The sequence below is a fragment of the Halichoerus grypus genome, chromosome 6, assembly GCF_964656455.1.
Source record: "Halichoerus grypus chromosome 6, mHalGry1.hap1.1, whole genome shotgun sequence".
Lineage (NCBI taxonomy): Eukaryota > Metazoa > Chordata > Mammalia > Carnivora > Phocidae > Halichoerus > Halichoerus grypus.
The window spans coordinates 139763299-140888955 of NC_135717.1; the positions used below are offsets into that span (position 1 = coordinate 139763299).

The window sequence follows — 1125657 nt, forward strand, 5'->3', positions numbered from 1 at the left end:
TAAGCTCATTAGTTCTTCAAATAGCTAAGAAATAATGCCCAGGTGCTAAAAATAGATCAATTCCTTTTTCCCAAAGGCTTTCAATGGCATGTTTATTACTTTTGCACTTAGTACTTTTCTTCCTTCGGTTTTCATTTATGTGTATCTGGTGTTTTTTATCTTTTTAAAACATTTCTGAAATTGCCTGGATACAACTCTGTTATAGAAATATTGGCAAAAACAAATGTGAACTCTCCCATTTTTAGTTCTCTATCTTTGAAAGCAATATTATGATTGACTCAGTTAACTTTTGGGGGGGGTAAGTATTCTTTCCAAATTCATAAAATTTTTTCATGACTACAAGTTTGAGGAATTAAAAGACAAAATTTTAAGCAGTTAATTTGTATTGCTAATTATGAATGGTAGTAGACTGCACTATGACTTAAGGTAACAATTGAGAACAAAATGGCATATTAAGTAAACATACTGAAAAATATAGGCTATTCTGGGATGTAGGTACCATATACAAGCTTCTTTTCATTTATACTCACAGTTATACCCATTTATTTGATTTTAAATTAATATTTTGTTATAAAAGTGTTAGAGTAATTGAAAATTGTGCCTATCTAATAAGGTTGATGACATAATATTTTCTGAAGGCAGAAGTATTGATTTATGATATATATTTAAGTAAGAAAACCTCTAAATTGCAGGTCAAGCAGTTTTAACCCAGTATTCCTTTACTCCAATTTATAGTTGTTTAGTATAACTTTCTTCTCCCCCCAAACTTTACTGAGATGTGATTGACATATAGCATTGTGTAAGTTTAAAGTATACAACATGATTACTTGAGATACAATATACTACGGAATGATTAGTACAATAAGGTCAGTTACATCCATCACCTCACATAAATACTTTGTGTGTATGTGGTAAGAACATTTGAAATTTACTCTCCTAGCAAACTCTATTATAATACAGTATTGTTAACTGTAGTTGCCTTGTTGTACATTAGATCTCCAGAAATTATTCATCTTATAGCTGAAGGTTTATACTCTTAGACCAACATCTCCCCATTTTCCTCAGCCCTTAGCTCCTTTGCAACTATCATTTTTCTCTTTGTTTCTATGAGTTTAGCTTTTTGAGATTCTATATATAAGTAAGATCATACAGTTTTGTCTTTCTGTCTCACTTATTACACTTAACATAATGTGCTCAATGTCCACCCATTTTGTTGCAAACAGCAGGATTTCCTTCCTTTTAATAACCAAGTGATATTCCATTATATATATATCTCCCCATATTCTTTATCCATTCATTCATTCAAAACTTAGGTTGTGTGCCTATTGTTACCTATTATGAATAATGATGCAGTGAACAGGGGGTGCCGGTATCTCTTTGACATAGTGATTTCATTTGGTGTGTAGTGTTAGTCAAGTCTGCTATTTCCATATTGATTTTCTGTCTGGATGATCTATCCAATTTTAAAAGTGGGGTAATAAATTCCCTTATTATTATTATATTGCTATTTATTTCTCCCTTCAGTTCTATTAATATTTGCCTTAAATAGAGCTGTTGTTGGGTCTGCTGTGAGGTCAGTGGTTGGCAGGCTTATTATTATTATTTTTTTTAAGATTTTATTTATTTATTTGAGAGAGAGAGTGAGAGAGAGAGAGAGCACAAGAAGGGGGAGAGGGAGAGGGAGAAGCAGACTCCCTGCTGAGCAGGGAGCCCGATGCGGGACTCGATCCAGGGACTCCAGGATCATGACCTGAGCCGAAGGCAGTCGCTTAACCAACTGAGCCACCCAGGTGCCCAGTTGGCAGGCTTATCACTAGGGTCTTGGGCATACATGGATCCTGTTAGGCCCTGAAGTGGAAGGGACTGCCTCTAGGACCTAGTTCAGTAGGTGCTGTTGGGACAAGGATTCACTTCAGGGTCTGCAGTTAGGTCCTTAAATAGCAGGCTTGTTACCAAGTACACAGATGTGTGGCTCCTGTCAGGTATCTGGGAGGGTTCCTGCCAGGACACTGGATGTGTCCTTGGATGGAAAGGACTAAATCTAGATGTTGGCTGGGAAGGGCTACAACTGAGTTCTAGGGCTACTTCTGGCCCACAGCCAAGGTTGAGGCTTACAGAGCTTGCTTTGGAGGCACAGATGGGCTAGTCTCCCACCACTTCTCTGGATAGCTAGGACTGCTCCATGACCATGGCTGAGAGAGGCTGAAGCTGAGTTACAAGACCATTTCAGGCTCAGCAGTCAAACTGAGGTGGACAGGCTTACCTCCAGGCGCACAAGTGGGTATGTCTCCTAGTGGGTCTGTGAGTGGGCTGAACGGCTTGTGGACCATAACTGGGAGAAACTGAAGCTCACACAAGTCCACTTTAGGGTCTTCTGTTCAATTGAGTTTGGCCTGCCTCTGGGGCTAGCAGGAAGGTTCCTAACCTGATGCTGAGAGGGGCTGGAGCAGAGTATAGGGACCTTTCAGGATCTTTAGGGGCCCAGGAGAGAGTGTCCCTTACCAGTCCCATACCTGCAGGACTGCTCATAGACTGTGGTGGTTTATTATAACACAACCATATTCTTTATTTCCACAAAATAACACTTCACTGGATTAAATATAGCATTAATGAAATAATATTTGGCTCTGCTGCAAGTTTTACTTGAGAGCCAATGCCAAAATGAGACAGTGAATTCTCTCTCTCTCTCCCTCCCTCTGTTTTCCCTACACGTTCACCATGCTATACTCTGGCCTATATAATCCAGTTCAGTTTAAAGGAGCATACATCTTTATTTCTTAGTTAAGTAGAGGGCATATCTAGTTAAATGGATGAATAAATGAGGTTTAAATACATGAATGAAATGAAGGTTACACAGCAATAATGGAAATATTGCTGGATATTCTTTTTTGACAGTCAATAAAAGGACTACAGTGCTGATCAATGGAGCTCTTGAATTGCTCTTTTGGTAAGAGAAAAATTTAACCCTGGTGCTGAGAGCCTGACTGAAGATGTTTTCCTTGAACTCTGCCTTTGATATTGAGCCCATGTGATGAACTTACATTGATTAAATCTAAGATGCTTTGTGTCAAATCATGAAAACGTTGGCTTTCAGAGAAGATAATATATTATTTTTTTTATTTTAATCTTTTTTTATTATGTTAGTCACCATACATTACATCATTAGTTTTTGATGTAGTGTTCCATGATTCATTGTTTGCGTATAACACCCAGTGCTCCATGCAGTGCGTGCCCTCTTTAATACCCATCACCAGGCTAACCCATCCCCCCACCCTCCTCCCCTCTAGAACCCTCAGTTTGTTTCTCAGAGTCCATAGTCTCCCATGGTTCGTCTTCCCCTCTGATCTCCCCACCTTCATTTTTCCCTTCCTGCTATCTTCTTCTTCTTCTTCTTCTTCTTTTTTTTTTTAATATATAATGTATTATTTGTTTCAGAGGTACAGGTCTGTGATTATTTTTAGAATAGGAATCAGGTTATTTGAGAGAAAGTGGTGGGGGGTAGAAAGAGGATGCTTCAGTTGACCAAAACAGTGGTTATATCTGGATTTCAAGTAGGTTTATTTTCTTCTTTTTTGTTTTCATATTTAATTAGTTTTCTATGTTTTGCTTTTACAATCAGTGAAAAATAAAATTGAATAAAAATATTTGAATAAAAACTATCTGCTGTTTGGTAAATAGTTAAGAATAAAGGCCTGATGGTTAACAAGTTCTTTCCTGTAATTCAAACACTCCCTCTTTTAATTTTAACTACAGAAATGACAAGAGACAGGCTTAGGAAGGAAAAAACATATTTGGGGCATTTCACCTGAAAAAATGATTGAGTACCGCTTCCTCTTTATAGAAATTAAATATAAATGGCTAAAGTATTTCCCATTTAGTTATGATTCAAGGAAATAAACGTTTAGGGCAACATTTCCTAAACTGTTCAATGGAACATTAGCAACCTGAAAATTTGCTAATAGGCATTCCTTAGAACAAGGGTTTTATAATCAAATCAGTTTGGGAAGTGAAGTTAAACAAAATTAAACAGCCTTATTTTACAGCTAGTTTCTCAGAGCCATTTCATGTAATGATGTGCCTTGTGATTTTCCACCAGAATATACAATCTGTAATGTTTCCTAAACTTTCACCAAGAATTTCCATTAACACGTGGCATAATACAGTGTGCAGAAAAACATAATGGCAGATGTCAGCTACCGCATTCAAGTAAGACCTAATGCTCTGCAATGGCTGGTTATCTTTAATTTTACTTTTACATTGTTTTGTTCACCTTACAAAATATATCTCTATCCTCAAACATAAAATTATCTTCTATTGTTTCTTTTTATTTTTGAGAGATTGAACCATTTATCTTTTTTATAAGAAAGTTGTTATGAATTGTATTCAGTCATAATAAATATATAGAGTATATTTATTTATTTGTTAGTTTATTTTTGATTATAAAATTCCCAGGCATGCAAAAAGGCATAAAGAATGATATAATGAATACTTGTGTAGCAGTCCCAAAAAATAAAACGTTACAATACAAGAAATGTTTCCCTAGTCTGGAACCACCTACTCCTTATCTACTACCTCTAAGAGGTAGGCATCTTGAATTTCAAAACTTAAAATACAGGTCTTTATATTTTTACTGTGAATGGTATGATGCTCCATGTGTTTATCTGTCCTACAATTTTCCCTGTCAATAGTGTGCTTGTGAGTTCTATATTAAATTTTTTCGGGGACCACCATGATAAACAAGCAAACAAAAACTTGGGGTGAGTGGCAAACTCAGCTTCCTGATGTGGAAGTCTTTGATTGATTAAGGCTTGATTGTTTAATGTACTATGTTGTTAATTAGCATAAATGTCCCATTTGTTCCTGAGACACATTTATTCTCCAATTTTTGAATACTGTTTTGTACACGCATATGATACATGGGCATATTTTTATCCTATTGGTTCAATTCTCTATAAACTCACATTTATTTTGTTTGTCAATCTATCAACTAAGAATGATGTTTTTAAATTTTCTGCATCCAAGTATATACAATTTCCTCATTTTAACTTAACTTCATTAATTTCTTCTTGTAATTCTTTCATTTTTTGCTTTATGTCCTAAGTTTGTGTTATTAGGTTTAAAGTAATTTAGGATTATTATATTATGCCTTCTTGGTGAATTTAACTACTTAATTATTATATTGTGTTCCCCTTTATCTTTAGCATTTTTTTAACCTTTGAGTGTATTTTATTCAATAGTTATATAGCTGTACATAATTTTCATAAACTTTCATTTTTAATATATTTCTGGGTCTTTATGTTTTAGATATGTCTCTTTAAATAATAGAGCTAGAATATTTTAACATAATCTGAAAATATCTATTTTTAACAGATAAATTGAATTACTTTATATTTATTGTATTTATGAAAATACTTTCCCTTATTGCTAATAGCTACTAGCTTTCAATTTGTCCTGCTTTTTCATCTTTTTTTTTTAATACACAGTGCCTTCTTTCAGAATGTTTGAGATAGTTTTACATTATATGTTTTCCTCTGCTGATTCGGATTTTTACACCTGGATTCTTTTCTTTAGCAGTCACGCCTAAACATTGAATTTAACATGCATATTTAACAAAATCTGAAGTTAATGAATATCTCTACACTGCTTCTAAACAATTCAGTATGCTTTGACGTCCATTACTTCCTTCCAATTTACATAGTATTGTTTTCCAGTATTTTAGTTCTACCAGAACAACCTTGGTTTTTACCTCCCAGGTTACTATTAATGCTGTTGCATCATGCAATTATCATTTGCTTAGATTCACCAACACATTTATGATTTCCTTTGATCACCATCTTCTTTCATTGTACTTTTTCTTTATGGTTCAGTTTCCTTCCAGAAGTTCCTTTATTGAATCTCTGTTGGTGGTAAATTCTCAGTTTTTGTTTTTCTGAAATGTCATTATTTTACTTCCTTTCCAGGTGAAAGTTTATCTTAGTCCATGATTCTAGATTAACAGTTCTGAACAGGTCAGAACTGTGTATCACTATCCCATTGTCTTCTGGCTTCTCTTCTTATTGTTCAAAAGTTTGTTTTAGTCTGTTTGTCCTTCCTACGATATGTCTGGTTTGTGACAGAGACAGTTAACCATCGGGTTCCTGAGTCATCTCATACTCAAGAGTCTGCAACTTAATGCCCAATCCTCTATCCGTTTACAGACAAATCACTGCTACCTAATCCCTCTGAAACCCTGTAGGTTTCTAAGTGATTTAACCCCAAAATCCGTGGAAAGTTTTGTTAATAACCCTTTCCAACTTCAACTCCACCGGTTGCCTCTCACAGAATGCCCCCTTCATTAACAGTGAGTGAGTTGAAATATCTTTAGATCAAAAAGCTCAGAGAGGTCAGGTGTAGTCTTTCCATTGAACATCAGGCTGGGAATGAGCATCCCTCTGAAAATGTGACAGTCAGGCCACCAAGATGCTTTGACCATTTGGCTATTGGAGAAGCCTGGAAAATAACTCATCATCTTTACTTAGGGCATGATTCACCAGCTACATCAAGAGAGGACCAAGTTAGACTAAAATGCCCCTTGAACCCTTTATTTATTATTTTGTTTTATTATATTATATTTTTTATTTTATTTTATTTTATTTTATTTTATTTTATTTTATTTTAAGTAGGCCCCATGCCCAGTGTAGAGCCCAACGTGGGGCTTGAACTCATGACAGTGAGATCCAGACCCTGAGATCATGACCTGAACTGAAATCAAGAGTCGGATGCTTAGCCGACTGAGCCACCCAGGCACCCCATCCTTGAACACTTTAAAAGAACTGGGTATGCAACCAGGAGGTTTGGGCACCATAGAAAGAACTGACAGGGCTTCTCTGTGTGTAATATATAGAGAACTTAGGCATTTACTTTCTGAATCATGTTATATTCTGTGTAGGTGGAGAAATGAGTAATGCTGCAATTTCTCATGAGTGCTAAACAGGGAGGAAGAATACATACCTCAATTGACAACATAAGATTATTTTGAACCTGGACTCTTCAAAACTCCTCCTGTTGTTTCCAGAACAGTGTGTTTAAACTGTGTGCCTGTGTGGGTGGAGGTGTGTAGAGATGACTTGGGGCATCTCACAACTTCCATCTCCTTTCAGTCTGTCCTTTATGATCTCTAGCTCTCAAGTGACTAAACTGGCTTTCCTCAATAATCATGTGCCATTCAGGGAATCCATAAGACTTCCAAGAAGCCTATAAATTGCCTGAGCTATGGAGGTGCTGTTTTTAACACTGCAACTATACTTAGGCCAGGGTAACACCACCTCATAGAGAAAGAAGCCTCCCTTCCTTGGAAGGGGATCTAGACTCCAGAAGTGAGCCTCAACAGATTGATAAAGTTTATGTCAGTCGGGAGCAGAATGCTTCTTCCTGCTGCCATGACCTCATATATCTCCCTCAGGGAAATGGTAGTTCTGATCCAACTTACTGCCAGCAAGTCATGCCATCTGAACAAGACTTTTCCTCAGCATCACCCACCCCTGGCCAACCACAGTCTATTGCACATCTTGTCCCCTCTCCTCACTGGTACAAATGATACCAGCTTTACATTTCTAGGTGGGGCCTTCACCTGTTTCTTGGGGTCCCTCTATGCTGCTTCTCTTTAGCTTGAGCATTTGTCTAAACTTTCTTCCCATTATGGGGATCAGATTTTATCATTTGCCCACAGGTCTCCTCCTCACCCCCGGAGCATCTGTCATTTCCACCTATCCACTCCGACCCTTCCAATCTCTATTGGTTCATTTGTTTAAATTGTTTGCCTTTGATTATTTGCATATCATATTGTTTGGGGAGAGGGAATAAGGAATGATTCATTAATTTCCATAAAAATGTTTTTTGTTTGTTCTCCATGATGTTTACTATTTGTATTATTGTTATCTGAAACACATGAGTCTTTAAAGTTTTTTTCAGTAGCTTAAATAAACAACATCATTGTCAGAGTGAAAGACTTCTTTAACACTAAGCTGCATGAAATGATATTGAAAAATGACCTGTCAGCTCTCTGAGCAGGGCAAATGCCTGAGAGTTTTATCACGGACATCGAGAAAGAGAAGTGGAAGTTAGGCCTAACGTCAAATCAATGTCAAAGTAAACCAAAGCAATTGACTGAATGGAGGCATTTTATAGGACCTGCATTAATAAATAAAGTAGATATTGTAGTTTTAAGAGATCTAAAATGGAATTCTTTGAGAATTAAAAATATAGCTTGAACTATTTTTTTCTTTTGTTTTGTTTTGTTTTTTTCCTCTCCCAGGCTAATGAGTACCCAATTGGAATTTTGTGGCACACTTACAAAGTAAAAACGGAATTCCATGAATTATGCACAATGTTCTTAACTGCACATAGTCTCTGTCACTACAACCATTGTCACCCACCCTCACATCTTGTCTCTCTATCCAAAAAAAGAGAATATCCATGCTGTTAGACATGTTGTATCGAATTACAGGGTAGAAGTATGAAGAATATCCAACTCTCTACATTTAAAACTGAAGCACTAAAATTGCACATTGAATGTATTGTTCATATGAAAAACACTAAATTTCCTTTGATTTTTACAATAGTTTATGCTGCTTGGAAATTATGGGCTGGCATTTCAAAGTAACATTTTACAAGAGGAGAATGGATATTTTATTTTATTTTATTTATTTATTTTTTTTAAAGATTTTATTTATTTATTTGAGAGAGAGAGAATGAGAGACAGCACGAGCGGGAAGAGGGTCAGAGGGAGAAGCAGACCCCCCGCTGAGCAGGGAGCCCGATGCGGGACTCAATCCCGGGACTCCAGGATCATGACCTGAGCCGAAGGCAGTCGCTTAACCAACTGAGCCACCCAGGCGCCCGAGAATGGATATTTTAGAAGAATATTTCTTTTGGCATACACTGTGTCAGAATGGATTTTTTTTTTTTTTTTCAAATGGTGAAAATCCCTATAAGGCAGGATTCTGTCTTTGAAGGCAGAGGAGACAGGTTGGAAAATATTTTGTGACTTAAATACATCTTCTATATCTTAACTCCCAATTGTTTCTTTGTAGAATGGTCTCAGAAAGACTGATTTTACTGCTACTGAAAACTGTCTGAAGGTGAGAAACAGTTTCAGTAAGAAAAGCAGAGAGGAAACAAAGCTAAGATACCAAAGTGAATGCCATGAATCCTGACTAGAACACAGTATGGATAAATTAACTGGTTCCACTTTATTAAGTTACATTGAAGTAGAAGTTTGTGGGACTCTACTGTACATAAAGGTCAAAGTGGTATGTGTTGTTTTTTTTTTTTCCAGAATTATTGGAATCCTCATATAGTTTTTTTTTTAATTATGTTATGTTAATCACCATACATTACATCATTAGTTTTTGATGTAGTGTTCCATGATTCATTGTTTGCGTATAACACCCAGTGCTCCATTCAATACGTGCCCTCTTTAATACCCATCACCAGGCTAATCCAACCCCCCACCCCCTCCCCTCTAGAACCGTCAGTTTGTTTCTCAGAGTCCATAGTCTCTCATGATTCATCTCCCCCTCCGATTTCCCCCCCTTCATTTTCCCCTTCCTGCTGCTGCTTTTTTTTTTTTTCTTAACATATATTGCAACGACGTGGATGGAACTGGAGGATATTATGCTGAGCGAAATAAGTCAATCTGTCCTTTTTTTTTTTTTTTAAGATTTTATTTATTTATTTGACAGAGAGAGAGACAGCGAGAGAGGGAACACAAGCAGGGGAGTGGGAGAGTGGAGTGGAGAAGCAGGCTTCCCGCCAAGCAGGGAGCCTGATGCGGGGCTCGATCCCAGGATCCTGGGATCATGACCTGAGCTGAAGGCAGACGCTTAACGACTGAGCCACCCAGGCGCCCCTGTCCTTTCTTATAATAAATCTTCTCTACTCTTAATCTTGTTGAAGTTCATTTCTCATACTTGTAATCAACAGAATTGCACAAACAATTGTGATTAACATAACATTAACATAACAATAAAAAATTTTTTAAAAAGGACAGACATTTCATGAAACCAAAGAGAAAAGAACTAAAGTCTCAAAATGAGAGATTGCAATCAGGAATTGGATAACCTTTAGAAATGTTGTAGCCTACCTCTCTATACTTGTTACATTATTGTACCCTTAAAGGTTGACTATTTTTTTTAAGATTTTACTTATTTATTTGAGAAAGAGAGTGGGGGAGGAGCAAAGGGAGGGACAAGCAGACTCCCCACTGAGTTGGGGAGCTGGATGAGGGGCTCTATCTGAGATCATGAACTGAACTGAAGTCAGATACTTAACCAACTGAGTCCCCCAGGCGCCCCTTGTTGACTATTTCTTTTTCTTGGCCGTTTGGGCTGGCTTACATTTGCTTATTCATCCTTAAAAGATAAAAAGAAAAAAATCAGTTTACTTGAACTAGAATTCTTTACTTTTTAAATTATAGATTTTCAGGGGAGAGAAACTGAGGGGAAAGAAGTTTGGGTCAAGTATACAATAAGAATTCAATAAAGTGTGGACATAGAGGGTAGGTTATGTACTTTAAACATAATTCCCTAGTTGCTTCCTTTCTATGTTTTTGAGGAGGAAAATTACAGGGTCGTAATAAGCTAGGCTGATAACATAAAGGAAGTCTTCTACTCTCTTTTCTTATTCCAGTGTCTTCTCTGTGTCTCAGAATATAGGAGGTGTAATATTTGTCTCACATCTACTTTGACCCTTTCCCCCCATGTTTTCTGTGCTGTATTTGTGGGAATCTTTCTTCATATTGTTTCTGAAAAATCTTTTTTTTTTTAATGTGACTACTTCCCAAATTAACCATAATTACATTGAATCATATTTCTGCATTCTATTGGTAGTATATTTATCCTGAATATGCTATTCATAATTTTGCTAAGATATTATTCACATACCATGAGAAAACTATGGACTCTGAGAAACAAACTGAGGGTTCTAGAGGGGAGGGGGGTGAGGGGATGGGTTAGCCTGGTGATGGGTATTAAAGAGGGCACGTTCTGCATGGAGCACTGGGTGTTATATGCAAACAACGAATCATGGAACACTACGTCAAAAACTAATGATGTAATGTATGGTGATTAACATAATAAAAAAAAGATATCATTCACATATCTATGACATTCATAAATACTATCCTTAGTTCAGCTTTTAGAGCATTACTAAATATGTTGTCCTGAATAGATATACTCAGCCATAAGTCACCAGGTTGTCCCATTTAAATTTATCAAACAGAAGCCAAGATATAATAGTTATCATTGTGTGTGTATGTGTGTGTGTGCACGTGCATGTGTGTTTGGTAGGAGATAATGTTGCATAGTGGTATGTGGGAGCTCTCAAACATGGGAGAAATGTAGTCTTTTTCTTGACTGAAATAAGGGGAAATAGAACTATACTCACATCTCTTAGAATCTTGAGGAACCCGTATAGGTTTTAAAACACCTAAGAATCAACTGAAATGGGCATAATTGTCTCTTGCAATGTCTATTTGAGCGCAGATTCACAAGTTTGAGGTTTTCATGCCTAGACTTCTATTAATTTGCTTGGCACATTATTTTCCTAGACTATAAAAAGGTTCCTACTGTCTGCTTCAATCAGCTCTCTATTTAACAGACCTGGCAGTCAACACACAGTTGAGCTAGTGAGACTCCCAAGAGGATTCTTAAGGACATCTGTTGCTAATCTCCATTCCCTCAATTTTCCGAAGATTCACTCCCTTTTCCCACCTCTCTCACTCCAGCAAATAATGTTACTTACAGCTTTCCTGAGAAATGAAGCTCTTCTGACATGGATTGCCTCATCTTTGTTCTTGCTCTTATCACTTCCTACATGTGATGAGACATTAATCCAAAAAATCTGTCCTTCAATCTTTTTTTCCTGTTGCCTAATAATATGAACATACTCCTCTTTTCTATTATTTATTTATATATATATATATATATATATATTTTTTTTTTTTTTTTTTTTTTTTTGAGAGAGAGAGAGTGGGTAGGGAGGGCAAGGGAGAGGGAGAGAAGAACCTTAAGCAGGCTCCATGCCCAGTGTGGAGCCTGATGTGGGGCTTGATGCAGAGCTCAGTCTTATGACTCTGAGATCATGACCCTGAGATTATGACCTGAACCAAAATCAAGAGTTGGGCACTTAACTGAGCCACCCAGGCGTCCTTAACTCCTTTCTTCTAAAAGACATTCCCATTTGATCCCTTAGGTTCCTGTTCTTTTTCCCTCCCTTCTCCACCAGACATCTTAACATAAATATTACTGCCCCCACTTCCTCATTACCCACATTTTATTTATTTTTTTAAGTAGGCTCTGTGCTCAACGTGGGGCCTAAACTCATTACCCTGAGATCAAGAGTTGCATGCCCTACTGACTGAGCCAGCCAGGCACACCCTCACTATCCACATTTTAATCAAGCCCTTACAATCCATTTTCTACACACACTACTCTTAATTTGTTTTTAGCAGGTGACTAACTGCTATTATAATTTTCTAATGCTTAGGACATAGATAAGATACATCTCAATTTTATAAGAATATTGTTTTGAGGAAAAAAACTAGTTTCCATCAAGGTTATTTAAAAATGTTTAGAATAAAATTATTATTTTATTAATTTAATTACAATATACTGTAAAAATAAAATCCAATAAGAAATCAAAATTTCTGCCTAGGTTGTGATAGTCTATTGTAGAAAAGAGTTAAAGATAAAAATATAACTAAAAACAAATATAATGGAAGCAATGAATATTGGTACTTAACAGGGTTATAATACGTACATTGAAAGACACCTGGGAGGATTAAAATTTTCCCACTTATGTTCCCTGCATGCCCTCAGTACCCACAGCTGTTTCTCTGAACCCCCTCTTGAACTTGACCACTAACTCTCCCTTCCAATAAAAATAAGTAAAAATACAATATTATATTAGGGGATATATACAATGTTATGATCTTAAATAGAGGTTTGTGTAGTTTGTTATTTTTTAAAACCACTTTATTGAGATTTGACCGACATACAAAAAGGCATGCCTGTTTAATGTATATAACTTAGTGAGTTTAGAGATAAGTGCATGCCTGCAAAACCATCACTATAATCTATACCGTTATCATATTCATCACCTTTAAAAGTTTCCTCCCATCTTCTTTATTTTATTATTATTATTATTAACACTTAGCACTTAACACTTAGCAAATTTTTTAGTATATAATACAGTATTGTTGCATAGTAGATCTCTAGGACTATTTATGTTGCATAACTAAAATTTTGTACTCTGACTAATATCTCCCCATTCCCAACTTCCCCTAACCCCTGGCAACCACCATTCTAATTTGCTTCTGTATGACTAGTTTAGATTCCTCCTGTAAGTGGTATCATACAGCATTTGTCCTTCTGTGTCTGGCTTATTGCATTTACCATAAAGTCCTTCAGGTTCATCTATGTGTCACAAATGACAGAATTTCCTTTATTTTAAATAAAAAACTGAATAATATTCCATTGCATGTCAGTACCACAACTTATTTACCCATTCATCCACTGATGGACATTTACGTTGCTTTCATGTTGTGGCTATTATGAACACTGCTGCAGTAAACATGGGAATGCAGATATCTGCTGAAGATCCTGGTTTCAATTCCTTTGGAGGTAACACTCAGAAGTGGAGTTGCTGGATCACATGGTAGTTCTATTTTTAATTTTGGGGGGAACTTCCATACTGTTTTTCATAGGAGTAGTATGAATTTACGTTCCTGGCAGGAGTATACAGGGATTTCTTTTTGTCCATGTCCTCGCCAATACTTATCTTTTGTGGTTTTTTGTTTGGTTTGGTTTTGTTTTTTGATAATAGCCATCCTAACAGGTGTGAGGTGATGTCTTATTGTGGTTTTGATTTGTGAGGATGATTAGTGATACTGAGTACCTTTGCATATACCTGTCAGCCATTTATTTGTCTTTGGAGAGATGTCTATTCATTTCCTTTGATCACTTTACATTAGGATGATGATGATGAAGATGATGATTGCTATTGAGTTGTATGAGTTCCTTATATTTTAGATATTAACTCTTTTTTTAAAGATTTATTTATTTATTTTAGAGAGCGTGAGCAAGTGGGGGGAGAGGCAGACGGAGAGGGAAAGAGAATCCTTAAGCAGACTCCCCGCTGAGCATGGAGCCTGATACGGGGCTCAGTCCCAAGATCTGGGGCTCAGTCCCAGGACCCTGAGACCATGACCTGAGCCAAAACCAAGAGCTGACTCTACCTACTGAGCCACCCAGGTGCCCCTTGGATATTAACTTTTTATCAGATATATGGTTTGCAAATATTTTCTCCCTTTCCACAGGTTCCCTTTTCATTTTGTTGATTGTTTTCTTTGCTGTGCAGAAGATTTTTATTTTGATGTAGTTTCACTTGTCTATTTTTGCTTTTGTTGCCTGTGGTTCTGGTGTCATATCCAAGAAGTCACTGCCCAGACCAATGTCCAGAAGATTTGTTCCTATGTTTTTTTCTAGGATTTTTATGGTTTTCTTTTATTTTACTCTACTATTTGGCTTGGGGTCCCTTCTTGAGAGTATGAAGTATCTGTAACATTTTCCTACATGAAGGTAGTGGAAGTAGAATGTAATTTATTTATTCTTAATTTTTAAAAACTACGTGATGTTTGATACATACAAAAATACATGCTAAGAAGAGATTATCTACTTACATGTAGAGAGAATAAAACACGTTGGACCATTTGACTCCAACCTCACACATGTTACTTCATGGAGTTTCCTTATGTGCACATACACGTCTGGGTTCTAAGAAGCAGACACATTAAAAAATAGATTTCACTAAGTCAGACTGAGAAAGTCAAATACCATATGATTTTACTGATACATGGAATCTAAAAAACAAAACAAAGGAATAAACAGACAAAAAACAGAATCAGACCTATAAATACTGAGAACAAATTGATGGTTGCTGGAGGGAAGGGGGGTAAGGTGATGGGTGAAATGGGTGAAGGGGAGTGAGATACAGGCTTTTGATTATGGAATGAGTAAGTCATGGGAATAAAAGGTACAACATAGAGAATATGTGTGTGTGGTGACAGATGGTAGCTGTACTTGCGGTGAGTGCAGCATAACATCTAGAGATATTGAGTCACTATGTTGTGCACCTGAAACTACTGTAACATTGTGTGTCAATGATACTCAAAAAAATTAAAAATAACTAAATAATAAAATAAAATAGATTTCATGAATCTTGGCTACTTTTGACCCTGTGAACTTATAAAGCAAGACAAATGGTTAGAATTTTGTATATTACTAAATTACTAAATTTTTTAATAGAGCAGGTCTAGCTATTAAACTATATGAGCAACTCATGATTTTTTTTGGCATACAGCAGACTGTTTTGAATTCCTATTTCAAAAGTGTTCTGAAAAATACTCAGCGACCTCAAGGGCCAGTGGCATGAAGTATGTATTCGAATAGGTTTTTGCCGGGGCGCCTGGGTGGCTCAGTCGTTAAGCGGCTGCCTTCGGCTCAGGTCATGATCCCAGGGTCCTGGGATAGAGTCCCACATCGGGCTCCCTGCTCAGTGGGAAGCCTGCTTCTCCCTCTCCCACTCCCCCTGCTTGTGTTCCTGCTCTTGCTGTCTCTGTCAAATAAATAAATAAAATCTTAAAAAAAAAAAAAAAAAAGAATAGGTTTTTGCCTGGACTTGTTTTTAATAAAATCTTCAAGAGATGTCCCTTGCATCTCAGAAAAACTCAGAGGAATATTTTGGTTTGTGGTGTAATGATAAAATGAAACACTGTCCCCTGTACACTATAGGGAGCAATAATACATTGGTCATAAAATATAGTTTCTCTTCCTTTATAAATATGTTTTTAATTTAACTTCTTTGTTGATTTTCATTATACGTCTGTGTAATTTGTTGGGGCTTTTTTTCTAAGCCTATTTTCATATAATTGGAGCTTTACAAGAAAAGTAATTCCAATGTAAATAACTCTAACATTAGTTTGTATTCTGTAACATTAGTAGCATATTTGTACTGTTACATTAGTAACATTTTTCTTTTGTTGCAGAGTTACTCAGATACAATCCAATAACATAAATATTTTATCCAGATAACTGAAAATGTCTGTATTACTAATGTTATCCATCTCACACTCTGGAATAATATATTGGTAATGTTTTTATTCCACTTTTAACCTTGGTTGTCAATCAGGTGGGGCATTGAGAATCTTTGAGCAACTCCGATAGCCCTATAAGCTAAAGAACACAGAAGAAGGGGGGGGAACCCATAAAATTTCTGGCTTCCATTTTTCCTCCTCTAATACTTTTGAACACTCAGCTCCAATTATTATCTATTTGGGAAAAGACCAATCAAGATTCAACTTCCTCATTTTTAGGGTGAGGATAAAGGGGTCCTGAATACCATTAGGAAGTTTACCCATCTTCCAACTAATCATTTTGCTCCCTTTGTTTTAGATCGTCTGTGCATATTGTAGATATTAAGGAAGTAAATGTTTATTTTATTTTGAGAGAGTTGAATCTATTTATTCTTCATTTATTCTTAAAATTGTATGAAAAAATAATTAGAAGTTTCCCTTTTTTTGCTTCCTAAAGCAGCTTTATCTTATAAGCCTTGAGACACCTCTTGAAGTTCACCACTTTGGCTTCCTTACCATTTGTGTCCAATTGAGACAAAACCTTACATTTTATCATTGCTTACTGTCTAGTTAAATTTTGAGACAATCTGACCATTCATGGTTTATTGATAATTTCAAAAGAAGTTATCTCTTCAACCCACTGGTATTGTTATTTTAAAAAATCAGGTAACATTAGGGTGAAATTCAAATATTCGATGCCATGAATCATGTATTTCAGGCTTTGCCTCCAAGTTTAAAAACTGTGCTTCTCCCGGGTTTGCTGGGAATAATTATTTCATGTGAATCTTCTTTATATGTCAGACAAGACATGAAACAGCTTGTTTTTCTTGGTATAGAACTTCACAAAGTTTTTGTTTCTCCAACAGAAAGGAAAGAGGTCATTAAAATTTTCATAATAAATTGCTTCAATTTAATTGATTAATATTGTTTACAACTTAACTTCTATCCTTGTTATATTAATCATAAAGCTGTTATTAAACTCCACAAGGGAACAGTATAAATTTTAATATTTATATGAAACATGAACTTAACAAACAAGATTTCAGCTTTTCTTCAGTCAAGTAATCATTTTCTTAATGTAAATAAATGACGAGCACTTCTATAGATCTTAAAGAGAAAAAGTCATTACAGAGTCATCCCTGATATAAAATTTTCCAAGCTGCTTTCCCAAAATATTTCCCACAGAAAGATCTTTCTTTCACATCCTGGTCTCAGGTCAATCCAACATAGTTTGCTTTTGAATAAAGACAAAGACTTCTTGGAAATTTGGAGAATTGTTATTAAGATAAATATACTGTTGATGTATAGGAAACAATAAACAATTCCCTATAATTATATAAAGAATGAATGCTGCATTGGACTTTAACAGAATGCACAAATTGGTTTGGCTTTTTGAAAAGTATATAAATAAAGAGAGGCAGTTGAGTGAATATGGTCACATTGACTGTGCGGGCAGCTCTAACCCAGGGGGAAATTAAATAGGGCACATGTACAAAGGCTTACATTTTATGTAAGAAGAAGGAGAAAATTCCTTCCTTTTCAGCACATTAAACATGTTTGGCCCAGGGCAAGGCGAGAGGATTATACGCTTGGTCTTTCCCCTCATAAACAGAAGTCTTGCTATTTCACCTCTATAGCAGTTTTCTAGGCTATGTCTTTACAATTTTTGAAATGGAAAGGAAAGATTTCTGATGTGCCCCTGCAAGCAGGAGAATTGTTTGGTTTTTTTTTTTTTTTTTTTTTTTGCCAGGAGCATAGTGTATTATCCATTTGGTGTGAGGGTTAGAGAAACCGAAAGGGTCATTTCTTAGTGCAGAGGGGAGCAAGGGCTCCTAAGTCTGTACAAATAAGCTCCGTTTTCAACATTGATAGAGATAATCAGTAACTCATAAATCTTCAGAAAATATTTCAACCAGAAATGGATGTCTCATCTTTTTCTATTTTGTTACTTTAACTGAATATTCTCAGAATGGTCCATGTTATTAACTCTCTGTTCATCAAGGCATTATCTTTATGAAGCTTTCCTCTAATAGAAATCTCATTTTGTTTTTCCATTCAACCAGATGAAGGGGCATCCCAGCTCATCAGAAAGCAACTACTGGGTGTCTGTTCTGCACCAGATGAAGTCTAGGTATGATTCCTAAACAGTACAATGTTACTATGTAAGGGAGACAGTACCAAAGATCCTGAAGACGCTGGCAAACATGTAAGATAGTCTATGCCAATTATGCAAGTTCTATCTATTTTTAAGTGTTGTATTGTGTGATATAAATATATGACCATATGTTACAAAACCAAAAATCAGTACCCTTGTTCCAGTAAATTATTTTGTTTAGTTACTGGGTGTAAGAAACTGTCTGGAAAAGGTAGTTTAAGTACTTCAGGAAGTTTTAAGAGCTTTTGGGGAGAGCAAACATATTTGAAATTAGATTTGTCCCACAAAACCTGAGATATAAATGTATTTTGGAAATTCAAATATAACAGAGAATGATGAAAACTGGAACCTTACTACTCAGGACTTTATATTCATGAGCCAACATAAAAGATTTTTTTTTCATTTGTCCCCGTGTTAGTGAAAAATTTATCATGGATCGACATTTGAGAAAATGGTGTTGGAAGTAATGCAAAATGACTTTATAGACACGATGAGCTGGATTTCTTCAGCAAAGTGGATTTTGGTGAACAGGAGGGATTAGAAAACATTTTAGGTCAGGGAAATGAAATGTTTGAAGAAATAGAATCTAGCACATTTGTAGAACTATGATGAAGGTCAAACCATTGAAGTAAAAAGTACATGTTGATTAGTGGACATGAGGAATCATCAGCAAAATGAAGCCAGGATTATGGAAGGCTTGAAAACCAGACAGAGTCTGGGCATGATGGATTATCTGGATTATTTATACACTCCTATTGCAGTAAGGCATAGAGTCAATTATAAGATGATTATGATGACTGTATTCCTTTAAAAGTTTATATTGATAGATGAGTGTACTTCACGGTGACTATACTTTGATACTGTTCTAAAATTTGAGTTCCCCTTTTTCCTGAATCATTTAAAATACATAAAATAACTTCTCCTCCTTCTCTTCCTTGTCCTCCTCCTCTCTCCTAGATTCTGTTTTTCTCTTTCTCTCCACATACACATATACACACTACGTACATATCCATACACACCCATATTGTGATCAAACGACGGAATATACAGAAATCAATTGATTACTTTTGCAGTATTCCTTTTATTTTCCTGTGATACTGTAGTTTTCACCTTGTTCTTATGCCCTGAAAATATTTTTGAATAATAAAGCAAAACCAAATCCCACCCTAATTTATTGGAAGGTAGTGGAAAAAAACTAATATGTATTAAGCAAAAACTACTTATAATCACTATTTTGGATGCTAACATGCACACATCCATTTAATCTTCTATGAAACCATAGTACAAGATTATTTCCATGTTACAGATGACAATATTGAAAATCAGAGAGGTCAATCAACTTCCCAAGAGCACACAGCAGGTTAATGTGAGAAACTGGATATGAACCCAGGTTTTTCTGGCTCCAAAACTATCATTCACACCTCTGTATAACTCTTTACTCAGACAAAATATTGCCACCGTAGAGTTAGTGATCTAGAAGATTAAAATTAAATTGATCTTTTCAATACCACATTTGTTTGACATAATTCAGTGAAGTGTGTTTTTCTGTTTTACCTTTCAGTTATGGACCATGAAACAGTCACTTTCAATTGTTTTAATGGGAAAAAAAACACCCCAGCAACTGATTAGAGTCTTTATTTGTTCATAAGAAGCTGTAAGATAAGTTAGGAATCATGGATCTCATGCCAACTCTTTGTAGTCAAAAGAGAAAATAAACTACAGGCAGTTTTCCTGATAAGAAAAAGTGAAAACACTGATTCTGGCAGAAAAAAAAAGTTAGCAAAATGTAATTAGCCTTTTTTTCTTTATGACTCTCTACTATCTACATTCTTATTGCTAATTTTTTTCTGTTATCTGAATAGTGGAAGATACCAATGGAAAATCGCAATCTAATCACATGCTAATCTCATAACCTGGTCCCTGAGCTGTGAATTTTCTGAATCATAAATGCTTCCCTCATCTACTTTGTCCCTATGTATCAGCCACTCCTCGCTACCTGATAGTTTATTAAGGAAAAGAAAAAAACAAAGCTTTGCGTAGCTCTTTGGTTCTATGCAGTAGTTCTCGTTCTTGCCTGATTGACCTGCCCCAGTTACTTCCATTGCTTTTGTTGAAGAGATGATATCACCTAGTATTTGTTCAGGCCTTGCTATATGGGAGGCCCAGCTTGAAGCACATTACAGGTGATGGCTTACTTATTCCTATATTTCACCCTATGAGGCCACTTCTCTTGCAGATGTAAACCCTGAAGCAGAAAGTGGTTATGGAGAAGGAATTTGAACCCGGATACTCTGACTATTGGGGCCAAACACTTAAACCCAACATTGTAGCACTCAATGTCAACAAGGAACTTAAGTCTCATTTTCATTCTTGTTAACCGGTAGATAATATTCCCTAACTTTCTGAATTGTCAAGATTAAATTAGATAATGTATTACGATGATTACCATAGTGCTTGACACAAAGCGTTTTCTCAGTAACTAGTAATTGCTATTAATTATAATATATTTTATTTAATGATACATTAAGCTTAGTTATATATTAAACATAAGTGAAATATGAATTATACATTAATTATTTTCTTCATTATCTTCATTTTTGTCCTGACATGCCTGTCTCCTCTTATAGGTATAGAACAGGATTTGTTCTTACTTATTTTTGCATTTAAGATGAATAGTGTCCGAAACTTAGCAGCTAGTTAACATCTATTTGTTGAACCAATTAGAAATGTACAAATTGCTTAAGTAAAGTCATGTGTTTTGAAAGTTAGTTTTGAAATTAACTTTATACTTTTCATGTTATAGTTAAACCCTCATAGAATGGAAGTATTTAAAGCCCCTTAAAATTCCTTAAGATAAGATATACCACATGTTTTATAATGAGGAATGAAGAAAGGTAAATTTGGATTATTAACTAAGAAATGCTAAAAAATTGATAAATATATAAAAATATTTATGGTGACATTTTCTACAATAGATCTGCCTCAAAGTGAAATCTTCAGAAACTCACAGATAAAGCCTACATATGTATTTCACGGTGATTGCAAAGAAAGATCTGTTTTGTCCAATTGTAACATAAGCAGCACTAAAGTGTTTTCTGGAAAGTGTTGTACTTAGGGAAGATACTGTCAAATGACGGAATACATTTAAAAACTCTGGTGCACTGGTAGCTTAACATTTAATATATGTAAATACAAATGCCATATAATTGCAATATCATAACTATTGTATAATAACATGTATTAGTGACAATTGTTTAAAGAAGTGACAGCTTTATCAACTTACAGGTGCAGAGTGAAATCAGTGAGGAAGGTCTGGAGCCTTGGAAGGACATTGGGATGCTGACCCAACATTGAAACTACTAAGTAAATTCAGAAGCACCTGATATCTTTTTTCTTTTCCGTCTTTTTTTTTTTTTTTAATTGTTGTTTGTTTGTTTTTCCTCATTTATGGTCTCATTCAAGTGTGGAATTTCTCTTTAATTCATCCTCCTCTTCCATCCCATCATTCATGATTTTTCTTAATTCTCTTGTTCTCTCCAGTGTTTCTATACTGGAAATGGCATTTGCTCATTTGCACTGTCATTTAACAAATATTTGTTGCATGCCCACTAAGTGGATGGGCTTTGGAAGAGACCCTTATGGGTTCAACTCCTGATCTGACCACATAGTAGCTGTATGATTTTTCTTTTCTAATGATCAATTATCAAACCCCGAGGTGGTTGTGTGAAAGAAATCTTGCCACATGTGAAGAAAGGCCACTCGCAATAAATCTCAGAAATAGGCAGAAAACACAAATAAACAAACAGAAATGTAAGAATGCATTCTATAAATGGTACAACACAATACAGATGTTTGCAGGAAGAGAAGTAGAGAGGTATTTACCCATTTTTCAGGGATATGTGACGTTTCCTACTTCAAACCACGGTTGACAGTCTGGGTCAAAGTTTGTGCTAAGTAAGAAAGTGAGTACTCTTAAGAAATAAAGTTAAGGAACAATTTTCTATGGGAAATTAGGGTACTTCTAGTATTTAGAGTATGTAAGTCAGGATTTAGGAAAGGAGACATCATGGAACATTAGAGAATATAGCATTGAAGTCAGTATAGAGTATGTTCCTGTGTTTCCATTTCTAAATTTCATGATTCCTCTTGATTTAATTCAGTGAATCCAATTCACATAAATGGGCATTAGTGGGAAAGATAGACTCCCACTGGATTATGACAGGGACAGGAGGAGAAGGGTGGCTTTGTTTGTAAAGTGCATGAGTACATCCAGGAATGGAAGAACTCAACAAATCTAAGAAATGAATATTGAACTTGATCACTTTACACTGTGAAATAATATTCAGTGTCCATTTTAAAATGGACCTCACAGATAGCTCTTTTGAAAAAACAGTTATTACAAACAAGCCCGACTCTCTTCCCTCCTTTACCCTTCTGCCCTCTCTCCCTCCCTCTCAAATATTTTGGCATGGACACAGACATGAGCAGCAATCATTAATTTTACAAAGGCTATTTGAACAGTGCTAGTACTTTGAACAAAATAGCATGGTGTATACTCATCTTTTTAAAAGCAAACTTTAAAGAACTTACTGAAACCCAGGAAAACACAATGACTCAATTTCACAGCTAATGAACACATATTTATAGTTAGTCACATCTTTTAATGTGAATCCCTCTATTTGCCTGAAGGCGACAGAACCTGTCGAGAAGGGCCTACTAATAAATCCTTGATACCCTGAGGAAATCTTATATTTTTATTTTGCTTTTTTTTTGTTTTGGTTCTGTGTTCAGACTGATCAGGAATATATGATTCATTGTATTATAATAATTATGTAAACCTCTGCATCTACACCTTGACTCAAAGTGAAAAAGAAAAATATAGGCTTAATGGAAAACTAAATAGGTGGTGGGGATTAAGGCATGTACTTGTCATGATGAGCACCAGGTGATGTATGGAATGTTGAATCACTATATTGTACACCTGAAACTAATATTACTCTGTTAACTAACTGGAATTTAAATAAAAACTAAAAAAAAAAAAGAAAAAAAAGGAATATAGGATTCATACATCCTTAGCATGCTCTTTATACCAATAGGGACAACACCTTTGCATATATAGAGAAAATATATTCTTTAAGAATATATCATAGAGTAGATATCACAAAAATAAAGTCATGGGAACAGTGGAGGAAGTTAAAAGTGGGCAACAATTTGGTTTTTACAGCTTCTAGTGCAATGACTGGGTTTTTCTGTACAATTTAGCCTTTTCAAAGAATGAAATATAAGAATTCTGGATGATCCTTAGAGAAAAACACCACAGATCAGATGGCTTAATCTGAACATGAGAGACACTGCCTTTGGAGAGGTAAGAACTGATCTTATTTAGAAAGATCTAGAAAAATCAAGAAAAAGAAGGAGTAGAAACAAATTACCATAATACTAGCAAGTCTACATGAAATGAGGAAGATGAGATATTGGGTCCATGGGATCAGTGGAAGCATGTGGTATGAATCCTGGCAATAGTTTTAGTAGGTTGATGTATATGATTAAATAAACACGAATTATGTTCAAAGACAAATATACTGGGAGAAAATAATATTTGTGATATACATATCAAAGTATGAATATGCATAATATAAAGAACTTTGCATATAATACAGTGGATTAGGACACAAACTCTGCAACTACCTCAAACTCCTGCTGAAGTTTGAATCCTAGTGTGGTTACTTACCAGCTGTGTGACCTTGGAAAAGTGTTTTAACCTCCTGGGCCCAGTCGGTATTCCCAGTGATAACAATATATTCATATATGAATAGCTTGCAAATATTCAAATAATTTATTCAAATAGAGTTTTGAAACTTACCTCTTTATTTATTTATCTTTTTTTTTGAGAGAGAGTGCTTGTGAAGGTGGAGAGGCAGAAGGAGAGAATCTTTTTTTTTTTTCCCTTTGCGGGGAGGGGCAGAGGGAGAGGGAGAGAGAGAATCTTAGGCAGGCTCCACACTCAGTGTGGAGCCGACATGGGGCTCAATCTCATGACCTTGAAATCAAGATCTGAGCCGAAATCAAGAGTTGGAGGCTTAACTGACTGAGACACCCAGGTGCGCTGAAACTTATTTATTATGTATAAAAACCAAGTTTCTCTAGAATGAAGTTGGTGGTGGCAAAAGACTTATTTATAGTTCACTAAGATGGTTAGGACTTAAGATCATATGAAATATTATAAAATTAACCTTCAAGGAAAGAGACCTACCTCCTACCAGTTTCCTTTTATTTAAAACAAATAAACAAACACCACCCAAACAAACAACAGTTGCTCATCTGTTTCATTTTTAATGGCAAAGTCAATATATGGTAATTTGTGATCTATATAATAGGTTCTAATTCTTTTGATTAGTCAAAAATTAGTTTAGGGACATGGGGCACCTGAGTGGCTCAGTCGGTTAAGCATCCAACTCAATTTTGGCTCAAGTTATTATCTCAGGGTCTTAGGATTGAACCCTGAGTGGGGCTCCACGTGGAGTCTACTTGAGATTCTCTCTCACTGTCTCCCTCTGTCCCTCCTTCTGTGCACTCTCTCTCAAATAAATAAATAAATCTTTAAAAAAAAAGTTAGTTTATTTCCTGGAGTCCAGAGTCTCTCATGGTTTGTCTCCCTCTCTGATTTCTTCCCATTCAGTAGGAAAAAAAAAAAGTTAGTTTAGGGGCAGTTCATTGGTAATATGTTCAGTCTCTGGGTCATGTTTTGGTTTTGAAACATAAGTGACACATTTCGATCTCTCAATTAGTCAGTTGCAGAAAAATTCTCCACATTGAATACCCTTTGAATACCCTTTTATGTGTTTGTTTTTTAGAAAAAAGTGCTTTAAACTGATGCACAGAACATTCTTAAAACCCATAGATTTGTATAATGGAGTATATTTCCCATTTTGATGATGTATTTCTTGGAATATGTAGTTTTTATGGAACATGTCCTATGACGTAAGAATATTCTTTAAATAACAACTTCAATAATCCCTTAAAGTTTCAGTGCAAATGTGCCATAATATGTGGTTTTATTGATATTAATTACATTTGCAAACATTCGTTTATAACTTTTTTCTCATGAAAGTCAAATTTTGAGTGTCACAAATTGATGCAGTTTGATTAGTCTCTTTGGGACCGAAGGAGTATGTTCTGGGCCTTCAGCTGTGCTGGGACCAGAACTTTCTCTGGGGAGAAAATTAGTTTGGCTTATGTAGGAAATTTCATAAAGAAGAATTTGTTATTCAAAAGAAGGTTTTGTTTAGAAGCAGTGCTTCATAAAACCAGGGAAATAGTTGTTTACCAAGAAATGGAATTTGGGGAGCTAGTTTATGTTTATGAAGTAAACAAAGATATGCACTTTCTCTCTTCATTCTTTCACTCTACTTCTTTGCCATGTTACTTGATTTTCTACTTATGCAAATTAGATTACCAGGGACAAAAATGTGATTTTAATTAAATTTGAGCTTTTGGTCCATTTTGATTCTCTTAGGATTTGAATAATCAGCATTCCTTTTTTATGGCAATTCTCTTGTGCCATGACAGCTGACATGTCTAAACCTTGTCAGTCATTTTCTCCAAGTCCTTTGAGAGTTTTCAAGTCTATGTAACAGATGATTTCTCTCATCATCAATGAGAGGCAAGAGGGGTCCTAATGGCAACTTCCTATTAGCCTTATCTTTAGTGTGTCAGTAAAGTGCAGTTCAAACAATAGTCTTAAAGTCAGATTTTTGTAAGTGTCTCATTTACTAGCTGCATGGACTTAAGACAATTCCCAGAGATTCAGTTTTCTTAGTCAACACAAATGATAATATCTCTTAGAACGATGATGAAGATGATGTGAAAAGACATATGTATAAAGACCTAGCCCAGCTTCTGACCCATAGTGATATTCAACAAATGTATTTATATTTCCCCTTTTCTATTTCCTTTCCTTTCTTGCTCTCAAACTATAGAAGTTTTTACTAAAATAAATGCATTAATAGTCAATATTTTCTATTTGGTAGAAAAATTCATACATGCCTTCTCCAACTACTTTCAATGGAAAATATATTGAGAGAGAAAAGAGACTTGATCTAATTGTGAATGTTAAATTATTTCACGTTCATGTGAGTGAGGAGAAATTTGTAAACTTGCTCAAAATGCATTTGTTGTATTTCTGAGCATAATTTTAAAATATTTTAATAGCTTTCCATTTTCCATCAATTTTATTGTGTAAATGACTTCTAGTTGTTTTGATGTCAACTCACTTTCCATTTCTTTCCTGCCACTTATTTTGACTTAATTGTGGACTTGTCTCAATAATGTGTTTATTTGGAATACTTACTTGATAATGCTATTTTAATGATAATGATACAGTTTCATAGAGACTGTTGGTAGGTAGGCATGAGGGAATTCAGGAGAACATATGTAGAATAGCAAAATATTTTAGTAAAGAAAAACCAGGCTAATGATATAGATTTTCTCTGATGAAGGCAAATTAGTGGGAGGGGAAGAAATCTCCTTCATTCACATTTAAGATTCACTTGATCTAAATTCCCAGGTTTGCTTAAGCGCTAAGAATATGGGAAGAAATAAGTAAACTAGCTCTGGCATACTTCTATTTAAAATGCCATCAGGACCCATCTCTCCATAGATCCTCTAGAAGCAAAAAAGATGAACTGATGTATTCTTTGTTAATTCATTCACTCAGTATTTACTGAGCCCCAGTTATGTGCCTGACTCTTTTGGGATACTTTGGATACAGCAGTGTCCCAAACAAAATATAATCCCTGGCCCAATGGAGCTTACATTTTACAGGAAGCTTTGGTTAGACAAGCAATAGGTACTAAACATAATAAATCAAGTATACACTTTGCTTGTTAGGTGATAAAAGCTTGAAAAAAGAAAGAAGATCAAGTAAGAGAGCACTCAAAATGCTGTGAAAGAGTGTTTGTTGCATTTGCCCTACTGATGTGAATTTAAGATTATACCAAACAATAGACCAAATGTCAGCAAATTAGACCGGAACTAGGAGAACACAGTTCAAATACCATGAGAAAATGGTTCCTTAGTGTATCAGTCAATGTCCTTAGGTGAAAATAGGTAGAAATTTATTAAAGCTCATTAGGTAGTTCAAAGTATCTTCTGGGGAGCCAGTGACTAAGCATGAACAATCCCCAACAAGGCCATGCGAACTGTTACAGAGAAGAAATCACTCTCATCCCCAACCTACACCAACAGCATAGTTCTGAGTCAACATGTTTTGTACCAACAATGCCAAAAATGGTCACACAACAAACTTCTACCACTGCTGCTCTCAAAGGGTCTTACCCCTTCGCCACGTTGCTCACTAAAAGGTGGATTCTGCACATGCCTACTTCTTGTTCTTCTTAGAGAGATTCTTCTTGTTCCTTCTAGTTGCCTCACATAGATATGTCTAATTGGCAGAATCTAAGGTACCTGATGCCCTAGCAGTGGGAAAAGCTGGCACAATGAGTCATGGGATTGGCTTTAGAAGGATAGGACTCACAGTGTGGCAAATTCCCTGAATACCCGAAAGATATTCAAGTGATTTGGGACAACCCAAGCCCGACAAATATAGATTGCAGCTAAGAATCATTGATTAGCTTCTGAGCCATATAATCTTATTTTTATGCTTTACCTTACTTTTAATTATTGATTTTTTTTTTTCTCAAACAGACTCACAAGAGTGTTGCTCTGTGTCTTTCAATAGCAGGGTTTTGGAGCATTTTAGTGTTCCAAGCAACATGGATTTTTCTTTCGAATAGGTTAGACAGAAAATCAGTTGATGTTTTTGATAATGGTTTTCATGGTGATTATATTTGAATATCTGCTAAAAGGTGAGAGAAGCTTTCTTTATTTTTTTTTTTTAGATTTTATTTATTTATTTATTTGAGAGAGAGAATGAGAGAGAGAGAGAGAGAACATGAGATGAGGGAGGGTCAGAGGGAGAAGCAGACTCCCCGCTGAGCAGGGAGCCCGATGCGGGACTCGATCCCCGGACTCCAGGATCATGACCTGAGCCGAAGGCAGTCGCTTAACCAACTGAGCCACCCAGGCGCCCCGAGAAGCTATCTTAAAGACTACAAGCCAGTTGTAGTTTTAAACACAAAACTAAATTTTGGCATGCTATGGGAAGTCGATACTCTGATTTAGCAATCTCTCTTTTAATATATTTATTCCTTCCTAGAAACAGGCTAAAAAATATATTCCGCTCTCCCTTACAACTGGTAAGATTAGATGATTATTGACTGAAATATTATCTTTGAAAAAGTATATGCAACTATTGTGAAAATCACAGTTGTAGAATTATGCACATACCAGGCACATCAATGTAGGGATTTTAGTTATGATTTATGAACTATATATTTTAACTTATGGATGAAATATTTTTTCTGCTTAGCTTTTTTCCCCTCCTTCCTTAACTTAAATCTAATTTTAATAGTTCTCATCTATACTTATCAAGAATTCTTAAATATGTACATTATTCATTTGAATACTTTCTGTATATTTTTAAAGAAGTCAAGTGCATGTAAATAATGGGTTGTTCCACCATGTTTTTTTTGTTTTTTTTACCTCATTTAAGCAAAACAGAAGTGAACCAAGAACTCTAGTGAAATATCTTTCCTGAAGAAAGATGTTTCAGAACAGAGTTTTTGTTTTTTAGGTCATCATTAAAGAAAGGTAGGAGATGAGGCTGAAATCATGTCAGAATTAGAAGGGGGGCGCATATGTGAGCATGTTGAAGAACTGCTGGTAGATTGTATTAGCGGCAGGAAGAAACTGGACTAAAATGAATACACTGAAGGATGGAGGGCATGGGCTTGTTGGAGACACATTCTTCCTTTCAGGATCATTTCCAGACTCAAGCCATCGAAGGGTGCTAAAGTTTCCTTCACTCCCTGGATTATTCTGACCACCCACCTGATTGTGCAGGAAGAATTCTAATTGTGGCCTCTGTGAGACTAAAGCAAATGTTACTTACTTCCGTAAGCTTATTACTGGGTGTTTCTATGCAAAGCTGGCAGAAAATTGGGCCACGCACGAGCTCCTTTTGAATTAGTCAGCCAGACTACAACTTACCGCAATTGAAAAGGCCTTGTAACAGTTGCCAAGGATGTTTGGACAAGCCAGATTTCCACAGCTTCCCACAGGGGAATCCTGACACATTTGTCACTTCCTAAATCAATCAGTGGCCTCGTTGTTTTGCTGACTTTACCAACGGCAGGTCTACTCTCCCTAGAGATACTGAGAGCCTGGCGAGGAGGCTGGACAATCTGCAGAAATAGGTACCACAGCCAGGACTGTCAAGCTGCGTGAGTTCTCCCTTGAGCTGAGAAACTTCAAACACTATCATGATGCAATTCCTTGGACTATAAGCAGAGGAATTTTCAAAATAAAGCTTCCTTGTATGCTTAGCAGTATAACAGAGATTAATCTGATCATTACCTGAAGAATAGAACAGAAGGGAGAGCCTGGCCTAGCACACCTTTATGTCAAACACGACAACAAAATAAAACAACAATCGATTTGGAACACGCTTTATCGTTTTTACTGCTTTCTCACATGTATTAGCTCACTTGACTATAACAGCCCCGTGAGACAAGACAATGTAGCATGTGGCTGAACACAGGATTGGGAATTCTAAGATGTGGATCCAAGCCATAATTAAATATGTGTGTCATTTGCATCTGAGTGCCATTGTGTACAAGATGTGAGGATGAGTGAGATGAAGAGTGAGCAAGTGCTTTGTAAAGGCCCTGTAGGTACAGAGCAATTATGTTATTATTCAAGTGGACAATACCCTAGTAAGCAGGGTTGTATAGTATTATTTAGATGACCTAGAACACCAGTAAAGATTCCCAAAAATAGATGAAGAAGGAAACCCAGTAAAAACTAGACCCCTGTGGGCAAGGAAGTTGAGGATTTGGACTATTCTTATTCGGGCTTTATAGGAAAAGATGACCCTTAAAACCTGGAGAAAACTAGGACATCTGGATTATATAAGCAATTCTTTGAAAGGCAGCTATTACTTTTGGTCAGATAACACTAGAGGGAAGTTTTTATAATTCTGTCATATGTGGAACAAACAGTACCTGTCCAGGTACTGGGAATTGAATGATGTTCCTTATTTGTCGAAGCAACAGCTATGAGGTAGCCATTTTGACATGACTCTGAAGCTGTGGGCATAAGTAGAAAGAGAGAGAAATTATTATCCAACAGACAATAATTTTATTTTCAGACTCTAGAGCAGTTTGTCTCAATTTCCCATGAAAATATTAAACGTGTATGCATGCATATGCACACACATCACAAATGCAAAAAAAAAAAAATGCTTACTATAGGGCAAGTCTCAGGAATTTGGATGAAATTGTGAACAACACTATTGAAGCTGCTCTAATTTTAAATTCCCTCTCGCAGCTGCAACATCCTGCCCTATTCTCTATGAACACAACACATTGATTTAAATAAAAATAGTTATCTGCATCATGCTTCCCTTTACCAGCTGCAGGACTTTCATAAGCCTTTGATTTACTCTCTATTAGAGGTATAGAAATAAAGTCATTTTAAGATTAAAATAGTAATGTCTCTTAGTCCAGTCCCTAGATCCTGTCAAATTTAACCTAACATCAATTAATGTGGCTGGTTTTGTATTTAACAAAGGAATGAATCTGGTCCTTTCTGTAAAGTAAAGAGGAAACCTTTTTGAACGTGTCCTTTTTCTCTGTTGTTCACAGATTTTGTGCTGAAGTTGGGGGTATAGTGGCATCTTTTGCAGTAGTTCCTGAAAACCCCGTGGTCTTCCCTCTCTTTTTGTACTTACAAAGCTTCTCCCTGTTCCTCCTACACATTATTGGAAACCCTGTCTTGCTAATACTTTTTATCTCCTATCTGCCCCTTGCCCAGATGGTACACAGAGACAGAAGTCATTTTAGGAGCCCCTCCTTGGTGCTCTCAAAGCCCTATGAGCCTCACTCTGTGGTAACATGCGTTAAATCTCTGTAGGAGCAGAGCCCCCATCTGTATTTCTCCCATCATTGTATCCCCACCACAGATAGCACAGTAGATGCTTAATAAAAATAACTGCAAAAATGAAAGCTAGAAATGAGTCTATTGCCCAAGTCTATGGCTTGTCTTTTCTCGTGCCTAATGCTGTGCTAGCACAACATAGGTGCTTAGTAAGAAATATCTGTTGCAGAAGCAAATCCAGTGTACCATATTGTTTTTTACTTGTTTGTGTTGAACACAAGAGGGAGACAACTGTGAGGGCAGGAGAGAGGATACTCCCTTCACTGTTATCATTGTCTCTAGAATAAACCTAACGGTCCCTATGGTGTTTAAAACCCATCTTGATTCAAAGCTTGCTCACCTATCCCATTTCATCTCTTGCCTTTTGCCAGACTTCTGCCCTCCCCCCCACAGCACTACCCACTGCATAACTGCAGACTGATGTGTCCAGCCCTCTCTTTGCCAGGCCACTGCATGTTTTCCTTCTGTCAGAAATATCTTTCATAACTTCTTCACCTTGCTTCCTCAAACTTCAGGTCTTGGGATCGACATCGCTCTCCCAAAAGACTCTTTCCGAACATACCAGGCTGGTATGAGGTGAGTTTTTATGTGTTCTCATTGCCTACGGAGCTCACCCTACTTTAATAGCTATATTTTTTGTTATAAATTATGAGATTTCTGGTCCTTTAAGTCCTTTTCTACTGTATGATTTTGAAGGTCATTTCATTTAAGATAAAGCTCAAGTTTCTTAAATATGGAACACGAGGTCCTAGGGGATCAAAGCACTATTTACCATTCCAGTCTCACGTCAGCGTTGGGATCTTTCACCATAATGTGTTTTGCACTTGAAAAATTCTTCTACCTTCCCCGAAAATTCCTTCTCATCTTTTAGTTCTCTCTCGGAGCACAGAACCTCTTCAGTTCACCCACTAACTAATTAATTCCTAATTCAAAATATTTGTTGCACAAGTGAATGACCCATCACTGTGCAGCTAAGTATAATGACCAACACAAATAAGATATAGGCATACAATATTTAGTTAAATCTGTAAATGCTTTAACAAAACATTCAGCAACTATATGCTTTTAAAAACAGGTCTATTACTCTGAAGGTGCATCTTACATCTATGTGCATGTATATGACTTCTCTTTTCCTTCTCATTAGGCTCTAACAGGTAAGACCCAGGGGTTTGTTGTGTTGTTCTTGTCTTGCTTACATCAGCAAGGAAATCAAGGTATTTAAAAGGGAAAATGTTGTTTAGCCCACTACAGCTGAGAGTGCAGGAGTTTAATCCTCACATCAATAAATAATCACTGCTGGGTTATATTATTCACCTGCACAGATTGTGCAAACTAGATGCTCATTGTTTTAATTAAACTCCAGAACTATTCCAAGTAAGACAGCTATAGAAAGATGTGAGGGGAGAGGAAAGTGGAAGTAGGGCATTTGAGTGTGAGCAAGAAAAAAAGTGATGGGGAACCTGAATCAATTCTATATTACATAAGAAAATCAATTTGAGAAGTCAGATTGCAGGAACTGGTTTTCACACATTTTTGTGCAGCATCTAGCCTGCTATCTGTATGCCTTAATGAGGCATGAGTCCTCCTTGTGCCCAGGGAACCTATACAGGAAGGACGAAGAGCTGCCTCATAAGCCTGCTGGGCAGATACATGAAGTATTAGGAATAGAAATTAAAATGTTATGCAGAAGGCAATGGTGAGTCAGTGAAGGGATTTTAAAGAAGAGATGAATAATATGTGATTATTTCATTTGAGTTTTAAGCCGATTGAAGTCAGGGGTAATTAATGCCTCAAAAAAAAATTTTTGGAAATATCATGGACTCTGTCTCCTATAGATATAAAAATTAATAATATGAAATATTCAGATCAACCACATATTAAACTCTTGCTATATGTCAGTTCAACTATAAGCTTTCTCTATTTTTTCTCTCAGCTTCCCATAACTCTATGAGACTCAGGTTTGTATCGTTATTACCATTTCAGAGGTGAGGAAATTAGTAACTGTCACCATATCACATGCATGTCAGATGTCAGAGCTAGAATTTGAACCCAGAATAGTTGTACCTCAAAGACCAGGAAGCATATTCCACATAGCATATATTATTTAATTCCTTTATTTCTGACAATAATCCAATTGAGACAATGTCATTATTCTCATGTTGTAGATGAGAAAATTGAAGCCCAGAAGAGGTCACTAACAGAATGTCATACTCCCAGTCAGTGGTAGAGCCAGGACTTGAACACTTCCTTGTCTTCAATTCTGTGCATAGTCTTTTTTTTTTTTTCCTACTATATTAGCTTTGATGTGGTAATCCTATGCCATACTCTGGCAACTGTGGGTAAGGAGGCAAACAATCATTTCACTTTTACATAATTGAGAGAGTTATTTTCAAATGGGTAAGTAAACAAGGTACTTGGAAATTATGACTACACATAATAAACATTTCTTAATATAAAGCTCACTCACACAAGCTCATATTTCAATTTGATTTTGCGTTTGGAAATTACTTCCATTTATTATCAAAGCATTTGAAATAACTTTGTGCCAAGGACTATTGAATCAAGTTGTTGAAATTCTGAATTGATTTATTGATTGATTAATTTATGACAGCAAAATCCAGCCTATCCTGACTAAAAAAATCTGGCTTCTTCCCAGCTCGGCCACATTCCAGCTGGGTAACATTGGGTAAAGCCCTTAACCTTTTCTGTACTTCAGCATTTTTGCCTGCAAAATGGGGGTGATAATAATGCTAATCCTATAGGGGAATTATGGAGTGAAACTAGTTAATATATTTATGGTTCTTAGACCAGTATCAGTACAAAGTAAAAATGCTTCTTTTGCTTCAATCCCTCATTATCTCAGCTGCTTTTAGATAAAAAAGATGGGACACTTTGTATGGTCTAAGAAGTCAGCCAGGCTCTTCAAAATAGTCATTTCAAAGCTTCTGCTGAATTTTTGGACATGTAAAGGGAAGCCCTGATCTGAGTTGACAGCAGGGGCAATGGAGAGCCAAACTGCTCTGCATTAGGAAATGGGAAGGATTGTTGGTAGTGTCATTACTGGGTTTATGTCTGTATGTTTTTGCTTTTATCATGAAAAAAGATGAGAAAGGAAGAATGAGTTACATGGAATCACTAAATCTCATAGTGGGCAAGGACCAGAAACAATTAACAATCAATTTAAAGATGTTTTTGTTCCTCTAATGTAATACTATTTTCATCTCCTCCAGAACTTCCAGTCACATGGAAACCTTTGTAAATATTGTTTTCTTTGTTTCTTTGTTTTTGTGTTTGCCTTTGATTTTTATGTTATGGTTGCAATTGGTTTTTGGAAGTCACAAAATGGAGTTGAGTACAATGCCATAGCAGAGATAAAAGAACATAAATAGAAGAGTCAGAAATAGGAGCCAGAGAAAAATGTTGTAGAACATCATCTATGGCCTAACTATAATATATTCATAGTTGATGCCAGTGTAAGCCACTACCATCCCATGATACTGTTATCAGAAACTATTAAGTTTCTTTATTCAAAGAGATTTAAAAAATAAAAAAAGGGAAATGATACCAGTGGCATCAAACACCTGGACTCTCCATTTCTCCATCCTTCACCCAAGGGTGGATGATTCCCCTGAGTCTGGCATGCTTCCCACAGGGATAGATGAAGCATCTGATCATGGTTATATCTTGGAAGTTTCCATCTTTCTACTCTAGAAATAGCAGACTCCCAGTGGATAATAATTAAGGAATGAATATTTGATCAATTCAAATAGCCCCTGTCTGTAATTTTCACAATTATTATTGACCCCCCCCCTTAAACCACCTGCAATACAAATACCACCTTACTCTCCTTCCACTAGAAGATAATGCGTTTCTCTTAGGCTGTTTCTTTAAAAATAAAAGACTAATGTTTCCCACTGACTTATGTCCTCCACAGTTCTGACAGAAGTGAGGAAGTCTGACATCTATTGGTTCAACATTTTTATTTTTTACATAAGGAAATAAGGTCTTTGAAATAAAATATTTTCCAGTTGGACTGTGTTTGATCAGAAATATATTTTTTTAATTCATAAAACTTTTGATCCAAATATACCTTTTATTTTTTCTGAAGGGAGAAAAGTCACCTGCAAAAGAAAATGTACATGCTCAGGGTAAAACTTGCTTTACCCATTTTAGGGAAATATTAGATAACAAAAAGCATAACTTCTTTAGTATAAGTAAAATATGACCCTCTTATCCCATTTTCTCTCCCCCTTTCCCAAAATATAGTACATGTTTTGGTGAAGGTATTGAATTGTTCATAGGACATCACATAGGAATTCTAGCCAATTTCACCTAACTTTCAAGGGGGCAATTGATAAGTGCATGAAATACACATTATTTTATTTAATCTTCACACGGACAATGTACAGATGATGAAATTGAGGCTGAAGGTAGATTTTGGTATTTTTCTCAAGTCAGAAGCTAATGAGGACAGACCTAGGATCTCCACTCAGGTCTGCATCTACATTACTGCAATGGGGACTCCTACAATAATAGCTTCCCATGAATTAAGCACTGATTATATAATGGTTATTATATAGGTAATTATCTCATTTGACCTTTAGAACATTTTTGGAGTAGAAATCATTACTCTCACTTTAGTGTACTAGGTATTTACCTCATTTGAACCTTATAGCTAAGGAAATTTGGGGTCATACAGCCATAGTCAATAAATGGTAGAGCTGTGAATTGAATTGATGTATCTTGGTTCCCAAAGTTTTCCTTTAACTGCAATCTACATCTTTCTGTCTACCTACCATTCTTATCCCTTTAACTCCTAAAATCCTCCTTGGAAGCTATTGCTGCTTGCTCTTGTTTTCTGCTCCTTCCTTCCTATCTGTTCTTGACACCATCGTCAAGGTCCTTGTTCTGCTAGTAATGCTCAAGTATTAGGAAGGGTGGTTCCTCTCAGAAATTCCAGTTTTAGCAGACTATCATAAAGTTTCTGGCCCTTATTTGATTGCCTCTGTTTTAAGCTAGTGCAAAGTGGCATTTATAGTCTCTTGTAGAATAAATTAGCTTATTTTACCATAGTTAGAGTGGAAAGAATTTAATGTCAAACAACTCAAAGTTGAACACAGTGGATTCTTCTATCCTACCAAAACTTTGCAAATCTCACTCTCTGAAAGTCTGAGGTATTACTTCACATTTCAGGAATACCGCCTCTCAAAAGTTGGGGTTCTGATTACCTTCCATTTTTTTCCATAAATCTTAATGCTACTAAGATCCTAAATGTGCTAATATTGGTGTCATCTTGCTTCATGACTATGCTTGTGCTACTAGACGTGACATAAAATTCCACTTTAAAATAGGAAGCAGGACAAAGCCATTTTACCTTCACATCATTTTGTATTTAATAAAGAAATACTTACTAGGTATCCACTATTGTAAGTGGATGAATCTTCAAGTGCCCTGTCTTAAAGGAACTTTCATTATTATAGGTGAGATAGGTATACAAATAACTCTAAGATAAGGTAAAAATGATGAGTGTAGGGTGCCTGGGTGGCTCAGATGGTTAGACGTCTGCCTTCGGCTCAGGTCATGACCTGCAGGTCCTGGGATTGAGCCCCACATTGGGCTCCTGGATGGCTCAGAGGGGAGTCTGCTTCTCCCTCTCCCTCTGCCTGTCCCCCTGCTTGTGTGCTGTCTCTGTCTTTCTCTCTCAAGTGAATAAAAAAAAAAAAAAACCCTTAAAAATGATGAGTGTAATTTAGAAATGAAAAAAAAAGTGCTATTGGAATTCAGAGAATTTAGAGAAGACTTCTAAAGGGGTAGAATGTGATGGAGAGTAGGAAGAACTGTTTTGAGGAGACAGTATTTCAACTGGTGATATGGGATTTGGATTAATGGTAGATATGCAGGAAGGGCATTATTGGAGCAAGCCATGAGCTGATCAATAGAAGTAGTAAGTCAAAGGGTATATATAGGAAATGGTATTTTGCTGTTAATGGGAGCTGAGGTGCATAAAAAGAAGCAAAGAGGATAAAATTGGGAAAAAAAACTGGGGAAATATTGCATACCAGGCAAAGGCATTTGGGTTTGTTCATGTTTCACTGGAAAGCCATTGAAGATTTCAAACAAAGGACTTATAGGATCGGATTGAGCTTCAAAAATACTTTTTTAAAGATTATTTATTTGAGAGAGACAGAGAGAGTCAGGGGAAAGGCAGAAGGAGAGGGAGAGAGAAAATCCCAAGCAGACTGCATGCTGACTGTGGAGTCTGATGCAGGGCTCGATTTCATGACCCTGAGATCATGATCTGAGTCGAAACTAACAGTTGGACACTTAACCAATTGAGCCACCCAGGTGCCCCTTGATCTTCAAAAATATTAATCTTACAATAAAGTCTAGAGTGGATTGGAATGAGGAAAGTCCAAATAAGGCAAGTTAGGAAACTAGGACAATGCTTTGGGAATCTGAATAAATGTGGGTTATAGGAAGAAAATGAGGATCAGAATGAGATCTGGTAACTGGTTACCAATTAAAAATTGAAAGTAAAGAGAAGAAGGAGTCAAATATGACTTAATCCTAGAATCAGTAAGAGAATTAAGGAAATCAGAAAAGTGAACAGGATTGAGGAAAAGAAATTGAGCTTGGTATATACTGAATCTGAGGCTCAAGTAGAATGTCCAGGTGGAAAAAAATCTAAGAGAAATTCAAAATGTAGTCTGAACTATGAATTTCTTCAGGGAAGAACACAGAATTTTCTCTTTTTAGAGTTTTTAAAAATTTATTTTTAGATAAGCATGCACTTGCAATTAAATGTATTCTGGGAACAGAAATGTTTAGAAGGAGAAGGGACAGAATTGCTTTAAAGTTATATTAGATAGCTGATAAATCTGATTGGAAAATATTTTAGAGATTCTTACAATGAATGTTTTCTATTCCTAAACCAGAGACATCTATTCTCTTAAATAGCTCTTGGGAGACAATTCCACCTCATGTTTAAAATTGGAATGGTCAAGAAATGACCATTATAACTCTTATAAGCTAAATATAATCCATTGTAATTTAAAACTATTTACATTCATTTTTAGAGACATTTTCTATTGTTAAATTGCATTTTTTACTCAAATCGTATTCATTACTTACTATGATCTGCAGATCCACTTTTGTATTAATCACCTTTATATTTGTGTTTTACTCTTGAATTCAAATTTACTGAGATGTATTGCCAGGAATTTCCCATTACTCCTTGACAGGTTTAAAAGATTTTTAATTCTTTTCTGTTCCATTGTATTTATAGTGTACTTCAGTATAGCAATACCTTGATGTCTGGTTGAAATAAATGTATGGTTCAGTATTTAATGAAGATATTCATGATAGAACACAGAAAAATTATTTTAACTTTTTTGTGGCCTCAAAGGTTTGAAGGCAGAAAGTAAGGATTACTTAGGAACAACTGACGTGGCCTTTGGGGAATGTTTTTCCTCTTTCTTAGATGTGGTTTTAGGCATAGATAGGAAACTATTGGGGTTATTTAAGTCTTTAGTATACCAGGCTCCTCCTCCTCTATATGTAGTTTTATACTATAAATTTTTTTCTGCATTAGACAAAAAAGTAGCAATTTTATCTGGAAATTAAATATAAAAATATATCTACATATAAAGGAAATCTTCTAGCCCCTTCTAAAATCTATTAATAATTTACTTTAACTTTAGACATAATTCTACTTTATCATAGATTGTATTTGTTCTCTTGACATCATTTGAAGCAATGCTGTTCATCCTTTCCCTTTTTAGATGTTCTTGTCACCTAACCAGTAATATTGAACGCTGATGGTTTGCTTCTTTGACTCTAAATCACCTTGTGAACATTTGGTTGACCTTCTCTTTTCACCATATCATTTCCCGTGGCTTCATCCACTCTGGTAGTGTTTCCCTAATTTTCTACCTTGGGTAGAGATTTAGCCATCTTTAACTCTTTTTATATTTAAATTGTAACCACATCCTGTCTAATCTGTATCATAAATAATCTCTGTGTACTCCTCACTGACTCCATTGGTACAATCATCATTTTCTGGTTTGTTGAAATTGACTTCTAATTGACCCTCTTCCTCTGTCTCTCATTACCTACCTTGCTATGTTATAGTCTAAGACACATATCTGTAGCATGCACCCGATTCTTACAGAGCTTTCTTAACATGCCAGCCAATGCCTGGACATACTTGCCATGAAATCTTTTTCAAAGCAAACTCAAATCCTGTCCCCCTAGCAATATGTATTCTTTGTTGATGAAAGTATATCTTGGTCCTTTTGTTCCTATTCCTTTTCTCACAATCTTCCATATTTCCAGGACACACTTCCACTCCCTTCTCTGCTTTGTAAATTCTTCCCATTTTAAAAGGCTTTGTACAAATATCACCTCCTGTAGTTTTCCTTGATTCTTCTTCCAGAATCACTTTTTATCCTCATCCGAGTTTCCACAGACACCTCCATTATGAAAGTCATCATGTTGTACTGGAGGGAATTGTTTATGTACTTTACTGCTTGTAAAAGACTGAAAGTTTCTCATGGATGGATGTGCCTTATATGTCCCCAATGCCAAGGATAGTACCAGAAATTAACCAGCTCCAAATAATTGTTTGAATCACTGTGCTATCATATTCAGAGGCCTAGAAAAACCCACTGGCTTTAAGGGAGAAGGGAGAATGAGATCTAAGAGTCTTAAAATCTACTGGACTTTATTTTTTTTCACAGAATTATTACTGTAATCAAGACAGATGTCATTAACAGGGTGTAGAGAGTAGAGCAACAGCCCTTCTGAAGGCTAAGCTACACTTGCACAGGTTGTCCTGTTGATATGTTGTAGGGGAAACAGATTTGTTGAGCAGCTAGCCAGACCAGACAGATGAGGGTAGAGGTGAGAGCAGTATATGGGTATTAGCAACAGAGGATGGTCTTTAAGAGTCTAGTAATAAACAGAGCTTATTGAGGTTTGGGACATACAGACTGCCCTTAGCTACACATTGGACAAGATCAGGTCTCTTTGTACTCACATATCTCCTTTCTCTGTACTATCTTCACTCTTATTTCTTCCTTATTCTTCCTTTTTTGTTCACATTCTTCTTCTAGATTAAAAAAGAAATGTGTATGGGGTGGGAGGGGAATACAATTAAGAGCAACTAATAAGAAAGAATTTCTTGGAATTTACACATGCTTGTATGCAGATGCATGTTTATTCTATAGCAGAGAAAGTGGTGCTAGGTATACTACCAAGTAAATTCCAAGATCTCAGTGGTTGAACATAATGGAGGTCTACTTCTTGCCCACATAAATCCCAGTTGGCAGTTTGTGTGTCAGGGTGAGGGTGGGGTGGATGTGTAGTGGGTATATGGGAGAGTAAATGTGTGGAGTATGTGTAGATGAGGGGATTTCTGCTCCAGACAGTCATTCAGGAATCCAAGCTGATAGAGACTCAACATTCTCAGTGTAGAACTCAATTAAGTAGACATTTCTAACTCTAACGCCGTCTATAAAAAGAAGTCTAGGATATGCCAAAGAGAAAAGGGAATTGAGTCATTGAACAAGTAGCCAATCTCTGCCATGCTAAATGCAAGTAATGCTACCTAGAGTTAGCAAGAAGAAAGTTTTAGCTATTATATTTATATTCAGATGCACGCATACGTATGTGTGTGTATTCACATAAAAAGCCACAAAACAAATTCTGTGAGAATATTTTGTAAAAGCATAACAATAACTAATTCCATACTTTTCACATTTCTCCATATGACTTCAATACACTGTGCTTCAGTAAACTCATTTTATAGTTTGGAGGCAGTGACTAGAATATTACATGTATATTTTTTTGCTCATTTTTCTAAAAACAGAGCAGTGAGAACTTTAAATCACAGTGGCCTAAGCATTCAAAAGTAGAGATTTGTGGATGGAAGTTATTTATGTGTCATATAAATAATCTTATTTCTGTTTTGAGACAACTGGATGCAGCATAAAAAAACAATACAAACATTCTATTGAGTGAACATAGGGAATCTTATTGTGGGGACATGCTAGAGAATTGAAGAGTCAATAACAGATTTGCTTGACGTTTGCATAGTTTGAGCTATATTTTCTACAATAATGAGACTTATTTTACAGAAAGATTAAGTCAAATTTTGAAATAAAAAAATACTTATGCCTAATAATGAATCATATGTCAGATTAATCCATTTCTGTCTGCTACAAAGCATTTTTTATTTTTTGAGAGAGAGAGAGAGAGAAAGAGAGAGTGAGCAGGGGAGGGACAGAGGGAGAGAGAGAGAGAAGAGAATCTCAAAGAGGTTCCACGCCCAGTGCAGAGCCTGATGTGGGGCTTGATCTCAGTACCCTGAGATTATGACCTCAGCCAAAATCAAGAGTCAGACACTTAACCAACTGAACCACCTTGGCACCCCTACAAAGCATTTTCAGATGCACCGTGTTCATAATTACTAAGCCTCAGCCCTGGGCAATTAACAAACTCTAGTTAGAAAGAGCCAGAATCCAAGTTTTGCAGTTGATAAAACACAGGCCCCAAATTATTTTTCTTAGGGTTAAGAAATAACACTAATAAATAAGACCTTCATTTTTTGGTTTTGTTTTGTTTTATTTTGTTCAGTATGGTGCCAGGACTAATTTCACTGTAAGCTACTTCCCCACATCGCACACTTACTTAACCATGGTTTTATAGGATTTCAGGTTCACTTATTTCACCTCTGTGACAGATCAGCAGTGTGATTCAGGCCTCATGTCACTGGGCCAGTGTCCTGTGCACTCCAGTACTGAATGAAAGCTGCTCTCCCTTGAAGTGGTCTGCTTCATGCTTTTACTGTTTATGATTCTCTCTACGTTCAATATGTCAAATTCAAGTTAAATTGTGCCCCAAGTAAAACGGTGATTGCATTTGATGCCTGGAGGGGTGAACATCAATTAGTTACAAGTGTTCAAAGGCTCCCGACTGGCAGGTTACATTATTCTCGTATGATGATTTCCAATTGCTTTGAAGGCATTTTTAATAATGTCAACAGGTAGCAAAACTTTTAAGTAATTTTGCCCCTTAATTTTGCCACCATTCCATTAAAACCTTAGATTCATCTACCTTGTCTAACAAAGCTTGGTACTGGCCTCTCTGGATTCAAAATTTGATTTCTTTCTTATTCCTCTCCCCCCCTTTATTTTTCACTGAAATTAAAAACATAACTATGTAGGGGAAAGAACTTTAATCACTTACAAGGAAGGGCTCAAAAAGTCAAAGTGATTTACAGCAGGTTCTCAAATTTTCATGTACATACAAATCACCTGAGGATTTTGTGAAAATGCGTGTTATGATTTAGTAGGTCTGGGGATCATCAAGGAGTCTACATTTCTAATTAAATCACAGATAATGCTGATATTGCAGGTCTGTGGATCAAAATTTCAGTGGCAAGGAATAATATTTCAGTAGTACACAAAGGCTAACACGTAGCCACAAATTTAGGTCTCTCATTTTCTGATTAGTAGAATAAAGTCTAATATATTATTTTTAAAAATATATGTTTTAGATGTCTTTGGGTCTACTAGAAGCTACTCATAATTGCTGAACCTTAACACCTGGTAATGAAAAAATTCTAGCAGGAAGAGCCAGCGGTCCCAGGAATCTGGCCTGAGGAGCCTTGCTCCTAAATTCTGGAGAACAAATGGAGCAAATAAGAAATTTGGCATCATAATTTTCTTTGTAGTTGTCTGATTGTAGAGCCACAAAAAAGCAGGTCTAGCTGAATGTCCCTAGAATTTAGCAGAATGTATGGCACTTACTTATTCTCAGTAAATGTTGAATGAATAAAATTGTGCAATAATCTCTAATTGTTAAGAGTTGTTGATAACTGATGGCCTATATAAGTTTGAGAGGTTAATTTTCCTGTTAAACATATTCTCCCCTATATAACTGTATTAAATAAAAGATGTTCTCTTCCTTCAATAAAATGAGTGGGTTTGTTGAAAGGCCCTCCCTATACAAACTCATTAGTAATGATGTCTGTTCAGGAAATAATTCAAGAAAGAAATCACCAAATGGAAGGTAGAGAGGATAGCTCAATTAGTGATAAGAAATTAACAAATAGAAGAAAGCACAGTAGGGAATGAGACAATAAGAAGAAATTCCAGCTAATTAAAAAATAGGTAAAAAGCATTGTGTCTGGCATCTACTACATACAGAATGCATTAAAGAGTAAATGAATGAACAGTTATTATCCTTCTCCAAAAAAAGTTGAACCCATGTTTATAGAGAAAAACTAATTTGTTCTATAATAGAAAAGGCAAAAAATTTAACCTGAGGAATAATATATAGTGTAGTGTTTGTTGTCTCAGTGCTGAAAATTAGATAGACAGCCACACGTAGTATAAAAGAAAAATTTTTTGCTCACAGCTGCATTTGTTTAGGGCTTCAGTCAAAACTAGATGTGTGTTTCATCATAACAGGTTCAAATCAACTGAAGCTGTTAAAGGACAATGAACTTTGAGAGACTCTAGGATTCTAGACACTTACTAAACCCAAATGAAGACTTTCCTGAACAATGAACAATGGAACCTGTTTTAATTAACTGTGTCTAAACAGATAAACCCGTTGGAGTCATGACTGGAATGCAAATTTTCACTCCTTAATTGGCATAACCACCATGAACTCTCTCCTTCTAACACTTCAAAGCCCCTGAAATTTCCCTTTATCCAGGAAATTAATAAACTCTTGCTGTAGACTGCAGGTTTGCTCCCCCCGCAAATTCATATGTCGAAATCCTAACCTCCAACATGATGGTTTTAGGAGATGCGGCCTTTGATAGGTGGTTAGGTCATGAGAATGGAACCCTTATGAATGGGATTAGTTCCCTTATAAAAGAGACCACTGGAGCGGTCTCCTCACCCCTTCCACCAGGTGAGGACATAGGGAGAAGCGAGCAATCTGCAAGCAGAAGAGAGCTCTCACCACAACCTATCTATGGGGGCACTCTGATCTTGGACTCCTTAGCTTCTGACACTGTGAGGAGCAAATTTCTGTTGTATGTAAGCTATCTAGTTCATGATCTTCTGTGATAGCAGACTAAGACACTAGCTACTTTTAAAACTCTGGAGATCTTTGTTTTATTTTTAACCAGTCTCTGAATTGGCCGATTTCCAGGAGGTTGTACATTTGTGAAGGAAGAAAACCTATTTAAAGTATCATTGAAGCTGGCAGTAGTCACATAGTCCTGTATGACCCCTGACACGAGATGAATGATGCCATCAGGACAAATCTGGGAGATATTTTAAGGATTGGAAAGATGCGGACTCAACTTGAATGACAGGAATGCATGGCAGGTATTTCCCTCTCTCCTTCCAGTTTAACTATGGTACTCTGGTAGAAAAAGGACATGGGACATAAATAGCAAATGATATTCATAGTGCCAGATAATGTGACTACATATTTTGGGTAAGATGGGATTTGTCTCAACTATGTTACATCTATCTCTATCTATATAAATATATATGCTTCCAGATAAAACTGAGACGTCATACACAGTGAGAGATGTTGGATATTTTCATTCATTCAACAAACACTTATTGAATGCCTAATACGTACCAGGCAGCATTCTATATTCTCAGGAAATAGCAGTGAACAAAAGTGAAAATCCCTACATTCTTAATGTGTGTGTGTAAATAGACATTTATAAAAATAACTAAATTATATTGTATAAAACAGTATAATACATTAAATAGAGTCTGGAGAAAATTTAATCAGAAAAGGGGGATGAAAAGTGCTGGGAATGTGGGTTGGAGAGAATTGCAATTACAAATCGGGCAGTTGAAGAAGGTCTGGTTGAGAAGGTGGTGTTTGAACAAAGACTAAAGAAGGTGAGGGGATGAGCCATGTGCAAACCTGAGATCAGAGAGCCTGAGTAGATGAAACTACAGGGACTTAGGGGGGTGCCCCTGGGATTGTGGAAAGGGCAGTGTGGCTGTAGCAGAGTGAGCTACCGGGGAACAAATAGGGGATGGGTTTAGAGAGGTAAGGTTGGAGGGTGAGGAGCAGATCTTGAAGAAAAATGAACCGGGGGGGGGGGGGCAGCTGGGCAGTGCTCTGTGTGTATGTTTGTGCGTGTGTTAAGGTGGTGCACTTATAAATTAGGTGGTGATTATATGTAATTAAAAAGCTTTGACCTTACATTTGAGTAAAATGGGAAGTTTGGGAAGGGTTTTAAGCAGAAGGAAAAACATGACCTCATGTCTTGATGGTACATACCACAGAATCCATCTGGCCATTGTGTTAGCAATAAATTGAAATAGAGTGATGTGAAAACAGAGGCCAGTTAGGGTACTATTAAAATATCTGGGCGAGAGAAAACTGTGATTTCACTAAGGGGATAGTGGAGATGGTGAGATGCAGTCGGATTCTGGATATATTTTGAAGTCAGTAATGGAAATATTTGCTGATGGATCTAATGTGGGATATGAAAAAAAAATGAGAGAAGTTAATTATAACTCCAAGATTTGGGGGCTTAGCAAATGGAAGGTCCAGAACTGAGATATAAATATATAATATAAATATATAATATTTAAAGCCAGGAGACTAGATAAGCTAATCTTGATATAAAAGAAGAGGCTCAAACACTGAGTCTTATGATGCTTCAGTATCAAGAAGTTGAGGATATATGAGCAGGAACCAGTAGAGGAATCTGAGACGGACCAGCTAGTAAGGTAGAAGAATGAATAATTAATTCTCAGAAAGTAATTCTCAGAGATAAATTACTTCCAGTCATACACAGGAGAAACCTCTAGTAATTCAAAAGTGAAAATAAGTGAGAAGAAAGAAAGAAATGTTTTCAGAACTCTGTGTATCAATATACAGAATATGGGAGGGTCACCTAGAAATGTGAAGGGATATCATTATTATTAACAATGTAATGACAAAACAAGTAGCATTTAAGTGTTACACATTTTATTTAATCTTCACAAAAGTGATAATATTATTATTCACTTTTTTATGGAAAATGAAGAGGGGAAAGGTAAGTAACATTATCAAGGTCATTCAGTTACAAAAGAACAGAAGAGATGGGAGTTACAACTGGAATTCAGACATCACATGGAGTACAAGGATATAACTTGGAATTTAGAACATGCATTTTAATGAATTTAAAATTGTTAGGATAGCATACATTCAGCAGAGTGTGTTACGTATAAATACAGTTCAAAGAATTGTTATAAAGCAAATATTAGTATAATTAACCACCAAGGGCATGAAATTGAATATTGTCAGAACTCTAGAAACTTTTCAAGTGTCCCTTTTATTTTTTTTATTTTTATTTTTAAAAGATTTTATTTATTTATTTGTCAGAGAGAGAGAGAGCACACAAGCAGGGGAAATGGCAGGCAGAGGGAGAAGCAGGCTCCCCACTAAGCAAGGATCTCGATGCGGGACTTGATCCCAGGACTCTGGGATCATGACCTGAGCCAAAGGCAGATAGATGCTTAACCGACTGAGCCACCCAGGCGTCCCTCAGGGTGCCCCTTTTAGGTCAACACCTTCCAATTCATCCCAGCGGTAACCACTACCCTGGTTTCTTTGTTTTTCTAACTAATTCTTTATTGTTCTGAGTAATTCCGCCACCTACGTGTGAACCTGTAAGCTGTATAATTATTTTGTTTCCTTTGGAACATTACGTAAACAGTCCCATATTCCTTTTTAGTATTTGGAGATAAGAACTATAGTTGCATCAAGCATAGCTATTAGGACTAAGAACTAAGTGTCATGTCAACATGATTTAGTTGTTTGTTCCAGGAAATCGTTGCTCAGGAAAAATAAAACTGTGAACCGATGAATGACACCACTGCTTGCTTCAGAATATTTATGCAAAAATTTCTATGAGATAACTGCCCGAGACAATTGTAGATTATCACTTTGCTATGTTTATTAAGCTGGAAATATGATATCACAGACTTTGCAAAATCCAGTTAGTTCCTTGACTTCAAAGCCTCACCTTAAACTACCTGTGCCAAAACCCCAAGATCTTATAAATATCCCTCTTCTGACTCCCACCTTTTGAATCACTGCTGATACATTGTTAAGGTGGGGTTTTCCCTTACTGCACTGACTCTAGTAAATTTAGCTTTTCTTTATTAACAAGTGGTCTGATGATTTTTTGGGGTATTCACCAAACCTGCGGAACTTCTAGGATGTCCCACTGAGATCCACTCAAGACTTCCTCACTGCCACTGTCAAAAAGACTTCACTCAGGGGCGCCTGGGTGGCTCAGTTGGTTAGGCGACTGCCTTCGGCTCAGGTCATGATCCTGGAGTCCCTGGATCGAGTCCCGCATCGGGCTCCCTGCTCGGCGGGGAGTCTGCTTCTCCCTCTGACCCTCCCCCCTCTCATGTGCTCTCTCTCTCTCTCTCATTCTGTCTCAAATAAATAAATAAAATCTTTAAAAAAAAAAAAAAAAAAAAGACTTCACTCAGAAATTGTGTGTTCCACAGAGGTCCTTTGGGCCTCTCACTGACTGGTCTATGGGATGAGTCTCAGTGGGCCTCAGCACTGATTTCTCTGAGCTCCAACAATTGTTTATCTTGTATCCCAGAAAGTAGGATATTTTAGGGGAGTGTTTTGGTTTTCGGATCACATTTGAAACCTCTAATTTTTGGCGGAAATTTGTTTTGTGATGACAAACGCTACTGTTTGTGTTATCTCTCCTTTTAAATTTACATTGTAAATCTCTGGAAAAGATTTCATAGGGAGAAGATGAGCATTAATTAGCTCTGCCTCAATTAGTAGGCCTCAAAACAAGTTCTAAAAGTCTCTTCACAAATCCCTTGGGCACACTCTGCCTTGGGCCATATTTTCAAAACCTTGTGAGGAACTTCCTCCGTTGCTTTTATTAACTGATCTGTTTAGCTCTATCTGGGTTTGAGAAATTTCTTGGGCTCTTGATTGGTGGTAGGTAGTCTGTTGGCTAATTTCTGAGGACATATTTTTTTGTAATACAGGCACCACACTTAATGGCTGTTGCAATTCTCATGGGCCATTCACATTTAGGTCTTGAGTCCACATGGAACTCGTTTTTATGTAAAGTGTGAAGTAAATATTTAATTTCATTCTTCTTCCATGTGTATGCATAATTTCCCAGAACATTTATAGAAAAGGCTGCCTTTTCCTACTAATCTGCAATGCCATCTCTGTCATATATTATGTCTCTAAATGTGTGGATCAATTTCCTGGCCTCCTATTATGTTTCTTTTTGTCTATTTGTCTAGCCCAGGACTATCATCACACTGTAACAATTATATTTTTATAAAAAGCCCTGATATATGTTAGTGCAATGCATTCCACTTTGTTCTACTTCTTTATGAATGTCTTGGCTACTTAGACCTTTTTTGCTGTTTTATACAATAAAGAATAAGGCCGTCAAGTTTAACCCAAAAAAGTAAGAATTTTGTTTCGGATAGCATTGAATCCATAAAATAATATGGAGAAAAGTGACATTTTTCAATATTCTAGGTTTTCCTGTCACAAACATGGCATATCTATTTAGGTCTTCTTTAATGCCTCTCAATTAAATTTTATAATTTTATTTACAGAAGTATTATCTATATTTGTAGATATATCAGAGGAAGTTTGCATTTCTGATTACATTATAAATAGTATATTTTTAAAATTTCATATTTTAACTAGTTTTTGATGGTTTATACAAAAGCAATAGGTGTTTATATTTTTTTTCCTCTGGTCATCCTGCTAATCTCTCTTATAAATTCTGATAATTTACTTGTGTATTCTTTTGATGATACAGATTGCAATCATGAAATACAGATACCATCATTGAACAGTTAGAGTTTTGCTTTTCCATCCAATCTTGAGTCTATTTATTTATCTTTTTTGCTCTGCTGTGTGATAAAGACCTCCTAGCTAAATGTCGAGTAGAAATGTTGATGATAGAATTCATTTCTAGTCCTCTCATAAAGGGAAGGTTCTCAATATTTCACTGTTAAGTCTGATATTTGCTCTAATTATAATGGGGATACCATTTAGCAGCTTAAGGGAGGTCCTTTCTAATCAAGTTTTCTAAGAATATTATTTTTTAAGTCACAAATGTAAACCTTTTTTTAAAATTTTTAAAATTATATTATGTTAGTCACCATACATCATTGGTTTTTGATGACAAATGTAAACTTTTATCAACTTTTCTGTTCATAAACCCACAAAGAAACTTGGTACCATCCTCCCTGCTCTTTTTCTCAGATTCCTACCATTATTCTATCTTCAAAATATCCATGATTTGCCCAATTCTCACCATCCCTAATGCTACTACCTTCATTGAGGTCATCATCATCTGTCACCAAGTTGTTCAAAAGTCTCCATCCTCACCGCACTCTCTGCCTCACCCTTGTGCAGTAGGGGAAATTTTTTAATATCTAAATTAGTCAGACCACATGACTTTTCAAAGCCCTCTAATTGCTAGCCCCTCACTCAGGATAACAGTCCCTAATTAACAGGACTGTTCATTAAGACTCTTCAGGATCTCCTTTTCCCACCTCTGCCCATGTGTAGCCTCTCCTGCTTCATTTTCTTACATTCTTCCCTGGCTCTCAGGATGCCAGCACAATAGTGTTTGTTCTCTTCCATGGATATACCAAGCTTGTTCTTAGGTCAGCACTGTGCACTCATTGATCTACTACTTAGAATGCTCCTTTATCTATCTGCATGATTGATGTTCTCATTTCCTTATGTTTTATTAGTTATAATTACTCTAGTACACAACATAATAACCCACTCATTTATAATTATTTTTAATACTACTTTATTTTGCATTATTTTAAATTGCTTTGACTAATATAAATAATACTGTGATGGGCATCAATGAATATCACTTTTCTCCATATTTAGATTATTTCCTGAGGAAAAAATCTCAAAACAGAGTTGTTACCTCATTACATGCATATATTTATTGTTTTGATACATCATGCCAAACACAAATTCAAAAGGATTATGCCAATGTACAAAAAAGGCTCTACCCAGCTTAAATTTTATAATATTTAATTATTGCTAATAGATTTGTTTTCTGTTGTTATTTTGATTTGTGTCAGATTACTTGTATGAATGAACATTTCCCACATGATTGTTTCTTATTTGTATTTCTGCTTTTAGAAAGTATGTTCATTTGTCCATTTGTCTTTTGAGATATGTTTTCTTCTATTATTTTTAAGAACTTTTCTATATAATAAAGAGGTTGACCTTTGGCCTATCATATTTGCTGCCATTGTTTTTCCTACTTTCTTTGGCTTTTAATTCTAGTTTTTGTTTTTACATGCAAAATCTTATATTTTTTATACCTTTGAATCTGTAGACACCTTCCTTTGAGATTTTTCCTCTTGCTTCTAGATTAAGAAAATTCTTATCCAGAAGATATTTAATAGGCAGTATTTTTTTATTGTTTGGCTAAATTTTACTGTTTACCTTTAGGTACTTAGTTAAAATTCAATCTATTTGGTATATGATACTATAAGAACCACATTGAATCTTTTCTATTTTGCTAACTCTATATTCCAGATCCATTTATTACCTGCCTTTCCATTGACCTGAGATGCCTTTTTTATATGTATTTATTTATTAACTGTGTTAAGATTTTAAATGTGATTTTTATTCTTTTTTTCTTCAAAGTAAGCCAATATATTTATGGTCCCTGAACTACCTTTACAATAAGGTATATTATATTTTGAGATAGAGACTCCTTTCTTATTAAATAAATTCATAATAAACAGATTTTGAGGTTATCAGATATGTACCTTTGCTCTGAAGGATAGATATCCTTATTCATTAATAGCTGCTGAATGGAAAAGAGATCAAATCACTTAGTTTGCCTTGAAAACTACAGTAAGTTAGATTGGAACATAAAGAACTCTCTCACAATTAGAGCTTTTCAAATGGAATTGACCATCTCAAGAAGCATTGAGTTCTCCTTCACCAAAAGAAAGTAGTTAAATAAGAGCTCATTACCAATTAGACAGTTTTCATAAAGAGTCCTTGTTGTTTTATACTAGAGGACTCCTAGGTCCACTATAGCTTTAAGAATTCCATGTTTCTTTCATCTATCTGTGAATAAGTTTTTTTTGCCTCCACAGTGTAAGAAGACTTAAAGGGCAGGAGTATTTTGGTTAATTTTGGGTAGCTCCTAAACCATAGAGGAAATCAATTGTTTCGTTTAATTCTATTTGAATGACCAAATTTGCATAGATTCTCATCAAGTGTAATGTCTATACTAACTCTATCTTTCTCAGTAGACAACAGAGTCCTAGGGAATAGGTCCATACCTAAGAGAAACACAGGCTTATTTAGAAGTTCTCCAGGTAGTTTTAGAAGTTGAATAAAACAGTTAACTGTACTTAACCAACAGGGGCTTCATGCCCTTACTGAGAGACTGTGTGTATACATCCTTTAAGGAGGATAATGATGATGAATCCGTAAAACCATGGGTAAGTTGCATTGAAAACAAAGTTATGTCTCATCTATTTAGATAATTAAAAAAATCTAGTATTGAATTATAGAATATTTTAAATAAAAATATATAAAGCAGTAAATAAAACAATAAAATATGATCCTGATGAATTTATCTATAAGATAAATTGCCTCAACAAATAGATGATCATAAAGTATAATTAATGTAGGTATTACATTTAAGTGGATGCATTTAGGATTGAAATGTTCGATTTCCCTCATAGTTTGAAAAATATTGATGGGCTTATAACCTATTAATATGCCCATTAGTCTCTTTTCAGTGATAACCTAAAATTAGTCTGAGCCCTAAATGATCAAAAAAATTAAGTAGGCGTTTCTCATCGATTAAATTGTAACACACTGGTACATTTCCTGTAAAGCAAAGAGAATGCCATAGAAATACACATTACAGAAGAGGTAAGAACCTATGGCATTTAAGATGACTCTGAGGAGCCTCAACCCTGAAATTCCTGCATCTCTGACTCCAAGAAACGCTGTAGACAGGTCACAACAAATTATTCATTTTGGTACAACCTATTCTGTATGTCTGCAGACACAACCTGCACTGTTGACATGACACAGATGGTTCCCTGTTCCTGCAACAGACACAGAGGAATTTGTAACGCATGATCATCATTTCAAAAATTTTGCATTTATTTCTTTCTCTGGAGGAATCATTTAGTATAATGTGCCTAGTAAAGATGATTTTCACTGTAAAATACACAAACACATACACAAATGCAAAGTGGTTCCACACACTTGAAAAAGAAGCATCCTATTTTCAAATAAATTGGCATCAGAATGTAGGTTAAAAAAATAAAAGTAATAGTGTTTTAATATGATTAAGCATTGCACAAGAAACAAGATGAAGATTTTCTTGTTTTGCAGCTTCGTGAGAATGATAATGCCCATGTCAGTGGGTATTTAAAAAAGTTAGTAAGTGTAAAGCATAAATGCTATGTTCCATAAATGCGTATGTTTGTTGTTGTTCCTTAGTGTTTAATGAAATGAGCTCATTTCATCTCATCTGTTCAATTTGACAGGTTTATGAAGTCATGCTAGGCAGTATAGAGAGGGCAGGATGGATGAGATTGCATACACACAAGAGACAGATATGAGGTTAACTAGTTATTAGATTGGTGATGGTGCTGGAACACATGGACAGAGGAGACACATGCTGGGCTGGAGCAGGGGTTTGGGGGAATGGCTGAGGAAGAAGAGCTGGGGGTACAGGTTGAAGCAGTAATCCATGTTGTGGGTTCCCTTAGACCAAATATATTCCTTATACACATAATCCAAACTTCCCCATTGTATTCTCTTAAGTAGCCCAATATTCTACCACTGGAGACATCCTCAGTTAGTTCAGGAGCTTTTAAAACATATTCATTTTTCAGCTATCTTCTAAATCTGTTAGGTTCTATCTCTAGGCCTTTGAAAATGCAGTTCTCTCTGGAATGCACAGGTTCTTTCCCTTCCTGCCCACTATGGACTTTATTGGACAACTTGTAAGCCCCCTCCAAAACCCACCTGGAAATAATTTCTTCTGTGGTGCCTTCCTCAAATCCTCCAGTGTTTCATAATGCACTTATCTGACCATATATCATAATTTGTCTATACTCCTTAAAAACAGTGTTGAGCTACCTAGAAACAAGGACTGTATCTTACCCATATCAGATTTCCTAAAATCTAGCGTATGTGGTATTTCTAACAGATGTTTTTGCTTGAGTTGATGGATATAATAGTTTTTGTATCATAACTTGCTAAAAATAACATGGAGACAGAAACAGAGCTGAGGGAGTAAGAGGGGGCAGTCAGAGGTCATGAGAAATCTTTAGGAATGCCAGTTCTAGGAAGACACCTAGAAGCAAGACTCCAGTAACCTCCAAATGAGAGGAAGGGTTTCCAGGTGGTGAAAGTAGCTACAGACTTGGAGGCAAAACTGAAAAAACAAACTGCCTGCTTCTCAATTCTGCCCAAGTCAAACTCTTGAGAAGAGAGTCCTCAAACTGAAATTGCTGTTTTTTGAAAGGTACCCCCTCCAAAACAGCCATCAAAGACACCCAGTAGTAGACATGATTGACTGTTACTATTTCTGTGCTCTTACTCTTTTTACTCTCTAGGCATTTAATTAATGTGCAGGTTTAGTTTTTAAGTTTTCATGCTTCTCTACATTTTCCCTTTCCAGGGAAATTCTGTAGAAAAAATTCTCTACAAATTTTAAAGCAAAAGATTACTTCTCTCATTACTAGTTAAAAAAAAAAACCCAAACATGTATTTTATCAAATCTGAACTGTGTACCAGATCAGTACTAAGCTGTGTGTGACTGTGAAGAGGGAAAAAAAAATCATACAAAGTTTTCAAAATATGGGGTCTTCTCCCAAGGAACTCTTAAGGGCATGGTAAAGTAAGACATTCATAGCATTTTATAGGTAAAAAGATACTTCCATATGTTGAGTCCCATTTCACCTTTCTACAACTTATTTCTCATTATTATCATTTATCTCTTAACAGATGAGGCAACTTCAGTTAAGAGCTTAAATGACAGTTGTGGTCGCAGCTATTAAGTGGAAGAGTGTGGGCTTTGAAAATGGGTTTTCTGACTACAGCTCACATATCCTTTGAAACGCACCCTACTTTGTTCTCTTGTAAGACTCATAATCAGATTGATTAAGCCTCATCTGGGGAAGCTCAGTTTATCATTGGAGACAAGCACATTTCCAGTGCTTTTTCTTTTTTTTTTTTTTAATTTATTTTGACAGAGAGAGAGACAGCGAGAGAGAGAACACATGCAGGGGGAGTGGGAGAGGGAGAAGCAGGCTTCCCGCGGAGCAGGGAGCCTGATGCAGGGCTTGATCCCAGGACCCTGGGATCATGACCTGAGCCGAAGGCAGACGCTTAATGACTGAGCCACCCAGGCACCCCTCCAGTGTTTTTTTTATAGAACTCATACATGGTATGTATGTATGCACAAAGTGAAATAAGACCCAAAAGGGTTGAGCTGTAATTTTGGGATGTGAGATGAGAACGTGACTTCCTAAAGGAATTGATTCTTAAACTGAGTTTCGAAGAACAAGTAAATGCTGGCTTAAGAAAGATTGGGGAGATTACCTTCATGCAGAGAGGACAAGGCATATATGTATACAGAGGTGGGAAGGGCCAGGACGCATTTGGAGAATGAGAACTACTGCAGAGAGACTGAAATAGAGAGTATAGGCGTGGAAGGAACTGAGCGAAAGGCAGACGGACTTTAGCTCCTAAAGAGGTTGATAGAATCTGAAAATAAGTCTTTTGTTTAGGGAGTGAGGACTCTACAGAAGTGTGACATGATCAATTTATATTTTGAGAAGTTTGTTCAGTCAGCACAGTAGATACTGTTTGGAGGGAGGATAGGGATTATTTAAAGGCACAGATGCAAGGAAGCCATCACAATCACGCAGGGGGAGAAGGAAAGAAAGTTTAAAACAGAATGGCAGTACGAATGAAAAAGAAGGGACATGAAAGATTTAGGCAGGTAAATATCTATAAAACTTAATAAGTGATTTTATAATTGAGATGGGAAAGAAAGCAGGATCTATGATAATTATCAGATTTATGGTTTGGAAAAACAAAATAGGTGATGCTGCTATTTGCTGAGAGAGAAATTGTGGGCCGTTCTGAGGAAAAGATATAGTGAGTTTAGACTGCCATACGTTGGATGTGATGTATCTTTGAGCACTAAACCACATAACCCAGAATTAAGGACTGCAGTCTGTGAAGCTAAGGTGACTTGCATTTCAAGCCCTGCTCACCACCTACCTCCTGCATGACTTTAAGTATTTATTTATTTATTTATTTATTATTAAGTTCAATTAGCCAACATATAGTATATCATTAGTTTTTTTTTTTTTTTTAGTACATCATTAGTTTTTGATGTAGTGTTCAATGATTCATTAGTTGTGTGTCTTAAAATCTTATGTTCATAACTGGTAAAAATGGGTTTAAGATAATTACCTCAAAATTTGTTTTGAAAATTAAATATGATCACACATGTAATTATTTATGGTTTATCTGCCCAACTGAATTGTCTCCTATTTGAGAATAGGGACTATGTCTCTTTTGTTTAATTCTGTATCTCAGTATTTAGAACTGTGTCTGGAACAGAGTAGGTACTCAATAAATACTGAGTCAGTAGATTGACCAACTACATAGAGACTCTTGTGTAGTAGGTGCTCAGTAAATTGTTGGTATAAGTATCATATGTGAGATTGGAGCTTAGCAAAGAGAGTTGGGAAAGAAGATATATCTGTGTAATTGGTTCTAGCCATGGGTTGAGAGTAGGCCACTCTGGAGTATGTACACACTATTTCCCTGAGGAATGGAAATTTTAAGGAACCACTGAAGGGAAAGGAATCCGTGCTGCCACAACTGTCAAATTTGTTCAGCTATTCTTTTTCTAAGCTCAACAATCTAACACTCTTAAGATCAGAACTGGTACCTGCAGACACTCCTTTGTCTGGTAACACAAGATTCAGCTTAGTGAATTCTCCAGTGATGTGCATTGGTCAATCAAGGGTAGGACCAACTTAAAACCAGAGATCTCCCGGGGCGCCTGGGTGGCTCCGTCGTTAAGCGTCTGGCTTCCGTTCGGCTCAGGTCATGATCCCAGGGTCCTGGGATCGAGCCCCACATTGGGCTCCCTGCTCTGCGGGAAGCCTGCTTCTCCCTCTCCCACTCCCCCTTCTTGTGGTTCCTGCACTCGCTATCTCTCTCTGTCAAATAAATAAAATCTTAAAAAAAAAAGCCAACAAAAGCTAGAGATCTTCCTTTGGGCAGTCTATTGTCCATCCATCTTCTGAACTGGGGAGTTCCAGCAACATTCAAGAGTGCCATTGGCTTTAATGGGGGCATTTAGAGAACAGACAGGAGCAGCTGTTCCTTGCATGCATTCCTGTATATAGCAAGCTGTAGGTGTTCACTGTATCTGGATATATCTCACAACTAACTTCTGTGCTGCTGCTATTAAAACATGAAACAACGGTGGCATCTTTAGATGGGAAAATCTAATTTGTTTCATGCTATTCTGGATCTAAGTTTCTAATTAGACTCAGAGAGGTGACAACATTGTGGGTGTGTGAAGTTGCCTGCCTGCCAGCTGAGGGTTTCTCCTCTCCCTTGTGGGGCAGAGAATGTCGTACTTTGCTTTGTTAACACCGCATGACAGATGCTTTCTCAGGCTTTCGGTCAACAGCTGGCCATTTGGTGTACACTCAACTGGTCTTCAATCAGATGACTGAAATATCTTAGGATGCTTCTCTAATCACAGCCAAAAGAGTTTTTCTGCCTATCTGAGTGATAGCCATAATAACGATGATTTTCCAAGTTTCTATTACATTTTAAGACATGAAGAAAGCAAGGAGGGTAAGAATGGAAGACTGTTAAGGAGTTGTTTGTTGTGCTTTAAGTGCAAGGTGATGGTGGCCTGAACTAAGATGGGGCCTTGGGATTAGAGGGAAATGAGGGGATTTAAATATATAAGGAGCTATGTGTTACATGCCTTGGTGCTAGATTGGGGGTAATAAACAAGGAGAATCAGTGATGACCTACTGCCTCTCCTAATAATTTTAAGTACCCCATTTATATGTTCTGTGTACTTTACCTCTTCCAACAGTCTTAATATCTGCTATTTCTTGTTAAAATTTATTCTTCACTATTGGATTGAAGCTGAAGGAAGGCAGGGGCCACATCTGTCTTGTGTACCAGAGGATCTTTAGTAGCCAGTAGCGTAAATAAATGTCATTTTCTAAGATGTGGACCACAGAGAAAGGAGCAGATTGGAGTTGGGTGAAGAAATGATAGTTTTGGGGCACATGTGAAATATTCAGATGGAGCTGTGTCTTAACAAGTCTGGGACAGCAGTCTGGGCTGAGGAGAGAGTTCTCTGGTGAACATTTAGATTAGGGAGCCATCAACACTTAAACAGGAATTTCAGCTATTAGAGGATTTGCAATCCATGAAGAATTTATAGGGTGATAGGAAACATATCAGAAGTCTCCTAACACAAGGACTTAAGAGGATAGAGAAAAGCCTTCTTCTCTTTAAACAAATTAAGTAAACTGAAGAATTAAAAGCAACCTTTGGATTAAGTACACAAGATCTCATTGATTACCTTGCTAAGAGGAAATTCCATGGAGTTTTGGCAATGAAAATAAGCTTGTAACACATAATCTAGCTTCTGCCACTGTTATTTTGGAATGGCTATTTCCTTTTGTGCTAATTGAGAATACTTGTCTTTCTCTCTCCACAACTGCTCAGAGTGCACAGTTATAGGACGAAGCTATGACTCTTTTTTCTCCTGCTCTCTACATTCCCTTTATGCTGGTTCTGTCAGGCTTGTGTGAGGCACTGAAATGGTGAGACACACTTTCTCTAAGTTTCTGATAAGTTTGGTGGAAAGAGAGAAGTGTCCAAGCTGACCTGCAAATGAGTTTTATAGCTGTAATGAAACTTTGGGTTACAATATCGTAGACAGCCTTGACTTTAGAAGCTCAGTGTTTTTCTACCTAAATTTCCATGCTCCCCTAGGTGAAAGCCATATACATCTGGCCCAAATTGTGTAGGCTAAAGAGAGAGGAGTGGGCAGAAGTAATAATCCACCAACAGCCAGTCACATTTGAACTAAAATAAAACACTTCTTAGTAATCTTGACCTTTAAAACATCCATCATCTCCACAACCATGTTCAAAACAAACTCATCACCAAATGTCCTGTGTATGCAGCTGGAGAAACTGATGCAGGGAATAATGGAATCCATATCAAAGAGCTAACAAAACATGGCTAAAGAGTCAAGGCAAAGATTTACCAGCAAAGACCTCTGAAGAGCAATCATCTTTGCCTTGAGATGCAGCAGGTGTGCACATAGGACAGGAATTGAGTCATCTTCTGATGCAAGCAAAGAGCCTAGTCCCTACACTGCTAGGCGAGAGCACTTGAGTTCCCTTAGCTCCCTGAGATATTGCTGAATTGAATCCTGGCTGCCATTATAACAGATAGAGCCTGAATTATCTGTAGGATTTCAGTTATCATGGGCATACCATGGGGCTCAAGGAAGAGATTATTTGACTCCTAATGTTATAAATTTAATTTTCTTTCTGAACACCTGCTAAAGGACTAACTAAATCATTTGCCAGTGTGGAATATAGGCATACCTCTGAGATACTGTAGGTTCAGTTCCAGACTAGTGCAATAAAGTGAGTATCACAACAAAGTGGGTCAAATGAATTTTTTGGTTTCCCAGTGCATATAAAAGTTATGTTTACCCTCTATTAAGTGTGCAATAGCATTATGTATAAGAAAAGTACACATCTTAATTAAAAAATACTTTATTATAAAAATGCTAGCCATCATCTAAGCTTTCAGTGAGTCATAATCACTGATTATAGATCACCATAACAAATATAATAATAATGAAAAAGTGTGAAGTCTTGTGAGAATTAACAAACTGTGGCACAGAGACATGAAATGAACAAATACTGTTGGAACATGCTTGACATGCGGTTGCCACAAACCTTCAATTTGTAAGAAGTGCAATAAAGCAAAGCACAGTAAAACAAGGTATGCCTATATATCATATTGAAAGCTGATAGTGGCTATATTTATTCTCCCGTACCCCGATTTCCCAAGAAGTCTGCCTCAGTCTGTAGAGGCAGAAATTAATTTCTTTTTTCTTTTTTAAAGATTGATTTATTTATTTTAGAGAGAGAGCGAGCATGTGAGCCAGGGGAGGGGCAGAGGGAGAGAATCTCAAGCAGACTCCCTGCTGAGCCTGGAGCCTGACGCCAGGCTTGATACCATCACCTGAGATCATGACCTGAGCTGAAACCAAGAGTTAGTTGCTCAACCACCTGAGCCTCTCAGGCACCCCTGAATTTCTTTCTTTCTTTCTTTTTTTTTTTTAAGATTTATTTATTTATTTTAGAGAGAGCCAAAACCAAGAGTGGGACACTTAACTGACTGACACCACCTAGGTGCTCTGTGAATTTCTCTCTCTTTTTTTCTAAGTTTTAATTTAAATTCCAGGTAGTTAACATATAGTGTAATATTAGTTTCAGGTATAGAATTTGGTGATTCATCACTTATATACAACACCCAAGGCCCATCACAAGTGCACTCCTTAATACCCATCACCCATTTAGCCCATCCCCCACTCACCTCCCTAATGGTAGCCATTAGTTTGTTCTCTATAGTTAAGAGTCTGTTTCTTGGTTTGCCTCTCTTTTTTCCCCTATGCTCATTTGTTTTGTTTCTTAAATTCCACTTATGAGTGAAATCATAGGACATTTTCTTTCTCTGAATGACTTACGTCACTTAGCATTATGCTCTCTAGCTCCATCCATGTCGCTGAAAATGGCAAGATTTCAATGTTTTTTATCGCTGAATAATATTCCACTGTATAAATATACCACATCTTCTTTACCCATTCATCAACTGATGGACATTTGGGCTGTTTCCATACCTTGGCTATTGTAAATAATGCTGCTATAAACATTAGGGTGTATGTATCCCTTTGATTTAGTATTTTATGTTCTTTGGGTAAATACCCAGTAGTGCAATTGCTGGATCGTAGGGTAGTTCTATTTTTAACTTTTTGAGGAAACTTCATCCTGTTTTCCACAGTGGCTGTGCCAGTTTGCATTCCCGCCAGCAGTGCAAGAGGGTTCCATTTTCTCCACATCTTCACCAACACCTGTTCTTTCTTGTGTTGATTTTAGCCACAGAAATGAATTTCTTAATGAAGGTTTTACAGCAGTTAAATCTTTCCAGGCTAAAGGTTGGGTATTTGTAGGTTACACTTACTAGTCAGAGTATTGATTACAATGTAGAAGGACTTTAGATTTTTTTTATGGTACATTTGTCTCACATATTCAGTCTCTTAGTTGTGAAACTGTCACATGTAGTCGATCACACTTTTACCCAAAGAAATCCTGACTGCCTTCTCACTAACAGTCTCACTGAGAGTCTCCATAAACAAGTCAAATAATTAATAGGAAAACCAAACTGTCCTACTACAAAATATAGGACAGAATTAGGGCAGGCAGTTTTGGGAGGAAACTTAGGAACTTTATCTTGCCTCTTGAAAGAAAAGTAAAGTTTCCATATAACATCTTGATACTTCCCTAAAGTAAAAAATGAGCTACTCAGTTTAAAATTAGGGAGATAAGTTAATAATATGTACATGAATTAATATTTGCCTTAGTTCTGCAAATCTTTTAAAGCAGTAGAAAAGAAAAAAAATTGATTTCATACCTCTGGTATCCTCAACAGTATAAATGAACTTGCGAACAAAATATACTTTATAATGGAATACCCCATGATATATAAAAATGAATATAAATTTGTTGTATAATATGAAGATAATGAATATAAATTCAATGTTCTATTATCACCAGTGTTTACGTAACTTACTTACTTTGGGATACAGAATAACAAAATCATATGTGTGGGTAAAAAAAGGAAATATATTTCTAAGTTGAAAATGATCTTTAAAATGATCTTTAAGAAAATAGACAGTTTGGTAAGTTCTTCTTTGGGAATGCCTTCAGAATCAGACTCACACGTGAAATTCAGATTTTTATATTATAGTAGTATATTTGGGACGCTATATTCCATAATTTCTCTTAAGACCTTTATTTACTTTTTCCATTAATTGTGTGCATGTCTGTCTTCACGAGTAGATTATAAGCTCCTTTAAGGGTACAAACCATGGTTCATTGAAATTTACATCCTTCACATAATCTTAGGGAGTGTTTTCTATTTGATCATTTTTATTTTTAAAATCTTTAGGGCATATGAAAATTCATGTGGATATAAGGACAAAGCCCAAAGAAAGAGAAATGTGGGAAGGTTGGGTCACACCCTATAGTTCCACACAGGCTGTTTTCCTGGGCAACCCAAGTAAGCAACAGTTGTTTTCCTCAAAGAGCCATGCTACTTATAGTTGCTGCTGTGAGTTTAACAAGGAGTGGGAGCTCTTAGGAGATGCTCTAAAATTACTGCAGTGAAGTAGCAGAAGGCTACCTTATAAAGTCCGTTTGCTATAGCTGATGAAGAAAACTGACCAACAACCAAAATGAATGATCATTAAAATGAGAACCAATAATCAGTAGAAGGACCAACAATCAATAGGAGTTGATGAGCTGAGAATGTATGTGCCAGAGAAGGGAGGGGGCAAGAGAGCTGCTGACATACACATTGTTGGACAAAATTAGGAGCTATTGGGGGCACCTGGGTGGCTCAGTCGTTAGCGTCTGCCTTCGGCTCAGGTCAGGATCCCAGGGTCCTGGGGTTGAGCTCCTCATCGGGCTTCCCGCTGGGCGGGAAGCCTGCTTCTCCCTTTCCCACTCCCCCTGCTTGTGTTCCCTCTCTCACTGTGTCTCTCTCTGTCAAATAAATAAATAAAATCTTTAAAAAAATTAGGAGCTATTGGAAAAATATGGAGCCGCCCCCCACCTTCATCAGGTTAGAGTTTTTCCTACCATGAAGTTTGGGCTAACATGGAGCTAGGAGCATGAACTGTTAATGTTTTAAGTACCTGCAAGCAGAAAGCAGAGATTATTTAAAATGTTTACACAGAGCAAGAAGTAGAAACCCTTACTAGAAGGTTTAAGTGACACTGACATTTTACTATGACCAAGTCTTCAGTTTTCAGGTGGAGAAAGAGGCAAGAAGTAAACAGGAAACAAGAGGAGAGAAAGGAAAGAAAGAAAAACACAATTCCTTTAGAAATGTTTGGCAATGAAGCAAGTGCTAGGCTTTCATCATTACAGTTTGTCACCTAACTAATTAGAGTACTTAGTGGGTTTCAGTGTGTATTTTTCATTTTAATTTAATTTATTAATTTATTTTTAATTTTTCTTAATTTTAGTTTCAATCTCTGTTCTATTTTAAAAACCACTAAACTTATTTGTTTCTAAAGAAGACAAAATATCTGGGCTTGTATCTGTTTTCTTAGCTCTGTTAAAGCAGATTGAAAATGGATTATGAGGTTGTTCATTCATGAATGACCAAATATCCTATTCTTCGCTGAAATGACAGCTTCGGTTAATTCCTTCCGTTGCAGGCATTTCCACTTCTGCGGGCAGAGCTCCATGGCCCAAGTTGCTCATGGGAGCAGCTTCAAGAGTGTCCTACTCTTAATACTCACGCATTATAAGGACTTAAGCTCGTAAAAAAAAAAAAATCTTCACTTTCATCAATGATCATTTCCTTTCTCTCTTTTGCTTCCCTCTCTTAACTCTTTGCTAATGTACACCTAAATGACCAGTAGTTCTCACCATGGATATTGAATGAAAGGTTTTGTCTGAAAAATGTCATTGTTTCCTAAGCTTTCAATTTCTAGTAGATCCCCGAATTCTTCACCCTCTACCCTTGAAACGTTCCCTCGCCTTCACTTTATATGTCAACAACTCAACCCTCCTCATCAATCTCTCTTGTCTCTGCTGTTGCAGAAACTGCAATAGTAGGACTGGAGGATATAAGATTCGAGCTTTAATTTTCAATTCCATATGCTCTTTGACCGTGTCCTGAGGAAGCTGTGAGATTTCAGTATCCCATTTTTTTAAGCAAGCATTTGTTGTAAATAAGTCTGGCAGATGGCCACAACACCTGGGACAATTAAGCCCCAGGGATGGACGACTAATTTCTAAGGTGAGCAGAATTTTCCATCTGCTCAAATGGCACTTTAGGGGTTTAAGCAAGCCAGTGTTGGCAGTCTGGGGTGTGTGCCTCATACCAGCCCACCTTTTGGTCCCCCAGAGACTTCCTGGCTGTCCCTCTCAAAAGTGGGAAAGACTCAAAAATAAATATTTAGTCTATGTTACAGCTGTCTGGCCGCTGGAAATGGATAACTTCACTCCTTTGGGTTTATCTTTAAGAGGCAAGATCAAAAACAGTTTTCATGAAATTCCACTTATATTTTAAATACATGTCTTATTTTGGTTTATTATGTTGTAGAATATTCTAAAGTCAGAATTAAATGCCAAAGAATAAATGAGCCCATTTAAAAGAGATTGGTGTGCCATGTAACAGATGTGGCTACGAATATTCTGAGTCAGGCCTTCCCCTCCAAATTCCCCACTATCCCCTTCACCTGTACAACCCACTAATTAATGGATGATGGAATCATACCAAATCAGTATTAGGAATATGTTATTTAGGACCTAGGTTATTGTTTTGAAGATTTGTTTCTTAGGATAAAACCACAGGAAATCTTTTGCGAATTGGGCAGGTTGTTTGTTTGTTTTCTGTTTGAGGGTGTACAATAAGTTGGCTTGTCCAAGGAAGCTCTTACGTCCCTGCAAACTTGAGTCACATTGCCATGTCAAGTCATTGCCAAGTTTTCAAAAATGAGTCTGGACTGCTATTCCAATTCACCAGTGTTCCGCCTCCGTGGCAGATGGTGTTCGCTTATGCAGGGGACACAGCTGAAACTGCGCAGTGGAGGTGTCATTCCATGGCTAAGGTTTTGGAATTTGTTGCTCTGAAGAACTCATATGCCCAAGAGTTACAGCTTCTCAGTCTTCTTCACTCTGCATCTCTGGCTGGTGCTCATCCTAGACCATCCACCCCAGCATCATTTCTGGACCACAGCTCTTCCCTTTCTGAACTTCTTTGTTTTTGTTTTTGTAAGCACATTGATTTATATGATTTACTGGTAATTCCTGAATATGCATTTCAGCCCTGAATCTCAGTGCCTTTCTGGCATAAATATCTGGACGATCTTGGGGCGGTACTTGGAGTATCCTCTAAATGCTGAGACCCAACCTGTCAAAAAGTTGAACTAGCATGAAGGACAAAAAGAACATGGCTCTTGAATTCAGACAGACCAGATTGAACTTGGCTATGCTACTTGCTATCACTGTAGCTTTAGGGCATATACTTGACCTATGCTATTTATAAAATGGAAATAATTCTTTAGAAACCTCACAGAGTTTGGAGGATTAAATGAAATTGAATCTTTATGTTTGATAGAATAAACGATAAAAGATTGTGTTTTTCTCCCTGCCAATTTGTTAATAGTAAACTTCCTACATTGGAATTATATTTAATTTTTCACTCCTTTACCTTCTAAATCAAATCTATTGCCATGTTTTATTAATTATGGTGCCTCTCTTTTTCTGTGTCCATGGCTGCATTTTTAAATTATTTCAGACCATCATTGCTTACCAGGAATACTGCTATATTTTAGATTTAAAATTCTTTACCTTTTTCTATCCCAGTTAATATAATTAAATTTTCTTTCAATTTAGCAAACATGATTTTGAACCTACTGTGTGCCATAGAGATTACTAGGCTATGTCATAAATGGGGTTGCTAGACTCCTTTGGAAGTCACTATTAGTTAGGGCTTGGGCTCTGGAGCCAGATTGGGTTCAAATGTCAGCTCAGCCAGTTATTAGCTACGTAACTTTGGGTAATATCTCTTTTTAATATATTTTTTTTAAGATGTTATTTATTTATTTGACAGAGAGAGACACAGCAAGAGAGGGAACACAAGCAGGGGGAGTGGGAGAGGGAGAAGCAGGCTTCCCGCCGAGCAGGGAGCCCGATGCGGGGCTCGATCCCAGGACCCTGAGATCATGACCTGAGCCGAAGGCAGACGCTTAATGACTGAGCCACCCAGGCGCCCCTCTTTTTAATATTTCTTTATCTCAGCTTCCTCATCTCTAATAAGGATATAATAATAGTATCTCATGTCCTAATGACTGTTATGAAAAATAAAACCTGCATATGCATATGCATAAAACCTGCTGAATATGTAGAAAGCACTCATAATTGTTATTTTTTATTATTAATAATCTTCAAATATTTCTTTCAGCATTGACCTCCCACTGTGAACACCTACAATGACCACCTCTTCCTTTTATATAAAATTGAACTTTTTGTATTTGAGTTTTCCGTTAACTTGCTTTTAATCAACTTACACCAAGTTTGGTTCTTTGACACCTGCCTAAATAATGCACATTCAGCCTGCATACATATTCGTTTGTCTTCTCTGCTCTGTTATCCCTAGACCTCCAATCACCCACATGATGTGTCCACAGTAGAGATTCTCTGTCTCACTTAAACCATTATAAATATTCATGTATCTTCATTTGACCTGATGTACAGAATCTGATAACCGATTCTGTGCATTTACCTAACTCATTCCTACTTTTCTATTTTTAATTTTTGTTAATTTCAAACATTCTGTTTAGAACTCGCTTTTCAAGAATCTTTTCCTTACTAAATGCTCCTAAACTAACCACTCTTGTATTCCCTCTGCCCTTAGAACAATTATGTTTTGTTAGTGCTATGTTGAATCTAGTATTCCATATGCCGGCTTAAATCTTCCTTCTCCAGCCACATTGGTCTCTTGCTGTTCCCGAAGCACGTCAAGCATTAATCCATCTTAGGGCCATTGCACTTGCTTTCCCTTTAACTGAAACTAATGTTTTTCTCTAGATATCTGCATGGTTTATGCTCTTACTTCATTCAGGTCTCTGCTCAAATATCACCACCACAGAGAATTACCCCCATATGGTTTTATTTTTCTTTGTAGCATTTGATATAGGTAGCTCTGATGTTTATTTGGTTATTGTCCTTTTTCCCAACTGGGGAGAAGGGCCCTTGTCTGCTTTGTTCACTGTTCTATCCCCAACTCCTAACACAATGCACTTTATATAATAGACTCTCAATTAAAATTTTGGATGGATGAATGAGTAAATTGTAACAAGCATCCCCCACCCAAAGTAATCCTAAATGCTTAAAATGGTAAGACAATATCTTTGATTTTGTACCATACCACCATGTATTGTACTGGTTTTAGGACAAACCTGGCCGAAATTCCCAAATTCTCAGTTATTATCTGAGTGAATCTGGGTAAATATCTCTCTGAGCTTCAACATCTTTATGTATCAAATATAATAATACCCACTGTGATGATTAACTTTATGTCAACTTGCCAAGGGTATAGTGTCTAGTTCTTTGGTCAAACACCAACCCAGATGCTGCTGTGAAAGGATGTTTTAGATGTGATTAACATTTAGATAAGTAGACTTCAAGGAAAGCAGATTACCTTCTGTAATGTGGACAGGCCTTAAGAGAAGTGACTAATGTTTCCTGAAGGAGAAACAATTCTGCCTCAAGACTGCAACATAAAAACCCATTCTGGGTTTCCAGTAGGCAGATTTTGCACTCAAGATGGCAACTTCAATCCTTCCCTGGATTTTCAGCCTGCTAGCCAGCCCTGAACATTTCAGATTTAGGCCCAGTTGTGTGAGCCAGTTCCTTAAAACCTCTCCTCTCCTCTCCTCTCCTCTCCTCTCCTCTCCCTCCCCCTTCATCTCCCCTCTCGTCTCATATCCTGTGTGTTTATGTATGCGTGTGCATGTACCCACTTATATACATATATATCATATTGTATTGGTTCATTTTCTCAGGAGAACACTGACTGATAAACCTATTTTGCCTGATTGAAGTTAGGATTAAATGAGGTAATGTGTTTAAAAAGGGTAGTGATTATTATATGGTCAGTAAATTCTTTTGGCAGGTTAACATGCCTGTCCCATAATAGGTGGTCAGTAAATACATGATGAATGAATGAATCAATGAATGCCAGGAATTGGATGCCCTCTGAACAAATATTCCAGATGACTATAAAACTCATATGATTTGGTCACCATTAATCATTTCTGAACAGTCTTTGAGGATGAATGTACAGCGCATTGCATTCTCTGTGAGGGTCTATGGAAACCTATTCATATGCAGCATCATTCACTGAAAGAAAGTATTTCTCTTATGATGGCAAAAGTCCTGTTTGAGATTGAAAGGAAGTCTGATGCCAAATCATTCCATGAATCTTCCAGTGGCTTTGAAATAAACCTCATTTTCTATATCTGAAAACACTCCATAAGAATGTTTTGAACACTAGCTGGCTAATTGGGGCAATGTTCTTTGAGGGGAAAAGAATACACACACACAGACATACACACACACACTCACACACACATTATATAAATGTTAAGTATTTTGGTTCAGATGGAAATGGAGGTGGTAAGGGATTTTTAAAATGTTTGAGCATCTGGAAATTAGGTACACAAAATTTAAGAATATATAAATTCAGATGGTGTTCTAATGAGAACATATTATGCTCTAAGAATTGAGAAGACTGAAATAGTCACTGTTGAAATTTAGCAGATTCACACTTATTGTAAAGGTATTTAGTAGTATGTGGACCTGGAGGCTTATCAGATGCCTTCGTATTTGGGGCTTCCCTGAAGGTATCAACTACAAGTCTACGAGGTAGGCCCATGTGTCAGGGATGACAGAACTAATACCAGGACAATGGTAGGAGTCTTTGGTTCAACCAAGCACACTCACCAAAGCCTAGGCTCTAGAGAGACATTTAGGGAGTAGGTGAGAGGAGGAGGGAATGATTGAAAGATCCTAAATCAGATGCTGGAAACCAAGTTGTCAACCTTCAGTTTCGTGTTGCTTCCCAGCTAGAGTCCTTCAAAAGAAAATGGTATTTTTAAACTCTATTGACATTCTTACTGTGATGGAAATATCCTGAAAGTTAGCAGCAATTCTAGTCACCTTTAAGTCTTAATTTAGGACAATTTTATAACCCTACTACCTCTATCATTCCAATTCCCCCTGATTTGATAGTTGGGGATAAATGCCCTAATGAGAATGTTTTTTGTTAATTAAGAAAGGAGCCTGTCTAAAATAGGAAAACATCTCTATCACTTTTAAATATGCTTGCATTATAAGCCTACTCACTGGAATAACCAGCTTCTCAAACATTATTAAATACTTATTTAAAAATTCATTTTTAATATTTCCATATTACACTGAGTTTTGTTTATTTCAACAGATGCTAAAGTAAGCCTGTCAGTTCCATGGGTATTTTAGCGACAAGACAGAGGAAATATCTAGATTTCAGTTATTTTCTAAGTATTTGAATTCAGGCCAACTATAGGGTATCAGCCTCTAGATGTGTTCAAGCTGTCAGGTTTTTTTTTCTTTTCTTTTTTTTTTTTTTAATGAAAGTTACACAGATTGGAATATCAATGCAATGGAGATATTTTGGGGAAAGAAAGTACACATTAAAGAACTCAAAGCTAATTTATAGACTTGCCCCTTGTGTCCTAGGTTCCCTAAATGACATAAAATGCCTTGTGGCTCTAAAGTATTGCTAAGTAAAGTGACATATTGTACATAAATTGAATTCCCTGTTGTAAAGAAGAAGAGAGATCTGTGCTAGAGCAATAGAGCTTGCAAAAATAAAGTATTGTAAGCTGAACCATACTTAAAATTCACACTAAGCATTTGTGCCTTGTGCCATAAGCATTCAGGAGTTGTCCCCCAATGTTGGTGTCATCAGTGCTCCTTTGACTTGTAGTGGGCACATGGCTGGGAAGCAAGCATAAGTTAAGAGCACACATCACCTGGGAAGTAGATGGATAAAAGCAAGAGTGCACTTGATGGGGGAGGGCACAAAAGGGGGCTTGGGCAGCCATCCACTGAGATTTGCTACTGTATGGGGAAGAGGTCAAGGACCAGCAGAATGACTTAGAAAATGCCACTGTGGGACCTGTTCTAATCCAAACAATCTATAATTTGAGGGATCCAGTTTTCATGCTTGCCCACCTATATCATCATTTTTCACTAAGCAAAATGAAATTTGTTACAAAGGACTGTTTTGTGTTGATATACGCAGGTCTAAAGTGCCTTCAATCTGATAACACTATTAAATAAGCTGTGAGACACCACTCAGCATGTGTATCTTTTAATAGAAATTCCGATAGTTGCCACCAAAGCTTTCAGCAGAGGGGAGGAACGTTCCTTCACCCCATCTCTTAGTTTCTATCTCCAAGTTGCGTGGTTGCCTCTTGGGCCTTTTTAGAAAACCTTGTCACCAAAGTTAAAAATATATACCAAATTGGATTTTAAGAAGAACGGTGCATATGTGTACTGATTTTTGCTTGTTTGTTTTCAATTTTGCTAAATTGCAGATACATAATTCTCTGCACAGCTGAGCACTGTGCTCTTTCAAATATTTTTCCCTTGTCAGAAATTTAAAAATATACATATATATTTGCCAAATTATCTTTTACCAAAACATGTGTAAAAATTAATTTTATTAATATTTTTTAAGTTTCAAGGTGGCAGATCTACCTTCAGAAACCTGTCACTAAAGGTTACTTGGCATTACTTTAGACAGGCAACCAACATGTTGGCCACAGGTTTTATTGTCCAAATCTGCTCAGTGAAACCCCACACCAACCTTAGTCATTATGCAATAAGGCTACAGATATTGTCAGAGAATCTAGAGACCATAAAATCTGCATGTTGTATGCATAAATTTGCATATGAAATTAAAGAGGACTTAACTCCAAGTGGGAAAACTAAGTGACTTCCTGAGCGTAATGCTTTTATGTTTCATCTCAATGGTCATGTCTGAACATCTGAAATTTACAACTGGTTGTGCCATGATGCTTGGGAAGTGTGGGGTAGGAGTGAGCCCATTCCTAGCAATGAGCAGGGAATCAAGCTTCAGATGATGCATATGGGCACAAATGGACAGCAAAGGTCTCTGGTGTTCTGTTTGCTTCTTTTTTCTACAGGGTAAATGAGGGTCACATTTTAACTATATATTACAATGAATCTAGTAGCCACAGTTCAACACTGGCTGGTGGTAAAGAAGGAACTGGACAAATCTTTCTGACTCCTATTGTTTTAATATTTCTCTTCTATCATACTGTCTTAACATGCTAAACCATAGCCACAATAAAGTACAGAATTTGGAGAAAAGCCACATCATTTTTTAAGTATTTAGTAGATCTCTCCCTTTCTAACCCTACAAGAGCCATCTGAATGATGATCATGGAAGCTGAAAATAGCTAATAACTTATTCATACAACTCCGTTTCTGAGGAAAATACATCAGAGAGAGACGTGCTCTGGCTTTTCTAGTACGCAAATCCATTCCTATCAGTTCAACATACAAAAACAATTTAATAAAACCCTTAAAGACTCACTTCCCCTGGGCCCAACATCACATCTATGTGGAATTGCTAAATTAAAAGTTTTTTGACAATATTATTGATTTTCAGTTATTTTCAACTTAGTCAAACCAAGTAATATTGATATATACTAAATATAATTCTTAATCATTAGGGCGATTAAAAATAACACATCAACTTTTCTAAACAGTACTTTGCATTCCTTCTTTATAATCGTAACATTTTCAGTTATTAATTTAACACATACTTATTGAAAATAAACTGTGCTCTAGGCATTGTGAAAAGCTTTGAGAATATAAGGATAAATAGCAGAATCCCCTCCCTGAGTAGCTCAAAAATCTTAGTGCTTATGAAGAATTGCCGAAGAGCTTTTAATCCAGTCTGTCACAATATTCTTCCACAGATGCTGTCACACATTTCATGGAATGGCTGGTGGCAAAAGCCCCCATAGGGGAATCAGAGGACCCGAGTTAGAATCTTGCCTCTGTCATCTGTTTGCTGAGTAACCTTGGGTAAGTCAGTGAAGAGTGAAACTCTTAAGCCCTTTTCCTAATTTATAAAATAGGGACGTAATAACACCTATCAGTTGGGGTTATTTTAAGAGTGAAATGAATTGATACCAATGTCAAGTGCCTAATACAGTGGCTTGCATAGAGTCCACATTATAAATAGTAGCTATTTTCAAGGAACTAACATTTAAATAAGGCAACTCATTCTGTTCTTCAACAGTTCTAATGTCACAAAGTTCTGAAATCTGCCTCCCTGCAAATTCCAATCATTGGAACTCATTATGCACACTAGAGCAGATGAGTTTAATTCTTTCTTCCACATGAACACCCTTAAGATATTGAAACAGTTTCTACCCATCTTCATTTTTTTCCCAGTTGAGCATCTGCAGTGAACTTTTATTGTTACTTAACTATTTTTTCTTAAGTGTAATGAATATATTAGAACCTTCAAAACCATTTACGCTAGAGTGGGAATCAGTATAAGATAGAACATTTTGTACCTAATTTAAATCTGTTTAGTAATTAAAATTAGAAAATAACCTCTCCTCCTAGTTTTTCTTGTAAAATAAACTCCCTTAAACTCTCACTGGGACAGTAATCTCCTAGCCTGTTTCCAGTCTGCTCACTGAGTCATGTTCTAAATACAAATCTGTTTTTCTATGCATTGCCATAAATAAAACTTCTCAGCTTACTTAGTAGAGTGGTTTGCAAACTTTTTGGTCTCCTGACCATTTTACAACCTTAAAATTTATTGATGACTTCTAAAAGCTTTTGTTTATCAGAAAAGAATTATATCAGAAAAGAAATCCTAGCTCTAAAATTACTGCTTGAATTAGTTTCTTAACCATTCTGTGTGTCTAATCTCTCATCTGTAAAATGAAGTACTATCACTTACCCCAAAGAAATATTGTGAGGACTGAAGGAGAAAATGCATACATGGTTCAAAATATTAATTATCATCATTATTACTAAATGTTTTTGAAGGATTACCCCAGTGATGAAAGGATTCTTGTTTTAATATGAACATAATTAAGATTGAGTCCATACAACTGAGTTTACAAAGGTTTCTTGTCTTGTATTTTTCTATCTTGGGCCTAAATTCTAGACAATAATTTACTTGGGTAATTTTTTATCCTTCATGAATTCTTTTGGGTAAGCAAACATTTGCAGGTAAGATGCTTCTGTCACTGTGTTTACTCTGTGAAGTTCCATATTTTTTTAAAAGGTTTATTTACTTATTAGAGAGAGAGAGAGAGTTGGTGGAGGGGCAGAGGGAGAGAATCTTCAAGCAGACCCCCCACTGATCGTGGAGCCTGATGAGGGGCTCAGTGTCATGACCGATGAGATCATGACCTGAGCCAAAACCAAGAGTCAGATGCTTAACCGACTGAGCCACTCAGGTGCCCCTATGAAGCTCCATATTTTAAGCACATATATGTGGTTCAGGCTCTCACTGATGTAGTCCATCTAGACTCTGTCCTTTCTCTGACCAAGAAATCCGTTAACTACATCCTGCTCTCAGATTGTTCTTCAACTCTCATCCCTACTGCTTCCATTTCAGTTTAGGTCCTGTCCCTTCTCACTTGGACTATTCCAGATAGTTTCCATTCTCCCTCAGCAATTTAACCCCATTCTGATTCCAGAAAGATCTTCATAAAATGCAAATATGACTAAAAACCACTGTTAGCTACCTGTCACACACAAAATAAATTCAAAAATTTTTTGCATGTGTATGAAGAGTCTTATGCCCTGACCTCTTTATTTCTTGCTAAGCTGGTTTCTCAGTTCATTCCCTCTGCCCCGCCCTACTTCTTTATGAACCTGCTATGTTGAACAACTTGCAGCTCCTGGAATGTGCTCTATCTATATTTTATGGCTCGATTTTTTTCTATTCCTGGGATATCTTTTTTGAAAATTAGCACTAGGCTTTCCAGACTCAGCTCTTTTCTGCTCTGATGTCATTCTGCTATGATTTTCTCCTCTCCTGACTTTATTTAAGCTCTGTATTTTATAATGATTTATGTCATAGCCCATAGCACTTTGTTATCTCTATATGTGTTTATATCTTTCTTCCTTCACACGATAAGACATATTTACAGAGCCTACCAGTCATAAACTCTTCCAAGGAAATCTGTTCTCCCTTCATCCCTGCTGTATGAGGATCTATAAGTTGGAGCACAGTTCTGTTCTCCTAGTAAGGTCTTCCATCCAGGAATGTTTAGCTAACAGGAGGGCCGTTAATCTAAGGAACGCAAAGGATCCGAAGTGACCTATGACTTATGACCAGTGGCACACGAGGTATCAACATCTGAGCCGGGCTGGTCAGGTTCCCTGGGCAAACCCAGTTACAAAGAACTGAGGCATAACCTGAAGGTGAAAGAATCTCTAGGAGTGCTTTCACAAGTCCCTGTCTCCATGTCTGCTCACCTGCCTACATCTGTACCCACAGACTCTGCCTCGCCCCCACTTCCCCACAGCTCTACCTACTGACAATGCTTGTGTAAGGCCAGCCCTCTACGGGTGCACTCCATCCTAGCCTCTCTCATGTATTCAAGAATATCAGTCTAATGATCCTCTCCTTTGTCTCTTACCTTATTGTTTTCCACTCTAATAAATCATTCTCATCAATATACAAATACCCTATAATTTCTTCTATCTAAAAACATACATATATATCTCCACATCTCCCTCTAGGTACTGTCCTATTTCTCTTCTCCCTTTTATGGCAAAATTTCTAGAATAAAATCATCTCTAATAGATGTAATAACAGAGTTCTCGAATTCCCCGCGCCCTCTCAAATCAAGCTTTTACTCCGCTGCTACAGAGGTGAACTTTGGCCATTCTCTTCCTTGATGACTCAGAGGTTTTATACTGCTGGTTGAGCCCTCTCCCATGAAACGCTTTCTCCACCTGTCCTTCAGGAGATCACACTTGCCCGGGTGTCCTTCTACCTCGTGACCCTCCTTGGGAGTTTCCCTGGCTGTTTTCTCCTTGTTTTCATGCATTAAGGCAATTCTTTTTCCTGTCTATACTCTTCTTGTTAGTATATTCATCCAGTCAGGTGGTTTTATATAACATCCTTACACTGATCATTCACACATTTTAATCTCCAGTTCACACTCCTTTCCTTAACTGCAGATTCCAAATGTCTCTTAGACGTATCCCCCTGCATTTACCCCTCCCAGCGACACTTTTCCTAATGCAGTAGCCAGAGCAATGCTTTTATAATGTTAATCACAGATTACCCTTCCTATGTGGCCCCCTCATACAAAATGAAAGTCAGAGTCCCTGCTATGACCTCAAGGTCCCTACATGGTCTGGTCTTCTTCCTCCCTGTTATCTCTCTGACTTCATCTTCTACTGCTCTTCTCCTTGGTGTCAGGACTCCCAACAAACATGCTCCTCACTCAGAAATTTTACACTGGTTCTTACCTCTGCCTGGAATTCTCTTCCCTTAAATATTTCCTTGGCTTAACCTTATTCCCCTCAGGACTTTGCTCAAGGTTACTCTATTAGTGAGGACATCTATGACCCTGTATTTAAGACTGAACTCCCCCCTCATCCATTGTGGTCCATGCCTTCTTCCCTGCTTTGCTTTCTACTATGTGCGTAATCAGATACACTCTTTTATTTATTTATTTAAACTCTATTTATCTTTTTTACTAATATAGTCTCCTAGAAGATAAGACTCAGGAGAGCAGGGATTAGTACCTAATTTTCTGCCTGCTATATCTCTGACCAATACATTCTTAATTTCCCCCTCAGCTTGACTAAACTTTAGACAAGTTTATTTCTGACTCTAGGCCCCTGACTGCCCTTTTCTTAGAACATTTACTTTAGAAAACTTGTAACTGTAATGTTTTTCTCTGCTTCTTTGTGATGTAAATTTTCTCCCAGCCTCTTGCCAGTCTTATAACCCGTGCAGGGATGTCTTTCTCAAAGACCTGGGAGTCATTCCTTTGAAATGTAATCATCAAGAAAATTGAACTCCTCTCTCCCAGTCTCTGCGGGAGGGTAGGAGCCTAACGTCGGTAAGCACCAATTAGCAAACATAGGTGACCCAGTCACGTTGACTGACCTACATCCCCCTTAACTTCCTCTAGTTCTTTCCACTAGCTCACTCCAGTGCCTAAAAACTCTCCTGCCTTTGGGCGCCTGGGTGGCTCAGTTGGTTAAGCGACTGCCTTCAGCTCAGGTCATGATCCTGGAGTCCCTGGATCGAGTCCCGCATCGGGCTCCCTGCTCGGTGGGGAGTCTGCTTCTCCCTCTGACCCTCCCCCCTCTCATGTGCTCTCTCTCATTCTCTCTCTCTCAAATAAATAAATAAAATCTTTAAAAAAAAAAAAAAACTCTCCTGCCTTTTGTTTCGATGGAGTTGAGGTCAGTTCTATACCGAAGTCCTCTCCCCCATGGCAGCAACTGGAATTATACCTGTCTTGCCATATTTAATGAGTCCAGTGCAATTTCTTTTTAACATCCCTGTAATTTCTCTTTGACATTCCACAGACTGTACCTGCACGTAGTGTCTATTTGTTCAGTAAATAAATGGATGCAAAGCCTCATAAAAGCAAAAGCATTGAGAGGGTAAGAAGGAAGCATAAAAGATAAAGACTCTAGTAGGTGGAGAGAAAATGAAGGAGAATATGCTTAGGAAACAGAAAAAGGGAAGGAAAGAGGTGGGGGAGAGCAAAGCACAAGCCACCTCTGGGCTGTGTCTGTCAGTTCCCGGTGCATAAAATATATTACAGGGGTGCCTGGGTAGTGCAGTCGGCTAAGCGTCTACCTCTTGGTTTCGGCTCAGGTCGTGATCTCAGTGTCATGGGATCGAGCCCTGAGTCAGGCTCTGCACAGATCGTGGAGTCTGCTTGAGATTCTCTCTCCCTCTCCCACTGCCCCTCCCGCTTGTGCTTTCTCTCTCTCTCTCAAATAAATAAATCTTAAAAAAAATTTAAAAATAAAATATATTACATATGCATCATAAGAAATTATCAGAGTATATATATTATATATTATGCATATATAATATATGTAAAATACATTAAAAGAATATACATATTACATATGATAAGGATATAAAAATAAATATCCCTACAATAAACCTGCTTTTTCTTAAGTTTGAGTGAATTTCCTGAATCCCTGATACTAGCTATTAGATGAAGCCAATTAGAACTCTCCATTAGTCTGTGATCTCTTATGAAAGACCCCATCTTTGAATTTGGAGTCCCTGGCATGGTACCTACTACATGTCAGGAATTCACTGGCCAATTTTAAAATAAAAATACAAGTATATCAATATCTTACTGTTCCATATCCTACTGTTCCATCATCCTCATTAGTAGGTATTCTAACAGTTTATGATGAAATTTTGGACAAAATATGTTTTATGTGGTCAAGATTGGAAAGAGAGTTAGTTATATGATTGCCTTATTTTGGGATAGCATTAATAACTTTGAATACCGTTGGAAACAAATCAAAATCTTTTGGAGTTAGTAATTGTTAATTGAGGCCCTCCCCAATTTCTGGTTGTTAGAAATCAGAGGCGATCTATACCCACTAATAAGAGAAAAATACATTTAGATTTCAAGTTCCAATTTTATTATTACTTCTTTACATTTTGCCAACATACGATGGCTGATTTTGCTGGAAAACCCAGTCAAAGCTCTCACAGGAAGCAGTCAATAAATGTATAGTAAAGAGATGCATTTCCCTTTGTTCGAATGTCCCCTCTACCCATTAGCTCTTCCCAATTCTAATCTTCAAAACAGACGCTTTCTCAAGCTGGTTGAACTGTCTTTACTACTGTCTTCATAGGGCAACAGATCTTGTTCCTTTCTCATATATATTTTTGATTTAGGAGGCAGAAAGTTGTTGCACATAGCTTCACAGTGCAGTGTTTTGCCAGTTAACTCTGATGAACTCTGTGTCAATTCACAACAAAACAGGATTTGTCCCACCCCCTCAGAAAATGAAAGTCTCTTTTGACCTTTAAGCAAAACAAAAAGTATCTAAAGGATTTTTAAGTCCCCCATGCTAATTATCTCAGTAATTTGGTTGAATAGGAAGATAGATTTTATGCTTCTGTGTATTGATCTATTTCAACTGAACAACCTTTTGTGTGAAATAATTCTTTTTTTTTAAGCAGTCAAGTGAGATATGAGGCAAACATCTGTCTTTGACGTTAATTCAGGGCTTTTTTAGGACCAGGCCAAAGGGATGTGTATCAAATGATTCATGATAAGACCAAAGCCATGGAATTTGCTTCTTTTTCTAAGGTCCAAATGTCAAAGCCAAATCGAGATTCTTAAGGCAGTCTTCAGCCATAGGGCTCTAAAAAATAATGCTCTATCCAATTCTCAACAGGTTAGACCTGCCCTAGCTAAATGCTAACTACAAGCCAAGCACAGACTACATGAAGAGGAGCCTGAGGGGATATGTTGTTCTGTAAAGGGGTCAAATGCATGGTTCAAATCAGTCTCACAGCATCCTGGTTTCTTAGAAGAGGGAATATCTGTATTGAGTGCTAGAGATGGTCCAATGCTTGATTCTGCCTCTATTATGTAAAGGGATTTAAGGAGGGTTGGTAACAAAATACATATAAACCATCCACATGGGTGCACACACACACACATTCATTTAATCATCTAATGATCGGCTTTCATTTGACAGAGGCAAACTCTTCAATGCTAACATTGAATTACCTCTCAAGAGACCAGCTTTGGAGCACCATTTATTAACGTTACAGTGAGATGCTCGAATAGTTCATGTTTTTCTTACTCTGGGAAATGTGATCAGATGGTAGCAATAAAAAACAGATTTTCCTGATCCTCACTCCAAGCTCATATTGTTCTTCCTTGTTTTACTTTAGCTTTTAATTATATTTAGCGCTTATTATTGCATATTCACAATTAGGTAGGGCCTAGAACCTGCTGAGACGTGCTATATCTGCCCCTCCTAGAAGGATTCCCTCTGACATATTTTTAATTTAAATTTTAGTTAGTTGACACACAGTGCAATATTGGTTTCTGGAGTAGAATTCAGTGATTCATCACTTCCATACAACCCCCAGTGCTCATCACAAAAAGTGCACCTCTGACATTTCACATGAATTATTTAGATGCCTTTTCCACTTTTCAATCTGGGAGAAAATTACTAGAAGGCTAAGTCATAGTGGTTTGATTTAAGATTTGGATAAACAAGCCTCCCAGAAAATATTGCTTTTTAAAGAAGTTTAAGATGTCTTATTTATTTATTTATTTATCTTTAATTATTTTTTTTAACATATAATGTATTATTTGTTTCAGAGGTACAGGTCTGTGATTCATCAGTCTTACACAGTTCACAGCACTCACCATAGCCCATGCCCTCCCCAAGGGTGCTACCCCAAGATAGTAGGAAGGGAAAAATGAAGCGGGAGAAATCGGAGGGGGAGACGAACCATGAGAGACTATGGACTCTGAGAAACAAACTGAGGGTTCTAGAGGGGAGGGGGGTGGGGTGATGGGTTAGCCCGGTGATGGGTATTAAGGAGGGCACATACTGCATGGAGCACTGGGTGTTATATGAAAACAATGAATCATGGAACACTACATCACAAACTAATGATGTTATTGTATGGTGATTAACATAACATAATAAAATAAAATTTAAAAAAATAAATAAAAGAAAAAAGATATTTATTGCAGTTACTGTTTAGAGGAATTGGATTGAACTGCAACAACTACTATTTAAAAATTATTGTTATAACCTGTACTACCAAGGAAAATGTGGTGACTGGACTTAGAATAGTATTTGTGGGGGTGTGTGGGTGGCTCAGTTGGTTAAGTGTCTGCCTTCAGCTCAGGTCATGATCCCAGGGTTCTGGGATCAAGCCCCACGTTGGGCTCTCTCCCCCTGTTTGTGTTCTCTCTTATGCACTCTCTCATGCTTGCTCTCTCTCTCTCTCTCTCAAATAAATAAAAAAATCTTAGAAAAAAGAGTATTTGTGGTTTTGATTAGCATTTTGGAAAATACTAGGAAGATTTGAACAAAGAGTGGGGCTTTAGAGACTAATATGCAAAAAGTTTTAGAATTACATAGGACCATAATGATCAAATATCATAAATAATTCAAATGTTTCTCTGTTAAACACATATATAAAAATAAGATAAACCCTGATAGAGTGTAACATTGGTGCAGAAAGTGAAGTTTGCTAAATTCCTTACTGAAGTTGTTTTCCTTGATGGCAGACCGGTAGATGGTGGAGAGAATATGATATTTATCTAGTAGTTGATTCAATCATTCATTCATTGAACAAAGGTCTAATAGAGATCCTACTATACACTAAGCACCATGTCAGACCTTGGGATTTAAAAATGAGTAAGATGGGGCACCCAGGGTGGCTCAGTCAGTTAAGCATCTGCCTTTGGCTCAGGTCATGATCTCAGGGTCCTGGGATCAAGCCCCCACATAGGGCTTCCTGCTCAGCAGGGAGTCTGCTTCTCCCTCTCCCTCTGCTCCTCCCCCCTGCTCATGCTCTCTCTTTCTCAAATAAATAAAATCTTTAAAAAAATGCTTAAAGAAGCTCAGGCTTGCTCAGGAAGGTGGAATATGTTGTGGGAAATATACAACTATATTATTAGTACTGAAATAAGTAAATAGCCTGGTCACAGTAATGAGAGCTCTCTCAAAAATATTCAAGGGCTTCCCATTGCATTTAGAATCGTTGAAATTGGGGCGCCTGGGTGGCTCAGTCGTTAAGCGTCTGCCTTCGGCTCAGGTCATGATCCCAGGGTCCTGGGATCGAGCCCCGCATCGGGCTTCCTGCTCAGCGGGGAGCCTGCTTCTCCCTCTCCCACTCCCCGTGCTGGTGTTCCCTCTCTCGCTGTGTCTCTCTCTGTCAAATAAATAAATAAAATCTTTAAAAAAAAAAAAAAAGAATCATTGAAATTACCCAGCGTGGCCTTCCTCTACCAAACCACTTCCTACACTTTTCCTCCTGGCCACTTTTCTCCAACTGACTAGGTCTTTCAGGTTCTTGGTCATTTCAGACTTTTCTTAACTTAAAGGCTTCTGCTGAGGCTCCTCCCTCTACCTGAGCTGCTCCTGTTTTGCTCTCTGCATGACTCTGTCCTCTCATCTTTCAGGCCTAGAGTCAATGTCATAGTCACATTGTGGTTTTCCCTGACTGTCTTATCTAGGCGGGTTCCCCCCATCAGTTTCTATTCTTTTTCTTAGTGTGTAAGCTTAATTAACACAACTCATAATCATATGCTAATTTATTTATTCATCTATTTATTTATATTCATACTCTCTCCATTCTAAGTTGTAAACTTGATGAAAGCCACTTTATGAAAAATTTTAGTAGTCATAGGAGCTCAATAAATATTTTAAGAATAAATGTGAAAGAAAGGAACTGATCAGGAACAATTTCAGATATGATAATATTTTTCTTCTTTAACAATTCCAACAGTTCTGAGTTTTTGAACATTTCTTTGCTTTTTTTCTTTTCCTCCTTGAGAAAATTCTTCCAACCAAATGAAATGGAGCTAAAACCTAGGCTAGCACCAAAATACTAGTAAAGCTTTCAGAAAGTTCTGTCTGTTTGTCTACCTATATCTCCCCTGGGGGCATACTTGCAAGGGTATTAAACCATAATCATCTCTTTCTAATTATTGTTGAATAACAAATGTTTGTGCAAGGATTCTCTGCCACAAGGCAGCTGAGAAAGTGACTCAAAGGAGAGAAAGATGGTTAGTGGTTATCACTCCTGTCACTTTGAAATAAATGAGAAGAGACCACTTCTGTCTGATTATTATTTACCTTTGATCCTTTACATTTTGAAAACTCCAAGCATCACAACTTTAATCTATCTCAGTTAACAAATGTGATCGACCAGATTTATATTTCTCTCTTTTCGAGTGGCACCAGAGAAGGAAGGAGTGGTGAGAAGTCATAGTCTTTCTAGAGAATGTCTAGCAACCCTTTTGCACTTGAAGAAATGCAGATGAAAGCTAATCTGTTTGTGCATTCTATTTTCATATCCAAGTGTCCTTCCATCACAATACAACCATAGCTGGTATTACTGCAGAGAATCTGGGTTTGATATAAATATATACAAAAATTTCCAACATAAAAAATATTTAAAATAATCTATGTAAAATTTTTAGGAAGAAGATAATTATTGCAAAGGTTTTTCAGGCTACATTAGAACAGAGAAAAGTACAAAGCTGCATTTATTATTCCCACTAAGTCCTTAGTGACTAATGTGTGAGATTTGGGCAGGTAAGGAAGGTCATCTCTCAGACTAGTAGATCCACAGACTAGACAGAAATAACTACTAAGTGTGCCAACTCACACTGTTTCCTGTTTTGGACCCCTGACCTCAAAGGGCAGGTAGTTTCCATGTACAGATATTCTGTCCCTGATGATAATTGGAAACTTCAGTTTACTTGTCATTGTGTAACAAAACATCTAGAACATTGATATGAAAAAAAAAAACCCTAGATATCTAGGCATTATTTCATCTAAATCCTCTATTTAAACTGTACAGAATAGTGTTTTAGAATATTTTTTGATTAAATAGTTATTTATAAATTCACAATATCTTTTTACCCTTTAAAAGTTGTCTGAAATGTCAAAAAACATTAAAAATTATGAAGTTTGTATATCCTAATTATATAGGGTATCCTTTTGGCATTTTTCTTCGCAAGTTTAGTCTGTTATTTCACTGTCCTTTTATTGTATTATATAAACCTAAATTACGATTTCCTTATGCTCCTACTTTTCTCTCTCTTATAGTAAGTAGCTTCATAGTTCTTTATAAAACTCCAATCATCTCACTTGTCCATATAAACCATTTTCTCAGAAGAGGCTATTTGCTTTGAGAGCTCACATCATTCTTGAAAAATTCTGCTCATATCTCCCTTGTGGTTAAAAATAAACTGTTGTACTTCTTGGAAAACAAAACTACTGAAATTCTAGCTTGTAAATCAAATAGTAGAACACAATGACTCTCCAACCTGAGGGATAATTTTAGCATACCTGATTAGATAGGGTATGTAACATCTGGATAACTAAAATAAATCCCCAAATAACAAAGCAGTTGAATTTCAGTAAAATTTTAGAGAAAATTGTATAAGTTGTCCTTTAAGGAACAAAACTAATTTTTGTCTTTCAGTACTCTTTTTTTACATTAGCAAAGCAGAATAGGATTAGCTAGTGAACTAAAAACCAAAAATGAGTCATGGTGCTAGTTTTAAAATCAGCAGTTATTGAAATATAAAATCAGTTGTATAAATTCTAGAAGCCACAGAATATTTGTTTCTAGAAATAAAAAGGACTCCTTGCCCACTGAACTGTCTTTTCTGGAAGCAAAATGTGGATATGTTTATGAATCTCTTTTCTTATGTTTGTTTGAAAACATGATGTTATTTTATAAACAAATGTACAATTTCTCAAAAGAGATTTAAAAATAAAAAGAAATAGACTCTGCTAGAGGAAGCATAAGTTGGATTATACTGAGATTTCAGGCCTGAAACTGGGAGAAAAAAAATTCACAATGCAGATTATCTGTTGAAAATGAGAAACCTGGTTCAAGGATTTTGCTAAAAGTGGTTGGTTGCCATGGTAACAAGAAGTAAATGTAGATACTAATGGGGAAGAAAATACCATGTAGTGGTATCAGATAGGATCAGAGTGGCAGGAGAACTTTTATTTTCCTTCTAATTTAGAAGGAAAAAAGAAATGAAGAATGAAGTTGGCTAGGACAAATCATAATCCAACTGAAACAGATCCAAAAGAGTCAGTGTATTACTTCAGGCTTATGGGTGAGAGTATCGTAACCCCAAACTGCTAGAAATGGGCTCTCAAAGCCACCCTCTAGAGGGAGGAAAAAGACAAGGACTGGATGGTTGGATCCCAGGTTTGTCATGACTCTGGATTTAATACAGATGATCAAATATATGAGTTTTTCTAATGGAAACAGTAATCAAATACATATATGTGTCTTTTAAGTTTTTTTCAAAAGGAGTTTTATTTTTTAATTCTAGGATACCCATAGATGAAAGATACATAAAGGAATAACTTTTTAAAAAATAAAGGTACATTTTACTTTTAATACATCATATATATATCTTATTTTTTAAGTTGTTACGTGACAATGCTTTTTCAAGTTTTAAATTTTTTGTATCATTTTTTAATTTAAATTCTAGTTAGTTAACATATAGTGTAATATTGGTTTCAGGAGTAGAATTTAGTGATTTATCACTTGTGTATAACACCAGTACTCATCAAAATAAATGCCCTCTTGGGGGCCCCTGAGTGGCTCGGTCACTTAAGTGGCTGCCTTTGGCTCAGGCCATGATCCCAGGGTCCTGGGATCGAGTCCCACATTGAGCTTTTGCTCAGCGGGGAGTCTGCTTCTCCCTCTCCCTCTGCCGCTCCCTCTGTTTGTGCTCTTTCTCTCTGTGTCAAATAAATAAATAAGTTCTTTCAAAAAAAGGTAAGTGCCCTCCTTAATCCCCATCACCCATTTAGACCATCCCCCACCCCTCCCTCCAGCAACCCTCAGTTTGTTTTCTGTCATTAAGAGTCTCTTACAGTTTGCCTCTCTCTCTCTCTTTCCTTCCCCTATGTTCATCTCTTTTGTTTCTTATTATTTAAGAAACCACAAAATGTGAAAATCTAGGATTTATTTGATGTTTGACAGAAGTTCTTTATACACACGTAATACAAACTAATGCAAAATATAACTTGTAATCTAGATTAACATCAATAAGCTTCACATACTATGTTTAATTTTTATTTGCTTTTCAAATATGATGAAATACAATCAAAACAGAAATGCTACCATTCCTCTTCCTCTCAGAATCCTTACCCGCTCTGCTTTTTCTTCCTGTCCCTCACTCCAGCTCTGCTCTGAGGCGTAAGAACGAGCGGAAGGCACTGGGGCTTCCCTCAAGAATCCCTGGGGCCTCCTCCCACGTTCTGAAGTTAGAGTAGGTGGCTCTTTCTGGAGCACTTTGCACTTTCCAAGATGCCTTTCCCCAAAAGAAACTGGTCCTTCTTTTGCCAAAAGCCCCGTGATCAAATAAAAAAGGAGAGTGATCCTTTTGGTTTTAGCATGGGCATAGAACAGAAGAGAGGCTGTGACTATGTAAGGTTTTTGCTCTCGGCCCATTTTGTCTTGTTGTGCCATTGGGCCACGACCTAACCATCTGTAGGTTTATGGAATCCTTGCCTTGTAAAAAGATGCTCGGCCATACATGTGAACATATAGGCAATCAATTCCAGCTCACAGTTTGCTTGCCAAAGCATGAACACCGTCTTAGGGGGTTGTCATCCAAGAGGGAGTGTAGACGGGTGCTTTTCAGCAGCAGCTGTAGAAACAATAAAATGATAATCCTAACTATTGTTCATTTGGCATTTATCATATACCTTCCTTTGTATTTTATCTGACTGATCTCTTTTTCTCATTTAATTCTTAAAAAGAAACTCGTGAGATCTGTGGTTTGAATCCCCAGATTTCAGATGAGGCTTAGGAAATGTAAGTACCTCATCCAAGGACAAGCCAGTAAGCAGAAGAAACAGGACTCCCTCTCAGGGCTGACTGATGCTAGTGGTAGGGCTCTTAATGCTTGGCTGTCTTGATGCTTCTGAGTGACACAACCCATACTTCTAAGAAACTTGGCCTTCAAAACTGTCAGTGACTCAAGTTCTAGGAGAACTTCATAGTCCTAGATACGTCAGTGGATGTCAGCCTGAGAGACAAGACCTGTTTGGAATGGAATAAGACCAGAAGCCTACTCACACAGATGTATTTCTGTACAAAATTAATGACAGAGGAAGATTATATAGTTATCAAGATAAATGTCCCCCAAAACAATTAGCGAAATTCAACACTCATTCTAACTTCCCCCAGGCCCCCACACGAACACAAAACAAAAACTAAAACAAACATAAAAGATTGTTGAGCAGGAAATAAAATAAAGCAGTATGTGTGTAAGTCTCTTTCTGAACACTCTTTTCTCCTCTGACCTATATTCCTTTCTATATCTCAATAATACATGGTCTTGATTATTGTGTTTTTTGTTGTCTTGAAATCCGTTAGCATAAGTCCTCCAATTTTGCTCTGCCTTTTAAAATTGTTTTGACACTTCTAGGTCCTTTAAATTTTCAGATAGCATTTAGAATCAGCTTGTCAATTTCTATGAAAAAGACTCCTGGAACTTCTATTGAGATAGCATTTTTTATTCATGTATATGTGAATATATATATGAATTTATTCATTTAATACATAAAATAAATTTGGGGAGAACCCATATCTTAAATATACTGTCTTCTAATCCATAATCATGATGTGTGTCTTCACTTATTTAATTTCTCTGACCAGTCTTTTGTAGATTTCAAAATATAACTTTTGCCATTTTGTTAATTCATGCTAGACATTTCATATTTATTAGAATTTCTTGCTTGTTTATTAAAAATTATAAATGGCATTTTTAATGTTTTTGTTAGTTCATGGAATACAGTTGATTTTTGTATATTGACATATTCTACCTTCTCACACATTTACTTATTGTTTCTAGTAACTTTTTTATAGACATTCTAGGGTTTTCTTCAAATTTGATAATATTGTTTGCAAATTAAGGCAGTTTTACTTCTTCTGTATCAATTTATATGCCTTTCATTTCTTTTTTGTTTTGTTTTATTTCACTAACTAGGACCCCTGGAACAATGTTGAATAGAAATAGTGAGAAGAAAACTCCTTATCTTATTCTTGATCTTGGGGGGCGTAGCATTCAGTATTTCACATTTAAATATGAGGTTAGCTCTAGGTTTTCATGGATATCCTCTATCAAATTGAAGACATTTTTTTGTATTCCTGGTTTACTGAGAAGTTTATCAAATGATTTTTAGTGTATGATCTTTTTTTAGAAGGGCATAAGACTTTTATTTTTTTAGAATACTTATATGGTAAATTATATAAAAATATATACAAAAAATAAATCATTTTGATTGATTTTTTAATATTAAACAACCTTGAATTCCTGTAATAAACCTATTTGGATATAATATACCATCCTTTTTATATTTTTCTGAATTCAGCTTGCTAATGATTTGTTAAGACCTTTGCATCTATGTTTAGGACAGATATATTGGTCTCTTTCTTTTTTTTTTTTTAAGATTTTATTTATTCATTTGAGAGGGAGAGAGACAGAGAGAGCACAAGCAGGTGGAGAAGTAGAGGGAGAGGGAGAAGCAGACTCCCTGCTGAGCCGGGAGTCCAACGAGGGCTTGATCCCAGGACCTGGCGATCATGACCTGAGCCAAAGGCAGACACTTAACTGATTGAGCCACCCAGACGCCCCTCTTGCTTTCTTTTCTTGTAAGATCTATCAGATTTTGGTATCAGATAATGCTGACCTCATAAAATGAGTTGGAAAATATCCTCTCCTCTTCTCTTTTCTGGAAAAGTTTGTGTAGAACTGGTATTTCTTTCTTTCTAATGTTTTGTAGAAGTCACCACTGAAGGCAGCTAGGCCTGAGCTTTTTCACTGTGGGAAGGTTTTTAATTATTAATCTAATTTATTTAAGAGATACAGTGTCATAGAGGTTATCTATATATTCTTGAATGAACATTGATAGTTTGTGTCTTTCAAAGATTTTATTCTTTTCACTTAATTGTCAATCTGATTACCAAAATTTGATGACAATGTTTTTCTATTATCTCTCTTTTTTTAATGTCTACAGGATATTTAGGGATTGTCCCCTTTCATTTTTGGTATTGTAATTAGAGTTATGTTAATTTTATGGCTGAAAACATTTATTGCTCTTTCAAAGAAACAACTTTTGGTTTTATTTATTTTGTTGTTGTTTTGTGTTTTCTATTGGTTCTTCTTGCTTTAATTTGTTCTTTTTCTAGATTGTGAATGTGGAAAGTTAGATTATGAATCTTAGGCCTTTCATATTTTCTCATAAAAGTGTTTATTGGTAAGTTTTTCACTAAGTGCTATTTTAGCTGAAATGAATGAATTTTGATATTTGTGTTCTAAATCACCGAGTTCAAAATAACTCCTGATTTACCTGATGATTTTTTCTTTGACCCATATTGTATTTATGTTTTTTATTTAGTTTCCAGATACTTGGAAATTTTACAGATTTCTTTCAGTTTTTGATTCCCAGTTTAATTCCATGTGGCGAGAGAATGGCTTCTGAGCTCATAACTCCCTGAGGACTCTCCCTGATGTCCTGTGTGTTGTACATCTCTCCACTGTGACTGGTGGAAAAGCAAACTATTCCCAACCCTGTTGGAGTGCTAGAAAATTTTCAGCTTACTGCTTTTTAGTTGCCCTTTTCCTGAACAGAGGTAGTTTCTTTCAGATATGTACCATTCATTACTCATCACAAGACTTAATTAAGAGGAATCTCTGCAGAATTCCAGAGCTCTCTCAGGGTAGAGCACCTCCCTTCCCCTAGTGTTTGGCCTCTTAAATTTCTAATGGCCTGTCTTCCTTTAACTCATATTGCTAACTTCAATTCAGCAAGACTATGGGTTCTTATAGGAGTACCCATATATATTAGTTTCCTATTTCTTCTGTAACATTACCGTAAACTTAATGGCTTGAAACAACCAAAATATATTTGCTTACAGTTTTGGAAGTCACAATTTCAAAATGGATCTCACCAGGCTAAATTTAAGGTATTGGCAGGGCTTAATTCCTTTTTGGAGGCTCTAGAGTTGCACACCAAGAAACATTTTATAAAATATTTTGCCACTTAAGGATAAATACAGTCAGCTATATTTCAGAGAAGTTATCTCATTAAAGGAACATAAATTAGGCTTTCAAATTTCTTCTTTGTAATAATAATGATTAAAAACCTAAGTGTCCAGAGGTGTGTGTATGTGAGGGGTGTGTGTGTGTGTGTGTGTGTGTGTGTGTGTGTGTGTGTGTTTGGTTAGGGGTGGGGAGTGCAATCTTAAGACTTTTTTCCCATCCAAATAATCACTCATTTGTGAAGGTCAAATGAAAGCCAAAAAATATGCCATAAATATACTATTGGTAAAGAGTTCTTTTAGAATTATTTCAGGAACCTGAATGAAGAAGCAAAAATAAGAGTTAAATAATAGGAATATTGACAGAAAATAGGGCTTGAGGGTCTTTCCTAACTTAGTTTTACAATCTAAATAAGGATAGCACTGGTTAGCAAAGAGTCAAAGGATTCTGGCTAATTTTTGTTTATTTCAACTTTGTGGGGTGTATTTTCCAAAGTTTAGACAATAAACATGTATTACTTTTATAATATTCCTATGGACTGAATATGTCCGCACAAAATTCATATGTTGATACCCTCACCTCTGATGTGGTGGTATTAGGAGGTTGGGCCTTTGGAAGGTAATTAGATTTAGATGAGGTTATGAGGGTGGAGCCCCACAATGAGATTAGTGCCCTTATAAGAAGAGGGAGAAACAGCAGAGCAGTGAGAAGGCAGCCATTTGTAAGTCAGAAAGAGGGCCCTCGCCAGGAATCAAAACTGCTGACACCTTGATCTTCCTGTCAGAAGTATGAGAAATAAATGTGGTCAAAACCACCTGCTCCATGGTATCTTATTATAGTAACCCAAGTTGAGGCAGGCATCTATGAAAATAGACATTTAAAAATAAATATGTGTAATTTTGATATGAATAATCAGAATTATGATTAAAATATGCACATAAAATAATTAAAAGGAAATTCACTAAAATATCATCTTAGAATAATGTATCTCTAGGTGGTTTTTTTTCATTTTTTTTCATTTCCCAAGATTTCCCTCTTATCCAGCTTTACTCTTATAATAGAAAATGTTATTTAAAATTATAAATTTTAAAATAAAATTATAAATAAAATTTCAAAGGCAATCAACCAATTTACAACAACAATCATATAAAAACAAATGTTATTATCTATGACATATAAAGTATATGCTGTGGTTGACAACATAAGTTATATAAACTCTAGGAACAAAAAAAGAGTAAAACCAGGATATTTCACAAAGTCATGTAAAGATCAAGTAATAATGTTGTATAGTCATAGCATGTAAGTGACAACAAATTTTAGCTATTCTCATTCTGAAGGCCTAAAATGGATGCACAGTACCTAAAACTAAAATTCAATCAAAAACATGAACTATAGCAATAATTTAGTCTATAAGTGTCAAATGATAAAACCTAGGGAAATAAAAAGGAGAAAAAACTAAAAAGTCCACAGTTTTGTTGTATAAGGAACTAGAATGTGAGGTAGCATTTGTAGATTGCTTTGGAATTTGGGGCAAATGGATATTTGGTCGATTATGGAAGAACTTTAAATGTCTTTTTTTTTTTTTTTAACATTGAAAAGGTCTTTAGGAACAAAGGAGATTATATATGTTAAATCTCTTTGAAAATCATGGACTAATATTTTTAAATTAGGACTCATTAGTATCAGGCTTTTCAAAGCAGATTTGGCTCTCTATAAGAAAGAAATATCTGTTAGTAAATCATGTCCAGAAAGTGGAAAGATGGCTGTCTGGGGAAGTCCATTCTCTCAGTTCCTGAAAGTGCTTAAAAATAAACTTGACTTCAGTGGGTGGGAATGTTGTAGAAGAGATTTAGCTTTGATTGAAAAAGTGAAGCAGATAACCTTGATAACTCTACCAGATTACCAAGTATGAAATTTCATAAGTAGTATATTCCAACCACTGGTACGTTGAAGTTGGCTTGCACCAATTCATGATAGCTTGCTCTTAGTATCTATTCCTGACCCAACTCTGTGTTCAGTGGCATCATATCGGCATCTTGAAATCAGCCACGGTGGGAATAAAAATCAGCAAATATTTTCCAAGCAAGGCTTTTCCTCTGACCAGGGAGGCAGTGGTTAAACATTTAAACTAAAGCTTTCAATAAAATTCAAGCCTATAAAATATTTCCATTCATATATCTACCTAGCATTTGGAGATTAGAGTAGGAAGTAGTTCTTTTCTATAGCATAAAATAAACAGTCTTTGCCTAGGGCCAGATTGAGTCACTTAGACACCCTAAAATCTGAAAAGATTATAGCATCTAACAATACCAAATCATAAAAACATGTGTAAGAAAATCCAACTAAAGTCTGTCTCATTTCCATGAACAAGAAAGAACTTTGGCACTTTTTAAAAAAATTACATTAAAAAAAAATTTCATGCCTTTATTAGTGACTAAAATATCTGGTTAGTTTGTCTATCAAGTAATCCAGCATAGGCCTCCCCTTTATATGTTCATTTTATTAAATGCTATCCTTTATTATACAGTGAGAATTAAAGAGATATTTAGACATAGAAGACTGACCTAGCATTCATTTTTCATTATATGGCATGGATGATTGGATGGATGGATGAATGGATAGATAGATAGATACATACATACATACATACATACATACATATGATAAACAATAGATAGGCACTGTGTCTTTTAATTTTATTCTTCAAATATCACTGTAAGAAAGGTGATATTTTCCCCATTTTTATGTTTAAAGAAAGAGACTGAAAGAACTTAAGTAAATTATCCTTGTGTTTAGAGCTTTTATTTTATTCCCTCTGACTGAATCCCACTCTTCCTGTATATAATACATAAACACACACTACATTGGATGTGGCCTCTTAGTAGTCCCTTATCACTAGAGGAATGTGGTGACTGACTAGTATACAGAATAAGGTAAAGCTGAATTGGCAAATTGACATGATAACATATTTAATTTTCTATGACATTTTATATACACATGTGATGCAAAGGGCCTTGAAGGGGAGGCTCTTTGCTTTATTCATTATTGTTTGGTCCGCTCTCTTTCCTACTTCTAGTCCCACTTATGGTACCTAGAAATATTAGGGATGCATTTTTTAAATGAAGGGATGAATGATTAATAGTTGTTGATGTCCTTTCTGAAATGATTACTTTATAACACTTCTTTATTTACTATCTGTAGATATATGAAGCAGATCCACATATATTACCCCATTTACTCTGACAACTGAGTGGAGTTTATTCAACTTCTGCATGGAGGAAAAATGCTTTGCTTAAATTTATTCAGATGGTAAATGGCAGGGACAGAATTATAAAATATGACAACTTAACTTCTCTTTCATGCTCTACACACACACTTTTAATTTGGTAAACCACAAACAAGTTCCTTTGAAATTTTGTTAAAACTGGATTATATAATTTTACATCAAAATTATTACTTCAGCAATGAATAAAATGATTGGAATCTTATTAACTCTTCATTTTAATGGACTCAGATATACCTACATGCTCAATTTCCTCAATTAATGTGATAGTATTTTAAAAGTTAAGTGCAAATGAGCACAGAATTTAAAATGGGGAAAAGAGGAATTTCAAAAAGCATATTTTGGTGCCTTCTGAGAAACTGAGAGACTAAAAAATCTAAATAGCTATTTGAATTTTTTCAAGTGGATTCTAGGCTGACATTTTTTTTTTCATTTTACATCAGTCTTATTTTGAATTGGGTCATAAGATTTTGGAGATGAAGTTTGATCACAGTCAATTCTGATTTATCTGAAAATGTTTTATTTACTTTTACAATTTCATACAGTCCCTTTCCTTTCACTCCAAGGCTGGGTCCAGGCCTGATGACTGAATGTCCTCCTTGACAAGGGAAAAAAGTATTCAAACCTGAGCACCTGGGCAAATGCTTTACTAAATCAGTATCTCAAAATCTTTTAAAAATGAACATGCTTCTACTATGCTATAAAAGTAGAATTATGCAAGTTTGGTTGAATAAATAATGGAGTATTTATGATGTAAAATATTGCATAGCCTTTTAAAAGAATGAAGCTGACTCAGATGACCTGGCGTGACCTACAAACATTCACAAGCTACTGTTGAGAGAAGAAAACACACAGAAGGGTGTGATCATTATTTTGAGTATACTCTTAGAAATCATGTGAGATATCCTATGCAAGTTCACTATGTGTCTATGGTTCTAAGCATATGGCACATACAGATTTTTACACTCAGATGATTTAGACACATCACCTATGGCTTCTGGTTAGGATTCTGGTGAAGAGGAGATCTGGAGGCATGGAATGGAGAGAAGCAATAAGGAAGAACAACGACATAAAAGAAAATAGCACCAAATTGTATATATGATCACATTTATGTAACATTGTATGTATGTGTATAAATATATATGTGCATTAGAGATAGCAGAGGTACAAAAGAAAGAGTCAGGTTTATATTTACTGACTCCAAAGAAAAAAAAAGTGTGAGAATATTAGCACATGAAAATATTTAACAGTGGTTGTCTCACAGTACCGTGGGAAGAGAAATGAGTGCATGGGCGAGGTAGTATTTAGCTTTGCCTTTATATCATTTCATGTGTATTATTTAAATCAAGAGGTTTCAATATGGTAGCAGGTGAAGGCAGTCAAAAGCTAAAAAGAAGACAAAATTAAATATATTCTTATATTCATATATGCATCATTCTTATGGTCAAAAGAGAAGTGAGAAATAATTATTTTTTCTAAGCGTTTTAGTTATGCATAGAGTACGTAAACACAGGACTGACTGTATTTTGACATGTGATCTTTGCGATCAAAAGAAATTTTATTTATATCATAAAAAAATACACATTATTACCTGAGCATTTTCTATGTCTCCTATAACTTTTTTCAGTTGTTTGATAGCTTCTTTTCAGTTGGATGTACTTTTCAAAGAAACTAATTGGTAACATATCCTTTACCAAGCTTTGAAATGATCATCAGATGGAAGAACATGAATATGAGTCATAAAATATTAGTTTTATATTATTGAATGCACTCTAATTATCTCTGTGTTCGCTTCTTTGCTGGAAGCATGTTTTTCTCCTCTCACAGTCATTAATTTTCACAAGTATGAATTTAAACCATCTCAAAATGATTTTCTTTTGGTATTCCACACTCCCCACCAGCAGGGTAGTCTAATTTGATGATGTTGGCAGAAAAAAAATGAATTAATTAGTTTTCAGATAAATACCATAACAATATATTTAGCTTTTAAAGGGGCAAATAAAGCATTAGAAATCTGTAGTGAGAACAAAAATATATTCTAGCTATAGTATTATTTTTCTTTCCCTGCATACTTATTTAAGACCTATAGATATCATCACACCAAAATAAATATGTGCTGGCTAATTTGTACCAAGGAAAGCAAAATATGAAGAATAATTTCTCTTATAAGTAAGAATAGACAAAATTATGGGACATTTATAGCATACAAAGATTTGTATCTTAATAACTAAAATTTTATTGTTCCATTTTGTTAAAGAATATGAACTTTAGTATTTCTAAATAGCATGTGCTCATATTAATTCCTAAAAGGGATATAACTCATTAAAGTAAAATAAAAGATTTAAGTAAAAGAACGTTAAAAATAAAAATGTTCAGGAGTTTACAATATATCACCTTACTATGCAAGATATGACAGAACTAGTTTCCCCTTTATTCGCTGCTTCTGTTTCTATAAAGTAGCAAGCAATTGTTTCTCTAAATTGACATAATTATTATTTTTTTCTATTTCAGAGTCACAAACAGTAACTATCATGAGCAATAAATACAAGCAATGTTTTGTGCCTGGTACTGTATTAAAAGAGAATTATGGGTATGCAAGTCGGTTCTAGAAATGAAATATATACATCAATAATAATATAAATGGTGAGCTTATGATTAGATAAGTAATGGTCCCTTATATACTGGTGGTCCCTGGTCTTTCACCACAGGGATAAGAATCCCTTCTTCTCTTCTCACAGGGAAAGACTCCCTGGTGTAGCAAGTGAGTAGAGGCTTGGGAGTTCCAAGGATCTGGCAGTATTCAATGGCAAGACTTGGGCAAGTTCATAATCTGATTCAGTCTCTCTCTCTCTCTCTCTTTCTCTCACTGTCTTTTCTTCTCTGTGAAATAGGAGCAAATACTATCTACCCCACATGGTTGTTAGAATTATTTAACAAGATAATGTATCTGCACATAAACATGTTATTTTTTCCATTTTAACTAAGCCCGTTCTCTACTCCATTTTCATTCCTACAACTTCCCTCTTTCTCTGCTCCTCTTTAGAGCCACACCCCTTGAAGGAGACATAGTTAAAATACTCTATTACTCTCCTTTTTTTTTTTAAACTCACTACACTAAGGTTTGCATCCCCTCCACAGAAACCACTCTTGTCATATCTGCAATGATACCCACATTGCTAAATCCAAAAGTCAATGCTCAATCTTTGTCTTGTCACAGTTGATTTCTTTTTCTTCTGGAAATACACCAAGTTCTCATGCCTTCTTTCCTATGTTATAGGCTGCTTCTTAATATCTTGTGCTGTTCCTTCTCATCTCAATTCCTGAATTTTGGAGTGCTTCCAAGCTCAGCTTTTGGGCCTCTGCTCCATCCACCTAACCTCTTGGTGTCCACACCCAGTGACATGGTTTTAAATACAGTTTATATGCTGATGATTCCCAAGTTTATTCTTTCTAGTCTGTACTCCCTCCTGAACTCTCTAGATTCATATATATTCAACTGCCTTCTGGACATCTCTAGCTGGGTATTTAATATATGTCTTAAAATTAACCAGGCCAAAATTGAGCTCCTAATCTCCCCTCCCACAACTCCTTTATCCAGCGTATTCCTCATCTCAGTTAATGGCCACAGCATCCATCCAGTCATTCAGGCCCCAAACCTTGAAGTCACCAATGATACATCCAATTTATTGGAAATCCTTTCAACTCCCACTTTAAAAATAGCCAAAATAGACATATCATCACTTCTGCTGCTATTATTCTAGTCCAAGCCACCATTTTTCTCTCCTGGATTTCCTCTCCTGAGTGGTCTCTCTTCCTACTCTTATCCTCTGTTTCCTTCAATCCAGAAATACCGTAAGCTTTTTAAAACTGTAAATCAGATTGTGGTTTTGATCTGCTGTGTTCCCTCCCATGACTCCCTATCACTCAAAGTAAAAAATAAAGTCCCTAAAATGGTCTTCAAGCCCTACATAATCTGGTCTGTCATTAATTTTTTAGACTTCCTTTTTAAAAAAGATTTTATTTATTTATTTGAGAGAGAGAGCAGGGTGAGGGGTAGGGGAAGAGGGAGAGAGAGAATTTCAAGCGGACTCCCCTGCTGAATGCGGAGCCTGATTCAGGGTCCATCTCCCTGAGATCATGACCTGAGCTGAAATTGAGTCTGATGCTCAACTGACTGAGCCATCCAGGCACCCCTAGGCTTTCTTTGCAACTACTCTTCCTTTTTCCCTACTTGTCTCCAGCTACTGGCTTCCTTGCAGTTTAGAGAGTATCTCTAGCCTGTTGCTTCCTGAGACCTTGTAATCTTGTTTCCATTTCCTAGAATACTTTTTCTTTAGATATCAGCATAACTTGCTCCTTTTTCTCCTTTACATCTTTGTTCCCTGACCTCACTCTTTAAAATGCAAATCTCAGCACTTCTTATCTCCTTCCTCTACTTGATTTATTTTGGTTGCATTCATCACCATGTTATACACTGCATCATTTACTTCCCCAAGGAAAATGAGAATATAGGCTCCAACAGGATAGGATCCTGGTCTGCTGTGTTCATTGCCATATCCCAAGAATACCATATGTTGTATAATAAAGGGCCAATAAATATTTATTCATGGAACGAATGAATGAACAAGAAAGAACTTTGTGAAATAGAAAGCACCATAAAAACAGAGCTTATTATGTTTTTCCTAGTATTACAGGAAACACTATGAAAATAACTAAGCATCCATCTGAGGTAAACAATCAGCTCTGGAATGTATATACATTGCTTTGGAGAGTACCCAGGTAGCAGGGACATAACTACCCTTGTCTACTACATATACATCCAATTATTATATACTATATACATATTCTATATCTTGTATACTAGATTTGCACTCAGCTATTAACAGTCTGCCCTGCTATAAGGATATAAGCATTTTGAGAGCAAAGACCGTAAAAAACAGGCCAGGTCAATGTCATATGACAATGTGTTGATTTTAGCTCTTGCGTCCCATTGAGTAGGAATATGTTAGCAAAAAACGCTATGAACTTCAAACAGTAATTAGAAGGATCAAACTAAAGCTTACAGCAGCTTTAGAGGAAGATAGGGATGAGTTTCCTGCAGAGTCTATCTTATACGGCTTACTTGGTGGAAACTAACCCTCCTTGACAAGAAACAGCACTGGTAATGATAGAGAATTTATGTAGTTGTAGTTCTCTGAGTGAGAATGACAGTGCCCAGCAGCAAATTCATATTTTTATTGACTGCTTCTTATCCACTGCTACATGACTCTCCACCTTTTTTTCAGGCGTTATGTACAGAATCTTAAATACCTTGGATAAGTCAATGGGTAAGTTTTGAGTGACAGGCTTTCTCTTATATTTACTTTGAAAGCCAGAACAGAAAACTTTCTTGGCCAAAGATTAGCTATAACACAATATTCTGAAATACAGTGTGATAAAAGTACTGTTTTAAGAATGTGGCAAGAAGAAAAGATACACAGTGTTTTGGGTTTTTTTTTTTTTTCTTTCTTTCTTTCACATTGTAACCACAGCAACCGCGATGGAGACTTTGTATTTGAAGTTTTCAAACTGCTGAGGCTTTGCATGGAAAAAGAAAAGCGGGGAGAAGTAAACATGGTAACAACCCCTCTCTCCATCTCAACATTTGGTGTCTCAGTTCTGGACTCATGCTTCCAGGGCTCGTGCCACCGTCCTCTTGCTGTTTTCCTTGTTTCCAGGCATAGCTCTTCCCATCCTCCATGATGCCATCACAGTGATTTTCCTAAAACATGAAACCGGTTTCATTTTCCTCGGCTCTCAGTCTTAAAATATATCTACATGTACAGTCAGCATCTCTTGAAAGGATCATATGGTTCTTAGCCTTTCTTTTGTTAATGTGTTATATCACGTTGATTGATTTGCGAATATTGAACCACACTTGCAGCCTAGGAATGAATCCCACTTGATCTTGGTGAATGATTCTTTTGATGTACTGTTGGATTGGATTTGCTAGTATTTTATTGAGAAGTTTTGCATCCATGTGCATCAGGGATATTGGCCTGTAGTTCTCTTTTTTACTGGACTCTCTGCCTGGTTTTGGTATCAAGGTAATGCTGGCCTCAGAATGAATTTGTAGGTTTTCCTTCCATTTCAATTTTTTTGGAATAGTTTGAGAAGAATAGGTATTAACTCTTCCTTAAATGTTTGGTAGAATTCGTCTGTGAAGCATCTGGTTTTGGACTTTTGTTTGTTGGGAGTTTTATGATTACTGATTCAATTTCTTTGCTGGTTTTTGGTCTGTTCAAGTTTTCTATTTCTTCCTGTTACAGTTTTGGTAGTTTATACACTTCTAGGAATTTATCCATTTCTTCCAGGTTGTCCAATTTGTTGGCATATAGTTTTCCATAATATTCTCTTATAATTGTATTTCTGTGCTGTTGATGCATATACAGTCAGTTTAAGGCTTCCAGGACCCTACTGCTCCTTCTGAAGGTGATGTTGAGGAGGAGGATCCTATTACCCAGATACTGGAAAGGTATTTTAGATGCCTGTTTTGTTTACTATTCACAGAATCCCTGTAAAGTAAATATTATTCTCTCTTTCTAACAAATGACTCAGATAAGTTATTTAGTATGTTCAAAATCACTCAACTACTTAGTGATGGGTCAGAGATATGGGCTCGTTTGACTTCAAAGTTCATGTTCTTCCCTCTATGATAATACCTTATAGCTTAGCTGGATGAATCTACTTGGAGTTCCCCAGACACTTCTCAAGGTTTATATACTCTTATGCTTTAATGCAGTTTGCTCTGAGGTACTCTCTCCCCTTGATCACTTGAACATCATTATTCATCCATCAAACAACTAACACACTCCTTTTTCCCTGACGCCCTCCCCACTAACCTTCCTGCCTAGAGGCATTTAGATAATAAACTCCCTCTACAGCCTTCAGTGAATCCTGGATATAACTCTATTACCACATCTTAAATTATCACATTAATGATTAAGGTTTGTGTATCTGACCCGATTTTCGGACTAAAATTTCACTTAGGGCAAGTATCATGAATTGTTCTTTATGCATTTTATACACATGATTTTAAGTAATTCTAACACATTATAATTAAAGGATAGGAAACATACTTTAGAAACAATTATATTTTGTATGTTTTGTGCATTGCACCACCTGCTGTTGAGAGATAATTTATCTCTATTTAGCCATGAAAACCCCTATTTCTTTTTTTTAAAATCAACTCACCTGGCATCTCTGAATTGGATTCTTTGAGGCTCCATTTTTCTGCTGTTCTAAGCTAACCAGGTATTTTCCTTATGTTGTTCTGTGTAGCTACTTTTTGCTTATGTGGCTAATTAAGGGCTGAGGTTTGTCGGTCTTCCTGTGGTGCTAAGGCTCACTGGGAAAAAAGCGAGGGAGTCATTTCAGTTAACACAGAAATTTCTGTAAAAACTGGGAGAATAAGTAACCATTACTGGAGGCAGCATGTTGTTCATGTGAATGATATCTTTTAGATGGCCAAAAAAGACATGTTGAATATCTCTGCTCAGTTATACTCTGTTGTCTGCTGCTTGGCTGAAAGGATAATGATTTTAGAAGGCACATCCTCGTTCTGTTTTTTCTGACCTTCTCAGCTTCTCTTGGTCTAGCTTACCCTAAATTGTATATATCCATTGTCTATTTTTTTTTTTTTTTTTTGTCAAAAGGAATCTTTAAGTTCCTAATATCTAGGCAAAAGAGATTAACACATTCTACTGCCCCTGTGATGTGGAACGCGAAGAATAGTGTTAGGAGGAAGACCACCCCCTATGAATAGTAAACTTAGATTGTAATCTCTTTTTTTGTACCTCAAGTTTAAAAACTCACTCTATAGCTGCTGAAAAAAGGATAACATATTTAATGCAGAAAAAGAAATTTGCATACTAATTCCTACTATATAAAAGGAAAAAAAACCTAGAGTTTTAATCTTAGCATCTTTTAAAACTATTTGAGGATTACATAGACATATTTGTAGTTTTGGATATGATGGATACATTCAAGAAATAATCTATAATAGTGTAGGAGTACTTACTATAAGTACTTACTATAAATACCTGACATCATGGCAGGTATTTTAATTGCTAAAATAAATATGTTAATTTCTTCCCTCAACAATCTGGATTATAGCTGATGATACAGACATATACATAGATAATTATAACACAAATGTAGAGACAATTGAAGTACACTATCTTATTATAATGCAGATCCATACTTCCAGAATAATTAAAAAAACAAACAACTAATCCTATTACAATCCAGCTTGAAACCCTTGAATGTTTTTCTAGTGTCTAATGGAAAAAAGTCATCATTATGAGGTCTTCTGTGATATATTCCCTGAATACTTTTCTAAACTTATTCTTTAAGTTTTTATTTAAATCCAGTTAATTAACATATAGTGTAATATTCGTTTCAGATGTACAATATAGTGATTCAACACTTCCATGCAACATCACAACAAGTGCACTCCTTAATCCCCGACACCTATTTCACCCATCCTCCCACCCCCTTCCCTTCTGGTAACCATCAGTTTGTTCTCTATGGTTAAGAGTCTTTTTCTTGGTTTGCCTCTTCCTCTCTCTTTTTCCCCTTTGCTCATTTGTTTCATTTATTAAATTCCACATGTGAGTGACATCATATGGTATTTGCTTTTTCTGACTGACTTATTTCGCTTAGCATCATACTCTCTAGCTCCCATCCATGTTGTTGTAAATGGCAAGATTTCATTCTTTTTTATGGTTGAATAATATTCCATTGTATAAATATACCATGTCTTCCTTATCCATTCATCAGTTGATAGATACTTGGGCTGCTTCCATATCTTGGCCATTGTAAGTAATGCTACAATAAACACAGGGGGGCACATATCCCTTTGAATTAGTATTTTTGTATTCTTTGGGTAAATACCTAGTAGTGCCATTGCTGGATAGTAGGGTAGTTCTATTTTTAACTTTCTGAGGAAACTCCATACTGTTTTTCACAGTGGCTCTGCCAGTTTGCATTCTTACCAATAGTACAAGAGGGTTCCCCTATCTCCCACATCCTCGCCAACACCTGTTGTTTCTTGTGTTGTTGATTTTAGTCATTCTGACAGGTGTGAGGTGATAGCTCATTGTAGTTTTGATTTGCATTTCCCTGATAATCAGTGATTTTTAGTGTTTTTTCATGTGTCTGTTGGCCATCTGTATGTCTTCTTGGGAAAAATGTCTATATCTTCTGCCCAGTTTTTAATTGGAACATTTGGTTTTTGGGTGTTGACTTGTATAAGTTCTTTACATATTTTGGATACTAGCCCTTTATCTGATATGTCATTTGCAAATATCTTCTCCCATTCCATAGGTTGTCTTTTAGTTTTGTTGATTGTTTCCTTTGCTGTGTAGAAGCTTTTTATTTTGATGTAGTCCCAATAGTTTATTTTTGCTTTTGTTTCCCTTGCCTCAGGAGGCCTATCTAGAAAAAAGTTATGGCCAATGTCAGAGAAATTACTGCCTGTGTTGTCTTTAAGGACTTTTATGGTTTCAGGCCTCATATTTAGGTCTTTAATCCATTTTGAGTTTATTTCTGTGTATAGGGAAAACAATGATCCAATTTCATTCTTTTGCATGTTGCTGTCCAGTTTTCCAAACACCATTTGTTGAAGAGACTGTCCTTTTCCCATTTGATATTCTTTCCTGCTTTGTCAAAGATTAATTAACCATATACTTGTGGCTTTATTTCTGAGTTTTCTATTCTGTTCTATTGATCTATGTGTCTATCTTTGTGCCAGTACCATACTGTTTTGATTACCACAGCATTGTAATACAACTTGAAGTCTGGAATTTTAATGCCTCCAGCTTTTCTTTTCTTTTTTATGATTGCTTTGGCTATTCGAGGTCTTTTGTGGTTCCATAAAAATTTTGGGTTTGTTTGTTCTAGCTCTGTGAAAAATGCTGTTGGTATTTTGGTAGGGATTGCATTAAATGTATGGACTGCTTTGGGTAGTATTGAGATTTTAACAGTATTTGTTCTTCCAATCCATGAGCATGGAATGCCTTTCTGTTTCTTTATGTCATCTTCAATTTTTTCATCAGTGTTTTATACTTTTTGGAGTACAGGTCCTTCACCTTTTTGGTTAAGTTTATTCCTATGTTTTGGGTACAATTGTAAATGAGATTGATTCCTTAATTTTTCTTTCTGCTGCTTCATTATTGGTGCATAGAAATGCAACAGATTTCTGTACATTGATTTTGTATCCTGCGACATTACTGAATTCGTTTATCAGTTCTAGCAGTTTTTTGGTGGAGTATTTCAGATTTTCTATATATGGTATCTTGCCATCTGCAAACAGTGAAAGTTTTACTTTTTCCTTGCTGATTTGGATGCCTTTTATTTCTTTTTGTTGTCTGATTGCTGTGACCAGGACTTCCAGTGCTATGTTGAATAAAAATGATGAGAGTGCACTGTCTTGTTCCTGACCTTAGGGGAAAAGCTCTCAGTTTTTACTTTTTTATTTACTTTTTTACCCCCTTTAACCCATTTTACCCATTTAGGATGATGTTAGCTGTGGGTTTTTTCATATATGGCCTTTATTATGTTGAGGTATATTCCCTCTAAACCTACTTTGTTGAAGGTTTTTATTGTAAATGGATGTTGTCCTTTGTCAAATGCATTTTCTGCATCTATTGAAATGATTATATGGTTCTTATCCTTTCTCTTATTACTGTGCTATATCACAATGATTGATTTGTGAATATTGAACTACCCTCGCAGCCCAGGAATGAATCCCACTTGATTGTGGTGAATGATTTTTTTTTTAAAGATTTATTTATTTATTTGACAGAGAGAGACAGAGCACAAGCAGGGGGAGTGGCACGCAGAGGGAGGGGGAGAAGCAGGCTCCCCTCTGAGCAGGGAGCCTGATGCAGGACTTGATCCCCGAACCCTGAGATCATGACCTGAGCTGAAGGCAGCCGCTTAACACACTGAGCCACACAGGTGCCCCAGTGAATGATTTTTTTAATGTGTTGTTGTACTCAATTTGCTACTATTTTGTTGAGGATTTTTGCATCTATGTTCTTCAGAGATACTGGCCTATAGTTCTCTTTTTTTTGTGGAGGTTTATCTGGTTTTGGTATCAGAGTAATGCTGACCTCATAGAATGAATTTGCAAGTTTTCCTTCCATTTCTATTTTTTGGAACATTTTGAGAAAATAGGTACCAACTCTTCTTTAAGTGTGTTGTATTTGCCTATGAAGCCATCTGGTTTTGTTTGTTGGGAGTTTTTTGATTACTGATTCCATTTCTTTGCTGATTTATTGGTCTATTCAAATTATTTCTTTTTGTTTCAGTTTTGGTAATTTATATGTTTCTAGGAATTCATCCATTTTTTGTAGGTTGTCCAATTTGTTGGCATATAGTTTTTTTTTTTTTTGATTCATCTTTGCTTTATTTTTTTGTATTATGTTATGTTAATCACCATACATTACATCATTACTTTTTGATGTAGTGTCCCATGATTCGTTGTTTGCATATAGTTTTTCATAATATTCTTTTATAATTGTTTGTATTTCTGTGGTGTTCATTGTTATTTCTCCACCCTCATTTGTGATTTTATTTATTTGGGTCCTTTCTGTTTTCTTTTTAATAAGTCTGGCTAATGGTTTACCAATTTTATTAATTTTTTCAAAGAACCAGTTCCTGGTTTCATTGATCTGTTCTATGTTTTTTGTTTTGTTGTGGTTTTAGTCTGTATATCATTTATTTCTTCTCTAATCTTTTTTTTTATACATACAATGGAATATTTTTTTATTATTATGCTATGTTAATCACCATACATTACATCATTAGTTTTTGATGTAGTGTTCCATGATTCATTGTTTGCGTATAACACCCAGTGCTCCATGCAGAACGTGCTCTCTTTAATACCCATCGCCAGGCTAACCCGTCCCCCGTATTATTTCCTTCCTTCTGCTGGCTTTAGGTTTTGCTTTTTGTTCTTTTTCTAGCTCCTTTAGGTGTAAAGTTGGTTGTTTATTTGAGATTTTCTTTCTTCTTGAGGTAGGCCTGTATTGCTGTATACTTCCCTCTTAGAACCACTTTTGCTGCATCCCAAAAGTTTTGGTCCACTGTGTTTTCTTTTTCATTTGCTTCCATGTTTTTTTGTTTTTTTTTTATTTCTTGGTTGACCCATTCATTGTTTAGTAGCATGTTATTTAATCTTCATGTATTGGTGGTCTTTCCTGATTTTTTCTTGTGGTTGACTTCTAGTTTCATACAGCATTGTGGTCAGAGAAGGTGCATGGTATAGATTTCCATCTTCTTGAATTTGTTAAGGACTATTCTGAGGCCCAATATGTGATCTGTTCTGGAGAAAGTTCCATGTACACTTGAAAAGAATGTGTACTCTGCTGTTTTAGCAGAATATATATATTAAATCTGAATATATCTGTTAAATCTGTCTGATCCAGTGTGTCATTCAAAGCCTTGTTGATTTTCTATTTAGATGATTTGTCCATTGCTGTAACTGGGGTTTTAAAGTCCCCTACTATTATTGTATTATTATCGATTAATTCCTTTATGTTTGTTATTAATTATTTTATATATTTGGGTGCTCACATGTAGGGCATATAAATATTTAGAATTGTTACATCTTCTTGTTGGATTGTCTCCTTTATGATTATATAATGCTCTTTTTTGTCTCTTGTTACAGTCTTGGTTTTAAAGTGTAGTTTGTCCAATATAAGTATCGCTACTCTGGTTTTCTTTTGACAACCACTTGCATGATAAATGTTTCTCTACTACCTCACTTTCAATCTACAGGTGCCTTGCAATCTAAAATGAGTCTCTTGTAGGCAGCATATAGATGGATTGTGTTTTTTTTTTTTTATCCATTCTGACACCCTGTCTTTTTTTTTTTTTTTAAGATTTTATTTATTTATTTGACAGAGAGAGACACAGCAAGAGAGGGAACACAAGCAGGGAGAGTGGGAGAGAGAGAAGCAAGCTTCCTGCGGAGCAGGGAGCCCGATGTGGGGCTCGATCCCAGGACCCTGGGATCATGACCTGAGCCAAAGGCAGACGCTTAACGACTGAACCACCCAGGCACCCCCTGACACCCTGTCTTTTGATTAGAGCATTTAGTCCATTTACATTCCAAATAATTATTAATAGTTATGTATTTATTGCCATTTTATTACTTGTTTTATGGTTGTTTTTGGAGACTGTCTCTGATCTTTTCTTATCTTTCTTTCATGGTTTGCTTGTTTTCTTTAATGATATATTTGGATTTCTTTCTCTTTATTTTTTGCACATTTATCAGTAGGTTTTGATTTGTAGTTACCATTAGATTTATATGTAATATCTTATGCATATAGCAGTCTATATTAAGTTGATTTACATTTGAACCCATTCTTTACTCCTCTCCTTCCCACATTTTAGGTATATGTTGTCGTATTTTACATCCTCTTATTTTGTGATTTCCTTTACTTATTTTTTATAGAAATATTAATTTTTACTGCTTTTGTGTTTCCTCCCTTCATACTGTCACTTTTGGTCTTTCTTTTCCACTCACAAAGTCCCCTTTAGTTTTTCTTGTAGGGCTGGTTTAGTGGTCATGAGCTGCTTTAATTTTTGTTTGTGAAACTCTTTATTTCTCCTATTTTGAATGATAGTCTGGCTGGATAGAATATTCTTGGCTGCAGATTTTTCCCACTCAACACTATATATCATGCCAGTACTTCTGGCTTGGAGAGTTTCTGCTGAAAAATTTGCTGATAGCCTTATGGGCTTTCCCTTGTAAGTAACTGTTGTCGTCTTCTTCTTCTTCTGCTGCTGCTGCTGCTGCTTTTTAAAGATTTTATTTATTTATTTTTAGAGAGAGAGAGAGACAAAGACAGAGCATGAGCAGGGTGGAAGAGGGAGAGGGAGGAAGAAGCAGACTCCCCACTGAGCAGGGAGCTCAATCCCAGGACCCTGAGATTATGACCTGAGCCAAAGTCAGATGCTTAACCAACTGAGCCACCCAGGCACCCCAGGAACTGTCTTCTTTTGTCTTGCTGCTTTTAAGATTGTTTCCTTATCACTATAATTTGCTAGTTTAATTGTAACCTGTGTTGGTGTGGATCTGTCTGCTGATTTTCCTGGGGGTTCTCTGTATGTCCTGGGTCTGGATATCTATTTCCTTCCCCAGATTAAGGAAGTTTTCAGCTATTATTTCTTCAAATAAGTTTTCTGTCCCCTTTTCTCTCTCTCTTCATATTCTGGGACTCCTATAACATGAATGTTACTACATTTAATGGAGTCACTGAGTTCCCTGAGTCTATTCTCACTTTGCATAATTCTTCTTTCTCTCTTTTCTTCAGCTTCATTGTTTTCCATTACTTTATCTTCATCTTCTTCTCCTTCTTCTCCTTCTTCTTCTCTTCCCCCCTCCCCCTCCTTCTCCTCCTCCTTCTTCTTCTTGAGAGAGAGGTGGGGGAGGGACAGGGAGAGAGAGTGAGAGAATCTTAAGCAGGCTCCACACTCAGTGGGGAGCCTGACATGGGGCTTGATTTCACGACCCCAAGATCATGGCCTGGGCCAAAATCAAGAGTCAGATACTTAACCGACTGAGCCACCCAGGTGCCCCTCCATTACTTTATCTTCTAGATCATCAGTTCATTCCTCTGCTTCTTCCAGCCTGCTGTTCATTCCATCAAGGGTATTTCTAATCTTGTTTATTGTACTCTTCATCTCTGATTGATTCTTTTTTAACTCTTCTGTCTCTTTGGTAAGGGTCTCACTGATGTCTTCCATTCTTTTCTCAAGTCCAGTGAGTATCCTTATTATCATTGCTTTAAATTCTCCATCTTATGTCTGTTTCACTTAGACTTTGGCCGAGGACAAATTCCTCTGTCTTCTCATTTTGTCTAAGTTTCTGCCTGCTTCTGTCTGTTAGAAAAGCCAGTGATGTCTCCTGCTCCTGAAAGTAAATGATGAAGAGGTCATATGGGGCCCATGGCCTGGCACTTCAGGGAGTGCGTGCCACATGTGCTCTGCTGTTGCGTCCTAGCTGCTGTACCTTCAGGCCAATCATCTGCAGAGGCTCTCCTTGACTGCTGTGGGCAGTGTTTGTTCCCTATCCTGAATGTGGTGAATTTTAACTAGGTGTGCTCTGGTATCCTTGTGAAATGACTTGTCACCACCGCCACCAGAACCAAGGCTCCACAAAACTCCTGAGTCAGGAAACACAGTGTGAGCAGAGGTTTGAGCAGGTCTTCTGGGGGAGTGGCCCACCACACTGGGACTGAAGTAAGTGTGACTGAAAAGGGCAGTTCCAAGGAGTGCAGGAGGGTGGGACTTAATGTAAGCAAGTTAGGCAGCCTGTGTCAGCACTGCACTGCTTCCTGAAGGTGATTCTGTTTATGCTGAGGGGCTGAGAAGGGAAATGGCACCAACCAGCTCCTTTGTTCCCGGAGAGGTGTCTGTATGAATGCTGCCTCTTAGGGACATCCTCCGAGAAGAGCAAATAATCTCCCCAGTATGTGCCCAAGGTGCTCTTCAGATCATTGTTTCCACGCTGCATGTCCCTGGATTGTTTGCCTGACTTTTCTCCAAGAGTAGCCTGATGCCTCTGGCCTCTCCCAGAGTCCAGCCCACTGACACTTAAAACTACAGGCTTTAAGCCCTGATGGTTGCAAGAACTTAAAAAATTCAGCCCCTTTCACTTTCCAAGCCAACGGCTATGGGGAAATGTTCTTGTGCATTTCCTTGTGTGCTCCCCCCCCTTACCCTTCTCCATGACCACAGCTCTCTCCCCTCCACAGCAGCCAGGATCTGTTTCTCCCGTAAACCATGTCTCTGCACTTTGTACCTTCTTCAGTATGGCCCCTTCTCTACCTTTAGTTGTGGAGTTTGTTTTGCCAGTCTTTGGGTTAATTTCTGGGATATTTAGGATGATTTGAGAATTATCTAATTGTATTCATGGAATGAGGCAAGCCTAGGGTCCTCCTATTCTGCTGCCATCTTCCCCTTCCCAAATTTATTTTTAAAGAACCATTTTAATACTCCATTCTTCAGCCATACTGAGATATTATGCTTGCAATAATCTTCTCTTCCTCTGAATTTAATTATGTACAAAATAATTTGATATGACTATATATATACACACATTATAGTGTGTGTATGTGTGCATATGTGTATGATTTTTGACTCCCTAACTAGATTTTAAATGCTCAGAAAAATAAAATTTATGACTTAAATTTATTCTTTGTCCTGACCCAATGGATCATCTGAATTTAATTATGTACAAAATAATTTGATATGACTATATATATATATACACATTATAGTGTGTGTATGTGTGCATATGTGTATGATTTTTGACTCCCTAACTAGATTTTAAATGCTCAGAAAAATAAAATTTATGACTTAAATTTATTCTTTGTCCTGACCCAATGGATCATCTGAATTTAATTATGTACAAAATAATTTGATATGACTATATATATATATACACATTATAGTGTGTGTATGTGTGCATATGTGTATGATTTTTGACTCCCTAAGTAGATTTTAAATGCAGAAAAATAAAATTTATGACTTAAATTTATTCTTTGTCCTGACCCAATGGATCATCTGAATTTAATTATGTACAAAATAATTTGATATGACTATATATATATATACACATTATAGTGTGTGTATGTGTACATATGTGTATGATTTTTGACTCCCTAAGTAGATTTTAAATGCAGAAAAATAAAATTTATGACTTAAATTTATTCTTTGTCCTGACCCAATGGATAGCAGTTCTAAACACATACGAAATTGTGCTATGCAATTTTTAGAGTGAAGAACAATAAAGTAAGAAAGAGAGAAAGGAAAAGTTAGTAGAAAACAAAGGTGAGAAGGAGAGCGAGAATGGGGTTTGGCTCCAAAGACTGAGACTTTCTGTAACTGCTGACTGTATGCACTGTCCACTGCAGTTGCCACTAGTCACATGTGGCTATTTAAATATAAATTTAATATAAAAATTAAATGAATTCAGTTCCTCAGCTAACTAGCTATATTCTATGTCCTTGCTATCTATATGTGACTAATGGCTGCAGTACTAGAAAATGCAAGACATTTCTGTTATTGGAGAAATTTCTGCTGGATAGTGCTGCTATATAGCATATGATCAGTGCTGCTCTTAAGTGCTATACATCCCAAAACCTCTAGAAACCTTCAGATATTTTAAAAGTATATAATGTTAGAGTTTCTAGTATTGTTATAAAGGAAACTTATATGGAAAAGAAGCTCAGTACGTGTTGAATTAACCATATATTTGTGGTTAACCTTTCTTTTCATTACAGAGAGCCATATTTTCATAACACAGACCTACTATCTAGTCCTATGTATACCTCTTCACGTGCATACCTGCTTTGATTGGCAAAAGAAGACCTGATGGAGGAGGATCCTCCAAAGGAGGATTGCTAGTCACTATTAATCATTTATAACTATTTATTGCTTAAGAGACACTTGGCTGTATGAAATTTAATGTGTTTTAAACATAAATTTAATGTTAAGGTAACAAGTTTCTGACATACATACCAAGTTACATATTCATTCTGCTAAATGGATTAAGATGAATATTTAATTCATCAGAACAATCTGTAAACAAATGAAAGATAAAATGTTGAAAGTCTATTTAAGATACCAAGCTGATTGTGATTACAAGTAGAGAAGAGATAAACTACTAAAACTTATGTGAATCTCAAGAAAACATTTATATACATTTATGCAGGTATCCATTAAACCAATATTTTTATTTCATGATGTACTCAAAACTAATACCATGTCTAATTGTGGGCATGCTCTATAAAAATCAAAACAGTTAAGGGAGGTAAATTTGGATAAGAATGGTTCACATCTTGGATCATAGCAAATGTCTGGACATTCCCAAGGGGTTCTTATTTACTGAGAAAATAAGGAGATTTGAATATATGTTAACAAATTGTTCATATTCAGACCATTGGGGTTTGAAGCACTCATTTTTCTTTGTAGGGAGTTGTTGTAGATCAAGTTAAAGCAGTATTTGTCCTAAGTTATTTAGATGAATATCATTTCAAGGATCACTAGTAGAGAAGTGATGACAGAGTTGAGTGTCCTTTTGTTGTGAAAGAAAGAAGGTAAATTAGAGTACTTTGAAACATTGAAACTGATTTTAAGAATATAGTCCTGCTTGCTCTGATAGTTTTTGAAATCTGAAGTAGCTGTTAATAAGGTCATTGTAAACCCGATACAAACTGTGATATTGAATGTGACACTTGTAATTTGTTTGTACTTTATTACATATTAGAAAAACTAAAAGGGTAAACTTGTATATATTTTAAGCATCCAGATTGACTATCTAGGATTTTTTAAAGTGACTTTTATTTTGTTTCAAAGTCCTATGAACATTTTATTTTTATTCAAAGAGAATGTATTCTATGGTAACATTTAAGAAAATCATGATGGGTATTCTTTGAGCCATTGTACAATTTTTATTCTATTTTTAAAGCATTCATAATAACCTAGTCTCCTGTACCTATTCCCTGTCTCTGAATTAGGAACAATGGTGAATCTATTTTTTTTCCTTCCTCTATTTTTCCCCCTTTCTTTTTATTAAGATTCAGTAAACACCTACTCTGTGCCATAAACTATGGTAGATGTTGGGTAATTGGCAGTAAACCAAATGGAAATGTTCTTTAACTTCTTGGAATGTACAGCATGGAAGAGACAAACTGAAAATTTATGATGTAGTACATATATGATTCTCACATCATATTATATTATACAGGCAAATTAAGATCACAACTAATACAAGTTAGCACTGCCAGAGTAATCCGCTAATACTCTGTAAATTGGATTCTCCACTGTATCACTTAGTTTACTATTATCTGCAACCAAGGAACAAAATCAAGCCAATTTGCTCTAAAAAAGAAAAAAAAAAGGTAAAATTACCTGCATAATAAAAAGTCCAAAAAGAGGGTGTAGTTCCATCAAGGCTGTCACCTCTGCTTCACCCCTGCTGGCATCCTTCATGCTCCTGGCCTCAGAGCAGCACATCACACAACCAGAGAAGAGAAAAACTGTCTCAGAAACTCTCATCTTTGTAATTCTGAGCGATCTAAATTGGGGCAAAGTGTGCACCAATTCTTGTGTCAATCCCAATACAACTTAAGGCACAACAGCAAAGTAGGGAGGTCCCTAGAAGTTAACAGGGGTACTCTTGGCAGAAGAAGGAGGCAATGGAAGTTGGGAAGACAATCAGGATCCATTCTTTTCAGCACATCTTGTGCCATACTGAACATCAAATAGCTGTACTAACTCTAGAGGTGGAGAAATAAAGGGCGGTACTTTTATAAAAGTCTTGGTTTTATGATCCTTCTTCTACAGGACAAAAAAAATAGTATTTATAAAATGTTATATTATTTGCTATCCAGAAAATTGTTCACCATTTTTTCAGCTTACTTATTTTTTCCTTCCTACTTCCTAGGTGGGCATTGCAGGTAGAGAAACTCTGGCATGAAACTGGTTAGAAGATTTACCCAAATTCAAAAGCAGCTGATCCTAGTACCATTGATAGTTGCAATATGTGGTCCAACATTTCATTGTCACATCTTGATAAAGACCAAAAATGAGGATATACAGCCGGTGCTTCACATATGGTAAGTAAACAGTTTATATTGGTTGCTTTTGCCATTGGCTGTTGTTGTCCTTGTCTGGCCATTCAGTAACTGCTTGCCCTTGACTAAGTTACTTAATAACTGTGTGGCTCAGTTCCTTGACCTCAAAAATTAGGCTTTTGAGGTCCTGTCATGTCACTAAAAACATTGCAATGGGCATAAATTGGGATAATGTATATAAAGTCACATGGATAAAGATACGTACACAAACATGAAGTAGTAATATTATCTATTGATTAGTAACACAGAGCTATAAGTCTTGGTGATCAAACATGAGGAAATATGTTTTGGATAAATCAAAGATTATATATTATGATAGAGATTGGTAAAAGTAGTTAACAAATAATTGCCTCAAATATCACTCTTTTTTTAAAAAAGATTTTTTATTTATTTATTTGAGAGAGAGAATGAGACAGAGAGAGCATGAGAGGGGGAAGGGTCAGAGGGAGAAGCAGACTCCCCGCTGAGCAGGGAGCCCGATGCGGGACTCGATCCTGGGGCTCCAGGATCATGACCTGAGCCGAAGGCAGTCGCTTAACCAACTGAGCCACCCAGGCGCCCTCAAATATCACTCTTATCTGGGAATTATCAGTTCCCCTCAATCAAACTCTAAAAGTATTCACTTGGTAGCTCTAGATGATTAAGGTTGAATGAAATTCAGTATATTTTCAATGTAAAATATTCCACTCAGGGAGCACAAAAGCATTTTTTATTACACATCAACAAGAGCAGCAGGAGGTCAGTGTTCAGTGATGGACTGGGGCGGGGAGAGTTATTCTAGCTGACAATTTGTTCCTAGGTCAGATGCCATATGGGCCTACTGACATTTGAAAATGTAGCTGTTTTTCTACCCACCCCCCCCACACAGCTTTTTCTTTTCTGGCATTGAAGTGTTATATTCATTTCCCTAAAGAAGCAACAGGGAAATGAACTGTAACAGATACTGTTTATTTCTGGAATGAACCCCCTCAAGTCCTAGAGAATGGCCTGGGATTAGAGGAATTGCTGAAATTCTTAAAAGATCTCATCTCCACTGGACAAAGAAGCAGAAAGCATGATGGCTGTTATAAATAACAATTATAATTTTAATATAAAATTGCTTTGTTGAAGTGGTTTGAGTTCTTTGCAGAGATAACACACACATTTTGACTAAATAAATCCATAGAGATAAACGTAGTTTTAAAAAATATTAAATGAAGGATCTGAGAAAAGGCTAATTTCATGGTCCTCAGATGACAGCCTTAGATCAGACGGTTAATGCTTTTAATTGATCTTTGGCGAGAACCCTGAGGCATAAATCCAATTAAGATTTACATGGATATGTGCATAAAAGTCAAATAAACTATTCTATATTTTATCAAAATGAGAAACTCTTCTGGAATTTTGAAATTGGAATGTACAAAAGTGAATATCTTTAGATTACCTAATTATGAATTGCTTAAAATAATTTTGTAATAATACCACTGCTTGTCACATATACAGAGTGCTAGTACATCTAGTTGTAAAAAGTACAGTTATAATTACAAGTATTCTACTAAAAATTCATCAAGAAGATGATACATCCAGATTGGATGTATTTTTTTCAAGACAATTGAATTATTTTCCTTCTTTTTCTCTCAGGTATCAATATAATACCATTAATTTATTGTTAAGGAAGTAATGTCTTTAATAGAGAGATGAAGGAATTTAAAATTCAAAGTTGAATTACCTGACCTAATTCAATCATCTAGTCAATGTCATACCAGGACCAGATATTCAAGCCCCCAGTTTTCTGTTCTCTACATGTTACCATGCATACAATGAGACTAGAAATAATTTAAATCAAACTTCTACTCAATATGTGAATCCAGATTATAGTAGCTCAAAAAAGAGACCATTTCTTCTCTGATTATACAGAGATTTGGCACACTGTTACCCATTTTATTTTTATTTTTAATTTATTATTTTTCCAAGATTTTATTTATTTGAGAGAGAGAGAGATTGAGAGAGAGAGGGAACATGAGCATGGCGGGAGGGGGGGGTGTGTGGAGAGGAGGGTGGGCAGAGGAAGAGAGAGAAGCAGACTCCCCGATGAACAGGGAGCCCAATGTGGGCTTGATCCCAGGACCCTGGGATCATGACCTGAGCCAAAGGCAGATGTTTAACCAACTGAGCCACCCAGTATCCCCACCCAATTTCATTTTTAGATAGTTCTAAATTGTTAAGTTCTTTCTAATATTAAGCTGACAGTTGCCTTTGGACAACTTTCATTCATTGCTTCTGCATTTATTATCTAGTACAAAAAAGAACACATACTTCTTTCAAGAAGTAAGTCAGCTCTTATAACACCTCCACCCCCCTCAACTTGATGTCTTCTTTTTCAAGTCAAAACAGTTCCATCAATCATTCTTTATGCATTGAATGCAGTGGGTCCTCAAGACTCACCTGTTGAAATGAATTTAAATGGATTGAATTATTTATAAAGTTTTCACCATGATTTCTTAAGTACAATTCTTTAATTACCCACCTGAAATTTTGCACATGGAGTAACAGCAACCAAAATAAATAAATAAATAAATATATTCCTTCTCCCCCATATATACACAGAAAAATAGTTCTTTTTTTAAAGATTATATTTATTTCTTTGAGAGAGAGAGAGAGATTGAGAGAACGAGTGGGAGGAGGGAAGAGGGAGAAGCAGACTCCCTGCGGAGCAAGGAGCCCAATGTGGGACTCGGTCCCAGAACCCTAGGATCATGACCTGAGCTGAAGGCAGACACTTAACCAACTGAGCCACCCAGGCACTCCACAGAAACTTAATTCTAATAGAGTTTGACTATAGTATATACCATAGTGAGATTCTAAATGAACTTTTCTTGGTTTAGTAGTAAGGTGTGTAAGTGTTGTTCTTGCCTGTTCTTGTGATCATTAATGTACATTTGCCAGATGACTTGTGTTTATGGAGATGGTCTTTTGACATGGAACAGAAAAGATCTATCTATGAAGTGATCACAAGGTCATTTCTCCCTTAAATTCATTAGCTATATTATATTTGATACCTCTTAATTTTGACTATGTAAAAATGCCCTACAGTTAAAGACCATTATAAGAAGCATGTCCCACAGGGGTTTGCTTTCTCTATTTTGCTTCTGGAAACACAGGTTCTTATCTCACATGAACCAATAATAGAACCTAGCCAGTTTGCTTGCCTCAAGTTTAATCCCCAATTTATCCTTCATATTGATAATAGAGTTATTTTTAGAATATATATCTTCTTATATTTTTGCTGTAAGTAAAACTTACATTAGGTTACTTAAAAAAAAAAAAAATAGGTCAGAAAATTGGTCAGTTTACGTAGCTGAACTTCACTCCAAAGACTGGGAGGGATCATACAGGTAACGGAAAGTTGTTAAAAGTTTTAGAACAGGAAACAAAAACGATAAAAAGTTTCATCCCAGGAGATAATTCTTGTAGTGCCTGACAGAAAAAAAAAATTTACTAAAGGTAAACTGGAAGTAAATGAAGTAGAAAATTTTCACTTTGTTCTTTCTATTACTGACAGGCTGGGGCAAATAATATAAAAAAGTTAATCCTCTACTTGCTGGACTATGAAACAGGAGTGATTCCACTATTTTACAAAAAAACCAAATAAATGAATTGATGTGATATTTCAAAATAAATGTGTTATGCCCTCAAAGAAAAGATAAAGTAATAAAAATTATGGTGAAAATATAATGAACTACTCAAATTCTCAGTATCGTTATATGAATATACACAGGTAGTAGTTTCAACACTATGCCTTCTCAAATACTCTTTAGAATTAAAAGTAATGAAAAATGTAAAAATGGTGTCCATATTGGTACATAGATTAAGGCATATGATTTTAACATGCATAACCTATAATAGGCAGTGATAGGCAAATGGGAAGTTAGAGGTCTGTATGTGAGCATAATAAAAAATAACCAAGATAATGAAACATTGGCTGTACAGCTTTTATAATTGCTATTCATTTATTAATTCCATCAGTTTAATTTAAAGCAATACACAACACAGTAAGAAAACCAATTCATGGTTACCATGGTAAATTCAAACACATAGAAAAAGCCAGCTGTGACTCAGTATTCCAAACATTCAGTTATTAACTCAATCAGCTTCAGTTAGAGGACCAACTACTGTAATACAAAGGCAATTAATAACTACCACAGAACAGCCAAGTGTTTTGCACACTTTTTCATTATTATGTGTCAGGAAATACTTTGATAGTATTATCCACATAACATCACCCACCACGGGGTCAAAAGAACTGCAAGTAATTTCTTATGCTAGAATAATGAAATATTTGAATTTATAATATAAATAAAAGTAAGAGTTACAAAATATTAACCTGTTATATTTTAAATGTATTTTATATATAGGATTGCATCAAGTGACAAAAAAAGGACTATTCTCTTACCTCTCTTAGTCACAGTGAATACTATTACATATAAATGAACCCATTATTGAAGTTGAATAACAGGAGTAATGCAAATTTCATGACTAGATTAATAAGGAGAAAAACATAAACTTGTATTAATCAATACAATTCATTGATTTTCTTTACTTAAAGGTGCCAATATCAATATGACCCAGAGTTCTCTCCACATTCTATCCAGTATGTGTATACACATGCCTACGTGTGTGTGTGCACATAGGTGTGAGTATTGTCTATGGGCTCAGGGAGCAGAAGAGATGAGGCAGATATTGAGCATCATTAGAAGATAAACACCTTGAAGGCAGGGGTTTCTATCCAATTTGATCACTGTTTTATCCCCAGTGAGACACAGAGTAGATTCATGTAAGTTAGATCTGTTCAATGAATGCAAAGAAAGTTGTACCTGATCAAAAAAGATGTATTTCTAGAGTAAGAGTGCTGGTTCCTTTTGGGGTTTGAACTGCATCAGTGAAAATAATTTTAAAAGGGGAATTCCATAGATGTTTTGAGAAAATAACCTAGTTGCCTACTTTGACAGATCTATATCATTTGCATTATATAAGCTCTCATAAGGGCATTCTGTAAAAAATCAGGTCTCATTTATATCCATATATTTAGTTAGCCTTTAAAATCCATAGTTTAAAAAGAATTTTTAAAATCCCTTACAGAAGGGGCACCTGGGTGTCTCAGTTGGCTAAGCGCCTGACTCCTGGTTTCCGTTCAGGTCATGATATCGGAGTCGTGAGATCAAGCCCCGCTATGGGCTCTGGATTCAATTTGGAGTCCGCTTGAGAATCTCTCCACCCCCCCTACTTCTCCCCCCACTCACTCTTTCTGTCTCTCTCTCAAATAAATAAATAAAATCTTAAAAAAATCCCTTACAGAAGGCAAAAGAAGTGATTTGGTAGCAAACAATAAATTACCTACTCAATAGTCTAGGTATCCGCAACTAATACTTTTGGTTTCTTTAATTTCTTTGTACAAAGCATCAAGTAAAGAACCAATATACATTCTTAAAATCAGATATCTGATTTTGGTGTTCAGGAAAGGCAAATTCCCTTTCAGAGTGCCTTTAGAGACAGAATTTGGGGGTTAGTTTTCAATTTGTTTCATCAATGTATGAACACTAATCAAATCTTCCTCATTTAGAGTTGATTAACTATGAGTTTGCTATCATTTCTACAAATTTTGGAAGTTGCCCATTCATTATTAATTTAATGAACAAGTAAAGACCACCTCTTCTGTGCCATCACTTGGCTAAATGATACATATTCAAGATAAATAAGATCTCAAGATCTTATACAAATTTAAGATCTGTTAGGAAAGCACCAAGCAGGGTGGTTATGTAGGGGGGTCAATGTCAGCGGTGTCTGCTCCAAGGAGCTTCAGTGCTACATTATAAATATTCATAATGTTAATAGTTTCAGAGAAATACATCAAGAAAATTATGAGACACTTTATATGAATTATCACATTTCATTGTCATAACACTCTTTATTTTGGTGACATTTTGCAATGAAAGAAATGGAAGTTTTTAGAGATTATGTAATTTACTTATAGTCCAACAAATGCAGGTCTCAATTCCAGCTTTGTCTGTCTCCCAAGATACTTGTCATGACAATTCAGTCTCAAGGAAAACTTTCTTTTTCTGCCTCATTTCCCTTTTGTTGATACAGGTATTGTTTCTTTCCAAACAATTGACCAAGTCTCGCTTGGTGACCTCAGATCTTTAGCTGTCTGAAGAGTGTCACTCATATAAGAAATCTCCTCTTCTTATTGTGACCTCCTTCCATCCTAGAGGTCCAGGAGAATACCATAAAGTCCCAGGCTCAGAAACAACGGAGGTCCTTAGAGTCTCTTGTACACAGCAGGATATATGCGGCAGTTGTGCTGAGAAGCAGGAACGGAAATAATTTTCCCACAGCTCCTGCTTTATAAAGGTGCTCAGAAAGGCAGACAGGGCTGAAGCTTACTGCCGCAAATCTATTAGTTTCGCAAATTAGAACCAACAAGGTGAATGAGAATGTAAACTTAGACTGCTTCATGAAGGCAAGTCTAGTTTAGCAAGATTGCTTGCAGAGTCCAGCCTTTTAAAGGTCATGAAGTTGCAGTAAAATGTTATTTTTCTTCATTGGCTCTGTATTAGGCAAAGTGAAGAAAATCTCTTTATATCTGCCTTGGAAAATATGGGTATAGAGTTTCTTTTGTGAAACATGTCTCTTCATTCAAACTTTTCATAGTAGATGAAAGAGACCTAAGAAACAAATAAAATTGCTGACTATCAAAGCCTTTATTTGACGGTGCTTGTTATATACTAATTTAATAAATGGTTCATTTCATTCTTTATATGACTTGATCAAAAACCTATATCTGGATTAAAAAAATCTTGGTTTCGATTATAATTTTAATTGGGGTTATTGGATCATTTAGGAAGTGATAGGAAAATTTTAATCGTTAAGAATGTACATGACTATTGGGGTGCGTGGATGGCTCAGTCGGTTAAGTGTCTGCCTTCGGCTCGGGTCATGATCCCGGGGTCCTGGGATCGAGCCCCACGTCGGGCTCCCTGCTCCGCGGGAAGCCTGCTTCTCCCTCTCCCTCTGCCTGCTGCTCCCCCTGCTTGTGTGCTCTCTCTCTCTTTCTCAAATAAATAATTTAAAAAAAAAAAAAAAAAAAAGAATGTACATGACTATGAAGGAAGTAAAATGCAAAGTTAGAGAGGAAGATGATTTATCATTTTCTCTGTCAAGAAGATATTTTAATATAATATATTTTCTAATAGAAACTATGTTTATTCATTTACCTTAAAAACATATTTAGTACATGCAAGGAGCTATCCACAGAGGGAGATGTGAATCCAGCCATAAAGTGGCTGAGAATGGAATAGGGAAATAAGATTTGTATTTAAATAACTGAAACGCAATGTGAAATTATAAGTGCCATATAAAAGGTAAAAGTGATGGTACTGCCAAGGGAAAAAAATATTATGTGCAATTGAATAATCAGGGAAGATTTGGTGAGTAGGTAAGCCTTGAGCTGAATTTGAGGATTTAGACTTGCAGATGAGAAAATGAAGGATCTCTGCAGAGTAGGAACAGCACAATGATCAAAATAGGAAAGCAGGGGGTATGATAAGCTTCAGGCTGGCAGATCAGTGTGACTGGGGAGGCTTCGGCAGGTCAGTGCCTGGCTCTTTGTTTCTTCTTGGGGGAAGAGACTGACCTTATCTAAGATTAAAATTTTACTCATCTGGGGCTTAAAAGGTGGTGAATATGTTCCCAGTCTTTAGAGTTCCCTTCCCCAGACACATGGACAAAACCAACCGACGCTTTTGATCTGAAGCATGAAAGGGCTGTCCAGATTGGCAGTGAGGTTGAAAGTGAGAGTCTAGTGAGAGGGGGTAGGAGATCTGGCCATGGTGTCTCTGAAAGTCTGGTTTATCTTTCTTGCACTGGGTTCCATTTGCTCTGTCTAGCTAGTATTTTTAAATGTTGGATTTGAACATTAGTTGAGGGGGAACAAAACTGCATAGCTGCATGGAGGGACCTTGAATTCATAAGAAAGGATTGGGACTACTTAAGGAGGAATCAGTAAGTCTGTAATGTTTTTAGGAAAGGGAATGAACATGCCCAGATTTCTGAAAAGAAAAGGTTTATGATTCATTTGCCTTTCATTCTTCAGTATCTAAGTATAGCCTTGCAAAAACCAGATGCTTAGTAAGAGTTTTCATTTTTAATTGTTAGACATGTCAACAAACAAGATGAAGTGAATGAGGACAAACTGGCGGCTGAAAAAATTATTTAAAGGGTTACAAGAGACCAACAGTGAACCTAACTGGGCCTTGACTAGGCCAGTGACAGGGGCAATGGGGAGAGGCTAAGACTAGTAAATATTTCAGAGAGAACTGACAGGAATTGAAAACTGATAGAGTATTAGAGTCAACAAAGAGATCAAAGATGATTCCTAAGTTTTAAACCTGGTGTTTGTGAATTTGATGCTGTAAAAAAACAAACAAAAAAATAAAAATAAATAAAATCTAAATTTAAAAAAAAGAATACATAAGGAAGGCAAAAGGAATATTTTGAAGATGAAAAGTTTAGTTTTGAACATGTTTTTAAGGTGACAGAGATATATTTTAGAAGTTTAATGGTAAGTAGTGGTACAGGTAAGCCTGACTTTTGCATGAGATAAAGACTACAGATAAATAATAGTAGGGAGGCATCTGAATCAAGGTAATTGAGAAAGGAGAGACTTAACAGAAGGTGAAAACCCAGGACATATTTTGAGGAATCTTTATTTAGGGGAGTTGGAAGAAAATCTGGAGAAGTTTTTATAGATATGATGTCAAGAAGCTGTTTTATTCAATGACAAAATTAGAAATTAATGAGGTAATAGGAAGCAGAAGTACAGACTGTGCTTGAACTCCTTCTAGGTCAAGGAAAGAGAAATCAAAATTCAAGTTTAATCACCAGGATGCAAGTCCACAAAAGAGCCATGTTTGGCTGGCTTACCACTGTATTCAGTATCCTGGACTCAGTAGTTGCTCCAGAAGTATATAAAGATATTTTAATTAAATGGATTAAATAGTTTAAAAGTCCATTAATAAATTAGTCCAATAATAATTTAGTTATTAAAAGTAATTTATTGTGGAATAATTATCTTCTCTGTTCTTTTTTTTCTTTTTAAAATTACAGGTGTAGTATATGCTTGTTATAAAAATTTCAAAAAGTAGAAAGCAAATAGGAAATTATTGTTTTATATGTATATTTTAGATGTTTTGTATGCAATATATGCATATATATATATTCATAATAGAATTTGCTCTTTATCCTTCACAGTATATTATGGGAAATTTATCATATTAGTACATGTACATCGGTCTTACTGTTTTTAATAGCTAAGTATAATGTTCCATAATATGATGTATAATGATTATTTTTGCCATACCACTACTAACAGGCACATAAGTAATATGCATTTCCCCCCAATATTTAGCAATGATGATGTGTTGCATTTTCTTATATAAATATCTTTGTGCACAGGTGTGAATAATTTTGGAAGATGGATTCCTTTTAGTCAAAGAGTATCTTAATTTCTCATTTGTTAGTTATTGCCAAATTTCCTTCAAACAGGCAGTATCAATATAACCTCTTTATAAACATATAAAAGCAAATATATAAAGCAACTCAACCACAACTGGTTTGCTCATTGCTATTTTGACAATAAGGATTTAAGTCCCTCAAGCCTAACTTTTACTTTAAATATTTAAAATAATATTTCCTGTGTGAAATCTATAGCAATGAACAAGTATTTCCTATAGTGAAAATATACCAGACTGTTTTTCTCCTTTGGTCCCCATCTCATGATTCCACTAAATACACGCGTTCATTGGAAGAGTTGGGCTGATTGCAGTTTGAGTTGTGTAGTGCGGGTGTGGTAACTCTAACAGGAACAATAAACCCACGTTTGTCCCGGCGAGAGTCAGGTAATAAAAATATGTGAAATTGGCAAGTTTGACACGATTAGGATTCTGAACAGGAAGGATCATATACCTACTATAACAGGGATAGTCAAATTTAATTTACTTTAATAATTTAATTTAATATTATGGTAATTTTCATATAAATATCCAAATTTAATGTTATTTAAATATATATTATTAAAATATGCACATCGAGAAAAGCACATCTGTGGTACAGATTTTACGAAGCATGATGCTAGTTTTGACTCAATTCCTAATGGTGATGCTTGGGGCCCACTTTGGGTCTGACTGGATGATTCACACCTATTCCAGTGTCTGGAAGACCCTTGGCCACTAGAGAGGAGGGAGGTTCTATATATAGAACTTACATGTCTGCAGAAGGGTAATGGGAGCTCCTCTGCAAACCTAGTACTTGTCCTATATATCGTATATCTCTAAAACAGTTTTATTACCAAAAATATGTTTATTACTCTACTTAAATTTCATTACCTCTCTGTATGTTATTATCAAACTTTTATAGATCAGAAAGTGAAGAGGACCAGATAAGTAACCTGATCCAAGTGTACATGCAAATAAAGGGCATATTCAGCCTCCAGCTTAAATTTAACTGTGGATCTAGTGCTCTTGCTAAGATACCACAGTTATTCCTGTAAGTACCTGACCTGATTTCTAGAGTGAAATTCTCTGGAGAAATCCCAGACCATAGGTCAGGCTCCCCTGTGTTGCATGTTTAGGCATCAGGACATTCAAAGGGCCTAACCGGTTCCCAGGCCCTGTCACTGTGGGACACATACAGCTGACATAGAACTTTTGAGGGTAATATGTTGCCTCAGGAGGAGCACGGGAGAGTTATGTAATGCTACCAACCAGGAAAAACAAGCTACAAATACCAAGGACTCAACATTTAAACTGTGTCTTCCTGTGTAAAGTGACAAATAGCAACCAAGTTACTAGGAACACAAAAGTGACGATATATATCTGAGAATGTCACAGTCTTTTGAAAGGGCAGTTTTAGAATTATGTAGACTTCTCATGGGTAGCACTTTTCATGGGTATAAAAATCCAATAAATTATGACTAGCTCCGTCAAGAAGACCAAAAGTTAAATTAAATGGTATAAAAAAACATTGAAATAACTTTAAACATATGTCTAACCTCTTATTATATCCTCTCAACAACTGTGCCACTTCTGTTTATCCCAGCTTTACAAGTAATTTTAAACCATTGATTCCCCAACATCTATAAAATCAGCGTTGCTTCGTATAGGATATTCTCATGTCACTCTCATCCTCCTATCCATCCACATGCACTTTATACCTTTCCATATCACCAAAATAAGAGAAAGCAGCAAACACCTGATGTAAATTTAAAAAAGTAGAATCAAAATTCATTTTGTTTGTCTTAGACTTGCTAAGCAATTCTCTTTAGGGCCGACCTCATTTATTTTTAAACATAATATATACTCCTTTAAAATCTGACACACAACAGAGGTATATTTAGTCACCATATAGTAACTGCTATGACAAACCATTCCAAAATCTCAATGGCTTAATACAATAAGATTGTATTATGTTTCTTGTGTCAGAGCCTATGGTAATTAGTTGGGAGAAGAAAGTCTGTGCTCCATACAGTCACTTAGGGACCTGGGCTCTTTGTATCTATGGCCATATCATCCTCTGAGGCTTTCAAGTCCTCCAGTAGGAAATTATATCCAGGCAGCAGGAAAGAGAGCATGGAGGATCATCTTAGAAGTTTGGGCACCAGGCCTGAAGATGGCGTACATCGCTTTCACCTGTGGCAAACCATTGGCCACAAGACCTAATCACGTGGCTTCATCTAAAACTTCAAGAACAATTAGAAATACAGTTTTAAAGTATGCCAAGGAGGAAACTAGACATAGACCTCAGTTTGTGCTAGCCATCACCACATGTAATGACTAATATTTCTCAAAAATCTGTCTCATAGCGTTTTACTTTTTTAACTAGCACTAACAAGAATAAAAAAAAATATTGAGAAAAAAGAAGAGACTCTACCCAAAAATATACATCTATTTTTCTATGTCTGTTGTAAAACACCTGCTAGATTCTCTAAATATGAAAAGAAACCTCAGTTGTATATTTTGTTGTTCATTATATTAATAAAAAATAAAATTAAAATATTTTTAAATAGGAGAATGGTTAGGGCGCCTGGGTGGCTCAGATGGTTAAGCGTCTGCCTTCGGCTCAGGTCATGATCCCGGGGTCCCGGGATCGAGTCCCGCATCGGGCTCCCTGCTAGGCGGGGAGCCTGCTTCTCCCTCTGCCTCTGCCTCTCTCTCTCTCTCTCTCTGACTCTCATGAATAAATAAATAAAAAAAAAAAACATTTAAAAAAAAAATAAAATAAAATAAATAGGAGAATGGTTATACGAATTTTGATTTATCCAGATAGTAACATATAATGCAAGATATCTGGGAAAACACTTAATGAGATGGGGAAATTATCCTGATAAATTTTTGATAGGTTTATTGAGGTATAACTGATATATAGGGCATATTTTTAAAGTGTACAGATCGATTAATGTTTATATACGTATGTATCCATGAAACCATCACTACAATCAAGGCAACAGATAAACCCACTCAAAAATTTTCTCTCGCTCATCTACAATCCTTACCCACTGTAGCCCATCTCTAAGCAAGCCCTCATCTACTATCATTGTAGTTCTCGTTTTTAAGGTCTTATATAAATAGAATTATAAATATGTGTACTCTGTCTACTTTCTTTCACTCAGCATAATCATTCTGAGATTAATCCATATCATAGTAGGTATCAGTACTTTTTTGTTGTTGCTGAATAGTATTATATGGATATACCCACAGCTTATTTATTTATCCATCTATTAATGGACATCTGGGTTGTTTCCAATTCTGGGTTATTACAAGTAAAGCTGCTATGAACAGTCAGTACAAGTCCTCATGTGGACTTATGCTTTTTTCTCTTGGTGAAATACCTAGGAATGGAAGGGCTGTATAATATGGTGGGTGTTAGGTAGAACTTTTTAAATGAAAATTGCCAAATGGCTTTTCAAAGTACATAGTTGTAGCATTTTATATTCCCACTAGAAGTTTATGAATTTCCAGTTCATTCACATCCTCACCAACTTTTGGTGTGGTCAGTCTTGTTGGTTTTAGCCATGCAAGTAAGTTTGTAGTGGTATTTTGTTGTGGTTTTGATTTACATTTCTTTAATGACTAATAATCTTGAGTATCTTTCCATGTTTATATATGCTACCTAAATGTCTTCTCAGGTGTTATCTCTATTCAATTATCATGTCTATATTCCCATTGAGTTTTGACGGCTGGCCCTTTCTTCTGGGCTTTTTGTGCCTACACTATCCCCTCTAATAAAGAAGATGGCCCAGGACTCTGGACCTTCACCCTCTGGGCCCATGTTGGCAGCAGCAGCCCTGAGGGCCTCTGAGTCACCTGAAGAGTTATTCTTTCCTTTTCTCAAAGGACAGCACATGTCCACAGCCAAGTAGCTCTGCTGACCCATTTCCTGCCTGTAGAGTCCCAGGATTCTGACAGCTTTCTTCATTTCATCCCATGTCTGTCCCCTTCTATCCAAGATGGCAGTATTTCTGCTTAAGTGGTTGATTGGATCCATGAGTCTCATGTCCAAACTCTCCAGCAAAAATTTGTACAGCCACACGTTGGCTCAGTTTCAGAGCCCATTATGTGGATAGGCTGAGAAGCTTCCAAAACATTAAGTTTTGCTTCCTTTTTTGCTTAACAGTTCCTTTTATACCGTATCTCTTTTCTTTCACATTGGCTATGAGCAGTAAGGAGAAACCAGGCTGCATCTTCAAAATTTGCTCCTTATTTTATAATATGTAGTTTTACATTCTTCATCCCTTAAGAGGTCTATGATCTTAGGGCAAAGATACTTGATTTTCCTGTACCCCAGTTTCATTATTTAAAAACACTGATGCTGATAAAATATCCACCTCATAGGTTGGTTATAAGAATTGAATTATAACCCTATGAAGCCATTATAACAGTATTTGCCAGATAGTGAACACTAAATAATTGTTACCTATTATTATTTCCAGGGTTTTATGCCAGTGCTTATGCCTATGACCAGAACTCTTGGACAGGAATAATTCCTTTTGGCATTGTTAAGAATGAGATATTTCTTCCACATATAGTCTCTCTGCTCTTGTTAAGTCCTCATTCATCTAGCACTTTAGTCACTCAGGTGATCATAAAATTTACCAGTGACAATGTGGAAAAGCAATCAAATTCTGGATTACATGACTGTCACTTCTCACTATCCTAGCTGTTTCCCTCTTCATCCACTGTCTGCTAGGCCCCCTTCCACATGGTACCTCTGAAACTGACAGCCTCTGACACATTGCCTAGAAACATCTTGCTGTGAAGTAGCTATGCCACATCTCAGTGGCCCTGATATTCAACCCTGTAATATGACATCCTAAAAGGTCTCTATCCTCAAAGCAGCAAAAAAAAAAAAAAAAAAAATCTAAGTTCAAAATAAAATTATATTTAATTCAGTTAAATTCTTTTTTTGATAGAGGAGATAAAGATTGATACGAGATCAAAGAGTGTAAGATTTGTACAATCCCAGAAGATGGTAAACCATTGCTTTGAAGAGCAGGGTAGAGGAAATGTTCTCATTTAAAATTTATTAGTAAAAATTTGATTAGTCATTAAATTTATCAATTTGATTCATTAATTTTCAACCAAGTAAACTGTCAGTGAAGCAGAACTCTGTAGTGTGTGAATCCTAATCTGATAGCTTAATCTGTGATCAAGGTGTGAATTTCTTAAAACATCTCCACTTCAAATTCCCTAGTGAGATTCTTTTGGGCAGGCATGAAGAATATACTTGATGTTCGTTAATTTTTAGTCTCCGTGTATCAAATCACACTCGTATTTAAGTTTGCAACATAAATTTTGAGAAAACAAGGAGTCCTCTGCATTGTGTTTGGTATGCTTATACAACTGGCACCTATTTTTAGAAATAAGATGAGATTTTGCTCTATTTTTGAAACTGGGTTTCAAGCCAATTTAAGGTTAAAGACGTAGGATGTTCCTTGGCTTTTCAGACAATTTTTTTAGGGAAGTTTGCTTTCGAGATGGTGGCTGCATGAACGGGTCTCCCTTTGCTCCGTAGCGGCAGTTAAAAATCCATTCGGAGGTTTAAGCAAAGTTCACTTGATTGTAGGTCAGTACCCGGTGGATAAATCACAGAATTGCTTCAAATAATGTATGTGATTTGCTTTTTCCCTGCTGAGGAGAAGCTCTGAACTGAGAGAGCATGAAGTAAAGATTGTTTCCTCACCCCTAAGGTTAATGCCCCTGTCACAGCTGAAGTCCCCGTCAAGGAAACAGAGAGAAGTAGCTTAAAATGCAACTGTTTTCATCCATCTGCCACAGGCAGCAGAAAACAAATGATTGTGGTTCTTATCTTCGCCAGTGGCAGAGCATTTGTTAAAGCACAAAGATAAAAGAAAAGCAAGGGACAAGAAATCCCTTGGCAGAGAACGTGGATGAAATATGCCACCAAAAGTGCAGGGCCTTTCAAAAATAGTCTCTCATAATCACTGAGGCCTGTGAGGGTGGCAAAGTGGAATGTTCTGGTGAATGTGCTAGGTGAAATTTCCTTTTTAGTATTAGGCTATTGACCCCCTGCTTTGAGAATCATCTTTCTCAAGCACCATTTTCATCATGTCATTCCTAGTCAAGGACCCTTAGAGAAGAGCGCCCTGGTGTCTACCATATTAAATCCAAACTCTTCATCTTGGGATCCCCAGTAGCCCTCTCCACCTGGCTCTTGCCTCTGTTGTGCCAGCAAACAGGTCCTCTTCAGTCCATTCAAATAGATTGGCTTGCTTTCCTCCGCATATTTTTTTTCCCAGAAACTGGCTTTAAGCTTTTGCCCCTCATTCTTTTCCAGCCTTGAATGTTCTCCTTGTTCCCAATACACTTATTTCAAACACACTCCCGCATCTACTTCCATTCCATGCCTGTTGAATTCTTTAAGATTAGCTTTACATTGGCTTCCCTCAGGAAGTCTTCCTGGACCATACTCCTATTAATTTTGATTCTGTATCCTCCTCAACTCATATTTTACACTATTTTAAAATATTCTGCACTGTGAATTCCACTTCTACAAATTTGGTGCCCCAAACTAGAGTCAAAATGTAACAATGGTAGCATGTTTTATGTTGGTTTTACCAATGACTCAATCATCATTCATTCTTTTATTTATTCAATAAAGAGTTTATACTTACTTATTATATGTCTGGAACATTGCTAAATTCTGAGTCCAAAAATGGACAACAAACTGTTCCAGGTTGAGGGAGTACTTAAATTCTAGTTAATTTAAGACTAGAGTGTTGTTGTATAAGTGCAGAAGAAGTTCAGGTAAAGCTTTCTGAAAACACACACACACACACACACACACACACACAGCCTCATCTTAACTTATATGTGACTGTATTTGGGATCAACTAGGAATTTCTGGGAAAGAGGAAACAAGATCAAGAATCTCATTAATATAAAGTAATAAAAAAATTATCAGATGTCAGAATATAGATGTGGTTCTTGAAATCCTCAACCTTAACTTTTTGCTAGCACAATCATTTTTTTTTCCTCGTGGGCAGGTTTGCTGAATGCAAGTTTATTTTTAAATTTTGAGTCCTTTAAATAGATGCCATGGTAGGTACTGCATGTTACAGAATTATTTAGAATTTACCTGGTGGTCTCAAAAAGTAAATAAATGTTGTTATCCTCCATGGGTCATAAAATTTAGATACGTAATCACTTACCCAATAACCTTTTCTCATTATCTTCAACCTTTCAGCAACATTCCTGGCTATTAATCACTTCTTTTTCATTAAACTCTCTCTAGCTCCAATTTACAATATTCCTGGTTCATCTCTTACCTCCCTGGTAATTTAGTATTTTTTTTTCATCATTACTTGTGAATATAGGGAATTTCCATGTTTCACTACTTGCTCATTGTTTTGCTCTCTATATTTTCACCCATGTATGTTCTGTGGAAGAGAGGACTTTTCCTTTTCCTAGATCATCCTCAAAGAAGAGGAAACTGATGTAACTGATGAGAATTTGAGACACTGATTGGGTCACTGTAACTATGGGGTGAGGTCACCCCATGTGCAGCTTTCCATTTTGCACTGCTCCAGCCTCCTCTTCCAGCCTCCATGGGAAGAGAAGCACTGAGTGAGGCCCAGACCTTTGGGGGCAGATGTCATCCTTGCACACTTCTGCCTCTGCCTCCTATGAAAATGGAAAGGGATAGATAAGTTCATATAACATTCACTCTTCAGATCTAGCCACATTGCTCCCCAGTGCTTCTGTGACTTTCTTTATCTTTTTCATTATCTGGATCTCTGCTTATGCTGTAGTTGGAAGGTCAAGGCTAATTTATCTTCACTTGGAGGAGGCCTCCTCTTCTGTCTTTTCTCTTGCTTTACATAGCATACCATCTATGCTGGCTTAGGACCAGATTCCTAGACTGTGTAATATATAATATAATACCAAAGTACAGCTGATATTGTTATTATATTATTGAGAAATAAATACTTTAGGACAAAAAAAAGCTTACATTTGAAAAGTCAGAGTTTCAGTATAGAAGTATAGACTTTTTGTCTGTATGCATGGATCCACTTATTTTTATTAATATGGCTTAATCCTTTAATTTTTTCCCCTTTAATTTGTTTTGTCATTTTCAAGCCAACTTCAAAAGTAGTTAAGTCTCAGATGCTACAGAACATAAATATATGAGAGTTTGGGCTTACATGTTAGTTTTAGATATTTAAGGTGATAAACCATTTTGGAAGCTATATCGGTCAGAGTTCTCCAGAGCAAATGGATGGATGTGTGTGTGTGTGTGTGTGTGTGTGTGTGTGTTTGCACGCAGAGAGAGAGAAAGAGATTGATTGATTTTAGGGTATTGGCTTATGTGATTAAGGAGGCTGACAGGTCAAAAACCTATAGGAAGGTCAAGAAAGCTGAAGACCCAGGGAAGATCCACTGTGCAGGGCAAGGCCAAAGGCAGCCTGCTGGCAAAATTCCTTCTTTGGAGAGACCAGTCTCTGTTCTATTACAGTCTTCACTTGATTGGATGTGTCCACCCCACATTATAGAGGGCAGGCATCTTTACTCATATTTAATTGCTAATTTCTACCAAAAATCATCCTCAGAAACATGCAGGATCATGTTTGACCAATTATCAGAGCAATGGTCCATCCAAGTTGATGCAAGAAATTGAAGCCAAAAGTCAAAAGAAAGAAGTCAAAAGTTCATCTTTGCCTTACTTTAGACTTTGTTAAAAGTTAAGGAGGGTGGGGCACCTTGGTTAAGCATCCGACTCTTGATTTCAGCTCAGGTCATGAACTTTGGGTTGTGAGATCCAGCTCCACACTGGGCCCTGCACTGGACGTGGAACCTGCTTAAGATTCTCTCTCCCTCTCCCTCTGCCCTCCCCGCTTCTCTAAAAAAAAAAAGAAGAAGAAGAAAAAAAGTTGAGGATGGGGGGGAGGGAGGGATCAGGTCCAAGGCTAAGCTTTTGAATTCATATCACTTGACTAGATTTGTGAATTATAATCCCCAGTGCTGCCACCCCATCACAACCACCACATACTCTAACACTAGCTCTCTATTATTCCTTGAAATTTTCCTAATTCTGAATAATCAACAAATATTAAAACCTAAGTGTCCATTGACAGATAAATGGATAAAGAAAATGTGGTACACACACACACACACACACAAATATCGTTCAACCATAAAAAGAAAGAAATAATGCCATTTGCGACAACATAGACAGACCATTATACTAAGTGAAATAAGTCAGACAGAGAAGTCAAATAGCATCTGATCTCACTTACATGTGAAATCTTAAAAACAAAACATATTGGTGGTTATCAGAGGTGAGGGGTCGGGGTGGGTGAAATGAGTGAAGGAGGTCAAAAGGTGCAAATGTTCAGTTATAAAATAAGTTAAGTCCTAGGGATGTAATGTACAGCATAATGACTATAGTTAATACTGCATTATATATTTGAATATCGCTAATACAATAAATTTTAAAAGTTCTCATCACAAGAGAAGAAAATTGTAACTATGTGTGGTGATGGATGTTAACTAAACTTACTGGGGTAATCATTTTGCAATATATACATGTAGGAAATCATCATGTTGTACATCTAAAATGAATATAAGGTTATATGTCAGTCATATCTCAGTAAAGAACAACAACAACAAATATATATTGACTGCTTGTTGGGTTCCATGCACTATTCCAGGTACTGGCCATAGCATAGCAGCCTGTTCTTCTGGACCTTACATCCATTGAGGGCCATAGAAAACAGTAAATAAATAAGGGAACATAACCTATACTATGTTACATATTATTTTTATACCAACTACTATGAAGAAAAGTGAAGCAGGGTATTAGAGTGGAGAAGAGTAGAGAAACAGTTTTAGACAGTGTGGTCAGGGAAGCCTCTCTGTGAAGGTGATGCTTCGGTTTCAAACATGAACGTGAAGAAGTGTTGGGACAAACTAGGCAGGTGTATGGGGAAATATGTTCTATTCAGAGAAACTAGCAACTGAGAAGTCCTGAGATGGTTTCAACTTTTTATATTCAAGGAACAACGGAGGTCAATGTGACCAGAACAGAGTGAAGATAGAGAAAAGGTAAGAAACGATGTCAGAGGTAAGCTAGCAACAGGTTGTGGTTAGGGATTGCAGGGATCTGAGCTATATATTCAAGTAAGTTGCTATGATGATTTCATTAATGAACAGAGAAAAAAAGGAATTTTGGATCTTACTTTATAAGCCAAAGTTTTCAAATGTAAATGCATGCCTGGACTTGTCAGATAAGGAAAATGTGTGAGGCATGTTGATGGAAACTCTGGTGACCTGAAGAGTAAAAGTCTTGTCAAAAGTGGATTTCTGGTACCAAGCTCTAGTTAGTTATCTCCCTACAGGGAATTCAGCTTACAAGTTGCAAATTTGAGACTTCTGATAAAATGGCTTGGTATGCTAATCATTATGTGCATTAGGGAAAGGAACATGCATTTATTAAATCTCTATTCTGTGCCAGGCATTGTAGAAGTAGATTTCATACATGTTATTTCATTAACATCACGTAACATAACATAACATAACATAAATAAATAAATAAATAAATAAATAAATAAATAAATAAAAATCCTCACTATTATATTACATCATGGCTACTTTTCAGAGAACATAGCCACGATGAAGGCAGTTCCTAACTTATAAAATGTTCAGCAACCATGGCAGTAAGTTGGTGATCTAAATTGGCCCATGCTTTATCACACAGTTAGGTCAATAAAATGGCATGTGTAAATGAGACTTGCCTAGTTTGTCTGAGCCACCATGGTTTGATAGCTATCAGGTACCAGAGACAGATCATTATGCATAAATTTCAAAATTGCTTTCTAAGAACTAGTTAAGTACTCTTAAACTCTTCATATATACCAAGGTTATTAAATAATTGAGAGTAAGAGGGTTGGTTTTGGAAGGATTTCCTTCTTATAAGCTATGCTATGAGCTCCACTCCCAGAAGAAAAAGGGGTAGGGATATTGACCCATCACTAAAAGCCTAGGAAGAAAGGTTTCTATAGGATTAATTCAGAAAACATTTGTCTCCTGACTCTGAATCCCATTTGGAAAAATCTCACAAGCCAGAGATGGCTGATTTGATGGCAGGAACTAAGTAGAAGCTGCTACTGCATTATCATCAGATTGTAGAAAATAATGCATAGACGAGTTGTAGCTGTATAAATGAGTGCAGCAGCATGGGTTATACTTGATTCTGTACAAAAAGGAAGAAAACTAACTAACATTGCTAGGTATCTACTGACTAAAGAAGCACTAAAAAAAAATGAGCTGATAGTATATCACTGTGTCAAGGGAAACGCAGATAAGCAAGTCCCAACAAAGGGGGATTTCTGAAGAACACACAAAAATGTTCCAGGAGAGAGTCGGTTTAAACATTGGCCAGATTCATAGAACTTGAAACTAGTTTATAACATTCGCAATCAAGTGAGAACTCCACCACTCCCTTATCTTCCCCGACCTAGGAAAGTGTCAACTTCCCTCATGACAACGATGTTGATGTATAACATCATCACACAACTGAGTGTTATCAACAATTACTTCAAGAAATGTTAATGGTTAATCATCTCTAGATCAAACCACTACATTTTAACTCAGACATATCTTTATCTGAAAGAAAAAATTCTCCCAGACTTCCACAGACATTCCTTAAGCCAGAAGTTGGGAAACTTCTTACGTAAAAGGCTAACTAGTAACTATCTTACACTTTGCAAGCCAGATGGTCTCTGTCCCAACTTTTCAACTCTGCCACTTTCAGTATGAATGTCTCAATAGACAATACATAAGTGAATGAGAGCTATGTTCCAGTAAACATTTATTTACAAAAGTAGGCAACGGGATGAATTTGTTCCATGGGCCATATTTGCCAATGTTTGCCCTAAGTGGTGGAAGCAATCATATTCCTGTTTTATGGGAGTAGTGTCATTGTGATGTCCTGGAAATAGTGAGTAGTCCAATTGTTGAGCAACCAAAAGTCATAGATACTTAGTTTGACAGTAACAAAAACCTTAATTTTACTTGTCTAAACTGTGTTTTGTTTTGTTTTGTTTTTGCCTCATTTCAGGTGCAAGAATTCAAACTTTTTATTATCACTCTATTCATTTTACCCTTTCCCTACAATATTTTGGTGACCTGTGCTACTTTCTGTGATTTCATTTAGTGACTTTTTCCACTAACTAAACCTGATGTTGTTCCCTCATCCAATAAAATAAATTGCCATTTGAATCAATAGTATACTTCTAGATCAATGTACCTTTAGATTTTTTTATATAAACAATCCTAGTGGGTCAGTTGATTGTCAAATATAGTATGTCTATGAAGCTTTAAAATCTGGTAAGTAAATTAAGGGTTGGAAAAGATCACTGTGTCCAGTAAAATCTTGTCATGCCTAAAGACTGGAAGTTTCATTTCAAGGACTTTGTCACTAGATTTTCTAGAAACAAAGACATAAACAGTAGTTACACTTGAGGGTAAAAAAAAATAAGCATAAGAAATAAATTTAATCCCTGTCATTTGTAACATTACCTATCTTAGCTTTATTAGTTTATTAGGCATTAGGTATGAGAATCTAATGAGGCATTTGGTTAATTGATTTATAGGATGTGACTCGAAGTACAACTGTGTATTACTCATCTTGCTGGATATAAGAGTAAAATTATTTTGGAAGTACACCAAGTAGACAACAGCAATTAGAGAATCAATCATTGACAGAATATTTAAGCAAATTATTGGGGCAGAAGATTATTTGATCAGAAAGTAAATTTATAATATATTATTCTTGATTACAGAGAGATAAAAATAGGTAATAAAGCAAATGTGATGAAGGTTGAGTTATTTGTTTAAGGGGGGAATCTATAACCTTGGAAGTTTTGTACTTTTTGTTATTATTGTTTTATACTAAAGTTTGATTTAGAGTGAAAATGCCTCTGTCTTATTCTCATAAATAGATACTAGGTCTAAAGCCTAACACTCTGAGAACTTCAAAAGAGAGTTTTTTTCCCCTCCAGTACTATAGAAAGTTAAAAAAAAATAGTCTTCTCTCTATAAAACATTTATAAATATTCTGTAAAATATAGCAAACAATCTTTCAGATGCACACCTGAGTTCACATGAATCTAAAGGAAAATACCCAGAATCCAAAATCAAAGAAGTCAGAAAACCAGAGTTGTTATTTGAAACTGAAGCTGTTTCTGCCCCAAGGGTCTCTACAGATCTCAATAACCTAGAATTGAAGACTAAAAACCACTCAGAGTTTAAAAAAAAAAAAGCCAAGGATAAAGAACTGAGGTCCTACACAAACCTGAGACTCTTGAAAGACTATAGCCAGGGAAAAAGAAGACTGAAAAAAAAAATCTATTTATTGCCCTAAGGAGGTGACAAGGAAATAAGTCTGTGTTGATCTGCAACATGGAATAAAGGGAGTTCCTAAGAATTAAAATTCGTAGTACGGCAATTCTGCAATTTGAGGTTTGTATTTATCTTATATGTAGGGTTCAGAAAATAAGAAAAATAAATAAATTGCAGTGTTCATAGCTCCCAGAATTACGTGACAGAAGTAAAAGCAGTTTTTAGTTTTAAGGGACATATCTTCATGGCATGTCTCAAGGAATTTTTATAGTTAAAGCTACATGAAACAGGAATTCACAGACCAAATTACAGAGCACCTAAAGAAATAAGCCACCTTGAAGGGAAATCATCAGAGGCAATAGCATAATTAAACTTGCCAGAATATAATTTAATTGGAAATATCAGAAAAAGAGTATAAAACATATATTACATATATACAGAGAAAAGAAACTACAAATACAAGCAAGGTGGGTCTGAAAAAAACAAAAGAGAATTTGCAGCAATGAAAATTATTATTTTTAAAATTAAAACTCAACAGATAAATGAAAATGCATGCAACCCAGCTGAAAATAGAATTAGTGAACTGGAAAATTAATTTGAAAAAATTATGCAGAATATCACAAAATAAAACAAAAAAGTGCATCCAACAATTATGAAAATACATTCTTCTCAAGTATACATACAACAGTGAAAAACAGTTGTTCTCTAAATAAAATAATTTAGATACCAATAACAAAAGAAGTTTAAAAAGAGCAACAGGAAAATTTAAGATACACTGCAAAGAAGCAGTATTATAAAAATTAAAAATAATTTGAACTCTACTAATATTATATATCAAACCTATGAAAAATAGCTGAAGTGTATAGAAGAAACACACACCTTAACCATTTGCATTGGATAGAATTATCAGGCTAAGCATCCAACCAAAGAACTTAGAAACACAACAAAATACACCCAAATGAAGTGTAAGAACTGAAAAAATAAAGATAAAAGCAAATATTAGAGAAGATCAATAAAACCATAACTGTGTTTAAAAATAAAAAAAGACTGAATAATAGACAAATTTTTGACAAGAATAATCAAGGAAAAAAGAGAAAAGAGGTGAATAAATATTAGTAAAAATAAAAAATGTAATTACAGATAGATTAGAGAATAAAATATTAAAGGAAACATTAGGAAAAACTCCAGATCATTAAATTTGAAAACCTAAACTGGTAAATGTACTCAAACAAAAAAAAGTAACTTAAATAAATAGAAAATTTGGATATATTTATCATTCAGAAAATTTAATCAGATTAATGAGTAGCTATAAATCTGTCAATCAAATACTATAACTCTTAAACTCCTAGGCCTATACCATTTTACAAATAAATTCTAACAACTGCCCAAAATACAGAAAAGCCTAACTGTATAAATTAGATAAAAAGAAATAATATTCCCACATTTTTCTCATGAGACGAGTGTGATCATGATGATGTTTAAGTAGCTAAAGACACAAGAGAAGAAAATTATAAGTAAATCTCATTTAAAAAGACATACAAAAATCCAAAATGAGTATTATTAAATACATTCTAACAATATATGAGATTAATGTATCAAGCAAAGATATATTTATCCCAGCAATGCAAAAATGAATTAACATTAGAAAATCTGTCAGTGTAATCTTCCACCCTGATTGAAGGAAATAACAATATGGCCATCTCCAAAGTCTCATGAAAAGCATTTGATAAAATGTAACATTCATTAATACTAACCATTAATGATAAAATAATAATAAGCTTCTATTAAGCTGGGAAGAGATTAGAAATCCCTTACTCTGTTGAAGGAAGACTACAAGAGTGTCACTGGCAGAATTTATAAACATTTCCTTTAGAGTCAAGAGTAGGGCAATGAGGTTCATTGCCACCACTTTAATTCTCCCTAGGACTGAAAGTTCTGGTGAGCACGAAAATAAAAGGAGTAGTAAAGGAGAATAAAGATTATAAATGGCTAAAATATATATAATCATCCACAGATTATTTGTTATCCACATAAAAGACTCAGAAGAACCTAAAAAAATTAGAAAAATAGCAATATAACAAGATGGCTGGGTTGGTAAAGAAGAATCAATGGCTTTTCTACCCAATTTTTAAAAATGCATAATTTTTAAATGTCACTTGTATTAAGAACAAGAATTTAAAATACCTAGGTATACATGCAAATGATGCTTGAGATCTGTATGGAAAAAAATAACATTTATTTAAAGTCGTTAAAAATACCTAAAAAAATAGTAGAGTTATATCACATTAATGGCAGACTGCATTATCTTAGAGATGACAATTTCTTCACTGCAGTACAAATCAAAATTCTGAGTGGGTTTTTCATGAGCCTGACAAGCTAAATTAAAAAAAAAAAATTGGGGGGGGCGCCTGGGTGGCTCAGTCCTAAAGCGTCTGCCTTCGGCTCAGGTCATGATCTCAGGGTCCTGGGATCGAGCCCCACATCAGGCTCCCTGCTCAGTGGGAAGCCTGCTTCTCCGTCTCCCACTTCCCCTGCTTGTGTTCCCTCTCTTGCTGTGTCTCTCTCAAATAAATAAATAAAATCTTAAAAAAAAAAAAAATTTGGAAGAGCAGATGGCCAAAAATATACAACGCAATCTTAAAAAAGAATAAAAGGTGATGAGAGTTCCCAGTTGCCAAGATTTATTGTCATATATTTATTATAAGATACTGAGATTTATTATGAGTGAATCATAAACATGCATCTATGAAAATTTTATTTATGATGGCAGAAATACTACAGATTAAGAAGAAAGGATGAACTATTTAGTAAAACGTGGTGGTTGATCAATTAGTTAATCAGGTGGAAAATAAAATAGTTATCCTCCAACCTTGCAACACACACACACAAATTACAGATTGATTAAAAACATAAATATGAAAACCAAAATTTGTAGAAAAATACTACAATGGCTTTTGTTAGGAAAGGATCTCAGGACACAAACAACAGTAACCATGAAAAAAGGAGTTAAATTTTATTGCATTAAGATTAAAAACTCCTATTCAGGGGCGCCTGGGTGGCTCAGTCGTTAAGCGTCTGCCTTCGGCTCAGGTCATGATTCCAGGTCCTGGGATCGAGCCCCACATGGGGCTCCCTGCTCTGTGGGGAAGCCTGCTTCTCCCTCTCCCACTCCCCCTGCTTGTGTTCCCTCTCTCGCTGTGTCTCTCTCTGTCAAATAAATATAATCTTTAAAAAAAAAAAAACAACTCCTATTCATGAAACGTGACAAATACAAGGCATACACAGGGAAAATGTGTTGCAATGCCTGTAACTGACAGAGGATTAGTGAACAGACTCTATGAAAACCATCTCCAGATTAATAACAAAAAAACCAAAATCTCATGGAAATGTGGCGAAAGATACATTTTGATGGAAGAAAAAACCCCAAAACACAAAAATATTATAGAAAGCTTATCAATTGCACTAAATAAAGGGATTCTAAACTGAAACAACAATCATATGTAATTTTACACCAAATTGGCCAAAAAAATAGTCTAATGATTCGAAAAGTTGGATACATGAAAGTTATGCTATTGACAACAAATGTATTTGGTATAGCCTCCTCTGAAAGTTGGCTATACACTATATGGTTCATAAAAAATGGAAATGGGGGCACCTGGGTGGCTCAGTCGGTTAAGCATCCAACTCTTCTTGATTTCAGCTCAGGTCACCATCTCATGGTCATGAGATCGAGCCCTGCGTTGGGCTCTGTGCTGGGTGAGGAGCCTGCTTGGGATTCTCTCTGTCCCTCCCCTCTGCCCTGCCCTCCGTATCTCCCTTTTTCTTAAAAAAAAAAAATGGAAATAACCTATTAAATTCTACTTCCAGGTATACAGAGAAGCTCTTTGCACAAGGACACATGCATAGTAACAATATTGTAACAGTCATAAAGAAGTGTAGCATATTTTTTTTTTAAGATTTTATTTATTTATTTGACAGAGAGAGAGATAGCGAGAGCAGGAACACAAGCAGGGGGAGTGGGAGAGGGAGAAGCAGGCTTCCTGCTGAGCAGGGAGCCCGATGCGGGACTCGATCCCAGGACCCTGGGATCATGACCTGAGCCGAAGGCAGACGCTTAACGACTGAGCCACCCAGGCGCCCAGAAGTGTAGCATATTTATTTAAAACTATATAGCATTGCAAATAAATGACCTAGAGCCACATATATTAATATTGATGAATTTCACAAACCATATTGAATAAAAATATTATTTCATAGGGATAGGAAGAGAATAAAGTGTGCCTGAGAATTACAAATAAAATATTTTTGTTAATGTTTCCTTCCGAAGGAATAGAGTGTGAAATAAGAGAGGGTTATGCTCTATACTTCAGCAGCATTCACTATATTGTTTATATATTTTCTCTTGTCTGAAACTGTTCAGAGTAAAATGTGTAAAAAAAGAAGAGAGTGTTTAAATATTTTAATCTTTTTTTTCTTTCCTATCATATGGCCCACCAGTCTATGCCACCATTTTTTGTTTTGATCTCCAGAAAAATCTTGGCCGAATTCCTTCTGGAGTACTCAACGCTGCTATATGGATGTTTAGTCTGTATACCTAATTCTTATATTGTTCCAGATCCACAATGCTTCTTGGGCAATTAGTGTGAAAGAGAAAGTGTCATGTTGGCTATACGATAAAAACTAAAGAGCACTATAAAAATTTTCTCAATTATATCCCTAAGTTGCAGAGGCTGTTTGGTGTCAAGAATAGATCTAATCTTACAGCTCTGGAAGCAGTTTGGCTTTTTTGAGAAATACTCTAAAGCCCAAAAGCTATTCCATGGAAACAGAATTAGTGCAGCCCTGTTCAATCATTCACCGTCATTAGGTGAATTAAAGCAGGTATGAACAGCACATCCTGCCATATTTAATTGAGGCGAGTAAGTATATTCATTGACGCAAACAACAAAGGAAACTTGCGTGGTCCAGGGATTTAGGAGATGGGATGCAGTTTCCTTTTCAAATATGTATGTATGTAAAGATACAAGCAACCACAAATCATAGAAGTAAGAATAAGACATATATAGGCTAAACAGAGGAATTTGGCATTTATATTTTTGCTAATAATCTAAAAAGGCACGAAATGTGGCTACATTGATATATTATTACAAAAACTCCAAAGAACAAACTTTAAACAAGCATCTGTGATAGAGTAGGGACACTAACTAAAGATGTAATGAAGAGGAGATGATCCACCGTGCGTGACTCTTAGAAGATGCTGATAAAACTTCTCCTTTGAAATAAAGAATTTAGAAGACTTATAAGACTTGTGTACCATAAAATAGGAGCAGTGTGTGTGTGCAGAGGCTAGCTTGTCAGAAAATGGTTAAACAGCTGTAACATAAGAGAAAATAATACATGTTCTTGCTTGAAAAACCGAAGCAAAAAAGGACAAAGCATGCTGTGGCCCAAGGTAGCATGATGTGGCACGGTAGGGTAATTAAAGGAGCAAACCTACCAGCTTGCTTCTAGCAATACAAAATGGAAGCAGATCATACCGTGGGGAAAGCAGCAGACACACGGTGTGGGCGCTCCCATAAACCCGATGCCCCAAAAGGGCACGCTTAGTGGCAGAACTTTGCAAAGGAATAGTCCTTAGGCATTTTAACTTAAGGACCAGAAAGTATTTGTCACTTCTCATATGTGCACATAAATGTTTGTATATATAAAAAGAAACTCAGATTAGTAACCATAACAGAAGAAAAGGAATACATAATTAAATTATACTTGAATTAAAGAAGTAGTTATAAATACACACCACTTATTATGGTAGATTCCTTGCCCAGTATAAGAGAAACAGTTACCTTTAACTCCCAAAGATGGATTCCCTTGAGATGTTTGTAAATTTCCAGTGAAGGAAAAACATTTGTAAAGTCATCCGAAAACATTGTAACAGAAAACATTAAAAAACATATTTACCTCCAGGATGAAGACAAAATGTATAATAGGTCAGAGAAGCTTTCATGGAGGGTAAGTTACTTGAGATGGTCTGTGAATACTTTGCAAGATTTTGATAAATGGATTTGCATGGAAAGTGTCCTCTGTATACAAACAGTCCCCATGTAAAAGCACAAAGACAAGAATGATCTTAGAGTTTGCAGGCAACTGTCAAGAAAACAGCTTGACTGAGAACAAAAAAGTATTTTGTAATTAGCAAATGGCATTGGATAGCTGAGGTCGAGTGAGATTCCTGAGAGCTTTGAATTACTGGATGAGGAATTTCAACGTTAACCGCACAGAAGAGAGGAAGATACCCAATTATATGAACCGACCTGCTTAGAATGGTGTTTTAGTAAGATTAACCTCTCTGTAAGTGTGTAAGGACGATTTGAAATGGAAGATTGGAAACTCAAGAGAAATAGGAGGTATTTGCTTTAACCTATCTAAGAAGTGATTAGGAGCTGAGCTCCTGGTGGTAATGGGAAATGGCTAATTCTGCTCACATACAGCTATTTCTAAATTTATTCACTCATTTATTCATTCAGCAAATGTATATTGAATGCTTACAGCGGGCCAAGTTCTGTTCTAGGCACCAAAGATACACAATGACAAAGTAAGTCAAGGTCTCTATTCTCAAAAAATCTACAAAGACCAGGGAAAAACAAAACAAAAATAAATAAATAATTTTATATAGTGTTAAGAATGATGAAAAAATAAAGTAGAACAATAGGATAGAAAGTAATGAAGATAGTGGTTAGTCGAGACTGGGTGTGTGGTTAGGGAAGGTCTCCGAAGAGGTTACATTTGAGCTAGGTCCTGAATGAAGTAAGGGAATGATCCTGTGCAAAGAACATCCTAGATAAAAAAATAATACAAAGTTGCTGAGCCAGTAGCATTCCTGGTGTGGAGATTCAGTACATATAACAGCATATTAACTTCAAAGAATCTTGTTTAAAACTTGTTACCACTTCTCCAATTTGTTTGATTCCAAGCTGTACTTGATATTATTGGGGCTGTTTTTCCTTAAACACCTATTGGTGTGTTATGCTAGACATTTTCATGTCAAAGTCCCAATCGCTTTGCAAGCTCTGTCTCTTTTTTTGTGTAAGAGAAAACATGTGAATGCAAGTAAAAATGTCATTGCCTGATATACCCCCTGGCTCATAATAGTAAATTTTCATTAAGTAAATGAAATGCCAGGTGTTATTCTGATAGTTCCTTGAGACTAGCTCAGTGATACACATCTGCTCAGTTCCATTGGCATCGCCACCACACTGTTTCAATCATGCTCAGCTCATCATGGAACACCTCCACAGTTACTTGAGATGGTCTGTGAATACTTTGCAAGATTTTGATAAATGGATTTGCATGGAAAGTGTCCACATGTCTTCTGCCACCTTCTGGGTTCACCTCATTTTACAACCCCTACTGGAGTAATCCCCTTGAAAAGCAGTTTCATCTAGTTGCTTCTCTGATCAATAACTGATTCTACATTGGTTACAGAATAAAGTTAACACTTTCTTATATGAGATTCAAGGCTCTTTTTCCAATTGTATCCCAATCTATCTTTGAAATTCTTATCTCCCCATTAGCCCATCTTGAAATTTCCTACCCATTACCAGTGCGCGGTGTTCTACACAACCTAAAATAATATTTCCCTCCCCCTATGTAAATCTAATTCATGTTACTCATATTTCAAAGCCTATGTTTTTTTTAAGGGTCTTTCACTGACACCACACAGCTCACAATTCTCTCTCTTCCTTCCCAATTTCTTTAACATTTGTTGTGTGTACTACTGGTGCAAGATCTATCTATCTATCTATCTACATATCTATCATGTATCATCATGTGCTATATATATATCACATTATACATAGATATTTGTTTATAATTTTTCTAGTTATGATAATATATGCATGTATGTCAATTATATTGTTAGCTTCTGAAAGGCAAGTATGATTTACTTCTGTTATCTCTATTAACACCAGAAAAGTTGTCAGCTCATAAGAAATACTCAACATTATAGGTTGACTGGTTAAACAGCTACATATAAATTATAGACAAATACAATTCATGAATTGCTAATATATTTCCTTTTATTCCATCATTAGTCAAGGTTTGGCTTATTCCGTAATACATTTCCACTTTCCCTTCTCACCCCACACATATGTCATAAAATGTGCTGTGTATATTTTCTCTCTCTCCATATACATAAATATATTTATATACACATACATATGCATTTGCGCATACATATACATATATACATACCACATATGCAGAATTTCTTTATACATAGGATATGAAATACGTATGGCACAGTGTTGGCTTAAGAACATAAAGTCACATTTAGAACTACTGTGTAGGTTATTCTTTATTTCATTTTTAAAATGTATTTTTATTCTATATTGTAATATGTTATATATATGTTTAGAATATAACATCTTTCTGATAATTAAACTGTTACTATATAGTAAATTTTTTATTTTTAGTCATGGTTTAGGCTGATACTCTATTTTTTCTTTTTTTTATTGAAGTTTGGACACTATCATTAACTTTTATTTCTGAGAATTAAATAAACCAAGAGTTGGCAAATCTAACCCACTATCTATTTTTGTAAATAAAGTTTTATTGGAACACAGCCACACCCATTTATTTACAAATTATCTATAGTTGCTTTCCCCCTAAAAATAGAAGTTGGCTAGATGCATTATGGAGCATATGACACACAAAGCCCAACATATTTACTATGGCCCTTTACAGGAAAAGTTTGCAGATACCTGATCCAAAATAAGAAAAGATGTATGCTTTTGGTTTGCATAGTTTTTGAGACCCAGGTGTCAAAGATCAGTCAATATTCTTCTGCTTAACTTCATTCACATTTTGTAATAGGACATATTCACCCCAAGGACATTATTTGCAAATCATTCTTTTGTTTTCAAGGCATTCATTTTAAGATACACTGATCTTGGGCGCCTGGGTGGCTCAGTCGTTAAGCGTCTGCCTTCGGCTCAGGTCATGATCCCGGGGTTCCGGGATCGAGTCCCACATCGGGCTCCCTGCTCGGCGGGAAGCCTGCTTCTCCCTCTCCCACTCCCCCTGCTTGTGTTCCTGCTCTCGCTGTCTCTCTCTCTGTCAAATAAATAAAATCTTTAAAAAAAAAAAAAAAAAGATACACTGATCTTGAAAATATGGAAGATATTACAAGGACATGTCAGAAGGTGTAGAAGTTGAGCTTAATTCAGAATTATTTTCTTTCAAATTTCCTTTGATTATGCAAGGCCTAATTAGCAAGCTAAATCATAACACGAAGAATGTGTTTGCTTTGCAAAATCAAATCAATTGCACAATTTATGTTCCCTGCAGCTGCTATTTCCCATTTTTAATAGAAGCAGATCCATTCCAGCTGTGGATATGAGCAGCTCGGCCTCCTACTCATTGATAGTGGAGATATTTCATACTCATCAATATGATGCCAACAACCAAAGCTTGTAAGCAAATTTCTTAAAAAAAAAAAAAAAAAGAGGCCAGTATTTTGGAACTGAAAAATGACTAAATTTTAATGTGTTGTAGGTGTTTAGTAAGCCTGAGGAAATAGAGTAATATTAGAGTAATATACTATTACGTATTAACATATCAATTTCAAAGTTCAGTCTATTAAATTGGGGGTTTGAATCCTCTGAATGTTTTTGTGCATCTCAAACTGACACATTAAAATATTAACTTATGACAAATTCTAAAAATATAACATTGAAGAATAATATTTTTATTCCTTTACAACATAACCTTAAGCAACTAAAGAGAGGATATACCTCATTTTAAAGAGACAACCAGTCTCTTGTTAATGAGTTAACAAATGAACTCATTTGACATTCTCAATAAATTTCACTGACCTTATCACATCCAAGCATATATCTGTGCAGTATCTAAGGTACGGGTTTTGGCTCTATGTTTACTTATCTATAGCTGTTCTCCTTAATAAATCTCTGACTAGTCATGTTGTTATTTTTCTAGTTCCATCAACCATCTTATTGTATTGGTATGCCATTAATTCTGGAATATAGCACAGTGATTATTAAACAATCCCAGAATTGTAAGAATATAAATTCTTGCCGAGCAAAAGCAACACCTAAGAACTTCACATGGGGAAATGTACATGGAATCACAGGGTAGCTTGAAAAATAAGTGTAATGTATCCCTGTTCACAGAGCAGGATTCTGAAGTCACTTTCATTAACTTTTCCTGTGTGTTGAGAAGTTAGAGAAATCTGAGATCTTAGGCAAAGTTATTTTTCACACAATAGCACAAACTCATTCTGTATTTTTATTGTTATACATTAGGTAATTTGCACTTCGTGTTTCCACATTTTTTTCTTTTACTGTGGTAAGGGTAGAATTGATTCTGAAAAGGACAGAGGAATAAAAGAGGAACACACTGTCACTATGATAACATGTAATATTATTTAAAAGTCTAATGGATTTGGAATTCGTGCATTAGCATGACATTTTTATTTGTGCATGTGGCAGTTACTTTTGAGCCGACATATTCATCTAAAACTTAATTTAAGGAAGAATATTCATGTGGCATGTCTTGTAATGCCGTTAGCACCAGTTGAGGAAATGTTCCTGAGCTTCTCTCAGGATCTGAGTCATGCAGGAAGAGTTGTGTATGTGAATAAGGGAACATTTGATGAGGGTATCTAGGATTAGGGAAAATTCAATGATATTTCATAAAGTGTATTTTTATAGTTGCATCATAAAAGTTAAAATAATAAGTTTCCATTGTCAAATAATTTTTGGAAAAAATTACATATTATTTCCCTTGAAAATTCACTGTTCATTTGTGTATTAGAGGCTCTGAAAAATCTTAATTCAGGGTTCCTGCATTTGTTTTGTTTTGTTTTACTTTACCCTTCATTCTCCAAATGTATTTAATCAAAAAATGTTTTCTTAAAGCATCAACTATTGCCATCCTCTGGAAAAAAATACTCCAGAAAACACTTTGGGAAGGATGGAAATAAGTCTTAAAAAAAAAACAAAACAAAAAATAGATGAAAATACAAACAGAGGTATGCAAAGCCCATAAGGTACCAGCCACTCTCTCACCAGATTCATTTACAGTGGGTGCCAATTCTAGGTTCATTCAGGTGTTTTCTGGTTAAGAAGTGACCCTGGGGGGGGGGGAAGACTCTCAAAAGGATGCTGAGAGCGTTAACAGTGATTCTCAAGATTCTTAAATGGGTAGTTTACAAGGGGCAGGCACCTTTCGAGGAACACCTAGTTGTCCTCTGTGATTCACTCTGGGAATTTCTATGTGCTAAGAGTCACATGCTTCCTAAATGCCTTATCCCTCATTAAGCCATAACCCACAATCACAACATTTAACAGTAAAAGGAGAATAAAACATATTTCTTTCCAAACCAGGGTGTCTTTGGCTCTTTGGTAATTACCTTAAGCAAATATGGAGACCGATACATGTGTTTAACCCTGTGTTAAGGCTGGAGATTTAAAAAAATGATAGAGTAAAAGCCTCAAAGGAGTAACAAGTTAATGTAGGGTAAAGTGATATAAACAGATAACCACAATAAAGCATGATAAATGCTGTGCTAGTGGAATAATTAAAGGGTCATAGGATCACAGGGGTGAAGGGGTGAATGCATTCTGCTTGTGGAAGACAGGTGGAAGGTGGCCACAGTTTCACCGAGTAGGTGACATTTAATCAGAAATAATTTAATGATAAATAAAATAGTAAAATGGAAAGAATTCACCCCATGGGGGAAAAACGAACTAAGAAAGCTGTTGCCTAGTCTAGAGCCAAAGCTTAAGTTGGGTCTCAAACCACCAGGAACAACTGTATCAGGTCACTATGCCACTTACATCTAGCTACGACCTTGAGTAGTGATAGGTACTGGTGTAGCCATTTAACAAACAGTTTTGAGAATTTCCTATGTGCAAGGCATACTTATTAAGTAGTAGGCATATACCTGTGAACAAGACACAAACCTCAGGCTTAAGATTCTAACAGTATAATGGAAAACGTTCAAATAGGCAATAAAGCAAGTATTTTGAAAATAAATGTATGCAAAACACTGCCTAGTTTGGTAAGTCTGTTCATGGTGTTTATGAAGAGTTTGCTATGCTGAAATAGAGTGGTAAACAAATGATTCTGGTCATTGCCCTCAGGAATTTATAGTTATAGATAGACTTTGATAAGGCTCTGATTCTAATTGTGTGTGTATATATGTATATGTGTATACATATATGCATATATATATATATATATATATACACACACACACACGAAGTTATCTCCTTTGTATGGTAATCCAACAGCAAGCCTCAATTGCTATATAGATAATAGTACAGCTTCAAGACTTCAAAATGGAGTATTGTAAATATTCAATGCATATTATGCACATGAACACATACACTTACACACCTCTAGTTTGATCACCATTGGAGAATTTTTCTCAATGTGCCATTTATGTTTTGGATACTTTCTACTATTACTAGACCCCTTTATTAAAAATTAGGGATGGAACAGTAGATACAAAGAATTTCTATATGTTGTTGTCTTTTTTCTTTAAAATTTTGTACATATATTTAATAATACATTTTCTTTTCTGCTTTCACAAGTAAAATCTGGACTCATGTCATGGGGTAAATGCAGTCTATACTGCCAAGCTGTACATATTTAGGTAAGGTAATATTTTAAATTGAGCATTCATCTTTAAACTCAGTAATATATACATGTGGATAATTCTGGGAAAAAATAAATATGCACACACTCAAATACATGATCTTTCTTCAGAGGAACTTTGTTTCCCCTAGAACCACAAAGTGTTCAAAATGAATCTGTTAAGGTTGAGTTCATCTTTGTAAAAATTCAATTTATAAACAATGACTCATTTATTCTTTGATTCTTAACATGGTAAAACTTCCTGAGAGTTTTACTGCTGCTGTGTAATTAAAACATGATATCTATATTGTTGGAAATCTTAAAGGTTATAGAAACATCATATAGTATGTCATAGTGCATGCTCTCTGGTAGCAGGAGCATCCTATGTAGATGTTAACAGGTGTGGAAATCATTCAACATCCATGCCAAGTTCTTAGCAGTATATGTAGCTGCCTTCCAGACTGGATAGACTGCCCTTCTTCCAACACATACACACATTTCTATTCAACAGAAATCAAAGATGATTTCTGACCTTTTATTACTTCATTTCTTTAAAGAAAAACAATGTCAATTTCTTCATAATCATCTACCAATTAGTAAAGAAGCCAGATGTCCCAATGGCATTCAAAAACAGTATACCACTAAGAAGAGAGCATCTGATGCACCTTGATTTATTTTGCTTGTACTTTAAATTTTCAAAAGACAGTGAAAACAATCAAGGCAACTTCTACCCTAGATTCCAGTGAGAAAACTGAGATGAAATGATAATTTATCACCAGGTGGAATCATTGAAAATATAGAAAGAGAATTTGTTAAAAATTTGCATGACACTACATACTAACTAACATTTCTAGGTCTCAGTACTCTATCTATTGTATGTTACACACATTTGTTCAAATGTCAGTGTTAATTACCTAAATGCAAAGGTAGTTATAGCTGAGGAGTTGAAGAGAGCTTTATCAGCAATGAAAACTTCACCCTTTCAAAAAGTCTGCTTCCTTATCTTTGTGATTTTTTTCACACTAATTGACTTTTATTACTTGATTTACAAAGTAGTGACCATCCTCCCCAGCACCTTTCATCACATTCTTTCAGATGGCATTTTTTTTTTTTAAGATTTTATTTATTTATTTGACAGAGGGAGAGAGAGAGCACAAGTAGGCAGACAGGCAGGCAGTGGGAGAGGGAGAAGCAGTCTCCCTGCTGAGCACAGAGCCTGATGCAGGACTCGATTCCAGGACGCTGGGATCATGACCTGAGCGGAAGGCAGACGCTTAACCGACTGAGCCACCCAGGCACCCTCAGAAGGCATTCTTATAAGATGCCAGGATTCATCCTGAACACCAGAGGCATAGCTCCAGAGCAGGTGTTGCTTGTTAAATCTCCTCTTGTTTTCTGATTTTGAAAATTCAAAGTTAGAGTTAGCCTGTTCCATCTCTAGGAATATTCTAGTAACACACTCACAAACATTTGCACAGAATTATAGACTTCGATTTCTACCAGGCTTCTCACTGATCTATTTTAGTACATACTGCGGTCCCATGAGCACCTAGCCCAGTACCTATCCTATAGTTGGTGCTAATATTTGTTGGATGAATGAATTTGTTAGATGCATAAGTGAATTTTAGATCAAGTAGAATAAAGATGGAACAAACTCAATGATTAGGAAAGGTGATATAAAGTTAACTGATAACGGAAAGAAAGTACAACTGTTTATCTTTACATTTATCTTCTTCCATAACTAAAATATTTGCAAAATGGAAAGGAAAGAGCAAATATTAAAAAGGAAATTAACCTTCGTGCAGGTCAGGATAGACCAGTCTATGCTAGAGTAAAAATAAAGCCTACAATTTTGCAATCCAGTGTGGGTCTGGGACTCTCCTTGGCAGGAAAGAGCTTTATAGGCTCTTTCCATGTTGTGTTGCTGATATTTTAACTACATGGTGCTAAGTACACTACAGTAAGGAAGGGTGGGGAATTATACAGGGGTTTTGCAGCCAGAGTTATAAGATAAAAATAGGTATATAGATAAATAGATGATAGATAGATGATAGATGACATATAGATGATAGATAGATAGATAGATAGATAGATAGATAGATAGATAGATAGATAGATAGATGATAGACAAGATAATGTCTCTCCACATCAGTCATATGGGTTTTGTTTTTGTTTTTTGTTTTTTTCAGTCACATGGTTTACACATAACTACAAGGGAGCATGCGAAATTTGTCAAACAGTATGCCCAGGAAGAGGAAATGGTGTGGTAAGTACTTGAGACAGTTTTAGATACAGTGCTCAAGGTAGATACCCACTTTAATTGAATTCAAATCCCTAGCCCAAATTAACTGAACATCATGTTATATAAGGAATTTACATGTTTAATTGTGAAATTGTTACAAGTAGTCATATTTAAATTTTGGAAAAATAGAAATGATGCCAGAAGAATTGAGGTGGGAAATGTCTCCTCATATTTTGTTTTTAACAATTCTAAAAACTTCAAACTGACAAACATAAGTTTTCCGTAAAACAGAATGTTTACATGACTAAACAGATGGTTTATGAACCCCCTGAAAGTAAGGGGGTGGTAGCTAGGAGCCAACATGAGTTCATTAAGAAGTCAGCATAGGTGGCATAATTACCCTATGGAATAATTATCTTTTTAATTATTATAACTTTATGACCTGAGAAGGCTGACATAGACAGGAGTGGAGTGGATAAAATAATTAAGGTTAAATAATTGAATAAGGATGAGGAATTCTTAATCTTAGGGAACAAACTGAGGGTTGCTGGAGTGGTGGGGGGTGGGAGGGATGGGGTGGCTGGGTGATAGACATTGGGGAGGGTATGTGCTATGGTGAGTGCTGTGAATTGTGTAAGACTGTTGAATCACAGACCTGTACCTCTGAAACAAAAATACATTATATGTTAAAAAAAAAAAAAAAAGAAGAAGATAACAGGAAGGGAAAATGAAGGGGGGAAATCGGTGGGGGAGACGAACCATGAGAGACTCTGAGAAACAAACTGAGGGTTCTAGAGGGGAGGGGAGTGGGGGGATGAGCTAGCCTGGTGATGGGTATTAAAGAGGGCAAGTATTGAATGGAGCACTGGGTGTTACACGCAAACAACGAATCATGGAACACTATATCAAAAACTAATGATGTAATGTATGGTGATTAACATAACATAAAAAAAAATTGAACAAGGAGACAAAACCACTGTCCAATGTTCCTATGAAAAGAAAATAGGGGTGTTAGTAGACTACAATCTCAATGTACGTCAACAATGTGAAAACATGATAAAGAAGTTAATCTGTTTAGACTATACAGTGGTAATAGATAAAATTCAAGAGTAATTAGTTGTTTATTAACTACACTAAAACATTACAAGGCCTGCAGGTCAAAATGTGATTCTACTTAATTTTTGACACTTGGCAAAATTACAACTATCTCTCTCTTAATAACCAATTTCTTCTGTAATCTCCAGCCTAAGTAATGACTCCACTATCCATCTAGTCCCACAACCGGAAACATGGGGAGTTATTCTCAGTTCATTTCTCTGTTTCATCATCTATCAATTGCTATGTCCTTTGATTATATTTCTGTCTCCTGCTTTCCACATTTTATTTTCTTCTGTAGTATTGCAATTGTCTCTTAAGTAGGCTTATTACTTCCAGTGCCAACTCTTTCCAACTTCACCTCCATGCTACTGGGAGTGCTATTTCTAAAGCATATAATCTGATTAGGTTATTCCCTTATTTGTTTGTTTGTTTGTTTGTTTAAAAGATTTATTTATTTATTTGAAAAAGAGAGAGTGCCCGAGCAGGGGGAGGGACAGAGGGAGAAAAGGGAAGCAGACTCCCCGCTGAACTGGGAGCCCAGCAATGCAGGGCTCGATCCCAACACCCTGAGATCATGACCTGAGCCAAAACCAAGAGTAGGATGCTTAACTGACTGAGCCACCCAGAAGCCCCATGGTATTCTGTTATTTAAAGTCCTGCATTTGCTCTCCATTTTTTTTCGTAGGATAAATTCTAAATTCCTTAGAAAGATGTGCAAATTATGGTACAGTGCAGTATTATTCAAACACTAGACTATGATCACTTAGTGGTTCCAAACTAAATTTTCTTTTGTGACCAATATTTCTAAAAAAAAATTAAATAGACTATACTAGCATCAAAATAGCCAAATAAGTCATACATAGTATGGATAACTATAATTTTATGGAATTTGAAATCACACATAGTATGGATAACTATAATTTTGTGGAACTTGAGATACACACACACACACACACACACACACACACACACACACACACACACACTGTTTTATGACATAAAATACATTTCTCACTACAGATTGAGGTAAAAAATAAAATTACTTTGAAAGCTACTGGCATGGTTGTTAAAAGCATGAGCTCTGGGGCAAGATGACCAGAGCTCCAAATTCAGTTCTGCGATTTACTAATTGTGTAACTTTGGGTAAATTACTTAATATCACTGTACTCCAGTTTTCACATTAGTGATAAGGCAAAGAATAACATTCACCTTTGTGATTATTTTGAACATTAATGAGCATATGCATCATATAAAAAAAGTACCTGATTCAAAGTATGTAGTCAATCAATGTTAACTCTATTGTTTGGAGTTTATGAGGTTGTTTTGTTTTGTTTTTAAATCTGGCTCCTACTCTAGTCTATGACTTTACTTACCCTTCTCTACCTTACATACTTTACGATAGCCTATTTGAATTAATATTCTATTTTTTTAAGATTTATTTATTTATTTGAGAGAGAGAGAAAGTGTGGGAGCACGGGGAGGGGCAGAGGAAGAGAGAATCCCAAGCAGACTCCCCACTGAGTGTGGAGCCCAACACGGAGCTCAATCCCAGGACCCTGAGATCATGACTGAGCCGAAATCAGGAGTCGAGCCCCTTAACTGACTGAGCCACCCAGGCGTCCCTGAATTAACATTTTTTTAATGTGCCATCAAGTTTAAGATCTTACAAGATTTCTTTCTAAAGAGATGGGGGCAGAGAGAAGTAACATGTTTTGTCCAAATTCACAGAGCCAGTTGCTCTGGTCTACTCAAGGCCAAAATTCATGCTCCTAAGCACCATTTCATACCACCCATATTGCCTTCACCATAATCATCATTACAACCATCTAAACTTCCCTCATTTTCGCTTGTCTTTGTTGTGCATCTCTTACTAAAATTCCCAACTACTTCATAACATATCTGTCTTTCATTTTAGATTGCCCTTCCTGTACTTGAAATGGTCTTCTCTCAAAAGTGTGTTTTTTTTTTTTTTTATTTTTTTGTTTTTGGAGAAGTCCTACACGTCATTCTAGATGCTTCTCATAACCATCCCTCTCTAAATGCAACTCTTGGCAGACATAAGGAGTTTTTATTTCCTCATACTCCAAAAGTACTTTGTGATTTCCTCGAATAGTATTTCTCAATTTCTGTTATGGGGAACAAAAGTCTTATGAGATACCAAAAACCGGGTCACTATGGTCAAGTTTGGGGACTGCTACATACCATGACTTCTAGTACTTAGGAAAATCACAAAATATATTAACATTTTAAAGGTCAGAGAAGACCTGAAGCAAAGATGGCAATTTTTCTTTTGTCTTCCAGATTTTAAGAGTAAACATTGAACCATTATGTTGGCATAATGCTTATTAAGGAATCTTTTTTGAAGATGCTGCATGGTTAGTATTTATTCCCCTAAATTGGAATTTTTTTTCCTTGCCTACACCTTTCGCTTCAGTATTGTAGTGGATGTTTGTTGTTTTGGCTATCCAATGTTGGAATACCCCTCCTGTTTTGGAATAATGCTTAAATGTTTGGGAAATGGTATTTCACCCACATGAAAGCAGAAGGAGCTCTGTGACCATTTGATGTCTGATGCCTAATTACCTATTTTCATCTGGGAATTTTGATACTTGAGGGAAAATTAAGAAAGTACAGGATATTTATTGCTATTTTTGGCAAAATCTATAGCTGTCAGTGTCCGGTAGTATTTGGACTATTGCTTTCCTATGTCACTCGGCTTTTACTGCACAACAAACAACCACAAAAATCTCAGTGACATACTCAGTGGCATTTACTTCTCACTCATGAGTTACATGTTAATTGGGGCTCAGCTGATCTAGACTGTGCAGGGCTGGACTTGGCTCCAAGCCATGCCTAGTGTTTAGGATTTCTCCATATCATTCAGACTTTTCTGAGACAGTGGGATACCTGGCACATGCACCTTCCAGACACATTCCAAGCCTATGTTATGTCATGCTCACTAATATTCCACTGGCCACAGCAAGTCACATGGCCAAGCCCAAAATCAAGAGACTAAGAAATACACTTTGTCTACCAAGAGACCATGGCAAGGGCGTGAATGTATAATGTTATCATAAGAGAATGGAGAATTGAGAGCATAATGTAATCTGCCACATGTTCTGTGCATATATTTCCATGGCTGACACTTCAGTCCTTCGGTTCCTGCTATAGAGTGTTTCTTCATTTTTCCTATTGACTCAGTGAGCTATTTGACACCCATTAGCAAACCGTGACATTTCAAATAATAGGGCCTCATATGGGCATGTGGGAGAGAGTCTTTGGCCACAAAGATGAGATCCTTAAGTGATGTCAGGAGGCAGTGTCTCACCCTACCTGAGTAAATCCAGATCCTGATTTATAAATCTCCATGATACTTACACTCTCCCACCAAATATTTATTATAGGAAAACTTGATCATTATATAGGATATAATTTTTAGGAGTATACTTTTTAAAATAATAAATATCTTTATTAGGATATAACTATTTCAGTTTTTAATTCCAAATTCCTCATTGGTACTATCTCTTAAGCCAAGATTTTCACCAAAATGCTCATTTTCATAAATATGAGTTGCAAGTAATGATATGTACGATTTGTTGTTGTTGTTGTTGTTGTTGTTGTTGTTTCCCATCAGGGACTAGATTTGGCAGAGGTGGGGGTCTCCAAATAGTTACATTGGGAGGTATGAAATAGTTGAGGTTCAGCTAGTGGTAACTATTTTTTTCCCCACAAATGTCATATTCTTCCAGATCACTAAATGTAACCGGTACTTAGTTTATTAACTAATGTTAAGGTTTAATATTTAAAAGAGTACTTCCCACTTGAGGGAAGACAATACATATTAGCCATCAAAAGAATGCTGGTTAACAACAGAATAACAAAACCAAGACCTGGAATGAAGACAATTTCTAGTCTATGTGGGGAAAAACAAGTAAGCCTGGTGATTAGTCAGTGTGAATTTTTCTCAGTGCTCTCCCTTTTGGTTAGAAATTTGAGCATGCAGAGTAATGCACCTGTACATCTGTGACTGCTGGATGGAATTGAGTGAAAGCACGACTGTCTATCCCAAAAGAAAATAGCATTTTAAAATACCTTGTAATGCAAGATAATGAGCTGATATGATTACAAGCTAATAGACTCCATTACAACACACAGTGCCACTCTGGGGTCAGTCTGATATCCCTCTTCTCTCACTCCAGATGCCACTCTGCTACTCTTCTGTCTCCCTCTTTTTACTGTTAGTGTGTAGATTTACCGCTATGTTGTGTGTTTAATTTTGTTCAGAAAAAAAAAAAAGTCTTAGTGAATTCTGGTCTAAGTTGATATTGGATGTCTGAAAAGTAAGTATAAAATCAATGCTTTATAAGCTCTGGGAGAGAGTATTGACTAGTAAAGAGATGCATCACTGAGAGACACAGTCAGTGGCCTACACACATATCACTGGTTGCAACAAACCAGTCCTGCTTCTTCAAACTCCAATTCTTTTTCCTTAGAGGAGTAATTCTTTTGTGGCAGATTGTATGTGCCATGAAAGCTGTATCAGTTAAGGCTTCAGTGTACTGATGTAACTGAAAACCTAAATATAACAGATTAAACAAAGTGAGGTTTATTTTTCTGTCAGGAAAGATAAATTGGAGAGTAGACCTTAACTTTCACTTATATATCATTGTCCAGAATTTAGCCACCTGACCAATGCTACCTGCAAGGCATTATTTTTTACTTGGAAATATTGCCACAGTCAACTAAATAGTAAAGAAAAAAAGACAAATGGGTATAATAGCACACTTAGTCACAGATCAAATCCAACAGCAATAGTCCTGGAACCTCATGGTAAGAGAATACCTCATGTTAAGACAGACACAACTAGCAATTGGAATATAAGCTCATTTAATAAGAATAATAGAGTACTCCAGGTGACTGTAGAGCAGAGTATTTTGAACTGTCAAAGAATAATTATATCATACGGAGTTAAACAGGCAAGGAGGACTTTATTTAAGAGAATTGCAATAGGGGAGAGAGATTGAACTAAACTCTGCTGGAACAGAAGGTGGGAGACTTGCAAGCACTCGGGTGAGCTCATGGTAAAGTATTGAAAGGCCTTGGTTTGAGGGGTGCTGAGTCAGTGTGATCAGGCCATCTGTGTTGGCTAATTGGTGTTTATAGAAGTTGGGCTCCTACCCTCCACAGAGACTTGGAGACAGGGGCATTATCTTGAGTACATTTTGAAGGGATGACTCCCAATTTCTTGAGAAAGAATTCCTGGGTTATAAAAATGCCAAGAGGCTTGGAGAAGAGTTACATCTCAAAGGGGAGACACTATAAGAAAAGGAAGTATGGCGGCTTATTATAGTTGTGAAGAAACTGGTCCAAAGTTTAGTCAAGCTGAGGGGAACGTTGAGGACCTCTTGGTTGATCTCATTAATGTTGTTCAGAAACACTAGACTATGATGTTGACAAAAAGCATGATAAACTTAAGTCAGTTTTTAAAAATTGTTCTTAAATTCTCTAGAGACAATATTTCACTTTGCTGCCTGCACCTGAGGGCAGGCTACACCTATTGCCCTTCTTCTCCCCATCCTTCGGTATGTCACTGCAGGTGAGATTAATTTTATGGACTAGTCAATACACACTTTAAATACATGTGTTTAATGTTCTGTAAGACACATTTGAAGTCATGGTATTTATTAAAATAAACAAGAAATTACAAAACAAAAGTTGGCAGAAATGAAATAAGTGTATATGAAGAAAAAGCACTTAGACGTATTGGAAATGAACATTATATTCACTGCAATAAATATTTCATCATGCTCAATCCTAGAGAATTAGTGAATTGAAGAGTATAGTACCAGCTATTTGGCCCCGATGGACAGAAGAGTTCAGTGATTTGAAAGACAACTTGAAAAGCTCCAACAAATATTTAACTGGAATTTTTTAATAAAATAATGGAGGAAATAGTAAAGAAGCAGTATTTAAGTGGCTAACTACTGCAAATTTTCCAAAATTAAAGACACAGTATCTCAGATTAAGAGCTCACTGTAAATAAGGAACAAGAAGGGTCAATAAATATAAAGTCACATCTAAATATGCTGTATTGGAGCCTGAGAACATCAGAGATAGAGACAAATCTTGGAAAGTCAGCAAAGCAAATTCAAATTAACAACAAATAAAAAATATTAGATGATCAACACATATCTCATCAGAAGGAAAAAATGAAATATTATTTTAAGAGGATGAGAGACAATAAATATGAAACTAAAATATTGTAGCTTGATAAACTACAAATTTTGAGCATGTGCAAAATAAAGGTATTTTTAGTCATGCATGCCAAATTTAAGAAAGTTCACTCAAAAAAAAAGTATTTAAGGATTAAAAAATATATATATTTACGAGAGAGAGAGAGAGTGCGAGCTGGAGGAGCAAAGGGAAAGAATCTCAAGCAGACTCCCCACTGAGCATGGAGCCCCACCAGGGCTCAGTGCAGGGCTCAAATCTGTGACCCATGAGATCATGACCTGAGCCAAAATCACGAGTCAGACACTTAACTGACTGAGCCACCAGGGACCCTATGAGGTTTTTTTTTTTTTTTTTTTTTTTTGGAAAAACAAGTAAAACCAGGAAGCAGGAAAGAATGTTGAACATCTAAATTGATAAAATATTTTATATAAATGAATTGTAAAATAGTGATAATTTTGTACTTAAGAATATAGCTTAAGTTTTCTACTACAATTGCAAAACTAATTTTGTTCTTTTGCATTATAAAATGTAAAATAACTTTAAATGCATGACCATTTATAATTAAACAGGAATGTTTCAAAGGGAAAACAAAAAATTAGAAATGCAATCTGTAGCTCCCAGAGCAGCAGAGGAAAAGCAGGATGGAGAGAGGTGATAAAATTTTATGAAGCCACCAGAAGGCAGAAAAGGTAAATATATAATTAATCATAATATAAGTGAGCATTAAACTCATGTATTAGAAGATTGGTAGAAATGATTAGATTAAAAATTCAACTGTGTTTTACTTTCATTCATAGAAAATTTAAGAGAATTTATATAAACCATTAAAATTATAGGAAAATTCAGCAAAATCTTTTAGGTAAAAAAAACTTACATCTAGATATAAAATTTAATATTTTTTCCATATACGAATATGGATCAAACTAGAAAATATAATTGAAAGAATACTATTCACACAATCTTAAATTGCATTGAAATAAATCTAGCAATATAAACAAGATTGTATAGAAGTTTTGAAACATTGAGAAGCATAAAAAGAACACCCTGATAAGTAGAAATTATAAAATTTTATGGACAGAAAGACTCAATACCTTGAATATATCAAATTGTCCTCAATTAATCTATAAATTCAATGCAACTCCAATCAAAATTCCAGTAAAGATTTTGAAGGAACAGAACAACCTGACCCAAAAAAAGCATAGATATGTACAAAAGAGCAAAAATAGCTGTTAATTTAGAAAAATAAAATATCATGATTTTTTTTCTGCAAAATATCAAAATATGCCATTAGAATGTCAGAGTAATTAAGACAATTTGGTATAGGCAAATAGAGTGGATGAACAGAATAGTTAGCCCAGAAACAGACCCTCGTTATATGGAAAGTTGACAGAATGGATCACTGAAAAAATACTGCCAAGGTAATTAGTCATCTAAATGAAAAAAACATTAAAGTAGATTTTAATCTTATAGCATATGCATGTATGTGCACACACACACAACACAACTTCTGATTGGATTTAAAACTTTGAGAAAAACTTGAAAGTTTTAGAAAAAAAAAGAATATGTTTGATTTCAAGATAATGTTTTTTTTTTCTTTTAGAAAATGCCCTGGTGATACACATCATTTTTAAAGTTGAATATTTTACTTAATTAAAATGAAAGACTTTTGTATCACAAAAAACACCATGAATGAAAAGAGAGGCCATATATGGGGAGAAGATATTTGAAATACACAAAACCAATAAAAGAACAGTATCAAGAATGAATATAAACATTCTCAAATTATAAACCATGCATGCACCCAAAATAATAACATTGGGAAATAGACAACAATAAAATAAACTGACAATCCATAGAGTAAAAACCAATTGACCAACAAATGTGTAAAACGAAGCTAAACAAAAAAGTAAAACCATTTCACTCATCAAACTGGCAATATTCGAAATGCTATGAAAAATAAGTACTGGTAAGGAAATATTTGTGAGAAATGCCCTCACTGTCAATGCATGGGTCTATTGGTAAAACAATTTCAAAGGGCAAATTGATGCATCGGTAAATTAAAGAAACACATATCTTCCTACCCAGCAAATCCATTTATAGGTTTATTCCCCTGAGAAATTCTTGAATGTATGCACATATAAAGACATATAGCAAAACTGATCCCAGCATTGTTTATAATAATAAAAACTGGAAACATCTAAAATATCCATTACTGGAAGATTGGATAAGTCAATTTTAGTATGTTTATATATAGGGACATCAAACAGTATTTAATGTGAATGAATTAGAGTTAAATATGTCAACACGAATACATTTCAAAAACATAAGATTGAACAAAAGAAACAAATTACAAAGTGGTAAGTATAATGTAATATTTATATAAAGACTGAGATTATGCCAACCAAATTTATGCCTTGCTTATGGATTAATTCATATGTAAAATAGTATAAAATACTGGAGAAGTTTCTAAAATTCAGTTTGAAAGGAAAAACACCATTCAAGAAGGATTATACAAAGAGCTTTAAGAATATTTGTCATTATTATGGGTTGTACTTTGTTCCCCCCAAATTCATACGTTGAAGTCCTAACCTCCAGTATGTCAGAATGTGACCTTTTAAGGAAATAGTAGAAACAGGGTCACTGAAAATGTAATTAGTTAAGATGAGTTCATACCGATGGTCTGAAGATTAGAGGTGGCCCTCTAATCCATTATATCTAGTGTCCTTATATTGGGAAAATTTAGACAGAGAGAGACACACACACAGGGAGAATAACCTTGTGAAGATGGGCTGCCATTCCCCAAGGGACTACCAGAGCTAGAAGAGAGACCTGGAACAGATCCTTCCCCAGTGCCTTCACAGGGAGCATGGCCCTTCCAACACCCTGATTTCAGACTTCTGGCCTCTGGAACCTTGAGGTAACAAATTTCTATTGTTGAAGTGACTCAGTTTGTGGTAGGTACCTTGTTAGGCAGCCCTAGCAAACTAATATAGTCATTTTTTGTTTCTTGAAATTTATCTATAGCAAGTACTACAAACATTTAAAAATTGATAAAACTGAGTGATAATTATTATGTAGGCATGCCATATTATTCTCTATGTTCTTTGAACTTGAAATAAATTTCTTTTTAAGAAATAAAAGTAGATTGCAATCCTCAAAAACATAATTAATAAAAATAGAAAAGGTATTTCACTAAGGAAGCTAGAATGTATTAAGAAATCGGTTTCATGCATAATTAATAAATTAGAAAAGGTATTTTGCTAAGGAAGCTATAATGTATTAAGAAATTGGTTTCATGCACAGCAAGGGGAAAGTCCTAAACAGTAATAAATACTGAATTAGTACACTGAAAATCAGTACAATTAAGAAAGTTATTCTTTAAGCTTAAAAAGCAAAACTCTGAAAAATCCAATTAATAAAAAGCTTTATAAGCAGAAAATATGTAAAGAAGACATTGATTCTGTCAAGATATACAGAGATGATTTTTAAAAGATGATGATACAGTTATCAAAGTTATATACTAATATATTTAAATATCTTCAGAAAGAGAATCTTTTAAAAATTATGAATCACTACATTTTCTCATCCAAGAGAAAAAATCCTAAAGTCCTACTGTACACATGTGGAAAGTACATATCATATAATTTATAAAGGAGGAAGTATACAATTTAAAAAATGATCAAAGTTATACATCACATATGTACAAATTAAAATCATGTACCATTCCACTTAAAAGAAATCCCAGTATCCAGGCATGGAAAGTTTAGGTGCTAACAATTGCAAGGAAGTAAGAGATGATAGAGGCTTTTGACATTTCAAAAGTAGAAACATCACTCTGAACAAGTCCTCAGCACATTATTTTGTATATGCCCCTTTACCTATCTCTCAGACTAGACTGAGAGCATCTCGAAAGCAAAGATTTTGTGTTTTTTGCTTTGATATTCCTCAGCACTTAAAAAAAGGAAAAAAATATGGAAATGCAAAATGATGGCAAGGTTATAGGTAAAAATTAAGTCTATTACATGGTCAGGAAGAATGGATTGGAAGAGAAATAATTTTGCAATCTTTATGAAAATTCTTCAAAACACTCTCTTTTCTGCACTAAATTCATTTCTTGAAAACCAGTCCAAAGAAATAATCAGAAATTCAAACAAAGGATTTTATCAAATATGGTCAGATATTAATAGTAAAAAGCTAGAAACCACCTAACTGCCCAACAACTGAAAACTTACTGTGTAAATTATTATACAGCATGTTATGCAATCCTTTACATAAACTTGATCACGAGCTTTTAATGAGGTGGAAAAATCACTTACAATACATCATGACTCAGTTTTCCCAAGTATACAAAGAGAATAATAACTACTAAACAACCATCAGAGATGGAGAACACATACCAAAATATGAAGAGTATGTATCTTAAAGTGGTGGACTAATGCTTCATTTTTATTCTCTTGTTGATACTGGTATGCATTTTCCAAGTTTGTTTTTTTTTTTTAATCATGCATTATGTTACAGTCATGAAACACACACTTAAGAAGATAGTTGTTTTTTTTTTTTTTACTCTTAACCTTTGTCTTGTTGTAAAATGGTTTGATTCAACAAGTATTATTAGAAAACTTACATTGCACTAGGCAAAAAAATTGTTAGGAAAATCAATATAACAGGAACCCATCAGACATGTTTGCAACCTCGTTAACATAAAGGCAAAAAGGCATAAAAAGTAATTTTAAGGGTTTATCATCTCTTGCCTGGTTTATTATAACAGATTCATACTACATCTCTTCCCTTCTGCTATACCACTCTTCAGTTTATTTTTTGCACTATGGCCAGAATGCTCTGTCAAAAGCATAGATTTCATCATGCCTTTTGCTTCCTAAACTTATTTGGTTCTTTGCCGGAAGCACTGGTTCTCAACCATGACTGTGCATTAGAATCACCCTGGTGAGCTTTAAAAAATGTCTGGTGACAGACTTTCTTCCCCACTGTGACCCTCAGAGTTTCTGATTTAATTATTCTTGAGTGGGGCCAATGCATCAACATTTTCTAAAGTTCCCTAAAATTAAGTACCTTACGATGGCATATAATGATTGTGGCTACCTTTCTAGTCCCGTTTCCTACCAGTTCCTTTAAGTAGACTCTGGATTTTAGTCTGAATGTGACATACCATTTCACAACTCTGTGTTTACCTATGATTCTCCTTCTCCCTGGAATGAACTTTCTTCCCTTATAAAGTGGAATTCTCCTAGTCACCTTTGTCACTCTTTAAAATTCTGTTTAAACAGTGCCTTGCTAAGTAAACCTCTGATACCCTAAGGCCGAGTTAGATGCCCCTACCCACTTTGCGTCAAAGAAGCCCAAACACAGCCAGGCCTGGAGAGATTAGGTCCTGCAGCAGGGTGAACCATTAAAGAAATAGAATGTGACAGGGTTTTGACATTTTAAAAGTAGAACCATCACGTGATAGAGACCTTGGTACACTATTTGGTAAATGTCCCTTTTGCCGTCTTCTCAAACTAGATTGAGAGCTCCTTACAGGCATGGATTTTATCATACTCATCTTTGTATTTCTTAGCACTTAGTCCCATGTCAGGCAGTTTGTAGATCCTCAAGCAATGTTTGTTTGTTTTTTTTTTTAAGTAAGTATATGAAAGAATTAATCCAGTATATGATAAATGCCAAATATATGGTACAGAACAAAATATGGTAGGATTCAAAAGAGAGCAACTTTGCTGAACCAAGTTTTCACCACATCACAGTACAAGGGGAAGCTTTGGGTCCACACAGACGAGTGCCCCTCACTAGCTGTGTCACCACAAACAAGTTACCTGATCTCTCTAAGCTTCCACTTCTCCTAGTGTGAAGACAACCATCTTGATTTCGCTGGGTTGTCTATAGCCCATAATGTGTCCGGCAGATGCAGGTGGTCAATGAATGTTGGTTCCTCCCCACTCTTCTTCATTTTTTACACTATTAAAATTGAGGCTTTCTCAGCAAGTTATATGCTCCTTAGAAGCAGAGAGGATATTTTACTCATTGGTGCTATTTCATAGATTAGAACAGTGCTGAGCACAAACCATGGGATCCATAGATCGTTTTTGAATTAAAGGAGAAATTACATAAAGTTGAAGTATGGGTCGCATTGGAAAAATGAAAATGTAGCAAGATGGCGAGAGGAATACTGGAAATGAAAGAGGTGAAGCATGAACAAGGGGAAAGTAAAGTTATTAAGGCAGGGACTCTAGAAGAGAAGTTAACTCAGTGAAGTAGATGACTTAGGTAAGGAATTTAACCAAAGAGTGACCAGAAAGTCAGGTTAAGATTTGAGATTTTATCCTTTATGTAATGGGGAACAATAGAAGCATTGGAGAAGAGCATGACATGTTCTTCAGCTCAAGACTCAGAGTTGTTCCCCAGATTTGGACAGGGTGAAATAGCAGTTGTTTAAAAATAGAAGTTGGTTTTATACATTTCATGCATTTAAAGAGAATTATTATTATTGCTAATCATAGATGTGATATAGTCTTTTTTTTTGTGTGTGTGTTTTTTTTGTTTGTTTGTTTGTTTGTTTGTTTGTTTTTAATTTTTTTATTGTTATGTTAATCCCCATACATTACATCATTAGTTTTAGATATAGTGTTCCATGATTCATTGTTTGTGCATAACACCCAGTGCTCCATGCAGAACGTGCCCTCCTCAATACCCATCACCAGGCTAACCCATCTTCCCAACCCCCTCCCCTCTAGAACCCCCAGTTTGTTTTTCAGAGTCCATCGTCTCTCATGGTTCTTCTCCCCCTCCGATTTCCCCCCCTTCATTCTTCCCCTCCTGCTACATTCTTCTTCTTTTTTTCTTTCTTAACATATATTGCATTATTTGTTTCAGAGGTAAAGGAATAAGATCTTGCCATTTGCAACGACGTGGATGGAACTGGAGGGTATTATGCTGAGCGAAATAAGTCAAACAGAGAAAGACATGTATCATATGACCTCACTGATATGAGGAATTCTTAATCTCAGGAAACAAACTGAGGGTTGCTGGAGTGGGGGGTGGGGTGGGAGGGATGGGGTGACTGGGTGATGGACACTGGGGAGGGTATGTGTTCTGGTAAGCGCTGTGAATTGTGCAGGACTGTTGAATCTCAGATCTGTACCTCTGAAAGATGTGATATAGTCTTGAAGTAGAGTAACATCAAAAGAAATAAACATGAAGCATGGTATATAATTATTACATGGCAGATCAATAGAATATGACAGGGAAAGACAGAAAGAGCATGCACAATAAGAAATGCAATGAAAATGAAAATGAAATGAAAAATAAGCTTGAGAACTGGGAATTCAGAGAGAAGATCTATTCAGCATTAGATAGGTGGGGGTGGTATAACCAAATACAAAAGCCTGGTAGGCATTTGGAGAGGTGGGACTGGATGGACTCCTAATTACACAATTGTTGCAGACATGATCAGTTACAAGATTAGAGTAGATGAAAACAAGCTGGCTCAAAGTACAAAACAACAACAAAAAGAAGGCCGAAGGTGCCTCCTTCAGAACAAATGACTAGGTGTTATGAGCCAAAGAAAAAACACACAGTCTTGTATCTGAAACAGCCTTCTTTGTTTCACATGACTTTAATGTTTTGCTTTGTTTTGTTAACAAGGAACAATGATTCAGGGAAAAGTTGAGTCCTCTTTGGATCCATTTAAGGCTATCACTTTATTTTATTTTTTTCTTCAGTTAAAAATAATTTTGAGACATAATTCATACAGTTCACTCACGTGTATAACATAAGGACTTAATATTTGTATATATTGCAAACTAATTTCCACGGTAAGTCTAGTTAACATCCAATACCATATATAGCAAATGAGCCTCTTTCATGTAATGTCTGGGCACCTTTCAGATGGTTGCTTCTACCTTGAGCCCTGGGACGATTGAGTGTGTGCAAATGAGTCTGTGCACTAGCTTTAAGAGGTGTGTCTCAGTTCCCCATGAATAGAGAAAGGCTGGGACTTTAGGTAGGGAAAGAATAGGGGTCCCAGGTAGGCTCTGAGGATATTTCAGGTATGCAGATGCTGAGACAGAAGAAAGAGATCAGGAAAACTTAGACCACCCTACCCCAATTACTAGGGTCAAAACGTTTTTCTAATAATTACATTGTAACCACAGAAAATAAAAATAACCACAAAAACAGGCCTCAAAGGAAAAGTTCACTATAAAGATTAATGAGACCTAGCAATACATATCTATAGATGGTAAATGTCACAGAAACAAAAACTCTCCCACAGTGTATAAGCGTCACCCTAGTTCCAGGCCACTGACCCAACCGCCAGCAAATTTCCTGGTAAAGTCCTAATAAAAGGCCAGAAATGTAAAGCCCTCAGTGGCAACCGAGTCGGGACCCCTCTCACTCCTGAGAGCTTTTTCTGTATCCTTGCCTCATAAAACTCTATCTCTTTGCTCACTCTCCTTTGTCTGAGAGATTCATTCTTCAACTCCAGGAGACAAGAACCTTGCTCTCCACAGCTCCCTGGGTCTCACGAACATAAGACCCGCTGGTTTTCAAGCTAGATGTTGTGGGGGCTCCTCCCTCAGGTGTGGGTTTTAGAAGTCAAAGTGCTTGCTGTGGGGTATGAACAATTAGCTCTACAGAGAGAAGCTCCAGGTTTTAAGTTCCTTCCTGATTCGGGTCACTGTGCTGGGCTGGTGGTGGTGTGAGGTGGGGGTTAATTGATAGCAAGATTGTGCCTCAGCCGTTCCTACCCACCTTGATGTGGTTTTATTTTCAGTTCCCCAATATGAAGGAGTTGCTCCACTAGTTTTCAGGGGTTTTTTTTGGTTTGTGTTCAGAGGAAATTGTTAGCTATGTAGCTATAGATTTAGCATGTGTCTGTGGGAGATGAATTCAGTACCCTCATACATTGTCATCTTGAACTGGAACCTAAGGCAGGGATTTCAGAAGATAATTTGACAAATGATTTCCTATCATGTATGTTTGCTGCTTGAGTATGAGACTCTGCTATAATTATCCCTGTTCTACTTCCTAAAACCACATACTGATTTTGTGTATTCATATGGGTAGAAGTTAAGAATGATGTTTCTTAGATTTATCTCTGGCAAAATGCTTACAGTTACAGGTAAGTTTTACCAAATAACTTATAGATATGTGGTAAATTTCATTTTGTATAAATGAAATTAAATGGCAGCAGTGTTTTAATCTGAAATACTTCTGATTATTCAAAACATCATTTTCAGCATTCTTCCATCTGTGCCTTTGATCTAGATGAACTGATGAGCAGTCTATCCTTTACAAATTAATCTCCAATTAAAAGCTGCTCCTGGAAGTATGGATGTTGATAATTTTAATCAGGAACCATAAAATAGCAGATTTCCTTTAGTACTTGGATATGGTAGAATTTCATAGACTCCCAAACTTAGGGCTTTTTAAGATAAAACTCAAAGCCACCAAAAATAACTAGATATATTACATTTATGGTAACTTAAACAGAAATCACTTCTGTGTACGTTTTCATGCCAACCCTGAAAATGAAATGCCTAGATCTTTCCTAGAGGAATAGTCGCTCTAGTCTATTGCCTTTCTTTTTTTCCGAAGATTGTGTTCTTTTAAAAATGAAACACATTTTAAACCAATATTACACATTGTTTTTTAAACTAACAAAAAAGGGCAATGGAAAATTTCAAGCCTATGAACATAGACTACACAACTCAGAATGTATCCCAGAATTTCTTTAAATAATAAAAAATGAAAAGATAAAGGTAGCAAGATTTTTTCTGAATTGTGAAGTGTGTGCAGTTGCATGAAAAATTGTCTGAGACGGAAGGCTACTTTTGACAAACACAAAGACTCCTGCTTAAATGCCTAAAGACTCTGCCCGTCTCCCCACACTAGTGCAGTTAGATGACCAATGTTAAACAAAGCTCTTACTCTGTGACTTCCTGTTAATATGCTTCATAAACACATTTTTCCCCTTAAAACAAAAGGCAAGGAAAAACCTAGAAGACTCTTTTGCAATTCATATATGATAATGCTGTCAGTCCTAATCCCAGATCCTTGAGGGTGTTTGTCCTTCAACTTTCAATGGTTAATCACAGGACTTTGCTTAACGCACATGTAAATCAATGGTGAATCAGTTAACTAGATAATTGCTTAAATTTTGAGAATTAAAGCAAAATAATCCTAACTAATGATTTTATTTTTAAAAGATTTTGCTTATTTATTTGAGAGAGAGAGAGAGCACAAGCAGGGGGAGCAGCAAGGGAGAGGGAGAAGCAGGCTCCCCCCGTGAGCAGGGAGCCTGATACTAGGCTTGATCTCAGAACCCCGGGATCGTGACCTGAGCTACAGGCAAGATGCTTAACCAACTGAGCCACCCAGGCGCCCCTAACTAATGCTTTTAATTAAACCTCTAACCATCTATTTATTTTGATTATTAAGTGAACAGATAATTGTCTGGTGGTGGAAACTTTTTAAATTGAGGGGTCATTGACATGTAACATTAGTTTAAGGAGTACAACATAATTCAATATTGTATAGATTGTGAAATCACAATACATTCATCACCTATACATAGTTGTAATTTTTTTCTTGTGATAAGAACTTTTAAGACATACTCTCCTAACCTTCAAATATGCAATACATTATTAACTGTAGTTGCCATGCTGTATATTATATCCCCATGACTTATTTTATAACTGGAGGTTTGTACCTTTTGATCCTCTTCACCCATTTTGCTCACCCCTCCGCCTCCTGCCTCTTGCATCATGACCAATCTGCTTTTTAAAGAGTCTACATACAAGTGAGATCATGTCTTTCTCAGACTTATTTCACTTAGCATAATGCCCTCAAAATCCCTCCATGTTGATACATATGGCAAGATCTTATTCTTTTTATGGATGAGTAATATTCCATTGTATGTATATACCAGAACCTATTTATCCATCCATCCGTGGACACTTAGGCTGTTTCCATATCTTGGCTATGGTAAATGATGGTGCAGTGAACACAGGGGTGCATATATCTTTTTGAATTAGTATTTTTGTTTTAATTGGATCAATACTCAGGGTTGGAACTACTAGATCATGTGATAATTCTATTTTCAATTTTTTGAGGAACATCAATACTGTTTTCCATAATGGTTGTATCAAGTTACATTTCCAGCAATGGTGTACAAGGATTCTCTTTCCTTCACAACCTCGCTAATACTTGTTATGTATTGCTTTTTATAGTAGCCATTCTAACAGGTATGAGGTGATATTTCATTGTGGTTTTGATTTACATTTCCCTCATTAGTGCTATTAAGCATCTTTCGGTGGGTCATCTGTGTGTCTTCTTTGGAAAAATGTTTATTCAGATCTTCTCATTGGTTAACTAGGAATGTTTGGATTTTTTTGCTATTGAGTTGTATGAGCTCTTTATATGTCAGAAGCTTCTTATAAGTATTGTGGCTATAAGATTTCTGAGAGATTCCCATCAACCCTCTCTGTGCTGGCACCCTCCACTTCCTATTACAGATGGTCCTCTCAGGAATGTCCAAATCAATGTCCTTGTTCAGTGGGCCTCTACTTTGAAACTGAGATCACAGAGGATCCAAAGAACTCTCTCTCTCACACACACCTTACCCAGAGAAGGTCATGTTGTATAACAAATTCTACTTTTAGCCGAGTGCAAAGGAGAAATGATTTCCCCATCCTTAACAAGGAAGCCATCTGGATGGAGGATGGAGGGAGTGAGGAGGAAAGCTGTACTCCGTTTCCTCATGGCTTTTGGAGCCCACTACACTGGGGCCTGTAAGAGGAGCCCTGATGTGTCACTTGCCTCCCACACGTCCCCAAATGGTTTTCTTAAGTTTGCAAAGCAGACATCTTTCATTTTCTTTTCCAAGAAATGAAGTTTTAAAGGTCAACTATATTGGAAAGAATGTAAGCATTCTTGGGTAGCTGCTTTTTGTTTGAAGAAAAACAATCTCGCACTTTTGTCTTTGAAAATATATTTCTTCACTTTTTTTTAAGACTTTTACTTCTGTCTCTCAAGAAACTTCTGAGCAAACAAAGTGAATTGAGGCTGAACTAGTTAAATATTAGAATATGTGGAAATATCTCTGCTTTTATAGGGCTGATTTTATTAGCAAGTGTCCTAAATTTCTAATAGAGAAAAAAATAGCAATAGGAGAAAGATTCTATAGTAAAACTTGTGCAATTCTGTAAAATTTCCTGTTTGGTAAAAGACTTGCTGGTACAATTTCTGTTTGAAAAATCTGAGAATAGGCGATGAGAGTTGGAAAAATAAACAAAATGTTTCAGTAGAGAAAGGGTCCACTAGCCTGTATTCCTTAACTATGTGAAGCAAGATTAAAAACAGATACTGGAGTCGAAGTTGAAATAATCTATATTCGTGAGGTACCACTGTTGAATATTAAATGTCTTAACATCCCCAGAAGCCATATTGACGTTTTTTCCCAGAAAATTTCAGATTGTCTTATCACCAAAAAGACTGAATGACAAGCTGCCGTAATACAAAGACCAGACTATTTTGTTTCCCTTCATTAACTACTCCCAAATCTTTATTGAATGACTATTCTCACCATAGTCACTCTCTGCTTAGCCTCACGCTCTCCTTGTAACTCTGTTAGCTGAAACCCTTCTCAGTCACCAAGGACTATAAAGACACTGCTTTTACAGGTTACCAGTGTGTTCCTAAATTGCCCATCCAGAGAGTTACCCTAGAAAACTGAAAACTTCAAGAATCAGAACAGATTTGTGTCCTCTACTACCCCCCCCCTCACCACCTGCAAAAGGTAAAGGGGAAGTAGAGAATCTAAGTTAGGTAAGGCAAGCTGAGAGGAACAGCCCTTCCTTTCCCATCCCTCAAGAAAGATTGTAACTACGATGAACCAAGATCTTCAAATTTTATTGTGGACTATGCTTATTAGAGGGGCTTTGTGAGCAAGGGTTTAAAAAGTCCAGTTCACATGAGGATGATCTCTCTTCTCTCTTCTCTGGTGGCAATTTCTAAGAGGATAGTGGAAAAATCCAATGGGGATAGATGGGGTTGTTTTTCCTTTGAGAAGTCTAGCTCATCTGTTGTCTTTTTCCACCTTCTTTTCTTCCTACCCACCCCCCCTCCACCACCTACTCTACTCTGACTTCCATACCGCCTCCAAAATAGAATGGTTCTTGGAGATTTTCTCTGGGCCTTAGGGATGAATGCTCTATCTAGTTTTCACTCCCCCTGTTTATTTTTGGGGGGAAGGCAAACAAGTTCATGTGGGCAAGTCTGTTTCACTAGGGAATTGCTTTAAGACTGGAAAATAGAGCCTCAGCTTAGAATAAAAAAACATTCTGTGCACACTTTTTCCATGATTATTTTTTTTTCCTTAGGAACCTCATGTGGAAGTGTGGTTGATCTAGGACAAATCTAAGTAGTAGAACTTAATTTTAGCTTCCACATGATGAAATTTTGACCTGATCCTTGTTTTGAGCCATCTCTAATTTGCCTTTGTTTATTAACATTATTCCAATCTACTAACATTATTTGACTCTTTCATATGACCAAAATAATGAATTAGGTTGAAAGAATATAAAATAATCCAGGGTGCCTGGGTGGTGTATTTGGTTAAGCATCCGATTCTTGATTTCGGCTCAGGTCATGATCTCAGGGTTGTGAGATTGAGCCCTGCATCTGGCTCTATGCTCCACGCAGAGTCTGCTTGAGATTCTTTCTCCCTCTCCCTTTCGCCCTCCCACTCATGCTTGTGCTCACGCACTCTCTCTCTCATAAATAAATAAATCTTTAAAAACAAATTATCCTATTGATAATGAAATTGTAACCTAGTTGAGAAGATTGAGCATACAGATATATAAAATAAAGCAAGAGTATTAATAAGTAATGTGAGAGTAGAAAACAAAGCATAAAAACTTAGTCACTGAGTAAGAGAGAAATTTTTTTTCCATTTAGGGTTAAGAAAGTTTCTGTAGAAAGGATGGATTTTGAGCAGAGTCTTGATAAATTAGCAGAATGCCAGGAGTGACATTTACACTAATGGTTATTCCTTGTATGACAATGATAAAGAAAAAAGCAGGAAAAAATAAAATCCTGGGTATTCTCAAGAATGGGAGAATAGTCAAGTTTGTTTGGGAATACTTAAATAGTAGGAATTGTAAGTCAAAACTCAGAATGGGATCAGATTGTGAAGAACTTGAATACTAATCTGAACTCTTTGCCGTTTAATTTGAAGTGTCGTTTAATTTGAATATGGTTTTGGAATAAGGATTCAAATTAATGATGCAGAATGGCTTATTTGGTAATGATATGTTTGTTACTCTTCCAAGGCCAGTCCCGCAACTTCTCTGTCCATTACAAGAGCCCCATTGTTTGCCTTAAATCTGTCATTATACTACCAGAGTGATCTCAACATAACACAAAATGGACCTTGCCCTGTCCAAACCTTTCAATGTCTCCTCAATGCTTATGGGATAAGGGAAACATGATTTCATGTAACTTTCCAGACCTTCATGCCTGGAAGCCTGCCTCTGTTGCAGGGTAATATTCTGTCATTCTCCATATGAAGAGTAAACCATCTATTTGGATGAGAATCTGAAAAGAATTTTAAAATGTGGAACCTGGTTTAAATAAATGTAATATTAGGAAGGGAAATTGAAGTTGACTTTATCCTGAGTGACTTAGAAAATGGTGATAATCATCATAAAATTAAACCAGAAGAAAGCTAGGTTAGGAAAGAGAGATAATCGTTTTGCATTTCAACTTACTGAGTACGAAACTTGAAGAATTATCAGGTAAAAACTTTCCACATGCAGTTAATAAAAGGGAGGCAGAACTCAGGTGTGAATAAAAGTAGATCTAGAAATTCACTTTTGATAATTTTAGGCATAATGGTGAAAGTAGAAACCACACAAATTATTAAAATTGACAGGAAAATTATGTAGAAAGAGAAACTAAAGATGCATTGAACATTTTATAATGTGCACAATTAGGAAGTGGGTGTAAGAGACTCCCAGAAAGAGACTCCTTATCAGAGAAGTTTCCTTTAATGAGCATCTTTAAACTAGAATGCTACACACGCACACACACACGCACACACACACACACACCTCCAAGCATGCACTCACTAGCGCACACATACTACTCCACTTTTCATCTCCATATTCTGCTTTTTCTTCCTAGGACTTTTCACCACCACTGACTTAACGTGTATAATATATATCTCCTCTCGTGATAACAGTGGCTCTGTTTCATTCCCGCTGTATATTAGCTCCTTTAACGTGTTTGGCCCATGACAAAATTTTAATAGCTCTTTGTTAAAATAGCTGAATAAAAAATGAAGGCATAAATCTACACAGTACTGAGATATTTTCTAGCATTTCTGATCATTTCAGCATCTGGGAATGGAGAAAATAAAGGCTTCCCTCAGGATCACTCAGGATCGGAGATGGAGGAATTCCTAGGAGTTATCAGACGTGTTGTTGAAGAGATGGGTCAAGGAACCCAACTAAGAAAGAAGCAAGTAAGGCTGGAAGGGGATTATAGGTTTGGAGTGTATACACTTGCATTTCACAAGCATATAGAACGGAGAGGAGACATTGTGGAGATTGTAGTAAGGATAAGAAATGTTAAATTCAAGATACTGCCTTAGCTCATGTTTCCTTCCTCTAGGGATTTATTTTTTATCCACTTCTATTAGATGACTTCAATTGTCCTCTAAATGAAACCTATTGAGTGTCTGGCTCTAGAAAATAATTCAATGAAAGTAAGCTATTATCTTTTCTGTATTATTTGTTTATATGCAAAGGCCTCACACACAGGCTTTCTGACATCCCTAGGTAGCTCCAGATTTATCATTCTAATTCTGACCTCAAGTATCTCAGGTATAACTTGTTCAAAATAGACTTTATCAATCCTTTTCAAGGAAAAGCTTTTGTTGTTTTCCTGTGCCACGGTAAATTCCAACATATACCCAGTCTTACCAGTTAAAGCCTTAGAATCCTCAATCGCCATCCCTTTCAGACACAGTCCCTCCAAGTCCCATTTGAGGATCTTGCTAACAATGGAACCTCTCCAGTTTAGACACCTACCATTACATTCCTAACCTATTCTGTTCCATTCATCAGCTGTTTATACGTCTCCACTGTTCTCCATGTTGTCATCATTGCTATTTTTCTAAAACTACAATTAAGTCAGCAACATTGAAGATCTGATGGCTCCTAACTGACCCCAGAATGAGACCATTCATTTATTCACTATGCACTCATTGCGCCAGATGCCTGACATACAGTGATGAACAAGGCACTTGTGATCTACCGTCCTCTTCTGGCTCCTTTTACTTCATGCGCATCTCCAAGCCATGCACTTGCCATGCACTCTCTTCTCCACATTGAATTATTACCATCCAAGAGTATTTCAAGCCTTTTCATAATTTATTTTCTTTGTCCATGCTGATCCTGCTGTCTAGGAAATACAACCTACGGAAGCTCAAATGAGAAAGTTTTCAGATGCTATTCCTTCTGTGAAACGTGTCTGTCCGTGTCTGCATTTCTAATAAGCTCCCACCTAAGGCCAAAGCTGCTGGTGCATGGGCCATACTTTAGAATAAGACTATAGAGTATCTCACATTTGAGACTTTGCTGATTCCATCTTCATGATGTCATTTGCCGTGTTCCTCTGTACTTCAAGATATCTTGTAAATTGATAGAATCCTAGTTCTCAACCTTGGCTACACAAGGAACTTGGCAAAATTTTCATGTCTAAGCCATACTCCAGACAAGATACTCAGGATAAAAATCCTCCATCCTTTTTACCAATTTTTGGAACAATGAGCTATTTCCCTACATCTTCCAAAAGATTTTATTTAAATGTACTTCTTTGAGTACATTAGATAAATATATGAAATACATTCATATACGTATACATATAACCAGAATTCTTAATAGAAAAGGAATGTTCTATTTTGCAACATATGTATTGATGAACCATTTAAATGTAAAACAGTTGCTCTTTGTGGTGGTTTCAGGAGAGTTCTTCTTCCTCTTTTGTGTTTGTTTTTGTTCTGTGTCTTTTCAGGATGTGTAGAAGCACAAGACTATCAGTGAATTGTGCTGTTGTCAACAGTAAGTACACCATGACACAGCACCGATCTCTCTGTCAAGGCCTGGCCTTCCTCATGCCTCAGCCTCTCCTTCTCAGGCTGCAAATACGTTGTTCCCTTTGCATCCTGAGGGCCCCAGAGAAGTTGCCAAAGCCAGGGTGCTTCTCTGCAGCAGCTCACAGGGGGAGCAGATTCTTTTCTGTGTGCCTTAAAGCTCCCTGCCTTTCTCTCCCAGATCTTTTATCAGAGACCATGAGATTCTTTGTCTTCTAAAACAATGCTGTTTTCCGCTCTGCAAAATTCACACCACAAGGAAATAGTGGGCCTTGCTCACTGGCTAGGAATAGAAGAGCGGAAAATACAGAGACCAAAACAAACAAAAAGTTGTTCCTATCACTTAGAGTTGTAACTGACAAGAGTCTCTAGTCTGCTTTCTTACTTTCCTCATCTAGCTTTCAAGAGCACATTTCCATGAAAACCCAATATTAAACTTTACCTTCTAGAAACACGGCTAGAGATTTTATAGATGTGGATGGCTAAACATAGATGTGGGCCACTGAAATATTAGTTAGTCTGAAGACTTCTAGAAACTATTTCCTTATATGCAATGGACCATAGTACCATTAAAGACTTTATTTTATTTTATTTTATTTTTAAAGATTTTATTTATTTATTTGAGAGAGACAATGAGATAGAAAGAGCATGAGAGGGGATAGGGTCAGAGGGAGAAGCAGACTCCCCGCTGAGCAGGGAGCCCGATGCGGGACTCGATCCCAGGACTCCAGGATCATGACCTGAGCCGAAGGCAGTCGCTTAACCAACTGAGCCACCCAGGCGCCCCTCATTAAAGATTTTAATCAGCAGTCTGTCTAATAATCAGGAAGGTTTAATATTTAAGCAATGTGCTCCAAATGAAAAGAATCCCCTTAAATAAAATAATCAACTTCAAGTTTGTGTTTTTGTAGTTTACAATGGGATTTTAAAAATAAAACATACAAGACCAGGATACTTTGGAACATTTGTGTAAACTAGCTTTGATTTTTCCCCCCCAAACCCTGAGGCTTAAAATAGGGTGAAAGCTAAAAGTGTTGCCAGAAAACCAACTGTACTATATGGGTGGCTAGAGGCTAATTTGTCCCAGCTGCTGCTGTTGATTTATATGCATTTTTCCTTCACTGTGATACCATGCAATATGTTGAGGAGTGAGTGCTTTAAAGGTAGAGTGGCATTAAAATTACGATTAGCATAACACTTCATAAATTATAAAATATGGTGAATGTATATATGCTTATATACCAGCTCAAAAACCTACTCCTTACAAAACTCCTGTGAACCGGTGCTACGATAATATTCTTATTGAGACTGAAACTGAGGTTCAGAAGAATAAAAGCTCATAGATGGAAAACAATCTATTGGAAAGTAGAACTCAGGGTGGGGTTTTTTGTTTTTGTTTTTTTTTTAATGCACAGACTAAATCCAGATGAAATTTGATCTGAGAGGCATAATTATGTTCAGGACTAATCATATCCATGATCAAATATTCAAGAAAAATGATTTCCTAATGATGTCTAAGATACTAAATAACTACATTTAGATACCACATTAAAATTTTAAGGTACCTTTACTACTTTAATCTCATTTTAGCCTCCCAAGAAATCTGTAAGTTAATACTTCAGTACCCAAATGACAGATGAATAAGCAGAGGTCCGGTGAAGTTGCAGAACTCATCCAAAATTGCGAATTTACGTTGTGATAAAGCCAGAAAAATACTCCGTCTTTCTGATTCCCCAAAGTGACCCTTTCCACTAGAACTTCATATATAAATATTTATGTAGCCTTAATTTTACCAACAAAATCATATTTCATGACCTATACCCATTTCAGGACTACAAAGCTATTTATACCTCGGGGGGGTGGGGAATAAGTATATGAGAAAGTATATTTTCTTTTAAAAACAACAACAACAACAAAAACCCAGTTATGTTTGCAATTTGTAAGAACACAAATCTGCTACAATGTTTTATATGTACCACTACTACCTTTGTCTTACTCACTGGTTTAATCCTTTGGCCCAATATTTAGCCATAAAGTAAATTATAAAATAAACATTTGGTGCAGATGAAAACAGACCTATTGTTTCCAAAGGTAAAGACATTGACCTGCTTGCCATAAAGTAAATTATAAAATAAACATTTGGTGCAGATGAAAACAGACCTATTGTTTCCAAAGGTAAAAACATTGACCTGCTCACAAATTTCCTTCTGAGAAACATCTTACATCATTAAGACTTTGTTAAAAACATTATACTTTCAGAGTTGTCTCTCAAATACTTTGCACAAAGAAAATGAACATATTGTGCAGCTGAGTCCCCAGGGCCTCCAGAGCCACACAGCTGTGAAAAACTTCTCTCTTGAAGTGAGTTGGGCTCAAGTAGAAAGGTTTATTTAGGCCCTTATAGGAGATGATTCAGGAGGGAAGTAGTTTTCAGCCCAATTACCACCAACTGAGCTGGGAAATCTGTCTTGATACCTTTATCCAAGGGAGGAATATTTGGATATCTGATACTTCATGGAAATTGGTGAGGAGGGCTCTGATATTTCAAAAGCAAAATATTGAACTAGGTCTCACTCTAAAATCTTAGGCACTTTTTTTTTAAAGAAAAGATTTTATTTATTTGACAGAGAGAGACACGGAGAGAGAGGGAACACAAGCAGGGGGGAGTGGGAGAGGGAGAAGCAGGCTTCCCGCTGAGCAGAGAGCCCGATGTGGGGCTCGATCCCAGGACGCTGGGATCATGACCTGAGCCGAAGGCAGATGCTTAACCACTGAGCCACCCAGGTGCCCCTCTTAGGCACTTTTGATGGAAGAAGTAACTCCATTGCTTACAGTGACACCAAAGATTCAATGTGAATCAAATATGTTTTGATGATTCTCAAAGTCTGCTGGATGCTTCAGACAGCCCATCAGCAAGCCAGCCATATGACTAACCAGAGGTGACTTTAGAACTGCCAGTTTTCCCAACTAGGGAAGACTTCCAAAGAGCCATCTGCCACTAGAAATGTGCCTGTCACAATTTAGCATCTGAATGTAATGCTTGCTTTTCAGCTTGGGGGTGCGGGGGGCTTGGGGAGGGATGGTAAAATGCTTCAACATTCCACCAGAGTTTTCCCTTACATTCAATTAAAGGGTTACATTATTTAGTGGCCAGAGGTTCCAATGACTAGTCATGAATATAAAAAATTACAAGTCACTAGGAAACAAGCCTCCTAAACTTCAGAAGCAAAAAGTGTCCTGGAAATATGGCAGTGTTATGGTACTTAACACTGCCCTAAACCTTTCCAGTCCCTTCAAGGTCTTAGTTTCTGAATAATGAAACTCGGGCATAAGAAAAGTACTGAAAATATCATGCATGCAGGTACTACATAAATATGTCGATGGTCCCAGGGCTGTTTGCATGTTAACAGGGACTAAAATACTTTAAGTCAAAATAATGACACTCAAGGGAATTACCTTCAGGCACCAGTGAGCAGGAGGGAGAAGTCTATTTCACTGGTCCCTGTTCAGCATCCCAGAAATCATATAATATGAACAGATGACTTACTGCAGGTAAGTTTGGTCCCCAAATTGGAACTGTATTGATCTGATTGCCTATAAAGCAATAACTTCTTTCATCCCAATAGTAATAAAATGATAACAATAAAAATGTTAACTTTGTACTTGTTAATACATTATTTTATCTTCCATAACCTTGAGTTGTGCAAAACATATGACCCCCACCTTTTTTTTTTTTTTTTTTTAGAAAAGGCAGACTGTAGGGGTCTAACTTCCTAATAAACAACTATCTTAGGAATTAGAATTAACTTTTGGGCTGCAGAAGCTGAGTCCTGATTGGTTATGGTAGTGGATTCCAGAAGCATGCTTGACTGACAAAAAATGCACATTTGTATTGAATGGAAAGGGAGAATAGTAGCTATTGCGGCACTGTTACGTGTTCTGAGCATGGAATGTAGGGGAGAGCAAGTATGAACAACAGCAAAAAGATGAAAATGAAAAAAATTATACAATTAAAGGATGTAACAAAAGAAATGAAAGTTAGATAAAAAATAATAAAACTGGGGCTCTTGGATGGCTTGGTCGGTTAAGAATCTGATTCTTGATCTCAACTCAGGTCTTGATCTCAGGGTCGTGAATTCAAGCCCTGCTTTGGGCTCCACGCTGGGCATGGAGCCTACTTAAAAAACAAACAAACAAAAACCTGTCCCCCAGTATAGCAATAGCGGTTTCTGTTAGAAAAGGGGAGAAAATTGCTTATGACTTTTGTATTCGAAGCAGGTTTCCTGACCTCCTCTCACCAAGATATGGACTTGAAATTATGAAAATGTGAGCTTTCCAAAAAGAAACATTCTTTTTTTTTAAATTTATTTATTAGAGAGAGAGAGACACTGAGAAGGGAGGAGGGGCAGAGGGAGAGGGAGAAGCAGGCTCCCCCGCCGAGCAGGGAGCCCGACGCGGGACTCGATCCCAGGAGCCTGGGATCATGACCTGAGCCCAAGGCAGACGCTTAACTGACTGAGCCACCTAGGCACCCTAAAGAAACACATTCTTGACCAAAGCACCTTGTAAGCTGCTGCCACATAACAGAAGAGAATGAGTCCACAAAGCGGTTTCTCCAGGCACATGTTAAGTGTCTGCGTAGGAAACTGTTGATTTGATGATTAACTCCATTTTATAATAAACTGTTATTGACCACCAAGAACATCTATCTGCATATCCAAATAAAATTGAGGAAAAGGAGGAATTTTCAGAATAGCTAGATAAAGCACTTGAAACAAGGATTAGAAATAAAATATTGGGGGGACGCCTGGGTGGCTCAGTCGGTTAAACGGCTGCCTTTGGCTCAGGTCATGATCCCGGGGTCCTGGGATCGAGTCCCGCGTCGGGCTCTCTGCTCGGTAGGGAGCCTGCTTCTCCCTCTTCCTCTCCCCCTGCCTGTACTCGCTCTCTCTCTCTCTGACAAATAAATAAAATCTTTAAAAAAAAAAAAGAAAGGAATAAAATATTGGGCAGAATAAATGGAGTACTCAGAGATCTTTCTATATTTTTTTGATATCCCACTTCCTAATTCTGTACCATATTCCTAACAAATACAAAATATTAGTAGAATAAGTCATGTTCTTAAGCTTGATAAGATCACGGAAGAGATTAAAATAACGGGGGCTACTATTCCATTTTTCCAGTGTGCTTTTAGGAGGACTCGAATATATAACATCATTAGAAATTATAACAATATGTTTCATGCTGATTGAACAAAATTATCTAGGCATGAAGAAAAAGATAAATTAGGAAATTGTATCACATGAATGAAGATGCAGTCCTGTAGTTTGACCTCCATACCTATCTCAGATTTAGGGTAAACTTTAGGCCTCCATTAAATGATTGCTTAATTGGTTAACACAGTTATTGATATTACTCATGTTCTGTTGTTCATGCCAGACTCTTGAGGGAATAATATTAGTTTAAGACAATAATAAAAGGAGATCTGAAGGTTAAGGAAACCAAGGGTAGCAAAGGCGGGAGATGTTAGTTCTGGCACACCAGCTGCGTATTTCAAGGGCAGGAGCATCTGTCTCCTGTCGGTAGGCCTATTGCTACTAAATGTGTCAAGGCAATACCACCTAATGGAGCTTTATTCTCCAGTAGAAGGGCATTTCTGACAAAGTGGAAGAAGGTTCTTGAGTTCATGGAAAATTTATACTTTGAAAGCCTAGTTTCCCTTATAGACCTTAAACCTTTCATTTCTTGCCTTCAAATCTGACTACAAAATCCCGGACAAATCTGAGTATAGATATCCCAGGCAGACCCATTGAGAATATTTTCTATAAGGGATCGCTCAACTAGAAAAGGGGCAGAAGCCCAGCATGAACAGGCTTTTAGTTACTGAGGGCTGATAAAGGACAGCCTAGCCAGAGAGCAAATCTCAATCATGGTCAATGAGAAAATCAAATATCATGGCCACAGACGTAGAACTGAACTTCAGGAACCAGGTACATGAACTGCCTTTAAGATAGAGAAACAAGCCCCCATTGAGTCCAAAACCCATCACATTCCCTTCAACACTGGTAATGGAGTGCTAGGATAGAGTGGTGGCCTTTGAGATTATCCACCCCTCCCCCATTATTGACTTGCTGATTAAAAATCCCCATATAATCTGCCTACTGTTTAAGTACTTTCTTCTTACAGAAAAATCCTGAATAACTAGAGGCCTAACCTAATAGCTATGGTGGAATTAAGTATTTGTCAAGCAAAAATGTTGACTCTACTTCCTTGGATTTGAGCTTTTGGGAAGAAACTCTCCTGGCAAGAATTTTATTTTATTTTATAGCCCTATGGAAACAAGGGATCGTCTTACTGAGCTCTGACCAATGGAATGTAGGTAGTAGAGACTTATTCCACTGCTTGTCCTGTCCTGAAAAAGGAGACCAACAGCGTACCTCACATAATCAGTCCTCTCTTTGACTTTCTTCCTAAATAACTTGTCAACATCCAGGGAAAATGGTTAGGAGATGGCCAACTGCTTTCAGCTGGATTTCTGATTGAGTGGAAATCCCCCACCTCAGCCCCCTGCAATTTTAAGAAATTTGCAGACTGGCCAATTATTGATCTCTCTTTCATCTAATGCTTGCTAAATGCAGCCTATAGTAACTCCTAACATTCTATTTCTGTCCTCATTCCTGAGATTCAAAGGCATGGGGTCTTCTACTCTGCCCTCCAAATTATTGTGTGACAATTTAACCCAATATTTTGTCATTGTATAACATTAATCAGCTTTCCAGACACCAATATCCATTTCCTTGTTACTCATTATCCAATTATTGAGCCAATGCTATATAGTTTCATTTATTTTATGACACCACACCACTTCTGAGGGCAATTTCTCTAAGTACAAGGAAACATTAGAAGTATAACAGAAATCCTGGAGTCTTAGGGTTAACACTATCACTTGGTTTCTCACCCCAAGTAGAAGTCAGGTGACAGCAGAAAAAGAGGGAATTCTACTTTATACAGTCATTCTGGGATCTAGGATGACAGAGGTTTTGCTATCCTCATGTAGTCAACCTGGGAATCAACATGCAAACCCAATCATCGGGAGTGGTAAGAGACTGCGTGTGGTGGGTTTCCAAAATATTTCAATGGGATGGGCCCTGAAAGCATCACCTGACCAGCCCCACCTACATGCAAAGGAGTTGTGTGGAAGGAATTACTGGAAACCTATTTCTTGGCAGGACAGCCTCTGTTCAAAAACTAACTATACCATGTTCAGTCTCTAGTCATCCCTGCCGTATTTTGTGGCTATCCCAATGAAAACATGTGATAGCAAGAGAGACAACAATCAGAATAATAAAAGTAACCACTTACTGAACATCTAATACATGCCAGCCTCTTATTTTTTTTTTTTTAAGATTTTATTTATTTATTTGACAGAGAGAGACACAAGCAGGGGGGAGGGGAGAGGGAGAAGCAGGCTTCCCGCGGAGCAGGAGCCTGATGTGGGGCTCGATCCCAGGACCCTGAGATCATGACCTGAGCCGAAGGCAGACGCTTAACGACTGAGCCACCCAGGTGCCCCATGCCAGCCTCTTATAAAGATCTGTGCTAATTCTCAAACTAATCTGGATGTAACAAATATTATCCCTATTTTATCACAAAGGACTTGAAACAGAGTGTTTTGTAATTTGGCCAAGCTCCTGTCATATGATCACACTCAAGTTTTGCACTCAGATTTTCCTAAGCCAAAAGCTGTGAGCTTTCTGTACTACACATGTCTATACCTTACCTAATAATAATTTACAAATTCTGGCCAATAGAATGGCTAAGACTAGAAATAGAAATACGTATAACTCCTGGAAATTAAGAAGCAAAAATATTTTTATGCAATGCTTATTTATCTAAAATATTCAATAAAAACATAAACAAAATTCAGCATTCTTATATATTGTTAAAAAAAAATGCTGTCTCATGTTTTACTGATCTGAATTTATGTGAAAATATTTTGGGAAGCAAATTTTTTTGACCTGATAACATATTTTTAGGAAGTTATTCTAAGCCAAAAAAGTTAATTATAGGAAAAGCATTAAACACATGGTATTTTTCTAGCTTTATTTATACAAATGAAAGATAAGCAATATAAATATCTAACAATACCAAATGGATAAACATCCTCTGGATGCAATCTTACACAGTTGTAAAAATTGCTCTTCATATTCACTCAGAATACTCTAATATAGAAAATATTTGTTGCTATAACAAATTTTAAAAAAAGGGTATACTAAGTTCTTCATATAATATGCACATAACTCTTTACGTAATGTAAATAAGAAAGCAATGTACAGAAAACAAGAAACATTGAGCATTAACTGTGGATATTTTTATATGATGGGAAGATAGTTGTTTCTCTATTTCTTTAATTGGGTATTTTTTTTTCACAATCTCTTGCATGGATGAATTTTATAATGGAAAATATCTGACCTTTTATTTCAATGAGTGCAGCAGAGAATTATATTTGTAAAAGTAAGAGTGATTAATGCAATTATCATCTGCAATCAGCACTCTGGTTATAACACCTTCCCTGACCTACTCAATAAATGCACAATCATAAATGTCTATAATATGCTAAACAGCTTTTTAAACCCCATCAAATTATGCAGCCCTATATATTTCATTTTAAAGTAGTTATGTTACTTTTTCTTACAGAGAAAATTAAAACTCTGAGCTTTTAAATTATGATAGTAAGGCATTATTATCTTCATCATCTTTACTATCATCATCTCACTTTAGATATTTAACACGGGTACTCAGAAAATCTATACATGTTGCTCCAGACTACCCCCCTAACAAATCCAAAGACTTCTGATATGATTTTATATTTCATGACCTATTGTAGATAATTTTTGCTTAGCAGTCTCTGATCCAAATTATTCTCAGCCAATTTATTCTAGAGGGAGGGCAGAATTCCATGTTTTAGAGCTAAATATGTGCCTAATTGAAATACCGCAACACCATTACCCATTCTAAGAATCCTTATCCCATGAACCACTATGCATTTACATCTGATTTTGTTACTTGATAACTATTAACTACCACCTCCATCCTAGAGAAAGCCTTGATAAAAGAAACTAATTTGAAAGCATGTTATGAGATCCTGACCATTTGACCTTGATATTTTCCATTTCCATTATCTTTAAATAAATTATTATAGATCCAGTTCCTAATTCACATCTTATTTTAGTCAAACTTTTTTTCAATCCTGATACCATCATCAAAAGAACAAGTCAAATTCTATTTAATAATGGGATATTATTTAACATAATAAAAATTAAACTATGATCCTCCTTCCTATCAATATAAAATGGTTCATTTACTCCACTAGAAATTCACATTTGTGTTTGTTCCCAAACCCAAACATCTCAGATGCTATCTCCTTTGAGAAGTCTTCCCTGACCCTGCACCCTAGGGTCAGCTGCCCTTCCTCTAGGTTCTCATGACCTCTCAAGCTTCTCCCTGTCAGGGAGAAATTCTACCCAAATGGTAAATCAGCATGTGGCTAAAATACAGGCAACTCAACATGGCTTCCACCCTAAGCATTATTGACATAGACGTAAGTCACATACAAAGGAAAATGGCCATTATATTAGATTCATGAAAATCCCAGTATCTAAGATCATGTCTATCTATATGATCCTCTGAAAAGTGTTACTGTGACTAAAATCACATAAGCAATTTGTCATGCCTATTCTCATTGAGAAAGCCATCAATCCTGAGGCCTTTAAGCTTTAAATGTCTGGTACCCAATAATGTATTCCCATTATTTTCTCATCAAGCTTGTCAAACATGACTAATCACCTGTACACATGGAAACGGTATAGTCTTAACCTCAGGCCATATAAATTATACATATAAAATACACAAATTGTAGAATCATGGAACAGGAGACAACTACAATATCTGTTGGAATAAAAGAGGTTAAGACTCAAGGATAAGCTTGATTGGTCCTTTTGTTCTTTGTTGAGTTTAATTATCCGCAGGTCTTTAGTCCACTCCTTTCCCTGTTCTAAAGAGGAGACCTGAGAGAAGCACATAGGGTCATGGGCCCTGAAATTAGGCTAAATTCTGGCTTCAGATCCATGAAAAGAGAAGTCCTCTAGGGGATGCCGTGGCCGATGAGAAGAGCATGGATAAAGATCATCTAATCAGACTGTTGTGTTTTCTAAAAATGTTAACAATATAATGATCACAATTAAGGGGTGCATTGTCTGGGCTTGTTTACCAAAATTATTAATGAACTAACTCTGGAAATATTCCATCTGGCACAAAAGGGGTAAGGTTTTCTTCAATGTGAAATATGTCAGACAAGAGAAAGCCCACTGAGTCATCCAGGAGCTCTGAGGAGTCTTTTAATGTGCCCTAATACTTCTCTCTCAGGGAACTAGCCAGAGCACTGCATTTTCTGTCAGAATCTCTAACCCACTTAGCACTCTGTTTCTGGGCCTGGCCTTTTGTTTGTTTGCCTTAAGCCTGGACCTGATTGAGTTAGACAAGCAGCCCCAGCCAGATTCTTGTCATTCAAAATCACTTCCTGACTCTTCTGTTTTTATTAATATTATTAGACTGTTCCTGACACCCCGAGAAGACATTGTCAATTATTGTCTTTCTCCTATATAAACATTTAAATTCCAAGATAAACTACTTCAAACTGGAATATTTATAAATATATTTAAAAGCTCACACCACAAGTTTGCAATTTAAAGGAAATGTGTAGAAAGTCCTCTTATAAAGCAAAAAAGCCTAAAAGAAAGCAGAGTGGAATATGCATTGAAATAAGCATTGGACTGAGAGAGCCAGATCTAGGTCCTAGATCTCAAAAAGCCTTATTGTGTAATCTCAGGCAAGTAAATCATCTAACCTTTCAACTTTAATTCCTTGTTCTTTGCAAATGGAGTGTTGGATCAGATCATCTCATTAGCTTTAAAATTTTACTAAACTGCCTTAAACCACCACCTGAATTATGAGCACCCAAGCCTCAACACAAATGACCCCTTATATAAAGCAGTCTCTAATTCCACTGAACTACACCTCTCATGTGCCACCCACGCAGAAGTTGTAGGTTCTTGCTCTGAATGCAGACCATTGTAGCTCAATGTCAAATGAGACATTGGCTAATTTTCCAATCTTTTCATTATGCACATTAATTCCTCGCTTTTAAAAGGTGTGACAATTGTTCGTTTTTTCACAGAGCTATTACAAAGTTTCAATAAGAAAATACCTACTCTGGTGCTAGGCTATCTGAGGGAGAAAAGAACACATTTGACTTGTGACATTTAGATAGAATCAAATTGTGTATAGGCCATTGGCTATTCTGGTCTAAAACCGTTGAGAGCATTGAACAAGATGTGAAATTGTTATTAGTCAAATAATCTATTTTCCCCTTTACTTGCCACCATCTTTAACAAAGCTATAAATTAATCTGTAGCAGAGCCCAGGCCCACAATTAAATTCACTGGAGTATCTACAGTATTTGCCCCAGTATTTAGCATATTATATGTCTTGATGTTTCATGGAAGTCATGGATTTAGCAATACCCAAGAAGGAATAGGTTAAGAAAATTCTAGAGGCCAGTTAGAAGGCCATTATAGAAATACAATAGAAATGTTTATAACTTTAAAAATATTATTAGCAGTGAAGATAGAATGATGTGGATGTACTTGAGAGACATTTACAAGACAGAATCAACAATACTAGGTGATTAAGTGGATATGAGTGGAAGGGAGAGCAAATCTGCCAGATTTTTAGCTTGAATTGGGTAGAAGATGGTGTCATTTACAGAGTGAGTAGAGGTTTTGTACATATTAAATCTGAGATCACTGTGAGCTCTCCAAATGTCAAACAGATGAGAATCTTGAAATCAGAAGCAATATGAGAGCTCTAGAAATACAGCATTCAGATTATAATTGAAATCATAGAAGCACATAGTGTTCTATAAATATAAGAAGGATATAGAAGAAGAGAATCTAGAAGAGGATCGATCCTGGTAGTTTCTAACATTTAATGGTAGAGATCAGAAGGAAGAGCCAATAACAAGACCAATAAATAGATGACAGAGATATGGGAACAAAATTTGGAGAGGTGGTATCATGAAGGCCAAGGGTAGAAAGTAGGGATACTTGAGTAGGAGTAATCAGCTGTATCAAATGCGACTGAGTCATGAAAATGAGCTTTAGAGACCACCATTTGATTTAGTAACATGGAGCCCATTGGTGAATTCAGTAAGAGTAGTTCAGTGGAATGGAAAGAGGAGAACTGAATTGGAACCTATTGAGAAGTAAGAAGAGTGGGAGAGGCTTTATAAATCATGACTGTCCATCAATTCCAAGCAAATTATAAACCCAGTTCTGAGACACTGAGCACAACTTTTGTTTTTTTTTTCTTTCCTTTTTTTTTTTTTCTTTTTTGGTTATTGCTAAGTTTGATAATGAGAAAATAGAGCAGTGAGTTTTTTCTTTTCCTGCATATGGAAAAGACCATAGTGATAAATCAGGGATTTTTTTTTTGGCCTATTTGTTTTTAAATGTAGGTGAAATGTGATCACATTAAAATCTAAATTGGGAAGAGCTGGTAAAAAAGTCAGGTTTGAAAGTATAAGAAGAAAGAGATAAGTGAAACAATGACAATTTTGAGAACTCAAAGCAGATGGGATTCCAAACACAGAGGAGTTATTTCTCCCATTGTAACTAGAAAGAAAGAAGGAAAAGTGTAGCCATAGGTACAGGAAAGTTTAATAATTGTAAGTCGAGTAGTTCTCATTCAATGGCAGCAGCTAAGTGAGGGTGAAGAGGGGAATCCAGAGATTTGAGGGGAGTAAAAAAGTATGTTGTAACCATTGGGTAGAATAAGAAATCTGTAGAAGAAGAAGAGGGAAAAAAAACAAAGACCTTCAATGAAGAAAACAAAAACATAAAAACAAACAACACAAAAATTAAGAGTGGAAAGCAAAAAAAAAAAATCATTAAAATAGACAAAGCCAGTCAGTAGAAGCAGGTGCATATCAGTCTACTCCCATTCCCTCACATGTTGCACCATTAGCAGATCATTTCATTCCAGTGTTAAGTCTTCCACAACTCCCACTCTCTTATGTTTTCTAACTTCTCCATTTAATTCCACAAAATACTTTGACTCTTACTCTTTAGCCTAGAGGGTTTCTCCTTTCTTTGTTCCATTTGTGAACCTAAATTTTATGCTAGTCATGGTTCATGAGCTGTAGTGTCAGGCTAGTGAAAATACCTGCTTCAAAAAACCCAGGATATGCATGTATTTTTGCAATTAAATAGGCGTTATAAATCATGACTGCCCATCAGTTCCAAGCAAATTATAAACCCAATTCTGTATCTCTTTTACTTGAGTCTGCTTTAGCTTTGGTTCCAATGAATCAGAATTTTAAAGCATTTTCAATGTTCATGCCATTTGTTCTGCAAATATTTTCTCTCATTCCACACATACCCACATTCACCTGTTCATTGCAGCATTATTCACAATAGCCAAGATATGAAAAAAACCTAAATGTCCGTTGACAGACAAATGGAATACTATTCAGCCTTTAAAAAGAATGAAATTTTGTAAAATGCAACAACATAGGTGAACCTTGAGGACATTATGTTAAATGAAAAAGCCAGTCATAGATTAATACTGAATTATTCCACTTAGATGAGGTAACTAAAATAGTCAAATTCATAGAACCAAAGAGTGGAATGGTGGTTACCAGGAGCCTAGGGGTAGAGATAAATAGGGAGTTACCAATCAATGAGCATAAAATTTCAGTTGAGTAAGTTGAATAAGCTCTAGAAATCTGCTGTACAATATCCTACCTACAGAAAACAATAATGTATTATGCACTTAAGAATTTAAGAGGGTGGATCTTACATTATTATTATCATGAATATATTCTAACAATAAAATTTAAAAATATATCATTTTCATATTAACAATGTTGTAAATAATCTGCAAACTACAGAAAACCACACACACAAAAAATCACTTATCACTCTAAGATAATCTCAAATAACTTGCTACCTCAGCCTACTGGTGCTTTTTGGCATGCACATCCCTGATATTTCAAGTGGACACTAGCAATATGGTCCATTTTATGTTTTCTTAAATAACATGGTACTACAGCTATATTTGGCATTACAATTAAGTCAGTCATTGTAAGTCTGTTACTTAAGGACACTAGGTTTTAGGCACTGTAGGTTATTAAGACATGGATACCTATAAGGTACAAATTGATAAGGCATGAATAAAAAAAGCAGTAAGAGGTATGAACAGTAATGGAAAAACAAATGATTAATTTAGAAGAGACCACAGAGTTAAGAATTTTCAATCCTCTGAAAGATGTCTCATTTCCCTCATTTTATCAGTAAGAAAACTAAGCTGCAGATGATTACTCATTTACGTGAAGTCACACAGCTAGTATGTGATATGGCCGAGATTTAAATACTGGCAATTTGATGGCAGAACCCACGCTCTTAGAGTCACCAAGGTGATACTATTGCCTCTCACCAGCATGACTTTATTTAGCAGAAGGTATGCACAAAGGCAGGGCAATAAAAATCCATGATATACTCATGGAAACACCAGATGTTTTCTCTAGTAGTAGTAGAGAGTCAGTGTGAGATAATGGAAGAGATGAGACTGCAAGTGTGGGTTGCAGATAGATTAGAAAAAGCCTTTAATACCATGTTAAGGAATTTGGAGTTTATTCTGCAGGCAATAGGGAGCCATGAAGAATTTTAGGCAGAAAGAAGGCATAGTTTCTGTGTGGACCTCCAATTTGTAGTATCGGCATCACCAGTTTTAAAGTTAGAAATCACTTGTTAATCTGTTCCTTCCCATCATTATATTTTAACTTGTTTTTAGAGGGACAAAGTATCACCAAGAACATTAACAGTAATTAGAGCTTAGATGGAAAAAGAAAGTCTCAGTCTAACTTCACGGGAAAGTTGGAAAAGTGTTAGGACAGGTAGTGTGAGCCTTTGTCTAAATGTAAATGGCTTCACAGCTTTTGCCACCAGCTGGAAGGGCCATCTTCTTGTGCTGCCCAGGTAGCTTTTGTCACCCTGTAGACACTGAAGAAGGTGCAGGTCAATAAGACGTTGGCTTTGAAGGTTAAATGAATACAGCTGATTAGGTGAAATATAAATTTACTATTGTGAGAGAGCAAAAGAATAGCTCTGATTAGTGAATATCTTTTCTGGTTACTTGGTTATAGTTGCTTTTTTACTGCTTAATGACCACATTAAATATAATGTATTCTTTGATTACATCTTACTCCTTGAGAAATATACAATGATTTTACTAAAAAAAAAATTACAATTTCAAATCAAGGATATAATTTAAGATGTCACTTCACAGATCCCCCAAAATATTGCATATCCACTTGGGAATCGGTCTTTTGGTTTTCCATGGTATTAGATATCCCGTAGAGCAAGTGTTTTGGAGATAAAACAATCTTTATTTTAAGCCAATATTCAGTTTTTACCTATCCCTCTTCAAAACAAAACAACCAACAAAACCCAAAAACTAAATAACAACAAAAAACACCCCACTTTTTCCTAGAGCTACTGTTAAAAAAAGACTTGGTTGAAGTTTCAGACCTTGATTTTTCTTTCCTTTTTCCAAGTAGGAGTAGCAGAGAAAACCAGAATGACCAAAAGATGTGGAAAAAGGGCATCAAAGGATAGAGCTGAATCATTTTCAGAACGCTGGTAATAGCACTGGTTTGTGCTCTCTTTTAGCAGACATACCCTGTAGGGACAGATCATGTTTTCTCATTGGCAAATTAGACCATTTCCTTTCTTAGTTAGCTATAAACAACCAGCCAAACTTTGAGCTTCCCCTGCCCTTTTTTTTTTTTTTTGTAGCTGAAATTTGCAGAGCTATGGACTCTGTTATTCAACTTCCTAGAGACAAAAGGTAATTAGTCATGGATTACCAAAATTCCAGTCTCAGAAACAGAATATTAAATTAAGGTGAATAAATGTACCCCCACACCTAGGAAACAAACAGCGGAACTAATAAAAAGATAAAGGAGTTTTGCTCTGTTGGATACATAAACAGCTAGAATTGAGGCTTGAATTCTAGGGCTGAGCTCTGCTACTCCTTTATCATCTGTTGATAAGAAAGTTTAAACCCCAAAGGCCCTACGCAAACATCCCACCTTGTTTATCTCTTTCCGTAGTCCCTCTCTTGCATCTCTTTGTTCTGCCCATCACCCATTTCATCACCAGCTGCCTCTGTTTTGTTTTTTTAATCTAATTCACAGAGAGGTAAAAGTAAGTTGATTTTTGGTGGATGATGTCTGGAGCAAGCAAAGCTGATCCCCAAGAAACAAGTCTCTACTAATGAATTTTAGGCAGTATAACACCTGGATCAGCGTATCTTGAGGCCAATGAATCTAGGCAGTTCTTTTAGGTCTTCCTGAATGATCATCGTGCAGCATGACTTGAATCTTGCGGGTACAGTCATTGGATCTAGAGGGCCTAGACCCGAATCCTAGGTTCACTGCAGACATCCACTCAGATGCAGCTGTGGAAACCTCAGGCATAAAATTTCACGTCTGTGGCTTTAGTTTCCTCATCTCTGGAGATGAAATGATAGTAACAATGCCAACTTAAAGGACTGATGGAGAATTAAAGGAGTTACTAAATGTCAAGTGTTTAAAACCGTTTGGCTATAGCAAGCACTCTGTTGTTATTCATGCATTTCTACATTTTTTTCTCCACTTTTCTAAAGGAGAAAAAAGAAAAGATGCTTGGCATAGATTTTGATATCCATTCCTAAGGATCACGATGATTACAAAGTGAGAATATCTGTTAAAGTTTTGATTATGATTTGTGGGTTCAAATAGTTGCAATTCCCTCTACCAAACTTACTATTTTTACTGAGCTACCCTTCTAAGGAAGATGGTGGTGGAGGCAGGAGAGATGCTCTTATCCTGATACAGTAGAAATGGGCTTGGATTTGTTAAATTTATTTCAGATACTGGCTCTGTCACTTAAAATCTAGGCTTTTGTTGGTCATGGTGGTAAATGGAGGATAATACTCATACTTAATCAAATGCCATATTAAAGGAGAAAGAAGGTGGTTTGTGGTGGGGTGTAAGTTCAGCCATGGTAAGAATTACATATACCTCCATTTCTACTTCCTGTTATCCATTGCAATATCCATTGCCACCAAGTGATCCACTAAGTTTGATCTGAGTTGAATGGGCCCTGGTTTAATGTCCCTTGAGAAGGCTAATCAGGCAATGTGCCGCGTTGACAAACTTTCTCTGCCTATTTCTCCCTTGGCTTCTATAAGATTTCTGATTTTCCTCCTACTTTATTGGCCATTCTTTGTAGAATGGTTATTAGGGGCTTATCCCTTTTTAACAACTCCATTTAAAAGTCCAAATTATTCAGTATTCTTTGCTTGCCCCCCTGCTATTTATACTCTATATTTCTCTTGGATGAACTTAATAGCTTCAGCTAGCATTTGTAAGGGAGTTACTCCCAACACACAACTGTCTCCAGTTCAGCCTTGTCTGCTGTGCTTTCAGCTAATGGGCTACTTGCTGTAGAGCTTCACGGGATATCCCACAATCATCTGAAGCTCTATCAAGTACTGAACTTAACCCGGTTCCCAGGTAAAGAATCTTTTCTTACATTCTATCTTAGAAAATAGCACTACTATCTACCTGCTCATTCAAGCCAGAAACCTAAGAAATATCTTAGAAAATTGCTTTGTACGTAGTTTCCATTATCATTCTTATATATTCTTCTTCCTTAATAGTATGTCTCAAATCTACTCCCGTTTTTAGTCCCTCATAGTTCCTTGACAGAGTATAATAGCCTTAAAGTAGTCTATATTTAATATCTCATCCCCAAGTCTTTCCTCACATTGTGATCATAGTCCTTTCTTTTAAGGCAAAACCAAACTTGTCTTTCTACTGCTTAAAAAATGTAATGTCCCCCTTCATCCTACTTTGCTTTGTGCACGCGTGCGCGTGCACACACACACACACACACACACAAAGTTGTAATGGCCTCCCACAACTATTAGGATACATTTAAAAATACATAGACTAGTCCATAGGCACTTTACACTCTGCCCTTGCCTCTTTGTTTTATCACTGGAGTGAAATGTGCATGCGGTATCCACATTTATCACTCTGAGAGCGCAGGACGGTTTGTGACAGAGACAACAAGAACATCAAGAATTCTTTCTGTTCAAAGAATTATATTTGAGATACTTCTTTATTGCACCAAATAATTTCCAGAGACCAAGGAATGAGGTTAGAGCTAGCTACCCATCATTTGGTTGTTGTTTGCTGTGGACCCAGGAGGTTTGGTGACACACTGTTTAAATAACGTTAGTTGGAATCTGCAAGCTGGTGTGATCTGGGTGTAGGAATCCTATCTGAATGGACGTTCTATACCTAGTGCTTAATACAACACCCAGCACATATGAAGCACTAATTAAATTAACATTTAGAGAATAAGAGAGAGCAATGGGGGAGGACATGATGAGGAGGTGCTTGACCCTGCACTCACTTCCTACATTCCTGCTTTATGATAGTATCCAGTGTGGTAGAAGATGAGGAAAGGATATTAACCAGAATTTTTAAACACTTTATATTGAGATAGAATTTACAGGTAGTAAATACAGTTTTTAAATGTACAGTATGATGTGTTTTGACAAACTTTCACCAGTATAAATATTCCAATCAAGATGTAAAGAATTTTCATCCATTTTTTTTTTCATGTTCCCTTTCAGGCAATCCCCCACCCAAAAGCCAACTTTGCTTATTTCTAACACCGTAAATTAATTTGCGTGTTCTTAAGCTTCATAGAAGGCAGTCGCTTAACCGACTGAGCCACCCAGGCACCCTCTTTTAGTCATTTTAAAGAGTAAAATCATTTTAGGGTGCCTGGGTGGCTCAGTCGGTTAAGCCACTGCCTTCGGCTCAGGTCATGATCCTGGGGTCCTGAGATCGAGTCCCGCATCGGGCTCCCTGCTCAGCAGGAAGTCTCCTTCTCCCTCGGACCCTCTCTCCTCTCATGCTCTCTCTAACTCTCTCTCTCTTGAATAAATAAAAATCTTAAAAAAAAAAAGAGTAAGATCATTTTAGAGATTCATTCATGATGTTGAAGGTATCAACAGTAAGTTATTTGTTGCTAATAGCTTATCATTGGATGCATATATATACACACACACACCAAAACTTTGTTTATAATTGACCCACTGATGGACATTTCTACCTCTATGGGGATCTTAAATATTTTTACTAGATATATCCCGTTTTTTGATTATATTATGATTGCTTTTGGCTTCTAAGTTTCATTATCCAACTGTTCCTCATTTAGAAAACTGCAATTGATGTTTATATATTGTCCTTGTGAATTACAACCTGGATAATTTGCTTGATCTAGTATTTCTTTTTTTGCAGATTTTTGTGGATTTATAATGAACAAAATTATGTTGTCTGAAAAAATACTTTTTACTTTTCAATCTTTATTTTTCTTTCATTTATCTTACTGCACTGGTGGAAATTCCATTACAGTATTGTTAAAAATGGTGAGGATAGACAAGCTTGTCTGGTTCCCTTAGAAAGGAAAGTATTTAATTATTAAATATGATGCTGATGGTAGATTTCTTTTTCTCCTAAGTGACCTTTATCAGACTGAAGAATTTCCCTTTTATTCCTATTTTGTTGAGAATTTTTATCAGGAATGGACATGGAATTTGATAAAATGTTATTTTTGCACCTATTGAAGTGACAATATAATTTTTGAATGTTTGTTAGAATTACCAGTGAAGTCATTTGGGCCTAATGTTTTATTTGTGGGAAAGTCTTAAATTTTGAATTCAAGTTACTAAGTATAATACTGTTCAAGATCTTATTAGTTTCGTTTTGGTAACGTGTCTTTCAAGGAATTTCTCCATTGCATCTGAGTTGTCACATTGATTGGCATAAAATTGTTCATAATATTCCCTTGTTATTCTGTGAATGCTTGTATAATCTATAGTAATTATTGGTAATTGGTATTTTCGTATTTTGTTGTTGTTCACTGTAGTTGTAACTCTATTGATTTTTGTTTGTTTGTTTGTTTGTTTCTCTTTTCCAAAAACCGGTTTTTGGTTACCTTGAATTTTTTTTTCCCCTCTATTTTCTATTTCATAATTTTCTACTCTTAATTTTATTCTTTTTTTTCCCTTTGGGTTTAATTTGATCATCTTTTAAAGCTTCTCACGGTGGAAACTTAGATTAAAGATTTTAGAACTTCTTAAGTCTATGCATTTTCTCTAGGAACTCCTAGAAGCTGCACTATGCTCTGTTCAACTCTCAAGGCTGATTTCTCTCTGTTTTGTTGCAAATGCTTTTTTCTAATCCCACAGAGAAATACAATTTTCATTTCATCTTTATTTTTCTTATTTTTACCATGGGAGAAAACGTTTTTCAAACCCTGTGCATCTTACTTGATGGTGGAAGTCTATTCATTGTTTTTTTGTTTAAGAGTAGATGTTCAGAACAGATAGAGGTTCTGCTGATAGCCAGTTTAAAAACACTCATTCTTAATATCTTTCCCCATTTTCCTAAATTACCCCTAAGTAAAATGTTGGTATACTACTTCTGAAAGATCTCAGAAAAAATTACCTTAAAAAATGGTGACTATAAGAGATTTAGCTCTTCCAGGAAAGAAAAAACCACCTAACCATTTTAATTATTTGCTCTATAAGGGTTGCTAATCAGTAAAATTCCAAGGTGTGGTTATACAGAGTATTTCTTTCACATCTTCTTATTTCAGCTTTAAAATACATGTCTGAAATCATAAAATGTGCTAGAAAGTTATTGTGTAAAAGTATAAATGTAAAATATCTTCAAAGAAAAAGGTTGGAGAATAAGGGAACATTTTATTCCATCACAAGATTCATTTATCAGATAGTACATCGTTTGAGGTAATTTTTTTTACCTTTTCATGAATGACTGCTATTACTTCAATCATAGAACATGTATACTTCAATATCAAATTGCCATGGGCCCCCAAAGGTCCACCTATTATTGTTATAGATTAATCATGTCAGATCATCCTACTGTAAGAAGCTAAAGCCATGCCCACTTGATGATTTATTTCAATAGATCTCATTTTCTTTTTCTGACTGCTACTTTACTCTCTGCCTGCATTAGAAAAAGGCATGGTTAAAGGAGTCCCATTATGGAGAGAAACCAACAAAAAGCTTTGCTACAAGGCAAGAACTAATTCACTATTCTGTAGGGGCTGATATTCATCTATCCTTCAATAAAAGCTAATGGCTCAATGGGCCCAATGCACTCAGCTAATCTAGGAAGAAGTTGATGCTTGGGAACTGGGATTCAATCAAGGATCATGCACAAGTGCTATTACTGCATATAAAAATATACTAATATCTACTTGATATAAAATAGGACTAAATTTTCAAAAATATAACCAATTGGCTTTAGCCTCATCAATATTAAATAGACATTTGAAATGTGATAGTTTTTGGGTGAGGTACTACTGAATATCAACTTGGGTATTTTAGCAAGTTATGATATCTGCTAATTAGAAAATAAATAAGTAAATCTCTTGCCTGGAAATCAGCCTTGTTTTCTCAAGGTTCTTTTAAGGATTAGAAATATTTAAGTAATGCCATTTATTTATTTTTTTTAAGTTCAATTAGCCAACATCTATACATCATTAGTTTTCAATGTAGTGTTCAATGATTCATCACCCAGTGCTCATCAGATCATGTGCCTTTCTTAATGCCCATTACCCAGTTACCCCATCCCCACACCCCCTCCCTTCTACAACCCTCAATTTGAAAAGAACTCAATGACTGTTACTATTTAGTATTCAGACATCCTAATAAAAGGAATTAAGCTCTCCCATGTAAAGTATTTTTGCCAAATATCCCCAAGAGTAAGAGCAATTTCCCCTGAGTAGTGTATTGGCTAAGGCACTGCCATGCTATACATATCATGTCCTGCAAACAGAGAAAAAAATCATGAGCAGAGGAAGAAAGTGAGTGGAAGAAATATGCAGCATAAAATTTGGAGACAATTAACGTTCTTATATAGGTGAAGAGCAGGGTGGCTTTTCTTTTCTTTTTTTTTTTTTTTTAAGATTCACTGTATCAGTTAGGAATAGTATGCCCACAGTGTGAGTAATGAGTGATTAGTACAAAAAAAAAAAAAAGGCCCTTATAAAATACCTTCTCTTAATTACATACTATGTCTTTCTTTTTTTAAAGATTTTTTTTTTTTATTTATTTATTTGAGAGAGAGAGAATGAGAGAGCAAGCACATGAGAGGGGGGAGGGTCAGAGGGAGAAGCAGACTCCCTGCCGAGCAGGGAGCCCGATGCGGGACTCGATCCAGGGACTCCAGGATCATGACCTGAGCCGAAGGCAGTCGCTTAACCAACTGAGCCACCCAGGCGCCCTCATACTATGTCTTTCGATGGTTCATTTTGGTTAGTTAAAAACAAGAAATCATAATGTTAAATTGCTTGCAATTGCATGAAGATATAGCAGTTTAAAATTTTTGATTTACCAAATACTCTTAATATAAAAATCATATGCTACTATTTATATCATTTCAACCACAATACCTGTTTTTGATTTTATCTGTGATGATGATTGGCATCTAAAAAGTTGACTTGTAGAAGTAATACCTGTCCTTATGATATGTTAAATGTAACCATGTTTATGCATAAGCATGTGAAGTTTTATATAAAACATATGTATTTGATATATATTTATTCACTTGACATCCTCACAGATGTTTGAGTATTCTCTATCATTGGAATATTATTATATTTGTTGAATTTTTGACAGGCTTCTTTGAGTTTTGGTCTAAGCAAATAGAAGGTGCACCATGAGGAGTTTTTTCTCCTTAATATAATAGGATATAGATCAAACCTTAAGAGTTGTATTACATATTGAACATTCATTATGAAAACTCTCTACTAGGAGTTCAATTTGATCATCAGAAAAATGAGGAGCGTGACCTATATGAACTCCTACACCTCTAATAGTTTTAATATTCTATGATTGTGTGATTGTAGATGTTATTCATTATAAAGGATAGAAGTAGTCATGCTTTCTTTACCCAAGGAAGTGCTATCCAAAAATTCTCAGATTACTGGTTTCTTCTCTAGGCAGTTGTGACCTTTGAGAGATTTAGGAGCATCAGGAACAATTGATCTTTTATTTTCGAAGGTTAAAATGCATTGCTCATTCCCTGTAAAGAATTAATTTTGACATTCTGTACAGACTTGTTTGTCTGAAAAGGGAATATAAAACCAGGGTGGTTTGAAAATGGTAGCTATTTGGCTTAAAGGCACGTCTTCACTTATTTGTGAATCCTAGAATAAAGCTGAGCAACTTCACAATAGCTGATTAACAACAATATCAAATACTTAGTGATAAATATGTGTCAAGAATTATAAATGCTCTAAATGTACAAACTTATGTAATCCTAACAACAATTTTTTGAGGCCACTGTTATCGTTATGCCCATTTTACAAATGATTCACAAAGATTAAGTAATTTGTACAAGGTATTAAATGGTCAAGCTGAGGATTCAAGCCAGGCATTCTGGCTCTGCAGCCTGCACTTGAAATCAATACACTATAGTGTGTCTTTGGAATGAATAAATATTGAATTGAACACTGTCAACAATAGTTCTAGGTCATTGGTTTTTATTTTTTTACCACCAAATTGGATAACACGGACCACATTAGTGATCTGTGGCAGCTAAGTTTTCCTGTTTAAAGAGAAGATCCCCACACCAAAGCTATCAGGATCTTTCCTTTCCAGACCCTGATTTATGTATGTACTCGTTCAACTATTGACGTAGTTGGCTTGTACTGCTAAAATAAAATGCCACAGACTGGGTGGCTTCAACTACATTTTCTCACAGTTCCGGAGGTTAGAAGTCTGAGATTAGGAAGCCTGCATGGTTGTGTGTGGTAAGAGCCCTCTTGGAGAAAGCTGCCTTCACATGGTCTCCTCACCTGGCAGGTATCCCTTCCTTTCTTAAAAGGGTTTTAATCCCATCACAGGGTCTCACCCTCATGACCTCATCCAAACCTAATTACTTCCCAAAGACTCCACTTCCTAAGACATCACTTTGGGGGTTAGGGCTTCCACATATGAATGGGGGGGCGGGGCACACACATTCTGTCCATAACAAGCAGACATTGCTCTAGGCACTGGGGATACAGTGGGGAAGTTAGATAAGAAGCAAGATAAATAAGTGAATAGACTATAGGTGTTAAGAGCAAGAAAAGGCTAAGATACGTAGGGTGTTGCAATTTTGGATAGGTTGGTTTAAGTCTTCTGAGAAGGTGACTCAATCTGAATGAGCCGAGCTGGGGGAAGAGTCCGTGCAAATACTCCCAAGGAGGGAGAACAGAGCTGGGCTGTAGGAAACAATGACAAAAACAGCCAGTGGGATTGGTATGATTTAGGGAGGAAGTGTAAGAGATTAGGTTAGAGATGTAAAGGAGCCCAGGCTATTAAGGTCTTCGTAATTCACAATAAGAACTCAGATTTTATACTAAATGAGATGGAAACTGTTGTAGGAATTTGAATGGAAGAGTGACATGACCTGACTTCCATTTTAACACAATAATTCTGGCTGCTCTGCTGAAAATAAGCTGAAGAGGGGAACAAGAGCTGAAGCAGTGAGACCAGTTAGAAGGTGTCAAATTATTAAAAGAGATTAGGCAAATGGGTGCTAATCATGTCTCATCTGAATTGATCAAATGTTTTGTTTGCTGCACAGAGAAAATTTGAATGTTATTTTAATGCTAACTTGGGAAGACTTCCAAGAAAGTTGGCAAAGTGTGCAAAGCATTAATCTCTTTCAAAGAAGAACAATCTCAAATTGGATGTAAACTATATAGACACTAAATCAGTGGCAATAAAGCCATACTTAAAATTCTAAAGGTTTCTGCTAGGTGATATGCAATTTATACCTAGCTGAAGTCCTCAACAATTCAACAAAGATTATCTATACTCTTATTTTTTTTAAGATTTTTTTTATTTGAGAAAGCACATGCACAGGTGGGAGGGGCTGAGGGGGAGAGGGAGAGAGAGGGCTCGACCTCATGACCCTGAAATCACAACCTGACCTGAAATCAAGGGTCGGATGCTTAACTGACTGTGCCACCCAGGTGCCCCAGGATTACCTATACTCTTGAATATGACAAAGAATTAAGAAGGTGGAGAGTACTACTAAATTCTCTAGCTTGGAGGTTAATAGTGGGAGATACTTACTGATTCATTCCTATTCCACAGAACAGGGAGGATAGTGAGGCTGAGCAAGAGATCTTCTGATCACACAAAAATAACCATGGTAACTAATTTAAAAGGAAAGGGCAGAGATTGTAGCTAAAACTAGGTCAAAGGAAAAATGAGGAAACAATAGCGTGGGGACATTTTGGGTCCACAAAAATATTATGTGAATAGATTCAACAGCAAAATCCTCTGAGCCATTGAGATTCACATTAGATGAAACTTTTTCCAAGGTGGTATTCACTCCTGAAAGTCTAGCCATGGATATCTCATTCTTACATCACACTTAATTGACCAGATATGCCAATAGGAGATGGAATTTAGTGAATCTGTGGGAAAAGCTGACAAGAAGTTGGCTGCCTACTGCCTTTTTCTCTCAGTACCCTTTCCTCCTGATAGCTGAATAAGCTGAACAATTGGACAAAGAAAAAAAAAAAAAAAAAAGCCCTCCCATTTAAGATAGTGAAGCAATACCATGATTAGGGGTTAAGTCAAAGAAAATCTCTGCATAGTATTTAGGGGCAAATGTTGGCCTCAGTGGGACTGTTTATCAGTGGGATTATTTATATTAAAGGCAAAATTAAAAATAAATGCAGTATTCAATCAATGCAGAAGTTCTCACATGAAAAGATGAAAAATGTGTGCAAAGGTAAACTCAGATTTTGGAATTTTAGGAAATAATTGCTTTGCCCTTTCAGGTAAATTAAATACATCAAAAGTAAGATATAAAATATCAAATTATTAATTGGAAGGGGTTCCTGCCTGGCTAAGTTGGGAAAGCATATGACTCTTGATCTCAGGGTCATGAGTTCCAGCCCCACGTTGTGGTAGAGCTTACTTAAAATATATATGCTTTTTTATTAACTGGAAAAGAAGCTACCAGAACTAATAAATTAGATCACTTCAAAAACATACTGAAAAAGAGCAAAATTTATTAGTGTTCATTCTATAGCATGCTAGACAGACTTGACTATAAGTAGATACTGCAGTAAAGAGAAAAGAAATTAAAAATATGGTCAGTGCAAAAATTGTACTAGACAAAATAGGTATGGAGGACTTTACTCAAAGCTATTACAATAGGGGAGAAAGATCAGAATGTAGTCTGAACTCAACTCTGCTGATAAAAGGGGCAAGAGAGCTTTTAATTCCTGAGGTGTGAGGACCATTGCCATCTTCTTGTATCTTTATGACAAGAGATAGTTTTATAATTTGGAGCAAGGCAAGTTAGGCTCCTACCCTCCCACAGAAACTGGGAGTTGGGGGTATTCTCTCCCTTGACAATTAAGGATGACTCCCACATTTTTGGGGAAAACAGTGGGAGATTATAAAACCAGCAAGAAGCTTCTAAAAAGATGTACATCTGAAAGAACAAAGAAAGAATTTATAATGAGAAGCTTTCTAAAGTTATTGATCTAAGAAAAGGAGAGAGGAGAGACCTCTGTGGTTAGGCCAAAGTAGATTTCCTAAGGCAGGTGAGTGGTCAGAGGAAGGAAAATGCCTATTTGAAGTTGAGTCAAGCTGAGGGCAACTTTAAACCTGGTCAATGTAGATGATAAAACAGTTGGTATGGAAGGCCAGACAAAGAAGATTCAATTATACAAGAGTATAGACAATACTTTCAAAGACCTAATAAAAGAATAATTCCTGAAACCAAATAACATGTGGACCACTACATGTTCAGATCATGTTCTAGGGAAATTTAACACCATGGTTTATCTTGATAAAATAACTAAGTTTTGAGGATTGAAAAAAAAAAAAAGAAGAAGAAGAAAATCCTACAAGTTCCAGGGGGAACAGCATAGTATATTTTCAAAGGGGGAGAAATATTTAGCCAGACCACCTTGACACCTCAGAGATTAGCAAGTATAGTTCAATGTCATTCAAATATTTTCAGAGACTGGTCAGATTGCAGAAGGCAAGCTAAGAAATACTATCATTTGTTGGGGCGCCTGGGTGGCTCAGTCGTTAAGCGTCTGCCTTCGGCTCAGGTCATGATCCCAGGGTCCTGGGATTGAGCCCCGCATCGGGCTCCCTGCTCGGCAGGAAGCCTGCTTCTCCCTCTCCCACTCCCCCTGCTTGTGTTCTCTCTCTCGCTGTGTCTCTCTCTGTCAAATAAATAAATAAAATCTTTAAAAAAAAAAAAAAAAAAGAAATACTATCATTTGTTTTTTCCCATACGTACGTATAATTGATTTTAAAAAAACTACACATACTAAAATGTGAAAAATTTCAACATATGTGTATACCTATGAAACTTATCAGTTAAAATAACCTTTCCATGAACTCTTAAAGTTTTCTAGTGCTGTTCTGTAGTCCAGCTTTTCCATAACCCCCCATCCCCAACAACCACTGATCTGCCTTCTGTCATTATGTTAATTGGCATTTTCTAGAATTTTACATAAATGGAATCCTACATTATGCAGTCCTATGTGTATGAGTGTATCATGTATGTGTGAGAGGAGGGAATGTGGCTTCTTTCACTTAGCATATTCGTTTTGAGAAACTCATGTTATTATGAGTCAATATTTTTTTTTTAAGATTTTATTTATTTATTTGACAGAGACACAGCGAGAGAGGGAACACAAGCAGGGGGGAGTGGGAGAGGGAGAAGCAGGCTTCCTGCCGAGCAGGGAGCCCGATGTGGGACTCGATCCCAGGACCCTGGGACCATGGCATGAGCCACCCAGGCGCCCGAGTCAATATTTTTTAAATTACTAAATAGTATTCCATTGTGATTATACTACAATTTGATTTACCTATTGGTTGTCATTTGGATTGTTTCTAGTTTGCAGTTAAAAGCTTCTAGATTTTAATAAAGAATTCCCAACAAATCTCCTGTGAGCATTTGTGTATAAGTCTTTGTGTGAAAATAGGTTTTAATTTATTTAGAGTGTGTACCTAGAAGTGGAAATGCTATAACATAAGGTAGCTGTCTGTTGAATTTTGTAGGAATCTGTTACTACCAGCAGTCTAGGAGCGTTCCAGTTGCTCTTCATACTCACAAACACTTGTTACAGCCAGTCTTTTTAATTTTAGCAATATAAGTGGGTGTTCTGTGATATCACATTGTGGTTTTAATTTGCACTTCACTGATGACTAATGATCTGGAACATTTTTTCTTGTATTTACTTTCCACTAGTAAATCTTCTTTGATGAAATGTCTGTTCAAATCTTTTGTCTAGTTTTCTGTTCTTGTTGTTTAGTTTTTTTATTTGTTTTAGTTAGGATATGGGTCTTTTTTATTACTAAGTTGTAGGAATTCTTTACATATTCTAGATTCAGGTTCTTCATCAGCTGTATATTTGCCAGTATTGTCTCCTGGTCTGTGGCTTGCTTGCCTTTCATTGCCTTAAATGGGTATTGAAGAGCAGAAGTGTGTAATTTTGATAAAGTCATTTATCAATTGTTTTGTTGCTCCTATTTTAATGTTTTTTTTTCTAAGAAACCTTTTCCTAACATCATCACAAAAATTTTCTCCAGTGTTTTCTAATAGAAGTTTTACAGTGTTAGACCTTACATTTAGATCTATGGTCTATTTCAAATAAATTATTGTATATGGTATGAAGTAAGGGCCCAGGTTTATTATTTTGTATATGGATATCCAACTGGTCCAGCACTACTAAATCAATTGCAATATATAGATGGCACTTTATCTAGACTCTCCACTGTGTTTAATTATTCTATATATCTATTTTTGCACCGATAGTATACTGTTCAGATTATTGTAGTTCAATAGTAAGTCTTAAAATCTAGTAGCATAACTCCTCTAACTTCTTTTTCAAAATCATATGTTCCAAGACATTTGCATTTTAATATAAATTTTAGAATCATCCTGTCCATTTCTACCCAAAAAAGCCTTCTGGGATTTTGAATATGTGTTGAATTATATGTCAAATTGTGGAGAATCAACTTCTTAACACTAACCAGTGTGTATATCTATGATCATGGCAAATCCTTTCATATATATATCCTTTTAAATTTCTTTCAGCAGTGTTTTGTGTTTTCCTTGTGGAAGAATTGGAAATAGCTTTAGAATATGAATTTTGATAAAATATTAGATTTTAACTGTTAGTTTTGAAATTTCAATTATCAGTTGTTAATGGTATACAGAAATAGTTGTTTGTTTGTTTATTTTTATATTAACCTTATACTTTGCTTTCTTCATGGATTCCTTAGGCATTTTTTTTCCCTCAGCTTTATTGGGATATAGTTGACAATTTAAGATTGTGTATATTTAATGTATACAACTTGATGATTTAATATCTGTATGCATTGTGAAATAGTCACCACAATCTGTCTTTATTTTATGTCAGCTATTCCCGCCTGGATGTTTCAGAATCAGTGCATGTTACATTCTCTCTCACTCCCACTTTGAAAGTTCATTTCCTATATTAGCACATTAAAGTCTTAAGTTCTGCACAAACACGCATAGCTTTTTGAAACAACGTTTTCTAAATATATTTGACTAGAAAAACTTTTTGGGGAACAATTTTTAATATTGCCCAGACTATAGCAACATTCCCTAAAATTGCTGCCTTAGGTCATTTGATCAAAAAAATTGTCATCAACAAACGGGTGTTTGGGGGAGATTAACACAGTGGCTGTGAATAGAATGGATTGGAAGCCAAGAGAGTTTACGACAAGAAGGCCATTGAAGGGCGCCTGGGTGGCTCAGTCGTTAAGCGTCTGCCTTCGGCTCAGGTCATGATTCCAGGTCCTGGGATCGAGCCCCGCATCGGGCTCCCTGCTCCGCGGGAAGCCTGCTTCTCCCTCTCCCACTCCCCCTGCTTGTGTTCCCTCTCTCACTGTGTCTTTCTCTGTCAAATAAATAAATAAAATCTTTAAAAAAAAAAAAAAAAAAAGAAGGCCATTGAGATGGCCATTGCAATAAGCCAGTCAGGAGGAGATGAGAGCCTAGAGGGCTATAAAGAAAGAATTGATAAAATGTCTTGCTGACTCCCTTTGCCTGAAATGCCCTGTTTTCTCCTTTCCAACATGGATTTTAAAGAACTGTTTTTGTTTGAGTAACTACAACAACAAGGAAAATAGGGTGGTAGTATTGACTACTTGACAAATTATAATCACTACTTTTCCCTTTGTTTCTACAATCTTCTCACCTTTGCTTGAATTGACAAGTAAATCAAGCTTGTTACCAACAGATTAGCTAGCTAAAATGGATATAATAATTTGTTAATATTAAAAGTCACTGTTGGGGGTGCCTGGGTGGCTCGGTTGTTGTCTGCCTGCCTTCGGCTCGGGTCATGATCCCAGGGTCCTGGGATAAGGCTGCGCATCGGGCTCCCTGCTCAGCGGGAGGCCTGCTTCTCCCTCTCCCACTCCCCCTGCTTGTGTTCCCTCTCTCGCTGTGTCTCTCTCTGTCAAATAAATAAAATCTTAAAAAAATAAAAATAAATAAAAATAAAAGTCACTGTTGGTAGGCTCCACCTCTGTATGCCATCCCTCAAAATTACTGTTTTATAATCTGGGTGAAATCCCACTTTTTCACAAAGAACTCCTAGACCATGCTCTCATATATTAACTCTCATCTCTGAATTACTTTGGCATTCATTTTTCTATATTTCTGTAATATATGCTGCCTTGATTTGTTTTCCTTTATGTATTTATTCTTCCTACTCATCTATATTGTAATTATATTCCATGGAAGGAATCTTTTCTTAGATAGTTGCTTGCCCTCCCCACAGCACCATCTATGGACCTATTGCATTGGGTACAAGATAAGTAATAATTGATTAGATTTAAATATTCTACTTTCCTTTATTTTCTATTTGATAAAGAAGTTGTGAATTTTAATGCTGTATACACGTTGGAGAGAAAATGGGACAGACTAGGGTAATTTCTCATGGAATGATAAATTCGTCTTTAAAAATAAAAACTTTACAGGGAGCATATACACATAGTTAAATTAGTAGGAAATTATCCTTGGGAACTTTTTATTAAATTTATTAAATGTCTCAATATCAAACAAGATAACTAAGAATACAGAGCCAAATCTATTCAGCATTGGAACTTGTATAGAAAGGAAATGTCCATATGCTTCATTTTCAAACCAAGCATTTAAGTTGCCTACCTACTTTTTTTTTTTTTAAGTAAATTTTTAAAGAAAAAGTACAGGTACCAATAGCATTTTTTTTTTTTTTTTTAGACTTGCTTACAAAGAGTAGGAGGTTAAATAAAAATATCACATGTGGTATAGTGATGGAGTATAAGCTCTGGAGTCAATGGAGTCAATGAAATTTGTTTTGAATCACAGCTTCTGTTTTGTTAGCTAAGTGATCTTAGGCAAATCACTCTGTAACTGTCTATTAATATCTTCACATGTTGAAAATAATAGAACTTTATACAGGAGATTACTATGAGGTTCATAATATAATAGTAAATTGGTAATAGATGATAGTTATAAATAGATAATAGTTGTTAATAGTTGTAAACAGTGAAGCAAATATGTTCTATTGTTGTTTGTGTAATTCATTGTAAGATATCGGGGGATATGTAAGCAAAAGAACTTCTGGTAAACAAAGAAATGAAACATCTAAATTTTAGAACAATTAATTTTAGAGATATTTAGGACAATAAGAATTCAATTTCGCTGAATTTACTCCATGTTGAGAGGAAATATAATAGACCCCATTATGTTTTAAATTTTCAGGAAAAAAAGTTTGGATAGTTCATTGCCACAAAGTTTTTTTTTTCCAGTGTGTTTTCTAGAAATTTTATAGTTGTAGGTTTTACATGTAAGTCTATGCTCCATGTTAATTTTTTACATGATGTTAGGTGTGTATTGAAGTTCATTCTTCTACATGTGGATAATCCAGATAATCGAAACAACTATCTTCTCTCCATTGAATTGCTTTTGCATCTTTGTTAACAATCAGCGGTTCATATATGTATTCATAGATTTCTGACTTTGCATTTTGTTCCAATGATCTCTTTGTCTAGCCTTATACCAACATTACACTGTTCTGTTTATTGTAGCATTATAAAGAATTTAGGGAGTGTTAGTCTTCCAATTCTTTCAAACTTACTATCTTAGATTCTTCGTATTTCTGTATAATTTTTAGAATTAATTTCCTAATCTCTACAAAATCATCTCTTCAATTTTGGTAAGAATTGAGTTAAATTTATAGGTCAGTCTGGGGAGCCCTGGCATCTTAAAAACATTGAATCTTCTAACCCACTTAGAAGGCATATCTGTCTATTTAGGTCTTTAATTTCTCTCAGCAATATTTTAAAATTTTCAGATCTCTCATACTTTTTGTCAGGTTTATCCTTAGATACTCATATTTTCTATTGCTATTGTAAATAGTGTTACTTTTTAAATTTCAACCATTTTGGAAACTGATTGGATAGTGTTTTGTTTTTTTTTTAAGATTTTATTTATTTGACACATGAGAGAAAGAGAGAGAGATCACAAGCAGGGGGGTTGGGGCAGAGGGAGAGGGAGAAGCAGGCTTCCAGCCAAGCAGGGGGCCTGATGCAGGGCTCAATCCCAGGACCCTGGGATCATGACCTGAGCCAAAGGCAGAGGCTAAACCGACTGAGCCACCCAGGTGCCCCAGTTGGACAGTCTTAAAAATTGTGCATGTTCCACAAGCTCTGCTAAACATAGCTTACGGGACAATGCATCCATCTCTTAGATCACAGCCTGGCTGTTTGGGCTAAGAAAGCTTTGGGGAAGGCAACTCCGCGCGGCAGTCCAACAGCAGTGTGGTCACCCGGGCCTCGGTATTCCAAAAGCCCACGCCCTTCTCTGAAACGTTCCATTGTCCCCAGCGGCCTCTCTGTTACATTTTAGCAAGCCAGGTATTATGGCTGATTTCATACTCTACATTAACCCCAAGATCTCCCCCTTTTTGTTTCTTTAAAGCTGCAGCAAGCGGTTTCTGAGACAGTTGTGCTGTGTGGATATGCTTCACATCTCTGGCGGTGGATGGGGCATTTATTCCAATTTTGCAGACTATGATGAGAAGAAAAACAATAATTATTATTACAATAGCAACTCCTAAGAATCCCCATTTTGTGGAAGAGAACCACGTGGCTGGGTTAAGCCACTGCAGATTCTTAGAAAAAGATTGCCAAGCTTCTGCATGAAGGTTATGAATTTCCACCGCCGTCAATGAGGCAAGAATCTGATCCTTCAGATGCTGAATGTCAAAAGTTAAATGATCGTGGAGTGATCCATGCATTTGTTTCTTTATCTTTTCCCAATCCTATATGGTCTGGTTCCAGGGCATGGGGGTAACACAGATGGAGCTGTGAGCCCAGTCACTTAAGAGTCCTTGCCGATAGGCTAATGCTTCTTGTTTTTTCCCAAGATATTCAATAGCAGCTTCCATTAGTTGAAGACATCCTAATATTTTTGGATCACTAGTTTGTTGTAGTTGAAATTCCCTTGTGGTACTAATAGCCGGCTGATCCACAAGGGCAGCAGTCTGAAGCGAGTGAGAAAGAGAGGCACCTGCCATGCTAGGGGTGGTAGTAGAGATAGCTGCGATAATGCTGGCAATGAGTAGACCCAGGAAGCGCTTGGGGCGTCTGATGTCAGATAATGCCGGATTTAGAATGCTCATAGATTTGGATCCTTCCCAACTTCTGGTAAGATTAACAGGGATAAAGGAATAGGCCTGCCTCCTTAGTACAAAGACTGAGTAGGCTTGATGTTCAGATAGGTTAGAATATGAAAGGCAGGCAGCATAAAATGCGCAGGTGGGGCAATTAGTAGAGATAACGAAATGATCTTCATCTTCATACAAGGACAGGTTGCTGAAAACTAAGAATAAGGATAAGGAAGGCATAAGATAATTTGCTCGAAGGGAGCTGGAGATAAGGTCATAGAGTAATTGGAGGTGTTATTTTTGTAAAGGGCATGCCAAACTTTGAGGGGGAAAAAAATAAATGTCCTAGTCTCCATAAGGAAGATTGGATTGGAAATGCTTCGAGGTTGCAGGGAGGGGGCACTAAGCCTGCTCCCTCACCATTTTATGGGAAGGTCCAAGAATGGTCAGAGGACCCATTTCGAAGAGAGATATTGCAAGACACATTACAAGTAAAGGAACCGATAGGCCCCCAACTGGTGATATTGTTTGTTCCTAGCCATGAAACATGGGGAACCTGCCCCCTGCAAGATTCCCATGTGATTTGACCACTGGATGGGGGGTCCCTTTACTATTTTCTTTACGGGGGGCAGGATGGAATGACTTAAATTAGTGGTGATATAACCGTCAGATATACTTCCCATAGAGAGGTAGATTAAATTAGCCCTTTGGTTGTCATGAGGAGGAATGTAATGTAAAAAATTCTGAATCATAGGTCTAGCACAGAGGACATTAGTAGTGGAGACATACAAGGGTAGAATGGAGGAATAAACAGTAAAGTTAGGTGAGACTGAGGTCCAAAAAGTTCCATTGACATGAGAGGTGTCAAAGGGCATAGGAATTCCCCCCACCAGATTAGTGGCATTGCTGAAAATAGGAAAAGGGGCATCCGCCCAAGTAACAGGTTTCCAGAGGGGGAGATTTATAACATAGCCCCAGTAAAAGGACGCAAAGCACCCAGGCAGAAGAAAGACAAGAATACATACCACGGTAAAATTGGTGTTAAGCACAGATACCATAGCCAAGAACATGTTTTCAGGAGTAGAGGGTTTACTGGTCTGTTGTAGAATCTCCTCAGCTTTCTGGGTCGTCTTTTTGAGGTCTCCCCAGGTCATGAATTTGTCCTTGTGGGTACTGGGGAGGCACATGAAGGGCAGCTCTTTTTCCTCTAGATTCAGGTGACTTATCTGAGGGACTGGATTCTGGACGTGCCAGGCCATGGTAATGTTTAACGTTTCTAGTGGGGATCCACACTGGTCCGTCCTGAGTGGAAACACAAACATAACCTCGCCCCATGTTCTGAGTTTTACTGGTCCCTGCCAAATGCCCATGTTTGGGTCCTTCCAGAGTACTGGGGCTCATGTTTTTTGCCTGGGAGTGAGGTTTAAAATGTTTTTCAGGTGGAGTTTCAAAATCAGAATTTAAATTAAAAAGATACAGAGCAAGCAATGCTTTCTGTAATTGTGCTATAGGACGCATATCTCCCCCTTTTTGTTTTGTATCATGTGTTTAAGAGTAGAATGTGCTCTCTCAATAATAGCCTGACCTTGGGGGTTATATGGGATTCTGGTAATATGTTTAATGCCCCAGAGCATACAAAAGTGAGCAAAGGACTCACTAGTATAGGCTGGTCCATTATCTGTTTTTATAGTTGTGGGAATGCCTAGAATGGAAAGGGTGTGTAGTAAATGTTTAATAACTTGCTTTGTGGTTTCTCCAGCTAGGGCTGAGGCTGTAATATAATTGGTAAAGTTATCAATAGTGACATAAACATATCGTCACCAGCCAAAGGAGGTGATACGAGTCACATCCATTTCATTAGGAGTGAGCCCACCAGGGTTAACTCCAGAAGGAGGCGGAGAAGTACCTGTATGTTGACAATCAGAACATTGAGCAATAACCTGTTTGGCTAGAGTCTGGGATAGGGAGAACTCCTTGCTAAGAGATCTCCTCCAATTTTGATGAAAAAAGGAATGTGAAAGGCTTTTTCTAATAAAGAAGTTATTACCATGGCATCTGCTTGTTGGTTGCTGACCACAAGGGGGCCTGGGAGGCCCAAGTGAGAGTGTATGTGACCTATGAAAACTGCGTGAGAACATTGCCTTAGCAAATGTTGTAGAGAATCAAAAGCATATAAACAGCCGGCAGCAAAGAGGGTTTGATGTAAGCAGTTTCAATATGTTGGCAGACAAAGACAGTGTAAACCAAATCACTAAGAATGTTTAAGGGTTCATTTGAAAAAGACTCCAAAGACTGTATCAAGGCTCCGAGTTCTGTTCTCTGGGTAGCTGGGAATCCTGAGCAAACAAGGGCAGAGTCATTGTCCCATGCTACACTAGCTTCACCGGTTTTCCAAACCCATCTGTAAATACAGTCAGTGCATTAAGAATGGGAGATGAGATTAGGATTAGGGGCATTGTGAAAGGGTGGCAAGCAGTGAAGTGAAGTATCTTATCAGAGGGTAACGAATTGCTAACAATGCCAATAAAATCCACGAGAGCAATTTGCATGGGTAAATGATTATTGTGCAGAAAGGAAAATTGTTCCTGAGGAACCGGAATATGAATTATATGTGGGTCTGGTCCGGACAGGTGTAGGCATCTCTTTCAACCTCTACTTATAATAGCTGACATCATACTGGATATGGGGAAATAGATTTTGAGAGGGGTATTGGCCAAGAATATTCATTCTAAATATTAGAGGTTTGGGGTGAGTTGACCAAGGAGTCAAGAAGGCATTTTTTGTGTGGGGAAAATAAACAAATGAATATTGGAATTAGGGTCAATTCTAGAGAGAGATCGGGAAGATAGGGCCCCTTCAACCCAGGAACGTTCCTGTATAGCCAAGAGGGTTAATTCTCAGGGGGAAGTTAGAGAAGGGTCCCCTTGCAGGGTATGAATTGGACAAGGAATGAGTTGGAATCCCCCATATAGGGCAGAAACAGTTAATGTCTCCTAGGAGTTTTTGGAAATCATTAAGAGTCCTTAATTGTGTTTTATCTATAGTTAATTTTTGTGGTTTAATAGTTCTTTCAGAGAGAACATAACCTAGATATTTTCAGGGTGAAACAAGTTGAATTTTATCTGGGGCTCTTAACATAACATGCATGGCTACAGTGTTTTTCAAGAAGGCAAGTATTTTAGGTACGGTCTCTGAATCAGGAACTGCATTGATAGCTCTGAGGTTACGTAACAATCGCCATTGTCCCGACCTTTTAAGAATTATAAAAATAGGAGAATTCCAAGGGCTAGTAGAAGTTTCTATGTGTCCTAATTTTAATCATTCTTGGTTAAGAGCCTTTGCTTGTATTAATTTCTCCCCTTTAAGGGGCCACTTTTGACCCAAACTGGTTCTGGAATCTGCCATGTTAAGAGCAGGGGAGGAATAAGGACAGTGGCCCCAATTAAAAAGTGGTATCCCAAATTTTCATTCCCCACTGGGAGAGTAGGTCTCTTCCCCACAGATTAATGGGTATTGCTAGTATTAATGGCTGGCAATAAGTGAGTCTTCCGTCTGGGTTTTTGCGGATAAGAACAGATGTAGGATCAGTTGCAAGTCCCAATGCAAACTATAGAATTATTGGAAGGGGATTTTGGCCATTTATCTGGGCAGTCAGTGGCTCTAATAATGGTAGTGTCTGCCCCTGTATCAATGAGTCCTATAAATAATTTCTCTTGTATATTAACTTTCATCATCGGTTGCTCTAAAAAGATACTTTGATAAATAAATGCCTTTGGTCCAGTGCTGCCAAAGCCTTGATCCCCTCTTTCTGTTGATAGGGTCCTGGGGACCCAGTAAGGAAGAAGGAGTAGCTGAGCAATTTTTGTTTTTGGAGGGAACGTATGTTCAGGCCTTTTCCTGTCCTTAAGACGGTCATTTCACCTGCATAGTCATTGTCAATGACTCCTGGAATAACTGTGATTCCTTTGTATTAAGATTAGATTTTCCCAGAATAAGTCCTACCATTCTTTTTGACAATGGGTCCCAGACTCCTGTAGGAACTTTTGTGGGGTTTGCTCCTTCCTTTAAGACAAGTTCTGATTGAGTGAGGAGGTCCAATCCTGCACTGCCAGGGGTGTCGGCCTTGAGAGAGGCAATCGTGGTTCACTCATCTGACCAAAGCCAACTGAGGTCCCATTTTTAGTGGGCCTGGAGACGAGCCCCATTGGGAGTTTCCCCGCATTAGGGGGTGGCGTGCATGGTCAAATTGTGATTTGCATTGGCTAGCCCAAAGAAAGCCCTTTTGGTATTTTGGGCAAGGTTTCTTTGGGGGCTTTCCCAGAGGAGCTGAGCGCATGTTGGAAGTGGGCATTTGGCATTGTTTCTTAAAGCGACCAGGCTTTCCACATTGGAAACAGGCAGATTTATCATTAGTTCCCTTTGGGAATGCAGGGCGCAGTGCCACCGCAAAGACTTTGAGTTCCTGTGCCAACCTATTGGCATGCTTTGATTAATTCTCCCATAGTAGAGGATTTACTACCGATGCCTTTCATGCATCTTGACAATCTTTGTTGGCATTTTCATATGCCAATTGTAATAGCAAAAAGTCTGCAGTGTGATTATGACTGATTTGTCTCCTAATAGCTTGCTAGAATTTATTGATGAATTCAATAAAGGGTTCTTGGGGGTCCTGCTTAATAGAGGCAAAAGAGCCTTGAGGAGTGCCCTGATCAGGGATCCGTTCCCAAGCTCGTTTTGCACAGAGAGCATTGGTCAAAGACCCCAGAGTCCATAAGATGTTGTTGTCCTGCATCTACGTATGGACCTCTCCCCTGAAGCATATTAGCCACTAATAGGAACTCCTGCTAAGTGATTTTGAACAGTTTGTTGTTCACATAATTCGCCATAGTCAGCAGGCCAGACCAAATACCGAGGGGCCTCAAGTACTGTTTTACCTAAACGCTGCCAATCCTAAGGGGTCATATTGTAATTATTAGCCAGAGAATCAATAAGTCCTTTCAAAAAAGGGGATGAGGACCCATTTTCCCTAATACTTTTCTGAATTTCTTTAAAGAAATTGAAAGGGAGAGGTTCATGAATTTGCTGTTGTTGTTGGTCAAATAACACTGGGAATACATCTAATTCTCCTTTAGAAAGAGTTTCTCTAAGACAAGGGCCCATCACGGTCTTTATGGTAAAAGGAGTTGTCCCTAAAAGCAAATTCAGTCCCTGAGGAGGGCATTCAGGTAATGGAGGTAGAGGAAGAGAGTCTTGTAAAGACGTCCATGTGGGTGGAGGTGGAGGAAGATCCTCATCATTATGAATGATTTGGAATTCCTCCTTCTTAGTAAGGATAAGGGGGTTTTTCAATTAACTTTGTTTTGTCTGTATTCTTAGTAAGGGGGGTATTAGGGGGAGCTTCTGTATGTAAAAGAGCCAAAGCAGCTTGAACTAAACCCCAGGTAGTTAGGGCCAAAAGAGGGATCTTATAGCCTTGTTCATGTTTTCTTTTCATATTAGTACCTGCTCTTTCCCAAAGTTCTATACCTAAGGTACCATTCTCAGGGAACCAAGGATTTACGTCTAAAACTACTTGTAACATATGTTGGCACTGTTCCTCATTTATAGTAGCCCATTAGCCTTTAAAAGTTGCCTTAAAACCTTAATATATTGTCTCTGTTTGAAAGAAAGGCTTTGCCCCATATCTGAGATTCTTAGAGACCTTTTAATTCTGTAAAAATACCCAAGCCTGAAACTTCCCTGAACTCGGCTGTGAGCCGATGACAACTTACTTTTGGTTTTTGGGTGGTCTGGTGTCCGTTGCAAGATGGTCACGTCGGGGTCACAACTTGCCGGCAATGGTCAGCACTCCCGCTCCCCACGGATGCAAAATTACTCCAGACTTTGCTGTGAAAGAGAGAAGGCAACGGGGTACAGGCTCAGAGACAAAGACACTTTGCTATTCTTTGCTCTCATCTTTATTGGCGCTTCAGGTTAATCATAAATCTTGATTACTCTTTCTCAAGCAAGTAATGTGTGGCAAGGGGTCTTACAGAAAAAAGAGTCTGATTATGGGAAAGATACAACGTGCTGATCAGTATGTTCTACGAGTTCTGCTAAAGGGACAATGCATACATCTCTTAGGTCACAGGGCGGCTGTTTGGGCTAAGAAAGCTTCTGGGAAGGCAACCCCCGTCCCGCCCCCGCAACCACCAATTCCTATGGCAGGCTGGTCATGCAGGCCTTGGCATTCCAAAGGCCTACACCCTTCTCCAAAGCCTTCCCTCACCCCCAGTGGCTTCTGTGTTACATTTTAGCAAGCCAGGTATTATGGATGATTTCATACTCTACATTAACCCCAACAGGCATTGACTCAAGAGAAATGAAAGCCTATATCCTAAAAAGATTGTACACAAATATTCCACAGTAGCTTATTTGTAATAGCCAGAAGCTGGAAAAAACTCAAATATTCATCACAAGGTGAATGAATAAATAAACTGTGATATATATGTACAATAAAATAATACTTAACAATAAAAAGGAATGAACTATTGAGCCATAGTTAGAAAATGAATGAATCTAAAGTTGAGTGGAAGAATTCAAAAGTGAACACTCTATATGATTTCATTTATATAAGATGGTATAAAATACTAACTAACCTATAGTGAAATAAAACAAATTATTGATTTGCAGATGGCTGTCTTCTTGTTGTACTTATAAGCCCTTTCCTTTGTGCCTGCAAGCATTCCTGTATCTCTTTCTCTCCTTATAAGAACACCAGTTATACTGGATTAGGGCCTCACCCTTTATGAATTCATTTAACCGTTAACTACCTCGGTACTTAAAGGCTCTAATTCCAAATATAGTCAACTTGGGTGTTAGGTCTTCAACACATGATTTTTGGGGGGGACACAATTCAATCCATAATATCCCACCCTTTGCATCCCCCAGCTTATGTCCTCCTCTCATGCAAAATACATTCACCCTTTCCCAACAGTTCCCAAAGTATTACCTCATTCCATTCCAGCATCAACTGTAAGTCTAAAGTCTCATCTGAATATCTAAATCAGGTATGAGTGAGACTGTTTCATCCTGAGGCAAAACCTCTCTAGCTGTGGGCCTGCAAAATTAGGTCAGTTATGTGCTTCCAAAATACAACAGGGGGACTGGGATGGGATAGACCTTCCATTCCGAAGAAGAGAAATTGGAAGGAAGGGGAGACAAATCCCAAGCAAGTCAAAACCTAAATAGACAAATTCCATTGGATTTTAAGGATCAAGAATAACCCTCTCTGGTTTACTGCTCTGTTCTCTGGGCCCAGTGGGAAGGCAGCATCATCTGCGTATGTGGCTCTAGGCGGAGGTCCCATTGCCACAACCCTGGGCGGCAGCCTTATCCCTGAAGCACTGGGTGGTGGCAGCCTGCCTGTTGAAAAGGACTGGGAGACAGCCCCACTCTTTGAAACTGAGGAGGAAACAGCCTTATCCCCTCCCACCTGTGCATTCTAGGCCTGAGGTGGGAGTGGTTGACCTGCTGATTTCTGAATCACCTTCGGAGTCCTTCTTCCCTTTCCTTGAAGTATAATGCACTTTCACAGGCAAATATTTATTGTCCCATCCTGTAGAATCCACAATGTTTGATAGCTTTCCATTTTGCTCATCTCTGTTCAGTTTAGTCCCAACTTTCAGTGTTTCCACTGATTTAACTGATTCCATCCCTATTCCCAGTTTCTGCTGAGATGGTCCACAAGTCCTATCCATGATCTCTTCATCAAATGATTTTCCATGCATATCCTTACTTTTCTCTCCAGAACCTACTTTCACCTGGGAAATTTTCCAGTCTTCAAGTTCTGGTTTATTTTTACTTAACAATTCATTCAATTTCTGTCTCTCACATTTTACTATATGTATTAAGGAGAAACCAGACTACACCTTCAACACTTCGCTTAAAAATATCCTCAACTAAATATGCAAGAAATTAAAAGTGTGTCAGGTATATCACTTTAAACTTCTACTTTCTACAGAACACTAGAGCATAATTCAGCCAAGTATTTTGCCACTTTTTAACAGGATTGGCTTTCCTCCAGTTGCCAATAACTTGTTCCTCATTTCCATCTGAGACCTCACCAGCATCACCCTTAATGTCCATATTCCTACCAACAATATCGTCAAGTCCATCTAGGCTTTTTGCAACATAAGCCTCAAAATTCTTCCAATTTCCACCCATTACCCACCTCTAAAATCACTTCCACATTTTTAGGTATTGTTACAGCAGTACCCTACTTGTTACTAAAATCTATGTTATGGTTTCTTCAGAGAAACAGAACCAATAGGATGTGTGTGTATATAGAGGAGTTTTATTATAAAAAAAAGTTTGCATGTGATTTTAGAACATGGAAAGTCCAAAATAGGCATTTTGGGCCAACAGACTCAAGACCAAGAAGAGCCAATGGTGCAGATAAAGACTGAAGGCAGTCCATTGAAATCTTTCTTGCTTGGGAGGCTGATCTTTTTGTTCTCTTAAGGCCTTCACCTGATTGGGTGAGTCTCCTCTACATTATAGAGAGCAATCTGCTTTGCTCTGAATATGCTAATTTAAATGCTAATTTCATCCAAAAAGACCCTCCTAGTAGACACATAAAATTACCATCTCAAGGTTATATTACGTTCATTGTCTTAATTGTGGTGGTAGTTTCATGGGTACATACAAATGTCATAACTTACCCAACTGTATATTTGAAATATTTGCAGTTTATTGTATGTCAAATATATCTCAATAAAGCTATTAAAATGTTAATGAGAAACAAATGATAAGACTATTATAAATGCATATATGAAATCATAGTTTATTGATCAAGACCTATTAGGTGATCGCTTCTCAGCCTTTTGGCTAAGACCTATTAGGTGATTTTTTTTTTTTAAGGAAGCGATCAAGCACGTTGTTGGCAAGCTAAAATAACCAGAAACAGGTGTTTAATAAATAGGGGCTTGCTACAAGAAAAGTTAGTAAGTTTGCAACTACCTTCATATTTACTTTTTATCAAATGATATATATTACCAAAAGAAATATCTGAAATCCAACAAAACAAGAAAAGGTAAAAAAAACTTCTGGCTCATTACTATGAATTTATTTTAGTTAAATGTGTGTGTTCCTTTACTACGTTAACCTAAAGCCTTGAAAAATTGTGTCTTATGTCTGTGGCTAATGGAATTATTTTCAGTAACTGGTGGTTTTCCATGATAACTTTTTAATAAGAGGAAGGAAGATCAATACAGAGAGAGTCTAACATCAGGTACCACAGATCAAAATGGAATGCAAAGTGGAGTCAGTGAATATCTTTGAGAATTAAGTTGTTAAAACCTGTAATATTTTAAAAATTCACAATTGGCTGTTTCTCCCAAATCATTTTACATAGGAATTTCACCTGTTTATCACTCAATATAGCAATATACCTCCCAACTGTTAGTCTTTTTTTTTTTTTTAAGATTTTATTTATTTATTTGACAGAGAGACAGCGAGAGCAGGAACACAAGCAGGGGGAGTGGGAGAGGGAGAAGCAGGCTTCCCGCAGAGCAGGGAGCCTGCCACAGGGCTCCATCCCAGGCTATGGGATCATGACCTAAGTGGAAGGCAGACGCTTAACGACTGAGCCACCCAGGCGCCCCTGTTAGTAAGTCTTTAATTTGGTATGAAGTGGCTGCTTACCCAAATGGCAGGTCTGAATTATATAGTGTAATAACTAATGAATATGCACTGGTGTAATCTCAAGAATTCATTAGCAAATAAAACAAATTAAGGAAAAAAAATCATAGTTTGGGGACCTCTCTGCATCTGACTCCAAACAATAAACAGGATTTCTTATACTTACTCTAATTTTCCTTTTGAATGGTCTATATTTAGTTCTGACATATTACTTATAAACTTGTTAGTATATAAGTCCTCCACCTACCTAGAAAGGGAAATAAGGGGTTACACCATTCTTTATAAACAGAAGGTATTATTCATAACCTTGTTAGTATATAAGTCCTCCACCTACCTAGAAAGGGAAATAAGGGGTTACACCATTCTTTATAAACAGAAGGTATTATTCATATAAAAGAACAACCATGAGAATGAGGTATAGATATCTTATTAATAAAGGCAGCACAAGACACTTATCCTCTTCTTCTGTAGGTATTACCTACTTTGCTTTTTAAATGTCATCCATATTTATCAGACTGCATGGTTCTTGACATTTAGAATTTTTTTTATCAAATTGTAACTGAAGTTTTGACAACAGGAGCTAATTATCAAGGGACTGAAGGGTAACTTCATTTTTTTTTCCAAGCAGCAGGCTACAGTAAATGTGTGAATTATCAATCATTTGTGATACTCTGTAGCTGAGAACTTTTATGATCAAAATGTAGTTAAGTCTTTCTTAAAGCACTTCTTAGTTCTTAGAAGTTTCTATGGAAAATTTCAGGAATTAAGTTGAATTTATTAGACAAGTTTTTCTGTCTCTTTCCATACCATCTATGTATATCATACTGATTGTTTTGAAAATCTTTCACAAAACAGTCTAATTTGAAAGATGTATTTAATAGAGATAATTATTTCCCCATGAAAAGTGCATGAAATGTTATAATGTCTATTGTTGATTATTCAAATTAATCTCTTAAAAGCCCCATTTCTAAGTGGATTAATGATTAGTCAACATTTTATAAACTTTAATATTTCCACTAGATATGTTTGCAAATTATTTATCAGCAGTAGTATAATTGTTTTCCTGCTCTTAAACAAGTTATATACCAACCAGCCTAAGTTAATAAACCTCAGGGACCATTGTGTGTGTGGAGAAAATATATTAGGAAACTTTTAATAAAAATAGTGGCTTTATTGAGAATTGTGAAGGATCTGAGTTTTTTTTATCCTCTTTCAAGGTAACAAGTTAGCCTGCCACAGTTTTATAAGTGTTAACATAAGACCCACAACTCCTAGATCAAAGACTAATAACAATTCATTTCTCAACGATAGCAGTGGATAGAGTATCATTTTTGCTTGGGTTTTCGGAGCCTCAGTTCTCAGAGGAACATACTGAGGACCAGCTGGCACCTGTATATGCAGTAGGTTGCCTTATAGGAGAAGAACCCTAAGCCTGTGGAACCCAAATATTTTGTAACAGGCAGTAAATGTACTGACCTTTGTTCTGGAAGGAGACCGTATCTTTCTTTTAAAGTTGTTTGCTACTATGGAAAATATAGTCAGGAAGAAAGTGCCTCTGATCTTAAGACCTAGAAAAACACAAAAAACCAGTGAAGAATGGTCTCCTAGTGGTATTTTTTTGTGTATGTATTTTTAAATAGTAAACTTCTCTAAAGAATATTGACCATGTGACTAATCCTAAAATTTTTTTAAAGGCTTAGTATATTGAGACCTATGAGATTAAACTAATTTATTAATTCACTGAACATAATTTAGGCATTATATGTAAAAATCATCATATTCCTATATCAAAGGAAAGTTTATTTTTCTGAACAGTACATAAACCAGTAATCTTTCCTTAATTTAATAATTCTAGTTTCTATTACAAAGTTACTTCCTTTAAAAAATCCAGTTAATTTCGTTCTTATTGAAGCTGTTATTAATGCAAATATTGGTGTTAGGAATACTGAGACTCTAAGATTAAAAATGGTCAGCTATATTTAAAACAATGGGTAGGAAAGAAACAATTCAAAAATCCACAACCATCTGTCTCTCTGTTAATGAACTACCCTTCTTAAAGGGTCTGCTAAAAACCCTTTCAGCTGATTAAAGTATCTTAAATGTGAATCTTCAGAAGAATATTTTATTAATTTTAAGATAATGCTGAGCAGCAGCTACACACTAAGAAAATAGGTAGCCTGAAAAGGAATTATACTAAAACCAAGCATATTTTATTATAAATACTGTGTGAAGAAAAGCTAGAGTAGGGACGCCTGAGTGGCTCAGTCGTTAAGCAGCTGCCTTCGGCTCAAGTCATGATCCCAGAGTCCTGGGATCAAGCCCCACATTGGGCTCCCTGCTCTGCGGGAAGCCTGCTTCTCCCTCTCCCACTCCCCCTGCTTGTGTTCCTGCTCTTGCTGTCTCTCTCTCTGTCAAATAAAATCTTTAAAAAAAAAAAAGAAAGAAAAGCTAGAGTATACAATGGGATGAAAATGAGAGCCTGAGTATGGCCAATATTTTGTATTTCAGGGATACACATTGAGTGTGATTTAACACTGTGCTATGGATGAGACTCTCAGCTCTTAGATAGCTCCAGGATCTTCTGTTTCTAAACTACAGATGTTGTTGTTGTCCTAGGTTTTTTGCCTTAACATACAGTAGTCTTTAGTCTTGCCAATAAAATATGGGATCAGTCGATGGGAACTATCAGGAATATCAGCACTGAGACATAAAGCCATCATTAGGGAGTGACATCCAAGTCAGGCACACTGCTGAATATGCTGGATATCAAGGAGAACAACTGTCCTTGGGTGTTTGGTTAAAGCCACTGCCCACTAAATGCAGTCTTTATCAGATGGACTTAACATGACTCATTTGGATACTCTCTTGTAATTTTCAGTGAGCTCTGTGCAAAGATTTAAATAGGAGATGCTTGATTCTTTTCCCCAGTGTACATTCTTACCTCCCTTACTGTAGATTAATTGATCTATGTAAGTATGGGTTTACTTCTGGGCTCTCTTTTCTGTTCTATTGATCTCTGTGTCTTTTCGTTCCAGTACCATGCTGTTTTGATTACCACAGCTTTGTAGTGTGTCTTGAAATCTGAGATTGTAATACCTGTAGCCTCGTTCTTAAGAGATGCTTGATTCTAAGGGGAATGAACATGAATATGGGTCATTTGAGTTATTAGTTAGCCTGAATCAAAGTAAGACATTTTATTTCTATTTTCCTTGAGGCTAATGCACGTTCAAGTCATGGAAACTGATAATAGGATCCAGTGACTACGCAACTGCTGCTGGGCTTCCCTCACATGCTCACTTCTCTCTTCTCCCTGCACTAACAGAATAGATCCTCATTACCTAACATACTGAGTTTATATCTTCTCTTCAAGGGAGAAGAGTTTCCCTGATACACAAACATAGGATTAATGTAATGACCAAAGTTTATAGCTCGCTATGTGGTTAATTTAATGATAATTACATAAAAATTACATATGCTATATAACATAACATCTATTGTAATTTCCAATCTCTCCTTTGTAGGAATTATTGAAATTACCACTTACAGGTGGCTAACATAAATTCTGTCCATGTCAAACTTTTAGCATCCAGATTGCCTTCTATATCTACATTATTTCTCCAGAAAAATACTTAATATTAGTTTGAGAGGGTTCTGTCTCTGTATCTGAAGCTACTCAAAATCTAATTTTGATTAGAGAAACCTTGGAGACCGAATTTATATAACTCTGGGTAACTATTTTTAATTGTGTTTTTAATTGCCCAAAAAAGTAAGACTGGCTTTTCCCCTTTCAGTATCATTTTCAAAAGCCAACCCCACCACCACCACACTCAACTTTTGTTGAACATTCCACATAACACCATAACTTTGTTTTTTCTCTCTCAGAATACTTTAGTTATATTTACAAAATCACTGCAGGAGATGTCTTTCTCTCTAAATCTGTAATCTATTTATGCAGCTGCAATCCATGGGGGTGGACGTAGGGTGGAGGGTGGGTTTTTCATTTCTTCTCTTAATATTTTTAGGAGAGATAATCTCATAGAAGTCCAACTTGAATATTCTTACCGTGTGCACAAAAGTCTGACTTCCTGTGCATCACTCTATTTTACATTTCTTCTAGTTTTAGCAACATCTCCTCACCTTCATAGCACTGTTTTTAGTGTTTAATTATGTGAACATCTCTGGTGTGTAGGCTATAATTTTTTTAAGTTAGTACATTAAGGTAACATTTTGCTGTAAAACTTCTCCGTAGATGTCTGGGGAAGAAGGGGAAAAATAAGAACAAATCTGCCAATAATAAAAATTACTTTGCTGCGTAAGATGAAATTGAGGGTGTGATTTTAACATTAGCACTCTATGTACTTGATACTTCTCAATCTAAGATCAGCTAATGGAAATTCCTTACATGTTTTTACCCTTGATCTAATTTGGTAATTTTTAATATTTTTTTCTAATCATCTGTTAAAATTAGAAAGGGAGTAATATATTTTCATGGCAACATCATAGGCTTAGGAATTAGACAAATTAAATTCAAAACTTGATTCTTCCATCATTATGTATGCAAACTTGAGAGAGTCATCATGTCCTCCAAGCCTCAGTTTCAACATCAGTAAATTAGGACTAATAATACCTAGTTTGCACAGGTTTTGAGATTTATGACATTATGGGTACACAATACTAAGTGCACTGTTTGCTCTCAATAAATACTTAAGAAATGAAGTTTGATATGAGAGTGGAATTTTTGCCAATCCCATGCATATTGCACATTTTTTTTTCTTTTGCTATTTGCTAATCAGTAAGAACCCGTTATCTTGACTATAAATAGAGGGATAATATTATTTCACCCAGGCTTTTTTTTTTCTCTGACATGTTATTATTATCCATGCTTTCTTTAAGTTTCCATAATTTGCTCTTCCTTTTTGGTTGAATCTGCGTGTATGTGTGTGTGTGTGTGTGTGTGTGTGTGTGTGTGTGCTTATGTGCACACATGTGCACATGCAAGCATGTGTGCACACACAAAATATCTGGATAAAAGGCATAGCAAGTGAGAAGTTGTTTTCTCTGGAAATAGCATGGCAGCTAGGGGAAGAGATGCAGTTATCTTAACCATATGTAAGTCTGTACGGTACATATTTTTGCAATATGACATTAACACATAATAGTATATCATACTTTCCTATTAAAGTGATATTTAGGCTCAGAGGAAAGCTGGTTTTGTTTGCCTTTAACTCTTTGGCTTTGAAAATGTTGAATTTCTTAACAATCTAATCTACCTTTAAATTCATGCAGTGATCATCTTTGCTCTCCCATGGCCTTTACACCATCTATCTGACTTTTAAATCAGGAAACAAGTCATGTTAGTTTAAGTTATTGTGCCTCTTTAATGTCCCAACTGAAACACTAATTTTAAACTTCTTACCAGGAAGACTTACTCAAAAAGAAAAAAAACAACAACAACATGATACTCAGTCTATAGTGGATACTGAAGTTTATCATAGTCATAACAAGTATTGTACAGCAATAATTTTCTTTATTTAGATTGCATGTGGTTATTAACAAAGAATTGACCCTACATAAGCCTACTTATAGTTCCTATGGGTCCAGAGAAGCATTGTAAAGTAGCTACTATAGTAAAAAAGATTTCATATGCAGTGTGTGTCTTATAACACATTGCAGTTTTGTAATCTCCAAGGAACCTTTAAAAAATAGATTTTCTTTACAGGCTTCCCTATACAATTCTTTTTTGATTAAAGTTTCCTTTTTTTCCCCCCAGATCTTTCAAAGGCAGCAACACCTGAGTTCACAAAACAATGACATTGTTATTCTTTATTATGTAATTTTTAAGGAAAATAAGCTTTTTATTCTCAATTTATGACTAAATGATATATGTTCAAAGCAAGACTGCTATTTAGCCTATATGCACAGTTTTAAATCATGCCAGATGTTTCAGATATGAGAATTTATGATAATTTCTGAACTAGAAGAAAAAGAGCCACCATCTCGAGCCCCCAGCATTTTGTCTATCCTGTCGAGACTGCATTAAGACTTAGGGCTCATGGGGTAACATTTAAACAGGATGGAGCTCCTGGATTCTGCTTTAGATCCTGTTGGTAGGTATCATAATCTCCATTTTTAAATATTTTAAATATCAAGGTATATTGGTAGGAAGTTAAATATACATTGCATACTAATTTTGTTAGAATTTTTTTAAAATTAGAAACAAGTATACAGAAAAAGTTTAAGAAAACATTTGCATGTAAGTGTAAAAACTGCATCTAATGTAGATTAACATTCCTGTTTTAATAGGTACAAAATAGAAGAAGAAATGCCCACAAGTTGCAAAAACTATCTTAGATTAATATCATCTAATAGGTTAAGTATTTGATATTGGACAACTCATCTTTAAAATTGTGTTGATTCACCTGATTCTTTTTTACATGTGTTTTATTGAAGTATAATTAACATGCAGACTTATACTAGTTGCAGGTGTCCAACATAATTCAACAATTCTGTACATTGCTCAGTGTTCACCACAATAAGTGTAGTCACCATCTGTCACCAAGCAACATTATTACAATCTTATTGACTATATTCCTTTGCTGTACTTACAACTTATTTATTTTAGAACTGGAAGTCTGTAGGTCTTAATTCCCTTTATCTATTTCACCCCTTCCCCTACCCACCTCACCTCTGGCAACCAACCGTCAGTTTTCTGGATTTAAGGCTCTGGCTTTTTGTCTGTTTCTTTATTCATTTATTTTTTTAGATTCCATATGTGAGTGAAATCATATGATATTTGTCCTTCTCTGACATTATACCTTTTAGATCCATCCATGTTGTTGCACATGGCAAGATCTCATTCTTGTTTATGGCTATGTAATATCAAAACCATAATGAGATGTTACCTTACACCTGTCAGACTGGCTAGACTAAAAAAGGTAAGAAATAACAAGTGTCGGTGAGGCTGTGGAGGAAAGGAACCCCCCTATGCACTGTTAGTGGGAACGCAAGTTGGTACAGCCACTATGGAAAACAGTATGGAGGTTCCACAAAAAATTAAAAATAGAACTACCATATGATCCAGCAATTCCAGTACTGGGTATTTAGCCAAAGCAAGCAAAAACACTAATTCAAAAAGATACACACATCCCTATGTTTATTGCAGCATTATTTACAACAGTAAAGATATGGAGGCAATCCCAGTGTTCATCAATAGATGAGTGGATGAATAAGATACACACACATACACACACACACACAATGGAATGATTCACCTGATTCTTGCCTGACGTGTTACGGTCCCTAACATCTATAGTTATTAATATAGTTTACTTCCCATACTCTATCTTTCCTTAATTCCATAATTCTCCTTTACCTCCACATTTCTGAGCACCTAATGGTGCTTTGTTCTAGCTAATGTTCTATTCCATCTTTGGAATAATCTTGACAACCCACGGATTTCTGATAATGCTGAAAATAATTCATCTCTCTGTGATGAGATTTAATTAGAAGCAAGAGAATAAGTCCAAAGGGAAAAGATTTGAATGTCAAAGTGAAAATGATTTTTTGTTTCTGATTCTGAGGCTATCTTAGTTTGTTTTGTTTAAAAAAAATAAAAGGAAATCTGAGACAATACAATGAGAGATCCAGTGTGTTATGTAAATGACTCCATCATTTAATTTGGTTTTTATTTTGCTTTCAAACAAAAAAATGTCAAATCAAAATATTAAATTAAACCTAAATACAAAGTTTGAGCTAATCCACTAATGCTGTATGTTCCCTACAATAACATCATTATATATCCTTATCATGGGAGTATAATTAGATGATTTCTTCTTTAGCTTAATGTGAATATTTAGTATATAATTTATGAATGATCATTGCTCATGGAAAAAGTCTACCTTGTGAAACTGAGCAGCTTCCCAAAGTGGTACTATTAATTGTTGCTTCAGAACAGCTCATCTCAAATGAACAAACAAACAAAAAAAGTTGATTGGTCTGTAACTATGATTTTCCCAGTGGGATTACCTGAAGCAGTGACTTAAATTTCTGGAATCTTTGCTTTTTGAAGGTAAAACGTTCTCTCAACTGCCAAAGTTCAGCTTTATGCCAAGACAGTAAAGTGCTAAAATTAAATGCCATTCTCATTTTAAACAATTGAGAAGAAAAGCCAGCTTTTATTGAGTAAATTAAACAAAAGACTTGACATCGGAGGATCACTGAGAAAAATGCCTAAACAAAAGCATGTGCAATATTAGTTAGTAAATCCATAAAAAGCCCTGACCAGAGACAAAAACGTATTGTAGTATTTTAATATACTGTGGGATTTTTTTCAATTTACATAAAACGGATTAAAAAGGGTTTGAAGTGTAGGAGTCTTTATTCAATAGTTTATCTACAAAAACAACCAATAGAAGACTTATACATCTTTGTAAAACTTACCTTTCCACAAACCTTCATGATTGTACAAATCCAGGTTACTCAAGGACGTTGTAATTCACAGAGACCCTTGATTTGGCTTGGCTTAGCTCTGTCGGGTGGAGGAGATGCTACATAGCATGATTGCTCATCAAACACTCCTCTTTGCCCTGACTAACAAGGTGTCCATGGCAATGCAATTAGCACAGAGTCCTTTGAGATAAAGTAATGAAGAAGCAGGCTATGTTGCTTCAACATTTTTGCACTATGCAGTCTGTCTCTCTCTGTCATCTCATATCTGATAATCAAAGAGTAGAACTAAATTAGCAAATGGATAACCTCAAAAAATGTACAATTCATTGGAATCATTAATCAGTCTCGACAGGAGCTTAACCTTGGACTGCGTGGTACTCAACATCAGACCCAGAGTGGGATTTGAGGGAAATGGACTAAGAGACATGCTATCATCTATTCCCTGAATTCTCAAAGTGTAACCTCCTATTAAATAAAGTCGCCAATCAGTGATTTATTTGGTTCTAGGGAGAATATAGAGAATATAAGAATTATGCATCATACATGTTTTCCATCTCTTACATCATTTGAAGAGCACCTTTTTCCTCTTTTGAGGACATGGTCTATTAATTTTTTTAAACTGTCCTTAGAGACAGCACTGAAGAGCAGAAATTTCAGTGAAATGAAGAATAAGAAGTCTAGATTCCTATTCTGGCTTTGATACTTACAAGGCTATAACCTTTTAAAAGTCACTTAATCCCTTAGGCCTCTATTTTCTCATTTGAAAGAGAAGCAGGTCAAAGCAGGTAGTTTCTACTACCTTTGCTAGCTCCAAATCTTCATAATTTTTTTTTATTATATTATCTCTGATATAGGGGGATAGTATGTGTCTGTCATATACCTATAGTCTCTTAACTCCAGACCCACCAGTAGAAACCCTTGCTCTATGATACTCAGGGCTAGGATTCTGCAAGACCCATTTCTCTTTTGCCACCTGGTTTCCTGATAGATCTTCTCAAGAGGAGGCCCTGGAGGAAGATTTCGAGGCTTAAGGAAGGATATGGGATTTGCTCCTTTCTGTTTGTTTTTTGTCCATGAGCAAGGATTAGCAATCATACTTTGCCTTAGCAATTGAGTCCAGTTTCCAGCTGCTTTTAAAATTCCCACTCCTTTTTCAGCCCTCTATATTTAGCCACATGTCTTCCCTATATTGAATTCTTCACTGTACTTTTCAATGTTCTTTTTTTTTTTTTTTAAGATTTTATTTATTTATTTGAGAGAGAGAGAATGAGAGAGAGCACATGAGAGTGGGGAGGGTCAGAGGGAGAAGCAGACTCCCTGCCGAGCAGGGAAGTCCGATGCGGGAATCGATCCAGGGACTCCAGGATCATGACCTGAGCCGAAGGCAGTCGCTTAACCAACTGAGCCACCCAGGCGCCCTGTACTTTTCAATGTTCTGTCTGGACTTAGACTGGTACTTAGAGCATGGTACAATGATAGTCATAGATAGCAAGAGGAAAAGAGCCATGTCTATCGTCTTTATCTCATTCAATGCTGCATTCAAGGTCTGAAATCTAGTAAGCTCTCAGTACATACTGAGTAACTATAGACTTTTTAAATTTTATTTTATTATGTTAATCACCATACATTACATCATTAGTTTTAGATGTAGTGTTCCATCATTCATTGTTTGCATATAACACACAGTGCTCCATTCAATACATGCCCTCTTGAATACCCATCACCAGGCTAACCCGTCCCCCCAACCCTCTCCCCTCTAAAACCCTCAGTTTGTTTCTCAGAGTCCATAGTCTCTCATAGTTCGTCTCCCCTTCTGATTCCCCCCCTTCATTTTTCCCTTCCTACTATCTTCTTCTTTTTTTCAACATATAAAGTATTATTTGTTTCAGAGGTACACGGTCTGTGATTCAACAGTCCTACACAATTCACAGCACTCACCATAGCACATACCCTCCCCAGTGTCTATCACTCAGCCACCCCACCCTCCCACCCCCACCACTCCAGCAACCTTCAGTTTGTTTCCTGAGATTAAGAATTCCTCATATCAGTGAGGTCATATGATACATGTCTTTCTCTGACTGACTTATTTCACTCAGCATAATACCCTCCAGTTCCATCCACGTCATTGCAAATGGCAAGATTTCATTCCTTTTGATGGCTGCATAATATTCCATTGTATATACATACCACATCTTCTTTATCCATTCGTCTGTCAATGGACATCTTGGCTCTTTCCATAGTTTGGCTATTGTAGACATTGCTGCTATAAACACTGGAGTGCACGTACCCCTTCCGATCACTACATTTGTATCTTTGGGGTAAATGCCCAGTAGTGCAATTGCTGGGTCGTAGGGTAGCTCTATTTTCAACTTTTGGAAGAACCTCCATACTGTTTTCCAGAGTGGCTGCACCAGCTTGCATTCCCACCAGCAGTGTAGGAGGGTTCCCCTTTCTCCGCATCCCCGCCAACATCTGTCGTTTGTTGACTTGTTAATTTTAGCCATTCTGACTTGTGTGAGGTGGTATCTCATTGAGGTTTTGATTTGGATTTCCCTGATGCCAAGTGATGTTGGGCACTTTTTCATGTGTCTGTTGGCCATTTGGATGTCTTCTTTGGAAAAATGTCTGTTCATGTATTCTGCCCATTTCTTGATTGGATTATTTGTACTTTGGGTGTTGAGTTTGATAAGTTCTTGATAGATTTTGGATACTAGCCCTTTATCTGATATGTCATTTGCAAATATCTTCTCCCCTTGTGTTGGTTGTCTTTTGGTTTTGTTGACTGTTTCTTTTGCTGTGCAAAATCTTTTTATCTTGATGAAGTCCCAATAGTTCATTTTTGTCCTTGCTTCCCTTGCCTTTGGCGATGTTTCTAGGAAGAAGTTGCTGCGGCTGAGGTCGAAGAGGTTGCTGCCTGTGTTCTCCTTTAGGGTTTTGACGGGCTCCTGTCTCACATTTAGGTCTTTCAACCATTTTGAGTCTATTTTTGTGTGTGGTGTAAGAAAATGGTCCAGTTTCATTCTTCTGCATGTGGCTGTCCCATTTTCCCCACACCATTTGTTGAAGAGACTGTCTTTTCTCCATTGGACATTCTTTCCTGCTTTGTCGAAGATTAGTTGACCATAGAGTTGAGGGTCCATTTCTGGGCTCTCTATTCTGTTCCATTGATCTATGTGTCTGTTTTTGTGCCAGTACCATACTGTCTTGATGATGACAGCTTTGTAATAGAGCTTGAAGTCTGGAATTGTGATGCCACCAGCTTTGCGTTTCTTTTTCTACATTCCTCTGGCTATTTGGGGGCTTTTCTGGTTCCATATAAATTTTAGGATTATTTTTTCCATTTCTTTGAAAAAAGTTGATGGTATTTTGATAGGGATTGCATTAAATGTGTAGATTGCTCTAGGTAGCATTGACGTCTTCACAATATTTGTTCTTCCAATCCATGAGCATGGAACGTTTTTCCATTTCTTTGTGTCTTCCTCAATTTCTTTCATGAGTATTTTATAGTTCTCTGAGTACAGATTCTTTGCCTCTTTGGATAGATTTATCCCTAGGTATCTTATGGTTTTGGGTGCAATTGTAAATGGGATTGACTCCTTAATTTCTCTTTCTTCTGTCTTTTGTTGGTGTATAGGAATGCCACTGATTTCTGTGCATTGATTTTATATCCTGCCACTTTACTGAATTCCTGTATGAGTTCTAGCAGTTTTGGGGTGGAGTCTTTTGGGTTTTCCACATAAAGTATCATATCATCTGGAAACAGTGAGAGTTTGACTTCTTCTATGCCAATTAGGATGCCTTTTATTTATTTTTGTTGTCTGATTGCTGTGGCTAGAACTTCTAGTACTATGTTGAATAGCAGTGGTGATAGTGGACATCCCTGCCGTGTTCCTGACCTTAGGGGGAAAGCTCTCAGTTTTTCCCCATTGAGAATGATATTCGCTGTGGGTCTTTCATAGATGGCTTTTAGATATTGAGGTATGTACCCTCTATCCCTATACTCTGAAGAGTTTTGATCAAGAAAGGATGCTGTACTTTGTCAAATGCTTTTTCTGCATCTATTGAGAGGATCATATGGTTCTTGTTCTTTCTTTTATTAATGTATTGTATCACATTGATTGATTTGTGGATTTGAACCAAACTTGCAGCCCAGGGATAAATCCCACTTGGTCGTGGTGAATAATCCTTTTAATGTACTGTTGGATCCTATTGGCTAGTATTTTGGTGAGAATTTTTGCATCCATGTTCATCAGGGATATTGGTCTGTAATTCTCCTTTTTGATGGGGTCTTTGTCTGGTTTTGGGAATCAAGGTAATGGTGGCCTCATAAAATGAGTTTGGAAGTTTTCCTTCCATTTCTATTTTTTGGAACAGTTTCAGAAGAATAGGTATTAATTCTTCTTTAAATGTTTGGTCGAAATCCCCTGGGAAGCCATCTGGCCCTGGGCTCTTGTTTGTTGGGAGGTTTTTGATGACTTCTTCAATTTCCTTAGTGGTTATAGATCTGTTCAGGTTTTCTATTTCTTCCTGGTTCAGTTTAGGTAGTTGATACGTCTCTAGAAATGCATCCATATCTTCCAGATTATCTAATTTACTGGCATAGAGTTGCTCATAATATGTTCTTACAATTGTTTGTATTTCTTTGGTGTTGGTTGTGATCTCTCCTCTTTCATTCATGATTTTATTTATTTGGGTCCTTTCTCTTTTCTTTTTGATATGTCTGGCCAGGGATTTATAGATCTTATTAATTCTTTCAAAGAACCAGCTCCTAGTTTCGTTGATCTGTTCTACTGTTCTTTTGGTTTCTATTTCATTGATTTCTGCTCTGCTCTTTATTATTTCTCTTCTCCTGCTGGGTTTAGGCTTTATTTGCTGTTCTTTCTCCAGCTCCTTTAGGTGTAGGGTTAGGTTGTGTATTTGAGACCTTTCTTGTTTCTTGAGAAAGGCTTGTATTGCTATATACTTTCCTCTTAGGACCGCCTTTGCTGCATCTCAAAGATTTTGAACAGTTGTGTTTTCATTTTCATTTGTTTCCATGAATTTTTTTAATTCTTCTTTAATTTCCTGGTTGACCCATTCATTATTTAGTAGGATACTCTTTAGCTTCCATGTATTTGAGTTCTTTCCAACTTTCCTCTTGTGATTGAGGTCTAGTTTCAAAGCATTGTGGTCCAAAAATATGCAGGGAATGATCCCAGTCTTTTGGTACTGGTTGAGACCTGATTTGTGACCTAGGATGTGATCTATTCTGGAGAATGTTCCATGGGCACTAGAGAAGAATGTGTAGTCTGTTGCTTTGGGATGGAATGTTCTGAATATATCTGTGAAGTCCATTTGGTCCAGTGTGTCTTTAAAGTCTTTATTTCCTTGTTGATCTTTTGCTTAGAAGATCAGTCCATTTCAGTGAGGGGGGTGTTAAAGTCCCCTACAATTATTGTATTGTTGTCAATGTGTCTCTTTGCTTTTGTTATTAATTGGCTTATATAATTGGCTGCTCCCATGTGAAGGGTATAGATATTTATAATTGTTAGATCTTCTTGTTGGATAGACCCTTTAAGTAGGATATAGTGTCCCTCCTCATCTCTTATTATAGTCTTTGGTTTAAAATCTAATTTGTCTGATATAAGGGTTGCCACCCCAGCTTTCTTTTGGTGTCCATTAGCATGGTAAATGGTTTTCCACCCCCTCACTTTCAATCTGGAGGTGTCTTTGCATCTAAAATGAGTCTCTTGCAGACAACATATCGATGGGTCTTGTTTTTTTATCCAATCTGATAGCCTGTGTCTTTTGACTGGGGCATTTAGCCCATTTACATTCAGGGTAACTATTGAAAGATATGAATTTAGTGCCATTGTATTGCCTGTAAGGTGACTGTTACTGTATATTGTCTATGTTCCTTTCTGGTCTATGTTACTTTTAGGCTCTCTCTTTGCTTAGAGGACCGCTTTCAATATTTCTTGTAGGGCTGGTTTTGTGTTTGCAAATTCCTTTAGTTTTTGTTTGTCCTGGAAGCTTTTTATCTCTCCTTCTATTTTCAATGATAGCCTAGCTGGATATAATATTCTTGGCTGCATATTTTTCTCATTTAGTGCTCTGAATATATCATGCCAGTCTTTCTGGCCTGTCAGGTCTCTGTGGATAGGTCTGTTGACAATCTAATATTTCTACTATTGTAGGTTACAGATCTCTTGTCCTGAGCTGCTTCAGGATTTTCTCTTTGTCTCTGAGACTTGTAAGTTTTACTATTAGATGTCGGGGTGTTGACCTATTTTTATTGATTTTTTTTTTTTTTTTAAAAGCCTTCTCATATCTTTTTTTTTTTTTTAAGATTTTATTTATTTATTTGAGAGAGAGAGAATGAGAGAGAGCAAGTACATGAGAGGGGGGAGGGTCAGAGGGAGAAGCAGATTCCCTGCTGAGCAGGGAGCCCGATGCGGGACTCGATCCAGGGACTCCAGGATCATGACCTGAGCCGAAGGCAGTCGCCCAACCAACTGAGCCACCCAGGCGCCCCTATTTTTATTGATTTTGAGGGGGGTTCTCTGTGCCTCCTGGATTTTGATGCCTGTTGCCTTCCCCAAATTAGGGAAGTTCTCTGCTATAATTTGCTCCAATATACCTTCTGCCCCTCTCTCTCTTTCTTCTTCTTCTGGGATCCCAATTATTCTAATATTGTTTCATCTTATGGTATCACTTATCTCTCGAATTCTGCCCTCGTGATCCAGTAGTTGTTTATCTCTCTTTTTCTCAGCTTCTTTATTTTCCATCATTTGGTCTTCTATCTCACTGATTCTCTCTTCTGCCTCATTTATCCTAGCAGTTAGCGCTCCCATATTTGATTGCACCTCATTAATAGCCTTTTTGATTTTGACTTGGTTAGATTTTAGTTCTTTTATTTCTCCAGAGAGGGTTTCTCTAATATCTTCCATGCTTTTTTCAAGCCCAGCTAGTATCTTTAAAATCGTCGTTCTGAACTCTAGTTCCGACATCTTACTAATGTCCGTATTGATTAGGTCCCTGGCAGTCGGTACTGCCTCTTGTTCTTTTTTTTTGAGCTGATTTTTTGTCTTGTCATTTTGTCCAGAGGACAATAGATGAATGAGAGAACAAAATGCTAACAGGGTAACAACGACCCCAGAAAAATATACACTAAACAAATCAGGAGAGATCTGAAACCAGGGGGAAAGAAAGGGAAAGAAAGAAAAAAGAAAAAAAAGAAAAAGATACCCCCCCCCCAAAGAACAGAATATGATCAAATATGATCAGGCTGGTGAATAGATCAGTGCCACACACTAGATTTTGGGTGTATTTTGGTCTGTTAGAAGAAACTGCCTCCCAAAATTTTAAAGAAAGAAAAGCTTATATATGTACAAAAATAAGGGTAAATATGATGAAGGGATGGAATATGACTGTAAAGATGAAAATTATAAAAGATTTTATAAAAGGAATTGATAAGATAAGAAGTTGGTTGAAAAAAGAAGAGAAATTAAAAAAAAAAAGGAGAGAATGTGATCAGGCAGGAGACTAGAACAAAGCCATACACTAGAGATTTAGGGTATATTTTGGTCTGTTAGAAGAAACTGTATCCCAAAAATTTAAAGAGAGAACAACTTATATATATACCAAAAATAAGGTTAACTACTATGAAGGGACAGAATATGACTCTAAAAATGAAAAATAAAAAGGATTTTTAAAAAAGGGATTGATAAGATGTTCATTGAAAAAGGGAAAAAGAAAAACTCAAAAAAAAAATAGAAAAAGAAAAAAAAGAAAATGAAAAAAAATAACTTTGAAAGACTAAAGAATCAGGGGGAAAAAAGCCATGAATTCTACATGCAGTATTCCCCTAGTGCTGGCATTCTGTCATTCTCATTAATCAGTAAACTTGGTCTTGGCTGGCAGTTCTTGCTGATTTTCTGGGGGAAGGGCCTGTTGCCGGGGTTCGCAAATGTCTTTGCTGGAGGTGGAATTACCCCGCCCTTGCCGGTCAGGGCTAAGTAATCTGCTCGGGTTTGCTCTCAGGGGCTTTTGTTCCCTGCAGGCTTTCCGTTCGGCTTTGGAGGATGAGAGTGAAAATGGCGGCCTCCCAGTCTCCACCCCAGAGGAGCCGAGAACTCAGGGCCCCACTCCTCAGTGAGCCCCCAGAGAAAAGCAGTCAGTCACTCCTGTCTCCCTGGTCTCTGGCGGCACTCCGTGCTCACCTGGCCTGTGACCAAACATTTCTATCTCTGGCACACGACCCCGTGTGGAGTCTCCAAACCCAGCAGATCCCTGCGGTGCGCTCCCGCGCCGCTCCTCCCGGGGGAGGAAGGGGAGTCTCCCCGGACCTGCCGCTTGTTGGGTCCCTGCTGGAGGAGCAGGGGACCGACTGTGCCGCGGATCACGGTTTATGGCAACCCCGAGCTGAGAGCCCGCGCGACGGCTCCATCTCTGCAGCCGGCTTCCCTGCTCCGATACCTGGGAGCTCTGCCGCACTCAGGCACCCCGGTCTTTCTGTGACCCCGAGGGTCCTGAGACCACACTGTCCCGTGAGGGTTCCACCCCCCGCTTAGCCACTGGAGCGACGTCCCTCAGCGGAGCCTACTTCTAAAAGTTCCGATTTTGTGCTCCGCTGCTCTATCACTTGCCAGTAGCAGCTGACAGAGGCCCCTCCCCCGCCGTCTATCTTCCCGAATATCGCCTCGGATTCACTTCTCCGCACGTCCTACCTTCCAGAAAGTGGTTGCTTTTCTGTTCAGAGAGTTGCTGCTATTCTTTTCTTCGATCTCCTGTTGAGTTCGTAGGTGTTCAGAATGGTTTGATCCCTATCTAGCTGAATTCCTGGGACCAGAGGAAATTTAGGTCTCCCACTCCTCCGCCATCTTGCTGTAACTATAGACTTTTAAAGACAGGTGACCTTGATCCAAGTCTTAGCTTTATCACTTAAAAGTTCTGTCACCCTGGGAAAATTTCCTAACATTTCTGACCCTCAATTACATAATCTAAAGAATACAAAAGTAAAGTAGAAATCGTATTTAGTAATTTCTGGTTACTTAAAAAAACTGATTTAAAGGATTGTGGGTTTTTTTGTTTGTTTTTTTGTTTTGTTTTGTTTTTTTGTTGGTTTGTTTTTTGGACACCTCAGCATTCCCAACATTGAGCAGATTGTCTGACTCATGGTTGATTGTGTTGAACTAAAGATTGAAAGTTGATGTAATTCAAAAAGGTTACAATTAGCCAGAACACGGTAGATACTTGAAAAATTTTGTCTATACCATCTTTATATTTTTTTTAAGAGTCAATATTTCTCAAAGAATAGAAGGTATGTGGGTAAGGACCATATTTTCCACAGCTCTTTGTACTTGATGCGTAGCACAGCGCCTGTGCATATCAATACTTATGAATAGCTGAATGAAGTCTATTGCTAATAGTGCTCAACTACAGTAAGTGCCTCATCTTGATCCTGGTTGCAGTCCTCTCCTTTTTTATTACCCTAGCTGCACTGTGTATGACATGGTAAACTAATATATACGAGATTAGCTGCCAATGTTCAAAAGCAATTTCCACAAATTACTAGCGGTTAACCTCTCTGTTCCACAGCTTTCTCATATGTAAAAGGTACTATTACAATTTCCAATCTCATAGAGCTGTTTTGAGGATTAAATAAATTACTACATCAAAAACTTTTAGAGCATTGCCTAATATATGGTAATCACTCAATAATACTAGCTATTGTTCTAGAGCTGGTTCAGAGCTGCTAAAATATGACACTTGAAATAGGTGAACTATAGATTATAAATAAACCAATTACTGAGTTAAGTGTATTCTAGAAAAATAACTATTTGTTGAGAGCATTCTTTTGATCATGAGAAAAATAGGATTGTCATTCAGTTTTTATGAGTAAAAACTCATTTATCAATGGATGGTAAAGGAATAAAACATAACCTTAGCAATACCAGGTTCAAATGAAACCCTAAAGAATGGAATATATTGTGCAAAATCCAAGAAGAAGAATATGAAATTAAAATTCCCATTTTGCTTTATTATAGATAAATGATATAATTCTTGGAAAATGCTACCAGTGCTGCCTCTGAACTCTGTTAAGTATTTCACAGATAGGTACTCATAATTATTTTTGAGTAACCACTAGTGCCATTAATTTTGCCAGTGAAAATATAAAGTTGTGTCATGATTCAACAGAAATCCACATCAGAAACCTGGCAGCCTTTTTCCTTCTCACCTTGCATACCTAACTGGCCACAAAGGGTTATACAAATGAACCAAAGATGCCCTCTGTGCATTGGCCCCTAGCTTCTTTATCTCTTCCTACAGGCTGAGGCCCACTAGTTCAAAAGCTTGCTAGTACCAAACTCCAATTTCACATGGGTGGTAGCATCTGAAGCTCCATGAGCTTCTGGGTGGTCTTGTGCTATGAGGAACTTCCCCTTTTATATGAGTCTGCCCACATGTCCTCCAATAAATCCTGTTTCATCTTACTGTATCTCATGATCATATATTTTTCTTTAATCAGCCCTCAAATCTCTTTTGCTCACTTTTTTTTTTTTTTTAACATTTTTAGGATTCACCCTTTAGTTTTTATCCTGGTCACAAGTGCTATGATTCGAGACTATCATCTTTAGCCTCAGCTTTTAAAATAGGCTTGGAGCTGGTCTCTCCACCTCAGTTTACCCTCCATATGATTGTCAGAATGACCTTCTCAAGCGTAAACCTGATTATGTTATATGCTGCTTCATGTCTTTCCTTGGTATTTAATTACACTGTGGCTTTGTTGAATTGAAATGGGCAATGCAGATGTCTAATGCTAAACTTTTAAAGTAAATAACATGAAAATGAAGTAACATTTGTATATAAGTATAAATAATAACTAAAATATAAATTAAGTTATAAATGATGTGAAAAAATAATGGATGACCATTTTAAAAAGAGACAAATTAGTATTAGTCTGTGATATGTAAAAAGACCTCCAAAGAAATCTTCAATGATGCTTTGAAAATAACAGATTTAAAATTATGTCAAGTATATTACAGTGATTTTCAAATATGTCTGTGTTATTTCAGTGTTCATAAAGAGAATTGTCACTCATTCATAAAAGGGTTCAAAAGGTACAGGATTTTAAAAGGTAGTGGAAAAAATGAAAATAGCAATCTATTTTCCAAATGTGTAAATTTACATGCTCATTCTAGCCAAAGTTGTTTGAGTCAGGTTGGATTCATTTGTCATTTAAGAATTCATTAATCAATCATAGAAAAAAAATCTAGGGGCGCCTGGGTGGCTCAGTCGTTAAGCGTCTGCCTTCAGCTCAGGTCATGATTCTAGGGTCCTGGGATCGAGCCCCACATCGGGCTCCCTGTTCCGCGGGAAGACTACTTCTCCCTCTCCCAGTCCCTCTGCTTGTGTTCCTGCTCTCGCTATCTCTCTCTGTCAAATAAATAAATAAAATCTTTAAAAAAAAATCTAGAAGAAATCTCTTGTGAAATTATTAATCCTCTTTCACCAGAAAATTTTCTAATATCTGGGATATTATATGTGTTTTAAAGGTCAAATTCCAAAGCTGTGTCTCAATATTCATTCATCTATTTAACTTCCAATTTCTGATTTTGTATTATATAGCAATCTCTGTGCTTGGTGCTGATATAAAGACAAGTAGAAAAGATCCTTGATCTATAGTAGTTTATATTGTTTTACAGGAAAACAAACAAAATTCTGTCACTGAATGAAAATGACTATACTGAGTTTTTATACACAAGATACAGGTATAGGGCGCCTGGGTGGCTCAGTCGTTAAGTGTCTGTCTTCGGCTCAGGTCATGATCCCAGGGTCCTGGGATCGAGTCCCACATCAGGCTCCCTGCTCAGCGGGAAGCCTGCTTCTCCCTCTCCCTCTCCCCCTGCTTGTGTTCCTGCTCTCGCTGTCTCTCTCTGTCAAATAAATAAATAAAATCTTTAAAAAAAAAAAAAACAAGATACAGGTATAGTTTAAAGGAGTCAACCCCCTTTAGGGAATCAACCCCCTTTTGGTGAATGGAGAAAAATTTTTCAAAGAAGAAATTTTTGGCCCGGATTTTAAGGGGAAATTCTCTAAGACAGTTTGATTAGAAAGCCCCCGCCAACCAGACACTAGCTTGCCCCAGGACCTTAACTCTTGAATAACTTGACACATAGTATAAAGTTTTACCTCTTAAATTTTTACCATTTTACTTCACCATAAAATGGTATTTAAAATTCTCACAATTTGCCATTTAAAGGAGAAAAATATATGCATCGTAGGGATTAAATATGCTAGATAAGAAATCACCTGTGCCTCCACTCTCTCATATGTAAAATAGGAATGAAAAACCATATACAACATGAGGTTATGGAAAAGATGATTATCTGTGCGAAGGGCTTAGAAGAGTGCCTGCCACACAGTAAATTCTAGTTAAATGTGATTATAATTATTATCAACATTATCCTCATTGTTAGAATATTCTGAATGCTCATACATGTTTTTAGTGACTCTTTAAATGAGATAAAATAGTATTTGTCATGTTATGTTATTTCTATTATATTTCTTATCTTAATGTAGAAGTAATAGTAATTCACCATAGGATATATGACAAAATGATTTTATTTATAACATATTACTTAAAGGTTAATTTAAGGTGGTCTGAAATGTTTTGTATCCAACCCATATTATCCTGCATGAAGGGCCAAAGATGCCATCAGGAATTAAACGGCTCCTACAACTTTGAGCCCTGGAAGTGTGTAGAGTCAGAAAAGAAACATGGTGAGGGACACCTGGGTGGCTCAGTCGGTGAAGCGTCTGCCTTCGGCTCAGGTCGTGATCCCAGGGTCCTGGGATCGGGTCCCGCATCAGGCTCCCTGCCTGCTTCTCCCTCTCCTGCTCCCTCTGCTTGTGCTCTCTCTCTCTGACAAATAAATAAAAATATTTAAAAAAAAAAAAAAAGAAAAGAAACATGGTGAAAGATACTAAGCCAGGGGCACCTGGCGAGCTCAGTTGGCAGAGCATTTGGCTCTTGATCTTGGTTGGGGTAATGAGTTCCAGCCGCACATTGGCATAGAATTTACTTAAACAAACAAACAAAAAAAGTACTGAGACAGGAGCTAGTCTGTAAAAAGTCCTCCCAATCTTAAAGTTCATACATGACAGAAACCTGACAAATGTTTTCCCAAATTAGATGATGAGTCTAAAGATCTGTGTAATATTGACAAAACTGGTTTGTAAGTCTAAAACATTTCTAAACTATCAATAAAAAAATTCAATCTACTCCGGTAGAAGGAAATTTTTTTAGTTTTTTTTTTTAAATCTCTCTATAGAAAATAATTTACAGAATTGCTATCGTAGGAAGATGCAGTCAAGAAGTTTGCAGCCAAAATTTGTAGGGAAGCAGTATTATAAAGGTAGTGGTAGTTATATTAAGTATTGCTTTATTTCCTCATTCTTGTGATCTTTGCAGTCCCAATCAGCTTTTAACAAGTTGTACTTTATTACAATTCCTTTTCTCTCAATAAATAACCATATTGCACCAGTTTTTACTCTCAATTTTGAATTTTTTAAATATAATAGTGCCCCTCAAATTGTCTTAATCCTGGGCCTCTCTCGCTGAATGTTGCTTTTACATCTGATTGGAGTGGAGGAAACTGAGGCACAGAGCCAAAAGTCACATAGCTAGTAAGTGACAAAGCAGGATTACTGCTATGATGCGATGAATGTGATGAGAAATATATGAACAACAACTATGAATAAGGAACTCAGGGAAAACAGATCAAATGTCCAATTGATGGGAAAAACAATTAAAGAAAAAAATTCAATTATATGTATTTGAGGCCAGAGAGGCATGTCTTTGTGCCCTGAGCAGATTGATGGAGGGAGCAGAGACCAGCAGAAGTTTGCAGGCTGAGTGAGGAGGTGCTCTGAGGATACTTTGGGAAGAGGTGGAGAAGCAAAGCCAGGAAAGGGAGACAAGGAGAAGGAATAAGAGCAAGATGAAGATGAAGGGAAAAAGTGCGAGAAAATAAAGCTTTTCGTTTGACTGAACAATCTGTTAGGGTTCTGCCTCCAAAGAATAGACGCCTACTTGCAAGTTTGTTTTTGAGTAATATTGTGTGAGGAACATATGTGAAGTATCTAGTGAAAATTTAATATTTGGCTCTCTTAATGTTACTTCACAGTTAAAAAATATATAAAAAATAAACTTGAATACAAAAAGGATGAAATAAAGAGTAGTTCTTCCAGATCTAAATAAAAATTACATAAGATTGTTCAAAACTTTGAAATATGTGATAAGATAACATTATTATAGCCTAATGGAAGTTTTATAAAGCTCAGAACTTTTGAGGAAACTTTACATTAAGATAGTAAGGAACAGATTTAAATAACGAGAAGTACCCTAATCACTTGATTACATTGCCGCATGGCACCACCAAGATGAAGATAATCTGACAACATGAAATATTTTATCTAGATTGTTTAAATATGTATTCAACTGTTTCTATTTTTTTCATTCTAAATCAGCTGATACAAGATATCTTCATCAAAGGCTGAGCCATGGACCAGAAATATTGGCAATCATTCCTTCATTTATTCAACCATTCATTCAAAAAAATATTCAATACCAATAGTGCTGCAAGCACTATGCTTTGTGCAGGACAAACAGTGAATAGCCAAACCAGACACAATAGTTGCTCTCAGGGAATTTCTGTAATAGATATGCATTAATCAAATAATTACATAAATGAATGTATGACTACATTGTGCGAAATAAATGTTATAAGGGAAAGTAACTGAATGGGAAGACATTCCTGAGGAATTGTCTGTCTAAAGCAGAAGTGATGGAGAGAGAGTATACTAGGAGAGTGAGCCAGTCAGGTTAAGGTCACTCTTCCCTAGCCTAATAACAAAGTGATTTAAAGGTGGAGAGCAGATTGAAAAGGAAAAAAAAATGTGATGAAGAGGAAGTAGTTGCAGTTGACAAGTGAATTAGGACAGAAGACAAATAGTGGCAACTTGGGTTAGGTGGTAATGTTGGAGATTAAGAGAAATAGAAATATTCAAGAAGTATCTAAGAGACAAATTATAACAGATTTACTAATAAATTGGATATGGCAGCAGTGGTGAAAGGAAGAGAGGTGTCAGGAATGACTTTCAGATTTTCAGTTTGTACTTGTGATACATGTTTTATATCCTAAGCTGGAAAACACCAGAAAGGTGGGATGAAAGGATGGTAGAGATAAGGAAGGTTATTTTATCGGATTACACTAAACCATGCCAAAGATCTACTGCTAATACAACGTTACTCTAGGACTCAAGGCTCTATGCTAAGCCACAATTACCTCTAATGATAAATGGCCATATAGGCATAAATCACTTAGTAGTGAGCAGTATTTCATCATCTTCACAGATAATTCTATAACAGGACCAAGGGAAGTGTAACAGCACAGATGACATTCTGTTCTTTAATTAGATGGTTTCTTCTGGCTCATATAATTGTTAATTTGGTAGCAGAATGGAAACAGAATACATAAACATATATGTGAGAACAAAGTTGGCCTTTTAAAAATCTATGCTAAATGTGTTTTTCTTTACATTATTCCTAAGTAGCCTTCCTGGAAAATGTAGTCAGTTTACTATAATCAGTTTATTGATCTTCTTTCCCAACATAATTTAAACCAGAGTAAGACATTTCCACTTAACAAAACAAAAATCTAGTTAGACTTCATAGTTGGCTACAAAGTTGTTTACTTCTAAAGAGAACCATGATAAAAAAGATAACCTCGCATACCCCCAAACCGCATTTTTACACAGTTCTCATTTTTTTGATGATTAATGGCATATAAAACAGATGAGAATTATTTATTTCTATTCAATATTCAATAGAAGTCAGCCTCCATCAGAAGATAATGCATTTGTAAATATGTTCTTCTGAATATAATTCTAGCTATTATAGCCCCATAACTTCCCAAATTTTAGTTAAGTGTGGATTTTAAGAACAGATCTCAAATACATGTCAGATTTTGATTCAATCACTTTATTCCCTACAGTGTTAAAGACTCGATAGCTCATGGAATTTTTAAAGATTAGAGCTAATTTCGGATGAGAAATTCAAGGCTCAGAGAAATGAAGCCAGCCTCTTACAACCACATGGAAAGTTCCTGACCAGATCAGAGCACGGGCTAATGCTACATTGGTCCAGGCCAGTGTTTGTCCTGCTGATGCTTCTCCACTAACATTCGCTCTTAAAGCCATTTTATTTAACACTCACTAGATGCTATATAAATTCCTTGATAGAATCTCCAATGTTTGGTTACCTCTAATTATTCCACTTTTAAAGAGGATGGAGCTGAGCCATAAAGAGATTAATTAATACTTTACCTAGTAAAGGGTAGAACTGTATTTCAATTAATGAAGCCTGACTTTTGCATCAGTGAAGTTGACCAATACACTATGCTGCCTTTTGAGAGGGGCTCCCCAAGTAATGGAACCTGAAAATGCTGCCTCTTTTCTAATAATTGATTTTATATAAAATATGAAAAGATGTATACTTTATCCATTAATGTGAATAATTTAAACATGTTCAAGGATATTTTTAATTGTTAAAATACAAGAAATTCTCATGAAATCTCAGTCAATAATCCCTTAAACTTAATTTAACATATTTACCTCTTCATAAATTCATATTCTTTATATTCTTCAGAGGAATTCTAATTACTATGACATGAGCCAAGGGTAGAGTCAGCATAGAACTCCTTAATAGCCTTTAGAAGTAGAATAATTTAATTCAACAAAGGTTCTAGTATTCTTAGTTTCCTTCTTTTTTATAGTGAAGAAGAGGTAAAATAGCCAAGAAAGTCCAAAATGGATTATAAGCTTATTATAATGTACTTATTTGATTCATATTCTACTTTGCTTTTTTTTAAAGACTTTGATTTAAACATTTTTATTGCTACAGATATGCATAGAAGAAAATATTTTGAATGAACTCAACTGTTTTTGTTGATGTTTTAGGAAAATTTCCACCACCATATTCTCTTTAGAACTTGAAGCTCTGTTAGAACTCTGTTAGATGGGGTGTGGTAAAGGAGAAAAATCACTGTTCAACTAGGTGCTAGGTATTTTCATATAAATTATCTTATTTTTATCACAGCTCTAAGATATGCATGTGTTTTCATCATTGTACCAATAAGGAAACTAAGGCACAAAGAGAGAAAATATTTTGTATACAACACACAGCCAATTATAAGCAAATTGAGGACCGAGATTGTGGAATATGTGTGGAATAACTGAAGTTTTCCCCACTACTTTGAGCCACACGGCCTGCAAGTGTATAGATAGCTTCTAAAATTTTCAAGGGAGAGAGAAGTCGGAGGAAATTTGTCTAAGGAATCCAGGAGCATTTTGTGTTGTGCAGAAGGGAGAGGAGACGTGGAGAACAGCATGGGGGTAAGAGAACAGCTGGGGAGGGAGACAAAGGGAGACAGATCACGCTCTGGGGTGATGGGGAAATGGGACAGGATAGCTGAGGTACCAAAAAGAGAGGGGAGAGAAAAATATTTTCTAGGAGTTACTGTGTGACGTAGGTGAGAGATGGAATATCTAATGATAACATGTTAAAAACTGCTTTCACAGTTTATGGACTGAGTTTATTTAAAGGCTGAGCAAAGATTTTTTTTTTTTCTGATAGAATGTTATTTATTTTATTGTAACTTTACCTAAACTCTGGACCATTTTATTAGTATTACATATTAATGATCTATATTGATAATAAATTAATTTATAGGCGTTCCCCATGTTATCTCCTGTCTTTTCCTTCTCCTTTCTGTGTACTATGAGGGAAAGATAGAGAAGATAAAAGGCTACCCTAGACTTAGAAACATATGTATAGTACTTTCTTACACAATAGGAATCAGTGGAAATATAAAAGAATAGCATTTTGGTTAAACTGAAGAAAGTTGACTTTTAAAATGTTTTGAATTGTTTAAGTATTTATTACTAAAAGTGAGATTATTAGCTACCACCATATGCATCCAATGGATATGGAAAATAAGCTTCTCTCATTCCCTAACATTCCTTTCAAACATTCATCGCTCTACTACTATTTCCTTTTCCTCAACCTTCATGTGCTTATCATTTATTCATCTGTGTATGTTTTGTTGGTCTTGATTTTATTCATCTATCCACTTAACAAAAAGAAATAAGTACCTACTATGTGCCAAATTCCTCATGACGAATTGCCTCTTACTCTTACCCCTTTTCTATGCCACTAAATGAGCTGGCTATCCTGTATTTACCAACAGAGTAAATATAATCACAGTGGATCTTAGAGTTCCTTCCTTCCCCTAATGCAGGACTACTTACTATATCATCACAGAGAGATGGTCAAACAGCTTTGGCCCAGAAGATATATTCTATTTTTAAGCAGAAAATATAAAATAGCTTTTAGGAAGTTATTTCTTTTCGAATTAAACAGCCTCCCTAATCTAAGGCTTAAAAATGGCCCAGAAATTTGAAGAGAGCTTTGCAGTTTGAAAGAAAAATGTAGAATGTTGAGAAACTCTTCTCAAATTGTGGATTACATGAAGAACTAAAAATATTTGGGTTATGAGTTCTCTAAATGCCTTTAGTTTACTCTTGGCCACTTCTCATTTAGTGTGCCAAAGATCAGAATACATAGTCCTCCCCACCATCCTTGAAAGCTACTTCAGGGTACTAACAAGAGTCAGTTCTTAAAGAGAAAGTGTGTTTGTTTACATAGAGCTGTAGATGATTCTATTACCTTAGGAAAAAATCTGAAAGTATAATAGAGCCTTTAAATGAGATAATCAGGACTTTTGATATACTACTACAATTTTGAAAATACATCTGTAAATATTTAACATTGTATCTTACAGAGATTATATGTAATATTTTCAAATGTTCATAGAACATTTTTTAAAAATACTAATGCAACAATTACAAAACAAGATCTTATACTAAGCTAGAGAAAACCCTTTAGAAAATTTCCCAAAGTAGAAATTTGACCACCTGCATTCTCTGAACATAGTAACATAACACTATAGTACAATTTATTTCATATTTTAATTTTTTTTAAAGATTTTGTTTTTAGGTAATATCTACACCCAGTGTAGGGCTCGAGCTCACAACCTCAAGATCAAGAGTCCCATGCTCCACCAACTGAACCAGCCAGGGACCCCACTACAGTAAAATTTCTAAATTTAACTAGCAAATAAATAATTATAAAAACTTAAAAATACAATCTTAATTCTCAGTGGCAAAAAAAAAAATTCAGATTACACTGACACATTATTTATAATTTAGTTTTAGAACATTGTATATGAAAATTTGGACAACAGTGATTATCAAATTTAATAGTGAAATTTGTTAGAAATTCTGTCCAATTGGGGCGCCTGGGTGGCTCAGTCATTAAGCATCTGCCTTCGGCTCAGGTCATGATCCCAGGGTTCAGGGATTGAGCCCCGCATCGGGCTCCCTGCTCCGTGGGAAGCCTGCTTCTCCCACTCCCCCTGCTTGTGTTCCCTCTCTCGCTGTGTCTCTCTCTGTCAAATAAATAAATAAAATCTTTAAAAAAAAAAAAGAAAGAAAAAAAATGCTGTCCAACTGAACTTTCTGCAATGGTGGAAATGTTCTCTTCACTGTCCAGTATCTTCACTAACCACATGTTGCTATTGAGCACTAGAAATACGATTGAGGTACCTAAAGAACTGAATTTCATGAGGAAAATCCATAGTAAAAATGCTTATCATATTAAACATGAACAGAAACTAAAAGCTAAAAAAATGTTAGCTCCAAAAGTTAAAAATAACATTAAAACTAAAAATTGATGACTTAAATTAGAAGTACATTGGAATTCATAAGCAAATCCAAATTCAGGTAGGAGAGTTAAAACAAGAAGCCGCTAGTGTCACACATCAGAAGTGAAAAAGACATTATAACCCAAATGAAGAAAAACGTTTTTTAAAGGATTAAAAAAGGACAATCTCTTCTAACATACTGAGAAAATCTCAATAAATGCGGCAATTGTCTCAAAGTATAAATTATAAAAATTGACTTGAAAATGTGTTTATATCAACTAACCGTTAAATACCTAAAATATGGAGGTACCTGGGTGGCTCAGTCAGTTAAGCATCTGCCTTCGGCTCCAGCCATGATCCCAGGGTCCTGGGATTGAGCCCCACATCAGGCTCTCTGATCAGTGGGGAACCTGCTTCTTTCTCTCCCCCTGTAGCTCCCCCTGCATGTGCTCTCTCTCTGTCAAAAAATTAAATAAAATATTTTTTAAAAAACCTAATATATGTACCAGATCAAATTTTTAAAATAGGTAGTTATTTGATATGTTCCAAAGAATTGACGAAGATGAACTCCTCCCAGAATTATTTTTGAAGACTTAAAAATGTTTTGATATAACACAATGTTATACAAAGAAGAAACTATATTTTGATATGATGAATAAAAAATTCCTTTAAAAATTTTAGAGAATTTCAAAATAGCAGAAAAAAATGCCACAAACAGGCTCTATTTATCTAGGAAAGCAAGGATGACAAAGGTTAGAGAAATATCTTTATTAAATCCATCATACAAAGCAGTTGAAGATTTTTTTAAAGCTGTAATCATCTCAATTCACTTGATGAAATTTATCATCTATTCCCTATTCTCAAAAGCACTTAGAAGTTAATGTTTCCTAAAACATACTTCTCATAACATGAGTGAAAATGATCCATTTGACCAACAATAGATAGCAGTTTTGACAATAGAATTCTATAGCAGGGCTGTCCAGTAGAACTTAAAGCAATGGGAGCAATGTTCTCTAATGTCCAACATGATAGGTACTAGTCAAATGTGGCTATTGACCAGTTGAAATGTGCCTAATGATAGTGCAGAGCTGAATTTTTCATTTTTTAACTAATTTAAATATAAATTTAAAAGCCACATGTGGCAACTATATTAGAAAGTGCAAACCCAGACACAAATCCCTCAAATCATGAATATATATATATATGGAGTGCCAACTAAGTACTATGAACTATGCTTAGAGGATATAAAAGTGGTTGAATAGGCCTCAGTCCTTCCATCATGACACCAACATTCAAATTATCTTAATGTAAGCAACATTAATATTAAGAGTATTCATAGATCTCATTTTGCTTTGTTGACATTCTCAAAAAATATGTCACATTTAAGGAAAAAATCTAATATAAATTCACTTCTACTTTTATATAGATAAAATTCCACTAGAATGAAAGTTCCTTGAAGTCTGGGACTTTCTTTTGTTCACTATTATATGTCCTTCCTAAGAATGGAGTATGGGCACAGTAAGCATTTATTAAATTTTTAATGAGAGTAAGAGATAAAGAAGGAAAGAAAAAAAAAGGATAGGGAGTAAGGAAGGAAGGACAAATATATGCTTTATCAAATCTTACAATGTTGGATTATGGCATTGATATTATTACATTGATAAATAACATAAGAACAGATGAAATGTGATTTCCATACTTCTGAGCTATGTATAAAGCTATATCAGGCTCACACAAGATTGTTCCAAACATCTAATAAGGTGTGTTGGAGATGTTGAAGAATCTTTTAACATTTTTATAAAGGTAGATATATTAAAAGACTTCCTATTGCTATTAATGACCAATTTTATGTTATTCTAGCTAAGTCATTTACAAATCAAAGGCAGTTATAATGTATTCAATATTATTGTTAGAACTGAAAGTTTTATATTCAACAAAATTACTAAATACTGTTAGGAAAGGGCACCTGGGTGGCTCAGTTGGTTAAGCGACTGCCTTCGGCTCAGGTCATGATCCTGGAGTCCCAGGATCGAGTCCCGCATCGGGCTCCCTGCTCGGCAGGGAGTCTGCTTCTCCCTCTGACCCTCCCCCTCTCATGCTCTCTCTCTCTCTCTCATTCTCTCTCTCAAATAAATAAATAAAATCTTTAAAAAATAAATAAATAAATAAATAAATAAATAAATAAATAAATAAATAAATACTGTTAGGAAAAAGAATGGAAGTCAAAATTAATAAGTCAGTTGAGGGGGTTGGTAATCCATGTAGACAAAAAGTTCTAGACACCACGAAAGTCAAAGATTACAAATCCATGATCCTGAAGGCATAGTATAAGGAAGGAGGTTGTGCTTTGGAGTTAGATTGATCAGAATTCCAGTCCTTTCTGTGCCAAGTACTGACTTTATGACCCTTAGATTCACTGTGTGTAAATTCTCATGATGTTACTTCACAGAATGGCATAGCTGTTAAATAAAATATTGATATAAAGCACCAGCATTGAGTCTGACCCATAGTTAGCATTTAATAAATGCAAATTCCAATATGGATACCATCTTTCCCTGCCTAGTATCTCCCTACTTTTTTTTTTTTTTTTTTGCAAAATGGTTTATCTCATATTGAGATGGTATTTTGCATTACTGCACCAGAACAAATTCTTTTTCATGTGTTGCCCAAATTTTACTAATAACACACTGAAAACAGTTTTTGCTAACATAGTGGCTATATTTGCTGACATACTAGGCTTTTCAGTGCCATAGAAATTTTTTGATGAAAGTTCTTCCTTTTCTTGAAATTCTAGGCAAGAAAAGTGGGAATCTTTCTTGCCCTTCAAAGACCAGTTGTGGATAAATTACAAACAAGGTCATATCTTGTTTGATAGAAATTTTCAGTTTAATCAAAGGAAGTCTTTCCATATAACCCACATCCTCTGACCTTCTGTGAAATAAGTAAATTATATCAATTTGTAAGTGTTATTTCTCAACAAGTTTGTCTATACTGAATCCTTTTGAAGAATTTCCATTTTGACCTTGACTGACTCTTGCATTATTCCCACACAGTCCTTGATTGATCACAGGGAAAAGTAGGTTGGGATGGAAAAATGAAAGATGAGGTAGGACTAAGAGAACATTTCGACCCAATTTTCACTTATATTCATGTTCCAAAAATGGAATGAAAAATGTAAGATGCCAAAGATTCATTTTTAAAGAAGATTTTAATGGGATAAGAAGAACATTGTATGGTAACTTCTCATTAAGATATAAAGAAAGTAAACTTGAATATTAAAGTGATACTGGGTAGTTCCTTATAAGCTCTTTCCTGAGGATGGCAGGAGGAAAAAAAAAAATCTCCTATTTTTGATTTTGAGATGCTCTGTTTTATTTCAATCTAGACTCAGTTTTGTTTTAAGATTGACAATATGGCCTAGCTTCATAGTGCATTTCTTCCAAAAGCAGTGTACTGAAACAACATTGCAGTATTGATTCATTCTACATGGTTGATAGTGTGATTGTATAATTAGAAGAACTGTGAAGAAAGCTTTCACACCTCTGCCCTGGTTGAAGAAATAAACAGCTCCATGGGATGAATCTTTAAAACATTAAAGGATTTAAAAAATAAGTGTTGTGTTGGTGAATCATGCAGCCCATAATAATTTAGGTTACATTTGTCCTTTAGTTACACAGAATACTTGAGTGAACATTTTCTTGGAGAAAGGGAGCCTTAGATATTTCTTGACTTACCATAGCTAATAGCAGAAATTAATAATGTTAAAAACAGTATTTTCTCAAAGTTTAGTGTATATATATAAATCACCTGGAGTCTTATAAAATGTTTATCCCCAGGCCCTGCACCCTGATGTTTGGTTCTAACAGGCAAGATTTGGGCTGAGGAATCTATATTCTGAATAAACCACCAGGTTGTTTTGTTATAGGTGGTCTTAAGACCACATTTTGTGAAACACAGGAGTAGAACACAACCTTCTAAATCAATTCAAGAAAGGGGTATGCATCTGTAGTTCACTTATGATGGGCATAAATCTTTGTCTTTACATAATCAGAGATAACTTTTAAATTCCCCTAGATTTAAAAACATCTTCAATGAGACATAGTAAAAAACCCCAGAAATAATGGGGTTTTTGCTTGTTGTTGTTTTAAGTACTGGGAACAATCTGATGACATGGACTGTTGAGGACATAAAATTATTCCATCAAAACAATCATGAGAATTGAGTCCTTGTTCAGAAATCCAGGAAACCTGAAATAAGGATCTAATAAGAGAAGCTATCAGCTTCTGCTTTGCAAGAATGGAAATCCTAGGAACAACAACAAAAAAACCCAGAATACTGTAGTCTGGAGGGGATTGTTTTAGTTTCAGTTCCAACATGTAAAGAGTTTGGAAGTCTTCCCCTGTATCCTTACAACAAAAAAAAGGTGGACACACAGAAAATCAGGGACTTCCCTTGGATGCATTAGAGAAATAAGGTTGCAGGGCAAACTGAGACTCTGAAATCTGGGGAGAGAGAGGCATATTGAGAATCACATTATATATTACCTGGAGCAGAAGACAGAAGTCCTAAACTTACTGGTAGAACACTTAAATTGTGATCTTGACAAATTGCTAGAGGCTGAGTGTGGACTAGCGTAAGAATGAGAAACTCCTGCAGCTGCAATCCTTAACAGGTCCTTCACTTCATTGTGGGATTTACCTCCAAGAATCCCAGTAGATTCTGATGGTGAAGAACTGGGAAAGATCCCTTCCTGGATCTGGTGGGGGAGGGGAAGAGTCATCAGGGTGAAATACACTCAGTATCTACTCCATAGTGAAGGTCTGCTCTCCAGGAAACAATTTGTGAGCCTTATCTCATCAGGAAGAAGGGCATATAAAGAAAGTAGGCAACATGCAAGAACAGATAGGTGATGAAAACAGAGATGAAAACTCTAAAAAACAATAAGGAAATGCTATATATCAAAAATACAGAAACAGAAATGAAGAATACCCTTGATGGACACACTGGTATGCTAAAATGGCCAAGGAAACAGTGAAACTGGAAATGAAGTTAGAAACTTAACAAACTGATCTGCAAAGAAAAGCAATGAAAATACAGACCAGAACATTCAGAAAATATATGGAACAATTTCAAAAAATATCATAAAATGTAACTGGAATACAAGAAAGAGAAGAAAGAGAATGGGCAGAAGAAATACTTGACTCAATATTCCCAACAATTTTTCAAATTAATGAGAAACTCCAAGCCACAGATCCAGGAAGCTCAGAGAAAATCAAGCAGAACAAAAATAAAAACACAAACAAAAACCCACCAATCCATATGGTTTTTAAACCACAGGAAATCAAAGAAAAAGTCTTCAGTAAAGCCACAGGAAAAAAATACTTCATCTATAGATGAGCAAAGATAAGAATCACAGTGGACTTCTTGTCAAGCAAGAAAAGAATAGAATGAAATATGTAAACTGATGAAAGAAAATAACCCACCAACTTAGAATCTTATATACAGAAAAATTATTCTTCAAAAATGGAAGAGAAATACTTCTTCGTGCAAACAAAAATAGGGAATTCATCACTGACAGAACTGCCCTGCAAGGAATGTTAAAAACAGTTCTTCAGGCAAAAGGAAAATGATATAGGTTAGAAACTTGGATCCATGTTAAAAACAAAAAATACCAGAGAAGGAATAAGTATTTAAATATATCTTTTCTTAATTTGTCTAAAGTAAAACTGGTGAATTAACAAGAGTGACAATGCATTCAGTTATTATAATGTATGGATAAGTGACTGATAGCAATACCTCAAGGGATGGGAAAGAAGAATTAGGAATACATTATTCTAAGTTACCTGTACTATATGTGAACAGTATAGTGTTATTTGAAAATGGATTAGATTAGCTAAAAATACATGGTTTTCTAGGGCAGCCACTAAAATTTTTTTAAGAAGTATAGTATGCCAAGAGAGGAGATGAAATGGATTAATATATAAAATGCTCAGTTAAAATCAGGCAGAAAAAAGGAGCAAAAGAAAGTGGTTACAAACATAATAGAATATTAATCCAAATGAAACAATAATTACTTAAAATATGAAAGATGTAAATGCACCCGTGAAAATTTCCAAATGGATAAAAATACATGACCCAATTATATGTTGTCTACCATTCAACCTACATTAAACAAAGAGAGCCAGGTTAAAAGTAAAGAAGAAAGATATGCCATATTAACACTAATCAAAAGAAAACTGAAATAGTTATTGAATTTCACAAAGAAGATTTCAAATCAAAGAAAATTATGGGGGATAAAGATTGGCATTACATAATGATAAAGAGGTCAGTCGTCCAAGAAGGCATAGCAATCCTATATAAGCACTTAACAACCGAGCATCAAAATTTGTTTGGCAAAAACTGATAGAACTTGAGATAAGTGGAAACAGTGAAGTAGGGACTTCTGAAAATTCTCACCTTAATAAAAGTTCAATAACCTCCTCAAAATTGCAAATTTTGTCAGTACCAACTTCTCCAGGACTTTGGAAACTAACCAAAGGCTTGAAGAAACCCTGGAAGCATTTATTCCAGAAAAAAAAGAAATTAAATTTTGGTTAAAAAACTGAGCTTTGTGTGGCATTTTAATTTGTCCCAATCCCATTTCTTGTCTCCAGCCATGCAGAAGTCTTAAAAAATAATAGCCTAAATTCTCCAGTGCAATTTGGACGCCACCTGAGGGAACAAAATTTCTTTCAAAAGAGTTGTCATTATTTAACCTGTCTGCTGGTTCCCTGGAAGACCGCATTGCAAGGCTGTTTATATTTGACCTCACAAAGTATATACCTAGCACCAAAAGCCTCTTTTTCCCAGAGCAGTGTGTTGAAAATAATTACATCAAGCATTTTTAACTTCCTAGCTGTCTGAGGGGGTAGATAACAATGGGGGCAAACAATAAACTAACTGAAATTTGTAAAAGGAAATTCTGGGGACTAATGATATGTCCGTAAGGGCTTTGAAAAGCTCCAATATAGTCCTATGAATCTAGAAAATCACATGCATGCTGTGGACATGCTCAGGAAAGACCTGAGAAGGCTGTAAACTCTCATCTCCAGCTGAACTTCAGTCTCAGGGAAAGCAGAAAATGAAGGCCAAGACAGAGATGTCTACTGCTTTACTGTGTGTGGAAGGCATGCCTCACATGCACAGAGAACCTTGGCAAAGACTGGAAGATTTATTGGCTCTAGGCATTTAAGAAAATCTGCTTAATATTCACTGACCAACGTATAACCAAGTAGAGACTTCAGTGGCCACTATAAAAAATACAGACTTTACAGAATTAGTTTACAAATATCACAAAACAAATACATCAAGAAGCAATAACAGCAAGCCCTGGAGAAAGGGGAGAAAATGATTTCCAGACTTGCCATATTACTTTAGATGTCAAGTTTTTAACATAAAATTATGAGACATGCAAAGCAATAGGAAAGTATGGCTTGCTAAAAACTAAAAATAAAAAATCAGTAAGAACTGTTTCTGAGGAAATCCAGACATTAAAATTGCTAAAGACTTTAATTCAGATGTTTTAAATATGTTCAAAGAGCTAAAGGAAATCATGTCCAAAATACTAAGTAAAGTATGAGAATGGGAGTACATATGTATATACATTTATAATACCAACAAAAATACAGGATTTGTATATGTATAAAACTTTAAAACACTGATAAAAGAAATCAAAGAGCCGAATAAATGAAGAGATATTCCTTATTCATAAATTGGAAGACTCAATTTTGGTAAGGTGACAATTTTCCCCACCTTGATCTATACCCTCAGTGGAATTCCAATCAAAATCCCAGCAAACTATTTCATAGTTTGAATCAGTTTATAAAGTGATTCAGAAGTTTATATGGAAAGACAATACACTTGGCTAGTCAAAACAATACTGAAGATCAACAAAGTTCAAAGACTTGCACTACTAGTTTTTAAGTCTTACTTAAAGCTATAGTGATCAAAATACATGGTAATGGAGAAATAATAAACACATAGATCAATGGAACACAATAGAGAACCCAAAAATGGACATACTCAAATATAGTAAATGGATTTTGGACAAATGTATAAAGTCAATAATATAGAGAAAGGTTAATATTTGTAACTAATGATGTTAGAACAATTGGACATCCATATGCAATAAGTGAATCTAGACAAAGACCTCATATCTTTTACAAATGTAACTCAAATCGATCTGAGACTGTAAAATGCTGAACAGTACATTTCTAGAAGAAAACATAGGATACAATCCACATGATCTTGTGTTTAACACTGAGTTTTTAAATATAACACCAACAACACAATCAATGGAAAAAAACAAACAAACAGGTAAGTTGAACTGAATTGTTCTGCTCTGTCAAAGACATTTGTAGTAGGCTAATCTTTTCCCCCAAATATAGGGTCCTAGTCCATCAAACCTATAAATATTACCTTATATGGATAAAGGATCTTTGCAGATGCAATAGTGAAGAATCTTGACATGGGGGGATTATCATAGATTAGTTGCAATAGATAGATTGCATAGATAAATGCAATCACAATAGGCAGAAGATTTGAACCGGATACCTCACCAAAGAAAATGTAAATATGGCAAATAGCATATGAAATATGCTCACTGTTAGATATTTTTAGTGAAATGCAATTAATAATGATAAAATATTACATTATATTATCTATTAGAATGGCTAAAATAATTTTTTAAAAAAGAATACCAATTGCTGGTAAGGATGTAGAGCAACAATTCTCAATCATTACCAGGGGGAGGGCAAAATGGCAGTCGACCCACTTTGAAAGAGGGTTTGACAGTTTCTTATAAAACAGAACATAGTACTGACATATGCTCCAGCATTGCACTTGCAGGTATTCACTTAACTGATTTGAAAACATATGTACATACAAACTTGCATGAGAATGTCTATAGCAGCTTTATTCATAATCACCCAAAACTGTCAGCAACCAAGATGTCCTGAAACAGGTAGTGAATATGCATTCCATTCCATGTAATGGAATATCATTCAGCAATAAAAAGGAATGAAATCTTAAGCATATAAGGTATGGATGAATCTTAAGTGGATATTGCTATGTGAAAGAAGTCAGCCTAAGAAGGTAATGTATATTATTATTGCATTCAAATGAAATTGTGCAAAAGCACAACTATGGAATCAGTAGGCAGACCAGTGGTTGGCAGAGGCTTGGGAAAGTGGGGGTGGGCAGGAGTCAATAAATTAAGCTCAGAGGATTTTTTCAGGGCAGTGAAATTATTCTGTGATACAGTAATGGTGAATATGATATTATGTATTTGTCAAAACCCACAGAATTTTACTGCTGTAAGGGTGAACTTTAATGTATGCAAGTTAAAAAAAATTATTTAAGCGGTCAAGATATCTCAAGATAGAATGTGACAAAAGAACCAAACTGTTTTAGAAAGCTGTGAACTAGCTTCACTGACTGGAGTAGGGGAATAAGGTACTGGCTTGAGTAACAGTAAACTGAGTGGTGTCTGTAAAGCTAAAAGCGAAAGAAACTGCATAAAACATTCTACTCTAGTCGATAAAGTTGGTTCCCACTGGTTTATGGGTTAACAGTTCTGAACTCACAATATATTGGAATTGAGCAATTAGTAAATGGAAAGAGATGGTGGGAATCTGTTTTTTCACTGTTAGAATAGAGGTAACTTGGAAACGAGGAAGAAAGCCAGAATGACTCACGTGGTTATGGATTGGAGCAGAGACATCAGTATCAACTCATATCCTGCTTAATGTCAGTACAGATATTTGCATGTGGAGATATTTGTAGATAGGTGATAATATGCAAATTAGTATACACACATACATTTTCTTGCTCTGTCAGCTAAGAGAGACTTTGTACAAATAGTTGAAATTGTTTGTTGAGATTTTTGAACTTCCTTTCAAAATTCAAGACCTTTTTATTGTTTGCTATTTGATCTGATCTTGACGAAGATTTTTTTTATTGAGTGTGGCTAACAGAATATAAACAATGGAGTCTATTCATTTATTTGTTCGTTTACTGATCCAGCAAGTGTTTACTATGTGTCCAATGAGCCAGGAATGTTCCACCCTGGGTATAAAATCAATAATGTCATTGACCTTATAGACAAATGAGGAAAAATTCAATAAATATATATTTGCTGTATAACTTTATCTTCAATATGATAGATACATCTAAAATAAGTAAAAGAATAATAATTATTATTCTATGTTATTACCCTGTAATGAAAATTCAGAGCAAAAACTATTTGGTTCTCTGACTTGGTGTTTGACAACTGCCTACAGTAGCGAACATCCTGTCTGATGTTTGCAGTGATTCATTAATCCAATTATACACTCAATTCAACAAATACTTGTTGGCACCTAATATGCTATATATACATCCTGTCAAGAGTTAGAAATATCTATTCATTCTCTTATTCAACATTTATTGAGGAGCAACTATGAGACTATCTTTAGAAATTTCCAAGATGAATTGGACATATTTCCTGTCTTTAAATAGGCCAGTATAATGGGAGAGAAAGACAATTAAACAATTCAAACACACTGTGGCAGAATGTGCACAAAGCATTATGGAGCTACCGGGCATATCACTTAACTTAGCCTGAAGGCCAAGAAGGATTCTTGTTACATACCTTTTCTGAGTTGCAAGATTAAAAGTTGGAGAAGGTAGTTAGGTTCCAGGAACAGGCAGTAAGAATATAAAGAGTGAAAACGTATACCACCGAGAGAATATAAGCATTGAGAAAAGAAACAAAATAGAATATGCAGGGAACTACAAGCACTTTAGTGTGGCCCTTACTTCAGGGGCAAGGCAGGAATGGTAGGTGATAAGGCTGGAGAAAGAATTGGACAAAGAAGAAGCAAGATTGTAGAGAGGCTACGCCATGTTGTAGATACTTTAATTTTATACTATGGGGATAGTATGTAGATTTTAAGCTAGAAAATGATATGGTCAAATGTAGATGTATTCCTTGAGAATCTTACAACCTCAGAAATCAACTTTTTCTTTATAGGATTGCCCTCAGTCCTTGAAGAAATCCAGAATTTAGGGATAAAAAAACAAGTTCTTGACATCTTACCAACACTAAGGAGAGATACCAAGGTCTCAAGGAAAAATAAATACAGTGAGAGTTATCTTAGTAATTTTCTTTCTTCTCTCTCTCACATTCTTTTTTTTTTTTTTAAGAAAGTTGAGACTGTGAATTCTTGAGTTCTGAAGCTGATCTTTAGAAATATCTATTTTAAGGACTGAAACATTTAAAGAGCAGGATATCTCTATAACAGGTTGGCATGTGTAGGAGGAGGATATTTTGTATACTCTCCACCATCTAAGCAGGATCACTCAAGTGGTCACATGCAAGGGAAGATCATAATTGAAATTAACCTTTTGGTTTCTTATTAAAGATGTGCCTTTTGGTTGGCATTATAAAATGCTTAACACATGAAAGCACCTTCTTTTGATGTTGCTACAGTGATCACAGAAAAATATAACTCTCCTCTTAGTGAACAAAATGAAGCAAATTATAGTGAAGGCTACGAAGAAGAAAATTACATGTTGTCATCAACTGAGGCAATAGAGTGATGATTTTAATAAAAACTTTCCCTATTAATTTTGTCAGTTACTTTCCTTCTATGAGTTACTGTTGGATGACTAACCATCCCACTGGTCTAGATGGGCTCACAGTAAAAGTTCTTCGGCAAAAGTTTTCTGAGAGCTATCAGAGAAATGAACATTCCCACTCATTTGCCAAAAAGTATAATGAAAGTGACACATAATAAACTCAAAGTTGTTGAGAAGAGAGAAAGTTTGAAAAAAATCTGACAACTCACTAGATCTCAGATTTTGTGTTCCACAGAATCACCTATGAAGATGGTTTGACATATAAATGCTCCAGTCTCCATTTCTGCCAGTCTGAAGAGGGAAGGTACCATCTACATTTTTAATGGCCTCCATAGACTTTTCTGCTACACCCCAAACGTTGAGAATCAGAGTTAACAAATAACAGAAAATTTCCTGGATCAATTTGGAGAACTGATTTTAAAATTGTATAGTGAGAACAAGAATGCTTCTTTGCTTTATGCTTAAACATATGTATTTCTAGCATGTTAAATTCTCTTTAAAGTATGTGCATCACCTAGAAGATTGGAATTGCAAAGAGGAACAGAGAGTAACTAATGTGTTTAAACAACTCTATATTAAGAAAAAAGTTAAAAAATATTCAGAAAAGTAATTGCTTCTAAAACCGGATTTTGGTTCTCTGGAACCACTGGCAGTCTTTTGTTTTTATTTTTCTCTTCTTTTTTTTTTTAAGATTTATTCATTTATTATACAGCGAGAGAGCACAAGCAGGGGGAGCGGCAGAGGGAGAAGCAGGCTCCCCGTGGAGCACGGAGCCTGTCACAGGGTTGGATCCCAGGACCCTGGGATCATGACCTGAGCTGAAGGCAGATACTTAACTGACTGAGTCACCCAGATGACCCATTTTTGTTTTTCTTTAAACTTGTATAACATGAAAAAAAAAAAAGCTATGCTCCAAACAAGCACTTACTTCAAGTTTTTAGATGTTCATACACAGAACACTCAGTGTCTATGTGCAGTACAAACATTTAATATTGAATATATATGAAATACGGTGTTTGTGGGAAGGGTTCTTTCCCAACAGTTAAATTTTTCTCTGTGACGCTGTGAAATTTCCATCTGTCTCCTCAGAAATAATCCATAAAATTAGAGAATTTATTTTAAGGAAAGTATGCACTAATCTGTGACATCTGGCATATTTAATGACCCTGTAAATGCCATGGGCCTATCACTTTAAACTGATGAGATTTACATAATCTTACTTGAACCATCAGGGCATTGCAAACAGAAGGGACAAGTGGGACTAGAAGGCACAAATTCCACAGTTAACTCCTGCTCAGTATCCTGTCAGATTTTTGTAGATATGTGCTTCCCTGGGGCTATTGCAGACTTATAACCTCTGCTCTCTGATTCAGTTGTTCAACTCTCAAACAAATACGGTGGGTAACTTCTTGAGTGCACAGAAATGAAATATGGAGTCCAAAATTTAACTAAAATTGTAAAATGTCAGAATGATTTCCTTCTCCAGGCCTGCAAAGTCCATCATCCTGTGTTGAAGTGAAATGCAACCAGTCCTGTGTTTATATTGAAGTGACCATTAGGAAAATACACTGGATAGTATATTTACAACTGCCAAGGTAAAAAGTACAGTGGATCAAAGCATCAGTTGAATGTTAGAACTGGATTCAAATTCTGACTCTAGCAGTATGTCTACATAGCCTTAGCTACTGTCTCTAAGCCTTCCTCATCTGAAAAGGTGATTTCGGTATCTTGATGGATTCTTGTGATGACTAAATATTATAATTCTCATAAAGTACTTGAGAACTATCTAGAAATAGTATCTATGAGTAAAAACTATGTAGCCAGAATCATTCATTCCAGATATATTTACTGATCACCTTCCTTGTGTAGTAGGGGTAGCAGGTCATACCAAAATTACCTGTGAACACCTGTGACATTTTGAGGAGCACTTTAGAAGGCCCTGAAGACCTATAGTTTGTGTTTCAGTGTAGTTAAGCTTTAAGGAATGGGAAAGGGAGTCAAACTGTGTCACATGCAAAAATTTCCAAGAAGTTATGAGGGACTATAAATTTACAGTAGCAAAAGATGACACAAGTAAGTTAGTTTTTCAACTGTACTGTGACTCCCAGAAATGGAGAAGAGAGAATGTTAGGGTTATTCAGGATTAGAGTACTGTTGTTTTTTGTGTGTTTTTCCAGGCAGTTATAAAAGATCAAAAAGAAGCAAGTGCATAGATGATGTTGCAAGAATGTAGTTGAAGTCACAAAAAAAGTATTGAGAACAGAATATCAGAGGTTAAAATTTTGAGTTAGAACCGTTGAGAAAAATGAGCAAGCAATTTCTAATAAATGACCATGGGTGTGATGACTTGAGTAAAGAAGAGTTGTTGGTTCTTGAGTTAAGGAAATTAAGACATTCCAAGGGCAAGCAAGAAGACTAGATGTTTATTCACATAGATGTCAAAGTCCCTCAAGGTCATGTTGAGGCTAGAGATGGACAGACACACTCTGGGTCAGTCCATTTCAACCTCCAATGGCTATAAATTTGACCAGGGCCAGGTTGGTAAATAACACTATCAAGGAGAGATAACAAGATTATATGGATATATACCAATGGGTATCACGAATCTCAAAAGAAAAGGGTTCTTATCAAGGTATAACTTGACAATGGGGAACAGAAGCTAAGTGAATGCTGACACCATTACTATAAACATGAACATCAACACAGTGCTCATCAGTGATGGGAGGAACTGAACTGAATGGCTCCATTAATATGGGAGGTAATTAACATCTAAGGAAAACTACAGGACTAAGGGAACTATGAAATAGTTGGGTATACAGGAAAGTTTGTTTACTATGAAAGGGCCATTCCAGAGACCAGAGAGAAGAGTTAGAAGGGAAAAGGAACAATAAAAAATTTGATTAGAAAAAAGGTTTACAGAATGTATAGGAAGAGGTTATGAGAGAAGACAGGTGTCAGGAAAGGAGGCATTTGTGATGATATCTAAGGATATGGTACGTGGGTATTGTAGGATGTTTAATCTTTAAGATCCCAAAAGAATTCTGATTTTTTTTTTTCAGTTTCTGAGGTCCAGGTGACTCAGGTGGCTTGCTTATTGGCAGGAAGTATATTATACTAGTTAGATGCATGGATTGTGAGGTCAAATCACCTAGTTACATATCTCCCTGCAGTTCCTATTCGCTGTGCAACTTCAGTAGAGTTACTTCATCTCCTTAGATCACAGGTCCATCCTAAAGTTGTAGGATTGAATGGCATAATGTGTAAAGTATTAGGATTCAGACATAGCATACAATAAGCTAAATGTGTATTGCTCTTACTATTTATTGTATGTATAAGAAGGTGATGATGTAGATTAGCCACCTTTGCAAAGGAAAGCCACTTAGTGATGAAGGGGGGAGATGCAAAGATTAGTTTCCAAGACTGCTTTCTTTATTGCTACAAAACAAACCACTCTGAATTTAGTGACTTTAAAAACATTTTTAAAAATATTCTCTCTCATAGTTCTAAGGTTGACTGCCCTCAGGCAGGCTTCTCTCGTAAGCTCCCTCATGTGACTAAAGTTAGGTAGTGACTATAAAATTCATTTTTTGTTTCATAGGTTTTATATATACAAAATTATCACAAAGATAGTAGAAAGTTCCCATGTATCCCACACCCAATTTCCACTGTAATCAACATCATACATTAGTATGCTGCACTTCTCAAAATTAATGAATTGATATTTATACATCACTATTAACTAAAGCATATAATTTATTCACATGTGCTCAGTTTTGCTCTAATGTCCTTCTGTTTCAGGATTTCATCCTAGGTAACACATTACGTGATACAGATGGTCACATCTCCTTACACTCTTCTTAGGTGCAAAAGTTTTTCATTCTTTGTTTTTGAGACTTTGTCAGATTTAAGGATTGTTGGTCAGGTATTGTGTATAAAGTGCCTCCTTTGGGATTTATTCGAGGTCTTTCTCATGGTTAGATTGGGATAATGTATTTTGCGGGGGGGGAAGACCACAGTTAAGGTGCCATTCCCATTAAAAAATGTCAAATGTACATATTATCAGTATGACATCTCACTGTTGATGTGACCTGTATTCATTTTCTATTACTGCTGCAACAAATTACCACAAATTTAGAAGCTTAAACAATCAAAAACTATTCTTACATTTCTATAGAGTACAAATCCAATCTGAGACTCACTGGGCCAAAATCAAGATGTCAGAGGAGCTGCATTCTTTTCCAGAGTCTCTAGAGTAGTGTATGTTTTCTTGTCTGGAGAGGTGCTAGAGGATGCCCACATTCCTTGTCTCTGAGCTCCTTTTCTCCACCTTACAGGCAGCAATATTCCATCTCTCACTGTTCTGCTTTCATATTCACACCTCCCTCAGACTTGTTCGCCTTCTCCCTCTTTCATTTTTAAGTACCCTTGTGATTACCCTGGGCCCATCTGAGTGATAAAGAATAATCTTTCTTAAGTCAACTGATTAGCAACCTAAATTTCATTTGCAACCTTAATTTTTCCCTTTGCTATACAATTATATTCACATGTTCTGAGCAATAGGGTGTGGACATTTTTGAGGTCATTATTCTGCCTATAATGTTAATCTTGATTAATGAGGGTTTTTTTTTTTTTCTCCTTTTCCATTATGTACTCTCTGGAAGAAAGTCAGAATATACAATCCACACCTAAGGAGTGGGAAATGATTCTATACCTCCACAGGGGCAGAGTATAAAGTATTTGGAAGCTTTTATCTATTTTCTCCCTTTTGTTAATCATTATTTATCATTATGGACTCATGGATATTTATTTTATACTTTGGATTATAATCTAATACTGTTTAGTTTATTTTGTTTCTCAAGTTTTTCCAGCTTGGCTATTGGAAGTTCTCTCAGGTGACTCCTGTTTCCCCTCGACATACCCCCATAATTGCGGAGTTTTTTTGTTTGTTTGTTTGTTTTTTGGTCTGGTCTGTTTTGAGCACTTTCTTATAAGATGCCCCAGGTTTGTCTTACATACTTCCTGCTCCATTGCAAGAATCAGTCATTTCTCTAAGGAGCTTTTGTTCCTTTTGTAGAAGTCCAGAGTCTGCGTAATAGGTGTGTTTCTTGCTATTAGAGTGTCATTGTTTCTAGGACCTCTCAGCTACAGCATGGAATATAAAGATAGATATGTGTGCACTAACCAATGAGTATGAAGATATTTATAAGTATTTTCATATTTACCCACCTATATCTATATTAAGCTATGAGTTGATATTGATGTCTTCAAGTCTAATTAGTTACTACATGGATCTTCTAGCTGCCTCCCTTTGCTTATCTGTAGCTCCCACTCCAATATTGAGAAACCTTACTCCACCACTCCCTTCTATTTCTTTAATTGTTCGATTTGATCATACATATAAAGTGCAGTTGGAATTGTTAACCTATGTGCCCATGGGGAAAAACTTTAACAGCTAGAGTACATTTGTTATGTACAGTTCCTTTTGCCTTTAGTCTAATATACTGCATTAATTTCCGAAGTTACTTAAGTCAGCAACTTATTCTCCCACCCCATTCAGTGAGGTTGTTTCATGTTTGTAATACAGTTAGATTTTTTTGTCACATTAAGCATTTCATCCTGTGATTCCCCTACACCCTGGAATAATTTCACAAACATTTGCCTACACTGAGATTCACCGTTTGTGCTCTAAAGTTCTGTGAGTTTTGACAAATGCTCAATGTTCTGTATTTACCATTAGAGTATCAAACAGATCAGTTTCACCACCCTAAAAAAAAGTTCCTATTCTTCACCTAACTTCTAACCCTTGAACTCCTGAAAAACAGAGCTATGTTTGCCCTTTGTAGTTTTGCCTTTCCAAAGTGTTATATGATCGGTAATATACAGTTTGTAGTTTTCTTAGACTGGTTTATTTTACTAGCAATATGCATTTAAGATTTATCTATATTTTTGTATGGCTCGATAACTCATTTCTTTTTATTGCTAAGTGATACTTCATTGTATAGATGTACCACCATTTGTTTATCCATTCATCTATTGTAGGACATTTTGGTTGCTTCCAGTTTTGGTGATTATAAATAAATTTACTATAAACATGTGTCTGCAGGTTTTTGTGTAGGCATAGGTTTTCATCTCTATTGGGTAAATATGTAGAAGCCCAATTGCGGTATTGTATGATAAGGCTATATTCACCTTTGTAAGAAACTGTCAAACTGTCTTCTAGATCCAGGACACCATTTTGTATCCTCACCAGGAAGGGTTCTGAATGTTGACAGTTCCTGCTGTTCTGTGTCTTTACAAATATCAGTATTGTCAACGTTTTTAAGATTTTGGCCAGTCTATTAAATATGTAGTATTCTCTCATTGTTATTTTAATTTACAGTTCCCTAATGGCAAATGATGTTGATCCTTTCTTTATATGCTGACATTGCCATTTTTATATCTTCTTTGATGAGGTGTCTGTTCAGACCTCGTGCTCAATTTTTTTTTTTAAATTGTGTCGTCTGTTTTCTTATTGCCGAGTGTTAATACTTCTTTGTTATTTTGGATACATTTTTTTCCCCAGATATGTGTTCTGCAAATATTTTCTCCCAGTCTTTAGCTTGTTTTTTCATTCTCTTAACAGTGTCCTATGCGAGAATAAATTTGTTATTTTTTTAAATGAAGTACAACTGTCAAATTTTATTACATGAGTCATGCTATTGGTACTATATTTAAAAACTCATTGCCAACCCGAGGTCATGTGGATTTTGTTGTTTCCATCAGAAATGTCAATGCTTTCAGTTTCACCTTTAGCTCTATGATCTACTTTGAATTAATTTTGTATGAGGTATAATTTTGTTTAGGTAAAATTGTTTGCATATGGACTTTCAATTGTTTCAGCACCATTCATTGAAAAGACCATTATTACTCCTTTGAATTGCACTGATAACTTTATCAAAGATTAGTTCACTATATTTGTGTGTATCTATTTCTAGGTTCTCTATCTGTTCCATTGATGTATATTTCTTCTTAAAATATTATGCCACAGTAATTACCACACAGCCTTATAATAGTTCTTGAAATCAAGTAGTATGAGACCTCCAACTTCATCAGTATTGTTTCAGGTATTCTAGGTCCTTTTCCTTTCTGTATACTTTAGAATAATTTTGCTTCTAAGAACTAACTTTCTGGGAATTTATCAGGGATTACATTGAAACTACAGATCAAGTTGTGAATAAGTGAAGTTTTAATAATCTATATTACCTAGTGATTCTAGTAACCCAGGGGTGGGAGAAGACTTCTTTGCATTGTTTCTGATTTTGAGGGGAAAATGTTGAATTTCTTACAATTAAGTATGATGTTAGCTGTAGGGCTTTTATATCAATTCTTTATATGAGGAATATAAATAAGAAAGTTTACTTCTATTCATAGTTTGTCAAAGGTTTTTTTTTTTTTTTTTCCTTTTTTTCCTAACTTGTCTACTGGTTGATACTTGTTGATTGGGATCTTAGCTTAGCCAGAGGTTGTCACAGGGGCACAGATATATGACCTCTCCAAGTGGATTGGGCTTCCTCACATCTCAATACCTGGTTTCTAAAGACAAACACCCTAAGAGAGAGCCTGATGGAGGTTGTCTCAACTTACATGTCCTACCCTTAGAAGGCATGCAATATTAATTTCACTGCATTCTAATTATTATAAGCAAGTCACTAAAGTCAGTCCATAGCCAAGGAAAAGGGGATTAAACTCCATCTGTTAATGGAAGATTATCAAAGAAATTATGGAAACATTTAAAAAATATTCACAATGACTCACATCTCAAAATTGGAAACATTAGCACAAGTACTGTCTGTGAAATGAAAATACTAGCTAATATACTAGGTATGGTCTGATTTTAATTATGCTTCTGGGGCTTCTCAGCACAGGTGTCTAAATTAGTCTCTGTACATACTTTTCAAGTCAGATGAGCACTGGGAAAACAACAACAAAAATAGGACATAGCCCTTGGACGTGAACATGCTATAGACAAATTCAGGAGAAAGAGAGATGATAGAAGAAAAAGTCAAGGACCAAGAAAGACTCCATGGGAGTTTTGAATTCTGGTACCATCTATGCATTGCCTTCTCCTAAAGAAAATCCTGACGTATAATGCATAGTAATTCTTTTAATTGGAAGTGAATTGGTCTCTCAACTGTGTGACTGTTGGACAAAGTTGTTCTTTAATTAATGTATCTGAATGTATCAGCTTGATCTATCAGACTGATAATGGATATCTCAAATAACTAAACTTTCATATTTCAAATGGTATATTTGTACACATTTTACCTTAAAATTTTTATGATTTATATATCCTTTTATGACAATTTAGCGTTGTTTGGTACAACTAGATTTAATATTGCTGTGTTTTAATTGGTGATTTATTTTCTACTTAAAACAGTGTTCTTTAAAATAGAAACATCACAAAATTTGGAACATAGAAAATGAAATCCTACATAGATCTACTAGTGGAGAAAACTAATGTTAACTGATTGGTATACAGTCTATCTTTTGTCATGCACATAGTGATATTTATAAAGACTTTTATAAACAAAACTTTACATATTCACTTGTTTCTTTGTGGGGAAATATGTATATGTGCAAGATAAGAGTCTGAAAAATATAATCCTATGCATTTTGGTTAATGTATATAGAACCATATAATAAATATCTTGAGACATAGAATATTTACATCATAGCAATAGGTCTGCTTGTGCTACCATCCAAGTGAAGTTTTCTCTCCATATTGTGATTTTTTTTACCACCATACATAATATTGCCTGTTCTTGAATTCATATATGCATACTTTTATTTCTGTTTTCTTTCTCTCAAATACTGTTTTTGAGATGCATATATGTTGTTGCATGTATCAGTAGAACAGATTTTTTCTTACTGTTGAGAAGTATTCTATTTCATGAAAATAAAATAATTTTTATCCATCATCCTGATAAAAAATGTGTTAGTTTCCAAGTTTTGGCTACTTCAAATATTCACAAAAATTGCTGCCAAGTGTTTTGCAATGTGGTTATACCATTTTACCCTTTGACCTGCAATATATGAGTGTTCTCTTGTTCCACATCCATGGCAGCTTTTGATATTGGCAGTCTTTATTTTAACTGTAGTAAAATACATATACCATAAAATTTACCATAAGTGACATTAGTACATTCACAGTGTTGCTCACCTATCACCACTCTAGTTCCAGAATGTTTTCATCACTCCAAAAGGAAATCCCAGTCCCATAAACAATCATTTCCATTCTTTGCCTACCCCAAAATCCCTTTTTTTCCTGCCCCAATCTCCCCCTATTCTCTTTCTTAGACTCCAAATATATGAAGTTAGACTCCTGACAGGGCCTGATAAGCTACTGAGGCTATATTCCTGTTTTTTCAATTGTTTTTGTGGTGGTAAGGGGTGGTCTTCTGATGGAAGTATTTTTATTAATTTGTCTCTAAGGCCCTTTCTTATTCTCACATCTGCTAAGTCCATATACTTAATTTTTTTCAGATATTATAGTTTTCAGTACTAGGATTTTCACTTGATGCTTATTTATATTTCTCATTCCTCTGCTGAGAGTTTTTATCCATTTACTCATTATATCCATCTTTTATTTAAGTCTTTGAATATTTATAATATCAATGTCTTTGCCTGCTAATTGCAACATGTAGGTCATTTTGAACATCTGTTTCTGTTACTTGCTTTTGTCTTTATTTTGTACCATAGTTTCTTCCTTACACTTCTAAAAAATATTTTGAAATTATGTTCTGAACATTGTGGTTGTTGTAGAAAATCTGAATATTGTCTTCCTTAAAGAGTATCAGATTTAGGGCGCCTGGGTGGCTCAGTTGGTTAAGCAACTGCCTTCAGCTCGGGTTATGATCCTGGAGTCCCGGGATCGGGTCCCATATCGGGCTCCCTGCTCGGCAGGGGGTCTGCTTCTCCCTCTGACTCTCTTCCCTCTCGTGCTCTCCGTCTGTCATTCTCTCTCTCAAATAAATAAGTAAAATCCTTAAAAAAAAAAAAAAGAGTATCAGATTTAGTTGAATCAGGCACATCAGTGACTACCAAATCATTTTAACTTATCAGAATATTATGTGAGTGTGTTGTTTTATTTTTTCTCTATTGTATATAACTTCTACAGCTCTCAACCAAGGACACATGGAGAACCACTATGTGAGTTCTGTACCCACTTCTCTGTGCAGTTTTCTTCTCTTTTGTGCCTTGCCCAGTCAATTCCAGCTACCTCAGCAGCATCTCTGATATCTGCCCCTCAGCTTAGCAAGACTTCCGTGCTCTGCTTTGTCTCCATCTCCTTGTAGCATAGTCTAGAGAAAGTTACCATAGGCAGAAAGTGAGGGTAAACGTGCAGCTCACCTGATGTGTCTCCCTTCTCTGGAGAATCAGAGTTAGTTATGTACTGCCTGTGTATGATCTGTGTAAGCAGTTTTCTCAAAATTCTGTCCAGTTTTATAGTTGTTTGCAAAGAAAGGGCAAGTCTGGTATTAATTACTACATAATCGGTAAGAGAAGTTTTGATTAATGGACCTTTTATTATTTAACAACCACACTGTATTATAAAATGATAATAATTGGTATTTATAAAAATGTTTTCTCTACCCTTATAATATTTTTGTTTCAGGGTGATATATATTTTTTAAGCTTTGTATATTTTTTCCATATTCTTTCTATGAAAGATACTGTTGGTTAAAATAAATTTAGAAAGGTAATTTAGAAACTCCTTGAAGGGTGGTAATTATATTCTGCAGCAATAAAATGGTAAAAAAGAGATATTAAATATTGGAATGGTAAGTTAAATTGATTGGGATGATAATAAGGGAAGTAGTGTTATGGAGGATAATACAAAGAAAATATACTGGAGGAGACCATACAGTGAGGAAGGTTACTGCAAGCTCTAAATAACATAATAATTCAGGAGTAGAGAAAATTAGAAGGTAAGAGATAAGAAGACTCTGCTTGTTCAATGTATATAAGTATGTATAAATGTATTTGCCACATTTCACTTCAGAAACTTTTTACATAAAGGTTACAGAAATGTGAACACTGTCATGGAATACAAGTAGATTATTAAATCCAGAGTAAGGAAAAGTTTTAGGTCAAAACATTAAAATCCAAGACCATGTTAAAGGAGCCACAGATTTGGCTATGAGATTCCCAGTAAACAAAGGAAAGAAGAAAAGTGAACACAGTATCCATAATGCTGAAAGAAAATCTACATGTTCAGGAAAACATTGCTAGTTTTTTGGTTCCAAAGCAAAAGACAATTTCTCTGATGGGTTCTTACAGAGGTACCACTTTCAAACATATACTCTGAGAGCACCTTGGTATTAAAGACAAGGATACAATTTGTTCAAATAACATAACCACATCTTCTGATGCCCAGGGGTAGTGTCTTTTCCTTTACGCTACTTAGCTATTCTGACAAAAATACATTGACACATACAAGTATGTTTTATTATAAAAATATTGGGTAGTATGTTCTCCTTGGTCTGCAATAATGGTCCTTAATATTACTTGTAAATACACTTCAGATTTTTTTTCATCTTCAGCTATATTCATTCTTTCTTTTATGTGTAGATCTATATATCATGTAGATGATTGGATGGACAGATGGATAGATGGATAGTTGGATGGATGGATGGATTAGGAGGATGAAAAACACCCAAATCCTAAATAATAACTTCCTATATTGGAAACAAAAATGTATTTCTTGCAATGACAAACATTCATTTACCAGGATGCCAGTTGACCAAATGGGAGATTTAGGAGCAGTAATCTTCCAGGGAAATACTGGATCAAGGCTTATAATTGACCTTTTTGATATTTATTATAGTTCAGTCTTCTTGCTTCCTAGCTTTCTTTAAACTCTGAAATGTTGGGACTATGCTAAGCTCAACAGGAACTTTATAGCTTTAGCCTTCCCAGATATAAGGACATATTTGCATAGCATGAACTTTATATTGACTCTTATGATTCCTCAATAAATGTCTTTGATATATTTAAAAATGAATAAAATCCATCTTACACAAAACTGAGATGGAAAATTAAAGACAAATTTTGATTTTTATTAATTCTAGACTTATAAGGCACCATCTTGGTAGAACTAAGAAAGTTTTAAAACTTCCGACTCCCACATTTCTTGATCATGATCTCGATCTCTAGATGAGTAATCTTACAATGGGAAGTAGTAATGAATATTGTTTTTAATTATTTACTTTGTCAACACACGTCTTTTATTTTACTGTCCAGCTCACATGAGTATGAGTTATTGTCATTTATGGGAAAAAATTAAATTACAACTCAAATTCAGAACACCATGAAAAGATTAGGTAAAAAAAGGAGATGGAGGATTGCAGTAACTGAAAAAAGGTTTTCACCAATCTTTTTATGTGTGACTTTTTATTTAAAAAATGTGCTTCAAATTATCCCATTCTCATAATTCTAGGAACTAGGTGAAACCTTTATCAAAGCAAACTACAAAGCAGTTTATATCATGACAAACTGACTAGACAAGAAACATGGGAGAAAGACAGGAGTTATGATGTGAGACTACAGTTGATATTGTTCCTGGCTAGATTAAATAAGTGTGATTTTTGAATCATTTTTTCTGACTCTAAAAGAATGATTTATATGAATACATTTCATAAAACGTAAGCAATAATTGAATATATGACAACTCTACTTTGTCAAGGATTTTTCTTTTGAACTATACTGCTGGATATTTTATTTGGTTGGGATATCTCTAAAGTGATAAGTATATTCTGGTCCCTTTATTAAAGATTTTTTTTCTAGGTTGTAAGCAAGATTTATAAACTTACCTAGGAAACAACATATATTTCCTGTTTTCTGAAATATTGCATGGACTTTTCATTTAAAATAATGGAAAAAGTTATTTGTTAAATGATCTATGAACATTGCTTTCTTCAATTATAATTCTTTAATAAATTTTTGTTTATTCATAAATTTTGTTTTACATTCAATTTTGGTCATTTATGTTTTCCTAGAAAATTACCAATTTGACAAAAATTTTAAATGTATATCAGCATAGAACAGTATTTCTAAAAAATTTAGAGATATTAGATTCAAGAGTTGTTAACAGATATACCAAGAAATATTTTTAATAAATTTGTGTATTATAACAGGCAAATCAGAAATCAGCAATATGTCTTAACCTACCTTTTAGTCTGAAAAATCCTACAGTCAAAATGTCTCCTTATTTTTGTTTAACCTGGCATGTCCCAAACATTCTTGAACATTGACACTTCTACCACCATACAAAAACATTCCTACAAAACTTTGTGGGACAATGGCTTAGAAACACTAGCATACAGACACATGAAGTGATCTCCCATATTTATTTCTCTATTATATATTGCTTTTATAATTACAAAATAATAAACGTTGCAAAATATATACAAACATAAATGTGCATAAATTTAGTGAAAATCTTGATTTCTCACCTTCCATATTTTTATAGATTTCTAAATGATTATTTGCTTTTTTAAGTAGTAATATATTACACATATATATTCCTAGCTGTAGATTTTACTGTATAATTTATATTGTTTTATTTACAATGTTTCCAATTCTGTTTTATTTTCTCATTTGAAATAATAACTGAGACTGTTTCTTTTCTTAATTTAATAGTGGATGAATATTTCTTATATAAACTTTTTTCACTAATATCCAGTTTGTTACACTGTAGTTAGAAATTACACCTGTATAAATCAACTTTTAAAAAAAATATTTGAGTATAGTTAACACAATGTTGCATTAGTTTCAGATGTACAACTTAGTGATTTGAGAGGTTTACACATTATGCTATGTTCACCATAGATATATAATCTGTCCCATTATATTACTATTACAATATCATTGATTATATTTCTTATGCTCTGCTTTTTATTTCTGTCACTTATTAATTCCATAACTGGAGACCTATATCTCCCTCTCCTCTTCACCCATTTTGTCCACCCTTCTCCCCAATGGCAACCATCAGTTTATTCTCCGTGTTTATAGTTCTGATTCTGCTTTTTATGTTGTTCATTTTTTTTTAGATTCCATTTATGAGTGGAATCATATGGTATTTGTCTTTCTCAGTCTGACTTATTTCACTTAGCATAATACCTTCAATACCTCCAAGGGCATATATATATATATATATATATATATATATATATATATATATATATATATTACATAGCTATGAAAAAGGATGAAAAGATATATATATATATATATATATATATCTCACAGTTTCCTTATCCATTCATTTACTGATGGACACTTAGGTTGCTTCCATGTCTCGGCTATAGTATATACTGCAGTAAACATAGGGGTGCATATATATTTTTGAGTTAGTGTTTTGTTTTCTCTGGGTAAATACCCAAAAGTGGAATTAGTGGATCATATGGTATTTCTATTTTTAATTTTTTGAGGAACCTCTGTACTATTTTCCACAATGGCTACATCAGTTTACACTTCCACCAACAGTGCACAGGGTTCCTTTTTCTCTGCTTCCTCACCAACACTTGTTTCTTGTCTTCTTGGATTTTAGCCATTCTAATGGGTGTGGAGTGATATCTCATTGTGGTTGTGATTTGCATTTCCCTGGTGATGAGTGATGTTGAATATCTTTTCATGGTCTCTTGGCCATCTGTCTTGGTCTTCTCTGGAAAAATGTCTCCTCAGATCCTCTGCCCATTTTTTAATAGGATGTTTGGGTTTTGGGTGTTGAGTTGTATAAGTTCTTAATATACTTTGGATACTGACCCTTTAATCAGATATGTCATTTGCAAATATCTTCTCTCATTCCATCTTTTTGTTTCCTTGATCATTTCCTTTACTGTGCAAAAACTTTTTTTTTATGTAGTCCCAATAGTTGATTTTTGCTCTTATTTCCCTTGCCTTAAGAGACATAGCTAGAAAAATGTTGCTAGGACTGATGTTGTAAGATAAATTACTGCTTGTGTTTTCTTCCAGGATTTTTATGGTTTCAGGTTTCACATGTAGGTGTTTAATCCAATTTAAGTTTATTTTTGTGTATGGTATTACAAAGTAGTCCAGTTTCATTTTTTTTCACATGCAGCTGTCCAGTTTTCCCAGCATCATTTGTTGAAAAGACTGTCTTTTCCCCATTACATATTCTTCCCTCCTTTGCTATAGATTAATTGACCATACAAGTGTGGGTTTATTTCTGGTCTCTATTCTGTTCCACTGGTCTTTGTTTCCATTTTTGTGCCAGTACCATAGTGTTCTAATTACTACAGCTTTGTAGTATACCTTGAAATCTGGAATTATGGTACCTTCAGCTTTGTTCTTCATTCTCAGGATTGCTTTGGCTATTCAGGGTCTTCTTTGATTCCATATAAATATCAGTATTATTCTAGTTCTGTGAAAAATGCTGTTGGTATTTTGATAAGGATTGTATTGAATCTGTAGATTGCTTTGGGTAACAAGCACATTTTGCCAATATTAGGTCTTCTAATACATAAGTATGGAATATCTTTCCATTTGTTTGTGTCATAAATTTCTTTCACCAGTGCTTTATAGTTCTCAGAATACCAGTCTTTCACCTCTTTGGTTAAGTTTATTCCTGGGTATCCTATTCTTTTTGGTACAGTTGTAAATGGTGTGTGTGTGTGTTTGTGTGTGTGTCTGTGTGTGTGTTTTAATTTCTTTTTCTACGACTTTGTGGTTAGTGTAAAGAAACACTACCGGGGCGCCTGGGTGGCTCAGTCATTAGGCGTCTGCCTTCGGCTCAGGTCATGATCCCAGGGTCCTGGGATTGAGCCCCGCATCGGGCTCCCTGCTCCGCGGGAAGCCTGCTTCTCCCTCTCCCACTCCCCCTGCTTGGGTTCCCTCTCTCGCTATGTCTCTCTGTGTCAAATAAATAAAACCTTAAAAAAAAAAAGAAACACTACCAATTTCTGGGTATTTGGTATCCTACTATTTTATGAATTCTTTTTTTACTTCTAGGATTTTTTTGGTGGAGTCTTTAGGATTTCTGTATCATGTGATCTGCAAATAGTGACAATTTACTTTTTTTACCAATGTGGATGCCTTTTATTTTCTTTTCTTTTTTTTTCTCTTTCAGCCATTTCTTTTTATTTACAGCTTGTGTTCAATGCAAATCAATTCCATAACATGAGAAGTTACTATGAATCAAAGTATAAATACACAAACACAATACACAACCCAAAATAGATGTACGGCATTCAGGTATGAAACAAAATGGAATGTTCATTCACACAGACAGCAGTGAGATCTGTTGGATATGGTTGTTCTGGCGTAAGTTCATAAAGATGGGAAAAAAGGACTTTGGTTATCAAGACTACTGTGGCCACATTAGATACTGGAACATCTAAGCATCAGTGTGTGACCAGGCGAACAGAAGACCTTAGAGTGTCTATTTTTAAAAAGGTTTCTGTGCCTCAAGGCAGTTGTGAAAAGATTTACTTTCCAGAATCAAGCCCACTTTAGGCTTAGGACCAGGTTCTAACTATCCAAAAATATTGACTAATAGAAAGTGCTCCAAATGTGGCTATTCTGATTCAGAGTTTAAAGAAAAAAAAGTATTTATAGAAAGAGTGTAAAAGTTTTTCTGAATTTAATGTAAGTAAGCTTCTCAGTCTTCACTTCCCAAATACTTGATTGACAGTTTTGGCTCCTGCACATATTTTGCCTTTTTAATTTCAAGATTTGTCAATTTTACCTTCAAAACAGATCATTTTTTAAACTGTAAAAAGTATTAAACATATACAGAAATAAAAAGCATTTTGAAATTAGTTGAGGTCAATGCCCTTTTACTCTTTGGAACCAGTTTAGCAAAATGAATCTGGCACTCTTGTTGAATAGGAATAAGTGATCAGTATATAAGCAAAATTTACTCATTATGCTTCAATCGGGGGCCGATTCCAAGCCATCATTGCCCTGGCACATGTCAATTACTATATAAAAAGTCGAATGCAATGTCAAATCCAAATCCAAAGCCTCAGAGGAGAGTTCAGTTCCCAAGAAACAGTAATAGCCTTGAAACGTAAAAAACTTTTATCTAGAGTTCATAGGCATTAAGTTAATACTGCTGAAACAATGTGTTGAGGATTTACAGTAACACCTGGAAGTTCCTTCTGATGTACATATAAAAAGAATCTGGGAAGCTTTTTGTATTAACTGTTTTATGACCTTAAAGATTTAATAAGCCAAATGAAAACTGAATCTGTTCACATCCCATCTTTTATATCTAGGTAGGATAAAATCTATTCTCATTTTCAAGGTAGAATTTTACATGTCTGCACTCCTTAAGCCACATTTAGAGAAATTATCTCTTAACTAATCTTGGATGTTGTCTTTTCATCTTGTACATGAAACTCCAGTAGATTTAATAGACATTCATCATCTAGTCAAACCTTTCACATGTTCTTCAAACCAATCAAATTTGGAATCCTCAACATTTTCTCTGTCAATAAAATAAGGTATGGAATTAACAGATTCAATGAAGACCTGTTTTTTCCTTGTCCTGCTGGATGTCTAGATGCCATATGGATTGGGTTTAGAAGATGGGGAAATAAAGATGTTTCTTGGCCTGAGTCTTTTAACAGTAGAGATGTAGAAGGGAGAATGAGATCAAGAAGAGACTGGCTGTTGACTTCAGAGCATTGGTGTGGTGGTGGTATCAGCTGGATTTGGGGCAGTCAAGGTACTCTGGGAGAAGGTACTTGAAAGTGTTACAACAGTTGTTTGATTTGAATAAATCTACATGAGTAGGAGCAGCGTCAGAAGCAGCAGCCCCAGTCCGAGCCTGTCCACCATGGCTCTGCCCATGTCCACTCTGTTGGTGCATGGCTTGTCTCATTGGACGCGGTGTGAATGGAGAACCACTGGCTCGGGGTGAGTTCAAGCAAGGTCTTCTTTTTCTTTTCTGGTTGCTGTTGCTAGGACTTCTGGTACTATGTTTAATATAAGTGGTGAGAATGGATCTTGTTCCTGACCTTGGAACACTCTCAGTTTTTCACTGTTGTGGATGATGATAGCTGTGGGTGTTTCATATATGGCCTTCATTATGTTGGGGTATATTCTTTCTAGGCCCATTTTGTTGAGATTTTTTTTATCATGAATGGATGTTGAAACTACTCAAATGTTTTTTCTGCATCTGTTGAGATTTTTTAGCCTTTTTGTTGTTGATGTGGTTTCTGATTGATTTGAAAAATAGTTGATTGAAGTCTCTTTGCATCCCAGGAATAAATCCCACCTGATCATGGTGAAGGATCTTTTTAATGTATTGTTGTATGCTGTTTGATATTTTGTTGAGGATTTTTTCATCTATGTTTATTAGGGATATTGGCCTGTAGTTTTTTGTTTGTTTGTTTTTTGTCTGATTTTGGTATCAGGGTAATGCTGGCCTCATTCAATGTATTTGGAAGCTTTTCTTCCTCTTCTATTTTTGGAATAGTTTGAGGAGAGTAGGTATAAACTCTTCTTTAAATGTATGGTAGAATTCACTTGTGGATCCATCTGGTCCTAGACTTTTATTTTTTGGTAGTTTTTGGATTACCAGTTCATTTTGTTACCTGGAGTTGGTCTGTTCAGATTTTCTATTTTTTCTTGGCTCAGTTTTGGAAGATTGTATGTTTTTAGGAATTTATCCAATTTGTTCTAGGTTGTCCAATTTGTTGGCATGTAATTTTTTAGAGTGTTCTTGTATAATACTTTGTATTTCTGTGGTGTCAAAAGTTATTTCTCCTCTTTCATTTCTGATTTTATTTATTTGCATCCTTTCTCTTTTTCTCTTGATGGTTCTGGGTAAAGAGTTTCAATTTTATCTTTTCAAAGAATCCGCTCTTAGTTCATTGGCTTTTTGTATTGCTTTTTGTCTACATCATTTATTTCTGCCCTGATCTTTATTATTTCCTTTCTTCTCACCTTGGGTTTTGTTTGTTCTTCTTTTTCTAGTTCCTTTGGGTGTAAGGTTAGATTGTTGGAGTTTTTTCCTGTTTTTTGAGGTAGGCCTGTGTTGCTATATACTTTCCTCTTAGAACTGCTTTTACTGTGTCCCAGAGATTTTGGACCATTGTGTTTTCATTTTCATTTGTCTTCATGATTTTTTTTTTCTTTGATCATTTCATTAAGCCATTAGTTGTTTAGTATCATGTTGTTTAGAGTCCACATGTCTGTGTTTCTGCCAGGTTTTTTCTTGTGATTTATTTCTAGTTTCCACTGTTGTCAGAAATGATGCATGGCATGATTTCAATCTCCTTAAATTTATTGAGGCTTCTTTTATGGCCTAATATGTGATTATTCTGGAGAATGTTCCATGTGCACTTGAAAAGAATGTGTTTTTCTGTTTGGGGATGGAATGTTCTGTATACATCTGTTTTGTCCATGTGGTCCAATGTGTCATTCAAAGATACTATTTCCTTATTGATTCCAGTCTGGATGATCTATCCATTGATGTAAGTGGAGTGCTAACATCTCCTGCTATTACTGTATCTCCATAAGTTTCTCTCTTTATGTTGGTTACTATTTGCTTTATGTATTTAGGTTTTCCAGTGTTAAGTATGTAGATATTTATAATTGTTTTATCTTTATGTTGGATTGATCCTTTTGTCATCTTTGTCTCTTGTTACAGTCCTTGTTTTAAAGTCTATTTTGTCTGATATAAGTGTTGCTACACTGGCTTTTTTCCCCCTCCCTTTGCATGGTGAATATTTTCCAACCCTTCCCTTTAGTCTATATGTGGTCTGAGGTGAGTCTTTTCTAGGCAGCATATAGATGGGTCTTGTTTTTTAATCTATTCTGCCACTCTGTGTCTTTTGATTGGAGCAGTTAGGCTATTACCTTTAAAGTAATTATTGATAGGTATGTATTTGTCGTCATCTTTAGAATTTGTTTTCTAGGTTTTTTTGTAGTTCTTCTTCCTTTCTTCTTCTGTTGTTCTCTTTGTGATCAATGAGTATCTATAGTGTTTTGTCTTTCTCTTTATTTTATTTATTTTTTTTAATCTATCATGGGTTTTGGGTTTGTGATTACCATGACTTTCATATATAACATTCTAAGTGAATAGTAATCTATATTAATTTGATGGTCATTTAAGTTTAAACACATTCTTAAAAAAAGAAGAAAATCTTTTTCCTTTTCCCCTTTCTCTTTCCTTTTTACTCCCTTCTTCACATATTTTACATCTTTTTATTCATATTTTCTTATGTTTAATTGTGGCCATTTCTTTTCCACTTAAAAAAGTCCCTTTAACATTTCTTGTTAGGCTAGCTTAGTGGAGATAAACTCCTTTATCTTTTGTTTGTCTGGGAAACTCTTTATCTCTCCTTCAAATCTGAATGATAACCTTGCTGAGTGGAGTATTCTTGGTTGTAGGTTTTTTACTTTCAGTACTTTGAATATATCATGCCAATTTCTTCTAGCATGCAAAGTTTCCATTGAAAAATCAGCCAATAACCCTATTGATTTTTTTACCTTGTAGGTAACTTTTTCTTTCATGATCCTCATGATCCTTTAAAGATTCTCTCTATCTTTAAACTTTGACATTTTAATTATTATGTGCTGTGGTGTGGACCACCTTGGGTTCATCTTCTTTGGAACTCTCTGTACTTCTTGGACTTAAATGTCTATTTTTTTGCCTCAGTCAGGGAAGTTTTCAGTTACTATTTTTTCAAATAAGTTTTCTACACTTTTCTCACTCTCCTTCTGGGACCCCTATACTGGGAATACTCATTCACTTGATATAGTCCAAGAGATCTCGTAATCTATCCTAATTTTTAAAATTTCCTTTCACTTTTTGCTGTTCAGCTTGTGTGCTTTCCATTACCCTGCCTTCCAGATCACTGATAGTTTTTCTGCAACCTCTAATCTACTGTTGATTCTCTCTAGTGTTTTTTTTTTTAATTTCAATTATCTTATTCTTCAACCCTGTTGTTTTTTGTTTTGTTTTGTTTTTCAAATATTTTCTATCTCTTTGTTGAAAGTTTCATTGAGTTTTTCCACTCTTTTTCTCCAGCCTGGTGAGTATCTTTACAGTCATTACTTTAAATTCTTCATCAGGTGTATTGCTTATCGTTGTTTCATTCAGTTCTTTTTCTGAGGTTTTTTTTCTTGTTCTTTCTTTTCAAATATATTCCTCTGTCTCCCCATTTTGCTTGACTTTCTGTGTTTATTTCTATGGATTAGCTGAAATGACCACCACTTCTAAAGCTGAAGGAGTGGTCTTGTGTATGGAGTTGACTATGCAGCCTATGTGTGGTTGACGACTTTTGCTGGCTGGCCTGCTGGAGCTGTGGCCGTATATGCTAGTTACTCTTCTAAACCATGACACGTCTCTCTCTTGCTCTTCTCTTGCCATTCTCTCTATCTTTGGTTGTTAAGTAGCTGTTCAGTCCGCCCTCAGTTCTTCAGGAGTAATTGTTCTATTAATAGGTGTAATTTGGTGTATTCCATGGAGGAAGTGAGTTCACAGTCTTCTTACATTGCCATCTTGAACTGGAACCATAAATCTGACTTATAGGTACTTATGAAGTATTCTGTTTCACCTGGTATATAATAAAATTTGTAAATGTTTGCAAAAATATAGTCTTTTCTTGTAAAGTAAAATATTTAATATGAATCAGTTTATTAATAATGTATTCATTACACAATATTCATACAGCATTCATTAAAAGAAAAAGTACATGAAAAGTGACAATGTTGTGACTTTTCCAAGTAAAACATTAAAAAAAAGGGGGAGGAGGCAAGAAAGAATTAAAGGTACTGGAAAGAACTATTATCATTAATAATAATCACATTAAACTTCCACCTGGTGGATTTATCTATTTTGCCTAATTGTTCTGTCTAAACTTTGATTGTATTTTGGTCAGTTCAACTAGTCAAATTCTCTCCAATTTTTGTCAAATCTATGAGTTTTTGATTTAGATTGAGTCATTTATTCCTTCAGCATATATTACAGACATTTATTAGTTAATAAAAAAGTTAACAAAAATCCAAAAGTCCCTGCTCTCATTGAACTCATGATTCTATTTTTGATGCTCTAATATTTGACATGAAAATATAATGAAGGGTATGTATTAGTAATATACCTATTCAGTATAAGATGTTAACATTTAATATTTGTACTTTGCTTCCTTAAATTTGTACTTGCCTGCTAAAATTTTACCTATACTTCAAAAACTTTTTTTTACTTACTTCTCCCATTTCTTTGTCGATTATATGTTGTATAGAGAATACACCATTCTTTTATACCTTAGATATTATTGTTTGTTCTATTTTTTTTCTGTTTCTGTTTAGTTCAGTGCTCTATTTATTGGTATACAGCCTGAAGCAGGCAGCTTTCTAATCTCTGGGAATAGAGCAATGTAAATTATATCCTAGTTTCCCATTTCTTTGGAATTTACCTTCATGTAGAGAGAGACAGGTCATTTTTAGAAATTAGTAAGTGCTATGAAAATAATAAAGCAATTGAATGAGATAAAGGGGATCAGGGAAGCTTTTTCTCGGTAGGTGGTATTTGCTGCTTTCTGAATGAAGATCCAGTTATGCAAAGATTTAAGAAAATAGTGTTCTAGAAATAGGAAAGATCCAGGTACGTAAGATGTAGGAATTTAAAGAAAGCCATTGTAGCTGGATTTCATGGAGCAGGTGGGAATGAAGTTAGAGGGCACATAGAAGCTAGAGAACTAAATTCTTTGGAATCATACAGCGAGTTAAGTTTGTCACACAATATTAAAATAAGACTGCTCCTATCATGAAGTCTGGCCTCAAATCCGAGAGCAATTAGTGCAAAGCAACCTGTCGTTCTAGGTATAGAACTTTTTATGCAAAACATGCAAAAAAAGTGTCCAAAACTGGTTCTGTTACTATCAGTCCATCTCCCACCACAATATTATATGAGCAAAGGCTATGAATTCTTTAGAGAGAGCAACCTCTATGAAGAGAATAAGCAATTCTGTGAAAAGAGTGCTAGTTTCCTACTCCTTCCCCAAAGGCACAGACCTGTCACTCCCTCCCAGCCAAGAAAGACAGCTTACAAGAGCAAGTTGTCCTGGAATTGGAAAGGCACTGCAACTGGCAAAATACGGGATGGCTGGCAGCTGGCTGGAGGGGCCTGGCCTGACAGAGGTGAGGGAGATATGCTGGAGACAGACTGAGGCTCAGAGATGAGCAAGTAAGGTTGCTGTGGGTCTTCCTGTGGAGCACTTCTGAGGAAGATAGCTGGATGAGAGTCAGCCTGATGGGAAAGGACAACCTCACTTAATTGGGTTTGTGTGGTGAGGTTCTCCTGAAGGCAGAACAGAGGGAGGGCCAAAACTGATCACCAGAGGAAGACCTACTTACATCAGGATGCTGCATGTGAGATTCCAGTGACGGGTTCCAAAGAGCCCACAGAAGTACTGCACAGGCAGAAAGAACAAAAGAAGTGATATATATTTATTTTAAAGATTTTTTAAAATTTTTTATTGTTATGTTAATCACCATACATTACATCATTAGTTTTTGATGTAGTGCTCCATGATTCATTGTTTGCATATAACACCCAGTGCTCCATGCAGAGCATGCCCTCTTTAATACCCATCACCAGGCTAACCCATCCCCTACCCCCCTCCCCTCTAGAACCCTCAGTTTGTTTCTCAGAGTCCATAGTCTCTCATGGTTCGTGTCCCCCTCCGATTTCCCCCCCTTCATTCTTCCCCTCCTGCTATCTTTTTTTTTTTTTTTTAACATATATTCTATTATTTGTTTCACAGGTACAGATCTGTGATTCAACAGTTTTGCAGAATTATTTATTTGAGAGAGAGAGAGAGAGAGAGAGCTCAAGCAGCAGGGAGGGGCAGAGGGAGAGGGAGAAGCAGACTCCCCACTGAACAGGGAGCCCGATGCGGGGCTCCATCCCAGGACCCTGAGATCATGACCTGAGCTAAAGGCAGACGCTTAACTGAGCCACCCAGGTGCCCAATAAGTGATATTTAAATACCTGGTACAAATATGTTTCCAGGTTGCTGGACTATAATAGCATCCTCCGCATAAGTTTGTGCATTCTTGTAATTTTTTATTCTTGCTGAAGCTTGAGAGAAAGGAGGGAAAAAAAGAGAAAACTTGGAACTCACCCCTTTTCCCTTGGTAGTTTGTGTCAGACATCAATGAGGGAAGAAGGAAAGAAGCTTTGAAAGGAAAGAGGAAGTCAATTTTTGCTTTAGACCAATGGGGAATTTATGAATTAAAAAATGAGGCTTTTAGTATCTGAGTGACTGAAAATCTATGAAATCTAGATGGTATTCAGGAGCCAGGAGTATGAAAGAGTCTATTTTAATAATTGTATTCCTACAAGTTTATTTTGTTCAGTAAATTGACTGCCAGCACTTCACTATACATACAAATATTTTTAAACCTAGATCCATTTATTTTCATAAGGGACAAGTTTGTTCCTTCTGTACATATTTAGTCTCTTGGTGATGTTATCTGAGAAGTACATTACATTAATATTTTTAAATTGTTTATTTTCCTGTTAAGAATAATGTTTAAGCTTTGTTATTTTTTAACCCTAGGAATTTTTAGACTACATCCTTCTATATCTCAACTGAAATCCTTTTAAAATCACCATCTCTTTGTTCTTCCATTCTTAATATAATTTATCACTCAGTCAGTTGAAGTATCTGTTTGACTAATTTTTTAAAGGAAGTATATTGGCCTCTTTTTTTTTTTTTTTTTTGACACATTTATTCTGTGTCATGATCAGACTATTACATTTAGCAATTGATAGCATGGGTGCCAAAAAAAAAAAAAAATCTACATTAAAACCTTTTGTTGGAATGCTTTACACTTTCCATGGAACAGAAACTAAAATAACCTCTTATATAATTAGTCACAAATACAGTCCTCGAGTGTTTTGCCCATACATGAGTATTGTCTAAAACATGTCTTCTTTGTAGCAGCGAGGCCCTGCCACCACTGTGCTTGGCTGAGTTCACAAATCTGTTGTGACCTGTAGCTTCCCTGTCACTTCTCTGGCTCTCCTCTCCTGCTAACCCTTGTTTCCTGGCGGTAATTAAGACCTTCTGCCACTGTCATAGCCACTGTTGCTGCTGGAACCGCAAAAGCCACCTTGGTTTTGTGGTTTGGCAAAGTATTGTCCTCCACCACCAGAGGGGCCAGGGTTTCTGCCTCCAAAATTTCCTCCTTTCTTGGGCCCAAAATTTGAGGATTGATCGTTACAGCCAAAATCATTACATATTCCATCTCCCAAGTTGCTTGTACTACCACCGCCATAACCACCCCGCCTCCTCCGTTGTTATAACTGTCTTAGCTGTCACTCCCGCCAGAGACACTGCCCTGTTTCCATAACTCTGTCCACCACTTTCATAGCCTCTGGTTCCTCCAGAGTAATCAGGGCTGCTGCCTCCATAACCACCATCAATACCAAATCCATTATAGCCATCCCCACTGCCATCATATCTACCACCACCTCAACTACCACCACAGCCACCTCACCCATTGAAGTTTTCTCCATGACCAAAGTTGTCATTCCCACCAAAACCACCTCCATGACCACCACCAAAGATTCCAGAACAACTCTGACTTCTTTGGGTGGATGAAATGCTACCCATCTCTTGCTTAGATAGGGCTTTCTTTACTTCACAGTTGTGGCCATTCACAGTATGGTATTTTTGAATGACGATCTTGTTTACAGAGTCATGGTGGTCAAATGTTACAAAAGCAAAGCTTCTCTTTTTGCCATTGCCTCGGTCAGTCATGATTTCAATCACTTCAATTTTCCCATTCTATTCAAAATAATCTCTTAGATGATGTTCTTCAGTGTCTTCTTTAATGCCATGAATAAAAATCTTTTTCATAGTTAAGTGGGCACCAGGTCTTTGAGAATCTTCTCTTATGACAGCCCTTTTTGTTCTACAACACTTCCATCCATTTTGTGTGGCTTTATATTCATGGCTGCATCTACCTCCTCCACAGTGACATATATGACAAACCCAGAACCTCTGGAGTGCTTGGTGTTTGGATCTCTCATTACCACACAGTCCATAAATATTTCCCATTGCTCAAAATGGCTCCTCAGACTCTCATCCATTGTTTCAAAGCTCAAACCTCTGATGAAGAGCTTCCATAGATGTTCAGGCTCTTTGTGAGACTCTGATTTAGACATGATGTTGGTGGGAGGGGAGATTTTAATGATGCTTACTCAGTCAGAAAGTATATCGACTTCATAACGTCTGAGAATGGTGTCGTATTACCTTTGTAGAGGAATGACAATTTGGTTGGATAAATATTTTTTAAACATGGAATCTTTTTTATTTTAAACATTTTTTTTGCCTGCTCAATATTGCACAGATGTCTGCTGAAAATCTGATTTGGGTTCTAAAGGTATTTGTGGAGTTTTGTTTTGTTTTTCCTTCATCCTTTTTATTACCAGAATTTGTCTAAAAGGAATCTTATTTAAAATTGCTTTAAAAAGAAGTTTAGAACTTTTCCCCGGTCAAAAATGTTTTATTCTTAAATTTATTTGATCACTGCTTCTAATCTACCTATCCTGTTTCTCATTCTGAGAGATGTAGTCTGTGAAAGTTTAGAGTCTTTATATCTTGTATGAGCTGGTCTCGAAGACAGACAAACCCTGTTTTGAATCTGTAGTGATGTTATGAGTATCTTCCCCATTGCTTCTCCAGCATTTATACCTTCATATAAGAAATTCATTCTGCATGCATACTAACATAGATTTGCTAAAGCTTCGAAAGGCTGGTGTTTTCAGCACCAATACTGGTTTTCCCTTTTTGTTTTTTCCTTTTGGCCATGTGGAAATCTGAGAGAGAGTTATATCCACCTGTAATCTAATAACAAGCTTATCCAGACATCCAAAAGCACTTATTTGAAGCACTGTTATATGTTACACCCTTATAGAAATGTCTATATCCATGTTACTAATGCCTAAGATAAATTTATATAAGTAGAATTATTGGTGCAAAATTATGAACATTGAAACCTTTTGTTTTTTTTAATTCCAGTGTTAGTTAACATATGGTGTTATATTAGTTTCAGGTGTAAAATAGTGATTCAACAATTCTTTGCATTACTCAGTGCTCATCTTTCTTTTTTTTAAAAGATTTTATTTATTTATGTATATATGTATGTATGTGTGTGAGAGAGAAGTGGGGAGGGGAAGAGGGGGAGAATCCCAAGCAGACTCCGCGTTGAGCATGGACCCCAATCCGGGCTTGATCCCACAACCCTGGGATCATGACCTGAGCCAAAATCCAGAGTCAGACGCTTAACTGAGCTACCCAGGCCCCCCCACCCAGGGTCATCTTGATAAGTGTTCGGTTAATCACCTTCACTTATTTCACCTATCTACCCACCCACATCCTTCTCTGGGAACAACGAAATCTTTTGATGGGCATTATCAAAATACATTCCAGAAATGTAATGTCAAATTAAAAGTCTTCTATCAATAGATAATATGTTTTTGTGTGTGTGTTTTGATGGGTTAAAAATTGTATCTCAATATTTAAGCCAATTTAAATTTTCTTCCAGTGGGGTTGAACATGATTTAATAAAATGACTTGATGCTGTGTAAATTGTCTTTTCAGGTCTTTGATCTTTTTAAAAGTAGATTCCAATAAGTCACTTATAAAGTGAGATCAGTTTTTTGTATAGTAAGTATAATAATGTCCTATTATATTATTTACAATAGGTTCACCACTATAACAAATAGACCCTTAAAAGAATAATCTTTTATTGATATGCAAATTTATACTTTGCATAGTTGCAATTATTCTACATATGAATTTTAACAGTGGTCAACACAAAAATCTTTAAATGTTCCATCTTTGTCAAGAATTCCCTTTTTGGAGAGGGCAAATATTTCGTTGTTGTTTAGTTTTTCTTCGAGCATGATAATTTTAAGTCATTTTTAAAAAAACATAAGATGGTGCACCTGAGTGGCTCAGTTAGTTAAGTGTCTGTCTTCAGCTCAGGTCATGATCCCAGGGTTATGAGATCCAGCCCCGCGTCCGGCTCCCTCTTTGGCGGGGAGTCTGCTTCTCCCTCTCCCTTTGCCCGTCCCCTCTGCTCATTCTTGCTCTTGCTCTCTCTCTCTCTAGTTCTCTCTCTCAAATAAATAAATAAAATCTTTAAATAAATAAATAAGTAACATAAGAAATTTCATGTGAATTGTAGGATTAAGGATTTGGCTCAAAAATCACATTTTCCATTAGTCTAAAAAATCAGAACCGAAATTTATCCAATCCATAAGAGAAAAACTGCACAAATAAAATGAATCTCCAAAATCAAGAACCAACTGTATTAAAACTTAAAAAGTTCTTTTATACTACATGTCCTTTATTTTAGGTTGATTTTTTTTTTCTCTGTAAAGCTCCATGAAAACAGGGTCTACTTCTGCTTTCATCACCAACTTATCCTAAATCTTGGCAGAATACCTGTCCTATTATAATATTTGTTAAATATAACAAGAAATCTTAAAGAAGTATACGTGTGTAGGTGCACGCATGTGTGTGTATGCATTAATAGTGCATCCAATAAGTGCATAGGCGGTATGTTTTCTGAGTCCTTGTATGTCTGAGTACCTAATTATCTATTAACATGGGGGAAAAAAACTTGGTTTTCTATAGAATTCTTGAGTTTTAAACTTGTTCGTTCAATACCTTTAACTGTTACTCCATTGCCTTTTAGTAGTTTATTATATATGGTATAAATTCAAAGCTATCATCTTTTTGTTCAAAGTTTATAGGCTTTGATCCTCCTCTCTTTTTGAAATTCAAAACTTTTACCGAGATATGTCTTGATAAGGATCTTATTTGACTGACTCTGGGGGGAGCACAGTGGTCCCCTTTTATCTATATACCTAGTTCATATTTTAATTAAAACAATTTTTCTTATTTTTAATATATTTTCTGTTCTTACTTATTCTTCACCCACATTTAGAATTCCTAATTTCCTTTCCATCTTCTTTCATATTCACTACTCTCTCTCCCTCATTTCCATTTCTTTTTTTTTTTTTTAAAGATTTTATTTATTTATTTGACAGAGAGATAGAGAGCACAAGTAGGCAGAGAGGCAGGCAGAGGGAGAGGGAGAAGCAGACTCTCCACTGAGCAGGGAGCCCGACGCGGGGCTCGATCCCAGGACCCCGGGATCATGACCTGAGCCGAAGGCAGCCGCTCAACCGACTGAGCCACCCAGGCGCCCCCCTCATTTCCATTTCTTAGATTTTAAAATAATTATTATAAAAGGAGAAACATGAAGGAGAAGAAGTAGCAGCAGCAAGTCTTTGCCACTGGAAAATAAAATAAAAACTCTTTAAAAATCACCTCTTACACCAAGGTGAAATAAAAAACATAAATTGCAAAACTTCTGAACAATAATTATTATTTATCAGTATCTATGGGAAGCTGCTGAAATAGTACTGAGAATAAACTTCAGAACATTGAAATGCCTATATCAATAAAGATGAAAATAAGAATTAAAATTTTTTTCAACAATTCAAAAGGTAGACTAACCAAATAATTGAAAAAAGTAAAATGAAGGATTTAATAAAAGTAAATGCCTAAATGAATAAAAATGGAAATAGAAAAACAGAATAGCAAAACATATATATTTTTAAATGGGTAAAATAGATACAACTAACACTATTTTTTAAAAAATTAAAGATGGAACAGTTAGTGTGACTTCAGACCACAATCTTGCACAAGAACCAACTTGTGGTTTACAAATTCTGAAGGGAGATTCCTCCACTTGACCTAGTGTCAGGTTGGAGGTAGACCTGTTTCCTTGTTGACTTCTTCTGCATGGTGAGGTTTATTTGAAAAAGAAAAAGAAGGAAAAAGAAAAATACTGCTGCAACATGAAATTTAGTGATACTTATGTCAGCTGACTTTGTATAGTTATTTGTAAGTAATTTTGGTGAAAACAAAGATGAAATGTGTAACTTTCTTAAAAACTATAATTATCAGGTTGCCTGGGTGGCTCTATCAGTTAAGCATCTGACTCTTGATCCCAGCTCAGGTCTTGATGTTAAGGTCATGAGTTCAATCCCTGTGTTGGGCTCTGCGCTGGGCTTGGAGCCTACTTAAAAAAAACAAAAACAAAAACCTGTAATTATGAAAAAGACACCAGAAGAGAGAGAGAGAGAGAAAAAAGGAAACACCACACTATCATAGGAATAATTGAGAAAGTTACCAAAGAGTTCCTCTGCAAAATGACCAAAATCAAAACAACACTAGGAAACAACAAGAAAATAAGACTGGCATATATAGATTCACATTGTACATCTGCCAGAACTTGAAAATATCTAGCTAAATGTTACTTACATGTTGCAGAGAATAGGAAAAAGAATGTCATTGAAATCTGATATTGACTGCACAAATAAAAAAATTTCATTTACGCATATTCATGGGAATAATCTTCAAGTACTAAGAAATACCATTCAATAGTACATTAAAAAAATAATGTCATGACAAAAATGTGGTCCATTTAAAGAAGGCATAATTTGTTCCATGGTAAAGACCCATTAATATAATTAATTATATTATTAGTATGTTATTAGTTCTAACAAAATCATGTGGATTTTTTTTTCTCTGTATATGGCCAAAAAAGTCATGGGACAAAATTCAACCTTCATTCTGGATTACAATTTTAGTTCAATTAAATAGGAATTGGTGGATATATTTCTAGCATAGTGTACTCTTTTGTTTTTTGGCTTTTGTTTTAAATAATTATTTTCTTCCCAGAGCAAGATTTGCTTGTGGGATGAGTATACCTTCCTGTTCCACTGATTTTAGACTTGACTCTACAACTTGCTTTGACCAATAAAACAAGGTAGAAGTACTAGTTTTCAGTTCTAAGCAGATACTTCAAAAAAGGCATGTTTACACTCTCTTTTCTTGAACTCCTGACCTTCATATGAAAACAGTATGTTCCAAATAGTGGAACATTTATTTCTTTGATTCCTGTTTCTTTAACCTGGATCTTAGCATGAGAAGATACATACAGTAAACTTGAACCTACATCCCGGAGCTAAGCCAACCTGAGATCAGAGGAGGCGGTCAAAGTTACAGTCAACCCATCAATCTGAGAAGGAGAAATAAGTGCTTACTATAAACCTCATTTAATTTTAGGATTGTTAGTAGAAAATGTTGGCTAATATATTGAAAAAGTAATACATTGAGCACATGTTAAAGGCATTTCTTCAAAGTCTGAAAAGAGTATGCCACTATTATTTTTATTTAACATGGTAATAAGCTGTTAGCCAATGACTTTAGATAAAAGAATGCAGTTAGAGGAGAGGGAATAAAAATTGAAAAGAGTCTTACAGATAGTGTGATTATATTCCTGGAAACCTGAAGAGAATTAGTGGAAAAACTACAAACTATAAGAGAATATGATAATCATGAGAAATAAACAGAAATGAATATAATGAGTAACCAATTAGAAGATATACCAGAGAAAATACTATTTTTCCACAATAACAATAAAAAAATAGAAAAGAAAATAACTAGGTACAAACTTTTTAAAATTGTGTAAAAATTATATGAGGAAAAGTTTAAAACCCCAAAAAGATGCAAAATAGTTTCAAACAAATAAAAAACAAAAACACATAATTGCTCTTGGATATGAAAACTCAACATCATAAAAATGGCATTTCTTCCTAAGTTGTAAATGTGCATGATTTCTATAAAAATATCAATAGGTTTATTTTTCCATATTAATTATAAAATCCATATAGAAAAGTAAACAAGTAGGAATTTCTAAGAAACTCCACAAAAAAAAGGAATATTGAAGGGTATAGCCCTATCACATATTAAAACATTTCCAAATATGTGAGGAAATAAGGACTTTTTACTAAATTTGTTGTGAATAGTCACTTAAGAAGAGATAAAATTAGATTTGTATCTCACACCATACCACCCAATGAATTCCAAATGGATCAGAGATAAAAATGTGGAAATGTAAACCACCACGTACTTAAAGAAGGCATTGGTAAATTGTTTATAACCAGAGAAAATTTTAATTATGACTCAAAACATTACTAGGTTTGAGCACATTAAAACTTGAATTCCAGGAAATAGTAAAAAGAAAATACAAATAATTACACATTGAGAAATATTTGAGACCTGTAATATACACAAAAGGCAAATGGTTCTAATATATGAACAGACTGTTCAGAGAGGAAGAAATAAAAATGACCCTAAACATGTGAAGAGATAGTCAAGCTCATACATAATAATAAACATAAATATTAAAATTATATTTTTCAGATCTTTGGCCAAAATCCACAAATTTGACAACAAACTCTGTTATATGAAAACAGTAATACTTAGGGCACCTGGGTGGCTCAGTTGGTTAAGCGACTGCCTTCGGCTCAGGTCATGATCCTGGAGTCCCGGGATCGAGTCCCGCATCGGGCTCCCTGCTCAGTGGGGAGTCTGCTTCTCCCTCTGACCCTCCCCCCTCTCATGCTCTCTCTCTATCTCATTCTCTCTCTCAAATAAATAAATAAAATCATTTAAAAAAAAAAGAAAACAGTAATACTTATACATTGCTATTGGGGATGCAAAGTGATTCAACACTTCTGGTGAAGAATGTGGCAAGACCTAGAAAAATTGCTAGGCATTTACCAATGTACTCAGTAGTTCCCTTCTAGGAGTCCTAATATAGATCAGCAAAAATATGAAATTACTTATGCACAAAGTTATTCTTTGTGGTACTATTTGTAGTGGTCAATTGTTGGAAATGACCCAAATATCCATCAGTTTGGTACTGATTGGATAAATTATAGTCTGTGTACACAGTCAATGCAATGCAGCTGCAAAATGGAATGAGGAATATTCCTATAAATTGAAATGTAGCAATCTCCAGGATATAGTGTGAAATGAAAAAAGCAAAATGTCAAACAATAAATACAATATGCTATCTTTTGTATAAGAAGTATATAAAGTATGTATGCCGATTTTCTTATTTTACCAAAAAAAAAAAAAAATCACTAGATTGGTAAATTAAAAACAATATTGATACCTGTAAAAAACTAAGGAGATCAAACAAAGGATTTGGTGAAAAAAAAGTCACAAAATATAGTTACATTATTATTTTTGTTACATTATTTTCTGATACTATTTTTGTTACAATCATACATTTCTGGACTAAGCATGAGATCACTGGATAATATAAAAGTCATCTCTTTAAGGTGAAATGTTTGCATCCTTTTCAGGTCATCGTGCCAATTTGTTTTTAATTGAAATTTTGTTGGCTTTTTGATTATTGGAAATTTTTAACAGAATCTGACAGTGAGTTGACTATTAGTCTTACTTTTTCCATGTAGTAATTTTCTTCTTTTTTTTTTTTAAGATTTTATTTTTAGGTAATCTCTATACCCAATGTGGGGCTCAACCTCATAACCCTGAGGTCAAGAGTCACATGCTCCAGTGACTAAGCCAGCCAGGTGCCCCAGTAATTTTCTTTTTTTTAAATCTTTTCATAGGCATCTTTAAAAAAAATGGAAAAGTTTAGGGCGCCTGGGTGGCTCAGTTGGTTAAGCGACTGCCTTCGGCTCAGGTCATGATCCTGGAGTCCCTGGATCGAGTCCCACATCGGGCTCCCTGCTCGGCAGGGAGTCTGCTTCTCCCTCTGACCCTCCCCCCTCTCATGTGCTCGCTCTCTCTCATTCTCTCTCTCTCAAATAAATAAATAAAATCTTTAAAAAAAAAAAATGGAAAAGTTTACATTATACTTCTCATAAAAATTCACACACTAATTATGAAATTCTAATTATCTTTATGATATATTTTAAGATCTGACATGGTAAGTAATCTCAGTCTCCTTTTTAAAATGCCTTGGCTGAGCTTGTTTATCTACTTAATTTAGTTAATATTCCAAGTCATACCTGCAAAAAAATAAAACTTTCCTCATTTGACATTTTGCTTCAAATTGCTTAAGCCCAAAATTGTTGGAAAAGACTTTGCAGATTTACATTATTTGTTTTTACTATAGAGGCTCACAACATGCCTTTTGATTTCTAAGATTTCTCTCCTATTTAATATTTTTTCATAATTTTTATAATATAGTTTCATGTATTTATATTAAAACTTTTCTGATTATTTTATATTTTTTGTACCAATTATAGTATAGGACAGCTATTTATTTTGGTATGATTATTTTATTCTTCATAGTAAGATAAAACCTATCTATTCTTACTTTACTATTGGGGATTTTCTATGCTATCCTATTATTAGTTTCTACTTTAAAAAGTGGGAATTCAAGCAGATCTCTTAGGAACACATTCCAATAATTAATAACCCTCATTGTTAGGAAACATCTTTTACCTCACTTAAATTTTTAGTGCTTCAACTCAACTACTTACACTGTTCCTCATGAATTGAGAGAGTTCATCATCAACATTTTGCTGTATCTCTCAGTGTTCATTTTTCATGTGAACATTATTTCTCCTTTTTCAATTATTTTCATATATACTTCAAAAATATTCAGTAAAGAGTCAGCTCATCTTAATAAATACATAATGGGCTAAATTTCAATTATGATAATTACTTCTAATTCCCTTATATAACCATACTTATACCTGAAAAGGTTTCAGGTGGCTTTTGACCTGATTTTTTAAATTATTTAGTAGTAATTTTTACCTTTATCATATAAAGAAAATGCTAACCAAAAAAGATTATTCTAATTTTACTCTAAACAATCATTAGGCCAAGAAAATTCTTAGGAAATGAGATTTCTGATGAAAATAAATATACTTAGAAAACTAGTTTAGCCACATAAAATTATTTTTCTAAAGCATTCTGCATTGGAGGTGATATTTTTTTTAAAGATTTATTTTAGGGCGCCTGGGTGGCTCAGTTGGTTAAGCAACTGCCTTCAGCTCAGGTCATGATCCTGGAGTCCCGGGATCGAGTCCCGCATCGGGCTCCCTGCTCGGCAGGGAGTCTGCTTCTCCCTCTGACCCTCCCCCCTCTCATGTGCTCTCTCTCATTCTCTCTCTCTCAAATAAATAAATAAAATCTTAAAAAAAAAAAAAAAAAAAAAAGATTTATTTTAAAGAGCACGTGAGCGAGGGGGGGTAAAGGGAGAGGGAGAGAGAATCTCAAGCAAGCTCCATGCTCAGTGGGGAGCCTGATGTAGGGCTCAGTCTCACGACTCTGAGACCATGACCTGAGCCAAAATCAAGAGTAGATCACTCAACCGATTGAGCCACCCAGGAGCCCCACCAGCCGTACATTTTTAATTGAGTTAGATAATTAGTCAAAGGTAAATATGAATACTGGAAAATATATATGAATTAAAATGGACTTTGTTAAATACATAACATCAGTAGTTAAATACATAGTAAGGCAATAAAAATACTAAATATGTGAGGTATTTTTTAACTTACATTGAAAACTATATGGTTTGATATTTTCACTTTAGATAAGAGGAAAAGTTTTTTTAATTGAAAAGAACATTATTTTCTAGGCAAAGATTGGTTAATCCAAGAGACCTTAAAAATGAAAACTACATTGATATTATTATATATACACATACTTGGAACATTGCTTTCAGAAACAGTTCTCAAGACTTGAGACAGAAAATTAATTTTGTTTGTTTTAGTTAAAGTTTGTTGAATGAAAGAATGACTGTATGCATTTAATAAAATCAGCTTAGTGTATTTTTAATGAGAGAAGATTCTGAAAATATCAATGAAAGGCTTAGTTTCATATTAATTTTTATTTCAAAATTGATTTGTTCCTTTAAAAAACTGGAAATTATTAATGCCTAGAACAAATGATCTGACTAATTTTCAATTCAAGTCAATGGAAATAAAAATGGCTTTTTCTCTCGATAGTTCTCTAGCTAGGTCTATTTTGCTTCAAGGATTGTCTTTATCAGTAGAAACATAAAATGAATATAAACTCTTCTCCTGTACAATATAGATTACTCAGGTCTAAGCCTGTGATGGACAATTATTCCTTCTTCACAGATTGCCAATGACCTAAGCCAAAAAATAAAAAAAAAAAAATCAGCAATCAAAAAGAATTATGTTTTGAACTTCTAAATACGGTCTACTGTGATTGCTCATCATAATTAAAATCAGAAATCTTTCAAGTGTCACTAATTTAAATAAGGCTTTTGTTGTTTTATAAAATCCAATGGACCATTCAGAATGGCTGAATCAATTTTTCTCCCTCACCATGCCACCAGGGATCTAATTCAGTCATTACAAAACAATTCTTCCTTTATTCCTATGGCCTAAGCAAAAGTGAGTTGAAATGTTAGAGAAAAAAATGAATATCATTAGTAGAAACCAGAAAGAGATATTTTACTCATTAGCTTTGATTTTCATTCTCCTAATTAACTTGAGCTCTTAAATGAGAATGGATTGTAGAGCAGTGGGTAACATGTTTGTTATTCAGTGATAGAGAAACGCAATACAACTGATGATTGACTTTGCTGTGAGGTATAAAAGCTCTTTCACAAATGGTGTGCCATTTCATTTTTGGAACAAGCAAGAAAGTAAAGAAATTTATGGGTAATGAAATCTAATAGAGAAGGTAAATTTAACATGGGTCTGCTCATTCCCAAATGAGAGAGCTCTATTCTCTGAGACTTACCTGCTGTGATAATAGAAGGAAAGAACGAAGGAGATGATGTTTATCTGAGACATATGTATTTTATGTGGTCACTGTATATTCATTTGTTCAATACAAATTTATTGAGTTCCTATTTGACAATTACTGATTATAGGCACTTAGATACAGTGATGAAAAACTCCTTGCTCCTTGCATGGGGTTTATAATGTAGAAGGAGAAGACAAAAAATAAACATATAAATTAGAAAAAGTGCCATGTAAATGGACTTATAATTTTGCTAAGATAGGATAGTTTATAACAGATGAATGTTCCATCACAGAACCAAAAGAGAAGCCTGATTTAAAAAAAAAAAAAAAAAAGTTTAAACTATTATAGGCATTGAAACACTAAGTACTGAGTACTTAGAGGACATAATCTCTGAGATGCAGCAGCTGTAAGGTTAAGCAAACCAACGTTTTACAGTTACTTCTTTCCTTCAGTTTCTAAAAAAAGGGCAGGAGACTGATGAGCAGAGAATGGACCCAGGAAAAGGCCTCTACTAATACTTAGAGAAGGAGTATAGCTTTTGTCAGCTCTACAAGGATAGAATAATAAAAAATAAAAACACAATGAACCAAGATTTCAATAAGATGGGTTGTGCAGAGAACTAATATCAATGTGCTGTCAGTTTCCACTCAAGATATTTGGCAAATTTTAAAGCTACATGAAGCACAAGATTGAGCAAGCAAGAAAAAACTCGCAACAATCAAAGAAAAACTGTGATTAGTCTACACATGCAAAGAAAACTAGGATTAGAGTTTAGAACTCACCAGTAAATACCCCAAATGTAGTTGGAGGGCCACATGTAAAGGAGCTTACCATCTATATGTTTTCCTTTAGGAGTGTTATGGCTTCGGGTCTTATATTTAAGTCTTTAATCCATTTTGAGTTAATTTTTGTGTATGGTCAAGTTTCATTCTTTTGCATGTGGCTATCCAGTTTTCTTAGCACCATTTAGAGCAGACACTGTCATTTCCCTATTGTATATTCTTAGTTCCTTTATTATAAATTAATTGATCATAGAGGCATAGGTTTATTTCTGGGCTCTCTTTTCAGTTCCATTGAGCTATGTGTCTGTTTTTATGCCAGTACCATACTGTTTTGATTATGATAGCTTTGTAATATAGTTTGAAATCCAAAATACCATTGCAAGTTGTCTTTGAGTATAGTTGACACACAATGTTATATTAGTTTCAGGTGTACAACTTAGGGATTTGACAGGTTTATACATTATGCTATGTTCACTACAAGTATAGCTCATCTGTCCCATTACATCGCTATTATAATATCATTAACTGAATTCCTTATGCCCTGCTTTTTATTCCTGTCCCTTACTCATTCCATAACTGGAGGCCTGTATCTTTCTCTCTACTTCACTCATTTCGCCCAACCTCCCACCTATCTCCCCTCTGGCAACCATCAGTTTTTTCTCTATAATTATAGTTCTGATTCTGCTTTCTTTTTGTTGTTCATTTTTTTAGATTCCATTTATAAGTGGAATCATATGGCATTTGTCTTAGTCTGACTTATTTCACTTAGCATAATACCTTCAATACCCACAAAGACACAATCTCATCTTTTTTATGGCTGTGTAATATTCTTTGTTGTGTGTGTGTGTGTGTGTGTGTGTGTGTGTGTGTGTATACCACACTTTTCTTATCCATTCATTTACTTATGGACACTTAGGTTGCTTCCATGTCTTGGCTATAGTAATACTGCAGTAAACATAGAGATGCACATGTATTTTTGAATTAGTGTTTTGTTTTCTCTGGGTAAATACCCAAAAGTGGAATTAGTGGATCATATGGTATTTCTATTTTTAATTTTTTTGAGGAACTTCTGTATTATTTTCTACAATAGCTACACCAGTTTATATTTCTACCAACAGTGCACAAGGTTCTTTTTTCTCTACCTCCTCACCGACACTTGTTTCTTGTCTTCTTGGGTTATAGCCATTCTAATGGATGTGAGGTGATATCTCATTGTGGTTGTGATTTGCATTTCCCTGGTGATGAGTGATGTTGAATACCTTTTCATGGTCTCTTGGCCATCTGTCTTGGTCTTCTTTGGAAAAATGTCTTCTCAGATCCTTTGCCTATTTTTTAATAGGATGTTCGGTTTTTGGGTGTTGAGTTGTATAAGTTCTTAATATACTTTGGATACTGATCCTTTAATCAGATATGTCATTTGCAAATATCTTCTCTCATTCAGTCTTTTTGTCTTCTTGATCATTTCCTTTGCTGTGCAAAAACTTTTTTTTTTTTTTTTTATGTAGTCCCAATAGTTGATTTTTGCTCTTATTTCCCTTGCCTAAAGAGACATAGCTAGAAAAATGTTGCTAGGACTGATGTTGTAAAATAAATTACTGCTTGTGTTTTCTTCCAGGATTTTTATGGTTTCAGGTTTCATATGTAGGTGTTTAATCCAATTTAAGTTTATTTTTGTGTATGGTATTACAAAGTAGTCCAGTTTCTTTTTTTTTCACATGCAGCTGTCCAGTTTTCCCAGCATCATTTGTTGAAAAGACTGTCTTTTCCCCATTACATATTCTTCCCTCCTTTGTGGTTTTATTTCTGGTCTCTATTCTGTTCCACTGATCTTTGTTTCCATTTTTGTGCCAGTACCATAGTGTTCTAATTACTACAGCTTTGTAGTATACCTTGAAATCTGGAATTGTGGTACCTTCAGCTTTGTTCTTCATTCTCAGGATCGCTTTGGCTATTCAGGGTCTTCTTTCATTCCATATAAATGTCAATATTATTTGTTCTAGTTCTGTGAAAAATGCTGTTGGTATTTTGATAAGGATTGTATTGAATCTGTAGATTGCTTTGGGTAATAAGCACATTTTGACAGTATTAGGTCTTCTAATACATAAGTATAGAATATCTTACCATTTGTTTGTGTCATAAATTTCTTTCACCAGTGCTTTATAGTTCTCAGAATACCAGTCTTTCACCTCTTCAGTTAAGTTTATTCCTGGGTATGCTATTCTTTTTGGTGCACTTATAAATGGTGGTTTGTTGTTGTTGTTTTTTTTATTTCTCTTTCTACAACTTTGTGGTTAGTGTATAGAAACACTACTAATTTCTGGGTATTAGTTTTGTATCCTGACACTTGACGAATTTGTTTTTTACTTCTAGTAGATGGCGTCTTTAGGATTTCTATGTATAGTACCATGTTGTCTGCAAATAGTGGCAATTTAACTTCTTTTGTACCAATAAGGATGGCTCTCTTCTTTCTTTTTTTTTTTTTTTTAAAGATTTTATTTATTTATTTGACAGGGAGAGACAGCCAGAGAGTGAACACAAGCAGGGTAAGTGGGAGAGAGAGAAGCAGGCTTCCCGCCGAGCAGGGAGCTCGATGCGGGGCTCGATCCCAGGACCCTGGGATCATGACCCGAGCCGAAGGCAGACGCTTAACGACTGAGCCACCCAGGCGCCCCTCTTATTTCTTTTTCTTGTCTGATTGCCGTTGCTAGGCTTCTGGTACTATGTTTAATAGATATGGAGAGAAATGGATCTTGCTCCTGACCTTGGAGAGAAAGCTCTCAGTTTTCATCATTGAGGATGATGTTAGCTGTGGGTATTTCATATACGACTGGGGCTGGTGTGCACTTGAGGACCCTGGGTTTGCTGAGGTTACAAGCTCCCTATGATGACTGGACCCACCATTTATGACATTTGGATTTGCCAGTTAGAGTGTCAGGATCCTCCAGTTATGGTGTCTAATCTCGTCCTTTATGGCATCCAGACCCTGCTCCAAATGGGCTTTTAAGGTGGAAGGGGCGGTTAAGCTTCTGCCTTCAGCTCAGTCATGATCTCAGGGTCCAGGGATCAAGTCCGCGTTGGGCTCCTTACTCAGCAGGGAGCCTGCTTCTCCCTCTGCCTGCTGCTTCCCCTGTTTGTGTGCTCTCTCTCTCGCTCTCTCTCTCTCTCTGTAGCAAATAAATAAATAAATCTTAAAAAAAAAAAGTGGAAGGGGAGAGAGCATTCCCACATCTCCTCAGCCCTCTTAAACTGTAGCTTTTTTTTTTCCTGTACCCTATCATGACTAGGGCTGGTGTGGGTTTGTAGACACTGGGCTCACTAATGTTGCAAACTCACTCACCAGTTGTGGGGTCCAGACCCTGCTCCATTCTAGGCTTTTAATGTGGGGCAGAAACATAAACCATGTCGTTCTCCAGTCCCTTTGACCTGGAGAGGTTTCCTGTAGTTTCCCTGCCACTCGGAGAGTTCTAGTGTTGTCTCTTTTATATGCTTGTGCCTCTTTTAAACCATGGTTTGTTTTCTGTGCCCAAGACAGAGAGGGATCTGTTCCCGGTCCCTCAGTACTATCCCTCCGCACTGCTGTTTGCAGCACTGGGGATGGGAAGTCCGTTTGTTACCAGGTCTCTATCTCTCTTGCTATTCTCTTTCCATTCTATCTTTGGTTGTTCAGTAGTTTTACTGAAGGAGGATTTTTTTCTGTTAATTGATGTAATTTGTTGTGTTCTGTGGAGTGGGTGAGTTCAGTGTTTTCTTGCATTGCCATCTTGAATGGGAATGCCCCACCATTGGAATTTTGATAGAGATTGCATTGAATCATAGACTGCTGTAGGGTAGTAGGGGCATTTTAACAATATTCTTCTAATCCATAAACATGAAATATAATTCCATTTATTTGTGTATTCAGTTTCTTTTATCAATGTCTGTTAGTTTTCAGTGCACAGGTCTTTCACTTCCTTGGTTAAATTTATTTCTATGTATTTTATTCTTCTGATGGAATTGTATATGAGATTGTATTCTTTATTTCTTTTTCTCATAGTTCATTATTAGTGTATAGAAATGTAACAGGATTTTGTATATTGATTTTGTATCTTGCAACTTTACTGAACTTGTTGATTAGTTCTAACAGTGTTCCTTCTTTTTCTTTCTTTCTCTCTTTCAACTGCTGTAGCTAAGACTTCCAATACTTGGTGGAATAAAAGTGGCAAGAGTGGGCATCTTTGTCTTGTTCCTGATTTCACAGGAAAAACTTTCAGATTTTCAACATTGAGAACAATGTTAGCTGTGGGCTTGTCATATATAGCCTTTATTACGTAGCCTTTATTATTATTATGAGGTATGTTTCTAATATACTCACTTTATTATGTTAAAGTATGTTCCCTCTATACTTTGTTGAGAGTTTTTAAATCATAAATTGATGCTGAATTTTGTCAAATTCTTTTTCTGCATCTATTGAGATGGCCATATGATTTTTATCCTTCATTTTGTTAATGTCATGTATCATGATGATTGATTTGCAGATGTTGAACAACACTTGCATCTTGGAATAAATTCCACTTGAGCATGGGGTATGATCTTATTAGTGTATCATTAAATTCAGTTTGCTAGTATTTTTTGATGGTTTTTGCATCTATGTTCTTCAAGGATATTGGCCTGTGCTTTTCTTGTGGATTCCTTGTCTGGTGTTTTTACAACAGTGATGCTGGCCTCATAACGTAAGTTTGGAATAATTTGTCTTTCTCAACTTGGAAGAGTTTGAGAAGGATTGGTATTCATACTTCTTTGAATGGTGAGTAGAATTCACCAGTGAAGCCATCTGGTCTTGACTTCTTTGTTGGAAGGATTTTGATTACTGATTGAATCTCTTTACTAGTACTCCATCTATTTAGATTTCCTATTTTTTCATGATTCAATCTTGGCAGGTTGTATACTTCTGGGACATTAACCATTTTTTTTAGGTTGTCCAATTTGTTGGCATATAATTGTTCAAATAGTCTCTTATGATTCTTTGTATTTCTGTAGTATCAGTTGTAACATCTCCTCTTTCATTTCTAATTTAATTTATTTGAGCCCTCTCTCTCTTTTTTTTTTTTTTTGATGAATCTAACTAATGGTTTGTCAGTTGTGTTTATCTTTCAAAAACCAGTTCTTAGATTTATATTTTCTATTGTCTTTTTAGTCTCTATTTCATTTGTTTCTGCTCTGATCTTTTTATTTCCTTTATTGTATTAACTTTGGGTTTTGTTTGTACTTCTTTTTCTAGTCTCTTGAGGTGTAACATTAGGCTTGTGTTTTTGTTTTGTTTTGAGATTTTTGTCCTTTCTCAGGGTAGGCATTTATCACCATGAACTTCTCTCTTAGAACTGCTTTTGCTGCACCCCAAAGTTTTTAACATGTTGCATTTCCATTTTCATTTGTCTCAAGGTATTTTTTCTCTTTTGATTTATTCTTTGACCCATTGTTGTTCAGTAGCATGTTGTTTAATTTCCACATATAATATTAAGTTTCCAGTTTTCATCTTATAATTGATTTCTAGTTTCATACCATTGTGATTGGAAAAGATGCTTGATATGATTGCAATTTTAAATTTATTAATACTTGTTTCATGGCCTAATATATGCTCTATTCTGGAGAATGTCCCATGCACATTTGAGAATAATGCATATTCTATTTCTTTTGGCTGGAATGTTCTGTATTTATCTGTTAAATCCATCTGGTCTAATGTGTTATTTAAAGCCAACGTTTTCTTATTGATTTTCTGTCTGGATGATCCATCCTCAATATAAGTAGGGTATTAAGTCTACCCTTTTTTATTATACTGTCTATTTCTCCTTTTACGCCTGTTAATATTTGTTTTATAAATTTAGGTGTTCCTATTTAGGTGCATAAATATTTACAAATGTTATATCCTCTTGCTGGATGACTCCTTTATCATTACAAAACTCCCTTCTTTGTCTCTTATTACAGTCTTTGTTTTAATGTCTATTTTGTTTGAGGTAAGTATAGCTACCCCATGTTTCTTGGGCTTTCCATTTGCATGGAATATCTTTTTCCATTCTGTTGTTTCTCTATGTGTGTATCTTATAGGCAGCATATAGCTAGGTCTTATTTTTTTTATCCATGTAGCCACTCTATGTCTTTTGATTGGAAATTTTAGTCTATTTACATTTAAAGTAATTACTGGCAGATATTCACTTATTGCCATTTTTAAAATTGTTTTCTGGCTGTTTTATAGTTCCACCTTGTTCTTTTCTTCTTGCTTTCTTTGTGGTTTGATGATTTTCTTTAGTGATATGCTTAGATTCCTTTCTCATCATCTTTTGTATACCTACAGTAGGTTTTCGGTTTGTGGTTACCATGAGGCTCCATATAACAACATATACTTGTAGCAGTTTATTTTAAGTTGATAATAACTTAAGTTTGAACATATTCTATAGCTCTACATTTTTAGTCTCCCCAACCCTCTGCATTTTATTATCATTTGTTCACTTTTAACAATTTCTTTTCTTCTCTTATTTTGTGCACTAAATGCATAAAAGAGCTGTGTTGATATAAACAATTTCTTTTCTTCTCTTATTTTGTGCACTAAATGCATAAAAGAGCTGTGTTGATATGAAAATTATGATAGTTACGTCCATATGTGTCTCTGAAGGTAAAATAGAGCTCTCAGTTGACCTGAAATGTGCATGCAGCATGAATGGAAAAATAAACCTTTTTGTTGTCTTATGCCTCTGATACTGTTACTGTGAGTTACTGACATGTGACCTGACCTTACCTTGTCTGATACATTTTCCAAAATGATCCGCCCATATATCCACTCTCCACCCTGTATATTTCTTCAGACATACTGGCTTTCTTGATGTTCTGAAACAAGACAGATCCATTCCCAACTCAAGAGCTTTAAATATGGAAATCTCAAAGTTGAAATGCATTTCCGTCTGATATATATGGGAAACAATCCCTCACATCTTCCACATCCTATGTCAAAAAGTTACCTCCTCAATAAGTCCTCTCCTTACTGCCCTATTTAACATTTCAATTTTTGCATAATCCCTTTCCCTCCCCCTGCTTAATTATATATAATTTATCACCATCTAATATATATGTATATATTGCTCTTTTTTTTTTTAATTTTGTTTCTCCACCAGAACATGAGGGCAAAACTTTTTCTTTACTTTTTTTGAGAGAAGTTTTAGGTTCACAATAAAATTAATAGGAAGGTAAGAGATTTCCCACATTCATCCTGTCCAAACATATGCATAGCCATTCCCATTATCAACATCCCTCACCAGAGTGGCACATTTATTACAATTGATGAACCTACATTGACACACCATAATGACTCAAAGTCCATAATTTACATTACAGTTCACTCTTAGGGTGTACATGCTATGAATTTGAACAAATGTATAATAACATGTGTCCATTATAGTATCATACAGAGTATCTTAACTGCCCTAAAAATCCTCTGTGCTCTGCCTGTTGACTCTCCCAACCCCAACCTTTTGAACCACTGATCTTTGTATTATGTCCATAGTTTTGCCTTTGCCAGAATGTCATGTAGTTGGAATTAGACACTGTGTAGCCTTTTCAGATTGGCTTCTTTGACCTAGTAATATGCACTTAAGTTTCCTGTGTGTTTTTTTATGGCTTGATAGTTTTTGTTGTTGTTGTTTTAGCACTGAAAAATATTCAATTGTCTGGATGTACCATGGTTTATTTACCCATCCACCTGCTAAAGGATATCTTGGTTGCTTCCAAGTTTTGGCAATTATAAATCTGCTATAAACATTTTAGTGCAGGTTTTTGTGTGAACATAAATATTCAACTCCTTTGGGTAAATATTAAGGCGTGTGATTGCTAAATTGTATGGTAAGAATATGTTTAGTTTTTAAAGAACTACCAATTCCTTCAAAGTGGCTGTACCATTTTACATTCCCACCAGCAATGAACGAGAGCTTCTGTTGCTCCATATCTTCACCAGTATTTGGTATGGTCAGTGTTACAGATTTTGGTGATTCTAATAGGTTTCTAGTGGTATCTCATTGTTGCTTTAATTTGACAGATGATGTGGAACATCTGCTTATTGGCCATGTTGGTATAACATTTTTTGGTGAGGATCTGTTAAGGTTTTTGGCCCCATTTTTTAATTGGCTTGTTTGTTGAGTTGTAAGTGTTCTTCATATATTTTAGATAACAGCCCTTTATCACATGTTTCTTTTGCAAATATCTTCTCCCATTTGATGGCTTGTCTGTTCATTATCTTGAAAGTATCTTTCAAAAAGCATAATTTTAAAAATTTTCATGAAGTTCAATTTATTCTTTTTTTTTCCCATGGATCATACTTTTTGGTGTTGTGTTTAAAAAGTCCTTGCCAAAGCCATGGTCATCTGGATTTTCTAGGTGTTATTTTCTAGGGATTTTATAGTTTTGTATTCTACATTTATGTGTATGATCTATTTTGAGTTAATTTTTGTGAAGGGTTTAAGGTCTATATTTGCATTCGTATTTCTGCATATAGATGTCCAATTGTTCTAGCAGGGCTTTCTGTCTCTTCTTCTTCCCCATTGCCTAGAAAAGTCCTTGGTGCATAGTAGGGTCTCAATAACTTTTTTTAAGTGAAAGAATGTACATTTATGTGTGTATATCACAAAAATAGAAATAAAATAAAACTTCATCTGGATTAAGAAACATTCTCTTTTTAAATATGATTATTTATGGGGAGATTATTTAGTGCCAGGAATTTATTTACTAGTGAGATAATTTCTTAAACTTGTTTTTTTATCTAAGACCTGACACTAGAAACTTTGAAGGGGGTAGGAGATTCAATTAATGGATGAGAATGAAAATAATTGGAAGAGGGAAAGAAAGGAGAAAGAAAGCCAGACTGGCCAGGTTAATAAGTAATCAAGTATTTGAGTCTTGAAGGTCTTTGTGGCCAATATATGCTAAAGACTAGCTGCTATCCCTGCTTTCTAGAAAATAAATATGCCTTTGAGAATCTCATCAAACTCTGGTCAATGAGTTAGATCTTAGAATAGATTCTATCTGTTTTAGACAGACAAAACAATATAGTATTCATTTCACTTAACTATTTTAGAGCAAATTCATTTTCATTAGGGGAACATTGAATTCTTGCTATGTTCCAGAAAAACTGCTAAACATTTTCATTTTAATTATGTCATTTAATCTTCATCAAAATCTTATAAGAGACAGTGCCAGTTTAGACACCAGCTCTGCTTTGACTATGAAGCATGGAGAGTTTTGTCACAAAGGGTATTTTGAGGGATAGTGCAGAAAGATACCACAATAGGACATTAGGTGGATCCCAATAGGACATTAAGGACTGTTTTGGTTACCTAGGGAAAGGGGTGAAAGGAAGCTTGTTAAATGGCAAAACCTATGCATAAAAACTTATATTGTTACTCCAATCCTTTGGATAAGGAATATGATCTGTTGCTCAAAGTGTGCAACATAAGCAGCAGCAGCCGCATGACCTGGCAGTTTGTTAGAAACAAAGAATCGCTGACACATTTTACACCTATGGAATAAAAACCTGAATTTTTTTTTTTTTTTAAATATTTTATTTATTTATTTGACAGAGAGAAAGACAGCGAGAGAGGGAACACAAGCAGGGGGAGTGGGAGAGGGAGAAGCAGGCTTCCCGCGGAGCAGGGAGCCCGATGCGGGGCTCGATCCCAGGACCCTGGGATCATGACCTGAGCCGAAGGCAGACGCTTAACGACTGAGCCACCCAGGCGCCCCTAAAAACCTGAATTTTAACAGTATAACCAAGTGAATCTTATGCACCTTCATGGTTATGATACACTACACTAGGAGATAGAACAATCTGGATATGAAGTTTGGTTCTACCTTTATGACCTTGGCCAACTACAGACCATATTCCTTATCTAAAAATAGGTGAATGCAAAGATATTGAAAGGGTGATATATGCAAGATTAGCCTGTTATAACATTTGGAATCATTACAGAAAGAGTAATTGAAATCTTATATGTATTTTTCCTACTACAAAATGGTAAATCTTAGTATGAAGCAAGTACTTTTATTACACCTTTACTAACAGAAACAGTCACAAGGTGAACAAAAATAAGTGGATAATGGAAACAACCAACCATACCATATCATACTCCAGTAGGGCAGTAGGGAGCGTGGTGGGAAAGCCCTTGAGTTTTAGAAAGTTTTTTTTTTTTTTTGCATATGGTTTCTGCATCAGTTAAAATAGGGTTTGGCCATGCCTTTCCCCTACTAAACCAAGATGGTTACTGAGGAGGAAGGTAAAATACAAAGAAATATAAATTTTCTTATTTCCTGTAGAAATTGAGCATGATTGGGTAAGATTGCTTAAATCGTTGTGTTGAACTAAGTTTGAAAGATTTTAGATATTTGGCAAAATGTTGCTCCTCCCACCACACACACAGACACACTCCTGCCTGGTAATTGCCTATAAAGTATCAAGAAGGTGCTCATGAGATCAAATACAGATCAAATACAACCCATATCAAATACAGATAAAATAAGTAATTCACTCTCCCCTCCATACTTGAACTATACTGTGAGCTAAATTTTGCAACATTAGTGTATTAACATTTGGAATATAACCCATTCATGACCTACTACCTATGCTTTTAAAAATTTTGTTATATTGTTCTGCTTAATCAGATGAATATCTGATAATACTAACAGTGTTTTAGATTATTATTTAGAATAATTTACTGCTAATTTTATGAGCAATTTTATATACATTGGTACTTCACTGAACCTGGCTTTTAAAAATTATGTTCAGTTGCCTTTAATGATTACTTAATAATAAATTTAATCAAGGCTTTTAAGAAGCACATATAAATTTGAAAAAAAAATAATAAAAGGAACCATACAAATAGTGGTTGGGTTGTTTTTAAATTAAGGACATTATATATAGCTGCTATGATTGAGTTATGCATATGAAACTGAAAAATCAAATTTATTTTCCTCTACTGGTTTTTATGGTCAAAACCACAAAGCTATTATTTTATTTTTAATTATAGTCTTTTCAGGTCTTTTGCATTCCATTCCTTTTGAAATGTATATAGTTCACTATGTCAGTTTTCACCTCAGAGTGACAATCTCATTTTCTAGAACTTCTGAAAACTCATGAACCATACTTCTTCATGAGTTTTTAAAACATTATTTTCTTTTGACCTGCCATATGAAAAGAGTGAAAGTTAGTAACAATAATAAGCCTATTTCTATGGAAATGGTCTAGATATTATTTAATCAATCTTGCTAGATGCTGAACAATTCATGAACTGCTTGTTGAAATTCAATAAGCAGTTTATGAATCCTTGAATTGAGAGATTCTGTTTAAAAAAATCAGAAACTGGTAAGTTCCAATGGTGACAAATGTTAAGCAGTCCAAATTCAAACTGGGTATGAAACATCTCCGTTTTTAAACTCATCGTGAGTGGGCTCATGGCAGTGAGAATAGAGAAGGTGTGACTATGAGGTAATGAAACTCATTTTCTTTGTAAAGCAGTCTCTCTGAACAATTTCAGATGAGGAGTTCCAAAAGTGTTTCAAGCCATGGTAGCATCATTGTAATTAATGTACAGTCTCTCAGGATGATTTCTTAGGTCAGAACTCATTCTGGTATTTGTTAGCAGTTTGCCTTGTTTTTTCCTTGTCACACTTTTCACATTGGTGTAAGATACTTTGCATCTGGAAGAATGCCTTTTAAAGGCCCTTGGAAAGGATGGTGCAAGGAGCCTCGTTCCTATCTGGAGTGTAGGAAAAAGAAAATACAATCACATCCCTTAGTACTATCAGTGTGCATCCTTATCCTGCCATGGATACATTTTTTTCAATTTAAATTTTAGTTAACATACAGTGAAATACTGGTATCAGGTGTAGAATTCAATGTTACATTTTTAATTGCTCTCCTTAACAACCTTGATCCAAAAGCTTTAGAAGTAAACAGCTCTCTACCATTATCCTATTACGAGTGAACAGTCTCTCAATCCTGACCTAATTTTTAGAAAGGAAAAAAAAAAAATCAAAAAACAAGCATTTAAAAAAATCATTCTGAAATACAGTTTCTACAAACATTTTCCTGTGGGTGATCTTACTAGCTTATTAAACATTTGTAATCACAGAACTTAAAATATGGAACCACAAGCTTGTGTTAGCAGTGTGTAATCCGAGTGCTCGCAGGATATCCAGCACTCACAGTGAGCTGATTTCTAGAACTGTCGCTGCACCAGCTGTCCGGGGAGCGGAAGCTGCCAGTCCACCCTCCTATCTCCCTTGGAGGAGAATAGGTGGTAGCAACAATCCATGTGGGCGGAAACTGAGGAAATGGAGAATAAAGTAGAGGAGGAGGGGAAGGTGGCGCACGCACGGCTGTGATGGAATAAATGACACAGCTTGAATTCAACAGTGCTTCTGTTCCTGTTTTCAGACTGATGATGTGCAAAGCCCTTTTTTCTCCCCCTCCTTTTTAAATTAGCAAACATAATCCTTACTAAGCACCTGGCCGCTTTGCTCCTAGACTGCATCGTTGTCTGTCTCCTTTCATCTGTCATTTTAATGCAAAATATGAATGCAGTTTCACTGCTTTAAGAGAGCCACTGGGAGCCTACTGATATTTTTCCAAGGACAAGAACACTTAAAAATACATCTTTTATCAGAATTTCAAGTATTGGAATAATAGAGGAGTGATGACAATAAACAAATGGCTTAGGGGAAAATCATAATCTATTTTCCAAAAGTAACAGTTTTTAAGAATCCTATTGCTAACACAAGTCATAATTAAATTGTTACATAATTAAAATGAAATAATAGACTATGTTACTAAATGTTATGCTTTCAATTTCTCTCTCTCTCTTTGTTTTTTCCAAAAGGATGAAGAATATAGGATGTAGCAGAATTGGACTGAAATGAATAGTCCAATTACACAAACATATTTTTGGTTCATTTGGATAAATATTAAAAAATTTTTTACATCAATATATCAGCATGACCTTTTCTTCAACAACACAAATGTTTAAATCCCCTTTGGCTGCTCATGTGAATTCAGCCCAACCACCAGGCTTGTACCTGGTTGCAATTAGCTGTAAACACACAATTCCCAAGGTAGACTGCTTAAGGTTGGGTTGAAAGGCTGCCATTAGTATTTCTTAGACACAGTCAGATAGGTTAGTGCTATATCAAGGCTAAGCATCCTCCCATCCAGGAAACGTGTCTAGCAGTGCTAGTTTCTGACTCTAGCCATATTCTTCATAGGATAGTCTTTCATCAGACATTATTTGAGTTGAGTATATACACAAAGAAATATGATCTGAAAGCTTTAAAAGCTCCAGTTCTTTTGGGTCCTGAATATAGTCATCGAAGTGGCAGTTCAGCCAAGTCTGTGCCTATGTCCTATACCATGAATCAGGAGCACCCTTCATGCGCCCACTTCACTTTAATGTATGTGAAAGCTTACATACAAAAAGCAGGGCAATAGCTATACAGAAAAAAGGACAGGTAAATATAAACATAGAAAAGATGTCAAGTTGGACACATACCTTCCAGGACACTTGGTTATGGAAAAAAAGAGTGTGAAATTGATGGGATTGAAAAAATTATGCATGGGAGGAAAATGTCCAACTATGTGGACATTGCAGAATGCTTTTGGGAATTCTCCATTCAAATGTGGGTGTAGACACCACCTTATTTCATTTGTGATACATGTTTTTACAAGTTCCACATTTAAAGCATGTTCTAAAGTCTGTGCTACAGAACTAATGTGAAAATAGCCTATTTCTAAAATTATATTCCTGTTGCTGTTATTGCACGCATCTACTTTTGAAAATAATTAGACTGCTTAATATCTTAAAAACTTAAGTTGAGAAATCTCCTGAATAAAATATTCACCAGGATTTCCATTTGACAATGTGTGAAATAATGGATCCCGTACCCTATTTATGTTATAAAATTGTAGGTCCACATTTGACGTAGAATTTTCTAAGTACAGACTAAAGATCTTTGGTATGTTTTATCATTTTAGCTGTATTGGGCACTATCAAATTATCATAAACTCTGATAAAAGCTAACCCAGTTGAAGATCTAGTTCTTCATATAAAAGATTATAGTTAATCTAAACTATGGATGGATTATCTCAGATTCACAGAAAATACATTTCCGTTTTCAGAGGAGATAACTATTTCAATAGACTATTTAAACACTTCCACAACTTTTAGTAAGATTTTTTTGTGAAGTAGTATATACTATTAAGATCATGCGATTTTGAATTCAGGTTGATCTGGATTTTATTCTGTGGTCTACCACTTACTTGCTTTTTAGGCCTAGACAATCATAAAGTCGTGAAGTCTTGGTTTTCAGATTTATTAAGTGGAGATGGCAACTTATCTCATGGAAATTTTCATGAGGATTTAAATGATATGAGTAAGTTGTTAGGACAGGGAACAGAGGTATTGACCTAAAATCAGGAAGCTGAATCAGTTCATATTCAAAAAGAAATTAAGGCAATCTAAGATGCAAGGAAGATCAAGCCAAAGAGAAAAATGATCTTGTTTCAATGAAATAAAAATGTCAGAAGTAGTTAAGATGAGGTCTTATCCCCCACCAATAGAGAATGTAAAGAGATAGAGTGAAAAGGAGAGACTAAGTATTACATAACTCAGCAATTCATACTGAAAGTTTTCATCATCAGGTCAGTAGATCAAATATGATCTCAGGCAGTACAGAAGACTCTAAATATACCAGTTTTTCCTGCTGTGAAAAAGACAGTATAATTAAGCTCTCATCCCACCCAGGTCCACGCCAGACTCGGCTCACCCAGGAATGAGTCACTGCTCTGATGGCGCGGAGTGCTCTGGGCAGAGCCAAAGTAGTGATTAAACAGCTCAGAGCTTTGGAGCTTGAGGGAACCTCTGCTTTAATTCTCCCTCAAGCTTAAATTAAGGCTGATTCTGGAGGCTATCCAGTGATTGCTAGGGATTTAAGAGGATGGTCTTCTGCAAACCATCCACAGGAACTGATGCCAACAGACTCTTCACTGAGCAGATGAAGTGCGGGTTGGGGAGCTCTTGGGCTAATTTGTTTCTCATATATGATGAATGTTTTCAAATATAAATTATTAATTGTGCTTTAAAATTGACTGTATAAAATGAATTTTCAGTTAACCTACACTCCAAATGGTCTGCAACAAATAACTAAAGACATGAAAACATTTCTTTACTCAACATGTGATTAAGTTATTCCTTTGAATAAAACATTACTTTTTCCCCCCGGGCTCTATAATATACTAATTAACTCTTGTTTTATCACATGAGAAGACTTTACTATAAGAATCCAAAAAGACCCTTTCTAAACTGCTCACAATAATCTATTTTAAGTTGATTGGCCCAGAAGGTTATAGTGGATACTAATTAGTTTCACTGGTTGAACATGATGATGCTGCCAAGATCCATGGCTTAAGTTTTGCATATTTAGGTTATCCATAGATTATTCATGCATTGTGTAACCAAATTATCCATGGATATTTGTGCATTGCCTATCCACTGTGCATGGGGAATTTTAGATCCACACCCACATTTGTGCACATTCATGGTGATACGAATTTTTAAAACATCTACCATATTAAATATGTGAGGAAGATTGTATTCAACCCATCACCACTCTTCATTGTTCAAAATAAACACATTTGGGGGAGTTATGAGGACAAAATTCATTTATGTACAAAGTGACTCATATACATTTAATTTTGGACTTATATACGCTTATAATCAAAGATAAATGGACCAAATTTACATAGAGTATATATTGTTATCATGGTAAGTAAGTTCCTTTAAAAAATATTTGAACTAGAGGGATATTTGTGTAGCTCAGTCAGTTCAGTGTCTGACTCTTGATTTTGGCTCAGGTCCATGATCTCAAGGTCCTGAGATGGGGCCTCATGCTCAGCGGAGAGTCTGCTTGAGATTCTCTTCCTCTCCCTCTTCTCCTCCCCTGCACTCTCTCTCTCTCTCTCAAAATAAATACATAAATAAATCTTTTTTAAAAGATGTATTAGAACAGTTGAATTTCATTTTCAGTTGTAAGTAACTGGAAATGTTTTTCTTCCACTGGAAAGAAGAATATACAGTTCATCATGATTAAAATCTCCCACCCTCAGGCTGTACCCCTCTCATACATTTATAGTTTCTATTTTTCCAATTTGATTCAAGGGGCCTTGAATAGTGAACTACATAATGAAAGTTTTAGAGTTGAATTCAGATCATGGATCATAGTCTGGAACTCAAATTTCAGCTGCTTCATTTGGGGCAAATGTTTAAATCCTCTCAAACTTTTTTTTTTTTTTTTTTTTTTTTTTTGGTAAAACAGTTTCTAAGCTGATAAGTTTATAAGGCATTTTTAAAAAGAAACAGAAGTATTCCCTGAATTCCTTCATTATGCCTAGCTAAGTCTTAGACACTCAGTACTGTTTGTAAGACCACATTGTCTCTCCCTTTTTTTTAAACAATTGTTTGTTAAAAACATTGTTTCAGGTGTAAAACATAATTATTTAATATTTGTATGTATTGCAAAATAATCATTACAACAAATCTAGTTAATGTCTGTCACCATACATAGTTACAATTTTTTTGTGATGAGGACCAAGAACTACTCTTTGAGCAGCTTGCAAATATAAAATACAGTGTTATTATAGTCACCCTGCTGTACTTATTTTTTTATAATTTAATTTTAGTCTTTTGACCCCCTTCACCGATTTTGCTCCCTGCTCTCCCAACCTCTGGCAATCACCAATCTGTTCTCTGTATCCATAAGCTTTTGTCTTGTTCTGTTTTGATTCCACAGGTAAATGAGATCATATGGTATCTGTCTTTCTCTGACTTATTTCACTTAGCATAATGCCCTCAAGGTCCATCCATGTTGTTGCAAATGGCAAGATTTCAGCCTTTTTTAAGGCCGAATAATATTCCATTACATTCCATATATGCCCCCCCCCCCCACACACACACACACAAGCACAACCCACATCTTCATTATCCATTCATCCACTAATGGATACTTTGGTTGTTACCATATCTTAGCTGTTACAAATAATGCTACAATGAATATGGGGATGCATGTATCTGTTCTAGTTAGTGTTTTCATTTTTTTTTTTAAATAAATACTCAGAGCTGGAATTTCTAGATCATATGACAGTTCTATTTTTAATTTTTTCAAGTACCTCACTACTGTTTTCCTTAGTGGTTGCACCAATTTACATTCCCATTAACACTGCACAAGGGTTCCTGTATCCTCACTGGATACTTTTATATTTTGTCTATTTAATAATAGCAACTTTAACAGGTATAACCTGATACCTTGTGGTTTGATTTACATTTCCCTGATGATTAGTGATATTGAGCTTCTTTGCTTATTGTCCATTCATGGGTCTTCTTTGGAAAAATATCTCTTCAGATTTCTGCCCATTTCTTAATCCAATTGTTTGGGTTTTTGCTATTGCACTGTATGCGTTCTATATATTTTTTGACTATTAACCCCATATAAGATATTTTCTTTCATTCAATATGATATTTTTTCATTGTGCTGATGGTTTCCTTTGCTGGGCAGAAGGTTTTCAATTTAATATAGTCCTACTTGTTTTTTGTTTTGTTTTGTTTTGTTTTGCTTTTGTTGCCTTTGCTTTTGGTGCCAGATTCAAAAAATGATCACCAAGATCGATGTCAAGTTCACCATCTATGTTTTCTTCTACGAGTTTTTGGCTTCAGGCCTTACATTTAAGTCTTTAATGCATTTTGACTTAATTTTTGTGTGTAATGTGAGATAGTGGTCCAGTTTCATTCTTTTGCAGATACCTGTCTAGTTTTCCAAGCACCATTTATTGAAGAAACTATTCTTTCCCCAATGTATACACTTGGCTTTTTTTTCATAAATTAATTGCCCATATACGTGTAGGTTTATTTCTGAGTTCTATATTTTGTTGCATTGATCTAAGTGTCTATTGTTTGCTTATGCCATACTTTTTTGATTACTTTAGATTTGTAATATAGTTTAAACTCAGGGATCTTGAAGTTTCCAGCTTTATTCCTCTTGAGAGACAAAGCCTTTTTTTTTTTTTGCTTTGACTATTCAGGGTCTTATGTGATTCTATATAAATTTTAGGATGCTTTGTTCTATTTCTGTGAAAAACACCGTTAGAATTTTCATAGGATTGCATTGAATCTATAGATTGCTTTGGATAGTATGGATATTTTTAAAAATTCTTTCAGTTGGTGAGCACAGAATATCTTTTTACTTATTTCTGTCATCAATTTATTTCACCTATGTTTCATAGTTTTCAGTGTACAGATCTTTTACTTCCTTGGTTGAATTTATTCCTAAATTTTTGTTGTTGTTGTTGAAATTGTAAATGAGATTGTGTTCTTAATTTTTCTTTCTGACAGCTCATTATTAGAAATGTAGGGAAATACAACAGATTTTTGTATACTGATTTTACATCCTGAAACTTTATTGAATTTGATTATTTATAACAATTCTTTAAGTGAAATCTTTAGTGTTTTCCATGTAGAATATCATGCTATCTGCAAATATAGCTTTCCAGTTGGATGTCTTTTATTGTTTATTTGTTTTCTTACCTAACTGTTGTGGCTAGGACTTAAAACACTTCATTGAATAAAAGTGTCAAGAATGGGCATTTTTGTCATGTTTCTTATCTTAAAGGAAAAGCTTTTAGCTTTTCACCATAGAGTATGGTGTTAGTTGTAGGCTTGTCATATATGGCCTTTATTATGTTGAAGTTCATTCCCTTTGTACACACTTTGCTGAGATTTTTACCATAAATACATACTGAATTTTGTCAAATGCTTTTTTCTGCATCTATTGAGATGATCATAGATTTTATGCTTTGTTTTGTTAATGTTATGTATCACATTGATTGATTTGAGGATATTGAATCATCCTTGCATCCCTGACATAAATCTGCTTGATCATGGTGTATGATCTCCTTAATGTATTGTTAAATTTGAGTTGAGGATGTTGAATCATCCTTGCATCCTTGGCATAAATCTGCTTGATCATGGTGTATGAACTGTGCAATGTATTGTTGAATTCAGTTGGCTAATATTTTGTAGAGAATTGTTATATCTAGGTTCACCAAGGGTATTGGCCTGTAATTTTTTTTTCTTTTGGTGTTCTGGTCTGGTTTTAGAATTAGGGCATACTCATAAAATTAGTTTGCAAGTGTTTCCTTCTCCATTTTTTGGAAGTGTTTGGGAAGGATTGGAATTAATTCTTTGAATGTTTAGTAGAATTCACCAGTAAAGCTGTCTGGTCCTGCACTTTGGCTTATTGGGAAGTGTTTAATTACTGATTCAGTCTCCTTACTAGTAATTTGTTCGTATTTTGAAATTTTTTATGATTCAGTCTTGGTGGGTTGTATGTTTCCAGGGCTTTATCTATTTCTTCTAGGTTGTTCAATTTGTTGGCATACACTTGTTTATACCAGTCTGATAATGCTTTGTATTTCTGTAGTATCGTCTCCTCTTTCATCTGATTTTGTTTATTTGCGTCTACTCTCTCTCTCATAGTCTCTCTCTCTCTCTGGTGACCCTAGCTGAAGGTTTGTCAGCTTTATTTTTTCAAAGAACCAGTTCTTAGTTTCACTGATCTTTTCTCTTGTTGTTTTTTTTTAATCTCTAGTTCATTCATTTCCACTTTGATCTTTGTTCTTTCCTTCTCCTAACTTTGAGTTTGATTTGTTTTAGTTCCATGAGGTGTAAAGTTAGGTTGTTGACATTTTTTCATATTTCTTGAGGTAGGCATTAATCACTATGAACCTCCCTCTTAGAACTTTTTGCTGCATCCCATAAATTTTGGTATGTTGAATTTCCATTTTCATTAGTCTCAAACTATTTTTTTTGTTTTCTCTTGATTTCTTCATTTACCCATGGATGTTCAGAAGAATATTGGTTATCTCCACATATTTGTGAATTTTTCCAGTTTTCTTATACTTATTTTTATACCATTGTGATGAGCAAAGATACTTCACATAATTTCAATTTTAAATTTATTAAGACTTTATTGTGGCTTACTATATGATCTATCCTGGAGAATGTTCCATTTGCACTTGAGAAAAATTTGTATCTTTTGCTTTTGGATGGAATATTCTATATATATGTTAAGTCCACCTGGTCTACTACATCTTTTCAAGCCACTGTTTTCTTATTTATATTCTGTCTGGATGATCTATTCATTGATGTAAGTAGGGTTATTTATCCTTCTAAACTACATACTTAAATTTACTAATTAGCTCTTCTACTTGTCCTTTTAACTTTATTAATTGGCTTTTACACTTGTCCTTACCTTAAATAACAATCAAAGTAGATGTATATAACTGGCTACCATGAATAATATAAGATAAAATAATTTTGGTAAGAAAGTTAAAGGAAAAATTAGTTCAATGGTTAATGAGAATTACGTATTTATTTTATTTCTTGTATTTATGTGAAGCCTTTAAAACTTTATAACTAATATTTTACATTTTGTAATCCAATGTATGACAACCCCAAAAAACTAAAAACTAAAATCCAACATCCAATGACATTTCCAGTAAAACTCAGGAACAGATTTTCTTCTCTCCTTATCTCAGTCAACACCAGATCAATTTCTTTTTCATCAGATACAACAGCATTGCAAATTCTTTTTGTGAGTGAACTTGCATGCTTTTGATCAGTTACTGTTTCTGTCCCCTTATGTTATTTAAATGAAAGAACAACCTTAATTGGAAGAAATTCATTTATTAAAAGGATTTGTTAAATATTTTTCAAAACTTTTACCCTTCTATGAGAGCTGCAAAATGACAAAGAACATAGTGATTTTTTTCTATTCATGTCTAATCAGATTGTATAATGTGGAAATAATGTTAACCTGCTTATCACATCTGGAATGCAGTACAAAATGCATAACCATATGGAAGATTTATCATTTGAATTAAAATACACGAATGAATTGAAATACTGAAACTGTGTATATATCGCTTAATAATTGTCATTAATTTCTAGTGTTTGTTTTCATATAATTTTTCTTCTTTATTCTCTTATATTATTTGTTCAGATGTCTGACTCTCCAGCAAAAGCCCTATCTTCCTCAACTGGTATTTCCATTTAGCCACTATATTGTGCTTCACCTAGTGCAGGAGAATGTTTATTATAATAAAGAGTTATGTGAATAATGGTAGATAGACTATTATGTACATATTAAAGTTCTTTGAAAGAATATTTAGTAACAGAAAACATTTAAAAAACAATCTAAAAAGACCAAAGCATGATTTAAATTTATCTAATCATAAATATAATTCCAATTTTATATAGAAATACATACACATACATATGAAAATGCTAAAGATTAGTACACCAAGATGATAGTCTATATGCCGAGGATTGAGAGCTAGAAAGTGAGATTAGAGATAATATTACTTTCCTTCCTTATATATTTTATCTCCAAAATTTCTACAATGAATATGTGTTATTTTTATAATTAATATGCATTAAATCATGTTTTAAAATATTTTTTGAATATTTTTTATAACTAATAGAATTTAGTGTAAACTTTTTAAAAGCTACTGCCTTACTTCATTAATATCAACCTGATTTTCCCAGAGACAGTCATGTACCTTTCATTACTCTACCAGGAATGGAAAAGTACAGCTAAGTTCCTTGTTTACTATTACAAGTTGAAGAAAAATATTACTTCACCTTCTCCTAGTTATATCTCCAATTTAAAACTGCATATATTGAGTAGGAAAAACTAAAGTTAAAAAAAATTCTGATCTGTCAACTTTGGAATATTTCAATATGAAGATAATATCAATAAAATTTTATTTGTGAAGGGGTTACTGGTTTCCAGTTTTACACCAAAAAAAAATTTTTTTAAACAGAGTTGAAAAAGCACCAAATAGAATTACATTTTGATTTTCCCTTTTAAACTTTAGTATGAGCTTTAAATCAGTGTGCAGAACTTTTTCAATTTTTATATGTTCTTTCCCTTGTGAAAGTAATAAATGCTGAAAGTTTCTATAAAATATAAGTGCTGCTTGATACATTGCTAAAACAAAGCTACAAAGAGCATATCGCACAGACAAGACCCAATTGGGCATGAGTTTTAACTGTAATCTTAGCTGACATTTATCTAAGATTGTCTTCTACTTTGTCATTGCAGTATTACAGGTGCAAGTTTGGCCTATAAATCAGAGGTTCTCTAATTCTTTCTGAAAAATCAAGGTTGATTTATTTAAATTTATCTGGAATCTCAAGGCCATTAGAGGATGGATTATTAAATAGAGATGTATGGCTCTCTGCAAGGTAGCCGACATTGCACTATGGTCCATAAAAGCTCTATATTTGCTCCAGGCTTTTAACTTACCAAGGCTCTCATTTTCAGAATAGAAGGTATAAAAAAAAATCCTCACTTTATTGAAAAGCTTCAACCTATCCTGTTTTACTCATAGAAAAATTCTCTTAAACTGACCTTGGAAAGCTTTCTAAGAGATTGTTCTTTTTAAAATGAAATCTTCCATTCAAGAATTCTACCCAGGAGGTTTAGAGATGGTTTCATCTCCATTAGGTACATGGAGACTCTGAATAGATAGGTAAATTTTCTGGTCCATTGTGTGGATCGGTCAGATTCCTGTCTCCCAATTTACCACTCTGATAGTATTTTCTCATTCAGCGTGCATGGACATGAGGACAATGACATATGTGCACATATATTAAATTACTGCCATCCTTTATTAAATTTACATCTCTAAGTGTTTGATTTTCAAAACAAAGATTTGGGTCCTTTAAAGAGCATCCAAAACAAACCAAGAATGACAAAAATCTAACTTTGTCTTAAAAAACCATAAACAAATCTGAGATTGAGTAACTATTTGGTTATACATCCTTATGCTTGATATATTCTTATTTGAAATTTTGATCTAAATTTAAAATCTCTTGTTACACAAAATTTTATATAAAGACGAATTGCAGTTGATTTTCAGTTCATTTAGTGCCTCAGTAAAACAAACTTTATTAAATTCCAAGTCTCCAGAAAGTATTGGGTTTTTTTAAGCTCTAATTGTACTTTTAAAAACTCAGTCCATAATTTTCTCTTTTGAAGGAAGGTAACAATTTTTTAAAAGATTTTATTTATTTATTTGAGAGAGAGAGAGAACACAGGTGTGGTAGGAACAGAGGGAGAGGGACAAGCAGACTCTTAACTGGAGCCTGAGATGGACCTTGATCCCATGACCCTGAGATCATGACCTGAGCTGAAATCAAGAGTTGGATGCTTAAGCGACTGAACCACCCAGGGTGCCCCTGAAGGAAAATATAAGTTAAAACTTATTTGCCAAGATTACCAACTAAAGCAAGTATTATGACAAACACCGTTTTTACTCTAAAATTATTTAAAAGATGAAAATTCCAGAATTTATAAGGATAACCTCTATCATGAATTTCTTTTATTAAAATAATAATAAATAACTTAATGAAAGTTTCAGAATTATGCCAGCTAAAGAAATCTTTCATAAATGTTACAGAGACTTAAAAGTCTTCACTTCATAAAGTACTATTTTAGTGCTTACACTTTGACTGGCTCCCTTCTGTAAGATCAATGTGAGGTGATAAACTGAATACACCCATGAATGGAGAAAACCATACAAAGCTTCGAGGCTTCTGTTTTGAACTAGTGTGTGCTTCCTGTGTCAGGTGTGGAGAGGAAGGACAGGGAATAAAATACTTGGCTTGGGTCATGGCAATGCCGCGGAAAGATAAAGTAGAAAAAAAACTTAGCATCATGTTCTTGCTTCTTCCTGCCATTACGTAACTTGGGGCAAATAGTGCCTGCCTGACACTGGCCATGATTCAGAGCACTAGTCAGAGATTTGCTAGGAGTAATCTGAAGCCTTACGCATTTAAGAATTTGATTAAAATAGATAAAACTAACTAAATTTAGGCACTGCTTCCCCACCTCTCTTTTTCTAAATTTACTGGCCTGATAAATTCTAATCTAAGGAGGGTCTTCTAAAGTTTTACCTGGGGAGAGAATAAGGGTAAAGCTTTTTCTGACTCTAGGTAGTAAAGAGTGAATTGTCCTTGGTTTTCTGTGACTCCGGATCTTCATCCTAGGGCTTATTTGCTCTTTATTCCTTCAGCTCTTTGGAGCTGTCATGGCCTTTCGCCTTTGTCTGACAAATAGTTGATATACTAAGGGTAAATGAGCTCACTGGGTAATATAAAATAAAAAATCAACCTCTCCCAGCCCACCATTTATTAAATGAACTCTCCTTCACTCTGAAGGTAATCTTGAACTAATAGATGAAATCACCCAAACTCATTTATCCCCCATCCATAAAATAGTCTGTTACTGCTGGTCCAGAAAAATATCAAAAAGCTTATCAACAACAGTAAAAAGAACCCATCATTCACAAAAAGCTAGTGTGAGAAGAAAAGATAAAGTAAAAATCAAATTTTTTCAGCTAAAGAAATACTCCAAACCATGAAGCAGAAGACTACTGGCACATAACATCAATATAAATTAAATCCAATTAAATAATCACGGCAGTTAAGGTACACCACAATGAATTGGAAATTCAAAAACTGAAAATACAAGTGGAAAAAAACATTCAGGAAGTTAATTGAAGAAAAACAAAATCAACTCAAATAAATATTAAGACATAAAGTGCCTAAGGAAGGTAAATATTACTGAATGTACAGTGAGATACAGAGAATATAAATACAAAAAGGGAACAGAAATAAAATCTGAAAAAAATAAAATATTTTTTAAAAGATATCAAAGACAGGCACAGGAGATCCAACATACATACAATTAGAATTGAAAGACTAAAAACAAAATAATGATAGAGCTAAATACTTCAAATTTTTCTGAAATAAAAGCAGACGTGATCTTTCTATTAAAAGGATCCCTCTTTGTACTAAGGAAAATTAACCTGGTGGGGTCAAGTCCAAAATATATCAAAGTAAAATTATTAGAAAAAAACTGCTTCCAGACCAAAAAAAAAGTCACTTATGAAAGAAATTGGTATAAATAAAACTTATTTTGTGAAATATCTGTTCAAAATTCTTTCTATTGTTTAAACTAGGTTGGCTCTCTTATTATTGAGTTATGAGTTCTTTATGAAGTCTATTATTATGAAATTTTATCATACACATGTTCTCAAATATTTTCTCCCAGTTTGTAGCATTGCATTTTCACATATACTTGTCAAACATTTGAAATGTGGCAAGTATGACTAGGGAAATGGAATTTAAAAATTTAAATTTAGTTAAATTGAAATACAAATAGACAAAAGAAGATAGATGAATGCCTAATCAGCACTTAAAAAAATGTTCAACACCATTAATCATTTGATAAATGCAAAATAAACTATGAGATACCACTCTAGATCCACTAGTACAGCTAAAATGAAAGGAGCTGGCGATATCCCAAGTGTCTATGCAAATGTAGAACTATTGGAAATCTCATCTATGGCTGGTATAAATTCCGCATTAGAATACACCTTACCAGATGATCCAGCAATCCTACTCCTAGGTATTTAACCAAGAGAAATGAAAATATATGTCCACTCAAAGACTTCTAAGTGAATGTTCATAAAGTTTTATTCATAATGTCCACAAACTGAAATAACCCAAATGTCTATCAACTGGTGAATGGATAAACAAATCATGGCAAATCTATACAAAAGGAGCAAACTGATTATTCACAACAATAAGGATGAATGTTAAAAGCATATATTAAGTAAAAGAAGCCTGAAACAAAAAATCATATACTATATAATTCCAACTATATAAAATTTCACAAAAGGCAAATTTAATAATAATTGTCAGGGTTGGGATGGATATGTGGAGGGGATTTACTGCAAAAGGGCATGATGTAACTTGTTGGGGGTGATGGAAATATTCTATACCTTGATTATGGTAGCAGTTATATGAATACATACATTTGGCTCAAAACTTATGCAATTCACTTAAAATTGATGAATTTTACTGTGTGTAAAGTATACCTCAAGCTGATTATAATATTCCTAGAAATGAATGATTTTAAAAATAGTACTTAAAAAACCTATAGATTTCAAAACTGTTGCTTTGTGCAAATCTTACAGCTTAAATATTTATATTACAAAGGTAGGAAGCACCAAAATGAATGAGTTAAACATCTAAATTCTTTTAAATTGCTATAGAATACACCCAATTAAATGAAACAAAAGATAATAAAAGAAAAATTTAAATCTTAATATATATAAGAACAAATGTAATAAAGAGGACATTATAGCAGCTAAGAACAAAAACATAGGCAAACTTGGCAAGATCAATTAGGTTTTCAGTGTGAGTTCACTGATGCTTATTGCATTATTTATTAAAATTAATGACCAAACAAAAGTGTGTTAATGGATAGTAGTGACAATGATAAGTATGTTCAATGAACCAGAGGTTATTTTTCATCTAATTCTGTGCATCTGAAGTACAATGGAGAAAAACACTGTTTTGGAAAACCTTGATACTTTTCTTTACAAACTCAAATAACAGTAACAATGGCTGATACAATTGATTCTTGAACAATGTTGAGGTCAGGGGTGCCAATCCCCTGCACGACTGAAAATCCAGATGTAACTTTTGGCTCCCCCAAAATTTGACTACTAATAGTCTACGGTTGACCAGGAGCTTTATTGGTAACATAAACAGTCAGTTAACACATATTTTGTATGTTATATATATTAATACTGTGTTCTTATAATAAAGCAAACTAGAGAAAAATGTTATTAAGAAAAGGAAAAAGCTGCCTGGGTGGCTCAGTCAGTTAAGCATCTGCTTTTGGCTCAGGTCATGATCCCTGGGTCCTAGGATCAAGTCCCAAGTCAGGCTCCTTGCTCAGCGGGGAGCCTGCCTCTTCTCCTTCTGCTGCTCCCTCTGCCACTGCCCCTGCTTTTGCTCTCTCTCTCTCTCAAATAAATCTTAAAAAAAAAAAAAGAAAATCATAAGAAAGGGAAAATACACTTATAGTACTGTACAGTATTTATTTAAAAAAAAACACATAAGTGACCCATGCAGTTCAAACCTGTGCTGTTCAGAGGTCAACTGTATTACTTTTTAGACATGTATGTGTATCAAGATATTACGTTTGAATTTTCTATTTTAAACTTCCCAAATTTTCAAGAGACTATGTTTTTAAGGAAATATCAAGATTATTAACCATATTAATTTTTAACAACTTCATTAAATTTTTGAAATAGAACAACACAACAGGATGCAAATTTGTATGTGGTTACAAATAAGTACTATAAAATATTTCTGCCCAGAGAAGTGCATTGTAGCACACACACACACACATATTTTATATCGTATATATACCATTTATATTACATATAAAAGTACATATATATTTTTGCAGCTTCTGTTCATTATAGTAGTAGGAAATATTTTTTTAAAGCTTTCTGATACAACTACTCATCTCTACCACTGCAAAAAAATGTGGCATATATGGAATTTGTACAGTTTATGAAGAAAAACCATTGGAGAACATCAATATTAGCCCATTTACTTTTTCAGTGCATGTGATTACAAAACCAGAAACATAACTTTATTGCATCCCTCATTTTTTTTTGAGAAATATAACTAAAGCTCTTCATTTATTGGCATTCTTTTTTTTTTTTTTTTAAGATTGTATTTATTTGACAGAGAGCACGAACAAGCAGGGGGAGTGACAGGCAGAGGGAATGACAGGCAGAGGGAGAGGGAGAAGCAGGCTCCCTGCTGGGCAAGGAGCCTGATGAGACCCTGAGATCATGAACTGAGCCAAAGGCAGACGCTTAACCAACTGAGCCACCCAGGTGCCCCTACTAGCATTCCTTGACAGTTTCATAAGAGTTGACAAGAGCCAAATTAAAAAAAGAATTTTTTAGACCTACACTGGCTCTTCTTATATATAAATATGGCTTTAAAACTTCTTAGTTATCATTTAATCATTAAACAGTAGATCTATCTTAATAAAACTAGTTCCACACTTAAAATTAAACTTATATCCTCATTTTTTATATGCAAATCAGTTTCCTCTCTCATATAGCCTCACTTTGCAAAAGCACCTGCATGAATTTCCATTGGAATAATCACTTTGTGTGCTTAAGTATTCAGATTCTAAGAAGGCAATAAGAATCCCACATGAGATGTAATGCAAAGCTGCAGATACAAATCCATCAACAAAATTTTAGTGACTAAAGTCCAAGAGAAGTTTAGTTCTTGTTCACTTATCAATTAAAGGGTTGAATTCTGATCTTCAGACAGTTTTTCTGTAAGTAGTAATTCGGAGACCTAGGATTCATTCATCTATGGTCCTACTGTACTGTGGATTCTCATTATCATTTGCATCCAGCTATTGGAGGGAGAAACAGTGTGCATTTTGCTCTCACATTTTTTTAACCCTTGTTCTAGATAAGACACATAGCGCTTACACTTGATCGCATTGGCTAGAACTCCATGGTATGCTCATACCTAACTGCAAGGAAGGCTGGGACATGTAGTCAATTTGTGTGTCCAAGAAGAAGAGCAAATAGATTTCAATAAATAGGAGTCACTGACACTGAAATTAATTCTATGTTGTATTTTAACATCTGAATGATGAAAAGTGAAAAAGCTAAGTTCCAGTGATGGAAAATGTACATAGCATGATGTCATAACAAGAGGATGAATTAAGAATGATTATAGCCATTTCTACCTTTAACAATTGAGTAAATAGGCAAATCATTTTGTAAAATTCCATTTTGAGTTTTGTGACTGGATTATCTCTAAGATTAGCTACAGCTCTAAAATACTATAATTAGACTTTTGACAGTTTCTGAGCAGTTGACTGAGACTTAAATGTACAAAGTTCCAACAAATTGAAAAAAGGTGAAGAATAATTTCTGGAATGAATATTAAGTTTCATGTGACTGATTTTTATCACGTATCAGAGTTAAGCTATTCTTTTTCTAGGAATTAAAGTGAAAGTCAGTAATTATATTACATACCAATTGATTTTAGTCACCATTTTTCAAAAATTATGTATTTTTTTTCGAACATTGTGTGCTGACATTGTTATTTCTGGCACATTGTAAGTAATGAATAATCATATGCTGAATGAATAAATGCATGACTAAATGGATAAAATGAAATTTAACTTTGATAGCCTGAATTTTTGTCAAAAATATCCCTTACCTTATAAACTATCTCCATGGTTAATAGAAAAAAAAAATGCATACAAATAAAATACACATAAGAAAAAGGTTCCTATAGAATTTAATACTTAAATCCAGTGCTCTCTTTTTCTTCAGATGATGTTGTAAAGAAAATTTATATTGTTTTAATAACTAAACTAACTCTAGAAAAAGTCTAAAAACTAATTTTACAACTGGGACTGGTAGATGTATAGACACAATGTAGTTCACATGAAGAAGACTTCATTTTCCCATAACACATTACTTACAAGAATTAATAATTTTTGGAAGAATTTCCTAAGGGAAAGAACTAGAGAACAAATGTATTATGTAAATGTGAGAGGATTTAGATTCTGAAGCTGGCTTTCATATTCTTGAATATAGCTGTCATCCCACTCCCCTACCAACTTAGAAGAGAATTTCCCTTTCTCCAGTGTTTATGGGAGAGAAAATTTTACTTCCATTCAGGCAAATGTAGGCAAATTTTCTCTACATTTATATAATTCTTGTATTTGTTCATTTCTTCAACAAATATTTTTTTATTACACACATTTTCTTATAGTTTGCTTTTTTAAAAGATATAATTGGCATATAACATATTAGTTTCAGGTATGCAATGTAACAACTGGATGTTTGTATATATTATGAAATGATCACTGTAATAAGTCTAGTTAATATCCATCACTCTACAGAGTTACAAACTTTTTCCTTGTGATGAAAGCTTTTAAGATCTACTCTCTTAGCAACTTTCAAATATACAACAGTATTATGAACTATAGTCACCCTGCTATATATTATATCCTCATGATTTATTTATTTTGTAACTGGAAGTTTGTGCTTTTTTATCTCCTTCACCCATTTGTCCAACCCTCCACCACCCCTGCCTCTGGCAACCACCAATCTGTTTTCTGTGTCCACAAACTCAGAATTTTTGTCTATTTTCTACAGTCCACATGAATGAAATCATATGGTATTTGTCTTTCTGTCTGATTTATTTCACTTAGCATAATGCCCTGAAGTTCCATTCATGTTGTCACAAATGGCAAGATTTCATTCTTTTTTATGGCTGAATAATATTCATGTGTATGTGTGTGTATCACATTTTCTTCATTCATTCATGAACACTTAGGTTGTTTCTATATCTTGGCTATTGTAGACAACATCGCAATGAACATAGGGTGCAGATATCCTTTCGTGTTAGCGTTTTTGCTTTATTTGTATAAATACCCAGAAGTGGAACTGCTGGATCATATGGTAGTTCTATTTTAAATTTTCTGAGGCACCTCCGTTGTGTTTTCCATAGTGGCTGTACCAATTTACACTCTCACCAACAGTGAACATCCTCACTGTCACTTGTTATTTCTTGTTTTTTTGATATTAGTCATTCTAACAGGCATGAAGTGGTATCTTGTTGTGGCTTTAATTTGCATTTCCCTAATGATTAGTGAGATTGAGCATCTTTTCATGTACTTGTTGGCCATCTGTATGTCATCTTTGGAAAAATGTCTGTTCAGATCTTCTCATTTTTTAATTAGATTGGTGGTTTTGTGTTGTTCTGTTTGTTATTAAGGTGTATGAGTTCTTTATATATTTTGGATATTGACCTCTTATCTGATACATGGTATGCAAATATTTTTTCCCCTTCAGTAGGTTGCCATTTTTTGTGTGTGGTAATGTTTCCTTTTCTGTGCAGAAGATTTTTAAGTTGATGCCATCCCACCTGTATATTGTTACCTGTTATTTTTCATAGATTAATTTACTATGTATGCATGGGATGATTTCTGGACTCCTTATTTTGTTCCATCTGTCTGTGTGTCTAATTTTATGCCAATACCATATTGTTTTGATTACTATAGCTCTGTGATATAGTTTGAAATCAGGGAGCATGATGCCTCCAGGTTAGTTATTCTTTCTCAAGATCGTTTTGGTTATTTGGGGTTTTTTATGGGTCCATCTTCAAATATTTATCAAACATTTTCTGTGGGTAAAAGATAGCTTTGTTCTAAATACATACTAGTGAGGTAAACATGCGTGCTCTCATGTGATGTATAATGTCCAACAATAAATCCCACATTATAGTATTGGAGTCAAAAATTTGGCATTCAGCAATTATAATAACACAAAACGTTAGAAAATTAAAATTAATATAAAGAGAATAGTTTCATGTAGAGAGTTAAATGAAGTGAGGTAATGGAGGGTTAAACCCTTTTCTCTACCTTTTAGTATCCAGAAGAGTGTGGAAATCCTAGGAAAAATACTACAGATCTAAAAATAAAAAAGAACCAACTTTGAAGATAGGTATTGCAAATTCTATTAATTCATTTATTCATTCTGCAAATATTGAGTTCTTACTATGGGCCACACACACAAAGATTAATATGATATTCTCTAGATAAGAAATATAATTGGAATACAATGTAACAATTATAAAAAAAAAAGAAGCATGATGTTATAAAGAACAGGGAAGGGCCACTTAATACAAGCAAGCATATGTTATAATTTAAGAAAACTTGGATACTTTATAATTTAAGAGAACTTGGGCACATAAGAAAAAATTCCAGGAAGGATCAAGGTGTAAAATAGATATTGTATACAAAAGGTGCTGTATTTGAACTAGAGATTCAAATCTGACAGCTCACTATGAATTTGGACACATGATGTTAACTCTCTGAGCCTCAATTTCTTCATACGTGTCACAGAATTAGACCTATTGCAAAGTGTTGCTGCAAGGATTTAAAATATAGGTCCAGGTACTGATTCATAATAGATCTTCTATAAATGGTCACCAGTGTTAGGATTATGTATGGAGCCTTATAAATTCAAGTAAGAGTTGTCAAGGATGTTCCAGATAGAGAAAACACAAACAGAAAGACTGTAATAATAGAATGACTTTGTATTAGGTCTCTAGGTAACAACTGAGAAAGTGGTAGGAGGTGGGCTGAATAGAGAAAAGATTGGTAAAGGTAAAGTGGTAGAAGTTAGATAATGAAGGACTTGTATGATAGGATACAGAACCAGATTTTTTGTTACAGAAAATTACTCTGGTGACAACTGGAGTGTGAATTAGAGATGAGCACTGTGGCAGTTAGATCATACACAAAACATTTGGAGACATGTACCCATTGCTCCTAGTGACCAGGCACAACAACAGGTGATATTAATAGACAAATGAAGAGATACCTAATTTTAAATCCAGGAGAAAGATGATGAAGATTGACATAGTGGAAGCAAAGGGAATGAAATGTGAACAACAGATTTGGGAGAACTTTGGAGGTATAATTGACAGGAATATATAACCCCATGGATGTGAAATAGGAGAGGCAGAGAAGGGTCAGTATGATTCTCAACTTGCTGATTGAATCACTGGGTAGGTTAGAGGCAGGCTAGCTCTGAGTGAAGAGCGTAGTCTCTATAGGAAAGACTGCTTGGGTTCAAATCCTGGCTTCATAATTTTGTGACTGACATAATAGTAACTCCTCCACTTACTAGTGTTATGCCAGCTGTAGAACAGGGGAGACGTGAAGTTCAGTAAAGTGGAGAAATTTTTCTAGAGTAAAACTTTTGATAATAAATAAAAAAGCTCTAAGCAGAAATATAAGCAAGGTCTGTGGGGAGGTTTGTCTGCTGTCCTGCCCAATGCAGGAGCCACCAGCCACATGTGGCTAATAAAGCTGGAAATCCAATTTTAAAAATTTAGCTCTTCAGTCACACTAGTTGTACTTTAAATGCTCAGTAGTTACATGCATCTAGTGACTAACATATTAGACAATTGTACAAAATATTTTCATCACGACAGATCAGTTGGACAGTGCTGAGCTCCTTTAAGAACTTAGAAAGAACAAGATTAGAACATTTTAAAGAGAGTTCAGAGGAAGAAGGATATTCCTGGACCTTTTAGGGTGAGTTTAGAGTGCAGACATATTTTTGTTCTCTGTGAATGTTTGCCAAATACCCTCTCCACTGGAGAGACACCGTATCATTCAGTCTCATTCTAGCCACCTGACAGTTTTTCCAGTGGGTTATTAAATAAAGTGGTTATTTTAGATTAAGGAACAATATTCATCAGCTCAAAATCACAGTCTTTGACTCAATGCTGACCTTGCTATACCACACACAAGAACACAATTTTCCAGAAAAGATAGCACCACCCCTGTACCCCCAACTCACTAACATACCCCAAAGGGTGCAGCCAACTAGATACCTGATATTAAGCATATGACATTGTACACCTTCCATTATGGAGAGGACATGAAAGAGGCATATATTCTAGATTAGATGTTTCTCTGCTCATCATGTTATACAAGCACAAATGTTTGTAGACTTGCTAAATGCCTTATCCATTCTTCTGGTATGATGATATCATCACCTTAAGGAAATTGTGTTATGGAAAAAATGAAATTCAGAATTATGATTCATAGGCCTTATCAGTTAGCTGATGATCAAGAAGCAGCTGGTATTATAAAATGATGAAATTTCTATTAATTTTTTTTCCAGCATAAGAATTCAAATCATTTTTAGGTTTGGATACTATCATATGCCTAGAGGATGTGCTACATGGTCTTTATGTATGTTGTCTTTCTCTCATAGCCAGAACTCGTGTGTTAGGTCTCCTAGCGTGGAGTTTGACATGTACCTGCCCCTAGGAAAGTAAATGACCCACTTGTTTGTTTTATGTAACTGAAATGATATTTCTACCAATTAAAAACTGATATTGCTACTTGGCCAGTTGAGGTTCTGCATGTCACTCAGTGAGCAATCCTAAGCTGAAGGTTACAGAGTTGCCATGGGCAATGGATCTGTTTTAAGGAAAACTGGGTTCTAATTTCCCTACAGGAATTTCAGCCCTGTTTATGCTTCTCTACATATTCCCTCTTTCATACTTACTACATTTTAACATTATATAAAATTTACTTATTTATTAGTATTTAATGTTCTATATTATGTATTACACATTATTTCATTCTTGAATGTTAGTGACTCAGGGACACAGAGATTTGTTTTGCCCACCAAAGTATCCCACTGTATAGAAGAGTGCCTAAAATATATGAGTTATTAAAAAATATATATTGAGTGAATTGAAGCATGAATGGAACCAGAGACTCCCCTAATGTCACCTGTTTAGTTAATAAAGACAATGGAAGACTGCTATAATCCATTACAAATAGGATCAGATCTCACAAGAATATTCTGCATCATCCTTACAAGTTGAAACAAATAAAACAAACATAGTCAAGGTTCTGGCTAAAGGCAAAAGTAATAATGAGTTGATAATAGGGTTAAAAAGTCATAAATGCTGTGACCCCAAGACAGAAGAGGACTACGACTGCACAAAGTAAGGGTATTGTCTCTGCTTGCATTTTTCCTTCTTTTCTCTCTTTCTTCCACTAGCATTTGTAGATCATTTTTATTGAGATGGGATAATAATAGATTTAAGGAAATAAAAGGTGTCACCTAGAAGTCTTGGACTTAGAAACCTAGACTCTTGGGGCTGTCTATGGTAACTGATGAGATTTTGGATTGTTTGCTTTTCTGGAGAGAACTGGGTATGTTTGCAATTTTAAGATTGGTTATGTTATGGGGAAGTATTATTTTTAGAGACGTAGTTTAGGTAGAAAGATATATGAGGAAATCAAGTAACCAACAGAGAAATTTTGTTAACATTTCATGGTTTGAGCAATCATCAACATTGAACTCTCGTTCTGGTAAAAGAGGAAACAACATGTATTTTTTCCATTTCTCCCTATGGAAACAGAGAAATGATACTTATCAGCAGTAAGGGTATATGAAAGTACCTAAAGTTCAGCCTTGGATGTTTTATCTGAAATGAATGATGTAAAGAAATAAGATGGTTGACATTTATTAAAGTTAGCTTTGACTGTGACCATACATAGAAATACCCTATGTATTTTATTTAGTAAGTACACATATATAGGTCTTAATATGTGCCAAGTCCAGCTCTAAGTGTTTTACAAATACTAACCCATTTAGGAAATTCATTAGTCATTGGTGCTCTTTGCCAAATATTCTGGGCTCAGTAAGATTGCACTCCCTGATGTCTTTCTGATATAACCAAGTGACCAGTTTTGGCTAGTGAGTTGTAAGTAGAAAGGATATGTGTCACGTTTAGGACTACCAACTAGTTACCAATATGATACCCTCCAGCCCTCTCTTAATGGCCATTTACAATGCTCCAGAGAATATCTCTTCCTTCAGCCTGGATATAGAAGTCTGGATGACAAAAACATGGAGCTGTCACCTAGCCAACCCATAAATGAACATGTTCCATGAGCATAAAATGAATCTTTGTTTTTAAGTTAGTGAGATTTGGAGGAGTTATTTGTTATCAGAGCATAGCTTTCCCTAGCCTAATACCAACCCTTATGATTAGGTACTGTTATTCCTATTTACAGAGAAAACTGAGCCACAGAGAGGTTAAGTAACTTAAACAAGCTGGAAGTAGGAAGCAGCAGAGCCAGAATTCAAACTCAGGCTGGCTTCAGAGGCTATACTCCAACTGATAGGCTGTGCTGCCCCCAGAGACTGTCATTTATAAAGGATAACTTCTGTTCTTTCTGATTTTTGGAATTCCAGACTTTGTTACTGTAGGTCTTCCAAAATTCTCCATTAGCTACCCATTATTAGTGCAGGCCCTCCAATAAGTTTAACTTTTTTTTTTTAATAGCCAAAGTCATTTTGGTGCTTATAAGCCAGAACCTGGAAAGAAATATATGTGTGTGTTTATCTTAAAAGCAACAGGGATTTACTGAAGGAGTTTAAGCAAAGGAATTTCATGACCCAATTGTATTTAAAATAAGCCAGATGACGTTTATATATATGTCACAATTAATTAAATGTATATTAAAACAAATTGATTAAAAATAACTATGTTGATAGGATATCTCAAAGTTTCCAACAAACTGAGTCATAAATCTCAGAGAATTTTAAATAATTGGAAAACATAATATAGTAATATTCTCATTGTAATGCTAACCTCAAATGCCAACTCAGACACAGTATACTCTTTCCAATCCTTAGAAATGGTTTCTATAAAGGTATGACTAAGGAAATATATTCTGAAAGTCCCACAGAGCTACTTTTCTATTCACTATTGATTTTAAAGTGTTTTCAAAACTTCTGGTTAAACATTTGGAATTCTATTTTAAAAGTAACAAAAGAAGCTCTGAAAAACTAAGGCTGGATTTAACATTTAATAAAACTGCCAATTGCTTTTCAATTTGGTAGCTGAAAAAATATTTAGACAGTGAATTGAAAGTTTTTATGCCTATCATTGAAAAGTGGCATTTATTTCCAGAATGTCTAAGGTAGAAATATGTAATCAAGCGGAGGTCTAAGAAAATTTTTGTTTACAGTGGCTCATACTCAATACCTATCTCCTAGAAGTGAGACAATACATGTTGCCAACTTTTGTCTTTCATTGTTTCCATAATTGCCAGACTCTTTAAGTCAGATTTAAAAAAACTGAAAATAATCAAAGCAAAATCACAATTTCACCCATTACACTTGAAAACTGCAGAGAAAGTTCTCTATTGTCTATATTGTGCCCTTCCTAGAGAATAAAAGTCTAGATGTTACCACACAAAACCAACAATAATTTTTAGTTTTTAGGGTTCCTAAGATAAGACTAATAAATACAAAGAATATAAATTTCATTTAGGCCATATAAAAGAGAAGCTATGCTTATAAAGCTCTTTTTTTGTCTTGTTTATAGAAGAGTTGGATATATCCATGTGTGCATGTTTATTTTGATTTGCTATTATGGGTTTTTTTTTTTTACAGTTATTCCAATTGCAATGACTTCTTTCTATGTGAATAGAGAATATTAATAAATTTAGGGCCATTGTTCCTACAAGGTTTGCCAGAGAGCAACGCGTTCTTTTCATAAAACTACATTTGCATATTTGCACTTAGGAAGAATGAATTAACATATGCAAATCCTATGGCTTTTTGGGGGTTTTTTTGGTAGATCTTGCTGCATGGCCCTCTATTGACTTATTCTACTTAGAGTGAGGTTTGTCCATTTGTTTAAGGTCTAATAAGATTGCTAAGCAATTAAGCAAGGACCTATGCTTAGCAAGTACTGTTGGGAATAAAAACCAGGGATACAGTGAATAAATTTTTGTCATTAACATTGCCTAGTCATGGTATAAATTTTTAACATAAGCTTTCTCCAGTGATAAAGAAGAATGGTCAAGAATTTGCCTGCTGAGGTAAAACTGTAGGCTAGAGATGATCTTCTTTTGCCCCAGCATGAGCAGGCCTGGCAGTTTATATGCCCAGGACCACTGGGACCTTGAAAGCATCAACTATTAGAAAGGGGACTGAAAGCAGTCATGAGACGGTATGGCTTGGATATTAGTTTTAGTAGAATATTAATGGGCATGGCCTGACTCAGAAAGCGGAGTCCTCTCAAGTGTGGAGACCCTAAAACAGTGAATTGACAGTGTCTATTTAGAATCCAGTACAAAACACCTAAAATAGGAACTAAGATGATTTTACTATTTGTGTACTATATTTCTCCAATAGTGAATATAAAGAAACAGAGCTTTGATGTTTGTGCTGGGAATTTGACCATTATTAATCTCCTCATCTGTCTAAATACTTACTATGTGATTATTACATGGACAAAAATGTAACAATGAAAGGAATAAGCATTAATTCCAAATTAAGGTTATCACTGAAGTCTGTCAATTGCACATTTTCTTAGTCCCTTAAAAGAGGAAAGAATAGTCCTTATAATTATATTATTTATTTACCTGAAAGGAACGGGAAGAACTAAACATATGGTTTAGAATCACAATTAGATGGTTCCTTGCAGTGAGCTCAGTAATCCATGATAATTTGATACAAACTGACATTTGGGTAAAACTGTGACAAGGATAAAAGCCAATTTTCTTTGGGAAATAAGTGAATAATCTCCTACAATCCGGAAACTGGGAAAAAATAGGAAGTACGGGCTAAAATTTAGATTCGTAGCTGAATATAAGCTCATAAGTGTTATAGCACTTTCCTTCCTCCAGATTTTCAGCAGGACTGTAATTCACAGTAGCCCCTTAGATCCCTTTCTTTTTGCCTTACGCATTTGTTTATTTTTCTTCAAAATGTCCCCAGTGACTGCAGACATTTTTCTTAACAGGTGATTTTTCAATGAAATGTCATTTTGGCTTTGTGAGTATCCTTAGTGGCATGTACCAAATGACTCATTTCATTTGTGACCAGAGCCAAATTCAAATTTAATTTTCCAGAGGGGACAAGTTAATGTATAACCTATTGTGCCACCTGGCATCCTAAATTAAATTTCCTGAACTGTTTTTACTGAGAACAGAATCAGGTATAGGTTTTGTAAAGGCATTTTCAACTGTCAGCTGTGCCTTCAGTCACTTTTATAGTTATATAATTAATCCATTTGTTATAATCACTAAATAATAAATACCCAGGATTCTAAATTTTGAAAATGACAACTGGATCATTTAGTTCTATGGAACTACAATGGCATATATTCTAAACATTAGTGAAATATGCAAACCTCTCACCTGAACTGCCATTATAAATCATATACTAGATATTGTGCATCATGAATCCTATCACAGAGTGAAATGTTCATTAGAGTCAAACCCAAACCAGTTTAATTCCAAAGCTCATATTCTTTCTACCACATAATGATAGAGTTATAGGTGTTTTGTTGCATTTTATGAAAAGGGTGAACATTATGAAGTTAAACATTGAAAAAAGAGTTTTCAGACTACTTCAAAATGGTGTCTAGCTACAAAGTCCTAATAGCTTATAGATTTTAAAAAAAACAACAACCTGAGGCTGTGTATATCCAGAGTTCTGAGTTATTATTAAGGCCGCTTGCTGTACTGAGTAGCCTGTCATGTTACTAAAACCCTATAATTATAACACAATATGTGTCCTATAACTTATCAATTTACATTCTAGCAGCAATTTGCTCATTCATGTCCAAATACTCAAGATTGCTCTATATGTTTGGCTAAACCCAAATAAGCCATTTTAAATAGTAAACAAAACATTTTACACTGCTTTGTTTTTTAAAAAAATAAATAAGATATAAATTCATGAAGGAAATTATATTTTCTTCTTTATTCTTATTTCAGAAACAGTTACTCCCTTTCTTATTCTTAATCAGAAGTTAAGACTACAGATCCTGAATCAGAGCAAATCTCAGGTCCACCAGCTCTCAGCTGGACAACTGCGGGAAGTAGTATGACCTCTCTGGGTTCTATCTAAACAGTGGGGATGACAATGATGATAATAACAAGAAGTAGAACACTGACCTCTTTTAGTAATTATGAGAATTAAACAATTTTATTTCTGTAAAGAACTTTAGGCTCTCTGCTCCTCCCCAAATAACAGACAGCTGCATCTTCTGGTGTAGTGCCAGAGACACGTGGTGAAGGTCAGAGTGAATGGATTTGGCCATATTGGGCACCTGGTCACCAGGGCTGCTTTTATCTCTGGCAAAGTGTATATTGTCATTAATGACCCCTTCATTGACCTCAACTATATGGTCTACATGTTCCAGTATGATTCCTCCCACAGCAAAGTCAACAGCACAGTCAACAGCACAGTCAAGGCTGAGAATGGGAAATTTGTCATCAAGGGAAAGCCCATCTCCATCTTCCAGGAGCAAGAATCCCACCAACATCAAATGGTGTGATGCTAGTGTTGAGTATGTTGTAGAGTCCACTGGGGTCTTAGCACCATGAAGAAAGCTGGGGCTCACTTGAAGGGTGGGGCCAAGAGGGTCATCATCTCTGCTCTTTCTGTTGATGCCATGTTAGTGATGGGCATGAACTACAAGAAGTATGATAACTCCCTCAAGGTTGTCAGCAATGACTTCTGCATCACCAACTGCTTGGCCCCTCTGGCCAAGGTCATCCCTGACAACTTTGGCATTGTGGAGGGACTCATGACCACAGTCCAGGCCATCACTGCCACCCAGAAGACCATGGATGGCCCCTCTGGGAAGCTGTGGAGTGGTGGCCAAGGGGCTGCCCAGGACATCATCCCTGCACTGCCACAGCTGTAGGCAAGGTCATCCCTGAGCTGAATGGGAAGCTCACTGGCGTGGCCTCCCATGTCCCCACCCCCAATGTGTCAGTTGTGGGTCTGACCTGCTGCCTGGAGAAAGCTGCCAAATATGATGACATCAAGAAGGTAGTGAAGCAGGCCTTGGAGGACCCCCTCAAAGGCATCCTGGGCTACACTGAGGACCGGTTGTCTCCTGTGACTTTCACAGTGACACCCATTCTTTTATCTTCAATGCTGGGGCTGGCATTGCTCTCAATGACCACTTTGTCAAGCTTATTTCTTGGTATGGCAACGAATTTTGTCCACATGACCTCAAAGAGTAAGAGGCCCTGGACAACCAGCCCCAGAGAGAGCAGGAGGAAGAGAGAGGCCCTCAGCTTCTGAGGAGTCCTTGCCCCAACTCATCCCCTAACACACCAAGAATCTCATGACCTCTACACAGTTTCCATCCCAGACCCCCTGAAGAAGGGGAGGGGCTTGGGGAGCCCTAGTTTGTCATGTGTCATCAATAAAGTATACTGAACCCCCCAAAAAACAAACTTCAAACAATACTTACACATAGTGAGTGCTCAAAAAACATCATGTACTACTATTAGTAAAGTCTTCATATTTATAGTGCCTTAGCATGATCACTGATCTATCTGTAATACTCAGTTCTCACTCACTACTATATTTTTTTCCTTTTCTTCCTTTTTGCCTCAATTCTTGTGGCCATAGTTGGTAAATAATAATTGCAAAATATTTAGAAATAAAATATGTGATGTCTTTCCATCTAAGCACATGTGCTATAAATATTTTGGAATGCTTTTCCTCAGTCCCCACCAAGTATACATATATACACTGTTATCATGTTATATATACAATTCTAAGTCTTGCTTTATTCACATAATGTTAAAAAAATTTTTAAAAATCTCTTCATTACAAAAATGGCTTAAGCTATAAATGTATAATAGGTTTTAATGGTTTAAGCTATGAATTTACACTAGGTTATTCAACATTCTTCCCATTGTGAATCAGTTAATTTACTTCTCTTTTTCTTTTTCTTCTTTTTTAAATCATGATAGCTAATGCTATGATTCATTCACTCACCAAGTTAGAATCTTTTCTGGCTAGATGATAAAGTAGGGAACAAAAAGGACAAAAAGCCCTACCTTCGTGGAACTAATGTTCTAGCTGACGAAAGAGCAATACACAGATGACCTCTCTATACATATAAAGGAATGGCATGTGCTATAAAGAACATAAAGGTAAGATATGGGTATACATGGTAATGGGGAGTCTCTCTTGTAGAAAAGCTGAATTGGAAAGCCTCTCTCTGAGGAAAAGATATTTGAGCATTAATGATTAAGTCATAAAAATTCTGGTGTGTAAAACTTCTTACTGCAAATCTTTTTGAGTATTTCTATTTTTTATGTGGATGAAAATCAATAAATGTAAGAAATGTACATAATTTCATGTCATATCCTAAAGTCACTCCTCAGCAAGGACTTAGCATAAAAAAATCTAACATTATACCTCATTAACAATAGCGATATAAACATACTCAACTCAGTGGTTCCCATATAAGAGGTTCAAAATATGGCTCAGAGAGTTCCATGAGTACTGAGGCCAATTTCCTTACCTGGTAGGTTAGAGGTCATAGATCTGAAAACCAACTTTGGTTTCATATTTGCCAGCAAAATCCTCGCCTGTCTATAAAAGAAAATGTAATCAACATCCGTGAATATGATTTGAACAGGTTCATCTCTTTGGGTTCAAGTTTATTGGCAGCAGCATACCTACTTATCTTTATACTTAGAAAACAATCCAAAATCTCCTGTGGAATCCCAGTAGGCAGAAACCTGCTCTATTCAGCAATATGTAACATGCAAAAGGTTTCTGACAGTCAGTGCATATTGGAGATTGCCTTTGCTTAGAACTTTATATAATCACTTACAGTCAGCCTTCCTGGAGAAGTTCCCACATTCAGCACTATAGTCCTTTGATCATAATGCAATAGGACAAATGTCAGGAAATACATTCCCATAAAGTGAAATAAATCTTGTTTTTTAACCCAGAAATGACTATAAACATTACCTTCATGGAAATTTCTCTCATATGCATATTTTCAGCTTCTGCAAGAACACTGAATGACAATTAAGTAGTGGTGTTTTAATTGAGGACAAGATTAAACCTTACTTACCAGATTCTCACATAGTGCAAGCTGATCATTTTGGTCTGTATGCTATAGTCAAGACATGACACATTGACCTCAAAGCATTCGAGAATTGTTTAATTTTCTTTGACTAAAAGAAAAAATGAAATGGATTTTAGTAAATTGTCTTGAGAAAGAACTATACAGTATTTATCCTTTTGTAGTATGCTTATATATTTAGAAATAGCATTTTTCCTTTACTTTTCCTTTTGTAATATAACACTGTAGGTTTCTACCTCATATAGATGGGAAGTTGCAGAGCTTAAAAAACCTAAACAAAGACTTAGGTATAAGTCCAAGCCTCATTAGATTCAAGAGTAGGAAATAGTGATTAAGAAAGATAAAAAGCAATGAGATGAGAATGGACCTAGAAACTATAGAGAATTATGTTAACATCAGGCACGTAAGGGTCAGAAGTACCATGCCAGGAGAAAGCAGAGTAGAAAAAGAAACTTAAACCATGAATAGAAATTAAGAGGCAAGAGGGAAGGAAGAGAAAATAAATGTCAGTAGAGAGGATTATGTCAGACCCCCCCCCCAAAAAAAATGTCAGAAAGGGCAGAGAGGGGAAGTAAAAGATCTAGAAAAGAGGCAAAAGACCCAAAGTCAGGGTTCTTTTGACTGAAAATTACACAATCTCACTACAACTATGTTGCAATTAAGAAAATATCTCAAGGATACATAAGTTTCTCAGAGAATGCAAGACCTAAAAGTTCAACCAGATCTTTCCAAGGACTAGCACCAGGAACTAGAAAGCTGACAGTTTCAAGGATTCTTTTTCTTCCACTCCTCCCACTGGCTCCTGGTTGGAAGTTAGGTTTTTCTAATGTCTGTCTTTCTTTGCTAGTTATTTATCTACTTATTACAATCAACATTAAAGAGTGCTAGGATTTCTGTATTTTAATCCAAAATTATCAAAGAAGATTGTCCAATCCAGTCAGGTTCAAGGATCCACCCTTGGTATAATTGCTTCAGTCATCCTTCATGAGGGAGTGATAATTAAATTGAGATGAGTTAGTCTTCCACCTGTGGGAAAGTTCTCAGAGAAGGAAGTCCTGGAATAGGTAGGAAAGTTTAAAGATAGCAACTTCTTAGAAGTAAAGAAGATAAATTAAAGGAGTAATGGGAAAAGAATGCCTGCAGTCAGTAAAGTAAAGGGAGTTTTGAAGAAAAACAAACAGGAGAGAATGGGAGAGACAGCATATGTTAAAGAGGGATCAACACAATTATAACCACAGTACTTCCAACTGACATCTATGTTTGTGAAAACTACCTAAAGCCACAGAAACTGATTATCAGCTCTACGTTTTTAGGAAAAATGGAATGCCTACTGATGAATTCACATAACTTAGTCTTCCACAACTGACATATTGAGGGCAAGGATTGACTTTTTTTTTCTGATTGTGGTGAGAAAATTAACAGGGGATCTACCTTCTTAATAGATGTTTACATGTACAATACAGTATGACTAACTATAGGCAAAATGTTGTATAGCAGTTCTCTAGAACATATTTGTCTTGAATAACAAACTAGATACCCTTTGATTAGCACCTCCCCAATTATCCCTCCCTTCAGCCCCTGGCAACCATTCTTGCCTCTGCTTCTATGAGTGACTATTTTAGATACCTGATAGAAGTGGAATCAGTGTTTGTCTTTTTTGCGACTGGCTTATTTCACTTAGGATAATGTCTTTAACTTTCATTCATGTTGTCACATATTTCAGGATTTCTTTCTTTTTTAAGGTGGATGATAATTCTTTGTGGGTATATATCGCATTGTCTTTATCTGTTCATCTATTGATGGACATTTAGGTTGTTTCCACATGTTGGCTATTGTAAGTAGTGCTGCAGTGAACATGGGAGTGCTAATATATCTTCAAGATCCCAATTTCAATTATTTTAGTTAAATAGTCAGAAGTGGGATTGCTGAATCATACAGTGGTTATATTTTTAGTTTTTTAAGGAACTTTCATACTGTTTTCCATTGAAGCTGTACCATTTTGAATTCTCAACAACAGTGAAGGAAGACTCCAATTTCTCCACATCCTCACCAATACTTTTTGGTTTCTGTCTCTTTGATAATAGGCATCCCAACAGGTGTGAGGTAATATCTCATTGTGGTTTTGATTTGCAGTTCTAGATAGTTAGTGATGGTGAGCATCTTTTCATATATTTGTTGGTTGTTTACATATCTTCTTTGGAGAAATGTCTAGTTCAGTCCTTAGTTTTTTTTAAAAAATCGGGTTATTGGTGGGGGTGTTTTGTTATTGAGTTGTAGAAATTCATTATATATATATATATTTTTTTTAATTTTAAAGATTTTTATTTATTTATTTGACAGAGAGAGACACAGAGAGAGAGGGAAGCAAGCAGGGGGAGTGGGAGATGGAGAAGCAGGCCTCCCGTGGAGCAGGGAGCCCGATGCGGAGCTCGATCCCAGGACCCTGGGATCATGACCTGAGCTGAAGGCAGACGCTTAACGACTGAGCCACCCAGGCGCCCCTCATTATATATTTTAGCTATTAATCCCTTACTAGATACCTGGTTTATATCAAATATTTGTCCCATTCCATAGATTCCCTTTTTGTTTAGTTGATTTTTTCATTGCTTTGCAGAAGCCTAGTTGATGTAGCCTCACTTGTTTATTTTTGTATTTGTTGCCTATAATTTTGGTGACATAACAAAAAAAATATTGCCAAGACCAATGTCAATCTTTTTCTCTATGATTTCTTCTAGGAGTTCTACAGTTTCAGGTCTTACATTTAAGTCTTTAATTAATTTTGAGTTGATTTATGTGTAGGTATACGGTATGGCTCCAATTTTATTCTTTTGAATGTGGCTGTCTAGTTTTCCCAACATCATTTATTGAAGAGGCCATCTTTTCTCTATTTTGTATTTTTGGCACTGTTGTTGAAGATCAGTTAACCATATATGTGTGGATTTATTTCTCTATTATGTTCCATTGGTCTATACATATGTTCTTTTGTCAGTACCATCGTATTTGACTACTGTAGCTTTGTAATAAAATCTGAAATCAGAAAGTGCAATGCCTCCAGCTTTGTTCTTTTTTCTCAGGTTTGATTTGGACATTTGGATTCCTTTGTAGTCTCATATGAATTTAAGAATTGCCTTTTCTATTTCTGTAAAAAAATCCCACTGGGATTTTGATAGTTACTGCATTGAATCTATAGATCACTTTGATTACCATGGACATTTTAACAGAGTTAAGTCTTCCAAACCATCAACATGGGGTGTCTTTCCATTTGCTTGTGTTTTCTTTAATTTCTTTCATCAGTGTTTGGTAGTTTTTGGTGTACAAGTCTTTTACCTTCTTTGTTAAGTCTACTTCTAACTATTTGTTAAATTTTTGATGGTATTATAAATGATTGTGCTTTTTTTGATTTCTTTTTCAGATTGTTGTTAGTGTGTGGGAACCCAACTGATTTTTGTATGTCGATTTTGTGTCCTGTAAATTTACTGAATGTATTTATTAGTTTTAACAGGTTTTTTTTTTTTTTAAGTCTTTAGGATTTTCAATGTATAAGATTATGTCATCTGCAAACGGGCAATTTTACTTAGGTCTTTCTGATTTGGATGTCTTTTATTTCCTCCTCTTACCTAAAAGTTCTATCAGTCGTTAAGCGTCTGCCTTCAGCTCATTCAAAATGTTGAATAGAAGTGGCTAGAATGGGCACCTTTGCCTTGTGCCTCATTTCAGAGGGGAAAAAAATTAAGTTTTCACCATTGAGTATGACATTGTTGCCTTTTCATATCTGGACCTTGTTATATTAAGGTAATTTCCTTCTATTCCTAGTCTGTCAAGAGTGTTCATGATGAAAGAGTGTGAATTTTATAAAACACCTTTTTTTCATCTATCAACAATATCCTATGACTTTTATTCTTCTATTAAAGTTGATAGCTATATGTTGAACTATCCTTGCATCCAGGGGTAAATCCCACTTAGTCATGGTGTATGAAACTTTTAAAGTGCTATTGAATTGTTTGCTACAATTTTGTTAAAGATTTTTGCATCTATATTTATCAGAGATATTGACTTATAGCTTTTATTTCTTGCAGCATCCTTATCTGTCTTTGATATCAAGATAATGCTGGCCTCAAATATGAGTTTGGATGTGTGTACCCTTCTTCAATTTTTTGGAAGTGTTTGAGAAAGATTAGCATTAATTCTTCTTTAAATGGTAAAATCCACCAGTTACATCATCTGATCCTGGGCTTTTCTTGTTGGGAAATTTCTGAAAACTCAATCTCTTTATTACTTATAGGTCTGTTTCTATTTCTTCATGATTAAGTCTTGATAAGTTGTATTTTTATAGGTATTTATCCATTTCTTCTAATTTTTCCAGTTTGCTGTCATATAATTATTCATAGTAGGCTCTTACCCTTTTTATTTCTGTGAAATCAGCTGTAAAGTCTCCTCTTTCATTTATAATTTTTATTTGAGTCCTCTTTTTTCCTTAGGTAATCTAAAGTTTGTCAGTTTTATCTTTTTAAAAAATCAATTCTTTTATTGATTTTTTTCTATTTTGTTTCTATTCTCTATTTTGCTTATTTGCTCTAATCTTTATTAATTCCTTCCTTCTGCTAATTTTGGCCTTAGTTTGGTCCTTTTTTTTTTTTTTCTAGTTCCCTGAGGTGTAAATTTAGGTTGTTTATGTAAGATCTTTGTTCTTATCTTTTTCCTTTCTTTTTTTTAATGTTTATTATGAAAAACTCCTCTTAGTACTACTTTTGCTGCATCCCATAAGTTTTGATAGGTTATGTTTTTATTTCCATTTTCTCAAGATATTTTCTAATTTCTCTTTGATTTCTTCTGTGACCCATTGGTTCAAAATACTTTATTTTCAAATTTTTCTATTTTCCATTTTTCCTTCTGCTTTTGATTCCTAGTTTCATCCCATTGTGTTTGGAAAAGGTACTTGTTATTGTTGCAATTTTTTAAAAATTTGATAAGACTTGTTTTGTGAGAAACATGCAATCTATCCTAGAGAATATTCCATGTGTGTTTGAGATTATTATTCTGCTGCTTATTTTGTATATGTCTGTTAAGTCCATTTGGTCTATAGTGTTCAAGTCTGCTGTTTCTCTATTGATGTTCTATTTGGTTGTTCTATCCATTATTGAAAGAGTAGTGTTGATTTCTCCTACTATTACTATATTGCTGCCTATTTCTCCCTTCAATTCAATCAATATGTTTTCAGTCTATATGTTTTCTTTATATATTTAGGTGTTCTGATAGTGGGTACTTACATATTTATAATTGTTATATCTTCCTGTTGAATTGACTCATCATTATTTAATATGCTTCTTTGTCTCTTGTGACAATTTTTGACTTAAAGTCTATTTTGTGTGATATAAGTATAGCCACTCCTGCTTTTTTTTGTTTACTATTTTCATAGAAGCTTCTTTTCTATCCTTTCATCTTCAGCTTATGTGTATTCATAAGTCTAAAATGAGACTCTTGTAGCCAGCATATAGTTGGATTTTTTTAATCCATCCAGTCACTTTTGATTGCTTTTGATTGGACAGCTTACTCCATTTACATTTAAGGTAATTATTGATAGGAAAGTAAATAGATTTAAAATCAGTTTTGTTAATTGTTCTGTTTGTCTTGTAGTTCATTTGTCACTCTATTTCTCTCTTGCTGTCTTCCCTTGTGTTTCATTGATTTTTTTGTATTGATATGCTTTCTTTCTTTTTTCTTTCTCTATTGTGTAACTTCTATAGATATTTTACTTGTGGTAACCATGGAACACACATAAAATATAACAGTCTTTTGTAAACTGAAATCTCATAGAAAAATCCTACACTTTTATTTCTTCCCCCCCAAATATACTTTGTTACTTATGTTGCAATTTACACCTGTTTTTAGTTTGTATCCATTAACATATTTTTAGATATAATTACTTTAATACTTTTGTCTTTTAGCTTTTATACTAGAATTAAGTGATTTACCTACTTCCATTATAGTAATATGAATTTTATACTTAGTTATCATGTTGCTACCTAGCTTTTTATTTCAACTTGAAGAACTCTCTATAGCAACTCTTGTTAAGACTGATCAAGTAGAGATTAACTCCCTCAGCTTTTGTTTATCTAATAAAGCTGTTCTCTCTCCTTCATTTTTAATGGACCAATTTGCCTGTAAGGATTTTTGCTTGGCATTTTTTTTTCTTTAACACTTTGAGTAAATCATCCTACTCTCTTCAGGCCTAAAATATTTCTATTAAAAAAAAAAATCTGTGTGCAGTCTTACAGGGAATCCCTTGTGCATGATAGTCTTATTTCCCTTGCTGCTTTCAAAATTCTCTCATTGTCTTTGACTTTTGACAAGTTGATTATAATTTCTGTCAGTATGGGTTTCCTGGATCTAGATGTCCATTTTATTTCTCAGGTTTAGAAAGTTTTCAGTCATTATTTCTTTGAAGAAGCTTTTGGCTCTTTATTTCTTCTTTTGTGACTCACATAATGCATATACTGGTCTTCTTATTGATATCCCATGAATACGTTAAACTTGCTCACTTTTTTTTCTTTTTGCTCCTCTAAATAACTTAAAATGTCTTCAAGTTAGCTAATTCTTTCTTCTCAGTCTAGTCTGACATCGAACTCCTCTCTTAAATTTTTCAATTCAGTTCTATTCTTTAGCTCCAAAATTAATGTTTAGTTCTTTTTAAACATTTTTCTCTTTGTTCAAATTTTTACTTTATTTTCATGTATTATTCTGAGCACATTGAGCATAACGAGTGTTTTGTTAATGGTTATTTTTAATTCTCTGTCAGGTAATTCATATACCTCCATTTCATTAAGATTATTTTCTGGATTTTTATCTTGTGACTTTTTTTGAGGGGGATCATGTTTCTCTATTTTTTTTCATTTGTCTTGACTCCTTGTGTTAGTATCTGTATGTTAGGCAAAAGTGCCACCTTTCTCCACTTTGTGGATTGGCCTCATACAAGAGATGATGTTCATCAATCCAACCAGTCAGAGATTTTGTAGGCTTCTCAAATATTTGTGTTAGTCCAAACCACCATTTTTGTCTTTATTCTTTACAAGAGACAGAAACTAATCCTTTGGGTGGTAACTGGAAAAATCAGAACATCAAATGCATTGTCCAACTCTTTCTCTCCCCAGGAATAAGCTAGGAACTGGAGTTTTTCACTAGTTGTGTGTGTGTGCGTGTATGTGGGGTGGTGGTGGTGGTGAGTATTTGTGTCATAGTTCAAATAAGTTTTATTCTCAGTAGTTCTAACATCCAGAAAATGCCATGTCCCATCAGTGCTCTGATTTATGCAACAGAGAAGTCAGTCCTTTGGGCAACCTCTGGAAAAGTTGGAACTTTTGATATGCAGTCCAATTCTGTCCCTACCCAAAGAAAAGCTGGGAGCTGTTTTTGTTGTTGTTATTTTTAACCTGCTTGTTCCATGTTGAGCAGGAGGAGGAGCCATGGTAAGTGCCCATACACTAGTTTAATCTGTTGCCTTGTTCTCTGTTGATCCCCAAGGTCTAACATATGCTGAGTCCCATCAGTTCTCTGAACTAGGCAAGATAAAAGTTAATCCCTTGATAGCACCCAGAAAATTTGGAATGTTGAATGTGTGATCCTACTCTCCCTCCCCAGGAAAAAGCTAGTGGCTAGTTCTATTTCTTTTTGGTTTCGGCTTGCTCACTCTGTGCTGAGCCAGAAGGAGCTGTGGTGAGTGCCCACACAGTAGTTCAAACCACCACCTTTGTTCTCTGTATCCACAGGGATCTAATGTAAGTGAGGTCCTGTCAATGCTTCAAGACAGGTAATTAATGCTAATTTCTTGGATGACATCCAAAAAAGTTAGAACTTTGGATGTGTAGTTCATATCTTTTCCTCCCCAGAGAGAAGGTGGGAGCTGGGTTTTTTGTTTTGTTTTGTTTTGTTTTGTTTTGTTTTCTCCCCACCCACTGTTCTGTGTTGAGTTTAAAATGTAGCTGTGGTGAGTGGATGTGTTCAGATTAAATTGCTGTCTTTGTTTTCTATAGTTCCAAGGTTCTGGCATATGTTGATTTTGTCAACACTGAGACAGGTGAGATAGAAGCCATCCCTTGGGCAGCACCCAAAATACTTGGAATGTTGTCTGTGTGGTCTAATTCTCTCTCTCTTCAGGGATAAGTTGGGATCTAGAGGTTTCTTCCGAATTATACGGCAATGTACCAAGGGTGGGGATCATGGCAAGAGGATGTGTCAATTTTTCCATCAGTTTTGTAGCTGGCTTCATACTTGCCCAGGCTGCAAGAGCCTTTCATCTCAACTAGTTTCTGGATTTCTCACAGTAAGAATTGATCTGTGTATTGCTGTTGAATCAATGTGTCCATTGGGAAAAGAAAGTCCAGGGCTTCCTATTCTGCTATCCTGCTGACATGACCTGAGTCTTACTTGTTTTTATGCCAGCACTTTGCAAAATATCAGACACTTCATGCTTATGGATTAAGGATAGAAAGTAGCATACTATTGAAACTTTTGTGCTATTGATTTATTGAATCATATATTCATTTAAAAAAATGAGTCTCTTGTTTACTAAGCACCTTTTTCCTTAATATGAAAGATTCCCCATAGGAAAGACAAAGATAAAATGGCCAACTCGACATACCTAATGCACAAATTGTTCCAGGCTAGGTTTCTTGAAGAAGTCAAATAAAGAGTGTCTTTCTTTTCTGCCTGGATCCTGGACAAAATGAGAGGCAAGATAAAAGGCCAGCAGATGGAGAATCAACATCTGTCCTTTACTACTGATAAAGGTTAAGAAGGACATAATGGAAAAATCAAAATTGCTTACTGGATTCACAGAAGGAGACTGATTTACCAACTGGGCAGCTTTACACTGGGTCAACCACTCTTACAAAAGAACCTGCCACCCGAGAAAAATAAAAAGGAAATGTGGTATCTCTGAGCACTCCTAAAAGGCAGGAAACAAGAATAGTTTACCCGTATAGCACTCCAAATTAATGTACACAAGTCTAAATTATAATGAGTGTGATACATTAATACTGAAAGCAAAATATCAATGGATTATTTTTAAAAATAAGAATCAAAAAGTTTTACTAGATTTCCTTAAAGATTTAATTTCACTCATTAATGTTGTCATTGATTTCTGCTAGTAATTAATACATCATTACAGTTTTTATTTATTTCTTAATGACAACAAGGCTTTGGTTATGATTCTTCTACATTAATTTAGTGGAAGCTATCCAATGGCAATCTATTAGATTTTCCCAGTTAAATTAGCATGATGGACTTTTAATGGATCTTTTAATAAACTATGATCAAGAACATTGTGAAATCAAAATCACTCTCAATGACATTTTTGACTTTGCGTAGTAACAGTCCTCGGTCATTGATTCTGGTCCTCTGAGTAATAACTCAAAATGAATTATTAATATATTTCTCTACTGTTAGCAGTGACAAAGTGAACATGGAGTAGGCCAAATTTAACAAGTTTTTTTTAAATACGCTATTTAATTAGTTAATCTAAAGTTTTTATTTCCTGTCATTGTGGTTCTCCAACTCTGTGATCTTTCTCATTAAAATATAAACAGAAGAGATGAGATTTGATTTGGAAGTGAAACAGTAATAGATGTACTATCTATTTGCATTTATGTACTTTATGTCTTAGGGTCTTGTGTTCAGACCACTCACAAAGGCAAATCTTGAGTTTAACTTAACCTAAGTGTAAAACCACATTTCCTCTGGAATCTGAATTCTTAAGATTTTCATGTTCAGTGGAGTCGCTATTTCTCTTTGTTCTGTGAAAACACACATCTAGACTCCTTGAATTAGTGAAAGCAGGAGAACCTCAATAACTGAACCTGGTTTCTGTCTTAAGAGAAGGCTGCTAAGCTGCATGCTGAGATTCTCCTAGGACATATTTGAAAGAAATTTGTGCAGGTGGTTGAGAGTTGTCCTTTATGCAGCTGTGGTAATGGAATGAAAATTGCTTACTCTGGGAACACTGAATGTATCATCTTTAAATTATCTGTGCACCACTTAAATAGTTTACATTGCTGTAGGGATAGGAGGGCTCAGTTGTGTTGCCATCCTGCCATCAACACTGCCTATAAACACTGAGTATTCTACAGAAGCAAAGAAAATCATACTTTATTTTTTATTTTAAGCTTTTATCACATTTTTATTGCTATGTAATATATTGTGACTAAGAAAAGATGGCATATACATATAAAGACAAAAAGGGATTTAGGAAAACTTTTCCCGTAATCTATCATTTAAATATAAACACTGTTAATATTTTAGTTAATAACCATTCAGTATATTTATATAAGAAGTATATGTGTTTTTCCGTATTTTCCCTCAAACACTCATGTGAGAAGGAATCATGTAACACTAATATATCAAGAATACTCTAGGGTACCTGACTGACTCAGTCAGTAGAGCATACAACTCTTGATCTCGAGGTTGTGAGTTCAAGCTCCACAGTGGGCCTAGAGCTTACTTAAAACATAAAAAGAATATTCTATATCACTAATGCTGTATTTTCTAATTAAATACAAATATGGAGAATTAGAAAAAATGGAAGACAAATATAAATTGGATTGCTATAAATCCTTGTTCTCACAACTACTGAAAATATATTAAGATATAGGTATATATTCCATTTTCCCAATTTGTATTCTGAATAATTGGTATATTTAAATCATATATTAAGAACATATTCCATGTCAATAGATGTAGAGAAACACCAGTAGCATAGTGATCAAAAGCATTGTCTCTAGAGTCAGATTGCCTGGTTTTCTGACATAGGGCTACCACTTACTTGTGAAGCACAGAACAAATTGCTTAACTCTATTGTACCTCACCTCTATATTGGGAGATGAAAGCACTACCTCACTGATATAGGCATTGTAAAACAATTAGTACACAGTATTTTATAAAACATAATATAAAATCTTACAATTGTATTTATACTATTACTGAATAGTTTGTCAAGGGAGTAGATATACCAGAGACTATTTAACCAATTCTCTTTTGATGGATTTTCATAGCATTTTCAATTTTTCACTGCTAAGAAGAATGTATAGTCCTTATACATTCATCCTGATACATTTGTGAAATTACAATTTTATAATGCATTGTACTAAATGGGAAGTCAGAAATTATTCATTTGAGAGAATTTTAGGAAATACAGAAATGTTTAAAAATTATTATTGGAATATAGTTGACATGCAATGTTATATTAGTTTCAGGTGTACAACATAATGATTGGACAGTTCTACACATGACACAGTGCTCACCACAATAAGGGTAGTTACCATCTGTCACCATACAGTGTTAATACAATATTATTGATTATATCCTCTATGCTGTACTTTTCATCTCTGTGACATTTATCTCGTAACTGAGGTTTGTACCTCTTGATCCCCTTCACCTATTTTGCCCATCTCTCCATGCCCTTATCCTCTTGCAAACCACCAGTTTGTTCTCTGTATTATATCACTTTTAAACTCTGAAACATAAAGGAAAAGTATTTATGTGAAATGCACAGTGAAGAAATGAAATAAAATCTTACTAATGTGTTTAACAACAACAGGTTTTCTAATATACAAAAAAAGGACTTTTTAAATAACATGCAAAATCTTACAGTAGAAAATGCTTTCATAATAATTTTTAATCAGAAAACTCCCCCCAGTCCATTAAAATGAAAGCAAAAGAAGTGAACTGCAGTTTCTGTGTCTGAGAGCAATGAAATCTCTTCAGTACAAGCATTAACAGGCATTTGAAAGACTATAGAAAAGCATAGTATTGGCATGCATTACAAATGAAAAGGGAAATTGGCATATGTGTGCTATTTGCTCCATCTTTTCCTGAATCTCACTAAATGCAAAATACCCCATCTCTATAATCCTGTAAAGCTGAAACTTGTAAAGCCAAAGGGTCTGTAATTGTTAAAGTTAAAAATAACTTTTAAGTAGCCCAGAAATGGATGTTCTAAACTCTGACTTGTGTATAAGAACTATTTAGCTGTATAGGCAAACTTGGACATGTGATGCACTACAATTTTGAAAGCACACAGAAAGTTTAAGGGACTCAGGGTGATAAGTGATTATAAGAGGAGGGTAAAGGAACAGGGTAATAATGTTAAAAAAGAAGAAGAACTTGTAGTTCTTCCTCAGACTTAATTTGTCTAATATTGTGGAGACCGAAGGAATATACTGCTATTTCATCGAACGGGGTCATTTGAACTACGATGTCCTGAAAATGTGTCAGATTTAACTAGGGGATCAGAGTAATTAGATTCAGTATAAAAATGTTTCAATAAATTTCTGATATAGATGTGAAACTGCATGTAGCTCCCTTAAAGAAAAACTTTGGTTCAGCACCCCATCCACATTGAATTAGGATACATATTCCAAGTGTCTCATAACTATTCCCTTGATCTCTCGTAACCATACTAAACAGGGCCATCAAAAGTGATATTCTTGATACTTAAAACATAATGTCATTCTCTTGTCCTACTCTCTCCTTCTGGGCACATGGTATCATCTTTTATTTCTTGTTGATTTTTTTATTGTGGTAAAATATTTATAATATATAACATAAAATTCACCATCTTAACCATTTTAAAGTGTACAATTCAGTGGCATTTAGTACCTTCACAATGCTGTTCAATCATCCCCGCTATATAGTTCCAGAATGATTTCATCATGCCAAAAAGAAACACTATACCCTCTAAGCAGTAACTCTCCATTCATCTGTCTCCTCAGCCCCTGGTAACAATTAAAGTGCTTTGTGTCTCTATGGATTTTTTTTTTTTTTAAAGATTTTATTTATTTATTTATTTGACAGAGAGAGAGAGACAGCAAGAGAGGGAACACAGGCAGGGGGAGTGGGGGAGGGAGAAGCAGGCTTCCTGCGGAGCAGGGAGCCCGATGCGGGGCTCGATCCCAGGACCCTGAGATCATGACCTGAGCCGAAGGCAGACGCTTAATGACTGAGCCACCCAGGCGCCCCTGTGTCTCTATGGATTTAACTATTCTGTTTATTTCATATAAATGGAATCATGTAATAGGTGGCCTTTTGTGTCTGGTTTCTTTCACTGAGTATAACGTTTTCAAGGTTTATCCATCTTGTAGCATCTATCAGTACTTCAGTACTTTTTTATGGATAACCAGTATTCCATCATCTGTGTATACCACATCTTGTTTATCCACTTATCAGTTGACTGATTCTTAGGTTGTATCCACACTTTGGCCATTGGGAATGGTGCTGCTATGAATATTTGTGTTTGAATATCTGCATTCAACTATTCTGAATATATATCTAGAAGTAGAATTGCTGGATCATATGATAACTCTATGTTTTACTAACTGAGAAATTGCCAAACTGTTTTCCATAGCAGCTGAACCATTTGACATCCCCACCAGTAGTGTATGAAGGTTAAAATGTCTATACATCCTTACCAACACTTATTTTGATTTTTTTATTATTATAGCTATCCTAGGGTGCAAAGTGGCATGTCATTGTGATTTGTATTTTAATCTCCCTAATAACAAATGATATAGAGCACTTTGCATGTGCTTTTGGCAATTTTTATAACTTCTTTGGAAAAATGTTCATTGAATTCTCTTGCCCATATTTTAATAGGATGTTTGTCTTTTTGTTGGTGGGTTGTACATTTTCTTTATGTATTTATGTATTTTTAATACTAAGCACCCTGATCAGATATGATTTGCAAATATTTTCTACAAATTTGTGAGTTGTCTTTGGCTCTCTAGTATCCTTTGCACGAAAGCTTTAAATTCTGATAAAGTTTCATTTGTCTTTTATCTTGGGTTGGTCATCTTCTTTGTGTCATAGCTAAGAAATCATTGTTAAATCCAAGGTCATGGTTTACCTGCTTTATTCTGATAGTTTTAGCTCTTAACTTTAGACCTTTGATCCATTTTGAGTTAATTTTATATGCTGTGAGGTAAGGGTACAAATCCATTATTTTTGTACGTTGTTATACAGTTCTCTCAGTACCATTTATTGAAAACACTGCTCTTTCCCGTATAAATGGTCTTGGCACCCTTGTCAAAAATCAATTGGCCATAGATGCTTGATTTCTGTACTCTCAAGTCTATTTCATTGGTTTGTATGCTTATCCTTATGTCAGTGCTACACTAAGTTTGATTACTGTAGCTTTGTAGTTAGTTTTACAATCAGGAAATGTGAGTTCTCCAATTTTGTTTTCCTTTTTTGATATTATTTTGGCCACTCAGGATCTTGAAATCCCTAATTAATTTTAGAATCGGATTTTCATTTCTGCAAAATGGTCATTGGACTTTGTTGGAGATTTCATTGATTCAGTAGATTGCTTTGAGGAGTACTGCCATTTTAACAAAATTAAGTCTTCCAGTCCATAAACATGATACATCTTTCCATTTATTTAAGTCTTTTAAGACTTATTTAATCAGTGTTTTGTGGGTTTTGGTGTACAAGTTTTATACTTTCTTTTTTGAAATTATTCCTGAGAATTTTATTCTTTTTAATGCTATTATAAATGGAATTCTTTTTTAAATTTCCTTTTTTGGATTGTTTATTGATAATGTATATAAATGTAAATAATATTTGTGTGTTGATGTTGTATTGTGCAACTTTGTTTCAATTTGTTCATTACTCTAATAGTTGCATTTGTGGATTCTTTAAGATTTTATATATATAAGATAATATCATCTGCGAATAAAAGTGATTTTACTTCTTCTATTCCAATTTAGGTGCCTTTTATTTATTTTTCTTGCCTAAATGTGTAGGCTATAACTTACAATACAATGTTGAAGTGCAAAAGTGTCTTTTTCCTGATTGTAAGGGAAAAGCTTCAGTTTTTCACCTTTGATAATTATGTTAGATATGGGTTACTTATAAATAACCTTTATCTTGTTGAGAAAGTTCCTTTCTATTCCTAGTTTGTTGAATCTTATCATGAAATGGTGTTGGATTTTGTGAAATGTTTTTTCTGAATCAATTGAGATGATCATATTTTTGTGGGGTTTTTTTGTTTGTTTTTCGTTTGGTTGTTGTTTGCCTTTCTTTGTTAATGGGGCATGTTATATTGATTTTTGTATGTTCAACTACTCTTACATTCCTGGAATAAATCCCACTTGGTCATGGTGTATAATCATGTAAGTAGGCTACCAGATTCAGTTTGTTAGTTTATTGTCCAGGATTTTTGGATTTTTGTTCAGAAAAGATATTGGTCAGTTTTCTTGTGATGTCTGGCTTTTATGAGATTAACTTCATAGAATATGTGAAGAAAGTGTATCCTCTTACAACTTTTGAAAGAGTTAAAGAAGGACTTGAGTTAAGTTTTCTGTAAAAGTTTGGTATAATTAACCATTAAGTAATCTGCTCTTGCACTTTTCTTTGTTGGGTGGTTTTATAGGGGCATTTCATGAAATTTTAATTTGCAGTTTTCTTATCACTAATGATTTGAGTACTTTCATATACTTATTAGACTTTTTTCTTATGTGAAGTATCTGTTGAACTTTGTCCCCATTTTTAAATTGTTAGCTGTCTTTTTATTCTTGGGTTGTAGGAATTGTTAATATATCCTAGACATAAATCAGGTATATATTTGTGAATATTTTTTTTCACAATGTGTGGCCTGCCTATTCAATTTATTGTTTCTTTAAAAGAAATGTTTAATATTGATGAAGTTTAATTTGTCAGTATTTTCCTTTAACAATTATTAGTTTGTTCTAAGATGCTAGAAACTCTGTTGTTCTGGATTTAAGTCCTTTGTCAGATATATGAATTATAAACGATTTCTTTTAACTTGTGTTCTGCCTTTTCGCTCTTTTAATGATGTCTTTTCACGATCAGGAGTTCTTAATTTAATGAAGTCGACTTTGTCAATCCTTCCATTACTGATTAGCATTTTTTGTACTCCATTTAAGAATTCTTTATCTTGGGATGCCTGGGTGGCTCAGTCGGTTAAGCACCTGCCTTTGGCTCAGGTCATGATCCCAGGGTCCTGAGATCTAGTCCCACATCAGGCTCCCTGCTCAGAGGGGAGCCTGCTTCTCCCTCTGCCTGCCACTCCCCCTGCTTGTGCTCTCTCTCGGACAAATAAATAAATTTTAAAGATTTTATTTATTTGACAGAGAGAGACACAGTGAGAGAGGGAGCACAAGCAGGGGGAGTGGGAGAGGGAGAAGCAGAAGCAGGCTTCCTGCCGAGCAGGGAGCCTGATGCAGGGCTCCATCCCAGGGTTCTGGGATCATGACCTGAGCCGAAGACAGGCAGACACTTAACGACTGAGCCACCCAGGTGCCCCAATAAATAAAATCTTAAAAAAAAAAAAAAAAAGAATTCTTTATCTCAAACTCATCAGGACATTCTCCTATACTTTATTCCAGAAGTTTTACTGTTTTTCCTTTCACATTTAGGTCTATGATCTATTTCCATTTAGCATCATTTGTTGAAAATAAATCCTTCCCCCTGGAATTAATGATGTGCCTTTGTTACAAATTAGGTGATTTTCTCTCTGTGTATATATACATACGTCTCTGGACTGTACTTTCAGTTCTATTGGACTGTCTGTTCTTGTATCAATAAAGTGAATATTATGAATATGAAACTTTATAAAAAGTTTCATACTGAGTAGTGTAGGACTTTCAACTCTGTTGAACTTCTTTGATAATTTCATGGAAAATATAAAACCTTTAGAGTTGCACATAAATTTTTAATTAGCTTGCCAAGTTACATTAAAATTAGTATTAAATTGGATCTATAAATCAATATGGGACAAATTGACACCTTAACAACATTTATTCCTCCAATACAAGAATATGGTACATTTTTTTCCATTTATTTAGGTTTCATTAAATTTTTCTTAGCAATGTATAATATTTAATGTAGAGATTATACCCATATTTTGTTAGATTTATTTTTAGGTGTTTAATATCTCTTGATGTTATCATAAATGGTATCATACTAAATGTCACTTCTTTTTTTTTTTTTTAAGATTTTATTTGAGACAGAGCACAGTGATGGCAGGGGTGGGGGAGGGGCAGAGGAAGAGGGAGAAGCAGACTCTCCACTGAGCAGGGAGCCTGACGTGGGGTCTCGATCTCAGTACCCTGAGATCATGACCTGAGCATAAGACAGATGCTTAACAGATTGAGCCACCCAAGAACCCCTTAAATGTCACTTCTATTTGTTTCTTATGTATAGAAATATATTTTTGTATATTGGCCATTTATCTAGAAAACTTGGTAAATTCATTTCTTCTAAGACTGTTGGCATACAGAAACATAATTTGCAAATTACATATTCTTTATTTCATATACATCTCTCACATAGTTTTGTATCAGTGTGTCAAGGTGCAAACTGTTTTCCAGAAGCTTCTACGTATGATGCCAAAAAAGAGTTGGTCCAGAGGTACTCGTGTGACATATGGAAGACAGAAGTAAAGCTGCAGCTGTTATTCACTGAAGGTTCATATGCTCAGATGTCAGACAGAATCTGACAGATGTGTAACAGAAATATTCTCAGTTTCTAGTTTGTCCTTGTATCTCTCTATCCCATGTCTAGGCTTTTCCCCCCAATAACACTCACAGACCCATAACCAGACTGTTGGCTACAGACCTACAGAAATAAGTAAACAGGCAACAACTTCCCATAAGCTTCATGTGCTAATTCCCTGTTAAACCTTAAACTTGTAATTATAAAGGATAAACAACTTAAACCTCTAAGAACTTTGCAAAGAGCAAACAAACAATAAAAAATATTGTAAGGCATTCAGAAGAAATATTTTTAATGAAGAAAGGATATGAAATAAATTTCTACCTTATGATGGGTTCCCTGAAAAAGGCTTGAGATAGTATAAAGAAATAGTTCTTTAAGATAATTATTTAAGGAAAAAATACTATAATTGAACCACAAACAATTTATATTTAAAAATTAAATGTTAACTTCTGGGGATATTAACAATACAGATTGCTTAATCATTTTTTTATTTGGCACTGTTCAATATGTGGTTTGCAAACAGGTAAAATGTCACAAAAATTTAAAGCATAATATAAAAAAATTCTGTATGTAAAGTTTGAGATTAAGCACATCTATTCTAATTGAGATTAAACAAAAAAATCCAGTTCATTTTTTTTAATATTTTGAAAACTCATCATTTTAAATGAAAGTATAAACATATGGATTGTTGAGAAACCCATACTTAAGCAGAAAAATCAAGGCATTTTGAAAAGAATAAAACAATTATAAGCAATAATCATTGAATAGATGATATGAAGTTCTTAATTCTTTTAGCATGAATGTTTACATTAGACATGCCAAAACATTCAACCTTAGTTAGATAAAAGACCTAAGAAAGCTGCATCTTGTAGACACATCATTTAAGAAATCAAATCATGGAGGGGGGCGCCTGGGTGGCTCAGTTGGTTAAGCAACTGCCTTCGGCTCAGGTCATGATTCTGGAGTCCCGGGTCGAGTCCCACATCGGGCTCCCCGCTCAGCGGGGGGTCTGCTTCTCCCTCTGACCCTTCCCCTCTCATGCTCTCTGTCTCCCATTCTCTCTCTCAGATAAATAAATAAAATCTTTAAAAAAAAAGAAATCAAATCATGGAAATCTCAGTTGTATATACTTCAGTTTTTACTACAGTCACTCTCTTACCAACAAATATCTAATCTATAGCCTTAGGAATAGGCAGCACAGCAAAGTTAATTTCCTGAATTACTGTTATTTACTGGTCTATTGCTACCTGGTTTCTGAATTTCTCATTGACTTCCTCCAAATCAATTCCACGGTCTTCTGATCTATTAGACATGCACAGAATCTGCTCTCCATCTGCTCAACACCACAAATGTTAAATTCTTACTTTAACCTAATACCACCAGAGGTCTTTCATCTCTTGGGAAAACCTTTTCAGATCATTGAATTAAAATAGCTACCTTTGGGGGCACCTGGGTGGCTCAGTCGTTAAGCATCTGCCTTCAGCTCAGGTCATGATCTCAGGGTCCTGAGATCAAGCCCCGCATCGGGCTCCCTGCTCAACGGGAAGCCTGCTTCTCCGTCTCCCACTCCCCCCTGTTTGTGTTCCCTCTCTTGCTGTGTCTCTCTCTGTCAAATAAATAAATAAAATATATTAAAAAAAAAATAGCTACCTTTGCCTGATTGCTCCAAATTTTGTTCATGCTTACTAGCAAACCCTGAACCTAGTCCTAGGTATGCTCCATTCTAGATTAGCCTGCCATCGGTGCATGCTCTCACACTACCATTGCAGATAATACAGAGAGAGAATGGGTAAAGAAATGGATAGAGCTTCCAGGTTACACTCCTGTTACCCTTAATTGTTCTGTAATTAGGAGACCTTTCAAACAATCTGACCCTCAATTTCATCCTTTGTTAAGTGGAAACAATAGAATGACATGAGAGGGCTATAAGATTAAGATGATATGGATAAAAATACTACATAAACACAAAATATTGCCATTATAAAATACGCTGATTTTGAAAATATCTTTGTAATATTCTGAGATAGGACTGATTTTTTTTCCTTTAGTAATAATATTAAAAGTGGTGGTTAGGAACACTCAATATGGGATTATTATTATTAAACTTTGAGGTATATTAGATTATATGGGATTTTGTGAATTCTCTAGAGGAATATTTGGACATATTTATATTTAAAATATATGTGTGTGTATGTACACACATATTGAACATATATATGTATTTAATTCCAAACAATTGCTTCACAAATAAACTTTTTATTGATTGATTGATTGATTATAAGTAAATGTATCTCTTCATGGTATTCTTTATATGAAATTAAGATCTAAGGAACTTTTTAAGCAGGGCTAAAGTTGTTCTTGCTTATTTCCTTGTTAAAAATTTTATGCTAGAGTAATAGTACAAATGACAAGATTTTTTCTTTCTTATTCCTCTATATGAATCCAATCACAAATAACTCTTTCCATGTCTTTAAGTAAGTGATTTAATCTCTCTGGACAAACTTTTTTCACATAAGATGAATGAAGCAGTTGAACTATGATTTTCTATATATTCATTTAATAGAAATCCTCCCTCTGATTTCAGAGGAAATTAATATAAAATTTAATGTTGCTCTTGCTCTTTTAGCAAACTTATTTTCACCACAATATATTTCTTATAAAATAAAGTATTTGAAAAATATATCATTTGTTTTCTTTCTCAGACCTTTAGCTAACATTAGCTCAAACTACTTTTATTTTGCCCTTGAGATAGATTCACCTAAATAATATTTTCCTTGCTAACCTCAATAGCCTGACACAGTATATTACTTTTTGAGTCACTGTCCTCCTTTTCATTTCCAATATTTTCTTAGTCATAACTTTAAGAAAAGGCTTTTATAAAGCCACATTGAATACTGCTAGCTCTTTATTTTCTTTTCTTCGGAAATTGTAAAGTATTATAGTTCTATTACGGGGCTCTTACTCTCTGCCCCAGTGACTTGACTTCCATCTGTATTCACTTTTTCCCCCTAGCTCAACTCTGAATTCTCTTTATTTAACATTGTGGGTGCCCAGTTTAAAAAATCCATGTGGTTAATTTCTTTTTATCTAATTCTGATACAGAGAGCCCTGATGTTTTTATCCTTACCAGTTAGCTATAAAATTATTAGCAGTACTGCAAGGCCAAATGATCTTGAGAAAAAGGAGTGGAAGGGAAAACAGAGTGGGTAGTTCCTCGCCTTTAAGTGTCATTAAAACAAGTGGATGGCTCCACTTGTTTGCTAGAAAACAAAAACACAGTGTTCATGAGTTTTTTAGCACTAGAATTAATTTTTTCTTAATTTAAAAAAGTAATATAAACTAAATTTTAATGAAAAAACAGTACTTAAGTGCATATTCTCTAAAAATAAAATTATTCATTTCCTAAAAGATTACAGTCTAAAACTAACATATGCCAGATAGATAATCATTGACATTTTATGTATAAGCATGTTCTTATAATATGGATTTAATTTTCCTCTAACGTCAATGTTCACAGGTGAAGAGTGTACACCTCACTATTGGCTTAAATAGACTGAACAGTGGGAGAAAATCAAATCTAGAAATTGGAAATCTGAAAAAGTACAGTAGTAGCAGTGACAATAATGATAAAATAATAATAATGGTTAATATCTTTAAGTCCTGGATGTGTGCATGGAACTAGCACTTTATGTGCACTGCTTTACTTTATCTTCACAAGAAAACTTAAGGATATAGGTTGTATCTTTATGTATGTATTATAGATGAGAAAATGGAGGCTTGGAAGGGGTTTTGTACATTTTCAAGATCATACAGATAATTAGTGGTGAAATTGGAATTCTATCCAAATTCTTGCCCCAGAAAACAAACACTTAATTCTCTGTCCTGGAAAGAAAGAAGGAAAAAAAAAAAAAAAAAAAAAAAAAAGCTGTATCTTGAAAGGCAATGGCAGAAAGTATATAAACATAAAATTTAAAAAATAGCTATAAATTTATACAAACAATAGGTAAAATTTAGAAAACTTGATTATTTTTTCATTTTTTTCACAAAATGATAGTTATGAATGGATTTTACCAGACAACTAATGGGTTATTAAAGGTATAATGTTTAATGACATGTGCAAATCTTGATTAAATGGAACTCTATAGTACCACTGTATAGGATATACAAGCCTTTACACCAACATGGAGAATTTTCTTGGTACCTCTCTTATGTATCATTTCTGTGGTCTACAGAAAGCCTTGGCTAGGTTTACACTTAATGAATTTCTAGTTTCTAAAGTCTCTAATTCCCACACTTGCCATAAGACACACTTTTCTCCTCAGTGCCCCAATCCAATTTAGTTTCTATTCTGATTGAGTAGCCTAAAATAGATGGCAAAGGGAACATTAAAGTTGTAAATAAATGAATCCATTGAAAAATGAATAAAGAAAATGATGAAATGAGATCTTAATTAGAGCAAAAAATGTGAAGAAAAAATGAACAATAGTATTTTTTAAAGCAAAGAACAGAGAAGCAAAACATTAAGCAAAACAGATGAAAACACTTTTAAAATAGCAAATGATATTTTAAAAATCCCATACAATGAAGGGATAAATTAAATGTCAGTAGCTTGGGGTCTAGATTAAAGAGTATCTGAGAAATGAAATTAGAAAAGGACAAATGACCTGATCTTTCCTTTAATGGAGATAAGTCTTCTATGAAGGACAAAGAGGTGATGTCAACCTCGTAGTACCAGGTAGAGGTCTTCAGCCTATCCCCAGAGTTTGGGAAGAACATAAGAATAGGAGAGAGAATAAAAATCTTATTCTTGCAAAAACTAGAGTTTATCTACATCCAGTATGTTAGTAGAGTCTTCTTAATATTCATGAACAAAAATGGTATTAATTGTAAATTTAATCTCAGTATACAAGTAAAACCCATTTCTTGTTAGCCAATAGTCTCCTTCGAGGAACTTTGAGATACAAACATCTAATACCATTTAAGTTGTCTAGGATTCTAATCACTGAGAGAGAATGTATGTTGGGTATGATATGAGGTAGGGTGGTAGACAGGAAAAGAAATTGGCTAAAATATTGATAGGACCAGAGCCTGGAACAGAGATAACTAAACTGGATTCATATTCTACTTACTAATTTCTTCTAAAATTAGTTTACTTGTTTCTACATGCAGCTGTTGGATGCAACTATTAAAATCATGTAGCTTTTAATAAGTGGGATCTAGACATTGTGCTGGGAGTATTTTTAGAATAAAGATTTCTTTTAAGTGGATATTATAATGATCCTCTCATACAAAGACATTTATTGGAAAACATATTAAAGAGGTAATTTATTATTCTTATCTTTCTCCTCCTCCCCCTCCCCCATTTTCCCCATCAAATACTTAAAATTTATTTTAAATTAACATCTATTACCTCAATTCTCCCACTACGAAACTTTTCTAAAATAAGATTTGAGAAATATTTTAGAAAATGGAAGCTAATAATTTACATAAAATTACAATTTTGCAGGACACTCAAAGTATTTGTCATTAAAAGGATTAGTTTATATCAAGGTTGTCTTCTCTTACCCTACACTTAGAATAAGTATCGTAATCTTAAACATTACATAAATAGGAGAGATTTAATTAAAACTTCAAGAAATGTGTTACTGTTAATTGAATTCTTGCTACAGTTACCTTTGCAAACCAATGTTAATGAAACTCCAGTTCAAAGTGGATGGGTTTGGGGAATTGAGATAGCTATTTATGTCCTTACCTGAGATGCCATGATACTCTTGTCAGTAAAATAGAGAGCCCAATTAGGAGAGCTCTCATTTATAGCTATTGATCAAGTTTACACCAACTGCTGGGATTTCTAAACAAAACGAATCAGAGGTTCAAAGGCCATAAAGCAAGGTCAGTGAGTGAGAAAGGGAAAAACTTCTCTGCCTTTTGAAAGCCTTTCACCTGTGGAGCAGAGAATGGATTTGCTCCTACCTGAAGCCAGGTTCCGCTCCGCCCCTCACCTAGCTCGCTGTCCCTTCCCCCACTCTCTGAACGTCCCAGTTTGGTATCTCTTGGTATGGTATTACCAAGCTATAAATTGTCCGAGAGCTTAGAGACAATCAGGTCAGCACCGCTCTCACAAGGGAAAAGCTTCTTACTTCCGAGCAGAATCGTTCACGGGGAAGAAGAGGAAGGCGGGAGGGAACCCATGCTTTAGTCGTCACTGTGCTGGGGAGGGTGGAGAGAGATGGGGGAGGGGACTGACAGAAACTGCATTCCCAACAGGGTCGCACTTGGCCCAAGTCTACAAACTTAGTGGTGGCTGCAGTGGAAACTCCCAGTGCACTCTCCACCGCCTGGCTGCCGCAGCTGCTGGGTGGAGTCGCGCTCCCCGGCCCCACCTATGGGACGGATCTTCCCCAGCATTGCTGGTCCACAGCACCCTTCACGAAAAGTCTGCAGGCATCCATCTAGCAAGACTCAGATTATTCTGCCCACCACTTCCACCCCAGAACCCCGACAGAATACTATGATTAGCCCAGAGGACCCCCTCCCTGTGTCTCAGTTTGAGGATCCTTTCATATCCCCCGCCCTGCTCTGCTTTTGCAGCTCTGCTGGGTCAAATGGCCAAAGACAAACTTCTGCCTCTCCTTCCCCGCTCCCACCTTTTCAAAAACCCACAGCCTGCGAGCCCACACACATCGGAACTCCTAGGTTGCTGTTGCATTCTGGGCATGCTCAGTATCAGAGCAGGTTTTGATTGAAAGTTAAAAAAAAAAAAGAAGAAGAAAGAAAGAAAGAAAGAAAGGAAGGAAGGAAGGAAGGAAAGAAAGAAAGAAAGAAAGAGGGGAAAAGCTTTGTATTATGCTGTCTCCTTCTCTTGTGCCTATGGCTTGCTGAACAGGTTGCAGGGCATCCCTGAGCCTACCCAAAGGGTTTATCAGATGCCCTTGATTCCGTCTCCTTGGGATCTATCCCTCTCTTAGTTCACCCGCTCCCCCAGGCCTCCCGAATCTCCCTCTTCTGGTCCCTGTCCGCTATGGGGATGGAGAGACACTAACAGAACTGGGATGGGCGATGTTGGCTGAGCGGATCCACCTATTATTAGTGCGCCCGGATTGGCTCCTTGGAGCAGCGTACCCGAGGTGGAACCAATCAGGAGGTTGGGGCTGGGAGCTGATGGGCGGCCGCCTCCTCACTGGAGGGATTCCTGGAGAAGCTGCAGTGTGGGGATGCTCTAGACCGAGTACTGCCCTCGGTGTCTTTTCACCTCCTCCTCCTGCAGCGGCGGCGGCGGCAGCGGCAGCAGCACTTAGCAGCGGCAACTTGAGGCTGCACCCCGGGCCAGCCCCCCAGGGTGGTGCTCAACTGAGAGGGGGGCTCAGCGCCCCAAGGGGTGTGTGTAGGGTGAGGGTGGCCAGCTGGGACCAGCTGGTGGCCCTGAGAAACCTCCCACACACCCACACCCACACACCCCTTTTGTGTTGCAGGCTGCCCCTCCAAGAGCAGAGGCAGCAAGAGGACGCGTGTGTCTTGCACAGATCCACGCGGGGAGAGCAGTGGGGACGGAGACCGGCACCACCTTCTGGTCCTCCAGGTAAGACAGCGAGACTGGCAGCGTGGCCACCTCGGAGGTGCCCATTTGCTTGAATCCGTCCGCAAGATTTTACTCTCGGTACACTTGGGTTTTGGTGGTGGGAGGCTGCGACCTGGGGAGGGAGCCCCGGGTTGCCTATTGTGAGAAATATAATGAGCCACATGTACATCTCCTGGAAAAGCACTTTGCACAGCGCCCGTGATTTAGAGCCTGGAGTTGCTGTTGGGCATCCCCCATCTTCTTGCTCCCTCTTTCCTTCTCATTCTTTCTTCTCCGACCCCCACCCCCAGTCTCAATCTCTCACCTCCCCCGCCCCTCGCTCAGTCTCTCTCGCGTCTTCACCCTCCTCCCATCCTAAGAAGGCACAGGGTTTCTTTCTCATCCTGGAGGGGATTGCCTTTTCTCAGAGGAAAGAGGGGGGTGGTGAAGAAAAGAGAAAGATTTCTTTTTTCACCGCCCCCCCCCTCCCGGGGTGGGGAACCGAGGTAGAATACAACCTCTACGAAAATTAGAGTACAGAAAGCAATTAAACTGAATAAAGGGAGTAGACAAGCCACCCAGCCCGGGCTGTCAGAGAGGGGAAGCATCAAGTTTGACTTGATCTCCTCCTTGCAAGAGGCTGTGCCTCTTACTTGATTCCTTCAAAGGAAACAGAAATAAACCACTGATCTAACCCACTTTCAGCTGCTTAATTGTTGTTGCTTTTAAGTGCTAACCATCTGATTTTTCCTGTTTCCATCTGTCCTGTGGGACTGATTATTTGGTATTGCCCATCAGTGGTAAGGTCTGAACTTTCAGGGGTTTCTCATGTAAAGAAAAAAAAATTAAAAACAGATTATTACTTTCCTGAGGTTCTCTGGTATGGCCTTTTTGTTGGGGGGCAAAAAATGTAAAGTTTCAAAACATTTGTAAGTGACACCAGTGTTATCAAGAGGTTTGGAGTTCTACTTTGAGAAGGCTAATCTTCTAGTTAGTTTTGTGTACATGTTGATTTTCACTTTATTGAATATTAACCCTTCGGTGAAATAAAGCAACTGTTTCACTTTTCTGTTAAAACTAATTTTGTGTATGAATTGCCACTTCATTCTACCTTTTCTCTATGTTTGCATTTTATTGCCTGGATATCAAATTCATGCCTTGCCTTATTTTCCTTTAATGAGAATATTTAATGGATGTAAACATGGTGTTTATGCAATTTCAGTACTCCATTTGGAAGGCACATGGAAGCTCAGTTGGCCAAGAATCCTCTTGTACTGGAACAAAGTTTTGAAAGTAATGGTAGGAAGATAGCCTCAAATTTTAAAAATCTTAAAAGGAAAATTGTTTTTGTTCTCGTGTCTTACTATAAGAAAGAGAAGGATAGCAAAACAACTATGTTCCCTGGCTGCCGGCCGGCACAATAAGTCAAGTGAAAGGTACTTGTTGGACAGAGCCTTGACAGCAGCTTCAGCATCTAATTCCATCATCAGTGATATAAGCTTTCCTTTCCTATTATTCGTCAGAGATGGCTAAGTGATTATTGTCAGATGGGAGGAGGTAGAGAGAAGTGCCTAGTTGAATGTAATGGGAAAGCATTCCAAGTGGGTCCTACATGAGCAGAGAGAAGCCAGCAGATGTTAGTGTCCAGATGAATCCTTTCCTTTGATTTAGCAGGGGAAATGCCAAGTCTTACATTTTTTTCTATGTGCACACTTGGGATAAGAAAAGGCAATCTTCTCTCTAACTCTGTCTGCTCTTCCACACTCATTTACGTACCCCAGAAAGTATTTTTTTCAGCACATATCTTTAGTGTATAAGTTTATACACTGACTTAGAGAAGAGCTGGTTTCATTTACCATCAATGTAATGCATATTTTCTAAACCCATTTTCCATTTGAGGCACTTATCTTTCCTATCTAAGTAGAATTACCTAGAGTCACAAAAACAAGATCTTCTGTCTAGGGCTTTGACACTTAAATGCCTTTTTTTTTTTTTTTTTAAATTTTTAATGTAGTATCTCTGTTGAAAGCTAACTAATTTTTAGAGGTGCCACCTTTTGGATACAAGGACAAAAGGACAATCACTTAATCGCTTCATGTGTGTACAACTGAATTAACAAGTTTAGACATGAAAAGATGTACAAAAAGGAAACCCAATTACTTCCCATGTGAGCAAATTAAGATTTTGTTTGCTTATTTCTCTACCGTCTAAGGAAAGGTAAAAGTTTGGGCTTGATTTGTGACATTTATTTTCATTTCTCTTTACAAATGTTAATTATAGCAAGGACATGTAAGAGAGACGCATATAAGTATTTAGTTTTTCACATACTTCTGAAAAATTAAGCCTTTATATTCTAGAAGTCAGAACTAATTCCAATATATAGTAAGTGGGTTGAGAGAGACTTGAAATGGTACATTGTAGGAAATTATTTCCCTGTCATCCCACAAAATGTTCCAGTGTGATAATTTCATACAATCTTCATATTTTCTCCTTTAAAAAGAATATCTTAGCAAATCTTATTAATGTTTCAGAGCAAATATGGTAATTAAACTTTAACATATTTTTATCAGAACTAAAGTCTGCTCCTATACAGAGGAAATCCTAAACTGTTAATTCCATAAAATACCACACAATAGAGAGTTGTTGCAGAGTGGTTTGAAGCTTCATTTCCTAACAGAGAATATTATTCTATTTGGTCAAATGATCAGATAGTTCTAATCAAGAAATATGAAAATGGAAAACATGGTATTTACATGATAAGATTTGCATATTAGGCTTGGTGCTAACTGAAAATAAAACTAGAATATAGTAGCTTGTTTTAATTATATTTGCAAAATGAAATAGAAGATTAATAAATGCAGAATGTGTTAGAAATCTGAAAGTTAATTTGAACTTCCCGTTAACCTAAAGACACCATGGACATGATATCAATTCATCTCTTTCGAGGTCAGTTTATTAAATCAATTTAGAGAAATTCCCCGAACAGGTTTTGAGAAACATTTAATCTTAAAGAACTCAACTTAAGACAGATAATTCTATGAGCCTGAAATACTTATGGCTCTTATGATTTCCAGTTTGTGCAACAGCCGGGAAGAGATATCATTAATGCCAAATTGGAACATAACATTTCTTTTTCTAATGGTAGTGATTAGATGATTTGGGGGAGGGAAAGCAGAAATAAAACCGTTTGATTACATAATGGAACAAATTTGGTCTGTTATTACAAAAAGCCAAGACCAAAGTTTGACTTTCTGCCATAGAATAATGTAGGTGTGGGTCTTGCAAGGGTTTTTGCTAAGTAATAATGCTTTCTAAAATTACATATCTGATCTACTTGTGGATTTTTAAATTTTTTAAATGATTTGCTTGTCATAAATCCATCTGTATCAAAAGTTTAATGTATAAGAGATGCTTTTTAGCTGAATTTGTTTTCCATTGAAGTTGGCCAAAGCTATTGAAACAGGAATAAAGTATATGGCATCTAAATACATAAGTATTTATCATTTAGGGACGTATGTATGCATATATATGTGTGTGTATACATTTTTAAATTATGTAACATTTTCTAAAAGGATTAGAGATTAATGGACAGTATCAAATAATCTGCTGAAGCTAGGGAGTACTCCTGTAAAAAGTACCATTCAAAGAAAAATAACAGTGTCTTGGGGATGCTTTTAACAGTTCTTTGGTTGAAAGCCTAGGAATACCCAGAGGCAAAATTAACAGGGGGTCTAGATCTTTCCCTTTATATAGCTCTTCCATGGCTTTGGCAAGAAGTTATTTTTATATGAATCAGTATTTAAAAAAATTCTCAGTACAAGAAGATGCACTTCTATATACAGGTAACAAGCTGAAGTCATATTTTCACATGATTTGGACATAATGGAGGGATAAACTTTTTGTTTTTCTAAGGCTTCTATCAGGTGTTTCTTTGAACATTTGCATAAAGGTAAATTTGTTCCCAATCTTTTACATAATTGAATGACATGGTTATCATTGCTTTTTCAGGTTAGTGGGTGTGGATTGATATTTTAATAATTACTCTAGGTATGATCAATATTTTTTGTAGTATTTTTGAAAACTTGATTTAAACCTCTCCATTAAGTATGGTCATTTTTTTAAAGCAGGGATTTAATTCCTCCAGTTAGAAGAAGACAGTATTTTTCCTTTAGCTTCTCTGTCATTTTAAGAGTTCTTGAAGAACTATTTTATATTGACTATAAGAAACTATGGCAGCAGGGCATATGAACGTCAATCTACTCATGTTAGTAATAGGAAAATAAGCTTATTTTAAATTATATTGCAAATATATTCATGCTATCTATTGTAAGTAAGAAAACATGCTGTCCTTTCTTGTATCTATGAATAAAACTTCAACCTTTACTGTTTTAGTGTGTACAATGAGAAATATGCTATGTTGTCAAGAGAGTAAGCACTGGAGATGCTATTTGTGTAGTTTTAAATAGAATTATAGAGGTCCTTTTGCAAAGAAGACTCCTTTTAAAATATCTGTTTCCTTAATTTAAAAGCAATATTTAAGAGAGTTCTAAAACAAATTAAAGCCCAATTTAGAATAAAAATAACACATTTATAATAGTATTAGAAATGAATTTTCTGCCACATCCTTAAAAAATGCAAAGCAGATTTAAAAAATTATTTCTCTAATTTCTGTAATTTTTATATTTATTTTAATTATAAATTCTAGTTGTGTAGAACTAGTTCTTATTCTCTCTGGGCTTCCTTTGTCTCTACAATGCTCAGTGCTTGGAAGTTTATGAGGCATGCTGGTTTCCATAATTTACCAGTAATGTAAATGAGGGGAGGTCACAGTTCATCTTTTTGGTTACTGCTATTGTGGAGATACAAAAAAATATACTGGTCATTCCTGTATTGGTCTCACATGTAGTATGTTGAACATACTAATTAGACACATAGGGAGTAATTTTGTTAAAGAGGAGCTCTGGAAAATTGTAAAGCAGATGAAGATAATAAATGCCCTTTATTTCTTAGCTGTTTGTACAAAATGGGAGCTGGAAAATTTCCATGCAAAATGAGAATGGCCTTTTTCAGCTAGTGTAAAAATCTGGTGAAACTATTTGGTTAAGGTATAATTTCTTAACAGCCATGTAAGACAACATTTCATCACACATACCAGATAACAACTGTGCTAGAATAACCCCAAATACTGTAGGTAAGATATATGGCTAAGTGCCTCAGTCAGGAATTAATTTTTGGTTGAAATATGTAATTAATCAAATCCAGATATTGTACTGAAACTTGGGTCTTACCTCATCCCAGTGAACCTATTTCTCTGTGAAATGTAGCTTTGTTTTTAATTCTAAACAGTGTAGAGCTCATATAATTATTATATTTTGCCAAAGAATATTATGAGTAAAAGGAGTTGTATGTTTTTTCTAAATAATTCAACTAGTTACTCAAGGATAAAATGCACATAGGCACTTAAACACAAATAGAATCACAGAGTTACTTAAATATAGAACATTCTTATACTACAATTGCTTAAATAAGACCCACTATTTCTTGTCCTTCTCCTACATCCTCCCTGACTACAACCATCTTTTCAGTCACATGGGAATTGAGGGGAAAGGTACGCAAGACCACCTCGCACCTCTGATGAGAGTGCCCCCCGGGTGTGGCCTCCAGGGGGCGGTCTCTTGTTTTTATCTGAGGTCCATTTCCTCTCTGGGCCAGCCTTGTGGCCCAGACTTCACTTGAGCTTGGAAGCAGGTAATTGGACTTACTAATTGCTACTTAGAGATTTGTGGGCATATTTTCATCAACATGAGGCAAAAACACTCAGACAAAACATACACAGCTATACCAAAGTTAGTACTAACACTTTTAAAATGTGATGTTGATCTTCTATGTTTTATGATAACGGATAAAAGAGCTTTTATTTCATATAATTTCTTTTCATTACTCACAAATTATCCAAACAAATGGTGAGATTGTTAAACCATGAATCAGTGTAACTTTTTATACTTATTAACACAATGGATAAAGCTGAAATTATTGTTAAAAAGAATTTCAGATACTTGGATAGGTTTTAGTACTTCTGAAATACATACTTGTGTCTTGTTCTGGAGCCCTTAAGCATTTACATAACTCATCCTTATCATCACAGATAACTGAGAATTGGTTTGCTTTTCTGTGGAACTTCTAGATATTATTGTAAAACACCACCTAAGATTGCTTTTAGGGTGGATTTTTTTTTTTAAAGATTTTATTTATTTATTTGACAGAGACACAGCGAGAGAGGGAACACAAGCAGGGGGAGCGGGAGAGGGAGAAGCAGGCTTCCCGCTGAGCAGGGAGCCCGATGTGGGGCTCGATCCCAGGACCCTGGGATCATGACCTGAGCCGAAGGCAGACGCTTAACGACTGAGCCACCCAGGCGCCCCTAGGGTGGATTATTAATCATCTGTTTTCTGACATAATTTTATGTGAGCGTTACTGTAAATGTAAACAACAATATAGTATCACAGCAGCAGGCTGGACTCACGAAAATGTCCATTTAGAATTGTGTGCTCTCTCCTTGAGAAGGAGAAAGAGCCAATCGAGTGTATTTTTTTCTTTATGATGTATGTACCCCAGTATTCTAGCAATGTAAACAATGGATAGGACCTTGGTCACCACCTGTGAAATATGGACACTGCTTACTTGAGAAAAAAAAAAATCAAATTTTTTTTTTTTTTTAGACAAATAACTTAATGACTTTTGAGACAAGGACAAGAGGTATAACACAGGAGAAGAAGGCCTAGCTGAGCTTCTCTAGCCATCAGGCTTTGAGTTAGCAGGATTATTAAGAACAGTTGACACAATTTCTCAGGAGAAAGACAAGGTAGCAAAGCATTGAATCTGTTTCTGACTTAGATTCTCTGCCAGATCCTGGTTTACAAGGCTGGCTTTCTGCCTAATCCCCAGCATTTTCATCAGATTTGAGGAATGAATAAAGTGAACCATTGGGCATTACAGCATATTTCTAGAGCACCAGAATCTCTTCTATAAATAGAATAACATCACCATCCTATTTTAACCAGAGTCCAAACTCCAAGGCCACAGTTTTTATATTTAAATATATATGAATCAGACCACTATATGCCTAAAAATGCTTGAGTTTTATCTGTCTGGGTACAGGAAATTCTCATGTTAAAAGCTTAGTTAACAACATGATAGTACATGTATCTATTTTTAGTTTTTTATTTAAAATTAATATGTAAAATGTAAAAAACCAAGCAATCACCTTGAGATACATCTAATAATTCAAAAAAGTGACTTGTCAACAAAAAGCCAACATACTCCTAAATTGACCAAAACTGATCTTCTTTTAAATTGTGAAAACATAAGGACAAAAAGTACTTGATAGGCAAGCTTCCATTTTTTTTTTTTAAATGAGATTCGTAGGTACTTCCCAACACTTATAAACACCACAAAATGCATATTGATGATTTGGAGAGCCAACTCCTTTAGGAAAGAGTAGACAGGTTCTGTTATGGCTTTGAGAATCTGTTTCATCCTTTATATATTGAACACATAGTGACAGTTTTATTTCTCTTGACTTCTGGACCTTTGGACTTGTATGCCTTGAAGCATATTACTACTCCCTTCCGGCATGGAAGAGATTTGCTCAGCTTTCCGGCTAAGAGTAATCTTGTAACTCCCTTGCCTTTCCTTATATTTTCTTCCTTCTTCACCTCTTCCCTTCCTACCCTCTCCTTATTCTTCCTTCTTTCCTCTTTCTATCTTAATGAATTATCTTCTTATAGAACTGGGAGCTTAGTACTCTAGGGCCCATACTAATCTCTACCAGCTGGATTTATTTTTTTTTGTCAACAAGCAAGAAATTTATTTCTTAATTTGTATACATTTTAGGTTAGCTTCACAAAACAGCTGTATAGATAAATAAGGGAGCAGCCTCTTAATTTGTTTATGGAATGTGCCATGATTTGAATGTTTTTAAGGTCTTACAGGTAAAGTCTAGCCTATTGGTAATTTCTAGACCAAATTTGATTACAGAGAGATAGAACAATAATGTTTGAAAGTCCCAACAAATGGCATGTCCTATTAGGCACTTTTTTTTCCTATTTTGTTCTTCTAATGATAACAATTAAATCACTGTTTTCATGACAGTTAATATAGCACTGTATTTTTAAGAATTTCATTGCCTTACTTGATTTTGATGATGAAGAGATTCTCCATTTTACAGATGTGATAAAGGAGACTAAGAAATTAAGTTACCTGCTTGCATTTACACACTTAGGAAGCCTTTTATAATTTTCATCTACTGAATCATACTGCCTCAGCATTTAATTAAGAAAAAAAAAAGTACGGGGCGCCTGGGTGGCTCAGTCGTTACGCGTCTGCCTTCGGCTCAGGTCATGATCCCAGAGTCCTGGGATTGAGCCCCGCATCGGGCTCCCTGCTCCGCGGGAAGCCTGCTTCTCCCTCTCCCACTCCCCCTGCTTGTGCTCCCTCTCTCGCTGTGTCTCTCTCTGTCAAATAAATAAATAAAATCTTAAAAAAAAAAAAAGTACGTTTTCAAATTTTCTCACTATATATGAAGTAGTTTGCTATTTCCTATCAAAATTAGAAACAAACATCTGTGGTCCATATATACAATGGAGTACTACCCAGCCATCAGAAAGGATGAATACCCAACTTTTACATCAACATGGATGGGACTGGAGGAGATTATGCTAAGTGAAATAAGTCAAGCAGAGAAAGTCAATTATCATATGGTTTCACTTATTTGTGGAACATAAGGAATAGCATGGAGGACATTAGGAGAAGGAAGGGAAAAATGAAGGGGGGGAAATCGGAGGGGGAGAGGAACCATTAGAGACTATGGACTCTGAGAAACAAACTGAGGTTTCTAGAGGGGAGGGGGTGGGGGATGGGTTAGCCTGGTGATGGGTATTAAAGAGGGCACGTACTGAATGGAGCACTGGGTGTTATACGCAAACAATGAATCATGGAACGCTACATCAAAAACTAATGATGTAATGTATGGTGATTAATATAACATAATAAAATAAAGTTTAAAAAAAAGAAAAGATAGGGAAATTTTAATATTTTGTCATTACTCTTGTGACCCTAACTTTGAAATAAATTGTATTTGTATTTTAAAATTATTCAAAGGACAGTTTCTAAAATGTAAGAGAAGTCACTAAGCTTGAGTCACTAGGCTCGGTTGGCCCTTAGTCATTGCTGTATCACTGCAATTTGAAATGTCATCACACTTGTTTCCTTATTTGTGAACTACAGAGTCCTAGGCCACCTCCTAAGTGCACAGAGATGTGATTGAGATAATGAGTACTGTAGCTTTACCCCAAGTTCTCCATCTTCATCTCTCATTATGTTCCTCATTTGCACTCACACACGCAACTTGTTACTGCTTCCTGAACCTAATATTAATGGAATTGTTCAATCTATCGATGCTTTTCTCTTCTATTTCAAGATGGAGAATGCTAAGCAAGGAACAATATCCAAGCCCAATTATTATTCAGTCTTCATGTGAAGCCCATCAGTTGGCAATTCTTAGTGTGAAGAAATAAACACAGTTGGGAGTGATTGCCAAGAGCCATACACGTTGTGATGTGGACTAACTTGATTGACTCTCTAGCTTATCTGATACAAGGAAACAGGAGTTTTAATTGGGAAAGGCCTGTAGAAAGAATGCAAGATTAATTAGAGCATAGGAGAGGTATTTATGGGGATTTTTGGACAAACACAAGCTAATCATATTCTCGTGTTCTTACTGCACGTCAGGCACTTTTCTGTGTACTTTCTATGTTTCATTCCATTTAATATTTCCAATAATCTTAAGAGGTTGGTACTAATTTGTAATATTTTAAATGAGAAAATTGTGGGGAGAAAAGTAACTTGTCAGGGTCCTATGACTATTACATAGTAGGATATCGATTGAAACCCAAGCAGTCTATTTATAGAACCAGTACTCAACCATAAGCAATTATCATATTATCATTAAGCTCCTCAGTGGAAGAAGGGGAGCAAGTGGTGACCAAGAATTAGAGGTGCCTAAAAGAGATTGAAGAGACACAAGCAAACTTTATCCACTTCATAGTTTGAGTCAATATGACCATCATGGTGATGTGATAAAAGCATGAAACTTAGAGTGTTATAGACCTGGGTACAAATACCTACTCTGTCATGGTGAGCTTCAGTAAAATATTTCACTGCTAGAGGGTTCATTTCACCAGGAAGAGAAATGTAATAATGTTTGCAAATTGTCTCATACTTTGTTAGTGGGTGCCGATCTGACTGACCACCCTTGTCACCCATTTTTATTAGTCAGGAACTATTTCACTTGCAAAAATTCCACCTAACTCAAAATGATTTAAGAAAGAAAAGGGATTTTAGAGCTCGTGTTACCATAAAGTTCAAGAATATTTTGGATTTAGTCTTGCCTGGAAATGGGAAATCAAACCGTATGATCCCCTACTCCCTCCCCGCCTCTTATCTTGGTTCTACTTTCCTCTGCCATCACTTTATTTAGACTCAGGCTCTTTGTTTACAGTGGTCAGAATGCACCAAGTGACTATAGGGTTATGTAAGAAATTTTGATGTAAAGAGAACATCTTTTTTGTCAAAAAATTCCGGGATAAGTTTGATGGGAACAACTTGGGTTACTTGCCCTGAACCCATGAAATAGGATATTTATCTAAGCTGAGCATTGTGCCATCCCTGGATTTAAAAGTTGGACATAGCATTACTTAACTAAATGGAAAGAGTTTTGCTGTTACAAGAAGGAAAATGACTAGATTTAGGGCAGGCAAAAGCAGCAAAGATCCAGTTCATAAGGTATAGGCACTGACCCTGAGAAAGGATGCCAGCCGGCCTTAATGCTGGACCAGGCTCCTGGAGAGCCCCTGTTTTTCCAGCCACTAACCCCTCAGTCTGTGGGTCATGGGAAGATCCAGGGAATTCTAGGGAAAGGTCCATAGTAGTTGAGGTTGTGGAGAGTAGTGGCACTCAGAGGCTTGAAGCAATGGCCATTTACCAACAAATATGGAAATACTCAATAATTTGACAACAGGTATGGCTAAATCTTTGCGGAAAGACAATATCAGAGGCTGAGGGCTAAGTTGAGTGTCATCTAATTTTGGGAGTCTTTACTGTCTTTCTTTTTCTTTTTTAATATAGTAGCAGGTACTTCTAGAACTTAAGGATTCGTAAATTCTGAGCTCAATAGAGCTCAGAACAGCCAACTGAAGATATGTACAGGGCCAGCTCTGCATAGGTCAATACTTTAAATTTTTGTTGTGTGTGTATGTGGGGGGAGGGGGGGTTACTTCAAATTTATAACTACCCTATTGGCCTAACCACCTATATATTGCTACAGATGCAACAGAATGCATTTGCACAAAAATATAATACATTTTCTCCTTGCTGTACCCTGAAATGAAAAGGAATTATTTAGGAATAATGTGTGTTTCTTCAGGAACTACCAACATGTTTTTATTACATGCCAGGCACTGTTTTGGATGCTGGGAATCCAGAAGCGAACACATCAGGCAAGCTCTGTGCTTTTTAAGGCAGCTTGCATTTTAGGGAAGGATACAGACAATGAAAACCAACATCAGTAACAGCAAAACACAACTAAGATGGTTTCAAAAAGTGAGAAATGCTATAAAATAATAAAATAAGGCAACATTGGGGACTCTGGTCAACTAAAACTATGTAAGTTGAGGCGTAAAAGGAGAAGGGGCCAGCTACGTAAAAATTCCAGGAAGAGCACTGCGGGCAGAGGAAACCGGGTGCAGAAGCTCTGTAGAGGGAATGAGTTTGGCCTGCTCATGGAAGACACAGAAAGCAAATATAGCTGAAGTATAAAGATACTGGTTTCATGAGTAGAACTGTGATTTAATATTTTAATTAAAACAATCTTTAAACCTGATTAAGGAAATTTTCAAAACAGTATGATCGTACATAACCTCAAAATCACTTATCTGTGTAATACATTTCCAGTCTGTGTTCATAGGCTTACATTTTTTTAAAAATATTTTATTTATTTATTTGACAGAGAGATAGAGAGCACAAGCAGGGGGAGCAGTAGAGGGAGAGAGAGAAGGAGGCTCCCCGCTGAGCAGGGAGCCCAATGTGGGGCATGACCTGAACTAAAGGCTGACTCTTAACTGACTGAGCCACCCAGGCGCCCCAGAGGCTTACATTTTTTTATGGTTACAATCATGGAATACATACTATTTCCACCCTGACTTTCAAATGCATTCTTAGAAGTCTTACAGGTATATATTTTCACTCTCCATATTCATCTTTAGAAGTGTAACTCCTTTTGTGGCATGTATTCCTTAGACACTTTCTATATATCATCTCTTGAATCTTGATAACCTTTCTTGTTTTGCCCTCCATTTCTAAGGGAATTGCATACATGGCCTACCCCCAATTTTATCATTTCTCTGAATTTAAGTGAACACCTTGGCTTTTTATCACACTAATGATTTTTTCAATGTAATTTCCTTTTGAGTATATATTCGATTATATCCTACAAAACTCTAATTTAGATTTTGAAACAAAAGTAAATAAACACTGGAAACATAATGAAACAAATCATTTTGTGTTGATTGTCATTTAGACAACACGGGTCTCAGAGCATTAACCGGAAATTATTTTTCCTTTATCTAGTTTCATATCCTGATTTCAAGAACTCAATAACCCAAGTCTACCTAGGTCACTTTATGATAGTAAACCGGGTGCTGACAGAGGTATATTAACTTTTGTGAGATTGCAGTACCACTCAATACACCACAGCAGTAATGAAGTAATAATTAAAGTGTCAATCTTAAATGGTCTTTTTTCCCTTAAGATTCCTCTGGACATTATACTCTGATAATAACCTATTTTGAAAATGGAGTTTTCTTTGCTGAAGTTGCACAAAATCACCTGTGTGTGAATATAGCAAGAGTATTACGATAAGTATTATGATCAGTATTCTGGTCAATAAGTGATATGCTTGGTTTTCCTTATCTGTGGAATCAAGGCTCTATTGTATCCTACGTACCTTATGTTTTAGTACAGATACATATATACTTGCATATATTCGGATTTTTTTAAATATTGCTGATTGTGCCACTAACTGCAAGTGTTTCAGGATTTTGCAATGATATTTTTTTATCATCTCTGACTTGCCGGTGCCTGAGAGACAGTTGGAAGAGTGTTCTATAGAATTATTATGTATACTTAATACACAGACACACACACATAATATGAACAGAAGTTCAATGAAATATTTTTTTTAAGATTTTATTTATTTATTTGACAGAGAGAGAGAGAGAGCGAGAGCAGGAACACAAGCAGGGGGAGTGGGAGAGGGAGAAGCAGGCTTCCAGCGGAGCAGGGACCCTGACGCAGGACTCGATCCCAGAACCCTGGGATCATGACCTGAGCCTAAGGCAGACGCTAATGACTGAGCCACCCAGGCGTCCCTCAATTAAATATTTTTTCATGGTGTTGTGTTCTAGTATTCTTCTTCAGTTTTCTTTTTTTCTAATTCATTAAATAAATCTGGTCATGGCCAAGTAAGTTAACAACCTACTAACAGGTAGCAATCTGTAGTTTTAAAAATACTTCTTGTAAAAGTATTACCAATTTTCAAAAAATTATAGTACATTTAAAAATTCCATTAAGCATATGTAAGTACAATGGATATACAGAAATTTACAGTGGCTTATTTTAAATATAAGGGATCATCCTACTGCAAATGCATGAAGTGTAATAGAATTTCCATACCAAAATTATAATGTTCTTGCTATTATATGGGTAATTTTGTGTAAATTTGCAGTGGATTATTGTGTTATTTTATTTTATTAATTTTTATTTAAATCAGTTAACATACAGTGTAATATTAGTTTCAGGTGTACAATTTACTGATTCAACACTTCCATACATCACCCAAAGCTCATCACAACTGCACTCTTTAATCCCCATCAACTATTTCACCCATTCCCCCCACCCACTTCCCCTCTGGTAACCATCAGTTTTTTCTCTATAATCTGTTTCTTGGTTTTCCTCTGTTTTCCCCCTATGATTGTTTGTTTTGTTTCTTAAATTCCACATATGAGTGAAATCATATGGTATTTGTCTTTCTTTGACTGACTTATTTCGCCTAGCATATTACTCTCGCTCCATCCACATTGTTGCAAATGGCAAGATTTGATTCTTTTTTTATGGCTGAATAATATTCCATTGTGTGTATATATATACCACATCTTCTTTATCCATTCATCAGTCAGTGGACATTTGGACTCTTTCCATAATTTGACTATTGTTGATATGTTGCTATAAACATCGGGATTTGTCAATGTGTTGTATTCCTTTTTTGGTTATGGGTAAATTTTCTTGTAGAGTAGAGAAAGATACACAGATGTGCTTAGATTATTATTGCTCTTCCCTTAAAGTAGTGAGTAGAGAACTAGTTTATGGAACTAATAGACAATAAAGACTGAGCATAGATATTTAGAATTTTGTGTTCAAATTTAAAAACAAGCAAATAATATAAAAACCCTCAATCTGTCACTAAATTAGTGATGTGATTTTACTAGATGATCTCTCTGACACCTTTTCATTATTCCTTTGGTTTTCCTACTGTCTGTGTGAATTTTCTCATAATGGTACATAAGATTGGAGATTATGTCCTCAATCTTTCAGTCATTTCATTCATTGCTTGAAAATATTTAAAGAGCACAAACTCCCAGACATCATCAACCACTTACAGAAGAATGAAATATATTTCATTTGAGAGATAAAATACTTAGATGTGTACTGTAAATAGTCAGGATAGGGTAGGATTTACTTTGGTTAAGAACAATAGGAAAACCTCAGTGGCTTAACACCTAAGCCTTATTTCTTGCTTCTACTACTTAACCATTGTGGATCAGCGTGTGTGTGTGCGTGCGTGTGTGGGTGCACTTGCCTGTGTGCAGTGGGGGGGCAGGGGGGGAGGAGTGTTTCTCAGATCTACATAGTCATTCAAGGACCCAGACTGATGAGGGCCTCAGTGACTTATAACACTGTCATCTCAGCATAATATTTAAGGATTCATTGCAGTACGGAAGAAAACACTGGAAGCTTTCTCACCAGCATTTAACCACTTTGACCCTATAAGAGGCATAAATAATTTCTGGTCAGAGATGATTAGTCAGACCCAGTCTCCATGTCCAATAACTACCAGGGCGCAGAATGTATAACATAGCCCAGGGCTTGGAAGGAGAGGATTTTGTCAAGTTCTTAAAGCTTCTTCTCTAAGTTGCAGCTGGAGAGTCAAAGCTTTATGAAACCATGTAAGAATGATTGATGAATTAGTTGAGAAAGCGATGGCTTCATAGAGGAGGAGATGCATGATCTGCCCTCTGAGGGACTTTTGTATTATTATGAGGGATGCTTAGTTCATTCTTTAATGAAAGCTTCTCTTTTCTTGACCTGAATCTCAAACAATGGGTATGTATTTGATTAAGAATGCCAGCATTCCTGGGGCTTGTGACTGGCTCAGTCAGTAGAGCATGTGACTCTTGGTCTCCGGGTCCACATTGGGTGTAGAGATGACTTAAAAATAAAATCTTAAAAAAGAAAAATGCCAGCACTCCTGGCAAATTTGGAGTGTAAACTAAATCACTTCTGACTTACTAGGAGTCCTGACATGAAAATAACTGCCGATTTAACAGATCTGTTTGGATATGTTAAAGACTCCTCACATCCATCACATCCGAACCTGAACTCATTCATTTCACCAACAAATCTAGTCCTTCCCCAATATCTTTGATCCTAATGAATGATTCTACCATCCAACTAGTTGTGTTATTAGAAACTTGCTTTCATAGGTCTCTCATCCTTAGCCTTCTTGATCATTTTTGGCTCACAAATATCTTTTAAATTTATTTATTGTTCTCCACCTCCATTGCTACATCATAATCAAATCAACCCGGCCTTCTTAATTCTACTGTTAACTTGACTTTCAAATCAATGCACTATCTGGATGCTGCTACTCCCCAGCCTAATTTCTCATATTATTTCTCTCATCTTCATGCTCTGGTCACTCTGGTCTTCTTTCAGATTTTTAATATTCCAATATTCTTCCTGCTTCAGGATCCTAGCACATGCTGCTCCCTATGCTTCGAGTACTGTGGAATGTATCTGCTATGGGCAGACAATAACACTAAATTCAAAAATGTAATTTGGCTGACTTTAAGAATAAATTTTTATTATTTATGTTTGAGAGCAAATGTTCAGCTTTTCCATATTATAAGAGAATGAATTTGTCACTTTTAAAAATTAACTGCAGAACTGTCAAAAACTGGCCAACTGTGGTGGAGAGGGATTTGAACAGTAATTGAAACTTTTTTAAAAATTTTTTTACATTTGGGGAAACTCTAAGTAGAGTTTAAGTTTGAAAATTTTGAATACTTAACTGCTTTTAAAGAAGAAATGTATTTAGGAGCCCCTGGGTGGCTCAGGTTAAGGGTCTATCTTCAGCTCAGGTCATGATCCCAGGGTCCTGGGATGGAGCCCTGCGTTGGGCTCCCTGCTCGGCGGGAGGCCTGCTTCTCCCTCTCCTCCCTGCTCATGCTCTCTCTCACTCTCTCTCTCTCAAATAAATTTAAAAAAATAAAAATTTAAAAAAAAGAAGAAATGTATTTATAAATTCATATCTTATACTTGAGGGTACTCATGAGACTAAATTTAAGTAAAGGAAATCTTAAGTGGAATGTAAAGAGGTGCTTTACATTTATATTTTAATGAATTTTAATCTCGGGATTCTTTTTTCCCAATTATTTTGATAATGTGTTTTCTCAAAATCATGGCATCACAGATTTTTTTTCTTGTTTGTTTCTTTTCTTTTTAATGGGAACGCTCTGTGATATAACATCCTCTGGGTGTGAAAACACATTTTCAGAAAATATCTGGAAAAAAATGCAGTGAAAAATAAATCTTCTATCTAAAAATAAAATAGTGAGACTGTAACAAATACAGGCTGATATGATCTTTAAAATTCTTTGATTACTAATTACTCATTTGAGAATAATTGTGTCAAAAAAAATCTCTCAGATATGTTTTCATTTCTATACTTTTTTTCCAACAATAATGCATTAAATTATAAAATTATAGCAATGAAGAATTAATGTTTACTATCACAGTGCAGAAACTCAGATTGAACTTGAGTGCTCTATGAGTGAAGGAACCATTTTTATGTTGTTTCTAATTATATCCACATTGTTGACCTACCTAGCAGTCCTTAGCACTTACTAATAAGTAAGCACTTAAAAATCTTTGATGGATATTACTGGATGAATCATCCTTGATTTTATTTTCATTTGTTTCTCACTCATTCCTATTGTTCTTCAAACTAGTATAGTATCTTAATGTGTGATCTTGGTAATAAGAATCTTCATGAAGTGGAATTAATTATAGTTGACTCTCATTTTTATACAAGGCAAAAGATGACGACTTTATGTTTAGCAGTCTTTACTTCCCCAAATAAATTGTCCGGAGAGCTCACTATTAAATTCCAAATGAATGTGTGTTGATTTAAGTGTTCATTTTGTGATAATTAAGAGTATAAACATGTTGAAGGATATATTGCAATTCTACTTTAATGGGACCACTATTTCAGATTATTTGGGTCAATGCTATCTTTCAAATAGATAATCATTCTTTGCTTTACCTTTTCCCTCCCTCCTCTTCATCTTTTCTTACTACTCTGTTTTTAATCATTTTCTCAGTTATATCATAAATCTGTATCACATTCAAAGCACAAAGAGTTCTATTACTGAAAAACAAAGCTATTCATTCTGTATAGATTTTCAATATATGTTTAATTCTTTCTATTGGAAACTTTTTTAAAAAGTATGGTTTTTTGCTAGTAAAGAGCAATGCTTTTAAAGAAATATTTTAACTTTTTAAATGAAAATGTATTCTATGAAATATTTAAAATATTCAAATAATCCAAAAACGTGTAAATTGAAAAATAGTTCTTCTTTCAGATCCCTTGTTACTTTTCAGATGTAAGCACTATTAAGAGCTTCTTATATCTACTAATATGCAAATATATATTATATTTAAAATCAGTATTCCATTATATACAATGTGTGTAATGCAGATTTTAAGTTATTAGATGATTTTATTTTGGATAATATTTTATTTCATACAAACTATAATGATTTTGAAATGTATATATTTTTAATATTAGAGCTATATAAATTATTTTTGGTTAATGTAACATGAAATAATTATATAAAATATGTTAAATGCAAGTGATTTGGTTTACTTTAAGCTAATTCAGTTTTATAATTTTAAGTATTTTCTGGTAAAATTTGTAATGATTGTGTCAATATACATAAGATATATTAAATGATTTTATAGATCTGATTATATTTAAAGATTTTTTTAAAGTTCCACTTTTATCATATTGCAAAGTATTCTTGGGTGACAGATATTATAACATCTTGTTTAAAATTAATATTTCCATCAATTATTATTGTTAGAGATCATAATCTTCTATAGTATTTTTAATGTTTGAGTTCCTTTATATGTTCAGACACTACTATAATAAAAATTTTATAGTCACATTTAATATATCTTTGCTTGGGGGCTTCAATATGCTAATCTTAAGGATTTTAAAGTATTTCAGAATGTAAATTTTTTAAGAATTATCTTGCACATTTTAGCTATATGACAAATATTTTAAAACAAAAACAAACAATATGGAAGATATTTGAAGGAACATGAAGTGTTTAAGGGTCTTTATAAAATTCATTAAATTTAATAATAATAGTTTACATGTAGAGAGCTTTACATGCCATGTGCCATTCTAAGAATTTTTGTGCATTACTCATTTAATCCTACTTCAACCCTATTGTGAGGTTTGTAGTATTCTCATTTTTTTTAAGATTTTTATTTATTTATTGTGCGTGGGCACAAGCAGGTGGAGCAGGTTTGTAGTATTCTCATTTTTTTAAAGATTTTTATTTATTTATTGTGCGCGGGCACAAGCAGGTGGAGCAGGTGAGGGAGAAGCAGGCTCTCCGCTGAGCAAGGAGCCCAGTGTGGGGCTCGGTTTGGGGCTTGATCCCAGGACCCTGGGATCATGATCTGAGCCAAAGGCAGCCGCCTAGCCAACTGAGCCATCCAGGTGCCCCAGTTATGATCATTTTGGAAATGAGAAAATTGAGGTCACAGAAATGATGCTATTACTTACAGTCATACCCCCACTGGCAAGTGTTACAGCTGGAATTCAATGAGGAGCCTTTGGCTTTAGAGTTAATAGGATCTAGACCATTTATTCTTTCATTAATTCAGAAAACTGAGCATTAATTTAAAAATACTCAGTATCAGCAACCTAGCAGCCCTCAAAGAGCTTACCTTTTATTGGGAGCAGAAAACAAGTGGAAAAAAGAAAGAAAAAAAGAGAGAGGGAGGGAGGGGGGGAGGGAATGAGGTAGGATGGAGGGAAGGTGATATGTTTTATGTAGCTAAGTGCCATCAAAGAAGTAAAAACAAGCAACAAGAACAATAACAAAACAAGGAAAGAAAGTAGAGAGTGCCAGTTTTGGGGGGATGAAGGCAGAATGCATTTTATTATTATGTCTTTTTGTACTGAAAAGAAGTATCCTTTCTGCAATATAAAGTTGAAATTTATTTCAATTACAATTCTTTTCTTACATGTTAAAGCTATTTTAATCTGTAGCAGCATAAAATTATTTCAGAATGGATCATTTTTAATGATTCATTATGTATGAAGTCATTTGTTGATGCAATTAGCTTTTTAAAAATTGAATTATAATTAGTATAGTGTTATGTTCGTTTTAGGTATACAATAAATGATTCAACAATTCTATACACATCTCAGTGCTTATCACAAGAAGTGTAGTCTTAATTCCCTTTATTTCACGCAGTGCCCCCCACCACCACCCACCTCCCCTCTAGCAACTACCAGGTTTTCTCTGTATTTAAGAGTCATTTGTTTGTCTTTTTTTTTGTGGTTACTTCATTTGTTTTGTTTCTTAAATTCCACATATGAGTGAAATCTTAGGGTATTCTCTATCTGACTTATTTTACTTAGCATTATACCCTCTAGGTCCAACAATATTGTCCATCATTCATTTTTTATGGCTGAGTAATATCCCATTGTGTGTGTGTGTGTGTTTGTGTATGCACACATCTTCATTATCCATTCATCTATTGATAGACACTTGGGTCGCTTCCATATCTTGGTTTTTGTAAATACTGCTGCAATAAACATAGGGGTACATATATCTCTTTGAATTAGTGTTTTCATTTTCCTTGGGTAAATACTCAGTAGTGGAATTACTGGATGATACAGTAATTCTATTTTTAATTTTTGAGGGACCTCCATACTGTTTGCCACTATGGCTCCACCAGTTTGCATTCCCACCAACAGTGCAAAGGGTTCTCTTTTCTCCATATCCTTACCAAAACTTATTTTTTGACTTTTTGAGTCTAAGCATCCTGACAGATGTAAGATGATATCTCATTGTGGTTTTGATTGCATTTCTCTGATGATGAGTGATGTTGAACATCTTTTCATGCATCTGTTGGCCATTTGTACGTCCTCTCTGGAAAAATGTCTATTCAGGTCTTCCATCCATTTTTAATCAGATTATTTGGGGTTTTTGGTGATGTATAAGTTTTTTTCATATATTTTAGATATTAATCTTTTATTGGATATATCATTTGCAAATATCTTCTCCCATTCAGTAAGTTACTTTGTCAACTTGCTGACAGTTTCCTTTGCTGTGCAAAGGCTTTTTATTCTGCTGTGGTCCCAATACTTTATTTTTGCTTTTGCTTCCTTTACCTGAGGAGATGTATCTAGAAAAATGTTTCTATGGCCGATATCAGAGAGAAAACTGCCTATGTTTTCTTCTAGGAGTATTATGGTTTCATGTCTCACATTTAGGTCTTTAATCCATTTTGAGTTTATTTTTGTGTATGGTGTAAGAAAGTCCAGTTTCATTCTTTAGCACATAGTTATCCAGTTTGTCCAACACCATCTGTTGACAACACCCTCTTTCCCCCATTGTATGTTCTTGCTGCCTGTGTCATAGATTGACCATATTAGTGTGGGTTTATTTCTGGGGTCTCTATTCTGTTCCATTCATCTATGTCTCTGTTTTTGTGCCAGTATCATATGGTTTTGATTACTACAGCTTTGTAGTATGTCTTGAAATCTGGGATTGTGATACCTCCAGCTTTGTTCTTTCTCAAGACTGGTTTAGCTATTTGGGGTCTTCTGTGGTTCCATACAAATATTAGTATTATTTCTTCTAGTTCTGGTATTTTGATAGGGATTGCATTAAATCTATGGATTGCTTTGGGTCATATGGACATTTTAATAGTATTGGTTCTTTCAATCCATGATCATGAAATCTCTTTCCATTTATTTGGATCATCTTCAATTTCTGTCATCAGTGTTTTCAGAGTATAGGTCTTTCATCTCCTTGGTTAAGTTTATTCCTAGGTATTTTATTTTGGGGGGTACAATTGTAAATTGGATTGTTTTCTTTCTGCTAAGTCATCATTAGTGTATAGAATACAACAGATTTCTGTAAATTAATTTTGTATCCTGAAATTTTACTGAATCCATTTATCAGTTCTAGTGGGTTTTTTTTTTGGTGGAGTCTTTATGGTTTCTATATATAATATTATGTCATCTGTAAATAGTGAAAGTTTTAATTATTCCTTACCAATTTGGATGCCTTTTATTTCTTTTTCTTATCTGATTGCTATGGCTAGGACTTCCAGTACTATGTTGAATAGAAGTGGTGAGAATAGACATTCTTATCTTGTTCTTGGTCTTAGAGGAAAAGCTCTCAGTTTTTCATTGAAAAAGCTGTGGGCTTTTCATTTATGGCTTTTACTATGTTGAGGTATGCTCTCTCTAAACCTATTTTGTTGAGAGCTTTTATCATCAATGCATTTATCAGAATAGGGTGGTAGGTGAAGACCACATTTGAACAAAGCTTGGAAGGAAGTGGGAAAGTGAACTTTGGTAAGAGATGCATGGTGATTTGAGGAAAGCAGAGGCCATTGTGCTCTGGTTAAAGTAATGGAGAAAGCAAAAATTTATTTCAGTGAGGTAACATGGGACCAGATGGTGCAGGGCACTAGGTTGACTTTGGTTTTCATTCTGAATGAGATGGGAAGCTACTGGAATGTTTTGAACAGAAGGGTAAAATGTTCCAACTGAGGTTTTTTTTTTCCCCAGGGATCATTTTTGCATAAAATGATTTTGCTGGATTGACTGAGTGGGGCAAGAGTGGAAACAGAGAAAAGTTGCTTTTTGTAGGTTTATGTTTGAAACAAAATTGCCCTATGCCTTCTCTCTAGGTGTTTCCTAGATTTTATGGCCTCTATATACATTGAGAGCAGTAGAAAGTTCAGAAATATGTTACTGTAGAATGTTTATTTAAAAATGAGCTTAAGGGTGCCTGTATGACTCAGTTGGTTGAGCATCTAATTCTGGGTTTCGGCTCTGGTCATGATCTCAGGGTTAGGGGATCCAGTCCCGCATCAGATCAGGCTCTGTGCTCAGAGGGGAGTCTGCTTGAGATTCTCTCTCTCCCTCTCCCTCCACCCCTCCTACCATTTGTGCTCTAGCTCTCCCTCCCTCTTCCCCTCCCCACTTCTAATGTAATGAATAAATAAATCTGTCTTTAAAAAAATAAAAATAAAAATGAGTTTAATTTCCATCATGCAAGCTAGAGCTTATATCAAAACACAGATTTTATTTATTTATTTTTTTAGCATTTTATACATGCATTTCCCAGCTACCATGCCATCTAGTTCATTGTCTTGGGGCAAGTAGATAAAAGTTGGGTTAACTTTAAGGCATCTGGGAAAGTGGCAGAGGAAAAAAAATTCCCTACACTTGAAAGACTTACTAATGTACTCTCTAAATCAGAGGAAGAGAAACATTAAGGGTTCATGAATATAAAGTGAGTGCAATTGGTTCTAAAAGCCATCCTCCATAAAATATCTGGATTGGCATTGATTTTCAAGAAAATTGTTTTTAGACAAAATGCTTTTGCTTTTCGATATTTTACATTTAATTTCATTTAAACAAAAATACATCAGTGTCAACATTTAAATGATACTCTGCTGAAGTCTGATTTTGAAAATGGTCAGCCATTTGATATTATTCTCTAAAATTAACCATCACCTAAATGTTGCCTATAGTTAAATGCATATCAACAAATTAGCAGTTAGAAGATATTTATAATGCCTACAAATGTGATGATCTATATTTCAGTCAATATGTACTCCTGATGTTTTAGGTACCCAGGCAGCAAGTATTTTTCTGTTGCTTACTATGAGATGAGAACTCAGCCACATATTCCAGATTTTTTTTCTAAAAGCTTTGTTTTTTCAAGGAGAGGATAATATAGTTAAAGAGCTAAGAAAGACCAAAAAAAAAAAATATATATACTTTCCATCAAAGTATAAGACAGTGTATTATTTGTTGGTAAAGCAAAAAAGAATGGATAAATAAAAAACATACTGTATAAATAGATATGAGGTATTTAAGGTTAAGTCATTTAATAAGGTTTCATAACCTATAAGTGCTGTTTAGTCATGTGATCTGGGAGCATCACAAGTCAGGAAGATAGAATGTCAGTCTGTAAAATCAAGATAATAACCTCCTATGATACTTAAACTTTCTACCTTATAATATGGTTGTTTGTATACATTGTTTACTTTTTCTATTACAACATGAGCTTCTTGAGAATAGGGAAAATGTCTTGTCTTTACATCCCAAACAATATCTTATACATAGCTGATATTGAATACTTACTGATTGAATGAGGTATGTGCATTCCTCCTACGATGGTAATACATATCCTTTTATTAGGAGAAATACATTATTATTGCTTGTTTGAGAAGACCAATTATGTTTCTCAAATGCGGTAATTTTGGCTTACAGAAAAAAGTCTTACCTTTTCTAGATGGAAATAAACTAAGTTTTATTTTTTTTTAATTTTATTTTTTTAGATTTATTTATTTATTTATTTATTTATTTGTTTGTTTGTTTGTTTAACAGAGAGAGACACAGCGAGACAGGGAACACAAGCAGGGGGAGTGGGAGAGGGAGAAGCAGGCTTCCCGCCAAGCAGGGAGCCCGATAAGGGGCTCGATCCCAAGACCCTGGGATCATGACCTGAGCCGAAGGCAGATGCTCAATGACTGAGCCACCCAGGCGCCCCTAAGTTTTATTTCTAAAGAGAAATTCTCAAGTATTGTAATCCAAGACCAATATTAGAGCATTTAAACGAAGTTATGTTGAGATTATAATTAGTAATCAAACTTATTACATGAGAAAAGTGAGATATAAATTAGTAACAGTACTAGTAATAAAAAATATAAATTGGTAGAACCTCAGACATAAAAATACTTTTTAAAAAAGATTTTATTTATTTGAGAGAGGGAGTGTGAGCAAGAGAGAGAGAGCACGCGCGCACAAGCCAGGGGAGGGGAGAGAGGCAGAGGGAGAAGCAAACTCCCTGCTGAGCAGGGAGCCCAATGTGGGGCTCCATCCCAAGACCCTGAGATCATGACCAGAGCCGAAGGCATATGCTTAGCTTAACTGACTGAGCCACCCTTTAAATCATTTTTAAAAAATACTTTAAATTTTTTGTGTGTGATTTGGAAAGATTATGTATTGCCCTTGTATGTAGAAGACTACACAACTATGTAATGTAGGTTTAAGTAAATTGCTCATATTTCAACTCATTTCCCATTTTACTTCCATTTTCTTAATATCATTGTGTATAATGCCCTAGTTAGATGGATAGACCCATTTTCATTTTTAAGCTTTAATGAAACATATTCAAGCTGCTATGATAATAAAATATATTCAGCCTGAGAAATAATGCATGCAAAGTGATTAGATGATGCTTGACACAGACAAATGTTCAATGAATGATAATTTTATCTGTAATGACTATTATTATTCTTATTAATCTTGTTGGAGTTGTTCACTTTCTGAAATGCTTCAGAGATCACTTCTTCTGGCTACCTTCTGAACTCTATATGGTTCAGCCTACCTCTGCCTGGTGATTGGTTATTATCTTTGGTAGCTTCTGAGTCATGCTCCATCAGGAAACCAAGGGTGTGATTTGCATCCCAGCATATCCTCCTTCCTCCTGCTCACTGTCACTTCTATTTTTACTTTAGAGCACAAGGTTCTTTAAGGCTGCTTATATTTGAAGTTTTCCCACATACACAGATTTACTACCTGTTTCCTTATAAGAAATGTGTACTTGGTAATAAATTTTTACTAGAAAACAGCAGCTATAGCTAGATTAATACCTAAGGCCAAAGCTTTTCATTTCTCCTAAATCCCCTACTCCCCCTACTCATTCCTGTCCCTGGACTATTACTAATTTTCTGCCCCATTTCTCCCAGGGTTCCTAGTCCAGTTAATTTTCTTAAACCAATCAAAAATGATTTGAGGGCGCCTGGGTGGCTCAGTTGGTTAAGCAGCTGCCTTCGGCTCAGGTCATGATTCTGGAGTCCCGGGATCGAGTCCCACATCGGGCTCCCTGCTCAGCGGGGGGTCTGCTTCTCCCTCTGACCCTTCCCCTCTCATGCTCTCTGTCTCCCATTCTCTCGTTCAGATAAATAAATAAAATCTTTAAAAAAAAAATGATTTGAGTACCTATAGCTAATCCATTGACAAGCATGTATTGAATTCTTACTTTATCCAGGGATGTTTGCTCAACACTAATTCAGGATATCTTATTCTGGCATCCGTGTTGCCTCAAGGGTTTTGGAATATTCAGAATTCTATACAAAAAGTGGTGTGTATGTTTGCATAAGCAGTTTTCTAGGAGATTGAGCTCATAGCTTCCATCAGATTGTCAAAGGATGAAGACTCTAAAGAGATTATGATATACCCACTAGAGAGGCAAAAATAGATAAAACATATTTTTCTGTTTGAGGAGCTTGCAATATAAGTGAAATTGACATAGTAAATGGCAATATAAAAATAAGGGTGAGGTGGTATACAATACGATAGGTAAGGACAGAAAAATCACTTAGTGATAAATTGGAGGGAGGAACGGAGATATGATCTGGTTTAGAAATAAGTTATGTAGTAAAGTTTCATGGGACTTCCATCCTGTGGGGAAAAGAGCATGAGTAAGGCCTTACTGATTATAGTGTTTGGGAAGATAATGAAGAGGCTATGTCTTGAATAATACTGAATTATTTTTTTAAAAAAAGTTATTGAGGGGCACCTGGGTGGCTCAGTTGGTTAAGCAACAGACTCTTGGTTTTGTCTTAGGTCATAATCTCAGGGTCATGAGATGGAGCCCCGCCAGGCTCCACACTCAGCAGGGAGTCTTCTGTCCCTCTCCCTCTTCCTCTGCCTCTCTCCCCACATGTGCATGCATGCTCTCCTTCTCTCTCAAATAAATAAATCTTTTTTAAAAAGTTACTGAATACATGAGATATTAATAATTCCCATGGCTTAAAATGTTGAATAGTAAAATGATGCATGGCAGATTATCTTTTAACTAATCTTCTTTAGATTTAAAAACATTTAGGTTCGAAAACCTTAAATAATCTTCAAGAATTTTTTTGTAAAATAACTCTTAATAACAACCGTCAGCATAATATATCATTAAGAAACACATTGTGCTCCATTTCACAAAAACACTAAGTACAGTTCTTCATTAGCACATTGTACTGACCTAGACTGAATGTTTATATTTCACTTTTCTTAAATATATTTTCTTCAGAGCTTTACAGTTTCTGTCAGTTGCAATCAATCTGTCGTTCTCCAATTTACTCTTTCCAAAATTGACCCCCTTTCCCGAGATATCTTTCTTGATCTTTTCCTTACATCATATTGTTCATCTTCACTCCCTACTCTACTTGAATTTCCAGGACCTCCAATGTCCTAGCCAGAGTTCAACTCTTTTCTTTCCATTGATGTAAATATTGCCCTACCTTCAAGGCTTAGCTGAAAAACCTCAGCTGGAGTGTTTCTAAATAAAAACCAGGAGAAAGTAATCATGCTACTAACATGACTACTGATAGATTTTGGAAATGTAGATAGTTCCTATTTTACACTGTGTTTTCCTTATAGACTTGGTCAAGAATAGGAAACTAGTAAATGGCTGGGCTGGGCATAAAACTCAACACTTTGGCTCCATACCCAGCTAAGATTGCATTTTAGAAAAGAAATTTAAAGACTGAATAGTTTCTAATACCTGTTGATTAAAGGGAAATATATCTGAAGCAAATTTGTCAAGATAGCAGAAATTCTAGATGTTACTGAATTTTAAAGTATCTATCATGAAATGACAGTTGGGTGGTATTTACTTATATATGGAAGAAGACATTTTAGCAGCTTTTTAAGGTGTAAAACTTAAAGGTGCTCAGAACATGTAGGACAAAAGGAAGCTTGGCCAGAAATGTCCCTAGAAACCTGTGACAACTTGAATTGTGCTCAAGAGGCAGGTCACAAATCACTGCTTTACTGATATCCGTTAAGCAGTTTTTTCTGTCTTTCGAAGCTAAGTAGTGGGTACCAAAATAAACAGACCTCAAAATGCAATACGTCTCATCTCTTGGGTGTCTTCCTAGATTCACAAAGCCAGGGCTGTTAAACTTAAGTGTTAAGAATTATTCAAATAAATTCTCTTATATATGACAAATATTCAAGAGATGATAAATCTAAGAAAACGATGAATAAATTAATAGCTATATCATAATTGTATATAATAGCAATTATCCATTCTGTTCCTCTCAATGTATGTTATTTATGTCTTAGTGCTTATAAATCTAGGGTCCAGGCTTGTCTGGTTTCTTTCCATACCTCCTATGGTCTACCTGAACTCAGGCTGGTGAATCCTCACCAAGCTTGAACTATGCTTTTAAATGCAACAGTGCTTTGCATGGTTTGATAAAAACCAGTTGGATTCCTTAACTTCTTAGAGTTGCTAAAATGGAAAACACCATCTTTTTGTGTTTTTAACATAAAAACAACCTACCTAGTGCCTATCATTAACTTTAGAAATAGTAATTTTATTATTTGTCAAATTATATTTTGAATTCTACAAATAAAAGTCCTCAGAAATTAGCTTAGTCACACAACCAGCGGAGCAGTAACTGCTATTAAAAATGTAAAAAAAAGTTTTTAAACTGTTCAATATAAAAATAGGGAAAACAGTTTAACAATCCAAAAAAAAAATCACCAGCATTGAACCCCAAATAACTGGTTTACATCCCCTTCCCTACTTCCCTGCATACACACTTTAATTATGATGAGGGGGAAGAGTTATTTTTGAGAATTCCACAATATTTTTGAGATAACTAAATATGAATTGTAGTTTAAGAAGGATTGCTTTGATAGAGAAAATAGAGACAAACATAAGTCAAATTCTAAAATTAAAAACTAGCATGTATAAGTATTATTATGATCTCATTATGATTTGTGCTTACTAGTAACTAAATTGCCCAACTATGTTGATCTGCTGATGGCCTTTGCCAGCAGTTGTTTACCAAGATGTAGAAGGATTGTGCAGACAAATGGATGACTGCCATTATTGCAACCAATATAAAGACCTTGAGCATGAGCATACACGCAAAAACAATTCCAGATTTACTGGCAGTTGCAACATCAAAAGCAAGAGTAATTAATAGTGAATGAAAATGACCTTTTCAAATCTAATAATTCTTGTCTTATTTGGGGGAGAGGGCTTTCTATTGGCTGATTTATCAGAATATATAAACACTGACAGTAAAGTTATTGAGCATCTACACCAATATTATTTCTGAATATAATAATGTACATATTTATAAATTAAACTTTTTTTAAAATGTGCAAGATTTTATTTCAATACTAAGCATAATTTCCAAAACCAGCTTATCTAGGCATATTTCTTTCCATCTGTGTTAAAGAGAAGGAAAACATAAAAACCAACATCACTGAATACTCAAAAAACAAAAAGCCTGAAAACTTAGACACTCATGAAATATAGGCTGTAAGAGGATTTTATAGAAAAGTTGAGTCAAAGATACTAAGCTTTCTATCTGAATAAAATTTAATATACTATTATTTCTGCCAAATGAGGCCAGTAGGTGATGTGTTAGTAAAAACAAACTTCTTTTAACTGAAACTAAAACCTAAACCTAACAGTAGGTTACAGACTGGAGTTATGTCCCATTATACAGAGAACTGAAATAAATGAACAAACAAAAACCGTGGTACGTTAAGTTAATAAATTAGAAATGAGTTTAATGCATACTGTTTAGATATATGTTCCTGTCATAATCAATAATATAAAACCTAAAAAAGTACCATCTGTTTTTCTTTGAGACCTCAATTTTCAGGGCCCCTCATGCACACAGATCCTTCCAAGGTCATGGGGGAGGGAGGCTAGGAGTAGATATATTTTTTGGTAAAGTTTGGAAAAATAAGACATTTTAACCATAATTAGTGGTATAACTGTGTTCTTTCCACCTAACTTTGTGTCCATATTGCTTTTACTGTCTTCTGATGGTCCCTCAGAATTATACAAGCGTCAGGACATTCAACACCAGGAACTGCTCCTCTATGCTTTCCCTCTGCCTAGATCTCGCTTCTCTCTTACAAATACCTCTTCGATGCTGGGTTCTGATTTGTGAATATCACTTTGATCATCTCTCTGTTTAGTGTCAATCTTACTCAGTCTTAATTTATGGTATATGGTATTTCTTGCTTTTTGCCACCAGCATAATCTAGTGACAAAAACTCCCCGTCAACCTCATGATGTCATAGTTGTGTGACCACGCAAGTCACTTACTCTCTTACTCATTTCGTGAGGATCAAAATAACAGTACTTGTTTCATGGACTTGCGGTCAGGAATAAATGAGACAGTGCTTATTGTAAAGCTTGGACAATAGTAAAAACCCAGGAATTAGTTCTTAACATTACGACTATTTAAGCCAGAAGTTATGATATTCCCTCCTTTGAGATTTCCATAGCATCCCATAAAATACCTTAAAAATAATTATGTATTAAAATAAATTATTCATGAGAGAATTGATATTTCAAGACACAGAATCAATTTGAAGTACAAAATGAGAAGAAACAAAGTATTATCCTCATAAAACTAATTTATGATATTTAGGATTAGAGGATTAAGTAATCAACATAGTAAATAAGGCAATCAAAAATTCTTTGGTATAATACTTATCCTGTTAAATGCTTAATGTAAAATAATATTTGTTTTAGTGATTCCTAAAGAGTTGGCGTTTCTGTGTTTCCCACATCCTTAACAAACTCTAAAAAAAACACATTTGGTGGCTTGAACTATGGTATTTTCATTTAAAAAATAAAACATGTTATCATAGAAACATTTTCATTTCTCTGTGATTGACATTTAAAAATATTTTTAAAGTTATTTTATAAAAACTTGTTTCTGAAGTTATTCTATAAAAAAACATGCTTTTTGTTAAATCCAATATATTTTAATAGGACCATATATTTTAAGCCAGAGGACACAGTAATGAAAGATTGTGATATGTGCAAAGTATCTTAATAATACGAGCTAATTCTAGTCTCTCTAGAACAATAAAAAGTGCAAGAGTAACAGTGTGTCAAATGCTCTAAGTTTATTCCATATTTGAACTTATGGACTAAATCGCAGTTTATAGTTTCTTTGACTAGTTGGGATTCCAACCTAGAGAAATCAGGCTTCCCACTATACTGAGGACCTACGAAAAGTGCAGTCAGTGGTGTAGGAGAAATGAACAAAAGAAACCTAAGGACAGGAGAGAAGCTCAGCTATTTAGCTGCCATCCAATGGACAGTTACTTTATCCTTGAGCCTTTTCCTGAATTGTAAAATGGGAATGATTATACCAACTTTAAAGATAGGTGGTTCTTAAAGCAGCTAAATCAGTTTCTGTATATAGTCCGTGACTTTGCTATATGACTAAATGAATGAAAGAATGTGTTTCTAATATCCAACTCTGCATATCACAAAATCTCTTTAATATTCTCCTGTTCTTAATCGTTCAGGATAAAGTTAGAACTTCATGTATTCTTTTCTCCTAAAGTTGCTACTTGCCCCATCTGAATAAAGAACTGGCTATTTCTACAGTTGTGCTAAATAGTAAATGAGTAGTGTCTTCACACGAATTATAAGAAAAATACATTGGAAAATGTACTTGAAAAGAGATAAGAAAATATATGATAAAGAAATAACTAGGAAAATTCCTAAGGTAAATTATGAAGGAGAAAATTTTAGCTATCATTTTCTGTTGAACAAACAGGAAAATGCAGTCAAAAGTCTCTTTTCCAAGAGAAATTTATCTGAGACCACCGAAAATTTTATTTGAAACTTGTTCTGAATATAAAGAGAACATTTTCTGAAACATACACAAGGTGAGCTTAATTTAGAATGAACAGTGGCATGCCTCAGTGGCTCAGTCAGTTAAGCGGCCAACTCCTGATTTCAGCTCAGATCGTGATCTCTGCGCTCAGTGGGGAGTCTGCTTCAGGATTCGGTCTCCCTCTGCCCTACCTCTTGCTTGCTCTCTCTTTCCCTTTCTCTCTCAAATAAATAAATCTTTAAAAAAATAAAAAAAATAAATTAAATGGACAGCAACAACCCTCCCCAAGGCAGAAATATTCCCAAACTACATATCCTCATGTAAATGGAGACTTTGCAGTATTTAGGATACATTGATATTTCTATTAATGGTTTATAATGTAGATACCAAAGCCATTTAATTAGTTTTGTTTAAAATAATATAAAATATTAAGATACTAAACATGTGAAAGAAGATATCTTTGAATTAACTTCATTTCTTCTTGATAAATTCAAAAAGAAAGTAGTAATTTTATGTCTTTTACAAAGGATAATAGGAATTTTAAATCTCAACATACAAAAAAATCATTTTTTTAGAAAAATGAGATGAATTTCAATTAATGGAAACCTGTAATTAAAGAATTTACCTAACTTAAATCTCAGAATCTCACAATAATGTACCTAAGTCCTTTGACTTATATGTAATACCTAAGTAGATTTATACCCAGTGTTGGTAGTCAAAGACAGCATTTTTAAAATTTTATTTTAAACTTTTCCTATTTTTTTACATACCGACAGAAGTAGTAGACCGTGCATTTAAATATGTAACACATTTGATTAAACTAAAATGTGCTATGGAGTAGCTTTTGTACTTTCTTTGAAATATCATTTGAAAAAATATTAAGTCTAATTTATTTTTATCAAATGCCAAGTATCAGGCTATTATTAATGTCTTCTGAGCTTAAGAGAAAAGTTTCCTTCCTTTCTCATAGTTCAATGGTATCAACATAGAAATATGACTTAATAAACTCTCCTTAGAGCACTTTGGGTAGGATTAAATGTTTGGTGACCAGGAGTTGAAGTTTTTTTTTTTTTTTTTTTTATTAGACCAGGTCTTGGACACTGTGCAACACTTGGAGGTGAATCTTCATCATTGCATAGAACCCTGTAAGCTTGAAAAGTGATAGTCCAAGACCACTGTGTAGAGCCATATGCCTCAGGTTGTCCTGATCTTTTAAAAGCACTGGACAGATGATGCTTTGACTCTGGCTCACATTAGATGCCATCAACTAATTTGCTCCATACAGTTAATAAGGATCTATATAATTCATTAAGTGCCACAGGGGAAACTCTATGCTATGGCTTTACATCTATCATCGCATAAAGATCACAATTAACCTATTGATAAGTGTGTACCGCAAATTAAAATTTTGGTAGAGGGGAGGTTCCCCTTCCTAGTGGTTTTGGAATTTTGTGTTGGTCATTGAATACAGTGCTGAGTCTTTGGCATTTTCACCAGGTTTTATTTTGTGGAGATAGTCCCCACAACATTGGGCAGAGCTAAAATTCTCGAGTTAGGAAATGAACCAAATATAAAGGCCCATTCAGGTGTTATGCATAGGCATCCTTCCTTATCTTCAGCTCCCTAAGGGGTGAAACATCTCAGACTGAACCATCCTATTAACCAAAACTCCTAACCTTACTAACCAAAAATTTCTTATAGCATTCATAAGTGCTTGAATATTAGCGATTTTGGTTTATAGTGATATACATTATATCTTTTTTTCGGTCTATATGGTTGAAAACGTGTTGTCTGGAATAAGAATCTTATGCTAACAACCTTGAGCAAATTACTTAACCTTGCTGACTCAGATTTCTTACCTGTAAAATTAGAGTCAGAATACTACTACCTCACAGACTTGTTTGGATGATTTAACTGACTTAATAAATGCCAATGTTCTTGGAACGATGCCTGGAAAGAGGTAACAATAAATGTTAATTATCATTACTGTTACTGTTTTTATTGTTATTTTTTCATATGCAGGACAACGGTATAGCATACCAAGACAAATCAGGGGGAAAGTACCCAGTTGGTGTTTTTAGCCAGTTGGTGCAGGAACGTTTATTTTCAGTTTGATTGTTTTATCATTGTGTCAAAGAATAACAAACAGCATAATCTCTATTCTCACAACTTCCTCAGTCCTCTGATCATCCCATAGTCACAGAAAGTGGGACTTGAATGGCTTTCATCTCGTTTGTCTTAGTAATAGACCCACAGTCCATCAGGAAACAAATGCCATTCTATGGCTCTCGTTAAACAGAATTCATGATTGTCTTCCCCTAGGACTGCCTTGCAACCGCAGATGAGAATGGCAGCCTGCCAGTGGGCCCTGCCAGTTGGCTTGCCACTGCACTCTGGGTTTTGGAGAACAGGAGCACAGATATTTTTGATTCTGCAGGCCAATTCAAGCACAATTTACAATGGGGAAGAAAATCTTTAATGGCAATTTCACATGCATTGAAGTTATGTCTTTAACATTAAAAAATGCAATTTATTTATGTGTATCCTTTCAAAATGGATACTGGTAAATTATCAGCTAAAACTGGACATTTATGAAAGAGCATGTTTTCCAGCACTTAACTGCAGAACCTGTAATGATACAAAATGTTGGGACTATTGATAGTGAAGTGTTTCATTCATCCCTGCTTTGACTCATCTCTTCAACATATTTAGTGAGTGCCCACTCTCTGCCCAGTATGTAGCATGAGACTGCATTTACTTCATTATGGATGGCTTGGAGTTGGCAAATTCTGCTGTGATACTGCTACTTACACTAGACTAATACTAGAAAATGTTGCTCACTAAATATCTCCAGGTTCAAACAAAATGTGAGGTTACGAGTTTGCATTTAACAATTAATATGTGAGGTTATTGATGGTTTTCTCATGATTGTCTCTTGTGTAGGACTTTGCTTTGTCTTCTGGTATATTCTTAGAGCTAGAACATTGTCTCGTATGAGTTGAGTGCAACACAATAATTGAATGAATAAATATGGCAATCTACGTAATGCAGATCGTCCGTTAGAGGAAGTAAGCTAATGATGAAAAGCTATAAGCCCTGGGGAAAAAAAAAGTTTTTATTTCAAACTCTATGCAGTAATCTCCAGATAATTTTTCTTTATATTTAAAAATGTATTTTATATATTAAACATACATTAATGTATTATGTGGTAAAAGATGTGTGTCTGTAAGTGTGGGTAGAGATGGATACTGTCTACACCATGTAAAATTTTTAAAATGTACTTAGGAAATATTAACATTTTTCCCCTAAAAAGATTTTTCTTTTTTACTTTCTTCTAATTCAAGAAGATTTTTCTCTTTGAAACTTAATGTAGCTTTTAAAAATGTTCTGCGCTCTGTTTAATCTATAAACCTAATATGGATTTTTTGAAGCCGGCTCTTGAAACACTATACAAAAACTTTTTCTCTAATATCCTTACTTCAATACGCTTTATATTTTATCAATACTTTTTAATGGAACTCCAAAATAATTTTATATCTAGATTATTTTATAGGTAAAACAGAATATTTTCCCAGTATAAAGACCTTTTGAAGGAAGTCATTAATTTTGTATAATTGAATTAAGCTCCTCATTTTTTTATCTAAGTTACCTTTAGAAACACAAATTAAGAAAATCACGTGAATAGACTCCTATCTAAATTAAAAATATCATTATCTTATTAATTGTAATTGTAGTTCAGTAAGACCAACACAAATGTGACAAAACAAGTTAAATAAACGGTCATTGGAATTTGCTAATAGATCCCCTGGTGATGATCAAGAGGCAGTGGGTAAGGATAGCTATATTTCCATAGTTTTCTGGCAGAATACATGTTTTCATTGGGAAAAAGATACTGAAAAGATGTTTATTTACTATTCCTTTGTTCAACAAATCTTATTTTGGCCATTTTGCCAGACACCCTTCTGTTACTAGGGCTAGATTGGTGAGCCAGCTAGCCAACACACTGCTCTCATGGAACTTACATTCAGGAAGAGAAGACAGACATTAATAAGTACATCAGTAAACAAACATGGTGAAATCAAGTAGATTTGAGTGGGAGAAGAAAATAACAAAGGCTAGAGAATGACTGTGGAACGATGCAGCCAGTTTTGATTGGATAGTCAAGGAAATTTCATTTGACCTGAGACCAAAATGACAAGATGCCAGCCACTGGGAGATCTGTGTCAGCTGCTCCAGGCAGAAGAAAGAGCTAAAGAGCTACAGACCCCAAGGGAGAGGCTTGAGGATGGTGTGAGTGAGGGATGGAAAGAAGGCATGTTAGGCGTATGTACAACTAGGGAAAGAACGGGGGGGAGGTTAGCGATAATAAGTAACACCCCCTGAGTCCTTGAAAGCCATGGGCAAAGTTGGACTATACCCAAAGTACAATGAAGAATTGTAAACAGCATAATGTCAGGCCGTTGTTTATAATTTAGGGAGACAATTCTTTTATGTGAAGGAATATTTGCTTCAGAGTCCTTAAAGTTATAAGCATTTGGATCCTTGGACATAACATTCATGTTAATGTAAATACTCAACACTGTCAAAATGTACATAGGGGTGCCTGGGTGGCTCAGTCGTTAAGCGTCTGCCTTCGGCTCAGGTCATGATCCCAGGGTCCTGGGATCGAGCCCCGCATCAGGCTCCCTACTCGGCGGGAAGCCTGCTTCTCCCTCTCCCACTCCCCCTGCTTGTGTTCTCTCTCTCGCTGTGTCTCTCTGTCAAATAAATAAATAAATAAATCTTTAAAAAAAAAAAATGTACATAATGTTACATAAGTACATAATGTACTTAATGTGGTTTATCAGAACACTGGAAGGCAGTCAAAATCACTTGACATATTTTCCTTTTCATCCATTTGCACAAATGCATTTTTTAAGTTCTTTTATACTACAGTAATTTAATTAAACATCCAATTTATTTATTTATTTACTTACCTACTATGCTGTGCCTTTGATTCCCATGACTTACTTATTCCATAACTGGAAGCTTGTATCTCCTGTTCCCCTTCACCTATTTTGCCCATCCCCTGTTCCCCTCCCCTTTAAAACCATCAGTCTGTTCTCTGTAGTTCTGATTCTGCTTTTTGTTTGTTTCTTGCTTGACATTTTAGATTCTACATGAGTGAAATCATATGGTATTTGTCTTTTCAGTCTGACTTATTTCACTTAGCATAATACCCTCTAGGTCCATCCATGTTGTCACAAATGCATGATCTCATTCTTTTTATGGCTGTGTAATATTCCATAAACACACACACACACACACACACACACACACACAGCCCTTACATCTTTATGCATTTGTCTATCAATGGGCATTTAGTTTGCTTTCATATCTTGGCTATTGGAAATAATGCCACAATAAATATAAGGGTGAATATATCTTTTCAATTAGTATTTTTGCTTTTTTTAGGTAAATACCCAGAAGTAGAACTATTGGATCATATAGTATTTCCATTTTAATTTTTTGAGGAGCCACCATACCATTTTCCACATTAACTATACCAATTTGCATTCCTATCAACAGTGTACACTGGTTCCTTTTTTTCCATATCCTCTCCAACACTTGTTATTTCTTGTCTTTTTAACTTTAGCCATCCTAACAGGTGTAAGATGATATCTCATGAGATTTTGATTTGTATTTCCCTGATGATGAGTGATGTTAAACATCTCTTCATGTGACCATTGGCCATCTATCTATCTTCTTTGGAAAAAATATCTATTCAGTTCCTCTGCCCACTTTTAACTGGATTATTTATTTGGTCTTTTTTTTTTTTTTTTTTTTTTTTTTGGTGCTGAGTTGTATAAATTCTTCATATATTTTGCATATTAAGCCCTGTTGAATATACCATTTGCAAATACGTTCTCCCATTCAGTAGGTTGCCTTTTTGTTTTGTTAATGGTTTCCTTCACTGTGCTAAAGCTCTTTCTTTTGATGTAGTCCCAGTAGTTTACTTTTACTTTTATTTTCCTTGCTTTAGGAGACACACCTAGAAAGATGTTGCTATGGTCACTGTCAGAGAAATTACTATGTTCTCTTGTAGGATTATATGGTTTTAGGTCTCACATGTAGGTCGTTAATCCATTTTGAGTTTATTTTTATGCTTAGTGGAAGAAAATGGTCTGGTTTTTTTCTTTTGCATGTAGCTGTCCAGTTTGTCCATGTCTCCAATCCACTTATTTAACTATATCCTTCCTACATAAAAACTTTAGACATTATTTTTAAAGGCGTACATATATGTATGTCTTTCTGGCTGACTTGATAACTAATCCATTGCTTCTCTAACTAGAAAGAATAGTCATGAACAATGTTTCCAGTTCAACTATTTAACTATCAACATTTTTCATGAAGACAAAATCTTGTATTTTCCAAAAACAGAAATTTTGAATTGAATTTGCATCTCTTCAACTAACTTTTTCCTTTAAAAAAGATAGTTTTCTTACTTGATTGATGAAAATTAAAATTGGCTACCAAGTTTTTGAGATATTATTTTGGTCTAGTATTTTCCTTCTCTTAATTTTCCAGACATGAATATCTGCCAAGCAAACACTATATTTAAACCCCTGAGAAGTTCAAATGGGATTGGAGACAGCAAAGGGAGTTCTTTTATATTTCAGTATCCTCTGTAATTAACATTTATGTCTCAGCATTAATGAAACTAAGCTTTTGCCTGCTTTTTATTTTCATTTTAGTGGTGAGGCCATTATTATTTGTAAGAAAGGACAGTCTAGCTGTTAAAAGTAACACAAGTGTAAATTGGAGGATAATTGGAAGAGATAATGTGCTGTTAGGAAAACATGTCCAAATATTTGTTTGTGTAGTTGTTGACAAAATGGTGATCATCAGGCCAAACTAATTCTCCTTCACAAGCACCAACTGGTTGTTGTTGAATGGCCTTCACAGTATTCATGTGATCACATTCCATCATACATGCTTGAAACTGCATCTTAAAATGGAGAATACTCTTTTTTTTTTTGTACACCTTAAATACATACAATTTTTATTTGTCCATTTTACCTTAATAAAGATTTTCGGGGGGAAAAAAGCACTCAGCAGGAAAAAGGTCAATAAGAACCTTTGCTATATAAATATTACTCCAGCATCATTATTAATTTTTCCATGTTCTTTAAGTGGTCTGGTATTTTTAGGTTATCAGCATATCCCAGGTTTCCATACACCCCTTCTGTCTAGTAAGAGGGTCCTGTAGTAGACACCCACTGGTAATATCTGTGGCAGTCACGGGCTCCCTGGCTGAAGCTGATTGGACTAGGAGATTATCACTCGACTGGAGAATACTCTTAATGAAAGAAATATGCATGCTGCTTCTTTCTCTCTACATCTTAAAACTTATTCTGGCTATGTGCTTTAACCAATCCTTATTAATTCTGGTTGTATAGATATTTAACCTTAACATTATGTGTGTAACTATGCCCATTGATTCGTAGAAAAATTCTGTGTAAGAATATCTATTTTCAAGACCCAAGTGAAGGCAAGCTCAACATATATCAGTAGTCAAAACATGAAGGATACTTTAGGAACATCTCTGAACCCTCTTCATCAGGCAAATAGTTTGCAACGCTTCATATACATCCACTTCCCAAAGTGTTAATGATTTATAAACTATGAAGCAAAATGGCATAGGTAATATAAACTGGCAGACAAACTAAAGTGACTGAAGAGTAAAAACAATTCTTTAACAACTGTAATACCTGTCACTGAAATGTAGTAAAATTATTAACAAATATTGATATTATTGATTTTTATCCCCCCAGGAGTAATCTGTTTTTCTAGAAACTGGAATAACAAGAGCTGGTTAACAACAAAATAAACATCACTGACGAGTTATCAAATAAAGATAGATAAGAAATTTAAATTTATTTTCCACCTATATAGGCACATCTACATTAATCCAAAAATGATAAGTAAGGTAATAATTGGTTATTTCTCTGGTAATTATTTGTTTTGCATGATTTTTGACCCTTCAGGGGAATAACACTTTATTTTCTGAATGCATGGGATTTGTAGCCGGCTCCCAAAGTCTTTTTTAAGACATAAGGTCATGGTCCCAGGGTCCTGGGATGGAGCCCCACATCGGGCTCCCTGTTCGGCGGGAAGCCTGCTTCTCCCTCTCCCACTCCCCCTGCTCGTGTTCCCTCTCTCGCTGTGTCTCTCTCTGTCAAATAAATAAAATCTTTAAAAAAAAAGACATTATTAATAATTTGAAGTCTCAAATAAGCACTGGATATATCTGGTACACAATATTTGGTGTATCCGGTTTTCTTAAAAGTAATTTGTGGACCATTTGTTTTGTGTGTGTGTGGCAGTTTTAAGTTATTATTTTTTAAAATCAGTACTTTTTAATGGAAACAACTTGACCAAAAATCTGTCACAGAATTTTGAGAACCATTAAAACAAAAGTTTAATGAGAAAAAAAAAGTAATTTGTGGGATTACATCATAAAACAGGGACCTTGAAACTCAGATTTTACTATTTAAACCCTAGTAATATAATTTCTGGGAGCTGAATTGGGGCTAAAATATCTAATCAACTGGATTTGGCCACAGCTGTACAGAACTAATTCTAAACTCAGAGAACTGAAAACAGCAATTTATATTTTACAGTTTTAAAGTAGTATGGTAGTTGAAACCTGGGAGTAAAATATAAAATTGTTAAATCTCAAGTCAGTCTTTCAAGGTAAACATGAAAATACATCTTTTGCTTTTTATATCAAAAAAGTAGGAAAAAGTATCAAAATTTTAACTGTTTTGCATTAGAATTATGTATAGAAGGCAATAGGTTTCTGTTCTTAAACTTTTTTGTTTGTTGGTTAAAGTGATACACAAATATAACAATTTGAAAAATTGCTGAGTGAAAATGATTTTTAGGATATTCTGAATACTTAAATTATAGGTATAGATTTATATCTGTCTATATTTTCAAAATGCTCATAATGTTGAATGGCAAATAGCCCTTCACATTTCATAAGTTTTTAATTTAATTGGAAAATATTTAACATAAATAGTAACACATAAATTTATATGTAAATATGAGAAGATTTTTTTGTAGTCTCCTAACCATATTAAAAAAAAAATTCTTTGTGTCCTTTAAGGTGGAGGCAATAATGCTTCCCCATGCATTTTTTTCCAGTTAAAGAATCACCAAATATGTTATAAGCATACCTCATTTTATTGCACTTCACTTAATTGTGCTTCATACATACTGTGTTTTTTTTATAAATTTAAGATTTGTGGCAACCCTGTGATGAGTAAGTCTATCGGTGCCATTTTTCCTACATTTGTTCACTTTGTGTCTTTGTGTCGTATTTTGGTAATTCTTTCAATCTTTCACACTTTTTCATTATTACTATAGCTGTTATGACAATCTGTGATCAGTGATCTTTGATGCTACTATCATAATTATTTTGGGGCTCCACAAACTGTGCATATATAAGAAGGCACACTTTATCTTCTGTGTTCTGACTGCTCCACCAACCAGCTGTTCTCCCCATCTCTCTTTCTCTCCTTGGGCTTCCCTATTGGCTGAGACACAACAATGTTGAAATTAAGCCAATTGATAACCCTACAATGGCCTCCAGGTATTTTAAGTGGAAGGAAGAGTTGCATGTCTCTCGCTTTAGATCAAAAGCTAGAAATGATTAAGCTTAGTGAGGAAGGCACATTAAAAGCCAGGATCATTTGAAAGCTGGCCCTCTTGTTCCAGTTCGCCAAGTTGTGAATGCAAAGGAAAAGTTCTTAAAGGAAATTAAAAGTGCTATTCCACTGAAGATATAAATAATAAGAAAGAAAAAATAGTTTTATTGCTGACACGGAGAAAGTTTGAGTGGTCTGGCTAGAAGATCAACATTTCCTTAAGCCAAAGCCGAATCTAGAGCAAAGCTCTAGCTAGATTCAGTTCTTTGAAGGCTAAGAGGGGGGAGGAAGCTGCAGAAGAAAAGTTTGAAGCTCACAGAGATTGGTTCATAAGGTTTAAGGAAAGAAGCCATCTCCATAACATAAAAGTGTAAGGTAAAGCAGCAAGTTATCCAGAAGACGTAGCCAAGATAATAAATGAAGGTGGCTACATTAAACAACACATCTTTGTAGATAAAACAACCTTATATTAGAAGATGCCATCTAGGCATCTTCGAAGCTTCAAAGGCCAGGCTGACTCTTTTGTTAGGGGCTACTACAGCTGGCGACTTTTAAGTTGAAGTCAGTGCTCATGTACCATTCCAAAAAATCCTAGGGCCCTTAAGAATTATGCTAAACCTCTATTTTGCCTGTGTTCTATAAATGGAACAACAAAGCCTGGATGACAGCACATCTGTTTGCAAATTTTACTGAATATTTGAAGCCTGTTGTTGAGACATACTGCTCAGAAAAACACTGCCAGTGATAGTGATTATTCTGATGGCTCTGGGCAAGGTAAATTGAAACCCTTCTGAAAAGGATTGACCATCCTAAAAACCATTTAGAACATTCATGATTTGGGGAGCCTGGGTGGCTCAGTTGGGTAAGCGTCTGCCTTCGGCTCAGGTCATGATCTCAGGGTCCTGGGATCGAGCCTAAGATGGGCCTCCCTGCTCAGTGGGGAGCCTGCTTCTCTCTCTCCCTCTGCCTCTGCCCTGGCTTGTGCTCTTTCTCTCTCTCTCTCTCTCTCTCTCTCTCGCTCACTTGCTCACTCTCAAATAAATGAATAAAATCTTAAAAAAAAAAGTACATTCATGATTCATGAGAAGACATCAAAATATCCACATTAATAGGAGTTTGGAATAAGTTGGTTCCCACTCACATGGATGACTTGGAGAGGTTCAAGGCTTCCATGAGGGAAGTAACTGCTCATGTGATGGAAATAGCAAGAGACCTAGAAATAGAGTTTGAAGCTTGACTGAACGGCTGCAATCTCATGATAAAACTTGAGCAGATAAGGAGTTGCTTCTTATGGATGGGCAAAGAATGTGGTTTCTTGAGATGGAATTTACTCTTGCTGAAGGTGCTGTGAAGACCACTGAAATGACAACAAAGGATTTAGAATATTATATAAACTTAGTTGATAAAGTAGCAGTGTGGTTTGAGAAAATTGACTTCAATTTTTAAAGAAGTCCTACTGTGGGCTAAGTGCTATCACACAGCATTGTTTGAAACAGAGAAATTGTTCATGGAGAGTCAACTGATGTGGGAAACTGCATGGGTGCCCTATTTTAAGAATTTGCCACAGCCACCCCAACCTTCAGCAACCGCTACCCTGATCAGTCAGCAGCCATTAACATCAAGGCAAGACCCTCCACCAGGCAAAAGATTATGATTTGCTGAAACCTCAGATAGATGGTTAACAGTTTTTAGCAATGAGGTATTTTTTAACTAAGATATATACATTGTTTTTTTTAAGACATAATGCTATTTCATGTTTAATAGACTACATTGTAGTGTAAACATAACTTTCATATGCACTGAATAATAAAAAAAATCATTTGACTCATTGCAGTATTTGCTTTATTGCAGTGGTCTAGAACTGAACCCCACAATATCTCTGAGGTATGCCTATATATCCCCTGAATTCATATGATGCAAAACTTGATCTGATCAGTGGAGCTAAATAAATAATATATTAAGTAACAATAATAATTTAAATAGCAATGCATAGGAGTATTGCAATCCTAATTAATTAAAATGTAGTTAAAAATCAAATTTGTCAATCTCTTTTTTTATAATAAAGTGTTAGAATTTAGAAAGCAAATTGGAAATACTAGTGTGTATTAAATTTTAATTTATCTTTTCATAGAGAAGGTGGTCTATAAATACTGGAAAGTTTCACCTCAGTCATATCTTCATGTGACTGAGCCTTTAAAATAATTGTATATTAGCATATGTGATTCATCCATTAGAAAGCAAATGCAAAGCCGAGATGTGTTGTAGGTAGCCACCATTACCCCATAAAAAGTATACAAATTTAATTGTTCATTAAGTATTTAATGCATACCTATTCTGGGCAAATCAATATATTGGATCTCTGGTAAAGAATAATCAGTGGATCTAAATGATGCATTTTGTAATGGTATGGATTATCCTCAACTGATGAAAAGAAGATAGTAGAGGTGTGCAATACTTGATAAGCAACTAAAACTCTTCAGTTTTAATTCTCATATTAAAAGCATACAGAATTCCAGAAATTACTGGGGGATGTCTTGCTTAAATGAAATTGTATTTAACTATTTTAAAAATTTGTTTTAACTTAAAATACTAAACAATACATATTGCTGGCTCACTTTATGTAAATTCATTATTGCTCAGAACACTTATAGGTGTGTATCTACATGATATATAAAGCAGTTTTCAAAATTGCTCATATGTTCATATATTACACTTCAATTTGTATATGTTAATCTAAAGAAAAATCTTTTATTTTCCAAAATTGGCTAAATGTTTTATAATTTCTTAATAGACATTTGAAAATGATTTACATTCTTAAACTTGGAAGAATTAAGAAATCATTTTTTCATCTTTCTCTAAATTCCCTTAAATACTAATGAAACCTTGCAAAAGATAGTATATTAAGAGGAGATTACAGGTTATCTAGATTTCATTTACATTATTAAAATGGGAGAATCAATAGATCAACATTTTTCCTTTCCAAAAACCCATTGAGTCCTCATGATATATTGTATAATGTAATACAGTAATATAGTGAAATAAAGTAAAAAATCATAGAAAAACAATGGTATTTCCCTAAAAAGTGAATATAATAGAGGAGGCAATTGCTCCCTGTTTTCAATGTAAAGGAAAACTAAATAAACACTGTTAACTATAGGAATGACATAATAATTAAAACTACTTTTAATACTTAAAGGTAACACATAAAATGAGGGTTTTCAAAGAAATTTGCTATCACTCACAGTGGTTTAGGTTCAGTGTGATGTTGAATCTATTAGGTAGGCATTACATTTCTTTTTGTCTTATAAATTCCATGACAACTTTAAGCCTTAGTGCATGTAAAATATGTACAGTACTTTTCTCAAAGACTGTTACTCTTTAGGTAACCCCAAATAATTGTCCAGCTTCTCCTAGGGGACTAGAGTCATCCCTCAAGGTCTCCTGCTTCTGACTCTTCTTAATTGAAAAAAAAAGAAAGAAAAGTTAAATTTTAGCTGGTGAAGATAAGAGTACCAGATACTGTGCTAGTTTCTTAATGTGAAATATTGCACAGGCAACTTTTTCATATGATGTAATGAATTCTATTACCAATCATATGGCCTCTGAGAAGTTGCTCAACAGATGAGCATTAAGCATCAAGTTCTTTGAAAGTTTGCTTACTTGAAGTTCTAATTATCATGAAAATAAATTCTGTGATTAATTTTTATTAATAAAGAAAACTAAGATCCATGATATTTCCTTAAAAATATGCTTTTGAGACTTAAAGGATAAATCTTGTATGTAGTTTTCATTGTGTATGCATGCTTACTCCCACAAGTAGGACTTATCTGGCAGGACCTGAATGAAATCTAAGGGTAACCTACCTGATAGCTTTTACAAAGTCTACAATATGGTTTCACACAAAAGAAGTTTAATTCACAAAGCAAAATCTGAGTTGCCATTGTGTTGGAGTAGATGCTTCACTATAGAATAACGGGCTTAAAAATATCAATAAGATTAGGAAGGGGAACTTTTCTGTATAGAAAATTATTAATAGTAGGGTTCGTAAGTGAAATGATGTGCTCACAGAAAAATAGCTGTGTTACTAAGTTAACCTAAACTATTTTTTAGAAGACAAAGCCAATTTTTCTGATACAGAGAGTTTAGATACAATGATGGCCAATGTAAAATGTCAATTGAGAAGCTCCAAAAATTAGGGATCCATCCTGGAGACATAAAAGCTGAAAAGATGTATAATGAATATTTAGAAAGTGATTAAGGCTATGAAAACTGGCTGGAGACATCACTCACTTCCATTTCCAATATTGAGAGGTGGCTGAAAGAATATAGTATTTGGAGAAATCAAGATAGTAAATAAAATTATATTTTATATAATTAAATGGTTAAAGCTAAAAGTGTGCTTTGGACTCCACAGTTCTGTATTTAAAATGAGCAAATAAAATATACCTGGAAGTTTGTACCTTTTGACCTACATCCAATTCTCTCTCCCCCCACCCCTCCTGTGGCAACCACCAATCTGTTATGTTTCTAAGAGTTCAAGTTTTTTTAAAATTCCACATATAAGCCAGATCATACTATTTGTCTGTCTGACTTACTTCACTTAATATAATGCCCTCAAGTTTTATCCATGTTGCTGCAAATGACAAGATTTCATTCTTTTTTAATGAAATCATCTTTTAATGAAATCATACCACATTTTCTTTATCTATTCATTAACCAACTTAGGCTATTTCCATGTCTTTGCCATATAAATAATGCTGCAATGAACATGGAGGTGAAGGTATCTTTTCAAGTTAGTGTTTTTGTTTCCTTTGGATAAATACCTAGAAGTGGGGTTGCCAGATCATATGTAGTTATATTTTTTCATTTTTTTTATTTTTTAAATTTTATTATGTTATGTTAATCACCATACATTACATCATTAGTTTTTGATGTAGTGTTCTATGATTAATTGTTTGCGTATAACACCCAGTGCTCCATTCAATACGTGCCCTCCTGAATACCCATCACCAGGCTAACCCGTCCCCCCACCCCCCTCCCCTCTAGAACCCTCAGTTTGTTTCTCAGAGTCCATAGTCTCTCATGCTTTGTCTCCCCCTCCAATTTCCCCCCCTTCATTTTCCCCTTCCTACTATCTTCTTTTTTTTCTTTTTACATAAAATCTATTATTTGTTTCAGAGGTACAGATCTGAGATTCAACAGTCTTACACAATTCACAGCACTTACCAGAGCACATACCCTCCCCAGTGTCTATCACCCAGTCACCCCATCCCTCCCACCCCCCACCACTCCAGCAACCCTCAGTTTGTTTCCTGAGATTAAGAATTCCTCATATCAGTGAGGTCATATGATACATGTCTTTCTCTGACTTATTTCGCTCAGCATAATACCCTCCAGTTCCATCCACGTCGTTGCAAATGGCAAGATTTCATTCCTTTTGATGGCTGCATAATATTCCATTGTATATAAATACCACATCTTCTTTATCCATTCATCTGTCGATGAACATCTTGGCTCTTTCCATAGTTTGGCTATTGTGGACATTGCTGCTATAAACATCGGGGTGCACGTACCCCTTCGGATCCCTACATTTGTATCTTTGGGGTAAATACCCAGTAGTGCAATTGCTGGGTCATATGGTAGCTCTATTTTCAACTTTTTGAGGAACTTCCATACTGTTTTCCAGAGTGGCTGCACCAGCTTGCATTCCCACCAAAAGTGTAGGAGGGTTCCCCTTTCTCCGCATCCCTGCCAACATCTGTCATTTCCTGACCTGCTAATTTTAGCCATTCTGACTGGTGTGAGGTGGTATCTCATTGAGGTTTTGATTTGGATTTCCCTGATGCCGAGCAATGTTGAGCACTTTTTCATGTGTCTGTTGGCCATTTGGATGTCTTCTTTGGAAAAATGTCTGTTCATGTCTTCTGCCCATTTCTTGATTGGATCATTTGTTCTTTGGGTGTTGAGTTTGATAAGTTCTTTATAGATTTTGGATACTAGCCCTTTATTTGATGTAGTTATATTTTTTTAATTTTTTGAGGAACCTCCATACTATTTTCCATGGTGGCTAAACCAATTTATACTCTCACCAACAAGGCACATGAGTTTCTTTTTCTCCATATCCTCAACAACATTTGTTACTGTTTGTCTTTTTGATGACTGCTGTCCTAACAGGTATGGGGTGATATTTCTTTGTGGTTTTGATTTGTATTTCCCTGCGGATTAGTGATGTTGAGCATTTTTTCATGGACGCATTTGTCATTTGTATGTCTTCTTTGGGAAAATGTCTAGTGAGTTCCTCTGCCCATTTTTGAATTATTGTTATTATTTTCTTGCTGTTGAATTGTATGAATTCTTTATATATTTTGGCTATTAATCCCTTATCAGATTAGCAAATGTGATTACCAAATATTTTTTCCCATTCTGTAGGTTGCCCATTCATTTTGCTGTGCAGAAGCTTTTTTGTTTGATGTAGTTTCACTTGTCTATTTTTGTTTTTATTGCCTTTGCTTTTGGTTTCAAATCCAAAAGATTATTGTTAGGACCAATGTTGAGCTTACCCCCCATTTTTTCCTCTAGGAATGTTCAATATAGTGACTGTAGTTAACAATACTGTATTCTACATTTGAAAGTGGCTAAGAGAGAGTAGAGTTTTAAAGTTTGGTTTTTTTTTAATCATAAAAACAGTTTGTAACTATGGGAGGTGATGGATGCTAACAAAACATATTATTATAATCATTTTGCAACATAGGCATAAATCATTATGTTGCACACCTTAATATGTGTTATATATCAGTAAAATTGGAAAATATTTTAGTAAGTCAAAAAATAAATAAAATGGACTCTTAGAGAAAACTAAGGATATTCTTATCCATATCTCTTTCTGTGTTAGAAGATTATGATGCTCTTCTATATAATACATTGCCAAATGTAGAATATGGACCAAATCCATCAAAAGACAGCCACTGCATAATATTTCCTGTAAGTTTTCTTTTTGTGCTTTTTTCTACTTGAACCCTCCCCTATCACTGTTCTTTCATTGTTACAATTTCTTTAAAATAAATGGAAGTCAAAATATTTAATTTGTTAACACCTCTCATGTTTACTTCCTGGAATCAGTCAAAACCCATGATGAGTTTGGCAGTAGAATAGTTTCTGGGGACACCTTAGCAAACAGATAGACTGAGAGACTTCAAGGGGCTTCTACTCTAGGAAGAATGACAGATCATCAGTGGCCTTCCACTTAGGAGCCTATAGCTATGGCTTGCTGAGAGCTAACTTCGATCAATACTGCTGGAGGAGGTTCACAAACATTATATCGAATCCAAAGAATCTTTTCAGCAAAGTTTTTTTTATCTCCATTTAAAAAAACTGTAAGAAAACCTGGATACTGGGGCGCCTGGGTGGCTCAGTCGGTTAAGCGCCTGCCTTCAGCTCAGGTCATGATCCCAGGGTCCTGGGATGGAGACCCACATCGGGCTCCTTGCTCAGTGGGGGAGCCTGTTTCTCTCTCTCTCCCTCTGCCACTCCCCCTACTTGTGCACACACACGCTCTCTCTCCGTCAAATAAATAAAATCTTAAAAAAAAAAAAAAGAAAAGAAAACCTTGCTATTTTTGTACTGTTTTGTTTTAAACATTTCCTTTTCATAAGGAGGGCAAATGTTTTGAGTACAAGTCCTGTGACGCAGACAAGATGTTTATTTCATGGCTACTGGGTAGCTTTTGCTCAATCCCTTGGCACAATTTAGATACTGTCCAATAAAAGAGCAGAAGCACAATTGTTACAGTCAAGTCTTGAAAAGAAAAGAAAAAAAAAGGTATAAGAAAAATTTGTGAATAAGTTTGCAGTTGTGCTTTCCAAGCATAAGTCCTAACATGCTTGGCACTAAATATTTTTGAACCCAGGTTTTAATTTGCTAAGTACATTCATATAAGTTGAAAGCACTCAGGTATTTTATAGAGAGCTTTAAGTTTCTTTGTTAAGCAGAAATTTTTGAGAATTGATTATAAAATTTTCTAGGCTTCATATGATATACTTAAGCATAAATGCCTCAAACCCTATTTTCTAAACAAACTGTAAAGGGTATTATTAATTATCAATTATTGAAACCTCTTTTTAGAATGATTTATGCATTAAAAATTCTCAAAGGAACAATTTAGAAAACGGTAAATCATTCATTTTTTATGCCTCTGGCCTTTTATTATCTATCATCTACAATACATTAGAGTTTGATTTTACTTAGAGTTTGCTTTATTTTAATTTTAATTGCAGTTTTTGTAACATAAACATATATACCAAAACATAGGTATACTATTTTTTAAATTGAGATATACTTGACATATAACATATTAGTTTCAGGTGTACAACATAATGATTCACTATTTGAATATATTGCAAAATGATCACAAGTCTAGTTAACATTCATCACCATAGTTACAGAAATTTGTTTTTCTTGTGATAAGGGCTTTTAAGATCTATAATTTTGTAAATTTCAAATATGTTATATAGTATTATTAACTCTAGACACTATGCTACATATTACATCCCCGTGACTTATTTAATAGAAAGTATATTCCTTTTGACCTCCTTGACCTATTTCACCCATTCTCCACTGCCTCTGGCAACCATCACTTTGTTCTATCTATGAGCTTCTTTTTTTTTCTTTCTTTTTTTTTTTTTTTAAGATTCCACATATAAGTGAGATCGTATAGTATTTATCTTTCTCTCATTTGTATCACTTAGCACAATGACTTCAAGGTCCATGCATGTTTTTGAAAATGGCAAAATATTTCATTCTTTTTTATATCTGAATATCCCAACGTATATATACTACATTTTTAAATATGTTCCTTCATCATGGACACTTAGGTTGCTTTTATATCTTGGCTATTGTAAATAACGCTACAGTGAACATAAGGGTACGTATATCTTTTTGAGTTAGTGTTTTCTTTTTCTTTGGTTAAATACCTAGTAGTGGAATACTGGATCATAAGGTAACTCTATTTTTAATTTTTTGAGGAAACTCTAAATTCTGTTTTCTGCACCAATTTACATTCCTACCAACAGTGCCCAAGGGTTCCATTTTCTCCACATTTTCACCAACACTTGTTATTTCTTCTCTTTTTGATAATAACCATTCTAACAGGTATGAAGTGAGGAATACTATTCTTTTTAAGAGAAATGACCTTGGAAAAGGAAAGACAGATTACTTGGCCTATTTAAATAATTTAAAAAATTACAGCACATTACAGGCCTATTAAAAATGTAAAAAGTAAAACCTGCTTTATTCTCTGACATGAAGAAAAATAGTTCTGATTAGATTGTGATACAGCATCAGGAAGGTTTTGTTGTTGTTGTTGTTGTTGTTGTTGTGTTTTCAGAGTAGTTTCTCCTATTTCATAAACACTGATGAGTTTTCCCTTCCCTGAAGTAAGATAAAAATATTTGTAATTTAGGAGTACCCCTCTTTGTCATGTATTTCAAGGAATCTAAAGAAATCATAGTACTATTTTTAGTATATTCTCCATCAAGCCAGTGAATAAAGCTATGAATTAAATGAATTTGTGTCTTTAAAGTACAATTATAGAGGGGTTTTTTTTCCTTTTTTTTCCTTTTTTTTTAATTGAAGTATAGTTGACACACAAAGTTACATGAGTTGTGGGTGTACAGCATAGTGATTCAACAACTTTATACATTATTCTGTGTTCATAAATGTAGCTACCATCTGTCACCATCCAACGCTATTAAAATACCATTGATTATATTCCCTATGCTGTACCTTTAGTCCCCAAAGATGTTTCTTTTAATAAAGAAGGGGAGGATTCAATTATTTTCAATATTAAGAAAATCTTAAAAAATCTAGAAAAGTATTAGTCCTACTTACTGCTGATGACTAACTTTATTCTGGGCATTTGTGTATATAACCAAAAGAATAGGAAAGAGTTAGGATGTAAAATTGCATTTCCTCATGATAAGCAGAAGTTGTTTGAAACAGTCAACAAATAGTTATGAGTCCTCACCAAGTGCGAGACTCCAAGTGTTGAGGATACAGTGACAAAACAGATAGGAATGTCTGCCCTCATCTGGGGAGGCAGACATACCAAAAGGTAGAATATTATCATGTCACATGAAAAAAAAGTGCTATGGAGAAAGAAAAATGGGAATGGGCACATGTGCCATACTGCAGGAGTATGGGTTGTCCTCGGGACACCTGCTCATGGGATTAGCATTGAGGGACTTATGTGATTAGAAGAATGAGTTAGAAGTGAAATTAAAGCAGAATTCTGGCTCTCTTAATCAAACTGTCAGAGGAATGGATGAGAGAAAGCAGGGTCTGGGGCTCCATCTTCACTCTACCCAAGCATACATTATCTGTAGGTCATATTGGTCATTCCGCCATTTCATTTCATCTCATTCAAATATCAATTTTAGTGCCTACTATGCCAGACATTGTGCTATATATTGTAAGTACTAAGATGACTAACACTTCATAACTGTATAAAAAGCTTAAGTTCTGGCACCTTAATAATATTTACCGGTATAACTCTTTGATGTAAATTATTTAAAGATTATATTTTCATGTTCTGATTCATTAAAGCATACATTTATGGTAAATTGTTGTCAGAAAGGGAATTTAACATTCATTAAGGACATTCTCTTGTTCAGGTTCTGGGGAGAACGTTTCATGTACATTACTGCATAAATCACTAAAATAATCCCTGTTATGATTCTCACTTTAAGACAAGGCAGGGGGAAGGGTATCTAAGTTCATAGAGTAAGCAAGTGGCAAAGCAGACATTGAATCCAAAGTCTTCATTTATTCTTTGGGTCAAAATACATGTACAGAAACCACCACTCCATGAAAGAGATTCATTTTGTAGCTTGATGATATCATCATGATTGCATGTACAATATAGAAAAAATATGTGAAAATGTGTTAAAAGATAATTCAATATAATTATACAGTATATATACACAAATACACAGTCACACACATACACACATATATATACATACACACTTCCCTAATGGAGGACTGAGAGATTGAACTCCTCTAAGCAAAATGATCAAGTTTAAGTGATGATGCTTAGAGATTTACATCCTCAAAGCAGTTCTCCTTTCCAGAAGTTGCATACTTATTAGAGCATTCACTACTATATTCTCCTTTTATGTACTGATGGAAGTCTCAAAAGACAAGCTGTCTGTAGCCAAAATATAAAGTGCCATGTGCAGTTAGGTCAAACACTCTGATCTGTCTCCCAGTTATTACTGTCATGAAGCTACTTTTTATTTTGTCAGATGAAATAAAAATGTGAGTTTGTTTATGGTTTATAACCAGAAAAACACCATCAAAACTACAAGTTCTTGGGATTTAACAGAAGTAAAATGATCAAAATGGCTGCTTGTACAAAACATTGGTCCAGTTCTCTGCCTTATGCTTTGAGGGGAACACATAATTTTAATTACCTCTTGTGTATAGAGGAGAGAAAGACTTTTCTCCAGCCATTTCCTTAGTGTCTGCAATATTTGGAATTGCTCAGCCAGCAGCCACGTTGTTGCATGAAAAATCATGCAAATTTCATTTTATGCCGAAAAGGTAAAAATAATTGGGTTTATTAGAAATAGAAATTTTGAGACTACACCACAGTCTTATTTTTTTCTGTTTTTCATATCTCCTTGTTTACACATAGACACACATACTTTTGTATAAATCATTGTCTCATATACATATGTTATATATATATGAAGTCATTGTGCCCCTGGCCAATAGCAGAAAGCCAGAGTTTTAAGAAACTCGAGGAAAAGAGTCTGTCAAAGTCTCTGGACTTACCATCTAACCTTCAGTAGCTGGCAGCCTGAAGCAAATCACTTCACCCTCCTTAGCCTCAGTTTCCTTATATCCATAATCTCCAAATTCTGTAAAAATTCTATTTACGTATCAACTCATACTCACAGAATTTATAATTTCCAGATTCAGGGGATCTTTGTTATTGCATTATTTTAGTTGAAGTACTGGATTTATACTTACCAAATCTGAAGATGGATGAAGACTGTGAGTACTAATTATATATTATTTCTAGATATAGCATTATATTAAAGGCAATGGGTGCTACTACGGAGATACAGAAGCTTGGGCCACAGTCTTTTTCCAGTTTTGATAATTACATGTCTCAACAATATAAAACTGAACATTCAGGGCGCAGCAGTTCACTGTTAGTCCAGAATCTATGTCAATCATTCTGCTCTACTGATGAGAATTTAAAGTCATAATTTTCCTCCCTAATCACTAAAACAGTTGTTTCATGTTCCGGTGGTTCTTTGATAATGTTTCTAGTTTGCCCTGTGTTGTAACACTCCTTCTATCTGTAAATAAGCACTTTCAAGAAAATGGGTAAAGAAAGACTCATGGATAGGTTGAGGGCAGAGCCCACTATCTTGGCCTTTGGAAGAATCTCTTGGTGTCGAGGTTGAATCTCCTACCTGGCGTTTCTAGGAAATCAATGTTATTACTTCACTTAGGATTGATCAGGTTTTGGGACACTGGTTTATTTTCTATTTTTTCTCAAAGAACTGATTTAAATATCAGAACACAATTCATTAATGTATAATGAAGGACATTTTGATCAACTAAAAGATTTCATAATCTCTTCAAGACAAAGAGGACGTGGGACCTGCTTTTTATGACATACTCCCTGTTCCTCCTCCATAAGAATCTGTCCAGAGATATTTATCTTATGGGTATAGCACTCAATAACTACATTTTATTTCTCTTTTTTCCCCTAACCTCCATATAAATCCCATGTTCCCGTTCACATTTTCATTAACTCATTGTTAAATATTCCCAAAGTGAGTGCTTATTTTATATAAATGTGCCATTGGTTTAGTGACTTTCTGGGATTAGAGTATGTCATTATTTCTTATCAGCCACTTATTCACAAAACATCTCTGTGTGAGTTCTAAATTGTTTTGCTTCATCAGTTTGTCTCATTTTTCAAGTAGAAAAGATATATTTTTTTCTGATCTTGTCTTTAAATTTTTGCAGGATACATAATTGCTTTCTACTTATTAAGATTCCAACAAAAGTCACAAATACAAGCTTAGGCTTTACACATAAGGAAAAAAATCCAGGGACACATATACTTCATCTTTGTATTTCCAGATAATTGTTACAAAAACTATCCCAACTAGATTTATTTGCTGCCATATTTTCCTTATAGTTAAACCTTGTTTTTTTGGGTTTTACTCATTGTTTTTGTTTTTGTAATTTAAGCCAGTATAGATATAGGTTTGTTTTTCATTATCCTCCATGAGGGAAAAATACAGATGACTATAAATCAATATATCTATTTGTTTTCTTGAATATAGTCAGCACCAAACTGGCATTTCAATAACTAATACCTACCTCAATATAATCCATTATACTTTTGATTCTTCTGATAGTGTGTCACTCTAGTCTTCAAAATGTCAAATACCACATGCAACAGGTTATTTTAATTTTTAATAAATATGTTCTCTCTTCAAATAGTAGCCATTTATAATGTTGTTAAGTACTACTGAAACTCTAGGATCATCTCCAATGGTGTCTGATTGAACTCCTTCCTCTTCTGTTCACATATCCATCTAGACATTATCATCCTTCAACCCTGCCATCTGCTTTTGTCATGTGCATCCCAGAATCATTGCATTTTAGACCTTGAGATAGATCAGAAGCTCCTTTACCATTGAGTAGGCCTCAGAGCCATTTAGCTACTATATTGAAAGCTGTGGAAGGGCGAGCATCATCTTTTCTTTGTAGCCATAATGCTTAGCATAGTCTACCATGCATAGTAGGTATTTAATAATATTTTTAAGTAGATGGATGAATAACCAAATAAACCAAGGATTGACCCTAAACTTTGACCTCCCTTCCTAATGCTTGCTAGTTTCTTTACCACATATTCAGCATCCCAATTCTCAAACATTTAAAACCTAAAGTCTTTTTTCTTTTTAAGACTTTATTTATTTGACAGAGAGAGATGCAGCGAGAGAGGGAACACAAGCAGGGGGAGTGGGAGAGGGAGAAGCTGGGCTCCTGCCGAGCAGGGAGCCTGATGCAGGGCTCAATCCCAGGACCCAGGGATCATGACCTGAGCTGAAGGCAGATGCTTAATGACTGAGCCACCCAGGCGCCCCAAACCTAAAGTCTTATATTAAGCCTGGATAAACTCTCTTAGGGTCTAGATGTCAAATACTAAAACTTCTTAGGGATTTTTTTTTTCTGCCCTTCTTATTCATTAACCCAGCTTAAAGCTCTGGATATATACATCTATCCAATTCAGACTACAAACATTAATTTGTTCATCCATTTAATTAGTGTTTATTGATTTCCTACTATGTGCTGGGTATTTTTAATACAAAAAGGAGCAAAAACAAGTATAGCCTTTGTCTTCTTGAAAATTATAGTCTAGAAAAGGAAAAGAAGAGTAATTAGATAATTTTTTTTTTTTTTTTAGATTTTATTTATTTATTTGAGAGACAGAGATAGCGAGAGAGAGCACAAGTGGGGAGGAAAAGGAGAAGCGTATGTGGGACTCAATCCCAGGACCCTGGGATCATGACCTGAGCCAAAGGCAGATGTTTAACCAACTGAGCCACCCAGGTGCCCGAGTAATTAGATAATTGTAAAAAATAAAGTTTCAACTTTGAAAAATGCTGCACTATTTTCTTATTTTTTTTTAAAGATTTTATTTATTTATTTGACAGAGAGACACAGTGAGAGAGGGAACACAAGCAGGGGGAGTGGGAGAAAGAGAAGCAGGCTTCCCGCTGAGCAGGGAGCCTGATGTGGGGCTCAATCCCAGGACCCGGGAATCATGACCTGAGCCAAAGGCAGACGCTTAATGACTAAGCCACCCAGGCACCCCGATATACACTATTTTGAGAGCTCATAATAAAGACATTTTACTTTATTAGTTAAGCTAGGCTTTCCTGAATAAGGTACACATGAGCTTCTATTGAAAGGATAAACTAGAAATTAACCAGTTGATAAGTATGGGGGAGAAAAGTCAGGTAAATTCTTGAGAGAGAAACCAGAAAAGGAATGGGAAAGGCCACCATTTTAAAGCACAGGGAATGCAGAAAAGTATGCCAAGGGAAAAAATTAAAGAAGTAGAGATAATCAGACCATGTAGGGTCTTTAGGTCACATCAAGATTTGTCTAAGAGGGATGGGAGGCCACAAGGGAGAGAAGTGATCAGATTTTCATTTTTAAATGATCACCCAACTTTCAGTGTTGTGAGAGAACTAAAGGGGCACTAAGATGGAGGTGGATAGATCAGTTAGTCATCAAGAGAGTTTTCTGACTTGTACAACTAGATGGATGTGGGTGTTATTCATTGAGATAGAAAACTCAGTGTGTGGGAAGATCATGAATTTGATTTTGGACATGAATATGTGTTTGGAAATAAGTCCTAGGAGAGATGTCTTATAGGAAATTGAATGTATTGACTTAAAGCTCAGAAGAAATTACTTGTATTTGGGTAGTAATTCAAGCTGTGGACATGGAAGAGAGTATAGAATAAAAATAGGGAAAGCCTAAATCTAAACTTTGAGGTACTCCACCACTTAATGCCTATGTACATAAGGAGCCTGCAAGCAATGAAGAAAGAGCTGACCCAGAAGGAGTGAAATATGGTAAATGTGTGACAGAAGACCAGTGTCAAAAACTATCATAATATCAACTAAATCTGAAACATGTTCATGAGATTTAGTAAAATGGAAATCTTTGGGAATATCAGCAAGAGCTGTTTCAAAGGACTCATGAGACTAGAGGCCAGAATGATGGGTAAGGAGTTGAGTGGATGTCAAAATGGAGATAGTATAGACAACTCTAGCCTCTCTAAGTCTTTGTGATTATGATGTTTGTGACTGCCTGGGGAAGTAAGGTGACTTAATACCTTGGAAATTCTTTTGCCATTGCCTTATTTCTTGTTCTTGCTTTATTCTAAACAAGCTAGTGAAAGAGTCCTACAGTGCCTCCCCATTGGGACTGGCCAGTTTGTTAATTTCTAAACATGATCAATACTTGCTTCCTATACTGCCTAATTGTATCAATAGATTTTTTTATTTAAATTCAACTAGCCAATGTATAGTACATCCTTAGTTTCAGATGTAGAGTTCAATAATTCATCAGTTGCATATAACACCTACTGTTAACCACATCACGTGCCTTCCTTAATGCCCATCACCCAGTTACCTCAACCCCTTGCTCACCTCCCCTCCAGTAACCCTCAGTTTGTTTCCTATAGTTAAGGGTCTCTCATAGTTTGTCTCCCTCTCTGATTTCTTCCTATTCAGTTTTCCCTCCCTTCCCTCATGATCCAGTGCACTGATTCTTATATTCCATGTATGAGTGAAACCATATGATAATTGTCTTTCTCTGACTTATTTTGCTCAGCATAATACCTTCCAGTTCCATCCATATCAATGTAAATGGTAAGATCTTATCCTTTCTGATGGCTGAGTAATATTCCATTGTGTGTGTGTGTATCACATCTTTATCAATTTGTCGAGGGACATCTGGGCTCTTTCCATAGTTTGGCTATTGTGGACATTGCTGCTATAAATATTGGGGTGCAGGTGCCCCTTCAGATCACTACATTTGCATTTTTGTGGTATATCCCTAGCAGTGCCATTGCTGGGTCATAGGGTAGCTCTATTTTTAACTTCTTGAGGAACCTCCATACTATTTTCCAGAGTGGCTGCACCAGCTTGCATTCCCACCAGCAGTGTAAGAGGGTTCCACTTTCTCCACGTCCTCACCAACATTTGTTGTTTCCTGACTTGTTAATTTTATTAATAGATTTATAAAGTCTTCTACAAGGCTCAAAGTACAACATAATTGATGACATCTGTGTCCAAATTCCCATTTCCATGACTTCCTGGGTGAGTTTCAATGATATGTCTTTAAGTTTTCTCTGTAACATTTAAGAAATGGAATTTAGAATTAAGGTACATAAGAAAGGTAATATCAGGATGATATATTTGGTATGAGGCAATTGTGATGTCTCAGGCAGTGAAGATGGACTTATTATTACCTTTACTCCATTTCCTTCTTCCCTTTAAAAAATGCATACCTAATGATTATTCTATACTATATAAGGCAGTAGTTGATAAATAGGAAAGGTAAATGGAGATAATTATAAATACACTACAAATGCAGAAGAAAGGCTATGTCAGAATAAACAAATATAAGATTGAAGAGAATGGGATTAAGAGAATGAGTGTAAGATTCTTTTGAATGCAAGACTGAGATGCAGTGATAAATAGAGAACTAGTAAGAAAACAAAATGTAGGGCGCCTGGGTGGCTCCGTCAGTTAAGTGTTGGACTCTTGGTTTTGGCGGCTCAGGTCATGATCTCAGGGTTTGTGATGGAGCCTGGCATCGGGCTCCCTGCTCAATGGGGAGTCTGCTTCTCCCTCTCCCTTTGCCCCTCTCCCTGCTCATGCTGTCTCTCAAATAAATGAATAAACCTTTTAAAAAATCAAAATTTAACAGAGATTATCTTAGAAACTCTGCACTGGTCTAAAAATAAAGAAATACTGGTTATTGTAATAATCCAGATAACAGTTTTGGAGAGCAAATATAAATAAGAGGCATTATGTAATTGAAGTATTCTCAAGACTTAGTAAATACTGGGAACATGTCAAAGGGAAAGGCAGTCAGTTTGGAGTCAAAAGGAGCTTTACATGAAAGATATTTTAAAAGGGAGGGATTTTTAATAAGTTAAAATATAATTATTGGCTTCTTAGCCATCATGTGTTAGTAGGACATCCAAGCAGAAAAAAATACAAACCCACTGAGAACTATTGTGCAGCTATCTAAACATTTCCTCAAATACTCTCTGGGAAGGCCCACTCAGTAACCAGCATTTTCTAACATATCCCCTAGATTGATAAAGACAAGTTAGAAAGTCCATTGACTGAAAATATGTCACAAATTTATTTAGTTATATTTACTTACATCAGATTGGAAAGTTAAATTTTACTTTTAGTTGTAAGTAAAATCACTTTACTTTTATTAGTTTATAGTGTGTGTTGTGAGTCTGTTCTTAGACAACCTAAAACGTTTCAACTTTGTCATAAGCAAATGTACACAGTACTCTTGATTTCTCATATAAAGTTCTTCTAGAGAAGGTTTAATTTTAAGGAACTAAATTCTAAATTTTATGTCTTTACCCTTCAAACATGTTTGCTTTACTATATTGCCTTGGGTTTTTTTTTTGAAAAATAATTTTAAGCATATTTATGTAGAATTAATCTATACGTGCTATAAGACCTAACAATGACCAAGAATTGTAAGGTAATTTTAAACTAAGCCAAATATACTCAGTGTTTTTTTTTTCATATTAGTTGAATAAACATTTGAGTAGAAACTTCAAGTTTGAATAATATTTGTCCAAAAGAGTTATAGATTTCTATTAATGTAATATTAGATACTTTGTTGATATTTAAGGAATTTTACATATTTTTTCTCTAAATCTCTTAATGATTTAAAATTCATATATGCTTAAAAAATGCTTTATTCTCATTTTCCAGGTTATTTGAAAAATTTCCTCAGATGATGGCAGTTATGATTTTTATGAAATGCAGAATTCTCTCTTCATTCCTTGCTCTGAACAAGTCTTTAAGTAATTTTTTCCAATATGTGAGTTGTTAGGTTTATTATTTTTGGCTTTTGTCTGTTATTTTGCTTTGCTTGATTAATAATCAAATATTTGGCAATATTTCCTTGACCTAGTAAAATATGTGATTTACTTTACTCAATGATGTATACAGATAATGATTAAACTCACAGTAATTGAAGTCTAATTATTAACCAATGATCTAGATAATGAACAAATGAGCCATATGCATCACTGTTCACATACTTGAGATTGAAAGGGTGTAGTGATATCTTCCTATCCAAAATATTGATTGTGTCCCTAGGAGTCTCCTCAAAACTTAAATATCTTTGGGAAGATTAGGTATGTTGGGAAGGGAACTGAATTGGATATACCTTGGGAAAATCAGTTAGTCTTTTTTTTTTTTTTTTATGTTAATCACCATACATTACATCATTAGTTTTTGATCAGTCTTATTTTAGTTTTTTCATTTACAAAGTACAGATAATTTTTGTCACACAGATTGTTCTCTTAAAATAACATCTGTGACTTTTTCAAACTAGAGCAATGATATTAATCTTCAGTTATTCTTTTGATCACCTATCAAATGCATCCCTTAACAAAATTCTGAGGACATAAGGAAGCTTTCAAAGAGGCTTTGGGAAAATGATTGTGGGACTATGACCTTGGAGAAATGGAAACTGTAGTAATAGTAAGTAATAGTACCCAGGAAACTATATCCGTGGGTGGGAAGAAGAGGGAGTTTGAGCTGATATTGAATAGTCAGGTGCATAACTGGGGACCAGAAATACAGTGAAAAGGAATTTTTATCTCCTGGTTTTGTTTCTGGAATATATTCTGTTAATAGCCTATGACCTTCCACACCAGATGTTTTCATATGCTTTAGCCACCGAGCAGTTTAATGAGTTAGGCCTACTTTAACAGCAACAAATTATAGAGTAATTTGTTTTCTTTTATTGATATACATGTTATATATATGTTTCCAGTGTAATGTCCTCATTTGCATAAGTTTAAATAGGCATATGAATTATAGCTTGAGGCTGATGTACAACAGTTTATTGGTCCCTACACCTGATGCTGGCTTAACAACACATACAGCTCAAATGCTCTATTAGAAACATTTCTTATTTTTCTCCTTATAAAACCTCTGAATTTAACTCTTAAGTCAAGAATGCCATTTTGTTTTCTATCTCTTCATGCATTAATTAATACAAATCATTATCTACTTTTGTGAAATATGTATGCAGTATACAGCTTGGTAATCCATCGTCCCTAATCCTTGATTATATGCAATCTAATGCAAAAAACAAAACATGGACAGATATTTATAATACAAACGTCAAAGTTAATAGCACCACATGGATAATACAGAATGTTATGGGGGTTCCAGATAGGAAGTGATGATTTTTATCATAGGTAGTGAAAGTGGGCATCTTGGAGAAGGCGCCTTTAGATCTGTACCTTGAAAGATGACTGGTAATCTCCTGAAAAAGACAGACTGAAGATCATTTATGAGCTATTGAAAGTTTTAGAATAGAAAGGTAGTATCGGAGAGATGCTTTAGGAAGATGGAAGTGGTGGCTTGAGCCAGACGAATTAGAAAGGAGGGGATGATTCTATAAGTACAAATGCAATTAGGGCAACATTTTAGTAAGTCAGTAGGGGGCACCTGGGTGGTGCAGTTGGTTGAGTGTCCACTCTTGGTTTCTGCTCTGGTCATGATCTCAGGGTCCTAGGATCAAGCCCTATGTCAGGCTCCGCACTCAGTGTGGAGTCTGCTTAAGATTCTCTCATTCCCTCTGCCCCTCTCGCTCATGCTGTCTCTCTCTCCCTTTCTCTCTCTCTCAAATAAATAGAAATTCTAAAAAAATAAAAAATAGGTCAGTAATTCCCCAGTACTGACGCCCTGCCATAGAAGCACCTGCAAAGATTGTTTTTCCTGTTTTACTGAGATGGAATTGACATATAACATTATATTAGTTTAAGGTATACAACATAATGATTTGATATAGGTATCTATTGTGAAATGATTACCACAATAAATTTAGTTAATATCCATCACCTCACATAGTTACCGTTTTTTTCTTGTGATGAGAACTTTTAAGATCGCTTAGCAACTTTCAAATACATAATACACCATCGTTAACCACAGTCATAGTGAAATACATTGCAACCTTAGAACTTATAACTAGAAGTTTGTACCTTTTGACCACATTTAACCAATCCTTCCCAACCTCCACTTCTGGCACCCACCAATTTGGTCTCTGTTGTCTATGAATTTGGGTTTTTTAGATTCTGCATATAAGTGAGATCACACAGTATTTGTCTTTCTCGGTCTTATCTTATTTAACATAATGCCCTCAAGGTCCACCCATGTTATCAAAAATGGCAAGTTTCCTTTTTTTTTTTTTTTTGGCTGAATAATAGTCCATTATATATATTGTTTATCCATCAATGGACCTTTAGGTCATCTCCATGTCTTGGCTATTGTAAATAATCCTTCAATGGATATTTGAGGGCAGATACCTCTTAGAGATAGTGATTTTCTTTCTTTTGGATGTATGCCCAGAAGTAGAAGTACTGGATCATGTGATATTTTTAATTTTTTGAGGAAATTCCATATTGTTTTCCACAGTGGCTGCATCAATTTACATTCCCACCAACAGTGCATGAAGGTTTCCTTTTCTCCATATCCTTGCCAACATTTGTTATTTCTTGTCTTTTTTATGATAGCCATTCTAACAGGTGTGAGCTGATACCTCGTTGTGGTTTTGAACTGCATTTTCCTGGTGATTAGTGACATTGAGCATCTTTTTTTTTTTTTTTTTTTTAAAGATTTTATTTATTTATTTGAGAGAGAGAATGAGATAGAGAGAGAGAGCATGAGAGGGGGGAGGGTCAGAGGGAGAAGCAGGCTCCCCCCTGAGCAGGGAGCCCGATGCGGGACTCGATCCAGGGACTCCAGGATCATGACCTGAGCCGAAGGCAGTGGCTTAACCAACTGAGCCACCCAGGCGCCCCTTGAGCATCTTTTCATGTACCTGTTTACCATTTATATGTCTTCTTTGGAAAAATGTTCAGTTTTTCTGCCCATTTTTTAATCAGATATTTTTTCTGTTCAGTTGTATGAGATCTTTACATATTTTGCATATTAATACCTTACCAGATACATTTTTTAAACAGAAAATTTCCAGGTCTCTCATGAGACTTTGATTCAATGGGTGTTAGGGCTGCAGAACCAATGCTAAAAACTTGCCAAGTGATTTGGATGCATAGGCCAGTTTAGGAACCATGGCTTACAATGATAAAGCTTCCGATCCTACTGGTAGAGACTGGAATTAGGATAAGATAATGAGAGCAAAAAAGAAAGAAATGTAAGAATAACACAGAAGTTACTTTACTACTATTAATTGCCAACATTCAAAATGACAATTTTCTACTATTATTTGTATTTTATAAAATGTACTTGCAAAAAGTTTTTTCTTGTTTTATTACATTTATAGGGCATTTATGTCTATTTCTGACATTTTTTTCTCTTGACATCACAACAAATTCTGTTAAAATGTTTCAAAAGTGTTTCCTCCTTCTACTTATGCTGACTATAATTCTGAAGTTACTTAAAATTTTTAAATCATTTTAATTACATTGAATTTTAAAATTACTTGTTATATGTATTTTTAGGAAGGAAAATACCAGCTGATTAAGAAAAAAATACACTTCAAACAGTTTTTAGGGCTTTGTTACCTACTTTACATCCTCAATTCTCTCTCTCCACTAAGATTCCCAAATGCATAAGAATAGAAGCTGTGATTTATTTTTAAATGTACATTTAACATATTGGTATTTAATTATGCTATGTTTATAGGAATGTTTTATTCTAATTTTAATCAGATGTTTCTAGGTATAAATGAAATATAGTCTTATTTTAATTAAATGGTAGACTATGCTAAAATAAAATAGAAAAAGCTAAAAGAAAAGAACCCTAATGCAAGATTCAGTTTTCAGTTGTTGATTTTGTAAATCTGAAGTAGTTCAGCTTTCTAGCTGAGCCAGCCAGACAAGTTTAGAAATTATGTATGGTACCCATCTGTTAAGCCAGGATTTTCTTTTATTTAATTTCATTGAAATGTCTGAATATATTACCTAGCTAAATATATGGTTTTCTGTTGAATATTAGAATTGTGGCAAAACCAACATTCTTATTAGAAGTAAATGATAATACAGGTGATTACAGACAAGGTCATTCAGAACTTATTTTTTAGTAAGGAAGACTCAGATTTTTTTATTGAAACTAACATTCACTTGATGACATTTCTCCTTTTAATTCCAAAGTTCAGTATAGCTAAATCCATTTATTTCCCTTCTTTTTGTTTACTGGATACTAAATATATTTAGTTTATTGCTTACTTGTTGATCTGTTCTCTTGAATTATACAGTTTTCTTTCCCTATTGATGTACATAGAAAATGAGTATTTTTTATTTATAAATACCTTGTTTAGTTGCACCTACTGAGACTATGAAGACCCCTTTTTAATTACATCTTGAAATTTATTATCTGTCCAGTCTCTGGGCCTAAGATTTATGAAAGCATAGTATTTAATGCTGTTTTGCTAGCTCATTTCTTTTCAAGAAATATACACTTGAAAACTTTTCTGTTCAGTCTCAGTATAAATTCTCAAGCAGTTACAACTGACCCTGTGCTTTATCAGAAAGTTCTTTCCTATATTGAGTTGAAATGTTTTGTTTTTTTTCTATTTCCACCTGTAGCTCAATCCCTGTGGCTATGTAGAACAAATCTTATTCCATACAACAGCCTTGCAAGTATTTGAGAATGGTTATACTCATACTCCTACATTATTGCCCTAGGCAGTTTTTCATGAGTCATGGCTTTGGTTTCTTTACCATCCTGCCTTCAAATGTATCCCAACTGGTCGATGTAGCCAGAGTTTACTGCAGGACACTGGCATTAGTCTGAACATAACAAAATAAAGTAGGACCCACACTAACCTTGTTCTTGAGAATATATTTCCATTAAGAGCCCTCACCACCTAGCCACACATAAGCATACTTGCCTGATCAGATTAGCTTTTAAATTGTTTCATAGTGTTGTCTCATATTTAATTTAAAGTCAAATAGAATTTTGGGCATGAGGTAGAACTCAAAAATCAAAAGGACACAAAAAATATTTAGTTAAACCTTAAAAACTCATGTGTTTATTGAACAAATCTTTTAGAAATTTTTAAAGCCACACATTGTCAAGAGACTTTTAAGTCTTTCATTAAATTAAGTACTGTTATATCAAATCCTATATAAAATAATTTAGCTCAAATGTTCAGGTAAGTAACATAGATTTTTTTTTCTTAAATAAGACTGTACCATTCATGCTCTGAGTGGGCTTGATTCCTCAAGGGAAGAGACCAGGAAAGCACTGATGTGAGAAGAGACATTTCCTTGTTGGTCTCTCCATTCCAGGAAGGTTGCCTGCCAAGGCCTCATGCCTATCTGTACAACTGCCAGCATCGGTCCATGCAGCATGCATGTGTAATTTGCTTTTCTGGGGAACTACATCAGGGCAGGTTGACTGAGAGCTTCAGACTCAGATGAGAGGGCTGCTCTGAGGACATAGAAGCTGCTTATATTTCGGTCTTTTTTCAATCTAGGGAGATATAGCTCTTGGTAAGTATAGAAAAGGCAGTCCTGGCTAGAATGACAATGTTCTCCTGAACACTGCAAATGATCCTCCTGGTAGATGCATTCTTCATGTAGCATTGTTCATCAGAGTACCACCTAGATACATACAAACAGAGCAATATGGAGAGAGACCAGTTGGGACCCAATTTTATATAAAGGATAGTCTTCATAGAATTATTTATAATTGGAAGAAAAAAGATACCACCTAAGTGGCCAACAATTACAGTATTAATTATAGTACCTCCATACAAGGAAATGCTATACATCCATGGATGGTGATACTAAAGAAAAACCTTCAATATTTCCATAAAATATTGATGAGATATTAAAACAAAAATTTCAAGGTAGTATGAATATAGTATTTCATTGTTAAAACACATAAGTGATGTATTTGGAGAGAGATAATAATTGAGACTGAGATGCAGAGACAGAAGGAGAAATAAAAGATTATAAACCATAATTTTAAAGGATTTGTCGCTGGTGACTTGTTATTTTAATTTCCATATTTATGCTTGCCTGTGTTATGCAAACATTATATAGGCAATAAAGTTACAACTTTTATAATAAAAGTATATTATTAAAAAGTTAAACAATCATGACAGGTATAAAAGTAAATTTTCTAAGTTATAAACAACAGAAATCAGATCTAGCAAACTTGAGCAAAAAGGGATGTGATCAATCAGCAGGGTGGCTGGATCCATGATTGAGAAAGATGTCAAGGGAAGCAGATACAAAGGGAAGCCAGGATAGCTAAACAGAGCCGAATCAGGCAAAATAAGGGAATAGTCTGCTTAAAACTCTTCCACTGATATTGTTTACCAATGGACAGTCACTTGACACCTCTGCTCCCATCCCTAGAATAATTACTAACTCTCCTTACATCTTTTACCTCACTTTATTAAGACACAAATGTCCAAGGTAGGATGGTGTATGTTATTGGCTCACAACACAAAGCATATGTCTGTACCCAAACTTCCAGGGCCCTGCATGACTAATTCTCTGCTTCTCTTGGCTTCAGGTGGAGACACCTCTTCCATTTTGAAAGTAGGGGAGGCGGGTGGGGGGATGGGTTAGCCTGGTGATGAGTATTAAAGAGGGCACGTACTGCATGGAGCACTGGGTGTTATACGCAAACAATGAATCGTGGAACACTACATCAAAAACTAATGATGTAATGTATGGTGATTAACATAACATAATAAAATTTTAAAAATGTAAAAAAAAAATTATTACCTCCCTTCAAAAAAGGGTATTGAAGGCTAAGTAGTGACAAATGTTCTGTACATCATGTTTTGGAATGGGATAGTAAAATACTGTTTAATACTTCTCTAGAGATTCTTAAAATCCTTAAATAAGATCCTTAAAATAGAATTTTATCTGTACAAGAAATTCTAATACTGTTTGCCACAATTCCTATGACTCCAGAACATTTCAATAATGTGTATTTATGTGGTTCAGGCATAACAGAAATGCATTCTCCTGAAGACCAATACATAAACTGATTCATGCCTCCATTGCCAGTCTTAGACACCATATATCAGTGTCAATATATTGTAGAGTATCAATTTTTTTTAAATTGAAGCATAATTAGCATACAGTATTCTGTTTCAAGTATACAATATAATGATTCAACAATTCTATACATTACTCAGTTCTTATCAAGATAGGTGTACTCTTAATCCCCTTTATCTATTTCAGCCATATCTCATCCACCTCTCCCCTGGCAACCATCTGTTTGTTCTCTGTATTTAAGAGTCTGTTGTTCTGTGTGTTTTTTTTCCTTCTCATTTTTGTTTGTTCATTGTTTTATTTCTTAAATTCCACAGATGAGTGAAATCATATGGTATTTGACTTTCTTAGTCTGACTTATTTTACTTAGCATTATACTGTCTAGGTCCATCCATGCTGTTGCAAATGGCAAGATCTCATTCTTTTTTTATGGCTGAGTAATATTCCATTGTGTGTATATGTGAGTGTGTGTGTATGTAATTTTTGTATGTCTTTGTCCTGGATGAAACAGCAAATTTAGGTCCAAGAGGAGATAATAGATAATATTTTCTTTTTTTTTTTTTTTTTAAAGATTTTATTTATTTATTTGAGAGAGAGAATGAGATAGAGCATGAGAGGGTCAGAGGGAGAAGCAGACTCCCCGCCGAGCAGGGAGCCCGATGCGGGACTCGATCCCAGGACTCCAGGATCATGACCTGAGCCGAAGGCAGCCACTTAACCAACTGAGCCACCCAGGCACCCATTGATAATATTTTCAAGTCAAAATATCCTTTACCATCACTACAGAAATTTCAGTATATTTTATCTTGTATCAAAAATTTATACCTAAATATTTATTTCTTTAGAAAAGCTTCCTTAGGGCTACACAACAAACCCAGAGAGGTGTAAAATTACTTGACTTTTCTCCATGCAATTCCAAATCAAATAAGATTATCTGAACTATGAGCTTCTGTGATCAATTTGGAGATCTTGAACTGAATTGTCCCTTATGCTGAACATAGGAGATAGTTCTCCATATTTAACACCATTGTCCCAGTGTGTACCAGCATTTCCATACATTGTATGTACTCAACAAATTTATAGTAAATGCATAAATAATGGAATTATATAGCATAAGGAACTTGGAATTGCAAGACCTATCTTCATCCCTAGGCTTTGCCACTTGCTGATTACTTAGTTTTGGGCAAGTAATTTAACATCTTAGAATGCAGGCATATTTATTTATAAAATTTAAAAAATAATTTTTTGGGGCCATATTGAGAGAGATACTTAAACAACCTTCAAAAATTATAAATAATAACCATTATAAAGCCATTTCTAAGACAGAACGACAATGGTCTTAGTATCATGGACTCACAGTGTCTCTGTATTGAAAGAGACCTTAAAAGTCATTAAGTTCAGCCATACCTCTGGTGCTTGATTATCTTTCTAAGTAAAGATGTGATGGATATAAAATGCTTATTTTATTTTACACAGAAGAGATCATTAACTCTGTCCCCAATATGTCTTAGAACATTTCCTTTGAGTTACAAAGGAGTGTTATTTTCTATTCTTTACTCCACTCTTTAATCCTCACACAACTCCATTAGATAGGTGCTATTCAAATCTCTGTTTCATAGACGAGGAAATCTAAAAAATAATTGTGATGTCACTTGCCAAGTTTCCACAGCTAGTAAGCTGTAGAGCTTGGACTTGATCCCAGATAGCCAGGGTACAGACAGTCTCCAGAATTTTAAATAAGCATAACCAGCACAGCATACTGTCCCCAGGTAAAGTGCAATGTAGGACTCTCCTCTGCTCCCTGCATGTAATTGTGGTTGGATGTAAGAGGCATCCTTTTAAATGTCATAATAGTCTAGAGCCTAGACCAGCACAGTCCAATATTACTTTCGGAGATAAAGGAAATGTTCTATATCTGTACTGTCCAATATAGTAGCTAGTAGCCACATTTGACTTTTGAGCACTTGTTATGTGCTAGTCTGATTGAAGAACCAACTTTTTAATTTTAATAATTTAAATTAAATAGCTACATGTGGCTAACAGCTACATAGTGAGCACTTATTGAACAATGTAGTTTTAGTCTTAGGTCAATTCTCTCATATTTTTTCTCCTTTGGCATATATCAAAACTGCATTTATATGTGCGACGCTTTCCCTAGTTGGAGCCAGGGAAGACAAAGTAGTGGCAAGAATTTAGAACAGTACAAATAATTCCTGTATTCCTTCACTTGTAACCTCCACGATTAATTCCGTGTGTGTATGTGTGTATGTGTATGATTATTTCCCTGAACCATTTGAGACTACACTGCAGGCATCATTCCCCTTCCTTTACGAAATACTTAAATGTGTATTTCCTAAAAATAAAGACATTATCTTACATAAATCAGGAAATTAACATTTATTAGTCATAATGCTATTATCTAATCTACAGACTTTATTCAGATTTCAACACTTGTCCCAATAATGTCTTTTATATCCAAGTAAATACCATTCTTAGGCTTTGCATTTAATTCTCTTTAGTCTCTTTAGTCTCCTTTATTCTGAAACAGTTCCTCCATATTGATTTGCATTTCATGACATAGATATTTTTTAAATGACATAGGCCAGTTTGCAGGCTTTCCCTCAATTTAGGTTTGTCCAATGTTTCCTTATGATTAGATTTATTTGTGCACTTTCATTAGGAAAGTGCAGAAACAATAAAGTGATGGTAGGAACAACGGGGTGGTAATGTATCCTTTGTGGTGCATCATATCAAGAGGCACATGATATCCATTTGTCCCATCAGGGTGATGTTAACTCTGATCACTTTGTCAAGATTCTGTCTACCAGGAAGGTGTTTGCTAGTTAAGATTATAATCCTTTATTTATTTTGATGCTCAATTGTCCACATGTGGACAGAGAAAGCCTTCTCAAGCTGGCCCCTATATCTTTTTGACATGACTCCCATATTATTTGAGTACAACCCTTATTTCTGGCACAAGAAGAGGTTTAGACTCATTTTTTTTTTTTTTTTTACTTTCCCCAACTAGCCTTGGAATCAGTAATTTTCCCAAAATGCCTAGAATTTTTTTTGTCCTTTAAGATTTCTTTTTGAAAAAAAAGGTATTTGGAAATCAAGATCTTGGGGCCAGTTTTGCTTCTTGTTGCTACTGGATGTGATTGTTTTTAGGCCTTCTCAGCAGATAGAACTAGGAAGTACACATACACATAGTGTATATATGGTACATACACCCAAATCTCTGTGTATTTTATATTATATAATTATATACCTACATATTTCTGTATCTTTTTTTTTTTAAAGATTTTATTTATTAATTTGACAGAGAGAGAGAGAGCGAGAGCAGGAACACAAGCAGGGGGAGTGGGAGAGGGAGAAGCAGGCTTCCCGCTGAGCAGGGAGCCCGATGTGGGGCTCGATCCCGGGACCCTGGGATCATGACCTGAGCCGAAGGCAGACGCTTAACGACTGAGCCACCCAGGCACCCCTACATATTTCTGTATCTTAAAAGCTATAAGTTCAAACCAATATCTCTAATTCCAACCAATACCATGGAGTTTCATGCTCTCTTTCCCTTTTCTCATATTTGTAACTCTTCTCTGACAGTTTAAAACCTAGCTCCTGTTACCCACAATGTATTTATTTGTTCATTCCTAGAATATAAAGAAAATAGTTTCAAAATTATTAACCCACGAATATGAGAAAAGATACCTACTATGTAGAGTTCAATATTTGTTTAGAATTCTTTGTGTCTTCAGCCTGAGGATATTTGGTCCAAATAGTTTAAAAGTTACCTGAAATCTCCCTTCTGCCCCATAGCCAGTGTGGCTGTTACTCATTGGAAATGTAACTCTTGCGTTTTTTAAATTTCTACTTTTTTTTTTTTTTACACCCCTTGCCTATTTTTTTTAAGTAAGTGAAACATTACAAATTTCTCAAAATCAAAACTGTAACAGAAATTACACTCAGGGTCGTCTGGGTGGCTCTGTTGGTTGAGGGTCTGCCTTCAGCTCTGGTCGTGATCCCGGGGTCCTGGGATTGAGACCCACATCGGGCTCCCTGCTTGGCGGGAAGCCTGCTTCTCCCTCTTCTCCCAGCTTGTGTTCTCTCTCGTTGTGTCTGTCTCTCTCATTGTGTCTGTCTCTCTCTCTCTCAAATAGAAAAAATAAAATAAAATCTTTAAAAAAAAAAAAGAAATTACACTCAAAAATGTTATTCCTCCCACCCTTTCTTCATAGAAGTTTAGAGGAGGTTTATAAATAAGATTATAAATGTTTAGATTTTGCAAACTACCTAGCACCTATTTAGATCCCCAAAAGTCTGATCTAGCTACTCATTTAATATTGCTTTACCTATGTTCAAGCTTCATACATTTTCCTCTCTCTATGAAACCAAATTGGAATGCAAATATGTGCATAAAATGCTTCTCAAGATTGGATATTTGAAACCTTACTAGTAATAGATTATTTGCATCCTTGTCACAATTGATCACAAAACGCTATTATGTTTAGTTTCCTAATTAAGAATTACTGGACTGTTTTATTCCTTAAAAAGTAGAATGTGTTATTGCATATGGGATAAGCATAATGTTGTTGCAGGAGTAACGTACAAAACATATCAGAGTCACACCTCATTTCAGTAGTGCCTTAAATAGCTGTAATTCTGTATGAAGGTTATAATTGTTAGTTGGAGTGAAACAAATAAAGAGTCCTGAGGCATGTCTGAAGAAATGAGCAGATTACATGCTTAACTAATTATGAGAGATAAGGCTTCTAGATTAGGTCATGCTCCACAAAAGGAAGGGAGGAAGAAGCATTGCGCCATTAGAATCACTTTTATTTTAATGCATTTCTCTTATGAAAAAGCTTTGTTTCTGGAAGCATTGCTGCGTTTTCCTCCTGAATTCTGTGCATACTTTAAACTAGTCATTCTATTATGTATACTTTGCTAATAGTATTTGACAAATATTTCAGAGAACCGATTTCTTCTCATGGTTAAACATTTGCAGTAAAGGGGCGCCTGGGTGGCTCAGTCGTTAAGTGTCTGCCTTCGGCTCAGGTCATGGTCCCAGGGTCCTGGAATCGAGCCCCATATCGGGCTCTTTGCTCCGCGGGAAGCCTGCTTCTCCCTCTCCCACTCCCCCTGCTTGTGTTCCCTCTCGCCCTGTCAAAAAATAAATAAAAATCTTAAAAAAAAAAAAAAAAAAAACCTTTGCAGTAAAAATTCTGGATCAAATTTGTGGCATTTCTTCCATTGGGAGAAATATATATATTTCTTTTTATGATCACATAAAAGTTACTACAGTTCATAAAAAAATTTAAAACACATTTAATTTTACTGTGGTTTTATAACTAAGCAATAGAAGAAACAAGGAAAAGTGTATTTATAGAGAACTCATGAATGACAAAAATTACTATGAATCTTAAACCTTTATGGGAAGTAAATACAGATAATATATCAAGACCAAAAATGTAATAACCATGTAGGTATCAGCAACATGACAATCTCCCTATGATTGTTATTTTTAAATATACTTTCTACATTATTGATAGTATATCAAAACATATTTTCTTGTCCATATCTTAATAGCAGTGGAAACTTAGGGTTGTTAAATTACCAGTTGCACATGCTTAAAATGTTAGTTCTAATACATTTTTAGTAAATGTCATATCTCAAATTGGAAGGGAAAATTTAACATACTATCTTGTAGCACAGATATATTCAAGTCTTTTTATACATGAATAAGCATTTTCTAACATATCTCCAGTTTCACTACAAATTTTTCAAAGCAATACACAGCTGTGTCCTGCTTATTTAGTACCCAGTTTCCACATTTGTGGATCTCATCTTCCAAATGAGGAACATACCACAGTCCCTTAGAACCCAACTCTTCTCCATGCAATGGCTGTGGTTTCCAAGGCCCCTCATTTCCCTGCACCACCAGCACTCCTGAAGATTTCTTTCTTTTCTGACCTCTCATGTATCCTTTATATGTCCACCTCTCTCCTTGCCCCTGGAGAGGAACTTCCAACTATCATCACCAGATTTCTTTGGCGTCTAGCTGCATACTGCACCGCAGAATTTCCTTGCGATGCTTTTGGAAACCCAATCTTTATGTAAGTTATTTCTATGAGAAATTGGGCAATGTTCTAAGCAATTTAGCTATAAATTTTAAGACTACCATGGATCATAATTTTTAAATTTTTTATTTCCCATCATTGTGACATGTCCCATTTTTTAAATGTGACCAAGGAATCATGCCTAAATTTTCTTGGTCCTTTTGAAATACCTTGCCAAATATCTAGAGTAGCTTTCTAACTAGCTAATGTTTTTCCCCTTCCTTTTTGGTCTGAATTAAGTATTGAAGAGAAATTATCTTAATAAATTTCTTTTCCTTCTCCAGATGAAATTGTTATCATGGCAAAGAAAAACATTTATGAGCTTTTCCACTTGCAATGCAATGAGGTTTTCAATAGATATCAGGAAACTCATCAGGCCCCTATTAGTGCAAAAGCTTGCTTTTCTCTCGCCTGATTTTGTAATTATCATTAGGAATAAAGTACTCATAGCCTCCAGCCAGGTATCCAGGATGCTTCTGTCTGCATTTTTATTAATTTCTCCCAGTGCTCCTCTGTATGCTCCTTCTAAAAAATATATAGATTCCTTGATACCATATTTTTCATTATTTCTCTCCACTTTTTCCTACTGGGACTTGAAAGTGTACATTTGAACACAAAGTAAATAATACTAATTGACACAATTTTTTAAAAATCTACTATTATAAGATGGGTGAAAGTATAGCTTTGAAAGGTGTAATTTATAAACAGTGATAAAGAGTTTTGGACATTTTCTCTTGGCTGATCTCATTAGTAACTACTGTAAGAGTCATTTGACACTCCATTTTAAAGTGTAAATATTTGACTCATGCTCAAATAGGAATAATTTATATAAGATGTATCATATGATGGCTTACCTTTGGGCATAATGCATTACCCCTGCATTTAATCATTTCTAAAAGATGGTACAATTAAAGAACAGAGATGTTTTTATTTTTATTTCTATGCTTATTTTGCCCTTGGATCAATTAAATAATAATCCACCACTCAATGCAGCTTAAAAAAAATAAGGGTCAAAGAAAAATAATGACCTTAGAAAAGTTTGTGACTTCATTTTAAAAAAAAGAGGAAAAAAGAAACATAAGAAAAAAATTCAGAACTTGGGAAACAGAAATGATACAACAAATAGGGCATCTCAGGAAATCTGAGAATATCCTAAACCTGGTCATGTTTGTTATTGATAGTTATGCTAAAAAATATAGTAAATTTTAACACATTCTGAATCATGAATATAATCACATTGGGGTTATCTAACAGGGCCTATCTAACAGGGATTATCCTAATCTAGCTCGTATGTCCATTTTGAGAACAAAGAATATAAAAGCTTGTGTTTAATTTTTCTCGTAATTATCTGGAAATATGGTGAATAGTTTTAATCCAGAATTTCCTGTATAAGAAGAGAATAAATTAGAAATAATGCTGTTGAAGATGAAGATCACATTACTACTAGCAATAACAAGGAACCCAATATAAAACCAAAGCATAAAGATGTTAGAAACCTAGAGCATAAAGTAATATTAAGTCCCATATTTCAGGAAGGATAATAAAACAAAATGTTATCAGTTGGAGTCTACCAAAAAATCTGGTGTTATTTTACCTTATAGTTAGAAGTGATCATTCCATGATGTGAACATTGTAGCTGGAATGTGACACTGCCTTTTATGCCCACAAAAGGGGCCAACAACACAGTGACTAGTTGGTACCATACTCTGACCTATATCTAATTCATTTCTATTCTAAACATGATTTAAGTAAGCATCTGCTAGTCACAGGGTAGTTTTAAGGTGGAACTTAAGACTGCTAACTAAAAACAAAACAAAAAAATAGCATTGCAGAAAATTATATATAATTTGTCCTATGTCTGAAATAATGATAAAGGAAAACGGAATAAATACACAAAAAGTTACTAATAGCAGTTATTTGGGCAAAGGTAGAATTTTTATTCAGTAATTGTACTTTAATAATTCTGTAGTGTTTGATTATCAATTAGCAGTTATCACATATCTAAGAAAAGATAATTTTTCAAAAGATAAACTTTACAGAAAAGTCAGCTGATATAATAAAGTCACAGAATTTGTAGTCAAAACATGACAACTCTAGCCACATGATATCATACATGTCATGTATTTCTTCTGAGCCTCGGTGTTCTTGTCTGTAAAATATGATCGATAACAAAATTACTAAGCTAAAAGTTTGCAGTGTATGAGAAAGTGCTTTATAAGCTGCAAATAGCAAGATACATTTGGTAGTTATATATGTACAGTTTTTATACTGAAACATAATTAACATACAATGTTATATGCATTTCAGGTGTACAACATACTGATTCAACTATTCTGTATATTACTCAGTGCTCATAAAGATAAGTGTACTTTTAATCCCCTTTGTTCCCTGCAATTGAGGTTTCTTTTTTTTTGTTTGGTTCTTCATTTTCTTTTTTGGATTCCACATATACATAAAATCATATGGTATTTGTCTTTCTCTGACTTATTTTACTTAGCATAATGCACTCTAGGTTCATCCATGTGGTCACAAATGGTAAGATCTCATGCTTTTTATGGCTGAGTAATATTCCATTTGTGTGTGTGTGTGTGTGTGTGTGTGTGTGTGTGTGTGTGTGTGTGTATAACATCTTTATCCATTTATCTATCAATGGACAGTTGGGTTGCTTCCATATTTTGGCTATTGAAAATAATGCTGCAGTAAATATACCGGAGCTTAGCTCTTTTTGAATTAGTGTTTTTGTTTCCTTTGGTAAATACCTGGTAGTGGAATTACTGATTAAATGTTACTCTATTTTTAATTTTTTTTTCAGGCACCTCCATATTGTTCTGCATACTGTTGTATCAATTTACATTCCCACCAACAGTGTACAAGGGTGGTTTTTTCTCTACATCCTCACCGACACTTGTCATCTTTTTGATTCTAGTCATTCTGACAGGTATAAGGTGATATTTCATTGTGGTTTTGAGTTGCATTTTCTTGAGATTAGTGATGAGTATCTTTTCATGGTCTGTTGGCTTTGAGTAGGTCTTATTTAGAAAAATGTCTATTCAGGTCCTCTGCCCATTCTAATCAGATTATTTGATTTTTTGGTGTTGAATTGTGTTAAGTTCCCTATATATTTTAGATATTAGCTCCTTATCAGATATGTCATTTGCAAATAACTTCTCCCATTCAGTAGGTTGCCTTTTCATTTTGTTGATTACTTCCTTCACTGTGCAAAAGCTTTTTATTTTTGCTTCTATTTCCCTTGTCTGAGGAGACCTATGTAGAAAAATGTTGCTAAGGCTAATGACAAATTACTGCCTATGTTTTCTTCTAGGAGTTCTATGGTTTCATGTCTCATATTTAGCTCTTTAATCCATTTTGTTTATTTTTGTGTATGGTGTAAGAAAGCTGTGTAGTTTCATTCTTTTGCACATAACTGTCCAGTTTTTCCAGCACCATTTATTGAAGAAATTGTCTTTACCTCATTGTATTTTGTTGCCTACTTTGTTATAAATTAATTGATCATATAAGCATGGGTTTATTTCTGGGCCCTGTATTCTGTCCTGTTGATCTATGTGTCTATTTTTGTTCCAGGACCATAGCATTTTTATTATTCCAGCTTTGTATGATATCTTGAAATCTGGGATTGTCACATCTCCAGCTTTGTTCTTCTTTCTCAAGATTGCTTCGGCTTCGAGTTCTTTTGTGGTTCCATACAAATTTTAGGATTATTTGTTCTAGTTCTATGAAAAATGCTGCTGGCATTTTGATAGAGATTACATTGAATTTGTAGATTGCTTTGGGTAATATGGACATTTTTGTAATGTTAATTCTTCCAATCCATGAGCATGTAATAAGAGCATGGATTGTTTTCTTAATTTCTCTTTCTGCCATTTCATTACTAGTATATAAAAATGAAACAAACTTCTGTATATTAATTTTGTATCCTGCAAATTTACTGAATTCATTTATCAGTTCTGGTAGTTTTTTGGTGGAATCTTTAGCATTTTCTATATACAGTATCATGTTGTCTGCAAATAGTAACAGGTTTACTTCTTCTTTACCAGTTTGGCTGCCTTTTATTCCTATTGCTGTGGCTAGGACTTGCAGTACTATGTTGAATAAAAGTGGTGAGAGTGGACGTCCTTGTCTTATTAGTGATCTTAGGGGAAATGCTCTCAGTTTTTTCCCATTGAGTATGATGTTAGCTGTGAGTTTTTTATATATGGCCTTTATTATGTTGAAGTATATTCCCTCTAGACCTACTTTGTTGAGAGTTTTTGTCATGAATGTTGTTGTATTTTGTCAAGTGCCTTTTCTACATCTATTGAGCTGATCATATGTTTTTTTTATCCTTTCTCTTGTTAATGTGATATATCACACTGATTGATTTGCAAATATTGAACCACCCTCCTATCCCTGAAATAAATCCTACTTGATCATAGTGAATGATTCTTTTAATGTATTGTTAGATTCAGTTTGCTAATATTTGTTGTGGATTTTTGCATCTACGTTCATCAGAGATATTGGCATGCAGTTTTCTATTATTTTATTTTTTTTCTTTGTAGTGTCTGTCTAGTTTTACTGTTAGGGTAATGCTGGCCTCATAGAATAACTTAAGAAGTTTTCTTTTTATATTTTTTTGTAATCTTTTGAAAAGAATATGTATTAACTCTTCTTTAAATGTTTGGTAGAATTCATTTGTAAAGCTCTCGGTCCTTTGTTTGTTGGGAGTTTTTTGATTACTGGTTCAATTTCATCACTATTAATCAGTCTGTTCAAATTTTCTAGTTTTTCCTGATTCAGTTTTAGGTTATATGTTTCAAATTTATCCATTTCTTCTAGGTTGTACAATTTGTTGACATATAGTTTTCCATGATATTCTTTTTTTTTTTTTTTTTTTTTTTAAAGATTTTATTTATTTATTTGACAGAGAGAGAGACACAGCGAGAGAGGGAACACAAGCAGGGGGAGTGGGAGAGGGAGAAGCAGGCTTCCCGCGGAGCAGGGAGCCCGATGCGGGGCTCGATCCCAGGACCCCGGGATCATGACCTGAGCCGAAGGCAGACACTTAACGACTGAGCCACCCAGGCGCCCCTCGATGATATTCTTATAATCCTTTATATTTCTATAGTGTCAGGTGTTATTTCTCTTCCTTTGTTTCTGATTGAGTTTTCTCTCTCTTTTTTTTCTTAGTAAGTGTTGCTAAAGGTTTATCAGGGTTTTTTGTTTTGTTTTTTTTTTATCTTTTCAAAGAACCAGCTCCTGGTTTCCTTAATACGTCCCCCTTTTTTTTTTTTTGGTCTGTATTATTTCCTTCATTCTATCAGCTTTGGCCTTTGTTTCTATTTTTCTAGTTATTTCAGGTGTAAGGTTATGTTGTTTGAGATTTTTCTTGTTTCTTGAGGTATGCCTGGATTGCTATAAACTTCCCTCTTAGGACAGTTTTTCAACATTCCCAAAATTTTGGACCATTGTGTTTTCATTTTCATTTGTCTTCATGTATTTTTAAATTTCCTCTCTGATTTTTTAGTTGACTCATTCATTGTGTAGCAGTAGGTTGTTTAGCCTCCATGTATTTGTGTTCTTTTCAGATTTTTTCCTGTAATTGATTTCTAGTTTTATACCATTGTGGTCAGAAAGGATGCCTGATAGATTTTTAATCTTCTTAAATTTATGGAGACTTGTTTTGTGGCCTAACATGTGATCTAATCTGAAGAATGTTCCATGTGCACTTGAAAAGAATGTGTATTCTGTTTTGGGATGAAATGCACTGCTAGGTTCATCAGCTCTAATGTGTTGTTCAAAGCCACTGTTTCCTTACTGATTTTTTTTGTGTGGATGATCTATCCATTGATGTAAATGGGGTGTTAAAATCCCTTACTATTCCTGTATTACTGTCAATTTCTCCCTTTATGTGTGTTAATAATTGTTTTGTCAATTCAGGTGTTCCTATGTTGGGTGCATAGATACATAAAATTTTTACATATTTATAATTTTAAACATTTATAATATTTACATAGATATCCTTTTGTTGGATTATTTCCCTTATTATGTAATGCCCTTTTGGCTCTTGCTACAGTCTGTTTTAAAGTCTATTTCATTTAATATAAGTATTACTAGTTATTGTATATAGCTAGAGGTTGGAAAGTGGTCAAAGCTTAAACATAGTTAAATGATATCACCAAAATTTGATCTATTGAACACAATTCATCTCTTCAAAGGCTCTAGGTAAAGTGAGCAACAGATAAAGCCAGGGCATAAATTTTAGGGTGAGACAGATTGAAGCTCAGATCCCATTTCTATCACTTTCATAATCTTGTGCATATTATCTTCTTTGAGCCTCATTTCACTCATCTGTTAAATGAGAGTAAAAATAATAACTATCTCATGAGGTTGTCTGTAGAAAAAATAAATGTGTTTAAATACTTGAGACTGAATAGATGCTCATTAAATGGTCAAGAAATAAAGTATGCAGAGAGCTTGCTTCTGCCCCTTAAAAACTGAGAACTTCAATCCACATCTTTAGAATTAAGATTAATGACTTGGAAATGAGTGAACAAGTAGGCGGGCATGGTGTAGATTTATTTATTTTTCTCTTAGGAGTTATTCTAACAAGTTTCTTTTGAGAATTTTTATAGATTTTCTGTAGCTTTCCTACCAGTTCATTTGTTTTGTGCCTCTTGCTGGCAACTACTTTGTGTCAATAAATATGGGCCAATTTATTTGATGTTGCTTCTGTGGGAGAGAGAGCTCCTTTGGGCGCAAAGTGTGGCTGTCATGCAGAAGATTTTCCTAATCTAATGACTTAGAGAACTGAGCAGCCAGGAGAAGTAGTGTTGGTAAAAACGGAGTCTGTTCTGTACCCACCATGCCCATCTTAGTACAAGAACCACTTGAAGATGACTCTCAGAGATATTATCATGTCTGAGTATGTACGTGGTTGAGTCTTTCAGTGTGTTTGGACAGCCCCTTTCCCTCACTGCAAGGTCCACTTTCTTTTTATTCTTAATGGTAGTTCAGTTTATGAAATCTACTCTAGTCTGTGAAATTATGAAGCTAAATTTGTTTCCTCCTCTAAATCTATGACATCCTCGAAATCTGAATATCCAAATGCAGATTTGAGTTTGTTTTCATCTTATATATATTTTTTTAATTTATTACCATAATGGCTTCTCTAATGAGAAAGTTAAGTGTGGCTTGTACACTAGCCTGAGAGAGGCACCTGTGAGAATATGTGCTTGCTGCCCTTATGTGTTTTACACCCCAGTTTCCTCATACATATTAGGAGATAAGTCAGTATTTTTCACTTGTCTCACAGGAGTCATTAAATGTCAATTATGTTTGTTTTAAAACATCGACGAAGTATTTGTGCCTCCAGAATTATCTAATCTTGCAAAAACTGATTTTAAAAGGATCCCTGTGGTAATGAGATTTATAGTTAAGCTGTCAGTTTAAAATATTCTGCTTTCAATTTTATTTAAAAAGCAAAATCTACTCCAAGTTTGCTATGTGAAACTTTAAAAATTTGTGTAAATAGTAACATTACAAAAACATCATAGATAGCTCATTTTGTTCAGTTTTATAGCCATCATTTATTTGTTTTAACTATCCTTATAACTTTCTTTTTGGCTGCCTTTTAGGGAACATAGCTCTAGAAGAATTCTCATATCAATTCTTACAAATAAAAATCAAAAATTATATAAAAGTATACAAATATTTTATTCATTTGGATAAGAGGCAGTTCATTCAATTCAACTGAACTGGTTCTTATATTAAAACAAGTATCCATTTAGGTTAATAAATTGTTATAAGCCTTCCTTTTTAGATTTTTTTTTAAAGATTCTATTTATTTGAGAGAGAGATTGGGCAGGGGAGGAGCAGAGGGAGAAGGACAAACAGACTCCACACTGAGCATGGAGCCTGATGCAGGGCTCGATTCCATGACCCTGAGATCATGACCTAAGCTAAAATCAAGAGTCAGGTGCTTAATCGATTGAGCCACCCAGGTGTCCCAATTGTTACAGCCTTCTGAAACACAAAAACTCAGAAAATCTTACTCAGGTAAAAACAAACAAACAAACAAACAAAACAAAAAAACACTTTGAAGTTCTATCTACATAAATCAAATTTTTGTCACATCAAGATGTCCAAAATTAAAAAGGTTATTAGGCATCATTGTTTGTATCCTTGGAACTTGCTTAATTTTAAGGAAAGCCTCTAAGCAATCAAGTAATATTTTTAACTTTTCTCTTCTTTGAAAGGTTGTGCCTGTGGAAGAAATATCTAGGTCATAGCTAATACACTCATCTCTCTTATACCATTTTGTATAGTTTATGTATTGGCATGTACATGTTTAGATGAATCTGTGTGACTAATATTTGAGCAATCTTGACCCTGCTAGTGTATCAACTTCTATGAGCCTAGCTATTCTCAAAAAAATTGTTGACTGAAGTATAGGGCCTCTAAGATATCCTAACTTGAAGAAGGAAGTCTAAAGAGGTCGGAAAAAAAAAAAAGCCTATAACTTGCTAAATAAAAATTTCATCATGTTATGTATTATCAAAAGTAGCTAAAAAAAAAAAAAAACATTCTTGGGGCTTCTAAGTCCTTCAGTTTAATAATACAAAAAAATTAAATGTCTTGTTTCTTGAGGTAACATTTCTTTCCAACCTAAACTACTTGTCAAGTTCAGACCATGGGATAGAGTATTAGTATTTTCTAATACAATCAATTAAATCCATCCCATTTGAAAGAGTAGAAAAATGGGAGTAGCTAAATGTCCTCAACTTCATGTGTTGGAACCCCTTGGAGACTATCCACTTTAAGAATAGCTTAATACTTTCTGAATACTTATCATAAGCTTTTATACAGGTATTAACAAGAAATCTAGAGGGTAAATTTTCTTTATACATTCTTTGGCTTTTTGAGAGAGAAAAGAAATGAAGTGGAATCCCACATGATTTAAATATTTTTAAAAATGCCTGTTTTGTATATTTAGTTCTTTCTAGAAATGGAAAATTCATTAGAAGAATTTGTGGATAATCTATATTTAAGAAATGTTGTTTATATGTCTTATTGGTCATGGTCTCCCTAATGAAAGAACATTTTTCAAATCTCTTTACTCAATAGGATGTATTAAAATTTACCATTTACAAAATATTTTGTTGATCCTCAACAACAATCCTTTGGGGTGAGTAAAAACAATATTATTATGTTTCTTTTTAGTGGTATTGCTATCTTGCCTTCCTGACCCAGAGTCAGTATCAATCTATTCCACTTGGGAAAGACCTAAGAGTCAACTAAAGAAGCACAAACAGAGACATTAAAACCATTGGTTATCTCTCACATCTAGAATTGAGAAGGCTTGTCAACTAGTCAAAAGAGATTAATTGCCTATGTGCCATCAAAGTAGATGTTGAAGTGAAAAATCTAAAGAGCTAAATATATAAATAAAAATAAATATGAGCTGTTTTGGGAAAAGATACATTTACTACGGAAAAGAGCTAACACTCTTCCTGATGAAGATTGTATACAACCCTGTCTTTAGAGTCTAGTAGAAGCACAGGGTACAATGGCACGACCCTCAGATTCCCTGGACATAAACAGTATCTGGAATTTATAGATCCTTACAGGTCACATGAAAATATTACATGTTGGTAAATGAAGTTTGAAAAGCCAAAGGACCACCCTCGGCTAGTACTCCACAGTAATCATGCCTTGCCTAGTTAAGTTTAGATTTGGTTATGTCCATTTCCAGTGAAAGAAGGGGAGGAGCTTTAAAATGGTTAAAACTTAACCTCAGACAATTTAAAAATTTAAGTTCTAAGGATAGTACATTCTGGGCCTAGATCATTTGGAATCTGTCTTTGAACAGAAGGACAACCATGGGGAGCAATTAGGCTTCTTGTGATGACATCAAAGACATCTTATCCCCTGAGTGGCACTAAGTGCATTTCCCAAGAAGGTTAGTCTAAAGTCTGAGGCAGATTCTCTGCTGATAAGATTAGGAGGGGCGAGTTTTGGGTCTCCTTGATTTATGGAATCATTTATTCAATTAATCAATTTTGAGCTCCTGCCATTAGGCAGTATGCAGCTACAACATAGATATGGCTCAAGTTCTGTGCAAACTTAAATTTTATTGCTTTAGTAAAAATAATATTACTCATTAAAAATATAAAAGAACAGAAGTAGAACCCCCCCAAGAGGAGGCAAATACACAAGAATAGAAGTTGAAGTGTGGGTTCAGGTTCGGTAAAAAAAAATGTGAGTTTAACTGTTCTTTACTTATGTTGGGAATTAAGGTGATTGGGGAGGAAGAAATCTCCCATTACTCCTAAGACTAACATGCTTTTATGTATTGGTTTCAATTAGTCATTTGCCAATGAGAGCTTTTGGGTTTGCTTGTTTTTTTTAAGATTTTCTTTATTTATTTCTTGATCCCAGGACCCTGGGATCATGATCTGAGCTGAAGGCAGATACTTAACCAACTGAGTCATCCAGGCACCCCGAGCTTTTAGGTTTTTATTTTTTTTAATTTTTTTAATTTAAATTCAATTCAGTTAACATAGAGTGTATTATTAGTTTCAGGGGTAGAATTTAGTGATTCCCCAGTTGCATATGACACCCAGTACTCATCACAACACGTGCCCTCCTTAATGTCCATCACCCAATTACCCCATCCCCCACCCACCGCCCCTCCAGCAAAGAGAGCTCTTAGATAGCAGTTAAGAGAAATCTGTAAGTCAAAACAAAAAGAGACAATCCTTAGTATACCAAACTGTTAGAGATAAGAACATACATAAGAAATTTGCTGTGCAGTCATTTGAAAGGGTGTGCTGTAATCATCTTAGCTAGCTAGTTATATATAAAGGCCCATCTTGATCAGCCATCTAAAAACCTGTATTTTGGTAGCCTCAAAAAATATTTCAGAGTATAAAGACTCAGATTTTCTTTGAATAAAGTAAAGGTATAGTCAGTGAGCAAGGCTTTGGATATAAGATAGGAAAAAATTGTAAGGAAAATCAATTACTGAACGTCACTGTATTTAAGTCACTTATTTTTAAGTCCCTTTTTTCTAATGGTAAAGTTAGGCAAAAATTTCAGTGTAGAAACATGTTCAATTTGGAAATGTTTACTTAGAGAACATCCTGTTCATGCTTTTTTATCTGTGATGGTAGTTGAACCAGCATTATCTTTAAGCATTATCTTTTTGCTAGTAACTTGAACACTATGATTTTGAACTTAAACCTTAAGGAGTCAAGTTCAAATGATGACTTGTATGCTGATTATTATATAACTGGAAAATTAGACCTTGCCTTTTTAAGGTTTCTTAAATCATTACATATATGTTATATCTTTAAAACAGCCTTAAAAATAATTCTTATGAATTGGCTTTGCAGAGATGCCTGGTTTTTTTTTCTCTCTCTTTAAATAGAATATTCATAGGTAGCATTAGGAGACATGTTTAATTACTATTTTCCCCTATAAAGATGCCAAACTTTCATGTTCACTAAATAACAAAAAATTTAAATTCTTTATTTATTAGGAGGCATGAACAATAATTTTCTCTGAATGTAACCCAGTGCTGCAACCTGGCATAAACAAGCAAGAAAGCCTTGATTCAAGGCTATTGCATTAGGAGAAGCCAGAACTCAATCTGAGCTCTATCCAACTGAAACAATGTGCAAGAGAGTTTTAAGTGGTCCAGTGGAGGGTTCTGTTTGCTAATTGGCTTTACCTACAGGAAAAGGAAACTTTCCCATATCCTCAAGACAGGAGATAGTTTTACAACTTGGACCAGGACATCTAAAGATAGGGGCACTGCACTATCTTCCTTGATGCTTACATTTCAAAGGGATGGCTTCCAAATTCTTGTGGAAGACAATTATGGGCTGTAAAACTGGTAAGAAGCCTTTAGAAAGATTTACATCTCAAAGGAGCAGCAGAAGATTTTACAATTACAAGTTTTCTAAAATGCTCTAAGAAAAGAGAGATCAAGGCCCTAGGGTTAGGAAGAAGACTGTCTGAAGCTTAGTGAAGCTAAAGGAAGCCATCTTAAGCAAAATATTATGTTACAATTTGGACTTTTTTCCAGGTTATTTGACAGTAGACCTGGGTAAAACTTATTTGGATATGGAAAAAGGGAGAAAAAATAGTGATGATGCTTTTGGTACTCTTCTTTACTCTCTGTTACCCACTATTTCTTGAGAGGTTGCCTTTGTGACCTTTAAATGTTATAATTTGAGAATAAATTAGATTTATTTATTTATTTATTTATTTATTTATTTGAGAGAGAGAGAGAGAGAGAGAGAGAGAGAGAGAGAGAGAGAGAACAGCATGAGAGGGGATAGGGTCAGAGGGAGAAGCAGGCTCCCCGCCGAGCCAGGAGCCCAATGCGGGACTCGATCCCAGGACTCCGGGATCATGACCTGAGCCGAAGGCAGTTGCTTAACCAACTGAGCCACCCAGGCGCCCGAGAATAAATTAGATTTTATCTTAGTAATGAACAAAACTGAAATCATATCTTAAATTATTAAAATTGCACAGAAAAAAATTATCAAAATACAATTAGTAGTAGTATTTTTAGTACTTTCATGGAACATAACCATCATGCATAAAAAAAAGAGATGTGGTTATAATATAAAGACAAACAAATTAAGGTACATCATGCTAAACAATTACTTAAATAGAATAGCCATGTTCTTATACCAGCAGCTTCTTATTTTCAAACTGGAATTAAAGAGTGTTTATATGCCATCTTGTTAAGGAGACAGCAATAATTATAAATTCTCTTATTCCTTTAGAATCTTTTAAACAAAAAGCCTTACTTTGGAAGATTTTTGTAGTGCTCTAATGCTGAAACATTGTTCGGGACAAAATAACTCATAAAAATTTTGCAAGAAGTGCTACGTAGATAATTCTCTGAAAGCTAGAATGCTCCAATATCTTAAACAGCATTCAAAAAAATAGATAATTAGGTATGGTTTTCCAGTTACTTGGGGAAGAGCAAATGTGACTGATATTCCTGAGATCATAATTTTATGCTGTTTAATGTGATGCTGACCATACAAGGTAATGTGAAGGTGTGAGGTAGTTAACAGGAGAAGTAAGGGTTTGGAACTGTGAGTCTTTGTATTTTAAAGAATTATAGTAGAAGCTAAAAATCAGCTTATTCTTGCTTTCCTTCTTTTCTTCTTTCTTTGTTTCCTTCTGCTATCCCTATACAGCTGAATTCTTAGGATCTCCCTCCTCTTTCTTCCTTTCCCCTTTGACACTGATCTTTGCTAGGAAAATAGAACACTGAAAGAATATATAACTTCAAACAGCTATCAGGGAGTAAGCCCTACTTATGCCAGTACTCAGTAAGTCAGGTCTGAAGATGGAGACTTTCCTCTGGGTTTAATAGGATAAAGCTAGTAGTGGAAAAGAAATTGAGAAATGTGGTCCAACTGATAAGGAAACCTCGCCATAAAGTATGAATTAGCAGCAGTTTGCGAGATTTACTTCTGAAGTATTTCATTCCTATTATAGTACCTATCTTATCCTTTGACTTCTATGGACATATCACCTAAGATAATGACCCTGCAACTATTTACACAGGTGCAGAAAATGGGAGGGCGGCTAAAATATACACACAGACACAAACACACATAAGCATGCCAAGCATACTAGATTATAGAAAATAATAACTCATCAATAAGGTAAACGTTATAAAGTCCTGTGACTCATCATTCATGATTTACTCATCTCAAAATTACTTTTTAATTTGTTTCATAGGTTGACAGATTGGACCAGAGGCATAAATCTAAGCTATCCAGGAAGTGTAACTCCACAGGGAACAGCTGCTGTCTTTGTGTAGCTCATACATAGGCTGCTTTTGTAGACCCTAATGATGACAAAACCAATTAGCAGACTAGAAATTGCCAGAAATCAAGGAGACCTTGCTTAAGACTCACTAAAAATGAAAAGTATTCTGCTACTGCTATTCATTGTTCATCTAAGAATTTGTAGAGTAAGAGTGTTTTGTGTGTAAACGTCTGCTTCAGGAGAGCATCCCTCATGAAGTGACCAAATGACAAGGAGGGACACTTTATGAATCTGGAAAGACCTTAAGGTCTATGGCATTGCTGAATTTCCGATCACATATTAAAACTTTTAATCAGTATTTTTAAATAAAAGAAACCTAGTCCATAAAATGATCTGTTGAATAGTTTAATATAAAAGAAAGAATTTCAAATGATATTTCATTTAAATGTAAGTGTGGACTATGAGTTATTAAAGAGAATGTGGCTTTCATAGTCTTTTGTTTTTCTAGACACCTGGGATCAAAGTCACCTTTTGAACTTGCAAAGTAAGCTTCTCAACTTAAATCTTACTGTTAGGATTTAAGTTCTTCATTTTCATTGTTAAAAGACAAATGTTACCTAAAGCTTTATCTGTAGCACTAATTTCCCTGTAAAGACAGGGGAACTGAATTGATAGGGGAAAGGGTAGGACTCTGGAACATTTAGGTCATGGCTTTGGAATCAGAGCTCTCAGCAGTTTCGTGCTTTGTGGATAATTAAAATCGATACAAAATAATTACACAGCTAGAAGGATCTCCAGATACTTAATCCAGTCCCTTGCCTCTAGGAGAAACTAGCTGTAGTCTAAACTAACCTCCACACAGGCATTCAGGTTGTTACGAGAGAAATGGGAATCCTAGGTTCACTTTCTGCACTTACTTAGAACATTGCAAATGTGGCTTGGTAACAAGAAATTTTATAAGTATGATGTAAGTATCACACAACAGTCTTCTACAGTCCCAAGATTAGCAATGAAGGCCATGATAGCCAAAATGACACTCACTTTCTTATAATTACTTTGACAGAGATTTTAGGATTTCTGACCATATCCCCTCTGCTAAGTGGTTTTGCCATTTTTAGTGTCTGTTACCTCGTATCATAAAAGTACAAATCAAGTGCAAATTCCTCCATGCAACTTTACTAATCTCAATGCCCACTGGTTATCTTATTTTTGTTTCTTTAATAAGTATTTAGTATATAGATATAAAAGATAGATAAAAATAACCATATAAAGTAGCATTTGCTGTGTCTCCAACTTAATGAGAAATCCTTGAATGCTAGTCCTTAGAGCCTACCACAATGATCTCTACTTAGTCATTACCCAGCAAATGCTGGTTCATAGTATTTTTTTCCTAAATTGGGTTGAAACTAATTCTCTTTATCATCTCTCCTCAGGGGAGATAAGGTCAATTGTGCGAAGCGTTGAGTGTCTTGGCTGATTTCAATTCTTTATTCCAACATTCTGTTTCTCTTTATTCCATTTTTAAGGCTCCTTCTTATAGAGGTCAAATATCATAAGATCAAAGTAAAACAAACATTCTCAAGTTCCATTAATGTTCCACTTTGTTCAAGTAAAATTAAATGTGACAAAATTAGTGTACAACAAAAGATTTTGGATAGTCTTTTGGAGTTCAGTTTTATTTTTTAGATACACTCTTCCTAAAGAAAAGGGCAGTGCTTCTTCAAGTTTTGTAAATCAGTAGAATTCAAAATACCTAAAGTACTGTGTCAAGTTAGATTAGTGGATTAGTCCAAGGATACCTGAAAGTTTTAGGGAAACTTAATATATTACATTAACTACATGCATTGAGAAAAAAATAGAGAACTTTTAACTCATATTGAACTCAGGCCACCATATGGAACTGCATCCTATTTAGACGCATAATATCTCCTTTAATCCTGCCATCTTTGACTACTGATCAAAGCACAATATTTTTATTAAATATTTTCAATTGATTGTTATGTCTATAACTTACTGCCTCATGATCTCTTTATTTTATGACCTATATCCTACATTTCTTTATGGAATGTTCCTTTTTTTTCCCTTGAGATAATAAACACTCAGCTACTTCACTCACAAAAAAATAGAAGCAAACCAAGTGGAAGCTGTTCGTTCCCTTACACCTATAAGTAGAGTTGGGGGAGGGGAGGACTGCAAGTGGGGATGACATTCTAAGTTGCCATTCAAAGATCATCACTATCCTCTCATGCAAAACCCTTCCTCTGCATACACTTCCCAGCCCAGTTCACTGATCACTGAGATTACTGGAATCCAGCTCACTATCTTCCTTTGACCACAAATCAACCACCTTTTTGTACAACCTCATTGTCTTAATAGAGGCCCCATCAATTTATTCTAAAACCTTCAACTAACACTCCATCAACACATATCCTCAAAGCCCATGCCCATGGGCTACACTGAGCCCATGCTCAAAAGAAAAAAATTTTCATTTGAGGCCTTATTAGAATCTATTTAGCCTCCATGTCCTTCATTACCAATTTAATCTTCCCAAAACACCACATTAATCCATGTGGTGGCTACCTGTTGATTTTCAAAGACCATCAAAATTGGTCCTTGACCTTTGTCTCTACACATTCTTATTACTGGTAGAAGATTATAATTAATACAGTAGTTCTCCAAATATGCCTCACTTTCTAAACTCCAACATATTCTCATATCCTATCCCTCCCCCCAAAAAAACACTTCTCTTTAGCATCCAAATTACCAACTATTCTATGTCCTTGCTATATGAAAGCGTCTCTGTAGCCATCTCAGAAGTTCTACAGAATTGCACCCCACTATTTGAAAGCATTTATTTCTTCATTTTGTGGTTAACTATGTATTTATATAAATCTCTTTAACTACTTAAAAGGTAGAACCAGCTTACTGTGTTAGTAAAATAGGGTATTCAGTGTCTGACTCTAATTAGCTCTTTCTGACATCACTTTGTTCCTCTGAACTATGGTTGTATAATGTGTAACATACGGATATCAGTTAAAATAGTGCTTTAATTTTGCATGTATTCTATGAAATCATCAGAAAAATTGACCAGGGCTTTCTGTGTGTGTGTGTGTTGTTGTTGGTTTTTTTTTTTCTCTCTACATCATTCTCTGTATAGTAGTCTGGAAATAGTTGATAAACAATAAATTTTCATTGAATAAGAAGGAGGTATTTACTAAATTACTTTGTACAGAGTACAATAATTGTTAAATCCACTTAAGGATATAGTTCTCAGTCAACTATTAAAAGTAGTATAGAAGCATGGCATGCCAGGTTTGGAAAAAAACTTTTAAGTTTTAGTGACAAGTTGTACAATGCTGCCATGCCACTATTTTTTTGGAAAAAACTTTGTAAAACCTCTCAATTATACCTCATTGTTATTGTTCTTATGCCTTTCTGGATAGCTCTCTAATAAAACTATGACTTTGTTGTTCACCATTAACAAAGCCCCATTGCATGGTTTATTTTGTTTGAACTTTATAATGAATCGTAAAGTTATAACTTTTTCCTGGTGTATTGGTTGCCTAGAGTTGTAAATTTTGCATAATTATAGATTTTTTTCAAATGATGATATCTTGTAAACATGGCAAGATAGATCTTTCAGAAGCTCATATCCTTTTGGACTTATGCATTGATAAGCAACATTGAAGAAATCATTTTTACAAGGACTTTGGAATTTTAATCTCTGAAAAGATGCTTAATTTTCAGTGTAGCCCAAATATAGCCTATGCTCAGAGGACAGTTTTTCTTTTTAACAGTAATCTCAACAAATTCCATCCTTCCCCTCACACCCACCTTCTATGTGTATTACAGGAATGATTTTGTTAGCTATTAAAGAGATTAATTTCATTTTGCTTTGCCCTAGAGATAAAGAGTAAGCAAAGGTAGGAATATTTTTAACAAATTAGTTACTACAAATAGCAGTTTTGATTTAAAAAATGGAAATAAACTACTAATTCAGCCTCAGGACTTTGATTTGTGTGCCATCTAATATTTGTTAGTGGACTTGATTTTAGGCTTATCTTGGGAGTTCAGAATGCCAGTATAACGAGAAAATTCCTGAAAAAATTTCAGCTGATCAAAACCCCTTTAAAGAACTGTTCAAAAGATAGGTTATTTTCTTTACTGCAATAAATAGATTATTGTGAACAAAATGTGAGTGAAATGAGGTTAATTTGTATTAAATACAGAAAGGAAATGAAATTAATAAATTTAAAATAGAACTGTACTTACTTATAATTAGCTTACCTTATTTACCTCAGTATTTGATAATTCCTTTAAATGTAGTATTTGGGGGTGCCTGGGTGGCTCATTCGGTTAAGTGTCCAACTCTTGGTTTGGGCTCAGGTCATGGTCCCAGGGTCATGGGATCGAGCCCTGCATCAGGCTCTGTGCTCAGCCTGGAGTCTGCTTGTCCCTCTCTATCCCACTCTCCTCCACCCCCTTGCTCCCTTGTGCACACGTGCACCCTCTCTTTCTCTCTCAAATAATTTAAAAAAATGTAATTTTGTAAAACTTGTGCTTTTTTGGCTAGAATTTTATCTTAATAAACACATACACACTGCCAGTGTAGCCCTCCCTAATATTTTCTGATGATTAATATCAATATGCAAAAGTGTTTTATTCCTTGAAATTTGAGACATGATTCAGCATCCAAAACTTTGTACTCAAATTCACAATAAAAATTCCAGAGCACTTTCTGTTTTTATACACCAAAGGTTGGAAACACTTGCATGAAAAACAAGTCACCTGACCACCACATTAGTTCTCATTTCCTGACAATGTCTCAGTAAAGCAATTTAAAAACAGTGCATAGCCACAGATACGTGTGGAACAGAAAGAAATTTAGAAGTACTACAGCAATTCAGCTGTTGATTTGTTTTAGAATAAATAAGAGACTACTTCCTAAAATATGTATATTATGTGTATATATTTGTTCTCTGTAGGATCGCACAGTTTCTGGTTATTCAAGGATGTGCTTAGGCAAATGTTACTAAGTCAAACCCCTCTTCTCTGTTCAGGAAATGAGATCAGCAGTGCCCATATGAAACACTCATGGAATCATCAGTCTTTGGGGTTAATTTAGTCGCATTAGTGTTGTGCTTCACTAATAACGTGGGTTTTATTCGTGTAAGTCACAGACACAAATCTAACGATATTAATGGGAAATCGCTTCTGTTTGTATCAAGAGAGTAAAGGATAGATAATTGTGCTAATTTTGCCTTTATTCGGTTTCCTGTCCATTCCCCCCCGCCCCCCGAACCATCATGCCTCCCATGTCCCACCTAAAACTGAAGGCGGACCTTCTTGGCTTTATTACTTTTCTAATATTTCTTATCCTGAGAGGAGAAAATTTGAGGAGGAATAAAAAAAAGTCTGATTGAAAATATGTGGTTTCCTCTTTATTGTCACCACTGTACTTAAGATTGTTGAAAGAAAAACTCTGAAACTTTTTTTAATGTTACAGAAGACTTTATATATGAAGGCACTTTATATATGAGAATCCTAACATAGAGCCCTTTTACTTTTATTTCAGTAAAATGTTCTTTTTTTTTTTTTTTAAATATTTTATTTATTTATTTGAGAGAGAGAGAATGAGAGAGAGCACATGAGAGTGGGGAGGGTCAGAGGGAGAAGCAGACCCCCCGCCGAGCAGGGAGCCCGATGCGGGACTCGATCCAGGGACTCCAGGATCATGACCCGAGCCGAAGGCAGTCGCCCAACCAACTGAGCCACCCAGGCGCCCCAGTAAAATGTTCTTTTAAAAGTATTTAAAACTCTGAAAAAATATTTTCCCAAAAGATCATCTCTCTTACAAGAAGGGAACAAATTTCATAAGAATTCAGGGGCATCTGGTAAATGCCAGCCATCTCTTAACTAGACATAGAGCAGGAAACAAGAAAAGCAAATTTCCTACCCCCAAGGAAGTTACTTTCCAGTAACACTTAATGGATAAAAGCATGCATTTATAAAACCAGAACTACTCTTAAAACCACTTCACTCAGTAACTTTATAGTGCTCATAACATCTTACACTAAATATGTAATAATGCCTGTTTCATTATATATTAACTCACCAGGTCGGAAGGCCAGTGAAAAATATATTTTTAGCTAAAATATCTCAGCTTTACAGTGACCAAACAAAAGCACTGGATTTTATCAGAATACAGTATATAGTTACTAAATATTGTTAGTATAAAGGATATGAGAATTATTTTATATCTATTTTAAAAAACAACTTTAATGACATTAATTAGCAATGGTTTCTTAATATATTGTGATAGAGCACCACCTAAGTTTTTCTGGGTTTTTTTGTTGTTGTTGTTGCTTCTTGTTGTTTTGTTTTGTTTTAACTATTCCTGAAAGATTTGCAGCTACTTTCCCCCACCAGCTTGGTTCTTCCTAGTTCTCCTTGGCAAGTAGCAGGAATGTTATGGATTTAAGAATTAACCCTCAGAAAGATGCTTTAGATGGTGATGTCCTTGTGTACTGCCCAGTTCTGTAGCCTCTCTTCTGGGCACAACTTGGCAAAAAGATAGAGAAGAAAGAGGAGGCTCATCTTGCATGGCAAGCCCTTTTCTTAAAAGAAATGTCACTCATATTTAGGCTAGATTATACATCATGACCTGAAATTAGAAACCCAGTGGGTGGTGAGTTTGGACTCTTCATACAGGCTGTCACCTTCAGCCAAATGAAACAGTGCCTGACAAAAGTTTGACGGAAACCAGAAAAGAAAAACAGACTCACTTGAAAGAAAATTACTAATAAGTATGTACTGAAATTACTGTTGTTCAGGCTGATGATATTCTTAGCGCCAGTGACCACCCAAAGGCTGGAAGAGCTAGTGCGGCATTGGAGGATGACAGAGATTTTGTATGTTACTTATGTTTTATTCAAATTATTGTTTTTCTTTATAGAACTCCTTGGGTTATTTTCATTGGCTTAGAAAAGTTTGGGCCTGTTGCAAGAGGTACTCTAAAACATGATTGAATTTAAAGAAATTGTGACTCTATCTGGTTGAAAGAAAAATAAGTTTTGGTTTATATGAAAGATCTACCCATCTCTTAAAATCTTAATATTTTATTTTACTCTAATAAAATATCCCTAGAGTCAAGTAGTGTTTTTGAAATATCAGCTATAAATTGCCAAGTTCATTTTTTTCATAGCTTTTAAGGAAGCACAGAAATACTGTATATAAAAACTCATTAACAGTAGGGATAGAAAAGGACACATATATAAAACATGAAGCGTCCTGTAGATTACTTTGACCATTTAATTAGGAGGAAAGAAAGCACCATTTCTCAAATAATTTTTTTAAAGTCACTATTACTATAAGTCAGTATATTAAATGCTCTCAAAATGAGGGAATTGGTCATGGAATAAAATTTTCTGCAATTAATGACATATTTAATTTTCTTATTTAGTCATATTGCTATCTTTACTCCTAATCAAAATATAATTTAGAAAATGTATTATTTCATCTAGAAATTAACAGCTGGCTTGTAAGAAACACTTATGTCAGGTTAATTAGTGCCTTTCAAAATTTTATAATATACTGTGACAGAAAATTAAGGATGTTCGCAGTATTTAGCATAGTTCACAACCCACATTTTAATGAAAATATACTGTTATTAATGATACACATTCTACAGATATAATATACACCAATTGCTGGTCATTTTATGTTTCTTCTGTACAATGCTATAAAATGAAGCCATATTTATTCTGTTTATTAATTTAGGCTTCATGGGGTAAAATTTGCATTCATTATATTCATGTGTATATAGGATTATATGAATTTAAATCAACCCAAGGCATGGCAAGTGGTATTTGACTGACAGTTTCCTCAAGATTCTAATCTGGTCAAGAATTCATTTTCCTCTCATTTTATCACAGATATATGAGCATCTTAAATTAGACTGAACATTTTAGCATTTTAAATAATATCCATTTCCTTCATGCTCACTATGCCAAAATAGAGATAAATACTTGCATAGTGTCCACAGAGAGCTGCTTCCATAGCATGCACTGATATTAAATGCATGCTGTCTTCATTTCTGGTTCTTTAAATGTAAGTTCCTTAAATACCTTAAGTTAAAATCCCTTTTCCTGTAGTAAAAAGCAGCATCCCTCACATTATAGTACATCAATTGTAAAATTCCAGGTTCTTAAATAGGACCACCTCTTTCTTTCTCCAAACCAAGAACTACAGTAATAGGAAAGACATGCTACATCCCTAGGCTAATATGAGAATGGTCATTTTTAGAACCATAGACAAAAAAAAATTAGAATGTCTTAATCATTTTACTTTAGAAGATACTTTGGAAATATGGACTTGCCACAGAATACTTGCAGAAATATTGAAAACCATATTTTATGAATTGTCAGGATATCTACATTAATAATACATGTGAAATAATGTTTATCATAAAACAACACCAGCTAATATCTGCAGAGCTATGATAATGAGTAAAATGTGTTCACTGGTTTCAAGATAGTTCCAAATGAGTTTAAAAGTATGAATTGTCACAAAATACTATGGCTAGTATTTTTTTTTAGTTTTAAAAACTTTAAATAATACCCAGTTTGAGGGACTTCAATCACAACACCATTTCATTTATAATTCACTTTTAAGTGCCTGTATTCTAGAGATTGACTGACAATGGCAGGTGTTTCTGAGTCCTTGCTAGAGAAAATGTCTAAGATGGAAAATAGCAGAAATAAGTTCCTGTAAAAGGAACCAAGTAGAGAAATTTATTTCTGAGTGAGAAAATACAGCACACTTTCAAATCTCTTTTTGGCACATGCCTCACATTGAAAAGGAAGCATAGAAAAAAATACAGAGGAGCTAGAAATAGTAAGGTGGTTCCCTCTCATTAGCTGGAAAGGAGAAACAAGGGACAAAGGGTCTCCTAAATTACATTGAATTATCTGAACTATAAAAACCTTTGGGATATGAATTTCCCTCTAATAGGAACAGAGTAGATGTAAAGGAATACTATAAGCACTGTTTGTACGGAGCAGCAGAGTAAGATTTTTTTTTTCAAAAGTTACAGAAGTTTTAGCATTTTTCAGTTACATCATAATTTTCAAAAATCCCTAAAAAGTAATTGTCAGTTTGGTATGGATCCTTTCAGATTTTTTATGATATATGTAGTTATATATTATATACAATAACTGTACTTTTCCTGCAGACTATCTTTTCACTCAATCATATAAGATATAATGTATAATATGAACCTACTTTATAATTTTTTGTCACTATCATGTTTCATTAAATGGATGTACCGGGACTCATAAAGCAATCTCTTTCTAAGTAAGTTCTTATTATGATAATATAAAAATCATGAAATATACATATTTCTAGTGAAATTAACATTTTGACACAGTTTTTAATAAGCCCCAGTGATCTGTTGGGACCAGTTTCAGTGGAGCATATACAAAGTGCCAGGCGCTTTTTCATATAGTAGTTCATGTAATCACAAAAACCTTTGGATGTACAAGTCATGAGCATCATTTTACAGGGTAGAACAATATGTTTCAGAGAGGTTAAAAAGTTTATTGAAAGATACATAGTAAGTGACAAAAGCTAATATTTGAAACCAGTTATGTTTGAAATATTCCTTATTCTTGCCATGCCTATAAACTGTAAGAAAGTCAGTGCAAGTGCATACGTTATTTAATTATGCCTTTTTAGTCAAATGATTTGACTCTCAAATTGTTTAACTACAAACCCCTGATTTTATTTTTAAGAAAATTACTGAACAAAAATTGTGCCATTCTATTTTCCCCTCAAATCAAAATAGAGTAGCTTTCACACTATCATCAAAGTACCAATTTACAAATAGTTTCATGAGGAATGATGTGTTTCAAATTTAAATTTTTTTTAAATATAAAAGATCAGTATCCAAAATCTATAAAGAACTTATCAAACTCAACAGCCCCCCAAAAAATCCAGTTAAGAAATGCGCAGAAGACAGGAGCAGACATTTTTCCAAGGAAGACATCCAGATGGCTACCAGACACATGAAAAAAAAAGTTCAACATCACTCATTACCAGGGAAATGCAAATCAAAACCATGATGAAATATCCACTTACACCTGTCAGAATGGCTAAAATTACCAAGAGAGTAAACAACAGATGTTAGGGAGGATGCAGAAAAAGGGGAACTCTCTTACACTCTTGGTGGGAATGCAAACTGGTGCAGCTACTCTGGAGAATAGTATGGATGTTCCTCAAATTTTAAAAATAGAAACACCCTACAACTTAGCAATTGCACTACTAAATATTTACCCAAAAGATACAAAAATACCAATTCAAAGGGGCACATGCACCCCGATGTTTATAGCAGCATTAGCAGTAATAGCCAAATTATGGAAAGAGACCAAATATCCATCAACTAATGGATGGATAAAGATGTGGTATATATACAATGGAATATTACTCATCCATCAAAAAGAATGAAATCTTGCCATTTGCGATGACATGGATGGAGCTAGAGGGTATTATACTGAGTAAAATAAGTCAGGGAAAGACAAATACCATATGATTTCACTCATGTGGAATTTAAAATACAAAACTGATAAACATAGGGGAAAGGGAAAAGAAGAGAAGCTAGCCATAAGAGGCTTTTTTTAAAAGATGTATTTATTTTAGAGAGAATGTGAGCCAGAAGCAGAGGGAGAAAATCTCAAGCAGACTCCCTGCTGAGCAGGGAGCCCAACCTGGGGCTCGATCCCATGACCCTGAGATCATGACCTGAGCCAAAATCAAGAGTTGGACGCTTAACTAACTGAGCCATGTAGGCACCCCAAGAGACTCTTAACTATAGAGAACAAACTGAAGGTTGCTGGAGGGGAGGTGGGTGGGATGATGGATATTAAGGAGGTCACTTGTGATGAGCACTGGGTGTTATATTAAGTGATGAATCACTAAATTCTTCTCTTGAAACCACTATTACCCTATATTTTAACTAACTAGAATTTAAATAAAAACTTGAAACAAAAAAAAGATAAGCAATATCACCCATGGAAATCAAAAGATAAAGTTCTACATCCAATACATTTTTATCTTATCTTGGGGATGGTTACTTTGAATGGGAAATGAAGAAATCCTCTATGTAAACATGGAATATATCCTTTTAGAATAATAGTTAAGTCCAGACTCTCAGTATATGGATTAATCCTTTGCCCTAGTTCAGTATAATCATCCCCCCTTTTATCATAATAAAGCCTCACATTTAACTTTTTACAAAACAAAGATTTTTCTTTTGGATAGAAGTTCTCAGCATCTGCTCATTATCTATTGAGGGACTAGGAGCGTCATTCATTTGCTTATTAAGCAAAAACTTATTAAACAATAATTTACTGGATTTATGCTGAAGCCTAGAGATACAAAAATGAATTAGAAATAAAGTCCATGTCCTCAAGGAACTACCAATGTCATAGAAAAGGTATATGAGAAAGGAATTGGTACAAATATAAGGTAAAAAGACAGTCCAGTGATAATTTGGGGTCCTAATACAGAAGACATTGAAGTTTTAGACATCGCCATATGAGATTTAAAAATATACAAATTATAAATAATTAGGATACTCCAAGGCGGGGGCGGGGGTCCTATTTTAAGAGATATCATTTACTATGTGATGTCGGTTTATAACTATATAAACAAAATGTCTGGTTAACATTAAAATAAGACGCTCTCAGTCTGTGTTATGTTAATACAGTGAACTAGTCAGTCAACCTACTATTCCACCAGATTTTGTGTCCACCTGAGCGGATCTTTTGCCACAGTCTAGTCACCACTGCCTTGCAGCTCCGAGTGCTTTGGCTACAAGAACACTTGCTGGAGTTTATGTGTCACTCGGGATGTCTCTAGCCTCTGCACTTCCTCCTGTTCTAATGACCATGCTCAGCAAGCACCAGCTTTTGAAGGAGACTCTACTAATTAGCTTAGTTGATGTAGCATCTGGTAACTGGTTGGTGGGATAAACAAAAAAGACTCCTGAAGTGAAGGATGGAGAAATGAATTCTCCAGGCCACGAAGACCAAAATGAAATTACAAACATACAACCCAAAGCCATGAGCAGCTTGATCATTTACATTAGCCGTGTCTTCAACATTGCTTGGCAGTAAATCCTGGGCCAAAATGTAGATAATTGGAGTTACACAATGCTCAGCACTTCAATTTGGCATCAGTTTCATAATATAATAAAACTTATCATTTGTAAGCCTGTCTGCTTTTTGAAAAATAAAACCGAGAACAATTTGATCTGTCCTGCTACAGCAGACACTGATGCAGGTGGTTTAAAAACAAAGCATTTAATCAGGCAGGGTTTTACTTAAACTACTTGATGATTCATCATCCAGCCTCTGCTCATTGTCAATTGTGCCTCTCTGAGCTATTATTTATAGAATATTTAAAGAGCCTGGACTACATGTGCCTCTGTCTTAGGTTCTATTGTACTATAAATTATAGCTCCAATTTGTTTCAAATTCAGCGTGGACTGTCAAGATACCATGACTCATAATTTGTTCAAATGAATACTGTATAGTAGTTATACCAAAAAGCACTGTTGTCACAATTAATTTATTGGTAATTCTGAAATATTTCTAGACTACAGTTTTGTCACGTTTTGACCCCATAAAATCATTCTACTCCTACATTTCCTTGGGTTCTTTTTTTTTAAGCAGGGCAAAACTTAATAAATGGCTTAATGAACATTGTGTAGATTCTGGTCTCCTGTAATGGCCATTGCTGTATGAGATTGCTTAGGCTGACACAACCCTTTCTCCCTGAGAAAAGATCAACATTTGTGGTATTCCCTTAGTAGAGACTATATAGATTTCTTGGATCACATTCTATACCCTGAGTTATTTTTTCATAATCTATTAAAAACAAAGCAAAGTAGAATGGAATGAAAGACAGGAAAGTTTAATCTTAAATGACAAAACCATGTTTTACTTGACATGCTTAGCACTTACTAACTGCAATTAAATTGTCATTTAATTTACTTCACCGCATAGGTTCCCTGAAAGAACAGTCTTGTCTTCATCACTATACCCTCAGCCTTTAACCACATAGAGGGGCACAATAAAGATTGGTGGCAGGAATTGATGAATGAATGAATGATTCCAAAAGACGGGTTTTGGGGTAGATCATGGGAAGGCTTGAGAAAGTTAGAAGAATATAGAAAAGTATGAAAATAGGGCTGAAAACTATAGAGAAGAGCTGAAACTGATAATATATATATATTATCAATCTCAGATTCCACCACCATCTTAGTTCATTTGGGTTGCCATGATGGACACCCTCCTTTTGCTGTGTCCTCACATGGTGGATGGGGCCAGAGAGCTCTCTGGGGTCTCTTTTATAAAGGCACTTAGTCCATTTATGAGGGTTCCACCCTCATGACCTAATATCACATTGATGATTAGGAATTCAAAATGTGAATTTTGGGGAAACATTCAATCTATAAGAGCAACCTCAAAATGAACATCCCCTTCTCAGAGCATATATTGCTCATGTGCTGCTATTATACCCAGTAGATTTATTTGTTATAACTCCAGAGGTACTTAGATGGAGTTTGTTTATCTTTTCATTTCCAACACAGATTATGGCACATTAATAAATACTCAGAGAATTTATGGATGGACTGAAACAGTATGTACACAGTATCATCATCATCAAATTCTAAAGTCTTCGCCTGACTTAATGAGTTGAGGTGTTGTGTTGAGAAATTATGCAAACTGCATAATCTACCAGAAGCAATGCATGAAAGAATTTAGGCATCCAGCAAACACAAATTTCAATGAAATTTGAAAATTGAATCCACAGTATGAGGTGAAGAAAACACAAATATGCTTTGCCAGAGGGAAAAGCTTTTGAAATTTTCCGTAAGAAAAAAATCAAGAAGAAAAGAAGGTAGGGCATGGAGAGGGAGAGTAGGGAGGAGGGAATACATGGGAGGGACCGGAAGACAGTGCATCTGATTTTTCTTTAGATCTAGCCTAGTTCTCTTTGGGCCCCTAGCCAGGGATGATTTTTACACCTATTCAAATTTTAAAACAATCCTTAATGATGTTTCAAAGTCCACTAATATTTTAGTCATATTTTAGGGTCTGTGATATGCAGGACAATTATTCAGATTTACATGGCAAAGACATTTAATAGAATTCTTGGGCTGCTTAGAAAATCAGAGAAATGTTTCCTCTAGCTACTTCATTTGTGGCCTTAGAGAAATAAATGCATTAATCTGCAATTAGATCATGTCATCTTTCAGGATGTTTCGCTAAGGTGAAACGTGTAATTAGACATTTTAAATTGCATGTCACCTCCACCCACAGGGTTGACACATGTTGTTTTCTCTTTGGTACAGTTCTGTGTAAGGATTCACTCAGTATATCCAGAAGTCACCTTGACCATGAAAATAAGGCTGCTGCAAATTACAGCTTCAGAATTAAATCAAACATTATCTTCCATTATTTGTGTACTCCAATTTAAATGAGCATGCATTCGATAAAGAAGTTTTTTTCTTTTGACTTATTAATTTAACATAAATTTTATGTTTGAAGTTGTAATTAAATTATCAAAGTAATTAAAAGATAACGAATGACACTTAAAAATGCTCTTATATATACCCTGCATACCTTTCATTATGGCAGGAACATACATAGAAAGATATATAAATATATCTGTAGAGAGAAAGAGAGGGGAATATATGTAAATATCCTCTTAATATTGAACCCAATTCAGTTTCGTCAGTTTGTTATACTTGTGATAATTACCCTAGAACATTTTTTTTAATTATGGCATGTTTGTTATTATAAATAACTTTAAACATGTATCTTTCATTTGGGATTTTGTTAAATACTAGTATGTGCAGGGAGAATAAAAGACGTAACTCATCTATATGTGTATAATAATGAACATTAAATGTTAAAGACCTGTTTACTAAAGTGTACTTAAACTAATGCAGCATTGCCTGTGTTGAATTTCTCTACTCTTTTATTACAGTGTTAATCAGGAATTTAAATTCTATTTTGGGGCATGGTATCCTGAGTACTATGTGAAAAGGAAGTGATGATGGAATTTTTATTTTAGTGTTAACAACAGTTTTCAAGGGAGCTAATTAAAATCTTTATCTGAACCTTGAAGATGGGAAAACTGTGTGAATGCATTTGCTGTGTTCATATGCCTTTGAGATTTTCTTTTCAATTTTATAATTCCCCATTTCTACTTTTTTATCCTTTCTCCTATAAAAGCAGTATTTCTTGATATCATCAAATGTGGTTTCAATTTAAAGTGACAGTTAAATAGACTTTTGAAATACCTTAAGAGAGAAAAACAATTTTTCAAGAGTTTAAGAATAATTCAGAAGTCCCATTTTGTCTCGGCCAGCTGCTATATGGTATGTTATATTGAGGTAGTGTCTGGATGATCAGTAGGATCAGAATCCAGAAGATGAGAAAAAAATGTTACTTGATTAATTTTCAAACACACCATTCGGGTTTTGTCAGTATATCTTGAGTAGGATGATAATGGTTGGACCTCAAGGACCAATAAATGCTTATTTGTCATGGACGGGTTTAGTTGGTATCATTGAACTGCACCTTAATAATGACCAGGAAAACAGGAAGAAAATCTTTCCTTGTCCTTTATCTAACAGTCTTATGGAACTATGCCTTTTATTTTCTGCCAAGGTATTACATGTATGTGTGTGTGTGTGTGTGTGTGTGTGTGTGTGTATAAGGAGTGTATGTGTGTGTGTGTGTGTGTAAGAGAGAAAGAGAGAAACACTAAAATATAGTGTCTCTTTGCTCTATGGTCATCTAGCAGATCAATTTCATCTTCTTGTCTTTCAAAATTTTAAGGTCAAATTCATATTTTAAAGTTAATATTTTTCTTCGGCTGAAAATGTGTTGGTAAGTGTAGATTGGGGTAGTGTAGGAGGCCAGGATGTGTGGGTAAGGATGGAAACTTCTATAATATGGAAAATTATGATGAAATGAAGTTTCTTTACTCTATATTGAGTTTAGGTCTTATTTTTCTGAATGAAAACATACTGTGAAGTGATTTTGGAGGGAGTACCTTAGTAACAATGGAGTACTAATATTGAAGTGACTAGTAGGGTGTATGTATAATATTTCACACAAGTGAAATGACATTCTGAGAAATATTTGGAACAATTCAACATAATGTATTCATATAGAGTCAAAGAAACTGGAGGCACACTGATTGAATTTGAATCCTGGCTCCTCCACCTGTATTTTCCATGATGGGCAATTTATTTAATTTCTCTGAGCCTCAGTTTTTTCTTATCTGTAAAATTGGGATGATAATAATAGCATCTACCCCACCAAATTGCCTTGAGGATTAGATGAGTTAATATCCCTCTCCCTCCCTTCGCTAGAAGGGAGACTCCAGGAGGCTTTCATGTTTTTAAAGGATGTATATTAAATATCTGAAACAATAGTGGCAACCATTTTAAATTTAAAATACTCATCAAAAGAAAAAAATATTATTAAAATTAATGACTAATGAGGACATTTGTACATATGTTCTATTTTTTAAGAGCAGTTGTAAGATGATGTTTATTGAGATCTGATCTCCTTATATAGTCAGTAGATTGATTAGTAAAGAATAATTATGGAACTCTGTCCTTTAGTCACAGTTTACCTATTATGGGGAGTTCCCTTTGGATTTTCATGGAGAAAAATAATAATTCTAGAAAATGGAGGTGGAACATTATCTTAGCATCAGAGTTTACTGACTAAGAAATTTGGAGGATTTTTGGTTTTGTGTTTTAATGACAGATACTTTAAAGGATTTTGTTGTTGTCGAGGATCATGAAGGCCATTAGAGTAAAAAGCTCATCAATTTCTTGAATAATTTTTTTTTTTTTTTTTTTTGCTAAATACCGAACACTGGTTAAATAAGCTCGATAACCAACATCAGAAGTCATTTCTCTAGTGCTAATCGTAAATTTGTTTTGTACTTTGTAATCTCTTACATTTCCTTAAACTCTTTGCTCTATAGAACGACACTGCCTATAGACCACTAGCTCATCTCTCCATAGCCACACCGGCATAGCAAGCACAGTGCCTGGCTCTTGATAAACGGTGGTTGAATGGTAACAAATGAAATGTGTCATTCCATTTTATTTTTTTATCATGATTATTTAATTTTAAGGAGTAATAAAAGTGATATTAAGACTCTTGCAGTGAAGATACCATTGTGGGAAACCAAGGAGTTGAGGTGAGGTTGAAGAGTTACATGGTCAGAGAAGACAATCAGCACCTGGACAGAGCTCAGATCTATGGAAATTGGCAGCTGTTGTAGAGATGCATGCATTATCGACATTTGCTGACATGTGTTAAATACGGTATCAAATGTTCACTGATCAGTTCTTTACCTTACTGAAACCACTGCTGATTGACAACTTCATTAATAAATAAATTAGAAAACCAAAGGTATAAGTCAAACAAGTGGAAAAAACCTTACATTCTGTAGCAGGCTCCGTAGGAGATAGTTGTCTATTAAAATGCTACCATATTTCATATTTCATTGATAAGCAAGAGTCTGCTGTTGATGACTTGTTGGTATTCAGATGTAAGAATCCTGGACTTATGAAATTATTTTGAAATTCATTCTGCATATCAAATCTTATACTTCATAATTGTGTTCCTTCTTCTATCTATATGACCTGCTTCTATTTTTTTTTTATGATTTTCTACTTACATGTGTTAACAGGCCTCCTTTCTTTGGACCATTTAGCTGATATTTTAAAACTCTTATGAAAACCCATCTGGACCCCAAAGCCTTTCCTGACTAAAGAGAAAAAAATCAAGTAGGAAACCCAGATCAGTGATTTTGATGAAAATGTCCCACAGAGTGAACATGGACTCTATCCTCAGGTCACTGTATCAGAGAACCAAGGAGATAATGCCACAAAAAGATTTGCTGTTGAAGGTTGTATATACTCCATTCTGCCAGGTGTTCAGTGATTGAAGGAAACCAATGGACATTCTACATAGTTTTTCTATCACTTGTCAATTTAATGGAGAATATGGCAGTGTACCTTGATTATTGGGAAGAATAACAAGTATTTGTAGAGTTTTCTGTTCTATTTAAATGAACATTTTCCTAACTTCTTATTCTACCATTTGCTAAAGCACTTATTATATTTCAAACATTGAGCTTAATACTATAACTGACAAAAACTCTATGAGGCTGATTTTATTAATTATATTTTGCAAATACATGGACCCAAAATGATTAAGTACTTTGCTCATGGTCACACAGTCAGTAGGTGGGTAGAGCCAGAATTCGATCCTGTCTTTCTAAATGAAAAGCCTATGTTCTTTGCTTTTCTTGGGATTCAAAATACACTGAACTGGAACAAATACACTACACTTTTTCTTTGACTCAGATGAATTGGCAAGATTGTGTGTACATTAAAAACAAACACCAAAGATCTTAATCTTATATGTTATTTAAAAAAATACTCCCTAAATATAGAAATCCTGAAAAATATGAAAAAGTAGTGACATTATACCATCTTTGGTTAAGAAATCATTTAAGACTTTAAAATTAATTTACTCAACCTGTGTTTTTATATTCTAGCATTCAGATAACTTTCAAACATCATTAGAAACAACTTAGAAATTTCTTTTCCCTCAATTTTCTCTCTTATCCCCTAAATCCTTACATAGCTTCATTTGAGATCACAGCCTCTTCTAATTCTGTTCAAATTGTAATTTTCAAGGAAAAGAAAAGTCACTTTTGAGTGTACCTTTCATCTTTCCTTGTGAAGAAAGTTACAGTTACAGATAAAGGTTTATCTCCTTTCTCCAAGTACCCTTCAATAAATGGATTATGCTTCTGAGGCCCAGGTAGTTCCAAACCACAACACAATCACTGCACACAGAGCTGTCACTTAGAAACCAAGGAATCGATAGATACTTCAAATTTCTCTTTTTAATTTATTTCACAAATCTAAACACAGCAGAATTTTGTCAATCACTTCCTTGCCATTTGTTCTTCTGTTTATATATTCCAAGGTTATAATTCTTACCTAGTCCCTACCAGGCAAGTTCAGACACATAGCAAAGATCATTCAGAATAGCATGTATTATTCTTTCTAGTGACTGAGTTTTATTACTTGCAGCTATAATTTAAATAAGAGAAAGTACACTATGCTGTAATCTCATTTTGTATCATTTGTGCAAATGTGAAAACATTCAAGATCCATTTAATATCATTTGAGAAAAATATTTATAGGGCCCAAGAGTCTATTGTACATAATATATATGAATTTTTATATGTAAATATTTATTCTAAAATATGCTAATTTTAAACTTTATAGTCAATTTTTTCAGCAAATTTTTCAGCTCCTTTTTTTTTTTTTACAAATGGATAGAAAGCTGCATGTGTTATCTAGTATCAACTCTATTTTGTGGAATTTCAGCAGTGTTCTAAAATTAGAGTCAGCTGGAAGAAGGATTTTCTTATTAAATATATATATTTTGAATTTATTTACAATAAAATTCTACATAACTGCAAATAAGATATTTTTAAATGTTTACTTACAGTTACTGAAATAATCTTGAGTAATTATAATTAAAAAACATCCTTACATAAAAACATTGATTTTATTGTGTTTCAAATGTCCTTTAATCCTTCTGCACCCATCTGTTACTACAAACATGTTGCTTATGAACTGATCCTGCTACCTTAAAACATCAATGAGGGTATATTCCACTAAAGAGATTTTTCTACATGAACACAGAGAGCTTAATAGATGCAATAATTCTGATGAATAATTCCTTACAAGAGGCTCCTAAAAAGAAATAATCAAACATCTAGGCTCAGAACAACAGATATATGTCAGGGCTTCTTTAGAAAACGTGTACCCATCACAGAATGCCACTGGGTTCTACCCTGTTTCGAACTGATAAAAATGCAGTTGCAACGCCGCAGTACAAGCTTGGGAGGAACTCAGTGGAGAGGTGAAATAACAGTTGGAAATGCTTCCGTGTCCTTTGGAACTGTAAGTGCGTTTGAATGTTCTATCATGATCAGGGAGGCCACATGAAGTGATTGATTCTGCTTCTGAGGAATGTAGTTCCAAAAAGTATGAGCTACAGGATTCAAAAAACAAAGAAACACTACTGGTGATCTGAAAAACCATAGAAAGCCAAAGTTGGGAAGAACTGTCGTCCTTTCTAAAGTCTTACATTTATTTTACAGTCTAATAGTCAGTATGTTAGTAAAGAGACTTAATAAATATGGCACATTTACTGCTTGTATGCTTCGTTGGCAGTTCTGCTGATCATCAAAGAAAATAAGACAGAATAGGAAATCTTAACTATTTTGTGTTTTATCCCTGTTCTAATCCATTCTTTTAGATTTATTTCTAATCTTTAGCCTTTCCAGAGTTTCTCTTAATAAGTACTTTAAGTAACGGCACAAATTTTAGGGAATTTAAAAAATATTTTCTGCTGTAACTTAGTATATACAACAATCTGGCAATACAGTGATGGACAAAGTCAACACCTTTTTGATTGGACAAATAAATATGTTTAATAATTTGGGAAATAAAGACAAGTTTCTGAATCATTTTTTGTCACCTGGTTCTTTATTTTAAAAAAGAAGATCATTGGGGCGCCTGGGTGGCTCAGTCGCTAGGCGTCTGCCTTCGGCTCAGGTCATGATCCCAGGGTCCTGGGATCGAGCCCCGCATCGGGCTCCCTGCTCGGCGGGAAGCCTGCTTCTCCCTCTCCCACTCCGCCTGCTTGTGTTCCCTCTCTCGCTGTCTCTCTCTGTCAAATAAATAAATAAAATCTTTAAAAAAAAAAAAAGAAGATCATTTAACAGCTAATGAAACCATTTGGTGAGGTAGGTGTAATGAACAGATGTCTTCACATGCTCCCTGCCTCTGGGACATCACCCTCTACTGGAAAAGACCAGCAAGTAAAGATGGCAGGGCCAGAGCAGGAGCGTGGGTATCACACTGCGAGGGGGTCATGGGATGCTCTGGAGTACACAGCAGTGACTCGCACTTAGATCAGTAGGGGTAGGCATGGTTTCTGTGAGATGTGAATTGGAATGAGGTACACTTCCGAAGAATTTCAAATGAGGAAAAGTAGTCTAGATAAAATTTTTAAAGAACCTGCCACAGTTGTCCCTGTAGAATTAAATATATTAGTTCATACTTGATCTACAAAAATTTCTTTTAGCCTAGCAGTCCGTGTCTGTGTCCACATACATACTAGCTAAGGCACAAGTAATGGAGGCAAAAAGCAATATAAAGCTATTGGAATTCTACTTTTTGTAGCCCCATATAAATTTGTCATCTATTAATTATCTACAGTTTTCTTCAGAGATACTTATATTTTCATTCTAGCTCTCTGAAGTACTGCATATCTATACTCGAAATGCCCATTGTATGGAATTTCAGTATTTGTTGTTGTCTCAAATTTGCTATTTCAAGCTTTAAACAGTTGTCACTCTCTTATATTCTAGTGATTCAAGACCGCTGCAAACAAGTTCATGTTGACCCAGTGGACTGCTTATCCCCTTTGTTTTTCTAAATGGAGGTATTATCTTTGCAACCATGTCTCCCAGAGTAGTCTGCTCTTTGTCTAGATCACAAGCAGTAGGTCATATGAGAAAAATGAGAAGGTAGTTTTAGGCTACATTGCTTAAATAATGAGTACTTCTTTGGTATTACTAATGATAACTTGAAAACTATTTAATTGGCAGGACACTTAGCACCAGATAAAATGATCATCCTTCCAGAAGATGTAAGCTGTACAATTGAGCTGGAATAATCGTGGGGCAATGAATGCATCACTTCCTTTTCTGCTTGGCATGCCATATTTGGTTAAGTGGACATGATCATTTACTATGTTACCTGATGTTATACTTCAGCAACTTCAGAGTAAAACCTTTTGACTCCTATTACTCAGAACCAATCAGAGATTAAGTGTGATACTGTTACATTCCTATAGTTTTGTTAGAGGAAATCATGTGACGTTTAAAAAAAAGTATATTGAGATGAAAGTATCAGATTGTGTTTTTTGTTTTATAGGCCTTTTTTTTTTTTTTTGCGGTGAGGGAATTTTTAGGTTTCATTAGTTTGATATTGCTTACTTCATACTTTTGGATTGTGTTGATATGGATTGTCTGTGCAAAAAATTGAGTCACATAATTTAGGGAATTATCTCAATGAGGTTAGTTACATAATAGATCACGCATACATAGAAATTAGAGAATTGTTATAAAGATTAAGTAACTTAATACAAGGTAAAGTGTTTACAACAGTACCTGGCACACAGTAATCACTCAATAGCATTCTTTTTTGGGTATTATATTAGTATCACCCAGGGGCAAATTACCTTTATTTTTCTCCATGCAAACCTACCCAGGCTACCTATAAATGATCAATAAAAATTGAGCGTCACTAGAGAACTAGCTCAAAGTTTATGACCTAACTACAACATCAAGTAAATATGTCAGCTTTGCAAAGAGATTAGAAAAATGTGGTGAGTGGATATATGTGTGTTTGTGTGTGTACATTTGTAGGGGGGGTGGTGGGAGAAGCTGGCCTATGTATGTTCTTAGTCCTAAATCTATATAAGATATTCTAAAGACAAGCAGTCCTTAAAACTTAAAAAAAATAATTGGCTCATAAGAACAATGAATTTGGTTAATTGGGATTAGAAATAAATAACGTATAACTTATCCATTATTTTTTTTCTGAAATCTCTTCACCATGCCACAGCCAAAGTTGAAAATTCAACTCTGATCAAGTTACTACCCTACTTAAAGCTTTTTGATGATTTTATAAAGTAGAAGGAAAAAAGTCCAAAATCACTGCTATGACATATAAGAGCCTCTGGGATCCGTAGTCCCCTCACCTTTCCACCCTTATGGCTCCCCATGCCCCCTTTGCTCTCCGTGGTAAAGCTGCCTTTGTTATATGCTCAATCACTTCAGAACTTTGCACATGCTGAACAATTTCCCTGGAATACTTTTCCCTCTAAACCTTGCCCAACTAATTTTTAATTATAATTTTGATTTCAACACATAGTAAGTGCCCATAAATGTATGTAGCATGAATGAAAAAAAAAATGAATCATTATTTGAATGTGTATTTTGTCAGAGGCTCTATATTAAAGGATAATTTGAAAGTTTTCATTTGTAGTTTTCCCTCTAAATGAATTATATTAAAATAAAGTTCAAACTCAATTTCAAGATTCCCTTTTTATTCAAATTCATGTATCTGAATTTTTCAAAGATTCTTACCAGTTTAATAGAGGGAAAAAAAGGTCCTTTATCTGCTACTACATTCTTTTTCAGATTTAGAGTTAATTTATAATAAAGGGGGAGGAAGTTCATATATCCTCTCTCAAATTTTGGGAGATTTTGAGATAAGGCCCAAAACTTAACTCTCCAAAAATGGAATGACTGCACATACCAAATCTATATTGAATGTCTACAACAGTATGTATGCTACACATGGCATAAAATCACTTCCATAACTTGTGCTATAAAGATGTTGTGAAACTATGGTCATATATATGTGTAAGCTTTACAACATTAATCTGCAATTGGCCAGGTCCCCTCTCATCGCAACTTAAGTTGTTTACCATCAAGAGCTGTGAGAAAAAATAATTCCTTTGGAAAAATATGTTGGGGCCCCAAAGCTGATGAGTTTTCTTCTGTTCTCAGGGTGGAAGAAAGGAAGATGTAGCCTCTGAGCTGTCCTCTCTATGTAACAGGGCTGTTGTTACCAAATGAAGAATTTAGAATTCTATACAATTCCCACATAATGATAGAAACAGTAAGATTTTATTATTAATTACTAGTAATGCCAAGAAATTCTGATATTCTATGGAGGAAAATTATTTCACATGCACTAGATAAAAGGGAAATGAGACTCAATCTGAAGTGAGAAATGATTCCTCATGTTGTATCTAAACTTTAAAACATTGTTCATAATTTCAAAGCCATCAAGAATTTACTATTCACTTTTATCTCCCTCTCTTTGTTAGGTTCACACCATCTTGAAAAAAGAATACTGTCAGACTTACTTCTTAGAAAATAGGAATTCAATATTGTGGGATTTTTTTAAGCCTATAAGAGATGTCTTTTTTTTTTTTTAATTCTTGAGAATGCTAGTCAATATATATCCCAAATGTCCCACACTACTCTTGTCCTCTGAGTAACAATTAGCAGCGCACACATAAAAGTATTGCTCTGCCTATTCTCTGTGTTATGTAGCAATACATTTTATTCCATTGCCCATTCTGTGTTCTCCCTCATTCTGCCTCTGAAATAATTCTTCCAAGAGATATTCTTTGAATCTCTAACTTAGCTTATTGACACACTCTCTACTTTTAGAAGTTTCTTCTGCTTTGTCCTCTAACACAATTCTCTGTTCCTTTGACTGAATCTTAACCATCATATTAAATATTGGTGTTCCTTAAGGATACTCAGCCATTTTCTCTTCTTACTCTTTATATGTCCCTGGGAGATTTTAGCTATTCCCTCTGACTCAGTTTTTAATTATACACATGAACAATCTCAAATCTCTACCCTTAGCTCCCAAATCTGTTCTTTGTTCCTTAGTTTTGCAAATTAGAGAGGGTAGTTAAGAGTATGGGCTTTGAAGCCAAAAGGCTTGGGTGCTAATGTCAGCTTTATTTATTGGTTGTGTGACCTTGAACAAGTTATTTAATATGTTTGTGCCTCATTTTCTCATCAGAAAATATGGCACCTACTCCATAGTATGGTTATAAGGGCTAAATGAACTATATATGTAAAATGCTTGGAACAGAACCTGGCACATGGTAAGTGCTCTATTAGATTTCTTTTCATTGTTGTTACTACTGATCGATCAGATACTTTGAACACAGGGAAATATAATACTGATAAACAAGATACGACCACTGCTTTTCTGGAGCATATATAATCCTCTATTCCTGCCTCCTACTAGGTATTTATACTTGGTCAACCTGCTGGCATTTCAAATAACGAATATTTAAATTGAAATCAAATACATATTTCCCCCTCAAATCTCTATCTAGTCCTAATACTATTTAACATCTTTAAAATGATTATCACAGGTGGGAAACAGCATCAGCCACTAGCCAGTTATCATAGAGCTACTAAGTCCTAGAGCTGACACTAGAGCCAACGTTTCTCTCTTGGCCCCTTAACCACATCATGCTCTACTGTTTAAGACACTATGTTGCCTGGAACCTAGTAGATCATCAATAAATATTCTTGAAAAAAATGAGTATGATGAACCCTTTATTAATTCAAAGGTCATATTTTTTGATTATGTCTATTTTCTGTTCTGTTGAAACATAAGATAGTGAAAAGGAACCAGCATTTGCTGAGCACTAAACATTTACATATTTTAATTATTTGCCATACTTTATCTTATTCTATTCTCATAACTCTTAAGATTGGTACCATTATCACCATTTTAAAGATGAGAAAACTCAAGAGTTTAAAATTTTTCTCAAGATTTCTGAGCTAGTGCATGTTAAAGTCACAATTCAGTTCCAAGTCTGCCTAATTCTAAGGACCCAGAGTCTTTCTATTACATCGTCTTGATTTATTTTGCTTGGAAATCTGTAGAGAATAGCTTGCTCTTATACCACATTTTTAGCTTTTTATAACATATATGTCAAAAATTTCTGTCATATTACTTGTTTCAGACAAGTCAAAATAAAAATATTGACAAGGTAAGTCACCTATCTACAGAGCCTTAGCCAGAAACCAGAGTTATGATCAAAATTCAAGCATGTGAATTAATCCCCTTTTATATCTTTTGGATATGATAGTGGAAAAAGGATAATTCCTTCTGTGTTCTTTTTACACATAGAAAACAGTCAAAAAGGTTAATATTCTTAAAAGCATTGTCTTACTCATAGGTACTGAGATAAATTTCAGTGAAATAATCATTGATTTCTGAATTACATGAATAGTAAATCAATATATACTTCTATTCTCTTTAATTGTTCCAGTGTACTACTGAACAATTATTTATTCTAAAACTAAATACCAAGGATAATAAATATTGGCCAATATTGAACATCAACAATTAGGGACAATAGTGTAGTGTTATTTTCTTATGTCACAGTAGAGAATAGCATTTCAGCAAGTCTTGTACAATGATGACATATTTTCTGAATTGTTTTTTCTCACCTATCTCAATATAACAAACATTTATTAAGTGCGTACTGTGGGCAAGGTGACCCTATGGAGGATATAAAAGGGGCTAAGATACCACTTCTGCCCTTGAGGAATTAATAATCTGATGGCAAAAGCAGACGTGCATGCAATCAACTGCAGTATTTGGAAGAATAAAGTGAGTCTTTTAATAGCAATACAGAGTGCTCGGATAGTGTCGAGAGAGCAAGGCTAGAGGGCAGAGCGATGTGGAGCTTGCATTGAAGTGGCAGGATATTAAAGGGAAGACATCAGTTATGAAGCTAAAGCACATATAAGCAATAACATGATAAGGGCCTGTAACAGCGGACTGATAGAAGGAAAAGCATACCAGGGACATTTCAGGGGAACAATGATTAATATGTGACAATCAGATGTAAGAGCAGAAATAAGGTGGAGTCAAATATAAATGTAAGTTTTCTTATCAAATACTGAGGTAGGAAACACAAAATAAGAAAAAGCTGTGAGGGAAGTACTCAACATTTCATTTGAGGTTTGTGGGTTTCATATGCCAGCAGGACATTTATAAGTAGATAGCCATCAGGAGGAAATTTGGGTCTAGAGTACAGTAGAGAGGTCAATGCTAAATATATAATGTTAGGAATAGTCTGCAAAGCAGTAATATTTGAAACTACCGGAGTACATGCAAAAATACAGAAACAGTGGAGAGCTGAAGATAAAACCTTGGAATTAGACATGGATATGACAAAGGAAGAGTAAGCAGAAACAGACTTAAATAAAATACTAAACTACCAAAAAAACCAAAACGTTTTTTTTGGTTTGACACAGAATCAAAGCTTTACAGTAGTAGAAATGGTCCTCAACAATCTCAATGATGTGGAGAAATTGAAAACAGACAACTAGATGTTGGATTTGACAGTCTTGGGGTTCATAATGACTTTAGTAGAATGAATGGGGAAGCCAGAATGCCAAAGATTTAATAGCTATATGGAAGTAAATGCAGAAAAGTTCACTATTAAAGCTTTATAGTAAAGAAGAGAAAGCTGAGCATATGATTAAAAAGGGTAGTCGATGTGGAATTAATATTTTGGCTTAGTATGATGAACATTGAACGTGTTTGTAAACTGGTAGAAAAGAGAAAAAGAAAAGAATATGAGTAGGATTCTTAACCCAAGGTCCATAGAATAGGAGTCTCTTTGGGGCTCAATTTGGTTTAGATCTCTCAAAAGTATAAGCAATATATTAGGTGCATGTAAAATTTTTTTAGAAGAGTCAGAAAATTCTCATAAGGATCCATACTCCCCACAACCCCCCAAAAAGAAACTTAGAATCTCTGAAATATGCAGAGGGAACATTTTATGGGCAATACCCAAGAAAACAGGAGAAAATTAATTTGAGAAGATATATATTCTCTCATTTCATTGAGAAGCTAATCTGTGACTCTTAAAGTGTTCCATGTATATTTATAACAAGTTTGGAAAGAGTTACTCATATCTCTTAATTTACTCTGAATTCTGAAAGGAAATAGATCTAAATGGATCTTCACTGAATGCATTATTTCAATAAATGGTTACTGAGCCTCACTTGTCCATTCTGTGGCAAGTTTATTACAGGGTAAACTCAAACAATTAAGCAGGACACCTAACCCAGGACACTTTAACTTTATGGGGACTATGACAGTGTAGGATTCAGTAATATTTTTAGCAGACATAATATCAAAGCTGAGACATGAAAAATTCATTCAACATTCATTCAACAAATGTTTGTAGAGTGCCCAAATGGGCCGGATACTGTCTAAGGTGCTGCTATCATGGCATAAATAAAACTTTCTGCCTTCCTGCATTGTAGCATGGGGGAAACCAAATAAACAAATGGACAAATAAATTATACAATGTCAGGTAGTAATAAGTGTTATAAAGAATATATGGGGAAAAGATACAGTGACAACAGAAGACTTTCCTACAAAGGCAATATCTGACAAGAGACTAGACTAAAATGAGGGAATGAGCCATACAAATATCCAGGGAAAGATTATGAGGCACACAGGGAAGAGCAGGTGCAAAAGTCTTGGGTAGGAACAGGGTTTGTTGGGCTAGAGAAATGGCCAATATGTCTAGAGCAGACTGAGGAAGACAGAGAACAGTGGATGAGGTGAGGAAACGCCATCTAGGACATAGTAAGGAATTGGAATAGGAAGTAGTCCAGTGAAAATTAGAGGAAGTAGTTTGACTTATTCCAGAAGTTCAATTTGAATATGACATAAAAACTGAGGGAAGCATGGGGAAACGAGGTTGGCGCACGGGGAAAGAAACTTCTAAGGATAAGGAATCAAGACATATCCTCAGAGCAAAAGTGAGCCTTGAGGATTTTAAATGCGGGAGTAAAATAGTTCATCAGTTTTGCATTTTCAATTTTATATTTTCACTGAATACTTTCTGAAGAATGCTTTGGTAGGTGTTCAAGATTGTCTTTCTGGTAGAAAACTTCAAAGTTTCCCCAGACTCAATGTCTTGTTCTTTAGTACCTTCTCTGCTAATAATGGGACTTGTTATATATTCAAGTATTTTGGGGAAATTAATTGGATATTGGTGTGTAAGATAGATTGGAGGTAGAAGATTATTCCAGAGGTGGTTGTAGTAATCCAGTGATAAAGTGATAAAGACCTTAGTTGGTAGTCTTGATCTATTAATGGTGGAAATGGAGAGAAAAAGGCAAGATGCTACTGGAGACATTAAGAAGAAAGAATTGATAGACTTGTGGCTGGTTACAGAAAAAGGGAAGGAAGCAAAGATGACTCCATATAGTGTTGATAACAAAAGTAACCTTCATTTGTATTTGTATGTTTAGCCCATTGTAAATCAAAAACAAACTCAATCTAAGTGAATAAATGAAAGAACACATGACCAAATGAGAAAGAGAGGAAATAAGGCTGAGGGAGTTGGTTTTAGTTTGGGGCATTTTGAGTTAGAAAACAAAGTACAAAAATCTGCCTAAATTAAAACAAGTCATCAGACATACAGTGCCCACCCTATACTATTTCAGCAGAATCATAAAAAATGAGCCAATTTAGCTGGGTACTCCTATATTTTGGCCATTCATTGAGAAATATATAGCACAGTGCCATGTCATTGAGCATTAGCCTAAAAGCATGATAGCTGGGGATCAAATCTCAGGTCAACCTCTCACTAGTGTGACTCTTGATCAAGTTATATATCATTCTATTCCTGAGTTTCCTAATCTGTAAAATGGGAATAACAGTATTATCTTCCTCATAGAATAGTAAGGACTTCATAAACTATCCACTAGCCTTCAACCGTATGCTAGAAACCTGAGGTTTGTAGATCAAAGACATTTCTAGATAAATTAATTATCCAAGATTCTCAACCAAGAGATATTACCTCTTTGTACAAGACACTGTATTGAGTACAAAGCTTCAGACTGAAGTAGATATATTCTAATATAGTAAATTTAGGTAGTTATTGACATTTTTTACTTTGCATTTGCTAAGGTTCCAAGAGTTTTCAAAGTAAACATATTTTACTGATTTATATGTACATATTTTAAAGATCATGAAAATAAAGTCTTTTTTTTAGCTTTAGTCATTCTAAAATTTCATTTTAGAAATGTATTTGTATTTATATTATAAACAAATGATTCAGTCATTAATTGGGCTTTTTAAAAAAAACTTTAAATAATATCCAAGTATACAATAAATAGGAGATATATCATTTAAAAATTGGTAATTTATGAAGTTTAGAATCAAAAGTTTGTGTATACTATTACGTGAACAAGCTATTTCAATAGAAGCTTCCTTATTCTATTCCTATATATTGAGGAATATAGGTAGGAAATACTAGAGCCTGGATTTGAACTCAATCTGTCTGATGACAGACACGATGACAACCAAAAATAAGTCTTTGAAAGATCAATTCAGTCCTTTACGGTAAATATTACTCAAAAGTTTTTATACAAGATTCCATTCATTTTTTCTTAAATTTAATTTATAGTAAAATAGTAAGTTATATAGTTATATATAGCCATGTAAATGTTTTTTCAAATTATTAAAAGTTTAATTTATTAAACAGCATAAGTGTTAATAAATTATGCTTGATTGAAAAATTTATTAAGAGTACTTTTTGAAACAAGCAACTAAAGAAAATCTAAGAACATGTCAATGTATCCATGTTCTTCTGGTTCTACATTTTGTATCTCTAGATTTCTAACTGTAGCTACAAATTATTGCTTGTTCTTCCCCAGCTCCACTCATAGATATCAGAGAGTCTGCTGGAACTTGAGCAACTGATTGCTATGCAGAGTACATTTTTTTTAAAGATTTTATTTATTTATTTGACAGAGAGAGCGAGAGAGCACAAGCAGGGGTAACAGTAGAGGGAGAGGGAGAAGCAGGCTCCCCGCCAAGCAGGGAGCCCCATGCGGGGCTCGATCCCAGGACCCTGAGATCATGACCTGAGCCGAAGGCAGACGCTTAACCATCTGAGCCACCCAGGCACCCCTGCAGAGTACATTTTTAATCTCTTGGTTTATTCAATCTAAGAATTATTGCTAAACTGATGCTATGACTGTCTCAGTGCTGTAAAATTAATTACTTTGGCTTTAGTCTCCTAAAATGCATTTTGTATACACACACACCCCTAATACATCTCTCTCTTTCTCTCTCTCTCCACACACACACACACACACACACACACACCTATATATATTGCATTTAATAATCCATTTTTATATATACACATGAACACACATATACTGCATTTAATATTGCATTTAATAATGCCTTTTTATATATACACATAAACACACCTATATATACTGCATTTAATAATGCAGGTATATATATACAGATATACCTTCCAGGTCTGTATGCTTTTCCTAAATCAGTTCTCCTGATTTTTACCTGCACTTCAGATCAGAGTTCATTTATATTCCAGCAGGGGTCAACTGTTGCTAGTGTTGCTTTTATTAGATATCTGGTAGTTGTGCACATCGGCTAGTTTTAGCAGATCTTTAGACTCGATTTCTTTCTTAACTAAATTTATCTTATAAAGCAGTCCAAACCTCTTGAATAATTTAAAATCAAACTTGAATATATTTTTCTTTTGTAAATTTATTTTCACTTGTCCCCACTAACAAAGGAATTGAGAAACTAAAGGCAATCAGTTGAACAAAAACAGATTGTCAAAATTCAGGTTGAGACTTCAGAAAAAAAGATTCTATGTTGAGACTTCAGGAAAAAAAAAAAAAAAGATGAAAGTAGATGCATTGTTTTATGTGTTAAATTGAACAAGAACACCAGGCTTTTGAAACTCACTTTTTCTGATTGATTCAAGAGAAAAATTAGATAAAATTTCTTCTGGTTTTCATCTCACATTGACTAATATGGGAAAAGGGTTTCTCCTTGATGTTTTTGCCAAAAAAATCCTAATTCTAATAATAAAGCAAACACTTGTTTATCTAAGTATTTTAAGCTATTTTAACACTGTATTCCTCAAGAAAATAAAGTGCTATGTTGGTTTGACTTGGACAATGTGTTATAGCAAAGAAATATGAAGTCTATAGTGAAAAAGGCAGTTTTCATTCACTGGATTGAAAATCAAGACATGGATGGCAGCTTTGACTCTACTGCTAATAAGCTGTGAGAGCCTGGGCAAGTGAATTTCCATTTCTGGATTTTTTTAGGGAGGAATTACTGAGCTCTTTTGAGAATCTGGTGAAAATGCACAAATATATAAATATATACAAATCTACGTAGTATTTCAGGGAGTATGCAGATTCTTGGAGCTGGATAATTTACTGGTATATCATCTGTGATCTGCTTATACATAAGGTCAAAAACCCAAGTGATGCATCATAAACTAGTCTTTTATATTTTACCAAGGTTCACTGGATCTTTTAACCTACATTGACTACTATAAGGTTAATTTTCCATACTAATACAATACTCAAATTAGCCTTTTAAAAATTACACTGTAAAAAAATGAACATGCATAAGTCAAAATTAAGGGCATCATAAGCAAATAACCTTTGGTAGTTTTTCTTGGAAAATCATATCTTAAGCATGTTCCTCTAGATTATTTAAGATGTTTGGCATATTAAAGCAATTTATATCTAACCCAGTAAAATTTATAGCACATATGTTCAATAGAAGAAAATAGTTGCTAAATTAAGGAACCTCTCACTCCGTGGAAACAGTCTATTAAAATTTATAACTTACTTGTCTACGAACTTTTATAAATTGATATCTGTGCCATAAGAATATAATCTTTTAATATTATAAGATTTGAAGCATATACATTTGGTTTACAGTATAGCCAATGTACTTTCAGTGTCTTACACCCTGCCTGACACAAAATAAGCATTTAAAAAATCGTGAGAGAAGGAATGATTTTCCATGAAAAATATTTCAGGTTTACAACACATGGTTTTATGCAACACATGGCAAAGTGGGTTCTGGTGAGAGCTGGTAATATCATTTGAACCATGTGACTAAGCAAATGATTCTAGTTGAATCTTGTGTTTTTAAATCTGTGTTACACACTGTTCCTGCCCTAGACTCTGCTGGAAGTCTACTGCTTGCTTGCAGGCTCATACTCTCAATGACAGATGGTTTTTAATCTTTGCTATTTGGCTTCCAGAGTAGGTGTATACTGCTAACTCATGTATTTTCTGCAACATGTAGAAAATGACTCTGGTGGCCATGCTCTGTAAGGAATCAGATACTTTCTGGGCTCTGTAGCTATGGGAGAAAGGTTTTAAATGCTTTCTGGTGGGAAAAGCCACTTTTTGCTTAGAATTATTGTTGGAAAAAATATCCAACTGTGAAAAGCCACAGTTGTGTAAATCGCAAAGTAATTCCAGGACTTTTTGTTTGATCACCTCATGCCTAATACTCTGAAGGGCACACATACATATTAGCAGGAACATACAGTGTTGGTAATATTTCCTACTTTTTTGACATGAAAAATTAGAATTCTCCTTGAGAATGGGAAGAATCCTTCCTCAGCACCTAGTATATTCTAAATCTCCATTGTGGCACTTAACAATTTATATAGTAATATTTTATTTCCACATCTGTCTCTCTAACTCTTTCAACAAGAAACTATCTTTTCTCTTCTTATCCCTAAGACCTGGTCAAGAAAATAAGGTCCATGATAAATAGTCAATTAATATTCATTGAGTAAATCACAGATAATAAATAAGTCCTCACATTGGAATGAGCCTGGACTGGAATAGACACTCCCTTGTCTATTTCAGCCAGGCAAAGATGGAGCTCAGAAGCCACTCAGGAAATTATGCTCTTTTATGCAGCATCTAGTCCTTGAAACCAAGGACTAAGGTTTTCTCAAACCCAATAAGCCCTCAAAAGATTTTCTTATGTGGATTTATGCCAGAACAATCCGGTCCATTAGTTGGTAAATAGGACCCCTTAATAACTTCAGAGGAACTATAAAATTCTATTCTCAATATAATGAAAGCTGCAGGGGATTGTGTATTCATTTATCTTGTAGTAGGACAACTTGAATCCTCAAACAACAGGGTGTTGCCATGTGAGCTTCCTCTGGAGAATTGAAACCCAAACTGTAAAGAGAGCAGAATGGTCTGATTGGTTATCAGGGCCACCAGAATCTGTAAAGCCTCCATTCTTAATTGGGACCAGAAGATTCAGCTGGTAACAAAGTCTCCCTGCCTGTGTCTCTACATATGTGAAAGGATTATGCTACTTCACCTAGTATTTTGAGCTCTCATATTCTAAAATCATTATTTAATAACCTGAAATATAAGGTAATAAGTTGCTCTATATCAAAGAATAGATACATGAAATAGAAGTGTATTAGAACAGAGTAAAAAGAAGAAAAGCAAAAAGAAAGGAATGGGGGAAAAGAGGGAGAAAGGGTGGGAGGAAAGAACAAAGCAAGCAAGGAAGGAACTATTAAAATATTTCATCGAGCTCCTCCACATCCCGGATGTTTTTGTATGTGCAGTATTTCAATGTCCTTCCTAGGTAAATAGCAAGGCTTTTCCTTTTTATTAGCCCTGTTGCAGCTGCTGTTGCTTACAAAGAGATTCACAAATCAAAATAGATTCAGTTAGCTTTTCAGTAATTCCAAAAGGTGGGGGAACATTGCCAGAGAAGGATAGCACTCCAGTATCCTAACAAGGAGTCTTGTTAGCAAAACAAAGTGTGAATTGCTCAGAGATAATTCCCTGCGGTTGGTAATTCCGCTGGGCTCCTCGGTGGCAGCACGAGCTATTTCTCAATAGACCAATGCCACTGAACAGAATGTCAAAAGAAATGCAAAAAAACTAGCTCTCTTGAAACATTTATTCTTCTAGATTTATCTTTAGGTCAGCATGATTCATACTTATTGCTTCTTAGCCTGGAGCACCTAGCACAACCAGGAACTGAGGAAGCTAGAGCACAGTGTGAATAATGAATGAGCTACATAAGCAGAAGTCTGTGTACCCAATCAGTAGTGAAGGCAAGTGCAGAGTGGCAGGCCAGCATTTTCATGGATGATTTCTATTATTTTCTCTCTCAAGGGAAAACAGGAAAACGAGAACCAGCAAGAGCTTGAGGGACAAACGCCCGGATTGAGATTGGAAGACTGTTCATTCGCCTATTGCTTCAGTCCTCGAAATTGCGTTACAACTGCCTGATTAAGGTATATGGAGAAAACAGAAACTTTGATAGTTGATGCATCCCTCTATCCCCATACCTATCTCATGATATGTGGCGGGGTGGGGGGCGGGGAAGCATTTGTGTAGAAGACTGAAGGACTGTATCTCTTACCTTAAAAAGTGTTTTATGATATCAAAGGAAATAGTATTTCTCGCATCTTTTGAAATTAGTATTAGTGCCCTTGAAGTGCTAGTTTACTTGGTGGGGCACTGGCCACTTATATAACATGTGTGCTTTCTCTAACTTTCATTTTGTACTTCATCAAATCTGAAGTTGTCATGGTTCATTATCTGTAGATGATCTTGAGCAGCCCTGCACTCTAAAAGAATATGCCGTGGCATCTGCCTCTGTGGTTTTGTGCCCTGCTGTACAGATGATATTTCAGCAAGAGGATTGGGTAAGGGGCTGAGAGTGGAGGCAAGATTTGTCCCAGGCTGACGTTTCTTTGTGCCACACTATGTCTTCCTCTTTCGCATGTGCTTTATTCAGCAATGAAGTACATATATCACATTGTGACTATTACATATGTTAGAGGACGTAATTGGGGTTGTAAAGTATATGCTTGAATGTCTTAACTAATGAATTCCATCAAATTCAATTATCATTCTTAGACTCTTCATTAACCAATCAAATTGTTTCTTTGGTCTAAGTCATTTCTCACACACTTTCATAGGCATAAACACAATTCTATGAAGTAAATTGGAGTGATTAAATTATCATACTAGGCATTACTGGAGTCCCGTGTTACTGAAGTTTTGGATTCCTAAAGAATTGCTTTCACATTATTCTCATCGTGTACAAGAGAAAGGATGTTAGAGTATAAGACTGTGTCTTCAGGACTTTATTTCACTATTTGCATCTTTACTCATTTTTCCTGAGGAAGTTGGTCACAGTAGGTTACCAATACTAAAATTACATAGAAGTAAACCAACTCTTATAAATGCAATGACTTATAACACAAGCCTACTGGACAGATTTATTTAATATCACAAGTCCTTCCCCTTTTCAGAATGAACTGTTTCAATACCACGAGTTTCTCCTCTCTCTCATGCAGTATGGTACTTCAAGGCAGGATCATAGTTTTATTGTTGAAACATGCTTCTTTACTAATTCTCATAATTTCTTTACATGAACTATTAAAGTGGTTCTGAAAATGCATAAATATCCAGAATCAAAAGTACTTTAGTTTCCTAGGAATTAATTGTCACAGTGCTAATGTATCATGTTATTTCAATAACTTTATAATGAAGGACATGTGCTGATGCTGTGGCAGTATGGTTCTCACCATAGAATTCTTAAAATATTTCTATTTTATTTTCTTTAATGCCATCTATAAACAATTTTGTCTTCTATTCTGCAAATATTTTGAGAAACACCTGAAAATATAGCCTGAAGCCAACCTACAGAAACATTTATTTCTGGGTTTCATGCCAGACTTACTTAAATTAAAATCTTTGGGATCAGGCTCTAGAACCAACATTTTAAATATGTATATCAGATGACTCCAATGAACTCCAAAGGTTAAGAACCACTACTCTACAATTTGAGAGCAAGGAAACAGCTGAAAAGAGAGCATGATAAAACTATAGACATAGAATTGATACCAAAAATGAAAATATTGAAATTAAATTTTGATTTTGATTTTTTCCTACATATTTATATTTACTGAGACTGTACAAGGGATTTTAAACTGTTTATTTCCCCGGGCGCCTGGGTGGCTCAGTTGGTTAAGCGACTGCCTTCGGCTCAGGTCATGATCCTGGAGTCCCGGGATCAAGTCCCACATCAGGCTCCCTGCTTGGCGGGGAGTCTGCTTCTCCCTCTGACCCTCTTCCCTCTCGTGCTCTCTGTCTCTCATTCTCTCTCTCTCAAATAAATAAATAAAATCCTTTAAAAAAATAAAAAATAAAAAAATAAACTGTTTATTTCCCCTTTAATATGAGCCTTAAATATATTGAAATTAAAAATCCAATATTAAGGATGGCAAGGATAAGAAGATCTATTAATTTAAAAGCTTCCCAAAGTTGCTAAATAATAAATGATCTGTACAATGGCAAAAGGTATTAAATCCATAATTTATACAATTATTATTTTCTCATTTGAATCTTTAGTCTTACAAAGCTTTCTAAATAACAAGTTATTCTTTCAACATTAGGTATGTCTAATAAGCACCACTTGGTTAGGAATTTCAACATGTACTTTTGTTATGGTTTCCATTGAGACAAGTCCCATGGGTGTTGAACTTTCAAAAGATAATTTACTGATGCAAATAAGTAAAATCTTTTGTGTTAGGGGTTCCCCATTTATTCATAGGAGAACATTTCTATGTTGTCTAATTTTAGTAAGAGGATTTTCTCATCCTTTTATTTTTAGTGCAAACAAATTATACCTTGTTTGCCAACTTAATATGCCTACTTCAGAAGTAAGCATACACGTAAGCGGGAATTAGGGACAAAGAATTGTCTTCTGAGCCATGAAAAGACAGAACTCGCATGGGATGAGAGCAGAAAGCAACATTAGATCCAATAGGAAAACTACAGATAATGTTTGAACAATAAAATTAATTCTGCCTTCCTACGTGGTAGAATCCACTGAGACAAGGATCTAAAAGAAATCTTTAGGTGAACTTATTTTATAAACATGTCCTAAAATGATTGGAACAATTTGTTTTCCAAATCCATAAGAATCCTTTTATAAATAAAAATATTCTTGGTTTTCAGGTAGTTTTAAAGATCACATTTGCAATTTAAGCAGGCACTAGCTTCAGTGGGACTGTGCTTCAAAACCTTAATTTGTAAATTAAATATTTAGGACTCTAACATCACTTTCACATAAAAACAATGCTATAAATGATGTTAGATGTTCAGAGTCAATTTTTTGAAATCCACAAAATCATAGTCAAATCATATGATTTGTAGAAATAGAGCTTTGAAGTGAAAAATAGTAGAAAACGGTACTATATGATTCCAAAACATTAAACCAATTCAATAACATACTTTTGAAAATCGTGTTTACTTTGAGTAACAGCTCTAAAGGGAAGCAAATTTGACTATAAGTGAATGAGAAATCAAAAGAGAAGGTAAGGTTTTTCTAAAACACAGAGAAATTAGTGATGACAGGAGCTGTATTCTCCTGAGTAGAGGAAAAGGTGATGGACAGAAGGGAAGAGATGTTGAGTAGAGCTAGAGCATGAGGGGCAAAGTGGTCTCAAGTGTGGGTCGCTATTGGACTAGCATATTGGACTAGCTACTGAATAGAAAGGATAGTGATTCATGGCTATGTTGGTAACTCAGGGGAACAGGTGTATTCAATGATTTTAAATGAATGCATACATATAGTAGTTATACATTAATTTAGAAAGCAGATGAACAGAGGAAGTGTTTAAGCAGAGACAAAGAGCATGAATGTTTATTCGGTGAGCACCAAGGAATAGTGGGAAGAGAGAACTTGTGAGTCTCATGGACTTCTACTGATGGCTTTTTCTCTGAATTACTTGACCTCCACTCAAGGCTTTACTGAACTCCACTTTTCCTGTTCTTTTTTTAGACTTATTTATTTTAGAGAGAGAGAGAGCAGGAGGTAGGAGCAGGGGGCGGGGGCGTTGGGAGAGGGAGAGAGAATCTCCAGCAGACTCCATGCTGAGCATGTGGAGCCCAATGCAGGGCTCTATCCCATAACCCTGAGATCACCACCTGAGCTGAAACCAAGAGTCAGATGCTCAACCAACCGTGCCACCCATGTGCTGAAATACTTCTATTTTACTATTTCTCTTTATTTTTTTGTTAATTAAATTTGGATGGTGTGAGGGAACAGGCAGCCACTGTACCTGGGGATGGAGGACCAGGAGTATGAATAATCCAGGGAATAAGGCCCAAATAATGGTGTATTTATCTTATTTTTCCTCTATTCTTTGGATGTTAAGGTCTTAGCAGTCCCAGGTAGAGCCCCCTTTACTTCCATTTAACCAAAAGAACAAGTGTTAGAGGTGGAAAACAGAATATTTCCTCATGACTAAAATTCTCCATTCAAAAAAATTTAATTTCAAAATAAAAGCCTGTGACGTATAGTACCTCTTGCTTTGATCTAAGCCTCCCTACTAGGCTAATTTGCAGTATAAGAACAAAAAATTAGAAAACTATCCTGAAAAGGGGCCCATAATTCTCTATCAATTAAATTTTCAGAAAAAATAATTGTCTAAACAAAAAGTTTCTAGAATCTCTATTAATACTATTTAGGTTGAGGCATAAGAGAATTCATCATCTGGGTTCCTAAGATCCCTCCTCACTCTGGATATTCCACTAGGGGGAAAAACAGTTTATTTTCCATTGAAGAAAGTTGTTAAAGGATTCTTTAATTATGGGTAACCCCCGCCCCCTTTTCCATTCCATTCTCAAGCAATAAGAACAAAGGATAAGATGGAGGGTTGATAATATTTGAAGGAGAGTCTTAGGACAGTCAATGCCTGTGTGAGTTATCTCAATCTCTATTTTGCATCTTTCAAAAACTGTGAAAACCTGAGCTTAGGGATGCCTGAGTGGCTCACCTGGTTAAGTGTCTGACTCTTGGTTTTGGTTCAGGTCATGATCTCAGGGTCCTGGGATGGAGCCCCATGTTGGGCTCCCCACTCAGCAGGGAGTCTGCTTGTCTCTCTCTCTGCCCCTCTGTCTGCTCACTCTCTCTCAAATAAATAAATAAATCTTAAAAAAAGAAACCTGAGCTTAATAAGACAACAATGATATCACTACCCAACCTTGTGTGTATTTCCCAAATGCTTTTCTCCCCCTATACCTTTGAAGCGATACTTCAAAACTGCTTGAACAGTGCTGTATCACCCGTTATCTTCATATATAAACTTGTTCCATGTTCCCTGTACTTAGGTTTCCAATTAATATGTCTTTGTCTTCTACTCTCACTTGGCCCAACAAAACTTGACCATCATGGAGCCTGAGTTCACTCATTTATTTATTCAATTTATTTATTCAACAATGACTTTTGTGGGGAACCTGGGTGGCTCAGTCGGTTAAGCATCTGCCTTTGGCTCAGGTCATGATACCAGGGTCCTGCGATTGAACCCCGCAACGGGCTCCCTGCTCTGCGGGAAGCCTGCTTCTCCCTCTCCCACTCCCACAGCTTGTGTTCCCTCTCTCGCTGTATCTCTCTGTCAAATAAAATCTTAAAAAAAAAAAATGATATTTGTTAAGTACTTCATATGCCAGTCACTTTTCTAAGCCCTATGTCCAGGCTTCTGTTCTCATAGCAATTTTGTTAGTGGAGAGACAGACCCTTATGAAAGAACAAATACTAAATATTCAGACCCACTAAAATATGAGTTATCCACTAACTCAAATCATTTTTTTTCTACATTTTTTTCCTCCAAGTTTTTTCCAATCTTTATTGGATCCTACTCTTTAATCTTACTGATTCTTACTGTTGTCAACCATGCACTAAAATCTATCTGATTCACTTACTCTTTTTTTTTTTTTTTTTTAAAGATTTTATTTATTTATTTGACAGAGAGAGACACAGCGAGAGAGGGAACACAAGCAGGGGGAGTGGGAGAGGGAGAAGCAGGCTTCCCGCGGAGCAGGGAGCCCGATGCGGGGCTCGATCCCAGGACCCCGGGATCATGACCTGAGCCGAAGGCAGACGCTTAACGACTGAGCCACCCAGGCGCCCCAGATTCACTTACTCTTTTAAGGCTTTACATCTCCTTAAATGGAAAGGACAAGGAAATGCATAAATTTACATATTAGACAAAACTGTATTGCCTGAGAAATCTAATCCAGATAGCTGGGCCCAAATAACACCAGATAGCTACAGTGTGGCCATTATGGAATCAAATACCCTACAAACCAACTCACAGAAACCATCTTTTCTGATCCTGAGATTTTCCTTAATTATATTTTCCAGTGATTAAGTGTTCTATTCTGGGACACATCAGAATAAATGTTTTGCTCCATTGTTCTATCTGGTCAAGTGACTTTGGTACGGATTAAGTTAGACTAGCCACTTTTTAATTCAATAAGGATTGTATGCATCTAGTCAATATAAAAACAGCAATAGACTCTAGAGGATTCACTGTGGTAACAGAAAAGAAAATGATTTAATTGAAGATACCGGATATAAAGCAGACAGTAGAGGATAAGAAAATACATGGCAACCTATGTATATATTTTTAATATAAGAAGAGATAAGCCAATATCCTGAAAAAGTTGCAGAAATTGGACAGAAGTTAATAATTTCCCTAATTAGCACTTAAAAATAAATAGCATTTAAATGTAACATATAATTAGAGAACCACTTTAATAATAGAAATGATTTTTACATTTGCTTCTGCTGATACTTATTTCAGCCTAATAAAATATTTTATGGAGAGTTAAATACTTTTTATAGTAATTTAATAAAAGCAAAAGTTTTGTTGCTTTCATTAGTTTATTTAGCATGGATTCATTTTTTTATTTGAATATATTTTTCCCAACTGTTAGGCATTTAAAGAATCTTCATTTTGCCATACATTTAAACACTTAAGTAATGTGTGGCTAAGCATTTCTTGAACATATATATACCCAAGAGAATACTCTAGTTCACATGAACATGGGAGAGAACTTGATGTAATCCTATAGAGAAACAGAACCAAAGTAAGAAATGTATAAGATAGATAGGAGAATATTTTTTTAAAAACCCAGTAAGAATGTGAAGCAACAGAGGGATATGTTGAAGCCTAGAAAATTATTTCAGGTGCTATGAACTCTGGAAAGTTGTCCATTTCCTAACATTGTAAAATTCACACTTAACTACCTGAAGCATTTTCTAATTTTACTACATGCATCTAGATTAATCATTGATCACAATTTGTATCAACAATCCTGATGACCTGAGATGAAGTACTCACCACTCCTATTCATATATGCATATCTTAACAGCAATATTATTGTAAATATTTCAAATATATAGATCAGCCAAATAAAAATGTAAAAATCCTCAAGGGTCAAAAAAAAAAAAAAAAAAAGGAGAACTCAAAAGCAGAGTACAAAGTAAGTAGAAAGGCTAAGATCTGATGTCATGACTGAACAGGGAGGGGTGGGTCCCTTATCAAGTCTCTAATGATCAGAGATCTGGAGCTGAAAATCTCACATATATTCAAGACCCAAGAAGAGCTGCCTTCTCTTTGATGAAGCAGCAAGAAAATTGTACCCATTGATCCAGGGAAGTGACTAGAGCCTGTCTGCCTAGAAATCTAGATGAAATGGGGGAAAAAAGTAGCTCTACTGTGACAAATCAGGACACCAGGCCGTGGTATATACCAGTATGAGGTTTAAATTTATATTATTCACAGTGCATGACTCCTTCAAAATTGTACATGAACTAGTGGAAACCTACAATTTTGTTTAGAAACCTATCTGAGCCAGAGCACACAGGACCCCTTAATTAAAAAAAAAATCCTGAAAATGATTTTTCAATTAAACAATGATAAAGGCCCCACGTGAGAATTGTCCGACATAACGAAGAATAAGCAGGCACTACAAGCTAGAATCCTAAAAATTTGAAAAATAATTGTAAAGAAAAAAGTGAAGAAGTAGAAACCAACAGGAGGACTTTATAAAAATAAACTAGCAAATTTGAAAAAGAAATAATACTCAAAGAGAAGAAAAATATAGTTTTCAAATTTAAAAACTTAATGAAAACTTTAAGGAGGAAAAGAGAAATGGCCTAAGAGAACATTAATGGCTATGAGTTATATCTGAAGAAATTATCTAGAATGAGCACAAGAGTGTTAAAGTATGGAAAAGTTAAGAGACAGGAAGGAATAAAATGAAGAAGTACATCATATATCTACTAGGAATTGCAGATGGATAATTGTAGGATAATAGCTGAGAATTCTCCAGGTTTGAAGAAAGATGTGAATACCATATAAAGAATCATTCCCAGGCACAAGCCAGATAAATAATAACAAATTCACACATAGATACTGTAACAAAGCCACAGAACACCAAAGATAATGCAAAGACCTTAAAAATCAATTAGAACAGACAGTATATAAAAAGGTAATGAAAAAATAATCATTTCAAGTGTTGAAGGAAAACAGCAAACTCAAATTCCATGCTTATGTAAACTATTTTTTCAAGAGTGAGAGCAAAATAAATACACTCTCAGAAAATGGCTAAAGAAGTTCACTACTCATAAAAAATTTTGAGTAACAAAATATGTATTCTCTGGATTTTAGTGAAACCCTGGTTGTAAATGTTTTAAGCTTGAAAACTTGGTTATTCGGGGATTCACTAAACCAAAATACATTATCATCAATGGAATATTATTAAAGACCAAATTCGTTGCTAGTATATCTTTATATATCAAATGTTTGAAAAATTTTTTAAAGATTTTATTTGTCAGAGAGAGAGAGGCCCAAGCAGGGAGTGCGGCAGGTAGAGGGAGAAGCAGGCTCCCCACTGAGCAAGGAGTCTGATGTGGGACTTGATCCCAGGACACTGGGATCATGACCTGAGCTGAAGGCAGACACTTAACCGACTGAGCCACCCAGGCATCCCAAATGTTTGAGAATTTTAATGGCATGAAAGAGGTGCCCTTTTGACAGCTAGTTAAGTGGCCTGAAATGTGGAAACTGCGCACTGTCCTAACCATTTACCTTTTTCGGGTTGTAAGTTTCTAGCATTGCCATTATTCTTAACAGCAACTTCAAATGTGAAATCTGTATGCTCTCCTAAGTTCATCCTTCTAATTCTTGAACTGTCATTAGAGTAGCCTTGTGCATTTCAAAATGCACATCCAGACATTTAGATGTACATATACATATATTAATGTCTATTTTGCTCAAATATTCTGGAATAGTGTGAAAATTTTATAAATAATTTAGTGGCTAAAACTTTATACCAATCCCTTGCCCAGCACACCTAAGAAATAGAGGATAGCTGAGCTAGGGGTTGTAGAAAAGATTGTTGGGATCATTGGAGTAAGTTCTTACCAGACAGCTTATGATCATTCACAACTTCTCCGTATTGAAACAAGTAATTCCATGAAGAAGATAGAAGAGCATAGACTAATGACTGAGTAGCTTAACAAGACTGAGCCTTTACCCAGGACAAAAACTTAAGAGCTCCTAGAAAAAGACCAATTATTAAGACAAATGTGTGTAAATAACTTCTCTACCTCTTAAATTGATTAGAACATTTACAAATCAATTATAGTCCTTTATATTGCCTGTGATGTTTTCTTATGTCCTGGACAGAATGTGTCAAGATAATTAACAATTCAAAGCCTCTTAGCAAGATAGTAGTATATAACTAGTATATTATTCCCATTCTATTTCATTCTTGAAGCTAATGTACTTATTTATTAAGATGATCATAAATTAGGAAACAATAAAGGAATGAATTTAATAGAAAAAATAAACGTTCATGAAAGAAACACACTATATAAAAGTGAATTAAAATTTGCTATCAACTATATAGAAAATTAGATGGAGTTTTTGGCTCACAATAGCTTATTGATGGGCAATATTAAAATGCTGTTATAAATGAGCATTATTCTAAGCTATCCATGTAGAAAGATAACAGGAATAATCCTGGGCATGATCACTGTACTGGAGAACTGAATTCAAATTTAAGTCCATAACTGAAGAATATCAGGAATAAAAATGTAGAAGGAGTAACCAAATTAGTTAAAGGTTGTGCAATAATCTTATAAAAAAAAGAATAAAGAAATTTCAAGATGTTAAAATGAGAAAAAATGAAGCACCAAATGAGGACATAAAGTAAATATATGCCATTACAAGAAACATTGTATAGTGAGGACCAAAAGGAGAGAAACTTGTCTAAATTGTAGAAGAGTGGTCGATGAGATGATGTAATATTCTGCAGGACAGAATGTTGAAATCTGCTCCAAATTTGTTTAAAAAGACAGGTATTTATCTTTTTTGAAAACTTTTAATACAATTCTGGCTGACAATGGAAAGATGCATTTTTTAATATTTCCTAACTCTCACATATTTATAGATAAATATTGAAACTGCACTTGGAAAGCTTATTGTAATAAATCTGAAGGTTTTCTGAAATATGAGCATAACATGACAGTTTTCTAGGTGATAAGTTATTTTATGATTTTGTTATTACTCTCCAAATGGGCAAAGGCAAACCTGAAGAAAAATCTTTTAGGAAAATATTATCTTTCCAAAATGGCTCCCTGTCAAGATGGCAGCTGAGTACAGAGACTGACTAGATTAATCCTTTAGGTTTAATGGTTGTCTTGATGTTCCAGAGGAGAAATGATCACTCTGTCTTAACATCAAAGAAAGCACTCCTCCAGGCATAGAGCGATCCTGTTCACATTCCTCACACCCCCTACATATTAATGGGCACATTCCAGGTAGAAGACATGATAATGAATATTTTATGTTGTTTTAGAACTTTTAATTTCAAAAATATTGGGGGTTTTTAATCTACTGTAAAGATATTTAGTTTTAAAATTTGATTTTATAATTTAGTTACTTGAGTAATTTTTTTAGACTGACTTATGATCAACATGCTTCAAGTTTATTTTGGATGCAAAATTTCTCCTCACACAATCTACCAAAATCAATAAAGGAAATCATTTCAAAAAGTATTCCTCCAATAAAAATTGTCTGTAGTTAGGAAAATTGACATTAATCTATTTTTATTTACCAACATCCTTGTATTTTTTCTTTATAAAAGCACTTTGGAGACGGAAGAGAAATTAAAAGAAAACAAAAAGGAAGGAAATTTATATACAACTTTAAAAACTATATGCAATTTTGCCTGATTTTCATGTAGCTTAGTATTCAATTCTTAGCTGGTCTTCTCTGATTCCATTATGGTAAAGACAGGAGCGGCAGTGTTTTCCCACCAGTTTCTTCTGCATAGATAAAAGCATTCAAACCAAAAATCTAACAGTTTGTGTTTCTCTACTGAAAGAAATGTCTCTGGTGAGTAGGGAAGATGATTTACGTGCATGTACCTGACCTTATAAAAAATAATCTTTGGTTCATCATAAGTTGAATTGATATTGCTATCAAACATGTACTCCAGTTTCTTCTTGTATATCTCTAACATACCATTTAGGTTATAGATCTCCGATACCTTAGAACACTGGACAGTTTAGAAAAATCCATTGTGTTTCCCCCTAATTTTTTTTTAGTTGGTAGTTTTTCTTCTTTCTTTAATGAAACTATTTTAAAGATTTTTTTAAATTTATTTGAGAGAGAGAGAGAGAAAGACAGCACCAGCAAGGGAGGGGGGAGGGGCAGAGGGTAAGAGAAAAGCAGACTCCCTGCTGAACTGAGAGCCTGATGAGGGACTCGATCCCAGGACCTTAAGATCATGACCTGAGCAGAAGGCAGACGCTTAACTGACTGAGCCACCCAGGGACCAGAAACGTAATTTAAAGGTTACAAAAATGTTTGTAAAGTTTTAGCTAACACATTGTAATGACTGAAAATTGCCTTTCCTATTATTTACTGCTCAGAAAGTAAATGTTAAATATATTTATTCTATAAGACAGAGCAAAAGTTACTTGGTTTCTTACACTGAAACTTCTTGTTTATATACAACAAAGTTCCTAACAGGGGAAAAGTAATTCTTCTGCATTAAGCCTTTCCATTCATGTCCTGAAACTACTTTTTTCACCCTTGTGGAATATAAGTCATATACTTATTGATATGGATGCTCACATTTAGTTCATGGAACAGAATATTTACCTCTTTGCTTGTTTCTGTATAAGATTCTGGACTGTGGTGAGTGGCTTTCCATATACACATGAAGGGTTAGATACCTTTCTTCTTTCCTACAATGCCATCAGTATTGTGAGGCTCTGAATATAGGTGGAAAACTGACTCAATATTGCTAGTATTTCTTATTAAAATATAGCCACAATGCAGAATAGAGCAACACTGAAATTTTATGAAGCATGACCATGAAATAACAAAACTCCTGTTTTAAAAAAAGCTCATGTACTGGAATTTATATCCAAATGAGTGTTGTCCTTCACTGCGGTCATCTTAGATTTTAAAAATGCTGTCACTATTGAAAATATTTTGGAACTGTTTTTAGAGCCAGTTATGCACAAGGAAGCATTTCTCGACAAACCCTGGGAAGGCACTGTGTTAATTACCATCAGTGCAAAAGTGGAGGCAGCCTTTCTGGGACATTTCTTTCAATGAGTTTTTGACCTCATCAAGTATATTTTTATTTTAAATAGTCCCTTTTCTTTTTTCACAGACAAAAAGATAGATATATAGAAGAAGGGTTCTGAGGCTGATGGGCCCGTGAGGTCACATATTGGGTAAAGAAAACATTAAACTTTTTCTAAATATTAAAAACAAAAAACAAACATAGGAAATACAAAGTTTCAGGCTGGATCCATGAGTATGAGTTCATTGTTTTATTCACACCTTGTTATATCATTTAGTTATATACTCATTCCAGACAAGTATATAAGGTCCTTACTAGAACCTGAAAACTATACATAACCCGCCCCTGCTACCTCTTTGAATGGGGATACAGAACTTTACTGGAGCCTGTAGTACTCTGCATACCTAGTTACCACTTGATATTCAGTTTGCATAGGGATGAATAAAATGGACCCTAAAAAGCCAGCCTATACCAGGTCCAGACAGGTTCACTAATGACCTTTACCAAACGTTTAAGGAAGAAATCGTACCAGTCTTCTACAGTCCCTTACAGAAGATAGACGCAGAAGGAGTATTTCCAACTCATTCTATGAGACCAGCATTATCCAAACACCAAAACTAGACACATTCATTACAAGAGAACCACAGACCAATAGTCCTCATAAAAAGAGATGCAACAAACCTCAACAACAGCCAGCCTGTAAATGATCCTGCCAGATGAAAACAGTAATGGAGCTTGGAGGAATCTTTTGCCTCCTATAAGAAACTGTTCATTTATTCAACCAACATTTACTGTTTAGAGCACTATTCTATGTGGTCATGACATCAGACTTATTACCATCCCTCATTCAGTCACTTATTAATTCAGTCACCCAACAAATACTTCTCGAACATGTACAATGTATCAGGCATTATACTACCTGGGGTTGGGGAATATCACAGGGAGCAAAATAGACCAAATTACTGCCTTCATGGAACTTACCTTCTCTCGGGGAAACAGACAAGAAACAAGATCTACATATAAAATGCAGACGTATATATAGTAAAGATATCCATGGTAAAATTGAAACACGTTATTGATATGTGCAAAGGAGGAGATGAGAATTTAACATGTACATGGGGGTAACATTTACATTGGTTGTTCAGAAATGGCCTCTTTGAGAGGGTGACTTTACGTAAGTCCCTAAAGGATGTGAAGGAGGCAATCTTGACAATGTCTCCTGGAAAAGAGAAGGTAGATGGGGAAGACACAGTAACTAGAGAAGGATGTGAGAAGGGATGGGCTTGGAGATGAAGTTGAGGAGCTGGGTTGACACTGACTCATGCAGGGCCTTGTGGGAAGTGGGCAGAGCTTGGCTCTTCCACCTCATCTAATGGGAAGCCGCTAGAGGGTCTTTTGTGGGGGGGATACCATAAAATGATTATTTTAAAAGTTCATTCCAGTTTCTGTGCAGGAAGATATTCAGGTATCAAAAGTTCAGGCAAAGAGCCAACAGGAAGTTATTGCAGTATTACAGACAAACTACCAGAGGCGAGATAATCATGAAGATTATCCTTCATGAAAGGATAATCATGAGAAGTAAAGAGACCTGAGACATATTTTGAAAGTAGCACCTATAAGACATGTTGATTATTTAGTTATGGGGAACCAGAGAGAAAAACATAAATCAAGAATTCTCCTACGTTTTTGCCTTGAACAACCTGGTGAAGCCATTTACTGTGATGGGAAAGACTCCAACAGGAACAGGCGAGGGAGGAGAAAACACGTTTTATTCTTTACATGGTAGTTTTGACATTCTCCTTGGACTTCCAAGAGATGTCAAATAGGCAGTTAGATATGGGAGGCTGGCCCCAGGAGAAAAGAAGGGAATGAAGATATCAAAATGAGATTTGTATGAAGTAAACTCCTCAGTAGCAAATTAAGGAACACCTTACTAAAAGTTCGTTAACTATTAGTGACATTTATTATTATGTCACCTTATTATGTCTAATTATGAAATCTAACTTTAGGGAGTACCCGGTTTGATCCTGCAGATAACTGCTATCAAAACCTGGGTCAGCCTCTATGGGAGCCTCTTGGCGTATGCCCCATGTTGGCAGCACAGCTGCCGCAATCCAAGTATCATGTTGTCGCATGGCAACAGAGAAAGCAGGGTAGCTGAAAGGAGAGAGTGTGGCAGAAAAGGACTTTTTTTAAAAATATAGCTCTCTCTCCTAATTGGAGAGCAAAATCTTTTCTAGAAATTTACCAGCAGACTTCCCCAGTGTCTTCCTGTCCAGAGCAATATCGAACGCCCATCCCTAAACCATTCCTTGCAAAGGGAGAAGGGTATTATCTAAACTTGATAAGACAAGCATGAGTCACTTCTTCTGGCTGAGGTTCCTTCATTAATGAAAAAGCGAGGCTGTATTGGGAAGGTAATCACCCATGTCCGCTACACGAGGCACTGGATTATAGATGGGACTTAACATCAGGACAGGATGATGACACCAAAAATATATCCACTGTACATTCCAAATATTTTTTACCTTCTCTCTGGAATATCCCTTTTATACGGCCACTGCTAGAACAAAATCATACATTCACCTAGAGTGTCACCCATCAATTAGTTGCTTTTACAAGTGAAAGAAAATCAAAACCCAGAACTTAAGCTGGTAATTACGAGGATTATCTCTTACCATAGATGAGAATTAAACAGCCACACACAGAGAGACGTACACACACACATCGCATGATTTCTGGTTACTTCCTGTTTTTATGTTAGCTTAGGGGAAACAAAGCCTAGAATATTATGATCTTAAGTATATTTATTGTGGACTTAAATTCAGCAGATCTGTCTGATGGCCATTTTATCTTTATGAGCCATCATTTTCTCCTCTTTGAAATGCCTCACAGCTTTTGCCCTTGCTGTTCACTCAGGAAATTTTTTTCTTTTTAATTCACATTTCCTACTTCAAAATACCAAATGAATTAAAGTACATGACTGTGCTTTCCTGGCCACAGTAATTGGTCTAAGGATGGGCACTAAATGCAAGCAAGTTAATTATGAAACTCCTTCATATGATTATAATGACTTCATATGCACATACATTTTTATACTTGTCGGCTATTAACCTAGGTTTTTTTTCCTCTGTCTCTTAATTTAAAAATGGAATGAGAACAATGGCCTGCAATTTTGTACTATGTTTTTACAATGTTAAAATTAGTCATTTGCCTATGAGCCAAGATACAAATAAAAACCTTTCTTGTGAAAAGTGCACCTATATTTGTGGGCTTATGGGGCTACAAGTTATAAATTGGAATACAGACAGGAAAAGGAGCTAGTATCAGAAGGATTATCTCCCCTGGCTCCTTAGTTTGCCTATCTACAAAACACAATTTTCTTGTTTACTAACTCAAATGCCCTTTTTTAAAAACCCACAACCATAGGATATATACATCATTTGGCCTATTGAGTGACCCATCTAGGGAAGGTGCTTGATTAAGTTAACTGAAATGCATTTGCTAAGTGACAGGAACTAAATTAGACATTAGAATTTTTCACGAATAAAATGCGATCGATGCATTTGAGTGTTTCACAGCCTACTTGGAGACTGCCCCTAGTATGTTAAGTAAGATAAACAGAAAGGGGAACAAGAAACGTCTAGGATAAATGAGACCCAGAGAGAGAAAGTTCTCTGAGAAAGGAAAAAAAAAAATAGAGCTCAGATGTAAACATAGTTGATCCAGCGACTGTGCTGGAAAGCTAATGAAATCAATTTTTTAAAAAGGAGATTAAATCAGCTAAAAATGGGGAATAGACCTGTTGAAGAATCAGAAATGGGACGATCAGAAATATTAGAAGGAGAGCTTAGAAAATTCACAGGCGAACAACCTGAATTCCGGAAAATCAGTTTTTGGGTTTGTGCACATTTAGAAGAGGGGTCACTGGATAGTATGTGAACATAAGCTTATGTATGAGAATGTGTTAGGTGACCTGTGAATGTGGCCATTCACCTGCCACTTCTGTGAGTGGGGTTAATAGATATTAACTGTTCATTCCTTTCCTGAGACGCTCCCGTATGCCAAGCACTGTGGCAGAAGCAAATAAGAGATGAGGGCCTCTGTCCTCAAAACGGTCATAATCTCTGATACACAGATAAAAAGCAATGTGATAAAATATATTTGCCACGGGCACCTGGGTGGCTCAGTCGTTAAGCATCTGCCTTCGGCTCAGGTCATGATCCCAGGGTCCTGGGATCGAGCCCCACATCAGGCTCCCTGCTCCGCGGGAAGCCTGCTTCTCCCTCTTCCACTCCCCCTGCTTGTGTTCCCTCTCTCACTGTGTCTCTCTCTGTCAAATAAATAAATAAAATCTTAAAAAAAAAATAAAATAAAATAAAATATATTTGCCACAGCTCCTATTCTGGTAATTTTTTTTTCTAATTTTAAAATCTAATCCAGTTCGCCGATTGGCATTTAAATCATGACTATCTGGTTTACACCATCCTCCATACAGTTACTTTGTTTTGTTTGTTCTATTATAGGAAAAAAAAAAAAAACAATGTGAGTTGATAACTGCATGTGTTTTTAAGTACAAATTCTTATCTGTGTCTGCCATATCACACTGTATTGTGAGAAGTCCGAAATTCAGGTTCTTTCTTAAGTTTAATTATCTGGTACTTTCCTACAGCAGTCTGTCTCCTATTGACATGTCAGATTTCATTTTGTTCACATGTCTTTGGTGTGCGTCTCCTTGATATTGATAACAGAGGCTGGTGTAAGAGCTTATCTACTTTTGATTCCGAAAATGTAATAAAGAAGGGAAATATAAAGCAACAGCCAGATGTACTAGTTATTTAAGCATCCATCCAACGTTGGGGAATTCATTGTATGCACAATGCAATGCCATCTCACTGCTATCAAAGACAAACAGCAGTGGCAAGGGACAGCACTTCTTTGACAAGTAATTCCTTTGAAGGAATAAATCATTGAAACAAAACAAGCTAGAATGGTATTATGTGAATCTTCTTTTTACTTTTAAGGTATCATCATTTCATGAATGGGCTCTTTGGTACTTATCTTATTCTTTTTTACTTCAGAACAACAACCCTTCTATTTTTGCCTAACAATTTAGGAGTAGAAATGTGGTGAGAATTAGGAGACTTTACTCTTTGCTCTTTTTTATTTTTAACTGTATTTGGTCCATTGGAGTAGATCTTAGATAATTATCAAAATTAAAGAAATGTTTGAGGGAAAACATAATATGAGAAGATATCCTAAGAAGTTATGTAATTCTTGCCTGCCTGTGCAGATTTGTCATTTGTAAAGGCCTTCTGAAAAAGGAGTCTCACAATATCTTGTAGAAACTCTTCCTTATATCTAACCCAAATCCTTAATATTCTGTATTAGCCTTGTATTTTCTCCTTTCTTAGAAAATTTGTAGTCGAGTGTCATGTCTCTTTGGCCTATGGCCAATGCCAAAAACATGAAAATGTAGACATTTAACAATTGTGGACCCCTACATAATTAATTCTGTTTCCTTTGGATTTCACAGATGAAAGTAAACTTAGATTTATAATTAAAAGAAGGGAAGAATTATTCATTTGGAATCATTTTATGTAAAAGAAGATTTTTCATCATTGATCTAAAATCATAAATCAGCCATTTTTATCCAAGAAAATTCTAGAGAAATAAATTTGATTTTCAAATGTGATTAGAAAAACTCAGACATTCAGCCTTGCCCTTTCTATGAACCCTTTCCCAGGTTAACAAGTTTTCTCGGTCTCGTCATTTTTAGTGCTGTTTATAAAACTAATAATTGCATGTAAGCACTGAATTTATTTATAGATTTTATAAAATCATGCTGAATTGTTTAATGGATCAGTATGTGTGTGCCAAGCTGATTTGGTTCTGTGTGGATTACTGATTGAGGAAAAAAAAAAATAGCTCAGTATTCTGTAGTGAGGGTTATTACAGGAAGAGTCATTATTTCCTGGAATATTTATTTTGAGGGGCCATGGGCAAGTTGAGGGCCAGGCTGCTCACCAAGGTCATTGTCCCTCTCATACTGTTGCCTTTTCCCCAACTCAATATCCCCTTGGGAGGAAGAAAAAAGAAAGGGATAGCTCCTTTTTTAGCTATGCCCCGAGCGCCACAAACAACAGATAGCACCTGGAAGTCAGTGTGAGGGTTGAAATATTTAAGAGTTTTAGAAGTGGTTATACCTGGACTTGACTCTTAACCCTACCAGCTACCTGTGTGTGACTTGGCAAAGTGACTCACCCCCTCCAGCATATTGTCTTTTATATGTAATAATTGATTTCTTTTAAATTCTTTTTATTTATGCAACAATTTAAAAGAGTCCTCCCAACATCATCTCAGACAAGAAGTGAAGGTAGATAAGGTTTTCCAAACTCTTTTGACTTCTAGTTTGTCAGTGGCATGAGGTTCTATTAAGATAGAACTTAAAATAATGCTCGTTAAATAGTAGGTGGTGACATATGAATGGGTCCTAGAATCATCTTAGTGGTTTGTAACCAGTAAGAAATGTATTTCTTACCATGCGTCAAAACTTGAAAAATCTTTAAAAGCTACTGGTCTAAGGAGCTGGGTCATGCAGTACAATGTAAAAAGAAAACCAAAAAAAAACTTCTCATTCGCAATCCCGAGCACAGACCAGCTCTTCAGGAATACTGGAAGGAAGGAGTACAGGGGTATCTCCAATGTCTGTGACTGCCTTGGGTCTTCTTGGTAGTCGTGTTGTTGCATTAAGTCAAGTAGATGAGCTGCAGATGTCTATGTGCAAGGGATATCTAGCAACTCACAATGTTCATCTAGTCGGACACTTGTGGGAAGAAAGCAAATAGATCAGTACATCCTTGTTTAAGAACTATTTAGGTGCCTTTTCTAGAAATTCACCATGCTAAGATTACTGCAGAGAAAATTCTCTATTCATTTACTCTATGTACTTTGATATTTGTTTTTTGGCATTTTTTTGTGAGCAACAAGATGGCTACTCTATGCTAATAAAATCCTCACACATCACCCCACAACTCATCCACTCCGATAGCTATATATCTAAAGACTCAGAGCCTGCATTACATTTCTCTATTTCTAATAACAGAATATGAAACTGTCGGGCCTAAATTATCCTGGACCCCAATCTGTGAAAGGACATATAATCATAGGAAAAAATATATTCCTTATCAGAACAAGCAGCTGTGCTCAAATATTGACTGAGCTGCATAATCATTTGGGCAGAGTGTATCTTGCAAGGAAGGACAGTAATATTCACATGCTTGTATTTTTATTTTTTGTGAGTTGGGTATTTTCCCTCCAGAGTAATCATTTTCCACATTCTTGGTGAAATCAGGTTGATGCATCAAATCAGCCATCCTTGAATATTTTAAGCCTTTGACATTAGGCCCTGTAATGCTAATTTGCATATTGCTTACTGATGTGAACGCCCAGTCAGAAAATCAGCTATTCCACTGGGACCCCACTTTTGTCTTTCTGAAAGCAGTTGCACATCCATAATATTCAGCTTCTGGAAAGAAAAACTTTCAAACTAAACAGACTGTGCTCGTTTATGTTAAACTCAGTTTTAAAGAAGCAAACAAAAGAAAAACACATTTTTTGAACCATCTAAAATTGCTACTTGACTCATTTTGACATGTAAAAATGGCAATTTCAAATAGTTCAATCTGGGACTACTTTTTTTTTTTTTCTGATACTAGTTTTGAAGAAGATAAAATCCTGTGTCCAATATACAATCCTTTTAAATATCCAGACTTTCTGAGTTTGGCCAGGCTTAGATATGGTCTGACGGTTTTCTTTATTCTTGTATTTAGCAAAGATTTTCCTAAATTCCTACTATATTCAGAGTACCAGGCATGTGGTAAAGACAAAGGTAAAGCCAACAGACTCCTAAGAATCATACAATGTTTTGGGTTGGTTTGTTTTGTTTTGTTTTTTTTTCTGATAGTAAGCTGGTGGCAAAACAAAGAAAGTTAAATGCTTCTTTTCACTCATAAAGTGACACAGAACTTGATAATCCATCAAAATGTGTGGGTTTTCTTAAATATTGCTTCAGTTTGGGATTACTATCATCAAATTGCTTCTTATATTGGCCCCTTACATATTTCCTCCTGAGTAGATTCACTCTACAATCCACCTGCCGGTGTAACTTACTCTTTCCCAGATATTGTTCCCCAGTCTTTAATATTAATGATCTACTCTAAGAATTCAACCACCTAAAGTATCCCTGTGTCTTGAAGCATTAACAAAACACCAAGGCAAGTCTTTAATGTTTAATTGCACCAGCTATGATCAATAAAATATTATAGTTGTTCGTATGTTACTGTACTTTGTTTTTTGAGGAGAGGCGAATGAGATGTCCATGTAGTTTGCCCCTTTATAAGATAATTCACTGGATGGTCCATCTGTCGCTATTTCTAGTTCTTTCACATTTACTTTAAAAGTTGCATCTTTTTGTGTGTTTTGTTTTGTTTTGATTGGAGGGAGTCCTTTGTTCTGTGTTACTATTTTGAAACTATTGCTTCCACCCATCAATAGAGAATGCAGTAGGGCTTTTGTTTTCTTCTTAGGACCCTCGTTTTGTCTTTCCGTTGACAGTCCCCTCTGTGAAGGCTGCACTGAGGACCTCCAGACGGTAGCCTGAGTCCCACAGACAGAGCAGCTAAGCCAGGGATTCTCACCCTCAGCTGCACACCGGAATCACCTGTGGAGTTTAAAAAATACTGACCCCCGGGTTCTGCTCCTGAGATTCTAGTTAAATTGGTCCAAATTGAGGCCAGGGCATCAAGATCTTTTAATCCCCCTCAAACCCCCCCCCCCCCCGGAGCAAGTCTAATGCACAGTAAAGTCTGAGAGACGCTGGCTGAAGTTTTAAAAAGAAATCCCTAGCATAGCTGCCTCTTTGGTCTCATTGAAGCTGAGCCCAAACTTTAGAGTTAGCAAGTCTATATGCACTTTTATAACCCATTTTGGTGATGAGCTGGCTACCATTTATACAGTTTTTGCCCCCTGCCCTAAATTCATCAAAAGTGGAGTTCAGATCTCAGCAAAGGTGAAAAACAATACCCATAATAGCCCTCAAGTCACTCTTTGGTATCCACTGCAAGATTATTCTACTCACATGACAATTTGGGCAGCTTTCTCCTGAGAGTAATTAACATCTGTGTAAAGATGTAATCACCTGGAGCAGCTATGTAAGCCAGAGCCATCTCAAGAGCTTTCGTTTCTAGAGGCAAAGAAATTGTATTACAACAGCATTTCACCAGCATATCTTAAAACATCAGTGTAATCAGTACTAGAATGAAGCATTGTAAGACTGAATAACAGAAAGAGATTAATTTCTATTAAATATCTACATCTTTTGGTTCTCTAAAGTAGATTAGGCTGGGAAGGAATAATGGAGGATTTTACTCAATCTCCTCTGACTGTGCACAATTCCTGCCCTTGCTGCTGAGGCTCACCAGAAGGGGGGGAAAAGGAGTAAGAAGTAGCCCCAAACATGTAACTAATCCCCAAATTAATTGCTGTTTGAATGAACTGCATTGTTATTTTGATTCAGCTTTAATTTACATTGACAAGGACATCTTTTCCTTTAGAAAGAAAGATTTACTATGTAACATTATACATGTTTAGAGTCAAAAGCTTGCCTGAAGTTTCTGAACTGTTTACCATTGTCCACATGTCAGCTTCATAATAATCCAGGTCTTTCCCCATCCGTTACTGTTATAAAAAGGTCTACCTATACAATTATGAGTGTAATTTTACGTCTTTCTTTCCACGTGCATATCATTTTAAGAGAACCGAAAGATCTTTGTCAGGTTTTGCTGTGACTTTTATGTTTCAAAGCCTCAGTGCACTCAGTAAACTATAAAAAGTAGGCATCAATAGTAATTTTTAATGAATATAACATTTCTGTTCCATATTAAAGTCCAGCTGCTCTCAAGAGAATCCCTTGGTCATCTCTGCAGCTATGGTTCTGGCTTAGGGAAATGTTACTGAACACTAATTTTTGCACAGGGGAAGGGTTGGCTCCAAGATTTTACAAGAGAATCTCACAAAAATAACTTTTCCCTTTGACTACAAACTATACTTTATTGATACCAATTTAAGAGGAAAACATGAAATGAGAACTCTGCTAGGTTTCTGAAGGCTTGGGGTCTTACTGGAACTTTGTTAAAACCCTGGGGGAAGAGCTTTAAACTTCCCTTGATGGTTATTTCTGTTGCTAATAGTAAAGGGTGTTCTCAAAGATCCCCCAAATTCAGAAAGACCACATTGACACTGTTATCTGGTCAAGAGATAGGTTTCTAAATACTGCATCAAACATCATATGTAAGAATGACCCCAAAGCATAGTATGATTTGAGGATGCTATAGAGTCCTACTTCATACCCAGCAAACCCATGGACCTGCTTTACTCCACCCACCCAAGTTCAGTCAGGCAAAATACAGAAAATGGGTCAAATAAATCAGAAACATAAAGAACAGAGAAACTCACACAAGTGGCCTTGGAATCACAATGCTTAAAAGAAACTCAGAGAAACAAGGATTGGATTACTCACAAAATACAGGTAGGCCTGGTCACAGTATTAAGTAAGAATGGCGAGTCCTAGAAACCATTCAGCTTGCATAAATCTCAGTGATTTTATCAGAAAGACACGGGTATCTACACAATCCAAGGAAGCATTAAGCTTTCACACCTCAGGGAGAATGGGATCCATTGCAACTTCAGAGATTTCAGTGGCAGAATATGTTCTTTGGGCTTCTAGAAGTCTCCTACAGGCCCAATAGCTTAACTCCTTATATCTTTCAGTTCAAGTTCCAAATTAGCAGGAAAATAATTTGATTTTCCTACTTGAGGTGAAGGGCCATTCCCATATTAATTAGCACAGCAAGAAAAGCTGTTCTTGGAACAAAAACATGGCTCTTGGGAGTCATTCCTATGGACAGTGTGGGCAGTTCTCAACTAGGAAGGCCCAGACAGATAACTCAATAGGATTCTGTTATGACTATTTTCATACAGCCTGAAAATAAAAAGGAGAGATAATCAAAATACAGGCACATTTATGTATTGTGTTATTCCCAGAGTCTCAGGCCTTTCTATTTTGCCTATATTACCTCACGTTCTTGATTGCTAAATATTATGTAATCGTACATTGAGAGAAGGTGGTAATATTTTGTTTTTTTTAAAAAAAAATAGGACCATGAACAATATTGAGAATGGACATCTGTTCCGTTTCTCTTGAGTTTCTGAGGGACTGAGAGAGGAGTGTGGCCCTGGGGTGACCCTCTTCCTTCACAGAGGCTGACTTGTACCCTAATCTGTCTCTTTCCACTTTCTTTCCCTCTTTCTCTTTCCCTGTTTTGGAAAGAGAGAAAGAAGAAGGAGAAGGTGGAGTTAGGGTGAGTGAATGGGTGGGCGGAAAAGCAAAGAGAAAGGCAGTGAGGACAGAAGAAAGAACGAAGAAGAAGAAACACATAGGGGCAAAGAGAGTCTTCCTGAGAACACTATGTTCAAAAAAAAATGTGTTTCCTCGCTCAGTAACCTAATGGAAAGTTAGGGGGAGCAAGTGCCTCAAGGAGCAATTTTAGTATATGTGCTGCCGAAGCGAGCACTCAAGGAGCAATTTTAGACAATCGAGGCTGGCTCTTACCGTCACGTCTGTCTCTTTCCCAGTGCCCCTACTGCCCAAGGTGACTTTACAACGGCTCAGTCTTCAGTCTACATTTAGTAAGAAAAGATCTAGTTGATCTAAGTTTAAAACAACTTACAAATTGACTTATATGAAAGCTTTGCTCAAAAATAAGTTTTGATAGACTCGAAGATGAACAGAAGAATTACAATAACCCAGAAGGAGAAGGGGGAAAAGCACATACTCTGAGAACTCCCAGAATAACCCTTGCTCTCCTAACTTGCCTGGTGCTGTCCTTAAGTAGCAGTCATTTTATTTCATTTGTCTGGGAGAAATAAAAATAATTGAAATTAAGTCCAAGCCTGGAGATATTTTGAGAGACATGGGCCTCTAAGTTAGCGGAAAGGCGAGTTAAGAAGGCAAGAGCATAGTGGTCAGGATTTCACAAAGAGGTTTCACTCACCCTCCTTGGAAGGTATCCCTAAATGTGTGAACTCAGTGGGACCCTTATCCTTTATCTAAAGACGAGCTTCTTTGCCAATGAAAAGTGCTTCTTGCTTTGTCCTGGCCACTGGAGTGCAAGCAATAGGAAGGCAGCTGCCTCGTCTTATGTAGAAGAAATGAACACCCAGAGCCTAGCATAGGGCCTGCACATGGAGGCGCTGAGTAATGTGCTGAAAGGAAAGTAGGTCACAAGGCAGCGTCTAAACAACAAGGAGGACTTTGAGAAATGTGGGGAAGCAGTGTAGTATTAACACAGTGTTTAAGAGTGGGGGCCCTTGTGTGAGACCTAACCAATTCAAACCATGACGCTGCCATTTTCTAGCTCTGTGATCTGTGCTGATTTGTTTAATCTCCTTGCACTCCATGCCCTTCTCTGCAAAACCGGGGTAGTAACATGAATTTTTCTCATTAGAGAGTTCTTAAAAATAAATCAGCTGTTGGACAGAAAGCATATAGCACATCTCCCACCACACTAGTGTGCAGACACATTAAGTATAACAAGTTGTCGTGCAGAGTTATATGCAAAATCCAATCAAATTTTGTAAATACTTTGAGTTTTAGTATTGGTAGAAATTTTTACTCTATTATACTCATTACTTATCAAGGAATGGATAGAGTAAAGAGAGGTGATAAAAAGGTCCTATTTTGGGTTATTAACATTGATGGTCTGTCAGCAACACTCTCTGACATGTGGCAGAATATGGGGTATTATAGTTCTGCGTTCTATCAACTAATCAATAAATAAGCTATAAAATATTCAAATAGGAAGCTCTGATCCACCAGGAATTTTGGGAAATTCATACCTGCTGTTTTTCTTCCAACATCAGCATGATTCAAAAGCATTCGTGTGTTTGGCTGTGATTGCAAGTGTTTTGGAACCTTCATTTGTTAACACCTCCCTGAAGGGCAGCAAGTAATTTGGAGGCAACTTGATGGTGTGATTGCTAAGGGGAGAGTCTTTTGTGTATGTATAGTTTCACTTCTTGGGCATTATTTTTAAAGAGTCTACATCTTTAACATGTTTTTAATGTTCTTTGGCTAAAAATGGGAGGTGGTGATCAAAAGCAGAATGACCATGGTATACACTGCTTCTAACAGCCCTTCCAGGGACAAGTTCAGTTCTAATTTATATCGCTATTCCTCTTCTAATCACACCAGCCTGACAAAAATCTTTTATTTTTTTAAAGTTTTATTTATGTAAGTAATCTCTGTACCCAATGTGTGGCTCAAACTCACGACCCGAGATCAAGAGTCACATACTCTTCCAACAGAGCCAGCCAGGAACCCCCAAAATAGCTTATCTTGGACTAAATTTATGTTTGTTGGACATATGTGCTTAATAACAACTAGAGGTAAGAGAATCCCATACTCCAAATTTGAAATTGTGTGTTAGAGATGAAACGTATGTGTGGTGCAGGGTCCAGTGCAATACTTTGATTTTTCAGGAATCATTCACTGTCAGTAGTTAATGTATTCAGTATGTTAGTGAGAAGGGGGATGGGATCATCAGTGAAATGTAGAATCTGGTTAATATTCCTACAAAGAATTCATTAACTTCAACAAGATGTATTTGAGAGCAAAGGTCCTAATCACCACACATTTTAAATAAGCACTTGCACTTAATAGGTGCCAGGGTTTTGATTATACAACTGGGAATTTCATACTGAGAAATGCTGACGTATTTTAAAAGTTCTCCTTGAGGTTAGTAGAAACATACAAAATGACTGGAATGTGTAATAAATGCAAGCATTACTGATATTAGATCAGATTCTATGAGATTGGATTGGGGTATGGTAAAATATAGGACAGGGTGTATTTCAAAAGCAATTCAAAACTAATTCACCATTACTAAACTGTGATTTAGATGCAAGCAGAATGGGAAGTAGAGTGTTATTTTTCTTTTTCAGGTAAGCAGTATAAATATTAAAAATTGTAAACTTGCTCCAGGGAAACAAAAATACCTTTTTCTATAGGCAGAGTACCACTATGGTCTTCATCTTAATTCATATACTGTCATGGTAAGTAAGTTTAAGAGGCTCTAGGAGAGGACAATTCCCCTTTAACCTTCGCAATCGCTAAAAGCTGCCAGTATGATACTCTTCCTCTATTTTACATGTTCTATTTGATAGACTAAAATGGTGACATTTTACAGATCCCTTACACATTCTAAAGTTCATTTCCGTTAAAAGAAATAAAATAAAAAGTCCCAATCTCACTAACAAAGCCACTGCCAGAGTGACAGGAGAACATTCTGGAGATTCATCATTCACAGATGATTTAGAAGACATCTACTGTGGATCCTAATTAATTGGATTTAAAAGATCAATGATTAGGGTTTTTTTTTTAAGTGCAAATTTTCACTCCAAGCCATTTTATCAATAAGAAGACGGTAAAATATGTTATTTAAGGAGAGAATGTGACTAGGATTGAGAAGACTCAAGATGTTATTCTGCTTTCCCTACAATCCGTTCACTTGGTTGGAAAGAGTCTGTGCTATTAGTGAGTACAGAGAGGCTGGAAGAAGTGAGCACACCACCATTATCTGACTAATTGCTTTGTGAAGTGCTTTTAGAAAAACTGGAAATGAAAGGCACTCCATACTACCAATTTATGGTCTATTCTTAGTGCCGATGATGCCTGAGAGAGCAGCACATTGTAAAGTCTGTTTTTCAGATGATAATATTTTTGACAAAGTGATTCGGATTTTAAAATACTCTCTTACTGAAAGGTGCCAAGTGATCATCTGCTTTTCATGATGTGAGGTTCATCATGAGTGTTCGCTTTCATTTCAACTTCCTTCATCCAAATCAACTTTTTTTTTTTTTTTTTTTGGCACTTGCTTCAAATGTAAAAGAAGATGAACAGAGTGCACAGATTAATTTCAGGAGTGGGATTAACTGAGAGGTTTTGCTTAGGTTAATTTCAAAGTTTTATCATTTTAAGAATGTTCCCTGTTTTAATCATCTTCATGGTAAAATAACTAAAATATTTAAGGAAAAACTGCTGTTGCAGGGTACATAGAATGTTAGCAGACTTTTTTTTTAAAGAGATGGAAATATGCCTTTTGTTTCTCCTTACACTATTCAAAAAGATTAAAACATTTTTACTATGATTTTTACTATAATCTTTTGCTGGTTAAAAAGAATGGCAGAATGGCATTGATAAAGTAAATTTAAGGGAAGATGAAGCACCTCAGAAAGACTATAAATTAAAAGTCATCAAGGCATGTGCTTTCTGCTCATTTTTATAATTTTTCTTTATGAACAACTTATTTGCTTTTAGCTAAAATTTCTTCGGCAGAAGAAACAGTAATGCACTTGTGTCAGCAAGATGAAACATTCCTCGTTTGGCTTTTACTGTCATTGTCATGTTTTTTATGATGAAGGGAATTTTGCTTGGAATTAATGTTGTCTCATCATTTCACAGTTTAGAATTTTTTTTTCAAGGGAATGAAATTTGGCTTTTGAACCTCAGGTTTGGTATCCAGGTAGCAAGTGAGCTCTGCAGAAAATGTTCTGGAGCTGTGTTTGCTGAGATGTCCTGAACTCTTGCTCCAAGCTTATTTCATTTATATTCCATGTCTACTCAAACTGTGAATTTAGTTTAGCATGACTAAACACATTACATTTGCTTAATGACTGTGTATTCTTTGAATCTCAAATTCATTGAGTCACTCTTTTGGGATCCTTCTATGGTTAAAGCAGGCAAGAAGGGGAAGGTATGGCAAAATGAGGAAAAAAATAGCCAAAAAAAAAAACCAAAAACAACTTGATCTCTTATTCACTTTGTTTGGAAAATGATTTCATGAAACCTATAGTATTGGGCTTTAAAAAATATATATCTGTTATATTAAGATCAGTATGTAACTTTCTTTTAAAATGAGTAGCAGGATATTACATTTATGCAGCACCTTCCACCTCCCAAGGAGTGTGTTACAAACTATATACAGAGAACAGAAATCACTTTACCCACCACTGAAGTGGAACACAGCAGTTGTTTAACAGAACACAATACTGCAAAATCATTTAAGAAAGGAATTGAATGAGAGTACAGCCTCCAAAAGAAACTACAGGGGGGTTTAAGAAAAACAGACTACAATCTCTCAGCTTGGAATTTGGCCAGGACATTCAATCCAAACACTCCACTCCATTCCAGTTTTTCCCTTAAATATTCTAGTGCCTTTGACTCAATGATTTTAGTGTTTCTATCCCATGACATCTCCTGAGATCTAGTCCCTTAATAATTACTGGTCCAGACTGACCCAGAAAGAAAAATTCCAATCGATGACTTTTCAATTTTCATTCTTCTATCGCACCTGGGTTCCCACCTTCATGTGACCTTGCCAAAAGCCACCAGTCCATGTTAAAAATACTACAGTGCATATGCTATTTAAGATGAGACAGACTTTTTCTTATTTTTTTGTAAATATGAAAAGACACGTGCTTAATACATCACTGCAAAATTTGAAAGATTTTGAGAGATTCAGGGAAGTGAGTAACATGTCGGTAAAATAGATCTAATGTGTGTCATTGAGGGATTGTTTCCTTGTTTCTGATTATAAGAAAAGTCTACTTTAATTTACATTATACTGTAGATCTTTCCAAAGTCCTGAATGATAGTGATCGTTCTACAGGTGAATTTATTTTAAAAATATATACATGTATTTCATTTTCCCTTGTGAAGAAACAATAGAAATGTTCATAATTTTATGACCTTCTCATATTTTATGTTTTGGTGATGTAGCCTATCTTCTCAAATTGTGTGTTAGACAGTCTCTTTTCGTTTTTTGTAATTCCGTAAAAACTCTTCTACAAAGAAGAATGTAGGCTTTGAAGTCAGGTTAGAGCTATATTTTTTCATCTGCCAGGTTTGAATCATCACTCCCCTAAAAGGATTAATTTCTTCTGTTCCAATTTTAAAGTAACAATTGCCAGCATCTGGAAAAGCATAAATTATGTGGAAAAACTGCCATGAGCAGAAACCATAATAAAATAGCCAGTCTTCATGTTTAGAGTAACGATGATGCCACCAAGAATTTAATTTTCTGTGCTTTCCTATATATCATAATTATGTCTTTTCACTAAAATTCTAATCAAGAGAAGACAATCACATGTAGTATATATATATATGCCAAATGATAATGAAGAAAACATACTTACATCCACTGAATTTTTGTTTGATTTACAGTTGTTAACAGTGACATTTCCTAGTTGTCTAAATTTCTTAAAGTAATATATTTGAACATTTAAAAGTAAGTTTTTATTGAAAACAGATCATAAATATAAAGGTGGTGACAACTGCAATTTCTCTTAAATAATTATAGAATGTAACTAATTCGGCTAATTCTTACTGACTTTTCTTTTATGTCTAATCAATTCCATGATTTGGATAGACAGCACTTAGAACAGTGTTGAGAAATATTGAGCTCTATACAAACTTTGTCATTATTATCATAGGATTGTTTCCTTCAGTTAGCATAACTAGTTGTATTTCAGAAAATTTTCAGTAGTATCTTATGTATAAGCTATTTTGTTTTGTTGATATGGGGCTAAAGATTAAAAAACATTGATGTTGCTCTTGGTTTGGAGTATTTCAATAGTATAGTAGCAATTGTTACTACCTATAGGGTGGAAATGAGAATGTGATTTGGATACAGAGATGGGAATTTTTCAAGTATCTAATATGTCCCTGTCTCCTGTAAGTACCTCATCTCATTTCATTTTACAACAACATTATGAGGAAAACATTATTTCCATATTTAGATTTTTAAAGTAGAGCAGAAAAGCATTCAGTAACTTACTCTAGGTCTCACAGTTATAAAGTGATAGATCAATGTACCTGACTCTAAACCCTTTCCATTCAAAAATAATACTAGTTTGGTGAATAATGTGCTCATATAATGTCAAACTTTCAAAGGAGAACTTAAACAAATACTTGAAGCTCAACTCTACATGTATAGTACTTCCATGAAAAGAAGGGTTCCCTAAAACATAACTTGAAAACCCTGATAGATGGTATCTCACAGAGTCTGGTATCCCTACAGTGAGGGCACAACAAAAATTTTTGATAGCCCTCTGTGTCTTAGTAGATAACAAGCCCCCTATATAACTATGCTAATTTTGCTCACCCCAGCAATGCAAGATGAGGTCAGCAGAATACCATGTGTTAGAGGTCAACTATAGACTTTAGAAAGGGAGCATGAATTAACTCATAAAATATCTGAACCCATTTAATAATCTTTTCATATGACAATATTCAGATGAAATTAATTAAACAAGTGTTTATTAATAGGAAAAAATACCCCACAGAAATAAAAAACATGGACTTTAAGATTACACAAACCTAGATTATCATCCTAGTTTTCCTTTTACTAGCTCTGGATATAAGGCAAATCATTTCAGCCCAATGATCTGCAGTTTCTTTGTAGGAAAAGTAAGGCTCATAATAGTGTCTCATTGGACTGTTGTACAATATGTATTTAATGAGATAATATACATAAAATACAGGGTATTTGACCCACAGGAGGCACTTCAGAAATGATGATTATTTTGTTCATATACTAGCATTATTATTAATATATACCAGATAGCATGGAAGATCCGTTAGAGCAGATAGGCCCCCTACATAGACATGGAAGTTATGGACTAAAAAGATAGGCTGTTAAACAAGCATTGATCTTGCAGTTCATAATTACTATGCTGGAAGAGGTTAACATTTTCAAGAGTTCCAAAAGCTTTCACTTAAAAAAAAAAAAAAAAAAAACAACATTCCAAATTGAGAACTAGTCCCACTGAAGGTAAATATTTCATGAGGTTCCCAATCCAATCTCACATCTTCACACGTCCTTACTGGGGCATCTGGGTGGCTCAGTCATTAAGCGTCTGCCTCCGGCTCAAGTCATGATCCCAGGGTCCTGGGATCAAGCCCTGCATCGGGCTCCCTGCTCAGCGGGAAGCCTGCTTCTCCCTCTCCCACTCCCCCTGCTTGTGTTCCCTCTCTCACTGTGTCTCTCTCTGTCAAATAAATAAAAAATCTTTAAAAAAAAAAAAAATTGTCCTTACCACCATGGAAATACCTGAGCATTCATGGTACCCAGGGGAATACTGCCGTTTGGAGGGTGCTCAGTTTGCCTGCCTCTTTCCCCTCTAATGGGTTTGCTTTGATGGGTGATGGTGTGCTTTTTGGGATGCTAAAAATCCATATATCTTAGTTCCTAGCAAAAAGATGTGACTGAACGCAAGGTCCTCTAGGGAAGACTAAAATTTTGAAATTGATTGGAAACACCAATTCCCATTTCAGCTTGGAGAAGAAGTGATGGTATTCATTACTTTAGGATTTTCTATCTCAGGCAGGTCTACTCGTGACCATGAATGAAGATCACTTATATAAGGCATGGGAATTAAAGTATTAGATTCTGTGTCATTGAGAGAATACTTGGTTAGGACTGGCCAATGCAGTAATTTGCCAACAGCTGGCCAAAGTTGCCAAGGCCAAAGGGTGGCTATTCTGCAAGGAATGGTTTCCATAATTGTAATTGGAGTGCATTATGAGGGAAAGAGGAAAGGCAGAAGTGGCAATGACCATGAACGAGCTCCAGGCAACAGATGCTCTTTTTGGAAAACTAGTCATGTTACTAAGAATGATGACATTGCAGGCTAGGATGTTTGGCTTTTCTTGTCTTTTGGCAGTCAGTGGGGATGATATTTGGTGCCATCTTCTGAGTGTCCCTGAAATGACATCTGTCCAACCTGTTTTATTTGTTTGTACTTTTTCCTTTTGTTTTGTTTTTGGTTATCTAAAATATACTATGTGGGATCATCAGATATTCACAGAAAGACATTCTCAGAAACCTTCAAAGATTTACTTAGAAAGTATATGTCTAGTACAGGCTAAGAGAAGGATCCTTCAACACAGTTCCCACTTTCTCCATGGTGAGCCATGTCAAAGCATATGGCAAAACACATTACTATCATGATTAATTCTTTTGAACCACAATTTAGTTTCAAATGATTAAGATATTTTGCATTGATTATTGACTTCAGTTAATATGTAGCTCCTGCTATTTTGTTGCTTTTTACATTTTTAAAGCTTCTGGGAGAAATTTAAAAAAAAGATTTACATCCATACTAATATACTCCCAAGGTGTTCTTCACATTAACATTTCAGTTTGTGGAAGTTTTAAATGTTTTCAGCCTGAAATTATTCATGGTTACCTTGTTGGCCATTTTTCAACAAAAGAGCTGCTCCTGTGGACAGGCATGGCAGCCAGCCAGGAGAAACTGGGCAGAGAGGAGATGCAAATTTACCCTCAAAATTAGGTGAGGGGAAATTATGTGACTAAGTATAGCAGCTATTTAAATCTAACAGTAATTCAAGGCCCATCTCAAATCCCTCCTCTTCCTCCAAATGCTTTTTTAATGACTCCTGGCCACAATGACCTCCCTGCCCTCTGTGTTTCTACAGCTCACAATTACCTCAGGTAGTTATAAAATTAAAATTAAGATGTATTTTATAAGTTTATGTATAAGTTGACAGATGAAACTATTTGCAGGAGGCATGTTTTATGTAATTGTTATATATTTTTAAAATCAGCTATTTATTAATGTTAATAGGAAATTAATACCTGGATCAGCCCCAGAGTCACTGACCATCTTCTGGTAGTAACAGTATCGCAGGAACTGGATGTCCTAAGAACCTCTCTGTACCAACATCTAGAGTTATCTTCCTCTTAAGTTAACAGATCATCTGAATTCAGAAGGTAGTACAAGGTCAAGTTGGTAGTAATGGGAAGAAACCAGAGAATATTTATACTTCTTTTTGTTACCATATGTCAACTTTCTTCTCCTAGGAGACATCAAGAAAAGGCTTTGGGAGCAGAAGGTGAATAGATTTAAGGGCTCAGTTCTCATTAGAAAAGTAAGGAAAGGTTTTTCCATGCAAAAGCTCAGCAAAGACAGAAAATAATTCTGGGAGTAGATGGCTTCAGAGATAGGGAATATATCTGGATGAAAGGTATGGGTAATGGCTACCTTCATTCATTCAACATTCAGCTAACGAACTCTTACTAGGCATCAGGCACTGGTTTTAGGGGGTACTTGAGGATACTACAATAAATTTATTAACCACGATCTCTGCCCTCAAGGACTTTATACTCTAGTGGAGTACAAAAATTAAGTAAATAAGCCCACATACATATAGTTATTACTGTGGTGAGGGAAAAAAAACACAAAGACATCTATAGAATATTGAGTAGTGAGTTGAGACTAGAAGGGCCATTTATATAGGATGGCCAAAGGAGGTCTCTAAGGCAAAACTTAAAGAGTAACATCCAAAAAATAAAAAATTAAAAAAAAGATAACAACCATCCTGAATAACTGTAGGGAGAGGGTTCCAAGCAGAGGGTTCAACATATGCAAGAGTGCTAAGACAGGAATGACCTTGATTTGTTCTAGGAGCAGAAAGTATGAGGAGTTTAGTGCACAGAGAAGGGGAATGTGAAATGGGCAGGGGCAAAACACGTGGGATCCTATAAGCCAGGAGAAGTGGTTAGATTTAATTCCAACTGTGATGGGGAATCACTGAAATGTTCTAAGCAGAGAAATATCACAACCAAATTTTTATTTGACAAGAAAATGCAGGCTGTGGGTAGAATATTGCCTGTAGGTAGAAAAGAGTAAAGACAGTAAAGTATTTATCTAAGGAAAAGATGAAGGTCTTTTGGACTATGATGGTGGCTGTGGGAATGGTACAAGGTGGTCAAATTTGGACCATTTTGTTGAGTTGGAATGGGTAGGTTTTGATAATATAGAGATTAAGGGAGAGAAAAAAAAAATGACAGATGATTCCCAGGATCCTGGGCTCACCAGTAGGTTGGATGCATAAGGTATTCCAAATGATTCCTGTGTCATCTTCTACTGTTCACTCCTGTTTTTTGTTCATCTTATTTCCCCAACAAATGCCCTCGTGAACAAGTGCCCTAATGTCTTCTGTGCCCATTGTGTCTGTCCCAACAGGGTTCAATAAACACTCCAGTAATTTATTTTCTCTGCTACTTGAACAAGAAAACATTATTCAAGAACAATTTTCCATAGGAAAAACATTCTAAAATTTTTAGAAACTTTAGCTTTGCTCTCTCTATATTTATACTACCAAGATTACTCAGAACATTATTACTCCATTTAGAAGCTTTGCATCAAATTATAAATCTGAGTTGTTCACTTTCATTAAATGTTTAACTTTCATGATGATACATCTTTTTGTTACCTGTAACAATTTCTGTGGTAACTCTTGTGAAATATAAGATGGTATCTTAAAAGCTTTATGAATTTTTAGTACTTTCCATAAGAAAAAACTCTTTTAACACTTGTGTGTTTTGTACTCCTAAATCAATACTTTAAATCCTAGTGGCTTTATCTTTACCATTTAGATAAAGATTCCTCTGATATTCTGTTTGTTTTGGACTTCGAATTACTTATGCAAGGCCATTCACTCTGTGAATTGTCTAAAGCAGTAGGCAACCCTACTTTCAGTTTTCTCCTGAAACCCAGAATAATTTTTGGTTGTCTGCACATTTCATTATTGATGAGTATTAGCAAACAGCAACAAAGCAAATCATAGCTATTAATACTAAATTACATGCATTAAGTTCCTACTTGTTTCCCAGCACCATAATAAACACTTGTATGTTTTATTTCACTTATTCAATATAAATGTTATGAAGTAAGTAGCAAAATTATACCCATTTTACTGATAAAGACTGAGACTTAGATTAAAGGCTGTGTCTAAGATCACCCAGCTGTCAATCAAAACTAAAATAAATACAAATGTACAATTCAAACTCTTAACTGTAAGGTATATTGCTTATTGACATAAGAAAGTCAATCTGGTTGGTATTTTAGTTATTTTATAATTTGGTCAATTGTAAATATATTTTCCAAAATTTTGTAATTCCACATGCTTTAACCTACATCTCTTGTTTTCTTATCAATATCAATTCTATTTATTTCATTAACCTCTTACTTTATCTTTCTTTCATTTTCATCTTTTCTCCCTGAACCAGATTTGGTACTTTACTCCAAAGGTACTTAAAGCTCAGCTCGGAGAAGGCGATCCCTCTGTATTTCATGACACTTTCCCTCATTGCTCTCTTGGATTCACAATACTGAACTCTGATAATAATTCTGAGATTTCTTAACTTGCTTTCCAGTGTCTATGAATGGAATACTGCGAGCTATGTGGAGTCTGAGGTCTGTACCAGAGGTGTTATGGGTTTCTTTCTATTGCTAGATGAATACTATATCATTCTTATTACTGCAGTTTAATGTTTTTTTATCCTGTTCTTTCAATATTTTCCTAGTACAATAGGGAAAGAGATTGGAAAATCAATAGAATTGAAAAGAGACCATGACAAGATGAAAATTGGACAGAAACAAATTGAATGTTTTTTTTTTTTTTTTTTTCAGTTTAAATTCAAGATTAGACTAGATGTCTCTTGCTTCTCTCAGAAAATAAAAGGTGAGGAATATCTCACATGTATCCAAGGCACATCGTGTCTTTACTTTGGTTGCCTGCCATGGAATCCTCCATTTTATTCTGAACAAACTCTCCTCCCAAGATTATGTCTTGTTATGTGCTCACACCAGGGACCAAGTTGTCTATAACTTTTCCCATTGTTTTCTTTCATGAAGCTCATACTTTTTGCTACTCCTCTTAATATGAAACCATATTTGGGGCGCCTGAGTGGCTCAGTCGTTAAGCGTCTGCCTTCGGCTTGGGTCATGATCCCGGGGTCCTGGGATCGGGCCCCACATCGGGCTCCCTGCTCCGCGGGAAGCCTGCTTCTCCCGCTCCCACTCCCTCTGCTTGTGTTCCCTCTTTCGCTGTGTCTCTCTCTGTGAAATAAATAAAAATAAAATCTTAAAAAAAAAAAAAATATGAAACCATATTTAAATCCCCCACTTATCAAAGCCCACTGAACTATATTCTTTATTCTATCTGGATTCTTGATTAATAACTTCAGTGTATCTTATAATGTCTCTAAGACACCCAGATCCTGATTTTTTGGTCTTGCTTATACTTTCTGAATTCCTATACTTTAGGCTCATAGAGTCCTATTCTGCTATCAGTTTTTATGCCAATCCTGTGGATGATTTTTTTTCCCCACAGACCACATTCTAAGCATTTTATCTTTTTATTTATACATGAAATTATTTATTTCAGTCTTTGAAGACAATTTTCTTCTAAAGCTAGATCTTCTAAATCTACTTTTTATTTAATACCCATCTAATTCCTGAGCCATCTTGCTCCTATGAGGATGCCTTCATTTTTCAAGTCTATTCAGTGTCCCTTTAAGGGAAAGATGGAGGCATTTTGGACTAGGATTGGGGCTGCAAAGATGGTGAGAGGTGGCCAGATTTGGGTCATTATGCCAATCACTGTTGAGCAGTTCTACCAGAATTTGATGTCTATTTCTCAATAGTAGCCCCAAAAGTTGTTTTAGGATCTAATATAAAACCTTAAATGAAATAATATATTTTCACTAGAGGTTAAAAGCGATCACAGTCTTCAAGTAATCAAAACATTTAATATTTCCTGCACAGTTTTTTCATTCAATAAGTATTTATTAAGTGCCTTTTAAGTGCCAGGTACTCTGCTAGATATCAGCAGTTCTACTGAGCATAAAATAGACAATGTCTTCCAGAGTTCAGAGAAAGCTTAGAAGAAAAATAATCAGTTTTATTACAAAGAAGTGTGATGAGTGCTCTGGGAAATTACACTGAGGCTTGTGAATCTATAGAGGAGGATTCCATTTAGTCAAGAGGCAATGACTCTTATCTGAGATCCAAAGAATGGTAAGAAGTAACCCTATCCTAGCGCTAAGGAGAGAAAGCTGCAAAGGACAGTGCCCCTGACCTTGAAGAACATATCAAACAGGGGTATATATGCTTTCTGAGAGGTCGTACTAGAAATAGTTCAAATAAACAGAAAATTTTTTAGACCAACAACTCTTAACTTTGCACTCAAAATTCACCTAAGCTTCATTAAAAAAAAAAAAATCTATGCCTAGTCACCCCAAAATTTTGAATTAAACTTCCTGGGTGTGGATCCTGGAAATTTCCATTTAGTGGACTCTCTAGTGACTCTTGTATATAATAATGCTGGGGAATCATTGCCTAAGACTTAAACATAGGTTTTCCTGAGAATCCTCTATGCACGTTTTACATCTGCAGATTCTTGAGCACACCTGAGAACATTGAGGGTCTAGAACTAAGAGGTCCAGATTCTTCATTTTTAAAAATCAGTCCATTTGATTCTGGTTCAAGAGTAGGCAGACCACACATGGATAAACTGTGCTGTAAAGCTTTACAGCAACATTATATGTTAAGAAGATGACTATGGACTAGATAGTGATTTAAGTTTTAGAAGAAGATTGGGTATAATCAACTGGATGGTGTCTTAGTTTCTGGCCACATCTAGCTCAAGTCAGCTCCCACTCAAGCCTAACTGACCAGTTACTACTCTGATGTACAAATGGCAAACCACATTTCTTTGCTCATAAAAATATAAGTGTATGCAGAACTTTCAATATGTAAGGAAAGCACATGGGCTTTCCCAATTCTCTTATTTGTTTTTGTAACAATTCTGAGATCTATGGGGTTAAGTCACCATTATATAGCTCTTGCTTTCAGAAAGAACTGAGAAAAAAATTATTATACTACCTCCTGATTCTTTATAATGTAGGCAAAACCTGACATTTTCTGTAGGCAGGTGTTCAATCCTTCTGAGAAAAGCATAGTGCACTTTGTAGCTGCTTCCCATACCTCTTCCCAGACTATCCCTGCCTTATAGCCAGAGTGTAGTTTTCCTCCTGTGGTTTCTCATCATTCTTTATGATGAAGTCATTTTTTTAATGAGGCCCACCATGCTCTATAGGATGTGCCCAACCCTCCTTCAACTGCATATCTCCTCTTTCTTTGCTTTATTAAATATGCCACACACCTCTATGTCATAGGGCCCCTTCTTCCATGCAATCTCCTCTACCTGGAGATAGTAGTCTCTGCTTCCTCCCATGTCAACACAACTAAATACTCATCTTTCACATGGCAGCTCAGGAGTCACCTACTTAGAGAATCCAGCCTTAATTCCCAGCCAAGGGCAGTTTTTATTTAACACTATTTCTGTCTCATAGAGTGTTTTCCAGAATGTTATTATATACTCTTTCATAAGTTTATTTGCTTAATGTCTCCATAATTAGACTGATAGAAACTATGTGTGTGTGTCTTTATATTCACTGTATTGACTACACATAGCAGATGCTTAATAAATATTTGTTGAAGAACAGAATGAAGAGTTTAAAATACTCCAAGAGAGTCAGGTTTGTGATTTCAGTTCATTCCACTGGTTCATTGTATATTTATTTAATATTTGTTATATGCTGAACCCATTAATAAGCACCAGGAATGCAGAAATGAATTAACTGTTTGTGAGCTATAACCACAATATGCACCCTCAGTTTTAGCCAACTTTCTTGCAATTAGATGTTGTTGTATCACCTGTTTGTATCTCACTAATGCATCTCCCGTACTTATCTGCAATCAACTTGGGCATATTCCATTATATTCCTTCTGTTTTTTGTTTTGTTTTGTTTTGTTTTTCCCGTACAACACCTAGCTCATTTCCAGGGAGTCTGAATAAGGCATCCAATCAAATCCAATTCTAGAAAACAAACTAAAACCTCAGATTAATTTTTGATTTAGTATGTGAAAAAGCACTTTTGTCTAGGTAGTTATAAAACATAAGGACTGGCAAAACATTTAGGAGATTAAGTAGTCCATCTCTTTTTTTTCTTTATATGAATATAAGATTCTATCATATCAATTTTGTTTAAAAAATCTAGGGTATTGGGCGCCTGGGTGGCTCAGTTGGTTAAGAGACTGCCTTCAGCTCGGGTCATGATCCTGGAATCCCTGAATCGAGGCCCACATCGGGCTCCCTGCTCGGCGGGGAGTCTGCTTCTCCCTCTTACCCTCCCCCCTCTCATGTGCTCTTTCTCATTCTCTCTCTCACAAATAAATAAATAAAATCTTTAAAAAAAAAATCTAGGGTATTTTTGATAATTTCTAGTGAAAAAGCAATTCAAATACTTTCATTAAAAACAACTCTCATAAGAAACACAATTTATTTTTCCTTAAGTCTAACCTAAAATCTATATTCAAATATGATCATAACTCTTCAAATACTTGATACCATTTGTAATAGTGTTTAGAATTCTTCTTCCCTTTAACCATTCTATATCAAAAATATTTGGTGCAAATATTTTTTTCTCTTTGAAAACATATTCCAAAATCTTCATATTAAATTTAAGTTAAAAAGTTTAAAGCTAAAGTTGTACTCTTATTCTTCATAGACCTGACTCCATTTTAAATGTTTGTAACATTGTCCCTTCATTTTGAATAACAATAAGTCACCAACTTTTAATATATTTGCTTTTCCTCGTTTTGGTTTAACTATGTACATCAATTAACATCACCTTTTTCTCTTTGGGAATTTATCTGATTAATATTGTTTCTACCTGTATCACTTACTACCTTGCTAATGGTTTGGAATAGAAGAGTCACAGTCTAAATAGTCAAAATAATAAAACTGTATGTATCATAGAGTCTTAGACAATAAAGATTACATTTATATTATTCTAGTTCTATGCAGCCAGCAGATCTGTATCTAATGGACCAAACTAAGTACCATAGCATCTATTTAAATAAATTCAAAGTACATAGTTGTCAGAAACACTCAGTTCTACATGAAGACAGATTGTTCAGAGGCTTAGGTTAGTGACACAGTAATATTCTTAATCCATCACGGTTATCCTTCATATTGATAATCTTTCATGTTCATACTTATTGAATATATAATGCTAGTGTTTGTTTTTGCCAAAGTGAGGTAGACCAGGATTAGCTATATTTTACAAATAAAAAGAGGTAAGGAAAAGTTAAATGACTTTGCCAAGGTCACACAGTGAGTACACAGAAGATCTAAGATGAAAACAAAGTGCAATGAGCCATGATGCCTCCCTTCCCAGGAAATCATTTATCAAGCAGTTATCCCAAATCAAGATTAATTGGGTCAGATGATAGCTCTTCCTTCACCAAAGCACATTCAACTCATATAGCTGAGATCTGTTATTTGTGTGTTACCATTCTAAATAGAGTATGAAATGGAAAGAAAAAAAAAAAACCCAAAGTTAAAGAAAGAAGTTGTTTCCCTCTAATTACATCAAAAATATTATATCCTTTCCCTATCACATCTGTGTGAGTTAGGGCATTATAGGGAATCTCTCACACGTTATGTCCAGATAAAAGCTAAAAAGAATAGGTTCATGGCTCTTCAATGCTCTAATCTTGTACTTGTTGTTTCTAGAATTAAAGCTGCCTGGAGTGTGTTTCCATAAGCATTATGTTTTCCTTTGGAGTCAAATTGTTCCTGTTTAAACAGCTGTCCTCAGTTCTACTGCTGTCATACTGGTTGCAATTATATTTCAACTGAAAACCATTGTTGCATTTTTATTTATAACTTGGCAAAAGAGAGTGACTTAAACTACATGGAGGTCAGTTTTTCAGAACTGAGATCAATTAAATTATTTAGCAAATGCACCGGTGTCAGAAATATTATCCCATGGTATATTTATAAATTTAAAGGGGAAAAACTCAATTACAAAATCCATGAGCATTAAATGGGTAGCAGTGCTTTCTGCAACTTAATTTGAAATGGATTTTAAACTGAGTAAGAGTTGTTTCTAATGATGTCATGGAGGAGGCAGTGACTGCTAAGTTCCCATCTATGCTTAGGATTTAAATATCTGCATTTGGTCTCCTATTCACTTTGTAACAACGTAATAAATGACTCCCAACAAGGCATTCTTTGAGAAAATTATTCACTTTGATTAGAAGGATAGGGCAGTATGATGGATAGAGGCCACCATAGACCCAGATTTCACCACACACTAGCTAAAATCACTTTGGACCTTACAAGACACAAAACACCAGTCCCTTCAATCATCTACCTCCAGATATGGACAAAGGGCTTATTGTGTTCCTATCACTTCTCTTACTTCCATCACCCACTTTTAAAGATACCAGCTGTGAGGATTTGTTGACTTATTTAAAATCCCTGATGAAAATAGGGAGAAAGTATAAAGACTCAATAATATTTCATAACACTTCCAAAAGTGGTGTTAAAGAAGACAACCTGAAGACAGCTAACTGAAACCAGGAAACTGTTCTGCTTTTCAGGTGCACATATTCACATTTAAGGAAAGGATGATTTCAGATCAGGAGAAAAGAATATTAGAAATATTAGAAATAATAGTAAGCACATTCCACACTTGTTTTGTGCCAGGCACTGTGCTAAATGTTAAGAATACAGAAATAAGCAAGCATAGCCCTATCTTCAAAGATCCCACAATTTAATAAAATAATCAGGCACATGAGCAAATAACCACAATGGAATGGTAGTCTCTCTAATTGAGGCATGTACATAAACCAGAAAACATCAAGTAGGGTAGTTTGAAAAAATAGTAAAAGTTTCACTGGAAAGATAACGGTTTAATGGTTTTGCAAAGTTGTTTTTTTTTTTTTAACCACAGAATTGATAAATAGGGAGGGGTTGTGAGCAATGTGTGTGACACAACATTGGGAAATATAAAAGATCATGACACACTGTGGGGGTAGGAGACTTCAGCACGGTCAGAAAATGTTGAGTTGGGAGCCAATGTTGGAAGAAGAGGTCAAAAATGTAAAGAGAGATTAGGTTGATAAAGGCCCTGCATGCTCTGCCAAGGAATTTTAGGAAGCAGCTGTTGAAGATTTTAACCAGAAAATTGACATGACTAGACTGTACTTTGATAAAATAACTCTGTCAACAAGGTAATAAATGGCTAGAAGGAGAAGCATTTAAAATTGGAAACTCGTGGTGGGGAGTCTAGTAAGGAAGCCATGGCAATGGTTCAGGTAGAAGGGGAAGAGGTCAGTGGGGATGGTTAAAAAGGAATCTATTTGGGCGCCTGGGTGGCTCAGTTGGTTAAGAGACTGCCTTCGGCTCAGGTCATGATCCTGGAGTCCTGGGATCGAGTCCCACATCGGGCTCCCTGCTCAGCTGGGGGTCTGCTTCTCCCTCTGACCCTCTTCCCTCTCGTGTTCTCTGTCTCTCATTCTCTCTCTCTCAAATAAATAAATAAAAAATCTTTAAAAAAAAAGGAATCTATTTGAAAGAAAATTGCTAGTGTTTATTAGAAGGCACGGGTGGCTATGGATAATGAAGGAAGAGGAGGAGACCAGGTTTATTCTATTAGTAGGAGGATCTCTAGGTTTAAAGCAAAAGATATGGTTTTCAAAGTTTCTTTATAGCCATTCAGTTCTTTTTTTTTTTTTTTTAAGTGATACAGATTTGGGGTGAAAACTGAGTGCTAGAGAGGAAAAAAGTGCTAGAAACAGGTGTCATTTGGTTGGATAGGGCCAAGTAAGTCATATAAAGACCTAGAAGAAAACATCTGCAATTTGAAGGTGGGGGAGAGTCTAAAGCTGAAGCAGAAGGACTTTCCTGGAAGAAGTTGTTCCTTATAGCTATCATTGTTTAGCTTCAATAAACAAGACCCAGACTAAGTCCTTTAATAGTTAAAATATTTCTTGAGAATAATTTGAGAATGATACATGTTAATCCCAGTTCCATGAATTAGCAGGAGTATGACCCTGTGAGAATCCCTTAGTCTCTGAGACTCAGTTTTATTGTCTATTTATTTATTTATTTATTTATTTATTTATTTTGAGAGAGTGCACATGCATTCACACGACCATGCACAGGAGCGAGGGGGAGAGGGAGGGAGAGAGAGAGAATCTTAAGCAAGCTCCACATTCAGCATGGAGCCCGATGTGGGGCTTGATCTCATGACCCTAAGGTCATGACCTGAGCAGAAATCAAGAGTCAGGTGCTTAACTGACTGAGCTACCCAGGTGCCCCTATAATCCTTAAGATGGGAGAATAATACTTCCTCATAGAATTATTTTGGGGATTAAATGAAACAACAAAGGTAAGGTACTTTATGTTCTTCTCAGCATATAATAAGCACTTTGTAAATGGTAGCTATTTGCAAATTTTTATTGAAAGTAGATCATGTAGCAGTTAAGCTGAGTTGCTGTACCTCAAATTTATATTCCTTTCTATCTTGTTCACTCCCTTATTCATTCAGCAAGCGGTTTTTGAGCCGCTGTCCTATATCAAACTACATCTGGAGGTACAGATCACTAATTATCGTCTAACAGTCTAATAGGGAAAGAAATGCAGTCAAAATAAAGACAGCACAGTATGATCCCACAGCTTATAAATCCACGGACATGACAAGTCATTAACATGCATTCTGTTAATATCCTTCTTAAAATAATTTATCCCTGCTCAGCGGGCAGTCTACTTCTCCCTCTACCCCTCCCCCCTGTTCGTGCTCTCTCTCTCTCTCAAATAAATAAACAAAATATTTAAAATAATTTAATTTGGGAGTGATTGTTTGAAACTATTGCACAAATTTGAAGCCCAGTTAAGTTAGCCAAAAGATAACCAGCTTGAATTACCACCAGCAGTCCCAGAATTATACTGCAACACTCAGAGAGGATATGGCTACATAAATCAATGTATATGATGATGATTAGTATCATAATTATACTAAATGCAAACATTCTAACTCAGGACTCCACCTAACACAGTTGGTACCTGTATAGATGTAATGATCAAGAGTAGCCAACATGAGAGACTTTTTTTAATGATTCACCTGTCCTGTTGGTGCTATGTTAGTTGCTTTTAACTTTTAACTTTGTTAGGTAAAATGCCATTTGGGTTTTTTGTTTTGTTTTTAATTTTTGTTTTTTAGAAGTGAGGAAACAACCCACAGCATTTTTTCCTACTAAAATCCATTCATGCCAGAGAAAGAGAAAATTGTTGGCTAGAGAAACCAGAAGCAAAATTTCAAAGTGAAGTCAAACAAAATACTAATCAATTCTTATATGTATTAAAATGCTTTCATTTTCATAACCCATTTAGCAAGTAGGTGTTTCCTGTGATGCAAAGATACATTAATTTTTTTTTCTTTCAACACCTCTACAAATTGCTTTTGTGTAATACACTGCACATAGGATACTCACCCAGAGAGCTGATGTAAACCTCATTTTGAGAAACAAAAGCAGTGTCAATTTATATGGCAAGAGAATGAATACTACATTCCAAGTTGATATAGAATCTGACACTTCGAATCTAAAATAAATTATTTGGAAGGCCTACTATCTTTTTTCCCTGACCTTGTTATTAACAGCATTTGTGACCTCATATGCAAATGAAGTAAAATAGTAAGGATGTTTTTCATCAGTATGAATTAGCAGGTTTTTACTGTATGTTTCTGTGATCATCAGTTTATTTCCCAAAGTGTAATTCCGACCTCCTTAAATCAATTTAACCAGCAGCATGTTGCGAATGTGACTCATTTCATCTAGACCTGTGATTAGCATTATGTTGCTGCAATGAGACCACCTGACAAATTTTTCAGCCTAGAAGTTGTCCATTTCAATTAACAGGAAACTCAGGACATTTCCCTGTCAGGATAATAAAAGTGTGGGCTGATTTGCCTCCTCTCTTGAAAAAGAAAAAGATATTATGTACTGTGAATAGGAAGTCTACCTCCCTTTTTTTTTTTTTTTTTTTTCAGAACACAAAGTCTTAGCAGGAAGTGAATATAAATAATGGAAAACAATTCTGTATGCTGGAACTTAGAGAAGTGTGATTTCTTTTTTCTCCACATTATAGTGTATGTGCCAGGCATTCCTTTCCTAATTCTGTCACTCCTCTAGAAAAATAGATGGGCACATCCATGAATTTATATTGCTGATCTTGCCTGCTGTTACCTGTCCATAGCAATAGACCTGGGTTTTCTGTGCTTTGAAAAGGAAATACTTTGAAGAAAATGCATCATTCTAATGTTTAAATATTGTTTGCTATCTGAATCCTTTGAAAAAACTTGCGGTGTTTAATTCTCAGGCCAGTGCTAAGCAAGGCTACCTAATGGGTGGCGAAGGAAAAATGCACTGCGAAGACAACTCTAAATAGCTTCATGAAGAATTGGTTCAGCTTTTCAATAATACTTTAATAAGATTAGAAACTCTGACATCGTCTTAGTCAACATCGGCACGTGCTGGACTGCACATGTAAACCATAGCTTTTCTGGTCCAATTTAATTTCTCTGTGTTCTAATCTTGATATATGTCTTTTTTGTTAATAGTTTTCATAAGCCTACATCAGAGAGGAAAACAAACCAAAGCAAATCTTCTTTCAATATAAAAACATCCCTGCAAATATATGCATTCTTTAGATAGACTGTTCTGTATGGTTAAGCTTCACAAACTCATCTCTGCTGCAGGCGGCAGATTTAGCTGGGAGACAACTGAATTATAAGATTGGTTTTGGACTACTGAGGAAAAAAATAGAGCTAAAGTGTGGAGATTCCATCATGAGGTGTAAAATAAGAACTTCTTCTTCCTATGTCAGTTTCTCTAACACTGGTTCATTTTCCTTTGTATGAAGAAGGGTCATGATCCGGATCCCTCCCACTTGTCCTCCATGCGGTGGCCCTCAATTAACATTGTGCCTATATATGCAGTGATGAGAAGAGCCTAACATCTTGCAAACACCTCCTTTCTGGAAAACTTCCGATGATTATTTTAGAGATTTGCGAACTGAAAGGATGAGTACCTAGCCCTCTAAAAAATCATTTTAAAGATGAAAACTGCTGTTCCAAGAGTTTGATTTTCTCCAAATCAGAAAGTCAGCTAGTTATGGAAGTACAGAGTGCCATCATCTGCCCCCTAGAAAAGCATTTGACCTTTCAGTGTGCTGTGTAACTTGACTACAAGAACCAGGGACTGAGAAAATTTATAGTGCCCACACCTAGGCGTCTTAAAGAAATAATTTAAAATAACTCATGTTTTTATTTTATCTTTCAAAGAGTTGAATTTTGTCTAAGTAGCACAGTTATTCATTTTTATTCTGCTGCCAAAATAAGTTCTAACATTTTAATGTCTTACATTTTAATGTTCCTTTTACTTTCTTATATTCTAATGCCTCTTTTACTTTTTCAAAACATCTTCAAATCATTTTCTTCTGTCACTGTTGCTGTCCAGTAAGGTATCTATTCTTATTTCTGTTTTGTTTTGTTTTTTTCTCCCCCACTGAGGACACGGAAAACAAGGGAGGTACAATACAATCTTACCAAGTTCACGAACCAGTCCACACAGACATTAACAATGTAATTACGGGGGTGCCTGGGTGGCTCAGTCATTAAGCTTCTGTGTCTTGATTTCGGCTCAGATCATGATCTTGGGTTGTGAAATGGAGCCTGAGTCAAACCCCATATCGAGCCCCATGGGAAGCCCCACCTCAAGCCCCTCGGTGAGCTCTACACTCAGCAGGGAGTCTGCTGGAGATTCTCTGCCTCTCCCTCTGTCTCTCAAATAATAAGTACATCTTTAAAAAAAAAACAATTAATTATGAATGCCAGTGATTTTGCAGAAGGAAAAGAGAGAGGAAATTTACCAAGTATGAGTGATTTGTGCTAAATTATTGGGAGAAGCTTTATGTGTTATTTCATTGAATTATTGGTGGAAGAGCATTATCTCGAATTTTTTAAATGATATACTGAGTCTCTTACAGGGTAAATTCAGCTGAGGCCTTAAAACCATCTAGAGGCAAACCTGGGATTCAAACTCAGGATTGTCAGTCCTAAACAAATGCTTGATCCTATAGATTAGTGGTTCTCAAAGTGTAGTCTGAGGACTCTGCGGGCCCAAAGACCATTTCAGGAAGTCTATGAGAGCAAAACTATTTTCCTAATATCTTCTTAAATCTCATTATCTAACAGTTTCACAAGGGAGTTTTCCAGAGGTTATAAGATATATTATAACACAACAAATTGACTAAAGAAGCAGACATGAGAGTCCAGCTATCTTGTATGAAATCAGATGTTTCAAAAGATCTGCAAATGTGTAAGACAGTGACCCTCTTCCTACAATTTTGTTTTGGAATATAGTTTTTAAAAATGTTAATTACATTAACATGTTATAGATTTATTGTTCATTGTTGTTTTAATAAATTAGTAACATTTCACATTTCTTATTTTTAATTTCTAATAGGTTATATATCTGTATATGGAACTTACATCGCAAAAGTTATCTTAGAATTCTCGATAATTTTTAAGAGCATAAAGGAGTTCTAAACCACAACATTTTAGAACCACCATGCTAAATGATGCTTCTTCATGGAGTAAAATTGGAAGTTACAATATACAGCAAAACAGCCCAGGACCTATCTTTCTAAAATAAGAAAATCTACGTGTACATCAACCTTAGTACTAGAAATGACTTTTAGATAAACCTTGCTGCCATGTCATTTTTAAATGTAACTCATCCTAGAAAGAAATCCCTAATTAGTTCTTTTCTTGGAGGTCACGAGTTATGAATTATCACTCTAACCAGGAATTTAAATCCAACTTTTGACTTAGTTTCAGCAAGGGCCTCAAAGGCCAAGAGGGAAATGAGGGGTGATAAAACCTGCACATTCCAAAGTCAGAGGCTAGAATCTACATAGAACTTTTAAAGGCAATTTTTAAAGTTGGTTTGACAACCTCTCTTCTACCTAGATGACATAAAAGGGTAGAAGTAAGAGAAGCCAGTTTGTTGGAAACTGAAGAATTTCTTTAAACAAACTTCTCAGTATGCTTGGAGTCTTTAGAGAGGAGAGATGAAGAAAGCATCCCTCTCCCACGAAAACTGGAGAACGGCACATTAGGGATCCTCGTCTACAACATAAGGAGTCTGTGGGGCCCCACAGCTGATGACTAACCTGAGCAGGAAAAGCCAAAAAGCAGGATTTTATGACTGGCTCAGCCCTCAAATGGAGGAGCTTGAACAAGAGCCTTCATGGGAGCAGTCTGGACCCACACAGGTAGACAGAGCCAAGTATGGTGAGCGCTTCCTCCGGGACCAAATATTAATGAAACTGCCTTGAGTAGTTATTGTTAGTAACTTCTAAAACTTTTATGATTATATATTTTATTATTCATAATAGTTTATTATCACCTAATTATATTATTTCAGTCCTACAGAAAAGTTACAATAGTGTGAAAAACTCCCATACACTCTGCCAAGATTCTGCAATAGTTTATATTAAGTTGTGCCATTTGCTTTATCATTCCCTTTCTCTTTCTTTATCAATCTCTCTCTCCATACACATGCATACACAGAGTTGTTTTTTTTTAAACCATTTGCATGTAAGTTGAAGACATCAGGCCTCTTTACCCTTAAATACTTATGTGTATTTCCTAAGAATAAGCACATTTTCTTATATGTCCACAGTACTGTTATCAATATCAGCAAATTTCTCATTGATACCATAATATTACCTAATCTATAGCTACAATTGTCTCAAATGCTCCCAAGAACACTGCCTAGAAGGGCATCCTGACCCCACATAAGGGAAGAACTGATGATTTCCCAAAGATGGAGAGAGGAAGTATGAAGGACAAACAGATGAATATTCACAGGTCTCTAACCCAGGCTTGAGTGACTAGCAAGGATTCTAGGAAATTGGGGTTGGCGATAGAAAGGACTCATTCACTGAAGAACAATTCAAGGGCTTATTTTCTGGGAAAGAGATTTCAAAGAGGCACCTAGCCAACAAATAGCAAGGCAAATGCAAGGATGGAGGGGAGAGCGCTAACCCCAGATCCCAGGCTCCTGCTTGTGCCTTCTGCCTAAACATCAGCATCAACTGCGGAACCCAGGGCTGTGCCATTTCAGCAAGTAGAGATCATTCATACTCAGCAGCCAGGATAAGATGCTGTATCATCATCCAAAGCCAGAATTTTGCTCTACCTGTACCATCTCTACCGTTCTAGAGCTGCAGAGGCATTTATTCCTTAAATAATCAAATAGTAACTGCATGTCTACATTGTAAAGTCCTGGACAAGGAACAAATGTCTGAACATTATCTTCAATATTCATTCACTCATTTATTCATGTACTCACTTAACAAATATTTACTGAGAAGTATAATATGCCATACTTTCTAGGTGCTAAGAAAACATTATTCAACTAAAATGGGCAAAATCCCTGTTCTCCTGCAAGTTACTTTCTAGGCTGCAGTCTATTTTTCTTGTTGGACTTGAACTATTATCTTTGCAAGGGGATGCCGCAGTGATGTTTTGTTATGTTGCATGCTATAGTTTTTATGCTATGGTGATTTAGGAAAGGATTTGGATCGGAGAATGAAGCAAACAGAGAATTTAGTCCAGCTTTGTTCCCCTGTGATGATGTATTGTCTTCTTGAAATCCTGCTTGTTAGCTACATATTTTATTTAGTAATAGCTCCAAGATAGTAGGTACTTAATCCTGCATTTATTCTGACCTTTTGACAGTCAATTGCAAGGCAGAGCACACTTATTTAAAATATGCTTATAAAATAATTCCTTAGGCATACAGAATTCATATTCAAAAGCTAAAGCCCACATGTGTGTATACTAATTAATTTTTGTGAACACCAAGTATGAGTGTTGATTTTCTATCCAAAGCTCTATGTATGTTTTTACCATTTAGGCAGTTCCGATTTGTCTGGAAGTATTTTGACATGATACATGTATTAAACACTCAGGTCTGAATTCAGAAGAATGTTCCTTTGGAGGACAAAAAAAAAAAAAAAGATCTGAGCCATCATTACTTTTACTTCAGTGGGAATCATGAGTCTCATCAGCATGATTCCATTTTCTCTAAGTTGACTTTAAAAATTCTTAAACTCAAAGTCAAAATATAATGATATTTGTTAAACTTTATAAAAGCACTGAGAAACCTGGAAATGATGCTTAAATTGTATTGAACCTTAGAGTTTCTAAAAGCCATTTTCAAAATCATTAGAAACTAAGTTTAATAGCTTGCTTTGGGAACGTCATTTGGAATTCACAAATCTAGAGAGAAAAATCAGAGTTATACTTTGTGTCAGACTTCTGGTTATTATTTTATAGAATAAAATTGTAATTTGATTTCTTAGTCATAAATATATATACACACATATGCACACACATTCACATATAACACACATGTATCATATATAAGTGCATTAATTATATAGGTATGCATATATGTATTACATACATGCGTATGCTGGGTTTTATTCTTCAGTGTATACATATGGGTGTGTTTGTGTGTGTGTGTGTGTGTGTGTGTGATAGCTTTTAAGTGGTAAAAAGTGATAAAAAGGGGCACCTGGGTGGCTCAGATGGTTGGGCATCTGCCTTTGGCTCGGGTCAGGATCCCAGGGTCCTGGGATTGAGCACCATGTCGGGCTCCAAGCTCCACGGGGAGTCTGCTTCTCCCTCTCTCCCTGCCTCTCCCTCTGCTTGTGCTCTCTCTGTCTTTCTCTCAAATGAATAAATAAAATCTTTTTTTAAAAAGTGAGAAAAAAACTGTCTGAACATAGAGCTTTTTTTTTAAATACTACATATTACCTGTATAAGTAACTTTTTGAGAAGGTTGGTAATACAGATGCACACATACATTGTTGAAAATTTTATTTTGATTTTGCTAAAGAGAAGTGACTTCTGCCTATATATGAGGGCACAGCTGCTTCAAAATGAATCTTCCTCCTCAGTATGATTATGAAATACCTAAGTAGATATTTGAAAAGGCCCTTGAAATTTAAATGCATTTGGCATAATATAGTAAAGAATTATATCTTAAAGCTTGATTTGTTTATTTTATGCATCATTTATTTTAGTTTCTCATAATTTTTAAGGAAATATTACTTTTAACGTGTTTAGAATCATTTTCTCTTCTAACAGATTGACTACAGCAGCTTATGCTTCTGTTTGAACACTTTCAAGAAAGAAGGAAGTTATTAACCCACTGAGAATAGGAATTAGATCTGTTCCATAAACATATTCCAAGTACACAGAATTATTAGTGTTTCCTGATCAACGGGACTAGTGTCCTGGTTATAGAAATGAGGAACTGAAGACTCAAAGAAGTAACTGCATTTTGTCAATGTTTAATGTATTTATCTATTGATCACTGGAAAAAAAATTGCCCATTCTCATCCAGGTAGTGGGCTTTTTATCTGATAAGAAAATGCCATTCTTCAATTTAAAAAAAAAAACAAAAACAAAAACCAAGCCATATAGAATAAAACACTTGGAATCACTTGATTTTCCTGTTTGTTTTTAGCTGTTAGAATGTATTTAAAGCTCTGAAAATCCACACAGCATTCGATAGTGATGTATTCCTTTTATACCTTTTAATAAACCCTTTAAAATTACTTACATGGCAATCTAATCTTAATGTTTGGAAACTGCTTTACTGCATTAAAGCAACTTATGTCCTTACTATTCTGCTATATCTTGAACATAAGCTGCTTGCCCCTACCTGAGGGCATTGTGCTCTCCTCCTGCAAGGTTCTTACCTGGATCCTTACACAGCTGTTTTTCTCACTTTACTCTGGTCTCTGATCAAATCTCTTTCCAGAGCTGACTTTCCTGACCACCCTACCTAAAATAGCATCTTCTGTCGAGCTTCCTGCTAATTCTTTTAAGCCTTACCTGCCTATATTTTTCCTTACAGCCATTGTTATGACCTGGAGTTAAATTGATTCACTTTCTCACCGATTACATGAGAACAGGGAATTTGTGTGCTATAATACTCACCTCTCTGAACATGTTGTGCCTATTTTATCAGAGGTGCTCAAAAAAATAAAAAAGGTGTGTGTGTGTGTGTGTGTGTATCAAACCTCTCTTGAATGAATGTAGAAGGAAAGTTGAAAACCAAAAGATCTGGGCAAGTAACAACCACATACACTTGAAGCCAATTTATGATTAAATAATATCACACCCAAAATGTCTGAAAAAATGGATTCCCTTTTGCTCAGAAGTAGTGAACACACTATGCTGTAGATGTTTTTAACTTGGAACAATAGAAATGAGTTATTTTAAAACACTGAAATAAGCTTTATTAAGATAAATTCTATTGCAACAGTTAACTTAAAGGTATACCATCACACCAATTATTTTGAATTTGATTTAAATAAATAGAGACACATTTAATCATGAATTTGCATCAACCATTGGCCAAGTGTTAATGGTCAGTTGCCTGTCTGTGGATAGATAGATCTCCTAATAAAATCCCCGGCATTTGAGGCTGTCCATTTCTTTCTGTAGGCATAGTATGAACTGATAAAGATTTCATTAGGATAAAGGAGCAAAAGAAGCATACTGAATATCACCAAATCTATAAGATGAGAATGTTATTTGCTTGTTCAAGGAATATTGTAGAAATACATGGTTACTTTTATCATCTCAAGTTATCTCCATAAAAACATGTGTTAGAAAACTTCAGGAAAATAATGCAGTTTGACAAGCTACTTCAAACTTCCTTCCTGTGGAGTTGTGTTCTACTTTTCAGAACTTACCAGCTATCTCTTTACTACAATAGAAAAATACACTTTTAAACATTATCTTCTCATATTCTTCTACTGAAATTTTAAGTGTAAATGTGGTAATGTGATGCATGTTCCTGGCCAACCTAATGCTTTAGAGTTTCCTAATGCAAAAACATGAAGATAAACTAGCATGGATAGAGCTAATTGCTATTCGTTTTTTTCCCCAGAGAGAAAATTAGAGCATACTTGTTCATTTCAGAGATTGTAAACACCATGAGAGTAAAATCCATGTGTATACTGTGACCTTTTGTATCCACAGCATGTTAGAACCACGTCTGTCACATGGTAACCATTCAGATTTAAAAAAAAAATTAGTATCAATGACCTGCCCCCCAAAAAGAAGTATAAACCACTGTTCACCATTTAGTTAGAACTGATAAATGATTAGTAATACAGTCTTATTTTTGGTCTAAAATGTGCCCTGTTTTTTTTTTTTAATCTTTTTTTTTTAAAGATTTTATTTGTCAGCGGTGGGGGAGAACACAAGCAGGAGGAGTGGGAGAGGGAGAAGCAGGCTTCCCATGGAGCAGGGAGCCCGATGCGGGGCTCGATCTCAGGACCCTGGGATCATGACCTGAGCTGAAGGCAGACACCTAATGACTAAGCCACCCAGGCGCCCCTAAAATGTGCCTGTTTTGGCACATTTAGTTTCTACTAATGCAGATATCAGTTATGCTTTCCAACTTTCCAATATTTCGCCCTGTGTGTTATGAGTAGTGTAGATTGTTTTTGTTTTATAGCCTTTGTTAATGCATTTGCAGATTGCATTGAAAGAGTCTGAGGAAATTACTCCATACATCAGCATCAACAGTGCAATTTCTTTTTAATCTACATACTTTGCTAGTACACTACACTGTATAAGCCAGAAAAGGAAAAAAAATAATAGGTGACTAACATTGGTTTGGGAAGGTTGTAGGGCTAGACCAAATATATTTTTGAATGCTTCTCAAAACTGAGCAACAGAAAAGGTAAATAAAATAGAAGATGAAACCAAACACAAACTCTCCCCTCTTCCAGCTCTCCAGATTCAGAAACATTTGCAACTTCTGAGTTGGTGATTAATTTAGCATCACTTTTGAAATTAGTGAAGTTAAAATATTTTCTATGCTTGTAATGCTATTCTCTAGCTAACAAACCTTGAAGGAAATTTTCTTTATATAGATATCTTAAGTGTGAACACAGGACGTTACATGGTAATTGCAAGTTGGTTAATTGATTATAGGCTGTAACAAATGTTCCTTTAAGAAGTTGTATGGGGCACCTGGGTGGCTCAGTCGTTAAGCGTCTGCCTTCAGCTCGGGTCATGATCCCAGGGTCCTGGGATCGAGCCCCCCGTCGGGCTCCCTGCTCTGTGGGAAGCCTGCTTCTCCCTCTCACTCTCCCCCTGCTTGTGTTCCCTCTCTCGCTGTATCTCTGTCAAATAAATAAATAAAATCTTTAAAAAAAATTAAAAAAAAAAAAAGAAGTTGTATGATAACATTTCGCAAGTAAAATTTTATAGCCAACTAGCCAACTAGGTTATCAAGATAGGGCTCTTCTTTGTTACTCAACCATGTGTACAGCAGTGACCTTAACTCAATGTTACGCTATTTCTAACCACAGCACAGTATAAATTCTAATACACTTAAGTGCCATGGTGTTTAATTTTTCCATCAGACTCGCTTCACTGTCTATGCTTCATTTTCTTTTTCCTTCTTGGGTACGGATTGTCAATGCCATATAGAACAAACTATGGGAAATTTTATGACTTCAAATCAGGCAATGTCTTTATCCTCAATGTGTCATGAATTTCAGTGTTAAGAACACTTTCATGAAAGAAACAAAATTGTTATGCTTTATATACTTCATAACACACTTTCTAAAGTTTACCTTACTATATTTTGCTATATTTTATTCAAATATTTTCGTAGTACAAATTTAAATAAAATATGACTAATCAAAAGAATACAACCAAATTGCTTTGTTATATTGATCTTCTGAGAAACTCAATTGATCTCTTGAGAAAACTGCATTTGCTCCTTGTCACCTTCTGCAATCTCATTCTAAGATTGTCTGCAGTGTGGCCCAATCTACTTTTCTCACCTCATTTCTCTCTCCTTCCATGGTTGGCTTATTCTCCTGCCATACTAACTTACTGCCAAGAACCCAAACATGCCCAGTGCTTCTTCCCCTCCATAAATTTGTTCCTCCATGACTGGTACCTCCAACTGAGACACTTCTTCATATCAAAACTCATGCAAAGAATGATCATCCTACAAATACCTATGCTATTAGGGCTTTTGCTACTCCATGGGCTTTAGTTTGTATACATGGAGGACTCATCATAGTCTTCCTTGTTTATGAGTTAAGAGTGGATTCAATTGTCCCTTCTCCATCATATCTTCTGGATTAAAAATTATCGAGAGCAAATATTCCTTGAGATTTCTTTTTTTTTTTTTTTAATGTGGAACTATGTTTGACAAGTAGTTTTCCCAAAGTATTCCATCAGTAAAATATACTGAATATATATTAGGAAGGAATTGCATCAATTGCTTTGGTGGGGCCTTCACAGAATTAAAAAAAAAAAAAAAACAAGAATAGTTGTTTAAACAGTTTTATGTTTAAATTAAGTGAAGTGATGTGACACTGTCAGCTCTGCTTTGTCTTAGAAGTACAAGTACCTATATTTTCTTTAAATAATGACTAGATTTAGAGGACGCAGGTTGAATTTCCCTGGGTATATATTGTCTCCAGTAGGGTTACCTCAGTTCTTATCTCTAATGCACACTTACCTCCATGACTGCCATCTATCCATCTATTTATCTATCCATCTACGTATCAAATATATGCAATATATGTATTCAATCTGAAAGTCTAGATGGTATGTGCATGTATGTGTATATATTTTGTATGTATATGTACATATATATACAAACATCAGAAAGAATAAAACATGCACAGTTAAGTACAGAATAAACACCTAAAATTTCAGGATTTATTTACCTAAAATCTACTGGAATCAGTTTCCTCAATAAAATTGGGGTTAATTGAAATAATCATCAAAATAGCATCATTTGTGATGAAATTAACTAATGCCACAATTATTTCATTCCTCCCACATTAAAAGTGTATTTTAAGAAGTCAATAAGAACAGTTTTCTTAGTTAAAATAGTATGTAATTTTTTATTATGTACCTCTTGCAAATACTTCTGATCAATTTTAAATAATGTAAAATGTAAGATTTTAGTAGATTATGCCTGATGTGTTGATTGGGTCTTCCATGTTAATTTATTTTCATGGCATTTGCCTCTTTTTAATAAAGGAACATGAAAACTATGATACAGAAACAAACTCTTAGGATCATGAGTAATTTGTTATAACTTAACAGAAAATTCAGGAGAATTTTTTTTTTTAAAGATTTTATTTATTTATTTGAGAGAGAGAGTGAGAGAGAGAGAGAGCACAAGAGGGGGAGCGGGAGAGGGAGAAGCAGACTCCCCGCTGAGCAGGTAGCCCGATGCGGGACTCGATCCCAGGACTCCAGGATCATGACCTGAGCCGAAGGCAGTCGCTTAACCAACTGAGCCACCCAGGCGCCCCGAGAATTTTTTTTATTTTTGGCTTGAATATCCCTAATTCACCAAGTCAATCAGCTCTTACTCCCTGTTAAGATGACAATCTTTGTTAGACCCATTTCATGTAACTTCCATACTAAACACATCACACAATTAACTCTGCCTTTTTTTCATAGACCCTAAAAGAAAAGCAAATGGGTGCCTAATGGGAAAGAGGCTAAAGTTTGAGGGATAGCAGTTATCTACCTGGGAGAGAGAAAAAGTAATGGCATAGAATAAGACATAATATTCTACAGTCAGGCATTTCTGACAGGGGAAAGGTCTAGAGTATATGCCCCTACATGGCAAAGTGTCTCCTTACTCCTTTTCCTTTCTACTGAGGATCACAAAATTTAATTATGTAAGCTTCATGTAAGGCCTTATGAAAATAGATCTAAATAAATAAATGTCATAGGAGATAATTAAAAACATTTTCATGTTTTTATATCACAAAATAGCTATATAATAGCTAAACACTCTGTAGATATCAAGTAACTTTTTCACCTGCATAGAAAAACCAAGAGCAGAGCTGGCATTAAATCTACCTACAAGTAACTGTAGCTCCACGATTCAACTACACCACCAAATTGGCAAAGTAGTAGTGAGAGGATGCTGTGCAGAGAAAGGAGACTGATTTGGGTTCTCCAAGAGTTCAGTTCAACAAACATTTATTTAGAATCCCATATATGCCAGGAAATGTACTAAGTACTCTGAACTGAAGACTGGAGAATTTCCATTGATGTGGAGTTTACAACAAAACAAACTTCAACATGATAGAGTTTGAGTTATGAATTGGGATTTTACAGACAGGGACCTTTCTTCTACTTCTTTCTATTCCACACAACTCCTAGAATAGTACTATAGAAATTCAACATTTGTTGAGATTTGCCTGATTATAGAGATGAAACTGTGGCTTTACTTGGGTCCACCTCCAGTGTATTGACAATAAGACTGTTTTTGGCATTCAACTAGTAAAAGGTATGTGCTTCCCACTGACCTCTACCAACCAAGTTTTCTGTTCTTAATATAATAATTAGCATTCAAATGATTTCACTATATTGATATTTTAGTTCATGATTGTTAGTAAAATTAAAAATCCACATGTGGTAGATGATATCACAATAGACTATATTAAAGTCTGTTAAGGTGAATTATTATATGATTATTTCCTGATTCTCCCTATATCAAGGATATGAAAATGATTATAATAAAATCAGTTTCTTTTCAAAAATGACAGGATCTTAAACTATAACTAAAGAGGAAATTACAATGCTAGGGGCTTCCATGGCAAATACCACAATGACAGCACTGAGAAATACAGTAAAATTTACTTGCTATTGTATGTAATTCCAAATGAATTTGGAATTTCAAATTGAAGGTGGGTTTCTTCAGTTGAGTTTCCTATCAGAGGGTCCAAAATTGACAATTTTAATCCATGCCTGGAGTCCTCCAAGGAAATTTGCCTAAGGAATTAGTTCTAAGAAATTAATCTTGATCATATTCTTTTTGTCAGAAAACTAGTTGCTGTTCACATTAGACAAATGAAGGATCAAAGAGTAAAAGCTAAGAAAACAACTCACCCATGTTTTGCCTCACTTGTTCTGCTGTTATTCTATTCATTGTAACATTTCATGGATGACATAAGAATCTTTTCAAACCCAGGTAAAATAGTATCAATTTTTAAATGAAATTTTATTGAACTGACACCTAAATATCTAATGCTAATTGCTTTCTCGAATGAAAAATGTAGTAGGACTTAACTATACATTCCCCCTGTAATTTGATGGCTAGTCTCCACTTATTTCTCACATATATTTATTTTTTAAACATCTTTTGAATTCTCTGAATAAATCATTAATTTATGATTTTTATAAGATTGTATTTTTGGTCATTTTAGGAAATAATACTTTTATCAGAATTAAATGGTTGGTCCTTACTTATGGAAACATCTTTCTTAGGATCCATCCCCTTTGGTCTTTTCTATTTATCAATTTGGTTTTATTCACTGATGGGGGAATCTAGAGTCTAATATTCTGAAACAGTCACTTCATATTCTCTTTCAGAATTGAAATACCATTCTATTCTTTGAACTCCTTACCATGTACAGCTCCTACCCATCTAAGAACTAACTTCTAAAATGTTTTACCCAAAGTTTATTGTTGTTGTAGTTTTAATTTCTAGAGCTTTTGAAATTCAAGTGCTGTTCATTTTTTTTAAAGATTTTATTTATTTATTAGAGAGAGAGATCACACAAGCAGGGCAGAGGGAGAAGCAGGCTCCCCTACGAGCAGGGAGCCCGATGTGGGACTCGATCCCAGGACCCGGGAATCATGACCTGAGCCAAAGGCAGACACTTAACTGACTGAGCCACCCAGGTGCCCCACAAGTGCTGTTCAAGTAAAGACTTGAGAGTACAGCTATTTGCGTTATCATTGACTTTTGGGTTTTCAAGTCATCACATATCATCTTTTAGCCATCCCCATGGTTTTTAGCTCTTAACTTAGACATTCACTCAAATTTTGTAGGCTCTAATTAAGAGAAGATGTATCTCTAGGCTTCCATGACCTCACAGTTTTATTTGCTGCCTAGTATAATTTTATGTGAATTGTGTAGATATTTAGAGTTAAAAATTATAAGACAAATGTTTTCTGCCTCTTATAAACATATCCTGGAGGTAATCTTATAATATTAAATCCTCATATGTAGATGATACTGTTAGGTTGATTTGGGATTCTTTTGTTTAATGTAGGAATAATGATATTCAGGCAAAAGTTCCAGAAGTACTGATTAATTTTAAAAAGGTTACATGTTGAACATTATTTGAAAAAGCTTCTATTTTTAAGGCTTCTCGTTCCTCCAAGGTTATAGATATATTCAATTACTTTTTTTTGTAAAGATTTTTTTTTTTTTAAGATTTTGTTTATTCGAGAGAGAGAGAGAGAGATAGCGAGAGAAAGCATGAGTGGGGTGGGGGGGGTAGAGGGAGAAGCAGACTCCGTGATGAGCAGGAAGCCTCACCCAGCAAGCATGAGGGCAGGGGAGGGGCAGAGGGAGAGGGAGAAGCAGACTCCCTGCTGAGCAGGGAGCCGGAAGTGGGGCTCAATCCCAGGACCCCGGAATCATGACCTGAGCCCAAGGCAGATGTTTAACTGACTGAGCCACCTAGGTACCCCTCAATTACTTTTTGAAACCAAAGACACCTCAGTAAATTGGCTAATCTAATCACTTCCTTATGGTAGGTATTGTGTTATCCCATTTTACAGATGAAGCAATTAAGATTACTTATTTGAATTGCTTCAGGGGATACACATTTAGTAAGTGTTCGTGAAATAGCTCGAAAATAGATTTTCTACCTTGTCAAAATCCATTCCAACACTACAGAGACTTTGTTGCTAGGAGAAAACAGGATTTAGGTATAGACAGGGCTAAATCTAGCCAGACCCTGGCTCCACCACTTACTAACTCCAAAAAAGTTTTAACAACTTCATCACCACATCCTTGTAAATCTAAATGTGATAAATATATGTAATCTGCTAAATGCAGCTTATTAAATAGCAGTTATAATTATTTTTTTAAATCATGCTGCTTCTCCAGAAATAGGCATAAAACCTCCCACAAAGACTCTCTGAAGAGGGCAGTTTTCATGGGAATGCCAAGGTCCAGGATATCTATGAACCAATGTGTATTGTTTTTATTTGTACACTCTACATTTACCAACTAGAAAGAGATAAAGATGATGTCTTGAGAACAAGTTTAACATAAGAAATTGCTTATTTTCTTTTTTATCTCCATGATTGTTCCCTACATGGATATTAAATAGAGAAGACCGGGTACCACTCCTTAGTTGTGGTTTTGTCATGGCTGGCCTTGAACTTCCAGCTTGGTACCTTCCCATGGTGCTGAGCTAAACTCAGAACACTGCACAGCAGCTGAGTTCTCAGCACAGAACTGAAGGCACTCAGCTGAGGCTCTCAGCATAGAACTATAATAATTTCACACCCTATCCCAACATCCCACTTATTTGTTCCATCGCACTTTGCTGGGTTTGAATTTGCATCAAACCAAGGTTTAAATAAATCAAATTTTCTCCTTTAGCCTTAAATATGTATATAGAATTGCTGCTACACTCTCCCCACCCAACCTCAAAGACTGGGAAATGTGAGTCAACTTATTTTAATTTCTTGTCACTTCACCAACGCCCTCTGTCCCAGTAAGAAATATGCAGTTTTTATAGCTACCTTGGAGCCCTTTGTAAAGATATTTAGTTGGCTTCTGCTTTTTGTAAGACCAGCAATTATGTATCTACTTTATCTAAATATTCACAGTCTCCAATTGTTGGAGTCCTAGAATTTGTATAGAAATCAAAACTCTCTGAAAATTGTCTGGTTCTTTTATGTTCTCTCTCTTGGACCTTCCACCTCCCTCTTTTCTACCCCATCCTTCCCACAGAGACACTAGTTTTGCCATCACTGACATGCCAGCTTTCTTATAGGGGTACTGCAATCAGTGGTCTTAATTTGAAACACAATTATAAGAAATATTCTGCTCTGGTCTGACAAAGTGAGAAAGTGGTACCTGCTCACCTCTTCTGTGGATCAGACTCAAATGACAAGCTTATTTCAGGTCATAGCTTCCCATGTCCTTAAGGCTATTCAACTAGACCTTTCTATTTAAAGAACGGTGTGCCTTTCATCCCCATGATAGGTCTTTAACACTTCTTCCCCAAAATGGCCAGGGAAATAGGCTGATGAGAAGAAAACAAGGTTGGGGCTTCACAGAAGTCCCAGGATCACCAACCATGCTTGATGTCCAAGAAGTCATTTTTGGTAGCTGCCAATCAGCATTCCAGTTCATATTCTGACCTCAAAGTGTATCATGCCCATCTCCATCCACTGACAAGTGTTTACTGAGCACCTAACTCATTTTAGGAAGCACCTTATTTTAGGGAAACCCAAATGCAAAGCCCATGGCCACCTCCAGATGTCAATTCAAAATCAGCATAGATGGAACTGAGGAAAATAATGAGATCACATAGAAGTGAAAGCTAAATTATGTCTTATAGAATGTGATGCTCAACAAGCTTGTAGAAAGGAAAATGCATGAGGAAACCAGTGTTAATTATTGAAGGCTTCATGGAGGTATAAGCAATTGCGCCTGGTGGATCTTGAATTAAATAGCTCTTCATGGAATTAAATATAGATCCTAAGAGTTACTTCAGCTTTCTTTTCTCTACGATGGGCAGTCCTAATTCTATGACCTTGTGATAAATATCACGTATATAAACTTCTGCCATTTATGGCTTCTTTTGAACGCTCTCCACTTCTGTTTACTTGAGGACTCTCAAGGTGGAAGCAAGGAGTGTGTACAATCACTTGGATAATAAAAAGAACAGGCAAAGATCTCTGCATCTGCTTGCCTGTATCAATAGTACACACAAATGTCACTTCTAACATCAAAACCATAAATCACCTGCAGTCTCTCTTCTATATTAAAGTCGCTTTCAATGGGATTTATTTTCCATTACTTGAATCAATGTATTGCTCTTTCATTCCTCTTCTCTATTTCTCCCCATTTCTCTTCATTTAAAACTCATATAAGGCTATTCTCTTCTACGAAAATGTTCACAGTTGCCCATTTTAATAAACAGAACCATATACAGAAATATTTAGATCTGGAAGGCACCTTGGAGAATCACCTTTTCCCACTGTCTCATTTCACAGCTGATAGAATTAGATTAAGTGATTTGTCTAAAGTCACACATTAGAGGCAGAAGCAGACTAGGAATATAATACACTAAATTTTGCTTTTGTCAATATATAATTATTCATTCAGCAAACATTTATTCATGTGGCAGGCAGTATTCTAGGGGTTGGAAGCCAATAGGGGCCCCCAAAGGCATAATTCTGCTCCCCTACACTCCCGATTCTACGGGATTCATTCTCCCTTAGGTGTGCTGTGAGTTTCTGCTATTCCTTTTATTTTAATAGTTTTATTTCTTCATGCTTTGATGGTGTCCTTATCTTTACTCATTCCCAATTAACTTCCCCAAGCTTCTCATTTAATTAATTCCCATCCTCCTTTTCAAGATATGAACTGGCTCTCCTGACTTAGAACCATTCTGCCTCATTATCGGCCCCCCATTCTCAAATAATTATTTTGAATATAATGAAAATGTTAAACATGGTTGAACCCAATATGTCATTATTGTAACTGACTGCCAACAAATGTTTTCACATGTTTCGACTTGTGTAATAAAGTATCACAACAGAAAAATGAGTAGACCCTTTATCCCTGTCCACCTTTTCCAATCTGTGTTGGTAAACATTTGCTTCTATCATAATGAGGACAGGCTTGTAAAATTAAACCTCCTAAATGGATGTCAATGGTTAGACACAAAAAAGAAAAAATAGAAACATTCCTTTGTCCTCAATATGGGGCAAAATATTTTGTCCTTCTACCTTTCAAGAAAAGTCCATATTCTGTGTTATTGACTTCCTACCATTCCTACCAGCAGCACCATAGGTACCAATAGTGACTGCATTTATTTATAGAACATTTGTTTACTCTATTAATTGATGCATTACCTTTCTTTTATTGCCTAATACTCTCCATTTTCCAGATAAATGTCACTATCTTTTACAGTTACACATAGAATGAAATGATCTTGTGCTTAATGAACAAAATAAAATAGCCACAGTTCAGTGAAATATTTTGTAAAGATACTGAAAAATGGCACTTTATTTTTATTTTTTAAGAGTAGTTTTATAAGCTCTTTATTGATAATGAACTCTTTCATGAAAACTCTCAAAAAAAGTTGCAAGGATAGAAGTTCTCATATGTCCTTTACCTAGGTAAACCAGCTGTTAAGATTTTGTTCTGTGTCATTTTCTCTGTCTATATTATTATATATATTATATATATTATATATATCTATACTATTATATATGTGTATATATATACACAGTTCATATATTTTTCCTAACCATTTAGGATTAGTTGGAGACCTGGTGTGCCTTATCCCAAGTATTTTAGTGTATATTTCAGTATAATTCCTAAGAACAGGACATTTTTTTACACAGAATAGTTATCAAACACAGACAATATACCACTGATGTAAAACCATTGTCTAATTCATAGCCCATTGTCAAATTGCATCTACTGTCACAATATTGTTCTTTATAGCTAATCGTTTTTGTCGATTTGTCCAGGATCTAATCTAGAATCATGTGATACATTTAAGTGTCATGCAATGCTTTATTTTAGTGTTTAAAATCTTACACTCAGTCACTAATGCCCTGGATAGTGTTTCTTTTTAAAGTAATCTCTGCTTGCTGACTGCTCTTCCAAGAATAATAATTTAAGCCAAAAGATGTCTAACAAAATCCCTTAGGATTAATGATATCTGTGTTGAGGAAATGACACATCAACTTTTTAACTATGTTCTAACCACAGGTTTTGGCATTTCAGTAGGAAGAAGCCCAAGAAAAAGATCTCTGAGTTTATCCATAATTTGCAGTTTTGAGATTTAAAACATGGGATAAGGATTTTGATGCCATCCCAGTTGACCTGGGGCAAAGGAATAATGTTTACAAACGGCCATGTTGCAAGGGTTCACAGTGCATACTTTAAATCCAACCCTAAATAAATATTTAGGTTAGTGATATGTTAGTAAAAGTTCCATTAAAACCAATATTTTCATCAAAATGAAATATTTGAGATATTTTAAACAAAGTTTGGATATTAACATTAGCTATTTGTCATCCTTGAAACAGTCCTTTTGCAAAAAATACAGCTGTGCGTTTTAAAATATTCATCATTAAAATGAATACAAAAGTGCCCTCCTCCCACAAAACAAGTCAAGGATTTGCAATATTTATGCCTAAAGCATACAGTGTTTTGCTTAATTCTGTAAATAGAATTATGATTAGGGCCACAAGGTACAGCAGTTTAATTTCTAGCTGTCGTCAAGCAAAAGTAATCCCTAAGTCTCAGTTATTTTCTTTATTCTCCATGTCAGGCCTGCTTCTAAAACTGCATTAAAAAACATGAAAGTGTCATCAGATTTATTGAGTATGAATGCTCATACTGTTTTGTGAAAAATACATAAATCTACCTTAAAAGATTCACATTTCTTGAAGTATCATATAAGCACATGAAAGTACCAAGTCTCAATACCAGGAAACTGTCTGAATCAGACCTACTGATACCAATTACGTTATTGAAAAGCCAGATAGTTGGTGGAAAGTGCAAAATCATCCTGTGCTATTTTCACTTTTTTCTTCTAAAATAGAGATGTTTATACATGCAAGAGAGAGAAATTAGCTACCAGAAAAATAGGATGCACATCCATATTCAGTGCATAGATTGAAAGTAAAATAGCTGTTTGTCCCTTACAGTAGAACAGGCTTGCCCATTCATCCTTGTGATAGATGTGCGTGCAAAACCAAAATGAAATCAAATCCCTGCAGATGACTCGTAAGTCACAAAAATTGTTTAATCCTTTCACTGTATCCCTTTGGGAAGCCAACCCTTGTAAGTCTTAATGGACAATACATACAATGTCAAATATTCTCTGAGTTTTTTAGTAGAAAACCTTCATTTATTCCAGCAGGCGCCCTCACCCCCATTGTTTCTTGTAAAGAGCTCTATGTCACTCTGATTCCTTAGTATGTGCACTCGTAGAATTTGGTTGTAGTTTTTGTTTTAATAAAAAAAGTGTCAGTACACGGAAACTATATATAGAAATCTTATCTAAAATTAATTGTAGCTCAAAGTCGTATTTTAAGAGTCAGCCAGGCAAATCTAAATGCATTTTTACAATGCTCTTTCTAATGGCTTTTTACTAGAAAACAGTTGAGTTTCAAGCAGAAATAAAATGAAAGCAGACCTCGGAGGCTTAACCATTGAACAGATGCAGTAAATGCAGTTTTGGAAATATAGCTGTCACTTCAGATCTTTCACGCTGAGTACCTATATGAGCCAACTGCCAGAGCTGGTAGCATTATAATATTTGTGTAGTTCTGCTGAACCTAGACACTGTAAGAACTCTTAAAAACAGAGTAACATCCCTATTATGAACCTGTTTCTAAATATTTCATTCTTTCTTGGTTTTCATTCTACCTAAATTTTTTGAAGACTAAAACTGATGAGAACTTATATAAAAAGGTACTTGTCTCTAGTACTGTGAAATTTTCATTTGTGAGTTGCTAACTTGTCAAATCAAATCAGAAATTCTTGACATCTTTATTACATTAAAGCAATTCCTGATATTGACTCGGGAAGGATTTCATTTTCTTACTCCCTAAACTAGAAGTTGTACTTCTTTTTTTTTAATGCAGTGATATAAGATTATTTTTCTCTTTACCCCTGATGGGGGATATATATATATATATATACTTGACCCTTGAACAACATGGGTTTGAACTGCAAAGTCCACTTAAATCTGTGGATACACACACACACGCACACACACACACACACACACACACATACACACTACTGTACTGTCGATGTATTTTCTTAACATTTTCTTTTCTCTAGCTTACTTTATTCTAAGAATGCAGGATATAATATACAAAATATATGTTAATCGACTGTTTATGTTATCAGGAAGGCTTCTTGTCAACAGTAGGCTGTTAGTAGTCAAGTTTGGTGGGAGTCAGAAGTTATACAAGGATTTCTGATTGAAAGGGGGTCGGTGCCCTTCACCCCCACATTGTTCAAGGGTGAACTATAATCATATCAATACTAAATATAGCACCAGGCAATTAATTGATTAATAATTATATGATTCTTTTTTAATAATGTAATATTCTCTAACAATGTCTACCTAGATTAGTATTATTTCATTTTTCAAGAAGGAAGCATAATTAACTTTTCACAAAAATCAGTGCATAAACTACTCACAGAATCTTCATCTCTAGCCCTTCAAACCAACTTTAAAATCCCTGTTTATCTATCATATACTATATATGCTAAACCTACATGACATTTTATTGTATTTCTAAGTAGAAATATTACATAATAAAATTAATCAGTTATAATTATGACATTCTGAAATGATACTGAACTATGCAGTCAACTAACAGTACCTATGTTGTTTTCCTTTTAGAGAAAAAGAATCTGAAAGAACAAAATACCCCAGAATTCCTAACAGAACAGTAAGTACTTTCATGATACAATAATATTACTAGGGCTCCTATAAAATGAGAGGGTCTTACAAATTTCTTTTACAGAAACATTTGCCTTTCTATTTTCTAAGATAAGAGATTAATACAGTAAGCAAATGGAGCCTTCTAAAACTTAATCCCAATTTACTGGAGTAAACTGAAAATCATTTATCCTATAATCCTCTTAAATAAGAGGCCAAGGTAATCCTTGTGATACATCTATGTGGCAGAAATGTTTATGTTGATTCCACCATATCTTTTGACTAGCATCATATCATTTTAAATTCTAAAGAAGAAAAAAATAAGTAAAATTTAATCAAAGTGTCTCATGTTCTCTGTGTGTGCTAGAAAATTTATTCATTTTGAACAAAATTTGAAACAGAATCAAGATGCTTATTTTGTTTATAGTCATTAAATTAGAATTATCAAGAAAAATGGCCAACATCTGTAGGATTTAAATCTATAGTTTAATCTCATTAGTACATTTCTTTCTAATCTTCTCACAACTTAACTACGACATGTATATCTTTACATAGCAATTAATTGATAGTAATAATTGTTTTCCTAAATATGTTTTTGTGAAACAAAGTTAAAATTTTTGATGCCATTCCTTATGGTAGAATTGGTAATATTAAAATGATTTCCTAGGTGCAAACAATTATAAATTTTAGATACGTGAATATCAAAAATAATAAAGATGGAAAAGTCCATGTTGATGAACCATGTTATATCACTATAATGCCATGATTGTCTTGAAATGAGTCTGCAAATTCACTTCCATGTTGAATTTTTGAATGACAGAATCATACATATTTGTTTTACATTCTTTATACAAGAACCAGATAATATCTACCATAGCCCTTCACAATTTCTTATTCATCTTATAATTTCACTGTGAACAGCCATCAGTGGCTGTTTTTCTGATCTATCCTTAAGTGATTTTGTCTATTATTCAGGTGTGACTTAAATAAGTTGCTTGATTTGAAATGTACTTTTCACAATTATATTAAAACAGGATTTAGCATGGCATCCTTTGGAGAGAATTGATTCAACTAATGAGGTCTTCTGCTCAATTGGAATAATCTTAGAGAAAATAACATACATATTTCCAAGGAAGAAATCATGCATTTTCTTGGTGTGTTTTGTGCTTTGTAGTAGCTTTTCCTTTTAGCCTTTGTCTTTTATTTAACAAGGACATGCTAAATGACTCATAAATAACTGTAAGGAAAAATGACTGACTCAAGCCCAAATTTAAAAAGTGTAGTTTATGCCTTAATGATTTCATAAAATATTTACAAAAAGAAATACTCTGAATTAAAATGATATTGTCAAAACATTACAAGTGTCTTAATATAGGTCCTATCTTCCAAAGAGTTCATGAATTAGGTGTGTCAGTACATAACATGAAGTATGATATAAAGTGAAGACACTGGATAATGCAGTGACTATTTTTCCTTGTCTTTATAGAATATGTGTCTGTGTTGCAAGCTCATGAATAATAAGTTTGTACGATTTGTATTTAAATCAAGCCTTATTAATTAAAAAAATTTTAGCATAGGGAAGCCATGCACACCTATAATTTTGCCTCGAAGCCCATAGCTTAAGGACGATTTGGTAATAGATTAGAATATTACTAATGATCTTTAAAGCACATTGCACTTATATTTCACAAAAGTTTTTGTGCTTAAGAAAGATAAGAAAAATAAGGAAAGGACCATTGAAAATTGTATTTTAAAATTGTAATTTTCTCCTGGATGACTGAACACTCAGTGGTACTTTTAGGGTACTCTAAGGGTCAGTTCTCTATAGAATGAATACACTGAATAATAATAATAATAAAGAGGATGCATTAAAAAAAATTCAGATGCCCAGGCATGCTTCTCAGAAACTATTCACATTATCTTAGATCTACTAAACCTCTTTAAATACTACTGGGAGTTGATGTTTTTACTCAAAGCATGATTATTATTAACAATCTCTCTTTCCTGGCATACCAAATAGAACAAGAAGTTTTCAGAAGTGTCCTAAGAGAAAGCAGATTTTAACTAGGAAAGTGTTTTGTGATTCATTAGTAAATAAAGATGATTTGCAAATGCCCCTCACAACTTTCAATTAGTCAAACCATTCTCTCTTCAAAGTAATGAGTTCTTATAATCAAAAAGTATAAGGGGGTGTGTGTGTGTGTGTGTGTGTGTGTGTGTGTGTGTGTAATGGTAGCATGGAGTTAAGAAAAAAATGTATCTATCTAGTGTAATATGTTCATTTTACAGACATTACCTCCTCTAATATCCTCATTTATAAAGGGCCAGATAAGTCAACTCATTTATCGAAGCTCTCCTATCTAGTGACAGAATCAAGAAAAATTCGGGCTTAATTAACAACCCACTATCTTTTTTTTTCTGCCATATTAACTGAAAGTACTTCTGTAAAAACTGAGTGTCTCAGATTGGTTCAAGAAGCTTGTTCTCAAAACTTAATTTTTTTTCAGTCAAAACACTAATCCAGTTATGTACTGTCTCTTATCTGCCTAAAACTATATTTTGATACAACTCATTAGAATGATGTTTATGGTGGAAAGAATTATGTACACAGAGAGAATCTAAGTTTGAGTCTTGGCCTCACCCAACTCCCCTTCTCATAGTGAGGAGTCCTGGAGCATACAGGGAGATCACACAGCTAAAAAACTACCATATAATGATAATAATAATAATTATAATATATAACATTAATACATACATACAATCTGCCATCAACAATAGTTAAGCAATTACCTCTTTGATTCTCTGTTTTCTTATCTGGCTAATGGAAAAAAAAAATGTCAAGTCTACTTCCCAAGACTTTCTGAGATCAAATTAGATAATGAGTATAATGATGTTTAATTACAAATTTTGGCTATTATATGATTACGGAAAACCTTTTATTACTGTAAAAAGAACTTCCTTTTCTATGAAAATTTGCCTTTGCTGTTTTGGGAATCCAATATATTATTTTACAACAGTGTGTTGATGATGAAACCAAAATTGTTGATTGCTGTCTGTTATAGACAATAATGGTCCTCCAGAAAAAAAATGTTCCCTTTCCTTGAATTTATAATTTACCCTTCATCCTGATTAGCTTTTTCACCCATAGGCCTAAGATGAGTTCTTATATAAAAGAAGGAGAGTTAGGAAAGGAAGGGGTACATTTTTGGGGTTCTTTGTCTATGTCAGATGCTCTACTAATCATATTTCATTTAATTATCAAAAGAACACTTCCAAAGTTATCACAGTTTGGTAGATAAGTGAAAATGAGAAATGAAAGCTTTATAAAGTTAGACTAATTAGTAAGCAGCAGAATTACCATTTGACCTCAGGTCTGATTATCCCTTTCCAGGTTATCACTTTTAACTAAACACATCACAACTGGTGAAGGCAAGGCATAGTGCATTTTCCTATACGAATGATGGTCTGGTGAGAAGAGATAAAAGTAAAGAATAGATCTTTTTAAAGTGTCATTGGTCTATGTAAAATATTTGATGTACATTGGTCTATGTAAAATATTTGATGTACTTTTCTTTATCACTTATCAATAAACATTAAATTGAATCATGCAGATTTTTTCTTCAGATGCTAAAATTAAACCACAGTAGGAGAATTTAATTATTTAAGACAACTATCTTTAGATAAAAAAGTGAAACAAAGTTGAAATGGATAATAGGCATAAGTATAAAAGGTCACCTACAGGAACAGAATTATATTTATTTTGTTTATAAAAGTTATTACCACAAAATGGATGCTCACAATTTGTGCTTCCTCGATATTTTATGCTTACTACATTGTCTGGACTTATTTCCTTTAAGTCTTCGGTACTATATTGGAAATTCTTTTATTTATTCTTTATTCTTTATTTAATAGTTGCTATTGAGTACCTACTATATACATTTTCCCAAGTGTTGGAGATCGAGGAGTAAACAAAGCACAGCCTCTGTCATCAAGTAGCTTATATTTAGTACAACTACAAATACTGGAATGTTCACTTTATATAGATAATAATAGTACTTTGACTTACAATAATAGACTATCTTTTTAAGATATTCACCTGATTAATCTTGATCAGAATCACTATGTTTTTATTTAACAAACGATTGGCAGTCTTATCACTTTCTTTGGGGCACTGGGTAAAATGGGTTTTCCACAATGATTATTATTTACGATAAAGCTAAAACAGATCTCATGACTTAGTTATTTCCAAGGATACTAAAGAATGGTAACTCACTCTGTGTTCAAATTCCAGCTTCACTACTTATTAGCTACGGTTGTAAGGCTACTTAGTAGACCTCTGGATGTTTTAATTTCTTCAATGAGTGATTGAAATAGTGTTATTTTGTTGATAGTAGGTACTAAATAAAGTTAGCTACTTTATATTATTGATAGAATTCTGTCCATTATTTCTAGAAACAATCTGATTTGGATGCTCCCATTGATATTTATTTTGTTCTGAAAACTTTATCGTCTCTCATGACTCTGAAATATAACTTGTACAGTTATGAAAGAGATAAAGTAGAAATATTTAAAACCATATAGTTGGTTTTAAAGCATATCATGTAAAGTCTAAAGTCAATAAAAGGTCAAAATGAATGATTTAACTATCTGAATAATTTATGCTAATTTTGATTTGCTCTAATATTCTGATTTATTCACTTATTTGTCTGTACCAGGTCATTATTTTAGGTTGCATTATTTATTTTTGTAATTTAGAATGTTGGCAGTGGGTGAAAGAGCTACATTCAGGTTCTATTTCTGCCACGTAGTCACTATATGACCTCAGGAAGACAATTTGACCTCTTTTCCTCAATATCCTTATCTATAAAAATAAAGATAATAAATCATATTTTATAGGTTTATATGAGAATTCCATGGATGTTGATTATAAGTTTATTACAGAAGTTAGTATAAGCAAATAGTAATTTGTTATATTTGTTATTAAGGATATATCCTTTGAAATATTAAGGGGGCATCCTTTTAAAATTATAAAACATACACAAGTCTGCAAAGAATTGAGGAAAGTAAGTGTGAAGGAAGAAAGAAGAGATGTGGAGGATGGTTAGAAATCTTGAATGCAAGATGAAATTTGGTTTTGATGCAGCAGGAAGTAGACATGCTCTGGGAAGGGTCCACCATGAGCCCTCTCCTTGAAGACCTCTTCCCCCTTAAAGCAAATACTAAAACTAGACAAGGTCTGTAGCATGACTCCTCTTCACAGAGGTCAAAAGGAAGACTTGAGACATTTTGACAGTCTTCATGGCCCTATAGGTAAGTTGAATCAGTCCGCATTATGAGGTATAGGTTACCAAAAAGGCTTTCTACCCTATCATGAAATTATTTACTTTGGAATCACAAATGGGGTAATTTTCTCCAGAGAAAATAAACCTAACCGAACTGTAGGCTCAGCGGGCTTCCAGAAATAAAATATGTTCAACATATGTTATTACATAAACCATTTTAAAATTAAGGATAGTTTTATGCCATTGCATGGCAAAATGATACATTCTTCTTTCATAAAATTAAATAAAAATTTGTATATGATATCTGAAATTGAAATCACAAAATTTATTTTTTCACCAAGGAAATTTTAGAAAACAAAATTGCTCTTTTTGCTGTTTTCCCTATGATAAAGAATATTTTATGAATTTTCTCTTCAGTTTAGTACTTCAAGTATTTTTCTGTTAATTTTATATCTATTAATTGTCTTTGTTGTTTAGTCATTCTTTTGCAAATACCATAAAAATTCTCTTTATACTACTGACATGGAATATCAGTAGTAATACCACTCCCTCTTTTAATGTCAAATCTTGTTCTGCCTCTAAAGATAAGTATATCCCAATCTTAGTAATAATCATTTCTATGTCCGCAAATGTAATTTGCGGTAAATATCTTGTCATTTTTCTCCTCTTTCAAATTTAATCCTTACATAAACTGCAGACAGTTTTCTACTCTAAATTACAAAAAAAATCTGGTTCAGCATATGTCCCATTGTACATTTGAGCAACTTATGTCCCGTTATTACCCGTTATTATGCTTAATATAAATTTCTTAACCCTGCTATTATTTTCCACTTCCAAAAGAATCCTGGCAAAGCCTGTGTTTATGAATTGGTACAAAATGTTTCAGAATAAGGAAATAATGTCTCCAAAAGAATGCTCCAAATGCATTTGTTTTGCTACCTCAATGACCCCCAAAGCAGTATTATCTGAATTTTCAATAGTCTGAAATGTCTTGTAAGAAATAATTCTTAGCACCAGTTTTGCAGGTTGCTCAGGGTTTTTGCTTATCCATTTTATGTTTGCATCTAGCATAGACACAATTTGCTATAACCTCTCCTGGGAAGTTATTTATTTTTTATTAAGAATGTAATGATTGAACTATGAAAGACTTAGCCTTGGATTTTCCTTCATTTTGGACTTTAAAATACTTTTTTCTAATTTTAGAGAAGATTTTCTTAATGCCCTCAAATTATGTCTTAAAGCATTGTATATGTGCTAATATTTATCTGAATTAAGTCTATTAACATAATTCTAGAAAAATGGGTTTACGTATTTGTGTAATTATTAATGTACCCATCACCTCCAATTATGGTAAGATTTGCACAATTATCAATATGTTTTACAAAGGCAAAGCCAAATTTGTCATTTAGACAATGAAAATAATAGAGAAAATACAGGCAGTCCTCAACCTATGAAGGAGTTATGGAACAAGATACATTTTAAGATGTTTTTCTTTCCAGTTCATAGGATGGATATTTGCCCAGAGTGTTTGCACAAACAAACCCATGAAAACCCACAGTCTGCACTGAATCATGGTATTTTCAGGCTTGGGGATGGGACTGGATGAGTGAGAGGAAGACAGGGGCAAAATGTTTCTTCATTTTTGCTGATACTCAGTTGACCTGTCCAAAATGTGGACAGTAAGTTCAACTGGTTTTCCACACTGACTTATCTCTTTCTAACCTTTGCCTGTTTCCTGATATGATTCTGCTTCCCACCGGAGAGTCTCTAGCTGCCATTTCTTCAAAGTTGCTTTGGCTTCAAATTTCCCAGCCCCACTTTTCTCTTAATCAAAATGCCTCAGGGTGACTGGTATGAGAAAATGTCTAAGAAAAAAGAAACAGAGTCAAAGCATTTACACCAGCCCTGCATTCTTCCTGCCCTGCCTAACCCCTCATAAGCAAATGACAAGAGATTTTCGGCAGTGCGAGATCCTGAAATGAACTTAGGTCATATGGGTGGAGATACTTTGGGGATAGGAAACACAGGTTCTAGATGCAGCATCCCTGCATTGCTCTTTACATTTCCTTCCAATCCTCTACATAGGAGCCCAGAATTCCTTTATTTTAATACCTACAAGTTTTCCCAGGGGTTTTTGTGAGGCTTGTGATAGAAGCTCTGTCAATGAGGTATAGTAGGCTAGAAATTGTGCTTTTTTTTTCTTTTGTAATGTATTTAAAGTACACGATTAAATAATCTACATTTTAATTTTTTTAATTTAAAATAAATTTACCCCAAATACAAAAGCATCAATTCATGAAGTAAATATTTAAGTAGCCCTTCCATATGAAGGAAATACCTTTGTTTGTACGATTACCTTCATTAGTTCAGTCTATAATGAACTATTACAGGCTGGGTGGCTTATAAACAATAGAAATTTACTTCTCACAGCTCTGGAGGTTGGCAATCTGAGACTGGAGTGCCAAATGTGGTTGTGCTCTGGTAGGAGCCCTCTTCCGCATTGCAGATTTCTCATTATATTCTCACGTGGTGCAAAGAGGGTGAGAGAGGTCTCTGAGGTCCCTTTTATAAGGGCACTAATCCCATTCGTGAGGGCTCCTCCCACTTTCATGACTTAATCACTTCCTGACACCATCACAAGGGTGTTAGTATTTCAGTGTGTGAGTTTTGGCGGGGGGGAGGGAGGGAGCAAACATTCAGCCCATTGCAACCATCTGTACCATTCATCCTATTTGACAACTAAGATCAAGGTAATCACCTTCAAATTTGAACTTTAGTATTTATTATAACTGGTTGTAAATATATGCTTTCTTTTTTTTTATTTTTTAAAGATTCTATTTATTTATTTGAGAGAGAGAGAATGAGCGGTGGGGAGGGGCAGAGGGAGAGGGAGAAGCAGACTCCCTGCTGAGCAGGGAGCCCAACACAGGGCTCGATCCCAGGACCTGGAGATCATGACCTGAGCCAAAGGCAGACACTTAAATGACGGAGCCATCCGGGTGCCCTTAAATATATGCTTTCAATAATCACCTACTAGTGTTGCTCAGACAAATGCTGTGCTCTCTCTGGGCTGGCATCAACAATTATGGAGGTGGCACAGTGAGGCCAGACCAGCCTGTAGCACCTGATTTTGCCGGCTTTGTCAGGCAGCCCCAAGCAGCCCGTACCTCTGTCCTAGTACTACCACACGGCAGTGACCATTAGGAACTGACACTTACTTCCTCCTGAATGCCTTACATGTAATCTCTCTGAGAAGTTTATATTCATATTTCATAAATGAGGGATTCTGAGAAGCAAACTAAATTCCTCAAGGTAACATAGCTTATCATTTTTGAGCCTGATTTAGACTTAGGTCTATGTAATGCTAAAACTTCTCCTCTTAGACACACAAATTTCTCAGACTTACACCAAAATGATGTTTGAAGAGTTTCTCTTTGCATGAGGGGTGAAATCCCTCAGAATGGTAGGCAAATCATCTTTTTATCCCAGACCCTGGCACAGAGTAGTTGCTCAAGGCCAGTTGAACCAAAGTGATGACTTTTTAACCCAGATCTTTCATAGTGCCGGCTTTATCCAAAGTTCTCTCTTCTCTTACTTATCCTCACTTAAAGCTAGCTTTATCTACCTCCCCAAACACTCCATTACAGTAAGCTTTTACTTTCAGGAGCTATAGCTTTAGCCTTAGACAAATCTATAATTTATTTTTGACCTTTTTAAAATTGTGATAAAATATACATAAGATTTACTGTTTTAGCCATTTCTAAGTGTACAGTTCAGTGGTATTAAGTACATTCACACAAAAAAGTACATTCACACTGTTGTACAATTATTACCAACATCTACCCCCAGAACTTCTTCATCTTTCCAAACTAAAATTCCATATCTATTAAATAATAACTCCCCATTCCCTCTCTCCACTGCCTGGAAATCACTATACCACTTTCTGACTCCATGAATTTGACTATGCTAGATACCTCATATAAGTGGAATCATAGAGTATTCTGTGTCTGACTTATTTCACTTAGCATAATATCTTCAATGTTGTAGCATGTGTCAGAATCTCCTTCCATTTAAGGCTCAGTAATTCCTTTGGATGTATATACTACATTTTGTTTATCCATTTATCTATAATTTATTGAATAATCTAGTTGTTTTAAGTGGATTTTTTTTGCCTAATTAAAGATGCAAATATAAAAATGCAGTAAGTTTGTGGCTTCTAGGACATTTCTCTTTTTATATCATAAACTCTAAAATCAACCACAGAAAACTAATTCAGTATAGGCAATCAGTAAAAGACATAGAGGAGTTTAAGGTAATTTAGGGTTTCTGAGTCATAAATATGCCACATTTTAACTGCTCAGACTAGAATTAGCCTGTCTTCACTTAATTATCTGATGTTTTTATATACTGACTGACCTTTAGAAGATTTGCGAAGCTAGAGGTATTTTTAAATTGCCTTTTCTCTAAAAAAAAAAAAATAGAATAATAAGGAGGGAATTGTTGGTTCAAAATGGAAACACAAATTTATAGCCTTCAACTTTTCTAATACTGCCATTTAATTTCTCATCTGCATCATGAAATATTATCCCCCAACATGTACTGGATGAATCTTCAATCAATACCTTCATATTTTCAACAAACATTCCTTGTATGCTTACTAATAATTCTATAGCTAGCATCTGTTGAATGTAAGATACACACACATACATATGTATATATATTTGTATATGTCTTCTAACAGACAAGCTTTATCCCCATTCTACAGATAGGGAATCTGAGGATCAGAAAGAGTAAGTGATTTTCACAGTAAGTGTGAGAATTGGATTTTGAGATTAGGACTTCTAGAGGCAGGACTGTTGCTTTCTGCCACCTCACACTGTCTCTACTGTAGAGTAATTCACATTTCAATGGGATGAATGGACATTCTAAAATTAAATACAATAGTATGATGTTAAGAAATACTTGGAAGCCAGCAGGTGGACGTAGCTTAACATTGCCTGAAAAAGTTTACAAAGGAAAGGGCATTCCGTAGTGATCTTATACGACTTACTGCCATGCTGGTTTTCCATGTCTCTTAGGTTATGCTAAATAGTATGAGCCATAACATTTTGTTGTTATTTCCTGGCCTGTTGGTGAGGCACCAAAACCTGCTTCCCAAGGTCTATGTTGCTTTAAGTTACCACAGTGAGGAAATTTCACAGTGCTGTCATGCTTTTGGTTAATACAGTTTTGTGTTTTGCTTGGGAAAGACTATTCTGATAGTGTCCTACTGATTCAGATGTTTTCTGACAGTAGCTGCCTACCAGGTTTGACTCCATTGACTTTTCAATGTTCTGTTACAAATAACTTGCATGTACAATTTGATATTGAAGGACAAAGAAGGTTCCCCACTGCGCGTGAAGTTGGAGCAGCCCCGAGCATGGGGTGGTGAGTGCTTATTATCATTCTGAAAATCACCCACTTGTCCAGGGCTGCTGCCATAAAAGAGCTTTGTTTTCTCTGTTATGCTTTTTTCTTCTCCTCCTTGTTTTATTTTTCCAGACATTCCAATGCACCCCTTATTCTTCAAAGGCTTAAACTCCACTCAGAAATCCTCCATGCTCACTGAAACTTGAAATATAAAATTATAGGTGTTTTCTCATTTTTTTGAAGATGTGGAATCCCAAATAGCTTGAATTGCAAGTATTTGGTTTATTTGTAAAATTTAAAAAGATATCTTCTTTCCATTTTTCCAAAATTGTGGATGGTTAAAAATGTCTGCTATAATAATAAAAATACTATAATCTATGAAATTCCTGCCCTTTATCAAGTTCTGTGTATCGCAGACTGTACATGTTATCTATAATTTTGCCGATTCTACAAGGTAGGTGTCATTACTGCATCTTACACATGCGGAAAGTAAGACTCTGAGAGGTTAAGTCACTTGCCAAGACAATAGTAATTACTTCTTTCTTTCTAACCATGCTCGACTATTAGTTAATCTAAAATGACAGTAATATCGTTTGGATTTGCAGAGCACTTCACAGTCTGTTTAGCAGTTTCACATATGGTACCTCTTTAACCTCACAAAACTGTATCTATACCTTACATTCCATCTTACTTTTGGGGAGACCATCTAGAGGCTCTAGATTCAGAAATGGATAATGGATTTTCTTGTGCTAAAGTATGTTCCTTTGTTAAGCATCATTTGAAAAGATGGCTTCATTTCTACCACTACTAGCGTATGTTTGTACTTTATCAGGGAAGAAGGCAGCTGGAGAATTTGCCTGTTGATGCCCTTGAAGAATTTTTGAGATTATGCTTACCCAGGCAATACTTGCCTGAATCAGAAGCATAATGTTTTTGAAACCAACATTCAATGCCCCAGAAACCTTTGTAGGAAATATATACATAGCTATTTCCTATTCCTGCTAGGATCCTGGCTCATGGTATCTTTGGCCTTTAAAGACATTCCAGTCTGTGCAGTCCGTTCCCACATTTCCATAAAAACCAAAGGATCCTAGTCATTCAATATACATGAATAAACCAAGGGGTGAGGGGAGAACAGAAAGACACACACACAGAGAATACCTTATAGTATTACACAAAGATTAGATAACATGAAAATGGGTAGTAAGTGTATTTCTGTCTAATCACTAGTAGTTCCAAAACCCAATGACATCAGAGTCTCTGAGGTCATTTGGGATGGGAAGTAACAACTGGACAGTGGGAACAACAACAAAAAAGTTTGGAAGATTAATAGAAGAAAAACTAAAACAGATAAAGCAACAGGTATGTTACCCTCCAGCTCCATGGAAACACAAAACCACCCTACTCACCATTCCAGAAAGTATGACATTCTTTCAAACACCAGAGCTTTAGCTCAAGAGTTTGACCCTACTTTGCCTAACCTGACCTCTTCCTAAGCGGAGTTATTTTCTCCCTCTCTCTCATATTCCCAGAGCATCTAGGACATGCCTCTACTGCAGGACCCATCTGATCTGCTGGATATGAGCAAAAACAGCCAGCAGGATCGGAACCTAGCCACCTCCTCAGAACCCACCATTCCAGAAATCAATCCAGCACTTTCTGCACAATGCCTGGCACACACTATAGGATTCTATGCAGTCACTCAGCAGTAGTGGAGCCTGTGCCAGGACTGAGGGCTGTCCCCAAAGAATGTTTGCAGAAAGGAGAAAAGAAGAAAGGAGTGCAGAAGGTAGGGGATAGAGAAATGAGAGAAAAAAAAGGACTTAAGGACGGGAAGAAAGGAAGAAAGGAAAGCAGGCCAAAGATATAAGTAAAAATGTAATGATTTAATCTCTCACATAGTATTTCACATAAACTTATTTTCTTTCAGCAAAGAAATTTATCTGAAAAAATAAATATTTCAGAGTGCTTCAGAACTCACAGTGAAAATGAGGGAAATGAGTTTTATATAAGACTAGAAATCAAATCTTAGATGGTTTTTTGCTCACTGATTTAGAAGTTTATTTTTCTTATTACCAAAATACTTCCATTTCATATATGAGAAAACAAGATCTTTGCTCATTCCTTATCTAACAAATTTTAGATACAGACTTTTTAATATGTCTTTATAATGTAACAAATGAAGTCAGAAGGCGAAAGAATTTATCTCCCAATCTGCAAATTACTGCATTATAATATTCCTAAATAATGCAAAATCTACCATATGCATGTGTGAGTGTCTGCGCATGTGTATGTTTTCTTTTTCATCTCTGTGAGACTGATAATGCTCGTTTACACCAGTGCTCCCGATAGGAACTAACTATTCCCTGCATAAACACCACTTACTTTCCATTCTCCTTCTAATGTACTCTGAAGTTCTAGTTTCTTCCTTTTTATCTCCTCAGCCTTGCCCTCATAAATCCTAAGAAAACCCCTGATTTTTCTATTGCTTCTAGAACTTTGAGGGGTTGCATGCTGCCATTTTACTGCTTTTCATACATTCCAATTAGAAATTCAGGGGTAGACTGGGATCAGAGGAGGCTTTCTTGCTCTGCTTAATGACTAACACTTGATGCCAACTCTTGCCATACCGGTGGGCAGACAATGTATTAAAAATAAGGCTGATATTTGATTTTTCTTCCTATCTTGCTGCTACTTTAAAACAAATAACCCAGTAACAATAATTAGCAGTCACTGAAGGCAAGAAGATAAACAGAAAAATAAATCTTGAGAAAAAAAATCAAGGATGAGTTTTGAATATTTATTATAGTAATTCATCAAATTCATCAAATCACTTCCCAATTTCTGAATCAAAGCTGACAAACACATACCCCACTGTCTGTTAAATCTATTGGACAGTCAGTTATACAATGAAAATGCAAATTTATTAGTCTGTGTATTTACATGCATAGAAGATGTTATGTGAATTGATTTGAATTTTCCTTCTTTTCATTACCTTATGGTTTAATTGGTAATGAGCAGAAAATTGAAAAAAATGGGGGAAAAAAGGAGAGGAAAAGTTAATGCTCTAGATAAGGGGTTGCAAGAATTATAAAAGAATAAAGTAATTATTCACAAGATAGAAAAGTAGATATTTTAAAAAATGAGTTAGATTATGAATTGGAAGGGAAAGACCATACACATGCACACCCATGTGCATGCACATATCACCCACACACAACATAATGACCACACTCATGTACACAAAAAGATGTGCACATGTGCACACTCCACCATACACATATCCCACACACAGAAGTACTTGTACATATGCTCACAAACACACGCAGACACAACAAAGTTATGCTCCCAATTTAATTGCTAAGCATGCAGAATTTTATCAGAAGCAAAGGTAACATCCTAGGATAGTGGTAGATCTCGTGGTAGCTTCCCTTGCTCCCCAGCACCTCAGAGGGGGCTCATGACTGCCTGTAAAGACATGCAACCAGACCTGTAAAGCTCATTTCTTTTTGCAACACTGCACTTTTATATACCAGTGTACAGAATCATTCCAGAAAATCTTAAATTTATAATCTGTGTGCTTCGTATTAACAGTAAGTGTCACGTCTTTTGGTCTGCAAACCAAACTCAGCAACATGTAAGCCATGTCATCATCTAGAGAGAGCAAACAGTCAGTGTCCAGGAGCCATGAGCAACATTGCTTTTCCTTGCATTAAATATTGTGGGTTATCCTTAGTCTAGTGCTGACTTTATACAATGGAAACAATAACCCTTAACTAATAAAACAAAGTCTGGTACATAAAAGATGCTCAAAAAAAGTAATGGAGAAGAGTGAGGCATATTTTTATTTCTTTGTTATAATTGACGATTTCTAGTTCATCTTGGTTTGGTTGGTTTCCCTTACAAATCCACTAGCTTAGAAAAGCAAGTGCATTTTCCAATTTGGTCATTTTTTAGTATCCTAATATTAATAAGGGCTACTGAGTCCACATTATTATGTCTCTGAAATCTGAATAAAACCTCAAAACTTCAAACATAGATCAGAATTTCTTGTATATAGATAATATAGAAGAAATACATTTCTTCTATATTATTTATATATTTCCTCGATGCAGTCAATAGAATATGATTAGATCATATATCCATACAATGGAGGAAACTTTCTGCTATGACAAGCCAGTTAAGTTATAAGATTCATTCCCCAGTTTATAAAAATAAACATTTTTATTAAAGAGCAGATTTTAAAATATTCTTTGAGATGTCAAGAGCATGTTATAGATGTTCGATGAAAGTAATTTTGTTATCAAAATCAGAACTCATGCCTATCGTTTCTTTCAGGTGACCCCATACAAACATACAGCCCTTGTGTGCACTGAGTTCTTAAAGTTGACTTTAAACACTGCTTCTTCTATTAAGCAGAAAAATAGTTCCACGTGGAACTGTGGAATTGGAATTCGGAGATCTGTACTTCAATGCCATTTAAATATTAAAAGTGTTAAGAAATTATATTGATAAATAGCCATTTTTGAGAGTCAGTGCTAGGTCATTTTTTGATCAATGTTAACTAATCTTTAAGCTGGTTTACTTGGAGTCCCGTAGAGAAAAATTTCCTAGAAAGCTAAGATCATATAAAAACCATAGCTTTCCAAACAGTTTTATATGAACTTTGAAGCAAATAAATAACAATATATGAACACAAGCAAGGCCACACAGATGGTTCTATCTAGCAGTTAGCTTGGAAGAAGACCTGGTAGATTTGTTGAGGTTTCCAGACAAAACATCAATACCAACTGTACTTTCATGTTCAGTGGTGTAAAAAGGCAGAGGGAGGAAGTCAGGATATGGGCACCAGGTCCTGGACTAGAAATATTCACCTAAATTTCCCCAATTCTTTCTCTTGGTGTGTATCTACCCCAGGACAAAACTTCCCTGAGCTGCAGAGACTCAGAGAATATGCACACACCCTAAGCTGGAACGGATATAGAATACGTAATGTCCTTCCACATTTCAGTGCTGAGTATAATCATTTGGCACTATCACCTCTATACTGTTAAGTGCACACCCATGCAGCAAGCCTGAAAGAGGAAGGCAGGAGTACAGATCGTGCCTAGAGCTCCTGCCATGCTTTGGATTTTGTTCTTATTAATTTGAGTTGTAGTTGCAAAAAGCCAGGCCAGAAATGACCTTTGATTATCTTATGAAACCCAAACACACTTGTCAAACCCAACCATGCAAAACGGCACAAATTAAGTCAACTTTCACTCTGGTTTCGTGCCAAATGGAATGAAGCCTCTGGTGGGCTGGACAGCTCTATTTCCTGCTTTCAATTTCAGAGAGTCCAATTAGTAAATCAAACTTTCAAAGGCTGTCTAAAATAATTAATTAGGTCATAATTACTCAGAAGCATTTTATAGTGTACTCTAATCTAGTATCTGGTCTAAATGCTTGAAAAGGGTATCAATTTCATTATTAAAGAATTAATTATAATTGGGCCTAATCCTTTGGTGATAGAGGTTGGAAAAAAAATACTCTAGGGATAAACTGTTCACATATGTGAAGTAGATAAATTCTTCCAGAGCTCAAGAGCTAGGTGTGCTCTAAGATTATTTGTTGCTTCCTTTGTTAAAACCTTACAGACATTTCCCAACAAATAAATGCCTCATAGGAAAAAAGGGCCCTCTGTCTGAAAGTATTTATCATGTCTGGACAACCGATCTCCCTCCTACTCTGTCCCAAACATTTTCAGTAATCAGCACATTGGTACCTTTTATGGAAGAGAACACATGTGTTGTCAGCCATTCTACTAAGGAGTTTTCCCACTTTATCTCATTGAGTCTAATAATATAATACAGCAATTATATAGTCCTGTGAGGAACGTATAATTTTTAGAAGTTGAGGAGCAGAGGTTCAGGGAGACTGAATGATTTTCACAGAGCTAATCAGGGCAGGAACTGGGAATTGGATTCAGGCCTATTTCATTCCATACCTCACCCTATGTTTATTATTTCAGTGTTTGTCACATTGGGGACCCTGATAGCATGTTTTTGTGAGGGTTCATGAGTATCAAGACACCATTTTTAAAAATTTTCTTCATTTCAACAATAATATGAAAATGTATATATTTTACCATTAATGAATATAAAACAGCTACTTGGCAGTGAGCACTCAAAAATGAAAAACATTTTAAGAGAATACAACTTTAGTTGTTAAGTCATGATTTCTCAAACTACCCTCCCTCCCTCAACTCTCCTTGAGGAATCCTCAAACATTTTTTTGCCTTTTTGTTTTTTAGGTCTTTTTTGAGGGGGCTGGGAGGAAGGTGACTGCACATGACTCGTGCTTATAAAACTGTATCCTGCACGGCCATAGAATATTCCTTATAGACTCTTGAATATTTTTCATTAATTTTTCAAATTCCAGGTTGTATTATTTATTTTCACAAGCACTAATGATGTTTAAGAGCCACATGTTACAACATCAACAGGTGTAAAGAAACATCTAGGCATGAACTCTTGAGTTTGAATCATATCACTATTCATTCTGGGAAATTTTATTTGGCCAACCAACCATTAGGAACCAATGTAAGCATCTGAAACAAGAGCAGTTATTTGGTTAAATGATTCTTAGAGAAGATAATTCTTGCTGTTTTATGCATTTAATATTATTATTACTTAATTTTACCCAGACCGCTGAGTTCTCTTTTATATATTATTATTTGCTCCTGGTTTACATACATTTTAATGAGTTCCCTGAAGCCTGCTGTGATAATATCTTTGTCCCTTTCATGTGCTAGTACAGTATGCTTTTATTTGACAAATAGCTTTTTTCAACTGACATTTTAATGCCACATTCACAAGAAATCAAGCAGAAATGCTAAATACAATTTGTTTTGTCAGTGAGGTAGGGTTCTAAAGAGATTTCCATCAGAAAAGCTATATGAAGGAGATAATACATGAAAGATGGGAAAATATAATTACCTCACTTCTTAGTATTTACACAAGATAATATAACCGGTTGCGAATAGAAAAAAATATATATTCTTTTGAAGACAACATTACGTCATCCTTGAGAGACTAATACTCAACTTTATTAAGATTCAACAATAGAAATCCTCTCTGCAAATTATCCTAAAATTTCTCATTTGTAGTGTCTGCTTTTTAGGTGTGTATTCTGTTCCTAAATGTTCCTATTTTTAATATAAAGGCTCTTAAGTTACATGAAGGACTAATTTTCCCCAATCTTCTTTTTCATGAGCTATGAAGGAGAATGTCAAGGGGGGAAATGTTACCATATCTTTAAGCTCCTACTCATTTCTTTTTAATGTTTCTTTTAGGGTGTAGCAAATCAGAGAAGTTTGTTTTGGTTGTAAAACCAAAACTATAGAGTCCAATAAATCAAAGACAACTAATAATTATAGTTTTATGGGTAAATTGTTGTAGTAGGTTAATATGTTTCTCAAAAGAAAAAGAACAGGGGTGGCAGATGCTCATCTATAAATGGCAATGAGTAACGTGAAACCAAGAACACAGGTAAATACACCCACTAATGGCTTCAGAACAATTTAAACCACAGCAGCGAAAAAAATTCTTACATCCATAAGTAGATAAAGTAATCAAGAATATTGTTCAAGTACTGTTTCTATTTTATTAGGCTTCACAAAATATATTATGTGCATAACTAAAGCCATAATGCTGACTTACGTTCTTATTTAAAATGTATTCTTGAAAAATTAAGAAACTTCTCATATTCTTTTTATGTTTAAACACACTATTTTTCCACAATTGTGTTTGAGTGTTGAGTCTGAGGTTTTTTCTTTTTTAATATTTTATATATAGAATTATAACATTAATTTTAGTAGTAATTAAAAATTAACATGAAAATATAAAAAGGAATCTAAAATCTCCTGTTATAAAGGATGATGGCCACTGAATACCACTTGTAATGCAACTTGACTAACAGAAAAATATATGAGTATGTCTAGCAATGAATACATGATAAGTACAAACTCCGGATAGAGTCAGATGTTAAAATTCCTTTCTGGAACTCAATCCTCTTGGCAAACATGAGTATCGTGTAACTCTTTGTTTTAATTGGAGAAAAGTGCTCAGGTAAAAGGATAATTTTTACTTTCATCTCTTTCCAAAAATGTATGTGCTCCTATTTTGAGATGCAAAATGGAAAAAAAATTGAATAGAATTAAGTATCTCATTGTCCAACAGACTGAATAAATAATGAGAAAATAAATACAAAGCGATGCTCAAATATAACTTTGAACATAATGCTTTGTAAGGTTGTAAGAATTTTCCAAATGCCTTCCATTTTCATCCTCTTAAATTTTTCAGAATCTCTTAAGATATCATAGATAAATAATAATGCTTCCATTGTAATGGTAGCCTATCTTCTGAAAGCAATTCCTGCTGTTTTATGTAATGGACCTACCAGTATACAGAGTGACATACAAACTGACCAAGACAGACTTAGGGAACTAAGTGCGCATCTGTGCAAGAATAGCAATTTGTCTAGTTTTAGGACTTTTGTCTTCAAAATGCTTTATAGGCCTCAAGAAATTCTAATGACACCCCTGAGAGATAATTTGCTCTTATCAACAGTTTATGGCAAAGAAACTGATGGCTAACTAATGTGCCCAAGGCTAAAGAAAGTCAGATGAGGATTTTCTGCCTCAAGTTGTCAGTTCAATTGATTATTGGCAATGCACTTTTTCTTTTAGGAATGCGGCATCACTTGTTTTTGCCACTCTATACTCACAGCTATACTTGTACTTGAGATTACACTTCTATTTTAAAATTCCTATTTCTGTCACTAACAGCTTTTTGAAAGTTTTTCTCCTTTTTTTTTTTTTTTTATCAAACTTGATTTTATTCCAAAAAGTTAAACTAGAAAGTTGTACTAAAAACTGCTTGGTCATGTTTAAATTAGGCAAAACTTGACATAAATAACAACTGGCAAGTGGTAGAAAATTCTTCAAGCTCTGGGTCCAGAGAATAGATAACTCAGACCTAGGTTTCCCCCAAAGCACAGTCTGAATGTGGGAAGAGAGTTTTAACTTTAAAAAGTGAGGATGTGTAGAGACAAGAGAACAAGTGGCTTGAAATTCTGACCCTCCCTTTTGAAGAAACTACATCTGAACTAGAAAAACAGTATCAAAATCGAGGGAATTCAGTCTGTGTTCCACTTTATGTTGGTGTTTGAAAACAATAGGCTCTTCTTTAATACGTTACTGCTAAAGCATGGGAGAAACCTTTGTGAATCAATACCAGTTTATTTTAAAAATAATTTATTGATGAATTCACAACATTGTATTTACTATCTTCTAGGCCAGACACCATTAGGAGCACTGAAGTTACAGTAATAAATGATATGGACCTAGACCTTAAGAAGCTCAGTCAGTCTAAGAGGGATGAAGAGGAGAAAGGAAAAAGAAATAAAGTCTAATCAGTTTGGGCTACGAGAGTACAAAGTAGTAATGACTTTTATAGACATTAAATATTTTAGATTGGAAAACTCGATCCTGAAGAATGAATGTTTATTAAATACCTAGGATATTTCTTTCCCAGGATGCCGTAACAGATTATCACAAATTTGGATGGCTTAAAACAACAACTTGGTTCTCTTATAGTTTGGGAGGGCGGAAATCCAAAATCAACTTGTTGAGTTAAGCCGTGCTCCCTGTGAACGCCCTTAGGGAAGGATCTTACCTGGCCTCTTCTAGCTTCTGGAAGCCCCAGGCTTTCCTTGCTTTGTGACAGCAGAACTCCATTCTCAGCCTCTACCTGCACATGGCTGCTCTCCCTCTGTGTCTGTGTCTCCTTTCCTCTTCTATTAAGGATACCAGTCCTATTGGATTTAGGGTCCATTCTACTCCAGTATGGTCTCACCTTAACTTAATCACATCTGCAAAGACCCTATTCCCAAATAAGGTCACATTTACAGGTATCAGGGGTTAGGACTTCAACATAGCTTTTCAGAGCAGAGAATTCAACGCACAATACTATCAGCTAGGTGCTCATTAAAACACCAGATTCCCGTCCTTCTTGGTTTAAAAAGTAATTATGGTTTAATTTAAAAATCAGACAATAAAATAATTCATCATAAGTTTTTACAGTTCACAGTTCTCTCTATATGGGCTTTTATATATTCAGTTCTCAGTATTTCATTATTATCTATAGCATTTATTCTTCTGTCTTTAAATAATAAAAGGATTATCTTCCCTGAACAAGGAAAAAAGATAAACTAGATTTAAGCAGCAATTAAAGACGGGGATAGGGGTGCCTGGGTGGCTCAGTGGGTTAAGCGTCTACCTTCGGCTCAGGTCACGATCCCAGGGTCCTGGAATGGAGCCTCACGTTGGGCTCAGTGGGGAGTCTGCTTCTCCCTCTCCCTCTCCCTCTGTGTTCTCTCATTCTCTCTCTCTCAAGTAAATAAATAAATAATTTTTAAAAATTAAAGATGGGGATAAAAAAAGAGCAATGGCCTTAAAACACACTAATCAGGGATACTGTGGCATCACTTCCTCTGGTAATTTGTTTAAAGAGGTAAACTAATGAAATGGGATGATGAAATCTTGCCCACAGCTGAGGAAGGATCTCCTGGAATTATTAATTCATATCAAATCATATTAAATAATCTTCTGGAATAACTTCAATGGCAATAATTTGAATGTAATAAAATCTGAAATTTTTTAAAATAATAGGACACACATGAGCAGGAATGTTTACATAAAACTGACAAATTTTATCTGTAATACATGTATAGTGCATTACATTTAAAAATGCATGTACCACCTAAAAATATACTATTTTATAATAGTTGAGTTTCCTATAGTCTCTAAGAATGCATAAATGGTACCTAAAAATATTTTCAACTTTTTGCTTCCTTTAGTTGAATGTTACAAACTTACTGTATTCAACAAATTCCAAACTCTACCCTAGATCCTACAGAGACATTTTCCATGACATTGAGAAGTATATTATTACTCTCAGTGCTTTATCTGTGTAAATACAGGCCTTAAGAAATTTTACCAAGGTCAGAATTGTGAGACAGAATGGATATTTCAGGAAAATGGAATAATAAATTCCTTAATTCAACAAATATCTGTGGAAAGCCTGCTGTATGTCCGGCAGTGGCCCAGGCACTGGGAACACAGCAGTGAACAGTGTGCCAAGCTCCTGCCTTCAAGTAGCTTAAATTCAGGTGGGCGCGGGAGGTACCACCAGATAAAATACAGGATGCCCTGTAAAATTTGAATTCTAGGTAAACAACAAATATGTTTTTAGTAGAACATTCAACACAGTATTTGGGACACACTTGAATAATTATACAATGAATAAGCTTTCAGTATAAGTAATGACAAGTCGTAATATTTTAGTGTAAGTACGTCTGATGTAATATTTAGGCCACACTTCAACTACAAAGTTTTTTGTTGTTCATCCAAAATTCAAAATTAACTGTGTACCCTGTATTAAATATGATGATATAAGGATGGGGTTCAACAGAAAACAAACGCACAATAAAGAAGTATGCCATTGGTGATAAGTGCTATGTAGGAAAATTAAGTAGGGCTGGCAGAATTGGTATGCAAGTGTAGAGGGGGTTCACCAAGAAATAGCACAGGGAAGCCCTCTCCAAGCAGGCGGCATTTGAGCAGAGGCCTGAAGGAAATGAGGGTGTGATCCATGCCACCGACTGACTGGGGGAAGAGCTTTCCTGGCTAAGGAGACAGATAGTAAATATCCCTGAGGCAGGAATATTGCAGGGTTCCCAGGGAACCAAGAGAGTCCAGTGTGCTTCAGTAGAGGGAGCAGAGGATAGGCAAAATTTTATTACCCTTTCAGAATTTGTTATGAGCCAGAATTCTTTGGCATTACTCAAAATATAACCTTTAGTTGTATGCTTGTCCATCTCTCTGTGTGTCTATTAGTCTCTCTGTCTTTATCTCTGCTGCTTTGCAAATGTATGCACACGTGTGTGTGTGTGTGTGTGTGTGTGTGTTTGTGTATGTATTTTACTTATAGACTAAACACAAAGTAATCTCTGCTGTGAGAAAAAATAATGAGCAACTTAATTAATCTGGGCCTTATTTACACTGTGTTGTCAATTTTGATCATTTGCTTATTTAACTAAAATGTTCTGCTTTCATTACAGTCATTAGCTTCCATCTATAAATAATAACGTATTCACATTCCATAAGTATGTTTGAGTTCCACACATTTTGTCTTTCGCAGCAGAGACTAAGACACGGGGAGTATTTTTATTTAATGAAACCTCTAATCAAACCCTGTGGATTCACTAGCAATTGGTTAACCTTCAAAATTACACCACAACTCAGGACCGTAATGCCCAAATTTGTTAATTTCATTCTTTGTTTTGAAAATCAGCCTCCATTTGACATTCTGCCACACTGTCTACTGCCTAGCCCTTGCCTCTGCCGCCCTTCTCTCTACACAGCTGGGGTCTATGTGGCCCCAACATGGGGAGGCAGCCCTGTTCCCAATTTTAAACAAAGGGATTTAAATAGCTCTAGATCCAGGGGACACTTGCACATCATTTGTGTTCAAGTTCTGCTTCCATCTTTGTGTCTAAAGCTCTGGCTCAGTAGCTTCCCAAAACCACAACCCCTAGAAACCTGGAGCTCTACCTCTCTCTTGTTACTGATTCTTTTTAAAACCGACTTCTTCTCTGATCTCTGGCCTGGTTGTTGAGATCATTTTACCTACTGATAAAACTTTCTGAATAAAATGTTTGTGGATTAATAACCATTCTTCATCTCCGTGTTTTGCTCATGCATGAGTTGGGACATCCCAAATCAACTTCTCAGGTTCCTATCACTGAGCTTACGTTTAGACTTGTGTCCATGCTTCTTGACATAAGCCATGGTTTGCCTGATAGACTGAACTATCTCTGAGCATAGGCATCTGGATCGGCTCTTAGTGTACACAAAGCTCAATTTGTGAATGTGATTCCAGATCCTATCATCCCATCTACCCTCATTGGATTTTGCAGGGCCAGGACACTTGGGCATAAGCTAGGCTCCTCCCTTTTTCCCCACTAATGGGACTGGTTAGATATTTCTCTTTACTTCTTACTTTCCAAAGAGTGAGAATAAAACGAAAATCATTATGTACTTTACTCTGAATTCTCAAGTCAAAAACATAAGTATCCTACATCTCAAAGATCTCTAATTAGAGGCACTGTGCCTGTATTGTTGCATATTTCCAGAACCAGCCATTAGAAAAGCCCTATATTTGCAAAAACTAGAAACTTAACTAAAACATTTCTAATCTCCTCACTTTTAGGTACTTTTGCAGAAGAGATAACATGAGTTCCTCCCTCTCAATTCCTCCAACCCCTGGCTTCCTAGACAAAAATCATCGAGGCTTCTGATTTGAGAGTAAATTTCTCTCTCTGGTCTGTGGACCCACTCTCCACCTTTGTTATACCTCTTTTGAGTTTTTCCCGTTCTATCCATTAGAACTTCTTTTTGTGCTGGTCCAACCAGGCTTCTCTGTCTGGCTCTGGCAGACATTAAGCTCTTTCTTCCTAGCAAGTGTCTGTCTCTGAAGTCTGATGCACAGTTAAGCCAAAGGACCCTCTGTCCATGTAAGTAAACAGCCATCCTTGACTAGGTCTCCAGATGAGGCACATAATTGTCCTTCTTGCTGTGGGGAAGTGCTTCTGATGCTTTAATATTTGTGTTCTAGATCTAAAATTTCTACTATTAGTTGTGTCAACCTAACCCCAAGTCTCAGTTTCCTCATTTGCAAAAGGAGGATATTGACTATTTGATCTCCAAGGTCACCTACACTCCTGCAGTCTGTGATGCAACATTCATCACATTTGGCAGATCCTCTCCTCTTTACAAAACTCAAGTCTATTGGATCAGACAGAGGGCATGAAAATGATGGCAGGCATGATTTTGTTCTATCAGGATTTCTATTGTAATTGTCATATACTCATTTTTTAGGACACCTTAAGAGGAAAAAACTATGCAAATTAAAGATAAATACATATTACATAATTATAAACCATTAATTATATCAGCTTTAAGAATAGAGAGAATATTACTAAAATTTTCTAAAAAGAAATCTAGTGACTTTTATATATTGTTATTTTTATGTGTCTGTTAATTCTTTACTGCTTTATTTGGAAGAGAATACATATACAGTTTTAAGTTTTTCAAAATTAAGCAGATGAGAAGAAATGTAATTGTGATTCCTGTTCATCTGTTTTTGGAGGTTGACATGTAAATCATTCACTGTGAGTCTTTTCATAAGAATGTTAAGTTTGAGGAATATTTGTATTATAAGCCTCACACTCCAGATTGGTTCTAAATTAATAATGTTTATGGGTGTTACATATAAGTGACGAATCACTAAATTCTACTCCTGAAACCAATATTACACTATAAGTTAACCAGAATTTAAATAAAAACTTTTAATTAAGTAATTAACTAATTAGTTAATTAATTATGTTTAAAGAACTAATTTGAAAATGAAAGCTCATCTAGTCACATTATCTGGACAATCCCAAATAACTAGAATTACTGGTTTCAAAATGAATTGGGATGATTTCTTAATTTTCTGTATAAATGTACACAATTTACCAGTGGGTTTGTCTTTATACCCTCATTTACTAGATCCATCCTGTTAATTCTTGAGTAAATCCTGATGAAGTGCAGATGCTTTAGGCAAGCCTCAGCCCAGCAGTGCAATGGGTTTGGAATGTCTTGCTATTACATGCCCAGCAAGTTTTAGTCCTGTCTTCATTCCTCAATTTCAGCCACAGTATTGACCAACCATGGAGCTTTTGTTTCAGGCTCCTGCTGGACCTGAACTTCCTTAGATAAAGCACCAGCTCCATTTGGTTATTATCAGTCCCAATTCTAGAGAAAAACAGACTATTTATTCCCACAGTATGGCCATGTGTCCTCCAGGAATGACCTCCTCTGCCCAGAGACAGAGCACTGCCACCCAACTAATTTTGACTTGAACTACTGCATGTCCTTTCACAAGTGTGGCCAACTCAGACCATTAGGTTCAACACCCATAGTAACCACACAGATATTTCTCATTTTACACAGGATAACCCCATGGCTAGCTAGGTCTGCTTTCCAATTTCCAGGTTTTTGTCCATATCTCTCTCCATCACCTCTTGTTGCTGAAATGGCACTCTGACCCATTCTAACATTTCCAAATAGGAAGGAAAATTACATAGTTGTTTGGGTCATTCATGATAGACTTGGGCATTCAATGGGGAAATAATTGAGATTGTTAATGAAAATTCCTCTTGTAAAATTAAATGATATTAAGCAAGGTACTAAGGTGATCAACCATGCAGTGCTTGCAAAGATAAATATGAATTATTTAAATAAAGACATAAACTTTGACAAGAGCAGTATGTACTTCTTGTTTTTCCTATGTTGTTAACTGAAGGGGATTATAAAAAGTTGAATGAAAATTGAAAATAATGTAACATAAAAATAAGCATTGGGACATTCAATATTATCACATTACTCTTTCTGGCCCTTTTAGAAATAATGAGCTCATTTTAAAAATTGTGTGCTACTTTTCCCTGATTTGGTAATTTTTCACATTTAAATTTCAGAACATTAAAAAGTACTATTCACATGTTTTTCTGGGTCATTTTCTGAAATGTTTTTTGTACAAGTTTAAATGTTAATAGAGACAGAGGAACATCTTTAAAAATTAAAATTTGAGCATGTATTCTTGGCTTTTAAAACTGTTGCTTCCCATGAAAGATTTTTTTCCTAAGATTTCCGTAAGCTATCAATAGAACCATCAGATTAAGGCAGTCCACTTTCTGGTACTTACTGGTCACTGTCCAGTTCGAACTTAACGTCCTGACTATCATTTGAAGGGCAGAGCAATGATGAGAAAGAGCATGTTGACTTCAAAGTCAGGAGAGCAAGGAGCTACTTCTCATTTCTTCACTCACCTCCTACTCTGTTCTCAGATCTTGCCCTCTCCAGCCCTAAAATTCTCTCATTTCTAAATGGTAAGAATATATCTTCTTTATTCAAGGGTCAATGTGAGGACGAAAGTAGACAATATATGTAAATTACTTAGTTCAGTGCCTAACCTGTAGTCGGAGCATAATAAAATTATTTAAAATAACACATAAATTATGTACCTCTGGAAGAATTGAGGCAGATGTTGATAATGCAATGCTTGAATCTAATTCTACTCATTCTTTTATTAAAAACCTTTTATATTTTCCACTATTTTTTCGAATCCTAATAAGCTGCCATTTAAAGCTAGAATCCATGGCTGCTTTTTGAAGTTAAAAAATATTCTGTAAGATTCTACCTTAAGCCAGAATCATTTTTTGCATAAATATATATTCAGAAAATGTATATTCCTCCATATCCATCCTGGTTTAGATTTTCAAAAAGGTCTTGTACACATTGGCTTGCCCCTGCATGCTCATGAATACTTAAGCCACATGGTGTGACTTTATGGAAAGCTGACTATACTCAAAGGCAAGTGACAAAGAAACTCAGCTATATTAGGGGGAAGAATTAAAAAGTCACATCAGTTCAAGTAAGAAGAATGCACAGGAGCCACCTAATAAATTCCTTTCCAACAGGGGACTAATTTAGGCTACAACCCAGAATCTCCAGCCCATTTAGCTCTTCTGATGTTAAGATTCCCTACAAAAGTTTCAAAATAAAGAAATTAAAAAACATTCAACATGCAATGACCGTAAAATAAGACTAATATAGAAACCACTGCCACAAGCTGTAAAGAACATGAGAAGGATATTACAACTGATTTCACCCTCTCCCTATAACAGAGATTAATAGAGTAGTAATTTTTACTTTGATGTATAATCCATATTAAAGACACAGAGTGACTTAAATGGCACCTGTGATGTATGGAACTTTAGGTATAGCAAAGGTCCCTGAGCACAGGCACTAAAAATCTTAGAATTTTATAAGACAGTTGCCATGTATTTGTGGCATTATTTTGGGGAGATGTAGAATAAGAAGTTTAATCTAGCTTATTTTAAATTCCCATTAATACCCATTACCATCTCATTTAAATTATTATCTATATGTTGCTGTTTGAGTGAGCTACCTAGATGTTTTATATAGGTATATCAAATGAAATTAATGTAACAGAGTAGGATGATAGAAATGTCATTTTCAGATATTTGAATTGCTGTTTTCTTTCTTAATTACAGAAATGTTCTCTATCAGCCACAAAACTAGAATATGTATGTTATAATATAAACATAAATAAATAACATTATTTTGAAGTGGCACAATAATTTCAAATAACTATTTGCAGTTGACATACACAGCAATGAAATATACTGAAGTGATAAAAGAGACTTAAGGTTGTAGTGGGTGCTATTAACATTGAACAGATCCATAGACATGAAAAATGGGCCATTTGTCCTTTTTTGCTGACTCAGTGAGAATATCTTAAAAATAAGATCAATACTTTCAGATGGCTACTGATTATAATAGATGAAGAGAACCTTAAATTCACAGTATGGTATTTTGTGTCACTCATATTTGAGTCATTGTTACAAAAGTAAAACCTTCACTTCTTCAAAAATATATCTCCTGCTCTTTCAATTAAATGAAGCATTTCAAAGATACTAATTTTAAATTTAACATTATATTATTGGGTCTTATAGGAAAACAGCCTGAGGATTTAGTACGTAGACATTTACCCATTTATATAACATAATTATATTCAAACAAAAAAAAAAAGTAAGATTATGCCAATTACTTCTATCTTCTTACATTGTAACAAACATCTGGATATCCTCCGCCATCTGTGTGTTTGACAACCACCAACCTCAATATGATTAACTGAGCATTTCATTTTTTATGTAAATGATTTGGCACCAAGGAGAAACAGATTTAATGATTATTAATTAACCTCCTTGCAAGGAGAGTTCAAGATTTTCTATTGTGAAACATATTCACTACACTAAAACTATGTTGCCTAAGTCTGAATCTAAAAGCAATCACAACTGGTACACATTAAAACATTTTCTTCTATCTTTAAGACAAAACAAATCACAAAAAGATGATGGAATAGAATATTTAGGTTTTAAATCACAAGTGAATATCCATATCACACTATCACGAGTGAAAATTTGATGAGAAAGACTTGCATACGCATGAACAGCCACAGCACCAGGCAATATGTAAACTCTAAGATGCCGATATCTAAGCTCCTTCATCTTGAAGACACTGGAATCTTAACAAAGCCACTCAAGCCTTTTGCTTGGTTGCCACAACTCCAGAGGGCAACCTAGCAGCCGCAGAGATACTTTTGACTAGTCACATTGGTCATTTCCATCGTCAATACCTTGTCAGAATAGTTTAAGATGACAGGTGGGTCAGGCAATTTAGGAGTCTTGACGACAGACATAAAACTAGAAAGTGTCAACAGCCAAGATGTAGCTTACTGGTAAGAACAGATTGAAGGGGACGTTGTGGGGACTAGATGGGGGTGCAGAATCATGCTGCAGCTCCAGATGGTAAAGAGCTTTATATGTGGGCAGTGAGGCGGCTGGGTATGGTGGGAATGGATTATGACGAAACTGACAAAGTTTGGGACTGAAAAGATTTAAAAACTAAAAAGATTGGAAGAATTAGATATTATAATTGCCAAAAGCAATCATGTATGTGCATATGTGTGTGTGTTTGTGCAACCTGTACACATAACCAATCACATTCTCAACACCCCCTGCCCCCATTTCTTCTCCCCTTCCAAAGAAGGCCATATACCTGCAAACATTTTAGAGCTTGTATATAAAATCTACAAAGAAAAAAAAGCTTATTACTACATGTTTACCTGTACAATATGGACATTGTATGTCCATATGTCTCACACATTCACTTTTTGTCCAAGTTACACATGAGACACCAAGTATCTGGTAATTGACCCCAATTTCTCTCTTTATTCCATAGTTACCTTTCCTTATCAAATTATCAGTTGCCTTCTATAATTTATTTCTCTGACGTAGCATATTCTCCATCAATTCAAGTACTTCCGCCAGCTGTCTGTGGGAGCTTCTAAGACCACAAAAGACTGTTTTACCTTTGAATTCACCCTACTCCAAAGGAGTGTTTGTCATTATAAGCTTCTCATTTTCTGACATGACAGCTGACCGATTATGTGACTTTAAAACCTTAATTTCTTTGTATCTCAATTTTTTCCTACAAGATAGCAGTATATATATTGACATTAAAAAAAATTCCTTCTGAAACTTGTGGCCAAGATTAATAGTATAATAAGTTGGACCTCAAACGCTCGTATATTGGAATGTTAGTGCAGATTCAACATAGATTTTGGGGGAAAATATTGACTCCTCTGTAGGTCCTAAGAGAGGAAGTCATATGGCCTTTTATCCCCACATGTGTTCTACCCACACATCTGGTTTATCGGTTTTCACAAAGGCTGAAGACCCCAAACTCCAGCTCAACAGTCTGCAAGAAATAGTCTCAATTAGCATCACAGAACAGCAAGCCTCCAGGCACTGCAAAAAAATGCAATCATTCATTTAATATTCATTTTTGTGCACCTCTTATATCCCAGGCAGTACCTTAAGCACAGGAATGTGACTATTAACAGACGTGGTCCTTATCTTCAAGGAAATGGCAGAATAAAGCAGAAGTCAGACAATAAATGACTAAAAACATAACACATAAACACACCTCACAAGCAAACCACTTCTGTAGTAATAAAGAATCACTACTAGGGAATTCTGGGAAAGCAAGGAAAATAATACACATATAAACACATACCTCATAATAAGTGCTGTGAAAGAAACAAATGGAGCAATGATAGGGAGTAACTGATAGGGAATTAGGACAGCTTGAAAACACCCCTGCTACCCTTGCTGCTACTCCATCTGATTCAAGCAGCTGCCTATACTCATGTGCTGCTGGAGTCTTGAAAGAAAGAGCACGTGCAGGAACTTTTGCTCCATGAGTCAGGGAAGAAGCAGACCCTAGTAGGGGAGAGACCTGAAAGGAGTCTCCATTGAATGTGGTGGATTCTGGGGAAGGTCTGACCGGACAGGAGGATGAGTAAAGCCCTCCCAAAGAGTGGTCTTTGCTGGGTCTACCTGTCTCCCCTGTCCTTGAGCAGCTTCCAGATGAAGGAAGGATTTTTTCATCAAGAAACAAAAAAGCAAAAACCATAAAAGAAAGGATTGTTTAAAATGACTCCACTAGGATTTGAATGAAGATCTACTAAAAAAAAAAAAAAAAGCAGAAGGGCAAACCAAGGTTAAAATATATATATTTGAAAAAAAAAAAATCAAACAGCCTAGAGGAAAAAGGGGCAGAATGGCAGGCATTTGAGGAAAGAAAAAGTTAGAATGCAATAATATATCCAAAGGTGTTAAAGCTCACTAATAACATCTGAAATATTAATTAAGAGATTCACCAAAATCAACTTATGGTACCAAGGTAGTAATGAAGATGTGGAATATCCTTTACCAGTTGAAGTATAAATGAGTACCACCACAAAGAAGAACACCTTTAAAACACCTGTGAAATCTGAATATGCTCATGAGCTGGGACTCTGAAGTTTTACTACTAGATGAATTCTCTAATGAGACTGGCAAAAAATTTCTGTAAGGTGTATGTACAAGGATGCTCAGGTCTGCTCCCTCATTAAGAGTGAAACACAGCAACATCCTAATTATTCTTCAGCAGGGAAATGGATAAACTCTGTTCACACAGTAGGATAATGAACCAAAATTAAAATAAACTGTATTTACATATATCGACCTGAATAAATTACAATATCCAGCGTGACTTTTCAAAAGCAAGTTGAAAAAAGTATTAAATGATTTAAAGCTGTAAAAATTTATTAAATGTATAAAATGTACTTATTTAAAAGATTTTATTAAAACTTTAAACCTAAAAAATAACATTATATCCATTGTTTATACAGATATCCATATTTAATAAGATATAATGTTCTACATACACATACCAACTTCATGAAAGTGATTACAGCCGAGAAGGAGAGGGCAAAGGGACAGGAGAGGCTTTAGCTGCATGCGTACCATTTGATTTTGAAAGAGAGTTCCTGGATGCAGAGATGTCAACACGTCAGCATCTGCTTCTTCGTGGAATTGGACACTCTTTGTAATATTTTTATATTAACGAAATCACAATTACAATGGGAGATTTCACAAACTGACATACCTCATAACAAGAACAAAAAGGAGTGAGGTAGAATTGAAAGGCTGCACGTTAAGAGGGTCTTGGTGGTGTGCTTTGGGCTCAGGTGTGGAGGGATCCAGAGGCCATCACTTACCAGACCTGCATCATCGAGACAGTTATTTAACTTCTTGAAGATTCAACTTTTTCCTCCATAAAGTGGAGATGATAGTGGAATCTGCTTCACAGTATTATTATGAAGCAAAACATACTAGGATAGCATATATAAAACAATTAATTGGCACTGTGCCCAGAATAAATGTTCCATAAACGTTGGACACATGGTCCATTCATTCATCAAGATATTATTAAAATTTCCAGGCTAACAACATAATGTCATGAAGACATTATGAGGGCAAATGGAAGGATATGGTAATCTAATAGCAAGCATTAATTGAACATCAACTAGGCTCCAACACTTCACATAATTTACCTATAATCCTCCAAATAACCATGCAATGGCAACTCTATCATCCTGTGTAAGGAGACCCAGGCCCTAAGAGGTTCAGGGTTTTGCCTAAATCTCTAAGCTCGTTAGCGTTGTGGGGTCCAGAATAAATCCCACATCTGACTCCCGAGTTCTTTTATTTACAGTGATATTCAAACTGGGTTCCCACAGGCTACGGCAGCTTTTAAATGCTTGAGAACTATTCTACACCATGTTGCCCTTCTGAATACTAGATGTTTCCTAAGGTTGAAAGGACAGCCAATATGCACTTTGATACCAGGATAATACTTCAATTGTAATATAAAATGTAATGCAAGGAAAGATTAAGAAGAACAAAATCACTTAGCCAGAAGCATGTTATTTTTAACTGTTTCACAGTTGTGTATTGCATAGGTATAGGTAAATTGGTATAGGTAAATAAGCTGACCGGATGTTACGTTATTGTTTTAATATGCACAGGGAAGTGGCTTTCAAATATATTTTTAGTGCTGAGACTCCTTTATTCACTTGAAATTTTAATTAAAAGCCAAATATGTAAACTTGAGCCTAGAAAGGCGACTTTAAGCACTCTACCGAAATCCTTGGAGATGTTTCAAGGAGCACTCTGGGACAGCCCAGAGATAACTTAGAAAAAATTAGTGGACAAGATAAACTCTAAGATTAAATAAAGTAAGGAGAAAATTGTAGGCCCCCAAATATGACCACGTGGGTTCGAGTCCCAGGTCCTCCACTTACTAGTTGTCTGACGTTAACCAAATTACTTAACTGATAGAAAACAAGTCCCCTATAACCTACCTTGTAGGGTTACTGTGAATATTAACTAATGCATGTCAAGCACTTAGAAAAGAGATCAATAAAGTCATCTACAATCAACTTACCACTGCCACCATGGTTATTACGAAATTAATCAAATATGTGAAAAAACCTAGCATTTGCCTGTCATAAGATCTGTGCGTGAATCATGTGCGTATATTCAACCTGCAACATTTTTCCTACTTTTATGCCTAGACATAAAGTATATCAGGCACTAAGAATAAGCAATGCTATTAGATTCGATCAAAAGGTAATGAGGAATGAAGTAGCAATCTCGAAACATGGTGCTGAGAAAAGGATTATTTTCTGCAGGTCAGAATAAATTTTGGGCTGATGATATTTTTGTTAGAAACTTTCCTTCAGGGACGCCTGGGTGGCTCAGTTGGTTAAGCGACTGCCTTCGGCTCAGGTCATGATCCTGGAGTCCCGGGATCGAGTCCCGCATCAGGCTCCCTGCTCGGCAGGGAGTCTGCTTCTCCCTCTGACCCTCCTCCCTCTCATGCTCTCTGTCTCTCATTCTCTCTCTCTCAAATAAATAAATAAAATCTTTAAAAAAAAAAAAAAAAAAAAAAAAAGAAACTTTCCTTCATCCCCTCAGTGGTTTAGTATCTGCTCTTCTGGATGTTTTCGTGGTTGAAACATTCCTGGCCACACAGAAATGTGAATTGTTCATTAAAAGTCCTTGTCACTGCCTTATAAAGATGAGTCTGACAGCTTTAGCTCTTGATGAACTCTTGTGTGTGTAGGCTTGCCCTGACTTTGGCCAAGTTGGCCACTGAAGCAGAAAAATCACTGCCTGAGTTGTCAGATAGCATCGGTGCGATGTGCCTTTCTGCGTGCCTCACTGAGCAGCTTCCAGCGACATCTGATGTGGGCTTTTCTCCCAAGGCCAGGGCATGCTCTGTGCAGCAGAATCCAAGCTGAAAGACTAGTGCATGGCCGGGTATTCTTGGTAGGCCTCCAGGCATTCCACGTTCATTTAAAAAATGCCTTCTTTCTACTTCAAATTAATCTTATATTTTCTCCCATCACCATTCTAATCCTCTTACGACTTTATATTTTGACAGGCTTGAAATAGCCTGATAGGACTGAACTGAGGTATAAAAAAAACCCAAGTTACAATACGCTGGCTAACTGAACATAATAAAAAAAATAATTAATTAAAAAAAAAAAAACAAATTAGAATGGTCAGAAATAAATAAAAAACCAAAAACCAAGACTGCAGAGTTACCTTTACAGCTGTGTTAGGATACCATTCAGGTTTTTTTCTATTTTCTTTTGCCTCTAAATTATGTCTTTGTTTTTAATTAGGCTGTGGTATTATGTTTACAAACCAGTTCAACCATCTCCAAAATTTATAACACTCCTGGTCATTCTCTGACTTTCTCTGCAAATGCAAGTTTAGTCAGTGTCTGCTTTATGGCAGAGTCACCAAAACAACAGGAGAGGCATCATGTGTTTCTCTATGGAAGGCGTTAGCTTGTGATAATTAATCTGAGTGGCACATTTATTTTGATCCATCTAAGCAAAAAGCAAACTATACTTTTTTTCTTCCTGCATGTATAGCTCAATGCCCAGTTAGGTTCAAATATTTCTTTGTTAGCCACAATGTGTGTTTGTTGGGTTATCCATCCATTTCCTAAGCATGTATGTGGCACCTCCTCTGTGCCTGGCTTTTGGCATTCAGAGGCAAAGGGGCCAAGTCCCCATCCTCAGGGGATTCCTAGTCTGGGGGAAGAGGAGGATAAGCAAACAAGGAACGTGCAAGGTGTGTGGAATGCGGTGGTAGTCATGGGTAGTGGGCAGAGGGGCAACAGAAGAGGACAGTGGTTCAAGGAGAGAAGGTGATGAAGAAGGTGATGTGTGAGCTGGATAAAAGGGGTAAAATAATGACAATCAGTGATAGGAAGTCAGAGTTGGGTCGTTTGTTAACCAAAAGGATCTAAGTAATATGGAATTGAAATAGGGCAAATGAACTATTTATATGAAGCTCTATATTTAAAAGGCACTTTCATGTACTCACCTACTCATTCCTTACTCCCTTTATAAAAGCCCCTTGAGATACACACACCAGTATCTCAAATTTTTCAAGTCTGAGACTGGCTCTCAGAGTTCACACTCAGTGACTGTTATCGGAATGAAAAAACTCAATGAATATTCATTGAGTAAAAAATGACCCATATATTACTTCTGTGTGCCTCAGTTCTTTATCTGTAAAATTAGCAAAAATAACCATACCTCTTTATTAAGACTACTATGAGGAAAAAATGAGAAAATAGCGTTAGGCTAAAAGTCAGTGTTATATAAGCCAGTTATTATTACTGCTAATGGTAGTATGCCAGGTACTGTTTTAAGCACTGGTTTTGAGCAAAATGAAAGCTGGCTTTCATAAAGTTTATAGTATAACTGAAGTGGAGTATAAAGGGGGCGACAGTAAAAGGAAATAAACTTGAAAAATTTGTTAGCAGAGAGAAAAGCACAAATTGCATAGGAGTTCATAAGCCATGGAACGAATTCAGAATTTTAAGCACACACACACACACACACACACACACACAAAAGGAAGGGGGAACCTGATCTAACTTTTGCTTTGAAAGAATTACTTCCACACTGAATAGATTGAAGGAGGGCAAGAATAGAAAGAACCGACCAGTTAGAAGATTATTCAGATAATAGTGGCTTTGAGCCAGAATGTGTGTGTGTGTGTGTGTGTATGTGTGTGTCAGGAGCAGGGGTTGATGGATACAGAGAGAAATGGTCAAAATTTCTATATATTTTAGAGATTTACCAGGCAGAATTCCCTGATGGATTAGTTAGGTGTTGTTCAAGAAAGAGAGGTTCCAGAATTTCAGCCTAAGCAGACAAGTTGAGGCTGCCATTTCTTGAGATGGGAGAAGATTTATAAGGAAGAAAATTGGTGGTAGAAATCAAAACTTCCATTTTAGACATGTTAATACTAAATAGATTGATGAATATGACATGGTATTACAAGGAATTGACTTGAGTTAGGAAAAATGGATAGAAATGAAAGGAAGAAAGATATTATCATGGTTAGAAGATCCAAAGTGAGAGGTGGAAGACAGTAAGGCTTATAATGGGATCTGAATGGGAAGGATCCCATGGAATAGTAATGAGAATTAAAACTGGAAATAAATAACCAGGGCTTGAAATGCTAAGATGAACAGTTTGAGCTACATTTGCTAGTTGATTGGCAATAGTTAAGGTTTTCAGAACAGGTGGTTTTGAGCTAAGGATCTTAACATTTAACACATTATATTGGGTTAACTGTGTCTCTGCTTTGTTTTCCTGCTAAATTATGAACGCACCCTGTATTTTATTTACCATTGTACAACCATTGCCTAACACAATGTCTGGCACATGTTCTGTACTCAGTGGTTTTTTGTGGAAAGAGATTGAAAAGAAATGGCTTGTGCCTAAACAGGAACTCTAATTGAAATTATAGGTTCCCTGTGTCTCCTCTAAATTCAAACCACTCATGCTTGCTGAGCATTCAGCATTGAGAAAGCTTCAGGTATCTGTCTTAGCACAGCAAAGAATGGTAACACTCGCTTCCCACAATCTGAAAACAACTCTTAGTAACCTGCTACTACCTCATGTTGCTTCCTACTAGAGTCAAGAGCAACATTTCAGTGTTTCTCTAGCTTTTTTATTTATTTTTGCTAAACTCCAAGTCAACCTGAACCCTGGTCTACTTGAAGAAAACACAAGAGATGTCATTTTTCCTTCCCTGCACACGTTCACTTATTTGTACTCTAATTCACTCAAAACTCAGAGAAAAACGCATCTGTATTGAAACATTTGTATGGCATTGATTGCTCCCCATGGGATTATTCCAACAACAACTGTGTAACAACGTTAGGGTGAAAATAATCTCTGTAGCTTGTCTGGTGTGGGCGAACACCCCAGTGAGATGGACAAATAACCCAAGATGCGTCTCTACTTTTCTCTGAGACCTGTCTTTTCAGTACGTGTTTATTTACTATACCTCCTGCTTGCTTTTAGTGAGTGATGTATTTCTTGAAGATTGAACAAATTCTGTCTTTTCCACTTGAAAACACAATTTCTTTTTATTGTAGTAAAACTATCCCATTAAGAAAGTTTTTAAAGATGTGAGAGTAGAGGTCATTTAAATTTTGTGTAAACTGTTCAGATTTTGATAACAATAAATCAGACTGACAGTGTAGGATACACTTTTTGTTTTCCACTGGCCCTGCTCATAGCCAACACATCATTCCAGAATCTCGACCTCCATTTTGTTTCTTACTCTTTCTTCTCCCCCCCCCCATTATTCTATCTCCCATAACACCTCCTTCACTTTCTTGTCTTATCCATCAACCCAATGTTCCTTCTTAATTGGATATTTGAGGCCACCAGAGACCCCTAAGCAGTATTGGGACTTAACGAAAATCATATTTGCCAGGTGACAAGAAGCTGGCCATGTGGGACAGTGTACCTCCTCACCATGATCTTCCAATGATTGGAGAGACAGGACACATCGACAAGCTTTGCTAAGTGTGATTCATGCTTCAAGAAATGTTGTCCAGAGGAGAAGCCTTTCACTCCTTCTGAGAAAACCAAGGAATATTTCACTGGAAATGCGATGTTTAGCTGAATTCTACAGGATGAGTAGGAATTTGCCAATGAAGGAAGACATTTTAGGTGAAAAAAGCAGCACATTAAGGGAACAGAGGAATTCAAGGATTTGACCCATTTGGAGAAAAGACGTTAGTGCCTGGAAAGAAGGGTACTGAAATGTGAGTGGCCAGATATTAAAGGATTTTGATAAGAGGCCTGCCACCATCACATTAGAAGCAGCATAGAAGATAAAATAATTTGGATACCAAATTCAGGTAAAAGTCTGTTGCCATATTTGCAATGATGTGAGATGGAGTCAAGGGGATTAAGAGGCTAAGACAGAACTGAGAGATTTTTAGGAATCAAAAGCCACATCAGTTAATGACAAAGCACAGGAGGGCAAGATGAGGGAAGAAGGGGAGGTAAAGGATAATACCCAGGTGTCATTCACAAAAAAAAAGAGAATGAAAGAGATATTGACTGGAGTTGAATTAACATGAGGAAGATGACATACCTGATTTTGGAAGTGTTGAGCATAAGGATCCTATAATATGAGTAGAGTTATACACGTCTTTATGTAGGCAGAAAATTTGAAGTCATAGGTGTGGATGCAATTACTCAAGGCAGAATATGTAGAATAAAAAGGGACATGGCATGAAGCAAAAGCAACATTTGAGACTGTTCCAAGAATATAGGTTTAATCCCCTACTGCTATAACCAAAATCCAAAAGACCCTAATAAGCCTGTCCCCCTAAACTAATGTAAGGGATATTAGCCATACTTCTGGGAAATCTCATATATATATTCCCTGGTTTGCAAAATTAAAATATTTTCATCCTCTAATGACACATGACCGTGCCAGAATCATCCATTGGCCATTGATATCCTCTCTCCATCCTCTGAGATCTAAGAAAGCAGTTTTCAGAGGGGCTATAGAAACAAATTTCTCTTCTTTCTTATGAATACCCATAGGAGCTGGTGTCACTATAATGTACTATGTAATCTTTGAAAGTCCCTCCAGAAAATCAAAACACTCATAAAATAAAGCTAAGATCTTGTCAAGTAAAGCTTTATCCAGCACTATTCAAGAAAGAGAGCAATTTCTGACCTCTGAAAAATGGCCTATTTGCCTTCTCCTCTAAGGAATTCCAGCAAAACTATTACAACTATAAATGTATATTTAATAATGATAAAAGTGTTTAACTTTCAAGAATCCTGCTTAGAAATGGTAAAGCAGGACTTACAAAGTTATATTACTAGTTACTACCTAGACAAGACCCTTGTTGCCCACACTTCCTTTAGGTAGAACAGGAGCCTAATCACTTAGGGTGTGTGAATGTGCACATATGCACACACACACGTTTATCTGAAATCCAATAGACATTCCATGATCTTTAAAATTTGTTCTGTTTTCCCAAAAAGTTTCTTCAGATATGTTTTTACCTAACTCTTTGGGGGCTAATATTTCCTCATAGCTACCATTTAATGAGTTTCTATGCTATGCCAAACCATAGGAGCTTCATGCTCTTTATTTCATTTCCTCTTCCAATGAATGAAACGTTCAAACCAGTTCTATACATAAATCTGAATTTATGAAAGGCTAAACAACTTGTTCATGGTCTAACATCTACAAAGATGCACAGCCAGGGTCTGAAACCAAGTCTTTCTGACCCTAAAGCCCCTACTTCTTCCAAACACTGTCATCTCCAAATGAGCTGGGTAGCTGTTAGTCTCTACTTATTGTAAGTTATCTTAAGTCTGTTAATTTCAGAATTCAGCACTTAATAGCAACATTTTTGTATGCCAGTAATAAAAAAAGAATGGAAAATTCCAAATTATTGTCAACAAGAGCACAATAAAAATGAAACACCCAGCAACAGGAACTCAATTCATGTTCCCTGGATCTGAACTTTTCTATACCAAATAATATTATTGATGTTATCCCATCTCAGAGGAAATGCTTGAACTTCAGGTTGTGAAGATGTGTTTTCAATTAAGTATTTTTAAATTATATTCAATAAGAAATTATTTTACGAAGAGTCCAATCTATCACAAGTGAAAACGTTTGAGATTCTGGCTAGCAGGGGCTCAGAGTAATGTTCCTCTCTCTGCGCTCTTGGCCCACCGCCATCTTAGCCATGTGGTACTCGGCAATGGCACAGGAGGAGAGAACCACATACCAGCAGAGGCACCTGTCAGGACCTGGTGGGTGCTGAATCTCTTTGTGAACTAACAGGCGGCTCCCAAGACAGATCTGATTTAAGCAGAACATGATCCCCAAATTGTTGCCTTTCCACATGTTATTTTAGAACATGTGAACAGCACACTCAATAAATTGGTTGAAGAGCAATTTCAACTGGTTTGATGTATGAGTATTGATTTTTTTTTTGTCCTTCAGAACTTTACTGTAGCCACTCAAGGACAAATGAGGAAATAATTTCAAAGAATGCAGTCGACAGTAATTTTCGACGTTGTGAGCACAGGAAAGGGGGAAATAAAAGATGAATGTTCTACTTAACTGCTATCCATAGTAGCTCTATCCAATCTTGGCAATGACAAAACTATATAAACTCTACCAAATGAAGGCAATGCAGCCAGGAAGTGATTTTTTTTTTTTTTTTTTTGGTCTCATAGTCCATTATGTCACTGATCCTGCAAAATAATTTAATTCCTCTATGATGTCACTTAATCCCTCTCACCAATAAATAAATTCAAAAGAAAATCTGATTTTTGCCACAAAAGAGAAGCTCTAGCAAAATAATGAAGTTTTTTGGGGGGTCTAAATATTATTTATTCATTGCTACTGGGAGTGTTAAAACAATACAATTTGGAATAAACATATGCTTGGTTAATGTTATCCTTTAGAGAGGAATAAAAATTAATAATTTAAAACCATATAATTGTTATGCATCTGATTTGATAGAAATGTACTCTTGAGATACAAGAGTGAAGAATTATTCAAAAATCAGAAATACTGAAGGAATCACAACTTCCTGGATGGTTAATGTAGTCCTCTGTAAACACAAAGTAGGAGTCTCAAAAAAAATTTTAATTTTTTTTCAGAGAGAGAATGAGAAGTAGAGGAGGGGCGGAAGGAGAGAGAGAATCTCAAGCAGGTTCCATGCCCAGTGTGGAGCCTGACGTGGGGCTTGATCTCATGACCCTGAGATCATGACCTGATCCAAAATCAATAGGCACCCCAAGAATTTCAAAATTTATGTAGATTGCCATTTCTAATAATGCAAAGGAAGTATTGATCAATCTCTTTGATAAATATCTTTTAAAGACTGGTTTTTTTTTTTTTTTTGTAAATCTGTGTCAGTATTAACAACAAACTCTCATACACTTTAATATGTCAGTTTTGTCCTGTGTGATTTTTATTTAAATGGCATAGACACTGGCCTTTGCTTAGGACAGTGCCTTGTTGACTGGATTCAGTTGGAACTGTATCTAGTTTAAGGTACCATGAAGTGTCTGTGGTCTTATTACAGGTCTTCCAAGTCAGAATCTCAAGGGGTGAATTTCCATTTAACATCTCAGTGATTCTTATGCATGCTGAAGTTTTAGAATCATAGTAATTCATATGGTGCCACAGAAATTTCCCAAGTTTCATCAAAGTTTTAAATAACTTACATGGTTCTCCAACTTTAAGATAATAATATGTTATCTATATGTGATATAGATTTTATATCAAACAATAACCAATACATGAAGTGTTTATTTGGTGTAAGTACTGTTTTAGGTAGTAATTCATTAATTTATTGAGTACTCCCAGCAATGGTATGAAGTATTATATTTGTTGCCGTTTTAGAATGAGGAGAACAGGCACAGGGAGTTTGGATAATTTGCCCAAGGTCACACAGCTAGGAAGCTGCAGAACTAATTTTAGCCTCATGTACTCTGGCTTACAAAGCTTCATCTTAACTACTAGATTATACTATGTTTTAAATGTCTGTCATTGAAAACTGGACTGCTTCAAAAGTCATAATAAAAGAGGGAAAAATGCTCCCAACATATTGCTTTTTGTAGCAGAATGAGGAGGAGGAAGAGAAGAAAGAATCTTATATAACAATTTAGACACAGCAGTAAGATTGGACAGTATCACAGTGAGTGAGTTGGCTAAAAGAGGTGAGAAAAGGGCCTTTTGTAAGGGAGGACTTACTGGAAATGTCGTATTTGAATAAATCCTAAATAATAAATATGAATAAATATTAAAATAAATTTTAATAAATATAAATATTAAAACAAATTTTAATAAATATTGAATTAATATTTAAAGTGAATGTATATTAGATATAAGTAAAATATAATAAGCACAAATAAATTAAAAGTAAAATAAAATGCCAGTCTCTCAAATAAATATCCAGGTAATAGAGCATTCCAGGAAAAGGAAATAGGTTTCGATGTGTTCCTTTTGGAACAATGATCATCTTAAGTTCAAGAAACAAAAAGGCCAGTGTGGCTGGAACAGAGTAAATGGGGGTGGTTCAGCATGAGGTCAAATGAGAGAGCCAAGCAGAGGCCAGATCATGAAGGATCTAAAAGGAGACATATTCCAACAAGAACAGCAAAAGCGCAGAAAGAATCCAGAATGCAGTAACATAATGGTTGAACGCACATTGAGTTTGGAAGCAAAGGACTTTGCTTCAAGTTCTAGCTCTTCTGCTTCCTAACTGTTAACCATTTGCCAAGTTACCTATTTTGACAGACCTCAGTTTCCACATCTTTATGCAAAAATAACAATGATGCCTACCTTGTGGTTTTTGAGTACAAATTCATATAATGCATGTAAAGGGTTTAGCCAAGTGTTTGGCACAAACGAAAGTGACTATTTTAGAACATTTGAGGGAATGCATTTTAATCCAGTTTGACTGTTACATATGGAGAAGAGAAATGAAAGATGAGTCTACAGATATAACTGGAACCAGAATGAGTGGAACATAAAACACCAGACTATTTCATAAGTAGGAGAGAATCACTAAAAAAATTTTTAGCAAGGAAGTGACATATCAGTGCTAGACTTCAGAAAGATTGATATAGCAGTTATTTGCAGAATATTTTGGATCCTGGAGATACGGAAGTAGAAAAATCAGTTAAGAAGCAATTTTATTTGTTCTACAGTAGAGACCAAAAGGAGGGGATGGATCGCCAACATTGCAGAGGGCAAATTGACAAGACTTTGTGACTAAGTAAATGAGAACAGGCATCAAAGCTGGGAGAGAATAACTAAAATGGAGATGGTGATGGAAGAACCCAGTTTGAATCAGAAGAAAATGACTCAGTTATAAACACGCTGGTTTGAGATTCCAGCAGATATCCAGCCAGCAGTGGAAAATGTAGAACTAAAATAAGGGGGAAAGTCCTGGTTGGAAATGAGGGTGGAATACCATCAACACTCAGATTAGAGCTGAAACCCTGATTGACGGTGGGATGTTATAAGAGAAAAATGAAGATAAAAGAAAAGAATGCTAAGAAGAGTGTAGTCCCAACATCCAAGTACATTCACTGCTAAAACTAGGAGGAGTCTGGAATGACAGGGAAGGGAGTGGTCCATATGCTCAAAGGATAGAAGAACATGAGCAACAGATTCCATATGCTATATATAAATGCTACCTACCAATAATGAATTGAAACACTTTCATTTAATGGATGCCGAACAACTGACTGAAAAATTGATAGTGCTTTTCACGCATCATTAAAGGATATAAAAATTCTTGGACTTGTGTCTTTTTTCTGGTATATATCTAATTTCTTTACAAGCCCTTAGAAGGTATTTGCTTTAAATGTCTTTTTTTTCCTTGTATATATCTAATTTCTTTACAAGCCTATTAAGGTATTTGTTTTAAATGTGCTATTTCTAAAGTATAGAGTAACTTCCTGTGAAAGTTGTGAAATATTCAGACCATGAATAGCTGCCTACAAAATAGTCTTATTAACAGCATAAAAAAACACTTCCTTTGACATAGTAGCTAAAGGCAATAAAATTATTTCCTCTTTAGATAATTCAAGTCCAATGGTAACATTTAGGGGTGCATAATAATGGAGGCATTATCACAAAAGCTTTTTAACTGCTACACTTTTTTCTCTACCTTTAATCATAACAGAAACAAAGTAGAAACAAAATCAGGCAGTATGAATAAAAATGATATACATTGCTTTTATTTTACTAGTTATTCACCTCCGTATCTCACTTTGTGTTATACAGACTAGAATTCCAGTTAATAGGGAAAAAAATTTTTTTTTCAAACAAGCAGACTTATTTATATGAATATAATTATGAATGAGCTTAAAAAACAGCACAACTGATATAAAATATTGAAATACTAAGACCAAGTGTATGTTAATAAACTTGAAAATGCCAAATAAATATCTAGAGAGCGATAACTAATCAAAATTCAAAGAATCCTATACAAGAAATAGTAAAGATGTAGGTCAGTTTCTTCCAATGGGAAAAAAAAAGTGGGCTGACCTCCAGGACTTCCTCTTAGGTTTTCTCTGTGATAAGATACAATAAGGAATAAAAACTAACTTGAGAAAAAGAGGCAGCTTTCTTCAGTCCCACAGCAATCTATGAATAAAAACTTAAGGAATCCATTTTTTTCTAAAATAAAAATTTTGTGGGGATTAGATTTCATTGTCCTGTTAGTAATTGGAAAATCCAATCTCTTAATTTTTTTTAAGGATTTTTATTTATTTATTTGACAGAAAGAGATACAGCAAAAGAGGGAACACAAGCAGGGGGAGTGGGAGAGGGAGAAGCAGGCTCCCCGCTGAGCCAGGAGCCTGATGTGGGGCTCAATCCCAGAACCCTGGGATCATGACCTGAGCCAAAGGCTCAGCTTAATGACTGAACCACCCAGGTGCCCCTCCAATCTCTTTAAATAGTGGGAAATCCATGTAAATCTAGAAAACACTTAGTTGTGAATTCATGTATAGTATATTTACACTTTCATCCTAAATCTAACTGTTGAGATCAGAAGTTTGCTTCTTAGCTATATCATTGATTAATACAACAGATTTTTAATTTTATAAACTTTAATACTTGATCTAGCAGTCTGGTTTAACCAATGCTTTTTTTAAAAAAAAGTTATCAGCTAATCTAGGCAGGGCTTTAATTAAACATGTATAGACTTGCAAATAAAGCATAAATGGAAGTGCATAGAAAAAGATGATTATTGGTTATTGAATAACAAATGTTAACAATTGTTGAATTATTACCAAGTATCAGATAATGTACTTACTCATTACCTGTATTACTTCCTTTAATGTTCACAATAATTTTATAATTAAGTACTGTTATTTTATAGTCAAATGATTAAGTAATTTGCCCAAGGACATGCAACAATAAAATGATGAAGTTGGACTATGCGCCCATTGGTCTAACTCAACAGTGCTCCTCACCACTCATCCACACTGTGGGTAACTTTAATTTTATTTTTCAAAATATTCACTATATATAACAGTGAAGTATGAAGAATGTTCTAAATCAACCTCATTTAAAATGTAAAAATTCTCATTTCACTGAGAAGAAAATCCTTATATGTCTCCATGATCTAGAATAGTATTCCTAACGAAGTTTAAGACAGAAGGCTGTGGAGCAAAAAAGAGAAATACATCAGAGGAATATATCAAAAAAAGATATTTTTATACTACACCCACCCCACCTCCAAAATCCAGAATTTCTCCTTTCCTTCTCATACTTTATGTATCTTTCAAATACTCTTCCCCATCCTGGAATATTCTTTCTGCCTCTACCCCCACTTCAGGGCTAAGTTTATCCTACAGGTCACCACTCAGGAAGCCCTCCTGCCACCATTCTTTGCTAGGTGCCTATCCTCTTCCTGCTAATAGTATTGGTGTCCCTCCTTCCTTTCAGTCATAGGTCTCCCCACCCCCACCCCAAATACACAGTGTTCTAATTATTTATACGTTGGTCTCTTCTAGACTATCAGATCCTTCCAAACAGAGACAATGAGTTTTTCATTCATCTTAATGTAATATCAAATTGTAAAAATAAAAGACTATTATTTTCTATCTCCAGGGACTTCCATAATGCCTACCAGAGACTCAACACTCAGAAAGTATTTTTTGAATGAATAAATATTTTTCAAAATATCTCATGGTTTGCAATGTATTTTCTCATGTTTTACATCAGTTAATTTTTAAAGTAAGCCTCTGTGGTGAGTGTAATGTTCATATTTTTAAATAATGAGAAACCCAAGACAGAAAAGTTAGTGACTTTGGCCAAGGTTACAAATGCTCCAACAAAAAAAAAATGAGATTCAAACACCTGTCTTTGGACTCTGTCCGGTGTTGTTTCTTTTACAACTCAGATGAGAAATTGGTCTCCTAGGAAAATACAAGTGGTGCTCCTGGTATACCAAATTTCACACTCAAAACATGTTACTACATTGAAGTGGTAGCATGCCACAGGAATTTTTAAATTTTTCATCTCAAGTTAAATGGACAAAAAAAGAGTGTTCTTTAATTCAGTAACTGTTTAATGCAGAGTACCTTGGTAGGAAATAATAAATACAATATTTGCCCTTGAGAGAACTTAAAGTTTAGTAGAAAGAATCACAGAAAGACACAAATAACTGTAATTCAAGGCAATAAAGAGATGCTACGAGAGGGTCAATAATTCATTGGACAAATCTTTATTGAGTGATTAATTCCATATGTCAAGCCTGGTGCAACGTGCTAGGTGTAGGAGGATTTTAAAACAGGGAGTTATACGTTCCCAAATGCAAGAGATGTCATCCAGAGGGCTGGATTAAAAACAGACCCATGAAGTGAGATAATCTAAGAAGAAGCTTAAAGAGCTGGTTTCAAAGGATGAGGATGAGGGTCGTCATTCTGTAAGACACTGAGACATTAAACAAAAGGTACAAGAAACGTGGAAGGCATGTTTTGAAGACAACCAGATTAATTAGAGTGATGAGGGCACAATAGGAGTAAGAATGTAATGTTAGGACCTTAAATGCCAGCCTAAGGAGCTCATGATTTGATAAGCAATGGAGAGCCATTGAGTTTTGAGCAGGAGAATGACATTATTGAAGCTGGGATTTGTGAAGATTTATCTACCAGGTGAATGTAGAATGCGGTAAGAAACTCAAGTTTTCAAAGCTGAGAATGATAAAGTAACATCACTTAATTACACCATTATATTACAGAAAATATTTAGGTGTTCTAAAATAAACACATTCTTTTAGTTTATTTCCCTAAAATAGATGAAACAACTTTAAGAGAATCCCCACTGATGAGTTTTCATACTAAACAAAATGCCCATTAAAGCAAGAGATTTCAACTCAGTACAGTTAAATTAGATTTGATATTTTTTGGAACTAAACTCCCTTTGGTAGTTGTAGAGAACTTCTACCGCAGATTAAAAAAGAAGAACATGAAGAACACAGCAATTTTTCATAGTTATTACAGGTGACATCTAAACTGGCAGAGTGCAGACAAAGGAAAGGCATATAAATTAGATAAATAAAAGGATTTCTTTAGACTCATCTACAAACATCAACAGCAGTATATAAAGAGATAATGAACTTGTCTAAAGGTAGCTGCTGCTGAATGAGTAAGACCAAATATCTTTCAATTCCAAAATGTCAAGTCAATTTTGATTGCTGTTTTCAAAAGTAGTTATTTTTAGAATATTTGTATTTCACCTATAACTTAACCAAAATATTTTATGTATTAGGAGTCAAATTTAATTGTGTTGACAGTAAGTATATACTGCTAAATATAACTTTAACAATTTACATCCCTACATGCCTTAGGGGATCAGCTTCAAAGAATTAACTAGATGTTTTTATCAAATGAAATATAAGAAGATACTTGTTATAAGGGCTGTACCTTTGGGGGGAGAAAAGTGCTGTACCTTTGAATCTAGCAATTATGGGCATTGAATAAATAGTTCTTTAATGATAGATATTTTATGATAAATAGATATGGCTTTCAAACTAGATGGTGTTAGGTGGCCAAGAAATTCTTTGTGTTATAAATTCTACGAGATGATCTAGTAAAGAAAAATTCTATTGTCAATTACATTTTGGAAATTTACATGTCTCTTTCCTTTGGAGCTACATACTGTGTATTAGGCAGCATATATCAGACTCTAATATGCTAAAAATAAAACTTGTTTAACTTTATTCAACCAGTGCTTTCCAAACTTGGGTGATCATAAAATCTATTTTCCTTTAACATCTATTTATATTCCATGCTGACTTTAGGAAATATTGCCAGAGAACAAGGAAGATAGCATTACCTGCCAGGGAAATGTGAAGTTTTAATAAAAGATCTGTTCACCACTAAGCCCACTTCCCAAAAAAGTTGCACTAGAGTTCTGGTCTGGGTCAAGCCATGGCGTGCTCCAAATTTGACATTAGGATTCCCATAGTCCTATTTAGTGCTGTCTCAAAAATGGAAAATGATCTTGGATTATTTTGTCTCTCCATCTCTGCTGCTTCTGTTCAGTGTTTTCTGTGTTCTGACTCTGTAACAGGGAGCAGAATACATTCTGATGATAAAATGGTGAGCAAACCCCCATGGTCTTCACCTTCACAAAACAAGCAGTGTAGCAAAAGGAAGAGACCAGGAAAGAGCCTGACATGTTTTTGTTAAGGAAGAACCCTTGCACTGTGGGAACACAGATTACTAGCGTTCATACTGCCTTGATGGATTAAGGTAGTCATATGAATAAGCTGAAATCTGAAGAATGAGTAGGTAAGAGAGAAGGAAGAGTTTCATCAAGGCCCTGATGTGCAAGAGCATGACTTGTAAGAAAAACATAAATGCTGTAATTCATCCACTCCAGGCAGTATGGAGCCCAAAGGAAAAACCTGTTCTTTATCGTTGGATTTCCCTTCTCAGGAAAGTTTAGAAACACTACCCAAACCCTGGTACCTGTAGGATAATCCAAAGGTGAGGGGAGGTAGCAGAGTGCCCTTTAGAAGCTTGACCCCTCTGCTCTTCGGTTAGGTAGTTGCTCTTACTTGTAGATAAGGAGTGGATGCTGGAATCTCCCTCCTCCTTGATGATTTAAGCCCAGAGCTGCAAAGGGGCAACACAGCTAACCAACAACTCTGTCTGCAGTGCTCTTCCCTCTGGGGCTTTCCAAGCCTGGAAAAATTCCTTCACACAGCCTTCCCCTCAAGGTCATGATTGTGACCAGAAACACTTCTTAAATGAGGCAGTCGCGGCCAGAAACACTTCTTAAATGAGGCAGAATATAGCTATCTGAAGTACATTCACAAAACAAAGGACATGTTTGGATACTGCTGGCCAGGCCTATATGGATCAGATTACATCTGGACAAAATACTAATGTGACTTTAAGGAGGAAGGAGGTCCACTGGATTATAAAATCGATGTGTGTGTCACATAGAGGCAAAAGTAAAGAGTTTCTAAAATTGAAAACGTTAGCATCATTCACACAAACTCAATAAAATGAAGATTAAAACGTTTTAAAAATGAAAACCTGGAATATGGTTGCATGTGACGATTTTACATTTTTAAAAGGGAACATTCACAGGGGGATGTGAATCATTCATCATTCTGACCAGACCTCTCCTAGTCTTTTCTCTTTAAAGTTGAAAATAGTGCACAATTATTCTGTTATGCTTCATAAAATAGTAAATTATCTCCAATTACTGCAAATGCATAGTAGCAATAAAATGCTTGTGTAGAACAACACACTCCCCATGGTCATCTTGGAATTTATTACAATATCATAAAATTATAACTCTGAGAAGTTTCAAAAACACATCTAGCTCATTTTCCTTGCCTCTGGGCAGGACTGGGTTGCAAATAATTCCAGAAAAATAACTACCTAAAGAGAAGATCTAACAATTATTCTTGTTGGCTACAGGGTTCAATTGTACTGACATAAAGACAAATATTTTTTCCATATGGCACATTTCTGAATGTTTCCTTATGTTCCTACTCAGCTGCATTCTCAAAAATTCACCTTCTACCACCTCCAGTGAATGGTCTTTAAACAATGACAATAACATCAATCTATCGATGATTTTACCTCATGAACTTTTGAAGAAACACTTTCATTTTTTTGCCTTGATATTTCTGTTTTCATCTAAAAGACAGCACTGCCTACACAAATTTTTAACCACTTCTAGGTGAAATATCAAAAAAGTATCTTAAGAAGAGTAATCTAGGCTCTGCACAAAAAAATATGTTACTCCCACAGAAGCCATAAAGTGAACACAGCTTCTTCTGCTGACATTATAGAGTATTAGTCATTTTTAAACATTATAATTATGAATTCTTGCTGGGAACATGATCCTCTGAGATCCTCTGTGAAGTTTTGTACTATCCACTGTTCTCCTTTTATCACTCAGCACGTTCTCTAGACTCCCTTCCAGAGCCTGCCCTTCCACAATTTAGGGCTACTCTGAGCATTTCTGGGCCAGTTCTGAGACCATACGTTAGTCTGCCAACCAAAGATGCATTAAGTTCCTATAAAATCTCCCTCTTCCCCACATTCTGAAAACTTTAAAGGGCAAAGGGGTAGACTCTAATGGCCAGAACAGGGTAGCAGGTGACCTTTGAAGTTAGAAAGATCTGTCTGATAGTTGGGTCTGTCACTGACTCACTCGATGACCTTGGAAGGGCCCCTTATCTTCCCTGAGTTTCAGGCTCCTGTCATTTAAATGGAAGTAAGGATGCCAACCTCGTAGGATAGAATAAGGGTTAAGTGAGATAATTTATGGGAAGCAAATAATAGATGGCCAAACAAATTGACCCTCAGTCCCTGTTTGCAATCACTGTTTTTATTATTATTGCTGATGTTCTTGTTGTTAGTGGTATGACTACGTCTACTGGGAATGCCAGAGCAGAGACCCAAAAAGCCCAGCAAAGGTTGGGATTGGTATTAGTGTTCCCTGGGAGACATGGTTGGGGTTTCATGCTGGCTGTACAATGTGGAATGGAGTAAAAGGTAAGTGACTATTAAGAAGACAAGGTATTTCTTTTGTGGGGTGATAAGGTATTGACTTAGAATGCACAGAAAATCTCTGATAAAGCAAAATATCCTCTTATTTATATCCCACTTTATAGATGGAGAACACAAGGCCTACAGTATTAATGGGGCATGTCCAACACGGTTAAACTAGGCTTCAAACCCCGGATTTCTGAGTTCAAAGTCAGTGTCATAGCCACTTATACCAGAGTCTTTCCCCTCTTTTAGGAGAGCAGTCCTTCCTATATCCTTCTCCAACCAGTCAACCTCTTAGTCATTGCCTATTTTGAATTCCCTTGTATGTTATACTCACTTTATTACAGCATAAATATATGCTATATTTTATCTCTTTCTCCTAAATTATGAGCCCCAAGAGGGCAAAGAGAATTTCTTATTCATCTCTGTATCTCAAGGCCTACACCTGACTCTGATTTCCACCTGTAAAAGATTGGGTGGACCAGTCATTTCTCCCCCACTTCAGAGAGGAGGGCAGCCAGGGTTCTTTCTGGGCTCCTCTGAAATCCCACAAACACCTCTACAAATGGAGAAGCATCCATGTAGAGGCTGGTGGGTAACAAATGAATAAAGAAGCTGGGGTACAAAATTTAAAGCCTTTCAGATCTGGTCTAAGAATAAGTTCTTGAGCTTAGGAATTGTTTCTGGAAAGTCCCGTTACTGGATAGATTAATCTACCAGCAATAATCAAGGACAGATTAACAAGAGAGGAAGTTCCAGTGAAAGCATTCATTGGCTAATTAAATTCCCTCTTCACTCAGTTTTGCTACAATTAAAATAATAAAAGATCTGTTTACATTTCTGATGGCTTGATATGTATTGAGAGATACAATATTCTTAAGTAGGTTTTCCCTTTGCTTTTCTCCGCTTTAATATAATACAGCCATTATCCGTGTGGGCCCACAGTGCCCTGTGTTGAATTCACCAACTGCTGTTCTGCACATTCCCTCAGCCAATTTATTTCAATTTCAGAAGGAGCAACCAACTCCACAGTGGATGACTGCTGACTGCAGTTCCACACCATCACTCTTCGGCAGTCAACGCGTATCAAGCAAAAAGCTTCCACGTGTGAGCACCAACGTGCTCCGTTTCCCAGTGGCAGGGGCAGCAGCAGCTCTGGGCTTCATAGACCCATTTCTGCACCCGAGGGGCAGAGCTAGACAGCTCAGTGGCCTCTAGCACAGGACTGGATTCTTATGTTAAGAAAACCACTATAGGAGATGTAAGGGAAAGTAAATAGTTGGCACAGAGAAGACTTTCAAACTAGCCGTTACCCCACGTAAGAGCTGGTTCATATTTACCACACAGTTGGTGGTGACCAGATATCATAAATGCTTATGTTTACTTTTGGGGAAAAAATGATAGAATTCTAAGGGTAACAGCTTAACACATAATTTTCATGATAGGGGTTTAGAGCCAAATGTTCAGAAGTTTTCCACAAATGTCTATCATCAACTTAAAATAATTGTGTTTACTAAATAAATTTGTACTGAGCTAGACACATGGGGTAGAAAATGTGTAGCACAGAGCCAGTCAATATGCTCCTTTGTCTATATGACCTCCCCACTCCTGTCTCTTATTTTCTCTCTATGCCGATTCCATCAAATAAGTTGTCTTTATAGAAATGACCTAGCCTGTTTTTGACAAGATTCTCTATCCTTGAACATTATCACTTACCCCATTACCTTGCACTTGAGTAGAACATTAGAATGAGCCAGGTCACTATTGAATATGTGTACTTAACGAATTACCGATTATGTATTGCCACACTCCAGCTGAAACTATGATTTTAACATAGAAGTGCACATTTCTAGAACTGCAGGTATAGTAATCCATTTACGAATTTGGATTATATATGATGACAGGGTCAAACATTTTTCAAGTGTAAGATTAAGCCATTTTTTTCATGCAATTTGAATAGACAAGCCATTTCATTCAAGGCTACGTAAGATTTTCACACGCTACGACTAGCACAAAAACAAACGGCACACGTTCTGCTCTTGTTTAAAGCAATAATCACATTTACCATCTCTGCTTTGTAATAAAGCAACAGCGCTAGTATAGAAATGAAGAAGGAAGAAAAAGGAGCATTTAGCGAATATCAAAGTTAAGTCAAACACTGTCCATGTGTTACCTCCTCTCTTTCTACAACACAAAAATGAAGTAGCTATTATCCGAGTTTGGGCAGGGGGTATTAAGTAATTTACACAATGTATCCTGCTGGCTCTTTAAATGCTGTAGCTCCACAGGATTCTCTCCTGAGCACTCTGTTTTTCCATGGTACATAATTTCCCTGGGTGCTCTGGCCTCTTTACATGGTTTCAGTTGCTACTTATAGACTCTGATGAGTCCCCACTCCATGATTTCCCGCTATCACCTTTCTCTTAAACCTCAGACCCAGTTACCTAGCTGCCTACCAGATAGCTCCCTTCCTTGTCCCCAGACACTTCCTCCTCCAAACATCCACCACTGATTTCCCTGTTCTCTCTACTCTCCCCTATATTCTTCAGTGGTTGCTGGTACCACCATCCAGCCAGGGTAGGAGAGGGCTGGTCATTTTATTTTTCTCAATTACCCCTAATATCCTTCTATAAATTTTACCTCCTCAGTGTCATCCAAGTGCAACTAAAGAATCTGCGCCTGTTCTCTCCACCCTCACTAACCTCTCCTTAGTATGTCTATCATCATGTCTTGCCTGAACACCTCACAGTTTCTCCTGCCTTCAGTTTAACCGCTTCCACCCTGTCTCCCACAACACTGCTGGAGAAATCTATATAAATAATGCAGATACGCCATTGCCCTTTTAAAAAACTTAAGTGGCTCTCCATTTCCTGTAGAAAACAGGCTGAACTCCCTAAAAAGGCCCTCTGTGACCTGGTTCGTGCTTTCTTCCTAAACTCATCTCTCTTCATCCCCTACCCCCACTTTATTCTCCGGAAACACCAACTCCTTCTATTTTTTCTCACGTGATTTTTCTTTGGTCACAATATCCCTTCAACTCGGAAGGTCCTTCTTATCTACACCCTCACTTTTTCTCTCGGATTCGTCCTCAGTCTTTAAGATTCAGTAAATGTCACTATCACCAGAAATCCCACTCTGACACAGTCCTACAAAAACCAGAATGGTGGGTTTATATTTGGAAGTTCCTAAGTGTCTAGAAAATTGAGTTGACATCAGTGGTGTTTGAGCTTAGTGGGCAGAAATATATGCTTGCAAATGAGCTTGAAAAGCCTAAGACTTGCTGAAACAAATAGAGAGGAACACTTCAAATCATTTTGGAAAATTCCTTTCTTTCCTGAATTAACTCGTAAGTTTTTTTTTCCTAAGCCAAATTACTTAAATAGCTTTATTCTCCCCTTGAGTAAGGATGGAAACTAATCAGGCATCCTCCAATGCACAGATGGGAAAAGTATCATCTCCCTTCCTCTTATCTTAATCCCCAGTATAACCAGATGTAGTGAAGATCCCAGCTGCCTCCTAAAGCCCTGCTCTGGCGCAATAGGATCCAAGAGACTGGGCCAGCCAACCAAGCTTAACGTTTGCATCCGGAGGCCTCCCCAGAAGCAAGGAATTCAGCTCCCCAAATCCCTACCCATTCTACTGCTTATGGGAAATATTACCACACAAAGAAACGGGCCTGTGTTTAAGGGAGAAAAACATTTACCCAAGTCAGAACATTCTGATGCCTTATGTGGTGATGTGAACCCCATCAATTCTGGAGAATAGAGCAATTAATTTATATCTAATTTTTAAGATACAAAAAAGATAAAATTCAGGTCCAGTTAGCTTCTCACACTTGCAAGATAACTCAATTAATTTTAAGTTTCTGAAATAGCACTTGCTATTATTATTATTAAAATATTTTACAATTATGATAAAGGAACAGAGGAAGAAACACCCATCATATAACTTAGAACATTTTCCTCTTCTAGTCTTTGTCTCTATGAATACATATTTTTACAAGATTAAAATAAGTATGCAAAAAAAAAATACAAATTGCAAAATCTGAGATGGAAATCTTCTTAGTACAGCTTTAGAGTGCCCAAGTTTCTTGAATTTCAATTTAACAGCCAGAGTTTTACAGTCACAGTATATAACTTGCCCAAAATAACCTAAGTTATCAGGAGAGCCGGACTTGCATGACACATGCTTATGCAGTATCTTCTAAGACGTTTTTATTCCCCCATAACTTAGCTGAGTGAAAGAAAAGCATAGAAAAATAAAAAAAGGACTCCATATGAAAAATGTATGTTTATCAAAACATTATATGATGTTTCAAGTGATTAAATATGTAATGAAATTTTAAGAGAATTTCCTTAAATGTTTTATGTCGATAGCTCAGAGGTAGTGTGGGCACCGCCTGATCCAGATTTATTGCTTTGCAGCTGAGAATCAAATGCATGTAGCAGGGGGTGACTCACTCATCATTACGCCTCCAGTATCAGCCTTGACTCCCAAGTCCCCTGACCCGGGAGGAAGTTCCACTGCACCTTGCAAATTTTTCCTTTTTTCAAAAAGCAATTACTTATGAGTGTGAGCCAGTGTTCAGAGTAGCGAAGTATAATGTTTCCCATCTGCAGAAATCATCTATGTGTAGTCTCAAATTATCTTTCAGAGAATAGTGGGGCCTTAGTCCATAATGTCACACTGTTCTTCATATGTGCTCCAGGGCTGGGGTCTGTTTCTCTTCCCTGAAATTACTCCTAGTGTGTCTTTTCTTTCCTTCTCCTCTGGCAAACCCGTTTCCCAATCATGAGAATCCCATTGTTCACATCCACACCGCTCATTGCTCTACCTGACTCCTAGCATGTGGGGTTTGAGTTTAGCTGCCAAGAGACATACTTCAAACCACCTCTTTTCCAGGCAGGTGTGAATGGTATTGGTCTGTAAAAGCAGACAACTTCATATGCTAATTGAAGGTGAAAGCTTTTTCTCTCCATTGGGTTTCTCTAATATCCGAGAACAATCTGAAATAAAATGTAGAGTACACTTTTAAGTAACATCAAAGAAATCTAGAAAGAAAAGTAGACCGCTATTCGACATTGCTAGTCTCTCGCTGATTTCGGCAGCAGGGCCCCTATAATGGTGTATTCAATTTAACCCTTTCACCCTCTCCCCATTCGGGGCCTCAGACGGTCATCCTCCACCTCCATGATCACCCACAAGCTACTCCGGGGCCTGTTCCTAGCTACGTATGTCTTGGAGAAGGTGTAAGGTCAGCTTAGCAAATCTGCTAAACCTGTGTATTAAGCCACCTACATGCTACTAAAAGGGGAATTTTCTTACTAGCTGTTAAAAAAGAAAAGAAATCTGAAGCCCTATAGGGTCTTTAATGCCCCAAGGACAGACTTTGTATGGAGGAGAAATCAAACCTTATATTTTTTATCAATAACCTGTCAAGGTACTGAATGATATACAACATAGTAGATGCCTTTCAAGTTAGCCAGACTTAGCCAAAAATGAAAAATCCTGCTCCCCCTGGGGGAACTAAGAAAACCTGTATTTAGCCACACGTTTTAATGAAACTGTTCCCCTCTTGTCGTTGCTTTTCAGCCCTTTTTGAAGTCGGTATCTTCTGTGTATCATGTTTCCTGGCAAGAGTTACAAGATCCTTCAAATTACAGAACTAGAGCACATGTCTTAAGCATACCCTCTTTCTTCAAACTTACCATCACTCATATAATTAGATATAAAAGACTATAGAAACGATAGGAAATTCCTTCCACAAAAAGTCAACAGATTCACACTCCAAATAAGTGTGAATTTTAACTAGTTATTAAAAGTTTCACCTCAATTAAGCTGTTATTAAACTTGAATATATCCGATTCAGATTCCAAATGTGATAAATAAAGCCAATTTTTTTTCTGGTCACATAGAAATTCCATTTATTTTATTGCCAATAAATTAAGTCTGGTAAGTTTGTGTGAGAAATATGTAAATAAAATGATATTTAAGGTGATGCTCTGTTTCTATCAAGTCCCTAGTAAATAATAAATTCTTCATTATTTTCAGAAAAAGGGTTTTGATCTTCCCCATAATGCCCAAGCTTCCAAGTTATAATTCTAACTATTAATCCAACTTGCTCAATTTTTTTAAATAAATGATGACACCTCCTAACTAAGGTGATCATTAACATCCATCATTTTTAAAAGTAGTTTGATGGAAAGTGACGAATTGCGATGAGAGGTGAGCCTGGCTTTACAAGGGGAGTATTTTTCCCTTCCTGTGGGAGACAAGTTCTACAACCGCCCACAGAAATAGGCATGTTTAATTTGGTTATGATGAAAAGAATGAACTATCTTTCAAAAGCTTCAAATTCATTTGCCATCTAATCCACATGTTTCTAAGGGGTTCTAACACTAAGCAAGACAGAAGCTGGTGGATTCCTTGGGAAAACCTACCTGACATTCCCATCTATCTAGAAATGGGTCTTATGTTGGCTGCCTCAGCATTGCAACTCCCATCACTGAGCCCAATTCTTTGAGCCAGCCCACCACTTCCAGTTATCCATCTCAAAGCCCCGTGGTGTGTGTGTGTGTGTGTGTGTGTGTGTGTGTGTGTGAAGTAGTTGCAAAAAGAACACAGAAAAGGATAAATGTCCCATTACCAACTTAGTAGAACTGATTATCAGATTCCTTGCTGCCACTTCAGAAATCAGAAAGGAAGAGAATCAAAGAAGAAACAAAGTAGACAATTATGTTAAAAAGAATAACACCTACTTCTTTCTAGGAAATGTATATAGAGAAAGAAAATTTAAATAACCATAAATATACATTGATGGAAGCTTTGCTTTAACTTAAAGCATAGCATGGATTTCATAAGCCTCTTATGTAAATAAAGCCTTTCTATTCAAAAAAAAAAAAAATAACACCTAATGTTTATTTTATTTGCTCTTCTAGATACTAACATCATCCCCCTTCTACAGATAAGAGAACCGAGGCTCATAGGGATGGAGTGACTTGTTCAAGTCTGTGCTACTCACCACAGAACTGCATTATTAAATTGCCAACAGTCTGTTCACTTATAACTTTAGAAACATAAGTACTGCATAGGTTCAGTTCCTTTGTGCATGTAATCTATATATTTTTCCCTCTGGCTAAAATAAAATGGAAGGATTTCACAATTGACAGCTTTGGTTTTCCATTTTTGGTGTTAAAACTCAAAGGACTCAAATTAGTGATTCCTTATAAACCTGAAACAAACAGAACACTTTATAAAAGTTACTAAATCAAAGTTCCTATTTCTATGACCAGTAAATTAACAACAAATACTGAATAGCTTCACTTTTCAGTGAAGTGAAGAGGAAGCTAATTAAGGAATCTTTTAGACACTGGTGGGAGAAATATCTTTCTCCACCCTGCTTCTATTTTGTTGTTGCTCTTGTCATGTTTTTAGCTAACATTTGTCAAACACATATGATGTTTCGGGCACAGGACAAGAACCTGCATTTATGTTCTGAATGCTTGCCACAACCGCATGAGGTTTTCACAGAAATGAAACTCTTGCAGATAGGAGACCAGGATTCACTCTCTAAAACCCACATTTTTGACTACCCTAAACAAAGCCGGAAGTGTATCACCTTTCAAAATTATGTAGCCTACCTTACAGAAGAATTCTCTAGCAACGGGATGTAACAGGAATAGGATAGACACGAATATACTCTTTGCAACATTTTTGTTGTACCATCTTGGAGGCAATACCCAACCTCCCAGAACTTCCATTCCCTTACCTGAACAGAAAATTATGATACCAAACCCAGGGACATGAGGAAAGACTTAGACAAACTATAGATAACCTGGAAATAAGAGAGCCCAATAAGAGTATTTTTTTTTCATCACCACCACCATTATCTTTATTACATGGTATATTCTCTGATTCTGACAGAAAATGAGACTCCGCCAGGTAGCAGTTGTATAATTGTATACATATGAATGTGTGTACGTGTGTGTATGCATGCACATACACAGAGCGGGGGGGGATTTTTTTATTTGGTGACTAGATGATTATATCCCTAATCTTTTTTGAGATTATCAAATGTCCAGACCATTAAAATTCAGAAAGTATGGAGTAGTGTTAGTATTACTAAAGGTCTTATTTCACTTCAAATGAGGCTAAAGGGGAAAAAAAAGTTTAGACATTTTATTCTAGGAAAGATAAGAGAGAGAAGTAGAAACAATTGAGAGAGGAAAAAACACATTAGGTATTTCTTTTTTTTTTTTTTTTAAAGATTTTGTTTATTTATTTGACAGAGAGAGATACACAGCGAGAGAGAGAACACAAGCAGGGGGAGTGGGAAAGGGAGAAGCAGGCTTCCCGCAGACTAGGGAGCCCGATGTGGGGCTCGATCCTAAGACCCTGGGACCATGACCTGAGCTGAAGGCAGACGCTTAACGACTGAGCCACCCAGGTGCCACCCACATTAGGTATTTCTTCTCATTCTCTACCCTTGTGTGATTTTTATTTTTAACAAGGACTATATAACATCAACATATGCATCCTTGATTCTTGTTCTTCCTGGAGACTAATCCATTCCATCTTTGTCTGTGTCTTAGGGTTTAGCAGATCACTTTATCTCAGAAAGTTAAATCACAAAACCCTCAAGAAAATTGAATAGAAACCATTAAAAACTGTGTAAGTGGAAAATAACATGCCAGTTATTTTTTTTTTCCTTCTTCCTAATTCCGGACTCTGTTCTTCCTTGACAGACATTTTAAAGTAACAAAAACGTTCATAGTTCTTGGCTTATTTACACAAGATTTAAAATATGAAAAAAACCTGTCATTTTCTCAACTGCTCTAATGTCAATATCATTTTATCAATAGGTTTGTGATGTTCCTGAAACAGGAATATGCGCTCTTCCTGAAAAAGGCAGCCCTTGGGTTCCCTCTGGTCCCTATTCAAAATCCACCTTACCAAAGATGCCTTTCCTAACCTCCTTGTAGGCAGCCAGTCCCCCACCCCATCACTGCCCATCACTGCCCATCCTACCTTTATTTTCTTCAGGGCACTTATTATCACCATGGGACATCTATCTGTTTAGTGTCATTCTCAAACCATTGGAATGCAAACTCCCATGAGACAAGAGACTTTCTTTTGTTCACTACAGTATGGCATGAAGGAAGAATGCAGTGATTACTTGTTGAATGAGTAAACAGTAAAACAACGAACAAACAACAACAACAAAAATCTTTTAGAAGAGTAAAGCCCTTCTTTATTGGGTTTCCAGAGACTGGCAAAAGCTATTATCAGCACATTTAAAATATAGCTTCTATCTTTATTATGTAATCCTGTGTGTGTGTGTCTGCGTGTGTGTGACAGAGAAAGAGAGAAAGGCACGATTTAAAATGTTTTATAATATGCTGGAATTGTCACTGAAGTGACGCCAGAGTAACAGCCACTTTGGAGGATTTACATACGTGGTGTCAAATGATCTCGTTTGAGTGTCTATCTGGACACCTCAAAATGGTGTTGGTGAGGCGTATTTTTAGACCCAGAATAAGATAGGGTCTCAGATGTCCTCAATTACTGAATGAGCTGGTAAAAAGGGGCAGTGGAGTGAAAAGTACTGGAACGGTGACTCTGTTACCAAGACTGTAGTTAGGGTAGAGCCTACCAATTATGGGAATTCTGGGGTTGTCAACCTTGGGGTTTTAGTAATGAATTCAGTAAAGCTCTGGCTTTCAACTTGAGAATTAGTGCTGCTGCTACATGATTACAACTGCGTGTCATTCAGATTCATGCGAGACTCCTGCCTAGGACCATGCTTCCATCAGGATGAGGCTGTCGGAGCTCTGCTGGTGGCATCTCTCGGCATTCAATCTATTATCCCACACGATTAAGATGTGCCCCCAAAATTTCATATCTTTTTCAATGATATAAAAGCTCAGGAATGATCTAGATCTACCTTCCGTTAAAAGCAGACAAGTGACATTTTTTACTGAAGCATAATCCCTTAATGCCTTGGAGTCTCACCCCGTCACCTAGGCTGCTCAGCAGAATATTCTTCCCAGAGGCAGAAACAAACTCTGGTAAATACAAGTTTCTCCATATTCTTACAATTCAAAGATAGATTTTAGTGCCGATCACACCTTGGCTTTCTGGCCCACCTTCAATCTTACTTTGCCTTAATTTACTGGTTGCAAGAAAGATACGGAAAAAAAAAAAGTTCAATTTCCATCGTGAAATAAATTGAAGGCCAAAGTTTAGTAATGTTTAAGAGCAAGAGCTTTAAGGAAAGTTTGGTTTGTATTGCATCTGAGTTTGCCAAGCACAGTTCCATGAATATGAGTAAGCTACTTAATATCTGTGAAACTTTGATTCCTCAACTATACAATGGGAATAATGATAGCACCTAGCTCAGAGGAATGATGTGAGGATACTAAGTAAGTCTTGAACGAAGTTGTCATGAGGATGGAGTAGAACAGTGGACATGAAGGTGACTACCACAGAGCAGGTCAACCTGTCTATTTCCTTCTCTTCCCCTTAGCTTGGAGCAGAGCCATTCCCTGAGGCTTTCACATGATACCAGAATCCTGCCTTGGTGTGACCGTTTCCAGCTGTCTTTAATCTGCCACTTCCAACTGTCTTTAATGTGCCACATACAAGAATAAAAGCTGATAGGAAACTTAAAAAACAATGATTATCCTGTTTTTACTTATTAAGAACAATGGAAGGGGCCCTTCCTTAGGAATAAATGTTGGGTCATGTTGGTGGAAGTAATTAATATTATTTAATATTGTTTAAATGTAGCTATTTAGAAATGAACTAGCTAGCCAGATAGGTAGGTAGGTAGGTAGGTAGATGATAGATTAGATAGATTAGATAGATAGATAGATAGATAGATAGATAGATAGATAGATAGATAGATAGATAGATATGGGGTGAATAAAGTATGAAAAAAATCACAATCTGAAATGTAGGGTAAGGAAAGAAATTCTTAGAACCCTGTCTCCCATTTGAATTATAGCCAAGCACACTTATGTTTTAAACCTATGCTTTTCAGACTGCATGCAGCATGGTGTACTCAGGTTGCGAGACAAACCTGGTACATTTTCCTAGAAATTCTATAAATCTTCAAATATTTGGAAGGTGTTCTTTATGTTTGTGTTTCAAAGTTTACAAATATATTATGAAATAAGTTGGAAAATTCCTATGTATTTTTCAGAAAAAACTCAAACCTTGAATGTGATTTTATGTTAGAAAAGAGTGGCCTTGGGTTACAGTCCCCCAGACTCTCTTGATGCTATGCATTCTTTCTCCTTTGCCTTTATGAGTACTTTGGTTAAAAATTTTAGAAATACATTGTCAAACAAGGGGTCACAACAATTGGTGTGGTATGAAACACAAACTTTTTACAAGTTTTGTTTTGCTTTGATTTTAGTAATGTATACATTAATTTTTCCTTAAAATAAATATGAAGGCTGTTATGATAATGCTGGTCAGATGAAATATTGAGCAGAACAAGCTATAAGATGCAGTGGAGAACAGGACACAATTTGCTGTGAAGTAAGAGATAAAAGACACAGATACATGTCAAGCCAAAAACTCTCTCTTGGGTGTATAAAATCACAGTCAGGTGGATGAAAGTTCTACTGAAAGGAAGAGTCCCTGCTGAAGGAACTGAACAGTACACTGACCATGGGTGCTTTTCTAAGGCTACTTAGGAACTTAGGAATATGGTTGTACTCTAGGAGAAATTATATTGTAAAATATACTACCTCATTCACCATATCTGATATGGGTGTCAACAAAGATTTCGTATTTGAAAGTGTGTTAAAGAAAGCAAAAATGGTCGGGAATCTCTGGGTTAAATTTTGCAGTTTAGATCAGGAGACTTACTGACACCTGTTAGCAGCATACCAAAAGGGACTTTTAATAAGTGAGTCTAAGTATAAATGTGTAAAAATCCATTTAAGTCACAAGGCTCTGGATGGAATATAAAGTTATATCAAAGAGACTCAAGTGGGTATATTCTAAACATTTTCAGAGATGTATTATTTTGCAAATGGGCATAGACGTCTGCAAATGGACAGATGGAGAGAATTACACACACACAACAAACCCAAATTACATTTTTAGATTAAAAGTTTGCAGTTCTTTCTCAGAAACCCTTATATAAACAAGTCAACTTTTTTCTTCTTTATACATAAAAACTTGGGAAATTTGCTAAAATTCACCAGGAATTCTTGGGTATATAGTCATAGCCAGCTAAGAAGAATTTTTATGATCATCTGGGAATGATTCTTTTTCAAATATTGAATGTTTTTTCACAGTGAGCTATTACTAGGTGACTGTATAATTCATGTACTAAAGTGGGACACTTTTGAGAGTGAAAGGAGGTGCTAAAACAAGGTATTCCTTGCTCTAAACCTGGCTTTGCCATGGGCAAACTGGAACATATAGTCCCATTAGTAATAACAGCCATTACCTATCATTTGCCGTCTCATGCAGATAGTCCACCATCTCCAAACTAACAGAGACGCATCATCATATTGCTCAGAGACAGTTCATAGGCGTCATGTTCTGCACATCTTGAGAGCCCTGAAGCCAGCTGCCTTGGTTCCAAGTCTTTTCAAGAACGTTTGTATGGCCAACAGCTCTGGAAGCTAAACATCCAGAGCAAAAGGCAAAACAGGCTTGTAAAGGATCTCACTGGATCCCATTGTAAGAGTTGGGTTTTCTCAACCGCGGATTCCTCAGCTGTGATGCAAACCCACAAAGTGCACATCATCTCCCCCGCCCCCCCGGGGCCATGCCACCTGACTTTCAGGGGACTTGGCACGTCAGCAAGGACTAGCACAAAGATGAAGCCCACTCTGCCTGCCGTGCACAAGTACTATGACAGTCCTTTTAAGCAACTCGGAACAAATTATTGCACTTCTCTTTGGTCCCCAATTGTCCCATCTAGAAAGTAGTCAGGGGAGAAGGCGGCCGTTTAAGGTCCTTCTGAGTCTAAGCTTTTTGCATTTGACTCAGTCTGTCCCATAACCCTGTCCCTCATTGTTATCACATGATTTATTTTTGTGTGGCTGCAGGTGGGAACTTTACAAGGCACAGAATACTGGAGTGCGGAAGCTCCTTAGAGATGATCTATCCTAGATATTTCTGTAACTATGCTCTGATAAATCCCAGGAGTCTTAAAAAAAAAAAAAAAAGAAAAAGATTTGGGGATTCTAAAATGCTTGTTTCAATTTTCATATAAATTTTAACTAGTTTTTCAGTTGTAACCAAACAGCACACTCAACTGTGTTATGAGCCAAATATGAACACATAGAAGACCAACAATGAACTCACATATCCTTGTTGACCTTACAAAATGCAAATACCATACAATCCAATTTCTAAAATAAACTTAAAAAGTCAAATATTTCTTTGGGCTGTTATCTATAGGGGGAGTTAAAAACAACCAGTCACTTTGAAAGGCTGATTTTTATCAGAGATAAGAAATATCGATGTGTTGCAGGAATATTAGTCTAACGAAAGGGACTATCATGAATTGGGGTAAAGAAGAAAAGAAAGTAGAGGCAGAAAGCTAACCGTATATATATGGAGCTACTATAATTTAGTTGAAGTTTTTTTTTTTTGTCCTTCTGAGTTGAAGATCCCATTTTGTTTCCTTTGAAGTCATGCAGTCGAATCCTGCAGTAATTTGGAATGTGGTTTTACTACAGTGGGTTTTGTTCCTATTGGACAATCGTTATTAAAAGTTTCCTTGAACGAAAGGACTTGTTTTGTCATTGTTCCTGCTTGGCATTGCTCCCCGCAAGGACTGGATGACAGACCTGAACTTGGGAGGAACCGGCCAGAATGGAAAAGAGTTAGGTATGAAAGGCAGTCCCAAAGAAGAATCACAGAATCCAATGGCGGCTTCATGTACAGGAAAATATAAATGTCACTCCTGCATCTCAGTGCTTGGGGAAATAATGGCGACTTTGACAGGAATAGGAAAGGTGAACAAAGTAACCAGTATTGAAAGGAAAGATGAGGAGCGCAATTTTAGAGAGTTGGAGGTTGAAGAGACAGCAGGCCATTTGGGATAAACCTCCAATGAACAGACCAGAATTGAGGAGAGATGCCTAGCTAGAATTGTGGATTTGGTAGTCATCTGGGTCTATAGATTACAGGCTTCAGATACCAGAAATTATCTGTTATTCTTGCATCGGGAAGTGCCATTCATGTTGGCAACTTTCTGCCACTCTTTCTGATAAAAAGTCCATTCTGATTTCACTGTGACTCAGTAAATTGCCTCAAATCTCATAGACTGTATTTTCCTTGTTGCAGGGTGTCAAACCCAAATCTATCTCCACTTTAAGTGTAAAAGTTTTAAAAACAGTGCTGTGTATATGTAAACTGAGTAATTACATCTTCCTCTACCTGAGCAATATGGAAGTGTGAAAAAAGTAATAAATCATTTTCATCAATCAGTGCAAGTAATTCAGGTTTACAAAGGCATAGTTGAATTACTATACAAGAAAGGGAGACCTGACACTTTCCTTGTGATTGTGGGATGTATAGCATCATCAAAATGACAAGGTAAATGCTGAGGAACATTTTTCTGAATTTGGAAGAAGTGACTGAGTATTCAGCAGAAGCTAAATGAAATGTCAGGGTAACGATGAAGATTTTGCACTTTAGCACACTCTGATGATTGGTACATAGCAAGATTTGATTGTGGCTTCATGAAAGTAGGAAACTGAACTTTCAAAGACATTGCCTATATTAGAATAGTAGAATGCTCCTTTATTTTGCATTCAAGGTTTTTAAATATATATACATTTTTAAATTGTATGTTATTTGGTGAATGTGTATGTCTTGCTCATCACATTTCATTCCTTGAATCTATAGGTAGTTTTTCTATTTCTGTGTAAGTAGAAAATTAGTCTAAGCTTTTCTCAGATATTAATAAACAAGTAACAAGGTTTCATTGAGTATCTACCATGTGCCTACCACAAGGCTGGATACTACTGAAGTTCAAGACTAAAGAAATTACAATCTATTGGGGAGGCAAGATTGGACGTTCATGAAGTAATTATTCAGCATTCCATTCTGTGATAAGGAAGAATAAGAAAGTTGGGTGGGAAACAGCTGCTTAGTTGACATGAGCATCCCGCTTTTGACTGAAAAAGGAAATCAGCTTGATCTACACCATGCCTTTATTTTGGGGGTTTCCAGGAGACAGGGGTTGGTGGTGGTGAATGGAATGCTTCTTCTCCTGGCAGAAGTAGAAAGACTGAGGGATTCAGGTATTTTTTTGGAATGGTTGAATTTCTGAACAAATAAGATTCTGGCAAGAGTAATTAAAATAAGCTGTTAACTAAAAGCTTTTGCTCTCTGATCTGGAGGAAGCAAATCAAAGTGGCAAGCTTTCACTCCAAGCCATGCCATCGCTCTGAAGCCCAGGATGGTAGCCTGAGACAACACTGCCTGGAAGTTTCCTGGATGCCTGAAAGGGGTTGGGTTGAGTTCAACTTAGCCTGGAAAATATGTCTATGTTTCAAATAAATATTTTTATTTTTAAATTTAACATTTAGACAGAAAATCACTTAATTTCCCATTATTATAAAAAATAAATGCACCATTCCAGTTAGTAGACATCCTCTCAGCTGCTATCTATCAAGCTCTTATTAACAGCCAGACATCTGCTAACTGCATTACCTTGGTTAAACCTCACACAATATTATGAAGGTTAGCATTTTACCTCATTTTTACACACGTCCAAGAGACATGGAGAAGTTAAGTAACTTGTCCGAGACCCAGCAGCTCACAAGAGGTGAGGCTGGGATTAGAACCCATACATGAGGATCCTAGAGTCATTTTGTCAACCACCACCTTGTATTGCCAGCCCTGACCAGCAAAAACCTCAGGTATTAACACATGAGTGCATTTGGGCGAGTTATTTCCTGATTTGCAAACAGACCTCTATTCCCCCAACGTTTTTTTTTTCTGTATTTACACATTATTATTACACTATTTTCCATAGCTTCTAACAACATATAATACCCTAATAGTGACATTTTAATTATTATTGAAGGTAGCTAGTCTATCTCTCTAATTTTCATTTTTTAATGTTACCCAATGCATTTTTTGCTCAAGTATTTCTTTTTTTTTTAAAGATTTTATTTATTTATTTGACAGAGAGAGACACAGCGAGAGAGGGAACACAAGCAGGGGGAGTGGGAGAGGCAGAAGCAAGTTCCCCGCAGAGCAGGGAGCCCAATGAGGGACTCAATCCCAGGACCCTGGGAACATGACCTGAGCTGAAGGCAGTCGCTCAACCAACTGAGCCACCCAGGCACCCTTTGCTCAAGTCTTTCTTCTTGGTCAGTAACTTATTACTTTTGTTAAACCGAAAGAAAAATCTATTAAATGAGGTTATTTCATGTAAATGGTACATCCCTTGTACTTAGAGAAAAAAAATCATTAATTATAAGGGCAACTAGTCAATTTTAAATATGGGCTTCCTCTGCCCATTAAAATTGATTTTCCTCTCCATTTTTAATTCTGCAGGTGTGACTTGTCTGGGGAATAAGAAAAATATCGATTATTTTCATTATTCCATGTATGCAAGGTGTGCATAGTCATTTCTGTAGGTCATGTCAAATATTTGTTCTGAAATAGCATCCTTTGCATCCAAAAACAGCAACAACAGTTAGGTCTACCATTTATTGAATAACTGATAGATTTCAGGTATTGTACCTGGAACTTTTTTAGTGCTTTGCACTTTATATCATTAATATTCATGACTATCCCATGAAGTAGCTATCATTACCCACAATTTTACAAGAACAATTTGGCTCAGAGAAGTTAAATACCTCTCCTAAGTCATAAATTATAAGTGACAAAAGCTGTTCCCCAAAACCAAGATTGCCTGACTCCTAACAGTAAAATTTTATCCTATCTCTGTGTTCCCTCTCAGGTACCTTTGAAAATATTGAAAACTAAAACATCAGTATACAAATAAAATCTTGATCCTGTTTATTTTTTAACTTGTATTTCATTAACATCTTAATGTATATTCTTTGGTCTTAAATGAAAAAAATTACATTTAGCTACAATTCCATAATTTATTTCTTTAAATATTCAGTATCTTATTAACCTTTTGTGAGCATTGCTGACCTTTCCCAGCTCTGGTATTTTTGTATCCGATCCTGCTTTTGTATTGACTATGGATATTTCTTTCTTTATCCCTGCACAAATCTCTTTGCTGTCATATTGTTAGCAGATATTTATTCCACTCGGCAAGCAGTAATGCATAAAAATATGATCATAGATATTCATGTCCTTTCTCAAGCCCTAACACATACTGATTTAACCATCACGTCATTCATAGATATTTATTTCACCATGACAAGAGCAACATAAATAATTAATATTGATTTCCTCGATCTTGCCTCTAACTCATATAGCTTTCACCAGTACTGATTAATAGAGAAATACTTTACCTCTGAAGCTCTCTGACATTTAAATATTTTTACTTCCATCTCATAGCTCACTAAATAGTACTGGGCTACACAAAAAGAACTGCTAAAAAAGCAGTAATTCAAGCTAAGAACTTGAGAAATCATTTGTAACCAAAAACTTTCCTGTAAAATTTTGAAAGGATAGCATTAGAAACTTATATTCTCAGCATCAAATTTGTATTTTTAATTTCAGTGAAAGAGGTATAAACATTGCTCTTTAACAAAAACTTGAATATTTTGTTGCATTTCCCACATGCAATAACGCCAATAATTATTAGTCCATTCGTGTTTATGACTTACTCTCAATTTACAAACATATTACTCTGACTTCCATTCACCTTCTCCTTTTGACCCCAGCCCTGCAACTTTGGGCCAGTTATTTAACCTTTCCAAGCTACTCTATTCTCATCTTTCACATGTAAAATCCATGGATTAAATGAGAATGTGTGTGTGTGTGCTATATAGCATATTTTCATAACATATATATCAACACATATGTATTATAGGCTATATATCAGTAAATATATATGATGTGATACATTATATTTATATATATAAATATAATATCTGACGTATATGTAGTAGGCTCTCAATAAATGTGAATTTCTTCCTTTTCTGTCATTTTCATGTTTACTTCTGTATCACATATGGTGGACTTATCTGTTAACTACATTGTACTTTGCAAGGCTCCTAGTCGGGGTGCAACCAGGACGAGGCAAGTAAGTCACCTGCCTCATGCATAAAATTTAAGATGGTGTCAAAACAATCAGTCATCAGGCACCTAATATTTTAATGCAGTGTTTTTTAAAATCCGAATTCATCCAAAATTCCACGATGAGCCAAATACTGAAAAGCTAAATAAAGGCAGACTGAGTATCACAGATTTTTCCTTCTGCACGGGCTCTGATACGGCTCAGCCGCACACTGCTTTCCTCAGAATCACCTACACCAGTCTCATAGCTCCCAGCCCCTCCACAGAAACAAGACTCCTCCTATCTGTATTCTCAGTCCCAGGCCTCATGCAGGGGGTAGCTCTCTTAGCCCAGTTTGAGGCCGAAAGGTTGAAGGCTTGAACCTGGAGATAGGAATAAAGGCTGGAATGCTGAGGACTTGAGAAAGCAAGAATGGGAACGTTCAGAGTCACAGAGATCTAGTGATGAGAGAGTTTCAGATCTAGAAAAAAGATCTTCAGATCTTTTTAGCCTTGCCAGGCTAAAAAGGCCACAGACGACAGTCTCATTGCCCATTCTACTTCAATTTCCTCATCTAAGAATGATTTCTGACCATGGCAATAAATACATACCCAATAAATACACCCTATAACTTTTGGGGGGAGGCACAATATAAATTTCTGGTTCCTCTTAGGCCTATGACCATACCAGAGTACTCCATAGTTATTTTTCTTTCTATTGGACTTTGGGGGAAAAAAAATGCCCTGATGATTAATAGTCCTCTAAGAACTCAATATATACAGATGTAGAGTTGATTTTAATAGTGCTTTTGAGAAGTCACAGTGTTACATTCTCTTTCTATCATGTTTTCCTGTGATTTCATGGTGCACTTATTGCCAAATATGTAAATAGGCCTCTACCAAAACCAAATTGTAAGCCAAGTTACAGCGTTTGATGTTACTTGGTTTTGACTGATTCTCTCACTGAGACATTTCTCTCTTTAGTTTACGGAGGGGAAGGAATTGTATTACCCGTAGGCAACCCAGTAACAAGGCTGTAGTGCAGAACTGGTAGGTGACAGTGGTTCTATCCCTCAGTTACCAAATTATTCAAAAAACCTATCTGCAGTTTTTGTTGCCATGTATGCAGTGTTTCAGGGGGACTAAGGGTTGGCAAGAAAAGACCATCTGAACCTACAGAAAGTCCTGAATTTATGTAACAAGTGTGCTGAAATTAATAGAAACACAGTGGCTCCGCACAGCAGGAGGAGATCGGCAGCATATGGCTTTCCTCTTGCCCCTGGCTTCCCTGAGGGGCACACAGCTGCCAGAGACTCACTTCATCTGGGGGAGGTCCCGCTAGCATTAGAAATGTAGCCAAGTTCTTGCTACACCACGGTCTTTCAGAACATGGGGCATACGGCCCCGTCCAGGGGATCTTGGGCTAATAACCTATGTGCTTCTATTAAGGGAAAGCCTATCAACTATAAATTCTCCAGGTTCTTCTACAAACTCTCCAGGAAGCCCACAGCTTCTTCTGGTATAGAAAGCAGAGTCAGGTTTCCCCTTGTAGTATAGTGTCCTCTAGAATTCGGGTATCTCCAAAACCCATTTTCTAACAGAACACCCCTTTAGATTTAGTTCACTTTTACTAGCTGGTTTCAATATACGCTTGGTCTGAAGATAACAACAATTTCACTTCTCTGAAGTATATTTAGTTCTTACTCTATGCAAAGTTAAGTTCCTACTGAATTCTTAGAGCCAATGAATGAGTTTGAACCCAGGCCTACCAACTTATAAAAGACTGTGTGCTTCATTACCATGCATCAGAGTCATCCAGAATGTTTATCAAATGCAGGATTTCTGGAGGCATCCCCAGATTTACTACTAACTCATAATCTCTGGGGATAGGGCCCAGGAATTGTTATTTTTACAAACTCCAGTTGACTCGTGCCCGCTAAAAGCTTGGCCATCACCAATTTATATCCTGGTTGCCTCTACTCCCTTAGCATTTGAAATTCTGTGTTGTCTTAGAGGGAGAAGCCCATAGGTAAACAGGCTGCCAGCACCACGGTGTCAACTTCTCAAAAAAACTCCATGGCTACTTGGCATCGCTATGCTCTACTCACTACGCCAACCCGAGCTCAGCCTGCCGACATCAGAACAATCTGGCTGTCAAGGCCACAGAGTCAAGGGATGAGACTCCCTAAGTATTCGTCTTTAAAAAAGTAGGCCAGCCTGTTCCCCTTGCCTTCTATCCTGAGTTCCGTTAAAACACAGACTATTTATATCTGTGGAAACATGCATGTATGTCACCTGTTTCCTTTTGCATATCAAAGTTCTATCATGCTTTTCACTCAGCAACAGATATTTCACCCCTCCTTATGTTTTTTCATCCTCATCTCCCCTTCTGTACCTCCTTTATCTGATCGGATTCAATCTATACATGGATTCCTGAACCTATTGTTATGCTTATTTTTCCCCTAATTTAGGCCAAAGGAATTTTGTATTTTAATATCTTGTGACACCGTAGATTCCTTATTTCTTCCAAAATGCACGAATAATATATATTTGTATCTTTACTATTTCTTAATTGTTATTTAAACATGAGTTATTACATATATGAGACAAGCTAGAATGGATGATTTAACTAAAATAAGCTATTTTGTTTGCTTCCATTAATACTATTGTCATATAGGTGAAAAACATGAGGAATATATGCTAGTGTCATTATTTTGCATGTCATAGCACAAAACAAGTAAAACCAATGTTCTAGCATTGTCAGTGAAAAAGAGATGATTGAGTCAATTGGGGTAAAGACTGAAAACATTTATATTAGTAATGATTATTTGGATATGGAAGGCCAGATATTATTTAAAACAATCTATGCAAACCTAAAAGTGCTCTAAAACAATTGTCTTAAATATGTGTGTGTGTGTGTGTGTAAATATATATTTCAGAAATATTTTACTTGACCTAATTAAGTTGGGCCCAGGATGTGATATTCATTGCTTCTACTGCTTTCATTATTTTTTTTTTTTTTGTAGTTTATTGATCCCATGTCTTCTAAGGAGTATCATGGGGACATAAGAACACACTGCATTAGGATGCATAATTCATTAGGTTAAACAGCATATGTCATTGACTTGGGTTTCCTTCTTCAGGAGGAAGGTGCTCCTGAAGTACATCAGGATCCAGCTTAGCTAGCAGCAGTGTGAGATCCAGAATTAGCATATTGTTTCTCTGAGAATGCCCTTGAGTGCACCTGGGTAGCTCTCTTGTGCGAGGCCTGAGCAGAATTGCTGAGAGTCAGAGAGGAGACAGATTGCAGGCACCATGTAGGCATCCTGTGTGGCTCTGTCTATCGTGGTATCTCAGAAAAGGTCCTCAGGAAACGTCAGGATGATCAGTGACTGAGTGACACACAGCGCAGGTCAGTGCCGCACCCGGGGACCCTGCAGCAACCTCAGGCTACAGCACACCTATGCCGAATTCCAGAGCGGCCCCTGTGGTGCCAGGCAAGCATCTGACCCTCACTGCTAATAGTGAGAAGTGACTACCGAAAGATCATTGAGAAGTGAAGGCTCTTCTTTGCTACTTGAAAATTTACATCATTTGTCTTTTTATGCAAGGGCTTAAAAATGTGCATTTTCTGGAAGGTACCAGACATGGAAATAAATACACAGCTGGCTGGGATAACTAAACTAAAGCTGTGGCCAGAGAAAAGGAAAACAAATCAACCTTCATGTAGACCAACAATGAGAGACTTAGCAATAAGACTTTTTATTAATCTCACATGCCAGGAAACAGTCACTTACTAAGACAGATAGAATAGAATGTTTCCATTTGGCAAAATGCTTGGAGGTGGAGAAAATTTTAATCAATCAAATGTGACCATTAGTAAAATGAGAAATAAGACACTATAAGGATATCACAATTTCATATGAACCTTCATTTGTCTTTTGAGCAGCAGGATAAAATAACTGTCACTTCTTTTAATCACTTGAGAACCAATTCTTTTCAGAGTTCTCTTACTTATTGTGGAATATACCTGTGTATGAGTCCAAGATTCAGGGTTCTGAAACAGAATAGTTTACTTGATTTGTATTAGCCACAAGATGCTTGAGGAATATCACTTTTGCTTACAGAAAACAGAAATAGGCATGTAGAATATATTCTTAGGCCTCAAGTGCATTTTAAGACAGGAGGTCAAACTCAAGTTGTCCTTGGGCAATTAAACAGCAGAAATAAGAAAACTTCAAACCCTAGGTTGTTTTCATGTAACCCCATGGGTCCGTGATTTTGAGATCTTACAGTAAAAATAAAAAAAAAAAAAAAAGATGGATGACTAGTGTAGAAAGTAATATACAGTTTTCTCTGGTGATACTCCAAAAATGGATTCTCAAGAGCAGATCCTGTCAAGATCTTTTCATGTTGCTAGGAGAATTGTTACCATAGGAACAATGGTACTAGTAAGCATCACTTACCACACAACACATTACACATAAACTAATTAAAATATCTTCAGAATTTTATACTGTGGTCTTTTGCAGCATTTGTGTGTGAATAGTATAATGTAAGCCCTGTTTGAGGCAAGCATGTGGAAATGTGTCCACTGACAGATTTTATTGGCTTAAATCCTCACTTTGTTACACTGAAGTTTTGTCTTTCTTCAGCATATAAGGGGAAAAAAAAGCTTCATTATTCTCAGCTCAACTGTCATTTTTATTGGGGACATTGAGTTGCAGCAGTGCTGGGTACTCAGTCCCGATGGGCTGCCATCATCAAATAAGAAAACTCTGACACTGCTGCAGATTTAACCCAGTCATTTTATCTTGAGTATTATTTTGAAAACACAAAATCAGAACAAGAAGCCATCCTCAAATTCCTTAAGACATGCTTTTTTTCTCATATTTCATTAAAAATCACAAAATCTGTTCAAGTGGAAGAGAGCTCAGCTCAAGCTATACTCCTTGACTTCCACCTTTAAAATAATATTTAATAAGATGACATTACACAGGTACTGAGTACAGGCCCATGGCTTAATGTTCAAAGAATATGCTAGCTCAGGTTACAGATCTCTCTAAAACCAAAAGCTTGAAGTCTGAGTTCAGGACTTAAAATGTTAACATATTGCCAGAAAACAAATTGAGAGAAGCATCCTCACATCATGGTTGTGAATTTGTGCAATATTTATGGATTTCCTGAAATACTATTAAGTAGGAAGTTTTAGAGAGGTATTAGGCAAGATAATGCACACTACACTTGACCACAATAGGCTTCTGCTAATGTGACATCCATCATTACTTTTTTGACCCACCACTTCCTCCAAAATGAGCTCATTTTACTATAGATCAAATTACTTTTAAATTTCTATCAATAAAGTGCGCTATTACTGCAACCACGCAATATACTGTCAAAACATCAAAGTTATAACCCCTGAATTCCAAAAGCAGCCAGGAAAGCAAAATCAATAACGCCAGTTAATAAGGATTATGTATCCAGCAATTTACATAAAATATTGCCTTTATAATTTAGAGAATAGAGACACAGGCCCTAGGACACAAATCTCTTCCCTGACATTCCTTAGCAAGACGCTTCTTATTCCCACTGGCCAAAAGGGCATGGTTTAATGATCTCCTCAGCCCACCCTGGGATGAGGGAAGGGAGCTTCTGACTGAATGTGGAAGGATATTTCCAAGAGCACCCAGATCATAGGCATCCATGGCCCAGGTGGCATAATCCCCACTTACAAATGACTGAGTTAGATAGCACCAGGAAGTGATCCTTTCAACCAGACCCTTGTACCTGGGTCAGTCATGACAACTGCTCACCCACTGGGTTGGGTGCCCACTCACTGGGAACATCAGGATACCTCTTCACACCCTGGCTCAATTTGCTTTGAAAATCTTGTCTCCCAAGGAATTAGCTGTAGGGTAAGCTTCCAATAAGCTTTCATTTTAAACTAGCAATAGTTCTGCTTTACCTTTCCAAGATGGAAATAGCCCGGATCTACCTGTAGCACCAAAATCAAAAATTTTCCATCCCACTTAGCAGTAGCCTGAAGGCATTTTCTGTATTTGAATCATGTCAGTGTTCTACATCATATTCAGCACATGGTCCTCTTAGCAATCAAGAGTGTCAGAGTCTGACCTTACCCTGAACAATTTACTCTCCCTATAGTCATCATAGAAAGAGCAAGAATATTGGTATTAGCAACTCTCTACGCCTTAGTTTCCATATATAGAAACTGAAGAGCATAACCTTACTCCATAGTATGGGAGTATTCATATGGATTAACTAAATAATACATATGAAGGTACATAGCATAGTAACTGGAATATACTCTTGAATAGAGGACAGTCTACCATTACATTATCCACATAACTGGTTAAGAAGGATTTATTTATTATTTATTTATTTATTTGGATTTATTTTACAGCTCACTCCTCTTTGTGACTATCACCACATATCTTTAACTTTGAAATCTAAAATTAATTCGAATTCCAGATCATTTTTCAAACTTGCCCATGGGAAATGCCCATGGGATAGCAAATATATTGGTTAAAAAAATGACTGCCATACTAGGCAATGAGAATATTTGTTCATAGTAATTCAAGAAGTGCAATGTAGAAAAAGCATAGTCATAGAAACCTGAAAGTGTTAAAGCCTAACAAGTCATCAATTCTGTTTGCCTACTCTCAGCCCTGGAGGGTGTTGTCCGGTCTTTGTTTCTAATGTCCCAAATGATGAAACTGCTTCTATTTATTCCCCTTGAAAAACTCTCCAATAATCAACATATATTACTGTCAAAGACCTCTCCTAATATACCAAATTTTGTATTTCTACTCATTCCATTCTGTGATTTTTAGGTATGATCCAGAGTATTCCCAAGTGTTGGTACCTCATTATTTTACCTATTTTTTTTATAGTTCCCAATCTTAATTACATCCCTTTAGATCCTCATAGATGTGTACAAAAGAAGGCCTCCTGAACACAAGTGTACACATACAGTACACACTGTGTCAGAGCTCCTTTTGAGTAGAAACCATGAGATACAAGTCTATTTGGTGCCTAAACTCACATAGGTGAGAATTTTGTACGTAGTAGTTATTTCATAAATATTATATTGAATTCTCTTCTCACATAGCAAATTGAAATAAAAGCAATAACTTTCCTAAGGCTGGAGGTAGAATAGTAAATTTTACTAATTTAGAAAGAAAATATAAAGACTATTTTAGAAAAACTTCTTAAATTCAAAAATTATCAGTGAGACGAACAAACGAGGTTCAATTAAACTCAACTTTTAGGCTGCTGTATGAAAGCTAGCCACAAATACATAAACAATAAAACCACCAGTATCTCCATGGAATCCCCAGAAGTTATTTTAATCACATCTGAAAAAAATATTTCTACAAGCCAGGCCACAGAGTTTATTCTTTTATTGGTGTTTATTTCTCCATTTCAATTACGTGGTTTTTTTTTTAAAAAAAATATTTTATTATGTTAATCACCATACATTACATCATTAGTTTTTGATGTAGTGTTCCATGATTCATTGTTTGTGCATAACACCCAGTGCTCCATTCAATACGTGCCCTTTTTAATACCCATCACCAGGCTAGAACCCTCAGTTTGTTTCTCAGAGTCCATAGTCTCTCATGGTTTGTCTCCCCCTCCGATTTCCCCCCCTTCATTTTAATCACTCTGTTTCCTACCTTCTTGTAATCATTTGTCATAATTTCCCTTACATGTGTCCTGGCACAATGTACTTCAGGGTCGACTTCATATTTCTTTAGCAAACCTCCCATGCCAACTTCCAGATGAGTATTTTAGACTTTTAAATATGCCTGGTTACTAATTACTCCTTTTAAATTACTTTGCATGGATTTCATCCCTTTTAATACTCTGATAAGACCTTATACTTTTTCCTCATATAATCCATTACAAAGGTAATTATGCAATTATCTGTTTGTTTGTCTAATGTCTGAGTCTTCTGCTAAACTGTAGGCTCCATGAAAGGAGTTTCATTCACTACTATATCTCTATCTTAACTCACTACTATATGTCTAGCATAGGGCCTCACATTTAACAGTTAGATAGCAAATACTTATTGAACAAGTGAAGAAATGAATGAAGGGATGGATACAATTTTATTTTGATAAATTTCTACTCCCTTAAGCAACTGATGAACTATGTACATCGTTATTTTTTAGTATTCCTTGTCTAGTTATGAATTACCCAGGAATATAAATACTAAGTTACCTATGGTTTGTCTATGTATAAAGAAGAGCTAGTGATATTTCCCAGGAGTATTGCCCTTAACAAAGAAACTAGTTGGAGAGAATCTACTGAATTTCTTGCTGAGTCATTCCCACCATGGGAACTTCATTCTTCTAATGGAGAAGTACACATGGCAGGGAAATAGAAGCTGGAGTGGGTTAAATTGTACTTCACAAAGGGAAAATGACTTGGCATTGAGAAAAAATCGACAAACTTTTTCCCATAGTAATTAAAGAACAAATCAATTAACTCTAGGATCAGTCATTTGGGTTAAATATCATTATAGCTGTTGATGTCCAAAGGATGAAACGCTGATATAATTCCTAACATTTTAAGTTTCATAGGAGATTTCTGTATTAAATAGGAAAATTCCAGTTATAGTCACTATCTAGTAAACATACATAATGTTTACTATGTAATTTGATACGTCTTCATTTGTTTTAATGATAAAGATCTACACTGTATTTAATGAAGTCTGTTCTTTCCTCAATAATTATTTCATCAATTTACTAATTACTGATTCCAGACTTTACAGTACAATCTTCAACCTAAAAAGTACCAAGACCTTATCTGCTCACTTCCATTCTTACCTCAAAGGCTTTAGATGGTAACAAATTCGTTTAGTATTATATAATATGTACTACATGCCTAATAATACATTACCCAATTTTCTAAATCTATGCAACTTTGACTCATTTTCATTAAAAATCTGTTTTTCTAACTTTATTTAGAATGTTAACTTTTTAAAAAAATATATCTTATTCTGTTATATATACATTTAAAAGTTCATAATCTCACATAACTCATCAAAAATACATGTTTATTTTTAGCTAATTCATTCGGTGCTTTTAAACAAAATAATATTGTTCATTGCAAGAACCATTTAGCCATACTGAACCTAAGTTATTTGAGCATTGGTAATAGCTAGCAGGTGCATGTGTTCCCAGTATGCAAGATGCCATCACCATACCTAGTAGTTTTTATGTGTTAAATTTACTCCTCTCATAGCAAAAACCCAATGGAGATCGGCATCATTATCAACAGACCTAGTTTGCAGATGAGTGTAGAGAGGCACAAAGGTTTAAATAACTTCCCCCAACATAACAGAGCTGATGAATTAACCTCAAACAGTTGGGCTTCAAAGTCCAAGCTTTAAACAATTATGCTATCTAAACTGCCTATCTTTTTATATATCGTAGTTTAGGTCCAATGAAAAAGAGGGAAGAGGAAAATGCAAAAAAAAAAAAAAAAAAAAAACGAAAAGGAAATAACCACAACAAAACAAAAACTACTTCAGACCTCGAAGAGCTTTTAATAATGAAAGAATTTACAAGCCAATACACTAAGCACACTCCTAGCCCCAAACCTATTCCTACAGATAGGCTGCACCTTTGCACACTCAGAATCAAAACTATACATACATCCATATACACACTTTAAAGTACAAAACAAGTTACAGGAGAAAGTAGATTAACCTTGTGTAGGAAACAATTTATTACGAAGAACAGAACCAGTATTTAGAGATTTTAAACCATATACCAGGCCTTTTCCCTATATTCTCTCATGTAATCCTCATCACTTCATAGAAAATACAATTGAGGCTTAAGGAAGTTCAGTAATTTGCTGAGGAACACAAAGACGATTATGAAAGAACTGGAATTTAAACCAAGTTGAGTCCAAGCCCTGGACACCACCACACCACAAGGCAGAAAACATGATGCTTTGAGTGGTGTGAAATGCTAATGTACTCAAATGACTTGTCACAGAACCCGGTAGGAAACACTAAAACAAAACAAAACAAACAAACAAACAACCTGTCTCCACTTCAGCAATTTTGGAAAATAATTAGCTTTAAGATCTGGCTTTGTGGAACGATGTGCTAGAAGAATAATCAGAGCCTGTTGAAATTCATCACAGAATATTTTCTGGAAATTTTTAGACCTGACCTGGGTTTTTGAAGAAATTGTGATCAATGTCTACAAGGTAAAGGTGATAGAAAAACTATCTAGCATATATCTATTTAAAAATGCATGAATCTCTAGAATGTAATTATAATGTATAAAATTAATCTTTACAATCATTACTAAAAATTACTATTTAAGCCACCTACTATTTGTTCCTCTCCTTCATCTCTTAGCTTGTACCATACTTATTCTTATCAGTACCATACTTATTCTTAACAATTTTTATTCTCCAAGCACATGAAAACACAGGCATTTGTCAAATATGCTTTGAGTATTCCCCTATTTCTGGATTTCCAGATTGAAAATTTAATGAAAATTAAAGACAAAGAAAGGAGCTAAAGTGTGTATTCTTTATGGTCTACACCTGTTTTATCCTAAATTTAAACTCCCTTTTCTTAAATCTTTGAGCACTGAAAGTGGAGAACGGTTTATTATAATGCTCACTGCAATGATTATAACATGGGCTTGGACAATTTTAAGTAGGCTTTGTGAAATTAACCATGTTAAAAGACCTTAAATTCAAAAGATGGTCAACTAATAGCTATGTTTCTTAAAATATGTGTTTCAATGCCATGCACTAGTAGCTATAATATTTAACTTGAAGAGTCCCATCACAATGACTAATGTCAACTGATGTAAAGGAACAGGTCTATCTCAAGAGTTCTGAAAATCTCAGATTAAAACTCTTAGGATTGATACTTCATGTTAAAGTTTTCAGTACTTTTAAGTCAGGATGAGAGTCACACTTAAAATATTTCAAGGATGCATAAGGGAATCTTTATTTGGTAAAGTAGCAATGAATTCCAATACTAACATATAATTGGTTTGAAAAAAGGAACTTCTGATGCCACATCTGGAGAGTAGAATAATACAAGCCACTACAGGTAGTAATTACTGAAGGTAATTGTAATGCAGCTTGAGTGGTAAACATTAATGGGGAGAAAAAAAAAAGATTTCTAAGCAAATAAAATCTCAAGCATCAAAAAGACAAAAAGTTTGTGATAAATGGTTCATTTAGGCATGCAGTGCTGTGTGGGCAAAATTGGATTGCAATCATAGCCATTTCAAAAAATGAAAACATTAGGAGAAAAGAAAATTGGGCAGAAATGGCATGGAAATTACAGCCTTTGATCCATTCTGAAGAACTTTTTTTTTTTTTTTTTTTTTGAAGCATCATCATGAGTGGGCAGCAAACTCTTTCCAATCTCTTGTTAAAACATTTATGAAAGCCTGGAGACCCTGAGATAGAAATAATCAATTCAGCACAGACAATGGAAATATTTTTCAATGATAATTTTTTCCATAAAACTGTGAAAAATTAATTCCACTGTTAAATTGCTATCTGATTTTGCAATAGACATTTTTAATTTAAGGAGAAAGTCCTTCCTGAATCATCCTTGACCTGTCCAACTAAATATCAGTTAATAAACACATACTTCATGGTAATTAATAAAGAGAGGACACCATTTCACATAAACAAAGAGTATTTTAATGTTCCTGGTGCTATATCATGGCTGCCAGAATCATTATGTGAACAACAACGCACACCTTGGAACATAAGTGGGCCTCACTCTTTGAAAATAGATCTTTGGCTATTATAAATGATGCATTATAGTTTCCAAAGACCTGCAGTGCTAGATATGTATTTGCAAAAACTTAAATTAGCTCCTACAGCTTTGAAACAGTAATGATCATAGACTTGTTCAATCACTATTAAAATGTCTATAATTTGATTCTAGGACACTAAGAATTGAAATTACCAATTAGCTTTCTTTATTAAATACTGGTAATTAGTAATTTCATAAGGCTTTTGACCTATTTTGCTAAGTCCAGGTTTTTTAAATTAGCTTTCCAACAATCATTTAAATTAGTTCTTACATATAAAATCATTTTAGGCTATTATCATTGGGAAAATATTACATCCTGACGTTAAAAAGGAGAATTATTTGTAAATAAGTGTAAGACCATTACTTTACATTTCAGTAAATAACAGCTTTAATCTTCTGAGAAGGCTATTTAAATCAGATTTTCAATGCCTGAAGCAAAATCTTGGTTTATTTTCTTATTTTATTTGACTTGACTACGTTCTGTTTTCATTAACATTTTCTATTTGACCTTTGAAGTTATAGACCCCTCCTAATCCTAAAATTAAAAAAAGTTATTGTGAAAGAAGAATGTATCTGTTTGTTTTATATCTTTGAAAATGACTATTGGTTTTATTGTTATTTTAAAGTATTACTTATAGTGGTAAGAAATTTTAAACAAAATGACTGAAATATGTTTTTTTTCTGTCAAAGTTTTTAATTCAACTACGGGTGAAACAGTTTCTTACTAAGACTTGTTAGCCACATATAATTTCTATAAGCAAAATGACCCATTTTTATGGCTCTTTTAAGGCTTTCATGATAATCTTTTTCTAAATTATCTCTGAAGCAGCATAAAATAATTTTCTAAAATAGACTTTCTCTTGAATCACTGCAACACACATTTTTTTAATCCCAAAGAGATGAAAATCCTATGGCAATTATCCTTCAAATCTGTCTTCCTATTAGACCATAAATTGTATAAGGGCCCATATCTTCTGTCTTGTTCACCACAGGATCTTCAGTGCCTACTACCATTTCTGACACATAATAGCTACTTTAATACATTCTTGTTGAATTAATGAATCAATGAGAGTGAATGAATGAATGAATGAATGCTATGAATAAGATGTTCTGTTATTTAAACCAAGACCAGACCATTTTTAAATGAGAACTAAGTCATAAAGGGAAGTCCAGATGAACTTGAGGAGGGAGGGCATGAAAAATGAGATGTAACACACGCAGAAGCAGAGGTGAGAAAGAGCATAGAGCAGGTGAGATCAATGCCAAGTAATCTGGAATGGCTAGAACATGCATTGAAGTTGTGAAGTAACAATGCAGAATATTTGTTGAGATATTATTTTTTATTTTCATCTTAACACTTTCTTCCCTGTCAAGCAAGTAAACCATTTCTTGTCCTAGAGGGATTTCCTTTCCAGAGAAGAAAAGAGAAATCGCCAGAAGTCAATAGTACTTATTGTTTGTTTTTTGAAGTATATTTTATTGGAGCATAGTTAACATATGGTGTTATATTAGTTTCAGATGTACAACATAATGATTCAACAGTTCTATACATTACTCAGTGCTCACCACGATAAGTGCAGTCACCATCTGTCACCAAACAACATTATTACAATCTTATTAACTGTATTCCCTATGCTGTACTCTTCATCTCTGTGACTTATTTCATAACTGGAAGTTTCAACCTCTTAATTTCCTTTATCTATTTCACCCATCCACCCACCCACCTCCTCACTTAATATTTTTGATAAGAATATAAACACACTGAAGAGGTATGCTTAGTATCCAGGAAAAGGAGCATAAAGAAGGCATGCTTTTTTAGAACAAAGATTCTTATGCCCCAAGCATGGAACAGAGAAAAGAAAACCACTGGAGTGAGAAACTCATTGAGAGACCATGCTGACTGAGACACTGGGCATCTCAAGGGCGGCTAGGATGAGCAGATGAATTATGACCGGATGAGTTCATCTCATCATATGCCAGGATTTGGGCGTACTGCAAGTCTCTGGAACTTGGGAACAAACTTTAGCTGATAAAGTCTATGTTTACTAAGATTGACATTCCTACCCGCCAGGAAGGAAGGATGGAAGCTTGGAGTCAGCTTTAAAGTAACTTAAGAAACTTAAGAAATGCAGTGTTTTTTTTTGTCATTTGCTTTTGTAACTTTGGATTCATAAGTGCTCCCTAACCAAGAGAGCTGGGTTAGAGCCACTTTGTTGTAGTAAGCTAGTAAGTCTGAACTTGACTCTGAAGAGAGTCAGCCATTCATGGTTTTCAATCAAGGGAATTAGAGGTTTGTTTAGAAATTTTATAAATATCACTATAATGGCAATAGAAGTTTGGATTGGATAGCAACAAGACTAATGGGAAGTCAACCAGGTATGGGCAATAATGCAATCAACAGATAATGAGCTGCACCTAAGATTCTAAGAATAGAAAAGAACTAATGATTTGAGAGACATTTAGGGTAAAGAATCATCCCGACTGGATGTGCATGGTGAAAGAAAGATATCTCCCAGGTTTCTGGTAGGCCTGGGAGCAGAAGTGGGGGAAAGAGAGCAGAGACATAGAGGGAGGTATAATGTTACCATTTGTACAAAAAGAATATGGAGGGTGAGCTGCCAAGAGAAGGGAGAAAATGATATAGAGTTCAGGACAGAGGAACTGGGGCTCATTGGTGGAGTTGAAGATTGAGGCATATGTATGAGACATAGCCCAGGAAATATGTGGAGATTAAGAGGGCTAAGAATGGAACTCTGTGTGCTCAGGGAGAGAAGTGACTGAGAGTGAGAAGAAAGCTAGAAGAATAGCAGAGAATAATATCATGGAAGAAACGAGAGGAAAAAATTCCAGGAAGGAGAGAAATGTCCACTGTGTCAGAGGCTATGAAAAACTAAGTGTAATGAACTTTGGAAGATTTGCATCAAAAAAAAAAAAATAGTTGGTAAAGAAAATTGATTTTTGAAAATATCGTATATGACATCTTAGAGATACATTATGAAATTTGACCAGGAGGAGAGAGAGACCCTGAGGACTCTAAATGGGCTTTAGGATCAAGGAAGCTGAGTGATCTTGGCTTGATGCTGCTTCATGGGGGAGATTTGAACAGTTTATAGAGTGGAGGATGGAGAGGGAAAGCAGAGGAAAAGAGTTTGAAGAGAAAATAAGAAAAGATAAAGGAACGGTGTCCTCCGGCAGCAAAAAGAAAGGGCAAAATGCAGACAGACATGGAAGGGAAGGAAGTGAGAATTTTTATGAAATCAGAATCATTTCATGTCTTTGTGGAGCAGGAAGTGGCTAAAAAGTACAAAATGTCAAGGAAATTACTGTGTGCTTGCCTCTATTTATCTGAGAGAAAACAGATGAGAGAATACTAGTCCATTATGTGAGGAATATTATGTGAGGAATGATCTATTTTCATGTAATCTCATAGTATCTAAATATCTATTATATCTCTTCTGTGAGGAATAAGATAAAGGAATCTCTATATGAGAGAGGAATTATCTGCAGAGAGTGAGGACACAGTTTGGAAGACAGTTTAGTAGTGAGAATAGTCAACATTTGAAGATCTGAGTGGGAGGGGGAGCTGATTGGGGATAAGTGGAATGATTACATAGTAATTTCTGCCAAGAGCAAAAAGCTTTCTTTTGGGGCCTAAACTATGGAAGTTAATTTACTGATGGTGGATTATAAAAAGCAGGAAAAAAAATGTAAAAAGAAGAAAGATAAATTCAGACCTAGGAGAAACCAAAGCCTTCATCCAGCCATACTACTCTCCTTCATTTATACACAAGGTAACATGAGACCCGATAGGTCAAAGAAGTTTCCCAGAGCTCAGTGGTGGCACCATATTGCAGCCTCTCCCTGCCACACCGGAAGTCTCACCCCTGCAGCTGCCTGTTGACAAAGGGCCTGCATCTACACCTAAGAAAGATCTACCAGGGGGCCTTTTCTGCAAGATCGGCAAGGCACACAGAGCCTGGCAGCCACATGCACAAGCTTTTAAATCCATCATTTTCCCTGAATCTCTACTGCCTATTTAGTTTTCAGGAACTGAAAATGTTTGCAGCTTCAAGCACCCTAGTTATTAAGTATTTAGACACTTAACTTCACTGGTGAACTCTCGTGACTGAGTCCTTAAAAGGAGACATACCTCAATACCCACATTCTTGGGGATGTTTCACTCCAATCATTGTTTTGTTTTTAACAAATACAGGAATAATTTCATGAACAGCTTATTTAAGCTTCTGGATGATCGGACATCACCTGCCTTTTGAATACAAGATCTTAGGCCATATTTTCTCAGGAACGATTTTGCCTAAAATTGGCTGTTGAACAACAGCCTCATTTCATTTTTGGCATGAAACGGATGTCCCAAATTGTGTTACAGGTTGTGTTTTTGGTTTTACTTTTCATTTTTTCCACTGATTATAAAATGCCTTTCTCCACCTCTACCCTTCCCGATAAGTACTTAGTACACCCCATCTTTTAAAGGGGAAAAAAAGAATATTAAAATATTTTTTAAAAGGTAAAATATCACATTTTATAAATAGAAAGTTCCAAAGGGTATCTGCTTTCCAGTTTGCACTTCATTTAAATCCAAAGGAAAAACTCAGGATTTTAGAAATACTAAGGAAAGCTCCAATAGATCAAAACAGGGGAGCCTACAAAACATTTCCATATAAGGGAGAAAGAAGTATTTTGGTAGTTCAATATCATGGGATTTTTAATTATAAAAGAAAAATCTAGTTTATTTTGTTCTTAATGATTGAAGTAGCACTTAGCTTCACCCAGGCTTACGACTCTCCTCATTTATGTATAAGAGAGTTCAAGACTTGAAAGGCAAACTACTTTTGGACAATGAACCACAAACACCTATTTCCCAAGTCTGGATCCATGGCTCAACAAAAAGCATGAATTACAGGGCAGCGAACTCACAGGAAGCCTGACTGGCGGGGGTGGGGCCAGGTTCTAGCCCAGCATCTGAGCATTAGCCGACTTACTTCATTGACCAAGTTTCTCAATTTTTGTCATCTGGAAAATGGAAACTTTAAATTAGACAGTCCTTATAATCCCAACAATTAACAGGATGCTAAGCAGCCCAAATTCTCCTGGATTCAATCTTAACAGTAAACCTCCGCATCTGACTACCTTTCATCAGAAATTATGGGCAGGAGAAAGATCCAGGCAACATGCAGGAAAATTCTGTTCTGTTTCACTATCTAAAAGAAAATTGGAGCTACAACTTTTAATGGTTTATAGACTACCCTAGTGCATGTATGTTCTAGAATGGCTATGAGAGTTCTAGAGGGGAGGGGGGTGGGGGGATGTGTTAGCCTGGTGTTGGGTATTAAAGAGGGCACGTATTGAATGGAGCACTGGGTGTTATATGCAAACAATGAATCATGGAACACTACATCCAAAAAAAAAATAAATTAAAAAAAAGCTCAATTGATGAACAATAGGGACACATTAAGCAAGGAAAATGTATTTTACATACAAATTATCCTGCTATAGAGAAGGTTGATTCAAACTGTGTAGGATTGGTAATCCTTCTTTTACTGAAATGTTGTTATTTTCAAAAGCTTTTACTTCACTGGGTGGACTTCACAGATAAGTTCTCTGGCATGAAAAATCATTCAGCTGTCATCACAGTTTCTTAGGGAATTTGAAAGTTCAGAGGTCTTTACTTAAAATGAGTCATCATGGTGATGCTATTTCTCTGTGGTCTACCCAGTTATTCAATTAGACATCTGAGGTTCAAAAATGAAGTCAAGTTGAATGTTTATCAACTGAACATAAATGATGTACCACCTATAAATTACTGTGCTAATAATATTGTCTCTACTTTACAGTAAGGAAAAATGATGTTCAAAAGGATTAAAGAATTTATAAAGCCAAGCAGATTTTAACTGGCAAATCTGAGACTTGAGCCCCTGACTTTATAAATTTCAAGTCTGGTGATGCCCTCACTGTATTATAATGGTGTTTAACTACCTTCTACCAATTATTAGTGTGACGCTTGACTGAGATCTATGAGCTTGTGTTAATTCTAACCTGACTCATGGTTAAATTGCTATGGTGTTAAGTCAGAGTTAAAATATTCTGAGAGACATTAAGAAGCCATGAAAGAGCTAAGGTTTGAGAAATTACCAAAAAACAAATAAACCAACAAACAAAAACTCCTGTTATTTTAGATTACTTCAATGTTACCTTGAAATAATAGTTAACACTTCTTTAGTGCTTGCTACACTGTGCTTAGAGCTTTACAAGTAAAATTTTACTTAATCCTCAAAGCAAGTCTATGGCATAGGTACAGTTTTTCTCCCTCTTCTACAAATGAGGACTCTGAGAGAAGTGAAAGATCAGGTCAGACAGCTAGTCTGTTTTGGAGCTCTGCTATAAAGCAAAGTCTGACTCCAGAGTCCTTGCTCTACACCACTCTGAATTAAGGGTAAGAGGGGGAGAGATCCTAACATTTTATCTAATGAGTACTTACCTAGTACACTTTGGTAGAAAACAGTAGAAATTCTACAGAGTAAAGCACTGAGAAAATACTACTGTTGGAGCATGTGATACCAAAATGGTGACCACATAGTGGCAATGGGGAGAGACTTTGAAATGTCTTGAACAAGGGACACTGAAGGCAAATGCCTTCATAGCTTCACCTGGAAATTTGTGAAGACAAGTTCAGAAGGAAAAGCATATGGATTTGGGCCCTTAGAATCAACATGACAACCAGGGCTAAGGGAGAAAATTGCTGCTTCTGTGCTACTGAAGTTACACTGTACGCTGAGAGATACTTCTACAAAGGAACTTCCGCAAGAGCCAGGAAATTTTCTCTACTCCCACATGAAACAGCATATGGCTGTGGCACCACCATTCCACTCCTCTGAGCCTTATGCTCAGGATCTGACCAGAAATTAAATAAATAAATAGATAAATAAATAAATAAATAAATGATTAAATTCAGATTAAAAATTTAAAGTATACTAATATCAAGTTAATGAAAAAATTAGATTGTTCCACTTAAAATATGTTGTCTCTTATGAAAGGACATACTAATGAACTGTATGCATTGGCATGGAGGACCAAACAAATGCAAGAGAAATGGGAATAAAGCCAAATTGCTCATTTTCTTATAAAGACAGGGCCTCCCTGTGAGGATCTGGGCTGCTTTTTTTTGTTTTTTCTTTTAAAGATTTTATTTATTTATTTGACAGAGACACAGCGAGAGCAGGAACACAAGCAGGGGGAGGGGCAGAGGGAGAAACAAGCTCCCTGCTGAGCAGGGAGCCCCATGCAGGACTCGATCCCAGGACTCTGGGATCATGACCTGAGCCGAAGGCAGACGCTTAACTGACTGAGCCATCCAGGAGCCCAGATTGCTCATTTTCATACAAAGTATTATTTTACCAAAAATAAAATAAAAAATAGAATAGAATGAACTGCCAAGAGGGATTATATAGTCTCTATTTCTGAATATCAGAAGTGATGCCATTCTTCTTTATTAATTAAAAATTCAGACGTCTAAATGTAGGAAGTCCACTGTTTAATATAAAAACCCATATTCAGTTATAATTATTGTCTCTGAGGCAGTAACAAACCAAATATGGCTGAATTTCCTTGTTGACGTTATATTTTTTAAAATTATTTTCTTTTCATCTAGGCATCAAATCAACTGTACATATTTTGTTGAAATCTATGAATAATTTAGTAGTGTCCTAGATTCACAGGGTGATGTCTCTAAATAATACAAATTGTGTTTTACATTCACTTTATACATCAGGAAAGAGCCTATCAGAGTTATGATTCCATTAATGCACTGTTTTGAAAAACTAGAAATAATTAGTTTAGCTTTTAAAATGGGCATTAAAATGGGATAAACTTTTCTCCGGCAAACTTTTATTGGTGACTCCATTTCAGAAAGAATAAAAAAACCTTTTGAGCCCTCCACCTTACCGAGTAGAACTTGAGTATTTTTAACTACCTTTCAGTGGGAATTTGATAACAATTATATAATTTGGGTGTATGATTTTTTTGCCTAATCATCTATTGTTATATGTATAGAGATTACTAAATCATAAATTGAGTCTCTAACCAATATTTCTAAAGGAACCACATATTACAATTCATTTGACTCTAACAGTTGATCATTAGGCACCTACATCATGTACTACGTGCCACGTATGTTACACATAGGACCTCAGACCAACCTTGGGCACAACGAATACTATCATTACTCCATTTACAAACAATAAAGCCAAGACTCAGTGGGGTCTTACAAAATGACATAGCAGAATTTGAGGCTAATTCAGATAGGTCTATTTGACCATAAAACCCATGATCAATGCACTGGGCCATATTGGCCTCATTTTTACCAGGGAAGATCACGGACTACTCATTTCATACACCATTTCATACCTCTTACAAGGTAAATATTATATGTATTTAATGCTTTGAGGTAGATTGCCTTCAGAGGCTATGCCTTCCCCAAGCTGCATGAAAAATACAGACCGTTCAGTTTCTTTAGTTCATCTGTTCATTTACTTAATAAAAAAATAGTGAAAATTTAGTACAATTGTAAGTCCCGGTTAGATATAGTCAGTGGTATCATTCAGAAAAGGGTCCTCCTTGGCAAGCATTACTGCCATTTGACACAAGCAAACACTTCCAGGTCACCTTACCCCTGACCAACACAGGCGCCAAGTATCCAGACCTCCAGGACCAGCTCGGGCAGGAGAGAAAGACAGATTGATGGAGAGAAGAAAAGAGAATAGTGTCACAGAAAGGTGGGGAGAAAAGGAAGATGAAGAGCTCATATGGGATCATTAGCCCAATCATGGGGCTCAGTCGTCATTCCTTCTCTGCCATCTCTGTCCCCCACCGCACTGAGGACCCTGTCCTTTCCACTGTCAGACAAGCTTGCTCTACAAGACAAAGTGAAGTGCTTACAGTTTATTGCAAGGGAACATTTTAGCTGTGACCTTTAAAAGCACAATATTCTATAGGCATAACTATCATTCACCCTTTGCATCGATGCAGCTGGTTGGAGTTATGACCCAGGTCATGCTCCCTGGGCAATTAAAAACTGCAAAAGACAAACTGACATGAGGTGAGAAAACCGAAATAGCGACCTCCGACACAAGCTCGATCCCACCACTATTTTAATACTGCCCGTTCCAAGTAGGAGATGACAAGAAATCCCCCACTTTAAATGAAACCCTCAACATTTTTAACTCTCTCTGTACACAGAATCTGACAAAAATAACTTATCCATTTGGCCAAATATGACAAATTTGTGCTTCTTTTCGATGTTTAACAGATGGTACTCTTTATTAAGTGCTTATGGGATGTGGATACATATTAGGAGCTTGACAGGGGGTTGAAGATGCAAAGAAAAGCAGGATATTGCCCCCATTGGGGAAAGGCTTGCTCTTTAATTGACGAGGCAAACAATTATCAGGCCTTATACTAAAAACTGTACCTTTATTATGCACCTAGAACTCCCCTAAGTGATTTGAATCGATTAACTCACATAATTCTCTCAACAACCTTGTAGGTAGTTGCTATTGTTATCCCCATTTTACTGAAGGAGAAAATGAGGCACAGAGAGGTTAAGTGACTACTAATTTATTGAGCTGGTAAATGCTGTAGCTGGACTCAAACTCAGGCAGTCTGACTCCAGATTCCACACTTACAGCCACTTTACTATGAAACACACACAAAAAAAGAGAGTGACTCAGAGGATCCGGGAAAGACTTCTGAGAGATGGATGTTAAAACTAAACTCTAAAAGATAGGTTGAATTGAGTCATAGAAAAGTCTTTCAAGGTAAAACATATAGCACATACTGAGGCATGACAGTTTGTTCAAGAAACATTGATAAAGTCTGTGAAAATGGCACTTAAAGTGTGAAAGAAAAATGAAGAAAGGCAGGGAAATTACATTAGGATCAGATGGGGAAGGCCCTTTTATGTTACGCTGAGCAAGTTTAGATTTTTATCCTATGGACAATAGACATCAAAGATTTCCCAGACAGGTAAGGAGAGGTAAACATTAAGTTGGAGTAGATACAGGCCGGTAGATTCTGACCAAATAATGGAAAAAATAAAGTGAGAAAATTAGATAGGCTTAGGGATTATGCAAACATTTCATATTCAGTATTTTATTTTCTAAGACATGTTCTGACTGCTCACAAAAAAAGTCACTAGGGATCCATGAGACAGAGAAAACAGAGAAGTCACAGAGGCTGGGGAAGTAGTCAGAAAACCATTAGCATGTTTCATCAAATCTAAGGCACCATTCATTTTAAAATACAAGAATTTAAGAAACAAAAATTCTCCCAATTAAACACCATCTATCCTAAGATGCATTCCAATTTCACAAATGTTTCACAGTGCATCCTAGAATCTATGAAATATAGTATAAAAACTCAAGCAACAATTTAAATTACTGGTCCTAGTCACCCCTATGTTTATTGCAGCATTATTTACAGTGGCAAAGATATGGAAACAACCTAAGTGTCCATCGATAGATGAACAGTTAAAGGAGATGTGGTAATATATACACAATGGAGTGTTACTCAGCTCTAAAAAGAATGAAATCTTGTAATTTGCAACAACATAGGTGGACCTAGAGGGTATTATGCTAAGGGAAATTAGACAGAGACAGACAAATACCATATGATTTCACTTGTATGTGGAACTTAAACAAACAAACAAACAAAAAAAAAAAACAGAAATAGACTCAAACACAGAGAACAAACTGGTGGTTGCCAGAGGGGAGGAGGACGGTAGGATAGGCAAAATAAGTAAAGGGGATTAAGAAGTACAAACTTCCAGTTATAAAATAAATAAGTCCTGGGGATGAAAATTACAGCACAGGGAATATAGTCAATAATATTGTCCTAACTTTGTACAGTGACAGTTGGTAACGATTTATCATGGCAAGCATTTTGTAATGTATAGAATTGTCAAATCACTATGTTGTACACCCAAAATTAATATAATATTGTATGTCAACTATACTTCAAATTTTAAAAATATAACTCCTTGAACAAAAGTAGATTTCATCACTGGTCCCAGTCACTGAGTAAATTAGAACATAAATTAATTGAACAAATACTTATTGAATGTTGGTATGTAGATATATAATGGAGATGGTGAGAATAAATAGCAGTAATGACTAAGGGAAAGAAATGATAACCAATATAAGATATTTAAATAATAGAATTGTTGGGCTTTGTCATGTTACTAAATGCAGATGGTGAGGGAGAGGGCTTTAAGGATAGCCATTAAATGTCAAAGATGGCTGACAAGGTAATACCTTTAAGACTAAAAACACAAAAAAGAGGAGCATGTTGGGTAGTGACATCATGGTGTAGCCTGGGACATGCTGAGGTTGAAATAAAGTAGGACGTACAAGTAAGGATGTTCATGGGTGGTTGGACTAAGTGCCCAGGCCCTGCTCAGAAAAGAGGAAAGGGCTAGAAATATTAATTTAGGGAGCATCCAGGTGATGTGGTCAGTGAAACCATGAAAGTGGATGGAGCCACCTACAACAACAAGCCTGGCCAAGAGGTGATGTTCACTTGAGCAGGATAGAGCATTAGGAATAAATGAAAGGAGATGGTTTCAAGACACACTGTAAAGATAAAATTTCTCAGTCTTGATATCGATGGTCCTTAAGGTTGGGAGAAAATTAGTTCCATTAAGTGATTTGGGAAGCTAAGAATTACAGCAGTTTGGTTGGGGAGGAGAAAAAATTTCAATTCTAAGTGTGCTGTGTTGAAAAGTTCTGCCAGGATACACAAGTGAAAATGACCCAAGAGTAGTTTAAGCCATATGTGGTCTTAAAAAAAAAAAAAAAAAAAAAAAAAAAACTGTATATAGTCTATATTTCTGGAGATGGCTCAAATCTAGAAATAAAAATTTGGGAGTCATCTATTCATAGTAAAAGTTGCTGCTGTGGTAAAAAGATTGCCAAGAGAAAAATGTAAAAGGAGAGTAGAAATAATTCAACCATAGTCCCTTAAACTAAGTTATACTTAGGTGGAAGTAGTTCTACCTTATCCTAAATAATACTATTTAATAAGAGATTAAACAACTGTGATTCATTGAATCTTAATGTGTGAGACATTTTACATCTGACCTTTGTAATGCTTTTAAATAACTGCATGAGACATAATCAAATATTCATTTGACAAATGAGGAAGATCTGAACTGTAGTAACTTTCCCAGGGTCACACACGAGTAAGTGGCTGAGTGGGGATTCAAAGTCTTTCAAAGAAAGGCTCTTGCTTAAAAGCCCTTGTGCTTCATAACACGTTTATGCCTTTACAAAGCCATCATCCCGTAATTTCATACATTGCTCTTCTTGATAGAGCCCATGAAACAAATCCAAGTGCTTGCAGAGGATACATGCAAGTAATGTGTTTAAGACCTTGAGCTGTCCCTAATGGTATCTGGAATTGTATACTTTTGACACTGACACACTTCTTTTGACTATGAAGATGTATTCTTCACTTTTATAAAATAAAGTTTTTTTTTTTTAAACATGTGATCCTCTGGGGCACCTGGGTGGCTCAATCGGTTAGGCATGCAGCATCCAACTCTGGGTTTCAGCTTAGGTCATGGTGCTCAACGGGAGTCTGCTTGGATATTCTCTCCCTCTGCTCCTTCCCCCTACCCCCTCTCTCTCAAATAAATAAGTAAATCTTAAGAAAAAACACGTGGTTGTCTATTTTCATTTTTCCCAGTTTTGACTGAAACAAGGAAACAAAGAAAAGTTTCTTTACCATAAGAAAACAACTGTGTAATATAATGATGAGAGCAAAAGACGCGTGAATTCAGTGCTGAGGATAATAGAAATGCTGAAGGCTCTGGCAAAATGGGGAGTAAAGCCCCATTCAAAAAGGTGACAACCCGGGGTGTTGGTGGCTCAGTTGGTTAAGTGTCTGCCTTGGGCTCAGGTCATGATCCCAGAGTCCAGGAATCCAGCCCCGTGTCGGGCCCCTGCTCAGTGGGGAGTATGCTTCTCCCTCTGCCCCCCCAACTTGCTCTTGTGTGCGCACGTGAGCTCTCTCTCTCTCTCTCCAAAATAAACAAAATCTTTCAAAGAAAAAGAACAGGTGACAACCCCTCAAAGTCCAGCATTGCCAAATCTTCAGATTCTATAGGGGAAGGTGGAAATTTAAAAATGCAAGATTTCATCTAACATTGTAATGGAATTCATTATTTTAAACTATGCGGGCTAAAGGAAACCTGCCTCTGAGTAAAGTGAATACAAAATGGTACCAATTTATGACTACGCTATGCTTCCACATGACAACCTTTTAGCATTGAGGACATCAACCTGCCTTATATTCTCCAAGTTTAATATTCCTAGGTCCTTCCAGTTTTCGTATTGCTAGAGGTATAAAACTTTACTCTCCTTTGAACAGAATCCATTCTGTCAGTGTTCCTCTTAAAATATGACAACGAGAGCTAAACAATCATGCAGCTTCTCTCTGGGACTGTTAATGTCTTTGCGCTGAACAGTGTATATGCTCATGCAATCTAGTATTACATGAGCTTTTGGGGGACATTTACATCATTTCATTGGTGCCTAAAGGAGTTTTAGGCCATAAAAACCCTTCCTTTTTCAATATTAACTTCCAAGATAAACTTTACATATCTAATACTTGTAGAGTTGTGACTATTTTGTTTTAAAATTCAATACAAGACCTTATATTTTCCTTATTAAACTTTATTTATTTGGGCCCATTATTCTAAATTTTGGGTGGAGTTTCCAATCATCTGTCTCCTTCCACTTCTCCAAGTATACAAACCTGCAATTCACCAAGGGGGCTATTCTCAGACACAGTGAATACTCATGAGAAATCTTGTCCATCAAGATGTACACCATTTCAAAAGATCCAAAGCAGAATTAATCCATTATTGGAATATTACATTGTTCCTTAAGTACACACACACACACACACACACACACACACACACACACACACAATTTCCTACAAATCACAACTTTACTTATATTTGCCCAAATTACCCCAATGCACCGAGACATACCACAGTCATTGGCACACCCGCTTACATATCAGGTTAAGATTCTAGTGAACTCAGCTATTTGGCTTCTTCTGCCATTATCCAGAATTCTAGCTTATAAATTATCTCCTATATTTGTCTTGATTAAAAAAAATCATTGCTGGTAACTGCAAATATACATTTGATCATAAATTAAAGAACATGCTCTTCTTGTTCCTCTGCTTGAAAGATGACACATCGATGAATAGCAATTGATCTGACTCACTGGGGCCTTACACTCCACATGGCTTCCTTTCAGTAAACTGTGCAGGCTAGAGTATCAATGATAACTCATGCTTCCTAAGGGTTCGCTATATATGCCAAGCCCTGGGCCGTGCATTTTATGTAAGTCATCGCCCCCATTCCTCAACACCAATGCTTAAAGGGCTTATTATACATCCTTAACAGCCAAGTCACTAAGACATAAAGAATTTGCATAGCCTTACAGGGTCGCTAATTGCCTGGGTCAACTTGCCAGTTAGTTCTGTCTGCTGCACTGAAAACCCTGCTCTTAGTCACTGTCTCATTCCTTGGCAGGTCACCTGGACTTTTCTCCTTTAATTTAGTCAAATAAATTACCAACTGGAAGGTGACACCCACAATCACTAAGAAGTCCTAGTTCTGTGAAAGACCAAGGCTTATTTGGCAGGGGTGTATCAAGCCCTCCAGTGGGAATACCCTGGCAGTCTACTACTAGGACTCACTCTACTTTTTAACCATTTTAAGTCCAAGGGAGAACTTTTTCCAAACATTTTTTAAGTCCTTAACCATCTGTTAGTTGTATGATGTAGTGTCCAGCACACACCTTCATTTCTTCAACCAGGTTGTTGGTAAAATATTGAGTGAGAGAGAAAGCTGGGCTGTACCCCTGGGGTGTGATTTTCTGCCTTTTTTCCATGATGACAAAGATGATGATGGTATACCCACCAGTACCACATTCATAATCCCCACTACACTCAATTCCACAACTTCTTTTCCACCAAAAAAAAAAAAAGTGTGTGTGTGTGTGTGTGTGTGTGTGTGTGTGTGTGTGTGTGTGTGTATAGAAAAGGGAATAGACCTGATGTTATCACAGGGACACCATCAAATCAGATACATTTTTAAAAAGTAAATAAATAAGAAATGTTGGTACTTTAGGATCAGTGATGAATTACTGGTATAACAAGAGAGCACTGTGAAGAACCATTTGATTTGGAAGCATTGAGGAAGAAGTTAGTGTGTCCTTTTCTTTTTTTATCATTGTTTTTGTTTTGTTCTATTGTGCTCTTTTGTTGCTCCACCAACTATGAATTCATTTAAACGAAACTGTCCTTTCAGTCCTCATTTTTCCACTTGTTTTACAAAAACATCACAGTAGGTTGTGCAAAAAATGTCTTACACCATTAAAATACATGTATGAATACATATTCACAAATTGGTCACTTACCTCAAGGTGAGCTGTCATAGGCTAGACAAGAATAACAGGAAGGAACCATGTTTGTTTTACCTGCCTCGGAGCATGCCCAGTGAAACACAATATAAAGAGAAAACCTTAGTAATGGCATTCGTCAGTGGCTTCAAGCCCTGTTGAGCCCCTTGTTGTGTGTTTGGGAATTCAATGTTTAGCCATTTTTTAATATGTCCAAATATTAGTTTCTCATGAGATGGGGCATGCAGTAACAGGCACTGTTTGCTTTGCAAAGAACATGGATTCGATTAAATTTAGATTTTAAGTGGATCAAGAAACAGTTTTTGCAATGTAGTAAATGAAAAATGGCAGATGCACAAAGGGAAACGGTGATTAGACAGAACACTGGTAGATACCTACATTTATGTCGATGGAAATTTACCCTTTTACTTATTAAGAACTTCAAAGTAAAAGAGAAGTATCTATAGATACTGGCTATCACTTGTTTTTTGTCAAAGAGTTGGACACACATTTTGATAAGAGGCAAGGAGTGAGGAGGAATCTTGTATCTCGATCCTTATGGAAGTGAGAGAAAAGCAGTAACAGTGGTTGTTTTTTTTTAATCATCCTAAAAATGTTGCTTAAGGATGTCCCATTTGGATTTAAAAATAAATCTTCCTTAGACATATATCTAAGCTAATTTAAAGGAATTTTTTCTAGGGGACATTTTTGATGTATTTATCTTTAGAAAAAATTTTTATCTTTGTTGTGTCATTTATGGTTGAAAATTATAATTGAACAGTTAGAAAAAACTGTTAATTATATAGCTTACATATTTAAATAGCACATTTATTACATATTTGTACCCCGAGAGAATTCTTCACAAATAAAAACTTTTTTTTTTTTTTTTGGTGGGCTGGGTACCATCCCAACTCAGATTTAGAACAGTGTTGGAAACATTTTGTTCACTGAACTTACTCTGAAATTTCTAGTGTTCTATATCCTTTAAGGAAAATACGATTGATTTTATATGATAGTTGTGCTGTGAAGACTCTTCTATTAAAATGTATCTCACTGAGAATTTCTTCTTTCAGCAGACGCCTAAGAAATTTATCTTGATTGCAGTGGAACATGGCAATTTGGAACAATTATTTATCCTTATAATAACTCAAGAGCTTTTATCATCAAGCACTTGCTATTTGAAGACCTGACTCCCATTCTTAAATAAGTGAATATTAATCTGCTTGTTTTTAATCCTTGTAACACAACAATCTTTTGCTAGCCTATTCTATGGTTAATGAGTACATATTAAATGGGAACTGAATTATCAAACTTCTCCATTGTTTATAAAGATATATATTAAACCTACACAATAGGATAAGTACTAAAGCACATTTTCCTTTGAGCATTTTTATTACAGGAAACATTCTCTACCCACTTCAGGCTAAAGTCTAATTACTAAAAATTCACCCACTGAATTAATCAAGTCTCCCTTGCCTTTTCTCACTTTGACTGCCTGACTTCTTAAATAAAAACATAATATTGTTTACAAGAAATCATTATCCTTTCTTTTCAGATGGAAATGGCAAACCAAAGACAAAAATCAAAGCTGGTTATTATGCCAGATTCATCCACTGGGGATTCCAAGATTTGATTATACAAAACATGAACCAGTTCCTATAGAAAAAATTTACCTTTTTTATGTCATCTGGAACTTAACAGCCATAAGACCTGCCTTTGCAGAACACCATTTTGATGCAATATTTCAGAAAGCAACTTAGAATTTTCAAATATATACCAGTTGTCAGAGTCTGCAAAAAAAATCTGGTAATTTTTTAAAAATTCAATTCTACTATAATAATAACAGAATACATCAATAATGAACATAAAAGTTCAATGCAATGAGTAGAATAGAATTCAGTAACTGATTTGAATAGTGATCACTTCCTATTCTATGCAGGGAAGAACAAGCTCTATATTGATATATGCACTACAGAGACCACCCAGAAGACAAAGCCTACCCATTAAGGAAGAGGATTCTTACTGTTACCAAATTACCATAGAAGAGGAAGGATCATTGGACCTCCTGTATTAGCCACGTTGACACATATTTAGAGCATATTTTAGGGAGAAAAAAATAGGGTATTGGATAGCCATCTAGGTCATCTATTTACACCAAAATTTCACTTAATTTTTTTTTGTGTGATGCTCTAGTAATGTGTCAGTAGCTTTCCAAAGAGCCCTAAATCCTGGGTAATAACATGTTCTCCTTCCAGTTTTGGAAACGCAATGCACATCAAAATAGTCTAAAAATGCCTACCTTCCTTGGTCTTGTGGGGATCAAATGAGATAAAGTACAGGAAAGCAATACAGATGTTATACAAATATTAGTTGGAGTCTACGGGAAGGCTTTTTAGCTGGCACTGTAGAAGGCCACTTGGACTCAGTATTGGAAAATCTTAGATTTGTTCTCTGGGTTCTCTTAAGCAAATCACTTAAATTGAATTCCCATGAGTTTCACTTCTTTCCTTTTTTTTTTTTTTTAAGATTATTTATTTATTTATTTGAGAGAGAGAGTGAGAACAAGCGGGGGGAGGAACAGAGGGAGAAGGAGAAGCAGACTCCCTGCTGAGCAGGAAGCCTGATGTGGGGCTCCATCCCAGAACCCCGAGATCATGACCTGAGCAGACACTTAACCGACTGAGCCACCCAGGTGCCCCCAAGTTTCACTTTTCTATATCCAAAACAAGTATAGTTTCTACTACTGTTTTGTAAACTACCTCAAACACAATAAGATTTATAATGAAAGTGCTTTGTGCACAATGAAGCACAACACATTGTTATTATACTATTCATTAAATATAACAAGCTTAAAAGAATAGCATTTCTTTTAAGTAAAGAATGTATTTTTAATTTCTTATTAATTTATTAATAATTTATTATTCTATTTATTTCCCTAAATAAAAGCAATTGTTTAATTAAAATATCTATTTAGAAAGTTAAGCATTTGAAGTGAGTTCTTCATTGAACTTTGAAAGCAATGTTTCCAATAGAGCTTTGTCCTCAGAAATACTTGAGCTTGGGTATATTGTGTTATTTGAGGTTAACCAGGATGTGATTTTTGAGGTCATAGCTATTGTTTATTGAACGTGTCTAAGATGAGAGGCTAATTATCTGCAGGCTTACCTTAGTGAGCAGATACCATTTTCTAGTGTTGCTAGGCCAGTAATAGTCACATTTCTCAACAACTTTTTCATATCTGTTTGGACCATGAGATTCCCTCATCTTTAAAGTTTTCAGTATTCTTTTCAAGGCATCTTGAATACTTGAGCAGCAATTTTCCCTGTTTGAAGCAATCGCCAGTTGAATGCTTTTGTGAATGGGAAATTAAATGGATTTTCAACAATGGAGATACTTTTAAGTGAGAGTCCCAGTGAAATTATAGATGAATCAAGGGACAACAGGAAGTCCGCGATTTTTCTGCATTCATAAATGTCTTTCTAAAAAATGCCATCGTTCAAACTCTACAGCCATTAACTCATTAATGCCAGTCTGTCACTCTTTCTTTTAGGTAGTTCTTATTCTTTTTTAAATGGCTCTAAAAACTCACACACAGAAAGCTGAGTATACAGCAATACTTATTAAGTTGTATAAAGAACGGTAAATATTCTACCAGTCACTGGAGAACTCCTACAAAATATTTACACCCCTCACTTCTTGAAGTCTAAAGTATACATGGTATGAAAAAAAAAGTCTTAAGATCTAAAGAAAATATAAGAAATTTATGCAGGGAAAAATTACATACAATCTTATTTAGCTTCCTGTTTATTATTATCACATGAATCTGTGTGCAGAATGACCTAGAGATTTCCCAGATACAGTGAGGCAAACAGAGTTTAAAGCCCTTTCTGAAAGACAGAATCAGTGAAGGGTCAAAAATCGCAGAGATTTACCTGCAAAAGCTGCAAGTAGATTTGACCTAATGGTGGTAGTGAGATGAAGCAGCTGCCTTTGAAAGGAGACTTTTGAGATTCGCCATAGATGCTTCTGAGAAGGAGTGTGGCATGAGATCATTAAGGAAGAGGATTCTTACTGTTACCAAATTACCATAGAAGAGGAAGGAGCATTGGACCTCCTGTATTAGCCACGTTGACACATATAAATTAGGTTTTTCAAGCTAATTCTCACTATTTTCATATATTCCCTCCAGAATTCAATTATTCATTCAATTAAGGGTTAATCCGACAAAACCATCGCATGCTTTTCCAGAAAAGGAGTAAGTTAGCAGAGCGATTACAAACACAGGCTCTGGAGCTACACCTTCTGGGTGTAGATCTTGCCCACACCCCTTGCAAGCTGTGTGACTTGGATAAACTACTTAGTCACTCCTAACTTCAGTCTCCTCATCTGTAAGATGGGGATAATTTAATGTCTCCCTCCTTGTTTTAATGAGAGGATGAAGTGACAGAGTGTTGAAACAGTACTTCAATAATATTATTATAAAGACTCAATACATGCTAATTAAAATTTCTATATGTAAAGAAATTAGTTATTTTTAAGGCATCTTTACTGAATCATCATGCAAACCTGTACCTCTCTTCTTTATTTCTACAACAGAGGGAAAAAAACTGCCAAAACTGAAAAATTCAAAACGAATTTAAAAATGTGCCTCAGTAATTTCTAACTAGAGATGTAGACATTTAAAAATATTTTTTACGACATTTTAATTCCCTGGAGTTTTACAATGATTGCTTGTAAAGTGGTTCTAAATGGTTTAAACTAAATAAAATCTGTGAAATTTAAGCATTTTCAAACAAACATTGTGTAATCTAACTTAGGGTATATTAGGACTTCATTTTTAAGTGCTTTTAAAGTAATAAAGTATTTGTTGAGAATAACAATAAAATCATTGTGAAAAACTATGAAGACAATATCTGGGTGATGATGTTAGCTTTGATGTCTATTTAAAAGCAGGCCTTGGTATTTGAAAAAGGCTAGATCATTTTTGTGGGTTTTTTTGCTATTATTGTTGTTTTTGTTGTTTTGCTTTCTTCTTCGACTTTTTTCGAGAGACTACGATTAGTTACACATGGACACTCTGATACGATAATATTGATAATGCTCTGAACTGAATTTGATCTACAAAATATCATTCATACTATTTAGAATGTATCAATTTTCTAATGAATTATAGTTCTTCATTTTTTTTTAAGATTTTATTTATTTATTTGACAGAGAGAGATGGCAAGAACAGGAACACAGCAGGGCAAGTGGCAGAGGGAGAAGCAGGCTTCTCACTGAGCAGGGAGCCTAATGTGGGGCTCCATCCCAGGACCCTGGGATCATGACCTGAGCCGAAGGCAGATGCTTAATGACTGAGCCACCCAGGCGCCCCTTAGTTCTTCATTTTCAATCAGTTTTGATTCTGGAACTTCTATGGTCTATTCTGCACATCCTTCAGTTATTATTTTTACAGAGTAAGACATTTTCTCTTAAGCCTAAGGCAGAAGTATCTTCCCTTGGAAATACTGTGATCATTTGTCAACAATACAGTCTCAGATTCTAGATGCCATTTTCACATTGGAATCATAGTTCAATGAAGTTTGTCAAGATTCTACTACGAAATGCAGATTAGTCAGAGTTCTTGCCCTCAAAAAAGGAGTTTTGCAACTAATAAGAGAGATTCTCAACGAATAAAATGATGTAGCCTAAAAGGCATGCAAACACTTGGGATTTAAGGGACTGATTAATAGCACCCTTCCCATTTTCCTCCCAAGTCCAAAACCATAGGAGAGGTAGACGGAGGAATTAAGCTACTACAGATTAAAATTGCTTTGGGGAACATATTAAGTGCATTATGATGCCTAAATGTGCCACCTCAATGTGATTCTTTGAATTGATCTTACAATTCAAATCTGCAATACTCCCTGAAAGTGCAGTGTGGACCCCCTCTGTAAGTTCACTGTAAGTAAGTTCACTGCATATCCAAGAGCATGCATCCTCTCTGTAGGCAAGCAGATGCATAGTAAGAACTTCAGGTGCCCTGGGCCAAGCATGCTCAATTTCTTCTCCCAAATTCATCAATCAGGCCAGGCATTCCTCCCCTGGGGAGGATGGAGAAAGGGAGTCAACAAGACACAAGTGTCTCTCCCTTAATTTTCCTTTGGGAAGTGCAGTGGAAATTCCCCCTTCAGGGGATAAGAATACGCAAAGTTAAAGTAAGTGTTCTTGTTCCAATGGAGACAACATGCATGGAGCTCAAAGGATGAAGAGTCCAGATGGTGGGAGGATCAGGAAATAATTCAGAGAGGAGGTAGTACCTGAGATAGACTTAAAAGAAGAATATAAATTAGGCTCGATGAAAGAACAGGGTTACCAATGAAGAGCCTGGTAGGAAGTCCAAAAGAAAGAGCTAGAAGAATTCCCAAGCATCAAAGAGGACCCAGGTGACACTCAAGCGAATTTTCAATGATTTAAGATCTCTTTATCAATATTTAGGAGGCAAGAATAGCCAGTCATCATAAAGTGTTTATGATTAGCAAGCACATGTGGTATATGTTTCAGTGGATGTGACATTCCGTGGAAATAGTACATTATTAAAATAGATGTGGTAGGCTTCAGGCTCAGTTGCTGGACAAATGAAACCAGTATCTGTGTCACAGACTAGAGGGGTAAAGAATGAGAAAATGAACAAATTTACAGGGAAAAGAAGAAAACAAAAGGCCACAGTGAAAGAAAGAATTTTGGAAAGTTTAATACAGAAAATGGAGCAATGCCTAGAGATGAAAACCAAACTAAAATTAGAAATGAAAATTTAAAAAAAAAAAATTTGAGGGCCAAAATGCAGAGGCTCATCAGTGGACTGAAATCACTTAAGGATGTTAGCCGAATTCAGTAGAATCTGGTGGAGGAAGATGGACACCCATCCTAGTTGTTTGTGACACTGATGAAGAATTAAATAACATAAGTACAGAAAATCTAAGTGGTAAGTGCTCGTGGTTAATCGTCTGGAAATAGTACTGAGGAACCAGTAATGTGCCCAGCTATTCTCCTGGACTTATACGAAAAGAAGAGGCTCAGAGACATCAGGGGAAAATCAGGTTTCAGTTAATAAAAGGGAGAATTTAGAAGAAAGATTTGAGGATTTATTACAAGGTGCGATAAAATGGAGGCAATCAATAACATGCTAGGCACAATACACTGAGAAGGGAAAGGACCAGAATGTAAGTGATCTGGGGAAGAAGGGCAGCCTAAGTAGGAAAAAGGATGTGCAAAGCTTCAGTAGCAGAGATTAAAAAACAATAGTTCGAGACACCAGCTCCAAGGAAACAGGAGGTGGCCTAATTTAATTATTTTCAGCCCTTTGGAATGGTACTGTCAACTCACTTTGGGAGGTTGAAAAATTATATTCCTTCAACATCTTTATAATTAGGAACAGAAATTGGCGTCATCCTATTGGGGCTTGTTGCTAACGATCTGAGTTTTTAGAGACAAATACGTGGTCTGGCCAACATAATCTAATGTAGTCACGGTGCCATCCAGTGGTTAGTTTGATTACTTTTACAGGTACTGCCCATCAATCTTTAAGAATATATTTTATTTTATAGTGAATATTCATCTAAGCTTCATCATGTTTCCATGAAAAACATATTACGGTATTTTCAAAAATCACATAGGAGGGATTTGATTTGCTATCCACTTCTAAACTAATGGAGTTATATCCAGCTTGTCCTCTATATGTGTTATGCTCTGGGAAACATGATTTAGCCTGTCTTCTATCGAAATTAATGCAATAAGGAACCATGAAATAATGGGCCTTACACTGTATTCAATTTTAGTCTTAATGGAAACACAATGGAAAATAACATCTGCGACATAGGCCTGGTTGATCATAGGAAAGTAATGGATATTTTCTGCCGTGATTTTATTGGTGCTCTGGGTTTTATCCTTCATCATATGCTCATCAGTATAGTAATAATGTAATACATACTTTGACTTGACTTGCCTTTAGTCTCAGTTTGTCTGTAAGGTCACATGGGTAAATTTAGCTGGGAGACTTTAATTTGGCGGCTGACAAAGTAGGATAAATCAAGATGCCACTAGAAGGAACCCTTCTCAAAATTTTTATAAAAGCACAGCTTTTAAATTTATTGCACCCATCTTTAAAAATATATTTAACAGTAAATTTTAGTGACATCACATTTGAGACATTCAAACCTTGGCAATGAAATCCTTCACTGCTACCTAAATTCATTATTTGAATCTCCATGGCAAATTAGCTTTATGAGGTAGCTACTTTAATTATTTTCCTATGAATCAAAGGCAAGAGTAGAGACAATTTAATCATCTTTATCACTGTTTATATGTGGAAGTACTAAACAGTTTGACCATGGAGGACATGTGAAAGCCTTTCGGTTTATCCCTTTACTGGCAGGCACAAACATGTCTAGCCACCCTAGAAAAATGTACGTTAATATCTAGTTTTGTTTCTAAACGCCTAGAGGGAGAACCTCATCACAGTTTGACTCTGTCAAACTGATACAGTATTTAAAATCACTTCAATTTGAAAGTGATTGGAGCCACTTATCATTTGATTATTTTCACACTATTTGTCTTCAGACTTCTTAAATTCAGTTCAGAAAACACAGAATGGATTTGGAGAAGGTGCTGCTGATGTAAATGATGGCACTGACTGCAGATCTTCAAGGGTGCAGGAGCCGGAGATCTAATGCCACCCAGAGTGTGGGACAAAACTGATGATGATGATCCAAATAGAAATGCTTTATTGTTCATGAGTTATTACATATGATCTTAACTCATGCAGTTCAATACCTCATACTGTTTATCAATATTAAATGAATACAGCATGGTTTTTTTTACCTAAACTCTAAACTCTACCACTCTACAATATGCAATCATGTAATACATTTTGGGGTTGTTTTGGTCTTGCTGTTGAGTTTTATAGTTTTTGAACTTTACATTTGGAAAAACTGTAGACTTACAAGAAAAGTTGAAGGAATAGTGTGATGAACATACATGTACCCTTTGCTTATACCGAATCATAATGTTTTGCCACATTTGCTTTATCTATATAACTATACACTTTTTTTTTTTTCGCTGAACCATATGGAATTAAGTCTTAGGCACTTCACCCCTAAGTACTTCAGTAAGTATCCTAGGAATAAAAACAAGAATACTCTTCTACATACCACAGCATCGTTTTTAGGTACCCCAAAATTGAACATTGGTGTAATAATACTATCAAATGTAATGTCTAAATGTAAATGCCCCCACTTGTCCAAAAAATGCTCTGGACAGTTCCATTGTAAAGGTACACTTCTACCTTTATGACTAATACCCTGTTCCCCTCTTACACAATAGTTTTTGCATCTATGGATTCTTGCCTGAGTCACTATTCTATTGGCTATTGCAAAAAAGATTTTCTACTTTTATTATTACTTCTACATTTTGAGACAGCCCTCTGCTGTGAAGAAGATTTTAGTCCTTTTATTTAATAGTATCACCCTGGGTTCATGGTTTCTTTCTTTTTTTTTTTTTTTATTTAACTTTTTATAATCCATTACCATAATTTTTCTTTTTCATGCTCACATTGTCCTAAATTTTGCCAGCGAGAGCCCCTGAAAGCCCAAGTCTTGTGTCTTTTTGACAAGTCCCAACAGATTTGGAGCATGTCTTTACTTTCTTACATAATAAGGTAGGTCTGCCTTGTCCCTTTCCTATCCCAGACTTGGAAACAAGAAGTCCTGGGGCACCTGGGTGGCTCAGTCAGTTGAGCGTCCAACTTTTGATTTCAGCTCAGGTCCTGATCTCAGGGTTGTGAGATTGAGCCCTGCATTGAGATCCACACCTGGACATGGAGCCTGCTTAAGATTCTCAATCTCTCTCTCTCCCTCAGCCCTTTCTCCCTTCTTAAAAAAAAGGAAACAAGAAGTCCTGTTTTTTTATTCCCATGGGTAATGGTACTTGGAAACCAAAACATACTTATTTTTACTAGAATATAGTTCTTCCAGGCTCTTTTTAGGGCTAGATTTTTTTTTAAATAGCACATTCAAACTTTACTTCTAAGTCAAGTCCAACACTTCAGGCTTCTTCCTCACCTTTCTCCATCCACCTCACATGCATATTTCACATCTTCCACTTTGACGACATTGCTATTTAACAACATCAGCTTATTTACTATTTGCTCTATCACACAACACACAAAACAGAGTTTCAGAATCACTGCACCATTAACAGCAACAACAAACCAACCATGTCAAGTTCAGCATTTTTAGCTATTCTTTTATGGCCTTAGACTATGTACCTCTATGGTGTTTCACTTAACATGTATCCTGAAACTTACCCCATATCAGTTTAGAGAGATACACTTTATTCTTTTTTTAATGGGTTTATAGTCAGAATTTACTCAACCAATCTGTAATTTGGCATTTAGGGTTTTTTTTTTCCCCAATATTATGCTACAATGATTATATTTGTATATACCATTTTGTATTTTTAAATGTGTATCTTTAGGACAAATTCCTAGAAATGGGATAGCAGAGACAGGGTTTACCAAAAATGTGTATTTTCAAATATTGTCAAATTCCCCTCCACAGATATTATGCCATTTTGGACTTCCACCATTGTACTTCTCACAATAACCAAATCATTATTTGCCTCTGAAGATATTAAAATATTAACTATTTAAATATTAAACAATAAAAATTTTTTAGAAGAAATGTAAAGTTAAGAATTTCTTATACACCTACTTCCTGATTCCAAACTCAAATTTAAATTATATAGATGGTAGATGCTACTGCAGAAACAAAGCCAGACTAGAATCTTAAACCTGGATAAGAGGTATTTTGAAACTACCGTATTTATGATTGCGTTTCTTGTGGACTGATGAAAAGTACAAAATAAAACAAAGTAATTCATACATTGGAAATTTAGAGTGGGAAGAAATCTCAGAGATTTATCAGTGAAGTACTGACAATGTATAAAAGATTGAATGCGTATCACATTATGTCTTGCAATATGGTGCTGTTTCTTAGAATATGCTGCTCTCTACTCAAAATACAATGTCCTATTTTTTTCCTAGGGCTCTCTCTAGTCTCCATATCAACCCTATACCTTTCTAAATTTCTACTATTTCTAGTTAAACAGGTCCTAAGATCCCATAGTCTTGTTTCTCAGTTCCCATTCGTAATCCACTGAGTATGGAAGACCAACTTATGTGACTGGAACCACTTAAGACTCCCCTCACGTGACAATGGCCTTTCATTGCCACCCAGCGGTACCTCCTTCACCAGGACCCAGAGTCTGAAAATCCCCCCTCAATACCTTCTCTCAGCAGATGATCTTAGTTTTTACTTTATGTGAAGACCAAAAATATTTCAATTACAGTTCCAACCAATTCTATCCTCCCTTTCCTACAACATCTTTATTTTCATTCTTTCTCTTCCCCCCAGGCTAACTGTCCACCCCCCAAATCCCCAGACACCACCCTTGCCACATACACACAACACACACAACACACAACACACACACACACACACACACACACACACACACACATTCTTCCTGTGGAGTTGTGCTCCATAAATCATCTCCTTTTGAGTTTACAAGTTTTAAAATCTTTTTTCTACCTCTTTCTCTTTGTCTACACATGCTTAGGTCTCTCACATTCTAAAGACAGCTTCTTTCACTTATTACCTTGAATTATTGCTTTGCCTTGTCCTTTCAACTACAGAGTTCTGAAAGCAACTGCATTAAAATCTGTTTTCTCTCTTGTTGAGCCCTTGTAATCTGGCTTCCATTTCATTAAAGTTGTTCTCTTAAAACTTTCTAATCCCCTCTAAACCTAATTCCAGTATTCTGTTACTGGTCTCCATCCTCCTTAAGCTCACTGTGAGGTTTACTCCTACTTATTGCCTCCCTTTCTGTGATTTTCAGGACACTTTGCTATCCCAGGTTTCCTCCTGAACATTCCTTCTCTCTCTTGCTGTCTAGTATGTCCCAACTCCTAAAATCAGGTATTTCCTGAAAGTTCTTTCATAAACCCTAGTTGAGCAGTTCACCAGATGAAGAAGTTGGAGGACCATACATGGGGCTATGTCTCCTAGACTGTGAAAATGGCATAATGCATACTGGGGAGCCCATTGCATAAAGTCTGAGGGTAAATAAGTAGATAGATAGGTTCTGATTATTTCTTAATAAATAATAGATAAATAACAGATATGGATAGGTTCAGATTATATGCCATGTAGTTCTAGGACTTTATTTTTGGGTTATTATGTATCAGAATATTTATGGGCCACTATGTTTTCTACCAATACATATCAAAGCAACAGTTTTTAACTGACTAAAAGCAGAGGTCCGAACTATAATTAAAAACGTAAATGTTAACTCTTCCCTTAGCATTTCTGCTAAAAAGATTTTCTTTTAATACCCAAAGAAAAATTGCATTATATTACTACATTTAAACTGCTGTTGCTTATGGCATTAATAATGGTCTATTGCATGGGTTAGAAATCAACTCTATTTCTTTTTAAAGGCCTAACAATTGTGAATATTTAAATATTTTCTACAATAATAATAGTTACAGCTTCTATTAACATAGAAGGTCAATTTCGGATGTAACCTGGTCTTTATAGTAATCATTCAGAATAAAAATCAAACATGTTATGGTCCTTTAGTCAGAAATTCAGGCAATATTTATCACACATCCGTTGCCTGAGTTATAGCACATATTTATTGTGCAACAATTATATGCAAGTCACTCTTCTGGGTGTTAAGGACTCAAGCCAGACAAAATCTTTGCCCCTGGTCATATCCTGGCTTTGATGTTAGGGCGTATGTAGCTTACACGGGTCTCTTCCTGCAGTGAGTGGTGCTGGATAAGTTGTACCAGCTTTTAATTAAGGCATTGCGATGGACAAATAAGAAGATATCTGTCTTCTATAAAGAGACTCTGTTCATCTTGGCCAGTGCTTCAAAACTAAGGTGATCTTGCCTTCGGGAATTTGTGACAATATGGGGCAACATTTTTGGTTGCCACAACTGGTGCATTACTCACATCTCGAAATGCTGCTAAACCTCTTACAATGCACAGGACAGCCTCCTGAACGAAAAATTATCCAGTCCAAAATGTCAGCAATGCCAAGGCAGAGAAACCCTGCCATAGGCTAAAGGGCCCATGTGGCTTAGGTTCTCTCTTAGAAGAGGAACACAAACCACATTCTCCCACAGCCTCTCCTACCTCTGACCATATAGATCTCCCTTCAAGTTCATTCCTCTAGTCTTCTTTGTTTCTTGGGTAAACACACAATGTTCAGTGGAGATCTGTCCCTTCTATTTGTTTTCTGGGCTGTTCTCAAGGGTCAATCAATGCTTACGCAAGTTTTCGAGCAAGCACTAAGGTGATAAGTTCTGTGCCTGCTGGGCATAATTATAGGAAACAACTTCATTTTTTTAAATCTCTTAACAAGAAGCACAAGCACAATCCACAAATTACAACTCCTTTCCAGTGTGTTTGTGCCCTCAGCAGCTCACAGCAGGGCCAAATAGCAGCCTCCGCCAGCCACCATTTTTCTAGCCACCTTCCTAAAACATCAGAAGCAACAAACCTCCCAGGGTGAGGCAACATTCTGCAGTTGCGCCTACAGGGATCAGTATTTTTCCCCTACAGTGATTATGTTGCTATTAAATAGCGAATAAGTATTTTTATTTAAATCATGAATATAAGGAGGAAGTTAGACTGTTATTCATTATCCATATTATATATCGTATGGTAGGAAGCTTACAGGAGTCTTGGTAGTCCAAAATTCACTTATATTTTCCCTTTCATTTAAATGCCATGTAAACTTTTTAGGTCATAATTCTACTTCTATAACTGTACCACTGGCTATAACCTGTCACTTAATATCATTTGAGCTCCAGATGGAATTTATACCTTACAACTATGTAATATTAGACAACTCAACCTTTCAAGAGTTGGGATTTAGTAACGTATTAAGTAAACAGGCTGAGCTAGTATCTGGCATGAGAATCCTGGGTTTTAAGTCAGCATCACCAGTTTCTGTCCATGTGACCATTGCAAGTCCCCTCTCCCCTCCCCCCAATTTAGAGAGCATAATGAGATGAGATTCAGTATTAAAAATTTTTGCCTTGGCAACTGTCACCACCAAATGGTTATCCTGAATGTGTCTTCTAGCTCTACAGATACAACTCAATATCAAACTAAACTGTATTTAAGAGAGGCTATCCAATATTCAGGATGTCTAAATTGACCAAAATTAAATAAGTTTTTGACTTCTGTTTTAGCTTTTTTCCCTAGTAAAATAACTTAACTCTGTATCTAGGCACATAAGTATAGGAGTGGAAATATAATTTGCTCCCCGCTGACTCCAAACATTATCTTTCCGAACATGCACACTGTTTTAGATTCACTAGGAAAGAATTAATAAAGCAGAAACCGAATACTTCTCTTTAGACAAGTAAAGGCTGAAAATTTTTTCTGAACAGTCTATCTCAGAATTTCTCTTCTTTCCTGACATAAAACCACATGGGCTCTGTTCTTACAGAGAAAGAACATCTTCACTAGCAAACAGAAATATCACCTAACATCAAGAATATATCGAGAGCCAGGTCCTCTCTACTATGAGCTGCCATTTTGGTCAGTAGCTACTGATCCTCAAGAGCACTAGCAGCACTCAGGATTACACCCCAGACATCAGTTCCTGTTTTTTGTAAATTTCTAATTAACTCTGCTCTCAAGAACTTAATCACCAATGCTGATGAAGAGTCACCTATCTGAATGACAACTAGATGCTGAGGGACCATCATAATAAAAATCAAATGCCACTTTATTTACTCTTCACCTAACCACTTGCATTTTTATTTATCCAGACCATTTTTCTAGGCAATCCTGCTTAGTATGGTAAAGTCCATCAGGCATGCTTGAGGTTTGGATGCATGCTGGAGAGATTCTAGTATGCTAGTTTACAAAAAAATCCCACTTTTCCAATATCCCTTCTGTGCTAGATTTCTTCAGAATACCCAGATAATAAATGGCCACAACACTCCATCTTCTTATACAGGTTTGCACTGCAGAAGGAATGGTCCAATTCTTTAAGAAGCTGACACCTTTATTAGAAATAAATGACAAATACATTTAAAAAGAGAGAGAGTCACCCATTCAAAAAGTAAACACTACAAGGAGCTATATACAAGCAGAATGGACTAAAGATGTCTAACAATAAAGATGTCTAACAATAGTATTTTAAAAAACTGATTAGAAAATATCCATGAATATGTACCAGTTTTACCTAACCAAGTAACTTATCATCTGATGATTAGGTATTTTATAGCAAAAGTTAACTATCCATGCTTTTTTTTAATAAGGTATAGCATATATTTCCATTAATTTCCATTAGAAAATGTGAGAGATGTTCTTATTTTTAAAAATCTTCAAAATGTTTGGTCGACAGAAATTTAAATGCAATCCCAGCATGTCAGGAATTGAAGTGCTTAATCTTCTGACATTTCAGTCCTCAAAAGAGTTTATGTTGCTCTTACAGCTTTTTTTTTTTAATATTATCTTTCTTTATTCAACAAGCTCCTCTATCTCCTTTTTCCTGAAACTATAGGATTTTTTGAGGCTCAGGAATCCCTTCATATTCACATTTTCTAGCACTTTACTCTTTACCTAAAATTTTCTAGAATCCCTTGGATTTTACTCAAGTATAAAATACTTGTAACTGACATAGCATAAAATTCAGTTACCCACTTTATCAGTTCTGCACATTCTACCTTTGTCGTTACATATACAACACCTATGGTTCATTTGCATTTTACTTATGTTTGTTGCACATAAGTCATCACTTTGCAAAAAATATCCTTGCGGAATAGTGGAGAGAGTGTAGGAGACTTTGGTTCTAAGTTCTATACAGCTTGGCACTTTCTTTCCTCAAATGTAGAATGGGAACATTCAAATTGTGTTCCTATTCCTTAACTCATTTACTAGGATACGGTTCTTATTCATGTGCCCTTTAATTTCTTACTCTCCTCAGGTCTAGAAAAGAAATGAAACTTTCAGAATTCTTTGAGAGAAAGGAAATAATTGTATTCCTGATGTCCATTTTAGTTAGCAAAAATATCTCTGAGGGGCTGATTCCCCAACAATTAAATGTCCAATAAGTGGTAAAGCCGGAAATGGACTCCCAGCCCCCTCATTTCCCACAGCACACACTAGCTGTGAGATACACTTCCTCCTGCCAGATTTCTCCTGAAAATGTAATTTGTCATCTTCTAAGTAGTAGACAATTAAGGCCTGAGATTCATTTTCACTGCAAATGAATAATTAGTGAATGTCAATTTCATATTTTCTCAATCCACGCGGAAGACAAAAAATAGTCATGTTAAAATACTCAACAGGCCCTTTAGCTGTGATGACATACCAATTCTTGGAGATGATGAACATAAATATTATTATTGTTTTCCTCCTTCAAAGATCATCTAATCTGGTCTCATTTAAAAGTTTATTTAACATTTGTCTTCTCTATATATAACTTCAGGAGTGTTTTGCTAATTAGATACACAAAAAAATATATAGTCATCTCTTCTAAACGTTATTTTATTTACACTCGGTTTTAGCTTTTTTTTTTTACTGTTTCTTTTTTCTTCTACACCCCCTAACAGCACAAGGTATCTCAAACTCCAAGCGGCTGCCATCTGGTTGTTTTACATAACTCTCCAAGCCCATTCAAGTGGCAATATACCAGTGAAGAATAAAATATATATATATACGTATATATATATATATACATATATATATATGTGTGTGTATATATATATATATATATATATATTGGATGGAGCCCAAGAGCTGCACCCAAAATAACTTTTTAAAAGTCACTGAGCGTAACAGTGGGAATAATAGGGAGGTCATAGCAGCAGCTGCTCGGGGACCAATGGTGCAGCTAATTCCCCCGTCCTCATGCAGCAGGTGTAGTCAAGAAAGCAATACTCTTAGCACCCCTACCTTCTCCTTTAGCTTTATGCCTGCCTATCACTCGCATCTCAACAGCTGACAAGCACCTGGGATTCAATTTCTGCTGGATTTCATAAATTCACATTAATTTTGGTAATTTCCCTATTGTAACAGTGAGAACCTTCCCCCCCACAAGTTGGGCGAGCAGCTTTAATATTTCATTGCATATTCATGCATCACCCTGCGTTATTTTTAGTTCTAATGGAAAGAGCAGACAGGGCTTCATGAAAGATTACTAAGAGCCCTACAAATAGCTTTCTCACTGTTCTAGTAGATTGTTTTGTTTTGTTTTGTTTTTCCTTTTCTTAAGAGGGCAGACAAGAATTGCCTTCAAAGAAGACATAATTGGCACTGAACAAAAAAGAAACTTCCCAAGTCCACGAAGAATCTTCATGACGTGTGAGAATATCTTATTCTGATTCCCCCCAAGAAGCTTGCCGCAGTGCCTCTGTTCCTCTCCTGGAGGCACCAGCTGATCTTCACATTTTATCTCTTTCCCTCTAATTCTTGTCATTTGTATTATTTAAGAATATGTCATGTTTCATTATTTCCACATTTCTTTCAGTGAGATGTCAGGACCCCAATGGGAAAGAAATGTATCTTTTTAAAAAAATGTTCCCACATATACAACAACAGTTTACTCCTTGTGAATTGCAAATAATTCATTCACTCCAAGGTCTTGTAACCTTTGTACTTACTGGGCTATTTTTTAAAAGAATTTTATATTCCATTTCCCTTACTCATCCAGAGATTTTTATAAGAATGTATAGCATGTAATATAGTGAAAAGCCCTAAGTATCAGAAAATATTTTTAGAATGGAGACATTCTACAAATGACAGATTTTTTTTTCCATTTTTGGCCTTATGAAAAATGGATTTGAAACTTCTAAAAAATATATCTGGAACATCTGAGTGCAAGGTTTTTGATTGGATTTTAGAATTCACATCTATGATTCAAAAGCAATTTCTTCTTTTCTCATGCTGGCCATGCTGAATTGATTTTTAAGGAGAAAGAAAGGGTGTAATTTGGATTTTGAACCCTTGTCTAAGGACTTGTATTGTTTTTACTTATGTTGACTTCCTTTATCCCTACTGCATCCTTATGGAGGAGGAAAGTATGTGTTATAAGGATTCTTTTACAAGGGCTGACCTTAGGCAAAGCTATAAATAAGGCTTCACATTCCTTTGTCCTGTTTCACCTTTTTCACTCCACATTTCCTGTTATAGACCCAGTGTGGTTTTCTAGCTAACATTTTTTTTTTCTATCTTGAAGGGATCTTATTATCTTATAGCACCACTCAAAGAATTTGCTTCCTCCCCACCCCCCCCCACAAAGAATAAAGAGAGGAAATAATCAACATAAATGAATGAATCAGTAATGGTAGACCTTCATGTAAAAATCCAGTGAGTGTGAGATAGATGTCAAGGAGAGAAAACTGGAAATTTTTCAAGTCTATGAAAATGCATCGAGGAGTAGGGAGAATTCTGTTTCATTATTCTTCTGAAAAAACAAAAATCACTAACCCTATTTTTAAAATCTTGATCCTCATCAGCAGTGTGGATAAGGAAACTGCTGATAAGGAAAATGCAAATTAAGATAACAAGGTATCATTTTTACCCATCACATTTGTAAAATTAAAATTAAATAACAATAATGGCTGATATTATCCAGTGTTGAAAAGAGTGTGAAATTAGTGCCATGTATATTATTCATGGGAGTGTAAGGTGGCATAGCTACTTTGGGAGGAAAAAAAATTCTGTCAACATCTGCCTCAGAAATTTCACTTTCTCTATCCCTTATAAATAATAAATGTCAAAGGAACTATGAACAAAATTCAAAATTCAACATTAATACAACCCTATTTGTAAGAATAATAAAATAGTAGATGATCTAAAAAAACAAAAACAAAAACACCTTGATCCTCAAACTCTGAAAGTTTTTCCTTACTTGGATTTCTCTCTTTTGTGAGTTTCATCAATTTCCATTAATTTTAATACAGCTAATGGGGTAAACAAACACAAACAAAAAAAGCTACTTGAATAAAAAGATGAGTACATTGGAAATCAAAAACCAAGGTCTGCTCTGATTTGCCATAGCTAGTTTTCTGACTTTTGGAAGTAACTGGTCCTTTCTGAATGTTGTTTTCCACCTTTAAAATTAGAAAGCTCAAGCATATTTTTTAAATAGCTCTGCAACAATCTTCATTTCAATTTGAACTCTACGAGCTGTGTGGTCTTACACAAGCTATGTCATCTACCTATACTTTATTTTTTTCATCTACAAAATGGAGATCATTGCACTACCTACCATGGAAGGAATTATATCAAGTGGGGGAAGTGCTTAACTTCTAATAATTTTTAGCTATTATTTAATTCTAAGGGCTTTGTTCAAGTTATTACAGATATATTAAACAGTTGGCATAACTGAAAAATGTGAACAATATAATTTTAGGTATTTCTATAATAGCTTATGTTTATCAAGTGCTTATTATGTGCCAAGCATTAAGTCCTTCGTTTGTAAATCTCATTTAAGCCCCTCAATAACATAATGTAGAAGATATAATTATCCTTGGTTTACCCATGAGAAAACTGAAGCTTAGATAAGCACACGGACACAAGTGAAAAAGTGCTAGAGGGGTGGTAAGCAGTTCTTCCCCAGAGGCCACTCTTTTAATCGCTGTGCCACATTGCTTTCCATTCTAAAGTTTTCTGCCTTCAGTCTAGATGATTAATACCCAAATAAATGCAGCACAAGATTCTAATAAAAATCTACCTTTCCGTCTCCTGAATCATTTTTATGATCCCTCTGTGCTTTATATCAATTCTTTACCAAACCTGCCAGTGAACTTTGGAGCATGGTATTTATGTATTTTTTGAGCATGTGCACCCATCAAATTAAAGAGTGTTTTCAAACTACAATGTGTTACCCACCCTCCCTCCTCTCCTTTGAACATCACATATGAAGGATAAGGTTTCTCAGGAAGATCAGGGACTTGTTTAAATTCACCTAAAAGAAGATAAAATTAATGTTGAAAGGCCTATAAGACCCCAATAGAGGAGACTACATCAAAACACACACATCTCTTCATTTCAAGTGGAAGAAGCCAGAGTTACCACCCCACTGTTTTCTACAGATGGTGTAAGTCATGACAGTTGAAACTGATACATTTCAATCCCCAGGTTCTCAGGGTGCAACATTCCACCACACTGGGAAAATTCTGTGTTTCATTCTCCAGATTAATTCTCCTCTTTCAGAGAAATGACTTTCAGCTATTTTAGATGATATGCCCTTCATTTGGAAAGCGATTTATATTCATTCACTAACAGCCATCATTCAGGAACATCATGGATTGATTCTAAAAGCCTAGCTTTTCATTAGTTCTGTTTGCAAGGCTAATTTTTATAGCAATTGATCATTTACTCCCTTTGCTCCTTTTTTCCAGGACTTTGCGTCCCACAAACATTCTTCTGATGCAGTAGTCTATTACATGTTTCTATCTACAGAGATGCATCTATGCCCCTAATAATGAGAGCAGGTACTTACAAAAGCAAAAAGGCTCATGTTCCTTGTGCTAATTATGTACAGAAAGTTCTACCTTTCACTTACCAGTGAGAATTAGAATGTGAGTCTTGGAGCAGAGACGATCAGGAGCTTGGTTGCTTGTATAACACATATATTATTGGCACCTAATTTGCACTGAATATATGCAAATTCTTTGCTCCATTTCTCAAGTATCCTATTATTGTTTACACTTGCAGCTGTTATTATTGCTAAATTCAAATTAATCACAGGGTGTCTCCGCATAAGTCACTACTGCCTTACCAAAGCCAATGATAAAAATAAGGAATGACTTGATGATAGATAGGAACATAGATATTACTGATCTCTAAGTACACATTCTTAAGACATTTTTTCCCCTTGGTAAATTTTACTTATCAAGAATATGTGCAAAAAATCTAACTATTTTGCTGTTCAATGGCTCACACATGAAATAGTCTTCCAAAGTGGTAAATTCTAGTACATGAGGAGCCTGTGGAATAAAGAAGAGATAATTCCTTGCAATGATGATTCCTACTAATTGAATATTTGTAATTACAATAGGACATCTGATATTGTAGTTGCTATGCAATTAACACTTTTTCCCTTCTTCTACCTCCCGATACACATATACATGGGGATGTGTAGGCTTCATTGTACCAGGATGGTTAGGTAGAAATATCTGTTGAGATTTTAAGGAGAATTCTAGAACATTTTCCAGACTCCAAAAATGAGCAGTAAGTGATTTCTTTTTTGCTGTCAACAAACTTGAACTGGGCATTACTATGACCCAGGAACTTCACACATATATAAGATCTCCTCAATTAGTGAGGTACTTGCTGATCTAATAGGGAAGATGGGACATATACTTGAATGACCACAACAACCTCAGACATAAAAGGATGACTGCCATAAGCAAAGTAGAGTATGTACTACCATAAGTACAAAGTACATATATATGTGTATATATTTACACATATATGTAACAATAGCTCTATAGATAACAATAGCTATACAGAAGAAAAGGTTTCATTCTACCTGAAGAAGTTAAAAAAAAAAAAAAAAACTCCTTTAAAAGGTAACATTAGGGTCAGATCTGAGGGTAAACAGGCATTTTCACTCCAAATCCTATGACTTGTTCTTCTCTTTAGATGTGTATCACTAGCATTATTCTTGTGTTAAATAAACGAGAGAAGGGAAGGGTGGTTGATACTCTGACAAAATAAGAAATGAAGGTGGGCGTGCAAGCAAGAAAGGAAGGGATAGAAGTCCAGAAAATATCTAAAGTACGTAGTAAAGACTCTGAGTGAGAAGGAAGAAGAGTGTGCATGTTCATGAGAAAGAGACTCTGAAAGATGAGAAGAACCAAGGTCTTATTCCCAATGAGTTAAAAATAAGAGTGGAGAAGTAGGAAAGTCCCTGCTTTAATGCTTCCTTGCTGCACCCACCAGCTAACACCATCAAGGCAGTCTAGTTTATTTGATGCCTGAGCTGATGTAACTAGCATCAGAGGAGAATCTGTCTACAGATCCCATGTATAAAACATTCAACACTCCCGTGCTCATTCAAGAAATGCCTATGAGGGTCAAATAAATACTTCATTTGTCCATGGTCCAGAAGTTTACTAATGTGAACACCTAGATGTAAAGAAAAGGATGCAGAGGAAGAAAATAACACCTGTTTTGATGGTGGCAAATATGACCTTTTTCCCCACAGGCCAGGCTGAGTGATCTTGCTTGTAGGTGAAGTATTTTGTGAAATCATTTTGGCTTGCTCAAGGGACCAGCCTATTGACGGTTTCTTCACCATTCCTGGAAGGACAAAGTGACTGCCCCAAACGTCACCCCAGGGTGTAAGACCTGATTAATGTGAATGCATTTATCATCTATTCAAATATTAAGACACATTGATCTCTAATACAAAGTTAGCATTTTTTTTTCCTTCCTTCCTTTCCAATAATCTGTATCATTGTCTATGCTTTTCACAAATGTTTCTCTAGAATCAGGTGAAACCTTTCAAAACTGTGGCTGTTCAAACTGGCAAATCATACCTAAACTCAGATCAGTTCTACTCAGCTGACCCTACATTCTGCTCCACACAACATTGTAGTGGACTGCCCTAAGGATCTCTAACAATTTCTTAATAGCCTGAAAGAGTCCATGTAACTTTCCAACAAACTTCAGGAAAAAACCCATACCGTAACAAAATACGTCCAAGAAACAATTTTTTAAGCATCCTTTTTATACCAAGGATTGTTCTACACCTAAGAGGATGCAACAATGCCACTACCAGACTCTCAAGAAATACACAATCTAAGAAAAGTATGTGTAAATGAATAAATACCATCCTAGGCAGTGGACATAAGAGATACACAGTACTAGGAAAATAAATTAATAAATTAATCCTGACTAGGCTGGCTCAGAGGAGAAGGAAACGGTTGACTTGGAACTTGAAGCATTAAAAAGATTAAGGGTAGTCAAGAATTTTGTGGAGGCAGATTCTGGAGAAGAAAGTGTGTCAGAACTAAGGGAAACTGGGCTATCAGTAAGGTGAATTTCTTAAGAGAGTAGAAATTCAGTGGTGTTTCATACCAAGAATTTACTTCAAATTTTCTTTAAAGTATTATACCTTAAAGAATTTCCTTTAAATTACTTATTTTCATGTTTTCATTTACTATTAAGATCCATCAAGACATCATGACCAAAATATATCTTGTTTTGTGTAATACAGAGATAATGGATGAAACTAACTTTAAATATCTTTCTTATTCATTTCTTCAAATTTCAGAACATTTTTGCTTTTTGTATTCATTTTGTTTTTATTTTTCACTACTTCTTAAGTATTTTTAAATCCCAGTATGCTCTGATAAATAATTACCATGGAACCTATTAGAATTACAGAGCCTCAGATTAGTTTAAAAACCGGAATTTAAAAATGTAATTGGCGGGGCAACTGGGTGGCTCAGTTGTTAAGCGTCTGCCTTCTGCTCAGGTCACGATCCCAGCCTCCTGGGATCGAGTCCCGCATCGGGCTCCCTGCTCCGCGGGAAGCCTGCTTCTCCTTCTCTCGCTCCCCCTGCTTGTGTTCCCTCTCTCACTGTGTCTCTCTCTGTCAAAAAAATAAAAAATAAAAATGTAATTGGCTATAAAATTCATAGATTCTTATTATGGTAATAATCTAACTTCTGTTGAATCCTGAATTTCAAGTCCCTGCTAAGCATTGAAACTTGTTTAAATTCATTTGGAACAGCAGTGTTTTATGCGGGGTGAGCATCTGAAACATAAATTATCTATTGTCTAAATAACCCTTGAAAATAAGCCTACCATAAAATTCAGTAGGCTAATCTTTCCCTTCTCAGTAAATCTAGCACAACACTGAAAGAGATCACTATTCTTAGTATGAGATCTAGATGAAATAGTAACCCTGAGTCAGAAGCCATGTTGTATGAAAAAATTTGATTTTTTTTTCTGGGTGGGTATGGTTGATGTTGCTTATGTTTAATTATAAAACTACTTCAGTGGTTCTCAAAGATAAACATGCATCAGAATCACCTGGAGGGCTTGTTACACTAGATTGCAGAATTTTACCCTCGGTAGATCTTGAGGGGGAGCTTGAGAATCTTCATTGCATTTCCTGCTGCTGTTCCAGGGACCTCACTTTGAAAATGACTCTGTGTGTGTACACACACACACACACACACACACACACACACACAGTAACTACATTTTAAAATTCTTAGTTATGAAGATTTTTAAAAGATAACTGTGTGTGTGTGCACATCATTCAACCAAACTACATTTTTTAATCAGCCCTTTCTTAGTTATTTGGTAGTATATACAATCACCTCCTTGCAAAATTTCTGTTTTGATGTGCAAAGCTGGCAAAATCAATTCCCAGCTGCAGGGAAGGCCTTAATGCTGAGGCCAAATTTGCCAATAGAATCCTGCCTGCTTGGATTTAATGCCAGGAGGATAGATATAAAATTGGCATTTCGATAAAGCTACTTTGCTAAACTTTAATAACACCAATTCTGTTAACCTTGGAGCCCTGATTAGAACATAAATAAGTGAGGAAATCCCTATTGTTAACTAAACCCATTTTGCATATTTATTGCTATCCCTTTTAATTTGTAAGGGCATGCCAGACCGTACAATGGAACCTGTTCTCTATCTGCTGGGTCTTTGATTTTGCCTTTTCCTCTCGTCACATTAGATGTGAATGCCTGAGGCAGCTTCAGCAGCAACTTTCCTACATTTGTAGAAAATACGAAAATCTTTGAAAAAGTGTTTGCGGTCTCCTTCCTTTCTTAACTGTCTAATTGTTGCCTATTCTTGTCTATAATCTGCTTTCAAAATGTTCAGCTTTTCACTCCACCAAAAGAAAACTACATCTATGGTTATTTAAATATTTATTTTAAAAAGCAATGCCATATTTTCTTGTGTTAAGTCAGACAGTCAGGCTCCCAGATGTTTAATTCAAAGTTATCCCCTGTATATCATACAACTCAAATAAAGAGAGAGAACCCCCGAGGAGAGAATGCAGTACAAGTAAGCTGGGGTTGAGGAGTCAGCATGCAGAAATTCAGAAAGACATAGAAACTATGTGACACCCAATAAGGTGACCCCATGGCCATCATCAGGCTTTGGGATTGACTATGGGGAGGGAAGAGGATGCCCAAAGTTGGATAAGGAAAGACTGACAGCAAGGATTTGGGTGTAGCAGATCAAAATGCGCCCAGTTCACATTTTCGTCACACGATCAACCTTCTTATGCAGTTCAATTTGGGAGGAGCTAGGGTAGAAAATACACAAACAAACATCAAGTTTTGTACTTTTTCCTTTTAGAAGGTTATGTAAAGTTAGAGAAGGCAAGGTTGAAACCGCTATCTCTGTTTAATTGCTCTATCTACGGATTTCTTATAGAGAAGTGCCTCCAGCGGCAGGAATACCTTAAAACTGCAGGCATTGTTTATATATGAAGACTAAAAATTCTATTCATTCATTCATTCAACAGGTACTTATTAAGCAACTCTATGTGCCAAATGTTAGGTAAAGGAAACACCGTTGGGAACATACATGCCTTGCTCAGCCTGGTGATTAAAGTATACCAAGAAACAACTCATTGCCCTAACCTGTGTTGACCATGGAAACAGAGGTACATGGAACTGAAGGGATCAAGGGGTACTAGTCCTAATTATAATGTCTGGGAGCTCCTGCCAAACTTGAAGAACCCTAATTTAGAACTTAAATTATATGTGGGAGGGGGGACAATCAGTCTAACCTATATTTATTTTCCTTTAGCAATAACTACAGAGAGGAAAGGTGTCCCTTTAACTTTTGGGAAGGCTCTTTTCCCTTTCAGAGGTGGGGGCAGGGAGATTTAGATCAGAACTAATTGTTCTGTGATTAATATTTTCCCTCCCGTTGCTCTGTACAGCCGGGATGACACGCATTGTACACACAACAGGAGGTAAGAGAGTCAATCAATTAGGGGAACAATTAGTTCCAGTCTCTACAATTTCTTTGAAGTTGTAGATGAAATTGCCTGAAAATATTAAGAACAGTAAAGATCAGTGATAAAACCTAAAGAAATAAATTTACATTCAAGTTTTTGAGGCAGATGCTTAGTTGACACTGCTCTTCTCAGATATGTGACGTTAATGCAGTAATAATTATAGTTTGGCAGCAATTAATAAATAGACTGTCAAAACCAGTCAAGTTGTGTTCATGGTTTTGGAAGGCTGCTGATTTTAGCTTTGACATGATGTGGCTGAAGTGTTCCTGAAAAGCTCAAAATTGTTAATTAGAGGATGCAATTCTGTAACTCCCCTTCTGCGGGTCTAGGGTTGGAAATTTTTGGAAACAAACACTCAGTTGCAACCTGGGCTCTTCTTTGGGGTCGTTTAGTTGATAATTTGTATTTAGAAAGATGTAATATGTAGGAATATTCTAAGATTTAGGAGACTGATAAACCTACCACCAAGAGTACGTGAGTCAACTTGAAGAGATAGAATTTGATGGGATCCTCAGGCCACGTCAAATTCTAGATTGTTTTTGTTGCAATATCATAATGTAAAAATCAGGGTAAGGATAGAAATCATGGTGGACTAATAGCCTAGCTCTAAGTGAACTCCAAGTCCTAGCTCATGCAGAATATTTGGGAAGTTTAAACCTGTCAAGAGACTAAGGTTGCATCTGCTCCAGGGAATAAGAAAGCAGAAAGAAAGGAATGAAAATGGTCAAGAACATTTCATTTAAGCAGTGAAAAAGGCACGATGGTCAAGAACATTAATATAAATTCTATTTTTTTAAGATGTATTTATTTTGAGAGAGAGAGCGTTCACACACACGTGTGTGCCGAGGGAGAGGCAAAAAGAGAGGGGGAGAGAGAGAATCCTCAAGTACCATCCCCACTGTGTGCAGAGCCTGTTAGCGGGCCTCCATCCCAGGACCCTGAGATCATGACCTGAGCCGAAATTAAGAGCCTGATGTTCAACCGATGGAACCACCCAGGCACCCCTAAGTTCTAGTTCTTTTAAAGCAAGCGATAAGAAGAAATTTAAAGCCATAATTTTACCAAGTTTTAAGCTTGGAGATTAGCCTATCCTGACTTAATAATGATCAAAGCTACCTCAGCTCAGAATGTAAATCCCTGATCAGTTTCACACATCTGCTAGTTTGCCCAGACGTCAGCAAAGGAACAAATAAAATGCTGATGTTAGTTAACATGTGTGTATGCATAATATTTAAAATCCGAACACATTCTGAGAGTAATGCTCTAGAATTACTCAAATGTAATCCCTTAGAGAAAATTTATATTTTTTAAAAGGTAGCACTGTACTTTGACGAATAAATAATTTCCTGCCTAAAAAACTCTGATAGATACAAATAAAACAGCCAAGAAATAAGGAAGGCAAACAAATATCACTACCACCCCCCCAAAAGAATGTAAAAATAACAGAAAATTCTAAACTTCTAGACCAAAACAAGAAAGAATTCATCTCATCCCACACAAGTTTTCCTAACCTTTAAGTAAAAATCTTGCAGAAATTTGTTATAAAATTCCATTTTGCAATTTAATTCTAGGACTTAACCATGAGGAAAAGCAAACTGATATTCTCAGCTCCTTGTCTGTAGTGTTTAGTACTTATATCAACTTTCGTGCTCTAATTAATTTTACTAATCCCTTTAGTTAATGAATAAGTAAATCAAGACCATGGGGAAAAATCCATCAATTTCAAGAACGGCGGTAGAAAATTGTTAATTCAGAAGTGACCCACAGCTACCAAAGTGTTCTCGTCAGCATTACTTTGCTATCCTGTTAATATTTTATTTTCTTGTTTTAGTTCTTCAAAGAGCAAAACGTTTCACAGTTAATCACTACGGTACTTTTGTTTCTAAGCTCTCTAAAAGACATTGATCTGGCAGTAGCCAAATATTTGAATATAAATTGATTTTATGCAATACACAGAAAACAAGTATTTTATTGATATAAATGGTTTCTTTATTTGTAGAATTACACTAAAAATTATTTTGAAACAGCATGATCCCTCTTTGGACAGTATTAGAATTTCATGCCTAAATCAAGTTGAACATTAATTTTATAGGAGTTTTCTGTCTTATGCAATAGCACAGATGTCTATGGTGAGAAGTGTCAAGGGAGTAGAGAGGTAGATAAAAGCTTCGAGAAAGAAGATATAAGTGTGAAAGATGACAGAATGGCCACGTGGGGAGAACTTGTTATAGCTTTCCGCTTTTTTAGGTCTATTCATAAAGACAATACTTAAAGATTTAAGTCATTTTTTTTTTTCCCAAGCTGGTTGTTAATAGCAGAAGACTCGGGTCTAAATTACATATGCAGCACAAAGTACAGACATCATGGAGACCGGCCCTTGTAAGAAAGGGGAAGGGGGGAAGGCTGCATGAATCTGGGGACCTGCAAACCTTGTACATGGACATTCTGAAATCGTCTGACATTCTGATATCAAGTCCCAGGCATCTCTCACTGAGGAAGTGTTTCTAGTCTCTAACCAGCCTGGCCAAGAGAGAAGTCTCAAGAGCAGCAGAGACTCCCGCTGTTGCTCACTTGCCTCAGTCCTTCTATCCCTCCTCTTCTACCCTCTACCTTCCTCCCTCATCTGGGATCCCGTGTTCTCCCTCAGGACTGTTCAGTTTTTGATGATGGACTTCTATAAAGTGCCATCTTCATCAGCTGATTTCTACAGAGAATTTCTTCTCTCCAACACCCTCTGCAAAATGCTGGCTTGCTTCCTTACTTGTTAGCATGAATAACAGCAGGATTTTGCATGCCCCCCTTTTTCAACACTGAATGCTCTATATCCGTTTTCTCCCTACCAGCTGCCTGCTCGCTCTTCACTTGTCAGCATTTTGTGATAGAAAAGATTCAGGAACAATGCCTGCCCAATATTGTGTAGGTTTTATATTCACTCTGGATTTGAAGCAGGCCTCCATATTTCACCATTGAAATGCTCTATCAACTCCCCAATTACTGATTCTCCTTCAAATTGCACTGAATGTGTTCTAACATGCAAAACTTGGAATTGCATTCCATTAGGTATGCTGTTATTATTTTCATCTTTGCAACTTTAAACTTTATTATTTAAACTCAAGTTAGTTAACATATAGTGTATTATTAGTTTCAGGAGTAGAGGTCAGTGATTTCATCAGTTTTATATAACACCCAGTGCTCATTACATCCGGTGCCCTCCTTAATGCCCGTCACCCAGTGACCCCATCCCCCCCACCTCCCCTCCAGCAACACTCAGTTTGTTCCCTATAGTTAAGACTCTCTTGTGGTTTGCCTCCCTCTCTGTTTTTATCTTATTTTCCCTTCCCTTCCCCTATGTTCATCTGTTTTTTTCTTAAATTCCATGTATGAGTGAAATCATATGGTATTTGTTTTTCTCTGACTGAAGCTTTAAACTTTCTAGTAAAGCTACATTTTGCCTGTTCTTTCTACTTCTAGCCTGGAAAATTCTCTGATATTAAGCTGCCATTCTAAAAATCTCATATTTCAGTTTGATTTTATAATTTTGCTCCATTTATTTTAGTGGTGCTTTGCTAGCATTCTTACTGGGTTTTGTTGTTGTTGTTGTTGCTATTGTTAAGGCACAAAACTTTCACACATTTTTTTTTTTCAGGGATTTTTTTTTTTTTCCAATTGATTTCGTCTTTGATTGCAAAAGCCCCTGAGTGATTTCTATGAACGAAATATCCAGTAAACAAGCAGAATTTTATTAAGTCATATCTCCTATTTTTATTCTATATTTCACCTTCTGTAATACAGGGTGACTCTAGGATGATTAAAATCAATGCTCATATTTTATTCATGCCATCAGTACACTTTTATCTTAGTAAAAGTGTTAGTTTATCCGTAATATAATATCCAGTTATGAATTTATAACAGTAACAGTGTGTCCTCACTCTGAAATGTCTGCTTAGCCAGGTGGATATTATTTGAGATTCTACATGTTGCCATTAACCATTTTAAGGAAAAGCAGTGGTATATTAACAGCATGGAAGAGCAAAAACACTTGGCTAAATACAAATGTTATTTCCTCCCAACAAAATCATCGTAGTTTATAACGAGACTGATGAAACAAACTTGAGATTCTGATCACCAGTGATCTTGACCTGCACAATAGGGAATGTTGCAAATCTGCCCTTATCTTTTGTTCTACAATAAGATAGAGGATTTCTACTTAATACTAAAAAGTCATGATAATATGGCATTTTCAGATTAAAAGTTATCTACCACCTTCCTGTGAGGAACTTGGGCACATTCAGGACAAGTACTTTAGATCACTTTTTAGTTTTCTTTTAGTATGTCATAATATTAAATTTTGATCAATAATTTGGGAAAAGGGCCTAAAAACATGAGAGGATTGTCTATATAATGGCTTTATTTTGAAGAAATTATAGTGTCTATAATTACTGAATATAAAATGAAAAGGCAATTTAGCTCCATATATTGCTGTCAGGAAGCCAGCATGCTTGCTTATGATGTAAATGAGAAAGTATTTACAGATCTTGCTTCTCAATGCAAACTATTACACTGAACTCTTTCTCTGAAGATCTGAGATGCAAACTGTGGTATATTCATCAGTCTTATTACTGAGCCACTCGGATGGAAATGGCATTAAATCCAACTATTGGCCAAAATGAAAGTTTACAAAAATCCACAGATAATGATTTTTATCAAAGTCATATTTTGCACAATGATGCTTAAATGTGAGATGGTGACTTGATAGTATTTGATAGGAAATCTGATCTTAAGCTCACTTTCTTAAAGTGGTATGATCTGGGTTTGTCAAGAGGAAAGAAAAGACATGAAATGGTTCATAGATGCATCTCTAGCAAACCTTGACTTGATGATGAGACAGAAAATAAGCCATTGCTTAATAAGAGCCAAAAGCAAAGGAGGAGGAAGCAGCAGCAAAAGAAAAAGAACCCACCAAGAAACACTTGGAGACTATGCTACATAATGAACATAATAGGTTATCTGCCTTTCAAATATTCTTTCCAAACCTTGGACTCCCCTGATTTACTTCTTAGGTGCTCCCAACTGGATCAAGGTGTAGTTGTTCACTGTCTCCTCACTTAAACTTTGATTAATGATGGGCACATTAGAGAAGGTAGAACATTTAATTTGAATATACAAAATTAATATCTTACCTAAACCTTTCAAATCTTCTAAATTAGATGAAACCGCTCACAAAAACCAATTTTCTTATATTTCAAATCAATTTAATTCAGTTTTATCTATCTAGCACCATAGGATGTAGGGCAATGATCTTCATCTTCATTCATAGGATGTGGGGAAGATAGCGCCTTGTTCTGAATAAGAGAAAATGTAATGAGTGCCTCTTAGACTTATTGATAACCAAAAACCAGGTGTCAAAGGCCCAGGTCATACACAGGTAAAGGGTATTAACAAGAAGCCAATTTGGCATAGCACGGTAAAAAAAAATCAGCCTATAGAAAAAGTACATTTTATTTGTGCTATTGTGGGAAATCAGATTATAAAGTATTTGTATATACTAACTTTTGGCTGCAAGCAACAGCAAACACAACACGAAATGGATTAAACCATAAGGAAAATGTATTATCTCCCATTGCAAGAAGTTCCAAGGTACGGTGCTTATAGCTGTAGTTAATACAGCTGCTCAAGGGGCACCTGGGTGGCTCAGATGGTTAAGCGTCTGCCTTCAGCTCAGGTCATGATCTCAGAGTCCTGGGATCGAGCCCCGCATCGGGCTCCCTGCTCAGCGGGAGGCCTGCTTCTCTCTCTCCCTCTACTACTCCTCCCTGCTTGTACTCTCTCACTCTCTCTATCAAATAAATAAATAAAATCTTTAAAAAAAAAAAAAAATACAGCTGCTCAACAGCATCATGAGGGTCATGGTTACCGTCAACATTCATCTGTAAAGCATCAGCCTTCTTTGCTAGATTCTCTCATGATCACAACGTGACCGCAAGCTCTTCCAAGTCCCACACACAAACCCAACCGCCACCAGCAAAAGAGATACTGCTTTCTGTGTATCTGTTTTTAAGAGTTAGAAAAATTTCCTCAGTGTCACCCAAACAGATTTCCTCTCCTATCACAACAAGCCCGACCTGGATCACACTCCCTTCCTTGCCGAAGCCAACCATAGACAAAAACAATGAGATTACCATGAATGATATATAATAGAGAGAGAGAGATGAATGAAGTTTATCCATGAGTGGAGGATAAGGAAATAGTTGCCTGAAAAAAATAGAGCTTATCTTAAATCAGAAAGAGTGAATAGCTATTAGATAAACAGTTGACATATGATTTTATATTTTATAAATGGTGGGTATTGTTCATTCATGTTTCATGTTCCCAAATTATTAGTTGGCACACAACAGAAGATAGAATTTAGGAAGAAGAATAAGCCAAATCACCACTTTCTATACTCCATATCCCATACACACACACACACACACACACACACATATACAGATATATATCTAGCATATAAACTTGGTCTTCAGACCCCACTACACTCAGATATGTTAAATCTCAATGGTTTGCTATCTGGTATCTCCTCTCAGTAGCCTCCTATAATTATTTCTACTACAACATATAACACATTGGATTCTAACCATCTGTATGCATCCTCAAGCATACAGATGGTGAATGAACTACTTGAAATTTATCCAAAGCACCTAGTATCATGTCAGACACATTGCAGGCACCCAATTTATTCACTCATTCAACATCTATCTATTCACTTATTAGGGAGGCAGAATTCCATGGAGCTAGCCTGTTTCACTCTAAATCCTTGCTCCAACGCTGACTAGCTGTGCAACCTTTGGCATGTTTTCTCATCTATAACGGAGAGATAATAATATTGCCTGACTCACAGGGTTTATTTTATGAGCATTAAATGAGCTTATATGTTTAAAGCTCTTATAAACATGTCTGGCTAATAGTATGGCCTTATAAAGTGTTACTATTTTTATTTATTAATACACTATATCTAACTGTAGACTGCAGAATTTTTCGTCATTTTTGCCACAATCTGAACTGTGTCTGGATCGATTTTAAAGCTTTGCTTCACTGTGTGACAAAACAATGGCAGTTTGAGCACAGTTTGATAGAAGAGGGCTTTGAGTTGCAAGTTTAGATTTTCTCTCAAGTGCCTGCAGCTCTGAAACAGCAAGAGTTCAGAGCTGAATTTCAGCAAAGCAATGGAGAATGGGAATTCCAAATTATCTGTCTGTAGCTTCTATAGAAAACACTTTGAGAGCCAATCGGCTTGATCCAGCTAAGCTGCATCTCTTCAATCACTGCCAAAAGCATCTAGTTTCATCTTACTATGCAAAAGTTAAAGAGATAACTTCAATTAATAGTGTACACAATGAGCATTGTCACTGAAAACTGTTAAAATGATCCATGCAAGATCAATTTCATCTCTAGGTTTTCATGTCTACCTTTTCTAGCAAAAAAATTTTAAAAGAGATTTTCACCCTTACCATACAATTTTCAAAACACTGTGAAATCCATTTGAAATCTTTACAACGCGCTTGAAAGGCTATTTTGTTAGCTTTTCTTGATTATGACTCTGCCATTCTTTCTTTTTTTTTTTTAAGATTTATTTATTCATTTGACAGAAAGAGCACAAGCAAGGGGAACTGCAGGCAGAGGGAGAGGGAGAAGCAGGGTCCCCGCTGAGCAGGGAGACTGATGCAGGACTCAATCCCAGGACCCTGGGATCATGACCTGAGCCAAAGGCAGATGCTCAACCAACTGAGCTACCCAGGCGCCCCAACTCTGTCATTCTTAATAAAATCTTAGGAGGCCCCTTCAAGCCATCAAAGTTCTCCATTAAGTGGTGCTTTTAAAATAAATGGCAGCTTTTAAAACTCTAACAATATTTTATTAATAGAGAAATGGGTACACCGTTAATCAATTAGAAAAACAATATTAAATTTGTGAATTCATTAAATGCTTTTTAAAACTGCTCTCATATCCCAGTTCTCAAGATTTACTTCCCTATTGTAGGTGGGAAGTTTTCGATTTTGTTTAAGACTCCTTGATTTTCTGTATCATTTTATAGTAATTCAGTACTTGGGCTTTGAATTGGGTATGATTTACTTGTTTCCATTCTTTTATTCTCTATATTATAGGTCTGAAGGGGGAAATATTGTAGCACTAAATATAGTTTCCATTTGGCTCATGGATTTATTTTTATTTTAGCTAGTTCTTCTGAAATTTATATTGCTTTCAATTGCTAAATATAATTGTGGTGACTGATCTTCTGCGAATGAGAAACTCTGTTAAAAAATTTTATCAAGTTTATTGGTTTATAATACATTATTTGTAAACAATGCTAATGCTTTCTCTTTGTTCTGTAGGAAACCTATATTTTATGTACTCTAAGAAACCATTTATTACAAAATGCACCATTATTTTATACATAAAAAATGCTACAAACTATGTCAAAAATGGTTTCTTATCACTTGAATTTTTATTTTGTACTTACTGAAAAATCATTCAGACTTAGATGGATTTTATTTTGTGTCACTTTTATACATACAAATTAGGAAATTAAAAGCAAAATAAATTGCTTAATAAGTTCTTAAAATTTCTAAACCTGTTCTCAATCCAGAGTTAATGATGCCCATCTCTTTTTACACACCATTTACCTTTGTGCTATCACGAGTGTTGGATAAAGCATTTCTTTAAATATTGCTCCACATAGGGGCGGCTGGGTGGCTCAGTCGTTAAGCGTCTGCCTTCTGCTCAGGTCATGATCCCAGGGTCCTGGGATCTAGCCCCGCATTGGGCTCCTGGCTCAGCGGGAAGCCTGCTTCTCCCTCTCCCACTCCCTCTGCTTGTGTTCCCTCTCTCGCTGTGTCTCTCTCTGTCAAATAAATTTTTTAAAAATCTAAAAATAAATAAATAAATATTGCTCCACTAATGCTTCCAAAATCTTCCATTCTGCTCTCATTCTGCTGGTTTAATTGTTAAGCTTACAATAGAAAGCTTTCAGACCACAACCAGGATTCAGATTCCTTCCTCAAATGGCCTTTCAGTGATTTGTTGACTGGAACATCAATGGCAGGAACAAGCAGATTGAGAATGCACGGGCCTGGCCAGCGGTGATAGTAAGATTCCACATAACTGAATTCTTATTATACTCAGGATCCCTCTGCCTTTAAGGAAGATGGATCTTGAGGAACTGCCTCTGCTTGTCTTGGGGAGACAAGAATGGAAGGAGATGAACACTGGAAAATCTAAAAAAACTAAATTATATTTTAAAAGAAATAATTTGCATGAAAAATACGAAAAGCGGAAGTTAATAAGTCAAAGTTTTCCAACCTCTAGTAAGAGTAGCTAGCCATTTAAAAAGTTTGATCTCTGGTGTTTAATACAAATGTTTGCCTTTTGAGCTATTCTGTTTGGGAGCACCTCACATCTACACCTCTCTCTTATTTCCTTTGGATCCAAATTCCCTAATTCCTGGTCCTACTTGTTACTTCTTAATCATGCTTTTCCATCTGCCTCCTGGCAATCAGAGCCATGTTTCCAATTGTTTCACTACATCAAGAAGATAACTGTGAGTTGCAATTTACCACTATTGGTATCAAGAGATATGATCACAGGGCATATTGAGTTTCCTTAATGGCAGGAAAGAGAGCAGGAAAAACTCACGGGCTGTCTTGAGGGTGAGAATTCGTGTCTTATTCTTCTTTTCTCTGCCTCCACATAAAGCATAGGGCTCAGGAGACACTCAACATACATCAAATGCCTAGTACATGATAAATGAAACCTTTGAAGGGAAAAAAAGTAAGAAAAGCAAAGATGAGGAGAGCAGGAGGATTTTGATCAGAGAGGAGAGAGAGAAAGAAGGAGAATCAATATGGCTGTAGGTGACTGAGAGAAACAGTTTACAAGAAGGGAGAGAGAAGATCTATAGCACTTTAGCCAGGAACTAGAGACTGTGGTGATGCTTTTTTGGGTGTATACTTACCTCCAAATCCACTAAGCTGTACACATTAAGTAAGTACAGCTCTCTGCAAGTCAGTCATGCCTCAACCTCAATAAAGTGGCAAGTAAATAAGTAGATTCCTAGAAAATGCAGGTGGTGAATGTTCAATATTTCCTTCCTGCTCATGCTCTTCCCAGAGACATATTCGGTATAAACACCTATACACCTTTTCACAGTGTTTGTAGTGTGGTATTTTAGGGTTGGAGAGGGATGCAGATTCTATTCTCAAAGTACAGCTGCAGACCCACTTATAGTCAAGGTGCAAAAGTACTGATGACAGATACTGCCTGAGAACCACACTCTTCAGCACAATTCTTTCTGTACCTCTTAGGAGGCTTTTGTGACTAAATGGGTAAAATCTGGAGCTAACTAGATCTATTTTGGAAAAAAAAAAAAAGAAGAAAAAGACCCAGAAGCCTGTACTGTTTACGGTTTCTGAAGGTAGGTGGGCTGCTGTGCTTCCAGTTGCTCCAAGATCTGAAAACCACCTTTCATCTCTCACCTTCTTCCTGGGACTATCGCCAGAGTCAGCTGTCACTGCCACGAGAGGGACCAGAGACTCTCTGGCTTTCCTCTTCCTTCCTTCAAGAGACGGTATCTATTCAAAGCAAACAAGATATACCTAAGCCTGACATTCAAACATCTGCAAACTTGTGCACGATTTTGATAATGCTGCTAGACTTCACTTAGCGCCTAAGGATCCTTGGGTTTGGAAGAATTTAAATGAAACTTTGACAATGGCTCCGGTTTTTTTGGTTTTGTTTTTTTCCAAACATCTTCCAGAGTGGGTGCCATAGGTTGGATTCCCTGGGAAGCTGCTCTGAGTCAGAGGTAGCTTGCTGAGTGAGTGCTTTCCGGGTGAGGGAGTGGAGAAAGCAGGTTTGGACAAAGGGAGTTGCTGAAATGAGGTGCAGTCACCAGAGGCTTTACCTGAGCCTACAGGGCTCTTCAGAGATCACACTGAGGAAGGGGGCCAGGCCTTTACACCAGCACCCACCAGTCACTGGATGTGAGCTGTCCCTGGGGAAGTGGGTTTAACCCCAGCTGTCCCTGGGGAAGTGGGCATGGCAGTTCCCTCCAGCCAAGGGCTGTTATTTAGGAGAGACGACTCAGCTCTGAGCTGTCCTTAGGCAGCACTCTCTGAAACCATGGGCCCCCTTTTTGAAAAGAAGGAGGGATGCACATGGCATCCTCTTATGGTTTCCACCTACACCTACAGAAGGTCAAGGCAAATTCTAATGGAATAAAATCACTAACTTTCTGCCCTCCATCTCAAAAATACATTCTAACATATTCCATGATATCTGCTGGACTCTTTATGGTAATTACTTCAATAGTTACTTTCAGTTTGGAGCATTTCTGCATTAGAATACTTTTTTTTTTTTTAAAGATTTTATTTATTTATTTGACAGAGAGAGACACGGCGAGAGAGGGAACACAAGCAGGGGGAGTGGGAGAGGGAGAAGCAGGCTCCCCACGGAGCAGGGAGCCCAATGCGGGGCTCGATCCCAGGACCCTGGGATCATGACCTGAGCTGAAGGCAGACGCTTAACGACTGAGCCACCCAGGCGCCCCAGAATACTTTTTTTAAGTAATATTTTCAGTGTCTATTTGACCTTTCTCTCCTATTTACTTTTTTTTTTTTTAAGAGAGGTGGGGCCACGTGAGGGGGGAGGAGGGAGAAAGAGAATCTCAAGCAGGCCCTATGCCCAGCATGGTGTCCAATGCGGGGCTCGATCCCACAACCCTGAGATCATGATCTGAGCTGAAATCAAGAGTCGGACGCTTAACTGACCAAGCCACCCAGGCGTCCCTCTCCTGTTTACTTTTTAATTTTGCGTGCTATTATTATAAAATACAATACTTAAATAGAAATGGAAACACTGCTTTCTCCAGAAACTATTATGTTTAAGCAGTATGGTAGACGATCTCACTATATAATCTGAGAAATCTCCATCAATTTATAGACCTAGAGATAGACATAATTAAAATCCTACTAGAAGAATATAAAGGACAAAGGGAAGTTGTCATGGCAACCAAAATCCTGATTTTCCTCATTTTATACCACAAAAGTATTAACCTCTATGATACCTTAGTATTTTTTCTACACTGTATTTTAACCAGGGGCCAGTTTGTACATTGTGTTTGCTAAATACATAACTAAATCATTACTTCCTGCAATTTGGCTTTTTACATCACATTTTAAAGTATGTTTTTGAAAATCTGGCACTAGGAAATTAAACTCTTTCTGCAAGATCCAGTTTTTCTTAAGAGCAAACAGTGTTAAAGGTTTTTTCTTTGTGTAATTTAAAATATGTAAACATACACAAAAAAGTGAATATTCTACCACAAGGTTAACATTTTAAATGTATCTTTCCAACCTCTTTTATACAAGAGTTTTTTATTTAGAAAAATTGGACATACTTTATTTAATGCTTCATACTTTGTTTTTTTCATCTAACACTCTAATGTATTTCTAAGTTTGTAAATATCTACTAAGATAATTTTAGTAACTTTATTTTATGGTTTACCACAATTTAAAGTCTCTGTTAGTTTCTGCTCTTCTAATATGACAAAAGAGTTACAATAAACATCCTTAAATTGTTTGTACACCTCAGATTCTTTATTGTGAATTTCTAGAAAAAAGAATGAGCATTTCTATAGCCTTTTATATGTTCTGTTACTTTGGCCACCATAAAGTATTTTTCTACTCTATGGTCTTTCCCAATTGCTCACTTTTCTGAACCCTCCCCTTCATATCTACATTTAGCCGCATTTACAAATGAATATATATTAGCTCTTTGTTATTTTAACTTTCAGGTTTTGGGCTATTTGTGAAATTAAACACCTTTTATCTGTCAGGAGGAATGTGTATTTCTTTCTTTGAGAATTGTTTGCTCATGTCGTTCATACTGAACTTTCTCTTAGAAGGGAATTTACTTTTCTATTCAATATTATTTCTCTTGACATACCTCAGGAGGCCAAATTCACTTTACCAATTAAATGACTACACCTCTAAAATTAAGCAATCTGTTTCCCATTGGCAAGAGGACTTGTGTTTTCCATTTACCCGTAAACAAATTCAAAATAAAAGCATAACTATCTTTCCAATACTGATTTAATTGTTTAATAATACATAAGTGTTATTATGAGAGGAGACTAGTAGAAAGAACCTTGAATTAGGCTAAATCTTTGTTGGACAAATCACTTAACCTCTCCGCAACCTAGTTTATCCTGTAAACTGGGACCGAGTTGCCTTTCAAGGTTGCGATTAGACAAGGACAGTATTTTGGCACACAGTGGCTTAATAAGTGGCATCTTTAGTTTTCATTGGCTCCATTAGTTTTATTGTATCTTCCCTTGTCCCTTTCTATAGTGGTTTTCCAAACTGTGGGTCTCAAACCATTGGAGGATTGTGAAACCAAGGTATCCAATCTGGGGGTACAACTAGAATTTTTTAGTGAAAAAGGACAGAATTAAATATATAGGAATATTTCACACATAGTGAAGACAAGTGTTTTTCTGCCGAGCTTTTTTTCCATATAGAACATCTAGGAGGCGAGAGCCTGTATGCTGGCGCATGATGTAAAATGTACTTCTTACTATGGGTTACAGTCAAAAACTTCTTCAAAAACCACAATTTTATTGGACACTTGTCTCACAGTCCCTAACACTATAGTGGCTGAGACATCTAGGTTCAATTCCCAACTCTACTAATTCCTACTGTAGTACTTTGGACCAACTGCATAACCTCCGTATACCTTAGTCTCCTCACCGTTAAATGGGTGATGATTACACCTCTCACGGGAGTGACGTGGGAACTGTAGGTTTTCATATATCTATACCACTTAGCGGGTATCAATAACTTTTGGCTGTTATTTTATCAAGACGTGAGTAGAATATAAACTTTTTCTGAATAAGCAAACAGTGCTACATAAAAGAATATAAGGTTATCACATTAGGCAGAACCGAATAATTAGTTTTTCCATCTACGAAGTGATGGAAAATTAGAAATCAGCACCTTATTTCCACAAACATGAGTTCAAGGGCCATGTCACTGTTCTTAGTTTTGCTATTTACAAACAGCATCATCTCTCAAAATATGAAAGACAAAGAAGAAAATATTAAGCAAACAATTAGTTTTTCTTTGTCAGTATATTAGATCCTTAATTGCCCATTATATTTTTGTTGTTTATGAAAGACTTTAATTTCACAGTGGTATACATTAAGTAAAAGGAGCACTGTCTCTGTATTTATAATCTTTCCTTGATTTAAAAATATCAGAAATGATACAGATAATATCATTGACTAGTAACAGCTAAAAGTGTATAGCTTTTACCTGTTTTGATAAAACACTTGTAAAGCACACCTTATATCGGAAGAGGATTGTTTTTGGAAATTATAGAAACATTTGTTGCCTCTTTAAAAAAATATATTCAAGTCCATCTTCTAGATGTTGACGCTACTGAAGAGAAGTCTTTTTTAAATAGCCTTTCAGATCATTCAACTTGTATGTAGAAATGTTTTATATTCCATTATAAGCTGGGGTAACGTGAAAATATTTAGCAACCTGAGGGGCAAAGGACCGAACCATCCGTGTGCATAAAGGCTAGAAACAACTGTGTGGCCATTCTGAGGCTGCAGCTGATCAGTGCAGGTAACTAGCAACAGTGTCTCACTTCCAGAATATGACAAAAATTGAGTTAAAACATAGACAACATACTTTTAATTTAATGATGGCACTGTTGTATACAGGTATTTGTATTTAATGCAATAATTTCTTTTAAATCCTACAGTAAACCATGATCCCTCAAATATCCTCAACCAACCTGTGGAGATAAGTAATAATGCATATCGTATCTGGTGATTCTCACAGCAGAGGACCCAATTCAGTTTTTGAATACATACATACTAATATTCCATACATATGTATGTGTTTGTGTATGTATCTCTGTATATAATTTTAGTCCCGCTGACGCACACGAAATATAAAAGTTACGGTATTATCGGTATCGAAGTTTCACCTAAGTTATGCAAACAGGACTCCAGTTTTTTGCAGGAAGACAGATCCTAAGCTAAACAGAATAAAAAAATCAAGAAAACCTTTTAGAAAGTGACCTTGAGTTGGAAAAATACAGTTTTCCACAATCTGGAAAATTCTGGGTTGCCAAGTATTCCTAAGGAGGGGAGGCAGGAGGACTGAAGGATCGACTGACTTGATCAATTGCTAGAGTGCTAAATTCATTGCATAGATTATCTCATTGCATACTCAAAAACCTTACGTCTTTGGTATGATTATTCTCACTTTATGAATGAAGAAACTAAAGAACAGAGAAGATCTGAGTCCACATCTGTCTGATTCTCCCCTTTCAGGTTTTATTAGTAGCTACTAGTGGAAAATTAAAAGCTTTAAAAAGAGAACATATTATAAAATGAAAATTGATTATCTGTGTGTATGTATTAGCTTCAGGCATCATCTCCTTTCAGGGGATCCAAAAATCTCTGGATTTTGATTCAGATTCTAATAATAATTCCATACATCTGAGATTATTCTGCTTTCAATTATACTTCCACTAAATATTTTAGGTATGCATAATTAATTCACAAAAGACTTTAATTTTATAAAAATCCCGTGTCTGTTCGCTGGTTACCTCCCTTTCTTTGCAAATCAAAAGGGCTTTATAGGTCCATCAACTTTCCTGCTGAGACTGTGAAGTTACTTTTGCCCAGACATGTTCGTATTTATCTATTTCTGCCCCAAATCCTGTCCCCTTTCTGCCAGCACTGCCTGAAATCTTAAGTCACACAGTAAAATTAATTATGAAAGTCCAGAATATGTTTAGATTGGAGAATAGGACTTCAAGCCTATCTCTTTAGAATGCCTTCTTTACATTTACAGAGCACTTCACACGTACGAAGAAAAATCTAGGCCGGGCAGATTTCATTCTTCATATTTCTGAAGGCAGGTAAATGAAGAGGTCCAATGCCTTGTCAGAATTCATTTAGCTATGAAGAGGACTAGAACGGAGGTCTTCTGAATTCAAGGCTAAGATTTTTTCATTGCTTACCTTATAGATTGTTTTTTTAACGCTTTGGAGGTAAACAAACACTTAAAATCATTGAATAAGTTAATTTAATAGAATGATTCAATAATACAATCAAATTGAATAAACTGAAATAATTTGACAGACATGTTTCATCATCAGTTCCTTGATACATATAGTCAATCATGCCACATCTACAGTGGCTTCAAACATTTACCCAGCAAGACAAGTGAATTATTGATCACAGTATTGTCCACAGTAAATGTCAAAAAAACAAAAAAATGATTGGGAGAAAAATGGACCATCAGTAAATGAGATTCAAGAACTAACTTCTCTTTGACACTCATGACACCTTACAGCATCACTGCTGTAACGGCATCGCTTACAACCATCTTAAAAGCCACTAATATTTTGAATGCATGCTCTCATTCATCAACATTTTCAATATAAATATTTTATCTTTCTTTCCTCTTATAAAATACAAATGTTGAGAGCATAGAGCATGTATGTTGTCAGCAAATGTTTCATCCACAGTTCTGTAATATATGGATTAGAAGTTAAATCTGCACAGTAAATAACTGGCAGTATAAACAACTAATAGATTTGACAGCTCACCTATTATTGTTAGGAGAATGTTTTCAGTAAGTACGCCTGATCTTACCTTCTGGGAAAGACTCTCCATGGTGGTTCCATAAATACTTTATGAACCGACATAAAGTAATATGCTAATGATAGACTATTTACCCAGTGAGCAGGTGCACCTTCTGATGTGTTTCATCTCTGGTGTACCTCTGATGTGGGATCAGTTAAGCCATTTTGAATTGTTCTCTTCTTCATTTATTTATTTTGCTTCCCTCCCCTCTCAGATTCACCTGAACTTAAAATGGTGAGCGAGAGTCATCATGAGGCGCTGGCCGCCCCGCCAGTCACTACCGTTGCAACGGTTCTCCCACATAACGCCACAGAGCCGGCCGGTCCCGGGGAAGGAAAGGAAGATGCCTTTTCTAAGCTGAAGGAGAAGTTTATGAATGAGCTGCATAAAATTCCATGTGAGTACTACTACATATGGTTGGTTGGTAGGGTAAAAACAAATGCTTGAAAATGACCTTACCCATGGGGGAAAAAAGCAGTTCTCTTAACATACTATAAACGTACATTTGATTTTTTATTCTTGGCATGGTAGCATTTCAATAATAAAATGGAAAATTAGAAATGGAATTTAAATCTTTAAATATGCTTTATACATCAAAGCCCAGTTTATAAAAAACAAATTGTATCTTGTGTTTAATGCAGGTAGGTATTTTTTTTCAATGTCTGCCTTTCTCTAGAATATTCATGTTTATGGGCTGTGCCGTATATATTTTAAATTTGTATTCATGAAATTATTCCATTGTAAAGATTATTCCTAAGCAATAGCTAAAATGTACTTTCCAGATATTGCAAGTTTGATTTCCCTTCATTTATTATTTCAAAGTCTTCTGCACAGTTTTTAAATTTTTCTTTGTCCTCATCAGGACAACAACCACCTGTACCGAAGTGTATGTGTATGAGCGCAGCACTCGGTTCTATCAGTGGCCTTTCAATCTGAAACCATAGGTTGGTCTGTTTATGCAGATTTGAACACTTCTGATGAACTAGAGAGTTTTTCAGATGCAAGAATAATACGTTTTGGGCCTCACAAAGTTTATACTCTAGTGAGAAAAGAAGAAATAAATCAATAAAGATGCAAATATATACAGTAAGTCACGTGGTAAGAAATGATATAAGAGAAACTAAAGACGAAATCAGAGAGGGAGACAAACCATAAGAGATTCTTAATCATAGGAAACAAACTGAGGGTTGCTGGAGGGGCAGGGGGCAGGGGATGGGGTCACTGCATGATGGACATTAAGGAGGGCACGTGATATAATGAACACTGGGTGTTATATAAGTCTGATGAATCACAGACCTCTACCTCTGAAACTAGTAATACATTATATGTTAATTAATTGAATTTAAATACAAATTTTTTTTAAAAAAAAGAGAAACTAAAGAAGAGTAAATGGAATATGGAAGGGCATAGCGGGTAAAACGTTATTTTTTTAGGATGACCAGGGCTGGTTTCTTTTGTAAGGAACCCTGGAGTAGGTGGAGGAGGAAGTTTTAAAACCTGGGAATTTCAGACAAAGCCCCTTAGGCAAAAATCTGCTTGGAACAGCAAGGAGCCCCACGAGCCTTATGTAGAATGAATGAGGTAGAGGGTGGCAGAAGGTAACTTCACACTGTAGCACATGCCCTAGCATGTGAGGCCTTGGGCATTACTCTAAGGAACTTGGATTTTATTATGAGTGAAATAAAATGGCTTTGGAGAGTTTTGAGCAGAGGTGTCCTATGATCTGACTCAGGTTTTTTTAAAGATCACTCTAGCAACTGTGTTGAAAATGGGCTCTAGAAAGGCAAGGGCAGAAGATAAAGCAGGATGTTGTAGTAATCCAGATGAGAGATTTATCAATTTATAAGAAAACTATTCTATAAGGACATTGAGAAACCAAGCAGGGAAAAAAAAAAAAAAAATACACGGAATCAATTTCTTGTCCCTTAGTGACTAACAATTTGTTGACCTGCCTACTTTTAACAAATTCAAGTTCATCTGAGAGACTCTCAGCATAGTTGCTAGTAATTACCATTCTCAGCAGGAAGATCCATAATCTAGAGGAGACATATTTCGTTTTAATCCATCACCATTTTTACTGTCTGTGTAACTGAAATTTCTAATGGGATGTATGTGCCAGGAGCAACACTAAACACAAATAAAGCATATCCCCCAAATCAAATTCCTTTAGGAGCCTATGTTATATAAAGGTTATCACTCTTGACTTGGCATAATATAACATGACGCTAATGACGGGTAACAAATTAGAATATTAATTGATTTCAGTCTCTGAATTAAATCTTGGCTATCTGGCAGATGTGGGGGGTTTTTTGCAAAATTGATAGCAAACAGCTTTAGTCTGTCACTTGAAATTCCCACTTGTGAGAAGAGAGGTGTCACAATGGCAAGGAGTATGCATGTCATTAGTTGGGTAATCTGCACAGTCCAGCATGGAACATATGCAAACCAAATTGCCTGATGATATCATCCCTAACACCATGGGGCTTAAAAAAGGAAAGAAAAGGAAATGGTAAATGCTGAGCATTTTTATCTTTCAATTCATTCTGCACACTGTTATCTAAATGAAGCAGACAAGGTTTTTCGGAACGTTTCTTTATTTTGCAACTTTGATTTTAATATGACTAGGGCCCTGGTTGGTTTGTAAAGCGTGAACTCGTGTCATCCGAATAGCTGTGATTAAGGTTTTGATATTCATGAGCTTCTTGAAGTAGAGTGCACCTTTCCTTGAGCATGGCAGAAAACCAAATAGCCAGAACCTGTCCCTTAGTCCGGAATAAGAGTGGACTAAGGGTAATTGTGTAATTCGTGCAGAAATACTATTGGATAGACCATTTCACAGAGGGATTAAAAACACAAGCTCTGAACACTGACTACATGGGTTCAAATCTAAGCTCTACCATATACCAGCTCTGTTCATCTTTCTGTGTATCAGTTTCTTCCTGTATAAAATAGGGACAAAGATAATATCTCCACCACAGGGTTGTTGGGTAAAGGGAGCAATGCATATAAAGGGCTGCACAGAGTATCTGGCACAGAGTAAGCATTCTATAAATGTTAGCTAGTATTAAACTCAAGCTGTCATTTTAACAAATCTATTTCCATTTTAGAAAAGCCCTCTATTCAGGTCAGACAGAAACCCAAATTATAAAAATACTAGAAGCTTGGCAGCCCAGTATAAGCACATTGCACTCTCTAAACCCATTCCAATGATGCCTGATCTAACAAAGGTGAATCCCCTCATGGGGTTTCCTTTCCCCATTAGCACCTCCAATTTTCCTTTTTCGTTCTTTAATAACTTCTATAATTTCACTTTCTCACTCCTTCATTCCTTTTGGCCCACACATATGCTCAAGGTTCTCCTATCTGAAAGTGCCTAGTAAAAATTCAGCACACAGTAAGTGCTCAGGAAATGTTCCATTTTCTTCCTTCCTACACTAAAATTTTCTTCTCCTTACCTTACCTCTCTGTCAAACTACCACTGTATCTTCTTCCTTCATATCTACCCCAAAATTTACTGAAAAACATAACCTTGCTCCTGATATCTATTTCTTCAATTCCCATTAACGACTCAACTCCTTCCTCCCTGATTTCCATCCTGCATGTGCCATTAAAGTTGTGTTCACATTAAGTCCCCAGGTACTTCTTGATGCACAGTTATGAAGGTTATGATCCACCTTCACTCAGTCAGATATTTCGATATCATTATCACTATCAGCCACCATCATCTGAAACTCTTGATTTCCAGGACTCTGCTTTTTCTCCTCTTCCTTCTCCACTCACCCCTACACTCTTTCATTGACTGGTCCTCCTCTTTCATTGTCTTCCCCCCCCTCAAGTGGTAGAGGATCCAGGATTACATTTTTAACCCTGTTCCATTTGGGGCTTTTTTTTTTTTTTCCAACATCCTTGGGTGATCTCATTCACCTAGTCTTTCAAATGAGAGATCTCACTATCATACTTATCTCCCTTATCTATTTCACCTTCAATCCTATACCTGCAATTCATTTCAGTCCTGTTAATTCTGCTCATGAAAAACCTCTCCAACCCAGCCAGCACTCACGTGCCAATGTTTTCTCTCACGCTTTTCTCTCTTCCCGGACTCCCTTCTGCCATTAACACGGACACATTCTTTTATCATCCAAGAACCAGTTCAGATGTTATCACTTGAATGAAAAGTTTCCTCATTTCCCAAGGCAGAATTATTTGAGTCTTCCTCCAACCTTCCAAAGCCCTTCATGAAAATCTTTATCTTGATTATCTGGTTTTGTTTGGGGCCTATCTTCCTCACTGAAATGTAAATTCCTCAGAGACAGGAACCATTTCTTCCAAATGAAATATTATAGAAGCCTCAATTTATAATGTGGATAAAGCAAATCAAGCTGCTGTGGTGAGTTCAAAGCGTCTTCCTTACTTACCCTCCCAAGATACTCTCCCATCAACAGCAACAAAGACCCCTGGCTGAGAGGAACACCTTTTGAAAGCAGTGGCCTGGAAAAGTAGTAGGGAAAGCGGTATTATCCCTCCCAGCAACACCAGTGAAACTCAACACATAGTAGTGTTTTACAAGTGGTTAACTATGGCACAAGCCAATCAGTGATGAAAAATGCAGTCCAGTAACTTTGTTTTCCCTCATCTGACTGCAGAACGGACAGAATGTCATTGTCGTGGATCCTGTCTTTGCTTTATGTTAATGTCATGAACGTGATGTTAATGCCAGAAGACCAGTTCAAGATCAAATGAAGAGAATACTTAGGAACAGACAGGAATCCATGGCATGTGAATAACAGTAATTATTGTAGTGATCACCTATCTTTATCGGGGACTTAATGGGGAAGTATGTGCTGTGCATTCTGTAAACTCAACCTCTATTCTGCCCTCTAAAAACTCTCATAGGTGAGAACAATTATCCTCATTTTATACATAAGAAAGCTCAGGCTTAGTCAGGTAAGTGATTTGTCCAAAGAAGCTACACATGGTGCAAGCTGTAGGTAAGGGAGCATCAGGAAAAATCTTGCAGTTTATAAATTTGCTTTAACAGAATATCACCAAGGCTGCAAATCAACTCCACCATTCCTTATCACCACCAAGACTTGAAACTATTAGGGTCGCGTGTGCCTGTTCAGAGCTATTGCTTGATATTTGTCTTTTGATAGGTTTTAAAAGACCGAATACATGGAACACAAATTTCATACTGATTCTGTTTCTCAATGCATTATCTCGATTTAAAGTGGATACTCATTCACTTTATGCTTTTGCATTTTGTTTCTTGGACTCACTCAGATGGCCGTGTTAATAATGCATTACTACATAAGTACTAATCATTAGGTTTTATTTCATTGTATCGATGAACTCTATGACTCAGCTTCAGCGATCATCTGTTGACTCAGTTCTTCCTCACACTTCAGAAAGCATTGGCTAAAATGTGAAGTGTTATTATTCATTGTTAGCTTCTAGTAAATTGAAATATCTCTAAGAAAAAGTTACAATACTGATGAGTGTTATTTTCAGAGCAAAGCAAGTCCTTTGTAATACTGAGTGCCTTCAGCGATGCAATGTTGAAGGAATCAGTTTGGGACAAGGACACTAAGAGATATGGGTTGCGATTCATCACAGCACAATGTAGTAATTTGTGCTTACATTCAAACAGTTTTCATTAAATCTTAGTTTATTTCATCATCTTTTTAAGTTTAATTCTGGTTCAAAACGTAGGAAATACCTGTGTGTGTATGTGAATACACACAGAGAACTATTTAAGAGCTACCATTAGTAAAAACTCACTCCTTTAGTGTGAAGTCAGTTTGGTTCTTGGTAGAGTTGGCGCTGCCCCCGGCCAGATATTCTAAACATTCATTGGGCCATTTTTAGTGTGCTATAAAATGGTTAAGAGGAATGGCAACTAGCATTTAAAGATAATGGGCCTAGGAGCTTACAGCTCTTGCAACATGTGAGACAGTTTCACACAATGAAAAATATTCCCACATTCTGCACGATTTTCAAAATCTCCATAAGACATGCATTTAAAAGAAAACCCTGTTTATAATTATCTAAGCCTAGAACTATTTAACATATAAACATGGCTACACTGTATTTTTGCATGGTTCTAATATAAACTGAACATTCTAGCTTTTATTGTTAATGTTCACCCAACCTCTGGCCTTTTATTTTCTCCTGATTTTTTAAAATCTTGATTGTCTTCTCTAAATCCAAAATCCCTTTTTGCAGTTGCAAGCATTTGATTATTTCATTGTCTTCTAGTGTCGTTATACCTGAAGATTTTTATACTGAAAATACATGCTTACCACATTTTCTTGATTTGTAAAAATTATATACATACATATGTTGTATTATTATTTATACTTGGAGAGTAAGAAGAGTATTATAAACTATTTGTTATAAATTGGGACATTGTGTGTAATATGGATTTTTAAAGAACAAGTCTGCAAAATGATTCCATCAACAGCCTATATTCGATGTGGAAACATTAAAAGAATATGCTACTGTTATTTCAGGAAAGTTGTTTAAATGTGTCCTTGAATTGTGTTTCCCTCTTGGAAGCCTATTATGCAGAAAATTCCCCCCGAGAAATTCATGCCTTTCAAATGAACTAGTGTTGAGGGATTTTATAAATTTCCAAAGCATGGTAACGGTGAGCACATAAAGCCACCAAGTGAATTAAGATCTCAGCTAAGTTTCTCAACCTTATTTAGCTATATTCCATTAGCATTTCAAAGACATCAAGTAAACACACCTGAGGACAAATAAAGGTAGTGGGTATTTTGGACACATATTAAAAATAACTCAGGAATTACCTTGCTGAAATACTTTACAAATATACAAATATATTTTAAAATAGGTTTAAATGTCTAGTCCTCACCACATACCAGTTGCATGTCAAAATACAGGTTACATTTTCACAAGAGAAAGCCTGATTGCAAATGCAACTGTATTAAGAAAACAGCAGAAAGAGAGAAGCTGAGAGACCATGGCTTTCTCTTTACTCTCAACAACGCTGTAGATCTTTTATGGCATGACAGACAGGTTTGTGCCAGTTTCTATTAAATCAGACAAAGAATTTAAAAGCAGAAACCGGCAGGAAAATATATGATGTACTAGTATATTTTTAGCCCTTGACCTTATTTTTTTGTTCTGATTTTCAGGTAGGAGAATACTATAATAAAGGATCTAAACTTGGTATCTTCTGATACTACATGCCTCCCCAGCCTGCCTTTTAAGTGAACTTAGGAAATTTAAAACAAAAATTAAGAAGCTACTGGCCCATTTAAAGCTTTCCTCATCAAACACTTTGAATGAAACTGCTGTCCTGACAGAATTTCAAATCCACTTAAACCCTCTTTTTTTTTTCTTTTTTGAGCTCTTTGTACACATATAAGTTAAAAAGAAAAGCAGGCAGTCATGGGGGGGCGGGGAAGGGCATCAATAGTAGACTATAAATAGAAACGTATTTGCCTTAGTAAATATTCCATTTACTGAAAGTAATGTGGACCTGTCCATAGAAACTTAGAAAAATCCAGGATCTCTGTGTAGTAAACCTTACCTGTTGGAGTTATATTGCTCATTGCCTTGAAAGTAAATTTTATGGTAATAATTTCCTTTTCAGAAGGATTTGGATCCAATTCTATAAAATCAGTAAACCATTACAATGATTAGAAATATTGGTATAATCATGTAAATATTACTCCCTAAATTCTTCAGTACACTTCAGTAGCCCTCAAGTGTTACTACTTTGTCCAGGATGCTATGTAAATCACTCAGGGACTCTGACCCAATATTAGTAACTAACCAAGTGGGACAGGATTTTTTTGCTATGATTCAAGGCCAGAATGTGATTTTGGAGTTGGTCTGTCTGGGCTCAAAATTGTGGTTCCGTCATTACTAGTATATAACCTTAGGCAAATCATTTAACCTCTCCATAAAAATAAGGATAATAATAGTACATAGCCTCTGGGAAGGTGTGAGTAGTGTGGTATTAATATTGGGATGCCTGGGTGGCTCAGTCGGTTAAGCATCTGCCTTCGGCTCAGGTCATGATCCCAGGGTCCTGGGATCGAGTCCCGCATCGGGCTCCCAGCTCAGCAGGGATCCTGCTTCTCCCTCTGCCTGTCACTCCCCCTGCTTCTGCTCTCTCTCTCTCTGACAAATAAATACTGTGTGTGTGTGTGTGTGTGTGTGTGTGTGTATATATATATATATATATATATATATGTATATATAAAATATTCCAGGTTCAAACTTCCAATACATATTTATGTAGCACCTGCTATGTACTAAGCTATATATGACATGCTAAGGAACTCAATCAAAGCACATAATTTTAACTTGTTTCTAGGTCACAGTGGCATTATAGACTCAGAATTCTTCTGCCAGAGGAGCTCTAAATTCAAACATCTTAGCAAGACATCAATGGCGTTTTATGAGATGATTTGATATGGTTCACACATATGTTGGACCTATCAAACCTCATATCCAACTCTTCACCCTCACACAGTTTGCTTCATCAGGATAGACATGCTTAGAGTTACTGAATGTATTGTCCATAGTGTCCCATGCTTCCCGGTCTTGGTACAAATTCTCTCCTCTGCCAGAAATGTCTTGCTTGCCACTGCTTGTCCGACTGGACTATTAACAGCTATCCTTCAGAACTCCACTCCGTTTTAAAGGTCTTCCTGTCACCTTCTCGTCTGTCAACCAGGAATACACCTTCTGTAATAAGTCTTTACATGTTTGTAATTGTCACTTTAGGTTTTACTTATCTGTGTTTTCTCTTAATACCCATCGATCTACCCTAGACCAGAATACTGTCTTTTCATCTTTCTGTCTCCAACCCCCAGCACTTGGTTCACAGTAGGTAGAATGATTCTCCTCTAGTTCAAAAGATCCTAGATAACCATATTCTCAAGTAAAGGGCTTCCACTCATAGATACAGAAGGCAGATGGGTGGCTGCCGGCAGCAGGGAGTTGGGGGGGATGGGTGAAATTGGAGGCAGGGGGTCAAAAGGTACAAACTTTTAGTTATAAGATAAATAAGTCCTGGGGCTATAACATACAGCAGTGACTATAGTCAATACTGTATTGTATATTTGAAAGTTGCTAAGAAAGTAGATCTTGGGACACCTGGGTGGCTCAGTCGTTAAGCGTCTGCCTTTGGCTCAGGTCATGATCCTGGGGTCCTGGGATCGAGCCCTGCGTCATGCTCCCTGCTCTGTGGGAAGCCTGCTTCTCCCTCTCCCCCTGCTTGTGTTCCCTCTCTAGCTGTCTCTCTGTCAAATAAATAAATCAATCTTAAAAAAAAAAAAAAATGTTCCCCATTGGCCTGGGGGCAGCCCAGTCCCATTCAGCGCTAAGCTACAAGCAGGTGCCATGTTGGTCCTCGGGGTAAATGGTTCTTCCCAGAAGCATTTTTTTTTTTTTTTTTTTTTAAGATTTCATTTATTTGACAGAGAGAGAGACATAGCAAGAGAGGGAACACAAGCAGGGGGAGTGGGAGACGGAGAAGCAGGCTTCCCGCGGAGCAGGGAGCCCGATGCAGGGCTTGATCCCCGGACCCTGGGATCATGACCTGAGCCGAAGGCAGACGCTTAACGACTGAGCCACCCAGGTGCCCCCAGAAGCATTTTTATTTAAGTGGAGATCTGGGACTTAGTTTCATCTTTTAGTTTTAAAAAATAATATGTTGTATTGGAATGCCCGAGAAACAAGACGAATCCTTTCTTATGCCTGTTGCTACACAACACAGCCCAGTTTCTTGGGCTTTCGTGGTGAGTTCAAAGACAACTCCAAGTGTTGTATTTCAGCACCTTTCCCAGCAATGGGTACTTTTGTAAGGTTTGCTTGGGTGAATTCCTCGGTTTCACCTTATCAGGTGAAACCTACACAAAACACTGTGGTTTAGTTTTTCAGCTACTCTTGGTGCCAGTAACGTCATAACTGTGGTGATCATTTGAAGTGGTGCCTCAAAATGGCCTTGCCATTTCTTCTGCCCACACTAATTGGAACTGTGCCCTGTCACCTCCCCTTTCTGCAGCTGCTGCATCCACCTACCTTTCTTCTCCGTATTTGCTACTGGGGCTCTAATGCAATTTACCTGGCTGCCTTCCAGGGCCTAATCAGTAGAGATGAGTTTTTGCTATTATACATTAAGTAGGCTTCAGCTCTAACAGTGTCAAACTATTTTTTCTACAGCGGTTGTTTTATTAACATCTCACCAGTGATGTAGGGCAGCTCCAATTGCTCCACATCCTTTAAGTTTCTACCCTTTGGCCAGTATCTCCCCACTTCCTCTATCTGGCAAAGGTTTTCTTAAAAGGACACCAAAAATATTAACTATAAAAGAAAAAGTTGATAAAAATCAACTTCTTCAAAAATAAAGATTTTCGCTTGTTGAAATGTACCATTAATAAAAAGGCAAGTCACAAACTGGGACACAATATCCCTAATACATCTATTTAATAAAGAAGATGCTTCCAAAATATATTTGGAAAAGAAAAACCTCTTACAAACCAATACAGAAATGAGCAAAGGATTTGAACAGATGCTCAATGGAAGAAGATATATGTGACTGATAAATTCATGTAAAGATATTCAACATTTTTAATCATTAGGGAAACGGAAATTAAAACAATAAATTCCATTTTTGAAGTGCTAGATCTGTACATCTGTATATGCCATTTGCGATTAAAATTACATATCAATCTAAACTCACCTTTTCCCTCTGCAAAACAGATACATATACATATATATTCCTCTATCTTGAAACTCAGACCTTGAGCATCACCTTTGACTCTTGCCATTGTCCAGCTTGTTATTAAGTCCTATTACCTCATTCTCTGTCCCTCTCTCTTTTCCATTCCCACTGCCACTGCTCTATTTGGATCCTCATCCATATTACAGTCCTTAGAGCCTCCTAAGAGCTCTTCCCACAGCAATTTTCCACTGTTTTGCCAATCTGATCATATATAAACTTTCCAGGTGGTTCTTCCTGAAGCCCTGCTCTTAACACGCAAGTCTCTTGCTCAGGTACCTTTAGTAATTCCCCTTTGCTGAATTTTGAACTCCCTCATTTGTCATCCAAGTCCAAGACCCTCGGTGGTATAGCCCCAACCCACCTTTCCAACCTTCTTTCAACTTCTCTTAATTGAACTAGTCACTGTTCCACAGATACATGCCTACATTTCCTGCCTTTATGCCATGACTCCCATGTCTGCATCTCCAAGCCTTCATATCCTAAAGGATGAAGGCTCAATTAAAATACCAGCATTCCTGTAATGCTCTTACTAAACACCCCTATTATTCTTTTAATATGTTTATCTTCTACCAAGTAGTAGTAGTAGTATGCTCCTACCTTATATTCCTTCCTGGACTTTAAGTTCTTAGAAGACAGCCTCCTAGTCTGACCCATCCTTTCCTTCTCTAGGCTACATGCTACATGCCTTACAGAGAGCAGGCCGTCAACAAATGTGGAGGGCATGGATGATGGCTGGTGGTGGCATGCCACACAGCCTAAGTTACCATTCTTATAATCTAATAAGAGAGAGAAGACATGCATGGAAACAGTAACAATGTAAGATGTGACGCATGCTGAAACCTCAGGGATGTGTAGAGTCGTCATCAAAAACAAGACTGGAAAAGACATTTGGAATTCGTTTGGAGAGGGCCATCAATATCAGGCTAAGGAGTTTAGACTTTATTTAATAGTTAAAGAGGAGCCAGGAACCATTCAAGATATTTAAACACGGAAGTAACACAATTATAGTTTTGTTTCAACAACATCAATCTGGCGGCAGTGTGTGGGTAGGCTAGATTGCAAGGGGAGGGCTGGAAAGAGGGACGAGCAGAAAGGAGGTAATTGAAGGAACACTGCAGATAATGAAAGCCTGAACTGCTGTGGAAAGAAAGGCACAGATATGCCAGGCACTGCAAGTGGATGTGAGGGTGTCCAGGCAGAAGCAAGTAATAGCTCCAGGGAAGCTGGGGACCGTGGCAGGATCATGCCCTCTAGGGAAAGGGAATGTGAAAGAGAGATCAGCATTGGAAATGGAGGTCTGGGAGTTGACCACATATAAATTTAGGTTGTGAAAGTGGGTAATTGCCGTTATTAAGAAAGTATCATAGGATGGGGCGCCTGGGTGGCTCAGTTGGTTAAGCGACTGCCTTCGGCTCAGGTCATGATCCTGGAGTCCCAGGATCGAGTCCCGCATCGGGCTCCCTGCTCGGCAGGGAGTCTGCTTCTCCCTCTGCCCTCTTCCCTCTCATGCTGTCTCTCATTCTCTCTCTCTCAAATAAATAAATAAAATCTTTAAAAAAAAAAAAAAAAAGAAAGTATCATAGGATAGAAAAGAGAAAGTGAACTATTAAAATATAAAATTCATGGCTAAGCAAGGAAACCAATGAAGAAATAGATAAGTGGGTAAAGCAGAAGTTCAGAGTGTCAGAGAAGTGAAGGAAAAAGAGTTTCTGAGAAACAGTAGCCAATTTGATTAAAAACTTATTAAACCTACTCCTTGAAGTTTGGGAGAAACAAAAATGACTAAAGCATGCAATCTGCCCTAGTGTTATTTTCAGTCCAGTGGGGGACAAGGAGCAGATATCATCATCATTGTGGCCACCAGTAATTTCTGAGTATAGGCCCCTCATCAGTATATTATGGTTTGACCAATTATTCCTCAGAACAACCCTGTTGGGTGTATATTTATGATCCCAATTTTATGAGTGTGTAAAGAATCTCAAAGATGTTAAGCAAAACATATTTTAGTCCAGGGCATAATGAAGTAGGTACAGGTAAGCCAGGCACAAAGGAGGGAGAAAGTTTATGGGAATAACAGAAGGAGTTTAAAGAGAAAAAGAAAAAAAAAAAGAGGTGGCCTTTCAATTACGCCTTGAACCAGAGGAGGTGATTTGCATAACCAAGGAAGTGACAGAAAGGCTTTCCATACTGAACAGTTGTTGTTCAATATGAGTTGTGAGTACCATCACAGTTTTATAGTTAGCAGTTTGGTTGGTGTAATTGGATTATAGGATACACTGAATGATGTGATTGGAAGATAAAGCATGTGACCCCATTTTTGAGAACACTTAATGCTTTTCTCTGTAAACCGTAAGGCTTTATGAGATACATCGTAATTTACTCTGTAAACCATAAGACTGTATGAGATTTCAGGAATAGAGTATGATCTTTTTTTTTCTTTTTTGACCATGAGAAAGAATAATTAGAGATTTAAGCATCCAGGCATGGCAAATGCTACAGATAGATCATGGAAGATTATGCCTGAGATTAGGCCAGTGGATTTAGACCTCTTTGTTGACCTTGGAAAACCTTGTTTCATTAGGGAGCTGGAATCAGAAATCAGCTCGCAGGGTGTGAGGTGACAAGCTAGGAAGTGAGAAAGCAAAGTGAGAAAGTGAAAGCAATGAGTATGATCTCTTCTCTCCTGCAAGGACAAACAGAATGATAGCCCATGCACTTGACAGAATGAAGAGAAACTGGGCAAGTGTTAAGGCAGTGAATAGAATGAAGAGAAAAGGAAATAGACTGTCATTACCATAGGCAGAGCTAACTCTTTCCTGGCTACCTCTAAACACCACCATGTATCCACAACCCTGGTATTATCACTAATCCCTCACAGTTTTTTGTAACAGAAGTTACTTGGGAACCTGTAGGTGATAGTCCAGTGACAGCCAGAATGTTAGAAACTATAATACACTCAAATGACTAATGTACTTTGGGGCGCGTGGGTGGTGCAGTCAGTTAAGCATCTGGCTCTTAGTTTTGGCTCAGGTCATGATCTCAGAGTCCAGAGATAGAGCCCCTCCCACCCCACCCCATAGGGCTCCCCGCTCAGCATAGAGGCTGCTGGAGAGTCTCTCCTTCTCCCTCTGTGCCACTCATGCTCTCTCTCTCTCAAATAAATACATAAATCTTTTTAAAAAATGACTTTGACTATAAAAAAAAAAATCTTTGACTATAAAGTGCTGCTGAGACCATATGCCAACATATTTGGACTATTTTTCCTGCTTCCTTGATCAGAGGCTCCCTTGGACTTCCCTTCCCATAGGTCTCATGCTTATAGCACTTGCCAATTTTATGCTTTTGTTAGAGCTGTTTGCCTTATTCTTCCAGATTAGTCTAAATTCTTTGGGGGCAGAGATGGACATTCTTTTATATATATATATGTATATATATATATATATATATATATACGTATGTATATAAAGTTCCTACAAAGTAGACAGTAAATAATTACTTATTAAATTGATTTGAGACTATGCTCTATTATAAATATATACCAAAAAATGGTTTGTTGAGAGAGATATTAGTTTTCTAGTGCTGCATAAAAGGTTACCACAACATAATACAACATAATAACTTAAAACCATACACATTTATTTCCCAGTCCATGTGGATCAGGAATCCAGGCATAATTTCACTGGAACATTTGCTCAGGGTCTCACAAGACTGCAGTCAACACGTCAATTGGAGGACTCAGGACCCTCTTCCAAAGTCCTTCAGATTTTGAGGAGAAATTCAGTTCCTTGCCATTGTAGGATTGAGACCCTCTCTTCCTGGAGGTGTGTTTTTCAAAGGCAAGTTTATAGCATGGCTGTTTGTTGCTTCAAGGCCAGCAGAACATCTCTCTCTCATCTCAGGAAGGATTCAGGTCCCTCTTGAAGGGCTTTCACCTGATTAAGCCTGATCCACCCAGAATGATCTCCCTTTTGATTCAAAATTAACTGATTTGGAACCTTAACTATATCCCTACACCCTTGTCATATAAAGTAACCTAATATGTCACAGGTCTCACCCACACTCAAGGAGAGATTATAAAGGGTGGTGTGTGCCAGGCGCGGGGAGGGGAGGAGAGGAGAGGGAGAGGCTTTGGGAACCATCTTAGTATTCTATTTACCACCGATTTGGAAAGGCGAAGAGCAAAAGAATGTTTACTTCATGAGAAGTCAGTAGAGATTTTCTTTTCCCTAATGTCATTTTGTACTATGTACATTTAATTTTTTTTCTTTTTACAAAATTAAGTGGATTTGACCTGGAAAGCATCACTCTTATTCTCATTTTGTTCTTCGTTTTGGTGGCATTTCATTCTAACCACTAATATAGTCTGTTTCTGCCGCGTTCACAGCCACGCGGTTACAATGGTGAACTGTTACAGTGGTAGATTCTTTGGTATCTGAGCAATGTGACAGAGCATGAAAGCTAAAGCAGTTTGCTATTCATACCTCTCTGTCTAGCAAATCCTTTAAAGGTTCTGTTTGGTAATGGTACTTAGCTCATTTCAACAGGTTTCAGAGTATCTATGAAAACACCATTGGATTCTGAGTTGGAGATGCTGTTCCAATTCTAAACTGTTGCTTTAAGAAATTGACTAAGAAGTACAGTTTCTGTTTTTAGTATGAATCCAGATGTAGGAGTTGAAATTACGAGCTACTGTGAGCTACTATGAACTATACTCAATACGATTATTAGAAAGTGTAAGTTTGGCATATTCATGTTTTAAAATAATTATGTGTTACAAGCTTCTGACACTCTTCTTTAGAATACGCATATGGACAAAAATGTGAAGAATATCCTTTAAAAAAAAAAAAAAAGGAAGAATTTTTCTGTATCAGTAAAGCCCTCCAAAAGACTTAAGGTTTAGATTCTTAGCATACCTCACATTCCAAAAACTGTTTCAAACACACTGTAGGTGAGGCTCCCAGTTCTCCTGAAACTGACATCTCTCTGGGTAAAATGAGTTTTCAAAAATACTCAGAATCTTATTACAAAAAGGTTCATTATTTTTAAAATCCCAGTAATGAGAACTCTGTTTTAGCCATGAACTACTAAGAGGCGAAACTCACTGTTTACTGATTTTGAAAACCAGTTTAATTCTAAACCACAACAATGTCAGCCAAATAGTTGAGGTTTATACACTGATACCCAGCGGCCATTCTCTATTATATGCATCACATTTCTACAAGGAGTTTGGTTTCTTCCTAGCATTGATTGTGAAAGAATGGTAAGAAAATCTTATGAGAAAAGACTCCAGAAAAAATTATTTATTTAATGAGGACTTTTTCACACCAGCAACTTTTGAGTATGTTTTTCAAAACATGAAAATTATGTTTTTAAAAAACAGAGGAAAATAACTAAATAGGAAATAAGGGGTGTTGGTAGAAAAAAAAATAATATATCCACATTAAGAAATTAGAAATATATTTTTCAATGCAGAAGTATATAGTAATATTACTGGGGTTGAACTGTATGCCACAAAAAGATATGTTCAAGTCCTAACTCCAGATACCCATGAATGTGACCAATTTTGGAAATAAGATCTTTACAGATCTAATCAAGTTAAGATGATACACTGGAGTAGAGTAGCTCTTAACCATCTATGACTCCTGGCCTTAAAAGAAGAGACCCACGTGGAAACAGAGACACACAGGGAGAAAGCCAAGTGGCAACAAAAGCAGAGATTGGAATGATGGGTCTACAAGGCAAGAAACAACCAAGACTGCCCTCAACACCAGAAGCTAAAAGAAAGACATAAAACAGATTCTTTCCCACAGCCTTCAGGGAGAGCCTGGTCCCGCCAACACCTTGATTTTGGAATCTCTAGCCACAGAAAAATAAGTGTCTGTTGTTTTAAGCCACCCAGTCTATGGTAATTGCTTTCAGCAGCTCTAGGACATTAATACAGTGGCCAAGTTACATGAGAATTGATGTAGGAAAGACGTTAGGGTTCGAAGCCTATGGCCAAGAAAGAATTCTTCAGAATTCTTTGGTGCAAAAAGGTAGTTTTATTAAAGCATGGGACAGGCCCCATGGGCAGGAAGAGTTGCACCGGGTCATGAAGAGTGCCCATTATACACTTTCAAGTTGGGAAAGGGTTAGGGATAGCATAAGTCTCTAAGGAATTTTGGAAACAAGGTTTCCAGGACCTTGAGGGGGCTAGTTATTGTTGGGAAAAGGTCATTTCTTACCATCTCATAAAACCTGAGTCACGAGACCCTTCAGATGTAGATCAGTGGGCCACATGCTTGGGGGATGATTGCCAACATGGATCATGGGGGGTAAAGACAATGGAAGTTTCCAAAGGAATTTTTTTTTTTTTTAAAGATTTTATTTATTTATTTGATAGAGACACAGCGAGAGAGGGAACACAATCAGGGGGAGTGGGAGAGAGAGAAGCAGGCTTCCCGCTGAGCAGGGAGCCTGATGTGGGGCTCGATCCCAGGACCCTGGGATCATGACCTGAGCCGAAGGCAGACGCTTAACGACTGAGCCACCCAGGCGCCCCTCCAAAGGAATTTTTATATGTTAAAGTAGACTTACAGGGTCCTGGGGGTCTGGTTAGATTGCCTTCTGCCCTTAGCAAAGTATTAACATGGAGGCAGTTGAGTCCCTAGAGGAATGTCCCTTTTGCCCTTAGCAAAGTATTAACATCAAGGCAGTTGAGTTCCTAGAGGAAGGTCACTCTGCCTGTCTCAAGGACTTGTCAGTGGGCTGTAGGCGGTAAGGAAATTTAATAATTTCTCTTCTGCCTTTGTTTCCCACATCAAGAATCACCTGGGTTTTTGTGAATGATAAATCATTTCCCATGTCTGCCCACATCATTTCCAATCACCTCTCTTTCAGGAAAGAGTGTCACTTGACAAGGAGAAAGGTGCCGAGAGGCTAAGGAAGCCAGCGATTTCATCCACTCCATCTTCCCTCAGGCCATTTAGGTGTACTTTCAATCAAGTGAAGAAGTAGTACTTTGGACAGATGCACTTTTGCCCAGAGGGACCTCCCCGAGGTGCTGCGCTTACTGGAAACTGCTTTACGCACTGCCCCTGCGGAGAGTGCTGTAGTATGTACGGTACGCAGGGTAGCTTTATGCGCTGTCCTAACAGCTACCACCTACTGGGTACGCACCCAGGAACCCACAGACACTGTGCATTACCTAACTTACTCCTTACAACAATCCTAGAAGGTAGATGCTAGTATCACTCCCAGTTCACAGATGACGAATTGAAGGTTAAGGAGAGTTAGACATCAAGGCCATTCAACCACTAAGTAGCAGCAGAGGATTCCAGCCAAAGCCTGGAGGTCCCAAACCCATCTAGGCTCTCAACTCTCTTGCAAGATGCCCTCTCCTCCCAGAACATTCATAGGAAGACCGTGTGTTGTACTTAATATCTAACTTGTATATAAGGGTGCTATAGAATGAATGTTAGTGTTCGCTCACAAGTCATATGCTGAAACCTAATTCCAGTGGGATGGTATTTGGAGGTGCGGCCTTTGGAAGGTGATTAAGTCATGAGGGTGGAGCCCTCATGAATGAGATTAGTGCCCTGATAGAAGAGGCCCCAGAGGGCCCCCGCACCCTTTCCTGCCATGTGAGGACTGGCAAAAAGACAGTCATCTATGAATCAGAAAGTAGGCTCCCACCGGACACCAAATCTGCCAGGGTCTTCCTGTTGCCTCCAGAAATATGAAAACAAATTTCTGTTGTTTGTAAGTCCTCCAGCCTGTGTTATTTTTGTTATAACAACAACCTAAATGGACTAAGCAGGGCATTTGCCGCTTTTCTCCTAGAATTGTCTCTCCAAAATTTGAAGAGAACAATTTTCCCATTTCTTCATTTTTCCATGACTTGTTTTTCTCTACAGTGTGTTAAAGAGAATTTCTTAAATTACTCAAGTATAACCACATGCATTCTCACATTTCAGTATCAAGCAAAACATCAGGCAGAGGGCATTTTTTTCACATCGATGCAACTTCCCTGGTAAATTAAGAGAAGAATACTTGTTAGATCCTTCTTGTGTTTCTATTAAAAATATTCTAAAACAAAATCAATGCAGCAAGAATGAATTTGAGAACCTTACCCAGGAGCAAGGATGCTAACATTAGAGATGTATTGCAGAAAATTTCATCCCTTTTCTCAGTTTCCAAACTCCAGGATCATGAAGCCGGGACACTGGCAAGCAGGAGGTCTCCAGTTAATCATTCTGGAGTGACAGAAGTTGTTGCTTTTAATGGTTGACTTTAAATGAAATGTTAATTGTCCGAAGTCTACTCTCTAAATGTGCTAAGTATCTTTAACTCAGAAAAGGAAAGCAAAGTTAATGGGGCCATCAAGAGGGTAGGGGGATGCCAACATTACAAATTCAGTTAGCATGGAGAAGGAAGAAGGGAGGGAAGGAGAAAAGAATGTGGTAGGGGGAGTAAAATCACACCTAATAAAGCTTAGGAACCTAATATAAATTTTATTACATAAAAGCATAATACTGTATACTCTAACATAAAGTAAAATAATCAGTTATCCATTTAACCCAGTTTCAAAATGGATGCATACCACACTTTTAAATGTGTTGGAACAACTGATCAATTCATTTCAGTTACGTTCTGGGCACTTTAAAGTACTGCAGGGAAGGATTTCATACTAATCACTATCAGTGTTCTTTACTCTTTTCCGGGCCTAAAATTAACATGCCTTTGTGAACACCTTCATCACTATCATTGGCTTTGCACATTGCTACACCCTCATTATCTTTACAATTTGCTAAAGCTTTTTTCCTGTTTGGTAACCTTGCTCCTCAAGAACCTTCTACATGATTTCCTTCAGGGGTTTTGAATTTTTCTTCTCTCTTCATAGAAATGTTCCTTTGCTATACACTTCTGCAGAAAATATCAATATTTGGTCATAAAACTAAAGAGATCTCTACTGTATTATCTTATTAACCTTTCCCCCCTAAGTTTTAACATATTTCAATTTAATACTTGTTGAGCTAGTAAAACTGGGCATCCAATTTTACTTTTGAACAGCTTTTTTTGTAAACTGCGATCTTGCTTTTTAGTTTCTTATATGGTAAAAATGGCAAGAACATTTTTAAAGTTATTCTAAAACTCAGTCTGATGAAGTAGGCAGCAGTCTTAGCAAGTAAATGCAATTCTTAGAAATTGTTTCTACAGAGTGACAGCTATTATGACTGCAAAATCCAGTATGAGCAATGAGGTTTTTGTTTTGTTTTTTTACCAATGACTCTGAAATTGTTTTATCTTTGAATAGAAACCATGCTTTTAAAAGTATCACCTTGCTCAAAACTCAAATATAAACTTTTAACCTCGCTTTGACTTTTTAAGCAGAACATTATATTTTTGTACAGAATTTTATGAGAGGTGATGTTTATAGGAAGAAAAATCTAACTGCAAAGAACTGTGGCAAAAAAGAAGGAAAAAATTGAAAATAATTTTTCAAGTTTGTTAATCCTTTCCAATATTAAGACAAGCTTTTATGAGGAACAACTCTGGAGAAAACCTCAAACTTGTATCTAATTGCACCAAAAATGATGTTTTACAGCAATTATGTAAAACAGATTCTAGAGAATAGATTGTAGAGATCAGGAGACATATTAGTGGTCAATTCCAAAAGATGAAGGTCCTTTCAAGGGTATTAGGTACAATAGATATTTTAGGACATGGTAATTATTTTGAACATGAAAATTAGTGGCGAAATGAAAACGAAAAGATTAAAACTTTAAATCTAGAGAAAGCTGAGAGAACAGGGGAGCAATGATAACTAGAAAGTTCAGAGCATGTATTTCACAAAGAGAAATTGAGATAAAACTGTAAAAGTGAGTAGAGTCCAATTATTGATGGGCTTCAACACCAGGCCTCACTGGAGAACACTGAAGTATGTTGAGCAGGGAAATAACCTGAGCAGAGCTTAAAACAATTACTCTGGGTGTGTATTTCAGAATGGACTGGGGACTAAGCGCCTAACTTGAGTAGTAGAAACAGATATTCAAAGACGGAAATCTAAGTAAAAGATATTTTTCCCTTTTCCAATCTGGTACTTCTTTTCGCCTCCATCCTTTTGTTCACACTGTGTGTCATTCCCTCATCAGCTCTACATGTGTGTATTCTGCACGGCCTTCATAAGGCCATTCCGATTCTTCTATTCTTGCTCTGAATTTCTCCATTTTTTTCTACCTTTGCCTCTGAGGCAATTATCATTATTCTATCTTGTATCATAACCATTTACGTTCACCTCTTATCTCGGCTACTGTTAGTTCCGAGAAGATTGAGATAATGCCTTTCCATCACCGTTAAACAGTCTACTGGCTAGAACAAGATTTCAGTATAAAGGTGACAGAGTATTCATTTGCTCAGAGTGCTACATGGATAAAGTGGCAGAACTTGAAATGTGTGTGAAGTCAAAGAATAAAATCAAGAGTTTCAAAGGAGGAGGGATTTTTTTAACTTAAAAATGTTAAATCTGTCTCTGACTCCAAGTGTCATAAGAGGTAAGGAAAAGTGAAGATAATTAAATTTAGTGATTATCTTATCATCTGTGACCTTCCAATGTATAGCTTTTATAGAGAAGACATTAAGACACCAGGGAGGGTGCTCCAAAGTCAAGGGCTATCAGGCATCTTTGTGTAGTTCATGTCTTCTGTTTACTAGCACTTTTGGTTCACTGCTGTTGAAAAGATATTGGAAGTTGCAAACTAGCAACTTATGAAGTGTAATTTATGAGGTAGGAATGATTTTCACATAGTTAGACTTTATGATATTGTTTTTAAACATTTTTGCATTGAACTAACATAATACTGCTGGGAGATACAGGGTAAAATGAAAAGTAGCGCAAGCAAAATCAATGATTCACAGCTCTTTGCTGTGAGAGACAATTTATGAGGCACTATTAAAGACACTAGGGTTATTAACATCTCACTAGCAATTGGACAAAATAAAAACATATACTCCCTTCACACACGGTAGATTGTTTTGCTACCACCTACACATTGGCAACTGATCGCTCAATATTTAATGAGTGCCTGTTGAGTGCTAAATGACCTTCCAGAATATACAGCAATGACACTTGGGAGGGGGGATAATAACAATACAATAGATGCTTATAGCACATAGACATAGATACTCAAAAGCCTCACAGTTACACAAAAGAAAAAAAAAAAAAAAAAAAAACATTCAAAGTAGTGAGCACCTCCAGGGAGGAGGTAGAAACTAGTATCTGATAATTTGAAGGTATCTAGGCAGGTTATGTAGCAGTTAATAGCAGGAGCCTAACCATAGGGATGATCTCACTACTTTGGATAGATCAATAACAACAAAAAGATTAAGTCTTCAATCCTAGAAAAACTGGAGTTTGAGACTTTTCATCCCAACAGCAGTTTAAAAGAATAGAACCACATGATAGAAATTGGACTAGAATGTTAAAAATGATGATTTTGAAGCCCATATACTAGAAGTGGATCTCCAAATCAAAACAAGGCTGATAGAAAGCTAGAACTTCTTAAAGCTACCAGACAAGAAACAGGTTACCTCTGAATCTTCTGATAGTAATAATAATTACATTAATTAATAATACCAGTAATTATTAAGTACCTGAATCTTACTTAATCCTCAGATAAACCTATAAGATAGGTATTTTCTTTATTTCCATCATAAAGACTAACTCACTCAAACTTACACAGCTAGTATGTAGCCTGAAAACTACGAAATTCTTAAGTGTGTGAAAAAAAGATACCACTGTAAGGGTTAAAGGAAGATTCAGGCCAAGAGCTGAACTTGTAACAACACTCCTTCTAGAACCCCTTCCAGGAAGGAAAAGGCCACTGCTGAGTATGTCTGCCTTCCAGGATAAGTTACTCCCAGTACGACAGAGTTCTTAGCTTCTACTCTCACAAACCCTTTATTAATAAATAAAATCCCAGTATGTAAGTATAAGTATACATATGTAAGTATATGCAGAGATAGATCATGAAGATGGGAAAATTTCTGCTCTTCTGTTGCCTTTTCTAGATCTAGCATTTGTCACAACAGTCCACGTCCGAGTACTATTACACAGGCTTGAATAATGTGCCCACCTATGGACCAATCATTATGCCCTGGGGGGAATGGAATGCTCTCATTCACCAGACTGAGACTTTCACCCATGCTTTGAGAAGACAAGATTAGTAAAACTCAAATCACCTTTATTAAGAACGAGGAAGCAGTAGTTTCCCCAAAGAGGAATTTTACCAAACAACAAGTGTGAACCTGGGGGAAGAATTTTTAAATTAAAACTCCAAATGCCAAAATCCAAATTCAGGAACTCTCCCCTATAAATGATGAACAGAACTTTTTCAGACAAGAGAAAATTAAAATCAGAGTCAAATAAACTTCCAGAATCCCCAAGTCTAGATGCACCCTCATTTAGTCAATGAGCGCCAGTAGGAAAATAGTCTTCCAATAAAGAGTAAGCTAGATGTAGTCACACTTCTATGAATGATAACTATCTGCAGTCATTATCTGAATATAAGGTTTATTTATGTGCAGAATTTGAACAACCACCAAGTGAGTAGCTCTGGGCTATGGGTACCTTCCTTCTTTCCATGGATGATGAAAGGTGTGTTCAATCTTGTTTCACCCCAGGTGAGTAGGGTTCATGGTATTAGTGACTGAGGCCTCAGGCTTGAAAATTTTATAAAATTTACTTTGCTCCTCTGCGTCATGGAAGAAAAACTGCCCCCTCTGCTTTGGGAAGATTGATTCCAAATTTGTCTGTCTAATATGCTGATGCCAGCTCACAGTGTAGTAACTGACAGACATTTTCTAATGAAGTTTTATCTTTTGTGACAGTGTTGTGGTAGTTGCACGTTTATTTTTCCTTAACATAGTAGAAAACCAGATGATAGACAATAGATATGGGTGTGTGTTGGGGCGGGGGTGTGTGTGTGTGTGTGTGTGTGTGTGTGTTAGAGACCTAACGACACGGAAGTTAAGAATGGATCTGCAGCTAAAATGCCTGTTAGCATCATGATTCCAACATTAATGTACTAATGATTCTGAGCAAGAGACTTCTGAGATAATTTTTTTTTAAAGATTTTATTTATTTGAGAGAGAGAGAGAGTACAGGAGCAGAGGGAGAGGGAGAAGCAGACTCCCCACTGAGCAGGGAGCCTGATGCGGGGCTCGATCCCAGGACCCTGGGATCATGACCTGAGCTGAAGGCAGACGCTTAACCGACTGAGCCACCCAGGCACCCCTGAGATAATTTTTCATCAGAAAATGAGAATAATAGTACTCATGTTATGAGATTTTTGTACATATTAAATACAATAACCTATGTCAAGACACAGAACAATGGCTGATATGTAGCTAATATTCAATAATTTCAATCACCATCCTTACACTAAGGATGCCTTTTGCTGCACATAACAGGAGTCTCGACTTAAGCTGATACAGTTATCATCAGTTCCATTCAGCAGGTATTTCTCATCATTCTCCTCTAGGGGCATACGGCATAAATGTACCCCTCCTATAGGTGTTGCTGTGCGACCAGTTCTGAGAGGTTAGTTGTGACTAGAAGCGGTATGTGTCCATTCTGGGCTAGAGCATTTAATGGCAGACAAGAGACTATCCAGAACTCACTCTTCCTTCTGGAACTGAATCCAGCAATTTTGGAGACACATCTACCCCATCAATCCAGATCTTTGAGTAATGACAACAACCAGAAACCGTGCTGACCCACCACGATCTCCAGCATGAATAAGAAAGAAGCCTCTGTTGTTTTAAGTTCCTGACACTTTGGATTGTTTGTTGCTGCTGCATAATCTAACTTACCCTGGCTGATACGGGCAACTTACCCAATAAAGCATTTAATGGCCTCAAGTAAAATTAAATCTTGGTATAGGCAGTTCCAGAGCTAGTTTACAGTTCGAACCAGTAACTTTGAGTTACTCTGAAGCCAGTAACTGAGCTTCCCTTGGCCGTCTCTGCATAATTGAAAGAGAGCTATGACAGCTCCGAACATCATATACGGAACAGTCCAGTCAGGTTGTGGGATGGTGGGGAGAAAAGGTAAAAGGAGTCTTTTTTCCTTTCAGTACTCTCTCTTTATCGGGAAGAAAAACAGTATTTCCCTGTCATCTTCTGTGGTTTCCCCTGATAGAGTATCAGCAGTCCTGGCTTTTAGGCCCAACCTCAGACCAATCATTGACAAAAAGAGAAGAATTAACACAACTGACTTAATCCAATCATCATTCATCCCAGTTCTGGAAAAAGGGCCTACTATTCTTGAGTATACTAATTGCTGTGTGATACCCGAACAAAAGTAGAGTTCTCTTAGTAAAGAGTCCAGAAGAATGGTGGTCTTTCTAAGCAACCAAGAAGTTAATGGCCTTGGGGCGCCTGGGTGGCTCAGTCGTTAAGCGTCTGCCCTCAGCTCAGGTCATGATCCCAGGGTCCTGGGATCGAGCCCCGCATCGGGCTCCCTGCTCGGCGGGAAGCCTGCTTCTCCCTCTCCCACTCCCCCTACTTGTGCTCTCTCTCTCGCTGTGTCTCTCTCTGTCAAATAAATAAATAAAATCTTTAAAAAAAAAAAAAAAAGAAGTTAATGGCCTTTCACAAGAGTAATGGCCTTCTACAGGACTTCTTTTCTTCTTTAAAATGAGATTCCCCCTGTACTTATATGCAGTGGTTCCAGGAGAGGATTTTAAGTCTACTGAGAAGACACTGGGGTGTACTGCTAAATCTCTCTGCTTGCATGTTACAGTGGATAATGCGGATTTCTAAACAAATTTGCTCAGCCACATTATTAGGCACCTAAAAATTTAGGGTATACGAAACTATGTTAATAGAGAGAATGTGTTACATGAATTAATTACCTAGATTATGATGATCCCAACGTTAAGCAGTTCTTGAATTAAAACATATGCCTAGAATAAAAAAAAAAAAAGAATAGTATCTAACTTTGTTCTAAGGTGAGAGAGAGAGGAAGAGAAGAGTTTACCAGAGAATAATGATGATTTACTCAGCAACCCCTTTATGGCTTTGAAAAAGGACACAATTTGCAGTTTGAAAGCATGGCTTCCAATTAAAAGCTAAAAGCAAATGACTGCCATGCCTTTCCCTAACATGCAGACAAGAAAATCAGCAAAACAAATTCCATCTTCCGGCACACATTTCCCTTACTAATATTTGCAATTCCAATTTTTATTAGCACAGGTGTATCTAATTGCCTCTGCATATTAGAATGCAAACCCATTCAGTGTTGAGAATAGGAGCCCAAAAAGGAATCTCAGGCTTTGTTGGTTTGCAGAATCCATAGCTACAGACTGATTTTAATATATTCAGGATTTAGGGGGGAAAAAAAAAAATCTTTGCTATTGTGCTTGCTTGCTTTAGGATGGCATTTAAATTATCAAACCATTACCCTCTCAAGCACAATGATTTCTGAGTTATTTGTGCTAAAATTCAAGAATTTTACTGAATATTTTGATCAAGTATAGTGATAAAAATGTGTATTTTCCTCATGCTATAGTTCCAAGATCTTTAAAAGGAGATGGGCTGGGGCACCTGGATGGTGCAGTCAGTTAAGTGTCTGACTCTTGGTTTCAGCTCGGGTCGTGATCTCAGGATCCAGGGATCAAGCCCCATGTCCGGCTCCACACTCAGTGCAGAGTTTGCATAAGACTCTCTCTCCCCCGGCCCCACCCCCGTCCCTCTTTATCTGGCTCATGAAAAATAAATCTTTAAAAGAGGTTGGGTCAATAAACCCAAACCATTTTTTTGACCAGGAGATCTACACTACTATTAAGAGTATGTGACTTTTCAAAAGTTTACTAACAGTAGGAATCGTTCCAAAAAGTTAATGCTAATTTCTCTGCCTAATGCAGAAGTAAAATGTTGCCCATCCAAATGTATTAATCCATGTTTCTCATTTATCCTGCACTTGAATTATATTCTGAGCAGCAATACTACAAAGACTTTGTACACAATATGAAGATACTGTATTTTCCCTGTATATATCCATGAATCACCTTTAAATTAACTTTAAGGAATCTCAAAGCTTGCTACTGTAAACTAGTACCCTCTTCGGTGGAGACCATTTTACTCACAAAAACAGCTTCTAGCAACTGGCTAGGAGAATCTCTGTGTGGCCATGGCCAAGATAAATGACCTTGAAGATTTAGAGCAGTAGAGACAATTTTGTTAAATTTTGCCTCAACAGATATTTAGCAACATGTATCAAGATTGAATTTTACCCGAAGCTAAAGGAAATGTACTGAAGATGAAAATAACTCACTTTCAACCTTGTAGACAAAGATATTGAGATGTGGAAAAATAGCCAATCCCTATTCTTCTAAAAGTGTCAATCAGCATGTTTGATAGCTGGAAGTTTGGTTTTGATGATTAGCAGTCATGTATTGAGGTTAAATGACGTGTTTGTCTCATGGCTAATACTAACTAAATCTATCATCTTGCCAGTGGTTATTGCAATGAGGTCACACTTTTGGTGTAGAACAAACAGACCCTAGGAATCTATCATCATCATCCCACGAGAACTATATATACTGTTAAGTGAACCAAGAAGGAAGGAAAGAAAAGCATCTCACTATTAACCTCAAACACTTTTAGAAATGGATATTTGTATCCATATCACTCTCATACATTGGGTTATGGCCTGGGGAAATGAACACCCCTTGCTGTACATAGTGGATCAAAAAAGTAGGAAACAAACTAACTCAAATGTTTTAAGATGCATCACAGTGGTATCTGCCTCTTTTCTTCTGATGCTTAGCATTTTATTTCCCTAAGGGCAAAACTCCTAAAAGGAGAAAAAGATCAACTTCTTAGATGAATCAAATTAAGCAGCTAATGTAAAAAGAGATTATTTTGTTTTGCTATAAAAATAAACAAGATAGCTCATTCTCAGCCGACAACCAACTTCAAGTACACCTTTATTTTACGAATCCCTACGGATTGCACATTTAAGAACACTAAAGAATAAGGATTCTGATTTATTTGGTTTCAAAATGATTGTGACAGTGTGAGAAGGCAGAGTTTTATGTTTGTTTTTCTGATTTAGCATCCCTCATTTCAAACAGTCCCAATGAAATGAGAATGCCAACCACACAAGGCACAGAGACGAGAGGCTGCCTGAAAGTGTCCCTGTCGTAAACCGTAATGGTCCTTCCAAGGATACAGAGTGTGACAGCCATACTCCTTAGAAGATGTCATGTGGGAGGTCTCTGGGTAACCCGGAAGACAAATCATGCCCGGTGCACTTACTACACTGCTGTGGTTTTGAAGTTAGGCTATTTTGACTCTAATCCACGAAATTCAAAGAACTGTTGAGATTTTTGCTATGATGTGTGCTGCAGTTCTCTTAGGAATAAAAACTCAAAAAAAAAGAAAAGTTAAATCTAAAATGTTCCTAAGAAGAAACTTATGTAAAATCATAAAGAGATGCACAGGAAAAAAACAAGTTTGATTTCATACAGAAGTTACCTCTTGGGAAGAGAGAACGGAATGCAGTCAGCGGTGGTGAGAGGTGGCTCAGCAGTGCCTACCATCTTTTAGTTCTTCAGCTAGTGTGCGGTAAATGGACAGCATGCTTTTTTTTTCCTTTTTGCTTAGTTTTAATGATAAGCTTTGAAAGAATTCATCAAGCCCATGTAGCAAAATGTGAAAATTGATAATAAAAAAGCTGAATATGAAACTGCATGTGCTGTGAAGGCAACTCTAAACATACGTTTAACAGATGAGGACAAGAAGGGAAAACGTGAAAAAGTGATTAATTGTTAAAGTGGTAAAACTACGGGACATTGGGGCAGAAATTAATCAGAGGTGATTTGAAGGTTTGGTGATGGAGAAAGGGAAAATATAACCTGAGGAGAATTGAAGCTTCTGTCACGTAAAAAGAAGGAAATGTTCAGTATAAATCAATTTAAACATTCAGTATCCAGCTGACCTTTGAACAACATGGGGGTTTGGGGCAACCCCCTACTCCCACAGTCAGAAATCTATAGCTTTTGACTCACCAGAAACCTAACCATTAATAGCCTTCTGTTGACTGGAAGCCTTACCGATAACATCAACAGTCAATTAACGTATTTTGTATATGTATTATGTACTATATATATTCTTACAATCAGGTAAGCCAGGGAAAAGAAAATGTTAAGAAAATCCTAAGGAAAACACATTTGCAGTAGTATAAAAAAAATCCACATGTAAATAGACCCACACAGTTCAAACCAGTGTTGTTCATGGGTCAGCTCTATAACCAGTTTGAACCTGGGCTTTCTCTTCCTCTTCTCTGTACTCACCAAATCATTTCCCATTTTTCCAATTAAAGAAAAACGCTTCATTGGTATGCACATCTAGACTTAGTATTCATTGTACTATAAGAAAATACAATTCAGAGCTCTAAATTTAAGACAAGGTGAAAGTTCATTCGCAGTTTTTAAATATTACAAACAATAACGGGCATTGTATTGAATTTCCTACTTAGTGCATATTCGGAATTTGATACGGCCTAACACCTGTAGGCTTAGAGCTTAAATTAGGAATGTAAAATAAGACAATGATTGAAGACATTTCTCACTTCTACAGTAACTATGCCATTACAAATCTCAGCTGTTTCTAAAGGTACTTGATTAGGTGGAGACATACAAGGCAAAGGCAAATACACCTCAGAAAGATTCACAAATGCCTATTTTTCCTACAGGCCTTCACAGCCAGAAAGAACAAAAACTTGCAAATCTCATTTGCAAGATTTTCCTTTGTTTTAATTTCACTGTTCCTTATTTCCCATGGCCTTGGATAAATTCAAATACAGGACTGTTTTGATAAAACTCAGAGTAGAACCTCTAATTTATCTACTATTGTTCTGGTGCATTTACTTCATTTTGATCCATTTCAGTCAAGCTTTCTTGTTTGCTCTGAAATTGCAAAGTACTCTGAGTATCCTCCCATGATTGGTTGAAGTAAATAAGCAGTTAGAGAAAAAGGCCATTTCATTGAAATTCAAAGTAGACTTTAAAGACTTTGCTGTTGTTCTCTGGCCCCTAATAATGCAGGCAGTCATCAAGTTATAGAAATATTCTGAGAAGACACTTTCATCACTGGCATACTTCACATACACATCCCAAAACGTCTTCAGAAACTGATAGAAGATGCTTCCTCAGAGAACCACAAATACCATAAAAGTTCCATTTTTCCGTAATTCTACTCTACTAAGAAATTCAGATTTATGAAATCAAAGTTACCGTAATACCCAGAATTTTCAAATCTATCCTAATACCCACAAAGTGACAGCAACTTCCCATGCTTCATTAACTCTGGGCCAGTTAAAATGAACTGTAAAATAACATTCTGTTCTGTTCTGGTAATCCCATCTTTCTGCTAAAACTCTGTCTTGTGCCTAGGATGATGCAAAGCAGTGAGGATCTTACCTTTTCCACATCTGAACTTTCTCATATGGCTAAGCTCTTGCAGCTCCTAAATCTCATTTTGTTTTTCTGCACCCCACACTCCTCATTCAATGATTAAATCTCTTCGAAAGCTGAAATTCAGAACCCTTCCATTTCTATCTGCACGTTAGAATATTGTCCCAAGAAAAAATTTAACAATTTATTTGTACAGAAAGGTGTCATTGTTTCCCCACAGACTTGTGTCTCAAGCCATTCTGCTAAAGACAAAGAAGGATAATTTTATTATATTAAAATATCTGACCTTACTATGAGACCAAAGAATAAAGACTTATCTGGAACTCATTGCAAACTGCTAAGCATGGCTCAGAAGTCACCTCACTGTTGGGACTTGAGCCATCTCTGGCAGTCCCTCCAGTCCAACCCGACCCCACCTGTCATAGTTCTCTGGGGTGCTCAGGATTCTCATACTGCTATGCAGGTTCCCCAAACAGTATGAGTATACTTTAAAGCCACAGACTTAAAATCCAGTAAAGACACTGTAAGTGAAAGCCAGGCATGAAAAACAAAACTGCCCGCTAACCTTCATTGCTCGAAGACTTAACCATCTATGCTCTTTTAAAAATTTGCTGCTCTTTTTAAAATTCTTTCAATATACATTAGTTCTTAAAGTTAAGAGATTTCTACCTCTCTGCTTCCAATATTTTCAATCTCTTCTGCTACACTCTTTATTTCCTCTCACTCTTCCTTCTCAGAAAATAGAGAACATGTTCTTAATTCTCATGTAAGCCTAAAATTTAAGTATCTTCTTTATTTTATACTGGATTAACTCCAAATTGTCTCTATTCCTTTCAAGTTGTAGAAGTTACATTGGGTCAATTTTCTTTTACTTTAATTTTTAGAGAGGCAAATAGAACAAAGTCTTTAGACGAAACCCAGTGGGTTTTACAGTTCTAATCATTTTAAATATGTTTCCAAGAAATACTTTTATCTTGCCATTTGGGACAACATGGATGGACCTGGAGGGATTACGGTAGGCAAAGTAAGTGAGACCGAGAGACAAATACCGTATGATTTCACTTCTATGTGGAACCTGAAAAACAAATGGAAAAAACAAAACAAACAGACTCATAGGTACAGGAAGCCAATTGTTGGTTACCAGAAGGCAGATAGGTTGGGTGGGGAAGGGGATTAAGAAGTACAAACTTCCTGGGCGCCTGGGTGGCTCAGTCGGTTAAGCGTCTGCCTTCGGCTCAGGTCATGATCCCAGGGTCCTGGGATCGAGTCCCACATCGGGCTCCCTGCTCTGTGGGGAGGCTGCTTCTCCCTCTCCTACCCACGTGTGCTCTCTATCTCTGTCTCCCTCTCTCAAAAAATAAATAAAAATCTAAAAAAAAAAAAAAAAAAAGAAGTACAAACTTCCAGGTAAGTCATGGGGACATAATGTATAGCATAGGGAATATGATAAATAATACTGTAACATCTTTCTATGATGACAGATGGTAACTGGACTTATCATGGGGTAATTCTGGTAATAGATAAGAATACTGAATCTCTATGATGTATACCTGGAACTAACAGGATATTGTATGTCAATTATTGAAATATAATTTCATTCTAAAAATGCTTTTAGAATAAAAAATATTAAATTTTAGAATAGAATTTTATATGTATTACTTATTGTTTAAAATGGGGGAAAGAATTAGCATTTTTTTAACCCCATCTATGTGCCAGGTATTCAAATGTATCATCTCATGTAATCCTCACAATTAGTATTGTAGTATTATCCCCACTTTTCATGTAGAAGAATAAAGGCTCAAAGAAGACAAAGACTTACTGAATTTTAAACTCAGAGTTGAGGGGCACTTGGATGGCTCAGTCGGTTAAGCATGTGCCTTTGGCTCAGGTCATGATCCCAGGGTCCTGAGATGGAGCTCCTGCTCAACAGGGAGTCTGCCTCTCCCCATCCCTCTGCCCCATGGCTTGTGCTCTCTCTCTTGCTCACTCTCTCTCAAATAAATAAAATCTTTAAAAAAATAAATAAAATAAACTCAGTTGACTCCAAACCTCTAGTACCTTCTAGTATACCATGATGAGTTGAATACATAACATTTTAACTGATTTTCTAGGATTTTACTGTTTGTTATTTAATTTCACATTTATTAAAATTCACACGTAAACATTTTTAAGTTAAAGACTCTATGAGGTCAATTAATCCAAATCTATTCTGATCTACAAAAGCGAAACCCTTGTGTGTTGCTTTGTAACAGAGTAATCATGTTTCAGCCATCTGAGAAACTTCTTTTCCATTACTGTATATTGATTATGATTCTCATCAGTTGTGTTAAAAAGACTTTTTCTCTTTATACCTTGCTTTTTTCCCCCCCAAGGAGCCTATTTTGTTTTATAGCATAGTTGGACTTTTGCCTAGAAAATTATAAAATCATTCAAAACAAATAGTATTTATCTCATCTTTCTGAAGAAAAAGAAACTTCTCCTATCTAACTCCAACCTCATGACTCTTCTCTGATATTTTTCCAGCCGTAGGTGTTAGCATCTGCTGTTGCAGAATCTGCTTCTGATTGGTAGGGACTGGGGTGAGGACTAGAGCCAAGATCACTTTTTACATTAACTATTATATAATCATAGCACATGTCCGACTCCACGGGTTACTGGTACTTTATCAAAGAATGTACATCTTTAAGTTCATCTTCATCATGTTCACATTTGTATTTTTGAGATTGTACCCGAAATTCTCATCCATACAACCCTTAAATAAAGCAACTGACACCATTCCCAGAATGTAGGAACATGGAGACATCAACTGCTTTCCTCCTCTGCCACGTTTTGAGAATTGCAGCAGAGATCAAGCTCTTCTGGAAATGTACTGCACTCCTCATACTATTAACCGCCTCTCCTCCCCATTTCACAATTTAGATGGCTGCTCAGGGACAATCAGAAAAAATGCGGAAGAACAAAATAGCTCCAAATAGTTTCCCCAGACTCTGTTCTCTCTATTCTCCCTCTCTTTACTCCCCCACATGTCAAATACGCACAGAGCAGCCTACAGAGGAGGTAGAGTAAATGGAAAAGAGAAAACCAAGGCATGAGGCAGTACCTTGTGCTTTGAGAAGGACCAGGTGTAAAATTTGGAACACAGCATTCAAGGAGGGAGCTGAGCCAGGTTAGCAGGAACACACAGTTACTGCCCCTTTTGCAAGGCCCACAGTTACTTATTACCCCTTTTGCAAGGCCCACTTTCTGAAGTTTCATGCTATTTGTCTCAAATATGTGGTAGACTTCAAAGAACACTGATTTAAAAAATGATTTAGAGCAGTCAGTTGCCACTTACGAGTCAATGTGCTATACTTCTGAGGTCTGCTGTAAGCTTTTCAATAGGAGATAACATTCTCCATTTCTTGGTTGTATTTTTTCCCTCAAGATCCTTCTTCTGATGATCTCTTGATCCTGAGACATACTCCTTAAGTGCTCTGCAATTTTTTCCCTTTCTGTCCATCAATAATTTAAAGTAAACATTCTTTTCAAAGAGAATAGTGTGACCCTCAGATTACTCACATCAGCCCACTAAATTCTCTTTTTTAATTCTTTCACTTAAAAGCATTAAGATGAACTTCAAACATAAAATTTTACATTGTTTGAAAGGCATTTGCCTGAATATGTTAAGTAATGTATCCACTATTTTTCCAAGAATCTTAAGAGGCCACTAGCATAGTAAGATTATTATATTTCTTCCAGGCAGTATCTGGATCTAGTGATCCTCTAATATTTGCACAGTGACCTGGTTCTTGACTTTGATGGTTACATGTAAGTACTGAAGAAAAACAAAACAAAACAAAACAAAAACATAGGTATTGCTTCCAGTAAGTTTCATAGTTTTTAATCTTTAAAGGAAATTCTCTATCTCACTATTTTACTAAATCATACTAAGATGTAAAGTACAGCTATAGGCTCCTAGCCCATTTTCTTGAAGATTATGGGCAGAAACAGCAGAAATTAATGAGTAAGACATACTAGAGCTTAATATGGCATTGGAAGGATTTAAATAGTAAAGGACCAAAATTGTGATCCTGGGTAAATTTAAATCTTAATCATCACTGACTGATTTGAAACAGGAAGAATCAGAGCTTGGATTAATAGAAAGAGCTTGATGGTTCAAAGGACTGAGTTTGAGGTTGGGCCATGATTTTTTCCTAGGATCTTTGGATAGTCACAGTATTTCTGGTACCTTAAATTTTCCATTTATGAATGAAGATCATAGTACTTAAATGAAATAATGAACTCTATGTTGTAAATTACTCAGTGGAAACATATTACATACATTCAAAGTTGGTTCTTAATAAAAATGATTATAATCTTAAAATGTAAATAATTATTGAATAAAAAACACCAAATTCAAGGTAGCTTCTTAAGTCACTTAAAATAGTTGGCCAACTTTGAAGGAAAAAAAAAAGCAGTATCCAAGAGCATATTGTTCTTAATGCTTAAGCACCACAGAATTGAGTATAATCAAGCAAAACCTACCATTTTGCCAGTAGAAAGAATAAAATTCTTGCCACTGGTATCTTCACTGCTGCGTTAAAACATTCACCTCAGGTAGCGTTAGCTGGCTGACTATTGAAAATACAAAGCAGTGCATATTATGTTTATTTCCATTAGTACAAATTTTAATATTATTCTAATGCTGCTCACATTATTTGAATAAAAACCAACTGTTTGGCCACTGTGATTTTAAAGAACTATTATTCTCCCCAAAATTTTGATTTATTTATTCTATTATTTATCCATGAATAGCTTGAACACTACAAAATGCTTTGCCTTTCAGTTTTTTGACAGCAATCTTTATTTTAGAATGCTACCCTGACATTCTGCTGTATCATTGGGCAGAGCATGTCGAATATGCTGGTAGTTGTAGTATCCGTACAAAATTACTTGTATTTCATCTTTTATTTACTCTATCTTTGAGAGTTTTCTTTTTCAGTCAAGTTTTAAGCATTTTCAACTTATGAAATTTAACAGGACTTGCTGGCAAATAAAAATAACTGGCATTTAAAACCATCCCTCATGTTACCCACCATACTGAGTACTTTGCATATTACAAATTTACATGTCACAAATCACTTACAGAGTTTATATCAGAGTCTCTTCTCTCCACCCACCTCCCATATTATAGATGTTGAATCTGAGGTTCAGAAAACTTTAACTTGGATCAAATTTATTTGGCAATTTTAGTGGCAGAACTTGGAGTCAAGATTTCTGATCTTTCTTATATCTGATATTGCCCATTAATGTTATGATTATCATCAGATTTTTTGACAAACGATTTTCACTGATTTGGCATAAATAAAAAAATTATTTCAGTTTGAAGAAGCCTGATAGTCCTATACAAATATGTTTACCAACCTAAACTCTTCTGAACAGTAATATAATTAGTGAATATTTGCTCAATATTCAGTGTGGACACAAAAGAGTGCCAAAATATATGGAAAGAGCATGAAAACTGAAGACCTAAGGCTGATCCCAACTCTAATGATAATCATGTTATGGAAGCTACATTTCAGATCCTCAGTGCTCTCATCTATAAAATGGAGATTCTGGTATCCACCACCTTAGTTTCTCTGCAATTTTGTTTTTAGAGTCAAATGGGCTGAGGTAATGGGAAAGGGGGTCATAAAGTGAAAGAACTATATAAATGAGAAATTAGATTAGGGAATACTGCAAGTGCCGGATATAAGGAAAGAAAATCCATATCAGCGTTACTAATACAATTCTTTAAGAGCATCTTTCTTGGGGATATACAACATAAAAATTAGGAAAAATAACAGAAATAAAATGAACTTTATTGCTTTTTCCATAATCTTTTACAAAAAAAATAAGGAATACTTGCACAAAATTTCTAAATGATCCAGAAAAATTGATATATGTCTAAAGTTTAATCAAGATTTGATCAGTAGTATTAAAAAAAAAAAGTATACCCTTTAGTTTTAACAAGGAGTCCAATGGAGCCACATCCTCCCTATGTATAAACAATATTTGAAGAAGGCTTTCTCTGTCTCTAATTACGCTTTTGTTTCTTCAGTAAGCATTTGTTTATGACTTCCCACATACTCAACCCAACTGATATTTCACAGAAGATCCAAGGAGAGGAAGGTAACAGTATCCCTCCTCAGGTAGCACCCCTATGTTGAAGAGGCAAATTACAAAGCTACTAGAAAACAAGGATCAACATATGATAATACAAGTGAGAAAGCATAAATAAATGTGGGTGAGAGACAATAAGTGCTCGTGTGTGGTATTACTCAGGCAGACATTTGGAGGAAGTCTACCGGGAGTCTTTTAAGGGAGGAAATCACTAAGTTTGACAAGGAAAGGAGAATCAAGAAAACTGTACATTCTCAGTGAAGATCTGGGCAAATTTACAAAAACAAGCATGATTCACACAGGGCCCTGAGGTCATATGCTCACAGTTGCAGGGCTTCCAGTACAAACTCTAAAAGAAGGGGGGAGAAGATTCAAAAGGTAAAAAAATAAAAACCCACTATTTTATACATATATACATACACACACACACACACATACACACATAGAGAAGTCCCTTCAAAAGCAAGAACAGAAAATAAATCAAGAATCGCGGGAACTGTAGGAAAATAAAGATGAAAGTTCAAATCCAAGAACCAGGAAACAAAAAGAAGAAATGATGCTACAAATTGCCAGGGAGAAAAATACACTGAGAGAAACAGAGCAAACAGCAATTGGAGAGGAAAATTAACAAGTTCGGTCTATAGCAGCAGGAATCCATTGGATAATCAAGGAAAAATGTCCTCTGGAGAGCTAGACAAGCAAGGGGCTTTGTTTTCACTGTTGTCCACCTGTCACTTTGTATAGTAATGAAATTAATGAGCCTGACTCTTCTTTTTCATGACTGGAAAGACTCAAACATCCTGCTCTTCTTCGCTCATGCATAGCAACCACACAGTTCTCCTGTCAGTACAACCAAATTGCTCCAAGTTACAGGGAATTCTAAAAATGTTGTCACTTGCCCCTAGAATAATAAAGTACAGGGGAAGAAATCCTTCCAAAACAGGAGGTAATAAGGCTAGGTGGCATTTGTCTTTGTTTCTTCTAACTGCCGGCCTGAAGTTGTACGCTAACATCCAGAAACAGGAAATCTATCTGCCCGTTTAGCTGATCTTTTTTTTTTTTTAACATAATTGGATTTAATCACAATATGAAATTGCTTAAAAAAGAAACAGGTAGAGACTCAAATATTGAAATATCCAAAAGTTGCCAACAGGTGCCCTATTCAAGTCTTGGAATCGATTTTTTTCTTGGACATCTCTGCCAAGACAGAAAACAGATTAAAAATGATGTTAACCAGGGGCGCCTGGGTGGCTCAGTTGGTTAAGCGACTGCCTTCGGCTCAGGTCATGATCCTGGAGTCCCGGGATCGAGTCCCACATCGGGCTCCCTGCTCAGCGGGGAGTCTGCTTCTCCCTCTGACTCTCCTCCCTCTCATGCTCTCTGTCTCTCATTCTCTCTCTCTCAAATAAATAAATAAAATCTTTAAAAAAAAAAAAATGATGTTAACCAGATTCAAAGCGTCAAAAGAAAACCAAATACCAATTGAATCCAAATCCAAAAGATGTTTATTGTGAAGACTTTTAACACACAAGAAGAAAGTTAGCTTCCACTAGGGGAAGAAAAACCTGAGACATACTCCTTTTCAGTTTTGAACGTGGAAATCAGAACTCAAGAGAGACATGCTACAAATTTGATAGGATAAATGGATTTCCCTTTACCCACGAAATTGTGTTGTCCACAGCATGACTGAAAACTGTTACAAACTTCCAAAGCCTTCCGAACTGATGAGCCCGTGAATCGCCTTCGCTTCTGCCAACTTACCTGGCATCCCTTCCTGTTTACCAATGCACTTCTCCCCGCAGCCTGCAGACAGCAAGCTCTCTGGCTGACTGGAGCCTTATCTAAATCCTCTGCAAGTCCTGCTGGGGCTTATCTCTGCCTGAAGACCCAACATCATTTTCCGTGTCAAATTTCAGACATTCTAATATTGTGAAGATATGGATGACTTTGCCTTATCGTTGAAAGCAGACTATTATTAGAGACATTTTGTAAAATTAATTATTTGATTAATACCTGTGCAGATAAAATGGCCTTCAGTCAACAAACTTTTGTTATCAAGACAAATCATTGCATTCAACAAGAAACATCAATAACCTTACTAAGTTATTCAGCAGGGGCTGCGAGTGTGTCCCGTAGCACAGTACCCACCAAAATCACATCAACAGATAGAGGTTCTGGTAAAAATTTCCCAATGTACAGGTTGTGATTTCGTGCTTTTCAAAGCAACATATTTTACTGACAGTTTTTTAATGTACTAACAGTTTTTTTTTAATGATTTTGTGCTTTTTAAAGCACTATATTTTACTGAAGTTTTTAAATATATTAACAGTTTTTTAATGTATTAACAGTTTTTTTAGAGAGGCAGATTTCCCATTTTATTAAGTTTTAAGGTTTTTAAAAAGTAATTCTAAGTAAGTGTTCATTTGATGAGTAAGATTGCTTTGACTACATAATGGAATCAGAGTCAAGCCAAAGACCCCATTTAATTTGACATTTAATATGCTGTCCAGTGTTGTTCACAATTTTCTTCATGTCTATTATCATGAAGAATCATGTCACCTCTGCCCAGCTGGACTATAAGCTGTTTAAGTAGATTATTTCAAACTTGTTCATTATTCCTTCAATGTCCTGAGCATTAATGTGTTAAATAGACACTCAGATGGATGAGTGAATGAATGAATGAATGAATGAGCCTCTCTCTTACATTACTGTTTACACAATCCATCTGCCTTAATGAGTAGCTAACTCTACTCAATGGCTTGGATCATTTTTACAACCTATTTACACAGATATATCTTCCAGTTTGCTTTCTGTCAGGAGCAATATTGAAAAAGCTAAACAGAACTATAGAAGAGGAGAATGTGAAATGTGTTAAGAGGGTAATTCTGAAGGCTATTTAGGGAAGGCTACATGTGTTTACTATAAGGAATTGTCTTTTCATTTACTGTGACCAAAAAAGGCCATATAGATTCATAAGTGTCTTGCTGAGAGCTTTGTTTAACAAGGTAGTCTAAAAACCAAAGGAAAGAAGAGAAGGAAGAATTAAGGAGGAAAAGGAGGGAGGGAGGGGAGACAGACAACAGACAAGAGGAGAGGGAGTCAGGAAGGAAGGAAGGGAAGAAAAGAACTCAAGTCCCCAAAATGCTATTTTCACTGTGTAGCAAGCCAGTTTTGGAGCTTACCTCAAGACTCACTTCTTGCTTGGAGCCTTCATTGAACTCTAGGACCCATTACCTTACCCTTCCCTAACCTGCTGCCTACAGAGCCCACCTACTCTGAATTTTATGCTTAACACTGAACTGTCTATTTCCTTCTAGTTTTTTCCTGGAAGGTATTCTTTGCAAGCTCCTAGAGAGAAGGACCTGCCTTCTCTCTTCCCCCAGCATCCCCAGCATAGTATAAGCACATCACAGATTACCAAGAAAATAAATAAAAGGTCAAATGACCAAATGAAGGATTAAGTTTTTTGTTTGTTTGTTTTAAATTCCCTCATCTTGGTGAATTTTACCCTGATGCTTCTGGGAAACGAGTTTGTAATTTGGAATCCAACGGTCTTTTAGACCGGGACCTGTAATCTCCACAAGGGTACCACACACTCCCAGTTGTATAGAAATTTAAATACACAACACACGCCCTGTGCACACATGCACTTATATTTTCCCATCAAGACACTATAGATTTTGTCGTATTTTAAAAGAGCCATATGATTCAACGGAGGCTTCGAACTCTAGCCTCAAGACTGAGTAAAAAGTTTAATACCCAGAAGCGAAGAATGCATAGTCTTTGAAGCTGTTTCAGTCTATAAGAGAAACTTTTCATTCTGACCTTTGACTGGTTGGTTTATTCTTAAGCCATACTCTGTGTGACTTCATACAGTGTTTTAAATCTCACATTTAATGTGTTGTCTCCAGAGGTGGTTAATGAGAATATTAATCCACATATTTCCAATGCTTTATTTCTATTTGCATTCTGCCATTTAGAAAAAGCCTTCAAATGCAAGGTTTATTTGGCTTGTTGCCAATTCTTGAAAAATTATCCTTGTGTGTTGAAAATTATTCATAAACAGTCTAAAAGTAAAGCTTTGCAGTAGCTTCTTTTTCTCACCGTTTAACAGTAGAATTATTTTCACATTCTATTCTGCGTCTTGCATCAATGCCTGATGATCTAGAGAGACAGATTGTTTGGGGTAAACCTGGAAGTTGGCGAAAAGCTGCAGCAAATGTAAGATTGAAGAAATATGTAAGTTCTTCATAAGATGAATGATATAGACATCAGTGCAGCGATGGGGCACTCAGGACAAAACAGAGATGTGGCAAAGGTAGAAAAGGCTTGAAGTTATTGCTGAATTTCTGTAGTGGCCATAGCAACGGTATTACCTAGATCATCTTGAGGCTCTTGGCTGAAATATCTAGGATTGATGTAAATGCACAAGCTTCTATTTCTCAGAGAGGAAAATGCAGCCCATCTTGTGAAAGAGAAATGGATTTTAGGTTGTTTCTTAATATAATGAATGGTAATGGAACCTGCCAGATAATGCAGAGCTGCCCTTGAAAGTGAAATCGAGGCAGAAATAAAAAAACAGTGAGTTTTGCCCTCGATTTTATCCAAAATCCAATGAGGAAATGCACCAGAAGGTTGCCAGCCTAGGGGACTACAAAAGCTGACTACCCAGGGATGTGGCAGGAGAGTCAGAGCTGAGGAAATGCGACTGAGTAGCAGACCGAAGGAAAACATATTGGAGACAAAGCTGTACCTCAGAGACCATTCCACCTTACCTGTACTTGAGCCCAAGAACATGGCTGTGTGGGTTTCTTTCAAGCCACCTAACATTTACTGAGCACTAAGCTGGTAGGACTGAGGCATTTTAGAGAAGGCAAAAAAATTAAAAAAAAAAAAAAAAAAAAAGTCTATTCTATTTAGAAGTGAGAGCTTAGAATCAGGAAATCTAGAACCAGGCTCCTCTTGGCCATTGGGCACTTTGTGTAAATTTTATAAAGCTTCTCTCCCCAACTGCTCATTCTGTAGGACTACTCTATCTGATGAGCAGACTTTGGATTTGGGGGGCATAAACGGGACACCCCGGGCTACTCTTCAGGAATAGTAAGATTTTCCCTTTCATAAATGTACCCTCTGCAATACAAGGTGTTCTCAGTGACACTTGGCTCTATTAAAGAGAAGGAAATTCAGAGTGTCTACTTTAAAAAAAAAAAAAGTTTATGAGGGCTCCTTAAGTAAATAATTTTTACAAATTTGCTTAGTGCCAAAGCCCCCCTTGGAGAAAAAAAATATTTTTTAATCTGAGAATAACATTTTTATTGTAAAAAAGAATATTTACTGCTCACTTTCATCAATAAACGTCCCCCTTAGAGCACTAAATTTGTACACGAGTGCACATTAAGCCATGGAGATTCTATCTGAAAACACCATATTATCCTCTAAGTACAGAGTTTGGCAAATTTAAGAAATTAACTTTTAAAAAAATAATTAAGACCTACTTTTTAACATGTAGGAAGTAAATAGTAAGCTTCATGATTATACAAACCATGCTTGGCACTATATTACAGCCCTGTAAAAAATGCCAGGCAAATAGATGTTCAATAATAGCTGTTTAAATACTTAATTTTTTAAACTGCTTAACTTATGCCAACTCCTCATGCAAGAATGGCCTCTCTTGATAAGGGGAAATAGTTGTTTGGTTTTTCTCCCCCAACAGAAGACCTGCTAACGCAAATTTACTTCTAAATGGTTCCAAATTATTTTTTTGTGTGTTTTTATCAAATACCAGTATTCAATTCATGAACAGTCTACAAAGAGCTGAGTTTTGAGTTTTTAAGAAGTGAATTTCATGTGTAGGGTTATATTAAAATGCCTTTGATATATTTATACAGATTTGGATTTATTTTTCAATAAGACATCTTTTTATACTAGCCTAAATGACCCAATGTATTCCACTACATAGTCAATATTTCTCACTGGGTGGGAGGGGAAATTTTAGCAAACATACGTAGTACTTTTATTTAAAAATCCCTCAACGTGGACACTTTTGCTGAGCCTTGAGAAATAATATTTAAATGGACTGAAGAAGAGGAATAGCATTTCAAGAAAGAAGGAATATGTTTGAGGAAGACATGGGGATAGAACTGAGCAAAGAGCAACGAGTGACTCTGTCACATGGAAGGTAACCTCCAGCCCACACCTTACAAGTAGAAATAGATGTAAAGGAAGCATAAAACATATGGAAGAAGAAATGGCACGACTTGCCCCTCAATCAGGCTTGGGAGAAAATTTTCCACGTGGTTCCAAGATACAACAAGCAGGCAATCATTGAAGAACTAAGAGGAGTCATAAAGCTGGTTTGGTGAACTGGATTGAGATGACGGATTCATAGGAAACATTCTATAGGCAGTGGGAGATACAGTCCCAACGTATTTAAGAGGGAACAGAATGGATAACTGATGTAAAAGTTTAAGGCGTGGGAAAGAAGGCACTCAACAGTGAGTGAATGTGAAAATGAACAAGGGCCTAAGAACTTGGAATAAGAACTCCATTTAAAGACTCGGGAATGGGAAAGGAAAGAGGAAAAATGTCAGATCCATACAAGATGATGCTGGTAAGGGCAGCAGAAACAACAGCAGAGGGAAATTTCAAAAAGGAATATATGATCAAGATTTTCTCATACCATGGACAATGTTGTTTGTGTTCGGCCACAGGAAAACCACTGGTTGTCTTTGAGGGTGTCTTGGTTACAATGTTAGTGTCATGAGAATGGTTGCAGAAGGGATAGGTCAAAGCTGTGAATGAGAAGATCATAGAAAATATAGAAATAGCCCACACTAATATTCCAATTGTAGAATCATCTATATGCAGAACATCACAAATCTCTTGAGGTCTGATTTCTATCTCTTGAGATTTTGATCGCTATGATGAATTACCACAAATGTAAAACTACACAAATTTACTATTTCCTCATTCTGGAGGTCAGAAGTCCAAAATAGGTTTCATTAAGCTAAACCCAAACTGTCAGAAGAGCGGATTCCTTTTTTAATCCCCAATTTTGAGATTAACAAATAACATTGTCTAAATTTAAGATGTACAGTGTAATGATTTGATATATGTATATATTATGAAATAATTACCACAATTGGGCTAGTTAACACAGCCTTCACCTCACATGATTGCATGTGTGTGTTGTAAGAACATTCAAGATCTACTCTCTTAGCAAATTTCATCTATATATACAACACAGTCTTGTTAGCTGTAGTCACCATGCTGTATATTAGATCCCCAGAACTTATTCATCTTATAATTAGAAGTTTGTACTTTGACCAACACCTTCCCATTGATCCCACTCCCCAACCCGTGGTAACCACCATTCTACTCTTCGTTTCCATGAGTTCTCCACTTTTATAGGTTTCACATTTAAATGTGCTCATACAGGACTTGTCTGTATGACTTCCATCACAGACTTTTTCACTTAACATAGTGCCGTCAAGAGTCATCCATGTTGTCACAAATGGCAGGATTTCCTTATTTTTTATGCCTGAATAATATTCCAATTTTATACATTTATACATTTTCTTCATCCCTTCATCCATTCATGGACACTTAGGTTGTTTCTTTATCTTGGCTATTATGAATAATACTGCAGTGAACATAGGGGTGAATATACTACTGTAAAACAGCAAATTTTTTTTCCCTTGGGTATATACCCAGAATGAGATTGCTAGATTATATGGTAGTTCTATTTTTAATTTTTTGCGGAACCTCCATACTCTTTCCATAATGGCTATACGAACTGACACCTTCTTAAAACTGTAGGGGAGAATCCATTTCCTTGCCTTTTCCAGCTTCTAGAGGCACCTAATTCCTTGGCTCATGGTTCCTTCCTCCCTCTTCAAAATCAGCAGCATAGAATCTTCAAATCTCTGATTCTGAAAATCCTGCCTGTCTTTTTCACTTGTAAGGACTCTAGTAATTGCATCAGTTCTATCTGGATGTAACCCAGGATAACCTCCCCATCTCGAGATCCTAAATCACATTTGAGAAGTCCTTTTTCCTGTGTATAGTAACCTATTCATGGGTCCCAGGGGATAGCATGTGGACATTTTGGAGGAATCCGAATTCTGCCTACCACAAAGTCTAAGTTAAAACATCAAAAGCAGTTTAGAATTGACTTTGATTAATTCTTATGCATCAGTTTACCTTTGGGTTAAACAATGTGAGATTAATTTATTAACTTGAAAATGAAAATAACATTTTTAAAGGAAAGCTTTTACACTAATCTATTATTTTCTGCTGAAAGGTCTTTAAGTTAAATGTTAAAATTCTTGTTATAAAATTTCCATTTAATCATAGTTGGGTGACAGTAACAATAAGCTAATAGCTTTCTGCCAATAGCAATATTTTGATGAGCCCATTTTTTATTGAAGCCATACTTTATATTATGGAAATCACTCTTGGCAGCATCTTCTGCTCTTATTTATTTTTACTGTTTTTTTAATACAGAATGTTTTATTAAAAAGGTTTCAAAGCTAAAGATGTTTTCCTTTGTATACATTTAAAATATATATATTTTTTAGCTAATAATGTAAAGATATATTTGAATTTCTCAAACTATTTCATCTATAGTTTTTCCTCTGTATAAAGTTTTTCTTGTATAAAATTGAAGGGGTAATGAACACAACTGCTATAAATATTAAGTGAGCTAATAAATGTAAAAACAGTAGCAGCTGCTTGCCCATATTAAGTAGGTCTTCCATCAATTTTTAGCTTAATAGAAAATATATTTTTTTACTCATATTGAAACATTTCTATAAATACTACTAATGAATAATACTATAGATGGTGTTTCTTACCAAACTTACCAATTCAAGTATTTGGTTGATCTCCACAGAATTTAAGATGAGAATTCAATTCAAATAACTCAAATTAAAAATGGTGGTTTATATTCCAAATATCAGTTCAGTCAGGCTTTCATAGGTAGGGGTACACAAAATGATAACCTTAAGGTTTTTTTAATTCTATCTAAAGGTGCCAGTATATTGTGAGGAAAATTTTGTGAGTTTCCTATATTCAATATAGAATATTCAAAGTTAGAAATTAAGCTATTCAGGAGATCAAACCTAGAATACGGCAGCACTTTAAAAAATAAAAATCACAAAATAAAATTTTCTCAATGGTTATAATTTACCTTCAAGTTGCACTAGTTAAGATTTCCCCCTGTAATACTATGTCCCTATGTTTTTAACTCCTTGTGATTAAATCATGTTGCTGTGCTTTCGCTATTTTCTTTCTGTGAAGTTGTCAAATGATCTCTGTCTTGTCCTGTGTAATTTAAGAGACTTTTATGTAACTCTCTGACAGACTATCACACAAGTCCGACTAGAAGAATAATTTACGAGGTTCAAAATGAAGGGTCATTATTAATACTGTCTGAACTGCAATGAATACGTAGACTCTCTCGTTCATGCGTAGCAGGGTTTTAACTAGATCAGAAGAGGTATAAGGTTTTAAATGAGGTGTTATGAATGATATCACTGGTTACATAAGTTTAATTAACATTTTTAAAAATATGATTGTTTAAGGAGATTAGAGAACGTAAGAAAACATGGTGTTTGGTGTGGACTTATATATTACTTTCCAGTATTTCTTTGGCTGAAAACACAATTTCAGAAGTTGTGCTTTTATATGTCCTTAGGCTAACCTTTATTAGCCAATCGTAAGCTGGAATAACACGCATAGTAAGTGTTCGACACCAAAAGCTAAATGCAGAAGGACAGCAAAGAGTGGGGTTTTCTGAGTTTTGAAGAGAGGTTAATTTTTAAGTGCCTCTGCTTTACCGAAGTAGTCCTGACTTGTGTTCAGCAATCATTGATCCTAATGATGTTTGTGTAGCTAGAAGAAAATAGTACTTTTTCTTACCATTTCAGTGTCCAGTGTCTCTTCTTAATTACAGCAGGCAAATCTAATTACTTCTTCTGATCAATCTCAATAGTTAAATAAATCCTTTCCGGGCAAAGTGCAATCTTAAATATTTCCACAAGAGCTTTTTTTATAATATAAGCACATGGTATAGGATACACCAAATAAGAAAAGAGAATCACTTTTAGTAGATGGACAACTGTAATAGAAAAATGTTTTTATGTTTATTTATATATGCTCTATTATTTTAAACAGAGCTGATAAATCTGAAGCCTTTTTACTAAAAAATCATCTCTTCCTCTCAATTTCCCCTAGCATATCCCCTGAACTTCCGTGTTTTTTTAAATATGTATTTATTAGTGTACATGTTTATGTCCCAACATATACTCGGAGTGTTCCACATTACCCATAATACTTAGCTGTATGCCTTGAAAATAGATAGCTAACATCGAGTTCCTGCTATGTGCTGGATGCCATTCTAAAAGTTTTTGTGTATTAACTCCCTTAATTTTCAAAGGAGACGAAATAGGTACCACTATCATCTTCACTTTATAGAGAAGGAAACTAACTCAGAACAGTTAAGCAATCTAGCCAGAGTCACACAGCCTGAAAGTGGCCATCCTGAATCAAAGCCTGGTTTCAGATCCACTGAACATAACCATTGCCCTGCCTCTGCAGGCCCTGAGCAGGTAAATGTCCTACTTTTAGAATGGGTGACTTTCAGAGCACCAAGTACTTCTTCCTCACCTTTATTACATTATATGTGTTTTCTCTGGTTATTCAATTGATGTCCGCCCCTCCCATTATACCCAGAACATATCAATAGAACCTCTAGTATTTAACAGATGAGTAATAGCAGCTAATATTTATTAAGCTTTTACCATGTGCCAGGAAATGCATCTTATTTTAATCTTCAGGAAGTCTATGATACCTACCAATTTACCTCCACTTTAGAGATGAGGATACTGAGGCAGAGGGAAATTAGATGACTTGCCCAAGATCACAGAGCTAATAAATGATAGAGCCAGGATTTCAACTCCAAGGCCAAACTCCAGAGCTGTGCTCTGGATGAAGGAAGGAATGGATGAATGGAAATCTAGCTTGGAGGAAGGCATATTTGACATGTGCAGAAGGGTGAAGTAGAAACAGAAACCACCATCCGGGCAGGGGACACACAGGTAACATGACACAGAACGGTGTGCCTGGAGCGCTCAATAAATACAAATTAACCAGTGAATACTTTTGTAGCTGATTGGTTAAAAGGTTTGTACATGAAATGTTTATTACTAATGCCTTCTACATCTGTTTTTCTTTCAGTGCCACCATGGGCCTTAATCGCCATAGCCATAGTTGCTGTCCTTTTAGTCCTGACCTGCTGCTTTTGTATCTGTAAGAAATGTTTGTTCAAAAAGAAAAACAAGAAGAAGGGAAAAGAGAAGGGAGGGAAGAATGCCATTAACATGAAAGATGTGAAAGACTTAGGGAAGACCATGAAAGATCAGGTAATGTCTTCATTCTGTATTACTTCTTTGATGATTTTATTAAAAGTTAATAAATGGCTTATTATTTTATACCAGATAAGTATAGAAGTAAACAACTTCTGGACAGATGTCACTGTTGTCAAAAATGCTTTGCAATCCTTTCATTCATTACTCAACGTCCCAAAGTGCAATGAAAACATTTGGTAGGGTTTTCCAGGCTCCTAAGCATCTGACCCAGAAAAGGGCATCGACGACTGGCAGGGCCATCTTGACAGGCCCAGCAGACTGGAATGATGCCTGAGTATTTGGATTACATCTGTTCAGCCAGTCTTAATTGCATTTAGAGTTAGAGAAACAGAATCGAGAGTATCTGAATGCTTTCCCTCTTGGGCAGGGTGCCTTTCTCACATTACCACTGTTCATAATCACTGTTAAATCACTCAGACTTATGGCCGTTTATCACACTAGATGAAAATTACCATTCCTATAGATCCATCCACCTCAATAATAGGCGCTCAGGAAGAGTGAGTTAAACAGTGAGTTAAAAGGGAGAGAATTACGAGCTCGTCCTAAAGAACAGGGCATAATTTTAGGGCAAAATTCTTGTTTGGAAGAATTTTAGGGATAATGAAACCACAACACAGGTTATGGAACCCATCTGGCTGGGTTATCTTCCAGAGTCTCAGTAAGCTATTTGGATGTTCTTTACATCGTGGTCTATTTTTATTAAATTAACTGGATGATTTGGTTCAGAACAAAGTTTACTATTAATAGTTATAATTAAATGCCTCTTCAATTTTTTTTTAATCATTTTCATACTGGGTATCTTTAAAGAATATTTAATTCATATTAATAACATAAATGTAGAGCTTTTTCATAGAAAGAACACTTTCAATTATCTTTGTTGCCTTTCAAATAATTCAAAAGTTTTATTTATTCCCAAATAGCAACATACATTGACAGTTTTTTTTTTTAATTTTTCTAAACGAATTAATTACTATTAATTGAACTCTTGACTAGGTGAATCTTCTTAAGAACAATTTAGTCAAGGAGGGCATTTTTAGCACATTTGCATAGTTTCCTAGTTAACCATCCACTCAGGGCACCAACTCCACTCCCCAGCTTGAGATTTAAACACTTTTTCTCAAAGATACTGTAATGTCTGTTGACAACAATTTCACAAAGGCTCTTCTGCACTCACTCAACTTTTGTTTGGTTTCAGAGCTATAGAATGTATGCAGTGCCTGTCTCACACTCAGATTTGTCCTGAGCTCAGAACAAGGTTTACATTCTTCTGAGTTTCTAATCACAGCCACAGAAGTTCGACCATAGGGTCCTAATAAGGCTTTTTCTCTTCGGTTAATTTGTTACAGAAAAACTACAATTTGAAAACAGGTCTTGTTTATTTCAACATTTTCAATAACAAGTAGACCTTGACAGAGATTTCTTTAAACAGTTTATTGGGAGATTAGGTGTAAGAACAATGTGCTAGATGGACGGGGACTGAATAATTTGTATGTGAATTTCAGCTCTATCTAAGCAACCTTTTGAGAACACAGCCCTATCATTTTCGTAACTATAATATAATGCAAATGTGATTTTCCCATATACAAGAATTAACAATTAAAAGCACTACATAATGTTAGATTATAACTACAGCATTTTTTTTCTAGCGTAAGAAATTTGTTTTCTTCTTTGTGGAATTTGTTCTGTATGATGTAAGATTGTAATTTACAGTATAGTAGTGGTGTTTATTACCCCTGTAATGACCTGGATAAATGACCAAGATCTCAAAATACTACATACAGAGAATTGATGGTGGTTAATTTTTCAATGATCATCTATTCCTTTGGATGAGAGAGGAAGAGAAAATAAGTCAAATAAGGAAATATTGGTAGGAAATCAGTGACAGTTTACAGTGATCTACTATTACAACAAAGTATTTAGGATTTCAACCACTCAAAAAGATCTCATCATTTTAAGTAAATTACTTGTCTATGTAGGATTTTATAGATCTTATTTTAATTTATGAACTATTAAATGTACAAAATGAAATATCATTTGGACAAGCAAAAATAGGCCTTATCGGTAAACAGTTATGTAACAGTAGCTTATGCTACTTTTTAAGGCAGGCAATAGTAGCTAATAATGGGTTCTATTGTTTTATGAAGAGGAAGGATGAAGAAGCAAAATAGAATGTGCAGTTTTAAGAAGTACATCACATGGTGACCATTCAATCATCCAACTTCAGAACAGCCTAAGTTTTGAAATTCAGTAAAATTCTTAACTAATTACATTTTCAGAATATTTTAAACAGTGTATTGATGTGAACATGAGGAAAACAAATATAGTCTATGGCTCTCGTTGAAAAACACAACAGATGTGAGAGGCATTTTAGACATGATTTCTTAAGATACATAGGCTCTAGGCAACCAGAAAGTTTTCACCATTTCAATCTATGTAAGAATGGACAGAAATTCAAATTCCAATGTTCATGGCTAACTGTCTCTATGTTAAAATTTTATAATCAACAGACTTTTAAAACTCCATAATGACAACAAACTCACTAGTAACAGTGTATTTATATAACATAAGATTTATATATAAAGGTTTTGTTTTTGTTTTTAATTCCTGAAAGCTTGAGAACACTGAAAATGCAGAGGGACAATATCAAGTTGCAAAGTGATAGGTCTGGAAAGGTCATTTCTCCATGGTTTTTGCTAATGTGTGTGGATCTTTTAATTTTTATTTCTTCCTTCTATGTCCTCCTTATCTGTGTTATGTCTCATGACTGTTCTGGACCCCCCCCTTGCGGTAGGTCTCCTCTGCTCTTTAGAAACAGAGCTCGTCAACGCTCCAATACATTTAGTGGCCTGGCAGCTGGGGTTCCACAGCTCAGGGTGTACCATTCTGACACACATCAAGAGGCTGAACTAAATTGATTTTTTTAAATAAATAAAAGAAATCTGTAATAAAAAAAATAAATTGATTTTTTTTTAAGATAAAGGGTTCTCATTTTAAACATTACTAACTGATTAAATAGAACAGTATTAGAAAGCTCAAGTTTTTAAATTGATGGGCACAGAAAGAAAATTCAGTCCCTTGTGCTACCTTTCGTAAGTGTGCCTTATCAAATCCAAACCTGAACAATTTCTCTTAGAAGAGCTTCTCCTTCGGATGGTTGTAAAATGACGCACCTTTTGAATGTTGAAGCAAGCCAGAAGCATGTACACTAAATCTTTGAAATTTAAAACAAGATCTGATGTTCCCAGCACATAGCTTTCGCGACTGCAATTTAGCAAACCATCAAAACTGCTGGGTTTACAAGCATTTTCCTCCGCATTTTGTTGAGGGGTAGTGGGGGTGGGTAGAGGGGTACTGCTCTTGAGATATTATAATAGCTACTGATGTCATAGGTCTGAATTTAATGTGATGGTACAGAAGACATCCTGCTTAAGCTCAGCCTTCAGGACAAGAATAGACTTAATCACTTCGGTGATGAACAGTGGCACTGAGAAATTATCAAAAATTTAGCCCTATTTCATACAGAATAATTGCAGAGATGGTCCTGCACCTTTTATTAGGGCAAAAACCACTTAGGAAGAAGGAGATTTAATATCTCAGCTATTTCAAATTGCACTGGGCTGAAACATGATATGTAAATTGTCAGTTCTGAAAGAGACTTTTGAAAAAGTATTTTAATCCATGAATTTTTTTTTATAATTATGATAGAGTAACGTGTAGATTTTTCGACAGAAATACGTCCTAAGTAGCTTGCTATTATTTTTAAAAACTTAAAATCTTATAGGGAGACAATTTACCTAAGCTGCAATTTTCTAAGCACATCTATGGGAGTGGTAAAGACTAACAGACAGCTAAGGTTTTGAAAGGGCAATGTGATTTCACTGCCTCAGCTCCCCTAATTAAACTCAGTTGTCTTTTCTGGTCACTTTACTAGCATGTTCTCTATAATGACCTATCCCCCACCCAAGTTAAAAGATTAAATTTTTAAGTAATTAAATTGTTTCCTGCCTTTGGCTATCAGGAAACCAACATTTTACTACTCAGGAAAACATTTCGTATCCCAACTTTCCTACACAGATGTAATAATGGTAATTTTTAATTTTCCAAACTCATTGTAGGCTCCTGAAATTTTTCAAGAAGCACAGAAAGGGAGGCACCTCCAACTACAGCTCAACTCTGTTTATATGCTCTTCCCACCCAAATGAGTTCTATTGATACAATGCCACCAAGTCTCAGGTTTTTTTTAGGATCAAATTGGAGTTAGCGGAGTAGAGCCAAATTGGAAAAGCTTGTCAATTTCAGTGCCATTTTGAAGCACCACAGAGAGTCTCTGTGTAAATGCACGAGTGAACAGTAAAGCTTTCTCTCAGCAGAGAAGAAAGACCACACACTCTGGAAGGTGGGAAGAGGCTGGGTGATGGAGCTGTAGTCTGATGCCTCTTGCGTTTCTGAGATCTGGTTATACTTCTGCATTTGACTACAAGAATTCTCAGATTTAACCTGCTGACAAGAGTTAAAATTCCTTTACTTTGTCACAGATATCAAGCAGTCTCCCACTCTGCCTTATCTTGACTTCTGTGAGATTCTACAGTCCAGTCACTCACACACACACACACACACACACACACACGAAAGGCGATGAAAATGCCATAACCAAAAACTAGGGAAGAAGAGTTGCAATATACATAACAGAAAAGTTGAGACCACTAAAACACAAAGAGTCTCTAGAAATCAGTAAGAGCCAAACAAAACAACAGAACACTTAGCAAAGGGTATACACCAGCAGTTCCCAGACAAATAAATACAATTGGTTACCATAAAGATTTTCAAATTTTTCCATCTCACTAGCAATCAGGGCAATGTAATTTTATCATTTTTAATTTTGAATAACTACATATAGCTTTTAAAATTATTTTTCCTAATTCTCTAAAGCAATAACAATGCATATCCCTAGAAACAAAGCTTACCTAATATTTATAATCTTTATAACCTTTGATTTTCTTTCAGCAAAGTTGTTGTACTTCATGGGAAAATACATTATCTATTTTTATTTTCAAAAGAGAGGAGCATTTGAATGTATTTTGTGGAATGATGAGCTTTCTAGTATTTCATTTTACATTACACTTAAGTTTTAGATTATAAAGACTATTCAGTTGGTCCAAACTGAGAGTTCAGAACCACGATTTTTGTTCACCAATGCAAAATAAACGTTAATGCTGATTTCAGTTTGACAAAATTGCAAACGTAACTGCTTTTATTTTTTTTTTTTTAATCTCAAATAGATCCATAAATCAATTTAATTCAGCCTAGCTTTCTGTGGAGCTGTTACAAAAATAAAATGTTAAATTTCAACTGGAAGTGGGGTAGATTTTCCTCTAAACATGCATTTGCTGGTGGCATGTTTTTTCCACTTTTTCCATAACCATTATAAATGTATATGTGAAACATAGGAAATTAAAATTCTTTGAGAATCACTTATTCAGCTATCTTTCTTATAGGAAACAAGGCAAGAAAAGGCCACTCATTTCATATAAGTTCTCCACTGCATGTAACAATGATGTTTTACATGATGCTGAGCTTAGATCTCTTTAAACTACATGAATGTGAAACCTGGCCTGGTTAATAGCATGTTTGTCATACTTCTGAAAGAAGCAGTTTTACCAAAGCCAAACGTGAATCCAAGTCGACATTTTGTCTGCAACAACTTTACATTTTTCGCTTGCAATATTCTGAGGGGCTTTTCCATCGCTTTCATGTTGCTTGCTGATTGGGGAAGAAAATTCCGTGCACAAGTGGAATTTTAAAAATATATAAGCAGCAAATGTGAATGTGTGTCAGACAAATGAATTTCCAGCATCTTAGTGCTTGCTTCTAACAGCTTGGAAGTATAACCACAGGCCCAGGTTGATATGGGTTTCAACGAATTCACCTGAATTCACATATACTTCATTTCCCTACTCCTAGGCTCTAAAGGACGATGACGCTGAAACAGGATTGACTGATGGGGAAGAAAAAGAAGAACCCAAAGAAGAGGAGAAATTGGGGAAACTTCAATATTCACTGGATTATGATTTCCAGAATAACCAGGTCTGAGAGGGGTGGGAAATGACTTCTAATTCCATTACGTTTTCTGAAATTACCAAGTAGAAATTGAAGCAAGATACTTCTTAAAACATTTCATTTGCTGAGAAGGGAAAATGCAATTATCAAAGCTATTGATGAAATCATTTCTAAGTACAGGCAGTCCCCTACTTGCTAATTTAACTTCTGGTAATTAGAATTCACAGTATTCAACCGATTACATCTACTTATGGCACTTACTGCAGGCAGGCAGAATACAAATGAACTTGCAGATAGTCGTTCTGATTCTGACAGCTCCCAGCCACAGTCTCACTCCTACCCGCCCATCAGCCTGAGCTACAACAATATCCCTTGGAATTCATGGAATTCAATCCCAACAGGGCAAGGAACTACTGAGGTAAACCACCATTCAACCAAAGCTTTAAAACAAAAACTGTTTGATAAGGAATCAAAGATGAAAAACTGACTCCCTTCCATGAATTTCAAAGGCAGAAATGCCTTCTGTAATATCATGATACTAGGTAAAATTCCTAGCACCAATGAGTTAACCGTTCTAGGAAAGGAGAAAGACCAGCAACTTGATTTCTAGTGCCTGTGACTACTGCCCAACAGGTGTTAAGGAACTGAAGGCAGTGACAAAACAATCACTCCTGCTTCAACTTCTCAAAAAGCTGTGAAGTGCCACCTAGATGGATGATAATATTAGCTACCTTTTATTAACCGCATTAAAGGTAGCTCAAAGAAAAATGTTAAAAAATCTCTACATTAAAAAAAAAAAAAAAACCCTTCTAGGACCCACGAAATTGACCATGTCCCTTTACCTTCTGACTTGTTAAATGAAAACGCTAGATAAGAATTAGTGGAGGGGCGCCTGGGTGGCTCATTCAGTTGAGTGTCTGACTCTTGATTTTGGCTCAGGTCATGCTCTCAGAGTCCTGGGATCTGCCAGCATGGGGCTCAGTGCTCCACAGCGGGAGTCTGCTTGAGGATTCTCTCTCTCCTGCCTCTCTGCCCCTCCCCCCCACCCACGCTCATGTGCACGCTCTCTCTCAAATAGATAAAAACTTTAAATAAATTTTTAAAAAAAAGAATTAGTAGAATCAGTTGAATAAGAGATCGAGCTCTTAAGAATCTTTAGGACAATGTCCTTGTCTGACAAAGGGAATTTTAACTGTTTTGCTTCACTTATCTTTTTGGATGAGGAAGAAGTGATACTTGTTAATACATTTACTACTAATGCAGCTTGTGTTATTTCACTGATGTTGAAATAACGATGTTGATGAGAAATGAACATTAAAAAAAAAAAAAAACACCAAAGCTCAGCTCTGACAACCAAAGTCCAAAGTCAGTAAGACTGGGAGAGTTCTATGTAGTTGCAAGAATTCTGGGTGGTATTTAGAAATCAACAATTTAAATAATGTCTTAACTTTCTGAATTTCTAGACGGTTCCTCATGAAAAATGTATTGATATGCTCTATCATACTAAAAAAATTTATTTGATCAGCTTCATTACAGCCCTGGCTAGTTATTTCATAACACATTCTAGAAAGCTGCATTTTGGTTACAGATACAAGTTTATAGGTATGGATTTATACACATTTATAAATATACCACTTATAGTTAATTAAATAGGACATTTGAGATCATTTCTATCCCAGCTACCAAAATTTGACAATCAGGAGTTGATCAAGAGCAAAACTTCCTAATATTTACATATTCTGATGAAAATGAAGGTCAACACTAACATGTAACATTTTTTCCAGAAACTTAACGTGACTTTATATATGTATCCAGTATTTTTTTTACTAATTTATTCTACTTTCATATTATCCAGTAGAAATCTAGTGGTATCTCATCCTCGTTAGTCATAATTTTGAAACTTCTAAGTTAACTGGAGTATTTTAAGTATTATTTATAAAGCATCTTTAAGAAAATTGCACTGATTTTTTTTTACTCAAATATAATGAGTGCTTTTACTGTTCCCCTTCTAGCAAACATCAAATTTTGACAAAGGTATTTTATTCTGAGGATCTAGAAGATTCTACCTGATGAAATATTTTTTAATTAGTATGCATCAATTTTTTCCAAGTGTTTTCAGCTAATCTGATTTATAAAATGGTTCCTATGAATCATGAAAAGATAAAGTCTGAGGAATTTTATTTATTAAGCTGTAATCAAATATACATGTTTGCTTACCAAAACTAAAAGTCAACCCTAAAATGCTCTAAATGAGAAGCTTTCATGGCAGAGGGAAATGTGATACTTGTCTCTCAAGCAGAAGGGGAGGAGGGGGGGTTAGAAGTAATTCCACCCCTTATCAACAAAATATCCAAAAATCTTTAAACTATAAGTTATCTAGGTTTAAGGAGTTTAGGTTATAGCACTAGTGCATTCCCTGCCCAAAAGAACACTCATTTCAAAAAGTGAGAAGGAGAAAATAGAAACTTGCTTATTCACATTGCTATCTACAGGCAAATTCCAAATACCAGTGGCAAAGCAAGAGACAAACTGTTTGCTTTACTAATCGTGTCTTTATAATCTGATGTCTATTTTAGCTATTCTTTGACCATCCGTATTTTATATACCTACAATCCAGCACTCTTATTCCTACTGTTGTTATGATGATGTCACTAACATATTGAGCATTAAAATGGAAACAACAGTCATTCAGAGTATTGGTCCTGGTTAAAAATTGAGCCAACTAGCCAAAGCGCTCTTACAAACATGGTAGGTCAGTTTTACAAAAAATGAATGTGACTTTTTTTTTTTTTTTTTTTAAAGAAAGTGAATTGCATTTCCACTCTATTTGGCTAAAAAGGCACAGGCTCCAATTTTTAGGCCTGATGTGAAAAGCTATAATGTAACCACATTTACTGACAAGTATGTCTTAAATAACCTTGAGTAAGAGTCTACTTTTGTTTCCCATGGGAATATAAGCCAGTCTGTTGATACAAAATGTCTGATGACAGAGCATCTGGAAGAGTCCACTCACACCTTTTATTTTCTTACCAAAAATAACAATGCCAGCCTACACTCACATTCATAAGTAAGACAGGAATGTATCACTGAGAAAACAGACATGGAGAAATCTCTGCATTTGAAAAAGAAAAATCAGAAACTTAGTCACTTAGCATTAAAAACCATATCTGTAATTTTACATTCATTTATGTGAAACCAAAATTATACTTCTTTGACTCCATGTCCTAGATTTAATTTCAGAATAAATAATAACTTTACTGTAAGTTAAAATAAAAAGTAGGCATCGTACAAATACAGGTCAAATATGATAGAAACTTGCTTATCTTATTTTTATCACAAAATATTACCCAATTTCTAAGAAATTTCTATTTTGCTGGTTTGAAGCTTTGAGTTCAGAATAAAAATTTCCTACATTATAATCACAGACTTGTTATTGTTTAACAATTTATTTCCACTTACAAATCACGCCCTGGAAAGAAAAATAATGCACAAGGGCTTTTAGCAACTGGAAAGTTATTTGATTGCAACCCTTTTGCAAATATGACTTCCATATTTAACTGTAATCAGCAACCTTTTAAAAAGCCTCTTTTGTGCTGAAAACCAGGCTTCCTAGAGCCTGCATCTGTCATAATTAGGTTTCTGAAGTCTATATGGCTTGCTTCATTTGCCTTCTGTGTTTAGATTGATAAGAGAAATAGTTTATTAAAAGCAAAGAGGAAGAGAGAGAGAGAGATCACAATATGCAACATCGCGAACAAGTCAATCTTCTCCAAAATGTCCACCAATGCTTATGTTTGCTGTATTCTGTCTCTCATTTCAGCTGCTGGTAGGGATTATCCAGGCTGCTGAGCTGCCCGCCTTAGACATGGGGGGCACATCGGATCCCTATGTGAAAGTGTTTCTGCTACCTGATAAAAAGAAGAAATTTGAGACAAAAGTCCACCGAAAGACCCTTAATCCTGTCTTCAATGAGCAATTTACTTTCAAGGTATTTTTTTTTTTTTGTACTTACTAATAACTTTTCCTCTGTGGTTTTCAAGACCAATCTCATCCTGACACATACATAGACGTGCACATGGCCCCTTGTTCAGAGGCTCACAGATGAGTTTGCTCAGAATATTCAAAATTCTTAACTTCAGTCCAGTGAGGATTCTGTACTGCATTTAGATGTGGTCAAAGTGGGATTCGGCTCAGCCATTTCAGAATAGAATATAGCCTGGAAGATGACGGGGCTGTCATTTCACATCTACAAAGGAAGGTCAGCTATCGGTGAGCCAATAGACTTGAACGTGTCCCCCTCTCTAAAATAAAGCCCAAGGAAGAATGAAATTATTCTTTTTCTAAGTCTCGAAGTTCCTGAAAATAAACCACAATCTCAGAACCGAGTAAGCTGTGTTCCACTGTTTAAATGGTACAAATTGGTTTTATTCTCATTGCAAAATTCTGTGTATACAGGGGTAATCCGAGCACACAGAAACCATTCTTAACCTATCAATAAAAAAGGATAGGAACCCCTTGTTTTTGCACATTTCTAGCATTTTCCCTCAACTGTCATCTTTTCCCTAGTGTTCTTCATCTTGTTGAGACACCTCAGTTGACAATCACCAAGAGAGATTCTGGCCATAAGATAATAACTGGACAGGAAAACGTGCTCTGCGGGCCTCGGGCATCTCTGCATACACAAGTTCCGTAGCTCTTGTCTTGAAGTCATGCATAAAAACAGTGCTTTGGTAGCTATCTTTAATATATGAAAAAAAATTTTAAATTCATTACTTAAAATAATACATTTCTGAAAAATGAAAGGTCTGTAAATACGCCAGCAGGCAGATTCAGAATCCCTCCTCTATCAGCCAGCCTTCGCGAAAGCATGTGCCTCAAGTTGGCAAATACTGGGTATGAAATAAACGGATGAAACCAAGGGCATGAGTCATTTTCTCAAGCCCTGTTTCCAATTTCGTAAAAGAGCAGTGTCTTTCTCTTCACTCTGAAATTTGAGGTTTTAAGACAAAAAAAATCCCCAATGTCTTGTCAGTAATCTTTTCTAAAAAACTACACTTTTCTATACCCAGAGAGTTCATTTAGAGTAGCAATAAAAACATTCTGAAACTACTCCACTTACGAAGAACTAATCACTACAGCCAAAACACCACAAAACAAAATGAAAATAAAACTAATAAAATATTGCAAATGGTAATCACAGTCATACTATTTGACTATGTTTTAACCTCAATTTAGGTCAGCGTTTTCTAACCATGATTTAGTAAGCAGATTCTTAAATTTGTTGATTTACTAAAGGGGGCTTTCTGGTTTGAGTTATTCATATGTTAATTTAAAAAAATGTATTCCTAAAATCTGATGAAGAATTTCTGTGGCCTCATGAAGTTTAATTATTGAAGTTTTTAAATTGCCTATAAAATTTTATCAGGTTCCATTTTATTTCAAGAATGTTGATCAAACCATAAATCAACCCAAAGTGTAATATATTTTGATACACTTAAGAACCATGCTGCTGTTTCCAGAGAATTAGTTAATTTCACCAGTAGACCGTGTAGATTACGCGTCTTGAAATGCCAATAGGCAAGATGATAGAACAGAAGCACAACAGTTTAAAGAGGACAAGCTTTAAAACAGAGTTCAAATCCACTTGACATGAACTTGACATCCCCAACCTAAGTGTTGCTTCTTTTCCTCAAAACAAATTCCCACCTGAAGGAGCTACTAATCATTCAAATACTATAGAAGTGCCTACTGTGTCAGCACTCTGCTAAATGCCTCAAACAGCCCTGGGAAGTGGGCCCTACTATTATCACTATTTGGTAGATGAAAAGTGTGTAGTTGGTTCACTTGCCCCAGGTCCTTCAGCCGGAAAGTGGGAAAACCCAGGCCCGGGCCTGCCAAACCCCAAGCCCAGGTTTTCTGACTAAAGTTATTTCAATAGAATCACCAAAAAAAAAAAAAAAAATCCAGAGTAATTTCAGAAATAAGATGAAATTTCTCAGAGTTTATCCCTACTCTAAAATTCATCTCTTCCTTTGAAATTCAGTTTTGGGAAGGGTTTATTTTTTTCTTCTAAAATGAAAAAGGTATTGTTCCTCCTTTTTAATCAAAGTATTTTAATCAGATTCCCAATAGATGACAAGTAAGTGACAAAAAAACTTTTGAAAAACTAGAATTTCTTATACAGTTATAGTCAAATATGCTTCCTTCCCCCTCAATATATAGAGTTCACTGAGAAATGTTTGAGGGAGCAAAGACAACCATTTGCACCGATAAATAAAAATTGATCAAAACTTCAATACAGGTCTAAACAATTTCTTAATTAGGCATTTCTACCCAATTACTGAAGCGTAGCTTAGATTGCACTACTTTCCCTGAATATTAAAAATGTCACTAATAAAAATCCCAACCCATAGCATCTGTCCCAGATCTATCTGAACAGCTGGAGAATTCGTCAGTTCTGGGCCTTTTGCCACGACTCATCCTAAAAAGTGTCATACCTAAGAAGGAACTTCAAGATCTATATTATAATGCATCTCTGATATTTAAGACATCAATTTTATAGTCAGTTCCTGTCAATCAGTAAATTATTTTAGGGAGTAGGTGAGGCAACTTGTGAATTTCGTTTCAATCCTTTCTGACTCCTAGCATATCTTTTTATAAATCACTGCTCCATTCAACTGTGCCATCCAAATGGCTTGAAAGAGTTAATAGAACTTTTGAAACAAGTTTTCTACCCCAAATAAGCTGAAAATATAACTGATAACAATAACAAAATATTCTACAAGTAAAACTTACACAGTCAAGCGCAATTCGCTTGGTTTATTCTTCTATCAAACAAATTCCCACCTGATCATTCTAATCATTCAAATGATAAATATTTAAGTGCCTACTGCATGCCGACACTGCTAAATCTTAAAGTGTTTATAGCATGACTAATAGTAAGTCTCATTATCAGTAATACTAATTGCTTCTAAAACTTTAGGATAAAGTGATAAGATGACTATGGTTAAGTCTCTATTTTCTCCCAATTTGAGCCTCAAGCAGTTATTCAAATGATTCCTTTTTTTTTAAAAGCACAATTATCCTCATTTTGTTTCTGCAACTAAATATTAAAATTAAACACTATAACCAAGTCATCCATTTTAAGCATTTTTGTGACCAGATTTTTATCCTCATCTCTTTATTTAGGTGCCCTACTCAGAATTGGGTGGCAAGACCCTGGTGATGGCCGTGTATGATTTTGATCGTTTCTCCAAGCATGACATCATTGGGGAATTTAAAGTCCCCATGAACACAGTGGATTTCGGTCATGTAACTGAGGAGTGGCGTGATCTGCAAAGTGCTGAGAAGGAAGAGGTAAGGAAAATAGTAGCATTTCTAATATGACAAGCTGTACTCACCAGTTGCTACTCACATAAGAACCTATTGAGAGACGCTCTCTACACAGGATGATGTGGGCCTCCAGCTGCTGACAGCTGGGAAAATAGGGTTAAGGGATTGATTGCATCACCCCATTAAAAAGGATACAGTTCTTCTGGGCTTATTTGAAAGAAAAGAGAAAGATCTGTGCCCGCCGTGTCTATAGATAATTTCCGGGACACACACACACACACACATGCCCACTATCTGCTTCTAAAAAGCTTACAAAATGCCAGACACGCACACATCTACTTCTTTAAAGTGAAAAATCATCTTATTCTTTGTATCTTTCCACAATCATTTCATGTTTTCTACATAGGTTATGTAGCTATTAAACAGAAATAAAATAGCACTTTTCCCTTGATTATGTCTGCATATCACAGACCATTCATTGTTTCCCCTACAGATATCAGAGCATGATGGGTGGAACATCAAATATAATTCACAAAGGCTGATATTAAATCCATTTTTTAAATGACTCACATTTTTATAGTACTCTTGTTGTTTTTTCCCCAGTTTTCATAGTTCAGCCCAGGATTTTTCTGTGATTTAAAAAGGGAAGTTCAATATCTTTAGTGCATTTAAACTAGATAATAATCAATTCGATTTGATTATGCTAGGCCTGCCTAGTGTTTTTTTGTGCAAATGTCTCAATAGGCCAATATCAGAAAGGCAAACAACTCTAGCTTCCCTGAATTCCTAAAGCAGCTCTTTTCTCCAGCCATTTTTGGGGTCCTGACAATCCCTTGGTTGATTATAAGCCCAAGAGATTGTCAACAGCCTCCTTCAGTGAGGCTCCATAGAACAGTGTCAAGTGTGATCACGTCGGGGCCACCAGGGAGATCAAAGAGAGGCCCAAGCCCTCAGAGAAATTCAACCAAGCCCATCACCTGGGAGTCCTCTCAACCCAAGATTTTCTGTGACCAATGTAACTAAGTGAGGTTTTAGAACAGGTTTGTTGATTGCTGTACTGAAATCGAATCTTATTAGTCCTCCAAAATTATTATGTAGTTGTAAAAAAGGAATAAAAGGTATTTGAGTTGAGCTCTGCTTTCCTTTTGGAAAGAAAGATATATAACTTAACCAAATATGTTAGTCGAAATTAGATTCGTGGATACTGAAATCAATTTAGCCCCACTGTGGATATCATTCAAAACCCACCCAAGGATAATATTGAGTTGGTAAATTTTGTTATTTTTATAAGTAGTTCTTCTCTTTGAGTGAACTAGTATCAATATTAAATCCAAGATCTGTTTGAAAAGAATCACTTGATCATAACGTTTCTATTGAAGAAAGTAATGAGCTATTTCATTGAATTATTTTATTTGACTGAAATATTTTACTTTGTATGTTCCTTGCAGTTGGGGTGCAAAGTGGGACCGTAACAAATATTCATTAATGGCAAGGTTCTTATTAGTTGACTGGTTAATGGTTAGCTTGTTGGTTGAGAATCAAAATATGACCCACTCATGCTTCACAATGGCTACCTGTCCAGAGTTCATACTCCCCACCTTCACCTGATAACTATCAAGCAGTATGGTATTCCAAGATCACACTTACTGGGTTTCTGAAAAGTTGGCAAATATTTTTGCCTGAGTTAAGAAAATGTTTCAGAAAAAAAAAGAAAGAAAAGAAAAGAAAAGAAAGAAAGAAAGAAAGAAAGAAAGGAAGGAAGGAAGGAAGGAAGGAAGGAAGGAAGGAAGGAAGGAAGGAAGGAAGAAAGGAAGAAAGAAAGGAAGAAAGAAAGAAAGAAAATGTAAAAGCCATCAAGCAGTTTTCCTCTTTCAAAAATTCTTTGAATACGGGCAGAGTTTGAGACTTGACAGTAAGCTGACAGGCTTGACTCTAGAATCTAAAAGAGTAGATAGACTGCCCAAAAAGAATCACATTTTTCTTCTCACTCTCTTACTTGCCCTCTTTCTCTCTCTTCTATTTCTTCCTTTCTTCTTCCATGTCTTCTCTCCCTATCTAAGAAAAAATATGTGGATATTTACTATATATTGCTACATTTCCGGAACTGTGTAGGTACTAAACAAAGTGAAACAGGTAGACACTGCTCCTGCTTTCATGGTATATGGTGTGGTCTCCTTTTCCTTCCTCACGCCAATCTTTGCTTTGCTTATTGTCAGTGACCCTGGTTTCTGGAAATAGTCCTGTCTGGAAGATCAAACACTCCTGCGTTTCAATTCTGACAAGTCCATTTACCAGCTCAGAGAACTTGGACATGTCACTTAAGCTCTCTAAAATTCAGTCTGTTGATCTAGAAAGTGGTTGACCATTATCTACCCCTTGTCTTACAGATTAAGTAGGAGAGAGTATAAAGTGCCCAGTATAGCCTGGTATGTGTAAGTGTCCAATAAGCAAGAGATCTCCCATTCTTTCTTCTTGGCCAATCTTTTTTGTGTTCTTTCACTTTGTTTTTACCTCCCTATTCACCCTGGCCTTTTCCCTCTATCCAAATCTACTTCTCTCTTTTTCTCACCACCATTGTATTTACCGAATGTCTCTGTAAGTTTTTAATGGTAAATAATTCTACAACTACATTTTTAAACTCTTGAGCCTTTCCTCTTTGATATCAACTTAGGAATAGTAATTTTTGGTTTGAAGTTGAGTGACTATTTCCTTTTATCATGATATAGGAAGCCTCATAAAACAGATGTCTGGTTTATGAACTATCTCTGCATGACTAGAACCAGATATAAAGTTCCTCATAATAAATGAAGTAAGATTCCAATCACGTTCTTATACCTGAATAAGTACTTATTCTCACTGATATATGCTCTATTTTTTTTCATGCTACTGTCCATTAACCACAGAAAATTATAGCTGTGTGAATAAATTGTAGTCTCAGATTGACTTTGGTTCTCACAAATTTAAAGATATTGTTTTTTCCATTTTACATCAACATTCTGTTCATGATTTTCATTTTCTTTTATCTAACAGTATTAAGTGTTGTTTTAAATATAATGAGTGAGGGGCGCCTGAGTGGCGCAGTTGTTTAAGCGACTGCCTTTGGCTCAGGTCATGATCCTGGAGTCCCGGGATCGAGTTCCGCATCGGGCTCCCTGCTCGGCAGGGAGTCTGCTTCTCCCTCCGACCCTCCCCCTCTCATGTGCTCTCTCTCTCTCTCTCTCTCTCTCATTCTCTTTCAAATAAATAAATAAAATCTTTAAAAAAAGAAAGATAATGAGTGAAATGGGGAAGGAATTCAAGAAACAGCTTTGGAATCTAGAAACTGAACCATTCATCACAGTAGTCTGGTTCAGGTTGACACTTGGATTTAAGCAGGTTAAATCCAACCCACTGAGATCCAACCCTGTGATTTTGGCTTTGTTGCCAGAAAGTAAAAAATTATAAAAGTCATAAGATGATGAAGCAATTATGTAAGTTAAAAAATTGTTATTTTAGTGATCAACTAAATGTGCAAGCAATTTAGGGGGAAAAAAATGGAAGTAGCCTTATCTGGAAGTGACCAAGCACATGTTGAAAATGTAAAGGTGTTTGAAAGAGATAAGCTATGCCAGGAAGAGCCCTAACAAGCACACGGCTCCCACTGTTAGATTCCAGCCCCTAGGAAAAGCATCTCTGACCAGGTTTCTATTCTGACTTGATAAATTTCCATGACACAGTCAAAGCCACCTTACTGGTTTAAGTTCACTCAAGTTCTCTCTCCTTCCACCTCCCAACAGATGAAGATGGAATTTGACTTTACAGACCACTAGACCTTTTTCTTCCTTTTGTTTCTTTAAAACAGAAATGTACATCCTCTGAGTGGAGACACAGTAACATAAAGCTTTTCCTTATTTTCCCTTTTTTAGTATAGGGCCTCAAAAATCATCCTTTTACAAAAGGTTTTTAATCACCCATTTGCAAAAGATTTCTACTGTGTATAAGCTCAGGCTATGTTTTTGAGATTTTCTTTTTAATCATTCAAAAAATATTGATGCCGCCCACAGGTCAACCCTGAACCCAGCCTTCCTACTTTTACAATAGTCCATTAAAGTGATACATCTACTTAATTACTTCAAATGTTACAATCAATGGCTATAATTCCATTTTTCTTTTTAAATTTTATTTATGATTTTAGAAATTGTCTCAGTTCTGCACCCCAGCATCAGATATATTTTTAAAGCACTTAGATCCTTATTTTTTTAGCATTTTATCCCTAATTTTTTAAATGTATTTTTAGCATTTTGTCCCTTATTTATTTTTAACCTCTACTACTACTTATCTCTAAAGACAGCATAAGAAATAGATACTACCAGAAAACAACTGAGCTTTTTTTTATTTTTGAGCATATCTGTCTTATGACTTTACCAGTGCTGGGGTTTTTTTTCCCTCCATTAGAGAATAAGTCTATCACCTCTGGTTTGTGTAGAATTCGTTAAAGAGTAATTTTTAAATGAGATTCTGTAATCCAGTGCAAATGGAAAAAAAATTGATTGCTGAATTAAAGCTAGTTGGGACATAATTTAATTAGTATCCAAGCAGAAGGGAAGAGAAACTACTTTAGTGTCTTAATAGAAAATCAATTTTGCAACAAAATTTCACATTTTTAAGCCTAATTAGAAAAACATTTACTTCACAGAAAAGCATTTGGACAATACATATTCAGTCAAATGGCAAAAGTTATTCAGCCTCCAACGGTCAATTACTTGATATTTCTTTGGAATGGGTTAAAGTCATTATTCCTTGTGACATCTTTTATTTCCAAAGATCATAAAAGAACTGATGTTATTTCTAAGTATACTTAGCAGTCAGAGGATAACTCATACCATCTGAGAATCTCTGCACAACAAATCAATGCCCTGAATGGAAATCCTCACAAAAGGTTAACTGGTGGAATTTTAAACATGGATGCCAAAAATAACCTTCCTTGTCATTCACAAGCTATCACATTAGAGAAATCCAACAAAGACACTTATTTTGATCCATAACATTACAGAAAGTTATATTTATTTGTATTTGTTTCCTTGTTCATTGCCTATCTTTCCCCCCAAGACTATAAGCTCCATCCCAGCAGTGGCCATACCTATTGTTCCCCACTATGAAGCCAAGTTTGAGCACAGAGGCAAGCACACAGTAGGTGTGCAGAAATATTTTTGCTTGAAGGAACGGGGGAAGATGTTTATTATACTGTGAAATATTTCAAAATTCCCTTTTTAAAGTCCATATCAGAGCGCCTGGGTGGCTCAGTTGGTTTAAGCGACTGCCTTCGGCTCAGGTCATGATCCCGGGGTCCTGGGATGGAGTCCCACATCGGGCTCCCCCTGCTCTGCGGGGAGTCTGCTTCTACCTCTGCATCTGCCTGCCACTCCCCCTGCTTGTGCGCTCGCTAGCGCTCTCTGTCAAATAAATAAATAATCTTTAAAAACCTTTAAAAAAAAACAAATGAAGTCATATTAATAATAGTAATTCTGTTCTTGTTTTAGAAATGAAGTCTAGAGTATTCTGAAAGCCTATCAACAAAATATCCTAGCATTAAACAATGAAAATGGTTTAATACCTTTTTGGGTATTTTGGTCTGTTTTTTTTTTTTTTTCCAAGATTTTATTTATTTATTTGAGAGAAAGAGAGAGAGCACGCACATGAGCAGGGGGAGGGGAAGGGACAGAGAATCTCAAGCAGACTGGGGGTCCAATGTGGGGCTCTATCTCATGACCCAGGAGATCATGAACTGAGCCAAAACCAAGAGTCAGATGCTTAACTGACTGAGCCACCCAGGCACCCCGTCTGTTTCTTTTAATTAAAAGAGAGGGATGATTAGCAAAATCACTGTTACTGCTTTTGTTGATGGTCATAAAAATGATGGTAAGTTGTTAAGGTTTATTCAGTATGTTGTTCTTCTCTGTAACGTTCTTGTCACCCTGTTTCCATAATGCACAGAGAGCTTGTGGTTTAGCTTAGTTTAACTTTATTTAAAGTTAAAGCTATAATGTAAGTCTCCACTTGCAACATGGAAATTTACCCAGAAGGAAGTGGAAAAGAATCAGCTCCAAGGAGAATTCAAAGAATGTGAACAAATATCTAAATTTATCATAGAGTATTTATTGCTAGTCAGATTTATAACACAGATATGATACAATGGTATTGAGTTGTCTTATATTAAGACCATGATGTATTTTAGTGCATTTAGTATATATGTGTTCATTTGATGGGACTTGGAACATAATTCCCTTTCAACTATTACAGAAGTAGAGTTGCCTTTGATTTTTTGGTATGTTTTTTGGCCAGCACTATGGTTTACTTGATTTTGAGTCTTTGGTCAGAATTTCAATCACCAATTATAAATGTATCATTGTACATAATAAGTATTGTCTGCTCCATGATGTGGTTTCTAAGAACATCAAAGGAAAAAGCAAATAACTTGAAATATCCCTCTAGTGTGTAGTATAACTTCATTGCCTTTCTAGTTAAGAAGACTTTTCATGCACAAATGGATGAAACCAAATCCTCACGTCACTGTTTCTAAATGAAAATTTAATATCATTTTATTTTTCATTGTGAATTCTCTAGAAAAGTGATCTAAATTTAGACTTTAAAGAATTAAATTGGGAGAGACAGACTCTGGGTATTTTCAAAATACCCTTTGATGACTTTCCATTGTCATCCTTTAACCTGCTGCATTACCCTCCCCCCTTCACAGCTCTCACCGCCCAGAGGCCTGTGTTCCCAGCCCTGCTCTCGTTTCCAAAATTCACCTTCATTAAAACTTACTTTAAATTCTCCACCTAAGCTATAAACACAAATAATAACAGCTACCCTTCACTGAGAGTCTACTGTGGGCCAACAAAAATAATTTTCACAACACTCTTCTAAATTGGATTATATCTGTTTTACAAAATGAAGGGATAAGACCTGAAGCCCAGGAAATTCCGAATCATTTGTCCAAGTTCAGACAACCCATGCCAGAGCCAAAATTCAAACACAGGTCTAAAGCCCACACTGGTTTCTATTTAACCACACCGTCTTCATTAGACGATCTTTTTCAGTCTTTTCAGCCCCTAAAATATAGCTGTAAATTCAATTTAAATGCACCAACAAAAAACCAACTGATGGGAACTAGTTTTTCTCAGCTTTGACTTATTTTTTCAGCATCTTCACATTTGGTCAGTTTGCTTTGACAACTTACAACTGGTGAAAGTCTACGTATATATTTTCCCTCTCAAATATTATAATATATTGCAAATGCATGTAACATAGCAAAAAGAAAAAAACAACAACTCTGGCATTTTGTTTCTTCTTAATACTTCATAAATACTCAGCATGAATTCCTGCCCAAGATACAAAGCCTTCAAATGCAAAGGCACAAACGTGTTATTATTCACTCATGAGTGCTGATGAACTTAATGAAGGCAGAGGAATTTCTCTTTCATTTAAAAAAAAAATAAGTAGAATATAAATTCCCATCCATTCATTTAAAATATATTAAATATCTGTGAATTTAGTATATAAAAGTATATCATAAAGTATATGAAGTATACAAAACAGAAAATTAAGACTCACATATGGGAAGTGGCAATAATGGTAACAAAACTTTACAATCCAAAACAACCAAAGCTTCCAGAAGAGCAGAGTAAGAAGTGTAAATTCAAATGTACTGTATGTTTTAAGAAGAAAAGGTATGGGGGTGCCTGGGTGGCTCAGTCATTAAGCGTCTGCCTTCGGCTCAGGTCATGGTCCCAGGGTCCCGGGATCGAGTCCCACACATCAGGCTCTCTGCTCAGCGGGAAGCCTGCTTCTCCCTCTTCCACTCCCCCTGCTTGTGTTCCCTCTCTCGCTGTGTCTCTCTCTGTCAAATGAATAAATGAAATCTTTAAAAAAAAAAAAAAAAAAAAGAAGAAGAAAAGGTATGGACAGGGAGGCTCCACTGAAGACTTGAAAAAGGTGAACCAGTCTTTAAAACAGAGAATTTGAATAGGCAGAAAGAAATAGAGAATGCCTCCCAGAAGCGAAAAAAAAATCAGCACAAGCAAGTTTACAGAGTGGAGACCGCCAATAACAGGCCCAGCCCAGAGTGGAGTGAAAGCTTGAACAGATACCCTGCGATTGGGATAAAGGAGACTGAATGAAGTGGTGTAGTGACAGTTTGTCCCTTAATTATCAGATGGATGAATCTAGACTCAGGTCACCAAGTGAACCTTGTTCGTCCCAAGGACAAGAGCTGGACGAGAAAGGCCAGACCCACATCTACACTAAACACTCTACTAACTGCTTCTGTCACATTATTTCATGTACTTCTCGGGGCAGTCCTGTGGGGTAACTCTTCTTATCTCTATTCCACATATTAGAAAACATAATTTGCCCAGTGCCACCCAGAAAACAAGCAACAGAGCACAAATTTAGACCCACGTCTGCCTGAATCACAAGCCCATTTTTCTCTCTCCTCTGCCATATAGCCACTCGGTTGACTGAAGCTCAGTGAGTACAAGGATGCTGTCTCATTCACCTTATCTCCAGAGTCTATCACTGTGCCTGGAACACCTACAGTGCTTAAATATTTCCAAGTGAATTGAACAAATTAGAATGAAATGAGAATTTTATCAAACATACATCCTGAGTTATACCACCTTCAGGGAAGTGATCTTTGAAAGATGCCCAGTTATCCCAAGATACTGTTTATATGGTACCCCAAAATCTTTTAAATTCTATTTCCTCTCTCCAGAAGCCTTTCTCAGTGTACAGTACATTCTTTTCTCCTCAATATTGGCTTCTTTTTGTCTTCCCAAGGTACATTTTATTGAAATGGCCACAAACTATTTAGGGTCAAGTGCGAGTTGATGGTCAAATGGAGAAAAATAGTTTTAGTTACTGCAGTAAAATAAGAGGATGGATGTTCTTGTAAGATTTGTCTTCTGACTCCAACCAAAATGTTTTGAGCAGTTCGTGTGGTCTCTCACATGGGTCACTACGGGAAAAATTATTAGGAGATACAAGTTCTGATACATATAATTCTAAGGAATCTGTTGTTATAGAAACTGATGTAGGGGTTAGTTTTTCTTTATAAGAGTTTTCAATTGAATTTTGAATAAAGCAGAGCAGAGTGGTTTAGAAGCATGGATTTTTGAATATAGATTTGTAGAGCAGCAAATGAAGAGTGGGAGTTGAAATGGTTACAAACAGAAAACAAAAGAACAAGAAAAATGACATAGGTAAGAGCAGTCTTGCCTACATCAGGTTTATTATTGAAATAGTGAAGAGGTTTTTGAGTGGGAAGCAACGTGATCGATGCGGGAGAATGTCTAACCCTGTTGTCCCCTCCATCTTCCCCACATTTGGATCTTTTACAATGTAATCCTTTCTGCGGAGTTCATCATATGTTTTGGAACATTTTTTTTTATTATCTTGTTTTTGAATTCTTCAAATTAAATGTTTTTACCTTCTGTCTTACTCCTACCTCACTCTGAGCAGGCCAAATGTTTGTATTGTGAAATCTGTAATCCATTACAATGTGTTACTCTGCGAGGAGATGAAATGTCAGCAATTGAGTTGTACTATGTGTACTACAGAAAAAAGGAGAATGAGAACTCGCTGAAAAACACCAGCTTAAATAATTAAAAGATCAAAGAGAAGGAGCACCCACACCCACACTTACTTGTTTTAAACAAGGCTGTAAGGTTTTTTTTATGAATTTTATGAACAAGAGTCTTTAAATTATTGAGTTACATTTATTCATTTATTCTTTTATTTATTCAACATGTATGTATTAAGTCCCTTTTCTGAGCCAGAGACCATTCTAGTTTTCAGGAATACAACAGTGACGAAGACAGACCCATTAAGCTTAGTCAGTTATACTTTTATGGTGACACAGCACTGTAGGGGAGATTAAAGCTCTAGCCCTGGACTCGACCTACATGGACCCAACCATGATTCCACTTGCTATTGGGCTTGTTACTTAACCCTTCTGTAAAATGGCTTATTACCCACCTACATAAGCAAAGATACACTCTAAGTGAGATCATTCACATGAAGCACTTAGAACAATTCTTGGCACCTAATAAACTGAGTAAATGTTATTCTTATTGCTGGGAACACAGACGAGTGCCCTTCTTTCCTTGCCAGGGGAAAAACCATCACTCTGACCACTAGACCTGTAGCTTTCATTTGTGAAGAGACTTGGACAGACTCAGGGTTCAGAGGGCATTGTCATGCACAGTTTTGATCGAAAGGAGGTGTCTGAGCTTAGACCCCCCCCCCCCGAGAGACTGTGGGGCATGAAAAGAGGTCCTAAATGACAACGCAGGGTAAGGCAATTCAACTCCTAAGCATATACCCAAGAAAAAGGGAGGCACATGTCCACACCAAAAAAAAAAAAGAAAAAAAAACTGTAGGAGAATGTTCATAGCAGTATTTTTTTAACTGCCAAAATGCAGAAAGAACTCAAATTTCCATCAGCTGGTAAATAATTCAACAACAGAGTATTATTCAGCCACACACACAAAAAGGAATGCAGCACTGACAAATGCTACAACAGGGATGAACCGGAATAGGCAAATCCACACACAGAAAGCAGACTGATGGCTGTCAAAGGCTGGGAGGTGGAGGTGGGAGGGGAGGAATGAAGACCGCTAATGGGTATGGGTTTCTTTGTGGGGTAATGAAAAATATTCTAAAATTAGGGAGTGGTGATGGTTACACAATTCTGCAGATACCAAAATCCACCGAATTAGACACTATAAGAGGGTGAATTTTATGTTAGGTGAATTTTATCTCAGGAAAGCAGTTTTTTCAAAAGTGTTTCAAGCACTGAAACCCTAAATATGGAAGCATGATGTTTGATGTTGATCCAGAGCCCCCACGTGAAACCGCACTCAGGGATGCTGGGAGTTCTTTCTGATATTGTTTGAAAAGTTCAGAGAGGTTTCCTCAAAATATTCTAGTTTCCCTTTGAACCATAGCATTTGTCTCCAAGATCATGCTCCTCACCACACGGCTCTTGAGATAAGGTCAACACTAAGACCCCATGGGTTGGAAAGAACGCAGGCCGAGGCCCAGGCCATGTAGCTAGCCAGTGAGAACTCAGCATTCCAACACCGGTGTTTCTGATTCCAAAGCCATTTTCTACTGGTCTGTACCCCTTGAGGTAGGAAGTTTTAGCCTTAATTCTCCTGACGTATAAACATTGTTTGAAATATGAAGATTAATCCTTTTACAGTCTGTCTTTACACCATAGCTTCTCAGATTCCCCAAGTCATTTAGTTGCTCTTTTCTGGACTTTTTCTAGCAACATTATGCCTTTTTTGAGGTAGAAACTGATACATAATAAAATGCACTCCTATGAAATGTACATTTCAATGTGTCTTCGCAGTTTTGTTGGGCGGTAAAACCACCACTCCCGGCAAGCTGCAGAATGTTTCTTACCCCCAAAAAAGTCCCACATGCCTCTTTGTCATCAATCCCCAGCCCCTAGAAGTAATCTGTTCTGCTTTTTCTCACCATGGATTAGTTTGCCTGTTCTTGAACTACATATAAATGGAATCATGCTAGTTGGGGTCTAGCTTCTTTTGCTCCAGATACTTCTGAGATCCTTCATACAGTCTCTCCTTATAACTTAGTGTTCTATTGTATGAATAGACCACATTTATCCACTTTTGTGTTGATGGACTTTGGGGTTGTTTCCAATTTTGAATTATGGTGAACAAAGCTGTTGTAAATGTACTTGTCCAGCTTTCAGTGGAGGTGTAGGTCTCCTGCTTTTTTAAGCTAAAGTGACCAGAAGCCCAGGTAATAGTCTCTATAGGAATGCACTGTGATATTTACTATCTGGGATTCAATAGTATTTTCTTCTCATTTTAAGGGGCCTCCCTGGTGATGCTCAGCTCACTTTCATCTTTGACCCTGGCAGTGTATTATCTGTGCTGTACCGCGCAGTTGGCACCTAGGCCTGTTCTCCAAGTGTGACTGCTTAGCCACCTAATGCTCGTACGTGGAGAGATACCTTGTTTACCTGTTCTGTTGACTGTGCATGTGGAGTGTGAGCTCCTTAGAAGGAAAGTATTTCATAATTTGCACATCATAGGAGTTAGCTCTCAGGAGAAAGCATGGCATGGGTTAAGTGAGGATGTAACTCAGTGTCCAAATCCCATAAACTTTCTGAGCCTCATTTTTTTATATGAAAAATGTAAAATAGATTATGTACATTGGCATTTGAAAATTTTTTGCCCCCAATGGTGTGTAGTAAATATACAGAGTTAGCAACCATTAAAACAACCTAATTTTAGGATATTTCCATCACCCCAAAAAGAAACTTCATGCCCATTTGCAATCACACCCATTCCTATCCCTTGGCCCAAGGCCACTGTTAATCTACTTCCTGTCTCTATGGATTTGCCTAGAGATTCTAGACTTTGCATATCTGTATAGTCCTGTAATATGTGGCCTTAAAAAGTCTAATGTCAGGAAGCCTGGGTAGTTCAGTCGGTTAAGCATCTGACTTTTGATTTCGGCTCAGGTCATGATCTCAGGGTTGTGAGATCAAGCCCCCCCCCCCCCCCCCGTGAAGCTCCATGCTGGGCATGGAGTCTACTTAAGATCCTCTATTTCCCTCTCCTTCTGCCCCTCCCTGCCCCAAACCCCCTCCCCCCCACCCTCACCTTGTGTTCACTCGCACACTCGCTCTCAAAAAAAAAAAAAATCTAATGCCAAATAAATTCCTAAAATAAATAGATATATTGAGTAATGAATCACTGTTTTGTGGGGGCAAAAGTCCATTGTTTACAATACTGTTTAATAGTTTCAGGAGTAGTTTTCGTCTTACTGTGGGGCCAGTGACAGGCAGTCTCAGGATCTCTGGGCCACTCCTGTCCCCCCTTTCCAGATTTCAGGTGCCTTCGGGCAAAGTGGAATGGCACCTGAGCTTTTGGAAAAGCTGATGGAAGAATTCTGTCGGTCTCCTTCAAACAGAACAATCCTGGCACTTGCTGTCTGACAGCTTTATCTCCTCTCTTCCCTGTTCATTGTCTCTTCACAGGAGGAACTCAGGGGACAAACAAACCATTTAGCTTACTTTTTTGTTCCACTTTTTTTTTTTAATTTTTTTATTGTTATGTTAATCCCCATACATTACATCATTAGTTTTAGATATAGTGTTCCATGATTCATTGTTTGTGCATAACACCCGGTGCTCCATGCAGAACGTGCCCTCCTCAATACCCATCACCAGGCTAACCCATCCTCCCAACCCCCTCCCCTCTAGAACCCTCAGTTTGTTCCACTTTTAATGTCCCTCGAGTCACTAATGATGTGCAATTTTCTCCTGAGATGGCCCGGGATGAATGTCAGAGTGCTCACTGGCATGTCTTTCTGCTGGGCTCCAGGATAGGGCAAACTTTTGGCTTGGAAAACAGGAGAGCCTGGGCCACCAGGAGAACCCAGAGCCCAACAAATCCAGCCATGAGCAAACCATCTACATATACGTTTAAAATGCTTAGAGGGCAGTGTTCTTAGAAGTGATGACTTTCATCCTAGAATGAGCCCCTGCTTTCAACATCCTTTCTGACGATAACTTCTAAATCAGTATCTCTTTTCACGTGGAACACAGTTTACGTTCAAGGACAATTTTCTGGACTTCAGGGAACACCAGAGTGTAGGGATGAGCATTTGGGAGTGAAACACAAGCCCCACGGACAATGCTATTAAAAAAGGAAGACTTTTTTTTTTTTTTTTTTGGAAAATACTTCTAGCCAAGTCTTCTCATTCTCTAAGTTTCAAACACTTTGGAATGTTGCAAGAGGTTGTGTTTACCAAAAGTTAACCAACTGCCCTTCAGTTTAAAATGTTATTTCTACATAAATAAATCAATATTCTGACAAGGTACTCCCCTGAAGTTTTGCTTTCTGCTAGTGTTTAAGGAGAGAAGGGGGGGAAATTTCTGGAACCAGCACGTCAGGAATAGTCTGTTCTTAATTGTATCTCAGTGTCAAAAAGTGAGATTAGAATTTAAAATAGGTCAAGAGTCTGGAGTTTTAGGTTTTGATTTTAGAACACGTTTTTCAACAGCATAAGTCAAAGAGGGAATGCAGACAGCCTTTGAAATACTTGCCTAATATAAAATCAACATCAATGTTTAACTTAGATTCTGAGGAGAGACGCGCACGCTCTGTTTGAGGTCACTGACTTTCTAAGTACTATCATACTGATATTTTGTTTATATTGAGGCCATGTTTGAAAATTACATGAGGGTTCTGGAACCTGCATGTCACAGTAGCCTTGCCTAATTTGGGGGGGGGGAAGTCATTCATGTTTCTATTTGGTACACTGTATTTGCAAAGCTCTGTTACCTGGAAAAATCAGGTAGAGCAAAACTTACCATATTTAAATTCACATCTCGAGTGTTTATATGAGCCAGGCACTGTGCTAAGTATGGAAGCTCATTTACTCCTCACAGCAACACTATGGGTAGGTATGATTATTATCCCAAATTCATAGACAAAGAAGCCGAAACTCAGAGAAGTTAGAAATCACACCTGGTCCTACAGCTAATGGGATGGCTGAAACTCAGATTTTTGTCTGACTCCCAAAACTCATCCTTTATGCTAGACAGCCTCTGAGAATGAGGTTCTAGAGCCCTGTGCTAGGGATATTTTAATCTGCAAACCATGAACACACTGCACACGCCCTACAGTTTGTCTCCCTGACTCTGTTCTCCCAGCTCCCAGGCCACTACCCCGCTGTGTGTGGGAAGCTACAGCTGCCTGCCTGGGTTCGACACCCCTTATTCCCAAGTCTCTGAACTGCTCCCAAACTTTCTGGGTCAGTCTCTGTGGCAGAGATAAATCTGGGGAAGACCCCACAGAAGAGCTCCAGGTTTCTGCTCCCAAGTCTCTCCATCCCATCCTCTGATGTGTTCCATTCCGTCATGCTGCAAGTTCCTGGAAACAGGAAATCATTGCTTCCATGCCTTTCTTTTGCTGCCTTTCCTTACGGCAGGAATGAGGATGAACAGGGAGCAGGATGGCCTACCTTGCAATCATACATAAAACACTAAAGATTAAGGAAACATTTTAATGTTCTCCAAACAATGTTTAGATACACTTGAATGTAAGATTTTTTTTTTTTTTTTTGCGCTAAACAAGATACCTTTGTATGCTTAGAGTTCTCTAGGCCCCTGTGATTCACAAAGCAATCTTTAGAAGAAGCTCCTTATTAACACCCTATGAGGAAAATCACATATCGAGCTCTGCAGAATTATACAATTTTTGGTCATTGCTAAAATCATTTTTAAAGAGCCATCTGCCAAACATGGATGATTCCCCTATAAAATAATACAATTTGAAATATGGCACTGACTATCCTTCTAGATTTCCATTTCAAAACTAACTCTTATGAGAAAAAGAGAAAGGACAGAAAAAGCATGAGCTACATCTCACAAAACCAGATGATTACTAAATGCATGCCATCCCGTTCCCAATTTATTCTTTCTTCAAATCCAAATGTTTCCTATTTTGAAGAAGACATTGTAGCATTCCCACCTAGAGGTTTTCATGCCATCTTTATAGGAGTTACTTTAACCAGTTTCACATACAACTTAGCCAAATTTTTAAATACTATTTATGTCAGGTCTGAATTTTAGTGGGATAACCAGCCTATATGAAATGAGCAGTTGCTGGTATCGTTTTCAATCACAACTTTCAAAGCCCTGTACCAGTTGCTGCCAGGGCAGGATACCAGATCTAGCACCCTCTGTATCAGGTGATTTCTGGAGACCTTGATTCTCGCCACCCCCACACCCCCAAACCCAGCCTCTTCCACCTGCTAGCTTGCACTCCCTCTTCAGAAATTCCCTAATTTTGGCATTCCAATTGCTCACCAGTTTCCTTGGGAGGAAAAATAACTTACAAATTCAATTTAAATGTGAAATAAGTAAGTACATTAGCTCCGTGAAATCTCACAAACTGTGTGATAGTTAGCTAAGTTTGCAAATGAAGAAACTGAGGCTCACCGAGGCTAAGACACTGGTCCAAAAATCACATAATGAGGAAGGAGTGACCACATTAAAATCAATGGTTTGACTTGCTCCAAAGTCCACATTAATTATTATTTCTTCTACTTTTAAATTCTTTTAGAACAAGGACTTCACATCAAATTCCTAGCACTGGGAGTTAGGAATGATTAGAGGAATATATAAGGGATGCTGGTAATGAACTCACAGACATGCAGCACATGACTCTGGTGGTCTTTTCTCTTTTAAAAATGGATTGAGGAGTTGGCTGGGTGGCTCAGTCAGCTAAGCATCCAACTTTTGATTTTGGCTCAGGTCCTGATCTCAAGGTTGTGCAATTGAGTCCCACATGGAGGTCCATGCTCAGCGTGGAGTCTGCTGGAGATTCTCCCTCTCCCTTTGCCCCTCCACCTGTTCGCTCTTGCTCCCAACTCATGCACGCTCTAAAATAAATCTTTAAAAAAAATGGATTGAGGTTTTTCCTGAAGAAGCAATCAGTATCAGAATGGCGCCTCTTTAAATTACATGCGAGTTTGAGTTCCTGTTCTTCCACTCCCGGTGTGGTAAATAAAAGGAAATTGTTTATCTCAGTCACTGTTACTCCAAATACAACAGGACTAATCCTGAAGATAGAAAAGAGCTGAGATGTAGCTAAATATTTAGCAAGGCTGATTTAGTTCAGAGCTGCTGTTTGGGGCATTTGGCTTGAGTCTGAGAGAAGTAATTACACCAGGATGTGTCGTACAAGTAAGTCATCAGGGGATGATTTCATGGCAAAACCCAGTACACAATCTCAAGGATCAAACCTCCTTTCAGATCCTCACGTTCTACACCTAATGAATTCAATGCCTTGGGCTAGAACATAAGTAACTGGGAGCAAAAAGCAGCTCATCATTGTAATTTCTACAGGAAGACAATGCTTGGGACATGGAGTGATCTCTGAGTGGAGCACAGAGCCACTTGCCCAGCCATTAGTTAGAGTGCCAGGGCACCAAGTGGGAAGCAGAGGCTGGGAGCAGGTGGGGGAAGAGTGCGGAGCACTGTCTGTCTCCAGCCCAGGTGCTGACCGGCCATCTCTTCTGCACCACCCGGTCCAGCCCTGCCAACATTCTCTAAGAAAAGGCTTCAGGCTGCCACCTCTCTGGATAAAATTGTATGCACCTGATTCAGAATTGAGCATGGAAATGGTTCGTATCCTCAATGCTAGCTCTGACAAACCTCAACCAAGATTGTGTAAACATTAAGCTCCACTCTCTCAAAGAGTTTAAGACCTAAGTTATTCAAACGCATTCTGAGACTGTGACAATCAAGGACTAATCTATCCCCAAATAGAAACTGCTACTGACATCTTCTATGCCTCATCCTTCCAATTAAAAAGCTCTGAGATTACTTTCTTACTTAAAAGGTTGTGTCCGTTTGGATGATCTTTCATGGCCAATATATTTCAACATGCATTAATTCACATTTGTCCCCCAAAATGTAGATCATTAAGCAAGTGAGGAGTTTAAGATTTATATGATCTCAGTTCTTCTGAGTGTCGCAGTGACTATTATGAATATTGCCTCACATTTGCAGGACACCTCCATATGTGCTGGAGGCCACTGGACTCAGCCCTGTGCTTCTGAACCCAATTCTGCCCTCCCTCACGTCTCAGGGCTGTGGCCTCTGTGGTAGTCACCAATCAGATTTGGGCTCTCATAAAAGAACCAGAATCTCTTTCTCAGAGAGTGAGGGAACTGAGTAATTCGTGTCCATTTCAAATATCCATTTGAGGCAGCTCAGAATGACCTTCTGAAGACACTGAAGTCCAAATACAAAGAAAGGCATTCAAATGGCACATGGAAACCAAAAAGGACCCTCCCGACAGTGCTCAGTGTTGAAACAGATTATCTAAAAGAGCCTAGCTCTCTGGAGGGTTTTTAAAAATAAGAATTGGGACATGGGTCTGTAGTCCTGCTCCAAGGTAAGGGAATAGACAGGGCGATCTCTCTCATGGGATCTAGAAGTCTGGTGATTCACCAAAGAGGGTGTTTAAAAAGCAAAGTCATGAGAGAAACAGAACTATGGCATCAATCTAAATCAAGGCTTACATGGACTTTTTTTTTTTTAAAACTTTTAATTCCTCCCTGCATTTTCATAAGCCCTATCCCAGTAGGACATACCCTCTATGATTACTTTGACAAACAATGGTTTTGGTACTTAGGTTTTCAGTCTCTTTCAAAGTAAAGGATTTTTGACAGTGAAAAATAGCCGAAACTGATTCCCAAAGCTCTGGACCACAGTGATAGATTTGAGGAGTTGATTTAGCAAAGTGGGTTTCCATACATCAGCCCCTGGCTGTCTTTTGGGCCACTGCCCATGGGCAGCACAGTCTCCGTGGAAAGTTAGACAAATGCAATAAAAACAGGAGTCATGTCATGTTGACTTTCCTACCAGGTACCTTGTAAAGAAAGGTACCAGGTAAAAGTATTTTTTTTATTTTTTATGTTTAATGAGGGTTCTTGCAACAAAAAGAAAATTCTGTCCAGAGATGGGAAATTTCACATTGTAAAGAGTTCTTGCAAACAGAAGCACTAACAAGCTGAGCCTCCGGCCATCATATCTAAACTAGGAAGATAGTCATATTCGTGGATGCCAACCTACTCTAACTTATTTAAACATAGCAAAATGCACTCAGCATTCAACAGTAAGAAAATGGTTATGTACACTACCACTTAGTGGAATAGTAGACAGCCATTAGACATAATTACATTAAAAAATGCTTTCGTATGTTAGGCAGAAAAAGCAAAATATAGAATTTATATATATGCCTTAGTTGTGGGTCTTTTTAATATTTGCATACGGACAGAGATAATTTGGGGATCTCTGAAAGTGAGAGTATTGTCTTAGGATGCCAAAGATATTTTTATTCCCATTTTTAACATACATATATAAATATAAATGCACACACGCAACACACTTGACATGACAAGTGACCATGCTTTCAAAATTCAATCTAGTATATTCTGATTTCAGAACAGGCGTTTAAGTGCTCTACCATGAGTTGTAAGAAAATGGGGATCAACTCACCTAATCCCTCCTACATTCCCTTCTCTGCTCCGAATACCTTGATACCAGCTGCAATACAGACACATGAATGGGTTTCTATTTTAGCTTATGTTCAGCTGATGAGTTTCTTTCCCTTGTCCCAAATTAGTTTGCCCCAGAAATTTTCCCACAAATTATTCCAAAAAAGCATTCAGTATTTGCCCTTATGAAATTAGGAAACGGGAAGGTCAAAACAGATCAACATTTAAAATACGACCTAGAGGACCCCTGCAGAACTGCAGAGCTCAAGCTCCACAGAAGCATCACTTATGTCCTATATCACACAAAGTAAGAAATCTGGAAAGGGCTAAGAAAAGCTGTGTGGCTGAAATAAAATCTTGACCAGCAAAGAGAAGTTTTGGTGGTGAATCTTGCCCCGCCCCACAGAGGAATGGGGCAAAATAACAAAATGAAGGCTTACCCCTTGGGTCAAAGCAGCAGCAAATATATTGTTAAAAGGCTTTCAACGCCTTTGAGATACCATCACAGAATCATATTGACCTAAAAGACTTCCCTTAAGCGTGGATTTTAAAACACTTGCATTTTAAATGCCAGCTAAGTTCTGGGGTGCCTGGGTGGCTTAGTCTTTAAGCATCTGCCTTCAGCTCAGGTCATGATCCCAGGGTCCTGGGATCGAGCCCCACATGGGGCACCCTGCCCCATGGGAAGTCTGCTTCTCCCTCCCCCACTCCCCCTGCTTGTGTTCCCTTTCTCACTGTGTCTCTCTCTGTCAAATAAATAAATAAAATCTTTTTAAAAATCTTAAAAAAAAAAAAAATGCCAGCTAAGTTCTATGATAAGTAGCCATCAAATCTGTCCTGCCTTCTCCTGGCCACCACAGGAAGCTCTTTGGTGGTTGGCAGGTTCCCCCCCACCACCACCATATACCCTGCCAATGGCAACCTAGTAACCTCCTTTGGACGTTCTGCTATAACATCTGAATCCCGCTTAAGTGTCAGGGGGAGTGAGGGACCTGAGAGAAGCCAAACTATTCACTCATTTCTCGAAGACTTTAACCTTCTGATAGCTTAGGAGATTGGGCTTCCCAGCTGTCCTACCAGAAGCTCAGGAAGGGAGACGTCCCAGGATTTACTGTGTCACTTTCTAAATCACAGTTTCAAAGTGTAACATAGAACACCCCCTTGGTGGGGAAAAGCTGTGTGGTGGATGAAAAGAAAAACAGCTTATCATCTCATTCTTGGTGGATGTGGTAAACAGACCATCAGATACTGAACAGGAAAAATACTGTTATGCACCTAATTTCATACCAAAAAAAAAAAAAAAAAAAGAATAGAACTTATTTTTGAGCTTGCTATTACCTTTTCAATGCCAAGTTCAGGTCTATTTGTAAATGCCAGCTTTGAGTAATTGAAAAACATCTATAAAATCATTTCCATGAAACCTACAGTTTATGAAAAGCAGAGAAAATATGGCCCATTTTGTGTAAGGCTTATGGTGTCCTCTTTTCCTTCTGATTTAGTGTGGCTGCAGAAGACTCATACAGTAAGAAGGGTCTTCATACTCAGGTAGATCTGGGTCCAAAGTGCCCCTGCCATTCATGAACTGTGCCAACAGAAGTCAGCTAGCCTCTCATGCTCTTAATTTCCTTATGCATCAGATGGAGAATACAAAACCTCATCACAATGTCAATTATACCTCAATTAAAAAAAAAAAAAAAAACCTCATCACAGGCCATTATAATAAGATGCAGTAACGTGAGAACACCCAGAACTAGTAAGCATGAAATGAAGACTAGCTCCCTTTTCTCCTTTTCCTTCATTTACAGTCTTGGGCAATTATAATTTACACAATAACTATTTGTGTTAAATTGCCTACTTCCTCTTTAAACTACAAAGATGCTATTTATTGATAAAGGGAAAAAATAAAGCTTAAATCACGTGCCATTAAACATTTCCTGACAGTGTAGTCCAACAAAATGGGACAGAGCTCTTCTTGCCATTCACAGAGAGTTAATTTTCATGTAATTATTGAAAAACTCAACTACTTGGACTTTTTACAAGGCCGATCACATTATGTTTCCTCTGCATGCTCTACGTTGGGCTCTTCAGTCTGAGAGGCCTGTGACAAGCTATAGTTAATAAGTTTTCCATGGTGTCAAAAGTAATAATATTAACGCACCGTTGTGAGTTAAATTAATTTTGTTTTGTGCACTGGCCTGCATAAACATGAGTGACATTTCGAAATATGATCAGGCAGGAACTGAGGAAGAGCCAAGTGGCAAGGCAGAATGAGACACGCTCACTGGCGTGGGACAGCCAGCTGCATGCATTTGGGGACACAGGAAGAGAGGCACACGATATTATTAAAGCAAACATGGAGCGGGGGGTTGCTTTAGTTCATTTTGTCCCTTAAAAAAAAAAAAAAATCCTGGAGAGAGATTTTGTCTTTAGAGAAACTAGAGAGATGTTTGACATCCTGGCTCTCTATTCGGAAATGAAAGAGCATCTCTTGGCTAATCTCTGATTTCAAGTGTCTTCAACGCACAGATTTTTTTTCTTTGCCTGCAAGAGGCAGCTGATTGGTAATAGCTTTTAAATGGATGAGCGTCAAGTGGCTTTTTAAAGTCCTAATGGTTGTGTTTATTTCAGAGACTTCTTCAGATTCCCCCCCACCACCACCACCACATACCCTGCCAGTGGCAACGATAAATATGCCGTCTGTACACAGTTAAGAGATACTGCTGAATCTAGAAAGAAAATATGTTACGATGACTCGGGGATCAGATGACTGAAGTGGCTGGTGTAATATCTTGTCTTTTTCCATTTGAGCTGTAGTATTTCAAATGTTGCAACCACAAATCAAATTATGAGGAAAATGAAGATTTCCCGATTAAAGTGGTTATTATAAGTAGGAGCTTTATAATCATTTGTACAAAATAATACATGTTAAAAAAAAAAAAAGGAAGAAGAAAAAGATAGCAGGAAGGGAAGAATGAAGGGGGGGAAATTGGAGGGGGAGATGAACCATGAGAGACAATGGACTCTGAGAAACAAACTGAGGGTTCTAGAGGGGAGGGGGGTGGGGGGATGGGTTAGCCTGGTGATGGGTATTAAAGAGGGCAAGTTCTGCATGGAGCACTGGGTGTTACATGCAAACAATGAATCATGGAACACTACATCAAAAACTAATGATGTAATGTATGGTCACTAACATAATAATAATAAAAAAAAATCTTATAATCATTTGTACACTACATAGAACTCTATTACATGTTACATAGAATGTTCTATGGATACAACTATGGAATAGTTTGAGGCTGTGTACCTCCTCAGACCCCAAGCTTGACAATTTAGGCTATTATCCTATTATAATAAGCCTCTACATTTCTTTCACGTATCTGTTAGCACTTTTTTTTCTGTCTGTTCAGAAGTACTATTGATAAGCCACCCAATTTTTAAACTTTTATATACAAGTTCCTCTGTCTCTAAAAAAAAAAAAAAAAATAGAGTGTGGGTGAAGGGGAGAGGGAAAGAGAGAATCTTAAGCAGGCTCCACCCCCAGGGCAGAGCCTCATGCAGGGCTTGATCTCTAGACACTGAGATCATGACCTGAGCCAAAATCAAGATCAGACACTTAACTGACTGAGCCACCCAGGCGCCTCTAAAAGTTTCTCTATTTTAATAAAATTAAGAGCACTCTATTCTGGGCTGTACATATTGTTTGATAACCGCAGCCATCCCACATAATAGGAAAATATCACTACCATCATTTTACAAAGGAAACGTGAAGGGACTCCCCAAAGTCATATGACTATTAAGTTACAGAGGCTGTATGTTAGCTCAGGTCAGTCTAACTCCAAAGCGTATGCTCCAGGTGACACATTCCACAAAGACCCCTGCCTTGTTTCTTCCCAGCCATCAATCCATTATATGTACTAATTGCCTAAATAAGTGACTACATGTTTTATACCTTCTACCCTTATCTCAAATGAAATCACATCAGTAAAGGAAATGGCTCCTTTGTGGAAGACTTTTTTTCATTAACCTGATGGTGTAATTCAGCAAACACACATCTATCGATCATTCCATGCTGAACCCCGGTGTTATAGAGATGAATTAGACCTTGTTTCTCCCCTCAAGGAGTTCATAGGTGATGAGGAAGGGAGGTTGCTGTCTGGAAGTGGAAAGTTCAAATTCACTGTGAAAGTGAATTTGAAGTGGGTTATAAAGGATGACTGGGATTTCAACAAGTTGAGAATAAGGACTTTCAAGCAGAGGATGCTGGGTGAGCATTTGGACTATTCCGAGAACCAGATGCCTTGATCTGGCTAGGATCTAGTACATGTGAGAGGAAAATAATGGGGAAATGGGGTGGTGAGCCAGAAAAATAAGGGTAATATTTTAGGGCCTTGAATGTGGGGGTTAACATTTTATTCTCACAGTTGGGAATCAGAAGGATATTAAAGCTGCCAGTGGCTGGATCACTTGTGTGGTTTAGAAAACTAATTCTTCGGCAATACAAAGATTAACTGGGGTCTCTGGCCTCCATTTAGGAGATTGTTGCAGAGTGTATAAAACCATATGGCAGTGAAGAAAACTCAAATTTGAAAACGTTTTTAAGAAATGTATTTACAGGGACACCTGGGTGGCTCAATCGGTTAAGTGATCGACTTTTGATTTTGGCTCAGGTCATGATCTCAGGGTGGTGGGATTAAGCGCCGTGCATCGGGCCCCATACTCAGCATGGAGTCTGCTTGTACCTTTCCCTCTGCTCCTACCCCTGCTCATTCTCTCTCAAATAGATAAATAAAAGTTTTAAAAATATACTTACAGAACTTTGTTATCAACTAGACAGGTGGAGGCAGAGAACCATTGAAAATGATTCTAATTGTAGCTTGGTTGACTGAGAAGTGAAGAAACAGGGCAATAAATGAAATTACAAAAAGAGATGCATTAATTTTAAGGAAAAACAGTAAGTTCTATTTTGGACACATTGATTAAAACAGTTCATTTCTATTTAAGATATTTACACTATTTTCCCCCACCAATAACTTGCTTAATTTAAATGCTTTATATATAGTACCTAAGGTTTCCAAAATAGTGCTATCCCCATAATCAACTAACATTGCTTAATTTTATTTTCTACTGTGTCCTTACCAGTCTATTTGTGAGGAATTCAGAAAAATTAAGCTTACTGTAGTCAAAAGCCATATACTTATTCTAGAAAGAAAAGAAAAATTCCATAGGAAAAAAATGTCCTTAAGAACAGGAAACGGCCTTCATTCTTGCAGTCTAGGCTGGTATATCTACAGGCTTCCTCATGAGTTTCCCGATTGCCATTTCTACTCTTCCCAGCTCAGCAGCCAGGTATAATAAACCACTACAACCTCCTGCTCCTTACTGTGCTGATCCAAGCTCAGGACCCCTGAAGAGTCCAGTGGGAGGCACAATCCAACCCATGTTCTACCCAAGGGTAGGAATCAATGGACTTCAACTTTGATAGACACACTATGTGAGAAGATCCTGTGCCTCCCTGCAGAAGCAGAACCTAGGGAAGGGTCCAAGTGTGGGGAGATACACATCTTTGCATAGGCCTCTTTCCAGACCCCCTTCCTGACTGTCCATGTGCTCTTCTATGTATCCAAGAACAGTCTAGTAAGAGAGCTGACTAGAGGGCTGTGTCTATATAAACATTCACATGGCATTATCCGTCCATCCATTAATACAACAAAAATATGAGTATCTGTTATGTGCCAGGCACTACACAGGGCACTAGGCAAGTAGGCAGCCCACAAAGATGGATCAAATATCATTTTTAAAAATCCTTCTTAATTGTTAATGGATAGAAATGGTACTGAGAAGAATAAAATAACTAGCAGGCATTATGCATTTCCCATGCTCTAGGCACCGCTCTAAGCACTTTACCTATCTCATCTCATTGAATCCTCTCAACAACTAGCTGAGATCAGTACCATCATTATCCCCATTGTATACAGTCGGAAACAGAAGCTCTAGGAAATGAAACCATCTGCCGAAGGTCACTAGCTCATCAGTGGCAAACCAGGGTTTAAACCTAGGTCTGACTCAAGATTTCAGCTCTAACCTCTACTACTTGCAGTCCAACAGGGGCTTCAGTCACACAATCCATTGACCTTTGGCCACAGGAGAACCGAGAAGATAGCCCTTATCACTTGTTTAGAGAAGGGGGCTTGCTTTTATATTTTTCTAATTCACTGCTTAAAATAATCCCTTTCTTGCATCTATCCCCTTTTTTCAGAAAGCCTATCCTTTCATTTTTTTTCTTCTTTGACCTCACTAAATCCCAATGAGGAAAGGGGAAAGCATTTTATTATCCCTTCCGAATCAAGGCAGTGTAATACATCTCCTTTTAGTCAGTGTATTTAGCTCAGGCAACCTCAGTAACGTAAAGGGAAATTGGGGAGCTTGTGTTTGGACATGCTTCTGCTCCTCTGAGGAACACTTTCATCTCAACAGTCTGCAGATAGCGGTGCAAGACCTTGAGACGGTCATTCAGGAATTGTAGTCTGCAGATTCCTGCTCATTCTGGAAGACATGAAAGCAATTACAAATTGCTTAACAGACGATGCATAATATTAGAGAGGAAGAATCAGGCTGTGAACACTTACACCGGGGAAATCCTGCCGTGTGATTTTTTTTTTTTTTTCCAGTTCAACACCTTATACTAACAGTATCTTACTGGCATAGAGTTTAATACTATTGAATAATGATCCTCTATAAAAGGAAAATTAAAATTTCAGAAGTTTCATCACACAGAAGAACGAACATGGACTTTGGTGCTTAATAGACCTGTGTTCTGGGTTCTAAAAACCATGTTCCCTTAAGACAGTTACTTCACATGGCTGAACCTCAATTTGTTCACTCACCAGAGAGAATGATAATCTGTATTTCATGGTGGCATGGGAAGATCTGAAATCCATAAATAAGCGTTTGTAATTAAAAACATTTATTGAGCACCTACTATGTGTCAGGTTCTGTTGTAGCAACTGCACATATAGTAAATCCTTAATCCTCACAACAGTCCTTTGATTTAGTGGTTTTTTTTTAATCCTCATTCCCATTTTATTGGTGAGGATACAAAGTCCCACAAAAGTTAAGAATATTCCCAGATCATACAGCTAGTAAATGAGAAGCCAAGATTTGAACTCAGCGGTCTAATTGAAGTCTTAACTACAGCCGTAAATGTCTCCAAAAGTTTTGTGAGCTTAACATCTTTTAGGGATACAGACTGAGCCTCCAGTCCATTTTCCTTTCCTGATATACCTTAATTTTAAGAATAGGAAACTTTCTCAAAGGCCCCCAGGAAAAACTGCCCCAATTTATTTCTGTAAACTGTTCCATTTTAAATTTTACCCTCACACACAGTTTTGTTTTTTAAGTTTCTATTTTAATTCCAATTTTTTAACATACAAGGTTACCCTAGTTTCAGGTACACAAAATAGGGATTCAACACTTCCATACATCACCCAGTGCTCATCATGACAAGTGCCCTCCTTAATCCCCATCACCTATTTCACCCATCTCCCCACACACCTCCCCTCTGGTGACAATCAGTTTATTCTCTATAGTCTGTTTCCTGGTTTGTCTCCCTCTCTCCTTTTTCCTCCCTTTGCTCATTTGTTTTCTTAAATTCCACATATGAGTGAAATCATATGGTATTTGTCTTTTTCTTTTTCTTTTTTTTTAAAGATTTTTTATTTATTTATTTGAGAGAGAGAATGAGAGAGAGCAAGCATATGAGAGGGGGGAGGGTCAGAGGGAGAAGCAGACTCCCTGCCGAGCAGGGAGCCCGATGCGGGACTCGATCCAGGGACTCCAGGATCATGACCTGAGCCGAAGGCAGTCGCTTAACCAACTGAGCCACCCAGGCGCCCGGTATTTGTCTTTTTCTGACTTATTTTGCTTAACATTATATTCTCTAGCTCCAATCCATGTTGTTGCAAATAGCAAGATTTTATTTTTTTATGACTAATATTTCATTGTATATATATATCACACACCTTTATCCATTGATCAATTGATGGACACTTAGAGTATTCTTAATTTATAATAGAAACACCTTCCTTCAGAAAGTTTTCCCACCTAACTGTACCATTCTCACCTATAAGCAACATCAGTGGTTCATTTCTCTACCTTTAATTATTCTGGATAAATTTTGAATTAACTGTTTTATAATATTATACATTCTCTACTTGTTTGTGTGATTTTCCCCATAGGCTTAAAACTACAAGATTCTTCTATTGTAACTTCTCACAAAAGTAGCCATATGTATCTATGGTTCACCTTCTCCAGCCAAATGCTTTCAAATATTCAAGGACTCAGACTACCTAAAGGCTTTTTACAGATAACACATTTTTTAATTTAAGTATAATTGTTATATTAACTTCAGGTGTACAATGTAATGATTCAACAATTCTATACATTTCTCAGTACTCATCACAATAAGTATACTCTTAATCCCCTTGATCTATTTTACCTATCCCCCTACCCACTTTCCCTCTGGCAACCAGTAATTTGTTCACTGCGTTTCAGTATTTTTGTCTTTTTCTTTATTCATTTCTCAAATTCCACATATGAGTGAAATCATATGGTATTTGTCTTTCTCTGATTGACTTACTTCACTTAACATTATGCCCTCTAGGTCCATCCATGTTGCAAATGGCAAGATGCCATTCTTTTTTATGGCTGAGTAGTAGTCCATCACATACACACACACACACACACACACCCCACATCTTTATCCATTCATCTGTGGATGGGCATTTGCCTGCTTCTGTGTCTTGTCTATTTTTAATAATGCTGCAATAGCATAGGGGTACATATATCTTTTCGAATTAGTGTTTTCATTTTCTTTGACTAAATACCCAGTAGTGGAATTACTAGATCATATGATAATTCTACTTTTTTGTTTCTTCAAAACTTGTGTGATTTTTTTTTTTTTTGCCAAGAATTAATTTTCATTTCAAACCAATGGAAATAAGGATTACCTCAGGCTGATAATTTGTCCCTTTGCAGAATGTATTGAACAATGGTTATTACTTTTCTGAGGTAGATTTCATGGAAATCTACAAAATATTTTAAGATACAGTGTTGGTAAACATGCTTTTACATGATTTCACATTTGAAAAAGTGCTTTTAAAAAAATTAACATTGATTTCCATTAATAGGATATCACATAATAGATAAAAACCACAGATAAAAACAAAATCCTAATAAAATGATAAAAGTCATCTGGTGAAATTGACCAGAAATGTATGGGTCAGTTTTCTTGTTTATGTTTCCTACAAACTTAAGAAACTTTCTTTCATAAAAGTATCATGCTCAAAAAGATGAAAGCCAGAATGCCATTGCAAATAAGGAGGAAAATCATCATAGTTTAAAATGCCTTGAGTTAACAATTGCATAACATATGTCTTAAAAAATTCTTTTAGTAATCATTGCTCACAAAAATCTGCGATGTATTTTACATAACTAAAAAAATCTCTCACATCTCAGCAGGGTCACTCCAACGTTCAGTCTGAAATACATGCAAAATGAAGCAAATAAGATGTACCTATCTGCTCTGTCTGAAGAGAGTGGCTGCCATTCAAATTCATAACATACTCCCTTGCAGATAAAGTGTATTTTTGCACTGTGTGATTTAGTGGCATCCAAGGGACCACTGAATTCTCTAATGATGTTCTGATTCTTAACAATGAACACCAAAGAACTTTCCCCTAGGCAAACCAGATGGAAACTAAATTGTTTCTGCCAAATGAACAATTTGTGAAATCTTGGCAAATTGAATTCCAAATATACTTAGAGATGATCTTGACTTCCTCTGTAACTGCCACAACATGCAATGAATTTAAGGCCTACATGAGAAAGACACTAATGAGCTGTGCAACCTTTAAGCAGAAATGATTGAGAACAGAAGATCACCACTGAAGAGATAGAAGTCAAAAACTCTGGGGGGGAAAAGTAATATGCAGATGAGACAGCTTCACTAAGAAACCACGAGATTAATGGAGATGTCGGTCAAGGATGTTCATTTATCGCCTTTGAATTGTTCACTTTAACCTGTTTTCTGAAAGAAGTCACTAAAATTAAGTAAACTTCACATTGCTTCAAGTCAGTTAGATATAGTCAAGATGAAAAAGTTCAAATTCCTAGTCTATATGTCTATATACACTGCTCCACAGAATCTCATCTATATCCAAAAACTGAAGGGAATATGTATGAGAAAGATTGTTTCTATTACCCACAATCTGATTAGACGGTTTTTACAGTGACCCTATGAAACTACCAAGTAGGAGCTACATGCTTGTAGCACAAAAACTTCATCTCAAGTAAAGGGTTTCTTGAAATTCCCATGGCATTCCATCTATAGAGGGTTATTACTCCCCTGGAAAGGACTAAAATGGCCATAGTCATAATTGACTTTTATACCTATTCAGAAATTCAAATATTCCACCTCAGCTATTTATGTCTTCAAGAAATGGAGGGCTCTTTTGCATCTTTACAAGATCCAGCTCCTTGATGTCTAAAAAAAGATAATAATGAAGCAAAGAAGTAGGGGAAACTTTAAAAATGTTATTCTACTGTTATTAAACTAGCAAGAAAAATAATGTTAATAACTTTCATTTACAGATTACTACTTCAAAGCTCTTTTATATCTTTGATTTCATTTTATCCTTACCATTCATCAAAGGTAGTTGAGTTATTATATATAAATCTAGTTATAATTTCTCTTCAAACATCAAACTAGAGAAATTCCCGAAGTTACTCATGTACCATTTTTAAAGCCTACTCAGTCTTCCCAAATTGCGATTGTTTTCTCTTTGTCTTTTCTACATTCTTACTCTGTCAAGTTATTTTCCCAATGATCTTTATCCATTGTCTTTGGCATACCTACTCTATCAGAAAGCTTGATCAACCCCAAAATCCTACTTCTATTTTTTGCTTTTAATAAGAAATCCAAATGATATCTTAATGTTAAAGAAAATTTATCAGCCAGGGGCTATACATAGCTTCTCCCCCACCCACCCACCCCCACCCCCCGCATCACTAGGGCATATAACAGAGCCTTTCATCTTTCCCCCTCCCAGGCTTGACCAACTAATTCCAAACTTTGCCTACTATAGCACAAAAACTAAGAATTGTGGGGCATCTGGGTGGCTCAGTCGGTTAAGCGGCTGCCTTCGGCTCAGGTCATGATCCTGGGGTCTTGGGATCAAGCCCCACATCCAGCTCCCTGCTCAGCGGAGAGCCTGCTTCTCCCTCTCCATCTGCCTGCCACTCTGCCTACTTGTGCGTGCTCTCTAATAAATAAATAAAATCTTTTAAAAAAAAAACTAAGAATTGCTATTTTTCTCTGTCCTATGCCCTTCCTACAGTAAGACACTCTCTTGATCTGAACCTTTATGTGACCTTTAGCCATATGGCAGACACCGTGTTAGTCAAAACTGACTAAAACACTGGACTTATTTAATGAAAGAGGCAGAGAGGTAAACAGACATGTAGAGAATATTACAAGTGCTATACTGAGAGTTTGGAAATTGTCATGGAAGCACAAAGATGGAAGAAGGGCCAAACTCTTAGTCAGGGAAAGACTCATAAAGAGGTAACAGTTGAGAAATAAGTAGGAATCCAGTAGAAAAGCAAAAGGAGGAAAGTTATACCAGGCAAAGGAAGCAGCATGTTCAAAGACCGAGGGCACAGTAGAACATGGGGCGATCAGGAACATTCAAGTATAGTTCTTGTTCTATTTCTTGCAAACCCAAATGAAATCGCCTTCAGGTAGTAATGTCTCTTCCGTATAGTGTGCATCTCCTTTGATACTGCTTTGGACAACACTTTTATAATTTTCCTTTTTATGGCCATGGCCTTTATCTTCTCCTCTGGCATGATCTGCATAGATGTCCTTTGTATTTTCAAACATCTTTTCAAGTGAGACCACCGTTTCCAAGAGTCTGTCTAAAGGGTGGTTGTGTTTCACCTGGATTCTTGCATTTCTGCTATCTTAATTCTCTTTCCTCTTAAAGACTCCGAGAGCCAGGCACACCCACAAAGCTGGTCTTTTCCAGCTTTTGTCTTTCCCACTACACATTCACACCCGTGTCTAACCCATGTTTTCCCTTTACAAGAATCCATTCCTCCACTCTAGGTGGTATTCTTCCCCCCATTAATGAGTATCAATCCCCCCCCCCCAAAACCAATCCCTTCTGGAGTGTTATCTTCCCTCTTGCTTTATTATAAAATTGATAGTATTTTCCTTTCAGTCAATAAATAGTTTCCTACATCTCCTCAAGAAGTACCCAACAGCAACTTTTAGGGGCCACCTACCCAAAAACACACACCTTCCCTTCTTGCTAAACTCCCCATGCTACCTTTTTTTTTTTTTTTTTTCATGCTACCTTAAGTTCTTATCTACGACTTTTTATCCTCAGGTTATTTTTTTCTCATATGATTTGTTGACACACATGTAAAGGACATCTCTAGCTGTTCCAACCACCACCAGAATGCATCTCTGTTCTGGATTAAAAGCAACTTAGAAGCTAGGTACCCATGTTCTTCTCAATGGCTTTCTATTTCATACTTTCCTATTTTCCCTGTCCTAATGCCATCTCCCTGCTGTCTTTAATGGAACTTCAACATACCATAGAATTTTGTTTTCCCCAGTGAGATTGCTGTAACCAATATCTCCTGTTTCAATCCTGAAGAGAACCAACAGCCTCAGCTTTAGCTTGCTCAGGGAAATCACCACAGTGCTTTGTGCTTTTCCTTCTGACACAGTCTGCAAAATATATCCATCTTCTCTGTCATCTGAGGTTCAAACCAAATTCTTTATTTCTGTGGATTTGAATTACTGCAAATATGTCTCCTGGGTTCTTCCCAGTTGAACTAATAATTAAGGTCCCACCTCCATAGTCCCTCACCAGGTGGCAGGTCTCATCCCTTATGAAGTGAGTCCACACAAAAAACTTTTAAAATCCTCCCACTGCTTTTCTCACCATTCCCCAGTTGATTTTCCTTATCGTCTCTCTTCCTTCTGCCTTCTTTCTAATAGAAGATGAAATAATAAACTTTTTTTATTCTCTTCCTCAATTTTTTTCTGCTTTTTATTCCTTTCTCTATTTTTTCCCACTGCCTTGCCACCCCAACCCCAATTCACCAGCTTTTCTTCCCCGTCTTCTCTTTTCTTCAAGGCTCCCATTTGCTATGGATAGACCCACGACCAGGGGAAGTCAGAGGGGTGAAGCTGGGCTGGCGCCTCTTATCTCCCTAACCTTGCTTTTAAGTAGCTTTTCTCTGGTCACCAGCTTCTGTGTGACTCGCCTGTCTATACCACGCTCTTTTTATCACCTTCCTTATGGTTCTTTCCTTGATTTTGTATTCCCCCAGGGGCTCACATGTAGATCTTATGTAATCTCAAAGATAGAGCAAGTGCTCCTTACCTAGTTCAACAGCAAGGGAAGAATTTGCTTAAAGCGCCCCCTAGAGCTGTCTAGTGGCACAGCTTGGGTCTGCTCAGCATTCACCATCTCGTCTTTTTACCCAGCCCTTTATGAGGAGAAAAAGGAAAACTTCCTGGGCCAATGATGTTTCCCAACTGTGTGGCACTACCCTTCCCTCCAGACTTCCTCTTGGTCACCATCATCCTGGAACTAAAAAGGGAGAAGTATTCTTTGGATAAAAACAGCACCCTGGCTACTGAGCTTTCTCTCTCAAGACCCTATTACCCCATAGTATCCTTTCAAGTTAGTTAGGATGCAAAAGTAAACATAACTACAAGTGACAAAAGGTCAGGATACAAAGTCTTTGCAGTTGTTGAGTAGGATTAGTAAAAATTTAATGCTGCTTTATCAGTATAAGCCTAGGTAGAAATCATCCAAATGCCTATCTCTGCCACAAGAGAAAACACCCTTCTCAGGGTGAAAAGTGTCTAACCATGCCTTCCAATGATTACTTGGCATTGTTTTTTGGTGGAGTTTTTTTTTTTTTTTTAATGAATGTTCCAGGATCAATGGCCCGCCTTCTACATAATATTTCCTTACAATGTTTCCTTTTAAGTAAGGAGGTCATTTTGCATTTTTATTCAGAAATATGTTGCCCATATTTCAAAATTACTTGCTATCTACATTTCACTGTAGATGATTAAAATATTTATTTGAACTATGGAAACCAGTGTTAAGAGTCCACTTTACCCCAGAACCTCAAAGTCACATTTGGACAAGAAAATAGAATATTAAAAATTGGGCCTGGCCCAGAAAAATCAAGGACATGTAATTAACATAGGGAGAACATTAATGGGACAAGGCAACTTGGTAAAGGTTTGTCTTTGGATACCTTCCCAACTGTTTTCCATTATCTCCTTTCTTCACATGTCCTCATACAATTGGTCATTTACCTGGATTCCCACTTACGCCTCTTCTAAGTAAAGCAGCATCCCAAATTATAGACATAATCAAGATCATCCCCATTTTTGCCCATTTCCACACAGATAAATCTTTCCATACCCCAAGAAACTATCCACTAAAGTTTAATACCATGATGGATTGTCATATCATCCACTAGGGGGCAAAATGGTATTTCTTATCATTTTAAAGGACTCCTAGAGATCTAAAGCTTTAGCAAAAGGGTATGAATGGTGGTATTTCAAGCATCACAGCATATTACAGCATGAAAAATCTTTTAACAAGAACATTCTGGGACTCACTTTCCATTCTATATTCTATTCATATTCCCCTACCCTCCATACATAAAATTAACCACAACAAATACCTCTACCTTCTCTATAGTGGTTCTTCCTAAAACACATTTCTATAATGGCACCTACCATTTTACATTGAACTTCTGTTTTATGCCTATTCTTCCTGGCCAAGAATAAGTCTCTTAAGGGCAAGAACAAGTTTTAGTCAGCCTTTTTTTCCATTACCTTGCACCATGACTGACATACTGAAAATATAAGGTAAGTGTTCGGAAAACTGAATTAAGTACAAGACTAAGTGTTGCTCATTTTCAGCAAACCACAGAAAGTGGAATGGATTACTAATCCTACTTCTAAGTGGATTCTGACAAACAGCTAGTAGTCTCTGACAGACTGAAGCATTTGGTAAACATATATTCATTCTTTGGCTCAATAAATATGTACTAACCATGTTCCATGGGCCAAGCGTTATACATATAGATAAAAGGACACTATGCAAAGATGCTCAAATTCATGGGAGTGAGGTACAATGCAATAATCATACAAATACATGATTGCTGTCCATGATTACAGTTAACTGTATGTGATTATAATACAGGACTATTATAATCAATATTTCAAAGAAGAGTACTGGAGGACTACTAAGGAATATATAAGAGCCCTATTTAGTCTGGCGAGTCAGGGAGGGCTTCTCTAAATAAATACTGAAGTGAGGTCTGACAGATGAGTAAAAGTTAACTAAACAAAAGGGAGAACAAGAGGACAGAATGTGTCAAGAAAAGGAACAGTTTATGTGATGGTTCTGAGTATACAGTTAACATGACATATTTGATCCTATGAAGACGACTGATGTGACTGGACCACAGAGGGGGCAAGGGCCAGGAGAGGAGGCTGAGGAGTAAGCAGGAGCCAGAACCCATATTATAACTTATGGTAAAAATGTGGGTCTTTATCCCTAGAGAAACAGGATACCTACCTGAGGATTTTGAGATTTGTTACTTAAAAGGTAATTCTGCCTACTGTATTTCAGGAGTAAATTTAAGGAGACCAACTAAGACTTCTAGAATAATCTAGATGACCAATTATTGGATTAGAGCGGCAAATATTCTAATATTGGAATATGAGATTTATTGGGTAAGGATGAAAACAAGTGAACCCACTTGAGAAATTTCTAAAAGATAAAATCTGAAGTCTAAAGTAGTTAGTGGTCAATGGTAATGCCCAGTTTTCTGGCTTGAGCAACTAGTTGGAGGCTGATAGCCATTACTGAAATAGAGTGAACCAGGTTTGTGAAACTAGGTCATGAATTCAGTTTTTGGAATTTGAGTCAAAGATGTGTGTGAAATATTCTAATGTAGAAATGACAAGTAGGCAGTTGGATATAGGAGTCTGGAGCTCAAAGTAAAGTGAAGATACAAACTTGGCACGTGGCAATCACTTCTACATTGTTATTAAAGCTACTGACAGGCATAGTACATGCATATTCCTTTCATTACACTTCACTTTACTGAGCTTTTTACAAATTGAATGTTTGTGAAACAAGTCTATCGCTGCCATCTTTCCAACAGCATTTGCTCACTTCGTGTCTCTGTCACATTCTGGTTAATTCTTGCAATATTTCAAACTTTTTCATTTTATTTGTGATGGCGCTCTATGATCAGTGATTACAATTTGCTGAACTCTCAGGTGATGGATAACATTTTTTAGGAAGAATTAAGGTACATACATTTTTTAGACATAATGCTATTGCACACTTACTAGACTGCAGTATAGTATAAACTTCTATATGCACTGGAAACCAAAAAAATTCATTTGGCTCACTTGGCTGTGATACTTGCTTTATTGCAGCAGTCTGCAACCAGACGCACAAGACCTCCAGGTACGCTTCTATTAGCTTATGAAGAAAACAAACGGTTAGGATTACAGCTTGAGAAAGACCAAGACCAAGATTGAGTGGCCAGAGAGGCAGATAAACAAATCAAGAAAGCATTGTATCGCAGAATCCAAGGAAGAGAGGGATGTCAACAGATTCTGCTGAGACTTCAGGTTAAAAAAATATGTGTGGCTTACTAAGATGAAGGTCACCTGAAACCTTAGCGGCAGCCATTTCAATAAAATGGAGAGCAAAACCAGTGGAGCATGAATAGAGACAGTGACTGTCACTGATTCGCTCAAGACGTTTGGCTCAGAAAAGGAACGGAGGGATGTGACACTATCTAGAGAAGAGGGTGGTTGAAATAGGAGTTTCATTAAAATATAGTAGTGTTTGCTATTATATGCACCAGGCACTCATAACTTTACTATATTTGTTTTGCCCATTGGTTTTTGTATGCTTTATTGTGTCCCAGTGTCTGTGTAGATGTCCAATAAATATCTGTTGAATGAACAAATGGTAAATGCCCACATCTTCGTCTACTGCTCTTTTCACTCTTCTGTAGTGTACTTTGCTGTTACTTATTTTTAATAGGCATTTTGACTTTCTACTTTCATCATTCTTATTTTGATCATGTCCGAATACCTATGTCTCTGTTACATCTAATAGGACTACAGTGTAAGGTGTATCTCCTATTGACAATAAATATATTAAGAGGAAGTTTTGAAGATCTAAATCATAAAGCAGATATCCATCTTTAATTGTATGAATTTTACATTTGTAGAAGAGTAACTTGAGGGGCGCCTGGGTGGCTCAGTCGTTAAGCCACTGCCTTCGGCTCAGGTCATGTTCCCAGGGTCCTGGGATCAAGCCCCGCATCGGGCTCCCTGCTCAGCGGGAAGCCTGCTTCTCCCTCTCCCACTCCCCCTGCTTGTGTTCTCTCGCTCTCTCACTCTCCCTCCCTCTCCCTCCCTCTCCCTCCCTGTCAAATAAATAAAATCTTAAAAAAAAAAAAAAAAAAAGTAACTTGGTTTAAGTGGTTGCAGGACTTTGCAGGTGCATCTTTGTGTCTAGAACGTCTTTAAGCCTCTTCTTCACACGGTTCACACTGACTCTTCCTGTTGACCTTCGTATCTCAGCTCAGGCACTGTACCCCAAGACATTTACTTATTACCACCCCCATACATACTAGCTCTGATTGAAAGGGGAGAGCTAGACAACTTGTTTTAAAGCTAGATTTGCATGGCAAGCACATTAATTTTATAAAGAATGTGCATTTGGGGTGGCCAGAGAAATTGATGATGATGATCAGGGGTAAAAATCTCCAATTAAAGTCTTCCCCTCCTTAGTCCTGTCACTAGAGCCTGGACAGTTCCACCCTTCTCCTCTTTGCTCCCGTGGCATTGGCGCCCTCTCTATGGGACAGTTGTACGGTTGCACTGTATTATTCTTCTGCATCTGAATCTGTCACTCCACTACTTTCAGAACTTTGTAAAGTCCTCTTACTCATCTTAAGTATCCGTGGAGCCTGGACTAGAAGAGTCTTATGGTAGAACCTATTTTTTTTAAATAAGAAATGAATAATTAAATGAATCCAGAGTTAATAGGTTATATAGTATCCCCATAAAGTATTCAAAGACATAAAATACTGTCTCATTCACCTGAGCAATTTACTGTGTATTTGTACATTAGGCCAGATTCAGTCTTTTTAGTCTCAATACATTCACGGCATCACTTCATACTGTGACCATCTGGACAATTAGATGTAAATACTGATTTGGCAGATAGTTTAGTGGTATGAGTATAGTTGTGGGAATAAAATGAATTTGAAAGCTACTACCACCCAAAGGATAGATTTAAAGCTACTCTTATTAAAATGAGAAACTTGACATTATCCCTTTTATAACTGGAAAATGTCCTAGTATTTTTATAAATGAAGAATAGGCAAATCATCTGGATTTTCATTTTGAGATTTTTGGACTGCCATTTTTTATTTGTCAACCTTTAAATAGACTCCCAACCTCAGAGAAAAACCCTCTCCTTGGAGAAACTATCACCAATTTGACACATGGAAAAAATCTTAGGATTAACATAAATAGAATATGTCCTTGTAAAATGTCACAGCATTAAGTCAATTCAGGTACCTTTTTAAAACTCATTCAAAAGTACAGCATTTCCAACAAGCTTGTGAACTTAGCTCCATTTGCAAAGGTCACAAAAATGAACCCCTCTTTTCACACATAAAATGATGGATGGTAGAAGCCATCAAATAAATATTCATTTTAAATCAAGCTTTTTATTTATCCATTGGAGGTGACCTCTGTTCTAATATCTATATGTAATGCTTTTCAAAAAGGAAAGGCATTGCTGTAGTTGTCTATTAAATCATTAATTTGTGTCTACTCTATTCAGTGGCTGCTTCAAAAAAATAACAGCATTATCAAGCTGCTCAGAACAAAGGTTCTTTCTGATTGTCAGCTCCATATTCTAAAAGAGCAGGTTAATTTCTCTGAATCTCACAGTTGGAACTTTCTTACGCTAACTGGCAGTTTCCACCTAGTGATCAAGGCAATTGACTAAAATAAATTATACATAAAGCTGAAATTCCTAATAGTAATAAGGCCCCTTCATGAGATAATCACACCAGCAAAAGCACTCATCTGTCAGCTGCAACTCTATAGGTTTTTGAAATTATCTTATAAAAACTACATTTTCAGAAATGTTTTCATTTCTAGTTTTCTGAAAGGGCTGACATGGCCACGTCTATGGCACTAGGCACAAAGAAGGAGCTCCAAATATATTCATTAGTTGACTCATTGATTAAACTGGATATACCGTTCATAAAGTACTAGTGTCCATGCTGTTCACAAAGCAAACAGTTGGTGAGGCACTCATTTCAAAACAATCAACAGTTATTTATACTACTTAAGAAGGCACATAATAAGGGCTTATAAAGTACAATCCCTCCTCCTCTGGAGTTTAGGATGACGGAAACTCACATATGAAATAAATAGAGGTGAAAAAAAAAAATCATCGCTAGGCACTGTGCTGATGGCTATAAAGCAATCACTAGCAGAAATATACATGAGCTAGAATAGTAAGGGGGTACTTCGTTAAAGATAAAACTTGGACTAAGGCTTACAGGTCGGGGTAATTTTATTAGGTAGAAAGGACTAAAGACATTTGCAGATGGATTTCCTGACTATGCAAAAATTTGGTGGTGAAAAGGAAGAGAACTCACAGAAATATAGTAATTGCTTTGATGAACTGCCTCCCATACACACTAATCTTGTACCATCTTTATGAACAAGGTATTTATTCCACTGGCTGCCTAGAGTGTTGATGGCTGATGGCCCATAACTGGGATCCTCCTTCTCAGCATCACCCTCAGCAGAAGAGAACCCTGGTCCAAGACGTGGGGACAGCCCACATCCAATGACTGGTACATTCAGGAGCATAAAAATTTCACCCCTTTTAAGAATTCAGAACCTATATGAAGAGCTCTCCGGGCTCCAAAGCTCCCCATAGGATTGGCTGAGGCCTGTGATAAGACTACATCACAGCCCAACTTTTCTGCCTGTGCAGTTCTGCTCCCTGCACTCTCCCATAGGTGCTGATCCAAAGAACACAAAATAAACCTCCTGCTTGCAAATCTCTGAGTTGGCTTCCTGGAGACCTTGACCTGTAACAATAGAGGATAACATAGGGACCAATCTGACTGTATTTGATAGAAGGCAATCTACATTTATTCATTCAAGAGGCATATATGGACCCTGACACTGTGCCAGCCACTATTCTAGGGCTTAGAACACAGCAATGGGAAAAACATTTCTCTTCTCTTATAGACCTGATATTCTAGTGGGGAAAACCTAAACAAACTTAACAGAATTTTAAGTAATATGTGCTAGAATGAAAAAGAAACAGGGCAAAGGGACAGGTAGTGTATGTTTAGGAGCAGAAAGGACTTTAGATAGGATGACCATATAAAAACTCTGAAGAAGTGACATATGAGAAGAAAGCTAAAAACATAATTTAAAAAATGTTCTATATCCTGGTTTTGTTAGTAATTAATGACTGCATGCATTTTCTGAAACCCATTGAACCATATGCTTAGGGTGAATTTTGTTGTATGTAATTTCTAACTCAACAAAACGTTCTCAAAAATTTTTTTTAAAAATTACTAATGGGACAATCTATCATAGTATCTGGGGGAAGAATATTGCAGACAAAAGGAACAGCCAAGGCAAAGGCCCTGGGGTAGAAATGTGCCTGGCATGTCTTGAAAAGAGAAACATCAGGAGCACAGTAGTAGGTAAGGGGTCAGACCACATAAGTTTTTTTGTTTAAAGAATACAGATCATTCTAAGTCAAATGGGAAGACGTGGAAGGGCTTTAAGTAGGACTGTCTCATGATCAGATTTCCATTTTTAAAAAGACCCCTCTGCCTGGTACATGAGAAAGAGTCTAAAAAGGAGCAAGAGTGGAAGCAGAGAGGCTATTAGGAGGTCACTGCAGAGGTCTAGGTCAACAATGAGAACTTGGGCTTAAGGTCATGAATCATTACAGTTTGCCCGGGACTGAGGTTTCTCAGGGCATACAGGACATTTAGGGCTAAAACCAATAGTCTTTTGCAGATCAGCAGGGTTGGTCTCCCTACCCATACTAGAGTAAAGGCCTTTAAGTAGGGAGGTGAGGTCAGATTCAAAATATATTCTGAAGGTTGAACAGATAGTAAAGTAGAAGAAGCCTATTTAGATAGGGCAGAGACAAAGTACAGAGCTTCTTCAAAGTCAGGAAAATGGGTTTAGACTTTCAAAGATTAGCCTGGCTTTAGTATACAGTCTACACTGGACTTTGGAGAGACTATGATTCATGAGATCTTTCATCAGACTGCTGCAGGAAAAAGATGACAGAAGTGTTTAGAGCTTGATCTCAAACAGAATGAAGGCAGAAGGGATGGCAGTGGTGATAGTGATGGTGACAGTGGCAAATATCGCAGTAGAGTTGGAGGTCATATTGGAGGGAGAAGAGAGGAGGGTAGAGGTCATGTTGATAAGGACAGGGGAAAATTAAGTAAAATTTTAAAATTTAAAAAAAATTTGAGAGACATTGACAAAGAAAGAAATGTCAAGATTTGTGGGCTGAAGGACTAAAGGAAAACAGAAGGAACATTGGTCACTGGAAACTGATTACTTAGTGACCCTGACTGAAAGGGAGGTCAGAAAGAACAGGCAAGGGGAAGATTTGGTGATAAACATCCATTTAGTTAGACAGTATGAATGTAAAGTGAGAGTGGAATATCTAAGTGGGTGGTCAGTTGGAGTATTAGTTTGTCATTCTAGATGGTAGTCTGAGAGTAAAGAAAACTCATTATTTTGAGTCAAAGGACCTTGCAGAGGTCTACACTGAGATGCTATGTAACTATATGTAACCTCTGAGTCTCAAACTCTTCATGTGTAAAAGGAGCAAAAACAGTACCTACTTCACAGGGCTGTTGTAGGGAAAACAAGATGGAACTGTCAAGGAAAAGTAAGGAGCTGAGATATAGATTGGAGGATCATCTTTCTATGTAAGTTTTCCAAGAACCACTTCTGTTTCCCAGCACCATAACCCCACTAAAGAAAGCTTATTTTTTCTTAATGTAGAAAATCTTGGTTTCTCCAACTTTAAAGTGATATATAAAAATGCTTGGCATGTGAAAATTATGAAATAAGAGATTGATGTGAAACTGTCCATAAAACTCTCATACAATTCCAATTCTTCTGTGTAAGTGACAAGAGATAGAGTAAAACCTTTGTACACAAGAACAAGACTCCAGGAACAAGAGCACATCTCCATCCAATCATAGAAGTTCAGTAAAGATTTCATAGAGGAAAAGAAACTACTTGTTGTCCCACAACTCATACTAATATGAACCCCTCAATCTAAGATCCTGAAGTAAGAACACACTTACGAAGTAAGCCTCAGACCTAAGCCTTGTTTCAGCTGTGGCCAAATAGAACCCATCTTCAGGAGGGGTCAGCAGAAGCACCAGGCATGTACTTCTGAGGATGGCTTCACAGCCTCCCCATGATGCATATCCTAGCTCTTCTTTGCTTCACATGAACTTCAGGTTCCCACCTCATCCACCACATACGAAAAACACATTGCAATCCTATTTGGAAATGTCCTAAATCTAATCAAGAGTCAAACCAGCATGTAACAGAAGTTGTCCCAATTCTGAAATTTTGTTTTAGAAAATTACTAAAGCTATTTTTTAAAGAATTAGAAAAAGCATATACTTATACCTCAGATAGTGACAACTCAAAAAATATAACTAAGATAAAGGTTCATATGAATTGGATATTTGCCTTCTTCTAGAGAATGAGTTTCTATCTGCTTGGTGCCATAAAGAACACAAATTCCAGAATAGTGACTAGCTTTCAAATGGCTTACAGATACAGAAGTAGTAAGATTTTCAAACACTGTAACTTCAGTTGATTAGTATAAAAAGACATGCTTAATTTGGCTATCAGTTATAATTTAATAAGCATATGAAATTTTATACATTCAAGTTCCTAAATTAAGGAGTTAAATATAAATGTAAATCTGAAAGTGGTCTTAATAAGCACTCTTCCAGGGCGCCTGGGTGGCTCAGTTGGTTAAGCGACTGCCTTCGCTCAGGTCATGATCCTGGAGTCCTGGGATCGAGTCCCGCATCGGGCTCCCTGCTCAGCAGGGAGTCTGCTTCTCCCTCTGACCCTCCTCCCTCTCATGCTCTCTGTCTCTCATTCTCTCTCTCTCAAATAAATAAATAAAATCTTTAAAAAAAAAAAAAATAAGCACTCTTCCATATTTTTCTTTCTCCTAAAACATCCATTTTGATTCACCCTCCCCCCCCAACTCATTCTTCCTCCATCCCATAGCTTTATAATTACAGGTAACTTCACATATTTCTCCTACCTGAGGCATTATAGGTTCAAACTCTATAACTGTACCCTTCTGAAGCTAGAGATTATGCAAAATCTCAAAAATTCCCTATATATCACAGGATTGAATAATAAAAAAGTATTAGAAGAAAGTTGTGATGTTTCTTTAAAACAACTGAGATGCCCTAAATTGTAGATTTAGATAGTGGGCTATTGAGAGGGGCCATTTAAAAGAGAACAGTCATATCTAAAATGCCTAACTAGAACAGTTAGAGTAACCTGGTTCTGCAACAAACTGAGTTCCCCAGGGAGGGTATTGTGGCAAAAAGACAGAATCCTGCAAAAAGAACCCTCCTCCCAGTGAATATTCTTGAACTGCAATTTTGTTCACTTACATTTATAAGGTTCAGATGAATTTGTCCATACTTTCATTAATTTCTATGATCTTGATTCCCATTCTGTATTTTCAAAGACTATGAAAAGGAATGTATTCTACTAGATTCTCCTCATGTGCAAATTCATAGGGAGTAAGTAGGCACTTTGGGTGAATTGAGCACATTAGAAGTAACTGTTATCTACACTAAAGGAAGGGAGATAGGACCTAGATAGTTCAAGATAGGGATATTATCCAAATTTTTCATTTATTTACTTTGTGAGAATGTATGGAAAGTGATAAATCAGCCAAGGACCGGTCTTCAAGGAGTCATGTTGGAAAATGGAGACATGTGCACAATAAAACAAAAATAGGAGTCTTTAGTGACATAAGAGATATATGGGTAAGATGCTAGGAAGACTCAAGGAATCAAAGAACTGGGGGTTATAAACATGTATGGTGATGTTTTCAATAAAGCATTACTTAAGCAAAAAATCTGGACCTCTCCCTCTCCCCCCACCAGCACACACACACAGAATGATTACTTCTCACCTATAGATAAATCAAAACAAGTAGATACCCATTTTTTTAAAAAAGATTTATTTGAGAGAGAATGGGCACGCGCATATGTGGGGTGGCGGAGGGGCAGAAGTGGGGGGAGAGAGTGCCAAGCAGACTCCCCACTGAGCTTGGAGCCCTGCAGGGGGCTGGACCTCATGACCCTGAGATCACAACCTGAGCCAAAACCAAGAGTCAGACACTTAACCAACAGCACCATCCAGGTGCCCCATACTGTTTCCTTTATAGATGGCTAGAACCAGTACCCAGTAAAAGGAATTGTATTTTCTTAAATTGTTCAATTACATCTAGGCGATTATCTCCACACTGGAGACTCAGGCTGATTTAACACATACATGAAGTTATAGATAAGGCCAAATACAGTTCTAATAAGAACATAACATGAGAAGGCCTTCTGTACCTTATTCTTACCTTGAGCCTATCTGCAGAAGTCTGACACAACCATCATCTTTGGAATCAGAATTCACTTTGGGGGGTGAGGGGAGAGCATGTCCTAAGAAATAAACCCTAATTTGCCATATCCCTAATTCCCTGTATCAGAAAGCCATCTAGATACCGCCAGGCTCCCGCCCACTCTCATGCTTATGTGAATTCAAATTCTCATGTTAAACAATACCATGGTTCTTAATTAGTTATCCTAAAAATTAAGACGCTTAAGGTATGAGAACCCATAGTTCTCTCTGAAAAAAAGTCAAAGCTCTCTATACCATCATTTTAAACTCTGAATGAAATGTTCAGAAATGCCAGAGATACAGGATTGGTCAATGTTCCTTGGGCCTGAAATGGGAAACCCATGAAACAACGGGAGGGGCTAGGACATGTGCTGTATTACTGTATATTTCCATTTTCCAACCTACTGCTTAGATTTGTACAAATATTAGAATAAGGGGGAAAAGTTGGATCTCACTTGAGTAAAACTGAAATGGCAAAAACTTCTTGTTGCCTTTCGGCTACTAGGAATTCAGAATTTCTCATTAACAATTCAGTCCGGGGCACCCGGCCCACTCAGCTGGTAGAGCATGCGACTCTTGATCTCAGGGTTGTGAGTTCAAGCCCCACGTTGGGTGTAGAGCTTACTTAAATGTAAATAAAAATAAAAGAGCTGAGTCTTAAAAAACTCTTTAAAAAAATTCAGTCTAATGCAAATACAAGTCCTTCTCCCAAAAATCTAAATATGAAGTATTATACATAATCTTATTTGAAATGTAAAAAGCAAAAATTTAGGTAGGTTGATTCTACTAAAGGAGTGTTAGGCTCTTTTCAAAGCTATTTGATAAAGTTATGAAATTTTGCCAAGAACGTTGCAGTGCTATTCAGAGTAGAGTTTCTAAAAAAGTCATCTCGATCTCATTTCCTGAACTGTTGAATTATGGATATATTTTGATTAATGACAAAGTATAGATGAGCTATTTAAAACCGAAATGGGTTACAATCACTCTTCATACCTCAGTCAATGAAAGACCACTGGGTAAACGCCAATGAACCTAAGAGCTTTCACATTCTAATTGTCCTAATCGTCTTCCTGAGGAATTTGCAATGTATGTGTACAAACTATATTCACCTTTATTCGGAAAGTTACTTATAGTCTCTTATTGGTCTTCACAGCAAGAGAAATTGGGTGATATTTGCTTCTCCCTTCGCTACGTACCGACTGCCGGCAAGCTGACTGTTGTCATTCTGGAGGCAAAGAACCTGAAGAAGATGGACGTGGGTGGCTTATCTGGTAAGACTGTGATGTTTACTGGGTTTTTTAAAATGCTGTTTCATCGTGGATACCAAATGCATCACACACATGCTGTGACTCTGCATTCCTTATTGATCACAGCTTCCTTCCCACAGAGACTGGAAGCGGTCTCAGAATCCATCCCAACGCAGTGCTCCAGAAGCCGCTCTCAATTTATTGGAATTGGCATAAAAGAGGAAATCTATTTTCCTGTTTCATACCCAGAGTAGAAATCATTAGTTCTACAGCACTGAAAGCTGAATTTTTTTTTCTTTTGCTTCTCTTGTAAAAGGCAATGCCTATGACCATTTTGAGTTTTTTGTGGGTTTTTTTTTTTTTTACCAAAATTTACCCATGACATGAAAATAGTGTTTTCACTAAACTTCTTTATTAGATATTTAACAGTTTTTAGTAATACTGTTAAATTAAAGGTGAGGCATTTCAAATATAAGTAAACAAAATCTATTTGAGGGTGAATCACCAAAGTAATGCATTTATATCTACAGTTTATGTTGGGGATGAAGGAGACTTTTAGATTTTAAGTTCTATATAACCCAAACTTAGTTGTTTGTTTTTTTTAAAGTATACTCTTGCTCAAAAGCAAAGTCAACTGAAGGATTTTCATAATTGAATAGGATTTTTTTTAATTTTCTGTTCTGTATAATTATATTTTCAATTTTATAGTAAATTATTAAAGCATGAGAAATTTTCTTTATATGCCACAATGTCATCATAAATAAACTATAGTTGTCATTGTTTGTGGCTGTGGAATTAGAACCAACATTACTGGCTATTCAGTGCTTTCTCTAATAAAAATATTGCAGACTTCAAAAAGGTCATTCTAATGCAGCATGGTCATTTTATATTCTAAAGCCTAACAGCTCAAAAATGCTAAAGCTGAGTTTCCACTTACTGAACTACTAATTTGTCAACCAAATTCTCCTGGTATTTAAGTTTATTTCTCTTTATAAATAAGTTGCCTGGGGAAGCTGCACTAATTCATGTCACAAAAACCCCATTTAAAAGCTTACTGCTTTCATTGCTTAAAGGATGATAGAGCAAATTTAAAACAGTGAGCAGTTTCTTCTAATGAAATCTAATGAGCCTAAGATGCAAAATATGTGTGTGTATATATACACTGCATTTCTGTATTTTAACCAAACTGACCTGCACATATATACATACACATATACCTTTTTTGATTCTGTCCACTGACAAGGCCTAGAAACAAAGATTGAGCCAGTGGCCTGAGCATCCCCAGCAAGAGATATGGCTTGAAAACACAGTTTCTCACTAAAAGAACCTGGTACTTATTGGAGAAATGGTAGGTCCCAGGTAAGGCACAGCAAGTACATAAGCCTAGAACATCTCATCTAACCAGAAAGAAAGGAAGCTACCAAAAAATACAAAGGTCATGTCAGAAGACCTGGAAGCCACCCCAAAGACACTCTCACTGGCCAAAGATGTGATCCTTTGAGCATTGGTAAACTAATAAATGTAGGGTATTCAAACCTAAGACAAAAGAGCATTTAATGTACGGAGAAATTCTCAGCTTTAAGAACAGTTCACTCCCAGATACTACCTAGTATCCTGAGGTAAGACTTCAGACACCTTTGACCTTTCTTTCCTTTGGTTCAATGGCCATGGTGTCTTTCTATCCTGCCTCACACGCGCCTCTCCCAACTCCCATGCCAACCATCACCTTATCACCTATATCCAGAACTCCCCTAATCTTCCCTCCAATTCATTGTGTTCCCTTTAACAGAGTTCCAGAGGCAGCTTAACCGTGAAGCCAATAAAACTTCAGGGTCCCTCATTTGTTCTGTCTTCTTCCAAGGTCCTAGAAATGAGTTCCCATGATCACTGATATTTCAGCCACAATTTGTCAGTCACAGTCTGGGTCTCCATCTTCACCGCTATCATCCATCTCTTCTTGTTCAGCAGCATCCGAGTGGCTACAGGCACTTCTGAGATTTAGTTAAGGGAAGCTGGGTCTGGCAGAATATATTTATGTAGCTTGTAATCACTTCCATGTGTAATTAGGTTATTGGTGGCTACCGGGAGAAGGAGGGGCTGCTGGGAAGACTCCTACCACCCACTGCTCTAACTCAGCATTGTTACATAAAAGGGGCAAGGCCAGAGGTCATTTCTACTTTAGCATTCATCTTTTTCTATGTATTTTTTTCTTCTTTATGTTCTTTTTTTCAAATGTCAAACTACATTTGCTAAAATGGCTAGTTAATTGAATCAAAGTGGGCTGTTTCACCAGGGTCTAAAATTATATTAGCTTCAGGATCCACACACCTTGGGTCTACCCCTACCTACATTTGAATTACCTGGAATGATTGTTTAATTACTAAATATTAAATAAGGAGATTTCAAGACTCCTAATCTCAAGGGCTCCATCTGCCTGTGAAATTATGTCAATCCCTCAGGTCTACATAACATAGATCCCTCCGGACTATGTCCCACTGCATTTCTGTATTTTAACCAAATTGACCTGCACACAGCTCTTCAAACAGACTATGTAATTTGCTGCCTCCATTTTTTGCTTAAATCATTTCCTTCACCTGGAATTCTTCCTTCCAACAATGCCCAGCTAAATGCTATCCATTATTCAGGCCAAGCTTAAGTCTTATTTTCTCCATCTGTTGAACAAATATATAGTGTTTCCCTACTTTGTATTAGGCATTGTTCTTAGATGAGATTTACATCAGTGGTCAAAAGAGCCAAAAGGCCCTGCCCTTGTACAGCTTGCATTTTAATTTAGGGAGACAGGGAACCAATAAATAAGCACATAATATGCCAATAGGTGGTAAGTGCTATAAGTGTTTTAAGTGGGGTTGTCAGAGAAAGCCTGATAAGTAGGTAACATTTGAGCCATAACCTGGAAGAGATGAGGAAATGAGCCATCGGGTGTCTGGGGGAAAGAACATTTTGGGTGGAGGGACTTTATGAAGTCTTTTCTGATCCATCCCCGATAGGATACATCTTTCCCTTTTTTAAATGCCAACAGCAGTCTGTTTACACCCTTCAAACATGACGCTTCTCTCTCACTAGACTGTGCTCTGTATTTCTATCTCCCACAATACCCTGACTGGTAGCACTGAACATAGCTGCTGAATGAATAATGAATTATTTACAAAGGAACTATGGCCTGGAAAAACAAGTTTTGCATTTCAAATTTGTTTAACCTACTTACCATTAAAATAACTTTAAACACTTGGATGGTGTATCTCAAAGTAATTTGACCTATGTCCGAGGAGACCAAAATTATATAATGAGATCATCCCAGGTAATTCAAATGTTTAACTACATTTGCTGGAAATGGCTAGTTAATTGGGTTAATTGGAACCAAAGTGGGTTGTTTCACTAGGGTTTGAATCCCACTCTACCACTACTGGCAATTTAACACTGGACAAGTTATTTAGCTTTCTGAGCCATAGTTGCATTATTTATGAAGTGGGAGTAATAAGAGGATTTTTTTAAATAAAGGCGCTGTGAAAAATAAAGCATAGGATCTGGCACACCTAAGTGCTCACTAAATATTCTTATAATTATTTGTTACTTCATGAAATCTTGGGCTAAATATGGAAAATGTGAAAGCAACAAATGAACAGTTTAACCAATTCTTGATTGAATGGGAAAAAAGAAAGGTTTGTTTTATAGGATTGGCTGGTCAGTTAAGGCAAAAATGAGATCAGTAGACCTATGTTTTACACAGACCAAAGAGTGAATTAAGACAAGGTATTGAATTAAACAAGAAATATTGAAAAAAGTGGAAAAAACTTTAAATAATTTTTCTTACTACTCTACTGCAGGGTTTCTTTTCTACTGTGTAAATTGCATCAAGATTTTGCCTCTATCATCTACCCATATAGCAAATCATACCAATTCCAACCTTTCTTATAAGGACAGACTTGACTGGACCATTCACATGTCTACAGTGGAAGAAAGTAGAAGCTTTTAAATTTCATTTAGGTTGAAACTTTTCAACTTAAATCTGAAAGGAAAAATTTTAACTCTTAAGTCATTATAACATATTTATAGAAGACTTTCTAGTTTAGAAATCCTTTTCTAACTTGGTTTTTTCATGTGGTTCTCATGATAGACCTGTGAGGTAATTTCTGAACATAATACTCTCAGAAAATTGAAACTTAGAAGCATCAGATAACGTACGTAAGTCATCTTGCTCCATGCTGACACAAAGAAGGTGTTCAATACTGGCAATTGCTTTTGACATTACTGACATTCAAAGTCAATAGCTTGTAGGTGGTAGAGCTGGGACTAAAGCCCAGACTCGAATTCCCAATGCAGAATGTCTCAAAGACCATTCCATTTCCCTCTTTCTCTGCGGCTGGCACATAGTCCTTCTGAAATTTTTCCAAGTGGTTTGTACAGCCAGGAACCATGGCAAATAGACAAGAGTAAGAAGTTTGTCCATCCTGCCTCTTTAATATGGGTTGTAGTCACCTCAATTGTGAAGAAAACAACAAAAGCACATCAAGCATGCCAACAAGAAGGTGTTGGGAAAATATAGATGCAGGACTGACATCATAAACACCTATTCCAGTAGTCTCCTGAAAGTCAAGGAGCTAGAGAGGTGGCCATGAGATGGGATCAGGTCAGACGTCCTGAGGGATGGCTGGAGGAAATGTAGTTGAAAGTGTTCTACCTCATCATCTTTCTCCTTTTCACTTTCTACCCCAGGCCCCACCCCTAGTCTTCTTCCTGGTGACCCCCAGTCCTGTCTAATCACTATGGAATGTACACTGTGCAAAGCAAAGGGTAGGGCTGTGGGACCACTCCCTCCCCCTCCCTCAAGCATCTATGTCCCTCAAGAAAAAGGGCACTGAAATTCACAAATTGCAGCAATATTTAAGGGAGAGGAGGAAGAAAGGGGACTTGTGGTGGTAGAGGAGTCACCATCCCTATGCAGCGGACTGCCAGGATGTGGTTGAGCCAACTGAGACCTAAGCCCATTAAGATTTACCTTGCCTACCCCACCCAACCCTCCACACATACATACACACATACATACATATATATACACAGTTAAGATACAATTTTTAAATTGTTCATAGGTATGTTTTCTCATTTCTCCTGTTCTAGAAATAGAATTTGGAAAATAGAGCCAATTTAAATATTTGAAGTCACCTAGGAAAAAGCAACTCACCAAACCTCAGTGAAACACTGGCCTCCACACAGAAACCACGAATGAGCAGGGGCAGAGCATTCTTTCAGGTACAGGTAGTAGGTAGATAGAATAACACATCACATAAAAATAGGGCAGCCTACCTACATGAGAATCACGCCATTGTACATGTTAAAATTTAAGATTTCAGGGACTACCTTAGACCAAGCTATAACTGAATATAAAGGGGGTGGAAACCTAGAAATTGTATTTTAAAAGTCGCCCATGTTATTCTTATGCATCTTAAATTTAAAAACAGTACTTTATAGAAAGTATATAGAGTGTTAGCTGAAGCCCGGGAGGAAATCATATTGCAATATACAAATGTATTAAATCAGCATGTTGCATACCTTAAACTTAAACAATGTTATAAGTCAACTATATCACAAGAAAAAAAAATGTAAAAAGAACTCTACTTAGAAGCTTAAATGTTACATCATAATTTTAGCTGAGGTCCAGGTCAGCCTAATTCTAAGAATTTTTTTCTGGTCAGTGATGTAGAATACATCCTTTGCCTTATATAATGGCATTTCCTTAAATAAGAAGTTCTATTTATTTTGTCAACCCAGTATCTTCTTTCTTGAGAAATAACTTGTCCACATGTCTAAATTATGTCTTCTGCAGTCTCTCCTACTGAAAGACAAAAGCAGTAGATTGTTCCTTTATACATTCATGACCACCACTCTTATCTGTCCTTCCATCGGTGCTGAAAGCATGACAAAGAAAACCACTCTGAACTCAAGTGATTGGAGCTAAAAGCTACTAGGTTGGGAGCTGAGCCAACAAATAAAGTGGCAAAAACTTATTTGAGCCGATTAGATAAGGATATACAAATTAATTGGCCATGATATCAGGGTCAAGCAATAATATGCAAATAAACTAGCATCTTGAGCTAACAGGACAGGAATATGCATAATAAGTTGACTGTGATGTCAGAAGTCTTCATCATAATTTTAGGCTTGACTGTTTCACTATAAAACTCCGTGACGCTTCAAAATGCTTAGTTATAATATTGATAAAATAATCTAAATCCCTAATATGTGAACAAATTGATCTAAAAAGAAAAAAGAATAACATCTTTAAATTGGATCATCTTAGAAATTGAGTTATTAAAAAGGGTTATACCAAAGCTTAATGCAAGTTGAGACCCAGGCATAGTTACCACAGAATGGACAGAGATGCTATGTCTGAAGGATTAACAGTAGTTTTGATGAAATGAGGATAGCAGATGTGGAGTGTGGGCTAGATCTGAAATCAAGAAATGAGTGATAGGCTGAAATTTATTAGTTCAGAACAGTTAACACAAAAATGTCTAAATAAGTCCTTTAGCCCCAGGAACATCTCCAATCATTCAACAAATACCATTTCAATACCCACTCTGTGCCAAGCAATATGCCCATCCTTGGATACACAAGTAAAATAACAGGAGACACTTGCAAAACATAATGTGAGCTGGACACTGTTCTAAACACTTTATATATCTTAACTGATTGAATCCCAATTACAACACTAGGAGGTGGATACTATTTTTAATGTTACTTTATTGATAGAACTGGAGAGGTAAGTAACTTTCCCAAGGTCACAGAATTAATTTTTGGCAGAGTTAGGATGTCAACTCAAGCAGTCTTCAGACTCTATTAATAAAACATGACTTCTAAGTTATTATCCTGTCTCACCAGGTTCAACCTGGACAACAGATGGATGACTACATGCTACACTTTGAGGGATGGCCAAAAATCCTACCCAATCCCATAACTCCTTGAAACCCAAACTAAAATTCCATCATGGAAACCACTAATATAAATTAGTTGGTTGACTATTTAATTAGTTTTTGGTTACCTGGACAGCAAAGACAGGATCAATGAGTCCCTAAGATTGGACAACAAATATTAATAGATTTCTGGGCTGAAAAGACAATCTCCATTTCTTTCTTGTGTACGGATTGGTATGTTATTTTAGTGATTGAGTATTTGCACACTAAAGAAGATGAAATACAAAACAGTGTAGTTTCAACTATGTCACTGGTAGAGGTGTAGGGATGTTACTAAGACATTATGGAAGAAAGTCTAAGGGATTTGAGTGCCTATTAGGTGGTAGAGAAAGACTAAAAAATTTTGCCTACTACTCAGTTTTATCAAGGGTTGATTCTGAAAGACAGTGTGTAATATTACTGGGAGAACGGGGCAATATGATCTTATAATATAAAAGCTTACTACCCCTTGTCAAGTGTTGTGGAGCTCTGGAAGTCAAAAATCACTTTTAAATAACTGAAGAAATTAGAACTGCAATTGACAACTTACCAGGAAAATAGAGCTCAGCTGAAAAATGTTAACAAGAAGAATCCACAGATGGAGAAGTGGAAATAGTAAGTTCCAAAGAGGTTTGTACCAAGACATTTTTACCAGTCACATTGAAACTCTCGATTTTAGCGGTGCCTGGGTGGCTCAGTCGTTAAGCGTCTGCCTTCGGCTCAGGTCATGATCCCAGGGTCCTGGGATCGAGCCCCACATCGGGCTCCCTGCTCCACGGGAAGCCTGCTTCTCCCTCTCCCACTCCCTCTGCTTGTGTTCCCTCTCTCGCTGTGTCTCTCTATGGCAAGTAAATAAAATCTTTTAAAAAAATAAAAAAAGAAAGAAAGAAACTCGATTTTGAAGGTAACAGAAATGTTTCCAGTCATTGAAATCCAAGCTCTGAGGAAAAATGAAAAGATCTTGCTAAGCAGAGTAAGCCAAAATATGGTAAATGAGCTTCAGTATGGGCAAGTTTAGAAATACAGTAAAAGAAAAAAAATAATAAATAAAATTAGAAAATAATAGGATCAATAATAAAACAAGAAAAAGTCACATAGAACCATCTACTGAAGACATTCACCAGGTACACGGCTACAACCAAACAGGCTGGGTATTGTCATGGAATTATTACAAATACAAGAGGGGAAAAAGTGCCCTTTGTCCCAGACTAAAGTTCATACATGTGTGGAATAGGCGTAGTTATGGCCGCCCACCTCAGGAAAAATATGGATGGTGTTAGGTGATCAACTGCCAGAGGAAGTGGCTAAAACACGGATGAATGGGCTGTGTGTGAGGACAGGCTTAGAGGATTGAGACTTTGTAGTCTGGGAAAGGAAAGCTGAGCAGACATATGATTAAAGTCTGAAAGTCATGACAGGTAGAGCTAAGGTAATAATACCTACCTGTTATCATATCCCGCAATACTAGAATTAGCAAGTGACCTTGATGTTTGAAAGAGAATACATAAAAGGAGGGCCATTCAGAATGACCTCATTTTCTACTCAAAAATTCTTTGTCAAATTTTCTTTGCAGTTGGGTAGTAAAAACTTGTTACTCTAGGAGATGGACCAGGTTGAGATAAATGTATAAACCTGTTTTGAGTTACAGGCTTAAAAGGGGTCATCTCTAAATCTTTATTTTGTGTTGTCTTATAGGACCCCATGCCTCTCCATGGTAACCATCAGAAAAAAGATCCCCACAGCTGCATATCTCAGTAATCCAACACAAAACCACTACATTTGCATCCTTGAATTGACCATTCTATCCTCTGCTCTCCATTCACTGTACAAGAAAGGAATAGGGAAGGTTAGATTTTCAATAGGTAATTGTGTTGCCAAGATTAAAGCCCCAAAATATTCCTGTTTTTTAAACTACATTTGTGAGCCTCAAGAGATTTGATTATCCATATCTGATAGATGTTTTTGAATAAGGCTATTAAAAATATATAGCAAATATCTATGCCATTTTTTCATGTAATAGGAATAGTTAAAAAATAAAATCAGAGTAAACCAAAATCTAATTGTTGAAATTATCTCAGCTATCATTTTCACATTTTTCTTCCTTCATTCCCTCACCCTCTTCAGTAGTTAAAAACAATGAAACAGACTATCTCCTGGGGACAAAGGAAGAGTGACCCAGAAATGTACACATCACTATAGTTATTTCTCAGTGACAGTCATAAAGACATTTTCCAGTGAAGAAGACAAAAATGGTCCACTAGTCACATCTTTTGCCCAACATGAACAGATAAGACAATGATTCATCATCTTACTTATTCACTGCTTTGTAGACTAACTCCTTACAAAAGGAGTCAAGAGACCATAACCGCTCGTTGCCTTTTTGAATTGCTAGTGACTTAACTTTGGTTATACATCATTCTTAGTGATCCCTGGAAAACTAGGAGGCTTCTTATAATTTTTTTCTTCTATAAATAAATGATTTTAAGTGTTTATTTAGGAAATTAAGTTTCTAACTTGAAAATATGAATTATTTAATAGCCTCAGTAACTGCTTTTACCCAAAACTAAAGCAACTCAGTTGACTGACATAAACACATAGATTTCAAACTGACTTCAGCCAAGAACATGACAGCCTAATTGTCCCCCGTGAACCAAAAAGATCTGAATGTGTATTTAGTGACAATATACTTGCAGAATACATATACACAGGGAACTGAGATTTCATAGTTAGCTACCAATATTATAGCGGCCACTTGTTCATAATAACTTTCATATCCTAATTAAGGAAACAAACGCTTTCACAGGTAGTACCATAACAGTATTTCCCTAGATTTTTAGTTTTAAAATTATAGAAAAGCTTAAGAGGCGTGCCTTGGTGGCTCAGTTGGTTCAGCATCTGCCTTCGGCTCAGGTCCTCATCCCGGGGTCTGGGGATCGAGTCCCAGGTCAGGCTCCTTGTTCAGCAGAGAGCCTGCTTCTCCCTCTCTCTCTTTCTGCCCCTCCCCCTGCTCACGCTCTCTCTCTAGCTCTCATAACTAACTAACTAACTAAATAAATAAATAAATAAATAAATAAATAAGAAAATCTTAGGAAGTTAAAATAACCCATAATCCTACCACTTCAATATGTGAGGTAAAGGACCAAACTAGTCCTTCTAATCCTTTCCCATTCAAAGATAGTTAATTGCTTCAAGGAAACAACTTGAAATTTCTTATCCAGATTTCCTTTTCTGCTTTATATAAATTACACTCACATAAATATATGTGCATTTTACAAAAATGGGATATCAAACATTCTGTAATATTTTTTCACCTAACAATATAGAACAGAGATCCTTCGGGATCAGTATGTAGAAATGTACTTTGCATCCCTTTGTTTGGATAGATCATGATATACTTGGTAATCCCCTTATAATATGAGGAAAATTACTTAACTTCAAAGGACTTGAAGAACTTTAAAATAAAGAGAAGAATAATGTGCTCCTGGATAAGGAATATAATATAGCAATGATATCAATTCCTCCCAAGTTAATATCAAATGCCATAAATGAAGGTAAGACAAGTAACAACTTTCTTTTTGCAAAAAAGCAGATAAGGCATCAATATCCCTGTAATACAGAAAAGGTCCTACATATCAACAACAGGGGAGAAAATGGGAGAAATTTCCTTTTTAAATGTTCCTGAAATTTTCTTGCTGCTACTTCTACTACTACTGGCTCTTTTGCCAAAAGCTAAAATATTACGTTTTTATCCAGTCTCATCATGCCTCTAAATAAGAAAGGATCTTAAAGTAAGATGTAATTACCTTCAGTTCAAAACCTAAAATGTGTTGCTTAAAAAGACAACCTCGACTGATTGCAAAGAGTACAAAAAATAAGTCAGGTCATTAGCTCATAGATTTTCAGATTTTCATCAGCTATCTTTGCAGGAGTTTGAATCCATTACAACACTCAATCCAGCAGCATTATTTTGATACCAACTTGAAAGTATCTGAGTCACCAGAAGTGAAAGTAAAAGTGTATACCTTTACAAAAGTCAAAACCAACATTTAAGAGAATTTCTCAATTTCTACACTTTATAAAACTACTTGAACATTTGAAAGCTGCGTATATTAAAAGTTGCAATTTAAAGCACATATTTAGAAAATACTCTTTAATACTCTTGAATTTTATAGTACCTTCTTTGCATGCCGTTGAAAACATTATAAATGAAACTAGCCTAAAGAGCTTATTTTATTACAGTGAAGCTTTCATTTACTATAATTAGAAATCTATTTTAATCTTAACTGAAAGTTGCATTCGTGTTTTATGTAAGAATTTCACTAAAATGTTTAAAAAAAGAGTTTAGTGGCAGAGATTTCAAAAGAGGCAGTGAATGCTTATGAATTATGCAAGTCTGAACTTTCATTTTAATAACTTCATTAAAATATAAAAACCTTAAAAGCCTCCCAACAGGAATTTAACTTTATAAAAATGCTTTATACGTGCCCTGACCTTGCCAAAAGACATGCCTAAGGCATGATTTAACTGGTATTACAGGGCAAAGCCTAATAATAAATACCTATCTGAAAATGCCGGCATCAGTCCTTGCATGCTTGGCCTCCGGTGGAGTTGCAAGTCAGCCATCAACTGACCCTCCCCTGTGAGACAGCAGGACACAGCAGAAAGGGAACGGCAACTAACACTGGAAAACCTGGATCTGCAGCCCTTAACCTTTCTGATCCTGTCCATCTATATACAATTGGGGTATCAAGGACAGCAATGCTGTTGCCTAAGCAAATGAAGTAATGTCAGGGGCAAACGAAGCTGACAGCGCTCTATCAATGTTGATTACTTCTAAGCAAAAGACAGTTCTGGGTTATCTATTTTTCTCACCATATCCTGGCTCCTAGAAAATATGTTCCTGTATGGCTAATAGAAATGCTCCATGTTTCTAAGGATGCGTCTCCATCATTTGGATGGCAGGCATCTACTTAGACTAACTTATCCTAGGAGCACATCCTAAGGCTAACCAGCAAACTCTACTTCTCCTTTCTGTTATTTGGCCATAAGACCCAGCTTATTTTATAAGAAATAAGACCAATAGTATATTTCTCAAGTAGTGTATTTCTACCAACTTCAACTCCTTGTTTCTTCGAATTTTCTAAGAAACCAGAGTTGTCTTCCAAATGGTTCTTTATAACAGGCCGGAGACAAACACAGCTAATTGGGTCAACAAATAGGAATGAAGACAAAGAATAGAGCCTTAGTCATCCTAATTATCAAGTTAATGCCTGGTTGCTGGACAAACTCTTCCTCTTTCTAAAATGAAACACCATAAGACATAACCCACTGTTGCTATGTTACTTTGACTAGAAGTGGCAGGACCTGGTTGCAAAGCAACCCCCGCTGGTCTTTCCAAATGATGATGCCCCAGCTAATGAATACCTACTTGGATACAATAGAAGTCCATGTTCATTGCTCACTGTTGCTTAATTGAATGGTCAAGATTCCAACTTTCTCTTACCCTACAAATTCTCAAATCTTCACAAATCATACCAACACCAAAAACAAGAGAAGTAACCATGTGAACTCCCATATCCTTGCACTCTGTTGACTCTCTTCAGCTTGTTTTCCTCCAGCTGAAATTTCCTTTTCTGTATAAAATAAACCCCGAGACTGTGCCCAATCCAGCATTTTTTAAAAAATGGAAAAAACGCCAGTTGGATTATGCATCTACTCCACATTCTTCACCTTAAATCAAAGGAATTGCTCCAACTGCTAATACAAAAAGCAGCTCATTTAAAATACTTACAAAGAACCAGGTGAGAAATGCAAAAAAAAAAAAAAAAAAAAAAAAAAACTATTGTGTTTTAGTCCCACAGCAGAGAGGATTCCTCTATACCGCTCTGGCTTGTTATATAAATAATTGTTATGTTTGCCCACATCAGTCATGTCAAACTGTGCCTCTCTCAAACAACCAGCCAGCCTGACCCAAGGTTAGTTAAACCAATTGCTTAGGAAACATTTTCTGTGAAGCTATGAACCTGAAGACTATCTATATTCCAGATTCCAGGGATACAATTTTCAGAGCTTCACAGGATGCTAAGGCAGATATAAATACAAAACTACGAGATACCTTCCAGCCTGATCCTCGAATTGAGAAAACTTCACAAACATATTGTAATCAGAGCTACCTTTTTTTTTTTAAATAAAAGTATCTTTAGTTATCCTGCAATAGGATTCAACAAAACAGAATTCAAGTATTATGTAAATGTAGCTCAAAGCTAAAGAGAAAAATACTATCCTTAAGCCAAATTCTATCTATATATCAAATATATATCTTTTAAATTCATTTTGCCCACACACAATTATAGTATAGAGCTTGATCCTTATAACTGCCACTTGAATTTTTTTTTTTACTCTAAATTAGTTTAGCCATCATTCATGTTGTAAGAGGAACTAGTCATTAAAGCTACTAGAATGTGGTATTTGCTTGTAAGCAAGCTAGAGGAATAGGATTTTTTTTTTTTTTTTTTTATCTCGAGTGGGTCAATGATTAGCCAAAAGACACGTCTTTTTACTTCTGTCCCAGCACTATGGTACGGGCGGTTCTCGCCACTGCCTAACTTCCTAGTTAAATTTCAAAGTGATTTCATCTGAAATGTGAAACACCAGTGAAATCTTATTACCAACTCAGATTATTAATTTCAAAGAGGAGACTCCAGCAACAGAGCTTCAATACCCGACCCTGAGAAGTCTGGAATATTGCATTCATTTCTGGAAACACACTTAGGAGGATAGACATTGGCCTTCTGGAGCAAATCCGGAGAGAAATCTGGGTTGTGCAGAGGGCAGATATAGTCTCAGCTGAGGGATCGTTCGAGGAACTGGAGCTGTTAGGCTGCAAAAGAGAAAACTTAGAGGACACGATAACTGCCTGCAAACATGTCAGAGAAGAATTGAATTTACTCTTGTTAACTACAAAGATCTGAATTGGGATCAATGGGAATAAGTAGTGGAGGTCCATACTGAGTTCTTTCAATTTCAGTACCTAAGCAAAGGCTAGAGGCGACCCTAGCAGAAATACTGGGTTGGGATGTGCCCTACTTGGCCCCACAGGTTATACGGCTAACCTGAGAAATCCCTGCAATCTCCCAAGACAGTCTCATTCTAGGTGAGAACTGAAGCTCCAAAAGATCACGCCCAGCTTGAAGCTAGTATGACTACAGGGGAGAATACAAAGACAAATTCATCCCCCAAGAGCCATTATTTTATTTTTATTCCTTTAAAAAAATAAGGATGAAAGACTACTACTGATGACGATGATAAATAGCGATAATCTAGTCAACACTTTTGTCTTGTTTAAGCCTAATCACAATCCCATGAGGCCAATATTATCCCCATATGCAAATGAGAAAACTAAGCCTTGGACAAGTGAGGTGACTTGCTCAAGGTCACAGAGTGAATAAATGACAGGTCTCCGCTCCTCACTCCAGCTGTGTCTGTTACCTAAGCCTGTCTGCTTACCCACTATATTCCACTGTCTAGACTGTGCACGCTGTAATTTCAATTGACTGTAATCCCCAAACCAGAGAAACCTCAACCTTAGAAGATAATACATGCTTTTAAGCTGCAAAATGATCATCAGTTGACTCACAATTAATACCCTCTATAGATTATTTTGACAAAGTAACAATATCCAACTGTGCCTGCAAATGCCAACACAAAAAATCCTTGTGACTTCACAGATCAACAGCAAATGCCCTAATGAGAAAACAAACAAACAAACAAACCCACCCAACTGTTCTGTATGCATTTTTTCCTGGTGTTTCTTATTTCTGCTGAAAAATAACGCCTAGAAGGAGTCACTGTTCTTTTCAACAACTTAAAAAAAAAAAAAAAAAAAAAGGTTAGCGTTTATCCATTTACATAATACAAAAAAGACCAGCCGGGAAACAGTGAGCTATGGATTCCCAGTGGGAAGACAATCATATGCAGCCAGTGAGTTCCTGGGCAGTTTTAATTTACTTTTAATCATTTCAGAAGTTGTGCCTCAAAGGTATGCGCTAAAAAGCTTCACAGCATGTTGCTTTTTTTTTTTTCTTTGCCTTTCCTTTTTCTGTTCGGCAAAAAGTAGCAAACAAACAAACAAACCTGTGTAGAACCAATTTAAGTATTTGCTTCTCCAGGAAACTTCCCCAGAATGAGAATAACAAAGATGAGGCTAGGCTATCTTTGCACTATCCACATATTTTACTTGATCACTGACTTGTCTTTATTATATGCTAGAAATGCCTTTTCTCATTCATGAGGCTGGGTTCCTTCATGATCATGGTTGCCAGGCACCCTATTTATTCCTTTTCTGTGTTCCTGTGGCACGCTAACGTTATCCCTTGTCGTGATTTATCACACACCATAGGTATCCTGTGGCTCTTTCTCTATGAATTCCTTTTGCTAGAGATCTGATCGTTCGTTTTTGGAGGACCATCATCTAGCATTGCCTAACACACAGTAGGCCCCCATAAGGGTTGAAATTAAACGAAAATGCAAACTTTTCATGTTATTCCCCATGTTGGGCTTATCATATGAACTGAATTGAAGTGAACTGAGTTGAATTAGAACAAATCAAATTGAATACATTAAGACATTAGTATGTTACAGTAAAGTTATCCAGATTATATTTATAGGCAAATTGATTAGCACAACAGAGCTATGGTGTTGTGTGATTCTAATGACTGCTCATGCTAGTATTACCTATTATGTTACCACAGAAAGGGCAATAATCTTTGGGCATAATAGTGTGGTTAGTTCTTTAAAATGAAGCGTAGGGGTACCTGGCTGGCTCAGTCAGTGGAGTGTGCGACTCTTGATCTTGGGGTTGTGAGTTAGAGCCCTATGTTGGGTGTAGAGATTACTTAAAAGTAAAATCTTTAAAAAATAAAAAAATAAAATTAAAATATAATGAAGCTTAAAATAGATCTACCCTAAAATAGGTCATTTTTACCTCAAGTCATGACTGACACAGAGCTCACTCTAGAAGTCGGGCAGATGCCAGCTCTGTCATAGTCTTATTTTTCACTTGTGTGAAATAAATTTACATTATCAAGTTTTCAAGCCACAGTTGTTGTTTTCCAGGAATCACTTTAAGCAACATGCTCATTTCATGAGGAATTAGTTTGGTTACAATTAAATAATACAAAGCATAAGTCAGTATAATTTGGTTCATAAACTGCAGTATATAGCAAAACAAAGCAAATAAACCAGTGAGAGTCCCTCAGGTACCTCAACCTCCACTGTGATGCTCCCATGCCTCCTTCAGGAACCCTTGAGTCCTGAGGGTGAGTCATGCTCAAACAAGGGCAGCACTGGGGTTCTGTACCTCAAATCTTAGTAAATCTCTAAGTCTTTATTCTTTTTCCTCTAAAAAGAAGTAGAAATTCTAATATTTTCTTCCCCATGAGGAGCATCTAACTCCATACTGGAGACCACAAAAGGCTAAAGTTTTCTAGTTTAAAAATCAAAAATCTGCCAGTCATCCTACATTTGCCTTTCTTTGTCATACCTCAGACAGAAAATTATGTTTTTTCATTTTTTTTTAAGATTTTATTTATTTGACAGTGGGAGAGGGAGAAGCAGACTTCCGCTGAGCAGGGAGCCCAATGCTGGGCTTGATCCCAGGACCCTGGGATCATGACCTGCGCCCAAGGCAGATGCTTAACCAACTAAGCCACCCAGGTGCCCCCATGCTGTTTCAATTTTTGTTCTTTTAAAAATATATATATTCATTAACCCAGAAGAACGGCACATTGTAGTTTACCAATGTGATGTATAATTTTTATGTAAAAATGGTATGTTCCAATAAACGACACATCTTTCATAAATTTCAGAGATAACACCACAATTTAAAAACACACATGTAAAGAGATACTAAAGCCAGATTAGTCATGTCTCACAGTGTTACACAAAGAATAGGAATGGCTGGATGTTTAGCCTGTAAAAGGGAAGACTGTGTGGGTAGCAGAAGAGCTATTCGTAAGTACCTGAAGAGCTGTCTTAGGGACAAAAGTATGAAGGCATGTGTTCACCAAGTATGTATTCAATGCCCACCAGCTGAGTATCATAGCTGGAAATACAAAGATGAATAAAATGGGACGCCTGCCTTCAAGGAGCTCAGAGCCCAGTCAGGGAGCTACTTCGAAAGAAATATTGTATGTGATTTAGTAGGAGTCCCCAGATTTTTTCTGTAGAGGACCAGAGAGTAAATATTTTAGGTTTTGAGGCCTCAAGATCTCATGCCTTGAATTCTGCCCTTATAACATGAAAACAGCCATAGACAATATGTAAAGAATAAATGCAGCTGTGTTCTAATAAAACTTTATTTGTGGACACTGACATTTGAATTTCATATAGTTTCACATCTCATGGATTATTCTTTTGATTTTTCCCCCCTGACCTTTAAAAATCTGAAAACCTTATCGCATGCCCACATAAACATGCAGCCGCCAGATTTTGTCTGCGAGCAATAATCTGCTGAGCCCTGATAAAGATTAACAGGAATTTACTGGAGCTCAGAGGAAGGGTAGATAGCCCCAACTGGGGGTATCATGGAGGCTTCGTGGAGAAAGACCTGGGTGAAGGGTTATGCAAGAGGACGGACCCACAGGCCCGGACCCTATAAGCAAAGGCACAGCTGTGTGAAACAGACTGGGGAATGCAGAGGAACCACAAGCAAGGCTGTTACAGCAAAATCTGGCAAGCAAGGAGGTCACAGAGACGGGCAGGGCCAGAGCAAGGAACTGAACTTTATGCTCTGCACGTGCTAAGCAACCACTGAGAGCTTTAAGCAGTGAACGCTCATTGGAATCGTTGGGGGGTGCGGGGGGGAGTGGCGACGCTCATGCTCCAGAACTGCAATTCTAGCCCCGCCTGTGGAGTCAGTCCGACTTGGGCAAGGATCCCAGTTCTGCCATTCATCAGGCATACGACCTCAAACCAGTTTCTTATCTTCTCTAGATTTCAGTCCCCTCATCTGAAAGCCAAAGACAGTCCCTACCTTAGCATTTGTTATTCTCTATTACTGCATTTTGCTTCCCTTATCACACACAGTGTCACACCAGTAACGTAACCACACTGGCGGGAACCAAGCATCCCCAACGGACATCAAGTGCCTCACAAGCTGCTGACAGAGCAGGCACTCAAAGGTAGTTAAGGAAGAAACGAAAAACATAAACCCAACATTCCCCTGCTTTATTATTCTATCAGTGTCCATACTTGCTTCTCATTTTGCAAAGATAAATACGTTGCAGCATTTATTTAAAACTTGGATCAAGAGCATTGAGAGAAAAATGATCTCTATAAAACTATCTTATCCATAATAAGTTTATTTTCCTGAGAGAGTTATAATTACATTACATTTTGGTACATGGCTACCCCCCTCCCCTTCTTCCAGTGATGCATTTCCCTCAAGAAATTTTCTTTCTCTAAATAGGCAATTTCTGGTTATACAGCACTAAACTTGAAGTAAAACAAAATCTTTCTAATGCAAAATTCATCAGGCTAACTTTAGAACAAACTCAGACATAGGATGACAAGTGGCCCGTTTCATGAACGATCCACAAATGACTATTCTTTCCTGTGTAAATTGCCAAAAAACCTTCATATATTACTATCCAGTATCATATTGCATTATAAACTGTACATATATGAATTATCTAATCACAAGATTTCTAGGATTCTTCTTCCAGGACAAACCAGAAGGCAACAGAATCCATGTTGATTTTTAGCTCAAATTGCTTCTTACTGTTCATTAAATCATTACAATAAATGCCTAGAGAGCACCTATGTGTGATGCACTCTTAAATCTTTCCTTTTAGAGAGATTCATGTAACATGTTTTTTACCTTCTAAGTAGTTTAACTCTTACCCATTTTCCATATTGTGTGTAGGGGTAATAATGTCCTACATAGAGAAAGACTATCAATTCTAAGGATAGGATAAAATAGAAAAATTCATAGGACTACTTAAATCATACGAATTTTAAGAAGCAAAAATTGTAGGACTATTTAAATAATAAGAATTTTAAGTACTAGCTTCAATATCGGTCATCCTTCTAGTTTCCAAGAAATCATACCTGCATCCTGAAATCTAACCTCACTTATATATTATAGAATTGCTTTTGAAAATTCAGATGTTAGCTATATTGCCATTGTTGTATAAACAGCTTAGTTCCTGTTCTCCCCTTGAGTCCTACAATCCTTTAAGACTGATTATAAATTGAGAATATCCAGGATGCCAAAATGACATACAATTTACTCAACATACCAAATCTGTTATTTAGAAAAGCCCTGTCATTTTCTAAGGAGTGCTTATAATTACATTCCAACACATATTTTGTCATCACTCCAGTCTCAAAATTAAATAGGAGATAGTGTACATGAGAAAATGGTTTAATTATATTTCTGAAAAAGTTCTTTCCAAGTAAACTCTGTCCAAATGGGATGAGATCCCCTGGGATTTTTTAAATTTTAATTTGCAATTACTAATTTGTTCACCCAAATAAGAGGGGATATATACATTCATTACCACAAATATATAGTATATGAATATCTTTGTATTGTGTAAGTATTCAAATATGTTTATTATGTATGTATTCTAGATATGTATTCTGGAATTATTTTATACAAGATCCTAAGGACAGGAAATATATCAGTATATATAAAATTCAGAGACTTAACATTCAGAAGGCACAAAGTACACAAAAATAGCTGTTGAATCAATTAAGAATAATTTTAATTTAATGTTTGTTGCCCTTTCCCTTTTCTTCCTTGATATACATATTTGCTCATCAACTCAAGAGGTATAGCACATCTGCTATGTACTAGGCAGTTCTGGAGGCTAAGGATAGAGCAGTGAATAAAATAAGCAGTCCTCCTTCATGAGGCTGATATTCTGGAGAGGGAGAAAAACACTAAACAAGATAAGTGAGTAAAATATAGAGTGTGTTAGATAGTAAGTGTTTAGGAGAAAAATGAAGCAGAGAACATTTATGAAAAGTGGTCAGATTCTGGATATATTTTGAAGAACCAATAGGATTTGCTTCTGACAATGAAAGAGAGCAGGGGAGCCAAAATGTGGGTGCACCAGTTTTGGCCTGAGCAATGGCAAGAACAGAGTTGCTAAACACTGGTTTGGGGAAATCTGCAATATGCCAGGTTTGGGGAGAATGGACAATATGGGCTACCTTTGGAACATGTTTAATTTATGACACCAATTAGAAAAACAAATGGAAATACCTAGTATGTAGTTAACCAAGATTAAAACTTATTTTTTTAAGATTTGAGAGAGAGGGATGGGAGGGGTTGGGGGGAGGCAGAGAGAATCTCAAGCAGACTCCACACTGAGCCAATCTGGGGCTTGATGTCACGCCCCTGAGATCATGACTTGAGCCAAAACCAGAAGTTGGATGCTCAACCGACTGAGCTACCCAGCTGCCCCAAAGTTTATTTAACTTTTTAACCTAACACAGAAAATCACTTTTTTTCTTCATCTAAACCATGATGAATTATTCCTAGGTGTTTATCAAGTACATTTGAAGGCTATTGGCTAGGGTATCTTTCTCACTTATATTTTTTCTCCCCTCACTTATACTTCATGTTATTTAATTCTTAACTATATAAAACACAGGACATAAACCATGGAATTTACCCTCATCCTCACTTTTAATCCTCACCCTAGATTTGTATTCCTTCTTTATGCTACACACCATACTAAAAATACTTGTCTCCTCAGATTATCAAACTCAAATTTCCTCCCTTACAAATCTTTCCCTAACTAGGAGTGCTTAAGGCTTAATTCCTCTACAAAATCCTTTCAACCCAACCTCAGTTTACTGATACCTGCCTTTCTCCAGGACAGGTCTAGAAACCTTCAGAAAGTATGACATAGTTTGGAGAATCTTCTGTTATAGAATCTGGCACATAAATACAAATTCTTAACACTCCCAAGAAAATGGTCTTTTGGAAACCATTGCTTTGGTTCTTCCTACTCAAGCTGATTACATAACTTATTTACAGAGTACAACTTACAGAAATGAATTTGTAAAGAAAATATTTTTTTTAATCTGTCGATGAAGGGAGCCTGGGTGGCTCAGTTAGTTATGCATCCAATTCTTGATTTCAGCTCAGGTCATGATCTCAGGGTTGTGGGATTGGGCCCCCATTGGGCTCCATGATTAGCAGGGATTCTGCTTGGGATTCTCTCTCCCTCTCCCTTCACCCCTCCCTCTGCTTGCTCGTTCTCTCTCTCAAATACATAAATAAATCTTTAAAAAAAAAAAACCAATTGATGAGGTTTAGTGGTCTCATAGACTTCTACACTAAAAGCTAGTCTGATTAATAGCAATCCTTCTCAAATCTTCCCCAAAACAAAACTAAACCAAAACAAACAAAAAGGAGGGAAAACTCCCAAACTCATTTAACAAGTCAGCATCACCCTACGACCAAAACTAGAAAATGACACTGGTAGAAAAGAAAAAAGGCCAATATCCCTGATGAATAAAGATGTAAAAGTTCTTAATAAAATACTAGCAAACGAATTCACCAGCACATTAAAAGGATCAATCACCATGATCAAGTGGGATTTATCTCTGGGATTCAAGGGTGGTTCAACATGCCGTTTGCTACATCACGTTAATAGAAAGAAAATCATATGATCATCTCAATAGACACAGAAAAAGCATTTGACAAAATTCAACATTCGTTCATGACAAAAACACATTAGACATAGAAGGAACAGGTCTCAACATAATAAAATCCATAATTCAAGGCCACAGCTAACATCATATTCAATAGCAAAAGGATAAAAGCCTTTCCTCTAAGATCAGAAACAAGACAAGTGTGCCCACTCTTACCACTCTTATTCAACATAGTATTGGAAGTCCTAGATAGAATGATCAAACAAGAAGAAAATAAAAGTTATCAGAATTGGAAAGGAAATAAAATTGTATTTGTAGAGGACATGATTTCATATATAGAAAATCCTAAAGATTCAACCAAAAAACTATTAGATCTAATTAATGAATTCAATACTGCCTTCCTTCCTTCCTTCTTTTCTTTCTTTCAAGATTTTATTTGTCAGAGAGAGAGCGAGCGAGTGCGAGATTGAGACTGAACAAGCAGGGGGAATGTCAGGCAGAGGGAAAAGCAGGCTCCCAGCTGAGCAGGGAAACCCAATGCAGGGCTTGATCCCAGGACCCTGGGATCATACCTGAGCTGAAGGCAGGTGTTTAACCAACTGAGCCACCCAGGTGTCCCAGTTAGTAGGTTTATTCTTAAGTACTTTGTTTTTGATGGTATTATAAGTGGAATTGACTTTTTTCCCCAGAAAATTTATGGTTAGTATATAGAAATGCTACTGATTTTTGTATGTTAATTTTGTATTCTGCAACCTGATTGAATTCATTAATTCAAGGGAGGAAGGCAGGCAGGCAGGCAGGAAGGGAGGATAAACCTAACTAAGGAGGTGAAAGATCTCTACTCTGAAAACTACAAGACATTGATGAAGGAAACCAAAGAGGACAAATAAATGGAAAGTCATCCCATGCTCATGGATTGGGAGAATATTGTTAAAATTTCAATACTACAAAGAGCCATCCACAGATTTGATGAAATCTCAATCAAAACTCCAATGGCATTTTTTAAAAGAAGTAGAATAAAACACTCAAAATTTATATGGAACCACAAAAGACCCCTAATAGCTAAAGAAATTTAGAGGGGAAAAAAAAGGAGAAGGCATCACTCTACCTGATTTCAAGCAATACTATAAAGCTATAGTCATCAAACAGTATGGTACTGGCACAAAAACAGACAAATAGACCAATGGAACAGAATCAAGAGCCTGGAAATAAACTGAAGTATGTAAGGTCAACTTATATTTGACAAGGGAACCAAAAATACCTTATGGAGAAAAGATAGTTTCCAACAAATGGTGCTGGGATAATTGGATATTCGCATGTAAAAGAATGAAACTGGACCCATGTCTTATACCACTTGCAAAAGTAACTCAAAATAGATTAAAGTCTTAAGCATAAGACCTGAAATCATGAAACTCCTAGAATGAAACATAGAGATAAATCTCCCTGACATGGGTCTTGATAATGATTTTTTGGATAGGACACCTAAAGCACAACCAACAAAATCAAAAACAAGTGATCTACATCAAACTAAAAAGTTTCTATACAGCAAAAGAAACCATCAATGAAGTAAAAAGAATCTACAGAATGAAAAAAAATATTTGCAAACCATGTATCTAATAAAGTGTTAATAACCAAAACACATGAAGAACTCATACAACTATCAAAAAAACAACCCAAATTTTTAAAAAGTAGGCAAAGAATCTGAATAGATATTTCTCCAAAGACAACATACACAAGGCCAACAGGTACATGAAAAGAAAGATGCTGAACATTAGTCATTAGGGAAATGGGAACGAAAATCACAATGAGGTATCACCTCATGATTTTTAGAATGGCCATCATCAAAAAGAGATAACATGTGCTGATACAGATGTGGAAAAAGGGGAACACTTGTGCACTATTGGTGGAATTGTAAATCATCACTATCCCATACTGTGGAAAACAGTATGGAGGATCCTCAAAACCTTAAAAATAGAACTACTATATGGTCTAACAATTCTACTTCTGGAAATACATCCAAAGGAAATGAAAACACTAACTCAAAAAGATATTTGCACCCCTATGTTCATAGCTGCATTATTTACGATAACCAAGACATGGAAACAACCTAAGTGTCCATGTATGGATGAATTGTTAAAGTTGTAAAATAGATACACACACATGCATACACACACACTAGAATATTATACAGCCATAAAAAGTGAGGAAATCTTTATTTTATTATGTTAGTCACCATACATTACATCATAAGTTTTTTTTAACGATTTTATTTATTTATTTGACAGAGAGAGACACAGCGAGAGAGGGAATACAAGCAGGGGGAGTGGGAGAGGGAGAAGCAGGCTGCCCGCTGAGCAGGGAGCCTGATGCGGGGCTCAATCCCAGGACCTGGAATCATGACCTGAGCCAAAGGCAGACGCTTAACGACTGAGCCACCCAGGCGCCCCACATCATAAGTTTTTGATATAGTGTTCCATAATTCATTGTTTGCATATAATGCCCAGTGCTCCATGCAACACGTGCCCTCCTTAATACCCATCACTGGGCTAACCCATTGCCCCACTCCCCTCCCCTCTAAAACCCTCAGTTTGTTTCTCAGAGTCCATAGTCTTTCATGGTTCGTCCTCCCCTCCGATTTCCCACCTTCATTTTTCCCTTCCTACTATTTTTTTTTTAACATATAATGTATTATTTGTTTCAGAGGTACAGGTCTGTGATTCATCAGTCTTACACAGTTCACAGCACTCACCATAGTACATACCCTCCCCAATTTCCATCCCCCAGCCACCCCATCCCTCCCACCCCCCACCACTCCAGCAACCCTCAGTTTGTTTCCTGAGATTAAAAGTCTCTAATGGATTGTCTCCCTCTCTGGTTTCATCTTTTTTCATTTTTTCCTCCCTTCCCCTATGATCCTCTGTCTTGTTTCTCAAATTCCTCATATCAGTGAGATCATATGATACTTGTCTTTCTCTGACTGACTTATTTCGCTTAGCATAATACCTTCTAGTTCCATCCACATCGTTGCAAATGGCAAGATTTCGGGGGTTTTTTTGATGGCTGCCTAATATTCCATGTATTACATCTTCTTTATCCATTCATCTGTCGATGGACATCTTGGCTCTTTCCATAGCTATTGTGGACATTGCTGCTATAAACATTGGGGTGCACATACCCCTTCAGATCACTACATTTGTATCTTTGGGCTAAATACCCAGTAGTGCAATTACTGGGTCGTAGGTAGCTCTATTTTCAACTTTTTGAGGAACCTCCATACTGTTTTCCAGAGTGGCTGCACCAGCTTGCATTCCCACCAACAGTGTAGGAGGGTTCCCCTTTCTCGGCATCCTCGCCAACATCTGTCATTTCCTGACTTGTTAATTTTAGCCATTCTGACTGGTGTGAGGTGGTATCTCATTGAGGTTTTGATTTGTATTTCCCTGATGCCGAGTGATGTTGAACAAAAAGTGAGGAAATTTTACCATTTGCAACAACATAGATGGGCCCTGAAGGCATTATGCTAAGTGAAATAAGTCAGACAGAGAAACCAGTATTACCTCACTTCTACATAGAATTTTAAAACAACAACCACAACAATAACAAAATCATAGGGAAAAAAAGATCAGACTTGTTACCAGGGGTTGGGGAACGAGAGGAGGGTGGTTAAATGGTACAGACTTCCAGTTATAAAGTATTAGTGATGTCATACACAATATGATGACTGTTAGCAAACACTGCTATATAAGAAAGGTGAGAGTAAATTCTAATAGTTCTCATGACAAGAACATTTTCTTCCTTTTTTCTTTTGTCTATAGGAAGAGATCTATGTTAGCTGAATCTATTGTAGTAATCATTTCACAATATATGTAAATCAAACCATCCTGCCGCATGCTTTAAACTTATACAGTGTTAGGTCTCTTACTTCTCAAGAAAACTGGGGGTTTGGGGGAAGGTAAGTCTCAGTCCTAATTTGTCAGTGATTTTCACACCATTCTAATCTAAGAACCACTTGTGAAGGTCAAAAGCACAATTTACTAACCCCAGTGGCTATAAAAACAAACAAAACATGACTCACAGTTGGGCAAATGCCTTTAATGAGATGCTAACATTAAATCATGAACTCATGCTAAGAACAAAAGTATAAATATTGGAATCCAGATCAGCAGTGATTAACCTGAAGAACATGCTGGAATGCCCACACACTGATCCAAACTAAATTCCTCATTTGGGGAATTACTAAATATAACTAAAAATGGTTAGTAGATGAATTTACTGCCCAAAATGGGAAAGCTCTTACATCATCAATTACTTGCATACAGACCCTAGGAGATTTGTGAAAATCAGGACAGTGACTTCTTAACTCAATACAAAAATGAGTATGTTTGTCATACGCAATGGTGAGAAACTGAGAGCTTTTCCTGAGGTCAAGAACAAGACAAAGATGTCCATTCTTACCACTTTTAGTCAACATGGTATTAGAGGTCCTAGTCACAACAGTTAGACAACAAAGAAATAATAAAAGGCACCCAAATTGGTAAGGAAGAAGTAAACTCTCACTCTATGCAGATGACATGATACTATACGTATAAAATCCTAAAGAAGCCACCAAAACACTACTAAGATCTGATAAATACGGTAAAGTTACAGGATACAAAAATCAAAGTACAGAAATCTGCTGTATTCCTCTACACCAATAAGGAGGCAGCAGAGAGTGAAATTAAGAAAACAATCCCATTTACAACTGCACCAAAAACAGTAAAATATCTAGGAATAAACTGAACCAAGGAGGTGAAAGACCTGTATTCTGAAAACTATAAAACACTGATGAAAGAAATTCAAGATAACAAGAAGAAATGAAAAGACGTTCCATGCTCACAGATTGAAAGAAAAAATACTGTTAAAATATCTATACTATGCAAAGCAATCTACAGATTTAATGCAATCCCTAATAAAATACCAACAGCATTTTTTACAGAACTAGAACAAACAATCCTAAAATTTGTATGGAACCACAAAAGACCTTGAATAACCAAAGCAATCTTGAAAAACTAAACTGGAGGTATCACAATTCCAGATTAAGTTATATTACAAAGCTGTACTAATTAAGACAGTATGGTACTGACATAAAAATGGATGCATAGGTCAATGGAATAGAATAGAAAACCCAGGAATAAATCCACAATAATATGTTGAATTAATCACCGACAAAGGAGGAAAGAATATACAATGGGAAAAAGGCAGTCTCTTCAACAAATGGTGCTGGGACAACTGAACAGCAACAGGCAAAAGGATGAAACTGGACCACTTTCTTTCACCATACACAAAAATAAACTCCAAATGGATTAAACACCTAAATATAAGACCTGAAACCATAAAAATCCTTGAAGAGAGCACAGGCAATAATCTCTTGGACATCGGCCACAGCAATATTTTTCTAGATACATCTCCTGAGGCAAAGGAAATAAAAGCAAAAACAAACTATTGGGACTTTATCAAAATAAAAAGCCCCTGCACAGTGAAGGAGACAATCCACAAAACTAAAAGGCAACCCACAGAATGGGAAAAGATATTTGCAAGTAACCTACCCGATAAAGGGTTAATATCCAAAACATATAAAGAACTGATACAACTCAATACCCCAAAACAAATAATCCAATTAAAAAATGGACAGAAGACATGAACAGAGATTTCTCCAGAGAAGACATACAGATGGCCAGCAGACACATGAAAAGATACTCAACATCACTTACCATCAGGAAAATGCAAATCGAAACCATAATAAGATATCACCTCACATTTGGCAGAATGACTAAAAAAAAAAAAAAAATCAACAACCCAAGAAACAACAGGTATTGGCGAAGATATGGACAAAAAGGAATCCTAGTGCATTGTTGGTGGGAATGCAAACTGGTGCAGCCACTGTGGAAAACTGTATGAAGTTCCCTCAAAAAATTAAAAAGAGAACTACCCTATGAGCCAAGAATCACACTACTGGGTATTTACCAAAAAAAAATACAAAAACACTAATCCAAAGAGATACATGCACCGCTGTGTTTATTGCAGCATTATTTACAATAGTCAAACTATGGAAACAGCCCAAGTGTCTATCGATAGATGACTGGATAAAGAAGTGCATACAATGAAATATTTAAAAAGGAATGAAATCTTGCCCTTTGCAACAACATGGATACAGCTAGAGAGTATAGTGCTAAGTGAAATAAGTTAGTCAGAGAAAGACAAATGCCATATAATCTCATTCATATGTGGAATTTAAGAATCACAACAAACTAGCAAAGGGAAAAAGAGAGAGAAACAAAGAAATAGACTCTTAACTAGAGAGAACAAATGGATGGTTACCAGAGGGGAGGTTAGTGGGGAGTTGGGGAAAATAGGGAATGTGGATTAAAGAGTACACTTACCATGATGAAAAAAATAAAATGAAAAAAAAAGTAGACTGGGGATTAAAAAATAATAATTAGAGACTCAAGAGTGCACCATTTTGTGACCCTGCCAGGAAGCATAAACCACAATGTGTATAGAAGATATTATAAAGCTTGCCTTTCTATTTCTGAATTTACATTGTTGGACTTGGAATACTATTTTCTCTCCAATTTTTACATGTAACTTCTTCAAACTCAAATCCCAAAATTAATGCAAAAGATGTATTAATTAAGGCATAAGATTAAAAAAATGAGTATGTTTGAAAACAGGGCTTGTGAAAAGTGTGTTTCTTTTCGAAATGGGAGATCAGGGATCCGTTACCTTCCACCTCCCTACAGGCTAATTTCCTCCAGAGAAAAGAAATGCATTTAATTCTAATGTTCCTGGAATGGTTCTGACAACTTTCCTCATTTTCAGTTCTGAGATTATGGTTTAGTAAATGGACCTCAGACCCAATAAACATGTCAACAGAGAATTTTTTAGCAAGTTAACCAAAATGCAGGCAAGAGAATGGGATATGCTTGAAATAACAAGTCACTTATTTAACTAGGTTAGGAAGACCACCAGGAAATGAAATTCTGTTGTTTTTTTAAAACCTCAGTTGAAAAGATGTCTCGGTAATGACATGTACATTTTCAAGGAATAAAGGAAATTGGCCTTTTGAAGGCTACCAAAAGGTGTCAGCTGTAGATACTGTTCCAAGGAGTCTTTTGAGGACCCTGAAAATACATAAGGGTCTTGCTAATCATCTTAAAATTTCAAAGAGCAGTCTAAACTACACAATAATACGCTAATCCACACAGAGCTTCCTGGTGTTTTATGGAAAGTCTCAGTTAGCCCAAGTGTTTGGATTGGTTGAAATCTTTATTTCCAAGCGTGGTAGCAAACCCCTGGACATCTGGGATTTCAAACAAGCCTCTCTGCTGTCTTTCGTCTCTCAATACAGTAATCATAGATGTTTGTGTACTGAGACATCAACTGATAGAACCAGAACCTTGACAAGCAGGTTTACTAATACGAAGATTATCCAAAACAATAAAAATAACAATAACCGTACTGAGGGTTTACTCCTCTGCCATTCACTGTGCTTACTAGTTTACATGCAGTATGACATCTTCCAGTCACAACAAAGCTGAGACAGCTAGTATTTACCCCATCGGAAAGCTAGGGAAACAAGACTGAGGAAGTTAAAGGTCTTGCCAAGTTCTCACCAGAGTGTAAATGAGTGAACCAATCATCTAAACCAGGCCTTCTAACTCAGAACAGGTTTTCTGATTTGTGAGTCTAAACCCCCTTTCCAGAAACAATTTGACATCTTTGGAAAACTTTTAGAATTGACCGATTTTACCTAAGAAGATTCCCTTTACTATTAAGATGAAAAATTTAACTCTCATCTTGGCCTGTCTTTCAACACTCCTTCAACTCCCCCTAAAAAAGAAGGTATAACAGCACCTCTCATTTAGATCTTTTGAGAAAATATTAACAGCAGGAACTAATTAGCATACCCTGAAGACAGGGCTAGGAGTTCAGAGAAACACTTTGTCAAAGATACAATGTGAAATGTGTTCCTAGAGCATATTTATTCACATTTATACCTTATTCAGTCAGCCAATCAGCAAATACCTATCACTCCTCTCTGTGCAGGGGATCAATCAAGTGCTTTCCTCAAAGTGAAGACAGCTTGTTTCGCAGAACTGGAAAAAACTTTCCTTGCAATCCCCCCCAATGGAACTTTGCAAAAGAGGTTCTCCCCTTAACCCCACCATCTCCTAGAAATACCTAACTTGCAACTTCTTCCTTCTTGAAACCCCAAATTTCTTGGTCCTGCTTAAGCATTCCCATATGTAGAATCCCCAAGTTAGGTAGAGAAATGTACTGTGTGTCCCAGAGTGCCAAACCCACAAAAGATTTCACCAACGTGTAATCATACCACGTCGTCTAAAAGAGCAGAACTAACAGCTATCTTATTCAGACCTTACCATGCACTGGCACAGTGCTAAATATTTGACAATCTTTGCCTCATTTTATTTCTGGGATAATTCTAGGAATATATGCTATCATTACCAACATTTTGCAGCCAAGATAACTATGGCTTAAAGAACTAAGGAATCTAAAGTCCATGACCTTAGCTACTGCACCGTACTTTTTAGTTCTTGAAAAATTGAAGATTAATGGCCTATATTAAGCTACAATACTGTGATTCTGAATTCTGATTTCTACTTTAAAAGACACAGTGTCGATTTTTTTTTTTTTTACAGCATTAGAGATGCATTTCTTTTGTTCTCCCCAAAGGAACTTATCCCTTTGTTCAAAGGTAAAACTGTCTACCTAAACTTTGTAAAACCCTGTAGTTGAGACTGTCTCAAGTTCCCGTCGAATCAGATAATTCCAAAAGATCTCCTCGAAGAACATAAGTGGACCAGCATGGTTACAAAGTACAAAGCAACAAAAGCCAAGGTCCAGGCAGCAGCTCTGCATGGAAATGCAGGAGCATCTCTACGTACTTACTTCCCATCTTAGCACAAAGTGTGGCGAGGGGCTTGAAGAATTTGAATTCTGAATTTCTGTCAGAATAACATCTGCCAAGAACAAGTCCTGAATGTACTACTTGTCCCCCTAGAGAAAAATGAGGAGCTTATCATGCAGGTCTTTATCAAGATAATACCTACCCCTGTTGTCAGGCTAAAGCTTTAGCTACTCCTGGATGAAATGCCACGTTGGCTGTGTGCAGGTTAGGGAGCGTGGTTGAGCTACAAATTACTTGGAAGCAAGCTGATGTTAAGTTGCCATGGCAAAGAAAACGCAGACAATGAAAAGCTCTTACACTAGTATTTTCCATGTCTTGTTAGGATAGGATTGTCCAGCTGAGAGGTGCCTTTTTTTTTTTTCATACTTCTGACATGAACAGATAAAATAACAACATTAATTACAGAGTATTATAATGATTTCTGGCTTCACCTCAGAGGTGCATATATCTGACTAGGTAATTACCTCTGACAGATAGGTTTTTACATGAGAATCAAGGACAAGGAGCCTATTTTATTGCTTGCTGATGAGACCACAGAGGGTAAGGGTCACAAGGCAGGCTTAGAAGACCATTTTTCATCAATGTGTTGAGTTGTCAAAGTACCCACCCCCTTGGCTAAAGAAATGTTTTATAGGAAATGACCCAGTGGCCCTCAGTCACAGGAACTGGTTACTTCAGGGACGTGACTGAGTGGTAACAGATGGTTCTCAGGTTGAAGTGGAAGGCATTTCGTGAAAATAAGATACCTTTGACCACAGCGCTCTGAAGTTTACTCCTCGTACAAGAAAGAACACTGAACTCTTTATGACACTTACGGTCCCTGAAACATTCTTCTCCCCCTGCTAATTCAGGCTCACATTTCTATACAATTCTGGACAATGTTCAGAAGGCCCTCTCACCTCGGGAACTCTTCAGAAGTACAAGAACACGTGCTTTGCTCCTTTTCACATTCTCCGGAGAAACTCCTTCTCTGACACCCTAATGGACTTAGCCAGGAAAAAAAGGGTCGGGGGGGGACGGGTGATTCTCTCCCCTTGTTATTTACTCAAACTAAGAATCTATAAAAGGATAAAAAACCCAGAAAATTAGAGAAATCAGAGAAGAAGGTAGAAGAATCCTAAATAAAGTTTTCCTCCAAAATTGAGGATGTACGCATTGCTACTCCCCTGGAAATGATCCAGCTTAATAAAGTGATACGGTTTCAGCACTTTTCCCCTTAGCCCTAATGTGAGTATAGAGATTCAGAGGAGAAAAGTAGATTTGAGTCTATGACAATGATTTGTACTCCAAACACCAAATAGAGATTCCTGGGGTTTGATGAAATGCCCATGTCACAGTGCAGTCCCCTTTTTTAATTACTAACCTAATTCAGATATTGCAGAAATGCAAGCCTTTCTAGACTACTCTTAAAATTTAAGACTTTTCTCTCAGGTATTCTGTGGTATTTGGTACTACATATAATATAGGGTCACTTGCCCTCTTCTATGAATTCTCTAAGGGAAATTTATCCACACTTAACACAACTGTTGAAACATTTATTCCTAGCCTGATAGAGGCCTTAATATGCTTTGTAGAACAGACAGACCTATTTCCATTTTCTAACTCTATTTTTATCCTGAGCAATAGAGTACAATAGCAAAATAAATTCATATGGTACAGACTGCTATTCAAGCTACCTTTATTTTTTAAGTGTTTTTCCTAAAAAAGCAAAACAAAAAAAATCCTTCTGCTTTTCTAACTATCCTTTGTGAACATTTTGCTGTTGTCCATTGCAGAATTGACAGAGTTAGACAAAACACACAGAGGAATGATCAGAATTTAATTAGTTTTACTTGTTGTTGCAACAGCTTTCAAATTCTTTCATCTTATGAAGGAGTGAATCCCTAAGATTACAGATACATGAAAATAAAACTGAACCACAGAGGAATTTTTACATTGTACTTCTCAGTTCTTAGTCATGTAAAGCAACAACGCCTTTCTAAAAGACACCAATCCCTCTTTATCTTCATTATTTTGATGAGTTATCAAGATGAATTCACCTGTAGAACACTCTAAAAATGAAATTGTGATAAATGGCCCCCAGAATATAACCTCTCCTGGATCATACCTATCATTTGGAAGTTCTCTGGTGAAACTAGAATCATATCAAATATATTTGTGTCCTAGTTATTCAACCAGAGTATTTACCCTCCTCTGAAGAATATTGAGGGTATGCTGAGAGGGGATCATTTTAACCTAGGAGATTTTTCAGAAATTGAGTTTTAGTAGAAACAAATTCTCCATATGCATCACGTTTTCATATTTCACAGAGGGCTGAATTATACCAGCAACACAGTAAGTGAAGAAAAGTTCCCAGCTTTGAAAATACCCAGCAGATTTGAAGTATTTATCCTAATCACCTCTTAAACATAGGCTCATTGCAATTGCTAATATGCAAAGTTTGTGTAAAAGTCTTTATAGCACATATTTCATAAAGTATAAACCAAATTTCCTATGATTAGATTTGTACACCAGAAATCCCTAGACAGCCTTTTCCAGGTCTACCTCTTTAATTCATGGGTATTAAAGACAAGACCAGCCGAACAGTTTTGTATTAAACAGAAACATATCATCTAACAGGGATCTGTAACCAGAGTGGTCATATCTGGAATAGGTAGAAAAAATGTTTAATATCCAGTTAAGCATCGGCATGTAAAATTGGCGCTCACTGACAAAATGTTTAAGTGGCTTTACATTGCCTGACCACATGGGTTAGAGACCAAAATGCTATGGCACAGAGAGGAAGGACTATTTTGACAAACATTTCTGGCAGTCTCTCCTGGGAGATCGGGAGCACCACCACATACTCAGAGCAAGGACGACATTTAACAGTTGAACATTTCAGGTTTTTGAATAGAAGCATATCAGCAAACAAAAATGAAAGTTGATTCAGTATTGTTGGCAGATGTGAGAAAACATCATCCCTTATTATAGGATAGGTTTAATTGGCTTTCTTCTGAATTACAGACATTGTGTTCCTAATCAGTTTATACATAGGTGTTTAATACCCAGATCTTTGAGTTATTGATTGTTTACTCTTTTCTGGTAATGGTTAGTCCCACCAAGCAATTTATAATAAACAGCTGATAGGGACGGGAGGAGTATTGGGTTTCACTGTGGAACAAGCAGATATCAAGAATTTTTCCCCCAAACTCTATAGAGACAAGGACTATATAATCAGTTATTGGAAATGAATTCTCAGGATTGTGTATTTTCTTTTTCTATTCATGGGTGCTCAATCAAGGTTTATGTATATTCATTGATTTTTCAAGTTTGATTAACTTTAAAAAACATAACTTGAATCTTTATGCTCATCCCCCCAAGACGTCACCCACACAATTAAAGTCATGATACCCAAATTATCGATGTCAGGGTGCCAGGATTTACAATTCAAAATGGCGTCAGGGCAAAATTATAAGCCACACTACATATGCAGTATATTATGTGCTTTAGGATAAATTGGTGTATTGGGCCAAAGTTATCAATTTGAGGGGCACAGTCAACCGTAGGTACAAATTTGGTTACCTGTTTCTTAATTCAGGAAAATATGTTGTTATATAAGCATAGTACCTGAAGGAAATAAAGACATGAATAGAATGTGCTTCTGGTGTCTCAGGTGAGAAAATACATGGTGATTCATAGCTCTCCAAAGATTGCTTCTTTTCCAGCTTTTGTCACTTAGCTGGATAAAGTGGTCTATCATTAAGTGAACAAGCTAGAAAAATTCTGCAGCCAAAAGGAAAACAAACTTTGTTATGGAAACTCAGGCTAGCTAAAGATGAAGATGGTGCAGATGAAGGTCATTGCTATGGTCTCTGATCTCGTTCTTGTGCTGTCAGAACTACTTTAAATCAACACTGCATATCCTGGGCCCTGAATTAACCTGTGAGAGTTGTCCAGTCCCTCGCCCTACTCTTAGATAAAATTGCTTTAAACCACTCCCAAAGAAAGGTACAACATCCCTCTGCAGAAATTATTTGATTCTTAACATTTAAAATATGTATTATTTTATATAGAGTATCTATTTAGAAAGGATACACCTCCAACCAAAAAAGTTCACAAATATAAAATTCCTTTGGAAATAGCCACACTTTTCACCAAACAAGTCTTTGGATTTTTTTTTCTTCCCATTTTCTCCAATTGTTTTCTACTGCATAGACTATCTTCCAGGACCATTGTGCTTTTATTTAAAATGTTAATAACTACCTTGCATGCCTGGAATTCTCTAGTGTTTAGGTCTTTAAATATCTTTTACAACCATCATCTCTAATCTCATAATGATTTACAAAAATTCTCAGGGCCGTTTCCCAAAGTTCGTCATTTCCGGGCATCCCCGCCTGCCTGGGTCTGCGGGTGCCCTTGCCACCTCCCCACAGTGGCCTCGGCTTCCCTCCCTTCCGCTGCCGTCCTGTACTCATCCTGTGTTTCCACAGCTCTGCGCGCATCTCACCCTTCCCACTTGCTCTCACGACTTTGACTTCACACACGTCAAAGACGTTCTACCAGAACAATAACTATCGCAGCATTTTTGAAGTCATTCTGAACACATTTGACAAAGAAGCCTGCCCAGTCACCTGCCTGCAGGGGATCAAGGAAATGAGCGTGAGATCAGAGACACGCGTATTACTCCAAATCACCATCACCATTAATATCTTAACCTGTCTCCAGCTCATCTCAATTTGTCTTCATTTTCAGCACTTCCTCTTACCCACCTTATCATCTTTGAATATTTTATGTCACTGATATCCTTCAGAGAAATATTTGACATACTGTACACTTTTGCTTGAAGAGATCGCTGCAATCCCACCATAATGAGAACCATAACCATGGGCAAGTCACATAACTTGTCCAGACGTCAGGCTCTTGAATGAAAAAATTAAACTATTTGACATTTGAGGCCTTTTCATTTTTAAATCAATGATTCTATTACTCTTTCATTTACTAAGGTTTAGAAAGCTGGTCTGTCGAAGTCACTGTAAAGAATAAAAATTATAGTCAAATAGCTTCATATATATATAAGCTCACATATGAAGCTATTTAAATGTCAACTGCACAGACATTTTTGTAATAGCTCTAGCCAGTTATAGTCACAACTTCTTATTCTATTATTCTTTCTATGTGCATTTGATTAAGGATGATGCCCAAAATTCTCTTTTCATATGCATTCTATTGGGGATGCCAATTAAGATTTAGCTTATTTTAAAAGTTATTTATAATGTCAATACATTTTTTTAAAGATTTTATTTATTTATTTGACAGAGAGAGATAGCGAGAGCAAGAACACAAGCAGGGGGAGTGCAAGAGGGAGAAGCAGGCTTCCCACCGAGCAGGGAGCCCAATGTGGGGCTCGATCCCAGTACCCTGGGATCATGACTTGAGCCGAAGGCAGACGCTTAATGACTGAGCCACCCAGGCGCCCCTATAATGTCAATACATTCTTAAGAAAAGCCCAAGTAATAGTTGCTAGGAGAGAGGCTACAATGTCTATTAAATGGTCTTGGAAATTTCTACAATATCTAATTTTGTATAGATCCAGACTATTCATGCTTGGCATACAAATAACTGGTGGGAATTAGAATGGTTTGACCAATACAGGAGATTAAGTGGACACATTTTAACTCTTTTCTTACAAAGCAGTTTTTTATTATAAGATCATATAATCATATTATCAATGTATCAATTAGGTGACCTAGTCAATCCAAAATCTTTGACATCTCATGAAGGTCATTAAGTTCTCATAAACAAAGTCACGTGGCTACATTAAAATAAAAGAGCCTCTACGTCTTGTGCGCATTTTCCTCTACCTATTGTACAAATACTTGAAAATGTACGCATATAGCTCTAAGGGGCTATAGATCAAACCGGGTCAGAAAATATCTACAGAGCGCTTGTCATAATTTTCCAGTTCCTCGGACCCCATCTTTTACCACTACTGCCTTTTCCAGTATCCTTTTTCTCTTCAACATACACACACACACACACACACACACACACACACGTGCATGCACACGGAGTTTGTCTTACTTCTTTCAAAAACAAAAACACAAACACAACACTACTGGTTCCAGAGAAAGAATTATAGGCTTAAAACAGTATAAATTTTATAGTGGTGGAAATTTCTAAGAGTTCCCATGTTCTATTCACAGGAAAATTTATGGAAGAAACCAGTACTTTAAATCCCAATTTCCAGGACTAAATGTGTTGCGAAAAATATCATTCAAGGACATGATATACACATACATGATTTCAGCCCTCTTTTACTAAGCCTGTGACACACCTAAATCTTGCCATTTAACAAACTCCAACAGAACTCATCCTTGAATGCCATTAAGGATATATATTCACAATGCCAGAAACCTGCCTATCCCATAATGTTCAGAAAAACATGCTCAGTAAGGAGATTTATCCCATTTGCCATTACTCTCCAGGACTCTATCTACTTGCAACAGAAATGTAATCACATTATTCCCATTCACATTAACTAACCCTGACAAAAAATAAAAGTGTGGAAATACCAGTTCGCTGACTCAAGGCACACTCTCAATAGCCTAGGGACTATCTTACTAATCATGTCTTTTAGCAACACAAATGTCAACCATAGTTTTTATATAACGACGGTGAATCTATAGCACATTGTAAAACTTCCAGTATGAGCTGTCTATACTTTCCCCTGTATCCTATCTTTGATAGGCCTCGTAAGCCCTAAATTATAAGGCAGCCAGTGAGAGCTAAAAACATCTTTAGTTAACTGGAGTAACTTAAGATCCTGCATTTGCTAAGTGCTTGATAGGAGTCAGGCACTGTGCTGTGTGTCCCACGGAGAACAGCCCACCTAATCCTCGCAGTAAGCCTGGAGGTAGGTACTGTAATTTTCATCTTGCAGAGGAGGAAACTGAAACTTTAAGAGCTTATGTAACTGTCCATGATTTCAGAGGCGGAGCTGGAACTCAGGTTTGTCTGGCTCCTGAATCACTGATCTATACTGCGCCCTAGCAGCCTATTGATACTCAGGCTTCCTCTGCTAGCTCACATAGAATGCTCCACCCCATCGTAGCTGAAAGTATCCTAGAATACTTAGCTCCATGTCCAAGTTCTTTAGTTGAATTCAAAGTCTTTAATGTGCTTCATTCCAGCCACCCAGGGCAAATTATGTTGTTAGGAGCACAGCAATAGTCGTTACTTTCAAGATCAGTCATGGACACTGGGCCCAATGGTTATACAATTGTTTTCTATCAGCAGAGTGCATCAAAACCTCCTGGATTACTTGGCTGAAATGTAGGTGCTCAGACCCACCACAGTGATTCTGATTGAGTATCTCTTGGACAGGGACCCAGGTATCTGCCGATTACTAACTCCCTGTTATTCTGACGCAAAGTTCTGAAGAATCACCCTTTGAGAAACACGAGCTCAAAGATACGCAACAAAACACAAAAGGTTAAAGGGATATATTTAAACAAACCGTAAAAGCAGCTTTCAAAATTCCTTTCCAGGTCTGAAATGTATGCATCTGGGGAGGCCAGAATCCTATTGCTTAAGATTTTTGAAACGCTCCCACCGCCAGGAATGAAAAAACCTAATTTAATAAAGAATGACACAGTCCATAGGTCATTAACTCCAAAGCATGTATTAAGAAGATGGCCAAGAGTTAAAGTGGCCTATTTTCACTGTTTTCTGAATGTGGCAAAGATGCTGCCAAGAACAAAGACAAGATGATGCTATCCTTTGTAATCACTGTAATACAATCTTTAGTTGATCCCCCAACAGTTATGGTAGGCAGAATTACACATGATTACACCCCTTAGGAAACTGAAAGAAAAATAAGATTTTTATTTAGGATGGCAGATTTGTTGTGATCAGAAACCAAGGAATTTTAAAATACCAAGGAGTTCAAACCTGCATATGAGGTTTGAGAGACATGGGTAGAATACTTAGGGTCATGACTGACAATGAGGTCATCAATATACAGTAATTTTGTAAGCTACATGGAAAACATCAATCTGTTGTTGATAGCTCTCCAATCTCTATACATTTTAAACTTATATTCCAAATATGCTATATCCACACCAAATGAACAGCACGTATCACCACAGAAATAACGTTCTCTGAAGGATGAGTTGGTATCAGATACAGTAGACAGGACAACTTATTAATCATTGTTTCTCCAAAGGAGGAACAGTTTAGATATTGTTTTGAGAGAGTGTCTCCATGGCCATCACATTTTCAATCTTTAAAATGTATGTTTGAAGTATCTAGGCAAGTTTCCATGGAAATATACTTTAGACAACTTTAAAACATACTAATAATCACCAACCGTTTTCTAAGAAATGTTTATTTTCTAGTGTACCTACAAAACCACATCAACTTTTTGCCACTGTGAAAAACTGCATGTAATACGAGAAACAAGTAATGAGTAGACAGCTTTACTATAAATTGTAACCTCAGCTGTTCAAAGAGTATATAAGAACCCAGCAAATAGAGATTACTGACATGTAAGTGATAACAGGAAATGATTTGACACAGCAAATGATAACAGGAAGATGGATACTTCTTTACTCCCCACTTGTAATATACAATTTGAGTACAAAGGACAAAGTACAGAAAGAGTATCAAGAGGTAAACCAATTTAAGTCAATGCAAAGTTTAAGACAAATTACATATAGATTATGCACATAGAGAGGATTCAGTTTAGTCCAGAATGATTTGGTACAGTTAAAGAAATCTGAGATCTAGTCTAACCATGTCTGGATAGACAATCCTGAAAGTATTTTTGACTTCTGTCAGCCTCCCTCCATCTTCCCCACCTCATCCTGCTCGGATTTCCCCTGCTCTTGGAAAAAGAGCAAAGACTCCCAATATTTACCCCTCCCCCGAACCCTAACATCTCTATGCTGTTCCATTCTGGGAAAGTGAGGTCCAGAAACAACTGCATTTCAATGTATATACCTTGTTTCTGACTAACTTGAAAGCTATAGCAGGGACTGAATGGAAGAGATAATACATTACTTGGCTGCAATCTGCTCTGATGCTTTAGCATCTGGTCACATGTATTATTTAAAATCAGACAAATACATAAACTGTTCACATAGCCCACATAGCTGGGTGATAAGTACCTGGTAAATGCTAGAGGTATATAGCTAGGTATTAATTTGAATTGCAATAGACCAGCAGATAGGAATTTAATTTAGGATATCACTGAAGCAGTTGTCAAAATGGAAATAATATTGCTTTTACTGGAAAGGAAAAATTGAAAATAGTGAAAATGCAGCTAGAAAAAAATTACAGGAAGAAGCTCAAACAGTGTGTCAGGTTTAACCTGTGCAGGCAATTGATAAAAATTGATAACGATAGATTGCTATACAGTATATGAGACAGTCTGCAGGAGGATTCCGTATCCAAATGTGAACCCATTTAAACTCATAAAGATCAATACCAACCAGAAGTTGACGACACATGACCTACCCTTTTTTCTCATGTCTCATCTTAGAAGATGACACATTTCAAAATTCATACTTTTAAGGATGCCTGACTATTGAGATAGGAACGGATCTATTTGGCTTATTTCATGTTAAAGAAAATTTGTTTCAGCCCACATCAATAACCTGAAATACCTAGCTAGAATTCATCAAAAAAGATTTCCACAGCATCATTTCAAAAAACAGATGATGGGTTTTCCCTCTTGCCATTCTAATGCTAAAACATCTGGACCATAAATTTAATCTTACCAATGGCATATCTACACTCTAGTTGTTTGCTAGTCATTAGTATTTAATCATTAAATGGATTAGCCTGCTTACATAAAATTACTTCCACAATTACCAATAAAATTAAGGTTAAATAGATGAATCTCATGAGAATCCCAATGTTTGAAAATTTTTTATACACCATACACACAATTTTGTATCATTTTTTAATGCCAAGTGATTTTTAAAGGACCTGATACATAGTAGGCATTAAGCACACTTTCTTTCCTTTACTCTCATTTGACAAAAGGTAGAGAGGAAGAAGACTGGTTATAGAAGAGACATCAATCAATCATGTCTGCACTACAAAAAAATCTTCTGAATGATTTCATTGTAGATTAATTAGTGAAATGGAGAGCTCAACATTTATAGACCTTACTATTAATCTTTAATTAATGAAGATATTTCTTCTCCCAGTCTATGTAAAGTATATACTTTACTCAAAGAGTATAATGAAAGGAGAAAATGTACAGGAATATCAAGGGGAAGAAAAACAAGTTGAGGGCGCCTGGGTGGCTCAGTTGGTTAAGCGACTGCCTTCGGCTCAGGTCATGATCCTGGAGTCCCTGGATCGAGTCCCGCATCGGGCTCCCTGCTCGGCAGGGAGCCTGCTTCTCCCTCTGACCCTCCCCCTTCTCATGTGCTCTCTCTCTCATTCTCTCTGTCTCAAATAAATAAATAAAATCTTTAAAAAAAAAAAGAAAAACAAGTTGATATGTATCATATCAAAAGTGAATTTCTAGTAAACAATGTCTTCAGACCACACTCAGTACAGGGAAAAAAAAAAAAGGTATCCAGATTTTCCAAAATTAATCCTTGTAATAAAGTAAAGGAGACTTATTCTTATAGTCCATGAGACAATCATGACTTTGTTTTATTATGGCTGCAAAATACTCAGTAATACTTTGCACATTAGTTACTTTACCTAGACACATAATTTTTAATTGCTTAATGCTCAGATATGAAGTTACCTATAACCACCTCTAAACCAAATGTTTTAATACTTTAGAAATTGAGGTATTTATTATGTTGACCATTTTATAGGCTTCAAAGAGTATGTGAACAGATTTCTAGGCAACAGTAAGGGAAGGCTAATTATCATCTGAGATCATCCCCACCACAGGATGATTGGCTGAGGTGGTTCCGCCTAAACTGATACCTTGTATTTTACCTGAATACATGCTAGGAGAATATATGATAATTTTGTAGCATGTTTAAATATTAAAATATTGAAATATTAAATGGGATATTAGTCCAGTCTTTCTCAGTCCTCTTAGTACATCAAAGTCACCCTAGGAGATTTTTAAAATACAGATGCCCAGGCTCTATCTCAAGAGAGAGGGTTGAAGATCACAGGAAACAATGATTTTTTTTTTTTTTTATGTTTCCCAGGGAATACTAATCTAGCACAAAACTAGGTTAAATGAAGTAATTCTTTTTCTGATTAAGAATAAAAGAAGTAGAGTTCAAAGAACGAAAGTTTTATTAGATACCCAGGCTAAGGGGCACAATCGCAGTCTACATGGAGAAAAGGTTCTCAAGACGACCGACACACAGAATCATACAGAGGATGAATGAGAGGGTGGACTCAGCTCTGGAGAACAAAGACGCTTGAAAACCTGAAAGGAAGGGTTCCAAGAACAAGAAAAGTGAGTGCCAGGTCCTGAGATGGGCGAAACTTTGTAGTTTGAGAAATACCTAGAAGGCTGGTGTGGCCAGATCTCGGTGCACTACCGGGCAAGGACAGGGCATTAGGTCTGAGAGGCAGGCAGGAGCCAGCTCTTGTAGGGGCATCAAGGCATGAAAAGGACTTTGCTTGTATTCCAGTTGTACTGGAAAGCTAGCCATAAAAGGTTTTTAAATAAGATGACAACAACGAGATCTGCCAGCACTTTGGAATGTTGTTATGGTTGCTGTGTAAAAGATGGTCGGGGGGGGGTTCAAAATGGAGGCAGGATCCCCACTGCAACAAGATGGTGGGGGCTTGGTACAGGGAGGATTCTAACTGCTCCTCTAAGTGTCAGAAAGAGCAAGTTCTCATCGTTATCATCATTTTAGGTTAAAGACTCCATACTACAAGTCTTAAAAAGGGGGGGGGGTGGATATGGGATTCATAGAAAGAACAATCCTGATAGATTTTTCCTAAGGCTAGGGGATGTTCTAATCCCAACAGTTTCTAATCTAGGAAAAGTTTACATCACGTTTTCTACAATCAACTTTAAATTCTGTTTTGCTATGTAAAATTGAAATCTCTGGTTTCCTATTTCTTAGAACATTCTGAATTTAGTTTTGTAACTGAATGAGGTTATATTATGTTCACGTTACCAACATTAGATTCTGAATTGTTGTTTTGAGCTAGAAGTTGGCCTTCTAAATGAATTAATTTCTAAAGACAAAATATCTTATTACTACCAGTAATATTCCATTTGTTCTTTATTACACTTCAGACAGAGTGATCAGTAAGCAAGGTCAGTCTGATCCACAGAACAGGAGAACAGTGGGGTACGAGGGCCCCTTACTACAACATAGCTGAGCTCCTCTGAACTACCAGGGAAATCTGTTCAAACACCATGGAGGGAATTTCACACTTTAGGTCAATAGAATATGAAGGCCTATGCTAAGTTCATATCAATTGCTAACTTGTATTTAATAATTTATTTGGCTTTTACCCACATTTCTTTTTATTATGTTCAATTAGCCAACATACAGTACATCATTAGTTTTTGATGTTGTGTTCAACGATTCATTAGTTGCGTATAATACCCAGTGCTCATCACAACATGTGCACTTAATACCCATCACCCAGCTACCCCATCCCCCTGAAATTTATTTGGCTTTTAAACAAGTATCGTCTTTAAAAAAAAATCTTTTGAATTATTATGTTGAATTCTTAACTTATCCTGGCTTTGCATGATCAGCCAACTGTATTTTCCTGCGTTTACTTTTGGCACATGTGTCTTAATGTGCCCATTATGGTGGAAAATATGCAATAGCAAATCCGTAAATGTCTGCTGATCAAAACAAACATTTATAGAATATGATCCCTGTACTCCAGAAGCAAAAAAAAAAATACAATAGACTTTAAAATATGATTAATGTTAACTTATATAAATCAACATATATAAAATGTTGTCAACAGTAGATACATTGCAGATACATATCAAACATTTGCAGACAGGACTTATTAAGGAGGAAAGTTTTCTGGGAGAACTCATTACTATTTTAAAAAAGAAAAGATGTGGTGTATGGAATGGCATGTTTTAGAAACGAAGGACTTTTAAGAGAAGGGAGAACTTGGTATTAGGAGCCAGAAACAATTTTTTTCTGTTCAACAGTGATTTAACAATATTTTTTCACAGCTTTTCTAGCTGTTCCCTCCCCCAACTTCTACTTGCCATCACTCTCCAGCTCAAGATGATACAAATAACCCATACCATGAAAATAAATCATGTAATTTGAATTTCCACCTAGTCAGTGTTGGCAACATTAAAACACAGTCCAGTACTGTTGTACCTGGTCACCTTTGAAGTTCTGCAATCTTAGAATCCTATTATTTCAAAGCTATTTCTTTTCTGAGGGGGTCGGGATAGAGGAGGAAGGAGAAGGAATACTGAACTTTTCCTTGGTCTTTCCAAGTTTTTAAAGGATTATTGATATTGTTATTTTTAAGTGCAGATGGTTATAGGACCTTGTAACAAGCCATCTGTGGTCATTTGAATAATTTTTCCCCTCTTGAAATTTCCATCATTGTCATCAGCAGATAATGTCAAAGAAAATGATGTTGTGATCAAAGATAAAATCAAAAATCAGATGTGATGTTCCTGTTATTTAGAAATTATATTTAATTTTCTCTAGAAGTCAATTAAACTATTCAAATACATGGCCAAGAAGGAAAAAAAAACCTGCACTGGCTTTCTTTACATTAGGAACGTTGACAAGTCGACATTATTACATTTATCTCATCTTCCAGAACATATCAGGGGAGAAAGTAAATTAAGTCTTATCATGATGATTGCCGATGGGTTTTTTTTTTAACGCTTTTTTTCCCCCCATATATAAATGAGGAAAGAGATTAAAATCCTCATGCAGTAGATATTACAGAGTAAAGAAGCGGCTCTCAAACTTGGGCATGCTTCAGAATCATCTGGAGGTCTGGGTCAAAGGCAGATTACTGGCCCCACTCAAGGAGGATCTGGGGTGGTACTCAAGAATTTGTATTTCTCACCAGTCCCCGGGGGGCTGCTGGTGTTGATGGTATTAAGAACCACTGCAATTAAGGATGCTTTCCCATCTCCTACTTTTCCTGAGGAATAGAATATAAGACAATCCGTTATATCCACAAGAACAACATCTTTTAGCTAAGCTTCCATAGATCTTTAACCACAAATATTATAGATCTTTCATATACAGCTCTGCTGGACAAACCAAATAGACTTAAATAAAAGCAAAGAGTTTATCTGAGCATCCTTCTCCCTAGAGCCAAGAGGACTAGAACATACCTAGTTCCACTTTTTCTCCTATTCTTGGATCTCTACTTTTCCTCCAGATACCTGATTTGTACCCTCTGCATGGAGTCCAAGCTTCCCACTCTCACACCTCTATGCCGAACTTAGCCAGTATTTTTACATAGTATGACTACATAGAAACAAGTGGGCACAGGGACAGAAGGCTGATTAGAGCCACAATTTTCCCATCAAAATGAAGATGATACCTACTTCTCTTGGCTATTGTTGATAAATGAGAGGACAGGTATATGGAATCAAGCATAATGCCCAGCACATGGGAGGCCTGTTCTCCTGACCATAGAGCCAATTTCCTTTCCATCCTCCTAGAACTTCCAGCCTCCCCATGTCATTTTATTAATCTCCCTGCCAACTGCACTTTGTGACACTCCTCCATCCCCTGAATATCCTAAAGTGCACCAGGTAGAAAGTAGAAGAAAGAAGATGCCAGGCAGAGTTGAAGAAAAAAAAAAAACCAGAGGACAGATAGATGGTTGCTTGCAAGAAAACAAAGTACCAGCAATCAGAGCTATAGAATTTTCTGGCCTTTTTAATCACCTCTGGCTCAGCAGGTTTAGTTACAGGTAACCAGGCCATCTGACAGAATTCAACAGATGCAACCACACAACGCTTGGTAGTAAGCTTTGGATCAAGGGTGCAGTGCTGAAAGGCAGGCGTTAGCTTTGTTCACCTTTTCTAACTCGTTGTTTCTGTGTTGCCATATCCATAGGACATGCTAGCTAGTCCTTTGGTTTCCATGAAGTCCACGCAGAACCAAACCTCTAATCCAAAAGTGGCACAAATATCGGTCTTATACTTTCATTCACCCTTTTAGACACTAGAACAATAATGGATGGATTCAAGTAATCAGCCCAGCAAGTCTGAGAAGCGCTATCGTAGCAGTTAGGGACACGGCATCGGGGTGCCAGTTCTAATAAACAATGTGACCTTGAATAAACCTCTTCAGGGTCTTGTGTCTCTAACCTCATCTGTCAGACATGATGCCAGCTGGCTAATCCACTTCTCATTAGCATATAGAATCTATCAAAATGCTTCAAAAAGTACAAATGTCCAACAAGGGCAAATTTAATACTGGTGGTTAAGTTGAAGTAACTATATTAACTAGAATCAAGTCAATTGCCAGCTTTCACATATATACCATATTATCAAGCATGTGCCAGAATATTCCCATAATGCTTTCACTTAGCACGCATGAAGCTAGTAATATAAACCCCCCCTCATGATACAGCCTTTGAAAAAAATCCATTGCCACTTCTTCCACTTTGGAATAAATGTCTTTTCTGAGTGCTTTTCCTGGCTAGCAGATTTCTGTGTCAAGAATTTATTTTTCAATTTGTTTCACTTATCCATAGGAGATAACCACTTGGAAGAAATACTAACAATTAAGTCTCAAACCTTTTAGGAAAAAGGATTAAGAAGTGAGAGGGTCCCCGGGGTTTATACTCCCAGCACTGGTGTATGTATACTCACGACGCTGTTTGCCCAGTAAGAGCCTCAGCATTTTCGGAAGTGTAGAGCCCTCCACAGAACCTTCTGACACTAGAGCTGACCCTCCAGCTTGAGTCAATCTCCATTCCAGCCCTCAAAAGCTCCGACAAGAATTTCTCCCGAGAACAGTCACCATAACGCCTGGCACCCAGACCGGGGGACTAGCCCCCTCGTGCTGGCAGCGGAGGCCTCTCTCGAGCTGCCCTACCACACTCCGCCGCTAGGTGCTGCCGTCTAAACACGCGTGGTTTTGCAGTGCGCGCACGGGTTCAAGGTTTCAAGCTCCAGCGGATAAAATCTGGGTTTCGAGTTTGATAAAGTCTTTTTTACACAGATTATCTAAGATTGATCCATTCTGAAGGCTCTAATTTCTGTTCTTCAAGCTAATTTAAAGCAGGGCAGCCCGAGAAATACCCCTCTTAGACGGGCAGCCGGAGAAGCAGATTTTCACAGGTGTTGTGTGCTGCAAACCTAAATAGCCCCCTACGTTCAATCACATCAATGCCAGAGGCAGAAGAAAACCCGCAACAAAGGATGAAAGGAGAGCGAGCTCAGGAAAGCTCATGGCTCCCCAAGAGCTGTTTTGATGTAGAAATCTCTGTGAAAGCTCATTAAGTCCTCAGTGTGTGAGGCAGGACTTAGGGAAAAGTCAAAATGAAGATAATAAGACACCATATCCACCCATCCTGACATAGCTGTAAAGCATTCGGGCTACGCCAAAGAAATTTCACGTGACCCCCCAGCATATGAAGGGCCTAAGTTAGCTCTAGTTAGACCCCAGTCCAGATGAACAGTTACATACCTGGGAGGCAGTTACCTTTAACACTGACCACAAACAAAACTAGTTAAAAAGCAACTCCAAGCAAGAGGGTCCCCACAATGGAAAGCCAGGTAGGTCCTCTTCATGAGCAAAAAGCAGTCGCCATATACCATGAATATCCAACTCATCAGAATAAATCATAATAAAAGACATTAAATGAGGGCTGCATACAAGAAAGGCCAATAAGATTCTTTCTCCCCAGTACTTTCCACTCATTGGAAACCATTCCTAAGAAAAGGTTTCTCCTCAGGCTTCGACCAGAAACTGAATGGAGTGAAACCTTGCATTAGGGTCCTCCAGAGAAACAGAACCAATAGGACGTGTATGTGTGTTAAAAAAATAAAAAATAAAATAAAATAGAAAGACTTTAAGCCAATGACTCACGAAATTGTAGGAGGCTGGCAGGGTAGGCGGAGAGGCCGGAGGCCCGGGAGACACTGATGTGGCCGCTCACGGCCCGAGGCAGTCTGGGAACGACATTTCTAGTTTTTTCTAATAAGGCCTTCAGTTGGACTCAGCCCTCCTCATTTTAACTTAATTACCTATTGAAGACCCTGTCTCCAAATACAGTCATATTCTGGGGTCCTGGCCCCTAGGATTTCAACACACGAACTGGGGAGACGCGATCCAGCCTATCACAGACGTGAATGGGTGTCGCAACGAGAAAGTGACAGATAAGGAGAGGTTGGTAAAAACCTGTGCCTCTTGGAGCAGTGATTCTCAAAGTGTGGTTCCAGGCCCAGCAACATCAACAACACCTGGGAAATCGTTAGCAAAGCAAATTCTCAGACACCACCCCCCCACCCAAGATCTGCTGCACCTGTGAGGAGGGCGCAGCAATTTCTTTTTAAATTTTTAATACCAAAGTACAATTCATATACAATGTGATATTAGTCTCAGTCTACAACATAGTGATTTGATAATTCTATACATTACTCAGTGTTCACTAAGTGTAGTTACCACCTGTCACCATAAAACATGATTACAATATTATTTATGTTCCCTATGCTTTACTTTTCATCCCCATGACCTATTTATTTTATATTATTTATAATTTTATAATAACCCTTAATCCCCATCATCTATTTCACCCATCTTCCCCCCTTCTCTGACAACCACCCACCAGTTTGTTCTCTGTATTGATGAGTCTGTTTCATGTCTTGTTTGTTTTATTTTCTAGATTCCACATATAAGTGAAATCACATACTATTTGTCTTTCTCTGTCAGATTTATTTCACTTAGCATAATGCCCTAATAATACCTAGAGGTTCATCCATGTTGTCACAAATGGCAAGATCTCATTCCTTTTTTTAGCTGAATATTCCACTGTGTATATACATACCACATTCTATTCATCTATGGATGGACACTTGGGCGGCTTCCATATCTGAGCTATGGTAAATAATGCTATAATAAACATAGGGGCGCATATATCTTTTCAAGTTAGTGTTTTCATTTTCTTTGGGTAAATAAATACCTAGTAGTAGAATTATTGGATCATATGGTATTTCTATTTTTCGTTTTCTGAGGAACCTCTATACGGTCTTCCACAGTGGCTGCACCAATTTACATTCCCACCAACAGTGTGTGAGGGTTCCTTTTCTCCACATCCTCACCCACACTTGTTATTTCTTGTCTTTTTGATACTAGCCATTCGGACCGTCTCACTGTGGTTTTCATTTGCATTTCCCTGATGATTAGTGATGTTGAGCATCTTCTCAGTATCTGTTGGCCATTTGTATGTCTTCTTTGGAAAAATGTCTAGTCAGGTCCTCTGCTCATTTTTTAATCAGATTATTTGCTTTCTCGATGCTGAGTCTTGTAAGTTCTTTATATATTTTGGATATTAACCCCTGATTGGATATATCATTTGCAAATGTATTCTCCCATTCAGTCGGTTGCTTTTCCATTTGTTATGGTTTCCTTTTCTGTGCAAAAGCTATTTATTTTGGTGTAGTCCCAATAGGTCTCCTGAGACAAGGGAAACAAAAGCAAATGTAAACTATTGGAACTACACCAAAATAAAAAAAAGAAAAACTTTTGCACAGCAATTTGTTTTTAATAAGCCCTTCAGCAATTCCAACAAAGGCCACAGTTTGAGAACAACTTAGAAGTTGCTTGATTACAAGAACAATCTCACCTAAGAAATTTTCCAACAGGGACGCCTGGGTGGCTCAGGCAGTTAAGCGTCTGCCTTCAGCTCAGGTCATGATCCCAGGGTCCTGGGACGAGTCCCACATCGGGGCTCCTTGCTCAGCAGGGAGCCTGCTTCTCCCTCTCCTTCTGCCTGCCACTCCCCCTGCTTGTGCTCTCTCTCTCTCTGACAAATAAATAAAAATCTTAAAAAAAAAAAAGAAATTTTCCAACAAACGTGGAAGCATATATTATTTGATCTGTGTAGTTTCTTTAAATATATTAGGCTGAGTCATACTTTATAAAAGGGCCTCAGAATCCATTTTACTCATAAATTGGAACTAGAGCTCCAAGGATAGGCACAGTAACAACACTGCAGAGGAACTTGGCCTCTGAATACAGATTTCACAGGGTAAAAGCAAAACTGTGGGTAACCAATAAAGCTTATTTATCAAATACCAGAGCAGTCTAATTGCTGTCTGTCTGGTTGGACACCTCAATTACATCATGCAAGTCCCATGAATGGGAGATTAAATTACAGTGGTTGGACTTAGTAAAATTCATTCTACTCTTTTTAAAAATTAAAAAAAAAAAAAAGAAAACACAAACAGAAATAGAATTGTTAAGAGGTCATGTTTGAGCAAGTATCAAATTTACACTGTGCTACACCTGGCCCTGAAACACATTCTAGACCCTCACAACATTAGCCTTTGCCAATGCACTGGCCAATAAACCTCTGGCCGTGCCTGTCTATAGCATTAGTAGTAGAATCTATAGCATTAGGAACAAAAAGATTGAATCTATAGCATTAGGAACAAAAAGATTGAATTCCCCTGTGAGTTATTTTCAAGCCTCAGTGGATAGTCAGATCTACGAGCAAGGATACACATGCCATTTATCTGAGAAGCCGGCCTCATCTGAGACATACGTGCTATGTGGTGGCCAGGTACATGCCACTCAAGGTAGAGCTTATGTCCAGTAAGCTTTCCTGCCTGTCTAGCATAGTTCTCAGAATATAAGATGCTGGATCCCATTGCACAGTACAACTAGATTCAACACTCGTAATTCTTTTTTTTTTTTTTTTTTAAGTAGGCTCCACACTCAACATGGGGCTTGAACTCATGAGCCCAAGATTAAGAGTTTTATGCTCTACTGACCGAGGCAGCCAGGAGCCCCGAAACTCATTAGTCTTTATGTGGCAAGAATTTCCCAGGTCTTCAGAAAAAAATATTATTTGTGGAACCTAAATTTTTATATTGGCTATCAAGGAAAGGATTGTCAAGTGGCCCTTTCGATTGGACTAAGATCTACATATACCCTCTTTGTGACATTCTGTCATAGAACGACAGCTATGAGCTGAATATATTTGGGCAGGACCTATGTGAGCAAGCTTAAGGACTACCAGCGAGTTGCAGTATTTAACTGTGTCCACATAGAATAGAGAACATTTTCACACTGAGCAATTCTATCAGCAGGTCATTGATCGAGAAGTTGATGTTTGTCTGAATAAGGGCAGTTTTATTGCTGGAAGCTAGTGTTCTAGACAAATAGGTACTGTAATCTGTATTCTTTTTTTACTCCTCTATGACTCACTCTTCTCTGGGTTTATCACTAGAACTCTCCCTGGGGTGGTTCATTACCTGTGACTAATCATATTGTGTGGGCCTCTCCCATTAGTAATAAGTGAAATTAACTTAAATTTAGCATCAAGAACTATCTTGAAAGGAAAATAGGTTCATAAAAGTAGCCTCTTCTGGTTTGAGAAGAGGCCATCCCACAAATATGGTAAGGACCTTGATGATGTGAGAGGTAGTAGAATGTCACCAGTCATGACTATTTAGCACCAGGTGGTAGTATAACCACTTCTGTCCCACTTCCCCTCTCACGGCCCAGTTACCTAGCTGCCTCCCATTAGTTGGGAAGCCATGCGAGAGAGAAAAGATTGAATCCTGGAACGGTTATGCCCATTTGCTGTTCCATTGGGATGGCTCTGATTCTCACATTCTCAGAAGTGCAAATACTAAGTTCTGAGAAGATCCAGAGTCCTTTTTGTGGACCACTGCCATCTCAGTTCTTGGCCTCGGCTTGTAGCTGGGGTGTATCGATACCCAGTCTGTGCTTCTGAGGTACATCCAAACTCCTTTGATGCCTCCTCCTGGAATCAGAAGAGGATCAGATTTTCTATGTTCTTTCACTTGTCTTGTACGTGGCCCACGCAGAGATTTCAGTTACAGAGTAGACGTGTTTGTCCTTCACCCAGTATATTCAGAGTAGGCATACATTGCTGCTTCTTTTCCTCCACCTTTGGCCACATCTCCACCTCACGGAGACTTCTTTGTCCCAGCTACCTCCTCCTACAAACAATAATCTTCACTCCTTTAATCCTGTTCATATGGCCTTCCAACACTGGCCACTACCAAAAGACATTGCTTCCAGAACAGGTTGAATGGGGAACCTCCTGTGCATGGGTGATATTCCTGACTCACCTGGAGGCAGTTTGGCCTGGGTTTTACACTTGAATTTTAAGCAAATGTATGTAAGGGCAGTTCCGGGAGAGCCACTCTGAACAGGAGATGGCAGTAGAAGCTAAGGTATTTGGGCACTCTGGTCCCAGTCCTTCGGAGGAAGGGCATTTCCTGTCTGCTAACTGTCATTTCTGGGAATAGTTTTGTCTCTCCAAAGCCAGGGTGGCTAAATACTGAGCCCAAAGTCCCAGACCTTGTGGAGTCCCACAACTATCAGAGAACTAAAAATTGCTCAAATTGAAGACCTTACAACCAAATGAACAAGGTGGGAAGTTATTGTTAAGTCTCACTTCAAAGGAAAGGAGGAGCCCTCCAGAAAGCACAGACACTCCTACTTAGGTAGGCATTAGTGAGATACTTGGAAAAAGCAAGGATTTGAGATCCAGTGCACATTCTTACTGAGACTTTGAGCAAGTTATTTAACAGAGGTGACTTAGCTCGTGCCCACATGCAGATTAAAAGGGTAAGGAAGTTTTCCTCACAAATTTCATAAAGGACCAAGTAATAGCCAGGAAAACTTTGTAAACTATGACATGCAATAAACATACAAGGAAGGCATTTTTGTTGGTTTGTCCCTGTGGGTTTTTTGCTTCGGTTTGGTTTGGTTTTTTGGTTGTGTGTGTGTGGTGTTTGTTTGTTTGTTTGTTTTTTGGTCCAGGTAATATGTGCAGAAGCAGTTTGACCATGGGATCTACTATTTCTCTGTTATTTATGAATCCCCAGAGAGTTACGGCACACAAATTACTTTGTAACAGCTCTAAATCCTTTGCTTCATCCTGAGTCTACAATTATGCTCTCACCCAGGCTCCTGTCATCTGCTGTCTTGATTTATGAAAGCTTCTGTTCTCTGATCTCCTCATTTCTTACCTCTGCCTCCTTTAAAACTTACAAAATGTGCCTGCAAGGTCAAATTTCTCATCATTACAGCATCACATCCTCAGGTATCCTCATTACGGTCTTAATAAAGCAGGCAGTTAGTTCCACAATAGTCTGTTTAATCCACTAGATAATTGCTCAGCCTTTACTATATAATCCCCATCCTATCCCTTGCCAGGATTCCAGAACCACTGTGCTGTGGTTTGAAACATCGATTAGTTTGTCACATGTATTAATTAAAAATTTATTTCTAGTCAAGTATATGAGGAATCGAGTGCTGCATAGAAGTAAGAAAAATATAACTAATGTTAACCAATTTTACTTGAGTGAAAGTAATATGACAAAGTTTTCTGGTAACGTCCATACACTTACAGACTTCGCAAAAGTTGGGAAAAAAATTAAAATTTAAAGTATTACAGAAACAGTTTAAGTATTATGGTAGAAGATTTATGAAGCATGGAACCACATGAAATTTTTCATGTAGTTAATAAGACAGAGATATATTATTTCATTTTGTTCCACTTGTGACCCAGAGTGAATTATATCCACAGTAAAATTAGACCCAACTGGGCCCTGGCACCTGAATGGCCAAGAGGTATACAAATTTCAGCACAGCTTTATTAGCAAGTGGGATATAACAAGACCATACTCTAAAGCCAGTCCTCAGTTTTATTATTTATTTTGCTGCCTTGATCATTTTTCTGCACTCATTTGGCTTGAAGGCACAGACATTCCCTGTTGATTATCTCTACTTGGCAGTGGGTTTCTGCTACACATTTTGATTCCTAATATGGTAGCAGCAGAGGGTTTTGTATGAGTTCCAGCGAGTTTCTCTGGGCTTGTGGAATGCAGTGAGGAAAGAAGCCTACAGAGATGAAAACATGAACATTTGCATTGACAAAGAAAAAATAAAATAAAGAAAGGATAAAGGGATGTTTCTATGAAGAAATTTGTTCTCCTTTTTAAAAAAAAAAAAAAAAACTCTGGCCACTTTCTAATAATGTCTTACAGTTAGGGAATTAGAGGAATTAATGTGCTTTTTAATTGCTTGTATTTTTTATGACCATTTCGAGTCATTTAAAAATGTCTGAAGGTTTTTACAGAAACAACACTAACAAAATTAGCTTTTCATCATCATCAAAGTTTAAATCCTTGAAGCACACTACCCTGTAAATTAGCCATATAATGATGAAATCCGAGAAAGTAAGCGTCATGTCCCCAAAAGAGAGTAAGAGATAATGTCTATTCAGGGTACAAATTATATTATTCCTCTTAATTTTTGTAGCAATATGAACTAATTCTAAAGAGTCTGTGTATTGGTCTCAGAATTTAATACAGTTTTTCTTTCAAAGTCATAAGTTAGTTCACAGAAATATTCATTTGGTAAAAATTCTTTAAACAATACATCCCAGATGATGAATTCTCCTTCAATAACAGGCTCATTTTCCCTAAATGTACTTATTGATTAAAGGGCTCTGTACTTTAATAAGCCACATTTGCACTGGTGTTAAAACGCCATTATTTCCATCATCATTAACATCCATTCAATGTTTAACTTTCATATAATTAAGAATTACATTTGGAAGCGATTGGCTATATCAACATTTGAGGTTCTGTCTATAAAGGCTTATCTGCTACATCTATAAAAAAATCACTAAAGAGAGACTCATCTTGAAATCCAAGAAATTCAACAAGCCCAGTATAGATACATTTGAAAATATGTTTTTTATAATGTTCCAAATATTTTCTTTTTCTGGACAACTAATCCTAAGAATCCCTTCAGTAGAAGGTTCTGATCAGTTAGCAACAAGCATAAACACAATGTGTTTAGAGAGAAGGAAAAAAGGGAAAATAAGGGTAAACCCCTGCTCTTGAGTCAAAGTTCTTTAAGTCCCACACAGAATTTCCACTTGCATCTCAATGGTCAGAATGTAGTCTTGACCACTTTACTTGCAAGGGAAGCTGGGAAATGTAGTCTTTTAATCTGGGTAGCAAAGTGTCCAGTGACAAATTGTGGTGCTAAAACCAAAGAAGTGGACATTAGAGTAGGCAACACAAATTCTCCATCATAGTCAGGTTCACAGGTTCCTTAACTTGCTCTCATTGTCAGGATCATACAATGACTTAGCTTCCCCATCCATATTCATATTTACTTATTTAAATTAGAAGTAGTGTTTTTGTTTCACTGATTTAATTGTGTATAAATTATAGAAAATTTTAAAATGCAAGTAGAAAAAAATTTAAACAATCTTAAAATTCACCACCCAGATATAACTTGGATTAATTTTTTGGTATATAGTTGCATTAAATCATAATGTCTATCTTTATGCACATATGTGTATCTACTAATTTTCTATAATAAAGTTGGAATATACAAAACACACTAATTTTTAACCTGCTTTTGTGATGACACAATATTGTGAACATCTTTCTGCATCAAACTTTTCAGCATTGCTTTAAAAGGCTAAAGATCACTGCATTATATGATCATACCATAATTGATTAAACCAATGTCCAACTGATGAACACTTCAGTCATTTCAAGTTTCACTGTATTATAAAACATACTGCAATTAACATCTTTGTTGCTAAATCTTTGCTCTACCTTACTTAGAAGGTAGACTTTCTGATCAAGGAATATACACATCTTGAAGCTTTGACATGCCAAACTCCCCTCCAGAAAAATTGTTAACATTTTACATTGTTACTCTCCCATCTAAGTATATGACAATCCTTTGACCAACAATGTGCTTTATAGAATTTTAAGTCTTTGCCCAATTTGATAGACCAAAACATGGAGTCCTGTTTTTATTTATATTTCTTTGATTACTATTAAAGTTGAATATTTACCCGGCCTTAGATTTAGCCTTCTTTATTATCATGAAAATATAAGGCAGGAGAGAAAGAGGTTCAATTGGTTCAAATTTGTAACTACTAACTTCAGACTGAAAAGAACAAGTCCCTGGTTGTTAGATAAGTCATGTATGCTAACTCATGAATAGCAACATAGAAGAACAGTTATCCTTCCATTGCACTGGGTGCTCAATGAAGATGCCACCTGACCACTTCAAGTCAGTTACCCCAATTTGTTCCTCCACTGTTTAAGAAAGAAACCACCATGATCTTGGTTCAACTTGTGTTAAGTTTGAAGGACAGTGCTTCCTATGTCATTTATCAGTTTTCTCCTATCCCAGTTATTCCTTTGAGTTGACTGTCAAGCTGGTGTTGCCGCAGAGTGGCAAGTAGAAATATTCAGAGGGGTTCAATTTGAATTCAGGTAGTCAGTGAACCACAAACTCTGTCTGCTCAGCTGCTTTCAAACCAGATAGATATCTCCAGTCTAACTTTGTAACTGAGCTGAAAACAACTTTGTGCCTTTAAATATCTGATGATGTGTCACATTTTACTACATCTGAGGCCAGGGTGATGTAAAATAAGTAGCCAGATCATAACATGCCAGGCAAACAGCTGTTTGTGTCATTTCCTGATGTTGCTGAGTAGAGAACTTCCAATGTCTTAGGCACATGCTCTCTGTGAGTGGGTTGTATAAATTACTCTGGAGTAGTTTACCTCTGTAGCTTTTTGATCCTTTTTGATCCTTTCCTTGGACCCAAAAGCCAATTAGTAAAGTAAGAGTTAATATAAGAGAAGTTTGAACACTGTAGGATAAATCCCACTTAGCCCATAAAGACAAACTTCAGATTAAGTGCATGCCTAAATACTAAGGTACAAATCAAAATAGGAGGAATAAAAATAAATTTCATCCTATACCAGCAAAACCAAAAATTAAACACTGAACCACAACTATCTCTTTTTCTCTATAAACCTAACAATTATTTTCCATATAGGTAAGGAAGGCAAATATGTATTTTCGTTTACCATTTAGGCTGTCCTTGTGCACTAATGGAGCACATTCCAATGAAACTTCAATGGGCAATAACATGGAACACTACAAGCCCATAGGATTATAAAACACCATTGGGGTTTGCCCTTCCTCCACCGTCTTCCCAGAGTCTCTTTTTTTCCCCTCTATAGGAGAAGCTATTTAGTTAGAGTCAAGCATCATTAAATCAAAACACAAAGGAAGGAGAAATGAATATGGGTTAGTACCACTTTGCATGCCATTGAGCCACAGCTGGTATAAAGTATTATTGTGGTATGAAAATGCATTGTGTATTCCAGGAGGACAAATAACTTGGTAAACCTGGAGTATGGGTGTGTACCAGGAAGTGGCCGCAGATCAGGATTCTGAGTGTGTGTGTGTGTGTGTGTGTGTGTGTGTTAGCAGGGTGCAGTCACATATAAAAACTCACTCTTCGCGCTCAGAAGTTGCGACTTTGTCCTGAAGTAGGAATCTCCCGGAGGAATTGCAGCTACTCATCTACTATCCAGGAATGTCCCATTATATGCAATTTGACACACTCTGTGTGACCTTCTCCCCTTTCCCACACAAAGAAGCCCTATACCTGCAGTCTTGGTAGAAAAGTGAAACCTTGATTCTTAATCAGCAGATCTGCAGGGTAACAAAGGGAACATTATGATGAGAGCAGCTGTAATCAAGCAGAAGACCTCTTGTGCCATCCACTGCCTGGAGAAAAGAGGAATACAATCAATATGAACAAAGGGCAGATAGGCACCAACGCCAAAGCAATGAATTTCTTGTAATAGGCGTGGAAAGAAGGCAGAGACCCAGGAAGGCCACAAGAATCACAGAAGGCTTCTCGGAGGATGTGATGTTTGCTATCCCAGCCAGACTTGAGCCATAACCTTCAGGGTCCTGAAAGATCAAGTGGCAGTAGGACTCCAGAGAACCATGTCTTCCCTGGGGATATAATGACAGGCAAAACAGACAAGTATCTCGTCTCATGGACCACCACAGAAAACACAAGGGCCTCTGTTCTCTTTGCAGGCCTTGTTAGGGTGCCTGCACCAAAAACACTCCAACGACTGTCCCTTTTCAATGGCCTTTATCTCCATTTTATTCACTTATTTACGTAGACTTGTTTAAAGTTTATTTTTGAAATTATAAAATATGTGTCGAGGACAAAGACCAGACGTGTATCATCTCTTTTCCCGCTCCCATCCAACCCTTCCAACCAGAGATATGCAGTTTCAAGTATATCCTTCCAGAAATGTTTCATGCCTATATATGCATAGATCCTATATTATGTATAAATACTATACCGTTTTACTTTCCTATGTAGCTATGCTATAATGATAGCTCTAGAATGTTGATATAGGAGGGACCTGATGGGGGCAATCTTTAGAAAAGGGTCTTGAAGCTCTACTGTAACACACTTAATATATCAGAATATCAACCATCTATATCAAAGAAAGGAGGGTGCTGAAAAATAGGGAACACGAAAGCCCCACCAAACAATCCTTAGGAATCTTTGTATAAGTGCACACAAATAGGTGCCTACCATTCCCTCTTGGGAATGGACCATCATTTTTTAATCATTCCCCAGTAGTAGATACATAGATTATATGTAGGGTTTTGGTCTTCATAAACAACATTACTTTGAACCTCTTTGGATACTTAGGCAAGGGAACCTATGCAAAAAATGCCTCAAAGTAGAATCCCTGAGTGGAAGAGTGATAAAATGTTGCCAAACTGTTCTCCCAAGACATTGTTCCAGTGTACAGTCAGTGGGAGAGACAACGTGTATAATCTAGGATTTCCTGGTAGAACTGCCCAGTTATGCTGCCACAGAACTCGTTCTGCAAGCTTAAGACTCAAGATCAAATTACCTATTTGGAGCTAGGATCCCAGTCATGCATGCAAGTTCAGCTCTCTCTGAGCTTTTGACGTCCCCAAAGCAGTTTGCTTTAGTAGCTCAGCTAAGCTGTGGAGTAGCATATCCCATCTACGTTAAGAAGCATTTTTGTTTTAGCTTTCTGGAGCGTAAATAGCTATGAGAGGGTCTCCATCGCAAACCTAGGGAAAATTCTATTGAGAATGCAAACTAATCAGAGAGAGGGAGCCGTGAAGGCCAAATGTGAGACTCTGCTGTCCGGAAAACAGATTGAAAGAAACAAGGCAGAGAGATGAGTTCAGGAAATTGAATAATGAACTGTGTGACAATCACGTGACCATTCTGATCTCCTGAAAGAAAAAGCACCTTAGATAATTGCTTGAACCTCCCCCACCCCAACCCCCAGTGGGGGATGGCAGCAAGGCTGAATGGCTATAACGAAAAGTTTAGCTCTTCTGCTGTTTTCTCATGTTCAAATGCTTCTCTGAGATATAGGACTTCATCTCCATTACCATTTTGATGTTTATATGTGCGTGTGCGTGTGCGTGTGCATGTGTGTGTGTGTGTGTATCCTCTTCTAAATAGAGTTTGGGTTAATATTCATGCTAATATTCATCTCTGGTAAAATAACATGATTATATTTTCAAAAATATAAAAAATACAACATAAAAAATGACAGCGTTGATAATTTGATTTCAGGTTTTGTCAAATACCTTTTAAAAATGCAGTTAATATACTAAGCCTTCTCATACACAATTTATGTTATTGATTAAAATCTAAAGGTGGAACGAAAAAGCCCAATTTTTTTTTGCTAAGAGAATGAGTAAAATATAATCAGCCATGTTAATATTTCAAACAGCAAAGTACTGGAAATTTATCTCTGCTCTTAAAGAAAAGTTTGGGACTAATAAATTCTTTTATACATGTACTATTGATGAAGAAATGGGGAATAAAAGGTTCAGTATACTCTAGGAAATAATTACACCTTCAATGAGATACGAAAAGAATAGCTCCTCTGTTAATCAGTAAGAAACCCCCTGTAGTCATGAAGGGCACAAATATAACAAAAATCCTACCTAATATGTGCATATATGTGGGTGTGTATTCTTTCTGTTCTTCACATTTCCTACGAGATTATACAACAGTAATATGTTTTACCTTAATCTAAACTGTGTAGTTTATATCAGTTGTCGGTCATCCAAAAATCTCTGTCGAGTACAATCTGAGACAGCACCGAAACAACAGAGTGACAAACATTTTCGTTTAGTCTTTCCTGCTTCTACAATTTGTCATGGATACCTGTTTTCCTCCGAACCATGTTGTTTTTACATTGTACTTTTATCTGGGATTAGGTATTTGAGCAATTAGGTTTTTTGCTTGTTTGAGTGTTGGTCTTTCTTCTCCCAATGACCTACAATGTATTTCTAAAAGGATTTTCCAAGAAATGAGAACTGTCATGTAGTAGTAAGTCCTGTTGCTCAGCTCTCCTGAAGAGTTCCCTGTCTCCACCTCTGCCCCCTTTCCCGGGGCCAGCCCGGGTTCATGTCTTTACCACTTCTCCAGTGATGGCAACAGTCTCCTAAAGCTGGGTCCCCTGGGCTCTTGCCTTGACCTTCTTCCTTCCATCTTACATACTACTGCCAATGGCATCCTCCTAATGCAAAAATCTCCTGTTTAAACCTTTAATTGGTTTTAATTAGGTTCTCACTGCCTTCATGATGAAATCCAAATTCCTTAAGACGCTCTACAAGCCCCTTCATGACAAGGCCCAGGCCTGCCTCTCCCAATGCCGCTGCTTGTTCCTTATTTATCCTGTGCTCGAGCTGCAGCCGCACCAGACCACTTCACCCACAGAAGCTTTTGTGAGTATCATCCCTCAGCACCCAACCTGGAGAATCCCTCGTTCTTCCTCTAAAATGCTTCTCCGGCCTTCATGTCCATATGATGCCCTTGGGGATCTGGTTAAAGTGGAGATTCTGCTTCCATCCATCCATAGGTCTAGGATGGGGCCTGAGGTTCTGTTCTGCACCTCTAACAAGCTCCCAGGTAATGCTGAGGCTGCTCAAAACGCACGGTGACAAGCCTTAGAAACATTACCATGTCAGCCCTCCCTCTATGCAAAACCCCTCCCCTACAAAGCCGATCGGCACAAAACTTCCTCTTTCCTAATTGTATAGCTTGTGTATGGGATGCGCAGAGCACCTTCTACGTCTCACACTCTATTGTAATTCCTTGGTCACGTGTCTGCCCTTCTAACCTCCTGTGGGTCATCTCAGGGCTGGAATGGTGACTACTACTCCTTGTATTCCCAACGTTAACATCGGAGCCCAATGTATGGGCATTTTATAGAAGTATTTTGAATGGGAAACTAGCAAAGAGTTCTAAAACAACATCTGCATGGCCCCCTGACAAGGTATTTCTAAAGATGTCTTTGCTGGATTGGAAGGTTAAACTACATTCTTAGCTCTCAAACTCATGCATTTTTTTTTACGTTACTACCATTGTCTCCAGTGGGATCCGGGGTAGGATGGAGAAGGGGAGGCCTAGGACTACTTGATTCCTGTTCTTCTAGCCAGCATGTAAGTCTAGACTGAGACTTTGAAGATTCCAGACCTGTTAGCACAAAAAATTGATCTTTGTGGCCTTGTCGGTGATGTCTACACCCCCCTCCTCACTTCCCGACTCCTTTACCTCTGCTGCATAGCATAGCCCTGTTTCCAAACACTTGGCCTTGCACAAAAAGAATGAAGGAAAGCCAAGGCATGATGAATAATCTCCAGCAGAGCATCCGGGCAAGAAGTGGCACATCAAAGACGTTTGCAGGTCTGAGTAGAGAGAATTAGTAGAAACCAACAACGGCCCAGTGTTTCTCCCATCATATCACAACACAAACAGAACAGGATGGGCCAGCAGTAACCATTCCAACAGTAGTAAACCAATGGCCACGAAGATAACAATTGCCACACAGTGGTTCTCAATGCTGAATGTACATTAGAATCACCTGGGAAGAGATAGTGATAAAATGTGAACACCGGGGGAGGGGGGACCCTATATCAACTCATTCAGAATCTCTGGGGGCAAGGCAATAGTTTTTTTAAAACTCTCCAGTGATTATAATGTGAAGCCAGAGTTGACAACTACTAATATGGCTATCACCTCATTGGATGCTTGAAATCCCCTACAGGGGCTTCAAAAGTGAACATCTAGTCTCACTTTCAGGACCCAACAACTGGCCTCCAAGTCTTATCCATTATAGGGTCACATAAAACCAACCCAGGATGTTTTGCCTTTTTCCTCATGCAGCATGTACTAATGAGTCTATAACAGAGAATTTCTTTATTTTTGCCTACATGTCTCATCACACGGTTTCTATTAAGAAATCAGTACTTGGAGAGAGAATGTGACCCATAGAAAGAAGGAAGTTGAATTCATTTGGAAAAGACAATTCCAAATGCACTTGATACCCTTTCTTAATAAGTCTTAATAATCTACCTTGACTTCCTTCTCCTTCCCCCTACACCCTCTCCTGCAAGTCCATTGGTCAGAGGAGGTCAGGGAGGGTCACACTCACTGGATCTGAAGCTACAATGCAAAAGTTTCAAGATAATGGGGTTCTAGTGCATTGAAGAGCACAGACTCTAGTATTAGTGATCATCTTGCCAGATGTGGAAGGGTGCTCTACTAGATACATGGAAGGAACTTCATAAATTTTAGTTGAATCTGAATCAGAGCACCTCAGTTTTTTTTAATGAAACATTTCAGACCTTATAAGTATAATATAATGAATATTCATGAGTAAGCATAATATAATGAATACACAAAAGAATCAAAACAATATATATAATCAAAATCTTGTGTGCCCTTCCCTATCATGTTATGTGATTCCCAAGCCTATTTTCATGTTTTATGTTCATCATTCCTATGTTTGCTTTTAGTACATACATTTTGGGTTTCATTTTCAGTTATATAAATGGTATTACACTCTTTATGTGTTTACAAACTTTATATAAATAATATATTATGTATCTTTATGCAACTAGTCTCTCCATATTATATTCTTGAGATGTATCCATGTTGATTAACGTAACCTTGTTACTTTTTAATTGCTGTACAGCATTCCATGGTAGGAATATACCCCAGTTGATGTTTACAGCTTTCTGTTGATGGATATTTGGGTTGTTTCCAATTTCTTGCTGTCATAAACAATGCAACAAGGAGCATTCCTATACATATCTCTTTATGCAAATGTGGAAGAGTATTTCCAGGATACTTACATGAGCATGAGATTGCTGGGATATAGGGAATGCACATCTTCAGCTTTTCGGGACATTCCCTAATAAATACCCCAGGAGAATATGAGTGTTCCTATTGCTCACGTCCTTGTCAACATTGATGTTAATTTAAATATTTAGCCCTTTTTAACAGGTGTATTTTTCCCTAAAAATCCTGCAGAGGGCAGCATATCCCGGTATTACTTCTCAGGACGCATTCCAGTTTATGGGTCCCTTCTTTCTTTACTCCTTGAAATCCCTTGCCCTACTCCTCAACCCACTCTTACCTCAGTCAACCCCCCGGCAGTATTTCACAAGGACAGACAAATGTAACACTATTTGAAAGCTGAAAGCTCCCTCCCGCTTTTGTCTTCATATTGCCGGCACATTTCTGTCTCCTGACAGGATGGGAGGGAGAGACAAGTCAGTCTTGATTTAAAATACTTTTTCCAGGGGTCCCTGGGTGGCTCAGTTGGTTGAACATCCGACCCTTGATTTGGGCTCAGGTCATGATCTCAGGGTCATATGATGGAACCCCCGTACAGGCTCAGCAGGGAATCTATTTCTCTCCCTGTCCCTTTGCCCCTCCCCCTGCTTGCGCACATTCTCTCCCTCCCTCCCCCCCCAAATAAATAAATGAATGTTTAAAAAAATACTTTTTCCAGTTCAAAGTAGCATAAGAGAGGATGTGAGTAGACAACAAAGTCTTCCACCATTCTGAAGCCCTGGTATGTAACCTAATTAGGAGGCATTGCACACAGTCCAAAAGTGTTTATGTAAATTGGAGAAATACGGAGAAGTAGGGGAAGTTATTGTAAAGCAGAGGATACTTTGTTTTTCTTCTGGAAATAAGATATTTACCCCTTTGCCTTCTTAGTTACACTGTTCCTGGCTCCCTAAGGAAGAAAAACAGTGTTCAGTTTCTCAACACCTCCTCAAATTTCTTTTTTTATTTTTTTAAAGATTTTATTTATTTGACAGAGAAAGACAGCGAGAGCGGGAACACAAGCAGGGGGAGTGGGAGAGGGAGAAGCAGGCCCCCCACTGAGGAGGGAGCCTGATGTGGGACTCGATCCCAGGACCCCAGGACTATGACCTGAGCCAAAGGCAGACACTTAAAAACTGAGCCACCCAGGCGCCCCTTGAATTTCTCTTTTTGTACTGAGTTGAAGTCCTGCCCCAACCAGAGTTCCATGGTGGGAATGCAGCCTTCAAAGGTGCATTCCTTTCAACAAAGCAGATGTGAAATTGAGCTTTGCTGAAGGATTTAAAATGGCTGCTTTAGGAATTTACTGTTAGTTCTTTCAAAGTGGCCCTACAACCACCACTCTGCTAGGAGTACTTTTTCCTTCCTGAAACTAGGTTTTAAGATTTCAATACTTTAAAATGAATGAATGAATGAATGAATGAATGAATGAAATAAAATTTTATTGCTGTCCTTGAAGCAGAAAGTAGACAAATAAATATGATTTGCTTTTGGATCGGTTACTTTCTTGAGTTATTAAATCTTTTCCCCTTCCAATATCATAGATCAAAAACTTTCTCCAAATGGAATCTGTCAAATACTCTTTCAGCAAGACTTTTTTATTTTTATTTATTTTTTTAAGTAAGCTCTACATCCAATGTGGGGCCTTAACTCACGACCCCAAGATCAAGAGTCTCCTGCTCTACTAAGCCAGCCAAGCAAATGAAAATACATTTCAGTGGAAATGCAGGGGTAAAGCCTGTTTTTTAAAACAAAATCAGGTTTCTGGGGCACGTGGGTGGCTCAGTCAGTTAAGCAACAGACTCTCGATTTCAGCTCAGGTCAGGATCTCAGGGTCAAGATTGAGCCCTGCCTCGAGCTTAAGGCGTGGAGCCTGCTTAAGATTCTTTCTCCCTCCCCACCTGCCCACCCCCTGCTCATGCATGCACACATGCGTGCACACACACTCTCTCTCTAAAAAAAATAAAGAAAATCAGGTTTCTCTAATACAAAATGTCTTAGAGTCATTTATATGCTGATGTGTATTATAAATCTCTAAGGCAAGACTTTTAGAGATTCTGTGTTTCTAAGTGATTTGAGCATAGTTCCCTTTCTCATGAAACACCTGACAGGATTAGAGTTCAAAACACACTTTGGAAACTGCTAAAATAGGTATTCTAAGGTTGGCTACACCCTAATCATTAAGCCCCCAAATCCACAAGACCCATTTATTTGGCATCCTTGACTATAGTTCTTTCATGATAGAATACCTGTCTCGACATGTTGGTTGGTATATGCATTGCTCCTGTTCTGACTGTGACTGTGGACATATTTAAGCCAGCCTAATATTTGCTCCCTTGTCTGCGACATTTTTTCTGCTTCAATGCCTCAAGAATGTCTGTCTTCTTGAATTTCAATTATTCAATTGGGAATATGTTTGTAGTATTGAGCATTCTGTTATTAATATTTCCCAGAACATGGTATACCATTTCAATCTATAGATATGGTTACTCTTTGTCTCTAGTGAAGTTCCTTTGTATGATATTTGTGAATATGTTTCCTGTTTTGTGTATTGGATCCTCTTCTTCAGGGACATCAGTTTTACTGATGTCAAGTGCTTTGGAACTCAAATCTGTTATCTTCTAATTCTTTCACTCCCCTTGTGTCTATAAGCCTTTCTCCTAGCTCAATAATTTTATTTGCGGCCATGTTTATTTTGTTCCTTGCTATGTCACCTTATTTATTTGCTCTATAATATTGTTTTTGTTCTCAACTTCCTTAATTCTGAAACCTTCTTGTTCTATCATCTCATCTTTGAGCTCATATTTTTCTGAGTTCATGTTCTCATTAACTTGATTCATAGTACAAAGCACTTCTGAGGAATTTTGTTTTGTTTTCTGGATTATGTTTTCTTTAAGAGTGGGGGTTTTATCATTCTTTTGCAGGCTATGTTCCTCTCTTTTAAGGGTTGATTGGTTTTGTTTGCTTTTATTTGGGAGTGTTGCCTTAGCATATTTGGATATTTGCCCCTGCCTCCCCCCACCCCATCTTGTTCATACCTGAATAGCTCTATCCAGATCTTCTCTTTGTTCTGATCTGCGGTAGATGACTTCTCCTTGGCTCCATTTTCACGGACTCAAACTTGTTTTCCCCCTGAGCTATGGTTGAGTACATATACAAATACCGCCTATCTTACTGTAGATTGATGGAGGGGGTAAAGAAGGGAAGGGGAAAGCTCTGTGGAAGCTACGTGACATCTGTCTGATGTAGAACTCCTGGGCACTGCTCTCTCCTCTGGGATTTGTAGGTGTTAACCCCTCCCTCTAATCAGGACTCATACCTACCATGAAAGGGGGTTTTTTGGCGGGGGTTCTAATCATTCAACCAATTTTTATTGAGTACCTATTCTCTGTTAGGTACTATTCTAATCAAGACACTGGAAATACAGCTGTGTGAATAAATGAGACAAAAAAAAATACCCTTTCTCATGAGTTTATATTCATTGTGGTGTCTTTACTGGTACAATGTAGTATCAGAAAGAAGCAGCCCACTTCTGCCTAATAGCCATTCCAACCGCTCCTCAGTCAAAAGAGAGGAGAAAAATAAAGAGAGTCATTCACTTCAATTTGGTCTCGATTTGAGGGCAATAGTGAAGTCTTAAGATTCATCAATTCAGCAGTAAAGCTTCAGAGGGCCAGGGAGGAAGTCAGGTTTAGGAGCTGCACTCTGTCACTCCAGAATCTTCTTTCCTTGGCCAGCATTTTGCATGTGTACGTGTAAGTGCTCATGTTTTGTTTGAGTGTCCATAATATTAAGTTGCACTTCTTGCCTTATTTGGTGGCTGATTTCTTACTGGGGAGGAGGAAGCTAGTGTTTCTTGTTGTTGGCATTCACTTTTTTAGTTGTAACAGAGAAGAAGATTATATGAATCTGTTTTCACTCTATTGCCTTCAGCTAAAGGCCTCAACTAGTTCTTTTAACTCTAATTGAATGTCCTACCTATGGTCTGCAAATATAAGCTTGCCATGAATTGCTCCTTAGGAATTAATCAAATAGTTTAACATGCAAACAAAGAAGCATAAAGCTGAAGTGGTTTGCTTGGGTTGTGTGCCAGCTTCTCTTGGCTAAAAAACATTTCAAGGACTTAAACTCCAGACTACTTCTAAGAAGTCAGTTTGTCTTATCCCTGGACACTGAAAAACGGGTTCCCTCATATCTAGGAAAGAAATTCTTCTGAAGAGTTCCTCAATTTCATGATACCTTATGCTCAGGACTGTTTCTGCACAATCCCACAAGAATCCACTCTCTCTCAAATATGTCAAACACCTATTCAGGCAGTGGCAGGTGGAGACAAGATGTGAGAATCAATGCGGGTCCCCAGACTTCTTCCAAGATATGGGCTTCTGGGTCAGCATTAGAAATACCACGCTCCTAGATCTATCTAACTAAAGAGTAACCAAACACTTGTGTCTTTTCTTATGTACAGTAAAAGACCGAGCATTACCTACAAATGCCTCCCAAATAGATGATACTTAATTTAGATTATGACAAGGATATTTGATAAATACTGTACTTATAAAGGAATTTTAATGGCACTAGATTGCATCTTCTTGTGTTACTACCATGCTTCTAATGTAATTTCCCCCATCCAGAATTGTAATCCTTAGCCAGTTGCCTTGAAAGCTGGTTACCGTGGTGATGATTATCAGTATTATGATGACCTATTTAGAGGAATTTCCGCAGTGCCAGAAAACAAATAACCATTGAGAAAGCCTGAGAAATGAATGATGCTCTTTCCCTGAAAGTACCTTTACAGACAATTGCCATAGATGCAGTGTGTGTGCACGCGTGCGTGTATGTGCGTATGGTGTAGATTTGTTCATAATTAGCATCTGCAAAGGTTTTTGTGAAAGGATGGTTGTCCTTAAGCACTCCAAGAGTAAAAATGGTAGTACGATTCTTCTTCCTACAATCTGAAATGCATGGCCATGGTTGTATTAATTTCTCAGTAGTGTTAACAGACTTTCCATTTGCACAGTTTCTTTTTCTTGGTCAGCCTGTTTTTTTGAGGATTGTCTAGGGGTGCTGGAGTTTGGCTGACAGGCAGTTGGTGCAGATGGATTTTTACAAACCAGCTGATTGGCCATTAATAGTTCCTAAATAAACTGCGACTATTTGATAGCTATTTTGATTTCCTCACATTTCCTTTATGCCACAAAGTCTACACTGTGACCTCTATTTGGTCTCCCATCTCCCATTTTCCTGTGAAACTTGTGTTTGTGATTGTATGCTGATCTGGGTTTTAAAGTGTTTAAGTTTAAACGTTTCTCATTAATCATTGTGCTGTCCATTGATGCTTCAGTGGTTGTCTTTTTTGGTTTTGTTTTTTAGAGAAATTTTTGGTACTGATTTACACCTGTAAAAATTCCAATGATAAATATTAAACTCTTATTATGATCAAAGAATCAGCAAAAAAAACAAAAGCCAAGCATTACCCAAAACAGGACAACCAGACCTAATTTCCTCCTTCTAACCCACCAAAATTGTTTTCTGTCATTTTCATGCTTGTCCTTAGGTTTTCAAGTGAACTCCTTTATCTACTCTCATCTCTCATTCATTGTAACTTCCTTCAAGGTAATAGCAAGGTGTCCATATTTTCTACCATGTTCTCATATCATTCAGCAAAGTGCTAGCATATAATGAAAATTCAACAAACTTGACTCTTCATGTAATTCACCCTCCAAGAACTTCTAAAACCTCTTCAGCCATGCTTTCCAACTCAGTGTTCATCTGTTCATGTTCACAATGGCCTTCCAGCAAAATTATGTCGGAATCTCTTTCTTTAAAACCATATACAGTGAGTCTGTTTTTCACACAGCATCTTGAGTCAAGGTCAGTTAACTCATTTGGGCTCTATTTTCAATTTCAGTACCACAGACCTCTCCTTATGTCTGAAATCACATTGCTCTGAACTGAGGGCAAATATCAAACTCATATGAGTTACCTCACTAAATTCTTTATACTGGTCTGACTGCCATATTGAAAATGCCATTGTAAGAAAATTTGCTTTCATTTGACTAAATATGTTATATTTATGCTGGATATGTATTTCTCTTTCAACATTTTTGAGAGGAAATCACACTGATCTTTTAATTAATTTCTAGCCCAATCTCAACTTCAAAGAATCTAGCACAACATATCCAAATTGATCTTGCAAAATGTTGACTTCTCTCCATCTAACAGAAGTGTGCAGAAAAGGCATTAATATTGCTTACTGGCATATGGCCTTGGACTCGTATATACCATTTCCTGAAAGAGGTACTGAAAACAGAGGGCTTTTTAACTCATTTAATTCAGAGCCCATAAATGGTAGCTTCTCTTAGAACATAACATCTGCCCTCTTATTCATTTATTCAAGAAGATATTTAACTGTCCCTTTAAAATGGCCTTCAGATTAAATCACAAGTTGTGAGTTGTTTGAAGTATATCCACATCTAGCACTGCTTGGTAAGAATTAACTCTCTTGAAACTAGACTGAGAATCTTAAATCATTCAGGATATTTCCAACAAGATTCAAAGTCAGACCTCTGACTCTGTACAACAGTTCCACTAAATTAATTCACTCTGCATTTGTTGGATGGATTTTTCAAGGCAAATCATGAGCTTTCTTTAGAATATTCCTCTATGTCTAATCTTCACCCCTAGAGAAGACAGTGCTTAGAATTTAGTACTAGCAACCCTTCCCACCCTGGAGCTAAACTGGGAAGAATGAGAACAGAATGTTCTAACCTCATCCATACCACAGGCGGTTATTCAAGGAAAAAAACATATTTCACAGCCTTTTGCTAGATAAATTTGCTTTACAAATAGGGCACAATCTTCTGAAGACTGATGTGGAATAGCTTTTCTCCAAAAAGTTTCCATGGCTTTACTCCCTCTGCTCTAAGAAAACTCATGTCTTTAACTGCTAGCAATCCATTGCAAATCATTTTATTAACTAACTATAATTATTCCAGCTGGTAATTTTTGTCAAGGTCTATTCAGTCTAGAGCAGTACCTGGTAGAGTGTTTCTTATGAGAAACTCAGGGGAAAAGGTTTGGGGTAAATTAGCCGTTTTCACCAAGTCCCATTTACCACCCTTTAGCGGATTATAGAGATCATTTTTGAGGATTATAAAAGGAGAAGCTGCTTTAAAGTGGAGAATCAAAGTGTTTCCAGAAAAAGGGGTATTAGAGCTGAGCTTCATTAAAGAGGTGTTAAGTAAGGGCATGAAGAGGAAGAGGCCTTCCAGGCATGAAGCCCCAAGAGGGGAGAGCACACTGCATATCCAATGAGCTGAAAGGGCAGGGTGGCTGGAGCAGAAGCAGCATGGGGGAGTATCCTGAGAGATGAAACTGGAGAGGTAGGTATGAAACACATCATTCAGGGTCTAGTACTCTAGTTAAGAAACAGAAACATTTAAATCACAGTATAATTACTGGATTAGAAACAATCTAAGGAGTTATATCATGTTTTAATCATCCCTCCTTGAAAAATGTATATAGTCTAACACTGATAAAGTTTATGAATGTTGAATTAGGATGAATGTTCCAAGCCATAGGACTTCTATGACAACTAATATTAATTGTGTGATCATGACCCAATTAGACTCAGGTTCTTTAGCTGTAAAGTGGAGATAATATGCCTACCTCTCAGGGTGACCATGAAGAATAAATGAGATAAACTAAAGACAGTAAACAGTACAGTGCCTGCTAAGAGCTATTTAAAAAATGGAAAGAATATGCAGTACAGAACAAACAAACAACAACAAAAAACAGAAGCAGAATCATAAATACAGAGAACAAACTGATGGTTGCCAGAGCAGAGGGGGTTGGGGGATGGGTGAAATAGCTGAAGGGGATTAAGAGGTACAAGATTTGGGGCACCTGGCTGTCTCAGTTAGTGGAACATATGACTCTTGATCTCAGGATCATGAGTTCAAGTCCGACATTGGGTATAGAGATTACTTAAAAAAAAAAAAAAAAAAGTACAAGCTTCCAGTTATAAAATAAGTCAGAGGGATAAAAAGTACAGCACAGGGAATATAGTCAATAATATTGTAATAATGTTGTATGGTGACAAATAGTAACTACACTTACTGTGGTGAACATTACATAATATATAGAATTGTCAAATCTTTATATTGTACACCTGAAACTAATATAATATGTGTACCAACTATACTTCAATTTAAAAAAAGAATGTGCAGTGCAGCCCTGCGATGTGGATAAGGGACCCTGCGCTAGAGCCCAGAGTTTGGAGGGCCCCACTCTGGTCCTCCCCTAGCTACACTTCCAAGGGATGAGGAGTCCACAAGAGCAACAGAACTTACTCATCTAGAGGCTGCACCTAACTCTCCATTCTAGACCAGGCTCTGAGTACCTGAGACCCAAAGTTCCCTGTCAAAATGACCCCAAGTTGATTCATGTAAGACTTTTTCCCCAAGTCTGAGCACCTGAAGGCTGGTCATACCCCATAGCTGAAGGGTGGTTAAGAAGCAGGTTTTGGGGACTGGTGGATAGAACTTGGCCATGTGGACTGGGCATCCCCATATGCATATGTGAAATGCACATCAGAGCTGAAGAACAGGGGTCGGGGGAGCCTGGGAGCACAACTCTCCCACACTGCCAGCTTCCAAGGCTGAACTCCCAAGGAGTCTGAGAGTTCTCAATTTAAAGCTGGGTTTCCTGGTCGCTATGAATGTGTATCTGTTAAAATATGAGAATAGAAAACTCATATATATGTGCATATATAACTCTTAACAATTTAGACATACTGTATATGGACTTTCATTTGTAGTCTTAACCTGGGCACTGCAAAATGTGACAGGCAAGCCTAATCCTATAATTTATAAAATCCTGCATATCACACAAAATTCCATTTCATTTAAACCATCTTAAAATGTATGCATTGCCTATTTATGAAAATCACATTAGGTTAACCATGAAATTCCATTATGCACAGAAAGACTGGAAAAGGCCCGAGGAAAAAACAAGTTCAAAGAAAGACAATCCATTTTTGGAGTGTCCATCTCAGTGACCTCTTTCTCACTCTACATAAGCATTAACACTATGCAAATACCATTGTATTTACATTTTATGAAATTGCACATCTATATATGGAGGTGAAAGGATAACAAGGCATGGGAGCTGATGATTTTTTAGTATTAACAAAAGGTCAGTTCTCTCTTTGTGACATGTGTTTGGACTCCTTAACGGTACAGCCTTGAATTCAAACTAAGCATTTCCAACTGAGTGAAGGGTATTTGTCCTCTGTGAAGTCCTCTTACAGTCACTGCTGTGCAAATCATTTAGCAAGAAAACATGCACTGTCTTATGTTATCTTTCCTACCACAGATACGTGGGTTGGTTCAAACCTAATTCAGAAATGTCTGTCTTCTCTTCCCAACCCAACTGTATGCTCTTTAAAGAACAAACTGGCTTCTATAGTTTTCTGTATCCCCTCACTCTCTTCCCTAAGAATTGCTCAATAGATATGTATACTTTGCTGATTCATTCAGGCATTTAGCAAATATTTACTGGATCCCTATCATGTGTCGGGCTCTGTGTCAAGCATGGGGACAGGATGGAACAGGACGCTGGTTGGAAGATAAATACCTGGCACATAATAGGCCCTCTGTAAGTGAGTAACTGAATGATTGAATGAATGAATGAATGAGTGGATTCTGTACCCCAGAGCTAAGGAATAATACCAAGAAAAATGGAATAACCACTTAAGTTACCTTAGGCCAAAAGTCTTCAAGGTGGAAGGTGTCAGCCTACAGAGTATCTGTGATTCAAGAAAATGGAAAATTGGGAAAAACAAGACCAGCCCTCCTCTTTGTATATCTGGGCCATCTCTGTAGCAATGTGGTGTGGGCCTCTGAAATCCTGCAAAGACTTAAGCCATTTCACAGCAACCAAATCTTCTATGTAGAGAATTTGGCCGACTCTAACACCCCAACTCTCACTCTTCCCAGATTTAGGGAGGAAGTATTTTAGGTGATGTCAATGTCAAAGACATCGGTGTACACAACAACATTATTGTGAGTTTTTACTGAGACTTGAAATACTGATATGTGGTGACTGACTTTAATCACAAATTTGCTTCATAAAAAGCAGTAAAATCACCACAGAATTATATTACTTCATGTCATTTTCCTACACGCAGTGTAATATTGAAGTCATAGCTTATTTTTATTCTCTTTACAATATTGTAAGAAAACCAGATTACCAAGGTAGAAGTGGATCTCTCCTGCAAAGCTCCTTATCTTCTTGACGTGCAGAGCACCAGCTGATCTCAAACAGTGTCACAGCTTTATGAAAGAGACCCATATTTGGCCATCAACAAACCAAAATGAAATCTCGCTCTTGAAGGATAAGCGAAATCAACATTCAAATAAAGAAATTTAATAACAAGCCAACCGGGGTGCTCAGTTTTTTTTTTTTTTTTGAAAGGACATGCATTATTCATACTATAAAATCTCAAACCAAAGGTGGGAAGTATGAGTTACCAACAATATTATGATTCTTAAAATCATTATCTCTTTTTCTAAAGGGAAAATGAAAGCTGCTTCATTAATCCTCTCTAGGGCCACAGGCTCAACAATTTCACTTAAACCCAGGAAGGAGGAGAGCAAAAGGAAAGAAACCCTCCTCTGAAAATATTAATGTATTTTCTTTTTCAAGCAGAGAAAGAAGCACTGAGACATTTCCAGCTAAGATGCTTAGGGGCCATTCCCCCTCTCCCTAGGAAAGACACCCAGACACTTGACAAGTTCTAGAAACAGTCAAAATGAAGACTGGGAGAGAGATTCCTTCACTCCATCTGGAAACATTTCCAAATCACTCCCTCAATTATTGTAAGGCAGTCTCAGTCCATAAACTTTCTAATGCTTAGACAGCATAATGTTTAGAAGACACACAGACATTTTAAAGCAAGTATGCGCAAGAGATAGGGAGTTAATGTGAGTAAAATTGATTCTGGCCAAACCAACCTGAGAGCTAAGTGAGCCTGAGGTCACCCCACTGCAGAGCACTAACTCTATTTAGTCATATTATGTGTAAGAGCACCCCTATTCTTACATTGTTTGCATTTTCACCACATGTTGAATTGCCGGGAAACTACCTCTCTGTGGAGAAGGAGTAGCAACCATTTGTCATATTCCATGTGCTTAAAAGTCCTCACACTGTTACCTCACAATGCCACCAATGCTGTCTCATCGAGTACAAATGTCTAATACTACTGTAAAAAAAAAAAAAAAAAAGACGACGAAGAGGAAGAAATATCTCACTAGTGACCTTTCATCTGGCATAAATAAGAGGTTAAGCCCAAATCTCCAGAAAAGACAAAAAAGTCAAGTCAAATTTACCGTTTGCAATTTTGTTTGCTTTACTGAATCCTTTGACTGTTTTTGGTTATTCAGTTCATACAAACAGTTTATACTTGGTCATTCCACCAAACTCTTTGTAGTCATCCAGAAAGAATCAACCATAATTACTATTGCTCCTGCTCTCATATGTTTGCCCTTCCTGAAAGATTTTCCAAAGTATAGGGAAAACAAGGATGAATTATAGATGAAGAATTTCACCTTAAAAACCAAAGAAAAAGACGAGTTTTGCAAGATGACCGGCTCCTTCTTCTACCAAGTGCGGCGCTCAGACCATCACTCCGCTCTTGCACGTGCCCAGAAACACACCGCCTCAGTGAGAGTATTCCTTGATGTGTCCTCATTCCCCAGTTCTGGGACATACATGCCTACGTTTTTAATCAAGAGGCTGGCAGTCATGTACGATCCATTTGGCAATGTTAGAAATGATTGTTGGAATTCAGTGGCTTCCTCCACCACGACCAAAAATGTTTTCCATTTAATTCACAATAATAGCATTTTGCATTTATGTTTTTGTCTCCTCAAAGCACTTTGCCACCATTAATGAACTAAATCAGCCCTTGCTATTTTATGGTCTGTCTCATTAAAATGAAGTCGATTTCCTCTGTGGCAGTCACTTATCTAATGTTGTTTTCTTCTAGCAAACACTGCACTTAACGAATGTAAATTCATTTTTAAATTGTGTGCTCATACAGAAAATTTTCCTGGAATATATTTTTAATGCTACATCCTTATATAATATTACAGGGAGCATTTTAAACTCTAAGACACATAAGCTTCTCAGTGTAGTCTTCTCTAAGTACTGGCAAATTATTTATGAAAACCCCCTCAAGTAACTGCCACTGATGGAAATTGCTCTGTGGGCCCTATTACTATTTAATTATTTGTATACTATTAAATGATTGGCTTACTGATAAAATAGGCTTACTCAATAAGCACACAAGAAAAAGCTGCAGTTGGCAAAGAAACTCTGATTCCTAATTCTGTATGGTTTAACTCTGCTGTCTCTGCCATTGCTGGATCACGTGTATAAGGGCCTGATGGCTCATTCCTAGGAATTTGATCTCAAGTGGGAAGGAAGTGTCTTTCTGCAAAGAAGTGCATGCACACTTCCAAGTTTAGACAGAGATAGGATCCTAGAGAAGAGACACTAGGTTGAAAACTCTACAAACATTGGTCGGTTGCCTCCCAACTTCTACTTCCCACTCTTTTGGTAAGAGCCTTCAAATTCCTGTTTGAGGAACCACCAAATTCTTCTATTCTTAGCATTGTGCTTAGAATAGAGTTGAGCCTACCCCCAACTCCCAAGATAGGACTCCTGGTCCTCCTGATTGGTTTAGGGATGTATACATGACCCAGGACTAAGCCAACATAGCCCATCACACTCTCTCCACCACAAGGATTAACAGAGTAAACATTTCACCACTGTTAGTTGAGTAAGAGTGAGGTGGGACTTTTCCTGAGAATTCTGATGTAGACTCTCTTTTCCCTGGGGGGGTAGAGTGTGATGATATGAGACTTGTAGCTAGTAGAGTCATTTACATCCTTACAAAAAGAGTCCAGGATGTCTTGGGGAGCCCACCATGTGGAATCTGAGGATAACTCCACAGAAAACAGAGTAGTGATACAGACAAACCTGGGACCTAGCTGGTATTGATGAACCTGTGCTACACAGGGAACAGGCTGAAGTGCTGTAACAAAAAGACTCCAAAAATACAGTGGCTCAAAAAGACAGAATTTTTGTTTGAAATTCTTTATCTTCCACATGGGCACATGTGGGTTAGTGGACAACATTGGTAGGTGGTTTGGCACGGTGGTTCATTTAGGAACCCAGGATCCTCCTATCTTGTGCCGGCCCCCTAGAGGATTGTTTTCACATTACAAGGTAAAAGCTGATTCACTGCCCTCCTATCATATCCATGTCTCAATTGCAAGAAAAAGAAAGAATGGAGGGCATGAAGTGTATATTAAGGCACTGTTTATCAGTTTTAGCTCTGCTGATATTTTGGGCCTGATAATTCTTTACTGGTGAGGGCTGTCCTATGCACTGTAAGATGTTTAACAAAATCCCTGGCCTCTGCCCACTCAATGCCCATTATCACCTCCCCTCCAAATTATGACAATCAAAAATGTCTCCAGACATTGCCAGATGTCTGAGAGATAAAACAGCCCCCAATTGAGGACTGCTGTTTCAGGTTATGGTGGGGAGTTCCCACTCCCCACTTCCATTCACTTCCAATGGCCAGAGGTTAGTCATCTGGCCATACTAAGTTGCAAGACAGACTGGGAGAAATATTTCCAGCTGGGCGAACTGGCGCCCAGGTAAAACTTCAGGAGTTCTATTGCTAAAAAGTAGGGGGAATTGGATTTCAGAGGACAATTAACAATCATTGCCACCCACCCCTACTTCTGGACTTTTCCATCACGTAAGTCAGTAAGTTACCTTTACAATCTACACCGTTTTGAAATGGGTCTTAAGTCACTTGAAATTCAGAACCCTAACTGATACAAGTATTACTTTCCTTGTCCAACACTAGAAGTTGAAATTTGGTGAGCATTATCCAAAGAAAAAAGGATAAAAGGAATAAAGCCCGTAGTTACTCAGAAGCTGGGTACTGGCTCAGAGGGATTGAACAAAACAGCTGAAATGAGGCTATTTCTTATCAAGAGAAGTCTCTAGCTGAAATGGAAAGGCCATGGTCACAAGGGCCCACGGCCACTGTGGTAGTTAGGAAAGAAGACAGTATAATTACACCAAATTGTCCAAAATGAAAACTGCAGGCATGTTGCATTATCCGGCTTTGAACTGCTGCTCTCTCGTTCTCATTGTAAATACAAAAAGCCTTCAGTGGCTCTTTGATATCTCACACAAAAGGATCATTGCTCACAGCCCAGCTGTTTTGCAATTATATTTCCATGAAGTTGGCATAATTTGACATTAGGAGTGCCTAAGGGAAGCAGGGGGTGACAATGTGCCAGGGTGTTAAAGTGGAGTATGGAATAGTAATGGAAGAAGCTCCCGTGTCACAAGTCTCCCCAAAGTTCATCTTGAAGCCAACAGCTCTGAATTCAAGACACATTTTCCCATAGGAATATGGTTTTTATGTCATTCGCTTACCACAAAAGTTCTCCAATACCAGAAAAGAAAGAGATATGTACTTTGCAAAACTACAAAAGAAAATGCTGCAGGGCAAAGAAAGGTCTGTCTGAAGGTTCTGACTGAGAAAATCATCAGTAAAATCTTCAGGGAAGAGGTGACTTTTAAACCAAACTTAAGATGGGAAAAGAAAGAAAGGGCATTTCAGGCTAAAGGACAGTCAGTCCAAAGACATGGCATTTTAAATTCTCTGTGAGGAATAGCGAGTATTGACCATGAGTAGAGCACAGAGTTGTGGAAAATGCTAAGTTAGGATGGGACTGTGAAGGTCATGATAGAGTTTGGATTTTTTTAGTTGGCAAGCCACTAAAGACTTTTAACATGGGAATGGTGTAATCAAATATAGTTTTAACAATTATAGGAATAGTGTGGAATTGAGGGCGAGATCACAAGAGAGATTGGACTTCTGATCTTGAGATGTGACAACAAGTTAGAAAGAGGGAAACAGCCAGAGAGACAATGTGAGGGTAAATTGGCAGGATATGGTGGTTAACTATTCATAGGGAGTAGAGAAGAAGGAATCAGAGACAGCACCAAATTTTCTAACTTTTTGGTCCAGGAGGCTGGAATCCCAGCATAAGAACAGGCTTAAAGAGGAGGTAATGAGCTCAGTAGGTATCTATCTGCAGGATAAGAGAAGCTCTAGATGGTTATGACCTTATAGTACAGCATATAGGCTGCACTTATAAAATTTTCTCATGGTAGAAAGGAGTTGAACAGAAAAATGAAGAAAGGAGGTATAGCTTTCACCTCTCTCCAGCAACCTATAGGTATTACCCCATCCCCAACGACAGCAACAAATCTCAAAGCTGAGGGCTTCCTTTTGCCTATTTCCTCATTTTAAGCAGCATATGGAAAGTAGATGCCCAAGTGTATCAACATTAACTGGCCTCAGTATCTAGAAAGAAAGCTCAATAAATCATAGTTTTGACTCACGCTATCCTAGAGCCTTAGTAAAAAGTTTCCACTTAGAGCTCTCGAGTTTAACTTTTCAGCTCTGTGTAATTTCATCTATTGACTTGAGGAGTAGGGGTAAACTGTACGGGATGCTGAAATTAGTTTCCCATCTCACACCTCAAGACTACCTCATATGGTGGTAATGAAAGAAACTCCCCCTGTCTCTTTCATCTCATACATGATTAAATTCTTCATGAATGAACCAGTTGCTTAGAGTAAGTATGCTTCTTTCCAGAAATAAATCTGGCACTCAGGGCAGCCTGGCTTCCTTCTGCAGCAAGTAGTGCAATGGTGGGCACCGAGTAAGCAAAACTGGGCAAGAGTCTGATACCTAGATGCTGACTTAGATGTCAGCCCTTTCACAAAACTATAATAATAGTTAAGAATTAATAATAATAGGTGCTGGACACATATTTGAAGCATTTTCCACATAGTAACTCAATTTAATCTTCAGAACTCTACGAACTAGGTATCATCATTCTCACCACTTTATGTGGAAGGAAGTAGGACACAAAGAGGTTCAATAACTTGTCCAAGACCACACAGCTAGTAGCAGAGCCAAGATTCCAGTTTGTCTGGCTTCAGAGGTTGTACCTGTAACACTACCCTAAATTGTTTCTCTAACTCATCACAAAGAGCAACAGGTTGTGAGTTGGAAGACCCTGGTTTGAGTTCTTGGGGGAAAAAAAATCAGCCTTTGGGAGCCCTAGTCTCTTCATTGGGTTGGTTGTAAGGGGTAAAGAAGATGATATGATTTCAAAGATATATATAATCTTAAAGTGCTTTACAAATATGAGGGAACATTATTATATTAAACTTTGCAAAGGATCTTACTTTAAAAAATAATTCAAAGCTAACATTTCATTCATTTTCACTAATTTTATCACGGATCCTAAAACATCTGTACCTAACTATTATCTTCTGATTATATGCTCTAAGTTAACCTTTTTTTAATTAAAAAGACTTAAACTTTTTGAAGGTTTTTGCTTTGAAGAACAAAGTAATCACTTTTAGAAGTTTGAAAAAAAACATGAATTTTTCCCAAAAGATCACTTCCCAGACCTATTTAAATTTGAGTCTCATCCTCAAACCTTCCTAGATAAACAACAGAATCCTCTCTTCAACTTGTTATATTAGTTTTCTATCACTGCCATAATAAACTACAACAAACTTCATTTAAAAAAACAACATATGGTTATTATTTTATAATTCTGTAAATTATAGGTCTGACACAGGTCTCACTGGGCTAACAGCAAGGTGTCAGTAGGGTTGCATTCCTTTTTGGAGGCTCCAGGTAAGAATCCATTTCCTTGCCTTTTCCATCTTCTAGAGGCCACCTGCATCCCATGGCTTGTGTCCCCTCCTCTATCTGCAAAGCCAGCAATGTAGTGCACCTCTGACCCTTCTTCTGTTGTCTTTTTGACCACAGCCAGGAAAGGTTCTCTGTTTCTAAGGACTCATGTGATTAGATTGGGCCCTCTTGGATAATCTTCTCATCTCAAGATCCTTAACCTTAATCACATTTGTAAAGTCTGTTATGCCATATAAGGTAAATGTTCCCTGGTTCCAAGGATCGGGATGTGGGCATCTTTTGAAGGAACTATTATTCAGCCTATCATAATGGTGAACTTTAGGAATAAAAAAGCCCCCAGTTTTGTATATTAAAAAGGCTTGTCAACATATAAAAGTTTGAAAGTGATTTCATTACAGTGTCCTGAAAAACCTCTAAGTCATAACAGCTAACATGATAGAAAAGAGATAAAGTTCAGTTAAGCTGATTTCAGATGAAAAGAAAACCTGACAAGCAGTGAATGAAGGGTAGCGCCACATGGATAACAAAACCAAATGAAGAGACCTCAAAATCATCCAAAACGAGGTGATAAATTGCACTCATTGTACCTGCAGTTTATTATTGGGAATGAAGAACCTTCCTTCTGATCCCAGTCCATCCTTTTCTAGAACTGCAAGCTTACAGTCACATACTCTTAGAGACTAAACAGACATCAGAAAAGGGACTTTCCTTTCTACCAAAGTTAGAAAAGAAAAAAGGCCCTACTCTTTTTTGAAGATAAATTAAAGAAGCAAAGTGTCCCAAGTCCTGCCCACGTTTCAATGGCAATAGGGATGATCTAAATGGTGTTGAAAGAAGGTTTTCAGTATTTAGATGATGAGGAGTTCCATGAGTGCTTGTTTTGGGGGACAGAATGAAGTGATGCAGCCATAGAGATATGAAGTCCCTGAGGACAGCAGCCAGTTTTGTAGCTGGCATATGTTTCCATGCCATTTACATGTTGACAAAAACTTAATGGATATTTGGATGCCACACGTGATGTCCAGCAGTTGTACTCAGGAAAAGCAATAGCAGTATCAGTGAATCTCATTACAGCCTATTTTATCATTTCCATAAAATTATGTCCTATTGTGTAATGACCAGAACTTCTAAGCCACCAAGAAACTCTGAAAAGACAAGGATTTGCTTTGTGGAACAGCCCCTAAAACAGAACAAATTTAATTATAAAGAGTCCTACATTGCAAGAGAGGTGATCCTTATTGTAAAAAATACGTGCATCCTTAAAGCATGGGTGTGACTCATAGTTAGGTGACTCATAGTCTTCCATTTAAAAGACTGACTCAGCCATAGTTAGAGAGAGAGGAGCAAGGTCTGGATTCCAGAAGAAGTTACTAATGAGCTAATCAAGAGATTAGGGCCATCTCCAGAGGGACCAGAATTCAGGAAAAGACTTTGCACAATGAAAGAACCAGAGGACACAGTTAAGCCAATCAAGGTTGAATGACAATGGAGAAGATGGAGAGCAATCCAAGACTTCAGATGGCTGAGCCAAGAAGACCCTCAAATGTGTCTACCTTGAATACATAACCTATCAGGCTTAGACAGTCAAAACTTATCCAGGCACAAAAGGTGATAAAGAATAAGATCTCTAACAACCTATGGAATGTGAGAAAATATTTGCAAACTATATTAGATAAGGGCTAATATCCAAAATATTTAAGGAACTCATACATCTTAATAGCAAAATAATTATCTGATTAAAAATGGACAGAGGATAAATAAACATTTTTCAAGAGAAGACATACAAATGGCCAACAGGTACCTGAAAAGATGCTCAACTTTACTAATCATCAGGGAGATGCAAGTCAAAGCCATAATGAGATATCACCTCACACCTCTTAGAATGGCTATTATCAAAAAGACAAATGATAACAAGCGCTTGCTAGGATGTGGAGAAAAGAGAACCCTCATGCACCATTGGTGGGAATGCAAACTGGTGCAGCCACTATGGAAAACAGCATGAAGGTTCCTTAAAAAATCAAAAATAGAACTACCCTATGATCCAGCAATCCCATTTCTGGGCATACACCTAAGGGAAATGAAATCACTATCTCGAAGAGAGATCTGCATCCCTATATTCATTGCAACATTATTCACAATAGCCAAGATGTGGACACAACCTAGGTGTCTACTGATGGATGAGTGGATAAAGAAGATGTGATATGAATATATATAATATATACAATAAATTTATATAGAAATAAAATAATCTAAATATTATTATTATTCATAGTATTCTAAAACAAAAATGTAATATATATAAATTTAAAATATTATTCAGCCATAAAAAAAGAAGGAAATCCTGCCATTTGCACCAACATGGATGGAGCTTAAGGGCATTACGCTAAGTGAAGTAAGTCAGACAGAGACAGACAAATTCTGCATTACCTCACTTATATGTGGACTCTATTTTTTTTTTTTTATTCCAAACTCATAGGGGCGCCACCTAGGTTGCTCAGTTGGTTAAGCATCTGCCTTTGGTTGAGGTCATGATCCAGGGGTCCTGGGATGGACCCCGCATCGGGCTCTCTGCTCAGAAGGGAGTCTGCCTCTCCCTCTCCCTCTGTGCTCTCACTCTCTCTCAAGTAAATAAAATAAATATTTAAAAAATAAAAATAAAAAATAAATTCCAAACTCATAGAAAACAGAGAATAGGATGGTGCCAAGCAAGGGGGTGAGGGAAAAGAGGACATGTTGATCAAAGGATACAAACTTATAAGATGACTAAGTTCTGGAGATCTAGTACATAGTATGGTAACTACAGTTGGCAATGCTGTATTGTTTAACTGAAAGTTGCTAAAGAGTAGAGCATAAATGATCTCAACACACACAAAAAAATACTGCAATAATGTGAGATGACAGATGTGTTAACTAAACTTCCTGTGGTGATCACTACACAGTCCGTATGTATATGAAATCATCACGCTGCACACCTAAACTTAAACAGCGTTATGTGTCAATTTTATCTCAGTAAAGTTGAGACATTATAGAATATCTTGGAATCACTGTCAGAATTGGCAGATTCTGCTTACGAAAGTGACAGGTCAGCAGTGACCTCTCTGACTTCACCAGCTACCTCTCTCCCCCTTGCTTTCTTCTTGTTCCACAAACATGCCAAAGGATGTGCACCTTAGGGCCTTTGTGTGTCCTGTTCCTTCTGGTTGATATAAGCTTCCACCACATCTTAAAATGACTGGCTCCTTCCTGTCATTTGGTTCTTAGCTCAAACCTGGCCTCCTCAATGAGGACTTTGCGGAGCTCCCTTTCTAAATTACCCTGTTCTCCCCAAGGCATTAATCACATCACATCAGAACTTATATCTGAATCTGAAATTATCTTGTTGGGTTTTTAATTTGCTTACTCAAATGGCAGGTGCACAGGAATTTTCTTGTCATTTACTGTGTTAAATGAATAAACATGTAGTCATCGCGCATCTCTTGAGAAAAGCTATACCTTAGTTAGGCTGATAAAGTTTCACCACATGAACATAGGAGGCATAAACATTGGTTTATGGGTATTTAGTATTTGGGTATTCAGTCAGTGCCAAAAAGCAACTGGAAACTTGCCCATCTTTGTAAATATACAAGGGGTTTGGACAGAGGAGCCAGGGAACGTCTTAAGCAAACAAGATCTCTGACCCAAGAATCAGTATTAGTTGTGAAGAGCAAGATGGTTTATGGGTGAAAAAAGCCATTTTCCCTCTTCATTTGCAATTATTTACAGTGATTTAATTGACCAACTATTTAGTTAAGGGAGCTGGTTCCTCATCTCTAGGTCTGGTTGAAAATCTTATGTTGAAAATCTTCATTACAAACCCCTTGAGCGGATGGAGCATTAAAAACAAAAACGAAAACCCCAAGCTACACATATCCAAGTAACGTGGGCTTTGGGACAATGGAAGACGACTGCACTAAGAGTAAGGAGATCCACATTACGAGACCCTAAGTAAATTCCACTTATTCAACAAAAATTGAATAGCGCCAGGCATTTAGTAAATTCAATTAGCGAACACTGCAGGCAAAGTTTCTGTCCTACAGGACTTATGTTCTACTGGCGGATAGGAAGAGGAAGATACAAACAACCTGTTCCGGCCCCACTGGCTGCTCTAGAAGAGGCATCCTCGCGTTGTTCCCGCGTCTGGCTGCTGCCTCGCGCGGCCACCACGGCAGCCACGGGCTCCGGGAGCATGCGCACCAGCGCGTCCAACTCTCGCGTTGTTTGTAGGGCGCTGCGCGGGATCGCCCGCCGCTCAGTGCCGGACACCTGCTGCGGGATCACCACCTCTACGGAAAGGAGGCGGGGAATGAAAGAGACGCAGCTGCTCATGGGAAAGCTGCGAAGGAGGGAGATGGGAGCCAGCAATGAGGTACATGGGGAAGAGGAAGAGGAAGACGATGGTGAAGAAGAGAGTAGAGATAGGAAGATGAGGCTGAGGCGGCTGCAGGCAAACAGGCAGCTGAAGATGAGGAGAGGGTGATGGTGACGCCAAGAAGCAGAAGACCAGTGAGGATGACTAGACAACAAAAAAGGAAAAGCTAAACTTAAAAAAAAAGGCGGCCATGACCAGTTTACCCTCTACGTCCAGTCTCCGAATCTACACGGGGTCACCAAGGAGAGAGGCCCACCCGCTGGCAGCGCCCCCACAGTGACACGTGCTCCCTCCCACACAACCCAAACCACAACGTGGATTTGCAGCAGGGGGGGAAAAGAGAACCAACATATCCAAGGCCCTGCTTTTCTCTTAAAAATACTTAGAACGGAAAATGTGTGTGTAATCTTTATTTACACCGTATGTTCTGTGCATATTGTTGGGGTCAGCCATTTTTAATTTTGGATAAACAAGCCAGCCTTCGGGGCATTCTCTGTCCTACTTTGACTCTACTTGTAGTGTGACCACGTTCGTTACAATCTCAAAGGAGAAAAAATTGTAAAAAAAAAAAAAAAAAAAACCACACACACACAAACAAAACAATCTTACTCCGAGAATTCCAGTAACATTTTTTGTGTATGCACTTAGCTGTACTATGAACAGCTGGTCTGTATGAGATGGTTAAAGAGGCCAAAGATAAAAGGTTTCTTCTTTTTTTCCTTTCCTTTTTTTTTGTTTTTGTTTGTCTGTCTATGAAGTTGCTGCCAGTTTTGGCATGTTTGATGTATGTGTAAACAATGATGTCCAATAATAAACCGGAATTTTATTGTGCTGAAAAAACTACAGACCAGAAAAGGTTGTTATCTAAAAATATGTGGGTTTTAAACTAGATTATCTGTAAAGTTTCTCCAAGCTTTACACATACTAAAAGGGAGGAAAGAAATTTTAGAAGGCTTAGCACTGATTATTTTAGGGGAGTAAAATCATGGATGATTTTTAATTTTTTTCTTTATGTTTATCATTGTTTTCTGACCTTTTTCTATAAAGAATATGCATTACATGTGAACTGGACAAATATTTAAGAAAACAGTAGAGAGATTTTATTGTCAAACCTGGGTGTTGGTTCTTAGTAACCTGAAGGTATGTCATTCATCCATTAGTAGTGAGAACTGTAAATGGGAATTGTCTTACCCCTCCATTGATTTGCTTATCACTTTACCTTTACTTAATGAGGCTTTGGGGAAACTGCTAAGGGAATCCTGCTCCTTTTCTCATTACCTCTATGTGTACTGACTTACTCTCTACCTAGGGATGATCCGGCACGTCCTGCAGAGCTCCCTTTCTAAATCTCCCTCTCTCTCTCTTGCCCTCTCCAACCACAACCCACCCCACCATTGCATGCGCAACACACACACATACACACACACACATGCGCGCGCACATGGCCTCTTCTCTCCCTTTAACCTTCAAATCTCAGTTTAAATATTGTTACCTCCACAGAGAGGCCTTACCGAGCAATCTAAGTATAAGAATTCCATTGCTACCTTAGGCTCACCATACCATCCCTGCTATTCTCAATCCTATCTCTATTCTTGCTCTGTTCTTCTAGAGCACTCTTGTCAACTTGTAATTTCATATGTATTTCATTTCTTTACAAGCCTACTGTCTCCTCCCCCCAACAAGTCTGAAGTTCCCTCATGAAAACAGCAATGATCGGTTTTATTCACTGCTGTATCACTAGGGCCTAACTAATATTGATTGAGTAAATGAATAAATGAATGCATGTAATGGCTTCTTTGTCCTTTCTCTGTCAGGAGTTTTATTCCCATGCAGTGGTAAGCTGCAACCAGTACTTTGCCAGCTCAGAAGAGCCAATTGTTAATATTTCAGGGATTTGGTAAGCTAGTTGTTAAACTACTCAGTAGCTTGAAATTAGCCATGCTGAGAGTATTTCTACCATGGACACTGGCAAATGTTACATGTCAAGACTTTTTTTTTCCCCCAAATTGCTGGTTCATTAGCACACAATAGCTCTCATCCCCTAAATCCAGCTATAAATATTGAGATACCATGGCAAAAAACCTGGCCCATAGGTTACTTAAAATCTTTCAGTAAAGAAGGCTTACATTTTTTTAAAAATATTAAATATATGCTATAAAATGATTTCTCTGTTGGGAATACTCGAGTTTTTTAATAAGCTAAATTATAATCTAAAATATGTATCTTTGATCTCCTGAAGTTTTTGTTTCTGTTTTTCAGATCCTTATGTGAAGATCCATCTGATGCAGAATGGCAAGAGGCTGAAGAAGAAAAAGACAACAATTAAAAAGAACACACTTAACCCCTACTATAATGAGTCCTTCAGCTTTGAAGTACCCTTTGAGCAAATCCAGGTAATGCCAAATATAAGTTGGTCTTCCCATTCAATTTTATTTCTTCAGACCAGATAAATGAAAGACATAGACCTTGTAAATTATCAGTGCACATGCCTTCATTAGAGTTGCCATTCTTATTCCCATGCACACTTGATATTCAAGCTACATCAAGAAGGAAATGATGAAATTTACAGCACAAGATGTGCTGACTCATCAGTCAAAAACAGCGGACATTCTGTAGAGCAGAAATAAAGTAGGAAGAAGAAAATCAACAGAACGACTCTGCTAACTCAAAAAGTACCATAAAGATTAAAAGGCCAAGAGAAAATGAATTTTCACTGTTCATTCCCAGCCCACAATGTGGAGTTCTCCTTATCACAGCCTTATGCCAAAAAAAAAAAGAGAGAGAGAAAAGAAATATTTTGGTTGATGCTAAATATGCAGCATCTTTAATCTTTCATTATTAAAAGGTGATTAACAATAGAAAAATCAGAGTAAATCGTATTTTAATTGTTTAAATTTAGCTTCCTGTTTCTGAGTTGGAATGGATGGATATTTTTGCAAAGATGAAACCTTAATTTGCTAGATAATAATTGTTATGATAGGGAGTATTCTATGAAACGAATCTGTGGATAACATTGTCAAAACAGGATGCTACATGTAGCCACAATAATGGTATATGATCTTAGGATTTAGCAATTTTTAAATAATTTTAGGTTCTCTTACCTTCTATCCATAATGAGACTATTGGAACTCAAAGTTCACATCCAATAACTATCGGCTATTTCTTACTAATCTTTAATGGATATTGGATATTAGAGAGTCAGATGCCTTAAAGCAACACTACTTTTACATTTTATTAAATAATTGATATGGGTCTATCTTCTCAGTCCTATAAAAGTTTACCCACAACATGAAGGAGAAGTGAAGGGTAGGCATCAAAACTACACCATGGAAATTTCTAAAGGTCCAGAATATAAAACATCAGGAAATATTCTTTATTTTTACTTTAATCTAGAATCTAATTTAGAGTACAGTATCTTAAGAACAAATCATACCTTTATCCCATGAAGAAAGCTAATATAATAGCTACATTTATTGTATATTTATTATGAGCTTAGGCCCAATTTAAGCACTTTACATACATAATCTCACTGAGTCTTTACAATAACCTTATGAGAGAGTTTATTATCCCAATTTTATATATAAGGAAACCGAGGCTTAGAATCTCCTCACATATAAAATAGGAATAATAGAATCCACATCAAAGAGACTATGCATATAAAAGCCCTTGGAACGGTGAACACTCAGTAAGTGGTTCCCATCACCATTATTACTCACACTGTTAATTTTGTCTCTTTTTCAAATTAACATTTTATTAGAAAATAGATCTAACAATAAAATTAAAACAATATATGAAACAGTGCTGTCTACTAGAACTCTCTGTGAGGATGGAAATGTTTTATCACCTGTGTGGTCCAATACAGTAGTCACCAGCCGCAAGTAGGTAATGAGCACCTCAGTCACTAGTGTGATCAAGGAACTTTATTAATTTTAATTTACTTCAATTTATATAGCTACATGTGGCCAGGAGCTACTTACTGTATTGTATAGGGCAGTTCTTTAAAAATCACCAGCAATCCACCATCTTCACATCACTTCATGGGATTTATATAACCTTTCTCGTGCACATTTTCACATGGTAGTAAATTGCACATATTTACTTTCAACAGTTGTTATATAAGTAAATGACATTGCAGAGGACACTGATCCCCTGTCCCCAGTCATCTGTTTACTAGCCTGAACCAGTGGGGTCACTGCTTTGGACCCACTGGCAACCCCCGAAGATATCCAATTTTCTCCAATTTATTTTGCAATATTTGTTCAGTGAACTCTTTTTTGAGTTCTAAGAACTTACTCCTATGGAAACTTAACACCTCCTGGAGTTTTGTTTTTTAATACTGCAAAACAATACAAGGCGGGGTATTGTGATGAAAAATCCTATTGTAAATTTTCTTTGAGCTACAATTCTACACCTATAAAAAAAAAGGAAATGTTCTTTTACAACTATAAATTGCAGCAAATGTAAATATATTAAAAATGAAGAGGGATGCCTGGGTGGCTCGGTTGCTTAAGCCTCTGACTTGGGCTCAGGTCATGATCTCTGGGCTCCTGGGATCAAGTCCCGCATCAGGCTCCCTGCTCAGCAGGGAGTCGGCTTGCTTCTTCCTCTGCCTCTGCCTACCTCCCCTGCCTACCCCACCTGCCACTCGTGGCCATGCACGCCCTCTCTCTCTCAAATAAATAAAATCTTAAAAATAAATGAAGCACATTAAAAACAAGACCTATGCTGGGTTTCTGGGGCAGCGTTTTAGAGTATTCTGTCAGGACAGAGAGAACTTGAGCGCATCATAGATTACGTTAGGTATGGCAATAATGAGCCCATCTTTGACTGCATCCCTCCTCTTTCTCAGCTGCTTGTCAGTTTGTCCTTTTCTTTTTTCTTCCTCTCTTTTCTTTTTAGTTTTCCCCAGGAGACTGCTTTCCTAGTTTTCCTAGAGAAACAATTGAGCATTTTACATACTAAAATAGGGGTCTGGGTTTCCTTTATTCTGAGGTTATAAGATTATCTGCTTTCTGTCTGTCTCTATCCCTGTGAAAAAGATTATGAGCAAAATATGCTGATTTCCAAAAGTACATGTAAATGTTATAACCTCCAAATGTATAAATAAACTACATATGCAGCTGCAAAAATTAATCCAAGGCCTTTAGAAGGATATTGTCTTGAGTACTATTAATCAGTCCATTCCTAGATGAAATAATCAAAACCCACTCCAACCATTCACTCCAACCTCCAAAAACCCCATTTTTTTTTTTTTAAAGATTTTATTTATTTATTTGAGAGAGAGAGAATGAGAGACAGAGAGCATGAGAGGGAGGAGGGTCAGAGGGAGAAGCAGACTCCCTGCCGAGCAGGGAGCCCGATGCGGGACTCGATCCTGGGACTCCAGGATCATGACCTGAGCCGAAGGCAGTCGCTTAACCAACTGAGCCACCCAGGCGCCCCTCCAAAAACCCCATTTTACCTTTGTGCATAATGTCCCTAATTAACTCCTACCCCCCATTCCCTGCAATATGATTTCATCCTGATGAATTTGCTCAGGAAAAGTTCTGAGAATTTTTCTGAGAACCAAAGTGATTCTGTTCTCTGTTCCAAATACCATCCAGTGGATAGATGATGCCCTTGATAATGGAATCAATCCAAGGCTGCACAAGGGAAGATGGTTTGTTTCCTTTATTGCCAATGTGTTGCATTTTACATTCTAAATTCCACTTTCAAGAGCGGTCATTTTCTCTGCTGTGAAGCTGTCCATGGGTGCCATCTCTTAGCACACTGGTACAATAATGCAGTCCTCAGAGTACAAAGTCCATAAAAGGGCCAGAACTCAGCAGGAGCTTCATTTGGCCCTGGCTTCCATCATTACATTTTCTGTTCCTTTTAACTCTGGCCACCAAATGTTATGCGTTATATTTTATTCTAAAACTCTTCCTTTATCTCTGCACTCAGTTTCTAGATTAGAGCCATCACATATTTTGACTAAGCAAATCCATTACTTAGGAAGCAGAACTAAAATGTGCTTTCAAAAAGTGTGTCTTTCATATCATAATGGCATGGGTTTGCTTTCGCTGATTCAGACAGTTCTAAAAAGTAAGTTATTAAATAAACTCTCACAATGTAATGGAATAACTGAAGTAAATCTTGTGTGGCCTAAAAAGTTATTTCCCTTTGAGATCAGCGCTGGATATGCAACAGTTACTCAGCAAATGTTTATTGGGAAAATATATAAATGGGGAAATTATCTTTAGTTATTACTTTTTAAAGATTTTCACTCTATTGTCACATTTAATACTCACAATAATGTGATTATTGTACCCGAATACCAATGCCAGAAATCTTGCTGATGAGACAGTTGAAACAAATGGACTTAGAGGTGGACACAGTTGACAAAGACAGAAGGCATGGTGGAGTATAGCACGGACTGTGAAAACCAACCCACTCATTCCTTACATGACCCCAGGCCGGAGACTTCATGGCATCTTCTTTGTGAAATGGCAGTATTTTTAATAGGATCTATTGTGAGAAGTAACTGAGTAGTTCATGTAAAAGAATTGTGCTAAATACCCGAAAAAATTTAATGTGTATTCAGTATTTTGAAGAAGCTGAAGACGGTGATGACGGTGACGTCGTAATGGCGAAAGGGGGATTGGACTCAGGTTTTCACGTTCAAGTCATTTTCAGTCTTGGCCCGGTGTTTTGAGACTGGTTCTTATTTCCAGTTGCTTAGATCTCAAGGCAGCTTTGTAAGAGGGTGGGGTGATTAATGTTTCTTTTGTGTTCTCTTTCAGAAAGTGCAAGTGGTGGTAACTGTTTTGGACTATGACAAGATTGGCAAGAACGATGCCATCGGCAAAGTCTTTGTGGGCTACAACAGCACCGGGGCGGAGCTGCGACACTGGTCAGACATGCTGGCCAACCCCAGGCGACCCATCGCCCAGTGGCACACCCTCCAGGTAGAGGAGGAAGTTGATGCTATGCTGGCAGTCAAGAAGTAAAGGAAAGAAGCCTTTCTGCGTTTGCCCACATAGTGCTCTTTAGCCAGTATCTGTAAATACCTCAGTAATATGGGTCCTTTCATCTATCCAGCCATGCATTCCTAACACAATTCAGTGGTACTCCAAATCCTGTTTTAATTTGCACAGATTTAAACGTAGAGAGCCCCTAAGTCCTCCATCATGCCACTGCCCTCCAAATCTACTCTTCTTTTAAGCAATATGATGTGTAGATAGAGCATGACTGAAATTATTTATTGTATCACACTGTTGTATATACCAGTATGCTAAAGATTTATTTCTAGTTTGTGTATTTGTATGTTGTAAGCGTTTCCTAATCTGTGTATATCTAGATGTTTTTAATAAGATGTTCTATTTTAAATTATGTAAATTGACTGAGATATAGGAGAGCTGATAATATATTATACGGTAAATATAGTATTATCTGCATTCCAGCAAAAATACCAACTCGTAAGGCACTAGCACAGTCTAGCTGACGTCTTAAAGGACAACTTAAACCTGAGCTTTCTATCGACCATGTGAGAACCAAGATACACTGACACCACATATTTGGTGGGTGAATCCAATTTTGTAGAATTTCTTCACAGGCAAATTAGCATGATCTGAGCAGCATCCAGACTGACCTCCAGGAAGCGTAGCCACAAACCAGAACAGCGTCTGTCTGTACATATCTACAAAGCTAAAACCAGGGCTTCACTCTTACATTTGAGGAAGCAACTGAACAGGAGTCAGTGATTTCATATAACTGCATATAGAGTAACAACATGATGGTGTTCCATGTGTGGGTGGGTGGGTGGGTGGGTGGGTGGGTTTGGGTGTGTGTATGGGTGCATTTGTTTGGGGATGGGGTGGGTGGGAAGAAGCTGAGGGCAGAAGTCAGCATTTCTGAAATATTGCCTGACTATTTAAAAAGAAAAAAAAAGTAGCTCTCCGTTATCACCTTTATACAAATGTGCATCCTGTGAATTCTGCTCCAGATTTCATACCTATAATAATTCCAAAAGGTTTGCACATTAGACTTTGTAACAAAATATTTTATTATACAAAACCATATTAGAAGGAATGCAGAATATTTTTAACACAGCAATCTGTGCTTATTACACAAAATTACTTTGTGGTAAACAGACAGTATTGTAATCCCATCAAAAGATGAAAAAATAAACAATTAGCCATAGTTCTGAATGCACTTCAATTAAGCCAAAACAGACAGCTAGTGATCTTTTTATATGCTCTTTTTACTTAAATAAGTTTTAATTTGTCCTTTAAAAAAAAAAAAGGTGAAACAATACAAAGAACAAGTTCTAGCAAACTGAAGCAACCTCTTATGTATACTAGATGCTCGATTTAGGAGGAGTTTTTAAATGTTCTCAATGTCATTATGTAGTAAATGGCACTATTATGAAGCTACTAGTCATTCCCTAAGAGTCTTCAAGGACTGCTCTGTGTAACACTGTGACTGCCGTGTGTGCTTAGACACGTAGTTTCCTCAGTGGATAGCACTCAATTTATTCCGTAGTGATGTTGTAACAATACTGCCATTCCCTTCTACTGCACTGCCCAAGGTGTGTGTAGCACAAACAGTTCTCATTACTAAGGACCAATTCAGAACTGAAAAGCTATGCATAGGACAAGAAAGATACATAGAATGGGGTGGAACACACAGCATTTTGTCAAGCACTGTGCAATATTCCATATTTTTCCCCACTCTGGTAGACGACCACTTTGTGGAAGGGCAGCCTATTAGCTCACGCTGCATCCATGCGCTTCTGTGACCCATTTCAACTCCTAGGCCACAGACAGCAGTGATGCCCTGAGGTGAAAGTTTATCTTCGCGAATACCAAAACAAGATGGAGGAAAACCAAGCATTAGTCTCATGTTCAGATTCTAGGATATCATGCCACGTTTTTTAAAAACTACAGAGAATTCAAAAAGGGCTGATGTGAGGCTTCACACACGAGGTTGGCTGTTTCCTGATAAAACTAGAATTCCTGTCATTCTTCTTTTCTCATCAAAGAAGAGGCAAGCTCTTGGCCTTTCAGCCCAGTCAGGGCAAACTCATCAGGACTGGGACAGACACAAAGGACAAGGGAGTATAAACTCTCTTCTGTGGATGGCCCGTACTTTTTAAAAACATAGATAACAGAAGATGCACAAGTCATGATGTGAGATTGAATATCAGTTTGAACAGAGTCAAATGAGAGTCTTTCCAATTTAAAAGACCAAACCCTACCAAAGAGAGGGAGTCGACTGACTTTTAAAAATTCCTTCAACATCAGAAACTGACATTTAATTTCACTGTATTCAGCTTTAAGTTGTTCACACTGAAACAACACTTTCAGGCAAGCAGGTTCGAGCTGCCGAATACACATTATTTCTCGCATTAAAGTACTACTAATGCATTCTCTTGCAACACTGCCAGACATGGGACTGTCACCATAGAATTAGTTGGGACTATGCCATGTTTCACCAGTCAGTGACCGAACCTGCTTTAAAGACCAAGATTCATCCTTAGATAGGCCACATGTACCTTTCTGACAAAGCTGTGTAAAGTATTAGAAGCTGATGCTCTAGAAAGATCCTAGTTGCCTTTGTGTATATTTACTGCCTGCTTGAGTGTTTCTATGTGTGGGTTTTCTCTGTACCTTGTAGAAATGTTGGGGTGTTCTCTTCTGCCATATGGCTCGTGGCCCGCGAGCCAACTACTTTAGCTGTATTTACCTTCGTTTTTGATGAGGTGGTTTAAATTTTGTTTTACTTTGTGTAGTGACCCCACAGTAGTTTTCTGATTGTTGTTAAAAATGACTTAACATATTCCATGGATATTCAATAAAAATGTTTTATTTCCTGTTGATGCTGCCGCCTTTCAAGTCTTTCCCTTCCTGGACTGCTGGGTCAGAGGCCTGTGGACTTCGGGGGCTGCGGGAAGCAGTGGCCGCTGAACAAAAGCCTGCGCTGACTGCCGGGCCCTGAGTCGTGCCTGTGCATACAGAACGGTGACAGATGCGGAAGCAACGCCCAGAGAGCACGGGCCACCCTGCCCTGTGCTCCCCGGTCTCCAGGAGTTTCTCGCTTCCTGTCTATCCGCAGTTCAGCCGGTACACATGCAGGCTTTCTGCTCTGCCCACAAGGTGTCCTCCAGGGTTTTTATTCTACGGCCTGAGTCACATAGTGTCTCCAAAATGGGACTGAAAATAAGACTTTTTAAATTCCGTTCTCAGAGGGTAGCATGCTGCATTAAATTCCCTGCCTCCCGCAGTGACTAGGTAAAACAAGTAAACATCTTTCCTCCACTAGACTCGACATTGAGTACCATGTTTTTACTGGAGGCTGGAGAGACAACAGATGATGTAATAAGGCACCCCTGGCCCCAAGGAGCCCACAGGCTCACACAGACACGTGAACACACCATCACAATACATAACGATGGCACCCTGAGTCTCTGGGAACCTTCTCTAGACCAATCACAGTGGACGCCACAGTGTGCCAGCATGATCCCCGTTCCACACTGAGGCACTCAGCCTGCAGCTGCTAGAAGCCTTGCCTGATGGCAGCTCACAGCTGTGTCCCTCTGCCCTCTACGGAGGAAGCTGCCTAACTAAGGTCAGGCAGCCTCCCGGCCACATTCCATGGCCCGCCACATTCCATGGCCCACGCAGGATCTCTCTGAAGCGCTATCTCAGTTTCCAGCCCCAAGGGTTAGTTGAGAAGGCTATTGAAACTGCAATGCCGGTCACCTTCTCCCTCTCCCCAATCCGTTCTCCTCGCTCCTTTCCAGAGGTTTTTCCCAAGAGCATTTCTCCGTAAACCCCCTTCATCTCAGAATTGGTATCCTGAGGATCCCAGCGTATAACACATTGTTTGGGGGAGCAGATAGCAAGAAAAGTTTAGAGGTTAAGTCCTAAAGGAACTGGTAGGAGTTATCAAGTCAGAGAGCGGGCAAGACCGTGGCAAAATTTATCTCATTATCCAGGCTGGCCACACCATATTCCCTTCAGCCAGCTTTTATTAGGCAGTGTCGAATAAGGATGGGACTGAGCCAAAACTGCTTAGGCAGGCAGGGGAAAGGCCATTTAATTACGTGCACGCTGAGGAAGCAGTTGACAGAGTTCTAAATGTAAGTTGAGAAAAAGAAATTTAAGGCCCACTAAGGTTAGGTGCAAAAACAAAACAAAACAAGAAAAGAAATAGGCATTAAATATATGTGGTTTCCAAGAGTGAGCATTTTGTTTTTCTTAAATAGCTCTCAAAATTTGGTACAAAACTATTTAAAGAATATTTCTTAATTACAAAAAACAAAAACAAAAACAAAAAAAAAACCACCTCAACCTTTTGTCAATGTCTGTTTTCCCAAAAGGCTTTTAGGTTTGAGATACATACACTTAGGATATGTATTAGGTGTTTTAGAACAACAAAACTATTCCAGGTATTTCAAAGAGGGAATTTAAGAAATTGGCCACATAGAGAGGGCTGAGAAAGCCACATACAGACTGTGGGTTAACCTAGAAGTTAACAGATGCCACCGGTAGTTGTATGCTAGGGTTGCCCTAATAAAATACCACCGACGTGGTGGTCTAAACAACAACAATTTCTTTTCTTACAGTTCTGGAAGTCAGAAGTCCTAGACTGAGGTGTCAGCAGGGTTGGTTTCCTCTGAAGCCTCTCTCTTGGGCTTGTAGATGGTCATCTGGTCCCATTGTCTTCACGTGGTCTTCCTTCTCTTTGTGTCTGGGTCCCAACCTCCCCTTCTTATAAGAACATGAGTCATATTGAATTGGGGTCCACCCTAATGACCTCAGTTTAATTTAACTACCTCTTTAAGAACCCTATCTCTGGGGCGCCTGGGTGGCTCAGTCGTTAAGCGTCTGCCTTCGACTCAGGTCATGATCCCAGGGTCCTGGGATGGAGCCCCGCATCAAGCTCCCTGCTCAGCGGGAAGCCTGCTTCTCTCTCTCCCACTCCCCCTGCTTGTGTTCCCTCTCTCGCTGTGTCTCTGTCAAATAAATAAATAAAATCTTAAAAAAAAAAAAAAGAACCCTATCTCCAAATAAAGTCACATTCTGAGGTACTGGGGGTTAGGACTTCAACATATGAATTTGGGGGGGCAGGGCACAATTCAGTCCATAAACACCAGGATAAGGCTGGGTAAACAAAATGGAGGGGTGCCTGGTGGCTCAGTCGGTTAAGTGCCTGACTTCAGCTCAAGGCATGATCTCGGGGTCCTGGGATCAAGCCCCGAGTCGGGCTCCCTGCTCAGCATGGAGTCTGCTTGGCCCCCTCTGCCCCTGCCTGTCCCCCTGTTTGTGCGCTCTCTCTCTCAAATAAATAAATAAAATCTTAAAACAAAACAAAACAAAATGGAGAAGATAGTGTTACCATACCCCAGAACTCTAAAGGAGGGGCTAGAACCTGGGGGAGGTACCATGGGGCCCCTTTTTTCTGGAACCACCAAAGGGTATCAGGTGCTGGTGCTGGGACCAACAAAGAGGCTTCACACCGGCCATTCTGGGAATGCCACAGATCCTGATCCAGTAGCAGCCCCACTATGGCTAGAGGAAAGCCAACAGAAGCTAGAAGCAAGAAGATTTTTTCTCCTCTCCCCCTACCTTTCCGTTCAACCAGGGCTTCCCACTGGGAAAACTGAATCAGAGTCGGCTGTAAGGAAGTTTAGGGAATAGTCTGCTGGGTCTTAGAGCCCACCCCCCAAGTACATAGCAGAGGACCGGAAGGTGGGAATGAGGGCGGAGAACAAGCAGGCAAAAGACCAGTATGCTAAATGTCTTAGTCCCTTCACGCTGCTGTAACGACAGTACCGTAGACAGTGGTTTAAGCAACATATATTTATTTCTCACAGTTCTGGAGGATGGGAAGTCCAAGACCAGAGCACCAACAGATCCAGTGTCTGGTGGGAGGCCATCTTCTTGCTGTGTGTCACCATGAGGTTGCTCTCTGGGGTCTCTTTTATCAGGGCACTAATCTCATTCATGAGGCCTCCACCCTCATGACCTAATCACCTCTTAAAGACCCCACCTCCTACTACAATGGCAATGATGGTTAGGATTTCCACATAAGAGTTCCGGGGGGTGGGGTGGCAGGGGAGACACAAACACTCAGTCCATTACATTAGCTAACCTTTTAGCAGCTGCATAGACTTTCTAAATGCTCTCGTTTCTTCCTTGGAGGATTCAGGGGTTCCTATCTGAGCCACACAAGTCATCCCACCCCTGATGAAACAAATGTATAGGAATCACATTCTTATTCGATTTATGTGGAGAGTTTACTATTATAGATTTGAAAATTCCAACCATGACTGCCGTTATCCCCAGCCTGCAAAACATCTTTATTACCAATGCACAGGACTCTTTGATGTTTAGCAAGTGATTTAAGCTGCACAAAAATTTTTACGGTAAAACAGTCAGTGACTTTGGAATAAGAAGTTAAAAGAGCAGGAAAATAAAGATGAGAAATAGCCTGATCCTAAATGTACAAAGAAATTTTCCAAAGCATACAGAGTAATAATTATGTAGGAGGAACCATCAAGAGGGAGCAGTAATAAAAACACCATGCAAACCTGCTGATGATTTGTGTGATCGAAGTTCCAAGGCTGGCTCCAAGTTCCTTGCATTTTTAAAATCTGCATTTCAGACTTATTGATTTTTTTACCCTCCCCCACCAATACACATCGCTAAAGTTCCCACACTCATCCCTTTTCTTTGACAGTAGCCATCCTGCCAGCAAGGCTTTTTCCGCTGTGCAAAATGTACTTGCGGCTGGCCCGCCACACACAGGTTACAAAGCACCTCGTAGCAAACAAGTCACTTCCTTTTCGGCTGTCCACTTTACCTCTGTCACCTTCTTACTGCCTCCTGACTCGGAGTGCAGCGAAGTGTTGACATCCTTTATGGGCAGGATTGTTTGAGTCGTCTGTGGAAGGAACCCAATTTAAATTGGATTAAAGAAAAGAGAGAGGGAAAGAAGAAATGGGGAGAGGAAGAGAGAAAGACAGAGACAGAGACCAGGAAAGAATGACTGCATTCGAGAACGACTTGATCGAGGGCCTCAGACAATGTTATCATCCCCATTCATTCTCCCTCTCCCTCTTTCTCTCTGCCGCTCTCCTCCTCCCACCCCCAACGCTACCATCTCAGCACTGACTTCATTATCGAGTCCAGTGTCACCACGTGGCAGCACAGATGGCCCCGAGCAGCTCCAAGCTCATATTCTTCCAGCCTGGCGTGCTTGCCGAGAGTGCTACTTGCACAATTATATCACCACAGTTCCCAGACCTGATGTACATGCTTGGGTCACATGCCTTCCTTAAAATGATCATGTCGTGCTCACTTTGGCCAAACCTAGGGTATGTCCCCAGCCCTAGAGCCACCATGGCATACGGACAGTTCCTCAAAGGAAAATCGAAGTGCTACTACCAAGAAAGAAAAGTGAACGCTGGGCAGACAAAAACAACAGGCGTCTACTCTTTGGCACCCAGTATACCTCCACCCTAAGAGGAGAGACCCTGAAGGCATAAACTCAGGCCACAGCGATAGCCTGGTCATGCTTCCCTGGGACCAAAAACACTATCGCAGGGGCGCCTGGGTGGCTCAGTCAGTTAAGCGTCTGGCAGCGTCAGGAGTTTGGGCCCCGAGTTGGGCTCCATGCTGGGCGTGGAGACTACTTACAAAACAACAACAACAACAACACATCATTATTGGAAAGAAAATTTTAGAAGTATGCAGCATTTTTCAATTATCTGAAAACATCTATTCACCTTGCTATTTATTGTCAGGAAAACCAATCATCTGCTATATATATTTTTTTAAAGATTTTATTTATTTATTTGACAGAGACAGACACAGTGAGAGAGGGAACACAAGCAGGGGGAGTGGGAGAGGGAGAAGCAGGCCTCCCCCTGAGCAGGGAGCCCGATGCGGGGCTCGATCCCAGGACCCTGGGATCATGACCTGAGCTGAAGGCAGACGCTTAACGACTGAGCCACCCAGGCGCCCCTCTGCTATATTTTTTTAAGCAGACTTTTTTTGAAAGCATTGAGACATTAACATGATTTTAGATTCTTGAGTTCATTTTAAAATGTTATAGAAACTGGACAGTAAGAAAGGGAAATAAGAAAAAATCTGGGACACCTGGGTGGCTCAGTCGTTAAGTATCTGACATGGGCTCAGGTCATGATCCCAGGGTCCTGGGATCGAGTCCCACATCAGGCTCCCTCTCCCTCTGCCACGCCGCCCTGCTCTTGCACTCTTTCTCTCTCAAATAAATAAAATCTTTAAAAAAAAAAAAAAAGAAAGAGGAAAAAATCACCCTACACATTCTTGTTTTTACATATTGGTCCATATACATCCACCTTTTAATTTTTTTTTTTTAAATTCATGCGACAGAGAGAGAGATAGAGAGAGAGGGAATATGAGCAGGGGAGAGAGGCAGAGGGAGAGGGAGAAGCAAACTCCTCACTGAGCCAGGAGCCTGATATGGGGCTCGATCCCAGGACCCTGAGATCATGCCCTGAGCTGAAGGCAGACGCTTAACCATCTGAGCCACCCAGGTGCCCCATACATCCACCTTTTAAATAGTTTTACTCATAGTGTACAATTTAGTATCAATTTCTTTCACTTAATGTGAAAAACAAGCCTTTTTTCATGTTGTCACAGTCTTTACAATTCCTTTTTTTTTTTTTTAAGATTTATTTATTTATTTGAGGGGAGGGGAAGGGCAGAAGGAGAGGGAGAGAGAGTCCCAAGCAAACACCCCACTGAGCACTGAGCCCACGCTGGGCTCGATCCCATGACCCCAAGATCATCACCCCAGCCAAAACCAAGAGTCAGATGCTCAACTGACTGAGCCACCCATGTGCCCCTACAACTTCTATTTTTAATGGCCGTCTGACTTTTCTTCAGGCAGATAAACAAAAACTTAATCAACCATTTCCCTAATATCAGATATTTAAGTTGTTACTAAGGAATTTCTTACATAAATAACATTGCAGTGGATACTTTAGTGAGATCTTATTTATTTTTCTATTACTCGATCAATATCTATTATTAAATAGATTTTATCTGTTTATTTTCTTAGGATAAGTCTCCAGAATTTTCCAACTTGGTTTCTTGGCAGCTTCTTCCAAAATACACTGCCATTGGTGTTATGTGTTCCGGTTTTCCCACAGTGTCCCCAACCGTGGGCATTGTGCTTTTAATGTCTGGCAGCTGTAGAGGGTCATGTGCCTAGGTAATGACAGGTCCGGAGCGGGAATAGGAGTCTCTCCATTTGGGGACTGCTGTCCTTGTCACTAGCCCAGGCAGCTTGGTTAAAAAATCCGTGGCATGAGAAAACCATTGGTGGAGAGCCTGAGGAGAGAGGGTGTCAGGAGAGAACCCTACAGAAGAGAATGGCCCAGGAAGACAAGTGTTCAGAGGTGACTCCTTCTTCCCCCTCACCTGCACGTCAAATCCTGTAGTCTGCATCGTGGAGCTTCTTCGCTTGCTCCCTGCTTTCTATTTCCACCATCACGTGCCTCACGCAGACTTGCATCGTATCTCACCTTCAGGGTCAAGGAGCCTCACAAGAACCCTCCCCGTGCCCACCCTCACCTCCTCTGGTTCTTACTGTCAGCTTGACAGTTGGCAGCCTGGGCTCCAGTCCTGGTTCATCCACTTAGCTGAATTACCCAGGACAAGTCCCTAATTTTGCAAATTCAAAATAACAGATATTAAAATCTGGCATTGAATAAGCATTTAATAAATGGTAGTTATTATTTTTTTTAATCTAGTCTGGATTTGGCAAACTTTACCTATAAAGAGACAGATTGTAAATAGTCGGGATTTTGTGGGTAATCTCTTCTCTTTGTCTATCCATCCTTCCTTCCTTTCTTTCCAACCCTTCAAAAATGTAAAAACTCTTTGTAGCTCATGGGCCATACAAAAACAGGCAGCTATATATAATTTGCTGACTAGATTCAAGTTATGTCACTCTTCTTAAAAGCCTCTCGTGTTCCTCTTCCTTACAGATCAATGTTTAAATTCTTCAGTGTCCCCATTCAATGCCGCCCCCTGATATGAACCACCTCCCCCACTGTCCTCCAAGCCCTGCCCCATATGCTAGCCACACAATTCTCTAACCCCATCCACGGGTTCTCCCATCTCCGTGCCTTCACTTAGGCTGTCCCCTCCACCTGAAATTCCCTGACAAAGTCCTACAGCTGGGGAGAGAGGGGAAGGAAGGGTGTGGAGAGACTCAGGCAATTTGGGGAAGGAGAAATGCGAAATTTATTTCCAAATGCACTGCACGGTCACTCTCTCTGTGAAGCACAACCTATTGTCAGGCTCAGTTCGCTATTGCTGGATCCTTCTAGCCCACACACAGTTCCTTCTACCCCCAGATGCCTCTCTGACCCTGAGGCAAACAACAATGCTCTTTAAAGTAACAATGTCTGAAAGATTCACCACTTTCCTTGAACACACAGTAGAATTTTTTTTTTTTAATTCAGGGGAAAATGAACACATTTCAGATTAAAGCAATGCCTCCTCCAGCAAAGGCGAGATAGTGAGATGATTTATAAACTATCAGAAGGAGTTGGAAGATAGGTGCCTAAATTCTTGTCGGTATCATGATTGCCTCACTTCCTCACGTTGCCCTTAGATATGTGCTGCTGGGCTTCTCACAGCCAGGCCCAGACCCAGGGACTCAAATGAGGCAGGCCTGGGAGGGTAATTTATGGGCTGAGGGATTCATTCACTTCTGCAGTGCCCCCAGCCAGGGGGCTCCCTGCTTGCGACCCCACAGCCAGGGTGAAGCCGTCCGTCTCTTTTGCGTCCCCACCCCTGGAACACACCGTGACCTCAGACGCACCTAGACCTGCTTTTTTATCCTGAAAACATCCTCCTACTTCACCAAGAGTTCTTTTGGCACACGTATACCATTTCTACATATTTATTCAATACTTACTCTGAACTAAATGCTAATTCTTTGGTTGGGAGTCTGTGAGGGGAAATTGAACTGGGATCACATTATGAACTGCAAATGTGCTCCCCCCAAATTCCTATGTTAGAGCCATAGCTCCCAGCACTTGAGAATGTGATTATATTTGGAGATAGGGCCTTGAAAGAGATGGTTAAGTTAAAATGAGCCCCTGTGGGTGGGCCACAATCCAATCTGACTGGTGTTCTTGTTTAATAAAGATTAGGCCGCACAAGGGCACATCAGGTGTGTGTGCACACGAGGGAAGACAGTGGGCAGACTGCAAGTGGGTGGCCATCTGCAAGCCAAGGAGAGAGTGCCCTCAGAGGAGACCAACTCTGCTGGCACCTTGATCATGGGCTTCTAGTCCCCAGAACTGTGAGAAAATAAATTTCTATTGTTTAAGCCACCCGATCTGTGGTACTGTGGCGTTATGGGAGCCCTGGCCGACTAATATAGGGCCCATCCCCTCGAGAGAACTCAAAATGTTTCAACCCAAGTGAAACCAGCCTTCCCAGCGCCATAGATCAGACCATCCAGCCCTTTCTCTTACTTGAAACAGAATATGCTCTCTCTTTCCAAAGCCTGTCCCAACAGACCCTTCCCTTCCAGTCCCCCCACCTCACCAGCCAGGGCAGTATAGCACCCCATTTACCCAGTCTCAGATTGATCACTATTCTATAAAACTCTGGATTATGGACACAGGGAGACGAGGAGGTCTACACAGGGTGTGTGTCTACACTTTGTCTCTAATACATGCTCTGTCAGTCAGGGTTCTCCAGAGAAACAGAACCAATAGGATGTGTGTGTATACATAGAGAGATACTTGTTTTAAGGAAATGGCTCACATGATTGTGGAGACTCAGGAAGAGTTGCAGTTCAAGTCCAAAGATGGTCTTCGGGCAGAATTCCTTCTTGTTCAGGAGAGTTCAGTCTTTGTTCTGTTAAGGCCTTCAACTGATTGGATGAGGCCCATCCATACTATGGAGGGTAATCGGCTTTACTCAAAGTCCATTTAACGGTTAATCTCATCCAAAAAAAACACCTCCAAAGAAACATCCAGAGTACTGTTTAACCAAATATCTGAGCTCTCTGACCCAGAAAACTGACACATAAAATTAACCATCACAGATGTCTTCCTTGTATTAACTGCTCTGCCCTGTCCTCACCATACCGGTTAGAAGTGCAATGTCCAAAATAATAGTTACTAGCCACGTGGGGCTACTGAGCAATTTGAAATGGGTCTAGTCCAAGTTGATGTGTGCTGTACGTGTAAAATACACACCAAGTTTCAAAGACTAAGTATAACAAAAAGAATGTAAGTATCTCATTAATAATTTTTATATTGATTTCATATGGAGATTATCATTTAGGAGGTATATTGAGTACATTCCTTTCCTATGACAGCCATACAAATTATTTCCAACTTATTGGCTTAAAACAACACAAATTTATTATCTTACTTTTCTGTAGTTCAAAAATCTGACACAGGTCTCATTAGGCTACAGTGATGTTTTGGCAGGGCTGTTTCTTCTGGAGACCAGGTAAGAGTCTTATATATATTTATTTAATATATATATATTTATATATATATCTTATTCTTTCATTTTCCTTAGGTCCTTACCTAAATATCAACTTTCACTCTCTCGATGCCATCACCCTCTATCCCCCTTATACTGCTTTATTTTTCTCCATAAAAAATACCATCTGGCACTAAATACTTTCTGGTTTATGTTTACTGGGTGTTTCTTCTCAAAGAAATGTATCCATAAGGATAAGCCTTTCATTTGCTTTGCTAATTTCTGTATCTCTAGCATCTAAAACAGTGCCTGGCACACACTCAATAAAAATAAAATACTGGACAAGAAATATATATTTGACTCAAAGAATTAGTACTATGTTAGGCTGAATAATTAAGAAAAAGCTAGATAACCATGTATTCAATATTATTTTTTCAGAACTGCAGTGTTTAGTTCTAGCAGATTTTTAGAGGCATCTTTCGAGACTGATCAACCATGTTAGCTAATTTTCAGATGAGAATCTTATCCTTCAAAGAGCTAGTGGTTTCAAATCCTAGTTGCCCTTTTGCCATTCAAAATCATTTTCTCTTACATGGATAATTATTTAAATCTAGGCTTTAGAACTGGCAGAAGAAAAAAATGCAGACAATTGCTGTTACAATAAATGGAAAAGCAGCAAAAATTACCGATATTTTCAGTTCATTTAACCCCTCCCCAATCAACTGCCAAGCAAAACATCCTTCCTGACTGACAGCTTCCGTTAGCAAACCAAAGGGCCTGCTTCTCTCAGGTTCCTGTCACACCATCAGTCTCAGAAAGCAAACTAATTGCTTATCATTCATGCAGAATGGGAACGGGGCATTATTTTTTCTTATTACTGTACAACTCTATTTCCCCATTTGCTAATGTTTTTGGAGCTGTTGATTTCAACTTTCAAATTGCATTTTTTTTCAACCCATACAGAAAGCAGCTGTTTGACTTTGACATAAATGTTTCCTTTGGTTTGTTTTTCTAAAATCACATTGCCCTTGATGTTATTATCTCTATGCAACATTGTCATGTTGTAAAGAAACTTGCAAACTACCAACAGTCTTCGTCTTCTTTCCAGAAAACCTTAGGTAATGTCTACATGTTTTCCCAAGTCTTTACCAGTCTTATAACCCTTAAAGACATAAAAAGTATGTTGTTCTGCTAAATCACTTTTTAAATTACCAAAAAATTGGACTAAGAGTATCATAAAGTTGGAAAGAAATATCATAATTCATAAGTTAAGGGCAGTAGTAACTTCTACCCTACCAGATATTAAAAATTTAGTCACTATACTATACAGATAAACCAATGGAATAGAATAAAAAAAGTCCATATAGAGACCAAAACATATATAAGAATTTACTATATGAGGAAGTAGCCATTTCAATACATTTTTAATAGAATGTTTTATGATTGCCCAATCATTTGGAAAACAAAATATTTTTTATCATTAAATACTTTTTAAATTTTTTTTATTTTTTATTTTAATTCCAGTATAGCTAACATACAGTGTTATATTAGTTTTAGGTATACAATATAGTGATTCAACAATTCTATACATTACTCAGCGCTCATCATGGTAAGTATATCTTAATCTCCTTCATCTACTTCACCCATCCCCCACCCACTCCTCCTCTCGTAACCATCAGTTTGTTCTCTATAGTTAAGGGTTTGGTTTTGGGGGTTTTTTGGTCTTTTTTTTCTTTGTTCATTTGTTTTATTTCTTAAATTCCATATATGAGTGAAATCATACGGTATTTGTCTTTCTCTGACTGTCCTATTTCATTTAGCATTATGCTCTCTAGATCCATCCATGTTGTTGCAAATGGCAAGATTTCATTCTTTTTTAATGGCTGAGTAATATTCCATTGTATATACATACCACATTTTCTTTATCCACTCATCCATTGATGGACACTTGGGCTGCTTCCATATTTTGGCTTTTGTAAATAATGCTGCTCTAAACATAGGGGTGCATATATCCCTTTGAATTAGTGTTTTTGTATTCTTTGGGTAAATACCCAGTAGTGTGATTCCTGGATCGTCAGGTAGTTCTATTTTTAATTTTTTGAGGAACCTCCCCACTGTTTTCCACTAGCTATACCAATTCACACTCCTACCACCAGCACAACAGCTCCTTTTTCTCCACATCTTCGCCATCACTTGTTTCTTGTGTTTTTGTTTCAGCCATTCCGACAGGTGTGAGGTGATACCTCACTGTGGTTTTGATTTGCATTTCCCTGATCATGAGTGATGTTGAGCATCTTTTCATGTGTCTGTTGGCCATCTGGATGTCTTCTTTGGTGGAAGACAAAATATTTAAATCCTACATCAGATAGGAATGCTCTGGCTGCAAATAACAAAATAACAAAAACTAATAGAGACTTCACACATAAGGGCACGGAGTTTCATATAGCGTGAAGTCCAAAGGGAGGCAGTCTCAGGATTGGTTCATTACTTAAAGATGTTTTTAAGTCTTCAGATTCTTTTTATCTTTTCTCTTCAACATCCTCAGTGGGCTGGCTTTTTGTCCTTGGGTTTGTTGCCTCATTATCCAAGATGGCTGTCGTCACTCAAGATACCAAGTGCTCACATACCAAAGTAAAAGTAGGCCAGGCCCTCCTTTAGTGTCTCTCTCCTTTTATCAGGGAGTTAAGTTGTCTTTCTAGAAGCCTCCCAGAATTTTCCTACGTCTCACTGGTTAGACGAGGTCCAGAATCATCCCTTGCTGCAGATACCTCACTGTGGTCGACTTGCATTTCCCTGATGTTAAGCCAATGTCTGACTTTTTCAGTCTGCAGTCGGGAGGTGGGCAAGGGAAAAGGGGGCTGGAAATGGCTACTGGGTAACCAATCAGACTCTCCATAATGCATATCAAATACATGCTTCTGGCCATCATGAGAGTAAATGCCAGTGGCCTAGCTTCCCCCCCGCCCCCGCCCCAATACACAAGTATCAAAGTAGAAAAAATATGTAAAATGACTGTTTTCAGATGTTGGACAACAGAATAAACAGGACTGAGCTCACTGAGAAAGAGAAACAAACAAAATGAACCATATGATCATCCCAGCTTTCTGGAGAAACTTTCAGACTGCAGCAGCAGACAGGTGGGGAGCCCACACAAAGTATGGTGGTCTTACTGAGTTGAGGAAATAGAGATTGAAGCTCGTAGATATTAAGGTAGCTGGAATATGTGGGAGATACCAGAAGAAAGGGAGATGTGCACACAAGGAGCTCCAAAACTCTGCATAGGAGTCCCCTAGAATCTTTGGCCAAATATTAAACTGTGTGTGTGCAAAATGAGATTCCATGAGTCTAAGCCAAAAAGAACTATTGGGATAAGAACAACCACCAGGACACTGTGAGCTGAACAACCAAAGCCTGCATGAGCCTGGGAGAAATTTGAGTTTCAAGCTGTTGGAGTAAAAAGACCTCATTGTACACCCTGGGAATTGGGTGGAGACTCCCAGAAAGGCTATGCTCAAGGTGTGGCTAATGTAGCCCTAGGATAAAGACCACTCCAGACCTGCCCTGACAAAGCTGAAACACAAACCTGGAAAGACTCACACTGAGTCACAAGTACATTAATTGCCTGCTGAGCAAAACTCACTATTAAAGAAGAAAAGAAATCCAGATGCTCAATTATGTAGCATCCACTGCATTTGTATACAAGCAAATATTATTAAAAGATAAATGAAGAAAACATGACCCATAACCATGAGAAATTCAGTCAGTGGGGCACCTGGGTGGCTCAGTTGGTTAAAAATCTGCCTTCAGCTCAGGTCATGATCCGGGGGCCCTGAGAGTTGGGCTCCCTGCTCAGCGGGGAGTCTGCTTCTCCCTCTCCCTCTCCCCTCACCCCCACCCAGCTCCTGCTTTCTCTCTCATAAATAAATGAAATCTTAAAAAAAAAAAAAATCAATCAGTAAAAACAAAACATATGTGATTAAAATATTTGAAGGCAAAATGGAAAATATGAATGTGCTAGAAGAAAATTCAGGAAATTTCCATGCTTTATACTGAAAGTTAGAAAGTACCCATAAAACGATTGCTAAATTTGACTTCCTACAAATTTAAAACAACTGTGAATCAACAACAGAACATTTTGTGAACTGAAGTTAAAAAAAACAAGCAGCAAACTGGAGGGAATGTAGTTGCTTTGAAAAAGGGCTAAAATTATTAATATATAAAGCCTTTCCGAGATTAATAAGAAAAAAAATGATGCAAATTTTTAAAAACCCAATGCTTATAAAAAGATGATGGTTGGGGGTTAAAGAGTATACTCATCATGATGCAAAAAATTAAATTAAATTTTAAAAATACTGATAGTCAATAAACATACGTATTTAGCTTCATTAATAATAAGATAAATGCATGTTAAGTACCAAAAACTTATTTCATGTAATGCATTAGCACACATTAAAAAGTATAATATGCTGTTAACAAGGGCAAAGGGAAACTTTCATATACCACAAACGAGGAGGGAGGTATGGATCCATTCTGAAGGGTAATTTGGCAGCATTTGGTAACAGCTGAAAAACCGTTTATAATGTCCAACCCTGCAATTCTACTTCTAGGAATATAGCCTAAGAAAATAACTAGTTAAGTGCCCACGAAATGTATATGATGATGTTTGCCACAGGGTAGTTTACAGCAAGCCATGGATAGGACAAAACATTTGAGCACTCACAGACTAGCCACGCTGCCAGTGCATATACAAGCTAATGAGACAAAATGCATGTGAAAACTAAATGACCCATCTCACTAAACCCTGTCACAGTTAAGGGTTCCTTGGACCTTAACTGAACATCACACTGTGAGGAGGGAGCCACTGAAAAAGCCCGCCAGCTCTGTGCAGAACCATGAAGGCGAAGAACATGCTGGATAGAAAGGTCTGCTTCAGAACGGCTGAGGTCAGTAGCTGGGCTCCTAGATTGATTTTTGTCACATGAAAGACACTCATGAATCCTCCCAGAAATACTCAAGTAGGAGGACCATTTAGCAAGGGGTTCAAGGAGGCAAAAGCAGATGGAAGCAAGACCCAAGGGATTTGAGTTTTCTGCTTAACATTCACCAAGAAGTGAGAGGTGGGAGGAATGCCCACTTCTCTATTATTGTTTTCCCTATGGAGCCTCATCCCATAAAAAAGCCAAACCAAACCAAACCATACTTCCAGTCTACATCCAAAGCTGCTAGAGTTTCATTTCTCTCACTTGGTTTCTAAATTCCTCGTCCATTATTTCTTTGTCTTCACTCTCTGTAGGACATTCCATTGTTCTTACTAATTATATTTTTTTAAAAACACAGATTTCTACTCTTAGCTCTTGAGATAGGGGAATAATGGGTATATTATTTTTCTTTACTTTTTTTTTTTATATATTACTACATCTTGAAATTTAAAAGTAATTGGGGTAAAAAAAAACACCCATGTATCTATTAGGAAGCAAAAGTGAAAACCACTCAGAAGCAATCCTGATACACTACTACTTAAATGATCTTCTTATATTTCTATCTTGTACTGAAGTTATTCTTGATATAATACTCATCTCCACTGGACTACATTCTAAATACATGTTCAAAAAAAAAGAACACATTCTCTAAACTGAAACTGTTGAAAGCAGGGACTTTTTCCTTTTATCCATTCTTTTATTCAACAAAAGCAGTGATTAAGTGCTTCAAAGTGCCAGGCACTAGGTTTTGCCCTGAGTTTTTAATCTGAGCAAAAGAGATACAATTTGTTCCAAAAAGAATTTTAGGTGAAGAGATTGTGCTTTTTTCCTTCATATCCAGGGGTCTCACAAATGCCAGGAATGGGGCACACTGGATAAATGTTGGCTTAACTAATGGTTAACTGCCTTGAGCACCAGGGCCTTTATTTCCGCCTCCCCAAACCCCCAAGGCATTATTTATTCAACCATCTTTTGTCCATTCACTGTGTTAATATTACCTATACATGTGCAGATACCCTGCTTTGCAAGACAGGACAACAAAAACCACACTGAAACCTTTGCAAACAAGAAGTGTGGATGGTGGGAGGGGGCAGAGTAGACGGATCATAGATCTGTCTTTGCTTCAGTAAGAGTTGTTATCGCGCTGTTTATGACCCCTGTAGGAGCTTAATACATAGAGATCTTTGATGAGAGCTAATGAAGGGGTATATCCTATTAAAAAATAACACAGAACAAGATAGAAATGGCTGGTTCTTTAAGAAAAAAAAAAAAAACAGACCTGTGTGTGGGTGTGTGTGTGTGGGTGTGTGTGTGGGTATGTGAAGGTGGGGAGAATTCCAATGATTTTGCTATTGCTCAAAATATTTTCGGAATTCCTTTTGGTAACAGTATTCATAAAAATATCCTAAGGAGAGGTTTAACAAAGGTTTTTGGATATAGCTGAGATAGGAAGAATTTCTTTTGGTCAATCACAAGATAAAATTCTACTCAACATTTCTCAAATTGGGATCCCTTTTATACTAGTCTTAAAAATAAACCAACAGAAGAATTCTGTGGCCAAAAAAGTTTAGAAGTTATGTCAACCTATTCTCCCCCTTGGAGATTTACAAAGTGTATTTCTATTATATTATCAGCTCTTGCTGAGTAACTATGGATTCCCGAACTAACTTGACTCAGAAGTCTTTTTATTTTATTTTTATTTCTTTTAAACTTTTATTTATTGGGGAACCTGGGTGGCTCAGATGGTTAAGTGTCTGCCTTCAGCTCTGGTCATGATCTCCAGGTCCTGGGATCAAGACCCACGTCTGGCTCCCAGCTCAGCGGGGAATCTGTGCTTCTTCTCCCTCTGCCTCTCCCCCTGTTTGTGCTCTCTCTGTCTCTCTGTCTCTGTCTCTCTCAAATGAATAAATAAAATCTTTTTAAAATTTATTTATTTATTTGAGAGAGAGAGAATGAGAGCACAAGTGGGAGGGGCAGAGGGAGAAGGAGAGAGAATCCCAAGCAGACTCCCAGCTGAGCACAAAGCCCCATGCGGGGCTTGATCCCAGGACCCTGAGATCATGACCTGAGCCAAAACCAGGAGTCTGCTGCTTAACTGACTGCACCACCCAGGCACCCCTTAAAAGTCTTTTTAAAAAAAAATGCCTATTAATATCTCCTAGAATGCACATTGGACAATCTATTATTGAGATATAATTGACATATAACAAGAAAATCTTTTTTTTAAAGTAACACTTATCTTCTTGTGTAATTTAAAATTTTTTTTCTAAAAACACTTGGACAGGGGTGTGTGGCTGGCTCAGTCAGTAGAGCATGCACTCTTGATCTCGGGGCTGTGAGTTCGAGCCCTGCATTGGATGTAGAGATTATCTAAAAATAAAATCTTTTTTAAAATAAAAAAAAATAAAAACACTTAGACATATGATTTTAGAAAAATATACCTATTTTTAAAATCAGTTACTATAGCAAACATGGCAAGTTGTATTTCTCATATCCATTTTCCCCTTCTGCCTTTAAAAAACAAATCTTTTCTGTTAAATGTGGCAATGTGGGGGCGCCTGGGTGGCTCAGTTGTTAAGCGTCTGCCTTCGGCTCGGGTCATAACCCCAGGGTCCTGGGATCAAGTCCCACGTCGGGCTCCCTGCTAAGCAGGGAGTCTGCTTCTCCCTCTACCCTTCCCCCTTGCTCATGATCTCTCTCGCTCTCTCTCTCTCAGATAAATAAATAATTTTTTTTAAAATGTGGCAATGTGCTCAACTGAAAAACACTCACCTAATCTACATCCCTCTGTGGCCTTGTGACCAAGCTCCAGCAAATGAGATCGAGGCGGAACTAATTAGGTTCGGTTTCTGGGGAAGCCATTGAAGGGGGATGCTGCTGGTGTGCCTGTGAGACCTCTGGCCTCTGTCCCTTTATCCTGGCTGGGACACAAGCCTGACACCTGAGGTGCAGCAGCATCTCTAACCAGGGAACTGAAAGCGGCACTCTCAGAAAGGCAGAGAGTCGAGGGGCCTGGGTGACTCACTGATGGCACTACTGGGCTGCCCTGGGCTCCAGGACTATGTTTGTTTCAGAAAAATTAACTTCTTTCTTGTTTAAGCCATTGTCTGTCACGTTTTCTTTTAATTCCCTTTGTTTTAACATTCTCCACTGAGAATCACATTTATGATCACATTTCACATTATTTTTATCTCGCAAAAAGTTGATTGTGTCTCAGACTTAGAATGTTTGTACTTTCATCATAATTCACCGCAAACCCTTCTTAACATTAGGTATAGTATATAGGAACCAATAAAAGTGTATGTATTTATAACTATTGCAAGCTCTACAACAATGCAAACCTCTGTAGGTCAGCACTGAGACATGAATAGCCTAGTAGTTTCTGGGCCACCTGGCTGGCTCAGTAGGTAGAGCATGTGACTACTGATCTTGGAGTCCTGAGTTCAAGCCCTATATTGGGCATAGAGCCTACTTGGGAGAAGAAGAAAGAAAAAATATATATATACAAGTAGTTTGTTAAGATTTTTCTAAACCTGGAGGCGCCTGGGTGGCTCAGTCGGTTAAGCGTCTGCCTTCGGCTCAGGTCATGATCCCAGGGTCCTGGGATCAAGCCCCACGTTGGGCTCCCTGCTCTGCGGGAAGCCTGCTTCTCCTTCCCACTCCCCCTGCTTGTGCTCTCTCTCTCAAAGAAATAAATAAAATCTTTAAAAAAAAAAAAAAAGATTTTTCTAAACCTGAATATTCATCAAAGAATCTAAAACCATTAGTTCAATTTTGTAGCAATCACCTCTTATCAATTCTTTTTGTAAATATAGTTATATTAATAATTTAAGTAAATGAAAATAAATTCTGTGGTGAGAATTTTATTTCATCCTTTGTGAAAACTATAAATGTCCTTACATATTAATGTCCTGCGTTGGGGTGCCAGGATCCAGATTCGTATCTTTAACTTCTACTTTGTTGTCTTCACATGGAGAAAATCTGATTCCACCCCAGTTCCCAGCACAACTGGACTTGGGAATGCTGGGAAATGGGTAGTGCTAAAATATGTGAGAAAATGAAGGGGATATAAATTGCTGAGTATTATCATCATCTTGATGGCGATGTCTTTTTCTCTTCTTTAGACACAGATTTAGTGACTGGGAAGAAAGATAAAATTGAACTCTGTAAGTCTAGGCAAGAATGGAAGGGCAATAACCCAAACCACTCTTGAAGTTCTATTGAAGATGAGCTGCTTTGCCGTTATTGCAAATTGCCCTGCAATTTTTAAAGGTAACTATAAAGACTTGAAGTTTTTATCTGTGGGAGAGTGATGGGACAGAAGCCAGCCTTATTTAGGAAGTTTCACCTGATCAAAAAAAAGTCAAGGAAATCAAGCTCAATTCTGGAAATTTCCATGCATATTAGTTCTTCATAACTACAAATGGAATTCTATCAAGTGCTGAAGCTGTCACTTAAGGACCTTCTAAATTACTTGCCATAACAATAGAGATATCAAAAAGGAATGATATTTAGTATGTGGTAAGAGTTACTTGAAATAAACTACAAAGAAGATGCCTCTCAGCTTTGCGTACGTAAAGAATCTCCATTAGATAAGGAATTAATTAATCCAAAAGAGATCCTGAACAATTGTTACATTTAACAAACTTCACTGAGGGCCTAAGATCGTTAGCACTGAGATTCACACCAAGGATACAAAAAGCATTTACATGGCAAAACTTTGTAAGCTTTAAAAGTTGACAACTGAATAGTAAACATAAGACATATGTAAAAGCAAAATAAATAATATACATAGATTAAATATGCTACACCCAAGTGACACAGCCAAATGGACTACAGGAATTCAGGGAAATAAATAGAGTGCCATGGTTAAGTGCTTTGTAAACAGGCAGAATGCGCTTGTATCCCTTTCTATCACCCTCCACCTATGTGACTCTAGGCATGTTAAGTAAACTGCCTATGCCTCAGTTTCCTCATCTGTAAAATGGGTTTAATAATTTTAACTAATGTACAAAGTTGTTTTAAGAATTAAATATAATGTATGTAAAACCCTTGGTATGGAGTCTGGCAAGATTAAGTACCCAATAAATATCACCCATCATAATTAATTATTGGAGGAATGATAACTGAAGACTGGGTCCATAGCTGAGGTGAAGTCTTTCCAAAAATGTTATGAAGGATCCAATTTAAACAGAGGACAGAGGAGAGAGAATAACTCAAAGCAGGGACCAACATGAGTAAATACAGGGAAACAGGCATGCACAGGGCATGCTGTGGACTCGATGAATTTGAATGCAGCTAAGCAATAGTTCTTAACTTTTAAAATTAAATAAAGAAGCAAAGGACATGAGCAGCAAATTCACAAATTACAAAATAATTAGTAAATACACACAGGAACATAGTCCTATTAGGAATCAAAAAATGCAAACTAAAACACAATGAAAGGGAAATTGACACAAGATGGTGGATTAAGCCCACAAATCTAATTACTCTCTTAACCCCAACCCCCAAAATGACAGGAATGATACAAAGAAAACAGAACAAAGTGCCATCAGCAGACGAAAAATGTGAAATTCTAGAACTAGAAAAATCACACACACTGGATTAATGGAGGAAACCCAAAAGAGTCTGGAAAAGAAAAAAAACAAAAGAAGACTGCTGCCGTGATGCTAGCCATTCTGGAAGTTATCCAAGTTCACAGGTAATTAAAACATGAAGGAGTTGGGATAATCAATGGGGGGATTATTGGGTAGCTGCTGTAACAGATACATCCTGAAACCTCACTGGTTTGACACAATAGAAGTTGATTTCCTTTACTCACATCACATGCCATGGGCAGCAGGGATGGGCATGGGAGTTTCTGGGAAGGGGGCTGCTACATTCTGTCTTTCAGACTGATGGAAGTCCTACTATCTTCAAACTACAGCTTCAGTATTTCCCCAGGATAAGAAAGAAGATGGATGTAGTCACACCCCTAGACAGGAGTTAAGTGGGGTGCCTGTCCTGAATCATGCCCCTCAAGGATCCCTGTGCTTTGGAGCATCTTCCTTGAAATTTTCTCAGTTTGGTGCCTGGAACTGCTTGGAGACAGTCATCCACGAGGGGTACTTCAAGTCTGGACCTTATACAATGTGGGTCATGCTCACCAAAAGTCCCTTTTCCAAGTTCCCTCCATTGACTGGGGAATGGCAGGGGCTACATGAATATTTTTCTCTCCTTTTCTCCTCTTTCTCTGGGAGCCCAATTACATGTGGCTTGATTGCTTGATATTGTCCCATAGATCATAATGCGTTTTTTCAAGCTTCTTGCTCTTTATGCTTACTTTTGGATGGTTTCTATTACTGTCTTGAAGCACACTGATCTTGTCTTCTCTGGTGCTTAATCTGCTCTCAATCCCACCTGGTCTCTTCTTCATTTCAGATATGGTATTTTTTCATCTTTAAAAGTTCCTTTTGGTATCTATATCTTCCATTTCTCTTTTCAACATGCTCATATTTTCTTCTACCTTCTTAAACATATGGAATATATTTATAATAGGTGCTTCAATATTATTTTCTGCTAGTTCCATCATCTCAAGTTTATTGTATTCCTTTGAATAAGGTTGAATATTTTTTTTTCGCATACAAAGAAGTTATGGTGTCAGTTGAATGTTTTCAAGACCTGCTATTTTTTAGGGGTGCCTGGGTGGCTCAGTTGGTTAAGCGTCCCACTCTTGATTTCAGCTCAGGTCCTGATCTCAGGGTCCTGGGATCGAGCCCTCTGTCGGGCTCCCCATTCAGTGGGGGATCTATCTGATTGTCTCCCTCTCCTCTGCCCCTCCCCCCGCTCATGCACTCTCTCTGTCTCTCTAATAAATAAATAAATCTTTTTTTTTTTAAAGAATTATTTAAAATTTTGTATTTATTTTTTCAGTAGGCTCCATGCTGGGCATGGAGCCCAATGCGGGGTTTGAGCTGACGACCCTGAGATCAAGACCGGAGCTAAGATCAAGAGTTGGACACTTCACTGACTGAGCCATCCAGGCACCTCAAAGACTTACTTTTAAGCTTTGTTAGGGTAGGTCCAGAGCAGTCATTGGTAAGGGCTAATTTAGTTCCAGTACTAAGACAATATTCCTTGGAGGTTTCTACACAATGTTGTATAAAATGAGGTCTTTCCACTATGGCTGGTAAAAACATGAACTATTCCCAGCCTTATTCGAGTTCTAATAATTTTTCTACCTTCTTTCTGATGGTTGCTCTTCTGGTCTCAGAGTTTTCCTCTCACAGAAGCACAGATAAGTACTCAGCCAAAATCCCAGGAGGATCCCTCTGCAGCTTACTTGCTTCCTCTCCCCTTCTGCCTCTGTCACTCCTTCCCCCTTCTCCCCACAGCTACATTCTCTGGGGAACTCTGACCTACAAGTTGTTGATATCTCGGCCTCCGCAAACTCAGTCTCTGTCTCCACAACTAACTGAGACAACCTGGTTCTGTTTGGGTTTCCCCTCCTCATGCTGTGGCCTGGAAATTGGCTCTAGGCAGTGAGCTGGTGCAGTCAGAGAGCCCACCTTGTTTGTTTGCCTTCTCTCGGGAGTGTAGCTCTTGCTACTTCTTCTCCAATGTCTGAAAACTGCTGTTCCATGTATCTTGTCCAGATTTTTTAGTTAAAGTGGTATCTCCTTCATTCCTTCTGGTACAGAAACCTCTCAATGTAACTCTAATTTACATTTCTCTGATGCTAAGTTCTTGATCAAAGGACATGTACATTTCAAAATTATGAGACATACTACTTGCTCTCTCAAAAAAGATGTTAAAAATTTATAGTCCATCAAGAGTTCTGGAGAGTGCCTATTTTCCTGCATTGGTGCCAATACTAATGATTGCCAATCTTAAAACATTGGATATGGATAGACAATAATCAGAATAGGAAACACAGATGCCTTTAAACATATGAAAATATGCTTAATCCTGGGTAAATATAGAAACCCAAAGCACAAAATTAGGGGGGGAAGAATTTAGTAAAAATAGAGACCATGCAAAAGGAGAAAACATCAAATAATATGTTATTAATTGGAGAAGATATTGCATTCATGAAACAAAAACAGGATGCTGGTTTTTAAAACAGATTTTCAGAGAACAAAAAAATGCTCTCTTAAGTTAAAGATGTGATCACAAAAGTTAACAAGAACATAGAAGGATTGAGGAAATTTCCCATATGTGATACACTCACACATAAAAAAGACAAAGATCTGGGAAATAAGAGAAAAAGGATTAAAAAAAATATGAAACCGGATCCAGGAAACCCAGTGCTTGAGTAGTACAGGCTCCAGAAACAGAAACAAAGAGGAGGAAATTATCAACAAAATGATAGAGAGACATTCCCCCAAACTGAGATGCTGGATTGAAAGGATCCACTGAGTGTTCAGTACAAGTGGATGAAAATAAACCTAGATGATTATTGTGAAATTTCAAAACGCTGAACCAAAGAAAAGATTCTGTAAGTTTTGAGAGGGGAGGTGGAGGAAGAGGAGCAGGGGAAGAAGAGGAGGAAGAGAGGAAGAAGTCCATGTAACTGGATATCTCAGGAGCTATACTAAAGGCTAGAAAACAATGGAGAAATGACTTCAAATGATATCAAACCTAGAGTTCAATCCTCAACCAAGCTATCAAACAAGTGTGAAAGTGCAATATAGGCATTTTCAGACATTCATGATCTCAAAAAAATAAAAAATCAATCTCCCACTAACCCATTAGTAAGCAAAACTGATTAATGTGTTCCATCAAAATGAGGAAGTAAGTCAAGAAAGAGAAAAACATGGGACTTAGGAAGACAGGAGATACAATACAAAAGGGAATCAAATGGAATCTCTAGGGGGAAAGTGAAGGAAGAGCCCAAGATGGCAGTTACATAAAAAATATTTAGAGCAATCAGAACAGTGTTACTCAAAAGATTGACACACTAAGGACTACCATTAGCAAGATCCTCTTGCCTTTTTGCCAACCTTATAATCTGAGGACTGAATGCCAAATAAAGCCTGGCCCAGTTTCTCATATGCACTTGGCTTATGTGAACCATGCGCTAATGCCTTTCTTCTCCACTCCACATTCTGACTCTTGAATCAGTTGAGAATATTCATTTCTTTCTAGAGAAATGTTTTGCTTTGATCTATTCCTGAAAGTTTGAGGTAGGCCATAGTAAGCTTAAAATGGAAAATACAATGCAGTCTCTTCCTTTCATCCTATTCCTACTGGACATCCATTACCAGGCCCGTCTATACTTTCACCAGATGCCCCAACTGTGCTAAGTCCTGCTTCCCAAGAGTCACCTCCTAACTGTGCATCCTGACTTCCCCAAAAGGGGCTCTTAAAATTTTTCAGGAAAGCTGAAGCCAGGTTATGACCCAGTGACGCTGCAAGTTATGTTTTCTGTTTCATTTAAGAGTGGCCATATTGCCTTTTCCTTACACAGGTAGGCTTGTGCTTGCTACTCAGTTTTTCCAGGTATTGTTGAAGGATACATGCATGGGTGATTAAACCATGCATTGTTTGACGGATACATGCATGGGTGATTAAACCATGCATTGTTTGAAGGATACATGCATGGGTGATAAAGCTATAAACAGAAATACCATAATGAATATAAAACGAGCAAAACAGTTCCTCTAGAAGGGTGAAAAGGAGGCACCTAGAGCTGTTTCTAAAGTGTTGGTAATGCTTTGATCTAGTTAGTGTATTTACAACTTTTCATTTTATAATTATTCTTTAAAATACACATATGCATTTTATACACTCTTCTATGTGTGTGATACACTTCACAATAAAAAGAAAACATGTTGCAACATAATAATGTTCATAACTGGAAAAGTAGGCCATACAAGTGAATGCATGCTATGATTACAACTATGTGCATTATATGGCCAGGGGGGAAAGAATGGAAGGCAGTTATACCCAATGAGAGCAGTAAATTATGGTTGAAAGATCATGTGTGATCTTCTCAAAAACCCAGCAGTTTTCAAATGATTTCAAATGCATTATCCCATTTAATCCTCACCATTCTGCAAGGCAAAGATTTTCACAATCCTCATATTACAAAGGGAGAAGCAGAACTTACATAGTTTAACAAACTTGCCCATAATCTCACCATCAAGGAACAGTGTATCTGGGACTCAAACCTCCATTGCCATACAACCTCTCTATGCCACTCATTTCTCTCGCCTTGATCAGGTAACAACCTCACAAAGCCTCAGCATCCTCATCTTTAAAGTAATAATGATGCTGATGGGGCTTTATTACAAGAGTTGTCAGGATTAAATCAAGTATGTAAAGCACTTACATACAACCTAGCACACTGAAGTACTTGATAACTATTACACATCAGTAATAGTAATGTTAATATTAAGGATTAATTAGATAGTTGAGTTCAGTACTACTTAACCAGGCATTAGGCAAAGAAGAATGCATATGAGTTCACTGTCCAGCAGAAACAGACAATTAAACAAATTAAGAACCTATGGAAATGATGGAGGTATAGGTATACATGTGATGCTATGGGAACAGGGGAGCAGCACTTGGATTGGGCCTGGCCAGGGGAAGGCAGTTGGGGAAAGCTTCCCTGGGAAAATGTTACACACTCTGAGATGTACAGTTGAATTGGAAAGGAGTCTATGTCCAAGCTATGCCCTCAACCCTCATCAGAGAAAGGAAAAACGATACTGGAGCTGAGGTAAGGATATTACTGTTCCAGAATTTAATATTACATACTAAAATGGTCTACAGTTGGGCGCCTGCGTGGCTCAGTCAGTTGAGTGTCTGACTCATAATTCCAGCTCAGGTCATGATCTCATGAGTCATGGGATCGAGCCCCGTGTCAGGCTCTGTGCTCAGCAGGGAGTCGCTGGAAATTCTCTCCCACTGCCCCCCCACACCCAGCTCACATGTGCTTGCTCTGTCTCTCTCATAAATGAATAAATCTTTAAAAAAGAAAAAAATTAAATTAAATGATCTACAGTGACTATCATATCAAAGGAATAAAGACAAAGCGTCCCTGGTTTTAACAATTAAAAGATAAGTAGTTTCAGAAAAACTTGAGTATGTACCAGGAATTACACAATACCAAAGTACTGTTCATTTTATTAGAAGTGATATGGTGGTTATACTTTTTTAACGTCTTTCTGTTAGAGATGTAGAGCTCATTCTCCAAAGTTAACTTACACAAATGGCCTGCAATGGGAATGGGATGGGAATGGGGATGATGATTATAAAAGAAAGTGTAAGAAATAAATCACCAGAATTCAATGAGAATAATCTTATCTCTACTTTTATATATATTTGGCATTTTCCATGATAAAAATTTCAAACAAAAAAAGTCACTAGTGACCTCGAAGGAAGCCATTTCAGATAAATATTGTGGGGAGAAGACAGATGGCAAAGGGTCAGAGAGTACATGGGTGATGAGACATGAAGACAATGAGTACAACCTGACTCAAGAATTTTGGCCATAGTTCAGTGGAGGATCAGGTTGAGAAAATGAAGAAAAAGATAAATACACAGATATACACAGAACTAAACATGGTTTGGCTATAAGGGAAATCTAAACACACTTGTAGGTCTAAAGGAAAAAGCCGGTGGAGGGAGAAAGATTGAAAAGTAGAAGAGAGGGGCGCCTGGGTGGCTCAGTCGTTAAGCGTCTGCCTTCGGCTCAGGTCATGGTCCCAGGGTCCTGGGATCGAGCCCCGCATTGGGCTCCTCGCTCTGCGGGAAGCCTGCTTCTCCCTCTCCCACTCCCCCTGCTTGTGTTCCCACTCTCGCTGTGTCTCTCTCTGTCAAATGAATAAATAAAATCTTTAAAAAAAAAAAAAAAGAAAAGAAAAAAGAAAAGTAGAAGAGAAGAGACAGTAGATTAAAATCCCAGATAGCAGGCATGGGTCCTAAGAAGAGAGATGATTCAGGCACCAGTAAGAGAGCAGCAAAAGAAACTGCTTTCAAACCCATGTCAGATGGGGAAAATGCCAGCCTGGGCCCCACCTGTTTCAGAAAGACAGCACCCATCACCACTATGGCCTGTGTGGAGCTTCTGAGGCAAGGCCTGACACAGAAGGGCATAGGCTACCAACAAAAAGGAGGAAAAAAGGAGTGAAGAAACATACGGATTGCAGGGAGACAGCTACTCAGAGTGAAAAATCTGATCCTGAAAAGAATCTGATAGCAGGGTGAATCATATCATTCAGCCACAGGCCTGCTCCACCACTCAGTCCCATCAGATTCCAGCTAACAGCCTACACGCAGTCTCAGGTCTCTAGTTCAGGAAAGATAGGATGCCTGGCCCAGGTTGGAGTTAGCAATCTACGGGTTCATATGGGCTCAGCCTGAGGTAAAGGTTAAGGGGTGGAAGGGAGCTGTGTCCATTTCCCAGAAGTTCCAAGACCCAGATTCAACAGGCCCTGAATCTCAAGGGTCAGTCCAAACCTGGGCCAACATTTTTGGTTTGAAATGGCAGCAGGCTGCTTAAATGGCGACTCACTAACAGAACCCATGTTATTATCCGACATTAAATTTAATGATGCAGGAATTTTGGCTCACCATTTCTCTATAACTCAATTTCCTTAAATTGGCCCATGGTGGGAGAAAATTATTCCAAAATAATTACCATAAGAAAAAAAATTATTTCAATGAGATGAATAATTCCTTTCCTCCATGCAAACCAAAGAAATATTTCCCACCTTTTCCCCTATATCCATCCAAAATGTATCTGACTCAGCAGTCCTTTGAGAGCCAACAATAACTTCCAATTGTTTAGGAACTAGAATTCTACCAGAACAAATCATTTTCTTAACAATGCCAGCTGAGGAACTGCGAACTATTTGTTGCACTGTTTAGTTGCTTTAACAGGGCATCGTTAACATTCCCTCTTCCATTCACTACTTGAGATGCAAAGCCAGGGAAATGGTCCACTAGGTGTGAGTACAGATACTCTAATTAGCAACATTGTAACCAGGGTTTCTGCCCACTGATATGCTAAATCATGTGAACTGCATGAATAGTGAAATAAGAGTGGCAAGTCTTTCGGATCTGCCTTCTGAGCTGAATCCACATTCTATTTCTAATTAGAGCTACAAAGATTTCCTATATAAAATTTCACATTTCTAACTCTGCATCCATCTGTTACTGACTCCTCCTTGGAGCCACCTCACCTACAGTCCTCACAGCAATAATCACTCCTGTGTGTGTGTTTTTTTTCTTCCTGGGACAAAATCCATTTGACCTCACCAGGAATTCTCAGTTACAATACCTGGAGAAAAGAGTTATTCTCAGAGAACAGCTTGCCCCGTGCCGGGCTTCATTTGTCTTTCCCCATGGGTCATTTATCACAGGGAGGTGGCCTGTTGAGGTAAATCCTAATTGAAAGCCCAATGGGCAACCTGGATGCCAGTGCTGAGCAAAGGGAATTATTTTGCACCCTGCATACAGGTGCACTGGCACAGAGCCAGGTAAAGTCCCACCAGCCGGCAACAGCACATGCCCTATCACTGTCTCTGGAGAAAGACTCTTCTAATTCTTGGAGAAGAATAATCATACAGTTCTGCAATTTACATATGCAATCTGAGATTTCCACCCTGCTAACGGCTTTGGCTTCTATAGCAGCTTGAACTACCTGAATAAATTTAGGTGTGTTTCTGCTTCCATCTTCTTATCCTTCCTCCACCCCCCTGGACTTGCCTTTATATGCAGAATCCATTTATAAATACCTCAGGGTCACTCGTTCAGCAGACACAAATGCGTGGTATGCACCAGGCACAGTGGTGGGCATATTGAAATCCCTAGAGGAAGACAGAATTTTGATTTTGAAAGAGAATTCCACATCACAGTGATACAAACCTTGGTTGTTGATTTCCAACATTTAGAGTGAATCTATGCATAAAATTTGTAATCCTTAAACAAGGTACAGAGCAGGATGTGATGGTGGCAAAAGTGACGAAGTAACAACACAAATGACAAATGCTGGGAAGTGGAAAGGAGGGAATACTGCTGAGGGGCAGGGTTGGGGAATCAAGAGATACTTTCTAGGGTCTACGGAAGAATAAATAAAAGTATAAACATTAAGTCTACCGAGGTGATTGTCACCTCCCCACTCATCTCCTGCTTCCCTCTGCCTTTTGCTTATTTGCAGAGCCCAGATTGTATTCATCTGTCCACACTATCCTTTGGAATCATGTGCTGAGGAACGACTGGGGTAACTCACGATTCATCTAAATGGTGGTAACTCTGCACTCCTTGTCACTCCTTATTAGTGGGAATGTGGCTGGCTCTAGCCAGAGACATGAGGAGAAATCTGCACTGGCCTTCTGGGAGAGATAGAAAGGAAGAAATAGCCTCTCGTGTTCTTTGAGACATCATCTGAATTAATTAACCTTAGAGCTCTTCTGCTATCTTGGAACATCTTATTGTGGGAAAATACATTTTTCTTACTGCTTGAATATTTGGAATTGATTTTTTTTCTTACTAGAAGTGAAATCAGCCTAACATACAATAACTCATTGAGGAATTTAAAATGATGGTTTAACTGAACTGGGTGGAAGGGGGAAAAGAAGGAAGGAGGAAATATAAGTGAAGTAAATTCCCATGTATAATAGCAGAATCAAGGTCAACATATTTTATGTAGGATTATATATAAATTTTTTTAAAGAAAAGAAAAGTAAGCAGTGTAAGCCTTCTATTTAGAGAGATGGAGGGAGTCATCAGAAGAAACAAGTTAAAAATGGGACTGGAGCTGAGGAGGGGAGGGATAAGGAAATGTTCCTTTTCATTCTAAGTGCTTTTGCACTATTTTATTTTGAAACTATGTGCATGTGTTATTTTTGATAAAAGCTTTAAAATTTACATAAAGAAGAAAATGAATTCAAAACTAGAAATTAATTTCCTCTTCTGGAGCCACTAGAGAGAAAAATAAAATTCTTTTTCAGAGACAAATCAGCAAGTTAACAGAAGCACTTTTCACCCAGGAAGAATTCCTGGGCCCCAATGCTTTTCCTCGTGGATCAGTGCCGGAGTGTTCCCTTTGTGCAGATGTGGATTAGGCTTTTGGCAGGGAAAGGGTTTGAAATAGGAGGAGATAAGGGAGCTTGGAGGGCCAAGAAAGAGAAAAATCCCCCAGCTGTAGTGCAACCAGTTTTCCTCTCCCTCCAAATGATGCAAATGACACAGACTCTCAGATTCCAGTGTGTTAAAATAGGTAGCAGTTATAGGAGTTGGATAACTAAGCATGCTGAATTTCTCCCACTGAAGGAAGGCACCAATTTTCTTCAAGCTGATTTCACTCTCAAAAGTACAAGAGAAAATTGCCTTGGTTATCTTGACAGTCTCCTCAGGGATGTGAACAAAGATCACACTTCATCTCCTACACCCTTTTGACACCGTTGACTAAAAGGTACTAATGACCTAACTTGAGCCACCAGCATAGTTTTAAATCAGCTAAAGACATTCCTCTTCAACAAATCCCAAAGCTTCCAAAGCTGCAATTTTGTTCCCAGGGGATCAGAGTTACTGATACAAGTTCTAGGAAGAAGACAATCCTATAACTTCCAGAGTCCAGAAAACACTGTTTACTTCTCCAACCTTATTCACTTCATGTCCCATTGAACTCCTGGTCAATTAGGCTGTTTCTTTTAAGCTGTTTTTCAGTAATGCAAGCCATACATATAGGTTTAAAGTCAGCTAAAATAAATCCTGACTTGAATCTAGTAAAGTTTTCTAAAAATGAACCTATTACAATATCAATATGCATTGACCTAGACATGCATATTTCTAGGAACATATCCTACAGAAATAAAACATACACAGAGGTGCCTGGCTGGCTCAATCCAGTCCAACTCTTGATCTCAGGGCCCCATGCTGGGTGTGGAGAAATAGAAAAAAAGAAAAGAAAGAAAGAAAGAAAACATACGAGATTGTATACTGCAGCATCATTTGTTATGGCAAAATAAAATAAAATAAGATTTTAAAAACCCCTAAGAGTCAAACAGCAGGAGATCGAACAAATAATGACATCCATACTGCAGAGTATTATAGAGTTATTAAAAAATAAAAACTAGATAGCACTTTGTGAATTTTCATAGAAAAATGTCCATGTTACATGAAAAAAGCAAGTTGCAGAAATACGTGTACAATATAATTCCATTTTTACAAAAAGTATGTGTGTGTTTTCATGTAACTGGAGAAAGATTATGAAAAGGTATACATCAAACTGTTCATGGTGATCACCTCAGGGCATGGAATTAGAAGGGAGTAGAGTTTTACTTTATATACTAGTGAATATTTTGAATTGTTATGTCAATTATGCAACACAAAATAAAATTTGTTGGAAATGTGGGAAAGGTGATCAAATCTCCTTTCCCAGGATCATACCTAATATCACAATTTAATGAGAATCTGTCCAATTTCTTAAAATCTTCAGAAAATACTTTACAACCTTCTTTTGTAACTTTGTCCTAATAATAGTTTCCATTTATTTAAAGGCTAACATGTACCTGATATGGTTTAGGTGCTTCTCATACAGTTACTTACCTTAATCTTTCAGTAACAGCACAGGCTTTATTAGGTCCATTCTACAGGTGAGAGGATGAAATTATTCAAACAGGATCACATAAATCAAACAAGCAGCCTAGTCAGGATACCAAAGCAGATCTAATTGGAAGGCTTGCGCTCTTCGCAGGACTACACCGTATCTATTAAACACATGCATCTAAGTTAAATCACTCACTTCACTAAAAATTCAATTACTTTTGTAAATGGAAATAGCACATACTGAGGGAGTCCAAAACCTACCTCACAGAGTTGTTAGAAAAGAATCAAAGGCGATCTGTCTCAGTTCCCTCCCCTTCCACTCATCATGCTAGTCTCTTAAAGAAAACTCATCCCCAAGCCGCCATGTCCTCTGCTACTCCATGCCATGCTCCTCCAGCCCTATCTTCTACCTTTATCCAATTTCAAAAACTCTCCCAGGGAGGTCTCTCCAAATTCTCTAGATTACTCTAGATGTGAAATCTGAAGAGATATTTTCAATGTTGAAGATTACTTCACAGCTTCTAAAAGCTAAGATCTTATTCGTGGGTCCCCAATAGCCTGCAGGCACTGTGTCCGGTTTTGTAAGTTAACAAAAACAAAAATAGTGTGGATTCTTGGTCATTTGACTAACACCTTTTAGCTCTTCTTGTAAACAGTTTGTCATTCCTGGCCCTGAATTTGTAATATTTGTTAGTAACTCTGCGGGAGGGATATTGGTCAACAATTTTGAGAGGGACATGTTCATTAGAGCCAAAGAGGAAAACTCAGTAGGGTTTATATAATGCAAAGCATAGTAAATAAGAATGCGGAAAATACAATAGACATTGGAGAGGCAGTAGCTCCATCTCCTATCGTGTACCCTGAGACTTGACTGGATTTATTACTGATGCTGTATTCTCACACAGCTTCAGTGACCAGAAATGCCTTTCATCCCATCTCTGGCTGGTGCAAAGATCATATTCCCCAGGGACCTAGCACTTCATAATAATGATTCATTATTTATTCCAGCCCCAGGACATTTCAAATGAGTGTTTCAAACCACTGCTGGTTATTATATTGGATTTAACTCTACTGATGCACTTACTGACACCACAGGAACCACTGAAATGCAGTGGCAGTCTCCATAACTCTTGGAAAGCTACATTTTATTTGATTTTCTTTCATGAATCTCAAAACCTAGCACAGTCTTTTCCATAATAATTAATCAAAATAGATACATTTGCTGAATGAATTAATAAATGAGTGTTTAAACAAGCTAGCAGAGTAAGAGACTAAGGACTTTAAAGTTTTAAGGAATTAATTCTTTTTCTTAATGAGTATACCAAACCTTTCCCAAGCCTGTGTCAAAATAACCATGAGGATGAGAGCATCTGGTATTGCCTGGCATACTGAGGCATTCAGTATTTGCTGAGGAAATGAATGACAAGCTTGCCACAACAAGTTTATTCTCATTATTTTTCCTGATGACATGGTAAGTGTTGTGGATTAGAAATTGGAAATTTATGTCTGCTCCCCCCTTTTTTTTTTTACCTACCTTTAATTTCTCTGCTTGGGCTCACTGTTACCTGAGTCATAGTGTCTATATATCCTACAAATAAAAAGATACATACCCACCAGAGAGAAAATTCAGCAGGCTGCTTCTAAGATATTTCCAGAAAACAAATCTTCAGAATCAATAAAAGGAAAGGAGACAAAACAAAATTAAAAAAAAAAAAAAAGGCATCACCAAAGTACAGCTATGGTTAACTGGAAAGGACTCTTTAAACCATCAGAGGAAATCTTACCTTTAAGTGTCCTTGAATTGGAAAATGACTCAGGTGACAGCACATAATAAAGCAATTACATTATAATAATATTTTCTTTTTCTTTTTAAAGCTACTGGTATTAACTGGTTTGGCAATCTTCTTACTTAGATCTGGAAGCATGTGCCTATGGAATTTCAAGAAGGCACATATCATGACTCTGTCTTTCCTAAAGGTACTGAATACACCAATGGCTAAGTCACAAGCCTATGTATATGGGAGGGATGTCACAGTTGGGGGACAGGTGAGGGGTGTTCCTCTTCATTTATGTTTTATCTCCATACTGTTGCTGTAGTGGTTTTTCTAGTATGGAAGGCTAGAATAAGTCACCTCTACATGTGAAACTCTTCAATGACTCCCCCTTGCTGCCAAGATAACTTCCTCAGTATGATGTCTACCCCCATTCAGGATCTGGCACAAAATTCTCAATCTGGAATCTCCATCTGAGAATATATATTCACAGGGGAAAAAAAGACATGATCGATCTTTCTATCTATTTCTATCTGAGAGCCCAACAAAATCAGGCATTTTAGATTTGGTTGCTTTCTTCAGTAGGACTTGTTAAACTGAAGACACTGAGGGATTTACTTGTGTTTGCTTTCTTACTCTCAAGACTAATTTGTATCACTCTATAGTCCAGAAGCCTCTGCAGCCAATAAGTAAACTATTTGATTGAAAATAAAATTATAACCTGGTTCTCTATTGCCTAGAGAATTAATTCGAATCCCAATTCACTTCTTTAGTTTAGGGGGAAAAACTAACTGAAGAAATCACATGTTACCAGTACTAATGGTTCACCCAGGCCACAAATTGCAGGCCACTGAGTCCTGGGAAACAAACTGTCACCTAAAAGCATCCCCATTGACATCACTAGCTAAAAGTATTAGTGCAGACTTCTAATTACATCAATAGGGTAGTTTGGCACAGAATGACTGATGTCTTCCACAAGTCCGAACAGAACTCTGTAAAGAATCATTTCTCTATCAAAACCCCTTCCAACACCGCCAGAAGCCTTGATCAATAGCATCATCACTTACTCATTACTCAGGTCAAAAATGTAGTAGCCATCCCTGATTCTTCTCACTCATTTTCTACCTCCAGTCTATCTAAAGGTCTGACAGCTTTGACTACAATAAATATCTAAACTGACCATTTCCCATCCTCACTCTTACCACCTAATCCAAGGCCACTGATGGGTTCCATTTGTCCATCCTCTCCACAGCAGCCAAATTAACTGTTCTAATTACATCAGCCTGCATCCCTTTCCTACATAAAACACGCAGTGACTTTCATTGCAACACAAATAAACTCCAGACTCCTCACCATGGCTTATACAGCCTTCAGTGACCCAGCCTCCGCCTCCCTCTCCCACCTCATCCTCCCTTCCCCCTTGCTCACCAGAGTCCAATCCACTGGCCTTGTTTCTGTTAAACAGGCTGTGCTCAGCCCCTACACCCTCAAAATAGTCAAATGGACTTTCTTCCCAACATTCAGACCTCTACTCACATGTCACTCTTCAGAGAAATCTTTCCTGACCAATAGAGGTCACTCTCTAGCACATTACCCTATTTTATTTCTTCCATGGCTCAACTTTTATTATCTGCCTCCTCTCACTGAAGTGGGAGCTCCTTAAGGGCAGGAACCCATCTGGTATGTTCTCCGCTCTATCCTCATGGACTACAAGAGTTCTTGGCACAAACTACAAATGAATAAATATTTGCCAACTAAGTACCACAAAAAAAGGATCTACTTTCCCACATACCATATGCTAGTGTTCTGCCAGAATTAGCACACCTAGAAGGCACCATAGTTTGAAAAAAAAAACAACTTATCTCTTTGAAAGGAATATTTCAGACAACTATGAATCAGACTTGTATCCCAGAGTAAAGAAATGACTTGTCATAAGCAGATACAAGAGTAGTTCATTTTTCATTCTCCTTGAATTAAGATCTAAAAGTCTGATTTCAGCATCCTGAGATCTTCAAACTAAACCTGATGAGTTATTTCCCCTTTCCTGTCAACTGATAAACAGAAGCTGCCGGTCAATTCTTACTCTCATTTACTCAATCTTCAATCTTTGGGATTGTTTGCTTTATCTTAATGCAGTTACAGCTCCACTCTGTGGAAAAACAGGGAAAAGAGGCAATGCAGTGCAGGTATGTTACCTACGTGACCATGACGCAAATTGGGGAAACTGTGTAGAGATTACAGTCTGTAAAAAGATGCACAAAATATCAAAATGATGATGTGTCTTTTATTCTTATTTGGATTGGATATGGTTAATCTTTAGAAATTAAATATGAATCACAGACCTATAAATGTTTGATGATTTACTTGCTCTCTTTCCCATAGTCCTACCTCCCATCTCTATTTCCATACAGGCTTGAAACTGTTCAGTAAGTTTCTCCTTTTAGTAATACATCTGTCAGTCGACACGGTGACATGTATAAAAATCACAAAGTTCATTTTGGTCACACCCAGAAATTAGACAATTAAAAGCAAATGATTTCCTATATCTAGATGCACTGAGATACAGCCATGGAAACCAGCAGAGGCAGCACTGCCTTTTCTTAAAAGGAAAAGAACATTTTTCACTGATATCCCTTGACCGTTGCCTAGAAATAAGATCCTTCATGAAGCTGCCAATCGTGATGAGCAACACTGAAGACCTAATCAATGTCCAACTGGTTCAGTTTCTAAGAGAGTGGGTGCAGATATGAGTTTCAAATGATCTCTCCCAGAAAAGCTCAGAAATATTTTTAACATTTCTTAGGATTTAATACATTGCAGTTTGGGGTCTCCAAGGTATCAAAGCACAGCCTGGTTTCTAGTAACACAGCGACACCCGACACAAGAGCTACACTGCTTCCACCACTTTACTATCTAAGAATTTAAAACCATTTGGACCCAGTTTCAACATATGATCGACGGACACAGTATTCATCGTCCCTTCTCTAGCTTCAGTGAGTTGAATTTGAGCTCCACTTTATACTGGGATTTTCACTGACTAACTCATTAGAAAGCTTCAACCCTCAGTGAAATTAGAAACTAGGCAACATTTATCTTTGGTGACCCAAGATAACCCTTCATCTCCACCCTCCCCCATTTTCCTGCCCCTTTTTACCTCTCAAGTTCTTTCCTTATCAAAACAGCCTCTAATGAAGAGATCTGAATTCCTCAGCACTAAAATAAATCTCTGCTAGAAGCTTCAAGGATGACTTTTCTCAAGGAGCTAAGGGAACAAATAGGAATCAAAGCTTTGAATTACACTATGTTTTCAAGAGTAAGAGAACAAGCATAAAGGACAGATTAGTACAAAAAGGGAAAATTTCATAGAGGAGCCAGTGACTGAACTTGGTTCTTAAGGATGAATAAGAATTTGTTCAGCAGTCAAGGTTAAAAGACATTTTAAGCAATGAGATCAAAATGAGCAAGCTAAGGTGGAGTGAAAGCATTCTATTAGTAACATGGCTTCTAATTTACCTCTCTCCCCCTGCCCCAGAAGATCTTGACCGTCAGGATTATGAAATCTGCTTAAAACAATCGGCGCTCAGTTTTAGAACACAGATTATGTACTGAGAATATTATTGATGGATATTCACTATGTGGAAGACAATGATGAGTCAGACACAGCCCAACCCCAAAGCAATTCACAATATAATGGGTTTAGATAGAAATGTATGCATATCATATAAGAGAATGAAGATTGACTAGGAGGGAGAGAGAATGCTGCATGAACTGGATAAAAAGCCAGCTCGCCATAAAGTTAGTCAGCCACTAGCTTCCAAATTGGAAGTGACGGTGCATAGATGATTTTAAAATCCTACCGAGTGATAAGGTCAGTGTTCTGAAGTCTTACCTGAGTTAGAGGAGACTGGTGTGGGTAGAAGTGGTTTGCCTTTTGTCCCCCCACTAAAGTTTCCAATTTGTTGAATAAATTCAACTCACATAGATCAGGTTATTCCAGAGTGGGACAAATACTCAAGGGTTTTACGTTTTCCACATTTACTAACTTCTCACAGAAGAATTCCTAATCACAGGAGAATTCACCCATAGCTTAAATCACGTGGGAGCGTTCTCAGCGAAAAGGGTGACCACTTCCTTGTTTGCTCTGACCACAAAACCCATCTTCCTTGAAAAAGAGATTAAACCTCGATATCCTGCTGATCCCTCAAAATCCTGCCTCTGTTTCAAAGGGCTGCATGCCCCGGTCATCTGGTTCCCTTGGACACATCACCTCTCAGCCTCATCTCCTTGATGTGGGGCTACAGATCACTCAAAATGAAATTCAGGAAATATCTCAGTCTGGGTAGAGTTCTCTCCATATGGCTGCCAGCAGTGGTCCCGGCTGAGGCCAGCCTTCACTCAGCCAACAGTATGAAGGCCAATTAGGGCAGGGAGAGCTTTGCTGCCACTGGAAATGTTGACAAACAGCCCTCCACTGTGGCTAGATCATGGTCCTCTGTGTTGAGTTTGAGCTTTCTAGGAAGCCTCTGACCTCTCTGGTCAAACAACCAGCTGATTGTTTTGGACGATATGAACTGTGTCAGTATTTTTTTAAGGCTGAACATTTTTAACAGTTTGAGAGAATCCTCTTCAAAGCTTCAGGTACTGGGTCAAATGTACTTTTCCTTTAAAGAAAAAAGGCTCATCCTTTCTCTTTTTAACTTTTATAGCATTATGGACAATAGTTGAAAGAGCTTTTTTTTTTTTTCTTGTTTGCTTTCTTGCGTGTGGAAGTGTGGAAGGACCATGTTAAGATGGTCTTCTCTCTTGAGAATCCAATCACATGCCTTCAGATTCCCACCAATGTAATAACATGAGCTCTCATGTGCAATGAATGTACAAACGGGTGATAAAAGCAATCTCAGTAAACACTGAGTTTCCTATTACCTGAAAATATGAGTGGGGTATCCTATAGTTTCAAATCACAGATGCACAGATTCAAAAAGACCTCTGGGTATTACATATAAGTGATGAGTCACTAAATTCTATTCCTGAAACCAATATCAATACTGTATGTTACCTAACTAGAATTTAAATAAAAACTAAAAAAAAAAAAAAAAAAAGATTCAAAAAGACTTCAGAGACCATCTCCTCTAATCTCTCATTTTATGATTTAGGGAATTCATTCTCATTCATTCATTCATTCATTCATTCATTTAAACCAGGCAAGATTCATCCCAGGCCGGCATTCATCCCAATGATTCTCAAAGTGTGATTTCAGGACCAGCAACAGCATCATCACCTGGGACCTTTTAAAAATGAAAATTCTTGGGCGCCTGGGTGGCTCAGTTGGTTAAGCGACTGCCTTCGGCTCAGGTCATGATCCTGGAGTCCCGGGATCGAGTACCGCATCGGGCTCCCTGCTGAACAGGGAGCCTGCTTCTCCCTCTGACCCTCCCCCCTCTCATGCTCTCTCTATCTCATTCTCTCTCTCAAATAAATAAATAAAATCTTTAAAAAAAAATAAAAAAATAAAAAATAAATAAAAATGAAAATTCTTGAGCCCCATTCCAGATCATGCATCAGACATGGTGCGGTAGGGCCCAGCAGCTGGTCTCTTAACAAGTCTGCCAGGTTATTCTAGTGCACACAAAAGTCTGAAAATCATCTCCCTATACCTTATAAGTGGAATGTATTAGTCAGGGCTATTTATTTTAATTGGATTAAACAGAAAAGGGAATCTGTTAGTCCATGCCAACTAAAGAGTTCAGAATAATCTGTGAAAAACACCACGTTTTGCTTTTCTTCAATGGCTGCAAATTTCCTCCTCCATCAGCTACATACTGCCCCGTTAGGACTGTCCATGCCCCAGCACCAAGCTGCCCATCAAACTTGACTTCCTGCTGCTCTCCAACAGCTGCCTGGGCCATAGTCCGCGCAGTCCCTTCCCCGTGCCCTCACCGTAGCATATCCCTTCTCCCACTGTCATTTCATCCATGAAGTTCCCCTGAATGAAACACCGCCTTCCCTCAGCCAATCAAAAATCCTGCCCGACTTCAAAAGCAAGCTCAAGTTCTACCACTTCCATGAAAAATCCTTTGTCGGCTCCAAACCTGTCTTAAGACTTTCTGTGAACTCCTACAATTTTCAGTGTCTGACACATATAATACGACCCTTAATTACATGTTTAAGGCGGGGACCATTTTGTTAAGAGGAAACGTTCGTGCCCATTTAAATAAATATAGTTCAGAGGGATTTCATGTAACCCAATCACAGGGTAATTAGCTAAACCTCCATAGTTTTGAAAGGTCACAAATATTAGATAAGAATATTTATTCCTCGGGCGCCTGGGTGGCTCAGTTGGTTAAGCGACTGCCTTCGGCTCAGGTCATGATCCTGGAGTCCCGGGATCGAGTCCCGCATCGGGCTCCCTGCTCGGCAGGGAGTTTGCTTCTCCCTCTGACCCTCCTCCCTCTCATGCTCTCTGTCTCTCATTCTCTCTCTCTCAAATAAATAAATAAAAAATCTTTAAAAAAAAAAAAAAAAAAAAGAATATTTATTCCTCAAGTTTTGATATGTATGGCCTCTCTCCCTACCCCTCAATCAATTTTGATTAATTATCTGATTGGTGAATTTGTGAGAAGAAACTACACATGCTCAGTGTAGTCCCTTCCTCTTTTCTTTTCGGGGGACTTCTGTGGGGGGCATTCAAGGGCAGGGGCTCAGGGCAGGGAGAAATGCAGGCAGGGCAGCGGGCAGCACTGTGGTTTTTTAATTCTGCCTCTGACTAGGTGGGTAAGTTTATTTTAAAGGTGAAGATAGTGAGTCCTTTGTGACTACAGGGTAAAAGTTGTTCTCCAAACAGTTTAATCAGTAATAAAAGTGTCACTTATCTCCATCTGTCTGACTTATTTGTCCCTTAATTAGTTTCAACTCTGGAGAAAAAGAAAAGGGTATTATTACTGGTCACCCTAAAATTTAAACAATAGGCAGCTATTCTCTCTTTCTCTATCTGGAGCTGCATATTTATCATCCCTGCTATAAATCCACTCCAATTCTTTTCATTCTGAAAATTAACTTCTTTTTAACTTGGGCTTCTGGCTCCTCATTAACTTCGGCATTTGTGTGGAACTGAGTGTTACCATTAGTGACAGAGACTGCTAAGTTCCCCCCCCAAATGTAATCCTCTCGTCTTGTTTAGTAACAGAACACCCAAATTTTAGCTGGGCACATGGAAGCCCAGAATAAAGAATACATTTCCCAAGTAGATACAGTTGTACGATTAAGTTCTGTCCAGTGGGATTTAAGTGAAAGGGCTGTATACAACTTGTGGAAGATATTTTTTAAGAAGGAGGGAATTTGCTCTTCTCTTTTGATTTCTTCCTTTCTACTAGTTGAAATGCAGTTTTGCTTTGTTTTTTAAGATTTTATTTATTTATTTGACAGAGAAAGGGAGAGAGCACAAGCAGGGGGAGCGGCAGGGAGAGGGAGAAGGAGAAGCAGGCTCCCCACCAGCAGGGAAGCCCAATGTGGGGCTTGATCCCAGGACTCTAGGATCACGACCTGAGCCAAAGGCAGATGCTTAACTGACTGAGCCACCCAGGCACCCCTGAAATGCAGTTCTAATGTCTGGAACCAGAGCAGCTATTTTGGACTATGAGGGAGAAGCAGTGCATGCTCGACCTAGTTCATATAGGTTCAGGACAGCAGATTGTTGAACATTCTGGAATTTTGCAACCTGGTTATTAAAACATTGATAGCTTGAAATTGGCCATGGTGGGAGTATTTCCACCATAGGAATCAGGCAACGCTACAAATCAAGCCACCCCCCTCCCCCAGAGCCAGCTCACCAGCACAGCACTGGATAGAAGTACACACTGAAGATGACAAAGCAATAAAACGGGAGAAGCCTGAGTCCCCGATGGCAGTGAAATGGCTTGCCATACAAGCCCTGGGCTGCCTATGTTTATGTGAGAGAAAAATGAGTTTCTATCTTGTTCAGGCATTTCCACCTTTCCAGTTCTTGCTTTCCACCCCTCAAAGCCTGAGATCCAACTGAGGCACTGAGCCTAACTCAACATAATCTGATCATAGTTTGGGGTCATTAGGAAAGAAAAATCTAACTGCTTCAACTTAAGTCAAGTTTCCAAATCCTTGGCACAAACTACGGGGAACACAGGAGTGTGGGTTCCATGGTACAAACCTGGCCAACTAAACCCATCCTTTTAGCAGGGGCTATGGGTTGACATCTGGGGAAAAAAAAAAAGATTTGAATGGAGCAGGCATCCAAACTGTACTATAGTTGACCACAGTGCAGTGCAATATAGTAATATTATATGTATTACATGGAGTGTAGTGGACTATACTCCATCTAATACATCATATACATTATTTAATGTCATTCCATGTAATGTCTATTCCCTTTAAGCCCATTTATTATTTTCCAAAAATATTTTATAGTTTATCTGTATTTTCCCTATAACGGATATATTTTCGCCTACGCCCTGAGTGCAGCGGACTACACTGCACTCTCCCAGCCCCCGAGAACTCTACAGTGCTACCCTGAGTTAAGTGTCTTGTTTATTCCAGTGTGGCCTCCCTCCATTTGTTTTATGTTCTGGCAAACAGTTCTGATCAATAATGCCTGACAAAAGCTGTTCAAATGATAGTGCTGTACCTGCCGAAAGGAACGAGAAAGAGTATCACAGGAAATTTCAAATGCCTGTTTTATTGTAGCTCTAGGCCCCTGCAAGGAAACAGAAACTAAAGTTCCTTAGGCAGTAAGAGACTCACAGAAGTCCTTTAACTTTATGAAAACCCTCACAAACATGACTGCATCCAGGGCAGACTGACCAACAGTCGCGTAAGTAGCTACAGAAAGATACAGTTGGAGGCAGAACCTCAGCGGATGTGACGAGACTGAGAAAAGCTATTGCCCATCTACTCAGAGGAAATGCATTTCCAGCGGACTTTGCTGTAAGGGTCTTTTATAATGCCAATTCAGTTGGAGTACCAAAATTCAAAACTACAACTGCATCTACTTAAAATGTATATTGTATATATGATATGCATCTACTTAAAATGTGTATGTGTATGTATGTTTCATCTGTGGGTGATATTTTATCTCTAACCAGATTATAAACTCCCAGAGGACATGGAGAGAAAAAGATAAAGACAAGATCCTTGACCTACTAGGAAAACAGGCAAGTGAAGAGACTACTACAGAATGGTGTGAAAGTGCTAGGAGAGAGAGATGAGTGGAGGGTAGTGCTCTTGGTGGTTGACTCTTGAATATCGATTCTACTCCATATGAATTGTCTAATCCACTCATGAGAATCCCATTCCCGTCCCTGGTCATTGGTTTAAAAATGGGCCTGGGACCTAATCTTGGTCACCGAGACATGAAAATAAGTGGAAAATTTTCTCACTCCTAAATAAGAGACACACACAAAAAGAGATGCTTCCTCTCTTCCTCTGGACTTTGGGGTCAACCACCTGCCCAGTGGGCTTACTATAAGGCACTAGGCAGTATATCAGCAGGTGAAAAAAGAAGACCTAGAAAGATGAAAAAGCAGGGTATCCGAGGAGAGACTTTAAGTGCTATAAGAAGAAGTAGCAATTACTCTTCTCATAGCCAGGAGGTAAGCCTCTTAAGAAACCAGCTGATTTGTATGACAACTATTTACAGAAATCTCATCTTACCCTATTCTCTACTATGTTATAGGGCAAGGACCATGTCTAAAACAAGGCCTCAGGCACAGTGCCTTGAGCAGCCCAATCAGCAGTAAGAAAAAGTTCAAGAGCAAAAACTCCAACAAATGTTTTGCAAGGAGTGAGCTTGGGTATTTGATGGTGAGAAAAACCACTAGAAAGAAATTTGGATCCCTTCCCCAAATTCTTCCTCCCTTAAACCACTCATACAGAAGCCTACTTCCTTTTTTTTTTTTTTTAAGATTTTTTATTTATTTATTTGACAGAGACAGCAAGGAGCACAAGTAGGGGGAGCAGGAGAGGGAGAGGGAGAAATATCAAGAATTATTGGGGCACCTAAATAAAATCTTTAAAAAAATTATTGAGGAACACTTGGAGGTAAGAACAAAACTCTATCCCACATTCCAAATTTGGAGAACTTACAGATGTAGGGGACAGACACCTTCACCCAGGAATTGGAGACAGTCAACATATCAGCAGACCCACTTCTTTGACGAAAAGAAGGATGGTAGAAAGAGAGGGGTTACCTCTGGTAGGGGGGAATGCATCCTACAGAGTGGCAACTATCCCTCCCATCACCCCTTTGTGTTCAGGTTAGAAATCTACCTGATCCCTCCACACAACAAGATGGACACTGAAATGTTGCTTCCCACCACTGCAGCTAAGTTGTGGACTGGAGATTGGCTCTGGTCTGAGTGTCGGCAAGTCACTGGTCAGGCACAGCACTTGATCCTCGGGAGAGTGGAATGAGGAGCAGGAAAGAGATGCTAAAGCTGATAGGAAGCACTGGAAGGCAAGCTACATTGCCACTTTTCGGAGTAGCAAGAATACAAGGCTTTCACATGGCTCTAATAGACTCTAAGGAAGGTGGCTGCTTTTATACAAAGCTATATGCCCCATGGAATAAAGGAGAATATGGTACCTGAGAGAGATCCCCACCTGGAGCCTGGCCAGGGGTAGACTGTAGAGCCCACTGAACAACCAGCACTGTGCTCCAAGAGAGCAACAGCATTCAGACTCCTTCCACACAGAATCAAGCAAAGGACAGTTAGTGTTGGCCAAATAAGCAGCCACAGCCTACAGAGAGAAGAGGTAGTACAAGATACCCTTACTAGAAGCAGGCAGATAAGAGGACTCAATGTCGGCTTTAATTTCTACAGCAGAGTGTGAGCACAAAAAGGGGGCCGAGATGAGAAAGAACAGACCAGGACCCCCATCCTACCCTCCAGCATTTAAAATTACCAATATTTCTAGGGGTGGGCAAGAGAAGGAAGGAGGAGACCTTTGAATAGAAAATCATTTTTAAACTCAAACGAACACTACTGGGTCTTGAGATTTCAGTGACACTATTTTAATAAACTGGCAGTGACACAAGTTATGGAATTGGGCTGGGACACCATTAAGGGTGTTTGCCCGCCTTAAATGTGAGATAAAGTGTTGCCTATCCTAAGTTACACATTTATGTTTCCAAGGAGGTTTTTATGGAGACGAAGGTGGAGAAGGGTGCTGGTATGAGGTGGCTGCAGTGTTTGAGGGTAATATTAACTCCTCGTCAAGAGCCAGACATGCCTCAAGATAATAGGTAAATAAATAATTCAAAAGAGGAGCCTCATGTTACCTACCAACCAAATCATGTTCCCCATGTGAGATTCTTCTAATTATCACAAAGTTATTGGGTGTGTGCGTGGGTTTGATGATCATCCTAATTGTGTGAGTTAAGTGAAAAACATTAAAAAATAACCAAATAAAAAATTAATGTGGATAGACAGCCAAAGAGACTCTGATGATAGTTTTGAGTCAAACTCTCCCCCATTTTTTCCCCTTCTTTCCTGTAATGAAATAAGACTCCAGTCTAAGTTCCAGGAAGTAGCAACCCCAGGATCAGTACCTTAGGGCTCAGCCTTGAAAAAACTCATCGCTACAAAGTTGCCTCCTTTTGCTTACCAATTGTGTTGAATACAACTAAAATATTACAACAAATAACTCCTTTCTCAAGACTTAGAGCCAGATTAATTTTGCGTATCTGCAGTTTGCTACACCATAACCACCTATCCCAGAGCCCTCTGTTCCCAGGTCAGCAGACAGAGAGGGACTCCAAGATGAGACTCCGGCTTCAGAGCCAGTTCCATAGCTGGAGGTAATTGTGATTTGAGGTATTCTTGAAGGCCTTCCCTCTGGGCCAAAACTTCCTTTCCTGTGGGTCTGCAAAGTAGTGCCTGAAATTCTCAGCATTCCTGTCATTCCCTAAGGGCTCAGGCAGCTCTCTAAACATTCTTGCCCACAGGCACCTGAGGAATGGGCCCCCAAGTTCTTGCGTGGGAAGACAGCAGGAAGTTAAGCGCATAGTGCAGAGTATTTGGGAAATATTTGGGAAAATGACATCTAGGCCTAAAGGAAACACAGAAAAGAGTGGAGTGTGCGAGATAAGGAGCTTGGTCTACGTGAGCTGCTGCAGCAGATGGTTCCACCACTCATCATGGTTAGTGACCTAACTTGAAATGGAATGTGGGCCAGGGGAAGCTGGTACAAAGCTCTGCAGGCTGAAAAGCAACCCAGGGCCCTAGTGCAAATCCTTAATAAAGAGTTTAACTAGTTATCACTTGCTGGAACCCTGGGAAAAAAAATGTTCTCACTGAGGTCCTAACTGGATCTCAGAAGCCCTGTTCAGAAAGCCCAGTCTTTATACACTGAGATGAGCTACACTGGCAAGAATCCTCTCCCCGTTCTTTCTTTTTCTCGCCCTCCTTCCCTCCCTTTTTCTTTCCCACACACAATCTGGGAATTTATTTGGATAAATTTTTCTGAAGAACTGGGGTACATCTGCAGTTTATTCATTTAAACCACAGACAGGCCACTAGAGGGCAGTGTCATCACTAATCATGGAAACTCTCCTGCGTTCCTCTGGCTCCAGTATTTGAGGCAGGCCCTTCTGCACATCCTGTGACAGGATGTTTCAGAACTTGTCCTTCAATTCCCACTGTAAATAAAAAACCTCAGGGTGGATACATCCAGATGCACATCCCAGCTAGTAGGAATTGCCCAGGCCAAAGTTTCTGGTGTATCTATAACAATCTTGCCCAAATTCATAGCACAGTTCAGAACCTAGGGCTTCAACTTGAATTTTTGTCCTTCCAAATTTCTTCCTGAGTTTTGGAACTTCTCCCATATGCTATCCTCAAGAGCAAAAGGAACTTTTCAAAGAAATGAAGAGTTAAATAATCCAGCACAACCTGTTTGTACAAGATTCTGCTTTGTTTCCATATTCAAGTTGCAAGTGTTTGGCTTGCTCAAAAGCAGGGTTGCCCAACTGGTCAAAAGCTATTAGGAGATTAGTCATGTGTGCAAACACAGGGACCAAGAGCCACATGTTTCTCTCCACCAGAGGCACTGGGAGTGTAAAGTGGGCCCAGTAAATTTGGTCCTAGTTAAGTATGCCAAAGAAAGCAAAGTTGCTAGAAGTTTTGGGCTTTTTTTGGCATTATTCCCCTTCTTGTGAGTTCAACTAGTGTTCCTAGGCAGACTTTGCACCCTTGCATGGGGGCAGACTAGCACCTGATTTTTCTGAAATTAGTATTTTAAGAAGCCATGCAAACTAACCTACTGACCGAAAACCTGGGTGCAATTATAAATCATCAGGTAAAGGACAAAACGTGGCATGGATATTGCTGCCCCAACACTGGTGCCGCACTCCTTCAAACAACTGGTGTCTGCGGACATCAAGCTCATCCTCAGTTTATCAGCAGAGGCAGATAAGGTAAGGGAAACATCTGCAGCCAGAGAGATTTCTGGAATTTTCCTACAGTGCTGAAATACCATCCAGAATTCAAGTGGGCCATATTTAGACAAAGATTGCCATGTTATTTTTTCTATCTTTTGTATTTTCCCTGCTATATAATAACATTAACACTCTTTACACAGGTCAGTACTATTTACCTAAGACTTTCCCACAGGTTTCCCTTCTTTCCTACCATCTCTTCTCAAAGGATTATGAGTACGTGCTACACTTTTTTGAGGGGAAAAATAAAAGAGAGGAAAAGTGTATAGAAATTAGTCAGGTGGGGATTGTAACTCAGCAAATCCACATTTACTGAGGGGAAGATGGAGCTGAAAATTAGTCCCAAGGTTTAAAGATTATGTTTCAATAGAAGCCTTCCAGAGTTGGGCCAACACTGTGTTTCACAGCAGGTGAGAAGAGAAAAAAGTACAGAAAAACAAAATAGAAGAAAATGCTATGGAAGATAACTCCTGAGTAAAACCTGACTAGGTGGAATGTTGACAAAGGGTGGAGATGGACTCAGGAGTTTTGCTGATGGCACCCGTGGCCTTCATCCACCTACGCACAACCCCGGGAACATTACCAAGAAGGCATCACGGCCTTTTCTTTTACAGGCACCCGCTTTACAGGACTGTGCCCCAGGAAATCAGGGAACAAGCACCTCTTTGCTTCCAGCTTCCCTTTACAACTCCAAGATTTTGGCACACTGGGACAAACAAAAACAGGTAGGAAAGGATAAACAGAGGAGATCCCAGCTGTAACTGGCTAAATAGAGTTGCTTTAGAAAACAACTTGGCTTTAGTCTGTATTATTCTGAATGTATAATCAATGTGGCCCGTCTTTTTCCAGGAAAAAACTTTTGCTTTGCTTTTTTTCTTCTACACTTTCACTCAGAATGAATGGCTTCCTGATTCACATGCCCTCAGAAAATGTGTTTGGAATAGAGACTCCCTGGAATCACAGATTAAAATGCCAGCAGAGTTGAGTATGTTCTTCCCTATTCTGAGCTGGTTAAATGAGAACTCATGCCGTTTTCCACGCAGGGAACTTCTCAGGTAAGACTATTAAAGCCATGGAGCCATCTACTTAGTGTGGTTATTAAAATCTAGTGTGGTTATTAAAATCCTATGGCACTCAGGTAAATAGTGTGTAAATTGGCAGCCAGAACATCTCTTCCTGTTCAGGCCTCTATATTTCCTGGATTTATAGAAGCAAAGCAAATAGGAAATATTTGGGCCTTCTCACCCATTTTGAAGCTATTAACTGAGCACCTGTGCAATGTATTAGCCACTGGAGTACAATAATGAACAAGATCTAGCAGTCTTTGCCTTCAGAGTCTAGAGTCATGAGGGAAACAAGCCAGTTAAAGGCAATTATAACTTCACATCCACTAGGGTAACTATCATTTTAAAATGACACAAAAAACAGTACATAACAAGTGTTGGCAAGGAGATGGAAAAATTAGAACCCTCACAGACTGTTGTGGGAATATAAAATGGTATAGAAATGGTGTAGAAAACAGTTACCACATGACCCATCAATTCCATCTTTAGGTACATATCCAAGAGAATTAGAAACATATGATCACACAAAAACTTGTACACAAATGTTCCTAAGAAGCATTATTCATAATAGCCAAAAAGAGAAAATGACCCAAACGTCCATAAACTAATAAATTAATGGCTGGATGAGCAAAAGGTAGTATATTCATACCATGGAATATGATTCAGCCATAAAAAGGAATGGAGTACTGACACGTACTACAAAATGAACCTTACATTATGCTTAAAGAAGCCAGACACAAAAAGACAAATATTGTATGATTCCAGTTATATGAAATGCCTAGAACAGGCAAATACATAGAGGTAGAAATTAGATTAGCAGTTGTCAGTGGATGGGAGAAGGGGGGAATGGGGAGTGACTATGAATAGGTGTGTGATTTCTTTGGGGGATGATGAAAGTGTTCTGAAATTATACAGTGGTGATGGGTGCATAACCCTACGAATATAAAAACCACTGAATTGTATGCTTTAAAAGGGTGAATTTTATGGTATGTAAATTGTATCTCAATAAAATGACATAATTATAATGCCATGTGACAAGTACCTCATTAGAACAGAGTGCTGTTTGACATATTTGGAGTGGAGCTGGAGGAGTCCAAAAAGGCTTTCTGAAAGAGGCGGCTCTCAAACAGAGACCACGAAAGACAAGTAGGAGTAAGAGAGACAAAGGAGGAGGAATGATCAATGCTGAAGAGAGAGCAAAGCATGCCCCGTGCTGAGGGAAGAGAGCACATGGTACTGGGGGGGGGGGGGGGAGGGTGCAGAAAGTTCTGCTAAGCCGAAGCAGTGCTGGCAGTGGGCCAGGAGAGAACGGAGCCTAGGGCTAGAAGGGGCTGACAGGCTATGCTAAAGACTTTGGACTTTGTCCTGATTATAAGGGAAAACCCTTGCAAGAGTTAAAGCTCAGGAGCAACAGATCTGCTCTGCTCTTCGGAAGGGTGCTTCCAAGTGCAGTGTGAAAAACAGATTGGAAGTGAAGCAAGGCTAGTGGCTGGGGGATTAATTAGGTTACAGCACTAATACAAGTCAGAACTGACCAAATAGGGAAAACTGGAAGGTACTGGGGAAGTTTATCCAAACTCTCTGTAATGCCCTGCCAACCCTAACAGCACTGGACTCCACCAGGGGCAAGAAGATAATAGTTTCGTAAGGAGGTAGTGCTGAGGCTGACAGCCGGCCCTATCCCCGCTTTTGGTCTAAACTTTATATTCAACCCCCTCTAGACTTGGCTTCCCTTTTCAGACCACCATGACCATAAAGATCCTCACCATTTCCAATGGAAAACTAGTCTACTCTTCATAGAGTATGAAATTGAGAGTCAGAAACACTTGGATTTCAAATTCCTACTCTGCCATTTTCAAACTATGTGACCTTGAGTAAGCCATTCCATTTCTGATCTGTTTTCTTCAAATGTGAAATTTGGAAGATACTACCTATCTCATAGTTTTTACTGAGGGTTGTGACTACAAATGTAAAAAGAAGCCTTCTACCAGGTCTGTCCTGTAGTGGGTGCTCAAAAAATGTGGTTCTGTACCATTCAAGCCCTCTGAGATGGTAACTCTGTGGTTAAAGTTTCCATCATAATTCTTCAATGCGAGCATGACATTGAAGAGCAGTAAGTAAGCCTTAGGCACGGTGCTGTCAATATTTTAGCAAGCTAGGAAAGACTATTCCACTAACAACCTAGAAATAGGTATTTGCCCAGATGACAAACATTAGTCATTTGCATCCACGGCTCCTTAAGTATGACTTCAAAATCAAATATATTTAAATTAATTCCTAAAAAGTCTGAGAGCTCCTCAGACAAGTCATGAAACAGGGCTTGTTTACACCCAAACGGAAAGGCCAAAGTTCCAGGTAAAGGCTCTCCTTTCTAGCAGTTCAGCATAACTCCCAGGCAGCAGACCATATAAATAGTTTGAGGCACTGAACAAATGGAATGCTGTCTGGAATGATAATGTGGAGAGAGAAAAACAGTTCGTGTAAACACAGCAGGCAATTTAATATAAAGAAACACATTTAACAAGCCACCTAGAGCTTTCTAGGCACAAGTGTCTGGTTAGGTTTTTATGCAGAAAGGAACGCATTTAAAGAACAGGCAAGAATAGAAAGTATCACAAAATGTCTTAAAGCCTTACTTAAGGAGCTTATTGTTATCAGCACTAAAACCAAGGTCTTTACTCTTCTCCTTTCCCAGGTTGCAATTTCTAGTGATAAAATGTAATTTTAACACTGATGTAACCTAAACGAGCCCCTAAACTTCCGGAAAGATCTCTCTCTCCCTTTCTCTCTCTCTCTCTCACACCCACACCCAATTATCTTCCATGTATTTGAAATGTTTCCCTCTCACCCTCTTCCTATCCTAAGAAAATTTACCTCCAAAGAAACAACCTTCCCAAGTAATTTTCTTTCTTCGCGGATCACTGTAATGGGTTTCCGAAAGCACAAGGTGGCAGAAGCGCACTAGAAATGCAACTGGAATCAGCTTGGGCATCCTGGAAACTGTAGCTACAATCAAGTTATTTTTTAGAAAAATAAAAGAGACTTCTCCGTTGTAAGAACAAATATGCTCAATAAAGTTTGGGAAATATAACTCTAAAAAGAAGAAAGAATTCTATCACCCAGAGATACAAATGTTTAATTCTTCTCCCAACTATCTCAGTAGTTGTGATTATACTAGAATATGCAACTTTATATCCTCCTTTTTAAACTTTAACAAGGTAAGCACTTTCGAACCTTATTTATTCATATATCTCGTTTCAAAAAAGATTTAAGGCATCTTCATGTGTCCATATTTTTGTAAACCCTTTAAAATGTTCATTTATTAGACTGTGGCTTATTTAATCTAGCCATTTTCCTATTACCAACAACTATTTTAAGTGAAACATACTCAATAATGTCTCACCGAGTAAATTTACATTTTTAAGATGCCATTTCCAAAAAGAAAAAACCCAATTATCAGAGAGAATCAGAACTGAACAAATATAATGGTAACCATTTTTTTCTAAAACAGAGAATGAAATGATGGTATCCTTCTCTGTCCAAACAGCATCTACTCAAAGACCTTTGTAACTCCAGTAAGCAAGTACAGAACATATGATCTCTTGAGCTGACCTGTATGTAATTGGATCTTATTTTTCAAACCTGTATCTATAGTGTATAATATGAATTATATGTGTGTATAATTGTATATTTATGTATAATTTTATATGTAGGAAATATTGCCTAATAATTTTTTTTAAATATTTAAGTTCTTCCCAAAGCAGCCAAAGGTCATTTAGACTTTTAAAAGACTGCCACTAATTAGATTTGCTCCTGGAAAATTAACCAAAGCCAAAATTTATTGCTGCTTTGGAATCTTGAATCTGAATGCTGAAAAGAACTGTATACAAGTACCTTTGGTCGAGTCACCCATTATTATTCCCCTCTATTCAGGCAAGTGAAGCCTGCACCAGTTATCAGGCACCTAAGTAGGAGGCGTGGTACTTAGAACTCTGTAGCACCTGGAAAAATTTCGTATGTTTCAGGTCCTTAATTCATACCTTTAACACACAGGTCAAACTGAGAAATTAGAAATAATGTGATGACTCCTCCCCTTTTTTAAATGAAAACTTAATTTGTTAAATGAGCAAAATACTGACTTCCGAAGGAGGGAAAATTCAATTGTCAGGAACAAATATTACATTCAAGAAACTCCTGAATGCTAAGTCCTGACTCTCTCCTTTGTCAGAACTTAGTAGGTATCACATGAAATTCTCTTCAAAGAACAACTCCACTCATGACTCCCCCCAACCCCAGTCAGAACTCCAAACTAAAGGGCTCTCACTCTGATGGCTTCACTAGCTCCTTCCCAGCCTCCTCCTTCCCAGGCAGCTTTGAAAAAGTTTCTCTTTTATTCAAATGCTCTCAGTCAGTTCACAGAGGGGATTTCTTCTCCTCTGAGCACCAATGTTAAGTCTCCGGGGTTCAATACATTGCAAGTTGGAAATAGTGGAAGGGGCAAAAAATCAGCTTAAAGAAATTCATTATTAGTGCAGGAACTTACTGCACTTTCTCCACATTTCTTCTCCTTAGGCCTATATAAGAAGCTCAAGAGTCTAGATAATCTGACTGTAAACTCAGTTTCAGAAACTTTTTCTGCCTCCCTGATTGCTGAGGTTCCCCAAAGATTGGGCTTATCTATCTCCAGAGTCCTGGAGAAGATGAAGAAGCAAGAGCCTTGTCTATGGAGCATCCACATGTTAAAAGCCTAGAGACTGTGGTTTGGGAAAGCTGAAAAAGTAAACACCAACTACGATGACTGGAGACGCTGATCTTTCCTTTGCTCAGTCTTGTCCCCAAACTTCCAATAAAAATAATTTAGGTTTTTGCCCTCAGAACTATTCCTTACAGAAACTGCTTACCATCATACAAGAATAGCTTCCCCTATTTTTTGTTTATTTGTTTTTCCTCTATTTCTATTCTTTCCCACATAGATTAAACCAAAATAAGATTAGCCAGACCGAATTTGATTCCAATCCAAACCACACACCCTATGTATTCCATTCCAAATCAAGCTTAATTTACTGACTTCCTTGGGTCCCAACTGAATGACCTACTGGAATTCATGAACGAGGTCACAGAATATTATTGCAGGCCAAAAAAAGAATGTGAAAAACACAAACAAGCCTGGAAACAGATTGGCCCAAAGACATGACTTGGTTAAGATGTTTTTTGTGGAATTCAAATGATAAAAGATCAAGTCTTCTGACAGAAAAAACAGCTAACAGAGAAGCAGATGTATTTGCATTTACATATCATTCATTCATTCATTCATTCAGCGAACATTTATTGAATACCTATCATACAATCGGCCCTTCCATACTCACGGACCTTACAATAGGATAGGAGACTTGAAGAGAACATCTGCTTTTCTGGTGCCCAATTTTGCACTGAACTGTATGTTGTGGAATCTGTGAGCATAATAAGCTTTATTTTTTATCTGCTTTATCTTCTGGTATTTTAGAAGCTGAATTAAAAACCTCCCTTTTGATTCTGGCAACCCATAGCTTTTGGATTCTTTAATCCAAAGGATTTTAGACTTTTTTTTTTAACCTTCTTTGAAGTCAAGATTGACCTCTAAAAGATAGAGCCAATTTCATTTGATAACAATATAAGAGCTAATAACATAACAGCTTTATATGGTTTTAAACTAGTGATAAGTCACTAATACTGTTATAGCTCATGTTACAAACTTCCACAATATTTTGGATCGAGAATTCCTCCCTATGATTCAGAAGATTCCTGCTTAGTCCTAAATCTTTGGTTTTGCTTTAACAACATATCATCTGCCCCATTTGGTTTAAAAACAAAAATTAAACACATGATAACAACAGAGTATAAATAGATCAGACTTTCATAAATAGAACAAAAATGTTCACTTCTTGGTTAGCGCATGTCATTTTGGTGGACAGGAAATCAGAAAAACTGTTTTAGTTCCCATTTCAGCATTATTTAGCTGATTAACTTTGGGCAAGTCTCTCAAGTTCTGTGCCACAATTTTACACACAATTAAATGGGTATGAAAACTGTCCTTTAAGTTTTACAAGCAGTACAAAATCATTAATTGTAAAATATTTTACGTAGTTTCTAGTGCTACTGGTATATGAATTCTGAAAAGGTCCAGAAAAAAAAACCCATTTCCAGTTCCATCTCATGTAATATCTTAAGAGACAAGGTACATTTTTTTGAGGTTTCTTGTTTAATATCTAGAATATTGTGTTCACATTCAATGAATTCTTTAAATTCCTTTTACTGACACTCATTTGGACCATGAATCCAGAATCATGTAGGTATTTTCCCTATTACAAGAATAGACTGACTGGTTTGCTCAAGTTACACAGTAAGTTAGCAGCAGGATCAAAGGTCAAAATCTCTGATCGATATCCTAAGCCTGCCAGGATCATAGGTAACACCTCTGCTATCAAGTGAGAACTGTGACACCCTCTCTAGTATCAACAGAATTCTCTAACTGAGCCTCATTGTAGCCATCAGTTCTCTCAGTTCACATACTAAATCTTTTTACCAGATCTGCTGCCTTCTCTTTCTCTATTCATGCCTAACGAGCAAAGACACAGATAAAAGGAAACCTGTAAGTGCAGAGGCAAAGAATGTGAATAATCCACAAGCCAGAAAAACCTGACTAAATAAGAATTGACTAAATGGATTTCTTTTCTACAGTTTAGAAAGTGAATTTCCTGAAATCCTATGTTGAGTCTCAGGATATACAGCAAGGTACAATGTGAGTGCAATTAAATTTCATTTTCATGAAAACTTTTACATAGTCATAACATGGAAATGAGAAAGCTAAAAGAGAAAGAAAACACCTGTCACAACTCTGTCACCAGAATAAAACAGTAAAAAATAATCAAAATCTTCCAGAAAAGTTAGTATAGTCATCCAAGGTAATTTACAAATTGGCTGGAGAAGATCTATTGGTAATACAGACCCAGTCCTTACAGATTAGGAAGAACTGGAGGATAGAGACAAAGCATATGTGGAAATAACAATACCAATCGTTCTGCATTTACCATATGACACATATTGATCCAGGCATTCTTTACATCTTACTTAATTCTTACAAATGCTAGATCATAAAAAGTTTCACCAATCCTTTCAGAGAATTAATCTCTCCTTCCTCTGTGCTTGTTTATATTATGTCTATCCTTTAACTATATGTAAATTTATTGAAAACAGAGGCAATCTGATTGCTTTTAGTACTGCCTGGGGCATCTATCATAGTGCCCTGCCCAATAAACAGTACAGTTTAAATGAGTTGTTTTCAAACTTTGGATGCATAAGAATTATCAACAGATTTGTTAAAGGGCAAATCCCCAGGCTCCAGAAAACCGGACTCAGTCAGTACAGCTGAACTGAATCTAGTGATTAATTCAGATACTCAATAAACATTTAATAAGTACTTTATGTGGTACGTGTTATTAACTCCACTTTATAGACAAGGAAAGACATGGGTAAAGTAACTTCCTAACGGTCATAAAACTTGTAATAAATAAGACTCAGAGTTAGGCTAACATAGCAATCAATCAAGGTTCTCATTCACTCATTCATTCTTTCTTGCATTTACTTATTCAACAAGTATTTGAAAACCTCCTATGGGCTTTCAAAAGGAAAATGTAGGCAGACACTAAATGTCAATTATTTCTGTACCATTAGCTGACAGTCCTGGAAAAGCTTTCCCCTACCAATGTAGCCCAGAGTAGCCATCAGAAAGGGTGCACATCTAGAGGAGAAAAGGGATGTCCTAGAGTTTTATTTCTAGATACAGCAGCAATTCACTATTTTAGGAATAGCTTTTTACTTTGTATACTAAATTTTTTCAATTGGGAATATATTTTTTAAAATACCCTTTCAATCTCTTTTCCTGTGTAGCAGCTTAGTTGGCTATTTTTAAGACATTAAGAAAATCCAACTATCTTCTTCAATCCATTACCTTTGGTTCCCCCACCAATTTAAATTGAAGTCCCAAATATTTTTAGTTGAAAAACTAAACTCTATTGCCTGCCTTAATTTTTCTTACTAATCTCACTCATAGGGAAAAAAAAGTTCCTATTTCTGAACTTAATTAAAATAGAGATTGGGGCACCTGGGTGGCTCAGTTGGTTGAGCACCCTACTCTTAATTTCAGCTCAGGTCATGATCTCAGGGTTGTGAGCTCAAGCCCCATGTCAGGCTCTGTGCTCAGCAGGGAGTCTGCTGGAGATTCTCCCTCTCCCTCTCCCTCTGCCCCTCCTCATGTGCAAATACGCTCTCTCTCTCTAAAAATAAATAAATCTTAAGTAAATAAAATAGATGAAACTTTCTTATACTTTACAAATTTCATATAATGACAAGTAAATCAGCTGTTTAAGCTGAGCAAGGTAGTATCCTACTAGAGTGATATTAATCAGATATGTAAGATCTAAGAATGGGCAAGTATAAAATCCAGTATTTGAGGAGAGAATACAACAAAAGGAATGAGACTGTGTGTACAATTTCAAATTAATATATATAATTGGACAATAAAATGTCCACATGCCAGTTAACTCTTTTTTTAGGTCAGAAGACAAACATTCCTTTCAAATTTGTGCAATTCAGAGGGAAAAATGTTTTGTTCTAATCCTTTTTTAAATACCCCTGTGGCATTGTGCCACAGTGATAAAAAAAATCATCCCCAGTACCTACACCTATAATTGCCATCCTCTGTTTTGCTGCCTTACAGTATGCATATCCAAATCAACAAAAACTCCTTCTTGTTATCAAGGAGCAGGTCAGTAGACAAACAACCTCTTGCTTTGATATGCTTGCTGTTCTCTGTTATCAGGACATACTGCTCACTAGTAATCAGGTACACTGAAAAAACAAGTGGAAAAGTAGAGAAAGAAATTGACTTGTTGCCAACCTTCGTGAATTCATGCTGATTCACCCTGTTTGTTTAATTCCCATATCAGCTTGGCTAATGACACTGCCCTGGAACATATTTGTTCAAGAGTCCAGGCAGAGGCATTTCTTAGTAGGAAAGCAGGCCCAGGATGAGGCTGGGGATTTGAAAGAAGGGAGACCTACCTGGGAAATAATCAGAGCTTCTCAAGTAAACTAACTCAAGAAGCTCTTTATTTCTAAAAGATATTTTCCTTTACCCAAGGCTTTGCTCAATGTTCCTTCAATAGCTACATTTAGCAGGGGATATAGAGATTATATTACATTTGAATCAATACATACTGCATTCTTTTTTAGGACAGAGTTTTGAGTTGCTTCTAAGGACAGATAACCTCCCTAGAAAAACAGATATATAAAACCAGATGGTAGTTTTATTACTTATCCAGAGCTTCCTGATTTTTTTTTTTTTTAATTTCAGGAAAGAGAACCATTATAATGTTCTCAACTTCACTGGCACAAATCACACTATAAGAGTTACTTCATTTTAATTCTTTTCCCATCATAGCTATGAACAGGCATTGTATCACATATCTTACATGATTTATCTCATTTATTCTTCACAATTGACAAGTTAGTACTACTTTGTCTTGTTGCAGATGGTGAAATTATAAAGCAACTTGTTCAAGGTCACACAACTAACAGTGGTACAGCCAGGATCTGAATTCAAGTAGGTCTAACTTGGAAACTCGTGCTCAAGTGGGTTGGAAGCTGCCACTTCAATAGGTAGTGTGCATACAAAGAGCATTAGATGCGGCCCTCAGCTGTAATACCATGATTCATTAGATGATGAATACATTTCCTAAATATTCCTGGCTATGGTTGATACCAACCCTCCCTCCCCAACTCCTTCAAAGTTTGCTTCAAATGCTAGGTCCTAAAGAAGTCTATCCCAGTCCTTTAGGAATTCAATCTCTCACTCCTCTTTTACTTGTGTAGATTCTATTCTTTAACCATATGTAAGCTTTTTGGGAACAGAGACGGTCTGACTCCTTTGAATATTCCTGTGGATGCAGGGGACTCAGGTGTAGAAAGAGAGGAACTATCACACTTAAACACTGCCTCCGACTATCTGTGACACTGAATTGAAATCATGTTCTAAAGAGATAAAGAGTTAATTTCTCTTCTCCATCAAAAAATAAGTTTTATAACTTTCTGTATCTTACAGTGTTTTGTAATCTCTAACCTTCCCTCTAAACAGACCCATGTTACAGACTAATCTTGTCAGTAGTCAGACACCTCAGTTTTCAGGTCCTAGCAAGATATGATTCCACTTATACCACCATGTAACATCAGGGTAAACGACATGCTCTTCTCAGTCTTACCTCCTCATCTGCACAGAGATCATCAGCTTTTTAAATGTTAGGAAGATATTATAAACCCATTTGAGACCAAATAAGAGAACCTCCTCAAGTAGCCTGGGAAAGAGAAACAGCTCATACCAAATTTCTATTTTTAAGAGTTTTTAAAAATCTAAGTATAAAAAGACTAATGCTAGTCTATAAGTGAACCAAGGGTAAATCCTCAAAACTGGATCTAATTCTCCCACATATGAAATGAAATAAATTTTTTAGGCAAGAACCACAGCAAAAGGATAAAATGTCCTAACCACTCAGTTACAAAAAAAAAAAAAAAAAGGCAATTGATGATTTCATCACAGGGGAAGTGTTTCTCAAGTAACTAGACAACAAAAGCCTGTAAAGTACACTGTACTTAGTTCCACCTCAACTGCAGAGCTCAGAAGAAAAGAAAAATTCAGGAAGAAATAGTTTTATTTAGCTGTGGGTGACTTTGGGAATTTATGAGCTATAGGAACACAGATATTTGAGATCCATTATAAAATTAAACATAGAAACTGAATAATTACAAATGCTTCCGAAGATCAGAAAGTACTAGAAAACTGGGGCCTTGACTCCCACTGAGGACTTACTAGCATCAGCCATTGAAGACATGATTTTGGGGCAAACCTAAAATTCATATAACAAATTAATGACAGTATGAATTCATGCTCTAAATCCACAATCACTCTCAATTTCTCAAGATCAGGGGAATAAATCCTTTCCAAACATTAGATTTATAAGCATGATTTTGAGAACACAAACTATATAGCCCATGACATGTATTAAGGCTACCATTGCTGTCAAAAGATAAATGAATTTCAATTCTCATCTTTTGGAAAGGTCCAAAGAACATTCTAAGAAGCAACCACTCCTCAACCCTATGTCCACTTTTTTACTGGGAAATAAAGAATAAAATGATGTAGGTTAGGATTTTTTCACTGCTGTCCCTTGTACCTAGAACAAAGCTTAGCACAAAGTAGTGTATAGTAAGTATTTGTGAACCAATGCAAGATGCAAGAATTTAGGCTACAGCTGGTTTCCATATTCAGGAATAAAAGAGTGGATCCTTCCTTCTGGATGAAGGTATTGGCAGGAGTAAAGGATTTTGCCAATATTAATTATTAGGTGCTCCCCTAGGATGGCTGCCAGCAACTGGGTTTTATTCTAAGCACAGTTTAAGGACTCTTGATGGCCCAATCAGTCACATGGTAACTTCACAACCTGCCTTAGCCATCATCCAACTTTTTTTTTCATTTAAAAAAGTAAAAAGAAAAAAAAAAGGTAAAGTAGTTTATATTAAGCAATATGTACCCTAACACTCAACTTGATGCCTTTTAAAAAAAATCTAGTGTAGGCTGTTCTTTCAGACGACCCATCCCGTCCCCCTTCTCTAATAAACCACCATTTTGCACCAAAGACATCTCAAGAATTCTTTCTTGGTGGTTGGCTCCAGACCTCACCCCACGGAACCTCACCTATATTCCAAAACCACATCCTATGGTGACTGAACGTGGGGCTTTGAGTCTTCACATCTGAACTCAGCTTTGGTGCAAACTTGATGTCTCAAGAATTCTTTCTTAGTCGTCGGCTCCTGAACTCAACCCACCGAATTTCACCTATAGTCCAAAACCCCATCAAGAAGAGCAACCCCTGGACTTAACACCACCCACTTCAGATTTCCCCACCAGGTGCGGGAACCTCAGGATATATTGGGGACCTCGAGGAGAGGAATCTGCCCACATCTATAGCATCTCTCCACTTAGTGCTGAGACTCCGTCCCTACTATGATTTCACATCAACAGATGATTCTTACCACCCACAGAGATACTTCCTTACTGACTTCCTGTCAGCCTTAGATTCAGCTGCCTCCCCTTTCGTAACTCCCCTGGGTAGGGACATCTCTATGCCCCTTTTCAGCAGGAGGACGTTTTACAGAAAATGAGACCTTCCACCTTCAACAACCTTAGATTTAAGGGTCAAAATTGCTCAGGGAGGAAATGAGGAGGGAGCAGAAGGGGCTAGCTGAAGACAAAGTGGAAGCATACACCCTGCAACCTCTTCCACCCCCACCCCCACTCTGGGTGGGACATGAGTGACATTCTTCCAGGAATCTCCCAGCTGTTTTAAGGTTAATACCTTGCTGGGGGAGAAACAACCTTGACAATGGCAAGGTCTCTGGTATCTTGTAAATCAGTCCTCTTTAGCATATGAAAGTTCTTTTGAAATCTCCCTTTTCCTTACTTGCCCCAACACGGGGACAGAACCCATGCTTTAATAAACCACCATTTTGCACCAAAAAAAAAAAAAAATCTAGTGTAGTTAACATACAGTGTGGTATTAGTTTCAGGTGTACAATATAGTGATTCAACAATTTTATTATGTTACTCAGTGCTCATCAAGATAAAAGTACTCTTATAACTCCCTCACCTATATCACCCATCCTTTTTCTAACTATCAGTTTGTTCTCCATAGCTAAGAGTCTGTTTCTTGGTTTGTCTTTTTTTTTTTCCCTTTGTTCATTTGTTTCTTAAATTCCACGAGTGAAATTATGTCTTTCTCTGACTTATTTCACTTATACTCTCTATCTCCACCCATTTACCGCAAATGGCAAGATTTCATTCTTTTTTATGGCTGAGAAATATTCCATTGTATATTCCATATACCCCCCACTCCACACACACACATTTTCTTCATCCATTCATCCATCAGTGGACACTTGGGCTGCTTCCATATTTTGGCTATTGTAAATAATGCTGCAATAAACACAGGGGCACATCTATCTTTTCAAATTAGTGTTTTCATATTCTTTAGGTAAATAATCTGAGGTGGAATTATTGGATCATATGGTAGTTCTATGTTTAATTTTTTAGGACCCTCCATCCTGTTTTCCACAGTTGCTGCACCAGTTTGCATTCCATCATCCAACATTCTTAGTCCTCCTCTTCACCAGGACTGCCTCCCAACCAGCTGTGAAGACTTATCAATGGCTGGCACCACTGCATAGAGTCTCATTCAGAGGTGACTAGAGATGGAAAAGTCTAGTCTCTATTAAAATCCATAGTATGAGTTTGAGTCAAATTTTAATGTGGTGGGGTGAAGAAACTGCAATTTGGTCACTTTTTTATTATGAATTTTAGCTTATTATATAAAGCTCTCTTTTCACACCCAACTTACAGAATATCTATACATTTTTACACAGTTATGTGGCTGCATTCTAACTTGAACACTTTCAAGTGATTACCTACTCAAATAAAATCTTGACTTTTATAATTAATCTGAGATTCTCAACAAGCATGAAAAAAAATCAAGATATGTTTAAGATCTACCTTCTATTTGCACAGAAAATGAATGAGAAAATATTTAAATGAAAAATGGCAAAATAACAAGTAGACTTCTGTCACCTCCTTAAAAATTTTCCAGTAAAAGTACAAGTTGGAATGTTTCAATATCCATATAGCTTTCACAGTTAAGAAGAGCTCTATAAATGTCCTCTGGTTTTTATATCATCTGATAATTTCAATGGCTATCAAGGCTTTAATTTTCCACAAAGAAAGGTAGCTCTTGATTCTGGGTCCTGAAAAGGAATGTACAGGATGAGAATGAACACCTTATGCTGGAAAACAAGGAAGGGCCAAAAGGACACAAAAGCCAACTTGGAAGGGACTCCTACTAGCTAAATATGAGACAATGTAGACATAAAAATAATAACTGCAGTGGACTAAAACACACTAAATATATAAACAAACATATGACTTACCTTTGGAGGTTCCTTTGGCTGTGGCCTATTATTATTAAAATGATAAAGGGAAGCAATATGATCTTATCTTACTCATATTTTAAGGAATCAAGTAATTGATAAATGGAAGTTTCCCTTTAAAGAATTCCAACTACAATTCCAATGTAAATAGAATGATAGAATTAGAAAACTATATGATCTAATGATATAACGGGTCTGGGCAATAATTATCAATGTTTGCTAAACTATTACATAAAAGGTTGATGAGCAACTTTAAAATAGAGTAATGAAGCTAACAGTATCTGAATCTGTTATTCTTAACATTACTAAAAAGTGAGAAAAGACATAGGGTACCTCCTTATGTGATTCAATACAAAGTACACACACCTATGAATTATTGTCCAAAAGTATATATATTGAATCTAATAAAGCCTTTACATCTAATCAACAATTTGCAGGAAATAGCAGGGATAGAGGAACAAATTAAACAGCATCATTAAGATGTAATCAGTCAAATCCAGAATGTGGAAAATTCTACAGAGCAAATTATCTAATTTCTTCAATTTGAAAAATGGCATAAAAATTGGAGATGTGTGTAATTTATAGGCTAAAAGACTTAAGAGACATACCAACCAAATGACTCTCATTTGGATCTTTATTTGAATAAACTAACAGTAAAAGGACACTTTTGAGGTATCTGGGGAAATTTGAACAACGTACTTACTACCTGATGTGAGAGCCATGCAAAGGGGCCTCTTCTAACCTCCTACTGTGGGGAGGGTAATTAACTGACAGTTCTAGCTGCTGTGGTCTGAATCCACCATGGTCTTCAATGCTTATCCGTGCTTCCTACTTCCTACGGCTTCCTATGGCTGCTTGCTATGGCTGTTCCCTGCCAACAAAAGAGTATAGCAGGAATACAAAGTCAAGCCCACTCCTATAAGACGTGGGTCTACTCTGATGAACAGGCACCTTTGGTCTGAGGACTTTTACACCTTCCTAAAACTTTTTTCAAACTGCACTATGTATTAAGACTGCCTGCTCAGCCATCCTTCTTCTCTCTCTCCTTCACAGTAGTCAGACCTGTACTGAGGTCTCCCAGCCTCTCCTAGCTCCTCACAGGTGTTTTCCCCCAATAAATCCCTTGCAGTCCTTCCCCTCAAGAACCCAATCTAAACAGATGATATCAAGAAATTAGCATTAAATTTGTTAGGTATGATAATATTGTCGTTATTTTTTAAGTCCTTATCTATTAGAGATACATTCTCAAGTTTTTATAAGTGAAATGATAGGATGATTGAAATTTAACTTTAAAATACCCCAGCAAAAAAAAAAGGAAAAAAATGGGGGATAAAATAAGATTAGCAATATATGGATCATTATTTTATCAACTTCTGTGCATATCTGAACATGGCCATAGTAACAAGTGAGAAATACCTGACCCCTAATCCTCAAAAGCTCATCAAATCCTGTCAAGGTCATCAAAAATAAGAATAGTCTAAGAAACTGTCACAACTAAGAGGAGCGTTAAGAGATATAACTACTAAATGTAATGTGGTATCTTAGATTGGATCCAGGAACATTAGGGAAAAAGTGAGGAAATACAAATCAAGTATGGACTTTAATAATAATGTATCAATATTGGTTCATTAATTGTGACAAATGTACCATACTAATGTAAAACATTAGTAATGAGGAAAACTGGGTGTGAGGTATTCAAGTACTCTCTGTACTACCTTCACAGTAATTCTATAATCTAAAATTGCTCTAAAGTATTTAAAAAGCAGAAATAATTAAAAATAATAAACTATCTGGAAATAAAAAAATTATTCTAAATCAATAAACATAGACTTTAAAGTTTTTCTTTACTCACTGATATGCAACACTAGATTTCTCCTCACTGATCAAATAGCTAGAAGATGTTACTGATTTTCTGAGTTCACAGTAAACTGAAGATTCAACCTCCCCATGGGCCACCCCAGTGTCCACACATGGAAAAAACAAAACAAAAAGACCAACAAAAACAAAACTGTAACTAATGAAATATACATTTATTTGTTCCAATCAAGTTTTAAAATTTGAAAAAAATGCATTCGTTACTAAAAAACCTTCAGGCAATAACAGAGATCCAGCTTAACACAGTAAAACAAAGATTTCATTCCACAGTCTCCTGGACTTAAGAATCCATTTGAGTTGCAGAGATAATACTAAACTAATGCAGTTATGTCAAGCCACTAATCTCCACACTGGGGCTTTTCCTCATACAGTCTTTTGCACTGTAAGCAACAACGAAAAGATCACTTTTTGTTTTTTTAACGAGTTCATGTTATATTATTTACATAATGTCCAAAGACCAAGATCTTTACCTAAAAATAGAAATGCACAATGCAAATTTGCAAGCTTTGACCTGCATCAGAATCACTTGAAGGGCCTGTTAAAACATAGATTGCTGGGCCCACCTCATTCAGGTGTTGGGTGGGGCCCCAGAGTTACTATTTCTAATAGGTTTCTTTGTGAAGCCAGTACTACTGGTGTGGAGACCACACTTTGAGAACCACTGGCAAAATGTTTAATAGGACAATGATTATGTCATAAAAGTGAGTATGTTACAGTGTAAGCACAAAGTACTGCTTCGTAACTTTGGGCAAATTACTCTTCCTAATCTGTACTTTGCACTTTAAAGAATCAAATAAAAACAATATTTAAAGCACTCAACACAATGCCTGGCAAATAGTGCTACTGAATTTCTAATTATTTAATGTTGTTATGCTATACTACATGTGTTAAAGTTGTGCTCAAATTGTTAACTAAGTGAGTCACTGTACTTAGCTGAACCTCGTAAGGTACACTGATCTTAAAGGAGTTACAAGAAACAAAAGGCACTTCTAGGCCCCCTATGATCATCAATTAGCATTACCAATGCCAAGTCATTCATCCCACTACAATTTTCGCTAAATCATTTTAAAGAATACAGTTAATGTGACAGTTACTGGCATAATTTATTTTTTTTAAGATTTCATTTATTTATTTGAGAGAGCGAGCGAGCACAAGCAGGTGAGGGGCAGAGGAAGAAGCACACTCCCCACCAGGCAGCGAGCTCAATGCATAATTTTACTTTAAATTAGTGATGTTGTTCATTGTCCCAAATCACCCATTCATGAAATTTTGATCTGCTATGGAAAGCTAATAATTTTCCAACTTTTCTTAACATTATATCAAATGAATGCATTCTTATCAAAAGTGATTGGCGGGTTCTACAAAATGGGATTTCCTATGGCTTTGACTGATAGCTTTGGTTATACTTTTGCACTACAAGAATAAATCAGATACCTTTCTATTAATTTTGCACATTTTAATGTGAATAACACACTTAGCTGTCAAAACTGTTACTTTTCTTTCACATGTGTAAAGTCCAAATCCAATCTACCTTTCTTAACTGGTTCATATTAATTTTTTTCATAATGCTCAACTATCTGACACCAAGTAGAGAGCTTCTTCCTTTATTAAACCTATCCTGGGCGCCTAGGTGGCTTAGTCGGTTAAGCATCTGCCTTTGGCGTGGGGTCCTGGGATCGAGCCCCTCATCAGACTTCCTGCTCGGTGGGGAGTCTGCTTCTCCCTCTCCCTCTGCCCCTGCTCATGGTCTCTCTCTCTCAAATAAATAAAATCTTTAAAAAAAAAATTTAAAAAACCCATCTTTACTCAGTCACATTCATTTTTTGAAAGTGAAGAGTAAAATTGCGCATTTGGTCCAATATTAAAAGGGAAGTTTTGCTTTCTAGCTTCCTTTTTAACCTTATCTGGTTAGACATCAAAATAAAACGAATGAATTGTAAAGGATATTATAACCAGTCCTATCTCTTTAACATGAAGGTCCAACATTACATAAATTCTCTCCAAAATGTAACTCTTGCAGAGGTGAAAAGAGAAAAAGACACAGGAGATTAAGAAAATATGTGGGTAGTATACAGCTACTGATAGAATTGTGTGCATGCACAGAGTGAATCCAGAAGAAAAAAATACGGATTTGATAAAGTCTAAGATAAAGGGCTCCAGGTCCAATTAAGACGAAGAGACCTTACAAGTTTTTCGATAGGCTTGCTAATGGAGTAGGTCCTTATATAAGGACTTGAGACATTATCTAAACAGTCTGACTGAAGGATGCTTGTTCACTTGTTAGACATGTATGACATTACTGAGAAGATTAATTTAGAGTTCTAGAAGTAAAGAAGACTGATTAGCTTGTGCAGGTGTATGAAGAATGACACATTAGCAAAAGGTTATGTAAACCATTTACTCAAAAAACAAAGACCGGACTTGTACATTCTCAGACTCCTACTTATCTTTTTCAAACTATTAAGGACCTGAAATTCTTTGAACACCATCAGATTTAGTTGATAATAGTTCCAATTCTGAATTAAGAAATTATTCATGTAGTTTTAAAACAAAGACAATTAAAATTTTTAGTCAGATTGAACATGTGTATACTTCCTTTCTTCAAGAAGTCCCACCATTGAAGTATACAGATCTTATCAATATAGCATTTTTATTTTTTTAAACATTTTTCCCTTTACAATAATGTATACTAAAGATTTAAATGTACTGCATATTGTTTTAGTAAGAGGCACACAAATTAATTAGAATATTAACATTATCCCTTAACTCCAAAAGTAAAACTCATGGTCAGGGTTTTACTGATAGTTCAGGGTGAAAAAAAAATAACCAGTGTTGAAAAATAAATGAAAATTTATTTTTTTACTGAGTATTTATTATTTTACATGCAAAGCCTATTAAAAGTGAATCTATATCAAGCTGACTATTCCACCATGAAAACCTATGCCATGGGAATTATGAAAGCTCTCTACACAATACTAATGTGGTCAATAAATTATCGAGGTGTTTTTCTACAAGTATTTACTTAACTGATTTTTCAACAAAACAGTAAATTTTAGTTTTCATATGGTTGTTGCTGTTGGCAGCAGCCATCTAATACTTAAATTTAGAAGAAAAACCCTGACTAAAATAGCCAAATCTTCCAAGAAACAAGTTCACCAAAAAGGGCCATGTGTATCTATTAGGTATCCAGAAGAGGAATCAAAACAAAACAGGCGCGTAATTAGTGTCCATCAAGTGATCATCATTAACATTCTTTTTTTTTTTTTTTTTTTTAAGATTTTATTTATTTATTCATTAGAGACAGAGAGAGAGAAGCAGAGGGAGAAGCAGGCTCCCAAGGAGCAGGGAGCCCAATGCGGGACTCGACCCCAGGACCCTGAGATCATGACCTGAGCCGAAGGCAGACGCTTAACCATCTGAGCCACCCAGGCGCCCGATCATCATTAACATTCTATTATTACCAAAGCAATATGTGTCAGGATGTGAACTGCTTATTAGATGTAAATACCTAAAAACAAACTAGTAATCAATAATGTACAGAGAGAATACCATTAATAGTTTGTTGTATCTGAAATACACTGAATTCTTTTTACTTCATTACTGCTATAAAGTCTTCAACAATGTTCTTTTCATAAAGCATAATTACCTAAATGAAATATGGTAAGATATTTCCCAACATGCATCAGGTCTTCCACTCCACCATTCAGTAAGTGCTGCAGCAAATTAAATGGTACCTATTAACTAGACCTAAAAGACAATGGCTAGATAATACCAAAAAAAAAACCACACTTCTGAATGAACTATTCAGATTAGACCAGCTAATGCTAATTAAGAATGCACTTTGTGCTACTGACACACACTACATAGATAGTACACTGCTAAATGAAGGGCTGGTCCATGTCCATTTTTAAAAAACATCTATAAGAACTATAATTAGATATCTACTAGACTAATAAATACTTGCTAAAAGAATAGATATGAAAATTTAATGTATTTATAGTCCTCATCCATATTCCTCTCACATACCGACACGTTAATGGGTAGAGGATTTTAACGTGCTGTGAGAGTCTAGCTAAGATAAATAAAAAAACAATATGGGTTCAGGTTTTCTAGGGTAATCTAGGTAATTTTTCAAGTTTGAGAATGACAACCAACTTCTAAACTTCAATGAGAAATTTAACAACATGGGGGAAGCACCTGAAGAGCAAAATGTTTGTTGTCTACTAGTATTACGCTTTCAGTTAAATGGAACAACAAAAGTGGCACTAGTTCTCACATAAATAATATATAAATTATGATCCTAGTTGATGGGATGTCCTTTAATTATGAGAGTGAGCACAGGAAGTCAAGCTTACTGTTACATATTAGGAATGGTTCAGATACAATAAGAGAATGTTTAGCACTGACTTTAACATATTATTTTAAAGTTCTGACTCCTGAATGTTAGTTCTTTCTTACTATTCCTCCCAATGAAAAGCTGGTGTGTTTCGTTTCTTATAGTACAAGATGAAAATCTATGCCTGAATCTTGTAACAGGCTATTAACTAAACCATGAACAGTTATTAAATAAGTGCCAATACTGCATGGAACTTACTAGGCATGGACTCAAGATTATAAAACTACAAAAAAGATGAAAGATGACTATCACTGTACATATGAATATTGTCTAGGACATCAGATCAATGATCAAACCAAAGGTCTTTCCTGTTTTGTATTACAGTGTTGAACTTACAAAGTCTATTATACTGACTTGTATTTTCAACAAAGTATTAGTGGACTCAAAATGTCACATTTTAATTTCTAATTATAAAAATCCAGACTAATCCAGAAAACATAAACCCATATATAATTGAGGTAGGTTTTTCACCTTAGGAATACATTGCTTTAAACCACAATTAAAAAGTTAACTTTAAAAAAAAAGAATACATTGCTTCATGTGTCTGCCCCCCGATACTTAATTTTCTATGTTTTAAACTGCTTGAGCCAGTGTGACAGTGCTAATCTCTATATTTAGTAAATTCCCTTAGAAATACATAAACACCACCCTCTTCCTCTCTAAAGGTAACTGTAGTGCAATAAAATTAATAACAATTCTAGAAAAATGAAAAATGGAGGTTACTTTGTAATTCTCAAATTAATGCATGTCAGAAATCAGGGGGACAAGTCATGTTCACTTTAAAATTAATAAACTTATTGTTTTGAAAATAATATCATAAACACAGTAAAACTTTGAATATGCTTTATTATGCCATAAAGTCCCAGGAAATATAAGAAATATAATTTCTGAATGGAACTAATAATTTCACAAATACTAGCACTTTATTGACAACAGCCAAGTTTTCTAAGGTAGTGCACATGTATTTTACCTTTTTAAAATCTCAATGCTTTTTATACATTTTAAAGGGAAATTGTAGCAGATCCTACTTAATTTTTCAATATTCAGTGTAAAAATCTATAAGTGATATAAATACACATTTTAAGGACAGGAGGAAGGACTGCTTGTGAACTGCTTTGCCTAAGTTGTCAGGCCTCTGTATTTGCACTAGGTACCATTATGTAAAAAATCATTGTTGGAAATTTTCCTAATAAACTGAAGAAAAGGAAAATTTAAAAATAGCTCAGTCTTTAAAAGCACTAATAACTGGTATAATTTTAAAAAGAGAAATGAAATATTCCTTTCCTTACATATGGATTAAACAGAAATTTCAAAAACTTTACTGAAAAACCAGCACACTAATAATGCTGGATATTGACAGCACTTTCACAACATCCAAAGCTTGGATGTAAAACTAGGTAATAGCAATATTTCTGCAAAATACCTAAGGGTAACTGAAGGGAGATGAGTGCCTCACAGCCAAGGCAGTGACTGAGCCTGGCATACCACTCTGACATGTGGAGAGCAGGTCACTGTTCCCATGCTGGGTAACATTCTCCAAAAAGGATGCCCTTACGCAGTAATTCTGCAACTATATCAAGTTTGGTAATCTAACGTTGAAATTTTTGGTAAATATATTTAAACATATGAAAACTTCCCCAGAGACCAGATAAATTATTAAATAAACTAAAAGGGGGACAAAATGCTGGTAGCTAACGTATGTTAATTCTAGGGTCTCCAGTGGAAGATATAGAAAGGAAAGAGGCGACAGCAGCTATTTCCAAACTTAATTATGATCAGAATCATCAGATGGTGAGCTTTAAAAATTCTATCCAGGGTCTCAACCTAAATCTATCTAGAAATTACAGCCAGGGAATTCTTTGTAAGCAATCCAAGTGAATCTAATCATCAGCCAAGGTTGAAACTTCTGAAATGAGAAGCCAATCTAGGTAACCACAAAGAATTTTTAGAATTCAACATGTGATATTTATCATTTACGTTCTGTCCAGTTGTCTCACTTCCCTATTTTTCTAATAGTAAATAATGAAGGGACTTGGCAAGTGAAGAAAAAGAGACAGTAGGTTACCCAAAATGGATTTTACTACGTTTCATTGGACAAAACGGTATCAGTATACTGTTTAGGATTCAATTATCAGACAGACATTTCTTAATGTTAATATATTTTAAAAGAGGGGGTTTCCTTACTCAACATAAAAATTTAATATACAAAAACTCTAAATACTAAATGATACTTAATAGAAAATTTATAAATTTCTTCAAAATTTTTAAAAATTGTTTTTAAAAATCCAATATTAGGAAGAAAATCCCTTAAATTTGAAGTAGGGGAATAATTCTCTCATATGACAACAACTGTATCACAGTGTTATTCTCCAAGTTAGAAATAAGCAAAGTATTTCAATACTATTTCTGTTTATGTATTGTTTTGTAAATGTAATTATAAATGTTTTAAGTGTGGATAAATATTTTGGTTTTGTTTTTAATGCAAATGACAATTAAAAATATGGATTTTTTTTCTTTTACACTGAAATTGTACACGCTCTCCAGGATTGATGAATGAACTTTTTAAATATCCCATGTTCATTTATAAATCTTGGAATAATAAGAAACATAGTACCTACATAAGAAATTTTACGATGAAATTACAAGTGTATGTCTTTCAGAAGCTAAAGTGATTTTAAATTTTTTTCAACATTCAAATACAAAAATTGTATATTTTAATTTACTGTAGCACAATTCAAGTATTCTTTAAAATTTTATATCTAGCCAACTAGTACATGATATTAAATGACTTTTCATAATAGCTTTCCTTTTTAAAGATGACTGTTACATAAAATGATGTGACACTCTATTACTCTAAATTGCTTAGAATAAGTTGAAAGAACAAATGACAATAGACAAAGCCTTTATGAGTAAATCAACAACACATATAAGTTTGCACACATCAGTAATAAGGCAATTGCTGGTAATTCCCCAGAAGTATTTGAATTCATGTAAACAAAGACTATGTATATTCCTTTAGGGAGAAAACACACTACCATAGATAAAATATATTCAAATGGTTGTGACTTTAAACCATATATTATTTGAATACCACACAAAACCAAAAGAGGCATAACCTATCATTTTAATAACTGAAAGATGTTACTTATTCGTGAAATAGAAGGTTGATACTGTTTTGAAATAATGAAAAAGAAGTATTTTGAAAATAAAAACCCACTGTTTTCTAGAAATAAATATACATACTTAATGTATTGCAGCATAGGTATATTGTCCTACCATCAACTATAACATTCAATCAGTAGTTTTAAAATACTTTTTCCACACTGGGACTTGAATCTTCTACCTTGTTAGCTGACCAACAACTTTCAAAAGAGTTTTATTTTCCTGCTTTAGTTGTTCATTTTCATCTTCTATGTCATCTAGGTCCTTCAGGAAACAAAAAACGAAAATAACATAGGAGTTTTTTAAATAATTAAAAATATACTAAAGGTGATAAAAACACTTTAAAATACATACATTCAAAGATAATTCATACAAGCATTTAATTTGGAAACAAGGACAAGTTCTGAAAACAACTTTAGATGAAGTATGCCCCACCTGAAGGGAGCATCCACTACTCAACTCCTTCTCATTATTATCATGATAAGACAGATACCTCTTGCCAGATTTTTCATTTTTAGGAGAAGTCAAAAATCAGAATTCTTTAATTGTGAATCTTCCAATTTTTAATCATTATAAATAGCTTCATTTTTCAGTTAAAAACAAATCTCCCCTCCCCAAATTGAGGGCTAAACAAAATACATATGTGGGCAAGATGAGGTTCAGGGCCTCAGATAACAGCCTGTATCAAAGGAGGCATCAAAAAGATAGAGGTACAAGTTCTGGGTGTACTCCTACCACCTGGTATGATCTTTAACAAGGGTGTGTGCTGGGAGGTGAAAATCTGGGGAAGTGATAAAATGGAGGCATACAGAAAAGGAGATCTGGAGCAAAGAGAGTTGATCTGGTTCAATTCACGTTAGGCTTCTCTATAACATTTTGTTTGAGGAAAAGGTTTTAGAGCTTTAAAAAAAAATGAAAGCCAATAAACTAAGTAATGATCCTCCAGCTTTAAAGTTATATGATTCCAGGTCTGTGTTCCCTATGTTAATCCTAGTGCCATATATACAACCATGCGGTAAATATGAAGATAATCCACTCTAAGTTTTAGTTAGAAGAAACTATTTCAAGGCACAATGCTTACTGATAGTTGTAAAAGCACATATTTTTAGATTTATCCTTGTAATTCAAAATACTAAAACTTGGAGTAATCAGTTTAAATTGTAAGCATGCTACTGGACAGCAGCATTCTGATAAATTTAGCATACTGCCTTTGGACAATTAGGTAAATGTTTTTAAAATGTGCAAAAATAGAATCTGCATTTACTCACAAACCAAATGAATGATGTTGGGGAACTTACCTATTGAAAGCAACAACAATAAATATACAGGATTCCGAAAATTACTACAACTGAGACCTAATCCAAGATTTAGAATTAAATAATAAAATATATTCCTGTAGCATTACTTGATTATAAACTCTGTAAAAGCAGGTGTTTTATTATTCTTTTTAATGCACAGCGCCTAAGACAGTGCTAATGTATCATAGACTTCAAAACTATTTTCAGATTTTATTAAATCATATTCCAAAACCAATAGAGGAATGCCTGTGTTCTAAACCAAGATGAAAGACTGTTTACAAAAATGGAGAGCTCAGAATTAGGATTTTGGAATACCTGATGTAAAATACTGGCTCAGATAGTTACTCCGTGATTACTACCTATGACTTTGAGCAAGTTAAACTAAATTGTGCTGTCCTCATCTATTACCTGTAGTTAATGCCTTAGAGCTTTATTTAGAATGGATCTACATAATGAAGCCTCTTTATTTCCTCTTCTTTCATTGTTAGGGTTAAGACTGGATTAGGAATCTGTTCCCTTTTTCCCTGCAGCAAACTTATTTCTTTCCTCCATCTTATCTGAAGTCTTCTAATATGCAAAACTATGGAATCTCTTCTCATCAACATTACCTAAGTACGGGCCAGCACTAACACCTGCTTCTTAAGCAGAAAGGCCCAGCACTAATACCTGCTTCTTAAGCAGAAAGTAAATTCTAAGGCTGAATGCAAGAAAAAGCGTTACAAAATAGTGTAATAGAGACCTAGTATAATGCTAAACCTAAAGTTGGAGATGTGTAAGTATAACTAGAGGGGAAAAAGGTGGTGAAAATACACACAAAGACATCTGGAGTGTCTTATGGCAAGAAAGTAGCAAGTTTAGCTCTTCACTGAGGCAACTCTGTACCAATACCCTTTTATGTGTGGTGGTGACCAAGCTGCCTCTCACTTCCAGACTCTAACAAAAACACTGAACAAATCCATTCATCAGTCCATCCCCAAAAGAACAGTATTAACTGAATACAACTGATAACTGGCCAGAGGAAATCAGTTTATAGAATGAAATGATGATTCTTATTACCACAAGTTACCATCTCATTAACAAAATAATGAAATTACATAATCTCTTCATACATATGTATTTTCATCCAATTGAAGGGAAAAAAACAAACTATGAAACTGAAATGTGTGAATACTTACTCTATTTAACAAATCAATTTCTTCTTTGAGTTTTCCGATCATTTCCTCTTTATCTTGCATTAGTCTCACAAGTCTTAAGTTTTCTTGCCTTTCTCTTACTACTTCCTGGCAGATATAATTACAAAGTATTAATTGGGAAGTAAATGGTTGTTTTTAACCTTAAATGACATGTATCTGCCAAGTTTGGTGAAGCACCCTAAATACAGGAAGACTTCCAAATGCATTTAAGTCACCTGGTGAGGGAAGGAAAAACCCATCCTAGGAAAGACCCAAAGAATGAGAGGAATACAGGAGTTATAAGATATATATATATATATTTTTTTTTTTAAGGATTTATTTATTTGACAGAGAGAGAGAATGAGAGTGCACACGTAAAGGTGAGCATGGGCGAAGGGGGAGTGGGAGAGAATCCAAGCAAACTCCGTGCTGAGCATGAAGCCCGAGGCGGGGCTTGATCTCACAATCCATTAGATCATGACCTGATCAGAAACCAAGAGTCAGATGCTTAACCAACTGAGCCATCCAGGTGGCCCCATATTTCTGATTAAACCTATGTTTACACAATTCTTTAACAAGTACTAATACCCAATGACTTACCCTCTTTAGTTTATCACCACCATTGTTTTTTTTATTATGTTATGTTAATCACCATATATTACATCATTAGTTTTTGATGTAGTGTTCCATGATTCATTGTTTGCACATAACATCCAGTGCTCCATTCAGTACGTGCCCTCTTTAATACCCATCACCAGGCTAGCCCATCTTCCCACCACCCTCCCCTCTAGAACCCTCAGTTTGTTTCTCAGAGTCCATAGTCTCTCATGGTTCATCTTTATCACCACCATTGTAATGATATATCTTATTTTTTAAATGGATAATATCCTGTTTGAAGAAATTCAAATTTTTTATTCGAAATACAAAGTTTAAGGGGCACCTGGGTGGTGCAGTTGGTTAAGCCTCTGACTCAGGTAGTGATCTCTGAGCCTCTTGTCAGCTCTAAGCTCAGCGGAGTCTGCTTGGGATTCTCTCTCCCTCACCCCTGTCCCTCCCCCACCAAATAAATAAATAAATAAATCTTTAAAAAAACACACACACACAAAGTTTAAGAAAAGGAGATGGCTCTGGAAAACTCTAAACAGAAAAACAATGGTCCTCAAATGTTACTTGTGGCTCTACCAGTTAATGGACAAAATAAAGGAACTGAAATAGATTACTGGTTTTTAAACTTTTTTTTTCTTCAAACAATGCAACACCTTTTTCAAAGAAATCTTATTTAGAATCCAGGGCCTTGGGCTGGGTTGACTACCTTGGGGGCAAAAGAAAAGCAGAACTGAAAAATTTCGCTCAGAATTTACCCTCTTTCCTACTAGCCCTCAGAAAAAGCAGCCAGCCTGCTTCATTAAACAGCTGCTGCCAAACTACTCGGAACTGGATCCAAACTCATGTGGAACTGTAAAAGCCTTTCTAAAGAAACCTTTTAAACCGATTAGACTATGTATTCCTTAAAGTTTTTAATTTAAACTCACAGAAACTGGTATTAAAGCTGAGATATGAACTAAAAACAATCATAATACTATAAAAATTTTTAAATTAAATGTCTACTTAAAACAATCTTTGTATCACAGAGAATAATTTCAATTCAGCAATACAAAACATATTTTCAACAATCAGAAAGTAATCAGCACCATTACCAACTTTACATATTAAATGTTGACAGAAAAAAACCTGAGACCATATGGTTAATATATTTACGCCAATATTCATTTGCCTTGTTGTTCTCAAATACACTCCTAAATAGGTTTATTCTGACAACTGTTTCAAACACCAAAGATGGCTCTAAGCTCTAACCAGAACCCAGAAGAAAGTCTACAAATGATAAACTATACAGATAATATAATAAACACACAGTAGGACATATTGCCAGCACAGACTTATAACCATTTCAAAAACAAAGACTGTCTTTAATATGTTAGAGGTAATACGTAGCAGAATGGGAGTATACATTCAATATTAAGGAATACAAGAATTGGCTCCATTTCTGAAAGTTTTAACAACAGAACTGGATAAGAAAGTATTAAGGGAATCAGAAAATGCCTAGCCACAATGTATCTGGAAACTATATACTTAAGACAGTGATTTAAAACCGCAACTTGACTAAATATGGAAATACCAATTAATACTAATGGTATCTTCCACTAGCACCTCTCATTCTTTTCCCTTTGTTGGCACTCTCTCTCCCATACAAATTTCAATTTATTTTCTCAGCTGCTATGAAAGTAAAATGAGGAATCCCAATGGCATATTAAATTTATCAATCTTAAATAATTTGTAATTCATACCTTTTCAAGATCTTCAATTTTCTTTTCCAACATGCTACTTGAGACCAAATTACCTGAAGCATTTGCATCCCTGTTATATCTGCTGAACACACTTCTATCTGTTCGGGGATATCTACTTGAGACATCTTCTTCAGAGGCAGTTGTGCTATGGAAAAAAAAAGATGTATTTTATAAAAGTACCCGTAAATACTCAGCAAGAAGAATACCAAGAATATTTTCTATTCACCATAAATAATTACCATTCCCTGAGGACACACAGTTATAGTAGCCAACTCATTTATAACTAAAGAAGTTAATCATTATTCCAACACAACAAAAAAAATTAAAAAAAAAAAAAGTTAATTCTTTTGACCAATAACTACTGAGTAGCTGGCTAAGTACCAGACACTGTTCTGGGCATGAAGATATAACAGCAAACAAAGACATGGACTCTGCCTTTCACAGGGCTTTCAGTTTAACACGGAACATAACCAATTATAACAAAGCAAGATGACCATCACAATAAGGTAAGTATAGGGTACTATGACAACTGACAGGAGACTTAATGTAGATTATCTGTGGTGGAAAACCATTTTGTTTTCTTTTTCCATTTTTTTTTAAAATTCCAATCCATCATGGACCAATACTTTTCTAAGATAAAATAAAAACGAACTAGTGGAAAAACAAAAGTTAAAAAGGCCATATAAAATATAAGTTCAATGTTTTATTAGCCATGCCCATAAAATTTTATTTCAATAATATAATTAGAATTAACAGAAAAAAGAATTACATAAAATTGTTTACTTTCATTGAAGTGTGCATATAGGCAATCACAGAAAACAGCCATCACACTAATCATTTCATAATTTTATTTAACCCAAAGTGAGGACTGAAATGGCAATTCTTCATATTAAACACCAATTCACATATTTAAAATTTTTAACATAATGAGTTTGTTTCTTGTTTTTTTGTATTACTTACCTACTACTGCATTAAAAGTTACACCAAAACTTAGTGGCTTAAAACAACACATACTTATCATCTCACAATTTCTGTTGGTTAGGAATCTGGAAGCAATTTAGCTGGGTGGCTATGTTTCAAGGTCTTTTATGAGGTTTTGGTGAGGACTACAGTCATCTGAAGGCTTGACTGGTCTAGAGAATTTGCCTTTGAGCTCACTCACACGGCTGATGGCAAAAGGCTTCAGTTTCTAACTGGCTGTTGACCAAAAGCCTTAGTTCCTCAGTATGTAGGCCTCTCCACTGGGCTGTTCACCACATGGCAGCTGGTTTCCAGAGACAGACAAGACATACACTGCAGTATCTGCTATGACCTCATCTTGTAAGTGACATACGACCACATCAACCCTGTATATACTGCAGTGTGGAAGGGGATTACAAAGACGTAAATACCAGGAGGTAGGGCATCCTGGGAGCTCTTTCAGAGGCTGGCTACCACATTTGCTAAATGACCTATACTAGGTTAGACTGATGACAATGCAACCCCTGAGGGATAAGGTATACCTAAACTACTTCTATGTTTTCTTTTAATAGCACCCATAACAGAAAAACTAGTTTCATAGATGTATTTTAACAGGAATAGAAGATATTTTAAATAAAGCAATTTCAGCTCAGGATAGTAATTTTTAACTTTTACCCAAAAATCCAGAAAATGATGCTTTTTAAAATTTGTCTTCAATCCTTCATTGGTAGCCAATATCAATAATTTATCCATCAAAACTATAGTTCAATCCACAATCGTTTTTTTTGAAAAAAAAAAAAAAAAAAAAAAGGATTCCTGAGCTATTAATTTCCTATGTACTGGCTTTCTTTTGATAAAAAAATTCAAAGTGTGTCTTACCAAATTTGTAAATCTGACAAACTTCTTACCAAGTTTGTCTTACCAGTTTGATTTTAACATTTTATAAATGTGCACTACAAAAATCATCAACTACTTTACTGATAATTATTACTGTGAAACCCATCATAACAATCTGTGGAACTTTTTCCCAAAATTTCTAACTTTCATTTTTGTCCTTTGATATTATATAACATTAAAAACATCTGACATTCTTTCCTTGCATGGAAGGCTAAGATCATTTTTAAAAAAGAATAAGGCTATCAGACAAATAAGTCTAATTCACATATTTAAAAAGTTTGGGAACCAAACTGGTTCCTTATCTTGCAAAAACACTAAGCATTCATCCCAAAGTTCAAACACTTTTGTCTGACCATCTCCCTTTGAAAATTACTGTATTCCTTAGCATATGGTAACAGTTGACTGGTTCAGCTTCCAAACTATCATTTATTTTTTTTAATCTCAAATTTAATGCATTAGTGTTTAAGCAATTCACACTTTTGTGAACTACTGTTAATTTAGGTGATATAGAAAGTACGGTTTAGTTCAGCTGACAATAGCAAGATTTTCTCAATGAAAGAAGCAGGACATTGATTTACATTATGGCACAAGTTCCAGCATGTTTTTCTTGTCACCATCTCTCTATAACCAGAACATACGCCTACAAAAGCAAAACAAAACTCCAAACCACATTTGTTGATTTGTTAACCCTTCAAAGTTTTACATAATTCATAATAAGTTGTGTTTGTCAGCAAGGAAGTTGAAAAATAAATTCTGCCTTCATATCAGTCACATTAACAAAATCAACGTGTTCATCAAATTGTAACAAAAATTCCTTTCCCACCCTTATTTGTCTAAGAGTCAGTCTTCTGGATCACTAAACTGTTCCTAAATATATCAAGCTATGGTGTTGTCAGAAAGTATTACATAAACTATCTTCTTTGCAATGGATTCATCCAACATTTCCAAACAAACACCTTTGTCTTTTCATTTGTGTGTAGTTGTTTTTATGTTAGCAACCTGATAATGAGACTTTAAAAGAAACTAAAAAAGCCCTAATGATTACATAAGAAATCCTGAAGATCCACTTCTGTCAGCTTAACTGTAATATTCCTTCTTTCAAGTAATTCATTTGTGGTTGTGAATGTACTTATGTAATACATATAAATGCCACTTAAGTTTTGATGGTATTATTGTTGTAGCAGCCAGTACATCACTGCAAATAACCCACTGTGGTTTTAGCACTTCCCCATCAATTATGGGTAAAAATTGAACTCAACACAGGCATTCCTCGGAGTACTTTGGGGTTTGGTTCCAGACCACCACAATGAAGCAAGTATCACGATAAAGAGAGTCAAATGAATTTTTTGGTTTCCCAGTGCATATAAAAGTTATGTTTACACCATACTGTAGACTATTTTTTAAATTTTATATAACTAAAAAATGTTAGTAAGTTTTTTTTAAATTTTTATTTAAATTCTAGTTAGTTAAAATACAGTTCAATATTGGTTTCAGGAGTAGAATTCAGTGATTCATCACTTACATACAACACCCAGTGCTCATCATAACAAGTGCCCTCCTTAATCCCTATCACCCATCCAGCCCATCCCACACCCACTTCCCTCCCTCAACCCTGTTTGTCCTCTATCATTGAGTCTCTTATGGCTTGTTTCCCTCTCCTTTTTTCTTTTCCCCTTTCCCATATGTTCATTTGTTTTGTTTCTTAAATTCCACATATGAATGAAATCATACGGTATGTCTCTTATTTTTCTTAGCATAATATACTCTAGCTCCACCCACATCATTGCAAATGGCAAGATTTCATTCTTTTTGATGGCTGATTAATATTTCATTGTATGTAAGACTTACTACATCTTCTTTATCCATTCATCAGTCGATGGACATTTGGGCTCTTTCCATAGTTTGGCTATTGTTGATAACGCTGCTTTTATAAACATCAGGGTGCATGTACCCCTTTGAATCTGTATTTTCGTATTCTTTGAGGAAATACCTAGTAGTGCAATTGCTGGGCTCATAGGGTAGTTCTATTTTTAACTTTCTGAGGACCCTCCATACTGTTTTCCAGAGTGGCTGTACCAGTTTGCATTCCCACCAACAGTGCAAGAGGGTTCCCCTTTCTCCCCATCCTTGTCAACACCTATACTGTAGCCTATTAAATGTGCAATAACATTATGTTAAAGAAACAATGTAATCAATGAATCATGGAACACTACATCAAAAACTAATAATGTACTGTATGGTGACTAACGTAACATTAAACAAAGACACAATGTACATGCTTAAGTTTAGAAATATTTTTTAAATGCTAACCATCATCTGAACTATCAATGAGTCATAAGTTTTTTGCTGGTGTTGGGGTGGGGGGGTCCATACTACCCAAAGCAATCTACACATACCTCAGTGTTGATGGCTGCTGACTGATCAGGGTGGTGGTTGCTAAAGGCTGGGGTGGTTGTGGCAATTTCTCAAAATAAGACAACAATGAAGTCTGATGCATTGACTGACTCTTCCTTTCACAAACAATTTCTCTGCAGCATGCAATGCTATTACATAGCATTTTACCCACAGCAGAATTTCTTTCAAAATTAGGAGTCACGCTCTCAAACCCTGCCAGTGCTTTATCAACCACGTTTATGTATTATCTAAATCCTCTGCTGTCCTTTCAACAAACTTCACAGCATCTTCACCAGGAGTGAAGAAGAAAACACCCATCTCAAGAAACCACTTTCTCCGCTCATCCGTAAGAGGCAACTCCTTATCCAGTGAAGTTCTATCATGAGATTTCAACAACTCAGTCACATCTTCAGGCTTCACTTCTAATTCTAGTTCTCTCGTTACTTCTACCACATCTGCAGTTACTTCCTCTACTGGTCTTGAACCTTCAAAGTGTAAAAAACACAGTAACTACAAAGTACAAAAAAGCAAAGCGCAATAAAACAAGGTATGCCTGTATAGGAAAACTAATACTTCCCAACAAAACTAGCACAACTCTTTTGGTCTGTAACTCTTTAAAATTACTTCTATCATCAGCATCATTTGATTTTGCTAGTGTTGAATTCAGAAAAGGTGTTATCTTTTCCTATCAAAAAAAGTCTAGTAAAGCTGGTTTTATTATAAGTAAATAGGATTAAAAATAAGGAATACAAATTTTACTTCTAGATTTAGATATACTAACAAAAGCAGAAATTGAAAAGGATGAAAAAGGTTTTCTATTTGTTTATTTTTATTTAATTATATACTTACATTTTAATTATCCTCTTTATGAAACAAGAATAAATCTGATTAAATTTAATGCAAGATTTTTAAAGTAAATAACTCCTTGTTGTTTTCTTCAGTTCTTACACATTTTGGGTTACAACTAACATAAAAATAACACACATACAGAAGAATATACATTCTTTTCAAGCTCACATGGTACATTCACCAAGACCAACCATATTCTAGACCATAAAACACATATTCACAAATTCAAAAGAACAGAAATCATACAATGTCTGCTCTCAGACCAAAACAGAATTAAAGTAGAAATTAATAGCACAAAGGTAACTGGAAAATTGTAAAATGTGTAGAAATTAATTAATAGACTTCTAAATAACACATGAGTCAAAGAAGAAATCTCAAAGAATTTTTAAAATGTTTGAACTGAACAAAAATGAACCCACGACTTAAAATTTGTGGGATGCAATGAAAGCAGTGCTTGTAGGGAAATTTATAGCACTGAATGCATAGGATAGAAAAGAAAGAAAATCTAAAATCAGTACTTTTAAGTTTCTGGCTTAGGAAACTGGAAAAGAAAGAATAAATTAATCCAAAGCAAGCAGAAGAAATAAGAATCAGAGCAGATATCAATGATATTGAAAACAGGAAACCAATAAGGAAAATCAATGAAACCAGAAACTGTTTCTTTGAAAAGATCAATAAATTCAATAGGCCTCCAGCTAGGCTAAGCAAATGAGGGGACACAGATTATTAGTATCAGAAATGAAAGAGGGGACAGCACTAGAGAGTCCATGGACATCAAAAGGAATACTGTGAACAACTCTTCTCACAAATTTAATAACCTAGGTGAAATGGACCAAATCCTTAAAAGATACAGTCTGCCAAAACTCACACAAGAAGGGGCGTCTGGGTGGCTCAGTCGTTAAGCGTCTGCCTTCAGCTCAGGTCATGATCCCAGGGTCCTGGGTTCGAGCCCCACATGGGGCTCCCTGCTCAGCAGGAAGCCTGCTTCTCCCTCTCCCACTCCCCCTGCTTGTGTTCCCTCTCTTGCTATATCTTTCTCTGTCAAATAAATAAATAAAATCTTAAAAAAGAAAAAAAACAACTTCACACAAGAAGAATTAGACAATCTGAATAGGCCTGTATCTGTTAAAGAAATTGAATCAATAATTGATAACCTTCCAAAACAGAAACCACTAGGTCCAGACAGGTTCACTGGTGAATCCTACCAAACATTGAAGGAAGAATTATACCAATTCTCTAAAATCTCTTCCAGAAAAACAGAAGCAGAAGGAATACTTCCTAACTCATTCTCTAAGGCCAGCATTACCCTAATACCAAAATCAGATGAAGATATCACAAGAAAACTGCAGACTAATATCTCTCATGAATATATAGATGCAAAAATCCTCAACAAAATATTTGCAAATAAAATTTAACACTGTATATAAAAAAATACAGGGGTATCTGGGTGGCTCTGTGTCTGCCTATGGCTCAGGTCATCCTAGCCCTACGCTGGGCTCCCTGCTCAGCGGGGAGTCTGCTTCTCCTTCTCCCTCTGCCTGCAGCTCTCCCTACTTGTTCTCTCTTTTTTTTTTTTTTTTTTTAAAGATTTTATTTATTTATTTGAGAGAGAGAGAATGAGAGAGAGAGCACATGAGAGGGGGGAGGGTCAGAGGGAGGAGCAGACTCCCTGCAGAGCAGGGAGCCCGATGCGGGACTCGATCCCAGGACTCCAGGATCATGACCTGAGCCGAAGGCAGTCGCTTAACCAACTGAGCCACCCAGGCGCCCTTGTTCTCTCTTTCTAATAAATAAATAAAATCTTAAAAAAAATTGTATTAAACGGAATTTCCCAGGTATTCAAGGTTGGTTCAACATTCCAAAATCAATTAATGTAACTGAGAGCTTTCCCCTAAGGTCAGGAACAAGACAGGATGCCTACTCTCACCACTTTTATTCAACACGGTACTGGTGGTCTTAGCCAAAGCAATCAGAGAGCATAAAGAAATAAAAGTCATCCAAATTGATAAAGAAAAAGTAAAACTCTCACTGTTTGCAGATGAAGTGATACTATATATAGAAAATCCTAAAGAATCCACCAAAAGACTGCTAGAACTAATAAACGAATTCAGTAAAGTAGCAGGATACAAAACCAATGTACAGAAATCTATTGCATTCCTATACACTAATAATAAAACAGCAGAAAGTGAAATTAAGAAAACAATCCCAGGGGCGCCTGGGTGGCTCAGTTGGTTAAGCAGTTGCCTTCAGCTCAGACCATGATCTCAGGGTCCTGGGATTGAGCCCCGCATCGGGCTCCCTGCTCAGCCAGGAGTCTGCTTCTCCCTCTGCCCCTCCCACTGCTTGTGCTCTGTCTCTGTCTCTCTCAAATAAATAAAATCTTTAAAAAACAAAAATCCCATTTACAAAAACTGCAACAAAAGCAATAAAATATCTAGGAATACATTTAACCAAAGAGGTGAAAGACCTGTACTCTGAAAATTATAAAACACCGATGAAAGTAATTCAAGATGACGCAAAGAAATGGAAAGACATCCCATGCTCACGGGTTGGGAGACCAAATATTGTTAAAATGTCTATACTACCCAAAGCAATCTACACATTAATGCAATCCTTATCAAAATACCAACAGCATTTTTCACAGAACCAGAACAAACAATCCTAAAATTTCTATGCAACTACAAAAGACCTTGAATAGCCAAAGCAATCTTGAAAAAGAAAAACTACACTGGAAGTATCACAATTCCAAATCTCAAGTTATATTACAAAGCAGTGGTAATTAAACAGTATGGTACTGACATAAAAATAGATGCACAGATCAATGGAACAGAACACAAAACCTGGAAATAAACTCACAATTATATGGTGAATTAATCTTTGACAAAGGAGGAAAGAATACACAATACAAATGGTGTTGGGACAACTGGACAGCAACAGGCAAAAGAATGAAACTGGACCACTTTCTTTCACCATACACAAAAATAAAATCCAAATGGATTAAACACCTAAATGTGAGACCTGAAACCATAAAAATCCTTGAAGACAGCACAGGCAGTAATCTCTCAGGGCCATAACATTTTTCTAGATATGTCTTTTAAAGCAAAGGAAATAAAAGGAAAAATAACTACTGGGACTATATCAAAATAAAAAGTTTCTGCACAGCAAAGGAAACAACAGAACTGAATGGGAAGAGATATCTGATATGGAGGACATACCTGACAAATGGTTAGTATCCAAAACATATAAAGAACTGATACAATTCAATACCCCAAAACAAATAATCCAATTAAAAAATGGGCAGAAGACATGAACAGACATTTCTCCAAAGAAGACATACAGAAAGCCAACAGACACACAAAAAATTCTCAACTTCACTCATCATCAAGAAAATGCAAATCAAAACTACAATGAAATATCACCTCACACCTGGCAGACTGGCTAAAATCAAAAACACAAGAAACAAGTGTTGACAAGGATGTGGATAGAAAGGAATCCTCTTGCACTACTGGTGGAAATGCAAATTGGTGCAACCGCTGTGGAAAACAATATGGAGGTTCCTCACAGAATTAAAAATAGAACAACCTTATGACCCAGGAATCACACTACTGAGTATTAAACCAAAAAATACGAAAACACTAATTCAAAGGGATTCATACACCCTTATGTTTATTGCAGCATTATTTACAATAGCCAAGATATGGAAGCAGCCCAAGTGTCTATCAACAGATGAATAGATAAAGAAGAGGTGGTGTGTATATATACAATAGAATATTATCCAGCCATAAAAAAGAACACTGCCATTTCCAACAACATGGACAGAGCTAGAGGGTATAATGCTAATCAAGGTCAGTCAATCAGAAAAGGACAAATAGCATACCATCTCACTCATATGCGGAATTTAAGAAAAAAACAAATGAGCAAAGGAAAAAAGAGAGAGACAAACCAAAAAACAGACTCTTAATTATAGAGAGCAAACATGGTTACCAGAAGGGAGGTGGGTGGGGAGATGGGTGAAAGAAAGGATGAGATTTAGAATACACTTAACATGACGATAAAAAAGTAAAAAAACAAAAACAAAAATCAATTAATGTAATCCATCACATCAACAGGCTAAAGAAAAAAAATCAAATGACCATACCAATAAAGAAAAGCACTCCTTTTCAACCTCTTAGAGGAGTCCTAGCTAATGCAACAAAACAAGAAAATGCTACATGACATCATTGTCTATGTAGAAAATCCAAAAGAATCAAAAGAAAGAATCAACAAAAAAAAAATTCCTGGAACTAACAAACAATTATAGCAAGGTTGAAGGATTTACAAGTTTAATACACAAAAGTCAGTCAATCACTGTCCTATATACTAGCAATAAACCAGTGGAATTTGAAATTTAAAAAAATATATTGAAAAAAACTCTGATGAAAGATACCAAAGAAGAACTAAATAAATGTAGAGATATTCTCAGCTAATGAATAGGATGATTCAATATTGGCAAAATGTCAATTTTTCCCAACTTGATCTGTAGTCAATGCAAGCCCAATCAAAATCCCAGCAAGTTATTTTGTATTGACAAACTAATTCTGAAGTTCACACAGAGAGGCAAAAAAAAATCCAGAATAGCTAACACATTATTGAAAAACAAAGCTGGAAGACTGATTATACCCAACTTCAATACTTAACTATAAAGCTACAGTAACCAAGACAGTGTGGTACTGTTGAAAGAATAAACAAATAGAACAATAGAACGGATAGGGAGCCCAGACATAAACTCACATAAATAACCCACAACTGATCTTTGACAGGGGAGCAAAGGCAATACAATGGAGCAAAGATAAAAGATAGTCTTTTCAACAAATGGTGCTAGAACAACTGAACATCCACATGTAAAAAATGAAAAATTAAGACAAAGACCTTAAACCCTTCACAAAAATTAACTCAAAATGGGTAACAGACCTAAATGGAAAATGGAAAACTATAAAACTCTTAGAAGATAACCAACATAGGAGAAAACCTAGAAAACCCTGGTTATGACAATGACTTTTTAGACTCAACACCAAAGGCATAATCTATGAAAGAAATAATCGACAGCTGGACTTCATTAAAATTAAAAATTTCTACTCTGTAAAGGACAATGTTAAGCAAATGCGAAGGGGGTGCCTGGGTGGCTCAGTTGGTTAAGCATCTGCCTTTGGTTCAGGTCATGATCCCAGGGTCCTGGAATCAAGCCCCATGTCTGGCTTTCTGCTCAGCAGGGAGTCTGCTTCTCCCTCTCCTTCTGCCTGCTTCTCTCTCTCCCTCTGCCTGCCACTCCCCCTGCTTGTGCTCTCCCTGCCCCCCACTCTCTCTGTCAGATAAATAAATAAAATCTTTAAAAAAAAAAATGGGAAGACAAGCCACACTAAGAGAAAATACTTATAAAAGACACACCTGACAAAGAACTATTACCCAAAATGTACAAAGAACTCTTAAAACTCAACAATAAACAATCCTATTAAAAAACAGGCCAAAGACCAGGGAGCACCTGGGTGGCTCAGTCAGTTAAGCGGCTGCCTTGGGCTCAGGTCATGATCCCAGGGTCCTGGGATCAAGCCCCACATCAGGCTCCCTGCTCAGTGGGGAGTCTGCTTCTCCCTCTCTCTCTGCCTGCCTCTCTGCCTACTTGTGCTTTCTATTTCTCTGTCAAATAAATAAATAAAATCTTTAAATAAAATAAAAAATAGGCCGAAGACCTTAACAGACACCTGTCAAAGAAGATATACAAATGAAAAATTAGCATATGAAAAGATGTTCCATATCATGTCATCAGGGAAATGCAAATTAAAATAATGCACACCCATTAGAATGGCTAAAATCAGAAACAATGAGAATCCCAAATGCTACGGAAGATATAGAACTGCTAGCCTGAAGGTAAAATGGCACAACCACTCTGGAAGACAGTTTGGTAGCTTCTTAGAAAACTAAATATACTTTTAACCATACGCTCCATCAATCATGCTTCTTGATATTTACCTGAAGAAAATTATGTCTACACAAAAATCTGCACAGGGATGATTACAACAGCTTTATTCCTAATTGCCAAAATTTAGAAGCAATCACAATATCCTTTCATAGATCAATGGACAAATAAACTGTGGTATATGCAGACAATGGGATATTATCCAGTGCTAAAAAGAAGCTAAAATGCATATTACTAAGTGACAGAAGCCAATATGAATAGACTATATATACTGTATGATTTCAATTATATGACACTGTGGAAAAGGCAAAACTATGGTGAAAGTAAAGATCAGTAGTTTCCAAGGGGTAGGGGGAGAGATAACACAGAGAAGGATAAACAGATGGAGTACAGAGGACTTTCAGAGCAGGGAAAATACTCTGTATGCCATAATGATGAATACGTGTCTTTCATTTGTCCAAACCATAGAATGTACAATACTAAGAGTGAACCATAATGTAAACTATGCACTTTGGGTGATTATGATGCCATATGGAAGTTTATCAGTTTTAACAACTGTGCCTCTCTGATGGGGAATACTGAAAATGCAGGAGGCTATGAGTGAGGGGAGGCAGGAGATATACTGGAAATCTCTGTACCTTCCCCTCAATTTTGCTGTTAATTTTAAACAGCTCTAAAAAAGTTGAGTTAAAAAAAAAAATCACACAAGCATCATGGCACTTGAACTAGTTAATATCCTATTCAGAAAGGAGAACACTGATCATGCAGTTGGATGTGAGGATGACAATATCAAAATGCAATTTAAGCTTCTAAGTGTTTACTGTCAAGTTCTGTTCTTATCTTGTCAGGGGTTGTTAACAACTGAAGGACCATACTTTGAGTAGCACTATGCATGCTAGATAATATTTAAACTCAGACTTAAAAGAAGAATAGAATGTACAAATATCTACAATATGTGGCCCATTTAAGAAAGAGAAAAGTCCAATATGACTAAGGCATGAAACGTAAATATAGGCATGGTAAGATATAATCCTTGAAAAGCAGGCAGGAAACCTGAAAGCTATTTTATGGAAGAATCTGAACTGGTCTCCAAACTTTATTACATAACCATGTTGGTATGTATCTTTGTCTACTATTTTTATAATGATTTATAATCATATTATATAAATCATATATTTACATATACTATATACATTATTATATATAATATAGTTAATATATGTAATATGTAATATATAATACATGTATGTAATATATATAAAATATGATTTACAATATAATCATCCTATTAAAATATTATCATCTGTATCACAAAAAATAGAACATAAAGGGATGAAAAGAATTTAAAATTTATGTTTTAATTATTTATGATACAAAATTTTTTGTTTTCCTAAAAACTGACTATAATATTTTTAATGAAAGTATAGTTGAATATGTTTCATTACTTCTTAGGGTCTTACTTTAACACTGTGATACAGAGATTCAAAGAGCTAGTTCTAAGATCAGTTTGCAAATTTGATCTTAAACGGCTATCATAGCAAAAAGACATAAAATAAGAATTTCAATTTTTAAAACCTTTCGCTTCAAACTCCCAAATAAGCATATAAGAACAGATCTGATTTTGTATATTTTGCCAGCTGAACAACCATGTGATCACCTTTGTACTTATTTTTTTTTAAAGATTTATTTACTTGAGAGAAAAGAGAGAATGTGTGCGCACACGAGTGGAGGGAGAGAGGGGAAGCAGACTCTCCACTGAGTGCAGAGCCCCACACGGGGCTCAATCCTACAACCCTGAGGTCATGACCTGAGATTAAAAAAGATTTTCTTCTTGCTTACTAACATTATCTTGTGTATCACCCCTCCTTGGAGACTAGTTTAGACTTAATTTAAAGGTCACAGGAAGCCATTAAAGTAAGGAAAGTGAAAAAATCATTTACATAAATGCATGAAAGATAAACAAAACTGGAAGCTGGGAGGCCAGTATGGAGGCTATCACAATAATATGTAAGAGATGGTGATGTCCTTGATTGGTGTATTGGCACTGGTGATATGCAGGAGATATAAACTCAATAGTCTTGATGAATGCCTGAATGTAGATGAGGTAGTGGAAAAAAAAAAAAGAAGAAGAAGAAGGGTCATAAACAATGTCCAGATTTCTGGCTTGAGCAAAAGTAGATCTTGATGCCAACTGCTGAAATCCACCAGGTTTTACAAGTTTACTTTTGAACATGCTGAGTTTGAGCTACTTCTGCGGTATCTGTAAGTAGGTATTTAAAAGTTACTGGTTATACAGACACAGAGTGAATGACCTGGCGGTCATTGCTGTATGTATAGGCAGTACCAGAAGTCAAGGAAGTAAAGAAAATTTCCGGTACTTGGCGGTCATTGCTGTATGTATAGGCAGTACCAGAAGTCAAGGAAGTAAAGAAAATTTCCGGTACAAATACACAGAACAAAAAGAGAATAAAGCTGAAGACAGACAGCTGAGTAATACCAACACATAAAAAACAAGTACAGGAAAGGAAAAACTACAAATAAGACTGGAAAATAGCAGCAAAATGGTAGAGTGGAAATCAAGAGAGTAGGGTATCACTGAAGCCATATCATATTATAGAAGGGCATTGAAATAATTTTTAAAAAGCTTTCCACTTAAAAAATCCAATTATCTGCATCAACCACAACATTATTCATGTAGAAATTACAATGCTGACAACCACAAACATAAAAACCTAGAAATATGGATACCCCTTAACAGCTTTGTATTTGCTTGATGCAGAAGCTTAGGACAGGATTTCAGAAAATTTAACCCATTAACAATTTCTGAAATCCTTCATATTAGGCTTGTCACTACATAAATGATACTATTATACAAATTCAAAACAAGGAATAATTATTACTAAAAAAAATCAGTGCTTTATCCCCATTATGTATTAGGTTTATAAGGAATACTGTCAAAATTGTGAATAATAGTTACTTGATCTCTTGCCAAATTTAGCTCTTGTTTATTTTAAAAACAGAAATGTTTTCAACCTATTTTGAGGGACAGACATGTACAGTGCAAAATATACAAAATAAAAGCCTGTTTCATTAACTCCAAAAAGTTTGTAATATTCTACTAGGAATGTTAACCTAAAGCTCTAACTAATACAATTCCAAAAAGAATCCCCTCTGCCCTTAGCTATTAAAGATATTAACTATAATGTTCAGAAAAGGGAAAAGAATAAAGTGTCTTCAAAGATAAATACTTCATTTACTGGAAGGTTTTCCCCCTCCGGGAATTTTCACATCTTCTGTGGAAAGACTAGGAGGTGTTACGTTGGGGAATAAAACACTGTTATTCTAAAACTATCATGAGAACAAGATTGGCACAGCATTATAAGATTATAGCTAGAGGAATTTTCCACTAAAATAGGTATTTTAAGGCTTAGCAATCAGAAGAAATACGAGACTCATGCATAAAATCCCACTTTTAGAATGGATATCAAATACTTAGCAGTATTGGATAAACTATGAAATCCTTAATAACCAACAAGTACATGATTGCCCTCCATATTTTTAACATGTTTTGCTATCTTATTCTCTCCCACCATTACTCCCACTCCTTCCTCAAAACAGCCCCTTAACTCTGTGTAGGTCTTCCCTTTCTTCCTTTACACACACACACACACACACACACACACACACACACACACACAGCAACAACTAAAGATCAAAATCAAAAACTCTCAGACTCTACTCAAATTGATATGTATTAACTGTAGGAAACAAAACATGTAAATCACTTATCTCCAGTAATCCCACCAACCCAGAGATAACTGCCGATACATTTTACAACATAGTAGTTCTTAACTTTTTTGGATCACAGCTCCCTTTGAAAATCTGAAGAAACGATAATTATTTATTTATTCATTCATTAATAAACATTATATTCTATTACATATAATTTTAGTAGATTTCAAGTTATGAACACTTGGTATTATGATACTTTGTTTTGTATCATTCTGTCTGTAGTATGCCCCCCTTTCCCCATTTAACATAAATAGGTAATAATGATCCTATGTAACTGTTTTCTACAGGTTCAGTTTAACGTCTGCATTATAATTATTTATACTATACTAATATGTTATAGCTTATAACCTACCTCATTGTTAGAAATTTAAGCTTTTCCAGTTAGGGGCTATCATACATGCTCATTTCTGGTATATTACATATAGTAAATTATCCTAAAGAGATCAAATATGACAGTTATCTCATCAAATATAGCTGATTGCTAAATTTCACTACCTGACAAACCCAGAAAACATTCTTCCAGATGGTCACTACATTTGGTAAGAACAGCTAAAATTATACTCTTCATTATTATCTTAACATGTGTCTCCCAAACACCAAGCATAGTACCCTTGTACCTCAGAATTATTCAAAACATATATGACATAAAACATCTATTTTTTTTCAGAAGAATTTTTAACTAAGCAATATGAAAAATTTCTGTATATTAAGAATAAATAGGAACCAAAAAAATTTACACATGAATGTTCACAGCATACTATATATTACATATCCTAATATAATTCCTATGAGCCAAAAGGTGGAAACACCCCAAATGTCCATTAAATGATGAATGGTTAAATAAAATGTGGTATTATCCAGGCAGGCTACAACACAGATAAATCTTGGCAGATGTTATGCTATATGAAAGAAGCCAGACCAAAAGGCCACATACTTGTATGATTTCATTTATATGCATTACCCAGCATATTCAAATCTATAAAAACACAAAACAGAGTACTGGTTGTTAAAGCTGAGGGGAAGGGAAAATGGTGACTGGCTGGCCATTTAACAGGCATGGGGTTTCCCCCTTTTTTGGTGTGGGGGTAGTTCTGGAACTAGATAATGGTAATGGTTATACAACACTGTTTAAGTACTATCAACCACTGAATTGTATACTTTCAAAGGATAAACTTTATGATATTTGAAGTACCTCTCAAAGCTCTTAAAAGCAGAGATTAAATATGGAAGAGCAAGTTCAGATTAGTGGTTAATTTCCAAGGAAATATAATACATAAAATGCACTTAAAAATAATGTACCAAATGTTATTATATAATTTCGCTTTCATGATTATAAAGATAACCTTAGATCTTGTTGGATTTGAAGATTATAAGAACAAAAGTTATTTTCCCATACTGTAGCCAGAATGAAAGTAAAGATAGCTGAGCAAACTCTGAAATCCAAAGCCACGTGAAGAGAAGTTACTTTGCAAAACAAAAACAAAAAAACTATGTTAAACAAAAAAAATCCAGTTACTGGTAACTTCCAGTTACTTGGGAGTCAAAATAAGCTAAATCAAACTCTGAATCAAACACTCTACATTCTACCCATACTAGACAAATTAATATTACCATGAGGTAAAGCAACATATGTTGATAAGATCAACCAATTAATATGTCTGATCTCACACAAGTCATTAAATTTCACTGTGCCTCAGTTTGTTCATTTGTAAAATGGGGATAATAAAACATCTCCCTCATAAGGCTACCAGGAGAATTAACTGAATTAATGTATAAGGAAAGTACTTTGAATAGTGTATGGTACATAATAAATACTATATAAATCTTAGCTAATAATATTTACAGCATAGATAAAAAATCACAGATCCAAAAGGGAACCATTAGGTCCACAAAATGTACCAGTATCTCAATTACTTTTAAATTATCATTTTTTGATATTCACATTCATTTGTAATATCCATTAACCAGAAAAACCACAGCTAGAACATATAGCTATTGTCTGCCTTACAGCATTTGGTAAAATACAGAATATATTAATACAAAAATAAGACATTTTGAGAAGGAATATATTTCCTTAGAAAACACATATAGTCCAAGAACCCTGGTTTCTCTTCAGTTACTGGAAGATACATTTGGTCTTTAGTCTGTAATTCTCACCTTTAAACAATTTGGCTGATTGTTTTGGTTTGATCCCTAAACAGCAAACCAAAGAAATTTCTTGTGACTCAGTGGTTCTCAAAACACATGTGCAATCAAACAAGAACTACTGGTTTTAAAACAATGGTTATAAAGAAAGTGCCATTTAGAAAAAAGCTGCAACATCTTACATCTTTGCATGAAAATTTTCTGAATAAATTATTCACCTTCTAAACTTAAATAGGTTCTATGTAATTTCCTATGGAAGATCCTAAGAATTAAGTGACAACTAAAGGTTTGAACTTCTTTGTTTGGTAGTTCAAAACAACAGATGTGAGATAATATCTGAGATAGAAATAATCTGAAGTGGGGCGCCTGGATGGCTCAGTTGTTAAGCATCTGCCTTCGGCTCAGGTCATGGTCCCAGGGTCCTGGGATCGAGCCCCACATCGGGCTCCCTGCTCGGCGGGAAGCCTGCTTCTGAACCCTCTCCCACTCCCCCTGCTTGTGTTCCTGCTCTCGCTCTCTCTCTCTCTCTGTCAAATAAATAAATAAATAAATCTTAAAAAATAATTAATAATCTGAAGATATAGTATCTTTTAAAAGTGATCCCTCTTTTTTTTCCAAAAGGAGAGTTATCTGAAATCAAATGGGAAGTTATGATACCACATATGTGAATGAATGGCTGTGGCTCACACTAAAGTCAGCTGGTAGATGTTTGAGGTGTGTGTTTTGTGTCTTCCTACATGGTTCAGTTGATCTGGGTACAGTTTTCCGTGTTTACCGAGTGTTTCTTTTTTTTTTTTTTTTTTAAGATTTTATTTATTTATTTAACAGAGACACAGTGAGAGAGGGAACACAAGCAGGCAGTGGGAGAGGGAGAGGCAGGCCTCCCACTGAGTAGGGAGCCCAATGTGGGGCTTGATCCCAGGACCCTGGGATCATGACCTGAGCCGAAGGCAGACGCCTAACGACTGAGCCACCCAGGCGCCCCTTACCTAGTGTTTCTGATGAACAAAATTGTGTATAAGCAAACACAAAATTTGTGTTATGGTCAAATTGTTCCCTAATATATCCACTGGGACAAATTTGAGTTTCCAAAAACATGTATTATAGCAGAACTGACCGGAAGAGAATGTTGGCTCTTAAGGAAAAGAACTGTAGTCACGTTTTGTCCTAATAAAGAATTGGGGAGCACCTGGCTGGCTCAGTCAGAATAGCATACAACTCTTGATCTCAGGCCCATGTTGGGTGTAGAAATTACTTAAATAAATAAAACATAAAGAAATTATGGGTCCCCAAAGCAGTTATAATGAGTGTCTCTGTTATATTTATGCTGTACTTCATTGAAAGGGCGAAAGAGACTGCTCTGTTGATATCAGCCATTCTCTTTAAAACTTAAAAGTTGAAGACACTCGTGTTACATTAACTAAGGAGCAAACCAGAATGCAGTATCATTCATCCATCATGCTCACCGTCATACAAATAAAAAAGCCTAAAAAATAAAGTGGAAGTAAAAAATAAAAATAATGTTAATAATGACTAACTTGGATGGTAGGGTTATGAGTGGGCTTGCTAATTCAAATCTTCAATAGTGAGGACTGCCTTTAAAAAAAAGAAAACAATTTTTAAATTGTATAAAAATTCTACCATGATTGTTTTTAGTAACTGCAAAAAATTATAAGGGAAGAAAAGTCCTGATGAAGGTACACACATTATAGTTATAGAAAGAAGTACAATAATAACATGAAACACTACAGATTTGAAATAGGATTTTGCACCTATGTTTTAGCTAAGATAATGTTTATTCTTTCTAATATTCATATTCTGATATGTCCATGCTCTTTATAAAAGCAAAACCTTGTAGTGCCTGGGTGGCTCAGTCAGTTAAGCTTCAGATTCTTAATTTCAGCTCCAGCTCCTGTCAAGATTATGATCTAACTGACCTTGAGATCAAGCCCCTTGACAAGCTCAGTGGGGAGTCTGCTTCTCTCCCTCTCCCTCTGCCCCTTCCCCCACACTCATTGGCGGCACACACCCTCTCTCTCTCTCTCTCTCTCAAATAAATCTTTAAAACAAAAAATAAAACGAAAACCTTGTCATATTTCCTCTCTTGTAACTTAACTAATTTCTGCTCAGAGAGAATGTGGTATAACAAAGGGTTCACTGAACTAAAGCCTTTTTCCTCACTTTGGAAAGAAGATACCTGTCCTGCTGCCTGATGGGATTATTGTTGGGGGAGAGGACTTAGAAGCACTTCTGACTCCATAATTACTTAATAAAATAATTAATACTGCATTAAATATATTTGTGAAAACAAAGGAACCAGTTAATTACTATGTGAGAATGATAAAACTTACTATTTGTCTTAACTTGCTTCCCATATTTTTTAATCAGAGTCATTCCTGATGGCTTAACTACATACATACATAAAAATGGTAAATTATATACCCAGGTTAATCCTGCCCTTTGCAAGTCACGTCTTGCCTTTTTTTTTTTAAGTGTATGACAGTTTTATTTAGATACACATTGAGTAGGGTATCTACAAGCACCCATCTAATAACCTGTGTTGCCTTTTTAAAAAAACTTTATTTTAACCAATGTACTATAAACTTAACCAAGTAAGCATATTAAGAAAATCACACATTGAAAAAAACAAAACCAAACCACCTACAAATAGATGATACTGATTCATCTTTCCTAAATCTTGAGTTGCAAGAATTTCATTAATTCCCACCTCCAAATAGTCTCTAAATATTTTTTTTTTAAAGATTTTATTTATTTGAGAGAGAGAGCACAAGCAGGGGGAGGGGGAGAGGGAGAAGCAGACACCCCTCTGAGCAGGGAGCCCAATGTGGGGCTTGATCCTGGGACTCCCGGATCATGACCTGAGCCGAAGACAGCCACTTAACCGACTGAGCCACCCGGGTGCCTCTAAATATGTTTTAAAAAGGAAATTAGTCAATATCTAAGAGATGCTCTAGATAAACAAGAGTTGATTCGATTAAATACAGTCTAACTAGAGTGTTTAACAGACTCAATGCTCAAAAAGTACATTCTTGATATTTGTAAGAAAAAATTAAATATTTAATTCATAATTTATAAGAGCACACATACAACTAGTTTTGTGGGTTTTGTATCCTCCAATTAACTTTTTAAGAGTTTGTCTAGCTGTGTACAGTATATCATAAAGTTATTTGGTACACTGGAAACATTTTCTAACATATGAGGCCAAATTTCTATTCTCTAGGCAGTCTTCCTTTTAAACGCCCAACAGTCAGCAGACACCCTCATCAACAACATCCATTCTCTAGTCACTGCTACAACGTGCTGACAGATTAATGAAAGTAATGAACTGCTGATGTACAATTTAACAAATTCCTCTCAATAAGGAATTGATAATTTCAAATTAGATTCTAGATTTTGTTTAATTTTTTTAGTTATTTTTCTTCTTTTTAAACAGTATTCAAACTACGAGTTGCTGTAAGTCAGTGAATAATGACTAGAAGCTTTAAAAAATGTTTATTTTATAACAGTATTAAATAGGGCTAAATCTTTGAAAGCTGAAAATTAACAAAACATGCTCTAGGTCATGAAAATTTAAAAAGTACCAGTATAGGAACAGGTCCCAAGCAAAATAATGGTCTGAAAAGCTTAAAAAGAGAAACATACATGACGGAAAACCAATCTTCTTCCTGATTTAACACAATGAAATGTAAACTAAGCTTTTGGTGAGTATTTATAAGAAAATTATTCCCTGTTGATTCTACTTAAAGAACACTAATCTGAAAAGTGTCAATTATAACTCAAGGTTTACTATTTAATAAGTAAATATTTATACATTTATTAAGTTACTGAAATTTATCTTTATCCCCAAACCAAAAACTAATGATAAAAATGTTTTCGGTTTGTGAATGTGGCATGGAAATAAGCCAAATCAAAGCTATTTGACTGGTAATAATTTCTGGCAAAAGAAAAGAGATTCTTTCCAGTTTAAGCTATTCATGTTAAGTAAAAATTATTAAGCAATGTATAACTGTTAGACACTTAAAAGAATCACAGGTTTCATTATACCTAAATCAAAATTAGTCAGAAATGAAAATTAAAACAGAAGCAGTAGCAAACATACAAAGTTCACCTGAGACAGTTTCGCTTTCCTACTCAATTGTTGATTATTTTGGTTTTTCAACAAGCTGCTTGAAACAGTTCTAGTTAGTTAGGCCACGGTCAGACAGATATTACAGTCATGTTTGTAATATGTTGTAAGTTAAAACTTAGGGAGTCTTACCTTTTATATCTGCCTGAAACTGTTCTAGATGGGTCCTGTAAAGCAAAAATAATGACATCAGTTTGGGTGTGTTTACAAGAACACAATTCCACATTATATAAAAGTTAATAATGTTTAACTTTGAAAGAAACTAATTTGGAACAAATATCATTGCTTTAAAAAATTGACAGTGCTGGTCAAACAAAATAAGACTCTACATCTGATTTCTCAGACAAAAACACTTTTTTAAAATTATATTTCTAATTCAGAAGATTTTTAAAACTCAGAAAATTGAAAAAGGAAGCATCATTCATCAACCAATCAGCTTAAATCATTTTTGGAAGCCAATGAGCATTTAAAAACACAATTAGAATCAAACACACAATATATATATACATGTATCTCTCCCTTCTGCTTTTTTTAATGCCCTCAATTAAAAAAAGATTCACCCCAAATACATATAATGATTAATGCTTATTTTATTTTTTTTATTTTTATTTTTTTTAAAGATTTTATTTTTATTTATTTGAGAGAGAGAGAGAGAGAGAGTGAGAGAGAGAGCGCAAGAGGGGGTAGGGTTAGAGGGAGAAGCAGACTCCCCGCCGAGCAGGGAGCCCGATGTGGGACTCGATCCCGGGACTCCGGGATCATGACCTGAGCCGAAGGCAGTCGCTTAACCAACTGAGCCACCCAGGCGCCCCGATTAATGCTTATTTTAAAAGACAGCTAAAAATTAAAAGTAAGAAAGTACTCTTTATGCTGATTGTATGCTATCCAAAAGAAAGGTTGCTGAAAGTTAACATTAACCACTGGGGTGGGGAAATTATTACCTTGCAATTTACCGGGCAATTTTCTGTTCAATCTTTTTTTTTTTTTAAGATTTTATTTATTTATTTGAGAGAGAGAGAGAGTGCGCACCTGGGAGCAGGGAGAGGAGCACAGGGGGAGGGGGAGGAAGGGGGAAAGAATCTCAAGCAGACTCAGCACAGGGTTTGATCCCTCCACCCTGATCATGACCTGAACCGAAACCAAGAGTCACACTTAACCAACTGAGCCACTAAGGCATCCCTGTTCAATCTTTTTTTTTTAAGATTTTATTTATTCATTTGAGAGAGAGAGAGACAGCAAGAGAGAGCAGGAGCGGGGAGGAGAGGGAGAAGCAGGCTCCCTGCTGAGCAGGGAGCCCAACGCAGGGCTTAATCCCAGGACCCTAGGATCATGATACCTACCCGACTGAGCCACCCAGATGCCCCAACCCCTGTTCAATCTTTTAACAGCCAAGGCTCTCCAAATATTTTTTGCAGTTTCATTTTAATAAAATCAGTCAAAATGAAATGATGAGTCTTTTTAAAAACTTATCATTCTTTTCTTCTAGTTATCATTTAAAGTATTCAAGAAAGACTCTACAGTTAAAGAATGTCTGATGTTATAATCAGAGAATCCACTCCCTTTATAAATAAGATGACCAGATTCCAGACTAAAACAGCAAATGCTGATTGCATGGTGCAATAAAGGTCATAATCAATGTAGAGGAAACAGTATAGCAAACCATATGGTTAAGAGTTAAGATTTAGATCCAAGTTTCAACCAGACAAGCTTCAGTAGCTATGAAGCTATGGATAAGTTATTTAACTTCTACTAGTCTCAGTTTCCTCATCTCTAAAATAGGAATAACAATGTCAATGTTACTGGATTATTGTGGGGATTAAAGGACATAAGTGAGTAAAAAAATTACACAACTCCTTTACAATAGGCTTACAATTTAAATTTTGCAGCTAAGATTTTTTTTAAACTGGGATACAGAAAAATCTTTACCAATTTTTCTAAGTGGAATTTTAGTAAATCTGTCTCAATTATTCCAAGTCAGTATATTCCCATTAGAACAGCCTAACCTACTTATTTAAATAAAAGTTTACCTCAATTTTTCATGTCCGGCATATATCTTATTTTCTGGAAGATGGGGATTCCCACCTTTGATTCCTTTTTCCCCCAAACCCCAGCTCAAATAGTATGCCATAAATATATATCGACAATGTATGGAAATAACTTCCCTAAGTAATCTGCCACTACAGAAAAGTACCACTTTGGAATTAACCAGTTGCAGAAAGTAACCAGGTGACAGATAGGATACTAGAAGTGTCCGTATGTATGGGCTTGACCCCTTAACAGATTACCTCTGAGGAAGTTATGCTTTGACAGCTGGTTTCAAGACATTTTAACTCTCCCCACCTTGGCATCAGCTGTTCTTACAGAAGGGAGTAACAAAGCCTAGCAAGTAAACTTAAAGAGTTTCTTATTAGCTTGTATTAAAGTGGCAGTCCCTAAAGATGGGGCAGATGAATCTTTGTACTTTATACATCAAACATGTAAACAAATCGCCTGTTTACAAAAATATTTCTAATAATTAACAACAAAAAATATACTTTGTAAAAGCTAGCCTTTAAGTTATTTTTAAAACCATAATAACCAGATTAAAATGTTTAATCACTGGTTATTTAGATAAAGCAGAAAGAAATACTAAGCTTGTGTCTATCCAAAGTACACTTTACTGAATGCAGATGATTATGATTTCATATGAAACCTTTACCCCTAAATTTTCACAAACAGTACTCAACTAACATTTTATAAAGGTTTTCATTTATAAATTTCCCTAATCTTACTCTACATGAACTAAAACTAAGACATAACATTAAATGATGTCCATCTAAACATGAATTAGAAAAAAATGTTAATGCCATAGGTTCCAAAACAACACTCTCTCTCAGTTTGGTTATAACTGAAATATTTTAAAACATGACATCAGCTTGATTGCCCAGACTACATTTTACTGAACTGGAGTAAGCAGAATTGCTAAATGAGAATAGCCTTTATTGGATTTACTGATTTGTGGGTTACTGGTCACTGACTGAAATGATATGAACAACATTGCAATAAATCATATTTACGAAGATTAACTAGGCATTTTCCTAAATACGGTAAAAACTTTGATTAATACAGATTTAGAGCAGAATTTTAACAACTATAGAAATGTGAAATGAAGGCTGTTTTCAGCAACACTAAACTATAGTGGCATTATACTAATTTTATACTTTGACACAATTATAAATGACTTAAAGTCAGTATAAGAGAAGTTTCTAGGGGCGCCTGGGTGGCTGAGTCATTAAGCGTCTGCCTTCGGCTCAGGTCATGATCCCAGGGTCCTGGAATCGAGCCCTACATCGGGCTCCCTGCTCAGCGGGAAGCCTGCTTCTCCCTCTCCCACTCCCCCTGCTTGTGCTCTTTCTCTCGCTGTGTCTCTCTGTCAAATAAATAAATAAAATCTTTAAAAAAAAAAAAAAAAAAGAGAAGTTTCTAGTTAAGTATACTAATAAGGAAGTTATATAATGTCAGTTTTCCGTATTTCTCACAGCTTTTTTTTAAAACAACTAGTCACTTAAAACATACCTCAATGAAGTTTCACACACTATTTTCTATATAGCTAGTATAGAAATCGGTAAAATAAGAACTCTGATCAAATCATTCCATGTTCATGTCCAAGATGTGTAAACAATTAGAATTTAGGCTTATTTCAATATAACTACTGTTTCAATAGTGAAGATTCTGAAGCAGACAGAAGAGACTTAAGCTTATTCTTTATTGGTAGATTTATATAGGGTCTTTTATTAGTTTACATATTTTGTAACTAAATGTTATTTCACAGTAATTCTAGTAATCATATTACATTCCTTAACAATGGAATGTTCCCCCTCCTACACTGTTGGTCGGAATGCAAGCTGCTGCAGCCACTCTGGAAAACAGTATGGAGGTTCCTCAAAAAGTTGAAAATAAAGCTACCATACGACCCAGCAATTGCACTACTGGGTATTGACCCCAAAGATACAAATGTAGTGATCCGAAGGGGTATGTGCACCCCGATGTTTATAGCAGCAATGTCCACAATAGCCAAACTGTGGAAAGAGCCAAGATGTCCATCGACAGATGAATGGATAAAGAAGACGTGGTATATATACACAATGGAATATTATGCAGCCATCAAAAAGAATAATATCTTGCCATTTGCAACGACGGAACTGGAGGGTATTGTGCTGAGTGAAATAAGTCAATTAGAGAAAGACATGTATCATATGACCTCACTGATATGAGAAATTCTTAATCTCAAGAAACTGAGGGTTGCTGGAGTGGTGGGGGGTGGGGGGTGATAGACATTGGGGAGGGTATGTGCTATGGTGAGTGCTGTGAATTGTCTAAGACTGATGAATCACAGACCTGTACCTCTGAAACAAATAATACATTATATGTTAAAAAAAAAAAAAAGAAGAAGAAGAAGATAGCAGGAGGGGAAGAATGAAGGGGGGAAAATCTGACGGGGAGACAAACCATGAGAGACTATGGACTCTGAGAAACCAACTGAGGGTTCTAGAGGGGAGGGGGGTGGGGGGATGGGTTAGCCTGGTGATGGGTATTAAAGAGGGCACGTACTGAATGGAGCACTGGGTGTTATACACAAACAATGAATCATGGAACACTACATCAAAAACTAATGATGTAATGTATGGTGATTAACATAATAATAAAAAAAAAACAATGGAATGTTCCCCAAACTGGATAGGCTATGTTAGTATGAGAACTAGCATTAGAAGAAATTGGGAGGAGTGGTAGTCTGCTTCTCATGTGCATTCAAAATGGTCATTTACAGATGGAGTTTAAAGTGATTTCTAAACTCTTGCCAAAAAAAGAAAATTGGGTATTTCTTGAATGAGAAATATTAGAGAGAAAAAGCAAAATCAACCTCTATAGTGCAGCAAGGGTCTCATAATTTTAAGAAGGAAATGCTTGATGTTTTTACACATTAAATATACAAATATAAACTTCACCTCAGATTTGTTAACTAGAAACCTCTGTATTTCTGTGGCAACAAAGACTTCCAAGCAAAGGATGACAACTCAGTAATTACTATACCTGTTAAAGTTGACAACTGCATTCTAAATGGGGGCAGGAGGTAGGAGATGTACCAGTACCACTGAAACCACTTATAAAAACTACAACTGTTAAGAATGACATTGGTCTTGGGGCGCCTGGGTGGCTCAGTCGTTAAGCGTCTGCCTTCGGCTCAGGTCATGATCCCAGGGGCCTGGGATCGAGCCCCACATCGGGCTCCCCGCTCAGCCAGGGGCCTGCTTCTCCCTCTCCCACTCCCCTTGCTTGTGTTCCCTCTCTCGCTGTGTCTCTCTCTGTCAAATAAATAAAATCTTTAAAAAAAAAAAAAGAGTGACATTGGTCTTAAAAGTTTCAAAGACTATGTAATTAGACCTTCCAATAAACCCAAAGCCTGTTATACAACTGATTTAAAATATACTTTGCCTGAAATAATCTTCCTTACAATGGGATGGTTTATATTACTAAAGGGAGGGGGAAAGACCTATATAGCACTTAGAAAATGCTGGCAAGGCACAAACTGTTTTGTGTAAGTTTAAATAAAACATTCTGCTTTAGTCAAGCTTAGAATGATCAGTAAGGAAATCCCATGAATTGTCTTTACAGGTGCAGTGGCAGACAGAACTTGTAAAGTATAAACAAATATAAAAGCATACGTGAAATAAGATCAGAGAAATACAAGACCAGCTAAATACAGCAAAATAATACTGAAGTTATTCAAATAAACTAATTACTGACAAAGCCATAGCCCTTAATAAAATTATGGCATAACATGCTAACTGACCCTCAGGACTAACTTAAAGTACCTATACTGGTAGACATAATGTAGCAAAGTAACACTGCTGAAGATGAATGCAGAACAAAATATCTGTAATGTATAATTGATAAAATAGCTAAGAAAATGGAAAAAACAAGAACTTTATCAAATTAACAAAGATTAAAAAAGGAAAAACTCACCACTCCTCTTTCCTTTCTGAATGATTCAGTCCTAAAACCATTAGGTGTGGCAGAGCTAGATGGGGAGGAAACATAGTAGCCCAAACCACGGTATCAGAATACTGGAGCCCTACATGAAGAGGAGCTGCCTGGCATAGAGAATCAGAGTCCAAGCAAACTGACGAGAACATCCATACAGCAGGGGGACTTGGCGTGGCCTGAGAAATCAGAGCCAGAGCAGAAATGAGGGTGTCTACAAAGCAGGAAAGGGAAGGCAGACTATCAGTCCTGAGACAATGTCAGAAGGGAGACCCATGTAGGGGCCCAAGAAGGGTGTGATGGTCATTCATTCAAGAGGGTGGCACAGAACAGAGTTTTAGAGCCCCAGAAGGGTAAAGAAAACAGCATGGCATGGGGAGTTCGCAGCCCTTGAAGAGAGCCTCTCTGCAGAGAGATGAACAGGGATGATGTGCCAGAGCCCAAACACGATGAAGAAGAGTGTCCACACTGAGCGGTATTCTGGCCTGAAGGTGTCAAAACCCAATCAGGTTGATGAGGGGTCTCCATGGAGAAGCAATTCAGCATAAGGTCTCAGAGTCTGAACATGAACAAAGACCCTAGGGAAGAGCAGCTTATCACAGGATGACAGAAGCTAAGCAGTGTAAGGAGGGAATCCTGGCGCATGGGCCAAGGTGGGCGCTTACCAGTCCATCCAGGAGGGGTGATCCAGTGTGGGGAGTCACAATTCAAGCAGGGTAAGGAGGGCATCCTACAGCCTTGCATGGGATGCTCAAGCCTGAAGAGGGTCAGCAAGTGTTCATGCACAAAGAAAGCCAACATGGGATGTCAGAACTTACTTGTGGTGAGGAGGGTATAAATGTGGGGAAGGGGGGCGCCTGGGTGGCTCAGATGGTTAAGCGTCTGCCTTCAGCTCAGGTCATGATCCCAGCGTCCTGGGATGGAGCCCCGCATCGGTCTCCCTGCTCAGCTGGAAGCCTGCTTCTCCCTCTCCTACTCCCCCTCCTTGTGTTCCCTCTCTCTATGTCAAATAAATTTAAAAAAAAAAATCTTTAAAAAAATAAAAAATAAAAAAAAAAATAAATGTGGGGAAGGGGTGGCAATGGAAGATAGGTTACATAGAAGGGGACTGAACAGATAAGAAAACATTAAGGATAATGGGAGTTTCTCAATGTCACAAAAGGGAGTTACAACTACTAGAATAAAACCCTATAGTATTAGATTAGATTGGAAGTTATCAGTATAAATTAGTTTCAGTATCTACATAGACGTAGGTAGGTAGACAGACAGAAGACAGATATTTATAGATACACAAATATTTTGTAGGTCTATACACAGAGAGGGACCAAGAATGGTGACATTTCAGTAACATAAACAAACCTACAGCCCAGATCGTGGCTTCAAAGTATTTTCCAGTAAAAGGAATCAGAGCTCCTTAGCTTCTTAAAGAAATGGCTGTTTCCAACCTTGGTGTAGGAAAGTTAAAGATGAGCTGTAACATCCTATTATGCCAAGAAGTATTCCAAAAATGATGGAGATGTGGCAAAAGCTCCAAAGCGTTTCCACTGGCAAAATCTGGGATAATCTGAACACCAAAATAGATAATGGTGTGGTAGGCAGAATAATGACCCTCAAAAATGTCTGTGTCCTAATCCCTGGAACCTTCAAACATACTAGGTTATACAGCAAAGGGTTGCTAATCAACAACCCTATATAGGGAGATTATCCTAGATTATCTGATGGGTCCAATGGGATCACAAGATTCATTAAAAGTGGAAGATAGAGGCAGAAGGTCAGAGGGAGATATGACTAAGAACAAAGGTCAGAATGACAAGCTGCAGGAAGTACTCAACCGACCGTTTCAGGCTTTGACAGAAGAAGGAGAGCCATAAGCCAAAGAATGTGGGTAGCCACTGGGACCTGGAAAAGGCAAGGAAACAGATTCTCCCCTAGAGCCTCCAAAAAGGAATGCAGTCCTGATTTTTGCCTTTGAAGCCCTTGATTTTAGTCCTTGATATTGGCCAATCAGACCCGTGTTGGACTTCCAATTTACAAAACTGTAAGATGATAAATTTGTGCTGTTTTTAAGACAACAAATTTGTAGTGATTTGTTACAGCAGCAACAGAAAACTAATACAGATGGTAACAGTATAATCCATCAGATAAAATAGGTAATAGTGAGTCAATACAGATATACAGATATAAATACAGGAAGATGATAGAGAAGGTTTGATGGGGATTAAGGTATCAACATGGTTCAAAGCACTTACCCACAAAATACTTTTTTTTTTCTGTTGAAGGATTTCATATAATCAGCAGTTCCACAAAACACTTATTAAGAAAGGGAAAATAAAATAACTGCCCTATAATCTTTTAAAGTGGGAAGATTAAGAAATTTATTTTTTTAAAGATAGATAGATTGATTTGACAGAGAGAGAAAGAGAAAGAGAGAGCACAAGCAGAAAGAGAAAGAGAGAGCACAAGAGCGGCAGGCAGAGGGAGAGGGAGAAGCAGGCTCCCCGCCAAGCAGGTAGCCCAAAGTGGGGCTCCATCCCAGGGTCCTGGGATCATGACCTGAGCCAAAGGCAGACTCTTAACCAACTGGGCGATCAAGGCACCCCAAGATAAGAAATGTAAAGAGAGACAGACTGCTTTATATTAAAGGAAACTAAAGAGATAACAGCAACTAAATGCAACACCTGATTCTGAATGAGATCCTTCTGCTATACTTTAGAACATTACTGGGATAGTACCTGAAACCTGAAAAGGGTCTAAGTATTATATGGTAAGAATGTGTCATTTTTAATTTTCTTTTTTTTTCATTTTTCATTTTCTATTTTTAAGAGCCGTGTTGTGGTTATGTAGGAAACTGTAGAAAATACCCCATAAAGGGAAGAAAGGCTCTTTCCTTTCTGTCTGGTGGCAGCCATCTGCTCAAAGCTAAGCCAAGGTGGGCGCTTACCAGTCCATCCAGGAGCTAGCTACGGAGGAAGTAGCAGTCGGCTGTAATGCACTTTCTTCTCAGGGGGCGCTGCTGGCAGTACCCCCAGCTCTCTACACTCCATAGGGACCCTGCCCAACCTGGTCCAATAAAGCACACAGACTAGGGTACAAGGCCAAGCAAAGTTATGTCACATATAGGATTCATGTGCAACGTGGTGGCCACAAATGCCCAGTCCCTAAGGGTGCAACCTATGGCAAGCTTGTCCACCATGGTGTTAACCAGCTAAAGTTTGCCCAAAGCCTTCAGTCTGTTGCAGAGGAGCAAGATGGACACCACCGTGGAGCTCTGAAAGTCCTGAAAATTCTTACTGGGTTGGCGAAGATTCCACGTACAAATTCTTTCGGTTATCCTCACTGATCCATTCCATAAAGCTAGCAAAAGAAATCCTGACACCCAGTGGATCGTCAAACCAGTCCACAAGCACAGGAAGATACAAGAACTGACATCTGCAGGCTGTAAGAATGTGGCCTTGGAAAGGGTCACAAGTTTCACCACACTACTGGTGGTTCTCGCTGTGCGGCATGGAGAAGATGTAATACTCTCTAGCTCCACCATTACTGCTAATGTAAGTAATGTTTGTAAAATTAAAAGTGTTCCTTGTCTGTTAAAATTAGTTGTCTACAGAATGTTCCATGAATGCACTGTCAAATTATGAAAGTTAAAGTGCAATAATGTTTGAAGACTCTAAGTGGTGGTATATCTTGTTTCTTATAAGATAAATGCTTTTATCTTTGCTTTATCTTATTAGGGATTTTATACGTCAGTGTTTAAAATGCTATTTGGTATAACAGGCATAATATAAGTTCTGTAAAAGTGGAATGCAGAAGCTAGCTATGTAGATTTGCTGGTGCATGTAATGAAACCTACAGCTTTACTGAGATGATGTAATGCTCTACTGGTTTACTCTCAAATGGCTATTTTTAGGGGTTTCGTAAGACCACACTTTTTAAAATTGGATTTTGTCTGGAAATGTGAAGATACCCTAATCTTTTATATATATATAAAAATATATATTTTATGGGCGCCTGGGTGGCTCAGTTGGTTGGACAACTGCCTTCGGCTCAGGTCATGATCCTGGAGTCCCGGGATCGAGTCCCACATCGGGCTCCCTGCTCGGCGGGGAGTCTGCTTCTCCTTCAGACCCTCCCCCCTCTCATGTGCTCTCCTTCTCATTCTCTCTCTCTCAAATAAATTTAAAAAAATATATATATATATTTTATATATTTATATATAAATACATGTATATAAATATATATATAAATATACATATTTATATATATAATTTTTATTTATATATGTTTGGAAATGTGAAGAATACCCTAATCTTTTATATATATATAAATATATTTATATATAATATATATAAATATTATTTATATATTATATATTTATTATATAAATATATGTTTACATATATATATACACACACATGTAAAATCATATGCAGAATAATATAGTTAACTGGGGTCCACATTTTTAGGTTTAATCCAATCTTCCCTTTACGTAACTGCTGCTTCTAAAAGAGTAGTTTAAAAGAATGCCACCATTTTTAGGAGAACTGAATAAGCCTGTTGCAAGAGGGTTCTCTTACAAATGAAAGTAAATCCTGCTTAACCTAAGCAAAACTGCCTCGGTCTCCAGAGTACCACTGAAGTTCCTATAAAAGATGGAGGCTCCTGGTTCTATCCCACAACCCTATGGGATCTGTAGAACATTGAATTTCATACAAAACAGTCAGTAATGGTATTTACACTGGCGTATATTAAAACTGATGGAAACTGAACATTAGGTAAATGAGAAGAATTTACCTTAAGATTTGTAAGCGAGTAATCAATGCTAGGATGGCTATCAGAATTGTCCACTCACTTAAACTTACTAATTCTAACTTTATTAAGAGCAAAGAGGTAATTATTTTTCCTAGCTCTTTTTACAATAGGTACTGCTTAACTTGCTTAATCAGTCAGCCAGCAAATATTCACTGATCAAGAACTGAGAACCATACATACTGTTTTTAAGTCAAGAAGTATTTGGATAGAAGGAAAGTCAATGCTTAAATCCATTGAAAATACTTAAATGGAGCTGATGTAACCAAAAGGAGAATGGAAAAATTATTAAAAGCTACTTAAAAATGATTGTTAAAATAGCAACTGACATCCTGGTATTTTTAAATATTCATTTGTAAAATAAAAAAATAAAAAATAAATTTTTAGGGGCACCTGGCTGGCTTCGTTGATAGAGCACGTGACTCTTGATCTCAGAGTTCACAATCAATATATAATAACTCATAAGAAAATAAATTTTTAAGATAATTTTTTAAAATTAAATTTAAATAAATAAATACTCACTTGTAGCAGGTAGGAACTGCCTGGATCTAATAAGCTGACAGCTTCATTCTGCATCGTGTTCTGTTGTGTAACTGCATCTTCACGTTTCCGCTCTTTCTGCCCTGCTTCATCATCTTCATATTCATCTAAGCACTAAAAGAAAAAATAGTTTCCATTTTATTTCTACATAGTACTAACAGATTGTACTGACAGTATGTGAAGATACATTTGGATAGCATTAAAGAAGTATCTGTGCATTCAGAAACTAATTTATACGATAAAGGTGTTCCTTTCAGTAATATGTACATTTAATCCCTGTAAATTACCTGCTTAAACCCCAAGCTCCACACTGACACCCCCAACAACTTATCTTTTCTCTAGACTCTAAATAGCAGTGACAGAGCTTGCTTAAAGGCAAGGTTTACTCATTCTTTTACATTCATTCAACAAGTAAACGAATGGTGTCTACCTTAAACAAGGCACTTTTCAGAGGGTAACAAATGATATACCCAAGACATGGAATTTATAGTCTAGTGGGAAGTTAAGACATAAGAGATAAGACATATAGAGATACAGATATAGATGCAGATAACTCAACGATAAAGGCCATTTTCCAGCTTAGTACTACCTAAGAGTATATACAGAAAGAGTATTTTCACCTGGGGAGTAAGTCTTCTACAAAAACTCTGTGGAAGAGTTTATAATTTAAAGGATGGGTAAAATTTAGAACTGCAGATATAGAAAAAAGAGAATTTCAGATGGTGGGAAGAGCATATGGAAAGGTTGTTGCTAAAAAGCTCAGTCAACACCTGCATTATCTATCTCCAGACTCTACATGAAAAGAAGTCATAAACAGAAACAAAATTCTCTTCATTACACCCATTGTGGAATGGGTTATCTGTTCCTTGCAAATGAACACATTCCTTTTGTTTTTAAGATTTTATTTATTTGAGAGAGAGAGAACGAGAGAGCATAAGCAGGGGGAGCAGCTGAGGGAGAGGGAGAAGCAGGCAGTCGTAAATGGGAGTCGATCCCAAGGACCTGGGATCATGACTTGAGCTGAAGGCAGATGCTTAACTGACTGAGACACCCAGGCACCCCTGCAACTGAACACATTCCTAACCAATATCGCCTTAAAGGGTTCTGTGAGAGACAAAGAATAATGTTTCTGCAGGCAGTCTGTAAACAAGAAGGCACTAACCAAAGAAACAGGACTTACAAATTATAAAAAGAGAGAGTAAGTTAGGCCACTGTGCAAACTAAGAAGGGACACTGGAGTGCCTGGAATAGGAGGGACACAGTAGATAAGCAGCACATTCAAAGACACAAGGTCCACGATGGGAGATATGGAAGAAAGTACCTCTCTGAGATGGAGTCTTAAAAATTAGGATGATATGGAAAGGAAGTGAGGGGAAAGAATGAAAGGGGTGAGATTCCAGAGAATGCTCCTGCCCTCCCTGTAATGGAACTGACTGTGTGTACAGGTGTCATCTGGCCCTTGTCATGCACCCGGTGAGAACTGGGACTTGGGTTACCAATGCAAGAAAAATGGATACTGAGGCTACTTGACTCTGATCCAGGAGACTAGTGTGATCTGCCATGATCCATGAAATGACAGCAGGCTAACATGGTTAGCTTGCAAGCAGAGTAAGATCTCAAACCCTTCAGAGTTCTTGACAGAGGTGAAGATCGGAAAGGCAAATGCTCTGATCACAAAGAACATAAATAGCCTGAGAAGTGTGGACTTTTCACTACATAACACAGAAAGATGTTATGGTGCTACAATTCCCTAGAATATAGTTTGTAAAACATGATCAAAACTGATGGGGGGGGGCGGTTCAGGGTGGCTCAGATGGTTAAGCGTCTGCCTTCAGCTCAGGTCATGATCTCCAGGTCCTGGGATCGAGCCCCATGTCGGGCTCCTGGCTCAGTGGGGAGTCTGCTTCTCCCTCTCCCTCTGCCTTTCCCCCTGCTTGTGCTCAGTCTCTGTCTCTCTCTCTCAAATGAATAAATAAAATCTTCAAAAAAAAAAAAAAAACTGATTGTGGGAACAGAACCTATATAAAGCAGTTCACAGTAGAAATTAACAGGATGAAAAGTGGAGAGTAGACAACAAAGTAGACAATTTGATCCTATGAAAAATAATGTATCCTATGTAGAAAACAGAATCAATAAAAGAAATCTAGTAAAGGGTACTAAAGTTTAAGAAACTAGTCCTGATTAGAAAAAGACTTAGGACTCTTAAAAAAACCTTTCTCAGACAATAGATGGTATCATGTTTAATGGCAAAATATCAACAAAATTTAAAAGCAAAATCAGACTTAAGACATTGATAGCCATTCCACTATCAACATAGTTGTTGACATCACTCTGGAGGTGCTATCTGATAAAACAAGGTAAGAAAAAAAAAAGATTTCAGCAGTAGAAAGAAGGCAAAATTTCATCATTCAGATGATACAATTTGGTTGAGATAACATAAAAATATTTTAGAATTATTAGAGTTCATTACAATGGTTTTTATAGAAGTATGCAAAAATCGCTTCCCAAAGTAACATGAACAGCCAGTTAGATTGTATAATTTTAATAGTAACTATAAAAATAAACCAAAAAACTTTATGAAAAAAACTACACAATTTTACTGAGAAACACAAATTAAAGCCTATTCTTAAATGGAGAAAAAGCTAGTATTGTGAAGATGTCAATAATCTGTAAGTCAATTTATAAACTGAATAAAAATTCCAATCAAAATCTTAAGGAATTTATTCAGAAAGTAGGGGTGATCATCTGAGTAAATAAATACATACAACGTCCAGAAAACTTACTTTTTAAAAAAGTTATGACAAAAGATTCACTCTAACATTAAAATGTATAAAACCACAAAAATAAAAACTGTAACTGAGGTCCTAGAAAAGAGAATAAAGTAAAGGAATTCTTTAATACACATTACTGAGATAAGAGGTCAATCATTTAATGCACAGTAGGAGCTGAGAAGCAAGTATGTAAGATCTGCAAAAAATAAAGAGTAGTCTCATCTCTAGGCTTCTACTCCATGAAAGGGATCATCTCATTCTCCAGTACCTGGACTGCAAAACTCCCTGACCATAGGACCGAATGTCAGTAGCATAATGCTAGAACTCTTAAATCCTAAAGTAGTGTAGCTAGAAAGTAAAAGTTGAAGCAGATAGCCATGAACTCCCTGAGCGCTGGGATATTTTATTTATCTTTGTTTTCATTTCCTGAGATCCAGTCCCTCAACCTCAATAAATGAGACTCCCTTAGCAGCACATTAAAAAGAGGAAGAAGAAAAAAATTCAGTGAATGCTTGATAAATGAATGAATGAGTTACCAAGATAAGACAAATCAGGGAGATGGACTGTAGCACCCCAAGTTAAAATGGAATATTCTTTTCCGTGGCAACACTGTTACCCACTGACCTGGGAACCTATCCGTCACACATACTATCTCTGTGGAGAATGTGTGCATCTTACATTCCAGGCAGCTTTTAGAATAGGGATTACTTGATGAATCACAACTTCCCTCCAAGGTTCTTCTAAGCAACCAGTACAATTCTTTTAGCACAAGCATCCTACAAATTCTTTAAGCTATCTTATATAACGGGGATAAATACACCTGGAGGAGACTCTGGTGGAAATGGTGAGAAGAAAGAATGAAAGCAAAAAAGAACTGAGTTACTAGACCAAGGTAAGTTAAGACATTTTCCACTTCTATTTCTTGCAAAGATTAATAATTCTCTAAGTGCACAGCTGATGGTATCCTTAACGGAGACAGAGTTATTTTTTTTAAGATTTTTTATTTTTAAGTAATCCCTATACCTTACATGGGGCTCAAACTCACAACCCCGAGGAGATCAAGAGTCACATGCTCTACTGAGCCAGCCAGGTGTCCCAACAATAATTTTTAAATAAGTACCAGCAAAAGAGAACCAAAAAGAACCCAAACATGTTTTAATGTTTTTTTCTACTAATCATAAGCTTTTTATCTGAGAGAGAAAAAAATGAGAAGAAAATAGATGCTGACTTTATATTATAATTACACCACGTGGAACTCAATGCCATCTTTTCCCAGCTCTCATTTCCAGATAAACGTAATCATGTCAAAGTTACTCTCTCCTTTTACATAGATTAGAGAGAAAGAACTGCATGAGAACTGGGTTAACAATTATCTTAAATTGAAACCAAAAAGTCAAATTTTATGAAATGACATTTTTTAAAAAAGAAATGAGAGTAAGTATCACTGATTGTCACCAAGCTCTTTGCTATTCCCAAAACTGCATTTTGGAGCACCAGTATTTTGACAAATAAAACTCCTGAACAAAACAAAGGTATGATTTTCATTCTTAATAACAAATTATTAAGATTAAGATGTTATAATATGTTCTATTTTCTTTAAAGATTTTATTTATTAATTTGACAGAGAGAGAGAGAGAACACAAGCAGGGGGAGCAGCAGAGGGAGAGGGAGAAGCAGGCTCCCTGCTGAGCAGGGAGCCCGATGCGGGACTCGATCCCAGGACCCTGGGATCATGACCTGAGCCAAAGGCAGATGCTTGACCGACTGAGCCACCCAGGCGCCCCTGCTATAATATGTTCTAAAAAATTATTTAGGCATTGCTAATCTGACAAAGTAACCAAGTAAAAAGGAAATCAAGATATTTTTAAAGTCCTATTAGTTGGGATCAAAAAATGCAACTCACAGGAAAAGAAGAGGAAATTCAGAAATAGATCCAAATACATAGACAAACTGAGTTTACAATAAAGTGGAAATACACACCAGTGGGAAAAGAGGAACTTTTTAATATGTGGCTTGGGGATAACTGGATAGCCATATTTAAAAAGATGAAATTAGATTTATTCCACATACCAGAATAAATTTCAGTGCATCATTAAAAATGAGCAAAAACTGAACAGACATCCCACCAAAGAAAATACAGGTATTGCAAATAAACACATGAAAAGAGGCTCAATATAATTAGTTATTAGGGAAATGTGAAATAAACCTTGACAGGCTATCACTACACATCTACCAAAATGATTAAAATTAAAGACTAATAATACCAAGTGTTAATGAGGATTTCAAACAATTGAATATCTCCTACACTGCTGGCAAAAACTCAAACTAGAAAACAGTTTGGCAGTTTCTTTTTTTTTTTTTTTTAAAGATTTTATTTATTTATTCGACAGAGAAAGTGAGAGAGTACAAGTAGGGGGAGCAGTAGAGGGAGACGGAGAAGCAGGCTTCCCGCTGAGCAGGGAGCCTGATGTGGGGCTCGATCCCAGGACCCTGAGATCATGACCTGAGCCGAAGGCAGATGCTTAACCATCTGAGCCACTCAGGCGCCCCAGTTTGGCAGTTTCTTATAAACTTAAATATACACTTACCATATGACCCAGCAATTCTACTCCTAGTTATTACCAAAAGAAATGAAAACATGTTCACTCAAAACTTGTACTAAAAAAAAAAAATCAACTTTTTTCATAATAGCCAGTAACTGGAAATAGTTCAGAAGTCTACCAACTAATAAAGAGATAAACAGTAGTACAACCATGTAGTGGAATACTAACTCAGTAACAAAATGAATGAAATCTCAAAAGCATTATGCTAAGTGAAAGACACCAGAAAATAAAGACTATATACTGTATGACTGCATTTATATAGAATTCCAGAGAAAGCAAAATCATAGTGACAGAAAGAAGATCAGTGATTGCCAGGAGTTGGGTGTTGAGTGGATGGGGCTGACTAGAAAGGAGCAGAAGGAGTGATGGAAATGTTCTATATCCTGATTCTCATGATGGTTTACCCAGATGTGTACATTTGTCAAAATTCATCAAAGTGTATCCTTAAAACAGTAGCATATTATTGTATATAAATGATAAACTAATAAATATGACATAAAAAATATAATAGTGGAGGTATTGAACAAATGGCATGGTAAAAAAAAAAAAAGACTGAACCTAAATCTGATTAAGCTTCTAGATCCAACTACTAATTACAGAAAATACAGAGGACATAAAAACATATTAGATAACCACCATGGAGATGCAATCATGAAAATCCAAATTGTAGGAAACTCTAAGCAGGAGTCAGAAAACTGTGAAAAAACAAGGAGGAAATATTTTAGTCTCCTGGGCTACATAAAATCTCTTGCCTTTTTTTTTTTTTTAACAATCCTTTGAAAACACAAAAACCATTCCTAGCTCTCTGTCATACAGAAACAAGCCTCTACTAAGGCTTAAAAGACAGCCAGTTTCTACAACTAAAAAACTGCAAGAAGAAGAGGAGAGAGAAAGAAGAGACCCATAAATTTGAAACTCAAAGCACACATGAACCAATCCCAAACATATGGACCTCCTCTGCATCCTTATTAAAGGAAAGTATTTTTAAAATTGTAATTTAAGAGACAGTTTGAACAATGCATATATGGTAAAAGTAAGTCTCAGGAGTTTCATGAGATTAATGATCTATTTTTAACTTTTTTAGGTATAGTGATATTTTTCTTTTGTTTAAAAAAAAGATTCCTTGTCTTTATACTGAAATACCTAACATATTGATGATATACAATGAAATAATATGTCATCTGAGATTTGCTTCAAAATAACACAAGAAATAAAATGGGTAGTGTGTGGTGGGTATAGATAAAACTAGCCAGAAGTTGATAACTGTGGAAGCTGAAGGATGGGTACATAGGGGACTTCATTATACCATTTTCCTTACTTTTGTATATGATTAAAAGTCCCATAATAAGGTTTTTTAAAAAGCAATAAAATTTAACTGACCATTTACTAAATAACTAAAACTAGATAAATATTTTATTCTAAGTAGCATAACACTTCTGCTTCTAGAGAACAAAATGATGGAGTATTAGTCACAAAGTATTTTCCAAGAAATGGGAAATGTTTGCAATTTCATGCAGAGTAAAAAAAAGATATGAATGAATGACAGAAAGCAAAATACACATTATCTTTAGATTGATCTTTTTTTCTTTATGGTTGTCTGTAAGGCATATGTTTGATTAGAAAATTATTTAAGAAATCAGATTTTGGAATCACAAAGACCTATATTCAAATCCCAGGTCTGTAACTTAAAATACTTAATTGCGTCTACTATTAATTGACTCTCTAGGTTGTAGGGCCCTGTTTAGCACTAACATCTAATATTTCATAAAACTCTCACAAAAACCTTAGGAGGTGTGTACTACCTTATAGAAGAGGAATATGAGGATTAGAATTAAGTAAGAGGCTCAAAGACACAAAGCTGTTGAAGGGTGCAATCAGAACTCCAACCTAACCCTAAATTCAATTTCCAACTGCCAGGTATAACCTATTCATCAGTCATGAAATTCACTTAGTACATCACAACCCAGAATTTTATGAAAAGAAAATAGAATAGAAAATATCAAAGAACACATTTTTTGTGAAACTTTTGCTTTAGATTGTCTGTGAATATACTGGCTCACTTAGTACAATACAGAATTAGTAGGAGTTGCAGGGAAAAAAGAGTGGCTATGAGTTGACGATGGCTGTAGCCAGACGACAGCTGGATAAGCATTTATCTACCCTGTATTTCTATGTATCTGTATTTTTATTTTTTAACTTTAAAGGGACTTTCTGGAGGTCAGGTCTCATTTCTACATCTACTTCAGTCACTGACAGCAGACCAAGCTTCCCCAGGTCTCTTCCATCACTGTACAGACTCTCATTGCCATCTTATTCTGTACATTCTATAACCTGATTCAATCCTGTATCCCCCTCCTCTCCCTTCCAAATCATTCCACTGTATCCTCTGAATTCCTGTAGATTAATATTTTGCTCTCCTCAACTGCAGAATGAAATCTAGCTGGCTCCCTGAAAAAGCCCTTTCCCCTATAGCTGTCTCAACTGAAAGCTATTTGTGTTTTAATTTCTCTAGTGTCTTCTGACTACCACTCTAAGAGCAAGTCTCTCCTCTGGCCACAAAGCTCTAGCCCAGTGATTCTCATTCAGTCAATACCACTCCCTACAAGGCATGGAATTTTGTGAAGGCATTTTTGGTCATATTGATGAGTAAAGGATGCTACTGGTTTATGGATGAGAAGCATGGAATGAGTATCTTGCAATTTCAAAAATTAGTCCCTCTAAGAAAGAACTGACCCACATCCCATTCAACCATAGAATGTAATACTGAACAGTCATGCAGGTGAAAAATCTATTTATAATTATCTGAGCCTAAACATATTTTACCTCTAAAAAACAGTATGTTTGCGGCATTTAAAAATATAGAGAGATCTTTCCAGGAAGACAACTATACCCTGTAAATGATATTTGGTTAGTAATCTTATGAAAAAATTTGCCTGACATTTCAGAAAATGTCACTAACAGCAAAACTATTCATGGTATTTTAGTCATTAATAAAGCACACTTTTATCAGTCCAAAACAAAGTTTGAAAGCCAATGCACTATGTTTTTATAGCTCTAAGACTTTGCTTGAGGCAACAGACTGCACCATCACAATAGCAGCATCACCACAATATATCACACTTATAACAAAACATGACATATATAGTATATCTTCAATGTTTGCTGAACTAAATACTGGGGTGCACAGTGAAAAAACAAGACTAGACTGAACCAGGTTACAAGGACACTGAGACTAAGGAGAAGCTGGGGCTTAAAGTCCTAAATACAAAGTAACCAGCCAATCATCACTTCATTTCTTGAACAAATGAGAGACATACTGGTTTTGAAAGACTAACCATAGAGTGATATATATGTGAAATACGCAAATAAACTTGACTTAGAAATCTTAAGGCTGTAGTTTCCACTACTAAAATTTTTATTACTATACCTCAAAGGTTTTCCGGGCTTTTTTGTTTTTTTCAGCTCAAACTCATTTCCCTTTTATTAAAGTCCAAGTTACCATTACATCATTTGGTATTCAATAAAGGAAAACTTTTTCAAATAAGGTAAAATGTCATCATCAGTATTTCCAGGTGGTTGTTTATAGTCAAGTAGCATCATGCATAAATCCTTGAGAAGCCCATCCATGAAGTTTATACTTTGTCAAGGCCCAATTCCTCTGGAGTGGGGAATCTCAATTCATTTAAAGTTGATCTAAGTTCCTGAATGACGTAGGGTAGATTTCCTTATGAGGTCCTGCTTTGTCCTTAACAACCTCTAGGATGCAAACTGCACTAGCAAAATCATTTAACCACCAGCATGCCAGCAAAGCAGCATCACTGATTTTGGGTTTTGGAACCAGATCATAGCCAACAAGCATGTTCATGCCTTTACACAATTTTCAGGCATCAGTATCTGGCTTGTTGAAGTATGTCACCCAGCAAGCATCAAACTCCTCATCTGTTTCCTGTGAGCCACAAGAGTAGCAGCATACTGACTGGACAGTGGCAGCGGGGCTGAGGGCCTGGGGCCAGGTACAGGAGGCCTCAAGGGCTGGTGAGGGCCATTACAGCTGCCGCTACAGTGTCTTTGGCAGAGAGTGACGCCAAACCTAATGATGAAGGCAGCCTGTACTCTAAGTCAAGGTTTTTAATATATCAAAAATGTAGTAAGTTCATAGAATGAAGTAACTAAAAAGGATCCATTTCATGGTAGCTTTTCCTTACCAATTTTATAAAGCAGAATTCCACAAAATTCAGGAGTTCAGAAAAAGCAATCAACATATCATTTGTCAACTTTATTCTTTTTTAAAAAGATGTATTTATTTGAGAGAGGGAGTGCACGTGTGTGAACCAGCGGGAGGGGGGTGGGGGATGAGAACAGAGAGAAAGGGAGGAGCAGACTTCCCCGCTGAGCACGGAGCCCCACTGAAGCCCCACAGAAGCCCCACATGGAGCTCAATCTCAGGACTCTGAGATCATGACCTGAGCTGAAATCAAGAGTCAGATGTTTTACCAACTGAGCCACTCAGGCGTCCACATTTGCCAACTTTAAACACAATTTTATTAACGTATTTTTAAATGTTTCTAATATTTGGAAAACAGCATACTCCACAGGACCTTTTACTTACATTAGTAAGAATTCTTGGACAATAGGGGTATACCTAAGCATAACAGATAATCATCATTCACAACTATTACTTATCTGAAACTATGCATACAAAACAAAATACAATTCAAAAAAATTGTGATTCAAACACATTAGAAATTGTTAAAATTAATTTTTGTTAAATATAAATGCTTAAGCCAAGTTTTGAGACTTTGATATTTTGACAGAATAAATTGTGTGATATACTATCTAGTTCTTGGAAGAGTTCAGCTAGATAACTGCTTCACATTCCTTTCTCTTTTTTCACATCTGTTCTCTTTCATAAGCAATGAGTCTTACAAAGAATGAAACAATTCATTCATCTCCAAACAATATTGAATAGTTCATAAAATCCATTAAAAAATGCTACTTCCTTTAATTTTCAGAATCCCCCCAAATTTTAATATCCTCTTCTATCCAAATGCTTAAGTCTATATAACATATGCACATTTGATCTTAAAATAAAGAATCCACAAAATTCCTTAAGTGTTCTGGTTTTTCAATAAATTTTTGCAAAGTATAAATACTTCTCTATAAAGCTCTAGCACTAGGGAACAGAGAAACATTTTCTTCATATGAATCAGAATGAGGACAAAAATTACAACAGAACTCAAATGAAATGCAAATTTCAAACAGCCAGGAAAATTTAACTGTATCTATGTATAATAAATCATATAAATGTGGCTCTAAAAGCATTCTGATTGTCCTTTGCATTTAAAAGAAAATCAAGTAAGCAATCCTAGCAAAGCTTTTAGGGAAAAGAAGGAAAAGCTATATAGCTCCAAGAAAATGAAAAAAAGTTTCTATTTAGGAGCACACAATTACAAACCATGAATGTGGGTAAGTGGCCGTACTTTCCAAAATGAAAAGTTACTATTATCCATGAAAGGCATCAGGAAAGTTGAGATTTTCTTCAGTAAGACCACGTCAATCCTATCAGTACTGCTGTGCTTTATCTGTCTTCCTCTCTGGTAATACCCTTTTTACATCCTCCATTACTCCTTTATCTAGCATATACCAGTCTGTCATCACTCAACCTCTGCCTAGCTTTTCCTTACCTTCCTTCCTCTGCTCCTAAGCCAAGAGGCTTATTTTGAATGGTTAAACAAAAGAAACTTTCCAACATAACAAAAAGAAAACTGAAATAAGATCAAATTAATAAGTATCTCTACATGAAAAGAACTGAAGAAAATGAACAAATGACCCCTCTCTCCTCTCATCAGGTGGCTGAAAAAGCCATGTATATCTGTATCACAATGATTAAAAACTACTACTACTGCTAGTACTACTACAACTACTACTACTATTATTACTACTACTACTACTAATACTACTACTACACACAGCCCTAAGTCAGAAAGTATGGGAACTAAATGGAGTAAATTAAAATGTATGAAATTTCCAAAACTAATTATTAAACAATAATTCAGTAACTGAATGAGTTATGCTAACAACTTTGTAACATCTAACAGAAGCACTCTGATTTCATGGATTTAAAAGCTGAATTTACAATAAAAGTTAGCATTTTCAATAAAAAAGAAATCTTAGTTGTAAAGAATCCCAAAATATAACCCTCCAAAAACACAAAATGAAACCAGAATTTCATTCTTACACAGTTTTAAAGAACCTTTCTCACCATTAAAATCTGCACCAATACCATTAGATACGACTCAGGCATGGTCAGACCCAACCACACAATCTTGCGCTGGGATCCCATTGGACCTCAGACCTAAGCAAGTGTTAAATTCTCTATATAGCAATATTCATGATTAGACAGGTAGCACTCAAGCACTCTCATTTTCAGCCATTTCAACTAATACTAGTAATAATAATTTTTTTAAAATAATTTTAAAACTGTAGTTAGGTACTTTTAAACAGAAAATGACATTTTTCATAATTACAAAATTAATGTACATTACCAAAACACTTTTTTCTTTTTAAGATTTTATTTATTTATTTGACAGAGAAACACACAGTGAGAAAGTGAACACAAGCAGGGGGAGTGAGAGAGGGAGAAGCAGGCTTCCCGTGGAGCAGGGAGCCCGATGTGGGGCTCAATCCCAGAACCCTGGGATCATGACCTGAGCTGAAGGCAGACGCTTAACGACTGAGCCACCCAGGCGCCCCACCAAAACACTTTTAAAATAAAAAAAGAGGAGCACCTGGGTGGCTCAGTTGGTAAAGCATCAGACTCTTGATTTCAGCTCAGGTCATGATCTCAGGGTCCTGAGATCAAGCCCTGGGAGTCTGCTTCTCTCCCTTCCTCTCCCTGCCCCACCCCCCAACACCCCTCCACCCCCTCCTCCCCCACTCTCTCTCTCTCTCTAAAATAAATCTTAAAAAAAAAAAAACAGACAACTGGTATCACTTTGGTACAAATCCTTCCTTCTACTAGAACTTTTTTCTTAAATTCAGGTAATTATAGGCATCCTGTTGGGACTTACTTGCACCATCTTTTTTTTTCAACAAAAATTTTAGTAGCTGCATAGTATATCACATTATTAATACACCATGATTTGTTTAATCATATCCGGATGTGGGTCATACAAACTAAATAGTCTTTCATATAAATTCTAGTGTACATCTCTAATTTTCGTGGCTCTTTAAGCATGCTGCCAAATCTTCTGCCAAGAAGGCTGTCTAATCCTTATTACTTTTTTTTAACTCTCAAACATATGAGGCAAATAATGGTTTGACTGAATCCTAGTTAGCAGAATGAACTTGTGTTATCTTTATTGACTTTATGTATTTCTTTATGTGGCTTTACTTTCCTCACTATGTCCTCTTCTCAATTTTTATATTAGTTTTTTCATTTCCCTAGTATTTCTCAAAGCTCTTAATACAGTAAGATGGTAACTTCTGTCTATCATATAGCCAATCTTTCCTAGCTCACCTTTTAATTCTATTTAAGTTTTCCTTTTGAAATTTTCTCCCTGTGGTTTTATGTTAAGAAAATGTTTTCCCTGGCGCCTGGGTGGCTCAGTCGTTAAGGGTCTGCCTTCGGCTCAGGTCATGATCCCAGGGTCCTGGGATCGAGCCTTGCATCGGGCTCCCTGCTCAGGGGGGAAGCTTGCTTCTCCCTCTCCCACTCCCCCTATTTGTGTTCCTGCTCTCGCTGCCCCTCTCTCTGTCAAAAAAAAAATTAAAAAAAAATGTTTTCCCATTTTGAGAGCTTTAGTAAACACATACACTTTCTAATTTTTACTATCTCATTATTAATTTTTTAACTCATCTCCTATTTAATTTGTCATATAGTCAGGCTGGAAACAAATGTGTTTCCTTTTGTTGTAATTAGCAATTGTTCTAGCCACATACATGGAATAATCCAGAACTGCAGCACTGGTAGTGGGTTGTTTGAGTAATGGCTCCTGGAGGGCTCTAGCACCCCCCTCCAAGTTTCATACCCAGGGGTTCTGTACAACCCATCTCCTCACCATGGATACAAAATGTTACCTTTATTATATATTTTTATATATGGTTATGTTTTTAGCTTTCTGTTTGTTCCACTGATCTATCTATACTAATACTCAAATCACATTACTTTTATCATTGTAAGTTAGTAATATCTAGCAGTTCAATTATTATTCATTTTTAAACCTCTCTTGACCATTCCCAGCCAATGTATTCTCCTAGTAGATTATTTCAATACATTTGAAGTAATGTATAAATTACCTGGAAAAAACTACTGACAACATTTATTAGCTGTGTGACCTTGTAAAATGGGGACAAGAGCAGCGCCACATAATAGGGTTGTTGCTAAATAGATTAGCAAAAAGTTAGAACTAAGGAAATGAAAGTAGATATAGACAATGGATAGACATGGCAAGCAGAAGTAGAACCTGACTGGATTGGGAAAGCCAAAAGCAATCAAGTAGCAGTAACAAGATGACTCCTAAGCTATCTAGCTCATGATGTCATTCATGTACACAGAAAATTTAAAAAGGGAAATGATGAGAAGTTTGGTATTGAGCATTTGAAATATTTGTGGGATATACAAGAGGAAAACAAAGACCAAGGTACAGATCAAAGACTAAGCCTCTTCTAAAACTGCAGGGAAGGCTCTCAATATGGATCTAAATGCAGATAACTTAGACAATACAGCCAAAAAAAAATTTTTTTTGAGAGAGTTCTGATTGAGAGCTCTCTAGTTTCTTCTCTGAGAAGTTAATTGTGCTCTTCTGCTGACAGTCATGGGGAGAAGTTTAGGATAAGGTAATGGGTAGGAGGTGGGTTAAAAGTTTAAACTACCTATAGTAGGAAACATAAAAGTGAGGGAAATAAAAATACATAAAGGACTTTCAGACAAGTGCTGAGGGTCTAGCTCAGAATGAAGAACCTAAGACTTCAAAATGGCACCAATCTGTGATATCTGAAACTCATTAGTGCTATGAGTCCAATTCTATTATGAAAACTTATTTATCAATATTTTCAGCAAGTTATCTAATTATTTCTGGAATGGATGTGAAAGAGGGTCTTTCCATATCCCTCAATTGTTGAAACAGGTAATTCAGAAGCAAGTCCTGACCAGCAGGATATTAACTGTGCAATTATACTTGAATATATTAGCTATGTTAGTATCATTTCCCATCAATATCTGACTCTCCTGTGGAATTTTTTTAAGTTATTAAACTTAGTTAATCCAGGATCATACTAGTTTTAGGTGGAAATTCTTTCCATAGCCCTATATTATATACTTTCTTCTATTATCTACAACCAGGTCTCAACCTAATTAGACTTGTTCTAATGCTTAGCAGTTGGGAGTAATAGGCCTGGGTATTTATAACATACAAATTCCTCAACATGAGTCACACAAACAATGCTAGGAAAACAAAGTAGGCACTAGTATAAGTAAAGAGACTATCTTCAGAAGAAACTATTAAAAAAAGACAAGTATGCAAAACATTCTATCTTAAATGTATCGATGATGGCTCTTAAGCATAGTGCTAAGGTCAGAAAAATAAACATCATACTCTTCAGCTCAACAGTTCACACATTACTGATTACAGCCCTAGAGAGCAATGATATGAACAATCAAAGAAAACGAACAATCTAAATTATCTCTATTTAGTTTTCAACTATTATCAGATTTAAACAATCCAGTATTCACAGACTTCCTTCAGCTACATCCAATGATTCCTCAACTTCCAAGATATCTGGGCAATATACTGAACCACTCTATGCTTGTTCTGCTCATCTCCAGAATGGGGATAACACCAATAGCTATGCCCCATAGAACTGTAAGGATTAAAGGAAATAATGAATGCAGAAAAGCTAAGAACAGTAACACACACAGCACTTAGTAAATACTGTATTATCATAACTCTCATCAAAGAACACTCAGACATACATTTAAACATGGTAATGACAAGAATAGCTAACTTTTACTGTACACTTACTATGAACTAGGCATTTTTCTAATACTTTACTTGGATTATTTCAGTTAATCCTCACAGATAGGTACTACTATAGATTTATTTGGTCAATGCTGCTTCAGCTGGAATCTCTTTCTCCTTACTTCTCTATGCTTCCAACTCCAAGTATCCAATTCTTCCACATAGTAGGAATATATATGTTTATTGAATAAAACCTTGTCTGATTATTTCAAATGTAAAAATCAGATTATAAAGCCTCAAATTCTTAATATTTAACTCATTCTAGTTCTTTTCTTTCTTTTTTAAAGATTTTATTTTTTTATTTGAGAGAGAGAGAATGAGAGAGAGAGAGCACATGAGAGGGGGGAGGGTCAGAAGGCGAAGCAGACTCCCTGCTGAGCAGGGAGCTCCCTGTGGGACTCAATCCAGGGACTCGATCCAGGGACTCCAGGATCATGACCTGAGCCAAAGGCAGTCGCTTAACCAACTGAGCCACCCAGGCGCCCCTAACTCATTCTAGTTCTTGATTACCTACCACTACATAGCTCCTTTCATTTCATGTTACCTAATTAGATTTCAAGGTTCCCAAAAGCAGGTACCTCATCCAGTACTGTTTCTGGATCCTTCAGTCTCTTGTCAGTAGTAACTACAGAATGGGAAGTTAATAAATACAAATGCATATTTCCTAATTTAATATTTCCTAAGAACATACTATAATATTTTAAAATAATTTTAACAGCAAATTTATTCACTTATTCAAGGACATTCCTTCTGCTTAAAAATACAATTTGAAAAATACTCAGGCACACAGAAATAACTTCTGGTAACCACCTTCCATCTTATCCCAATTTCATTACAGATTCTAATGAGAAACACAGGATTTTCAAGAACTCTCATACATAGCATGCTCTAAGAAACACTATACAAATGCAGTAAAGTCTTATTTCTCCAGCACTGAACAAGCCAAACTTCCGTATGTTCTAAATAATTAATATGGGTCACTCTCAATCTCAAACCCCTCTCCCCAAATAATGAAAAGCAGTGATTATTAAATTCAGAGGATCTAAAATTAAGCCTAAAAAGACTGCAGGCAGAAGCTTTGAAACTTTTAAAATAAGTTATGTCTTTCTAGTTTTTGTGGGAATGTTTATTTATAAAATCATTTAGAATTTCCTATAAACTACCTATTGAGATTTTGGGAGGCAGGAAAAGAGAAGACTATGGAAGAGAAAGCAATATACCACATGTCGAGATTTCTCCAATGCAATGTGCTTTTTCCAAGAATTTAGAAATATTTGGATAAACACGACAGAATAATTTGTATACATACTTGAACAAAAGGAATGATAGCACTGAATCCTTTGGAACTGAGCAATTATCCTGGAATCTCTTTTATGCTTGGAGAAACAAAACCACCAAAGAGCTCCTCTCTATTTTAGCCAGAATTTTCAATAGAGAACATTACCATTTGGTCAATACTACTAAAAAGAAATTACTAAATAAGGGAAGGTTATAGGAAAAGGAGTCCTAGAGAAGAAAGGAGAGTCACAGTTTTGCTAAGGTTTCTACTTGCTAAGGTTTCTACTATTTTCTGTAGATGTTCTACACAAAACCTACCTTTTCGGTTTAGTGTCTCTGAAGTGCATCTTCAGTCTTCTTTTTTCCCTTAGGAACATTCATCTAGCCCCTCTTAGGAAGCTTTACATTTCTGTTTAAATTTCCTTGTCCCCTAGACCCAACCTCCCCCATCCACAATATAGTCCATCTGAAAAAATCTTAACATATAAATCATTCATACTAATATGAACTTCCATTAAGAATGGTTTCTCTCACAAAAAACAGAAAGCGTATGTCTATATAATACAAACTAAAACTGATCTTGAATGTAAGCCAGCACTTGGCACAGAGGCTGGCAACTACAGGTATTTAAAAATTAAGTAGATGAATGAACAACTTAACATGTGAACCAATGAATCTACTTTTGCCTAGCAAGCTCCCACCCACCAAGGGTCTTTCCTCAGCACTCCCTTAGTCCTAGGATCCTCCATTTCTCTCCCATCCATTGGCCCCAAGATTCAAGGACCCAAGTCCTACTTGCTGTACCTTATTCTTCTATCCCAGGCCTACAATCACTGGGTAACCCAAACACGCAACCAGCCTGTACAACCAGGAGCGATTCTGCCTTCTCAAACTCTTTAATCCTTTGGATACACAATATCCCAGGCATGAAGAAGAGAAAGACTACTTGGGAGCACAGGGGTGTAGCTTAAAGGAAGTCAATCCTAGAATAGTTTGACAGGTATGGATCCTGGAAGAGAACTTAAGAATATATGTATCTGAGAGTCTGAGGTCAAGAGAAATAACTAAAAACTGTAGTAGCAGTGGCTAGATAGTAAAGAAAATATAAGGAGAACTAAAAATTTAATCTCAATTTTGTCCAATTACCATATAACACCCACCATTAAATGGTGGATTCATTTTACTTTAAATTTTATTAGATAACATTAAACTCTATTTGTGCCCTTAATTCTCAGGTTTTATTGATTATACAAATGTAGTTAAACTGATTTTTTTTAATTTGTTAGACAGTACATGATCATGCTAAATCAAATGTAGTAACAACAGCAACAGTTAACAATCACAGAGCACTTCTGTGTCAGGCACTGGTCTAAACGCTTTTCAGAGAATAGCTCTTGTAACCTTCACAACCCTGTAAAAGATAGGTACTATTATCAACCCCACTTAATACAATTAGAAGCAGTTAAGCAACTTACCTAAAGTCACACAGCTAACAAGTGATGGAACTGTGATTTGAACTCAGATAATGTGGCTGCAGAGCGTATGGTCTTAACCACTAAGCCATATTTACTATTCTGTGGTGACTAGCTTATTCTCTACTCTTAACAAAAATTTTAAAAAAAGGGGGTCTCAAATACAACAGATATTTTATACAATGTTTATTAATAGGATTAAGAAAGTCTAATGATTTACCAAGGGAAACTGCATATCTCCTTTCCTGAGCATTCTGAAAAATCATAAATATTTATCTGAGATGCTGTAAGATGGAGGTGGGGGGAGGGTGTATAATAGGAAAAATATATTTTATTACATCAAAGATGCCAATGACTGAAAACATACCATTATTTTACATGCCACAACACACACAAAAATCTGCCAAACTATAATACAATGTTATTTTAAAACGTATCTTTTTTTTTTTTAAGATTTTTAAAATTTATTTATTTAACAGAGAGAGATAGCGAGAGCAGGAACACAAGCAGGGAGAGTGGGAGAGGGAGAAGCAGGCTCCCCGCTGAGCAGGGAGCCCCATGCGGGGCTCAATCCCAGGACCCTAGGATCATGACCTGAGCCGAAGGCAGACGCTTAACAACTGAGCCACCCAGGCGCCCCTAAAACATATCTTAAATGAAAAGTGAACAAAGGTATAACTATGGCAATGAACTACAGTCACTTATCAAGGAAACTTCAATATATAGTTGCTTAATAGATGAGACCATGTAAAAGAAAATTAGTATTTCTTGAAATCTGCTATATCATTCTGGGAATCTACATATGTAGAAGAAATTAGACTTGAAAACAAACTAAAACTGGGGTTTAAACTGTGGTTGTAGAGAATTTCAAAACTACATGAGAAACTGGTTTACCAACCATATGCCTAGATTAGTTAGCTGGGGCTACCATAACAAAACACCACACAATGGGGGCTTAAAGAGAAATTTAATTTTCTCACAGTTCTGGAGGCTGGAAGTCCAAGACCATGGTGTCAGCAGGTTTGGTTTCTACTGACACCTCCCTCCTTGATTTGCAGACAGCTGTCTTCTCACAGTACCCTCTTACGGCCTTTTCTGTGTGTGTGTGTGTGTGCATGCGTGCGTGTGTGTGTGTGTGTGTGTGTGTGTGTGTGTGTTTCTCTGGTGTCTCTCTCTATTATTATGGACACCAGTCATAATGGATTGTGCCCGCCTCCTTGATTTGCAGACAGCTGTCTTCTCACAGTACCCTCTTACGGCCTTTTCTGTGTGTGTGTGTGTGTGTGTGTGTGTGTTTCTCTGGTGTCTCTCTCTATTATTATGGACACCAGTCATAATGGATTGTGCCCGCCTCTTACAATCTCATTTAACCTTAACTATCTCTTTAAAGGCCCTATCTCTAAATATAGTCACAGTGGAGGTTAGGGCTTGACTCAATCCATAACAATATACAAGAGCTGATCTTAGTGGAACCCATTCCTAGAATGCAAAACATCATTTCTCTTATAGGGAGCTACTGTTGAGGTAATAGTCCTCAGTACGAAGTTATTTCTACATTAGGATCAATAACAACAACAACAACAAAATCAGAATAGCTCTTCATTTGAGATTAAAATAAATTATTCTGGGATTTTTAAGAATTGTTTAAGGCTCAAGAAAGTGCCCTTACTTCTGGTTCTTGCTATATTCTCATACTAGAATCAATTTACATTTTATATGACAAAGGCAAATACTGCTTTCAGGCAATTTTTGCACATTATTCTATATATTACTTAAGAGTAAGAATTACTGGGGCACCTGGGTGGCTCAGTCGTTAAGCGTCTGCCTTCGGCTCAGGTCATGATCCCAGGGTCCTGGGATCGAGCCCCGCATCGGGCTCCCTGCTCCGTGGGAATCCCGCTTCTCCCTCTCCCATTTCCCCTGCTTGTATTCCCTCTCTCGCTGTGTCTCTCTCTGTCAAATAAATAAATAAAATCTTTAAAAAAAAAAAAAAAGAGTAAGAATTACTATTTACCTTTGACTCATTAGCACCTCACAAAGTGCTGGGCATGTAGTAACTGCTTAATAAGTATCGGGGGGGGAAATTGAAAGAAGAGAAGAAGGAAGAAATAAGTTGTTAATTTAGATACAGCAGTCTTTTAACTCTTACTAGCTTTTAGTAGGTACTCTGCAAATTACTTGAACCAAAATACTTAACATTCAAAGAAGGTATAAAGATACATCCAGCAAATTTAAGGTCTAACACTTCAGCTGGTTCTTAGCTTCATGTCACAAATCATAAAAGTAGAAAGCAAGAAAATCTCAGGAACAAAACGTCAGCTCCCCTGAATGAGCATTTAAGTGCTATTTGAAAACAGAAAACACAGTTTAAAAGACTTTTCAAAGCTTAGAGGGTCTATTTAATTGCCAGTAAGTCTACTAGTTCAAAAGCTGGTTTTTGAAGCCCGCTGATTCTGTTTCAACCAGAAACTTTTACAAAATTTTATCTGCTTTGCCCCTCAAAAAGCCTACATAAAACACAGCATTTACATATAATGCCTACTCTAAACTCCAGATATTCAGAAACTATCCATGCAATAAGCTGTCAGCTCATTCAGGGTTTATCATCTGTATGGCTCCACTCTACAAGAGGAAAAGTAGAAGCCTAGAGTAGGCTAGAGATAGGTGAAAAGAAACATTCTTAATGGTTACCCACTATTTTTCAACTGTCAAGGAGTATCAGAATGTATGTACAAACCAAAAATAAAGCAGTATCTAAATATCTGGTTGGGGGCGCCTGGGTGGCTCAGTTGGTTGAGCATCCAACTCTTGGTTTAGGCTCAGGTCATGATCTCAGGGGTGGTGAGACTGAGCCCTGCATCAGGCTCTGCTCTCAGTGGGGAGTCTGCTTAAAGGTTCTCTCTCCCTGCCCCCCACTACTGGTGCGCTTGTACTTGCACATGTGCGTGTGCACGCTCTCTTTCTCTCTCAAATAAATATAAAAATCTTTAAATGTTTGGTTGGGATCTTAACCATAACAGATACATGAACAAAGGTGGACCATTTTTAGTTTATTATTTGGGTCCATGCTTCTCCATAAATTTAGACAATTAAGTATGAAAACAAATAGTAGTAACACTACTTTGATTTGACACATCTGAATCAATGAACATTAACACACATAGTTATTTAGAAAGGAAAACATTCCTTCAGTACAAATGTGCTCATTATGTGGTTTCTTGTCTTTGTAATTGAAATTTAAGATGTTTAAATTGCCAAAATCCCATATGATTGAGTTTTAGTTTATTTTAAAAGGATCCAAAGTTCTTGATCTCATATGTCAGAAGAACTGAACAAAACTTCTATAATGAAAGAGAAAACAAAATGCCTACAGAAAATGATAAGTTCATTTTGTCTTAATTCTGACATTTACTGAAAAATGTTCTTGTGTAGCATACTTCTCAAAGCCTTTCAAAGAATGATAATAATACGCTTTTCCTATTACACAGTTCAGATCAAATTACATGCCTAACAATTACAAACATAAGTATTCATTTACATACCTTCTTTCAGTGTTCAGAACACACTTCCTATTGACCAAATCACTTACGTGAAAGATTTAAATAAGACATTAGGTAACAAAAATTCCATTTCTCCTTAGTTGTTTTCCTATTCCCTTTATCAAATACTTTCTGAGCCATATACTTAAATATCGATATCCTCATTATCCCAACTATAGCATTGCTTTGTATAATCTGAAGGCCCATGGAGCCAGCTCAATGTTAATCTGGTTATAGCAATTCAAACAACTCCTTTCAGGAGTAAGCCCAGTATCTCAATTAGGAACAAGAGGGTTTCAGTCAGGTTCTACTACTATGTACCTACCCTTAAAGTAGTGTCTCTACTTTTTTATATAACCACATTTAGTGATGTTCAAATGAAATTATGCTTATTAAAATACCTCATAAAATGTTACTTGTTACACAATCTAATGGATACACCATTCCTTCAAATATTTACATGCAAGGCAGTGCTAGCAAATGGGGACTGAGAAACAAAACAGAAAGAATCCCTCTCCTCATGGAACTCAGACTCTAGCTGTGGAAATAATTAATATATTTAATCTCAGTTTCCTTCCACTAAAAATGACAACGAAGAAATGTTAAAAAGATATTAGCACATAATGACAAAAAAATAAGGCAACAGAATGAGAGATGACAGCTAAGTCTTGGACTACAGAAAGCAGATGGACAACTGCTGATTTAGCAGAGCAGATAAAGCTGAAATCTACACATCAATCAAAAAAGGAAAAGTATACCAAGGAATTGAAGAAAAGGCTTAGGAACTAGAAGTATCAGAAGTCCCCTAAAGGCAAGGGAGGGGGGAGGGTTGGGCAAAAAAAGGAGGAATAATGAAAATTCTATGTAAAAGGAAATTAGGACAACCTGCTCCCTACCCTCGTCCACTATTTTCTCCCCACAGACAAGGTTTACTCTTTACAAATACTGAACCAAAGAGGTGCCTGACTCTGAGACATCAGTAACAGTGACATCAGTAACAGTTAAGGGTGGAGGTGAGGAATGAATCACGTTGAAACAAGGAGTGAACATACGTACATATAAAATAGCGTAATTTTAAAAAAATAGTGTCATTTAAAAAAATAGTGTCCTTTTCAGTACCCTTCACCACATGGATCTCAAAACATCCAATGACAAAAGTGTAACAAGTATTCCCCATAATTCCAGACTTACCCAAGTTGTTAAATACAATAAGTATAATGCTTCTTGCTCACCAAAAAGCCATATTTCGCTATCAAAATAATTTATTATTTTCAAGTTTAGATAGAAAGAGAGAAAAAGGACAAAAGGAATTATTTTCAGAGGTTAGATGATCATCCTGTCAGGGATGCTTTAGGCAATGAGTAAAAAGGTAATCAACACAATTTTAAATAGCACACAAATGGTTATGTAGTTATTTTAACATACATTAGAAAAAATATTTCTAGTATACTGAATCTATAATTTCAGAGATATTATTGCTTAGCCAAGGCTAAATTAAAAAAATATATTATTGTAAATACTAACAAGGCACTTTGCAGAAATAACAGCAGTATGTAAACATGTAAACTTTGAGGCACACTACTGCAGATACAATGACTAAATTGGCTGGTGACGTTAAGCCCAGATAAAATTCCTTCAAACTCCAAGGATTCCTTCAAATCTGATTCTAAAAACATTTTTAATAAGGGTGCCTGGCTGGCTTTTAGTCCGTAGAACATGCAACTCTTGATCTTAGGGGTGTAAATTCGAGCCCTATGCTGGGTGTAGACTACCCAAAAAATAAAATCTTTTAAAATAAAATTTTAATAGGGGCACCTGGGTGGCTCAGTTGGTTAAGCAATGGACCCTCGGTTTTGGCTAAGGTCATGATATCAGGGGTCATGAGATGATCTCCATGCTCAGCGTGGAGTCTGCTTGGAATTCTTTCCCTCTTCTTCTCCCTCCCCCTCTGGCCCTCCCCCCCTTTCTCTCTCTCTCTCTCTCTCTCTCTCTCTCTCTCTCAAAAATGAATAAAGAAATAAAATTTTAACAGACCTATTTTAGGAAGCAAATATTTTCTGGATCTGTACTGACATAATGTATATGACCAAAGGGATGCTTTTGCAGACATTTTCCCAAGAAAGGATATAACACTAGACAAAATTAATTCTTTGAGCTATAGTAATTTAAAATTTTGAAAACAGAATAATACATTAATGAAGAAATAAGGAAGCACTCAGAAAAAAAGAGAGAGGAGAATTATAAGTTATATTAATAGAAACTACCATTTACTGAGGTTCTACTATGTACTGAGTCAGACAATAGAAATAGGCAGTCTTCACAAAACTCTCATTTATAGATTAAAAATCAAGACTCAGAGATTAAATAATTAGCCGTGGTCCCAGCTGGGGGGAAGAAGGGAAAAAATTGAGAAATAAGGGAAAAAATTATTTGATAACCACCAACTTCTTAATATAGTTTCCTAACATCTAAAAATCCATAAAGTAAATGACTAAAGACTATTAGGCAAACAAAATGGTCAATAAATTAGATTTACTACAATTAACATTCCAAGGAGATATTATCCCCACAAAAACCATCAATTTGATAAAACAGATTCATCATGTTCATCTTATTCTAGCTGAGGATTTAATTACACTGCTGGTTCAGCCAATGAAGTTATAGCAAAAAGAATGCCCAAAACTTAAATGGTCACATATCACTTTTCAATTACACAAAGTCAGAAGTTATTTAGCAGCCCAACGAAACAACAACAAAATTTGGCCATATGCTTTATATTTCTATGACCTGTGTCCTTAAAATGCCAAAGGATGTTTAGCAGTTAAACTTAAATTCTCTAAGTTTTCAGAAATCCTCCCATATTTGTATTATCATAAAAAGTAGTAATTTTGTGAAACTGAAGGGAGACTCTGCTATTCATGCTTTTAAAATGTGCTTTTAATTTTTCTGACTACTAAAGGCTATAATAATGTCACTTGGAAAACAGAAGGCTGAGTGAGCATCTGAGGGTAAAAAGGAATGTTTTCACAGGCTCAGTTGGTAAATACCACTGGCTCTAGATGAACATTCTTCCCTAACTGGAAGCCAATCACAATTTAACTTGAAAAATCTCCTTGTTACACAGAGCAATGGGAGATCGTATTATCTCAATTATCCCTTCACTTAAACTCAAGGGTTCAACTAATACTTTAAACATTATCAACATCCGTTCCTTTTTACTGTGTTTCCAAGTAAGTCCATACCCAGAGTTAAGATTTAGCTAAACTAGTCAACAAGCCTACATGTTAGTTCTCTAGTTTCAGTACTACAAAAAGCTGATTTTTATACTTCATACTTTGCAAACATTCAATTTGCAAGTTACAATACAAGTGCTCTAAGGGAAGAACTTGAGACCCCCAATTCAAAATTTTAATGTCATAGCAATCATTCCTTGTATTACACACAGCAGTAATCAACACAGCTGAATAAGGGCAATATGATGGGAAGATATAATTCTACACAATTCCAGAGTAATAAATCTGCAATCAGTAAATCTACTTGGATACTAGAGTACATGATCTTGAATAGAAAGAACTAGGTGTCCAGGAGATGCATGAAGTATAATCATATGAAATAAATAAAAATTTTAAAATTAAGCAAAATATTACATTTCTGAAATTTAAAGTATTTTTCTTTCTTCTGATATAAATCTTTACTCTATGTGACTGAATAGGTATACACTATAAACATGAACAGGCAATTCAGAAAACACCAACACCCAGTTAAGTAAGTGTAAACATGTACTATCTCAAAGAAAAGCAAATTATAACCAAAAAAGAGAGAACTGATTAAAGATATTATGGCACACAATTCAAATTTGAAGCTTTCCCTTATAAACCTGAATCCTCAATCCCAGATCTTAGTCTTCCATATCTTGGCTCAATCTCTCAATACAGATGCCCCATGTGGTATCTCAGCTTCCATCTGGCCAGAGGATCAGGTTATTCTTACCTCTAGGCTGGACTAGCAAAACAAACACTCAAGTAACAATAAGAAAATATTTCAAGGAGGAAAGGAATAGTCCCAAGGCTTAAATCCCTTGGTCCCTTCTACAGTGGATTTCTGAACCACTATTCATAGTTGTAAAACACTAGAAAGGACTGATATGATCAGTATTTAAAATTTAGACTATAAAAGGAAAGAAAAGGAAGCAACCCATGTCACTCAACTTGATGAATGGATGAACAAACACAAACAAAAGTGGTATATATGCGTGTGTGTCTATACACACACACACACACACACACACACACACAGCCTTAATAGGGAAATTCTGACACACACTACAACATGCATGAGCCTTTTAAGACATATACTAAATGAAATAAGGTAGTAACAAAAGGATAAATACAGTACAATTCCACTTCTATGAGGTACCTAAAGCAGTCAAATTCATAGACAAAAAGTAGAATGATGGTTGGGGGGGCGGGGAGAAGGAAGGGGAAATGGGGAATTACTGTCCAATGGAGTTTCAGTTTGGGAAGATGATAAAGTGGCTGCACAACAATGTAAATGTATTTAATGCCACTGAACTGTACACTTTAAGACAGAATGGTAAATTTTATGTTATGTATATTCTACCACAATAATAAAAAAGGGAAAGGAAAGATAAAAACGATTAAGCTCACAACTGCAAAGACCCTTTAAGACTTTCAAAAACACTAGTGGAATTTAAATATTTAATTGACTAAGTAATACAAGGATATTCTTTGGCTAAATATACCTTGTAATACAGACTACAACCTGATGAATGTGAGGATTTGAGCTGATAAAGGAAAGGCTTTCAATACAAGTCCACTTAAATCTTTCATATGGAAAAATCTTCAGATTTGTGATTCTATGGAGAATGTCATTTCAAAAGCTCTTTGGAAAGAGTTCAATGATAAAATAAGATAAAAATATGGGCCATCATGCACTTACTTCATTTCCCAAACTCTGTATTAACCTTTTCCTGAAAGGAATGCATATTCTGTAGCAAATCTTTTCATCAATCACCATGTGAAAACCTTTGGCAGGGACACTGTGCATTCCTGGGAGGATTTAAATGAGTTTGTGAGAGACTGAAACCTGGCTTAAAAGCGAAGAATTGGATTTAGAATTTGACAAAGAGTTTCTTTTCTGAAGAACTTAAAATGTTCTATCATGAGTTTTCATATTTATTTGGTCCATCGTTAGCAAAGTAGCAAAGTAAAATTATCTTTTGGTAGTTTTCTACACTTTACTGCCCTAGCTCTATCTGTCTACACTATAGTCCTATATTTGAAATCACATTCCTATTTTTAGCAAAAAAGGAATAAATTAAAAATTCCAATTACAGGAAATCCTATTTCAAATCCATCATTTAAAAACTCTTAATTCATCTACTTTTGAACTAATTCTCTACTAGAAAGCAGGATAATATTTTTAAATGATGCAATTGCAATCTCCTTAAACACTTCACGTGAACTGATATCAGTGCTTATTAAAAATAAATTAAGTCTATCTTTTATTTCAAATTCTTGGGGTTTTTCTTAACGTTCATCTGACAAAATTATTTTAATTGTAAACAAAAGACACTCATTTAATTCTACAACATTCAGTTTACACCTAAAAACTGAAATTGCTCTAAAGAATCCTTATTTGTAGTGGAGTAAATTAGAGAAAATCAAGTACTACGACAGGTGCTATCTGAATGATATAAAATCTTCCTAGAAGAGCCAAATTGCCAGATCAGCTTAATTTAAGTACTCAAACATGTTAAAACAGCTGCTGTAAACCCAAGAGAACAAGATGAAAAGATCAACAAAAATGAATTGACAGTCCTTAAAGAATAGAAGGGGGGAAAACCAGAAGATCCTTGTGAAGAATATTCCAGTCCTATGACTCAGGGAAATTATTGGCACAACAACAGTGATTAGAAAAATGGAGAAAAGTCTACTCATAATGGCATCACCCACCATTTCCATAAATAATGTTTGCTTAAATACGACTGCATTTAAAATTTACCATAATTACAAATAATATTCTATTAAAGCACCGAAGTGTGGGGAGAGGGGAGGAAGACACGGACTAGTCAATCCACTGGTTATAATATGATCAAATATAGTAACAATAATAACAAGGCAGTCTCTGTGATCGATATATTAAAAAAAGGGAATACACTCCCATATAACAGAGAAAGCTTTGCATCAATTATAAGACAATGATTCAAATGACAGCCCTCTTGTCCCTCTGTACAAAAGCATGTGTTTCTCCTTCCCATAAATCAACCAACCAAAGGCGGCTCTGGGAGAGCTTCCTTTCCCTCTTAACATGGAAACCTGCTCAAAAAAGCCTAATTTTAATGGTGTTTTACAACCCCATGGAAAGGGCAATTATCACTTGGGTACTGGGGACTGCAGACACTTAAATGCCCTTTCTTCCTTTCAGTAACAATCAAGGAATTCTTTCACCTTGTGAAGTATTGCTACTGTACTCTAAGGGAAAAAAACTAAGGAAGTAGAAGGAAGTTCGTTTGTTTTTATTAAAGTCACTTAACATCTCTATTAGTTTTCTAATGCATTTAAGCCTGCTAAAAATGAGGAATCTCAGGCCTCGCCCCAGATTCTTTCAACAAAATCTGCATTTTACAAAAGCCTCAGGTAATCTGTAGGCACATTAAAGTCTGAGGTGTAATGGTCTAAAATGGCCCACCTGCCAACCTGACATTCCCAATTAGTCCAGGCCCAATTACGTATCACCAGTCTCCAAACATTTTTAAGCTTTAAAATGGAAGTGTGAAAGGAGCTCAAAATCTGAATATGAACTAACATCTTCTCCAGTATCAGACTAAAATGAGAGAGGACTTCAATGGAAGTGTAGGATCCCCTTGGGAGTGTTAAGACAATACTGATGTCCAGGACACACACCACAGGATTAAATACGGAGCATCAGTCCCCCAGGTGACTTTAACATACAGCTAAAAAGGATAACCAATAAACTAGAGCCTGGCTTCTCACACTTTAGTGCACCTATCACCTGTGGATCTGTAAAAATGCAGATTCTAATTCATTCTCTGAACTGAGGCCTGAAATACTGCATTTCTAAGAAGATTCTGAGAAGCAACAGCCCAGCCTCTGTCCATGTGGTCTAACAACTCAGGAACAGGTTGTCAAAAACAGGGATTTTGAGTTTTTGCTCTCCTTATTCTCAATAGTCAAGTGTGAATATGGATGATCTCCAAATTCAATATTCACATTATGTGTCAGACACTGTTTTAGACAAACCACTACAAAAATTAACGAGATACATAAAATTCCTACCCTCACAGAGTGGATCATCTAATACACGAAAGAGACAATCAATTAAAATAGTGCTGGGGCGCCTGGGTGGCTCAGTCAGTTGAGCGTCTGCCTTCGGCTCAGGTCATGATCCCAGAGTCCTGGGATCGAGCCCCGCGTCGGGCTCCTTGGTCAGTGGGGAGCCTGCTTCTCCCTCTCCCTTGCCTGCCACTCCCCTTGCTCGTGCTCTCTCTCTGTCAAATAAATAAATAAAATCTTTAAAAAAAAAAAAAAAATTAAAATAGTGCTGATGGAGATACCTAACCCAGACCTGGAATGGAGAGAGATTTCTTAAGTACCATATGACACAGATGAGCACATCTGGAATGGAATTCCTTCCGGGGCAGAAGACAGTGCATGTGAAGGTCTCAAGGTGAGGAAGAGCACATCACACTGAGAAATCCAATATTCACTATGTCTAAAGAGTCCAGAACGTGAAGGAGAGAATCTGAGAGATGAGACTGAAGGGCAGACTGAGCAAAGGCCAAAACATGAAGAGTATGGTACACTAAGAATCTAGACGTTTCCTAACTCCTTTTTGAACAGGAGAATTATATGACCAGATTTGTGTTTTGAAATCTAGCTCTCACTATAGGACGGAGAACAGATTGGAGACAGATAAAATTAATTAAAAGCTACCACAGTGATCCAAATTAAGTGATACCGGTAGCTTGAACTATTGCAGTAATAATGAGGATGGGAAAAAAGTAGATGAATCTGAGTGATATTCAGGAACTAAAGTTGACAACGTGGTGAAATGAATGGATGTGATATGGAAGTGGAGCAAGAAAATACGGAAGATAATCATGTTAATTCAGAGCATTCATATCAATAACTTGGAAAAACTAGATGGTCATACTACTCACAAGTTAGGGAACACAAGAACAATAAAGTTCAGCAGGAAAAGATTATAAATTTTTAGGGAAAAAAGCAGAAATACTCAGTAGACAGACTGGCACACAAATCTCAAGCTCAAGAAGAAAAAAGACACTGGAAACAGTAATAAATTAACAGTGATGACATCAATTTCTGGCCAAGTTGGAGTAATAGGGACCAGATTTACCTTCCTGTATGAAAAAACAATAACAAAAAACAGATCAAACACACAAAATAATGGTTTTTAGACAATGGACATAAGGCAGCACACAATAATGACCCCTGAGAGACAGAAAACTAACAAGGTAAACTCCACAGTTACTGCTTAGTTTACAGACTGCAACACGGTAAAGAAGAACCTGGGTAGAGCCCAGCAATCTCTTGGAATTGAAGAAATACATGTGGGAACCTTGGGGTGGCTAGAATTTGCAGGGCAGAATTCTGAAGAGGAAAGAGGTACAGAAATCTCCAGAGATGGATCCCCTCTCAAGATTTAAACTAAGTATTGATCAATGTATGCACATGAGGAAGCACCCCAAAGCTGGGGAGAGAACCATCCATGAGGACTAGTGGGAACAAATCTAAACAAAGCTAAAACAGGCAACACCACTGTGCTGAAGGAAGCCAGATTTAAAAGAGTACATACTAGGGGCACCTGGGTGGCTCAGCTGGTTAAGCGTCTGCCTTCGGCTCAGGTCATGATCCCAGGGTCCTGGGATCGAGCCCCACATCGGGCTCCTGGCTCGGCGGGAAGCCTGCTTCTCCCTCTCCCTCTGCCTATCTCCCTGCTCATGCCTCTCTCTGTATCTCTGTGGCTCAAATAAATGAAGAAAATCTTAAAAAAAAAAAAAAGTACATACTATATGATTACATGTATATAAAATACTAGAAAATGTCAAATAATCTATTGTGACAGAAAACAAATCACTGGTTGCCTTGGATAGGGGAAAAATTACAAAGGGGTAATGGGTAAACTTCTGAGAGCAATGGATGTGGTTCAATACCTTAATTGTAGTGATAGTTTCAAGGGTGTATACAAATGTCAAAACCTGTATACTGTACACTTCAAATATGTTTGGTTTACAGTGTGTTTATTATATCTCAATAAAATTTTTAAAAACTATCAGCATATACATACAAACTGAAGCTTTGGGGGTAGCTGAGATTGCTGAGCAATCACATATAGATTCAGAAGATCATCTAGGGTAGGACCATAAAGAAAACCAATATTTAAAGAAGTAATAAAGCAAAGAGATTGTGAAGGAGTGTCCAAAGAATTAAAGGAGAAATCTGGAGAGTATGGCATCACTGAAGCAAAGGAAAAAGAGTTTTCTCTCACGGAGACTCTTCAGGAAAGAGCAGTCTATAATGTCAAATGTAAGATAAGGCCTATGAAAAGTTCAGTGAGCAAAAGAGACGAAGATTATGAGGTAGGCAACACGGTTTAGGAGAAAGAGCACCAAGATAAACATTCTTTATTCAATAATTTGTCAAATTTCACAAGAAAGACTAAGAAATAGGGTGAAATTTTTATTTTAGGTTTGACAGTTAAGAAAAACCATGAATCCTAGATGCCAACAGATTGTTACATCTGCCACTAGCACCCTCCTAACTAATATACTATATGCAACATAAACAACAGTAATTAATTGTCCTTAATTGAGTCTTTAAAGGAAATTAAATCAGAATCAAGCTAAGCGTTATTGGTGCATATTCTCATTAAGTATGAGGAAAAATCCAACTTGGAGGTCCATCTTCCCATCTAAATTTAATAGGAAACTAAATACCTGAAATTCTTCCAGTTTTTCTTTTTTAATGGGTAATAGGGTTATTTAGGTTCTTCCTATCAACCAAGCAGAAAAGATTTTTTTTGCCGCATGTTAAAATAAGAATTTATGTTTACATACAGATGCACATCATCAGTACACATAGAATTTAATTCAGTAAATTAAAGTTAGTGAACAATCTTTAAAACAAATGCAGATTTATATGTTATATAACACTAAAATTCCAAGAGAATAAATTAGTCAGCCCTCAAATACCAGAAAGTAGTTGTTTTATTGTTCCTTTTAAATGTTTATACAGATTCAACTTACTAAATATCTCAAAATGAAAAAGTTATAAAATAGATTCTATATGTTAGTCTCTTGATTATATATATTTTAATCTAAACTCAAGCTACAAATATCTGTAATATTTTGTAGCAGGAGCATTTTAGATATTGGATAAAATAAGCCAATACAGACGGCCAAATATAGCCACAGGCATTCACAAACATGGACAAGCTTTATTTGATCTTGTCATGAAAAACACTGCCCCGCACTCTACCTCGTTTTAGTAGCATCATCTCCAGCTGTACAATAGTAATACATGACTGGAGAAAACCCACTAGTTCTCATATTGTCCAAACCAACTCATCCCTAAATAAGATTAAAGTGTTAAAAATGTTTTTCACAGCAAATTCCATTTTATAACTATGCATATTTCTATCTGCGGTCACTCAGAATATTTATTGCATTCTTACGTAACCATAAGAGAAAAATAAGCTATAGCAGTTTGAGACTACACATTAATTAAAAAATTTATCATAAAGAACATCAAAGTTTTTAAAAGTAATTTACTGTGATATTTAAAAAGGATTTTGTCTCTGGTCTATCCGGTTTCCCTTTTTTTCTTTTATGATATTTAACAGAAGAAAATATTTGTGTTTAAAAGACTACATACTCCCCAAACAGTGCTACAAACTGTTCAAAATAGAAAGGTTAATAAGAGAGAGGTGGGAGAGAGAGACCTGGAAAGAAAAGAGTAACTCTTACTAACCAACTATTTTATTAGACAAGGCTGCAAGAAATAACAGTAAAAAGAAAATGCTGAAAACAATATATTCCTCATGCTTAGTGCTAGGCCCACGTTAAAAGTTTGGGAGACATAACTAGCCTTTAAAAGGCACTAAAAGCAAATTTACCTCAGACATATTAATTATAAGCTCTACAATCACCTACAGTGAGCAGCCCAAAGTCGCTGATGAATTTATCCTGGTCAGGAGTAGCAGGGGAAATGAAGCCAGGGAAACAGGAAACAGCATGGATAAAATGCTTTTTCCTAAGGTAAACTTCAAAGTGGCATTGAAAGGAATCTGGTCCTTTCCTGATCAGCTGAACATGTTAAGAGGCAGAGAATGAAAGTACATAGTTATTAGGTACCACAATAAAATTCAAGATGACAGAGACAGAAACATGCAGCAGAAGTGCTAAGATAAGGCACTGGGAAAACAGAGGAGAATGAAGGAAAGCAAAGATTAAAAAACACCTCCTGGGGATAATCTTCTTACACACACACTATAACCACCACCATCACCTCACAAGACAAGAATACTTTCCTCTGTCATAGACTTTAGTAATAGCCCATACCAAAGGTTCTTAAGCTCTAGCACCCATCAGTGTTATCCAGGGAGCTTGCTAAAACAGTAGGTCCAGAGTGAAGCACAAGAATGTGAATTTCTAACAAGGATGTTAGAAATCCTAACATTTGATGAGGCTGCCAGACCCAGAACCACACTTTAAGAAGCACTGCTCTATACTTACTTTTTCATAACACTTATCCTACTCATGACCACTTATTTCATATCTGTCATCTGGGAGGAGAGAGACTCTGTTAAATCCATCACTATATGCCTATCACGCAGCACAATGGGTGATATATCATAGTCTCCAAATATTATTCAATGAATAAAGACCACTGTGAAAAACCTGGAATGCACATAGAACAGAAGTAAACGGGGGGAGGGTGGAGATGCACTAAAAAGAGAAATAAGAGTACAAAGATGTAGAAAACAAAAGCACGATATAAATTTACAAGTATTTACAACAAGAACGGCAGCAATTGTACACTGATCTAATTTCATATAGGTCATAAGCAGAGAAATGTGTGTGACAATGAGGCAGAAAAAGCAAAAGAGTTAGAAGGAAGAAAAATCAAAGAGTATTTGATATCATTAAAAAGACGGTATTTTAAATGGAAAGAGCAGTAAATTACATTCAAGTGGAGAAAAGAATTTGTTATGGACATACTGCTGTTAGATAGCTATGACCCTAATCATTATCATCACTGCTAAAATTCATTAAGTACCTATGAGTCAGATACTACATTAAGCAGTTACATTTAACCAACCACTCCAGATAGCTGTTCTCTACATTTTACAGATAAGGAAACTAGACTGTAAGTGATGAAATCATTTGCCTTTAGAGTCAGAGGGACCTAGACTTGAAACCCTAGAATAGCCTTAAGCAAATAATTTAGCCTTTTAACCTCTTGCTTAACTGTTATTCTTTCCATTAAGTCAGTTTTTTGTTACGGTTGTTTATTTTTAACTTAGCATTTAATGAGTACCCTGTGTGCTAAATAACATGGTGGTCGAGAGCATCAAGGTGTAAACTCAATGAACTGAATACTGCCTGGGTTTAAATTCCAGACAAAGTCAATTTCATTCATAAAATGGGTATAATAATAAGACCACCAGCCACACAGGGCTTAGAAGAGTGTTTAGCAATAAAACCTAGCATCTATTATCATTATACATCATTGCCATTATTAGTATTAATCCATATATCAACACAAGTATTAGTCCTACCCAAAAGAGAATAGGACCTGGAATCTGTAATTAACTATATCTATTTAAGTATTTGTTGAATTTAGTTGTTTTATCTATACTCAAAATGCTACTAAGTTATTTTTTACAAACTTTAGAGAATTCAGTCTTTTCATTTACAGGAAAAGACTTCGTGTATGCGATGGGGGGGGGGAGATGCTGTGTAACAAAATTAACATCTAAGTAAGAATAGAATAGAGAGGTAGTGTAAAAGAGAAAAGAAAGCAGAAGACAACATCTCTTGTTATGTCCAGAACTCATAAAATAGGCCCTCAAGATATACTCGATCTGATATATTTCTACTTTCTTGGAAGCTGTATTTCTCATTTCAGGATACAATCACCCTTCCTAGAAATATACCATGACACCTGGTATGCAGAGGCATAATACATATATGATCTATTCTTACAGCATCAAATATATTCAAAGATGCAGGAGGCGGGTGGTACGTAGAGGAGTGGAGACTTCAAAGAACTGGGCAACCATACCAGTACAACTCGGGCCACTTGAGATACACAGAACTGTATCCTCTCTTGCCCAGGAGTCATTTGATGGCAGTTTGAGAAGTACAGGTTTCTATAATAAACCTATTAGTGGTATAATATTAAATCTTTTTCTACAATTACTAAAAATGAGGTCAATATGATCAAATCAGATAATGCATGTACATTTTCTTCAAACTGTCAAGACCTATCCACACAAATTAGTATTAATGTCCTCTTCATTTTTAAAAAACTATGACTCCACTCCTTGAGGAAAGGGCTCATGTAACAAATAGTTTTTTCTCTCCAAAGTCATTTTTATAATTAACTATATTTTATAATTAACTATTTTATAATTAACTTCTATAATTAATTTATAGAAGATTCCCTACCACTGTATTTTTAGAATACCTATGCAAATTGTTAGTGTCAAGCCCATTTAAAGATAACAGATCTGCGTTGATCTTTTTTTTAAGGAATTATTTGAGAGCACACATGTGTGCATGAGTGGGAGGGACAAAGGGAGAGGGAGAGAGAATCTCAAGCAGACTCCGTGCTGAGCATGGAGCCCAACGCAAGGCCCTGAAATCACGGGCCCTGAGACCCGGGCCAAAATCAAGAGTCAGGCGCTTAACCAACTATGCCACCCAGGTGCCCCTGTGTTAATCTTTTCATAAAATTGTATGATTCACTATCTAGGTTCACCTCTTTACTTCGACCACTGACAAATACCAGAATATTAAAAATTAGATGTTTCTATTATGATTTTCCCCATCCCCAGATCGATGCTGTCCAATGGAAATAAACTATAAGCCACAGATGTAATTTTAAATGTTCTAGTAACCACATTAAAAACAAGTCAAAAACAGGTAAAATTAATTTTGATAATATACTTTATTTCATCCAATAGACCAAAAGTATAATTTTAATATGTAATTCATATAAAGTTTAGTATTTTAATGTTCTCATAATTTTATATTAATATTTTTCCAAACAAAGTCTTCAAAACCCAGTTTATATTTTATTTGTTTTTTTTTCCCCAGTGTATATTTTATACTTAACAGCACATCTCAACTCAGACCAGTCACATTTCAGGTGCTCAGTAACCACCTGTAACAGTGGCTATCATACTAGCTACAGAAACCCTATATGGTGACACAAACAAGTTTCACTGACCTAAAGGCTACAAATTCCTGGTATTTATGCCTACCTAATCTACTAAAGGAATTTAAAGAGAAAACCTTTATTCCCTCTCCTTTCATTGTATATCAGAGTAAAACTGAAATTGAATTTAAAAAAGATGTAATTCAACAAAATAAACACCAAAAGTATAAACCTCTGCACTAGCAAAATTAAAAAGATTCAGTGGTACATCAACAATCCAAAAACCAGAAAAGACCATATGGTGAAAGCGAAAATTCATTAACTGAGTAACTACTGTGTCTAATATTAATCTATAAAAAAAACAGCTATTAAGTATCAGTTAGTGATTCTCAAACGTGGCTGGAATTCTAACACAGGCAAACTAATTTCAGAATTAGAAAACTCCACTAGGACTTTTTTGCTGGTACCATGTTCTTTCTGTCATAAACCAAATGACTTTCCTCTTGGTAACTGCTAATACTTCCCCCACTTTTACACCACACCCACTTCCCCTGGCCAGCCTGGGTATGGAAGAGTCCCTACTGTAACCCCTTCCTTCTGTCCTCAAGGAAGGTATACAGACCGTTTCTTTAAAACACATAAATTCTTTCCTCAGGAATTTTTTTTTCCTTTTTATTGATATATAATGTATTATTTATTTCAGGGGTACAGGTTTGTGATACATCAGTCTTACACAATTCACAGTGCTCACCATAGCACATAGCCTCCCCAATATCCACCACCCAGCCATCCCATCCTTCCCACCCCCCTCCACTCCAGCAACCCTGAGTCTGTTTTCCTCAGGAATTTCTTAAATCCTTTACACATGTTTGTGTGTATTCTGAAGCTTCCAAGAAACAGCAATATAACACAACAAATTTTCCAAATTTATCTACCAGAACTCTTCTCCTCCTGGACAATACTTCACCCCCACCTCACCCCATCCCTTGACTCCATTAACTAAATAAAGATGCTCAGTGCTCAGCCCTCAGGACTTTGCTCTTATATATCTAAGCTACCTCCCTAGATGATCTATCTCCTCTCATATGGTTTAAACACCACAGATCACTAATTCTCAAAGTGTGGTCCCCAGAGTTAAAACAGCATCACTTGGGGACATGGGCAAATTCTTGGGACACCAATTCAGACCTACTGAATCAGAAACTATTTGGGTGGACCCCAGCAATGTGTGTTAGCACAAGTCCTCTAAGTGATGTTAATGTGTGCTAAAGTTTGAGAACCACTGCCTGCGACACTTACTAGCTCCAAATTGTTACCTTGAGGCCAGATCTCTTCCATGAAATACAGACTCAGTCTATCTAGTAAGATAGCCAAAAAGCATCTTATTGTATTTTTTTAAAAAGATGGAATTTACATAAACTAGAGAATAATATAAATAGTAAATATTTACCTACAGCTAAGAAAAAATCTGCCCTTAAGAACTTCTATTTCAACTCTTAACCATAATATTTCTAACTAGAAAACTTAGTAACAAAAGATTTCAAATTGAGTATGGTGTTCATTATCAGCCTTGAAAGAATCTCTGTGGATATCCAAACGTATTTGCTGGTAAAAAAAAAAATATCTTTGGAAGGCACACAAGAAAAATAACAGTGGTTATCTATATGTACTATTTGAAATTCTGCCATGGGCATATAAGTTTTAAAAATTAATATATTTAAGGTAATATTTCACTTTTATAAGAAAATAGTTTTCTCATTTACTTTCTTAAAAAACTGCTATATTTCTAACAGTTTAATTCAAAGCCATATTAAACTGAGAAACTGTTAACTACAAAGTTTGATTCTGCCTTTGCATCATTATATGCATTAAACCAAAGCCCCCTGCCCTCACTTTGTTCCCCTCATCCTCATAAACATTTCAGTAAGCATCTATGAAAAAGTTCATGTGTCATCAGTAAAAGATACTCAGTTAGGGTCATACCTTAAACAGGGCTCAGAAACGATAGGGTCCAGGGAATTATAATATAGAAGGGTTACAACAGTCTGGTTAATCACACTCAGAAAGTAAAATGGAAAAGCAATAAAAAGTAAAAATAAAAGTACCTCAAACAGTGGCACCTGGGTAGTTCAGCTGGTTAAAGCTGTCTGAGTCCTGGTTTTGGCGCAGGTCATAATCTCAGGGTTATGAGATCAAGTCCTGCGATAGGCTCCCCACTCAGCGGGGAGTCTGCTTCCCCTCACTCTCTCCCTCTGTCCCTCCCCTGCTGTCATAAACACATAAATCTTTAAAAAAGTAACTCAAATGTTGCCACTAGAAAAAAATGCTAGAAAACATTCTCAAACTGAAATCACAATGTTGCACACCTGAAACTAACGTAACACTGTATGTCAACTATACTTCAATTTATAAAAATAATTAAAATTTTTAAAATAAGGTCTCTGTATAAGTAAATTATGTGTTTGTAAAAAAAAAAAAAAAAAAGATTCTCAAACTAAAAAACAATCTTTTCCAAAAAGCCCCACTGGAATGCAAGAAATGTTACCTGAATTACAGAAAAATGTCAGTCAATAAATAAGTACAGTAGGGCTTAAAAGATCCAGACTTCAGTATAGGAAACAGTGATAAAGATCATTTGTAGGGCTAATACTTCATATTTGACAAAGTAATTTTTACAGATACCCTCTCATTTGATTCTGACAACAACCCTATAGGTAGGCTGTGATATTAGAATAACTAGGTTATGATGTATTCTAATAAAGAAATCAAAGATCAAAGAAATTAGGTAACCAACTGCTCAGAGTCATATAGCCACAGAAAAGTGTGTGTGTGTGTATATATATATATATATATATATATATATTTTTTTTTTAAGATTTTATTTATTTGACAGAGAAAGAGGTAGTGAGAGCAGGAACACAAGCAAGGGGAGTGGGAGAGGGAGAAGCAGGCTTCCCACGGAGCAGGGAGCCTGATGTGGGGCTCGATCCCAGGACCCTGGGATCATGACCTGAGCCAAAGGCAGACGCTTAATGACTGAGCCACCCAGGCGCCCCAAGTAAAAAATATTTTAGTCCTTAACCTGTGACCTTCTACTTTATCTCCATATGGGGATATCTAGGTCGTCTGGGATTATTAATCTCTTGCTTCCATTCACATCCTCGTTCTGGCCCATTCATCAATGGACTCCACTGCCAAACTGAACTAGGATTCAGTTCAGCTTGCTTCCCTCTGCAAAGCAAAAGGTATCATTCACACATAAAGGCCAAAGTAGGAGCCCAGCTCTTCTGGATTCCAGGGTAAGAAATCTAAGAAGGTTTAAACCAAATCACCAAAGTCCTTTTAAGCATCTGCAAACTGTAATAAAATGGCATCCATTCCAATCAGGCTTATTCATAGAGAACAGAGGACAGAGATAAACAGAAATAACTAAAATGTATGAATCAACACTTAAAACCAAAAGAGAGATAGGAAAAATGGGCAGGATACCAACAATAATCTCAGCAGATCTCCACACACCTGATAAAATACAGTAAGTGACTGGGGTTCATTCCATGGCAACACTGATTCTCACCTTATCAAACACTTATCCATTCATCATTTTTCTCCCACACAAAGTATTGTTAATTTAACATTAATTATTAAGATTTATTAATTCTTAATATTTATCCTTCATATTAATTCTTAATAATTATTACTGAATACTGTTAACTATTAATGATATTACTAAGAAGGATGGATGTGGGAGTGAGATAAACCTGAATTTCAATCTTGACTCCATCAGTTAGTAGCTGTGTAAGACTGGGTAGGGGTACATGTGGCCCTTTAGAAAAATGGAGAGTCACTCAACTATCTTTAGAGTCAGGATTAAATTAAAAGTGCTTATCCAAAACTTCTCCCATATAACAATTCTCAGATAAATAGTATATTTGTATTTACAATGACAACATAGTATCATTTTTATTATTTCCTTTATGATCAGTGATTAGCATTTTTTATTTTATTTTTCTTTAAAGATTTTATTTATTTTTAGAGAGAGAGAACAAGAGAGAGAATGAATGTGAGGTCTCTTTTGCTCTCCTCACAAGGTGGAAGGTGCAAGAAAGCTCACTGGAACCTCTTTTATAAGGGCACTAATCCCATTCATGAAGGCTCTGCCTTCCTGACCTAATCACCTCCCAAAAACCCCACTTCCAAATACCATCACATATGAATTTGGAGGAAAACATTTAGTCTACAGCAGCTTATAATGAAGTTGTCCTTTACATTCTAAACAAAAAATTGCCCATCAAAAATAAATAGACCTAGTGAGAAATTTACTATTTACCTACTTTCCATAAGTGATTATTTTTGTAAGAGATGTACAAAACAAATCTCCTGAAAACAGTTACCAAAGCCTACCACTTCAAGGGCTGCATAGCAACTAGCCCCTAATTTTTTAAAAAAAAAATTTATTTATTTATTTGAGAGAGAGGGAGAGCACACACAAATGGGGGGAGCCGGGGGGACAGGCAGAGGGAGAGGGAAAAGCAGACTCTCCACTGAGCAGGGAGCCTGATGCAGGGCTCAATCCCAGGACCCTGAGATCATGACCTGAACCTAAGGCAGATGCTTAACCTACTGAGCCACCCAGGCACCCCACCCCTAATTTTTTTAAGTAAGTTTTCATTAGTCAAAATGATCTGGAGATAGAAAAAGGATCCAAATGATCCTCTTCTTTGACTACTTGAGCAAAACCCTCCCCTCAATTAAAAAAGAACTTACATAATAAATTAAGCACTCAGGGCGCCTGGGTGGCTCAACTGCTTAAGTGACTGCCTTCAGCTCAAATCATGATCCCAGAAACAGTCAACAAAACCAAAAGACAACCGACAGAATGGGAGAAGATACTGGCAAATGACATATCAGATAAAGGGCTAGTATCCAAAATCTATAAAGAACTTATCAAACTCAACACCCAAAGAACAAATGATCCAATCAAGAAAGGGGCAGAAGACATGAACAGACATTTTTCCAAAGAAGACATCCAAATGGCCAAGAGACACATGAAAAAGTGCTCAACATCGCTCGGCATCAGGGAAATCCAAATCAAAACCTCAATGAGATACCACCTCACACCAGTCAGAATGGCTAAAATTAACAAGTCAGGAAACAACAGATGTTGGCGAGGATGTGGAAAAGGGGAACCCTCCTACGTTGTTGGTGGGAATGCAAGCTGCTGCAGCCACTCTGGAAAACAGTATGGAGGTTCCTCAAAAAGTTGAAAATAGAGATACCGTGTGACCCAGCAATCGCACTACTGGGTATTTACCCCGAAGATACAAATGTAGTGATCCGAAGGGGTATGTGCACCCCAATGTTTATAGCGGCAATGTCCACAAGAGCCAAACTATGAAAAGAGCCAAGATGTCCATCGACAGATGAATGGATAAAGAAGATGTGGTATATATATACAATGGAATATTATGCAGCCATCCAAAAACAAAACAAAAAAAAACGAAATCTTGCCATTTGCAACGACGTGGATGGAACTGGAGGGTATTATGCTGAGGGAAATAAGTCAATCAGAGAAAGACATGTATCATATGATCTCACTGATATGAGGAATTCTTAATCTCAGGAAACAAACTGAGGGTTGCTGGAGTGGTGGGGGATGGGAGGATAGGGTGGCTGAGTGATAGATATTGGGGAGGCTATGTGCTATGGTGAGTGCTGTGAATTGTCTAAGACTGATGAATCACAGACCTGTACCTCTGAAACAAATAATACATTATATGCTAAAAAAAAAAAAAAAAAAAAGAAGATAGTAGGAATGGGAAAATGAAGGGGAGGATATTGGAGGGGGGATGAAACATGAGAAACTATGGACTCTGAGAAACAAACTGAGGGTTCCAGAGGGGAGGGGAGTGGGGGGATGGGTTAGCCTGGTGATGGGTATTAAAGAGGGCACATACTGCATGGAGCACTGGATGTTATACGCAAACAATGAATCATGAAACACTACATCAAAAACTAATGATGTAATGTATGGTGATTAACATAACATAATAAAATAAAATTAAAAAGAAAAAAAAGGAAGTCCTAAATGTGATACCAAATTATTTCTCCTTTTCTTGAGATACCAAATTATTTCAAGGTCAGAGTAAACGTTTTTTTCTTAAAGCTCCAAATTTTATACTTTAGAAAAAAAACTGGGAACAGAAAACATACTAATAATTATGTAAGTATAGTCAATATGCATCTACTACTTACATTAGCAAACCAAAAAATTTTTTAACTTTATAATGAACATTCAGTCACTGCATTCATCATTTACAACTAGACAACTCCTCTTTAACTTCCAGGAAGGAGAGGCAGTTCAGCACATATTTTTCCAAAATCATTATTGATATTTTAGGGTTCAACTTTGATAATATACCTCCAATAAATATTCTTTGAAAAACAGATTAAAACAATGAAAGAAAAGATTTAATTTCTTTTCCAAACTGAGATATGTTTCCATGGAATGATGGTGGTTATTCATAAGATTCTCAAAAAAAAAATAAAGTGCAGTTTTTTCAAAGAAATTTTATAAATGCAAAAATTAATTTTTTAAATTCTTCTTATAGTCTACAAACACAAAACTAAAATAGATACCTTCAAACCATAGCTATGCTATTAAATTCTAATCTTTAAAATAGTTTTCATCAGCTCCAAAAACAAGAGAGTAAGTCTAACTAGAGAAGATTTATTTTGCTGACAGATTATTCTTTGTGGTTCAGCTTCCTTCCATCCTTCAACTCACATCCTTCTCACTTCTAACCCACATTAAATAACAATTTAAACTGCCAAATATTTTAAGATCTACAGATAGTTGGCTCAATAAACTTGTCTCAACATATTTCTATTGTATTGTAAAAATTCCAAAAGTCAATTAAAATAAAAATTGTTAAGTATAAGAAAATTGATTCCACGTTTCATCTCAAGTATACATAAGTAAGGAATTAAGATGACCTCCCTCTTTCATTTGTGAAATTTTATTATGACTAATTAATCTATTGCTTACACTACTCTGACACACATCTCCTCTCTCCAGACTCCATTCCATTCCAAGTTTTAGTCTCTGGGCTTTATCATTTATGACAGCTTACAACTCCCAATCTTGCTTCAAGAGTGCTCAAATTTTGGAAGCAATTCTGGAAGTGGATTACACAGTTCAGTTTTCTAAAATCAAACTGTAGTAAAACCTAACATCCCATAACAGAGCCTTTATTTTTCCTTCTATGGAGTTAACAATAATATATCTCACAATACCCAAGAGCTTTAAACTCTTCACAGACATTATCTTGTTAATCTTTACAACATTTCTATAAGGAAGCAATAGGTAAAAGCATCAGATAACTTGGAAGTTTCCAATCCTTTTTAAACTCCTCAGTTTCTTAGAGATTATATTATTTGATATACTACTAAAATAAGCAACCTGTAAGATACAAACTGCATCTTAATAATTTAAGAAGGCAACTCAAATGGATTAGTAGAGGGCTTCCTTTCCCTTGTAGGAGTCTAACTGAAAGTAGTTTCAATTAGTACAAAGGGGGTTTTGTGGTCCTCTTTCTCTTTCTCACATGGTAAAACAAATGCAGTAAAGCTTCTATCTCCCTAAAGAGAAGAACTGATAATTTAACCCACCTTATCTGTACAAACCATATCTCAGGGTAACTAAATAGTTGATAAAAGTTCTCTTTATAAAATACTCCAGCTAATACATTTTTTTAAAAGATTTATTTATTTGACAGAGAGAAAGCACATGCGCACACAAGTAGGGGAAGGCAGAGGGAGAAGAGAGAATCTGTAGCAGACTCCCAGCTGAGCACAGAACAGATGCAGGGCTCATCCCAGGACCCTGAGATCACGACCTGAGCCAAAACCAAGAGTCTGCTGCTTAACCATCTGAGCCACCCAGGCGGCTAGGTGCTCCTAGCTAATAAATTATAAGGGTATGACAGAATTAGATTATCACCATTTTGCAACCCCTAATAAAATGGATCCAGACCAGGAGTCCCCAAAGCATGGTATGGACACCCCATGGGTCCCTAAAACCCTTTCAGAGAATCTGTAAAGTCAAAACGATTTACAATACTAAAATGTTACTTGCGTTTTCCCCCCCTCATGCTCTCATTAGCGTACATGAAGTTTTCAGAAGCTACATGATATAGATATCACAAAAAACTAAATGATAAAGTAGATATGAGAATCCAGCAGTCTTTTTTTAAGCCAGATAATAAAGAGATTTACAAAAATGTAAAACAATGCCACTCTTCTCACTAAGTTTATGTTCTGGAAAATAGTTTTCACAAAAATGTTCTTCATATAAACATGCAGTTATTGTTATTTTTAAATAAATAAATGATTATTTCTAAAATTTGTTTTATTTTCTATTAAAATAAACACCAATAGATATAACGGTATTTACACATAAACAAACTCTTTAGGATCCTTAATAATTTTTAGGAATATAAAGGGGTCGTGGGACTAAAAAAACAATTCATTAGTAACTGCTAACATCATTAAAAGAGAGATGACCAAACAATTTATTCCTCCTGACATAAGTACCAAATACCACCTATGAAGTATTCTTGCCCCACCAAAAAAGAAAAAAAAAAAACAAAAAACACCCCACACGTGAACATGAATCTGATCAGCTTCTAGTTTAAATAAAATCTACCAATTTACAGGAAATAAAGGGTGCAGAGGTTTACAATAAACACCACCATGGGGATGCATTCAGCAAAATCCAGACTACAGTAAACACTATAGAACAATCAGCTTTATTCAATAAACTGCCAAAGAATAAAAGAGGGAGAGAGAATGTAAAGATTAAAAGACACATAAGAGACATAGCAATCAACTGCAGTGTATAAACCTTATTTAGGCAAAATATAAAAAACATATATGAGACAATCACACAAATATGAACAATGGATATTTGATATTAAAAATTATTATTTAAATGTAATTATATTGTAATAATAATATAGTGGTTATCATTAAAAGAGTCTCTTTTATAAACCTATACTATTTACAAATGAAATGACAGGATTCAAGGATGTCTCAAAATAATGAGGACTGGGGGAAAATAAAATTATTGAACCCAGATAGTTATGGTTGTACACAGGGTTCATTATACTATTTTGTTTACCTTTGTTCTTTTGGTTTTTCTATAAGTTGTTGTTGCTTTTTAATGTTTCAAGTTAGGAGAAAATGTATTTCCATAAGTAAGTTCATTCACTCACTCTGACACCAAAGAGAACTATAACCAGTGTTTGCTCCCATTAAGCTGCCTGATAATGTGTTGTTTCAGCTTCACGAAGCAGCCCCAAGCAGTTTGTCTTTCGTTATCCAGCATCCTACTTCTGAACTCTTCACCTCCAATATTATTAAAACAAAACAAAAATAAAAATAAACAAACAAAAAAAAACTGAGCGAGGACAAATATAAAGAGAGAAATTAGGACAAGTTGGGGACTTCACACTAGAAGGAAATAGTCTCTTCCCAAGAGAACAAATACCAGCATGCTTACACACAGGCGCATACTGTCCATTATAACCCAGAAATGGGAAAGTTCCAAACAGAGCCAGGGAAAGGAAGGAATGAGTACATTGTTTTTTAAAGATTTATTTATTTGAGAGAGAGTGAGAGAGAGAGAAAGTGAGCGAGCATGGGGGAGTGGGAGGGGGGCCAGAGGGAGAGGGGGAGAGAGAATCCCAAGCAGGCTCCCCGCTGAGTGTGGAGCCGGACATGGGGCTCAATCCCATGATGCCGAGACCACCACCCAAGCCAAAATCAAGAGTCAAACACTCAACTGACTGAGTCACCCAGGCACCCCTGGAATGAGTGCATTTTTTTTAATTTAAATTCAATTAGCCAACATAAAGTACATGATTAGTTTCTGATGTAGTATTCAATGAGTGCATTTTAATAATTTCACTCCTGTCTTTTTCTATTACAGACACATCAAAGATTGATTAGTCTTCACATTTTGATTTGAAAGTCTTCAGTCCTAGAGTTGTTGCAAGGCAAGCCCTAAAAGTTACTGCCTTCAGTTATCTATAGGATACCCCACCAACTGGAAACTATGTAAAGATTAAGGATATAAAATCAATAATCTTAAAGTCAGAGTTTCTTGTACATGATATTACTTGTTTTTTAAAAGTAATCTGCATGACAAACTTATGAATCACAAAGGCCTCAAACTTTCCCTGCATGGAAGGAAAGGGTAAGCCATATACTCAAGTAGGACCATGTCCATTTATCCAAGATCATCTACATTTCAAATTTCCTATCTTGTCATCAGGTCTTACATTCTGATTATTGGTTTGGGAAATAGTCATCAGATCCATAGAACTTAAGTAACTAAGAAATAAAAAAAAAATTAAAATAGATAAATAAATAAATAAAACTAAACATACTCTTACCATGCAATCCATTAATCACGCTCCTTGGTATTTACCTAAAGAAACTGAAAATTTAAAAGAAAAGAAACTGAAACGGGGAATTATGTCCACACAAAACCTGCACATGGGTGTTTATAACAGCTTTAATTACAACTGCCACAAGTTGGAAGCAATCTTCTTTAGTAGGTGAATGGATAAACTATGGTACCTCCATGGAATATTATTCAACACTAAAAAGAGCTATGAAAAGATGGAGGAAGCTTAAATGCATATTACTAAGTGAAAGAAACCTGTATGAAAAGACTACATACTGTATGATTCCTACTCTATGACATTCTGGTAAAGACAAAGCTATGGAGATAGTAAAAAGATCTGTGATTGCCTGGGGTTGAGGGGAGGGCTGAATAAATGGAACACAAAGGATTCTTAAGGGAGTAAAACTACTCTGTATGATACTACTACAATGGATACATACCATTATACATTTGTCCAAACTCAAAGAATGTACAACACCAAGAATGAACCATAATATAAAATACAGACTTGGTGATAATGATGTGTCAGTGCAGATTCATCAGTTCTAACAAATATACCACTCTGGTAGGGGATGCTGATAATGGGGGAGCCTATGCACAGGTGGGGGCAGAAGATACAATGGATACCTCTGTATCTTCTGTTCAATTTTGCTATCAACATAAAACTGCTCTAAAATATAAAGTCTAGGGGTGCCTAGGTGGCTCAGTTAGTTAAGCTCAGTTGATTAAGTTGGTTAAGCTCATTTGGTTAAGAGTCCTGGGATCGAGCCCCATGCCAGGCTCCCGGCTCAGCCAGGAGTCGGCTTGTCCCTCTATCTCTGCCCTGCTCATGCTCTCTCTTTCTCCCTCTCTAATAAATAAATTTATAATCTTAAAATTTTTTAAATACAATATAAAGTCTATTAAAAAAAAGATATCAAATCTGTTCCTGGAACCAAAATTAAATTAAATGGGTGTAACATCTTAACATTAAAATACGCATCTTATGTGTTATTATTATAAATGCTTTTCTTGAACAAAAAATTCCAGTTAGTAAGAATGAAAATTCTTCATAGAAAAATCAACTGGTTTCAAAAACACTGAAAATAACTTATTCAGAGTGCCTGGCTGGCTCGGTCCATAAGATTCTCAAAGCATCCTCTTGATCTCAGGATTGTGAATTCAAGCCCCACGTTGAGTACATAGCTTACTTTAAAAATAAATAAATAAGTAAACAAACTAAATTAAGCTTTGCTAAAAGAAAAAATCGCTTATTCAGTTTCATTCTGAAAAATTCCATTTTACATTAAAAAAAAAAAATGAGGTTTCCTGAGATGCAAATGTTGCAAAGGGAATAATCTGCAAAATATCAAGATAACAGAAAATTACTATGACCGATTCTTTCTTATGCCCAAACAAAATTTTTGGCAGTTATTTTCTAGTATTTATGTTCAAATATTCACTGGAATGAATAACCATACTAAAAACCGTAGTTCACAATAAAAATGTCTATCATAGGTTGAACTCCAAATTTTAAGTCTACCTCAAGATTTTATGATGTTAGAGGAGGAATCCAGGAGAAAACACAATTTATATATGAAATCACTTATCAATCAAGACATCTGCGTTACATTCTTAATAAACATTCTTACTTATACATAGCAAGCAATGAGCTAAGTATTGACAATACTAAAATAAGTAAACTCTCAAGCAAAAATAAGTTGAAAAAAGAAATCATTACATCCAAATATTCACTCCAAACCAGCTATTGCCTAAAGTTGCTTTCTGTTCACGCTTTTTTTTTTTTTAAGATTTTATTTATTTGACAGAGACACAGTGAGAGAGGGAACACAAGCAGGGGGAGTGGGAGAGGGAGAAGCAGGCTTCCAGCTGAGCAGGGAGCCCAATGCGGGGCTCGATCCCAGGTCCCTGGGACCATGACCTGAGCCGAAGGCAGACGCTTAACGAGTGAGCCACCCAGGCGCCCCTGTGTTCACGCTTTTAAAGATTTGTTTATTTTAGAGACAGAGAGAGCACTTGAGCATGCAAGAGCAAGCAGGGGGAGGGGCAGAGGCAGAGGAAGAGGGAGATGCAGGGAATCCCAAACCAACTCCCCGCTGAGGGCAGAGCCCCAACTCAGGACCCTAAGATCATGACCTGAGCCCAAGAGTCAGATGCTCAACCAACTGACCTACCCAGCCACCCCTGTGTTTGCGCTTTTAAACTTGAAATCAGCAAAGTGAAGTGTTGAGAAATGTAACTGAAGTCTCTTTTCTCTAATCAATTTATCATCTAAAATATTCCACCAATCTTTTTTTTTTTTAAGATTTTATTTATTTGACAGAGAGCACAAGCAGGGGGAGCAGCAGGCAGAGGAAGAGGGAGAAGCAGGCTCCCCACTGAGCAGGGAGCCAGCCCCATGTGGGGCTCGATCCCAGGACCCTGGGACCATGACCTGAGACAAAGGCAGACACTTAACCCACTGAGCCACCCAGGCATCCCTATTTCACCAATCTCAAAATTGAATCCCTTCTCTGTGAGAATGATGTGGATAAATTTCATTGACACAGGAAAGGTTTTAATCAATATGCTAGAAACACAGGACTTACGTTCTGTGTCCTGAAGGTGGAAGTAGCTTCTCTGAATTCAAATCTACTGCCATCTAGAAATGAAGCCAGGCAGAAAGAAAGCACTTAAACTCTAAATGTTTATCCTACCCATCTCACTGAATCAATAAAAATGAACATCCCTTTCTAAGGATCTTTGAAAAGTCAAAGATGGATTTGATTCCTTGTGAAAACACTTGATTAGATACTTAGAGGAGGGGCGCCTGGATGGCTCAGCCAGTTAAGCCATGACTCTTGGTGCAGGCTCAGGTCATGATCTCATGGAGTCCTGAGATTGAGCTCCGCCAAAGGATCCACACTCAGTGGGGAGTCTGCTTGAAGATTCTCTCCCTCTTCCCCCCCATTCACACGTCCATGTTCTCTCTCTCTAAAATAAATAAATCTTTTAAAAAAAAAAAAGATATTTAGAGGAAAACCACGTAAAAACTACAAATGTGGACCAAAAAGTGGTTATGATTAATATTTTAACATAAACAAACATATTCTAACTGACATGATCAACTAAGCATTAGTATCTTCTCAAAGCTTTATATATACCTTATGAAGCGGTACACATTTAATGAAAATATCATCATTAACCAAAGTATTTTTGGTGCTCTTCTTTTGGAATTTCCATTACAGCTTTGGCATATTTTCTGAACAACTGTTCATTTGATAAACATTAATTCATCACCTTGTTTGTGCTATAACTACTTAATGCTAACAAATGTTTGTCATTTGAGGGTAGATCTGATTTTTCTAAAATTCACCCCAGGTCATCTGGGTAACTCAGGTGATTAAGTTAAGTAAAATAATTATTATATGATCAAAAAAATGAAATGTTAGAACCTTAAATGCATGTTGCTAAAATGAAAAGTAGCCACTCTAAAAAAGCTTTACATGGTAGGATTCCAACTACACGATATTTTGGAAAAGGCAATACTACAGAGACAGTAAAAAGATCAGTAGTTGCCAGGGAGGGAAGGAAGTATGAACAGGTACAGCATAGAGGATTTTTAGGGCAGTGAAACTATTCCCTATGATACTGTAATGGTAGATACATGACATTATACAATAACAAAACCCGAAAAGAAGTGTGCAGTGAAATCTAATGTCAACTATCAACTTTAGTTAATACTGGTTCATCAGTTGTAACAAATATACCACCACACCAATGCCAAGACTGTTAATAGGGAAACTGGGGTTTGAGGGCAAATATGGGGATTCTCTACTTTCTACTCAATTTCTCTATAAACATAAAACTGCTCCAACATGTTACTATAAACTAATATAAGTGGTTCAGACGATCTAAGAGTAGAGCTTTTAAAGTAACAATAGGGGTGCCTGGGTGGCTCAGTCAGTTGATCATCTGACTCTTGGTTTAGGCTTGGGTCATGATCTCAGGGTCATGGGATCAGGCTGCACATCAGGCTCCATGCTTGGCACAGAGTCTGCTTGAGATTCTCTCTCCCTCCCCCCTTTGGCCCTCCCCCAACTCATGCTCTCTCTAAATAAATAAAATCTTTAACAACAACAACAAAAAGATACATCAAACCAAACTACTAATGATAATACCTGTATATCTCTACTATGGGTTTGAAAATTGAGATTTTATAGTATTTTTTCCATTAAGCACTCCAACTGAAGATAGTAACAGTCAATTAAACAAAACGTAAAATTGAGAATGTTAATGAACTATATTCTACTACAATGTTCTAATGGTTTCACATATAATGTCTCCCCCCTCGTGTATGACAACCTCCCAATTCATCTTACTTATGTTCTCCCCTTCCTCCAACCTATTCTACACACCGCTGCCCAGCAGATCCTGTTAAAATCCTGGTGTCACCAATATAAACATATCCTGCTCAAGGTTTTCCTATAGACTGACACATCAAGCCTAAAATTTTCAGCCCATTTTTTAAGATCCTTCATAATTCCACTCCCTAATTTCTCTATTATTATTTCCTAATATAAACCCTTTATTCCAATCAGATTGCTAACTCTCTAGTCCTTCAAGATCAGCTCAAATCTCACACTCCCTCCATGAAATTTCCTGGACCATTCAGTTGTCTAGGGATCTCTCACTTCTCTGTACTAACAGCATGGTATAACATTTAACACTTTAGTATACATTTCTTTTTAATGTTTCAAAATGATATTACATAATCTTATTTCTCCAAATTAGATTATAAATTGCTCAAGAACAAATGATGAACTACAGTTCATTCAAATCCTGAGTGCTGGTAACAAAACAGGTATGGCAACTCAAATGGCCAAAAGGCCTACTTCAGTGTCTAACATGTAATATGTACTGAGACTGAAAAATGAAATAAATAAAATAAAACATGTACTAAGACTGCAGTCAATGTACTGTAGCTTTATCAGAACACCCAAATTATGAAATATTCTATAGCCATTAAGACTAACAACAACAACAACACAGTGGGGAACCTGGGTGGCTCAATCAGAACATGTGATTCTTGATCTTGGGGTTGTGAGTTCAAGCCCCACACTGGGTGTAGAGATTACTAAAAAATATAAATAAACTAAAAAAAAAAACAAACCAACAACACAGGTATATATTTGCTGGCATAAAAAGATATTCATGAGATATTGAAAACAAAAAGATTTAATAGTATTTGTAGAATGATTAAATTTCTGGATATATCTATTTTTTATGTGTATGCCTAAAAATATACTTAAGAATTATATGCCAAAACTATAAAGTAATAGTTACCATTGGATAAACATAATTTCCACTTTATGTTTATGAAATTATGTTTATGAAACAAAAAATATGCGGCAATTAACATCTCTTTCAAAAAGTTTAAAAGGAAATAATATTATTATTATTGGCCATGTTTAAAAATGGAAAAACACGTCAAACTGATATAGTAATCTATAGCTTATCTTTGCACAATCCCGTTTCTGCTAATTTTATTTCTGATTTTCTACAAATAAGCAGGCATTACCTTTGCATCACCAAAAATAAACCAACACTATTCCTAAAACATGGTTTGGAGAAGCACTTGACTTCCTCTAAGATAATAGAGGGCAGAAGGGATGAAGGGGGAGGGCGGGGAGCATGTGTGGAAGTTGAACAAATAATATGTGAGAAAAGATTCAAAGGCAATGCTCACCCTTTAGCACCTGTATCCCAAGCATCTATGTTGCAAGATCAACACCACCTTTTATATCAAGCACAGGGTCACGTCTAAACCCAGGGACAATATTAAACTATAAACTTCTTCATGATAACACTCGGTACAGAATCTGGCAATTTAGTACCATCAGAGCCCCCATCTCCTCTTCATCTTACTCCATTAAAAATGTCATTCCCAAATCTACCTACAGTACAGAATTATTTTTGTAATAAAAAGAATTACTTGGGCACAACTTTGTTTAGAGGCTATCCTCTCATCTCTTTTTAACCCACACAGAAATCTGGATTTATTTATTCTATTATATGCAATATAAGTTTTACATGGTTTTGTATTGTTTATTATTCTTGAACAGATACCTGTCTCCAAACAAGAAGATCCTCTTAGTGACTTCAAATTAGGCAGGCAAAAGTTTTCCACTCCAGAAGCTGTCAGGGTTACTGGATATACAGGTATGGACAGAAGGAAATACCCAGCCAACAATACTAATAGAGAAGAGCAGAATAAAGTCTGAATTCCTTGGCATGACATTCAGATCCATCACAATTGGTCCATATTATTCCTCTTCAGCCATTCTCCACTCACTCCCCACCAGGAATTCTCCGCACATCAAAGTTTCCTCTGTTAGAACATATCCCTCCCTCTTTCCAACAATGATAACCAATGTGCATGCACTGGCACCCAAACAAATCTGGAGTCAGATCCAAATTCTGTCAGTACGGCCTTGGGCAAGTCACAACTTCTTTGAGGCATCTTGTAAAATGAGGAATATATTTAAAAAATCTACCTTGTGAATTAATGTGAAGATTAGAACTAACACAAGGAAATCCCGCAGCACAGTACTGGGCACACAGGAGATATATTTGTAATAGAATGCTATTATTTCCTGGCTTTGTGCCTTCACAAATGCTATTTCCTCTACAGAGAATGTTCCCGAGTCTCCCCTCTCCGTTTGGGAAATCCTTCCTATCAGTCAAGGCACAGGGCTCAATACTACTTTACCTTATGTAAAGCCCTCTTTGACTCCCTCATGTAACTGATGGCTCCCTTTTCTGACCTAGTTCAGTACTCTGTTCTTTTCTCTATCATAGTTCTCATTATACCAAATTCCATTTATCTGTTATGAACTGAGTATTTGTTTCTCCCCAAAATTCCTATGTTGAGATCCTAACCCCCAATATTACAGTATTAGAAGGGGGTCCCTTGGGAGGAGATTAGGTCATAAGGATGGGGCCCCTCACGAATGGGATTAGTGCCCTGATAAAAGAGATCCCAGATCTCTCTCTCACCCCTTCCACCATGTGAGGACAGAGTGAACCAGGAAGCGGGCTCTCACCAGACACCAATTCTGCTGCTGCCTTGGACTTTGCAGCCTCCAGAACTGTGAGAATGAATTTCTGTTGTTTGTTAGACACCCAGTCCATGGTATTCTGTTATGGCAGCCTGAACTAAAACATTATCTTTTTCTCTGAGAGAAAACTGGAAGTTCCTTAAAGATTGGTGAGTATGTAATTCATCTTTGTATCATCTAGCACTGAGCTTGGGGTACAGCAGGCACTCAAATGTCTCTGAGTAAACCAAGTAAAAAAGAATCTAACAGGTCACAAGCAACCTTGTAGAGACCAACTGCAATTAGGTAGCAGGAAACGAACAATGAAATGGGAGTTAGGTGAAAACAATGCCTGCAAGTTGAACAATTAAGTTGAAAGTGAAGCAGAATTAAGGGAACATTTCTTCATGGCAAGAAGATGAACCAAGAGGGAAAGGCCAAGTATTTAAGAAAGAAGGAAAACAATAAGCAAGACTTAGATAGGAATCAGGGTACAGGTAGCCCTGCGGGGACGGGAGGGTAGGTGTGTGCTACCCTCAGCTAGAGGTAGGAATGTTGAGGAGGAATTTTCCAGCTCAAACATTGTTATGTAATTTTCTAATACCAATGAAATACCTCTTAATTCATCCATTTCTTTCCTTTTCAGTATTAGTATACTCTTAAATGAGTATTCTTATATCTAGTCACATCTGCTCCCTAGCCCTTTCTCCATCTCATTACTTGAACTGATCTTCTCAAGCCACTGTTTCACATATTTTGGATAGATGAATGTGGATATGCACATAAATGTATAAATAATGTATATGTAGGAGTACATACATATACACTATAATATTTGTTTAGAAAACTGGATTTGTTCCAATGCAACTGATATATTAGGGAGCAAGTTGAACATAATACAAATTTCGCATCTGCTTACGCGCAACTGAAACACTAGGTAAGCACAGAAAATGCAACCCAGTCACACAAAATGACATAGAATGCATACATCTCAAACATCTGCCAGCTCAGTCCTCATGTTGGAACCCATCCACATCTGGTGTTACAGTTTCAGTCCAATTCAGATAACCCTTCTTCCAACACTTCACAAATTGCCACCCTTTTGACACCCACTTCTATAAGAAAACTCAGGTTTTTTTCAAGGTCAAGTGTCATATCTGTTGTAGTATTTATGTGTGTAACCATTTAACATGTGTAAAATTGTGCTAGTCTTTATTATGTTTCTATCTTTTTACATGTCACTGACAAAATTTCTGAGTATTATACCCTTAAACTCCATTTTTCCTTATGCCCTGTAGTTTTCATTGTGTGATTTTGCATGTATGATTAGGAACTTTTACGTTGAATTATAACTTACACATACTTGTAATTATTGCAGCTCTAATCACCAATTTCCCACTGAAATCAAAGGCTACAGAGAAGGTTAAAAAAAAAAAAAATAAGCATGGGGCACCTGGGTGGCTTAGTCAAACGTCCCGACTCTTGATTTCAGCTCAGGTGGTGATCTCAGGGTCCTGGGATTGAGCCCCGTGTTGGGCTCCATGCTCAGCTCGGAGTTCACTTGAGGATTCTTTCTTTCCCCCTCCCTCTGCCCTCTCTCTCTCTCAAATAAATAAGTAAATCTTAAAAAAATAATTGGGCATCCCTCACAATTATCTGAAGGTCCTAGTATCTATGAGGTACTTTGAAAGACCCAAACACTTGTCTTGAAGAATGCTTCAGGAAACCCAATGCACGAAAAGAAAAGAATATGTATGTTTATCTTAAGACAACTTATCTGCCAATCAGCTACATAATAGGACAAAGAAGTAGTAGAGTCCTTCACCAATGAAGTAATGCTCAAGTATTTTAATATCAAGTAACACAAACATATCCATCCCTAAAGACAGAAAGCATAATGGTAGTTGTCAGGGACTAGGTAGGTAGAATGGGGAGTTATTGTTTAATAGATACAGAGTTTCAGTTTTACAAGATGATAAGAGTAATGGGATGGATAGTGATAATGACTGTATAATAATATGAATACATTTAATACCACTGAATGTACACTCAAAAGTGGTTAAAATTTTATTATTAGTATTTTACCACGAAGAAAAGAAATCCCTACATTGCACACCTGAAACTAATTTTTTTTAAAATCCATCCTTATTTTTGAAGAACACCATCATAAAAATACTCATGATGACTACTAAATGCACATAAAATCTGTATAGTGTGGTTCCATTTTTTATGTAGATATAGAGAAAAAGGATCAGAAACAAGTATTTATATGAATTAAAATAACAGGTGATGTTTCTCTATCTTTTCCTGTATTTCTACAAAGGAACTACAATGAACACATTCTTTTTTTTTTTTTTTTAACACATTACTTTTACCAGCAGAAAAAAATTAAGATTACGTTAAGTTTAGTGTGGATCAACTTTTGCTTGCACTACAGGCTATCAAAAAGTCTCGCCAAGAATTTCAAACCCAAAGTAACTTCTTTGACTACTGCAGTTAATATAATCTTACTTTTTACTCCTCAAGTACCATCTTCTGAAAGTTAATATTGTTCTTCAAACTAAGATTTCCATTTTTTTGAAGTACTACTAAAAATATTCTTCAAGAAATTCCAAAAGCAACAGAAAGTAATACTTTGTATACAAAGTATACTTTGTATAACTTGCAAATTTCACTTTTATGCCCATAAGCTTAATATTAAATAGTATCTTTTAAAGTTAATTTTATTATAAAACACGTTTTCATCCTGTATTTCAAACTGTATTATTTTTATTTCTTATTCAGCTAGTCGCCCAGAGTTTATATAAAGAAACTGCAAACAAAATTTAAGCTATCACAGAAATGTAATCTGTAACATAAATTCTCTCCTTTCTATTCATTTCAGCAAAACCCTAACAAAACACCGTCAGAATACAACACTGTTTAAAAAAAATTCAACCATATAAAACAAATGAAACTATTATTGAAAACTACCCTGTGACCCATAGAATTTGGTGAAGGAATTTTCTAAAGACTATCACAGAATAAATATTTATTATCCAATTTTCACATGCTAGGTTTTGAACTCATTGGATCAGTTTCTACCTTTTGAGATATATAATTTTGCTGCTTTTAGAAACTAAATGTTCTTACAATTTCATTCAGACATAGTGCCTAGTATATTTTTAAATAACCCAAGGAGAATATGATAGATGGCTAAGGCTTGATTCTATACAGTAGGTATATAGCTATAAACACAAATGCCTAGATTTAAACTGAAAGTTCCCTCAACAATAACCAGATATTTTAAGAATCAATTGGCCAGCTAAAAATGCCTATAGATTTAATATGTGAGAGTGAACAAGAGAAGAAATCATGCAGTTGGGAATATTTTGTGATAAGATGGACAAAACCTGTTTTAAGAGTTTGAACCACAAATTATTAAATACAGTTTCAAACATAATTATACACTTTCCCTTAAAGATATGTAAAAATGAAAAATGAATGAAAGTTCAAATTACACATTAAGGTAGAGTTTTTTTTTTTCCTGTAGTCTAGGCTTCTAACAAATTCAAGACAAGCAAGGCAGATGCAACATTTTGCACTAACTGTACATTACATAAATGTTCAAGGTGCTTTCAATTTCCAAGTAGTTCAAGTTGTCTTTGTTAAAATGTTTAAGTTTTTAATTAGAAGGAAAAAAAAGAATTTTCAACATCCCAATAAGAAATTTCCACTAGACATCAACAACCAGTTATCAATATAACCACACAGTAACTATAATTTATCATTTTATCATTTTTGGAACATTTACACCGACATTATTTTATTTGATCATGTAATAATCCTGTTAAGATAATCAGTATCAATTTCATTTGACAGATCAATAAACCATTACAGGGCATTTAAGTCAGTTCCTCCCAAACTTCAGGGTGTACAAGAATCACTCAGGAACATGTTAAGACCGCAGTCTCAGTAACCCCTCTCTCTCCCCAGACTGAGGTGGATTCCAGGAATCTCCACTTCAAATAAACAACGCAGGTGATACTGGTACAGGTGGTCCCCATCTCTACATCCCCAAGCCGCATCTTTTAAGACACTGATTTAAGTAACATGACTAAGACTTTACGTGGTTTAAAACTCTATTTTTATTTTGAATCTAAGTTCCCAAATGTTTAGATAGTAGAGCTTTGCAGATCTCCTTGAAAGATATGTAAAATTTTAATTTTTAAAAAATTTTACATTTATTTAAAATAATACCTCTTATACTAAACTCCTATACGAACAAATGGTAGTAAGTATTTGAAGAAACATAAAACCGAGAAAATTCTACCATAATTTCATTTTCTGTGAGATGCAGGAAAAGCTGATACTGAATTATTTGAATACTGCTGCATTTTATAGGGTGGTAACTAAAACTTAGGTACCACAGGTTCTAAAAACATAATGAAAAATTAAGATGAAAATATAAAAGCACTTAGAGTACAACTTTGTGAATACACTAAAAACCACTGAACTGAATAATTTCAAGGATTAATTTTATGATCTATGAATTATATCTCACTTTTTATTTATTTTTTTAAAGATTTCATTTATTTATTTGACAGAGAAAGACACAGCGAGAGAGGGAACACAAGCAGGGGGAGTGGGTGAGGGAGAAGCAGGCTTCCCGCGGAGCAGCGAGCCCGATGTGGGGCTCGATCCCAGGACCCCAGGATCATGACCTGAGCCGAAGGCAGACGCCTAGCAACTGAGCCACCCAGGTGTCCCTATAGCTCACTTTTTAAAAAGAAAAAAGCACTCAGAAAATTTCAAACTCTAGTATTTGCCAATCATTTTAAACTTCTAAGACATATTTTAGCCTTTCTATTAAACAGCATAATTATTTTCTGGCCTCTATTACAGGTGCTAAAAACCAATGTAGAAATAATAAAGAGCATAAATAAAGCCACTAGCTTGATAGTGATTTTATTTTATTTTTTTTAAGATTTTTTTATTTATTCATTTGAGAGAGACAGCAACAGCACAAGCAGGGAGAGGGACATGGATCATGACCTGAGCCCAAGGCAGACGTTTAACTGACTCAGCCACACAGGTGCCCCTTGATAGTGATTTTAAATAAGAATTTTAATGTCACTATTTTTTATTTCCTCTCAAGTTTTTCTAATAAAGTTCCACTTAATCTGCCTTTTATTATAGGGCTATTTTCAAATTCTTTAGTCACATGTTAGCATCTTCTAGTTTACTACTAAAATAGTCTTTGTCTTTCTTAACTAGGTATATAGTATGTAATACACTGAAATATAGTAAGATGGCTGGTTATTAAGCACCAGGCTTCAAAGGCTTTATCTCTACTCTACTTCATACCACATATGTGACCTGAGGCAAGTAAGTAACTTACTTGCTCTCCCCCATCTTCCCATAGGGTTGTGGTGAGAATTAAATGCACCAATACAGGTGAAGTGCTTAGAACAGTGCCTAGCACTTAATAAGCACACCATAAATGTCATCTACTTTAATTACATAATTATTTTTACAGAAAAAGGCATCTCAGCTTAGACCACTCATTATAAATCCTGGTAATATTAAAATTTTACTTTACTTTACCAATGTGTTCAAACATTTAGGAAAGTTGGGCTTGCTTGTTTATGCTATATCTACCCTATTCACAAGTTCAATTTTCCCCAACCCTGAGTCACTATTAGTTCCTCTTCTGACTCATCACATAGAAAGGTAGACAGTCTGGAACCTACTGGGCATACTGAAAGGAATTTCTTAATCTACCTGGATTTACATGGTTTACTAAGTAGAATTTGTCCTACATAATGTTCAATAAATATGCTGAATAATTATGACTTAAAATCGTGCTCACTTAAAAGTGCTTTCTATATATCATATGCTCCTTCAAACTACAGGGTAGGTGTTTAGCCCCATCTTGACAGGAAAACAACGTATCACTTAAATAAAAACAAAGATTCACATTTTCTGACTTCTAGCCAAAAACAGATTTTGCGGGTGGCCTGGTGTTCAAATTCTGCCAAGCAAACTATAAATTAGAGAGTCAGAAGCAATCTCTGAGCCTACAAATTTGACTCTAATTTCTATTCAGTTCCTTTTACTGTTTTCCCCATTCAGATGTTTAAATTAAGATAACCTCTAACAAAAAGTTATAGAAAAAAACAGTTATAGGGAAATAAGCTAAATAATGCAAAGTAGGTTAATTCTTTTTTTAATTTTTTAATTTTTTTTAAATTTTATTTTAAGTAGGCTTCACACTTAATATAGGGCTTGAATTCATGACCCCAAGATTAAGAATTGCACAATCTACCAACGGAGCCAGCCAGGTGCCTCCAGAGTAGGTTAATTCTTAAAAACACTTTTCCCAAGATGCACATACACACAAAAAACCCCACAAAAACATTTAAAATATTGCTCTACCACTTATTCACTTTCCATGTGATCCTGAGTCATTTAAATTCTCCAAGCTTCCATTTTCTCTTCTGGAAATGAGGATAAAAAGAGAAACTATAACTACCACATGGGATTGCTGTGAGCATTAATTAAAACAACACATAAAGCACTCTAGCCAACCACTATGAAAATAGTAAGTTTCGACATATGTTAACTTTATATTTAAATCAAAACTTCAGTGCCATTTGACCTTGACCTATTGAATTATTATACTTTCTAGGGTAATCAGATCTGTTAACTCTTCTGCAAACCTATTAAATGGCAGTAACTTCATAAGCACTATGAAAACAGGAGTGATACTGCCTAGGACTCCTTCCTCAACTATCCCCCACTCAGGAAATAGGCTGTACTTAACACTGTATATTACTTGAGAGGCCCTGTGGACAAGCCTGTGTCCTATTCATTTCTGTATCCCCAGACTGCAGCCCAGTATTTCTTAACCCTGACTCACAGTAGAATCACAAGCGAAGTTTACCAAAATATTAATGCCTGGGATCCATCCCAGGCCCATTAAATCAAAAGGGGGTCAGGGAGGGAGAGGGGAAGTATTCTCCATCGAAAGCACTTTTTTAAGATCCTCACATGATTTTAATTAGCTACCACAATTAAGAAACACTGCACTCTGGTATTTAAAATATTATACAAACAGGTATATATACATGTATGTGTGAATATATGTATAAGTATATAGCTACAGAAATGTAAGTCTCAGCTCAAGACCCTCATCCTCACTAGCTTCTCACAGCCCAATCATCTCTTTCCTCTAAACACAAAATATATATATATGTTTTTTAAGATTTTTAAAGTAATCTCCACACCCAACGTGGGGCTTGAACTTACAACCCCGAGATTAAGGGTTCCACGCTCCACCAACTGAGTCAGTCAGACGCCCCTAAACACAAAATATTTCTAATAAACAATTTGCGGTGTTAAGATAGCTTTTCAATTGTTAACTCAGTACTTAAATTTTTTCATATAATTATGCCTTATCCTTCCTCCTGGATTACAGTTCTGCTCCCTAAGAATATACACTGCCTTACTCCTTGTTTTTTCCACAGCACTTACAATAGTGCCTTGAACACAGACATGTAATAAACATCTGACAGATCTAATAAACATATACCAAAATTATTGGCAGAAGGTATATGACATCCAAATTATCCAATTTGGGCTACTGCCCAAAAAAATATAAGAATTTAGAAAAAAAATTTTTTTTTTTAATCTTTACCTCAGTAAATGAGAACTAAAGTTTGTCTCACTCACGACAACTGAATATTTGCACTTTTTCTTACGGTTATCAGAAGCAGTATCCCCCCCCCGCTCCAGCTTCACATCCCCATCTACCACTTTTAGTTTTTGACTTGTTTCTTCACTAAAACTATCTTCTGGTTGTTTGTGGTATCTTTAGCTGTTGTCAGGTATCTCTTTACAACAATTTTATAATACTCTGTAATTAGTAAAATAAGTTAATGAAAGTCACAGTGATGTGTCATGCTACTCTTCTAATATAAACTTGGTTGAGAATATTGCCTGAAAATAAGATGCTTTCTCAACATTAAATAATAATACAAGTCCACTCTTGAATATTGACAGATTGGTGATTTTCTGTTTTTATGATATTTGCAAACCTGAAAATTCTGTAAAATATCACATGACTTCTTAAACCAGGAGTACTAAGTTACATTACACAAGAAACTCCACGGCAACTGATATTCTCAATGCCGAAACTACTAAGAGAAATGAATGGCACACAATTCTAAAAAAACAACGTACAACAACCTAAAGATATAAAGACGGCCCACCTTTAAAGTTTTGTGTCATATATTTACCACTATTAAAATAATCTGAACGACTTAAGTTGTTTTTATGAAAATATGAGGAGGAGGCCCTCAAGAAGTATGCCTGCTAATTAGATACTGCGGTAAAACATTACCATGTTTTGTTGCGTCCTACAGCAACAGATAGAGCCATAGTTACCACAAAAAGAAAGCAGTCCTCAATTCCCTATTCAATAAAAAAGGTTCAAATTCCACAGACAAAAAAATGGTACCCTGGGTTGTTTGTTTTTAAGGAAGATTAAATTTAGGACTTGCCAACACCCAAACGAAAAACATTCCAGAGTATTAGACTCAATTGTAGTGGGGAGTCATCTACATTCTCAGCACTATGTTCTCTAACCCAAAGCAGGAGTATTAACAAAGGATGTTTCTTAGGACCTCGTAAGATACACCACACTTATTCCCCCCAGTAAACATTACCCTTGTTAAAAACAAAAACAAAAAAGGTACTTGAGAAGTAACAATTCTAGCACAAGCAGCCAGACAAAAAATGAAGTTTAACATCTGCCAAGATATTTCCCAAAATAAGACCCCTGTCAGATGAACAATGAGGAAAAGATTGAAAATGACTAATTCTTTTATTTGGACCATCAGCTACTTTTAAAAATAAAGTTGAGGAATGTAGCTTTTCCAAAGCCTTGTCTTTAGTTTCCCCTTAATCTTCATATTAAAAAAAAAAAAAAAAAACCTAGAAATTTGATTACCACTCTCATGAATTCCTTTTAAAGCAATTTAATGAATAACAGATCTTTTGTGCAAGTAGCAAACCATAGAGGACAGTTTTGCTGGCTGATAAAAATCTGTCTGCAACATGCATATAAAAATATATCCTTCAAAGACAAACCGTAATTTTCCAGGTATGGAAAACATATTAACACTTAAAAAGTGGGGTATGTTTGACATACACCCTAGCTTACTGTGAATGCTTTTACTTGAACCACAATTATAGTATATTCTTATTAAGTATTTACTGGTTATCAAAGTTGAATAAATTAGAAAGCCACAAGTAAAAAAATTTAAAAAATAAAAAAATAAAACCTAAAGAGCCAATGAGAAAAAGATACAACTACTTTGGGTGAAACAAGGTTGTGTAATCACTTCCCAAAACCAGTGCGCTTCTATTAACGTAACCAAAATTGTTTAGGATTTTTTTTTTTTTTTGAGGGTAAAGATAGGTGCGGTTACACATTAAGTAAAAATTTTCACCACTCACTCTAATAGGAAGATGCTGCTGCCTGCAGGAATGTTGAGACCTCTCAAAAATACAAAGCAAAAACAAAAATCCTACCACAACTGTTTTCCAAAATATACAGAGCCAAATACTTAAATACAAGTAAAGATCGTCTTAACAAAAAGAATTGTGGATTACTACAACGTTCCTATTGTCCTAATATCATTCAGAATAGAGTGTGTGTGTGTGTGTGTGTGTGTGTGTGTGTGTGTTGGGGAGCGCTGTTCCCAAAAGCTGGTTTCTAGATGAAAGTGATATACTTATTTAGACATACTCATCTTGGGTACACTGAAAAATAAAACTGTGGTGCATAGTGCTAAGGCCACGTTTCTTTACAGGTGCTATTAAACACTGTCAAGAGAAAAGAGATCAACAATCTGGTAACTTCAGATAGACACGTGGGAAACTAAACTTTGTCGTCATCACCATTAATCAATTTTTCTAACCGATTAAGCAAAAACAAACAACCCTAGGTGGGCAAGTTTTGGAGCCACCAGTTGTCCTATAAAGAAGGATCCTGAATCTGAGACCTCAGCCAGGAAGCCTGAAAAGCACGTGTCCTACTTTGGGTTTGGGGAACTTCCCAGGAAGCATTTGTTCAGAGTAAAACTCCATCACCCTCTGCGCCTGCCTAACTCGGCGAAAGGATAAGTACTGGCTAGCGTGGGGAAACTCCGCCGCCCGGGGACCGGGGGAGCTCCCGCCGCGGCCCCCGCCCGCTCACCTCTGCCGTGGGGATGTTGACCACGCCGGTGGAGCGACGCTTCTCCCGCAGCTTTCTCTTCTCGATTTGCCCCTTGCCTTTCCTGGCACTGGGGCCCGAGCTCTTGCCCTTCTCCGGGGCGCCGTCGCGCTCCTCCTCGTCGCCCCGGGCCGGCGGTGCCCCCGAGGCGGAGACCGCGGCGGTGGCCGTGGGGGGCGGCTCGTCTTCGGGCCGCCGGGGGCCGGGGGCGGGCCGGGGCAGCGCCGCGGGGCCCACCGCGCAGTTCACGCCCCCAGAGCCGGGGGCGGCAGGTGCGGCCGCGCCGCCCGGGAGGTTGTTGTTGAGCTCGTTGGCCGCGGCGGCGGCCGAGGTGCCCAGAGCCCCCGCTGGGGGCCTCCCGGTCGCGTCGCTGCCGCCCCCGCTCGGGGCGGCCGGGCCCGGGGGGTTCTGTTTGGCGCGCATCTTCTCGCGCTTCGCCTTCCACTCCTCCAGGAAGTCTGTGGTGCTGCCGCTGCTGCCGCTGCTGGTCCGGTAGCCACCGGTCGCCATATTCCCAGCGGGACCGGCCGGGCTCTCACCTCGGGCCGCCCCGCCCGGCTCCGGCCGCCGCCGCCTCTGCCTTCCCGAGGCCGGGAGGATGTGAGGGAACGACCCCCGGAGCGCGGGGGCGGCCCGGGCTCCCCCGGCGGCCGGCGGCTCTGAGGCGAAACACAAAAGGGGGCGGGGAAGGGAAGCGTTAAGGTCCTCGCCCGGCCGGAGGGTCTGCCCCGCCGCCCGCCTCGGAGCCCCCCGCCCCCGCAGAACGTGCTGACCAGGCCCCGCTGGCAAGTGGCTGCCGAGTCCCCACCCTGCAAAGTTTCTCTGTCGCACCTACACGGCGGGCCTGCACGATCGCCGCCCCTCGAGGGGAGGAGAAAAGGGCTTGTCCCCACCCCCCGGCCCGCCCGCCCCATCCCCACCGGGGTCTGCGCCTGCGGCGGTCGGGGGACCAGGGCCAGACCCCGCCACCTGTCGGCCCGTCGCATCTCCTGCCCCTCGCTCCGGCCCCCGTCGGCCCAAGGTCCCCGCCACCAACACCTTCATTCCTGGGTGAGGCGCGAAGCCCCTAGGCGGCTCACTGAAGAGGCGGGACGCGTACAGACACCAGCTGTCCAGCCGCGTCCGGAGGACGGGTGCGCGGGTCGAGCGCGGGCGGCCGGAGCAGCCCCTTACCTGAGAGGTGTTTTGGAGGGCCAGGCGCGGGTCTGGGAGTCGGCGCCCAGGTGAACCCACGCGGCGGCGCGAAAGGAGCTGCAGCAAACTCGCGGCCGGAGCTCAAGGCTCCGCCGGGCCAGGAGGGAGGGAAAGAGGGAGGGAGCGAGGGGCGGGAGGGGAGCCGAGCGGCGCCGAAGCGCGGGCGGAAAGGGCCGAGACGCCGCGCGAGGGGCGCGGCGCGCCTTGGGGGGCGGGGGGGTCGTGCCCGCCGACGCCCCGCCCCCGGCGCTCAGGTGCGCGCCGCCTGGTCCAGCCTGCCGCTGCAGCCCGCCCCGCGCCCGCCAGTCCCGCCGCACGTTCCTGGGCTCGCGGCCCCCACAGCGGCGGGCCCCACAGCGGCGGGCCCCGCGGCAACTCTGACTCCGAGCGGGGCAGCCCTCCACGCCCTTCACCCCGCTCCTGTTCTCCGCCTCTCTGTCTCCCACCACTCTTCCTTCTAAGTACAAGACATACTCTTCGAGGGAAAATCTCGAATGCTGCTGGCCGAGGGGGAAAATGCAATGAAGTTGTGATGATTCAGGCCTGACTGGCCAGGATGGGAAAACACTCGCGCGTCACTTTTCCTGGTCGCTGCCCCCTTTTCAGATGTACTAGGCTGGCAGACAGAAGAGTTGAAGAAAAAAAAACCGAAACAAACCCAGACCCCTGAGAAAAGCCTGTGGGTTCTGGGTGAAAGGGTGGGCTGAAAGAAGGAGGGGCTTAAATTATCAGTGAACTATCAAGGGTTTACTACTATTTTAGGCTTGCAAGAGAAAACTAAAAACTCATTTTGACAGTGTATTGCATTGGCATCCCAATCCTATTTGTAATTGTCCTTTTAACCCTGTCTCTACACCTCTTCTTTACAGAGTGAATTTAGCAGTAAAGCTCCTTACCAAGACACCAAAGCTGTGTTCATGCTGATTTGATGCGACCTGGGGCGGTGATTGACTCTCTTTTTCTATCCTTAAACGTGTCATAGGGTATATCTTATCCTCAGATGCAAGTCATCTAACATTTCTGGATCAGGGCTGGGTGAACTGCCACCATCATGCACCTGAAGAGACAGACCTCACTGTATTACAAGTGGTGCCAGGGCACATCATGGTCACAGGCTACAATTGCCAGGTCACCACTTTGTAAAAAAAGAAAAAAAGTAGGCGAGCCCTGAGTCACACTCTTACCTAACATAAATCTTTCTACCTACTTAGTATTCCTGTTTTGCCCAGGTGGCACATGGTGGGTGAGCAGTCAGTGTGTGCCTGCCACAAGAATGAGATTGGGAGAAAGTGATTCACATGCTATTTGTTTCTCAGAGGGAAAGTCACACAGTTCCCGTCTTGGGTCTGGCTGTTGGGGTGAACGTGTGGGTAGCAGGGAGGGAGCTCTGCAAAAATCCTTAGAAAATTAAAGGCCTTCCTTGGGAACTGGTTTCAAAGGCTGAGCCTAGCTGGTACCATCCTGGGCGTGCCACCTGAAATTCCTCAATTACAGACTCACTAGAGTGTTTTGTTTTCTGAGTTTTAAGGGGGTAGTAGGAGGGTTGGGCATTAAATAGATTCACATTAATGCTTTGTAACTTACCAAAGGATTTTCTCCTGGACGGGCTGCAGGATACAGCGGAAAGAGGATACAGTGTGCCTGAATACAAGTTCATAAGTAGCTGAGAGATCTCCGGGGTGTTTAAATTCTCTGAAACTCAGCTTTCTTTACTATCAAATCAGCAATAACAGCATATATTTTTAAGCTATCATAAGAATCGACACTGTGTGCTTGGTTCAAGGAAGACACTCAGTAAATATCCTTTTATTAATAGGATATCAAACAGTTTTTGGTCTCTAAGAAGTTGGGGAGGGGTGTGGAGGGAGAGAAGGCAGGCAAAACAGTAAAGGTACTGAATATACAATATTAATTTGAAAATTATAGACAGAATGAACTAGAATAACGCTTACACCACAGAAATTTATCACTGCACTTTTGGACTAGTTCTCTTCGTATTCATAGGCTCTGACTCAGGAATTGGCTACTACTGACTCCCGTGGCTTTGGGCAAGTTGCTTAACTTTGGGGCCTCTGTTTACTTACATATAAATGGGGATAATGATACTTCCTACATTGTGAGAGTGTTGTGAAGGTGCCTGAGATCCTTGGATAAAAGGTAGTATATGAGAACCAGAGTAGTTATTATTAGTCTATAAATGCCCTAGGAACTATGGATGAAAGAGATTATTGAGGTACAAAGCACTGTGTATTATTATTGTTATCATTTATTATACCTTTTGTCTTTGCCTTACCATTCTCATTTCCAAAGATGTATTTCACAGCCAGACTGCTTCCAGCACTGCACTAAGATATTTAGCTGAGTCAGTCCTAAATTACAAAATGCGTATCATCAATCTTTATGTTTAGCATTCTGATGAAATAATCCTCAAAGACTCAGAGCATTGTTTCTCAACCATGGCACTGTTGACATTGGGGACTTGGTAATTCTTGGGGGTTTGTCCTGTCCATTGTAGGATGCTTAGCAGCATCCTTGGCTTGTAGCCACTAGATATCAGTAGTTGCCCCCAACCCCCAGTTGTGACTTTGCCAAATGTTCCCTGGAGGGAAAAATCTTCCCCGGTTGAGAACTGAGCTAGCCCTAAAATAACTAATTTTGGTGATACACTTGCCCTTAAATAATAAAGGGAAATATGATGATGCTAACAAAGAGATTCATTGTAATATATCTGAATGAAACTCACTCTAAATGTTAAGTCTTACTTCATGTTTTCGAGGCAGTGGATTAGCTATGATGTGAAATAGCCGATTTGTACGTGTTGAAATAATTAACAGGATATTGAGGAATAGCTATTGTGCCTTCAATGCAAATATTTCTGGAACATAAGCAATTCACCCTCTAAAATCAAAATAATACATGTACATAGTCTTAGAAGGTAAATACTTTAGTTCTGCAAGGATTATTACAAAAGACAACAATCCCCTGCCTAGCCTTCCCACTCCCAAAACCCTACCCAAAATTTAAAATTTTTATCTGTTTCTGCTAATATAAATCATCATATTAATTTTAATAGCCTTAGCACCTTCTTGATTTCTTCATTTTTAGACATACTTTTTTGACTTTCTAATAGAGAAAAAGAAAATGTAGCTCTCTTATACTAACTACACATATACTTTTCTTATTCCTAAACTCCTGCTATATTTATATTACAATTTTGTTAAATAAACATTTAATGTTTGTTGTGTTAAGACTATGCAAATATTGTTCACAGCTGAGCCATGCAGTGTACTATGATTGCATTTTTACAACTTTTGTCTTTTTACACAATTATTTCTTTTCCTTCAGCAGGTAAAACTTGTGATTTTTAAAACCATTTCATCATATTCCATATAGCAGTCACAAATTGAAACCCAGACTTTCCTCCTCCCAGTGTAATTAATCATGTCAGGTAACCTATCAGTTCTGTTTCTTTTTCTTGGAGATATCTCTCTTGGAGTCCTCCATCCCCGGATGTGATCTGGGTTGATTTTAAGACTCATGGCTCTGTGGTCATCCTAGGATTATGTTTCCCTAACATCCTGGGAATCATTTCCTATGCAAACCTCTTGTTTCCTGAATCCCATATTGTCCTCTTTCCTTTTTTCCCCTGTCATTTCAGTGGAGTACATCTTCAGTTTATTCTGGAGATAGGATTTCATATTCTTGAAGACCTTGTATGTTGGAAAACATTTTTAATTTATCTTCACACTCAACAGTTTGGTGGGGCATGGAACTCTAGGTTAGAAATCATTTTCCTTCATAATTTTAAAGGTGTCGTGGGTACCTGGTGGCCAAATTGGTTGGCCATCCAACTCTTGATTTTGGCTCAGGTCATGATCTCAGGGTCGTGAGATGGAGTCCTGTGCAGGGCTCCATGTTCATCAGGGAGTCTGCACGAGATTCTCTCCCTCTCCCTCTGCCCCCCCGCCCCCCACACACACTCTGTCTCTTTCTCTCTTAACAAAAAAGAAAAAAAAAGATCACTATACTGTCTTCTAGTTTCCAGAGTTGATGCTGAGAAGACCAATGGCATTCTGATTCCTTTGTATTTTCTCTCTGGAAGTTTCTGGAACTTCTTACCCAGATCTTCCGGAATATCTTGGATTTGCCCTGATTTAGCCTTTTCTCATTATTATACTGGCACTCAGTGGGCCCTTTCAGTCTGCCATCTGCCCTTTAGCTGGGAAACTTCCTTATCCTATACCTTTGGTAATTCTTCTCTTCAATTTTCTCTGTTCTCTCTAGAACTTCTGTTAAATAAATGTTGGACTTCTAAACATTCTCTAATGTTTAATCTTTTCTCTCCTAGTTTCCATCTCTTTGGCATGTTTTTCTACTTTCAGTGAAATTTTCTTCATCTTTTTTTTTTTTTTTTAAGATTTTATTCATTTATTTGACAGAGAGAAAGAGAGAGAGCTCAAGTAGGCAGAGTGGCGTGGCAGAGGGAGAGGGAGAAGCAGGCTCTCCGCTGAGCAGGGAGCCGGATGTGGGGCTTGATCCCAGGACCCCAGGATCATGTCCTGAGCCGAAAGCAGCCGCTTAACCAACTGAGCCACCCAGGTTCCCCCAAATTTTCTTCATCTTATATGCCAACCTTTCTATCAAATTTTCTGTTTCTGCCACCATTTTTTGGTAAGATTTGTTTCTTATTCTCGAAGTGTTCTTTTTCCATATCATCCTGTTCTTGCGTCACAGATTCACCATCTTTTCTCTCCCTAAGGAAATTTTTTTAACTTTATTCTGCTGGTCCTGCACTTTGTCTCTTATCTATGTGTTCCTTTTTTTCTTTTTGATTGCTTTAGTCTTCATCTTTTGGGTTAGAGGATTTCGTCCTCTGTCTGCCATTCATTCATATTTAAGACAGTAGTGCTGAAAAGCTGCCTGGATGCTCTTTTGTGAAAAGGCAGAGCTTGTGGACTGATGGTCCTCATTTAGGAGGCTGATGTTTGGACCCAGGCATTTTGTGGAGGCATGTGTCAAATGTCAGCATCTATGGGACTTTTCTCTTGTCCAGAACAGTTTTCCTGAGAGAAATTTAGTTTCTGCCTGTGTTGCCAGTTGTCAACCTTTTCAGGTGCCAAGTAGGGAAAGAAGACTTGGGAAGTCTCATTACTCAATATGCAGGTTTTACCCCATACCTATGCTCAGTATTCCTGGTGATTCAACAACTGCTGAGTGTGAACTTCCGGTTCTCTGGCAGCATCAGGAGAGACAGCCTCCTTGCTCCTGGGCCTTAGAGAAGGGACTTGAGAATCTAACTGTTCCTCACACAGATTTTCAACTAATTCTTCTGTTTTCACCACCTTCTTCTGTTTTCAGAAGTACGTGCTTCTGCCTCCAATTTCTGAGCTTTCTTCCGGACAAAAAGGATTACTTCTTGTCAGCTTTGTCTCTTGCAGGTGGTTGGAAGTCACCTTTCCCTGCTCTGCTAATGTCTGTTTCCCATCTTCCATCTTCCAACATTTTGTTCTCATCTCCCATCCTCTTTGTTGTGACTGGTTTATTACTTTATTTTTGTTTTAGTAAAATTACTTGAGGGAATAGAGGTAAACATGTGTGTTCTGCCTGTTATGTTTAACAGGAAGCCTAATCTATCCATTTTGCAGATTTCCAGATACTTTGAAATCTAATCTGTGATGAGGCCAGATAAGTGGAGACCTCTACATCTCCTTATTGAATTACATCCTAAGTCCCTATTGAATTGACACTATTAGAAAGAAGTCAATGAGATGTATTGTATTTTCTGTAGTCTGTGTATAAAGATGTGGCACATTATATTACATAACGTTCCTATTATAATAAAAACTAGGAAAAATGCCTGACATTAATATTAAAAATAGTTACATGGTTTTGTAATAGCATTATACAGCGATAGACTATAGCTACACTCACAGTGAGCACAGCATAATATATAGAACTGGTGAATCACAACATTGTACACCTGAAACTAACATAACATTATGTACCAACTATACTTCAATAAATAAAAATAAAAATAAAATAGTGGTATCAAACAGAGCCTCTCACACTGCAATCATGACCCCTTAATGGGCCGTGATCGAGTTAGTGGGATATTAGGATTTTTCAAAAAAGAAAGAAAAAGAAAAACATTAGAGAAAAGCCCTCATGTAAAGGTGAGTGTTGTTTGGTGACCTACTGGTCTCAATTGTGGGGGGAGTTGGGGGCCCCCACTGTCAGCATGTGAAGTTCAACCCGTATGGTAGGCAGAGTCAAAAAAGCATGAAAATCAATATTATAAATAGATATTTAAAGATACGGAGTAGTAAAAAACAGACAAACAAATAAAGATATGGAGTAGGGTTTATCCAATTAAAATGCAAAAACCAGTTTACATAACCAAATGCACATTATAATCCCAGTCTGTGGAAGAAAAAAAAAAAAAGAATAGCTGCATATTCCTTCTGTTGCTGGTTTTGTGGGTTTTTTTAACCATAGTAAAACTACGTGTTATATAGCTTGTAAGTTTTCCCTTTTTCAGTTGACTGCTGGTAATCTTAGGCCACATTTGTGGCTTATCCAGGAAAGACCTAGGTTTTGTGGTATCTGAGGCTTGTATAACTTAAGAACCTTCTTTAAGAAAAAGAATGTATGAGAAAATAAATATTTAGAATAAGACAGCTTTAAAAATTATGAGTTAACAAATTGAAAAATGCCATAAACATTGCAAAATCCAGAAAGATAACCTAAATTATTCATTATTTTACTCTGATGTATTTCTATAATACTATTTTGTCTGCATTTTTATTATTGATTTTATTATTACTTACTGATGCACAAAATAGGTGACTTTACACACAGATGTATCCTCTATTTGCAGTACAAATATATAGATGAATGTACCATACACACAGGAACTCTGATAAATTCTATTTCATACTATTCCCATCAAAAAAGAAAATAATATACTCGGCATTTATAATTTTATAGCTTGTATTATGAAATATATCCCAGATAGGAAAGAGCTTCTGTTTCGACTACACTTGCCACCCCCTAGAAGGGGCAACCTCTTTGTTGTGGTCACTAGCCAACTTCCCAGCCACTCTGAATCACTGAGGATCTTAGCTCCTGGCTGACTGTCTTCTTCTCCTATTTATGTCACTTCTTAGTGATAACAGGCAAAGATAATCTATCCAATCTCTTAGCATCTCAGATACTTTTCCTCTGTATCCCTCTTTAGTCAGACATGTCCACAGTTAGTACCTTGACTTTGTCATCACCAGCAGTGCACCTCCAGATTCCCAGTTTAAACATCCCATTTCCCAACCATTACCTCCTACTCCTCTACCACACTTACTCCGGTACCCCCCCAAACCATTTTTTGTTCTATTGATCCACCGATTTTTCATTATCTATTTTTTCATGTCCTAAATTCCTTACTCAGCTTAGATTCTCAAGTTGATTGTTATTAGCCTCCTCTGTGTCTGCACCTGCTCAGCTAAATAAGATTAATAAAAACAGTAGGGCATGCCTTCTAACTCTACTTTAACTGTATGACCATAGTCTCAACTGGACAGTCCATACTGTCTAGCAATCCTGCGGTCCTCGTAGGCTTGTTCTTCTGTGCTCCAAAATGACTAGTTCACATCAGTCCCTTAAACCTCCAGTACTCCTCATCCCACCCTCACTCTCAGTTGATGAACTTCTTGCTTTCCTGTTTCATTGACTAAAGTAGGACTGATCAGAGTGGACCTCCTCATATTCCTGAGACTGCTCTACCCACTTTCCTACGTCTGGATGTACTCTCTGCCTTCTTACTTTAAGATGGAGTTCAAAAGCAGTTCTACCATCTGTGTCTTTCCCTTTTCAGGGGTTTGCTCCTGCCACTATACTCTCCTCTTGCGCATAATCAATTCCTCTTCCTCTATTAAATCATTCCCTTCAACATACAAATGAACTCTAGTTATCCCTTCTCTATTAGTTTTCTATATAATAGAAACTTCCCTAATAAACTTTCACAGACCTAGCGTCTTCAACAACACAACTTCATCATCGTATAGTTCTGTAGTAGATGTCCCACCTGGGTCTCACTCCTCAAAAATGAGGGGACTGGCAGGGCTCCATTCCTTTCGGGAGGGTTTCTGGAAGAATCTGTTTCCTTGCCATTTCCAACCTTTAGAACCTCCCACATCCCTTGGCTCCAGGTCCTTTTCCCCCATTTTCAAAATAAGCAATGTTGTATCTCTCTGTATCTTTCTTTCTTTATCACAAATCCCTATGATTCTCTCTTCTGCCTCCCTTTTGCACCTGTAAGGATCCAACGTATATAGGATACGTTGGATTGGGTGTACCTGCATATTCCAGGATAATCTATTTTAAAGTTAGCTGATTAGCAATCTTAATTCCATCTTCAACCTTAATTCTCCTTTACTATAACTTAATATACTCACAGGTTCTAGGGATTAGGCCCTGGAAACGCTTTGGGGGCCGTTATTCTGACTATCATACCCTCTTAAAGCAAAAAAAAAACTTCCCTTGAGCGCCTGGGTGGCTCAGTTGGTTAAGCGACTGCCTTTGGCTCAGGTCATGATCCCAGAGTCCTGGGATCGAGTCCCACTTCTGTTTCGACTACACTTGCCACCCCCTAGAAGGGGCAACCTCTTTGTTGTGGTCACTAGCCAACTTCCCAGCCACTCTGAATCACTGAGGATCTTAGCTCCTGGCTGACTGTCTTCTTCTCCTATTTATGTCACTTCTTAGTGATAACAGGCAAAGATAATCTATCCAATCTCTTAGCATCTCAGATACTTGACTTCCTGCTTCTCCCTCTGACCCTCTCCCCTCTCATGCTGTTTCTCTCTCTCTCAAATAAATAAATAAATAAAATCTTAAAAAAAAAAAAAAAAAAAAAAAAAACCTTCCCTTGACTATGGGATCTATTCTGGTCAATGTCCCCTTTCTTCTTTGGTGTTCACTCAAAATTCTTAGAAGAGTAATCTTTACTCACTGTTGCAGTCTTATGGGACTGGGTCACTGACCTGTGGAGTCTGCACTAATTCCAGGTAGTTAGTGTTATCATTGAATTGTAGGACATCTGGTTTGTGTTCAGAGAGTAGGAGAACTGGTTAGTGTGAGAGCCACACTGCCCCCCAACATTTGGTGTCCGAGTTGTGGAGAGTAAAGGAACACGCTACTTCCCCTTTTACCTGGCTGAATTGAAGATGTGATTTCCTGACAACCCAGTGATGGTACTCTCAGGTATCTACCCTAGAGAAACTCTAACATGAACACAGGGACACGTGGACATAAAGGTTCTTCACTGCAGCACTTAATGTCATAGTGGCAAAGTGGAGATGTACCTGTAGTTAGCAGGAAAGTGAATATATAAATTTACAGTTTATTAGTACAACAGAATATTTATAGCATTTCAGAAACATCATTAAAACCCAGTTTCAAATGGATATGTAACATATACTCATTCATATAAATTTCTAAAATGTACAATAAAAATAAATATATGCATATATTTGACAAATACATACTTGAATAATATAAACACAAACACACCAAATTCAGCGTATTAGTGACTTCTGAGGACAGATGGAAGGAAAAGATAGAGGAACTGTAATTTGCTTTATTTATGTTTAATTTTTTAAAAATAAAGGAGATCTGGGGCTCCTGGGTGGCGCAGTCCGTTAAGCGTCAAACTCTTGGTTTCTGCTCAGTTCGTGGTCTCAGGGTTGTGAGATCAAGCCCTTCCTCAGGCTCCTTGCTCAGCAGGGATTCTGCTTAAAACTCACTCTCCCTCTTCCCCTCCCTTCCCCCGCTCTTTCTCTCCCTCTTTAAAATAAATAAATCTTTAAAAAATAAAATAAAAAATAAAAGAGATCTAAGATAAATGTTGCAAATCATTAACATTTGTTAAATCTCAATGGGGGGTGGAGAGGACCTAGGCTCTTTGTTATATTATTTTCTATACTTTTATATGTTTAAAATATGCTAGAATTTAAAGTAATTTTTAAAGGCAAATGTCTGGACTTGGATAAATCATTTCATAAGAAAAAGGTTTGACTTTAAAAGGCCAAACCTTAACAAAATTGGGCTTGTCCATCACGTGTTGGGCAAACTTAAAACATCCCTGTTTTTTTATGCCAAGCAAAAGAACCAAAATTGTAGAAAATTTAATGAAGCCATGTACCCTGGAAATATTTGAAATGGTTTATTGCTTGGGGCAAAGGAAGAAAACTGAAGGCATACCAATTTCAAAAGGCATGATCCCCTCGATAATCACTGATCTTTCTTCTAATATCTGGAAACAGGTCACTAAACTGGCTCCTAAACCACTTTTATTCAACAGGCAAACAACTGGAAGAAGCTGCTGATGCCTCTCATTTCAACCAGCTCTTTATTATCATTCTTTATTTGCACACTGGTACCGTTCAAGCACTCTTCCAATTTTTCTGCTCCCCTTTTGGAAACTTGACGAGCCATTGTCATGTTCCAAATGGCGAAAAAATGTCTTTGCCAAGGAACACTTTGTGCGGACAGAGCCTTTGGTTCTCCAGGCTCGGTAACATACCTGGTTGGGCGGCTTTGCTGAAGGCGCTCCATGCGTCGTCATGACTCATTGCCCTCAGCAACAACAGGAATTGATTTGTGCCAGCAATTCTCAAAGGAGTCTTGTTTACTGCTGTGAAAGTCATCAACTCTATCACAGCCTGGTCCTGACCTCAGCCTTTTCAAGAAATTTTGACTAGAAAAGAGATCAGAGTAGGAAGCTCTTCTCTGTTACACTTAGTCCACTAACTTTACAAAGAATACATCTTCAAGTATGTGATTGAACTTCATGCTTAAGTTGTATGTGTGCTCTAAAGAGAGAGAGACACAGAGAGAAAGAGAGAGAGAGACTAGATTTCTCAGAACAATGTAATTAAGAGGAGTTCCTTCCTGGTTTTGTTACATCACAGATATTTCTGACCGGGAGATTAAAGCAAATCTTTTTATTTAAGGTTCTACAGAGGGTATTATGGATACTGCTAAAAGGAACCCACCAACTCATAGCTCAGCGCCATTTCAGGAAGTGAAGACAGAATGCAGGCAACACTGTAAGCTTTCCAGTGAGGAGAAGGACTTTCTGTGGTCTGAAGCCCACTGAGAAAGTCTCATTAATTTCTCTACAAACAGAAATTTTCAATACCCCACAACACCATAGAATTCTATCGCAAGTTACTTCTGCTCTGATGACTTTAAAATTAAAACATGAATTAATCATCCTTTTTGACCCCCAGAAAGCTTCACCAATATACCTAACCAAAGATGATTCCATTAATTTACAGTGGTGAGGATGAGGCAGGAATTCAACTTAGTCTTGGGGTATATGTTCTTTGACCTCTGTAAGCCAATGTTTTCAGTGTTTATTGGCATAAAAAAAAGTGAAATCAAGTGGATGACATAAATGATATAACCTAATTTTTTTTTTTTTTTGACATAACCCAACTTCTTATTCAAATCAAAAGCATCCTTTCACTGGAATTTACTACTGAGTAAAGTTAAGGTTGCCTTTGATTTTATTGGTGTTCAAATTAGTGAAGACAATATTTTGCATAATAACATTAATAGCAGTAAGTCATTGCTTCCTACACACTAGGGACTGGGCTGTCACTTCATGTCTAACATAATGTCTAACAATTCTCAACAGTCCCATCAGGGGAGCACTAATATTCCCTTTGACAGATCAGCAAACTGAGGCGTGGAGACAATAAGTAATTTGTCCAGTGTCACACAGCTAGTACATGATAAAGCCAAATATTTCAGCACATAGCTGTCTGATTCCTGAGCCCATCCTATATTATATGTCAAAGGCATTGATTTTCAATGCTATAAAGTAAACTAAATGCAAACAGACCAGTTTCTGTGCATTTTTCCGTGAAAGATTTGTTTCGATTTCATCAAAATTTTAGGGTGTCATAATCAGTGATTCTTAGGGCTAAGAACAACGGGACTAGTCAAACCACAGCACTTGGGAAACCTGAGTAGCCCCTTCCCTCTTTGTCTTTGCATCCTAGTGTCTGGCATACAGCAGGTGCTCTATGTATAAATATTTCTCAAATGGCATGAGGGCAGGATGGCTGTTCTAAGGTTGCCCTGGGAGTGAGCCGACTGTCTGCCAGGGCTTACTGGGGAGGTGGGGTCAGTTCTGGTTGGAGAAGTATTCCCTGGTGTATGTACCATAGCCAGCCTTTGATCCTCAGCTTTGCCAATTCAGAACTCTGATTTTTATCAGCAATTAAAAAGCATATTAATTTTCAACAATGCATCCACATTAATGTAGCCCACTTGCCTGATGTCTAAGCGCCAAATAACTCATTGATTTATAATGAAAAATATGAAGGTCAGAAACACAGGAATGTTAAAGTCATCCCTAACAGTGTGGATTCTCCAAGAAGGCAGACCTACATGGGAGTGAAAACATAACTGGAAGTTTACTTGGTAAATATGGAAAATGAACAATAGGGGTTAATTAGAGGAATCCAGTGTTTATTGGCCTCTGGTAAGAGAGCCAGAGCATTCATCCCCACAAATAAGGAGAGTCTTGCCAAACTGAACAGAACAGAACGGCTCTCCCCAGGACCTTTGCATTCCATCTCTTGTTTGCTAAGGAAGCTGCTAACTTGGCTACTGATGGACACATTCTTTCTTTGTATATGCTAATGATTTTAATCTGGTTATGGTCATGTTTTATTGGTCAGACCTCTTTCAGGTGAATTTGAATATTTCCACAAAATTCATTTATTGAACTTTTTAAACATTATTTAAAAAAATTTTTTAAAGATTTTATTTATTAGATAGATAACATGCACAAGCGGGGAGGGAACAGCAGAGGAGGGTGAAAGAATCTGATGCAGACTCCACACTGAGCTCGGAACCCGACGTGGGGCTTGATCCCACCACCCTGAGACCATGACCTGAGCTGAAACCAAGAGTCCGTGGCTTAACAGACTGAGCCCTCCGGGTGCCCCATTTATGGAACTTTTTTAAAAGTTGAATTCTCCCTGGGCAGTGTTATTGGTGGGCATCTGCTATCATGTGAGTGGGCTGCTGGCTAACATTTTCTAAGGCCCCTCAATAAAAGTCTGTAGTCCCTTGATTTTCCAATAGAAATTGCTCCTCATTTTAAAATTAATGTATAAGCTACATGAAGAAAAGGATCGTGGGTCATTCATGAACATTTTGGGGGTGTACCTACTGTGCGACAGGCTTGTTCCATGCAAGTTACTGTTGAGACGATGGAGAACCCGGATACATGGCAGCGCCTTCCTTCAAGGTGCTTGCAGGTGGGTAAACACATATGTAAACAAAAACAGATACAGTAAAAAAACATCTGTATATAAGACTTGGAAACGGGGCCCCTGGCTGACTCAGTCCAGAGAGCATGTGACTCCTGATCTCAGTGTCGTGAGTTCAAGCACCACGTTGGGCATGGACCCTGCTTAAAAACAAACAAGCAAACAAACAAATTTGTAAGCAAACTGATGGTGTTTAGTTCTAAATAGAAATAAGAACAAATTCCTCATAATACCCTCCAGTTCCATCCACGTCATTGCAAATGGCAAGATTTCATTCCTTTTGATGGATGCATAATATTCCATTGAATATATACACCACATTTTCTTTATCCATTCATCTGTCGATGGACATCTTGGCTCTTTCCATAGTTTGGCTATTGTGGACATTGCTGCTATGAACATTGGGGAATTCTTAATCTCACAAAACAAACAGGGTTGCTGGAGTGGAGGGGTGTGGGAGGGATGGGATGGCTGGGTGATGGACACTGGGGAGGGTATGTGCTATGGTGAATGCTGTGAATTGTGTAAGACTGATGAATCACAGACCTGTACCTCTGAAACAAATAATACATTATATGCTAAAAAAAAAAAAGAAGAAGAAGAAGAAGATAGTAGGAAGGGAAAAATGAAGGGGAGGAAATCGGAGGGGGAGACGAACCATGAGAGACTATGGACTCTGAGAAACAAACTGAGGTTCTAGAGGGGAGGGGGACAGGGGGATGGGTTAGCCTGGTGATGGGTATTAAAGAGGGCACGTACTGAATGGAGCACTGGGTGTTATATGCAAACAATGAATCATGGAACACTACATCAAAAACTAATGATGTAATGTATGGTGATTAACATAATAAAATAAAAAAAAAGAAATAAGAACAAATTGTTGTGGAAGCACAAAGAGGAAAGGGGTGGCCTCACCAGGAAGATTCGAATAAATGTTTTAAGTAGACAAGGGAGGAAAATGCATTCCAACAGATGGAACCACGTAAGCTCAAACACAGAATTGTAAAGTGTGTGCAAGAAATGGGAAAGGTGGGGCCTTTGGAAGGCTGGTGGGGGGGACACAGGTGAGCTGGAGGGGATGGAGGCACAGGGATGAGGGGGCTTGAGCTCTTTAGGGCCAAAGGCACAGGAGACATTTCCTCCCTCTCCCATGCTCTTTCCCTCATCCCCGGAACATTCGACTCTCTATGTTTGCCTCTTGGGCCTCTAGTTATTAATTCTCTGTCTCTTTCAGAAGCTTCTGTTTTCTCAGGTTCATTTTTTAAATCGATAATTTTTTTTTAAAATTGGGGACCCTGGCTGGCTCAGTCAGTACAGCATGCAACTCTGGATCTCAGGGTCATGGGTTTGAGTCCCACGTTGGGTGTAGAGATTACTTTAAATAAATAAATAAATTAGTTTTTAAAAATTGGTTTTTGATTACTTAATACATGTTTGTGGACTGATATTCAAGCGCTATAAGGGCAAAGTGTGAAAAATCTAGTTTCCCTCCCACCTACAATGGCCAGCTGCCCAGCATTGCTGTCCTGCTCAGGGACAACCACTGGCACCGGCTTCCTGTATATGCTTCCATAAATCTCTGGATAGGCAAGTGCGTGTGTGTGTGTGTGTGTGTGTGTGCATAAATGCGTGGCTATATGTGTATACATTTGTGTAAGTATATAATTTTTTACACCAAGCATAGAATACTACTGCATTTTGCTTTCTTCACATTAAAATGGATTTTTAGAGATTTTTCCGTATCTATCCATTCTTTTATGCATTCATTTGACAAGTATTTATGCAGTGTCTACCACGTGCCAGACACTCTTAGATGGTAAAGATACAGCAGCGGGCAAAACCTCTGCCTTCGTGGGACTTACCTTCTAGTAGAGGAAAGTCCAGGAAAGACAAATAAGCAATGAAATATGTATAGGAAGCCAGATGGTGGTGCGGGCTATGGAGAAAACTGAAGCAGCATGTTGGGGGGGTAGGAGTTGGAGAGTGGCTGTAGCCATCTAAAGGAGAGAGAGAGAAAGAAAGAGAGAACGAGACAGAGAGAAAGAGGGGCCTAGTTCTTCTGTTGGTCCAGCGGCATTCTGTCAGATGAATATGCCATAATTTGTTTAATCAGTCCCCTCCTGACTTTTACCCTGCTTCCCATACTTTGCTGTTACAGTAACGCAAATCTTGCATATAGGTCATTTGACACATCTAAGAGTATATTTGTGAGTTAAATTCCTAGAAGTGGAATTGCCATTTTAATGGTCTGTGCAGTTTTAATTTTAACAGATATTGCTAAATTACTTTCTGAAGAGTACCAATTTACAGTTCTTTCAGCAATGAATGGGAGGACCCCACCTGGAGCAACACTGTGTTGTCAAGATTTGTGAGGTTTGCTTATCTGATGAGTAAGCCATGAAATCTTGTTTTAAGTCTAATTTGCATTTTACTTTTTATGATTGAAGTGAAATGTCTAAAGGCCATTTTTATTTCTTTTTTCTTTTTTAGATTTTATTTATTTATTTGACAGAGAGAGACACAGCGAGAGAGGGAACACAAGCAGAGGGAGTGGGAGAGGAAGAAGTAGGCTTCCCGCAGAGCAGGGAGCCTGATGTGGGACTCGATCCCAGGACCCCGGGATCATGACCTGAGCTGAAGGCAGATGCTTAACGACTGAGCCACCCAGGCGCCCCCCCTAGAAACTCTTCTTAGTAAAGAGTTTACAGCTTTTTTGGGATGTGGGTAGCAAAAGTTTTACCTAATTTTTCAGTTCTCTTTTGATTGTGTTTATAATAAATGGTTTTTATAATACAGAAAATTTTTACTATTATGTAGCCCAACTAAACCATCTTTTAATTTTTTTTTAAGATTTTATTTATTTATTCGAGAGAAAGAGAATGACAGAGAGAGAGAGCATGAGTGGGGGGAGGGCCAGAGGGAGAAGCAAACTCCCTACTGAGCAGGGAGCCCGATGCTGGACTCGATGTGGGACTCGATCCTGGGACTCCAGGATCATGACCTGAGCCAAAGGCAGTCGCTTTACCAACTGAACCACCCAGGTGCCCAGAAATTATTTTTTTTTAATTACTGTTTTTATTCTAATACCTTAATGGTTTTTTAAAAAAGATTTTATGCATTTATTTGAGAGAGAGAGAGAGACACGAGGGGCTAGGTCCCAGGACCCCAAGGTCATGACCTGAGCCGAAGGCAGACGCTTAACCAACTGAGCCACCCAGGCACCCCAACAGTTTGCTTTTTAACATTTAAATATTTTTATTCATTTAGAATTCCTTCTACGTTGGGCGCCTGGGTGGCTCAGTTGGTTAAGCGGCTGCCTTCGGCTCAGGTCATGATCCTGGAGTCCCGGGATCAAGTCCCGCATCGGGCTCCCTCCTCGGCAGGGAGTCTGCTTCTCCCTCTGACCCTCCTCCCTCTCATGCTCTCTGTCTCTCATTCTCTCTCAAATAAATAAATAAAATCTTTAAAAAAATAAAAAAAAAAAAAAAGAATTCCTTCTACGTAAGGTGTGAGGCATGCTTCCAATTATTCTTTTTTTCCAACTGGTTACCCGATTGTCCCAACACCATTTATAGAATAATTCCTCTTTTCTCCATGACTTTTTTTTTTTAAGATTTTATTTATTTATTTGACAGAGAGAGACACAGCGAGAGGGAACACAAGCAGGGGGAGTGGGAGAGGGAGAAGCAGGCTTCCCGCTGAGCAGGGAGCCCGAAGCGGGGCTTGATCCCAGGAATCATGACCCAAGCTGAAGGCAGACGCTTAACGACTGAGCCACCCAGGCGCCCCTAAAAAAATAAAATCTTTAAAAAAAAAAGTCATGGAGGGCTCCTGGGTGGCTCAGTCGTTAAGTGTCTGCCTTCAGCTCAGGTCATGATCCCGGGGTCCTGGGATCGAGCCCCGCATCGGGCTCCTTGCTCTGTAGGAAGCCTGCTTCTCCCTCTCCCACTCCCCCTGCTTGTGTTCCCTCTCTCACTGTGTCTCTCTCTGTCAAATAAATAAATAAAATCTTAAAAAAAAAATTTTAAAAATTAAAAAAAATAAAAGATTTTATTTTTTTAAGTAATCTCTATACCCAACGTGGGGCTCAAATTTATAATCCAGAGATCAAAAGTCACATGTTCTACCATGTGAGCCAGCCAGGCACCCCTCCATGACTTTTAAATCCCACTTTCTCACATGATAAATTCCAGTAAGAATTTGGGTCCAATTTGGGTTTTCTAGACAAATCTATTGATTTAACTGTTCATTTAATCAACAACTGTATATTATATGTATATACAATATACTTATATATATGTATGTATATATATACATACTTATATATATAACATAAGCCAAGTACTGTTCTACATGCAACAGTAACATTTTAAAATGTTATAGCTTATAAAATATAGTGTACTGTCTGATAGAAAAATACATCTTATTTTTCTTATTCTTTTTTGACTTTCCCAGGCTCTTTATTTGCTTATTTTCCATTTGAACTTTAGAATCAGTTTGTCTAGTTCCAAAATAAATCATCTCAGTGTTTTTATTGGGATTACACTGAATTTACAGATTAATTTAGGGAGAATTGACATCTTTGTCATGCTAAATTTTCTGAACAAGAGCATAGTACGTCCTGTAGTACATCTTTTTTTGTGTGTGTCCCTCAGTAGTCTTTTAGTTTTCTTCATATAAATTGTTCACACTCTCTGTATATCTTGCTTTTTTCCAGTTTCTTCCTTCAAACTGGCTCTATGAATGTTCTTATGGATTTTGAATTCTCTTATTGTTTCTAACAGTTTTTCATTAAATTCTCTTATGCTTTCTGGTAAAAAATCATACCATCAGCAAATAATGATGATTTTGCTTCACTTTTTCCAATTTTTACTTTTATTCATTTCTGTTCTCTAATTATGTTGGCTAAATAGTAGGGGTGATAAAGAAGACCCTTAACTTATTCCTGATAGGAATGGGAATGCTACTCCAATATAAGCGTCTTTGTCATAGCTAGAAGCAGAAGGCTCCATTCAGAAGTTTTTAATCATCAGAATCTGGGGTGTTTACCAGAGATCAAACTTTTGGAAAATGAAGAGACTCGTGTACAGGTTCTTTCTAGTGTTAGGGATTTATAAGGATATTTGGGAAAACAAAGGATATAAGAAACCATGGCAGCATGGTCGCTAATTACTCGTTTCATCCTTTTTTTGCTAACCTAACACTACGCTAACATTTTTACACATATGAGGTTGTTCGAAATTAATCTCCTCAAGGATTACAGGTGATATGCAGAGGCAAAATGCCCCAAAAGGAAACTTAAGTGATAGAAGTTTCCATGTCTTGCTCTGAAATTGCTCATTCTTTTTTTTTTTTTTAAGACTTATTTATTTATTTGAGAGAGAGGGAGAGAGGGCACATCTGCGCCCATGCGTACACACAGGGGAAGGGGTAGAGGGAGAGGGAGAGAGAGAAGCTTAAGCAGCCTCCCTGTTGAGTGAGGAGCTGGATGTGAGGCTTGATCTCACGACCTTGAGATCATGACCTGAGCTGAAATCAAGAGTTGGGTGTTTAACCACCTGAGCCACCGAGGCACCCCTGAAATTGCTCATTCTTTAATGGATGTACCAGAGGAGAATAAAATTGCCAAACAAAAAGAATAGGAAGGGAGTATGAGATCCAAATAACCCAATAGCATGCTAACTCATCAACTCATCAGCCTCTAATTAGCCAAAACTTGGCCTTAATTTAGACACTATTTCTTTTTTCTCTCAAATGTAAAAAAAAAAAAAAAAAAAAATTGGCTCCTGCTTGTCTAGTCTATCAATACTCAAGTTTTGCTGTTTAGAAAAATTGCCTTTGATATTGTTCAAAGGCTTTCATTTATCCTCCACAATGCCTTAAATATAAGAGATGTTTAAAAAGAGCTGAACGAGTGAATGTTAGGTAATTAGTGCACCCTGTGTGGTTTTATACTAGTGATATGTTGCAATGTCTGCTGAACAAAGGAAAGGCTTTAGTGAGTCTGACATAGGCATCAGCTTTTTAGATGATGAAGGTAGATAGTTTGAAAATGTCATATTGCTATAAAAACACATTTTTGGATTGCTAACAATTAGATTTGTACTGAGACTTTATCAATCATTATGGCTAAAATTTACTCTTTTGCTATTTTATTTTGTGGTTTTCTTTAAAACACCAAAAAGCCACTGCAACTCTGTAAATCAGATATTCATTAACAGCGCACATGTTAAGGTAAGGACATTTCCAAAACCCCAAATTACTGTCTTTTTAGAGCTTTTAGACACTGATTTTTTTCAAGTTGCAATGTAGGAGTGAGAGTTGAGTAACTTATGTACTATTCTACATGTGGTAAGCTGAAACTAGGAAAATTTTAACAGTCTGGAAAAGGTTTCTCAAAACAACCCTTTCTTTTAAGTCTCTAGACCTTATTTGGAAGATCTATTTGGTTTGGTTGTCACAATACAGTATCACTTTCCTCCATGGGTTAAGTCTTACCTCAAGTTCCTGGCTGTCCTGTGGGTCAGCAGCTTCCAAGCATTGTGGCCATAATCCACAGTAATAAATGTATTACATTGTGATCTTATGCATACGTGCATATACCCATAGGGTTTCTTAAGATAACACTTAAGTTATCTGCATGTTTTATAGTCTGATCTTTTCTGTTCTGAACCTAGCCTATCCTATCCCATTCTGTTCTATTCATTTAAAAATTTGCTCGTCGTGACTTGCTAAATTGATTTCATAACTTCGCAGTTTGAAAAACAATGCTATAAATCAGTGTTTCTCAAATCTCAGTGCTCATCCAAATCACCTAGGGATCTTGTTAAAAATGCAGGTTCTGATTCAATAGGCTCTGAGAACCGGCACTTTGAAGAAATTCGCAGGTGCTGCTGCTGGTCTGTGGACCACTTGGAGCTTACTTTGGAGAAGTAAGCCTATAGATATTTATGTCCCCGCCCCCCATCTCTGGATTAATTGGTTGAGGCAAGGATCTTAGAATCTTAGGATAAAGCACAGAAATTTATGCACGAGGATCTTTGGCTACTGTGTTGAGAGAGAGCTGTGGCCGTGGTGGGCACGGAGAGCAGCACAGACTCTTCTCAGCGACATTGGCTTCTGACATTGAGGTCCACAGCATTTGGCTCCTTAATTCTTATTTAATTCACACTTACTGTGTGCTAGGCCCAATTCTCAGACAAGCTAAAGTCCTTCTTTTTATATTTCACGTTTTCTTAGGTGAACAGTTAAATATGTAATTACAGGTTGTGGTAAGTGCAAGGAAGAGAAACGAAGTCTGCTGAAGGAAAGATAATGGCAGCATGGGGCACTGCTCTCTCAGGTGGGGGGTTTAGACAATGCCTACCTGGGTCAGCGACACTTGACAGAGACCTAAGGAAGGGAGATGGCCAGGGGAAGACCTAGAGGAAGGAGGGTCGAGGCAGAACAAACGAGGACACAGGTCCTGAGGGGGGGAAGAAATTGGCAGTGTCTCAAGGGTGGTGTGAGGGCAGTAAGGCACGCCCTTACCAGAAGGCAGTACGAAAGGAGAGTCAAAAATGGAGTCAGTGAGGTAAGGAGCCCTGATGATAGAGCATGTGGGAGGCTGAGGTAATTCTGGATTTCATCCTAAAGGTGATGGGAAACATTGGAGAGTTTTGAGCAAGGAAATGACATGAAATTTCAGTTGCAAATGACCACCCTGGGAGATAGGTGATGATCCACCATGGAAGGACGAGAGAAAGTATGGAGACTGGCCAGGACATTAGAGCAGCAACTTGCTATTTCCACTGATAGGATTGTGCCCATTTATTTTTTAGAACAGGGGATAAATTCAGGTATTTTGACTACTGAAATGATACACGATTGAAAATACAGAGATATGCATTTATATTATGAACTTTTGTTGATAATTGATACCTAATAATGCAGGATGCCAAATTCAACAAAAGATAAGTCAGTTAAAAAATATAATTTTGGGGGGGCGCCTGGGTGGCTCAGTCATTAAGCGTCTGGCTTCGGCTCAGGTCATGATCCCAGGGTCCTGGGATCGAGCCTCACATCAGGCTCCCCGCTCAGCGGGAAGCCTGCTTCTCCCTCTCCCACTCCCCCTGCTTGTGTTCCCACTCTCGCTGTGTCTCTCTCTCTCAAATAAATAAAATCTTTAAAAAAAAAAAAAATATATATATATATATAATTTTTTGGCCCCATCCTTCCATAAACTTAGCTTTCTAGGGGAGCTCCAAACCTGCACATCATCACCTGACCTCCATCCCTCAATGTCCAGCTTTCAGAGTTGAACATTTCACCTGCTTAGAATAACCAAGCATCCCATGTGCAGCAGAATAGGAATGTGGTTTTTGTTTTAAATAATAAAGTACTGCATAATGGTTGAAAGTACCATCTCCCTCATCTCTCATAGGTGATGACCTTTTCCCTCCTAGCTCTCCTGCCCAAAGCTGATCTTTCTGCTGTATTCCTGATCTTATTTCCCATATTATACTAAGTCTGAGATGTCATCATGTGGCTGATGCGCCATTATTTATGGTATCATGGAGTAAGAACAAAAGTACTGAAAACATTAAGTAGACATACAATGGAATATAAGATGGGTTTCAATTTCAGGGATGTTATATGTGAAAAGAAAAGTGTGTTTTATAGAATTAATGAAATATATATTATTATAATCCATCCAGTCAGAAACCTGGAGGTAATCGTAGGCTCCCCTCTTTCAACTCCCACACTTTATCAGTAACTACTCCCTGGAGTTTCTACTTCCCAAATCTCTTAAATTCCTGCCCTAGCTCCCATTTTGGAAACTCTTATCTTTTCTAACCTGGATGGCTTACTTAACCACTAAGTCATTCTCCACAATAAAAGCAGAATGATATTTTAAAACATAAATCTGATGATTACATTACTGGATTAAAATCCTTCATTGTCCTCTAGTGTGCTTCAGGGTAAAGTCTAATCTTAGCATAACCTAAACATACTTTGGAGGTCCCTGACTCTTTTTCAAGTAGGTTCAGGTATATACAAACAAACTAGGATATACAAATTTTATTCTCTCCTTCTGTAGTGGCTTCCTTTGTTCCCTTTCTGCCTTGAAAACACCTACTTATTCTTCATGAATCAGCTGAAATGTCACCTCCTCAGCGTACTCCCTCGGATTCCCTCTGTGCCCATTCTTGAAGAAGCTAAGTGCTTACTCCTCCATAGTAGTCGGCTCACAGGCCCCTACTTTAGCCATCACCATATTTTATAGCTGTTTGTACTTCTGGATTATGAGCCCCTCAAGGGTAACCACCATATATTATCCATTTTCCTATCCTTTAGCATTAATCCTGGCACACAAGCAGGCACTTAGCAAATGTTTGCCAAATGAATAAGCAAACAATGTGAGACTGAAAAAGAACCACCCTTACTAAATAATATGGATCTCAAAGTTATGAAATACCTATCACTCCAGCTTTGAAGAGGGAGTCAGGCCAAAGAACAGGCTTGGCTCTCTTGCTCTCCTCAGCCCCTAATGTAAAGTCCACTGGTGTTGCATGGGGTCCCAAGAGCATGATGGAACCCCGATCTTGGGACCCTTTGTGTCTTCAGTCTCCCTGAACCCATGTTTGTGAGGCCATGCAAACCAGGTGACCACAGAACTTGGGAGTGCCTTTTTGTTGGCCATCTCCATATTTAAGAAAAGGAATCGAGACTGATGATCAGTTCATCCATATGGCTTATCATTAGAAATTATTTTGCAGAGGGGTGCCTGGGTGGCTCAGTTGGTTAAGCATCCGATTCTTGATTTTGGCTCAGGTCATGATCTCAGGGTCATGAGATCAAGCCCCTTGTCTGGCTCTGTGCTCAGTGGGGAGTCTGCTGGAGATTCTCTCTCTCCCTCTGCTCTTCTCTCCACTCACATGCTTGCTCTCTCTCAAATAAATAAATAAATAAATCTTTTTTTTTTTTTTAAGATTTTATTTATTTATTTGACAGAGAGACACAGCGAGAGGGGGAACACAAGCAGGGGGAGTGGGAGAGGGAGAAGCAGGCTTCCCGCTGAGCAGGGAGCCTGATGCGGGGTTTGATCCCAGACCCTGGGATCATGACCTGAGCCGAAGGCAGACGCTTAACGACTGAGCCACCCAGGTGCCCCAAAGAAAACTTTTTTTTTTAAAAAGTTATTTTCGGGGCGCCTGGGTGGCTCAGTTGGTTAAGCGACTGCCTTCGGCTCAGGTCATGATCCTGGAGTCCCGGGATCGGGTCCCGCATCGGGCTCCCTGCTCAGCGGGGAGTCTGCTTCTCCCTCTGACCCTCCCCCCTCTCATGCTCTATCTCATTCTCTCTCAAATAAATAAATAAAATCTTTAAAAAAAAAAGTTATTTTGCAGAACTATAAACTACCATTTCAAAAAAAAATCATAATTGGTAATTTGTAAAGTTAGGCAACAATAAGGTGTGAAAGCAATAGCTCCTGACAGAATTTTCTCTATAACTCTCCCTCAAGGACATATGGTCAGAAACCAGAAAATTCCAAGGAAAGCTTAATAGTTAAGTATATAGGCTCTCCTTTAAATTCTTCCAGGACCAATATGATGTTGTTATTTTTTTCATTTTTTATCTTTCTACACCTTACAGTCATATAGAGTGTTAGTACCTTGTAGGTACTTGATACATGTTGATTGAAAAATGTTGAAAAGAGAAACTGACTTTTAAAATTTTTCCAACTTTATTTTGGTTTGGCTTGTTTCTTTCAATCCTGGATAAATAACAGGGAAAACATACTCACTAGTTTAAACCACTAAAATCATGACTGGTATCCCTATTCGATATAAATATTACAATAAATGTACAAAATGATGTTCAAAGGTGGGAGGTCAGAAGGCAATAGGCCTGTATAACAAGAAAGGTGAGGCCCAAATTTCTTATTCTATTATTCTCCAGACTTGTAAAAGTATTGAACATTAGGAGAGATATGGGTATTCAAGAAGTCAAAGAAGATGAAAGAAAGGAGCTATATTGAGAAAGACAAGTATATTACAAAAATATATTATATGTATGACATTGCCATTTTTGTGAATGGTTGAGTATCACCAATTTCATATGGCTCTACCAAATAGCAAAAGGGAAGGGAAAATGGAGGGAAAGTATTTCTAAAACGAAAAGATATGTTGATGCCATGTTAATATTTTGAAGAACTCAACAAATAAAGATGGCCTTTCAGTATCAGAATCAGCCAGGGGCTGTAGAACATACTCCTTAAGATATGAATTTCAAAGTCGGACTTCCTGTCACTGAATCCTGCTTATATCACTTACTGTGTGATCTTGGTCAAGTTACTTAATTTCTTCTGCCTAAATTTCTTCACCTGCAAAGGGGAAAAATAGTAACACTTACTTCATTGAGTTTTAGAGTAGATTGAATAGAATAAACCTGAGGTTGAAACTGTGCTTTAATATGAACCAAATTTCAACCAAATGAAAGCTGTTATTTCTATCAGTCTTCTTCAATCAGAAGGGAAGCCTTGAAGTTAGCAGGCATTTATGTGAGGGTAAATAAGAATTTGCAGTTCCTGATTATATTTTAAGATTTATTTATTTATTTTAGAGAGAGAGAGTGAGAGAGGGAGAGTGCACATGAGCAGGGAGAGGGGCAGAGGCTGAGAGAGAAAAAGAATCCTAAGCAGGCTCCAAGCCCAGGATGGAGCTCCATCTCACAACCCTGAGATCATGACCTGAGCCAAAATCAAGAGTCTGACGTTTAACTGACTGAGCCCCCAGGCACCCCTCTTGATTATTTTTATTAGAGATTTACTAGAGGATATCAGGCTTTGGGGTCAAACAAATCTGGGTTTGTCTTTGGGGAAATTTACTTACCTTTCCTAAGTATCATCTTTTCATCTGTAAAATGGGCAAAAGATTATACTTAATTCATATGGTTGTTGTGAAAAGTAAATGGAATTTTTTATGTAAAATCTTCAACAGAGGAAGTCACTAAGTGCCTAACAAGTTGCAGCTATTATTATTAAAAATAATTAACTACATTGACTTGAATATTACAAATATATCTTCTTTCATTTTACTAAAATTAACCAATTCAAAAAGGAGGTTAAAATGTTTACTTCAGAAATTTTTCCTTGAATATTCTGTAATAGTCATTGTCCAGTTAACTTTTTTAAGATTTTATTTATTTATTTATTTATTTGAGAGAGAGAGAGAGAGAGAATCTCAAGCAGCAGGGCTCAATCCCACAACCCTGAGATCATGACTGAGCCGAAACCAAGAGCCGGATGCTTAACCAAACGAGCCTCCCAGGTGCCCCTAGTTAATTTTTTAAGACATGAATTAGAATTTGTAGAAATGTATAAATTCCATAGACATACTCAGTTTGATATTAATCAAATGTATGAACCCTGTTGTAATTTCAAAATGAGTACCTTAAAAAATCATCAGAAACATTACTTCATGTAGCATAAAGTCATAGTTGTAAAGTTCTATATGACAAAAATGTAAAAATAAATAGAATGAAAGGAAATGCTGTTTGGTCTTCTGGTAAACAAAGGCCTATTATGTTGATCACTACAATGAAGTGAAGGCAAGAAAAGGTTGACAGACTAGCAGAGGGGGTGCCATATATCTATCATAAGAGAAAGCTCATGTTCCATCTTCCTTTGTTAAATTCCTATACACCTCTGACATTGTGCAGTTGTCATAGACTTCAACTCTAGGGAGACACTCTTCCAACCAGATGCTCTTATAAGTGATATCATTTAAAGGCAAGGAAGAAAGACCAAGATCATTTGCTGATGTTGACTCAGAAAATTTAGGAGATAAGCAGATAGAATATGAACAAGAAAAGATCAGCTCAGATTGAGTCTTCAAATAATTATGAGAGGTGTTTGTTTAGAAAGACACTCCTAGGAATCCGTATGTTCCAAGAGAAGAAGAATGAATTCAAAGATGATATCATTGGGATGCATTTGATTAATGAAAAGAACATTAATTGTTAAAGGAAAAGTACTTTTATATAACTTGAAAAGGTAGAACTGATACACAACCTCATCATACTTCATTGACTAGGAATGTATTTTCCCCTGAGGCTCAAGAGCTTTAAAAGCCACATAAAATATTTCATCTGTCTTGTGATTCATAATGCTGGCAAATCTTACATCACACTCAATTAAAGAACAGTGCGTCCTTCCCCACATCATCTTCCCATAGAAAAACTGAGGAACACTAAAGCAAGTGACATTGTCAGGAGTACAGTCTTCACCTCTATATTCAATATTTTTGTTCATTTCTTGTTTGTTATCTCCACACTTCACTTCAAAGTGTCTGATTCCAACGTCACTGTGTGCTCCCATATTTTTTCAATATTTCAGTGGTCTACAACAGTTTAGTTTTGGTTTGAACTAGGCAGATGGCACCCAGAGGTCCCTTCTGCATGCCTTTATTTTCGTTTTGAAAGTAAAAATGAATCTGCACAGCAGAGTGGTTAAAGTTCAGTATTTGGTTTCAGATAGACTCAGCTCAAATGCAAGACCTGGCGTATTTACTTCAAGTCTCTAAGCCTCACTTTTCCTCAATGGGAAAACTGATGGCTGCAGTCATGCTTACAGCATTTGGCTGTTGAGAGGATTAATTGCATATAAGACAACCAACATAATGTCTGGCACATGGTAAAAGCTAAAGGCGTGATAATTATTTTTGAGCTCTTTATTAGATAATGTTTGGAGAATTATAGGACTTACGTGATGGCATTTACTTATTAGGATGGGAATTGGAGTCGTTTTTGCTTCATGAAATGTCCTTAAGCTGTAACAATCTCTTCTGCATTTGACACTAATTGCACACTTTGAGATACCTTTATTAGTATTTTCTACTGTAAGGTAGAGATTATTGCCTCTATAGATGAGATAAAAAGACTAGAAATAAGACTTCTACTTCTGGGAAGAGGCAGTAAGTATACTTTTCCCTACTTCTGCCATTAAATACAACTTAAAACTCTGCACAAACATAAATGACTCTGAAAGGTGGAGAGAAGGAGACAGACCAGCTAGGGACCTTAGAACCCGAGGAATGACATGATGGTGAATCCCCTGGGTTTCCGTTTTGTCTCATTTATCCTGGAATGGATGCTAGAGAAGCCCCCAAACTAGACACATCAATAGGCACAAACAGAAAACAAAAACACCTGTTCTCTCTAACCAAAGAACCAAGAGAGCAGTAGCCTAGCAAGACAGAAAACTTTGAGACAACCACTCTGTCCCAGCCAACCACCACACAAATAAAAAATTATAAAACTTTTAGAAAAAGTAGTTGAAAAATCTTTGAAATCTAGCGATGAACAAAGAGTTCTTAAACCTGACACCAAAACCTGATTTATAAAAGGAAAAATGGACAGACTGGACTTCATCAAAATTAAAAACTTTTGCTCTGTAAACGATTCTGTTAAGAGGATGAAAACACAAACACTAATGTTTGGAATACATAAAGATCTCTTAAAACTCAACACTTAAAACTCAAATAGAAAATGAGCAAAAGACATGAAGAGACATTTCATAAAAAAGAATACACAGATAGCAAATAAGTACAAAGAATGATGTTTAACATTAACAGCCATTAAGGAAATGCAAATCAAAACCACAATGACAGGGTGCCTGGGTGGCTCAGTTGGTTAGGCATCTGCCTAGGGCTCAGGTCATGATCCTCGGGAAGCCTGCTTCTCCTTCTCCCTCTGCCCCTCAACCCCCACCTGTGCTCTCTCCCTCTTACTCTGCTCTCTCTCTCTTAAATAAATAAATAAATAAATAAATAAATAAATAAATAAAACCTTTAAAAAAAACCACAATGACATACCGCTACACACCTATTGGAATGGTTAAAATTTTTTGAGGGCGCCTATGTGGCTCAGTCGGTTAAGTGACTGCCTTCGGCTCAGGTCATGATCCCAGGGTCCTGGAATCGAGTCCCGCATCGGGGTCCCTGCTCAGCTGGGAGTCTGCTTCTCCCTCTGCCCCTCACCCTGTTCTCATGCTCTCTCTCCCTCTCTCTCTCAAATAAATAAAATCTTAAAAAAAAAAATCTTTAAAAAAATAAAAAAATAAAATTTTTTGAAAAGTAATGCAAACACCAAATTCTGGTGAGGATGGGGTGAAATTGGATCACTCCTACATTGCCAGTGGGAATGGACAATGGTATATCTGTTTTGGAAAATAGTTTAGCAGTTTCTTTAAAAAATTAAACATGCAACTACACAGTGACTCAGCAATTGCACTCCTGGGTATTTATCCCATAGAAATGAAAACTTACATTCATACAAAAATCTATACACAAATGCTTATAGCATCTTTACTCATAAGAGCCAAAAACTGAAAACAACCCACATATCCTTCAGTGGGTGAATGGTTAAAAATCTGTGGTACATCCATATCATGAAATATTCTTCACAATAAAAAAGAATGAATACTTGATACATGCAACAGTCTGGATAAATCTAGGGAATTATGATGAGTGAAAAACTAAACCTTAAAAGGTTATATACTATATGGGTTTTTTTTTTTGGGAGAGAAAGAGAGAGCACGTGCACATGGGGGAGGGACAGAGGGAGAGGAAGAGAGAGAATCTTAAGCAGGCTCCACACTCAGACTTGGGGCTCTATCTCTTGACCTTGAGATCATGATCTGAGCCAAAATCAAGAGTTGGATGCTTAACCGGCTGAGCCACCCAGCACCCCAATATTTGATTTCATTTATATAACATTCTTGAGATGAAAAAATTAAAGAAACGGAGAACAAATTAGTGGTTCCTAGGGGACTATGGAGGGAAGGTGTGTGTAACTATAAACGCACAACACAGGAATTTCTGTGGTGGTATAATTGTTCTGTATCTTTTTTTTTTTTAAATAGGCCCCACACCCTGTGTAGAGCCCACCATAGAGCCTGAACCCATGACCCTGATATCCAGACTCAAGCTGAGATCAAGAGTTGACACCCTATTGACTGAGCCACCAAGGTGCCCCTAATTGTTCTGAATCCTGACTGTATTAGTGTCCATATCCTGGTTGTGCTATAGTACTTTAATTTTGCAAAATGTTACCATTCAGAAAAACTGGGTAAATAGTAATGTGATTTCTTTGTTATTTATTTATTTTTTAAAAGATTTTATTGTTAAGTAATCTCTACACCCAACATGGGACTCGAACTCATGACCTCGAGATCAAGAGTGGCAAGCTCTACCGACTGAGACAGTCAGGTGCCCCACTCTGTGTTATTTTTTTTTTATAACTGCATGTGAATCTATACTTTTATAAAAATAAATAGTTGGCTAATTGAACATAATAAAAAATAATAAATAAATAAATAAATAGTTGAATTAAAATAAAAACCAGAAGTCTTGGATTCTGATCCTATGTCCAGGTGATTTTTAGAAACCCATTACTCAGTCTCAGTTTACTCCTTTGAAAATGGAGGAAATAGTATCTGTACTCTATCCTGGAATTGGGCAAGTAAAGTTAAAAAAAAATAAATGTTTAAGAAATTGCACATAGCTACATACTTGGACCAGACTTCTGGAACAGAAGGGACCTTAGTCATTTCCTACCCCATTGGTCTCCAAATCATTTTTTTCTGGACATTGGGACCATGGGTTGGACATGGTACAAAGTGGTGAGAGGTAGAGCAGGAAGAGCTTCTCATATATCCTTCTTCTAACACTCCGCTGGGTCCCCTCCCCTCCCAGCCTTGCTTTCATTGGTTTTCCATAGAATTCTGAGAGATTCTGTAGAAGTGTTTTTACTCAAGTCATTTTGATATCAACTCTTCTAGTCCTAATCTTTCATTGTACTAACTAGAAGACTGGTAACCAGAAAGGCTTAGTGACTTACAAAGGACACTAAGACAGTTGGTGGTGGAGATGAGAAAAGAACCAGGGCTACTGGCCCTCAGCCCAGCATTGTTTTACTAAATCACGGTGCTTTGTATTTTGATAGACTGCTCAACATTTTTGTCAAAAGTGCAGTTTCTTAAGCAGCTAGTAATTTGCTAAAGTAATAACATTTAAGGTTGTCTAGAGCCATAACTTTATACAGTCTTCTTTAAACACATGGATTGAATTTGTAGACATGTTGGTAATGATCGTATCAGGTATTGTTCCTAAGTGGATGGAATTCAAGGAGTGTCTTAAACATACAGCCTTTAGTGTACATATTTGGAAAAAGCTTGTTGGTGCCACCTAGTGGTTCAAGGGATAGATATTATACTGCCGCAAGTAATTCAGAAGACATTTTAGATTCCCTTTTTGTTAATGCTAATTCAATTAATATACTAAAACTAATTGCCAACTACCTCAGCCACTTTATTTCTTTGATATCTCACTGAAAATGCACTTCAGAATATAAAGGAAGAGGCTCATTTTTGGCTTAACTGTCCAATTTATGTCTGCCAATGAAAAACTTTCTTCTTAGAGAAAATTACTTAAATGAATTATTTTTTTAAGATTTTATTTTTATGTAATCTCTACACCCAACATGAGGCTTAAACTCACGACCCCAAGATCAAAAATTGCATGCTTCACCAACTGAGCCAGCCAGGTGTCTCAAGATGAATTATTTTCAAGCCCAAATTACTTGTTAATTGCAACTAATTTTTAAATCAGAATAGTGAATTCTTACTTAGGATTCCTGTAAACTTAATGGTCAGTTTGCAGTAGGGGTTGAAAAGTACTAACATCTTCTTTTTAAAAAATCTGCAATTTAGACTTTTCACTAAATGGGGTATTTACTCTGTGTAAAAAAAAAATCTGTGACCATGTTAAAGACTAATATCATAAGGGCTATAGTTAGAAATAAGTGCACAATTTAACCATTAGAAGGGATTCAACTCTTTGAAGTTTTTAATGAACATACATTTCTTTCAGTGAAAATTTACACTTAGATATAATCCTTCTCCTAACACTAAAGTAATTATTTGAGCAGACCAAACCCCATATCAACAACTATTGAATGCTTAAAATACTTACTTGCTTCTATATTCTCACCATATAACAATTTTCTTGCTTTTACAAGGGGTCGTGAAAGGAGTGAATCATAAAATCATGTTTGCTTAAGGTGTTATTAACTTCAAAAATTGCTGGTCTTCTGGGCTGGTCCACTTATCAAAGCTATTTTTAGAACAATAATGACAATAATGACTAAACTCAAGTACACGAAAGACATTTGGTAGACAAGGATAAAGGAAGTTGTTGACAAGTCTGTGGAGGGAGGGAATCTGGAACCAAGAATAGCAGGATACAAAGCAGCCATCAGGAGGAATGGAACCAGTAACAGAGAAGAAAAGAAAGTTTTAGGAACAGAGGTGAGGTACCATGGGGGCAAAAGCAACAAAGTTCTCAGATAATGCTTGAGGGGGCTGAGAAAGTTAACTAACAGGATAAATTTGAAAAACAAGTTTAAGTCCCATTTAAAAGTTTCAACTTGTACAAATTACGCTTTCAGTTGTTCCAGATTTATTTTAATAACTGAATATTTTTAAACCATTGACTAGAGGTATATTTTCACACTGCCAACACAAAAAAGATTTATTTAAGAACAAATGATGCAAATGTAGCCCATTTCCAAGGGCTAGGATCAGAGATGAACTTTATAGGTAGCTTTCATTAGTTATTTCAGGCAATTTTAAGTTCTTCATGTAAGTTACCCACTGCCAAATTAAAGCTATTTCGTCCTAAAAAAAAATCTGCACACTATTGGAATACCTTCGGATCTTTGCAGTTAAAACAGTTCAGATCAATTGTTGAAGACAGGTGGGAACAAAATAGATTTTGAAGAAAAGTCTATGAGGCCTTTTTAAATTTTAAAAAAAATTTTTTTAAAGATTTTGTTTTAAAGTAATGTCTACAACCAACATGGGGCTCAAACTCACAACCTCGAAATCAAGAATCATATGCTCTTCTGACTAGGCCTCACAAGTGCCCCCAAGGCCTTTTATGTTGACTTCTTAAAGCTACATGACGTGGAACGGGCGCTGAGTCAGACACTGTTCAGATCCTGGCTTCTTTGCTTAGGCCCTGAGTTCATGACTTCAGTTTCTTCTTGTAAACTGGGAATCATACTGCCTCTCACAGTTGTTATGTGGATTAAATCATGTATCTATATTGTGCATGAGGTGCTTGTGAACACTTGGCACAGTAGGTGATGTTCATTTCTTTTTTCTTTGCGACTAACATACTAGACAATATTTAGTAAAGCCATCAGCAAAGAATTTAAAGTTTTTTCCCATGGTCTTTGGTTTTACTGGCAGCACAGACTTGCATTAGCAAAGAAGTCATGAGCTGTTTTTAATAAGGTTCACATAAAATTCTTAATGCCCTAAGAATCTATTATACATAATTATAACAAGTAGATTTTGTGCCTGGGGATACATATTTTTAAATCTTTAATAATTACAAGATAGTGAAACTTGTTCCATTTTAACTTGAGGTTACAAATTTCTTAGTTTAGAGCCAACACGTAACTTTTTAAAGAATAAAGGAATAATAAGTATGTAGGCTACAAAAAGAGCAGTTCTATTTTTAGGATCAGTATCAATTAAATGTGAAATGATTGTGGTGGGATGCCTGGGTGGCTAAGTCGGTTAAGTAGCTACCTTTGGCTCAGGTCATGATCCCAGGGTCCTGGGATGGAGCCCCGCTCATCGGGCTCCTTGCTCAGCGGGGAGCCTGTTTCTCCCTCTGCCTGCCGCTCCCCCTGCTTGTGCTCTCTCTGAAAAATAAATAAAATCTTAAAAAAAATGGTGGTGGTGTCAAAAGAGATTTCTGTACCAAGATTTGAAAAAATATTCTTGTTTCTTCCTTTCTTTTTCTTTCTTTCTCTTTCTTTCTTTCTTTAAAAGATTTTATTTATTTGTTTATTTATTTAGAGAGCAGGGGAGGGGCAAACAGAGAGAGAATCTTAGGCAGACCCCTTGCTGAGCTTGGAGCCCGACTCAGGGCTCGATCACACCACCTGAGTCCACCACCTGAGCCAAAACCAAGAGTTAGATGCTCAACCGACTGAGCCACCCAGACACCCCAATACTCTTGTTTCTAATAACATTTGCAAAGATGTATAAATGAACACAGATTATAATTTCAAGGTGCTATTCAAGACTTACTATCCCTTCTGATATTTTTACTGTCCAATATCCAGAACCTAAATATACTGAAGTGTCTCTACTGAGATGTAGTGTCTACCTTAGGGACCCCTAACAACTGTTTAATACCAACACGCTCTCACATTAATAAGTTGTGCTTACAGATAAATACATTTTTAACTCAACGGTGTATTGATGGACTTAGCAAAAGAAATGCTGGCATATTGGTAAAGGGCAAATTCAGCCCTTTTAAGAAAATCTGGCAATATTTAAAGTGAAATTATAATGAAAATTTAAAATAAGCTTTTAAAACTCTGACGACTAATTATATGTAAGAAATAATTCTTAAGTATGCGTATTTATACAGCTTTGCCATTTGAAATATTGCTTAACATTTCCCTTATTAAGCCACTTAATGGGGGGCACCTGGGTGGCTTGGTGGGTTAAGCGTCTGACTCTTGATTTTGGCTCTGTCATGATCCCAGGGTCATGAGATCGAGCCCCATGTCAGGCTCCACACCAGCGTAGGGTCTGCTTGGGATTCTCTCTCTCCCTTTCCCTCAGCCCCTCCCCCTTTCATTCTTTCTCTCTCAAATAAATAAATAAATCTTTAAAAAAAAGCCACTCAATATATTTTGTCTACTTATCTTTTCCAGCTAGATAATTAAAAAACTTAAGGCACCTCAATATTTTTCTTTGCTTTTTCAAATTTACATTATTGTCTCTTTATTTGTATCTACTATTATTCTATCGTACAGAATATACTATACCCCTTAGCTATTTAACCATTCATTCATTCACTCGGTTTTGGGTGTGTCTCACAATAGGTGTGGGTTTGCCTGTGTTCCTAATGCACATATTGTATGTACCAAGTCTGCAGGAGAAATGCTCAGAAGGGCATTTATTTAGGTGTATTCTGCGTGGTCACTGCAAGAAGTATGGAAGCGGGTATAGGAGCTTGCAAATGTTCCAGTTCCCCAGAGGCAGAGGTAGAGGAAAGAGAGCATGCATAGGGGATGTGCACGTGTGAGCCCCACAGCTAGGACGACTAGCACATGCAAGGAGGCTCCTGGGGGGTGTGAATGCAGAGTCTTTTTACATCGTGATGGTAACTAGCACACCCTCTCCTCCAGCCAGGCTTGTCATTCCTCCTTTATGCTCTGTGACCCCTAGCCTATTCGCCCAGGGATCCTCTGGCCTGATAAGGAGAAGGAGACCTTTTAAAAGGCCACGAGATCAATTCTAAGTCTGCAATTCTGTGAGGTTCACTAAATCTCTTTATTAAATTTTATGAATGATAAAATGCTTCATTAAACATATATATTGCTATATTTTTTCATTAGCTTCAACGAATATCTTTTTTTCCATGCCACTGAGCTCGTTTTCACCTCCTAGCATATCATACATATTGTTCTTTTAAGCTTAAAATAGCCTCCAAACTGGATTCAATTTATACAAGTGTAAAGGGAAGAAATGACTCATTTCAGGGCTTTAGACAAAAATAAGATGTGCTGCTGACTTACGGTCTGGTGGGAGAAATTGATGTACTCACAGCGAATTATAACTACCGTGGCAGAGGCAGAAAGTAGAGCCTGGGAGCCCAAAGAAAATCAGGCTGCGCCAGAGGGATGCTGCCGCTGGGAGTCTGCACAGGAAACAGTGCGGGTCAGGGGCGGCGGCGCGGAACGTCTGAGGCCGGGTCCAGGAGGGCTAGGATGCTAGTGCGGCTGGAGCGGGGAGGGGGGCGAGTCCACTTGTGATCGGAGAAGTAGGCCTGGCCTGGTGCTTGGCATTAGCAGGGGCTCAGTCAACGCTGAAAGAGACGAAGATGGATTACGTCCCTCTCATGCTCCGCATCTTCCCATCGTACTTAGAATACAATCCCGGGACCTTCCTCTGGTTCATGAGGCCCTCCATTGCTTGCCTCCTTAACTCTCCCCCTCTATTTATTACCACTCTTTACCCTGGTTAGTTTTCCTCTAACTCACTATCTCCCTTCTCTTCCTCAAGCATGCTAAGTCCGTTTCTGTCTCAGGATTGACATTTGCAGTCCCCTCTGTGAATACCACTCTCCTTACACACATGCGTACAGCTCAGCTGTCACTTTTCTCTGGTCCTTCCTCTGAGATGCCTTTCTTGTCCCCCTCATCTGGCATAGTCACCCCATACCCAGTTACCATCTACTTCCTCTATTTTTGTTTTTCTATCCAGTGCTTACTGCTGCCGGGAGTTACATCCTTTGTTTACTTGTTAATATTCTATCTTCCCTACTAGGCTATAAACTAAGTCACTGAGGATAGGGACTTCATTTTGTTGACCATCATATCTCCAGTGCCTCTACATAGTAGGTCTCAATAAATTATTTGGGGAAGGAAAGGAGAGAACAAGGGGCCAGTCGGTGGTAGGTTTGAATACCATGCCCAATTATTCTGCAGACACACTCCCACCAATCGTATTTATTTATCTCTGATGAATAAATTCTCGTTGTCCTTTCCCTCATTAAATAGGAATATATTAAATACTGAGAATGTACTTAATATATTATTATGCATGAGAAGGAAAGAAATCAATGTCAAGTCAACAAATATTTGTTGGGCACATTTTATTGCCAAGTGCTGGGCTAGGTGCTGGTAAAAAGCAATGAACAAGTCAGGTGTAGTCTCACTGAGCTTAGAGGCAGGTAGGGAGAGATATAGTGAAGTGTGATGAGTGTTTTATAAAAGGGAAAAGCATAGGCACTCTTGACTAGTTGATGAAAGCTTATTGGAAGAAAGAATGTTCAAGCTGAGACCCGACAGGTGAGTTAGCCAAGTAAAAGGGGAAAGATGAAGACTATCTCAGAACGTGCGAAAGGTGAAGAAATCAAAGAAATTGATGCCTGAGGCCTTAAGTTCTCAGTCTTCCAGCTACTTATGTTCCAGGTGGAGAGATGATGGACATTTGAGACACTTAAATAAGAATGCACAAGGGGCGCCTGGGTGGCTCAGTTGGTTAAGCTTCTGCCTTCAGCTCAGGTCATGATCTCAGGGTCCTGGGATCAAGCCCCACATCAGGCTCCCTGCTCAGTGGGGAGTCTGCCTCTCTCTCCATCTGCCTCTCCACCAGCTCATGCTCTCTCTCACTCTCTCTATAGAGTGGGAGAGGAAAAGGTGGGGGGGGGGGCAGTGTCTTACTGCAGGTGAAAAAAGAATTTCCCATAATCTCTAGTGTGTCCTTACTTGTGCCAGAGGTTGTCTAGGAATTCCATGGGAATGTGAAAGTCACCCATTATATGCATCCCAGGGGGAAAAGAATTGAGATCTACCGCCTTAAAAATCATTCCCGAATTTCATCACTCTATAAATCAGTTTTCCTTTTTCCATATCCCTTTCTGATTTGCATAAAGATGCATACATATTAGTTGTAGATATATATTAATTATTTTAGGTAATATTAAGTTGGAAATTCTTAATAAAATTAAGTTTTCCTATGGCAGACTCAGTTATTCTTCTACTGCATAAAGTAATCCAGCAGGTTTATAACTCAAGCTATTTGGCAATGAATTGAGGCTAATTGCCTTTGTATATGGCAAAGTTTCCTTGTTTCTTTACACCTCTCCACCCTTGCAAAACCATCCTGCTCCCACCTAACAGCTGACCCGGAGATGACTCATTTTCTATATAAACACACCTTTTGGGGCGCCTGGGTGGCTCAGTCATTAGGCGTCTGCCCTTGGCTCAGGTCATGATCCCAGGGTCCTGGGATCGAGCCTCGCATTGGGCTCCCTGCTCTGCAGGAAGTCTGCTTCTCCCTCTCCCACTCCCCCTGCTTGTGTTCCCTCTCTCGCTGTGTCTCTCTCTGTCAAATAAATAAATAAAATCTTTAAAAAAAACCCCCAAAACCAAAAAAAACCCCACACCTTTTATTTTAGTTTATATACTTCCTACTATTTGGAATGCCTCTCCCTCTCCATGCAAATTCTATCCATTAAAAAAAATGTTTAATTAAAAGAAATTACATTACAGAAAATTTAGAAAATAGAGGATAGATTTTACCTATAAACCTATTCTCTAGGATAATATACTATGGTTTGGTCCACGTGTTCTAGCCTTTTTAGTTTTTTAATTAATTAATTTGTGTGTGTGTGTGTGTGTGTGTGTGTGTGTGCACTTTTGGGGGGGGTGCCCAGGTGGTATGGGTTTGGGGGTCAGACTACAAATGAATTGCAAGGTTGGGGGGTTGCAATGCCAAATGAGCATGCTCCTGATCCCTCTGCCACTGCCCTTGCTGTGTGACTACGTGTGCATGTGTTCCTGCGTGTGTGACTGTGGGTATGAGAGTGTGCATGCGAGTGTGTATCCACCAGGGGCCAGTGGGCGCATGTGTTTGGGTTGGAGAGAATGAGGCAAAATCTGTTTTTTTTTTAAGATTTTATTTTATTTACTTTTAAAGATAAAAAAAAATTTTTTTTAGTAATCTCTACACCCAACATGGGGCTGGCACACAGCCCTGAGATCAAAAGTCACACGTTCCTCCAACTGAGGAACTGAGTGCCCCTTAAGATTTAATTTTTAAGTCATCTCTACACCCAACATGGGGCTTGAATTTACAACTCCAAGATCAAGAGTCACATGCTCTACTGACTGAGCCAGTGAGGTGCCCCTGTTCTAGCCTTTTTAAAACCTGGTTTTTAAATTATAAAAGTAAATAGAGGTTTTGCTTCTAGTAATGGCAGAGTAGCTTATATTGGACTAAGCCTCCCACAGATAACAATATGGACTCTGGACAAAATATGAAAAATAGCTGGAAAGCAACCATAAGCAGGCCTAAACTAAAGAGGACTCAACCCTGGAAATGGGAAACCACACTTAGTGAGATGCATGTTTAAACAGATTCATCTCTGATTGCAGTAGAGGGTGGCTAGAACTTAAACTGAAGGTATCAGAGAACAGAGTTTAGGGCTGCTAGAACAACTGAAAATTGAGAGGGAAAATTCTGGAAATGAGACTCACAGAGACAGGAGTCTCAAAATCTATGTACAAATTTCCTTCAAACCTTTGGATGAATTGCATATACCTGGTCTCAAAAAAAACCAGGAAAAGGACAGCTAGAAAACACAGAGCAGAGATTTCAGTTGTTGCCAAGATAGAAGAGACAGAGTTTGGATTTTGAATATTACTGTTAGCCCATTTGGTCTACTGTAACAAAAATATCACAGGCTCAGTAGTTTATAAAAAATTGAAATTTACTTTTCACAGCTCTAAAGATAAAAGTCCAAGATCAAGATGTCAGCATGGTGGAATGAGGGCCCTCTTCCAGGCTTCTCATATCCACCCTGATGGAAGAGGCTAACAAGCTCTGTGGGGTCTCTTTTATAAAAGCACTAATCCGGGGGAGGAGCAAGATGGCGGAGGAGTAGGAGACCTAAATTTCGTCTGGTCCCAGGAATTCAGCTAGGTAGGGATCAAACCATTCTGAACACCTACGAACTCAACAGGAGATTGAAGAAAAGAATAGCAGCAACTCTCTGAACAGAAAAGCGACCACTTTCTCGAAGGTAGGACATGTGGAGAAGTGAATCCGAGGCAATATTCGGGGGGATAGACGGCGGGGGGAGGGGGCCTCTGTCAGCTGCTACTGGCAACTGATAGAGCAGCGGAGCACAAAATCGGAACTTAGAAATCTGCTCCGCTGAGGGACGTTGCCCCAGTGGCTAAGCAGGGGGTGGAACCCTTGCTGGGACAGTGTGGTCTCGGGACCCTTGGGGTCACAGGAAGACCAGGGGTGCCTGAGTGTGGCAGAGCTCCCAGGTATCAGAGCGGGGAAGCCGGCTGCAGAGACGGAGCCGAGGCACAGGCTCTCAGCTCGGGGTTGCCATAAACCGTGATCCGTGGCACAGTTGGGCCACTGCTCCTCCAGCAGGGACCCAACAAGCTGCAGATCCGGGGAGACTCCCCTTCCTCCCCTGGGAGGAGTGGCATGGGAGCGCACTGCAGGGATCTGCTGGGTTTGGAGACTCCAGATGGGGTCGTGTGCCAGAGACAGAAACGCTCGGTCACAGGCTGGGTGAGCACGGAGTGCGGCCAGAGACCGGGGAGATGGGAGTGATTGATTGCTTTTCTCTGGGGGCTCACTGAGGAGTGGGGCACCGAGTTCTCAGCTCCTCTGGGGCAGAGATTGGGAGGCCACCATTTTCACTCTCCTCCAAAGCTGTACGGAAAGCTTGCAGGGAACAAAAGCTCCCAAGAGCAAACCTGAGCAGATTACTTAGCCCAGACTGGCAAGGGTGGGGCAATTCCACCTCCGGCAAAGACATTTGGGAACTACAGCAACAGGCCCCTCCCCCAAAAGATCCGCAAGAACAGCCAGCCAAGACCAAGTTTACTGATCAATGAGAACGGCAGAACTCCAGTGCTAGGGGAATATTGCACATAGAATTCATGGCTTTTATCCCATAATTCTTTAGTTTTTCAAAGTTTCAAATTTTTAAAATTTTCTTTTTCTATTTTTTTTTGAATTTTTCTTTTTCCCCTTTTCAACCTACACCTTATCAATCCCTTTTTTAAAAATCTTTTTTATTTTTCATTTTTAAAACCATATTCTATCCCTTCATTGTAGTTAACCTTATTTTTGATATATATATAGGTTGTTCTCTCTTTAAAATTTTGGGATACAGTTTCTTCTAACAGACCAAAATATACCTTAAATCTCTAGTGTATGGCTTTGTTCTAGTCTCCTGCCTGATCACATTCTCTCCTTTTTTTAAAATTTCTCTTCTTTCTTTTTTCAACCAACTTCTTATCAATTCCTTTTATAAAATCTTTTATAATTTTCATCTTTACAGTCATATTCCATCCCTTCATTGTATTTACCCTTATTTTTATACATATGTAAGTTTTTCTTTCTTTAAAATTTTGGGAGGCAGTTTCTTCAAACAGACCAAAATACTCCAGAATCTAGTGTGTGACACTGATCTATTCACCAGCCTGATCATATTTGATCATATCCTTTTTTTCTTTTTTTCTTTCTTTCCCTTTCTTTTCCCCTGGTTTTGGGTCTCTTCTGATTTGTTTAGTGTATATTGTTCTGGGGTCATTTTTACCCTGTTAGCATTTTGTTCTCTCATTCATCTATTCTCCTCTGGACAAAATGACAAGATGGAAAAAATCACCTCAAAAAAAAGAACAAGAGGCAGTACCGACTGCCAGGGACCTAATCAATACGGACATTAGTAAGATGTTGGAACTAGGGTTCAGAATGACGATTATAAAGATACTAGCTGGGCTTGAAAAAAGCATGGAAGATACTAGAGAAACCCTCTCTGGAGAAATAAAAGAACTAAAATCTAACCAATTCAAAATCAAAAAGGCTATTAAGGAGGTGCAATAAAAAATGGAGGCTCTAACTGCTAGGATAAATGAGGAAGAAGAAAGAATTAGTGATATAGAAGACCAAATAATGGAGAATAAAGAGGCTGAGAAAAAGAGAGATAAACAACTACTGGATCACGAGGGCAGAATTCGAGAGATAAGTGATACCATAAGGTGAAACAATATTAGAATAATTGGGATCCCAGAAGAAGAAAGAGAGAGAGGGGCAGAAGGTATATTGGAGCAAATTATAGCAGAGAACTTCCCTAATTTGGGGAAGGAAACAGGCATCAAAATCCAGGAGGCACAGAGAACCCCTTCAAAATCAATAAAAATAGGTCAACACCCCGACATCTAATAGTAAAACTTACAATTCTCAGAGACAAAGAGAAAATCCTGAAAGCAGCTTGGGACAAGCGGTCTGTAACCTACAATGGTAGAAACATTAGATTGGCAACAGACCTATCCACAGAGACCTGGCAGGCCAGAAAGGACTGGCAGGATATATTCAGAGCACTAAATGAGAAAAATATGCAGCCAAGAATACTATAACCAGCTAGGCTGTCATTGAAAATAGAAGGAGAGATAAAAAAAAGCCTTTCAGGACAAACAAAAACTAAAAGAATTTGCAAACAAGAAACCAGCCCTACAAGAAATATTGAAAGGGGTCCTCTAAACAAAGAGAGAGCCTAAAAGTAACATAGACCAGAAAGGAACACAGACAATATACAGTAACAGTCACCTTACAGGCAATACAATGGCACTAAATTCATATCTTTCAATAGTTACCCTGAATGTAAATGGGCTAAATGCCCCAATCAAAAGACACAGGGTATCAGACTGGTTAAAAAAACAAGACCCACCGATATGCTGTCTACAAGAGACTCATTTTAGATGCAAAGACACCTCCAGATTGAAAGTGAGGGGGTAGAAAACCATTTACCATGCTAATGGACACCAAAAGAAAGCTGGGGTGGCAATCCTTATATCAGACAAATTAGATTTTAAACCAAAGACTATAATAAGAGATGAAGAAGGACACTATATGCTACTTAAAGGGTCTATCCAACAAGAAGATCTAACAATTATAAATATATATGCCCCTAACAGGGGAGCGGCCAATCATATGTCAGTTAATAACAAAATCAAAGAAACACATTAACAACAATACAATAATAGTAGGGGACTTTAACACCCCCCTCACTGAAATGATCAACGAGGAAATAAAGACTTTAAATGACACACTGGACCAAATGGACTTCACAGATATATTCAGAACATTCCATCCCAAAGCAACAGAATATACATTCTTCTCTAGTGCCCATGGAACATTCTCCAGAATAGATCACATCCTAGGTCACAAATCAGGTCTCAACCAGTACCAAAAGATTGGGATCATTCTCTGCATATTTTCGGACCACAATGCTTTGAAACTAGAACTCAATCACAAGAGGAAAGTCGGAGAGAACTCAAATACATGGAGCCTAAAGAGCATCCTACTAAAGAATGAATGGGTCAACCAAGGAAATTAAAGAAGAATTTTAAAAATTCATGGAAACAAATGAAAAAGAAAACACAACGGTTCAAAATCTTTGGGATGCAGCAAAGGCGGTCCTAAGAGGAAAGTATATAGCAAAACAAGTCTTTCTCAAGAAACAAGAAAGGTCTCAAATACACAACCTAACCCTATACCTAAAGGAGCTGAGAAAGAACAGCAAATAAAGGCTAAACCCAGCAGGAGAAGAGAAATAATAAAGATCAGAGCAGAAATCAATGAAATAGAAACCAAAAGAACAGTAGAATAGATTAACGAAACTAGGAGCTGGTTCTTTGAAAGAATTAATAAGATTGATAAACCCCTGGCCAGACTTATCAAAAAGAAAAGAGAAAGGACCCAAATAAATAAAATCATGAATGAAAGAGGAGAGATTGCAACCAACACCAAAGAAATACAAACAATTATAAGAACATATTATGAGCAACTATATGCCAGCAAATTAGATAATCTGGAAGAAATGGATGCATTCCTAGAGATGTATAAACCAAAACTGAACCAGGAAGAAATAGAAAACCTGAACAGACCCATAACTACTAAGGAAATTGAAGCAGTAATCGAAAATCTCCTAACAAACAAGAGCCCAGGGCCAGATGGCTTCCCAGGGGAATTCTACCAAACATTTAAATAAGGATTAATACCTATTCTTCTGAAACTGTTCCAAAAAATAGAAATGGAAGGAAAACTTCCAAATTCATTTTATGAGGCCAGCATTACCTTGATCCCAAAATCAGACAAAGACCCCATCAAAAAGAATTACAGACCAATATCCCTGATGAACATGGATGCAAAAATTCTCACCAAAATACTAGCCAATAGGATCCAACAGTACATTAAAAGGATTATTCACCACGACCAAGTGGGATTTATCCCTGGGCTGCAAGCTTGGTTCTACACCCACAAATCAATCAATGTGATACAATACATTAATCAAAGAAAGAACAAGAACCATATGATCCTCTCAACAGATGCAGAAAAAGCATTTGACAAAGTACAGCATCCTTTCTTGATCAAAACTCTTCAGAGTGTAAGGATAGAGGGTACATATCTCAATATCATAAAAGCCATCTATGAAAAACCTACAGCGAATATCATTCTCAATGGGGAAAAACTGAGAGCTTTCCCCCTAAGGTCAGGAATGCAGCAGGGATGTCTACTATCACCACTGCTATTCAACATAGTATTAGAAGTCCTAGCCACAGCGATCAGACAACAAAAAGAAATAAAAGGCATCCGAATCAGCAAAGAAGTCAAACTCTCATTCTTTTTTTTAAAAGATTTTTTTTTTAAAGATTTTATTTTATTATTTATTTGACAGAGACAGAGATAGCGAGAGTAGGAACACAAGCAGCGGGAGTGGGAGAGGGAGAGCAGGCTTCCCGCCGAGGAGGGAGCCCGATGTGGGACTCGATCCCATGATCCCTGGGATCATGACCTGAGCCGAAGGCAGACACTTAACGACTGAGCCACCCAGGCGCCCCAAACTCTCACTCTTTGCAGATGATATGATACTTTATGTGGAAAACCAAAAAGACTCCACGCCAAAACTGCTAGAACTCAAACAGGAATTCAGTAAAATGGCAGGATATAAAATCAATGCACAGAAATCAGTGGCATTTCTATACACCAACAACAAGACAGAAGAAAGAGGAGTCAATCCCATTTACAACTGCACCCCAAACCATAAGATACCTAGGAATAAATCTAACCAAAGAGGCAAAGAATCTGTACTCCGAAAACTATAAAATACTCATGAAAGAAATTGAGGAAGACACAAAGAAATGGAAAAACGTTCCATGCTCATGGATTGGAAGAACAAATATTGTGAAGATATCAATGCTACCTAGAGCAATCTACACATTCAATGCAATCCCTATCAAAATACCATCCACTTTTTTCAAAGAAGTGGAACAAATAATCCTAAAATTTGTATGGAACCAGAAAAGATCCCGAATAGCCAGAGGAATGTTGAAAAAGAAAAGCAAAGCTGGCGGCATCACATTTCCAGACTTCAAGCTCTATTACAAAGCTGTCATCATCAAGACAGTATGGTACTGGCACAAAAACAGACACATAGATCAATGGAACAGAATAGAGAGCCCAGAAATGGACCCTCAACTCTATGGTAACTAATCTTCGACAAAGCAGGAAAGAATGTCCAATGAAAAAAAGACAGTCTCTTCAACAAATGGTGTTGGGAAAATTGGATAGCCACATGCAGAAAAATGAAACTGGACCATTTCCTTACATCACACACAAAAATAGACTCCAAATGGTCGAAAGACCTAAATGTGAGACAGGAGTCCATCAAAATCCTAAAGGAGAACACAGGCAGCAACCTCTTCGACCTCAGCCGCAGCAACTTCTTCCTAGAAACATCGCCAAAGGCAAGGGAAGCAAGGGCAAAAATGAACTATTGGGACTTCATCAAGATAAAAAAACCAGTCAACAAAACAAAAGACAACCGACAGAATGGGAGAAGATATTTGCAAATGACATATCAGATAAAGGGCTAATATCCAAAATCTATAAAGAACTTATCAAACTCAACACCCAAAGAACATATAATCCAACCAAGAAATGGGCAGAAGACATGAACAGACATTTTTCCAAAGAAGACCTCCAAATGGCCAAGAGACACATGAAAAAGTGCTCAACATCGCTCGGCATCAGGGAAATCCAAATCAAAACCTCAATGAGATACCACCTCATACCAGTCAGAAGGGCTAAAATGAACAAGTCAGGAAACGACAGATATTGGCGAGGATGTGGAGAAAGGGGAACCCTCCTACATTGTTGGTGGGAATGCAGGCTGGTGCAGCTACTCTGGAAAAGAGTATGGAGGTTCCTCAAAAAGTTGAAAATAGAGCTAATAGAGCTACCATATGACCCAGCAATTTCACTACTGGGTATTTACCCCAAAGATACAAATGTAGTGATCTGAAGGGATACGTGCACCCTAATGTTTATAGCAGCAATGTCCACGAGAGCCAAACTATGGAAAGAGCCAAGATGTCTATCACCAAATGAATGGATAAAGAAGATGTGGTATATATATACGATGGAATATTATGCAGCCATCAAAAAAACCCTGAAATCTTGCCATTTACTATGACATGGATGGAACTAGAGGGTATTATGTAAGCGAAATAAGTCAATCAGAGAAAGACATGTATCATATGATCTCACTGATTGGAGGAATTCTTAATCTCAGGAAACAAACTGAGGGTTGCTGGAGTGGGGGGGGTGGGAGGGATGGGGTGGCTGGGTGACAGACACTGGGGAGGGTATGTGCTATGGTGAGCGCTGTGAATTTTGTAAGACTGATGAATCACAGAGCTGTACCTCTGAACAAATAATATATTATATGTTAAAAAAAATAGTAGGAAGGGAAAAATGAATGGGGGAAATCGGAGGGGGAGATGAACCATGAGAGACTATGGACTCTGAGAAACAAACTGAGGATTCTAGAGGGGAGGAGGGTAGGGGGGATAGGTTAGCCTGGTGATGGGTATTAAGGAGGGCACGTATTGAATGGAGCACTGGGTGTTATACGCAAACAATGAATCATGGAACACTACATCAAAAACTAATGATGTAATGTTTAGTGATTAACATAACATAATAATAATAAAAAAGGCACTAATCCCATTCATGAGTGCTCTATCCTCATGACCTAATCAATTCTAAAAGGCCTCACCTCTTAACATCATTACATTTGGTGTTAGGATTACAACATGTGACTTTGGGGGGACCACAGACATTGAGACCATTGTCCTACCAAGTCAGAGGTGCTTGGTAAACATTTCAAGCTTTTAATCAAAACTCAAAAGGGGCTACACCTTTGGGGTAAAGACTATTTCCTGTGACTAAAGATTTTCTCTAAAACTAAGAATAAAATTGAAATAGACCCATCCTAAAAATATAAAAGTAAGCTTACACAAGTTCAAAGTCATCAGCCACTAAAGTTTAGCTGCCTACTAGAATGGAAATCAGAATCCTTCAGAGGACGATAAATTCATGTATTGTCTACAATGTTTAGGATAAAAAATATTAAACATGTGGGGTGCCTGGCTGGCTTAGTTGGTGGAGCATGTAACTCTGGATCTCAGGGTTGTGAGTTCAAGCCCCATGCTCGGATGTAGAGCTTATTAAAAAATTAAAAAAAAATTTTTTTTTTTAATGAAACATGTAAAGACACAGGAAAACATTACCCAAGATTAGAGAAAAAGTTGTCAACAGAAACAGACCCTGAGATGACCCATATGATTTTAAAGGACTCTAAAGCAGTTATTATAAATATTTTCAAAGACTTACATGAAAAGATAGCCATAGTGAGTGAGCAAATGGAGGAATTTCAGGAGAAAAATGAAAACTATTTAAAAAAAAACTAAAATGAAATTCTAGCACTGGAAAGTATAATATCTGAAATGAAATATTCTCTGGATGGGTCTAACATCAGACTGGATATGGCAAAAGCATCAGTGAATTTGAAGAAAGATCAACAATAATATGGAATCTGAAGAATGAAGAAAAAAAAGATGAAGAAAATAGAACAAAGATTTAGTAAGTTGTTAGACAATATCAAGCAGGGGCGCCTGGGTGGCTCAATCGTCAAGCGTCTGCCTTCGGCTCAGGTCACGATCCCAGGGTCCTGGGATCGAGCCCCACATCGGGCTCCCTGCTCGGCGGAAGGCCTGCTTCTCCCTCTCCCACTCCCCCTGCTTGTGTTCCCTCCCTCACTGTGTCTCTCTCTGTCAAATAAATAAATAAAATCTTAAAAAAAAGAAAAAAAGACAATATCAAGCAGCCTAACATGCGTGCAATTGCAAACCAAAAGGAGAAGAGAGAAATTATGTAATGGGGAAGAAGAAATATTTGAAACAATAACAGCTGAAAATTTCCCAAATTTGGTGAAAATATCAACTTACAGTTCCAAAAATTTCAGTGAATTCCTAGCAGCGAAAGCACAAAGAAGATCACACTTATGCACTACCAAACTGTTGAAAACCAAAAATAAAGAGAAAAACCTTAACCAAAGGAAAAAGAAAATATATATATAAGGGGAAAATGAAAAAATATTTCTCTCATGAGAAACAATGGGGACCAGAAGACAACTGTATGACATCTTTAAAGCACTGAATGGAAGAAAATATAAGTCATACTAGAATTCCATATCCAGAGAAAATCATCTCCATAATGAAAGGTAAATAAAGACATAAAGATAAAAGGAAATTGAGAGAATCATCACCAGCAGGCCTCCACTACAAGGAATACAAAAAGATGTTCCTTAGGTTAAAAGTAAATGACATGATAGGACAATTTCTATCTACAGGAAGAAATAAACAGCATCTGAAAAAGTAAATACAAAATTCTATCTATACTGGTTTCCTATGCTACTGTAACAAATTACCCCAGAGTGGCTAAAAACAAGACAAATTTATTGTCTTAAATTTGAGAGGTCAGAGGTCTGAAATAGGCTGCACTGAGCTAAAATTAAGGTGTTAGCTATGCTCCTTCTGGAGGCTTTAGAGCAGAATCCATTTCCTTGTTTTTCCAGTTTCTAGAGGCCCCCTGCACTCCTGGGCTTGTGGCCCCATCTTCAAAGCCAGCAATGTCACTCTGAATCCATTTCATGCTGCTATTTCTATTGGTTTTCTTCTGCCTCTCTTTCTCCATTTTAGGGACCCTTGAAATTGTTTTGGGCCTAATTGGATAATTCAAGATAATATCCCTATCTTAAAGTCAATTGATTAGCGTCATTAATTCAATCTGCTACCATAATTCCCCCTTTGACATGTAACCTAACATATTCACAACTTCTGGGCATTAGGGCATGGACATACTTGGGGGGCCATCATTCTGCTGACCACACCAACTTTTTTTCTCTCTTCATTTATATAAAGGACAGCTGATTATTATTGTAAAAACTATAACACAGTCTTGTGGTATTTATAAATAAGTAGATATCAAATGTATGATAGCAATAGCACAAGGAATAGAGGGTGGTAAATGAGATAAGGTGTTGCAAGTTTCTTCCATTTTATATAAAGTGCTATAATATTAACTTATAGTGGACTATCATAAATTAAGGATGAATATTGCAATTCCTAGAGCAGAGTTTAACTGGGGCTCCATGGAAGCGAGGTTCCTACAAAATGTTGCTAAGAGTTTTGTTAGAGATCATGGTTTGATGAAGTGCCTGAAACAACAGAGGCCAAGATGTATTATATGTTTGTCTTCATATCTGGAAACAAAAGGTCTATCTTAAAGGAACTTGTGTTGGCTGCAGGCTCCTGTTCAGAAAAAAAAATCCAGGTGTTAATGTCACAATACACTGTTTTCTTTACAGAGAGATGCTTGTGTCAAAAAATCTTAAGAGTTGAAATTTGGAAATTTGGAAAGATGCTACAAAAAATGGTTACCTTTATTAAACAAAGACTAATTTACTTAAGAATGTTTTTTGGAACTGTTTCAAAACCTGGGGAAAAGAGTGCATAAATCCCTTGCTACATATAGAAACCTGGGGGCTTAGCAGAGGAAGAATTCTCAATAGGGTGTTTGAGGTTAAAAGAGACTTATGGGTACTTTCAGGAAAATAGAGGACTAGAGTTTGCTCACGACTTTGAAATGAAGAAGGGTTACAGAAATGAGCGCCCTCAGTAGACATTTTTTTTTTTTTAATCCTATGAACCTGTTGAACAAATCTCTGCAAGAACCATAGAACAGGTTTTGATTTCAAGTGACAAGTTCCTTGGATTTTAAAGGAAATCGAATTTTTGGAAAAATATTGCAAAATGAAATTTTGAAATGTTTCCACTGCTGCTTGGGTTTGAGAAAGAGGAGGAGTATCACCAAGTGTCCAGTTTTATGAAACCACATGGAAGAACTGCAGAACAAAACTGAACAGCATTCGCCCTCCCTTCCAATGCAAGTGTGACTCAAGGAAGGTCCCTTTCTCTAACTCTTCTACTCAGCTTGAGAATTTGTGAGCTGCAGGCTGACTGTCCACTAAAAATGAAATTTACTGATCTGCCTCTAGACAAGTTTTGTATTTCTGTAAAAAAGAATATTCTGTCATTTATAGGAAAATAAAGGACAACTTACTACAGTTTTCAACTCCTTACATGTGTGAACAGGCTTATTTATTTCAGGTGAAAATGAAATCTGTACTTAAGTTCAACCCAGAACTGAGAACATATTAAAGCACATAGTAACTAATGCATGTTATCTTACACTGATACACTTCTGTCTTTTGTACTATTGTTATTGGTGTGTTACTTTTACATATGTTATAAACCCTCATTATATTGTTCGTATTTTTGATTGGGCCATCAATTATTTTAAGAACTTTAAATAGAAGTACAGTCTTTATATTTATGTACATTTTAAGCGCTTCCTCGAATCTTCCTTTCTTTGTGGAGATCCATACTACTGTCTCATATCCTATTCCTTCTACCTCAAGAACTTCAACAGTTTTTTGTAGTGTAGATCTATTGAGTTTCTCCAACTTTTTTTTCTGAAAAAGCATTTGTTCCTTTTTTTAAGATTTTATTTATTTATTTGAGAGGGGGAGAGAGAGAGAGAGAGCGAGCACAGAGGGAGAGGGAGAAGCAGACTCCCCGCTGAACAGGGAGCCTGGGGCATCTGGGTGGCTCAGTCGGTTAAGCGTCTGCCTTCGGCTCAGGTCGTAATCCCAGGGTCCTGGGATCGAGTCCCATGTCGGGCTCCTTGCAAGGAGTCTGCTTCTCTCTCTGCCGCTCCCCACCCCCCACTCATTCTCTCACTCTCTCTCTCTCAAATAGATAAATAAAATCTTAAGAGATTCTTTAAAAAAAAAAAAAAATTAACAGGGAGCCTGATGTGGGACTCGATCTCAGGACCCTGAGATCATGACTGGGGCCGAAGGCAGATGCTTAACCGACTTGAGCCACCCAGGCGCCCCTCCTTATTTTTCAAACATAGTTTTGCTGAGCTTAGAATTTAGAGCCATCAGTTCTTTTTAATTTTAGCACTTTAAGGATGTCACTCCACTGTTGTTGGGCTTGCACATTGCTGAGCCAAACATTTAATACATCTTGGCCTTTGCTTGTTTCAGGCACTTCATCAAACCATGATCTCTAACAAAACTCTTAGCAACATCTTGCAGAGATGGAGCCCCAGTTAAGAACTCTGCTCTAGGAATTGCAATATCCATCCTTAATTTATGATAGTCTGCTACAAGTTAATATTACAGCACTTTATATAAAATGGAAGAAATTTGCATTAGTCTCATCTTTGTTCTGTATACAGATATCGTATTTTTCCCCATGGATTGCTTACAAGATTCTCTTTATCTTTGGTTTTTAGCAGCTTGAATATAGTGTATCTAGGTTAAAAAAATTAAAAAAAAAAAAATCCTTGCCATTCTCTGAGCTTTTTGCAACTGTGCTCTGATATGTTTCATTAATTTTGAAAACTTCTTGACCATTATCTCTTCAAATATTTCCTCTATCCCATTCATCTCCCTTTTCCTCGTGGGATTCAAATGACACATAGTAGACTATGTAATATTGTCCCACAACTTTGGTGTGGTGTGTTGTTGTTGTTTTTTTTTTTCTTTTTGAGCTTCAGTTTGGATAACTTCTTTTGACCTATCTTCAATTCACTCTTTCTTTGGCTGTGTCAAATTACTGATGTTTCTTCACATCAGTCAGGAGGCATTCTTCCTGTTACCATAGTTTTTCATTCCATTATTTACATGTGAGCTTTTTTTTTTGCAGGTTATTCTTATTATTTTTTAAATTAAGCTCTATGCCCAATGTGGGGCTTGAAATCACGACCCCAAGATCAAGAGTCGCATTCTCTACTGACAGAGCCAGCCAGGCATCCCAATGTCCTTTTTTTTTTAATTTCTTTTTTTAATTGAAGTATAGTTGACATATAACATTATATTATTTCCAGGCATACAACATAATGATTCAATATTTGTATACTCTGTTGAAATGATCTCACTACGGTAAGTTTACTTACCATTCATCATCATACAGAGTTATAATTTTTTTTTTCACTTGATAAGAACTTTTAGGATTTACTCTCTTGGCAACTTTCAAGTATGTACTACAATATTATTGACCACGGTCACTGTGCTGTGCCTTACATCCTCCTGACTTATTTATAATTGGAAGTCTGTATCTCTTGGCCCTCTTCACCCGTTTTGCCTGCCTCCCAAAACTCCCTCCCCTCCAGCAGCCACAGTTTTAGTGTCTGTATCTTTGAGTTTTGTTTATTTTGTTTTTTAGATTCCACATATAAATGGTATTTGCATTTTTCTGACTTATTTCATTAGCATAAGTCCCTCAAGGTCCATCCATGTTGCAAATGGCAAGATTTTGTTTTTTCATGGCCAAGCAGTATTCCACTGTATATATATATATTATCATATATGTATATGATATGTATATGTATATCTGTATGTATATGTATATCTGTATACAGAACAAAGATGATATATATATATATATATATCAATGGAAACTTAGGTTGTTTCCATATCTTGGCTGTTGCTGCAATAAACATAGGGGTGCATATATCTTTTTGAATTAGTGTTTTTGTTTTCTTTGGATAAATTACCTAGTAGTGGAATTGCTGAATCATATGGTAGTTATATTTAAAAATTTTTGAGGAAACTTCATGCTGTTTTCCATAGTGGCTGTACCATTTATATTCCCACCAACAGTGCACAGAAGTCCCTTTTTCTCTACATCCTTACTAACACTTCCTTTTCTTTCTTTTCTTTTTTTAAATACTAGCCATTTTAACATGTGTGAGGTGGTATCTCATTGTGATTTTTTTTTTTTTTTTGAGAAGCACTTGTTAGCGTTTAATGAACACCCCCCCCCCCCAACGTGGCTTCAAACTACTAGAATGCAGGTGCCCTGACACCCTTAATCTCCTCTGCTCTTCTACGGAAGAATTTGGCCTTCACGATGACAGGCTGTTTTGGGAGTTTTCCCTTTCCCAAAACTTTGTAGTAGCCCGATCGCACCACATCAATGATAGGAGCGGCTCCAGTCTTGTTTTTGGCGGCATTTACCCGTGTCTGCTCACTGACCAAGGTCCACAGTTTATCAAGGTTGACAGTTGGGCAGAAGCTCTGGTTCCGCTTTAAGTGGTAATGTCTCATACCAACTTTTCCAAAGTAACCTGGGTGATATTTGTCGAAGTTGATCCTGTGGTGACGCATGCCCAGCATTACCCCGGCCTCCTGGGTGCTTCCGGTGCTTGGTGATGTCGCCTTGGCTGTGTCTCACGTGGCCCCGAAGTTTCTGGGTCTTCCTCAGTCTGGATGGCTGTATGGACAAAGGTGCTTGGTGATAAGGCCAAACGGAGGTGGGACAGAGAGCGAATTCGACCATCTGTGAAGGGTCTGTAGGCTCGGGGGTCAAGGATCTGCTTCGGGTCACATTCAGCAAAGGTGATGTTACGGACTGGCCCAGGGTCATGCGGCCTCATAAGGGCGACGCCCAAGCGCGCGGGCCCGCGTGTCTCAGAGATCCGAACCCCGGGCAGAACACAGCCCCAGACTACGGGCCCATGCCGGCCACCCTGCCCTGAGGCTCGCCATGAGTGGCCTGGAAAACCGGGCCAAGATTGGGGGTAGGTGGTTGGGGTGCAACGTGAGTAGGGCTCACGGCCTGCACAACCAATGAAGCAGACGCACAAAAAGCCTCATTGTGATTTTGATTTGCATTTCCTTGATGATTAGTGATGTTGGGCATCTTCTCATGCATCTGTTGGCCATCTGTATGTCTTCTGTAGAAAAATGTCTATTCAGGGGCACCTGAATAGAAAAATGTCTATTCAGCTGGCTCAGTCCATAGAGCATGCAACTCTTGACCTCAGGGTCCTGAGTCCAAGCCCCACACTGGGTGTAGAGCTTGTGAAAGGGAAGAAAGGGTCCTGAGTCCAAGCCCCACACTGGGTGTATAGCTTGGAGAAGGGAAGGGGAGGGGAGGGGAGGGGAGGGGAGGGGAGGGGAGGGGAGGGAAGGGAGGGGAGAAAGAAAGAAAGAAAGAAAGGAAAGAAAGAAAAAGAAAGAGAAAGAAAGAAAGAAAGAAAGAAAGAAAGAAAGAAAGAGAAAGAAAGGAAGAAAGAAAGTCTATTCAGATCCTCTGCTCATTTTTTCTTTTAAGTAGGCTCCACACCCAACACAGAGAGTGAACTCACAACCCTGAGATCAAGACCTGAGCTGAGATCAAGAGTCAGATGCTTAACTAATTGAGCCACCCAGATGCCCCAACTCTGCTCATTTTTTAATTGGAGTTTGGGGATTTTTTTGGTATTGAATTATGTATTAGTGTTTATATATTTTGGATATTAACCCCTTATTGGATATATGATTTGCAAATATTTTCTCCTATTCAGTACATTGCCTTTTAATTTTGTTGATGTTTTCCTTTGCTGTGCAGAAACTTTTTAGCTTGATATAATCCCATTACTTTGTTTTGGCTTTTGTTGCCTTTGTTTTTGGAGTCAGATCCAAAAAAATCATTGCTGAGATTGATGCAAAGGAGCTTATTGACTATGTTTTCTTCTAGGAGTTTTACAGTTTCAGGATTTCATTCAACTCTTTAATACATTTTTAAAAACTCTAATACATTTTGAGTTAATTTTTGTATATGGTGTAAGATAGTGGTCCAATTTCATTCTTTTGCATGTGGCTGTTCAGTTTTCCCTCATAATTTATTGAAGAGACTGTTCTGTGTTGTATATTCTTGCCTTCTTTTTCACAAATTAATTGACCATATGTGTATGGGCTTATTTCTGGGATTTCTATTCTGTTCTTTTGATCTATGTGTCTGGTTTTATGCCAGTGCCATATTGTTTTGATTACTAAAGCTCTGTAATATAGTTTGAAATTGGAGAGCATGATGCCTCCAGCTTTGTCTTTCTCAACGCTGGTTTGGCTAATGGAACCACAAAAGATCCCAAGTAGCCTTGTTTGGGGTGCTTAACTTTCTAGTGAAGGTCCCAAAGGTTGGGGTGCCTGGTGTGGGGAATGAACCCTCAGTCCTCAGGGAGAAGTTCAGGCTTCATGATATCCCTCATGATTTTGGGTCACTGCACTGGGGTGGGCTTTTTGGTAAGACCATGTCTTTGCTTCTCCTACCAGTCTCAATGTGGCCCTTTTATCTTTTGTTGTGGAGGATCTGTTTGGCTAGTTTTCAGGCTTTTTCAGAGGGAATTTTTCCACATGTAGCTATAGATTTGCTATGTCTGTGGGAGGAAGTGAGTTCAGGACCTTCCTACATCATCATCTTGGACTGCCCTTTCCCATTTGACTCTTCTTATAGCTTCCATATCTCTGCTGAACTTCCTTGTCTATTTATTCCTGTTCCCTACCTTTTCCACTTTAGGCTAATATATTAATCATAATTATTTTAGATTTCCTATCTGATCATTCCATCCATGTCATATTTAAGTCTGGTTCTGCTGATTGCTTTGTCTCTTGATGATGGATTTTAAAAAGTTTATGTTTTGTATTTTGTACTTGATTGCTTATTGCACATAATGTATAGAACAGTAGATACTGAGGCAAATAGTATTTATTATTGGAAGTGACACCCCTTCTTTTGCTAGGCTTGTAGAGGGTTGAGTCAATACAGCTGGAATTGAGCTGGGTTTGTCTTTTGTTGCTGCTGTGTTTACTTTCCAGGTCCCATGTTTTAAATTCTACTGGATTTTTCTTGTGGTTAGGGTGGGAATTGGTTTTCTCAATGTTCTGCTTCTCCTTTACGTCTTCTCTTTGAGTTTGTGCTTCAGAGAGGGTCTCTCCATGCTCTTGTCCCTTCCCCAAACAGTAGACTTCTGTTGCTTGTTACTTAATACTTATTTGTTATCTGATGCTTGTCGAGAGGGTGGGGAGGGTGGAGAGAGGCCAGAGGAGCTGTCATTCTGCTTCAGCCTCAGCCTTAGACTTTGTATTTCTGGTCTCAGGGGTGTGGTTTTTCTTAGTGATTCTGAACCTCACCTTGAGGTAGGAGACCTCTATTAGACTGGGACTGTACTTGTAACTTTATAAGCACTGAATAACAAACTCATTTTATAGTATACCCATATCCCTTCCCAAACAAAAATTTCTTGTTGGGTTCCTTTTGAAGGCATCCACTAAAGGGAATGCTTTCTTCCTTTGAGGTGGATCTGCTCCACTTCAGATTAATTCATCTGATTATGACCCTTCCCAATCCAGTTTCAAGGGTAAAATGTTTCCTAACATTTTTCAGATTGAGGGAGTGAAACTTGCAGCATGCTCCCGACACAGCTAGAGATTTCTTACTCTGTAATGATCATTCTTTTCACTCTCCACCAATAAAGGCTAAAGAGAAAATATTTTTAAACATTTAATTCAATTTCAGTTCAGGTTATCTGGATTTAAAAACTTTAGACCAGTAGTTCTCAAATTTTATCTTGCATCATAATCCCTTGGAAGGCTTGTTGAAGAAGACTGTTGGGCCTCATCTTCAGTTTCTGATTCATTAGGTCTGCAGTGGGGCCCAAGAATTTGCGTGCCTAATAAATTCCCAGTTGATGGTGACACTGTTGGTCTCAGGATGACAACTTAAACTCTGATAGAGATTTACACATCTGTATCTATCTGAACTCAATCCAAAAAAGTTTATATATATATATTTTTTAAAGATTTTTTATTTATTTGACAGAGGGAGACACAGTGACAGAAGGAACACAAGCAGGGGGAGTGGGAGAGGGAGAAGCAGGCCTCCTGCGGAGCAGGGAGCCCGATGTGGGGCTCGATCCCAGGACCCTGGGATCATGACCTGAGCCGAAGGCAGACGCTCAACGACTGAGCCACCCAGGCACCCCAAAGTTTAGCTATATTAAGTAGCAGTCCTATAAAGCTAGCCACTTAGGACATGCAGGAAAAACGGATGCATGTTTAGATGTAGCAGAATCCCTGTAGCATGCTGTGCATTGCTTATGAGGCACTTTATGTAATGCAGGTAGCTTGGGCTTTAAAGGTAAGAAGGTAGTTATGTTGGCTTTCCTGATTTAAGCTTGCAAGAGAGCTAGATTTTTAAGACATTTGCCTCCCTCCACCTGGAGTTTTAGGCTTTTTATCTCTCTAGCAACTGGAAAAAAGGTAAGGGCATTGGTTACCCTTTTCCTGACCAAATGTATGGGACTGTTGTCAAGTTGCTTGTCTCATATGAAAAAAAATCCTTTTCTGTTTTGATTTCTTGGCAAACCATATCTGATTTGTTTGCACGTGTCCTTTTCCTCAGCCCAGGTATGTGTTACGATTGGACACATGATCTTTTAAACTATCACTGGTGTTACTCAAGGTTTATTATCTCTATGATCTCCTTTTAACTGTTAATATACTATACCTACATTTTAGTTTCTCACAAGGGACTTACTTTCAAATTCTCTATTTCCATTCAGGAGATGGACAAATGATATTATAATGCCATATGTCTCAAAATACAGTCCCTAACCAGCAGTATCAGCATCACCTGGTTAACTTGATAGAAATGCAAATTCACTGGTCCCACTCAAGATCCTAAATACTGAATCAGAAATAGGAGTGCGGTTCAAACTGTGTCTGAACAAGCTCACCGGGTAACTCATATTTGAGTCGTTGTAGAAGAAAGATTAAGTTAACCATTCCCGGGACAGTCCTAGGACAAGAAAGATGGTGTATACTACACACTGAGATTAAAGTAATCTGATCCTTCTTGGAACATTTTAGCAATTATAGAAGCACATTTTACAATCTAGATTTTGCTTTTGAAAGCAGAAATGAGAAATGACCATCTGAACAGGAATACTACTACCAAAAAAAAAAAAAAACACAACAAAAAAACCCCCCAAAAACAAAGCCCACAAGTGAGGACAATGCAATAGGTATACAGACCAATGGTAAAACCAATGAGAACAATTCTTTTGAGAACTGACCTAAAATATTAATTTTGCCCAAAGAACTGATATGCTTCTTTTATATAGTATTGATGTTTATAATAATGTTTTTCCATTTCTAACTTGGTTTGTCAGGACTCTTAGCTAATGTTTTACATTTAATTAAATTTCCCCTTAGGAGACCTAAGTCTAAGTTTTCTAGAATAATTATTCTTCCTAATTCAAAATTTATAATCCAATTCTTATTTTTTTATAAAAAATAGTACACAAGACTTTTATTATAAAGAGCTACAAGTTACTGTTGGCAAAAGGGCATGGATAAAAGTACTAAGGTTGTTGAAGAAGCAAGTCCATCACTCAGGGGCAAGGCTAGTGCACAGTATGTGGCCAATACATTTCTAAATGAAGTCCCTAATCTAGCTCTTGGTTGCCTCTCTGATCTCTCCTACTCTTCCTGCTCACGTGGCTGCAACATTAGCCTGGATGTCAGACACTCAAAAACATCTGCATCTCAGGGACTTTGCTTTCCTTGCTCCCTCTGAAAATGCCCTTCCCCCAGATACCTGTGGTATTTTTTCCCCTCTCCTTCTTCCAGTTTTGGCTCAAATGTTATCCTTTTTTTTGTTGTTGTGTAAGATTTTATTTTTTTTTAAGTAATCGCTACAACCAACATGGGGCTGGAACTTACAACCCCGAGACCGAGAATCATATTCTACTGACTGAGCCAGCCGAGTGCCACTCAAATGTTATCTTCTCAGTAAGGCCTTCTCTAACCAGCTCCCCCCGCCCCGCCCCCCGCTCATCCCTGAAATCTCTTATCCTGCTCTGTTTTTTCCATAGAGCTTATCTTCTACCATAATGTATTTTGCCTATTTCCAATCTTCCCACTATTTGAATGTAACCTCCACAAGGCAAGGATTTTATTGTTGCTTGCTTTGCTTCTGAGTGTGTACCACCACATAGGGCAATGTCTGGCGGGTAAGTGCTAACAAGAACTTGTTGAATGACTGAAACTAAGTTTGCAGGAATTGGAATGTTTATATTCAGTAGCTTAAAAAACTTAAATCTAGAAGCCAACTAAGATTTCTTCTTCCACAAAGTGTACATATCAGAATTTAATTATTTGGGTTAACTCGTTCCTTTTTTAAAAATTCAGCAAACACCTACCATGTGCAAGGCACTAGGCTAAGTGCTGAGAACAAAAATGAAAATGACCCTGTTCTTTCAAGGGGTTCACAGTACAGTAAAAGAAACAGCTTAAAAAATTTTTTTTTTTAATTACAACACCAAGATATATAGGGTGTGGTACACAGAGAAGAGTAAAATTTAGCTGCCTTCCCTCTGGTTTTTCTACTGCTGGTTACAGTAAAGCAAGTCCTAGACAGATGTGCAGTCTAGTATGGAGTGAGAATGAGAGGCAGGACTATAAATTTCAGACGAAAGAACAGATAAGGTAATAAAGCTCTTATGCGGAACATCATTATGTAACAAGGTTAGTCTGATCTGCAGGCTGATAAACAACCAAGAGGGTGGCAGGATATTTTATAAGAAGCACCACGTAAACTTTAAAATCATCCAAAATTAGTGATGATCCTGTCATTCCAACAACTATAAATCTTAATGAAAACAAGAAATATTGAGTAGCAATTATTACCAGTAAGTATTAAAACAATTACTAGCCCATACTTACCACCTGCCTCTTCTATGGGAAATAAATTTTATGTCACATATATAAATTCTCTGCCACTTTCCCCATCTCTCCTCTGTTAACAGCAACTGGGATCCATAAATGGGTTAGATTCACACTAGAGCCAGTGTCCACGGCATCTGTTGGCACAGACGTGGCATGGTTATAGAGGTGTACCTTTTCCTTCTTGCAGGGATTGAAGGAAGTCCTCAAAATCCACCTCTTATGTATCTTTCTCCCTTACTGATCCTAGAGCAAAAATTAGGTGTTTATGGTAACTGGGTAAATTGTTCCAGAATTTTGTTTTAATATAGTCTAAGGAGAAACTATTAAAATTTTTAAATACTACAAGCTCCTTTGGGTCAGATCTCAGGGTCATGAGATCGAGTCCTGCATGGGGCTCTGTGCTCAGCGGGGAGTCTGCTTAAGATTCTCTCTCCCTCTCGCTGCCACTCCCCCACTCTCTAAAATAAATGGACAGATCTTAAAAAAAAAAAAATGCTACAAGCTTCTTTGGATATAATAAATTACATTCCAAAGTAAATTAGTACTTTTAGAAAGTCACAAATTAATGTAATTTCTTCAAAGTAATAATAATTGCAATTCTGAGCATCTATCCACTAAACTCTAGGAAGTATTCAAGGCACTTTATACAGATATGTCATTTACCCAAAGAAATTGAGCCCGAATGGTTAAGTAATTTGACCAATGTCACACAATCATAAAGTGGTGAAACTAAGATTTACACCTAGATCTGACTGAATCCAGAAGTCTTTTCTTGTCAAGTGTTTAAAAACATAGAATAAGTAACAAGTGAGAAAATCATGCTGTTGTTATGCTGTCTTAGGCCTATTTTGATTTTTGAGTACTTTCTTTTGGGGTGAGGTCATATCTGAGTTAACATAAATACAATTTTTAACATACTGACATTCCACAAATTTTCATTGGGGAGAAAAATTTGTTGCTAAAACCACAGCACTATTAATGTTGCCTATCTTACTTGGGAATAAAAAAGTTCTTGGGAAGTAAGCTCCAATCACCAACTAAACATGTCTATTTTTTAAGAATGCAGAAGTTGGGGCACCTGGGTGGCTCAGTTGTTAGGCGTCTGCCTTCGGCTCAGGTCATGATCCCAGGGTCCTAGGATCGAGCCCCGCATTGGGCTCCCTGATCGGCGGGGAGCCTGCTTCTCCCTCTCCCACTCCCCCTGCTTGTGTTCCCTCTCTCGCTGTGTCTGTCAAATAAATAAATTAATTAATTAAAAAATCTTAAAGAAATTTTTGTTAATCACCATACATCATTAGTTTTTGATGTAGTGTTCCATGATTCATTGTTTGCATATAACACCCAGTGCTCCATGCAGTATGTTCCCTCTTTAATACCCATCACCAGGCTAACCCATCCTCCCACCCCACTCCCCTCTAGAACCCTCAGTTTGTTTCTCAGAGTCCATAGTCTCTCATGGTTCATCTCCCCCTCTGATTTCCCCCCTTCATTCTTCCCTTCCTGCTTTTTTTTTTTTTTACATATAATGTATTATTTGTTTCAGAGGTACATGTCTGCGATTCAACACTCTTACACAATTGAGAGCGCTCACCGTAGCACATACCTCCCCAATGTCTATCACCCAATAAAACTCTTAAAAAAAAATGCAGAAGTTCTTTTGCATGTGGGTATGTGAAAATATCTTTAAATACTTGATCTACCGGATACAGTTGGAATTTGCATCAGGGAATCAACTAGCTGCTTGAGCATTAAAGCATTCATCTAAAAAAAATCCCATTATAGGGCAAAATGGTTTAGTAATAAGTTTTAAGGAGAGGAGAAACTTAGTTGAGTGTGGGGGCGAGGATGTAGAATTAGAAAAGAATGCAAAAAATAAATAAAATCAAGAAATGCTATCTTTATTTTAAGCCTAGACATATAAAATAGGCTCATAGGTAACTTATGCAATTTCATGCAAATAAACCATCAAACTAACTAATAGTAGTTTGATAATAGTAGAAAAAGTCCTGGATTAAGAGATGGGAAAAACAATGACAACCCCAACTAACTTTGGGTAAGAGCTCTGCTTTGTTAGTTTTGGAATGTTAAATCAGTTAATAATCTCAGATTTCTCACCTATAAAATGGAGACAGAATTTATTTACCCAGCCTGTTGTACAGATCAAATGAGATATCCTACTGAAGTGGATTTGTATCAAATCAGACCTGTAAGAAAAACAGACTGTGATGAAGGGGAGAGAAGGTAATTTCTTCTCTTTTCTACTACCAGTCTCCCAGACATAAAAACACAAAGTACAGGCCCTATTAACTGTATATTACTCAAGACAAAATCTACTAATATTTATAATTCTTAAACTTTTCCCCCTTTTCATTAGCCTTTTAAAATGAAAATCTAGTGAATTTTTGTAACCTATATATTTATTGGCATTCAAGTAGTGACAAGTTGTGACAGCCTGCCTCAAAAAAGCTTAGTTAAAATAAACTTTAAAACACTTGTAATAAAATTTGAAGTTATGGTAATTAGAGAATTATTTATATTACCTTATTATAGAATCTTAAACTTCTGATTCCTATGTTTTAAAATTTATTACTTTGTCATCTGGTCATTTTGTAGGCAAGGAACAGAAATATGACACTGTGTGTCACTTACCTCAGAGAAAGAGCAATCTGTTGTTTACAGAGCACTTAACCCCAGAGAACCTTTCCAAAATGAAAGTCAAGAAATGTATTTAGTTAGAGATATGTGATAAATAGGAAGAGCAATTTCATTCTATACCCAATCCTTTTTGGACTGTACACCTGTTGTACATGCACATGCACACTCACACACAGAGATCACTCACATACAGTATACAACACGGACATCAGAGAAAAAAGATTGCTCATCAGTCAGCCTTCATCTTTGCAGCCAAAGGTTTTCACTGATGGATAGTTAATAATTGTTAATGGGGTCTGTTCTGTATTCTGCTTATCATGACAAAGTGAAGAACAAACTACAGGGCTATTATGTCCTATGGGAAATACATGGTCCTAGTCTAGGGAGAATTTGGCCTTCTGGATTATCTGCTTCTTACGACAACAGACTCAGTGAATGTGGACATTCAGACTCGTGACTGTTTCGGATTCGCCAGGGAAGACTAAGTGATAATAAACCTTTAAGCAAAAGAGCAAAGTAGCCTAATGGTTTGGTGAGTATCTACTTTTTATATGAATAGTCTCAACACAGCTTGACAGCTGCTTTTCATTTGGCTTTGAAGTATTGGCATGTGAACTTATTTTATGTAGGACAAACAACAGTAATATCTTTCGTTCTGCGAGCTTGCACAGGGTAAAGTACTGGAACTAGAATTCAATTCTTGTTGTATTTAAACATAGGCTTACTACAAGTCCTCTACCAAAGTTCCCAAACTGAAAGTGCCTCCTATGAGAGTTATATAGTTACAGATGT

The 1125657-nt window shown here is 36.6% G+C and overlaps 2 protein-coding genes, 1 long non-coding RNA gene and 3 pseudogenes across 5 annotated transcripts; 4 read left to right on the forward strand and 2 right to left on the reverse strand.

Moving 5' to 3' along the window:
- The first annotated feature begins 98712 nt into the window (after positions 1 to 98712).
- On the forward strand, positions 98713 to 130827 carry LOC118540912 (uncharacterized). The gene is made up of 3 exons (XR_013448584.1): positions 98713 to 98770; positions 110982 to 111153; positions 130779 to 130827. It is a non-coding gene; the product is annotated as an uncharacterized LOC118540912 (long non-coding RNA).
- Positions 130828 to 326937: 196110 nt separating this feature from the next.
- On the forward strand, positions 326938 to 335188 carry LOC118540913 (glyceraldehyde-3-phosphate dehydrogenase pseudogene; annotated as a pseudogene).
- A 26479-nt stretch (positions 335189 to 361667) lies between these two features.
- SYT1 (synaptotagmin 1) lies at positions 361668 to 887418 on the forward strand. 2 transcript variants are annotated; one of them, XM_078076347.1, is made up of 11 exons: positions 361668 to 362082; positions 483735 to 483856; positions 550456 to 550504; positions 689766 to 689948; positions 737153 to 737337; positions 743305 to 743427; positions 747221 to 747388; positions 750589 to 750756; positions 795873 to 795990; positions 882230 to 882363; positions 886753 to 887418. In XM_078076347.1, exons 4-11 carry the CDS (start codon positions 689783 to 689785, stop codon positions 886957 to 886959), a joined length of 1269 nt encoding a protein of 422 aa, XP_077932473.1. In that variant the 5' UTR covers positions 361668 to 362082; positions 483735 to 483856; positions 550456 to 550504; positions 689766 to 689782; the 3' UTR covers positions 886960 to 887418. The 2 variants fall into 2 exon arrangements, with proteins under 2 accessions (XP_077932473.1, XP_077932474.1); XM_078076348.1 differs by having other exon boundaries at positions 743314 to 743427.
- A 71028-nt stretch (positions 887419 to 958446) lies between these two features.
- On the reverse strand, positions 958447 to 1063775 carry PAWR (pro-apoptotic WT1 regulator). Of its 2 annotated transcripts, XM_078076349.1 has the most exons (7): positions 1063209 to 1063775; positions 1062018 to 1062694; positions 998081 to 998212; positions 986864 to 986898; positions 965595 to 965739; positions 963253 to 963357; positions 958447 to 961043 (listed from the first exon to the last, which is right to left on the reverse strand). In XM_078076349.1, the coding sequence occupies exons 2-7, from the start codon at positions 1062543 to 1062545 to the stop codon at positions 960957 to 960959; spliced, it is 1032 nt and encodes a 343-aa protein (XP_077932475.1). In that variant the 5' UTR covers positions 1062546 to 1062694; positions 1063209 to 1063775; the 3' UTR covers positions 958447 to 960956. The 2 variants fall into 2 exon arrangements, with proteins under 2 accessions (XP_077932475.1, XP_035954741.2); XM_036098848.2 differs by having other exon boundaries at positions 1062018 to 1063775.
- LOC118539920 (large ribosomal subunit protein eL15 pseudogene) lies at positions 993202 to 996299 on the forward strand (annotated as a pseudogene).
- Positions 1063776 to 1115494: 51719 nt separating the features above from the next.
- On the reverse strand, positions 1115495 to 1116100 carry LOC118539919 (large ribosomal subunit protein uL15 pseudogene; annotated as a pseudogene).
- Positions 1116101 to 1125657: the final 9557 nt, after the last annotated feature.

Coding starts and splice junctions, on each gene's coding strand:
- SYT1 (XM_078076347.1), top strand. CDS start 689,783: ATGGTGAGCGAGAGTCATCATGAGGCGCTGGCCGCCCCGCCAGTCACT. Junction 737,338..743,304: donor GGAAGACCATGAAAGATCAG/GTAATGTCTTCA, acceptor CCCTACTCCTAG/GCTCTAAAGGACGATGACGC. Junction 743,428..747,220: donor ATGATTTCCAGAATAACCAG/GTCTGAGAGGGG, acceptor CTCTCATTTCAG/CTGCTGGTAGGGATTATCCA.
- PAWR (XM_078076349.1), bottom strand. CDS start 1,062,545: ATGGCGACCGGTGGCTACCGGACCAGCAGCGGCAGCAGCGGCAGCACC. Junction 986,899..998,080: donor GCAGTTCCTACCTGCTACAA/GTGAGTATTTAT, acceptor TTTGCTTTACAG/GACCCATCTAGAACAGTTTC. Junction 963,358..965,594: donor AAATTGAAGATCTTGAAAAG/GTATGAATTACA, acceptor TATATCTGCCAG/GAAGTAGTAAGAGAAAGGCA.